The sequence below is a fragment of the Nymphalis io genome, chromosome 19 (assembly GCF_905147045.1).
Source record: "Nymphalis io chromosome 19, ilAglIoxx1.1, whole genome shotgun sequence".
Lineage (NCBI taxonomy): Eukaryota > Metazoa > Arthropoda > Insecta > Lepidoptera > Nymphalidae > Nymphalis > Nymphalis io.
This window is the reverse complement of record NC_065906.1, coordinates 3,099,223-4,224,726: the sequence shown is the minus strand read 5'-3', so window position 1 is coordinate 4,224,726 and position 1,125,504 is coordinate 3,099,223. Positions and strand designations below refer to the sequence as shown.

The window sequence follows — 1,125,504 nt, the reverse complement described above, 5'->3', positions numbered from 1 at the left end:
GTTACTATTAATATTTAGTCTTTGTACATTTGACTATACACTATTTATGTATTAATTGTCACTAAGTTCACTGACATTTGAAGGTCTGACAAATTTCGGCCACGGCGGCAAGAGAGATTAGCCAACAGCACAGGAAATAGACTGAGAATCTTCGACAGAAAAACTCAATAACTTGTCCGATTTGGGATTTGAATTCAGGACATCGGGATCGGCCACTAGACTATTGATTGACATCACTGTGAATTCATATCGTGCTTGATGATGAATAAAAACATCGTGAACATGATGAGAATCTGCCACATGTTAATCAACCAATCAAATTTGGGCAGTGTAGTGAAATAAATTCCAAATCCTCTCTTAAAAAGAGGAGGCCTGTGCCTATCAGTGAGACATTAAATTTATTTTAGTTTTCTTTTACTTTTGCGTTATTTAAAATTGCGCTAGACAAACGCAATAATTGGCATATGTTTTAGTAACGATTTATTTATATTTATTTCATAATTGTTACGCATTTAATGACGTTTTAGGTATATCGATATTTGTTATGGTTTTACCAATACAAACATGTTTCCCCTATGATTGTATATATCTTCCTTACACGTGATTCTATTTTGCATGTGTAACTGTGGCTTGTCCTCAATGTACTTTAAAGTTGGTTATAATAATGTGATTCATTTACTAAGTTGACCCCTTGGGAATGTGGCAACAAAACCTGTCGGCAAGGCTCACCACACACTTACACGTTAATAAATTGTTTACGATTTTAATACTAAAGCATACTATAAAGAGTTGTAAAACTTTAACTTGTTTAAAATACATTTATAATCATAAATAACATCATTTACCAAATTTAATCGATTGAATGATAAATAAATAAAAAATATTTCGCTACTATTTTGTTGCGCATGTGTTATACATATGCAAAGTAAAGTTAAATTTATAAATTCCAATGCAAATGTCCAATTTTTATTCATAAACATTTGCTAATAATTAAAAATGTTCTACGCTAAAACTTTTAATTATTTTTATACGATACTTTTTCAATAGCCTAAATAAATAACTACGTTAATTATCAATGTTGTTATTTATTTTTAATACTTAATGCTGTTTTGCTACACTAATATCTATCTATTACACGACTGCCAGAAAAAGAAGTGTAATATTTTCAAGATTTACGTACCTTGAAAACATTACGTGTACATGAGTTTATTTATTCCACTATAACATTTAAATTAATATGATTAGTAGCTTATATTAGATCAATTATGTCCTACATTACGATATAGTAAGTCTTACTGAATTTTAAGGTAAGTGTATTATAAAAATCATTATATTATAGCACGTTCATACTTTTTATTTTCTGCATGTGTAGTTTGTTTCTAAATTCGTCATATAACCAGCTTCATTATTCAATCTCAATTGTTATATATCTTTATGTTCAATGATTTCAATATTTTTTAGTATTTCAATTAAATGAAAAGCAAATTTTTAATTGATTGTAGTATTTATTAATATGATAGTAATCACGGAATTTCGATATGAATCTATATTTTCATCGCTTATGATCATCAGAAGGTTCTCCTGCTAAAAGAATTACCAAATTGTTTTTTTTTTCAATTGCAGTACGCCACTGAAAAAAAGAAACAAATAAAATGAATCTCATATAGATATCTAATTGAAAAAATCAAAATATCTTCTCTATCATTCAATATGGTGTATTACGTTTGATAATATCTAATTTTATCTTTATGAAATTATTTTTTGTCTGTAATTTTTTCTTTCTATCTTTTGCCTATACGATAATTATTAAAATTTAAATACATGATTTCAAAGTGATGGTTTCTTTTAAATGTGCTACAAATGTAAAACTCTTGGACTGATATAAAATATTGTCTGAATTAACAAGCAATTTCCTAATGTCAGAGTTAATTGCATCAGATTTGTATGGATTCTTCTTTTTACGTTTTTACCATTTTCTTTGGAATTCTTCTCTTCTTCCATATATGCCATTACAGTGTTTACCTTATGATTTAAGTGGTTTTTATTGTCTTTACAAGATCAAATTAAACATATTAACAACTTTCAGATGTTGAATTTTGATATAACTGATGTCACAAATTCCAAGAACTCGAAGGCTCTAACCTGCCTTAGGTTTGTCAACATGAATAAGCCTTAATGTGAAAATATCTTACATTTTGGAATTATATTGTATTAGTGTAGTGTATTATATTGTATTGTTAGTTAATTATATTTTATTGTGTAACACTATGTTAAAATATAGGTACATAGTAACTGCCTTTTTAATATTGCTATCTGCGGTTGTTATTTATACGGAACAATCTATTTATAGTGTTGTCGCTACAATTGCTTTGGAATGATTATTATTATTGATTTTCATGCGTAACTAATATCACAGAATACAATATAATTGGTATCTCACTAAGACAATACATTAATTCAGATATTAAATTATATATTTAATTAAAGCAACTTATGTACCTATATAGTTCTTGTAAAATGGTTTAGCTAAAATATAGTTAATATAAATATACAAAAATTGCAGTTGAAAGTTTAAAGTCCTTTTTGTCAGAAATAATATTATTTATATTAATTTGCACCGTCTCGTGAGTCACACGAAACGTTATGTTTGTAACCAGACCAGAGCCGTCGTTTTATATAAAAGACGCTACTCATCATAAAATGAACACTCTTTGTAAAATACAGCTTGAGGCGTTACACGTTCAAAACTATTGTTTTAAATTAAACACGAAAATGGTTTTTAACAAACGTTGTGTTGTTTTTGTCTTTTGTTTCTTGTTCGTGAGCATAGACTGTCGCGCAGCGAAATCTAAGCGACTGGAATCGGATATTGAATCTCCGTTAGCAATTGCAAGAAGAAGTAGCGATAGTGGTGACCAAATCGTGTTTGAAGACAACAAAATAAGTTCAACAAAGAAAATCGTTGACGCCGAACCTGAATCGTTGGATAACAGGTTTGGGGTCCGTGTGGGTTCGTGTCCAAGTGGATATGTGAGACGAGGAGTGATTTGTTTCCCTATTTAGTGAATACAATGATGCATAGAAAATATTTTGAACGAAAATTGAATTTAAATTTTCATTTTATTTGAATTATTAAAAAGTAGAATTATATTTATTAAACACTGTATAAATAATAAATGTTTGTCTAAGAGTATATTTTTCATTTTACTATTAGCATTAAACTTATGTTAACTTATGTGGTAAATGAAGTAAACAGATTAATTTAAGATAATTTCAATTCAGTTATGTTATTTGCAGGATAATAAATACATATTTATTTACGTAAAACGCAATTTGCTAATTGCATAGTTGTTCGGAGACTGATTAAGATTATTATTATTTCATGGAATAAAAATTTCAAATATGTGTCAACGATTCGCCGAACGAAATATGTTTTTAATTCTTAAAAAAATTGTATTTTCCTTATATTAACAAATATTTATGTATGATATATATGATACATATGTATACATTATATTAGTGAAGTATATAATAGATAAAAAACTACCTAGAGTTTTATTAATGATATTATTTTTCGATCAAGATATTATTTTCTTTTTAAATTACACTTTACTGTCCAATTTTTAGAGACAAAAAAGTTACATCTTCCCGAATAGCTAAAAATGTATATTATTAAACTAAAAATGTTAATCAAAACAAAACGGACTAATTGAAATAAGTAAATTAACGATATTGTATAATATTACCAAAAAAAATATGCCTGTATAGAGAATAGAAAGTTCGAACTATGACTTTTTTCTAATGTTTAGCTCATTTAGTATTTATTTAATTTTCATTTATTTAATTATTCTTCACCGTTAACGTTCAAACAGCTTAGATCGGTTTGGTTATACTTTTTTCTAAGTCATCAATAAAATTTCGGGTTGATTCCGTACACTTCTAATCATCATTCGAGCTTCGAGATGTCAGCGACCAAAAATAATTCAAGTCAAATTGTGCCGTCTACTATAACACTACCGTTAGTAAAGGTCCTTTAGCATGCTCTTATTTACTATTATTTTGGTGCTCACTTTCACCTACGTCATAAGTCGAAGTACCACTTCTTAGTAAAGTGATCACAATCAATCTGTCGTTACTCACCTTTGTTACCATTCTTCTGGTAACAAATAAAGTCAAAGCGCCGTGATCTCGCACGCTTTGACTTTATTTGTTCTTTCAATTCTATTAATTTATAACGGTTATGATAGGTTCCTGATTCAATTACAATCCAACTTTCAGTATATTATTCAGATCGGAATCTGTCGTATATGATGTTACCATATACCGTAAAATGAAACTGAATGTTAATAGAAATAGGGAATAGTAAAGTTATATTTTATATCACTAGTAGATAATTAAGAGAATATCGAAATGGTAAGCAGATTTGTGTTTATAATTCATCTCGTGCTTGACGGTGAAGGAAAACATCGTGAGGAAACCTGCATGTGTCTAATTTCATTGAAATTATGCCACATGTGTATTCTACCAACCCGCATTGGAGCAGCGTGGTGGAATAAGATCCAAACCTTCTCCTCAAAAGGCAGAGGAGGCCGTAGCCCAGCAGTGGGACATTAACAGGCTGTTACTGTAAGTAGAATTGGTCTTCAGAGCTTATCTAAGTTCCGGTGTCACACACTTCATTTTGAAAGTGATGATCAATAAACACGACAGCAATATATTTTTTTTGAAAAATACTGAAATCTTAACAGGAATTCGCCAAATAAAAAAGCAAAAACCATTGAATCTCATAAATAAAAGGGAGTTTATGTTCTTATTTATTTCAAATTACATATATTGATATAGATTGCGATTACGGAATGTGAGCATATCGAACATTATTTAGTCTTTTTCCTTTTACTCAACATATTATGTTTGTGGAATTACTAATAAAAATAATTTTAATTGTTAGAATCTTTCCGTGATTGTCCTTTTGTCATTCTATGCTGGCACATTAAATATGTATATCACATCGCAACACCCCAATCATAATAAACTATATATAAACAATTCATTGCGTCCATTTCAATAAGCTCAATCACGATATTTCTGGAATAATTTGGTGAGGAGTTGCGTATCCAAATGATGCTGCAGCATTCGGTGAGGGTTACCATGTTGTTATAATACAAATGAAGTCACTACATACTTAATTTTGAATCGACCAGATTAGTAGAAGTAGCTTACATCCCTTGAATAATTAGAAAAGAGCTGATAATCTTCAAACAATTAATCAGAATTTCTAAGTATCACTGTCTAAGAACACTCTCAATGAATAAGCCTTTCAAACAAAAAAGAGCAAAATCAAGATTGTTTCATCCATTTAGGAGCTTCGATGCTACAGACAGACACACTAATACACTTTAAAATTGTAACACCTATTTTTTACATCGGAGGTTAAAAAGGTTTCAAAGTGCAATATTTTAGATTATTTCAATGCTATGTACATACATATTATAAATATGCTGTTTTAATAACATAATAATGAAATGAAAAACTTTTGTAATCATTAACGTGAATGATTGTGTGATCAATTAATTTTATTATTACAAGGTCGACTTGTCGTCGTATTAAATAGCTTTGACAACAACAAACTTGTTTAGCAATTCTAGTTTTTTTTCAAATATTTGTCAATACAACAATAAAAAAATGTGTTAAAATATGTAATATATTTTTGCATTTATTTAAACTTTATTTCATGACATGTAAATAATAGATGACATAAGAGTAACAGATAAAACATAGAAAATAAAATAAAATAGTGCGCAAAGGTTTTATCGCTTAGAGCGATCTCGCAGACAACCTTTGATGCAAAAAGTTGTATTCAAATTAAGAGAAAAAAAAACTGTTGCATAAACTCATGTATGTATACAAATAAATATAATTGAAGTGTTTGTCTGTGATTTCATAATAACTGCGTTTTTTAAAGTTGATATGGCTATTTGCTAGTTACCAAAACCAAAAGAATATTTGTTTTTATATTTGTTTGTTTGACCAGGCTAATCTTTGAAACGACTAAAAATTCCAAATTGAAATAACTGAATAAGATATACTTTAAGGTTCCGTTTAGCCATTATTTAATCAAAGTCGGTTTAGTCTATCAAAAGTTATAAAAATTACGTATTTTCATTGTTATAATATATTATGCGGCCAATAGCTCATAGACGGAGGTAAGCTAAATAAGTAAATTTAGAATAGAAGGGTTATTATTTTAAACTTTTAAGAGCATCTTTTATTTTTATAATTAATTATAAGGTTATCTTTTAGTTTTAAGTTTTCATTAATAGTTATCTTGCATAAATTATAGATTTTATTAACGTTTGACTTAAATTGTTAGCTTGTTTAAATTATAACTTGCTGCTGCTTTACTCATGGGCATTTTTTTATAGAATAGGAAGGTGGACGAGCATATGGGCCACCTGTTGTTAAGTTGTCACCAACGCCCATAGACATTGGCATTGTAAGAAATGTTAACCATCGCTTACATCACCAATGCGCCACCAACCTTGGGAACTAATATGTTATGTCCCTTGTGCCTGTAATTACACTGGCTCACTCACCCTTCAAACCGGAATACAACAATACCAAGTACTGCTGTTTTGCGATAGAATATCCGATGAGTGGGTGGAACCTACCCAGACGAGCTTGCACAAAGCTCTACCAAATGCATAGGCATGTAACTATATTTAGAATGTTCACTTGTAAGGCATGCCAAAGATATCGTTGTCCTGGCCAATTGAACTACTACACCTAATATCGAGTATAAAGAGGCATTACAATAATTCAGTATAATAATTATTCTTTAATTAATAGAATAATAATAATCACACTAATATTATAAATACGTGTGTGTTGTGAATATTTGTTACTTCTCCACGCTTTATCACAGCTAAAATATTATATAATTTACATATTTTTGCCTTATTATCACGTTTACTGGACTTTCAATTACAACGCGGGCAAGATCGCGGGCTAACCGTATTAAAATAAAACAATAAGCTACATTTATCAGTATCTATACGTGGTAGGGCTTAATGCAAGCCCGCCTAGGACCGAATTCTATTAATCTATATTGATTACGATACGTTCCCGATTTAATTTCGATCCAACTTTGAAAAATCTGTACTTATTTGAATCAGAACCGAACCGATAATTTGTTAACATATACCGTTATGTCAAAATCCAACTTAATTGTTAACTTTTATGACATTAGTCGACAATTTAATTAAATAATAGGAAAACGGATAAAGCAACGTTCAACAATCACGTTAGGATTCGATAGCGATTAAGTGACAATTTGTTAGTAGAATTGGGCCCCTAGGTAGGCACCACACTCAAACAGCAGGGTTTTCAATTAATAGGTAGAAATGAAAGGCATGTTTATCTCATACTTTTGTATTTGATTGCAAATGATTACATTTTTTAACTTATATCTACGTCAATGTGGCAGATTTACATCCGATACATGCAGGATTCAAGACATTTTCCTTCAGAACCGATTATGAAATGGATTATAGAAATAAATTAATTAGCACGTGAAATTTTAGTGGTGTTTCCACAGGCTTAAAACCATAATCTTCAGTTAAGATTTTACGTGTTATTAACCATTGGGCCATCTGAACTCATTTATGAAGTTACACAGGCTATACAGAGTTTCCTCGTATCATTTAATATACGTTCAATATCTGATATGTAGATCAGTCAGCCTATGCTTTTAATAGGCATAGTTTTGACTAGAAAGATAACGACGATAGTTCATAATGCTACGAAATAAAGAGTTGTTATGGTAAGCTTTTTTAGGGCTATTGCAATCTTAAATTATATTTTAGTATGAATGAGGCAAATAGGCCACCTGGAGGTAACCACCACCTCCCTTTCTTCTTCTTATTCGTGTGTCACTCCGACTAGCGAAGGTTGGCAGTCAGCTTTGAATACTCCTTCTTGTTCTTCGCGAGGCGAAAGAGTTCAACAGCACTCACGATTTCCGTCCATTCTCGGATGTTGCACAGCCAAGACTTTTTACTGCAACTCTTTCCGGCAACTTTTTCCATCATAATGAGTTGAAAACGTTCATATATTTCATGCCTCAGCACGTGTCCGAGATATGCAACTTTTCTCTTCTTGACAGTCTCTGAAAGTTGCCGTTTCTGGTTGAAACGTCGCAGAACTTCTACGTTCGAGACCTTTGGAGTCCAACTAATGGCCAACATACGTCTATATACCTACATTTCGAAAGCTACTATACGTTTCTTGAGGTCTTCTTTAATTGGCCACCTCCCATAGGCATCGGTAATGTAAGAAATATTAAGCATTGCTTACATCGCCAATGCACCACCAACCTTGGCAAATAAGATGATATGTACCTTGTACCTGTAGTTACACATTCTCAGTTATCCATCCAAACGGAACGCAACAATATTGAGTATTATTGTTTTGCGGTAGAATATCAATCTAATATCTATGAACCTTTATTTAGAGTTTTAGTCATGTTATCAGGGTGGCGTTGATGTCAGTCCAGTAAGTTATGTCATCCTATGTCGTCTACTAAATAGTGCCTGGGCTTATTTCCGGCGAAGTCGGGACTTCTCAGCGTACATACAGTGGTGCAATATATATTTTTTTTTTATATCGCCGAGAGGCAAATGACCAAAAAAGTCCAAACGCGACGACGGCCAGTACAGACGGGAAAAACGTTCTGCACTAGCCGCCTTCGCCTTGCCGGCCCGCAAGATGCCTCTTCACGCCTCGTTTGAAGGAACCCGGGTTGTAAGAGGAGGGGAACACGTGAGCTGGTAAGGAATTCCATTTTTTGGAAGTGCGACAAAGAAAGGAGTTGCCAAATTTCTTTGTTCGCGATGTATTTGATGTCACAATTAGGCGGTGACATCGAGAACCAGCTCGCGTGGACTTAAGAAGGAAGGGGGAAGCAGGAATTAGAGAGAATAATTCCTCAGAGCACTCGCCATGATACAGTCGATAGAAAGCGCTCAGTGCTGCTATCTCACGACGCAATTGTAAAGGTTCAAGGGTGTTTGTGACCTTTACGTCGCCAATAATGCGTACGGCACGTCGCTGCAACCGGTCCAAGGCCTCCAGTAGGTACTTAGCGGAGCCATCCCAAAGGTGCGAGCAATATTCCACGCAAGACCGTACCTGTGTTTTGTACAGCAGGCACAGTTTTGGTGGCGTGAAAAAACGCCACACCTTGTTCAGAACTCCGAGTTTCCGTGAAGCTGTTTTTATAACAGCCTCGATGTAATCCTTTGGACTAAGGTCGCAGCGAACGTCAATCCCCAGCATGGCGATTTTGCTTTGTATCACCAGCGGAGTACCACAGAGGGAGGGAAGAGGGGAAAATGCTGACTTTTTCGCTGTGAGAGCGCATACCTATGTTTTCTTGGCATTAAATTCAACAAGATTATCAGAGCCCCATTTGGCGATGAGCTCTAATGTCCTATCGAGTTCAATGACAAGATCCTTCCGCCTCTCCTCAATTTCCGCCCGCCCAGCCACTGCGCGTCCGTGGTATCCACCATGCACTGTACTATCGTCTGCATAGCAATGTATGTTCCCAAGAGAGAGCATATCATTGATATGCAAAAGAAAGTGTCAGAGATAGCACAGATCCCTTGGGGACCCCAGCATTCACTACATAGAATTGTGAAGCGCAACCATCAACTAAAACACGAAGGCTACGCTTGTGTAGGAAGCTGGCAATCCAGGTGCATAGCTGAGCAGGCAGACCATATGCCGGCAGCTTGGAGAGAAGACTTCTGTGCCAGACCCTGTCGAAAGCCTCGGAGTTATCGAGGCTGACAGCCAACGATTCTCCATGCTTGTCGATAGCTTCACCCCAGAGGTGTGTTACGTACGCTAGAAGATCACCTGTGGACCGTTTTGGTCGAAACCCGTGCTGACGATCATTAATTAGACAGTGATCTTCTATTGTGGAGACTGATACTTCTGTCTACGACAACATAGTAAACCTTTTTACGATTGGATTGAACCAGTTACAATTTTATTAGTCATATATTTTTACTATTTTATTGACATCTGTCGCAAACTGTTTAGTAATATTATTTTTTTATTTATAATTTGATAAAGTACTCTGGATTAGGAAGTACCTAATATTAATACATAAATATATTCGGGCCACTTGGTGGTTAGTAGTCACCACTGCTCTTAGTGGATGATACCTATTCAGTTTATATACTCAGAAATACATTTTTTTTCTTTATTTATTAATTAATATATTTTTAACAGGAGGTTATCCTTTTTCCTTTTTTAGTATACCTGATGCAACATGATACAATGTTTATGCATAATTTCATGATGATTGGTCCGAAGATAAATGAAAGTGTGTAACAAAAAAACAATTTTGCATTTACAATATTACTTAGGATTCATAATACAATACTATCCCATTGAACTATGTACATTCGCAAAATCATTTTAGTTTAAAAACCCCGATGGAAACTTCGTTCGAACAAACAAAAAGATATTTTGTTGACCCATGATTAATAACACAGATTATTATTTAAGATCTCGACAAATGATGTCAATTCAAGGTTAAAGTTGTTTATTTTTATATACTCCTCCAGCCATCGCGATACTTATATATTACTGAAAGTAAAAAGTTCTCTTATATTGGAAAGGAAGCCCTCAGACGGTATTTTGCAATTGTCAATGAGATGCGTGATTGATACCTAATGATGCAAGCTTTGATCGTTAGCCTCAGTCAATTGAAGCAAATGACAATGGCAAATTACCACGGGTACCTCAAATATTTAAGGTTACTATGAAACATTTTGTTTTCTTCAATAGAAAAATAATATTAGCTTCTATATATAAATATGTAAAGACAAAACAATTGAATCCCTTTTTATCCTCCGTTTGTCAGCTGTTTTTTTATTTGGTAGCTATTGAAAAGCTTTAGTGTTATCAACAAGTAATGCTAGGATATCCTCAAATTTTCAATAATGATTACGGTCAAATTTCAAAGACTAAGCCTGTTTACAATTGTTACAATAAAGGAAATGACGCAATTTCGATTCTTTTCTAAATTACGATTCCCGGGCAATAATAATACGTAATTTCCAGAATGTTATTTGATCTATACATAAAACAAAGGTTTAAATATAATTATTTTAACAAGTTAGATTCCTTATACATTTATTAGTTTTGTTTCCTGAACTAAGTAAAAACCCGATTGCCTATGTGCATTAACAAACTAATTTATTGTTTATGTCATGCTTCTTACTGACATTCGACCTTCAATAAACTTTAAAGATGTAAGATCTGAATTTTAAATAATCGCAGTGTAAAATATGTGATATTTTTCCTATTCGATAAACACGGTCATAATGTTACAACGTGAAAACGCACGCTGCCTAATAAAGTATATTAGTATGTGACTGTTATTGTTTTTCCTCTTAATAATAAATAACAAGGAAGACTGTACAGACCGTCGTACACTAGGCGAATCATCGCAATACTACTAGTAACCTACAATTCACCCACGCGCGTACGGTCTAGAAAGCGCGCGAAATCGTGTTAAGTTAAGCGAAGTCGTTAACGTTTAACGTTAACGTTATAATTATATAAAAAAATTAGTTGACCTAATAACCTCTTAATTTTATAATCAGTTTACTACCCCTACAAGTCCTTCCGGCCCGGGCCCATTTGGTCATAAGGTACAAATACGCCGCTGATTCAACGGCTCTAATAACTAGCCACTACTTTATATACAGTTGACGTTTATAGCTGAAGATTCTAAGAGTTGAAGTTTATTAAGAAAGACAGAATGAATATGTCGTAATGTATGAAATAAATATATAAAGATGGTAGAGTATTTAAGTGAAACCACTAAGGTTTAAAAGTAGTTAGCATCTATTGTTAAAGATGGCGGTATCGAATTTATTTTATAATAAGTGAAACTATAATTTGTTCTGTATTTGAATTGAAAATATTATAAACGCGATAGTTACAGATATACAACATGTTCATTGTTTATAGTAATTTTAATCTATATGTATAAATAGCTCTAAAAACACTCAGTCATCTATAGGAAATGTTATACAGTAACAGCCTGTTAATGTCCCACTGCTGGGCTAAGGCCTCCTCTCCCTTTTGAGGAGAAGGTTTGGAGCTTATTCCACCACGCTGCTCCAATGCGGGTTGGTAGAATACACATGTGGCAGTATTTCAATGAAATTAGACACATGCAGGTTTCCTCACGATGTTTTCCTTCACCGTCAAGCACGAGATGAATTATAAACACAAATTAAGCACATAAAAATTCAGTGTTGCTTGCCCGGGTTTGAACCCACGATCATCGGTTAAGATTCACGCGTTCGAACCACTGGGCCATCTCGGCTTTACTAGGAAATGTTATAAATAACATTAATACTATATTTGAATAATAATTATATAACCACAATTCATTATTGTGTTGTGTATGTATTGCACTTTTTACTAAATATTATAAGAAATAAATGAAAACTTTGTCGGTATTTTTCATAATATTTAAAGAGATTTAGTCGATTTACCTTTATGTTAAATTTAGACAATTTTATCAGAATTAAAAAAGTTATCGATTTTGCTTTTCTTTTAGTTGTATACGATACTTTAGCCAGTTATAAATTGATTTTATCAGATTTATGACAAGTTAAATCTGATATAATATACACATGCTGTTTCTCTTTATAGTCGAGCACCAAATAATTTATAGAACACATTAAGCGCGCAGGAATATACTAAGTAGTGCTCCATAAAGACATACCGTAACCGTAACAGCCTGTGAATGTCCATAAAGACATCTCGACTCCTAATTATATACAACAAAAACTAAAAACATAGTTGACAAAGATAATAACAACAAAATGTCGACCAAGAATTATATTACTAAGAATTTCTGATTTGGATCCGAAGCTCTTTTGTTATCAGACATTTAACAGAATGAAAATTGCTATCATCAATATTTGATTACAGCTCAAGAAACATTTGAAGTGAACCCTTTATGAAGAAATCAATTAATTAATTTAGCAACATTTAATATCTGTTCCTTTATTGTTTGTTATTGCTTCTTTGTATTTTGAAAAATATATTATATTAAATATTTAGATATAGTTCTATTTAAAAGCTATGATTTAAATAATATAATTAAAGGTATATAATTTAAGGATTGCTTATAATATTCCATTCCATCATAAATAAGACGATTTGGAAAGAAACTGCCATTATCGCGAAAATTTAAAATCGAGCTGTGCTAAAGTTTTTGGGAAGGAAAATCCACCAAGCCACACTCAATGAGATGGAGGCTGCGTATGGTAGTAACTGATCAGGTAAAGCCATGATTCACAATTGACATGATTTCTGCTTATAAATATATGGCAGAACTGGTCACGAATGTCTAATGAGCAATAATCGTTGGAGATCAATCCTAGACTGGAGAACACGGAACGACAAATGCAGCGTACGGCCCTCCAGTCAGGAAGATCGAAGAACTGAAATAGGTGGATGACTGGATGCAGGGGCTTGGGAGCTGTAATGCACCTTAGAAGAGACCTATATCCTGCATTTGGTTGTGATTGGCTGATGATGGTGTTCGACCAGGTTGATAAAATTGAAGACGACGCTTGCTCTGGACAGGCGGCGGAGGCCACCACGACAGACATAGTCAAAATACACCAGAGCGAAGAATATTATAATTTTTTTTACTAATCATTTTTTACAGTTATGGGTGCTTCAACTAGTATATGATTGTTTAAGCCTACTTAACAGTATTAATATATTCATTACATTAGTTGAAAAATAACTATCATATTTTTCCTTTTTTTATGCGTGTGAATTTATTATTTTTGAAATTCCAAAGACATATTTTCTTATATTGAATAGTACTTACTTTTTTTAATACTTCATTGTTTTAATTTCGATATTGCCTATGTTTTGTTATCATAATTTACACAACCATTTGAAGACCATCGAAAACTAGTGTCAAAGCGTGGTTTTTTATTGTTATAAGTGGCAAACAGTAGAAGGTCCACCTCATGGTAAGTGGTCGTCATCTTCCATGTACATCGGCAATATAGCAGTTTTTAAATACTTTGTTCACTGAGTGAATCTCCAGTTTGCAAATATTTACGTTGTTCCATTTCTTTGTGGATTACTTACATTGGTCTTGATCTAGAACATAGCTTATAAGGATGAAGACCTTGGGTCCAAACCATGGTTGGGTCAATAAAATGGTATTTGGTCTACCGAAAACTAGTTTAGGCGCATTTGTACTCATTCAATAGAAATAGTTTTTAAACATTGCTTAGATCATATTTAATGTCATATTTTTGGTATTAATAAAGTACATATCATTTTTTTTATTTATTGAAATGAATCTGGTGGGTTTTGGATTTTTAATGTATAAGCTAGCGCTTGACTGTTATCACACTCGATGGAAAGTGATGATACAGTCTAAGATGGAGCGCGCTTGCCTAGAAGATGGTGTTGGTGGAAAAAACGGATATCGGGAGGGTATTCCAGATCTTAGCGGTGCGTATCAGAAACGAGGAAGCAAAAAATTTATACATATTGTTTTTAAAGAAAAAATTTGTCAATGTAAACAAACCGTCCTAAATTTCTTTTTGTTATATTTATTTTTCCATGTATGGTTTTTATTTAATTGACATCAAATTGAATTGACATTTAATATATACGTCCAAAATTTCCTTCGATTTCGATTTCTTGGGGCGTAAGGCGTTTTTAAGTTTTTTTTTTCAAGTGTTTCAAGTGGATTAGATAGTCGACAGAGGATAATATGAATAAAATAACAAAATATTAAAAAGATATATAATATTCATAAAAGTGTATACTAAAAAACCTGTGATGCAAATTTTAAAGTAAAGTAACATAATATTAATATAAACTTGTTGTTTTTCTTATCAATAGGTTATCCTTAAAGGACTAACCTTGTTAAATAAAGAATTCTATAAATAGAAAATACAATTAATGTCTGGCTAAACAAATATTTAAATAATATTATTGTTATGTGGTAGGTTTTACCACTATTTATAAATAACAATGGCAAACCCAATACCTATAGACTATAGTTATGTATATAAAACATTATTATTTAGGGTATTTTACTCAATACGAGATTTTTTATTTTTCTTATCAAGTTTTTTTTGTATTCAAAATATAATATACCTACCATCTACTATACGGTCCGCCGCAACTTCGTTTGGGTTGAATAATTATATAAATTTGTGGATATCACGAATGCTTAATTTATAATAAAACTAACAACTGTCAGCTTAAGGAATTATAAAAATTTCGAAGTAAAATAGATGATGAGTGGGTTGGGTGGTACTTACTGAGAGTTGTAAATAGCATTAAAAACAGTCTTTGCCTACATTACTATTTAAAAAATTACTACTACTATAATAAAGGTCGCCTGATTTTTTCATAAGATTTTACTTAATAGATTTCTTGCTCTGTATTTTTAAACAGGAAATTTTATACGCTTTCGTTTATTTAGATATCATAAATTGTTTATTTAATTATCGAATTATTTAAATAAATATGATAATAAAAATTAAAATGAACAAAAGTGAAGCGAAGTATAGCTGACTGACTGACTGAAGTATGACTGACTCGTCATGATATCTCCGAAACTGTAGATTCGATTGACTTAACATAATTACTCCTTTCTCGACGTTGACGTTCATTAAGAACGGATTTAATGCAAATCCTATTCTAAATCAATTTTTATTATCTTAAATTTGAAACATACGTAATCAATGTATAAACTTTACCCGTACGAAGTCGGGACGGTCAGCAAATATATTTATATAAGAAAATGTTTTAAATAAGTAGAGTAAATTGATAGCTTCATTATCATTGATATTCATATCGGTAGACTATTTCGTTTGTAAAAAAGATCAAAATGTACAAATAACATAATAAATATGTATGCGATATTACGTGCCCAATGTTATTGTTCTTTGGCCATGTTATGAGAAGAAATAAATGACATGAAATAAAAAAAAAACTGTAACGGCTCGCCCCGCATGTGGAACATCGAAATTGATGATAATTGAAAGATTTTTTTTTCAAAATTAATGAATAAATATGGAGTAAAATAAATGATTAAATATATTTTTGCTATGTCAATATGGCGCAGTGGCTAAAATGTGTGAATTTTAACAGTAGATTGCGGGTTCAAGCTAGGGCAAGCACCACTGAATTTTCATATGCTTTCCTTCATCGGCGTGCACGAGGTATATAGTAAACACATATTAATTACAAATCGATCTCCGTTAAGACACAGGTGTTTTATCCGCTCTACCATCTCGGCCTGTTATGGGTTCAAATTGAACAAAATTCTCAATTCTAACATCTCCATGTCAACTGTCACTTATAAGAAAAGCAGTAATACTTTTAATGATCATTACTCTCAGTTTAATTTGGTTTAATGATAAATATTTGGACAAGATCCCAAAGCGATAATACTCGAAGTCGAAACATAATTATAAACTTTGCTAATCGAGGTAGTTCTTCTTCTTTTGATTATTTTTATTATCCAAATCTTCTATTCATTCATTCTTCCATGTCTTAAGAACCGTGTTGGCTCAGTAGAATATAACAAATGGATAGTAATCAACGGTTATGGGTTTTAATCCGGAATTACTAGTTATTCACTTTTGATTATATATATTATAAATACGAATACGTGGATCCTAGCTGAAATCTACGGGTTCACATCCGGGCAAGCCAACCAAGTTTTCATAAGCTTAATTTTTTAATTTTGTATTTATAGTTCATATGAGGCGTTCTTGTGACGTTTTCCTTCACCACCAAAGAAAACATCGTAAGGAAACCTGCATTTGTCTGATATAATTAATCGAGGTCAATGCCCAGCGAGATCTTGTCAGGTCGTTTTTTTTTTAAATCACGAATTACATCAGTCTAATCATGAATCAAATCATGATAAAAAATAATCCATAATTTCTAAGTATACATATATGTATTGTATACATCGTATTCTTACTAATATTATAAATGCAAAAATGAGTTTGTTCATTTTTTATTCTTTCATGTTTTACTACTCAACCGATCATTATGAAATTTTGCATACACTTTGTCAGGGGCACAAAAAAGGATATAGGGTACCGAAAACCTTTCCCCCCTCACACGGGCGAAACCGCGGGCGGAAACTAGTAAAAATTAATTACAATGATACAATTTGTGTTATATACCGTTGCTTGCTATTGGTTAATGATAATTATATCTGCATACGAGTACACAGGTCAATGGTTCTTGCATAATTTATTAGTGAATGCACATCTCGTATTCATATATGTATAGACTTTACTTTGAGAGCTTATTCTATAAAATTCTACAAGTTACCTTTTTGTTTACGTAACTGGTGGTAGAGATTTGTGCAAGCTAGTCTGGGTAGGTACCACCCATTCATCAGATATTTTATCGCAAAACAGCAGTACTTGGTGTTGTGTTCCGGTTTGAAGGGTGAGTGAGCCAGTGTAATAACATGCACAAGGGACATAACATCTTAGTTTGAAAGGTTGGTGGCGCATTAGCGATGGAAGCGATGAATAAGATTTCTTACAATGCGATATGGTAACGTTTTTATAGTATAGGTGGATACCTACCTATACTATAAAAACGTTATAAAAAATGTAATGGGACCGTCTAATATTACAAATGTGGAAATTTTTACGTTAGATGTTTATTACACCGTGACGTGACGTATTTTTTTAAATATTTTCTTCATATCTTCTATATAAATAAATAAAAAATGTTTGTATGTTTGTCATCTATGCTTGCCTAAGCCATTCATCTGTTTGTGACAAAACTTTCATAAGTTATTCTGCGTACGCTCGCGTAGGTTACTTGCAACAAGTTTTTTTCTTTTTACGATTATCTTTATATATATATACCCTTATTCTACTTGTCCACAGCTCGTAAGTATTTATAAGTAAATCTTTAGTTTTCGGCATACTACTATCAATGTGAAATAGATGGATAGCGAGTCGTATCGGATAATTAATTGCAAGAAAAAGATTATATAGTCTTTGCCATGCATGTCGAGTACTAGCCAGTTTTTTAAAACTTTATAGACATCGGGTAGCAGCTGTCATAAAATATTTATGAAATATTCAATAATTCATAAGCCAACTGTGCAGGAGATATTATAGTGCACAAGTGTGTGCACAAACACAGGTGCACTCATAGAGAGTGCACCTGTGTTTGTACATTTTTACATCTCTAGATCTCATAGTCCGACGGGACGACAGTCCGACACGACCGGAAAGAGTTCTGGCGCAGGACCAATGGATTTACGTGCTTTCCGTTGCACGGGAGTGTACACACTTCCAACTTTCAGACTCCGAGCTGGTACTGAGAATTTTCTGACAGAAAAACCCAATAACTTTTATTGGCCCGACCTGGGAATTGAACTCAGGACTTCCAGGTCAGTGGTCTTATTTCTAGCTAATAGACCAACGAGGCAGTATAACAGCTGTACTAAAGATAAATTTGTAATGTTACTGTTTATGAGAATATTTTTTAAAGTAATTATCATCTATTCGTTGACGTATCACGTTAAACAAGTTTGACAACAAATATATAGGTGACAAAGGCAAGCGTTATCATGTTACTCTAGATATCTACTGTTACACTGCATAGTTTCTACTCATGTTCATTAAAAAAACTCTTCCAAATTTGAATCCTACGTGTTCTCTTCTCTATTATGAATGTCATTAGCAGAGTATTTCTCTCAACAAGTCTAAAGTGTAAAAACAAAAAAAAAATGAAGATATTTATCTTCATTTCCGAAGGGAACACAGGTGTACACGACTATTTGATAAAAAATGTATCGATAGAAATCAAATCAAAATATACACTATCCTATCAAAGTTCCTACAAGCACTTTCGAAATTCGACTTCCAAGTAATATGAAAAAAGGTAAAAAAAGAATGCAGAATGAAGAGTTTTTTTTCACGCTGGAAAAAGCATGACGCGTGGGGGAACCATGGGAACAGTGGGAGGGTATGTGGGACTCGCCCGTGTCCAAGACGCCGAGTGCGTCCCGAACATCGGAATATATTTTATTACTTTGGTATTATAGCATAAATAAAAAAAATGTTGCTAAAATATAGTCTCGTTACAGTTTCACGATAATATGTATGGATTAGCGTGTCGCTGCAAACCGCGGTACTTTGAGCAGCGAAATAAATTGCAGCTTTTTCTCATTTACGCCTTTGTGGGGATGATTTACGCGGTCGGAAGGAAATCTGTTCCTGTAACCTGGAACGAGGTGGCGTTTTTTCATGTTCACTTTAGTCGTTCGTAAATTTATATCCCACAATACTTTGTCATTGCACAAATTATAAATATACTATAACTTTATGTTATTATTATATACATTTATTTATTTCTCCAAGGACTGACGTACGTTTATTTTTTGAATTTTACTCCAATTAATATTTCGAACATAATTTAAATTGTTTTTTTATTGACAACACTAAATTTCGCCAATAGCTGTCAAACGTATAAAAAAAGAATTTTGTATTATAGACTCGTATATCTTATATATAAGCCGAGATGGCCCAGCGGTTAGAATGCTTGAATTTTACTAAAATTCTGCCACATGTGTATTCCATCAACCCGCATTGGAGCAGCGTGGTGGAATTCGCTCCAAACCTTCTCCTCAAAAAGGGAGAGGAAGTCTTAGCCCAGCAGTGGGACATTCACAGGCTGTTACTGTAAGCGAAATAGCACTCATCACGAGATCTTCTAAGCTATCACCCCGATTGATTGCAATTTTTCACAATTGCTCCTTCCCCGCGACGTAGACGCTCACTAAGAATATAATATAATTGCATTGCATTGTTATTTAATAAGTAATATAAGTGTGCATCTTTGTAACATCGCCGTGAATTCCGTGAACGATGTGAACTTGGTATGGTATTTAATTTGTGTTTTAATAAAATTTTCTTCATATATATTTTTTACTGTTGAATAACTTGAATTTATTGTTCATAGACGGTTAAGTGAAGTGATGCTAAGTTAACTGTTTTTTTCTCAAAACTAGGTACTCTTTCAATAGCATTTTCTTATATTAACTGTTTATATACAAAACTTTTATTTTTTAAATTGTTGTATGTTAATAATAATAAACGCGAAAATTTGTGCGTTTGTACATTAGTTACTTTATTTAATGTATGTTAAGTTTTTTTCAGATATAAAGGTCATTATCAAAGTTTTTAAAAACGCTATAAAGTTTAAAAAGGAATGAATGAAACTTCTTTAATGTCTAAGCTTTGTCTTTAGCGTCAAAATATCTGACAAGATTTAATTAAGCCGTGAAGTTATAATTGGTATATCTAATATCTTTAAAATACAAACAAACGGAAACTATGTAGACGCACAAGAAGTTATTATTTCAACAAAATATAACGTCTATTTATATAAAATAAAACAATACCAAAATAATTAATTTACTAGTTTCTTTACGTAGTCTATGCAAACATTAAAATCAAAATATATACTTTATTGAAGTCAAGTAATAAGCGTTTTGAATCTACAATTCAACCGCCGAGGCAAAAAGTGTAGCGTCTGTATGGTTAAGTCAATGTGTGGCACCGTAGCACCCAAACGGATGTACCGATTTTTATTTAGTTTTTTTGTTTGGAAAGTGTTTGACTGATTAGCTCATTAGCTCTTTTCTAGTTTTTACTAGTGTAATAGTAGTTTTAAAGGTTAACTAATATATTTTAATTTGTCTCGCTGTTCTATATGTCGTTTATAAGACTGTAGATCCCAACTAGATTAAGGCTGGGGTTGGGTCCATAAAAAATGATGGATTTAACAATCAAGATTTTTTTATTAATATAACAGCCACCTCAAATCTTTCCGGTCGTATCGGATTTAGAATCCGGTCGGGTTAATAGTAATAGGTAGTAATGGAATAGAAAGTGCCAAGTGCAGTAGTTGGCTAGATTCTATTAAGTATGACCACCGTTCATTGCTTAAGGTCGTTGTCGTAGCTTTCTCAGTTCATACCATCAGAGCTGATGTACTCGTGATTGCACTCCTGCATACTCCGGATACTCCTGGATAACGGTCTTTGAAAAAGCCATAATTCAGTCCAGGTGTTATTGCATTATTTATTATAGAATAAATTTATAACTGTCAAGAGCCGCTGAATAAGATTTGTACTTCAAAGGATAGTTGTTTCAAGTGAAGAGTTTCAGGCTTACACTCATAGAGTATGCTGTAAGCTTCTTAACGGACTTGAGTCTTCTTAACGGGTCCGTATGAAGTGTCCCCACTTTGGAGAAAGATCAAAAAGATCTAATGAAATCGCATTAACAAATATAACTTATAAACCTTAATGTTGTAAATGTTTTTATTGTTTGTTTAGTTGTTTTCGATTCTTTCACCCGAATAATAATAATTTTTAATGTAAATTGATATTATCTCAGGATATTTTCCTATACATCAAATATCAATTTTGTTTTTAAATCTTTGTGTTATATTTGTTAACGAATTTATCAATCATTAAAGAAGAATAAACAAAGTAAATAATGTACTGTTTCTAAAGCCTTCGCAAATTTCAGTGAAAATATATCGATCAGCTATTGCAATGCGTGTGCCCGTTAGTCCGAATTTGCCGATTGATTCCCATTATAATGAAGGGTACGTCGTTACATCGCTGTCAGAGGCGGTCGCCTGATCTACGGGTGTGAGTGTGGTGGCGTGGGGGTATTGAACTTCTGCGTGCGCACTTGCGTAGTGTCGTCTCGTTTCAGCTCTCGTGTAAAGGCCTACAGCTTACGACGTGCGTGCCGTTTCATCACTCCCCGCGTCTGTGTGATCCTTTGTTTATATTGGTCTCGAACCACTTTCAATTGATTAATTCTTACTACAACACCTTCGATTCTTAAACCTAGTTATCGTTAGGCGTTTTCGTGGAACTCTTTTTTAATGGTCTACTATAATTATTAACTTTTGTTCATTGTTCAGTTGTAAAACTTATTATAGATTTACTAGTATATATTTTTTATTTAGAAAGCTTTTTTATAATAACTATATTATTGTAGTAAGAAATGAGACGATTATCAATTTTGGTAGCTTCTTAAATGTTATGTATATAAAAATAAGTTTTTTTATAAACAATTCAGAGAAAATATCATAAATTTAATATGAAGTTATTTTTATGAAAGCTTTTATAAAAAGCGAGAAAATTTGCACGCTTATGAAAACACCCTAAGAGAGTTTTCCACAACTCACTAACACCGATTCACTGGTCGTAGGCACGCAGCTTTTCACGCACACACGTGCTCGTAGCAAAATAAGCGCCTGAAACTTGGCACGGTGCCGCGAAACGTAGTGCTATCTTCTTCGCACGCATTAAACCGTCCTATTTCAACAGGTTTCGCCTTTCAGGAGTTGCAGTGTAGAACGCGTGCCTCTAGTAACACAGCACAAACAGTACGGCACACACGTCGTACCCGAAAACTGAAAACACAGTTTCACTGACAGTTCCGACATTACCTGACATTCATCGCCGTCCTCCGAACTATGGCGGCTCATCGCGCTTTGTAAACGGGCCGTCACATTTCACGATAGATGTAACTATTTATAAATAGACAAAGTATAGCGGCATGTTCAGTGGATGAAACTCTCGCGTCCCGTTGACCGCGTCAAACTTCACGTGGGGAACATAAATTCGACAGTGCCAAAAACAATAATCAAATTAACTATTCGTAAAATATGACCATTTACCGAAATGTGTGTTCCGTGTGACGAAGTGATTTGATATGTGAATTATCTCGGATCAACCGAAAAGTTAACGCAATGTAAATATCTGGAAATATTCAATGTTTACCTCTTACAGTGTTGTGAATAACGTTTAGCTAAATGTATTTACAAATTATCGAGTGAAAGCTATGTAGCGAGAGATATTTATTCTGTTAAGCAGTTGATTTTAGACTGATGTTGAGCTATCGTGGTTGTGATGATTAAAAGTGGAGTGCGTTCCTCTCATGGCCAAATGTACTTATCAATAAATAATTGGTTGTAATACTCTGTAAGTTGTGAATTAATTAAAAGTTATATTAATATATTTATACAAATACGTTTAAGAATAAATGTCCGTAGATAGAACTCGTGTAGTTCACTTTTTACTGTCTTTTAACGTTGAAAAGATAAAAGGTTGTGTATGTTACGCTAAGAACTTTGATCTGTAATTTCCCTTGGGTTGTGAATACAATAAACAGACTGATTCTAAAACTTGGAGCATTACCATTCGGAGGGTAAATTGCCCTTTGGAACTGCTTGTCATTAGAGAAATGGTGGATTTTCTGGGACATTAGTGATACGTGCTCTGGTGACGGGAAACTCAACACAAACGAGATTAAGGTAAGGCATTTCTTATTTATATTTTTCTTCTAGATTTAGTTGAGATTTGACTCATAGATTTTTACATAAAAAAAAATCTTTATTTGTACAAAAAGGAAGAAGGTACAATATATTAATAAAAATTTCCCTCCAAACTAAGATAAACCGTGATTTGACTGTTACTCTGGTTTTTTGTTTTAATATTTACTAACCTTGATTAAATTTAATCATAAATTAATAATTATTTTAATAAACATATTATTATTAAACATTTTGTTAAGATATTGTTAAATGACACATATATATTTTTTTTGTTTATTTTTTATTATTATTTATAAAAGGCAAAATCAAAAGAAAAAAAGAGACAAAATTGCTATAAAAACTAGAATTCTAAAATACATAATGCATAATATCACGAAAGATTCAAGCGTACAGTAAAAACATAAAACGTACAAAAATATTACTCGAATAAATATATAGGCACTATTTACGAAAATGTTTTGTATATAAAGGCATATAAAATGTGTTTAAGAGATCATTAATAAGAAACCTCTTAATGATTTAGGTTAAACATTACTTTTGTCCAGTCTTATTATTATTACCTGAACGTTTTTCAATGTCTTTACAGTTTCATAAAAAAGTCGTAACATTAGTACCACCTCATAAACTGCTTAGAGAAGCACTCAACGCGCTCGTAAATTATTTCGTCACGAAATAAATGGATTTTCTAGTTAATTGTCTACCGTCAATTCATTTTAATGTATTATATACACGTGTAAAAACTATTTGTAACAAAATTGTTTGGGTAATATCTAAGTGAAAATGGAAATTATTATTAAATTTACAATTACGAATAAAAGTTATTTAAAAGAATCTTTATACAAATGAAACTAAAAAAAAAAAACCATTACGTATAACTCTTATGAAATATAATTACGATATTCTTCTAGTTTAAAATGCATTTTTTTTAAAATAAGCTGTGTACTTATTTTGAAGAAAGATCAGCATATCACGTAAATGAATAATTTTAAAAAGTATTGAAACACTTTTGTGTTCATGGTTAATTTTTGACAAACTTGAACAACTAAAATAAAACTGTTAATTTTTAACTTTGAACAATAGCAAATTTATAAAACTCCAATCCTAAAATACGTTAACTGACATTATTCGTATTTTTATTAAATACGTGTAAGTAGGTTAGCGATAAAAATGGTAATGACACATTCATAGAGGCGGCGCGCATTAGCCGCGCGAGCAAAATAATTTTCTATTATAATTTACTGCTATTTCTAAATCTAAAATTTTAGGTTTTTCATTACATAAAAGTTGAATTAAGAAAATATAAATGTGAAATAAAATACGTCTGAAATTATGTATTCTACATTATCATGTTAAAATTTATACATACATAAGAAACTAAAACCAAGCGTTCAAATATTTAAATACAAAAGCGGTCGTAGCATATTATTTAAAAAATAAATAAATAACTGTTCGTATAGCGAAGACAACTGGATCAGGTGTTAAGGCCTTTACTGCGCTCGATTCTTGATAGTATTTGTACATGAGAAATATGTATGTGTTTTATTATATACCTGCAGTTAAGAAACAATACAGTTGCGTGTTAAATAAAAAATAGTAAAAGTATGTAACTTATAGGTGAGCAATTACTTAACGTGTTAGAGTTTATATATAAATTCAAAACTAAGGTTGAGTACGAAGGATTTGAAAAGCGTTATTATTACATTATTTAGGTAATAAATAACAGTTCACTTAGCGAAGACAACTAGAGCCTTCACTGAAAAATCGACTGCAAAACTCTAAAGTATCATATACAAAAATGCTTCTAGAAATATATTGACTTGCTATCGATTTCTATTTGACATTCTCAAAAATAACTAAATAAATTTCAGAGACTATTTACAAAGTACGATTAAAATTAATTAATTAATAAAACGTAAAATATTTTAAAGTTTTAGTATTTTATAAGTGTTTTAGAATAATTGATATATTATCTTTTATTTAAAAAAAATATATTAAACGATTACTTGCAATTACGGGACAATTGATGGCATTTAATTAAAATCGATAACACAATTTACTGTAAGTAAATGCAAGCCAGATAGGAGAATATCTCTCTAAAAATTCAGCGAACCCACACACTTCCATTAACGAGACTGATTTGAATATGTTGCATTTTTTTAAAATAATTTAGGTACACTTGGATATACCTATCCATATATAGATGGGCCACCAGATGGTAGCGATCACCTCCGCCCATAAAAATTTCTGCCGTAAGAAATATTACACGTTTCTTACACGTTGATGTGCCAACCAACAATACCAACCTTGGGAACTATGATATTACGTCCCTTTCGATATACATATATAAATACAAATTTAATACTTTTTCGACTTTTTTGACATCAATAAATTTCCAGTTTAATTTGTTTAAAAGATTATTACTTTAGTAAATAACAATTTGTAAATTATATATATTATATATATATATATAATTTACAATTGTAAATTATATATTATATATATATAATTTACAAATTGTTATTTACTAAAGTAATAATCTTTTATATATATATATAAAGTGATTGTCATAAATGGGTTACAAAGTCTAAACAGAATATTTTTTCTATAGTTTTATAATGAAATTATGTCGACGACGAACGGTTTTAACAGGTTTTATCATCACTACAAACGAAATTAAACTGATAAATAATTTATACGTAGTCTTTATCTTTTGATCACTTTCTTCTTTAATTTTATTTTTCATATGATAATAAATGATTACCAGCGCTTATAAACATGGACTGTGACAAATATTAATAATTTCTTACGTAGTCAATGGGCCAACAACATAAGAATAAATTTCCACACAGCGCAGCACATAGCGTTACTAGTCAATTTGTTTTTATAATTCGTGGTAAGCATCACGAGATAACCTGTATGGGTCGGATGAAAAATCTTCCACAATCTTCTTCTTCCTTCTGGAGCCAGCTTTCTCATCAAAAAGATGCTGACGTTCATCCCTTTTCATTCCTTCTTTTCGCAGTGAGATATTTACAATTTGTTAATTAAACATTTGTGCACTCGATAAACGACATTATGGAGTCCTGAAAACAATATATTTTAAATTTGTCATAGGAATGAATATTTTAGTCACGACGCCGCGCGCACAGTTGTCAATGAGCCAAATCTTTCTGACTAGCGTTACTGCCAAGGCGAATACTATTGACATGATGCATACTGACCTTCTATTGTCTAGGGAATGGAACATTTCTTTGTACATTAGCCACAATAAATCGTTCATTATCTTTGATATACTATCGCGGAAATTTTAACATTATAGAATTAATCGCACTAATGGGACTTAATAAATACTTTTTACTCTATGATATAATTTCAAAAACAACTTTTGACATATTTTTTTTACTATTTCTTCTTTTAATACGTCTGTATTTAAATAAACTACTCCATTTTGTATTTCAAAAAAATATCCAACAAAAGTATCTAACCGTTACGTCATCTTGTGCATCGAGCTACTAATATCAAATTTATAATGTCCTTAATTTTGTATCGTTACTATCGATAGACATACAGCAAACTTTTGAATATTAATCGATTAAATTGTATAATTACCCTAATCACTATTTGAGTAGTAATAAATTCATCCAAAGTTACCTCAAGTGGTAACTATTCCCAACCTTGATTATACTAAATTATCATTTTGACTAGTTAATAAAATATAACAATAATCGTTAAAGTAATTACGATTATTAAACAATAAATTTAATGTGATTTAAAATAGTAACATTAGAAAATCATAGACACGATTTCATTTTATCAATTGGCAAATAACAATTATATCATCATTAAAAGACAAGTGCGTCGATTAGTTTTTACATACAATTAGTAGAATAGGATATTATACTATGAATTTTATTTATATGTTTATGGTTTCAGCGCGCTCATATTTAATAAAAATCAAAATTTGTTCGTGTCTAACCTCGGAGATGGTAACGTTTAGTGGTTATATAAAACAAGAGAAACAAAAAGAAAGTATTCTATGATCATACTCATACGATTACTAACTAACAGCCAAAATTAATAATTAATTTAATACAAAGTCTCGAAGTAAATACGATTGAAATGTTATCCAGGTAGTGTGCCAACAGTCCAACAATCAATCGATGTATTACGATGGAAGTCGCTAAACATTATTATATATATTTATGTAAATTACAAATTTTATGACGAAATCAAACTATTTCATGGCCCCTGTTTTTTTTAAATAATTTTTTTTTTTTTTATAGAATAGGAAGGTGGACGAGCATTTGGGCCACCTGATGGTAAGTGGTCACCAAACGCCCTTAGACATTGGCATTGTAAGAAATGTCAACCATCGCTTATAGCCAATGCGCCACCAACCTTGGGAACTAAGATTTTATGTCCCTTGTGCCTGTAATTACACTGGCTCACTCACCCTTCAAACCGGAACACAACAATATCAAGTATTGCTGTTTTGCGGTAGAATATCTGATGAGTGGGTGGTACCTACCCAGACGGGCTTGCACAAAGCCCTACCACCAGTAATTCATTTATTTATGTTTTATTATTAATTTAAATTTTAAATATAACTTTTTTTATTACACTTATTACAATTTTCAGTAAAAAATATAAAACAAAATTGGCATCAAAAGATCGCCTGAATCAAAAAGAATTGAAAGATTGGTAGTCTGGTTATGGTGAAGATCGATATATCGTTTGGAACGTTTATAAGATCTATTTAAATCATAGATTGCAGATTATTATTAATTTTGGATGCATATCAGTCATACAAGTAAATTAAACAAACTAAAGTACTCGATTAAAATTTTGAAAAGAAAGGCGTTTGTTCTTATAATATGTAAAATCTGTAAAATATTATTATTGTAATTTTTGTCTTTTTACTCTTTGTTTGTATTTATAACTCTCGAAATAATGATTTTATTATTATTATTATTACGTTATAAAGCACCACTAACACTGAAATGAAATTGTTAATTTAAATAATATTTATAACACAATGTCGCATCTGCCTGTCATTTTTGCGTAGTTTAAAATATTATTTAAGGAACGTTCGCATTCCGTATAGAAAAATGAACGCAAATAGTATTTCTTACAAAGTCTTGTATTGTGCAATCATTGAAGTTATCATGGTGATAATATAATTATAATGTTATACGATTATGTTAAAATAGCTGCTTTCCAAAATATTCTATAAATTAACTTATAATTAAATTTCATTGACTGTAATATTTTTTTTATATTATAAAAACGTTAATGTTTTTGTTTATTTGTTTCAATGTCAAAAGTTAACTCTATCCACCACCCATAGATTTCCCTTACATCACCAATGTGTGACCAACCTTGGGAACTAAGATGTTATTCTCCTTGAGCCTGTAGTTAGGCTGGCTCATACAGCCTTCAAATCAGATCACAACAATATAAGTATTACTGCTTGGCGGTAGAATATAAGATAAGAGGGTAGTACCTATCAAGACGGGCTGGATCAAACCACCACAAATTAAACGATCAAGTCACTTAGCCATCTCGGCTCTCAGCCTTGCAATGCTTGAAAAATATTCCAATGATTTACATTTGGAATACGGTATGTTGCATCATTACTGTAAATGAAGAAGGTACAAAAAATCTGTCATTTGTTAATTTTAAATGCAAGTCAAGGTTGTTAAAAAATTTATTCATAACGAAAATAGACATACGCTCGATTCGTCACGCGTTTCAGTGTCATTTTATAAAATGAATGTTATACGTACGTGCCGATTCTATTGTAAACAATCTATATAATTCGACAAGTTTTTTTTTATTTTATGGCTTTGGAAACTGCAGTTTCAGCCCACAATAATTTCCTCAGAGGTTTTTATTCTTTTCAACCTCATAAATAAGAGTTTTTTTATTTTTTTAGAAATTATTTTTTTAGTCTGTCAAATTATTACTTTATGAATATCTAAGATTGTAAAATCGGAATATTATATCTTTTTTTAACTAAAGAACTCGACTCAGTTTTCTTGATTATAGGCATCGGAAATATTAAGATTCTATGTTTATTGCTGCTTCTTCGCATTGCTTTAAACAATTTTTCGGACGAAAATGTTGAGAAAATCTTCGCCAAAGATTTGTTAATAAACACAAACTAGTTCTTTTAAGCTCATTGCCATAGAACATAATTTCATATTTCGAAACAAATATTAACTCATATTAAGTAACTAAAGAACAAAGACTGTCAAAATCATTTCTGTTCTTAATATAAAATTCTAGACTTCATAATTTTTTCAGGTCTTAAGCCGTCATGGAGCCAATTTGCTAGGTTTTTGTTTGTAAATTTATATATAAAACATTATTAATTAATTTCTTCAGACTTGAAAAAAAAGTTTTTTTTCTTCTGTTTTACTAAAACGAAAATACTATTCCGTCTAAACCGACTTTTTATTTCGTATATCAATTTAACAAAGTTTTTGCTTACGTATACGATAATGTACAAGTATAATGCATAATGCATCGTATTCCGTCTATTTCAGCTTCAAAATATCGTCAAAGATTTATTACTCTTGTAGTATGCTTGTAATAAGTGGACAGATGCCCCGTTAAATTTTATTGAGCTATGCAGGCAACCTCGGTGAGTCAAGTCTCTGAAGCTTCAATGAACATGGGTACGGTCATGTAGAACATGTTTGAAGTAAATGTTACTATATAAGTATGAATATATAGCTTGAGACAGGATATATATCTTTATTATCCTCTATTTCTTGAAACCAGCAAAATGATTGATGATGATGATTTGGATGATTTGGTCCACAAGTTTTATTAATTTTTCTATGTATTATTTTTCAATAAATTATAAAACTAATTAGTAGATAAAAAGCTAGTTTCAAATGCTTTTATAATACTGAAGTTTGAGTATGTTTTGTGTAAAATTGTCTTAACCCACGCTACTCGCTTGCTTACACCAAAAATGGAAAAATAAAAAAAAAATTGGAAAAAAATCAATTGGTTTACCTATTAAAATATTTTATATGTACTTACTACAACTGTTAAAAGCCGTTACCAAAGATAGCATGCTCAAAGCCAAGCTTGTGCTTTATTTTTGTTTCAAAATCATCAGTCAGAGGAAATAACATGCCGAAACTGTTAAATGAATGCTTATGTGACAGCACTGTAATTAAAAAATTTTGTTCCAGATAATTTAGATAGAAACCTAATCTATTTAGGTTTGATATATAATCCTGATTACTAAAAAATTATTTAACAAAATCGCTTCACAATCTATAGTAACATACACACGCTACAAACAGCTTTATTGAAATATTTTTTACTAAGCTAAAGCCGAAGAACATTCAACCAAATTGAGATCCTCCTATTTTTTTAAGTCAGTTTTAAAAGCGGTAAAATTATGAAAAATAATGGCTCTACTATATATAATAACATGTACATAATATAATAACCTCGCATCATTGTAATGCGTCTGAACTTTTTTAGGTTATTAAAAAATCTTCTTTCACAACAGTAATTTTGACGTTTGAAAAGGTAACTCTTAATAAATTTAAAATTTCTTTCTCTCAGTATTTTATCTTTAGAAACAATTAAAATGTAAATTTACAATAACATATTGAGTGTCGTCATATATATAGGTGATCGGAGGACTAAATTCATTCGAGGATCGTTTAAGCGATCTCTTTTCTTTCTTTACCAATTTGTAAACAATAACAGATAGATAACCAATGACTTCAACAAACTTGTTTTGAATTTTATATGGAAACTTTTTGGAAAAATCTTTAGAAACAATGTTATTATATTTGTCATTTTCCGTGGACTTTTTTAACGTGACATCGAATTATACATACATACGTAATTTCTAAACGTTTTGATCAAATCAAATTACACTATCTTCTGAGTGAGTTCAAATAAATAAAATAGATACGTCAATTAAAATTTAGGGATATTTGTTTATTGTTTTTTATAGGTTACGTTGTATAAGGTAAAAAATAGGAGTGCTAGAGACAGATACAATTCTTAGACGTCCTTTAAGATGAAACTTGCTAACTTGGCGCAGTGCGGTGTACTATAAAACGCTTTCATTTTCTTCTTTTATCAAAGCGTGAAATGTTTCTAAACGTAACTAGATTTTGGTGTCGTAAAACTATTTTATGGCCAGTGGTGGAAATTTGTTATGACTTGTGAGTTTTATTTCATTGTCGGGTTCAACGATTTCGTGATGTCCATACAATGTAAAAGAATACAAATTAAAGCATACATTTATATGTATATTTTAATTAATCTATATATTTTTTAATTTAAATGTTTTATTGGAAACATAATTATGATTTTTTACATAACAATTTTAACCTTGAGGAAGTTAGCATTGAACATTTTAAAATCTTGATTAGTAGTAGCCTGGAGGTAAAAACATGGCAGGATATTTTACTACCAAACTCTAATACAAAAATACATCAAAGGCACGGACAACACGTTTGCGGAGACTACAAGACAAAATAAAAGATAAATAAATATATATATTCAATGAACTGAATGTAGCATTTATTTAATGAAATGGAAGTCAAGAACTGTCATTCTAAGAATCGTGTTCTAAATTTTATCGGAAAGATCAGAAAAAGGTTTTATATTAATAATATTACCACTATTAAAAAAATATGTCTTAATTGTTCAATGTATGCTTATGATCGTTACTAATATTATAAATGTGAAATCAATTCTCTTTGTATGATTTTTCTGTCTGTTACGTGTTCACAGCTACACTACTGAACCAATTTTGTTGAAATTTGGTATGAAGCAAGCTTGCACCCTTAGGAAGGAAGACTACGTTCAAGCATTTTTACCTTTTTTTCTACCTAACAACCATAACACGCGAACGAAGCAGCGGGAGAAAGCTAGTATTACGTATATTTTAGTAATTAATGTACGTACTAAAATGTAATATTAACATACAAAATTGTATTGTTACCCGTATTAAAATCAGATGAAAACGACACACAAAATAACCTACATTCTTAATTGTATTATTGGTAGTAATAAAAAGGAATAAGAAACTAATTTAAGCATAATGAACAATTAAAAAGTTTTCGTACATAGCACGGCTATACTTGTTCGTAATTTCATTTTTCCAGAAAGTTCATAATACCTTGCATACTAAGCAGGTGGTTTCCAGTGGACTGGACTCAATAATTTCAGAACGGGAATCCCGAAGTTTTTCACGAATTTGAAATGAGGCTGCCACTATGGAAGTAATTTATATCTACTTCGTCGCAGTTTGACACGTCTGATTTATGGTTTAAATCCCGCTGCGTAGACGAAGGGAATGATTTTTCCGAATCCGCATGTTCTTCGCTCTTATATAGAATATCTTAAAATACATTGAAGTACGAAATATTTTTTTTAACATCTAAACAAAAATTCAACTGATCAACGTCACATAAATCGCTTTTAACATAACGGTTCCGAAAACATGGTATACAGTGAAAAGCGTCGGGGTGGTTCAGAAAATATAACAATGGACTCGAGATATTTTAAGGGGGATCCCCGTCGGCCCATTTTAGCTGGGAACGCTTTCTTTCTAGGTCGTTTAATGACGCCATGGTCGAGGGAAGTTGGAAATATTAAAATGAGCAAGCACTTGTTTCCTTCATAAAATGGCTATTGCGAGTGTTTCGCGCCTCTGATTCGTCTTTGAGTCCGTGTTCGCATTAGGTGGGAATTTTTTCTTGCCGAGCGAATAAAGGCTGGTTTTGTCATAGGGTCGACATTATTTTCTCTTGTACAAATGTTTGTTTGTTGTACGAGAAATTAAGGTCATTTTGAAATGAAACAAATGACATTTAATTACGGCTGATGTGTAATAGTGCTTTATGCTATCTTTAATTCAATTTGTCTATTAATGAAGATACATATCTAGTATACAGCTGTTACAATAGTCTCTAGTGTGAACTAATGATGTTTCCAGACACATAATTAATACAACGCGAGCCGCGGAGAATTGGCACAGTTGGTACTGGTCAAGACAGTTTCGTGACAAACTATGGGCTCTGTAAACATATGGAAATGAGAACGTCTAGACTACTCATAGACGAAACCGACAAGCGAATACGAGAAACATCATAATTGACAAGCACATAAATTTTATTTTATATAAACAGAAATATACTTTCAATGGTACTCACTTCCTTTTAGTGGTACGGTTTTGTGCAAGATGTGTGACTACCCAGATAGTTGGCCTACTTTTAATTTAATCTACCGCGAAACAGCAACAGGTTTTATTGCTAAGTGTTGGATAGAATGACAAGTTCGTAAGTGTAAGGCAAAAAAGACATAACATCTTAATTCCCTTGGCGACTTGCCGATGGTAATCACTTACCGCCAGGCAACCTATTAGCTCGAGTGCCTCCCCATATTAAATAAAAAATATATTTAGGAGCACTTTTGAATGTCACGTAGGAATTTTACCAATGGTCTTTTATCTCGTCCTCAGGAGTAAAGTAAAAAGCCATCCTGTATCTTACGAATAATTTTCTGTCACCTGCATATCCACCAACGTGAAGAAAAGCTCGGTGGTGTAATAAGCTCTAAACATTCTCCTTCTTTCAAATAAAGAAGTTTTAATAAATAACGTATTGAATGAACTTAAATATATAATAATAAATAAGGCATAGAACATACACACATGTATATGCACGCTCGTGGTCCTTTATACTTGCGATTAAAAGAAGGGTTACGTTTCCTCGTAATATATGCCTTTCCGACTCACGAATACACTATTCTTTGTAGGAGCGTCGGATCGGTTCTCTCACAAGAACACGAGCCAAAGTTATAGGTAGAATAATATTTGTAAGATAGGAAAAGTATAATAGCTTGTTACACGAATCGACATTAAGACAGTGTGCATACACGATTCACACGTCGCCGCGGCACACACGAGAAGAGAAATACATACGTTATATTTGCATACATACATCAAAATCATATTATTTTTGAAGGAAAACATTCTAATTTATGCTTCAATATAATAACATCGTATTTTTTTTAATAACACATATTTAATTGCTTTAGATCTCTAACTTCTAAATTGCAAATTTATTAAAAATCGGACATTCTAAATCAGTAGTAATATAATTACTTCTAAATTTTGTCCTCTAAAATTCCTTAAAATATTATTACTGCTTTAAAGTATTAATTTTAAATAGCAACGATGACCTTAACTTAGCTTCAGTTTTTTATATTTGTTCATATCCCTCCATATTCACAATGATAAATATAATTATGGTACGGTCGGCAATATTAAGTAATATTGCAAGCATAATCTTACTTTGTAAATGAAAACTTTATTATTAAGTAACTTTGAAGGAGTTTATCGATTCATCTCGCAGATCAATTAATTGTAAGACAAGTTTGAGAGTTTTTCGGATTTTATTAAATTTTGCGGCTACCCGTTTTTTTTTATTATTTATTTTTACTTTTACCTACAGTGTCATTATTTAGTATTAGAAATACGATTTAATCAATTTCATTTAAAATGTTTTCCATGTTATTTATTCATAAATTTCGTGTTCAGTTGTGTATTAGCGAAACAGCATTGAACAACGTGGTGGAGTAAGCTCTAAGGCTTCTTCTCAAAAAGGTAATGTACAGCCGAGATGGCCTAGTGGTAAGAACGCGTGAATCTTAACCGATGATCGTGGGTTCAAGCCCGGGCAAGCACCACTGAATTTTCATGTGCTACATTTGTGATTATAATTCATCATATGTTTGTCGGTGAAGGAAAACATCGTGAGGAAACCTGCATGCCTAATTTCACTGAAGTTCTGCCACATGTGTATTCCACCAACCCGAATTGGAGCAGCGTGGTGGAATAAGCTCCAAACCTTCTTCTCAAAAAGGGAGAGGAGGCCTTGGCCCAGTAGTGGGACATTCACAGGGTTCTACCGTATAGCAGTGGGATATCGACAGACTGTGACTTTACTATACTTTTACAATATTTTTTTGAATGTGTAAAATTTAGTCTAAAACACTCAAAACACAAGTTAGAGGATAGAGACTGTGTAAGAATTATTGTAGCGTAAAGTGCACAAGTGTACTATAATATCTCATCGGCAGTTGGCTATTATTTTAAATTGCAATCGTGGCTAAAATTCGGCCAGGAGGACATTATGTCGAGGAATGTAGGACATATTACAACTCGGAAACAACGTAGATATTATTGACTATGCGTATTATTTCATCTTTTAGAGCTTATGTGCTCAGGTCGCGAAACCAATCGTTAGATTATTTGTTTGTTGATTATTTGTCTAAGGTAGACCTAAGTGACCTTATATGACTTTAGAATGTTACTCTCGAAATATCTTTTTTATAATAAATTATTAAGAGAGACGATTTTCAATAAATATTTAAAAAAAAAGAAAGTAATAATGAAACTAGATTTTTCAGAAGAACAATATAGTAACACACTACATTTAGACAAAATTATATTTTCTGTGAACCTGAAAATATCACTCACAGATAAGTAGTCTTGAGACATTAAGTAAATGTCAAATTATCGTCACGTGCTATTAGATTGCAAAATATAGACGCTTCAATGTTTTTATTAATGCGCATTTCGCTTAGCGTCTCCGATGAATCAGAGCTAGGGAGGACGAGCCTAATGATTTATGTTGTTGCTGCGAGACGTTTGTTTCATCTACCTAAATGATAAATGTACATTACGCAATCCATTGCAAATCGCTTCTATATAATATTTTCTGTTATGCCACTGCCATCTGTCGACTTTAAATCTTTGAATTTGATAATGTTATTTCTACGTTTTGTCCTACTTTATCTGTATCGTAAAATATGTTATTCTTTCGCCTTGCTGGCTTAGTGGCTAGCATATTAGCATGTAGATCTTCAGGTCCTCTAATTAAAAGTTATTGAGCTTTAAGTCAAAAAACTTTCAGTAAAAGACTTATGTTTGTAAGAGTCAATTAACTCCCTCCTGCTTCATAAAGTAAAACTGTTGGTCCTGCGCTTACCCTCTCTAACAAGAAATAGCCTTTGCCCAGTAGTGACGATCAAGGGCTTTACTTAAAATGGTATAGATAAAAATCATCTTGAATCAATAAAACCTGAAAATATGTTCAGATTTGCAAAAAACCTTATTAATATCGTAAAGCAAGAAAGAGGAAATTGAAATCACAAATAACCACGTACGGAGGCATCCGTGTAATAAAATATGGAGCAAGCTTTATTGGCATATATTTTTTCATTGTTAAAATCGGTTGTTCGTCTCTAATAAGTTTAACCGTAAAATCGGTAAGCTGAAAGCGTGGTATCGACCTGAATGATTTATAAACGAGGATAATACAACGCATTAGTCGAACCACAACACGTACGCACACTGGATTTAGTAAAAAGAGATCCGCCATTATTGCTTGGAAAGATTTATTAGTTGGTGCAAAGGCAGCTGGCGTTCATAGAGCGCCATTTTTTGCGGACTCTGTCAATATTGTAACGGATGTAGCATTGCCGTCAATGCTGCGATTTTCGCGATACGTGTCGCGTTTTGTTGTCTAGGAACGTTAAACATTAATGAGTTCCTGTGTTTTTGACGTCGAGGAAGTTGGTAACTAACTACCAACTGGGAGTTATATCATTACATTGAATAAAACGTTCTGTATATTAGGCTTTCAAAGATATTTTATTTTTTGATTTATTTGAATAGAACAATAACAAAATTACACGTATTTTACATTAAACGCTTCAGGTTACTAGGTTATACATACTTACAATTTGTCACAGCATTTAGGTTAGTTAACATACAGAAATCTTTTAATAAAAATAATTTTGAATAATAACCCAATTAATATAAAAACAAAATCAAAACAATGTAAAAATATATATTGGAAATAAAATAACATTAACGAGTATTGCTTAACTTCCTTGCACTTGAATGTTAACTTCCAGGTAACGGTGATATTAAATATATTATAAAATATATGTTTATAATAAATCTAGTCAGATTTTAAACTGTCGAAATATTGTGAACGGAACATTCAATTTACATTGAAACGCATAAAATTTCAACAGTTTATAATATTTTGAGCACTTATGAACACAAGTACTAACTTGTTAGTAGTTAGTTTGTTCATAATTGTTGTAAATATTAAAAACGATATGCAACATTCATAATTTTATATTATACTAAGTTCAACCCGCGACTTCGCTGCGTTTCGAGGGTTGGGCAGATGTTAGTATATAAATTTCACGGTAGAATGCGCAAGCGATCCAGTGGCGCTATTCGTTAAGACGGAAAGGGTACCGCTGGTTTTTTAGTGGGTATTCCATATTCTCATGTTCGGGGCGCACTCGGCCACCGGCGAGCTCCACAAACCCTCCCACTGTTCCCGAGGGGGAAACGCGTAACACGTTTTTCCAGCAAAAAAAAAAAATAAAAATTATCTTATGATCTTCCTTGGGGCTTCTTTTGGCTTTTTGCATATCAAATTTTATCAAAATCAGTGCAATGACAGCCGTGAAAGCGTAACAGACAGGAAGAGTTACTTTTGCAATTTTAATATTAGTATAAATTATGCATATTATCCTGAATACAAATTATTACTTATAAAACAACGATTACTTCCGACTTAATCGTAAAATATTATTTCCACTAATAAGTTTATTTCAACGATAGTAAATAAATGTCGAAATTAACGAACAAACCAGGTAGGGTATTGAGTTGGCTGCCGGTTCAAATTGGATACAGGATCGTTCGTGCGTGTCTCCTCGGCCCAGTTGACTTTACCGTGCGATATGGTTACCTTTTATATACGTGGTTCATATTTGTGGAGTGTAAGCAATAACACTTTCTCCTTTGATGTCCAAAGATTTTTTCTCAAGATTTAACGATTTTTATGTAAAACTTTGAAAACACTCATAGGAAGTACAACATATCAACATGTTTACAACAGATATAAAAAAAATGGAAAGTAATTATTTAAAAAAAAGTTTTGCAAAAATGATGTTTATGTACAATTCGGTATGGAGGATATTTATTTAATTATATGAATCTAAAAAATATCTATGACATTTTCTGTAAGTTATTGCGTTATTATAGAAAAGTTATTCTCACGAAAAATCTCGAACTATTAAGATTTTGTTATTTAAATTCTGAAATATAAATAAAACAAATTTAAACATGACATAAGTAAGCCCTATAAAATTATAGTGTAAAAACAAATTTGCATTTGTTAGAAATTCACAATGTCAATAAACTCAACCTCCTTTCAGTATTTAGGTACTTAATTTAAAAAGAAAAAGCCATGAGAAAATTAGCATGTTTCAAAAGTTTTCAGAATTCAATGCAGTTTTTAATTAAACTTCAAATCCTTCAACTGGCTACTAGTGTAATATTTAAAAGCTGTCACTATAATTAAAATCTATTTTTAAAAATATTTCTATTTGGAAATTGGATCCTAGTTTTTTTTTTTAATTATGGGCATGACCGATTTTACTGCATTGCTACTATCACTAGAAAATTTATATATCTGTGGCCAAAAATATCAACATGTTTACTCAATTGGTCGGTAATAGTTGTCCTGAGTGTGATACACGTTTGGAGGTAAGCCATTATTTTTTATGGATTTATTTTTAACTATATAATAGTTATTTGTTGCAAATTATTCAAATGGTTTCAAAGTGGTGCTTCCTCGTAAATAATTTCTATTTCAGGTCTTTAAGCGATCATAAAAAGGATTAAGTAGAATGAATAGGCTATTTAAATGTTCAATTTGATTGATAATATGTAGTCTTTGTAAACAGAGTGGGAATTTACATGTAATGTATATACTTAATATGTTTTTAAAGATTTAACAGTAACATTTATGAGACTGGATAGGATGAAAAATATTGTTATTTAAATATAATATAAGATTTGGGTAAAATCAATCAAATAACTGTAAATTAAAATGAGTCGATTACTACTGCTAGATGTGCATAAGCATAGATCAGTAGTGGAAGCTAGGTAATCCTTCCTGAAATTATTGTACGCCCTCCGAAAATAGGTCAATTGCCTCCCTACTGTTCGAGGAAGAGGGTTGCTCCTGGCATCGAGTATGACAAGGACAAAAAACTTAATTCGTTCAGGTGACGTCACTAGAGTTTTAAAAGGTCCATCCGTTTTCTTTTTGCTAGGTATTGTTTTGGTAGCATCGAGAATTCAAGCGCGAGATCCCTCTCTCTCTACTAAAAAGATTTTTGCTGTGTAGCGAAATCCGCTGCCCTATTACATTCATTTCACGCAATGTCTTGTTTTTCATCTGTGCGTTTTTCATATTCATTCCAGCCCGATAAGACTACGAGCGTACTTTCTAAAGAAAACAAATGAAATAAATAAACAAAGTTACTTTGATCTACTTTATCTCCATGTTTTTAACGTCTGCGTCGATGGCTTTTGTTTTCAATCAGACAATTATTTGTTATTCATAAGTTACGATGTTACGTAAACGTTAATTAAATTGAAAACGATATGAACAGATATTTGTGACAGGCAGAGCAAATTAAAATCGGGCGATTCCGAATTAATGCAAGGGCTCGACAAATAATTATTTGCTTTAATTAAACCATCGGTTTGAGGCAGTTGACTTTTCTGGGCTCCTTTTGCCTTTTGAGAATCAACGGAGTGTATGATTAGGGAGGTGACGAAGGCTTGTTCCCAGACCTATTAACCTACATGTGTCGTTTGTTTGCTCGTTTGTCGGTTTTGAATAATTGGGACTTGGTAATTTTGAACAGTTCCAGCAAGTTCTAGAGAGTATATTCAATTTTCGGAACGAATCAAATCTATTCCATTAGCTTTCAAATGTGCATGTTCTGTTTAATAAATTCGCTGCTTTATCAGCGAGTAATATTAAAAGCATACTTCTATACTATCTGGTTAATACGATGATAATATCGTTATATTCGATGCGGTTCATTATTCATAATTTTACAATGGAGTACGATTTATTTCAAGTAACAAAAATAAGAGGATTTTTTGTGGTAAAACTCTTAGGGTTTAAGATTTACGTTTCAAACAATTAATCATTCAAGCGGCTATCACAAACACACACGTTTCAGACATCAGAGCAGAGTCGATTACAAAACGCTATAAAGTTTGACTCTCATCAATCAAACATTTCGCCTGGCGTAGCCGCGTTGTTGCTTGTATTTCTGTTTTGATTATATTTTCCATACCTTTTTTTTTTGAATTTTGATATTTTCGCTATTGTTTAAATGAGTGTTCGAACACTGTTTATTACAAATGTTTCATATAAATCGTTATTTATATTTTGCGGGAAACTTTGAATAATTCATAATATGCGGTTTGCTTATAAAGTAGCATTTTTTAAAATATAATATTTTTAACATTTTGTTGATAGTTTCGAATGCACATTTCATTCTGTACGTCTCTTGATTAATTCCTCTAACTTTATAGGTAGATCTTTGGCATTGCCCCATCTCGGAGTTTCACCCCTGAGGATGACTTCCAACACATCCGAGCGCTGAAAGGAAATAGAAGTTTCAGCTTTGATAAAGTTTTAATATATTCTTCGACGAATCCAAGTTGTCTCGCAAGGTTATGACGGATACGCGTGCGTCTTCTTTCCTTTAGTCTGTTTTATACCGACTTTGAAAGGATTTAATCCGTCGAGTGAGAAGTTCGAGCTCTGCCCTACTTTATGTAATGAGGAAAATTTCGGAAGAATTCGGGGGCTTCGGAGATATTAGGGAATGAAATGGAAGTGTTAGACTCGACGACATTATTAAAGCGAATCTATCGCTTTAATACCATTTTAAGAAAATTTCTTATATTTTTACAAAGTCTACTTATATAACAGACACTGATAACGATATTATATTATAGCAATGTAATGTTGTTGTTGGTAGTATTGACAGAGGCGTTGAAGCGGCAGGAACATCGGAGGGATCTTGCGACGTGGCGCGACCGTCTCTGTGAAGAACGGTACGCACGTAGACGCGTCGTTGGAGCAATCGAAGAAAATCAGCCTTCGAAGCCTGGATGAGCGACGAGTCACCTTCCGACTTACGCAGGTAATGACCGGTCACGGTTGTTTTGGAGAATACCTTTGTAAGATCGGACGCGAATCGACGGCGATGTGTCACCACTGTGGCGCGGACCGGGACACCGCTCAGCATACGTTGGAGGTGTGCCCCGCGTGGAGTGTGGAGAGGGAGATCCTGGTCCGTGAAGTCGGACAAGACCTGTCCCTGCGAGCAATCGTGTCGGCGATGCTTCGTAGGGAATCGGCATGGAGGGCCGTAGCCTTCTTCCGTGAGCCGTGGCCGTGGATGCGTGAGGTGGGGGCCTCACGTATCCTATTTCAGACGGTCCTGTGGAGGACGGCAGCCGTGATGGCCTCGAACTGCCGTACGCACTAGCGAGGAGTGCGGGGGGGGCGAGATTCGCCCCCTGATGAGAGCTCCGCCGAGCCACGAGTGGAGCAAAGCACGGGAGAGGCCGCGGATGCGTTATATCAACACGATCCCGCAGCCTCTCCGATCCGTGCTGAGGACGGCCATCGCAGTGGTTTTAGTGGGTAAGAATCCCACATAACCCGGTTCCACCCCCATAGGACCCGGTTACCTTTCTGAAGGTTTCCACTGCGAGAAAAAAAAAATTGTAGTATTGACAAGAGACACTTTTCATCGGCACAAAGAAAATTACGCGACACTTTTTAATATAATTGCAAAAAACCATAAATATTTGTCTTGTGCGTGAAAAATATTTTTTAATTAATTAAAGTTTGAATGGGTTAATTAAATAATATCAATTTCATGATGCAGCACCAACATTAAAATCGATTTTTTCTTAAAATCCGTGCGTTTTTACAAAATACTAGTGTGCCTTTTCATTTCGAAAAAAAGTTTTCATACAAACGTCACATGCGTCTTAAAGTTGATGTATAGATATTTTGAGTCATAATATTTTTTTCCTCTACCTTCAGTTTGCTTTAAGGATTATCTTACAGATAAGATTACATCTTGTACATCTTACTTCCTTGTATTTTATGCATAAGAGTCACTGTATTGCATTTTTATTTACAGTAACAGCCTGTTAATGTCTCACTGCTGGGCTAAGGCCTACTCTCCCTTTTGAGGAGAAGGTTTAAAGCTTATTCCACCACGCTGCTCCAATGCGGGTTGGTAGAATACACATGTGGTAGAATTTCAATGAAATTAGATACATGCAGGTTTTCTCACGATGTTTTCCTTCACCGTCAAGCACGAGTTGAATTATAAATACAAATTAAGCACATGAAACTTCAGTGGTGCTTGCCCGGGTTGAACCCACGATCATCGGTTAAGATTCACGCGTTCTAGCCATCTCGGCTTTTTTCTAACCACTAGGCCATCTCGGCCTATTTTTTAACATAGATTTAACCGACAACTGACTAATCAACATTACGTTGGCGTCCGTTAGTTAGTTTATCGACACGACAAACAATGCGTTAGTAGTTTTTAAATGAGGGCAATCCCTATATCCATCTCTGTCACTCAACAGTAGTTAATCCTAACTGTCTCGCTTCTACGCGCGACCTGCAATCTCGAGTGTTGCCCTAATGATATTTGTGGTCGATTATAATTATACTCATGTCCTCCTTTAAAATGTCAAGCTGTATTTAATTAAAGACAGCCGTTTAATTATAGATCCGGCGCTTTTGTAAAAACGGAGTCAAAATTCAAGACATCAAAGCCTATTTGTTTAAGTCAACCGTCTCTCAAATTATTCAATTATTAAAAAACTAGTATTTTAACCTCCATGTGTTAGACAATTTCTTTTTTTAAATAAATGTATGTATAATTAAAAACAAATTTATGAATTGCAAGAATAAAAGTAATTACGCTATGATTTATAATTATATTCTTGCCTGTCGGAAGTTTTTAGTTTAATATACTTGTGAAACTGCCTGCTTCATGATATTTTTATAGAGAAAACTTAGCGTCTGTTCAAATTTGCATTTAGATTTATAATTTAAAACTGTCTTTATAAACTCTTCAGATATATACTATAGACGATTACCTGCATCTAAACGGCTTTAGTAACTAGAAATTACTTTAATTATAGCATCAAAACAAAGAAGGGATTACAATTTATATCCGACCTTGATCCCATTGGTGAGAGACATAAACACAAAAGGCGCCACCGATGTTTGTAGCTTCAGTTATAGCACGTATCTACTCCAGTTCTATAGATCAACCGCAAGCGGGAGCAAACAGCTAGATCGGCGAAAACAACATAATTTATCACGAGGGTGGAACTGGCAAGCCTCGAAGAAAACTCGAGCAATAAAATCCGCAGTCGAGTTCCATCGGAGGGATTTCATACTCGAATATGGATATTCCAAGAAGTAGCCAATTCACTTATGCGAAAGACTCGAACGGAAGGCTGATGGACCGTAAACCGAGTTGCATATTCCTTCAAATGTTATTATTGAAATAAGTTTGATATTTGGCAGACGAGCCAGTTTATTTTATTATGGTAATGTCGTGTTTCCTTGAGTTGCCTCGCTTGTTTATAAAGTTAAAAGGAATCAAAGATCTTATGTTTTTCAAATCGAATGCAATTAGAACCTAGAAGATACAGATCAACGAAATTAAAATAAACTTTAGTCAAGTAATTTTTAACCGTAATATTACAAACACTAGTACCGGTTCCGAATATAGATTATACTGGTATAGAATTCAGTCTTTTTTCCATCAAATAAATTACATAATTATGTTATTTATGAAGACTACAAGAAATGTTGTAGGGTTCAAAATGAAATGTCCTTATTGTTTCCTCTAGACGTATTCAACACGGGATAGATAATTTATAATTACATATGGTATACGCTTACGGCCTTACTTATAGCCTACAAAACAACATTTATGGGCAAAGCCGTTTCGTGTTTTAATTTTTATAAGAATCTACGTATATTGCTCTTAAATAAGTATAAAAAAATAAGATAAATTATAAATATGAATTATTTTTATGAATTTACCAAAGGACCGAAGTTTTTAAGTATTAACAAACATTAGGTATTCTGAAAACTGTTTTTTTTGTCTGAAAACCAAAAAACTAAATTTTAATTGACAACCTCTACTAAAATCTTTTTTTTACGTACTCGATAAATATTGGAAAATTCTAAGATATTCACTAGATATAAATTAAAGACAAATTAATTAATAAAGAAAAAAACATTTTTATACTACTATAAAATATTTACTTCGAATAATCTCAATGTACTACAGACTTGCGTCTCATTTTATTTCCAATTTGAAAGTTATTTTAAACTATTTTACGACGGAACTATTAAGAGATTAGATAGATCAAAGTTTTTGTATAGGGCAGAACTATCCGTGAAGAAAGCCTAAAAATATATTTTTATCGGGTACTGAAAGCTATATTTTATGCCTCGGTGGGATAAAGGTAATTTGCTCTATATAACTATTAATAATTTGATAAAAATAATCGTCATAATTCGTTTAAGTAACCTATATTTTCTGAGCTATATAACTGTGTGTGACATACGATATCAACAAAAAGTTTTATTGGAAAACTTTGGAGATAACAGAAGTTACCATGGTTTGTTCTGGTCACCGAAAAAAAGACTTTGTTTATGGTCACACGAATTCGAATATTCTACTATTTTATATCGCTAATATTTTTTTTTTTTATTTTACATAAATAGGATGTTAAATTACATTTTACTCCGTTTATCAGTATAAGGCCTTTAGTTACTATTTTCTTTTATTTTTAATATTGGGCTTCAATTTTGTGTTTTTATAATAATATAATGTGCTTAATATAAAATTAATAAAATAGAAAGGACAACATCAACGAGAGCGCCTCCGTAGCGTTTATTATTTTTAAATTTTCCATCGCGATTTAGCAATAACAATTTTTTGATTTAAAAATATACTGACAAAGATCATTTAATTATAAGATTTTTTTAATGTTTTTGTAAATAGAATGCTTTGATGATATAAATGAAACCCCACTTTTTATTCAATATCATGTAACATATCTAAACAGAAAATGTAAAATTTGCAAGTTTAATTTCTTGATAAATATTACAAATACATTATATTAAATTTAATTTATCATTTATTATCAAACGAATAACGTAGGAATAAACGTTTAATGTAAATAAATCTATGTACTGTTACTCTGTAGATATTTTTAAAGCTCCCAAACTGATATCTCTTTTTCTTATTCTCTGATTGACATATTATATACGCAACATACTAAACAGGTTGTATATTTGCATCCTAAAATTATAAATTAAAATTATGTGGAAGTTACAATATTATTATAACATAATGATACATATAGGCTCAACTTAACGCCATATCCAGGTTTCCAAAGGTATTCTAAGTGACATAATAGCTTATACGCCGAGAATTTATGTTAGAATCTCGTGCTATGGTTCTCGAGATTTATAAAATAATGTATCGGGATTAAAATGAATGAAACGAATTATGGGAACGAGGGTGCGTACATTGGAAAATTTGGAAGAGACGGTCAGACAATTATGGGCGGCTTAGGAAGTTATGATCGTTACCCGACGGGAGACAGACTTATCTATTTTAACTCGGTTTATTTGCTTGCCGCATATTCGAATAGTTCGTATTAATTAACAAAGTTATTTGTGATGATTTAGGAAAAGTTTTTTTCTTTTCAATTCACCAAATTCAATAAGTTTTTGTATTTTTATTGTTATCTACTAAATTAAATAGCTTAGGTTTGATTTAATTTGAGAAATTTATATTCGTACAAGACTAGCTATTTTTTATCTAACACATGCACGGTTTCCTATTTTTGAGGTTCACGATGTTTTCCTTTACCACCGAGCACGTGATAAATTATATTCTAATTACAAGAACATGTTAATTTAGCGGCTGCTAATCGCTAGTCGTCGACGAGACGAGATAACTTTCTCTAATCACTGGGTCACCTCGTCTTAATTGCGACTAACCAAATGTTGCCAACAACAAATACTGTAAGTGGTTTTTAATTTTAATTTTCATGAGAGTATAATAATATTAAAAAAGGATCTAGTTGTTTTTTCCAATAGATGTGACTAGAAATGATCTTCAAGAATGTGGCCGTGTCCCAAAGGCGTCTACTATCTGTAGAAAAGATCACGTCTGCAACACTCGTGTTCCATACGTGACTTATACAATTGTTGTAAAATTTTTAGTTCAACCACACCCTACACTTATCTTCAAATTTTTTATAAAACCAATGTACTGTAATGTTCAGTACATTTATATTGTATGCAATATTATGATAGGAACTTCAAAATAACATTTAACGGCGATAGAGCTTTGTACAGGCGCACACTCATCATTCACTCCACAAAACAGTAATACTTTGTGTTTTTTTTTTTTTTTTATAGAATAGGAAGGCGGACGAGCATATGGGCCACCTGATGGTAAGTGGTCACCAACGCTCTTAGACATTAGCATTGTAAGAAATGTCAACCATCGCTTACATATCCAATGCGCCACCAACCTTGGGAACTAAGATTTTATGTCCCTTGTGCCTGTAATTACACTGGCTCACTCACCCTTCAAACTGGAACACAACAATATCAAGTATTGCTGTTTTGCGGTAGAATATCTGATGAGTGGGTGGTACCTACCCAGACGAGCTTGCACAAAGCCCTACCACCAGTAAAGTAGTATAGGAATCCGGTTTTAGTGGGGAGTGAGCCAGTGTAATTTCATCAGAGGCCATCATGTCTCAGACACTTTCATTGGCGGTGCATTGACGGTAAATGAAATGATTTATATTTTTTAAAGAGTCATGGCACATTTGTTTGTATGCATTCCAAGTTTAACCAAGAAAAAATCGTAACTTAACAAGATAGAATGACTGACTTACATAATGACTATTAGTTATCTCTGCTCATTGGATTAGTGAGTCTTGTTAGTTATCATTAGTATTGTTAGACATCGTTATAATAATTATTATTATCTATGCGTTGCCAAGGATAAGATGTAAGATGTGCGCCAGTTACACACTTACCCTACAAAATACAGTAATTAGCAATATAGATCATTAATGTTTGACTGAACAATAGCTACTAACTAGTTATCATGTTAGTAAATATGACGGAACTGTGTAATAAAACGGAAGACGTTCAACTCATTTGATTTTCCCTTAATATATGTATTCCTTTAGAAAGAAAGAGAGACGTAATGACTCAGCGGTTAGACGAGTTCAAAACCAGCATCAACAATTGAAATTTCATGTCCTTCATTTGTGTTTACTATTCATATCGTATTTGGTGGTGAAGAAAAATATCGCGAGGAAACCTGCATGTGGTAGATGATTATCTGCAACGTGTATCTACCAACCCGAATTGGAGCAGCGTAGTGGAGACAGCGCCAAACCTCAAAAAGGAAGTCTTAGCCCAGCAATGAAATATTTACAGGATTTTACTTTACTGTAGAAAAGCACAATAACGACAGCCTGAGACGTACATCACAAATAATATATAATAATATTCAAATATCACCTTGATCGATCGAGATAAGTCTAATCAGAAGAGTAAGACACAGAGAAGACTTATCAAGAGAATAAAACCATTGACTCTTCTTGTTCTAACTCAGGATTCGAACACTGGATAGTTGGATTTGCTGCTGAAAAAACTGGCAAGCCATTATACATTTACATTACTATATCAGCTACGGTTGTAGTACATTGGAAATCGCAAGGCCTTTCAGCATTGCTACAATATTTCTAGCAACAGACTACAGTTATTTTTCACCTTGGGGTTAATTTAAAAACTGTTATATAATTTATTTAAACAGATCCCGTTGTTTATTTCAAACTATAACTCTCTCTGACTTGAACGTTTAATATAAATATATTTGTGTATGTTTTTTTAATATTTTTATTTCTTTGCAAAGTTTTACAGTTATTCAGTGAGACTAGTAAAATAGTCATTCAATTTTTTTAAGTCCTTCTTTATATAAACATTTTACTCCTAAGGTCCACGAAATATTGATATAAATTCTTTTAATTTTATCAATGTTATCTGTTTTTTTTGGCGAGAAATTTTCAGGAGAAGCCTAGAGGCTAGAAGTTAATAGTTATGATAAGAAAGAAAAAATTATTTAAATCAGAACACATTGCGGACAAAATACACATCGATAAAATAAAAAAAATATTGTTATTTTTTTAATAAAAACAAAGTAACAAATATCAGAAATAAAACAAAATACGTAAATAAAAGTTATCAACAATAGCAAATGGCGCCTGAACTGTTTCCGGTCGTTTCTGATTTATTATCCCATCTAATTGAGAGAGTGAGAGTGAGTGAGCCCACACATTTACTACCACAATTTAGTATGTGCTACTTAGTTAAGTAGACTCCCTTGAGGATGACCATCGTGACTGTAATTGATAATGAGCACATCATCGTTGTATAACATCGTAATTATTTAAACACTTGCTAAAAGTTTTGAAATAATTACTTGTTGTGTAAATATGTTACACCAACTCCGTGTTAAAATGTCATGAGCTATTAAACTGATGTTGTAAACTGTTGTTTAGTTACAATTTTAGGTGTAAGCATGTCACAACTTTGTTTATAGACGTTGGGCATAAAGAAATATTCCCGCGACAATATTGTGTACGAAATTTCGTTTTCCTGGTTTCTCTATATTTTCTTGGAATTAAAAGAATCTTAATATATAAATCAGCATATTATATTTAATTAAACTATATACAGTAGTACATGCGTGGTTTGACAGATTTAAAGAAATTTTTATTGTATATGTGAGAAATACGTATTCTTTATTCTTTAACTTATAAATGACCTTTTTATTTGAAAGCTTTATAATCAAATGTATGCATTATTAAATTACGTGTACGATAAATTAATATATGATACACATAAATTAAACTAACATCGTGTAAATTAATTTCCTATTTTATTCCGCTATGTTTATCCAATGTGGGTTGGCATACACATTTAGGTTTTACTTACGATATTATTCATCACTGCCAAGCACGAAATGAATTATATACACAGATTATGAACATGGAACTCAGTACTTACCCGAGATCGAACTCATAATCTTCGGTTAAGATGCACGTGTTCTAGCCACTGGGTCATAGTAACTTTCTTGCATATGCAATTCATCTAGTCCGACTAGACTTCAACAAGAATATAAAAAATGTTATTAAGTTAAATGAGAATTTAAGCAACACAATGTTGTTGCTTACTTTGTTTATTTTACTTAAAAATGTCATGTACTGTTTTATGAACAAATAATTTTAGATGTCATAATTCGATAAATATCGTAGACAATGTTCTAGTTGCCAAGTTGTGGTTTTACTTTAGGTGTGAAGTTATCAAACGATATTACGACACAGAATTCAATACTAAATATATTTATTGCAACACTTTTATCGTACACGTGGAAATTCGACGTCTCACGCTGTTTTAATAAATGACGGAAAAGTTTTATGCGGAAATAAAACTGGAAAATTTCTTGGATCGTTCTTTGAGAAAAAATCTTATTCGACACCTGCGGGTGAAATTGACTAACCGACGGCTAACCGGAAATGAGATTTTGCTTCTATTGAATTTTGGGAAGTACTTCTTATCAATGTTAGTAAATTATTTGAGTTAACTTCATTGTGGAAATGTTAGAGCAAATTCAATTATCAATAACGAATCTTTAATAATTTCATTTAATATGGATCATAACAATATTATTAAGAGATAAGTTTTTGCTAACATAGTTTTACGATGAAAACAGGATATGTAGTATGTTTATATATTATATAATAGATTTTTTGAGTAATAGCTCATTATGTCAATGTAGCCGGAGAAAATTTGTCGAGTGATTTCCAAGCCAAAGGAAAAAGGAATAAGTTATATAACTGAACTTATTTTGCATAAATTAAATACATTGGAGCGAATGAATTATCATATTCCAACATCTGTAAAACCACTTGCATCAGTGAAAAAAACCCTACAAGCTCTAGTATCACTCCGAACTTGTTTGTGCAGTTAGAGGTGTACGTTTTGTTTGTGAAACTAGTCCACTGTAACCAAAAAGCTCAGCTCTTGCAATGGTCGTTTTACCAAATACTACCAAAGGCTAAATAGTTTTTCTTCTGTAGTATTCAGTGTTTTTAAAGGTAGTTCAAATCTTAAGCGAAACTTACAGGTTTAAACCAACTTGGTTAACACTGTATTCAAGCAAGCAACACTGAATGTTCATACGCTTCATTTGTGTTTTTAATAAATATCGTGCTCCGTGTTGATAAAAATATTGAGAAAGGTTGATACTATACTGTTCTCGGCGCTTGCTATTTTATCACCAAGCCCAATCAATAGCTTTACGTAGTGTCCGAAGCGGGGTCTAAGCCCAGGAGCTCAGGTTCTGCAGTCTTTTAAGCTAACCGGTAGATCAATGGACGACGATGTCGCCGCTATTTACAAAGTGCAATTTATTGTGTCTTTTATGTTGCAAGAATTCAAAATAATAATATTATTTGTCGCCATATTTGAAGTCTGCTTTGTAAAAATATAAGGTGTCTTGAGGTTAAATGTGATGAGACTGCAAAATAAAGCCGTTATATTAAGCCAGACGATAAAAGCCTCCGTCATCTCACAAGTTCTTCTGCAAGTTGACGGATTTACAACGGTTTTTAAAACTGCAATTTTCGGTTAACATCCATGTATTCTATCCAATGAACCGTTTCGGCTCTAATATTATATATAAAAAAAAACAGTAATAACATTAATTTATTATTCATATAAGAACTTGGTGGACTTTTGGAAGTCTGTCTGGGTGGGTCCTACCTATTCATCACAATATATTCAGTGTAACTGCAGGCAAAGTCGGTGGCACATTGGCAATATAAGGATGGTTAATATTTCTTATATTTTCAATGCTCACGGGCGGTGGCGGCGTCTTCCATGGTACATAGTTCTTTACAGTATTAGTAAATTGAGATTTTATATAACCTAATGTTAAACCTTAATATACTCCCAAGCTTTTATAACTCTAAATAGATTGCAGATATTTCGATTGGATGTCGTCCAAATTAATTTGCTACCTAATTACGTTCACAAAGTGGTGTTATTTCGCAATCTTCTGTATCGGGTTGATTAACCGATACATATCTTAGTAACCTGTGTCTCATAGCTTCGTATTCGACCTGGCTTGCCGCCAATACGATACTACGGAACAATAGCGCCGCCCACAGCCAAATAAATGACTTCAAGACCCCGTTGTGATGCCAATGCGATATTGCTCTAACACTTCAAGGTGCACTAATGACACATTTTTAAGCTAATGACTTTACGGAACTGTGAGCGATATACTATAGAACAGTATTCTGTAAGAAGAAATTCTAGTTTATTCTTACAGGATAGCCTTCAGCTTCAGCTATACAGTTTAGTTTTATTATTGTGTAAGATTTAAAAAAAATGTAATAAATGATTTTCGTAGCAATGATTTGACTTATCATTTTATATTGATTTTTTTTCTGTTATTAAATAGTATTATTATTTACAGTCATTAGTTGTATTATTGGATAATTAATGAAAGACATATTATAATGTACAGTGTTACCGGGTTGCACACTCGTGATCCAAAAAACCACTTCCGGTTGACACTTGTTACCATATTAAGTAATTGAAATAAAACAAAACGTTATAAGAACGCCACCAGTTTTTTGAAAATGTCGAGACGTGTATACAACGGAATCAACCTTAGCGCGATTTAGACATTGTTTTTCTGTACAAATTTTGCGTACATTCATACATTATGTTTTATTAAATTTAACAAAATTTTTCTTAAATATTCTTTTTATTGACGCTTTAATTAATTTCTCTTCCATAAATGAAGATTGAACTGAGACTTTGTATTAACATCCCAAATTTATTACAGCCCTCGCAATTGAGGTACTATGTGCCCTGTTACCACGATTAGCACTTAGCCTCCATGATACTCGTAAGGTTTGAATAGAAATGACTAGCAAAGGTTGAAAAACTTTTATGCACGTCACGATTCATCCCACACCGCCGGATAAACAAGAAATTGGATGCATATATATGAGATAATCGTTTTCTCTTCTATTTTCCTCAGTTCGTATTTGCTGTTCCTTCTATTGCCAACAATTATTTTGTCGCGGAAATACGTCTCGGTTAATTGGAAATTAAGTTACAATATCATGAATACAGAATGAATTTTAATATATTTTTACTGAATTATGTTATTATTGAAGATAATTTTAATTCTTAATTTCAAGATATTATTCACGCCAAGACCACAATATATTTGATATTTTATATTTATTCATCTTTTAAAATCATGCTTGATGCTGATGAAAACGGTGAAGAACATCAAATGATTATAATAACTAACACAGTGGAATAAGCTCCAATGTTATCTTCAAAAGAGAGCGGTTGGAACTGGCTGTTGTTTTTATAAAGAAAACACTTTTGTGTCTTAAGTTATTTCGGTTTATTTACAAGATTATAAAATAATGCTTAGGGACGAGCTGGATATTCTTTGAACTCGTTAAAATGCAAAACGATTATCTCATATAAATGCAATGCCACCAAGATAGCCTCTGTACCATACTCTGGTTTCCTGTCTTGGACAGAACTGATTTACGAATTGATTTTGTATTCAAATTATGCATGAAGCATAAAGATTTCGTATAATTTTATATAATACTAGTCTTCACCCGCGGCATTGCCGGTGTATATGGGTGAAGGGGAGGGGCAGGCGGAGGGAGGGTTGACTGTCTGTCTGACTGACTGTCATTTTCTGTACCCTGACAACGTATATAAAAATTTCATCGTGATGGGTTAAGTATTTAAGACTTGAAATGTTTTTCCCATTTATAGCATTAGTTACGATTTATTTAGGACATCACGAAGATAAAAATGATTTTATTGTTAATTTTAGTTTGCCGTTAGCCGTGTAAGCTTATAAAGCTACAGGTCTTAAGGTCGCGGTTTCAACTCCCGTGTCGGGCTGATAAAATTTTCTATCCAAAAATACTTAATAAATTTAAAAAGATATATATTTGCTAGTCCGATAAATTGAATCCAGGCCCATGGGATCTGCAGCCCTATAGACTATCTACGGGTTCGACGAGGCGTTTTGTATCTATTATTACTAGGTACCACGTTCTAATGTATTATTATTAAACAGCAATGCAATTTATTGTATTGTTTATCATAATTTGTTCTTTACTGTTCTTAGTATGCTAAGGAACAACAAGATCGCAATGTTATTAATATCTAACGCTTCAATATCATTGAACAAACACATCCACTTACTCGGATTCATTCGTTTATCCCCTTTCCTTTTATCAATATGAAAAATTAACAATTATACACACAAAGACAGATCATCCCGATTTACAATATTGCTGTGTCCCTGATAAATAAAACGTGTACACATTTACTATCTGTTTATTTTCCGTTTTTTATGGTCACAATGAATTATTATTATTTGTAGTGGCAATATTGACATTGTTTATTGCATGTTATGTGGCGGAAGGCGAGCTTACCACGGTTTCCCGTCAATTAAGTTATTATTTACGATATAGTTTTAATGTATAATTTGAATATTATTAATTGATAAGATAAGTATTCAATATGACAGAAATTATTTTACGTTATATGTTTAAATGTTTGTAAATTTCAGTCTAGTGATTAATTTGTCTCTCTTGGGTAATGTATATCTCTACCCATATATAGTGTATATATAATTATATACGAAAATAGATAAAAAATACTTATATATAAAGTGGAGGACTTTATTTGTTTGATCGTGAGAATTTTAGGATCCATCAGCCTGATTTGATAAAAACATTTTTGCGGTAGACATAATGGACGGTAATTTATTGAAAAAATATTATAGAGAACATGCATACACGACTTAATCAGCAGCGTCATTGTTTATTTTTTTTGTCATTTAAGCAATCGTCGTGATTGATCGATCGCGACAGTGTATGACTGTCAGAGGAACATACAGATTCGGATAGAACAAACAACTCTATCTAAAACCTTATATTTTTCAAGAATATACAGATTTATTTGATTTTAATGAGTAAGATTTTAATTATATTTTATAAATTCTTAATAAAAAGATTTTTTTTAATAATTAATAAAAAAATATTATATGTGTCGACTTCGAAAAATGTAAATTGTAATAAAAAGTGTCTTGTTTTCTATTTGAAAGCTTGTAGATTTCGTACGTTATGGTTAATAAAATAAAAAAAAATAATTTCATGTTAAATATGACGTGGGATGAGGGATTAACGTCACTCTGATTTAGCAAATGTCACGGATTCGTAAAAACATACGCATTTAGAAATATTTTAGCTTTCAATTACGTTATCGTAGCAATTTATGAAAAGTAAAATATTCGAGATGGCGTAGTGGTTAGAACACGTGTAACAAATGAAGGTCATTTGTTTAAAACCGAATAAGCATTGTTGAATTATTCAAGTTTTGAATTTGTGCTTTTAATTTATCCCATAAAACATTACATCCTTACTTACAAACGTTATGTTGTGGGTTATAAGTTAAAGAATGCCGTGTTAAACAAAAAGAAGTTTTTTTTTTTATAGTATCGGTAGGCGGACGAGCATATGGGTCACCAACTTACTTACCATACCCAACTTACCATACCAATGTCTATGGACGTTGGTATGGTAAGTTGGGTAGAAATGTTTATCATCGCTTACATCGCCAATGCGCCACCAATCTTGGGAACTAAGATGTTACGTTCCTTGTGCCTGTAATTAGACTGGCTCACTCAGCCTTCAAACCAGAACACAACAATACCAAGTACTGCTGTTTTGCGGTAGAATATCTCATCAGTGGGTGGTATCCACCGAGACGAACTTGCACAAAGCCCTACCACCAGTAGGAGTCTTTCAAATGTCAAATCAATAATGAGAGAGAAAAAAATCAGTATTTAACTAATCAATCGCTAAGCAAAGTTTATAAGTAAGGTTTTTAATGTCTACAAAAATTGTGGTGTATGGTCATGTAATACCCAATAGAGTAGAAAATTATTATTTATTAAAAATAGCATTAATCAGCATTGGGTCAGTCATAAGTCAAAACATCATGAGAAAACCTGTGTAACCAATCCGTACTGAACTAGCGTGGTGGACGAAGCTCCAAACCTTCTCCGCAAGTGGAAAGGAGATATTTGTCCAGCAGAGAAACATTTACTAGCTATTACCATATATTGATAAATACCCCTTCAATATCTTTTATTATATTACAAGACAGAGACAATTATATTGTACTTAATTACAAACATTGACTTATTAACATACAAAATGTAAATCAACTGGGTTTCCACTAATTACATACTAACACATTGAAAACACAAACTTATAATAGAACAACGTATAATGTATATATTGTATGTACATATCAATAAATATATACATATATTAAAATAATTACATGAATTTAATTATTAAAAAATGAATTCGTTTTAGTATAGGCAGATGACAAATCTATTTATTTTAGTTGTTGCGTTTCGAATGCGATCGCAGAATATTTTATTTTCAGTACTCATGTTTATTTGTAGAAGCCGAACGAATGTGGCCTGTGTGACTTCGCGCCGGATATTTCGAACAATCTGTGACATGATTCTATTTGTTCTATCTATGCGAATGACGTACCGTTTCACTCGACGTTTCCTTGAAAATTATGTTTAGACAGAGTCGTCTACTTTGTTTTATTGCAGTCTTAATAGGTGCCACAATGTTAGCTAAATAACAGTGTCTTGTCGATATTTAACGATCGCGAAGTCAACCGTGTTCAGAGAGATTGCGTTGATAACTCTTGCACTCTTTTGTTTAATTATAGAATTATCACTATCAATAATTATTATATTATATTAATTCATGTTTTTGTGCTCGATTTTATATTGTAAATAGATTTGTAAGCATCGAAAATTACAAGCAATATTTTCTAGAGAACCGGGACACAATAATAATTTATAAAAAAAAATCGGCTATCAGTAGATTTAAGTTACCTATTACGTTGAAGATTCTCGGACATTTAATTAAACGTTAAGCCTTTTGGAGGTAAAAAGGGATTTTTTTGCTCATTAAAAAGAGATCAGATTTTTTCCTCACCGGTAAGCACGACGTTTAGAGTTAAAAATATTTTAACGCATTAAGCTTCGCGAACGAACGGTTGCGAAACAAATAAAAAGAGTCGTTCAGAAATTGGGAAGTTCCCGACTAGAGATTGTAATTTTAATTCAGTGAACGAAACAGGGGTGTCGGGATTGCGAATCGACTCACGCTCGGCTAAGTGGAAAGACAGAAATGTATTTGAATTAATTTCGACCTAGAGCTTGTGAGATGTCACTAATCAGTATCGATGTTAGAGAAACGGAATGACAATTGACATACAAATAAACAAACGTTTTATTTATCTCAAATAGTATCTGACTCGAATTTTTAATGTGTAATTATCATATTTGGGTTACGAAGAAGAGCTAACCATTAGTTAAGGACAACGACACAGGTTGCATTTTTTGGGCCTCTCAAAAAATAATTCCTATACGAGTTTCCAAGGTTTATCCTGGAGGACAATTTTCCCGGGAAAAGGACACGAAGAAGACAGAGCAGCGAGTAATGGAGTGGACCGACACAACTACTCTAAATTCAAGAAGATGATGATGACATATATTGTCTTACAAACTTGAATATAAGATTTATAAATAACATTTGTTTATATTTCTTTATAGCCCTCATATATTTAAGTATCAAACTCAGGAAGGATATCATAATATTATATTTTAGTTTGAAACTCATTTGAATTTATGGCTCAAAAGTCGTTCGTGTTATGATCTCATAAAAAGTGTATTAGGTTTTAATGAATTTAATCTCTTAGACATCACAGTTTAAAATTAAGGATGAATAAATATTAAAGATTAAGATTAATAAATTTATTTAATGTAAAAAAGTAATGATTTTTTTTTTGGATATTTGTATCAATAAAAGTAGTAATCTCCGAAATTTATTTTTTGAAAGATCCTTAAAATGCTTTTATTTATTAAATGGTGAATACTTTTAAAATAACTGTTCTGGATTGAAGTAATATCACGGCCGATTTGATTACCGTTGCTGTCTCCCTGAAATTGTTTAGGAAATTACCTTCTAATGGGCATCAATCTTCCCCGGGGCACTTTGTTTTAAGTTATTTTCAGAAAAATAGAGTAATTTTTTACTGGACACAAATTAAGACAAGAATTTTCATCAAATGTCCGTTTGAAAAAATGACAAACGATGAAAAATTCGTCATAAAAAATTTAAAAACTTTGTTCTGATAAAAGTTTTTAAATAATAATAATTTCGTTTACTTTTTGAGTTATTTCGATAAACACACAGTCTTGTCACGAAAAATGAACCCCTAGAATTTCAAGTTTTTTTTTTAATTTAACTGAAATAATAAAAGCTCGGATATTGCTTAGAAAGAATCTAGCTATAATTAAATTTAGCTCTACGTGGCATTTAACGAATTAATTTTTCTCCATTTGTCATAATAAAGATATTTAGATTAGCTACATAATATTATTACAACTCTTAACGGTTTTTTATTTAAAGTATTTATTTTTAAGTAAAACCTTACCTTAATAGGTATATCTTTAATTCAAGAAATTCTTAAGGGAAATATTTTAACATTTAGTTTTTATGCTTATTTTCTGTTTCTGTTTTCTTTTAATTACTACTGGCGTACGTTCCAGTAACTTACAGTGACTTTGTACTGGGCTAATGTTTTATTTATTCATGCTTATGTTTAGCATACAGATACAGTAAGAACACATTTCTAAAGCTTTACAGTCACCTATGAATATCTGATGTTGTATTTATCTCTTTAATTGATCTTGCATTTTTAAGTGAAAAGATATCGATATCAATTCCAATTTATGTATAAATAATTGTGATGTATTATCATCAGTCGTGTTAGAAAGATCAGAATATTTTTTTTTTATATAGACGTAGAGATGATGAGCAAACCACGGCCTTAGTGATATCATTTACAGGCTGTTTAGTATTTTCAGGAGTAAATATTTTGCAGTAAATTTAGAGAACACTCTATGTAGGTACCTACTTAGGGTCTAAACGGAGATATATCAAAATAAACAGAGTAGCGAACACAGAAGCCGTTCTCATCTCATCAGATCTTATCATCGCTATCAACTAATGCATTAGACATACTTAGTTTGAATAAATGATAAGTCACAAAATTCATTTCCATACTCGCGTATGGCGTCTCCATTATAAAGCGTTTTATGTACATTATATATATTATATAAGTATATAGTAACATCCTGTTTATGTTCCATTGCGAGGAAAATGCCATTTATTCTTGAGGAAATAGCTTGAAACTTATTCCACCACGTTACTACATGTTACAGAAATTCATCCGACACATAGAGTATCCATGACGATATATTCTTTCGCAACCGAATCTGCGATCTCCGGTTAAGATTCTCGTTTTGTAACCACTGGGTTTTATATGTTATACGTATCTATTTAATATAACAATAATAATAATATCCTGGGACATTTTTCACACACGGCCATCTGATCCTAAATTAAGCTTGTACAAAGCTTGTGCTATGGAAACCAGACAACTGATATACTACATATACTTTTCTTTTATAAATACATACTTATATAGATAATTACACCCAGATTAAGGACAAACAGAAATTTTCATGCACACAAATGTCTGTCCTGGGTGGGAATCGAACCAACAATCTTCGACGTGAAAGGCAAGTATCTACCAACCACGCCAACCGGCTCATCTTATATGTAATTAATAAAATAATTTCAAAGCTCGTAGGGCTTTGTGCAAACCTGTCTGGATGGATACCACCTACGTATCACATATTCTACCACTGAATAGCAATACTTAATAATATTGTGTTCCAGTTTAAAGGGTGAGTGGGCCAGTGTAACTAAAAGCACAAGGGATATAACACCTTAGTTCCCAAGGTTGGTGGTGCATTAGTGATGTAAGGAATGGTTAATATTTCTTACGGCGCCAATACCTATGCACGGTAGTGACTATTTGCCCGACCAATTTTATATACAAAAAACTATATTATATCCATCCCACGCATAATTCATGATATTAATATGCCATTCATATCACACAATTTAGTATATACTAAACTATTTCTTGACATGTGCACAAACAAATCACGCGCTGTCGTTTCCGAACTGATGTGGTCTGTCTCATTTCGCACACATCACGTGGAATCCAATTAAGGCGAATACAAAGCTTAATTGGTAAATGGAAATCAAAACGTAAAGAATTGATAATGATCCGAATCTCATATACTTACTGCAAATATAATTATTTTTTCAAAAAAATAGTAGTAGTGTTTTGCAGTCAGCACATATTATACAGCTTAGCATTATAATATAATAAACAGTAACAGCCCGTTAATGTCCCACTGATGGGCTAAGACCTACTCTTCCTTTTGAGGAGAAGGCTTAAAGCTTATTCCACCACGCTGCTCCAATGCGGGTTGGTAGAATACACATGTGGTAGAATTTCAATGAAATTAGATACATGCAGGTTTTCTCACGATGTTTTCCTTCACCGTCAAGCACGAGATGAATTATAATCACAAATTAAGCACATGAAAATTCAGTGGTGCTTACCCGGGTTTGAACCCACGATCATCGGTTAAGATTCACGCGTTCTAACCACTAGGCCATCTCGGCAGGCGGGGGTCCTGGTCTCCTCGGTAAGTCGTATATACGTGTCAAAACGTAAATACGACATGAAATGATTTCACTTTGACCAAGTCATAATATAATAAATAGCATAATAATTAAACAATATAAAATTGATTTAATAAAAGTTATTATTGTTAATATTAAAAATATCTAAGATATTTAATTTTTTTTTACTATCTAGATTATGTTATAATCTTTATTTAAGAATACAAATAAATGGGATAAATTTTATACTGTACTTGTTCAATACGCAAACCTTAAATTGAAGTTGATGTCTGACTTACATACATACATGTATATCTTCATCGGTTTATCAAAATAAGCCCACTTAGACATATCCTGTAATATCGTTATATTTATTCCTAGAATTTTATTATGATTTAATGCAATAAATTTAGAAATAGTTGTTAACTAGCCAACGAGAGTAATTAAGGCGCTCGCCGTGTCTAGCATAGTAACTAGTCTATGAATTAAATGTTAATATCGATATGTGTTTCAATTACACTATTTAAAACATGGCCGAACAGAACAATATCGTATTATACAGATACCAGACCGAAGCTAAAACGTTTACACACGTATATATATATACAAGCACCTACAGGCGCACATACACGCACATACACACACTTTCACACGGCATACTTGACTATAATTTCAATACAGAAGTAAATAATTAATATATTTTTAGGACAGAACTGAAATATCAACGAAAAAACTAACTAATTATATTTTTTCAAGCTACGAAAGGAACAATTCAATTTAGCTAATTATGCTATAAAAATCTTATTGATGAAAAAAAACATATTAAAAACAAAAAAAGTCCTACGACATGTATGCTGCCAGTGCTATTGTGTATAGATAATCGCTAACAATGTAATGAATACAAAATCTAGTATTTCATAGCTTATAAGGGACGAGCGTGATATCCTGACACATATTTTTACTTAAACGGAGGTCTCGGCTCACAGTTTTAAAATGTAAATACTTTTAATGAATAAATATATTTTTTTCTTTTCATACAATTAACAATACAATCCAATTTATGTAATTGTAAAATTACAGCTTTTACGAATCCAATAGATAATCATATCTGTACATAAATAGGCAAAGATGAAACTGTCCACTACCTTTTTCCTCTGGTCATCAATCGATTTTCTTTTTGTTTCTATTTCCTCACTCTCGTATTGCAATCGGATGGTAATCTAAAGTAATAGTGGTTGTGCCTAAGTGAGTCAGTATTTATTGACAGAGTACCTCATAACTTTTATTAGCCGGGATTTGAACCTGGGACCTCACAATCCGCAGATTGATAAGCTAACCAATATACCAGGAATTAACTTAATTTCAAAAATAAGTTGACGTGATATGGTTTTATAAAATATATTAGTATATATCTCTGTAATAAAATTAAAAAAATCTATATAGTGTTAATCCACTAACAAACACTTGTAATTAATTGAAGGACAAATCATTATTTGTCCTTCAATTAATTACAAGCGTAAAAAACTTTTTTCATCTATTTTCACCGTATTAGCAACATTCGTTATGTCTTATGTAAAATAACATTGAATGTAAATGAAATAGAAGTTCCTGCTAAAATAACAAAACATGAAACAAAAGACAGTCTCCGACCTATCTTCATCCCTAAAATGTGACCCAATTGAAAGGATCTGTTTATGGAGATAACACCGAGCTATGCTGAGCACGTGTCATTCATTCAATTGAAAAATTTATTTCATATCATTTTATCGAAATACCGAATTTAAAAACAAGAACAAACGTTACAGTAGAAAATAAAATTCAGAAAATATAGTATCTAAAACAACCCGCATCGTATCTCCATCGCAAAATTATGGTCCCATTCAAAGGGTCCGGTTATCATGCTCGCATCGGGCTGTGATGCTAAGCACGTATCATTCATTCGATTGAAGGCAGCGTGCTGCGCAGTCAAACCACATCCGCTCCATTAAAATGGATTGGTTAACCCTAATCTCTATCCCTGGGATAGAAATGATACAGTAAATAATGTGCGCATTTATTGAAAACAATATACGCTCAACCATTACCTATGTTAATTAAAAACAAAAAACAAAACAATTAGGCAATAAAGACGAGCTTAAACTATATATTTCAAAAAATAAATAAAAGGACTTATTAAGTTATAGTTTACATTGGTGCAAACTGCTTCGCTGGTCTAGTGGCTTGATGTAAGGCCGCAGATCCGGAGTACCTGGGTCAATTCCCAGGTCGGACCAATAAAAAGTTATTGGGTTTTTCTGTCAGAAAATTTTCAGTATCAGCCCAGAGTCTGGATGTTGGAAGTGTGTACACTCCCGTGTCTTGGAAAGCACTTACAGCCGTAAGTTCTGCGCCTGAACTCTTTCCGGTCGTTTCGGATTGCCGTCCCATTGGATTATAAGAGTTAGAAAATAGAGAGTACACCTGTATTGGCGCACACACTTGTGCACTATAATATCTCCTGCGTAGTTGGCTAATCTCTCTTGAGATTGGCCGCCGTGGCCGAAATAGGTCTGGAGGACATTATTATTATTATTGGTGGAATAAGTGCTTAAACTTTTACATTCAAAATAGTCGTACAGAAAATAACCAATGTCACACATTTATTTATTTTTACACACCGAATAACACATTACAATTTTTACAACTTTGGGTATGTATCACGGTCTTACCGTGTTATTGCAGATATTTATTCGTGTTAGATATTTAGGTTACAATAATTACATGTTATGCTTTATGAGTTTGTCCTTATGTTTCTTTACGGAATTATTTTTTGGATGTTACCAAGGCAGTTTATTTTAAAAATAGTCGTATTCGTCACACATTTTCGTTGTCTTTCAATTGAACGTGACGAGCCTGACGTAGGCGACAAGCCGTGACGTATCAACGTTACTGGATTACACCGAAGTAAACCGGAACAGTTCTATCAGTATCAAAGAGTTAGATAAAATGTATTAAATATTGTATGTAAAATACATACAACATAAAGCTTGAAAAATGTTGCTGCAAGCTATAATTCGTATTCGTAATTCGCTTGTAGATTATACAATAATTTGGATTAATAAATAAATAATTAATAATAAAATATATAATTAAAAATAATATAAAATTTATAATTAAAAATAATAAAAAAATGAAATAATTTGAATAAGATGAAGATCTTTCAAATGTCAAATTTCTGATGATAGAAAGAGAAATCGATGTACCATTCGCAAGCTATTGTGTTTGTGAATGTTGACCATAAAGGACGTATATGTTATTAGTGTGTACGTCAGCCATTGTATATAATATTAATATTAACAGTTTAATTATAATTAAAAGCTTTTTATAAAAATCACACACCAAGAGTCCGAACGTCACAATTTTTACAAACAGATTTGTCGAGAGTCGTTGTTTCTTAGCAGTGTCTTCAACGACTCTGTGAGCTATATGCGTCACGTCAAAGATCTTTAATATTAATAGAGGACGATAATTTTAATAACAAGCTAAAAGCATTTATCACATTTTTTTAGATCTCAAAATACGGTATCATATATACACTTGATGACTTTGAGTGAATATTGTTTAATATTTTTATATTATAATATTTTTAAGCGAAATATGTTTGGGCGCGATGAAAGTAAAATATAAATAATATATGTTTTTGGGAATTTTGAATATCATATTTTTTATATACGTGTAATACATTTTATAAATAAAAGAATATTTTTAATCAAATTAAAATGTTAACTTTAGTCCACGTTGTAATTCCATTGTCAGATGTTTGTATACAGCGTGAGTTACTGCGCGACAGATGCGCATTCCAGATAACTATCACGATAGAAATAAACAGTTCAACTTTGCTGGATACATTATGTTTTTAACGATTTTAATGCGTAACATTTTAGCTTTCAATGTGGAGTAATTAGTGGGACATGTTTTGCAAATACAAGTGGAAGCAGAGACAATATCAAAGCGTCAATAGCGCAATTATTTACCGCCGTCAATTGGCCGCTTAGTTTTGTAAAAAATCGCAGGTTTTACCCTGACCCCCGTAGTCTATTGTCATCCTTATTCCTAACACAAGGTACGCTTAATTAGATAGAAATATAACTAATTCCTTAAAAATGGACATTGATACTAAGTTTTTTTTAAACTACGGGATAGACTTTAATGCCATTTAAAAGTAAGACAAAAAAAAAAACACCTTTAGTACTGAAAACTACAATTAACTATAATTATAGACCTAATAAGGTTAGGTTACTTGAAGGTTATTAATAAATGAAATTTATAATGTCAAATTAATTACAGTAAAATTGATCTTAACAATATTTCTGGACATATTTGGGGTATGGAGAAGGTTTTCAGCTTATTCAACTGTTCCAATGTTGCTTGGACTCGAGTTATGCCGGATTACATTATAAGTTGCTTGTAAAATTACAAGCTACCTCGCGATGTTTATCTCCAGCACAGAACATCAGATGAATAATTATAAATACAAATGAAGCACATAGAGGATCAGTGCTCATGGTCAAATTAAAATCATCGATTAAGATCACTTGGGTAAAATATTGACCATCGTTAAATACTGCTGTAAAACTTTAACTAATATAGTAAACTGAAAAACATATGAGCATTCATAAAATACATATGACAAAAGATCTGTCATCACATTTCGGTGAATTGGTTCATCACACATGATTCATGGCACATTAGATAACTAATTTATACATTCGAAATTAAGGGAAAGTAACAGCCTGTGAATATTCCACAGTTAGGCTAAGGCCTCTTCTCGTTTTTTGAGGAAAAGGTTTTTTGAGCTTATTACCACGCTGCCACAATGCGGATTGGTGGAATACACATGTGGCAAAATTTCAGTGATATTAGACACATGTAGGTTTCTTACGATATTTTCCTTCATCGTCAAGTACGAGATGAGTTATAAACATAAATTTGTGTGTGTTTATAATTTATACGTAGCGTATGCTCGACTGCTCAAATTTCCTGTCCCCAATTCGAATCGACTAACTATCGTCCCGTTAATCGTTACTTTGTTGAAGTCAGTCTATCGTTTATACCTACTCAGTCAGTCAGTCTACCTACTATGCTGATTTTATAATGAACAATACATTTAAATAAATAGTTCGGAATTCCTACTACCTGTTTTATTATGTTTTAAGTAACATATACCATCGATTAATCACTAAACATTTGTTATTAAATATCATCTTAATGTACTGTGTAATTTATTTGTGACTGCCTCGTTGGTCTAGTAGCTTGATGTAAGGCTGCAGACCCGGAGGTCCTGGGCTCAATTCCAGGTCAGGCCAATAAAAAGTTATAGGGTTTTTCTGTCAGAAAATTCTCAGTAGCAGCCCGGAGTCTGGAAATTGGAAGTGTGTACTTCCCGTGTCACGGAAAACACGTAAAGCCGTAGGTCCTGCGCCTGAACACTTTCCGGTCGTGTCCGATTGCCGTCATATCGGATTATGAGATTTAGGTAACAGACAGTGGACCTGTGTTTGCGCACACACTTGGGCACTATAATATCTCCTGCATCGCCGTAGCCGAAATCGGTCTGGAGGACATTATTCTTATTATTAATCTAAAATTATTATAAAAATTAGCTAGCAAAATCTAATAAAATAAAAAAAAATCATATCATTATAAAATTTAACTTCAATCATTTAAATAATAATATTTACCAACAAAATAGGAAAACTGAATTAGGTAAGAAAAGTCAGATGCTCCGTCACATAATCCATGTACATATATGTTATTAACCTTTTTTTTCACGAAGAGGAAACCTTCCAAATATTATTAACCTTACTGTATGAATTATTAACAATTCCATACATTAAGTATACTCAACCATGGGATCCTCATTATTGTATCTCTTATACATTCTAATACATAGTCTTCTATCAGTTTTTACCGGATGTGATCTTCTAAAAATATCATGAATTGTTCCAAATAAAAGAATAATTGAAAAGGAAGTGCTGTAGAACTTCATTATTGTACTTTTTTATAATATCAGGCTTTTTTAATATACACTATAATTAAATATCATTATACATTAGGCTGATGACTATAAATAACAATTTGATTGATGTACAATAGATTCAGATTGTTGTATAAATATATATTATTACAATATTTTTGGGTCAAATATTATCTACCTGGTCATGTTTATTTTTAACACAAGAATGGACTTTAATACAACACGACTGTTGTATAGAAGTTCTATAATTTTGTTGAATAATTGTTGAAAGATATAACATACGATCTCAAATTATATGCCTCCAATCTCTAATATACATTCATCAATTACGACTAATTTTTAAGAAAGTTCATGTAGTATCTAAATTCGTATTCATATGTTATTAATGATAGCAAGTAATTTATTCGTATGTAATTAATAGTCCGTCTGGTATTTAAGAGGCAAGAAAAATACGATAACATCTTAATTGTTCTGAATATGTTTTTTAAGAAAACGAATTTAGTACGAGGATTAAAACATTTTATCTTTTTTAACTATCTTTTTTTAATATTAGTTGTTATATTTTGAGTATATCTACATGGGTAACACCTATTTACCCTACCTATCTACTGGACATACATTTTTCCTAATTACCCGCCCAGACCAGTCCTATGCTTTCTGGGTAACACCGATTCATTATAGTTTTATTATATTTGCAACGATGTATTTGTGTTGCTGTTTTATGGTTTAACGGGTGAGTGAGCCAATGTACTGTACAATGTAATGTACAGGCACAAGATATAATGTATTTTATATGCTTTAGTGGTGGTGTTATTGACGGTGTAAGGAATTGTGTTATAATGTAAATACACAAGATCCTCTAGGCCCTTTAAGACCGTGAATCATTAAAAATTAATTGCTTATGTTATTTATTTTACTAACTGCTTATCTCGTCAAGATTAAAGAAATATTCGAAATTAAAATTTTATATATTTAAAGAACAAATATTTTTCAAATGAATACTTCCATCATAAAATAAAAAAAAATGTTTCGAATTTCAACTTTCTGTATTTAGTAATTTAGTCTATGCCTTGAAAGTCAGTCAGGACGTACGATTTAATAAGTATATTTTTATATCAGGCATAAGTTCATAGTAGTTTCTTATTAATTTCTTCTACTACAAACACTTAAAACTGTTTTGTCGTGAGAATAGTTTCGTATGAAATATATTGTTTTAATATATACCTACATTTTGGCAGACATCCCAATGTTTGTCGGAAGAAACTAAATAAGCAGTTTCTTCATTGAATATAATTTTTTTGACATTATAATGGAATTCGAATGTGATGTAATAACACTTAAGTTTATAAATTTTCCACACTATAAATAACTCATGTCGATGTTTAGAGAACGATTTTATTATTAAATGCTTCAGAAACTCGGAGAGGCTGCGGGATCGTGTTGATATAACGCATCCGTGGCCCCTTCCAAAGCTGTGCTCCATCTATTGTATGTATGGATATATATTATACCACGCTGCTCGGGTGTGAAAACACATTTTGCAAACTTACATCCAACAATTGGAGGATTTTTTTCCATGCTTTGCAGTCTCCGAACATGATATGAATTATAAAAACAATATGACCTCATGGAAGCTTAAAAAAGCTTGGTCAGATTTGACCCCACAATAGACCTACAACGTTAATTACCTCCGGTAAAATCTAAAATAACATATTTATCATCAATCGCTAGTAAACTTTATCAAAAGGTTGACTTGACTTGGTTGAACTGACGTTTTGAAAAATTTTATGAACACAAACTGTCAAAATAGCGAACTTATTCTTCAGAAAAAAATTAATTGGCGATTTAAATGCCTTGGACAAATTCATTTTTGTCCACGGAAATATAAATAAGAATACTATGTAAATATATTTTTCTACAGTACTTTGTGTAAGTGAATATATTTATCTTCGTTCCTTGGGTTTCAGACATGGGGAATCTTTGACTATGGCCCGGGAATCCTTTCATTTCCTTCGATAACAAATCTTGACCCAGAAAATATAGTATTGGCATATCGATTTCTATTGAAATACATTCAATTTCCGCCTGTTGATACACAAAAACATAATATGAAAAAAATATAAAGGTACGTTAATCTACTAATGTAATGAAATGTATTCTTCTATTTCCATTGTTTTTTTTAAAAGGCGATAATATCTGGAATTGGTTGGATTTGAAAAAAATCTTTAAACATTTGATAGTCTTAACTCTTGAGAAAATATATAGGCTATTTATAATCATGCAATGGTTACGGGGGCGGAGCATGATCATTTAACGCGGTTGAAGCCACGTGGTGCAGCTAGTAGAAAAAATTATACATTAGAAATTTTTATAGATAATTATATTTGAGTTTAAATAGTAGATGACAATTAAATAATTTGTGTTTATAAATTGATACGAATAAATAACTAATTGTACTTCTAATTAATGAGCAGTACGGATTTATTTAATCTGTAAATGAACTATATATATTTACATTTTGGCATTGGATTCGTTAATATTTAATTATTGATTTATAGTTAAATACGAAATGCAATTAACTTCATTGTTTAATAGCAATTTAGTTGTATGAGTGTTGTTGTTAATGACAATAGTTGGTTTTATGCCAAGAGTGTATTCTAATATAAAAGTTATTTTTCAAACATAATATTTAATATGAAATGAGATTTAATGAAAAATAATATCGTGTAACTACTATTTTCAATGTTCAAGACGAAAATAGTATAGTCAGAATATATAAAAAAACATCTTAGATCATAATTTTAAATTTAGAACACAACATAATTTATTAGTAAATAATATAATAAAATGATATTAATAAACTTATACATAAAATTATTGTTCAAGACTAAATCGACTTAATAAAAATAAATCTACAAAAACAGATTGAAATATATTTGATTGCATTTTACTAATTATTTTAGTAAAAAAAACCCACTTCCGAACGATTAAAATGTCAATAATATTCTTAGACACAAAATAGATAAAAAATTGAGCTTTCCGCACACCTTCTCCAAATACACTTTAGTTCCTTTATCTTTTTAAAAATTATCTTCCATTGTGCTATAGTACTTCGGTGCGCACAATATGCTTAAAAAGGGGTACAAAGTTTTCTCTTCATGTATTATTTTATAGATGTGTACAATGTATCTCGCTGAATGTTAAGGCAACAAATTTCACAATACAATACGTATTCCACTTTACAGTATATATGACACGTTTATTATTAGCACTTTCCTGACATTTACTAGTCTATTTTACAAAGTCGCCTTGAATTATTCGTTGTTAAATTTCTTAGACGTTTCAAAAATTTACAATGTAGCATTATTTTATTTGTTCGAACGGGATTTATATATAGAACGAAGTAGCTTTTTCGAACTCCTCATTGGTGGAAGTCGTAATGAAACGGAACTTTCCAATGGATTAGTTGGTGGCTAGTTGGGTTCAGGTGATACCGGTCAGGTCGCAGTTGTTAGGAGTTCGAAACTTTTCACCAACCGAACTCACCTTTACGTAAAACTACTTTCAGAGCGTCCCAATTAATGAAGGCTCTGTATAGTTAACATCTCCTTGGTCAATTCTAATCTGACTCCATTTTATTTTATCAAAATGTTTCATCCATTTAATGCGGTGTTAGATTTATATTATAAATACGAAAGCAGCTTTGTTGGTCTGTTTGTTTCCTCATTATAGCTGAACCACTATTCTGATCTTTATGAAATTTAACAGATATATAATTGAATTGGCACTTGGATAAGTGTAAAGCAAGTTATCAGTTTTATAAATAAGCCAGCAAAATTGAGCCGGATAAAATCATTAGTAAATAAGCATGACATTTTAATATTGGTAACTTTCACATTTTAGTGACACGTAATCGTATGTACTCGCGATTTACAACTTGTATGTTAAAATATGTGTGGTTTGATACAGAAGTGTTGGGAGGTGGAATTCCGCTTATATAAACTCGTGCATTGTGTTCTGCGGCGCAACATTAGCCTTAAAAAACAAAATTACAATATGCAATAATCATTTATTTTAATTAATATTATCAAAAAAATGCAACTGAATTTATTTGAATTTCACGAATATCTAATATAAATAAGAGACACTTCCGACAATATTTTGTTGATTTAAATATAATTTATCAATAATGAAATAACCACGTCTCATCGATTTTAGAAAGAAGACCAACAGTTACAGACTTGTAATAATCGCCTTTGTGCTCAGTTAATGCTCTCGAAGAACGCTCCGTCAGTTTGGCAAGTTAGGAAGACTTACTGAAAATCTCTCATCTATCGTATATTATGACCACCAACTGCAGAATTTCTCGTTCGTAATATTGCTATGCATCTAGTGCTTTATTATTTCTTAAGTGGCTCTACAGGATAGACGTTTCACGTTTTGAGGAACCTAATTTAGTAAGCACTAAGCATCGCTATTAAATCAACTCGGTATTTCGTTTAGCTCGGGATAGATTGTATGGTTTTGAATATCAATGGGCATTTTGTATGACTTTTTGTACCAGTTACATTCCACCATAACGAATTTTATTTTCAAGTTTATCATAAATCTCTAATATCAATAAAAACAAGAATTTGATTTTATTTCGAAATTATTTGTAAAATATAAATCCACAGGATTTAATAAAATAAAAAATTTAAAATAAAAAAAATTAACTTGGGAACACACTTATCGGCTATCTAACAGTTTTACGAACGAGCGCTAACGCAACGAACAGTCTTGATTTTACTTCATATTTATTTATTGTTTTTTTTTTTTAAGTCTAAGTCCAAATCAAAAATCTTTATTTAATATAGAAGCGTTATATTTACTTATTGATTATCATAAATATACCACCGATTCAGAAATAACCCTGGGGAGAAGAAGAAAAAAAAGAAGGGTTTTTTATGATATTATTATTTTTTACATTGATAATTAATATACAATAATATATTTTTTTAATTTGAAATAGCCTGGAGGGCTTGAATTACAAATTATTTCAATAACATTCAGTGTCAACGTTGGACATATATCAAGACGACATTTATTTTTATTTTTAGCAACAGTAATTTTACTAATGATTATTAACGCTTGCAGTAATCACCTTTATGTTCAGTTGTCTCTTGAAATAGGGAAGGAAGACTGCAAAGTCAGCTACGAAACTTAGCGAGACTTAGCGGGAATCTTGTTCCGTTTTATGAGCGCTGAACTGCTGAGTTTCTTGTTCATAATGTTGCCTTACATCGACTCGAAGCGTTCGCTACGTTGTGGTGAGCAATTTCGGTTAAAAATATTTTTTTAAATATATGTGTCGGTTTTATTATCAAGGAATCAGTGATACAAAATTTAGACTTAAGTAATTTTTAAATTTAGATCACTTAATTTGTGATTATAATTCATCTCGTGCTTGACGGAGACGGAAACCTGCATGTGTCTAATTTCATTGAAATTGTGCCACATGTGTATTCCACCAACTCGCTTTGGAGCAGCGTAGTGTAATAAGCTGCAACCCTTCTCCTCAAAAAGGAAGAGAAGGCCTTAGCCAAGCAGTAGGAAAAATAATTAATCAATATCTTTATTAATATTGCAAATGATTAAGTAACTCTGTCCATCTGTTACGCTTTTAAAGCTAAACCACTGATCCAATTTTGATAAAATTGGGTATGAAGCAAGCTTGAACCCCTTCGGTCTACTTTTACCTAATACTCGCCACTCTCCCCCTAACATGTGGGCAAAGCCGCGTGTGAATATTGATTCATAATAAAATTATAACTAAGGCACTTTATTTACACTTGTTTTTATGTATAAATTTACGGGTACAATTTCAAATCATTAATTTAAATCCTCGAAGTATGCTATACATATGTATGTCTATGAATTTAGTACACAAGCATACTATGTATGTAGTATATATATATATATATATATATATATATATATATACGTACCCACATAAACACACACATATAATCAAAACAAAATTTAACTCTTTTGTTACTTGCAAATATTTTTTATTTATGTAGGAGATTTTTTTTTATAGTATAGATAGACGGACGAGCATATGGGCTACCTGATGGTAAGTGGTCACCAACGCCTATAGACATTGGCATTGTAAGAAATGTTAAACATCGCTTACTTCGCCAATGCGCCACCAACCTTGGGGACTAAGATGTTATGTCCCTTGTGCCTGTAATTACACTGGCTCACTCGCCCTTCAAACCGGAACACAAAAATACCGAGTACTGCTGTTTTGTGGTAGAATATCTGATGAATGGGTAGTACCTACACAGACGAGCTTGCACAAAGCTTTACCACCAGTGAAATTTGATCATTCTTCTAATAATATTAATCATGTGACTGTTTTTTTGTTAAGGAAAATATAAGCGGTAATTATATCAAGAATACTATAACCATTACGTAGCGGTATATCAAGAATACTATAACCATTACGTAGCGGTATATCAAGAATACTATAACCATTACGTAGCGGTATATCAAGAATACTATAACCATTACGTAGCGGTATATCAAGAATACTATAACCATTACGTAGCGGTATATCAAGAATACTATAACCATTACGTAGCGGTATATCAAGAATACTATAACCATTACGTAGCGGTATATCAAGAATACTATTACCATTACGTAGCGGTATATCAAGAATACTATAACCATTACGTAGCGGTATATCAAGAATACTATAACCATTACGTAGCGGTATATCAAGAATACTATAACCATTACGTAGCGGTATATCAAGAATACTATTACCATTACGTAGCGGTATATCAAGAATACTATAACCATTACGTAGCGGTATATCAAGAATACTATAACCATTACGTAGCGGTATATCAAGAATTATTTAGAACAGATTCTCTATGTTCTGTAGTTGTTAACCGCAAACAATTCCAAAAGCGTAACAGGGCAGGCCTCGGGCGGTCGCCGTGTTTTATACGACGCATGTATAGCCAAATACAACGTTTAATTTAGAACTTTTGTTGGAGCTCTGTAATTGCTTTCGAGGTCTTCTATAAACATATTTCGTTTCAACAAATCATCATATGAATGTACACGAATTAAGATTTGAATCGTTTATTTTTATTTAGATATCATTATATCGTTTTCCGCACCGGTGGTAAATAATCCAACCAATAAATTCAATCGTGAAAAATCATTTAAAAGTACTTTTTTCTTTTTTATTTAAGCCTGCATGTGTGCATATTACTACTATTATAAAACTCAGTCTGTCTATCACAAAAATCTAATATATATAAAATAATAACGCACAACCATAACTACTGGGTCTAGCTAGCACCATGAAAATTTGGATACGGTTTCCTTTTATACAGTAGGTAAGCATTAAGAAAGGATTTTTGAAAATTCAACAGCTAAGGTTTTTTTTTTTATAGAATAGGAAGGCGGACGAACATATGGGCTACCTGTTGGTAAGTGGTCACCAACGCTCATAGACATTGGCATTGTAACAAATGTTAACCATCGCTTATATCACCAATGCGCCACCAATCTTGGGAACTAAGATGTTATGTCCCTTATAACATTGGCTGGTAGTAACACTGGCTCATTCACCCTTCAAACCGGAAGACAACAATACAGAGTATTGCTGTATTGCGGTAGAATATCTGATGAGCGGGTGGTACCTAACCAGATGAGCTTGCACAAAGCTCTATCACCAGTAATAAAGGGGATAAAATATTGTATGAATGTTCTTTGTTTCTGAAGAAAGAGATGAAAATTGGTAGTTAGCAATTTTCAATTATGACGCGTGCGAAGCCGCTACTAAAGCACTAGTTGCAATATAAATAATCTGAAAAACTTATATGCATTGAGTCTAACTTAAATAAAGCATATTTTGATTGAAAACTTGTTCTATAAGTTGAGTCTACATCAACTATATAGAGGGATGGTAGACCATAATAATCAAATTGGCTTCAATGGCTTTTTTACGAGCTGTTATTCTCGCAATTTAATTCGCATCGCGATACGCAGATAAAGTTTTCGACTGTCCCCTGGGATCTTTTTTATTTCCCAAACAAAAGGATAGCTATAATACATATTTTGAAACCTGGTATATTTTTATACCTCAGGCTAATTATAGGTACAGTAGTTAAAACACGTAAATCTCATCTCTCATTGAGTAGGTACCGCCCACTCATTATATATTTTTCCGTCAAATGGCAATATTTAGTTGTTACGGTTTGAAGGGTGAGTGAGCCAGTGTAACTACAGGCACAAGGCTCGAAACATCTTAGTTCCCAAGGTTGACGATGTACGGAATAATTAATTTTTCGTACATCGCCAATGTCTATAGGCGGTGGTGACAAATTACTAACAGGCTCATTTTCAGTCCGCTTAACATATATAAATAAATAATAAACAGGTGGCCCATTCGCGCGTCCGCCTACCTAATGCAATAGAAAAAAGACTTGGAGCAACGTGATTCAATGATTAACTTACGTATCTTTCTTTCTAAGTAAGAAATCAAAGCATAATCAGACTTGAAAGAAAGCTTATCTTCTAAACGTAGTCGTTTATCAAGAAGAATACGTTCACACGGCTTTTGGGACTTTTTATCTCATCTCACGCACATACCAGCAACAAAGAATCGTCGAAGTTTAAAAGAAAATGGTTTTCTTTCGTAAGGACGTATCATGAGGAACTTTAGTACTAAGGTTGCATTGGTCATTCCAGCGGATAATTGGTAGCAAAGGGCAGTGGTATAAAATTACGAAAAATACGTGCCCATTAGTTTAAGCCGTTGGTAGAAATACCATCGATTTATTTATTTATTTATTAAGGATCTCCAACAAAGAATACACACTTACGAGTACATTTCATCGTGGAATAATATTTTAAAATATGTGTGGTCCTTCAATTAAAGGAGACCACAGCAAGCAATTACATAATAAACGGATGTTGGTGGGTTTTATAAATTAGTAGTAATCAAAGTGTTAATCAGAATGGAACGAAACAGAAAAAAATATTAGCGAATTTCTTACCTAATATCAATGTCTTATTTGCTTTCCGCTTCGCAGTGACCTGCTTTCGGTCCGCTATCATTAAGGCTGCACCCTTAAATTCGTTTTCCTATTTAATTAAGCCGTATCTCGCTAAGGGACTCGTGAAATTTCCTCTCCTGGCCGTAGTGTTTCATTCGAAACTTTGTTATAATCTTGAATTGTTCGAGTTTCGAGCTGAAGTGTTAGATTATGTCCTTGTACATTTATGTTATTTTTTTAAGTACTTCCTATCAAATTTAATCCATCCTTTACTAACCTATAACTAGAAATAATGACTTTGTACGCTTTTAATTTATAATAATATTTAGTCATATTTTGAGTCATCACAATAACATGAAAATGTATACCAATCACCCCTCCTAATACTATTGCTATAATCATTCTACTTAAGCGATTTTATATAAAATACTACGAATTACTTTATTACTGCAAATTAATTACTTATTGAGGTGTGGGTCCCTCTGACACGAGTACAATATAATGGGCATTTTGTATAACTGTTATGATAAATTCCTTTTTTTATATTTAAGCAAGGTAAGGCAATCAGCAATAATAATAAATTTATGTCACTACTAATATTGTTTATTTATCAATAATTCTTAAATGACGAGCCGGTTGGCGTGGTTGGTGGATGCCTGCCTTTCATGCCGAAGGTTGTGGGTTCGATTCCCACCCAGGACAGATATTTGTGTGCATGAACATGTTTGTTTGTCCTGAGTCTCATCATCATCATCACCAGCCGAAAGACGTCCACTGCTGGACAAAGGCCTCCCCCAAGGATTTCCACGTTAGCCGATCTTGCGCTGCCCGCATCCAACGGCTTCCCGCGACTCGTTCTAAGTCGTCGGTCCACCTTGTAGGGGGCCTGCCCACGCTGCGTCTTCCGGTTCGTGGTCGCCACTCGAGAACCTTTCTGCCCCAGCGGCCGTCGGTTCTGCGAGCAATGTGCCCCGCCCACTGCCACTTCAATTTAGCAATTCTTCGGGCTATGTCGGTTACTTTGGTTCGCCTGCGGATTTCATCATTTCTGATTCGATCTCGCAGAGAAACTCCGAGCATAGCCCTCTCCATTGCCCTTTGAGTGACCTTGAGCCTTCTTATGAGGCCCATTGTGAGCGACCACGTCTCTGATCCATAAGTCATCACTGGCAACACACACTGGTCGAAGACTTTCGACTTGAGACACTGCGGTATTTGGGATGAGAAGATATCGTGTAGCTTCCCGAACGCTGCCCAGCCGAGTTGAATTCGACGATTGACCTCTTTCTCGAAGTTGGACCTACCTAGTTGGATGGTCTGACCTAGGTAGACATAGTTGTCTACAACTTCGAGTGCAGAATTTCCAACCTTGACTTGAGTGGGTGCAACATGGATGTTCGACATGATTTTCGTCTTGTCCATGTTCATTTTTAGACCCACTTGTTGGGAAACCCTGCTGAGGTCATCGAGCATAGTGCCGAGGTCTTCCAAGGTCTCAGCCATAATTACAATGTCATCGGCAAATCGAAGATGAGTGATGTACTCGCCGTTAATATTGATGCCAAGTCCGTTCCAGTCCAGAAGCTTGAAAACATCTTCCAATGCAGCGGTAAACAGTTTCGGAGATATCACGTCTCCCTGTCTTACACCTCTCTGCAGTTGGATAGGTTTTGAGTTCTGATCCTGGAGTCGGATCGACATGGTGGCGTTCTCGTACAAGCACTTTAACACCCTGATATACCGATAATCAATTTGGCACCTTTGAAGAGAATTCAGCACGGCCCAGGTTTCGATCGAATCAAAGGCTTTCTCATAGTCCACAAACGCTAAGCAAAGTGGCTGGTTATACTCCTCAGTCTTCTGTATAACTTGCCGCAGCGTATGTATGTGGTCTATGGTGCTAAAGCCTTTCCGGAATCCGGCTTGTTCGGGTGGCTGGAAGTCGTCAAGTCTTTGCTCGAGACGATTCGTAATGACTCTCGAAAACAACTTGTAAACATGACTCAGCAGTGAGATGGGCCTGTAATTCTTCAGAAGGGTTTTATCACCCTTCTTAAAGAAAAGTACCACCACACCTCTGTGCCATGCTTTTGGCGTTTGACCTTTGGCAATGACGGAGTTAAAAAGCCTCTGAAGAGCCCTGAGGATCGGTGTACCACCCGCCTTCAGAAGCTCGGCTGTAATACCATCATCACCAGGTGCCTTGTTGTTTTTGAGTTGTCCGAGAGCCATTCTAATCTCGAAAAGACTGACGTCCTGAAAATCTTCAGTGTAGTGTCGGGTTAGTCTTGCTCTGGGATCTGCAGCATGACTACTGACAGGTGATTGAGCTGTCGTGTACAGCTGACCGTAGAACTTCTCAACCTCTTCCAACAGCTCAGATCTTGACGTGACTATTCTGCCATCCTCAGTTTTCAGCCTTGTCAGTTGACTCTGACCAACAGACAGATCTCTGGCGAACACTTTAGAGCCTTTGTTCCGCTCGATGGCCTCTTTAATGCGCATTGTATTAAATTGGCGAGTGTCGCGAGTTAGAGACTTTGAAATCCGTCTGTTGATCAGCCGATAGCCGGCAGCATCAGCTGGGGACGTCAGAATCATTTTCCGTCTTTCCTCCATAAGCCGTAGGGTAGAGGCAGAGATCTTTTTGGTTCCTTTTGTACGGCTGGTCTTGAAGGTCTTAGACCCAGCCGTACGGACAGTTTCCACAAGCCTGTCGTTGTATGTGTCCACTTCCTCGCAGTCTGCTAGGCAATCGAATCGGTTTTGGAGTTCGAGCTGAAAGGCTTCGGGATTTCGGATTTGAAGAGGTGATGGTCGGAGCGTAGACTTCATCAGTCGGGACCTCTGGAGTTTAACATTGATATTTAACGAGCATCTTACGAGTCTGTGATCGCTCCCAGTTTTGACTGCATTGATCACGGAGACGTCATTAAATATTTGTCTTCTCGTCGACAAGATGAAGTCTATCTCATTCTTGGTTTTCCCATCAGGGCTCACCCAGGTCCATTTACGCTGACCCGGCTTCTTGAAAAAGGAGTTCATCATAAAGAGTCCCTCCTTCTCCATAAAGTCGGCCAACATCTGGCCCCGAGTGTTGCGGTCTCCAATTCCATGAGGTCCCACCTTTAACTCATCACCGAATCGTTTGCCCAGCTTCGCGTTGAAGTCCCCCATTACAACAGTGAAATGAGTCTTGTTGGTATGTATGGCTTTAGATAAATCCTCATACATGACCTCAACCTCATCGTCGGAGTGTGTCGAAGTCGGCGCGTATACCTGTATGACCTTCAAAGAATACCGCTTGGTGATTCTGAGTATAAGGTACGCCACCCTAGCCGACACACTCTCGATTTTCACAACGTTGTTAACGAGGTACTTGTGGACTATGAACCCGACACCACCTTGAGACAGTTGATCGCCCTCTCGGAAATAGAGAAGGTTACCGGATTTCAGGATCATCGTATCCTCCCCCTGTCTTCGGACTTCGGATAATCCGACGATATCCCAGTGTAACCTGCTCAATTCTTCCTCCAGTTCGATGATCTTCTCGTCGGTCCGCAGTGTACGCGTGTTATATGTTGCCAGGGCCAGAGGTCGTCGGTGTTGGTAACATGAAATCTGCCGGGGATTCTTAGCACCCCCTGCCCCGCCGTTACCACAGCTGTTACCAAGGCTAGGAATAGCAGGGCTGCCGGGGACTAGGGGCCGTGGTTTAGTTGCGCGAATCATGAGGGGATATGCCATAATCGCCACGCTTGGCAGACGGGTTGGCGATCGCAGTAAGTTAGTCATAGTACTCAGAGAGACGCTGCTGCCCGTTCTCTGGTGTATATTCCCTCGGGTCGACTTCTACGCCCCCCACGGGATGAGATGGGGTGGTGATATTCGTCGCCGTCACCACACGGCAAGCGTCACCACACGGCAACGACGTCCTGAGTCTGGGTGTAATTATCTATATAATTATATATTTATAAAAGAAAAATAGGATATGTAGTATATCAGTTGTCTGGTTGCCATAGTACAAGCACTGTACAAGCTTAATTTGGGATCAGATGGCCGTGTGTGAAAAATGTCCCAGGATATTATTATTATTATATTAACGGGACAGAGCAAATTCAAATATGATATATGCGTTGATTATAACTTGGAATAGGATATAGTCCTGATTATAGTCAATATTGCATGTTTTTTTCTGACACTACGAACCTGTTACGCGAAGAGCCTATTCATAAAGAATGGATTTACTGTGTAGATTAGTTAAGTACAAACGATATTCAAACTGTGTGCGTAGGACAGCTAGAGTTAACTTAAGACTTGTATTAAAAAAATAAGAAAATCATATGCATGACAGTTAACAAATATAAAATTTAATTCCACTCTTCATTCCTTGTTAACTTAAATCTCAAGAAGAAGCCGCAAGCTTTCGCACACATTAATATTTAAACTCGGAGAGCGTTTCATAATTATTTCATTGGTCGTATTGTAATTATTGTTTTAACCGCAAAAACATCGAAATAAAGTGGTGTGGATATTTACTTTGTGAAATGCAATTACTGATTTGCTGGCACTCTTCCCGGTAATATCTCATGATATAACGGAATTAAAAAACATAAGAATCGTACATTTGCTGATTATATACATTGCAAACGTATTCACGTGTCAAATTTGAAACGTTTTCACTTCAGAAACATTGAGCTTTAATTTGACCTTGAAATTCTAACCCGTGCGAACATAAGTTATACTTAGGAGAATATGATGAAAACACTTTTTTTATGCGGTATTAATAATTATTATAAACGTAGTGCGGCTAGCTTGAAACTTTCCAACAAACATATAATATAACTACCTACTTAGTTATTATATAATTTATATTACTATACTTTATAACTTTCGAACTTAATCTATAATTTAATTTTACTATTAGTAGGGCAAATTCAAAATTCAGTTGAAAATGATGATGATGATGAGGGCAAAGTCATCTAGCTCTAAGCATTGATGATTTGTATTGCAATGTTCCGATTTTAAGGGCCGTGAGCCACTGCAGTTTTATTACTAGAGTAAAAACATCTTAAATACCATAAAGCATAAATTAATACGTTAACCATGTTATAATTCTTGCAGAGCCAGTCTTCATTGGCGATGGTACATATCCCATCAAGAAATTCGAAAATTAGAGAATTTGACTTCTTAAAATAACTTTAACGAAAGATGTAAATATTTTGATTTGATTTTATACCGAAAATTTTTACTTATGTATTGACACTCGATTTCAACTCGTTGACTTAGGAATCCATGAAAGTGTTGCTTAATAAACACTCGAATGATAATTAAGAGATCGTTAATTTTATGCTCGATAGGCAATTACTGCGAAAATAGCTTCAGCGACTAATTAGGTCATCGAATTTGATATTTTCCATTAACAATACTTAATAATTTTGTAAATCTACGAAAACTATATTTTAAAATCAAATAGTCAAATATAATTAATATAGATGTTCTTAAACTATAATAAATAAGAGAGGATTTTCAGTTTTTTGGGCGCGAAGTGCGTAATTAACAACAAGAAACAACAAGGTCGAATAGATTAGTAGTGAAACGATTGAATTTAAAACGTTACATATATTTGTGACGTTATCCTTCTGTCGGTTCTATGTAGTGACTTGAAATAGCTATTTTTTAAAATTAAAACAGATATCTAGAAAAATATTATTGTCCGTTAACTACTAAAAAAAGTTAGGACGCAAAATAAAATAATTTTTTTTTGGACAATTGCATATATATTTTTTACCAATATTGTCCAATATTGGTAAAAATTATATATATATTTAGCTAGGTGGATTGACGACATATGACGATATATAGACGATATCGAGCTCAGTGACGTGCCATTGGAGAGGCCTATGTCCAGCAGTGGACGATGAGTATATGCATAAATATATTTAATGCATGTTAATGAAAATCAAATTAATTTATATTAATACTTTATAGTATACCAGCACCAAAAATTTGTGCAAAACTTGTGTTTATTTGTGTGGAACTGTTTTAAAATACAGTTGTTCAATTAGACACATATAATAATAAGTGTTTTTTTTATATAAAATAGTTAGGCAGATGGGCCACCTGATAGTAAGTAACATAGATATTTTGCCCTATTACAGTGACTTACTCAATTTTCCAAGCGGAATACAATAATATTAAGTAATCGTTTTTTGGTGGTAGAATATACTCAAATAGGCTTGCACAACCAATAAGTGAATATAAATGAAAGCTTATAAATGGTAATAAATATAAATACACAGACAGACGTATGACGATATTTTGTAACAATAACAAGTAAGCCACCAAATATTGATTGTAAGAAAAATATATCATGACGATTTGAAAAGCAAGAAAATATCACCGGAAGATCACAAACGCGCAATCTATTTCCTGCACGACCTACTTCGGCGTGGCACATTATATAGATGTGTTTTATATTGCGTTATTGTGTCCAAATATCTCTTTCTGTCTGATTCATGTTCTCAAAGATAAAACAGGATATTGCATATTTTTATATCTATACAAATTTGTAATATTAAGAAATTATTTTAACAGTAGATCACGAGTTTTCATGTCTCAATAAAATTTTAACAAAAACTCGTAACTACTTTATGCGCATTGGACTTGCAACAATATCTATGTGTTCTGTGTTCATATTCTCTTAATAAACTTATTTTCTATAGTTATTATTAAGCTATGATTATCTTTTAAATTAATATAAGATCGGTAAAACTATTAGAAACTGTTATTGATTTATTTGAAAGTAGTAAGATTCAATTAATTATTTTATTATAATTTATCGCTTTGATATGTATACCATTTAAATTATTATATCCAACATGTATGTTTTGCGAACAAAAATAATAAATAAATAAAAATAGTAAACACAAATACCTGCGTACCTATATTATAATGAATTACGGCGATTAATAAAGTCTCAGCTCATCCAGACTAGATAGCTTGACCAAATTTAAAAGCCATCAACAAAACGTATATCTAAAAATACCATACACGTAATAATATACGGTGATACATCGCTTACGATCCCATTAAACGGATTACATTCTTGGCTCGCCTCAACCATACGACATCTTACAAAAACAACGTTACAAGAAGAATAATAGCGCGATAACGTATACGTAGGTACACGAATGCCAAAATGTTCTAAGTCATTAACGTTCGTCTTAGGGCCAGTTCACACTACGGAAATCGGACAGGAACGTTTTTAAATAATAAAACATCACTGACACCCGGCTGATGTAGCAAGCCAATAAAAAAATATAAAATAAATATCTATTTCTTATTTCCATAATAATAATATATATGTGTACGAAGTAATAGTATACTTACAAACGCGCCACGCACACACATGCACAGAGAGTGGCAGTGAGTGGGCATGACATTATAAGATAACGTCATGTCTTTCGCCGTCACGGCATAACTCTTACTCCCAAGGCACGTCAATAGATGTTTCACGACAAACAATATGAAGCATAACTTATTCATATTACAACTATATATTAAAGAAAAAAGCAAAACACTCTTGAACCTCAATGATATTTCTGTTTTCAATAATAAAAACTACATTAAATGTTTTACATTTAAGGAATACACGGTGAAGGACTACATCGTGAGGACACCTGCATGTGTCTAATTTCACTGAAATTCAGCAACATATGTATTCTACCATCCTGCATTGGAGCAACGTGGTGGAATAAGCTCCATACCTTCTCCTCAAGGAAAGGAGGCCTTAGCCCAGCAGTGGGATATTCACAGGCTGGTACTGGTACTGGTTGTACATTTAAATAATTGTGTTGCTCAATTCCTGCAAATTTAATAAGTCTCGTTGATCACACATTTATCAGGAGGATATTATCATTAACCTTATTTATAATTTATGTATGTTAGAAAACAATAATACTTAGGTAGAATATTAAAAACAAGTACAAAGTCTAAAGCAAAACAGAAAAGAATCAGAAAAATTGCTCTAGCTAGCTTTAATAACGGTTATCTTTGCAGAAAATGTACGAGGCAAGTTGTAATGTGTACTGGCTTTAAAGTCGACCATTGAAATTTTTTCTCGACTTCATGACGAAGCAACGTCGAAATAAGCGGATTTTTAAATAGATAGACAGTAACACGTTGCTAAGTAAACCAGCGTGGAATTCAGAACGCGTCAGTTCTGTGACGTAGACTTGTAAAAATAATTACGATTTCAATTGTTGTCGACAGCCATTATATCTTAATTCAGAACATTGTATTATTTGAAGTATTTGAAAAAAATATTGCTTACAAAATGTGCATATTTTAATAAAACAAAAATGTGTTTTTGGTATTATTGTCATTACATGTTGAGTTTTAATTTAATTATACATTTATTAACATTATTATTTACACTGTCAACTAAATTGATATTTAAAAATGTTGACAATGACATTTAAAAATAGCTAATGTACAGATTCAACTGATTGGTTATTTGTATAATGAACGTTCTATCGAGCTATTATTATTTGATAATATTCGACGCAATTGACAGCGGTTTGCTGCAAGGTTTTTTTACGTAACAAATCGAAAGTTCGAATTCCTTCCGCAACAAACATTTGTATTCACCATACAGTTGCGGCTCGAATTTCGGTCTATTCTTGTGCGTATTTTCTATTTTCCCCAATGAACTTAGAAGATTACGTTAAGCTTTCGATCCTTGTTATTATGACGAGCTCGTGCTATGAATTTTAATATCCATAAAAATTTATTTCTTTCTGCCTGGAACTGAATATGACGTGTTATATTTCAAACGGTAATAACTATTGACAATTGTCTTCGTATTTGTTGACTGAGAATAAAGACATTATTTTATTGATATATATATATTTATATATTTAAATATAGTTATAATAAAGAATGATTTAGAAACAATGACGAGCCGGTTGGCGTGGTTGGTAGATACTTGCCTTTTCACGCCGAAGGTTGTGGGTTCGATTCCCACCCAGGACAGACATTTGTGTGCATGAACATGTCTGTTTGTCCTGAGTCTGGGTGTAATTTTCTATATAAGTATGCATTTACAAAAGAAAAGTAATAGTAATAATAATATTAAATAACTTTATTCACCAAAAAGAAACAAAGAAAAAAAATTAAGGTACATAACCATAAAAAAAAGAGTTAACAATATCATAATTTGGTAAAAGGTCGTAGTCTCAGCTAGGCTGCTTTTCAGTCTACGCCTTCTACATATGCTGCCAACCATAAGTATGGTGGTAGGGCTTTGTGCAAGCTCGTCTGGGTAGGTACCACCCACTCATCAGATATTCTACCGCAAAACAGCAATACTTGATATTGTTGTGTTCCGGTTTGAAGGGTGAGTGAGCCATTGTAATTACAGGCACAAGGGACATATAATCTTAGTTCCCAAGGTTGGTGGCGCATTGGCTATAAGCGATGGTTGACATTTCTTACAATGCCAATGTCTAAGGGCGTTTGGTGACCACTTACCATCAGGTGGCCCATATGCTCGTCCACCTTCCTATTCTATAAAAAAAAAACACAAACGCTACATTCAGTGCAGTAAAAGGTAAAAGGAGATAAAATTACTTAAATAATAAAAGTTAATACAATTTATAACACGCAAAATAGGCTAAAATAAAAGAAAACATGCAAGCATTACTAAAACATTGAGGTTTTGTTTTTTTTTATTTAAATTCTAGAAAAAGGAAAATATTTCATATTGAATAAAAAATGAAAATAAAATAGTAATAAAATATTTAAAATGTTTAAACAAATAGAGATATATGTTTTAATAAATTACAATCAAAGTAACAATTAAATATTGAAGTTTAGTTACACACATTTGTCCAGACACATTGCGTCTTTTGCATAATAGATAGAAGCCATTGCCTGCATTGTGCCTTAAACTTATTTTGAGATGTACTGTTCTTAATCGGAGGTGGGCTATCGTTCCAACACTTAGAAGCAGCGAAACGAAAGCTGCCTCTAAATGCTTGCAAATGTGGTCTAGGCAGTACTAGTCGCGGAACTCGGCTCAATCTACAATTGGATTCATTTGTTTCAGACCATTTAAGTAGTATATGTAGTATATTAGTTGTCTGGTTTCCATAACACAACCTTTGTACAAGCTTAATTTGGGATCAGATGGCCGTGTGTGAAAAATGTCCCAGGATATTTTTATTATTATGAATCTATTTATAAACAAAGATATTAAAGTAATAATAACAATTATAACTAAGACTGCTTTAATGTTTATCGTTGTAGTCTTTAACTGACCGAAAACAAAGAAAATTTTTAGTGTTTATTTTGAACTAAAAAAGAAAAACTTCAGATAAATTGCTTAAAGCATAATATCTTTAAAATAACTTTACTTTACCACGAAGAAATACTCTTAGTAGCCGTCTGTGAACGACATTAGAGAAATCTTTGCTTCACAAAAACTCCCCCCTACCTGCAAGAATCACGTCCAGAGGGGCTTAAGGTTGGTGCTTAGGAAACCCCTCAACATGTTTAATTACCAGAAGACGGCAGAGAAATAGAAGGTTTGTTATTGTAGCAAGCGTAAATATAAAGTATTTTTGGTAATTAATTTTCCTATTACAGAGAAATACTAATGTTGTCTTAAAAATACTACATCAAAAGTACAATATCATACTTTCGATGTAGTACGATAGAAAAACGAGTAGATACGACAAAAAAACCACGACAATAGTGAATTTAAATAAGATTAAATGCAAAAGCACCTTGAAAAAACCCTTGCATAAATAAAATAAAAAAATACCATGGACACAATATCAAAAAAATTAAATACTTCGATCAAATTAAGTACTTATGAACTTTGAAGAGCAAATTAAATAACAACATTTTAACTATCCGTGTAAATCATAAATTACCGTTTACATCCGCTAGCTTGAATTTTCCGGATACGAAACATGCGCTTGTCTGGCGTATGGAATTTTATGTTCCTAATGTAGAGAACTTTATTTGGGCTGAACACGCGATGTTACAAATTTTGTGGAATACAATTTCAATCTATGCTACATGGGTATGTACCATGATACCATGATCTATGCTTATATATATATATATATATATATATATAGTATTTTTATGAGAGTAACGAAATGTTTAGGATTATTATATTATTATTATTATTATACCTCTTTACATATTATTTATACTGTAACAGGCAATGTGCATAGTACAAACATACTATTTGCAATATAATATTGCAATTTTTTTATTTAATTATATCTGGGATTTACTTATATCAAATAAATAAACCATATGATCGAAAGCGGAAGACATAATTCACGACAATATTATTATTTATCGAGTCGTCGACGTGTTCTTGCCAATCAGTACTTAAGAATAATGATATCGATGTTGGTCTCTTTATTGAAGAAGAAGTGAAAATTATTTACGCATTGTGGAACATCGAATGGCAATGCTGGTCGTAAAACAATGTTTTACTGTGGAATAAACAGGCCTCGAACAGTCTCCCATTGACGCGGCGCCGGCTCTCGACCTTCCATAGTATGCATTGTTATACCAGTTTTTATTTGAAGGTTTTAACAACAAAGTTTTGTTGTTAAAATAATACGATCTTATTATTTACACTGACAAAGTTTTGAAAACTTAGTTTATTTTATGTAAATATGTAAATGAAATATCACAATTCAAGAAAATCGATTCAACGGTTTAGCTGTCAAAGCATTAGCAGACAGACAGACAGCTGCTTTCTCATTTATAACATTATTATGATGTTTCTTTGTTTGTATTATATGTTTTCCTATACAATTCACCCGATGGATTAGAATAGTTGACGGTAAAATTTGCGAATAGGTTTTTTACCAGTGTACAATAGGTGGCGCGTGGGTCGTATTGGATTATTTTTAAACATAGCGTCAAGTATTATTGTTGCAAAATATGCCACATTCATTTGTAAGTAACATATAAACATATTTATTCGACTTAAATGTAGAATTATTTAAAATACTTACTTAATGTATATACTAAAGTCGGCTTTCAAAATAGCTTCATACCTTTTTAATATAAGTAGATTGCTTCTTTGTATTTATATATAAATGGCATTAAGGATCGTTGTTAACTCTAAAACCAACAAACAACAATAACATTTTATAGTTGACATCAAAGATCACATTTTTTCAGGGCTTTGGAGATGCACAAAGAAGTTAACAATCACAAAATGAATGAACGTAATAATCATTATATCGTAAAAAGATTGAAAATACAATCGGCTTTCAATATTCGCTGTAAAACATGAAAGTACATAAACTCCATCTTTCCGCGCCAAAAACCAGCCAAAGACTCGTTAGTAAATTGGCCATTGTTCTATTGGTTTGGAGGCCAATGTTTTCATTTGATTCGGTTTGAAAGATTTATCAAGCGCTCTGTCCGGTGACCGAGTATTGTCGGCCAATACGATACTAATTCAATTTTATTAATGGTTTGGCTATTTGCCTCACGGCGGTTTGTTCGCAGGCTTTTTCTATCGTTATTTTATCGTCATTAAAACAAAATCTCTGTGACAATGGATTTTATAAAGCTGAAAATATAATTTTTTACTGAATATCTGTAGTCATCTTTTCCTGTTTTTTTTTTTTCTTTGTTATATAACATGTTTTTATTCACAACGTTGCTTAAAACGTTCGTAACGAAATTATAAATGAAGGCATGTGACATATTTTGCAAAAGGCTTAACTAAATAGCGACCTATTTAAAAAAATATATTTGATAAACTTTTTTTTTTTTTTATAGAATAGGAAGGTGGACGAGGTAAGTGGTCACCAAACGCCCATAGATATTGGCATTGTAAGAAATGTCAACCATCGCTTATAGCCAATGCGCCACCAACCTTGGGAACTAAGATTTTATGTCCCTTGTGCCTGTAATTACACTGGCTCACTCACCCTTCAAACCGGAACACAACAATATCAAGTATTGCTGTTTTGCGGTAGAATATCTGATGAGTGGGTGGTACCTACCCAGACGAGCTTGCACAAAGCCCTACCACCAGTAGGTAGTAGTTGGGGGTCTTGGTCTCCTCGGTAAGTCGTATATACGTGTCAAAACGTAAATACGACATGAGATGATTTCACTTTGACCAAGTCATGAAAACTATTGGACTGAAACAATTCTCATCATCACAATTTGCTCATCCTCATCCGATTGTTACCTCAAACATGGAGGTCATGTAACCGTTCAAACTTCTTATAATGTGACTTTCATATCAAAGTCATGTACGTTCATACTTAAAAAAATCGGTTTCTTTTTAGCTTCTTTCACATGTGTTACTTTCAAATAGGAGAAGTTTGAAAGTAGTAGATATGTCCAAATTGAGTACATATTATTCAACTTTGACAAAAAATATACCATTTATTTTACGTCAAATACCCTGTAATTAAATACCAAAGGAAAATGACGAGTTTTTTATTTTGCAAATGGATGGTAAGTGGTTCTAAACATAGATGTCGGCATTATAGTCAATAAGCTTTCTACTGTAAGATTATAAATGTAATATTTTTAAAGTTTGTATTAAAAAATATGTTATGTTTGTATTATTTTGTAATGCATAAATTACAACAATGAACATTTAAGAATTTGCTTAATTATATGAATAATTGTACAGTAAGTGTTAAAGACACATTGTAACTTCCATGTTATATCCAAATATCATATTTGGTAAATGAAAACTGGTTCATTCGTTGTCTATGTCTACTATTGTATATGTATTTTTATAAAATGAAATATTAAATACAAGCTGCACATAAAAATGTAATATCTCACCTGCGCCGTCGTGTCTCCATTTTATTAAAGTTTTTCAAGCAAAGTGATAAAAATGATGGGCGCGCTTCATAAACTCAACGCTTTGTCTTTACTTTATAATATTTTTATTTTATTTTTCATACGACATCGGGCGACTCTTATTTGAGTTGTTAAGGTTGGTCATATTTTAAAATTAAATATCTTTATGCATATTTGTGTTGCAATTTATGAAGGGATATATAAATTGTGTATTAAGGTATAATGCTTGTTATGTTGACTCATAAATGCGCGAGTTTATTGTGTTATGTAAGGGGAGCTCTTTATTTATTTAGTTGACTTCAGAACTAGGCAATTCGTTTTTTAGCTATGTATTTAAAATAAATTGACGGTGGCTGTTGAAAAAAAGCCTTGATTGAATTAAAAACAGGACTTTTTTAACTATCCCTCAAAGGTTTCAATGGTATGTTACAACTAAATGAAATGAGTTGTGATGTACCCTCCAATTGGTTTCAATTAATTGAATTGAATTTACATCTGGTGTAAAATATTTTCCAATTACGTTTGAAATATCATGAGAATTGTTTTTTTTTTATAAAATATGTTATTAGTTCAAATAAATTTTGAGAATAATTGTCCATTTGTCGTTGCGTTGTCAAACTCGAACATTCGAGATTAGTTCTGAAGACATGGTGACTGCTTTGTCTTAGCTTAGAGCTTCTAAAATCATTGAGAACTTCAATTGTTTACAGAAATACTTCATTTATTTCACATGATACGTCTAAAGTTTTCTACGTCAAACTGTGGGTGTTATATATCAACGATCTTTTGGCTCCGTAAGTACCGCAGACATATTTATTTACAAGCATTTATTTAACTTCACCTACTAGTATGTGTGGGTTTAATCTTGGAAGTGATTGGTGGATTTACTCACCACTCGATGCTGGTGTCAATACAAGTGTATACTAAGCTCAATTTATTGTTGTAAATAGATAAAATATAATCTGTTAGTTATTACAAGCTTTTATATAATTTCACTGTGTGTTATATTATGTTATGGAAGTCGCAACGTGGGCAGGCCCCTACAAGGAACGCCGATATTGTAAGGGTCGCGAGAAGCCGTTGGATGCGGGTAGCGCTAGACCGGCCATCTTGGAAATCCTTGGGGGAAGCCTTTCTCCAGCAGTGGACGTTTTCCGGCAGATGTAAAATTACTATGTAGTCAAATCTGCTGTCTGAAATATATATGTAACTAGTTTCCGGCCGCGGGTTTGCACTCGTGTGACGAACGCTAGTAAAATAACCTTTCTCCTCTTCTGTATCCCTGATAATGTGTATGTAAAATTTCATAGTGATCGGTTAAGTAAGCTAAGATTTGAAAGCGTAACAAACAGACAAAGAAACTCACTTTTCATATTAACCAAATAAGGATTGCGACGATAATGCAATACTATTATTTCATGGTGCTAAAAGGTGGCAGCAGGTACTCTTTATCTATCTACCATATTTTTGTCGTATATCGGCTCTTTTCTTCACTTTAGTTGGTGGTTTAAATATAAGCTTGTATTTTAGTAGTGCTTAACATTTATATGATTTTATGTTTGCGATCTTATATACTGGTGGTAGGGCTTTGTGCAAGCTCGTCTGGGTAGGTACCAACCACTCATCAGATATTCTACCGCAAAACAGCAATACTTGATATTGTTGTGTTCCGGTTTGAAGGGTGAGTGAGCCAGTGTAATTACAGGCACAAGGGACATATAATCTTAGTTCCCAAGGTTGGTGGCGCATTGGCTATAAGCAATGGTTGACATTTCTTACAATGCCAATGTCTAAGGGCGTTTGGTGACCACTTACCATCAGGTGGCCCATATGCTCGTCCACCTTCCTATTCTATAAAAAAAAAAAAAAATACTCTTGTATCTGCTGGTATTTTTTTTTCTCTATATTTCGGTGTATCAAAAATAACGTTCGATGCGATATATTAGGCAAGAAACGTGGAAAATAATGTCCTTTGTCTTTGATTGTGTAGATCAAGACTAAAGTTTGATAGTATGAACAATGTTTGTCCACATCACTACAGTTGAACTATTCAAAATCATTTCACGTCAAAAGGTCAGTCAGATCGATTACTTAGGCTGGTGACATAGGTTTTTACTCAACATATGTAAACGCGAGTACTTAAAGCTCGACGATCACAGACATGAGTCTGGGACTACTGATGTTGGAGATACGGTTCTAGGTAAAGATCTGTTTTTTTTCGGTTTGTGTATTACTGTTGGCCTTACTGGCCTCTACAGCGTCACCAGGCGGGATGAGCGAGTTGAACTCAGCCGGATGTTGGGAGCCACACAGGGCTCAAGAGAGACGGACGTCCTAAGGGTGCCTCCTGTGAGGCCGGACCTCGGCTTAGGACTCCGTAGAAGTCGGGAGGGAGGGACGTGTGCAGAACTGATGGTAGTTAAGAGTTAACTTTATATGAACAAATATACTCGTATCTTAAATAATTATTGTATTAGGCATTAGATGAATATCAGTAGCGAGAATCAAAATTAACATGTATGACTCATTGTATTTTCATGTTGAAATTATTAAGTCTTACTGAAATAATATAGTTTTTGTAAAAATATTGGAAATAAGTAACCTATAATACAATTATAAAATATTATCAGTGACAGAAATAAAACCTACCTTCTAAACCAATACATCATATTATTCTGTCATGAGTTCAAGAACAGCTTAAGTCTCATAACAAATGATTTTTTAAATTATTCGCGCTCACTTTGAAGAAAATAGTAATTTATCATTATTCCTAATACAAAAGCGTTACACCATTAATAACACTAATTTGACGGCAGGTGGATAATAATTAATTTTTACGCCGCCTATCAAAGTTTGTTTCACATAATTTTGGGTCAATATTTTTGGTGAAAACTGAATATTACCGCATTAGTAAGTCATTTATTGGCACAAATATTTCAGTTTAATCTTCAAACATCACCTGTGTAACGCTAGTTTTGTGTATAATAATACGTTATAAGATTTTCATAATACTTTAGTGTATATCAATAACCTATGATATAAACAATTTCAATAGATCTATCAATAAGCTTTATCGATAGTTTTCTTATCATAAAGGACTAGCGGTCACTTATTTGTATAAAATATTTTATATTTCTTACAATAAATTTTATAAACTAATTATATTAGTTAATTTTAATAATATTGTTAAATGAATTTCTAGAGTAACGTGAAATATGTAACACTGCCTGTTCACATTTAGCAGTTGGAAATGAACAGAGAAAAGTTGTAAATTATACCATAATGGGGCTGTGCCATAGTTATATACCTGACGAAGTCACTAACTTATATAACACATATATAATGCTCTTTATATAGAATCACGAAATTGTAATCATATAAAGTTGCTCTATTTATGATCGTATTCGTGGAACTATACTGTTGGCAAAAACATAAAGAATATTGACATATTCTTGTAAGTGTGTTCCTGTGACTAAATGACAATTCCAGTAGGGTTACAACGTGTGTGTGTGTGTGTGGCAATACAACGTGTTACATACACATATCCATATATATTAGTTAATAGTATTATGTGTCTCAAAATTTACACAGTTTTTACTAATATGAACGTCGGTTATTATTTTCACTGTTTTATTAATCTCGCCAGTATCATGCAGTCATATCAGTGACAGTAATAATGCCAGTAGCTTCGACTACTGGCGTTTGCATCGCTGTACGCTGGCATTCCGGCGTCTTTATTTATTCCCACACGTGCACATATTGTGCTTCGGAATGTTCGTCTGATTCAATTTTATTAATGGACTTGGACGTTTGCCCTACTGACTGTGAACGCGGCTATTCTATTTGTCTCAACGTATCTTATTATCAGCTTACGACGTAACGTTGTGAATCTTATCGCGATGTATTACGGGCGATATTCGAGCGTAATACAGATTAATTTCCACTGTGTTCTGTAAGGCGTAGCCGGAGACTGCATTGAGTCAGCGCACATCCGAGATGTCAACAAGGCCGACCCGCTTTGAGAAGCATTTACGATATTGCTTTTGGACTAATTCAATTTACGATTGACGCTAATGACCCTCCATCAATGGGCATTTATTATATTTGATATATTCCAGTGGATGGAGTCGTACATATGTTCGGTTACGTAAATTTGCGGTTTCATTTATATTGGTAATTATATGAGTAATGTGTTAATTTGTTTCAGAATGAACTGGTAGCCGAAGCGGCGCGACGACGCCCATGTTGTGATGACGGCTGTTAATTCGGTAAGCCGTGTGCATGCACATTCGCTTTTAAAAGTATTATTTATAACGTAAAATACATTTAAATCGGCTTTAAGCCGTTACAAAAAATAAGTGCTTACAAATTACAGTTTAAATAAATATTCAATTAAAGTTAAATATTAAAGTTATACTTTTAAATACATTACATAAAAAAAAATGAAATGCGTGCTATTATTGTAAATATATTTAGACTAGTAACTACTATGGTTACTACAAAAAAAAAACTACATCGATCCGTCCTGATGAACACTTAAAATACCAATTAACGTACTTTTAAATTTATATCATTCGTAAGAATTAGTTAGGATTATATATGTATTGAAACAGCGTATAAGCGCCAAAACTTCATCTCAAGAAGATAGAACTCTTTATCCCAGCTGTGGGACATTAACACACTATTTTATTTTACTTTATGTAAAAATTAAAATTAAATATTACTTATAATTAAATTATATTTGGCTAACAAAACAAAATACACTGTTAAAAGCTGTTGAAAACATTATAGATCAAAAAGGATAATAAACCATTAGTATTAATGAGGCTGGTTATTATGAATAGAGTGATTAAAACGAATTCACAACCATTCTACGTGTCCCTAATTGATAAAATATCTGTTAAGCTCCTTGTATTACCGCGCTATTACATTATATAAAAAAATAATATGCACTTTATTTTATAAATATAAACAATTCGTACACATGAAGTTTTTATTTATCTTCGAAAAACTATTATAAAATTTAATAAAATTAAAAAATATATACATATCCAGGCACAGACAAACGAACATACAGCTAAGTGTCTGATCACTATTTGTGACAAATTGGGCGATCTTAGCCATTTTTACAATTTTATAATTATTATTTATTAACCAATATTATCTGTGAGCCGAGATGGCCCAGGGGTAAGAACGTGTGAATCTTAACCGATGATCGTGGGTTCAAACCACTGAATTTTTATGTGCTTAATTTGTGATTACAATTCATCTCGTGTTTTACGGTGAAGGAAAACATCGTGAGGAAACTTGCATGTGTCTAATTTCACTGAAATTCTGCCACATGTATATTCCACCAACCCGTATTGGAGGAGCGTGGAATAAGCTCCAAACCTTCTCCTCAAAAAGAGGAGAGGAGGCCTTTAGCCCAGCAGTGGGACATTCACAGACTGTTACGGAATATAACTCTATTGAGCTTTTTTAATAGAAGGTTTTATGTGCAATATAATACTGCCACAAGTCACTGCCAAGCACGTCGAATATAAACTTTATTTCTTGAAGTCAGATACTATCATATCTTTATCTATTCTTACAAATAAATTTTAATTTATCTTTTTTTTAATGAATATCTTTGTGCTATTTAAAAATTTATTGTTTTATTTTTCACAAGTACTTGTATTTTTTTAATGGCATGCCAGAAATGAATTTGAAAAACGATTATTAGGTGCTTGGAAAAAGGTGTAGGCGTGAAGAAACTATGAGTAAAATAGTTTTTAAGAAGATTTTGTGCGTAATTAAACACACATGTATATATTTATTTTAATTGTGCAGTCCGTAATTTATTGGAACTAATTTGTAAATTTTATATTTAGGTTCAAAAGGTTAAATGGTATTTAATTTCATATCATGTTAATCAAGTAAATATTGGAGTGATTACAACCCTAATTATAAAACCTCATTGTTCACATTGTTCGGTCATTATTTTAAACGTTATCTCTATCTATTATATCTTTTAACTATTAAAAAAAACAAGAAAAATACTTATCTGATAAAAAATCCTTCTTTAATTAAAATTTAAACTGATTGAGATCGGTGTATCGTACGGCAAATTCTTCGTATCTATACCTATATTGATACATATATTAAGCAAACTACTATAAGCCTGAATGAAGAAATAGTCTCACCTTTATCCCACTGCTGGGAGTAAGTACTGGCTAATTCCACCACGCTGGTTCACTGCGACTTGGAAAATTTTACTTAACAAATGCGGGTTTCATTTAATCCTTTGACGTCGAACATGAGATGAATTATAAGCACATGTAAGACTCAATCAAACTGTAATATATAATATTGGATATAATACGAATTATTATTAATTATTACTGACGAGTATCGGTCATTTTTTATGTTAGGCAATAATAATTTATATTTTTAATATTGGAACAGATTCATTTTGAACTTTTTTTACGAACATAGTGTCGTAAAATATATGTTAGGATTATTTTGTGATTGCGAATAATATAATTTATTATATATAATCATTCATTCATTTAATCGAGATCTCGTTTTGTTTCGGATTTAAGATCAAGTTCTTTCACAAGAACTAAGCATCTGTTTTTAGCCTTCTATCTTCAGATAAGGGTTCTTTATATCCATCTTACCAAAACTACAAATTTCATTACGATATCCATCATATAATTTTCTTATTAAATACTACTAAGCACTGAATTAAAGGAAAACGTTTTATAATTATGGTTAATTAAGAAGGTAGGTAACTAAAAATTAGTATTAAGAGAAATCGTGTGATGTTGATAAAGTAAGTTGTTCAATTTCCTTTAGGAAAGTGAAATAAAAATATAACAAAAAATGAGTAGCGATTTTTTAAAAGTTACCTAGGCTGCCGCCCTAGGATAAATACTCCAATGCTACTAACTCATAAATCTTAATGATAATTATTTAGAAAGCCTAATTAAGAAATACAAATAAGATGCCAAGCGATTTATATCTATAAACATGGCTCAATTTGACTAAGGGCAGAAATCATTAAGGTATTAATGTTGTTAGTACATCATAGCTCTCGCCACTTTAACAAAATTAACATGACCTGTGGCTTTGCATATATATCACAAATTTTGCGTCGTTATTTCAAGCACTAAAATACAAAATGTGTATCAACTGAACTGGTTAAAACAGTAGCAGTGATTATTGGATATTCTGTGATCGGGAGAGAGTATTACATTTGAATATTTAGTAATATGGTAATAATTACTTGCATAGATTTAATCATTATTTCGTTAATAAATGCCTATTACTTTTAAAATAACCAAATATACAGATTCATTTGTAAACCATGGATTACAATTTATTCCACTCAGCATTGAGCCTATATGACATAGGAACCTTCAAGAGAAAAGCATACTCATTCCTAAAAGACCGGCAACGCACCTGCAAGCCTTGGGTGTTGCTGAAGTCCATTGGCGGTGGTAGTCATTTTCCATCAGGTGAGCTTTCTGCTCGTTTGCCCTCTCTTACATAAAATAAATAATACCGTTGCTTTTTTCTCATGAAAATAGGTAGTAAGACATCCGTTGTATCGTTAGCCATAAAACTGTTTTAAATTTAGCTACAATATGTGTTCGTTCTTTTACTATTCCTTTCTCTATTATTATAGACTATATTGTCTCTAAGATTGGCCGCCACGAACGAAAATTTCGTTAGAAAGCCATTTATTCAAATAAATTAAATGGAAGTGTATGTCTGTGTTAATATTTCTCTGTAAGTTAATATTTTCATTTGTTATTTACCACAACCAAAACAACTTTTTTTTATTGTAGACTGCCACTGCTTCTTAATAATTTCAATATTTTATATCTATAATTCAAAATGTACGTTAAATTTTTTGAAATGGATGAGTCACCTACGCCGCGTTTTTTGCTAGTATAATAATCCAGCGATAGCGACATGGTATTATTGAATATAGATCTGGTCGCTTCCAATTTAATGTTCCAACAAATTAAATAAAAATTACTATTCAGTATTTGTTATAAATAATAATTACTAAAAATCGTATTAAGTACAATATATTTTTCTATTTGGTAAGTAATCATCGGCATTTCGAAGAATTATACCAAACTAATAATTTAATTGATAATTACTATTGATTAATTTTTGTTTTTAAATGAAAATTTAAGTTTCCTTGTATAAAATCTGTTTTTAATCTGAAACCAAAATTAATAAAGAAATCAAATTTTGTACTTCGGCCATGTTTTTTAAAATCTTATATCGGCAATGTTTATAAGATTTACATGACAATAAATATTACAATATACCGCGACTGACAAAGCGACAATGATATATGTGTAATATTATAAGATTATTGTATTGACATCAAATGTAATACAAATGTATTCGTAAAATACCTAAAAGCGTGCCGTTCTAGTTTCCTGTTTAAAAAGTTTATTTGCCTTATTTATCATCAAAGTCATAACGACTCTCCATGATGAATGATCCACGGATGCCTCATTAACTCCTGAATATCTTTGAGCGAAGAGCGCTAGCTACTAATCAAAGCCAACGATTTTTCAGTTTTAAATGCACCGCCTGTTAAGGAATATTTTTATGAATTTGTTCAATAAATTTACTGAATTATTAAAAGTCGTATGAAAGCTTAGTTTTTTTGTTTCGTCTCAAAGTAATCCACAGAAGCGAAATATTTCATGTTATGGCATTTCCTTTTAGTGAGATAGTTATATTATATTTAAAGACAAAAATCTAATCTTACCGATTCCTCTCGATAGAATCCACATTCCTAACAGAGGGTAATGCTTGACATTAAAGAAGTAATTATGAAAATAAGTATATATTTGAATAAATATATTTTGATCGATTGATTATTTATTTTTTTTAAAACCGACAAAACTAAAACTTTCAAAATCTGAATTTGAAAATAACGTAAGCTTAATAGTTTTAAAATGATTATTTATTTATATACATTATATAATGCGCTTGCAAAATAATTTTATTATGAAAAACATATGTGTGATGTTGAATTGGATCATAAAAAGCTACCAAATTAAAAGTCTTATTCAACGACTGCACTGTTTATACGATACCAGTTACGTTTGACTATAAATCAACGTTTTTATAAGGTTGGCTTTGTTTTCATATGGGGAGCAATAGCGATTAATGTCAGTCAAAGATACCGACTTGTTTTAACAGATAATTTAGATTTCAGGAATCTAACGCTGTTTCGATTTCTAGGAAATTAGCGTTATTCTATTTTTTATAACTTACATACGTTTAGAAATCAATAAGCGGATTTTCAGCACTCTATGCTGGCTTTGAATTGTGCACTACAAGGATGTTTTTAGGATTATTTTTTCCGTTTAGATCTACTAAACGGAAAAAACAAATCCTCTTTTTTAATGTCCTTCCTTTAATCATATTCAAATAGATTGAGACAGATGTTTTTAATTGATATTTATGAAAAATATAATATACAAAAATAATTCTTCATGTAATTATCATCTAATTCATCTCATGTTCAGTGGAAATGTGTGGGATGCAATACTTCCACTAGTGATTTTATCAACACGGATTGGAACAGCGTGGTGTAATACATTATAATCCTTTTCCATATGAATTGAGGAGGCATTTACCTAGCAAAAGATATTACCGGCCTGTTACTTTTTAATAAAAAGGTTTATGTAGTTTAAGTCGAAGCTCTACTCTCTGTTTAAACTAGATTTTAAAAAGCTTTTATTCCATAATATAAATTTAAAACTTCATTTCATTGTGAATATTAAATGAAAAATGATGTAATAAGCCGTTATTCAATATGTTGGAGCAATAAACGAATTCTTCCTCCAAACAGACCAGCCATGTCAGCGAAATTACAATAGTTTCATAAAACGTTCCGAAATTACTTTATATTGAAATATTTCCAAAAAACAATTGATATTATAAAAATCAACCAACATTGATCAAATATAAATTATATAATATTATTCAAATCGATACTATTAGACTACGTACGGCTATAATAAAAAAAAAAAATAACGCGATACAATTCCATTATACGGAATAGCAAATGTTTGTTTTATTGCAACCTAATAAAGTGTTAAGTGGCAGTTTGTGCAGGGCTTGTGGGTCCCAAACTCTCTGAACGACATTGTAGCGCGTAACGCCTTCATTCGGAGGATATAACCCTCGCATGCCATAAAACGACAAAATAAAGATGCCCCGTTTTATAAGATATTTATTCCTTATTTAATATTATCTTTGTTTTATCCGGTTATAATAATATGATTTAGTTACCATGGTAACATAGAACAAAAGATTAAATACTTTTATCGAGGCTAGGTGAGAAAGTTTTGTTATTTCACAAAATAATACCGTTTTTTATAATAAAACAAAATTAATATTTATCAAAGTTTTTTGATAGGACTTTTGCTAGCTCATCTGGGTAGGTTACTACTCATCAGATATTCTACCACAAAACAGCAGTACTTGGTACTGTTGTGTTCCGGTTTGAATGGTGATCGAGCCAGTGTAATAACAGGCAACACGACGCAAGCGATGGTTAACATTTCTTACAGTGCCTATAGGCGTAGATGACCACTTACCATCAGCTGGTGGCCTCGTCTGCCTACCTATACTATATAAAAAGGCGATTTAAAAGTTATCGGAACTGAATATCCAGAACTCAAAATCAAAATGACCACCCAGACCAGCGTGATGGAATAAGTTTACCATCTTATCTTTTGAAAAGAGTTTACCATAATTACTTCAAAAAAATAAAATACTGGTTACTATTACAAAAGTGAAGTGTTCTTACTTTTTTATCGACTGAAATAATAAAGAAGTGATATTAAATAATAACTTTTTGTTAATATTTATCTGCTAGAATCTTATATAGATTACAAAACTATTATTCACGTTACCAAAACTACATAATTTTACTACCAAGGTTTTTAAATTCGTCCTCCACAAATGAAAAACCAGGAATATGCTACAACTGTACTATAATGTTTTGAATTTTTAAATTCGAAATAACAACTACTAATGCCATCTATTAATAAAATAAATAAAACATATATTAATGTACAACAAAAAATAAAATTGTGGTATTAACAACCCTAACATACAAAGCAACAGATAACGACTAGTATAATATATAGCGCTAACCATTCGTTGAAACACTCGTAAAGTTAAGAGATACAATAAATCTAACAGAACATCAAGTGAAGAGCGAAGAAACAATTAAAAAGAGGAAGACCATAGAAGTACCTGCAAGTGGACAAAAGTAAACCGAGAGGGGAATGAATGAGATTCTAATTCTGGAGAGCAGTGAAGCCTTTTGTAACGGAGTAATAAAGAACATTCTAGCACTGGAGTGGACCCGCCGGAAATTTAATCTGACTGAGAGGCCTTTGTTACGAGAATTCTGTCCTTAGATAAATGCCCGTATAAGTAGAGGCGGGAATGAATATTTCAGTTTAATTAAAAACACGAATTTTGACTGCTCATTACTTCACACGGTATATAACTCAATAATAGATCCGAAAGATTATATAAAATATTTTGAACAGAAATATATTACTACCATTTTATTTATACCTTTTCGATTATACCTTTTCTATCCGATGTTCTGTCAGCGTGGCATCAATCGATTCGTGATCATGAAACGATAGTGAAAACCCGAGTGTATAGACATCGCCAAAGTTTAAAATGTTCAATCTTGGTAAATAATAATTGAAAGCTGCAGTCGGGGTGTCGATTTGTGGAATGTATGAGGTAAATATTTTCCATAACATAAGTCCATTATAATTGGACTTTATCTGATATATAATGACTTTTCTACTTCCATAGAAATAATTTGTAGTAAGGATACACAAACTTGTCAAAACTTCAACAAAGAATTTTGTAGTTTCATAAAAACTGAAACGTACTGATCATGACATCTCAAAAGCATTTAGTGGAGCTGATCTATGTCTAGAGACCTTGCCCCTTTGACATGACTGACACTCCTTTAACCATTTTTTGATGTTTTCGGTGGCAGTTGTTTTTGCACCAGGCAACTCAGGTTGTGAAGAGAAAAAAATAGCAATTTTTTAATTATGCTTCATAAAATTATAGTTTTAAATTTAACAAACTGACAGTTTTCAGTCATAACATTATCTTAGAAATTCTATTTCATTATCTTCTCACCAACGTTATAGACTTATATAAATCTTTTCAACTCCCAACGAAATGAAGTAAACATTTTTTGTTCAAGTACACTCCCGGTGTTTAAATTCTCGAGAAAATCCCAGCTCTTAATAAGATAAAAACGTTGGTTTATCGCAACATCCTTGTAACGAAGGCCTCCCAATGCTGATAATAGCCCTCTTGTTTCGATCCCAAGCGTAAAATATAGAGAATAGCGTTATTCAAACAATGCCCCATATTTAAGGAAACGATACACTGTAGGCTACTGAAAAAAATTGAGACCCTAAAAAGATAAAATACGAACAAATAACCAAAATGTGTGTAGAAATACTCCATTGATAAATATATCTGTTGACTTTAGATAATCTTAACTATCATCTGATGTCTACTTCGCAATAAGCAAGGAGATAAACAAACCTCTGTATCTATATTTGCTACTGTAATTAAACAATAGCTGTAATTTTTTCCATAACTTTTCCACGAACAAATATTTCCAAACAATTTAATCTAACATTGAAAAGCATTTCAAAACGGGTAATATAAATTAAAGTTAAACTAATTCGGGATTCAAGACCGGATTCGATGCGTAAACTCATCCATTATATTTCATTTATTCACTAAAAGGGTGAAAAGGACGAGTGGCCTCGTTTAAAGAGTTCCGCTGATAGTTTCTATTCTCGTTATAGATTTTCCTGACTTTGTTTGAAAACTATGAGTTCGTTTTTGATAATATTTTAATATAATATAATATAATATTTTAATATATAATATTTTATATAACAAGCCCTTCATATTAAATTTCGAACTCATTATTTGTGTAACATTTGTAAATAATATTGAAGTTTCAAAATATTAACCTAATTTGACGAGTGATTGAATCAGTGGTATTTAAATGGTATGCAAAATAAATATTTGCGTTATACACACAGATACGTATCACATTTCTGTGGCTGCTTTACACAAAAGGTTTAATGTAGAGGGAACACAAAATAAATAATAATTACTAATACTAGTATAATTGTATATCATATATTTATTAAGTATCTCATTTTAATGATGTAAAAATCTAATATGTAGGGCTTGTTATATATTCTTAATAAATATGTTTTACTCTGTAGCTCCATAAATAACATTGTAAGTAACTATTTCATTTAATATTTAACTTCATTGACAACAAAGTTTTCGAGGAGACAGTATTGTCCCTTGGCAATGCCATACACGTAACTCAATGTTAGATAAGTAACGGCAAGCGAAGTTAACGCCCTGACGGCTGCAAGTTGATGTTGGAAATATTTACTATCTTATGTTCAATTGCATAGCAATTTCCAAAACCATTTTGTTTAATATTTTATTTTTTAAATTTACATTATATAATAGATACATACTCAAGAAATAATGTACAGTAGTATATTACAACATACCACACAGATCCACACACACACACACACACACACACACACACACACACACACACACACACACACACACACACACTGAGACACATAAAATGATAATAAATACTAAACAACTGTGTTTAGTCGCATTCGAGTTAAGTCCAAATGTTATCTGTTTCATTTCGAGGTAAGCGCGCTAATCTAAACATTTATTGAGATGGTTATGAGCCTAAGGAGTGAAACAGTATGCATAAACGTCAACTGATATAGCAAAATATATAAAACAAATATGTACCGTTGTATAATCCATTTATATTTTTACTTATATCTATTAGTGTATCAATTATTTTCTTAAGAATACTTAACATTTAAATATTGTTATACTTACAAATCAGTCATTTTACAAAATAAATGAAATTTTAAACTACCAACGTATTAGACTTTGTATTTTATCGACCGAGTTCTTTCAGAAATGTCGACAACATCGTATATACATTAATAAATTATTACTATAGGAAAAACCATTATTTTAATGATTTTCAAAAGCCATTATTGTAAATTCTATCAAAGTGGTAGTGGTCTTAGCTTCTAGCCTTACAACTAAGTAATTGGATTCAAAGCGAATTGACAGCGAGACAGTATTGTCCTCTGTGACATAGCCATGTGACCCACAGCGGGACGAGCGGGTTGGAGCGAAGCCAATGTATCCCGATTCGTATGATACCAGATAACGTAGACAATTAGGTCACGTTCTTATTCGTAAATTTATTTTAACTGATGTTTATTTAATTGTATTCGTCATTTTACAGACCAATGAACATTTGGATTAAATGATTATCATCTAAATTCGAATGCGAAATACAAATTTGTTTAAAAACATTTTGATAGTTAATATCAACGCAAAACATCGGTAATAAAACGTATTTGTAATTTAATAGTAATTGATCAATTCATTAACAAACAAACAAACAAGGAGGCAAATTATTTAATTGAAAACATAACAAAACCTATGAACAATCTATCTTAATCTATAAAGTACGTTATATATTAAAAATTCCTATAGGCTTACCCTCCAGCTTTACAACTAAGTAATTGGATTTAAAGCCTATCTAGTTGCAGAATTGTCCCCTGTGACGGCGTGACCCGGAGCGGTACGAGCTTCAACGGGCTGGAGCTCGGCCAATCTATACTACTTTATATGGTAACCAGATAGCATGTATAATTTAGCCTTGCAATGTAAAGTTTCGACTGCTTTCAGTCAAGTATTGTATAGGTTTATGCATAATATAAGGCTTAAGGTATTGAACTATTACGCTATGTTACAGTGATTATGATGCCTTTGAACCTTATATATATTTATTTATTTTTTTATATTCGCCGGGAGGGCAAATGACTCTACTCCACCTGTTGGTAAGTGGTAGTAGAGTCCAAACGCGACGACGGCCAGTACAGACGGGAAAAACGTTCTGCACTAGCCGCCTTCGCCTTGCCGGCCCGCAAGATGCCTCTTCACGCCTCGTTTGAAGGAACCCGGGTTGTAAGAGGAGGGGAACATGTGAGCTGGTAAGGAATTCCATTTTTTGGAAGTGCGACAAAGAAAGGAGTTGCTAAATTTCTTTGTTCGCGATGGAATTGATGTCACAGTTAGGCGGTGACATCGAGAACCAGCTCGCGTGGACTTAAGAAGGAAGGGGGAAGCAGGAATTAGAGAGAATAATTCCTCAGAGCACTCGCTGTGATACAGTCGATAGAAAGCGCTCAGTGCTGCTATCTCACGACGCAATTGTAAAGGTTCAAGGGTGTTTGTGACCTTTACGTCGCCAATAATGCGTACGGCACGTCGCTGCAACCGGTCCAAGGCCTCAAGTAGGTACTTAGCGGAGCCATCCCAAAGGTGCGAGCAATATTCCACGCAAGACCGTACCTGTGTTTTGTACAGCAGGCACAGTTGTTGTGGCGTGAAAAAGCGCCGCACCTTGTTCAGAACTCCGAGTTTCCGTGAAGCTGTTTTTATAACAGCCTCGATGTAATCCCTTGGACTAAGGTCGCAGCGAACGTCAATCCCCAGCATGGCGATTTTGCTTTGCATCACCAGCGGAGTACCACAGAGGGAGGGAAGAGGGGAAAATGTTGACTTTTTCGCCGTGAGAGCGCATACCTGTGTTTTCTTGGCATTAAACTCAACAAGATTATCAGAGCCGCATTTGGCGATGAGCTCTAACGTCCTATCGAGTTCAATGACAAGATTCTTCCGCCTCTCCTCAATTTCCGCTCACCCAGCCACTGCGCGTCCGTGGTATCCACCATGCACTGTACTATCGTCTGCATAGCAATGTATGTTCCCAAGAGAGAGCATATCATTGATATGCAAAAGAAAGAGTGTGGGAGATAGCACAGATCCCTGGGGGACCCCAGCATTCACTACATAGAATTGTGAAGCGCAACCATCAAGTAAAACACGAAGGCTACGCTTGTGTAGGAAGCTGGCAGTCCAGGTGCATAGCTGAGCAGGCAGACCATATGCTGGCAGCTTGGAGAGAAGACTTCTGTGCCAGACCCTGTCGAAAGCCTTGGAGATATCGAGGCTGACAACCAACGATTCTCCATGCTTGTCGATAGCTTCACCCCAGAGGTGCGTTACGTACGCTAGAAGATCACCTGTGGACCGTTTTGGTCGAAACCCGTATTGACGATCATTAATTAAAGAGTGATCTTCTAGGTAATGGATCAGTTGGTTGTTTAAAATCCGTTCCATCACATTAGCTCTTCTCCAAGCCTCCGGCACACTTCCCGAAGAGAGAGAAAGTTGGAACAGGCGCGTTAACACAGGAGACAGCTCCGCTGCGCACTTCTTCAGCACTATGGCTGGTATTCCATCGGGACCGTCAGCTTTCCGTACATCAAGTGATTGCAGCTCCGCACGCACATCACGTTGCCTGATTTTAATGTCAGGCATCGTATGGCCACATGCAGGTATTGTAGGTGGCAGTGCACTACAATCATCGATGACGGAATTGTCGGCAAAGAGTTTAGCCAGGAGATCAGCTTGCTCTTGCGGACTGTGAGCTAGCGATCCGTCCGGATTTCTGAGCGGTGGCAGCGAAGGTTGGCAGAAATTGTTTTGCACAGACTTGGTCAGACGCCAGAAGCTACGGGAGCCCCTAGGATGCGAAACAAGGTCATGACCAATCTGTACAATGCGCTGTGCATCCGCTCTCGTGTATGCCTTTCTACAGGACTTGGAAATTTTATTATAGTTTGCTTTCAGTGAGTCAATGTTAGATGCCCCGCTAATGCAGCCGTTGATCCACTTGCGATATGCCGCCTGCTTATACAGCATCGGCACATTCACGAGTGAACCAACGGTTACGTGCACTCCTACTGACGAGATCTGAGCTAGGAATGTAGTATTCCATTCCCAGCATGATCTCGCCAGCAACAGCAGCGGCACTAGCTGTCGGGTCATTCCCACTGAAGCAACGTTCCTTCCAAGGGACCGACGCATAGTAATCGCGCATACCGTCCCAATCCGCCGACTTATAGTGCCAAACGCGACGTTTGCATACCGCTAGTGGCGGCAGCTTGGCCTGTGGCACTCTGGTAGAAATAAGGCTGTGATCCGAAGAGCCAAGAGGAGCCTGAACCACAACCTGATATTCCACCGGGTGAGAAGTCAGCAGAAGGTCCAGTAGAGAAGGTGCTTGCCCATCAATGTCTAGGATCCTGGTGGGCTGATCAACCAGTTGGGTCAAGTCATGTGTGAGAGCAAAAGCATGAGCAGTCCTTCCAGCATGGTCAGTTTTGAGGGATTTCAACCAGGATTCGTGGTGAGCATTAAAATCTCCCAAAAACACCAATTCCGCGTTAGGAAATTGCTCTTGCGCAGCATCTGCCAACCGGCTAAGATGGTCAAATAATCGGCTTGTCTCCAAGTCACCATTGTGGGATCTGTAGAGGCACACGTAGACTCGGCTCTGACGAACCAGGTCCACACGTACCACCAACATGGAGAAGGAGGGGTCCTCCAAGCAGCGCAGTCGGTGACAGCAAACATCCGTCCTGACGAACAAGCATACTCCGGCCTTCGCTTTGAAGGATTCTTCAAGCGTGTAGCCGGGATAATTAAGGTAGCTGGCATCGGCAGGACGGAGTATTTGTGTCTCCGTGAGAAACAACATTGCTGGCCGTGCTGTCTCGAGATGGTGGTGGACAGCGTTGAGGTTAGTGTGGAGTCCTCGGATGTTAGAGAACTCGACCTCAAACAGCGAGGGTATGGTGGGGGTGTGCACCGCTGTACGACCGTTATTTCTGTTTTGTTCCGCCATTTGGGAAAAATAGAATGGAAAAGAGACGTGAAGCGAGCGATGTATTGCCACGATAGGGATGGGCAAAGCGTGGAGGCGTGTTTCCCCAAGTGGTTGCCAAAAGGAAAAATACACTGACCCGCCGGACGGAAGGGCCCCCGAACCCCCCCGGAAGTGGCCGCCGGGACCCCACCTACCGGTCACCAACCGGCACGACGGTCCACCCCGAGATTATGCGTGGCCTGGTGGGGCAGCCTCACGAGCTGGTTAGGCACGCTCGGGCCCCTGTACTATGCCACGGGCGGCCAGCGGAACAGCCGTTTCTTCGGGTCTCCCTGTCCGGCAGGTCAATACAGTTTCCCCCGGCATTGGTTCAACAGCCGTCTCCAATTGGACCAACACCCATCGCGGCAATACTCGCTCGGGCTCTGGCTGTACGCTGGCTGACCTCGAAACGCGGCTGCAAGCCACTTCACGAGTTTTTCACCATGCGTACGGTGGTAACAAGCCAGGCGGATGTTAGCATCCTACCACCAGATGAGCAGATGGTCGCTCAGATATCCCTTAGTCGCCTCTTACGACACCCATGGGAAAGAGAGGGGCAGTGAAATGTATTCTTTCTCCGTCACTGCACGGATTAAATAATATATATATTATAATAATAATATATAAGGTTATATATATTTCTAATTGGAGCATTTGTCAAGCATACCAAAGAGAAATTTTACATGGAGTCATTATCAATTTTTAGACGTCTTGAGAAAATTGTGGATCGAGTAATAGAGACATAAAAAATGTGTGTATGTTAACGTCTTATTTATCTAAATTATTATTTTCTTCTATAAATAAATATATTTCATTCAAGTTTGTGTTGCTTACCTTATTTTGTAAAAAAAATTATTACACTTTGGACGGTTCCATTGGATGAATTTGAATATCAAGGAGTGACTGCGAGCCCCTAAAGACATGATTTTACAAAATTATTTCTTAGTAATAATGTCGAATAATATTACGACACAAAGGTTTTCCCTAAAACTCAAGTCACTGTGTTTTGATTTTCATTGAGACAGGAAATATAACCAAATTTTATACATACGAAGCTAACTTTGTGTAGTTGGTACGCTTTCACTGTAATAAAATTTTGCATATACGTTGTCAAGGCTACAGGAAAAGAGATAGAGTACATAACACCTACCAGCCCCCCCTCCACAAACGTGGTCGATAGATGATAATTGTTATACGTTTAAGCACGAATAGAATTACAGTTTACAAACTAATTTAAAGACTGTATAGTTGAACACCGTTTTCTCTTTTTCTGTCATCACTGATTTGACATTCGTAAGAAAAAGACACAGCATTATATAACTAAAATGTTTATTGGTAAAGCCGTAAGTGTAATTTACATTATGTTTCAATAATAGATATTATTTTAATTTAGAACATTTCACAGCAAGTAGAGCTCGAGTTACAGCAGAGCCAGTGCTTAAATAAGCGTAAAAACGAAATTGCTGGGTATTTCAATTAACTTAAGTGAAACAGGAAACGGTCCTTTGAATGAAATTCATTACAAAGTCACAACCTACTTCAAATTAAGGTACAACGTTTTTTTTATTCCGATTCATCATCTCCAAGTTATTGTGACCTATAAAAATGTTTGTTAAATATAGTCGATAATTATTATTTTAACGGACCTATCAGAAAAGTTGGTTCTTCTATTTGTTCAGAGAATTGGTATTGTTATTCAACGAAATGATGTTTGTGTATATACAATTAAATCTCTTGTTGTATGTAAATAAATATTTATTATTATAACGGCAATTAAAAATTTTAAAATAAAAATCCCATCGAATTACGTAAGCGAAATACAATCAGAGATAAATTATATGTATACTTACAGGCATTAAATGTTACGAACTATTCTTAAGTCGTTTGTATTTCCTTCGCTGATAAAATAGCTCTATTTTTTCTGTTATTAAAAATCTTTGTAAAATGTAATTTATAACGTAAAACTTCCAAAGTGAAATGCATTTTCAACGATGTCAAGTATCCGAGTGCTTTAGAAAATAACAAAAAAAAAAAAAAACACTATTATCGCTACAGCTTCATTTGAAGGTAGTTCGAAAGAATGAAATAACGAACAAAGCATCGATTCAATAGCTCCGTGAGATGCAGCATCTGTTTCCCAGCAGAATCGAAGCAGTTAAAAGCCCTTGATTTTATTATAGGTCCGGAATGAACTGGTCGTTATTATATATAACAATGGAAATCAAGTGATGAATAAAATAAACTAAGTCAATACAACTACAAAAGCACATAACTACCCTGTACCTATAGTCCATTCCAACCGCAAGAGGAATAAAGACAAATAAACAAGTATAGCATTGATTTGACACGATATTATTCGACGAGATCTTGAGTAATCTATGATAATCACTATGGATTCGTAAATAAATGGCGTTTTAAATATCGGGGAAGCTGTTTTTGAACCTTTGGAGGTAAAATTAAAGTATATAGTATATATTACAGATATGTATGTGATATAATGATAATGGTATGCTAATTACTCTGACTGTCGTACTTTCAAAATAAGCATAAACATCGCTACATAATGTTTTTACTGAATAGGTTCTTCTAAATTTATATAATGATCACCACACCAACCCAAGGTCTTATGGGAATTTTAATATTTGGGCATAAAATTTCGAACGCGGTTTCGCTAACAATTAAGAAGTAGTGATGATTAATTGTTGGTGTCATGTGTCGGCAACACGTGTTACTGAAACGGCTAATATTCACACCTTAACCGTAAGCACTCCTACATAATACACTGAACTTTAATTTTCCGTTTAATTTTTTTTTTATAATGACAATAGGAAAGCCAATCTCTAAGATGGTTGATGGATTGATTGATGATTTCGATAACTTATTTCGGTCATGCTGCCGTTGAAAATAGCCAGTGGTGTAAAGATTTTACAATATACAAGGGTTCTTGCACACACTCTCATTATTCGTCTACGTCACACTCTATTTTCATATTACGGAAAATCGAGAGAATTTTTTAAAAGAAACCTGCAATTATTTTTACTGGCCCGTACCGTGACTCTAACCCAGGACCCTACGACCTACAGCCGTACAAGCTAGCTACTAGACTAAAGAGGAAGTTTAACAAAGATTATTAATATTCCAGTTCCAATTATTAATATGCGAAGTTTGTTCTGTGAGTGGGCACAATAATCACCCAAGTGATCAGGGTGGACCTTGTGATTTCCATATCGTTAACCAGCTCGTTCATCATCATCATTTCTTTCAGGCGCCAAAGATATCTTTTCCAATGTTTATTATTATTATTATTGCTGTAAAATAAGTACGGCGTAATAGCAATATATATTCATTTTAGCTTGTAAAAAAGTTCAGTAATTAAAAATTATATAAATTTACCGACTTGTGAAACAACATAATTTGAACTTACACCTCTTGGGTCTCGCGCTCAAGGTTGTCTGCCAATTAGGCTTTGTGTTCAAGTAATTCAATAATGCTTACAACTCCGCTTATTTTACATCAAAAATATTTTCTTTTTTATTAAAAAACGGCCTCTATGCCTGTAGCCTCGTTGGACGTTTTATAGTAGTGTTTTTTCTATAATATTTCTAGGTTAAGCTCCCTCTATTCCGAAATACATATTTATAGATACAAAAAAATTATGAGTCGATAATTTTACACTTTTTTTTTACTACTTTTATTAAAGTTATAAATTTTCATGTTTCTAATTCAAATTATTAAGATATAATTTTATTAGTATTTTTGGTATTTTCAGCTTAAAAATAAAGTTTAGAGTTTTTGTACTTCAATATAGAACAAATGAACCTCTAGAACGAGTAAAAATTAGAACTAACACAATAAGAAAGTAGTATTTGGAAAGTTTCCGCTATGGAGTCGCAATACCGCGAAGCGTATCCGTGCCAAGTCTCTATCAGGGAACTGCAAAATATCTAAAGGACATCAACATGCATTAAAGATACTCTAAACTTGTACTGAAATATATTTTTGAAGAGAAAATTCTTTGAAAACTGTGACAGTAACATTTCAAGGCAACAAAGAATAATTTATATAAGTAACGTTAAGTAGCGTTTTTGACGTACTTTTAATCACTCAATATTTATATACACAAAGTACGGGAACATAAATAAGAATAGATAATATTATATATGAGAAAGAAACTTGGTGTATATCTGTAACGCTTCCACGGATAAACCACTGAAATGAATTTGATGAAATTTCATAACCCAGGAAGGTATAAAATTTTCCTAAGCATATTATATTGTTTATATTTTTCCTTTTCTTTTAATTCACATGACCTTACAAAATACAATCGCAAATATATATGTATATGTTTTATATTAGTATTTTTTAAAGTATATATATTTTATGCAAAATCTTAGGTAATAAAATAAACAAATGAAGAGTAGGTAAGGTACTTACGTTCATATTTTAATAAGAAATTTAAGTTGTCTACATTTATACTTCAAGAAGATTAGTGATCTACTCAACTCTGAAGTTTTCGAATTTCATATCCTGCCAGGGTTGCCAGATGAATGGAAATTGCTATGGCAACCCCCTTTTGTAAAGGAGTTCAAACCGCGTCACGGAATAATAAATAAACATCGCGACCGACGACGTGCCTTGTAGATAAAAACTAAGGATTTTCTCCAAAACGTATGTATTCACAAACAGATTTCTTATTAATCTGATATACATTTTTTATAAAATACGAAGGCGAAAGAGCAGATGGGCCTGAAGGTAAATGGTCCTACTATTACTTAAAGATGTTAATGTCCTTTGTGCCTGTCGCTACACTAGTTCACTCACTCTTCACACCGGAACACAACAATACTAACTATTGTTGGCGGTTGTATATGCGATGAATGGGTGGTACCTACCCAGACAGCCCTACCACCAAGTATTACTAGGGTAACAATAAATAAGCCTAATTAATGTATTAAATGATTTTCAAATAGAATGATACCTTAACATAATACTGGTTATCTTCCAAACTTGTAAACGTTAGTAACAAGAATACATTAAATATACGGCTGTCATAGTTTCAAAATAAAAATAAAGAGAATACCAATAGCAAGAAATAAAATATAACAATTATTTACATTGATGACATAAAATTTAATATAAATATAAAGTACAACAATACATTGAAATAATGTCATAACAAATACAAAGTAACATTCTCATTAAATTAGAATGCGCGGTAAAAACGAATAAAAGGTCTTTATCAAACTGTTGATACAAAATTATTCTACACACGTAGCCATAGCAACGCCCACTTTGATGAAATAAAACAAAGATTACATACATATAAGTGGAACAAAGACAGAAGCCACTCAAGATTTCCATACTTCAATCACTCTCATCCAAAATTAAAACTAATTGTAACGTTTGGCTTAATAAATTACTCAATGCAATTAATATTTTTTTTAATTTATTATTATAATAAATAAACTTAATCTGGTGCCTAGAGCTGAGATGGCCCAGTGACAGGGAATGAATGAATGATAAAGTTTTTTAATATTTAATTATTGTTTATAATTCATCTCGTGTTCAGCGGTGACGAAAGGAGTGAGGACACACGTGTATCCACGAACCCACATTGAAACAAAGCGCGGGAAAATAAACTCCATGCCTTATCGGCTATACGACTATCACTTTAAATGTAATAAAAAAAAAACATTAAACATCATAAAACATTCAAGAAAAGAGCGTACTCATTCCTCAAAGGGTTTGCAGATGTCCATGGGGGGTGGTTCCATCAGGTGAGCCTAACATATACCTATAAAATATTTTTGTTCAAATCAAATTATTTTATTCAAATATATTTTTACAAGACCTTTATTATAATAGTTAAGTATCCCCATAATCAAATCAAATCAAATCAACAGCCAATTGTTGTCCACTGCTGAATATAGGCCTCTCCCAAGGTGCGCCAAAGCTCCCTGTCCTCCGCCTTCCGTATCCAGTTGGTGCCCGCCACCTTCTTAAGGTCGTCGATCCACCTGGTTGGAGGGCACCCTACGCTGCGCTTGCCGATTCGCGGTCTCCACTCTAGGACTCGTCTGCTCCAACGGCCATCGGTCCTACGACATACGTGACCAGCCCACTGCCACTTCAGCCTGCTAATTTTGCAAGCTATGTCGGTGACTCCGGTTCTTTTCCGGATAATCTCATTTCTGATCTTATCCTTCAAAGATACTCCGAGCATAGCTCGCTCCATAGCACGCTGAGCGACTTTCATCCCCATAATATCCCAAGTAATTTGTATATCTTGACTCGCCTAATGTAATCCCAATATATTATTTAAACATAAAATAATTCGTAAAATGGAGGGTATCTCAGGGATCAAGGTGTCTTATGCAGTTGAGAATGTGTCATAAAGTGACGTGGGTCGCTGACTTCCCACGCCTGTCGGCATATTCAACTACGACTAGGACGCCATTAATAATACAGTTTACCCATCTCTATGTACATAAATGTTAAACTTTTAAGGTGATATATTTTCCTTTGTGATAAATAAGTATGAGAAGTGATTATATACAAGGATAACATTTCTATGGACATTTCTCTTGTTAGTCATTTTATATATTGATTGTCTTATAAATCAGTATATAACAGGTAATAATCTTATTTGCCTTTGGAATTTGACATTATCTTACCGAAATTTTCATAAACTGCAAACATAAATTCAGCACTCCAAAAACTTAATGGTTGTACCAAGTATGGTCATAAAATAACTATTAATACTAGACTATATGTCTAGCCACCAGATAAATTACAGGTCACAGTATGTTCGCAAAAACAGGTTTACAATTAGTTTCTCACTACCATATTTCTTTGCCTCTTATAAGCCGAGATGGCTTAGTGGTTAGAACGCGTGAATCTTAACCGATGATCGTGGGTTCAAACCCGGGCAAGCACCACTGAATTTTCATGTGCTTAATTTGTGTTTATAATTCGTCTCGTACTTGACGGTGAAGGAACACATCGTGAGGAAACCTGCATGTGTCTGATTTCATTGAAATTCTGCCACATGTGTATTCTACCAACCCGCATTGGAGCAGCGTGGTGAAATAAGGCAAACCTTCTCCTCAAAAGGGAGAGGAGGCCTTACACAGAGAGATTACGCGCACGACCCCACGGATTGACGTGCTTTCTGTGGCTGGCAGTCTTTATATAAAAGCAGTCATAATACGAAACGTAAGCTACAAGAGTTTCTTCAGTTAAAAATATTAGATGCTATAATGTTATAACATTAAATACGTACAGAGAAATTGCAGAACATACCACACGTACTGTAATATCCCCTTTCATTTAGCTTGACTTTGACGTACTCGACATATTCTCGAGTCAAAAACATCAGGCGAATTCACATGATGTACATCTTGATACTATATGAGTATGTCATCTCACAAAGCATCGTGCGCGCGATCAGTCACGCTTGGCTTCGCCCGCAATATTGCAAATGGCCCCCGCTGCGTTTGAACACAATATTCTAGATTACATTAAATGGGCCATTGTGGTGTAAATTTAGCTGCTACGAAAATACCGTCTAAGATAAAGCGTATTTTGACGATTGCTGAACACATATGTTTTAGGATGCCAAATTTTATGTGCACGCTTATCGAAGACTGCATCGTTTTATGTTTTAATAGAAGTATTTAAAATAATATATAGTTATTTAGTGAATAACAAATTGATGCATAAGTTATTTGTTGATTAATATTTTGCTTTGATTTTTTTTGATAAACGTTCAACATATTTTTTGCAACTCGTAGTAAAACAATAACCTTCATAGACGGTCTTATAAATTAAATACACTCGATTTTCTATTCGCCAATTAACATTTATCTGAATAATTATTTTGACAGTTTTTATATAGAAAAGTTTTACGTCAACACGTCAAATTTATTACTCTGATAAAAGTAATCTGGCGATTTAGAATCAGCTATCAATTTACTAAGCCTTATGCTGATTTTTTTCATTAATGAATGTTACTTAACAAATGAAACTTAAGATTTTAAAAGTTATAAGTACCTCATTAAAGAAGTAAAAGATTTGGTAAAATAACTTTACGGCTAGACAACATTACAGACAAATCAGAGAATGTTTTCGAGAATGTAATACGTACAGGAATAGATATAATAATAAAGAATTTTTTTCCTCGTAAGTCTTCCTTCAGACGTTCCAATTAATTGAATATGATCACTCGGGATCATTATTAGCCTTATAAAGAATTTAATTAACGCGCTTCAGTCACGAAATCGTATGAAATAAGATACCTACTTATCAAGGAAAGTTCGTAATTTAATTGAGAACAGGTGGGAGCAACGCAAAATGAATCAAAATTAATCTGACGTAACTTGTCAGGAACGTGTCGACTTTGTACTTTAATTATGCATATATAATCAATATAGGAAAACAAGTTCATTTGTATGTATTTATTGAATAAATAAACGAATAATTAATTTATCTTACATTTACTATTATAATTTTAGAAGTCGGTTGAATTACTTTACACATTTATTCCATTTTTTAGTATACTTTAAAACAATCAGCGTCAATGTAACAAGCGATTCAGTTTTACCGTACACCTTACGAATTTTCTTAACTTTTTTTGAAATATCGCGTAATATATTCGAAAGCATAGATTCAAAATGTAGTATATTAATTGGAGTGTAAATGAGAAGTGTTGTTCACAGAAGTTTCTTTAAATAAATATATTTTTAATTTTGATAGAGACTAATGCAGTTGTCAACAATATGAACTAAAGTTCTGGGAAAGTGGGTGAACGTCAGCAGGTGAGCGTCAATGCAAGCGCCGTTACTATACAGGTTAATTACCTATGTATTTAAACTATTTAACTGAACTTGTATAAATAAAACGCTGTTTAATTAATCGTAATTGGCTAACACGTTATAAAGAAATAAAACAAAAATTCAAGAAAAAATATACACATATCTAAAAATATTTAATTTTCAATAACATTAAAAATGTCTTTGTGAAATTTGGCAACTCCTTTCTTTGTCGCACTTCCAAAAAATGGAATTCCTTACCAGCTCACGTATTCCCCTTCTCTTACAACCCGGGTTCCTTCAAACGAGGCGTGAAGAGGCATCTTGCGGGCCGGCAAGGCGAAGGCGGCTAGTGCAGAACATTCTTCCCGTCTGTACTGGCCGTCGTCGCGTTTGGACTCTACTACCACTTACCATCAGGTGGAGTAGAGTCATTTGCCCTCCCGGCGATATAAAAAAAAAAAAAAAAAGTCTTGATATTGTTAACAGAAAACAAGTCGGGTCAATTTACCAGTCTTACGTAAAATGAGTAAAATATATCTTATTCATCAAATGTCAAACATAACAGAAGGCAATCTGGCGCTCGTCCAATACCAGACAAACACCAAATTCTTTATTTGCTGAAAAGAAGTGTGCTTATTATCGCAGAAAAATCTGAAGTCACAATATAATATACCGTCTTTATAGAAAAAGTTTTTAGTGCTGCATTAAACCATTGGCCCGTAGTTTCCGAAAAGTTTTGTTCATTGGTAAATAATATGGATTCAGTAGATTCAGCGGGAAAACTAATATTAAGATATTTGATACGAATGAAATCACAATCTGTTGAAAAGAAATAACGCTAACCCAAAATTCAAAATGTCCAAAGAAAGAACTAAAAATATATCAATATACCTAATCTCACTGTTAGAATACTTGACGCACTTTTTACTTACAAATTTATTTGTTAATAAGCATCTTACAAGTTCAATTCGAGCATAGACTCGTCTCTGTTGTCAACATTTTAATATTTTATGTTATTTAACAAAAGTTACGAACGATTCTTAAATTTTCGTTAAGTATCTGATATTTTGTTTTCTTTGTCCGAATTCATAACACGAACTTTATATATTTGCTTGTAAATAAATTCTTTGGTACTTTTATACATTGTTACTTCTTATAAACGATATATTTGTATTCATTTTATTACGATTTTCACTACGTTTTATCAAGCTAACATAAGTGTAGATTTCATAGTTAGCGGCACATTCACTATGTAAGGAATCATTTTTACTTTTTGAAATGCAAGTCTATATGAAATAAACAAACAACACAAAATATATTGGCAAAGATGTTACGTCATCCTGTTTTTCTCCGTGTCCTTTATCTATACCTAACTTTATATTCAAAATATAAAGTTAAATAACCTAAAGGTTCTCCATTCGTTGCCTGGCCATGTCAGATTAGCCTGTCCCCTTCGCCATCGAACGGATTTGTCAAGATTAAGTGTTGCATTGCCGATATACTCAGGTGATCTCCCTTTGTCAACGTCAGTCTGACATAATACTATAAAAAAATATAATCCGTTCATTCGATCACAAAGACAACAAAGTAAAAAAAAATAATATTCATAATTATGAGTAATATAGTAGTACAAATATAAATCTTAAAATCAACATTAAGCTGCAGCAAGCTACAGTGGTACTATTCACTGGAACCTAAAATGAATGAGGCTACGTATAAGATTCTGCATTTAAATACCTGCGCGCTGTAAACATATTTATTAAAAATATAGACGGAGGAAAATCGTTTAAAGTGTATAACAACAAAATTGAATGAAGATTAAATAATAAAACCATTCAAGTCATCAAAGTAATAGTCTAAAGAAAAATGGTCATAGTAAACATATCAAAATATTGCTTAGCTACTAGTGATTAGGCGCTGGAACGATGTATCTCACGTTATTTTCTTTTCAACAAATTACAGAGAAACGGCTTTGAGAGTAAAATTTCTCTTATATACACACAAATATACAATACAAATACAGGCTATACCTAAAATAATTTTAATAAGAGAAATCATGAAACAAAGTCTTCCCTTCTGATATCGCGCGCTAATATGACGGCTGAAGCATACGCAATGAAACAGAGTCAACAAACCAAATTGGTACGTAGCCATATAATGTTCTTTTTATTCTATAATGACCTTTATTACAAAAACAATAAGGATTAAGCCGTAGGTGTTCGCAAAGCTGTACTGAATTGCGTAATGCAAAGTGAAATTTTATGCCCTCGTAAAAATCCACGTGCTAACCATCCTACTATGTACATTAAGTCACAGATCAAATACAAGCTGTATTTGAATGTTGTCTTTATACTAATTAAAATAAGAGTTGTATTTCTTTTTTTTGTATTTTATTTTTTATAAAATAATATAAAGAAATATTTAATAGTCGTATTTATAAGTAATTAAAATTTTGAAATACTGCGCTTCACCCGCTTGAGGATAGGAGGAGGAGATGTTGGTACCCTTTGTACTTCTCAGTTCCACTGATAACGTGTCTGCAAAACTTCACGTTGATCGATTACTCAACCGCTGACTCAGTTAAGACGTAAATGGTAACAAACAAACTGTCTTTCGAATTTACAATGTCAGTAATGATATCATCATACATTATCCTTACATTTTTCTTGCGTTTTACTTAACATTTAAAAGAGAATTTAATAACAATAGAGTCGCTCAGTTTCAGCAAAAACTCTGATTTTTTTAACTCAATAAATTGGGAAATGTTACTCTCTCGAGTGTGCTAAAAGTGTCACCGCTGTACATTATTGTGTATCCAAAAAATACTATATGTCTAAAATTTATGGTCTTTAAACATAAAATGGCTTCGTTTGAGCATAATAATGCTTTTGAATTATTAATTTGGTAAATCATATATAGTAAAAATAAGGATATATACTAAATGCCTGTACATTGTGAAAACACGATTCCTAAAAAAATTAAATCGGCTGAATGATTGCCTATGAGTAATAAAAGACGGAATCGGAGAAAAGAAAGTGATTGTTTATTGATATAATAAAATTTTATGAAGTATCGTCCCTGCCACCTGTTATTCAAGATAGTTGCTTGCACCATTCAAGACAGCTAATGTGCGACGGTGAGGGGAAGGGCGGAGGTTGGTGGGCAAAATTTCAATGCGAGCTTGGGTAGTATATAGAATCTTAAAAATTCGAAATACGTATTCACGTTTACGTCACATTATTGTTTTTCAATATATCATTTATAAAGCTTGAATTTCATAACTAACAATTTCTAGATTATTCATCATAAGCTTCAATTACAACTGGTAAAAAACTTGTTATTTCGGTGACATGGAAACAAACTGACTGGTATAACTTGAGCGTTTACGACATAATTGAGGATATTTTTTATGTAATAGCTTCATTCGATATTAAGACGAAAAAGAAGCAATTTTCCTTATCGCAGTTGTAAAGACAACAAACAGTACTTGCCTTGACAAGTAATGAATGGGAAGTAGTTCAGCGCAGGTAGGAGGCAAAAAGGCAGAAACAAGTCCAGTAGAACCCAAGAACGCTGACAATGATGGATTAATGCAAGGAGCTACAATTTAAACCGCTCTAGAAAACGAAAATTTAATGCAGGTAGTGTGGATTAATCGCTTTTTTTAACTTCGTTCTAATGGAAGTTGAAATTAATGTTTTAAGAAATTTAAGAGTAAAACTTTTTACTGCTTTAAATTAATCTTAATGTTAACCCAATAATTCTTTTGTTTCAGGTATGTAATTCTTCCGTAGTTGAGGTAGGTAATGGAAATAAAAAAACGGAAGTTTAATAAAAACGTTCCTTTTTAAATTAAACGCCAGATGTAAAAAATATAAACGTATAAAATATAATTTTACCTAATAAACTTCTCTAGCTGCCGGCAAAAATAACACAAAGCATATCAAATAAAATTAATTTAGAAATGTTACGGCGCAAACTAGGTACTGTGTGTATGTTCGCTAGGTACGGCTGCTCGCATCGGAGCGTGCGAAACTTCGACACTAAACAAAAGATGAAATTCTGAAAGAAAATAAAGGAAGCAAGCCAAATAAAAGAGAGCAGATGTCAGGAGCACGGGAGCCGAACAAGTTTGCGGCGCCTGCAGTCACGAGCTTAAACCGTTTTTACGTATAATACAATTCGATTTAGGACTTAAATCTTGTTAAATAAAAACTTTCATTTTTATGAAAAAAAATTAAACTTAACTTGTCAAACGTAATATCAAATTACGTCACCAATTCAATGAATAGCATTATTTTTTTAGTATTTATTTTATTTAAAGGTACACAATGGATGCTTTCTATGACAATTCAATTTAAAACATAATTAACATTTTAAAATTATAGTATGACACTGGTTAAAATCGTTTTACTATTATTTAAAGTATTTTTTTACCTTACTTTAAGAGAAAATAATTATTGAAAAAATACCGCTAAAGAAGAACAACAAAGAAACAAGGTTAAAAATAATTTATGAGATTTTTCTTAATTTTCCATTTGTATAAAATGACGGAAATGTTAATAATATCTGAGTTAATATTACAGTAATAAAGATAGGATATATGTATATTTTTTATTATTTTAGATTTAAATGTAAAAAAAAAATTAGCATACGGTTAAAACAAATGCAACTTTGTATTGTTTATAATATGACTTAAAGCAACAAAATTTCATACAAAAAGACTAATAAACAACTCCAATGATAAATGTAGCCGTAAAATATCGCGACCTACTTATGTCCTGAGCAGAAATTCGCTTTCTAGAAATTATTTTCAATGACGTAGCGTTCGATACGAGCGCCAACCTTCCGTAAGAATGGTTAGAGAATTCCTTCTTTACGGTGCATTCGTAACAGGATTTAAAACTATCCTTACATCAAAGAACAAAACTGAGTTTCATACTTTTACTGATACAGTTCTATCTCCAGGTATTCATAATGAAAAAATATGAATATAAGTGACCACAAAAGTCCTAGAAACCTACTAAGTTTATTTCCCCTGTTAAGAATAATACTGAAACTAAAACTGTAAAGAATATATTTTTATATACATTCAATATTTTTTATTTGTAATAAAAAATGTCATGTATGTATTTATATATAAGCGTACATAACTTGAATTAATATAGTTTTAGTATACTAAGTTTTAATAGGATATTAATTTATATATTTTTTAAATGTCCCAGGATATATATATATATATATTATTCACACATTATTCACACACGGCCATCTATTCCAAATTAAGCAGAGCTTGTGCTATGGAAACCAGATATCTGATATACTACATATACTACTTTTCTTTTGTAAATACATACTTATATAGACAATTATACCCAGACTCAGGACAAACAGACATGTTCATGCATACAAATGTCTACTGGGTGGACATCGAACCCACAACCTTCGGCGTGAAAGGCAAGTATCTACCAACTATGCCAACCGGCTCGTCAAAGAATTTACATTTAAAAAATAAATGTTTTTTTATATAGACTATACGCGTACTGTAAATAAATGCTGTTGGTCTGATAAGAATTCGCAAACATTTCAAGTTAGTTCGGTTACCATTTCGTAAAACGATATCTCTAAAAGTTAGAGTGAACCCTAAACTACGTAACAACTCAACTTAAAACGAGAGGTGTTCTTAAATTCCCGCCGACCTATTTCGAGGAAATTTCGATGGGCGTCTACATCGTTATTCCATCGTTCTCGTTGAATGCTGCGTACCTCGGGGCTTAGAGGCCCTTTTCAACCCCTGGGAACGGTCTGAAAACCAGAGCCTATTCATTTACCTACCTATCTTTAGAGGCTGTGGTAATTGAAAGGGACATTGAGGAGACTTATTGGAGTGGAACTGATAGCAGTAATGTATTGTGACATATTCAGTTTGCGTAACCATTTTTTTAAATACTTTCGAGATATATCCTAGACTTTCAAATAAATATACATTTAAAACTCTAGTGTTCTATAATCATTTTTTCACACTAATTATGCGAGTAGATTTAAAGAAGCATATCTAATTTATTTTATAATCGTATCCAAAATTTGTTTGACACATTTTTTTTGCAAACTAGCCTAAATCACTTAATATTATACAACAAATGCCCCCGCCGCGTATCAACTCAAAACCTACTAAACGGATTTTCAAACGGTTTTCACCAATAGACGAAGTAATTTATTAGCAAAATTAAAGTGTATATTCATTAAGGTTTTGTAAAAATTGGATCAAATATGACTATAAATGTAGAAGATGTCGGAAATATGTATTACGATATAAAAGTTTTATGTAGACCATTATTTTGCCCGTGCGAAGCCGGGATGGGTAACTAGTAGTATATGAAAAATTTTCAGAACTCTTACAAATATACATTATCATATAAGATTTTTATTAAAATATGTCAAAGCGAGCGTTTTGAATCGACGTTCAATCCTATTTCAATCGTCAATGTCTACGCGAATGACATTACAAGTACTGCTCGACAATGCTATATGAGAACTTACAAGCATATAAAATTCATCCTAGTATTGTAAGGTATCTCACTAGAATTTTTACGTTCCGTTTGTTCCATAAGAGCCCACTTTGGAACGACGTCTCTTCATTTGTTAAATGTAGCGGAATGGTGTAGCGGCACCAATAAACCACAACGTACACTTTAAGTTTTCGAAAAATTCTTGCTCAGTATATATATATTGGGTTACGTGCTCTTGAAGTTGTGAATGTTTCTCTGTAAGTACTTAATGTTAGTATAAGTTGGGCTACATCTCTTTCAATACAGACTTAGTATGATCGATATGTAATGGGACGAAAGTTTCAAGGTCGAATTTGAGTGTGAGTTTTATATGTACCTCTTTAAAAATGTAGCGCTTCGGACGGCTTCTTTTTTTTAAATCTAAGAAAATAAATAGATGTATTTAATATACAGCCGGTAACGCCCATTTTAAATCTTTTTTACTGGGAAAAGAATACCGTGAACTGAGTTATAAATTCTTAATAGACATTTAGCATAATTAATACATATAGAGTTTCACATTGCAAAGTCTTTGTAAACATTTCTTATAGTATTAGTATTGCCGTGTTAATTAGTGTTTTAAAATAAAAAAGTTCATTTATATAATAAAAAAAATCACGTTAAAAAATACAATTTGTTGTTTGACCACTAACATTGACATAGGAAGCTTATGTTTGTCTACGTTATTTCATCACAAACCACACGGAGACACAGAGCTGGAATGTAAGACTGTACATCCACTTCACGCAATGCAATACTTAGCGAAGCGTATGCCATGTATATTATTCAAATAAATTGTACTTTTAAGTCATTTTTGTTATAACAATAATTATTTATTTTTATTTTTATTATTACATACGGTGAAGGAAAACATCGTGAGGAAACCTGCATGTGTCTAATTTCACTGAAATTCTGCCACATGTGTATTCCACCAACCCGCATTGGAGCAGCGTGGTGGAATAAGCTCCAAACCTTCTCCTCAAAAAGAGGAGAGGAGGCCTTTAGCCCAGCAGTGGGACATTCACAGGCTGTTACGGTGTTACGGATTTTTATTATTATGATTATAACATATGGTAAACATAGATGAATTAAGCATTTAGAATACTTAAACTATGTAATGGTTTCAGTATTAATAGTATTTTAATGTTATGTTTTAATATTTTTATGGTATTGGTAGGCTGATGGACAAATAGGCCACCTGATGTTGAGTGGTCACCACCGCCTATAGACATTGGCGATGTAAGAAATATTAACCATTCATTACATTGCCACCACGCCAGTAATCTTGGGAACGAAGTTTTTATGTCTTTTGCCTGTAGTTATACTGGCTCGCTCACCCTTCAAACCGAAACGCAACAATACCATGTATTGCTGTTTAGTGATAGAATATCTGATGAATTACATGATAAGACCTCGGCATCAGCAGCCTTAATTAACTAGCCTCTAAACAATGTACAGATTGAAGTATAATATGCGGTGTATATTCAATACTAGTACTTTGCATTACCTACCTCGCACAATCGCTCTATGGAAACAACTTTCATTGGCGATTCTTCTGAACCGATATGACTTCAAGAAAAGAACCTACTCATTACTAGGTGGTAGTCACTTTCCATCAGTTGAGCCTTCTGCCCCTTTTACATAAAAAAGTAAATTAAATGCTTAGTAAGATTTAGTAATGCTTGTATCGCGTACCTTAATCGCTTGTTATCCGCTTAGCAGCGCTTTGCTTTCGGTGGACATACGGTGTAAATATAAGTCGCACAGAAGCTAGTGGGTAAATATGCAAATTCCCAGTTCGCAACACTGTTTACTCAGCTCCTTTAGAAAGTAAACTTTGTCTCCACGTAGTCGACGTTTCGTCTCGGTGTGGTGTAAGGTTAATTGAATGATGCTGCCTAATTAAATTGACTGTGCTTTATCTATAGAACTTTTATACCTGACACACTACAGTTTTACGATATTAATAAATTAGAGCCTAGATGGCCCAGTGGTAAAGAACGCGTGAATCTTAACCGATGATCGTGGGTTCAAACCCGGGCAGGCACCACTGAATTTTAAATTTCTTAATTTGTGATTATAATTCATCTCGTGCTTTACGGTGAAGGAAAACATCGTGAGGAAACCTGCGTACACGTCTAATTTCACTAAAATTCTGCCACATGTGTATTCCACCAACCCGCAATGGAGTAACATTGTGGAATAAGCTCCTAACCTTCTCCTCAATAAGAGGAGAGGAGGCCTTTAGCCCAGCAATGAGACATTCACAGGCTGTTACGGTAATAAAATAAAGGCATTTCTTTTAAGTACGTTATAGTAAATAAGGAAACTTTATTTAATTTACAACATTTTTTTAACAAATTAATCTTTTTTTAATATTAAAATCTTCAATTACTCATTTATTAGAACTTTCAGGATTATACAATAGTCATAATAACAGTTTCTTTGATATAACTATAAAAGTAAATTTCTAAAAATTACACATTTTAAAAATATGGAAACTTATAAGTATTTAAAGATTTTATAATCTTACATATAGGATATAAATACTGACGAAAAAAAAACAAATATCATTTTTAAATAAAAAAATCTTCACCATATATCAAATGTGAACGAACTCGCAAGCATTTCACATAAATATCTTTGTGACTGATTGACCGGTCTATTAACTCATGGCGCAACCTTTGATGTTTGTTTGGAGTGTATAATTATTATTAGTTTGGTTACACTGACGTACAACGAGCTGTGGAGAGTTCCGTATATATAAAGTTTATAGTAATAAAAAATATTATTGCCCAAAGTTATCTAGCCATACTAAGTTCCATTGATTGAGTTATCTAGCCATACAAAGTTTCCATTGATATTAGGAACTATTATTAGCACCACATTGATCAGGATGATCATGTTGATCGATGAACATCGATGATGTTGTAATGCTTTATGTATTATTACTGATTGTAGGGCTTTGTGCAAGTCGTCTGGGTAGTACCACCCACTCATCAGATATTTTACCGCAAAACTGCAGTACTTGCTATCGTTGTGTTCTGGTTTGAAGGGGGAATGAGCCAGTGTAACTACAGGCACAAGGGACATAACATCTTAGTTCCCAAGATTGGTGGCGCATTGTCTATGAAAGCGATAGTTAACATTTCTTACAATACCAATGTCTATGGACGTTGGTGACCACTTATCATCAGGTAGCCCATATGCTCGTCCGTCTTCCTATTCTATAAAAAAACACATTCATTAGTGTTGATTTGTGGACCCAGTACGCATGCCCAACTCGTATGCTTTTACGAAGCATATAGCAACCTAATACACAAACACAAAAATGTTGTTATTGTTTTTTTTTTCGCGTTTGTTTGTCAAACGGCTTCGAGGAAAAGTCGATGCTGTAAAATTTTAAGATAAAATCAATGAGAAAAGAAAAAGGTCTAACTTTCTGTACTACAAAAAATAATTTCTGAATTGTTAACCATCCTGAATCTATACTACAAGTATAAGTTAGTAAGTAAGTAACAGCCTGTAAATGTCCCACTGCTGAGCTAAGGCCTCCTCTCCCTTTTTGAGGAGAAGGTTAGGAGCTTATTCCACCACGCTGCTCCAATGCGGGTTGGTGGAATACACATGTGGCAGAATTTCGATGAAATTAGATACATGCAGGTTTCCTCACGATGTTTTCCTTCACCGAAAAGCACGAGATGAATTATAAACAGAAATTAAGCACATGAAAATTCAGAGGTGCTTGCCCGGGTTTGAACCCACGTTCATCGGTTAAGATTCACGCGTTCTTACCACTGGGCCATCTCGACTTATATACAAGTATATTTAAGTTTTAATTATATGTATGTATATATAATATAATTATTATTTTAATACATATCGTTCTCTGGACTGATTGGCGCCAACTGCGCAGGACATATTGTAGTGCACAAGTGCGCAAACACACAGTGGTGTATTCTCTACTACCTAACTCCCATAATCCAATCAGACGGCAATTTGACACGACCGAAAAGAGTTCCAACACAGGACCAACGGCTTTATGTGCTTTTCAAGGTACAGGAGCTTACAACTTCCAGACCCCGAGCAGCCACTGATAATTTTCGTCAGAAAAACCCAATAACTTTTTACTGGCCCGACTTGGGATTTGAACCTAGGAACTCGGGGTCTTCGGTCTTATGTCTAGCTACTAAACCAAGGAGGTAGTAAAATACGTACTGTATATAACAAATAAGTAAATAATGAATGTAATCTTTACTTGTAGTTGGTTTGGCATAAATGCGGTTTTTACAGTTTAATTTTCCTTTGTTTTACAAATAATATTTATAATCTTACTACATACTTAAATTAATAACACGTTACCACGTTAAATACTTTAGTAAATGTTGGAAATGAATCCGAACGGGATTAATGCAAAAACTTATTAAAACCAAATTAATAAAATCCGTACGTATCGAATAGTACGAAAACATTTTCTTTGCTGTCACTTGATGTGTGTCTTTCTGCCTCGGGATCTGCGACCTTATATCGAAGTTCAATAACTAGTGTGCTATATACTCTATCTGAGTTTATAATGTATCGTGTACGATTCCCTGTAAACAAGAGTTCGCTTTGACGTACTGTTGTTTGCACAAACAGAACTGTCTTGAACGCTACATGAAATGTTGAAAAATGTTACACTAATATTATTTTTATAAAAAAAAATGGAAGTTTTATTTGTTTTATCCAATCATATTCAACGTTGTAATGAATCTGGAAAAGTAAATTCGAAATACAAATTTTCGTTGAGCAATTTTATTACATTTTATAAGCAAAATATTATTTATAAATTTCAATGATTAAACAGAATAACAGACTATCGAATTTCTAGTTATTTATGTTGGACTTGTAATAACACGAAATTGCATTTTCTTTAATAACGAATTACCTTTAATATTGTTATGTAATGTTGAGTCCCCACTCCACGTGACAGAAAAGTTAGCAACTGTTTATAAAAACGAATTTTCGACGAGAAACTTACCTGAAGTGGTCAACAATAAGGATCGATTAATGTCAATAACAGTACAGACTAGTATTTTCGTTTTAGGCGGTAAACATCAAAGCAATACGAAGGTATACGCCTTTGTTGTTCTGTATGTACATTCAATAAATATAACTGACCGTACGTTCAGCTATATTTATTTTATTTCGGTTCGGCCAAATGAAACGGGACTCTCAAAAGAATTGCAAACAGTTGCAAGAACAGATATTGCTAACATTTTTTTAAATTAAATATTGGTAGGCAAGCTGGCATATTGTTGGTGCCTACTTGCCACGATCCCGCAGCCGCTCTGCCGAGGACGGCCATCGCTGTGGTTTTAGTGGGTAAGACTCACGCATAACCCGGTTCCCTCATAGGAGCCGGGTATCTTTCTGAAGGTTTCCATTGCGTTAAAAAAGCCATACCACCCAGTAAACTTCAATAAAAAGCGCATCTTCACGCTTACAGTTCTTATGATGTGAACTAAGATTGATTACAACAATTAAACACATTCACTGCAACAAGCCCTATTTGCTAAGCAAACAAATTTGCCTTGCATACTAGTACATGCAATAATCTATCCGACATCTGTTACCGACGAAGACACACAAACAATCTATAGTGCAATCGTATCATGGTCTTTGTTCATTTTAATGTCACTTCCTCTACTTTGTTTTCTCGTTTGAGTTGGCTTAACTTCGCTAATGAAAATTACATTCGACATTAATATCTTTTAAATAATATAATAATAATATAATATTCTGGGACATCTTTCACACACGGCCATCTGATCCCAAATTAAGCTTGTACAAAGCTTGTGCTATGGAAACCAGACAACTTATATACTACATATACTACTTTTCTTTTGTAAATACATACTTACATAGATTATTACACCCAGACTCAGACAAACAGACATGTTCATGCACACAAATGTCTGTCCTGGGTGGAAATCGAACTTACAACCTTCGGCGTGAAAGGCAAGTATCTACCAACCACGCCAACCGGATCGTCAATAAAATTAAATAATTTAAGTATACATATAATTTTACTGTATGAAAGGTTGGTAGAACAGCAGCTATGAGATCGAGAGATAGGGTAAATCTGTTAATACAAATCATATGATAAAATGATTTTGCAATTCACTGTTGTTTCCTTAGGCGTTTAAATGTGTCAACATTTTTATGAAAAATAATTGAAACGATTAACTACATAGTTCCTATAAAACGAGATGTTTGACATACATAAATACTCAATAGAAAGCACTCGGTTGAACCTGACAATATACATTTAGACACACAAACTTTTGCAAATATAATATTATTAATAAGTATATTCAACAAAACCTTCCATCAAAATAAATTGATATTTCTTATTTTTTCATGTCTTTAACGCGTTAGCATTCAGCCAGTCACTTCTGAAAGGAAGTAAGTGGCCAGGGCGAGTATTTAATCACGTACAAACCTTTGAAGCTGCAATAAAATTATTGAGTAAAAACATGGCCCGGAACAACAACAATGAGTCGTTTACTTAAAATTAAACAGTCTGATTATAATTGGTTACTTAAGGTTTTTAAACAAACAGAACATTGGAAAAGTATCTTTCTGGAATAACAATAATTATTACAAGTTCTACTTCAGAATCGATCTTGAAAGAGTCACTTCATTCCTTTATTAGCTTGGGGACTACGTTTTCAATATTTAATAGAAAGAAAATAAGTATATTTTCAGATAATGGCATGTGAAATGAGTTTTCGTATAATCCTTATTTGATCTGGGTCACTCGAAGCGGTCGAGCCGATAGCAAAACAATAACAAAAGGTTATTAAAGTTCGCCTCGATTCGAGCTTTGAAAATAAACGTTGTCTGAAACTAGCTTTAAATAAAATTACATAAGTGAAGTTACGTCATTATACGTAATTATACGCAAATCATAAACAAAGAAGACTAGCTGATTTTATTATTCATAAATAGTTGAATGGTTTATATTTTTCGGGCTTTTGTTTGTTTGGTGAATAATAGTATATACAATTAATTTAAGTGTATAAACAAAACGTTAATAATATCTCTAAACCAAGCGATATAAATCAGGCTAAAATATAATTTTATATAATAGTTCTTTCTTCGAATTTGTTAAACGAAAATACAGAAACAAATCAATTCACTATTTCAACAATATAAATTACTGCGCTACACAATACAATATCTTCAACAATACATTACGGCTTAAATACGAAACACAATATACGGTATACAAAACATATGAATATACAAGGATACATATTAAACGTCGAATAGAGTTGATTGAATGATTGAATCGGGTTCACCCTTCGCTGTGAATGCGGCCTAATCAAGCACGAATCGGTGTTTTGTCAGCCATACGTCTGAATAACTGTGCTCTGATATTGTTACTATGACAAACACGTGTATTGAAATTTGTATCACATTTATGCCTAGTACTTGAATCGATTTCGGTTCGAAAATCTCAATAAAACTCCTTGCCATATCATATGTAATATATAACACTATTTATTTAATTAATTAATAAAAATATTTATTCATTTATTTTAAGCTATGTACAGTAATTTTTATTATATATAAAATTAAAATAAATTTTATTGTGACCTAAATTATCGATTACAAAAAAATGAGCCGACTGTTGGTTGCCAGATCTTCGTTTATTAGCTATAAGTGTGTACTTATATATTGAATAAAAATTTGTACCACAAAAACACGGTATATTACCTAACGGCAATTAAAAGAAATCATTTTTTTTTAATTTTGCGAAATAACAAAATTGACATATTAAAAATTTTTAGATTAAAAAAAATAGTAATGATATATTTAGCATCCAGAAGTGAAACTGATTTATCCTCGAATTAGTCAAATTCAAACTTTTTAAAAATAGAAAACCAAATCATATAAATTGACGTAAATTACTCACTCAATTACACATAAAAATCCAAATAACACATTTGAACACATTCAAAAAATCACAAGTCGCGCCAATAATTAATTAATTAATTACCTTTTTGTCCACTAACAAAATGGCGGTTTTATATGAACGCGCGTCTTTTTTTTTAACAACGCTGTTGTATGGATCAAGGTCTTATATTACACAACATTGGAATATATTGAGTAACTTCGTTGAAACTATATCACAAAGACAGTGTCACGAAACAAAACTAGTTTAATAAAGTTTCAGAAGTAGGTATAGTTAGCTACACGTGGTGCTTCAGTTAAAATTGCCTTAGTTGAAGAGCTTAATAGCACATTGTGCTGCCATTACTATTTCTAAGAGTAAATTTTAGATGGTATTTTAAAGAGGCATACTTTTACAGTTCCGACACTACAGATTTTTGATTGTATGAAAATAAATGTAGGTATATAAATAGTCGCAAATTTTGGAAAAAAATGTCCCTTACTTATATATAGAAGATTAAGAATATATTCTAATACACTGTTCTGTAATTATTATAATTCTGTAAAATGACGATTCAAATGAACTTATATAGCACTCTCTAAAAAAACATTCTTTTATATGTGACCAAATTTTCTTACTTACACTCACGATACCTTTCTTCGTAACGAACATGAGACGAATTGTAAACACAAATTAAGGATATGAAAAATCTGAACTCACGACCTTCTGTTAATATTCATGTGCTTTATCCATTGTGTTATCTCGGTAATGTATATAATAATGTATCTTATTTAATGATAAATATGAAACGTAATACAATATAATGTTACAGTCTAAACTCTCTTCCGGTCAACACTTCTTTTGATCCTAAAGAAATTGGCAAATCTTTATAACTTACATTTTTAATGGGGCTGAATGAAAAATCGAAGTTATTCAATTCAATTACAATACTTTTAAAGTTTCCAGTGCTAATGCAAGTATAAGATACTGTCTTATTGCTCATTTAATATAAATAATGATGCGATTAAATATAATATAGATAATAATATATTCACAAACACAATACCATTATAACATAATGAAATTAGAAGGGAATATATATATATATATACAATTTTGATATTTAAAACAGCAGTACTTGGTATTGTTGTGTGCTGATTTGAAGGTGAGTGAGCCTGTGTACTTACAGGCACAAGGGACATAACATCTTAGTTCCGAAGGTTGGTGACGCATTGGCGATGTAAGCGATGGTTAACATTTCTTACAATGCCGATGTCTATGTACGTTTGTGACCACTTACCATCGTGTGACCCATATGCTCGTCCGCCTACCTATTGTAAAAAAAAACATGCTAATTGAGGTTGATACATATATAACCTACTTTCTAATTTTTAATATTTTTATTCAGGAAGTGAGACTAGCAAATAGTCCACACAATAATAAGTACCTACTACTTCTTAAGCAGCCTCCAACTGCCACGTGATCTTCTATTTGACCTTTAGATATCTTGTCTATAGTAAGGTTTTGCTCATTATTTGATCTAAAACACTCATATTACACACACAGCTTGCGGCTTGGCGGCAGAATATTGATGAGTAGGTACCTACCCAGAGTAACCCGCACAAGTTCTGTCACCAGGCTCATGATAACGTAAGGAAAGTAGATATTAAAAGGTCGTTCCTATGTTAATCGGTTTGCTTATAATTGCTTGTTCGGAACCATTCTCGGAATAAATTTGTGCTAGGATATCCTTTATCCTCTAACTTTCGAAAGCAGTAACTTGCATCTCACGATGAATACTTCTAAAATACAAGGAACATCGTTAAAAACTAAATAACAACTCAAGTCTTACTAGACAATTACATTAAATAGTGCCTCGGCTTGCTATTGTTAAGCGTTGTTTCGTAATTGACAATATGCTTGTTTTTGTGTGTGTGTGGGGGGGGGGGGTTATTATAGAAAATGAAATATTAATGTACTTTCTTTATTTAAAGGCATTGATCATAAAATGAAAATGTCACCCTTATAGGTTCCATACAAATTAATTAACATTCTTAATTTTACTGCTAATTAACTATCCATCCCGGCTTCGCAGGGGACGAACAATAGAAGGGGGTATAAATAGAAATTTTATATTAAGAAAGACAAACTTACAAAGAAAAGATGTTCTTTTTTTATTTGACTAGAAACCTTCGTGGGCGTACACAGAGGAACCCACCAAATTTTCATTACAATTGGATGAATAGTTTGAGAACGCATCTCTATGCGTTATCATCCATCTCATCTCCATCTCATTCATCTCATCCATTCCATCCAATATTGACTAACAATATTGACAAACGTACAAACATTCATTTTTATTTATTAATATAGTACAATTTTATATATCTTCTTAGCTTAAGTCGGAAAACGCTATTATAAGAGCCTATTTTTAAATACTATTTTATATCTGTTATTAAAAAAATCTTTCTCGTTGACGTTGACGGATACGATTCTAATAAAATTATCTGCCTTGTAATTAATTATATTACGTCATGGAATATCACACGTGATATATTTGAATTTAATTAAATAACTTCACTAGTTATAATGTGTAAGTCAAATATTACAATTATCTTTTCATCAGTATCTTACTATCAGTAATACCCAACCGATTTCATTCGGCTAAAATGCTACTTATATATACAAAATATATATAATTATATTTTTTATAAGAACATTTTACAAAATTTTAATTAACAACCAGCAGAGATAAAGTAACACATAACAAAACAATATTATTAAAAACACGAACAATCGAATAAATAAGAAAAATAGAAAAATCGTCAGAAAACCAGCATGGAGCGGATGAAACGCTCTTCTTTATACATATATACAAATCCGCCGCGGAACAGCGTAAGCTTAAAACCCTTAACAAGAGAGACCCTTGCCTAGAAACCATTTACGGGATTCTACTAACCTAACCTAACCAAAATACTACATACTGTATTAATTGTGTATATTGAGATACTACCACAATAACAAACAAAATATTGTATTACTTTCAATTAAAAACATACATTGACGTCCGCCTGATTGACTTTAGTCAAAAAGCCATTTTCAACAAAGGCTAGCTAACAGTGCAGGAGATTATATTTTCGCTCACTCTCATAATCCGATAACCTCTGGATCTGCATCCTTATAAACTAGCCGCTAGACCAACGAGGCTGTCGAAAAACATATTCTAAAAATAATTTTACTCGCTTTTCGTCAGAAATATTAGGAATATTTGAAATTATCATACAGATTATTTTTAAATACTAAAATAACTAATATTTATAGGAGTATTTTAAAAAAATAATAAAAAAAAATTATTCGTGCGACGCTCATTAATCAGATATGTAAATAAAATAACTCCGCGGGGTTTCACCCTCATTAAACATTACTGTTCTACCCCCATGTCATTACGCTATATAGTTCGATAACCTTTCTTAATAAATACTTAAACCCTTTTTTATTTATATACGGAGTTTCCCCACCCCGCTGTACTGCTCTGTACCCCTGACAACGTATATCCAAAATCCAAATCATAATGACCGGGTTCAGTGTTTAAAACTAAAAAACACAAAAAAAACCAAATAAACAAACAGACAAAAAAACTTTGCATTTATAATATTAGTATAAATTTAATTATGTTTTTATATCCCGCATTAAAAAATATCTGCAATCTGCAAATAGGGTGTTAAAATATAAGTTAGTTCAAGAAAGAGAGAGATTGAGAAAAGCATCGTTGCAATTATCTGCACTTTGCTCATGACGGGAATAACAGCTGAACTAGCAACTATATCGTATAATTTATAGACAAATGTATGCCATTAACGATACGTCCTTGCTAACACAGCTCGAATGATTTTCAGTTGCCCATTGAACCACTTTACGAGGCAAATTGTGTTGCTATTTCCTCTGCGAAACAACTTTAGAGCTCTGAGTACGTTGTAGAGCCGTTAAAAAAGTAGCTAGTGACATGTTTTATTTAACGCAATAATTTACCTACCTCGGCTAGGGTACGTGAACTCTAAAATGAAAATTTTATAAAACAAATTAGATTAAATAATATGAGTTGAGAGGTAAAAATTAATAAAATTGAATAAACATTAAACCGAAATATATATATGTAATATATTGATTGATATCTTAAATGTGGCACAACAAAACATAAGTGAATTAAAACTTACATATATATATATGTAAGTTTTATGTATGTTTTTTAATGTATATATATATATATATATATATATATATTATTTAAATATTTTTAATTTTATTACTTGCATGTGTATTTCACATTTTGCCACGGTAGCATGCGCAAGCGATCCCGTGGCGCTCCTCGTTAAGACGGAAAGGGTACCGCTGGTTTTTTAGTAAGTATTCCGATGTTCGGGAAGCACTCAGCGCCTCGGACACCGGTGAGCCCCACATACCCCCCCACTGTTCTCGTTCACGGGGGAAACGCGTAATGCGTTTTTCCAGCGTAAAAAAATGTGCATTTCACATTTAAAACATATTAAAAGGATACCGTAGGTAACAAAATAAAAAATTGTAATAAATAAAGAATTTAGTCAGAAAATTGTTCAAATTTATACTTTATGAAATATAACATTCATATAAGCCTATATTTCCGGAAAGTGTAAATATTTTTTTACTTTTATTTTATTAATATCAATTTTTCAATTCACAAAACTATTTGAAATTCATTCGATTTTGAAATTGTAATGTGAAAAATATTGTATTATTAGTCGGGCTTTGTGTAAGCTTGTCTATGTAGGTTCCAACTAAACATCACATTTTCTATCGACAAAAAGCTATACTTAGTATTTTTATTGACGATTTGAAAGGTGAGAAAAACTACATGTATAAAGCATATAATATCTGCATCAACGATGTAAGGAACTATTAATATTTCTTACTGCGCCTATGTCAATGGGCGCTGGTGACCACTTACCATCAAGTCATTTGCATTGCAGGCCTATTTCCATCTATTTATAAAAAGGAAAACAACTATACAAGAATCGAACTTAATTTAAAAAACAAAGTAATGTCATGCATAATAAATATATAACTAACGCAGGGCCCGCGGCTTCGCCCGCGCCATAATCAAAAATTCTGTTAAACGCGATCAAAAGGCCAAAATATGTTAATTATGTCATCATAAATAACATATTTTGGCCTTTTTATCCCATTTAACTGGATTAGCGGGCATTAGCCCGTAGATGAAATGTGCTACATACGTCAACTTATGAATCGCGGTGTCTAGATTTTCCGTAGTGGAGTGTCTCTGTCATTCATAATAACATTTTGTGGTTGTTTTTTCGTCTTTTTATCTAATTGTTTATTGAAAATATGAATTTTAGCTGTGATAAAGCTTGTAACAAATATTTACAACACACGCAAACTTTCGTATTTATCGTATGAGAGTGCTCATAAGATTGTAGACAAATGTAACACGCACGAACATATTACAAGAAAATAACATTTTTTTAATTATGTTTATAATTAGAATGTGAAAAACAAAAGACAGCATGAAGAGAAAAGAGCGGCTTATTGTGTGTTATTAATAATTAAACAAAATGAAAAGATTGTTTTAGTTGTGTGATTGTGTTAACAACCGCATCGATATCACTATATCAATTTTTTTATTGATGAGTTATCTGATGGTAAGTGATCACCAACGCCCATAGACATTGGCATTGTAAGAAATGTTAACCATCGCTTCCATCAGAAATGCGCCACCAACCTTAGGAACTAAGATGTTATGTCCCTTGTACCTGTAATTACACTGGCTCACTCACCCTTCAAACTGGAACCCCAAGTACTGCTGTTTTGCGGTAGAATATCTGATGAGTGGGTGGTACCTATCCAAACTAGCTTGCACTAAGCTCTACCACCAGTAAGTTAAATGCAGATATCATTAACTATGTACAACGATATTCTTTTCCGAACCGACGATGGTAGCCCTTAATTTGTTAATAAATAAGTAACGCTTTTATATTGTAGTTTTGGTCGACCGCGGCTTAGCCCGCATGCCAGATAGTAGGGAAAGGGAGGTGTTCGTGGTGGAGGGGTTGTTATAAAAAAGTAGTACTTCTAGCCGTGAAAGCCTAACAGGCAGACAGAGTTACTTTCGCATTTATAATAATGGTATAGATAACTATATATAGGAATTTGAATTCGTTTAACGTTCTAAAATATTAAAAAGCAAAATATTTTAAATATGAACGCTGGAGCAGTGAGTATTTGAAAATATTTAAATTGATATTGTCGGAGGGATTGCACTCGAGACAGAGAAATTCCTCAAAGAATTTCAAGTGACTAGCAATCCACGATGTAATTAATATGAGATTCTATTGACATCTGTTATTTAGCGAAATTCCCTTAGTGCGAATATCTTCATTGAGTCTCGGAAATTGTTGAGATATTCTGATAACTAAGAAATTTATTTATTAGACGATGTAATATGACGAATATTTAATTAATATCTATTTACAAATTACTCAAAGATGAAATTTCTATAAATGTGCTGTAGAAAATAATCATGATAGCATTTACGACAATTCAAATATTTAGCCACAAATTCGCTGTTAAAAGATTTTATTTACTTCAAAGTAGTTTCGTAACGAGTCGATTTGTTGCAATAAATACCGAGCGTTGAGAGATAAGGCGGCTCCTTCTAAAATTTATGACTGAAATTCGAGCTTTAAGCAACGACGAGTTGACTCGAAATGTCTATATATTTCCAAAATCACGAAAATCCATTTATTCCTTTACAACTCAGAAATAACCTATAGATATTACTATAATAAGGCGAAGAGTTTCTTTGATTGTTTGAACGCGCTAATCTCAGGATCTAATAGTCGGATTTGACAAAATTTTACGTTAAATTGCCGATTTATTGAATAATATTGTTATATAACATCAACCCTAGACCTATAGGGCTGTGAGCAATATCATTTCACGCGGGTGAAACAGTGTGAATCGGTTAGTTATTTTCGTAGATAAAGAAAAAGTGACCGCTCGTAAATATTTTTTCTCTATTCTACTCTTGAATTTGACAGATTTAAAAAACAAATATATGTTTGAAGAAAATTACTAAGCGCCAAAAGCTTTTTATTGTTATAAAAACGAAACGAGTTAAAGGGTTTAAAAAGAATCCCGACAGACAGCCCTCGATTATTTGTAAATACAATTAATTACCCAGTTTTTATCTCAATAAATATAGCATTACGAGTATAAAACAATGGATTGTAGAGGACATTTCGTAACATTTTTCTATCGAGAAAATTTTATTCTTTTACGTTTCTGATCTGATAAAACTATTGAAAATACAATGTAAATAGTTGCAAACACACATACTTAATTTTTAAAATTGATTTGGATTTATCAATAGAAATTCAAGAAAAGATTTTTAAATTTGCTTTATATTTTCTGTCTAAGTTGGTCTCGAAAATGTCTCATAAATATTTTATTAATTGTTTTGTATTTTTTTCAGACACTAGAATTTGTTTTGTTTAAAAAACAGTTTTTCGCACCTCTCTAAACCTTGTTCATTTATAATACAGTTTAATATTGTACTTGTTTCACCAAAATATAATTCATATTCTTAGTATTTGTGACGCTAGGTAGAATGCGGTAAAGTACAATTTATTAATAAACCGTAGCTAATACTCTCTTGGCTCATAAGATCTAATAAAATATTAAAGCTGTGCATCCACAATTTATATAGCGTCACTACAGCTATAAAATACTAAAGACTAGCCATGAGTACTAAAAAATCATTTATTCAATTTTTTAATTATTTTTAAGCACATTATTAATCATGCATATTATAATAAAAAATATACTGATGAAATGTACTACAACAAAAATAAAGATCGTTAAATAAATTACATAAGCCGTAACTAACCATCAGGTTTTGCAAAAATGGCAAATTAAATTATCAGATTTAAAGGTAAAAGATATTTGTCAGCTGCGTTGTGCTACATTGAGCTACGATTCACTACGCTACGCTACGAAACTAATACAGCCTCACCTTCCCAGCACTCCCATTAAGGCAGAACCCTGCAGTGCTTGAGCACTTCTATTAATTACCTAGACGCCTTTAATTTTATGACATACAAGGTCAAGTGAATTCCTGTTGGACCCGACGCAAAGCAATTTATACGAACGAGTCTTCAATATACTAAAAGCTGGAATTGTGGTAAATAAAAAAGATATATTTAATAAATGTATTCAGTAGCTATCCGTATATCTTTGAATACATATAAATTTATTTAAACCCGTTATTTAGTTTAACGCACGCCTTAACTGTCCTGACGTATTGCAATACAATACGTCATCAATGGATTTGCCATTGCAATCCATTCCATCTGAATTGGAGAGTGAGGATATGGAGTGCTCCTGTGCCTAGCACACATTTGTACACTATAATATCCCACACGATATTTGCTAAACTTCGTTGATAAATGACCCCACGGCTGAAATTATGTCAGGAGGACTAACACGTACAATACACAATTTTTCTTTTACATATTTTATAAAAAAATATTTTCATACGGAAAAGTTTTATTTGGTCAGCTTGACTTTTTGAACAAAAAAAGAAGTTAATTAACGATAATCTTTAGCTTATTTTTTTAAATGTTTTTCTTAATTCTGTTAAATAAATTTCTATGAAGCTGCTGTAAAATAAATGCAAGCTTACAATATATGTAGTTTATTTTCTGGGCCACATGCGTAAATCATTTATGGGCAAAAGTGCTAAATTATAAAATGCATTTATATAGTATTTAATTCATCTAAAAATCATATTAATTTAAAAATAATATAAATACTTTACATAAATTGTTAAAGATCGGTGAAAAAATTACATAAACCGTAACTAATACATATAAATATATTTATACAAATTATATACTTTATTATTAATCAAATGCGATGCAATAATTATTTCTTAGATTATTATGTCTAAAAAAATCTCTTACCCACTGTGTTACAAATAAATGGTTACGGAAGCAAGGCCAGTTCAAGCTGAGACATTAGACATTTGTTGTCGACGCTTCGAGAATTCAGCCGTTATTGTCGCTGAGATTTGAGGAAGGATAAAGAAAATTTCCCCCTATATCTTACAGTGCTATAGCCAGTAACATACTTTTAATCAACTTCTACGCAAAAGTATATAATAACGTTGCATCAACATAACAAAAGGTTGGCGAACTTAAGCTTTGTGTTGGACTATCCATTATAGACTTGAACGGAATATACTATTGGTAGATAAAACTAATTATAGTGATTATTGAATTATAAAAAAGTGGTTTAGTTGAAGTAGATAAAGATGATAATAAATCTTGCTGATATTTATATTAAATTAATACAGATATTTAATAATTTTATTACTGTTTGACTACCCATTGGTGCAGTTGGCAGTGACCCTACCTTCTGCTCCGGGGTTGCGTGTTCGATCCCCGCCCCGAGTCTGAGTGTGTTACGTATGTATTTATAAAATTGTATAAATTAAATATATACCTATAACACGGGCATTAAATTTCCTACCTTAGGAATAGACAACCGAGTGTGTAATAAAATTAAAGAAAGAAATTCTAAGCTAAAGTATCCGAAATATAATTTTTAATTATACAAGACAATCCTTCAAAGTAATAATGTCACAGACGTTTGCCATTTCTTTGCGCCATCCAGCCAATAGAACATAATAATAACACAAGTCAGCATTTGCATTGCAGTTCGGCGGAAGCTCATCTGGCAAATGGATTTGACTTAGAGTTGTTGGATTTGCACATATACATATAAATAGAATATATCATTTAATCGTGCAAATATATTCAAAGGGAAACACCGCCTCAGGTTGATTTATTTAAAGTGCTACCTAAGCATACAACGTTATTGTAGCAACAATCAAATAACAATATAATAAATTGGCAAATACATAATATCATGAGACTACGTACATTCCTCTGCTCCCCTTTATAAATAACTTTTTTAAAGTTATTTATAAGTTTATTTGGAGGATAAAGAAAACATTAATGATTCCTTGAAAACAGACATTACATTACAGTATGGATGAATGAATGAAAATAAATATTGTTGAACTTGACGCCATATTTGTATTCACGATTATAAATTTAATTTAAAAAACCACAAGATATATTTTAAAAGAAAAAACATAATGATTTTAGCTATGGTTTAATATTACAAAGCACCATGACAAACTGGCTACCGCTTGGGTCAACATTGAAGATGATTTCAAAACTGGTTTTATGTTTCTGCCATATGTCACAAGTAAGTGACTGTGATAATTTTCAATATAAAATATTGTTATTATTAAATTGATATTACTACAATTACAAATTACAAAACTGAGAACCATTTTTGAATGGCAAGGACACCAAGCAGATACGTAATAAAATCGAACTTTGAAATTCATAATTCCACGACCATGTTCACACCATATAGAAAAAATTATACAGGTTGAGTTCGAAAGTGACACATCATTTTTACAAAAAAATAATTTTGTCTGTTTGAAACCTGATGTGATGGCGATGGTTCTTAGCTATAAATTATGAGAATCTGTTCACGCGTTTGACGATCATCAGCTTCTTTTTTACTTGACAAAAGGTTCTGATGAACTTAGCAGGTCCGATTGATTTAAAATTGCGATCCCCCGACGCGACGACGCGACGCTTGTATTAAAATATTACTAGGTACGTTATTTATGGGTATAGTACAGTTAACGGGCGAACAGACACATTTTACTTTGCGTCGGGTTTTTAAATTTAATTTCATTATAAAGATTTATTTAACTGAATTACGTAAAATTCCTATACGCTTAGATTAGTTTAAATTTTTCATTTTTATCTTTCTACCAATCGTTAGTTTGAAAACTTAACTATTGTTCTCACGTCTCGATAAAGTTCTAACATATGGAAGCACGCTCACTGGTAATGGTTCCAGTTTCCAAGAAACATACGGCACTCAACTAACTTCCACGTTAGTATGCGCCACTGTTTACTTAGATTTGCATGCTAATACTACTGTTATACGAATTAAGTTTAAACTAACGCCCCGCTTCGAATACGTCTCTATTGATTCCTTATTTTAAATATTTAATATAATCAATGTTATTTATTTATACAAAAAATGAGTGTATGTCAACCGATGTACTTCATTTTGTTTACAAGGTTTTATTTTACTTCACGATTATGTGTGAGTCAAATATTAAACTGAATTTTAATTTCGTTTTCCTAAACATGATTGAGCGTGTATAATACACGCCTTTGGCGTAAGAAAACAATTTAATATTATTTTCTGTCTTATTCATATATTAAAATAAAGGCTTGTTTGTATAATATTATAATTTTGAAAGCGTTCTCATTCGTAAATTTTGATGTCGACGGTTTCTCCGTAAACCAAAAAACCTGATGCTTTGTAACTTACAAAGCATCAGGTTTTTTGGTTTACGGAAATCTCGAATTCATTAAGATGTTTATTTTAATTAGAACTGCTTATTAAGAATACTTTAAGCTAAAATTACTATTTACTTAAATTAATATATTTATCTTTGTTTATAAGCGCTGTCGTGACTCTTTAATTCAAAAAGTTTTATCACCGTTAATAAATAGTACATAGATAACCAAAAGTAACCTTAATAAAGTTACAAGATATGAAGTATTTACATAGTTCACGCTATAATATGTACATTACGTCAACCGTTACTATTTTATTACGTTAAAACTAGCTGTCTACTGAAAATCCTATCGCGTCAAATTAGTGCTTGTGTCGTAGTCCCAAGACCAGACTTCTATGTAATAACATCATTCATATTTAAAAAGACATAAATGCCCTTACGATGTATTAATGCACAAATATACTGGCTTTAAAATTTCCAAGATATCCAGAGCTATACTTGGTGCAAGTACGGGATACGAGTAGCTCTTCATGTCTCGGGCTTCCTTAACGCATACTCTTCAATACTCCAAAGTATATGACGTAGACGAGCACATACTTAGAGACTTATACATAAAGGCATTTGAAAAAACAAGTTTCATAGCTATTTAAAAATGAATAAAATACGAAAATAATTTATTCTAAAGCCGATTTTACTTTTAACAAACTATATAATTGTTAATGAAAAAAAAATGCCTGACTTGAAACACAGTCTGGTTTTAAAAGTAGCTGCTGAGTTTAGTTTTAATTAGCTGGTAGCTTAGTTGTAACTAGTGTAATGTTTCTGACAACTCTTCAACAAAGTAGGTAAAGAAGAACGCTACTTTCTAAGAAACGAGCATAAACAATTTAGATCTTCGTACTTAATGGAAAGTAATTAATACTGGAAAACTTTATAACTGCACAACACTTAAATGTCAATATTTATATCTCGATAATAATGAGTTTATATATCTAATTACATATAAGACCTTTTCTGATTATTGATTAAGAATTCAATATGGTGGACGATATCAATATTCCTGAGTCGAGATGACTTAGCGCATAGAACACGTGGATCTATACCATAGACCGTGGATTCAAACCCAGGCAAGTAACAAGTATTCACATGGTCTAAATTAATGTTTATAATATCGTCAGATAAAATTATATATTTGTATATACAGTGGCAATGTGATAGTATTAAGCTCCAAGCAGTTGTGAACAGTGAAACTAATTATTAGTTAAATATTTATAAATCAAATTTCATCATTCCACTTATAGAAATATCTCGTATTGCAATATATATGAAAAAAAATATTAAATTTAAATCACTTGTAAAATTATCTTAATTTGTCCATGATTTACTAATTCTCAATCGTATTAAAAGTAATATTTAAGTGTCACATTTCATACTCACGTAATATGATTTTTCGTTATATCCATATAATAGCTTTATAGAAGTTATATCCATAAAAAGTTTTAAGTACGCTCTTGACTCTATTGCCATAAATTTAAGTAGATATTCTGACATAACGTCATACTTTGAATTTGATATGTACCTCACGAGATAGCGCTGGATAGTCGTAAAACCGAACCACACCGATTGAGAAAATTTTGAAAGTAAATCTGGAATCAATCAAATTGTTCATGATTATATTTTAAAGGTGATTTGTAAATTTTTTATAAAAAAAAATACAGAAGGTTTATTTTATATAAACAAAACTTAATTTATATTGTCGTATGAATCTCCAATTTTTATTAACCTTTGAAAATATCAGTATTTACAATTTACAGTATGTGAAAATTGACATATGGCAATACTGGTTTCGCTTTGCATAAAATATAACAATATCACAACAAAAGATAAGTGTCACAGTGTTAAATTTCATTGTACTTTTTTCGTCCACAACAGGCAGTAACGCCTAAAAACTTAGTCGAAGACTAGTGAACTAAGTTGAGCAAGTTGTGCCAAGCCGAGTTCCATGATTAAATTTCTTGAGTTATGGTCACCGAAGTTCAAAGCTCTTTGCGGTCCCTCGGCCCGTCTTACATTATTTATTAGTCCTCTATAAATCCCGAATATTTGATACTTTATACATAGAAACGATGACGTTTTAGTTAGAGGAAAAAAAAACATCAAAACACGTAAATTATTAATGTGTGGACGAATCCTATGGTGTGATTAATTGATATTTTTAATCTACGTATTTATATATTTATCCTGAACTCTTTCCGGTTATGTCAGATTCACGGCCCATCGTATTATGAGATTGCACCTGTACTTGCACATAAAATTGGGCACAGTAATATGTTCTGGGTAGTTATTCTTCTTTGAAGATGGTCTTCACTGCACGATGGTCAAACATTTAGTTATATACATAACGCAAAACTTGATTCAGTTTGGTTTGCATTTGAATGATTATCGTTTAACCAAATATATAACCATTATTCATTACATATGTTTTTCTTTCAAGTTTCATTTTTTCTTAAAAACAAATCGGTAACGAATCACTCCGTCGAGACGCCTGATAGACAGATAGCCTGTCGAGATAATTGAGACAAATGCGAGTCTGTTTGTCTAGCTTGATAAATCTTTCACGATTTTTATCGACATTTTATTGTCTGTCGTATTATTTAATGATAAAGACAGACTAGTTTGTGGTTTTTTTGTTAGACTAAGTGTTATAAATAAAACTAATAGTCTGCACTACTGCTGAGCAAAAGCCTCCTGTCCCTCTTGAAGAGAAAGTTTGGCGCTTTTTCCAACACGCTGCTCCAATATTGATTAATAGATGCACCCGTAGCATAATTTTGGTAAAAATCGACACATCTAGATTTCCTTACGAGATATACTAACTATAAACAAAAATGAAGTACATGATAACTCAGCCGACTTGCCCGGGTTGGACCCCGCAACTTTGATTCTTAATTTCACCTAATATTTAATGAATAGCGTTCTATCATCTATCAACTTTTCCATTAGATCTATCAAGATAATGTTAGTGGTAATCATACCACTAACATTATTTGCATTTCCCATAGCTATAAATTATTTATCACACCAATAGTGTTGTTCTTGTGAACACTTGTTGTAGTGGTGGACTGATGGAGCACTTCGAAACTTTAGCAGCGTCAATTTTTAGTGAGCATCCTAATTTAATGTTTTATTAGGTTTGTTTTAGTAAGTTAGCAATGTGAAATATAGATGGGTTAGTTGTTTAATTACACTTTGTGGAAGTCAAAGGTTCGATCCGGATCGTTTGGGCTTTTGTCGCCGACCCCTAGGAGTTTTATTCTTAATCGGAGGTAGAAATATGAATTTTAGTAATAGTTGTTGCTAATGAGTAGTAGTAATAGTACTAGTAGAATATTTAAAAAAATCGTAACAACATTCATTTAAAAAACTTCGATGAACGACGAAAAACATAGTTATGTATAATACAGTAGCAAAATAAATGTCGTAATTTAATTTTTGATAATTTATGTTAATATATTTTGATTTTATGTATTTAGGCCAACTAGTTAAACGCTTTTATCTTAACCGATAACCGCGGATTTAAGTTTCCGGTACGTGCCACGAAATTTGTATGTGCTTAATTGTTTATAATTCATCTCGTGCTCGGTGGTAACGGAAAATATCGTCAGAATTTCAGTGAAATTAGACACATGCAACCTCCGACACATGTATCCACGAACCCGTAGCAGCGTCGTGGAATAAGCTTCAAGCCTTCTCCTCAGGCAAAAGGGCAAATCAAATACACATACAAAGTGACACGGTTTCTTTTCATGTCTTCAAATTATTTGTTAAACTTGTTCGATGCCTATATATCAGTCACATCTTTCGTTTAAAAGGTTGATGAGTTAATGAGTTGATGAATTGCAGCATAACAAAGTGATTTATTTTAAATATTCTCCAGAAAAAAATACATGTATGTATGAGCCTACTTGAAAGGTGATTATTATGTCAAACGGTGTCGAATTATATTAGTCTTATACATATATATACCAACATCAATTACATAATGTAGTACATTTACACATTAACTAGCGTAAATAAAACATTTCAAAATATAGACTCTTACGTAGTTTCCAAACATTCGCAATCGAAACTCAATGTAATAAATAAAACAACTTTCAGTGGAGTGATCGTATGAGAGAAGTAGTTCAAACTGCTTCTGCCAAGCTATGTTACGCCGAGTCCACACTTGATGAGTTTGTCGTATACAGATCAGTTTTTCTAGATAAATTCACAAGGCGGTTGTTGATTTCCTTTATAGAAAAGGCCAAATCTCGTAAATCGCGTAATCAACAATTGACTTATTGTACTGAGTTATTTACGCTCAAGCGAAATTTGTATGTAAAAGTCGCTCCTATAATTGTTGAATGCACTATATCTCCTATAGGGTACCTTACAAGTACATACATAGCTAGCGGTATAGTGTCAAAACACTTTACCATGTCTTCTCGGGGTGGTATATCAGTATAGAGTACAAGTACCAATTAGGCTTAAAATTATTTACGTCGTAACTTGTCCAAATAGCGGCGTATAGTCCTTTGATGTTTAAGGAAAAATTTACAAGAGATTGGACGCGGTTTACCAAGTACGTATCGCATCGTTCTATCGTGATACATAAAAATACATCATACTTTCGATCTAGTAACATCCTGTTAATGTCCCACTGCTGGGCTAAGGCCTCCTCTCCCTTTTGAGGAGAAGGTATTTTCGATCAGGACACATATATCCGAACTGGATATACAGATACAGTATCAAAATGACAAAAACTAGCAATCATGATACACGTTGGTAGCACGCAATGAAGATACGATATTTCAAAAAAATCAAATGTGTACCCGGCTTTACTTATCTGGAACAATCGTTCGAGAACATTTTGATAAGATGCAGCAGACGAATATTCGAAGTTGCCCCAAGTCACATCCAAACTGACGACTATGGGTATTATAGTTATAATATATTATGGTGAACAATATAAACGCTGTCCTTCCTAACTATAATAACATAAAATTTAAAGAGACTTTATCTGTTTTTTCGTCACGTCTAAACTACTAACCGATCATCATGAAATTTTGCATTCACATTTTTAGGGGTACAGAAAAGGACATAAGTTATAACCCCCTCTCGTAAGCGAAAACATAATTAATAAAAATTATAGTTTTTGAATGATTTCTTTGCTAGACCGATCTATATTAAATCGTTTCTGTATTATTATACTTGTTTCTATAAACATAAAAGTAAACAAAATAAAGGAGAAAGTATTTTCGACTTTCAACGCTAACAAAGACCGATGTCAGTTTTCAACAACAGAAAGTTTACTACAACACTTTTCACAAATACTTATCAGAAAACTGTACAAAGCAAAGAGCTACATAATATCGAAAGTGCACTTGGAAACTCAATAGGAACTGGCCCTTGATTGCGCTGCGGTGAATTATAGGCCAGGAGTTGGCTGCATTATTGCTAAGTTATGAAACCGTGGACAATAGCTGCTATTGTGAGCCGAGCTGAAGCCAACGTTTACCGAGGCGTTGCCAAATTCATTTGCCCCACCTAGACACACCATTACACATTGTAACACAGATGGCCTCTTTGGTAAATACTAGTCAACCTATTGTTTCGCTTTGTAGTGCAATATGCTACTATGAATAAACAGTTTTCAATCATTATTTTAAATAATATAGGTACGATGCGATTCTTAAAATTTATGTTTATAATTTTATCTTCGATGGTTTTTATATATATCTTAGACATTATTGTAATTTCATTTAAATTCGGATTGCTCTGTACGTTTAAAAATCTTTTTAATACGAAAAGTTTAATATTATTTCAGTCTCATATTTGTAGGTTTCATTCATTTTAAATATTTTTATCGTAACTTCATTTTTATAGTTCTATATTTAATATTCTAATACATAATAACCCATTCTTGTAGCGCGTGATTTACGAGTGAATATAATACTTAAAATTGGACGTTACATAATTTCGTCTAACACGAAACACGATATTGTTTATCCAATGAAAGTGTACCAGACTTTCCTAAGCCTCGGGATTTGCTTTTAATAAAATTTTTACGTCGACACGACGCTGTTATGAAGTTGCAAATTAATTTAGGCCGGTTTTGAAAACTCAATTTTCGGTTTATTTTATCCGCCAATATTTACTGAATGTCAATTATCAGGCGCTCAGCTCGGCCGTAGAGCCGTAGCCATCAATCTACTGCCCTTTATAAAACAACAATCTTGGATTCAATATTTATGACGCACCCATTCATATCCCCCTTTCATTAGAATTTGATGAAATATAACAAGCTCAACTCTAACCCACGTAAGCAATCAGTCTATATATTTGTGACATTTTTTGTTTTTCGTTTTAAAGTCAGTATTTTATATAAATGAAACTGTATTTTTAACTTTATATATATTTTTGGATAAGTACATCAACTTTAGAAGTATTTGCGAAATAATTTTTTATGAATAATCTCGTTTATAATTTTTTTAGGCCGTACCCACCCCAACAAATACGAATACCAGCTTAATTTTGGGGTCGTGTATTTAAAGTAAACGCAACGAAGAGATATGTGATTATGACCTTTATTATTGTTTTATTACGTTCCATTTTACCAAAATACGGCTCTGTTACCTTAAGTTTTTATAAGGTAGCTACATAATTTCCTCTCTCAACATTTTCTTTCCCTGCCGTCTCAGTTGATGGGAGCTCTTTACTCATTCAAGGCAGCCATTTTGCGTAGGTATCCACAAATTGCTCTAACATCTAGAGCAAGCCTTACAAATTACGTAAGTACATACATTGGATGCATACAATGTATTTTACCTAAACACTGATTATACATAAAATATTAGCAAAAATTTTTTCACTACTCGATAGGGCTTTGTACAAGGCCATCTGTGTAGGTACCATCCATTTGTCATTATACTTCTAAACAGCACTGCTCAAATTGTTGTGGTTCAGTTTGAAAAGTGAATGTAATTACAGACACAATATGCATAACTTCTTAGTTCTCAAGGTGCCACCGTAACCGTAACAGCCTGTGAATGTCCCACTGCTGGGCTAAAGGCCTCCTCTCCTCTTTTTGAGGAGAAGGTTTGGAGCTTATTCCACCACGCTGCTCCAATGCGGGTTGTCCAAGGTGCCACAGTGGCTATAATTGATAATAAGCACAATCTATTATACTATACGAGCGGTTCAAACGCGGTTTCGCTTGCGTCAAAATTAAGAATTGCTAAATACCAATAATAATAATAATAACATATACTTTTTTTTCAAAAACGAAGTATTTTACCTTAAGTGCTTTATTTTCAAATCCTTCCTTAGTGCTAACCTACTGGGTTATAGAAACCCCCGGTGGTTTGAGATGTGCGTTGCTATATCAGTCTCCAATTTTATTTTTTTATTTTTTTTATTTTATATTATTAAAAAATTAAAATGAATAGATTATTAAAATAGTATACCATTCAATACATAAGTAATTTCATTATTTTTCGTTACTTAAATACGGTACTCATTTACACGAGTTTATTAAATTCAACTTTCAAGTTTCGATCAATTGGAAAATATTTAAGGTTTTTTTCAAATCATACTGAAACCTTGGACTTCTTCTTTTTCGAATTATCGTGAATAAAAAAAGAACTTCCATCGAATTAAAAACTTAACACTGAGCTGCTCGAGCTTAAATAACTCGTAAAAAATTTGTAACGTACTTAACAGCGAAGAAAAATATAAAATATTGCGAAGCCGCAAAAGTTTTTCTTTACAAGAGAAGCTTTAAACTTGAAGATTTTATTGTATATCAGTTTAAATCTCACTCAAAATTCTTTATTTAAACTAAACTGTAACGTTTATTTTTTACATTAAGAGCGATTTTTAAAGGAATTTGAAATGAATACACGTGACGGATCGGTCAAAAAATATGACAAATTTTATAGGCCGAGCCGTGATAGCTTAGTGGTTGGAACAAGTACATTTAAGCCATCGATCGCTGTATCCAAGATGGGCAAGTCTAATCTTATTAAGCACTGGTTTCAAATACAAACATTAAACTAGGACACACTGGTTCACAAAGTAACTAGTTACGTAAATTATAAACTGTTATTTATAATTACGTAACTAATACAAACCAAAAACTATTAATAAAATTAAATATCCAAAGCTGCAAAATTAATATTACAAGCTGGTCTCTATTAAAGCATGTTAAATAAAATTTTACAACAAATAATACGAAAATTGTGTGTAAATTTACTCGTTTGGAGTTAATAACTCTGTCACTGGACACTGGTTGTATTAAAGTGTGAGAGAATCCGATTAAGCAAGTAATTGCAATTATAAATATTTGTTGCGTTTCGATAAAATTAGTGATTATTTTTTTATGTTTACTAACGTAAATATTTTCATTGTTATTTCACTTAAGTTCCTTTTGTGTTCTAAAACTTTCGTAGAGCTTAATATTTATTAAAGAAAAAAATAACTTCATTTTCAACTAATTGTGAACATTTATCGTTTCCAATTTTAAGAACTAACTATAATTTTTTTTTCATTTAACTAAGATTTTCTTCATTGAATTAGCTTGAATTCGTTTTTGTTTCTTTTTCTTTCGTTTGTGTCTTCGAATTGTGTTTTACTATGTAGTAGTATAACGCTCAATCGCTAATGTTTTACTTAATTTTGCATGCTAAATCCAGTTCGTAGATAAAAATAAAATATAGTATGTTATATTATAATTTCAATTGTTTGGAGAAACCTCTGTGCAAGTTGTGAGTTCCTAAAGCTACCCAGTGGTTTGAACAGTACTTTGATATCATTCTCTTAGTTAACCTATATATAACATACACCAGTAAATATTTCAGTGACGCATCTTCAATGCAGGGATATAAATGTTGTGATTTTTTTTAATATGATGTTTATAAATGCATCTACAATACATAATGCGTTCATTATTGTTTTTAATCGTATTAAAATTTCAAGAATATTTTAAGTTAAATAATACGATTTATATCATGTAAAAAAAAAGCTGAAAAATTATAAAACTAAATTATACGATCGAATTACGTAAAAAATATCATAAATATTCGATTATTGATACAAAAAAGGCATTCAAATCTATCTAAAATCTTTATATATTCCGTAACACATAATAAAAATCTACAAAATATTCAATACGAAACCATATGCCATCACAGTTTAAATGTTAACGATCTGTCAGAAGCAGTCTCGCCGTATGATTACCCCAATTAATATCATTCATCAGTTTTCAAAGTAATTTAACGCCTACACCGAAACCAACTGCCCCACTTTCGAACTCTCACTTCGTGTCACACCGCAGCACTTAGGGCACCCAAACTTTGCCTGCACCAAACTTTATGACCGATCAATATAAAGAGAGAATTTACTAGAACTATCGCTCGTACAGTGGCAATGATAATAAATGGTAACAATCTTAATCCTACTGCTGGGCAAAGACCCTTCTTTAAGAGAAAGTTTGGAGCTTGTTCCATATGTCTATTGTTTGTGTTGTCTCACCATATTAATTAATAATATACTAAATATATATATATTACATGTTATAACATATGCCTCTTTCAACATATATAAAGCTTTTCATTTTCTTGTATTTCAATATTATAACAAATATTTCTGCGTTTCGAAAATAAATAGTTGTGTTTAAAAACTAATAATCGAACAAAGCTATCTACAATGTTAAATTTTATTATGTCAAAGGTGGCGTTTTATTATAAGGCTAATATAATCACAGATTAAATAAGTTTTAAGCATCCATCATATACAAATCAAAGCATTCGTGATAATTATACTTATATACAATAAACTTATTATAAATTAAAAGTATATAAAAGTAATATACGAGTACACGGCCCACGTCATTTTCTTTGTAGTTTCAAATTATCGTTAAATTAAAATTAAGTACCGAATAAAACACACAGACTGGGAGATAGGTGAGGCACGGGGTATAAAAATATTATTTACTCTGGGAGTGAGGCTTAATTAAGTGTAGACTTAGTTTTGCTGCCAATAAATTGAATTTTTTGTGGGGACTTAAAAAACTTTACAAATTTAATTACGATAAAAGAATATTGTAGCTCATTATTGTCTGAACAAATACTATTTTAATTATGTGAAACCACGTTACCCACGTAGTTTATTAATTAACACTTTTAATTATGCCACTACAAATGTTTGTATTTTGTGAATATGTTAAGCGCTGAAGGTACTTTTAGAAAGATATAGGGTTTCCGTTCTGTGGAAGTAAATTCTTTTCATTTCAAATATTTTTAATAAAGTAGTCTGGGCGGACATTATTGCCTGATCATAATAATACGAAACAGAAATAATTTGTATTGCTGTATTCCAGTTTGAAGGGTCTATTTAATTTCAGGGACAGAGGACACAACATATTTTATTCTATGGTTGGTGGGTTTTGTCTGTGTAAGAAATGGTAATTACTTCTTGTAATGTCGGTGTCTATGGGTAAAAGTGATCCCTTACCATATGGTAACCCATTTGCAAAGTTTGTGTTTCTAAAAGTTTTTTAGTCGTAAATACACATAAATATTGTTTTTTTACCGAATTAACGCAGCTTAAACTAGATTGAACTAAATAATATTGTCTGTAAAAATGTTATTACCAAGTAAAAACACATTAAAACCTTTATACGTGATGATGACATCATTCTCGTTAAAAAACTAAAAAATACAATAAAAATAAGATAAATGAATGAACGATGAATCGTTGGGTACAATTTAAATTTCAATGGCGAAAAATTTGTTTTTATGTTTGATTGTGTGCGTCTGGCGTAAGTCTGATGAATATATGATTTGCTGTTACACATCTTTTGATGTGACAGTTTTATGTACATTCAGCAGAAATAAATAATTATTTTAACATCATTATAAACAATTAATTATTTTATTATATTGTCATTTTAAAAGACTCAAATAATTGTGTCCAATATAATTATTAAAGTCTATATACTTTAACTCAATGTGTAAACACAGTTATATGTTAATAAAAATATTAGTAAACCCTCAAAAAAGAAAGGATATTACTATTATTTTAAAAAAAACAAGCAACTAACATTTGTCTAACAATGAGGTTTTACGTTACTCAAATATCATAATAAATTTACGATGCATTTTTTTGGTATCTGTACGTTGTACGGATTGGAAATCGCTTGCGGCACAGAGGCTTGAAGCAAAGTTATACTCGGAAATGAGATACATTTCGCACTGAGACGCATCAACTCCATAAACAAGATTAATTCAAGCTTTGCGTTTGTATTATGTAAAGGTGTTTTAACGTAAGGGGTATTTTAAATTGATTTTTATGATTGCTTATTGAAGAGACCGTGAAACAAATATTAGAATTTAGACCGTCGAAGAACAATTTATTTAATGGTGATAAGTACAATGATTTAGAAATATCTCATTTACTACATAATTTAGAAATATCATCCATTATGGCAATTCTAAGTACCTAATGAAATTATTTCCGTTAAAGCAACCATGCTCGGAGACTAGCTAATTACCCAGGATATAGAGTACAACTATGTGCGCAAGCACAACGGCACTATTTCCTCTTTCTCAAAATCCAATAGGAAGGCAATCTGAAACGATTGGATAAATTAGGACTAAGGACTTTACACTCATTTTAAGGCATCGCAGTATAAACACTAACAACTTTTAAGCTTAAGTCAGATTTTTATATAAAAAATATAAATAAAACGCTTTTATTGACCGACGATCAATCCTCGGGATTGATCCTAGCATTTTGAACCATACAAACTAGCAACACGATCAATTTTATTTAATACATGTACATGTAATAATTATATAATATATTTCAGTTAATAAATTAAATTACGCTATTATATCTTAATTTTGCTAGCAACATTAATTTCTAATAACTTTGCGTTATATCCATCAATTACAAGTTTTTAAGTGAATTACTTTGACGTGACCTACATTCAACTTAGACAGTTATCAAAGTAAATTTAGGCATAATAACTTCTTCAAGATCCGTATCATTATGATTTAGGCTGGACTGGTCAAGTTCCCAATGATTTATTAAAAATATTTTGAACGACTAAACAATACTACGGCATACATTTGAAATATTTTATCATTTCATTTTAGCTCGATATTTATAATGCGTATTTATGTATTTAATAATTTCTAATTTTTGAAACGCTAATATAATAAAAATAATAATATAATATAGTAAATATAATAAATAAAATTAAATCATTTGTATAATTACTTTAATGTGAAACGTCGATGGCAACTATGAGCAAAAAGTGACCCACGGGCGTTCAGGCGCCAAATCAGTTAATCTGACTTTGACGAACCTTTCCAAAAATGGACTTTAATATTTTAATTTCCTTTTCACTGCCTTTCTGATGCGCGAGTCAGATGGAAATTTCAAACAATTGAAAAAAAATCTAATCACAATGAATTTTTGTACTACTTGCACGTTTTTTAACTTTCTACAGAGAAAACTTATAAAAAACTTATAAAACTCACTCTAATTGAACTTTTAATAGATTTTTTATAAATTTGATATTAATACCTAAAAAAAAACATAATAATAACATTTTAAATACATTGAACTTCCTTAACTGAGCAAATAGAATATCTTTTGCCTTAAGTGAACTTAAAAGAACACACGATTACATTTTACTCTTAGCGTAGCGAAAAGTTAAAGGAAATATGGAAACTATTTTCCACTTAACTCCTTCCTACACTTAAGTTATGAGAGTTGAAAGGGAATATTGTATTAGATAGTCAAACAGATTTGTGAATGGAAAATCATAAGATTAAAGCAAACGCTAGCTTTAGGTAAAACGTTTTAAGGGTTTTATTAAAATTATATTTGAAAATATTTTCAATGTAAAATAAAACGTGAACATTTTAATAAAGGAAAATAAGTTTTCATCCGCGGCCTCACCAGCGTCTCAGAGGGGGCGGGGAGCAGGTGTTAGGTATAAAACAGTAGATTATGTCTTTCCTTAAGGTTCAAGTTTGCTTCACACTAAATTTATAATAATAAATATTAGTATAGATAAACGACAGTCGATGTCCCACAGCTGGAAAAAAGCTTCTTTAATTATTATAGATGAATGCACTTCTTAGCCTGCTGGATGTTAGATTCATATGTGATGGAACTTTACCTAACAAATCCATTCCATCCAGGATACATTACATGGTTTTTTATAAAAAATCAGATGTCCCCCACCCCCACCTAGATTTGGTCCACGGATCTACGTAGATCGTATTTTGTCTGCGAGGCCATCTAGGTACTCTCTGAATATAACTCGTAATATCTCAAATAACTTTTCAATATTAACATAGACATTTTATAGTACAACAGTTTCATGATTCGAATAAATTAAAACCTTTTTATAGATCTAAGAATTTATACAAAAAAGCACCACTTAAACATCAGCTTCTATCTAATTCGATCGAATCGAAAAATCTAAATATATACATGTATAACTTTGCCTTTAGCCACATATTCTGTCAACATTTACATCATTAAAATAAACGTTTTCCCGTAAATCAAAGGATTTTTAAACTTTTGAATTTGTAAAGAAACGAAGGTACGAGAGGATACATCTTAGTGTGGTTTTATCATATTATTTGTAAAATATCTCGATACAAAATTCTATTTTAGTAATCATACCTAGTCTGGCCTATTAAAAGTAGATTAGAATATTTTGAGTAGTAATTGAATGTGATTGACCAAAATAAAATCCTCAAAAATTTTAATGTGCTGATTTGACCCATAGATTGAAATGACCGACGTTCGTAAATCAAAGCTAGTGTCAAATATAAAAGTATCCCTTTTGCTTAATTATTCATAAGGCTCTAGTCCCCTCGTTCAGAAGTTTGCTCGCTCCTGTCATTGCTTTGAGTGACAAATTACAAGCAAGACATTCTTTCGATTTTCATTTTTTTATAAAAAATATTCCACTTTTATCTCACCTCACTTAAGTTGTATTTCTAAATGTTTCCGAGGAATTGATGGATCGCTATTCGGTCTCGGACGTCAAGATAAATACGATGTCGTCGACAAAGCCCGTTTGAGCGTGAAATCTTGAAATAATTGTAATGGAATTAAAGCTGTAATATTTAAAGTATAAATAATACCTTCAGCAAACAAATTATTGTCAAGAAAGCTTGTTAGGAAGGTCTTTTGGGCGGGAAATTAATGTTATTCATCCAGTGATGGTTCAACTGTATTTCAAATTGTACCGTTACATTACAACCTCATTCGAAATTAATAAGCTTATTCTTCAAAAATTAAGATTTTCATACAAACTTTCATCCCCTTTATCACGTTAGGGGTTAATCCTTTCTTAGTGCTAACCTACTATGTAAAAGGATCTAGTATGCAAATTTTCACGGTGCTAGCCCCAGTAGTTCAGGCTGTGAGTAGATATCTCAATCAGTCAATCATTTATTCTTATATATATATATATATATATATATATATATATATAAGAATAATGTATATATGTTGTATATATAACCATATTAATAATACTAAATATATATATTTACTTAACTTGACTTAGTTTCTATATCATCATATATATTATAAGCGTTTTGTATTTATTTTCTAATTGAGTCAGAATGTTAATAAAATGTATGCTCGCGTTATCTGCTTTTGTATAATATCTGAAACATAAATAAAAACAAATTTAAAATGCAATATAATTGCCTAAAACATTCATGCTTATAAAAATCACAATGCTATGAAAAGCTTTTAAAGAAGAAAAACATTGTTGTAAATAAAAAAAGATCGCAAAAATAAAAAGGCTTTGTGTTGGAAAGGGATTTGGTGTGACATCGCTGCGAGGGCGGGCTTATCGTGGTATCGACGCAGGTAGGTATCTGACGCGAGCTGTATTTATACCTATTGTACATATTCGGTCTGACAAAAGAGATAATAATGCTACCGGACCTTTGTATCTTTATCTATAAAAATATTAAAGTGAAAAATTTATAAACGTTTTATATCACAAACAAAATGAATACTAAATTATTTTCTTGTTTAGTGGTTACATACTGAGATATAGTTTAACACTCATCGAGATACTTATCTTACTTAATGTGTTCTTCATTTTAAGCTATTTCTTCGTAGTATATAATACTAGCAGCTCCAGTGTTTCACCAGCGTGATGTTAATATACCTTCAAGATTAGAGCTAAATGAAAAACATTTTTCAAATTCAATAGGTAGTGCCAAAGACTAGCGCATTTAAGCAAACAACTCTACTCTCATAGAGTCATCCTTTTTTATATAATAGTTTATATATTTTTTACAATTAATTATTAATAATATCTATTAATCAGTTAATTCTATAAATTATATCTCGCTTCCATTTTATAATAATAATATCATCACATCAGGCCATCTGATCCAACCAAGAACCAATGAAACCAGACAACTGATATGCTACATATACTTTTCTTTTGTAAATACATACTTGTATAGATTTACTAGTGGTAGAGCTTTGTGTAATCTCGTCTGGGTAGGTACCACCCACTCATCAGATATTCTACCGCAAAACAGCAGTACTTGTTATTGATGTGTTCCGGTTTGAAGGGTGAGTGAGCCAGTGTAATTACAGGCACAAGGGACATAAAATCATAGTTCTCAAGGTTGGTGGCGCATTGGCTGTATAAGCGACGGTTGACATTTCTTACAATGCCAATGTCTAAGGGCGTTTGGTGACCACTTCCCATCAGGTGGCCCATATGCTCGTCCGCCTTCCTATTCTATAAAATAAAAATAAAAAATAAACCCAGATTCAAGACAAACAGATGTTTATACACACAAATGTCTATCCTGGGTGGGTATCGAACCCACGACCTGCGGCACGAAAGGCAAGTATCTACCAAAGATGAAAGTCTGAGAAATATTGTATAAATGTAATCTAATATTATATCCTGTTTCATGATAGCAGATTTTATTGACTATCTGAATATTAATAGATTTGCTCTTATATAAGTCTAAATAATAAAAAATCCCGTTCATCCTGTCACTAATGTGCTGTGAACACGATCCTTACGCGAACACTTTAATATCCGCTTAGGATCAGTCTCGTAACTATAGCAACTAAACACAAATAAGGTAAGTATGACGTACAGTATAAAGACCATATTGCTTTGTACATATAAGCAATGCGAGGGTAATCTCCGCCGGATATTTCTTTACCGCCTCATATATGGCCAACTACCTATATAGCACGAAATTTAATTTTTAAAATTGTAAAATGTTTATCTCACATGTATGATGCCACGTTTCCTGATTCATGTATAGTTCAAATACTCTTGGTATTTGGTACTTGTTTTAGCTTGGGTTAGTCTGTTCGTCGTGGTAGCGATACAGTTAACAAGTATTTCACTGTCAATCATAAATGTACCATCTTTGTATTCCAGTTTAAAGGTTAAGTAAACCATTATACAACATACAAGAACAAGAGATATTTTTCCCGATTGTCTGGTAACTGCATTATAATATTTTTATAACTTTTTAGCGCGACAATTGTCTTTTTTACACTTTATTTTTTGAAATAATTGATTGAATGTACGCGAATTTCGACCGCCTTTTTTGTGCAAATCCATTTCAGGGCACTTATGATTGATTTAAATTTCATTAGTTTCTTATCATTTATATGTAGATTATAAATTTCGAAACAATCTCCATCAATTGGATTCCTCATAGAATAAATGATATGTGATATATGAATAAATCCATCGCGTAAATTTATTCAACACATCACTACTATTTAAGAAAATTATGTTAGTTAATTCCCCAAGTACTTTACTGTAACGTCACTCTATTATAAAAATGCCCAACTTTGATCTCAAACCTAATTAAAACGAGCTCGGATAAACAAAAACAATTTTGCAGATAACCCCAGGCATTCCGCAATGTAACCGCCTTGCCTGAACCTGAAGTACTCGTCCATTACCATATTAACTGCCCGTCTTTGCAGAATAAACATTTCCAATATAAATATACAATATTATTGCATTAAAATACACAATATTCTCAAAATGTATAATAAAAGAATATTAAAATATTTATATATAAATATATGTTAGTAAATATGTGTGAGATTCGTAGACATCGATACCATTTAACCGTGAAAAATTGGCACATACACTTAGGTGTATATATTTTTGTATGAAGAAGGTTTTTATAGTATTCACTTTATTGCTACTAGCCGTTAGATGGTGCTGTAGCTTATCTATTTTTATACTAACAATTGGTAAATATTTATATATATACTCAAGCACAATGGTCTATCGGGTTTTACTAGTATTACATATACAATAAGTAAATGTTTTTGTGCGCAGCAGGCTAAAAAAATATCCGTTCAGAAGCTTTCAGTAACGTTTTTAAAAGGATCAATTCGTAAAGAACAACAAATATCGTTCTGTTTAGTCGAGTTTTTGGCTGAATTGCGGAAACATTTCGTAACAATTTAAAGAGCTTCCTAGTGCTAACCTTCAAGCGTTCCCGGTGGTCTAACTTTAACGTTTTTTATGACAAAACTGCCGTATCAAGCTAAATCCTTTGTTATTCCGAAGTTAACCATTTCACTGTGGGGGATATAGACGTGTTTTATGTTCAGCAAGTTTCTTGGAATCAATCCAAGAGAGACGGCTTAGATAAAAATTCTCTCAATTGTCATGAAAATCAAATTGTCGTAAACTAGAATAGCTTGGGGATAAATAAACCATTTTTATGTTTAATATATTTTAAGCATATTAGCAAAAAAAAACGCTTTGTCTTCTTCCTTTTTCTCTCTTATATATTCAGATCAAATTAATCACATTGTTATATTAGTCGGGTTTCATCCGTCTGAAACCATGGTCACGAGCTGACAGGCAAGTAACATATCTCCTGACCAAGGCAAACAAACCTGAATCGAAGCGTCAAACAAAACTTCAGGAACTAATACCGCTTCTTCTGCGCAGTAGAAACCTTCAAGAAAGTACAAGGACTCTTTATTTATGAGAACTTTTTTCCCATTAAAACCACTGTAATAGGTCTTTGGCATAAATTGGAGACGCCTTAACATAAGCCAAAATAAGTACAATACAGTACCAACATTTTGTAGTTCGATTGTGAGTTTTTAAGTAATGTAAATGAAAATTAAAAATATATTAAACAATTAGTAATAAATAGATTGAACACCGAGACTTTCTCAAAAAAATTGCCCCTTAGTATATTTTACTCGTTCTTTTGAAGGTATAATGTAACATTTTTTATCAGATTCTCTTTTTTTTATTTCACTGTACAGTTGCTATGTGAAAACATTGAACGGATCTCGCTACAGTGTAATAATATATAATACTTGCTTTCAGAAGCCTGTTATTGACATTTTTCCTGTTTTCGATCGTATATTGATGTTGTACTATTAAAATAAATATTCAATATTGAAATACTCGGATGTTATGTAAATATTATGTCTTTGTAACGAACGCTTGTGATTTCATTTACGAAATTTTTGTAAATCGATAACCGAAGCAAAAATGTAATATAGTTTCTTTTTGTTACTTCGTAGTGATATTGTTTGTAGGCTGATAGTATATTGTAATAGAACGAATATTTACATATTGAAACGAAGATATTATATGATTTATTTGTAACTCAATACTGAATATATTGACGTATAATTATTATTAATGTATATTGATATAGGATATCCATTACTACAAAGGACTGTGGATACCTTATGGGGAAACTGTCTGGGAGATAAAGCGATTTGCGACTTGTACTATACGTGTCGAAGACGACCGTTGCAATAGTTTTAGTGTGCAAAAATCTAAGTAATTCTAAAAGGAAAGTGTTTGCAAAAAATTGCAATCTCGCACTATTTTTTAATTCACTTAACAGAGGTGTTGATGTTTAACTATATTAAAAATTATATTTTTATGCGCTAATTTCCTGACCCCAATCTTAGTATCTCGGCTTAAAACGTGCAGCTTATGGCGCTTAATGGAGCAATTTAGCATAATGAATGCGGTCACCCGCAAGAGCACGTCGGCCATCTTTAAGCCGCCACTTAAACTATTTCAGTAAAAAAATTGGCACGATCCACGAAGGAAATTTAACTTAAGTTAATTGGTTGAATAAGGGACACTAGAAACATTGAGAAAGGAATCCGCGTTGTCGACTTTGTGCTAACAAATATAGTTTTGTATTCTTTTTTAATACAATTAAAGATTTAATGCTAATTGAACAAAGGTTTCACTACTTTTTCTAATTATGTTTAAAGCTTTATGAAAAAATTAAATAAAAAAGTATATTTCTTATTTATTTGTAAAAGGTCCTTCATAGATACTTCTTATAAAAGAGCTAGTAACTTTTTACTTACGTGATGCTTAGGAATTACGATTACTGTCCTTAGACGACGCTGTTTTTATTGTTGATGGTACACTTACTACCATGTCACCACCATTACTTTATTGGCACTGTAAAATATATTAACTATCCCTTTCATTGTCAAAGTGCATTGGAAAGTAAAATGTTATGTCCCTCATTGTAATTACACTGGCTCACTCACCCTTCAAACCAAAACACAAAAATAATAAAATTGTTCTTTAATAGCCAGCGGTAGAATACGTCATGACTGAGTGGTACCCACTCAAACGAGCTTGCACAAAATCTTACAATCAAATAAAAATTAAATGTTTATAATAAATTTGCTAAATTTTTCATCAATGACAAAGACCGTGGATTTTAAAACGGGAACAATAAATACTCCAGGTATTCTTTTCACTCTTTTGTGTTCTCGGAGACTTAATTCCATAGTCTTGTAAATCGTTTTAATTCTATGCACTTAACGTGATGGATGCGATGGTAACCGCTGCGTGATTAATTGAAAGACGAGCTGAAACAAATGTGAGAAGAGAACTAACAAATAAATAAAACTGAAGGAAATGTTCAATATCCTGGAAGATTGCACGCTTAAAACTTTCTCTATATATATAATTCATTTTACACGTATAAAAATGATCTGAATTTCTATCTTTGCCCTGTCGTTTTATCCGCGTGAAATAAATATGTACGTAAACTATGATTAGTTATAACTTTTGATAGACTCGACCGATTTTGATGAAATAAAGGTTAAATGGTACCGTGGAAATTGTAGTTTTTATGTAATTGCAATACAACGCTGGATAGACATACAGGGAAATAACAATAAAACTAATGGTAATTATCATTTTAGTAACAAACAGTATTTTTTAATGTAAGAGCACTCGTCATAAGCATACAGATTTATTTAATTGTATATATCCGGGATTAATTATTGCATTTGTAATTTTTACCACATTTGAAGATTACACTGGACAAAAAGACAGTCTGATAAAAATATATTAATGGTTGTTTTCGTTTTGATAATAACATTTAGCTAATATAACTTAAAAAGTCAGTTGTTTTTATCATAAATTTACACTTTTTTTTATTTATTTGTATGTATATTCAGGTTTTAATTATCTTAGTCATAATTCTATCTATCGAATCGTCTGACAAAATAAAAAAAGTGTGATCGCGTTTAAAACTCGATTAAAATGTAAAAAATGCTACAAGATGTTTTTTAATTATTTCATAGTAAATAAGTTTAATAATTCGAAATTGGACGCAATCTTGTTATATTTAACTAAATTGTTATTAAACTGTCAAGTTTATTGAGAAACATTTGCGGAAGGCGCGCTTAGTTTTCTGTGTTTATTAAGTTGTTAATTGATTTCGGTCCGCACTTTGAAATTACTCTTGTCCTTATTTTCTAAAATATTTCTATGAACGCCCATAAAACATAATAAATAATATATTTCTAATTTTACAATGTATAATGCACAACTATGTGTACAAACTCATGTGTCCTTTCTTTGCTCTTACTTTCATATTCCAATGAAACAGCAATCATATACGTCCGGAGAACGACGTGTAAGAACTTGACGTGATTTCCGAGGCACTGTAATGTATCACTGCCAGCTTTATAATCTCAATAAATTTCCAATTTGCGTCCACTTCTCTCTTTCTGAATACAAGACTTAAAAACAGTTAATTGATTTACATAAAAGCCCATATATACATAATAGTATACATAAACTCCGACCGTATTTTCTATTAGTCTAGAAAACCACTTTTTTATGTAAGAGGAGATAATCGAATAGGAGACTTACCTGATGGAAAGTGACGACTATCGCCCATGGCCGAGGTCTTGCAGGTGCGTTGCTGGCCTTTAAGGAATGAGTACGCTCTTTTCTTGAAGGTTTCTATGTCATATCGGTTCGGAAAAGTCACCGACGAAAGATGGTTCCACAGAGTGATTGTGCGATGCATGATAGGCTTAAAAGTCGCGCTGTTATGGATTTCCAGACATCGCGGTGGTGAGGATGGAATAAAGAACACTTAAACAAATTTTCCAAAATAAACACCAGCAAAACCATACATTAATAATGTTATTAATAATTGTTTTTGGATATCCAAAACCCAATAAAATGGTCTACAATTTAGAAATTTGATGACTTATTCATAGTTTTATGCGTTTTATCACACATAGAGTGTGAAATAGTATTTTGTAGTAATATTCCCTCGATCGGGTCATAGCTCACCATAACGAGGCTTTACTGCTCTCCCCAGGCTCGTAAATTTGGCGCACTATTCTTTTCCCTGTTGGATTTCCAAAATTTATTCCGTCGACACTGATATCCGCATTTATTTCACTTGTGACTTAAATATATTTATTAATAGGTATATAGATTTCACGTCATTTTACATAACTGAACTTAGAAATTTTACTAAATTACATTTTCAATGATGAATCTTTTGCTTATGTAATCTTGTACCTGATTAGAAGATTCAAAATTAAATCCCAAATGAAGTACTTGAATATTAAATTTAATATTTATATTTTTATCAATTATACATTACTCAATATATTAAGATGAAAAAATCTTATAACATTCAACTGCAAAAATAACAAGTGTTTTGGAACTATATAGGCGACCTTATAACTAATAGTGATTTCTGAAGGTGGCTTCTAAAATATAATTCAATTGTACTTGTAAATCTGCCTCGTTGTCTAATGGTTAGCTCACGTAAATTATGCATTATATTTTAGTATAGTTCATCAAAAAAAGCCACCTGCAATGAACTTCTTAAGCAACCCATAATCGTCAATTGTATAATACACAAAACACAACTCTAAATTCATAACATATCACTTACACAGTTCTACTACAGGACCAGTATGTTCAAAACTACTAAAAAACTTCAAGCGAGTAGAAATAATTGATAATGGATATAAAAATAAAAATCTTTAAAAATTCTTTCTTGGTTATTTTACGACGTTAGCGCTACCGCTGGCTAAATCAATCAAGCTCATGCATTCTAATGAGGGTAAAAAACACGCGTCGAATGAGAACGAATATTACACTGCAATTTTCCGCAAAAAGTTCTGAAACGAACACGTTGCATGCATATATTAAATACTTTTACTATTAAGCTTAGACGTATTACATACGCTTGTAAAATAGTAATATATGGTTTTTATAGGAACCATTCATAATAATTTTCTTACGTTTACTTTAAATAGATAATCAACCAACAGATCTGATAACTGGTCAGCCGAGTTCTTGAGTGAAGACCGTGTCTTGGCAAACTAAAGAGGACGCCTTTACCTATTAAATCAAGTGACGAAGAATGTCTGACGGCGGTTAAAAAGTAAAAAGATGATCGGGAACCGTGGCATGGGGGGGGGCTAGGAATATGTCTAGTACTGAACTGAACTGAAACACATACTGATGATAATGATGTAAAATACATTGACAAAAGACCCGACGCGAGAATAAATGGAGCGTTCATTTTCACTTTTCTATTCAGACAATTACTAATAGCTTCGAGTTACATATGGAAATAGTAAACTTTTAGTCTATAATCAAGGGATTCCCGACGTTCCTTTGTGTTCATCGAGAATAAGTAAATATTGTTTTGTGACAGGTGTTTAAGCGACTAGCGCCTGTTATAATTGAAATATTTGTATTGAAAAAAAGTCTACTTAAAATATTATTTTTTAAATACATAGGATGTTTAGATAAACGTAACTGAGTAGTTGCTAATAGGGTTATGTGCAAGCCCGTCTATACTATCAAACATTAATGCTTGCGTTGATGCGTTCCGGTTATAAAGCGGTTAATTACGCCAGTGTCTTAACATGCATAAGAATAAAAAAAAATGTTAGGCCCCACGAATGGTGGCGCATTCGCTTTTATAACAAGTGGTTTATGTTGTTTCCCTAAGCGATTTCGACTTGCAACGATTTTCAAGGGCCAACAGCGCAGGACTTATTATAAGTGCACTGCGTATACACAGAGTCTGATAGGTAAATCCGAGACTGTTGAAAATACTTCAGGCGTAGAATCAGTGTGGCTTTACGTGCTTTCCGAGGCACTAACTTGAGTAATTTCTATACAAATTAACCGAATAACTTTTTATTGCACTGACCATGTGATGGAATCCAGTAGCTTAGGATTAGCAGCCTTGAAAGCTATTGCTTAGAGAAATGAGGCAATCCGAGTTACAAATACTATTTAGCCATATTTTATATATCATATACATCTCATTACGCCGGAGAAAGTCACTACGCAAGAGTCCACTTCTAGTGGTAAAAATAATTTTAGTTATTAGCGAAGTCGCTTACTTACAAGAAAATTATCAAACGATAATTAATTCGCGTAAACGATAATTAATTTTACTGGTGGTAGGGCTTTGTGCAAGCCCGTCTGGGTAGGTACCACCCACTCATCAGATATTCTACCGCAAAACAGCAATACTTGATATTGTTGTGTTCCGGTTTGAAGGGTGAGTGAGCCAGTGTAATTACAGGCACAAGGGACATAAAATCTTAGTTCCCAAGGTTGGTGGCGCATTGGCTATAAGCGATGGTTGACATTTCTTACAATACCAATGTCTAAGGGCGTTTGGTGACCACTTACCATCAGGTGGCCCATATGCTCGTCCTCCTTCCTATTCTATAAAAAAAAAAAAAAAAAAAAAAAAAAAAAAAAAAAAAAAAAAAAAAAAAAAAAAAAAAAAAAAAAAAAAAAAAAAAAAAAAAGTACACTAATTAGATAGAAAATATATTTGTCGTGTTTCTTGTAAATGAAATCCATGACATTTTTATTTACGAACTCTGGGAGTCTAATTAAGACGGGGTCTTCTTGAAAGGGCCTGAAATACATTAAACGTCCTTCATTAACACAACGCCTTGACTTTTTCTTCTGTGAAATGAGAAAAATCGTTGTAGTGAAAAATAAAAGCGAAGAAAATAAATATATGACATACATAAACATATCTATCTACTCTTGATGTTTATAGCTTTTTTGTATTGTCTACAAATATATTATGGATTTATGAGCTAGACATTATAAAGCTAAACATTATGTACATGTATATACTAGTTACTTGTAATAATTATTTAATTGTACAATAATGATTTTAATTTGAGTTGCCATATTTATAAAACCATTTTGTCACATTTTAATCGATACATATGGAAAAAAAATAACGCAAAGTTTAAACTATAAGACATGAAATATGAAGAAATTTAGTTTTATAATTTGGAAGCCCCTTAAGATTTTCCGAAATTTTCATCATACAACGGCCTCTCCTTTTTTAAACTGCATCAAATTTATATGTTAAAAATTTCTTTCTATTTGTTACATAAAGCCAAACAATAATGGTCACATATGTGCCGGGAATAGAATAGTATTGCTATACTAAAAGTTGGTCGGTCTCGCGGTGCTAATGCACTAATATTTGTTTATCGAATTTCTCCTGGCGAAGCTTCGACGAAAGTGGTAGTGGTATGTAAAAGTTAACGTGATATCGTGATAACATAAGAAAAAAATATTAACATAATAAGTTAAATATTTTGACGATGATAATGTATGGATGAGGTTTTGTTATCTGTAATTAATTAAAAAATATTTTTCAAAAGGTTGTTTGTTTTGGACGCGTTGGGGTCTACCGACGAATTGATATTGTATATGATTTATGGGTATGGCGTATTCTCAATTTATTTACGTATGCAGTCTTTGAAAGATAGAGGTGAAAACTTTGTCATGTTATAAGATTTTAGTGAGACTGCGGTTGCGTTCTTGGCTTGAATTCGAAAGAGAAGGGAAGGTAGACGTAATCGCTAACGAATCTATTATCTTTCCCGAGATCTTAAATGTGTAAAAGCCATGAGTTTTCTCCTAAATCGTTGGGTTATTATCATATCCATAGATCTAATAGGAATATTAATATTTATAATCTCCAAAAACTCCATATTGTTAGCTAATATACATGTAATACAAATTGATTCTAAAATATAATATGATAACCAACAAAAGCGTAATATAAAGTGCTTTAAATCAAAACGGAATCAATTTATAACTGTCCTTTCCGTTTTGTTAAAACTAACACATTAAGTCACGTAACAATGATTGCATATAATAAATCTATACCTATATAATGATTTGTATCTTATATAAACTGAGCAAGCCTACACAGTAACAGTCTGTGAATGTCCCACTGCTGGGCTAAAGGCCTTCTCTCCTCTTTTTGAGAACAAGGTTTGGAGCTTATTCCACCACGCTACTCCAATGTTCAGGTTGGTGGAATAGACATGTGGCATAATTTCAGTGAAATTAAACATATGCAGGTTTCCTCACGATGTTTTCCTGCACCGTAAAGCACGAGATGAATTATAATCACACATTAAGCACATGAAAATTCAGTGGTGCTTGCCCGGGTTTGATCCCACGATCATCGGTTAAGATTCACGCGTTTTTACCACTGGGCCATCTCGGCCTACACCGGTGCCCGATTAAATATATATTAATTTTATATGTTACTAGATCTCAGCACTGTTTCAATACGCTTTTCAATAAATTTTAAACTAAATTACATCAAAATTTATTTCCTTTATAACTTATAAACTGTAAATTAATATTTAACTCGATATTGAAGTTACAAGAAATATCCTCAAGAGGAGAACATCTCTTGCGAATATTATTAAAGTTGCCGTTCTTTAGAATTTTCGAGAACATCTAGACAAAATGAAGTATCCACGACACTGATTGAATTATGTGGCTACCTATAAAATCGAAGGGTTTACCTTCGATGACATAGCCAACAATTTCTTATCGACAGAAAGCAGAATACCAAGATATTTTACCGTGTACTTTTTCAATAATGTCATAAATCCAAATAAGAAAAGAAAACGTACAAAGTACAGTCTTAAAACAAAACCATATAAACGACCCTAATCGGATTTGCTTACATCTGGGAGTCTGCGGGATAAAACTGCATTAAAAACCCGAACAAAATGCTTTAAATTCGTTTCAATGTGTAATGCGCCATTTTAAATCTCACTTACACCTGTTATAAATGGGAAAACTTTTTCAGTGATATATACGAGCCTTTTACACAATTGAGATAAAAGTCGAAATTTTAGTGCCTAGTTTTTTAAAGTCAAATAAAAAAATTCAAGAACACGAATATAGCGATATATTCGCTATATTATTTGTACAAAATCTATTTTTAATATATCTATAAAAATAATTTCTTATTTTTAATCGTATTTGAACGAATTTGTCAGATTCAATGTTTAAATTGATTTATTTCTTATCGAATATAGAAGCATTTTAACAAACGACAGTCAACTTATCCATGAGATGTAGCCCACAAACAATCGAGTTGCAGATTCAGATAGCACAGGTTTCGGAAGTTGAATTGAAGACAATGCGGAGCATAAATCGACCATTATCACGGCAGCCGTCAAGAGGGCCGTTCGATTCAATTCCTGTCGCAGATTTACGACGAACCGTGTTAAGGAGTTCTCCTTAAGTCCATCCGTATTGCCATCGCAATAAAATTACTCTTGGGATTACGAAATTGTGTTATGTGTTTCATAAGGAGAAGAGAACACTGAAAGAATTCCTTTTAGATTGTTTTTAAGGACGTATCAACTGAGCATTAAGAATTCATAGGAATATTTTAAATATAATAGTGATCTTGTTTAAAACATAATATTTGCTTATCCTGTCTATACATTCCATCTGAAAGTGCCGCCGCCACTTGTACGTTTGTAATATAGTAGACGACATAAATTGCTTGAAATGTTATATATAATCTGGAAAAATGAACGTCTCAATTCTACTTATTTTCTTAGCTAAGGGCCTATATACAAGATGAAATTTTAAGCGCAGTAGATGAGCTCAGAACACCCCAAGAACGCGTTAGAAATCTAAGGAATAATTAAGCCTAGCCTTAATATCACTACTAAAGCTCAGATACTAATGTTGATACAGGTAGCCGAGCACAATCGCTTAAAAACCTACTTGTCGTCAAAGATAAGGAAACATACGGACGCTCGATATTTGTAATCTCATCAGATATTCTACCGCTAAACAGCAATACTTTGAAGGATAAGTGAACTAGTGTAACAAGGTTCGTGACGCATTTTCGGTATAAGGATTGGTTAATATTTCTTACATCGACATTGTCTATGGACGGTGGTGACTACTTAACATCAAGTGTTCCATTTGCCCGTCTTAACATAAAAACAAAAAATATATATCTAGATACGCGGTAGAGTGTTGACCAAGTCCAAGCTAACTGAACTGACGAGCAGCACCGTGTGTAATATTACACGAACCATTTGGAGCCACTTTTGACCCCCTCATAACTCAAAAACTATTTCACATAAACATATCAAATTTGGCTCATATATTAAGACCTGAAAGATACATATGTGCTCTTAATTTCATAAACCAATCTCAAACAGTTATTTAATATCTAAAAATCGTCATTTTTATCACTGACTAACCTATAGATCAAAACTCTAACCCAGTTCCAGATGACCTAGAAAGTTCAAATTTGGCATCCAGATAGATAGTTGAGTAAATAACAAAGTAACAAAGGAATAGATCAGAAAATAATATTTTTTTATCATTTTATTATAATTTTTCAATTAATTGATTCTATAAGGAACACTTACTTATAGTGCCTGTAATGTAAGAATCACAAAAGAAGTGCGAATAAATAAAACTTTTTTGTACTATTGGTAAAATTACATTTTAATACTTTTATGTATTCAATTTAACCTCAAATAACCCTCGCAGAGGGTAGTAGTATGTTCACAGGCTCGTCCTTCATGCCTTTGTCCACTGTCTAGGCAACGTACGCGTGCATCGTACGCGCTTTTGAAAAATTGCACGTTTATGCTTTGTGTAACGTATTACGGGTAAGGCCAGTCGACGGCGTATGAAAAAGTATTCGTTTGTAAAGAGCCTAAGATACGATAAAACGTTCTGTATTAAAGGACAAGTCACAGATTTGGAACGGTTCCAAGCAATTGTCGTTGGCATAACAAAAACGCTTTCTATTAACATCAGAATCAACGGCAAAACAAACCGGGCACGTGCAATGGGCTGTTACATACACATTACGTAATATGGCAAGCTTGGTAAACGAAAAGCGTAATATTAAACTTTGTGAATCATTCAAAAATTTCTTTCTGCTAACTTATAGTTTTAATGCCTCATCGTATTAAATATTAGAATTTGACCACAGCAACATTTGTAAGTAAGTTAATAAGCTTCCTAGTCCAAAGAATATATCTTTGAACCGAAAACCGAAAGTCAAAAACCGACTTATTGGTATACGCTATTTTGATATTTGTAAGGTTGAAATATAATAATAATTAATTGTAGTCAACGTCGCATATCATAAATTTCTAACAGTTACAATCAAATTAAAAATCATTGTTCTATTTACATAACAATTATTCATGAATGTTGCTTTAGTTTTAATATAATTACAATTATTCTCGACTCGTTTTATTTGAGTTGCTTCTGGAAGTATCGATTATAGCGTAGAATAAATATCGTAAATTAAATTATATATAAAAGTAGTGTATAATAATTATAAATAAAAATAGTGTATTTCTTTCATTTCTAATATTTTATTACATAGCGAGTAAAAACGTCTTAAAATAGAATAATTTTTAAATAATACTCATATTTCAATCTCAACATACTACAAAACTAATGGCAACAGTTATATATTTTTCTTAACATACGCTTAAAATATTTTACATAATATTTGTTAAAATTTAGTGTTTTGAAAACTACGATCATATTTAATATTAAAACAAGGAAAATTTTCCAAACTCCTATAACATGTGTACAATTAGAACCCAACAATGTAAACACCTAATTAATTATTTTAAACTCCCTGCAGTACTACTTTATTACTGGCAACAATCCGGCTGCATCAAAATTTTAACCATATCTGTTAACATTTCTAATTATACAAACTTTTAAACTGGCAACAATTTACTATTTCAATATGCAATACTTTACTCAGACCATCCAACATGTATAATTATGTGTAACATATTTGTACATAATTAAATATCTTATTAACGTTGTACATATCATTCTGCATTATGCTAACAGGTAAATATGATATTTTATTCGGTTTGTTTTATATTTAGTGAGTATCATTTGTAGCATGTTATATACTTATTTTATTTGTCATACGTTCTCTCATTTATATGTTTATATAAGAACATACGAAATGTTTGTTTATACTGTTAATATTTATATTCTAAGTTTATGCATAAACTGAAGAAGCGAAAATAAAGTAACAGATATCTATGGAATATCCGATAAAGTAAATGCCCGTGTCATTTGATATCCTTGGTGACATGATTCAAGCTATTTTCTTAACTAGTTGCATAATTAGTTCAAAAATATTGTAACGTAAATAAATAAAATTTTGATTTGAAATTTTTATTTTCAAAAATTTAGTAAAAGTGCTGCTTTGCTTAAATTTCCCGTGAAATATTGATATCTAAGTCATGAAGCAATTAATGTATCAAATCCACAAAAATAAGACATGCGAACAATGTAACCCGAATTCCTGTTCGCACGGACCATTTAACCCAATAAATTTGGACCATTACCCGTGTCCAAGCGGTGCCGCCATAAAGCGTTTTAGAACGGGCGTGTCGCTTTGAAAACTCGTTACACTTTTTTGGCGAAGACAGCAATGAAATTAATTTTGTATAATTGGCCCATTACAGAACGGTTGGGCGGCGCTTTGTTGACCGCATAACGAGTCATTAGCCGAGTTACACAAAACCGAGTCAATATCACGATATTTGAGTAAAATAACAAATCTAAGAGCAAATACGCTTACTTATGAGTAACTTGCTCAAACGCTTACATCTACATACATACACAGGCTTTTCCCTTTACTAAACCACACACTACATATATGTATAACTATTAGTGCCAAGCTGGTGCAGTCTATGTAAATATTAATAATATTTATTGCAATCCTTTACCATATACGAAATGAAAATATCTCCCGTGAAAGTCAAAGCGATTGGTAAACATTACATAGTGAACACGCCAGCAACGAATGCAAACGAACGCCGATGGCCAATAAACAAAACATATGTACCGAATATTATATTTGTAGTAAATTCACATTTTCAGTAAAATATACAGAGATACAAACACCACAATGATTGATTTTGCATACAAAACCTTAATGGCCAAATGAGTCCACTCTAAAGTTTACTGGTGGTAGGGCTTTGTGCAAGCTCGTCTGGGTAGGTACCACCCACTCATCAGATATTCTACCGCAAAACAGCAATACTTGATATTGTTGTGTTCCGGTTTGAAGGGTGAGTGAGCCAGTGTAATTACAGGCACAAGGGACATAAAATCTTAGTTCCCAAGGTTGGTGGCGCATTGGATATGTAAGCGATGGTTGACATTTCTTACAATGCCAATGTCTAAGAGCGTTGGTGACCACTTACCATCAGGTGGCCCATATGCTCGTCCGCCTTCCTATTCTATAAAAAAAAAAAAATAACATCTTCGATTCTGTGATACATAAAATGACTGAATTCATTCATATGATAAATCAGTCATTTTTCACAATAATGATTATCATATGAATAAATATGAAAAATCTTTATTTTATTTAATTCATTTTCTAAACCTCAACACCGAAATGGTTTACGGTCCACCATGCGCATAAAGTTTAGTATTAATTTTATTTTTATTTCTTACAATACCTAGTACACTCTTGTTGTCTTTAACTGGACCGAGGGACCAGTTAAACATTTTTATATAGATCTTAATGCCTGAATAAAAATTAGGGAAATAATACTCGAAACTCCATTGGTTTCATATAAACCAAAAGTCGTCTCTATAACCGTAACAGCCTGTGAATATCCCACTGCTGGGCTAAAGGCCTCCTCTCCTCTTTTTGAGGAGAAGGTTTGGAGCTTATTCCACCACGCTGCTCCAATGCGGGTTGGTAGAATATAAATTTAAAATTTTAATGTATTATATTCGATATGCTTGTAATTTACAAATTTTGCATTAAAAAGTAACTATTAAAAATCATGTATTTTTTCATTCAAAGTGAAATATTGTGAAGTTTTACTTTATCAATCCGTCCGAGTACAAAGAAGTAAAAACGGGAAAAGGAAACATTTTACCGGAAATCCTTTCTGTATGACTAAAACAGATTTTCCAAATATTGACTTAATTACAGAATCAAACAAAATAAAACAAGTCGTGCACTGATTCAGTCCGAAAATTCAGTACGTGTTTCAAAGGCAAAGATGTGAAAATATTTTTTAAATCGCGTATAAACTTCACGCTCACGCCCAGATTCTGTAAACAAAATAACTACACTTTTGACTTACTCGGAAATTGACGTATTATTATTTACATTTCGGCTCGTATCGCGTATCGTCTATGTGAACACGAGGTAAATATTGGATAGTAAATAATAATAAAAGCTGTATGTATTCGGAAAAAGATTTCGGCAACACAAACGGTATGTACTCGTGTAATGGAAAAATGGATTATCGCTGAGCGAAATTTAACACATAAACTATGCATAGAGATAATAATCCTGACGCGTGTACAAGGCAATTTGAATAAATAAATAGCTGCTGTCTAATATTGGTAAGTTCTGGCTTACGATAATACAAAATCGATACAGTAAGCTCCAATTAATCGGCACAGCCGGAGTTGGCATCGCTTACAACCCTCTCTGCGTCTTGCCTGCACACTTGGAAATTATTCATACACCTAAAAGCATCGTTTATTAATATTCAGTTTACAGAATTATTAAGCTCATAATGATTTCAGTTAATAAATTAGTAGTTTTTTTTAAATATGAATCATAAAATTAATGTGTCTATTATAATTACTGAATTGTAGAAAATTCAAGATAACGGCTTATGTGTCTACTTATTGGTCTACTGTGATAAAACGGTTAAGCAGCAACAGTGATAAATGCCATTTCCTATTACCTTTGTCTAATTTTAGTGTATTCCATTCAATACACTAAAATTAGAAAAAAGGGTTTATAAAAATAAAAAAGGCCATATTTTCATCATTAATTTGATTCATTGACATAATAATAAAGGTTGCCTTAAACAACCAATGCCATATGCCATGGAGTAAATTAGATACCACATGTTCATGAAATAGTATGAGCACTATGCGTCTATCTTTTTCGGCCAACAATGACGTCACAAATGTCTTAATTGTCCCTTAATATTATTCTACAGAATTTCTTGTCCCTGTAATTATAATAAAGGATACACGCAATAACATAGCGTATCACCGTGAGTCGATTTTCAACGTTTCGCGAGTGAGATACGAAATGATTTAACTACTATTCTATAACTATTTTTAAATAAATTTATATGCTAGATGTACAAGTACGTACATATGTACAAGTAAGTACAAATTTACATTTTGTGTTTACTGACATATTATGTCTAGGCCGAGATGGCCTAGTGGTTAGAACGTGTGAATCTTAACCGATGATCGTGGATTCAAACCCGGGCAAGCACCACTGAATTTTCATGTGCTTATTTTGTATTTATAATTCATCTCGTGCTTGACGGTGAAGGAAAACATCGTGAGGAAACTTGCATGTGTCTAATTTCATTAAAATTATGTCACATGTATATTATACCAACCCGCATTGGAGCAGCGTGGTGGAATAAGCTCCAAACCTTCTCCTCAAAAGCTAGAGGAGGCCTTAGCCCAGTAGTGGGACATTAACAGGCTGTTACTGACATATTACGTAATTTTTGTATATTTAAGTTATTTCATTGTTCTCGTTGTAGTGACTTTTATGTTTTATTTGCGAATAAATCGCATACATCTGTTATTAAGTAGAGAATGATAAATAAACACAACATTTAATATTTCGATGTTGAATTTAAATAAAATTATTTAAAATGCAATTTCAGAATTTTCATAAATAATAATTAATATGAGATATTTCAATATAATACAATAATTATTTTCGAATATTAATTCCAGCGTTAAAGAAAATCGAAATGTGTAAACAAGTGCCAATCACTTATAGAACGTGAAGTTAAAAATTGTTATCCGAATTTGTTCATTCAAATGGAACCGAACGAATTCATTAGTGAAAAATATGTTTGTAAATTAATCTCTTGACAGCGTATATATTACTTTTATAACACGAACGTACATGGACTATAAAATTAAATAATATTTCAAATTTACAGTCATTTTAAATGAATATTATAAATTCGAAAGTGAATTTGTTTATTTATTTGTCACACTTTCACCGCTTAACTAATCAACCGATCATCATGAAAATTTACATAAGGGAATTAGAAAAATACATAGTGTGTATACTTGCCTTTTTAAACTTCTCGCGCGTGCTAAGCCACAAGTAGGAACTAGTTTTAAATAAATTGAACCAATATTATAAAGGGAAAGATTTTAAATATATTAAGAAATGGTTGAACTCGGGAATAAAAGGAGTAGGGTATGCTACAAGATGTACATACAAGTTGGCTGTACATCTTTTACCTTACTTTGCATGTTCTAAATATTTCCTTAATTTATTAAAAATGTGTAAAAATGAATACAAAAAATCTATTTTTCGATAACACTAAATTGATAATATAAAATTGCATTCAATTCCCTTGTATTTAGAGTTTACACAAAACAAATTCAAAAATCTTATGTGTTTATTCATACTGCAAAATTCTTGCTAATCATATATGCATGAAGGCGCTTTCTCGTGTGCCAAAAAATACAAATTGTATAAACAACAAACTTGATTCTTAGTCATGTTGGTCTGCTTACATAAAACTTTATTTAGTTTACAAACTCTAAGCCAGTGAATGTTAATAAAAAAAACAACCAAAAATACACGAGTACATTCACAAATGAAGCACACAAAATAATATATGACTTTCATGCTCACAGATAATACAAAATCGATACGGTAAGCCTCAATTAATCATAGATGCGGAGTTTGCTTTTTCCGATGCACAAGCTTTTTAGTGGAAACGTAATTCCCCGTATTGTTGATTCGTCGGGCTTCGTGTGTTTTGGTTATTTTATGAAGGGAGTGTTATGTTCCGTTTTTAAAAACTAAAAAAAAATACTATATTGGAGAATCGTTGATTAAAAGAAGAGTTATAAATGCGCCGTGAAAAGGTTTCAGTTTTAAACCGATGCAGCGGAAAACTTTAAAAGACTCAGCATTGAGGGTTTATCTTAAAAATAACTTACATTGCTAATATAGAACTTTGCTCCTTCTTATTCTTTTCGCTTGGTCCTACAACTTTTCGTTATAAATTATGAATCACAAATCATTTAAACTTACAAAAAAAGTAGCTAAGTACATATGTAATTCAGCCTTTTTTTTTATTTAATCATTTATTTTCATAGGACATAGAAGATTCATAGTAACACATAGTTACAATACACATACATACATAGTACACCTGTAGTTGTAGGCGGTAAAGGAAAACAAAATTAAATAACTTTTTAATTTTTTCTCTACATTAATTTACCGATCATATAAAAAAATATAATACACTTAATATAATATTATAATCATCAGTAAAAGTTTTCGCGGCCGCCACATATAATTATTATCGAATATCCGAATGAAATCAATACAACCTCACTTATAACCGAGGTTACGTTATCGTTATTACAATTAAAACAATATTAACATATAATATGTTGTATAATTTAATTACAAAATGTAATTATACATTATCTCTTTATTTTGTATGGAAGTAAAAGTAAAAAGCGTATAACTGCGGATTTTCGTGCGAAGCAAGTAGTTTTTCCTTTACCGGCGAGCATAGAGTGAATGAGATGTTTGCTGAATTTGATCCCTTAATCATCGGTTAAGTTGCCGACACGATTGGTCGCAGGGACAGGTCTTGTTCGACTTCACGGACCAGGATTTACTGGTGGTAGGGCTTTGTACAAGCTCGTCTGGGTAGGTACTAACTACTCATCAGATATTCTACCGCAAAACAGCAGTACTTGGTATTGTTGTTGTTTGTAATTACAGGCACAAGGGACATAAAATCTTAGTTCCCAAGGTTGGTGTCGCATTGGATATGTATGACATTTCTTACAATGCCAATGTGTAAGGGCGTTGGTGACCACTTACCATCAGGTGGTCCATATGCTCGTCCGCCTTCCTACTCTATAAAAAAAAAATCTCCCTCTCCGCATTCCACGCGGGGCACGCCTCCAGCGTATGCTGAGCGCACCGCAGTGGTGGCACATCGCCGACGATTCGCATTCGATCTTACACAGGTATACTCCAAAACAACCGTGTTCGGTCATTACCTGGTGTTTTAACTGCTAGGCCATCTCGGCTTCATTTTATTTTGAATACAACTTGGTATTTGCACGCCACAGTTAGGGCTTTCTTTAATTGCTTTTGACTGTCTAGCAACCCATCTTGCTCAGTGGGTGACTTTTTCATAATTATATAATTACAGAAAGATAAATAGATTGCATTGTTCCTGTTGCTTTGCTATGTAAAGAATGGTTCCTCCTTACCATCAAGTTTTGCACCAAATTTCGTTGTCGTCCACCGCCCACGAATCTCTTATAAATTATCTAAAAATGTTTTTTATAAATTTTATTTTTTATTTTATTATTTATAAATTTTTGTTCATTTCTCTTAAAATGTGTTTCTTGAGAACTTCTCGAGACGAACAAAACGTGCGTCAAGTGTGCAGTCCATATACTGTAGCTGCAGCAGACCTGTCCCGACTTCGTACGGATAAAATTCATACAAAGTGAATTTAGAGGTAAAATTTTCGAAAAATTAGTTTTGTTTACGTTAGAATAAAAATCTGTTCCGAATTTCAGCTTTCTAGACTTATTGTGGTGGTGGTACGTTGATAGACAGTAGGATAGACGATTTTATGAGTATAGATCGACTGTAAAGTCAATCCATATATTTAAAAATATATAAAAATGGTATACAATATCGAAACTTACAATAGATAAACATATAATAGTAACGAAATATAATTCCTTTAAAATTTAATCACAATATTGAACCACATAGCCAAACAGATGAAGATAAAAGCGTTTTAAAAAGGGATAATATTTTACCAATGACTCCTTTAATACGAATTGCAGGAAATTTTATCATTGCAACGAAATAAGTACGTCAACGTCGAAAGCGAGTCCTTTATCTACGTAGATACGAGCATGTACTTATATGTATGCACCCGTCCAATGTCCACCCATTGAGATGAATCTCTGTGACGGCCAATATAATACTAACAATTTCACATTCACATTTTACTGCCCATAAAAAATATCTGCCTATATTTTACGGTGTCATGGGAATTTTTGTGATTTTATTTCTCCCGCCTCAGTGATTTGGTTTTGTCCGATAAACGGCCTCGACATTTTGGTTATGACGTCATTAAACATAATCCTTTATTATAAAACAAGCTACCTGAACATGTGCTGTAAAATTAATTTATATAAAAAAAAATGTAAATAATTTTTATAAACTACTAAAGATAGATCAATATCGTATTGGAAGAAATGCGCTTATTTATTTCTTTATCTATGGAACCATTTTTTTTTCTATGGAAGTTGAATTCCATAATAATATAATACTTAATAAATATACGACAATTCAATATTGACATATTAATATTAAGATAAAAGTAAAAATAATTGTATCACGGCTGGGCTGCCCTGTTGAGAAAGTTTAGAGCCTATTCCATCATGGCGGTCAAATGGGGGTTGGTTGATTAAACAAGTAATCGTAATCAAATACATGATTAACTAATTTGAAGCATCCGCTACCTTTTTTTACTTATATTTTATTTCACGTCCTTATTTTCTACCAAAAATACTAGAGGTTCGAAAAATACCATCACAATCACAAAATCCATTTCACCTACCAAATGACGAAGGTACAAATAAATTACATTTACGAATAAAAAGAGTATAATTGCTTGTAATTAGCTACACCATACACATGTCAAAAATAGGGTAACACGAAAGAAGGTCGAACGTGCGAATCCACGTAAAAATGTGGGGATATAAAAACTGTGTACGGTATAATAGTCTTTATGGTTAACGTAATAGAGATTGATATAGCAGTCCATACATATGAGACCTGTATTTTGAAGGCTTGTGTACACTCTTTGTTATTTAGTTACTACATGTACGTTAGGGATTCATTTGCGAACAATACCGAGGCTTAATCACACACGCGATCTTTAATATTATGTTTTTTGTGATGTACCCGACTACATATAATAAAGCAAGACGAAAACAAAACTTCGATTGTGTTTTGTTATTTATTTTTTGACTCAATATTCCAATAAATGTATTATGTAATAATAAGTAAACACCTGTTTATTTGACCGCAAGAGCAAGAAATGAATAATTAACACAAATTGAGCACGCGGAACCTCTCTCCGGTAATGCTCGTTGCCTGGGTCTGATCTCTCGCACATTGAGTTCATTCTCACTACTGTGCCATCTCGGCTCTTTTCTTATAATAACTTGATATCAAATAAATATCTATGTATAAATTATTTAACAAACGAGAATATATGAAAAGAGATTATTCATGATTTAAGTTAAAATATGAATATGTAATGATGTATTTGATCAAGTCAAGGTCAAAATTTGTATATAATGTTATATACTTGCACATTATACTTGCTTATTAATTGTAAACAAGTAAGTGTAATGTTTCTGAATAAAACCGAAGTCCTGAGAAGAACCGGCGAAAGAAACTCAGCTGATCCATGTTATCTTAAGATTCAAATGACAAGAGAAAAATATACCATTTCTATTACACGAGTCATCAGAATTAAAGATAGTTTAACATTAATTACAAAATTTTCACCTTCACAGACATCGCTCAGAAGGAATAAATAAAAACTTTACTAAGCAAACATGTTTTCGAACTATCGTTTTGAAAGTTAAATATATTTTTTTATAAAATAGGTTTTTTATATAAACTGACGGGCAAATTGGTCACCTGGTGGTAATTGGTGACCATAGACAATGACGCTGCAAGAAATATTCACCGTTCCTTACATCGCCAATTCGCCACCAACCTTAGTTCCTAACGTTATGTTCCTCGTGCCTGTAGTTACACTGGCTTACTAACCCTTCAAATCAGAAAAAAATATTACTAAGAATTGCTATTATAGAATATCAGATGCGTGGGTACTTACTTACTTACCCTACAACCCTAAAATGTTACAAAGATATATGCATATATAATGCACGCGATAGTTATACAAGCGTAGCCCAATATCATATTCATAAGATAGGCTCATATTTAAATGCTAGGATCAAACTACCAGCAATTTGCGAGACAACATAATTGCGAGTAATCAACACTAGATACGTACCCGATACGTGTTATGGTATGTAGCTTATGTAGTAGATTTTTTTTTTAATTATATAATATTAAATAAAAATACATGTTACGAAGCACACAACCCTTTCATTGTACTTTATAATTTAAGGAAGGATAATATGAATATCGTCGTTTGTTCTAGTTACTTTATTATATAACAGTATTATATAACAGTACAGAGCGACTCGGGGTATGTACCCAAGTACATACCCCGGATCGCTCTGATAAAGTGTTAGTGTTTATTTATTTATTTATTTATTTATTTATTTATTTATTTATTTATTTATTTATTTATTTATTTATTTATTTATTTATTTATTTTGGACAACCAACAATTTATTTATTTATTTATTTATTTATTTATTTATTTATTTATTTATTTATTTATTTTGGACAACCAACAGTAGATACATTACAGATTTACAAAGTAGTAACAATAGAAATTTCAAAGTTTTTTGACAAATGTTCCACTAATTATAGGTTATCACATCTTTCATAAAAGCATCACATTATAAATAGTTATTAAATAGGGTCAATAATTGAAAAATTTAAATTGAATATTACATTATAAATTGTAAATTATATATAGTCATTAAATTAAATTAAGTAAAACAAGTCCATAAAATACAAATACATTATTAAAATTAAAATTACATTATTAAAATTATTAAAAAGATTGTGAAATGATTATTAAATTTACGAATATTGACTTAAATATAATTTTAGAGAAGAATATCCTTATATAAGCAGTAAATAATCAAATTGGATCTTAGCGAGATAGTTCAACGAGGGTAGGTGTTTAGGTAATTTAAAATGTTGCGTTTGAACTGAGACAGGCTATTATGGAAAACATCCAAATCAGCTACTAGTTTTGAAATGCTGTTGTATGAATCAGATAAGCGGGGTATAAGTGATTTTTTCCCTAAATTTGTCCTGTATGTTCCTGCATGCAAAAGATTACCTATTCGTCTGGAATTGCTACGAGGTAAATTAAATGTCATCGAGGCCAAAATCTCGGGACTATCAATATTATTATTAAATATAGTGTAGTGTGTATATGTGTTAGGAAAAAATCTCAGTAGCAGCCCGAATTTCGGTAGTTAACAGTGTTTACATTCTCGTGCCTCATAAAGCAAGTAAAATCATGGTCTTGCGACTCAACTCTTTCCGGTCGTGTCGCATTGCTGTCTAATCATTCATGGGCTCAATCCTAGATTGGTTGGCTTGGGCCCATTCAACCCAGAGTTGAAAGCTAAGATCTCGGAGTCTGCGGCCTTATTTGCTGGCCACTAGACCAACAATTCTGTCGTTTTTTTTTAATTCCTACCTTTATTCAAATCAAATACAGGTTAACATACTAACAACTCAAGTATCAAGATTAATTTCTTAATTAATGAAAATGCTTCAAATTTTCATTATTATGATACCTCACAATTGATTACAAGTGTTTATTATTGTTGCATATATTCGTTGTAATTAATAGTTCTACAACTAATGGTGTCGTATCACAATGCCATTAGCATTATCCACTAATGGCTTAGCTTCCATTACCAAGCTCAAAGCGATATAAACTGAATAATTATTATAATTATTATTTAAATCATATCTAAGAGATAAATATATGTAATTAATTATAAATATTATTCATTTATGATGTAATGTTATTTATTACAACAATGATTACAAGACCAACCTCATAAAAATTAAGAATACAAGAAGGTATGTATTTTAATCCTAATATTCTATCCTATATCACTGTGACATTGCCACCTCTAACATAAAAAAACTACGATAATAACAAAAAAACTATACAAGAAAAATATCGATTGCAGAACGGTACCATATTTCCATATGTAAGGTATGACTAATTCGTCTTGGGATACCCATTAAACGAAGATTTTCTAACATTTAACAACCAAATTCTGAATTTTAGGAAAATTTGAGAACTTTATGCTATAGAAACTGATCGGACCTTCTGAATATATAAAAATGTAGACTTCTTTTATTAAATTGAAACCTTGATGATCTTTTGATCTTTAGTTATCCAACACGAGCCTGTAATCTTCAGTCATTCGATATGATTTACATCTAGACACAAAATTCGTAAATGATCGCAGGATTTAGTAATGTACTTCAATTATACTCATTGACTAAACTTCGTAATTCCTGTTTTGCCGTTTGAAACACGGTATATTGACCTACATATCTAATTCATCGTGACTGGTCAAAGAGCTTACCGTTGTTTCGCAATCTACTTCAAAAGATTGGACTCTGAAACGCTTGTTAGATAAATAATTGACCAGAATTGTTTGACTTAAATTATCATACCAAAAATATCGTACAACTGATCAAATTAATAAATTAAATAAAACCACAAAATCTGTATCTCTTCAGTGGATACCATAACATGTTGAAATAATTGGGAATGAGATAGTGGACCACCTGGCAAAACAAGCTAGTGTCGATGGTATAACAATACCTGTGGACCCATATTTCTCTGATCTTATTTGGATGTATAAAGAAAAATGTAGGTTCTGGTGGAAAGAATATTTTGATGAACGTTCAAAAGAAAAGGGCATAAAACAATGCAACCACAACCTTGGAATGAGCCATGGATAGACAGATGTGACCTTAATCGTCAAGACCTCATTACGGCTTTAAGACTTCGCTCCGGACACCTTCCATTAAACTCATTTGCGTATTTACTTAAAAAAGTAACAACTGCCTATTGTAGCGAATGTGGTGTAACTGAAGAGATATATCATATATTACTGGAATGTGTTCGGAGCGAGTTACTTAGGCTATTGATAAATGAATAACCTTTATGGCATTTCCTAACAGCAATGAGGCGAAAATATTATACAAATTAACTAACAAATGTCTACGATTAAGGAAATAATTGTATTGTATAACTAACAGAGCGTCATAGTCACAAATCACTAAGCTCTTAAAAATAAATAAAAAAATAAATAAAAAAACTTTGTTTAAATAAATAATGTTTTAAAGGAACCGTTCTAATAATGTAAAAAGCATTTAAATGTATCAAATAAAAATAGAAACATAAATGTCAAGGTTTCTTTTTAAAATGATTACAATATTGATTTGTTGTCAGGTTGCGACAACGCGCTTGCCGCTGCCGACATTCTCGCCGCGCGCCGTGCTGATGTACAGCGCGGCGGTTGGCGGCGAGGGCGTAGCGCTACAGCTTCGAGAAGCAACGCCAGCCGAGATCGACGAGCGACTCGCTATCGCATGTCATGAGCCAGAGCTGCTTGCAGACTTACTGCACGCTGCTGCAAATATTGGTAAGTAATTTTTTACTTACACATATAAACTTACTTACTACATGTGGTCTCGTTGCTGCACAGAATTAGTGTGGTGAATTTACATCTGTTTGTCTGTTTTAAACAATAAATAAAAAACTGCATTCTATTTGCGAAATTAAAAACATGAAAAATCAAATGTAAGAAGCTTGATTTTTGGAATATAAACGAAAAATTGTGGATTACTTAATGTATGCTGACAAAGACTGGCGCTTCGCCATTCCCATTTCAATTCAATGTATTGGCAACCTTCTACTGGTAACAATTAGTGTGGTATTTTTTGGCCAAAGCTTTAAACATACACAAATTGGGTACAATATGTAATTGTAAATATATACTCACACATTGGATCAAATTGAATGTAGTTCAAAGGATGTAACGTCAACCCAGACAGCAAACACTGCAACCTTGTGTCGTATAAGCAACTTATTAATTTAATTCAATATATATTTTTTATAGAATAGGAAGGCGAATAAGCATATGGGCCACCTGATGGTAAGTAGTCACCAACGCCCATAGACATTGGCATTGTAAGAAATGTTAACCATCGCTTACATCACCAATGCGCCACCAACCTTGGGAACTAAGATGTTATGTCCCTTATGCCTGTAATTACACTGGCTCACTCACCCTTTAAACCGGAACACAACAACACCAAGTACTGCTGTTTTGCGGTAGAATATCTGATGAGTGGGTGGTACCTACCTAGACGAGCTTGCAAAAAGCTCTACCACCACTGAAATTCAATATTATAATACATATTCATTCTTACCATAAATATTACATGTACAACTATTTAAAATATATATAAAGATCATGGAAACCACCACAAGGGAAAAGTGCTGTCAACAAAATTGGCATTCAGTTGGAGCGAAAGCCAACTTGTTTTATTTGACTGCGGCCCAAGAATGAGGAATATTCTTGCTAGAAGCCGTTATGTCGGGCGTTTTGAAATTCAAATATGAAATTTTGCATTCGAAACTGGCTTCGAGCATCGCTCGCGTTTGCCGGACAGCATTACCATTTACGGCCATTTGGGACGGACGATCATTTTTATTGCTAACTAGCTTTTGGTACTTTGCATATACTCGTATATATGCATGTATATATTATCACCATAACGACACTCATTGAAACGCATATTATGAAATGCCCAAAATTTACTTTTACAATTTAAATTTTACATTCATTGCTTCATTAGATTCGAATTATTAAAATCAAAATTAGATTTACTTATTTGTTAAACAACCAGGAGTGATAAGAATTTACTCTATTAGGTATGTATATTAATTGACCCCAAAAACATCAGCAGTTTCAAATATATATACATATAAGGAAATTTATCTGTTTGCTTGCACATAACAGTAACAAAGCAAATGACTACAGAACAAATTAATATAACATTACAGATGTATGTTATTTAAACAAGAGTTAGTTATCAGAATGTGCCGAAAACCTTAATTATCCTTGTGGGAGTTTACATTTGTCCCTACAACAAAAGCGAGTGGGGTAGAGTATATTGTAACCGCACCGCTCATTGTTGATGTTTTTAATACAACCTGGAGAGAATGATTATTGGCTACCAGCTATTATTATGATAAATAAAAACAACTTGTAAAAATCATTCAACACATATACAATTGTATTATTAATCTAAGAATGTATTTTCATTATACCAGTCTGAGTAGATACCACCTACTCATCATATTCTACCACCAAACAGCGATACTTAGTATTGTTGTATTTGAGTTTGAAGGATGAGTAAGCCAGTGTAACCACAGACTTATAGTGCATAACATCTTATTTTTCAAGGTTAGTAGCACATTGACGATATAAGGGATGGTTAATATTTCTCACAGTGCCAATATGCGTGCGGTGATGATGACTTACCACCAAGCGGCCTATTTGCCAGTTCGCTTACCTGTTTTAAATGAAAAAAACATCGATTCCATCAAAAAATATTACTGGCTATTAGTATTTTTTTATATAAAAACCGAGAAAGCAAATGACTCCACTCCACCCGATGGTAAGTGGTAGTGAAGTCCAAACGCGACGACGGCTAGTACAGTCGGGAAAAATGTTCTGCGCTAGCCGCCCCCGCCTTGCCGGCCTGCAAGATGCCTCTTTACGCCTCGTTTGAAGGAACTCAGGTTGTAAGAGAAGGGGAACACGTGTGCTAGTAAAGAGTTCCCTTTTTTAGTGGTGCGACAAAGAAAAGTTGCCAAATTTCTTCGTGCACGCGTAAACTTGTGAAGGAACCCCTTTCCTTAGTTGTCTTTCCTATGTTGTAGTACTCAGTTGTCAATAATTCGAATCGTACGTCGTTGCAACCGATCCAAGGTCTCCACTAGGTACTTAGCGGAGCCATTCCAAAGGTGTGAGCAATGTTCAACACAAGACCGCACCTGCATTTTGTATAGCAGAAGCAGTTGTTGTGGCGTGAAAAAACGCCGCACTTTGTTTAGAACCCTAGAAGAAATGAGTAGTTATGGAAATCTTTATGTTCTCTTATTCGCTACAATTGAGACCGGTTGAGCACTTAGAAAGCACCTAATGAAATAGATAAATCTACTAAGCATATAATTAATTACAATACAATTAGTGTCAAATAGACAGTGCAATAGATTTGGAAAGCATGAATAATTATTAGGAATTAAAATTGAATTCCTTTATCACGTACGTTTTTTTTCATGTACGTTTTATTTTTTATTAAGACACAATTTCTTAGGATGTCATTTAAATATTATTAATTAAAAAAAAAACTTGGCAATTACTAAGATTATTTACTGTATAATTAACAATTATAAATTAAAATCGCTGAATGCGCAATTTTTGCTCAAAACCCCTGACTCCAGTTCTTCATTAGACTAAAAACGCCCGAGGCATCAGTGTACCGACTTGTCAAAAATTCCCGCTAACGCTCGGCTCGCTTAAAAATGCTAACTCATGCAAACGAGCTTCCAAGGCCTCTAATTGAATTAGATTTCTCAAGCAAACGATGAAAATTCCTCCCTATTATTGGACACAAATTGAAAGATCCAACTCCTGTGCATTTCAATCGTGAACTTGAGTTATTTGATTTAAAAATGAGAAGCGGTAGTGACGAAATTATGGAAGTTCCTTCATCTATCTCGGGAGGACTGACCTCTCTTTATTTTACTTCTAGACCTAAAATTAGAAGATCATTTTTTGTTTAATGAATATTTAAAAATACTTAAACGTAAAGAATATACTGATTTCACAATACGCTTTTGAATCAAGTAAGAGGTTTCGTTCTTAAATTTAAAATCTTAGCAGTAATTGTTTATTCTCCCAAAGCTCCAGGTTATCAAACACCCGATATTCTATTAACCGATCCCTTGGAGAGTGTTTAATTAACACATGGCAAACAACTTCATAATCCCTCTCTAATACAGTACACAAATACATAACTGACAAAACTCGATTTTATTTTAAAACAACAATTAAATACCATAGTATTCATTTTAATAATATAAATAATTTCTCCGACCAACTAATTTGCTCAAGGCTGTATGTTATTGCACCTTTGCATTTTCGAATATAAAAGAAGTAAACAAAACCGTTTCATACTATTTTGTATACATTTATCGTTACACAGAATTCGTGTTTTTTTCGTATTTGATATCGATCAAAAACATCATAAGCAAAACCTTTACAGGCACACAACACACAACAAAAAGCTGGTCTAGCTTGAATATAAGAACAAAGGAATCGTATTTAACTCGATTCGCGTTTTTCAATATTTGTAAAAGTGTAGTTACTAATGCATTATATTTAATGAAACAAAAAAAAACCTATTCCGACGAAGCTAAATAAAAACAGTAAAATATGAGTAAGTTGCATACTTTATTCAGTGAGCGGAAAAGGCTCTCGTTGAGATGAATTGTCACTCCACGAATTGTTTTCCAGCGCAGCTTGAATCACTGACAATAATGGACGTCGGAGCGAATTCTTAAGGAAATATTCTGTTATGGCACTACTTTTATAAGAAAGATGTCTCCGGCTTAAACGTTCTCGTAAAGAATTGAATGGAAAATTGTATTTTATTAAGTAAAATGGAATTCTTTTCGCGATTTTTTTGTTGTAGCTAAAATCTTTTAAGTGTATACTGTTTCTATATTTAAAATGAAAAATTTCGCAATATAATTCAAGACATTACGTCATTTAAATATAATTCTATAAATTATAACTGTTTTTGTATTTTGCTCTGATAATAATATTATTTATTTCAACAAATCGTTTTATTTACTTTAGTTATATTAATTGGCACTTAACAGTCAGTTCAAATGCCAAAAAATCATAACGCCATTATAAAAAGGTAAATATTTTTTTATCTTTATGTTCTTAATCATAGATATGTTTGATTATTATTAAATAACATATTAAAATATTTTAGATATTCATTAAATTTAACTAATCTATATAATTTAGGATAGGATATTTTTTACTGCTTATTTCAAAACAACATTTAAAAACGAATTTTTTATAATAATTGAAGGCTCCGTCTATTTATCATGCCTTTCCACAATCTCAAGATTCTTTGCCGTCATAGCTTCTTCATATAATTAAAAGATTATTATTAAATCTAAATCAATTCTTGTTTCAAATTTTCATCCGTGCCAATAAGGAATAATATAATTCATGAATGTCATGAAAAAAAATCGATACGTTATTTACCACCTACCATCGTAACATCGTTATGGAATGGAGATCGTTAGCATGTTTGTTCCAATTTTAGATCACACTGTTGCCAAATAATGGAAATATTACATTAGAATTTTAATAATGATACCAAAAAGTTCACCTTGTTATGGTTCATTGAAATTAATCTAAATAATACATATTATAATATCAGCTTTAAGCCAACATATACATACAAATATATGTATATATAATTTAATTGGCTTAAGTGGTCATCACTGCCCAAATACATTGACACAAAGTAGCATCGCCAATGCGCCACCTTTGAGTACTAAGAATTTATGTCCCTTGTGCCTGTAATTACACTGGCTTATTCGCCCTTCAATTTTACTGGAACACAAAGTATTACTATTTAGCAGTAGAATAAGTGTTGAGCAGAATACTACATCTACGTGACGCCACAAAGCAAATTATTATTCTATCTAAATATTTAATCTAATCTAAATATTTAATACAAGATTTAATTTACTCCAAGTAAATTAAATCTTGTAAATAAAGTACAAAATAATACATTTTTATATAAGTTTCGTTGTCTCGAATATAAACAAATGTATTATATATGTAACATTCTATACTAGCTGTTTATTGTCGAGTTACAATTGGCGTAAAATCGATTCAATCGTATTTCAGTAGTTTGTCCGGTACACGAAGCGCACGGAAATCGTGGTCTAGATTATACATTTGAAACAGCACCAGAAATATTAAATGTGTACGCATTGCTTTTTATTTATTTAAAGTAGGCAAGCAGACCAAGTGGTCACCACCGGCCACACATTGGCATTGTAAGATATATTAATCATACCTTACATCGTCATCAACGTTGAGAACTAAGATGTTGTATCTCTAGTGCCTGTAGTTATACCGACTCATTTAGTCTTCAAACCGGAACAAAACAATAGTAGGTTTTGCTGTTTGGCGGTAGTATATGTGATGAGTGTGCGCTACCCAGATGAATGCCAGCTATGTTATATGATAATATATATAATAATCTTTGTCATACACCAACCCAATGATTATTTAACAGTTCTATCCAAAAATGTTCGTCTTTAAAATTAATGAAACAAATAATCAAACCTTAATCGTTATTTTTACACAAGTCGATATTCAAAATAGCCAATAAGATTAGCGTATGAGCGTCATAATTGAACCCGCATAAATTCGCAAGAGGTCGCTTCTATTAAATTTTACGACAAACATGGACCTTCATATAACTTTGTTATTACGGTTACAATATATTACAACCAGATGCCAACTTCGAATTTTGGTTAAAGATGATATTATAGTTCAGTCTTCATGTCCTGTTCTCGACAATTTATTGTTACTTACGTAATATACGAATATTTCTGATAGTACGGATAATAATTGGTTGTATTCATTAAACGGTAAAATGACATTGGAGCTGAAATTACCCATGTGTTTAGTAGGACACGTTAATCCCGATGATCACGGTTTCAAATCCAGCCACTTAGTTTTCAAGTACATAATTGGTGTTTTAATACAATAAATCTCGTGTTCTGCGGTGAACAAAAACTTCGCCAAAAACCTAAAGGTATCGGATAAAAAATTCTCAAATGTGTAGCCACGAACCCAAACTGGAGCAGCGTGATGGAATAAGCTCTAAAACTTCTCCTCAAAAAGAGGAGGCCCCAGCTGTGGAAGATTTACATATAATATAATAATATTTCTGTCCAAAGCTGCATTTATATTTGAATTATTAAAATGATGTAATGAAAAGGCTCTTTGTTTCGTTTCTAGTCACACTTAATTTTTACCAATTAATTTCACCTTCGCCAACACATATAGCTCATATTATGTAAAAAGTAAATAAGATCTCGTAAATGTATCTTCTTTGAATGAGACGATTCCTTTGATTATTATATATATAATCTATACCAATAAATCAGGAGACGTTATTTTTGTAATGCGTAACTGAAAAAATTACTAAACCAAGAAACATAAAACTTACATCAAAAGATGGCAGCGCTTTTCGGAGAAGGTTGAATATTATAACTAATTTAATTTGCTTTTATTTAAATTTAGTCTAATGATGTGATGAGCGTTAATATCATATTATTATTATTGAATATTCCTTTAAAGAACAATTAAATGTTTAATTAAAAGCCTTTATAACTTTAAATTATCACTTATTTAAATTTTAAGAAACGAAGTTTGCTCTTTAAGATTCAAATCTCTTAAGGCCTAAAGATAAGTATTTGAATTACCCTCGTAATCCTTTCTGTTTCCTAATTATTAAGTTAAATTAAAATATATCAAATTTTTTTTTTTATTCGTAACTTCATTTTATTCTATTTGAAATCTATTTATTTTTATGATAAAAACTTATACAGACGAAAAAAATTTCTCTACCACTTCAATTGGCACTTAATATTCAGTTCGATTGACAATAGTCATAACACCATTAGGAAGATATAAACAATAAACATCTTTATATTTAACTAGTTAATGTCCAGAATGCGCTGCAATGATTTTTTGAAATCTTTCAGGATTAATTATCGAATACAACTTCGTGACACTTATTGTACGTTGATATATAAAAACAATAATATTAATTTACTTTAGCAAAACCTAGTCACAAAATGTTACTAATAATTGTACGAGTTTCAAGTCAATCGGATGAATAGTTAATGCATTCTACAAAGAAATACTTCATACGTAACATATTAGTTCCTAAAGTTAGTGACGCTTTGACAATATTTGACAATATCTATCAGTGATCACTTACCATCAAGAGGCCCATTAAAAAAATATGTCATTAATTTTAAGGAAATCAATGAAATTCTGATTTACTCCTCAAATTAATCGTAAAGCTTGTGCTAAGAGTGGGGACGACAATAGCCCAAGGGGTCAATATCGAACCTCCAACTTTTACATCTTTAGACTGCCCATAAACCACTGCGCTATTCAGGCTCTTAAATATAATATAATGTTATATATTTATGTATAGATAAAATGACAATTCAAAAGTGCTTATAAATATTTAGGTTTAGTTCTATTTTTGAAGCAATAATAATAAAAAGAAATAAATATGTTATTATTGTCTTTCTATTAAATAATATTAATTCAACTAAATATATTTACCGATACTCAAAACAGGAACAATAATAGAGGACTGAAATAAGACGTGATATATTGGATGTCTTGGTATCGACATTTCTCCGTAATACACTCCCTGCACATGCCAATCTCGCATCCTGCCAAGTCCCTCTTGACAAGTGACATCTCCGTCTTACCAAAGGGAAATCCTATCAAATCGATACCACCAGCTCACGTCGACCGGTAATTGGATATGATTTTATATTTTCTATACGAATTTACAAAGAATAAATAGCATAAATACTGGGGACTATACTTTCTGTAGTTCTTTCAAGTTAAATAAGATTTTTAAATATTAGTATTGAGATTACGTACTCGCACGTACGTTTGTTCTAGATTTAGAATTCGAATAAGTAAAATACTGTTTTATAATGCTTAGAGAACACAAAGACATACTTATTTATCTATTGATAATCTCAAAAGAAGTTTCAAGTTTCATATGACTCAGTTATTATTTTGGAAAAAAAACTATAATATAATTACAATAGTTAAATATTTTGAATTCAAAAAATAGGTGTATCAAAATTTACTAATTACTTAGGTCATTAAATTGTCTGTTTTCATAATTGACATTTTGACAGTATTATCGGTAGTATCGGAGTTTGGACTTGGAGTAATAAGGGTCTATCGATTTATTCGAACGGTTTTCTAATGAGGAAGGTTGTTCTGTGAATACGCCTTGATTACAGGTGACATTTCAAATTGGATACTATTAAGTGTTACCTGTCTTATCGGGGTAGTGGCGAGCTTAAAAGGCAGATCACGATATCCCGTGCTCAAATACGAATCGGAAAAATGAAAAAAAGAATTTTTCTTTTGAGAAATTAACAGCAAAAGTATAAAGTTTAGTAATTTACACTTCTAAGCAAACCCAATATTGTTATCTAAAACCGCTTTACATGCTCTTTAATATTTTTTTTATGATCGGATTTCAGAAATTTTATTAAAATTATATGTTTTTCTTTTTATATGTATGTATAAAATAGGTAAACTAAAAGCTAAATCTACTTTTTACTGACAAAAATAAAACGGAAATTTTCATAAACTTTTTCCACGGTGAATCTTTCTGAAAATAACTAAAAAATACTATACGAAAAAAAAACGTTGACACATGTAAATTCGATGGTGTTTCTTTAGTTCCCTGTTTATAAAACAGCTCAATTTATTTCAACTAATATATTTTACCTAATCCTTCCACTTTCGGCTATGCTTTAGAGAAATAAATAACCAATTAACAAAATGTATTAAAGTGAAATAGGTTTTCTGTAATCAATTAATAGAAATATTAAGAAAAACTATATGATTAATTTGTCGTGTTTATTTGATTATGACAAATGATTTATTAAGAAACAGCCGTTTATTATATTTATGACAATCATATTACACTTAATTATTTTATTATTTATACTCGAAGCGCCATTAACTAAAATCTGTTCCCGTTATTAATAAATGTTATAATAATGAACACAAAGCTTTGTCTTTTTCCTTCGATTATCAGCTTACCTATGACAAAAGGAGAGAATTATGTTTACCAATTCTCCCGCTGTACAACGTTTACACGATACATGTGTGTATCCATTAACCCCCATTGAAGCAGCGTAGTAGGATTATCTCCAAACCTTCTCTTCAAGAGGAGAGGGACTGCTATTCAGTAGTGGCACAATGTCAGGCTGACTGACTTTTTTTAAATATTATTTGTAAATCATGTGAAATATTAGCTGCAAGATAACAACTGCTTCCTCGCTGACTTTTATTTCAATATTTTTTTTATTTGCACAGTTTTCGAGGAAATCGAGTCCCAATGAGATTATTTCCAAGTTGTAGGTTATAGAAATCAATAAATTACAATCCTTGATATTTCAAGCTCTACAAACTTAAAATTATATAGATATGTTCCTAACGCTACATAGCATGCCTATACATTTAAAACGAAATTATATTCAACTCAAGTCTGTGTCAAGGTGTTAGAAGCTGCTAGTAATGGCTTTCTTCTAGTTGGGTAGGTACCCACTTATCCGATAGGTATTAAGTTATCCGATCGTGAAACTGCAATAATTTATGTTTTTTTTTATAGAATAGGAAGGCGGACGAGCATATGGGCCACCTGATGGTAAGTGGTCACAAAACGCCCTTAGACATTGGCCTTGTAAGAAATGTTAACCATCGCTTACATCACCAATGCGCCACCAACCTTGGGAACTAAGATGTTATGTCCCTTGTGCCTGTAATTACACTGGCTCACTCATCCTTCAAACCGGAACACAACAATACCAAGTATTGCTGTTTTGCGGTAGAATATCTGATGAGTGGGTGGTACCTACCCAGACGAGCTTGCACAAAGCTCTACCACCAGTAGTATGTAGTTGTAATACAATTTCATTGTCAAGTCAATGTACAGACAAGGAACGTAAATTCTAATTTTCGAAAATTTTAATTGATAATTTGTTCTGCCAATGTATATTGCCCGGTGTTGAACACATACCACTAGGTGAATCACTTACCAATAATTCATCGATCTGCCTTCCTACAATTAAATATAAAAAACACACTTACAAAGATGGTTCTATAAAATTAATGCCCATTTGTCCGTTGTCATTTTTTTTAAATATTGTCCAAATAAAAAAAAACATCTTTGAATTATTTTTTTAATTAAATTTACATTTTTTATAACAATAATGTTATAAGGTATTATTAATTATAAAACTCAATTCAGCCTATCACAATTAATTGAGAGATATATGATACTCATTCAAATGGATGACCGATCAGTCTAAGGATAAGAGGGAAATGGTCAACATTAATTACAAAGTAGAGTCACACCGGACACCGGCCAGCAACGGCGTCAATTCCCTCTGACGGTTTATTCAGCTTAATTGAATGACACTAAGTAAATAGCGGTGAATTCGGGCCACTATTGTTCTGCGAGTACTTTCTAAGTTTCAGCATAAGTCAAGTGCGATATTACTTCATTTACAACTTTATGGCGTTACATTTACCCCTCTGCTCTACAGCTTTTTGTGAAAAACTGTTATCGTTGGTTCACATTATGTAGGACCGAGATATCGTTCTGACGTGTCCGTTGTATTTTGACATCAACTTCACATTATCGGGTATATTTGGTAAACCTATCGGCCGAGACAAATTTATTTTATTTTACAGAATTAGACAAATACGTTCGATTAGAGGTGAAGCGATTTTTATCATCTTGTGTTCGTTACCTTTGATCACGTTATACATCAAATGCTTATAGTTTTTGTGTTTTCTAAAAACGAATGTGCAATTGATTTACTAGTCTAAGCTTATGTATTTTGAAAAGTCAATTGTAACAGTATTAATTTATAATCATTTTATAATCTTGAACAATTATTAAGCCCGATTTAACATTTGGGTCGGGTACAAAAATCACACTTCAAAACTGCCAGCCATTAATAAAAAATCAAGTACGACAAATCGTGTGAACAGTAAGAATCATATGCCAGCTAGCAATATATCTATCGGTCGGATCTAATGTGAACAAACCCATAGAGAATACGTTTCTGCTGATGCGGGATCGTGATTTTCTATTATTCCTCGTAACTAGCGTAACTTTCTTATTTCTATGCTAACTGTTTCCGCAACTTCATTTGCGTAAAATGGTTGAAGGTTCGTTTTTAAATGGCTGTAGAAAATGTATGTGTTAAAGGAGAACTTTTTTATTTTCCGGCATAATATGCAATCCACGCTTATTTATAAAACAATATCTAGAAAATCATCGTTGCTTAACCTCTGTGTTTTATTACATGTTAGCATATTTATTAATTATAAAATATACCGTAATATTGTTCTTGTATTTATAAATTAATATTATCAATCGATTGTAACTTCACATAACTCATTGTTGATTATTATAGACTATATTTAACGCTTTAGAAAAACGCACTAGGTGTCACGAGCGGGCTTCATATACCCGTAATATTGTTCTTGTATTTATAAATTAATATTATCAATCGATTGTAACTTCACATAACTCATTGTTGATTATTATAGACTATATTTAACGCTTTAGAAAAACTAGGTGTCATGAGCGGGCTTCAAACCCCCGCCCATCTGGGGGCGCATACACTTGTCGGAAGTGCGGCCGAAGGATCCTCTCTCACATTGGTCTTTTCAGTCATGAACGCAAGTGCCTTCGCGATGCCGCTTAAATCATCTGTCAAAGATGCAGAGGCCTATATGATGATGATTTAACGCTTTATTTTTGTTGTATCAGTAGTTGTAGTTGTATCAATAGTTAACTAAATATTTAAGCTAATATATGTATATAATATTACTATTGATAGTAGATATACTTTATAACTACAAATAATAAACCATCACGACACTGATATTGATCTACTTATAAAAACATCTTAACGTGTTAGTAAAGCTTATTTTCAAATAAAAAAAAACTGTGTTCTTTGATAAAAAATTAAATATGACTTTAAAAATTAAATATTATTCATAAGCAAAGGAGCTTTCAATAGTCCTTTTATGGGAGCAGAAAAGACATCGTTAATTAATAGCGAGTGAAGATAAGAAAAAGAAAAAAAAACGACAGACTTGGTATTCAGACAGTGTTGCCCTTAAAAGACAGTCTTCTATAAAAGTATTAACTTAAATAAGTGGTTGCGCTTTCTGATGGCATTCTCATCAGAAAGCGTAAATTTAAATATAAAATTGTAAATAGTAATGACAAAAAGATAACAATGTTTTTGGAAATAGCAACATTAACACATAATGAACTAGTATCCTAGATATGTAAGTGATTTTATCACATACCAATTCAAATGTTTATTAAAATAGAATTAAACCTGAAAACATATATTTTTTGATAAAAAATTTAAAGATTAAATTACTTGTTAATGAATATTTCTGTTATTTAAATAGAAAAGATAAATAATAAGACTTAGTTACCAAATGTAAAAAAGCAAAAGTACATTAACATAATATCTATAAAGATATCCATAACGTTTACAAAGCAAATGATAATTCTATAAAACCGTCAGTGTTTTTATCCAAGCGTCTCTAAGGAACGGACTGACAAGGTTCCTCGAGCCCTACATAATTATGGAATGGCCGCTGGCAGGGTAAGAAAATTGTTCAAATGCTATAAATAATTTATGGGAATTTCAAGCAAGTTCTAAAAGGCTTTGGTATGTCTGTGAGAATTCTTTCAATCTTTTATAATATTAAAATATATTTTCGAATATAAAATAGCTGCGAGGTATAAACGCATTTTCAAATAAACAGATTTTGGCAACGGACCATTTGGCAGCACTATCCTAGTTTATCGTATTAAGGATTTGATTTTGTCCTCATCGATTCAGAATTGCACAAGTTTCTTTTGAGTTTTCTTTAATTTAAAATTTATCAGATTTCCCTCGAACACACACTCGAAACACTTAAATGAATCAGGGTAAAAACTTGTATTTTAATTAAATAAATAAACATTGACACCCGAAACACCTTCAGGGACGGGAATCGTGCATCGTGCAATTGGAGATAATCATGATGCAAGTCCAACCGCTTCACGTGCTTTTCGAGGCACGGGATTGTAGGCATTGCCATCTTCTAAATTCCGGCCTGCTATTGAAAATTTGTTACCGAAAAACCCAATAACTTTTTGCTGGGCAGACCCAGGATCTCGTTATCTGCCTTATAAACTAGTCACTACACCTACGAGGCAGTTGCCACGTTATATATAAGCTACAAAAAATATTAGTACACGTATGTTCACTTTACTTTCCTGTTTTATCTTGTTTAAATGATTACTACTATATTCAAAAGAAACAAAAAAAAACAACACTTCTTTGCTCGGTAATCGCTCAGTATCATGGTTTCTGCAAGTATAAAAACACGGAAACACGATGAAATCTCTTATTTTTCCGACCTCATTAAAATGCGATGTATTACGAAGCAAAGTATTCCCCAAGTGATAATTTTCCGCGCTAATGCTAATTTTCGTGTAGATGGCGAACAGGACTAATTTTAAATTTTTTCTAACTTCGAAACACCAACGGATTCTTAATATTATTTTACAGTAATAATACAGGCTATATGGAAAATATAATGTAGTGTATATTTGGCATCATAATAATAAAATACTTTAAGTAACTATATAGTTGTATATAATAACTAGTAATTAAGTACTCGTAGCGTAAAATTTTCAGAGGCCTTCGAATTTTACGACTAATACAAAAAAAGGCTTTATGCAAGAAAAACCTATGTTGTGTTACTTGAAGGATTAGTGAAGCAGTATAATAAGAGGCACCAGTGAGAAAACATCTTAGAATTACAAAGGCAATAGGAGTAGGAGCACTCAGTTCTGTTTTTTATGAAAATATTTCAAATGTACTACAAGTATTATAGTAATACTTTCTCAAATGTAGAATAGGTATTACTAATAATGACAATTTAATAGTTATTTTACGTGGATACGTCATCTTATTCTTATTGGAATAAAAAACCCTCATAAGCATTAAGTGAACTATCCCCATTAGCATTCACATAGTGACCTTGAATTGAGAGCATATTTACACGTATTTACCTTAAAACCCATGACTGTGATTCCCTCCGATATAGTCACCCCCTTTTGCAGACGGTGAGCATGACGGGCTGACAGCCTTGCTGGGGGCCTCATCTCCTGATTTGGCACTCGCTTCAGACGCGTCAGACAGCCTGCCACTGCCAGATCATGACAATGGTATGACTTGAATTACGTGTATTCAATAACATAACCATTCAACGCAAATAGTACTAACAAAAAGATCATTTCTTAACTAAAATTATTTCTAATGGCATGGCAGGACAGGTTCGTCTGGGTAGGTTCTAACCAGATAGGTACTAACTAGATTGTCAAGCAATTAAAACCCATGTTTGTAATTAATGTAACTGTTTTATATATTTTTGATATCTGGATTATTACCAATTCGTATAATTATCGTTAGAAAAAATGCATATTTCTATTCCTATATCACGAAGCGGTCAATTATCGCGAAATGGAATCGGTAGACTCATTACCCACGCTCTACGGGGTATGAAAATCAAAAGGTAGAAATTAAGGGAACTCACAGAATTTATATAAAGAATATTTTTTTTTGTAATAAATTTATTCTAAATATTTTTAATTCAAAATAGATTTGTATAAACCAAATTATATTTTTTTTATTTATAATTACTGCACGAAAATCTTAAGATGAAATGGGAAGTAATTAATTTACTTATTAACTAACAATGTCTTTGGAATACAAAGCCTCAGGAAAATACGAATAGGCTATGTGATGGTTCGTATTCGCCATTTAGTAATTAAATACCCCCTAATCCTAACAAACACGAGTACAACTCGCCCACCTCGACAACGTTTGTAACTGTATGCAAGTGACAAATGCGAGGATGGGGGCGCCACTTGTGCTATTGTTCTAGAGGAGAGAGGAGAACGCTCACATGTCAGGAGGTAATGAACGATTTAACTTTGCTATAAATGTAATGGGCTTATCAAGATTAAGATCGAATATTTACGCAAATATAATTTATCACAAACAGCTTAAACGATTTAAATATTTATTTTTAGAATCTCATTATGTAAATTTTAGAAAGTACTTATTACGAAAAAAATACAAGTTTAAAAAAAAAAAGTATTTTAAATTTTTATACTAGAAGAAATTATATTTGTTAACTGTAAAATATTTGCCTTAATTTAAATTAAATCATTAAAGGAAATTCAAGTGAATCCCTTACAAGTCATGATAAAAACATAATAATTTTAATGTAACTAATGATAAATTTCATTATTACTACATACATATATCACCTGCATTTGTAAAATGAAATGTTTATTTTTCGTTGTATTTATTGTTTGTGGTTCGGCCAGCGGTGAGTTAAAAAGTAAAAAAATGCACTTGAATTAGCAATGTTTGTTTGCAGTACTTCTGTTTACAAAAATAATAGCATTTTTAATACGATTTACGAATAACAATATATGTACATATATGGTATAAACACTCCATAAATGTATCTTTCGTAACTTTAGTCATAAACTTCAAACTATCTTCCGTGTCCCCGTCAGCGACAAATTGGCGTCATTGCGCAAAACTCATCAATCTAAAACTTGTAAAGGGCTTACAGAGGGCGGAACGAAACCAACAGGGAAGCGCCGACACATCGTTCCATTTGTCAAAATAACTATAACCGAGAACATTCTATTACGAGTTTAATATTATAACTCACATTTAAAGTAAACTGGACTTTCTTTATTTACGAGTCGAGATGGCCCAGTGGTGACGCGTGAATCTTAACCGATAAACGTGGGTTCAAACCCGGGCAAGCACCTCAGAATTTTCATGTGCTTAATTTCTGTTTATAATTCATCTCGTGCTTTTCGGTGAAGGAAAACATCGGGAGGAAACCTGCATGTGTCTAATTGCAAGGAAATTGTGCCACATGTGTATTCCACCAACCCGCATTGAAGCAGCGTGGTGGAATAAGCTCTAAACCTTAGGCCTCCTCTCCCTTTTTGAGGACAGATATTTATAGGCTGTTACTACTGCATGCGCCTACTTTGACTGAATTCTGCCACATATGTATCCACCAGCTTAGTACGCTTTCGAGAAATATGGTAAAATAATGGCAAACCTTCTTCTTATATTCTTATAGGGATAAGGTTTCTCTTTACATCATGCTCCTAAGAGGCATTGGCCCAGCAGTGAGATATTCACAGGCTGTTACTTTACTAAAAGTAATAGGTCAAATTACTTCTAGTTAAGTGGATTACTTATTTAAATTCTCGGTATAAATGTGTGCGGTGTGGACAAAATAGAGTGAACAAAAGCGCGTATATTCCTGGTAAATTGTATATTACCAGAGCCTCTAAACTTTTCTGTTGAAAAATGTAATATTAGTATTAAATATAAAATTATGCAAAGATAGCTTACTTAGATGTTTAAATCAACGTTTAAAAAGAAATTATAAATGTAGAATAAATTCTAAATCAAAGGAATAAGTCCACTCTGGGTTTCACTACAGAAATATGATTCGACGTCCAAGAATAATAATTTAATTTCAAATGTAACATGTTTTTTCAAACAAAGCGAAACAGACGTTCTTGTGTACAAACTGCTTTGCAAGAATTCCTTTGCGATATTAATAACCTAAGCAAATAAAGCGGAGAGCACACTCGCCTAAGTAAGCTTCATAGAATTGGTCTCTTTTACAAGCGTACGTCGTTCTAGCGTACTTAATAACGTTTCCCATTCGTACATCTCCCATACCTTTGACGTAATTTGCATTTACTGATGTGTTCCAACGCTGTAATAGCATAACTACGCAGTGATGTTTATTTTAGCGTTTCGAATAGAGATTTATGTTTAAATGAATCAAATTATATTAGCGTAAATCGCATAAGCGATTTTAGCGTTTAAATAGAATAGAACTTTGAAACAGGTTGAAATAGACTGATGATTATGTAATTGTTTACGTATAAATATGAATAATATGTGTATTATATTAACGTTTCCAATACTTATTGCTTTTAAACATTAAATGCAAGCCAATTAATACGTCACAACACAAAAAAAAATTGTCCTGAGTGTTTTGATGATTCGCTCAAATTGGGTGGAATATTGTAGGATTTATCCCCTTTAGTACGAGTATATCGAAGTGAGGCATTAAGTACCCTGTCAAGAGAGACACCCTGGATAACCGCATAGTAGAAATGTGCGATGTCGTCACGCGTCCTTAATTCCAGCCCGCGGGGACGCTTTGAGAAATGACGATTTGACAACCCTAACGCAAAAACATCAGTACACTTAACGCTCCGTAGCGCTCCTTTTATTATCAGCATGAAACGAAGTTTTCTTCCATATTTCTTTTAATTGTTGAACCAGCAAAATTAAGTGATACAAAGTAATTTACATGTGAAAATATCTACTACTAGCTACGGCAACTGCAGCGTATATTATTCAAATGTACAAACATTTCTTTTTGAAACGATGTAATTTTTAACCACAGATAAAAAAAAAAAAAAAATACTTTTAAGTCTTGCGATTTCAAATCCATGTACGTAACATTACCATAGTAGAATTTAAAAATCGTAATAACAGCAGATACAAACCTCGATAAAATAAAAACGCCTAACTATATTTTAGTTAACGTACGTCTAAGTTCAAACTAAATACTGACAACGATATTATGTTGTCTATTGCAAAAGGCTTATGCTTGCAAAGCTAACGCCAGCGCAATAGACTTGCCAAAAATGAAACGTTGCCATTAAATATGTAGGCCCTTTTCCCTCAAGTGTACGCACGCTTTGTGCATTTCTGTTCGTTTAACACTTGAAGTTATTTTATTCTTTAACAGTTACAACTTCACCTAAAAAAGCGACTGTTATTTTACAGTTTTAGACTTATTTTTTATTTATTAATTAGTTATCTTTTAAATTCGATTCTAGCTTGTCTATTCGAACTTATGATTGGAAATATAAATATGTTTATACCCTTAAATTCATACTAAAAAAATATTTCGTAATTATGTTTGTTGTTACGCTTTCACACTTTAACTACTCCACCGATTATGATGAAATTTGCATACACTTTGTCAGTGGTACAAAAAAGTCAAATGATACCTAACAGATGCTTTCGAACGCCCATTTCCTCTTTCAGACACTGGCAAAGCCTAGAAACTATGAATTAGACATATAAAATAAAAAATAAAATAACGTTTTCATCTCACATGAAGTAGCAACGAAAAATTTTTAAGTCATTACATTTTCTGTGTAAGAATAAATGTATACGTAAATAGAACACGGCCTACAAATATGGCGTTTGTCATTTATATCTCACACATCTCGCGCACAAAATTTATAACCCAGAAATGAAACATGCATGAGTCCGACGCGGGGTAGGAATCGAAAAAAATTTGGGAACGTTACAAACTGCTATATATATAAATGTTGTAAAATTGAGTCTACAAACGATTCTTTTTACATATAATTGAGTTTTATTCTAAACAAATTCAACTTAGACTCGCTTAATATATTCCGCTAGCAATCTCGCGACATTGTTTCAAACTGACATTTGTTCTTTTCACAAACTCAAAAGGACATTTTACATTCACAGAGCGAGCTTTTCATTTGAATTAAATAATTCTTAAAATAATGCTTAACTAAATTGCCGTAAAAACCGTGGGGTCATGACCGATTGACAATCACGCGTCCAAATTCTTGTAATCACACATTTGATGTACTTAATTCTTGTATTACAGTTTTTCTCGTTTTACTTTACCGTCTATCTACCATATAACAAAGTTGTAGCGTGATGGTTTAAACTTCAAACTTTATCCTTAATAAAAGATAGATCCTTGCCCAGCCGTGAGATAATTACGGCTATTAAGCTTCTAAGAAATATGAATATTGATCATAATAAAATGATCAGTTTGGAAAAACAATTAGTTTTATTGCATAAATATTTTTTTCATTTAGACAAATTTTTGTCTAAATTACAAAATATCTATATTTATATATTTTTTATAGAATACTCCTGATGGTAAGTTGTCACCAACGCCTTTAGACATTGGCATTGTACTTCAGACCGGAACACAACAATACAAAGTACTTTTTAACTATACCACACAAATAATAAAAATATAACGTAGATAAATATATATTATCTATGTATTTTACATGGGATTATTTATGATTAATATTTGTCAAAGACATGCACGAACGGCAGTGATTAACCGTGCAACAAAAGGCGACTTGACAATCCATTAGCCTGATGGGTCTTTTTAATTTAATGTTACAATATGCGTTCCAAGTAAGAGGCTTAGGGCTTAGCTTGCAAGCTACGTTTATAAATGTTTTGATAGGAAACGTATTTTCAAATATAAGGTGTTTTTTTCATGTTCCTATAATATATGAAATAATATGTTTTTAGATACCGTAGTCAAATTATAAAATCTTAAAATTGAATGATGTGTTCATATCACAATGAAATAGTTTACGACGATAGAGGTATAATCTTATATCATAAAGATATATTTTTCAAATATATCGATAGCTAAAACAAAGAACTGAAAAAATCCGAATTAATTACGATTTTATAGTACAAAGATCTTTATTAAAATAAATACAAAATATTAATTTAAAACCATAATACCAAATAGAGTACAAGTAACTAAGTAGTTAGGCAGTTTAAAAAAATACAAAACATACATAAAACAATATATTATAACGTATTAGAGAAAGAAAATATGGACTTTATTTCAAAATATTTTTTGCTCACATACATTTATAAATACAGTACATAACACAATTCCAAATCCTGTAAAAGCGGCGGCAAGCTCTTTTTAAAAATAGAATATTACAATAATCGGCTTAATATCTGCATCATGTCAAAACCATTAGCGGTGTTCATTTAATTAATTCGCTGCTATTTTGTAACCGTATTTATTTTCACATCTACCTATTCACAAACATCAATACGAATGCAGCGCATATTCAAAGTTAGATACGAATTTTACATTTTGGCAAACTAGAAAGTTATATGATAAACTTTCACAAAGTCATCGACTAATGTATAGTGTAATTATTATGACTTTGCCATTAGACACAAACACTGAAACGTCAAAGAGAAAATGCGAAACTAATCAATAATAATTACTTCCGATATTCAAGTCCTGGAAACATTTGCAGCAAATATGGCGAACAAAGTTATAGCTTACAAGAGGATTGCATTAGTAAATGACGATACCTTGTACTGAAAATGACAATTTCCAGCTATGCATTCGGTAAAAAGGAAACAGATACGTATTATATAATTTCCATTGAAAGATAATTAAAAATTGTTCTTAAAAATACCGTACATCGTCCTAAGTCTTTGTGTGTTTATTTATTTAATACTTTATTGCACAATATAAAACACAGACATTAATGACGGGCTTAATACTGAAATAAATAATTGAATTTATAGAACAACGGTTCAATTTAAATTTATAAAATCAATATTTAATTAATTTTTACGCAAAAAAAAGTTGATGTGAAATTTTCTATTTACCTTTCTATATTAAGAAATTATAATTCTTCTCCATAACACACCTTATCCCAGCAGTGGGACTAGTGTCCCCGTTAGTACGGGCTGCCTTGTTGACATACCAACAAATTACTTTTATCTATCCTTGTAAAACTACTAAGCATAATGCATTGTCTTGCTGTTGGATTGCTAAAGAAAAACATGATGCTTATATAAACGCTAGTAAAACGAAAACGTTGGATGTTATACATTTAAAATAAAAAATGTAATTCCTTGCAATTTAAATTTCCGTGATGCAGACTCTCGGTAATATAAGACGAATTCCCACAAGCGCCACTCAGAAACATAAAGAAGTTTTCTTGGAGCAATTAAGGGTTTCAATGGTTATTTCACCAAACATTTCCATTGCATTCAAATTCCAATTTATTCAACTAATCCTACGGTTACTTCAATCGTGTTTCGTGACCAATTTAACATCTTTAAAGACCACTTAACTTGTCTACTTGCTTATTTCGTATATTATTCATTGTTAAATTCTATTTTCAACCACTTACAGTGAATATAATACTACAATTCTCGAGCGAAGCATCATTTTGGAATAACATCCGTTTATCAAAGAATAGCATTCTTTATGCATTGTCCGTGTGCTTTTATATTCAAACTTTTAAGATCCGTTTGTTTGTGCATCGTGACAGAAACGTCATGTAATGCATAATGTGTATATGTATATTTCTGTTACAAAATACATAAGAGTTTTTTAAGGATAGTTTGATTAATTGTATTTCTTAATACTTTAAACATATATGTATATAATGATAAAATGTTATGTCCGATATTTCGATAGAATTGCAACTGCCGAGATCACGAACTGGAAGCTCCGCGCTTGACGTCGACTGCTCGGTCTTTATTCGTCTGCTTTGAGTTTATTTCCACTTTAATTCTGTAAACACACTACACTAATACATCAGACCGCGTCAACTTTGTTGGAGGCACTTTTATTTTATATAATTGGTATAGTAGCGGGTTTTACTGTGTTGACAAATTAAATCAATCGTAACGATTTTAACATGTACTTTTGAAACAAGATATTCATAATTATTTCTCACGATGATAAAGATTATATCATATTACCTCTTCGTTATAGAACGGGCTTGTAAAAATAGTAACAGCTTAGATCATATTAGAGTTTACGTAAAGTATCTGTTAGCTTCTGACATAATGATCATGCGTATCCCGAGGCACTCTTGACAGGACTGATAGATTGAAGCGTCCTTTGTTTGGCAACCTCACTTTACCGCTGCTCGTTAAGGACTTCTGTACTTACAAATAATACTTGTTATCATATAAATATTTTGAATGAATAATTTTAATTTAAATTATTTTTAGGTTTTTAAGAAGTATCATATGTGTAATTACTTGAATATTTTATAAAAGATGAATAAATTAAACATTAATCAAAAATTTAAACAAAAAACAGATGTTTATAATGTACTCATATACATCGGAAACATACAATTAATAATACTAGTTGGACTATGTTATACTACATTCCCCATATGTATATATATAATATGTAGCTTGTTTCAAAAACGTTTTGCATCAAAAAAACGCCTCGGTCTATGGGTCTCTAATTTTTATGGCTATTTTGATATAATAATCCCTAATCTCGCTCGATGCCATTGTCACCTTCCGTATGAAAAAGCAGCATCATTACTTACATCGGTATTTTTATAATATATAGATAAAACTAATTGTTTCATCTTCATGTATGAGTTTTTATATTACGTAGCTATTTATAAAAGCCAATGTACCGAGTTAAACTGTTTCTGCTCTGTGACATATGTTTCTAGGTTAATGATAATGACGCGGAAGCTAGACCTTCCCGTTAACCGGTCCCATAAATTGTAGCGTCCTTTACGACTATACATATCTTACATCAGAAAACATGACCCAGTAGGGCTATTCTGTAAAAGCAAACTCGAAACTCACCGCAGGAATCGGTCAGAAATAATTATATACATCGACCATAATAAATATAACATTTCAAAATAGTATATCACCGACAAGTCGGTTGTCAACATTTCACAGGTGATTAATGAAATGAGTTCTTAGCACTGCAATTTATAATTTTCGATAATATTATTAAAAATGAGACGTATCATACGAGTTCGACATATTATTTATAATATTTAAAGATGCATAATATTACTAGAAGTGGCACTTGTTATTTTAATTTAATGTAAAAAACTTAGCTTGTGAAAAATGTTGTTTTTTTTAAATGATATCATAATAAACTATTCGGGTTGAAGCAACACGGCTTTATACTACATATAGAACCGTGTTGCTGAGAAATGTAAATCTTTATATAGTCTAAGGTTAAGCAGTAGAAAAACTTCATATTAAAGACCGAAAATTACAGTACATTTAGTCTAGACTGCAGTAACTGTTATGTACATAGACACGTTGATAGATCGCTGCTTCCTTTGTTTAGTGACCGCAAGCCGCAAGAACGGGAAGAACTTCACAACTTAGTTCATTATTCATCACACCGACACCGTATTTTAGGTCAAAACACATTTTTCAACTGCCCGCTTTGTAGATAATGCTATCTAATTCGCATTTCGCTATAAAATATTCGAAATACAACTTTTTACAATTGTAGAAATGATACATTTCAGTGTTTACCTGTCATCAACGTTTTCTTTGTAGGTTTTCATTTAAAAACATAATTTCTACAAAAAAGGTTGTATTTAAACTTTTTTAACAAACTCTTACCAGTCATTCTAATTAGGGGCTTCCTAATTTATAAATGTTTAACGAAACTCGTAAACAATTTTTCTCCCTTAGTCATTTACGCTAATTAGACAATTGAAAGTATATATAATATATAAGTATATATATATTGAAAGTCTAATTTAAAGCAATCATATTAGTTTTAAAGTAACATTCAACGAATGAATATTATATATTTAACATTAGTTGTCATTTAATTAACTAAATCAGAATTCTGCAATGTTCGTGTCACTTGTACAGAATGGTTAGCTGCGTTAGGTTATTTATCAGGCGTGTCACGTGTGTTACTAAATTTATCGCGTTTTAGTAGAATTTCGCTCGCGTCGAGGTTGACTGCTACATGACGTGGAATGTAGATTATAAAGTACCCTGTGAGCCTAGAAGATTAAACGTGACATTTTATATGATACTTTGTCAGATGTCAAATTTTAGTTTGACCCGAAATAAAATCGCATAAATCTAAAATTGTTCAACAAATAAACAATATATAAGTTTATTTGTAAATATTTATAATTTGACAAACTATACTTTTTTAATAATAAATAATATAAATTATTTATTTTAGTAGTCACATATGTATTTGTAAATTGTGATTTGAGGTCTACATGTATTATGTGTATTCAATAAAATATTGATATATTTTTTAATAAAATCTAAGCTTTTTGTATTATTTTAATTTTAAGAATGTTAATTTCATAACTCAGATTCAAAATATATTTACAATCCAATCTAAAACGTACCTTAACTACAAACATAACTTCACATATCTGTTCTTATTCATACTTACAAAAGCTCTCTAAGACCCAAAGACGTGTTCAAATTAACAGAAAGCGTGCACCTCTAGTGCAAGTAAGTCAGAATATACTCATCAAGGCGCCCTGAGATAGATTCACGCCTACACTAAACCCCTATGATAAATGACAAAATAGTTGTTTTTTCAATGCTATAGACACTACCTTAGAAAATATAATTAAACAAAATTATCTTGAAATTAGTAAATAATATTAATTTATCATCGTAAGCCCATAATTATATTATTACTAGTTTGTAGATAAAATTCAATATAAAGATTTGTAGTTTCTACCGCTTTATTATAAGTATAGAAGACGAATTTAAAATGATCTTTAACTGAAATAGCTTTTTCATTGACATACGATTTCAATGTAACATAGCCTAATATTACTCTAAGTTAAAGTAAATTTGAAAACCGCAAATCCGCAAAGTTTCGATGATGAGCGCTTACATAGAAACAAATAGACAGATAAACATTCAACAGACAAACAAAAAAAAATGAATTTTCGTGTTTTTTTTTTATTGCCTACACGCGACTTCTACTGCTAAAGCAGTATATGATTTTAATAGATTTATTAAATATATTATTTATTATTATATTAATAAATCCTCACTCATTTATATTTCAGCGAAATTATATTAAAATATGATTTCAAACAAATACGAGTAACCACTTGTACTAATATAACCACATTAAGAATTTATACGCTGTCATTATCTATACATATGAATAAATAACAACAACGTATAATATACCTAACTGATTCATCAACGCCGAACCCGAACCACAGGGGTTAGATACTAGAAATTTTGGTAGTTGTTGCATATTATGATGTAACCCACTAAGGAAGGATTTTTGAAAGGTCCATCTCTAAAGGGGTAAAATAAGGGATGCACGGTTGCTTGGAAACTCGTTATTTTCAAAGTTAGAAGCATGAAATTTCATATACAAGCTTCTGGATAGAAATGAATAAATACGTATTTCTACGTTTTTCAAAATTTATCGCCTAAGAGTGTGAATAGGGGTTGAAAGTTTATATTGGGAGTCCGTCATTTTTGAAGCAAGAATTTTAATTTTTGTTTTCCTAGAAGCTTTACTTCTGGGAAATATATTTTTGAGTTATCTAAGAAAAATATGTTTTTAAAAGAAATATATTACTCGTCATTGTGAAACATAAATCCGAAATATATTGATAAGTTTCTAAGATCACATAAAGCATTTGATACTTAGTCCTAGCAACAAAATTGAGTGTATATTTTAAGAGCTTGAAATGTAAGTGAAAAGTAATAAAATAGTTTGCTCGTAAGATTAGATTTTGATGGAATAATTAAATATAAAAATGCTTTAATATATTTGTTTTCCCCTATTTTATTAACTTATATTAATAAAATGGTAACATGAAAGTTCCGCTTGATTGAACCTGAATCTTAACCGAAGGTTAAAAGTTCAATCCGGGGCTACCACCATAGAATTTTCATGTCCTTAATTTGTGTTTATAATTTATCTATTTACCCATTTCTATATAATTTTGCAAGAATACATCCTAAATAGTTTTCATCCATTTTTAATTTTTTACATATATTTAATATGATTAAATAGTAATATATATTATAAAAATTGATTATTTTGAAAATTAATAGAATAAAATAAAATATTATTAACACTAATTTTTATTTATTCTTTGTACATTAAATAAAAGCAATTTTAAAAGTAATTTTTAATATCGAGAGGTCATACTCGCCGTTTACTTCTCGCTTAGAACGTACTTACTGCTGTCAACATTTTCAGTCACGACAAAAATTTACACTAAGTTAAGAATGGAAAATACAGATGCTAATCATTTAGGGGATCAGTTAAGTCTGCGCGTCACGAAGCTTAGTCCAAATATACAATTACTTTCAACCAAAAACACAGCAAAGCTACCCATTTACTACATATTGCATAGCATTTTCAATTATTTTACGTTGTAATAGAGCTATTAAACTCTAAAACTATTTGTCCTAATTGAAAACTATTATAATAATATAAGAAAACACGTGTAAAATAATAAATTACTTATTTTATTAAGAATTCATATATTTTTTTTCTGTGAATTTTCTCAAATATCATCAAAGATATATGCAAAATTTACAGGAAACTATCGCAGGAAACAAACACGCATATATATCATATATATTACGTTGTGAAATTCATACGGGTCGTGCAAGCTCTTAGAACTTTTGCGCACAACGTACCGTGTGGTTATAATTTCTCAAACTAAATTCTAGATGCCGTTTGTGATAGTTTCATGTATAACCAACACAAATATAAGTAATATAAATACTAACTGTCTTATATTCCTTTAATACTTAAATAATAAAATAAAAATTATAAAGATGATAAAAATGCACCATACCTTTTTATCATTGAAAAGATTATTTAAAATTTAGTTGTACAAATTTTATTTGCTGTTGATATTTTGAGTCCTAATTTTATTAAAGTAAGTACTCAAAACACCGACCTCATCAGTCCTGTGATAAAAATATCCATTGGTGATAGTTGCCAGTTATTTTTTAAAGAAATAAATAAATAAATTGCCTAAAAAATATGTTACAAATGCGAAAATATATAATTATTGCAACCCTAACTCTTAACAAACAGATATAATATTGGGAGTGCCCGAGGGCGGGACGAGACCTGCATGACAGGATCCTAAATATGAATAATTTCACTGACCCAGATTGAACCTTTCACACACTACCGTAACAACGAACAAATCAAAGAAATACATAAACACAGAGATACAAAAAAAATTTAAAAAAAATGATTTCCATATAAAATTGGAACCTCTTTTAGTCGTCACACCTTGAATTGACATCTTGACCAGTTGTATTGATGAAACTATAAATTCAAGTTTTTATTTCTTCATTTATATTATTAAAATTTCAATGTAGTTCACATAAATGCCTAAAGTATTCCGGCTCATTATCCTGACATGCTTGCGTCTTTTGAGTCCCGTAATATTCACGCCATTTTAATATCGGAATCATGGCTCAAGCCCTGTTTGCCGTCCACATCGTATTCTTTGCCAGGGTTCGTTGTTCTAAAGTTGATTGGTCTTCCTTGCCATCAATAATGTTTGACAATATTGTCATCCCTTATTACGATTGCGTTAAAAACTTGGGAGTTTTCCTTGATAATACTCTTAGCTGGACTCGCCATGTAAATGAGATCAGCAGGAAGGTGTTTGTTGCGCTGAGGTCTTTGCGTCGTCTTCGACATTTTCTTCCAATTCCTACTAAAATTATGCTCGCACAGATTCTACTCCTTCCTATCCTTGATTATGCTGACGCAAGCTTTGTTGACTTAACCGAAGACCAATTAACTAAGCTTGAGAGACTTCAAAATACATTTATTCGGTTTATATTTGGATTACGGAAATATGACCACATTTCACAATTTCGTTCTCGTCTTAATCGGTTACCCATTCGACTTCGCCGGAATATGCACATCCTGTCTATTCTGTACTGCGTGTTGTTTCATCCTTATACTTTTACAATTAAAATATTAAACTCTGGAACGATCTTCTTATAAATATTCGGGAGGCCAAATCTATAAATATTTTTAAAAAACTTGTGAAAGATCACTTTTTGTCTCAAGTGCCTTATCACCAATAATTTCTTATTTCAGTATTTCTTGTATTATTCATTTGCTTTTCTTTTTTGTTATGTCTGAGGACTTATCGTTTTATTCGTTTTTGCTGTATATAGTATGTATTTATATCATATACTTATAATTTTGTATGTACTGATAATATAATTTATTTATGGATATATGTATAGTATGTGTATTTTATATTTACATTTAATAATTGGTTTTGTTTTAATTAAATATTAATATTATTTTATTCATGCCACCACCTACCCCATATCCTATTTGTAATTACTTACACTTGGTTGCCTGGAAGAGATCGCTATGTAGCGATAAGGTCGCCATAATTGTACATTTATTTAGGCAATATACATGTTTTGTATTTTTATCTTTGTGGTGTGATGTACAATAAAGTATTTGGCGTATTATGGCAGAACAGCCACGCGATTTTATTCGCATTATATTTGGCATATACATGCTTGCTTCTTTTAAGGTTACTGTTCCGCTTCTTAGATCAAAAGTATAAAGTTATTTAGGCTATAGCTTTCCTCAATGAACGGATTATTTAAAGAAAAAAAAAACATTTTTCTAATCGGACTTAAGTTCGATTCGAGTTTTTTTGTATTTAGTTCCATCGTCATCATCATCATCATATAAGCCGAAAGACGTCCACTGCTGCGCAAAGGCCTCCCCAAGAATTTCTATGTTGGCCGGTCTTGCACTGCCAACGGCTTCCCGCGACTCTTTTTATGTCGTCGGTCCACCTTCTAGGGAGCCTGCCCACGCTGCGCCCTCCGTTTCGTGGTCGCCACTCGAGAACCTTTAGTTCCATAGATATCCAAAAATTGTGACAACATATAATACAAGTAAATATACTATTCTTGTTAATAGTGTATATTGTATGTTTCAATTCAAGTAGAAAAATACTAAAGCTCTATAGAATAAGAGTCGATAGATTTGGTTAAAAAAAATATTTGTTACATGGTTTAGCAATCAGTGTCCTTCATTGTAACATCCTGACACTATTTTATAATCAACAATGAAGGTGCATTTTGCCCAACAAACAACAAAATCGAACGTCGAACAAGTTACAGGCAGATTTGGGTTCAGAGCTTGTGACATGTGAAATTGAGTTTATATGGTAATTTTCCACTAGATATCGAAGACTTATTCATATTTTGTTTATATTTCTATCAATAGTTTTCCTTTATCCATACATTTATGAGGGATTCTTTTTATCAAACGAAAATACGAAATAATGTTTTCTTTGGTATTGTCGTACTGAAGCAAATACAGTATTTCTCTTAACCCTAAAATAACAAGAGATGTTTGCACATGTGACTACAAAGTAACCGGGATTCAATTATTCGTTTTTAAATAATTACATAAAACCTTTTTGGAATCTCATCGTCATAATTATTATCATTGCCTGCGTATTATTTACACGTTAATCAATACAGTGCACATTAAAACATTAAGAATAAATGTATCAGCTCACAAATATCCCACTGGTGGGCAAAGGCTAAGAGTAATAATGTGTGACAGAATTCCACCCCGCACACACAAGATGAATTCTATACACAAATTAAGGGCGTAAAAATACGTGGTGCTTGTCTGGAACGACTTTGAGATAACAACAACAGCAACAACAATATTCGGTTATGTTTCAATGGGAGATCTCTACTATTTAAATTTATAAACTTCTTCTTTACATTGTTGGATTATAGTAGCTACGCTTGTGGTGTGTGGATTTGAAGGCTTGCTAATTAAATTGTTTTTCATTTGCGTATGCTGCCTGATAACCTAATCGATTTTGTTGACTCTTATTTGAAGTAGTGCTTTCATTCAAATTTTAAATTAAATTTTCTTTTCTAAGAATAACTATTAAAGCCTAGCACTCGCCGCTTGTGTTCTTTAAATGGTTTTATTAAATTTAAATGGTTAGGCAGTTCAGAACTACCCACTTCAATATACAAATTATTTATTCATAAAATATTTTTAAGCAAATAAACTGGCTTTAAACACTTACTTGATGACGCTTTAATTTAAAAATTATAAATACAACTTTGTATAACGTCACATAATTATTATAATTCAAACAATAGCAATAACTTTCACGTTTTCAACTTAACCAGTCAACGAAAGGAAACAAAACTATTAAAAGGAATGAAATTGTAAATGTACAATTATTTTTTCCATATATTTTATTAATGTTGTTATTATTATTATTATTAATGTTGTATATACATACAATTGACAACTAATTGTAAGTTAAATAATATTTTAAAATTACATCATTTGAATAATCCAAATAAATATAAGGCAAAGAAAACCAAAATGTTTCGATTTAAGAAAACGGAACACTTTTCTCTCACGCTAAACGTAATAATTATTTACGAACTGTATGGAGTAGTACTATTTGGGATGCTGTAATCTCAAATGAATGTATACAACCCTTGTAATGTTCGCATCACTTGTCTTGTTTAAGTCTGGTCTCTGAGGATTGCTCTCATTAACTTATACAAGTTTAAAATCTCAATCGTAAAATAAATGACGAATTCGAGCCGGCCTCTGAAAAGCAAAATCAACATTTATTACGTTCATAAGGAATGTGTTTTGTCTTTGTATTGTAATGAAGAATAATGTAGCAATATGATTGCTGTTGTTAGAATAATAATATTCAAATACCTTTCAAGGATATTTAAGTATACATGTATTTAAAATATAAAAAGTATCGAATGTTTTAAAAATATATTAATAAAATCTTAATATACTTATAAGAATGCTAAATATAATTAAAGACGAAAGAGCTCATCCTCAAAAACAGCTGCTTTAGTATTTTCCGAGACAGGAAAGTGTAAACTCTACCTACTTCCACTCCTATCTGCTGTTGAGAAAAATCCAATTATATATTGACTCAGACCGGGATTTTAATCCATGACACTGGAATATACTGCTTTATAATCTTATGTTTCAGTCGCAACAATTAAAAAGTTATATATTTATTACGATAACTCTAATATTTCTTTCTCTCTTACTCATACATTTCTTCTTAGAAAAATAGATTTTAATTTAACTTGCTGTGAATACATAACTTAATATAAAACTTTAATTAACTTTATTATAAATTATATTTTTATTAATTAATTTACTTTATTTTCTTTAATAAATTAAGAACCGCTTTGTTAATTGAAGTTACTGGCAGTAAAAGATTACGTGAATAATCATTATTTTCAAATATATCAAATAAATATTAATATTTTTTAATAATATATCAAATTAATTATATTTTGAAGTTTATCAATTAAATAAATAATCCATAAGGTTTTTATGTGACATAAACAAAAGAATCAATAGACGTAAGTATCGATTTTGCAAAATTACGTACAACGTACGAATTAAGTTAAATACAATGAACTAAATGGAAATCACATGATATTATATAATGATGCGCCACAGGAGAGCTATTCGTTTAAACAATAATGCGATTTGATTACTATATTTTCGATATAGAACGAAATTTGATAAATGATTCATGGAAATAATAATGTCGATATGAATTTTAGGCAATATTAATTGTAGTCTCTTTAAATATAGACAAAGGATTATTATAACAATTCATTAACATTGTTTTAGAAAATGAAATATGTACTAACTAAACTCTAAAATCTGGTATAGTATAATAATAGTACCTGAGCGACCGAATTTCGCTCAGCTCTATTGTTTCTTTTGTTATAATAAATATAATTTATTTAGATAAAAACACCTTTAAAGAGCGGAAGGAATCACCCAACAATAGGATTTACGGTTTGCTTGCCTTAATAATACTAATAAATAAAGGAGACCTAAGCCTAGCAATGATATTTTTTATATTTACTTCAAGCATAATATAATTATTGACATATAGATGAATGCAACGGATTCATTACACACACATCTCATGCATACATGGCGATTAATCAGAAATAATTATCATGTCTGACCGATGCACATGCAAATGTCGAGCATTTACCGGTAAAACGATATGGCTCGATGCACAGACAGAGGGTTGATCTGATTGATGAGGCTTCGTGTACAATTATTACCTACTAGACTGTAAGATATTGAATTTACTATATAAATACAAATTTAGGTTATTGTACTATATTTCCGCAATGGGTTTTGTAAAGAACGAATGAATTAATGTTTTTGTATAGTCTTAACTTTTATTGCGCAATATTGTGCTACGAAAAACCGAACGGATTGTTGTTATTACTAAAAAATCAGTTACTTAATAGAACTCTTTATAAATAAAATTGAGATACACTTTCTTAAAATATATATCTCCTAAAAATAAAATAATTGGTTTCAAAAAAAGCAACATTTACGTTTGATCAAAGTTTTATTTCATTTCTTTTAAAATGTCATAGCGAGGGTTTGGTCATTTTAAATGTAAGTCTCCTTTGCCCTTAAACACTGTAAGAGATATTCAAATTCAAAGTCACTCATTGTGTTGTGGAATAAGCTATTTACGGAGTATTTATGAAGATAATGAGTCTATCCGGAGAAGAATTGAGTTAGCGACGATTAGAGCTTACACGATTGGCAGTGATGAATTGGCATTGCGTTGTTCACGTATGACAAAGGACTGATGGCAGTTGAGGCAGACGAGTGAGACACGTATCGAACAAATACACCAGCAAGGTGAACCGATTACCCGAAGAAGGCAACGGGGCTCGACTAGACGAACGTACTCATCGGAGAACGGGGAAATTTGGCACACCTTGAGAGAGGCCTATGACTAGCAATGGATTGTCAGTAGCTGATGATTGATTGATTGATTATATGAAATATAAATGATTTCATACATAAGTCAATGTGCCGTGAATCATGGGATTAAATATTTTTCATCCCTTTAACCATAACGCAGCAATAAAAAATATTGTGTGTTTGAACGTAAAATAAGAGACGACTATATTTTTACGATCTATATTTTTACCAGTTATACAAACTGCTGTATAACTGGTAAAAATTTAGAAAAAGTAAATTCTAGACCAACTGAAATGTTTGCTGTATTTATATTCGACATTATTTATTTCTCATCCCGGTATTCGTCTCGACCAATGACCACTAATGGAATGGACGAAAAATGACATCCCATCACGTGTGGATGGAACTGGGCAAGCGTAACAAAGTGCCTGCTTTTCACTATCCCCCAGTGATGGATGTGGTTACAGTTATAGGGTTTCTGTAATGCTCGAAGAAACCTCTCCTTTTAATGTTATTGAAAGCTTTATCAAAGATCAAACTATCGTTTTATGTGCAAAGTTATTCTGCTTCATATATTCAAACAAAACGTATTCATTTATCAATATGATATATATGTATATATCACTGAATGAAATATTGGTTAAGTTATGACCGTGTACTCCTTTTTAAGAAGAAAATAATGCTTTCAAACATAGTGTAAACTAAATTAACATAATACACAATATGTACAATACATACATTCTAAATCAACAGTGTTTCTTTTAATTATCTAAATTATAAATTAATAATAATTGCATTTCACAATGTATAAAGATAAACTTAAATAATAATAAAATCATATATGGAACTTGTAGGGCACTGTTGGGTCTTGTTTTTAATTATTATTTATTTTTAAATATTATTATTATTATTTCTATTATTTAAAATATAATTTTTATAATATTTTAAAGTTAAATTATTTAAAATTGATAATATGTGGCTTTAATTTAATAAAATAAATACACAAATTTTTATTTACAATTATTTGAGACAAAACTAAAAACAAATTCCTGACATCGAATAACGAATCATTTGCTCTGCTTTCGTTTTAAACGATATTAAATTTAGTCTACGAGATTTTCCTTACAACTCCTAAGTATCTTATTTACGTAGGTTTTATTTGGCTTACAGATGTTGTCTGCCCTTCAAACGAATAGGTCAAAATGTTAGTCCCCTATTGAAGTACGTAAATAATATTTCTGTATAAAATAGTTTTCCAGTAATATGTCTTGAATTAGGCTGAATATTTCGAAATATTCTATATTAATACACTCTACGACAAATTGAACCGTTTGGTTAAATGAGCGTATATTTTAAGAAAACTACAATTAATGGTTACTTACGTGTATTAAAGTCAAGTAGAATCAAAGAAAGAAAGAATTTTTATGGGACTGTATAACACATAAAATGATCATGTGTAACGCTTGTGAAAAAGTTCCGTTAATATTAAATAACGTGGACGAACTGCATGAAAACTATTTTGATTAATATAAAATTTAACTCATAAATACTGGCTAGTTATTTATTATTTTTTTTATAATGCACGGCTTCACTTGCATTCTGAAATAAAGTTAATATCGAATTTTCCAGAGATTTGTTTTAATATTCTGTTTTATTATCGTGAAATTTATTACGAACATTCCACTCGGTAAATTGCATATTTAACCAACAAATAATGAACATCATAGGTAAATAGCACATAAATTATTTTCCGTTTAATTTAAAATACTAATTAAATCGTAGTCCAATTTCGTTTGTTCTGACAATAAATTAAATAGGAACCGAAATTATGAATGAGAATTTAACATTGATCTATTGAAACAAAGGCTTAGGTATTGTGTGTGTTGATGTCAAAAAATACAGATACTAATATATAATCACTTGTTCAAATTATTTCTATTAAAATTCCACAAAAATATCAATATTCAATAAATGTAGTATACGATAGCATACAAAATAACTAGACTTAATTAAAAATAAGCTACCGTCTTGGTAGCAAGGTAGCAATGCAGGTAGTAAGTAGTTCCTAAAGTTTACATACTTCATATTAATAAGAGGCTTTAGTATAATATATAAATAACGTCGTAATCATACTCATAATCATAATCGTAAGTGATTTAAAAGAAAGCTTTATATTTCTTACATTGACAATGTATACGAGCGATCTTGATTATATAACATCATTATTTTGTCATTGAACTTACAAATGACCACCATTTGCAAATTCAATGACAAAATTTATATATTTAAAAAAAAGTGTATCTACGCTTACTGAGCGCAAAACATTCAGCATATGTATAATAGAGATGATACGAAAATTAAGCGGTTTTAAATTCTGAATTTTTTATTGCTAATATGAGCACAAATAATACTTACAATAGACATATATTCACAACAACAGATTTTTCTTAGTAAACGATTTTACTTTTTAAAAAAATTTACACCCGTAGTATTATGACTTTTTTAATTAATTAAATAAGAAACAGCCACAAAAGTTCTTCACGCTAATAGCGTTTTTTTTTTATTTTTAAAAGTCTTTAATATATAAACTGCTATTTTACCAGCAAAGACCGTACGTACCTTCTCGTACTGTACAAAGTGGGCACTTAAATAAATTACCTGCATCTATCAACGCAAAATATTTCACAGCAAATAGGTAATTTGTAGGGTTCTTACAAATGCGGTCGATGAACTCTGGTACAGATAACATATAATACATAAAAACATAACATCCAATCGTTTATAAAACGTTAAGAAGGTAACAGAATACCTTCTAAGCGGTATTGATTTAATAAACTTCTATATAAATCTTACTTAACACTCAACATATATGTATATGCATATTTATGTATTTCTTAAAAATATAAAGAAACTTTTCCTTAGTTACATTTTAATTTTGACCTTATTTTATGAATTAATTTAGCTTATTTAGAATTCTAAATTGTATAGATTTATTGTTCTTACACGATAATTACCTTTAATGTAATTGTATTATGTAATAAATGAGGTATATTTTCTTTGGAAACGGCCATACCGAACAAACCTATGTTGTTTATGAATGCTTAATCGATTCAAATTATAACGCCAGACATTCCAAGAAGCCTTACAGAATACCAGAATATCATAAAATATGATTAGGTGCTCCGAATGTGAAATATCGCAGACTTTGGGTCCGTACCATTTTTCGAGGGTTTTTTTGTTTAGTTTTTTTGTATCTGTATCTCCACAGACATGTTGTCTTTGCCTTTTGTATATGTTATCTTTAATTTATAACTGAAACGTGCCCGCATGTTTATTACGTTTAAGGATTAAAAACTTTAAAAGTCTTAGTGCAGATAACTACTACATTGAATCGTAATTTGTGGCACATGACTTCCTTAAAGGGATGTTAGTTGTATTTTGTCTCTTCTTCTTCTTGATCATTAATTATCTGTTACTAATTAATAATATCTATTATCTATACACTTCTACTTACAATAAAATGATATTTATAACATTTAATGTTATATAGTGTACTATAAATATTTTGCGTCTTTAGAAATGCCTTCATCTGAACTGAACGCGAAAATATAAATCGCGCGATGATATGATATTTGCCTTAGCTCTAATAAAGGTATTCATAAAGATATTATTTAAAAAGAAGTTAAGTTATTTTTTTATAAGATATTGAATTGTTTCTTTCTTAGATTGCACAACATCCTCGTCGTCCAGCTTAAGCGGCATAACGACTGTCTCTGTGGCAGTCACAGGACTGGACGCGCGACCTCTGTCTAAGAAGGTGCGGCCCAAACCTGCCTCCCCTAACCGACAAGGACCGCAACAATGTCAAGTAAGTGTAAATATAGCCTCAGTTTTCAATGTATTTTCTAATTTTATAGTACTTTAAGAACGAAATACGAATGATATAACTTTATACATGTTTAGTTCTCAACCCATCGATATTGTCTCAAGGGTTTTGTACAAAGCTCAATCAAAATACTTGTACCGTGTTAAAAATTACCACGTGATCAATTTTTTTTAAATTTATCTATTATTATCATTGATTAACAAGTAGATTTTTTGTTAATAGCTAAAAACTTTTTTTTTTAACAAATTTACTTTTGCTAAGAACTTGAACTAAGAATTGAACTAAAATATCTTATTTTATATTTTATTTTTATCTCATATAGTCTTTCATTTTCATTATCTTTAACATTTTATTAATAAGGAAGAGAAGATCATTCAGTATTAAGCGTTTTATTTGAAGTCTTATTGCTTATAGTAATAAGAATGATATTTGATTTATCTGAAAAAAAGACGATCGTCTAGAAAAATTAAGACATGGGGTAGTATCGGCCGTTCCGGTTAGTTTCCTCCCCCTAATGACCGGTGGACCATGGCGAATTCTATTTGTCTTTCGACGTTATGAGAAGCACACATATTATATCAAACAAGTATACATTATAAGCACATATTACGCATATATAACTGAGACACACACACGTACCTAACATACGTATAAAAAATGTAGATTTAAATTTAATCTACATTTTAATTGTGACTTTAGTAAATTTTTTTTATTGTATAGTTTGTGTAGGCGAACGAGCAAAATGGGCCAGCTGATGGTAAGTGGTCACCAACGCCCATAGACAATGGCATTGTAAGAAATGTTAACCATCGCTTACATCACCAATGTACCACCAATCTTAGGAACTAAGATGTTATATCCCTTGTGCCTGTAATAATGTTGACTCATTCACCCTTCAAACCGGACCACAACAATGCCAAGTACTGCTGTTTTGCGGTAAAATATCTAATGAGTGGGTGGTACCTATCCAGACAAGCTTGCTTAATATTTAATTGGGATAAAAACTGTCAAAAATCATTTAGTACTTTAAAAGAAATGTTAATGAGCCCTCCAATATTACAATATCCTATTTTCGATTATAATAACACATTTATACTACAGACAGACGCCTCAGGGTATGCAATAGGTTCGATTTTATGTAATGCTGATCGTAGACCAATAGCTTACGCCAGTCGTAGTTTAAATAAAGCTGAACGTAGGTATCCAACGATTGAGAAAGAGCTTTTAGCGATTGTTTGGTCTGTTAAATATTTTAGACCGTATCTCTATGGACGAAAGTTCATTATAGAAACGGATCATAGACCCTTAATATTTTTATACAATATGACAGATCCTTCCAGTAGATTGTTAAAATTTCGGCTAATACTTGAAGAGTATGATTTTAAGGTTACTTATGTGAAAGGGTGTGATAATGTAGCTGCAGATGCATTGTCACGCATAGAAATTAGTAGTGAAGAATTAAAGGCGATGAATGATCATATTTTATCAGTACTTACAAGGGCACAAAAGAAGAAGCTTGATGAAAAACCTTGTAATTCTACTTCGGTTTCTAATATTTCTTCTGACGATTGGACTGATCACCCAAGAGTTGTAGAGATGTTAAAACTACCGAAGTATTACACGGAGTTGGTATTTGTGAATGAAGAAGAATGGAGAAAGTTTAAAAAATGCGTATCATTAGAGCGTGGTGATTATGCATACTCGTCGTCAAATCGTACAATTTTTGTGAAACTGTTTACCCAATCCCAGTGTACACGAGCTGTCTCCAAGCCCTACCACCACCAGTGAACCAGTATTTAACTTTAGTTTATTGAACACAAGTAATTGAAATACAATACATATACAAACAATTAATACTGAATTTTAATAAATTTGTAAATAAATTTAATAAAAGCCGGTTTTTAATAAGTTTTTCTGGAAAATATTCGTATAATTTAAATATCAAGGGATCAATCTCGTTATTTACTTCTCGCTTAGGGCGTACTTTCACTCGAGACAAAAATTAAACTTATTTAAGAACGGAAATTACAGATGCTTATTTAGAGGATCAATTAAGTCAGCGCGTTACGAAGCTTGATCCAAATATTCAATTACTTTCATCGAAGAACACAGTCATTTACATAAATATTCCAGATCATTTTGTTTACTTTTCTGTGCAAGCCCATCTGAGTAGTTTCCACCCACTCATCAGATATGCTACCACCAAACAGCAGTACTTAGTATTGTTATGTAACAACACAAGGGATATAACATCTTAGCTCCGTTGGTTTGTAGCGCACTTTTGATGTAAGAGATGGTTAATATTTCTAACAAAGCCTGATGTCTATGGCTAGTGGTGACAATTGACCATCATGTGGCCCATTTGCTCGTCCTACCTACTTTATAAAGAAAAATCGTTTGTGTTTCTTTGGCACGTGAATTTAAAGTCAAAACATATTTCATAATAGTTATATTACTTTTTAATAATCTATATTAATTTAATAGGGAGTCATTAGTAGACATAACTTTGTAAAATGTTAAGTGATTGATTCAACTTCGTAATTAAAATTTTGGTTGAACAATACTCATTTTAATTAATTTATAATTTGTTTAAATCTTAGGTATAATTACGCAAGCGTTTACATAAATAGTCGCTTTATTGATTTCCCGATTAAATTTAAAGTAAAATTGTAGCAACACCAATTATATTTGTCGTTAAAGCGGTTTATCAAAAAGATAGAATAATCTGTTTAAAACTTTTTTCATGGAAGTGTAATTACGATTTTTCTTCAGAATTAAAATTCTTTATGTAAATTTTCCTTTAGAAAACTTTTCAATTCAATTCAATTTCATTTTTTTTTTTTGTTTTTTCCATGAAGTTGGTGGACTTTTGGTTACAAATTCATTCAATACATAATAGTTATTGATTGATTTTAAGTCGTATTCATATACTAGCTTTACATTTTGTTTCAACCACATTTTACTCTTAATTGAAATAATTTTAGTACATATAAGACACCGTTTTGGGATAATATTAAAGTAATATTATTATTAAGTGATTTTTTGTGCCCTTTCGGTATTGGCTTTGGAAGAGTTAATAATTCTTCACGCAACCAATACTCCGCTGATCATGGAAGCAAAGATGTCCTCTTTGAAATTATATTCACTCTTCAAATCTGAAACCTTCCTGTCCTGTGCTATTCGCATCTATTGAGCCTCCGCCACTTTTCTTATGTCATCTGTCCACTGGCCTTTTCGATATTCCAGACTTAGTCTACTTTTATTTATTAATGATTTCTCAAATTATACCGAAGTCTTAAAATAATATATAAACTTCAACACTAATACAAATTAAGATTAATTTTAATTAATTTAGATTAATTTGTAAACAATATTATAAAAGACTTCATGAGCTAAGGCAGGGCTGCATGTATTATCCTCAGCAATCATAAATTATCGGAAATATATCGAAAGGGGATCTTATGCGGAAAATACGGAATATATCCATATATTCTTTCATCCAAAGGAATAGCGATTTCAGAAAGTATGTTTATAGGTCAGCCGAATGCGATCAAAGATGCTAGGTGGTGCCAAGAACAACACCTCTCTCAACTTCAATAGATAAGAAAAATTATGGCATTCAATATAAAATATTTCATTTTATTTATCTCTGTAACTTAATATATAATAATAAAGATTAATATAATACCACACTATTCAGAAGAATTTATTCAACTAATGAACATACGATTTTGTTTATCGAAATACTCGATTAAATATTAAATAAAAATATTCTCATTTTCATAAGCATAAAATGAAAAACAGATATTTAATATTGCTTTTGTATTACCCTCATCATTGAGGCGATCCCCGCTGCCATAATTCCATCATTCACCAGATTCCACAGAATAACTTAAAAAGGCTCCATAATATAATCAGATACCAAGTTGTTTTAATGTTGGAATGAGATTTGAACTGATACTGCTAATTGGGCCGGCTAATAGCCTTGATGGTCCTTGCCAATTAAGGCTTATTGATGTCGCCGTGGATCTCCGACCCTCGTCTCGTTTTAACCCCATCTCGCTTTCCTAATAATTAATCAAGCAATTACGAACCGAACAGATCGAACATCTTAAAATATAACACTGCAAAAATATTACATTTTACAATTCAAAAGTAACTTGTAACTTCTTTGTAGATGATAACACACCTTGAGAATGAAGAGGTCGCCTCCTGGCTGTTTCAAAAAATAATAAAATCACTTCGTTGTCTGTCTGTCTGTCTGTCCGTCAAGAACCTTTTTCTCAGGAACGCTTAGAGGTATAAAGATTGAAATTAATACTGAATACTGAGGTTTGCATTCCCTTAGACTTGTGAATAAATGAAATCTTTAAGTCTACGCAATCGCCTTTTATTTCGCATTCCCCATACATTCGCAAAGGGAATCAAAACCTATAGAGTACCTAACTAGTAACCTTCCCGTTGACCTAGAATCATGAAATTTGGCAAGAAGCAATATCTTGTATCAAGTATAGAAAAAAATACGAAAACCGTAACTTAAAAAAAAATAAGGACATTAATTTTTACGAACAAATTAAAGAAAAACCTATGAAAAGTCTAAATCTTAAAATAACTTGGTAAATCTTTCAGTATTGTGTGGTGGTGGAACCTCACTTGCTAGGTTTTTTTATATAAAATTATAATAAATCCCAATGTGCTTCTTTCTCTGATTGTTTGTTGTTTAGGTCTTGGTGTTTCTAACCCAGTGGTACATTTTTTGACAATCCCTAAACAAGTGCAATGCTTCTACGTTGAATAAAGTTTTTTGATTAAAATTCTTAGATATCGCTTAGAACATATTTGGTGACGGGCTTGCATTTGAAGAATTTTTAACAAAACAAGCCCATTAACACTGACAGTATCAAATTTTGATAATTATTATTACCATTTAAATTATCTTTAAAGCGAATCCTATGTTATTTATTTAGGCAATAAGGAATATTGATTTATTAATCACTATCGAAGTGATTTCTAGTGTCGGTTTTATATAGATTCGGATATAATAAGGGTTGTTTAACAAAGCTATTTGTTTAAAATATAATTAATCCGCATCATGTCCGTCGGAAGCCGCCTTAGAGTACTCAATCTAACTATCGATATTAACTATAAAAAAAACAAATATTTAATAATTAAATGCAATTAAAAAAATATTAACCATAGTGAATAATAGTGATGGAAATATTTTGTCAATCTAAAAACCAAACAACACAATCTTTGTAATAATAGTAAAATGTAGAACCGCTTTCTGTACCATATAATCCTATTTGTGGTAAATAAAATATAAATAAATTACACTAATTATAATATATTTAATGATCAACACTTTATCAACAATTCACAGCTCTGTCAATACAGAAGCAAATCAAATTTACTGATATCTCTTCATTTTATCGAACCAAATTATGACAGATTCTTATTTCATTTAATAGTTCGTGACTTGGAAGCTGAAAGCCTCAAACGCGACCTGAATGTTTAATGCTATTTGACGTCTGAAGGCTTGTATATACATATATCATTAGGTTATCTCGATTTGGCTTTAAATAACATTTTTGTTAAGTATTCAATAATTTATATCATTCATAAATTTACTGCCACTCTTGTTCTACAATGTTCTTAATATTTCATGATTTTATTTATCTAATTTAACTCTCAATGTAATCTTAGGTAAACAGATCTATAATACTAATATAATCTGAAAAGCATTTTAAAATTTGTCCACAACAGACCTTGAATGGAAAATAACTGTCATTACACGCATCTGATCCTATTTCACTAACGAAAAATTAAAAAGACAAAGCAAAGAAAAATTAATTAAAATAAGCTGTTGTCCTGTAATTATCTACTAATGTGTAGCCTGCTTAATAGTTCAACAAGCTGTTTAATGTTGTCAAGATGTTCGTCTATGACAGTGTTTACATAAATTTGTTGCTTTCGCACTTCAGCTGCTATAATCAAACAATTTAGTTGTATAAATGAACAATAACACTGTTCGTCCTTTAATTTGAATTCGTCGCTTGTACAAAAATGTATATGTTGTAAAGGGGATTTGAAAAGGTAAAAAAATGTTAACCTATTATGATAATTAAAGAAGTACATAAGTGTTTTTTAATGTATTTATATATTTTCCATATCTAAAACACAGTATCTACATATGTATCTTTCGATATCTTATCGATTCGATTTATATGATTCATTCACTTCCCACAAAAAAAGTGTATGACAATATTTCATCTCATCGTTTATCATCTATTTCATCATCTCGAATCCTTTTCACCTTCGATTTATCGTCACGAAACGAATTATTACCTACGTACCTATTCGTTTCACAGAAGAAGCTGGCAACATTTTATTAAAAAAAAATTGACACTTTTATTTGTTTGAAAATAAAAAATACATTATAATATTATACATAATATTTACGTAACAATTCATTCTGCATTGGGCGTGCATTTTGCTTACCAAAACACAATGTATATTCATATGTTGTGGCATTAAGTTAACCGGACTTGAGCCGTGGTCTGACGCAAAGCCAGCAGTGAGCTGGGCTTGGGCGCTTGCCAGCCTACGATAAGCTCGACCACATCCCACATTAAATTACGTACATCTTAGAAACTTTAAGAACAGCAAGACAGTCAAAATCTTTTTTATCGAAGACGAAACACCCCACTTATACAATTCTAAGGAACGTTACCAAAGTGATTTACCTAATTGTAGTGTAGGCTCTTTTTACTGTCTTGTGCATGTAAATAAACTGCTCATAGTGCTGCTTAAATTATTGTTCCACGCTGTAAAATAACGTATGTGCAAATTTTACACGCCTAAATCTTTAGTAAAGGAAAGATTACTGAAGTCGTGATTTGAGTGTACGTGACTCAATAAAATTATTTTAATAAATAATTCCACTAACATTTTATAATATGCAATAGCGTTCTAATTGTTGCAAATAAATCATGTAAATAGATACAAGCCATAAAAAACTTTCATAGATGAATTAAAGCCGAGATGGCCTAGTGGTTCAAACCCGGGTAAGCACCACTGAATTTTCATGTGCTTAATTTGTTTTTATAATTCATCCCGTGCTTGACAGTGAAGGAAAACATCGTGAGGAAACCTGCGTGTGTCTAATTTCACTGAAATTCTGCCACATGTGTATTCCACCAACACATTGGAGCAGCGCAGCGTAGTGGAATAAGCTTCAAACCTTCTCCTCAAAAAAAAAAAAGGAGAAGAGGCCTTAGCCTAGCAGTGGGACATTCACAAGCTGTTACTTTTTACTTTACTTTTACTTTAGATAAATTAACTGTTATAAATAGCTATAGGAGCTGTGATCTTATTAATAAATAATATAAATTAACCCTTCTAATATTATAAATCTGAAATGTGTATGAGTGGATGTTTGTTATACAATTCAGCAAAAACAGCTGGATGGATTTGGATTAAAATTTGTTAAGATGCAGCTTATACTCTAACTAAACATAGGTTACCTGCTCTCCCTCACATACGGGTGAAGCTGTGGCCCAAACCTTTTATATAAAAATGCTAACAAAAGGAATGTAAAACTGTATTTATAATATAAAATCTTCGAATCCATAAAATTCAGAGGCTTATGTTTTCAATTGTTTTATATAAAAGGGAAAAGGAAAAACATTGGATCCCTCATCAAAAGCAAGTATACATTTATTTTCATAGCATATCTGTGATATAGGTTAAGTAAGCTTCATAGCAATAACAAAACGCTGTCCAGCGCTGCCCGGTATATTAAAGCGACCCAATAAACGATCTCGGCAGCCAGCCAAACCACTCCAGGTAATTCCAAATGAACGCTTGCGGTCGTGTACTGAAACTTTATCTTTTAAAATTAAGGGCATCTCTTATAATTGGACGTTTACGATTGGTTCTTTAAACTAACATGTCCATTGTAACAAGACGTTAAATTATATCATAATATTCTTATATAATCTATAAAATATTAATCACGTCTTAGTAAATAAAATAAATGCTTCTTTACTTTATGTGGTTATCATAAATTGGCTTTGATATTTTGTGTGCAATTTGTCCAGTCTACTAAACTATTGACTTTAATAAGATCCTAAGGCGTCCGCTACACTGCAACGATCCTATGGCGCAACACTACAGAGAGTATCGTGCCGAGATTAAACTTTGAAGATTTAACAGTCAATGTATTTGCGTTGCAGTTGTTGACATTCTTTTATCGTCAATAAATAAAAATGTGTTAAAATATGCTATGTCACGCTACATTCGTTACAGCGTGAAAGAGATGAAATCACCTGTTAACACGTCAGTCACCGGTTTACGCGTACGCGTGATTGATGAAGGTTAGATGGAATAAATTTCGATAGTAAAAGACGTATAAAGGGACCTTTCTCTTTGAGAAGTGTTTTGTTGTTAAGCTTTACATGAAAGGAGTTTATCCTCGCAGCCTAGATTCTCGAGCACGCCATAAGCTTAAAGATTTAAATTTAGAATACAGTTGAATCAAGCAGTATTCATTAAATCTATTATTAATCTACACAACAAACTCGTATGTCACAGAAACCATCCCTATACTGAAATGCAATAAGTAATTTAAAATTTCATATATTTTCAATAAAAAAATTCATAGAAACTTTAAAAAATTGTATACCATATTTAATTATTCGTTATTTTACCTTTGATGTATATTTCGTTACCGGGCCTGTTTAATGTCACTTCTATTATATTCCATGTTCTATCTCCCTCAGTCTCTAATCCCCGCTTTTTCCCGAGACGTTCGTGTTTTCTTAAAAAGGTAAACTTCGTTCAATCTACGAAGTGTTGGATTATCTCGACAAATTCGCATTATATTCTCTCAATTGTCCATGTGACCATAAAAGAAAAAGGTCAGTTTTTATGACAGGGAAAGGAAATGTGGCACGGTTAGTTAAACAAGTAGAATGGACATTTGTTATAAAAATAATGATACATTTGATAGCACTTCGCTAAAGTGAATTTGACGGACGTATATTGCTTTGTATCAAATGGACAAATAGAAGATGACTTTAAGTCATATATGTGTGCGTATCGCCATATTTGAAAATCTTCGTCGAATTATATAAACACACACTTTAATCTTACTTAACTTTTTCGAGATTGTAGTTGTTGACTTTATAATAAAAGAGCGAAAAAATGTTCGATACTTACAAGTATTAATACTTTTTGGACATTAATATTATTATTATTTACGACAAATGTGTTAAATTTTTTCTGACAATTTCATTTTTATTTTCTGCTAAATTTAATATCATATGAATAATACTATAAAAATATTTACTACACTTATTAAAAAATACATTAAACTATTAATAGTTAAATTCATTTACAAAGTAAAAAGTTTTAAAATCTTTTTACATATATCATTTGACAAAACAGATATCATTTAATTTTTAACAAAATTAAGCAAATGAAAATAATTACCTTTTACATTAAGACTTAAAAATATAGGGAGTATGAGACAAAGCCGTGACAGGGTTGACAAATGGTTGGCATTCAGAGCGCAAGAACAAAAACAGAGGTGAAATCGCAGACAAGCAGACTGAGAAAAAAATGCGCCTTTGAAATTATTGCATTGTTATAAACCGCTTTATTTCTACGTACAAAAGTATTTTACAATTCTATGACCTTTATTAAATTGTTCGTTTCGTGTTTTTGGATTATTTTATAAAGATTATGTAGAACTACGTGACAAAAAATCACATTCTTTAAACGAATGTCGAACATACGAATCGATTGAATATCGATAATGCCGTGTAATTTCCAACAAAATATAAGGCGTTATAAGATTTAACTAAAACATTTTTTGGTGTGAAATTTAGCTATCAACATCACCAGACATCACTTATGGTAAGTGCTGGCTGTTGATGGCTCAACAAAGCGTTCGGTGTCGGCCAACAGGCCCACCAGCAAAAGTATTCGCAAGGGTAAGCGTCAGGCAGGTGACATATTTCTTGCAGTACCAAAGACTATACTGACCCCGACGCTCGCAAAGATAAAAAATATCTAATATATACTGTTCGTCTTCTTCTTATAAAATAAAAAGAAGATATTAATTAAAATATGTCGGTCCATAATGAAATTAAAAGTAATACAGACTAACGAATGTATAATACAAGTATGTTCACATTGTCTTTGAATGTTTATGCACAAGAGACTTTTCTTCAAGTCAAAGAAAAAAAAGTATTTAAAGTCAAAAAAACCTTTCGAAATATAATTGACTTAATTCAATGTTGCCGACAGACGGGTTGTACGTCATCCAATTAGGAAGACAGGGCAACTAATGCCGCAAAAGCGGAAGTATGGAAATCTTAGACGGAATAAGAAGACAACTTGGATCAATAATTCTTGCAACTTTTTACGCTCTGATGGACAAGGCTTTATAGTATTATATTTGAGTTCGTCTTATTCGTAACGTTTGATTTAAAATATATCGACCATTGCACAAACATAGCATAAAGTCCATTAATTACTAATAGATACTTCATGTTCATTCATGTTAATTTATTTGTTATTATGTATTTGTTTTCACGTGAAACGTTTAAAAGGAGCTCAGACAGTTTTAAAAATAAAACATGCGGTGTGATAGAAAAAGCCTGTTATTAAAATTTCCATCGATATTTTAATCCATAACGTGTACTAGAAAATGAAATTGAACGTAGCGTTCAATCAATTTGGAAATAAAAACAGAAATGCTTACATTCATCTTGTAAATCAAATTATACTTTATTCAAGTAGGTTCTTATATACATTTCAAATCGCCATTTAACAGTTACAATTTACGATGTTAATAAAACGTAAAGTTACCGCTACATATACATATGTATGTATTATATAGTATAAGTATATAGATATTGGCATTGTAAGAAATGTCAACCATCGCTTACATATCCAATGCGCCACCAACCTTGGGAACTAAGATTTTATGTCTCTTGTGCCTGTAATTACACTGGCTTACTCACCCTTCAAACCGGAACACAACAATACCAAGTACTGCTGTTTTGCGGTAGAATATCTGATGAGTGGGTGGTACCTACCCAGACGAGCTTGCACAAAGCCCTACCACCAGTAAAATGTGCCTGTAATTACACTGACTCACTCACCCTTCAAACTGGAACACAACAATACCCAGTACTGCTGCTTTGCGGTAGAATATCTCATGAGTGGGTGGTACCTACCCAGACGAGCTTGCACAAAGCCCTACCTCCAGTAAAATATCTTGAATCTTTTCGATCATAGCAGCTAATTTAAACTATAGTGAAGTGTGTACGCAAACATGATTGCACTTTTCAATCATTTAGTCTCATAATCCGATGCGACGAAAAACTAACACGACAGGAAAAAGATCAGGCGCAAGATAACGGTGTGATTTCCGAAGCACGAGAATGTAATACTACCAACTTCTTAATTCCGGACTGTAAATTAATTGATAGAAAAACAAATTACTTTTTATTAGTCCGGCGCAAGATTCGAAACCAAGACCAACCCGGGTTCTAAAATATATATCGATTCTACTGCCTTATAAACTAACGAATAGATTAATGTGGCAGTTAAATGTTAAATGACAATTATTTATGTACCAACAATTCGATTACATAAATATATTTAATTGTTTATTTATTATAATATCATTTACATACACAAACAGACTATATTATTTTTATATTGTACAAAATAGATAGTGTACAATGATATTCAACAATTAAGAATATTTGGAATTTATGTGGCAGATGCTTAATGATTTTTTTTTTTCACATAGAAACAGAATCCATAAACAAAAGGCTCTCATCCCATTTTCGATTCAATTCACGGAAAGTAAAGCCGCCGCGATCGGAAAAACAGAAAACATTGAGAGATTACATTAAGGAGTTATTCGATTTATGTATTCGAATATTATTTTGTTATATATTAAACACAAAAAACACGATTAGTGACCTTTCTTTTTTGTATAAATGCATAATACGTTTCGTGCATTAGTTTAGTATATACCTAAATCATATTACGCAACTTACTAGCACTATAAATATAACTGTAGATATAAATTTTATAATATTTTTTTTAATTTACAATCAAATCAATATATTCTTTATTCAGCATTATTGAAGACTATTAAAATTTTCTAATCTCTTTTAGTTTCCAAAGCATATTCTACCCCTAAAACGGAAACTCTTGACAGTTCCACGACAATGGAGTTAATCGTCACGGCTCATTTGCATTGGCGACACGTCAGGCACGTCGCCCTACGAGGCCGATTTAGACGTGCCGGGCCAGAGTAAATAGGGAGCGCCATATTGCATGCTATTGAACCAATCTCAGCCACTTAAAACTTTTAGAGGCGCACATTTATATAAAATGCAAAAAGCAAATATATACGTCAATTGGCAGATTCGTTTAGAAAGTTTTTTTTAGATTATCTTTGCTGTAATCAAAAACCCGATTATAGTAACTTGTCAGGAATTATCATCAAACAGTAATTGAAATAGTTTTATGAAAAAAAGTAAGTTAGCCTATTTATCTGTATCAATATGTCTTTTAAATAAATAGTTGAATAAATTGTAAATTGAGTTGATATTAATTTTATATAAATTCTAGTCTAGATTAATCAACAGAAAAGAAATCAGTTGATTCCAATTTATTTCTCATAGAACTTTAAACCTAATAAATCTCATCAAATTAATCTCCTTTACGTTCTAGTCTATTTCTTTATAAAAATGAGTTCGTAAATTGATGCGTGAGTATTGCTCAGTCCCTTGGCTCAGCGTAGATGTCGCGATGATCCTCACATTTTCACGGAAATCGTGTCACAAGAAAATGGATCTTATGATCCTGAAATCCTGACACTTTATTTATTATGACTGATATAGCTTAGGCCTTTGCACCTGTTACTTTAGCTGTATAGATTTGAGCAGTATCCTGACACGATTATAACTTGGAGGTGAACACAATCCTTCCAACTATGTCTACAATATCATCTTCTACTAATCGATGAGAATGATTATGATAATCTTTAAAATAAACTAAAGTTAATCGTTAGTAATAACTGAGTCAGTTGACTAAATTCTATGAAAAATAAACAAAAATTTTTTTATAGAATAGGAAGGCGGACGAGCATATGGGCCACCTGATGGTAAGTGGTCACCAACGCCCATACATATGTAGTGTTATATAGTATAAGTATATAGATATTGGCATTGTATGAAATGTTAACCATCGCTTACATCGTCAATCCGCCACCAACCTTGGAAACTAAGATATTATGCCCCTTGTGCCTGTAATTACACTGGCTGACTCACCCTTCAAATCGAAACACAACGATACCAAGTACTACTGTTTTGCGGTAGAACATCTGATGAGTGGGTGGTACCTACCCAAACGAGCTTGCACAAAGCCTTACCTAATCTCTGGAAACTATTATTTCTCTGTATTTAAAGATATAAATTTACAAAAATGATCTTTTCACTAATAAAGTTAATTAATTAACTTCACCGAATTTTCAATGCACAAAGGGAGATATGTCAACAGTCGAAACTAAAAACTATTGTATGAGTTTCAAAGGCAAACTAGTACGTAAAAATTGTAAAGAGAAAACCTATTTTACCATTTATCCGCCAGGGTGCTCACATCTGCGTTCAAATACTATGAATGTACAAAATCCAGAATTTACGGTTAAAATTTATTTTCGTACAAGTAGTATCGTAGTATTGTTAAGACAATGTCGTATTAAAATAATAAAATATAGAATTTAATAGTCACATTCCAATATTTTAGCGTTTTATTTGTCATGATAAAATCGAGGAAATACATAAATACTTATATGTTATAAAACCTTCTCCTCAAAAAGAGGAGAGGAGGCCTTTAGCCCAGCAGTGGGACATTCACAGGCTGTTACGGTTACGGTTATATGTTAATTTAAAAACTTTTATAATTATATCGGCATATAATACATACACATAATCACAATTATAAAAGTTACTAAACTGGTGTGGTGTGAGATTCATCTATCTTGGCTTTTCGTTATCAAAACAGATAAATAAGTTCCTTTTCTACGAATTGTTATACCATTTAATATTCAAATAATTCTTAATGTTACTCAACATTTTAAAAGCACTTATAAAATTACGAAAGAAAGAGGGGACTATTTCCCTCGCTGACGCCTTTCCAAACGGAAGGCGTTCTCACAAAACAATGTCAAGTGAAAAATTGTTGCGAGAAGACGCACGGCCCGATTTCACATGCATTTTTAATGTGGGTCACGGCCCGTGAATTAGGTCGGGCTTTTTGAAATGAAATGGCAGGAAACCGGCTAGAAGCAAATTTCATTGGATTGCGCGTCGCGTTGCGAAATTATATAATATTAGAGTTAAATTACAAGTAATGTCTGCTATCCGAGTTATCCACGAAGCGTCAGTTTTGTGTTTATATAAATTCTGTATTCATTTAAAGTTCTGTATAATTCATAGCAATACTAAACTTAACTTGTTTTACACACTGTCATAATTAATTGTTTTTTTTTTTTTTTATTTTACTAATGTTAGAAATATTGTTTGTATTTTAACACGAATACCTGTACGAGTTCTAAGCATTTTAGCATAGTTGCCATTTGTAAATATGAATATTGACGAAAATATCTAAATTGACATTTTCTATGACATCGACGGCATCAACTACTTATTAACCATCAGTAGTTAAACTGTAAGGTAAAGACATATCAAGACTCAGACTTAACCTTTAAGCTTACACATTTTAACATTTGCTTAAATGTTTTGAATTTTCTCTAATAACGATTTACACATTGAAAATACACATTGTTACTATAGTTACTCTGACATAATGTTACTCTTAATAACTCAGTCAAATAACCATATTATATACATTAAAGATGTAAGTCTGATCTCCATCAATCTTAAACGCATCAAAACAAGACTCCTACGATAGAAATAGCCATTTCACTTACTTTATTCCCCAATAAAAACGATCTACGACATAAACCTTACGTAAACGTCGATCCGTCGGTAAGATAAGTTAACGGGCTCTGCGACGGGAAGCCATTACATATTTTTATATGTCTATTATATTCGATGGGTATTCATTGTGGAGAAACGAGCGATTTTTTGGGCTAACGCACGTCCCATAGGAAATGTCTATTGTGGCGAAGGGACTTATTTTGTACCGTATAGATGAAAGATACACTCGGTTGGATTAAAGACTTACTATTAATTTTTTATTTATATAAAAAAAAGACGCGTAATATTTTCTGCAAAGTTCATTGAAGTATTCCCAATAGATATGATATTATATAATAAACGTTATATACAACCTTTTATTAGATTGATAAAAAAATGTGTACATTATTTATTAGATAAGTGGAAGTATTAAAGAATATAACCATCATTGGAAAACAAAAGTATAATAATTTTTGTATCACAATAATACGTCTTGTTTCTGAGAAGCGATCATTTGTTAACCCACATTCGAGACTTTAGCCGTCTTAGAAACGATATAGAGAGATATAATTAATGTTATAAAAGAAAAATAATATAAGTTTATATGTTTGCAATTATATATAAACATTCAAATGAGTTTGAAGATATCGTATTTCAATTACTTTTTAAGTTTGTATTAATTCAATTAAAATAAAAAAAACTACGTCATTCACGCAGCTTTATCCCATTTATTTAGAGTCGTAGCGGAATATGAAAGTAAGCTATATGAAAAAAAGATTTCACTATTTGTACGACAAACCACCTGCCTAACACTAGTTGGAAATTCTTTTGCTGGTAGGTCAGTTGGTTACCACTGTGTGGGTGGATGGTTAGCGATCTCGCGCTCGAATGAGGAGTACACTTAACAAAATTCCTTTAGTGGGCTCTTGTAATAAACACGGGTTAAGATTGAATAATCCTTTTGTAGTCTGGTTATTGGATTTCATTTTTATATCAATGCAAAACAAACTTTAATTTAAATCACAGATTATTGTTATTATAAATATGTTTTTCACAAAGAATAAAATTTAACTTTAATAATTTTGGTTTTTAATTAACAAATTAACAATGTATAATATCAAAAAAATGTAAATGTGACCACATTCGACCTGTTCTGAACCTCACGATCAAAACCGTTTAATAAACAAAAATATTATACGCTATAATACATAAAAAATATACATATCTTACAGGCAAATTCAAAACGTCGCCATTTTCTGAAGTGGGTTAAAAAAAATTAACGGTCTTTTATAATTTATATATTTAAAATTAATATAAAAAAAAACAATTAATGTAACCAAAGATATGAAGAAAACATTAACAAACAAAATTAACAATATTCATATGAAACATTTACCGCCTATTTAGAAAACAGATTATAAAAATTACACCACATATATTCATAATGTAAAAACCTTTGCATCGACACATCGATATAATAGTACTTAGATGGTATAATAGAAAAAGGGATCGATGACAACAAAATATATTTCTATATGAACAAATAGTTCGCAGAGGAGAATTGACAAGAAAGCGTTACCAAAACTCTTGGGTTTCAGTAAAATATTCAAATATACGGTAATAATATTGAAGACAATGGCGTCGGGTCGAGGAATACTTCGCTATGTATGTGTGTCGTATCGACGTTTGTATTGTGTTTGTGACTGTATCAGATATCTTTTAACGCAATTGTTTTATAATACATTTATATGTTTTATTCAAATTCGAGATAAATATAACAAATATCAATGACTGATGTTGTCATGATGTCATGATCAAACTTCATGTTTGATCTTTAATAATTTTATAAAATATTGATTATATTTATCTAATTGATATATATTAGAGGCTCGACTCGATTTTGTTTTCCGCAAAACTTTAATACAAAAATATGGTTTTTTTTTTTTTATATTGTTCCAATCCTCATTCGAAATAAACACATTTAAAATGTATATATAAGTTAACTTTGTGTTGTTGGATCGTATTATTACACAAAAACCTCTCGATATATTATCATGATTCAAGTTATTTTTATTTCTATAAAGTTGTACGGACTATAAAATTGTCTTCAGAAACAGTTACCACAGCAAGTCACCCCAATATACAGTTATAGAAATATATAGTTGTCGTTTTGTCACAACGATTGGTCATCAAGCGTATCTCCACAATATTCTCGACATTGTGGTGAGCTACGAACAGTCACTGGTGTTTTTTTAAAAGCTAAATTAAATAGGCTTCCTTAAGAGAATTGATGACGTTCCCATATACACGGCTGCTGAAGTATTATAATAATAATAGGTCCTTCATAAAACGTCAATACAGCGCCAACCTAGACAACTAAGATGGTATGTCCTTTGTGCACAAGCGGAATTCAACAAATTATTCTTGTTAGCTGGCCGTATAATTGATGTTTAATTATATAAGTATTAAAATAACACGTCGTTGACAGGTTTGCAACAAAGTGTTCGGGAATGCATCGGCACTAGCGAAACATAAGCTGACCCACAGCGATGAACGGAAGTACGTGTGTATAACATGCGCCAAAGCTTTCAAGAGGCAAGACCATCTGTAAGTATTATGCATCTAACGTATGCAAATACGACCGTAATTATGTTAATTGAAATGTCTAGACTGTTTCTTGAACTTACTATAATATAAAATCACAACTGAATATATATGTATATATGATAATACAACAACATAATAATATTAAAAAGGAGACACGCACTTTTAAATAATGTATATTTTCAAATACCTTTTTTAATATTTCTGTGATCCTACCTTCTTAATATGTGCGGATAATAATAATATTCGAGCAGTTATTAAGTCGATTCGATAACCCTTTAATAAACAAGTAACAAATTAATTATTACTACTACTAACTAACAAGTAGTAATAAACATAAAATGTTCAGTTCCCGTTAAGTCATTGTACGTCCGAAAGTCGTCCCTTTAATCGTAGTTGCTAACACTGTATGAATATTAATGTGTGCTCAAAATGCGCGTATCGACTCGACCCAAAGTGGCCGCGTTATCTGGTGACCTAATTGTGAATTGTAACCGGGTTAAATTAGTGAGGTTCCTGATTAATAACATGCTGTGCTTTTGTCACAAAAAGCGACATTTTTAATGTACTATTTTAATTAAATATAGCAATGCAATTTAATACATCTTAAAATATAGAATAATATATATTTTATACCTCTTGAAGGCGGTTATGGCATAATTAAGCAAATATTTAAATTATGTTTTGAAATTTTTTAAATATACATAACAAGCAAATAACCAAATTTTGCGAATCGTTTATTTCAATAACAACTAATTTCCGGTTCCAAATTCAAAAATAATCGACTTAGACATTATTTTATACCAATCGTAACATCCGAAACAAACATGCGGACAAATATGTTTCAATATAATCGTTTGATGATATACAGTCAAATAAATAATAAGGCTTAGTTCCATTATTAAATACAATAATGAAGTAAATATATAAATATTCTAAACCTATTTACATATAAAACAATACAATATAAAACTTAAATCTGTCTCACACGCATTCATTTTCAAAAATTATATTTGCAATTTAAAAAATGAACTTTGTGTGTGATATTTGAGTTATTAGCGAGATGATCGCATTAATTTTTTTTACAGAAACGGACACATGCTTACACATCGCAATAAAAAGCCATATGAATGTAAGGCAGATGGATGTGGCAAGTCATATTGCGACGCGCGATCTCTACGTAGACACACAGAGAACCATCATCAACCTCCTGCTGAATCAAGTAAGAATTCTGGCCTTTTTATCAAAGTTATATATTATAAGGGTTATGCTTGCTTAAGGCATCGCTCGCTAGTAGCTTCGTGGTCTAGGCACATCATTGATATTGTATCAATGACGTGACTAAACCACGTTGCCAAGACGTGATGAAACTTAGAACCATGCTACGAATAGACCTCATCAAAAGCTGATGAAAAAAGAATTTACCCGAAGTGATTTTAACGCAAAATGAAAATAAAATTTATAAAATGATATAACAAATCGTATATTATTTTTATATAGTAAGTTGTAGTTTATCATATTGCTTTCATCGTACAATTCGAAGATATAATTATATCGAAATTAATGATTAATCTTCTTATTTAAAATGATTTACACTTACATCAATGATTTAAAAATATATACCTGAGAAAGTATATATATAACATTACATTAAAAAAAAACAGTATTTTCTTTACAAATATGTAACCCATAATAAAAGCTAATTAATTAATACTTATAAGTGCATGAAACGCAGTAGCACTCCTTAAATTTTACAATATTTTATAGAAACAACAAACCACTCAGACACACATGCGATCGTCGAGCGTGACACGACCACGTCTCGCGTCACTTCACCTACATCGCCGTCTCGCACCAACTCTTCAAATTCGGATGTAAGTAATTTTATTAAAATACCCAATCTTAATACCCAATAACCTTGGATTAATGAATTATTTATTAAGGAACGTCTAGTGACGTCATGCCGGCCTTAGCCATGAAACGCGAAATGATGTCACTGCTTATTTATTATTTAATAATAATTATGGAAACCGTAGCCTTTCCGAATGACTATTATTATTCAATAGTTAATGCTTAAAGTATACGAGTACAATACTAAAAATTTGATGTTTTTAGTAAGAAGACACAATCTGAACGTTATATTGTTTGTATATCGTCAGTATATATATGAAGATATAATGATACTAATATTTATTTAACATGGTTTCTAAAACATGTCACTCAACGCGTTTTGGCCTCCACTGGTAACAAGAGGCATTTTTGCCGAGATATTCGGATTTCTATTCGATGGGAAAATGTTGGTACAATAATTGCCACCACGTAGTCATTAAAAGTACAGCGCTTGACTTTGACTGATGACTTTTTTCAATTTAAGTAAATAATAATCTAAAAATATAACTATTAGTAGTCAAATATTGATATAATTTTAGGGTGAATCGACTGTATAGACATTTAGAATGACAATGAAACTTTATAAAATACTTTTTGATAGTACTTTAAAAGAATTACTAAAAACTGATAAAACATTTCTTTTCAAACATCATTTTATGAAGTCATAAAGAAAAGTAATTTCCTTATATAAATTCGTATGACGTTATAAGCTCGATCTGACATTTTAATACGCGTTGGCGGCCGTCCAACTGACCGCGTGTAAAATTCGGCAACGGACGTCCCTATTAATTAACCAATTAGCTCAAATCCGCGTTGTTCTCTTTTAATTTCACGCTACCATTACAGGTTTTGGGCTGAAAAAATTTGGAATAATGGTGGTCGTGTTTTCAAACAATTTAGCCGGAATGAACAAAGTACAAACATTGCTCAAGCAAATCAACGGGGAATGTTTTCCTGGAGTTTTAATAAGGAAAAGCGATTTAAGTTTTATATTGCTTTGAGTGAAAACGCTTCTATTGTTAGTCCAAGTACCTTTAGATTCGAGAAACCTCGAGTCTTGGTTGCGATGGCTAAGTTACTTCACATTTAATGAACCGTTCTAATGACTTTCTTTGTCCACTATTCTGTCTTTTTTAATTTGAAATGATAATTGAGCTTTGATTCAAATACAATATTCAAAAAATCGTGGTAAAATTATATCACACTATAAAATTTTAAAATAGTAAGAGGACTTTTAAGGCAAATAAATTTAACATAAAAGTAACACTTCTTCAAAACGAATGACATTTTTATCGACGTTTAAGCAGTTTAGTTATTACACATTACAATTAGCCAACGAAAATATACCTGTAAAATAATAATATTTAATAATTTCTCAGTCAAGCAACTGTTCGGAAAAGGGAATTCATATTGGCGACAGCAGTCCACCTCGCACGCCACCTGCTCCGCCGACGCCGCCAGCACGCCCAAAAACTAGCAAGACCAACAACAGCAGACCAAAGTCCAACACCACAGTAAGTAGAACTATATAAAAAATACCGATTAGTAAACACAGCTTCCGTAGACTAAATAAAAATAATTTTGATTACTTGAATACTAAAAGCTCCTGAGTTTTGAAGCCTACCATTTTAAAAGATAAATTAATTTAATAAATATATATCGCTGATAAGGAAGTGGCAAATTATCAACAATATGTAAACGCGGAGACTAATTATTTTATTCTTTTTATTATCAATAGAAATCGTAAAGTTCTTAAAATATATTTTATGTTTAATATATAATCATAATAATATATACAAACATATATAAACTACGACAAATGATCTTCTTAATTTATCCCATTACAATACGAAAATTTATAGTTACAATCCGAATTAGAAATATATTAAGTATACTAAGAACGGTTTCGTATTTAGAGAACACAATGAGTGGCATTAGTATTTAGACGCTAATCCCGTGTTTGTAGTGAATTAAGCGCCTCTTATTTACTACTAAACAGGGATTCACCTCACCCTTTCTGTTTACCAAGTGTTTTACTCCCTCTTCGTGTAGTGTTCACATTCTCGCATGAGATACTTGAACTCTGTTAAATTTTTAGATCACATAACATATATACGAGTATATAGTAGATATACTTGTTTAGATTATTTTAGATATAAGATGCCCTTATATAATCATTTCTTGATTTTCTGGTATGTGCAAGCTCGGCTGGGTAGGTACCACCCTCTCATCAGATATTCTATCGCATCAAAACAGCAACAACATCGATATCAAATCAACAGTATTTGTTATTGATGTGTTCTGGTTTGAGTAAATCAGTGTAATTAAGGGCAAAAGGGACAACGTCATAGTTCCCAAGGTTGTCGACGCATTGGCGATCTAAGCAATGGTTAACATTTATTCCAATGTCTATGAGTGATGGTGACCACTTAACATGCAATATGCTCGTCCGCCTATCTGTTCTTTAAAAATAAAATATAAATTAATGTCAGTCATAACGTACTTTTCATTATTGTTAACATATAACTTTTTTTTTTAGTAATACGTAATCAATTTGTGTAGTTATAGATATTTTTTTAATTTGCAATAAAATATATTATTATAGAAAGGCAATATTAACCCGATACCAATTGGTGATAACATTTTTTTTTTATAATAATAGGAATATAGAATAGGAAGGCGGACGGGTATATGGGCCACCTGATGGTAAGTGGTCACCAACGCCCATAGATATTGGCATTGTAAGAAATGTTAACCATCGCTTACATCACCAATATGCCATCAACCTTGGGAACTAAGATGTTATGTCTCTTGTGCCTGCAATTACACTCACTCACCCTTCAAACCCGAATACAACAATACCAAGTACTGCCTTTTTGCGGTAGAATATCTGATGAGTGGGTGATACCTACCCAGACGAGATTGCACAAAGCTCTACCACCAGTAATTTCGAGCAGCAGACTAACAAACAGTCACATATTCTAATAAATGTCAGAAATACAAGAATAAGTGAACTCGATGATATTGATAACGTTTATATACATCTAATTCATATGTCATATCAAAACATAATTGTAATAATCCCTTAATCTGAAAATTTTTACGTTTAATAAAAACATAAATTTATATTATCACACACAACCATACAGTTAACAATAAACATATGCTCCGTGTTCAAATGCGGAATAAATTGTATTATTTCCATGTATATTTCTTATATAATTACGTGTTATGTTATGTTAATAATATATCATTTTCAAATCAGTTATTATTACAAAAAGAAGTATCACAAATTATATTTAGTATTATTTGAATGATTCAATTGTATGGGATTAAGATGTATTAAGGTTTAAATCGGGTCTTTTAGATTTAGCGATTCAGTGTAAAGTTCTTACGTACCTGTAAAGTAAGCATTTAGAACTACAAATCATAACATAACACTAACTAAGCGCAATATAAACTGCTACGTAGTAGTCCGTAGAGTTTCTCGTAGCTCGTAGCTGATGTAGCCGATAAAACAAACATCAAGTTAAATTCTATTTTGATATATATAGACATCAAATTTAAAATTATTCTTGTAGTTCAGTTCTAAATTATAAAGTTATTTTAGCTTATAAATATATTAACTTAAAAATAAATTACCATCAATAAGTTGATTTAATATAAAACAACATAATTTTAATAATATTCATTTTATATTAGATCGCAAATAAAGTGATGGATCAAAATACAAAATATTTAATAACTCGTACTATCAAAGGAAGTTCAATTTGTAAAGCATTCCAACATTAATTTTCTTATACATACCTCGTGTATAGACAATACAGGTACCGTCGGGACCATTCCGCGATTGAAAATAGTTCGCTTTGTAAACGAAAACAATAAAATGTTATTGTGCGCCGAAGCACGTATTAGTCGAACTTATAATATCAGGTTGAAGTGAACCAATATCGCTTTGAATTTCACAAATGAGCTTTTTGAATAGAGATTATTATGCTTTCGTTGTTAGAAATTAATAGCTGTTTCAGTTCATAATTTTTCAATTAATTCTTCATTCAAATTAATTTGTAAATAAATTAGATTTTAATTAATGATTCCGAAATAATATTAATAAATTGTTAAAATATTTACAGTGAAATGTATGGAACACTTGCTCTATTTATTTTTTTGTTTAATATTAAATTAATTATTTATTTGCAATAAAGCTGTTTAAAAACAAAACCGACTTCACATACAATTCGAGACCATAAAAAAAGTCATCCCCTAATTTATTATTCTTAGGGATGGTATTTTTTCTTTAAATTTAAATAGGACCTATCGAGAAATATAGGTAGATACCCAACAATAAAAAAAAATCTGAAGAAGGAGTTCTGAGGTAACAGACCTAAAAAATACAACTGAATTGAGAACTTTTTTTAATTGGCTATTAGTATTAAAATATATTTGATTTTCGCACCAACAATCCACAGCTACACACAAAATTTAAAAAAATCAGGTAAGAACAAAACGATAATTTAATACTATAAACATTACAAAATATATATACTAATAATAATAATAACATAAAACTTTGAATTCAAAAAGAGTTTAAAAGCCATTCATAAAACTTGAAGTAAATTTATAAATCACATTCCCACAAATACCAAACCTAGATGAATAGCATTAGCGGAATTAATAATTCCTAACAAATAATACGAAACAACGAAACTATGCTCCGTGAGAAACAAATTCTTATGCTAATTCCGATACATCGCGGATTGCTGTGCGAATGTCCAGTGAATTAAAACGAGCATTCATCGCTTTAATAATTCAGCTGCGAGTGACCCTCGTACCGCGAGATGAAATGGGGCTCGAACAAACTATCGTTATTTATATATTATCATTACTTATTATTTTCCATAGAATTATAATTATTTTATGGTCACTTTTAATCTATAAATAAATATTAAATTTGTTTAATTTCAACGTTAGACAGACAGTCTTAATTTATGTACTGTATTTAATTTATGTATTGTATTTGACGAGCCGGTTGGCGTAGTTGGTAGAACACTTGCCTTTCACGCCGAAGGTTGTGGGTTCGATTCCCACCCAGGATAGACATTTGTGTGCATGAACATGTCCATGATGTTGTGTTTGTCCTGAGTCTGGGTGTAATTATCTATATAAGTATGTATTTATAAAAGAAAAGTAGTATATGTAGTATATCAGTTGTCTGGTTTCCATAGCACAAGCTTTGTACAAGCTTAATTTGGGATCAGATGACCGTGTGTGAAAAATGTCTCAGGATATCAGGATATTATTATTATTATAATCAAATTTCTAGCTATTAAGTATGATTTGTTGTTTAGTTAGTTTTGCTCCTTTTTTAAGCCTCGCAACCAAATCTGTAAATTAATTACAGAAACTGGCTTAAAAATGAAGAAAAAATCATAAAGTAAAAAATACATCCAAGAATAATATGAACAAAACAAAATTTTAATAACACGACAATCAACTTGTGTATTTTAGTAGAGGGACGCAATTCGCAAAACTGGACCGCTCATCACGGGAGCTGTCACCTGTTCCAACCCCATAGATTTGATCGAGGGGTGTTTACGCGCTTTCATTAAACTAGAAATATAAAATGGTCTTGTTTAATGAGATTTATGCGTGTAGGGAGAGATTTTTGCTGATCTATTTCGCGTGAGAAAATTATGTATCAATCCACATCTGCTAAACTAGTTGAAATTAAATTCAAATATATTACACGAATAAAATTGTAAACAGCATACGAGGATAAATATAATTTTTTTTTTTTTATAATAAAAAAATCTTTTTTAGTGTAATTACAATAGAGAAGAATCGAATTATTTAATTTTAATCATTAGTTTCGTAAGAACGAGTACTAAGGATTTTTGTTAACCGTACAGTGTCAATCTAATCTAAATCTACACGGTTATTTGCTAATAACAATCTATCAGCATAAGCATTTCCAAATATCCTATTGCAGTGTTTATTAAGCATATTGCGCCGAACGCAAACACATGAGAGGTATACAAAAATGTATGTTTAAATGAATAACATCAGAAATACGTAAATAAAAGCCATGATGTTTACCTTTCTTTGTTATATTTCACTAACAGTTCAATTTAATTACAGCTAACACGTGACTCAATAGATGGGGACACAATTATTTACGATGTATATCAGTTTAATCGAAGCCATAACTAATAGATGATCGGTATAAGGGTGGCTGTAGACGAGATGCGTATAGCGAGGCCTATAGATTGTAGTGACGGGTGCTTTATTAAAAGCACTCACTTTGATCGACCCTGATTTGACGTCACCTGCAGGAAGTAATAAAGGCCGGTACAACACGGCCTCATAATTACAAACCGGCACGTTTTGTTCACAACATATTGACATCGGAATGCTTTGAACGCAATAAATCCACTTTGAACCACTTCATTACGATTAAGGATTGCTGAATTTGCGTACGTAATGACGTTATAATTATATTGACGTACATAATATAAGATGATCTTATACCTTATTAAAAAGCACCCGGGCAAGCACCACTGAATTTTCATGTGCTTAATTTGTGTTTATAATTCATCTCGTGCTTGACGGTGAAGGAAAACATCGTGAGGAAACCTGCATGTGTCTAATTTCATTGAAATTCTGTCACATGTGTATTCCACCAACCCGCATTGGAGCAGCGTGGTAGAATAAGCTCCAAACCTTATCCTCAAAAGGGAGGCCTTAGCCCAGCAGTGGTACATTAACAGGCTGTTACTGTTATACTTTATTGGTAGATATTTAAGGTATTATATCAGAACACTACGAAGATTGACTTCATTGAAGTTATTATGAAATATATCATATATAATGTAAAGGCTCAAATAATGGAAAGGACATTATTAATGTAATTATTTAGTGTATAAGTAATTAAATCTATTATCATGATCTATATTATGCATTTAATTTAAATATAAATACTATAAATTATGAAATGAATTCGTAGATTTTATAATTATCAGCTTTGAATACAAAGCCCGGGCTCATATAATACATTTGGGGTCGTATAAGGTATCCAATAATTAAGACTCGAATCGATAATCACTACGATTTGTACAGTTATTTACAGTATCTTCTTACCTCTATGGAAATCAATCTGCCTTTTAATAGTTAAAAAAAAAAAAAAGTTACAGCCTGAAGTGTTCCCACTACTAAGCTAAGGCCTCCCTTCCTTTTTTAAAGACAAATTTTTAGAGCTTATTTCACCACCCTGCGGTAATTCGGATTAGTGGAATACATATGTGCCAGATTTGCATCCGACACATGCAGGTTTCATGATATTTTCTTTTACCGTCGAACTCGAGATGAACTATAAGGACCAATTAAATACAAGTAAGCTTGCCTAGGTTTGGATCTTCGGTTAAGATTTTTTTTTTATATTATAGTTAGGTGGACGAGCATATGGGTCATCTGCTGGTAAGTGGTCACCAACGCCCATAGACATTGGCATTGTAAGAAATTTTAACCATTGCTTGCGCCACCAACCTTGGGAACTAAGATATTGCGTCCCTTTTACCTGTAATTACACTGTCGTATCACCCTTCAAATCGGAACACAACGATACTAAGTACTACTGTTTTGCGGTAGAATATCTGATGAGTAGATGGCACTTGTACCTGTAATTCCACTGGCTCACTCACCCGTCAAACACAACAATATCAAGTACTGCTGTTTTGCGGTAGAATATCTGATGAGTGGGCCTAACCACTGAGTCATCTCGACTCTTGTATTTCCTAAAGAAAAATTAAAAGTCACACCTGTAATGTAAAAAATATTTAGTGTAGACGATTTGTTTAAACAATGTATGTATCGTAATATTAACAAATTTGAGTATTTATATGCGTTATAAATACTCCAAATGCAGCTGAAATAATTGAAGTACAAAATTAATCCTAATTTAACATGTTAAATTTAAAATGACAGATTGAGATGGATTGCTAGCATTATTTCTGTTTCACGCCAGAAAATTGTATTTGCCGCCGTCTTATGGATGTAACATCGAAAATATTAGAATTTATTTGCGGCTGTAAAGTTCTCCGCCTTGCACGAGCCATAAATTTCATGGACAGTATTAAAATCGTAAAGTTTCCTGGCACGGAAAGGTGGAAAGTAGTCCAATTTGTGAGTTTTTCTGGAACCGTAGTAAACTTATTTTAAAACTTAAAATGTTATTTCTTTATATCAAACGCTTTAAATTAATTTCGACGGAAGTGCAATTATAATTAATACCAACACAATATCTTAGTCTTAGTTAACATGATTAAAATAAAAATCAACTTGATGTTCAAGGATCTATAGAAATGGTTACACTAAATAGCTAGTAATATCATAGATGATTTTAGAAAAAGTAAGTAAAAATTCTGAACTAAATTCAATTATACTAAAGTAACAAAGCCAACTCTTGATCATGCACATCCTAAGGCGCCACGATTTCATTTGTAGTGTCCGCGTTAAACTTTATCTCTTTTTGCCCTCGCCGGCGGCGTCTGATGGGACAGAACGAGAATCAAAGAAACATTTTATTAAATGAATTTAACTTTGTGACGTTTCCTTGGTTTAAAATGGTGATTTTGGATCGTTTTTAATTAGAATGTACTTTTATATTTACTTTATATTAAAGTTATTTTTTATAAAATCTTGGAAATATTATTATTAATCAATAAATATGTCACGAGCTATGTGTATGTATAACAAAAGGAAAATATCGTAAAGTCGTATCATGAAAACTTATTTAGCGTCAAAATTCGATTTTTACTCACTGTCAGCGTGCGCTTGAATATTTCATTGGTACGACACTTTCAGACTATGACGATAAAATGTAGCGAAGGCATATTGGAAATATAGAAAAATCTTTTGCCACTGAATATTTTATTTTAATAAAAAAAGAACATAAATAATAAAAATTTGGCATTGGGTAATTTGGTAATACTTTGTACATTCTCAATATAAAGTCCTTGTTTTTACTAATTATACACCATTATTGATAAAGTGAAACTTTAAAAACATTCCATTAAATAATATATTTCTATTGCAAGATTTATTGCTTATAAGCGAAGTAGGTAATCAAATGCCTATCAGTTTTTAACCTTAAATCATTTTTAAATTATACATAGGAAATACTCATACCACTGGATACGACACTGAACAAGATTCCTAATGCACAACTCAGCAGTTATTTAATTACTGTCAAACAACAATACTTTGTATTGCTGTGTATATGCGTGGTGGAAAACACTCATCATCCGATGATGGCAACCACTGAACTATTTGATTTACTGCTGTCCTATAGAAAATAAGGTCTTATTTCGTCACACTTAAGAGTTATATTCCGCTGTTAATGATTATAGTTAATTTCTTCATTAATAATGAAGGGTGGCAACGACGCAGGTGGCGCAGATCCGTTCCGCTGTAAACGTCCCGATGCATAATTGAAGACGCGTTACTTACGTGACTACTCGGAGGAAAGCCAAGTGGTACTAAGTGTGATGGATGATGAGCAAATATTATATAATAAACGGATAGGTTTTTTTTTGGGATAATGTAAAATAAATAGTATATCTAGTAATTCATTATTTAATACATTTTAAGTATATATAAATCAGATGTTTAGTTCATCTTTTTTCACTATTTCTTTTTATTACTCTTGATTTTACATTGTATATTTAAAACATAATTTTATGTTATTAATTATTTTTTAGCATATAAATTGCGTTCTTCGTCGAAGGACGAATTACAAGAACTTTCAAGATTTATTAAATAATAGTTGTAAGTATAAAACTGAAACCTAAAATCATAATGTAAAAGATATATCGGCTGAGCGTTGTATTCTTTTTCATTTGTTAACACGATATTGCGGAGTAAAAAGCCAAGGGTCGTTTGTTGTCGTGTAAAAATATTATATTTCGGGTTAAAGAAACTTTATTTCTCATTATTTACATAAAAGTGTCGACATAATAAAAAAATAATAATTGTAAAAATATATAAATAAGTATCATTTTTAAACACATAAATTACAAATATCTTTGTTGCTTTGAAGTTTTTACAAAACAAATATATAATATATGACGGCGAGATTGTGGCAACATCATTGGTTCAGACTTTAGACATGGTTTTGTATTTTTTGAATATACCTGTTGCTGTTGGTCCAGGTGGCCTTGACAGCTTCACCGGGTGTGAGGCGAGTCTTTAAGATACTCAGCCGAATGTTGGGAGCCCAATTAAGGGCTCAGAATACGCGTGTCCTAAGGGTGCCTCCTGTGAGGCCGAATATAAACGAATGATTAAACTACATCATCAGCGTCATTTCAACGTCATCGACAGATCGCCGTAAATTTGAATAAAGTTTAAATATAATATAAGGTGGAATTACCTAATGACTTTATTTATCAACTGATTTATACATCAAACATAATTTTGAAGTCGATTAAAAAACAACTGACGCCTTTTATTTTTAAAATTATTCTAGACATGTTCGAAATAATATATTTTTTATTACTTCTTATTTACATTTTCATAGCTCAGGTACTAAAAATGGTAATTTATTGGAGGGGCGTGTTTATTTGACACCCTAAGAACTTGGCCTTCTACAGTTGACCTCTGACCTCTGGACGACACGTGGACGTCTCCCTACATTGTTAGATGTTATTTTAACCCCTATTTGTTATTTGTATCCGTAATGCAAGTGTCAAGGTGCATTTATTACGCCACACGTACATTTTTTATTTTTACATAAAGACTAATACAACAACTCTATTTTCATTTTGATTTTCTAAGGATTAACTAACATAACTGATTCAATTCACACAATTCGTTAAAAAAAATTATTAATAAGAGTAAAATACAATATACCAAAATAAGAATTATTCCAAAGTATTTTTTGGTATCAATTATTTTACTTTAGCCATAAATAATTTATTTAAAATTCAATTTAAAATAATTACTTATATTATATTATATTTCTTTGCTATTGGGAATTCTTAATATTAAAAAAAAAAAAACAGAATATAATAAACACTTAAGATTAGGTTCTTGACCCAAACTTTATATTTATCTCACCAATGTGACAAAAAGATGCGCTCAATGAAATTAATATTCCGCGCCTTTAAACGCATATGCAAATTCGTTTCATAAAAAGTCTTTTGTTGTCCCACTGGTCACTTTATCTTACAATTCGCGAGTTCAAAAACATCTGTAGGGGTCATCTCTTCAATATCTTTCCCATACATTGAACTATCATTTTATTTTCGGGTACCGTGAGATAAGCACCGCGTAACGTCAGACATCACCGAAATTGGCGCCATTTTAATGTGTCATGTTGTTTTTTTTTGTGTAAAGTGCAATGGACAATTGGATAACACAACTGTTTCAAACTCCAACTCTTCCTAAGGCTAAAGTAAGACTAATTTTAAAAATATATTTTTTTTATATATGTAATTTGTCTTTAAATTTGCTGTTTGCTTTGCTCTTTTTAATATAGTTCGTGTTGTAAAATGTACGTACTGAAGATATTACTAAAACGTTACATATTATTTAACTCAATCTGTAAAGAAAGTATAAGTTATTATGATTCTGAACTTGCTTTATTAAATAGATATTTTGATATTTTGCGTAATAAAATAAAATAGCGAAAATTTAAGCACATTTTCTTGATAAATATATTTTCACGTATTGAAAAATATTTTTATTAAAGCCGTTAATTTAATTATAATACGAAATGATTTAAAATATTTCATTAATTCGATCTCGTACAATCTTTACTTCGCTTTAATACGAATTAAATGTAAAATACATTTTAGAATAATGAATAAATAAACTTAAAAAATGTGAGTATTTTTAAAATGTAGTTATAAAACCGTACAAGAATGATATATCGTAAAAACGCTACTAGCGAGTACCTAACAAACATCTGCTCTCACCTCCCGCGCATTAACCTAACGAGCTGCCCTAATGACGCTGTTAGGGCTACCACGTGAAAGAAACCAACAATATATTACCAAGCAGTTACTAAGTTTCCTTTAACAAATTTGTCATTAATTTTACATTCCGTTATTACATGTTATTTTTGACATTTTTTGTATATACAATTGTTTTAAATGAAATATTTTCGAAAAGAAAAATTAAGCATTGCATATTGGTTTTTAAAATAGAGAATCTATCTAATACTTGGATGAAATTAAATGAAATAATTATTTAAAAAAATTTGCATGATTAAATAATAACCAGTGCATACGAAATGGAATGGCTTTACGGTGAAGGAAAACATCGTGAGGAAACCTGCATGTGTCTAATTTCACTGAAATTCTGCCACATGTGTATTCCACCAACCCGCATTGGAGCAGCGTGGTGGAATAAGCTCCAAAACCTTCTCCTCAAAAAGAGGAGAGGAGGCCTTTAGCCCAGCAGTGGGACATTCACAGGCTGTTACGGGTACGGTACGAAATGGAAGCTAATTTAAATTATTGTCTGCAACTTTTATTTTATAAGTAACGAGTTAACTGTTGCTAACCTAACGAGCAGCCGTAATGGCATCTATTAGGATTGCTAAGCTAAAATATATTACCACGTACTTATCTACAGCTTTCGCATTTACATTTTCCACTTTCAACAGCTCTTGTATACTTAGAGGTAAAAGAAAAAAATAAACTTCTAGTCAGAAGTCAATTTATATTTGAACTTGAAAAAATACAATTTTTTGTGTGATCAATTATTGTGACATGTATATATTTAGCAATGCTACTAAAAATATATGCGATTATGTAAACGCCAATATCATTTTTAAACGCTTGCCCAAACAAATGTTTTCTGTTTTCACAGTTCATGTATGTGAGTTACTTTATTCCACTTTTCAATGCCTGAACAGATTAAATTGTAACTGTATTTAATTGAAGATTTATGATTCGGTATATCGTTACAATCCTTACATCATCCCGAGTGTCACGGCCTAAAAAACCTTTAATTAAGGACAGTCGTCTTTTTAATTTTAAAGGTGAAAAATTGCTTCTTTTAATTCCTATCTAAAGCGTATAAATATATTAGGCGCTTACCTAATAACTAAATTAAATCATTAATTCAGTGATAAAATTATTAATAATATAAATATAAACTATATGTCGTTGGATAGCCTATAGTTAGGAATTAAAAAGTTTATACATACGTAATTAACTTAACTAATGTAATGTTTCGCTTAAAAGTTAAGTAAATGTTTTTTTCCTTGTGGATCTTCATACTATTGTTGAATATTTTGTTATGTTGTTTTCTGCAAAGGAAACGAAGACCGGTGACACTGCTGCGGTGCTACGGATTTCCGCAACTAATTAAAATTCTACGTAAATAAATTATCGCACTGCGCTCTTTGTGGCAATTTTTTTGAATTATATAAAAATTTTTAAAAGATTAATTTTTGAGCAAAGTTAAATAACAAATTGTTGCAGAAATTATTTTTCCTTTACCAGCTGTTCTGCAATTTATTGATATATAATTACCATTTCCTTACCTTTTAAACCATCGGAGATTACTCAGAGTCTATCAAAATCCATTAATTAACTTGGAATATTAACGAGCTACTCAAGATCGAAAGTTTATACCTTGAAATTACAAAGTACGTAATAGGTTTGAAAGTCTTTTGAAGTTATATAAAGTCGCCGTGAATTTTACAGACGCAGCAGAGTAGCCCAAAATGTGGGAGCGGTGTAATTGGCAGCGGGTCAACAAACATTACTGGCGTGGCCGGAGGCCCACCTCGGGCAACGGACATCAAGCCGGTGGAGTGCAACTTGTGCCATCGAAAATTTAAAAACATCCCTGCTCTTAATGGCCACATGAGATTACACGGCGGATATTTTAAAAAGGTATAATCATTTTATTTTTCTCAATAACACAAAATAACTGTAACATTTAAATTCAAGTGTATACCTTCTTTATTTCTTTCAAACAGGATTCCGACAGTAAAAAATTAGATAAAAAGGAGTCAACTGGACCGCCGTTACAAACAGCTTCTGTTTCTGTAAGAGCGCTGATAGAAGAAAAGATCATAAGTCGACGAGGGGCCAATGTAACAACGCCACAATGTATAGGTATTATATTAATTTATGAATAAAGTTTAGTATTAATAGCAATTTATCTACAAATCCATTCAACATGTTTTCAGGTTCATCAGATATGACTACTTCTCGTTCGGGTTTCATAGCGCCTGCACCACCGCCCTTATCGAGTATAAAGAACTCCACATCGTCCACTATAGTTGGTTCATCAATGCAATTCGTATCACCGCGCGCACCTCCAGTTGGCACCGTAACTAGCAACATTTCCGCTAACCAAAGAGACTCAACTTTAATTGAATTATTAAAAAAGGGGAGTTCAAAGGTAAGTTTATGATAAATGATTTATTTTGTCGCTACTTTTGTACATATACATTCCTTTTTAATTTTTTAAAGGTTGTAAAGCGCTCATCATCAGATCCAGGTCAAGGTTCACCACAACAAGAATTCACTTTTCGTCCAGAATTATTTGGGGTGTCCTTTAACTCTGACGATGGATATTTTTCACCCGCCCTAAATGAAGATACTTTCCAATTCGCCACCACATCAGATCAATTAGAAGAACTTGCGTCACTAGAAGACTATGCAACTGTTGCCGCATCAATACGAGAACGGTCGCCAGTTACATTCCCGTCCAGTCGCCGCCTTGCTGCTGTACTTAACTCGCCACTCCCAGAATCATTGGCTGATTTTGGAGCCTGTCATGGTGGTTCACCAGTACCATCACCTGGAATTGGATATACTGAAAATTCACCAGGACTATCATATACTACTGGAGATTCTCCTGGCTTAGCCTACACAGCGACATCGCCAAGTGGAAGTTACTCGACACAGCCAGAATCATCGCCTGGTCTGGCTTACCCAACACCGCCTGCGTCCCATGATGCTCACTCACCTGCCCATACTGTACCGCGTGCATCGTCGCCACTAACTGCTGCCTTTTTTACTGCAACGATGTCAAGCCAAGAGGAGGTGTGTTTTGCCTAAACTCTGTTAAATTATTAATTTTAAATCATAATAAATTATCTAACTATAATCATGTCAATAGGTGGAAGAAGCACTTGAAGAAGTGCTGCCTGAAGAATGTAGGTCATTAGACGCATATGTTCTTGAACCATCAACCACAGCACGGCGAATTATGCTGAATTCAGAAGACCCACTTTTATCGAGCAGTCCACGTGATTTCCTAAATCAACGTGCTATCAGACGACAGCACCGAATCGGAGCTCCTATTACCGCACCTCTTCACCAGTGGCATGATAACACGACACTACAGGTATATAAAAGATAGAAACTTTCTATGCCAGATAAGTTTTTTTCTCATACAAAATTAATATTTTTTTATATTTACAGGTGTGCGTAGAAGGAAGAGATCCTCTACCTGCTGTTTTCCTAAGTCCCAGCAGCGTTCCAGCATCACCACAAAGACGTAAAAGACGTGCTTCTCCAGCTGGTCCTTATCGTTCACGTATGCGACGTTCAGTTGATCACTACACTCCTCAACCAATTCTACCACCGGATAGAGACGGCTGCGGCTTATTTATGGAATTAATAAATGGTTGGTATAGTCATTACCTTAATATAATATACTTAATGTTTATAATACTGTAAGCAAATTTAAATTTAATTTGTAGGAATCCAAGCAGATGCTAACCTGCTCTCACATTTAGAAGATCATCGATTACCACGAATTAACATTGGAGTAGATCATCAAGCTGATATACCTGAGCTATGCAATGATCGTATAGATCTTCATCGAGTACCTGAACAGCTTCTATGGGATCCTGGCATAAATGATGGCCTTGATGACAACGAAGGTAAAGTTTAATCAAACAATATAATTTACATTTTGCTTATTAAATGTTGTTTACATGTTTTAATTGTGAAACGGTTTTGGCTCTAGTTCGTATGTTCATGGAACTGGCGATGTGTGCTGCAATGCCTGTCGGTGGACACACAAGAGAGTACGCCTTGCAAACATTAGGCGAATGTGGGGGGGATATCCGAGCCGCTACTCTACGTCTTATGTCCCGTCCTGCTGCACCTTCACAGCATGAATCTCGCTGGACGCCAGACGAAGTCGAAGCATTTCTAGCCGGCCTAAGTCAATATGACAAAGACTTCTTTAGGATTTCACAGCTGGTAATATATCATAAAGTATATTCCTAAATAATTTTCTCTTATAAATAGAGCATGATTACCTTAGTTACGATTTTATGTTTTAGATAAGAACGAAGGATTCGAAACAATGCATCCAGTTCTACTACTTCTGGAAGAAGGTAACTAAAGACTACAAAACGCTGTACTTGCGAAGTTGGAACGACGGTCAAATCCCGCAAGTAAGCACTGCCATCAACCCTGGCCTACACTTTGTCTTCAGATTCACGGAATAGCGATAAGTACCGATGTTAACCCGCTCGACTTGTCCACATCCAGGGTACATTAGGACAGGTTTCAGCTCCCGGCTCGGCTTTGTGCGCCTCTCCACCGACCGCTTACGATGGCGAGGAGTTTCCGTGCAAGATTTGCGGGAAGTAAGTTTGAAGTCCTGGAAAATACAATATCGCTTCCATGTCGGCCTCAATCGCAAACATTCGCAAATGCAAAATAATTAAACATTAATAATTTACATCAGTCGCATTAAATATTCATGTGTTGATAAGATTGTGTGGAAAGTATAATTATTAAGGTGTGCTTAAATTGGGCATGTTTTAAAAACATCTGAGGTTTAAAATAGTAAATTAACTTTTACACCGGCTTAAGGAACGTTTGTGCTATATAGCACTGTCTACTTTTCTTATTGATGAATGTTTTAAATTTAATGTATAGGTATTTCCTGGGTTAGCGACAGAGATTGTGTTACTTTGATTGTGTGATTGTGCATGGAAATCAATGTTATCAAAGATAGTAAAGTATTTAGTTGTTGGTTCAAATCGACATAGAAAGATTCCTGTGGCTTCTTCTTAAATGATTCGTTACAAAAGTGTTATCGCTATAAAAGATTAATATTATACACACCAAATAATAAGTTTACTTTAGTCTATTAAAGATGTTTTTGGCAAATACTAAAACGTAAAATAACTGTCCCAGGGACCATACTATGTCAAATGTTGTAAATATAAATGAAAAGTATTGAATATTATTATACCAATACATAAAATAGAATAGTGTTATACGTAAAATTTGTTTACGACTTTAAGATATAATTGAAAGATATTGTGTATCAATGTTGCGTGTTTAAGCTTAGTATGACGTCACTAATGAGATGCTTTGCTTAGCTTACGTGCTTTGTTTGCAGGTCGACTCCCATTTTTGCTTTTTTATGTTTTTTTTTGTTGCCGATTCTTAATATGTACCCTATTATGTTTCAGAGTATTTAACAAAGTTAAAAGTCGTAGCGCGCACATGAAGTCGCACCGGCCACTCGACGCCGAGCCGAAAAGGCCAAAACTCGAAAAGCCTTATGAAAAGGTCGAGAAATCTGACGATAAATCGCTAACGACTGGCGAATACCAAAAACTCGCTCACTGAATACTTATTCGTCCATTCCGCCCGTGCGTCGTGCTGTGCCCAATGCGACTAATCATCGTAGTCAAAATATATTAAATCACTTTAACACGTAACAAATCACAAGGCAAATGTGTCAAGTGTTGCACCATAAATCGCTTAAAGCGTGCGACCCACCGCCCGCGCTCACTCGCACTCCGCCCGGATGTATATAAATGAATGGCTAGCTCTAAATGTTTTTTTTTATAATAGTTACGAAATAGTTCTATAGAGTAAATGGAAGTGATTTAGAACAAACCAAAACAGAGTAGTAACTAGAATTTAGAGAAGATTAGCTCTTCGTAAATTATTAACAAAGTTACATTAATAACTATTTCGGAATTTTCATAAGCTAAGCTACATGAGAGCGCATAAAATATTTTGTATAACAATTGATAATTGTAGATAGGTAGGGCCTTCGTAAAGTTTTTATATGACAGACTTCTCAATGTGACTTTGCAAGTGTGATGTTGTAAATAAATCAATAGTTCTTCGAAGCTGCGATTTAGCTCCGCGGGCAGCTTTATCGAGATATTCTATATTTCTATTACAATTACGTGTGATACATTAACGTAACTCGTGTAGTAACTACACTACCTCGTTTATATTGAAGTGTTTGTTTTATTGCGAGCTCAGCTCACTATTACATTTGCTTGTTTGCTCACTATCTTGTTGTTATTTTGTAGTATTTTTAATTTTATTTTCTAGTCATACTAGATAAATATACGGAGCATACTTTGACGCGTTAGTTTTAGATATAATTTAAGACAACGGAATTTAATTCGTTTTCCGTACCGTAAATTAGTAACATATCGAAGCAGTTTTTAGAAAAATATTGACAGTAAATGATATACCGCGCTTGTGAATGTTCGATCATTGTTTTTAAATGTTTCTATATCTAAACTGTTTTAATTCTTAAAAATATACTATGGATTATATAACTAGCGAAAATATTTTAAATTCGTTAAAATATAAACACACTTTTAAAAGTCTTGTTTTCGTCTTCATATTATGATCATTGAACATTCACAGACGCGTGAAGGTAAATAATAAAAATGAATGGAATGATATTTTTTTACACAAATATTATCGAAATGCTCAAAGTACTATATTTTATGTTGGTAATTTTATTAACTAGACATTTGTTGTTAATCGTTCTATCGTATCTTAATTATTGGTACTCGATGTGTAATTAGTTAATTTTCGAGTGTAAATTATTTTCAATGGATGTGTAATATATGTACTTAAAAGATGTATGTACGTGTACCTTACGTGTTGTGATATGTACTATTTATTGTTTTAAAATATCTGTGTATTATTTATAATGGAATGTACAAATCGGGCAATAAGCTATATTGCTCAATTATATAACAATTATCATAGATCTGCCGTTTATCGGAACTAATAACAGCTGCCAAAGTCGATTTAACTGGACGTATTCTGCGGTTGTGATGTCTAATTCACTTTTCGTCTTCCGATACTTTGTCTCGTTTCTTAGTATATATTTATTTCGGCAGTATTCCTTGTAAAAGACATGTTAATAATTTAAATACATTTAAATTCGTTTACTGTATTAATTTAACCCGTTTAGTTTAATGTTGAATATTGTATTAATACAGAGCGTATGACGCTATCGGTTTTACGCATAAAAGTACAATCGTAGTAACATTTGTTTAAGTGCTGTAATGCTATTAAATATGAAAATCCAGAAACGAATAACTCTGTACTGAGTACTGGAGGTATACTTACGTAGCCGATTTCCTTCCATCTGTACCTGAATGGAATTCTGCCAAACATGACACGAAGATTTTAAGCTCGTTGTCTTGGTATCTTTCTAGATAGATATTTATAAGGTTAAAACGAAAATTAAACTATGTATTTGTACATCACTAACTCGTGTGATTATTTGGTTGTGTTCTTAATCTTAACAATCTAGACGAATTTTTTACGGTAAACTGTTAATTCTATAATTAATTTTCACGATATGCCAAATAATGTCAAGTAAAATTATTAAGTACGCCATTTAGTAATTACGAATTAAAGATAAAATTGAGTACGGTTAAAAATAGATGATTGATTTAGATTAAGGCAAGGCTTTAACTAAAACCCCGTTCATACATAACGTTTTAGTAAAATATTAAAGCTTCAAAACTGCTGAAAATATGTGCTATCTATTTTGTAGTAGAAAAACTAAATAGATATTACATTTCATATTATGAAAAGTTTATATATAAAACAAACGTATTTTGTCACGGTAAATATAAAATAATGATTGTCTTAAATTTGCTTTAGGTATATTTGCTTTCGATTATAACTAACGTTTTCTACTCAATGGTTTTGGTCGTTAATGCAGCTGTTATCGAAATGGTTTTATTTTTACCGTGGCTCGCTATTGTCAAATTCAATCTTCATTATTATCATAACTAAGTAAATATTATTACGTAAATAAATATCGAAAATATTTTTTCAAATAACGATACCGGTAATTTATCTACGACTACAACATGAAAATAACGATTTTTTAAAGACAAATCCCTCCAGAAATATTTTTTAACAATACTCTTAGCTATTAAGACTGAAATATGCAACAAATTCTTTAAGCGTTGATTCTAAATGGACTCTTCTTTTGTTTATATGTAGGTATATCATAATCGTTCACCCATTCCACGTGCCAAATCTTCACTAGTCAGAGTAGGTATTATACCATATATGCCAAATAAATCAATGAATTCTCCTAAAATATTTAAAGCCTGAAAGAAACCAGGGCAGGATAAATATGCCAAAGTCCTATACCTAGTTAATTATACTTATAATGTTTCGACGCCAATAGTAGATACGTAATATACAACTGACGAACAGCGATTAGGATTATTTTATTACGCTGTGTTTCAAACACAAACTGAATCATCTCTTAGGATTCGTACAAAATACGGCTGGTACATTTATACAATAACCACTTGAATAGAAGACGCAGAATTGCTAAGTATTAAATTATAAGATCGAGTATTGGACAATCTCATTTCGATTTAAATATAGAAGTGCCTTACAATTTTCTTTTGTTGTTGTTTTTGTTATTTTCTTTTAACTAAATCAGGTTACCGAAGCACTGGAAATTGCATTTATTTGTGGTCCACTAAATCCACTCTGCAAGATCAGAGTCGCTGTAAAGCGGATCAGTATTAGTTCAATCGTTGCTAGTAAATTATTTTATATGTTAATTTATTTATAATTATAAAGACAGTACGGGCTAACATTGTTTACGAATAACGTTATAATCATTTAAGAAGATCTTTTAACATAGATTAAAATTGTGTTGTTTATATAACGATGTTTATAGTACAACGGCATAGTTACAAAACAATAACTACACGTCAATTTAACGGAATGATAAATCTACGAAAATGTAACTCAATGTATACTGTTGCAGACCGACTGCGTAAAAACAGAATGACTTTATTGAATTAAATTATAATAAGCCAAGATATATTATGTATGTTTTGAACGACATCGTGATGTCTCCTTTACGTTTTTTTCGCTAACTATTTACTGATTCCATTCTCTATAACCCAAAGTAAACTATATTAAATGTGTATATACTTATGTATTTGTGGTAACACAATGTTATTATATATAGTATAAATGTTTTATAAGCCTAAGTGGATATTATATTCTTCTAATTTTGTATCGAATAAAGTGTGTAAGACAAGTAGGGTGCAAGAGTCCCTACTCCGCGTGTTGTATTACCACGATCTTAAAATATTATGTATTCTATAAACAAAAATCGTATGTATCGAATGTATCGAAAGCTTATTTTGTGGTATTTATTGTTTATATAAAAAAGCCTAATGATTCATCGAAATAATTATTATACAGTACATATTTTCCCGGCCTAAAACATAGTATTCGTGGAGGTGGTAATACGACGCCGAATACCATACGTACTTTACTTGTAATTAACAGTAGTTTAACTGACGCGTGCCAAATGCACGATAATTTGATATTACACTCTGTGTTGTGATTTTGAACGTTCTGTAAATTACAAAAGTCTTTAAATACTATAAAAAAAATTGTAGACACCTTTTTAGATTAGCACAATTCTTCGTAGACACTTAGGTCATTAATGGTTGTAAGCATTTAGATTAAACACTGACATAGATAATCATTAAAAAGTGTAAATGTATTACGTATAAATTTTAGATTCATTGTTATATTAAATGTGATGATTCGTAATGAACAACGATTATTCTGGAGTCCTGTCCTCTCCCGCTCTGGGCGATTCTTCACAACTTCGCATATCCTTGAAACAATAAGTAATCAAATAAAACTATATATATATTGATAAATTTATTAGGGTAACTAATTTTATAAGACAATGACTATTACGTGATCTTTTAGATTGTCTTTATTAATAAATATATGGTGAAGGTTTTGTCAACTCGTTTTTTTCTTTATATCCCTTTGACTATAATAATAATAATAGTATCCTAGGACATTTTTCACACACGGCCATCTGATCCCAAATTAAGCCTTTACAAAGCTTGTGCTATGGAAACCAGACAACTGATATACTACATATACTACTTTTCTTTTGTAAATACATACTTATATAGATAATTACATCCAGACTCAGGACAAACAGACATGTCCATGCATACAAATGTCTGACCTAGGTGGGTATCGAACCCACAACCTTCAGATATCGAACTTCAACCTCAGGATGTGCAGACATACAAACAAGCTACAAAACAAGCAGACTGAAAAACATTAATATAGGTAGGTACTGGATAGGATAGTACTGGATAGGTAGATTAAGGTCAAATCTCAATATTATAATTACTAATAATATTCGATTAAAATAAATATATATATATATATATATATATTTTTTATAGAATAGGAAGGCGGACGAGCATATGGGCCACCTGATGGTAAGTGGTCACCAACGCTCTTAGACATTGGCATTGTAAGAAATGTCAACCATCGCTTACATATCCAATGCGCCACCAACCTTGGGAACTAAGATTTTATGTCCCTTGTGCCTGTAATTACACTGGCTCACTCACCCTTCAAACCGGAACACAACAATATCAAGTATTGCTGTTTTGCGGTAGAATATCTGATGAGTGGGTGGTACCTACCCAGACGAGCTTGCACAAAGCTCTACCACCAGTAAATATATATATATATATATATATATATATTATATAGAAGAAAATAAAAGCCACCAATTATCTTTTACCTGTTTATTAAGAACATTGTAAGCTACAATGAAACCTTAATACACATCATAAACCTCTGTTAGAAATACGAAAAAAAAACAAACAAAAGTGCTGGGCAACAATAAAATTAAAACACATAACATCTTCACTTACACAGGAAAATACTTTGACCAAAACACGAGAAATAATTGAAAATACAATTTACTACCTAACACAAGTGACGTTATTATGAACTAGACGACACCTATCTATATTACTGGCCAACGTTAAATGAGTAATAAAATATAAACTTACGAGTCTGCCTCAAACGGTTTCATACATTACTTTCATTTTCAATTCATTCATTACCATTTTTATATTAAATGAAAAACTTGTGCTTGTAGACTTTATTCTTGTTTTTATACGTATTTGATTATTAAATCTATCCAAAGACAAATTATTACCATTAAGATTAAATTTAAAAGAAATTTAATTCGTTTTTTTTTTTGTACATATGAACATAATGCCGACTGAGGCAAACTTATTCCGTAATCATTGTCAATGCATATATAATACTCATCGTCAGTAATTTAAAAAAACGAATTCGTTGGCCAACACGTACCTAAATCTTGGTGTTATTTTTACATTATATTTAACAATATAGTCCCAAAAATATTATTGCATTTGACATTAACCGTCTTAAAATTACAAATTTTAATTTTATTTCTTCTGATAAAAATTATTAAGATACGAATTTATAACAAAGCGAGGTAAATCTATCATTGTTGCTGCCAGATGTATGCAAAATAATAACTCATAATTTCGAGCTTCAATTATGGCTTTTGAATTTATATCGAACATAATTTTTCATGCGAGATATTCATTAATATTATTACGAAATGTAACTAAACAATATTATTAATTAAAATTGATTATTATCTCCATCTAATTATCAATGATATATCATCTGGCAACATTCTATACCTAAATAATTGGGATCAATAAACACGGCGTTAAATGATAAATAATTCTAATACAATATTTAAAACTATTTAAATATTATATAAATGGACGTAGTAATTACAAACACCCTCTTACCCCCTTTGAACATTAGGTAAGAACACCGTCACATGGACAATTGGCCGCAACAAACGAAGATATTTCGATTACCGTAACTATTAAGAATTAAAATGTCATAAAATCAATTTTCTTCAGAATTTTACGTAATTATTCAGAATTTTACGTATTTATTTCATTCGCCGAATAATTTTATAACATTTGTTTAAATTTTGCCGTCCGTAGTCAAGGCGGACAGCTATTTATATTATAAATATCTATATAAATATCAAGCGTTGCTTATTTGTTATCTATACCATACTATACTTGCTCTCATCCATCCAGCCTATAATCAAAGATGTTGTACATAATAGTGTTCTCATTTTCCAGCTACAATTCCTACTGGTTTGGAATATACCAATATCAATTGAATATCCTTATAAAGGAATCGAATTTCACTTGTGACATTTCGTAACTGCAAAGTACATATACGAAACAGTCCTGTCAAATAAAATAACATGTAGGGTTTGTAGTTAAAAGCAACACGTTTTGAGGATCTACCTTCGTTCTATCATTTCTTTCGGAATTTATTTTTTATAATGACAATTTAAATAATGTATTTGTAAAAAATTTTTTTAGTTTTGCAAGGGTTAAAGTTAAAGGATTTTTTTTAAAACCATTATCACACTGCAACCTTCCTTGGAAATTTTGTACAATGCTATCAGAATGAGGTATCTACCCGACTACTTCAAAATTGTGATGTATATAGATAATACAGCTATCCTGTTACTAGAAGCAATACTTCTAAGAAAGCTGTTTATTTTCTAACAATATAAATAATATTATAGAAAAAAAAGTTGCCAGTATCCATGTAATCGGCGCAAAAATAAATTAAAACGTATTTATCTAAAAATTTAAGAAACGCCTTTAGTTTAATATACATACATATATATTTAAGAATTGGTGTCAGTCATAGATCAAATATTCGCATCAGTGGTAACGTGCTACTTATTCATTAATTAATTTAAAAATAATTTCTTGATTCTAATTTGAATTAAATGACCTTGTTACTAAATTGAAATTTAAATAAAAAAAACTTAAGTTTCTTAGAAAAACTCAAAAAGTGTTACAGGGTATAAATTATGCTTTTGTCATTTTAAAAAATATACTTTAGAAATTCAACAATCATGTCAAATGTACACTACAAAAAATATTATTATTTTGAAATATATCGAAAATTTTATTATATACTTAAATGTCACAACAAGAATATTAAGAACTCGGTCTCTGCGGAACGATACAGATAATAAAACGTAGTTAATAATTAGACTGGTTTTAATCTCTGGGGAACATAGTTAAGTAATGAGCACAGCACCGTCACCACTGATGGAGGCCATATCTTAGCTGCGTCACTCCAGCTTCGTCATTTTCTTGCCCTTTACAAGTGTTGGTTTATTCTTCAGTAGGCCTTTTCTTCTCTTTGATGTCTGTAAAAAAATATTTCTATGTTATCTGTGCTTTGATTGCTTTTATTACAAACATACTCGTAACATACAGTGTATAAATTCAATTACCGAAGAAAAATATTAACATATAAAAATTAGTTTAAAGCAAAAATATTTATTATTTTATAGTGTCAATTGTTTGACAATGTTGTTTGTTGTGTTGTTTCATTTAGACGTCGTTAATTGAACAAAATCGTTACGTAAAATATATGGAATTACATTCATACTTGCAACACGTGTGACTTAACTAAACACCGCTGGAATGCGACTCACACTCTCGCGCAGATCCACGCGTGTACCGATAGCATAATAATTACCGTTGCCTCTATCACGCGAGGTGTCTGGTTAAGTCGCACGAGTTGTGACATGAGCACCGTGTAAAAATAATATAGATGTTTGAATATCATTCATCTTTGTAAACATCTATTAAACACGACGCCATTGCACATTTTATGTAATAATTATACTTTGTACTATACCAACGGTCCTAGATCGTAAGCAGGCTGCAATCAAATAACAATCTTAAGATATAAATACTAAAATTTCATCAGGGATATTACAAAGTGAAAATTTAGAGAGAATCTATTTTTTACATTATATTATATAATATATACAACATTTAAAAACCTGTATTTTAAATAAAATATATGAAAATTTTTATAAAGATAAATGATTCGACCTCAAGCTTTTGTTTCAAATTCTGCTAATATAATATTATACATGGAAGTGAGTTCGTTGTTTATTTATTTATCAGTTTGTTACGCTATCACGTCTTAACTATCCAACCGATCATCATCAAATGTTCCATACACGTCGTCAGGGGTACAGAAGATATCATAGTGTACCTAACACTCCCCCTGCTCACACACGGGCAAAACCGCGGGCGGAAACTAGTAATAAGTAGCAAAATTCGTTCAAAAAACGTAACTTACTGATTATGATTAGCAAAAATGTAAATCCAAAACTTGTTGCTGGGAAATGCTTTTTAATTTCTTTGTTATATTTGTGAACTTTGTCCAATAAAAAAAACCTTAATGTAATTATTCCTTAGAGCCTTAGCCCAGCAGTGAGACATCTCCAGGTTGTTACTTTACTTTACTTTTGAGGCAAATCATTTCATAATTATAATTATTATAATTGTAATATAACAAACCTTCTTTGATAAGTTGTTGCTGGTCGCTATTGTTCGCTTAGACATTGGCAATCTCGGCCGATTGAACTCATCAGGTTTCTTAACTCTGAAAGTAAGAGGATTTTAGTAAATGATGTGCACTATAATATTGCATAATGAAAGTAAGACATTTTCATTACCAAAAACTGTTGTGTTAAGTGAAAACTATACATTTTATTTAATTTCTTTAATTATTTTCAAAGTAACTCTTTGAAGCCACTCAACCCCGACTAACATTTTGGGTCAGGGATACGATCATAATAATAATAATAAATTTATTTTTTCTCTCCCACAGACATTTATGTTTAAATTTCTATTTATATGATACCTATGATATCTATGAAATTTGTTTTTAGGTTTCCGTAATGGTTTTATTTTTGCAGGCGATTTCATTTTTACCATTGCGTCATTGAATACAAAAAATCCGGCAACCCCTGTTATGATGTATGTAAGCAAGTATGTAGTATAAGGCGGGGAGAGCCGGTACCTGTAGATGCGCACGAGCCAGTGCTCGGTGGTGTAGGCCTCCTCCAGGTACGTGAGCTGGAAGCCGCGGTGGCCGGGCAGCGCGCCGCGCGTGCGGTCGTAGCCCGACGGGCTGCCGCCGCTGTCGTATCTGCAGGGGCGTTAACACGTCGCATTTATCGTTACACAATAATCAATCTAAACTAAAATATAGAACAATAATATTAATATCCTGGGACATTTTTCACACACGGCCATCTGATCCCAAATTAGGCCTGTACAAAGCTTGTGCTATGGAAACCAGACAACTGATATACTACATATACTACTTTTCTTTTGTAAATACATACTTATATAGACAATTACACCCAGACTCAGGACAAACAGACATGTTCATGCACACCAATATCTGTCCTGGGTGGGAATCGAACCTACAACCTTTAGTGTGAAAGGCAAGCAACCAACCACGCCAACCGGCTCGTCGAAAATCTCTATCCTTAAAATCGATCAAAAATATCATCCAATATCTTTTAACAAAGTATGCTTAAATTGGACCCTCGGATTGTTGGTTACAGACTAAAATTATAGATGAGTCCAATCTGTCCTATTTTAAAGAAAAAAAATGTTAAGGACATTTCTTTTATTATTACTTACCTATAATATGATAATTTGTACATAAGACAATTTAACATTGTTTTAGATGCTTCAGAATCTATTCTGTATTCTCCTCTTTCTGTGAAATAATCCGCTTCCTGTGACAAAAAAAAAGAATATTATAATTAACAAGACAAAACAAATTAATCCAATTTTAATTATATTAATTCATATGTATAAACAAACTCAATATATGTAGTTGTAACGATTATAGAACTCGTAATACTTGTCATATATAAAGAATCTAAAAGAAGTAAAAGCGAAACAGCCTTTAAATGTTCATCTGCTAGGGAAAGACTCGAGAGAATGGTAAGTTCTTATTCCACTCTGCTGCTGGTTGGTGGATAACTCATATGGTAGATTTTAATCTGAGCCATGCACCTCACAATGCTTTCATTTACCGCCAAGCTCGAGATGAATATAAACGATTTGAACTTATCTCCAGTTACAATAACTTAATTGTCTTATATATATATTGAAATACTTATATTCATATAGTATACTGGTGGTAGAGCTTTGTGCAAGCTCGTCTGGGTAGGTACCACCCACTTGTCAGATGTTCTATCGCAAAACAGCAGTACTTGGTATTGTTGTGTTCCGGTTTGAAGGGTGAGTGAGCCAGTGTAATTATAGGCACAAGGGACATAACATCTTAGTTCCCAAGGTTGGTGGCACATTGGTGATGTAAATGATGGTTAACATTTCTTACAATGCCAGTGTCTATGGGCATTAGTGACCACTTATCATCAGGTGGCCCATATGCTCGTCCGCCTTCCTATTCTATAAAAAAAAAAAAAGTATATAATTATTTAACTCTTCGGAAGAATCGCAAAGGCTTACATGAATATCCTTCGGGTGTTCTCCCTCAGCGATGCGGACCATCCAAATAAACTTGTTGATGTCGTCTCCAGAATAACCGATAGCGCCACCAAATATAACCAACACGTAGTCCACGTCCAGCATCGTCATTATATCGTAGGCAGCACTCTCATTACTAGCCATGGCCTTCCCGACCAGAGCTATGTGGGAATTGTTCCACGTATTATTATCGACTAATGTCGTTCTGTTACCCATACCGGCTATCTAAAATAAAAAATATTTACTGTATAAAGATGGACTCCAGTATAAATAGAATATTATTATTACCTTCGAAAGGTAAATTTATTATAAACTAAATTACCTGATAGCCATAGTCCCACCAGGACATAATTCTAGCATCTTCAGCCGTATTCTGTGACAACCAGCCATAAGCTTCCCTGAAGTCATCTAATATTTTGCGGGAACTAAAATTATTCAATTATAATTTATTAAGTGTATTTATTTTTTAAATAATTAAAAATATACTATTCCATATGAATTAAAATAACTATTAACAAAAAGCCTCGTGGAAAACGTACAAACATTGGTGTACTTCTATGTAATTTAAAAAAATATTAAGAAATGATTTCGGCGAAATGTTATTAGAATACTAACAAGTTTATACACATATTATATGATCGCATCCAGGCCGTTTTAAATAACAAAATATAAGTAAACAAAAAGTTGTACTCACCCATCGTTACCATAGCTGGCCAACACGATACTAGGACTCGAATAGGCGTTGGAGGTGGCCCAGGTGCAGTGCACGGAGAACAACATGAGCAGGATCATGAAGGCGATGAGCGTGCCCGAGCGCACGTTCATACCCAGACCGGAATCTGCGGCCGGGACTGGCTCGGGGGTCCGCTTTTTCACTTTACCCGCCTGTGTTAGGAGCGTGCTTATATTTTAATCATTTAATAGAATGTAACTTTAAATGACAAAGAACAACAGCCTGTGAAAATCACCGGCGGTCGGCCCGCCGGATTACACACTTAAGAACCAGCGGTAACCACTCTTTCTATTCGGAGGGCGCTTACGCATGATACCATGACGCTGCGAAGGTTGGCTCATCAATACCGGCCACTAATACCCTAAGCCCTGGCATGACCCTCCCCTGAGGGTGCGCATGACACCGAAGCCTTCTCCCCAGTTTTTTTCGACCGAGCGAGTCCGCAGAGGCACTCGCGCTCCCGCTCTTCGGCCTCCTTCTGCGACATAAGGTTTTCGCAGAAGGAGGACCATGTCCTTCCAGCACCTTTCGCTACCAAGAGCATGGCAATGTAACACCCACTTGAATCTTACCTTATCATACAAATTTTTCGAGTCTTCTGTTTCGACGGCCACTATCTGAACTTCATCCTCTTTAAGCACTAAGTCGAGCAATATAGAGAAGGCGATGCCGGCAAGAACACAAACTACAGGCGTCAGAGTCAGCATCAGTCGAACCATCACACCCGCAAAGTAAACCGCACTTAAAGCATATAAGGCCACTGTAAAAATACTTTGAGTTAATAAAATAGAAATTTATGATGATAATTTCGGCCAATCTCAAGAGAGATTAGCCAACTGCGCAGGATATATTATAGTGCACAAGTGCGTGCGCAAACACAGGTGCACTCTCTATTCCGCCACTCTCATAATCCGATGGCAAATCCGACACGACACCGGTGAGAATATAGGCGCTGGACCAACGGCTTTACATGCTTTTCTTGGCAGGGGTGTGTACACACTTCCAACTTCCAGACTGCGGGCTGCTACTGAGAATTTTTCGAGACAAAAACTCAATCATTTATTTCGGCCTGACCTGGGGTTTGAACACAGGACCTCAAGATGTGCCGCCTTATAGTCACTAGACCAACGAGGCAGTCGCAATAACAAAAAATAGAAATTACATTCATAATATACTACTTCGAAAATCCCACAAGAGCGCAAAGCCCTTGATTCCTGATTTCGGAAGGATTTAAAGAATTGGACACACAGTAACAACCTGTGAATGTCCCACCGCTGGGCTAAGGCTTCCTCTCCCTTTTGGAGAAGAAGGTTTGGAGCTTATTCCACCACGCTGCTCCAGTGCGGGTTGGTGGAATCCACATGTGGCAGAATTTCAGTCAAATTATACACATGCAGGTTTCCTCAAGATGTTTTCCTTCACCGTAAAACACGAAATGAATTATAAACAGAGATTAAGCACATGAAAATTCAGAGGTGCTTGCCCGGGTTCCCAACCCACGGTCATCGGTTAAGATTCACGTGTTCTAGCATAGCTAGCATTGGACACACATGTCACATCAATTTCTATGAAAATTTGGCATATTTTTATTCATACATATATGCTCGATATATTATTAATGCAATTATTTTAGTGATGAAAGAAAGTTTTTCTTGCCTAGTATAATATCTTGATCTACAGTTAAGATTCACATAATCTATGCCAATTATATTTTCATTGGGCTAAAAAAATAAAATATAGTTATTTCTAAATGATCCTTACCAAAAACTCTCTCGTCGTTAATATTTTTGATGCAATACCATAGTCCAACGGGGAATGTACAAACAAGAACGTGTAAATCGAAGAAAAATGACGACCATGTTGTCGGCTGGTGTTCGGACACTGAAGCTATGATAGGAATATGAATCTTAGCGTACCCTGTGTCCCATAGCGAGTAAAATCTAAAAAAAAATATTAAATGTATCCAAAATAGTTATTTAACAATATTTTTTTTTATTTACATAAGGATTATTTATATTAAGGCCCTAAAATTATGTAAATGTAATTTAATAACAGTACAGTAACAGCCTGTGAATGTCCCACTGCTGGGCTAAGGCCTCCTCTCCCTTTTTGAGGAGAAGGATTTGGAGCTTATTCCACCACCATAAAGTAATTTATTAAACACAAAACAAATTTAAACTCATGAATTGCTCATTTATTATCATAACTTACAAATGAACTATACAATATTTTGACTGTTTAAAACTGAATAATCTATGAACATTGGCAAAGAATATCAGGACAAAGTATTATTACTCATTTAAATATTAACAAAACCTAAGAAACGTGTAGGCTTGTCGTATTTAAATGAATTCCACTTACTAGTGTCCTTCAGTATAATTTACAAGTATAATAATGTTATGAATTATTTTTGTCGTGATAATGTTATGTGGGGAATAATATTTGTATATATGGTTTGTTGTGTTTATTTAGTTAAAATAACTTCTTTGAAAAATTAATTAAAGAGCAAAAAAAACGTATGTGCTTTGAAAATGAAATTAAAGGTCGAATTAGAGTGCAACATTTGAGTTAAATGTTACATATAAAATGCAAGTAGATTGTAGTAGAGTACTGAGTTGAACTTTTATTTTTACTAAAAATTATATTGGAAAAACAAAGTGTCAGATGTAAAAAACAATGTTACCTTCCACTCCAGGGAGCAATTACCCCCATATATGTAAGCAGGACCACAGCCAAGAATACGGTACCAGCAGCCACTAAACCCCCCAAGATTAGTAACTGTTTCCATTGTCCTTTTGGATTCAGGCTGTGTAAATACTTTAACACCCCTACGGCCATCAAAAGCGCAAACACACCTAAAAATATAAATATTGTGTTCATCAAATATCTTTACTTCCCAAAGTACATATTTTAATTTCAAAATTTCTTTTTATATATAATACATTAGGACAGCAATGTAAGCAAACCCTAATTGTAAGAAATAAGAGAAATACATGAACTTTATATAAATATATTTATTACTTACAATATGTTAAATAAACCATTACTTTGAAGTACAAGAAAAACTTAATTACATTATAAATCTAAAAAATCAAATTTATTTACTTCATGCAAATTTTTTTTCTATTACAGTATATACTTAATGTCAAGAATAGAAAATTACCATAAAAAGCAACAATTTATTTTCAGAGAAATGATTTCAATTGTTATTGATCACTAAACTATTGATAAGAATCTAAATTATCCAATTTATTTCTGTGATACTCACAGTTGTAATAAGGAGAAATATTAAAGAACTAAAAATATAAAGATTTCAATCAAAAACTTGATGTACTGCACACACAGAATTATTGCACCTATTTAAAAAAAAAAATTATGCAACAAAATCTTTTGACATAACTCAAAGTTTTAGATTCCATTTAAATGTGATAAAGGATAAGAATAATACAGAAAATTATGTATGATGATGATATGTTAAATAAAATAAAATCATTAGTATTTTCCAATTATTTGCAAAATAACTATTTTAAAAAGTTTTTAATGTGTATATATCTTACTTTAAAAACCATCAAAATGTTTTTAAGGTATGTGTATCATCCTAGTAATAAAGAATATACGTTCATGTTTTATTTTCAATTTTTAGACTGCAGACAGTCAAAGGGTAACAGTTAATGAGTTGGTGACGTGATTCCAAATGGAATGACACTAAGCCCTACTACCAACTCCAGTTAGAATCATTATCTGCCTTACTTATAAGTGTTACTTAATAGATGGTTAGTTAAACTGATTTTCTATTTTTCTATCGTTGTTGATCTGACATTCGAAGAAGACAGCATTGTTTAACTAATAACTTGCTAAGCAATATTTATAAGGTTGATTAATTCAAAAAATAAACCCTAAAAACAGTAACTATATTTACCTGATGCTGCCATGTGTTCACTTGTGCGTATTGGTTGGAATCCTACAAATGGAATCTGCATGGACAGTAAGAGTCCAATAATGTAAAAGACAGTATAGCTGACAAATAATCTTTGCGAGAACCTTCCCATAATAAGTAATACAAAAACGTGTAAAGGTATTAAATTGATAATGAACACGTAGCCACCCCATGCTGAGACCTGAAAATTTTTATGAATAATAAAAATTATGTTATACAATCTAAATCAAAGAAAAGACTAAATCTTTAGTAATGCATTACAATTTTATTTACAATTCTAATAAACAATTTTAATAATGTATATATTTTATAACTCACCATATAAAAGTATGACAGAGCTGTACAAATTGACCAGAAAATTGATCCACTTTTTATACTTTTCAACCATAAATAATAAGTAAACTGTAGTGCAAATATTGCTATGCCCTCATTATCATAACTCCCTGCTACAGACCTACTGCTATAGCCCGGTACTATTGCTATAAAACATGCAGCAAAAAGACCTGCACCACGGGACCATAGCTCAGATGTTAACAGATATGTTGCTATAGCTGTTAAACCACTAAAAAATATATTTTATTAATAATTATGTAAACATTTGGCAGTATAACAAGTCATTATCTATTAAAAAATATACCTGAATATTGGTGCAAGAAACACACATATATCTCGTATATGTATAGGTATATTAAGCGTATGCAGTATCCAATGAATGGTTCCTGATGTGATCATAAGACCAGGGTAAACTGTACCCCCTACAATGCGTCCTAGAGGGTACCATGCTCTCTCGTCAAACCAATTTAAAAAGTTATAGAAACCATGCTGTACCATATACGCTGTGGATCTATAGTTAAACCTGTAAAACATATCCGTTATATTACTAAGAGTTATGCACGCGAAAAAAAGTAATATTTGTATGTGTATTGTTATATTGCTTACCAAGGGTCAAATTCATGAATGATGCTTTCAAAACGAATTACAGCAAAAAGCCGGGATGCAAAACCGGCCAACCAAGCAAGTGACAAAACTGTAACCGTGATGAGTGTACTAAAGCCGGTCGTGTTGTTAAATACTCCTTTATTGCGACCATTACTTTGTTTGGTCTCAGCCGCTGTCGGCATTTTAATGAGATAAAATTATTGACTATCCTAAATATTCAATAAAAGGTTTCTCATACATCTATTTCAACAATACGATTTCTATTGAAATTGATTGACTTTTGGCTGACTGACACGTCCACCTTAAAATAAAGCTTGCCAGTTATAATATTTATTTTTTAATATTATATTTTATTTGTATACTGACTTATTTATAAAAGCTATTTTTAATTAAAGTATAAATTAAAAATATAGTATGAATGAAAAAATACAAAATAATAGCATAGATAAACTAAAGAATAAATTAATAGGTATATTTTGATCAGAGCTTTCCTATATTTACTTATAACAATCACATCATTAAGGTTTATGTGCACATTAAATTCATATTTTACATATAATTATCACGTCTTATAATTAATTATATAAAAAATAATACAAACAAGCAAACAAAACCATGTGTAATTTCGTATATATTTTATCCCTCTTTGTGATTTGAATATTAGAACGATTATTAATATATTATTTTATGCTAAAATAAGAGCAGTATTTTCACGTAGATTAACAAATAATCTACCGAAAGTCGATCTTATGATTGCGGATTCTTTCTCAAATCATGTGAAATATATTAGAGAGCTTATTTTTATTGTTTATTTTAATCTTTTCTTAATGCAGATTAATCGTAACTGTGATCGACCATTAGAGATACTAGTGCTTTCCGCTTTCGATAGAAGATAATATCGATATAGAATAGAATATATATTTCCTATACTTTAATTTTACATACACAATTCGGGGCGTGATAGTTACGATACAGAGCCACGGTATATTATCGTAAATTTGTATGTGATGAAAGTGCAAATAAAATCAACAATCTCGAATGTGAAGGATGCAAACATACTATGGCATTGGTCACATAGCGATGTGAGGAGCATACTTGTAATCAAATAACTTTTACTGGAAAAACTTTTTTTCGAGATGGTTTGGATAGAATTTAGAAGCGATGTCCTGTGGTGGAATTCAGCGCATGGGATTAAACTAAGCCGTTCCTCAGACCATTCCCCGTAAAAGATGCGATAGAAGATGCAGATTGATAACAGAGTGGGGCTGAATTTTCGCCTTGTAGCATTTTAGGCGAAGAGCTGACGTGAAGTACTGACTTACCTTGTTGAGCACACAAAGCTTTTAGAGGCTAATTTGGCTTCACCTTCCAATAGACTGCGGAACCTAACGTCCTGACACTGAATTTGGTAGCGCGGCGGTATTCTTAAAATGAGTATGGTATGACAAAAGGTGTCATTTTAGGAGTCATCGCGCAATATTTTGTCGTATTGGGGTTGAGTTGTACCATGTTTGGTTGGCCCCAATCCCAGGCTTTGATTAATAAGCACTTGTGATTTTAGACAAGTTTATACTCATCGACGTATTCCCGACCAATATTAGTGCGGCCGGTGTATAAGGCGTCTACAGTCTCGTACAGTGCTGTCGTCTGTCAACATTGAATGTTGCTAATTTGCACATGTCATTATAAGAGTCAATTATGATCTTGATGGTCCGATTGGGCAAAATTGATGATCCAGTTGCATTACTTCCTGGGAATCCCAATCAAAGGCTTTCTTCAAAAGGATCTTAACTTTCAAAGAAACATAATTTGGTAAAAATTAATTTCAATAGGTCACACTCATTAAGAATTTTTTCAACGTATACCATGCACGTATATTATATATTGGCGATACGGCGTTTTCACAAATTATCTTTAGGATCAACAATTAACTTAAGATTAACGTTGAAATGCATATTTAATCGATACAAACTCTCATGCAACACTATCGGTATTCAACGTATCAAGGCCGTATTACGAACATTCTGAATTAAGTTTATATTAAACGAATACCTATAACTAGCCTGTATAAATTATTGTTTCATCCTCAAACTAAAAAATTAAAATACGACAAATCTTACTATTAATAGTGCTTATATTAAAATGCTCATCACGAAAATATCTACTTGTTTTTGTTGATAATATATACTGGCCTCCAAAAAAATCGACCCACCTACATTTTTTGTAAAAAAGCTATCGTATGGTTTTAAACTACCACATATGTATATTTTTAAGATTGATAAGGAAAAAATGCAATTGTAGGATTGTACAAAAACAGAAATAGTGCGCAAAAAATAGGTTTTTAGGTAAATATGTGACAAAACACGAAAACTAAAATTTTACGCAATTTTATTTTTTTGTGTACAAAACGATTATGCCGTTTGTTTTTAAATTTGGGTGACTAAATCTTACTTTAATAGGGAGTGTTTCCTCCTCTTGACCTAATCACTGCCTGCATACGCCTATTAAGTGACCTGATTAGCTTTGTCATTGTGTTGTTTGTTTGTAATGTCTTCCTGTGGGGTCCGTTGCCATTCTTCAGTTAGGGCAGCTTCCAGTTGATTCAGGGTTTCTGGAATTGGATTTCGTGCTTGAACCGTACGTTTTAGCTGGTCCCAGAGGTGCTCTATCGGGTTTAAGTCCGGACTATTGGCTGGCCACTGCATAACTGGAATTTCGACTTCCCTGAGATAGTCTTTAACAATTCTAGCGACGTGAGGTCGTGCGTTGTCGTGCATAAGTTGGAAATTATCCCCAATATATCCAGCGTAAGGCATCACCATTACTGGTGGTAGGGCTTTGTGCAAGCCCGTCTGGGTAGGTACCACCCACTCATCAGATATTCTACCGCAAAACAGCAATACTTGATATTGTTGTGTTCCGGTTTGAAGGGTGAGTGAGCCAGTGTAATTACAGGCACAAGGGACATAAAATTTTAGTTCCCAAGGTTGGTGGCGCATTGGCTATAAGCGATGGTTGACATTTCTTACAATGCCAATGTCTAAGGGCGTTTGGTGACCACTTACCATCAGGTGGCCCATATGCTCGTCCGCCTTCCTATTCTATAAAAAAAAAAAAAAATCACATGAGGCTCCAGAATGTCCGTTATGTAAGTTTCAGCATTAACAGCACGATTACGGAAAAAAACCAGCTCTGTGCGTCCCGTCAAAGAAATACCTCCCCAAAACATTGTAGAGCCACCAAATCGGACTGTTTCTCGAATGCAACACTGAGAGTAGCGTTCTCCTGGCCTTCGCATGACGTTACGTCGTCCATCAGAGCCTACTAGAGACATTCGGCTTTCATCACTGAACAATACTGTCTCCCATTGGTCCAGTATCCAATCGACGAGCTGCCTAGCAAATTGTAGTCTTGCTTGTCGATGGGATGCTGTGAGTTTTGGTCCTGTTGCTGGATTGTGAGGGGTTAAGTTTTGCTCTCGAAGTCTTCTTCTTACAGTATTTTCACTCACAGACACTCCACGACTTTCTCGGAGTCTACCTTGAACGTCAACAGCCGAAAGATGTCAGTTTCTTAAAGACGTCAAACCAATAAAACGGTCATCGGTCGGGTTCGTGACACGCCCCCTGCCAGATCCTGGTCTCCGGTGATACTCCCCAGTCTCCAAGTAGCGTTTGTACACTCTTCGCACCGCTGAACGACTTAATTTTAGTGTTCTAGCCACATTTCGCTGACTTAACCCCTCATGAATAAGAGCTACGACTTGAGCAGCTTCTGCTTCAGTAGTATCCATTTTTTATGTTTAAACTTATTAAAATTATTGTTTCAACAAAGTTTCATACACTTAATCAATAATAAACATCGAACCGAGATGACTCCGCGTTAAGAACTGGAAATAAACTAACCATGCACTTTGTGCACAAAGTAACGTTTTCTTATCAATACTTTAAAAATATTCCAAATATCCTCAATAACACTTACAACTCCTCCAAATCAATATCAAGTGGGTAATAAAATGTTAAATGTATAACAACTTTGACAACAACTTAGATAACAACTTTGTAAGTAAAAAAATACGGGTGGGTCGATTTTTTTGGCGGCCAGGTATATATGGACAAAGTTTTTTTCCCCGAGTTCTATTTGTTGAATTAGTTTGCTATGGTACTGTATAAGAAATGTTTAAAAGTTTTTTTTTATACTAACCGAAATATAAATAAAATCAAGAATAACGGGAAAATACAGGCGAAATTGTATGGGCGAGTGAGCAATGTTGGGTGATGTGACGTCACGCGTCGATCGGTCGCTCCAGAAAAAAATTTAAAAACGCGTAACTTAAAAAAAAATTGTAAAAAAAACATTTTTTCGTCGTAAAAAATCTTTCGCCAGTTTTTTTTATATTTTAAATATAATTTTTTGAGATCATAATCTTCTAATTGCTTATCTACAAATCACGTGTGTGAAATGTCTAAAGTTATATTAAATTTATAATAGATTTTAATGTTATAAATTGAATACTTTTGTAATTGATAATAATAAATTAATTAAAAAATACAAAATAAAATAAATTAACAAATAATATAATTATATTTGACGAGCCGGTTGGCGTGGTTGGTGGATGCTTGCCTTTCACGTCGAAGGTTGTGGGTTCGATTCCCACCCAGGACAGATATTTGTGTGCATGAACATGTCTGTTTGTCCTGAGTCTGGGTGTAATTATATATATAAGTATGTATTTACAAAAAAAATGTATATGTAGTATATCAGTTGTCTGGTTTCCATAGCACAAGCTCTATACAAGCTTAATTTGGGAGCAGATGGCCGTGTGTGAAAAATGTCCTAGGATATTATTATTATTATTGCGCCAGGTGTGAATTTTCATCAATCTATAAAAGTCTATTAGCTTTGAAGCGCTTAGCTATTACAAAAAGATACTTTCATAAAACAAACTTTGTAAAATAATAAAAGCACAGTACCCAACTTTGTGTTATTTAAAAATAACACGAACGAACTAATTCAAATCATTATTATAACGTATTAATCTTTACAATAGTATTGGTACTATCATACTTGACACATTAGAAACAAGAAAAACGGAACGTCATTGTTAACGAAATAAAGTGATTTAAAAAGCGGATATCAGAAATCAAAGTTTGATTACTCCTTAATAAAATCAATGTTTTTATAACAAACAAAAGAAATGTTGATATCAGACGGTATTAATCATGGTAAATTACAATCTATTATAGTTGGAGAATTAAAAAAAGCGGGATTAAAACATCGTCTTAAAAAAATTATATTAAAAAATGTTAAAGTAAGTTTTCTTTCTAAATGTATTTTTTGAATTGTGTATACAAATATATAAAATAATATTTATTACCGGTTTTTAGGATCATAAAACAGTGTTTGGGGCCCCTTTGTTGAAAGTGCCATCATGTAGTGTGATTTGTTGTGGAAGCACTTTGTGTATTCCCACCGTTGTTAGTGAAATGTCGTCAGTATTACGAAAGAATGCCCATATGGAAGGCCTCTTTAGAAAAGCAGGATCACAAACCCGTCAGAAAGATATAAAGGTAAATAAACGCGGTATTTATTGTATTACTTTCTAGTAGATAATATTTTTTAACTGAGCACTTGGTTTTAGCGGTTGCTTGACGCTGGTGGTTGTGTATCAGAGGGCCATCATCCAATCGATGTGGCGAGTGTGTTGAAACTCTATCTCCGGTGCTTGCCAGAGCCCTTAATTAGTGCTGAAGTACAAGATCTGCTTTTGCGATGTAGACTAACAACTGGCGAAGATTGTTTAAAATCTATTTTAAACACATTATTACTCTTACCAGTACTACATGTTCACCTTTTGCATTATGTAATGGAGGTATTTCAAGTTTTACAAATACTTTTGAAACAATATTATGTAGTTATATTTGTCTCTTTATCTGACTGTTAATTTTTCAGTTATTAAATTATATAGCATCAAAACATAAAGATAACTTAATGGATTCTTCAAATCTAGCCATAGTACTGGCTCCCAGTATCATGCCTCTACCGGCTGCATCGTCGGCTCAACGTTTAGAACATCATGTAGCCCTAGTTAAGGTAAAGTGCAAAAATTTAAGCATAATTACAAGAAAGTTCCATATTGTGGGGCTTAAGAAACATTAGCTGAGTCAGTAACATACTGTATACTGTGTACAACATAATATACTTTTTATTATATTTTTAAAAAATTATAAAGCTTTTTAGTTAGTTTGTTCGTTCGTTAATTAGCACAAATAAATTTCCATGGATACTTCATCCAGCCACTCCATTAAACCTTAACATTATGTTACCAAATGACTCACTAAAAATAGTTGAAGTAACTCTAAAGTCTTACTGTTACCTTTGATAGTATTTTTCAATAACACTATAATTAGTAATCAAGTTATCAAATTTTATTATATACAAAGCTATTTAAACATGTTAAAAATAGGAATCAATAAATTTTGAAAATATTGACTGTGTTGCTCGTTCTGGTCAGACTGGTCAGACCATATATATATATATATATATATATATATATAAATATTTATGTTTTAGATCTTTATTGAAAACTCTAAGCACATAGGACTTTTGACAGACGAACTTATGACAAAACTAGATGATGATTCTGATGTCAGTCAGTCAAGAAGGAAAAAAAGGAGAAGTGGATCACTTAATAGTAAGCTTGTACACTTTATATTGGTATAATATTAATTATTTTGCTGTGACAGATGAAAAAATAATAATTAGGATTATAAATTAATAAATATGGTTGAAGATTGTTTGTGTTTTGAAAGTTATTATAAAACTTACTACTTTATAAGTAATAGTGAACCTTTGGCATGAAATCACCTCCTGACCATATTAAATAATTATTGTAAACAAATATGGTGAAGCTTTTCTCCAAAATGGTTTTTATATAGATTTATGGCAATTGAGAAACAAATTATCTATAAACTTATGTTAAATATAGTTTTTGTATAATGATATTTTTTTATCCCTCAAACATAGTAAATAAATATTCTCTTAAATCTGTTTCCTTAGGAATGTTAAGTGGATTACGAAAAATGGTATCTGGTAATGTAGCTACACCAGCACTAGTCATGGAAAACGGTAAAACACCAGTATTGAGTAAATCAGCAGCCAAAAGGAAATTTGATAATAATTATGAAGGACTTTCTGTAAAAGTAAAGTAAGTTGAATTATATTTATGTATATTTTGTAGAGATGTAGAATACCAAATTTAAATCTCAGTTTGGCAATATTTTATGTAATACTTAGATACTGAAATTAAAAAAAAAAAAACTTTGAAAATAAGCTAGGTAACTCTATTATTTCTATTTTAATAGCATAACACGTAAGCTCTTCTTACTATCTAACAATTTAATTTTTTATAAATTTTAATATTCAATAATTATATTAATGTAATCATTATTGATTAAAACAAAATAAGGGTATAATGTAGTATGAAAAGTATATCTCATTGTCATTAATTCAAACGATTTTTTACAGGAAAGAAATAAGAAAGGACCTTCCTCAAAAGGAACTATCATTTACACCAATGAAAATGTAATTACTTATTATTATTTTACAATACCTTTTAATTTGTTCTTAATTAATTAATGTTTTTTTTTTTTTGACAGTGGTGTGACTGGGCGGAAGAGATTACGCCTGAGTTTTATGGATTCTAGAAGTACACCTGTTATTAATTCAGATTTTAATTCTCATAAAAACTCCGAAACAAGCATTTGTAGTGAAGATATATTGACATCCTCAGAAAATTTGTTCAGTGCTCACGATACTATAGACCTATCTTCTGACATGAAAGAAATTGACAAAGACTATGTGAGGATATCTAAGCAAGAGTATGAAGAAATAAAAAACAGAGTATCAGCAATCGAAAATAGATTGTCAAGGGAGTTTACTGATGTCATACCAAGAGTCCAGCCATTGCAGCAAGTGCAAAATGTTTACGAGCAGACATTGGAAGATGTGGCCATGTTAAATTGTCCAACTTCGGAGCATTTAGCTCGTCGCCTTAGCAAAGAATTAAAAATCAGGCCTAAGGAACAAGCCAAAATAATTCGTTCACCAAGTGCGAGGAAAATTGGTACGATACGACGTCGTTCCAAAGAAAATCTGACTAAAATAGTGAGGCATAAATCCTGGAACGCTTCCTCTCAATCGCAAACTAATCATAATACTGATAGGTTCTATCCATACGTAGGATTAATTCGGAGAGAGCGAACAAGCACAGTCAAACCAAATCAAGTAGATATAACAAGCCAAAACTTAGTTTCTGAATGGGATGGCTCATTATCAGAGAATTCAATTACCAATGTATCTGATTCTAGTCTAAAATATCATCAAAGAAAAAGAATAAGTCTCGCTCCAGATTTTAATTTAAATAAAACTATCGGTAAAGACAAGTCGCGTCGATCACTAAATATAACGATAAATAACAGCTGGGATGGTACAGGACCTGAAAATTCATCGAATAATTCAACCAATCACAAAACAAAATTAAGGTACTCGTCACAGTTTCAATGCTATCAAGATATTAAAAATCCTACTCAAATAAGTAAAGAAATTTCATCGAATTCAAAACAAAAATGGCGAAACGCTGCAGCTTTCTTCATGAATAAAACAGGTGAATTAGAAACAAGCGGCCAAACCGGAAGACCCTCAGTAAACAAGTTGCGGCGTCAGAATGCAGGAGCTGTTCTCGCAAAAGCCAAGATGTTCGAATCCAGCTCCGACAAATCATCTGATCGGAATGAGAAGTCAATGCATACAGGTTTTGCAAGAAAACCTAGAATGAGCCAACAACAAATGAAGGCACAAAAAATTGTTCCTAATTCCAAATCGAAACTTCAGTCTTATGTTAGAGATGAAGTTGAAACTAGTCCAGCTTACAAAACTAAAAGCAATTCTAATGATTTTGGTTCGTCTGCAACATATCGCACTTCAGGTTCTCATAATAAAGACGACATCAATAATATGCGTCCGAGTAGAAAAATTTCACCCGTTAAAAAAGTGGTATCCCCGCAATCTAACTTATTAAAAACACCGCAACCTCCTGCATTCAAAAAATCATTATGTACACCTCGAAACTTACGAACGCCTGCTTCAGCTAGTGAACTAAAAAGAAACAATATACCGATGAAGGCTGTGCACATTTCTCCTAGAAGATCCCCCCGCCAGAAACAACGTGCATACAATTAATTGATTTACAGTATTTTTGAATAAGTCTGCTACATATATTACGGCTTATTACTTAAATATCTTAAAGTTTAAATGATTTAATTAGCAATTTGTAATTAAAATTATGATATTTTTGTATATATATGAGAAGTTTAATTTTAAATATATTCATTTATTTTAAAGACTACTTAAACTTAGGTATATAAACTTAAGTATATTTTTAAAGACTACTTTTCACATCTATGCTAATGAAATTAGCCATTTCGTTCGTTATTGCCATATATAAGTAAAACTATACCAATAGTCAAATACCGCGTTACCTTCAAGTCTGCAATGCTCTGCATAAGTGCATATTACTAAAATTAATTGGTACGAGTATCATAAGATAGCCTTCTAGTCTAACCCTTAAACGTAACTTAACGAAATTGATAAAAAGATTTAGGTATGAATATAGAAAATGATACTCATAGAACTAAGATCTCCAATATACCAAAGTTCTAAATATATTTGATTTATTTTAAATCTAAATAATTCTCATAAGGGAAGTTTTAGTGTTGAATAAATCTCGTGCTTATTTCACATAACTTTCTAAAGTTTCTAAAGTTATGTGAAATGAGCAAATTAAAAGTAGTTCGACAGTGGTATACTTATATATATAATATCTACAAATAATGAAAGGCGTAGTTCAATACGTAACTATTTTATTCCTTAACATTCCTGCGCTGTTCGACTTGCAGCAAGTTGACTTCAGAGGGAGCTAGAAGTATAATATTAATATATTCATCGTCATCTCAAAAATAGTATACAGATTCTTCTATTCATTCAAATTGCATTCCGTACATTTCATACCATAATGGAAGCGAATTATTGGACGAATAAGATTATCAAGATATTATAGTAATTTGTGGTAAAAATATTTTACAACTTGGCAAATATCGCGTCTGAGACGTAATTAATTGTGATTAAAGTGACAGGTTTCCTTTAAATGGCTAACATAATATAAATATTTGTGAGATCCAAACAAAATATTTGTGACAAGCAAATCAATCCGCATTCATCCTGCTCATTTTTTTTGTAAAGTCAATTAAATATATTGCCTGTATTGGTAGGGCTTTGTGCAAGCTCGTCTGGGTAGGTACCACCCACTCATCAGATATTCTACCGCAAAACAGCAGTACTTGGTATTGTTGTGTTCCGGTTTGAAGGGTGAGTGAGCCAGTGTAATTACAGGCACAAGGGACATAAAATCTTAGTTCCCAAGGTTGGTGGCGCATTGGATATGTAAGTGATGGTTGACATTTCTTACAATGCCAATGTCTAAGGGCGTTGGTGACCACTTACCATCAGGTGGCCCATATGCTCGTCCGCATTCCTACTCTATAAAAAAAAAACTCAAATGGCAAGCAAAAATATCTCTAGTTCTTCCATTTATTTGAACTGCTCCATGTCACGATCATTGTATTAGTAAGGCTTAAAGTTCGGAAAGGTGTTTAAAAAAAACTAAAGGAAGTAAATAAAATTCCGGTGTATAATATTATATGATGTATATCACGGCTTTTACAGTGGTATTTTCAGGTATAAACAAAATATTATCCAGTTTTAAACTCAATAAATTAAGAACATACTGACAATTCAATAAATAACAATTTCACATTCAATTTAATTACATAAAGCGTCGGCGCCACAATAATTTTGATTTTACAATAAGTCTTATAATTTCTGTATGTTGTGAACTAAAATATTTCTCTTACACATTTAGCGATGATCACAGATTGAGGATTATAAAAAAGCAGATTCAGAACATACCGTGCTATGGAGACGATGTAACGATTCGAAACTTGCAATAGTGATTACAGAGTAATTTAGATTTTCATTATAGCTTATTGGCTAACTTATCATTATCAGCACTCCGGCCGCTCACGTGCGGCGTCCAGTTTCCTAGCATTGCTTGTCGATCGATATCAATACCACATTTAAATTAACAATATAATAAAATATCAATTGTACCTAAGATCTTTTCCAATTAAATACGCACATTCGTTCTTAATTTGCATTTTATTATACACTAACGAGCCGAAAACTCGGCTTATGATATCTCTGGAACTACATTATGACTCATAGGCGACTGCACTACAAGCGACAGCGCGATGATCTCCTGAGCATAACGTACGTAATTCATAATAATTAAACATACATGTTGTGATCAATAATAAAAATATAATGATACAAATACATTAATTACTACATTTTCGATTATTGTGAGACATAAATATTTACAAAGCGCGACAGGAGCGCCAAAAAAAGTTAGGCGAGGCGGACTCCTAATCGAGAGATAATAAACGACGCCGGGACACTCGGCCGGGCTCGACGCAATCCCACTGACGCGGACGTCTCGACTTCCTCCCGACTAACAGGAAATTAATTGGTACGAATATCTTTACTAACTAAAACACGAACAATCAACCCTAAACATCAGGAGAGCTAAAGAATAAGTTGCTCATGTAAAAATGAAATCGTATCGTCAAATAGTTAAAAAATACTTAAAAGGCTATTTATAATACAATTAGCTAACCTGACTGCCACAGTCGCTGGATCGAATCAGTTACGTAACTAAACAAAATATCGAGTTTCTTGCGATAAATAAAATGTCAATCTTCCTCATGATTATATAACCGTAGACATTACAATATAAGGCTATTAGTATATCTTATAAAACAAATAATATTACTCTAAATATATAAATGTGACACGAAACATGGGGTGATTACAATTTGGGAATGCACGATTCTACACGACAAAATACATTATTAAGTACCGATGATAAAAAACGCCTCTACTTATACAAATAGCGTATCCGAAATCGTTTCGTCTATAAAGTACATCGATAGAATACATAATTGAACCGATTGATTACAAGTCACATACGACGAAGAGGTAAACAGCGACTCAGGTGAATGTACGATGCGAAGTCAATAAAAATAGTCGGCTAGTGGAGGCAGGTCGCGGCGGGCGGTCCGCGCGGGGCTGCGCGCGCGGGCGGACGGCGCGCTCAGTTCACCATGAGCGTGTGCGACTCCATGGGTGCGGCCGAGTCGTACAGCGTGTCCGTGTCCTGCGTCGGCTCGCCCTGCAGCTGGCATTGATTCGATAGCGTGCCTGCTCCGCAGTCACAGAAAAATCTGAAAATTAAAAATATTAAATAATTTAAACATCGCACAAAGTTTATGTAATATAGCTGTCGCAGTAGTAAGTGCTTAATTAATAAAGTGCTGTCTTTGTATTTCAAGAGAGCTGATTTTTTTTTAATAATATTGTAAGGAAAGATAAGTTCATTTAGTTAAAATCATCATTCTAGAGTCGACAACGCATCAATGCATAAAACACCTATGTGTCTAAAGAGGATAGATTTTAAAAGGGCCCAAAGATCTTAAATACAAAATTTAAGGATATAAAATGATAGTGTATAAAAACTCTATAATGGTGATAACTTTATAATTCATAATCCTAGTGTAAATATTTAATTAAAGAAATAATTAATTAGACGAATACGTCGTGTAATCAACCTCCTGCTCTAAGCCTTCTCCTCAAAAAGGGAGGCCTTAAGCCAGCAATGGGACATTCACAGACTGTTACTGTCGTGTAATACCAAAATAAAAGGTAGGAAGGTATATAATTTTACAATCCGATAGTTTTTAAATAAGAATTTATTTTTTTGTAACATTAGTGTAGTGTGAATTATATATAAACTGCCTAATAATAAGAACAAATAAATTAGGGTTTGAAGGATAATATAAACTATATATTTAAAGAGAGGAATTATGAAACATAAAAATTTAGATACTAACAAATATGTTAAAATTTAACTAATGGGCGTAGCTTAACCTGTTAAAAATTATGAATAAATTATTACAAGAATTTGAGAGATAACAAATAAGTAGATTACTTTTTTCTACTGCTTTTTCAAGATTTACCAGTAAAAGTTTTGCTGGTCTCCTATTAAATAAAGGAAGATAGATGCAATTGGATCTATAAAGTCTGGGGCTCATACAGCTTGAGAGAGATGCCTTTGCTCACTTGCTCCGGAAAAAAACTAGACTAGGGATACTAGAGCAGCCAAGCTGTGGCTAATGTTATCGGCACTGTGAGAAACCCAGCCCTGTTTAGACTAGGCCAGTCCGACACGGTACCTTCATCACTTATGCATGAGCGATGACAGAGAGGGTTTTTAAATGGTTAGTATGGCAATCGACCAGGAATCTGACATGGGACCCTGCCACGTGACATAAACTTAAATTAAAAATGGCGGCAAACGAAAGATTAACATTGAGGTGGTAGAGTTAAAATTTCAAGACATAGTTTATACTGTATTTTAATTTAGGTACACCGCCTAAAAACAGCCGAGATGGTCTAGTGGTAAGAACGCGTGAATCTTAACCGATGATCGTGGGTTCAAACCCGGGCAAGCACCACTGAATTTTCATGTGCTTAATTTGTGTTTATAATTCATCTCGTGCTTAACGGTGAAGGAAAACATCGTGAGGAAACCTGCATGTGTCTAATTTCATTGAAATTCTGCCACATGTGTATTCTACCAACCCGCATTGGAGCAGCGTGGTGGAATAAGCTAAAAACCTTCTCCTCAAAAGGGAGAGGAGGCCTTAGCCCAGCAGTGGGACATTAACAGGCTGTTACTGTAACACCGCCTAAGGAACGAAACAAAATGTGATAAAAAGCGTATATATATGCTGTAGCTCTGGCTACGATAAGAACTATGTACCCAATGCTCACCTAACATAGCGCACCCTGCCAGCGGGGTCATTGTGTGGTTTCTTGGTAACTTAACAAGCATAGTATGCCCACTCTTAATATATATATATTAAAAGTGGGCAAACTGTGCTTACCATTAAGCTCACACATTCCTAAGCACTTTTCAAGCACTCACAAAACATTGATATACGACTTCATGAAATGCAAGGACTAAAAGCGCCATTAAATCAAAAAGACTAGGCTCACCTGTCATGGCGAATAAATTCCACATCATGTCCTGAGTGGCACGTTTTAATGCAATTGACGCAAATGGCGTTACGATCCGTTGTGTTACAAGTCTGGCATCTAAAATATATCATATAATATTAGAAAATATTATTAATTTTATAATAATTAATTTTAACATAAATAACAATAGTGTTCTACCTATAAAAATCATGCATGGGGAAAGAAGTATATGAGGAAATTTTGTAGAGACACTGTCCGCCTCCAACCGCTTTCTCGACTGCATCTTGATTACTAAAGATTTTGTTTCCCCGCACTAACGGAGACACTCCTGACGCTAAACATAGCCCTGAAATTATTGAAAATTCATTACAATTGCTATTTTTTTTTTTTAATTTGTACAAAATCACCAAGCCAAAACTTACTATTAAAAGATATTCATTCATTAACAATATAAATATTATATGTTTCTTACCTCCAAACCTATTATTAAATATTTGATTGTGCTCTAATGTGGCTGTGGCATTGTTGGTGATCTCCACGCCCGCGGCCAAACCATCAAAGATCCGGTTACGCCGCAGTACGGGATGACTCTGTGTTGAGATTAATACCCCGGCTTGAGCATTTCGGAATATGTCGTTTTCTTCCAACACACCCTGGAAATTGTTAAAAAAATTGTCATTATATACAAATATTTTTAAAATACACGGATTATTAAAGAGATTATATTTCTTTAACATTTTATAAGTAGTATTTACAAACATTAAAAAACTAGTCTATTGTTTTGCAACATGTCTAAAATTAAGGAAACATCGATCTCTATTTAAAATACGCAATTAGAATATAAACCTTGCCACCATTAAAAATGCATATGCCCCCATCTCGGCCATCAAAAATCTTGTTTCTCTTGAGTGTGGGGTTTGAATCAGTCTTTATCCACACACCGGCCATGGCATTATCGAAGATTTCATTCTGCTCAAGTATTCCTAATCCACCGTTGTACACGAGGACGCCGCCGTTTTGTCCACCCCAAATCTTGTTGCCGCGGATCACGGGGTTGCTGCCAGTCCTTATTTGAACTCCCGAATACAAGTGATTGAATATATCGTTATCTTCTAATTTCCCGTGACCATTGTCGTAGAAGTACACGCCGACCTACAATATATGACACTCGTAGAGCATTCTTTATGGTTGGTTATGCAAGGTTATATTACTGCAAGTGTTAAACTTTGTTAAGTATAATAAATAATTAGAAACATAGACAACAATTTTAGTATATATAAAATAATATATATAAAATAATCTCTAGCAGGTACAACACTGCAATTTCATTACAATCATTATTTGGATTAAATTAATAAATCTTAATAAATTGTTTTCTATTATTATTCGTTCTTATAAATAAATTAATTAAAACAATCGTGTAGTAATGACAGACCTGTTTTCCCGAGTGTATGCGGTTGCGTCGCAGCACGGGCGTGGAGCCGGTCGTGATCCAGACGCCGGCGAGCGTGTTAGCGTAAACTTCATTTTCTTCGATTAAACCCTGACCCTTTTCGTGAACATAGATGCCTCCGTGCTGCCCATGGTGAATCTTATTGTGCCTAACTATAGGATCACTGTTTGTGCGAATCTATGGATTAAAATTAAAAAAAAATAATCAATTCAATGATTGCTACTATACAAATGTGCTCACGCGAACTTTGGAAATGGTTTTTTTAATCTTTAAAAACACATTTAATTTTCTTGGTTGTAGTTTCTCACACAAACCAGTTACTCACACCATACTTCAATAATTGTTGATGTGTTTTCGCAAATTTTTTGTATAATTGACATATTTTTTTAAATTAATGTAACTTATTAATTCATTTAACAAGTGAAATTCGAATTTCAACAAAAATAATGGACAAATTCAGACCATACGCAATACTAATAATACTTAATTAATGAATCTAATACAACATGATAATAATTATTATTATTAAATGTGTCTATTGATCAGGCAACGTTATTTTAAAGCATCCTCCTCAAGATGGCGCAAACCGCAGGCAGACCGAAACATCTCGAGTGTTTCTCGATAGATAATGTAATTGAGTCCAGAACAATCAATAATAATAATAGCATGAACATTCAGTAGTATAATTTTATGTTATTTATATAGACAACATTGCCTTTTAATATCATTAATGTTGGACTAATTTAAGTTACTTATAACTTTCACATGGAAAAAATAAAAATTTATAAGATGATGCAATATTTAGTTGGTTGTCCTATATTATAATTAAATCTGAATTAATTATTACATTAACATACAAAAATTGAGTAAACAATAAAACTTCTGTAATCATAGAAAAACTATTGTATAATGAATAAATACACAAAAATAAAACTTCACTTGAAATCGTTTTTAGTTAAAATGATTTTCGGTATGATGTGAAATATAAAATATCTTGTTCTTTAGTGTAAACAAAACTAACTAACCTGTATGCCAGCTAATGCGTTTCCATAAATATTATTGTGTTCAATTAATCCGCGTCCCTCTCCAAATATATACACGCCTCCTTGATGGCCATTATAAATCTCATTGCGGCGGATGGTGGGATTGCTGTTGGACGTGATCCACACGCCCGCGAAATTGTTCGAATGTATCTTATTATCTATAAACTGGCCGAGACCGGACTCGTGGACGTATATGCCACCAGTCTGCCCGTGGTGGATTTCACAATGTACTACGGTGGGATTAGCGCCAGCTTTGACTTCAAAACCAGCGATTCTGTTATTATGGATATCGTTAGCTTCAAAGTAGCCCTGCAAAAAATAGTTTACTGATTATGTAATGTCTTAATAAATAATCGAAAATTTTATTTAAAATTTAGAACTAAAGTAACTAAGGGTATCTTTAGATGAAAATGTTCTTGAGTGATGATGATGTCCTCCTGACCGATTTCTGCGGCAAGTCTCAAGATAGATTAGGCAACTGTGCAGAACATATTATAGTGCACAAGTGTGTGCGCAAACACAGGTACACTCTCTATTCCCTCACTGTCATAATCAGGTTGCCGTCCTATCAGAATATGACTGCCCAGCAGACACGACCGGAAAGATTTCAGGGGCAAAATCAACGGCTTTACATGCTTTCCGAGGCACGAGGGTATACACACACTTCCAACTTACAGACTCTGGCCTGTTCTGAAAATCTTCCACAGAAAAGCTCAAAACTTTTTTATTTGCCTAAGTTGGGATTTGAGCCCAGGACCTCGTGATGCGCGACCTTATATCTATATATCCACTAGACCAACGAGGCAATCTTTTCGTAAATAAAAGCTAAAGTTTAAGATTAGTTAATTCAAAACTAGTATAAACTCACCAATCCATTCTCAAACGTGAATATACCGACATCTCTGCCATGATGTATGTGGTTGCGACGCATGATGGGGTTGGCGAAGTTCTTGACCCAGATGCCGGCGAGCGCGTTGCGAGAGATCTCGTTGTCCTGGTATGCACCTTGCGCATAGTCCGTCACATACAAGCCCACGTTCTCGCAGTCGCTGATGTCGCAGTGCTTTATCACAGGGTTCGCGCCCGCACCGCTCACACACACCGCGGCGCCAACTGTTAAGTTAGGGGATCAATTATAATGCATTGCCATGCAGTCATTAAGGAGGTAAGACTCAAAGCAGGACTGTCTAGGTTGTTGATAACATTCACCGGTCACATATTCGCTCAATTCAGCTATAAAAAATTAGACCCTATTGTTTAAATGCATTTGCAATATGGGAAATGGATTATTGTTTATAGTTCAATATTATAATATTGTTTATAGTTTTATTTATTACTAACGTTAACATATAGTAAAAAATGAAATTAAAAACTTAAAAGAAAATTTTACAAGTCTCTCTCTTTACAGACTACAGACATTTGTCACTGATATTGAGCATCATAATGACATTATGCTTTGTTATTATGAATTTTCTTTGATATCCTATATCTATCGAAATAAATAATTTTAATTATGTGTGAAAACCACAACATATATCATTCATTATTGGATATTTTATTCATCAAGTAAATTATTCTATAACATCACTCATCATCATCAACTATGTCATGTTAATTCAAGGTGAATGTTGTTTATTTACTTTTTCTCTTCCTTTGATTATATGAATAGTATATGTATGTCATATTAAAATTATAAGGACTTTCTGTAATTAATAATCCTTTACATTTTTCAATTTGACAAGTACTTGGATTTGAATAAACTTATGAAATCAAAAACGAATGTTGTGTAGTAAAATTTGTATTTTATTTTAATAGTAGTAGTATGGGTGGTGAAATTGCTTTGCTTTATATTGTTTTATCCTTATATTTACTTACATCTCGTTACTTGAAAGAGTACCGCAACATGATCCCCTTGTCTACTAAGAATCTTAACTTGGTGGCTTTGTCTATGCCCATCTGGATAGTTACCACAAACTCATCACATTTAGAACAAAACCAAATATTGCTGCTTAGCAATTGTTGTGTACCAGTTTGTAGGATGAGTGAGCCAGTGTAACTACAAGCACACCCTTGTGCTTAGGTCCCTACCTAACATCTTAATTCCTAAGATTTGTGGCAAATGGGTCATGCAACGTATGATTAATATTTGTTATAGCACATGTCTATATTCTACCAACCCGCATTGGAGCAGCGTGGTGGAATAAGCTCCAAACCTTCTCCTCAAAAAGAGGAGAGGAGGCCTTTAGCCCAGCAGTGGGACATTCACAGGCTGTTACGGTTACGGTACATGTCTATAAGCTGTGGTAAGCATTTATCATCAGCTGGCCCATTCACCAGTACTTACCTATATGAAATTAAAAAAGGATGGTTGAATGGCAAATCGATAATTTGAAAAAACCTTTGGATACATTCAGATGTACCCATACAATACATAATCTTATGTTATAAGTAGGCGGACGAGCAACTTACCGACACTAGCGCTACGTATAATACAATGATCAACGGTGGGAGAGCAATTGTCGGACACTTCTAAACAATAGTGCTTGTGGTGTTGCATCGTACTAGTTGCGTCCGGGGAGAATTTGAGAGTCATATGACCAGCATACGCGCGGTTCGCGCCTTCCGCGAACGTCAGCGTCGACTCTGCTTCACGTTCCAGTACAACTGACTCTGCAACGTTACCTGCAGCACAACCTGGAACATACAATTTTTATATACGTGAGAAATTTAAGTATCTACGTCATGGAGGAGTAATATCCAGTTTAGACTGCAACAGCTTCCAGATGTTTGTCAGACAAAATTTTTTGACACTTAGCTTATCAATCAGGACATAATATAAAGAAAAATAAAGCTGGTCTTGTCGGCCGATATCCATTATCTGGCTAATATTACCACATGGTGCTGTAAAAGATCTTGTGTAGTAGTACGAAGCTTTACCCATATATGTTCACTGGTCACTTCTGCAACACAGAAGTACGATGTTAAACTAAATTTGCGTTACAAGTAATTGATTCAAAAGTGCTTGTAGAGATTACTTAAATATACTATGTTGTTGCATCGAAAATTGTATTGTAGCAGACATTATTATTCACTGTGAAAATTCTGTATATAAGATTTACAAATTTTCGCTTTCGTGTTTGACTATAAACTGAAAATTTAAACACTAAAATTTAACATAATTTATCCATTACTCCATAATCAATAATAATTATTTAAGCATTTTAATTAATGTTTTATCTGTGAGTTTTGGTTTTAAAAAGTTACTTTAAATGGACATGGCTTATTTATACAATAAATAAAACTCTTGAATTTATAATCTATTTGAGTCTTTATGTGTAGGACCTGTTTTATTTTTACTAAATTACGAAAACCAAAAATTCAATTGCAAAAAGATTTTAATCATTATTGGTGAAAAGTTTGATATATATATATTGCATTGAAAAAATGCACAGATGACAACAATAATCATCTACTTAAATCAGTGGAGTAATTGTAATTTGTGAGTCATCACGAATATCCTTACCAATGAGTTGCACGTCCGTGTCGATGGCGAGACATTCCTCCTGGTAGAGGCCGGCGTGCACGAAGAGTAGCGCGGGCGCCGAGGTGGGCGCGGGCGCGGGCGCGGGCGCGCGCCTGCACGAGCACGCCGCCGCGCCGCACGAGCACGTGCACGCACACGCGCTCGTCGCGCTCGCCACCGACGTGCTCCCGCCTCGCTCCTCCACGTACTCGAGAGCCGCCTGGCGAACGATTTATGTATTCATTATTTAATTTAAATAAGTATTCCTCTTGAAGTGTATGCTATAATGATGATTTAAAAAAAAATAAAAAAAAATTTAAAACACCCTTACATACATACAATACGTAATATTTATTTTGACTGCCTCGTTGGTCTAGTGGCTTGATGTAAGGCCGCAGACCCGGATGTCCTGGGTTTGATTCCCAGGTCGGGCCAATAAAAAGAAAATTCTTATTAGTAGCCCGGAGTGTGGAAGTTGGAAGTGTGTTCCCTCCCGTGCCTCGGTAAGTACGTAAAGCCGTTGGTCCTGCGCCTGAACTCTTTCCGGTCGTGTCGGATTACCGTCCCATCGGATTATAAGAGTAAGGGAATAGAGGGTACATTTGTGTATGCCGCACATACTTGTGCACTATAATATCTCCTGCGTAGTTGGCTAATCTCTCTTGAGATTGGTCGCCGTGGCCGAAATCGGTCTGGAGGATTATTATTAATATTTATTTCATATTTAATTAAAACAAACAAGTCACATAAGTGAACTAACCCTAATAGTATTAAAGTATTTGATACGAGAATCCTTCTTAGGGCGAAAGTTAGGGCGCACGTGTATGCCATAGTAGAGCTGTCGGAAGCTCTCCTTCCACGGGTTGTCAGCTTCGCACTCATCCGCAGCGACAAACTCGAATTGGCACGGCGTGGGATGCATCAACGGCGTGTCGTATTCGAACACCGATTGATATAAACTTTTCCTTTAAAAACAATTATAAAAATAAATACTTTACAATGACATAGAAAAGCTTTCGATATTATTGTGTTACAAATAGCGAACTGGCGACGTCGAGGCAGATTTACGATTTGACCTCTAGTGTAAAATGACTAACTATACAATACATACATGTATTGTCATGGTAATGTCTATTTTGGCATGTAGTCAATTGCATCCAAGATTGCACTGGGTGCAGGTAAACAGTAAAGTCACTCATGTTATTGAAATTAGAAGTTATTTTAAAAAAAGGAAAAAAGAAACTAGTATATACACAAAAAAAATATGACATGATTAAATAATTATTATATATATATATATATAGTAAATAATATTGAGAGATTTAACTACATTCCTGTGGATTTATATAATCTGTTAGAAATGTAACCTCAATCATATAAAATAGCAAACATGCCAAGTGATAATATAATTCATAAGTACAACAATTACTATAATAAGTATAATAACTAACCACAACTCTGTATCGTTCGCGATTGTGTTGAATCGCTTGCAGACTTGTGCGACGCGGCAGAGATCGCGCTCGGTTAGGTGAGACAGGATGCAGAGGAGCACCTCATCCGGCAGCTCGTACTGCAGGTACTGCGAGACATTGCACACATCCACGCCCTGGGACAGTGATCTGCGACAAATGTGTTTTGTATAACAAACAGTGAATGTTCATAGCCAGGTTATAAAATTCAAAATATTTTTTAACAAGCATTTCATTCTAGTCCTAAATAGATCCGGAAAAATAATGAATATTATTTTTCTAATAAAAAGATATATTGCTTTTCTAGCAGCAGTCCCCCTATGATAGCCTGTTATTTTTTTATTTTGTTCTCATTCAAAATGTTATTTTAAATTAAAATTACTTTCAAAAATCATATATACAACATGAAAAACAATATCCTGATGAGATATAAGAGGTTTATATATTAAGTGTATGGTTTTATAACTCGGAATAATATTCACATAAACATGGGTAGTAGTAGAACACAATAGGTAATGTTAAGTGAACTATAGACTAAGAAGTGTGAAATTTTTACAAAACAAAAAATACAAGTCACTAAAAAAAGAAGCCAATTACAATGTGATCCTGAAATTTTGGATCTTAAGTCGAAATCCACTATTTTTTTTTATGCTGCTTAGAAATACCACGACATGCAGGCACGTAAATCTACATAACTCGATAAAGATAATCAAGATACAATAAAGGCAATGTATCTTTGAAGATTTAAATTTAAATTATAAGTATAGTTATAATATTAACTATTTATATAACAAATGCTGCAATGAATTTCTGTGAGTAAGCTTTCTAATCATAAATACAGATATAACCAATAATAAAACCTTAACAGTTGGTAATCCTAATAGCAGAGAAAATACTCATGCCACAAGTGAAAGTAAGCTCAAACAAGAATATCTTGAGTTGTTTATATATATTTAATATGTGAATTAAGACAAACCTTGACAAACAATGTATTCAAATTGTATTAAGAATATTTTAACAAAATATAATTCTTATTTTTTCATCTTACTCTTATTAAGGATTCTAAAATTAAGTATAAAATAATTTCCTGCTTTTATAATTATTAAAAATTTATTTTATTATTAACTGAACAATTCTTGGTGTGTTATACTTCAGTAGTATTATTTATAAAGCTTTTGATATTGTCAAAAGGTAATTGTTAGTATTTTTTAAATTATTTGTTAAGAAGTTATCTCATTTCAACAAAAATATTGTTTTGAATGATGATGGGTGTTCTATTATTATAGATAATTGTAAAGTATTCTGTCTATATACTTTTATGTATGTACAAATTGGTAAAAGAGATTTGAAATAGTGCTTTCTTTAAGTTTATGTTATCGAGTCTGATAAATTAAAACTAAATGCTCAATAAACTAGAAAAACATGTGCAGTTATCAGAGTTATGAGATACAATGTTACACAAATTTAGTTTAAGGTTCACATACGTCCTAGGCCTCTTTCTAGCTGGCAAGGAGCAGCTGCCCGATGGGCCCGGCTCGTGGTAGGCTGGCGGTGACTTGCGGCGCAGGTCGTAAGGACTGTGATGACCAGCTGTGGTGGCGGCCGCTGCAGCTGGAACAGGCGGTGACCCACCACCACCGCTGCCGCTCGGACCAGCACAGGCTGTAGCCGCCATCGCGCTCCCTGTCACGTTGTTAGGACACGGCACTGATTCACATGGCTCACCTGGAAATTGTAGGTGTTACTTTAAAATTAAAAATAATAATTGAATTCAAATAAGATCTTGATAGGCTAATATTTAAATTTAGACTAATAGTCATGTGCATTAGTTGCTTAATATAAATATGTAAGTTTGTTTTATTTTATTACAACTAGTCTAAAATGTATTTTAAAAAGGTCAAGGTAACTCCACTTTTCGAGGCAGCTTTTAAGCTCAATACATTTATGTTTTTAGCAATATCTGTAAATACTTAAGATCTTTTGTGTGATTGGAATGGATTTCATGATGCATTGACAAGAAATACAATGAAACTTTAATTGATCTTTTATTGCTAGAAAGACATTTGATGAAAAAATTTATGTATGTATTAATCTAATCAAACATTAACCAATTATTTCTAAAACATTAATGTCATTTAATGTATGTAATGATTGAGTCACATAATTTTTGTAAAGTCTTAGAATATTGATGTGTTAGATAAATACTTTTCTATTTATACACACTAACATAAAGCCTGTAATTAAACATTAACTCTTCCGATAATCTAAGAATCGTTAAATGTTCATTATACCATTTAAATTATAAAAAAATCTAACACTTCTTTAAATAAAATCAGGTTCTAATTCTAAAGTAAATGTAATTGTTTACAAAAACTCTTGCAACTTACACTCTTTTTAAATAATAGTACTTTTATTTCCGCATTACTGAAAACTAAAATATATTGTAACTGTAAAATATTGCTGTAACCAATTTGCTATGTTCAATAATTCTGCCATTAACTTCTCTATTATTTTTTGACACAAATAAAAAATTATTCATTAAATATTTCATTTTAGCTACATGTTTAGTTTTTGATAATAAACACAAAGCTTAATCTTATCTTAGACAAAATTTTGATTAGTTGCCAAAGGCCTGACCTATTTTATATACTGCAGCTCTAAAAGAATAATGTTTAACATTCAAAACTCAAAACAAGTTACAGAAATTGAAGATTTTTTTTTGTAACTTTACTTTTATGTATGAATTTAGACTTAAATAAATATTGATTGTAGGGCCAATTAATCATTAGTTAAGTGTTATGTTAGAATCACTTTGTTATTTTGATACTTTATGTGAAGAAATAACAAAACATAATTCCATTCTTCTAATATAAATTTGCATACAATTCAAGAGTCTGCAGAGATTGAAATTAGTTGACTTTTCTTCTATATATTTTTGGGTACACTTTTTATTTGTAAACACATAATATATGAACATTAAGGCTATTATTTTTTTGTTATATCGGAATCAAAGATTGTTTCATATTCTGTGCATTCATTGAATGTTCATGCAAATATAACAATCTTCTTTTGGTTAATGGATAAGTATTGAGGACATTTTGATATATTTAAATATTTCATAATAAATTTAAGTCACAAGAAAACTTGAGTTATAAATGTCAATCATAAAAATCTCAATAGAGAAATTGAATTTGATAATAATGATTATTGAAAAATCGATTTGATTTGTATGTTAATAAATTGACATTGTTGTATTCAAATTAAATAAAAAAAAACATAAGTTGTATTGGTTATTGACCTACTGACCTTTAAAGTGGTAGAAGGACATAGGTATTCAATTTCTTTATCCTCTTAGAAAAAAAAATTAAATTTATTTTACTTTTACATAAATGATAAGTAATCTAAATACAAACACTTCCAAATAACATTGTTTTATAAAGCCATTTGATACGATTTTTAACATCTGCAATTAAACACCTTTTGTTTACATTTAAGTTGACTAATTTAAAAACAATAATTCGAGCAGAAATAAGTAATAACTATATTTAAAAGACATATTAATACTTCTTTAATACATTTATATCGCATTTAAAGGCATTTGAATAAAAACCATCGTTTACGAACAGCTGTTTCGTCATGCTGTATAAAATTAGTCTTCATCTACCAAATCAATACTCATATTGCGCAAAATGTCACTGAAATGCGCTATACAATATTATCGATGTGTAAAAATTTAAATTTTGTAAAGGATAAGTATACCGAACAACGTCAACTGCAATAATGATCAACGACATATAATTCGTTCATAAACTCAAAAGATCTTTAGCGAAATAAGTAGTGAAATCACAAATGCTTACGATTTTTACAATGTTATCCGTGGAAAAAGTTGTCACAAATATAATAGCAAGCATTAATAAATTTGCACATCTATAGAAATGTCGATAATGAGCCATTTGTAATACTTGGAGCGACATCAAACGACCCGGATAACTTACTGGACTGTGTTCTGGAAGGCAACGGTATTCGATGTCCACCTTTTCTTCGCGATCTACGGACGTAAGAACGCGAAGAGGAAAACGAGGCACTAGGCATTATTCCTTTTGCTTCTTATTTTCACTAAAATCCAGTCTAAACAAAGGAGACACCCGCACCAACACCGTCGGCCATTTTCTGTTTAGAATAGATTGGGGTACCGAAACAGGAAATTAAGATTATACCACATCAGTCACTATTAGACAATAAATTAAATATTTCACAGATATTTCACTAATCACTGATATTAAATATAATAACTGTTAACTTATAAAAACATTATTTAACAAATTACACTAAAAATTAACACTACCCTAAAGAAAAGGGCGACTCTCTGTAAGAAAAATATGGCGGATTTCTGATTAACATGGCGGTGGCGATACTAACGCCACCTAACATAAAAAAAAAACAACTATACTTTTTTGCTCAATATGTTCAAACTACAACTGTGTGGTTATGCAAATAGCAATGCGAATTTAAATTCAACAAAAGTCTTGAACTTAGCCCATTTGGAATAAAAATTCTTTGCATATTAATTAAACATGGAAAATAACTTTTATTAATTTATTTAAATTTTTCGTATCGAACAAAAATTTGATTTAAACGTTTTTTTATAAGCCCTGCTTATTAATGGAAACTTAAAAAGTATTACGTATAAAGTATAATATTGAACGCTTTTTTATAAATTATTGGAGTGTTACCAACTTGGTGGTATTATACCTCGTTACTGAGTAACATTGTATTTAACATAATCTGGCTTTTGAGGGTACCTATAAAAGTCATTTAAACTTTAGTTTTAATTTTAATTTAAAATTACAGTCAGAAATAATTACCATTATTGCAGCAAAATTATCTATAATTAGCAAAAAAGGGACTTTAAAGAGTAGGCATTGACAACCCTACTGGTGGTAGTCAATTAAATGACAGCAAACTGTCAAATATTTATAATAATCGAGTTTCTTTGTAGTCCTGATTTCTTATTTGATAATTTTGAAATACTAACAAAAGAATATAAACAAAATTAAAATATTTAGCACAATGACTTCTTTAGAAATTATAGAAGAAAACATATGTTTGATTTCTGGACTAGCGTGTGTTTTTTTGACCTTTTCATACGTTGGTAGCTTATACATTTGGAAATCTAATTTAAGCAGGTATTATAAAATTATAGTTGTTATACTAAATGAAAATAGTAGCAATAAGTACAGAAGCTCCTATAAAATGTAATTTAACTTGCAGAGACCATCCAACGACTATTAAAAGAAGATTTCTTAGTGTGTGTTGCATGATGTTGCTAGCCCCTGTTTTTACACACACACTATTGAAGGAGGAAATGCTGGAAAAGGGAAATATATATGAATATATGGGTTTTAGAATGTCAGGAATGATATCTGCATTATTTATTCCTTTATTTCTGACTGCCATATTATTTTTGGGGCCATTAACAATGCATTTCATAGCTGGTACCTGGAAATTGTATGCAGGTAAGATGTAGATTAAAATCTTCAAAGTACATGACGCTTAAATTATATTGTAATTAAATTATTAAAACTATTTTATATATTTTAGAACCTATCTATTGGTTGTCCAGTTGGCAAGATTTGGTTTGGTTGCGTAACCATGTCATGGCACCACTTAGTGAGGAGTGGGTTTTTAGATCATGTATGATGCCTCTTTTACTACAATGTCTTGAGCCACTTACTGCTGTTTTCACTGGACCATTTCTTTTTGGGATTGGTAAGTTGTTAAAAGTTAAGTATTATGTATTTAATTTATGTTTATTTTTTTTTATTATATTTGCCGGGAGGGAAAATGACTCTACTCCACCTGATGGTAAGTGGTAGTAGAGTCCAAACGCGACGACGGCCAGTACAGATGGGAAAAACGTTCTGCACTAGCCGCCTTCGCCTTGCCGGCCTGCAAGATGCCTCTTCACGCCTCGTTTGAAGGAACCCGGGTTGTAAGAGGAGGGAAAGTTGTTCAGAACTCCGAGTTTCCGTGAAGCTGTTTTTATAACAGCCTCGATGTAATCCCTTGGACTAAGGTCGCAGCGAACGTCAATCCCCAGCATGGCGATTTTGCTTTGTATCACCAGCGGAGTACCACAGAGGGAGGGAAGAGGGGAAAATGCTGACTTTTTCGCTGTGAGAGCGCATACCTGTGTTTTCTTGGCATTAAACTCAACAAGATTATCAGAGCCCCATTTGGTGATGAGCTCTAATGTCCTATCGAGTTCAATGACAAGATCCTTCCGCCTCTCCTCAATTTCCGCCCGCCCAGCCACTGCGCGTCCGTGGTATCCATCATGCACTGTACTATCGTCTGCATAGCAATGTATGTTCCCAAGGGAGAGCATATCATTGATATGCAAAAGCAAGAGTGTCGGAGATAGCACAGATCCCTGGGGGACCCCAGCATTCACTACATAGAATTGTGAAGCGCAACCATCAACTAAAACACGAAGACTACGCTTGTGTAGGAAGCTGGCAATCCAGGTGCATAGCTGAGCAGGCAGACCATATGCCGGTAGCTTGGAGAGAAGACTTCTGTGCCAGACTCTGTCGAAAGCCTTGGAGATATCGAGGCTGACAGCCAACGATTCTCCATGCTTGTAGGAAGCTGGCAATCCAGGTGCATAGCTGAGCAGGCAGACCATATGCCGGCAGCTTGGAGAGAAGACTTCTGTGCCAGACCCTGTCGAAAGCCTTGGAGATATCGAGGCTGACAGCCAACGATTCTCCATGTTTGTCGATAGCTTCACCCCAGAGGTGTGTTACGTACGCTAGAAGATCACCTATGGACCGTTTTGGTCGAAACCCGTACTGACGATCATTAATTAGACAGTGATCTTCTAGGTAATGGATCAGTTGGTTGTTTAAAATCCGTTCTATCACCTTACAAAGTACTGAGGTGATAGCTATTGGCCGATAATTTGCCGGGTCAGACCGATCCCCTTTTTTGGGAACCGCTTGCACATTAGCTCTTCTCCAAGCCTCCGGCACACATCCCGAAGACAGAGAAAGTTGGAACAGGCGCGTTAACACAGGAGACAGCTCTGCTGCGCACTTCTTCAGCACTATGGCTGGTATTCCATCGGGACCGCTAGCTTTCCGTACATCAAGTGATTGCAGCTCCGCACGCACATCACGTTGCCTGATTTTGATGTCAGGCATCGTATGGCCACATGAAGGTATTGTAGGTGGCAGCGCACTACAATCATCGATGACGGAATTATCGGCAAAGAGTTTAGCCAGGAGATCAGCTTGCTCTTGCGGACTGTGAGCTAGCGATCCGTCCGGATTTCTGAGCGGTGGCAGCGAAGGTTGGCAGAAATTGTTTTGCATAGACTTGATCAGACGCCAGAAGCTACGGGAGCCCCTAGGATGCGAACAAAATCATGACCAATCTGTACAATGCGCTGTGCATCCGCTCTCATGTATGCCTTTCTACAGAACTTGGATTTTTTATTGTAGTTTGCTTTCAGTGAGTCAATGTTAGATGCCCCGCTAATGCAGCCGTTGATCCACTTGCGATATGCCGCCTGCTTAGATGATGTAGCATCGGTACATTCACGAGTGAACCAACGGTTACGCGTACCCCTACTGACGAGATCTGAGCTAGGAATGTAGTATTCCATTCCCAACATGATCTCGTCAGCAACAGCAGCGGCACTAGCTGTCGGGTCATTCCCACTGAAGCAACGTTCCTTCCAAGGGACCGACGCATAGTAATCGCGCATACCGTCCCAATCTGCCGACTTATAGTGCCAAACGCGACGTTTGCATACCGCTAGTGGCGGCAGCTTGGCCTGTGGCACTCTGGTAGATATAAGGCCGTGATCCGAAGAGCCAAGAGGAGCCTGAACCACAACCTGATATTCCACCGGGTGAGAAGTCAGCAAAAGGTCCAGTAGAGAAGGTGCTTGCCCATCAATGTCTGGGATCTTGGTGGGCTGATCAACCAGTTGGGTCAAGTCATGTGTGAGAGCAAACGCATGAGCAATCCTTCCAGCATGGTCAGTTTTGAAGGATTTCAACTATGATTCGTGGTGAGCATTAAAATCCCCCCAAAACACCAATTCCGCGTTAGGAAATTGCTCTTGCGCAGCATCTGCCACCAGACTAAGATGGTCAAATAATCGGCTTGTCTCCAAGTCACCATTGTGGGATCTGTAGAGGCACACGTAGACTCGACTCTGACAAACCAGGTCCACACGTACCACCAACATGGAGAAGGAGGGGTCCTCCAAGCAGCGCAGTCGGTGACAGCAAACATCCGTCCTGACGAACAAGCATACTCCGGCTTTCGCTTTGAAGGATTCTTCAAGCGTGTAGCCGGGATAATTAAGGTAGCTGGTATCGGCAGGACGAAGTATTTGTGTCTCCGTGAGAAACAACATTGCTGGCCGTGCTGTCTCGAGATGGTGGTGGACAGCGTTGAGGTTAGCGTGGAGTCCAGGGATGTTAGAGAACTCGACCTCAAACAGCGAGGGTATGGTGGGGGTGTGCACCGCTGTACGACCGTTATTTCTGCTTTGTTGCGCCACCATTTGGGAAAAAAAAATGGAAAAGAGACGTGAAGCGAGCGACGTATTGCCGCGATAGGGATGGGCAAAGTGTGGAGGCGTGTTTCCCCAAGTGGTTGCCAAAAGGAAAAATACACTGACCCGCCGGACGGAAGGGCCCCCGAACCCCCCCGGAAGTGGCCGCCGGGACCCCACCTTCCGGTCGCCAACCGGCACGACGGTCCACCCCGAGATTATGCGTGGCTTGGTGGGGTAGCCTCGCGAGCTGGTTAGGCACGCTCGGGACCCTGTACTATGCCACGGGCGGCCAGCGGAACAGCCGTTTCTTCGGGTCTCTCTGTCCGGCAAGTCAATACAGTTTCCCCCGGCATTGGTTCAACAGCCGTCTCCATTGGACCAACACCCATCGCGGCAATACTCGCTCGGGCACTCGGCCTCGCTTTCGGGCTGACCTCGAAACGCGGCTGCAAGCCACTTCACGAGTTTTTCACCATGTTTAACATCCTACCATCAGATGAGCAGATGGCCGCTCAGATATCCCTTAGTCGCCTCTTACGACACCCATGGGAACGAGAGGGGCAGTGAAATGTATTCTTTCTCCGTCACTGCACGGATAACTTACACGGATTGTTTATTTACTTTCAAATGTAGTATCATCATAATACAATATTTAATGTAGTATTATCCCTATAATATCATTAATTGTTTTTAGCCCATTTTCATCATCTGCATGAGATGCTGGTAAATGGACGTTCATTAAAGTCAGCTCTATTTATTGCATGTAAGTAATTACTATAAATAATATTAAATGTTATAAAAGTGGGTAAATAGTTAACACTTCTCTCTTTTTATTTTAGTATATTTAATCACATTAAACATATGCCAGCTAAATATTCAAAATTAAAGAAGCAAATCTATTTCTTTGTTTAAAAAGGTTTATGAAAATGTCTTGTAAATGGTGTATTATAAGTTAGATAAAATTAGAATCTTTCATTGTAGAAAAAGGTTCTAATATGAGCCTGAATTTACATTGTTTTTAATATAACAAATTAGTTACTTTTTAATGCAATAATAATATTAGAATCTCTCTTTTTTTTTAGTGTTTCAATTCTCATTTACTACTGTGTTTGGGGCATATTCAGCTTATCTGTTTTTAAGAACTGGTAAGTTGTTTTATTTTAGTACTTCAAATAAATAAAAAAATGCATTTAGTTTTTTTTAAATTAAAAACAGGCAAGCAGCTTTCTAAAGGGCCACCAGATGGTAAGTGGTCACCACCACCCATAGACAATGACATTGTAAGTAATATAAAGCGTCCCTTACATTCTCACTGTGCCAACAATCTTGGGGACTATGACATGTCCCTTCGCCTGTAGTTGCACTGGCTCACTCACACTTCAAAACCGGAACACAATAATACTACGAATTGATTTTATACTGTATTTAATATTATTAAATAATTCTATGGACACTGCATGTCTGTTTTTGGAATTAAGAGTTTGAAACTAGCAGCAGTATATTTAAAAATGTAAATTGTAATTTTGATGCTTTTCTTAGTTGGTTTTAACAAATTGAAATCATTACAATTTTCGGTCAGATAAGATTATCTGGTACATTCCATGTAGAAAAATATAAACTTAACCTAATACATAAAAATGTATTATAGTAAATAATATAAATAAATATTTTTCAGGGCATTTCTTCGCACCACTTGTCGCCCACATATTCTGCAACCATCTCGGCTTCCCGAATTTCCTTGCGGTATTCCATTTTCCATGGTTGCAGCGGCTTCTCATTATATTTAACTTTTTCCTTGGCCTGTTCCTGTGGTGTAATTTACTGATACCTCTAACTGATCCCTATATTTATGATAATAGACTACAGTTGTTAACTTAAATTTAATATTATTTTATGTGCTCCTGTCGCTGAAATATTATGTTTTTTCTTCTGCCAAACTATTAAGTTATATTGTTAAATTATTTTAATTTGCTCCATAAATTTACATTATTAATTTTTATTTGTAAAAACTATAAAATTTTTACTTAAATTAAGTGTATTTAAAGTTTCGAGTTTAAAAAATTATAATTATAACTACTGGTGCATATTTAATGTACCTATATGGCAAAAAAATAAATGTATCAAGTCCAACTTGAATGTTGACAAAATTGGTCTTGAACATAATTTTTATGTATTATACTTTGCAGTTGTAATTGTGGGTATATTTTTTTTTATTACTCGAAATGAAGTTTTACTTTAAGTATTTAATGACCTTTGTTTTTTTTTATATTAGTTCATGAAGGTATGCAAAGATCATAACAGATTCTGATAAATGCAAAACAAAGAGGTCTATTTTAAATATATAACTAAAGCCTGCGCTGCATTGCTCAATAAAATAAATGCTCTAATGCCTAATTTTCCACGCTTTATTAGATATGTTAAAGTACATTGTTGTATTGTTGGTAAGTTTTTGTGACTATTAAATTTAATTAATTTAAGACATTCAGTTATAAAATAAGTCATCAGTTTAAACTGATAAGCTAATTGACACTTACGTCCATACGCACATATGGAATAGGCGGTTAGGCTATTTATGCTAGATGCAGTAATAAATAAAATATACAAAAATCATTATTTAATCAATTTTTTAAATTACTTAATCTGAAATAGGGAATTCTAAAGTATTTGCAAACTCAATGCATTACCTTTTATTTATCTTAATTCACAAAGTAACCAAATGGTTTTATTCAATTTATTTTAAAATAAAAAAGTCATTTTGTATGAAATGTTTTTTCATAATTATTTCTTAGTAATTTTGATAATTTATAGTGTAAGCGAGGTTGAAATTATTCAGTGGATTGGTCTCGATATTTTTTTATATTTCGCTGACTAGTGTAGATTTCATACATAGCATTCATGTGAGTAGGATATAGGAATTTAAACATAATATAATTTACTTATAAGTTTTTTATATCTTAAAAACTAAATATACAATTTTTAACCCTTAAAAATAGAAGTAATTGAAAAGTAGGTATATTTTTTAAGATAGCTATAGCCAAAGTAAATTGGAAATCTAATAAAATTGAACATCTATTGTAATGTAATTCATTTATCAATATATGAAACTGTTTTTTTTAAAAAAAAAATATTGGTCATGTTCAAATTATATTTCTAACTTTTTTAATTTACATTATGTGCCATAAACAAACGTGTAGATTCTAGGATGAGTTTTAAACTAACTTTACTGTTTGCATCAATGAAAAAATTACACAATGCAATGACTGTAATGGTTAGCATATGAAGTGGTGTCAAAATTCACAAACATAAAAGTTTGCGTTTGAAACTTGCTCTATGGACATATACATAATTATTATGTTTAGTTAGTTACCTAAGTCATTATATTCCTATCGAAGTAAAATAGTATTTAAGTACTCAAATTTTTATACTTAAATAATTTTCTAACATAACTTTGAATATTTATTAATATCTTGTATTTAATCGAAACGCAGATGTGACATACGGATTTTGTAATTGTTTTTGTGTGTAAATAATTATGTGAAAATATAATTTTCGTATAGTTTTGGGGTAATTGACGATACAAGAAATACAATAACAACCCTTAACTGTTGGGGAGAGGCCTCTTCGCTTGCTTGTGAGATCCGCTCCATAGCGGATTGGCGGACAATTGAATGTTTTTTTATTTAATCCTTTTAATTAAGTTATTCGAGAAGTATGTTTAAAGTTTGACAATAACAACTACATTATTACTAAACTAACTAATTGTTTTTGGAAATATTAATAACATTTATATTTTGAAAATTAAAAAAAACTATAGTATTTTTTTAATATATGTTTATAACTCGATACGCTACAAAAGCTTTTGTTCAACTTATCTTCCTAAATTTTATCATAGCGTTGGTGTTTAATTAATTATTATCAATTAATGATTATCATTAATCAAAATAATTTATGAATTAAAATGTTACTTATATTGTCAAATACCCTAAAATTTGCAAAGTTAAGTATTTTTTTTTTACATTACATGTTTATATTTAATATTAATATGATGTATTAAAGGTTAATTGCCTCTCTAGTCAATTAATGTCATTTTTATAACAAAAAAAACTATAAATTAAGGCATATACTTTAAGGTAAAAGGTATTTGGAAGCTACGAATTTAAAGTCATTATGATAATTATTTATAAATGTATAAAGCGAGTGAGTGCACAGCGATTTGTCTTTTTATAACTTGTGTGTATTTTTGAAGTGTAACTTCTTGAAGCGCGATAACGGTTAAATTTCAAGGTGAAATTTGTGTTTGAACTTGAACTTTATTAGTAGTTTTTATAAGTATCGTGTTATTTTTCATTTCTGTCGTGTATTGAGCATAACCTTTAATATCCGACCACAGAGAATGCGATTTTGATAGATCTTTGAACGAATGGACGTTGTAACTTTGAAGCGGCGAAAATTTACGAAAAAATATTGCTCTCGTTTATTTGTCCAGCTAACGAATAAAAACTATATAATAATGTGAACTTCGATTGATATGATTTAGTTCTATGTCAAATTTTACATATATAAGAAAACAACGTAATATGCATTTCTTTTTACTATTATTTTATAAATATTGATCGCTCCAACATGTCGCTAGAATTTTTAAAAAAATAAAAATTTACGTCATCTATTTCAAGTTGAAGTAGAAATTAATAGACGCGAATGTGTGAACGGTCAATCGTCTCAACGTCAAAATCAAGTCTATGATCCGAGAAACATTTCGTCGAATGGAGTCGAATCGCGAACACGCGTGTTAAATGGGGGGTATTGTAGAGTATCATTAGTCATGTTGAACTGACAGTCAAGAATAAATTCTTTCAGCGGCGGGCTTTAGTTTAGTCGAGCACAACCACCAAACGTGGTTGTTGAATATAAAATGCAGTTATAGCTATACTGTATATATAATTATTCGCTAATGCTCGGCTTGCGTTGCAATATCTCTTTATATTTATTGTAAACTTTCCGATACGATTCGCAGGTGACCACAGGTGAGGTGATTGTACGTTGACTGCCTCCTGGGTCTAGTAGTTAGATGTAAGGCCGCAGACCCGGAGGTCCTGGATTCAAATCCCAGGTCGGGCCACTAAAAAGTTATTGGATTTTTATTTCGAAAATTCTCAGTCTCAGTTGGAAATGTGAAGTGAATACACTCCTGTGCCTCGAAAGCACGTAAACGTTGGTCCTGCGCCTGAACTCTTTCCGGTCGTGTCGGATTGTCGTTCCATCGAATTATGAAAGTTAGGGAATAGAGACTGCACCTGTGTTTGCGCACACACTTGTGCACTATAATATGTCCTGTGCAGTTGGCTAATCACCCTTGAGATTGGCCGCCGTGGCCGGTCAGGAGGACATTATTATTGTACGTCGACTGTCATCTCATCTCTCAACCGAAAGATGTCCACTGCTGGACAAAGGCCTTCCCCAAGAATTTTGGCCGGTCTTGCGTTGCCCGCATCTAACGGCTCAACTCTTTTTATGTCTTCGGACCACCTTGTAAGGGGCCTGTCCACGCTGCGTCTTCCGGTTCGTGGTCGCCGCTCGAGATCCTTTCTGCCCCCGCGGCCGTCAGTTCTACGAGCGATGTGCCCCGCCCACTGCCACTTTAATTTAGCAATTCTTCGGGCTATGTAGGTTACTTTGGTTCGCCTGCGGATTTCATCATTTCTGATTTGGTCACGCTGAGAAACTCCGAGCATAGCCCTCTCCATTGCTCTTTGGGTGACTTTGAACCTTCTTATGAGGCCCATAGTAAGCGACCACGTCTCTGATCCGAAAGTCATCACTGGCAACACCCACTGGTAGAAGACTTTCGACTAGAAAAACTGCGGTATTTTGTGTGAGAAAATATCGTGATTTTCGTCTTTTCCATGTTCATTTTAAGACCCACATGTTGGGAAATCCTGCTGAGGTCATCGAGCATAGTGCCGAAGTCTTCCGAGGGCTCAGCCATAATCACAATATCGTCGGCGAATCGAAGATGAGTGATGTACTCGCCGTTGATATTGATGCCAACTCCGTTCCAGTCCAGAAGCTTGAAAACATCTTCCAATGCAGTTTCGGAGATATCACGTCTCCCTGTCTTACGCCTCTCTGCAATTGGATAGGTTTTGAGTTCTGATCCTGGAGTCGGATTGACATGGTGGCGTTCTGGTACAAGCACTTTAACACCTTGATATACCAGTAATCGATTTGGCACCTTTGAAGGGACTTCAGCACGGCCTAGATTTCGATCGAATCAAAGGCTTTCTCATAGTCCACAAATACTAAGCAAACTGGTTATACGCCTCGGTCTTCTGTATAACTTGCTTTAGCGTATGTATGTGGTCTATGGTGCTTTCGGAAACCGGCTTGTTCGGGTGGCTGGAAGTCTTCAAGCCTTCGCTCAAGACCATTCGTAATGCCTCTCAAAAACAATTTGTAAACATGGCTCAGCAGTGAGATGAGTCTGTAATTCTTCAGAAGGATTTTATCACCCTTCTTAAAGAAAAGCACTACCACACCCCTGTGCCATGCCTTTGGCGTTTCTTTCATTCTGGTCAATATAGCCAGAGAATTCAAAATTCTGGGCATATAGTTCTTGGACAGGTATTGAGCTCGTGTGAGGTCCAAGATCGTATAAGGGCTCATCAACAGGAGCTGTTTCATCCTTCGCTCGGAAATCATATGAAGCGACTGCATCCTGCTTCTCTTCCTTCCTTCCTCTCCAGGTCTTACTTCTGTCCGTCTAACCTCGAGGTATTTTTGGGCGTTCTTCGAACTCACGAACAGCGTTCCGATCTCTGTCGAAATTCTTCTTTTGTTGAAACTCGTAAGCACGTCTTTGGCTACGAGTGCCGCCCTGCGAACCGCTAGTGGGCACTCCACGCTGAATTGGTTGCCTTCCGTTATTACGGGTATTCTTATTTGTCGACATCCTGGCAAAAATTCCAATTATGAAAAAACGCCATGCCTTTGGCGTTTGACCTTTGGCTATACCAAAATTTTCAGAAGCTCAGCTGTAATACCATCATCACCTGGTGCCTTGTTGTTTTTGAGTTGCTCGAGAGCCATTCTAATCTCGGAAAGACTGACGTCCTGAAAATCTTGTGAAAATCGGTGTAATGTCGGGTTAGTATTGCTCTGGGATCTGCAGCTTGACTACTGACAGGTGATTGCGTTGTCGTGTACAGCTGACTGTAGAACTTCTCAACTTCTTTTAACAGCTCAAATCTTGAGGTGACTATTCTCCATCCTCAGTCTTCAGCCTCGCCAGTTGACTCTGCCTCACAGACAGATCTCTGGCAAACACTTTAGAGCCCTTATTCCGCTATATGGCCTCTTTAATGCGCATTGTATTAAATTGGCGAGTGCCGCGAGTCAGAGACTTTGAAATCTGCCTATTGATCAGCCGATAGCTGGAAGCATCAGCTGGGGACGTCAGAATCATTTTCCGTCTTTCCTCCATAAGCCGTAGGGTAGAGGCAGAGATCTTTTTGGTTCCTTTTGTACGGCTGGTCTTGAAGGTCTTAGACCCAGCCGTATGGACAGCTTCCACAAACCTATCGATGTATGCGTACACTTCTTCGCGGTCTGTTAGGCAATCGAATCGGTTTTGGGGTTCCAGCTGAAAGGCTTCGAGATTTCGGATTTGGAGAGATGTTGGGCGGAGCGTAGACTTCATTAGTTCTCTGGACTTCATAGTTTTTCGGGATCTTTGTAGTTTGACATTGAGATTCAATGAGGCTCTTACTAGTCTGTGATCGCTCCCAGTTTTGACTGCATTGATCACAGAGACGTCTTTAAATATTTGTCTTCTCGTCGACAAGATGAAGTCTATCTCATTCTTAGTTTTCCCGTCAGGGCTCACCCAGGTCCATTTACGATGACCTGGCTTTTTGAAAAAAAGGAGTTCATCACAAAGAGTTCATCACATCCCTCTTTCTTCATAAAGTCGGCCAACATCTGGCCCCGAAGGTTGCGGTCTCTAATTCCATGTGGTCCCACCTCAACTCATCACCGAATCGTTTGCTCAGCTTCGCGTTAAAGTCCCACATTACAACAGTGAAATGAGTTATTGGTATGTATGGCTCTAGATAAATCCTCATACATGACCTCAACTTCATCGTCGGAGTGTGTCGAGGTCGGCGCGTATACGTGTATGACCTTCAAAGAATACGTTTGGTAATTCTGAGTATAAGGTACGCCACCCTAGTCGACACGCTCTCGATTTTCACAACGTTGTTAATGAGGGACTTGTGGACTATGAACCCGACACCACCTTGGGACAGTTGATCGCCCTCCCGGAAATAGAGAAGGATACCGGATTTCAGGATTATCGTATCCTCCCCTTGTCTTCGGACTTCTGATAATCCGACGATATCCCAGTGCAACCTGCTCAGTTCTTTCTCCAGTTCGATAATCTTCTCGTCGGTCCGATGTGTACACGTGTTATATGTTGCCAGGGCCAGAGGCCGTCGGTGTTGGTAACACGAAATCTGCTGGGGATTCTTAGCACGCCCTGCCCCGCCGTTACCACAGCTGTTACCAAGGCTGGGAATAGCAGAACTGCCCGAGAATAGTGGCCGTGGTTTGGTTGTAACAATCATTGGGGGCATATGCCATAATCGCCACGCTTGGCAGACGGGTTGGCGATCGCAGTAAGTTGGTCATAGTACTCAGAGAGATGCTGCTGGTGTATATTCCCTCCTGTCGACTTCTACGCCCCCCACGGGATGAAATGGGGCGGATATATTCGTCGCCGTCACCACACATCGACTGTATTATACCAAAAAACGTTACGCCAGTGCCAAAAACAATTGTACAACGTTTCAACTCAATCGAATGAATGGTATAGGAATTAATTCTGGACAATCAAAAAAACAACAAGTTTTTATATGTAATATGTATAAGACGAAAATGTGAATTCCTATTTATACTACTTTGTGTTTTTAATGTATATATATGTAAGGAGTGTATTAATCAGTCTAGGTTAACACTTGCATGTCTCATTTATTTAATATTATTTATTTCGTAATTAATTAATAACCAACTCAAAGAAAATACCTCCTTTTTTATGATTCGTAGCTTCAGCTTTGTAGTAATTATTAAGTATTTAAATGACGCATTAAATGTTTGTATAATTATAAAGTTTATTATTTACTAGAGTATATTTCTGCATACCTCCCACCCTACAATCCACTCCTCTATAGCTTCGAAACTCACCTTTACCTATTTACGTATTCAAATATGGTAATAAAGACTCGCTTATAAGTTTGTTTAATCAGCGCGCTGTTAGAATATGATGAAAATTTAAAAATGTTAGTTTTTGAGCGAAGTAGCGTCAGCAAAGAAATTGTTATTGTTATTATATTTTGAAAAACAAATTGTTATTATATTTAATGTTAAGCTAGACGAAGGATAAGATTTTACTGGTGGTAGGGCTTTGTGCAAGCTCGTCTGGGTAGGTACCACCCACTCATCAGATATTCTACCGCAAAACAGCAATACTTGATATTGTTGTGTTCCGGTTTGAAGGGTGAGTGAGCCAGCGTCATTACAAGCACAAGGGACATAAAATCTTAGTTCCCAAGGTTGGTGGCGCATTGGCTATAAGCTATGGTTGACATTTCTTACAATGCCAATGTCTAAGGGCGTTTGGTGACCACTTACCATCAGGTGGCCCATATGCTCGTCCACCTTCCTATTCTATATAAAAAAAGATATAATTTTAGCAGACGATGTCTATTTATATTAGGATGTTTGTGTGTTTGTTCAACTGCAAGAATAAATTAGCGGTTTAAAGGTATATCGGATTCTCCGAATTGCTTTCTTGTTTCGAAAAAAGCATCAAAACAACAACTTAAAAATGAAAGTGATATTTTCTGTCGTAAATGTATAAATTTTTTTTTATTTTATATTTATAAAATAAGACACAGATAGCTTACAATGCTACACCCCGCAACAATTATTTCAATTCAAGGTATATTAATAATGATTGCAACATATATTTTATGCTATAAATACAGATATGTAACAATTACATACATATATTATATGACGTTAATTTGATTATAACATTTTTGAAATTTGATAGTACACATTGACAATTTTTTTTTAAATTTATTCTAATTTTTTTTTCAATCAACCATATATATAAATAAAAAGATAATTTTTAAAATGAGTATTTATTCAACTCTTGAGTTCTCAAATCAAATCAGTCTTATATATAGTAATGTTTACTATTAATTTAACGAAGCTGTCATAAACACGTTTTTTCCTCATTTTGATCCCGATATGTAAGTATATTAAAATTCTGATTGTTAATTTAATTTTATATTTACTTAAATAATTATAATCTGTATTAACAATATGATTTTTAAGTTCATAATAATGAAAGTTGATAATAATAGTTAACAGCAACGTATGTAAAGGTATCTGCAGTTGAATTTTTTAAATATTTTATCTTAAAAATGCAATTTCATAGTTATCAATAAGTTCTGAGTTACAACGTGTCAAAACTACAACACATTAATATTTTATTTTATATATTATAATGTAATATTATAGATTTAAGTCCACTCTTTAAAACGTAGTTTAATGTAAGGTTAATTAATCTGACTTTAATCTGAACGCTCATTGGTCAGCTATGACGTCATTGAGTGCCACCCACCAATGACTATTTAGGTGAAAGTAGAATTATTTAACTCTAACCAACGTTTCAGAAACTGGAGATAAGTCATAAGATTATATAATCTTACCGAAATGAGATTCAAAATATACGAATACCGAACATTATTAATCGTTAAACATTTTTCAGTTAATAAATTCGGGCTGTCGCTTGGTACGGTCAGCCTCAAAAATGTTTGCAACTTATTTTTCGAAATATTATATACATATTACAGGAACTAATCTTAATATTCATAATTCGTGATAACAAAACAACACATTTCATTGAAAATCTATCGGTACATAAATGTAAAAAGTCTATCCGTTTTATATTAAATACTATATTGTGGACCAAAAATTTTAGACTAGGTTATTTATGATTTTGTTGTTGGCTGTACATGTCAACGTTAAATATATAATAAATTTATGGAGTCGGCAAGTTCATTAAATTCACACAAACAACAAACAACATGTGTTTCATTGCCAACACTATCATGCGATCCAAACCCCTTTTGTTTCTCAAGTAAAATTTATTTTGAACATATAAATTAAAGAATATTCAAAATAAAAAAAAACAGTCACCGTTCATACTTTAAACTTGACGGTTTCCGGTCAAGCGAAGAGGTTCGGCGGCCATACTTCGATTACATCCCTCGTGGATGGATTAGGTGGTTAGTTGCCTATACCGGGTCGAGTGAGGCCAGTCGGTAATTACACGCAGATATGGAGCAAGGTGTCCAGCAAGGCTCTGCGGATGGATCACGGCTGCACGGGTCGGTTGGGCGAGTGCGTCTGGGTGGGGCCGGCCGGAGCCGCGTCCAGGTCGCATGCCGACAGCAGCCGCACCAGCTCATCCGGCGTGGGGCCGCCGTCCGCCGCCGGGGACTCCTCGCCCTCCACCGCTGCAGATGTTACATACATAGCATATCATTAGAATCACCTCGGATACTTGGACTGGATCTCTGGTGATATGAGATCACCGAAAGTTCAGATCAAACGAAGATCACTAAAACGCACTTGATTAATAAGTGATTATAAATTAAGTGTGTAATTAAGTGATATAATATTATAAGTGAATAGAAAGTGATGCGGAATACATTGAGCAACATAGACTGTACGTATTTCTCTAAATAAAGACACGAGTCTATAAACAGAGACATGTAAATTCCAAAAAAAAAATACCCTAAAATGTATTTGTCACTCAATATTTTTACAATGCGACAGGAAAAGCGAAAAGAAATTCGTAAAGCAGTCGTGCTCACCCCCTCCGTTGGCGGCCACGGCCTGCGCGGGCTTGGCGGCCTTGTCGATGGGCGCGGTGAGGTCCCACATCTGCGCGGCGCCCGAGCGGTGCCCGCACAGCAGCAGGCGGCGCGGCCGCAGCGCGCCCTCGCACTCCGCCACCACGAAACACGACACCGCCGACGCGTCCACCGAGCGGATGGTGCACACTCTGCGGGGACAGATTCTCCAGTGGGACGCGTTGCGAGATAGATAGGGAGATCGAGGCAGTTGGCGGTTTGATCAAATCGAACCGGACGCGTTGCAAGATAAATCGAGGGAGTTGGCAGTTTGATCAAATCGAACCATGAATATTTTATTCAAGTGGTCATTTACACGTGAGCACTTTTGAATTGACATTAATAAATTGGACGTGTTTAACTAAGACTGCTTCGTAATGTTCGAAGATGACCAGTAATATACCGAGTAGTTTATAATAGTTTAGTGACTATTAATTACAAATTATACGATATAATTCAGCATGTTTTACTTTATATTTATAATAGGCCTGTCATGATTTATTAACAATACCAGCCGTTGCTGGGGAGAAAGCAGCAACGCAGCATTAGCAATAAATGCTAAAACGGATTGATAAATTTATGAATATAATGCTTTAATTTAAGATTATTCACTTCAGAAATTAATCATTCACGCTCCTTAAACCTGTCACGCTATATCGGAAGCCAAAATGGGGTTGTACGCGTCTGATGAACATAATGGCTTATGGCCTCTACACAATGCAAGTCTTATAGGACCTTTTTCTTCTTAAGTGGCATACAAAACATTAATCAACACTAACTTTTAATATCAAGGTAGTAATGAACTATTAAAAAAAATGAAATTGTGTGTCTTCTTAAAAATAAACGTAATAACTTTAAAAAGTGGAAGGAAAGCATCGAATATATATAGTACGTTGTAAGCAAGTAATTACTCGCAGTAATAATTGGTATAAAAATATAGCACCAGAGATTCTTGAACGTTCTTCATATTTAAATACATTCCTAATTAGTACTATTACTTTTACCCAAACTTTTTCTTTCTGTTTCTTGTAAAACGACAATTTAAAAAGTCTTTATTTAAATTAAGTTTATTGTATTTAACATATAAGACTGTATATTAATATTATTAGTTCATACCTTTTACCATTTGAAGCTAATCGGACATACAATGTGTCCGTATCAGGTACTACTTTTTGTATGAATATTTGTTCCTCGTCCTGTTCACCGTACGGTCCTAAGAGAGAAATATGTAAAATGTATTTAAATATGTTACTGACAATATTTTAAACAAATAAGATAAGGTAATAACCAAAACAAATATGTCTTATAAGTATAGCAGACAATTGAATCAAAATCTTTAAATTGTCTATGAAACATGTTTCGGCTTCAAGAATGTTGCCTTCATGATGTTTTTAAAAAAATTGTAAACGGTAGTGACTTTTTTTATTATTATGTGCTGGGTTTATGCTTGGCCAATGATGAAAACTCCAGCAAATGTCTATTTCACTATCACATGCCGGTTCCCTCACGATGTACTCATTTAGCATCAATTAAGCGCATGAAAATTGAGCGAGGCTTACCCTGGTCTGAGCCCACAATCTTTGGTTAATTTAACTTGTTTCAAGCATTGCGCCTAACATGCCTTCCTGCTGCAATAACAAATATGTATTGAATAAAGATTAAACTCACCACAGTCGTTGTGAGGCTGGGCGGTCGGCGCTTCCAGAGCTAGGACCTTGAATGCCGCTTTAGGCGTCGTCCCGGGCTGGGTCGAGATCATTCCCCTGAACCGAGTGACGCGCCAAGACCTTACATGGTTGTATTCGCTGCATACCGATATCAAGTAGTTTTCTGACAGAGATACCTTAAATATTAGGCGATATTCGTTAGATTGGAAACACTTTGCACAAAAACATGTAATCGTGAAGTTTCTTTGTTCTGTTCGCGTTATTCGCCCGAGTTGCTAGTTCACAAAATCGAAGAAATGTATAAATTTTTCTCGAAGCTTTTATGTTCGAATGCTATTTAAATTGTATTGCAGTTGATATAATAACATGTGTATTCTACTAATTACATTGATGTTCGCCCATACGATTATATGTGATTATGTTCTCATGACCTGGTGGTAGGGCTTTGTGCAAGCTCGTCTGGGTAGGTACCACCCACTCATCAGATATTCTACCGCAAAACAGCAGTACTTGGTATTGTTGTGTTCCGGTTTGAAGGGTGAGTGAGCCAGTGTAATTACAGGCACAAGGGACATAACATCTTAGTTCCCAAGGTTGGTGGCGCATTGGTTATGTAAGCGATGGTTAACATTTCTTACAATGCCAATGTCTAAGGGCGTTTGGTGACCACTTAGCATCAGGTTGCCCATATGCTCGTCCGCCTTCCTATTCTAAAAAAAAAAAAAAACACGACGGTAATTTTCAAGGAGACTAGATACACTAACACTAACAGCCTGTTAATGTCCCACTGCTGGGCTAACGCCTCCTCTCCCTTTTGAGGAGAAGGTTTGAAGCTTATTCCACCACGCGGCTCCAATGCGGCAAATACACATGTGGCATAACTTCAATGAAATCAGACACATGCAGGTTTCCTCACGATGTTTTCCTTCACCGTGAAGCACGAGATGAATTATAAACACAAATTAAGCACATGAAAATTCAGTGGTATTTGCCCGGGTTTGAACCCACGATCATCGGTTAAGATTCATGCGTTCTAACAACTAGGCCATCTCCGCTATAGGAGGTGATAATCTCCTTCAGGAGACTAGATAACTGCGCAGAATATATTATGGTGCTCAAGTTTACGAGCAAAGACAAGTGAACTCTATTCCCTTACTCTCATAAATCAATATGACGGCAATTCCGCACTAACAGAGAGAGTTGAGGCGCAGGACCAACGTCTCTACGTGCTTTCCGAGGTACAGAAGTGTAAACACTTAAAACTTTTAGACTCCATGCTGCTACTGAGAAATTACCAACAAACTCATTTAATTGGTCTGACCAGGGGGTTCAACCCATTAATTGAATTTCGTCTAAAGCAGATTTATTTTGTCTACATCGTCTTATACCCTGGGAAACTCACTTTAGTGATAGGACTCTGATGAACAGTAAACGTCTGGAATAATTGTGGTCCATGACCAACTGTTTCTGGATGTTGTACAATGACTCGAACAGATCCATACCTCGTACCATACGCTATCTCTATCCAGTTGCCACATAAATCTGAAATATATAAATATTTTTAATGTTTCATACACACACCCACACATGGTAGGGCTTTATGCTAGCTCATCTAGGTCGCCGAACACTTATCACATATTCTACCGTAAAACAACAATATTTAGTACTGTTGTGTTTCGGTTTGAATGGTGAATGAGCCAGTGTAACTACAGGCACGAGGGATATAACATTTTAGTGCCCAAGGTTGGTGGCGTATTGGTGATGTAAGAAATGATTAATATTTCACAGCGAAAATAACTATAGGCGTTGATGACCACTTACTCGTCCGCCCTTTTGTCCTTCATAAATAAAAATTACCTTACCTATTTTATAAATAAAAATTACATTATATATATAACCGTAGGTATGTTAGCGAACTGCCGGGCAAAGGGCACTATTTTTATCAGCACCCATGCTAATTAGCATATGTTTGTTTAAAAAATACTATAACCTTATTTCGCCTTTTTTCTTAGGGCTCACTCATACGTCAGATCTCGAAACATCGACGAAACACGTTCTACATTTATTACTTACTCGTTTTAGGTGTAAGATATACTGATATAGCTGTGATTGGTTCTTGATTAGGATCCTTGTAAAGTTGGGTCACTAAGAGATCGTTATCTTTCATCCTCAATGGAAACTTTTGCATGTCTGTAAATAATAACAAAATCCTATGTAAAAATCCACACACTGATATTAAAACTAACATAATATACGGCTTCATATTATACAGCCTTTTTTCAGTCCCAAAATGTCCATGAACGTTTTAAATTTTTTAAGATAATTACATAAGGTATCAAATAATGTATTTCACAACAAAACATCTTAACTATATGTGACCCTGCGTATTGAGATTGTTGTATATTTCACAAATTGACAGTTTATACTTGAGGGTTTTAGGGAATGAAATAAATTGGCAACACTGTTTAAAGCAGTCCTGTCTACGTAGTAAGTAACTGTATCTGTTCATCAGCTGTTTAGCTAATATGAAACAAACGAAATACAGACAGTTTCCCATTTATAGTAACTATATTAAATAAACTATCACTACATTATTTAAATAATAATAATAATATATAAATCTCCCCATCCGAATTTGTTGTCGAATGCTAACTGGGAGTAGTTTACTTACGCGTACCACGTAAATCAAAAGAGTTATATATATTACGATAAAAAACGTTTTTCATAGACCCTTATTCTAGCCGTGCGAAGCCAGGATAGGTAGCTAGTAACAAAATAATCATTTTACCTATATAATTAATAGCTCCAGTAGCTGTGCCCAGTAATAAGAAGGAGCCGGCTGTGTCATACGTGGTAAGGTGTGCTACGTCCTGGGTCTGCCAGTGTTGAGTACTAGTGTGCCACACGCCGGCTTTACTTCTACTGCCAGCGCCACTGAGCGCCACTAACTGCGGACCTACGAAGAGCAAGTGCTCCACACGGACGCCTAGATTGAATGTACCTGGAAAACCAAATATCATTGTCCATATTGGCACCTAGAAACAAAGCGATATTCGATATGCTACATAGTCGATTAATAAATTAGTAACGTCGTCGCAATAAATAAATATTGTAAATTAGAATACTACAATACATATGTATGTCAACACACAATTGCCTTTTTATTACATCAACCACAAGACATTTTAGGTAAACTTCTAACTACGAACAGTGAATTGACGTAACTATCCCAGAGGATAGAGACGTAGACGTACTGATAGTGAAAATAAATACAAGTATTCCTATCGAATTGCACACTTTTAAACGCAAATAGTTTCATTTAAATCGGTTTAAGTTGTTTTTGCGTAATACTTGATACTTAAAAGTTTGACAATATATTTAATGTATGTATATTAAAGATTACTAATTATCGTCTTCACGGATTTCTGCTTGGCCTAAAGGTTGACTGGCAGAGAATACCTTTTTTTTTATAGATTAGGAAAGCGGACGAGCATATGGGCCACCTGATGGTGAATGGTCACCAACGCCCATAGACATTGGCATGTAAGAAATGTTAACCATCGCTTACATCGCCAATGCGCCACCAACCTTGGGAACTAAGATGTTATGTCCCTTGTGCCTGTAATTACACTGGCTCGCTCACCAATCAGTCACTGGCTTCAAACCGGAACACAACAATACCAAGTACTGCTAATTTGCGGTAGAATATCTGGTGAGTGGGTGGTGGTACCTACCCAGACGAGCTTGCACAAAGCCCTACCACCAGTGCCTTAATGCCTAAAGGCATTAAGTTCGCCTTTTGTTACAACTACATATTGTGGTGGTCAAAAAGGTTTTTAAATAAATAAATAAATGAGGTTAGTGCTAATAACTAATTAATTTCTTGCAAATTCTATTCAGTAAAGTCTACATTTCGAACTGGTGGTAATTTTACGTTCTGAATTATGACAGTAAAAAAGTTTTTTATTCAGCCCCACTTTAACATACACTTGCAAGGTTCGCAATGCAAAATTATATAAAAATATAATTAACATATTTACCTATTAACGTCCGTCGAACTGGCTCAGTGTGCGTGGAAAAGGCCCATAACCTAACAAGTGGGCCACTAGCTATACCAAGCATCACATCAGTGCCGGTAGAATTGTTTCCGCTCGAGGTCGCACCACCACCAGTTTTGGCATTGAGTGCTATCCGTTCTATCACCGAATCTTGAACTGGTGATTGGAAAATTATGTACCAGCCACATGAGTCAGTCAATCTGCATAAAGATTAATGAATTATAATGTAAATAATCTGATTGCTTTCTGGGATAATTTAATAATAATGATTTGGAGGACACAAGCTGATTTCGGCCACGGCGGCCAATCTCAAGAGAGATTAGCCAACTACGCAGGAGATATTAAAGTGCACAAGTATGTGGGCAAACACAGGTGCACTCTCTTTTCCCTAACTCTCATACTCCGATAGGATGGCAATCCGAAACAACCGGAAAGAGTTCAGGCGCAGGAACAACGGCTTTACGTGCTTTCCGAGGCACGGGAGTGTACACACTTCCAACTTCCAGACTCTGGGCTGCTACTGAGAATTTTTTGACAGAAAAACCCAATAACTTTTTATTGGCCCAACCTGGGAATTGAACTCAGGACTTCCAGGTCTGCGACCTTACATCAAGCCACTAGACCAACGAGGTAGCTTCAGTGAGTATGATCTACAAAATGGGAAATTATTACAAATGTTTAAGTTACCGGTTAAGTCTATGGAAAGTTATAACTTAAAGTTGACATATTAAAATTATGCACAATGCAAAATGCGATTAAAACTGAGGGCACACCTTTTATTTATTATGTTTATAGTTATTTATTTTGTAATCCAAGGTACCATTTACTTTTTATATTTTTCAGAATCAGTTGAGTCTGACAATTTTAACAAATTATAGTATGAGTGCATACTTGCTATTTTTTATGTACATTACAAAACATGAGTATGATAAAATCATAGCACAGCTTTTATAAATATGTATGTAAATATATATATATAGTAACTTATCAGATTGAGAGCCTACAATTACTCAATATTGTAGAGTGATTAAAAGCAAACTCATATAGAGATAAGCTTACTAATGACTGTATAATGACATAATAATTGAGTTATAATAAAAAGGAATAATAAATAACTGATATTTTGGCAAACTAAGTCACAGTAAGAGTTATAAGCTTAAAATGAATGTGAAAGCCATATAGAGATATTTGTGCTAAACAAACGGACAAGTAGGCCACCTCATGGTAAGTGGCATCAGCACATAGACATTTTTTTATAGAATAGGAAAGCGGACGAGCATATGGGCCACCTGATGGTAAGTGGTCACCAACGCCCTTAGACATTGGCATTGTAAGAAATGTCAACCATCGCTTACATATCCAATGCGCCACCAACCTTGGGAACTAAGATTTTATGTCCCTTGTGCCTGTAATTACACTGGCTCACTCACCCTTCAAACCGGAACACAACAATATCAAGTATTGCTGTTTTGCGGTAGAATATCTGATGAGTGGGTGGTACCTACCCAGACGAGCTTGCACAAAGCCCTACCACCAGTAAATTACATTGTAAGTAAAAGTACATTGACAGTATAGGAAATATAAATCATTCTATAAATATGGATAGATATCTCGGTCTTAAATTACAGTAGCTCGTTAACCCTCAAACCAGAATATAGTGATACAAATTATTTCTATTCGGCAGTGGAATTTTCAAGTGAGTCGTACCTAGACAATCAGGCTTCCATGAAACTCTACATCTAATTACTTAAGCTTTAGAGATGTAAAGGTTTAATATTGTGGGAAGATCTGTTAAAATGACAATTAAACATAAAAATTGCCAACAACTTTACCTATATCCAGTAACAAAATGTGTATATGCAACAGCAATCCAATTGTGATGAGCTTTTATTATTTGTACTTTCATATTTTCTTGCCATGTGTTTACTGCAAAAATCATACACAATTAATAAAAAAATATTTCTCACATAATGTAATTATTTTATGTAATAAATTATACACTATATAAATATGAAACTTACTCTCTGGTGGACGTATTCCCTTATGACTATCAGTGTTGCCAAGTGAAGCTGCTCTTGAGTGACCTCTACCACAACGACTAAAAATAAATTTTATGTATAATAATTAACAATGCAGTTATAAAATCTACAATAGTAAAATTACAACTTTACAAGTTACAGGAAAATATTATAAAGTTTGTATAACAACCTTATTAAAAATTTTAGATTTATATTAAAAAAGTATGTAACATTATATTTTAAGGTGTTTTGTTTAGAAAACACATATTAAAGTATTATTTTTAGTACATCTCTCATCTCTATTATACATAATAATATTGTATATAAGGGTCTCCAGACCGATTTTGGCAACGGCAGCCAATTTCAGGAGAGATTAGCCAACTGCGCAGGACATATTAATTGAGACTTTTTATTGGCCCAACCTAAGATACCCAGGACCTCCGGGTCTGCAGCCTTGCATCTAGCCACTTGACCAATGAGACAGTCAATATTATATGTATATATAATAATAGACATGAGATTTACAGACATTTATAACTTTTACGTACTTAATTAATTTGTTATTATTGTATCTTAGATCTTTTTAATATACCTTAACTGGTCTTGTGAGGGTATCCTACCAACAGTACGCAGATCCAAAGAGGAGTTTCTTGAATGACTTCTATTAGCTACCACCTCAGTGTTTGATGCTGTAGAGTTCTTTCTCGACACACTGTTAGCATTTCTACCATTGTTACCATTTGGCAGAGCTGTATTCACTAAAATATTAATAAAAACATTATGAATAGATAATTTTTTTTTTTTTTTTCAAATTATATTTTAATCTTTATTATTGTTTTTTTTTAATAATACAAGTAACTTACAAGGAGGTGGAAGATATCCATAAAACAGCACATCTCCACAGGAAGAATGGTTCATCTCATCACATAGTGCAAGTCTTCTACTAAGTGGAGTTATACCAAAGTAATCACATTCATGTCTCAGTGCTCTTATGTTTATGTTATTAAGATCTATGTCTCTAGTCCTTAAAAAATTTAAAATTAAACCAAATAGGTTTGGATCTCTATCTATAAATATAGCCCCAGTCTCATCCCGCACCGTAGGTATTCGACCACTGAGAAGGGCTGTAAAAAAAGTATCTGGAACCCAGGTCAAAGTATGCCATGATGTCGCGAATCTAAAATAAATAAAAAAATATTAGTTTATATTTTTAAACTTGAATGTGCCGTGTAAACTGATACACAACGTTGCTTTTACAAAAGATAAACACTACACAGAATTAAGACGATTATAAGCAGCTCACCTTGTACCACCAACGTTTAAGTTTACGATCTCTTGATAGTTAGACATTTAAAGTGAACGGAGTATAATGATTATAAGCAACACAACTTAATTATACGCATCAAATGTTATTTATTACTTTCTAATTTCCAAAATATTTCATCGCGAGTTTGACAAACTTCGTAATCAAATGAATGTCAGATGTCAATCACAGATATCTAGTCAAAGTCAGCTGTCGAAAAACTGTTTCGTTTCACCTATATACTTGTAAATTAATATTTTTTAATACAATCCGTTGTTATACATACAAACGAATATGAAAAATTCTTGATTTTTATAAATACACTCATACCAAATGAGGTAGCTATTTAACGATTGCGACTATACCAATAACTTAGAAAATAATAAAGAAGTATATATTTTGAAAACACGGCTGACCCAACTTCAAATAAAATATCTTATATATGTTTATGTGGAGACGTACATGAAAACGTTTGGCTCCTCGTGTAACGGGCTTTTGTAAAAGCGATGTCTTTGCCTTTTTAAAGAGATAAGGATTAAAAAAAAGAAAGCTCATCATATAATCATCAAAATATGTCAATCTTAACGTCACTGTCACTAGTTTCAACTTTCGTTTACATGTAGAGTTGTCGATACTTATAATTAAATAAAATGTATTTATTTTCATTGCTCTTAATAAACTAATTCAATTGAAGGGTTCTTATTTTGATATCACGTGATTTTAGTTTTATTTCATATATGTAATTTAAATAGACCATTATTTACAATCAAAATGATTGAACTCTCTGCAAAACTTACTACTGGTACTGTTTATTTGGCTGGCGAAGCTATAGAATGTGCTATAACATTTTCCCACACTGCACAACCAGAGCATAGGAATTCCCAAAGTCATAGGTATTTATTTATTTTACTAAAATAAAATATATGTAATAAATGAGAAAAATTTACATTGTATATATTTTTAGTGATATCTTAGAAAACTTGGCATGGGCGTCAGCTCAAATACATTGTTTCTTTTCAACATCTAAAAATTCAGGAGAAAAAACCCCTGTGATTGAAAAAACAACTGCTTTAGAAGTTACATCATGTGATATTGGTGATGTTATCTTTCACACAAAGCCAAAAATATTATTTTGTGATTTGACTATACCTTTGGGCGAAACTAAAACATGTAAGTGAGAATCCAAAATATTTGTAGTTAATTATAACAATTACAAGCATAAAAAATAATAAAATTAAATGCTTTTTATTTTTAAAGTTTGGTATAGAGAATCACTACCAATTGAAGCACCACCTTCGTACAGAGGGACAGCTGTAAAATACTCTTACAAGATAACAATAGCAACACAAAAAGTTGGGTCTCATATCAAAATGGTTAGAATACCTTTTAGAGTTTTACCTATTAGTCCTATTATAAATATGCAAGACTTATCTGCTCTTTGTGGCAATGAGACAACAGAGGAACTTCAACCGACTAATCCATTTTCTGAGGAAAGAAAAGTAGAAACGCCTCTAACTATGGCTCTGCAGGTGTTACAGGTATAATATATATTTACATGCTACAAAGGCTATATTATAAAATGTGATACTTTGGAAATGTTTTTCCTTATTTTGAAAGTAAGTTATATAAATATATGTTAAGCATTATTTTTAAAATTAAGTGTATATAATTATATATTTACATAGTTTATGTATAAAAATAATATATTTATTTTTATTAAAGTTTAATAATTTTAGAATCTCACAGCAAGAAGAAGTCCCAATTCATATATGATTACAAATGCGAGGGGCAGAGTCGGTAGATTCTGTTTATTCAAATCAGCATACAAATTGGGGGAGGACATTGTTGGTACTTTTGACTTCTCAGTTGGTACTGTCACTTGTATGCAGGTATATTTATTTTTTTACTACTAACAATAATGTGTGTATTGCAAACCTGTTGCAGCAGACAGTGTGATTAATGGTTATCTATGATTGGGATCTTATAATTTTTATATATTTTATTTTTTCATTCATAGCACAGAATATACTAATCCTTATTTTAAATTATACCATAGGTGTCAGTATCTTTGCAACCTGAAGAAATTACAAAAACTAATACACCAACAAAAAATGTAAATAAAGAAAACTCAAGTAGATCAATGACTGTGGCCAGATGTCATGAAGTCACCGTAGGTCTTACACATTCCCAACTCATTTTGCCAATACCATTACACATAACTCCTGCATTTGAGGGGGATGAAGGTAAATATAATTTATCCATTATAAAAATGGTAATAGTGATATTAGTGTTAAAATTGAAATTGAATTGTAAATCTTTAACAGAAATTGTAAAATAACAGACTGACAAATTAGTTCTTTAATTTTTGATACAACTAATATATAAATGTTTTAAAATTTTTTTAAACATTAATCATTACACAATTCTAAGTTAATGGATATTGTTTATAGAAAACTGCAAAATCCGTTCAAAAATTGTCTCATTCAGACTTGATATATAAACACTCTAGGTGGATATCCATTAAAATAATTTTATGTCATTTTCAGTGTCACTAAGTTGGCGACTTCACTTTGAATTTGTGACAAGTAATGAGAGGTTATTTCCAACTTCAGACGATAAGGACTGGAATGCACCTCTTAATGTTCCAATAGAAACAATGGTCTGGAACCTGCCTGTGAAGATTTACTCTACACAACCTAAGCAAATCTCGCAACAGTCTGTTGGAAGTGATGCATATACATTATATATAAAATAATATCAAGAATTAAAAAAAAAACATAATTTATTATTAAATAGTTTCTTCTTCAACTTCTTTATCCCAATCTTTCATTTTTGCACCCATCATGAAGTCATCTCTGAAAAGTTAAATTATTGATTGTCTTAGAATATCATAAAATATTGCATATCATGGAATATTTTATGATTTCTTGAGTATTACTATGATCAGTTTGGTTAAAGTATAAGCTTATAGGTTAGGAGTCTTAGTTTATTATTTGAAATGAGAATTATTTAAACTAAATATTATGTTAAATTCAATTGCCAGTATAGATAAAAATATTACAATCAACAAAATTGAAAAAGGATTTAACTTGTTATTATAATATATTAGAATAAAAGTTATTGTCAGGATAAATAAAAAGCTTACCTTAAAGCATTCCACCGAGGTTTATCTTCTGCTTTTAACTCATCTTTCAAAGTTTTGGTTTGGTCTTCTACAACTATAGACTTTGATTGACCCATGAGTGTATCTAAAAAGGCTCTCTTATCAAATTTCTTAAGTATCTTTTCTTTTTTTCCTTCTGGTAAGTCTTTATTTAGTTCAGTTTCAAAAGATTTTTGTTGATTTCTAACTGCATTGAATAATTGTACAACACCTTTTGTTGCTATTTTTGCTAATAATCTTTCTCTATCTTTTTCAAGTATGTTTGGTTTTATTCGTACTGATGCTTTTTCACATTTCTGAAAATTAGAATTAATATCAACAAATGAATCTTGTAGGTTAAAATAAAGATTTGCTATTTAGAGACAATCAATGCACTACTATTCTCTCAATTTCAATAGGTAACTGAGACTAAAATACCTTTTTCTTTACAGGAGGCTCTAAATCAATTTTATCTTCTTTTACTTCTGGTTTTTCTTCTAAAGGCCCCTCTCCTACAATTTCAAAAGCGGGTTTTTCTTCTTTTTCTTTTTTTACAACATCTGCAAGCTTTTTCGCTCTTGACAAAACCAATGTCTTCTTATTTTTAGGTTTGTTTGACCCAAGGATTTTTGAAATAGAATCCGCCCAGCCCTCATTTTTTAATATAAGTTCATCATCACTGTTATTGTTTTCGGAAATTTCTTCATTTTCGTCGTCTGATACCTCTGCCTCATATTCGGAATCCTCAGCTTCTTCACTGGACGATTCAGAATTTGACACTAGAACATGATTATAGTTAAGACACATTTATTTTGTAATTCTTAGTCATAAATACGCCGAAAACATTTCCGTCTAATTTTACCTGATACTTTAAGTTTTGGTTTATTCATTTTTTCAGCCACTACCATTATCTTATATGAAGACTTATAAAAAATCTATTAATGATTACTGAAGTAGAATTATAAATGTTCAAATTAAAATTTTAAGTTATAATTGATACTTTGCCGCACGTGTATTGGAAGTTGTCATCTATGGTTGTCATTTAAAGTTGTGACAAATGTACGTCAAAACCGTTATACCTGACAAACACGTGAGGCAAATATGATTATAATTTGTCGTGCTTGTATATTTAGCAACAATATTCTAGGTCCAAACAATTCTTTGACCTAATAAAATATATTTTTATCAACATATTCTATGTTTTAATTGTATGTAATTTTGAGGTCTTCACGGTTTTATATTTTATTTATTTTTATCTGTTTCACTTTTACCATATAATGGAACGTAAGATGTTTTTAAAAATAAAATACAGCTGATCGTCAAGTAGAGTGAAGTGTGTTCTATCCTTTGGAAAATGGTGGTTTTGCGTTAAACATGGCGAATATAGCAAGTCCTTTACCTTATATTACTAAAAGAGAATATGGACTTGTAAATGATCTGAAATCTCAGTTATTTAATAAACGGTTAAATGCGGCTAAAAACTTATATCGCCGTGATTTAGTGTGTCATTTTGGATGTGTAAACGCAATTGAATTTTCTAGCAATGGCGAGTTATTTGTATCAGGTAATATAGATTTTATATGTATTTCGTGCTTCCATAAATAGTTAAATACTAAGTGTTTTAATAAGCGCATGGCTGTACTTTTATTGTGAATACTTAATGTAGTAATAATAATAATTCTTTCAACTATTTGTTTTTATTTTACCAACATCGTTAACAACTGGTGGGTGGGTGAACGAAAACATTTGCCTATACATATATGTATATATTTAACAACAAACGTATTATTTGTAAATACCAAAGAGTAAATATTTAACAAAAAATCACCAAATCGGCTTTCAAATAATGAAAAGTGCAAGTGAATTCTTTTTGTTACATTTTCTTTAAAATACAGATAGACAATTTCATTCTACTTAAAAAAAAATCGCACCTGTAGGTATCAAAGTAGAAATAAATTTACAGTAACAGTCTGTAAATGTCCCACTGCTGGGCTAAGGCCTCCTCTCCCTTTTTGAGGAGATGGTTTGGAGCTTTTTCCACCACGCTGCTCCAGTGCGGGTTGGTGGAATACACATGTGGCAGAATTTCAATGAAATTAGACACACGCAGGTTTCTTTACAATGTTTTCCTTCACTGAAAAGCACGAGATGAATTATAAACATGTAGATATGAATTTATTTTCAATTTAACTGTATTTTTTTTAAACTCATAAATCCAATGACTCATGGTGCATATCTGTGCATTATTAAAAGTAATTTGTATGATGAGCTCAATACATAGCTTTTATTTTTAACACAAGTTGTCTGAAGATAGGCTCACTTTCTCATTCTTTTATATGTAAGAAAAGTATAACACTTATTTTTTTTTCTGAACCATGATTCACAAGGGAATGGTGCTGCTTAGGTATACATACAATGCATGTAAGAAATCAGAATAATCTTATTGTATTTTGTGATTTTATTGTGTAGGACACAAAACAATTTTATTTAGACTTGAACATAATTTTTTCATACTGTAATTTATTAATGAAATAGCACTTAAAAATTTTTGAACATGAATTGATGTTTTCTTTACAGTACATGTGTTTGCGAGCGTTTTTGTTCTTTGAGCCTAATATATATAATTAACTTACCAACATAATTAAATTATAATAATAATAGTAGTACTAATGAAAAAGAGTAAATACTGAGTTTCTTACTATATTATCTTGGGTTGTATACATTCAAATAAATATAGTAAAATAATGATTTAAAAATTCGTATATGAACCTAATTGAATAAAGTATATTTTGTGTTATTGTATTGGTGAAGGAAAAAATTCTTAGGAATCCCGTTGCATTTGGAATTGCAATCATATTTGCAATTCACATGCAGGATTCCTAAGAAAATATTATTACAATTTTTCATACTGTATTTTTTCCCAGGTGGAGATGACAGGAGGGTGATGGTTTGGCAGTTTGGACAGGCCATTCTAGAATATGGAAAGCCTGAAGCTATGAAAGCATTACATCAATCAAATATATTCTGCTTGGGTGTTACCTCAGAAAACCAAAAGATATATTCAGGAGGAAATGATGATATTGTAAGTTAATTCTTTTTATGTTATAGGTTTTTGTGTTATATGCGGATGGGAAAATGGGCCACCTGATGTTAAGTAGTCATCACTACGGTAGAATATTTGATGAGTGGGTGGTATCTACCCAGACGGGCTTGCACAAAGTCCTACCACCTAGAAATTGTTGTTATGTATTGCTTGTCAAATTCATATGTTATAGAAAAAATAAATTAACAAATGAACATACATGGCATATGATAAAAATATTCCTTATGAATGTTATATAATATATTTCATTGCACTCAGATGGCTCATTTGCTAGAACATTTACTTTTACTGTCTATTATATTAGCTCCAGCATCTCTTCCTGACTAAAAGTTTGGTCAGTGACTATTTTCAATGGAGAAAAAACTATCTGTGTAAATGATGCTATACTGTAAAAGCTAAAATATTTGTTTTAATAGGTAATAGTACATGACGTAGAAAGTAAACATCCAGTAGAGGTTCTACAACATCAGCGAGCTGTGTGCAGTCTTAGCATTGATCCTTTTAATGAGCGAGTAGTCACAACTGCTGGTAATGATGGCAGGCTGCTACTGTTTGACACTCGGCAGTCTGTACATGGTATGTTTATATTTATTATCTATTTGTCTTATTACAAGTTTTAATTATTGTTACATATCTATAGGTAAATAAATTACATATTAATGGTAACTATTTCTGTCTGAGCAGTAAACATTGAGAATTGAAAACTATTGTGGTATTGTTTAAAAAATCCAATAAAACATGATTGTTCATGTAAATATTTTTTATTCAGCAAAAAACAGAAATGGCAGCCAAAACCGTATATTTCATTTCAATATCATTAAGAAAACGATTTTGTAATTTATGTAAGATCTTCATTTTCTTAAACGCTCATCAAAAACAGATTAACTTATTTGTTATTGATTTGAATTGTCATTGGGCGATAGCAACCGACGAAGTGATTGGCAACCAATCAGCGTTCAAAGTTCAGTCCGATTAGTTAATCTCACACGGTCATAATTTTAAAATTTATACTACCTTTAGTTCGTTATTTGTCGCTTTTATTATTTCTTTTTAATATATTTATTGCCAGAATATTTATGATTTAATTTTTTTTTTCAGAATCATTAGTGATATCACGTAGTCGGAGAGCATTTCATGGTGTAATGTTTCATCCCCAGCAAGTTGGTATACTTGTATCCGCCAATGCTAGAGATGGCATTGCACTGTGGGACTTAAGGTCTCCTAAACAGTGAGTATTGGTCTTACTATGATATGCAAAGACTATTGTTAGCCAGGCTTCAGTGATCTAGTGGTGGCCAACGCAGGAAAATTGCATAAAACGCATTCTCCACAGTCTGCCTTTTTGCCAAGCTGTGATGGTACTTTTTAAGTGAGGAGATATACCAGTCAAGACAGATAATAATCAGTCCCTATTCAGGGTTTATTTTAGGCGATTTTCAATGTTATATATTTGCCCTACACAGATTGGCTACTATCATCCCTTAAAATCTACCTGTTACCCTTATAAACCACATATGCAATATGCATCTAAGCTCTAACTGGTGATCGCATTTAGGGTTTTAATAAAAAATTACAATTTTATATCATAATTTGCAATAGGCAAAAAATCGACTTGGTTTCATCAAGTTAAATAAAAAACAATAATATTTGTCTGTGTAGCCCTGTGATCCGCTACGTAGGCAACAGTGGTTCCTGCCAGAACAGCATGAGCGTCCGCATCAACCAAACCGGCACGCACGTCCTCGCCCTGCGGCGCCGCCTGCCGCCCGTGCTGTATGCCGTGCACTCCCCGGAACCGGTTGCCGAGTTCTACCACCAGGACTACTACAACTCATGTACCATGAAGAGTTGCTGCTTCGCGGGAAGAAGTGACCAGTTTGTGCTATCTGGATCGGATGATTTCAACCTGTACATGTGGAAAATACCAGACACTGGTGGTTTTGGTGGTTGGACATTTGATATTTCTCAATATTATTAATTTATAAACCAAGTATGGAATACGAGCAATCTAAATTGACCGGCCTGAAGTTAGTTACGAGTTGCTGTGCGGAAACAGTTATCAGGCTCAGTACCATAACTAAGGCGATGCATATTCGGTTTTAAAAATTTAAATCGAGATACTTCATTGCACGTGACATACACTACCGGCATTCTTATAAACGTTGCTTAGTGGCTGTTTAAGTAAACACTGATTTATCTCATTCTGACATTATTGATTTGACATTCGAAAGAAGAAGACCGCATTGCTTAGCTAATGCCTCGCTAAGCAACGATTTATATGTAAGGCCGTACGTTTTTTTTTTCAGATACGGTGATTGAGCCTCCGCATATAGTTTTATACGGACATCGGTCTATTGTGAATCAAGTTCGATATAACTCCAATTATTGTCTCATCGCATCATCGGGAGTTGAGAAAATTATAAAGGTGAAACAAATTTAAATGACATAAGTATAGTTAATTACTGTTAATTCGAATAAAATTCTGTGGCCTGGTGCCACAAGGGCCAATATTCATTACCTTTACATATGATAGTCTGAATAAAAAGCTGAGGTTTATCGTCTTTTATAACACTTGTTTCCGCTGTAGTGCTAGGGGGGGGGGAGGGGTAGGTACCCTATGTCCTTTCTGTACTTCTAACAACGTTTACGATGATCGTTTGAGTGAAAGCGTAACAAAAAAACAAAGTCACATATAATATTAGTAGGGATATGCTTTCGTTTCGCTTTTATAATGTTGTTATTAGATAAATGTTAAGCTTTAGAAAAAATTAAACTATTATTTCTTAAATGATTTTGCAAATGGCAGAATGTGTGGTTTACATTTTTTCCCGATTCTCTGTTTATTCTTTGTGTCCTTTTACGTAGCACCAGACCATAAATTTATTTTTCTTAAAAACACCTTTGATTTTTTTTTTTTTATAGAATAGGAAGGCGGACGAGCATATGGGCCACCTGATGGTAAGTGGTCACCAACGCTCTTAGACATTGGCATTGTAAGAAATGTCAACCATCGCTTACATATCCAATGCGCCACCAACCTTGGGAACTAAGATTTTATGTCCCTTGTGCCTGTAATTACACTGGCTCACTCACCCTTCAAACCGGAACACAACAATATCAAGTATTGCTGTTTTGCGGTAGAATATCTGATGAGTGGGTGGTACCTACCCAGACGAGCTTGCACAAAGCCCTACCACCAGTAATAAGATATTATAAGATATTATAATAAGTATTATTTATGATATATTTATATATGTATATTATTATAAGATATTATAATACGTATATATACATATTTAATTAGTTATCATCTTTTATTTTTATTTCATTATTATTGATATTTATATTTTAAGTAAAGTTTTCAATGTGTGTCATGGCCTGCAATGTCGTTACAGATATGGTCGGCGCTGGAGTACCCGCAGATGCGCGGCGCGCTGCTGGAGGAGGCGCAGGGCTCCGACAACCCGCGCGAGATATACAGCCACGAGGACTACGTCTCGCTCGTTCATCACAGTGGACAGGTTTGTCATTCTAATCTGTCATGCAATACATTTATTTTATGTAAGTTTCTAAATTTTAGTTTTGATTTCGTTCTTTCCATTTATTCTGTATTCAAACGTAAAACCGTTTAATAAATACAGTATAGTCACTTATATAATACCATATAAGCTGCCCGTCCCTGGATTCCAATCACAGCATTCAATATCATTCAATACCATTAACCTCGTGGTAGGGCTTTGTGCAGGCCCGTTTGGGTGGGTACCGCCCACTTACCAGAGATTCTGCCGCTAAGCAGCAATATTTAGTATTGTTGCGTTCCGGTTTGAAGGGTGAGTGAGCCAGTGTAACTACAACGGACATAACATCTCAGTTCTCAAGGTTGCTGGCGCATCGGCAATGTAAGGGAATGGTTATTATTTCTTACGTCGCGAATATCTACGGGCGGCGATGACCTCTTACCATCAGGTGACCCATTAGTTCGTTCCCCTGCCTATAACATAAAAATAATACAGCTTGTATGTACTAAAATAAAGTATATTTTGATTTAAGTGACAATGTTTAACGTTTGATGGCAGTATCTATCCCACAACTATGCTGAACAATCGACAAGCGAGGATCCACGCATGATGGCGTTCTTCGATTCATTAGTTCAGCGTGAACTAGAGTGCCTCGCCGAGGAGACTGACTCCCTGGACGGATCCAGTTCTGATTCAGTTAACGGGAACGTTTCCGACACGAGCGACAGCGATCACATCGTCGCGGACTTTCTGCCCTTACCACCCAAAAGAGGTCAGTATGCATACTGAATGCATTTTCTTTCTTCTTCTCTATTGCAAAGAGCAAGCGAATCTCATTATAAAGCCTTGTATTTAGTATTTAGTCTGTTTGTAAATTAGTTTTGAAATTATTGTAACGGATAATAATAGCGGTTTTGCTGAAGTAATTAGCCAATGTTGTGGAAGAATATTCGATACAAACCATGGTAAAATGTAAAGGAAATTGGTCTAGATTTTTAAATATTCTAAGGTAAATGCTTATAAAATACTTATAAAAAATAACTTGCAAAGACATTAGCTTCTTTCAATTAAATATTTACGAGTAAAAATGTGCTTTTCAGTAACTCCAAACGGGAGTCGAAGTCAACGGTGGCCAAATAGACTGGCGCGACTTGTCGCTTCGAGGTATCCAAAGAGCGTCCGAACTCGAAAACGGGGTTTCCTTAGGTGATGAAATTATGTCGCTATGTGGTTTTCTCGTCAATTTATAAACTTTTATTTAAAGTACTGATTTTAATATAATGCAAATGACATTTACATAAATATATGTGTTTATGATCCAAATAATTTTGCAATAAAATGCATATTGTTCATATTACTTAATAAAATTGGTTGTCAATTATTTTGAAGCCTGGGAACTCTTTTTTTTTAACTTCGTTATTTTGTCGCGCGGAACTCATACGATTGTTTCATCTTGAATTATATTTAGTTTTCACTAGTAGCTAATACTCGACGATTGAGCTCTGCTATAGACAAAGTTAAAAATTCGGAAATAAGGGTTCGTGGTGAGACAAAATTGACGATGTATTTATATAAAATCGGTAAAACTTACAGGCGAAACAAGCAGTCGCGCACGTGCGTGAGCAAGTCGAGCGCCAAGGGCAAGCGCGCCGCGCCGAGACGAGCGCGCGGCCCGCGCCGCCCCGCCGCCCCGCGCCGCCCCGCGCCGCGCCGCTCCGCGCCCTCCAGCGAGCGCACCGACTCCGACGAGCCCGCGCACCCCCTCTACCGGAACACGGGCCGGGTCAGTACCTATACATCACCAATGAGAGCCTCACGATCAACCCGTATGATGGAGGGAAACCAATTAAACAACAAAAAAAATATGTAAGAAGGTCCAGCTGCACAAGTCTACTAACTTCTTTTTCTTGACTCACCCTTATGGGACATTCTCGGCCAGTCAACCTAAAGCTAGACAGCTAATCAAATATACCCTATGCTATGTATGTAATAATATGAAGATTGAAAACTATCGGACACTAAATTTCATAATTTTTTTTTTTATATAAACGATAGAAAATCACACCACAATATGAATAAACTGTGACATATCAATTTAATAACATTTTATTTTACTCACTGACATTTGGTCACAGACCGTTCTAAAAACATACACATTTAATTTTTTTGTATTTTGTTTTAGATCATCCGGCCACCCAGAAAGAGAACGAACATCACAAGGAGTACAAAACGAAAAAGTAAAGTCACTAGTTATAGGAAAGTTATGAATTTAAGAAATAATAGTAAGTTTTATTTTAAAATCCAATGTATATTTTATAAATTTTATACAAAACATAAGAACTTTACAATTATTTGTTTCAGGTAATATTGCTCAAGACAGTAGCGATAACAATAATTTTTCCAACTGTGACAATTATGAAGAAAATTTAGCTTTACCTAGCACAAGTACAGGTAATTATTAAACACCTATAATACCCATTCTTTGATTACATTTTTATTCATGAGTTCTAATCAAATAATGTTTACAGGTTATAGAGGCCAAAGCAATTCAGCACTATTTCGAATAGCAGAGGTGGATTCAGATGATGACCAGTCAGTCGGCAGTCGGCCAATGTCGCCCAGTAATCAAAATGGCAACCAAAACATTCCTACAAATCTAATTAGCATCGTTCCCACACCAATTAATGGCTCCCGAGATTCACTAAGTGACTCTTTAAGAGTTGGACCACCAGAATCTGAGAGCAATAATTCTTCTCCAGTCCATGAAAGTAGAACGCGAACGAATTTAAGGAGAGTTAGAAGAAACGGTAGACTCAGTATTCAACGTTCCGATTCAAGCGAGTCACCACCACCGAAAGACTATACGGAGAATAATTTCACAATAATGGATAGATTATCACCAAAGGTCGGTTACAACAGGACTGTGGCGAGGCTCGTGAACGAGACAAACGAAAGTGAATTTGAAAGTAGTTGCAGCACTGAAAGTAGTTTGTGGCTGGCTCCGAATAACATTAGAACTCCTGACAGTGGCGTGGGTACTGTTGCGGGCAGCAGCACCAGGAACAACCAACCTCCTGCCGATAATGTGTCCGATGACCCAGAATATCAAGCACAGAAGTTCCGACAACGCGTCAAAAAAGCTCGTCGTAATTATAGGAACCACATGGATTCAGATTCTAATTGAACTAAGTATAATACATATTCCATTTTATTATAAATTGAACAAATGGTAAATTAAAATATATTAAAACTGTAAAAATGTTAAAATATATATATAGTTATTTTGTTTTCCTTTTTAAATCACTGTCAAATCTTGTTAAATCACTGTTCCTTTTTCAAGTCACTGTTTTTAAATTGTCTTGGTATCTTTTATTTATTGCGCTCATAAACTTAAAAAATCAACCTCAGCTTTGATATTAATTACTCATTACATTTTACATTGCACATAGTTTATGTTTTGTTCACCTTCTAATTGAATGGATAATGTGTTTTAAATTTGTGTTCCATGATATTTTAGTTGTTCTACTTTAAGTGGCGACTATCAACGACTGTAAATTTATATGTTGCGTATTCTTAAGGATATAACTTAAGTTATTATTCTATGGATTTGGAATAGTAGGGCCTCCTCAACTATACATTTATTTTCAAACATGCTTAAACAATGTAAATAAAGCTAGCTATGAACAAAATAACTAATAGATATTTTTTACAAAAAAATCGCTTTTCTTGATTTTGTATGCTCAAATACAGAGATGTAATATTAACATATATTTATAAAATTTTAGTTCGTAGCAGTGTAAAGATGCTTCCGTTCCTTATGAAGTTTTATGAGGTAATGTATGTCAAGATGCTATCAGCTATGTCGTAGCAACCATTACGGGCCGTTTCTTTTGTAGGTGTCGTAGAGTGATCCGGCATGATATTTATTCGGAAGTATGACTCTGGTAATCAAGGTGTCAATTTTTGTCGGGCTCGATAAAAATCAGTATCAGATTAATGAGAACAGCTGGATACGAAATGTTCTGCAATTAGAGCACCGAACACCTGGAAAATGAGTCAGGATCTTTAACACAACATACTTTTGGAATACTATGAGAGTTGGTTGCTTTTTTTGTATAGTTTATATTAAAAATTGTGATCTATTATTATTATATAAATTAATTAGACTTAAGGATATTATAATATCAATGTTCCCTTAAATGGCTGTTAGCATATATCCACGCTGATAAAATACATTGACTTCCACTTATATTTTGTTTTAATAGTTTTATTTAAAAACTAGTAACGGCCCGGCGCCCGCGGCGTGCGGCGTGTAAGGGAAGCATTATAGATGCACGATGCAAAGTTGCATCACAATCCGTAGAATGGTTTAGGAACGCATGGAGGACAAAAATAAAAATAAAGTTTCATTTTTATTTAGATTATAATAATCGTGGGGGAATCCTCGGAGATCCCGTGTCTTGTCTATAAAACTGATCTACTAGTCATAAAAAGTTTTGATTAAATAATACTGTTTGTTATTTGTTACTCCTACCAAATTTACAGGTATGGTTAATTTCTTAAGTATCTATTAAAACTGTTTAGGTATTTTACAAAATATATTCTAAGGATGTATATATGAGGGTATATGGGTATATTTAAATGTCATATTCCTCTGTTTTAATGATTTGCAATTCTGAATAAAAAATTTTTAAAAAAAATCTGCTAAAACGTATATGATAATTGTGCTCAGGTCTCAGAATAAATTGAACGTACCTGCTTAATAAGTAACAAGTCTTTTACAAGCTAAAATATATTTTTAGAGCTAATTTATATAAAGTTTTTGAAATGTGCTTAATTATATTTTTATATCGATATTACCAATAAAAATATTCGATAATATCGATATCTGTATGGTGTCGCATTTGAGTAGATATTTGTATCGATACGTCATCTCTACACTACATACTACACTGACATTTTAAAAAGTTATAAATCGTACTCAGATTTGAACTTTAATTTTACAAATTTATTTTTATTAATATATAAAAGAAAATGGATGGAATAGCCAGTTACAGTGCATTTTTAGCAGCTCATAAACCGCAACTTGTTTTATCAGGCGTTCCAGAACATTTTTGGGCGATCTTATGTAAAAAAATTAAAGATCAAATATTTGACTCCGGTTCAGCATTTCAATTGGTAAAAATTGACTATGATGAAGATGTAAGGGCACCCTATGATCCTTTATGGAGTGTTATGGCAGTCCGAGATATAGATCGAACAAATTCTAGTCATATTTATCTTATTGATCACGCATGGACATTTAAAGTAAATAGCATTCGAAATAACCTAAGAAATGTACCGGTGCTGTTAGAAAGAATTTGCAATCTTATTCAAGCAACTTCCCAAACGACCGAAGGCAAAATTAACGAAGTATGTCAAAAGATATGGAAATATGCGAATACTTATGCTATTGAAAGTGAAGAGCTTTCAGTTGAAGATAGGGTACCCGTGTGGTATGTAATGGATGAATTGGGTTCAGGGATTACACATTCAGATAATCCAAATTTTCGTATTGTTCCATTCATGTACATACCAGAACAACTAACTTACACTTTACTTTTCCCGATCGAAAATGTTGAAGAAGGTGATATTATCACAAGAAACTTTGTAGAAGGGCATTATGCTGACTCACGTCAGAGAGAAGCTATGCTTATACCTTGGACCTATTATGAACATTTCGATGATGATTTTAACCAAGAAGAGCCAGATATGAATTATTTTTTGGAAGGGCACATAGTTGAGTCGCTTCCAGAGTTAGAAATGTTAGATGAAAATAAACAAATCTCTTCTACACTAAAGGTGTTTTCTGAATATGTGTTTATTAATCAATATTTGACTGCTCCTGGATTTGAAATAGTTGAAAATGAAACAGAAGCTGACATTCTCTGGTATACTAGTCATTTTAAAACCTTTAAGGAATTGAGTGCCACACCTCATAAATTTGTAAATCAATTCCCATTTGAATATGTGATAACAATTAAGGACCTTTTAGCTATAGTAGCAAGGCGAGGTCAAAAGAAACTTAGTCTTGATGGGGATAATCTTAATACATTACCTGCATGGCTCCCTACAACCTTTAATATGAAAACAGAATTATCTAAATTAATTGCATATTTTATGCAGAGGCAAAAGCAAGGATTAGATAACCATTGGATATGTAAACCATATAATCTAGCTCGAGGCTTAGATACTTACATTTCTGACAATTTGGATTTTTTGTGCCGTCTACCGATGTCTGGTCCTAAAGTAGCACAAAAGTACATAGAAAACCCAGTATTATTTGAAAGGCAAGATGTTGGACAAGTCAAGTTTGATGTGCGCTATGTGATTTTATTGAAATCAGTAAATCCTACCACACTTTATGTTTATAATAACTTTTTCCTTAGACTTTCCAATAAAGCATTTACACTGGATGATTTTGATGACTATGAGAAACATTTCACCGTCATGAATTACAGTGAAGGTGTCCCACTGTTTAAGTTATTGTGTGAAGATTTCAAAGAAGCTTGGTCTAAACAGTATGCCGATTATAATTGGAGTGAAGTAGAAAAGTCAATATTTCAAATGTTCTCAGAGTTATTTACTGCAGCCACTGCAAAAGATGCTCCATGTGGCATTGCAAAAAGTCCACAATCTAGAGCTCTGTATGCTGCAGATATTATGCTCAGTTGGAATGAGAATGAAAAAGAAAAATTCATACAGCCTAAATTATTGGAAGTTAACTGGATGCCAGATTGTCGCAGGGCTTGTGAATATTATCCAGATTTCTATAATGATATTTTTTCAGTTATGTTTCTCGATAAAGAAGTGAATACCTGTACCAAGATTTTGTAAAACTACCAAATGGTAGCACTCGCTATTTATTCATTGAAATGAGCATCAGTAAATATTTTATTACATTTTATTAGTGATTTCACAGAAGACAACAATTATAATTATATCACTAAAGATTGCTTGATTTCATAAGTATAAATTAAATATAATATTACTTGCATTATTTTAATTAAATACAATTATTAATTTTTCTGTAATATTCTCTTGTCATCATCTTGAATGGAGCCAAAAGGACTGTTAATGTCAACATCTCTATGGCTAAGAAGCAATAAAATGATAACCAAAGTGATAATGACAAATAACATAATCCAATATCTTTTATAAATGCCTCCTGCTCTTCTGACCCGAGAAGCTGGTAGAGAGTTCCTGGGAAACAAACAAATAATATAAAATCAACATTATGTATATGTATAGTTGTTTATTACATTGTTATTATTGAATAATCAACATATAACTTATTTAGGATAATTGTTTTACTTACTTCCACCATCTGCTTATCCAGGCAAATGTTGATTTTTGTTTGTATTTGTTTTCATCATGATCAAAATTAAGTAATGGCTTAGACTGATTGGGTTTAAAACTTTTTCTTGGAACTTGGCCACCTTAAAAATTATATCATTAAAATAAAGGTTTGAACTATTCTAAAATAGGGCTTATCTACATAAGACCTTTTTGTGTACACATATATATATATATATATATATATATATATATACATATATATATATATATATATATATATATATATATATATATATATATACTTTGTATATAAAAATAGTCTACAGTAATAATTACACCAAGCTCTCATATTAAGCTTCCATTTGTTGGAAACCAAATAATAAGAATTTTTCAATAATTATTATGACATACCTTGTAAGCTATCATTTCTTTTGACAGATGTATTGTCATACATATTGATAATGTCATCAGAAATTTGAACAATGGAATGTGGTGTGCTAGCAGCTGATCTGTTAGACGATTCATCATCGCTTGCCCCGACAGGGGTCCCTCTTTGATTATCAACTGTTTGGAAGAACTGATTTTGATTTGGTGACTGGCTGCGTCTACCAGCTGCTCCTTTCAAATCTTGGTCTTCTGAAAGCTGAGAATATTTATTTGTCTTAAATCAAATATGTATGTTTATACATATACTTAATACAGTATCATTAGGAATGTATCTGACTACTAAAAAAGTAGTAATAAATTGTTCAGATCTGAATATATCTTTGGTTAGCCTATAGACAACACTCTACTACCCAGCTTTTGTATGAGCCAGGTCTATGCTAAATTTTCAAATTGTTGTATTGATAAAGACAATTGAATTCCAAAAATAAATAGATTTTGTAAATAATATCAAAATTTCTTAATTTTTTTACTCACCAGAGGTAGTCCCAGACCAGCTCTAGCCCAGTTGACACCAGCTAAACTTTCTCTAAGCACATCTGCTACAGGAGATACAAGATTGGGTGGAGGGAATACAGGTGTTGCACAAGAAGGACACAGGTATCCAGCCGGCGCCGTTGTACGCGGTAATGCGCGGTATCGAGACTCAGCACACTCCCAATGGAATACATCTAAAAAAAATTTTATGATTAATGTATTTTATGGTTGAGATTAATTGATAGTTTGTATAAAATTGTGGCAGTATGGCATAGTATACTTACGATAACAAGTTAGTCGTATACACTCTCCTTCAGACAAACTTTTTGTGCATATTTCACAAATTGGATTATAATCACTATCTTGTAACCATTGAAGATACGATTGTATAATACACTGAAATCATAGTTTAATATTAATACAATAATTAAAAGTATTTGGAAAAAAACACTAATAGTTTTAAATATACCTTTGGGTGGTTCGTCACCATACAATATTCACAAACATTTACTCGATGTTCGAAGCAAAATTGATTGGTTACTCTTCTTTTAGGACATTTGCAAAGTCCCATTATAACTTTTAGTACTTTACATATAGTAATATAAATATTAAGATTATATAAATAGATTTAAGTTATACGAATTTCGGAGATTTAATACATTATTGATAACTTGCAAGTTGCAATCTGTCAGGTTGTCAGCCACGTAAATCAAATGTCAACAATTGAACATACAAAATTCTATAACATCTTAATTATTGTTTTCAATACATTAAAAAATAAATTATTAAAAATATTTTAGCGAATAAACAAATTAACAATTAGTTATATCTGAAATTTCCAAAGCATATAGCTCTTTATTGGCGGCTGTTTTGTTTATTGGACTAATATTTCGTTAAGTTGTGTAAAATAATATTAATAGTAATAATATTATTTACAATAGATTTCATTTTTTATGTTTGAGTGTGGTATAGAGTACCATAAGTATATAGTTTGGTTAGTACTATTAATTAAAATAATCGTCAACATCGATAACCATTCAGTTATTGATATAAAAAAAGTAATCACATATAAAGCAAACTCAAGATTACATTCCGACAAAAATACTTGACGAAAATTTGAATTATTATCGAAAATTTGTCAAGTGTCATATTTTGATAGCCTTTTGAACTAATAGAATAAATTTTATGAAATAAGTATAAAAGTCTGTATATTTTGTGTTCTTTGGATGTTTGCTTTCGTACTTATTTGTGAAATGCATCATCCATATGAATAAAAAAACAAAACCTTTGTTGAATATTTTTGATATCGATATTTAGTGTAGAGGTATCAATTATAGCTTTATAATTATTATATAAATGAAGACATCGATTTGCGACAATTTGATTTAATTAACTTGAATTTTTTTTATAGTTCTTAAACATAGTACGTAATAAAGTGTTTATCTATGTGTATATTACCTCTTCCATCCATATCTGTATTCACATAAAGTTTTTCAAACGAAATAATAAACTGTTTTAAATTATTTACATCTTAAAACTACATTTAACAATAGTTAAAGATATTTAGTTTGGTAGAAGGTATCCAATATTATAAATAATGATAAGCTATGATAACTTTTTGATTCTTACACTTTGTTTTTTAAATTACAATTTTTATATAATTTCAATAATTGGATTTTAAAATCGATATATTAAAACATTAAACATTACCCTATTATATCGACGACTGTCTCGTTGGTCTAATGGCTATATGTAACGCTGCAGACTCGGTGGTCCTGGGTTCAAATCCCAGGTCGGGTCAGTAAAATATTATTGAGATTATCGAAAATTCTCAGTACCTAGCAGCTCGGAGTCTGGAAGTTGGAAGTGTGTACCCTCTCATGCCTCGGAAAGCACGTAAAGCCGTTGGTCTTGCGCCTAAACTCTTTCCGGTCATGTCAGATTGCCATCCCGTCGGGTTAAGAGAGTTAGGGAAATAAAGACTGCACTTTGCGCACACATTTTTGGACTATAATATGTCCTGCGCAGTTGGCTAATCTCTCTTGAGATTGGCCGCCGTGGCCGAAATTGGTCTCGAGGACTGTTATATCGATTTATCAAACAAAATATAACGATATATTAATTTAATACCCCTAAATATCATAAATTTTAGAAAATTTATTTTATGGGTTCCTGTCTGCCTATGTTATGTTATGTTATCTCTTCATGTCTCTGGACTCTTTGAAATCTGTCATTTGTCAATAAAATGTCATCGAAGGAAATTGTGTTGTGAACATTTTAAAATTTCATTATTGCCAAATATTAGCAGAGGAAAATTCTCTGCTTATGTGTCAAAAATGGCTAGCAAAATACTAGCGATTCGAAATGTAGTTAATAAGCCTTTGACTTTTTTTGTCAACAAAATACCACAATATCAAACTACTGGATATAACCTTAAAAACATCAGTACTACGACGATTGCTTGCCTAAATTTCTTTAATAAATGTGAGATTCATTGAGAAATCGTTGTTACATAGATATATAATATATTTCTGTAATTTTACTGTAAAGTTTTTATGGTTTTCTAGTACCCGCCGAGAAATTATGGAAATCAGTGACATCTGTAAGTAATGCTGGTGCTAAAAAAGGTCGTGGAAAAGGCGCTGGAAGGATTCGTATTCGAGATTTGAATCGTGGACAGATAATTGGTACTGGTAAAATAAACATGTTGTGGCCAGGTTTGTCTGCACCAGTAATAAGAGGAAGAGAATTGCTTAAACAACAACGCCTACCAGATGATCCTGAAAGGTTATTTTTAGCTATTTTATATCCATCAATGTTATAAGTAGAGTTTTTAATGTATTGAAAATTTTTTTTTCAGAATGGAGAAGCTTATTAAGTTGAGAGATTCTATGACTAAGTTCAGACGATTGAGATTAAGCCCTATTGAGCGAGGTTGGTCTGGTTCGCGCATGCCAGGTCGAAGCATTGGAGCCCCAGACCCAGTTGGAGATGGTAATTTTTTCTTATAATTAGTCTTAAGCATATATGTTTGTGTATTTTTATATAAATTTATTAAAATATGGTTTATAAGGATATAATTCCAATTTTTTAAATTTATGGAAAATTTGACTAATCTTTCTTTCCTAATTTGTCAGTTTTGCTTTTTTGTAGCAGTCTGCGACTGTAACTATTTTGATTGTAACATTGGGTCAATTATCATGTCATGTACCCATGGAAGAGATAACTCTCTTCGCCATAAAACTGCCTTTTGTACATACAATTATTTGTTTGTTTCTGTGGCTCTTTTGGTATTCAATAAATCATATTCTATTATATTTATTAACATAATAGGGGAAGAATGTGTTATAAATATTTTCAAATAAAATTCTTAATATATAATTTTTGTCATGTAGAAGAGTTCACTGGATTTGACACTAAAGTTCTGCAACTCAGACCTCTTCTGATTATGAAAGGAAGTTTAGGCCGCACAAGGAACTACCAAGCTATGGTATGTGTCTGATGTTCACTTGCTTGCTATTCTTCATCTTTTTTAAATCTAATCTATATATGTCATTATATATTTTAGTTGTTATTATATAAATGATTTACTAATTTAATCATAGGTTGTAACTGGCAATGGTCAAGGGCTAGCTGGATTTGGTATAGGAAAAGCAAAGGAAGCACCTGCTGCACTAAGAAAAGCCAAGAACAGGGCTGGAAAGAAATTAATGAATTTTGAAATTTATAATGGCCACACAGGTATAAAATATATTTTTTTAATGTTGACAATAATCTAATCTTAATTTCTTAGTGCTTTAAACTTGAACATGAACTTCTATTCACTTATAGACTACAATAATAAAAGTGATTTTTGGTTTCTACTGGTGGTATTTCCTTCCTAAGTGATAAATTTCAATCATTGTTAGCAATTAGCAGCAATAAATAAAACAATTTTTATTAATAGTTTTTTCAATTTGCAGTTTTCCATGATTTCTTCACAGCATTTGGAAAAACTAAAATATATGTGCAAAAGAAGAATGAAGGACATGGCTTAAAGTGTCACAGAGCTATCAGAGAGATTTGTCAAGCTATTGGTATTAAAGATCTTAGGGCTAAGCTTGAGGGGTCCAATAATTTACAACATATTGTAAAGGCTTTCTTTGTCGGACTTTTACAACAGGTTTGTTATGAATTTGAAACAAGCTTTTAAGGGAATTATTCTTACCGAGCATCTTATTTTAAACAATCAAACCACTTTTCAGAGAACTCATCAACAACTTGCTGAAGAAAAGAAACTTCATTTAGTAGAGTTTAGAGCTGAAAATGAAAATTATCCTATTGTAGTTGCCAGCCCATCATATGTTAGAACCAAAGAAGAAATACCTAAAGATGAAACATTAGATTTCAATCAATATATCATGAATGACAGAGTTATCTTCAGGCGAAAGAAGTTCCCACGTTTCTATGAAACAATGCCACATTACGAGATATTTCTTAAAAAATATGAGAAATTCAGAAATCATGAAAAAATTCGTTTAAACCTTAAAGTTGAATATGGAGAAGTAAAAAGTTTTCTGAATAATAAATATCCAGAACCGAAGGAAGAAAAAGAAACATAGGTTAATGTAAAAATTTAGTCTAGATGTAGTTATAAATGTACGATATTTAAATAAAACTCTTAAAATCAGATAGTAGTGATTTATTGTATTTATTTTTTATAATATAAAGGAATACAATTTTTATTTTTAATAATAATTTTCGAACATTTTACTTCACTAGCCTATAAAATATCACTCACAAAATTACTTTGCTAGTTTCATATAAATATAAATTAATATCATACATAAGTATTCAAATTAAATTTCAACTTTTCTCACATTTTGTTACATTGAATGTAATGGAAAAAAAATAATATTTTTAATATTAAATTTACGTTTTGTCATGGCACCCATCGATCATCCCAAATATCAATTAAAATTATAAAAAAAAATATTTACACCTATTTAACATATAGGAAATATAAGCAAGTAAATGCCTCAAAATGCTCGTCCGATCCATAAAATTAAGCACCATTATGTATGTTCACTAAACAAAGTCTGTTAGCAAAATGAAGCAAACTGCTTATTTGAGAATGATATGGTTGTAATTTTATCTCTTTGACGTAGTTTTTTTTGTTTTCTTTACAAAAGTATATATAAAATATTACCTTCAATTGAATAATTTTTAAAGTTGTTTTAATTTTTTTTTATAAAGATAGACTTTTTTTAATTTACTAAAAATATTAGTTTATATTTGTGATTTGGGCTGGAGATATTTGCGGTCCTTAATCTGTTACGTCTGAAACAAATTCAACAATATTTATTTGTGTTACATTAGTCATAAATTAATCAAAACGGCTCTTGCAAGCACTTTTGTCCTCGTATACGATAAGGATTATAATCCAGATGTTTGAAATTTATGGAAAATTTGACTTATCTTTCATTCCTATATATTTTCACATGTACCATGTTACAAAATAGTATGTTTTTATAAGGACAGGATATAGTTGGTAGTGTTTCTTACCGGCGCCCGGTCGCCGCCACTTGTCGGCGTGGTCGCGGCGCAGGTGCGGGGCGAGGTGCGCGCGCACGCCGCCCAGCACGTCGGCGGCTCCGGCGGCGGCCAGCGCCAGCGGCGTCATGGCAGCGCCCGGCAGGTGGCGCAGCACGCCCGCGCCGTGTCCTCTTCGTGCCGCTACCGCCATCGTAGCGGCTGTGTCGGCGAAGCCCTACGCAGGAAAATTATTTATAATTAAAAAAATAACATGTGAAAGTTTTTTTTTGTTTATGCTTAACTTATTGTTTTGCTTGATGGTGTGTCGTGTTATATTACTTCAAGGCTTTTTTAACGAAAAATTATCTTTCAAAATGACTTTGTAGACGAACACACCAATTCCTCAGCTTTACAATATTATTTAGATGTTGAGAACATTTTTTTTAAAGTATAGGTTGGCGGACGAGCATATGGGTCACCTGATGGTAAGTGGTCACCAACGCCCATAGACATTGGCATTGTAAGAAATGTTAACCATCGCTTACATCGTCTATGCGCCACCAACATTGGGAACTAAGATGTTATGTCCCTTGTGCCTGTAATTACATTGGCTCACTCACCCTTCAAACCGGAACACAACAATAACAAGTACTGCTGCTTTGCCGTAGAACATCCGATGAGTGGGTTGTACCTACCCAGGCGGGCTTCCACAAAGCCCTACCATCAGTGAAAATATAAATTACAAGTACCTCCTTGACGGTGTTGTAGGCGCTGGCCACGCCCTCCCGTATGTCGGCGGGTTGTCGTGCGGGGTCGCGCCGTCGCCGTCGCGAGCGCCGCTCGTGCGCGTCGCCCAGCGCCAGAGCAGGACTCGGCGTTAGCATGTCGCATGCCGTTTCTGCCGTAGCCTGTCGATCGTTTAAATAATTTTATAAAAATTGTACTATTAAACACTGTAAGGTTTATTTCGTTGCTATTTTTAATATTTGAAATTTTTAAATTCGTTTATTACTCGAAAAGATTGCTGTAACCGAACGTCCGTCTTTGTATTGTTGATCCGTGTCTTTGTGTGATTTGTTTTTGGGGACAGTAATAGATAACATACTAATCGAATCATTAATACACATTAAAGGTATCACCGAGTATAATTTTCTATCATAAATTGTTGTGTTTATTAAATAAATACTTATTACATTATATCAGGCATATCACACAATGAAAAAAACAAAACGATATGCTTTTATATATGTGTAATAAGCCGATGAAATATAAACGACGACGAAATGGTAGTATAGCTGACAAGTGCGAGGTCCTTGCCTGTATGAGGTGCAGCAGGCGCGCCGTGATGTCGAGCGCGGCGACGGCGGTGCGCGCCGTGAAGGACGCGGCGCCGCGCCGCAGGCCGTGCACGAGCCGCCCGTCGCGCCGCCACTGCTCCACCGGCAGCCACACCAGGTCGCGGATCCCCGTTACTGCATCACGACACCATTGTAAATAACTAATACTTTAACAAATAACTCGTGCAACTAATTTGCATTTAGAAACACAAACTAGGCCTTGAGATTTTTCGTTTGAATTAAAATATAAAATCACTATTTAAACGAGTTGAATTCATTCAGTATCGATAATTTTATTATTCGTTTTGTACAAAAAATTCGCCACTTTAATATTAGTTTAGTTTAATTAAAATTACTTACTGCCTTACATCTAGCCACTAGACCAACGAGGAAGTTTATCCTCACGCTTATTGTGGTTAGAGTAGGCTTTATATACACTACTGCGTATAATGTCTTAATTTACAATTTGTTAGTTTTAAGTAAACTTACTTATTTGTAAAAGCGAGTGCATTGGTCCGATGCCGCTGAGCAGACCGGGCAGCTGGTGCCGCTTAATATCGGACAACCATTCATGTAACGCCCATTGAACTAATTTTTCAAGGCCGAGTAAACCCAATCTGTTACAAACAATACAATAATCAAAATGATAACTTATATACATTAAAGTAACAGCCTGTGAATGTCCCACTGCTGGGCTAAGCCCTCTTCTCCTTTTTTGAGGAGAAGGTTTGGAGCTTATTCCACCACGCTGCTCCAATGCGGGTTAGTGATTCCACCTCATTCCACTCCACTGAAATTCTGTGAAATAAGATACATGCAGGTTTCCTCACGATGATTTCCTTCACTGTCCAGCACGAGATGAATTATAAACACAAATTAAGCACATGAAAATTCAGTGGTACTTGCCCGGGTTTGAATCCGCGATCATCGGTTAAGATTCACGCGTTCTAACCATTTGGCCATCTCGGCTCATTACATTACGTCTCGTATGTATTTTAATATTTGCGACACAAATCACAATATTGGTAATTCATAGCGACATCCAAAACACAATATTTAGATATTATATATCCAAAATATCTAAACGATTTCTTCAGGACTAAAAGACTTGCTATCCTTTTTAAACTAAACGTGAGAGAGAGATAGTAATATTTTTATTAATTTTTGTTACATTTGTTTAGTTCCAAATCAAAATATACTTATTATTAGCATATATAATAAGTTAGATTACAACACCACAAATGGTAGCTCATTGATATAATAAAGAATACTAAATCCTTATATTTTGATAGGATGATTAAGCCCACTTAGCTTCACCACTTCTTAGCACCACTTACTTGTAGTCAAGCCTCTTCAATGTCAATTCTGAACAGTTAAGATGCCCAAGTCCCATTAGCAGACCGGCAACGGGTCCGGCTGAGAGGTCAACTCGTTTTCCGACATAATCCAATCGGATTGGTACCTCGGGCGAGAATACTACTCGACTGCAAAAACGATATATTACATAAAGTTTACTTATTTAGTCCATATATTTGGGGTCGATTGGGGTTTTTTTTCTTAAATTCATCTCCATTTTTAGACATACTCATTTCTTGGGCATATGCTTTGAAAAGTATTCACAGTTAAGAGCATTTGCAGGAGCGCAATAGGAAGCACGAAAAATTGTGAACGGGTTTGTTTTCATTTCTATAATGAAAACTAATGATACGAAGGCTCACAGATAATTAAGAAAACGCTTTCGAATTATTTGTTAGGACATCAACATCCGCCGTATTATCATCTAAATTTATATCGAGCATATTTTTATAATGACATTATTCCCTGTGTTAATTTATAATACTTGCAACACTAATTACAAAGAATACACATCAAGTTAAGTTAGTGGTCGAGTGATATCCCTATTACAGGAATAATAATACAAGACGGGTAAGTTTCGCATATAACTCATCTATTATAATTACTCTCGTTGCAAATAACTCGTACAATAGTGACCGGCATTTGCAAAACTAAATTTTATTATTAACGGTCAGTGGAATCCTATGGCTTTATACCAACGAAGATTTCCCTATAACCTTCTATTTTACAAGTCCATTAAAAGTCTCATTTTAATTGAATAATTCACGTTACAGGAGTTATATTTATAGGCAAAAAGAAAAATTGGCGTGGAATATGCTCACCGGAAGTATATTGGCGAGTCGTCTACCGGCTCTGAGTCTGGCACTTTGGTCGTGGGCTTTTCTTGGCTGATACCCAAACGTTGGAAGTCTTCTTCTAATTGTATGAGGTTCTCTGACACGAGGCGTTCCGCTTCATACGTTTCCATTAATGGTTCATCATCGCGTATCACTGAAACATAATTTAATAATTAATTTTTAATATCCCGGGACATTTTTCGCACACGGCCATCTGATCCCAAATTAAGCTTGTACAAAGCTTGTGCTATGGAAACCAGACAACTGATATACTACTTTTCTTTTGTAAATACATACTTATATAGATAATTACACCCAGACTCAGGACAAACATATATGTTCATGCACCCAAATATCTGTCCTGGATGGGAATCGAACCCACAACCTTCGGCGTGAAAGGCAAGTATCTACCAACCACACCAACCGGCTCGTCAAATATACATTTTGTAAAGAAGGTATAGTGAAAAATACTATGAAAGCATTATTGATTTAAAAAATACCACATAGTTTAATTCTCTTCATGTGTTTGGCAGTTTGTTCTTGAAGGGTTTTCGGGTGTTTAGATAGTTACGTGTCTGGTTTGTCCGACTTTTTGAACTTTTTTTTTAAATTTAATATGACACTGATTGTTACGCTCAAATAAATTATATAAGTCATATCCAGTTTAATGAGTCTCTCCGATTTTTGAGTGTAATTGTTTAGCGAAATCGAATTTGTAATTAAGGGGGCTCCCTTGGTCCATCCATGGCCTATAAAATAAGTTATGGGTTTAGAGCTCTGTGGAAGGTGGACGTTACCGGTGTCGTTAAGCGAGAGGCAGTCGGCGTCCCCGAGCGAGGTGGGCGTGGGCGGCGGGTCGCGCAGGTGGCTGCCGATGCTCATGACGGGCGGCCGGTGCGTGGGCGTCGTCTGCCGCGACCCGCTCGACTCGGTCGACAGACCGCCCACGCTCTTCGTGTCCTCGTCTGTGGGAAACGAGTAGGTGATTGGATCGATTTATTGTTAATAATCCTTGAATTACCCATTACTATAAATTTGAAATTTATTGTAATGGGCATAGAAAATGTTTTGGAAAATCGAACGAAATCTTCAAGTTTGAACGTAATAACGTTACTTAGATCTTATTTTCTTTAGTACTCCTATATAAAGCTTGCTTAGAAAGGTATAACCGCAATGGCTACTGAAATACACTACTGTGGTTTCAAATATATTTTTTTCCTAAAGTAAAATGTTATTTGAAAACATCTCTTGGAAATTTGCTTCAGTTGGGATCTGACGCATTTATTAACTCCTGTACTACTACAGGAGTTAATAAATGCAACTGCACTGCTCTACAGCAGCAAATAGAATACTCTCAGAATCCATGTAGGACATTTACAGCCAGCAATATATGTTTTTTTATATATAAAGACAATCAATTAATATATATAAAATATATAATAATATGTATAAAATGATTTAAAATAATAACTTACCGTTTATCTCGTCAGTTCCAAGTTTAGAGAAGAAACCAACGAGGAACGCTAGCGTGTCCTGATCGAGGTTGAACCGTAGAGGAAGTAGAGATACTTTGAGGCAGCACTCTTGAGCCGGCACCGCAGCATCAGCCCGGAGGTGGACAGATTTTACTATTAACTGATGGAATAAAAAACATTTATCAGTTTATTCTTATTTAGTATGTTATTAATAAAAGTTGATCCTTGCATGAAAAAGATCGCATTTTTTAAGCCGTTTCACGCAAAGCAACATCATGAACGTTTGAATACAGAATTCGTCTTCCCAAAGAAATTTGTAATTTCAAATTGTTAGTTTCATTCATTGTATTATTAAAAGTCTTTGTAAATTTGGTTTAGCTTAGTTTCTAATTTCATGATATATATAAAAAATATAATATTAACGCGTGGCCTTAACGAAAACATTGCCTCTTCATACATGCTGAAGGATTTGGGTGATTACAGTTTCGATTTTCGAAGTTCCGATTATAACAAATTCAATTAAAATTGTTCATAAACTTTTCTGAATTTCAATAAAAATAGATGTTAATTAATGTTACGGCCGCATCTTTGCTTACCATGTGTGCATTCTTCCTCTCCGGCTCATCTTTGAGTTTGTACTGGCTGAGCAGTTTGTTGATGTCGCTGCAAACTAATCTGTCTAGAACTTCAATCTTCGTGATAGCGAGCGTCTGTCGGGACGCTTGCGTGCCTCCCGGAGGATACACTTCATGTTGAAACTTAAGCTGTAAGCAGGAATTGCATATAACTAACAGTAACAGCCTGTTAATGTCCCACTGCTGGGCTAAGGCTTCCTCTCCCTTTTTGAGGAGAAGGGTTGGAGCTTATTCCACCACGCTGCTCCAATGCGGGTTGGTAGAATACAAATGTGGCAGAATTTCAATGAAATTAGACATGCAGGTTTCCTCACGATGTTTTCCTTCACCGTCAAGCATGAGGTGAATTATAAACACAAATTAAACACATGAAAATTCAGTGGTTCTTGACCGGGCTTGAACCCACAATCATCGGTTAAGATTCACGCGTTCTAACCACTAGGCCATCGCAGCTTTTTTTATATAATAAAGTAAGACTCAAAATAATATGGAATATATCATCAGGGTGTATTATAACAGAACATCTAAATTAGTATTACTTTCAAGAGAACATATTTTAGGTAATATATGATATAAGATTTTTTTAAATTAAATATCGCCTGTCGATATGGAAAAGCTACACGGATTCGGAAGCCCTTTTTATCTTTTCCCACTGCTATTTTATATAAAAAGAGTCGCGGGAAGCCGTCGGACGCGGGCAGGGCGAGATCGGTCAAAATGGGAATCCTCGGGGGAGGCCTTTGTCCAGAGTGGACGTCTTTCGGCCGGGATGATGATGATAACTGCTATTAAGGCACTGTCATTCTATTAGTTAGTAATGCGTAAAAATATCCGAATGAATCGTATAGCGGGTGTCGGCAGAAGCGTACCTTGGTGAGGCACAGCTTGACGCAGACGGCGTGGTCGCGCAGCGCGCCGCCCCGCGAGCGCACGTCGCGGCGCGCGGCGGGCGGCGCGCGCACGCGCTCGGCGCCGGCGGCCCAGCTCACGCCGGCCCGGCGGTAGGCCGCCGCCACGGCGCGGCTCGCCTCGTACGGCTCGTACTCCTTGCTGCGTCTGCGCACGATTACTATGTACTCCTCACCGATTTCGTAAGTGCACATGTGTGCGCGCAAACAGAGGTGCTCTCGCCGTTCCTTTACTTTCGTAATCCTATTAAACGACACACCGACGAGCGGGTTCGAGCCCCGAACCAAAGGCTGTAAGTTCTTGCTGAGGCATGAAAGTGCAAGTGCTGCCAGTTTCCAAACTCCGAGTTGCTATTGATAACGAATAAAATCTAATATTTTTTTAATTTGCCTGACCAGGATTTTAATTTGAGGATTGATAAGGAACACGTCCACGACACAATAGATTATAGATTTAAGATATTGCCTAAACAGAACGTGTAAATTTAGCCTGAGAGACGGCTACTACTACTCTTGAACTATATACCAAACTTATCTACAGATATGTTTTTGGTTATTTTTTTAATATATTTATAAAAACTTGGAAAACTTACTTGGATATAGTAGGGGAGCCCTGTTTCCGTGTATCGTCAATGGTCACAGTTTTTTTGGTGGGTGTCGTATCATTCGCGGATCTAAAATCGCTTCCACCAAACATGTTCCACGTTAAACTCAGTTCGCACAATGTATATCTGAAATTTAAAATTTATCTTATAAATAATCAGTATAATGAAATAAAAATATAATAATCATTACCAGCTTCCATCTTAATAAAGTTAATCAATCGCTTCTAGGGCTAGGTTCAGCAATCTAGCGAATACTAGTTTATTATAAAATAGAAAATATTCATGTCAAAGGGAAACTCACTCTGCCATATCGAAATTTACATAAGTCGAGAGTTGTTTTTTTACTATTAATAGGCCCGCGTTTGACCGTTGACTTGCCTGATCTTAAGCATCGACACGGTCTAAGATGTAGCACGCTTGCCTATAAGAAACCTGTTTACTCTGGATTTGAAGACACCAAGATTGTACCTATCAGGAAATACGGACTCAGGCAAAGCATTCCATAGTTTCGCAGTGCGAGAGAGTGTGTGTGTGTTCGCGTCTGTGTGAATAACTCACCGAAGAACGGGTAACGGGAAGCTCTTCGGAGCTTTGAGGACATCAGATCTAGCTGCGGGCACGGTGAAATGGTTATCGACCATGTACACCGGTCCGTTGATCCAGTTCACGACTGGCTCGTCCATTTCGTTGTCCTGACCATAAGGCTGCTCCTCCACTATACAGTATTCGTCGTCTGTGTTGCTACCCTCTCCCGTAGATTTGACCTGATTAACATTATTTGATACGAGTTATAATTATACTCTTATGTAAACAATATGCAGAAGATAAACTTATTAAAAGAAGTAAGTGCAAAGGTCTTCTATGGTCAATGGTAAAAAGTCATTTTTTCTTCTAGGGATAATACTTGGAATTTATTCTGACACAGCAGCGTGTTGGTCATCTAATAAATACATGTTTAGTCATTATTATCTACCACTGGCAAGTACGATATTAATTTAAAACACAAATTAAGCACATGAAAGCTGTGTTTCATAGATCTGAAGTCGCAATCTTCGGTTAGGGTCGACGTGTTCTATTATAAAAATAATCTCTGTAATAATATATGTAATGAAATGACATTTCATTATTCCAAATTTGCTGCGCTCCGCGCGTTTTTAATCTGTAACTAAAAGTCAGTTTGCCGCGCATTTGATGGTTGAATGACAGAATGACCGATAATGTTTAGATTATTTTGAACTTTGATTTTGTAAGAAAATAAAGAGATATAATAGAGGAGGCGATATTAGTGAACTTTAAATGTCGTTTCTTTGTATTTTCAGGTAAGATAAAAGTATAATTGTAATAGTTTAATGATAATTGTTATGATATTGTAAAGGCGTGTTAAATAAAACAAAACTTTGTATTTTCAGAGAAACAATTTGTGGTTCATTTTGAGCATCCTCAATAACCTATCTTATATATATATAATATAATATCCTGGGACATTATTCACACACGATCATCTGATCCCAAATTAAGCAGAGCTTGTCCTATGGAAATCAGACAACTGATATACTACATATACTATTTTTCTTTTGTAAATACATACTTGTATAGATTCAGGACAAACAGACATGTTCATGCACACAAATGTCGGTCCTGGGTGGGAATCGAACCCACAACCTTAGGCGTGAAAGGCAAGTATCTACCAACCACACCAAACGGCTCGTCAAACTTGAGAACTGTTGTCTCTTTCTGGAATGCTGATCGATGTGCGTTAAACTAATTTTACTTTAATTCGAACGGTCATTGGTCGATGGCAGCTGATGACGCAATAGACAACCAATGGTCGTTTAGTATTTTATCAGGTTGGTAACTTTGATTACGATTTCGGAAACTTGCTGCAATATTACATTATCTTTTTGAATTTCTTTGTAAGTAGTAGAACGATTTGGTAAATATTTTTAAGGGTTAAGTGCATCAAAAAATAAACTTTAAATTTGATTAAAACATTATTAGAGTTCTTAAGTGGTTTGTTAATTTTTTAAATAATTTAAATTTGGAACAAGAAAATGCTAGTCATTAAAAACTTACTTTTTTCCGTTTTGATTTTCGTGGCGTCGTTTTCGGAGTGGAACTTGGGTCGCCGAGGTCTCTCGCCACTTGCGTGTTCGTTGGTTTCGCTTCTTGCGCTTCTTCTATTGGCTGATAGTCTTCATAACCTAGCGACTTCGGTTCAATTTCTGTGTCTAAGCTGTCAGCCGGCGGCTTTTGCTTCATGTTCGATTCATCAGGAAAGAAGAATACTTCGACTCCTTCTTTTTCCACTGAACTGTTGAAGTCATCTTCTTCCACTGCAATGTAGAGTGACGTTTTTGACAACTTAATTATTTAGTAAATTATGAAGTCCGTAACATGATCTGCATATAACTTTGTTATTTTATAAATAACTTTAAGTTGAATACATTTATATAGATATTTGCTGTCAAATGAGTATTTGAGCGTTGAACGATAATAAAAAAAAACTTTATATAATGAATGCAATAAAGATTAAAAACCATCGAAACTTAACTAATTGTTATATGCAAAGCGGTTTTGTTGAATTTAAGCGTTTTGATATCAAAATACCTATTTTAACAAATTATTGTAACAAATTTGTAATAAATGACGATTAATTCTTGGAATTTGAACTAAAAGTATATTTTAATTTATTTGCAATTAAAAATATATTATATATTATATAAATATATTATATAAGCCGAGATGGCCCAGTGGTAAGAACATGTGAATCTTAACCGATGATCGTGGGTTTAAACCCGGGCAAGCACCACTGAATTTTCATGTGCTTAATTTGTGATTATAATTCATCTCGTGCTTTACGGTGAAGGAAAACATCGTGAGGAAACCTGCATGTGTCTAATTTCACTGAAATTCTGCCACATGTGTGGAATACACACCAACCAACCCGCATTGGAGCAGCGTGGTGGAATAAGCTCCAAACCTTCTCCTCAAAAAGAGGAGAGGAGGCCTTTAGCCCAGCAGTGGGACATTCACAGGCTGTTACGGTAAAAATATATTATACGTAATTTAACGTTTAGAGAATCGGAGCAGTGAATTGACTGAAGTGTAATGCGGTTAATGGCTTGCATACAATATAATAACACTTACTGGTATTATTTGGACTCTCCTTCATTGCTTCTGCCATTAAATCGTTGACTTGTTGAATTTCACTCGGCGATAATTCTCTGATATCTTCTACTGGTCTGTCTTCCAAGCCTTTGGATACGATAAATAAATATAAAATATGCTAATTGATTGACAGGATTTATTATAATGCGCGAGTGTGTGCATATACTCTCTATTGCCTCACTCTTATAATTCGATGAGACACGACTGGAAAGATTTCAGGTACCGGACTAATGACTTTACGTACTTTCCGAGGCACGGGAGTAAGCACACTTCCACCTTCCAGACTCCGGGCTGCTACTGAGATTCTTCTACAGAAAAACTCAATAACTTTTTTTTGACTTGGGGTTTGAACCCAGAACATCGGAATCTGCGGCTTTATATCAAGCCGAATATACATATATCAAAGACAAAATCTTTATTCAATATACTTTTTTATTGACTGGCCTCAGCGGTAATTTGAATATAACATTTCTAGGTTTAATAACATTAATATATTCATTTGAAAGCCTGGATTGTTTGATTCTTCTGAAATATAACGATGTTTGTTGAAGACTTTTTTTTATATAGAATAGGAAGGCGGACGAGCATATGGGCCACCTGATGGTAAGTGGTCACCAATGCCCATAGACATTGGCATTATAAGAAATGTTAACCATCGCTTACATCACCAATGCGCCACAAACCTTGAGAACTAAGATGTTACGTCCCTTGTGCCTGAAATTACACTGGCTCACTCACCCTTCAAACCGGAACACAACAATACCAAGTACTACTGTTTTGCGATAGAACATCTGACAAGTGGGTGGTACCTACCCAGACGAGCTTGCACAAAGCTCTACCACCAGTACCAACGTTGGCAAAAGTCATTCCAACTGGGAGTTTGACTGGCGTGCGTAGCGTAAACCAAGAGAGTATTATATGTTACGATATAAACTCATGTTGTGCTACCTGTGCGAAACCGGAACGGTATACTGACCTACTAATGGTTCTAAGGGCTGATCGGAGCATATGCTAGTGTGCCGCGATCTATCGAATGGCGGCTGCGAGTCCCCATCGGAGGCGATGTATGTGACCAGTCTACATAGAGCCGAGGCAGAGTCCCAGCAGGTATACATGTTGACCATGTTGTTTGATGCTGTCAAGTCCACCTGCGGTTGGTCATTCGACTGAAAGCAAAAATGTTTTACTATAGAATTATTTACCATAATCATATCATGACAGTCCAGAAAAATATTTTGACCAAAAAACAAATAAATATGAAATTCATTATAATATACGACAACGGCTATAATATAATTACATACACACACACACACACACTTATATGTATGTTTTTTTCTGGTGGAAAAATTAACTAGCCCTATTTTAATCGACGTACACACATATTATATTGTGTGTATGTACGCATCGTGTCCTTTTCATTAGGCTTCAGAAAATTTCTTTACGTCAAACCGTTAAGATTAAAAAAAAAACTGAAGTATCTAAAGTAATCCGAGGCAGCAAAAGAAGAAGAAGAAAAAGTCAATACTAACAGCACTGTTTTTATCCTCCATCCGCAAAGACAGCTCGAACAGGCCGACATCGATGACGCAGATGTAATCCTTACTTATATCGGGGGCCTTATCGTCGTCCTGCGGCACCGGGACGCTTGCCTTCGTTCCAATCAGCGTTGATATGAAAAGAGTGCACTCCTGCGCCAAGAAACGAAGGTACGACGTATTCGTCTCGGGGATCAAGTTGCTGGAGACGCTGAAGTTTCCCAAGGTCAGCACGGTCCGTATCGGTAAATACAATGGTCTGGTGAAAAATATTTCGTTTAAAGTTTAAGGTTTCATATTTGCTAGCGCACATTCTCGCGCACTACATTGAAGACGAGGTATACCAATACAGTACAGTAACAGTCTGTTAATGTCCCACTGCTGGGCTAAGGCCTCCTCTCCTTTTTGAGGAGAAGGTTTGGAGCTTATTCCAGCACGCTGCTCCAATGCGGGTTGGTAGAATACACATGTGGTAGAATTTCAATGAAATTAGACACATGCAGGTTTCCTCACGGTGTTTTTCTTCACCGTCAAGCACGAGATGAATTATAAACACAAATTAAACACGTGAAAATTCAGTACACCACTTTCATTTCAGTACACCAATACAGCCTAACGTTATATATGAATAAAAAAAGTAAATTAAATAATGACAACATATAGTGATGCAATAAAAAGTAAATGTAAATATTTAATAAAATTAAAACGTGGGGTGTTGTGTACCGGTAGTCCACGGCGCAGTCCCACACGTGCACGTGCAGCTCGGACAGCACGGTGGAGGGCGTGTACCCGGGCACGGGGTAGTCCAGCACGTCCATCACGTCCATGAGCTGGCTCAGCCACGCGATACCCTTGTCGCCGCGGTGGCGCAGCGTGGCCTGCTCTATGCCCAGAGCTATGCATATTGTCTGGGACAAATAATAATATAATAATGTCCTGGGACATTTTTCACACACGGCCATCTGATACTCTACATATATTACTTTTCTTTTGTAAATACATACTTATATAGATAAATTATTTAATTTAATAATTACGTCGTCTTATTTATAAATCGGTTAAATTTACATAAAATAAAAATTAGAAAGAATATAAAAGTCTCTCTAAGCTGCTCCAGTCTCAATAATGTTTAAATACTTGTCGCTAAAATCAATACAATGTCTATAGGTACTTTTTTGACTTAAATTTTACAGTCAATAAATTTTACAAACAATATGCACTTACCTTAAGATTAGGCGTTTCGGAATTAGGATCAGTCTTAAGCGCCAACGTGAACATGTCTTTATTTTGTAATTGTTCTTTTATCGTTACTCCCTTGTTAGAGGGATATATAGTGCTTTTCAAGTGTGAGGGTAAAGTGGTTCCGTATAGACGGAGATTAGGTTTCTCTGATGGTATTGTCAGGAGTGCTGAAATGAAAAGAAATAATTTGTATATTTTTAATTACTTTGTAATGAAAATGATTTAAAAAGCTAAGAAATGAAAAAAAAATACATCAACAGACATATTATTAATTTATTTTAAACCAAAAACGACGAGATGAAATATGTTAATAAAGGAAGACTTTTTTAATAAACACTAATACCTCTTTCGTCAATCGCAATTTTAAAATGGTATAATTATATATTAAAGTAATGACAGCTTATATCTTAATTTTTATAAAATAATAATATTAATTATAAGAAACTAACGTTCATGATAAAGCGTAGTTTTTCCAGCTCTTAGGCACAGCTGGGCTGTTTTGGATCGCCCATTCAGCCCGCTCACTTGACACATTGACAACTTGTAAGCTTCCAGCACTAACTCACCCATTTGACCTGGCACTACACGCTTGTTGCTATCCTGAGATAAAAATATATTAATGCATGAAGACAATAGTTAGACCGCTTACAAGTAATTTTACTGAGTAAAATACAATATAAGCACAAAATATGGACAAAAATTGTACAAAATATATTTGTCAAACGATGTTAGATCTGTGTGCCTAGGGCATGCTTTTTATTTATTCGATAATGTTGACAGTACAGTACAGTAACAGCCTGTAAATGTCCCACTGCTGGGCTAAGGCCTCCTTTCCCTTTTTGAGGAGAAGGTTTGGAGCTTATTCCACCACGCTGCTCCAATGCGGGTTGGTGGAATACACATGTGGCAGAATTTTTTGATGTCAAAAATAATGTTGACGTTAACGGCAATTTTTATGGAATGAAAACAGCGCCATCTAGGGACAATAATCGGTATAACAAAGAAACTCGCACTGTGTCTAGTATTAGTTGTCAAATGTTGAAAACAACATCTATATAATTATATTGTCAAACCAAATAACAATTAAGTTGCCACAAATAAAATAATTAGAACAACAAAAGTCGCCTGAACGTCATATGTATTTTTAAATATATTCATATAATCGTAAATTATTTAAAAAAAACTTTAAAGATACGCACACAAAAAATGTGTGTTTTCATAAAAGATTAAATTATTGTTGTCAACGTCGCTTACACTGCTTTAAATTTCGCGGCAGTTTTTTTTGGAATGGCGATATTTATCGCGGAATATTTACGTATTTTATCTAATTATATAAAGTCCATCACACAATGATTTTTCATGTCAAATTTGTTCTCCAGCTCCAGCAGTAAGAAATATTTACTACTAAACCATTTTGGTTTATGACTATTTATCAGTATTTAAAATTAACTTACCCTAACAGGAGCATAAATCGTCATCAATCCTTTACCGACTTTGAGAGTAAGACAAAAGTTGTGCGTCTCACTCTCGTTATTTTCCGGTAAAGGTTTCGTATTTCCAATGCCTTTCCGCAACTTGTTATCATAAGTTGAGTAGTAGAGATTTTCTTCTTCGGACGTTGAACTTTCAGAGTCTGAATCTAGAGACATACCAGCATTAATACGTATGTAATATATTTTATTTATACCGTAATATATCTATATATATAAGAACATCAGTCTCGTTAGCCATTTCTTCCGCATAATATTCTTATTTTAAATTTATCAAGCAACGTCTTTTTTGTAATTTATGACTATTATAACATGGTTTGGGACTTTACTATCCATGATTTTGTCATAAAAAAGTGGCTTAATAATTTGGATCATTACGTGTTGTAATTAAAAAAAAAATGTTGATTGATACTATATTGTTATTTATAATCTGTTACGACTTATTCGTCTTATAATGTTGCTCAAGAGTCTGGTTTAAGGAATTAATGAGTGTAATGAGAAATACAAGGGTTTCATAGTTGGTACATATGGCGGAATATGAAATAATTAACATTTCTTAAGCAACAAATGTCTCTGTGTTGCGTGTTAAGAATTGATTTTAATGTTAAGAGTAGGTTAGGGATAAAATAATCACCATATCCCATCCCTTTGCAGAGTCCAAAGGCAGGGTAGATGGGTGCGCACATGTGCGGGCTGATGTCGAACGGCTCGACGACCTGCGGCTCCCACAGCAGCAAGTCGGAGTTGATACGGTTGTAAATTATCTCATACAACTGTTTTGATCTAAAATCATTGCATGTTTGTATAAATATGTGTCTAAACTAGTAAGATTTAAGCGGCCATTAGCCAGAAGCTTTTATATGCAAGGGTAGAACCTGCATCGTAATTCGAAAATATTAAATAAAATAAATTTGTCTTTGTAATTGTTTTAATGAGACTGGCATGACTTTAAGACCTAACATCAGAAATATGCGTTTAAAAATAGGATGCTTTTAAAGCAATATTATTGAAAATGTAATCTTAAAAAGCCTGGTATTAAATGTTAACTCACTCAAGTTGAAGACTGAGTATTGGTAAATTAAAATCGAGGTGTATAGCGGAGTGCTCCACGGAACTGTTTGTAAACTCTGCCATCTCTTCATCGGTGCCAGGCACTATGATTTCTTCTTCCTGACCTGTAACACAATAATTAACATTTCGCTGGTGGTAGACTTTTGTGCAAGCTCGTCTGGGTAGGTACCACCTACAGATATTCCACCGCAAAACAGCAGTACTTGGTATTGTTGTTTTCGGCTTGAAGGGTGAGTGAGCCAGTGCCATTACAGGTACAAGGGACATAACATCTTAGTTCCCAAGGTTGGTGGCGCATTGGTGATGTAAGCGATGGTTAACATTTCTTATAATGCCAATGTCGATGGGCGTTGGTGACCACTTTGTCAAGTTGTTGTTGTTGTTAATTGTTATGTGCCTCGTGTAGTTAAAGTGGGTCACTGCCCCTCAAACTGGAATACAACCTTATTAAGAACCCTTATTCTGATGTTGAATATCTGATGGATTGGATCACTCAGACCAGCTTGCATAAAGCACTACCATTAAGTAAAATTGACATTATATCGCAATGTTTATTTATTAAGCGTGTTAGATCGGAAAGACTTGTTTTCATTTCACAATAAAACGAACGCGTAAGACTATAAATATATTTAACACTAAGTACCTGGTTGATTGTTTTCGTGTTTGCTGATACTCTGATGAGCCATCTTCTTCCCGCTGAAGGGACTCGGGAGAGTGCTTCGGAGGTTGTTCATTATGTACATGGATGTTGTCATGGGGTTCGCCGCTTTGGGTTCGAAACCCGTCTCATCGTGTAAGCAGTCGAAGGGGCTTTTGTTGGTTTCCCGCGGTTTAAATGTTATGGATATCCTGATGCATATAACAAATGTTACTGTTTAGCTTTAATTATATGTATGTATACATTTTAGAGCCGAGATGACCTTGCGGCTTAATTTCATGTACTTAATTAGTGTTTATTATTCATTCAACGTGCTCGGTGGTTAAGGAAATCATAGTGAGGAAACCAGCGATTGTCAATCAAACCACATATGTATCTACCAACACGCATTGGAGCAGCGTGGTGGAATAAACCACAAGATAAATAAAAAAATCATCTGCTTACATAGGTAAGGGACTGGATGTGTTGCCTCTGAGTATATTCCCTTCCAATGAGGCGTCGTCCATGGATGACTGCGCTATATGGGTAGCGGGCAACTGATCGTTTTCCTTAATAAACAAATACAGATTATTAAATAATAATTACATACTATTCTAGCAACCAATTGATACCTTTTTTTTAATGAAGACCTCTTAATTTTTTTTTTTTTTTTTATAGAATAGGAAGGTGGACGAGCATATGGGCCACCTGATGGTAAGTGGTCACCAAACGCCCTTAGACATTGGCATTGTAAGAAATGTCAACCATCGCTTATAGCCAATGCGCCACCAACCTTGGGAACTAAGATTTTATGTCCCTTGTGCCTGTAATTACACTGGCTCACTCACCCTTCAAACCGGAACACAACAATATCAAGTATTGCTGTTTTGCGGTAGAATATCTGATGAGTGGGTGGTACCTACCCAGACGGGCTTGCACAAAGCCCTACCACCAGTAAAATGTTAATTATAAGTCATATCTGCTTGAAGATACTGTATGAGGTTTTTTTAGAGTTTTAAATTATTACATCAAATATACAATTAGTAATAATGACTATGATTAATGGCGAAGCTTATATTAAAAATTGTAGGATTACATTTTACTTTTATATTACTTACTTTAAGCTGAGATGGCCTAGTGGTTAGAACAAGTGAATCTTAACCGATGGTCGTAGGTTCAAACCCGAGCAAGCAGCACTGAATTTTCATGTGCTTAATTTGTGTTTATAATTAATCTCGCGCTTGACGGTGAAGGAAAACGCCGTGAGGAAACCTGCATGTGTCTACTTTCATTGAAATTCTGTCACATGTGTATACCACCACCCCGCATTGGAGCAGCGTGGTGGAATAAGCTCTAACCCTTCTCCTCAAAAGGGAAAGGAGGCCTTAGCTCAGCAGTGGGACATTAACAGGCCGTTACTGTTTATGTTAATTCAAGTACTTTCGGTTATATAATCAGCGCCGAAAGCGTTTTAGTAATACTATATAATAAGGACTTTATAACTGATAATTCAAGATATTTTCAGCCTAGTACTATGTTTCAAGAGATCTTTTTTTTTTTTTATAGAATAGGAAGGCGGACGAGCATATGGGCCACCTGATGGTAAGTGGTCACCAACGCTCTTAGACATTGGCATTGTAAGAAATGTTCCATCGCTTACATATCCAATGCGCCACCAACCTTGGGAACTAAGATTTTATGTCCCTTGTACCTGTAATTACACTGGCTCACTCACCCTTCAAACCGGAACACAACAATATCAAGTATTGCTGTTTTGCGGTAGAATATCTGATGAGTGGGTGGTACCTACCCAGACGAGCTTGCACAAAGCTCTACCACCAGTAAGTGTGACATTGAAACAAGGAAATGTATATGAATGTGTATCTCACGTGGTAGTAGAGGTCGAGCGTGGCGGCGCGCAGGGAGAGCGCGGCGGGGCGCTGCGAGCCGACGGCGGCCGCGCCGCACCGCAGCGACAGGTAGTCCGCGCGCACGCGCCGCGACGAGCGGGGCGCGCCCGGACGGAGGTCCGCCACCGGGAACCTGACGGTACACTACTGGTTACATTTGGAGCTTTAGTAAATGCTGTAAAATGCTCATGATGCCCTCCTGACCGACTTTAGCCTTTAGCAATCTGCGTGAGACATATTATAGTGCACAAGTTAGCGTAAACATGAGTGCACTCGATTTCCTCGCTCTCACAATTTGATGGAACCGCAGATCCGTCAAGAACAGAAAATGATCTGTCGCAGGGCAAACGGCTTTTGGTATTTCCAAGACCGCGTGTCTTGGAAATACCTAAATGCTGCCAATATCTAAAATTATGGGGCTCCACTGAGAAACCCAATAATGGTTATCTAATAAAAGTAAATTGTTAGTTCAGAGTGATATTGGGTCAAGAAATTCGCAGTAACAGCATGGAGTTACAAAGTTCCATGTTACATTCCCGTGCCTCGGATGGGAAGTAAATTTATCCTGCGCTTCAACTGTTTTGATTCTGTCAGATTGCCATTCTATCGGACTAAGACAGTGAAAACATATAGAGCTAGAGTATGTGTGTGTATGCAAACATGTCTGCACAATAATATCTCCTGTTAGCTGGCAGGTCAGTCACGAGTACTATAGCCTATTCAAATTTTTTTTATGTAGAATAGGAAGGCGGACGAGCATATGGGCCACCTGATGGTAAGTGGTCACCAGCGCCCATAGACATTGGCATTGTAAGAAATGTTAACCATCGCTTACATCACCAATGCGCCACCAACCTTGGGAACTAAGATGTTATGTCCCTTGTGCCTGTAATTACACTGGCGGAACACAACAATACCAAGTACTGCCGTTTTGCGATAGAATATCTGATGAGTGGGTGGTACCTACCCAGACGAGCTTGCACACAGCTCTACCACCAGTACCAAATCAAAACTTTGACACTGAATTAACGCAATATCTTGAATAATCTATGGCAATCATTGTCGATACGTGAAAAAAATTACGTCAGCTATAATATAAGTAAATAAGTTATTATTATAAAAACTTCGGGATTAAAATTGGAGTAAATATAAATATTTATTCTCAGTGCATAATACAGCAGAGCTATTAGTAAATCGCATGCATAAAGAGTTTATTTATCTCTACTCCTTCTTGGATATGTACATATGACTATTTTAAATATGTCAGTTTTTTTACCTAAGTATAACACTAAGATTGGGGCATTGGAGAGATACATTCATTTGACTCGGTTGCGTTGGCGTTGAAGGCGTTGAGGTCGAAGTGGTACCACCGAAAAACGTAGCCGACATTCGCTCGATTAAAGTCAGATCTACGTCAATATAAAACGGGGTGCATTTTATCCTGAGGACAAAACATTATCATTGTAGTTTGGGCGCAAGTAATAATACTATTAATTTTATAAGAATACTTACAATATGTCAGTTGTAGGATGAACCAATTTTTTTTCACCGGATATTCGCATATATTTCGAGGTCTGTTTGAAGTTTATCCTTATATCCGATTTTGAAGATAAAATTGAATTTTCATCATCTAAAAAACAACACATTTAAATAAATACAAAAATATTTCATTTTTTTTTGCGCTCGATGTGTCCCATAATGAGACAACTAAATCTACATGAATGAACACTATTGACAGTTTCATGTAAAATTTATTTAGTAATATAATAATAATATCCCGGGACATTTTTCACACACGGCCATCTGATCCCAAATTAAGCTTGTACAAAGCTTGTGCTATGGAAACCAGACAACTGATATACTACATATACTACTTTTATTTGTAAATACATACTTATATAGATAATTACACCCAGACTCAGGACAAACAGACATGTTCATGCACACAAATGTCTGTCCTGGGTGGGAATCGAACCCACAACCTTCGGCGTGAAAGGCAAGTGTTCTACCAACTACGCCAACCGGCTCGTCAATAATATATACAGGATTTACGATATTTTTCGTCACCACCGAGATCAGGATGATGACAAATGAAGTGAAGATTAGAGTGAAGTGTGTTTAAGCGAATATAATAAGAATAAGATGCTATGGATGGATACCTTTGTGATCAAACCAGATTAAATCAAATTTCTGCGGTTTAACATCTTCTGTCTCTTCGCCTTGCGAGTAGAGACACTCTCTAACAAGCATACTCTTTATGGCCGCCTCACACATTGTTTGACTTCCGTGTGACGTCACCTTCTCACTGCCATCTAGACTTATTTCTGATGTTAATAATCTGTAAAATATGTTTTTATTATTTTATTGCGTAATCGCAATAATTAATATAAGAATTATTTAAAAAAATGTAACTACTTAGTCCTATAAATAAAAAATATATATATTTCAAACGGGTTGCTAACAATGGTACAAAAACAATTGTTAGCAGCCCATAATATTTTTTGTGCATGTATGAGCTTCCTTGAGTAAAGTATGTTATATATTTAGAACTTTAACCCTTATCTGACCATGGTTTCGTTTATGCCCTTTTGAAAAATAGACACTTTTCACAACTGAAAACAACTAATTACTATTTCAGAATAAATTTAAGGTTACAATATATGTAAACATTGTTAACATCGGAGGCAGAAAAAGTTCTAAGCATATATGGGTTAAAAAATATCCTGACATCATTCGTGACAGTTCATGCTTTGGATGCAATGTTGTTATTTAAAAATACACTAATTTAATAAATTAATCAGAACATTTGATATTTTTATCTTAGTAGGATACAACCAAATTAGCTGCTCTCTCCTGAGATAAGATATTAGTTGCCTTGACATATTATCCCGTAACAGCCTGTGAATGTCCCACTGCTGGGCTAAAGGCCTCCTCTCCTCGTTTTGAGGAGAAGGTATTGGAGCTTATTCCACCACGCTGCTCCAATGCGGGTTGGTGGAATACACATGTGGCAGATTTCAGTGAAATTAGACACATGCAGGTTTCCTCACGATGTTTTCCTTCACCGAATAGCACGAGATGAATTATAATCACAAATTAAGCACATGAAAATTCAGTGGTGCTTGCCCGGGTTTGAACCCATTATCATCGGTTAAGATTCACGCGTTCATACCACTGGGCCATCTCAGCTTGTTCTTGTTGGGGGTCCTGGTCTCCTCGGTAAGTCGTATATACGTGTCAAAACGTATATACGACATGAGATGATTTCACTTTGACCAAGACATATTATTCATCACATTCAAAATATTAAATATATATAAAAATAGAATAATTTTAACAGATTAGTGTTATTTAAACGTCATAAGTTACAGTTTATTTAATTTAATAAAAATATAATGTAATAATATTTATGATATTGGGAACGAAAGAACATGTTGTTTGTATTTAGTTCTCTTTTGTTTCTTACTTGAAATGTTAAATAAATAAACATCACGACCTCATTCTCTTATATTTATTATATCATATCTTATATTATATTAGTGTGAGAGAGAGAGAGAGAGAAAGAGAGAGAGAGAGAGAGCGAGAGAGAGAGAGAGAGAGCGAGAGAGAGAGAGAGAGAGAATACTGTATATATATTTCTAAGATTATCGATTTTTAACTTAAAATTAGTTCAATTTTGTAACTAAATGTGTACTAATTACATACCCATCTCATTTCATAATATTTATAGCGTACCTTAAGTGGTCTCTATCTGTTGCTCTGTCCAATGCTTTGTTTATTGTATTCAAGTCTCGTCTCTCGTTGAGTCTACCAAATGTTTCCACACAATTGAAGAATTCTGTTGAGATCTGTTGTAGTTTTAACACAGACGCTGAGGAAATGTTGTGTGTTCCCATTGGTGTTGGAAGTAAAATATCCTGGAATAAGAAACATAAAAAACTAATTTAGAGTAGACAAACACGCCAGAACGGAGCTCTCTGGTGCAGGTGTACAAGGACACACCACTCCAGCTGAATTGGGAAGATAGACTGGACAAAGAAGATAAAAACCTACTTTCCTAATATTTATTAAGAAAATAGGTTATTACATTACATACAATTTTACTCGTAAATAAATTCAAAATTTATACATGTATTACCACACTAATATTAAAAACAAAAAAAGAGTAGTTACTTTCATTTTTAAACATTTAGGTATTTAAAAAAACAATGAGAATTTTACTTTTAAAATTTACCTTATGAAGGAGAACGCAAGAGAATGATGCGATTCTTAGACTTATATGTGACACTTCAGCTGTGGGGTCACCATCGATGTGTGGAACTGTAAGTAATAATAACAATAATATCCTGGGACATTTTTAACACACGGCCATCTGATCACAAATTAAGCGTGTACAGAGCTTGTACTATGGAAACCAGACAACTGATATACTACATATACTATTTTCCGTTTGTAAATACATACTTATATAGATAATTACACCCAGACTCAGGACAAACAGACATGTTCATGCACACAAATATCTGTCCTGGGTGGGAATAGAACCCACAACCTTCGGCGTGAAAGGCAAGCATCCACCAACCACGGCAACCGGCTCGGCAAGTATTAATTGAAATGAAAATTCATTATACATGTATAATACTGTATAAATACATGTGTTAATATAGTAGAACCACGACTGCCATATTAAACTTTATCAAGCTGGAGATATATATTTTTTTAATTGTAAATAAAATCAGTAATAGACGAAAGTTGTTACAAGAAGCATCTACATGATAAATATTTATACAAATATCATCAAATGTGACCTAAACATGGTAGGGAATAGATTTTTTATATACCAATAATTATTACTGACATTCAAAAAGATCATATTATCTTATGAATTCATTCTTGCTTTACGTTATTTAGCGGGTGTTTAGTCAAACAATTTTGTGTCTTTATCTTTCGAATATCAAATTAATAATGACAGAAAGAGATAAACAGTAACAGCCTGTGAATGTCCCACTGCTGTGCTAAGGCCTCCTCTTCCTTTTTGAGGAGAAGGTATGGAGCTTATTCCACCACGCTGCTCCAATGTGGTTTGGTGGAATACACATGTGGCGGAATTTCAATGAAATTAGACACATGCAGGTTTCCTCACGATGTATTCCTTCACCGTCAAGCATGAGATGAATTATAAACACAAATTAAGCACATGAAAATTTGGGTTGAACCCACGATCATCGGTTAAGATCCACGCGTTCTAACCACTAGGCCATCTAGGCTTAGAAAATCAGTGTTTAACGAAATAGCCGCTAAGTAATGTTTATAAATGAGGTTGTAAGCTTCTAAGTATATTTATTTAAAGATAATTAAGTGTTTTAAGACTTTTTTAAAAAGGTATTTATACTGGCAAGTAGGTTGCCTTATGGTAAGTGGAACCAGTCCTTATATAACCAACCAACCTTTGGAACTAAGATGTTACATTCCTTGTGCCTGATAGCTGCCTATAAGTGATATGGCTCTTAGCATGCTTCATAGTTTAAATGTTATTTATTTGTAGTAAAATTAATTTGTATATTGTATTGTAAAATAATATATAATATAATAAATTATTCTACCGCAAAACAGCAATACTTGATATTGTTGTGTTCCGGTTTGAAGGGTGAGTGAGCCAGTGTAATTACAGGCACAAGGGACATAAAATCTTAGTTCCCAAGGTTGGTGGCGCATTGGCTATAAGCAATGGTTGACATTTCTTACAATGCCAATTAAGGGCGTTTGGTGACCACTTACCATCAGGTGGCTCATACGCTCGTCCACCTTCCTATTCTATAAAAAAAAAAAAAAAAAAAAAAAAATAATTATGTGTTGGCACCTTTTTTATTCCTTTTGATACGTGGCTGGATTGTTGGTATATTGACACTTGACGTCATGCTGGTACTCATAGAACTAACTGAGGATGTGAAGCTCTTTGCCATGTCATTGCCTCGAGATGTCATTGGTAGAAACTTGTCACTCTCACTGTCACTGTCCTCTGTGAATATAATGATTTAGCTAATAATTATAACTATAATTATTTTTACACTATATGAAATATATATACATATACCAAGCCTTGTAGATATGTGACAATCCATAAACACATGTAGTATCTAAATTGTATATTTTTTTACATAAGTATTATATACAATACGTACCAAAGCTTGGTCCGGACCATCCGTACATGCCTTGTGGTTTAGAGTGTTGTTTCTCCAAATTACCAAGTAGCTGTGCTTCTATGACTTGAAAATCTGATTGCTTCATTTGTTTACATTGCATATTTACATTAGGACGAATTGGTATGTTGCTGTAAAAAATCATAGACCTATATAAAAACTTATTACCTAATGGGAACTTTTTTCAATAAGGATGTTGGATAGGGACATTTCACAAACTTTATTATGTAATACAATTGACATAAAATGTTTATGTATTTATTTATTTCGATATCGATATAAGATCAATCCTAACCAAAGAGACTAGCAACATTGAGTTTTCATGTTATTTCGGTGAAAGAAAATATTGTAAGGAAATCTGTATGTGGCGGATGTGACACATGCATATCTATTAGAACAGCATGGTCGACCAAACTTGAGTGAAAACCAACTATTTGCTAGAACTGCTGTCAATTTATTTACCTAGTGTCTTCTAGATGTGGTTGATTTAATGCATCCACGAGTTCTATTAATGTATGCAATTGTCTTGGAGTGATAAACACGAGGAATGAACCCAGTAATATTCTAACTTCTACTTTCGGTCCATCCACTTCTTCAGAATGTTTTAATGTCAGGCTTAACTCTTGCTGTCCAGTCAACTTAGCAAACAATACTGGATCAGGTTGCAATACTCTTTCCTCCGGAGTTGTTTCTCGGGTGTTATCATTTTGTCTTTCCTCAATAATTTCTTTGATGGGATCAGAATCTATTGTTGATATGACACTTCTAGTTTCATAGAATACATCTGACATTGTACTTTGATAGTTTGAATCTGGTGACTCGGCAGAAGTACCTTCTGACTTATCGGCTTGTGTAGAAGCTGATTTTTCCATTATTAGGCTAGGTGCCATAGTACGTAATTTTGAAGGAAATTCATCAATATAAAATGTGACGCCATTAAATTTTATTTTCTTATTTGTGTATGTTGCAACTATGTATGTTTTTGTTTTATCGGGATCTGTTTCTTCTGGTAGAGGTTCAGCTCCAGCTTCATCGAAGTAATCAATGCTGTAAATAATAATGTGGTTTTAGTTGTTAATGTTTAGAAATTAAATAAATTAGTTATCAGTTATACTTTACTTACTTTTTAATGTGAATTTCCAAAGCGATACCCCTGTCACCATTTTTAGGAACATGTTCTATTCTTATTTTTGTATTAACAAATTTGACTTTAACTCTGCTTAAAACTGAAAAATAACTTTAAATTAGAAAAGCTTAAAATAGTAAAACTATGTGTAGATTAACCGAGTTTGGGTAAAAAGGTTTTAATTTTTAGTATGAAACTTATACTTAAGTCGATTTTAATGGCAGCTGAGATAAAAAAAAAATTTCCCTTGAATTGACATGTCATTGGTTGAGATCTAAATAATCAATGTTATCAGAGTTTACAAGTAAAATTGAAGTGGATATAAGTAGTGAAGAATGATTTTGTATTACAAAAGTTATATTTATCTAGTACTATTTGTAGTTTATAATGTAGCAGAGTTATCAGTTAATGATATGGAACATGTAAATCTAAGGTTTGTTTATCATTACTCATTCTGTCATTAGAATATACTATATATAGTTGATCTTAATTATGACTTTTTAATTTCTTTTGAATACTAACTGGAATCTATGGCATGGGCGAACATTTCAATGCCTTCGACAGGATTAGACTCTCGAGGGCCAGCATCTTCTTGCAGACATTCAGCGGCTAGCTGCATTGACGATGACATTGAAGACCACATAGACTCCAGCATTGATGACACTAAATTTAAAATATTTGTATTTTTATAAGGATTATATTATGCTTGTAATTTACTGATGACAACAAAATGTTATAATAAATTTTTTTATGTTAAATTAATTGACATAATTGATTTCAGTATGTGAACATATATATATATATATATATATATATATAGGAATAAAGAGTATATAGTGTTAAAGGAGAATATGACAACATAGGTAGAAATATATACACAATTTTTACTGCCTCCTTACTTATCATAAATAAAAAATGGTATACCTGGTTCAGCTCGTACTTTTGGTTGCACGGTGAGAGAAAGACCATTGATTTCAACAATAGAATCATCTTTGAGGATCGTTGACCAGGGAACAGTTACGGTGATCTCTTTCATGTGTCCATCTACTATCTCTATAGGCCAATTCTGTGAGTCACCAAGTTCATTAAGAGCCTGAAATTATTGTAAGCTTTTTAAGTTTTATAATTATCACATAATTTACTATATATGGTCCACATACAACTTTCAACAATCATATAGAATTTGAAGTTACTAAATTGATGAGTGAAATAAAATTACTCATAGTTTATTTATTTCTGCACATATTAGAATAAATTAATTACTCATAAATAAAGTATATAGTACTTACTGGATGTATTCTGACATAAAAATAAATTATTTATAAACTTGTTCTAACTTAATTAATGGATCATTAATTAACTCAAAATAAATTGTAATGTATTAAGAATGGCATGATATGAATTAGTATATAAAAAAAAACGAAGAAGTTAAACTGTCAACAGAAGTTAACTTCTTCGTTTTTTTTTACTCTTCTTTGTTATAACTTATAAAGAACACGTGCTGTTTTGCATAAAATTTAAACGCACTTTTTGCTGGCAAGGACATATATTTTTAAAAATATAAATCTTGTATTTAAAATAATGGACAAAAATATTGGAGTTGATAAGTTTAGGCCTAATTTTTTAAACAAACAAAATGATTACCTCGCAGTCAAGGCTAACGTCTGAAACGGTACCAGTTCCATTGTATAGATCTACACTCAGCTGAGCCAAAGTTAGCTTTTCTTCAAGAAAATTTCCTAAGTAGCGTTGAAGTAAGTATCTGCAGGCTCTTTTTTTAATACTTTCTGACCATGGCAGATACCACAACATTTTTAAAACTTTGTTATCATCACACTATGAATTTTTTAGCCTTTGTGCGTAATGACTATTGTGATTTGCGTGTGATTGACTTGAGCACGTAAATAAACACAACGTTTCGTTTTACTTTTTCCTCCTATCAAAATTGATTAACAGATGTTGCAAGAAATGTCACTTAACGTTTATGTAAAATTTATTTTATCTGTATTTTTTAAATAAAAATGTATAATAATATTATAATGTAAAGACATTCAGTAGCTTAAAAGCGTGCATAGGCGGCCTTATAAATCTAGCGATTTTCTCCAGGCAATATTTGTGAAAGAAACTTAATTTTAAGATATAAAGTTATTAAAGAAATAGTGTGTACGTATAGGTATATATTTTTTCTAGTAGTAGAATATTTATTGTTTCATAAAATGCTTCTTACATAATTTATTAAAATGTATTTTGTAGCGGTTATACACACTTTGGGTATTTTGTTTAAATTCCTATATACGAAAATCTTAGATGTTTGTTTTTATTTCATTAGGTATAAAGATATTTGTTACTTAATGTTGATTATAAAATATTTGGTTTTTCTGACGGTCTCAGTTTAGTATAAAAAAGTAAATTAGATACGAAGCCTTCCTCATTAGAAACCATATTGTAATTATGATTACATGTGTATATCGTTAAACTATAAAATAAAACAGCCATATTAGTCGCTAAAAATATTGTTGCTGTGAATTCTGGAGAACCCACACCGGATTTAGACGACCCTAAACAGTCCGTGTCATTGATTACTAACTTTATTTCCACGCTGGATACTGTGAATTCACCTGAAAAGTAAAATAATGACTTTTTACAACAGTTATAAAATGCAAATTTTGCTAAAACATGCTTATGCTTATAAAATTCACTTTACACAATAAGGTCAATGTTTTAAGCCAATGATCTATTAATAAAAACGATTACAAATCATGAGTAAAGGTTAAGTAATTTATTCTTTATTCTTCATTTCCCTAAGACATATCAACGATAAAAAATAATAACCAACTTAAGGTATTATAAATTAATTATATTATTAACTTACTTATTTCGCTTTTGTAATATATATCCATGATTCTATTCATACGAGCGATTGGCCAAGCTTTATGTTCGGAGAAGAGAATACGTTCTAGAACAATAAGTACTCTTAAATGTTAGCAATGGTAATTACAAAGTTACACTATAAGATAACTCTAATGAACTAACAAACGATTAGATTCGTTTTAAAAGTTTTTTAATTTTTTTCCGTGTTCCTTTTTCTCAATTTGAATTTATTTCTTGCTTATCTCCTGAAACTGTGAGGCCTGTTCGAAGATTTCATTAATGGATCTAGATTTATTTTATAGCCTGACATATCGTTATTAATATCAAAGCAACAGCGAATTTATTTTTAAATATGATTTTGGAGCAAAGTGGTTATCGTCGCCCACGGACACCTGCAGCATATGGTGTTATTAATGCGTTACCGGCCTTAGAATAATCTGAGTACATGATATTAGGTCCTTACATATGGAATTGGCGTTTTGTACGGGAGGAATATAAAGTCATTTTTTTTTTTGTAAAATATATTTAATTAACCAAAGATTGCACCGTTGTTATCTATGCACTTTTCCATCTCATAGGTAGTTCATTTATCCCTTTACGAAAAAAACCATGGGGGCGAGAATCAATAAACTCTTTGAAGGCGGTTTGGTCTGCCGCATCGGAGTTGAATTTTTTTCCTTGTAAGAAGTTGTCCAAATTCCAGAAAAAAATGGTAATCTCTTTGAGCAAGGTCCGGGGAGTACGGTGGATGGCACAGACATTCCAATTGTAGCTCATCTGACTTAGTGGTTGTTTGTTGTGCAGTTTGTGGTCTTGCGTTGTCGTGAAGCAGCAGTGGTCTAGAGCAATTGACCAATCTCGGTTGTTTAGCAGCTAGTTCTTCCTTCATGGTTTGCTTTGCTTCATGGATCGCTTCAACAATAGCCTTTAATTCTTCATTTTTCACTTTGGTCTCCGGCCGTCCACGGGGTTGGTTCTGAAGGTCGAAATTTTCAGAACGGAAACTTTGAAACTAAAAACGGACCGTGCTTTCTTTTAAGACACCAGCGCCGTACACATCACTAATCCTTCGAGCTGTTTCTGCAGCACTGGTGCCACGGTAGAACTCGTACTCGTAAATATACCGATATTTCATGTTTTCCATTGTGCAGTAATAAGCGACGCCAAAGAAAACAATTATGAGGAAAAAACAAACGAATGACTGTTTTCAAAACTCAAATGTAAAAGCTAAATGAATTTATAAATTTGAATTTGGAATTCTTAATCAAAGAGGAGATATTTCAGATCAAAGTGGTCAGTACGACAAAACGATAATTTCATATGTAAGATCCTAATATTTCAAAAAGAAGGCCGTCAGATATATCAAAAGCCAATAAAACTATTTATTTTTATTTTTGTGAAGCTTTAGTGTTTTTCACTGTGATGTGTGATTTGAGTGTGTGCATTCGAGTTGCTGCCACTAGCTATCCACCCGCGGCTTTCCTCGTGTACATTATTATAGTATTTTTTTAGAATAATTAAAATCCCTATTTTAAGGAATTTACTAATAATTAATAAATAATATTAGGAATTTCAGTAATTTACACCTCCAATTAAACCTAAAGCTGATGCCGGGAATTGTGACAATAGCCCAAAGTTTCCTTGACTTGTGTGCGGTTCGTAAGCCGTACCGCTATTAATCCTTATATGATTTTGTATTACCTTTATATTTTTGTTTTTGTATTTATTTAAATGTTACGTAGGTATTTAAAATGAAATTAATTTTTTTCATTGAGCTTGCTAATGTTTAATTATTTAACTTAATTAAAAAAAAATATTATACATTATCTACAATAGGTAGGCGAACTATACAGTTCACGCTCTATCGTTTGGCGCGGTTTGGTGCTCAAAAATTCGGCATAAAACCTAACTCCAGAAGCGCTCGCGCAATACTGAATTCGAACGCCCAACCAGTGATGCCAACTCCTACAGAATATTCCCCCTTAGACCAACTTCAATAATCAAATCAATTTTTAATAATTTTGTTAAAAACCTAATATTACTTCTGAGCTCGCGGCCTCTTGGACTGGAAGCCCACGTCGTGTCGGAGACCCGTGGCATTTTACTAGCCCTGCTTCCCTATAGTTATGCCACTGAACACGTATATATCGCTGCCAGACCATAGCATTTTTTTACAACGCCACAGATCGTACACGTTGCTCAAGCCATTACAATCATTAAATAAGGCGTTTTGTGCAGTAGAATTTAGAAAGCCTTTTAGTATTTTTTAACAATCAATCAAATCAACACCTTAAAATATTCTTAGTTCAAGGACGCTTAATAATAAGTTAATATAATTTAAGTATTACACTTTTAAATCGTTGTTACAGGATAAAATTAAATGTAAATCTACTATACTAATGGTGCGGAGTATAGATTCTACCGAGACGATCCAGCAATACACTCGGTTACTCTTTTCCACCAAATAACTTACATAGGTAACATAGTTTTCCACTCATAGTGATGGATTATTATTTAATTTTATTTACACGACGATACTAAAGTACGATTTATTCATTTAAATTATTTTGTAGATTGAGTATTATATGTTGTGTGTTGTTGTAAGATAGTTGAGTGACAACTAACAAATGACAAAATGTCAAAACCCCTGTTATTTTATTTATGCGGTACTAGTTTCCGCTGCTTCGCGGGACAATAGGATAGCATAACATCCAATCTATAAATAAAATATATTGAAAAAATATCATTAAAATGTTTTCACAATTTACTTGCAAGAATTAACACGTTTCGGTACTAGTTTTGACAATCAATCAATTCGTTGTTCATAAATAATTATTAGTAACAAATACAAGTAAAGAAGTAATAAATTTTATTATTTGTTAATTTTAATATCTTTAATATAATAACTTATGAGATATTTTAAATTTAATTTAAACAAAATATCATATATTGTTAATTCGATGACAGTCATTCAGTTCTTTTTTTATATAAGCACGGGAAAACTATTTTTTAAACTTTTTTACCAAACAATAACAATGACGAAATATATAGAATGGAGTACATAAATAAGTATTTCTAACATTAGTAAAAGATAAAATATTAACCTAATATATATTATTGAGTAGTTATATTGTAATTCATGATAAGCAATCATTTAACAAATGTGTTTATCTTTGTGTACATAAGGATATAAACAATCGATTTATGGAACAATAAATAACAAATCGAGATGGCCCGATGGTCAGACCACGTGAATCTTAACCGACGATTATTATTTCAGAACCAGGCAGCAAAGAACTTTCATGTGTTTAATTTAGGTTTATTATTCATCAGACCTAAATCCTCGGATTGGCTAAAAATGTACCACATATTTATTCACCAGCCTGCATAGGAGCAGCGTGATGGAAAAAACTCAAAACTTCGTCAAAAGGAGAGGAGGCTTATATCAACGTTGGTACATTAACAGATAACAGACTTACTTTTTTCTTAAACAATAAATAATTATAATAATTAATTATTAAATTTACCTACCTTGGCAAGTTCCTAGTTTTAAAGAAATCTTATAATAGGGTAGTCCTATAGCTTCTATCGTTCGAACAAATTTGACTTCTTTTGTATATTGCAATAGTATTGTGCATACTATGAAACACTTAATTATTAGTGAATAAGTTTCCATTATTTAAAAATAATTAATAAAGCTATTTTAAAGACTAAGCAGAGGTATGGAATGGGTAGAGCTATGGCAATTAACTGAATTAGTTTTCGTTGAACAACACAGGAACTTCATTGTAGTAACAATCACCTATTGTCTGAGTTTATGTAATAAAGTTCTCTTGTATTTGAATATTTAAGTACAATTACAACTACATAGCTAATTGTTACATAAATGTGAACTTCATCGAGATACGGTAATAACGCTCCGTAACAGCCTGTGAATATCCCACTGCTGGGCTAAAGGCCTCCTCTCCTCTTTTTGAGGAGAAGTTTTGGAGCTTATTCCACCACGCTGCTCCAATGCGGGTTGGTGGAATACACATGTGGCAGAATTTCAGTGAAATTACACACATGCAGGTTTCCTCACGATGTTTTCGTTCACCGTAAAGCACGAGATGAATTATAATCACAAATTAAGCACATGGAAATTCAGTGGTGCTTGCCCGGGCTTGAACCCACGATCATCGGTTAAGATTCACGCGTTCTTACCACTGGGCCATCTCGGCTCATATATATCAATAACGCTCAGTATAGCAATATTTTTTGTTTTTTTTTTATAGAAAAGGAAGGCGGACGAGCATATGGGCCACCTGATGGTAAGTGGTCACCAACGCTCTTAGACATTGGCATTGTAAGAAATGTCAACCATCGCTTACATATCCAATGCGCCACCAACCTTGGGAACTAAGATTTTATGTCCCTTGTGCCTGTAATTACACTGGCTCACTCACCCTTCAAACCGGAACACAACAATATCAAGTATTGCTGTTTTGCGGTAGAATATCTGATGAGTGGGTGGTACCTACCCAGACGAGCTTGCACAAAGCCCTACCACCTGTTGTCATATGTCTGAAGTAATTACAATAAATATGTACTACCACCGTACAACTTTCTTTGGTATTATGTGCTGTTAGGACCGCGGTATCTTTTAAATTCTTATTATATTCACCAACGGTATTTTTTCACCCAAGCACGTAACAGTACTTACATCATTTTCCTTATGTGTTTGATAAACGGAAAACTACTATGAGTTCGAAAATCGGAATATGTTAACGATATCTCGACAATTGCCTACAATTTTTGTACGTAGGATTAATTGATTGATTAATTTTCAATTAAAATTTTATATATTTACAATTGAATAATTAATATAAATCATTCGTATATGAAAATTAACTGTATTGCGATGTTGAAAACTTGGTGTTAAAGGTGAGTCTTGGTGATTCTTCGCATGCTTATAAAATATTGCACATTTTTTGTTCTCCGCAATTTCGCGTTTTTTAAAGAATACGTATAAATTAATTCACTTAAATTAATGACACTAAGGATCTTGTATTTTATTAATATACTCATAACAATACTCACGACGTTGATTACCAATGTTATTCCGGTCTACTATCTTATAATGGCGATCCATAATAGAGATGGTATATCGTGGCCAAGCTAGTCAAATACCACCCAGACTAGCCTAGGATTACAAAATCCCACTGAGATCAATTACACAAGGAAGACAGACAAGTGATATATAACAACAAAGAAAAACAACGAATATTGTAATTCGGAAATGTTGATTGTGATAATGGCTGAAAACAAAAACATGCAAGTAAATAAAACTACTAAACTAAATGTAATAATATATATGTACATATTCGCTCCGGGTCCTACTTGGCACAGAGGGTGTCCATTGCCGTACAGCGCGGAAATGCGGCCTGCATTATGATCAGCTTTGCGTTGGGTGGGAATCGGGAGGAACTATTTTAAATATGACTAAATTAATATAAAAAAAAATTGACATAGTTATATTTCTTTTATATATATATTTTGATTAATTAAATTTGTAAAATATTCTCACAATAATAAATATAAATATATTTTCAGTTTTTCAATCATTTCGTAACGTTTTTCTACACGCATAACGTAAATTGATAATACCCGGGTTAAAAATAAAGGTTTATTCTATTTTAAATTCGTTTAAAAATACATAAGCTTTTTACACTCCGACTCGGAGACAAGGATTTTTTTTTATAGAATAGGTAAGCGGATGAGCATATGGGCCACCTGATGGTAAGTGGTCAACGCCCGTAGACATTGGCATTGTAAGAAAGGTTAACCATCGCTTACATCACCAATGCGCCACCAACCTTGGGAACTAAGATGTTATGTCCCTTGTGCCTGTAATTACACTCGCTCACTCACCCTTCAAACTGGAACACAACAATACCAAGTACTGCTGTTTTGCAGTTGAATATCTGATGAGTGGGTGGTACCTACCCAGAAGAGCTTGCACAAAGCCCTATTTATTACACCATTAATTACACCAAAGGCACACCACATTTGTGGAGATTAGAATGACTAAATAAAAATAAAATAAGACAACAAATATTTTTTTATTGTAACAATATATGTTATACATATTTATTTAATTATACATATAAAGGACGTAGTGTGCACCTTCTGCGATACCCGCCCAAGATTCGGTGATAATTTGTTTAATATAGGTAGGTGGTACAATGAAATCATATTCGTATCCAGGCAATTCCATGGTGTAGGTGAGAGGAATACCAACGCTGCGGGTCCAGTCTCGTGAGGTGCCACTAGTGAAATATAGTACGTGTGCGGCGTTACCTACTATGTAAGGCTTTGCTTTGTCTAATTTGAGTTTGTCAATAGCTGTCGCCATTCTGATACCAGCGAGGTGAAGGGCCAGTCCATTAGATGGGAGGGTTCCTGTGAATCGAATATATAATAATAATAAAATAAATTAATCACGTTATATATATATATATATAACGTGATTAATTAAATATAGTTTAAGTTGGTAATAAATTAACAGTTTAATATCACAAAATAATATGATAATAAACATTCAAAAACGGATAAAAGTGTTTTACAATAATAATTAGACCTAATTTTATCGTTTTCAAGAAATTTGTGTAAAAATAATTGAATAAATATTTTAAGTAGCTATTTTGAATATTATTGTCTACAAATTATACGTCTATGTATTACAAACCATTGTGTCCCCACGCATATAGGAACATATTTCCGTAACTGTGAAGAGAGATGTAAAGCGCAGTACGAGGTAAATTTGACAACACAGCATCTCTAATCACACGGATTTCAGGCTCAGAAAAAGCCGATGGTCCTTCATAGATAATAGAGCAAGGATCAGCAGAAGCAGGTCTGGAGCCCCAGGCGAAGTCGAAGTTACGGTTGCCGTCAACACCAGGGCATTCATCGGCACCCTCATGAGATTTGGATCGCGTTTTGCGCCAGAGACGGTCCTATAAGGAAAACAAAGCATTGTTACATTTCTTTATGTTTATTTCTTTCTTTTAACTTAATAAACTCAATAGTTCTATGGTATACCTATATATGTAAAATAAGCAGGTTTATAATTCCTTTAGTTCTCCAACCTATTTAATGCTCGGTAAGTAAAATCGTCTACGAGGTGTAATTCAGAAGCTATAATTTACTTGTTACTTGCTGATCAGAGGGCTACTACTAATAGATAGGTAAAATGTATGAAGACAACTCTTGTTTTAATAAAAAAAATTAACCATTAATTAGACAATTTGTAATTCGTGAGTAAAACTAATAATTTATTGAACATAGTAACTGGGCTTGAATAGGAATGGCATAATATTAACTAATTATTACGGGTTTAAAAATAGACGAAGAAAAAAATGCATGTAACTACATAGTAGTTATAATGAAATAATAGTAATAAAATTTATCGGTCATAATTCTGTTTGTTTTAATATTATTACATAGATGACTATCTGCTAAGAAGCAAGCAGTAAGTCACGTATTTAATGAGTTATTCTGATAATCTATGAAGGCTATCATCTATCCAAATTACCTTTTCAATGGAGTATTCGTAACCGTCAGGGTTGGCCATGGGAATAATAATCCAGTCAATTTTCTCTAAGAGTTCCTTATCTGCGCCAGTAACAAGTTGTTCAATTAGGTACAGGGCCACTGGTGAGGTAACCCATTCTCTGGCATGAACCGCTGCGTCGATTACTATTACTGGTTTGCGGGTGTCTTCAAAGTGGGTCGTGGAAATCCTTACGTATTTAATTTGACGACCTTCATAACTGAGGCCTGCATTAATGACTGTTACAAGATTAGGGTATTTTTCACCGATTTCGTCAATGAATTTAAATATCTGAAATTTCAATTCAAGTTGTGTTTAAAACGATTTAACACGTAGTGTGATTAACGCACGAGTCGAATTGTGTAATTCTTACCAACAAAAATATTAAAAAATCCTACCTGTTCGGAGTTATAATATGCATCCCAAGTAATAGTACTGTTAGTATCAGCAGCTTCTTTGGCTCTGTTGATTTGTGATTCTTCAGCACGGAGAATACTAAAAAAATAATATTAAATGAGAAAAATGTTGGAAAAATTATATAAATATGTAGATTCATAAGTCTATTACTTACTTTGCTAAGTTATTAGAAACCAATTTGTAGCCCATAGCGTTCTTCTCGAAGTAAGGCAGCCATTGTTCTTTTTCTTCTGGAGAAAGTCTGATCAAGGCTTCTAATTTTCCAGATGATGATATGGCAGCAGGTTTTGCAGATAAAATGTCTAAACTAGCTTCCAAAAGGCCAATTTGCTGTGATGGTCCCCATATGCGGTACAGGAGGTGGCTTCGAGAGTAATTTAGTATATGGTTAAAAATTTCATATCGAATATTATTGATAATTTTTAAGCCTTAATTTAAAAGTATTTTACAATGTCTATAAATAAAATTGGCAATAAAACTATTTAATAATGTTATTCTCACCCTTCATATTTTTCATGGCGGGCGTGAACTACGCCTGCTAGCAGGAACAGATAAGCGATCAAAGGCGCCATTTTCCAAACTAAGCTATTATTTCATGCGATTCGCTTTTAGCCACCGTTAATGATAATCCATTTCCGATGTTATCAAATTTATCTTAATCTTAATTGTGCATAGATACCCAATAGATTCCAGCTCGAATATATTCCATATTATCAACAAAATATTATCTATCAATTACTTGACTTATTGGTAATTTATTACTTAATTGATTTGTTATATAAATATTTGTTTGTTAGGATCGTGGTTACAATATTACGAAATACAAATAATAATAATACAAGGTAATGTTGAATTGTATATTTAAAAAATATATATAATAATGACATTAATGACGATGACTTAAGTAAGACTAGCAGTGTATTCTGTAAGAACTCACTTCATATATCACTCGTGAAATGTCGAACACCTTACAGTGATACTCTATTTTGTTGCATGTATACTTTAACGTTATAATTATTATAATTAATATCGCATATCAATTTCATTTCACGATTGTGATATACAATGAGTTTCGATTTGTTCTCATAGTTTAGTTTTACTGTTTTTTTTATATTTACTAAATAATAAGTGGTTTACAAAAATAGTTTGTGATGAGGTTTCATATTAATCAGCAAATTCCAAAAGATTTCGGAATAGTACTTAATTAATTATTCTTATCTCTGGCCTCTCTAGCTTTTAAGTTGGGAATATTTCAATAATGTAATAAATCTAATTTCATATATCACTATGTTTTCGTATTCGACTAGGTTAATACTAAGATGTATAATTTGCATTGTTTAATTTGTATTAATTTATTTTTGAATTTTATAGTAATTATGGCTTTATATGATATCTGAAAGCTTGAAATAAAGCTTTGGAGTTCCACAATGATGTCAGAAAGAACTAGAAAATGTAGTATCTTGATCACTATTATCATCTAGATTAGTTAAATTTTATATAGGCTATTGAACGCTTTCGTTATCAATAAGATATGAGGATCTTTACTGATACAATATCTTCAACAATAAAGGTACCGCTGTTGCTTTTGACCATCATAAATGAAATTAACTTCATACAAAATTACCAAGAAACTAATGTAAAAAAAGTTATTTGTTTTATTAATTGAAATTATTTAAGTTATATAAATGTTTTTCTTTTAAACAGAGAGCTCGCTAAGTTTGATATTAACAAATAATCTATTTTAAAATGTCTTTCCTAAAAACCGTTGAAGATGTCTGCGAAAATGTGTTCTGATGGATCTTTGAAAACCTTTATGCCACCATGCGTAAATCAAGGGATTTAAAATACTGTTCAGAAATGCCAATGTTGCTAGAGGTCCACCTAGCAACATTCTTAGATGTATACACTTTGGATTCTTTACTTTCTCTTGACAGAAAACAAAAAATATTACTGTTATGAAAAATGGCATCCAAGTCACAATGAAACTACCTGAAGTTAACATCACAATACTTATGGCACGCCATTTATTTGGCTCTTTCACTTTAGTTTTTTTACTCCGCTGGCCGTTTTCAAGACTTCTCATATCTTTTAATCGCGATTCTTTTCTGTTCGTGGCATTACTTTGTTCTGTGTGACTTGAATGAATAGACTGTATACTAAAATCAGATTCGTATTTTTTTAGATTATCACTGTCCAATGCAAATGCTACAGTATTGTTATGCATTATTTTATTACCACTAAGATCGTCATTGCTTTTGGATTTATGGTTTAGTGTATGTAGATGATCTTTAAGGTTATTGTTTAAACTTCCATTGAATGATGCGCTTCTTGGAATTTTAGTTGTTTTCTTCGTATGTGGTAGTTTAACCGACTGAGCAGATTTTTTTAAATTTGCGTTTCCTCTGTTAATTCTCATTTCGGGTATTTTACTTTTACTTGAGTTTACAATTTTGACTGTTGCATTGATTTCTTTTACATTTTTTAAAGCTTTCACCAATATGATGCTATATAAGACGGCTACAAGTATAATAGGAACTATACTCAGAAGGGAGTTGAGTAGGATTAATGCACCAGGAAACAAAGCGACGTAGTAACAACGAGAATGTATCAGTTCAGTGTTGACATAGCCGATGGCAGGTAAAAATCCCAGCGTGATACCTGTGAAAAGTGCCTGCTTTCAAAATATATTTTAGTAGTTTATTTTGTTTATATGATAATATAAAGCAAAGGACACAAATCAAAATAAACATCAAGTTGATGTAGTCAATCGTAAAGAGAGAGAGAGAGAGTATTGATGATATTTTAATATCTGACTGAATATCTATAGCAAATTCTCACGGACAGTATAAAATCAATGCGAGTTTTCGTATTATTAAATTATTATCTTATTTTGTTTAACGTATATTTATTAAGTTAAACGTTTATATGTTTAATAATATAATATAAAGTTTTTGAAGCCTACAGAGGTAATTTGATTGAAATAAAGTCAGATCTTATTAATCTTCATTGTTTTAAGCATTGGACGATAATTTCAATTGTTTTTGTAGCCGCAATGAAATCTGTTTGGAATATGTAAAAACTATAAAACGTACTAAAATTGGTTATGATCTCATCTTGATATCTTTCATAAGGCTGCGTGTGAGCAAGGTCAATGCCAGTTAACTCAGTGACATTTAATACTTTAATAGTATATAGGTGTATATGTACAAAGATTAAAGACCAATTATAACAATAATATAAAATCATTTATATTTACTCACCAATTAACCAAAAACAAAGAATGCCGATTCTCACTTTGGTGGTACTGAACCACCTTTGGTAGTAAAGCCCATGGAGGATGTAAATATAACGATCGACGGCTATAAGGCCGACACTGAATATCGACACCATCGCTGGACAAACAATCATACCTAAAATAAAGAATACATTTCTTAAATTTAATAAATTTAGTGTACATTTAGAATAAGATAAAGTACATAAAGACAAGACAATAAATGCGTGAAACGTATACGTGTGTTTTAATTATACATATATGTTTTGCAATCTTCTGGCGTGTTATTTTCGATAAAATTTTTGATTGCCTCGACAATATTGTGGCTAGATAAAAATTCTGCAGATTCTGAAGTCCGGGAGAACAAACCTCAGTTCAAGCCAATTAAATTTATTCTGACAAGAATTTCTAAGTATTAGCAAAGTTTAGGAGGTGGCAGTGTTTACTATCCCGTGCCTCGGAAACCACGCAAAGATTTCGGTACTGCGCCTGATAACCCACCGATCGTTCGGATTGCCGTCCCATCGGATTATTACAGTAGGGCAATAGCGAGTGACGCTGTGTTTGCGTACACTTGTACTGGTTCTCATGAGCTTGCTATAACTTATAACAAGTCTTTTATTTCTGACATGACATGACAGTTTGTACATTTGTGAATGATAAATTAAAATAAACTTATTGTAAAAACTTACTCGTATATTTTAATTTATCGATTTTTAACATTATGGTTACGAGTGAAGACTTTTTTTTATGTGAATTTATTCGTTTATTATTAACCGAGTTGTAAATTGTTATAATATTTTAATACGTTACCGATTTGAAATATACACAATGGATTGGAATTAATTAGGTTTTCCATGCTGACACCAAACATAATGGATAAGCCGGTGATAGCATCTGCAAGGGAGACATTACCGAGCAACAGGTACGTGCTCTTTGGTTGTTGGCCTGAAAAAGAAAAAAAACTCATATAGATATTTGAAGTCACAGGGAAACCTGCAAAAACACAACCGTCCTCTTTTTACTGAACGCCAACATTATCTAAATGACGCTTCAAGAGATTACATCTAAATGGCTTTAGAGAAAAAAAAAATCTTAATAATTGCTGATACTTAGCATTTAAGCATAGCATGCTTTTGTTTTGATGGTAATTTTTTTGTGTTCTTTGTTGGAGATCTCATTAAAATAAAATAAAATTCGAAACATAACTAAACATGAGCGCTATGATGCCTTTTATTCGATCTTACATCGTATTAAACTTACAAAGAAACTTAGTTACAAAGACGTAGGCGGTTGAAGTAAAAAATATCATATTATAAATAATGTAAGTTTTTAATTATAAATTAATAAAATCTTATCTAAAATGGTATTCTACTCTTCCGTACTGTTTTTATCGGAAAGGTTGACTGAATTAATAATAGGAATTAATGGATTTCCTCTACTTTCCTCAAAGAAGTGCTAAATTAAAACCGCCTTAGCTCGCTTCACTTGATAAACTATTTGAAAATTGCTCGTTAAAAGAGTCAAAGTAAAACTAAGGCCGTCTTGTATTTCTACGATGAGTAAACAAGTTGAACCTTTGTAAGAAAATTGCATCATGAAGTAAACATCTTAATGTTTATTGAAGGGAACATTTATTTGAATATATTATTAGCGCTTATAATTTGTAGCATAAGCGTTATTAGCAATATATTACATTTATTTATGTTGAAAGAATATTATGAATGTCAAATTGTCAATAACAACCGGCCTGTGCAACCGGCATTACTAATAAATGTTGCTTAACAACTGTTTAGTTCAACAATAATATCGCTCTTTCTGTCATCATTGATTTAACATTCGAAAGAAGAAGACAGAGTTCCTTAACTAATCACCCGCTAAAGAGTGTTTATAAAGTAAGGCCGAACATGATTGTACGTGCATTATTGGATATAATATGTTCGTTATTCATGGATAATAATTTATCGGGTATATGGCCATGTAGGTATTTTTTTAACTTTTTTTTATTGGCAGTTACCTTATGGTAACTGTAAGTTCGACAGAGCGTCACGGCAGCATGCGCAAGCGATCCCTTGGCGCTCCTCGTTAAGACGGAAAGGGTACCGCTGGTTTTTTAGTGGGTATTCCGATGTTCGGGGTGCACTCGGCGTCTTGGACACCGGTGAGCCCTACAACTATTCCCGTGGCTATATATAAAAATAGACTAAGAATGATAAAACTATAATAATTTTCTTAAGATAAACTTAAACTTGTACAATATTTAGTTTAATTTTTGTTTTAGTGATTTGCCAGATATGATTATTATCGACAGACCCCATACTAGGAGACTTGTAGGAGACTTGATATCGTGGGATCCGGTAATATAATAATATTACCGGATATAAACGGAAGCGCATAATTATGCGCTTTCGTTTTTAGATTGTTATTCTAAGCAAAATACACTTTTAAAAAGTCATTATAACTCGTATAATTTGTTTATATAATAAGATTATACCGGTATTTTTAACTCTGCCTATTAATAAATTTAAATTTTATGTCAAAAAAACTTTGATTAATAAGGTATATTACTCAACACAAGATTAATGATAAAATAGTGTGGACTTCGTATTTGTTGATATACAAGCAGGATATGTTTAACTTTAATTGTATTTGGGTGACTGTAATTAAAAGAGTGAAAAAGAGTAATTATGTACTGTTTTTAGAATGTATTTTTATTTACATTACGAATCGAATTTAATACTGTAACATCCCGATTTAAGTGTCATTATGAACCAACTTGAATAAATAATTATTTGATTGGACGTCATTTGAAGTTGTCATAACGATAATTTTAGTCGGCGAATATATTTTTGCAATTATCATAGACGCAAAGATCTTTACATTCACGTCCACGTTATGTCCGTAAGTAAAAAGATTGCTTATTCATGTACAGTTTGGCTCACTTACACATTATACATTAAAAAAAAATACCTTTTTTTAAAATCAGCCCACTAGATACGACAACAGTCAAATTGCTCAGAAATATTATTATCCCAAATATATATGCAACTATTTTATAATTAGCAATTTGTTGATTCTCTTTTTCTTGAAAATGTTCGTACAAATCAAAAAAACCCGTCAATTCACTTTGATTTAGCACATTTGAAACACTTATGTTCACTTTATAATCAATCAACGCCATGATTAATAAATAAATACACACGAAAATTATTTTTCGAGTAATGTATTCTGAATATGGTCCTGTGTTTAGTAATAACCAAATCTTTCTGTTGGCACATTTCAATGCTGACGTTTCTCAGCAAAGAATGTTATGAAGACAAATATTACACACCACGAGGATAAAGTCAACTGGTCGAGTTTTGTTTATTATAATGAGAAGATTTGCATTTTATAGATCCTTAAGAGTTCCATAGAATACATATTGTAGGTATTTGACCACATAGGTCAAATTTAAGAAAAAATATTACGTGTTTTTAAATATAATATGTTGTATGTATCATGTGGTTAAGTAAATTGAATGGTCTCAAATGTTTTAGTGATTTATATTTTATTTATTTTTATTTTATATTGGGTATCTATAATACATAGTATATATAACTAATTATGTTTTTTATCAATTAGGTTTTATGATTACTACTATGTAGAATATCAGATTAGGTATATGTTATTACAGTTTACGTAAAAACTCCAAGTCCTTGATATGGAACTTTCAACCTTATGAAAGCTAGTACTCAGGGTGGATTTTAGTGTGTCTCTATAGTTTTTCACATTATTTCAATTAAATTCGGGTCATTTTTAGGCGAATGCTGGCAAAAATATAAAAAGTCCGAGACAGTATACTATACTATTCTATATAACTGTATACGCTAGTTAAATATATATAGACTAATATATTTTATTGATATATTGATATATTTTATTGAAGATATCTATGCCTGGTATGCGTTGCAATGCATCTTTTATTCGTTTAGCATAAAATACGATACACGCATCACCTAGTGCTCGTTGATATTTCTACGTCACGCAACTTGCAAGTGCGCGCACAAAACATCGATATTTTATTGCACTTGTAAATGGTTTAGGGGTGGAACAAGAAACAAACTTTGATTTTTATTTATAAAGATGAATGATAGGTATGCATAAATTGTTCCCAATAACAATTATTGAAAAAAAAAAGTTTATTGCTACTAGTTAAAGTTTGTACCTTTAAAATTTATTTGTAAACATAAAAAACACAAAACCTTTGAAATTCAACTCAACTCACACTTAACCGGCTTTAAGCAACAGACATATTAATTTGATTACAAGTACAACGTCCTATTGTGAATACAGATGATATTTTGTAGCATTGAATGAGTCATATTAAAAAAAAAATGTAATCTACGATCATTACCTACATTATATACGCTTTTGTAAAATGGATTTCCCCTTTTATTGTTTCATTAGAAATCCGATTACGAGTACAACCGATTTTTTTTTTTCATTTAATTTTTCTCTTTTCTATAAATGTCATAAATTGTATTTGTTAACAACAATAAGTGAATATCTAATTAAAAATAGTGTACATCTCATAAACCAAGTAATATACCGAACCATATAAAAATAATATGGTTCGCGTTTGTAAATTTAATGTGACGTAAGTAGTAAGTATATCCAAATATAAACAAAAAATATATTATTTAATCGTCGAAATGATATGTGTCTATGAATGCCAATTAAATATCAGTTTTTTTTATATATTAATGTTTCTTTATACAACAATCAGTATAATTAATTAGTTTGACTCTAAAACGTGTTACTACCTTTATAGTTTGGTTTTATTGTATTATTTTTGATTATTTTACAGTATTTTTGTTAAAGAAATTTATAGTTAAAATAAGTATGATCTCTCAAAAATAATGTATTGCTTTAGATTTAATAACTTACAGTTAAATGGTATAAAATTAAATGTTGATTTGTATTTTATTTTCACATTTGCTATTCTATGCTTGATTGATTTGCTTTGTATTACATAGATTCTTAACTTAAATGGGGGACAACGTAAAAACATTTTGAATCACACAATTAATATTTTTTACGTTTTCTAAATTATTTATTCACAAAATGTTTCATGTTTAGCTATTCCTTTTATTTAATATATAATGATGATAACATTTTTTTTAAATTAAACGAATGAACGTTTATGCTCTTAAGTCTACATTAAAGTAAAGCGTAGTGATTATATACTCTGCGCTTAATGTTGATTTGTCAATTAGACGTCTAAAATGTCAACTGTCAACTGCCAAAATAAGTTGTCTCGACGGAAAACTATTTATAATTAAATATTAAGTTTTACTACCCTTTTGGAGTTATTTCCAAAAGGGATTAGAAAACCAAATACCACTAAGACGATAGCAAGATGTTTAACTTAAATATTTTTAGACAATTTTCACGGTATAAATAATTTATCGAAAAATAACCTAAAACACGTTAAATTTGATTATAATTGTTATTTAATTTTTTAGATTAACAATTTCATCGGCAACAAAAATACCAATTAATACGAGAAATATTTCTGCTTCAGCAGTTTTACAATTTAAGATAACGGATCAGTTATGGTAAGGATATATTTATACCTAACTAGGTTGTGAAGTGGTGATTGATTATATATTTGACAAAATACAAAAAATTATATATAACAATAATATTTCTTTATTTTACATAGAATAAACATTTAAATTAAAACATACAAAAAAGCATATTAACTGTTGGTGTAATTAATTGTAAAATTTTTTTATATCAAAAGATTCATAATCATCTATAATTTTTAAATCCAGGGCAGAACCTTTGAAGAAAAAGAAAAAGTTGGATCCAGCTATTGTTAAAGCCCGTGAGGAAAGAAGGCGCAAAAGATTGGAAAAACAAATTCGCAGATTAGAAAAAAATGCGAGGCAACTGAAACCTATTGAGGAGATAGAGCCTCCCTTGTATCTTTTAGATGAAATGAAGTAAGAATCTAATTATTATAATAAATGCAAATGTGTTTGTTCTGCTTTCACATTCTAACAACTCTTCCAAATCTTATCAAAAATCATGCATCTCCCTCCCTCCTTCACAAGCTTGTAAGCCATTTTTATAAAATAAAAATAATGTAATATTTTAATACAAAAAGTTTGAGGTTCTATAAATTGTTTTATAAAACTATTTTCAATATTACAGTCAAATAGAAGAATGTTATTAAGAATAATGTCTAGTTGACATAATAAATATGTGTTCTATTAATGACTTTAGTTTTAACAATATGTTAATAACCGATCAGTATGTTTCACTTTTAAAGTAATATAATGTATTCCAAGAGGATGCATTCACATATAAAACTTAATGAAAAGGCTAATATTTAATTGAAATTTCTCCATATATTGTAAATAAGTAAATAATTTGGTTTATTGTTGAATTTGAATTTCAAGTCTGCTTTATTTATATTCAGAAAACGTAAGAGGCCTGTTGTAAACATACTGCAAGAAGAGCAAGAGGCACGTGCATTACTTCTTAAAGATTGGACTCGGTATAAGAAACAAGAATATATATTTAATGTTAATCAGATAGACAGAATAATGGCAGCACAGCGACGAGCATTAGACATGCTTTATGAAGAGTCGGAGGAGTTGTATAATGAAGCTATCATGGTAAATTAATCAAATAATTTTTGTTTTTAATTGCAATTTGAGTTTTGTCTGAAGAATTTATTGTTGACATTTTCATTACTCATTTTTCACTTTGATGGTGTTGAAAAGTGAATACAATTTAATCCAAAATATTTCCAAACATATTTCATAACATGTGTTACTGTATAATTTCCACATTATACATAATTATATAAGTTATATATTATATAAAAATACAAGTAGTAAAACTGAAAGCTTCATTGGAACCTCAATTTGTCTTTGTATTATAAATATAATATATAAATGATTAATAATATTTTGATTAGATTGAATTTTAAATGACGATGATAAACTACTTCACCAATAAGCCACCTAGTGGAAAGACCAAGTGACGAATAAAAACATGATAACAACAAGTATACTAATGTACTTTTTTTAAAAAAAGAATTTTATTATTAATCTCGACTGAAAATTGCCGGTTCGAACTCGGACAAGCTGCTACATTTGTGCTTATGATTCACTGGTGCTCGGAGGACATCCTGCAGGTGTCAAATGAAAATTTGCCACATGTATTAGTGCAACATCTTAAATATCGAGTAATTAGTTTAATCTACTTTTATTTATTACAGCCTGACTTACAACTTATCCCGTATTCGATCAGTGGGACATACGCAACGCCACCAATTAAAAACTATGATTCACCGGATGGTGAATACTTCGATGTGTCCAAGAAATGGGGTCACAAATAATAAGGAATATATATTATATTAAATTAGACTAAAACCTATTGTTAGTGTTAATAAATATATAATTATCAATAAAGTATTTAATTTGAAACTCATTAGTAATAAATAGTAAGTCCAGTGTTTCGGTGCCTTCAGGTAACCATTTGCGCGTAAGTAGTAGTAGTTTATATGTTGTTTAACCCTTTAACCGCCCGACTTCATATCTGTTGGCGTGCCCCCAGCGCCCGGCACAGTGAATCGAAACACACAATACAATTTTCTAAAAATAATGTTAGTAATTCTTCTAACTTTGGACATTATTTTTAAGACTTCTAATTAAGAGGCTAAAGTGTATTAAACTGTAAACGATTACTTAGTTAACTATTTACCTAATGTAAACATATTTTTGATAGAATACAGCGTAATTAAATAAAAAAGCTGATAAAACGATCAGTGTTATTTTGGTCGTAAATATACGACTCAGGCGAAATGGGCCCGAAAATATTTGTCGGATTAATTCGACCTAGGCGGTTAAAGGGTTAAAATATATACATATGTAGAAAGAATACAATAATTTAAAGTTATATTCAAATTAAATTCGATGAGATTTGACAATGCGCCACCAATCTTGGGTCCGTTAAGATGTTATGTCCTTTGTGCCTGTAATTATGCTGGCTCTTTCACCCTTCTAATCGGAATACAATAGTAAGTATTGCTGTTTGGCGGTAGAATATGTAATACCCCATTTATATATGCGTGCTCGTCATTCGCTTTGCCACTCGACATTTCAAACAACAATTCGTGTTCAAACATTCAAGGGATTTACGATACACATTCGCTCTTTGAGGCAAAACACGAGGCGAATGACGAAAGACACATGTGTTTTCGTTCTTCGTCTCGCTACTAATCTCAACGTTCGCGCGAATGCGGTATGATAAGTAGCTGATACATAAACCGGCGGTAAATTAGGGTCCATGACAGTGAATTACACATCGACGTAACAGGATTGGTTAATTATTATCACTGACAAATAATTTACAGTAATTACTTTTAAAAAGATAAAAATAAAGAGCCAACACCTTATTTTATGTTATAGGAAGGCCCGCCTATAGACATTGGCGATGTAAGAAATATAATTTTATTTCTTACATCGCCAATGCACCATCAACCTTGGGAATTAGGATATTATGTCAATTGTGTTACACTGCCTCACTCACCCTTAAAAATGGAACGCAACCGTACTAATTATTGCTATTTAGCGGTAGAATATCTGAGCGGGTGGTATCTACCGAACGGGCTTACACAAATACCCTTAGGCGAAGGATTGTGAATTTGCCTCACCAAATATTAAGGAGATTTTTCAATTCTTCTTTTTGAATGAATTACAAGATATACATTTGTTTACTCATATATTTGAAAAATAACAAAATATATGAAATTACAAGAGATTCTTATTGAAAAAATATATAGATATTAAACAAATTACTATCACCATTAAAAACGTTGACTGTATTTTTATAGTAAAACTACTTACTGGTACTATATAAATGTTTAACTGTGGGGAAACGTATATCCCCTTCCACCTGATTCGGTGCGAGTTGATGGAACAACTCGTGGCAGAATTTCATCCGCCGAACAGGATCACGATCTTAAGATCATCATGTTCACTACGGTCGCTTTTGATATAGCATTTGCGTACAGCCTAAAGAAAGACTACTTAAAAAAAAAGTTTTTTTAACTTTCCGTATCGATTATATAATTATCCGCAACGAGTTTTAATGGAAAAATATTACATTTCTACGAAATGTTAAATAAATTTGCTGCCTTTACTTACTTTCTACATTAGAGAGAATCTTCTTCCTTTTTTCATCGCTCATGCTATTTACGAGAATTGTAATAGGTAGCTTCACGCGCCCTGGTTTTCCCCGGTTGTTACATAATATCGATATGGCAAACTAAAACCTTATTGGAAATGGCTTATTTTATAGCGAGCCGATTGAACCGTTTTTAGAGTTCCTTACTTTCAGATGTAAATGAAAGAAACTTTTTCTTTTTATCAATTCTAAATTTAAATTTTGTTTAAAACAAAAGTGAGGTTTATGAAGGATAATATTTTTTTTTATTTATCATGTTCTAATTATGACAATAGTATGTATACTAATACTACTAATTCGTTAATTTCTCATTGACGTTTCTATAGATTACAGAACCCTCTGTAAACGCGTGCGACTTTTGTCATTCAAACTAAATTTTAAGTGTCAAAAGAGTGGTCCTAATACATATAACCTTATAGAATGGAAAGTGAAGAAGTAAAGCCAGTTTCACCTCTGACATTCAGCACTCTCATACATACTTAGTAGGGAACTAAAATATTCAAGCGAGCTCTTAGCTGAAAATAGACTATACTTATATTTTAATCGTCGTACTGTACTATTAAACTACCTAAGTACCTATTCAATATAATTGGAAAATATCTATCTATCATCCTATGCTACGCATTATACTCGTATATATTCATGTTTAAATGATTATGATGAGCCCACGATACAAAGTCTTCTATAGAATAAATTATCTGAAATAATGAGACATGACATAATATGATAAATTATAAACCTTTATACGTCAGTTTTTAAATTTCGAATAAACGTTTGTTCGGTCCGCTTCACGTTAAGACGTACTAGATTAGGTGACATAAATTACTCGCTTGATAATTAACACACGTAAACAAAACTAGTCCCGTATCTGCGGTAATCCCGGCATAAATCAGGTTATAGTTTATGTTTGTGAAAACCCCTTTCATATTAATTAGTACAAAGTCGTAAAGATTTAGTAAAATCATCTTAATGACTTACATTTTTGGAGTATTATAAATAAATACATGTATTAGTATTCTTTTAACGAAGATATAAGCGAATACTAGACTCTATATAAATTACCATTGATAAGAATATTTATTAGCAAATAAATAATAACGAGCGTAAAATATGATTCAAATATTTGTTCTGTCCAGTAATAAAGTATTTGCTTCAAGAGTCTCTGTGCTCTAATGCTAGATACGGGAGCGCCTATGTCAAGTTTTTGCATCGGTTCGGAGAAATCGTTGAATAGGGGCTGCGTTACACAATATATAAATAAAAAGATTCTGTTGTATTTAAAATTAAATGTACTATCTTATCCTTAAACAAAAGAAAAAAATATGAGATCAACATTGTCTAGTCTACCCCACAGAGAATATAGAAGGGTATTTTTAATATTGATTTAATACTATTTATTAAATAAAATATCATACAAGATAAATTTAAAATAGTAACAGTTTAATTAGCTTTTTAGAATTAAATATCGCTCTACAGAACTGTAGGACATAACAACATCATTTTAACTTGTATGTACTAGGTCTCGCTCAGTTGTTAATTCGACCATTATCATTATTGAAAATTTGAGGAAAATATAAATGAATTTACATGTTTCGAACATTACTATTCTACATTTATTTCCATTTTTTTTTTAAATAATAACATGAAAGCTCAGCAATAGCTGCAAAAGAAAAGAAAAACATTTAACAAACAGACGAGAAAAAGGTATTGATCCGTTTTGTCTTTGCCCGTTTACATGTAGATAAAATAAAATGAACATGAAAAATATTTCAATCCAATAGAGTGTAATAAACCTAGTTACAATTATCAATTTTCGCACATATTTTGGAGGATGAAGAATTACTATGAACAATAAGTTTTTTTTGGCACATATTAATTATATGGCACAGTACCGTTCGAAAGGTATAACTTTATTTCAAAGCAAATTAAAGTTTAATTTAACTTTTATAATAAAATAATGTAATATTATGTACATAAGCCGAGATGGCCTAGTGGTAGGAACGCCTGAATCTTAACCGATGATCGTGGGTTCAAACCCGGGCAAGCACAAGAATTTTCATGTGCTTAATTTGTGATTATAATTCATCTCGTGCTTGACGGTGAAGGAAAACATCGTGAGGAAACCTGCATGTGTCTAATTTCATTGAAATTATGTCACATGTGTATTCTACCAACCCGCATTAGAGCAGCGTGGTGGAATAAGCTCTAAACCTTCTCCTCAAAAAGGGAGAGGAGGCCGTAGCCCAGCAGTGGGACATTAACAGGCTGTTACTGTACTGTATTGTTACTCCTACACCTACGTAGACGCTCACTAAGAACGGATTTTGTTCAACCTCCACTGGATTTTTCACATACTATCTTAGTAACCGTTGGCATAGTAACCGATTTCACGATGTTGATGATTATGATGACCGATAAAAGATTCAAAAAAATTAAATCTTATTTTAAAATAAATTTTATCTACAGAAAGCTACGTTATCGTCGACTAATATAGGATATATTTATTTTGAAAAAATGAGAGCTACTTACAAAAATTGCAATAATGTAACCCAAGGTAAAATATGATTATGAATTTGCGGGGCTGGGTTTTGAAACATTGGGTCCATGGTCGTCCGATACAAAAAGAATAATAAAAGATATTTCTAAGAAACTGGTCCACACTTCTGATGACCCAAGAGCTGGCGCTTATTTAGCCCAAAGGCTGAGTCTAGCGGTGCAGAGAGGCAACAGTGGCAGCGTTTTGGGTACAATGCCACAGGACAATCTTTTAGACGGCGTGTTTCTGCTTTAAATTTGTAATGTGTATTTTTTTCTTTTTATTTTAATTTTGTATTTTATAAAAATGTCTGTATATAATTAATAAATACTTAATATAATATACCCAAGGTATCATTATTTGTCGTGTATTCATTAAAAACACGAGTTGAAACGAACGATGACATTCGTGTTATGATATTAATCCTTATGCAATTAAATAGCTTTATAGTAAAGGTTACACATGTAAATTCCTCTTTAAATTATTCGAATTTGATCTTTCGTTTAGAAGTTAGGACTGGTAAAATCATGCAAAAAGTAAAAAAAAATGTCTCGTGTGAGCGAAACACGGATATCGGGAGCGAACAGTACTACTACGCTTAGTCTATTATTTATTTACACATAATATTATTTGTTTAACAACTGAATTTAGAGTACGTTTGTAATGTTAATATTTTTTATTATTGAAAACTTTAAAACGTTATATAAAAAATTAAGCTGCCAGGGTGCCCGAACTTTGACCACATTTCTTATTTAAGCTTTATACATAATTTAGATTAATATCTTAGGAGTAATAGCAAAATATAATTTTCTCGCGCAAGAAAAAATATTATGGTGGTGCCCAACGGTGCGGTGGCGAAGTAGCCGGCGCAAGATTTCGTATGTTCATTCGCATGTACCATGTTTACTTGGTCTTAGTGCCTTGTACAAACCCGTCTGGAAAAATTTAGTATTGTTGTGTCTATACCTATTATAATAAAAAAAAAACAAATAACGGGCTTACGTTTTCAAGAGGTCTGTCTCATAATGTGGGACGAATTTACGATGCCGTAAGCATATAGATAGAACCTAAAAATATAATAAATAATGTGCGGTCAGGGTACCCTCGTCAGGAACGAAGTTCTTTACGTAGCATTTTGTAGATGAAAGAATTTTTAAAATCTGTACAGTAGGTTTCAAGTTTATTCATTACAAAAACTCAAATTTTACCTCTTTATAATAGATTTATTATAACGCTCAACAGCTAGTACCCATATATAGTTATATATGTGTTCGCACATGTGTTCTCGTACATGTAAGTAATGAAGTTTCTCTTATCATTTAGTCATAAAGCCATGCGACGGTAAAAACAATTTTACGCATGATTTATTTATTATAAGTAATAAGAAAACTTCTTACTAATAACTTTTTTTGATTCTTAATGTTTTTCTACTACATTCTTGTGTTTTTCTTTTGAATGTGACATGTGAAATGTGTTCAATTGCATTTTTATAATAATATGTACATACATTTTATTAAGCGTAATGAAAAACGAAACAGTTATATTAAGTTGCAAGTAAGTATTTATTTATATTGATAATAATATGTTTAAGAAATGTTTTGAAATACAAATTAATATTTCTTTTATTTTATAGTGCGTCTAATATCGATATTAGTGTGTACCATGACTATTTATAAATGTGTAGTCCCAAGAAAGTGGTTTGATTCAAGCAAAGATGAATTGGCTTATGTGGATAATCCCGTCGAATCAGAGTTTCCAGGACATTGGCTGCCTGTTAGCTTAATCAAACGTATTATGGAAATGCGTGTTCGAACAACGCCTGAAAAATATAATTTTAATAATAAACCTTTATTTAAACAAAATGATGTAACTAGACAACCTCTTTATTTGAAAAAAACAGTAACACCTAGAGAAAGACTGATTATGACAAGCATTAAAATATCAGCCAAACCAAGTTCAGTAAAATTGTATCTGCTTTCTTCTAAATTGGCATACAAAGATGTAAATGTACAGTCAACTAATTATAAAATGGATGTGAGTAGTACTATACAAGACGGCAAAGTGGAAGTAACAAATTTATCTACAAGGGACACTACCACAGTTATGGCTAAAGTGATTTCTACGTCCACTAATACAGAAATTGCGACGAATTCAAAAACGCTTACCTCAACAGTGACTACGACTGCAAAAATACCATTGACAGCGTCCACCGTTGTTCAATCGACAGAATCAGTAATGAGGAACATTGCTACTACAAATCAAATATCACCGAAAATACTGACAACTACAAAACAGTTAACAACTGCAGAAATAACAACAGATAGTACAACAGAAATGGTATCGAGTACATCAGAAAATTCGGCGAATGAAAAAGAAATGCAAACAAATAAAACAGAAACGCCAATGAATACGACAACAACAACAACAACAACAACAACAAAATTAACAACTGTAGCCCCTCAACCACTGACAACTACAATATCAACAACGCCTACAACTACAACAGAAACAGGGAATCCATTTTATTGACATTTACGGAAAGCAAATTTGTACAAATATTAAACTTCCCTTTATTTCGTGTCTTTGTAAAACATTCATTTTTTAACTCTTGGTAATTTATGTGTATATGTTAAAAAAAATAGAACCCGTTAACAATGCCTTTGATAATGTATTTCAACATAAAATTTACTTGAACGCATAGCTTATTTTGCAAATGAATAACGGGCGTAAAATCGGAAGGATGTATTTACAATCCTGCTGCGATAACACTTTGAATATGATTTTGAAATAGATTTTACTGAATTAGTCGTATAGTTTTAGTTCTTGAATGCAATTATTAAGTGGATAAATATTAAGGATTTATAAGAGCTGCGTCGTATCGATTAGGAAAAATTATATGCTACAGGATTTAGTTACATTGAAAAGTAAATAATTACAACGTTATGGCGTTCTGAAAGTTAGATCGCAAATGATATTATTATTATCATAATTTTTACATAATTAGGCATTATTCTTTATATTTTTGAGGTTACCAAAATATGATAAAGAATTGCATAAAAGTATGTTACTGGTTCTGTAACGCCTAATGATATGTAAGTATTCGAGTGTTTACTCACAACTCTAATAACAAAATAATGGCGCCTAAAATATACAATTTGACAGTTGTGCTTACATTAATATTTACCAAGAATATTTGCTAGCGTAATTATGTTTGAATAACCGTGAGTACTTTTGTAGTTTAATATAATGGCAACGTTATGAAAATAGGTCGCAATAAGAATTTCCATCCAAATATTATGTTTCTATGTTTAAATAAATGTCCGTCTAAACTGCATTTTCGCTAGGTATATATAGGTATATCAATATTCAAAATATTATTCTAACACTAAAAATTTGGCTTAAAATAAAATATTTACAGCAATAAATAAATACGAAGTAATATCAAATATCTTCTATTAAACGTATTCGGTTTTTTGTTTGTGTTAGTATTTTTATGTTTCTATTTATTGACAAAGAGTAACAATATCAAATTCAACTATGTATACTCGTATCTTGTTTACATAAGTCGTTGTTCTGTCACCTTCTCTCATAACGAATAACGATGTCTACGCATTGAGTTTAATAAAACCGTGAATTTCTTTAAAAAGATGCGACTGAATATCCGCGGAGAGTGCTTCAGTAAATGAAATACCGTTATAATTATACTTGAATGTTAAAAACTTTTCACGTTTCGCGGATGCTGGAGACCCTACCCATCCGCAATTATCGCGCTGGGAATGATTGCATCATGATTTCCTTCAAAAGAGTGTCGAATGTCCGTGCTCTCATTCTAGCGATACACCTATCCCATAAAGCTATATGACTTTTGAAAATCGCCTTTACTTGAATTTGCGTTTCACTATCAACACCTAAAGTCTAAGTTCCCTTGAGTTTTGTTTAGATTTATCGCTTGCTGGAACTGGCAGGACTAGTCGCATCATTGCGGCGATTTTAAAAAGACGTAGCAATGACTCCGCCAGCAGGCGTTTCATGAAATTTTTATACCATAAGCTTTTGAAGCGGCAGCTGCTTGAAACGGGTAATGTTGTCGTGGCTTACTAGGTCGAGTGTGGTCTATTGACGGCAATGGAGATGGGTCATGTGCCCAGCTTTGCGACAGATGTCTTGTGAAATCTGGGCTACCGTGTCTTGAAGCCGTCATAAATGGAACACGGGCACTGAAAATAAGTAAGGCTATATACGTGTATGTATGAATATTTTTAAAGAGCACTAGTTGAATTAGGTTTGAGATTTCGAAAGATGATTTAGTTCATTGAAAGCTCTGTACTTGTAATTTTGCGTTATAATTAATAGTAATATATGATAATTAGATCAAAAAATTAAATAATAAAATCAGAATAGGAAATTATCTAATAATGAAAACATCACCCTTACACACAAATATGTGACATATTTATCTGAATAAATTTTCAATCATTTTCCGCCATTTATTGCATGAGTTATAAAGTATTTCAGTAAATAAGATTATATACCTACTTAGGTATACGTTTTAAAAAGAAGACATCAATATATGTTATGTCATAAAAATGTATATAAATAAAAAAATATAGTATTTTCATTTACTACATTACTACTACTACTACTACATTAAACTGTGTAATGGTAAATATTTTCTTAATTTTAAGCGTTCCATTTTGGAATATGGGTGAATTCAATTTTTTCGAAGCAATAAGAAAATTGCGGCGAACAGCGAGGAATACTTTGAAATTCTCTTAATGAAATAATATGTTTGGCTTAAAAGTAATTTTTATTCGAATGCACAACGGCGAAAATATTATATATAATGGGACTTATATAATTTGTAAAGAAAATAAAAATCGTTATAAACCTGTAATTGGTATTTGCATTGTTAAGTTATTATAATACGATGCTATGTATATAAGGGCACCACACAGTATAGGCTAGAGGAGATTTCTGGTTGTGATGCGGAGAGACAGATCATGGTCCGTCAATTCAGACAAGACTCAGCGATGCTCTGCAATGATTCAGCGCGGAGTTCCACAAAAGGTACGGCCACGGCCCTCCATGTCATCTTTTTAAAAAGTCAGGATGGAGCGAAATCGGGAAAGAGCCAACCCCACTTCATTGAGACGACGAAGGCGTGGGAGCTCAGCAGACATCACGGCCTGTTTTTTTGCAAAACATAGAAAGCTAGAGAGCAAGATAGTTCATATACAATATCATATACGTTTTTGCGATGAGGTAAATATATACGTAAATTTTAACTACATAATTCTGTGACGGACTGAGTCATACATAAACTTTTAATAAAATAGAAGGTTAGTTGTAAGATTTTTTTTTTTAGAACTTCTATAATAAAAGTGCATTTCATAACGTCGATACTAATTATTGACAGAATTCACTTGAAAACATTCAAATAACAAAACTAAGGTCTAACGGAAGCTTGAAACAACCGCTTAATCCCGCTTATACGGACTCGGATAATTAATTAGCTTTTTGTAAGCCGAAATAGAGCAAAGTGCTAACTTCGCAAAACTGCAACGAGCCTAGGACAGTTCGGACTTGGCAATTAGGCCAATTCGCATGCGGACAGCTAAATCCTTTGAATATACTTACGCAATTACTCTAAAATAGTCCTTATTTTATTAACCACTGAGTTGACTTTTCTTTATCCTTATATGAGTGGAGGTTGAACATGCTAATATCTGAATGTCTGACACTGAGATGTATTCGTTTTTGCTCATTATAATGTTTATCAGCACAGATTAAAATCTAGCTCCTTTGTTTAACTTTATTTAGTTTTTTAATTTATTATCTGTGGTTTTCGCTGATTTCTCGTAAGATTAGGGATTGCGTATCCACGTTGATTGAATAATTATATTGGTTACGTTTAATATCAAAGCCGAGATGACCTAGTGGTGGGGACATTCACAGGCTCTTACTTTACCTTACCTTATATAGATATATATATATATATATATATAAATATATAAGCTAACGCTTGACTGTTATCATACCTGATGGAAAGCGTTGCGTATCAGAATCGAGGAAGCAAATCGTTTCGTATGTGTCTTAGATACATCAACTACGTAGGGGTGCAGATCTTTACGATGCGTCGCAGTTCTATGGTAAAAAGGTGACGGAGGAACCAAATCAAATAGTTCCTGGGCACACTCTCCGAAATATATTCAGTAGAAAACCGACAGACAGGCAAACTTACGACGGTGTTCCAAGGTCTGGAGTTTTGCGACCAGCGTCTGGTCGCCAATGACAATATATCGACAGAAAAACCCATTGAACTTATTATTGATCGACGATTGAATCCTTAACCTCGTGGTTGGTAACCATATAAGTTACTAAAGGCGGTATTATTTAAATTTTTAAATTATTTTCTTACTAAATACTCGTAAGAAATATAGAAAGCTTAACTTTAGTCAAACGAAAATTACAACATAAGTATCTAGTATACAAAATTTATTATTACGCAATCTAAAATTTATTTATGTTTGATTTTCGTTAATTTTCATTTTTTTTAATTGGTTTAATTTAAGTTTGAACTTAAGTAGCATTTCAAGTGGCTCTTTATGTATGTAGTATCTGTGGAAATTACTGGCATGTATAAGATTAATTGTATAGATATATTGTAATTTATAACGTCGTCTGTTTTCCTTAATAACGAGAAAAACATAATATTAATGACTGGTGACAAGAATGTAAGCATCTTTTCCGCGTTGAGTCACATTTCCATTTCTCTGGGGGAAAAATTAACTAGCCCTCTTTTCATCGACAGAAGCAATAACACTTGACATTTAATCGTTTAGAAATGTTATACACTATATATTTAATTTCTCTTGTATATTCGCTATACAATTGATATGTTGTATAGTATTTGTTACATAAGTAATTTATATCCGTAATCTATTCGAGCGCTAATAATAAATATACTGAGTTTTTAATGAGATTTGGAGATCTTTTTTGAGCGAAAAGTCCGTTAGAGTACGTAGTAATATTATATTCTAAACATAGAAAGAGCTGTTAGATATCTGAAATGATCGTTTCAAATATTACTTATTATATAAAGATCAATGCGAAATCAGTATAGCAGTATAGTAGCTAGTGTGTAATATGGAGATAAAGACATTAATCATACGGTGTCCATACGCGTTCAATTTAACTAATGTTAAATGATGTCAGGGACGTTCTATTTATTGGCGTCAAAAACAAAGGTTGCCATTACATCGCAAGAATATAAAAAAAACACTGAAATATTGTCAATGATTTAATTGGCGATATAAACCATTCCTTAATAAACTAAAAATAACGAGCATAGTATCTGAGAAGTTATGTCTTTCGTGACTGTTAGCTAAAAAAAGCCCTAGTAGTGGAACATTAATCGGACCGAAGATTTCTTATCCTCTAAAAACGATTCGGCTGTCCTCAGTACGGATCGAAGAGGCTGTGGAATTGTTTTCATATACCACATGCCGCAAAAAGCTACCCTAACTTTCCAATTACATTCTGTTTGTCGACATATAAGTGGTAATTTTACAAAACCGATTACAATTTATAATATTTTTTTTAATTCATTCAAGACTATTTTTTTAAGAAAACTGGCTACGGTGTAAGGCCTCTTAATATGTTTTTTTTGGACCCTTGACAACGTTTATCAAAATTTTGATCGGTTGGGTATTTAACTTTAAGTTGGCGTAACAAATAAAAAATCATTTTCTAATTTAATATTAGTTAGGATTATAATAATTATCTTTTTTAGATTATAAAGATGTTGAATTTTTGTTTTCTTATACATTCTCTCAAATAGCTTGATAATGGCCCGCATGGTAACGACCGGAAAAGCGAGTTTCCTGGTGGTACCCCACTAACTTGATGATCCTGCAGAATTCATTTTTGCTACCCCACGAGGGTACCATAAGCGATTGCGATAGAGAATCCCTATTTGGGCATCCATGCTCAGGACTTACACCACCTGAGGATGCCCAGGCTGCCCTCTGAATTCTGGGAGGGGGAGGGGGCAATTTTACGCTCGTCAATGGTTAGAGCAGGAGCAGGCATCATAATGTACCGCGGGCTGGTGTGTGTGTTTATGTCAGAGAGGATATCTGTTCTCGTCGCCTCGCCAGCCTTGAAGGGATGGACCTATCCATTCTTTGGCTGCGCGTAGACTTCGATGATCATACGCGAATCTATGCGTGCCTATATAGATATCATAGCGGTAATGCCGAAACTGACCGGCTCGTTAAGCACATCCAAATAGCTACAGATTCCGTGCTGCAGCAGATCTCTTATCTCGTACGTACCACCGATCATGCGGGGAGATCTGTTGTTGATTTCGCCTTGGTATATGATCTGACACAACTGGTTACCTCGCTAACGTGAAATCCAGATGTGGTGGATCGTACACCTTCCCTGTTAGACCTTCTAACCTTTCAACCGGATGGATACCATGTTTCCGAGGAGCCTCCACTTGGCTCCTTGGACCACTGTCTTGTCCGGAGTACAGTGACGATTCTGTTCGGGGGCTGCCACCATGTGTGGCACTACAGGTCAGCAGACTGGGATGGGATGCGGTCTTTCTTTGCATCCTATCCATGGGGGCGATCTTCAGTGTAACTCTTCATTCCATACTCTGCAATACCCATCGGTGGCAGATCCCAGCCCTGGTTTGGTCGCTTCTGCAAAATGGCATCACGCCGAAAGCGAGAATGCTCTCGCATCTCGTGATGTAAATATCAACTCATTTAAAAAGGAATACAATTCTGCCTCTATGTCTTTCAAAAGTTTTATTGCCATGGCAAAGACTGAGCACATTGGCAAGATTGGTGAGAGATTGGTGCGTCATCCTTCGGGAATAGATACGCGCATTTTGGTCTCTCGCTAAGGCTGTCTAAGGGAATTTCTCTCATCTCTTGATCTCTGCATTCTCTATCGCATATATTACGGGGCAATGTTCTGAGGAATTGTTTGGATTAGTTCCGGCTGCTACATTTCACCGTTGGGCATTGTGCCACAACTCAAAATTCCATCCTGATCACCTCGAGGTCTGGAAATCCACAACAGCGTGATTTTTGAGGCATTTCTAGCCTCGCACAACCACTCTGTGGAATCAGCTTTCGCCAGCGACTTAGAATAATTAACATAGATTTTTTTTTTATATAATAGGTAAGCGGACGAGTTTATGGGCCACCTGGTGGTAAGCGGTCACCAACGACCATAGACATTGGCATTGTAAAAAATGTTAACCATAGCTTGCATCGCCAATGCGCCACTAACCTTGGGAACTAAGATATTATGTCCCTTGTGCCTGTGTACCCTGGCTCATTCACTCTTCAAACCGAAACACTGCTAATACAAGTATTGCTGTTTTTCGGTAAAATATCTGATGAGTAGGTGGTACTTACCAAGACGAGCTTGCACAAGGCCCTACCACCAGTAAAAGAGTTGTAAATTTTCTTGATATTCTTGAGGTTTACTGGTGGTAGGGCTTTGTGCAAGCCCGTCTGGGTAGGTACCACCCACTCATCAGATATTCTACCGCAAAACAGCAATACTTGATATTGTTGTGTTCCGGTTTGAAGGGTGAGTGAGCCAGTGTAATTACAGGCACAAGGGACATAAAATCTTAGTTCCCAAGGTTGGTGGCGCATTGGCTATAAGCGATGGTTGACATTTCTTACAATGCCAATGTCTAAGGGCGTTTGGTGACCACTTACCATCAGGTGGCCCATATGCTCGTCCACCTTCCTATTCTATAAAAAAAAAAAAAAAAGAGGTCTTAGGTACACTATTATAAATGAAATATCAAAAATCAACATCAATCCTACGTCTGCTAAAAAAATACTCAAAGTTATATGTCATAAGTTTTTTGTCGTAAACTGTGAATACTGGCGGTTACGAAAAATTTTTTGTAGATTATTGAATGATTTACAATTTTTTTAAAACTGATATGATACTGTAGTCATAAAATCATATATGAAAACAGTATATATGTACTATAAAAAAATTATATATTACAAATAAAAAAAAAAGTCAAAGAGCAATAGAAAATGCGAATAATTGTTAATTGTTTGGTTAATATTTATTTTAACCGGACTAACTATCGAATACGTCAATTTTGTTTAAGAATGTATCTCTTAAATTTTGGCTGGTTTTAGTTAATTATTTAAATTTTATACCAATTTAATTTTGATTTTTTGCTAAAACTAACTGAATTTGATATTAAAAATTATTAATTTAAGAAACAGAAATATATCCAATAATTACATTATTAACTGTAACAGTGTTGTAGCAATTTTTTATTTAAAAATATTTATTATTAATTAAAGTAAAATCACATAGAATCCCAAAAATAAAATACGAAAAACGTATAATTTTTTTTTTGTTTTGAAATTCTTATTTAGGTACATAGTTAAACGCCACAGTAGAAATATGACCACAGCCATGACATGAATAACTTTAGAAAATTACGGTGTGCACTGTACTCGTTATTTTGTTCTATATTAAAAATATTATATTATGTTTTTATCTTAATCTAGGTCGCATAAAACGATTGTTGTGATGACGTTATGTTTGTTTTTTTGAAGTGAAAACTTATTTAGGCGCGTTGCGTTGTTTTATCGTAGGGGATAAACTCGTAGTTTCGCGTCCCCGACATGCTAATATTCGTATAAAGAAAGATTCCGTTCATAAATTTCATTCCTCCGTGAAACTATTAGTTGGCCTAAAGATCTAAAATAATACGATTTATCGAGTGGACCGAGTTCGATTCCGATTTGAAATTATAGTTGCTGTCTTAAATTGATATTTTTGTTTTAAATATTATAGATTATTAGTTTATTTTTTATTTTTACCTATTTTCTTTGATTATCTTACAATATTATACAGATGAAACAGAAGGTGAGCCAGGATAGCGAAAAAAGTGTTGTGTTGTTATAAACAATATTCATTAAAGAGGCAGAGTAACCACCCTGTTCAAGTTCAACAATAATTATGATCGTTCATTGTAAATACATCGCTTTTTATACAAAAGTTAAATCATTATAATGTCGGTAGTTGTAAAAATCATATCACGAAGTTAAATAACATTAAAACAAATTTATAATGAAATTAATTTCAATAAATATTAGGTTATTCTAAATTATATCCGCGTTGGTCGTAGCGTTGAATTTAACACAAATTATCAATATCCAAAAAATATTTATGCAATTCAAAATACAAGGACGTCTAAAAATCGTATTTCTACATATTCTGAATCGATATTAAACGATCATCATAATATTACATACGTGCTGTCAGGGGTACATAAAAGGACATATGGTTTTTAATAATAACAAAGCATAAAATATACCTAACAAGATTTCCCATGTCCTGTGTCATACGCTGCGGACGAAAATTAGTTTAAGTATAAATTATTTAACCATTATAAGAAAGAGAAAAGATGTCTTTGTCTCTCTTTCTTACATTGTAATTTTGGCAACGCCGCATTTACGCACGTTAATTCACTGGAAGTGAAAAAGTCGGTGCAGTAGGTAATTTGTAGACAATATAGCTTCGGGGTTCGAAAATGTTCGGCCCCGACTGCAAGAAGAATATCGCGGAAAACAAAGTTATAGGAATGAGAAATATATAATCGGGTAGGAAATCGAAAAACTTAGCAATATTCACTTCAAGATTATAATAATGCATGTGTCAGATACAACATCCACAAATAATAGCGGGGGTAAGTGCCCCATGGTTTTACTGTTCAGTATTTTTTAACATTTTACAATCATTTTCAGACCTAAGTAATTTATGTATTATATGTTTGTGTTGTACATTAAAATATTTTATTAATTAATTTAATATACTTTACGTAAATTAACTAAAATAATTCTTTAATATTTATTCACGTTGTTTCGAAATCACAAAATTTATTTAACGATTAAAAATTTTTATTCTATTATAATATTAATTCACTTTTAATATGAATAATCATAACACAAATTATTCGTAAATATTTTTAAAAATCCGATGTATTTGAACATAAGATTAATTGAAGTGGATGCACAACAACAACAAAGCTTCTTTTTAAATATATCTAAAAAAAGTATAAGAACGTGAAGGGTGTTGGATAATTGCGTTTTTTACAAGCTGAGGAGATTATTAAAGCGTGATTTTTATTTTTTCCAGCGCCTAAATTACATTTGCAAAAGAATACGGGATGACTTGCAAAATTTATAGATGATCGTTCGTCTATTACAAAATATAATTGTTAGGTATTTATGCATCACTTGTCTAGTTAAGGCCATAGAATATAAAACATTATAGACCTGGCACAGCTATTTATTGCAATAAAGCTGTATAACTAGTTTTAGTATATTATTGTAGAATTTCTTAATTCTTGGCCATTCACTTAAGTATCATGTAAGTTTCACAAATATTACTCCAAAATTTAATACTGGCGGCTGTTGTAAGTGCTTTACCCTATTTTTTAAAATTTTTATTTTATTTTTTAAAATAAGGTTTAATGTACTATGTTTTTGTCTGTCTGTCTATCTGCTTATGTGCGAATGACGAAAAAAACATTAGAAAAGGAAGAAGAAAGTAGAAAAGGAAGTAGAAGGAAACATTGGAAGAAAACACGAACAACAGTTATTATATATAGTAATTTATATGTTTCATATATGGTTAAATTTGTTTTTTTTTCTGACATGGCGTATATCAAATAAATATTATGTCACACCTTTATAATTCATTTGGTGGAAAAGAGTGACAACTGAGTTTCATTCCGGTTCTTATCAGTAAAATCAACATTCGAAACTGGTGATAGCTTTTTCTTATAAAATTACGATTCAAAAGTACTTGAAAGAACTTAACCGGTATTCAGAGGTCCGGTTGACCTCAACTACTTATTGAATGCATATTTTATTATAAATTTAAGGTTAGGTATGAATACAAAAATGTTGGAGGATATTATGCAACTTGATTATGCTTAAAGTGCATTCCGTTTTAAGTTAGTTTAATCTATAAGTATGACAGAGATTCCACACAAAAAATATATATAATTGTTAAGAATTTTTAAATATATCAATTATTATTATCGAATGCATTCATATAGATTGAAAGTAGAGATATTTTAAGAAGAATAAACGAAGAAATAAAATACACAAATTTAAATATAGAATGTAATATAATAATATAATGTATCATATCAATTCTCGTTAAAATCACACTTTGACAAAGAACACGTTATAGATATGCGTAATAAGTGTCGAGTAAATATTTTAATTAGAGCCTAGGTTCAGCACGAGATTTATGCAGGAGGAGACTGAGATAGAAGCATAAATTATTTTAAAACTCTGAGAGAAAACTGCTTATGTAAATTCCGATTTTCACATTAAAATTAGTGTTGGTGTACCTACTTAAGGTAGGTATAATTTAGAAAAACACTCCGCTCAGAGATAACGTCGTGGCTTGTGATTAAATGGTTTTTGTAAAGGGATTTAGATCGTAACAGCCTGTGAATGTCCCACTGCTGGGCTAATGTCTCCTCTCCCATTTTTGAGGAGAGGAGCTTATTCCACCATGCTCCAATGCGGGTTGGTGGAATACATATGTGGCAGAATTTCAGAAAAAGTAGACACATGCAGGTTTCATCACGATGTTTTCTTTCACCGTAAAGCATGAAATGAAAATTCAGTAGTGTGATCATCGGTTAAGATTCACGCGTTCTTATCACTGGGCCATCTCGGCCCGGCCGCGGATTTAGTATTTAGATATTATAGCAACATATGTTTTCTATTACCCTAATGTTTAGAACAAGTGAATCTTGAAAATTCAGGGTCCAAGCCCTGGCAAGCTTCTTTGGATTTTTATGTGCTTGATTTGTGTTTATAATTTATCACGTGCTCGGCAGTAAAGGAAAACTTAGTAGGGAAACTACTGTCGTGTCTTTAAATATTATTGAGGAACTACTATTGAGCGCACCTACAACAACCAAAATATCAGAATTCTCCCGCATATCCTTCACGCTCCCTTCTCGTGACGCAATCTCATTTTCATGCTTTTTCTATCGACAGCGGCCGACAGTATGGCATTTAACTAATTTGTTTTTTCGTGTTGCACTTCTTTACAAATTATTCTGAATAATATGGTAGAACTGTACCATAGAGAAGAAGTAGAGAAGCCCTAAAAACTTTTTAAATATTTAAAACAAATAAAACGAAGGGCTCTACGAATAACCCATAGAGCAGCCCTTGATTATTTGTGAATATAATTAACTATCCAATTTTTTCTTAATAAACGATAAGCAAAAGTAAAGTAAAAATCAGAAGACATTTCGTTATTTTTTTTATAGAGAAAGTTTTACGCATTTATGTATTTGATCAGATACAACCATGGAATTATAATGTAGTTTACATTTTTTTTTACATATTATTACTTCGAAGTTTTACCACCTTACAAAATTAAAAATAGCAATTTTGCATTATATCTTCTCCTAACTCCAACTGGATTTACTCATACAAAATAAAATTAAAGATTAGTAATTATTCATTACACGTTTTTGTTTCCGTTCATCACAACATTTTCAAGCAAAATAAGCTTTTTTCCACAACAAAACCATACTGTCACATTATGTTATGAGAGAAAAAATTTCATTGTAGTTTTACAGGTAAGTTGGTATTAATGTTGGACATTGGTTCGCGTCGCTTGGTGCGTGACCCGCTTACAGACACTACCCGTTGAAACATCGGGCGATTCATTGTGTTGGTGACAACGAGTTACTTTTGTAACAGTGAGTGCTACAGGAAACCGCTTAAGCATTACCGTTCTGCACTCCGAGTTAATATGATAATATGAAATCTTTCTGACTACTTAGTTAATGTTACTGCAAAACCAACTAGCTTTTGTTTAAATTTATTTTTAAACAATGTCTAAAAACTAACCGTCCGTTTTCTTCCATTACCCTTACATATGTAAAAAAAATATACATTTGGTTGCAACATCGTTGCTTGGAGAGCTTAACCTTAGATTAAATGGCTACAAATCCTAAGGGACCTTTTACAAATCCCGGATTATTGCGTTTTTCTTTTAAGACATTTACGATTCGAGACAATAAAACATGTAAAACTCTCTTTACGTCGAGTTGGATTGACGTCCCGTTAGAGAGAAAATATTGTGCACCCGTATGCATGCTTGTGCACAATAATATCTCTCGCGCAGGCTCATCATCGTAGAGAATAACCCTTACATCGGTCAGGAGGATGATGTTATATGTAAATAACGCCTTAAAGCATATAATGTCAGTGATTGTAATTTAAATTTTATTTTTAAAACATGATTTGTGAACGCAAATATGGCCTGATACCTATCGCCCATGCTCATTTTTTAATAAATTTAATCAATGTATCGACACACGTTTTCTACTGCTTTATTATATTATGTGTAGACTATTAAAATTGAGTTTATCGTTTTTTTATTGCTGCTACATTGTTTGCTCTGAATTGGACTACTGCTATGTAAGCAGATAGAACCTTATAGAAGGTTATCAGGCATGTTGGTAATAATGTTGGACATTGGTGCACGTCGCTTGGCACGTGCTAAGATTACAAACCCGGCTTTCAGAAACAATGCTCATTGTCACCTTTGAAATTTCGATAAAATCGCTGAACATACTGCATTATAGCCTAAATGCGGCATATTTAACTAATTCTACGACCTTAACGCATTAAAGGGTCTTTGTTCAATATCAATTTAGTGTATTTAAAATTAAAATTAATTTTATAACATATCTAGCAAAAATTTTATCGGGTCTATTTATATTATTTCTTGATTTTTATTTCATTTTTTTCATTGACAGACTGAAGAACGATTTTCATATGCAACATAGTTATAATGTTACCCTATAATAGCGGAAAGGGGAGCTCTTTTATCTGCACCGTAAATTAATAGAACGCGCTTCTTTTTCTTGTCTATTGTTAGTGTAAATATATATCCAGTGTTCGATTGTTAGGTGGATATCTAAGAGTCGGAGGCGGGGATGATAACGAGATTTCAAAGTGAGGGGGCGTTGGTTCTATAGTCCTGGAAAATATTTATCGGGAGCCGGTAATTACATCACATTATCTCGACTCAAGACCCAGACAGCACGTGACTGGAAATCAGATAATTTTCCAATTTCTGAATACAACGCTGATACTGGTACAACCGGCTTGTTGTCTTGGCACTTAATGAACGAATAATAAAACAATTGAATTTAATGAGATTAACTATCATCCTAATCCGATGCCGATAAAATCAATAGTTGATTTAATCAGAGATCAACTTACAGTGGATTTTCATTTGTACAGAGCTCAGCGCTATTTTTAGTCGAAACTTAACTAAAGTTCCATTGAAACTCTTAACTTCCAAAAATGCTTGAATAATGAATTTCGGTGCATGAAATCTTAAAATTAATTTATTAAGTAAATACTTATGCTTATTAAGTTTTCACTTAAAGTGCTATAAACTATGATTGTGCATGATCGTAAAAACGGATGTTGATATTCTTAACTATTAAACTTATTAATGAATATGTATCTACGTGTGATATAACAGCGTTATAAATGACTTATCTTCTAATCAACACAGGGAAATATATAATCATATTACTATTGCTTAAAATTTTGGCCTATTATTTTTTTTTTATTTCTGCTACATTATCTGTTTCGAATTGGAATACTGCTATTTAGTTAGAGAATTAAGTTATGTTGGTATTAATTTATATATATTAATTTATATATTTATATATTAATTTATGTTGGTTTAGAACTGGTGGTAGGGCTTTGTGCAAGCTCGTCTGGGTAGGTACCACCCACTCATCAGATATTCTACCGCAAAACAGCAATACTTGATATTGTTGTGTTCCGGTTTGAAGGGTGAGTGAGCCAGTGTAATTACAGGCACAAGGGACATAAAATCTTAGTTCCCAAGGTTGGTGGCGCATTGGATATGTAAGCGATGATTGACATTTCTTACAATGCCAATGTCTAAGAGCGTTGGTGACCACTTACCATCAGGTGGCCCATATGCTCGTCCGCCTTCCTATTCTATAAAAAAAAAAAAAAATACATTATTGCTATACTCGTAAATGTACTTCAAAAAGGTCGTAGAAAGGAAAATATATTATAAGTATAAAATTTCATATATATTTGAAATACTATTAAAAAATGGTGCTGATTTGAATATGAACACAATATCTAAAGTATATACAATAAAAACTATTGTTATAATAGCGGCTTAGTGCGTTCCGTATTTCATAATAGAATTGGATTCATAATAGAATTGAAATTAGCATTGGATTTCGTTGCAATTTAAACAAAAAAAACAGTTTTTGGAAATGAATGTCCAAATATTTCGTAACAAATCAATCAATCTGTATAATGCCTTTATAAATAATGTCATCCTGTCCGAATATCGATCACCTCAAATGATGTGTAGGACCAATATCTTTACGTGGATGGTATTAATTATCGTGTATCTTTGAAACAGTAACGATTTGGCTCTAAATATGTATTTAGATAAGGTTTAAATAGGCCTTACCTAAAAAAACTAACAATAGCTAAATTATCACTAAACAATCAATAAGCGAAGCGAGCGAAGCACGGTCGCTCATTTATTAAACATTAATTAACGACATCAAACTCAGTTGAGATCGCTCAGATTTGAATTCACGATTATGATATTATGATATAAGAAAATTTCAAGCTACGATAGTAAAGGGGAAAATGGTTCCCACAAACTTAACGTTTGGCAAACAGACTGTCAGACAGAATGTATATTTATATAATCTCAATTAAACGCGGGTAAAACCGAGGAACGCAGCTAGTGTATAAAATAAGATATCAAGATTAGCTTGAATTCTTAAGGCTTAGCATTAGTGTTTAATATTATAAAGATTTCTTATCATTGACTGAATGATTTAGCAGCGATGCCAATTAGGTTTCGGTTTTAGTAGCATAATCATTTATGAATATGAATGAAATTAACACGTTAAAATAAACGGTGTTTGGTGGAAATTTAATTGTGGTATCCAATAACATATATCGGCCATTTTTTTTATTAAAGAAAATTGAGTGATAATATTCTTTCATTCCATGTTTAATACATTTGATGAGAGTAATTAGACAATGTTGAATTAATTTTATGTAATAATAATTTGAGGTTCAAAGTTTTATTGCGACGTATCACGTAGGTATGTAGTTCGTTACATGTTGATGTAATTTTTTAGTTGTACATCGTTCCATTCGTTTAATTTCAAATAATTGCAACTCCTCCCTATGCGAAAATGTTCTAAGTCATTACAATATTTTTTTATCTTTTTTCTATTCTATAGAAGTTCTCATAAAAAGTCAATGAACTTACAATCACGGTTGGGTACAGATAGCGACAAAAAATACACAATATAACAAATCAATTAAAGTGCTCTTAAAAGGAAACGTTCCATGACTGTGTTCTATCTTCTGTCAGTCTGTCATTATATATTCTGAATCTTTTGGTACATTTTTATAAATTTTTGTTTTGTACCTTTGGGAAACTTTTAATAAATATCCGATTCTTCGGGGGAGAAACCGAGTTTTATGGAATTCTTTTAAAATCAATATAATGGTTGTCCTCTAGATATATCGGAAGGACTACTAGATTATTTGGACATAATGTATGTTGGATATATATGTATATAATGTATGCAGTGGTCTGATTAAAGTTATATTGAATGGATACAACTTTTATCAAGGGAGTGTCTCCTAATTTCGATCTTGTGTATGTTCCGTACGCATTCAGGGAGAAAGTTCTTGTACCAGAACATCGATGCATACGACAGCGCAAGACCATCCCGATTGTGGCCGTTCTCATGAAAGCTATTTAAAAGAAAACCGAGGTTCCCAACTATTATGCTTACAGCCTGAGCACATGTAATAGCATAAGACTAGAACCTTCCTCCCACTCCCCGAAAGAAGGTCGTTGGCACGGTTTAGCCTGTTTATACCCAGGCTAAAGAGGAGCTGAATGGCACCGAATGACAATGTCGGACCATCGAAGGCAAGCACTTGGAAAAGAGGTACTCTTTGAACTAACCTTGCCTACGATGTACCACTGACCTGTGCTGTGTCCTGCCTCTCACTTTTCAAACCTTCAAAACCTATGTCCTTTTCAAGCAAACCGCTTAACGCCAATCAAATGATATCATTGTTAATATTAAATAATATTTTTAAATTGTTTTTTCTTCTAAATGGTGTAAAGCTGGATAGACGGCTATTTAAATAAAAATGTTTATCCTCATATTACATTCAATGTTATTGGAATTATATTATTATATACATATCGACTGATTAAGTCCGCTTGGAATGTTGGCAAGAATTATTATTCAATAATATATTTTATGTTATTATAATTATATCCGTTATTAATCAATGAAATTGTTCTAATGTTAAGTGAAACGTAATAAGCATTGTTTGGGCTTGGCATCGATATCAAAAAGTTTTGTATAGCACATTTTATATGCACTTTTAATTCAAAATTGCTGTGGAGTACCGGCTTAGAATAGTACTCCCTCAATCTCATCCCGTGGGTGTCGTAAGAGGCGACTGAGGGACGGGGAAAAGGGGGGATGGGCAGCAGCTTCCCCCGCCCCCCATAAACATCTTACCCCCCTACTGCGCTCGCCAACACGCCTGCCCAGCGCGGCGAGTATGGGCAAACCCTCCTTAATGGCAGATGCGCCCAAAAAAAGGCCCCCAGTTATCGGCAAGCCCGCTAGGCCCGACCAAGGTAGCGGTCGCGGTATCGGCAGGGCAGGGGGTGCTAAGAATCACCGGTTCACGGCAGGCTACCGTATAAAACGACTGCACATGGTAACGTACAATGGACGCTCGATGAGGCTGGACCATCACCTCGCCGAATTAGAAGTAGAGTTAAGTCATATAAACTGGCATATACTGGTGTTATCTGAAGTCCGAAGACAGGGGGAGGACACGATAACTCTAGAGTCCGGTAACTTACTCTACTTCCGCGAAGGTGATAACCTCTTCCGGGGTGGTGTCGGTTTTCTAGTCAAAAAGGATCTCATTAGCAGCATTGTGGAAATCAGTAGTGTGTCGAACCGGGTAGCGTACCTTGTCCTAAAACTTTCCGACAGGTACTCCCTGAAGGTCGTACAGGTATACTATATGCGCCAACTTCGACATACTCTGATGATGTGGTCGAAGCGATGTACGAGGACATCGCAAAGGCCCTCAACGACACCTCGAAGGCCCACTACAATGTTGTTATGGGAGACTTTAATGCTAAAGTGGGAGTACAAGATAGCGGTGAATCGAAAGTCGGACCTTACGGCTTGGGCTGCAGAAATCAAATGCTGGTAAACTTTCTCGAAGCGCAGGGGCTCTTTTTGATGAATTCTTTCTTTCAAACGAAGCCTCAGAGGAGGTGGACCTGGCGAAGCCCCGATAACTTGACAAGGAACGAGATAGACTTTATCATTTCGAATAAAAGGCACATATTTAGAGATGTTTCAGTGATCAACAGGTTTAATACCGGAAGTGATCACCGCTTGGTTCGAGGCACTCTAAATATCGACTTAAAAGTCGAAAGATCGAGAATGATGAGGTCTACTCTCCGACCTACCATGCTGCAAGCTGCTCAAGGCTCCGAAAAGTTCCAAATGGAACTTCAAAATCAATTCACCGCGTTGGAAACCGTAAGCAGCATTGATGAGAAAACCGACACGCTGGTCAAAATACTGCAAAACACATCCCGCAAGTGTTTTCCGCCACAGAGAAGAGACAACGCACCAAAACTCTCTGCTGAGACACTCGAGCTCATGAGAAAACGACGAGAACTACCATCTTTTTTGTCAGATAAGGCCTTAAATCGAACAATAAAAACGCTGACGCGACGCGATCTCCGACGCTCCATACCCGTGCCATCAAGGCTGTGATTGAGCAAAATCGGGGATCGAAAGTATTCGCTCGCAAGTTTGGGAGGCCGCGTCTGACAAAACTTAAAACTGAAAATGGTGCGGTCGTTACCTCTAGGCCTGAGATTGTCGGAGAAGTAGAGAGGTTTTATGGGCAGTTGTTCTCTTCAAGATCGGATAAACTCGTGGGAATCAGTATTGATGACCAGCGCGCCCCACTTACGCGCCATTACTCCGAGGAGCTCCCGGTCGTTGACCAAGGCGAGATTAGGGCGGCTCTAGAACAGCTTAAAAACAACAAAGCTCCGGGAGATGACGGAATCACAACAGAGTTGCTTAAGGCAGGCGGGACTCCGGTCCTGAAAGATCTAGCAAGCCTCTTTAATTCCGTCATCCAACATGGCAAGACCCCGGAAACGTGGAGAGGGAGTGAGGTGGTACTGTTTTTCAAGAAAGGTGATAAAACCCTCTTGATAAACTACAGACCAATCTCCCTCCTGAGTCACGTTTATAAGCTGTTCTCAAGAGTCGTCACGAACCGTCTCGACAGACGACTTGACGAGTTCCAGCCCCCAGAGCAAGCCAGCTTTCGATCAGGCTACAGCACAGTGGACCACATTCATACTGTTCGGCAGATTGTGCAGAAGACCGAAGAGTACAATCAGCCGCTGTGTATGGCATTTGTGGACTACGAGATAGCCTTCGACTCCATCGAAACCTGGGCAGTGCTCGACTCATTGCAGAGATGTCATATCGATTAGAGATATATTGAGGTACTGAGATGTCTGTACAACGCCGCTACAATGACTGTCCACATCCAGGACTGTAAGACGAAGGCGATCCAACTGCGCAGAGGGGTGAAACAGGGGGATGTAATATCCCCGAAACTGTTCACCAACGCGTTGGAAGACGTTTTCAAGACGATGGATTGGACTGGGTATGGAGTCAATGTAAACGGCGAGTGCATCTCACACCTTCGATTTGCCGACGATATCGTCATCATAGCAGAGTCGCTGGAACAACTCACCGAAATGCTGCGTAGCCTAGGTGAGTCTTCCCGGTGTGTCGGTCTCGGTATAAACTTGGACAAGACCAAAGTCATGTTCAATAGGCATGTCGTGCCGGGACCGATATACGTCGAGGGGAAACCTCTCGAAGTTGTTAGTGAATATACCTACCTAGGACAGATAATACAAGTCGGTAGGAACAACTTCGAGAACATCTCACACCTTCGATTTGCCGACGATATCGTCATCATAGCAGAGTCGCTGGAACAACTCACCGAAATGCTGCGTAGTCTAGGCGAGTCTTCCCGGTGTGTCGGTCTCGGTATAAACTTGGACAAGACCAAGGTCATGTTCAATAGGCATGTCGTGCCGGGACCGATATATGTCGAGGGGAAACCTCTCCAAGTTGTTAGTGAATATACCTACCTAGGACAGATAATACAAGTCGGTAGGAACAACTTCGAGAAGGAAGCCGATCGAAGAATTTGCTTGGGATGGGCAGCATTTGGCAACCTTCGTCAACTCCTCAAGTCGTCTATACCGCAATGTTTGAAGACGAAAGTCTTCAACCAATGCGTCTTACCTGCCATGACATACGGTGCCGAAACGTGGACACTAACTGCGGGACTAGTCCACAAATTCAAAGTCGCTCAGCGTGCTATGGAGCGAGCTATGCTCGGAGTATCTTTGAAGGATAAGATCAGAAATGAGATTATTCGGAAAAGAACCGGAGTCACCGACATAGCTTGCAAAATTAGCAGGCTGAAGTGGCAGTGGGCTGGTCACGTCTGTCGTAGGACCGATGGCCGTTGGAGCAGACGAGTCCTAGAGTGGAGACCGCGAATCGGCAAGCGCAGCGTAGGGCCTCCTCCAGCCAGGTGGACCGATGACCTTAAGAAGGTGGCGGGCACCAACTGGATGCGGAAGGCGGAGGACAGGGAGCTTTGGCGCACCTTGGGAGAGGCCTATGTTCAGCAGTGGACAACGATTGGCTGTTGATTTATTGATTGATTTTAATTCAAAACCCGTTTGTTTTTTTTAATACATTGTCTATTATTTTAAGTCAAATTTATTTTAAAAAATGAACATAAATTTGTATTAATGCATAGAAGCGACCGAGTAGTCTTTAAAAACTAACAAACCTTTTTACCTTTTATTAAAACCATGTTGGAAATAATAAAATCACATTATTATATTTAGTTGCGTTATTATATCTGCTTACATAAATAATTGTTACGTAACTGTTTTCAAAATTAAGAATACTTTATTTATTGAGTCAATGGTCGTTAAAATCATTATTTGTTAATTGTAGGTACTGTACGTACTAGTATAGTACCGGCGAACACTAGGTTATTATTGCATTGATATTGAGTATTTGCAAAAATCTCGTTTTTCTACGCAAAATCGGGACGGGTTGCTAGAGTAAAAATAAAGTTCAAGCAAAATGATTTCGAAAATTTTCCACGTAAGTCATATCATTCAAACAAAAAAATCCATGTTGTTTTCCATACAAATATCTAAATTGTATACAAATGTGCTTTGAGATTTTATAAGAAACGTAAAGCTTATAAAGTATGTGGAACACGATTTGCCTCAACAATTTTCTCCGAGTTTTTAGATAATATCTGGATATATAAGTAAAATATGACAAATAATACTAAACAGTTATCATATCAAATACAAAGTAAATTAGGTAATACAAATTAGGTATGATTGTTTCGTGTGTCATGACAATTATCTTTTTTTTTTAAACATTACATAAATTGGACCGTGATCTTATATACTTATGCTCATTGCCGTAGTCCATAGACAATAGTATTCGTTATAATTAATTTTGTATCCTTTGTGCTTTTAAATAGATTAATTCATTTATACTGCACATAAGTTAGCGTAAGCCGTTAATTTCATCGATCGGTAATAATAGTCGGTTTGACCTGTTAAAATTCAATTTCAAAGTAAGACCTTTTAAGAAAGTAAAAATTAATGAAACCAGATTAGTTTTTCTTTTTTATTTAAAGTTGTTTTTTACAAAATCTGATTAGGATCGACATTTTGTTCGATTGTTTAAAACTGTTATTGCTTTTAAAATTACAAATACAACGTCTTATATTCGAAAATTAATGATGATTTAATTTTTGTATTCTTTGCGTTCACACATATAAGTAGTAGGAAGGTCTGTCATCTCGATTTCCGTGAAATGGTTCCATTTTCTCAGAGAGCTCAGAGAACCGGAATAATATACAGCTGTGTAGTTGGAATTACAATTTAACGTAAGAAACGCGATGATCTTAGTAGAGGGTATGTAATTGCACTGTCCGCTCGCTCAAACTGTTCCGTACACCAATTCCAATATCATGTCGGATCAAGCCGTTAATTAATCCCTTTCAACAATTCCATCAAATACCAAATGTATTACTGTACTGACGTCAGTGTTAACTTGACGTTTTTTAACGTAAACTAAATAAATCATAAATAATTTAGAAATTCTACTGTAATTACAAACAAAAATCAAAAAATATATTTAAATAGTTACAATATATGTATTTTTTTAAATTTAAAATAGGAAGATTGGCCAATTGCCAATCCCTTACATCTTTTTTTTTTTTTTTTTTTTTTTTTATATTCGCCGGGAGGGCAAATGACTCTACTCCACCTGATGGTAAGTGGTAGTAGAGTCCAAACGCGACGGCCAGTACAGACGGGAAAAACGTTCTGCACTAGCCGCCTTCGCCTTGCCGGCCCGCAAGATGCCTCTTCACGCCTCGTTTGAAGGAACCCGGGTTGTAAGAGGAGGGGAACACGTGAGCTGGTAAGGAATTCCATTTTTTGGAAGTGCGACAAAGAAACGAGTTGCCAAATTTCTTTGTTCGCGATGGAATTGATGTCACAGTTAGGCGGTGACATCGAGAACCAGCTCGCGTGGACTTAAGAAGGAAGGGGAAGCAGGAATTAGAGAGAATAATTCCTCAGAGCACTCGCCGTGATACAGTCGATAGAAAGCGCTCAGCGCTGCTATCTCACGACGCAATTGTAAAGGTTCAAGGGTGTTTGTGACCTTTACGTCGCCAATAATGCGTACGGCACGTCGCTGCAACCGGTCCAATGCCTCAAGTAAGTACTTAGCGGAGCCATCCCAAAGGTGCGAGCAATATTCCACGCAAGACCGTACCTGTGTTTTGTACAGCAGGCACAGTTGTTGTGGCGTGAAAAAGCGCCGCACCTTGTTCAGAACTCCGAGTTTCCGTGAAGCTGTTTTTATAACAGCCTCGATGTAATCCCTTGGACTAAGGTCGCAGCGAACGTCAATCCCCAGCATGGCGATTTTGCTTTGCATCATCAGCGGAGTACCACAGAGGGAGGGAAGAGGGGAAAATGTTGACTTTTTCGCCGTGAGAGCGCATACCTGTGTTTTCTTGGCATTAAACTCAACAAGATTATCAGAGCCCCATTTGGCGATGAGCTCTAACGTCCTATCGAGTTCAATGACAAGATTCTCCCGCCTCTCCTCAGTTTCCGCCCGCCCAGCCACTGCGCGTCCGTGGTATCCACCATGCACTGTACTATCATCTGCATAGCAATGTATGTTCCCAAGGGAGAGCATATCATTGATATGCAAAAGAAAGAGTGTGGGAGATAGCACAGATCCCTGGGGGACCCCAGCATTCACTACATAGAATTGTGAAGCGCAACCATCTACTAAAACACGAAGGCTACGCTTGTGTAGGAAGCTGGCAATCCAGGTGCATAGCTGAGCAGGCAGACCATATGCCGGTAGCTTGGAGAGAAGACTTCTGTGCCAGACCCTGTCGAAAGCCTTGGAGATATCGAGGCTGACAGCCAACGATTCTCCATGCTTGTCGATAGCTTCACCCCAGAGGTGTGTTACGTACGCTAGAAGATCACCTGTGGACCGTTTTGGTCGAAACCCGTACTGACGATCATTAATCAGACAGTGATCTTCTAGGTAATGGATCAGTTGGTTGTTTAAAATCCGTTCCATCACCTTACAAAGTACTGAGGTGATAGCTATTGGCCGATAATTTGCCGGGTCAGACCGATCCCCTTTTTTGGGAACCGCTTGCACATTAGCTCTTCTCCAAGCCTCCGGCAAACTTCCCGAAGAGAGGGAAAGTTGGAACAGGCGTGTAAACACAGGAGACAGGTCCGCTGCGCACTTCTTCAGCACTATGGCTGGTATTCCATCGGGACCGCTAGCTTTCCGTACATCAAGTGATTGCAGCTCCGCACGCACATCACGTTGCCTGATTTTAATGTCAGGCATCGTATGGCCACATGCAGGTATTGTAGGTGGCAGTGCACTACAATCATCGATGACGGAATTGTCGGCAAAGAGTTTAGCCAGGAGATCAGCTTGCTCTTGCGGACTGTGAGCTAGCGATCCGTCCGGATTTCTGAGCGGTGGCAGCGAAGGTTGGCAGAAATTGTTTTGCACAGACTTGGTCAGACGCCAGAAGCTACGGGAGCCCCTAGGATGCGAAACAAGGTCATGACAAATCTTTACAATGCGCTGTGCATCCGCTCTCGTGTATGCCTTTCTACAGGACTTGGAATTTTTATTATAGTTTGCTTTCAGTGAGTCAATGTTAGATGCCCCGCTAATACAGCTATAGATGATACAGCATCGGCACATTCATGAGTGAACCAACGGTTACGCGTACTCCTACTGACGAGATCTGAGCTAGGAATGTAGTATTCCATTCCCAGCATGATCTCGCCATCAACAGCAGCGGCACTAGCTGTCGGGTCATTCCCACTGAAGCAACGTTCCTTCCAAGGGACCGATGCATAGTAATCGCGCATACCGTCCCAATCCGCCGACTTATAGTGCCAAACGCGACGTTTGCATACCGCTAGTGGCGGCAGCTTGGCCTGTGGCACTCTGGTAGAAATAAGGCTGTGATCCGAAGAGCCAAGAGGAGCCTGAACCACAACCTGATATTCCACCGGGTGAGAAGTCAGCAGAAGGTCCAGTAGCGAAGGTGCTTGCCCAACAATGTCTGGGATCCTGGTGGGCTGATCAACCAGTTGGGTCAAGTAATGTGTGAGAGCAAAAGCATGAGCAGTCCTTCCAGCATGGTCAGTTGTAAGGAATTTCAACCATGATTCGTGGTGAGCATTTAAATCCCCCAAAATCACCAATTCCGCGTTAGGAAACTGCTCTTGCGCAGCATCTGCCACCCGAATAAGATGGTCAAATAATCGGCCGCCCGCCGCCCGCCGGACGGAAGGGCCCCCGAACCCCCCCCGGAAGTGGCCACCGGGACCCCACCTTCCGGTCACCAACCGGCACGACGGTCCAACCTGAGATTATGCGTGGCCGCCGGGACCCCACCTTCCGGTCACCAACCGGCACGACGGTCCAACCCGAGATTATGCGTAGCCTGGTGGGGCAGCCTCGCGAGCTGGTTAGGCACGCTCGGGTCCCTGTACTATGCCACGGGCGGCCAGCGGAACAGCCGTTTCTTCCCAGGGTCTCCCTGTCCGGCAGGTAAATACAGTTTTCCCCGGCATTGGTTCAACAGCCGTCTCCAATTGGACCAACACCCATCGCGGCAATACTCGCTCGGGCTCTGGCTGTACGCTGGCTGACCTCGAAACGCGGCTGCAAGCCACTTCACGAGTTTTTTACCATGCGTACGGTGGTAACAAGCCAGGCGGATGTTAGCATCCTACCACCAGATGAGCAGATGGTCGCTCAGATATCCCTTAGTCGCCTCTTACGACACCCATGGGAAAGAGAGGGGCAGTGAAATGTATTCTTTCTCCGTCACTGCACGGATTATCATCATCGTCAATGCGCCACAAATCTCGGGAACTAAGATGTCATATGCCTTGTACTTACAATGGCTCACTCACCTTTCAAACCGACACACAAAGATTATTGCTGTTTACCTACCTAGACAGGCTTGCACAAAACCCTAGCACCAAGTAAGTATAAATGTATATAAGATAATGCTGGAAATAATAATAATTATATATACATATAATGGTATTGGTAAATCTGTTTGCGATGAACATAATTCGAAATTATTTCACAGATCACCACGAACGTTGCCAACATTCTTTTTTTTTATAACATGGAGAAGTTTATAATGTTAAATTAATTGCATTGCTCGCTGCATAGCCCGGAAGGCGTCCTGACCGTGTATATGTTTGTTTATTCATTTTTTTTATATTTATTTATTTGGATCTCCAAAAACAAATACAAGAAATACATTCAACACATTTTCATAGCGGTTTATCAATTAAAGTGGAAGACCTGCAGTGCTATCTAACGGAAAAGTTGCAACGAGATAGTACAAAAATGTCTATATTGTAGTCTTTATTAATTTCAAGTAGATATACAGTAACAGTAACAGTAACAGTAACAGCCTGTTAATGTCCCACTGCTGGGCTAAGGCCTCCTCTCCCTTTTGAGGAGAAGGTTTGGAGCTTATTCCACCACGCTGCTCCAATGCGGGTTGGTAGAATACACATGTGGCAGGATTTCAATGAAATTAGACACATGCAGGTTTCCTCACGATGTTTTCCTTCACCGTCAAGCACGAGATGAATTATAAACACAAATTAAGCACATGAAAATTCAGTGGTGCTTGCCCGGGTTTGAACCCACGATCATCGGTTAAGATTCACACGTTCGAACCACTGGGCCATCTCGGCTTTTTGTAGCTATACCAATATGTATTTTTATGTAGGTATAGAGTGTTATATACAACCCAACGCCCGCCTATCGCCTCACCTTCGTTTATTACCTAATATAGTTTGAAATATGCATAGGTTACTTGCACGAGTAATTCTTGTTAATAACTCAAGTTTAACAAGTCTTGTATTGTGTCACGTGTCGCATTGTTTGCTACCTAATGCCTAAAGGTAATTTCGTTCACAATTGCATACATACGATCTCCGGTATTGTCTTGAGTGGTTTATATTAGTTAGGAACTCCATATTGCCTCATCCAGTATGTAAATGGAAGTCGAAATGTATCGAAATCAATACAAATATGTATTGAAGTAATTATAAGTATATATAACAGCGAATTCAACTTGGTAACTTTAGTCGGGGTATCTGTTTAGTCATATTTCTTGGTTATTGGCTCTTATGATTTTTCGAGTATCTTACTTCGCAATCTTAAAGATACAGTAATTTATATTATAAAGAGATATATATTTTCTCTATATGTTTGGAATGTTACATAGAAAAATTCTATATGATTGAATTTCAACAGTATAAAAAACCCATTGCATTAATTCTGAAGTGCCATAAATAACTTATCTATTGTAAGCGTTATATGCGGTTTAATATAGCCGTTTACACTTTGCAATTCGAATCAGTATTTTTAAAAAAATGCGAGATATTTAAATATACGCGTGAATAAATATGCGGGTCGTGTTGTACGTAGTACGCCACATTGCAGTACGGGCAAATGTTTATAAATATTGGTTAAAAAATATCTCGATATAAAATCCTAAATTTCCGGTGCGAATCGAGAAGGACAGCTAGCAAATTTTATTAATGTATTGTAGAATGAAAAACGCTCGTTTTTATTTTACTTGTCACAAATCAATACATAGAATCATACATAGAATCAATTGCCTCAGTGTATAAATAGTAGCAAATAATTTGTTTTAAGTAGACTCAATTACGATGTATGAATCATGCAATCAAGCGAATATTTTAAAAATAACATTCGCAAGCTTCCCGTGATATCGATTTAAAAATACTTTCTATTATAAAATGCTACACGATAAATAATATTCGAAATTTGATTTCTTCGATTGTTGGTAATTATGTATAAGCTAGCTGTGTCCGTGGTATATAATCTTAGGTACCATATTTTTTCTAACCGGCCTGGTAATTGAGATTAGCGCTTTTAACGCATATAAACTCTCTTTAATAATATGTATAATTTAAAATATATATATATTCTACAAAAAAATTATGTAAGAATAAAAGTGAAAGAACACCATTTGCTTAACGAATTCCAAATTACATTTATTCCATTAAGATTCCATTTGATCTGTTTAACTCTAATAAATCAACTAAATTTATTATAGCCTAAACGATTTTCGAAAGCTGAAAGTGAAGAATAAAATCTTTCTGTTTGCCTAACGATAAAATAATTGTCATTGACATTAAATCCATTAAAAAATTCACGTTTTCGTCTATCGCTAAGACTTTTTAATGAGTAAATTATTACTTACCCCGCTAATTAGCAAATTACTAAATAATATTATAGGTGTTTACGTTTACAACTGTTTTATGATTACATTATGTAATTTTTAACCCATTAAACTATATATGTAATTAAAAATAAAATTTTATATTTAAATAAAATTTGAAATTTATATTTTTATTTAATAAAATTAAAATAAAAGCCGAGATGGCCTAGTGGTTAGAACGCGCGAATCTTAATCGACTATCGTGGGTTCAAACCCGGGCAAGCACCACTGAATTTTCATGTGCTTAATTTGTGATTATAATTCATCTCGTGACGGTGAAAGAAAACATCGTGAGGAAACCTGCATTTGCCTAATTTCATTGAAATTATGCCACATGTGTATTCTACCAATCCGCATTGGAGCAGCGTGGTGGAATAAGCTCCAAACCTTCTCCTCAAAAGGGAAAGGAGGCCTTAGCCCAGCAGTGGGCCATTAACTTGCTGTTACTGTTTATATGTAATTGTGTAAAATATAATATTGTACAAATTCAGCATTCTTTATTAGCTAACTTTAAGAAATACATAAAAAAGTTCGTTTGTTGTTTAACAACTCATATTAATAAATATTATAGTTTGTAAATTTATACATATCATAATTTTAGGGTTATCACCAGTCGGAATTTTCAATATTCTCATCAGTACTTGTCTGCATTCACTTCATTATCTTTGATTTATTTTTTATAAAGAACAACATTTAAGGTTTCTTCCACACAGAATGTCCTACGATAATTGACGTAATTTGTTACAGAGTATATGTTTACGTATAGCTTTATACTATGACGTAGTAAGTATTTCGCGGGCTCTTGGACGATATATGTAAATGATATCGATATATGTATTATCTAAATTAAGTGCTTTTATGTACGTGATTTAATTTGTACGGTTGTTTAGAATTATACGTTTTTGATTGTATCTTTATTATGTTAGAGGAACATTTACATATTGTGGTTGCACTGCTTACTATCTAGCTATTTCCGATATGTCTCATTACTAAAATTTTGGAAGACAAATAGACTTTATTAAGTAAATTACATCAAAAAAATAACGAGGCACATTTTTTCGGCCTCCAGTATCAAAAATTTAAGGCACAGATGCACATTCAAACGATTTTGTTAAATATCAATGTAGGTAATATAGATTTTATTGATTTTCTATATAATGCTATTATAAAAATGTTTATGATGAACTAAGCTATACGACATATTTACATGACATTATCCAATCACTTAGCGAGTCAAAACGTTAGACGAACTAGCTTTTGCCATTAACGAATAGCCTGTGGTTTGATTAAATGGCTATGTGGTTCTTGAGTCCGCTCGGGCATATTAATGCTGAATGTTAGGTAATTATTAATGTAAAATTAAAAATATAAAACATTGTTTTTTTTTTCTGATAAATCTGCCCTACCCAAAGTGGTTGAATTAATAGCATCCAATAAATAATTAGTTGTAAATATTTTGATTAATTCAAATTCAGTTCAGGCGCAATAGATACCCAGTAATTAAGCCACTTCTAACTAGAACGCTTCTTGTATGCGCTTTGGAAACGAGAATGCCAATAAACTCGCAAGAAGGTCTTCCAGTGAGCCTGTTTTTATGTGAAGTTGTCAAAACCAAAGGTCAAGGGAAGCACATTTTCTGCGCAGGTGAATTAGATCGAATGCCACTGAACAGAACCGAACGATATTCTCCAATAGAAAACCACACAATCAGGTACAGACCTTACACCTTACACCTCAACGCAGCAAGATCGAACCGAACATATGCAAGTAATTTAAGTGGTTATACCAACGTAACACTATGAAATCAATTGTTCAAATGTGGAATGGATAGCAATCCTGACAGTACTGAGAGCCTGCAGAATTGCTTTATGGACGACCATTCCGGTAAACTAGAAATACAGTATCACAGCGAAAGCTGCATTTATTACGCAGACGGGTTTGACGATACAATTGCCTTTTTCGTCCGGAACGCACCATAAAAGCCCAATAAAAAACAGAGACCATGCGGCGTTTGAGGGGCCTTCTCGTTGCAAAAGAAGTAACGTATATATGGCGGAACCCATGCCGGGCACTATTATACAGCTGCATATATATATATATATATATATATATATATATATATATATATATATTTATATTTATATTCGCCGGGAGGGCAAATGACTCTACTCCACCTGATGGCAAGTCAGACCGATCCCCTTTTATGGGAACCGCTTGCACATTAGCTCTTCTCCAAGCCTCCGGCACACATCCACAAGAGAGAGAAAGTTGGAACAGGCGCGTTAACACAGGAGACAGCTCCGCTGCGCACTTCTTCAGCACTACGACTGGTATTCCATCGAGACCGCTAGCTTTCCGTACATCAAGTGATTGCAGCTCCGCACGCACATCACGTTGCCTGATTTTGATGTCAGGCATCGTATGGCCACATAAAGGTATTGTAGGTGGCAGCGCACTACAATAATCGATGACGGAATTATCGGCAAAGAGTTTAGTCCGGATTTCTGAGCGGTGGCAGCGAAGGTTGGCAGAAATTGTTTTGCACAGACTTGGTCAGACGTCAGAAGCTACGGGAGCCCCTAGGATGCGAAACAAGGTCATGACCAATTTGTACAATGCGCTGTGCATCCGCTCTCGTGTATGCCTTTCTACAGGACTTGGAATTTTTATTGTAGTTTGCTTTCAGTGTGTCAATGTTAGATGCCCCGCTAATGCAGCCGTTGATCCACTTGCGATATGCCGCCTGCTTAGATGATACAGCATCGGCACATTCACGAGCGAACCAACGGTTACGTGTACTCCTACTAACGAGATCTGAGCTACGAATGTAGTATTCCATTCCCAACATGATCTCGTCAGCAACAGCAGCGGCACTAGCTGTCGGGTCATTTCCACTGAAGCAACGTTCCTTCCAAGGGACCGACGCATAGTAATCACGCATACCGTCTCAATCTGCCGACTTATAGTGCCAAACGCGACGTTTTCATACCGCTAGTGGCGACAGCTTGGCCTGTGGCACTCTGGTAGATATAAGGCTGTGATCCGAAGAACCAAGAGGAGCTTGAACCACAACCTGATATTCCACCTGGTGAGAAGTCAGCAGAAGGTCCAGTAGTGAAGGTGCTTGCCCATCAATATCTGGGATCCTGGTGGGCTGATCAACCAGTTGGGTCAAGTCATGTGTGAGAGCAAAAGCATAAGCAGTCCTTCCAGCATGGTCAGTTTTAAGGAATTTCAACCATGATTCGTGGTGAGCATTAAAATCCCCCAAAAACACCAATTCCGCGTTAGGAAACTGCTCTTGCGCAGCATCTGCCACCCGACTAAGATGGTCAAATAATCGGCTTGTCTTCAAGTCACCATTGTGGGATCTGTAGAAGCACACGTAGACTCGACTCTGACGAACCAGGTCCACACGTACCACCAACATGGAGAAGGAGGGGTCCTCCAAGCAGCGCAGTCGGTGACAGCAAACATCCGTCCTGACGAATAAGCATACTCCGGCTTTCGCTTTGAAGGATTCTTCAAGCGTGTAGCCGGGATAATTAAGGTAGCTGGTATCGGCAGGACGGAGTATTGTGTCTCCGTGAGAAACAACATTGCTGGCCGTGCTGTCTCGAGATGGTGGTGGACAGCGTTGAGGTTAGCGTGGAGTCCACGGATGTTAGAGAACTCGACCTCAAACAGCGAGGGTATGGTGGGGGTGTGCACCGCTGTACGAACGTTATTTCTGTTTTGTTGCGCTACCATGTGGGAAAAAAAAATGGAAAAGAGACGTGAAGCGAGCGACGTATTACCACGATAGGGATGGGCAAAGTGTGGAGGCGTGTTTCCCCGAGTGGTTGCCAAAAGGAAAAATACACTGACCCGCCGGACGGAAAGGCCCCCGAACCCCCCCGGAAGTGGCCGCCGGGACCCCACCTTCCGGTCACCAACCGGCACGACGGTCCAACCCGAGATTATGCGTGGCCTGGTGGGGCAGGCCACGTGGGGAGCTGGTTAGGCACGCTCGGGCCCCTGTACTATGCCACGGGCGGCCAGCGGAACAGCCGTTTCTTCGGGTCTCCCTGTCCGGCAGGTAAATACAGTTTTCCCCGGCATTGGTTCAACAGCCGTCTCCATTGGACTAACACCCATCGCGGCAATACTCGCTCGGGCACTGTCTGTACGCTGGCTGACCTCGAAACGCGGCTGTAAGCCACTTCACGAGTTTTTCACCATGCGTACGGTGGTAACAAGCCAGGTAGATGTTTAACATCCTACCACTAGATGAGCAGATGGTCGCTCAGATATCCCTTAGTCGCCTCTTACGACACCCATGGGAACGAGAGGGGCAGTGAAATGTATTCTTTCTCCGTCACTACACGGATAAAATATAAGATATAAGTTTACATTTAGAAATAATCTAGTCAATAAGGAATGTAGTGCCTTAGTATAGTCCTGTTAAATATTTTGGCAAATATTTAATAAAATTGAATTGCTTAGTACAATATAGAAGTTCGATGTGTATGATTTGGATATGTAAAACGGGTATGAATAAATTATATAAAATAAAGTGCAATAATTATGTTAAAAATTAAGATACATAATAAACAAGTAGCATATGAAAAAAACATAATATAAAAAAATACAAAATATAATAATCAACCAGGAAGTCTGCTAAATATGCCTTTATTATATATCGAAATGTCAAGTTTTTATTTCGTTTTCTTTAGAGATTTCTACGTAGCATTGAGTGGCTTGTTGCTTTGTTTTGGTCAAATGTAAAGGAAACCTGCCGAAAGATTCTTTAGAACGAACACATTCAAATGGATTCCCTTTTTTAAAATAAACTATTATTATATCATTCTCCATTCCTAAATCGCTGGTCACGTGATATAAAAGAAATTAAAATCAAAAGGAACAACTCACGGTTGAAAAGGCACATTCGTTTAAAAGACTTTACAACAATTACTTTATGGTGTAAGAACACACAATTTGTTTCAATATTTTTAAAGAAGCCTCTACGTAACATTACGAAATATATCTTTTCAAACCGGTGATATAATTGATAGGGAAGTAAGTTTAAGGGCGCAAAAGGTCCCTCAATAACGTATTAATTTCTGATAAATCTATATGTACGTGTGGAAACAGCTTCAGCGCAACGAAACCATAGTACCTAATGTCTTTTTCTTTATGCAAATTTTTACGATGGGTTTAGTAGTTACGACGTGAAAGCGTAACGACCAACTCACTTTTTGTATTTATAACAGTATTTGTGACTAGGATAGAAGAATTATACTTATTTATTGATTGTCAAATGGAAACTACCATAGCTTGATACTTGAAAACAACGAAAGAAACGCAGTTCATTAGCAAATATTTTAAGAGTACATTTTCAAAATTTAATTTTATGGATATTTGGGTGGTAATGCCTCAATTACTAGTTAAACAAATATGTAATCTTGGGTCACTGGTTAACTAATCCAACAACACTGCCGTATTATTTGTTTATATACAATATTCAATCACTAATGAAATAATTAAAATATGAATAAAAAATAATAGGTACTAGATAAAAGGATGTATAGAAAACATTTTTAATTATTAAAGGTAAGGTAGGGAACTACAATTTATGTATGTGGTCTAATTGCATTACAGAATGGCTAAACATTCTTGAATTTTTAGTGACGAGCACTTCGTGACCTAACTGACCCATTGGCAAGTGGCGACTGTACGTATTTCCTAAATACATTTTAATGAACAGCTACGATTACATCGTGTATAAGTATTATTAATATATATTAGTTGCTTCTCAATACATGTTATGTTCGGCTAAATATTAAGGAAATTGTGATAAATTGAGATATCTACTCATAAAAGTGGTACAAGAACTAGACTTAAGATTAATCGACTTCATACTGCCAGTAACTCTTTTGTGGGGCAGGTTTAAGAACATATTCCCAGAAAGCGTTTAAACTGTCTCTCCTAATAGATGCAATAACGGTATTATTAATATAATTTATGTTTCTGTTTTCTTTAGTTGGAAAAGATCGTTCAAGGAATTACCCCTAATTGTGTAATAGCGGCTTAACAGGGCAACGATTAATCGTAGCGAATTCTCTATATAGTTCGTTTGAACAGTTTTATTGAATGTGTGTGTGTGTATGATATGCGTAGATTTCGTTTGCACAGTTGGACAACGGCTGTTCCATTTTCTATTCGATAAATCGTTGTCGATTGCCTTTGCACAGTTTCATCGTAGCGTGATGGCAGTCTCATTCTGGAGCTCAGTTCTAAAAGGGACTTGCGGTATGTGGACACGCGGAAGTAGATCGAAGTGATCTTACGTAATTTCCGACAACATGTTTCACACGCCAGCATCTGCGGAGAACTGACGATAAACGCAGATATCGGTCGCGTAAAATAGGGTCATCCGATATAACTGTGCAAACTGGAATTGCTACGATATATCGTTGACATCTGTAGTGGCCATTTGTCGCGATATTATTACAAAAAGTAATAATCTATACTACCTATGACCTGGGCGACCGAGCTTAGCCCGGCACTTATAATAATAATTAGTAATGTTTTTTTTTGTGTGTGTAATTTTTTTTTCCGGACAGACTTTTTTTTTTCTCGCTGGAAAAACACATTTATGTGTTTTCCCCACATGAGGTGGGGGTATGTGGGACTCACCGGTGCTGAAGGCGCTGAAATACCCACTAAAAAACCAGCGGTACCTACTCCGTCTTGTCGAGGGACGTCACGGGATCGCTTGCGCATACTAACGTGCCGTCCCGACGGTTGGCCCGCTTCTGCGGGCCTCCAAACCCTAGGGGGTTCTCGGGGTACAGAGATCCCCTAGCCCCGGCGACACTCACGGCGGGAGGAGAACATGCGCATAGCGCCGACGTCTTCTCCCCGGTCTTCTTCGGTGAAGTGGGTCAGCGGAGGCTCTCTCCTCGCACTCCCGCTCCACGGCCTCCTTCTGCGACATGACATTTTCGCAGAAGGAGACCATCTCCATCCAGCACCTTTCGCTACCAAGCATGGCATTTATCACGCTCGGCAGCGAAAGGTCTCCGCCGATTAAAGTCGCCAGGGAAAAGCGCTGAGGCCCCCAAGCGGCACACTCCATCAGAGTGTGGCATGCCGTGTCTATAGGCGCACCACACTAGTGGCAGGAGGGCGTTACCGCCCGCCTGACTATTCCGTGCAGGTACTTACCGAAGCACCCATGTCCAGTAAGTGTATTTTATCCGTGTAGTGACGGAGAAAGAATACATTTCACTGCCCCTCTCTTTCCCATGGGTGTCGTAAGAGGCGACTAAGGGATATCTGGGCGACCATCTGCTCATCTGGTGGTAGGATATTAAACATCTACCTGGCTTGTTACCACCGTACGCATGGTGAAAAACTCGTGAAGTGGCTTATAGCCGCGTTTCGAGGTCAGCTAGCGTACAGCCAGAGCCCGAGCGAGTATTGCTGCGATGGGTGTTGGTCCAATGGAGACGGCTGTTGAGCCAATGCCGGAGGAAACTGTATTGACCTGCCGGACAGGGAGACCCGAAGAAACGGCTGTTCCGCTGGCCGCCCGTGGCATAGTACAGGGCCCGAGCGTGCCTAACCAGCTCGTGAGGCTGCCCCACCAGGCCACGCATAATCTCGGGGTAGACCGTCGTGCCGGTTGGTGACCGGTAGGTGGGGTCCCGGCGGCCACTTCCGGGGGGGTTCGGGGGCCCTTCCGTCCGGCGGGTCAGTGTATTTTTCCTTTTGGCAACCACTTGGGGAAACACGCCTCCACACTTTGCCCATCCCTATCGTGGAAATACATCGCTCGCTTCACGTCTCTTTTCCATTTTATTTTTCCCAAATGGCGCAACATAACTGAAATAACGGTCGTACAGCGGTGCACATCCCCACCATACCCTCGCTGTTTGAGGTCGAGTTCTCTAATATCCGTGGACTCCACACTAACCTCAACGCTGTCCACCACCATCTCGAGACAGCACGGCCAGCAATATTGTTTCTCACGGAGACACAAATACTCCGTCCTGCCGATACCAGCTACCTTAATTATCCCGGCTACACGCTTGAAGAATCCTTCAAAGCGAAAGCCGGAGTATGCTTGTTCGTCAGGACGGATGTTTGCTGTCACCGACTGCGCTGCTTGGAGGACTCCTCCTTCTCCATGTTGGTGGTACGTCTGGACCTAAATTCGACCATGCTGGAAGGACTGCTCATGCTTTTGCTCTCACACATGACTTGACCCAACTGGTTGATCAGCCCACCAGGATCCCAGACATTGATGGGCAAGCACCTTCTCTACTGGACCTTCTGCTGACTTCTCACCCGGTGGAATATCAGGTTGTGGTTCAGGCTCCTCTCGGCTCTTCGGATCACAGCCTTATATCTGCCAGAGTGCCACAGGCCAAGCTGCCGCCTCTAGCGGTATGCAAACGTCGCGTTTGGCACTATAAGTCGGCGAATTGGGACGGTATGCGCGATTACTATGCGTCGGTCCCTTGGAAGGAACGTTGCTTCAGTGGGAATGACCCGACAGCTAGTGCCGCTGCTGTTGCTGGCGAGATTATGTTGGGAATGGAATACTACATTCCTAGCTCAGATCTCGTCAGTAGGAGTACGCGTAACCGTTGGTTCACTCGTGAATATGCCGATGCTGTATCATCTAAGCAGGCGGCATATCGCAAGTGGATCAACGGCTGCATTAGCGGGGCATCTAACATTGACTCACTGAAAGCAAACTACAATAAAAATTCCAAGTCCTGTAGGAAGGCATACACGAGAGCGGATGCACAGCGCATTGTACAAATTGGTCATGACCTTGTTTCGCATCCTAGGGGCTCCCGTAGCTTCTGGCGTCTGACCAAGTCTGTGCAAAACAATTTCTGCCAACCTTCGCTGCCAGCGCTCAGAAATCCGGACGGATCGCAAGCTCACAGTCCGCAAGAGCAAGCCGATCTCCGGGCTAAACTCTTTGCCGAAAATTCCGTCATCGATGATTGTAGTGCGCTGCCACCTACAATACCTTCATGTGCCCATACGATGCCTGATATTAAAATCAGGCAACGTGATGTGCGTGCGGAGCTGCAATCACTTGATGTACGGAAAGCTAGCGGTCCCGATGGAATACCAGCCATAGTGCTGAAGAAGTGCGCAGCGGAGCTGTCTCCTGTGTTAACGCGCCTGTTCCAACTTTCTCTCTCTTCGGGATGTGTGCCGGAGGCTTGGAGAAGAGCTAATGTGCAAGCGGTTCCCAAAAAAGGGGATCGGTCTGACCCGGCAAATTATCGGCCAATAGCTATCACCTCAGTACTTTGTAAGGTGATGGAACGGATTTTAAACAACCAACTGGTCCATTACCTAGAAGATCACTGTTTAATTAATGATCGTCAGTACGGGTTTCGACCAAAACGGTCCATCTTCTAGCGTACGTAACACTCCTCTGGGGTGAAGCTATCGACAAGCATGGAGAATCGTTGGCTGTCAGCCTCGATATCTCCAAGGCTTTCGACAGGGTCTGGCACAGAAGTCTTCTCTCCAAGCTGCCGGCATATGGTCTGCCTGCTCAGCTATGCACCTGGATTGCCAACTTCCTACACAAGCGTAGCCTTCGTGTTTTAGTTGATGGTTGCGCTTCACAATTCTATGTAGTGAATGCTAGGGTCCCCCAGGGATCTGTGCTATCTCCCACACTCTTTCTTTTGCATATCAATGATATGCTCTCTCTTGGGAACATACATTGCTATGCAGACGATAGTACAGTGCATGGTGGATACCACGGACGCGCAGTGGCTGGGCGAGCGGAAATTGAGGAGAGGCGGAAGGATCTTGTCATTGAACTCGATAGGACGTTAGAGCTCATCGCCAAAAGGGGCTCTGATAATCTTGTTGAGTTTAATGCCAAGAAAACACAGGTATGCGCTCTCACGGCGAAAAAGTCAACATTTTCCCCTCTTCCCTCACTCTGTGGTACTCCGCCGGTGATGCAAAGCAAATTCGCCATGCTGGGGTTTGACGTTCGGTGCGACCTTAGTCCAAGGGATTACATCGAGGCTGTTATAAAAACAGCTTCACGGAAACTCGGAGTTCTGAACAAGGTGCGGCGCTTTTTCACGCCACAACAACTGTGCCTGCTGTACAAAACACAGGTACGGTCTTGCGTGGAATAGCGATAGTCTTGAATGGCTTAGCGGAGCCATCCCAAAGGTGCGAGCAACCTTTGGGATGGCTCCGCTAAGTACCTACTTGAGGCATTGGACCGGTTGCAGCGACGTTCCGTACGCATTATTGGCGACGTAAAGGTCACAAATACCCTTGAACCTTTACAATTGCGTCGTGAGATAGCAGCACTGAGCACTTTCTATCGACTGTATCACGGCGAGTGCTCTGAGGAATTATTCTCTCTAATTCCTGCTTCCCCCTTCCTTCTTAAGTCCACGCGAGCTGGTTCTCGACGTCACCGCCTAACTGTGACATCAATTCCATCGCGAACAAAGAAATTTGGCAACTCCTTTCTTTGTCGTACTACCAAAAAATGGAATTCCTTACCAGCTCACGTGTTCCCCTCCTCTTACAACCCGGGTTCCTTCAAACGAGGCGTGAAGAGGCATCTTGCGGGCCGGCAAGGCGAAGGCGGCTAATGCAGAACGTTTTTCCCGTCTGTACTGGCCGTCGTCGCGTTTGGACTCTACTACCACTTACCATCAGGTGGAGTAGAGTTATTTGCCCTCCCGGCGAATATAAATAAAAAAAAGCACCTGAGTCAGTCTGAAGGTCTCCAGCGACTCAAGTGGGGACGGATCGCCTCCACTGTCGCCAGGCCTGCTGATGGGGACCTCAGATCCTCCTCCTGCAAATCAGGGCTTGCTAGGCGAGTGTCCTGATTCGCAGCACCTCCTCCAACCCTGGACGGTCGCCACGTGACCTCAGTTCCGCCCGGAACCGGTACACTTCCGCGAGCACCTTCGCCTGGAGCTCCCAAGGCGGATCACCTGCGAGAAGTGTTGCCGCCGTCCACGACACCCTACGATATCCGCGTATCACCCTCACCGCTATGATTCTCTGCGGCCTTCGCAAGAGAACCTTGTTCCGAGCGGTGAGAGCGTCCACCCAGATGGGCGCACCATACAGAGCCATGGACTGCACAACAACGGCGTATAATCGCCGGCATGGCGTTTCCGGCCCTCCTACATTTGGTAGGAGCCGGCTTAAGGCAGCAGCAGCGTTGATGAGCTTCAGGCCAAGTTGGACAAAATGCTGCCCAAAGCTCCATCTTCCGTTCAGGGTCAGGCCCAGATACTTCATGTGGGCCTGCACCTTAATCACCGTCCCCTGGACAGTGATACACGCCCCTCGAGGGGGGCCTCGACATGGACCGTGGAATAAGAGGGCCTCCGTTTTTGAGATGGAGACCCTCAAGCCCAACATTCCCATGCAGTCCACTGTGACCGACGTACCGACTTCGGCCAGCCGAGCCGCCTCCTGAAAATTCCGCCCTGTCGCCGTGATGAGGGTGTCGTCCGCATAGCACAACACCCCCATTCTGGGAAGGCCGGATGCCCGCAGAAGCCAGTCGAAGCCAACGTTCCACAGAATTGGGCCGAGAACTGACCCCTGTGGAACGCCATAGCCTACCCGACGCCGGACAAGACGCCCATCACCCCCCTCCCAGAGGACTACCCGGTCCTGGAGGTATGTCCCCAACAGCTTCCTGAGATAGGAAGGCACCCCGTGGTATCGGAGTGCCTCCCCAATAGTCTCGAAAGGAAGACTATTGAAGGCGTTCGCAACATCTAGCGATACTGCCAGAACTACGTCCCCTCGGGCCACCGCCTCCATGGTCCGGGTTTTCAGGGCGACCAGGGCGTCGATAGTTGATCGACCCGCCCTGAACCCGTATTGAGCCTCTGACAGACCCGGCCCCACCTCGTCGAGGTGCTGAATAAGACGGGCAGCGAGAATTTTTTCGTAGAATTTGCCCGTCTCGTTCAGCAGCACAATCGGCCTGTATGCCGAGGAAGAATCTGGCGGTCGACCTTGCTTTGGCAACAGGACCAACTTTCCAAGGCTTTCCGGACAGACTTATATAGACGCTTAAAAAGCAAAAACTTATCTAAATACAAAATTTGGGCCAAATCGCTAGAGCCTAAGCCCGAGATACAATATACATATAAAGATATAAACAAGAATTGCTCATTTCATAGACGAATTTATGTATAGTACTAATTTATTTAGTAGGCGTTTATTTGTAATGCCTTACTGACAAAATAGCTAAGCTAATATACATAAAACTTATACCAGAAGAAACAGCGTCTCAGAAGTTTTTCGCAAATAATTTTTTTATATAAGTCGATGCAGTTTCTCGCGCTCTATGTTTAGACTATTGACGTGACGAGCGTGAATTTCAGCTAAGCGAAATCAATTTCAATTTAAACAGCTGTCCAAAATACGATTATATACTGTATTTCGTCATGTATATACATCGCCTCGGTAGCGCAGTAGGCAGCGCGTAAGTCTCATAATCTTAAGGTCGTGAGTTCGATCCTCACCCGGGGCATATATTTTTTTTGTAATCATATAAGTGCTTTGTTTGAAAAAATCTATCTTAATTATATAAATTAAATATATATGTAATATAAATTATTTCTTGAATGATCTAAGTTATATAGTTTAAGTTATTTTTTTTAATTTATAACTAAGTTGTAAGTATTCATAATATTTGATTAAATACAAGCTACGTGCCGCAACTTCGTACACATAAAATAAGAATTTTATCCCGTGCATTTTTTTATCAATAAAAGACAAATATTCGCCAATCAATCTATTCGCCCATACAGTGAAGTGCTAGTGGCATATATTTATATATAATATATTCATAAGGCACACGTCCTGCGTATTCTTTATGCGTTTATTTATAATTGTATTCTTAGATTCTCTCTACAGCTTACCTATAAGTGTGAGTGGTGGCTTTTTTTTTTTTTTATAGAATAGGAAGGTGGACGAGCATATGGGCCACCTGATGGTAAGTGGTCACCAAACGCTCTTAGACATTGGCATTGTAAGAAATGTCAACCATCGCTTATAGCCAATGCGCCACCAACCTTGGGAACTAAGATTTTATGTCCCTTGTGCCTGTAATTACACTGGCTCACTCACCCTTCAAACCGGAACACAACAATATCAAGTATTGCTGTTTTGCGGTAGAATATCTGATGAGTGGGTGGTACCTACCCAGACGAGCTTGCACAAAGCCCTACCACCAGTAGATCTTATCGTACATTCGTCCCACATTATGAGACAGACCTCTTGAAAAAGGTGGCTCGATATTTGTTTTTAATAATAGGTCTTTTTATAACTGATCACCACCACCCATAGACATTGGGACATCGCCAATGCGCCATCAACTTTGGGAACTAAATTGTCCTTTGTGCCTGTAGTTACACTGGCTAATTCCCTTCAAATCGGAATACAACAATACTAAATATTGCTGTTTGGCGGTGGAATTTGTTAGGAATGGGCCTACCCTAGAAGGTAGGCCCTAGACAGGTTTGCACATAGACACCTTATTTAATTTTGTCTAAAATGTATACACGTATCATTGTTACTCGTTTAATAGCTGTAAGGTATCTTTCAAAATAAATAAATAGAAACAGTAAGACCTGTATGTCCTACAGCATGGCCTCCTCTTGATCTTTAAGGAGAAGGCTTGGTTATTAAACCGCGAGGTTCCAATTCAATTTGGTGGATACACATGTGGCGTAATTTTAGTATTAATAAATAATACTTCACAGAGAAGTATTATTAAGTTAAGTTAAGAGGTTTTCACTTAAAAAAAAAAAAAAAAAACTGACCAGTACTAAACACAGTTACTTTAAGGTACCACAGTAAAATGCTTCTTCATTTTTTTTTTTGACTGACTGAAAACTTTTATGGAAGTACGTAATTTTTATGTCAGGAACAATTATGTATGTTATAAATGTTGGTCTTCCACAAACGTATTCTTCTTTCGATATAAAACCAGTGTTTTTTTTTTTTTATATCGCCGGGAGGGCAAATGACTCTACTCCACCTGATGGTAAGTGGTAGTAGAGTCCAAACGCGACGACGGCCAGTACAGACGGGAAAAACGTTCTGCACTAGCCGCCTTCGCCTTGCCGGCCCGACATTGTGTTTGTTAAACACAATGTCGTATTCTATTGAAATTTATTCGATAATTATCATGTTAGTTTAATACATAAAAGAAGACAATATTATTTTTTGAGCATGTCGCATTTTTAATTTAAGTAATTCTGAAATAAATATTAATATGATATAAACCATATTCCAATGGCAGGCGACGTAAAAATAATTAAACCTTTAATTTACATATTACAAGGGATTTATTAACTCTGTTATATCATATTACAAAACAATTAATATATTTTTATTTATAATAATATTCCTAATAATAACTTAACTATTCATATTTAATTTTATTTTATTTCTTAAGTTCCGATAAAAACTTCGTCGACATTTAAAAAGTATTTTTTCACGAATATCACTTTTTATTTAAACAGATTATATAGATTTCGACCAAAGTTGTTATGTCAATGTCGTTGGTCAAAAAAAAAGCCGAAATGGCCCATTGGTAAGAACGCGTGAATTTTGACCGATGATCGTGGGTTCAAGCCCTCTAATTTCACTGAAATTCGGCCACATGTGTATTCCACCAACCTGCACTGAAGCAGTGCGGTGGAATAAGCTCCAAACCTTCTCCTCAAAAAGGGAGTGGAGGCCGTTAGCGCAGCAGTGGGATATTCACAGGCTGTTACGGTTGTTTATTTATTTTTACTCCTCCTTCTATTGAAATGGGCTATAGACACTTTGCTGTTAATGTTGATGTTTTTGTATAATTTATTTACATTTATGCAAAATGTTCATTTACTGTAACATGGTCACGGTGTAAACATTGTACATAAAAGAAGACTTTTATTAAAAGTTATTAAATGCCCTGTCGGTGAAATATTGACGTCCCGTAACCTAAGTAACTTTGAATAATCGTCGAGGAAATCATCAATTACTCGACAACGGATTAATCGTTTTAACAAGCCTTTATGGTACGGATCGTACGCCTCGGACTGGCTTACTTGTTTCTCATCTAAAATCTAATCTAATCTATTAAATATTAAAAATACTTTTTTTAATTAAACGCTTATTGACTTTAACGTTATATTTAAAAATGCTAAAAATTAGTAATTATAAAGGCTAGGCTTAAATAATTAAATCAATGTCTATATTTTTGTCCGTTTTTTATGAAAGGATTTTCTGAGAGTCAGAATCTTTGAAATTCGTATTTCGAAGCGATCCGATTCATCCGATTTAGAACACACGCATTAATAAACAAAATACACGTCGTTTTTTATGTAAATGTTTTTCTATTCAACAACAAAGATAAATTCGATCATCTCGACTCAATGTTTAGACGCGAATGAAAGTTTTATTTTAAGATTCACAAGCTGACATTTTTTTTACATAATACAATATATTTTATGAAGTGTCTAGTACTAGTTATCCAATCATTACGTCGCAAAAATTGTACATAAATGTATAAAATTGCAATTCAATGCATTTTGAAATATGTATTTAACAAGTTACTAATACTTACCACCCTTATAACTGCCATACAACAACATTGTTATACGATATCCCATCCATCAGCACACATATAAACCCACTCGTGTGGTCGCAGGCAAACGTATTTAAATCATGATGATGTCTAAAATTGTACTATTTTTACTTTGTCCTGGTTAGGTCACTCATCACACATTCTACTTCCAAACAGCAGTACTTAATATCGTTGTGTTCCGATTTGAAGGGTGAGTGAGTCAGCGTAAGTACAGTAAGGCACAAGGTGACTAACATTATAACTCAGAAACTCAGGAAGAGTCAAAGACCTGAGTTTAATTCAACTATGAACAGATAAATTACTTACTCATTGTGCAACTTTTTTTTGAGGAATTATTTATTATAATTTCAATTTCGACTAGTAAATTTGTTTGATTTAAATGTATTATCTTCCAGGGCAACTAGTGAGGTAGTATATATTGATCTTTCTTATAACAAGGTTTACCTCTTTTAATAAGGTCGAGATAGTTTTGTTTAACTTGAAATATAATAATGTTACCAATGGTCACTTTCAAGTGGGACATTGTTTTAATGGAATAAAAGTAACAACTATTAAATATCCCACTGCTGGGAAAAGGCATTCTCTTTGCAATGTGAGTTGGTGTATACACAGTTTCTTTCACCGCAGTGCATGAGATGAATCTGTCACCTGTTCTAGCTACTGAACCATGTCGGTCTAATCTTAACCAAAAACAGATCATTTTAGTTTTAATTGCTTATAGTTGAATAGTAATAGAACAAAACATATTAAAATTATAGGTCAAGGTTTTCATGTCATGTCATTATAAGTAGATGCAATTGCTTTTCTGTCAATCAAACTGATCAAAAATCAAAATATAATTTTTTGGCAAATATCGTCCAGTAATAAAAAATATATAGGAAAAATACGCTTTTGTACAATACTAATAATTATTATTAAATATTTATTCATTCATGTTAACGTTAGGTATCAGTATTTTTGATTACCGATTTTTTACAGCGTTATTTGTAACATAAAGAGTTATGCCCAATATTTAATTAACATAAATATATTCTGTAATACATTTAGTGTGATATTTGAGGTGCTATATACAAAGAAAAATCTCTTAAGGGTTGAAAATACTATTTACCCTTTGGCCGTTAAGATAGTTTTGTAGAATTCAGCTTCAGTGCCCCGGCATCCGCCGTTGTTGTAGGACGTGTGTTCTGTGTCTCTCGATTGTGTACGCGAGTGAAATCATTACGATGTCGAGTGTTTCTTTTATTCCCAAGTGTGAATTGTGAGTGTTTTGTGCATAGTTTTAGAACCGGTTTGCCATCTTTGCAAGTCAGCAAAATGTAAGTTATACTCAGATTTATATTATATATTTAAAAAAAAAATTATATGCGTCTACCGCTCTACTTTATTACAATATGTTTTATATCTTGTTATTGACAATGATTATAAATATTTGTATTCATAATTTTGTGAAAAATTACAAGAAATATAAATATGTATTATATTCTCTTATAATTATAACAGTGAATAAATTAAAATTTCGCGTGATGTTTTCTTTTCATATCAACTGGACTGTAATTAAATCACATTATATTTATTATTTTCGCATATAATAACAAAATATAAATAAACAAAATCACAAAAGAAACACAATTTAAAAATATATTTAAAAAGTAAAATAAAAACATAACCTACATTACTACATACTTATCTATAAATATAAAAATCAGGTATTACACCTCAAGCTTAATGTATTTTTATGTGTATATATTAGCTTTGCGTTAAAAAACAATTAAAAAAAACAAACACAATAACATCGACCACATGATTGTATAAAGGAAATCAGTTTGTCAAGTACAGACCTTGAAATGTTTTACCGCTGACAATAAATGTATGTATCAATCGATTAATGCACTTGTCAAATGATGTATAAATATTTGGTTATATATTAACTTAATAAAAGTTAATTGTATTTTTTTATAGAATAGTAAGGCGGACGAGCCTATGGGCCACCTGATGGTAAGTGGTCGTGGTGACCACTTACCATCAGGTGAGCTCATAGACATTGGCGTTGTAAGAAACCATCGCTTACATCACCAATGCGCCACCAACCTTGGGAACTAAGATGTTATGTCTCTTGGGCCTGTAATTACCCTGGCTCACTCACCCTTCAAACCGGAACACAACAATACCAAGTACCTGCTGTTTTGCGGTAGAATATCTGATGAGTGGGTGGTACCTACCCAGATGAGCTTGCACAAAGCTCTACCACCAGTAAATTGATATATGTCTACATAAATGGGCCCAATTTTTTAAGTTCAAAATGATAAATCTCCACATTTGGAGTTTCCAACAATTCGATTTCTTTTTTTTTTTAAAGTATTTTGGTGTGTTTTGATTAATGTGTATTAAGTATACATGTAGTAAATATTTCTTTTGTGTTCCGTATCTTGAAAACCAGTTATGATGTCAATTGTAACTCGATTTTATATGTAATAATAATAAAAAATGAATAAAATATACCGAATCCTTATATATATGTTTATATATAATAACATATAAAAGTCATTGTAGTATACATACGAATATTGTATTAAGTGCCTTAAATAGAAAGTTGATAGCTGACGTAAATAAAATTGCGCCAAAAACCAATTTATTGTGATTGTTATAAAACACTTGATAACAAATTTTTATAGCTGGTTTTATTATTTCTCGCGGTTTTCTCCAGTCAAAGTACCATTCGTGGAGCGAGGACTTCATTCATATGGCAATAACAATGGATAGCATGTTTTTGTAACGGTATTTAAAGCTTCAGACATACAGTAAAATATATAATAGTATTGGTTTGTACTTATAATCAATGTATAATAAAGGAACATAATAAATCAAACTATTAAATATATTATAGATATGAAAATCGGAGATCAAACCCGTATTTTAGGTGTGAACAAAAAAAAATTATTTTATTGTTGCTAAATTATGTCACTGATTATATCGCATTTAAAAAAATTAACGTCTTTCGCATTTATTTGAATTTCAAGAATGCTTCTTATTTTTAATTTTTTTTTGTATTGCGTCTATGTATTAGACAACTGGGTTCCTTTGTGTCGAATCGTGATCTATTTACGATCAAGTATTTTCTTGCTTTAACATCAAGTTCACGCTTCAGCGAGCCGATGACTTGACAAGTTTGCTCATGGAGTGATAAATTGGTAATAATAGGGTAGAACTACAATAAAACAAAAATATTACAAGCAGTTTGCATTAAAAGGGTTTCCAGACGCAATATGCGATATACCTTACTCCTTTAAATGGCGTACTATTAAGGGCGATAACCTTGTTGTTTTTTAATTCATATTACTCAGCAATCAATTAAAATACAGTGCCTATACAAAATATTGTACATTATATATAAATACAATGTATATTCATATTGATATATAAGTAACTCGGATTTAATTGCTATCACACTTTTTACGACGGTTTGACATTTAAATCGGCCGTGGTCACGCTCTTATTCAAAATACTGAACAAGCTGTGATCGTGACTAAAATGACAGTATTTATATATAATCACATAATCTATAAATATAAAGAACTAGTTTTGTAGGTATAAAAAAATATTATATCCTTCAAGCTTACTTTATACCAAATTTTATCAAAATCGGCTCAGTAGTGTAGCCTCTTTGGGGTTCAGTAGAAGATTAAATCGGAGTTTAGGCTAAATTATGTAACTAGACAGGGTGGCGTTTCATTTTTTAGGAATTTGAAAGAGTTAAATTGTAAATAAAGATTTGTAAGCATAAATGTTCGTCATTTTTGTACTTAAAATGTGAACGTTCCGTGATCTGTGTAGTCTATTTCTTTTCGTGGAACTAAATTTGCGCCGTGACCAAAGGGCTAAGAGAGCAGAGCTAAATCAGGTTTCTCAATGACTCAGATGGTTCCCGATATGTTTCTGGTGGATTAATTGTTACCGGGCGCACATTAATGTTCGTAAAACTATAAAAATGTCAAAAGTATAATGTAATAATAATAATATCCTGGGACATTATTCACACACGGCTATCTGATCTCAAACTAAGCAGAGCTTGTACTATGAAAACCAGACAACTGATATACTACATATACTACTTTTCTTTTGTAAATACATACTTATATAGATAATTACATCCAGACTTAGGACAAACAGACATGTTCATGCACACAAATGTCTTTCTTTGGTGGGAATCGAACCCACAACCTTCGGTGAAAGGATCTACCAACCATGCCAACCGGCCCGTCAAACGTATTACGTTTCATGAAACAAAGAATTAATGTCATTGAACGCTGATGGAAATATAGCCTTTCTCTTTCATTAATAAACTATAAATGTCGCAGGGTTATAAAGCCGTGATATTATAATTTCACTAGGCATGTTATAATTGCATGGAATGTTGTTAACGGTTCATTTTATGCAATATTATGAGCTAATTTTAGTTAGAATATAATTTATTTTCAAATTACTATCAATATAGGCAATTACCAAGACTAGGATGTAATAGCTTCGCGCGCTTTGATTGGTCGAATCTTTGACGGTACCAAAAGTGACATTAGAAGCTGACCAATTAGTGACCGTGTCGTAAAAGTCATTACAAATTCCCAAAATACCCATTGATTCATAATGTCTGAAAACTAAATGTCTAATAAAATACAATTTAACTGTCATTCGTGTCATATATTATATTATAAAATTCCATGCAAATTTTTTTTACAATATCTCTGCAATATGAACACTATAATGGTATATAGCCATTAGATAAACTTGCTCTTCATGGCATATCATAAACATCTGTTTACTGTTATAGGTACGACGAGCTGTTGAACGAATTTTGCATATTGAGAGATATCTTTGAGACTCATTGCGAACCCTTTTTTTAGGGTGTGTGCTTATACTTTGTAGTGGGTCGATATTTGTCATCATCCCTTCAATCATCTTACCTTGTTTTGTTTTATTGTTGCCTCATGGAACAGGCGAATGTAATAACCATACAGCCACTTGTGAATAGTAATTTTAAATAAATTATAAAAAAGTATTGAAAAGCTACAATAAAATTACTGCTACTAAGTGTATTAAATAATTTTAACATAAGATATTTAAGTATTTCAAATAAAATATAATTTTATGATAAAACCCTCATTTACCGGCTCTGCACGGGTATCAATAATTAAGTGCTTTTATACTAATCAGATAAGAATGACAACAAAGTAGAATAATGTTCACAGAGAAAGTACAAAATCATATTGCATGTACATTGTGCATTCTCCCTATACATTACGCTTCTTTAATAATGCTTAGTGTACACTGACAAACATAGTATTCATATTCTTAATTATAAATGATTGTCATATTATTGTTTTTGAATATTACGAGAGCTGTAAGTCTTATAAAATATTCTGGAATAATATTATATTCCCTTATTTATTAAGTTTATTTTTTTGGTTTCCAATATAAGAAATAATGATTTAAATTCTTCTTCTTCTAAAGTGCCTTTGACAATCAACATATTGCGTAATCTTTTGCTTTATTCTGTAAACATTTTATTGTCTTAAAATATTTTGAATAAATTGCCAACAAATGAACTGATTATCTTTTTCTATTTTTTCAGCTAGTTAATTTTTTTTCTCTTTTGTTTTATTTATGATTTAATATCGATTGATAAGAACCTCATCGTGAATATTTTATATATTTTGTGAGCTTTTAATATAAAATGTATTTTTCTTGCTCTAATGACATCTAAAGCACAAAGAATGGTAAGAATAAAAAAATAGTTCTTATTTGTCATCGTTTGTGAAATTTCTGTAACATTTTTATTCGATATTGAATAAAATAATATGAATATCTCGATTAGAAATAAAACTTCAGTAGTGCGAGCCCGCATAGTATTCTTTTGTATGCTTACCACTCAAAGTGAACACTTCGCAGTACGAAAATAATCACTAACGCGGACATTTGACAAGGAACACCTTTATTATGAAATATTTACTTAGATACGTGCATATATAAATATGTTTTTATAAGGAGGATGGTCTCCTTGACGTTTGATATTGTAAACAGAGTTTGTCAACTACGGAAAACTCTTAGAACTTTTTTATTTTTGTTGCTTTTGTTTGACGAGCTGGTTGGCGTGGTTGGTAGATACCTTTCACGCCGAAGGTTGTGGGTTCGATTTCCACCCAGGATAGACATTTTGTGTGCAAGAACATGTCTGTTTGTCTATGTTGAGTCTGGGTGTAATTATTTATATAAGTATGCATTTACAAAAGAAAAATAGTATATGTAGTATATCAGTTGTCTGGTTTCCATAGCACAAGCTCTGCTTAGTTTGGGATCAGATGGGCGTGTGTGAATAATGTTCCAGGATAATGTCACAGGATATTACTCTTTCTTCTTATTGTTGTCGCTGTGGTCGTTACAATTGGCGTTGCTTTAATAGTTGTAGGTTCAACGTGTGTTTAGGTTTGGGTGCGTTCGCTTCGTGCATATTTCCGATTATTCCGATTTTCCGATATTCCGATTTTAAAAGAGAATAAACCATTATTTTTACCCCGGGTATTATAAATTTACGAAATGTTTGAAACACCGATTGGCAATATAATATATTCTGCAAAATTTTAATTTATAGAAAAGCGTCAATTATATCATTTAATAAAAACAATTCTAAAGAAAAGCCTCAGAATCATAAAAAAATACTTGAAGCTTCGTAAACCGCGTAGCGAGGTTGAGTGTGTACTCGGCTTTGAAGTGCACACTCAGACAACACGCGGATAATTAAAACACACCACACCGTAATGCAAGACACGTAGTCTCCTTGGCAAAAGGATTTTAATCATGTTGTCTAGATCTAATGCTTCATACATCTATGTTGGCTATCACTAACAAGTCTACCTATTATTTCGTTGTAAGGGCTGCTTCAGACCAGCCATAGAATTTTTTAATAACATGAACCATCGCCGATATCGATCTGGGCCTAATAAGGAAATTGAACCATAGGAAATTGTTAAGCCTTCTTAACTTAAGCGTTTCTTTGATGTCGTGTGTAACTATAAACTGTAACTATAACATATGTCATTTAGGCAAACTTTATATTTTTTTACTCAAATAAAAAATAGTAATTCTATAAATAATTATAATAAGTAAACTTCAAAAATTCTTAAAACTAATTTTATAAAGATAATTTATCACAATGAAATATGAAAAATATATTTAAAATAAAAAATACACGAAATATTTTTTTGTTGTAAAACTTTTAGCGGAGACCTATTGACACGTATTAACTAAAGTTTTAAATGAGATGCATTATCAACTGTACATTATATGTATAACATCCGCGTTGCATCTTCTGATATTTATTTGCATTTTTTTATGATGCGTTTAAAACAGTTAAAGTATATACTTTGAATATTAACTCAATTGCTGCGAATTTCTATGTTAAATGTACTTTATTTTTCTTTCCAATATAAAATAACATATATAATAACATATATATATTATTGAAAATATCTATTGCAAAAATTACAGTCCATCGTCCATACAAAGTTCGCCAGCGAACCAACACCCATAAAACACTCTTATATTCGAATTATAAACACCTAGACATCCTTATATTCTTACTATTTGGACCTAAAGTTCATAATAGTAGGCCATTGCTGTTTGCAGCGAACTTTTCGTTGGTCTTGCAAGACCATCTAATTACAACTAGTTCAATCACAATTTATGCAAAAACCTTGTCAAGCATAGGTTGTCGATCAGCGTTCACAAAGTCCATAAATCATAATAGGTAAATCGAGATTTGCAGAAAACAAACACCATTGTTACAACCTGATTGTATAAAAAAGAAAATCAGAAAAACACAAAAACAAATCTCACTATGACAAAACAAAAATGAATGATTTTAACAAAGTAAAGATGCTTGAAATGGAGAATAGCGTGTTAATGAAATGTCTATTTATTTTTTATCACTATGTAGTGATTATTAAATTCTAGTAAATGGAATAAAGGTCAAAATAATCTAATAATTATGGTATAAGTCACACGTCTGTTGATTCTTAAGCGAATTTAGACTATGTCCTTTAATTTATGAAATTCTGTAAATATTTATGTACTACAAGTGTATGTACATACTCATGTAACAAAATTATAATTAATTGTATCATACTTCCTTTGACTGACGACGGAAATAAAAATCAAAGGCTATATTGTAAGTTCAGGCCCTGTTAGGTCTGTTTAAGAAAGATTTTAGCTATCCTCAAGGGCACTTGAAGCTCCCTTCAAAAGTCGTTAAAACCAAATAATTATCATACTGTTTTAAAAATAGTTATTAATTTTTACACACATCAATAATTTGCATCATCATAATATGCGAATATAAGTCAAGTTATGTTATAATGAATACGCCATATAAATAATATTAAATAAAATTATAAATATCACTCATTTTTAATTGACATTCATTGTAATATTGATCGCAGCTATTAGAAAAAACTTTTACTTGTCTTATTTCAAGCTATATTGAAACCGGTCCGAAAAGATTTATTGTAGCGTATAATGCGATAGCTTGAGTGGGCGCTTGTATATGTAAACATTAAAGGATCTTATTACATTTATAATAAGGACTGCTATATACTAATTCAATGATAAATCGTTCCAACTTACATCGTGACGTTGGAGGCCGGCAACCTAATCAACTTTATGGGTTTGAATCGAAACCAAGGTCATATAGTCGGTTCAAACATCAATGTTTACTAGCGTTTCGCCTCGATTTGCGCGGTTATAGCGGCAATCATAATCTCGCGCCAAGCGATTTTCACCCGTTCCCATCCGGCACCAGTCAGCATCCAGAGTAATCACCGCATTCCTTACGCTGTTTTTCCTTTGTATTATTTTTTCAAAGGTCTTATAATGGTTTTATTCCTTTTTGAATGAAGATGGAGATTCTGTATAGTTAGATGTGTTTATCTCTGGAACACAAAACCAATCTGATAGCTAAGAAACGCATTCAAAGTTATTAATTAAAAATGATGTATGTATTTAGTCAAAGCTCTCTTGCAAAGCCTAAAGAGCAGATAAGGCATTACATTATCAAAATGGCATTACGTCGCAGAAACTTGACCGTGATAGAAGCGCTTACTGGAGTCGAGAGGAATGAATCAGAAATGTGGAGTTCCCTGATTAAAGGTTTTGCACCCAAATGGGTAATTATAGTTAATGCTTACAGTTGTTTTATTAAACAGGCAATAATTAAAAGGGCACGGACGCTTATTCTGTCAAAATTCCATAAAAATATAAGAAAAAGATAAAGGAACGGAACAGTAACCATAAACGACGATTAATTTGGAAAAAAGGCAGGCGACTTATTATCGTATGTATGAAACTGGCATAACCTTAATGTAACGAGACATAGCTAGTAGAAAATGAAATACGAATATATGTACTTAATCTTATTGAGATATCAAATTCTGGTGATCTTTGTTTTGGTATATTTTTAGTAGCGGCACAAAAGCGCTTGAGGGCAACATGTTCTCGGTACGGCCGTCTGTGGACTCATGAATTTTTTAAATGCCAAACATCCATACTTCATATTGCTGTGTTTTGATGTGAAAGATGTGGAACCAGTCTGATGACAGACACTGTGGTTACAACATCTTAAAACTCTAGGTTAAAAACACTGGCGGTGTGAGGAATAACTTATACGTCTTGCAGAGCTAATGATCAGGGCAAAAAGCCTATACCATCAGAAGCATTTTTTAGGCTATCTTAAAATATTTTTTTTGGCTGAATTTTCATAATCAAAATAATAATGAATTTTACTAATATCATAAACAGGAAAGTTCGTGAGGATAGATGAGTAATTATATCTCTGTCAGGCAAAATCTACTAAATGGATTTAGACGAAATTTTAACAGAGACACCTCATACCCTGACGTAATGAATAGGCTATCTAACACCTGCCCCCTACCTTTACATGTGGGGTAGCCGCGCGCGGAAGCTAGTGACTTTAGTTTATCTATCAATTTATTCATGGACGGCCAACAAACTTTACCCAAAATACATCCGATCGTAAGTTATGTAAATACTTAACTAAGTGCTACTTCACTTGCATGCTTATAGCACATAGTGCATATAAGTAAATAAACAGACAAAAGCCAACTAAGTTTTATTTTTATATAAATTATAAATGTCGTATATTTGATGTATGTCATTCACGTTGCTATGGATAAGACTCTCCGTTATACATGTTATTCGGATTGTCATGAAAGAAATGGATGACTACAATCTAAATTTTTAAAATGCTTAAACTCGAGCAGGAGGGTGACTGAGAAGCGTGAATACCATGGATGTACCACACTTTTGACAAGACAACCTAGTACTGTTGAATAGGGAACAAAATAATCTTTCATTTCATAAAAAAAAAAACAAATAAATAACAGATGAGGGGATATTTATGACGACTGTTTACCTTTTTGCACCTTGCAAGTACATAGTTGTGCTAAGGAGTAAGTAGACAACTTATATTTTTCCAATTGCTTGTGTAAAATTATCTCGACTAATGTTTGATTTTCATTAATAACAAATGAAGGAAGTTGATAAAAAAAAATGAATTAAATTTAATACTAATTAACAGTATTGTTAAAAAGCCGCGATAGCCTAGTGGTAAGAACGCGTGAATCTTAACCGATGATCGTGGGTTCAAACCCGGGTAAGCACCACTGAATTTTCATGTGCTTAATTTGGGATTATAATTCATGTCGTGCTTGACGGTGAAGGAAAACATCGTGAGGAAATCTGCATGTGTCTAATTTCACTGAAATTATGGCACATGAAATTATCCACCAATCTGCACTGGAGCAGCGTGGTGGAATAAGCTCAAGGTTTCGAGCTCCTCAGAAAGGGAGAGGAGGCCTTCAACCCAGCAGTGGGATATTCACAGGCTGTTACGGAACAGTGTTGGTCAGTCATTTTTTTATGTGTATTTGAGTTTTATCAATGTACATATTATCTAACATATAAGCTTTGTCATGATTAAATAATACATAAGGGTACATACTTCTAATAGCGTATCTTAGACTATTAGATTTATTTATTCAATGCGATTTGCTTATAGTTATGCTATATTATGCACTATAAACTTTTCTTGGTGAATAGGTATAGCTTTATTTATAATAGAAAACTTCCACTTAACTACAATATCCAAATTGATTTTACTACAAAATTCCGATAGCGACTATGCTGCCAAATTTGTGTATTAGTTTTTACTCCTATGATTGGAATGATACAGCGACAAATATATTTCACATTGAAATGTTATTATAAGAAAACGCTAAACTTAAATTCGAGGTTGAAATTTTACTCTCATAGCCCCCAAAGAAATTTTATTCCAAAAATATGATGATTCAAATTTTAAAAATTGTTATCGGCGGGTTCTTTTTAACAAATAAAAAAATATTTTTAAGCATTACTTTTAATTAATGAAATAAGCATTTTATAAAAATATTTATCGTGACACAAAAAGTATGTCAGACTATATTATGTGTATCATTAAAAGTATACTTAAAGATGCCTGCAATGGGTTGATTGATTATAGCAAAAAAGGAGTAAAGTATCAAAAAGTAAAATAAAACAATTTACTTATATGAATTTATTTCCGTTATGAGAAATCGTTAACGGAAAATAAATGGTACTATTATTATGTTACTAAATACTTAAGTTAAAAGAGGAAAAACGTTTGCGCATAATAATTACATTAGCAAAACCGGTAGACATTGTCCTGCCTTTGTAATTCTGTATATATACAAATTGTCATGGGGACCAGCGCCATCTAGTGCACAAAATGTATAGCGTACAAATTGTATAGTATAAAAACCTCTCCATAAAAAAAATATCTATATATATCTCAATAGTTGGTCAAACAGTGTCGAAGAGATATATCAATATCACCACCAACCGTTGCCACCAACATTCGTTTTTATATATAACTCCGGGTTAATTAATTATTATTATAGCAAAACCATTTTTATTATTAATAAAAAAATATTGCGTTTACTTGTTATACTATTGACATATTCGACTTCCTATTATATTCTCTCCATCTGTTTAAACGGCAACATACACGATCCCACTGGCAAACCGTAGTAGTATTAGACAATATTATTTAAATATCCCAAGGCGATACAGAAGAAAACACTTAATCAGTGCGTGTATAGTTAAATATGACAGTGACTAATAGTGATTCAATCATTAGTTAAGTAAAAAATATCTATATATTGTTGAATATTATATAAATGTATACGTAATAATATAAATAAATATGTATACAAAATAACCATTACGTATTTATTTTAAATGTTAGTTTGTCTGGGGTTATAAGTATCGGAATGACATCGAGTGAATTTCATCAGTGACTTATATTACCTATCATAATTACCTCGTGATTAGTTCTAGTAGGTACTATTGTTTGTTTTTTGAATTGGAATCTTCGCAATGTCAATTGTCAAAAAATATTGTAACAATAATATAAAATAACTATGAATAATAGTGATGAAATAAAGACAATAAATACCTCGTAATTTTTTGTTACATTGGTAAATTCTCGTTGTCTATTAATATATATAAAGGCAAAGACAAAAAGTTAAGTACTTTTTTACTTCTGTTCGTCAACCGATTTTGTTCGTTGTTTGGTAGTTAGTTTGGTATACGAGCATTAGTGTTATCAGCTTCGATCACTAAAAATTCAATCATGATCGAATTTCTGTAATAACCTAAGATTCTTTATTAGGCCCTTTTAATAATTGATCCTAAAACTTCGTTTTCTCTAGGTAATTTTTCATAGTACGCGGGTCGTTCGTGTTGCTCCGAAGTTTTCAAACTTCCAAGTTATTTGTTGGGTCATGAATCTCAAGACTAGGGTTTACCTCCCACAATGGCGGGACGTTGAATGAATATAAATAACATTTTCTGCCTTTTATCTTCACTTCTTCCAAATGTTCGTCAGCGGTTTTCGGATAATCATTGAATTTCGAATACAATCGGGATCAGCTATCGCATATCGCACATCGCACGGCCGAAAATGTATTTTGAAGTCAACATCATCGTTAAACAGTTATAGCTTCCTATGTCGTTAATACTGGCGAATGAAAAAGTGTGTAAATTTTGAAATACCTTGTCGTGCTCTAAAAAACTAACTGAGTTATCCAATAAGGAAGCGGTCATCATACTAGGTAACTTACAATGACTGACTATTATATTTTTTAGTTATCGTATGATTTCAAAGCCTTGCCTAGTGTTTAGAACGTGTCAAGCTTAAGTGAAGCTCGCGGGTACCCCGGCAAGCACCACTGAATGTGTTAACAGTTTCGTAATTTGTGTTTACAATTCATCTCATACTTGGTGGCGAAGTGGTAAATCGTCAGGAAACCTGCAGATGTCTTATTTCAGTTAAATTCAGCCACATGTGTATCCACTAAGCCGCATTCGAGCTTGGTGGAATAAGCTCTAAATCTTCTCTTTAAAGAGCCTGAAGGTCTTAGTCTAGCGGGACATACACAAGCTGCTTAGTTTTATCATTTCACAATATGATATGATGTTGATATCAAAAGAATCAGGGATATAAAATAATGAGCAAAATCATGACAAATCATTAACTGTAATATAATCGCTTTTTTTTATTAAATTAGTTTTTAATTTTATTAAAAGAATATAATATACATTAGATTGTGCAGATTATACAATATTGATTTTATAGAAAAAATATAACTTATATATATATATAACTAAAGTATAGAAATATATTTCTTTAAACATACTTTGTAAAAAAGAAGCATCCACTTTAGAAGATTTTCATTGAAAAAACAGCAACATTTTCGCCTGGATTCCTGAATAAGTTGCAAATGCACCCGCTGAAGTTTTTCTAAGGACACTTCCAAGTTTGCTGAGGGAATATTTTGCAGCGTTGAGTAAAACCCTTTCTTTAAAATACTGTACTCCTAAATAAATTGTTCAATCTTATTTATTCGCTGCAATAAATAATTTGAACCATTCCAATTGACAAGGAAGTTCGTTGAGCAAGAATATCCGACTAAGTTGGAGATGCTGTTTTGGAGACTATCTTAAACGAAAAAGAGGGAGAAAAAAATTGTTAAATAATAATATTCTTTAAATAATTATAACTTTAACCTGATAATGCTTGATATATATATATATATATATATATATATATATATATATATATATAAACAGAAAATGATCTCCAGTAACAGATTACGTTAGTTATATAATGTCGTGTCTTCTTCTTTTGAATATGTAATTAATAATGACAGAAAGGGAAAAACATTGTACGATAAGTTATTACGTGAAATTTTTAAAGACTATTTTATATTGCAAACATTTATCTAAATTATTAGTACTGACAACACTAACAGTTGCCAGTACTAAGTACTAAGATATGGTTATAAGTAAGAACATTTATAGTTGAATGCTCTAATTTTAACTCCACTACTACCGACTACCTTAATTGTACTAGAAAACGGAACTTACAAACTTCTTTATGATAATTTTTTACTAATAACTGCGACAGACAAATGAAGTTACTCATAATAAGAGTGAAAAATTGTATAAGTGTTTTTTTACCCTTAATTCCACCATCATCCAGCAACCCATATTAGAGCAGCGTGGTGGATTAGATTTCAATTCTTTTTCTTTAAAGGAGAAGAGCTTTACCCTACAAGTCCGATATTTTCAAATTGTTACTCTATATTTATCAAGACAAATTAAAACACACCATATCCGATTCCCTAAAAAAATAATCTCTAATAATAATTCCTCAAATACTCTTAGCTTTGCCAATGAATTAATTAAAATGCATGTTAAAAAAAAACATTGATCCGCTTCAATGTGTTTTTTTTACTTGATACAAGAGAAAAAACCTTGGAATTAGCATTCGCTGATTTTAAGCTGGATAAGAAATAATTTAAGAGCCGATATGGCCTAGTGGTTAGAACGCGTGAACCTTAACCGATGATCGTGGGTTCAAATTCGGGCAAGCACCACTGAATATTCATGTGCTTAATTTTTGATTACAATTGATGCATATATAATATGAAGGAAAACATCGTGAGGAAACCTGCATGTGTCTAATTTCATTGAAATTCTGACACGTGTATTTGACCAAACCGCATTGGAGCAGGGTGGTGGACTAAGCTTCTAACCTTCTCCTCAAAATGGAGAGGAGGCTTTACCCCAGCAGTGGGACATTAACAGGCTGTTACTGTACTGTAAGAAATAATTTAATCGTGTTTAAATAACATACCTTATAAGTAATTTAAGTGTCGTAAAAGTGTAACTGTCAAGTTTCTTGTCGGTTCTTCTCGGTAGAATCTACATTACAAACGGTTGATAAATTTAATTTAATATTATTAAATGATAATTTAAAATATCTTATAAATATAAGCTTTTTTGAGTAATGTATATTTTAATTTTTAATGATTTTGAGGTATGGTGTACTTCTTGGAATAACAATTATAACAGCCTTTGTTTTAGCACACGAAATTAGGAGATAACAATAAAAAAATATCGTTAGTTATCGTAATGCAAACGATAAATAATAAAAAAATGACTATTTAATTGTATAAAAACAAGGTTTTAACTTACAGTCCGTTTCAATACAGTAAATGAAAAGGTAATGGGAATGCAACTGAATAACACAGTAATTGCATTGGCGGACGCAAACAGATGTGACAAAAAAACTGTAACTATAATATATAATTCTAAATTTCTCTAAATCTGTTTTAATAAATATATTAAAACAAATAAATAATGTATTTATAATTTGATCATATCAAGGCTTACGTCACGCTCTGTCATACTAAAGATTTTAATATTTATATATGTTTACAAATAATGCCTATAAATGTTCTACATTTGTGCTAAGGCTTCCGCTTCTTTTGAGTTTTGACAGGTTTTTATGGAGTATGTCTATGACGTTGATTCAATATGCTGTGGCACATTGATACATGGCAGGATACATGACAGGTTTCCTTACGATATTTTCACTTACCACAGAACTTGAGATGAATTATAAACAAAAATTAAATACATGATAATTCAGGCGCTTTCTTTCTTGCTTGAACTGGCAAAATTCGGCTAAGATTTGACTTCTCTAATCATCGGGCCATCGGCTCCTTATGAGTCTAATGTTTAGTTATGATATTACAGCTCACTTGTATTAGTCATTATATTCACGTAGTTTATATATTTTGACTAGAAATAATTTAATAGAATAGTTAAACTATAATTGGAATCCTGTGAGTGACATTGCAAGTCTGTTTTAATGAAATTTAAAAACTATTACTTAATTACAATTCAGGGTTGTTGCTTGCAGTCAGTTTTTTTACAATCGATACAATTATCTTTTAGACGGCGTGTTTTTTCTAAAGTAATGCGTATTTTGTTTTTATTTTAATCTTAGTTCTAGAGCATTGGTAAATAAATTTTTATTTGATTAATTAAAAAACAATATCTCCTCTCAATATCATTGCCTGTAATATTCCTAAATTCGTAATGTTGGAAAAATTGTTAATTAACTTATCTGTAGTCGAATCATCTGAATTAGATTTTACATCTGACACCATTTACATTTTATATTATATAATGAATTTCAAAATTGTGATTTATAATTAATGAAGAATAAAAAGAATTGTAAAAAAAAACATAATGATCGCGTTATTTTTTATTTATCTTGTTTGTAATTTTTTTATCTGTACTTGATTAAGTAACGTTATGATTTGTATAAAGATAGGTAACATTGTAAGTTAACTATATAGGTTAAAAGATCTAAAAGTACAGAACATTATATGATTCTTAATGAGAAATAAAGTTTCTTTAACCCGAACATTAAACATTAACTGCTGTGGCAAGAATAAGCTGAAATCAAAACATTTGACGAGTTAAGAACAGAAATACTCGTACCATAAAATTATTGACATTCACTTAAGAAACAGGAAAAATATTAACGGCACATCTCAAAGTAAAAAATATAGTAAAGCTGATTGAATGGCGATTTTGTTTTGTTATTTTTTATAATAATAGCCGGACTGGCAATTGGGCTACCTGATAGTAGTTACCACCGTCCGAAAGCGTTGATGCTGTTATAACTTACCAAGGTTGGTGGTACCTTAGGAACTAAGATAATAAGTCCTTTTGCGGCAATTTCACTGGCTCACTCCTTTCTAACTGGAATACAATAATACTAAATAGAGATCTTTGATTCATAGTTTTTAGCGTTAGCGTTAATAGACACACCGCTTCGCGTTCGAATTATGCAAAAAGTTATGGAAGTAAAACTTTAGGTACATGTTGGTTAAATTTATCACCGAGAATACAGGTAGCAGTTCAATTCAGCCTCAGGCATTGTACCAGTAATTGAGTTGTTAAAAGTACATAATGAAAACTAATTACCGGCAAAAAAAAGGTTAAATCATACTTTAATTTCATTTATATTCTAAAACGAATAAAGTCGTGTATTGTCACCTGCTTCTAAACCAAAATTTTACCTCAATAAGTTAGGTTAGAGCTGGTTGATCCCTGCTGAATGAGACGGGCAAACTCTTCGAGAAGATTATCGCTGCCCGTCTTGTTCAGCACCTCGAGGAGGTGGGACCGGGTCTTTCAGAGGCTCAGTTCGGGTTCAGGGCGGGTCGATCAACTATCGACGCCCTGAACACCCTGAAGACCCGGACCATGGAGGCGGTGGCCCGAGGGGACGTGGTCCTGGCGGTATCGCTGGACGTGGCGAACGCCTTCAATAGTCTTCCTTTCGGGACAATAAGGGAGGCGCTTCGATATCACGGGGTGCCTTCCTATCTCAGAAGGCTGTTAGGGGCATACCTCCAGGATCGGGTGGTCCTCTGGGAGGGGGGCGATGGGCGACTTGTCCGGCGTCGAGTAGGCTGCGGCGTTCCACAGGGGTCGGTTCTCGGCCCAATCCTGTGGAACGTTGGCTTTGACTGGTTCCTGCGGGCACCCGTCCTTCCCGGGATGGGGGTGCTGTGCTACGCGGACGACACCCTCATCACGGCGACGGGACGTACTTTTCAGGAGGCAGCCCGCCTGGCTGAGGTCGGAGTGTCGCTCACGATGGATCGAATCAGGATGCTGGGCTTGAGGGTCTCTGTAACAAAAACGGAGGCCCTCCTATTCCACGGTCCACGTCGAGGTCCCCCTCAAAGAGCGTCTATCACCGTCCAGGGAACGGTGATTAAGGTGCAGGCCCAGATGAGGTATCTGGGCCTGATTCTGGATGGAAGATGGAGCTTCGGGCAGCATTTTGTCTAACTCAGCCCGAAGCTCATCAACGCCGCTGCCGCCTTGGGCCACCTTCTACTCAACGTAGGAGGGCCGGAAACACCTTGCCGGCGATTATACGCTGGTGTGGTGCGCTCCATGGCATGGAGTTTGGAGACCACAGAGAGTCGGTGAGAGCGATACGTGGTTACCGTACAGTGTCATGGACGGCAGCGACACTTCTCGCGAGCGATCCGCCTTGGGAACTCCAGGCAGAGGTGCTTGCGGAAGTGTACCGGTTCCGGGTGGAAGCGAGGTCGAGTGGCGACCGTCCAGGATTGGCGGAGGTGGAGCGAGTCAGGGCTCTAGCCCAGCGAGCCTTGATTCGCAGGTGGGAGGAGGACCCGGGGTCCCCCTCGGCAGGCCTGGCGACAGTGGAGGCGGTCCGCCCCCACTTGAGTCGCTGGGTGGAACGAAGTCACGGCACACTCACATTCAGGCTGACGCAGGTACTTACCGGGCACGGTTGCTTCGGTAGGTATCTGCACCGGATAGCGAGGCTGGAGGTCACTCCCTCCTGCCACGAGTGCGGCGCGCCTTCGGACACGGCGCGTCACACCCTGATTGAGTGTGCTGCATGGGGGCCTCAGCGCTCTCAGGGGCTCTCGCTGCCGAGCGTGATAAGCGCCATGATCGGTAGTGAGAGGGGCTGGAAGGAGATGGTCCCTTTCTGCGAAAACGTCATGTCGCAGAAGGAGGCCGCGGAGCGGGAGCGTGAGAACAGTGCTTTCGCTGACCCGCTTCGCCGAAGAAGACCGGGGAGAAGACGTCGGCGCTATGCAAACCTTCTCCTTCCGCCGTAAATGTCGCCGGGGCTAGGGGGTGTCTGTAACCCGAGAACCCCTTAGAATCTGGAGGCCTGCAGAGGCGGGCCTACCGTCGGGACGTCACGGTAGTATGCGCAAGCGATCCCGTGGCGTCCCCTGAAAAGACGGTGTGGGTACCGCTGGTTTTTCGGTGGGTATTTCGGCGCCTTCAGCGGCGGCGAGCCCCACATACCCCCCCACTTCAAGTGGGGGAAACGCGTATATGCGTTTTTCCAGTGGAAAAAAAGAGCTGGTTGATCCACACGTAATATTATTAATAGGTAAGGTAATTATATTTTTATATATAACATCTATCTAACGCATTAAAAAAATTAATAAAAGTATGGAACGAAATGAAACATGATAAACATCTATAGAGAGCACTTATTCCTGTTCAATCAATTGTCCCGCCTACCATTAATATATAATTGAATTTGTAGAACATATTCCTTAAATATATTTTTTTACTGAGTTGTAAGTCTAGAAAATACTCTTACGTCGTACGTGTTACTTTATTTGATTAGGTTTATACAGGTTAAGTAAAACGATTTTGTTTTTATTGAAGCTTGTCACATTTTGGTACCCTTAAGTACCTAAATTCTATAAAAATATTATTTTTAAACGTATATTACATTGTTGTAATATAAAAATATGGTAAATTAATCAGACAAGTTTTTCTTATACAATTATGTGTATTTTTGTTACTTAAATAAATATAAATATGTTAAGGTCTGAATGTGAGGTGAGCTCATTTGTCTGTAATCGCATTTTTAGCTCTCAATTGTTTTAATTTTAAAACATTAAAATTTAATGAATCAAGTTTCTTTCATTTATTTGTATAGTTAACTGCACAATTATACAATAGAGCGTAGTGATAATGTTCTTTATTAGCTGTTGACTATAAAAAGCTAAGCTTAACTTGTGTTGCTCTAAATGGATATAAAATGCAATTACACAACGGTTAGTTAGTTCTTAGTTCTCATAGTTGGACGCGCATAGATGGTATCTGGAACGATAAAAATTTATTAAATTACTAATGTCTACGGACGGTGGTGATGCTTACCATCGGGTGTCCCATTAGTATATGCGTTTTTCATCATACAAATGAAATAAATATGTTTATACAATATACAAAACACGAAGACCTATTATGCAATACTTTATCGATCTTGAAACAAATAGACTGATCTTAAAGATGAAGATAATCATTTTATTTCATTGCCTGGTATCTGTTTGTTTGTGTGGGGAGAATGGGCTTTATACCCTTTTTACTAACACACACACAAACACAAGCACGAACGCATCACGCACGTGCACACACACACACCTAACACACACACACTCACTTTGAGAGCTGGTGACAATACAAATTAATGCATTGAATATTATTCGTTTTTGTAAATGGTTTAAATAAAACAGTTTTCTTATTATTTCTAACGATAATCTAAGTATTATTTATCTATAGTATGTTATCTACGAGTGCGTATCTCGTAATAATTTTAAATATAGAATACATTATGTACAAATACATTAAAATGTTTTGTTTTTACGCTTCGAGGGGAGTTCCATTTTATTTCGCTATTTCCCCGTAACCGCGGGCCCTTTTAATCTTTTGTTGAGACGCGTATTTGGTCAAACTTTTTCAACGCTAAGTAAAGAAAGTTCCCTAATGTGTTTTTTATAAAGTAAATTGTTTCGAAATAGCTTTTAGATATTGGTCGCGTAAAATTGTTATTCAAATTGTTTCATCGCAATTTGATTTTGATTTTAAAAGGTCTTATTGAATTTGCAATGAGAGTAGAGTGTGTTGATTATTTATTTAAAGTAGGTAGGCAGTCTATCAGATATTGGCACTGTACGAAATATTAGTCATCACTTACATCGCCAATGAGCCACCAATCTTCGGAACTAAGATTTTATGTCAATTGTGCCTGTAATTTAATTGGCCACCTACTTTCTACCTTCTAATCAGACCAACAGTAATCATTTCTCTTTGGCGGTAGGCGGGTATTTTTAATTACTTAACATTTATATTTTTACTAAAACTTAATTAATTTTTGTGGCATCTTTCATATTATTTTTAATTTTTATCTGTAATATTTATAAGCTACTCAGATCCCAGAAAATATAAATTATAAATATGTTTTTTAAAAGTATAAAGCTTACTAGCCTTCATTTCAAATGATATAATATTGTTGAAATATGATATTATTTAATTATGTAAAATATATATGTAACAGTATATATAATGTTTATATATTTAGAAGTTTTAAAATAAAGGTTTTTTTATAAAACCTCGAGGCTTACTTAAATATACTTCTACTATGATTAAAATTATAAAAACTAAAATATCTATGGACTGTGGTGACCACTTACCATCAGCTGGGCCATTTCCAAATCCGTCTACCGATATTATAAAAAAGAATAAAGCTGTTTTCAATTTTATTTATATTTTTTATTTGTGTATTTGTTCAGATATTCGCTATATTTATTACAAAGTGAAATAATTAAAATTTTAACAGCCCTTCTTATAAACGTTGTTTAGTGAGTGTTTATTAAACAAAGCTGTTTTTCTTTCGAATGTTAAATCGATAATGAGAGAAAGAGCGAAATCAGCGCTTAACCAAACAGCCGCTAAGCAACTTTTATAAGTAAAGCCGTAAATTTTTACGCGTCTATAAAATATATGGTTGAATTTTATAAGACAAAGTTTTCGTACGATTTCTTATATCAATAACATCTAAATTATTATTAAATTTCTTTTCTAGTTCTGTTTTGAAAATCCTGAATACAATTCGAAATTGAAATATTAATTCTATTAATAATTAAGAGTTCCAAAAATTTATAAATTCATTTAGCTGGTACATTTGAGTTTTGAAAACAGACATTAATTTGTTTTTTCTTAATTATTTTTTTCTTTGGCGTCGCTTATTACCGCACAATAGAAAACATGAAATATCGGTATATTTACAAGTATGAGTTCTACCGTGGCACAAGTGCTGCAGACACAGCTCGAAGGATTAATAATGTGTACGTGTGTACGGCGCTGGTGTCGCAAAAGAAAGCACGGTACGTTTTTGGTTTCAAAGTTTTCGTTGTTGAAATTTCGACCTTCAGAACCAACCCCGTGGACGGCCGGTGATCAAAGTGGAAAATGATGAATTAAAGGCTATTGTGGAAGCGGATCCATCACAAAGCACTTCAGAGATAGCTGCAGGCTTCGGGGTAAGTGATAAAACTGTATTAATCCACTTGAAGTAAATCGGGAAAGTAAAAAAACGGGTACCTCATGAATTGAGTGAATCGAACTTGCAAACACGCGTCGACTGCTGTGTTACTTTGCTCAACCGACACAATAATGATGGGATTTTAAATTGAATCATTACTTGTGATGAAAAGTGGATACTGTACTCGTTCTCGTCGCAATGGCTGAACCCTGGAGACCCAGTCAAATCCTGCCATAAACGAAAATTGACTCATTGCCATAATGACAATTGACAACTGGTGGAGTAGCGCCGGTGTCGTTCACTACAGCTTTCTAAAATCTGGTCAAACGATTACGGCAGATATCTATTGTCAGCAACTGCAAACCATAAAGGAAGAACTAGCTGCTAAACAACCGAGATTGGTCAATCGCTCTAGGCCACTGCTGCTTCACGACAACGCAGGACCACACACTGCACAATAAACAACGACTAAGTTAGATGAGCTACAATTGGAATGTCTGCGACATCCACTGTACTCCTCGGACCTTACTTCAACAGATTACCATTTTTTCCGGAATTTGGACAACTTCTTACAAGGAAAAAAATTCAACTCCGATGCGGCAGTCCAAACCGCCTTCAAAGAGTTTATTGATTCTCGCCCCCATGGTTTTTTTAGTAAAGGGATCAATGAACTACCTATGAGATAGCAAAAGTGTAAAGATAACAACGGTGCATACTTTGATTAATCAAATATATTTTACAAAAAAAGACTTTATATTCCTCCCGTACAAAAAGCCAATTTCATATATAAGGACCTAACATATAGCTCTGGCCTTTGTGCATTGGTCAGTCAGTTAACTGATTAAATATGGTTTTATAAAAATGAACACGTGACGTTATCCACCATGAAACCATTTCAAAGCGTGTGAAAAACGCAGTGCATTGTAAAGTATGAACCAACAGGCGACTGAATCAGAATTTACAAAAAATCTACTGTAACTAAGCCTCAAGGCTTACAATATACGGCTCTCGATTCACAAACAAACAAATGCAGGATATGTTGGGACATATATTTCTAGCACAACCTATGTCACAGCTAGGTCACACTAAACTTTAAAACAGAAACTCGAAAAGAGTTTTGTGTGGAATTAAAAACCGCACATAAATACAACTTGTGATTTCTACGGGAAACAATGTATGTCTAACGAAACAAACGACTTGGTCGAGATACAGTCTGCTTAAAGGTTTAATTTAAAATAGTTTAATTAACAGATAAACTATTTAAATATTTTTGGTGAAAAATTTTTTTTTTAATTTAATTTAATTATTTAATTTATAATTCATTTCGTGCTTGACGGTAAAGGAAAACATCGTAAGGAAACCTGCATGTGTCTAATTTTTCACAATTTCACTGAAATTGCGCCACAATTATGTATGTATTCCGCCACATTCCGTGTATGCCTCCAACCCACATCGGAGCAGCGTGGCGGAATAAGCTCCAAACCTTCTCCTCAAAAAGGGAGAGGAGGCCTCAGCCCAGCAGTGGGACGAAGGATTCACGGGCTGTTACTGTTTACTGTTTTTCTGTCACGTGATGGTAAGTGTGACTTGACATGGACAGTAGCACTGCAAGAAATATTAATCGCCACATAAATTTCCAATGCGTCACCAAGCTTGGGGACTAAGATGTCATGATCCTTGTGCCTACAGTTGGTTCACTTACCTTTCAAACCTAAACACAACAATACTAAGTATTGCTGGTGGTGGAATATGTGAACGATGGTTGATACTGATGTAAAGTGCAATTTGTTTACAAATGCATACTTTTGTTCTCTTATTAACGTGGACACTATTATTACTGTTAGATCAAAATGGCCTTTGTTATGTTATAGTTATGTTTAAATCACAGCAAACATATTATTTGCCTTCTAAAGGGTTGTCACATCACGTATAGAGAGATAACTGTTAGACTAGTAACGAAATTTTTGAGTAAACCTAAAAATGGTAGCCGGTTGGTTTGATTTCGAATTTCAAAGGCGCGCGAACACGACTGATACGACAAGAATGACATTGTTTTGTAAAAGCTTTCGATGTGTAAAAGTTTAGTTTTTTCTGTAAAGGGAATAATTTAAGAGATTTGTGTTTGCAATTCGTGTACACGTGAGTGAATGAACTCCAACGGATTGATATTTTTTTTAATTTGGAATAATAAATGAAATTTATGAACATGTCTTTAAATTTAATATATATTTTTATTCACCTCAATGTTTCTACGGCATCTGACGTATATATTACTTCTAAAGCAAAATAATATATGAATAAAAACAAACGTTTTACATTGTAATTTTATTTATTAATATCATTAGCACTTACGGTAACGATAACTGATAAGAGACATCATCTTATTCATATCATTGTTTTTATCATCATTCATTCCTCAAACGAGATTAAAGTTACAAAAACTGTTGAGTGTATTTTATTCATTCAACCTATCAAAGTATTTTTTAAGAATGTTTTATAAAACATATTTTAATGTGTCATAGGTAACCACAATTGTACGATTCCGTATGTAGTGTTAATGTAATAATGAATGAAATGAATAAGTTTTTTTCTTTTATACAAATGAATTATTTATGTCAAATGTTGCCATTTCTTAAAAGTATGCCCAACAAAACCATAATTTAAACATGCATAGCATAATTAAAGATTACTTTATAAAAAAATAAAACAAAAAAGTAGTTTTTATGCATTAATGTATAGATTTATATTACTTTGATATAATGATAACAATGAGAATACGAATATATAAAAATTAGGCAGTATCGTTTGCTATTTAAATACTACAATACTATAATAGAAGGTATTCAAGTGGCAAAAAAAGGGACTATGTTAGCACGTTCAAGATTGCACCGCAGTGACGTCACGTAGTCAAGGATAGCAGCCTCTCAACACATGAGAATATATTAATTCAGGTAGGTCATATTTGAGATTCTGGATCCGAACGTTGATTTTTATTGACTGTCAGCATAACAAAAGCAAAACTAGCTATTTACCTTTGGATAATCGGGATCTTGCAATGTATGACTTCATGTACTTGATAAATAATTGCTTCCTGTTGGTTCCTTGGTTGATGTTTATAATTAGCGATCTGCTTCTTAGGGTTGTAGTGGGATGTTATAACATCTTCAACAAACAGGTTGCCTAAGGCAAATTAATATTTTTAAATCTCATAATTTCTGAAATTAGCGCTGTCAACCATAAAAACTCTCCAGAAATTATAAGCAAACGTTGCCGTTCAAACTTTGTTTTGCTTAAATATAATTTTTTTTTTAAATTAATTCAAACATCTCTCTCCTAATTTTGCGGATTATGTTTTAAAACGGACTACTTTAAAATTGCATGCTCCGCATTTTTACCTTCCGGTACCGTTAGCAAAATAAACTGCCGAAAGAGCAATATTGTATTGTTAATGAATTGCAGATCCAATCCCGAGATAGGATTATTTATTTTTCTTTAGAACGCGAAATTTACTATTAATATTCGACAATACGACGCACAAGACATTTGATGCATGTAGATACATACAGTGAGTCAGTTGTTTGTATGAGATCCTAACGTAAATAGCATTGCAAGCTAAACATTGTTTTGCGGTCGTTCAGCGATACGAAGTTTTATGTCCACCTGATAGAGTTTCGTTTTTATGCATCACATCTCTAAGCATATAAATGCATGACGGTTTTAATTTATTGCGTCGCGCATGCGCACTCACACTAGCATTGTCAAGTACACACAAGTACACTTACATGCATTTGTTAAGACACACGTGTAAACAAAAGAAGTTTGGCTTATAAAGATTTTGTTTAATAATAACTACGTTCGTTTAGTTATAAAATTATTAAGTGTGTTTTTATTTGTAAGGTATATTAGATATTATTTTATGTGAATTCGTCATATCGAAAGTTAAAAATAAAACTGGAACATACTATTACGTGTAACTACTATAGTAGGTAATAAGGTCACGATATTCAAACTTGACATAGCAAAACACCTTTTCATCGTCAATGAGTTTCAATCACGTTTCAATAAGCAGTGTGAATGCGATGTCACGATTTTCGATCGTAGGATTTTTGCCTATATGAGATATAACGTTCCATTTTTAAGATATCTTTTTTTAGTTGACTGGAAAGAGGCATCAGTGTTGCTATCAATTTGATTGTCTTTTTGTGTTTTATGTTAAGCGTTATGTCAATGATTCATTTTTTTTATAAAAAAGTTGATTTGATCTAACTATTTAGGCTATCTATATAAGTGAGTTTATATTTTATTGTAATATCTATAATGACACTTATTAATAATTAATAATAAGTATTTATGTATTCGATCAATAATGCACATTATTAATCGAAGGTTTATGTGTAGGAAGTGTATATATATTAGCTATATAAAAATAAAATAACCCTAATTTTCTATTTTCTTTGACGATAATTTTATATATTTGTAAGTGTACTTAAATATGTATATTCATACCGCGACATACTTGATGTCCAATAAAATATTTATCACACAATTTTTTTTATTATCACCAGGAAATGTATCAAAAATATTTTATACTGCTTCAAACTATCAATGTCGCATGTGTTATATATTTTTTTTCGTTCATTCCATTTGATGTAGCAAAAGATCAAAGCCTATACAGCTTTCCCAAACCATTTCGTTTTATTTTCGACTTTTGAATAGTGAAGTTTTTAATTTTGCGAGTATTATTTTATTTTAAATATTCTTCGTTTAAACAAAAACACACTTTATAGTTGCGAAATTCTGGAGGGAATCCTTTTTACCACAGATATATTTTTAACATTTTTTAAATTCGTTTTTGTTGAAAATGTTTTAACAAGGAAAACAAGAGCTGAATCAGTGCATGACAATGAAAATTATAGTTTAAAAATGTTATAACATAAAAGCGAAAATTTAATATAAAACTTTGATCTGTTGATATGTTTAGCTGTCGTTTATATTTTGTAATAACTTAAGGATTACTGAAATACTAAAAAATGTATGAAAGTCTTGCTTTTAAATATTATGACTATATAAACATAACTAGGATTTGTAATAGTGATTTATTTCTGTCTAGTGTTGAAAAATTTATTTCCGTTCTAAATTAATTTTTCTGTGCTGCCTTCTAATAAGAGGAGGTTCTTAATTAACATATTTATTTAGTGTAATCGGACATAACTTTTTGCTTTGTGATTCTATTCTCATGATACATTTTTGCATTGGATTCAGTATACGGTATAACTCTAAGGTAGTGGTAGCTTTAGTTTTTTTATAAAGCGTATAATTAGGCTTTTTTAGAGGTAAGACTTTTGCCAGATTAATTACTGGGAAAAGGTCTTTGTGCAAGCTTGCCCATGAAGGTACCATTCATTCATCAGGTTAAAATAAAAGAACAAACTAATGAGCTATTAGCTGTTAACGTAGTTTTTAAGATTTAATTTGTTGAGGCATAATAATTTGTGTGGATGTACGTGTTTATCTTAAGTCTTTGTAGTAGTGCTGACGATGAGTGGGTAACACTTAATTACTCGAGCGACAAACATCAGTAGTGTGTGTGAATGAAATGCACGACGCTTAAAATAGATTCCACGGTTGGCAATGCTTGACTGGGAAAAGTATGATTTTTGTATCCGATATTGGTAGTGTAATTTGCTAGCAAATGGGTTTGAAGAAATTAAGTAGGTGGACTGGCAAATGAGCCATCTTTTTTGTAAGAATTATTATGTGATTGTAAGAAATATTAAATATTAATGTCCTCCAGACCGATTTCGGTCACAGCGACCAATCTCAGGAGAAATTAGCTAACTACGCAGGAGATATTATAGTGTACAAGTATGTGCGCAAACACAAGTGCACTTTCTATTCCCTATCTCTCATAATCCGATGGGACGGCAATCCGACACGACCGGAAAGAGTTCAAGCGCAGGACCAACGGCTTTACGTGCTTTCCGAGGCACGGGAGTGAACACACTTCCAACTTCCAGACACCGGGCTGTTAATGAGAAAATTCCTGACAGAAAAACCCAATAACTTTTTATTGGCCCGACCTGGGAATTGAACCCAGGATCTCCGGGTATGCGGCCTTACATCAAGCCACTAGACCAACGAGGCAGACAGAAATATTAAATATTATATATATCGCCAATGTGCCACCGATCTTGAGAACTAAGATGTTATATGTCTCATGCCTGTAATAACACTAGCTTGCTTACCCTTCAAACCGGAATACAAAAATTCTAAGTACTGCTGTTTTGTGTTAGAATATCTGATGTGTGGGTGATCCTATCCAGACAAGCTTGCACAAAACTCTAGCCCCAAGTACAAATAGAAAGTAGTAGATTTGCCAAAGATAATAAACTGGTATTTAGGTTTTACTGGCTCTTATTACGGTCCGGTCTACTTAAATCGTACGTAATAGTAAATAAAGAGTATATAGTTTTTAATTATTATTTTTAATATCAAATCATTTTACAAATTTCAAGCGCAGGGCTTAACGAGCTATCCGAGAAACGGGACACACTTTCAACTTTTTGACTCCAAGCTGCTACTGATAATTTTACCAAAAATGGCGAACAACATACTTAGTGGGCTCAACCGGGATTTGTCATCAATTGTATACCTGTAGATGGAAGTGATTTTGGGGTATTTTTTTGTTAATATTATTAAAATTTAAATTATATGCTACAATAAATGCTGTTAAACAGCAATATTAATTCGTTTCGGTAATGTATGTAATTGCTTTGCTGATACGTATGAAACGTTTGAATAATAAATGGTCGACCGCGCGTCAGTATTGATGCGGCCGCATAATGTGCATTTGTTGATTACGTTTCCAAATACATCTCTGGTATCATTGAAACAGTTTGGAAATAATCTAGAAGGGAATTGGATTTCTAGATATATGGAGTCTTCGACTTCAGTTAGTAGGTACAAAGTTTGCATTTCTGGAATTCATTACCAAGTACTGGTAATAAGTATTAACTGGAACCACGGAAGTGGCTTTTTGACTCGTGATTGCACAAGACCTACAATTTAATACGCGTGTTAATTTTATGGTTTCTCTATTATTCTTTATATTCATTCGATCCGTGGTTCAAGAAAATCGTAAAATATTTATTTACAGTATTCATTTGATTGTAATTATTATGAAACTATATCTATTTGTGGTCAGGCTTAGTCAGGTCAGGTTACTGGTGGTAGGGCTTTGTGCAAGCTCGTCTGGGTAGGTACCACCCACTCATCAGATATTCTACCGCAAAACAGCAATACTTGATATTGTTGTGTTCCGGTTTGAAGGGTGAGTGAGCCAGTGTAATTACAGGCACAAGGGACATAAAATCTTAGTTCCCAAGGTTGGTGGCGCATTGGATATGTAAGCGATGGTTGACATTTCTTACAATGCCAATGTCTAAGAGCGTTGGTGACCACTTACCATCAGGTGGCCCATATGCTCGTCCGCCTTCCTATTCTATAAAAAAAAAAAAAGGCCTAAACCGGATTCAATACTCCTAGGCACTTTGCGATTCGAGGTCCTTATTCTAAAGCGGTTAGAATAAAATTATATTATTTTAGCTGGATGGGACCCCTAAATCGGTGCCTTGTAGGCATAGACATAAATCCGAGACTGATTGCGGTGCTGTGACGGCAGCCGTTTCCAATGGTTGACTGCAATGGATACTTAAAGACACAAGTATGTGCGCAATTACAGACGCAAACTTCTATATTTTCGCTTAGCTCTTCGCCTCATGCAGTCAGGCTGGACAACGATTCGACGCGATCGGAGAGAGGTCACGCGCATCATCAACGGTTTTATGTGTTTCGTTAGGAATGTGTGTCAACTCCCGAATTCTTACACAAAAAAGAATTTCATGAAAGATTATAATATATGTTGATTTTATTCGAGATTCTAACCTGTGATCTCACAATAAACCGCACAAGCTAATCTCTAGACCAATGAGGCAGTCAAGAGTGGTAATGCGGGACTATGCACTGTTGGATTTTTCCAGACTCCTTTGTTACGGCACGTTCGTTTAAACAATTTATTCATTAAAAGTATAGTACATATATCAAGGACAAAATAGTTCAAAACTACTTTTCGATACTGATTGAATGATTATTGTCTGATAATAATGAATTTCGATCACTGTGCAAACACTAATTTAGGTTACCCATCTCATATTTTCTGTGAAGATGGGACGTTGTCTTTCTCGTGTAGTGGACACGATGACGGACCGGCGCAGCTTAGTTGATTGTATCAGCATAATTATAGATTATGCTGCTCTGGAGAAAGTCATAAGTTTTCTTTGAATGTAGATGTTATAGTTGTACATTATGATATGCAAATTTATACAGATTTAGAAAGATAAATGTATATTTGCGGAGAGCTCATCTCGCCTTGACTTTTTAGCTCTGCTATTTACTCGCCAGACCTTCGTGACTCGAACGAGAACGAATTACTAATAATAGTACATCCATATGTAACGAAGCTTTATATATTTATAAAGTGTTACATTGGTCTATATATGTAAACGTAAATAAAGCGCTTGTTTACAAACAGTTGTGTACAAGCTATTTTTCGAATGTTCAATTGTCTATTTGTTGAAAAAACATGATTTTAAAAATCGAACAACAACAGTTGTTATTATTTATTAAAGTTATGTAATCATTAAAAAAACTGAACATATCACTATATCGTTCGAATTTATGTATTCTATTTTCAAAGAGACACATAAAATCAAATCAAGATTATCCCATTTTAATGAAAATAACCTTTAAATCCGTTCAAAACAATGTAGAAGCGCTTGTACCGCTCCATTATCTTATTTTCTGTTGCTTATCGACACTCTTGTTACAACAGTAGTGATAATATGCTATTACAAGCGTTGCTAATTATTAATATAGTGGTTAGATTAATAGTTTTAACACCATTAGGCTGACATTTTTTACTTTTTTTTTAAATATAAAATGTGTTTAAGGACAAAACCATTACGATTTTATGACTGGGTACAATTTATTGAAATCAACATAATTCATATTTACTTTATTAGTACGTGTGTTGGTGTGAATAACAATCTCGGTACTTGAGCTCCACTTAACAATTGTGTCTTTAGTAATGAACAAGTTTACCGCAGTCTATTTGTTGATAATTCTGTGTATGAACCAAGTACAAGTAATAAGCAAAATTCAATGACACGAGATCAGTTTATTCGCCCTTTTTATCGATTTTTTTAAAAAAGGAGGCGGCTCTCAATTCCTCTGTATATATTTTAATGTTAGTCGGGTATAACTTTTTTGTTTACTAACCAATTTTGATGATTATTTTTGCGTTTGGTTCAGTATAGCTCCTCTAAACTTATCTGAATTTATTGGATATAAACATTGTTGTGTTTTCATTTGCCATTTAAGCAACTTTTAATGTCTCTAGTAATTCAGTCGGAATATGAGTTTCAAGGTAACAATATCTAAAAAATTTGTAATTTTTTTGTCATATTGATAAATCTAAAGGAATGAATAATAACAGTAAATATAAATAGTACGCCGATTGTTGATCAAATATATTACGATACCGGTTCTCGTTTATTTTAAAATCGTGTGGACGATGCATACTATAAAAATAATTCATTTATCAATAATACTGTCGACATATTCCAAAAGAAATAAGAAATATTAGTGTGATGTGCAATTAGTACAGGCGTTTATATTTACAACATTTCTATATATTATATACTTAAGCACTATAAAAAAAACAAAATTATTGTCCTACGCTGACAATATGTTTTCGAAGTCGATATCAAATAAAATTGTAATATCGCGATTACTGAATTAAAATTACTACATTACCGACCTATATATAATATAATGACCTGGATATGTATATAAACAATGGAATTATTATATATTAAATCAATTAGCGTCAACTAAACGATACACGTAGGTTTCACACTTGGGCAAGCACATTGAATTTTAATGTGCTTAATTTATGTATATAATTCATATTGTGCTCGGTGGGAAGGAGAACATCGTGAGGAAACCTGCATGTGTGGGACGAGTAAGCTCCAAATGAGAAGAGGGAAGCCCAGCAGTGTGAAATTTAAATGATGACACTACTTGACTGTGTGTTGATATTTTATAAGATTTCATATCGGTCAATCAGCAATATTTTATAATAACATTAGGACAAATTAAACTAAATAAAAGCTTGTAAAATAAATATGTTTTTGTAACATTAAAAGTAAGTAAGTAAGTAGTAGTACAAACTCGCAAAGTGTGAACTGTAATTTTTAGTTGTTGACATGTGTAAAGTAAATATTTTGCTTATTTTAATATGGGTTAATAGTGTGAGTCAAATAATTTGAACTAAAGTTATCGGGAAGTAGACGACCGTCAGTAAACGAGCATTGATGTCACTTGCATTACTATAATATAGCATATATGAAATAAAATTGAAGCTCAATAGTGCAATGTTTTGGCCGCCTAGCGATGTAAAAGGCGCAGGTTCGATCCCGACCCCTTCGACTATTGTCCTCACTCCTAACACAAGCTGTACGCTTAATTGTAGGGGGTAAATAGGAATATTAGCTAGTCGTTAAAATGGGATTTAAATTGAATAAAAATGTATGTTTTTATCTAATTCTTTATAAATATATTATCCCTTGATACTTTTATCAATAATTAAAATTTGTTAACACACACATACATATATATAAATATGTATGTGTGTGTTAACAATATATACTGTATATATACGTACGTGTCTACATTGATACACATAGTCTAATAAAATACCATGAAATGAATAACTATAAAATTAAATTAAGCATTTAATACATTCCTTCCTTGCTTGATTTTGAAATGAACCCGTTATCCTCGATTACGATTCACACTTTCTAACCACTGGGACACACTCGTTGTTTTATAGTTGAATAATATATTACTTGGTGGTAGGGCTCTGTGTAAGCCCATCTGGGTACCACCTACTTAATACTTAATAAGGTTGCGTTCCGGTTTGAAGGATGCGTGAGCCAGTGTAACCATAGGCACAACGGATATAACATCTTCGTTCCCAAGATTGATGGCGCATTGGCGATGTAAGGTATGTTTTTCATTTCATCGTTTTGTTTGAATTGGCTTAACTATTAAATGGTCTATTATCCGTAACAGCCTGTGAATGTCCCACTGCTGGGCTAAAGGCCTCCTCTCCTCTTTTTGAGGAGAAGGTTTGGAGTTTGGTCTATTATGGTAACCTATATATATCGTCAAAAGCATTACAAAAACTACACTGTTGTAATTATACCTTAGATGCACGCATCTCGAATTGTTGGTTATATATTTTCTATGGAAACGTGTTTCGAAAGTAGGTGCATAGATGATAACAATGCAACAATGACGTTGAATTGTAGTCATTATAGTATTTGCAATAAGGTCTATTTCTTCTACACCATTAATCTTTGTTGTTTGAACTAGTACCGTGGTACGGTTCTGTGATTTTTTTTTTATTTAAACGCGTTAGACTGCGCTTTCAAAGGTTTGAACTTTTAGCGAGTTTTACACAAGCCTTTACATGGCGCCCATTTACTAAATGAAATAGCAAGCCTATTTTTCTCTGACAATGTATAATGGCTAAAAAGATACAAAAATAATCACGGGTAGGCGAAATACATCCATGATTTTTGACGAAAACATATTTTTTCGTGAACATAATTATATGACATATGACCTTTTAATTTATAAGTTTAATGAATTCATTAAAAAATAAAATATTACCATCCAAAAAACCTACTTCGGAAATTCGCCACAATATACGCTTCAAATTAATTATTGTCAATTTACAATACCAAATATTAGACATATAGGCATTTTTGATGACTGCGAATGAATTCAGTTCATAGTAGTACATATGTATATATATATATATATATATATATATATATATATCATCATTATATCTAGGTATCATTGTTCTATATATATATATATATATATATATATGCTTATGCTTAATTTATGCTTAATTTGTGATTATAATTCATCTCGTGCTTTACGGTGAAGGAAAACATCGTGAGGAAACCTGCATGTGTCTAATTTCACTGAAGAATGAATTCAGTTCATAGTAGTACAGTAGTATATATGTATATATATATATATATATCATCATTATATCTAGGTATCATTGTTCTATATATATATATATATATATATATATATATATATATATATATATATATGCTTATGCTTAATTTATGCTTATTTTATATATTTATATTAATTTATGCTTAATTTATGCTTTATTAAGCACATGAAAGTTCAGTGGTGCTTGCCACGATCATCGGTTAAGATTCACGCGTTCTTACCACAGGGCCATCTCGGCTTAGTATATATATATATATAACTTTACTACTAACTACTACTATGTATATAACTTTATACTATTATTAAAGGTATTCCAATGTTTGTGGTAGACGAGAATGTGCACATCAAACTGTTTACATAAACATCTATACGATGATATAGCGCGGTTTCCTGCCAGCACTCTCATTAGGGCTGTACAACTGTTCGTGTTATTATAATAAGCTTTTTAAAATATTAACTAAGAGATTTAATGCGACCCGTGCGCTTTGTTTACAGTACCTTGTGACTTGGTATCATTGTTCTATAGTTTAGTTCTGTAATGTGAATATATTTTTATAAGCTTTTATTTAGCTTCACCCGTTTGTATGTGTGGGTCAAATATTGCAATTGTATAACCAGTTCCACCCCACTAATTTTGTATGTACATGTACAATATGTTTAACTAAACACCGATTTATCTCTTTCAGTCATTATTGATATGACATTCGAAAGAAGAAGACACAGTATAATTTAATTAATCAATCAGAATATTTTAATTAGAACAAAATCAACGAAAACAAAAAAAAAAGATATTTATATATAAAGCTCTTATTTTTATTTTTTATTTTATTCAGTATATTAAAAAAATATATATTTCGTTAGTTTATTTTAAATCTTATATACCTACTGTATTTTAAGATACTTAGTAATGTCTATGTGGAATTTCCTATGTGGTATTTATACAATATATACACACATTATATTCACAAACAAATATTCACACACCTGACCATCATTGTTTTATCTAATAATTTGCACATGATTAGTGTTTGTAAGTGATATGTGTCTATATAATATATAAAGTTGAAAAGTTTGTTTGTTGAACACGCTAAAATCTAGGATCCGTCGCTACAACAAAATAGTAACAGAATCTGAATGTCCCAATACTGAACTAGGGCTCAGTTAGACAGTCAGCCTCTCCTATTGAGGAGAAGGTTTGGAATTTATTCCACCACGCTGTTTCATTGCGGGTTGGTAGATACACATGTGGCTGAATTTCAGTGTAATTAGACACATTCAAGTTTCGTCACGACCGAGCACGAGATGAATAAGCTGAGATGGCCCAGTGGTTAGAATGCGTGAATCTTAATCGATAATCGCCGGTTCAAACCTAAGCACCACTGAATTTTCGTGTGCTTAAATTGTGTTTGTGTCTACCGCTACAATTTAAAATATAATTTATTGCGTTAATTAGTCCATTTATTAAAAAGGTAAAAGGCTAAATAGCACTACTATACGAATCACGGGGGCGAAGCAATAACGTGGTTGAAAAAGCGCGGGCTAGATAGTAATATTATAATTAGGTAGACTTAATGCATTGCAATCATGGCTATACTTTTCTATCCGTCAGCTATTCCGCTGTTGCTCTAGAAATATCAAATAACGACTAAGAAATCATGTATCAATGTCGAATAAAGGATAATACCACGCATTTAAAGAGTCTTCGACGAACGTTTTATTGTTGTTGTCTGTATGAGAATGTTTGTATTTAAATACAATGGCAACACCACACTTACTGGAACGACAATGTAATGTCACGACTCAATAGGATTTTGCTCTGAGAACACAACCAAAGACAACAAAGGCCGTATGCTAATTTGATTGAAAAAAGTATTTTCACATACTCAAGTCGAATATACTAAATAGTTACTTTACATTTACGCTCTTGGATACAATATTTATTTAATTTTTATACATTGATTTTTTTAAAAGAAATATATTTCTACAAACCCATCTGGCTGGCCCGATGAACCCACCTACTCAAATTTTCTACATTACTTATAAAATAAATAGCAATACTTTGTATTATTGTATTCCAGTTCGAAGGGCGAGTAAGCCAATGTGATAACGGGCACAAAATTATGATCTTAATTCCAGTCTGCACATTTAAAAAATGACTTGAAGTACCTTACATTATCGGTGTCTTTGTGCGAAGTTTATTTACCATTAAGTTGCCTGTATATGCTCGTCTCCCTTCCCAAAAATATTAAAAATGGTATTCATAAAATATATGTATGTAATGAAAACTTAATAATGATTACGTGTTGACGCCTTGGTGTCGTTATCGTAATTGATATTCAGGATAAAATAGTTATGAGGTCAATAATTATCATTATTTGTGTAGAAAATATCCAAGGTAAAAGGGTATCCGGGTTGTATTTTGGACACATCAGCCAAGATTTGGTTCTAGCGCAGTTAGCTAAAACTCTGTTCCATCACTCATATTCCGATGGGTGCCATCCCTTCCTTAAAGACCGGATGGAAGTCAGTGGGCTTAGGCAATATTGGATTCGAGGCGAAGCGATTTCTTTCTTTCTTCGCTGATATTTTGATCATGTCACAGATTATGTAATTTTATACATTTTTTTTTAAAGGTGAATAAAATAAAATCTCAAAAACTCTTAAGATATAAAAAATACGAGGGTTTCATGTCGTTATTTGGAATTTTTAAAACCTGTATAAATCCATTACAGTAACTGCTAAATGGAGAATTTAATAAATACCACATTATTGGACACCTAAATCGTGAACGCGTTGAGTGCGCTTTGCAGACGCTTTATGGCTTTCGACTATTTCGCTGACTTTAACTCGTCTACACACTTTTTATAGCACACTAAAGTTGTTAAAAACCTATAATATTTTAAAGATTATTTAAGGAGCATTTTCGATGTAATTTCGAATTATTGTTTTTTAATAGAACGATTTTTTTAAAAAGAACTATTTGCAAAACAACTAAAAATCTATTCCGTTTAATTAGTATTATGAAAGAAAATATTAACTAACCAATTCGACCTATATATACGTTTTTACAAATTTTTTAATGCCTCTTCTGACAACTCATTTTCTCCGTTTCCTATTATTTATATTTACGTTAGTGTGTGTAATTATACATACTGATTTACATATACGTGTTTTGAATAGAATAATAGGAATTCCCGTTTTTACAATTATTAATGCTTCTATTTACCCCTCCAATTAAGTCCTTACAGTTTGTGTTAGGAGTAGGGACGACAATAACCTCAGGGGTCAAGTTTGAACCTGCAGGACTTTTACAGCGATAGGCGGCCCGTAACCCATTGAGCTATTGACGCTTATCTTATAAGAATAAATAAATATCATTTAAAAGTAATAAATTTAAGTAATATAATAAACATTGGTTAACTCACGTCAAAAAAATAAGTATTCTATATATTATGGAAATCAAACTAGTATACATATATGTACATATTATATAGACATACGAGTTTAAGTATGAACAAAATATTTATAACTCATACTAAGTCAAACGAACTTCTACAATGAGGTTAAGTTGTTGTCGATTTTTTAAAGTACGAGTCTTGATTTTACTGAGGACGGGTGAGCTTAAATATTATGCAAAATTTATGTAAATATACTACCAGCAGTCTAGTACAGACAAACAAAGATGCATCAGAGATGCGTCTTTTTACTTTATGGATATATAAAATGTATATTTAACTTATGTCGATCGTTAATTTTATTACAAAATTAATGATGTCATAAAAATCCTACCACATAAAGAGCAAACTTCAAAACCGGCTCAAAAAATGAGAGATTGAAATGATAATAAATTTCTTAATATACTTTTATAATGTCAGTAGTGACAAGAGCCGCCAGTAAGTAAATTATGTACGCTTAATGGTCAGGTTTCTTGTAAAGGTTTACTTATTTGGTATATTTATAAAAAGTTACATTCTGTTGTGACACTTGACTGACAAAGTGTTACTAACGAGACATTACAAAAACTAACAGACACTGGTCCACAAATTTAGGGTCGCTCAGCGAGCAATGGAACGCGCGATGCTTGGGGTTTCTCTGGCAGATAGAATCCAAAATGAGGACATTCGCCGGAGAACTAAAGTCACCGACATCGCGCGTAGAATTAGCTCGCTGAAGTGGAAGTGGGCTGGTCATGTCTCCAGGCGCATTGATGGCCGATGGAGCCGACACGTGTTAGAGTGGAGACCACGCTTAGGCAAACGTAGTGTTGGACGTAGTGTTGTGACAAGATGGGCCGATAATTTAAAAAAGGTGGCAGGTTCGGGATGGATGCGGACTGCCCAAGATCGGGATGGTTGGCATTCTATGGGGGAGGCTTTTGTCCAGCAGTGAAAACAGACATTACAAAAAAAAACAGACACTAGTGCGCACAGATGTGACCATAGCTTTACAGATTTGCTTCGCTTCGCTTGGTTTGGTTACGCGGTTGTTTACGATACCTAATTGCATCGCTAATATTTATAACACTCTTATATAAATTGAAATTCATTTGTTGATTTCCGTTTACAGCATTTTGATTGAAAGTTAATTATTCACTTGATGACTTGTTTATTTAGTACTTTAATTATAATTAAAAGTAACAATCAAACAAAACGATGGTAAATAAAATTTTACAGATTTTTGCGACGTGTTAAACAATGGATATAAAGGACTGCTTTAAAGTTTTGATTCATTCGGAAAATTCACGTGAATGTGTTTTAAAATTGAAATTTACACAACATATACCATTCATAAGGTATTTTTATTAAATTTATTTTTAACTACGATTGCTGAATATTATCACTTTTATAAAAGAGGTAGGGTTTGTTTTGTAACACACACTTACTCGTACACACATAAATTGTCTCTCTTTTTCACTCATTTCATTTTACTACGCTGCTCTGATGTTGTTTGTGGGATAAATCTATGGCTGAATATGATCTGAGACATGCATATTTCCTTTGGTCTCTAGCAAAAGATGCATTATAAACATAAAGTTAACTACATCATAACTCAACGGTGCTTGCGAGGGTTTGAGCAGGTTTGATTACGATTATAGGTGTAAGCAATGGTGTCAATTTCTTAGCGTTCTCGTCCATATATAATGGAACTGAATTATCTATGGAAAATGGAAATTGACCACTTACCATCAAGAGACCAATTTGCTTCTCCGTCTCCCTGTTTATACTTAAAAAAATTGGAATTTTATTCAAGAAATAAAAAAAAAACTTTTATAGAGTAAGTAAGATGATTAATATTTACACACAATTTTTAATTTTAGGTCGTGACTTGCCTCGTTGGTGTAGTGGCTAGATATAAGGCCGCAAATTCCGAGGTTCTGAGTTCAAACCCCAAATAGTACCAATAAAATGCTATTGTGTTTTACTGTCGAAGAATCTCAATAGTAGCCTCAGAATATGAAAACTGAAAGTGTGTACACTCCCGTGCCCCGAATAGCACGTAAATCCTGATCATGCGACAGAACTCTTTCTGGTCGGGTCGGTAGGGTGGTCCTTGAGAATTCCATAACGGTTTACAATCGGAGAAGTTATCGAGAAACGTATACACAATAAAATAAGACAATTTTATATACCGGAAATATTTGTAGAGGCGACATTTCTTCCATTAAAAAGTTGGAACAGCGCATTAGAATTTTTTAATAACTTCGTCGAATGGAGAAATGAGAAAAAAAAACAATTTCTAGTCGAAATATCGACAAAGCCCCGAGGCAGGGTCTGGTAATGAAACAAGCGAGTGGTCCATTCATTAACTTGCCTAAAGACGCCTCTAATTAGCAGTCTCCCACTGACCTTGTTTTCCTACTAGTGTAAATATTTACATTGTCATAAAGAGGTCGAAATATAACGTTAGGGTGTTTTCATAACGAAGATAATACTGTGAAAATTAATTTCCCGGATAATAAAATAAAATTACTCTTTTCTATTTTTGAAAATGATGTTGACAAATTTTGCATGCGACATCTGAGGATTTAGCGGATTAGAGTTCTGTTATTTTATTTATATATTACGTAATATATATTTTTGTACTGTAAGGTACTGTAAGAAATATTAACCGCAACTGCGCCACCGACCTTGGGCGCTACGATGCTTGTGTCTGTTACACTGGCTCACTCACCAGTCATTAGTATTTTTCATTGATTGATGAGTCTAAAATCCGCGTAAATTTGACCTATTGCGTATTGTTTTTTAAATCATTTGAAAAATTTAAAATATTTTACTAAAGTATAGGTAAAAAATATCCACCCCACCTATAACCCATTGGAGAAACATGGTAGAATAAACGGCAAACTTTATCTTCAAGAGGCAAGGAGGAATATTCTCAACCATTTGCCCGTCCGCTTCCCAATTAAAAAAAAAGAGATTAAAATAAAATGATATACAAATTAAAAATAGATATATATATTTCAAATTTGATTTATTTTTTATAATAATTTCTAGTACTTATAAATAAATTCTGAAGGTTTTATTTTTAAATAAAAGTATAACCTAATTTTTTAACGAAAAAGGTGAATAAAAGTCTAAAGTTCATTCTGAAATCGCCTTAAGGATGAAATTTACGCGAGGGAGAAATTAAAACAAACATTAGTATTAAATTTGTTGCCACATCGTAGGTTCGCTTGCCAATTAGTGCTCGTCTGTTTTGTTATACCGTATAATATATTTTTTATTGAATAAGTAGGCGGACGAGCGTATGGGTCACCTGATGTTATGTCGTCACCAACGCCCATAGCCATTAGTATTGTAAGAAATGTTAACAATCGTTTACACCGCCAATGCGCCACCAACCTTGGCAAATAAGATGTTATGTCCCTTGTGGTTGTAATTACACTGGTTAACACATCCTTCAAACCGGAACACAAAAACACGGGAAGTAGAATAAACAATTACTACATAAAACATTTATATTAAAGGACGAACATACAACATTTTTTTTTCTGGTGTTTCAGGAACCTTTTCTGGTGTATTCAGAACAACTCACCAAAGTTTCATCACAATCGGTTGAATGGTTTAATAAAGAATAGCGGACAAACATACGAACATTCATTTTCATTTGTATATTATACCTTATACGTGTATAATTATTAAATATAAATTTATATATTCAAAAATAATTGTATCGGAAAACGGTCTTAATGATTATTATATATAAGCGAAATATAACTCATTATAAGATTTCCTAAACTATCCGCCCGATTGACTTGAAATTGGTCACAGTTACTCCTTCATCGACGTCGACGCTCGCTGAGAATGGATTTCACGCAAATACTATCCAAAATACATTTTTTTCTTATGTATCCACTATTAGCTGTTATATATATTAGTTAGTAATATTATATTTTTATAAACTATTATATATTTATAACATTGTAAGCGAATTATTCACAATATTTTTTTTATCTCTATTTATTATTAACAAACAATAGTAAACCGATAGATAAAAAGTATCCCTCGAGAATACATATATTTTACATAATATAAACAATTTGATTTATTAATAAGGGATATTTTTTGATTGATTGATTCATTATAATTAATGAAGTACTTATTACATTATTGAATAATAACGATGATAGCACGTGAATGGCCACTTATCAGATATTCTACCGCAAAACAGCAATACTTGATATTGTTGTGTTCCGGTTTGAAGGGTGAGTGAGCCAGTGTAATTACAGGCACAAGGGACATAAAATCTTAGTTCCCAAGGTTGGTGGCGCATTGGCTATAAGCGATGGTTGACATTTCTTACAATGCCAATGTCTAAGGGCGTTTGGTGACCACTTACTATCAGGTGGCCCATATGCTCGTCCACCTTCCTATTCTATAAAAAAAAAAATGGCGAGCTAACTTGGTATGTAAATGACAGAAATGTACAGCTAAGGATTAAAATTACATTACTATTATTAATTATTATTTATGGAAATTATGTGACCACCCGGTTTTTCACTTCATTATACCGAAGTTTAAAAACAAAACGTTATATACAAAATTTCGTTTGTATGCTGTTGTCAGTTTAGGAGTTATTTCGTCTACAAAATTAAACTTCCGTAGGATAAGAGGCAGTTCTAAGATAGCTTTTAATATAGATATAAAAATTTTCGTAAACATACTAAAATTGACAGATAAATAAAACCTTGTAACAGAGTCGATAGCATAAAACCTTCGTCAAAAAACAATACATATTATGTGTTCCAACTTAATAATCGGCCAAACGGTGTCTATTAATTTATAAACCAACATCCATTTTTATATATAGAAGATTTTATAAAAAATCCACGTATATCTTTGGACTTGTAGCTTTGTGCTTAAAGCATACTCAAATTAATTTTCTTCTATCTGTCTATACAAATAAAAATGAATTTTCGTATGTTTGTCCGCTATTCTTTATTAAACCATTCATCCGATTGTGATGAAACTTTGAGTTGTTCTGAATACACCAGAAAAGGTTCTTGAAACAAAAAAATCTTTGTATGATCGTCCTTTAATATAAATGTTTTATGTAGTATGTGTTTATTCTACGCGTGCAAAGCCGGTACGGTAGTTTGTGTATTAAATTTGTGTTCGCTGTGTTTACGCATCGCTCATTTTATTGAGTTGAAGTTCTGAACAGTTATTGCTGGCACTCGTGTGAATGTTTCTTGCATAGTATAACAAGTAGCGTGTGAGTTGTATCAGAAAATTCCATACAGCTCTTATTGTTCGAAACTTACTCAAATTTATTAATAGTCAAACAGATAATTTTATCTTTTATTGTTTTCTTTCTAGTTGTACTTGGTAGAATATACATTCCTAACCGATAGTAATGATTGACCATTGTTTGTAAAATTTTAAAATAATAATAGTTTTTCTTAGTTTCCCTTTTTAATACTAAATAATATTAAATACAAAGCGACGAACCTATTTTGATTAGCTTTAATTCTGCGGAAGGCTAAAGATCAAACTCTACTCAATTTAAATGCTCAGACATGTCTGCTCGCATATTTGTACAAACCTGTATGCGCGGGAAAGCGCGGTTTAAGCTATCGTTTTCCTGTTAGAGATTGGACTGTACACTTTTTGATTTGTACTGTATTCTTAGTTAACTCGACCGTGTAGACAGACATTCAAACCCCTGTTCGGTCCTGCAAAATTGCACATCCCGTTATTATATGTTTCTACAGCGCTTGGCTCGTAATTTTTTAATAATAATTAATGAAGCACTTAATGAATCAGATAATGAAAGCTTTTGTTTTGGCTTAATTTTCTTTACAGTACTGACATCGTATTAAGCCACAGTTCTCATAACAGCGAATTTTGCTCTAGCATCTTTGTACCGTATTGCCACTATCCCGTATTTTATCTTTCTGGGTTATTTTAACAGCGCGCGCAAGGTGGTACTTATTAACGGTACTAAGATAAGGATATAATGGAAAAATAAGTTTACGAACTATTTGTACCTGAACCCATACATCTGATGCTTTTATCTCAAAATCTCGCGGTCGCGGGCTCTAAGATGTCATATTATGTTTGTAAATATATTGGCTTAATAACTATTCAAGCCGAAATATATTTAGCGGTAGAATAGCTAGTAACGGTCCTGTTTTTCGAAATACGAGTCATATAGTATATGAGTATAAATATATATATGGCTGTCTCACTGCTGGGTTCAGGAGAGGAGTCTCCTTATCAGGAGAAGCTTATTCCACCACGCTGTTTCAACGCGGGCTGTAGATACACATGTGGCAGAATTTCTATGAAAATAGTCATATGCTGATTTCCTCATGATATTTTCCTTTATCTTCGAGCATTTGATGAATTATTAACACAAATAAAGCACATGAGAATTCAGTGGTGACTGCCTGGACTTAATCCGCGATCATCGGTTAAGATCATTCTAACCTCTGGGCCACCTCAGCTCTTATAGTCTATTCCAAAATTATTCATAACATTCGCACCTTGAATACCAAAACTCCGACCCCGTCGAACGCCAGTTTTCATAGGCACGTTAACCATTTTCTTCGTACAGCGACCGTTTTAGGCAAACGATGCTGTTTGTATAATGACGTATCATGCGATTAGCCCAGCGCTATAATATATATATATATACTCGTAAGATGTATATAAAATATCACAGCTACTCGTGACTTAGCTTGCGTGTACGATAAATAAAAATAGAACAGCAAAATTATTTTCAGTTCATTCCCTCACAATAATTATTTAAAGATAACTCGAACTTTGTAATCATTCATATTTCTTCTTGTAAGTGCTTGGCTATAATTGCAGGTAATTGTACAGTATATGTAACTGTAATAACAATTACGCGGTTAAGATTTATTATTATCGCGATGATGTTCTTTCTAGACAATGTTCCCTGTAAGATGTAAGACTTTTTTCATTAATTAAGGTTATATTTAAAAATGCTCTTTGCTTTAAGTCATTAAGGTTTTTTATTTTGAAATAATGTTCTTAGGTAGTTAATAGTTATTAAAAAATTTAATACCAAGATTCGATTAATAAAAGCTTGTTAAAGGCATTTTTTTTTAAATTATTATTCATAGAACTGTGTATTGATGTTCTAAGTTTATGAATAGAATTAAGAAATTTGGAATTGGAAAACAAATATTATTGGACTGATGATAAATGAAATAAAGTAATAATAGTATAATTACATGTAAAAATGCAGTCGCTACTACTCACAAATAAATCAGATAATCAAAAATAATGATTATTTTAACTTGTATTAATATCGATAATAATTAAAATAAAAATTCATAATATTTATGTCCTTTGCATGTAGGTTTTCTCGCGACTTTTTATCAACGAGCACATTGATGTTTATTATTGTTCTCCTCAATGAAATCCAATGACATCCGATGACCTAGGTTTTGATATACTTGGTCAGCGATATACAATATATGCGATGGTGAGTAGAAGAATACCTTATTACATTTACCTTTTAACATTGTAGAGAATTCCATTTATCATACACATCGGATGAAGCCAAATGGTCCAGGAAATCAACTTTAGTTCCGTAGATATTTTCTTTTGTATTCTATTCTCAAACAATGCATAATAATATTAGTGTTTTGGAATAGTTACGAGGGCAGTAAGCACCAAAGCTTTTTATAGTTACAAATATAAAATCCAGTCATTTTATATTTTATCCTAATTTTCTCCCCTAGCTTTGGTATTATGTAAAAAAGTGGCCTTAGGATTAAACCTTGCTTCATACCAAACATTATCAAAATTGTTCGAGTGATTAAGTCATAAAAACGCTACAGACACAAAGAGTTACTTTCGTATTTATAATATTAGTATCGATTTAAACCTACTGCATTTGGTTAAGATCCACGTATTCTATTCATTGGGCCATATCGGTTATTATCTTATTCATTTGCATTAATGTTTATGTAAATAAATTAGCATGTTTATGAAACATTATTGCACGTCAAAACGCACGTCTGCCATGAAACCTTATTTTAAACGAATATCGTTATACTTCTGCGATACTGTTTTATGTACAAGAAAAAGGTCGGATTAGCAATAATTTATTATAGTAGTGTCAGTTATACTGATGGCCTGTGCCCATTCTTAGCAAATCGTCTTTGTTATGGTAGATTTCCTTATAAAAAAATCGGGAATCGCGACCCATACATCATACAATAAATACATTTAAAATATTCTGCTGGTTATATATTGATTCTGTGGTTTTGTTTTTGCGCTATTGGTTGATGGTTTATTTCTTGTGCCAATTGTTTATAGCATGATGAATAATTATTTAAGACTAATAGTTTCCTTGGTGGTAGGTCTTTGTGTGAGTGTGTGTACCGTCTTGGTATACCATGCATGCCATACATTCATCACACATTCTAACACCATACATAAATATTTAGTATTGTTGTGTTCTGGTTAGCGCCGCATTGGCAATGTTAATTTAAATATTTCTTAGAGTCAATATGTCTTGGACCGTGGACTACTTACCATCAAGTGACCTATTTGCCAATCTGCTTACCTATTATAAATTGTGTTTGTGATTCAAGCGGTTTTATTATTATTATTTTCAATTTTGGACCCCAGACATATGCGACACATGATGACGTGAGGCGTTTGTTCTTAATTTCGTTTCTAAATTAAATGAATCAAATGAAATTAAATTGTCAAATTTCGCTATTACAAAGGAGAATAGAAGTGGAACATTTGATATTATTAACTTAATAATGAAAACTCATATGAATGTTTATTTCTAAATTTCCAAGTCGTTGCTTTCTCCTCGTGTATTGTTGTACTGTGAGAATTTTCATCGTATCGAATAATACAATTATTATGAAGGTGAATAGGGCGGGCTCGGGACGTCTGGGATAATAAACATTACATATGCTTTATGACGAAACATTAGGAAAATAGCCGGGGAAATATTGTTGGGTTTAATTAAAATTAATTCAGTAGCAAGTGTGAAGCAGGAATTCCCGGCACTCGTGTGTAGTACTGGCATATCCTGAACACTCCTCATATTATGCTCAGTGTGGTACAGGCTATATTTTAATTAACTGCTTAGTTAATTTGCTCCTTTAAACGGTTGTATTTACTTTCGTACGCTTTTTATATCAATTAAAAATGAGAGATAATAAATTTTATTATATTCTTAATATAAATGTAGTTTTTTAAATACTTTTTAAATAGGTAGGTGGATGTGCAAATTGGCCACCTGATGGTAAGTGGTGAACATCGCCCATAGACATTGGCGTCTTCAGAAATGTTAACCGAATATCGCCAATGTTTCCAACCTTGGGAACCTGGATGTTATGTCCCTTGTGCCTCTGTTGTTGACTACAATATCACTAGGTATTGCTGTTTGGTGGTAGAATATACGATGAGTGGGTGGTCTTACCCAGACGGGCTTGCACAAAGCCTTTCCATCAAGTAATATTTTTTTTTTTTTATAATTGTAAAGATTTATTCATGTCATTTTGACTGATTTCGGCCACAGTAGTTATTCCCAAGTTAGTGCACAATTACAAGTTCACTCTGTATTCCCTAATTTACTCACTCTTATTGTCCAATGATGGCACGGTATATCCGCGACGACCGGAAATAGATCAGACGCAGTGAGAATTCACGTGCTTTTCGAGGTACGAGAGCATAACCGCCGCCACCTCTTACACTCCCGGCTGATACTGAGAATATTTTTATAATAGCAATAAAACTGTTTAATAAATGTATATGAATGAGCATTAACTTTAAATAACTAAATAAAAATTCCAATACTATTCAAATCACTTTACAATTTATAAGCAAGAATGGTACGTTTCCGTTCGGTTTGTTATTCGATTTTTAAACGTCTTGTTCAACGTTTCGAAGACACGTTTATAGTTTATATGTACCGTAACGGAACGTTACTCATTAATCAAGTCGGGTCTTATTGGGTTTCAAACGAGGGCTCTTCACTTGAAATAAGATACTTGTACCTTAAAATATTTGTTACCGAGTTCGTGTTTTGTGTTAAGTCCTTTGGGATATTCCTTAAAAAAGTTATATGAATATTAAATAAAAATATTTAATTAAATAAAAGGAAAAATTAAATAATTCAGTTAAACATTTATAGTATATACATATCTATAAATAAAGTTAGGATCTTAAAATAATAAATAAATTGATGACGATTATATATTAAAAAAAACAATCATTTTTCTCGTCTATGTAAAAGAATGGATGCTGTTTTATTTAATTAAATTAAATCTTAATTAAATTATATGAATTAACCCTAAACATAAGTAGGTACAGTTACTTACAGATAAAACAATTAATTATTATGTTAATTAAAACCCATAAAATAAATACAATATTACAAAATAAGAAGCTTACTTACAAATTTATTAAATTATAACTCGTATCCAAAACGAATTACACAAATATTATGATCTTCCGCGAATGATTGATGTCTGATTACATACACCTCACATGATTCTCAGGTAGGGGAAGGGTAGCGATCGACGCTTATGCTTACACCGATAGCACCAAATGTAACTTAACTCAAATAATACTTTAATACTTAATTTTCAATGCAATGCTAAATAAATATATGTTTTCATCTCATTATCATGAAGTAAAGTTTCATTAAATACTTCATTTACGTACGATACAATATAATAATTTGAAACTTTTTGTACAAAATTTATAAATATAAATATATTTGATTGTTATGTTTATAATGAACAAATAATAAATAAATGTGCTGTTAATTGGAGGGCGTTAATAGCTGCGACACAGTATTATACTAATGTAGTTACTATCGTATATATTGTTTAAGATATGTATAATTTGTTCAAAATAAATAAATAAATAAAATAAAAAAAAAAAAAATTATAATTTTGTATAATTTTCTATCTCTTTCTTCTCTTAGCAAGTACCGCTTAATTTAAAGTGCTTAATTTGTGTTGAATTTCATTCATTCATCTTTTACTTAATAGTAAAGGAAAATATTGTGTTCCTCATTAGCATTTATATATGTCACATGCAGTGTCAGAAACAAATTCTGTGTATCCATCGATCGTTGGAGCAGTGTAGTAGAATAAATTCCAAGCCTCCTCTCGAAAGAATAGAGAGACTTTGACTAAAGGAGTGACATTATTTTATAGGCTGTTGCTTTAGTAGCAAGCTATTATTTGTTAGCAACTATAAGTATAAATACGTGTGAAATTAATTTTAAAAACCTTACTGCTTAGATTCTTGTCGACTGTAGTCAGTAGAATATGGAGCCAGTGTTCTCAGATCCAGTGGAGAGATTGAAGTTTCCATAAAACTGTCAAGTTAGGTATGTGAAGTGTCAATAAACCGTAAACATACTTAAATGAAGACAAAATTTGTTTGAATTAGCGCTATTACCGCAACAAATATAACATTCATTTTAACGAAGGTATACTAAACGAAGAAAGTGCTTTTAAAAAAATCGCATAAACACGTTAATTATGCGATAAATTCTAATATCGTGAATTTTTTCATTTGTTAATGTTTCATTGATGGACTACAGAGTACTCCTTTTGAGAAGAGGGCTTAGAGGTTTTCCAACACGCTACTACAATGCGGGGAAAAATGATCTTAATTAAGTATACCATTAAAAATACATCGATTTTAAGTAGTTAGCGTCTAGCGAATTTTTTGGTGAAATAATATTCTTTAATGGTAGTGCTTGGTACTATACTAAAAGTATGATAATTAGGAAAAGATGTTGGTACCAATCCGAGAGATTGATCACACCTTGATTATTAACGCTGAAAGTACTCAGACAATAGTCAGTACGAATTCCATTAACCCGGAGCATTAGTTGAATGACTTTGAATGGTTCCCTTCAACACATCAAAGTATGTTTGATTTGTAGACTTAAGTTACAAATGTGAGAGCTTAGATAAACCATATGTGGTAGCTAAATTCAGTAGGTAGTTTTTATTTTATTTCGTTTGTTATAACTTATTTTACAACTGGTGTAATTACTCTTACTTTGTATAACAACTGGAATTTCGATAATCTGTTTTCTTTTTTTGGAGTAGTAGGTGTTTTATTGTTTACTGGTTAAAAAGACCTATTAATAAAATAATGTACGATTGATCACTCGAGCTGTTTTTATTTATAATACCGGTAGAAAATATTACTCTTAGTTCAAGAGGAAAAATTGGGAGAGTAATGTTTTTATCACGTTTTTACTAACTCGTTTTGTGTGATGTCTGTGAAGTTATTTTGTAATTGATATTCAACTAACTTCCTGACGAGTTGGAGACTTGACATACATATACACATACATATATTATAAACATTTTAAAAACATGTTATTGTATCTTTATGAGCATCCTATACATAAACAAGTATATTTTTTGTTTCCCAAAACTATTAAACAAACCATGTTTATTAATTCCAGGGCTAAAAACAAATCTTTTATTATTATATTAATAATGAATATTCTAGAACTAAACGGTAAATATTTATTATATACCTTTCGGTCTAAATAGTGAATAAGTGTAATTACAGACACGGGGACAAACTTACCAATGGTAATAAACCTAAATTTAAATTCAAAATTAGCCATTATATTTCTCAACACAGTAATAAATATTATATGCGCATATGTCCGTCAAACATCTGTTATCCGCTGATTGGAACCGAAGGATGTGGTTTTTTAATAAAGTTACTCCGCGGCCCGGGATACAGCTGTCATTTTAGGGATGCAAAATAATTATAATATCCTTGGTAATAATCACATAAAACATAATTATATAATGCGAATATGTAGTTATATATGTATATAACTACATATATAAGTAGAAATTCGCAATTATCGGAGTGAAACTAAACTAAAAGATAAAAGTCGAAAAATGGCTAGGACACAAAAATGTGTGAAAATATAACTAAAAATCGTTTGTGTTTATCAATAAGAAAATTAATTAGACTAGACTGGTAGCCAAAATAGTGAAGATCGGTTGGCTTGGTTGGTAGATATTTGCCTTTCACGCCGAAGGTTTGAGACATTTGTGTGCATGAACATGTCTGATAATCCTGAGTGTTATTATCTATATAAATATGTATTTACAAAAAAAAGTAGTATATGTAGTATATCAGTTGTCTGGTTTCCATAGTACAAGCTCTGCTTAGTTTGGGATCAGATGGCCGTGTGTGAATTATGTCCCAGGATATTATTATTATTATGTTATAAATAATTAGAAAGTTCGATAAAGGCTGCTATGAATTGATTTGTGGGCTTTTTCGTTTTTTTCAGTGTTTTCTGTAACTTATGGATATCTAATTATAATAATACATTGTTGTATTACATTAAAGATCGATTTATTTGTAAAAAATAAACGTATAACACCTGAGTAATATTGAGTTTCTTGTCGGTTCTTCGCTAGAATTTATATTCCAATCTGAAATAAAGGTCGCTTAACAACAGTGCTTGTGCGAGACTATTCGAAAGAAGCATATTTTTTCTTGTTTCGACAAAATAATGATATAATATGCCGTTCAAATTTAAATATTATTAAGTTTTAAAAAGCACAGTAAAGGTGTACACGCTATAAGAAAATTTCAAATTAAGATTTATTTTTTATTTTAGGAAGACGACGAAAAGCGCCACCGTATGTTCGCCAGTGATCACCATCACCCTATATATTGACACTATTACAAGGGGACGCTGTAAGGCGCATAGTCAACTAATCTAAGTTACATTAACAAGTTGTGTCCCTTGTGTCTAATTACTCTGGCTCACTCGCTTATCAAACCGGAAATGTGTTCCGGTTACCAAATACAATTGTTTGGGGGTAGAATAATTGATAGTACCTACTTAGATAGGCTTGTACTTAAAGCTTGAATAATATATATAACGCTTCTACAAAAACGCTTATGACCTACTTATAGTAACGCTTAAACAATGAAAGACCAAAATTGTAAAAACGTAAAGGTTTATTAAGCACGTGTTGATCATAAAAAGCAACGCCTCATGTTTATTTAAAACACTTAAGTTTTTTTTTCACTATAAAAAAAGCATAAAATATGCTTCCATAAAAACTAACGTGAATTGTTTTAATTTGTAGCGGTGAGATAATGTTGTTGCGGACATATAATAAATTAACTTTTAGCGCTTTCCGCTTGAATTACTTACTTATGTCTCATCGTTATAATATATTTTTTTTTGTATTTCCTGGATTTCAAGTTAAACTATAATTTATGTTATTTTTCTTTTTGTTATAAATATAGTGCTTATAGAGATCTAAGATAATTATGAATAATAACAGGTCCTATGTAAGTGGCGTCTATGAGACAAAAGTGTGGGAAATAGAAAATTATCGTGCTGTAATATAGACCTAAACAAAGACAGGATTAATAATATTACGATTACAAACTCGGACAAGCGTAATCGACTTTTTATGTGTGTTGCGTTTATGATTCATCTGGTGTGGCAAAAATAAACCATCGTAAGGAAATATGAGTGCGTCGAATCAATTTATGTCACATGTGCAATTACCCCTTGGTCAGTTTAGTGGAATGAATATCAATCTTCTCCTCAAACGGAGAAGGGCCTTCGCCCAGTAGTGGGATAGTACTACACAGTGTTAATTTTTTTTTATAAAACCGATACACATGTAGGTATAGTTATTTTGTACAGAATATGTATTATAAAATGTTAATCTTTATGTTTGGATGTATGTTATACCATCACGCTTAAGCATCTGGACGGATTCCAAATAAATTTGGCATAGAGAAAGAAGCCAGATATTAAATTAATAAGAACAAAACTATCGTAACTATCGGTATGGTATGTATCTGTGTTTATATATATATACATATATATATAAATATATATATATATATACACAGATATATACATAACTGAATACGCAATTAAAATATATCATCATCATCTATAGCCAGCCCTCTCAAGGTCTCTCCCAAGGTCAGCCAAACTTCCCGGTCCATCGCCTTCCGCATCCAGTCGTTTCCCATCACATTCTTCAGGCCAGATTTTTTTGGTGAATGAAACAAATAAAATTTGTAAAACTTTATTATGTTATTACCAGAAGCTCTCGTAATTGTAATACAGAGGTACTAGAAGGCGTTGCCGTTCAGTTTCCTCTGCGTAACATTTTATTTAATCTCTTTATTCAACATGTGTGGTAAACTATTTATAGACAGTGACAAATATGTACATACGCGCAAACTGGACCCCACTTGATTAAGTTTTGACTTGAAATGTACTTATACACACCGAAGAGTTATTACACTTTGATCGAAGGGATTTCTGATCAATTAATTATTTATGGGAGTATTCTGATTAAAAAAAATATGAAACTAAGTTGTTTTTTTTCTTTTTCTACTTAAATGGAAAACATTGTCGAATTGTATCAACATAAAAAAATACACGAAATAACACATTATATATGTATATATGTATATTATAATATTATGCATTAAATAACAAATACGGTAAAATAAATATACTTCGAGACTAATTCATTGAAATTAAAAAAAAAATAAGTTTGGTAAAAAAAAGCCGAGATGGCCCAGTGGTAAGAACGCGTGAATTGTAACCGATGATCGTGGGTTCAAACCCGGGCAAGCACCACTGAATTTTCATGTGCTTAATTTGTGATTATAATTCATCTCGTGCTTGACGGTGAAGGAAAACATCGTGTGGAAACCTGCATGTGTTTAATTTCACTGAAATTCTGCCACATGTGTATTTCACCTCGCCTGCCCGTGGTGCCCCCTGCTAGATAACTGACGAGGCTCTGGCGACCGAGCTGTGGTGGTATACCAACTAAGACCTGGCTGGGTAACCTGAAAGAAGAGGCTTCAACAGCCTGGGGATACAAATTATCTCCAAAAGGTTTGGTGTAGAAGGCAAGGGGAAACCACTGCAACTATCCTTCCCAAGAAGTCCGAAACAGCCTGTGAATGTTCCACTGCTGGGCTAAAGGCCTCCTCTCCTCATTTTGAGGAGAAGGTTTTGGAGCTTATTCCACTACGCTGCTCCAATGCGGGTTGGTGAACATGAAACTACAAACAGAGAGAACACGATTGCCATGCGACCCGCGTAGGAACCGGCGCCCTTCTGCGTCCGGGGCAGGCGGTGTGAAATATGTTACCGGCCACGGGGTAGCAGGGAACCAGGCTCCCCATGGAAATTCAGCAACTGGAACGTATTACAAGCTACGTCAAATCCAAACAATAGTATACTCAGCCCTGGGAAATTTACTATCTTGGAAAAGGAGATAGTCAGATGCGGTCTTAACATCTGTGGACTCAGTGAAACCCACTGGAAAGGCAACGGCTATTTCGTCACTGATTCCCACGCCGTATACTTTTCTGGAAATGACACCAGCAGCCAGAATGGAGTAGCTCTATTAGTACCTGTCCACAAGAGGAACTGTGTGATTGGCTTTGAAGCAGTGAATGACAGAATATTAAGTGTCAAACTAAAAGCATCACCAGTGAATCTGAACATCATGCAGATATATGCCCCTACTAGCACTGCAAGTGAAGAGGACATTGAGAGATTCTATTCTGAAATAGAAACTTCCATCGCTAAAGTACCTAATAGAGAAACTCTAATAACTGGCGACTTCAATGCCAAAATTGGAGAAAATTTTCACCAGCCTGGACATTATGTGGGCAAATTTGGACTTGGAACACGCAACGAAAGAGGAGAACGTCTCATACAGTTTGCAAATGAAAATGACCTGGTGATAGCCAATAGCCATTTCCAGCACCATCCTCGCAGGCTATACACTTGGACATCGCCAGATGGTAAACATCGCAATCAAATAGATTATATCCTAATTAGATCGCGATGGAAAACATAAATTAGAAATGCCCATACATTACCCGGGGCAGATTGTGGATCTGACCACCAACTTCTAATTTCAAAGTTTAAATTAAAGTTAAAAGCAGCTCGAAGTCACCAAAAACAGAGAAGAATTGAAGTTCAGGACAACTCAAAGTTTTACGCTGCTGCAAAACAGAAGTGGGTAGAATGGGCGAATGCAGACTTTACAGAGGAGACGCCTAAGAGGTTGTAGGACCGAACCAAAAAACTAATAATAGAGTCTGCTTCGGTCTCGGGATCATCAGCTGCAACATGCAAGCGACAACACTGGATGTCAGATAATACATTAGAACTAGTTGAACGGAGACGCACGCTAAAGTCAACAGGTGCAGGCATTGGCGACTTAAACAAACTGTCAGCACAAATTCAGGCAGGTTGCAGGAAGGATTATAATGCCCTGCAAAATATGTGAGGAAATCGATGCTCATGCAAATAGACATGAGTCCAGAGATCTCTATCATAAAATTCGATCCATCACAAAGACACTTCCTTCCAAGACCTAGGCCATTGAAAATAGTGATGGTAGAGTGGTCAATGAGCTAAACCATATAACTGACGTTTGGAAGCGATAATGTCAGTCCTTGTTCCAGGACAACCAGTCGAAAATCTTTCCTGATACAGAGCCCGGAAAGGAAAACCAAGAGCCAGACATTTTTCGATCGGAAGTAAAAGCCGCCATTATGCATCTAAAGAAGGGGAAAGCCACAGGAAGAGATGCTATACCGATCGAAACTATAAGAGCCTTAGGCGACATAGGTGTCAATATCTTCCACAACATATGCAACAAGATATGGCATTCAGGAACATGGCCTACAGAATGGTCTCACACGGTTTTCATTCCTTTGCACAAGAAGGGTTCAACTAAGAAGTGTAGCAACTACCGCCTTATAGCCCTCATATCTCATGCTAGTAAAATTTTACTACACATACTCAATGAACGACTGAAGAACTTTCTGTCCAAGGAAATTGCACCAGAACAAGCCGGTTTTGTAAAAGGAAGGGGTACACATGAACAGATCCTCATTGTTCGACAGATAATAGAGAAGGCACGAGAGTTTAACAAGCCCACCTATATTTACTTTGTTGACTTCTCAAAGGCATTTGACTCAGTAAAATGGCCCAGACTATGGAGGGTGTTACTGGACATGGGTACACCGAAACACTTAGTTCATCTTCTTAGACGTCTTTACGAAGATGGGACTGCATCGTGCGGACGGATGATGTTTTATCTGAAGACTTTCATCCCAGCGCTGGAGTTCGCCAAGGATGCATAATATCACCGCTCTTGTTCAATGCTTACACAGAACTGGTAATGCGCATTGCGCTTGAGGACTGTAGGGACGGTGTTGCAGTTGGTGGGCGCAAGATTACGAATTTGCGCTATGCCGACGACACGACCCTGTTTGCGTCTGACACGGTTCATGTGGAAGAATTGCTTCTTGAAATGGAGCGCGTATACCAAGAATTCGGATTTAAGCCTAACCGCAGTAAAACGAAGATGATGATTGTAGACCGGGCGAAAAACAACTCGCCCGAGATCACTCAGATTGCGAACTGTGAGGTCGTCCAATCCTATATATATCTGGGAGCTTTAATATCGAATAATGGCGGAACAGAAACATTACCAAAGCAACCAAGATCCGGCTCGTACAAACGCTTGTTTTCCCCATATTTATATACGCTGCGGAGACGTGGACTTTGCGGTAGGTCGAAAAAAAGAAGATCGATGCTCTGGAGATGTGGTGCTGGAGACAAATGATAAGAGTTTAGTGGACCGAATTTCGCACCAATATCTCCATTCTTCAAGAACTCGGCATCAAACAGCGTCTTTCGGCGCTGGTTCGAAAGCTCATACTAACATTTTTTGGACACGTCTCCCGGCAAGGAAATGAATGACTCCATTGAGCGCCTTGTTATTCAAGGCAAGGTGGATGGCATCAGACCACGTGGAAGGACGCCCATGCGATGGACCGACCAAATAAAACAATTGTTGGCGGTCCTTTGCATGAATGCACGAGGCTTACCACTGACAGGGACATATGGCGCAGGCTCGTAAGGCAAATAACATCTGCGCCGAAAAATTTATAATACTTCATGGCGACCACGACCGCTCTGACAAGAGTGTCACGACGAAGAAGAAGATAAATAAATATACAATTAATCAAGTATTATTTGCAGTTGTGACTTTATTGCAATATAATAATCAAAAATAAGTCAACACACCTACAACACTGTATATATTTGTAAAATAATATTACAATATATGTAAGCAACACTAAAGAAACTTAATTCAGAATCAGTAATAAATTGAAAGAGTGTATTTTTAACCGGTTTATAATCTGCGAAATCCAATAATATACATATATAATAATATAAGCCTACCAGTTATTTATATTGGCGTTTTTTTTACAGAATAATTGAATAAAAAATCATCAAACAAACGAAGAACATAACGTGGAAAAAAGTTCTTTAAAGTTGCGCAATAAATATTTAGTTATAAGATAAGTTAGCTGCTCTAAGTATAAATTATATATATGTATTTATTTTTATCTTCTTGTTCATTCTAAGCAGTAATGATGCCTCTCCTCGGCTTATGTCTCGCCATCACTTTTCAAAGATTCCGGTTTCTAGACTTTTTTAATCAATTTTGGTTCTTTCTCTCTTGGAATACGAGCTCATTTTCCATGACCAACCTTTAAATCTGGTTTCCCTTGGTATCCATTCAATTACTTTCTATTGAAGTTCAATTCGAGGATTCATATGGTGTATTTAGATAGGTAGACTATTTACTTTCGAAAATCATTGATGATTTTCGAATTTGTTCTGGCATTATCTATGAGTAAAATAAGATACATAAAACCATATTGCAGTCAATAATATAAAACAAAAACTGAACGATAAAATAACAAGCCTAGTTTATTTCAATGGCAGGAAGAGTATAGATAAACAAACATTAAATTAACATATTCCAAGCGGTTGACTAATAGCTCTGCTATGTTATGGACGACAAACTATTGATTAGTATATTATATCTTTATTTATAATACTATAATATGTCACTTACCTACTCATAACTGTGGAATGCTTTGCCTGAGTCCGTATTTCCTTATATGTACAATGTTGGTGTCTTCAAATCCAGAGTAAACAGGATTCTTATTGGCAAGCGTGCTACATCCTAGACCGTATCGATGCTTAACATCAGGCAAGTCAACGGCCTATTAATTGTAAAAAAAAAATACCGACTTCAATTTTGATTCCATTGTTGTGATAACAACTACGCCTATAGAATACTATTAGATCTCAAATCTAATCTCAGGCTAATTCAAAGTTGTTTATTTATTTTTACTCCTACCATTGAAATCGTTTATAAAATACATACACATTGACAATCTTTATGCATCGATATACTTACAGAGAAACAGAAAAGTAGTATAGTTCAATATAAAAATAAATAAGCATAACTTTATGTACTTCGCCTATCAAACATGACATCTTGTCAGACCTAAATGCCACCATCGATAAGATCAACAGCGATTTATTCAATATCAAGAGAACTGGGCAAAATCTTTTAGTCTTTATAAAAATATTAAGTCAAGCCTTGATTTTAGATAGCAGTTAAATACGAAGCTCGAAATTGGAATAATTTGTTGACGATTAAAGTATCTAGTTTACTGTGTTTTATTTATATGTGTTGCTTAAAATAATGTATTTATTTCATATGCAATTATTGCAGATTAATCTTCTGAATATTCTGGCCACAAAAATAAGCACACTGTTAACGGGCTTTCAAATGGACGCTAATATATATTTAATTATTTCCCTAAATATATTTAAATTTATTATAAACAATTTTGTAGTGGGTTATTTTATATGGAACACTGAGTTACAATGTGAATATGTGTATTATAGTAAATTTGTGATAAGCCAAAATAATTAACTATAACGTTTATATATAGTGTGCCAGGAAAGAGACATAGAGACATAGTTCATTGGTAACAACAGATGATGGGCTTAAATCCGGGCGGTCTTAGCCCAGCTGTGGGACATTTACAGGCTGTTACTTTACATTTTTTATAAAAAAATACCAAAAATATTTTAAATGATTTGTTAATTACTAAGAAAAGTGACCAGGGATTTTAGTTTTTTCTATAAAAGTATGGTAGCTTGTTCCTGTTGTAAAATATAAAGCATTAATGATTTGCGTTTTATTTTTAGTCTGTGCTCGTTTTGCTCTTTATTGACACTTTTTTTTACTATAGTTTTTGTCTCTTCAAGTAACGTTTAATGCAATCACTCACAGTAGGGAAGTTGTTTTGTAGCTTGTTTCATAATTGCCCCTAAATTAAAATAATAATAATTGAACAATTGAGCTTTATAATTATTTTTTATTATGCAAAAAAGTCTGTATTATATTATGAGCCAAGCAATTTCTCGGTGATTAAATTGCAACCACGAACCAGTAATATATTCATAGCAATCAATTTGCATTTCCTTTTAAATGTTACAATTAAGTTCAAAAACAGATTAAACTTGATTTAAGGTTTTTACAAGCCCTTTTGAATCGTCAATTAACAAGAAGGTATCACAGACTGACTAGTTATCGATTAAGACCTATGAACAAGAAACGATAAGGACAGAGGACAAATCATAAGATTATTCTTTAAATTATTATTTTTTATATGAAATACAATGTAATAATTAATATACAATGTTAATTAAATATATTAAAGTCTTAAATATATACAAATAAAAATTGAAAATTGCTACTGTACAAAATAATGACCGCGTGCAATGGCAGTTTCATTTGTCAGTCTTTTCTATACGTTTTCGAACATACATAAAAATGTTTTTTTTTTTTTTTTTTTAATTAATTATTTCCGTTAAGAAACTAAGTAGAGATAGACTTCTTGTAACATACTCGTGAATTAAATATTTATCTATTTTGGTTTTTTCATCGCCATAGAAAGAATAGATAAGTTGTAAGAAGACTATAAAAGACAATATATACTGCAAGACTATTCATATAATATGGGATTATGAAAATAAATGCACGCGTCATTTCTTTGTTACATTACAACAGAAACTATTTAACTTATTATCAAAGTCGGGTTATAGAACTATACAATGTTGTGATCGTTTTAAATGCTTACATAACGTTTGAATAGCAGAAATACTAATAATGTTCGTACAGAAACACGTGTATGGTGACTTTGTAAGATATTTATATATTGAAACAGAAAATATATATTACTTTCAATTTTATTATTTTCAATGTAGATGAGACCTAAGACTAAAATTGTCTTTTTAAGATTAGCCCACCAAAAACATAAATGAGAAATGAGAGTTCAATATCATGATATATGCCTTGATTGTTGACTTCAACGACAAAAGAAGTTCAATGGTCAGTCAGTCCTTAAATGTATGTATAACAACATAAAATATTTTATAACAACTTAAAATATTATTTCTTCTATAACTTAGTATAATATACTGAAGCCTGAGGTCTGACTTGGCTAGTTTATATATACGAATTAGGTATATTATAGCCTTCTCAAGTTCTAAAGCTGTAAATTGTTATTTTATTCTTCCGAAAATTTGGATTGCTGGTAGAAACTAGCCATCGAACATAAAGCTCTTCCATGACTGTTTTAATAGGTACTTAATAATATATTTTTTTATGGTATAGGTAGTATACTATAAAAAAAAACTATCAACCGAATAAAGGTTATAAGCTTGCTAGAACATTTAATAATGCATTTTATATTTTTGTTTGTTAAATTCTCAAATTAGAAAAAAAGTAGTCTTGTTTGTAATATATAATAATAATAATGTCCTCCAGACCGATTTCGGCCACAGCGGCCAACCTCAAGAGAGATTAGCCAACTACGCAGGAGATATTATAGTGCACAAATGTGTGCGCAAACACGACACGACCTGAAAGAGTTCAGGCGCAGGACCAACGGCTTTACGTGCTTTCCGAGGCACGGAAGTGTATAGATTTTCAACTTCCAGACTCCGGGCTGCTAATGAGAATTTTGTGAGAGAAAATCCCAATAACTTTTTATTTGCCGGACCTGGGAATTTAACCCAGGACCACCGGGTCTGCGGCCTTACATGAAGCCACTGGACCAACGAGCAGATTGTAATATATATAGTATATAGTATATATATATATGTAGTACTTAGTATTAGTATAGTAGTATTTTACTTTTGGTTTACAAGTTATAACATACGTAATGTAATATGATATTATAACGTAAGTAAACTATTGGATTACCAAATAATTTAATATCGTCTGTTGCCTTTTGAATCCGATGAAAATGTCTGGATATTTTCTTTGCGAACGTAATTACAATCAACGCCAAAAACTAAATTCAACGATATTGAAAATGAAAATATTATATAACCGGTTTCGGGTTTTATCTTACGGAATCCGATACGATACTTTGTTAGTGGTATTGTTTATCAACGTTTTCTTTATTTGGTAATTATTAAGCCGAGAGCCAAGATGGCCCAGTGGTAAGAACGCGTGAATCTTAACCGATGATCGTGGGTTCAAACCGGACAAGAACCACTGAATTTTCATGTGCTTAATTTGTGATTATAATTCATCTCGTGCTATATATTATACGGCGAAGGAAAACAACCTGCATGTGTCTAATTTCATTGAAAATATGCCATATATATTCTACCGACCCGCATTGGAGCACCGTGGTGGAATAAGCTTCAAATCTTCTTCTCAAAGGAGAGAGGAGGCATTAGCCCAGCTGTGGGCAGGCTGTTACTGTAATTATTAATTTTGAACTCTTATTCGTATCAAATTTCCACCAACCCGCATTGGAGCAGCGTGGTGGAATAAGCTCCAAACCTTATCCCCAAAAAGGGAGAGGAGGCCTTAGCCCAGCAGTGGGACATTAACAGGCTGTTTCTGACTAACTGATTCGTATCAAAAACTGTTTCAGCAAATGATTAACGAAACGGATTATCGAAGAGTTATATTACGACGTCTGTAAGTGTTGACATAACATAAGCCTAGAGACTATTTTCTATTGAAACTATTGTAGTTTTGAGCTACGTGTGACAAATAGAAATGTTGATGTCGCATTAACTGTAATAGATTAAGATATATTTTTTAAAATTTTGATTTTAAATTGAAGTTGAAACTTTAACTTAATTCAATCGACTCCTTTGAAATTTCATAATTTTAGCACCAAGACAAATACTATAAGTAAGTAATGAATATGATCTTTTACAAGAAAAACATGTCGCGTTTAAGTTGACGCTAGTTTTTTTGTTAGTATTTTAAAATGAACGCGGGCGAAGTGCAAACCAAACTAATATTATATTCGTAAATGCGAAAGTGACATTGTTATCCGTTCACATCTTAAATGCTGAACTGATCATCATGAAATTTTGCATACATTTGCCATGTGTACAGAAAAGCACACAGTAGTCCTCATACTCAATCTAAAACTATTATTCTATAACTCTATAAGCCCCCAAAAAGTAAACATAATATCTAATATTCATATGATACAATTAATTAGTATTGAGACGTCTCGATGTCATATTAAGTCTCTCATGAACCAGTAGGTGGTAATTACATGTGACGGCGAAATGTATTGAGGGCGGAGACGGGTCCCATTATCGATATATTAATATTTGCTGTCTGTGCAAACATACAAAACCGCTTTGTTCTAATTAAACTTAACATAGTGGTGGCTTTCATAATTATCTTTTTGTTACCTCGAATTATATAAATTTTCCAGTGTTGTACTAAAACCTCCACAGTCGTTCAACACAGCTAATGAGAAGATCTGGGAGAATGAGAAGATGTTTAATAAAATTCACATGACCGCTACATAATTATTTCATCCTGGTCCATTTTATTCGATAATTGAATATAAATACAATACGAAGAAATTCACATAATTGTTAGTTCTAATATAATAAACTATAACTGGTGGTAAGGCTTTGTGCAAGCTCGTCTGGGTAGGTACAACCCACTCATCAGATATTCTACCGCAAAACAGCAGTACTTGATATTGTTGTATTCCGGTTTGAAGGGTGAGTGAGCCAGTGTAATTACAGGCAAAAGGGACATAAAATCTTAGTTCCTAAGGTTGGTGGCGCATTAGCTATGTAAGCGATGGTTGACATTTCTTACAATGCCAATGTCTAAAGGCGTTGGTGACCATTTACCATCAGGTGGCCCATACGCTCGTCTGCCTTCCTATTCTATAAAAAAAATACTTAGATTATAAAATATGTTCTATACTTGTGAAATAGAATGAGAACTTAGCTTAGCCTTAGCTAAGGTATATTTTTAAAGACGTTTCAACGTCCGACACAGCGTCAGTGGAAAAAGAGGTCTCGATCAACCATAATCGATAACCATAGTCGATAAACCATTCTTGCGAGTGGTGTACACACATACTAACATATCCTAACTAGTCTGTGAATCACATTTGACTTACGATTTGATAGGAAATATGTGATCGAGGATGATAAATACACTAGGTCTAGAATGTGACTAGCTTTCTATGATAGCTCACAATTTGATATTTTTACGACTTATTATATATACACACTAAAGTGGGTCAAAATAACTAGAGACGCCGTCGAAGGCGTTGAACGCAGTCCCAATATGCCGACATCAGCGTTTGAATGAGTCCACGATAGTACATTTCTATGTAGCGTACGGTGTGACGCTTTTAACTTGACGCGATTTTTATAAAATAAAGATCGAGCACGGCTTATAGTGGAAATTATACTTAAAAAAAATTGAATTCCCATTTTTTACAATAATAATTAATTGTCATCTTAATTTAGCCGTTCATTTATTTATTTCATAACTTTTTTTAATATCCCTTTTTTTGATTTGGTAACCTGTCTTGTTTTGTTCGGAATCAAAATGCATTTCTCCACGTTTTAGACCCTTATTATCGATTCTTTGGTTTTTAAACGGATTTTTCTGAGATACATACACTATACACTTCTATGTGCAGATGTGTATATCTTGGAATAAATTATGGTATTGATTTGAAATATATGTAATCTATTTAATTTGGAAAATCGCATTCAAAGCAAACTTTAGAAGACTGCCATCTGTTAAAACAGATATGCAAAAGTATTTTTTTATTTGTCAGGTTATGGATAAAAGACTGCTATCAAGCCGCACTCTTGGCTAACTTTTAAATTTGAATTATGGTAAAACATTTCCGTTACTTCAATTATGTATAGTGAAGACCCAACAGAGCCCCTCGAGGGCCGTTTTACTTCGGCTTTAGATTTCTGAACTATTTCATTCAATATTTAACAAAGCGCCTGATGTTTAACGCAACCTTTATGTAATTTGGTTATAATAGGATTTTATGTATTTACCGATATTTTTTTAAATATGATGTAGATAATCGAAGCCTTTTTGAATGTGATGTTAGCAATTATTATAAATAATTCAAATAGTCGAGACATCTTAGTGGTCAGAATACTTAAACATATTCGAAGATTGCAGGTTCAAAACCAAACATAATATAATTATCATGTGCTTAATTTATGTTTTAATTTATCTCATGCTTGTGGTGCTTAATATCGTGACAGTACTAAGATGTAAAGATGTAAAAAAGCGATTTCTATTTACAACGAGCGCTCATATACCAGTTGTGGGACATTAATGTGTTCTTACCTATTCGACTACTTTATAATACTATTGGGAGATAATTTAACTGTTCTTACGCTTGAGCATGAATGAATACTTTGAAATAATGCGTTTGGAGCATTTGAAGGTTGAGTGAGCCGGTGTAATAATAGGAACTCAATTTACATCTCAATTAACGTCTTATATTACGGTTCGTTACGTTTTGACAGTGTGAGGTATAGTTTAATTTTTTGTAAGCCTTGCTATTGTAGATCAAAATATTTTTCTCAATATTATATATAACAAAAATTATTTAATATACAGTACTGTCTTATATTACCATATAGTATTATTATGTAGTATTGTATAATATTACCATTTTAAAAATGTTGAATATTTTATTTTTTGGGCAAATGGTAACATAATAGATGTTACCATTTGCCAAAAAAAAAATTAAAATAGCTACCAGTCTGGCAATTGGACCACCTGAAAATTATTTTAATTTTACTAATAGATTATTAGTTAGAAATATTAAAAATTAATTTCGGAAAAAAACTATTCGCTTTGTCTTAAATCTCAATACAAACTATATTAAAACAAAAGATTCACTACAAAACCACTTTTTTATTAGTAATAGCGACTACAACTGATCATTGTGAGGCCTTCTATTTTCTTACTCACTGGAGCGAGCGACTACAAAAGCCGGGTGTATTTGCAATGTTTAACAGACTATAAGTCAAGTATACTAAATGGTTTTATTATTATTATACTCTTTCTACCCAACGGATATTTGTTATTCATATCTCTTTCTCGCATCTACCCTCTTAAATTGCTAGTTGATTGAAACTAACCAACAGATTTGCTGCTTAACCAAGAAGATTGCTTACATTTAAAGCTTTAAAAGGACCAGTTTTGAAAGGCTTGAATTCTTGGATTTTATTTTGTAAATACTTCCTTTTTTAATTGGGTGGTCAGGTTCTATTTTTTTTTTGGCATTGCAAGCAATGTCAATCGCTTACATCGCCAATGCGCCACCAACCGTGGGATCTAAGATGTTATGTCCCTTGTGCCTGCAGTTACACTGGTTCACTCACCCATCAAATCGGAACACAACGATACCAAGTACTGCTGTTTTGCGATAGAACATCTGATGAGTGGGTGGTACCTACCCAGACGAGCTAAACGCTGTTTCAAACGGCGTTGACACATTAGCTTATGTGTCATGATTAAAATGGATTTAAAGACTGGCAACGAAATGTCAACTTTTTCGGGACAATCTTTAAAATGTGTAAAAATTGGAAATGTAAATACCAATTATTTGAATTATTATCGAGAGCATTCAAAGATATAATTTAGTCTCTGTTTCATAAGAATTGATTGTTTTTATAAAAATTTATACTCAACTTAAAGTTTGCGTAATTGCGTGTTTTACGACAATCAATTATTGAATTATCTGTATAGAACAATTTTTTGGATAGAAATAAATTAATTTAGATTTAGATTCTTAATAATTAAAGAATTAAAGTTGTATATAACAGCTTCTTTGTTGAACTATCAAGTCGGCAACTTCTTGATTTTAATAAATATTCCAGCTTTTTATTTTTCTGCAATGTCCGCAAAATAATGCAGCGCACTTGCAGTAAAAATTGCAATTTACATATAATAAATATGGTGCATAACAGATAAAATTGATTTTGCAGAACTTAATTGGTTTTCAATATTACTTCAAATAACGAAGGTCTTTGTTATGTAAGTAGAATCGGAATGACATATTGACTAGAAAATGCCAAATGTTAACCGGAAATTGTGGGTTCTAACCTGGGCAAACGCCAATTGTTTTTCGTATTGCTTAATTTGTGGTTATATTATATGAATAATCCTGTACTCGGTAGTGAAGGTAAAAGTCGTGTGAAAATCCCAGGACAATAACCTACAACATTATCCTCAGCACAACATTGTTTCGATGTACATATTATGATTCAAACCTTTTGCTCAGCTGTCACATTAAAGGCTGTTATTTTATTTAATACTTCTAGACGATACAATAATATGAAAATCCGATTTCGTTTAATTTTCATCGAGGAAGATGTATTTGATCTGGACATTTTTTTATCATTATCATACTTTAAGATTTGCGCTTGGTGATAATTATCTATAAAAGACAACGAGGTCTAGATTGGAGCGCCCTTACCTTAGAGTAAGTACGTACGTTCAAACATCATGTTTGAACGTACTCAGTTAATACATATGTGACGCAACTACAGAAGCTGGTGAAGTTTGAATATAGTTTTAATTAATTAAGAATATAAAACTTAGTGAGGTTAGCAACTATTGGCGACATTAATTTAATATTCCAAAGTTTTCAATGACAGTTTACAGAACGGATTGATGGATGATATTAAAACAACGAAAGTTATTCAAGATAAATAGGAGTTTGGGAATAGTAAGCTTAGCAAGGATAACGGTAAATCGATGGATACCATAACTTTGTGACCCCATGAATTATTGACTATTGTCCCTTGGATGGTTACGTAAAGGCAAATCGAGTTTGAATCGAAAAGCTATTTGCAGGAATTTTGTTTCACATGAAAGAGTTTTGCTTTTTGTAGTTTTATTTATATTGTATATTATATATTTAGCATCCAGAAGTGAAACTGGTTTTATAAGAACTTCGAATTGGTCTTTTTAAAAATAGAACACCAAATCATACAAATCAATGTTAATAATTCACTCAATTACTCTTAAAAATCCTAATCCTAACATAATAAAACATATTCAACAAACCACAAGTCAGTGCCAATGATGAATGAAATGAAATGAATTACTTTACCATTCTGACCACTAACAAAATGGCGGTTTTAAATTAGCGCGCGACTTTTTTAACAACGCTGCAGTAAAGTGTAACCTAACCTATCCTAACCTAACCTAACTATAAAATATGACTGGCTTAGAAATATTGGGAAATTTGAATTTGCTGATCGATCTACCCATCACTACTGTTTTAACGTATCGTAAAACACGTCTTACATACTTTTACATGTATTTATTTAAATATCTCGTAATATTTAGCCCAGCCAGTACACCACATTTGATTCGAAGTCAAAGATCAAACGACAGATATATAAACGCCTTTCGTTAGTGCACTACACAATATACAAAATAAAACCAACATGTTAGGACTAAATCATTTTTGTAACCGTGAATATAAAAAAAGTTGCCTGTTCTTTCTTGAGGTTCAAGCTTGATGCCAAATTTCATTAAAGCCGGATCTGTAGTTTAGCCTTGAAAGCGTAAAAGACCAATAAACAAAGTTACTTTCGCATTTATAAAATTAGATGACAAGAGATGAATTTTCCATAATTTTAAAAAATGACTAGATCAATTCCAAAATAATATTCAAATTTCTCCTTTAACCATGGGGAGTGTTATGATCAAATGAATAGACTGTTAAGAGCAACACGACAAATTCCACTTAGTAACAATTCAGTAAGTGCTAGTAAACGGCAAGCTTATACAAAAACGTCTACACAAAAGATAAATGTACTCTGAATAATAATGTAGCTTTTATAGTTCAGAACTTCTAAAACATATACTGAGAATTTAATTAGCAACTAAGAACATTACATATATATTACCTTACGTCAGTAACGGATTAAGCAAGCGCGGGCCCCGTAGCAAATTCTTTTGATGGGTCCTTGTTTTTTTTTACGCTGGTAAAACGCATTACTCGTTTCCCCCACGAGAACAGTGGGGGAGGGCAGTATGTGGCGAAGGCACGTCGCCGTCGAAGAGGTCTCCTTCTTCGTTGCGGGAGCGAGTCCACGTCGTCCTCCCGCTCCCGCTCTGCCTCCTCCTTTTGCGACATGACGCATGCGCTGAACCGTGACACTGCCGCCCAGATCTCTTCGCTTCCGGCCATCTTCTCGACGACGGCCGGAAGCGAGAGGTCTCCACCTACGGCCGTGGATAGGACCGCGCGAGGCTCCGCCCAAGCCGGGCACTCTACGCGCGTGTGTTCCGCCGTATCCACGGCTCCTCCGCCACAATGGTGGCACTCCACCGTCGGCTCCCTACCGACCACCTCACACAGGTACCGGCCGAAACAACCGTGGCCGGTCAAAAGCTGTGTGAGATGATACGTGGGTGGGCCGTGCTTGCGCTCGACCCACTTCCTCAGCACCGGCCGAATGGCCGCAACGAGGTCCCGGCTAGCACCCGGGACACCCAGTCTCTCCGACCACTCGGCGAATACCTCTCGCGGGCCTCCTCTCGCCACGTCCGAACCTCACGTGGGTGGGGCCGGTTCTCCTCCGCTCTCAGTAACGCCTTGATCCGCCAATAGACCCTCGAGTTAGCCTCGGCCTCGAGGTCCCATGGCGGGCTTCCGGCGAGCAGGCACGCCGCGGTGTACGACACCGTGCGGTACGCCCGAGCCGCTCTGAGCGCCATCGCTCGCTGCGGACGTCGCAGCGAGGCGACGTTACGGGCACTCAGAGCGTTCGCCCATATCGGCGCCCTGTAGAGCGCCATCGAGCGCACGACGCCGGTGTACAGGCGCCTGCAGGCACCTCCTGGCCCACCCACGTTCGGGAGGATCCTCCCTAGCGCCCCGGCTGCAGCCACCAACTTTGGGGCCAAGCGCCGGAAGTGCTCTTCGAACTTCCACCTGCCGTCGAGCACGAGTCCCAGGTACTTTATCGTCGACCCGACGGCGATGAAAGTTCCGCCCACCGTTATCGCCGCCCCCGGAGGTGGCGCGTTCCGAGGCCCGTGAAAGACGAGGGCCTCGGATTTGTGTAGGGCCACCTCGAGGCCCAACGCGCGGATTCGGTGGACCACGTGCGCCACCCCAGCCGTGGCGCGATAGGCCGCCTCCCGGTATGAACTGCCGCGGGCCGACACGAGGGTGTCGTCAGCGTAGCACGTGACGCTGACCCCCCGCAACGTGGCCCCGCGCAGCACCCAGTCGTAGCCGATGCACCACAGGAGCGGTCCTAGTACCGACCCCTGCGGAACACCGCACGACAACGACCTGACGGCCCATCCGTCCGCAGTCGGGAAGGCCACCGCCCTGCCCGAGAAGTAATCGGCCACGGTACGCCGCAGGTAGCCCGGCACACCGTGGAACCGTAGGGCCTCCATCACCGTTTCCCAGGGCAGGGTGTTGAAGGCATTGGAAATATCCAGCGACGTCCGGTAAATACCTGCGTCAACCTAAACGAGATCGAGCCTCGTTTTCTTTTGACCCAGCGACTCAAGTGGGGACGTACCGCCTCCACTGTCGCCAGGCCCGCTGTGGGGGACCCCAGGCCCTTCTCCCATCGGATTATCAGAGCTTGCTAGGCTAGAGCCCTGATCCGTCCCACATCCGCCGTCCCTGGATGGTCACCGCTGCCTCTCGCCTCGGCCCGGAAGCGGTACACATCTGCGAGCACCTCTGCCTGGACTTCCCAGGCCGGATCGCCCGCGAGGAGCGTCGCCGCTTTCCAAGACATCGTACGATGCCCTCTTATCACCCTCACCGCTATGACACTCGATGGCCTCCGTAGGAGGGATGGGCCCTTGATTTTCTATGGGTTTTTTAGTATATAAAATGTTAATAGGATTATATCACTTAAAAGATCGAGCCATATATTTTTTAATAGACAAAATACGTCTTTAGCTCTTTCGCACCACCAAAGCACCACGACAAAAAATTATATGAATGCATTGAAATCTTAGCAATTTATTTGAATTTGTATATGGTGGTTAGTTGTGTCTAACTTTAATTAATTTGTCAGCTGGCGACCAGTCTGCCTGTATTACAGTACAAATGTCAGCTGCAATATAATGACGTCCTGACGATCAATCTATCAATATTAAAGTGTAAATGTAAGCTGTCAATAAAATGATGTCCTCCTGACGATCAGATCTGTTAAAAATGTTAGGTTCTTCTAAGCTTGCAGCCTCTCAGGCCTCCATCGGATCGGGGGCCCGTGGCATTTTGCTAGCCCAGCCAGCCTATAGTTGCGTCACGGTATAGGTTACAATATTGTAGGTGATTAATCGTACAGTAGATTACTATAGGCCCTGTTAGGCTCTGACGAGTACAAAACGCCAGAGATGAGATTGGCCTGGCAATTTAGAATAATTTTAAAAAGAAACTACCAATTGACTACTAAAATTTGATACGACACAAATTCTTTTTTTAATACATATTTCAAAGTTTATATTTATTACAAAATAGGTATATTATATTTTTAGTAATAGCTAATGTTATATTTTATAAATGGTGTACTTTAAAATATGTATGTATTTTATATTTATTTATTTGTTTCTTTTTTATGTTTTAAACTTTTACAAAATAACTTTTCTAGATTTTATGTGGGAAAATTTAGAAATAATACTATTCGTTTTTATTTCGCTGAGTGAATCATATTCTATATTTATCAAATCGAGATAATTCAGACGTTCTTGACGCATAGTGTTACTTAACTCATTTTTTATCCGCTTCAATTTCGATAATGATTGTTTGACGTGGATTGTCGGAGTAAGAAAAGGTTTCACGTTTTTGTGACATCAAGTAAATTCAGTATACCATGTCTTAATAAATTTTACTAAAAAAATTACTCAGGTTTGCTCAGGCAGAGATGAGTGAGTTTAAATGTGGCCTCCATTTTTGCGGGGCCTGTAGCAATTGCTACTCTTGCTACGTGATTAATCCGACACTGCCTTACGTATAACTTACGATACATTTAAGTTACTCAACGAAATTTTTCATAAAACATACGTATATAATATTTACTGTTACCGTTTCCGAGTTACACGAAATAAATTTATGTATATACAAGAATGCTCATTTATTGTTATAAAGTATATAAATTATTGTCGTGAAATTAAATAATATTAAACACGATAGCTGTTTATATAAAATAAACAAAATTATTTGATATATTCGCAATATTATTTATAACAATAATATTTTACCTTTTTCTTGCTAGGCATAATAATTATAGGCTGCGTAGGTATCACTCATTCAGGGGGTTCTAAGTACCTGAGCCGGCCGGCAGAGCATCACGGTAGCATGCGCAAGCGATCCCGTGACGGAGCGTCACGGGATCGTTAAGACGGAAAAGGTATCCCTGTTTTTTTTGTGGGTATTTCGATCTCCGGGGCGCATTCGGCGCCTTAGACACCGGAGAGCCCCACATACCCGTACTGTTCCCGTGAGGGAAACGCGTAATGAGTTTTTCTAGCGATAAAAAAAGGTACCACTCATTATATATTGCACCGCTAAACAGCAATATTTAGTATAAATAAAAATAACGTCACACTAATATGCAAAAATTGGACCGAGTACTAAAAATATAAAAAAAAAATATTGCGTAAGCTGTATTTCCTTATTCTCTTGCCAAAACTAAAATTGTTTGTTAACGCGTTAGCAAGTTATGGAGATTTGTCATCGTGTCTCTGATCTTAATATTAAATTTAGTTAATGTAACTAATGTTTAATTTTAAGGTATTAGTTGAAGTAAAAGATTTGCTATGAATATTTTAAAAGTATATTTTATTAAAGCATATTGAGAAGAAGGTTTAGAATTTATTCCAACACATCGCTCTAATACGGCTCGGTGGATGCAGATGTGGCAAATTTTTATCCGATACACTCTGCTTTTTGATGTTTCCTTACACCACCGAGCACAAAATGAATTATAAACACATTTTAAGCAAATGAAAATACAGTAGCGCTTACTCGGGTTTTAAAGATGCACGTTTATGACAGAATGAAATAATACTGCCAGATTTAAAATATGATACTAATTATAGTGCATAATAGCATATGTTACTACTCAGTAGCGATAGATGGCGTTGATTGAATCTGTCACAATCCTGAATCGCGCTGTCTAGATTCGCTACTGAGTATATATAGTGTGGAAGTGATTATCTCAACGTGATCTAATAAATTTTAGTTGTGTGAACAGTGGATAGCACTTCCTTCATTTGGCATTAAATCCTCGAATTAACTTCGGCGTAAACAAACAGTAATTGTCACGCATAACATGACTTCTGGTGATTCTAAAATAATAGAATCACTGGGCCATACCGGCTGGTCGACATTTTACAATATATATATATATATATATATATAAATACTCCTCTAGTCCTGTTAAAGGCTTGAAAGGCAATTTACTTAAGAATAGTTGATGTTATATTTAAAACAATTTATAAATCGATCCAATATTAATAAAAATATTTTTAAATCAGTCCCGAGATATCTTTATAATCATTGTATAATTGTTGTCGTCATAATCTCTAATGAAAGTATCCATTCCTTAGTCCGTGATTTTTATTAATATCGCTGTACCTAAATTTAACTAATCAATTAAACTATATATTAGAGCCGAGATGGCTCAGAGGTAAGAACCGATGATTGTGGGTTCAAATCCGGGCAAGCACCACTGAATTTTCATGTGATTACTTTGTGTTATAATTCATCTCGTGCTTGACGGTGAATGATAAAATCATAAGGAAACCTGCACTTCAATGAAATTCTGTCACATGTGTATTCCACCAACGCATATTGGAGCAGCGTGGTAAAATAAGCTGTAAAACCTTCTCCTCAAAAAAAGGAGAGGAGGCCTTAACCCAGCAGTGGGACATTCACTGGCTGTTACTGTACTGTACTGTATTAAACTATAATGGTATTGTCAAACTCATAAGGGCAACTGGTATTTACATATACATTCATAGCAATGTAACATCCGTCCTAATACCGTCCTAATAGTTTAGTATTCAAACGAAACACAATTGTCTTTACGGTGAAACTGTCTTTGCCATTTCTAAGGGTTGCCATATATAAATAAATAAATTAAACAAAAGAAGATTGATGAGAACTTAAATGTATAGAACTTGCAGTAATATAAAACGATTAGGAATTTTACTTGATGCTTGGGCTTTGTGCATGCCCCTCTCATCATCATCTCATCATCATCATCATCATCATCATCTCATGGGTAGGTACAACCCACTCAAGAAATTCTATCGTAAAACAGCAATACTCAGTATTGTCGAGTTCCGGTTTGAGTTGGTACGCGAGTCAGTGTAATTACAGGCACAAGTTACATAATGTCTTAGTTCAAGGTTGATGGCGCATTGGCAATGTAAGGAATGGATAATATTTACAGTGCCAATATTTATGAGCGCAGGCGATCATTTACCATCAGGTGGCCCATTTGCCTGTTCGCCTAGTTATTTCATAAAGAAATATGTATATTTAAAGAAAAAAATTGTTTGCCTGTAAATTTTCTACAGCTAAACAAAGGTTTCTTCATTTCTTAAGACGGGAATAGTTGAAGCTTATTCCAGCACGCTGGTTTGCTACGTCAACCACTCGATATAGCTCGGATACACGTGTGGTATAATGTCATTCGACGCATGTACCGAAGATGTTATCTTCGCTACTGAGCACGACGTAAATTATATATACTTACAAATTAAACATAGGAAACTTAGTACTGCTTCCCCGAATTTGATTCGAATCTTCGTCTAACGCTTACGTATTCATATTGACAACTCAGTTTTATAATAATTCAATTTAAATTTAACTGTTTTATAAAACTGAACAGTTCAGTTTTGAGAAACACCTTTAGTAAATTAATTTCGTCAGTATAGTGCGAAATAGGAAATAGTATGAAATACTTACAAACCGTATCATCATCAAAGCCGATTATGATGTTTTGACGTCTCCAGAAGTTATGATGACGTTAAGTGACGTCATCATAACTTCTTCGTTATCGTATCGAGCTCTCGATAGGCGCCGGAGTGTTCTTAATTCGTGTGCTCAATACATTTACGACTTTACGTTCAATACGAATTGAATAGTTCGAGAGTCTACAATACTTAAAAATAAAACTTTAATATTTATTTTTGTAAATGTTACATGTAATTATTGAAGTTCAATATGATATATATACAATTTTGTTTATATTCTTAGTGTCTCAGGAATCGATTATTTGTCTTTTCGGATTGTCTTCAATTTAGATTAACGGAAACGAGATTAAACATGTGTTTGCGCCCATACTTATGTCTTAATATTATCTACTACGCAATATGGTGCCACGACTAAAATTCAATTAGGTTATTATATCATTATTGCAGAAAATGCTCCTTTCAAATTTGAGGGTATAATCAAGATTTTCATATCAAAATACACTAAAAATGTTACACAGTCACTCGCGCACTATCGCGCCATTATTTCGAAATAAAAAATTAAAATCAGGGCTGCAACAAAAATCTGGAATACCTCTATCAAATTGCCCAGACAACCTTGAAAAAAGTCAGGTAGTCATGTGAAAAACCGGTCGGTTGGCAACCCTTGCCAAGCTTGAATTAATGTTTAGCAGTTAACCGTTTATTGTAAGATAATGAGATAAGTTGAACCGTTAATTTGATTCACGACTTAACTGTGACAATATATCCGCGGGGATTAGTTGCAGTGATTTACATTTTCACACTTAATTGATTTATTGCTCGAGAGCATACGTTACCTTGTATTGGGATCTAAATATTTGTAGTTTAGGGTTAGTTGGATAATAGACAAATTAGTATTCGAATGACCGCTATTATAAAAATACATATGGGTACTAAGACATCGTTTTTAGTATTAATTTAACAGGGATGGCGCGTTAATTGGCTTTATATTAAGTGGTCACCACCATCCATTAGCAATAACACTAAGTCTGAGTCACTTATAATAACTCACTCATTTACCATTCAAATTATAAATAAGTATGAATAATTAGTCTGTGGATGTTACCCATTCAGGTTGATATAAAGAACAAATATTGTGTAGTGTAAACCAAAAGCTTCAATATTGTAACAATACTCTGTAAACATACACTGATATAAAATAAACACTCGCGTATATAAAAAAAAACTTTAATGACTACTACATACGTACATACATATATATACATACATACTACTACTTGACTACGTTTTTAAAATACGTGTAACATTCGAGCGATTGTTTTTTTTTGTCAATTTGTAAAAATCGTACTTTTAACTACAGAACCTTTATCAATAGCCCGTCGAACCCATTTTTACTTTGATTTTTTAAAAATGTTTTCTCGTTGAAACTACGAAAAATAAATACATTTTTTTAATTTCTTACAGCTTTTTCAAGAAAAGTACGTTGCAAAAATTACTAGTACTCATGGACACTGTAAATTACTATTAGTTTTAAATTTGAATTGTTGAGTCACTGAGAGGTTTAATTAATACTTTCAGGGATTGTACACTCGATACTACAACAAAATAGTCATTATGATGCCTATAGGCAGCTTAATGTTCTTGAAAGTGATAATAGGATTATGAATTATTATAATTTAGCAAAAGAACCTTGGATTTTGTAAGTAAAACAACGTGATAGTTAGCGAGCGAAGACAAAACTTATTTTATTTCAAATAGTGATGAATGCTTTAACCGAATGACACACAGATTAAAAATACAACAACTGAAACAGTTAATATCATTCAATAATACAAAGGTGTACTTTGTTTCATGCTAGATGGCTTTGCTTATTATTTTGATATAATTACATCACGAATAAAACGTCATAAATACATATCAACGTGTTTTGTTTTACACAATCCATATGTGGATAAGAATGGCTTCATATGTTAATTACATGTAAATATGAAATTAACTCAACAGTCGACTTTGATTACTATTATATATTACTATTTATATATATATATATATATATATATAGCAACCTACCTATTACGTGAGATGTAAACTCATTCCTAAAGGTATCTAAGACCGAAGGTTTGCGGCGAATGGAGGCTTAATTATGCATTGACCATTAAGCTCGGAAACTAAATGGGGTAGCAATTTGAATTCTGTCTTGTATGTAATAGCCTTCACGTGAAATCTTCTGATTAATACTTCATGTTGTCTATGGATATTTTTCGCATGAACAGCACATAAATCAGCATGCACCCATCCAGATATATTTAAGTTTCGCTCAGAAAACTTATATATAAAATTGTTCATTTTTTAAATTAATATATTTGAGATTAATTTTGAGATTTTTTGTTAATGCTGGTAGTCCAGAATACTTTAAAGTTGTACTGTTGCTTCTTAGTCAATCAAAAAAAAAAACTTCATACTAACAATATATCTAAAAATTGGTGTCATATTTTATATATTTTTTTTCCTTTCGTCATTTCAAGACAAACTATATTTAAAAAATAAAAGGAAGGCGGTGACCAGGCGGCCCAACACTTCTGGATATTTCTGATCTCCCAAATATGTTGTTATAATAACAAATTATAAAATAAAAGTTACTCACGTCTTCGTCATAACTCATGAAAACAATAATTATATTTTTTATTTATCGAACTTTTTAAGAAAATCGTTTCCATTATGTCAGTTTTATGATAATTTTATATTTAAACCAAAAGATAGAAAAGTATAGAGACAAAACTTCAAGATTAAAATAAAAGTGTAAAAAGAGATTATTCAAACAACATTTAATGAACGTTTAATTCAGCTATTCATAGTCTCTTGCACGATAGTCTGAACAGAAATAGATCATTAGGTCAATAAAGAATGCAGAGTTGACCTCCTTACAGACGATTCCGGAATAGATCGGCAAAGGTCACAGTTGCCAGGAAGTTCTCTATCGTTTATATCAACGTGTGCCTACGTCAGAACATTTGTCCATGTAAGCCTTTCTTTGTCTCATTAGTTAGAGTTGTTTCGTAAATTACATTAGGCAGAATTATTTATGTGATATCAAACATTTAACCGGAAATGGCTTTAGTCGTATTATTTAGCTTATGTACAGTAACAGCCTGTTAATGTCCCACTGCTGGGCTAAGGCCTCCTCTCCCTTTTTGAGGAGAAGGTTTGGAGCTTATTCCACCACGCTGCTCCAATGCGGGTTGGTAGAATACACATGTGGCAGAATTTCAATGAAATTAGACACATGCAGGTTTCCTCACGATGTTTTCCTTCACCGTTAAGCACGAGATGAATTATAAACACAAATTAAGCACATGAAAATTCAGTGGTGCTTGCCCGGGTTTGAACCCACGATCAACGGTTAAGATTCACGCGTTCTTACCACTAGGCCATCTCGGCTTTTTTGCTTATGAAGGTGTCTGGAAATAAAACGATACACCATCAAGTATGTAAATACAAATAAAAAAAGGCAACACGTTTGTTGCGATCTTTGAGAAAAAATAAGGTGGGTAGGGCTTTGTCCAAGCTTGACTGGGTAGGTGGCACCCATGTAACTATCAGTTGTTTTTTGCACTAGACATTATACGTAGGTTGTTTTGTTGAGGTTCAGGTTATCAGATAGGTTAGCCAAAGCAATGAGTTACACATGGAAGACGCAATAGTTGACATTTGGAATCCCATAGTTGGCGTTACATTGGACTAAGTACTGCAATATGGAATAAGTTATATTTTATAGTGTTCAGGTTTTCACACTAGGGCCTCATATTTGGCGGTACATAAGGAATAGTTTATATTTCTTTACATTGTCTTTCTGATGACGCGTTGATCGTCTGACGAACTATAAGTAATTAAAAAAAATAAATAAACATTCATTTTCATTCAATTCAAATGGAGTTCTTGCTTAAATCAATTAAAGATATACACGTAACGAGGAATAAATAACAAGGGTTTCAAATATAACACTAAATATGATGTTGAAATGAAATTGAAATGAAATTTATTTTAAAATTTCTTATTTTTGCTATGTAATTTAGTATACTCCTTAATTAATCTTAGGCTCATTTTATGTATAGTGTCAATATAGTTTTATAATTAATCGAACTAAAGTTACAAGTTACAAATCACTAGTGGTCGCAGTGTTATATATTAAATATATATGTAATTCAGTGGCTAAAACAAGTGACTCTCAAATGAATATTGCAAGCACCACCGAACTACGATATACTGACTTCGTCACACGCATCCCAGTCTGCAATTAGCAAGGTGGTGGAAGAGCTTTCAACCCTTGTTTACAGGCTATTGTTTTACAAATTATTGTACTGTATTTTTTCTATTTATAACTAGCTGAACCGCTTCGCACGCATAGAAATCAGTTTGTGACCAAAATAAATGTTTTACTATTTTTTATGGCGATGGATTGAAATTATTTTAAATTAAAGATATAAAATATTTAATTTATCCATTTTTACATTTTCAATTTAAATATTGTAGAACTATAATATGTACATCCCATATTTTGGGGTTCAAGCTTGCTTCGTACGTAATTTTATCAAAATCTGTTCAGTGGTTTAGCCGAGAAAGCGTAACAGATAAACAGACTTACTTTCGTATTTATAATATAAGTATAGATAAACCCTTAAAGAAGTTTCGTTTTTGTTTTTCATTCAGAAGAAAAAGCAACTAAATACCACTTGTAATACCAGCTTAAAGAAAATGTTCCGTATCAAGAATGTCTAATTGCCTATCCAAGATTGGACAGCTTTTAGAAATCGCGTTTGTATTTAGCAAGAACTCACAAAGGAGTAAATATCTCTTAGTGAACTTCTTATCAACTGGCATACATATACCTCTTACACACGGAGCACACAGAATATTGGAATTATAAAATTGTAACAGCTAATACAGTGTATGGTCGTAGAGACCACGAATGACAGATTATATATAATGGCAGCTAGTATAGCTTGGCGGACGAGCATATGTGCCACTCGATGGTAAATGGTCACCAACACTCATAGACATTGGCATTCTAAGAAATGTTAACCATCGCTTACACCGCCAATGTGCCACCAACCTTGGGAACTAAGATGTTATGTCCCTTGTGTCTGTAATTACACTGGCTCACTCATCCTTCAAACCGGAACATAACAATACCAAGTACTGCTGTTATGAGATGAGTGGGTGGTACCTACCCAGACGAGCTTGCACAAAACCCAACCAACAGTATTTACGTCATAGTATATAATATGCTGCTGCTGCTGATATTTTTTTGGCGCTAAACTAATGAAGGCCATAAAATGCTGCATAAAAATATCGTTTAACGAGTGATTTTTTTTGAAGTTCCACAAAGTGCGATTAGAAATTCCGTTAAACATTGCCAGACGCTTTTTATGGTGAAAATCTACCAACAAATACGTTTAGAGTTAGGCGCTATGGAAGAGAAGACTATGTTATATACTATATCTATAATATATACAAAATATGTACATCACGTTTGTACTTTCTCGACTTTTTTGAGTCGACTTTAATAAATACTCCGTCCCGGTCACCGGAAAAAGAGCATTTATATCCCCATTTGTGTTTTAATGTTTAAAAAATAAAGTATTCTTTTTTTCCCCTATTTACTTACTACTATAATAATGACAAAAAAGTAATATATATACATTAACATGAAACTTACCAAACTATTTATGTTATTATTATTTTCAAATGCGCTTTTTTATGTTTTTTTTTTACCTTTTTCTTTTTTATTTTTTTATTTTTTATATTTTCAATAATGTATAATTAAACAGGTCTGCCTGAGTATAAAAGGTTGTATAATAACTAGAGTTTGGACGTATGATATGATTATTGTCTGTAGGTGAGTGTATTAGAGTAAATTATACAAAATCTATTAGCAGCTTCAGTGAGGTTCTTGAATGCTGTTAGATGTAAGACTTTTGTTCTCACTGTTACTAGTCTGTGTGCTTGTTACAAATATTGTGTCTCCAAGAACTTTGCTGATTATTGTGGTTGAGTGGAGTGATGCTTGTGTTTGGAGGATGTTGATATTAACGTGTGTCTCTAGTTTGTCGCAGTACCGCTTTAGATTCTTTGTCACTACTCCTGTGGCGCCCACTACTATCGGAATCGTTGTGACTGTGCTTTTCCACAGTCTAGAGAGTTCGACTTTCAGCGGATGGTATTTGCTGATTTTTTCTATTTCCTTTGCTCCAATATTATAGTCAGATGGTACCGAAACATCAATAAGGTAAGTTTTATTGTTGATTTTATCTATGTATATAAGGTCCGGTCTATTGTGAGTGATTGTGACATCGGTTTGTATTGGAATTTCCCACATTAATTTGGCTATATTATTTTCCTTTACAGTGGGTTGTTTAAGTTCTTCTTTCCACCATAATTTATTAACTTCTATTTTGCTTTTTCTTGCTAAACACCAGAATATATACTGTACCAAATTGTTATGTCTTTTAACATAATATGTTCCAGCTAGTTTTTCGCATCCTGCGAGAAGGTGTTGAACAGTTTCATCTTTAGATACGCACAAGCGGCATTTTCCGTCGACGCTTCGTTTCAATATGTCGCGTTCGTGCTGACGTGTAAGTACCGCTTGGTCTTGTATTGCAAATAAAGATGATTCCAATAAAGCTGAAATAGGTCGTTTCTTCAGCCACTTCAACGTCAGCTCTGTGTCCACATTGGCTAGGTCAAGGACCTTTTTGGGAAATTGGCCATGTAGGTTCTTGTTTCTCCAGGATTCGTTTTGCTTTTTAATTATGTTCTTTTTTGTTTCTGTGATTGTGTATTTGCCGTTTGGTAACTTCAAATATTTCTCTATCTCTTTTGCTTCTGTAAATATACTATATTATTGTATTGTATATATTTGTATTATATTATATGTTTTATTGTGTTATATTCGTAAAATATGTGTAACACAAAAATACAATACTGCCTTTTGTTGTAGACGGAAAAATCATAGAAATGAGATCACGTCGCGAGAGGAGCATGCTTCGGGCACGCTCTTAAATGGCTCATGCTGGCTGGCTCATACGCTACAATACAGAATATTGTTAGCTTGTAAAGCTGCAGCACTTTGAGTTTTCTGCCAAGAAGTTCTTAGCGGCCACCTAGAAATCGAATGTTTAGTCTCTCTTCTGTAATCTTTGGTGTGTGTGTGTAACGTTTTTTGATGTCCCTGAAATCTCATCAGTCATTTTAAATTGCCTTTTCGGATTAGGAGATCGAGGAAATAAAGTATTCATCTTTATTCGTGCACGCACATGTGCATTACAGTATCTCATTTTAGTAGTACCTTAGCAGTTAGTTTTCGTTAAGAATAGCCACTGTGCCCGAAATCTGTCAGGATGCCATTAACTTGACCTGTATCTGTTTATAAATGTAAATGGAACAGATAACAAAGCAATATAAATTTTTGCTCTTTATCAAGGAAATATAATATTCATGTAGTTTTTTTTATTGTAAAAAAAACTTTGATTTAAAAATATGCAATGATAATTAATTATAGATGTATTGACGAAACTGCTGGTGCTATCGAGATTTACATAAATTTATAAAACATTTGCAATTAATTTTGAGGTGAATGACCTACGATCATGACGCCCGTGTAAATTATCAGTAAAATTACACTGTAAGGCATACGGCACGATTGTCTATAAATAACTCCCTATAATAGCTATATAAGCTATTTATGTTTAACGATCTGCTCTATATATAATGTTAATCCATAATATTGAAATTTTAAACGATTTCAGCCTCTATTTTTGTGCATATAAAGATCAAAATTATATGCGTTATATTGCACTTACGCTAAAATTACAAACTTAAGTAAATAATAATATATCAGATTTCTAAATAAGGATTTCAAGCTTTCATTAGTATTGTCTTTATGTATTTTTTTTAATAATATTAATTAATTAGTTGCCAAACTTGCATTGTTATATTAAGTTCTGTTAAATAAATATATTCACTATCATGTAATGTAGCGTGGAGGAATAATCTCCTAACACTCAATTCAAGTGGAGAGACACTTGCCCAGTCGTGCTCAGAAGCTGAATTTGGAACATGGATAGACCATTTTGGCAATGCTTGCTAGATTCACATGATAAACATAGAGATCCTTTAGCAATAAAGAGGAAACTAATTGTAGATACAATGGCCCATATGCTCGTCCACCTTCCTATTCTATATAAAAAAAAATTGTTTATATTTTTTTATTTTTTTTAAATTCGATAAAATTTCATCCACGCACCTTATGATGATGTCCTCCTGACCGACGTCCACGGCGGGTAATCATAAGAGAGATTAGCCAACTATGCTTAAGTGTGTGCACACCGGAAAGAGTACAGGCACAGGATAGCGCATTTAGGTGCTTTCCGAGGTAGGAGTAAATGTGTACATTCCAGACCATCATCCAGACTCGGCTGCTACTGAGAATGTTCGGCAGACAAACCCAATAACTTTTCATCGGCCTTACCTGAGGCTTGAACCCAAGTCTGGGATTTAAGCCTTAATAAAACACTTAGGAATAGAATATATTTATTGAAATAGTACTCAAGTGTAATATCATAAAGATTTAGGTCTATACAAGCTGTTACTACCGCGGGTTCATTTCGCTCGCTTTAGAAATGATATTTTCAATGAAAAATTACATAGGGTACTTTTTTATGTTACTGCATGACAAAATAGATTTCTGTGCTAAATTTAATTACAGTGAAAACAAATCCATAATCTTTTATTCAATGAAAGCATTAGACTAACTTATTGATAGTCAAATGAACTGCCAAAATAAAGTCAGTTATTTTTGTCTAGTTTATAATTTTCGGTATAATAAAGAAATAGCCAAGCGAATGTATTCAACAAATACTTCGTAAAAATTTTCCTTCGCAACAGTGGCACTTTGATCGCTTTCTGGGTTCCTGTTGTAAAACCGTAGACCAGTCGTTTAAGTGTGAAAGACGAAAATAAAACATAGTCTATTATAATTTATAATAAACATAAGAAAGGTTAGTTTATAAATCGTTGAAACTGTAAAAAATGTCCAACGGACAACGAAAGTATTAAATTTATTTATCTTTATTTCCACGGACCGGCGGTATATGTATATTCATTATTTGCATATTCAACGCGTTAAAGCCTTAAACGGCGAGACATTTAATGTATTGTGCGTATTTTTTATTTTAATAAAAAACCCGTTTTTTTTAAAAAAAATATTTCATGTTACCAAATTCTACTCATATCTGGCCAGTACTTTAGGAAATATCGTAAAAAATGTTTATATAGGTGTTTATAAGCGTTTATTATACAGTTGTGTTTATTTCTTTTTGTGCGTTTTAACGCGTGCGTTTTTGTGTTTTTTAACTCACGTTTTAAATTTACTAGAGACTTGACCCGGTCGGCTCCGGCGATGAACTACAATTTACCTCTAATAAATAAAAAAAAAACTATTTAGTTATTTATTTGATATAAATATTATGAAAAATAAATGTTAATAATATTAAAATTAGTCCAAAGTTTATAAACAGAATAAATAATACTTTGAATTAATGTAGCTCAACATACAAATTCAAGTCAGTATATATTCTATCTTCTAGCAGAAGTTCGCAGTTTCTATGTAAATACTGTACGACTGTAACTCGACTGTGTCCCCATTAGTCTGACTTGGATTTAGTTTCGATCGTATTCAATTAGTATTGTAAGTAATTATATTATATTCCCTATTTAATCATATAAAAAAATATATAGAAAACATGATCTCTGACATTTCTATTATTTTATCAAGATTCAAAGGTTGGTTGCCAAAGGGAAAAAAAGAAACGGAGGCCTTGTATAATTTTCTACTAAGCTGGAAAAATATCTCCAAAGTTTTTCAATTTCAAATTGACTGCACAGATGTTTTTAATTTTGTATAAAATAAAATAATCATATCGTGGAGGCCTCTGCCTGCCTGCTCTAATTTCTGTGCTACATTTTAACAAAAATATTCCCTCGATAGATGAGTGAGCGCACATCAATAGCCAAGCTTAGAAATGTTTATGTTGTTCTATGTTAAAAATTATTTATTTTTAAATTCCGCCCGCGTGTGAGTCGATGAAGACGGGCAGTGTTATGTGCTTTTTTATATCACTGATAACGCGTATGCAAAATATCATGATGATAGCTGACTTGTTAAAATGAAAAAGCGTAACAAACAAATAAATAAATAAATTCACTTATGCAATTATAATATTAGTGCGGATTTCATTAAGTAATTGGTTTCAAATATAATGTGTTGTGATTGTACGTTCAAAGGGTTCGAAGCTATCATTTATATGCAAAAATATGTTTTGCATAAAATATAATATTTTTTTATAGTTTTCTCGGAGGATGATATATACTTGGCTACATTTGTAATACCATTTACACAAAGTATTATTATTATTTTATAAAATTTGTAAATAGACACTTAAATGAGCCAACTGGTCGTTAGTGGGCAGCCCATGGACATTGGCACTGTAAGAAATATTAACCGTTCCTTATATATTCAATGCGCCACCAACCTTGGGAACTAAGATGTCCCTTGTGCCTGTTGATACACTGGGCTTATTGTTTACTAACAAGGAAAACTTGTTAACTTATCATTTAATGAAACCGCGTATGTACAACATTCTACAAGACGCCTGTCAATATGATAGTCGCTAGTTCGGATCCGAAAAAAGTTGTTTTTGAAAAATATAATAATAAAGACATGTAATGTTATTTGAAATAAAGATAATGGATAAATTACAATCATGCCAATCCCCGCTTACTATGATTTTCTTATTCTACTAATATTATGTCAAATAAACATATACGAAATGTAAAATTCTATAGTGTATACTCGTGCTTAAGTAGCCTGCTCGACTCGAATCCACGACCTTTTTTCATTATCAAATTTCTACGTTAACAAATGAGTCATTTGTGTTACCCAATATTATATTAAATAATTTCAAATTAATCATAATTTATTAATAAATTTAAATATACATAAATATATTTTTATATGATTATTTACATGAATATGAGAGACCAATTTACTTATTTCTGTCCTTCAATAATTCTTATATCTAATTTATAAAAATAATATATATTATTTTTAAACTATTGTAATGCTAATGTTAGAGAAATAATCGCAAACAAGACAAACATACTCTTCAAAAGCTGTCTAATTGTAAAATAGGAACAATGCGCATCACAATGAGAGTTATAAAGTATTTTAATTCTTTTCCCTTTGAGAATTTCGCGTAATGTAATGAAAAGTAATTAAGCGTATAAATGTTTATTCATTTTCTACTTGAACTAAGCGGCGTAGGTTTTGTTACAGAGTAAGGCATTATTTTGGAAATCTAAATTCGGTGGTGCTTGCATAAAAGAGATTTCAAAGTCAGAACGTATTATATGCTGGAGATTATTTCTAACTTTCATGAAAATTTTGCATTGAATTGAGAAAAATGATTCCACCTCCTCTTGGATAGTAATTCACTGTCGTTAAAAAGATTAAGTATATAGGCAGAGTAAGACAACCTATCACCACGTGGTTCATTTGTAAGCTTTGATACCTCTTTTTTAAAAAGAAACATTAAAAAAATTTCTAATGATAACATTTTTAAATGTTTTTCGATTGTATATTAAACCAAAACACTGTTAATATTTTCTTCTGTCTCTTGTCCTATTTTCGTTTACAGTGTATTCGAATAATTTTACTACCAAGAATTGATGATATACTGTGTTAACAACAACAAAACAATAAATAATATATTTGTAGCTATTTTCCGATTGTTTGATTTATTAGTACATTGAAAACACAAATATATAAAAGAAACTTTTAATCCCATTCTTTCTAGATATATTTTCTAGTTAATACTGGAATGAACTAGTTAATATAATAATGGTTACAAGTTCCTGGTTTTTGTGTTTTTGTTGTGCGTGTTGTCGAACGTAATTGATACGATATTTTCTAAAGGGGGTCATAAACAATAAGACGCTTATACTGGTGGTAGAGCTTTGTGCAAGCTCGTCTGGGTAGGTACCACCCACTCATCAGATATTCTACCGCAAAACAGCAGTATTTAGTATTGTTGTGTTCCGGTTTGAAGGGTGAGTGAGCCAGTGTAATTACAGGTACAAGGGACATAACATCTTAGTTCCCAAGGTTGGTGGCGCATTGGTGATGTAAGCGATGGTTAACATTTCTTACAATGCCAATGTCTAAGGGCGTTTGGTGACCACTTACCATCAGGTGGCCCATATGCTCGTCCGCCTTCCTATTCTATAAAAAAAAAATATTAACCTTTTTATTATTATTACAAAAACCCTTTTGAATAAGATCAATCTAGCCGCACCTATAGAAATAAAAAGAAGTGCTAGAAATTTCTCGATACATGTATTTAAACGAATGCCATGCCTTCAGGTGGTGTAGATGATATACGAAGGCTGCAATGGTAGAAACGTCAAATAATTCAATGGAACATTCTAGTTCGAATCATATACATATCTATATCAAAGTATATAATTTTTATGAATGAGTAATGTCATTTCGGGGTGGTAAGTGATTGTTTGCAAAGGTCTCATTAAAATTCAGAGCGCAAATTTGTTTTACGTTGGATAGGGATGTCATTACGAACACGCACGTATTTTTATCATTTTACCATAAATTTTATACAATCGTAATTAATTCAACGTATTCGGACGGCTTGTCTGATAAATATTACGTTCCTACAAGCTTGTGTTTAACTTTATTTTTGTATGTGTGGGTCAAATCTTACGACTGTAATTACGTATTTAAAAGTAGTGTTACACAATATATACCTATTATAGGCTAAATTAACATGCAAATAAAAGTTGTTGCTTGCTTATTTTTTTATAAAAATAAACTTTAACTAATATAACAGTTTGTTTTAACAAAATACATAATTTTGAATTTATTGGTGGTAGGGTTTTGTACAAGCTCGTCTGTGTAGGATCACCCACTCATCAGATATTTTACCGCAAAACAGCACTACTTGGTATTGTTGTATTCCGGTTTGAGTGGAGTTAGCCAGGCACAAGGGACTTAACATCTTAGTTCCCAAGGTTGGTGGCGTATTGGCAATGTAAACGATGGTTAACATTTCATATAATGCCAATGGGCGTTGGTGACCATTACCCATCAAGTGGCACATATGCTCGTCCGCATACCTATACTATAAAAAACAATAATTTTTTTGACATTAACAATAACTTAAACGAATGAATAATAGTACAAACTAAATCAAAACCTAAAAAGAGAAACATTCTATAAGTATAAAAGAAAAAAAAAGTAAAATATGAATTGAATTGAATATGATGACAATACTAATTAAGTAAAGGCTTATTCTTAAATATATCTTTGATAACTTATTGATATATCCTACGTAAATTGTCATTTAAAATTCAAATAAAAAATCCGATTATCTGTTCCCAATTATAAATGGGTATAAATATTTAGAAATCATCTTTGCCCCGTGTCGAAAGTCTGTGCATGAAGAGATCGCTTATTTACCTTTTTTTGAGAGCTGCGTGAATTTTTGCGTTAAAAATTATTATATATTTTGACCGATACTATAAGAAGCATGTATTCATTTGTTTTAAATTTTAAAATATTCTCGCTACCATCAAATCTGTGACCGTGTCATTGTTTAAGTTTACAACACTAATGTGATAAGGTAGTGCACACAAGAGATTCTCGATAACAATCGTCTATAGATATTGTTTCATTTTTCGATATTCAAATCTAATCTTTATCAATCATGACATAAGACTCAAAACACAATAGCGATGAATTTGAGTACTATATTGTAACCCATTGTATGATAATGACGTAATCAAGTATATTCGAATGAGATATTGTATGTGGGTGAATAATCGATGCATATATCGATAGCACGTGGCGAAGTTTATTGGACTTTATGGTGCTGTTATCGCCGCTTTGTTCCACCAAACGTCACTAATGGTGGTGATTATGTTGTTCAAAGTGTGAAACGTTACATGACAGATCGATGTACGTTAAAAATCTTTTTTTAGTATTACTTAGGGAATGATAAAACTATTCTCTTTAACAAAAAATAACTTTTCTTTATTTATTAACGTTACTTTTTTCTTAAAAGTAGGTAACTATCTACCTTCTTTTAAGAATAATGTAATGGGCTGTGATGGGCCTCTAGACATTGTCGCGGCAAGTAAGAAAAAGCACTGCTTAAGTTTTCGACGCGCCACGAACTTTATAATATAAGAAATTGTGTACGATATTTTAAGCTTCCAATTAAAAGACTAATTGGAGAGATACCGAGGGTAAGTGTTCGTCGCCGTTCAGAGATATTGGCACTGTACGAGATATCATCGGTGCAACGCCTAGGTCTATGTTAGGCACATAGATGCATTAGTCAAATCACTCTTCTAATCGGAATGCATCGAACACATTCATTATGCAAAAATAATAGATAAAATGTGATGACAATGCGTGATGCCCTCCTGACCGATTTCGGCCACGGCGCCAAATCTCAAGAGAGATTAGCCGAATGCGCAAGACATATTATTATTAAGTTTTATACATGGAATATCCATTTCACCTTTGTCTAGTCCTAAATATACAATAATGTTAAAACTTAATTATGAAACAATATCAGGCTTAATATTAATAAATTATTCTGATATTTTTAGAAAATTTAATGAGTTATTCAATATTTTGTATAAATGAGTGGGTGGGTGTATTTATACTACGACCTTGGTTCGGCTGAAACGTTTTTTTATAATATTTTAATTTGAAGATATCATAGTAATTTTTAATTATTGTTGACTAACAATGTATATATTTCAACTAGTTTTCGCCCGTTGTTAGCGGCGGTTAGCGGCTGGTTTTATAAAAAATTAGCCTAAGTCCATCCTTTGATTACAAACTTGTTTCATACCAAACGTAAGCTACGAACAAACAGACATACATAGTTGCTTTCCCATTCATAATTTTAGTGCAATATAATTATACATGTATAATATAATTATTGTTATTGTTGAGGTTCTATTTATCGACAAATTAATTTTGGCAGGTCCGTTAGTTTTGTCGTTTTTTAAAAATAATACTGTCAAAATATATTTACATTGCTGGGAATACATCCAGGTTCGTTTTGTAAATGCCGTTTCACCTCACTTCTAACATTCTACCGCTTAATATCGACTAAGAACGAGCCACTGCGGTCAGGCGAGTGAACGCCAAGTGGCCAAAATCAGTCTGGAGAACATTATGTTACTTATATACCTAAGTTCGATTATATTTTTCCTCCACTGCCAATGTCTAGTTGATAATGACCACACATCATCAGGTTTTGTTTTTAACCCATTTCCCAGTCCGTTACTAACGTTGGCCTCGTTTGAAATAATTTTCTAATATTTCTCAAAATAGATGACATTAAAGCCGCATTGTATTACAGTGGCAATAATTATTATTGTTACACTAATAATTATTAATAATAACATTGATCAGTAGCTAGATCATAGTATCAATTACATATACATTTAAAGTTTTTTTATTCAAATAAGATGTATATAAAAATAAAATGTAAAATATTTCAAACAAAATGATTATAAATATTGCTTCCAAAATCGTTTCCTGTATTTTTATGTCAGGTACTCGTATACAGATGTGGCTCCATTGTTCAGTAAAGTAAATATGAACACTAAAAACGTCGGTCCTATGTCAGTCTAGTTTCTCAATATTACCATAATGGAAATTCACACGAGTCAACATGCAACATAGCTTGCGAATTGAATTCGAATTGCAATACGCGTTCCGTTAAATGCATGCTCATGCATGGAACATCACTATTTTTTTCACAAGTGACATTCTTATCTATATATAGATTTAGCGTCCAGAAGTGTCGAGACGGCCTAGTGGTTAGAACAGTGAATCTTAACCGATGATAGTGGGTTCAAACCCGGGCAAGCACCATTGAATTTTCATGTGCTTAATTTGTGTTTATAATTCATCTTGTGCTTGACGGTGAATGAAAACTTCGTGGGGAAACCTGCATGTGTCTAATTTCATTGAAATTCTGCTACATGTGTATTCCAACCCGCATTGGAGCAGCGTGATGGAATAAGCTCCAAACCTTCTCCTCAAAAGGGAGACGAGTGGGACATTAACAGGTTGTTACTGTTACTGTCCAGAAGTGAAACTAATTTCATAAAAACTTAGAAAGTATTTTTAAAAATAGAAAACCAAATTGTACAGATTGATTTAAATAACTCATCCAATGACTTATAAATTCAAATAACACAATTGAAAGTATTCAAGAAATCACATGTCGCGCCAATAATAAATTAATTATTTTATCTTTCTGTTCACTAATAAAATAGCGGTTTTAAATTAGCGCGCGCCTTATAACGCTGTTGTAGTGCTCAAGGAATCTTCTAATTATAGATACATACATACCTATATATTATAAAAATATATTTAAATTTTAATTAGCGAATACCAAGAGCCGTTATTAACTTAACTTCATGTTTTATACTAGTATTATGGGAGTGAATAAATAAATATGTTAAAAAAATATCATAGTCATAATATACGATGCCATAATTCTCGTACAAAATAAAAAAAATATAAATAAAATGGCGCGTAATTATTTGGATCAAAGAATGGACAGAGCGCATTTTTATATGGCAACACTATCGACTACCTAATTAATGTAATTAACGACGATAATCATCGTTTCTCCTTATCCATCCTTTTATAATAAAAAAATACTATAAAATTCATCATTCGCTATGCAATCTCAATTTAATTATAACTTAATGAGTTGTTTATTATGCAATTACGCTTCGAATGAACTTAGCTTGGAGTCAATTACATCATTTGTATTCAAAGCATGAGAATGGAAAGAAAGATCCACATATATACAAAGCTTATTTACACGTACATATCATATACATAAAAACACATTAACGACATTTTAAAATCAGAGAATCAAACTAATGATATTTCAATATCAAATTCGTTAACATTCAAAAATTTAGATACAGAAAACTTTAACAAATCGATTCCTTTACAGTAAATTAGTAGTTTACAAAGGACTTCATAAATACGCCTTCGTTATTTTATAACCAATTACTTGTAAATAATAATTATATTAATAGGCCTTTGTAAACGAGTTGCTCAAATAATTGTGCCGTTTAGAGAAACAAGTTACCAGGCCTCTAAATTTCCAACCATACTCCGTACGCATATTCTTGTCTTAACCGATAATCATGGATTCACACCCGGGTACTTCAGTGGTGCTTAACCACTGAATTTTCATGTGCTTAATTTGTGTTTATAATTGATTTCGAGCTTGATGGTGAAGGCGAAACATTGCGAGGAAACCTGCATGTGTCTAATTTCACTGAAATTCTGCTACATGTGTCCCTGCTGTGGGATATTCACAAGCTGTTACTATTACTACTATTCCCCACGTAGGGGTGAAATAATTTCTTCTAATTAAAATTGAACTCACTTTTTACTATTAATTTAAATAAAAAAGTTCATAAATATTCCTTCATAAGTGGCGAATAAATATCTTATAATTTACACGCAGAAAATTAGGTTGAAGTGACAATACGCAATGTTGGTAGAATTTATTACAAGCCCGTGTGAGCATTGTAACCTTGTGTTCCTCCTTAGGATCCGTGACGATTTAAACATATTTTGAAATCTTTAGCTTAATTACGTGAGCTCTTTTGGTTCAAAAAATATATAGCGAAATATGTTTGTCAATAATTTATTTTGTGATCTCATAAGCATAAAAACTAAGTAAATATAAGACAATTAAGATTTAAAGATAACAAATCCACAATGTTATTATTAGATAATTTGTTAAGTATTTATCTTGACCATATTATCATTACATAATTAAAGTGTCTATTAATTTATATATACAGACATTTTTATAAAATACAAAATTAAAATAAAAAGAACACAAGAACTGGTGGTAGGGCTTTGTGCAAGCTCGTCTGGGTAGGTACCACCCACTCATCAGATATTCTACCGCAAAACAGCAATACTTGATATTGTTGTGTTCCGGTTTGAAGGGTGAGTGAGCCAGTGTAATTACAGGCACAAGGGACATAAAATCTTAGTTCCCAAGGTTGGTGGCGCATTGGCTATAAGCGATGGTTGACATTTCTTACAATGCCAATGTCTAAGGGCGTTTGGTGACCACTTACCACCAGGTGGCCCATATGCTCGTCCACCTTCCTATTCTATAAAAAAAAAAAAAAAACAAAATACACATTACAAATTTAAAGCGGAAACACGCCGTCTAAAAGATTGTCCTGTGGGGCATTGTACCCAAGAAGCTGGCACTGTTGCCTCTCTGCACCGCTAGACTCAGCCTTTGGGCTAAATAAGCGCCAGCTCTTGGGTCACCAAAAGTGTGGACCAGTTTCTTAGAAATATCTAGCCCCGATAATTCATATTCGTTGGATAAAAGTGAATATTTGCGGCGCTTGAGTATTTGAGCAGCTTCAGCGGCTGCACTGGCCTTACGAGACGTATTCTTGATATGAGATACTGCCAGCGTATCAAAGTAGCAGGAATCGATGCTGTGGCAAAAGTCCGACGATGTATGTCATTAAGAGATCCATGGCGATTAATTTATTAGATAATTGTATATTTTATTTCATATAACTGAACCATTTAATCCCTGTAATAGGTCAGAATCTCGCGATGAGTTCCTGACTCGTCAAGTATGCGGCAATGCAATACTTATTATAAGTGTTTAAAAAAAAAATGTCTAATAATGAAATGAATTTCCCGAAATGGAGTGACGCTACTCGCAGGTTTTTCCTTCGCAGATGAATTAAGATGGATAAGCTTGCGTATTTAGTTTTTAAGAATTTGACAAATTATATCCATATGAGTTTCATCTTTCAAATATATTTTATTTATCAATTAAATTAAATTTGAATGAGTGCTTAGTTTTTAAGAATTATTATAATTATTAAATGGATTTTTACTGGCAACATTTTAAGAATATCACTGAACTTATTAATATTAATTTTTTAAATTTCTGTGAAATGTTGATTGACGTCCTTACGAAACTGAATGTTCTTACAATTTATGTATTTGCAAACATTCAGGAAGTAATACTTTATGTATATTTACAAACAATTAATTGATATTTTATAAAAGTCACGATATAAATTCAATAATGGCGCGTTATGGACTAACCGAGCCGTTAATACAAATAATGACAGTAACCGGTAATTGATTGCGTTCCAGCGGTTTTATTTGATTGATAAAATGATTTATTGGTTTTTCTATAGTATAGTGTAAATGTCAGATTTTATATCAGTCAAGTCAAGATTTTTATTATACCTTATTGTTAATATGTTAAAAGCCCTATATTGGATGGAGAACTTATTGATGTGAGATTGTAATCACCTTGAAAATATACTTGTGCGTCTTGGGGAGATCATCTCGTATGTCGTAACGGCAACGGATTGACGCTCACTTATTCCGTGGGGGTGAGACCATCTTATATGCCGTGACGGTAAGACATCTCGTATGTCGTGACGGTACTCGACATGACGCTGTCTTATTCCTTGGGGTAAGACCATCTTGTAAGCAGTGACGGTAAGACCATCTCGTATGTCGTGACGGCAAACGGCGTGACCCTCTGTTTCCTTGGGCGTGCGTGTTGCTTGTACTAAATACTTTATTAACGAAAAAATGTTTATATTTATTTTCCGTAAACCGTAACCGTAACAGCCTGTGAATGTCCCACTGCTAGGCTAAAGGCCTCCTCTCCTCTTTTTGAGGAGAAGGTTTAGAGCTTATTCCACCACGCTGCTCCAATGCGGGTTGGTAGAATTCACATGTGGCAGAACTTCAGTGAAATTAGACACATGCAGGTTTCCTCACGATGTTTTCCTTCACCGTAAAGCACGAGATGAATTATAATCACAAATTAAGCACATGAAAATTCAGTGGTGCAAGCCCGGGTTTGAACCCACGATCATCGGTTAAGATTCACGCGTTCTTACCACAGGGCCATCTCGGCTCCCTATTTATTTTCATCCCTAGTTATTTATTGGTGTATACTCTAATTATAAAGTCGTTCAATAACAATCAACTTTGATCCTTCACATTTGTTTGTTACGACGTTTCATATGTTTCGTTCGTATTGGTTCTCTTCGTATTGGTTTGATGTACATGTATCGAATTGTTCAAACACATTGTCTCTCCACGATTGCCAAGCATGAAATTGAATTATTATGAACAATACACATTTAACATGAGCATGCGCGCGATCTAAATTGCCCGTCCAGAAATTAGCCACGAGCGGCTGCGTTGATATAGATCGTAGGAATAAAAGCGGAAAGTATGGATTGTAAATTAGGGTAGCGATGCGAATACATATTTCTCGTTTACAATTATGTATTTAATAATAATTTATTGATGGTAGGGCTTTGTGCAAGTTCGTCCGGTTAGATACCACCCACTCATCAGATATTCTACCATAAAACAGCAGTACTTAGTATTGTTGTGTTCCGGTTTGAAGGGTAAGTGAGCCAGTGTGATTACAAGCACAAGGGACATAACATCATAGTTCCCGTGGTTGGTGGCGCGTTGGCGATGTAAGCGATGGTTAACATCTCTTACAATGCCAATGTCTATGGGCGTTGGTGACCATTTACCATCAGGTGGCCCATTTGCTCATCCGTAGCGTCGTACCTATAAAATGTTTATTATTATTATTATTATATTATTTATTTAATTGTTACCAGTCTCAAAGCAAGCCTATTAAAATTAAGTTCATTATACTGTGTATGCGGGCACGCATATCGTATATCGGGCATGAAGCCATTTCTGCTTAGGTGCCAATTTGTGGGAAGAGTGGCATATTGTTCGCTGTTGGCTGTGGTGTGTTGGTGGTGGTCGATTCCGCTCTTAAAATATATTTTTGCTTAAAGCTGTATATTTATTGTTAAATAGCCTATAACCTTTCTCAGGAGTTGGCATGTGAAGATTGAAAGGTGCCTGTATTTTTCAATTCCAGCAATATCAACAGACCACTCTGTGACTATATATCTTTTTTTAACATTATATTTCACACAACCACATTTTTCAATTAAAATAAAATAGAAGAATATTTGTAGTAACCATAATTCAATTTATTTCTCTTAATTAAAGTAACTTAAAGATTATGTCAATAGTTTCGGTAAAAAAATTATTCTGATGACAATATGTAATTTAAACTAGTATTAAAAAACCTATATAAAAAATATGTGAAAAAAAGTTGTCAAATGGATGTTCTGTATGTACTTTTGAATATATTTTTTATTAAATTATTATTTAATTATTTTTTATTAAATTGAATTTTCTTTAGGCATTATTCTAGACAGTAAACTTCTAAGGAGAATGGAAATGAACAAGTTGGTAATTCGTTTAAAGGTATTAAGTTATTTAAAACAAAATATTATGTTTAAAATAAAACCACACAATTATCTGATACAAAGAATATATTAAATATAAATTTTCACTAAAAATTTCACCAATTTACCGACGCGACAAAAACGTTATCATCGGGCGTATTTATCGCGCTTACCTAGCATCTACCTCGCAAACATTTCTGATTCAGCTGTATTTAGATAATGGTCTGATTCGAGAAGTTTCGCGCTATTGCGTACAATACGAAAACAACAAAAGTTCTTGATGAGATTTTCCACCAATTTTTATATCTCTCTTTGCTACTGTTAACCTTTTTAGTATTGCCCTTACGAACGCTGGATATAATATTTTATTTTCCTTTTTATTCTAGCCTTGTTTTCCGTGTCGAATTGTAAAAATCTAAGAGAAACATAAATTATGTGTCCGATATCTTTACCATTAAATTATATTATAAATGCTAAAGGTAGTTTGTTTGTATGTTATGCTTTTACGTCTGAAATATTCAACCGATCGCCATGAATTTTTGCAAACTTATTACATAGAACATCGGATACGTAACACCTTACCGTCTCACGCTGGTGAAACCACGAGCGGAAATTAGTATTTATTGTATCAATAGCCGACCTATTAGTTTATACTAAAAATATTATAGTTTAAACTAAAATTAATGTGTCATGTTTAGCTGATAAGATTCGTTTTGCCGCCTTTGCTAACAAAAGTAGCCGATTAGATATTGTAAATATTAACACCAGAATTTAGTTTCATAATATATTGTCCTTATAAATTTAAACCTAATCAAATGTTATGTTTCAGTTTACAATTAACTAACCTCAAATGAGTCAGAGCCATTTTGAGAAACGGGTAATAAATCCTTAGTTTTTCACCAATACTATGAAAAGTCAGCGAAGATATTTATAAGATAGCGGCATTTGACGTCACGGCATATGAATCGGTTGTACGACACGCGCCAATAAAGTTTTATATCAAAAATATGCATTAAAGAAAATTAATACTTGAATATTTGGAATGTGTGAAATAAAGCATTGTAAATGAACGAATTCACGACCCATTTCGTTTGCATTTATATTACCAAAATTCATAAATTCAGTTGGATTTAGTTAATAGCTCGAAAGTGTGCTTACTAATGCAAATAACATAATGCTTTTATAAATTATTACCATTGCATTTAATAATATTAAAAGTCGTTTTCACATTTTCACGATTAAATTATAATTAAGATAGGATAGGATTTCTTAGTATTCAAAATGAGGTTGATTGAGCTTTAATGAAGACATTGTTTATGAAATATTATTAATAAAACACAGCTTTCGTAATATCCCAATACTTGTATTGTTAAAATTGCTTCGTTAGTCTAGTGGCTATCTTATAAAGCTACGAATCCCATGGTTTTCTGGACTTAAATCCTCATACTGGTATTTTCTGTTAATAAATTATTACTTGAAGTGCATTGATCTTAATCAAAGACCGTGTGTTTAACTGAACAAGCATTAGTGTTCATGTACTTAATTTAGGTCATTACGCGTTCTTACCACTGAGTCATCTCGGTCCAGTGGTAAGAACGCTTGAATCTTAACCGATGATCGTGGGTTCAAACCCGGGCAAGCACCACTGAATTTGTATGTGCTTAATTTGTGTTTGTAATTCATCTCGTGCTTTGCGGTGAAGGAAAACATCGCGAGGAAACCTGCATGTGTCTAATTTCACTGAAATTCTGCCACATGTGTATTCCATCAACCCGCACTAGAGCAGCGTGGTGGAATAAGCTCCAAACCTACTCTCCTCAAAAAGGGAGAGGAGGCCTTCAGCCCAGAAAGAAATTCACAGGCTGTTACAGATTCGTATATTGCTCATGAATGAAGTATACAATCGTGAAGAAAACTGCATGAGTGGAATTCTGTCACATGAGCGGCTATCAGCTCGGACGGAAATATGTGATCTAAAACAATTCCTCTCAATAATCTATAGAAATAATAAATATTAAATAACTTAAATATTTTTATCTATAATTTAAATACGCATTATTATTTATTTCAAATTGTAGTTTTTATTCTACTTACAAATTGAATTACAAGCTGGTGAAGTAACGGGTATTGTTAGTAATAATATATCAGCCGACAAAGTACATTCAATTATTAATAGTAATAACATCTTAAATAAATCTCTACATTTTTTTTACAGCAACAAAATGAGAACAGAATGGAGCTGACGTAATACTTTCTGACAGTTAGTAATTTCATTCTCTCGTTTACATAGGTCATTGGCATTATGCCATAAGCGTAAGAACGTTTAACGTAATTAAAGTAAAAAAAAAAAACAATCAAACTACTAAAACGTTCCAAAAGATACAGTGCAATGCTTCAACATACTCGGTCTAGCGAGATATAAATAATACTAGAACATAGTCTGATTAATATATATTACTATTTATTTTATATATTATAGTATATTCGCGTTGGGGGAGGTGTTTAGTTTAAAAAAGTAGGCTATGTCCTTAGGGTTCAAGCCTGTCTCATACTAATACTTTCACATTTGTAATATAAGTATAGATTATAATTTTACTTACATATTTAAAACCAAACGATAGCGCGATTTAATATACACGCAACGCCATCTAGTAACCGAAACATTAAACAAAGTAAGTACATTCAGCTTAGATATGAACTGTGATAAGGTTTTAAGTAAAAAAGGAAGTGAAAATTAAATGTCATTATTATAATTAAATCATTAGACGGTTAACCACTGCACAAAGAAAAGATTTTTTTTTATAAAATAATTAATTCATTATTATCATTTAGGTTATAATGTAAGTTCATCAATAATAATTGGAATATTTTATAGGTTGAAGGTTGAATACGATAAATTACACTGCAATTTAAATACGAAACGGAAAATATAATTAAAACTATATTTTATTTTTATTACTTTTCTGCAATTTCAAATTAATTTATTGACTGAATCGATTTTACGGAAAGGATTTTATAACTTAAGAGAGGCAAGCTAAAGTTGGAACTACGCCAAATAGAAGACAAGTAGGCTCATCGTCTGTTTCACTTAAAAAGTACTTCCTAAGTCTACTAACTGGTGTTGTTTACAATTGAAAACATGTAGAAGTATTGCCCATCTTATTTATACGGGTCTTAATAAAAATACATTTGATTAAAAAAATGTCAATTTTCATTTTACAAACAACTTTTGGCAATACATAGTAATAATTTTTCCTACAAATGTGAGTTATTTATTAGGTAAATAATGAAATATACAAATTTTTACTTTACAAAATATAATTTGATAAATAATTGATTTCATAATGGTATTGGTTAGTTCAGATTTCATCATAAATAAATAAATGTATAATTTAAACATTTGGCTCTTTTACCATGTAAAACAATTTTTAATTAAGTGTTTGTCAAATGATTTTTTTACTAAACGAAATATTTATGAATAGTTTCTGAACAATTTCTTGTAAAATACATTTTTATCACAGTACCACTAGTTGCTTGGCGTGGTTTTACTCGCGTTATACGTTACTCCTCTGTCTTCGTTGATTTATCTAACGTGTAACAATTTTGCTAATTGGACTTACAGATCTAAAGCATTCCAACTTATAATATTAATATAGATAATAAGTAGTTCATTAAGAATGTAAAATAAGATTAGAGTACTGGTGGTAGAGCTTTGTATGAGCTCGTCTGGGTAGGTACCATCCACTCATCAGATATTCTACCGCAAAACAGTATGTATATGTATTGTTATGTTCCGGTTTGAAGGATGAGTGAGCCAGTGTATTTACAGACACAGGGGACATAACATCTTAGTTCCCAAGGTTGGTGGCGCATTGGTGAAGTAAGCGATGGTTAACATTTCTTACAATGCCAATGTCTATGAGCGTGGCGACCACCATCAGGTGACCCATACGCTCGTCCGCCTTCCTATACTATAAAAAAAATAAAAAAATACTTGCAAATGTATAAAATAATACGTTTAAAATTGTATCATCATACATCACAAATGACTTACGTGCAAAAATATAGGCATATCTTAAAATTTTGTTAACATCTCATTGCTCGATAGAAACTCATTAAGACCAACATTTAATCTGCGTTTTGGTTTTTTGGTAGAATAGAACCCAATATTCGATTGAAAAAATTTCAAATTCAATTCCGATAATTGAATTCAAATGCAATGCCCGATGCGATTCTAAGACTTAGAATCGCATAGTAGAATTTCAACAATGGTGAATTTTTCTTTGAACATTAAAGCTTTACAAATACCTTAAATTTGATAGTAACTGAGTCAAGGCTAAATTTAACTAAACAAAAAACAATGTTATAAACTTTTAGAGGAAACAATCAAATCAATTTATACTTTATATAAGTATGCTTTAACAAGCACTTTTGAATTGTAAATACCGTCAATGTCGAATACCGGTTCTTATTGTTAAAACCAAAATCAAAAGGTTATTACTATTTTAATTACAGACACTTGAATTTCTTATACAATGAGAGATTACACTATTAATTAGCGATTTAGAGCCAATGGGTTTGCGAATGATAACCGCTTACAATCGCTGTCAACCAGTCCATGATTGACATGACGTTCGCCCATCGTCACAAACGCAACTCCATTTGGTGCTATCCGCTGTAATAAATTAAACAGAATAATTTACCAACGATAAAGTAAAATAACAAAATAAATTATAACACAAAATTAACTGATTTTCATTATTTAATATTTTCTTTGATTTTATTTATTATTGAAAATCAGTTAATTTATTATTATATATTTATTTTGTGACTTTTTTTTTAAAATAATTACTCCTTGCTCCTCTTTTTGATAAAATCCTCATTTCGAAAAAGTGGTATAAAATGGATTGACGTACTTGTAAAAATCTATATGTATAAAAATGCTCGTTTATTTCGAGGAGTATGAGTAAACAAAAGAAGAGAACAAATGTATTCAGAGAAAGCCTCGAGCAACAACAGTGTACGCATATATTTCCGTAAAATAAGATAGATACATATGTACATGGCTTCATTAATTGTAATTCATTGAAGACCTCTCAAATGATACCGCATTGCCGGATCAATAAATGGATAATGAAATAAAATATAAAGGACTCCTCGCTTTGATTACGAATTGTATATATTTTGAGTATAGTATTTTCATTCTTTATTAGTTAATGAACGGACGAGTTAATGAATTGTCGTATGTTATTGGCTTCACCCACATTTTAGAACATTAAAAACAATCAACTTTTCATTTACGATTTCACATTACTTTCTGACTTTGTAAAAGCCTGTCCAGGTACCTACTAATCACATATTCTGTCACTATACTGCTTTACTTAGTATGTCTTCCGTTTTGATGGATGAGTTAGCTAGTGTTACTTAAGGCACAAGGGACATGACATTTTAGTTTCGAAGGTTGGTGGCATATTAATGATGTAAGGTAATATTTTTTGTTGTACGAATGTCTTTTATGTCCACTTACTTCAAGTATCTCTACTTATATTAATTAAAAGAAAAAGTATTCGAGGAGCCCGTGGTTGCAGGACAAGCACCGTAGTTGAGTCCTCACGAACATTATTTGCAGTTATAATAATAATTACCATGCGTGGTAGTGAATTTAAGTGAACTATGTCTGTTAGTCTTTGTTCTTCGAAGTTAGAAACATGAAAATTGGAATCCTTATTTTACCCATAGGAATTCCATAAGGCAGTTGTAACATAAAATAATATTTGATTAATACAGCACACTACAATTAACTCAATACACTAACGATTACGGCGTCGACCCGAGATCATGATAAATATTTATACTGTTTCCCGTGACTCGGATGTTTGTGTTACTGTTGTTTGTTCAACTTGACCTTCGACACAGCATAGGTGTCATCGTGTATGTGAATATACCACCGCTGGGCTGAGGCTTCCCTTACTTTTGGTGAATTATAGTAGTGTTTGGTTTTAGTTTCATCCGAAATAATTTCATGTTTCTAAACAATAACTTTCCCTTACCACTGAGCACGTGATGGTTAAAAGCATACTCGTGAAAATTCAGTGCTTGCCCGAGTCTTCGGCTACAGAACACTGCAGATCATTTTCAAACGTATTCTAACCACATGATCGTCTTGATACTTTGTAATCGTAATTAGTATGTTTAAATAAAACTACCAATTAAAATAATAGTTATTTTAAAATATAACATCAAGCCTCTTACTATTCCACTCAGGCATTAACGACTCATTTGGCGATTCGAATGGCAACAATAGTGTTGGCAACTCTAATTACTGAGGTGCCAGAGGCACGCGCTCGAGTGTTTCTATTTAGTTCATACCAACATTTTCATGCTTCCCTAATGTTATTAGCCTTTCCGTATAAAATTATATATATATATATTTCGGTACCATACTTTTCTGTTCTTTATTTTTTAATTAGTCAAAATGACAAAATATTAACGAATACATACACGTTCATTATATATACACTCGCAGCTACCATCCCACACATATAAACAGAAGCTATTCCAGTGAATGTAAAATGTATTAAAAATTGGTCCACGAAGAGAAACTTTAAAATGAGATTCACAAAAACACTATCTTACAAAATTGTTTCTAGTCATAAAATACGTGTATATTTTTTAATGTTTTTCTTTATCGTTATTTTTAAGATGTCGTTGAGTTATTATGTGAAAAATAAGTAAATTTTAATGAGATTTGATAGCTGTTGAAATATATTATATACTTAATAAATAGACAATATAAATTATACAAATAAAACTAAATTTTAAGTGAACATTTTTAAGGGCGTCATAAAATTTTAAGGTAAAATTTGAGAATAACCTTATAATCTATAATCTGCCGTGGAGTACCGGCTTAGAATAGTACTCCCCCAATCTCATCCCGTGGGTGTCGTAAAAGGCGACTGAGGGACGGGGAAAAGGGGGGATGGGCAGTAGCGTCCCCCCTTCCATAAACATCTTTCCCCCCTCTTCTGCGCTCGCCAACACGCCTGCCCAGCGCGGCGAGTATGGGCAAACCCCTCCCTTAATGGCAGATGCGCCCAAAAAAAGGCCCCCAGTTACCGGCAAGCCCGCTAGGCCCGACCAAGGTAGCGGTCGCGGTATCGGCAGGGCAGGGGGTGCTAAGAATCACCGGTTCACGGCAGGCTACCGTATAAAACGACTGCACATGGCAACGTATAATGGACGCTCGATGAGGCTGGACCATCACCTCGCCGAATTTGAAGTAGAGTTAAGTCATATAAACTGGCATATACTGGGGTTATTTGAAGTCCGAAGACAGGGGGAGGACACGATAACTCTAGAGTCCGGTAACTTACTCTACTTCCGCGAAGGTGGTGTCGGTTTTCTAGTCAAAAAGGATCTCATTAGCAGCATTGTGGAAATCAGTAGTGTGTCGAACCGGGTAGCGTACCTTGTCCTAAAGCTTTCCGACAGGTACTCCCTGAAAGTCGTACAGGTATATGCGCCAACTTCGACATACTCTTATGATGTGGTCGAAGCGATGTACGAAGACATCGCAAAGGCCCTCAACGACACCTCGAAGGCCCACTACAATGTTGTTATGGGAGACTTTAATGCTAAAGTGGGAGTACAGGATAGCGGTGAATCGAAAGTCGGACCTTACGGCTTGGGCTGCAGAAATCACAGGGGGCAAATGCTGGTAAACTTTCTCGAAGCGCAGGAGCTTTTTTTGATGAATTCTTTCTTTCAAAAGAAGCCTCAGAGGAGGTGGACCTGGCGAAGCCCCGATAACGTGACAAGGAACGAGATAGACTTTATCATTTCGAATAAAAGGCACATATTTAGAGATGTTTCAGTGATCAACAGGTTTAATACCGGAAGTGATCACCGCTTGGTTCGAGGCACTCTAAATATGGACTTAAAAGCCGAAAGATCGAGAATGATGAGGTCTACTCTCCGACCTACCATGCTCCAAGCTGCTCAAGGTTCCGAAAAGTTCCAAATGGAACTTCAAAATCAATTCACCGCGTTGGAAACCATAAGCAGCATTGATGAGAGAACCGACACGCTGGTCAAAATACTGCAAAACACATCCCGCAAGTGTTTTCCGCCACAGAGAAGAGACAACGCACCAAAACTCTCTGCTGAGACACTCGAGCTCATGAGAAAACGACGAGAACTACCATCATTTTTGACAGATAAGGCCTTAAATCGAATAAAAAAAACGCTGACGCGACGCGATCTCCGACGCTCCAATACCCGTGCCATCAAGGCTGCGATTGAGCAAAATCGGGGATCGAAAGTGTTCGCTCGCAAGTTTGGGAGGCCGCGTCTGACAAAACTTAAAACTCAAAATGGTGGGGTCGTTACCTCTAGGCCTGAGATTGTCGGAGAAGTAGAGAGGTTTTATGGGCACTTGTTCTCTTCAAGATCGGATAAACCCGTGGGAATCAGTATTGATGACCAGCGCGCCCCTCTTATGCGCCATTACTCCGAGGAGCTCCCGGTCGTTGACCAAGGCGAGATTAGGGCGGCTCTAGAACAGCTTAAAAACAACAAAGCTCCGGGAGATGACGGAATCACAACAGAGTTGCTTAAGGCAGGCGGGACTCCGGTCCTAAAAGAGCTAGCAAGCCTCTTTAATTCAGTCATCCAACATGGCAAGACCCCGGAAACGTGGACCGGGAGTGAGGTGGTACTGTTTTTCAAGAAAGGTGATAAAACCCTCTTGAAAAACTACAGACCAATCTCCCTCCTGAGTCACGTGTATAAGCTGTTCTCAAGAGTCGTCACGAACCGTCTCGCCAGACGACTTGACGAGTTCCAGCCCCCAGAGCAAGCCGGCTTTCGATCAGGCTACAGTACCGTGGACCACATCCATACTGTTCGGCAGATTGTGCAGAAGACCGAAGAGTACAATCAGCCGCTGTGTATGGCATTTGTGGACTACGAGAAAGCCTTCGACTCCATCGAAACCTGGGCAGTGCTCGACTCATTGCAGAGATGTCATATCGATTGGAGATATATCGAGGTACTGAGATGTCTGTACAAAGCCGCTACAATGACTGTCCACATCCAGGACTGTAAGATGAAGGCAATCCAACTGCGCAGAGGGGTGAGACAGGGGGATGTAATATCCCCGAAACTGTTCACCAACGCGTTGGAAAACGTTTTCAAGACGCTCGATTGGACTGGGTATGGAGTCAATGTAAACGGCAAGTACATCTCACACCTTCGATTTGCCGACGATATCGTCATCATAGCAGAGTCGCTGGAACAACTCACCGAAATGCTGCGTAGCCTAGGCGAGTCTTCTCGGTGTGTCGGTCTCGGTATAAACTTGGACAAGACCAAGGTCATGTTCAATAGGCATGTCGTGCCGGGACCGATATACGTCGAGGGGAAACCTCTCGAAGTTGTTATTGAATTTACCTAGGACAGATAATACAAGTCGGTAGGAACAACTTCGAGAAGGAAGCCGATCGAAGAATTCGCTTGGGATGGGCAGCATTTGGCAACCTTCGTCAAGTCCTAAGTCGTCTATACCGCAATGTTTGAAGACGAAAGTCTTCAACCAATGCGTCTTACCTGCCATGACATACGGTGCCGAAACGTGGACACTAACTGCGGGACTAGTCCACAAATTCAAAGTCGCTCAGCGTGCTATGGAGCGAGCTATGCTCGGAGTATCTTTGAAGGATAAGATCAGAAATTAGATTATCCGGAAAAGAACCGGAGTTACCGACATAGCTTGCAAAATTAGCAGGCTGAAGTGGCAGTGGGCTGGTCTCGTATGTCGTAGGACCGATGGCCGTTGGAGCAGACGAGTCCTAGAGTGGAGACCGCGAATCGGCAAGCGCAGCGTAGGGCGCTCTCCAGTCAGGTGGAACGACGACCTTAAGAAGGTGGCGGGCACCAACTGGATGCGGAAGGCGGAGGACAGGGAGCTTTGGCGCACCTTGGGAGAGGCCTATGTTCAGCAGTGGACAACGATTGGCTGTTGATTGATTGATTGATTATAATCTATAAGCGTGATAAGTAAAGTAATAATCTGTGCCAGTTCCACTTAGTCAAGAATATACCGAAGTGTGAAAGCGAGTTAGTTTGTTTGTTTTATGTTTTCCAACTTTTGTAAACATATAATATCAGTCAGCTATTTGTGAAAACAGGAGAAAGAACATCTCCGGTTATAAAAACCAGTTTAATCTGGTTACAACTTCGTCCGTAATCATAAAAGATGAAGATAATATATAAGAAAGATCTCAACTTACTTTCTTTACGATATCCTTGTGGCTATAGAAGAAAAAAGTTTAAAGAGACATTTAGTTGAAAATTGGGCTGAGAAATAGTGCTTAAAAAAGATTTCAAAAGTCTTACTTGGAAAAGGAACGCGAGTTTTCCTCAATGAATTATCTTGGGAATCGTTTTAATCCTGTCGTATTCTTACAAAATATGAGTTCGTAACGTTAAATATGTCTAGCAGTTATTTTGAAATTGAACACATTTAAATATTAAATGGCGTGTAACTTTATTTACATAGAAGTTAATATTTTAGTTATGGAGTTTTGTTTCTTGTATAAGATTCAGATCATTTGCGACAAATTTCAATGCGCTGGTGACGTGTGTCAGAATTCTATTTCATTTTAATATATTTCATAGAGAAAGTTCTCTTTCGATGTTTCCAACACGCACTAAATGAAAAATCATAAACACTTGAAAATTTACAAGAAAACTTGATCGGATATATATCCACGACCTAAGGTTACGAGCCACGTGTTCGTCTAATAAGACGTGTCAGTTTTTGCCTCTATGAGTTCATGAAAGCTGCATATATAGTATAAAACAGACATTACGGTATCATGTCGAGATGGCCCAGTGGTAAGAACGCGTGAATCTTAACCGATGAACGTGGGTTCAACCCAAGTTTGAGGTGTTTCAAGCACCTCTGAATTTTCATGTGCTTAATTTCTGTTTATAATTCATCTCGTGCTTTTCGGTGAAGGAAAACATCGTGAGGAAACCTGCATGTCTAATTTCATCGAAATTGTATGTGTATGTATTGTACATGTGTATTCCATCAACCCGCATTGGAACAGCGTGGTGGACTATCTCCAAACCGTCTCCTCAAAAAGGGAGAGGAGGCCTTACCCAGCAGTGAGACACTTACATACTGTTCCTGTATGTACTTTATCGCCGACATTTATCACGTTTGACTGCCTCTTTGGTCTAGTGGCTAGATGTAAGGCCGCAGACCCGGAAGTCTTGGGTTCAATAAAAAGTTATTGCATTTTTCTGTCGAAAATTCTCAGTAGTAGCCTGGAGTCTGGAAGTGGGAAGCGCGTGTGCCGTCCCATCGAATTATGAGAGTTAGGGAATAGAGCGTGCACCAGTGTTTGCGAACACACTTGTACATTATAATATTTCCTGCGCAGTTGGCTAATGAAATCGGTCCAGAGGTCATTAATATTATTATTAATTTATCCATCTATTTTACTTACTTACATAATATATTAGCTTAAGCATTAACAAAACAATGAAAAGATAAAATAAAATAGGCTATATTTTAGGTATAAGTCAGTTTTAATCTGATTAAAAAAACGCGTTCCAAGGAAACTTCTATATTATTGTCGGCCCGTGGATTTTGTTAATCTCAACGATGGAAACAAAAGACTTCAGAATTCAAACGGTTAAGCAGATTTAAACTTCTAATGTAAATATTTAACAAAACAAAGTCACAGTAATTTATTCTTTGGCACGGAAAATTATAATATTTTTTGTTAAAAGTTAACTAATGTTTATTTTTTTTAAATGAAATCTATCCTAGAAAAAAATACCTCATATCAATTGTTAACTTAGTTATTTGGTTATAATATATACAATAATAATATACATTTTTTCACGGAAAATAATTTTAATGAATACATCATATTTTATATATTATGTAAATAAGATTTAATATTGCGTCACACATAAATCGAGCTAAGATTACAATTTTCGCATTGCGCCACTTCAATATATTTATTTAAACATGTTCTGTTGTTTGGAAGACCGGGGTCTTCTAACAATAATAACACTAATCGCTAGATGTAGTTGATGTAAGTTTGTAATTTACATTCTAGTTTTAATTTTTTTTAATATATGAAACAATATTATGGACAATAGCACATTCTATGTAACATTACACACTAATAAGAGTTCCACGTCAAACGCATGAATAGTTTTGCGTGAATTTGAATCAAATATGCTCGCGTGTGGGGGAGGGATATAGGCTTATGTATTAAGGCAGGGTATAAGCTATCTCTATTCTAAATTTCATCCAAATCTCTTCAGTAGTTTTTGTGTAAAACAGTAACAAAGATCGAACCATCCTCACAAACTTTCACGTTCATAATATTAGTTGGATTTATGCGTGTACCTAATAAAATGATCACGACATACTGCATGTAATCGTTTATTTAAATAATAAGTATTGAAATATATGCAAATGTTATAAATAGCTAATGACAATGATTTTGCAATACGTTTTGTTGTTTTATGAAATTCAATTGGCATCAGTTTTGAAAAGATTGGCAAATCTATTAGCGCTTTGGCAACTTGGCTAGTATATAATATGAATATGTTTATATTCATATTATATACTAGCTACCCATCCCGGCTTCACACGGGCAGAATAATACATAAAACATTGATATCGTAATACATATAACTCGAATGGTTTACGCGGCACACTTCAGTAAAGTTCAAAGTCGGTATGATTTTTTTCGATATCTTCAACATATATAATATCACAAATTTTTAATGAATTATACAAATAAACTTTCCTTATAAAACACTTAGTCCATTTGTGAAAACCGTATGAAAATCCGGTCAGAAGTTTTTGAGATTATAGTGAACAGACAGACTGACAGTCACAACGGTCTTTGCTTTATAATATGTATTTGTTCTTTATTGTTTTTAATAATGCGTTTTATAATACAGGAATTATTATTAACAATGTATAATGTCAAGTGTTATTTCTTAAAAATATATTTTGTTAAATATATTTTTTTAAATTAAATATTGAACAATGTTGTTGACATTTGTTTACAGCTTAAGTTCGAGTAACAACAAGGTCACACGTGAGCCAGTGTAACTCTAAACATATTAGATTGATGTGATCTCAAAACGAATAGTCGGCAGCGCATTAAAATATAAGTTGTAGATAATTCTTACAACACCAATGTTTTCAATTTTCTCACTATCTTCCTACATAATAAAAAGTTTAAATCATTTCAAATAAACCTTTTAGGTATATACTTTTATTTAATGAACGTCACAACATCAAATAAAATGTTAAAATATTAATCATCAACTCAATCAATTTGATGAAACTGGTTTCAAACACCATTGAAAAAAAAGTTTTGGTACAAACTGTTGAATAAAGTTATTATCTTGTCTTGTATTGTATATTATATAATAATCAGAATAAAACTAGCAAAATTATTTGAAGGTAGGTAATTAAATTCATTGTGGTTTTTAAAGATATAAAAATAAACATTTAATAATTTATTATTGTGAACATATAAATAAATAATAATTTTAATTATTATGTTATAATGTTATATAGCCGAGATGGCCTGGTGGTTAAAACGCGTGAATTTTAACCGATGATCGTGGGTTCAAACCCGGGCAAGCACCACTGAATTTTTATGGGCTTAATTTTTGTTAATTCATTTGTGCTTGACGGTGAAGGAAAACATCGTGAGGAAACCTGCACGTTACTAATTTCATTGAAATTTTGCCACATCTGTATTCTATCAACCCGCATTGGAGCAGTGTGGTGGAATAAGCTCCAAACCTTGTCCTCAAAAGAGAAAGGAGGCTTTATCCCAGAAGTGGGACATTAACAGGCAGTTACTGAACTGTGCAGTACTGTATGTTATAAAATATATTTTTACATATATATGATTTACAGTAGCTTTACATATACTATTGCAAAAGTGGCGTAACGTTCGAAGTTATATACTTATTTCGGCTCAGTTCCCATTCGTCAAGTGTCTGGGATGTATGTGATAAGAACCTTCGTTCAAAAGTTTGTCCTCCACATACACATATGTATATTATAATATACATATTAATATATATATATATAAAAGATTTAAAAAAATGCTAACGAAGTATTTTAGGAAACATTAACCTAAGTAAAAATGTCAAGCCATTACAAGTTGTATTAAGATAGAAAAACCAATGACTGTATGGGCTTTCCAAAGCACCAGAATAAGAACTTGAGAACATTAACAACTTCTAACTTTGGAATCTACTAAAAATGTATCAACAGAAGATCTCAGAATTAGCAGCTAGCCACTATATCATCCAGCCAGTCAATACTGAAGTCATATATTGCTCCATTATGAATTGAAATCAGTATTTTCGAGATTATCTCGCAAGTAACAAATTCAAATGTCATATTTATACCGCCGAAACCGAAAGTGCTTTACTCAAGAATTTAGAACAGTCTGCACTGTATCAAGTGTAAGCTATTAATGCATTCATTTATTTTTGGCAACATAATAATATAAGATGTCTGTTTGAATCGTTTAATATTTTCTATGCGCCAAGCTTAGAATTAATATTTTGATTTAGTATTTGAATCTTGAACACTATTTTTTGAACAACCCATTGATTAGAATATCTGAATCTTAAAAGAAGATTGTGGGTTCAAACCCGGACAAGAATTATTAAATTTCATCTGCTTAATTTGTGTTTATATTCATTTCGTGCTTGGCGTTGAAGGAAAACATTGTGATTTGTATGTGTCGGTTGAAAATTTGCCACTCCTGTATCCACTTATCCGTATTGGAAGAGCGTGGTCGAATTAGGTCCTAACCTTCTCCACAAACGGAGGCCGAAGTCCAGCTGTGGGACATTTGTAGGCTGCACTTTACTTTTATATTCGGTATGAGACGAGTAGCAAACGTCGAATGACACATGCATAAAATTGAATATTTATCCGTCACGAACTTTTATGTTATAAAAATAGGAAATAAAAAACGATAACTTTCATTCATTTTTTTATACAGTATTTATCAAAATAAATAACAATTAAACGTTTTCTGGAAATTAAAAATGGGGTTATTTTTCGAGATGTATATAAAGTTTTAAATATAAAGATATATAATGATTTATTTTATTAAGCACATGAAAATAAACGTAGTCATATTTAATATTTGTTTATATATTACTAGCGGGAAGACCTTTTCCTGACTCTGTATGTTCCAACTTTCATGCTAATCGGTCAAACGGTGACATAGTCTATTAATTTCATATATACACACATATTAACATCCATTTTTATGTATGGGTAGTAAGTAAAAATAGGCTACAGGAACCTTTTTTTCTTCTGTTTGTCAACCGATTTTCTTCTTTTGTTTAGTAAATATTGACAAGGCATTTTAGGGCTGGCTAACAATAACAACAATTAAAATAAAAATAGAAAAAAAAAGTTTGAAACAAGCATAGAGTTCATATGTGAAAATTTGAAATAAAGATTAAGGTCGAAAATCATCAAAAAATAACTTGATTTAATCCGTATGATAAACAGAATAAAATGTAGTATACTACATATATCAACATTTGTCACTTAAATCTATGTTGTGGAGTATTGGTTTAAAATTCAGTTGCAAGATTTAATCGACACATAATAAGAGTAACAGTTTAAGTTGTATAACAGGTTATACAAAATTCAAGCATCAATGATTAATAAAATTTGATTATCTACTGATTAATGAATTGATTGCTAGAATTTACAATAATCTTTCTGATGTTATAAATGTTTGTAAATTTCGTATTTTGTACTCAATCAGGAAACCGCTGAACAGACAGATATATCTTATATAAAATAACCTGACGTAAAAAAGGCTACTATTTATCTGCCACCACTTATTTGCGGGCGAATCCGCGGGCGGATACGAGTAATAATTAAATATATATAACGAGACGGTCATCCTTATACAACGTGCGACGAAAAAGCTACAATTGCACCGATAATATTGACGACACGAGGGTAAAATTAGTGAACAGGGCACAAATCGTAACTACAACAGAGAATCTGGACTATAATATTAGAATGGCTATAATATTGGAACACCATACAAACCAGAATCCCAGTTAAATAAAAAAAATCGTACTCTAAAAATGTAAATGATGATGTTGGCTGAAAATGAAAATAAACAGGCACAAAAAATACCAAACTGTAAACCGATAGAACAACAAAGGCACGGACAGAACGCAGGCGGAGACAAGACAACATAAAAACAATGTATATTATATCGTATTATTAGTTTGCTTTTAGATTCGATGATATGAATGCAGTCCGCTCTTCGAGACAGAAATTTGGCGTGTAATTACAACACATTTGCGTTGCATTGCTGTTATAACTGGGTATATTTATAAACATTGCTCGAGGAGACGTTGACCTCGTTGCTTCGTGTATATTCATACCATATTTCATAATTAATCTGTAACTTAGTATTTTTTATATTAACTTCCTTTGACCCACTTTAGTTTTATTTATATTTACATCCTGATAAAGCTGTTAAAGTGTCTATGAGATTAAGCTGTCGCTTGAATTATTATCATGATTGATAAGATAATTAAATTGAAGAAATTGTTTCAATTAATAACGTTACCTCAAGTTTTAATTTTACTGATGTTCGTTCATGGGTTGAAATTCAATTGAGAAAAACGTGTGTTGTAAATTTGTATATATATATACTTTTCTTAATCTTTATTTTGTTTAGGAGTTTAGTCACAAAATGTTCATGTCACTTCTGTAGGAGATTGAACATAGAAAAAAATAAGCTATATAATCAAGTTTATTATTACAGCATTTTATATTCTTGCTTTTTTGGATTGCGGAATCGCAAGAATACTGTTCCAGAATTATCGTTATTAAAGAAATCAAGACATTCTGCTTCGTTCCGGACACACTCAGCCAATATGTGTATCACATCCTCAACTACGTTGCATTCCATGCATAAAGGTGAGGGGACTTTGTCCATCATTGCTGCAAAGTTGTTAAGTGGCATATGTCCGGATCGAAGCTAAAAGTCTGTAACCACTTCGTCTTGATGGCCCAGTGGTAAGAACGCGTGAATCTTAAGTGATGATCGTGGGTTCAAATCCGGGCAAGCACCATTGAATTTTCACGTGTTTAATTTGTTATCATAATTCATCTCGTGCTTGACGGTGAAGGAAAACATCTTGAGGAAACCTGTATGTGTCGAACTTCACTGAAATTCTGCCAAATGTGTAGTCCACCTTCCCACATTGGAGCAGCATGGTGAAAAACTCCAAACCTTCTCCTCAAAAGGGAGAGCAGGCCTTAACCCAGCACATTCATCACAGGGAAATTCACAGGCTGTTACTGTTATATAGTCTATACAGTATAATGTTTTACTGCACTACGTCCTATTAAAAATAGAAAATAAAAAACACGATTTATTCACATTTAACTTATTGTATTATTTACATATTATTCAAATCAAATGTAAATTATGCAATGCAAATACAAGTATTTTTAATGTATTTGTGTCATTATTAACTTCAAATTGAAATTCATAAATTATTTTAGAAAATGGTTTACCTAACTCACAAATGCGTGTTCTAGTTAATACTAAAAACTAAGCTGAGGTCAACTTGATGTACCAAAAAATATCTTTTAATAAATTAAGAAGGAACGCCGTATTGCCGTATTGTATTATAATTTTATCATTTTGTAATATTTTATAAGCGAAACTTTGAGGCCCTTAGGCTCTTTTGAGAATAAGAAATAAAATGAATAATATTGTAAAAAAGGAACACACAAAAGCTTATTACTAGCCGTTTAATACAAATAAGACTTATAAATTAGTTGAAGAAAAATAGAAGAATAGGTTACGTTGAAAATACCGCACTTCGAAAACTATTTAATAACATCAACAAGGCTTATAACTAAACAAAAGTTACTTCGAAAGTATAAAACTTCGTATATTCATAGATATTCTCACATTATATTCTCAAATTATTTCCTATTTGAAGTCATCGAAGTTAGAAGTTATAATGGGGAAGCACAGTGACACATTGCGAAGAACTTACTCTAAGTATGTATAGGGTTATATGACGTGATGAAAAAACTTTTATGATATAGGAACCCACGATTCCACACCCTGCAATCATTTAGAGCTTGAAGAATATAACTTAAGAAAGAAATACTCGTTAGGGCAATCAATCATAAAAAATTAAGGTAAAATGAGGATTTTATCCGGTGCATTTTTAATCAATAACTATACATTAGCCAATCGATCTATTCGCCCATAAAGAGTACTAAGGGAATAATATATAAATATAATAATATATATGCACAAAGTAACCGCCCTGTCTGAAAACTAATCGCTGTAAATGTAGTTTTCTGTAAGTGAAATAATTTTTAAAATCGGTTTAGTAATTTTAGAGTTTATCCATTACAAACAAACATACGAAATATCAAATTTTATTTTTTTATAATATCAGGATAGAGAAGAATATGAAATTGAAGCTTATCACGTCAATAGTCTAAATTTAAAGCGGATGAACTATGAAGCGTAGTTAGTAGCTACTTATCTACTTAATAGTATGAGCTTAAATCACCGAAACGCGCTGCATCTTCTTGTGAAATTATGTATATTGATTTAACAGTTAGGCATTACAAAAAATCTTCTAGTCTCTTCACTTATTAGATAGATAATTCTACAATATAATACAAATTAATTGTGAAATAAATGAAACTTAAATATAGAATACAAACAGATAATTCACGAGAGCGATCTCTTCCAGACAACCTTGAAAGTAGAGGATAGAAAAATAATCATAGGGGTATACATGACACAACATATTAGCATTCATTTACTTGAAATTTCAATAGTTTTAAGAATAAATAAGAATATTTTATTTACATGTACAAACATAATTTATAGTGATAATATTTGCTACTACATATTGGTGGTAGGGCTTTGTGCAAGCTCGTCTGGGTAGGTACCACCCACTCATCAGATATTCTACCGCAAAACAGCAGTACTTGATATTGTTGTGTTCCGGTTTGAAGGGTGAGTTAGCCAGTGTAATTACAGGCACAAGGGTCATAAAATCTTAGTTCCCAAGGTTGGTGGCGCGTCACCTATGTAAGCGATGGTTGACATTTCTTACAATGCCAATGTCTAAGGGCGAAAGTGACCACTTACCATCAGGTGGCCCATATGCTCGTCCGCCTTCCTACTCTATAAAAAAAAATGTCCCACTGCTTTGCCAAGGCCTCCTCTCCCTTTTGAGGAGAAGGTTACGAACTTATTCCACCGCACATTGACTATACAGGCTATTACCGCAGTATAGTTGCAACCGTTTTAGTGGTACCAAGGTTGTCAAATATACTTTAGAAAGTCAGTAATTAATTAGACATATCAGGTCGCCGAGTACTCAAGACTAGTAAATGTATTACCTTTCATATACCCATTGAAGGCCTTATGTAAAAACTGTCTATCTAACAAATAAGCAAGTATATATAATTTTGTTTTTATTTTACTTTAAAGATTCAAGTATTCTAGACACTGGACCAGCTCGGATCTTATCATTTTTCAAATCCACTTACGATGTATTGCCAACCGTGGGATATAGTAAGACTAGCATGTTGTGAGATCATTACTGCCTATAGATATTATCGCTATAAGAAATATTAACCATTCCGTCCCTTGTGCATGTATTAACACTGGCTCACTCACCCTTCAAACCGGAACGCAATAATACTAAGTATTGCTGTTTAGCGGTAGAATACTGATAAGTGGGTGGTACTTATCCACACAACTCTATCACCAATCAAATATATTCATTAGGGTTCCTCGGGTAAGTATCTTATACGGCTTCAATCGCTTTGCACGCAGCATAGTGATACAACGAGTTAGACTGTGAAATTAATACCGATTCAAACATGTCTTTAAGTTTTTAGATCTTGTTCATAGATATTTCTCATACTATATCCTGATACATATTATCTAATACCCCACCCATTCAGGAACACTACAAATACACCTTTCTATAAGGATAATTATTTTACAAGAGTCTACGTGGAAAATAACGCTTTTGTTATGTATACGTGCGGTAACTGCTAACCGATAGCACACTGAACCAGCAAAAAGTATTTACGGTGAGAACAACAAGCTGTATTATTCCTCGTCTTATTAATCAGTTGCCCCCGATATGTCGGGTATGGTAACGCACAAAAGCAAAGCAAAAGCTTAAAAAATAATTCCTAGGCAAACTATATGTGTATTAAAGGCAGTAGTAAAGTAAATTGGTGTAAAAAAATATTTTTTTCCGCGTTTAACATATTTTATTTATTGTATTTGTTCATTTGTTAATATGTACATTTAATTTATTAATAGACTGAGGTTGAACCTTTGTGGTTTTTTCAATGTATATGTATTATTATATGTATATGTATAGCTGTGACTGTGACTAGTTTATAAAATTTGTATTTAAAAAATATATAATTTGATTGATTGAGAGCTTTGTGTATTGAATAAACTTTCGCAAGTTTCTTCAGAATGTTTTCCTTCGCCGCCGAGCATAAGTTGAATTATTAACACAAATTAAACACAAGAAAAATGTTGCTTGCCTGGGTTTGATCCCGTGATCATCGGTTAAGAATCTCGCGTTCTAACCTCTTAATACTAGGCCATCGCGGATCTTGTTAAATATGTATGTGTAATAATCTAACGTCTATCTGTAAGCAACGGGAATCAACACGACACATATATCACTAATTATCACAAAGTTAAACCACGCTATGGCTTAATCAACAATAACAAGGTTGAAGACGGATTTGACATACCAAGTGCACAATTCTGTTTAGGTGATAAATGCTTGTCTCTTCGAAATTTAGTAGATCCTGATTACAGTTTGTGATTTATTAGCGACATAATTGTAACATTTTAATTCTACTAATATTATAAACGCGAAAGATTTTGAGAACGAATGGATTTTTGTTACTATTTCACGCAAACACTACAATAAATGTACTATAATATATATAAATACTGGACTGATTTCAATGAAATTTGGACTAGAGATAGCTTATATCTTGACTTAACGTATAGGCTACTAACATCAGTCTCCTCCTCTCATACGCGGGCGTAACCGCGTGCGGAAGATAGTAAGTATATAAAGCTGATGAGTATGTTTGTTGGTGTGGGTATTTAAATACTTATATTTGAATTTAACAATCTGATTTAACATACTTTTTACGTTAGTTAGCTTATTTATTAAGAAATATTATAAGCTATATAAATTCACTCGTAGGATAGACGAGGACGGAGCCGGGATGTTTAACGTTGGTGATACTGCATCGAGCAACTAGTAAATATAAAGTTTTTTTTGGTTTATTTGTTTGAGCGCACTGGTCTAAGGATCCACCGGCCCGATTTCTATTATGTATATATTTTTTTGCATTAAACAACTCATTTATTCAGAAATACTATATATTATATAGACATGTACATAATTCATGCTACACACACGGAGTCGGACAGTAAATCCTTATCGCGGAGCAAATACTTATTATTAACAAAAGCATGACATTTAAGCAAAAAAAAGCTGATTGAAACACGAATTGTACTAATAAAATTGAAATCAAAACTTTAAACTCAAAACTTAATTTATTTTATTAAGAGCTGTTATTTAATCTTTGTTCATGAAATTTTGTTATGTGGGTGTCATCCGTTTAGATACTGTGATCAGTTTAAATGTTGGCATTGGCCCAATGACCACAATATTGTTACGAAAGTGCTAAGAGCCTTAGTAAATAAAATTATTACGCTTTGAAATTTAAATTACAATACAATATAAAACATATTACTATACAAATAAGATGAACTGATTTCATCATCGTAATCGACAGTCAAAAACTGCGTTAGTACCTTTGTTTGACCACAGATATCGTTTTTCACGAGTTAATTTTTTTTGGTTTTATTCTTAAACCAGACGAGTCGTATTTATCTTACTCATTATATATTGTATGATGTGAATGCGGGAACATATGCGGTCAGACTGACGACGCTGTGTTTATTTACAAAAATATGCCATTGTTGCTCTGACGATGAGTGAGAACAAACGCTGGTACTGGATACAGATATGTATATCCGTGTCAAAATGTCGGCGAGACTTTTGCGCACGAGGTCACCAGACTGAAGTTTCCATTGTCGTTGGTAAAGTACACTGTTTAATCGTTTATTTTTTATAACTTAAAATTTAACGCATATTTCGATGGCTTTTATTTACTGAAAATAAAAACGATAATAGTGTTGTTTTTCTTTTGAATTTGTATCGAATTGCAGATTATATTCGTGCGTGAAGATGTTTTTTTTTAATTTTGTAATTTTTTGATTGATATAGCTGCGCATTTTTATATCCTTAACCTCCATTCAATCGGAAAGCTTGCATTACGAGTGGTGACGGCAATAGCTCGACAGAATTCGGATCAAATTTATGGCTTCCATATCGCTAGGTATGGTAGGGCTTGTTGATTGTTTTTGTAAACAGCAAATTATCTGTGTACGAATTACGTTTAGTGCAGCCAGCGGATGCAAAAGAAATATAAATTTACTTTATTACTAAAATAATTTATTGTTTTAAAATTACAAGGTAAACTATAACTAATTAAACTAATTGGGTGAATACTGATCGATGTTAGATTAAGCAGTGATCATTACGCCTTCCTACTAAGCTTAAATATTTCGGAGGTCACGTACGATTGAATAATTATTTAATATCCTGGGACATTATTCACACATGGCCATCTGATCCCAAACTAAGCAGAGCTCGTACTATGGAAACCAGACAATTGATATACTAACTAAACTACTTTTCTTTTGTAAATACATACTTATATAGATAATTACACCCAGACTCTGGACAAACAGACATGTTCATAGACAGAAATGTCTGTTCTGGTTGGGAATCGATTCCACAACCTTCGACGAGAAAGGCAAATATCTACCAACCACGCCAACCGGCGCCTCAAAAACAGATGTGATGATTATGCGACGATTTGCAAAGGTTGGCTTTTCGTAACAGACATAAGAAAAAAAAAAACGAAAAAATGTTTCTCGATATTTCAAATTAGTGAATACCATGCAATGATCTATAAGCGTCAGCCTTTTTGTCCTTAATAAAAAAAATACGCAGACGTCATGTTACTTCAATTATTATTATATTATTATAATACTTTTTATAGCATATATATAGAAAATAAGGATGAGCGTAAAGAAAATGTCGCGAGTTTCTTATATGAACGTCATAAATCGGAAATTGATATTTTACGGTTGCTATGCATTCAAGTATATTGAAAGTTGAGTACACTTCAGTATATTTTCCCTTATAAAAGATTAAGGAGAAAAGAGAACTACTAATAATTTAAGAACCTAAATAAAAACACAAAATATTTGTTTTTTTTTTTTAAATAAAATTTACATACTTGGGTGCTGGGTATCCTAGATCCGTTTATGATTATTAAAAACTATTTCGTTTTTAAACGTTACGACGTTATTAAAGATTGAAATTAGCCAATGTTAACATGTTCATATTTGTCACATTTAAATTTGGAATAAATTTTAATTTAATAGAAACACGACGGTTGTTGTTGTTTTTGTCTCAGCGAACCTGTCAAGCGTGTCTTAATAAATAATTATATGTTATTTATGCCTTACATATGCAACAGGAATAATATATAAATCGGTTTATGTGGGTTTATTTGCTTAGTGTTAGAGCTTTGTACAAGCCCGAATGGGTAGGTACCACCCACTCATCTGATATTTTACCGCCAAACAATATACTCAGTATTATTGTGATACAGTTTGAAGCGTGAGTGAGCCAGGGAAAATACAGGCACAAGGGATATGACATCTTAGTTTCCAGGGTTGGTGGCGCATTGGTGATGTAAGGAATAGCTAATATTTAGTCCACCTACCTTTAATATAAAAAACAGTAAACAGCCTGTAAATGTCTCACTGCTGGACAAATACATCTCTTTCAAGCCGTCTGTTTGGAGCTTACTGCACCACGTTGCTACAATGTTCGTAGATACATGTGACAGATGTTCATCTGACATGCTGGTATCCTTACGTTGTTTTTCTTCACCAAGCACGAGATGAATCCTAATTACAATATACCCGGAATCTTCAGTTAACGTGTGATAATCATTGAGCCAAGTCAGCTCAATTGGCTTAAGTTATTGGTAAAATCAATTTTTTATGTGCTCTTTTTTTCTGTCATTCTCAAGGAGTTCGGTTAATGCTTACCGAAAACTTTTTACCGTTAGTTTTTTTTAATATGTATATTTTTAATCTGTGAGTGGCAATGGTGTGTGTTTTTAACGCGGCATTGACGTTGACAAGGCGACAGAGACTGGGTGTAAACAAATGATGTATGTTAGGTATACCATGTGACATTCGATGGAAATAAATCATTACACACGATCCAGTGACGATGTAAATACCTTGGGAGAAGATTATCTATCTATACTGATAATATAAATGCGTAAGTAACTCTCGTCTGTGTCTATTACGCTTTCAGAGTAAGTATAGTAACAGCCCGTTATTGTGTGTTATGTGTATTTGTCACACGTAGCTCAAAACTACAATAGTTTCAATAGAAAATAGTCTCTAGGCTTATGTTATGTCAACAGTTACAGACGTCGTAATATAACTCTTCGATAATCCGTTTCCGTTTATCATTTGCTGAAACAGTTTTTGATACGAATAAGAGTTCAAAATTAATAATTACAGTAGCAGCCCGAGAATGTCCCTCTGCTGGGCTAAGGCTCCTCTCCCTTTTGAGTAGAAGGTTTGGAGCTTATCCCACCACGCTGCTACAATGCAGGTTGGTAGAATACATATGTGGCAGAGTTTCAACGAAATTAGATACATGCAGGTTTCCTTACGATGTTTTCCTTCACCGTCAAGCACGAGATGAATTATAAACCCAAATTACGCTTTCACGGGTAAATCAATTGAAATGTGCTCTTTGTGCTAAAATTTTAATAAAATTTGGTATGAAGCTTGCTTGAATATCTCCTCCCTCTTTAATATGACTAATAAGACTAATTCACACAAATTAGTCCTATTTTATTCCTTAAATATCGAACACGAAACCCCGTAACGAAACGCAGTGTCCCTGCAAACTTCGCTAACGGATCAGTTTTTTTTCAATGAAATGTAAAAATAACAAAAAAAAAGTCGATACGTTAAATTGTATCGTGTAAAACATACATTGCGCAATATAATCGTCATAATATACACGTTATATAAGCAAACATCAATGTATGGTAATTAAAGACGAAATCATTATTGTCTCGTATAAGATATTACATGAACTCTAGAAAGCAATCAAGTAGCGAAGCGCCATCGCTATGACGTATTAAATTATTGTTATTTATGACATTTCAAAAAAGATTATTCATTATTCATGTAATAAATAACAAGTTTGTTTATGCATAAACGTTTCTTAGCGGCTGATTAGTTGAACACGGATCTCCCTTTCTATCATTATTGATTTGACATTCGAAAGAAGAAGACACGCTTATAAGTACGATGAATAATATGTAATAAATTATTTGAGCAAATAATCGTTTTATATTCTCGAACGAATGGAATGAAAAGCAATAATGGGGTATGAAATATTGACAAGTATGGCTTTCGACGTTGATTTTTTTTAATTAATTCAAGTTACACATACATTCCGATTGGAATTCTCTTGTATATTTATCATTGAATTGCAGTTCTTTTTGTCTTAATAATCAGTGGATTAAAATTAATATAAAATTCGAAAATGATTTAGCTTCGTAGTGCTACCTTCAAATGTTCCTTAGAACGTTATTATATTATGTTATTTCTTAGAAAAAGTTTTGCTAAGAGATTTATAACAGGAGTTGACAAGTTAGTTGAGTTCTTTTATATTTGAAATACTATTTAATGTTTTATATATAATATACTAAAATATTTTATATAATAAAACATAAATTTTACCACATATATTACGAATGTATTAAATAAACCTGTAATGACTATTCAGTTACCTACTGTTAAAGTTCCACCACCAACTCGCATTAGAGCAGAGTGGTGGAATAAGCTCCAAACCTTTTCCTCGAGAGGAGAAGTGGCTTTTGCATAGTGGTGGTCTATTTACAGATAAATAAACTTTGTAAGTCTAAACAGTTTGAGATGGAAACTGACATAAATTCTGAACAATTAAGAACTCAACAGGACCATATTTCTAACTATTTATAATTCTAAAACTTAGATTGTTATGGTACTTTATAAAAACATAAAGGAGGCACATTAAAACAACATTAATATAAATTAAAGATATGATACTCCAAAGGTGAGGACAACACGTCTGTGAAGTTAAAAATAAAATCATAAAAAAAGCTTAATAATATCCTAGGACATTATTCACACACGGCCATCTGATCCCAAATTAAGCAGAACTTGTACTATGGAAACCAGACAACTGATATATATATATATAGATAATTACGCCCAGACTCAGGACAAACAGACATCTTCATGCACACAAATGTTTGTCCGAAGTTGGAATCGAACCCATAACCTTCGGCGTGGAAGGAGAGTATTTACCAACGATACCAACTGCTTCGTCAAATAAATAAAATTCGTAAAATAGTACTAATTGTTTGTTATAACATTTTAAGTAAAATGGATTACTTCAAAAGCGGTACTCCTTAAATTTCGGAGTTAAAGTAATATTTTTTAACAGCAAACGCTTGAGATGATCCCTTTAAAGAATGAAATATTGGAGACCGCTGTCCCTACGCAGCTAAGAGTTATCACTAGCCCTCGCCTTATATCCCTTGTTTTTTAAATGTATAGAGGTCGTGCCTAAAATATGGAATTGCTGTTTATTTTTCTTACAGTTTCGATGTAGGCACCGAAATTGGATTTATTCTTGATAAAAACAGCGTCTTTGGTTCTGCCCTTCTTACTACCAAAATCTAAAAAAAAATTGTGCTTTTAATTATATATTAAATGTATTTTGAAATTAATTTATTGATGTATTTTTGTATACCAAGTAAACAATATCTTAGTGGCTTGGACAAGGGATTCATCATGAGCTACTTGTTCAAATCAAATTATTAAGTGAATTTAGAAGCTATTCCCGATTCGAAAAAGAAACGCCTGACCTGAGAAGAGCCGAAGAAAGCAACTCAGCGGTTTTTCTTATTATTTGTTATGTGTTTGCAAATTTTTATATAGAAATAGAAATAGCCAGGATACGGATGTTAAATATATATATATATATATATATATATATATATATATATATATATATATATATATATATATATATAGTATATATAGTAACAGAACACATTATCCCACAAAAGAGTCACTGACCATGTAGTCGAGTAACAGGACTAATAATGGAGTGAGAAGTATTATAAACAGATGCGATAAAAACATTATAAAATAAAACTAATATGATACCTATCCATATGAATAATATATTTTTATATTGTTCATATATAATTATTACCTCAAGTATGAAGATTATAGTTAGTTAATGAATTTCCATAGACTGAACAATTCCATTTTGCTTGAAATATAATGAAAATGATATAATTTTACAATACATTAAAAATGTTCTATGCGTAGAAAGTTGTTATGTAAATATTTTCAAAATTCGAAGAAGTTGTGAGTAACGTTTTTCTTCTAGTGAAACTTGTTTAATAAAATTCATGGGCTGCTAACAAAAACATCCCTCTAACTTCACGTTATTAACCAAGCAGCAGCCTCATTTCCCGACACATTCTTTTCAAGACTCGTGAGCTACGAGTATTTTAATTAGAGGAGCATTCCTTCTGGTGAAAATTTTTTTAACTGAACAGAAAACACCACATCATAATGTAAAAATTTTGTAAATATAGGTTTTAAATATATATTGACTTTCATAAAAAAAATGTTTTTATTGCTGCCGTTTATTCTTTTTATTTTTTCTGTTTGTTCTCCCACGCTGATTCAATGCAGGAGGTTATTCTATAAAGCCAAGTATTTAATTTTCTAAATTACGTATAATAATGCCTTCGGATCGATTTTGGCCATAGACCAATTTCAAAAGAGATTAGCCAACTGCGCGGGACATACTATAGAGCACAAACGTGGGCGCAAATACAGTTGCTCTCTCTATTCCCTAATCACAACCCGATGGGAATGCAATCCTACACGACCAGAAAGAGTTCAGGCGCAGGAGTGTAAGTACTTCCTACTTCCAGACTCCGGGCAGTTACTGAATATTTTCGACAAAAAAACTCAATAATTTTACTGGCACAACTTGGGGTTTGAACCCAGGACCTCGGCAAATGTCTTCTCCTCGGCGGGTCCTGTGGCTAAATATCTCTTATATTTAGCTACTAAACCAGTCGAAACGAGGCAGTCAGTTTGTTATGAATACAAAAAAAAAAATTATAATTAACAAGCATAAATTTCATTAAAAATTACACAAATAATTTTGTTACTAGTATTGTAGTTGTTGTATAATAAAAGTTTACCCATAGTACATGTTCTGACTAACTATGACGTAATACTACAAATGTTTATACGTTTGAAGAATCAGCGGCAACGAGCCTGCTAGCACGCTACTTTATTAAAATTAATTATGTGTGCGATACAAGCACCGTCTCCAATTACCGAGTTGTATCCTCATGTCACAAGACCTTTGAATTGTCTCTGTTTTATAATGAAATAATAACAACCAATTGCATTTCTGGGATAATAAATAAGAGAACAAAATTGTGCGCTCGTTATTGTCCTTGATTGGTTGTAACTTTATATGCGATTGCATTGTGTCCACGAAGACGAAGTCCATTTTGTTTGCTAAAAATCTTCTAAATACTGGGTGAAATTCATTATTGACAATGTTTTAAGATTGATAAAGGCATTCGAATTATCAAGAAGAAGAAATTTAGAATAGAGATTACTTATACCCAGGCTTAACTGATCCCCTTTCTCTTTTCATACGCGGGCGAAGCTATGGGTGGACAGAATCTAATTATTTAATAAAAAGTTTTCTCTGTACTACACAATTATCTAAAGTCAGTACAAAGTAACCCAGTGAAGAGGAATCTCCAAACGCCAAACATACGGGCGAATCTTTTAAAATGTAATGATCCTCACTCGTAATATCTCTTTATTTTCGGAGCTCAAGAGCGACAGTCGCAAGAAACGATTTATATAGATGTAGGTCTAATATTGTTCGTTACGAATATATATATGAGACCATGACCATGAGCCGACCTCAATAGGATACAATTCAAATTGTCCAAATTACTCAAGCTGTTTTGGAGTGATCTGAGAACATACATAATTAAATACTATACTCGTCGATCCTTTCTCTTTTATTGGAGTCAATTAACGTGGTTTTTAAGGTATCACTAATTATTATTACCTTTTACCTCTAAGTACGCAATCAAAAGATATTACGGCCGTTTATGTCACATTTCCCATACATTCGCAAAGTGAATCAAAACCTATAGGGTATTTCCCGTTGACATTGAATCATGAAATTTGGCACGAAGCAATATATTGTAGCACAAGAATAGGAAAAAATCCGAAAACCGTAAATTTGTTGTTTGAAAAAATATTTAAAAAAAAATTAGATTGAATTCAGATATTATTTTTACGAACAAATTAAAGGAAAAACTAATATGATAAGTCTAAATTTTAAAATAATTTGGTATATATTTTAGTATTGTGTGGTTATTTTTTTTATAAGTGTCTGTTATTTAGCTGTGTTCAGGTATTGGGTACCGTTTACTAGTTAGATATATTTCTATTGTATATTGGCATCATAATATCTGGCTATATACTCGTATTTTTAAGGTTTTATACAAGATTATACCTATTCAATAATGTACCACCAGTGCTGTCATCAAGTTTAATTGGCTTGATGGATTTGTAGGATGATCATTCAAAAGTACTTATTAGACTGTACTTAAAGTACATTTTGATTTTAACAACGTATTCCATTTAATTCTGGCTACATATATATGAAGAATCGATGCATTTTTTTTACACGAATGCCTAAAAAAGGTAATTTTATAGTTCATATATGTATTAAGTTTATTTATTACACCAAAACCTTTAAATGCCTGAACAGATTTGAACGGTATCGGTAGAATACTGACGGACACTGGCTAAAATCAAATAAAAAAACACATGGGGGCAGTATATAAACACATGACAGTTATGTTTTTTTTTTCAATTAATTTTGATTTTAATTAGGTATTCGATTTATACTGTGTTACTTTATCAAGAATCGATTCGCTTTTCTTATGGATAGCTGAATTTTCTACGAGGAATATTTCAAAAGCGCTTCATGACATTCGAAGTCGATACTCGTTAATCAAAAAAAAAAAAAAAAATAGGAAGTGAATATGAAGGGTAAATGAGTTTTATTGAGTATCAATATAGACAGTTAATTAATATTGACATTCGCTTTAAGATCGCTTTATGCGATACCATTTGCGTAAAAAGCCATTGAGCGCTATTTATTTTTAAATTTGTATCTGTTATTTACCTGTAAAATAAGTATCAGTACGTAAAAAGTAAGCAAAGTATTCCACTGCTGAGCTAAGGTCCCTCCCTCTCCTTTTTGAGAAGAAGGTTTGGAGCACATTCGACCACGATACTTCAATGTTGGTGGATATACATCTGTGAGATTTGTATTACGATTTTTTCCTCATTGTCAAGTCGAGGATACATTATAAAAAAAAACTTATAAAAAATCAGTGGCATTGGCCCGGGTTTGAACCTGCAATCTTCGGTTAAGTGTTTCCGTGTTCTAGCCACTAGGCCCTCTCGCAACTTCGTATAACATTGGAGATTAAAGGACGTGTTGTCGTTTATTTGACAAATCACCACCACAATGGAAAATATGTACTACTAGTTACCGTCCGCAGTTTTGCCTGCATGTGAGAGGGTGAGGTGTGACGTACCCTATGTTCTTTTATGCATTTCTGACAACGTGTATTGCAATATTTTGCAACGTGTATAAGTTAATATGTAACAAACACACAGTCAAACTCACTCTCACATTTATAGTATTACTACTTAATTAATTATAACAATTATCTCAATATAGGAAAAAAAATATATTAAATATTTTACTAAATCACTGCTTCCTAAAAAAACTTGGGACTTTCCACGACTCGACTCTTATTCTATGAATATGCATTGTTACTACGATAATATATAATTTCTCCGTATCCGCCGTACAATACTTCTCACTTGCAATAATCTCGGTAAGATTTATGCTGGGTCTGTGAAATTATTATTACCATTTCTATTTAAAAAACATGATATTATTTAAAACAGTTGTATTAAATGTAAAACAATTTTATAGTGAATTTAACTGCAGTTACAATAGTGTACAATTGTAGAAAATTGAATTGAATTCGAGTAGATTAATTGGATATTTCAGTTAATATTAATAGCGGTATATATAGTATTTTATTCTAACACCAGTACCTAATAATTAATTTATAACAAATAGCTTGCAATCTCCATGAAACTAAAACATATTCGATATTACAAGAAATAAAAAGACTCTACATCAAATACAAATTACAGCAGCAGTAAATTTTGATTCTTTATCCAATAATACTTTTAAAAAAAATTAAACCGACGAAAAAAGGGACCGATAAGCAAAATTAAAAATAGAACCATTTAAATTCTAATAAATAATATCCAAAACTAATGCACATAATAATAACGTTACGTTACACTAGCTATCTCTCTCGTCTTACCCCTAGTACAATGAGTTAATTAACCTAGAGGGTTAATTTTGAATATGTAAATTGCAGGGAATTTTCAGAATCGAGACCTAACAAAGAATAATATTTTATTTTTTAAGGTCTTTACGATTCCATCACCATCAAAATTCAAAACGCGTGGATTATCACGAGAACGTTAATCGGTTCAAAAATCGGCCGGCCATCGCGTCCCACCACACCCATTATTTGTTATAAGACGTTAGAGGCATTCTAAATTATGATACTTTTGTAAAATAGTGTTTAAAATTCAAGCACATTTGACTTTGAAATATCCACTAACTAAACACATTCGTTTTACTGGTTTAGCCGTGAAAGCGTAGCAGACACAGAGACAGAGTTACTTTAGCATCTATAATATTAGCATAGAAGTGGTAACCACTTACCATCAGGCCAGTTTTTTAGTCCGCTTACATATTATAAATAAGAAAAAATAATAACTTTATAAGAAGAAGGTTTTTTATCTTCGATGGCAACATAATTTGAATGTGAGTTAACCAACTAAAACGGACCTGCACTACTAGTATATTTTACCAACAGCTGGAGGCATATTACATTCTTTAATATCCTTGTATCTACAGAGGGTGGATGTACTTTACGATACACTGATAACCCGATTATATGGACTACATTTTTCCAGTTTGTAAAACGTTTTTTGTTTGTCTCTGGAATTTTAATTAAACATATTTCGAGCTGATCCTTAAGAATAACGTTTTAATAAAGATTTTTATTTTATAAATCTAACTAAAATTGTTATTAAACTAGTTTGCATCCCTCAAATATTCAGAGCGTAATAAATCAACAACGTCGAATCGTATAGTACTAATTTTGTATCTCACTCGTGAAATGTTGAAATAAAAAAAAGAAATTATAATAATTATCGCCAATTTCGGTTTCTGATATTTCGATATCTCGTTCTGCGGCTTCGAGTTTTATCTTATAGAATAACAGAAACAAATTCGGATGTTATAATTAATAGTAGTTACCTAGATGTTCTTCTGACAAAATTCGGCCATTGCGGCCACTACATAGGTAGAATAGCCAACTGCGCAAAAAATATCAGTCTCTAACTATCTCTTCCACAATCTAATAGGACGGCAATGCAACACGACCCGAAATAGATCAAGACCAAGGTATAAACTGCTTTCTGAGGCGCGGGAGTGTAGACCAACTACCAGACTTTCGGTTGCTACTGAGAATTTTGACAAAACACCTAATAACTATTTATTATTCGGGTGACCTGAGTTTTAAACACAGGGCCTTGAGATCTGCAGCGTTATATAGGCACTAATAAATATATGTATAATATCTACATATACTCCAGAACGATTCTATAATATTATATAGATGATAAAACATTGGAGCTAGTACTCGTTGACTTTCATAAAGGATGTCATATTGAATGCTATAGTTAATTGTGCTTAATTTGAAGGAACTTGGAATCCTAAGCATTTATTGTTAAACATGAAAAATGCTTTGTATCATTCTTAACGCCATTAACGTAATTACTGTAACGCGTTGTTGATTTTTTTTTTCTATAATTTTTAATTTATATACAGATTTAGGACATTTTGTTTTAAATAAAGTGCTTTTACTTCATAACAACTCGTTGTTAATAATAATTGGCGATATGGTATGAGAATTTCCAAGAAGCTATAATTGTTGGAAAACTTCGATCATTATTACGACGAGTATATTTGCCATGGCAACACTGAGTTGTATTATGTAAAACGATAAAAGCAACAGCTCGTAAATAATCCAGTGTAAAGGGCTTCTTTCCTGATAAGGGAAAGATTTGGAGTTTATATCATCCTGTTACCACCCCTAACATTACCACTCTGTGTAAATATATTTATTTATATGTGTTTAAATTTCCCCACACGTACATGGATGTAAGCATATTTAATTACAGTTTTAGTTGTATCTCTTTATGCACATATCTTTATCTTTACCATCAAGAACGAAATGCGTTAAAAACATTGTAGTCATAAAACTGCGTGGTAAGGATTATTCACGACCTTCGCCTTAGTCTTTTTTTAGTAAATAAATATTTTATCGATTCTCCACAAACTTAGCGCCTACGACTTCGTTTAACTTATCTGTTACTACATTTACATTTTTGCCCAGCACTATTTAAAAAAAAAACGAACAAATATTGTAGGTACATTTCAAGTTTCGCTTGTCATATTCACTAAGCTGTATCAGTTATGAATTATGATATCATATAATAATATAAAACTAATTAATTAATAATTTGCTTATGTTAAGATGTTAATGCTATATTTATAATTTTATTATTTCATTACTAAATTACAAATTTGTGTCAAATGATGACTGTGTATATTTCGATCAAGCTGTCGCTACCATTTCTTTTTACTATATAATGTGACATTTTATGTAAATAGTATATTGTGAGTTGTGTAATTGAGAAGAGTATAGTTGTTGAAGTACAAGTTTTTGATTGAACTCCATAAAAAATATTGTATAGTGAGAGTGGATAGGATGAAAGCAATTATTTACCACTCCAATAAAGCGTAAAGCTTGTATTAAGAGTGAGAACGGTAATAGCCCGAGAGGTCAATATCAAACCTGCGACTCTTACATATTTCGCTATTGAAGCTTACAGCTTTGCAAATTAATGTCAGCTTATCGTCTTTATGTAAAATGTGATATGAACGCTTGGGCGCTTCCTTGATACATGAATACGCTGCCTCACGACACATAGCGTATATGTATATGTTAGATTAACTTATCAATTTATTCAATGTGAGCGGACAAGTTTTTCTCACAACGTTATGTACGTTTAATGTCAAGGTTATAATATTTTTTTATTATTATGGAAGTTATTGCAATAAGTCATATCAGTTTTTTTATTATTTCATCATAATATTTATGATTACTTAGTACTTATGTACCCAGTACCCACCCATTCAAAATATTATAATAAAGATCTTCTCCGGACCGATTTCGGCCACGGCGGCCAATCTCAAGAGAGATTAGTCAATATTGTAGCCAATAGTGCAGGACATAATACAGTGCACAAATATGTGTGCAACGGTGTATATTTCTTATGACGACTATGGGCTCTGGTGACCACTTACCAACCGGTGGTTCATTTGCCCATCCGCCTACTAATAAAAAAAACGCAGATTTCTTTATTTTAAAATTTAGAATTGTTTCTATATAATAATTAATTTGTTTTTATTTTATGTTCAATTGTTCGTTTAATCATTTTTTTTTTTAGTTTTGATATTCATTTATTCATCCTAACAAAGTCTATGGTATCTCGTCATTGTACATAAGCTAGCCTTTTAATATAATCACTAGCAAGTTGATCATTGATTTTTTTAATCAATGATAAACTTGAATTTGAACAAAAATTTTCAAAACAATTTTTGTTTAATGGAACGTGTACATTGTTTATATAATACGTATATTTTAAAAGTAGTGTAAACTTTAATAAAATTTTCGTTTTTGCTGAAAGGAAATATTCACGTTGAATATTACTATTCAACAAAACTATTTTGTTTATTTAGTTTAGTTTTGTTTTTAGCTTTATTGTAATGGAAGTGCCGTGATATCAATATATAAATAATTCAAGTGGGCTCTTACAAGCCCTCATCTATTCCTTATCATCAATTCCTAATTCCTGCTTCCCCCTTCCTTCTTAAGTCTACGCGAGCTGGTTCTCGATGTCACCGGCTAACTGTGACATCAATTCCATCGCGAACAAAGAAATTTGGCAACTCCTTTCTTTGTCGCACTTCCAAGAAATGGAATTCCTTACCAGCTCACGTGTTCCCCTCCTCTTACAGCCCGGGTTCCTTCAAACGAGGCGTGAAGAGGCATCTTGCGGGCCGGCAAGGCGAAGGCGGCTAGTGCAGAACGTTTTTCCCGTCTGTATTGGCCGTCGTCGCGTTTGGACTCTACTACCACTTACCATCAGGTGGAGTAGAGTCATTTGCCACCCCGGCAAATATAAACAAAAAAAAATCTTCATACTTACAATTCATTCTACAATATTAAACTGAATGTAAAGCAACTTCTGATTCGGAATGTATATTTTACTGAGTAGAACCGGCAAGAAACTTAGTAGTTATTCTTTATCATCAACCGAAGACATATGTAACCACCACAATTAAATTTATGTATCATGTATGAAAATCTATGAATTTAACTCCCCAAGTTTTTTATACGACTTTTTTGGGAAAAAAGATTGTAATGTTTCCAGGGTTTCATCCAGCCCTCCTCTAACCAGAAGAGGTAATAAGACGACGTGTCATATTTTAAATACAAACAGTAACAGCCTGTTAATGTCCCACTGCTGGGCTAATGCCTCCTCTCCCTTTTTGAGGAGAAGGTTTGGAGCTTATTCCACCACGCTACTCCAATGCGGGTTAGTAGAATACACATGTGGCAGGATTTCAATGAAATCACATGCAGGTTTCCTCACGATGTTTTCCTTCACCGTCAAGCACGAGATAAATTATAAACACAAATTAAGCACATGAAAATTCAGTGGTGCTTGCCCGGGTTTGAACCCACAATCATCGGTTAAGATTCACGCGTTCGAACCACTGGGCCATCTCATTTTTTTTTTCCAATTTTAAATACAAGTGTTTGCGCTATTACTCCAAGCGTTTTAACTGTAAACGGAACAAAGATTTGTCAAATTAGACAATAGTTTTATATCCACCAACCCCCGCCAATAGTGAAATAAGCTCCAGACATTTTTCTTAAGAGGAGTCTTAAGCCTTGCTTAGCAGTGGGAAAATTTCTGGCAGCTAATTTACTTTAAACTGTTGGTAGGGCTTTGTGCAAGCTCGCCTGGGTAGGTACCACCCACTCATCAAATATTCTACCGCAAAACAGCAATACTTGTTATTGTTGTGTTCCGGTTTGGAGGGTGAGTGAGCCAGTGTAATTACAGGCACAAGGGACACAAAATCTTAGTTCCCAAGGTTGGTGGCGCATTGGCTATGTAAGCGATGGTTGACATTTTTTACAATGTCAATGTCTAAGGGCATTTGGTGACCACTTACCATCAGGTGGCCTATATGCTCGTACGCCTTCCTATTCTAGCGATTTAATCGACACAGTTACAGCGATCAGTCATTTGTAATATTCATGAAAGGTAACTTAATACTGTGTAATCTATGCATTGAAGTTGAGTTACAAAACGAGATTTTCTTACGTTAAATAAAGTTAACATTTCTCTAATGTTTCAGTAAGAAATTGAAAATGAATGATTTTGAACCCTCGTCACGGATTTATATAGTGGTAAGAGCATATCGAAATAGGTAATTTGTATGCGAAACAGGCGAGTTGGTCAAGTTTTATTCGCAGCTGTGCGTGAGATTTGTTTCTGAAGCCACGTTAAACTCAGCCCCCTTCCACAGCAGTGAGCAAAAAGTGAGCAGAGAAGTGGGCGAGTATGTAAACACTCCATGCCTTACAAAAGTAATTTGGGGTGTAAATACGGCTGCGTGTGAAGCAATTGTAGTAATCTCACATCTCCATTTGCATGGACTTTTATTGTGGAGACAGTGTTATGATTCAGCTTTTGTAAATAAAAAGTATTCTGTATGTAGATTACTTACAATAAAATTAAGTGGGTTTTTGTACGGAACGGAGACGAATCTTGAAGATATGGTTTAAAATTGTCTCGTTGTTTCCTTACACCGCACAGAACTTGAATTATAGAACCCGCAATCATTCTTTTAGATTCACATATTCTATGTACTGGGTCAACTTGGAACTCCGTATCCACCGTATGTATGCATATTATATAAATAAGACGGTCCTACACTGAACGTGAACGTGTAGTATACTAAAGTGATGTTTTTTTTATTAATATGCAACTAGATTTTATATTTTTACACATTGGTAGTTCATATTAAATTACTCATGACAAGCGTGAATTTAAGTTATAAATGTAGTTCTCATTCTTTATCCATTACTCTTAATGTGTTGTTTTATTGCTTGTGTCCGCTTTTCTGTCAGATAAAAATATATCAGATTTAAAGAATAATTTAAACATAAATTGTTTTGTTAAAATAGTTCCAATTTTGCTTAATTTTTGAACAAATCGATACAGTTTGCGAAAATGTTTCAGTATAATATTTATATTTGAAGATTATAAGGAATTACAATCAAGTCTATAAAACGATAGCTGTAAGTAGCTTAAGTTCATTTTTCGTCATTTTTGATAAATCTAGTAACAATCATTTACCACGTTGAAGACAAAGACCTCTAGATATATATGGAAAGGGTCGTTTAATCTTAAAATCCTTTCGACGGCTCGTCCGCTCCTAATGTTCTTATACTTCGGATAAACGATTTTGACACTTTCATTCATTTTGTTTTTGTATCGTTAACAGAGGGTTTAGTGTGTTTTTTGCGTTTTCCCTTCTAAGGTCATTTGAAGAACTTTTTTCTGTTATTTATTAAAGGGCTTCTGTCGAATTTTATTTGTTTTGTATTATAGAGAATGAAACAACACAAATAAAATCGCAATTTTTTGCACTATATCAAAGGTTATAAAAATACTTATAAAAATTTGTTATAAAAATATGCGGTATTTATAGTCTAATTCTATTAAAAGATCTTGATACTTTGAATGAATTTAAATTGATAAGTTAATTAATATTACAATTGGGTGATGCCTTCATTTAATTAAAATTCTAGACTCAATTACCTTTCAAGTATCAAAGTAACCTCGGTGCTTTCTTTTGCTGAGAATCTAATTTGCACTGGAACGAAATGAAGGTAGCCTTAACTTTGTGTTCACGATGAAACCTGAGGAATTGCCTTATAAAGCGGCCTTGGAGATAGTTTTACGAGGGCTCTTATACAAGGGATGAATTTCGTGTTATCGGTTGACAAGGTGTGAATTCTAGTTTTTGAGAACTATTCTATTTTATATCTTTTGTATTTAATTTAATCTTTTGTGTTTTTTTTGTGGTTAATTTTCATTATTATTACGTAATCTAGTTAGTTACTTAACTGCCACTTTTTCCTAAACGTGGGCCAAGCCGCGGGTAGAAATTTGCGTAATATAAAATGTTTAGTTACACACAAAATAGCAATAGCTAATTTTACTTGGGAAAAACTAATCTATATGGATATATCACTTTTGAGTTAGGTGGTCGTATACTAATGGAAATATGTAATCTGACATGTATTACGTCAGATTATTCAATATATTTTCAACTCAAAAAAATATTTTTTACCAAAAATTTCACGTTAATTGAGAAATTTTGACGCGTTGAAGTATAAAGGCAAACGAGAGGATCGCAGTGGTACATAACTATCGTATAGATGGTGCCGTAGTAATTTATTTAATATATTAATAATTTATTTAATAACAAAGTTTATATAAAATATATATAACTAAATATACTGTCAAAAAAGGGCTTACTGTCAAAAAAGTATGTCACATGATCACGATAAGATGTGGTCAAGTTTTTATAAAATTTTGTTATATAGTTATATATATATATATATATATAACAAAATTTTATATATATTTATCGGCTCAAAGTTGCGACGAGGTTTGCTGGTGATATATTAATATTTGGTGGATTTCCTGGTGCTAGAGCTTTGTGCTTTGTCTAGGTTGGTACCACCCACTCATTGCATATTCTGCAGCAATACTTAGTATTGTTGCGTTCCGGTTTAAAATTCCAACGTAACTACAGGCACAAAGGATATATATAACATATAGGTTATAGGTGATTATTTCTTACATCACCAATATCTATGGGTGGTGGTGACAACTTACCATCAAGTGTCGAATATTCTCGTCCGCCTGCCTATAACATAAAAAAAATGTTGCATTAGAAACAAATTCGCATATTTACGCTTAGATCCGAAGCGTTACATCTATCTCTTATTACATCTGTATTGCGGTTTTTTAAACACTGCAAATTATGTGTAAGTTCATTTTATAAGACAAAAAAAAAATATTACATTAATATAATGTTAACACTCGAATATTAAATAGTACTTGTCCGGACCGGAACCTGGAGCTTTCGTTCAATATTTACATATTGAGTTTTCGCATTAACATGTAAATAAAATTTAATTTTGTTACGTTAGCTTTTGAACATAATTTTCGTATCTGCCCCATGAAGGTTCGGCTCTCACGGCTTAACAGCACTTCTGTGAAGGCTTTTTAATGCCGAGTCACACTTAACACGATTTTTACAGAGAGCAGAATATTTTGCTGTAATTTTCTAACCAAGAATGGTTTTTAGATCTAGTGTAGCCGGAATGGTCTTTAAAATAATTATTAAAAACTATTGCTTTTACATACCACTTATACATAGTACATAGTTTAGAGACTTATAAATAATTTGTAAGTGAATTATAATTATATTTATAAGGATAATGTTTTATTTTTTCAGTATCATATACATTAAAGACTATTTTGGAAGTTGTTTATTTTAGAACCTTGTTGGTCTATCGGTTAACTCATAAGGCTACAGATCCCGAGGTCCTGGGTTCAATCCTCTAGTGTAGCTAATAAATAGTTATAGCGTTTATAGATCGATCACGAATAAATTGTTAATAATTTAGCATAATATGAAAACTCAATGGTGCTTCACTGGGCTTGAACATATTTTCGGTTAAGGTTCACGTCATCTAACCACTGAGCCATCTCAATTCAAGAAGACGTCATAACATAACGTCAGGAAAATATAAAAATATTACATTATGTTATTAACAAACAAAACAGTTATTTATAATTAACGCGTTTCCGCATTTGTTGACTTAGCTGTCGAAAATAGGTCACGTGATACTCAGGCTGAAGTGACAGCGAAACAATAATGGTTGTTCATATTTTGTTCTGAAATTGAAAAGTTGTTATATCTCCACAAAGCCCAAGTAACTTATTTTGATGGACAACATTTACAAAATAAGCCAGTTGAAAGGGGAAACGGGCGTCAGTGTTTTATTGAGCGATTGGATAAATAAAGAGCTTTATTCACTTTATTTTGAATATATATTTTACAATAAAAAAGTATATTTAATAATAAAAAAATAAAAACAATGAATATAATTATTACTTTTGATACACATGATTGTTAAAAAAGCAACAAAGTTCTAACTAGAATAGATATATCGTCTGAACTTTACTGTAAGAGCTTATTAGACTATCTATATTAAAAATACGGAAGCAGCTATGTCTGTCTGCTTATTGCCCCTAATGAAATTTGTAAAAGAGATAGTTTTTCTACTTAAAAAAATATATACAAAATAAATGGTTGGCCGATTAAAAAAAATTAGGGTTTTTCTGTGATTCCACAAGAGTGCCTCGGAAAGCACGTAAAGTCATTTTGCACCTGAGCCCTTTTATCTTGTGTCGGATTGCTGCCCCATCGGCTTACGAGAGTAAGTGCATTATGATATGTCTTGCGCAATCGAAATTGTCCAGGAGAATATCTAGCTAACTATTGATCACCCCCTCCATCGATTTGTTTCTGTTGTGTTATTATATAAGGACAAACTCGAAGCCTGAACTGATACTCTTCGTGTCATTTGATGTCCCATTGATTTATCAGAGTGTAGGATTAGAGAGTGCACTTATGTTTGCGCACACTCTTGCGACTATAATATGTTCCGCGCTGATGGCTAGTCTATCCTGAGATTGGTCGCCGTGACAGAAATCAATCAGGACATCATATGCCTAAATCTGTACCAGATCAAGGTCGAACTCTATGACGTATATTGTAACGATCCATTAATTAGTTCATAGCATATACATATAGAGTTATACAAATTAAAACAAAACGTTCACATTTAACGTGAAGTCATAAACTTAGACATTTCAAACGCTCACTGCGTGATTCACTGAACTTCAATACCAATATTCCCAACACCTTTTGCATATAGATTACTTGCTTCGATGTTTCATTCTCGTAACTCAGACAGCCGGATGAGAAAATCCAGAACACTTACCACAAAGGTGGCTCGGGTAAATTATGCGAAACGAATTTCAAACTGCGTTATATTTTATGCGGATGAATTTTTTAAGGTCAACTCACGTCGATCTTAAAAATATTTTTCTTGATGGTTCCTTCTATATTTTTCTTTCCTACCTTATATAATATGTATGTTATATGAATCTTATTACGTATGAGTATTATTTCATTATGGAGAGAGATTTTATTCCCAGTAAATAAGCTATCTTGTGAATGTATTGTTACTCTAGCTAATTCCCGGCACGCGTTATTGGCTTTATAATTATTATTTTTTTAAATAGGGAGGCAATCATAGTACTCGTATTAAGTACTCAATAATATAATTAATGATGCAATTTACTTATTTTATAAGATATTTAGTATTAAGATTGATTGATATAGTTTTCCCTCATGTCTTTGCCAGCAAGTTATTTTTGATAGGTGTAAGGTATAAAGATAAAAGTAGCCTTTATCTTTCCTTGGGGTTCAAGCTTACTCCGTAAGGTCGTAAGTCCTTACTTTTATCCGGTAACATATACATTATAAATTAAAGTTATCAAATTTAATTTTTATATGTTACAAATGGCTTGGATTTTCAACTATGGAAAAGAAACAGACAAATATCGAGTTTCGAGGAAGTTTTATGAATATTTCAAGTTGAAAGTTCTTAAGACGTATAAGTAAGTTTTGTCAATAATAATATTCTTATGAAATGCGAAGTTTGTTAATACAGAGTAAGGAAAATAGTTTGAAGTAAAGCCATACAGACTTATTTCTTTTCTTTTAAATTTTTATAGAGCAGTTCTTACTATTAAGAAATTCTAATCTTATACTCGATTAAAGACAGCATCACCGGGTGGGAGGCGACCACGACACTTCGCTTTGAACTTCATGGGTAGAGAACAACTTCCATAAAAAATATGGCTCTATAATAATACTATTCTATCCCTTAATATGTAATTTAAAAAAAAAACAATCGTACAAACATAATCCTAATATATGTAATAAATAATAATAATTTTATAACAATTTAAAGGTAAATTGAAGTATTATTGTTGCAATTGTTTGTTATTACATAATCATAAAGCGGAAACAATTCGCCGCGCTCGTCATGTGATGCATACGAGAGTACCTAATTGGAGTGCAAATATCTGTGTCGCGTGTAATTAAATTTTACAACCACCTTAGCACTTGATGTGATCGTTTTGAGAGGATTGGGCTCAACTCATCGTTATTGGTTTATGATAATGACGTTTAATACAATTTTGGATCCATATTTCTGTACAATATTTAAAATATAATATAATTTGAATTTCGAATAATCAGACATCAAAAGGTTGTTAAAATATTTTGCGTGTTGATATTTAATTTAAATATGGAACGTTTTTAATAAAAAATGAATACTAGCAATCTATAAATGAAGTAATATTCGAATAATTTTTCATATTAAAAGTGACTTCCCTTATAATATCACTAATAATCACAAATTCCCGGAAAGTTGACGGTTATAAATGACTCAAACTAAAATAAACCTTTCAGTATGATTGAAGTAGAAGAAATATAAGGATAATTTTGATCCAGTCTCGCTGACAGTCGGTACAGCTTGCAGCGACGGGCATAAATTGCTCCTTAAGGGCTCATTTTTTTCATACGGAGCCCTCAAAGGAATCATTTACCATGTCCCTTTATTATCTAAGGATAGCGACATTAATAAAGGAAGGGACATATTTTCCAGGACAAATTTTCTCATTTGTAATCACTTCATTATTTTCGGTGTTAAAACGATTTCGTAGCGGTAACAATTGTGTACATTTCATGGGAAAATGATTAAAACTGATTAATTTGGTTTATCTCTCTTGATTAGTTTTTTTTTTTGGCGAAAATATATTTATATACCGCCATTTCATGTACATATTGAGAGGCTTAATTGGAACCAGATATTGCGAATATATTTAATATATATGTGCATTTATAGAATATAACATGGAAATCGATTTTTTTTTTGTTATAAAAAATTGAGTTGGTCAATCTAGATTCTACCAGGAGTTGTTGTTATTAGCTATATTATTTGATTTTTATGTATCTCTTTATATTCATTTCTTTCTCAGAAGAATAATGTTGTAAGAATACCTGCACATGTTAAATGGAATTTTGTACCATATACATGGTGGAATAAGCTACAAAATTAAATACCTTCTCTTTTGTTAAAGAGTTATTTCAATCAGCTGTGGGATATTTTTTTTAAAAAAGACGAGATGGCCCAGTTGTTAGAATGCGTGAATCTAAACCGGATCGTTGGTTCAAATCTGGGCACTAAATTTTCGTGTGCTTAATTTGTTTTTGTAATTCATCTCATGCTTGACGGTTGGCATTTTAAGAAATGTTAACCATCGCTTACATCACTAATACGCATTGGCGAACCTCGGGGACTAAGATGTTATGTCCCTCGAGCCTGTAATTACACTGGCTCACTCAAATTTCAAACCGGAATACAACAATACTAAGTACTGCTGTTTTGCGGTAGAATATCTGATGAGTGGGTGGTGCCTACCCAGACGAGCTTGCACAAAGCCCTACCACCTCAGCCTCTACCAAGAATGAGCCCTTCCACCAACCCCCATTGAAACAGAGTGCTAAAAATAGCTTTAAGCCTGTTACTCCTCAAAAAAGGGAAGGAGGCCTTAGCCTAGCAGTGGGACATTCACTGGATGTTACTATTATTTTTTAAATGTACAATATGTTCTTAACTTTGGACGAGTTGAAATTAATCGTGCGTTTTTCGCGAAAACTATGTTTGTGTTTTTAATCTCTCATGCAATTTTATTCACTGTCCATAAAAATCGTTTAAAAACATATTTTATAACACGGCTCTGTTTCATGGGGATATAAAAAAGCTGTAGCTTAACGCTTTGCATAGGAAATAGATGAAAAACATATCGTTTATAATATTTACGATGCGTTTTAGAAACTATGGCAAATAAAAAAAATTATTTCGATATGTGTAGCATTTTTTACACAGGATTAAAGAATAGAAATTTCACATAATCTTTTGTTTTAAAAAGATGATATAGGTAGGACTGGTGTTGATTAAAAACAGACCCCGAATGTAAAGAACAAAAGCTTGACCTAGATAAGATTAAACAAAGGAAAAGCCCTCCACACACACACTTAAAACATTCTACATATTTCATTAAACTAAATATAAATAATTAAAACTATAAACTTCATATATCATATAAATAGCGTAAAGACACCTCAGGCGGTGTTTGTCGTCTCTTTTGTGTGCATTCAGAGCCGTCATGAAATTATTCACATTGACTCCACTTAGTCATTTCATCGCCGTCTCAATTAATAGCTAACGTGACTAATTCAATGCAAATGGTATATACAAATATATCACGTGCGAGTCATTAATAAAACCAGACGGCATCGTTGTAACACTATCGTAATAAGCGTGTAGAATTGAACTTCACAGATTTATAATCAATTTTCAAGCAAAGATATTTGATTTATTTTATTTTTATTATATTTGGGAAACAAACAGTATACACCACATATATTATACAACAAATTAACTCGATCACACACCAATCAAATTTCCACTTAAAACTTAAAACTAATTCATGTATGACAGTAAACAAGCAATTTTGTAAATTATAAATAATAATTATCAACATTTAAACAGTTAACAACAGCAAAACAATATTATATAAAAAAAATTAAATAGATAAAATAAAAACATTGACTAAGTTAACAAATGCACACAAACTCTTTTTTTAAATGTATTGAGCGTACAAGAAAACATGACCAAGGCAATAAACTTCCTATTGTAGCTCTTACAAGAGCGATATATAAAAGCGTTGGACTCGTAAGACATGTAAATCCGCAAAGCCAAACCGCAATGGAGTATCTAGTTGGAAGAATCCCACGCGTGGGCTTCTCGCTACTTCAAAAAGTTATCAGCAGATGCATTTTATTTATTTTTTTATTTTATTTTATTTTTATTTTTATTATAATAAGCAGTGATATTTAAATAAGCAGTCTCCCCTTCAAGAAGTGGGGGGTTGTGGGGAATACCCACTAAAAAACCAGCGGTAAACTCACCGTCTGTTCGGGGGGCAGCACGGGATCGCTTGCGCATGCTATCGTGACGCTCCGACGGTCGGCCTGCCTGTGCGGGTGGGTAATTGAGCAGTCCTGGGTTTGAAAGCTATATGCATAATGATAAGTAAAGTGTTCGAATTTTAAAAGTCATAGAATTTAACGTTATACTATCTTGGGGATAGTTGGTTAATCTATGTTGATAGTCAGGATCGAATTAATCATCGCGATATGACATAAATAATTTATTATGAGTTTTCAACTCTGCACCTTTTGAGTTTACTTAACTTCGATTGATAATACGAGGCATGCCTTTTAAGTTTTGTCGTTTGAAGAAAAAAACACAACTAGAACCTTATAGCACTTTTTATTGTTTTTAAAAGTATTCACCACGTAGCGTAATACACTTTTCTATTCGCTCAAACTAGTTATTATAACATTTACTCCACTCTAAAGTGGGGGTGTTCAAAATGGCTGACTTGAAAGCGTCGACTGCTTCTTCACCGGACTGGAACCTTTGACCACGAAGACTTTTCTTAATTTTAGAAAATGTAAAGAAGTCGTTAGGGCTTAGGTCAGGGCTGTATGGAGGATGGTCAAGAATTTCTACTTTTTCCTGCTTCAAATACTCAATCGTTTGACGAGCGCTGTGTGAGCTTGCGTTGTCGTGGTGCAGGATGATGCGTCGCGTTGAGTTAGATTTTCGAAGTTCGGCGATGCCTTGTAGTAAACAAACTGTGGTATACCACTCTGCGTTAACCGTTCTACGATCTTCAAGTGCAATAGTCGCAACGTGGCCGGTTTTTCCAACAAACGGGGCCACCATCTTCTTTGAAGTGCTTTGAGAACGAACAACATTAGTCGGCTTTGGCTCGTCTTGAAAGACCCAAATTGTAGATTGTTGTTTGGAATCAGGATCGTAGGCATAAATACAAGATTCGTCACCACTGATGATGTCGTAGACGTGATTTGACTCTCCTCGGTTGAACCTTTGAAGAGTTTTCTTACACCATCTGATGCGGGCCGCCTTGTGATCGTTGGAAAGCAGATGCGGTATCCAATGGCAAACTAGCTTTCTCACACCAAGCGCTTCATGCAAGATCTTCTGAATGGTTGTCCCTGAAATGCCTAATAGAGCATTTTGGGCGTCCTTCGCGAGATTTGTCACTAACACTAGTATGTCCACGCTGGAATTCTAAATACCAGCGTGCGACAGTCCGCAGACATGGGGCTTCATCACTGAACACAGATGTTAGCTCTTCAAAACACTGAAGCCGTGTCAGGCCTCTTCTAAAGTTGTAGAAAATTATTGCACGAACATTTTCCTTAGAAAGATTCATTTTCGTACGTAACTTGACAGATTCCAATCGACGCTGTGACTAAACAATAGCATTAATCCTAATACTTTCAACTGTTTTGAGATTCAAAATTTAAACACATTCGAATATAGAACAGTTCCAAATTCAAACTCGCCGGGAAATATGGAAACGACATAACTTAAAAAGCATGCCTTGTACTACAGAATACTACTAAAGTAAGCTGACAAACATTTTGAGTCAATGAAGTAGTTATCGGGATTCTACATCAAGTTTTTATTCCTGAAACGTAGATTGTGATGTTTGGTAACAAATTTGCAGGTACACTAAAATGGCAAAAATAAAAACTAAGATGTGATACATCAAAGGCGCCCGATTACACGTCTTTGAAGACACAAATACAAGAAAAAAAAACATATTACACTAATGTTTAAGTGAACTAAAATATACGTATAAATAGCACAAAAATAATTTGCATTTGTTCTCCACCCTAGCAGTACAAAATGGTAGAATGTCGAATACAAAAGGATATAAATCTGTAGCTGCGTCATATGGTTCAACCGTAAAGCGATGAAGGTCGTTTAATTCATGAATAGTCTCTTAATACCATCGTATATTAGATTAAAAGGCAGACGGGCTTGTGTCACAAGTAAATTAATAAAAGTGTTTTTTGTAAATATAATATTTTCGTGTTTAATACAAAAATTTTAAGCACACAATATCATTAATATGGGTTTTCTATTTTTTTTTTATCGATAAAATGTACATTTTTAATTTTAAATGTTTCATTAGGCAGCCACTTTGAATAAAAGGCACTACTATTATTGTTTCTACCCAGACCGATAATATTCCTTACAGTGCCAATGTCTATGGGCGATTGTGCCACCCGTGTGCCACCACTTCAGGTGGCAAACTTGCAAGGCCTACTTGATAAAAATAAAAAACAATACTGAATTGTATTGTTATCAGCACTAAGAGAGTATTCAAATTACAGTTTAATCGGTTGGATGGAACTAGTTGAAAGTTCAGTTTAGTAATTAAACTCACACATTCTAATATGTGATTTTAAATAAAAGCTAATAAAATATATAATAGTTTTTATATTTGTTTTATGCAAAAATCTATGCAGATTAGCTTTCTTATGGTCTTATTTATGAACGTTACGTAGCAGCTGTTTAGTTAAACATTGATTTATATCTTTCTGTCATTATTGATTTGACATTCGAAAGAAAAAGACGCAGCATTGTTTAACTAATAATCCGCTAAGCAGCGTAGGTAAGGCCGTTAGTTGTTAGTTAGTCTTTAAATTTGTATTGTAATTCCAAATTCAAATTTTTTGTCTCCTATACAGACTGCACATTTTATTTACATTTAAGTAAATAATTAAATTTAATATGATGCACTACATTTTTAAGCAATGACATACAAGTTTTTATATAAATTATAATCTTTTTCAATGGCCATTATTCAATCGGCTTTGTCAATTAGCTACTACTAATTTGTCTAATTAATAATAATGCTGACTAAATTATTCAATTCCGTTTTAATTTGGCAAAATACACTCCGTACATAAGTTACGTAAACGCTCGTAAATGTTGTGATGTCCCACTGCTGTGCTACGACATCCCTTTTTAGAAAAAAAATAACCCACTTGAAAACTTTCTTTAGTTGACGTTTCGCCTTTATTCTGTCATTACTGATTTGACATTGGAAAGAAAAAAGACACAGTATTGTTAAACTCATTTTCCGCTAAACAATATTTTTACGTAAAGATATTAATTAAAATCCATAGTTTTACATTTATAATATTAAATTTACATTTACCGAAAATTATCTTTTGTGTGTTAATTATATAACTGAGGGCTATTTTTGTAACAAACATGAAATGCGGGTAGCATATTGTCCACGCGTTTAAGATACGTGGTCGATTAGGCGGCAAACAGCAATGCCATTTGTCGCGAATCACAATTAATACTAATTAACGTCCATCTAATGATGTAATTGCTTGGAATAAATCCTATTAATGTTAACAATTAATACAGCGCTTGCGAAGTACAGTGAATCAAACTCAAAATAAATCTTTATTGAAATTTACAAGATTGCACATCCCGTCGTCCTGTTTTTTTAAACCGGTTCGGACTAATAAAAGGAAGTAGAATTTTATGTCCAAAAAATTTCTCACCGATTTTTGGAAATTGGTGTTCGTCCCTGTGATAGCACGTAAAGCCGGACCGTATCGGATTGCTGTCCTATCGGATTATGAGACTAAAGGAATGGAGGTGCAACTTAGTTACGAACTCACAAGAAAGTTCTCTTTTAATCGGGTTGGTGGACATATTTCTAAAGCCTATAAGATTAAATGTACCAAAATAAATTGTTTTACTATAATAAATATCCACGTGGTAAATTTTTAACAAAACATTCTCGCTGCATTTCTCATAACAACAAGTTTCCGTCATCGCAAAGTAAGTACATCCTCCCTCGGGCAAGGTATTCGATTCTTTAATAAAACCCGATATACATTATACTCGAGAGTTATGGCTATCTGGCAGTGTAAAACGCATGCTATTAATATTGCTTTTTCAATTGCATACATAAATTTATTTTATATAAAAAATCTTGTCAATTTTTCACCATAGAATTTGGAATTTCTAAGAATTACCAAAATAAATTCAATAAGGTTTTATTTCCCACAAAAAATATCTTTATTTTTTTTTTTGTTATTTTATTCTATCTATGTACACATATGTGTTAGAAGTTTAGCGTTTATGTGCCACCATTATGGAATCTAAGATAACTACTTCTCGTTTCTGTAATTTCACTGGCTCAATTAACCTTCTAGCCAGCGGTACAATGTATGTTTAGCGGTGATATAACTTATACGTAGTAGGCCATGATGGTGTGTGGTCAACACCGCCGATAGATATTGGCACTGTAAGAAATATGCGCTTCCAACCTTGGGAACTAAGATATTATGTTCGTGCCTTTAGTTAAACTGGTTTACACATCCTTCAAACAGGTACACAACAATACTAGGAATTGCTGTTTGGCGGTACAATATTTGATGAATGGCTGGTACCGAGATGGGTTTGAACAAAGCCATACCACTAATTAGTAGATAATCGTTTTTAGCCCCTGGGTCATTGTATGAATGTTATCAAGAATATTTAATGTCAAATATTATATCCAATCATGATTTTATGTGAAAGATTTAAATTTATATGTATTCTTGTCATAATCAATATGTAAACTAATATTTTCTTGTATCTTTTGTTTCAGGTAAGATATTTGAGACTTCGTAACTGTAAGGAAAATAGGTTTCACTTATATGACGGGCCGGTTGGCGTAGTTGGTAGATACTTGCCTTTCACACCGAAGATTGTGGGTTCGATTCCCACCCAGAACAGACATTTGTGTGCATGAACATGTCTATTTGTCCTGAGTCTGGGTGTAATTATCCATATAAGTATATATTTAGAAAAGAAAAGTAGTATATCAGTTGTCTGGTTTCCATAGCAGTAGTAGTGTGAATAATGTCGCAGGATATCATTGTTATTATTATTTGTGTGTCAATTGTTTTTTATTTAGAAAATGTATGTGATGTAGTGTTGACAATAGAAATATTTTGGAAATAAGCGTTGTAAAAATAATAGATCTATATGTCATGTAAATTCATATATGATATTTTCCTCAATTTATTAATAATTTAATAATAAGCTGCTAAACCGATTTCGATCTGTAAAAATAGATTGAGAATATTTTTAACTTAAGTCCTGAAAATTTGAAATACGTATTAAACGATAACAAAATCGCAGAATAATCAATGTAATGTTTTAACAGTACTCGAAAAAAGTACATAGGGTGATCTTATCATTGACCTAGTACTAAAAAAACATAACAGGTACGTGCTATAAATATATTATATAAATAATACAAAAACAAATGCGTATATGGACAATGTAAGCAATGTATTAAGAAGTATATAAGGGTTGGTATAATATAGCGTATTATTTAAAATGGAGGATTTTATATTATATTTATACCTATAAAGCAACCGTTGTGCAAACATTATGATCGCAGTTAAAACCCGAATATAATATATAAAAGACCGCACGTTATGTTTAGAGAAATTTGTTAAATAACTATTCAAATAAGAGTAATTATGATAAATAATATAATATGCGTTGCGCCGTATAAGGATTTTTTGTAAATAATATCATATACTTAGGTAGGGTAGCGTTTTTTTTACAATTTACTGATGACGTAATTTGTTTAATGAGCTTTCAATGCCTCAAACGTTTACAGAAAAAGGTTTCTTTATATGTGGTCATTGGTAAATTCATGTTTTTTATTCTTTTCTTTGCTGAAGAACTTAAATGTTTTTAAGTAATAAGATTGTTTTTACTTACATTTTTTATAGCATATGTATAGGCATAGGCGGACGAGCATATGGGCCACCGGATGGTAAGTGGTCACGGTAATGTTCACTGTCTCTCACATCGCCAATGCGCCATAAACCTTGGGAACTAAGGTGTTATGTCTCATGTGCCTGTAATCACTCACCCTTCAAAACGGAATACAACAATACCAAGTACTGCTGTTTTGCGATAGAAAATCTGATGAGTGGGAGATACTTACCCCAGACGACCTTGCACAAAGCTCTTATAGTAAAGTAATTAAAAAAATTTTTTGTTATATCCGTTACGTACATTATATTTTTGATGTTATTTCATTAATAGTTAGTAAAGGTCTAATGTCAGCTGAGTTAAACAATAAAAAAAAACTTTATTTAACTAAATTTTGATTTTATAACTGGATTTATTATAGAATATATAAAAAAAAAATTCAACGCAAGTGCTCTAAATACAGTCAGAAGTGAACTATTTAACTCTTAAATTAAATGCGAACTAAGTTTGTGTAAATTGCACTTGATGTCAACGAGTTGTGATTGCGTTGATTTTAGCGAGAAAAATATATTTTCTTCATCTAGTTAATGAGTCCAGGTATTCAAATGCTGTTAAGATTTGAATCGCTTTGTTTATTTAAACTTAGTGTGAAAGTTTAGAAGTTTTTAATGACGTTTTTATTTTTGTTATATAACGAATAATAATTATTATTTTAATATAAGAGAATAACTTTAAAAAAAATTATTTTTATATTTTAAATGTAAATTATGTTTCAATATTGTGTTCGCGTGATGTCTATCGAGCTCTCCTCCCTATATTTATAATATATGTCCTTGAATATAGCACATAATGCCGTTTGTCCAACGTCTGATATCTGTCCGATCGTGGATTGCCGCCAACTAAGATTATGAAAGGAAATAGAGTGCATATGTGTTTGCGCACATACTTGTACACTGCGCAGATGGCTAATATTTCTTGATAGTGTCTGCCGTGGGTAACATCTAGAAACTTTAGTCCTAAATATTATATGCTACGCATTAATGGGTCCTTCAAACAAGTTTCACCAATAATTGCAAGGAACAAACTATTCGTAAAAATATCCGATACGATTCGCTGCAAAGATTCAAAAATAATTGTAAGAAAAAAACTACTCAAATGGATTAACGATGCGTAAACGAACATTATATGATTAATTAAAAGTTATAAGACTTTTTTTAAGAAATTAATTAGACAATTCTGAATTACGAGATACGAACGATGAGAGATCATAAGCAGGAGTATTGGCTTGCCGTGCTTTCCGAGGCACGAGAGTAACATTGCCAACTTTATAACTCCATGCTGAGGCCTGACACATTTTTTAACCCAGTATCTCGAGTACCCTGCGGCCTCTAAATTACCCTACATCTTAATCGACTTATTAAAATTGTCTTTAAGCGAGAGTAAGCTTTCAAGGTCAAATTGATGCTTCCAAATTTTTAGTTTACGTTTCTATATAAATAACACATTTGACGCAAAAAGATAAACATATGTATTGGCGTCTATGAAGAATAATGTTTACTTATATTGGATAATTAGCTTATAATATAATTTTATCTTTAACTAAGCCATACGTATAAGTTTAGTTTGTTAAAGTTTCGACGCACTTAGTAGTTGGCATTTGTGTCTGGCCAAACTCCAACATTGGTTTCGTTCGGCAACGAATTTCTTTACTAAGAAACTTTTAAATGTAGAAAGACTGATTGTAGCCAACTATTTTATTAGATTTTTTATTATAGATTCAATCACGCAATGATACTCATGTTGGTTAGTGAGCGTAACGCAATTTGTTAATCATTACAAATGCCGGCCGAGTTTTATAAGAATTCAATTTGACACCACTTCTGCGATTGGTTCTAAATTTCAAATTACATTTAATTTACATTTTGGTAAATTATATTAATACTTACCGTTAGATATGCTACACCATATATTATTAGGACCGAAATGAAATATTAATTATAAGAAGTAATTAATCACAAAGTTACGTAATTAACGACATTTTATCAAGATACGAAAGGATTCAAATTAGCTAATTATGCGACAAAATTCATTTGCAGATCAATTACCATGGTAACCGCGCGCAAAAGAATAAAAAAACAAAAGAACCGTGACAGCTGCGATGTGTATGCTGCCAGTGTTATGGTCCACTAATAAAATATTATATTATTAGACATATTTATTATATAAATTAACATGTATATATATAGCTATTGCGTATTTTATTATGTTAATTCATCTGTTTTTGTAAGTATCGGAATGACATCGAGTGAATGTGACAATGACATTCGTTCACAAAGTATTTATAATCTAGTTCAATTAATTTTTCAATTCGATTCATTCAAACACCAACTTTTAAGAATATAACAATAATATTAAATAATAACAAATAAATATCGTCCCTCTGACGTCCAGTGTCCTGTAAACATGAAATTTCTTTTGACATTAGTTTACTCACCACTTATTAAATATTTAATTAAATTTATTGTAAGAAATAAATATATTATTTATAAATAGAATATTTTATGTTCAAATAGTGTAGATACACGCCAGAAAAGAAAAAAAAACAAATAGTGAAATAAAAACCATTAAATAACTAGTCGTTGTTCTAAATTAGTATATTCGCGCCAAAAAGACGCCATCTTATTTCGTCACAGCTAATTTTAATAACATTTGATTTGTTGAGTTAGTATCTGTTGATTTCCATAGATGATAAAACATTTAATTGTAAATAGTTGACTGTAATCTTATTTTAGAAAAAGAGTAACTGCTGAGTTTCTTGTAACTTCTATGTAGAATCTACACCCCGAACCGCTGGGTTACATTAAAATTAAATGTAATATTGTACAAAAGTGCTTATATGAGTATGAACACTCGAATAAAGTATATTTTGGTTTTTCTATTTTCAAGAAATTATTGAGATTTTTTAAATCTCAAGAGTTAAACCAGTAACAACATCACCCAGATATTTAATTTTTTTTAATAATATTCGAGCTCAGTATCCCCATTTTTCTTTTTCATAATAATAAACGTATACATAATCGCAGCAAGCATAAGTTATTAATGTTCATCTAGACTTCGTGTTAAGCAAAAAACGTCCAACTAATTAATTCCACTTCATTAATCCCAGAAAAGCACTCTCTAATTAATGGTAACACATTTTTTTTGTCGCTGGAGAATAGTTGATAAAACTATTAGGCTTTAGCTTACTGGCTTCAGCAACTGTTGAGATTTCTTTGTATTTATTTTGAATATATAATTAGGAAAATATTTGCCTACGTAGCAAGAAGGTTTTATGGTAATGGAGTGTTTTTGGCTATTAAGGAGATTGATATTTGTAACAAAAGATCAATTATCTTCTATAATATGAATACGTGAAGCACCCCACTTTGTACCCCTTTTACCGCCAATTACGTGGACGAAGAAGAATGAAATTTTGCGCAAATAAAGTTTAGATAGAGGAGAAGTGCAGAAAGTTAAAATTTTTGTGAAATATGTATTAGAAATACCTTAAATTAATAAAATAAAACATTACACACACTACAACACACATTCATACGCAATTACGCATACGTATACACCATCCATCCTTTCGGTAATGGTTATAATCTGGTCAAACTGAAAAGAGATCATATATTTGATCATGTAATATACTCTTTTGCTTATGATTTATCATATAATTTATCTAATAGATATTTGTGCGTTATGATATATTTATTTTGCCATTTGTTTAATTATTTATTATAAGTTTTGTTTCACAACTAAAAATCAATAAATTATAGTATATATATATATGTATATATATATATATATATATATATATATATATATATATATATATATATAAGTAGTATATATAATAAGAAGTATATATATATATATATCAAAAACTATGTTTGCGGTTTTTCCTTTTGGGGCTAAAATTACTTAGTTACTCGCAGAGCTCTCTCTGGAACATGCAACATAAAAACTGTCCATGTGATAACAGTTCTCATTGAAATCAGTGCCGGCCATATTCAACGACAGGCAATGGGACTTAATTGTTATGGGGAAGCACACTTTAAGACGGAACTCCTATACTTTCAAATTCAAATAATGTATATTTATGGATGGTATTCTTGGAATGAAAACTACCTCTCATCGAGCATATCCTAAAATTAATCTGTAGGGATTACGGCAAAGTAAGGAATGAGTATGTCAGGGGATCGTTCAAGGTAACACCAATTGGTGAAGGAATGTCGACTGAGATGAGACGATGACCATCCCATCAAGAAAACCTTAAATAGAAAGACCCGCGGTCGGTCCTTAAGGTTTTCTTTCTATTTTTCTGGCCTGGTGGTCAAATATGCAAAAAGAGGCCCAGGAAGAGAATCTGAGTACACAGACAAGCCAGAATAGAGCTCTCTGGCACAGACGTACAAGGAGACCCGACCCCAGCTGAACTGGGAAGAGGATTGGAACAAAGAATAAGAGGAATTGAGAGTCATGTTGATGTAAAGCTTCGAGACTATCAAGTGGTGCACATGGTAATACTGGAATAGGTTTTTTTTTATATTTGCCGGGAAGGCAAATGACTACTCCACCTGATGGTAAGTGGTAGTAGAGTCTAAACACGACGGCCAGTACAGTAGGAAAGAATGTTCTGCACTAGCCGCCCCCGCCTTGTCGGCCCGCAAGATGCCTCTTCACACCTCGTTTTAAGGAACCGGGGTTGTAGGAGGGGAACACGTAAGCTTTGTGACGTTTTCTTTATACAAACATAACTACACAGTGAAGTTCGCTTAAAAAAAAAGTATTACTTGTACCTTCCTAGGAGATATTGATAGATATTTCAGGGGACTTAGACGATACCGTGACGGTCCTCATTCGGAATGGAACTGATCCTCTACTTGCTTCTCTCCTAATCGCAGCCTGGCAGAGTTCGAGACATATCTCGGATCGGACAGAGCTGCGATGGAAAGGCAGTCGGCGAAACCTAAACTGGTTTTCGATGACTTAAACGCGAAGTCATGCGCCTCAGGCTACCCCGCGATGAATCCGTTGCGTTTTTCCAGCGTGAAAAAAGGGCAAACAGACAGACTGACAGACAAAAATTTAAAAAAAAAAGATTGTTTTGGTAAATTGCAAATAGAAATAAATTGCATATTAACTTTAAAAGTGGCAGTTATTTTGAAATCACAGATAGACACTTCAATTTCATTTATATGTGTAGATTTGACAATAGAATACCTAAATAACATTCAAACTTTAATAAAATTTAAATAAATTATGGTCGATTTTCGACCATTGGTCGAAGAAAGTAAAAGTAGAAACAAATAACCAACTAGCCGTGCCAGTCACAAGGGAAAAGCCAGTCATCATGTTATTTCCCAAGGTTGGTGTGCATTGGTTAATATTTTACCACTTACCATTAGCCATTTGCCCGTCCGCCTACCTATATTATAAAAAAAAGAAAAAAATATCTTTGTAGTTTATTTGCAATAAATTTTTAATATTATATAATCATTTATACAAATAAGAAAATTAATTATTTCATTATAATATATTGATCTTTACAATAACTGAAAAGCCTCATTGCAAAGATTTGCGAAAAAAGCTCTTAATATTTAAGCACTGAAGTTGTATTTGATTTAAAAATATTAGAACGAGTATTGTACATTTAACGAATTCTTATTTAAATGTTAAGAGTGATATTCGATGTTGTTTAATTAAAGTTATGACGCGCTATAAACGATATTTTTTGTTGAAATGGCAGCGGGTCTTTTTTTGACTTATTGCATGGGATTCAATTCGGTCTTTGACCTATCAACAGTGATTAACAAATTATCATTCATTTTATCAGTCGATAACTAATTCGATACAAAGCTAATTCGATACGAAGCTAATTGATTTATATCGATCACCAAAAATAATTCCTAATTTTTTTCCAATAAAAACAAAATAATTAGCAGTACTATATAAATAATGATAAAACGGCCCGCTGGTTCAGTTATCACAAGTTTTAATGTTATTATTTTTAGGAATTACTTTAGAATCGAAGCTCAAATGGAATACTCATTTTACATCCCTTACATTTCATTTATAGTAACTAGGATTAACGGAACTAAACAATTTACATGATCAAGGATCAACTATATATCCTAAGGGCCTATAAGGCATCATAAACATAAGTAAATATTGGATAAAAGATAAAAATAATCTTTACAACTAAGCTAAGCCTATTGATTACTAAAAGATAAATATAACAAGTTTTTGCTATAAAAAGTGTGCGAAGCATTTCATAGTTGTACGTAAATGTAACAGCCTGAAAATGCTCCACTGCTAGACAAAAGTTTTGTGGATAAACTTGCGATAGGATTTTTTCCAACACATGCTGACAATCGTAGGGAATCACGATGCTATTCTTCGCCGCCGAGCACGAGATGATTTATTAAGACGAAATCAAAATATTCTATATTTAACAGTAACAGCCTGTTAATGTCCCATTGCTGGGCCTTTTCTCACTTTTTGAGGAGAAGGTTCGGAGCTTATTCTACCACGCTGCTCCAATGCGTGTTAATAGAATACACATGTGACAGAATTTCAATGAAATCAGACACATGCAGGTTTCCTTACGATGTTTTCCTTCACCGTAAAGCAAAGAATTATAAAAACAAATTAAGCACATGAAAATACAGTGGTGCTTGCCCGGGTTTGAACCCACGATCATCGGTTAAGATTCACGCGCTCTAACCTGTGAAAAATCATTTATGAAACACAAATAATAATTATCTTAATTTTATAAAAACTATTATGTCTATTTCATTTTTCTTAAAAAAAAAATAATTACATTTATAATAACGTTTGTATAAGTCAAACGAAAATATTCCTTATTAATTTTCTTGTTACTTGGAATCAACAAGAAGATAAATTAGAAAAATTAATTATGATTACATTTTAATTCGCTGAAATCGTATCTTCTGCTTTAAGAATATACTTATTAATTCTTATATCTGCTGTTTAAATATATTTTTAATATATATACAAGGTATATTACGAATCAGATTTTAATTACAGGCACAAGACATCTTAGTTACTATCGAATTCATAAGGTTGGTGGCGCATTGGCGATGTAAGCGATGGTTAACATTTCTTACAATGCCAATGTCTATTGGCGTTGGTGACCACTTAATATCAGGTGGCCCAAATTCTCGTCCATCTACCTTTACTGGAAAAAAAAACCAAGTTGATGATTTTTACATTTTTTAATGGACCAAATATATCATATTATATTTACTTATGTATACTCTAAACTCTTAAGATACACATACGAGTGGTCGTATGAGTGCTTTCGTAACTACTCATCTGAAAGCGTAATAAGCAAACAAACATATTCAATTTCTCATTTTTAATAATAAGGTTTATATAAGTCCTATGTGCTACGAGTTATTATTATATTTTTTTCTATGTTCTCGTTGTGATGAATTATTTCGATCGTACGTTACGCATCAGTAAGCTTCGAAAGCATTACCCTGTTGATGTAATGCCTTCGATCCTCCGATCAATGGAGCGTGAAATCCAAGGTGTGCTTAACAGATTTTACATCATAATTTGTCTAAGATTGATTTTATTATAAATTCATATTTCTTAATTAACAATGAAACTACGACTAAACTACTATTAATACGTAAAGTAACTATAATGGTTCTTTTAGATTTTACTTCGGCGATCTATGACTACCTCGTTGGTCTAGTGGCCGCAGATCCGGAGGTTCTGGGTTCCATTCCCAGGTCAGGCCAATAAAAAGTTATTGGGTTTTTCTGTCAGAAAATTCTCAGAAGAACCCGGAGTCTAGAAGTAGGAAGTGTATACATTCCCGTGCCTCGGAAAGCACGTAAAGCCGTTGGTTCTGCGCCTGAACTCTTCCGGATTACGAGAGTGAGGAAAGAGAGAGTGCACCTGTCATGTTCGAATAGAGAGTGCACTTGCGTTTGCGCACACACTTGTGCACTACAATATCTCCTGCTTAATTGGTTAATCTCTCTTATCACGGCGGCCAATCCGTGGCCGAAATCGATCTTGAGGACATTATTATAATTATTATATTTGCAAGATATACAAAAAATCTTTAAATATTTGTATCTATACAACAAGTTTGACATATTATATTGACCAGGTGCATTCCCACTCACACAGCTGGATTATCTATTTCATTATTCTCATAGTTCGCTGAAACGGCAATACTTTATGTTCTTTTGGAAAGGAATGATTTTATGCTGCTTATCAATAGCTCGTATTGATCCAATTCTGGATTTGAACTGAGGATCACAGAGTTTTAAGCCTCATAAAGCCAGTAGACCACGAGGCAATCGTTTAATAACTAAAAGAACAGTCAAAGCTTGACAGGTGACTGGTGGTACGGATTTGTGCAAGCTCGTCTGGGTAGGTATCACCACTCATCAGATATTCTACCTCAAAACAGAAGTCCTTGGTTTTGTTGTGTTTCGGTTTGAAGGGTGAGTGAGCCAGTGTAATTACAGACACAAGGGACGGGAAGGGACATAAATATCGGTTATAATTATAGTGAAATTTTAGTAACTTTATATATCACTTTTTTTTAAATAGGTCGATTGCAACCAATGCTTAAAGACATTTTATAAAATGTTAACGATTACATCTTTCATGTGCCACTAACATTTAGAGCTAAGACGTTAAGTCCCTTGTACCTGTAGTTATACTTGTTCACTCACTCAAAACCAGAACACAACGATACTAAGTAATGCTGTTTGGCGGTAGAATATGTGACCCAGATGGCCTAAAAGAGCATTAATCAAATCAAAGCACATATAATACCTAACAAATGAGATTTTATTTAAAAAAACAATGAAGTTTTGAATATGAATATTAATGAAACTCTTATTGTTGTTTTTTTTTTAATTTTATTAGATCAAATACAACAAAATTAAAGGTATGTTTTAGTATTATGTGTTACACAGTATTAGTATATTGTGCTTATGGTAGGGCTTTGTGCAAGCTCGTCTGGGTAGGTACCACCCACTCATCAGATATTCTACCGCAAAACAGCAATACTTGATATTGTTGTGTTCCGGTTTGAAGGGTGAGTGAGCCAGTGTAATTACAGGCACAAGGGACATAAAATCTTAGTTCCCAAGGTTGGTGGCGCATTGGCTATAAGCGATGGTTGACATTTCTTACAATGCCAATGTCTAAGAGCGTTGGTGACCACTTACCATCAGGTGGCCCATATGCTCGTCCGCCTTCCTATTCTATAAAAAAAAAAAAATGGTATTTTAAAGATCGCAAGTTCAAATCCGGGCAAGCAATACTTTGTCATATATTAATAGTTATCATGAGTGTAATGTGTTTTTTATAATATATATCGTACGACGAAGGAAAACACATTAAAGAAACCTCCACGTATCCGATGAAATTCTATCACATATGTACCAACCCGTAATGGAATAGAGTGACTTCAGAGGTTTTCTTAAAAGAAGTTAAACCGTGCCTAGTTCATAGTTGTGAGACTTGTGGGCTATTACATCGCATCGTTATTTATTTACCAAATAAATAAATATTTTTTAGCAATAGAAATGCTATTTATAGAGTATAGAGATCGCCCGCGCTCTTATGAGAGACCGACAGGGTGCCGTTGTCACATATGTCCAGAAATGACCTTGACTGTTCCCTGAACGATAACGTGTATGCAGTATTTCATGATTGGGTGAGCAGTTGTGACGTAACAAACAAACAAATAAACAAATGCACTTTCGCATTTATAATATTAGTGAAGCCAAGTTAGTTTAAATATTTAATTGGAAATACTTTATATAACTCCATTACAGAATGATACATTTAAGACTTAAACACATTTGTAAGTGTACAATTCAATAGGAGACCCGATAGTACACTGCGATAGCTCTAAATTACTGTGATATATTGTGGACACATTTTTCAAAGACCTCGCTTATTCGCACCCCGCTGTACTTTACGTCTTCATAAAAAGAAAATATTGTGGATTGAGGTGTTTACGTTGAATAGAATGAAGAATATATATTTATTTCCATTTTGTAGGCAGACTGCCAAATGGTCTACCTGATAGTAAATGGTAACGATTGTCCATAGATATTGACGTTATTATTACAATGATAAGGTTTTTTGCTATCCGATTGGTCACAACTTGCCGCGAGATGGCGCTAAACGACATGAAAAACTATATCGTTTAACCATTATGGCCAGACAACACATTATATACCTAAGCAGAATAATATTTGTGTGGCTTAGTTAGTACTGTATAAAAGATTATATATAATACAGTAACAGTACAGTAACAGCCTGTTATTGTCCCACTGCTGGGCTACGGCTTCCTCTCCCTTTTGAGGAGAAGGCTTGGAGCTTATTCCACCATTCTGCTCCAATGCGGGTTAGTAGAATACACATGTGGCATAATTTCAATGAAATTAGACACATGCAGGTTTCCTCACGATGTTTTCTTTCACCGTCAAGCACGAGATGAATTATAAACACAAATTAGGCACATGAAAATTCAGTAGCGCTTGCCCTGCTCTGAACCCACGATCATCGGTTAAGATTCACGCGTTGTAGCCATTAGGCTATCTAGACCATTAATAACCATAGATTAAAAAAATAATTTTATTATTACATTTTTTTAAATAATTTCGAACGTAGTAACATCTCACGATATGTATAAGCTGACGGAAAATCAAACAATTCCTTATCTTCAAAGTAGTCTTCATACGAAGACTACTTTGACAAAGTTGTATATCACAAATAATATCCCACTGTGATATTCCCTTTCAAAATATATTTTAGCTAGACTTGGAAGATGTGGTATCATCTTAGTTTTATTATATTGTTGATGTTTGTGACAATAACTTTGGCAGGCGATTAGAAGTGTTCTCCAAGACGGTGGCAAATATAAAAAACAAACTCGTTCAAGATCTATAAAAATATCCGTAAAAGTCTATACTAATATTATAATTACAAAAGTAACTCTGTCTGGCACTGAACCGATTTTGATAACATTTGGTGTGAAGTAAGTTTGAACCCAAAGGACGGGACATAGGCTATTTTTTTACTTAACACCCACCTCTCCTCTAACTCGCTTCAAAAATTACAATAATTTGCATATTAAATTTCATTAGTTCAGGCGTATCGCGTGCACGGACCAAGCATTTAAGATGAACTGATTTAACTTTGCTTAAGGCGCTTCTACATGGTCAGTAACTATTTTATTGGGCAACGATTTTATAAAAGAATTCCAGAAAGCGAAGACTGTCCCTGTTATTAAATTTAAATAAATTGTAAAAAAACGTTTTTGTGCTAAAAAAGTTAATAATTATATAATACAATTAATGAGTTAATTGATGACTGACACACTTTGGGAATGAAACGAATGCCTTTTGGCTATTTCTTTACCATACTGAAAATTATAAACAATTACAAAATAAAAAATAAAAACAAACCCGTTAAGTTTCTTTCAACAGTTCTTCTAAGGTCAAGGTATTTTCATTTCCAAATTTAAATTTGAATTCGTCACAGAAACCGACAATTGATGCATCAATGCGCGCATGACTTAAAATGCTCCTTGTGTGCCCGAGTGAGGCTCTGTAGTCGGTTCGTTACACGTCTAAACTAAGCAAATTGGTTTCAACATATGTAAAATATTTCATGCTACGTCTAACCGATCTGAACATAGCGTCTCTTTTAAAAAAGATTAGTATCTGGTGGCCAAAAAGAAACGTTTTATTTGAATACTGCTGGTAGAGCTTTGTGCAAGCTCGTCTGAGTAGGTACCACCCACTCATCAGATATTCTACCGCAAAACAGCAGTACTTGGTATTGTTGTGTTCCGGTTTGAAGGGTGAGTGAGCCAGTGTAATAACAGGCACAAGGGACATAACATCTTAGTTACCAAGGTTGGTGGCGCATTGGTGATGTAAGCGATGGTTAACATTTCTTACAAACCAATGTCTATGAGCGTTGGTTACCACTTACCATCAGGTGGCTAATATATATGCGTGCGCCTTCGCCTTGACATAGTGTTAATTGATTTTCTTACATTTTCCGGTATAAGAATTCGATTTTAATGTCTGAAGCAAAACCGCTAATAGAAACTTTTAAAATCATAAAGAAAGCATCAAATCACAAAGTACTAAACACAAAAGTTCTAGAATATAAAGTACAATTTATTAGTGGCGTCAATTTTAACTAAAACGCTTGAAATGGCCGTGAATACGTTATGAGACAAACATCAGCAGTTACGAAACTCGTTAGCTTGGACCCGCCTAAGTTTACTAATGCTTTATGATACGCAGAGCACGCGTTAAATATATAATCATACGCTATTTACGTTGCAATTAATACACGTGCCTTTCTGATGTTAATATCACGGAGGAACTATGACGCCGTGAACGGTGTTAATAATTTAAATTGTTTAGTATTTCCATTTAAAGCTTAAATGCCTATTCCTGGCCTGCTTTGTCGTGATCCATGCAATCTCGCCTGATTAGGCACTATTCTTCTAATAATTATTCTACCTTAAAACGGAACCTTCATCTTGCTTTTATCCTTATCTTTACTCTGTTTTATTTTCCAAAATAATGATCCAATGTCCTTGAATAAAATAGGGAATAATTTGTTTTTGTTATGGATAAAGCGGTTACAGATGTTGGTCAATTTATTATACGTTCAAATTAAAAATGTTATATTTCGGAGTTGTGGTTATTGTTGTGACTTCTTTAATGAGTAATAAAATATATTCTTATTTCATTTTTACGCAAGAACGTATATAATTGAAGTAAATTTGTCCTTCACAGAACGCCTGGTAGCTGGTTTGTGATGATATTCATGACTATTAAAATTCATGAATATAAATTAAAATAAATAACAATAAATATAAAATTTTGTAATAACAAAGTAAATTAACAGCATATAAATGTCCCACTGCTGAGCTAAGGTCTCCCCTTCTTTGTGCAGTAGGTTTGGAGCTTATTTCACCACGCTGTTCCAGTGAGAGTTGATTTATACACATGATGGATATTTTCCGTTACCAATGACCACGAGATACACTCACAAACTATGATATATAAAATAAAATAGACCAATTATAACATATAAAAATAGCGGCGTTTGCCCGGGTTCGACCTACAATATTTGATTAACCATCTATTTTTGTACAAGTAAATAATTTGATTCTTAATCCTGAATAATTGTTTACTGATAGAACTTTAATAAAACTGTCAACAAATTACATATCAAAGGATTTGTTAGCCCTGACAGCTGAACAACACGTCTGTTAATCTCTGATTGATTGATTTGCATTACCTCGAAACAGTGCTAGTAAGCAAAGTTCAATGACATGTCGTTTCGGATTTAGTTCCTTTGACACATAATGTTTCCTCGTAATGTTTTTCTGCACTACCAAGCAGGAGATGAATTATAAACACAAAAATACATAGAGTGATGCTTGCTCGGCTTTAATCTCGCGATCTACTGCTTGGATCTCTTTATCTCACCCTCTGCTTTCGACTTCACAAAATACATCCTTCCTAGCGCAGGATATTAGAATCTTTAATAAAATCCCGCAGACCATTTACCAATAACTGTAATAATAATAAAAACTCATGTATTGTTTAAAATAAATAAGGCTTTTTGTACTGTACAGGGTAACATAAATATCAGAAGAGCTAGTTTGTATTCGTTTTATATGGAAGGCTTTCGTCCAGCAGTGAACGTCGATAAGCTGAAAAGAAATATATTCATACAAGATATATAAATAAAATTGTATTTAATTGTTGTATTTACATGTTTTTCGTCGTTAAAAAGAGTAACTATTGAGTTTTTTCTCGGTTGTTCTCGGTAGAATCTACATTAGTAACCGGTGGTACATTAAATTCAATACTATTTAAAAGTGCCTTAAAAATAGTTGAATAAATAATTATTTAATTTGTTTTAATTTTATAATATCCTGGGATAATAATAATATCCTGGGACATTTTTCACACACGGCCATCTGATCCCAAATTAAGCTTGTACAAAGCTTGTGCTATGGGAACCAGACAACTGATATACTACATATACTACTTTTCTTTTGTAAATACATAATTATATAGAAAATTATATAGAAAGAGCCGGGATGGCCTAGTGGTTAGAACGCGTGAATCTTAACCGACGATCGTGGGTTCAAACCCGGGCAAGCACCACTGAATTTTCATGTGCTTAATTTGTGATTATAATTCATCTCGTACTTTACGGTGAAGGAAAACATCGTGAGGAAACCTGCATGTGTCTAATTTCACTGAAATTCTGCCACATGTGTATTCCACCAACCCGCATTGGAGCAGCGTGGTGGAATAAGCTCCAAACCTTCTCCTCAAAAAGAGGAGAGGAGGCCTTTAGCCCAGCAGTGGGACATTCACAGGCTGTTACGGTACGGTATAGAAAATTACACCCAGACTCAGGACAAACAGACATGTTCATGCACACAAATGTCTGACCTGGGTGGGAATCGAACCCACAACCTTCGGCGTGAAAAGGCAAGTATCTACCAACCACGCCAACCGGCTCGTCAAAACAAATATGAATAATTGATGGAACGATATAATGTATTTTTAACCGGACCAAAATATTTGGATTGAGAAATGTCTTAACATTATGAATGTCTAGAAATATCTCTTAACGGTCCATTGATTTTATATTTGATCCAAATATTACAGATACGAACCTAATCAGATGTTCAAGCAAAGAATATATGTCAAAGTAAAATTTATTTTCAATTCATTTCTTTTGTAAGATAAATTCACCGTTCATTTCTTTGAAAGAAATGGTTTTTAGGTCTTTTCGTAACCTGTAACAAATTTAACGACTTAATAATAGAATATTTCATTATTATATTATAATTCGAACAAAACAACTATGATTTTTAAGTTATAAATTTGTTTTGTGTAACTTATCTCTTTGTTTATGTGGATGGGCTTCTCGTCAAGAGGAGATAAAATTTAGCCAAGCAGTGGATGAGACGATGGCATGGCGACCAATCTCGAGAGAGATTAGCCGATTGCGCAAGAAATATTATACTACACTAGCGTGTGCGCAAACACAGATGCTCTCTCTATTCTGTTACTTTCGTAATCCGATGGTATGGAAACTCGATACGAAAGAGAAGTTCAGGCGCAGGACCAACGGTTTAACGAGCTTTCCGGGATACTGAAGTGTACACAATTCCAACTTTTAGACTCCAGGATCTTATCGAGATTCTTCGACACAAAACTCAATAAATTTATTGGCCATTCCAAGGTTTTAAACTTAGGACCTCGGGATACGCCTTCTTAAATCTACCGAGGACTGCTTCGTGTCGGCCTCTGATATGTCACTCTTATTGCTTTTAAGCATATATCTGCTAATAAGCTGTATATTTTCCCAATGAAAGATATACAGGCTGCTACTTTACAAGATAGTATATAAGCTAAGAATCTTTTTATTTCGACGTTTCTTAGACTTAATACGAGACGGTTCGTATGTCGGAAGTACAGAAAGATGACGATACAAAAGCTGCAAGCTACATAGGGATAATTTCAAAGAGCTCACTAGGGATAGAGAAAGTAGCGTCTATTTGGTAAACTAAACCCACTTCAGATAGTAGTAATAAAAATACCGTGTATTTTATATCTTGATATATGTTATAAATGAACTTTTTAAATTTTATATTATATATTATAAAATAAATAAACTCATAGAAACTTGAAATCACAATATGTGATCCGCAAGTTAATATAAGGGAGACTGGAATAACTTTACCAAGACTAATATAAATCTATTAATAGATAGCATATTTTATTATTAAAGTAAATAATAAAATATGCTTATAGAAAAATGTTTAGTTATGTACATTGAAATATATTTTAATGCTAGCATAACTAACCTAGTGAAATTATTTTTTTATTGAAAAACTAAAGCGCTTGCTCGTATCTTTTTTTCTGTAAATAGGTAGGTAGTAAATCAGACAGGTAAATGGGCCACCTGATGATGATGATCACCGCCCATAGACAATGCCGATATTGTAATAAATATTAATCGTTACTTATATCGCTAAATTTTGGGAACTACAAAGCTATGTGTGTGTGAATTATATTGCTGTTTGGCGGTAGAATATCTGATAAGTTCTACCTACCCAGACGGGCTTGCAAAATGCCGAATTTATATTTTGGAAATGATATATATTTCAGAACTATTACTAAGAAATTTGAAAGGACTCATACTTTGATATGCTAATTAGGCTGATAGTCTATTGCTATAAGGAATTTTGAATGGATTGCTAATTAAAATTTATCACGAAATAAAATGTTATTATAATAAGGGAAAAGTACATATTTGCCTCTTTTGTACAGTGATTAGACCATACAGCTGCAGATCCCAAAATTCCAATTACGAATCCTCTATCTCAACGTATCGCTCATCCAAACGTGAGATTGACGGAATAAAGAGTAACCTTTGCACCAATGAATCCGTCAGTGTAATCAAGGTACTAACTTCATGCCAAGGACATTGTACGAAATGGTTTAATAATGCGAATATAGAGTGATCACCACTCTGCATCAGGTTTATCATTAGTCCTTTAGTGCCTAGTTTAATTTACTATTATAAATTATTAACGTCTTGCGTTATGTTCGTTTTAGCACTTATTTTTTTTAGATTTTATCGAAAATTACCCAGAAGTGACATTAAACTAGACGAACGACCGCTTAAATATATTTTATTGCATTTGTTGGGTAAGCCCGGAATTTATATAAAAATAAGTCTGAAAATGTTGGTAAAAACTAGCTTTATCAATAAATTTGGTGGTTTGTAGTTACTGTTTAGGTAGGTACTACCCTATCATCAGATATTATACCACCAAACGGCCATAATTAGTATTGTTCTATTCCAGTTTTAAGGGTGAGTGAGCCAGTGTAACTACAGACACAAGGGAGATAATATCTTAGCTAACAAGGTTGGTGGCGCATTGGTCAACAAGACGTGCATCCACTTGTGAAATGAAAGAGTCGACATCTAAATTGTCAGCCATTTTTATTAACACGTGCGAACTAAGCAACAGTAAATCCTGCGGTGCACCGTCTTGCGGCACGACGCCGTGCCGTCTCCCGGCAGCCGTTCCGTGCCGTTACATGTTTGGTGCCGCATCGTAGACATAGTTACAGGCCCTTACTATTTCTTTTCTTCTATATTTTTATGGACTTTTGAATGAACTTCTTCTCCCAAAGTCTTACCCTTTTACTAACTTCTTTTTCGACTGTCTTATTGGTTTAATAGCTAGTTTTTAAGACCGCAGACCTTGACGTCCTGGTTTCATAACCCGAGTTAAAATTAATTGTTTTTTTCTGTCGAAAAATTTCAGCAGCTATCTGGACTCAGGTTGACAGGGTTTAAACTCCCGTGCCTCGGAAAGTACCTAAAGCGGTTGGTCTTACACCTATTTTGATTCCAGCCATACCTGGTTTGCCGTTCCATTGAATTCAGAGTGAGAGAATAAAGAGTGCACGAACACATTTGTAATTAGTACAGTGTAAGTACTGTACTGTACTTTATGTAGAATTTATTGGAAATAGGCATAATATAAGTTTTATTGTGGTAAATTCAAATTATCTATCAAAATTTGAAATGGCAGTATTATGTATTAAAGTTTTACTCGTATGTATCAACATATTATATAAATGAACTAACTCCAAATCTAGAGAAAGTTTTATCTCGAAACTTTACTGTGATTCTGAACCTGACTAGATAATATTATTGTATTCAAACACAATTTTGATTTAACGGCCGCAATATAACCATCCGACCGTCGGATTAGTGAGTTTCATTTAGACTTATGTTCATTGAAGAACTTCGGTTATATTTGGTAATGTAATTAAATGAAAAGCAACTTTCAAACCCTTGGACTTTAAGGTTTGGATTGGCTTAAAGTTGAACGTCAATGGCTGAACAATGAAAGTAAAGGGTTGCTTAGTATTGTTCTATTATTGTAGTTGGTTATATTCTTGCTAGAAAACTATAGGCTCTTGCTGGTTCATGTCAGTAAAATCTACAGTCTGAGCAGGTCGTAGCTATGCATTCAATTATTTCTGTAACATCGATTCGAAAGTGATTATAAGTCACTCATATTGCGTTTCGTGAGGGTACCTACTTTTGTCGAATTTCACTGGAATTTTGCCACATGTGTGGAATTTTGCCACTTTATTTGTGTTATTATTTTATAATAAATCACTTTATTTGAGTGAATATATTATGTTATTTAATAATTTGTATGATTGTGAGATATGCACTCATTTATGAATTTCTGTTAAATTATTTTAAAGTCTGGTGTTGCAATTTACCTACTGTAATATTTTCAACTTTGTTTCAAAAGTTGAATTCTTATAAAGAAAACTATGTATTTCGGAATGGTTTCGTTTACGTTACATTCAAGCTAAAGTGACGTCTGCTTACTAGGGATTAAAGTCGAAATTGCGCTACAAGGAAATTAATTAGCTTCCTCCACTTTGTGAGGTTTCCTTCCGATTATTATTATATACGGCATACTCAATAGGTTCTTTGTCGTTCTTAGCCCGAAATTAAATATTTTAAGTTTTTAAATTTATTAGTTAAAAGTCAGGTTTGATTTTCATTGTTGGTCAATCAATTTACCGACTTTAAAACCAGTTTAAAAGTTTTTTTAGACGGGAATTTCCCTAGCCATTAGGGTATAGTGATATCTTAGGAATAAGAAAAAAAGTTATATTACTATGATTTTTAATAATTACACTTGCATTAGAGCAGCTTGTGGTGGAATGAGAAAGTAAAAGAAAGAAAGCCCTATCCCAGCAGTGGAACGTATGCTAAATTAGTTTGTGAAAATATTTATTAGTGCTTGTAAAAAAAATATTCAATAATAAATGAAGTATATCGTGAATGTATTCGATTAGGAAAATTTCCAAACTCTTTATTCAAAGTTTTATAACGAATAGTCATAATTTCAATTTTGTTCAGGTATAAATATTTATTTCAGTTGCGTATTTTCTTAATATTAAACTTAGAGCGTACGTGCACTACGCTATACATTAGAAGAACGAATGTTTTAATCAAAAGAAAACGTAGTATTTTTAAAGTCTAATTCCATTGTGAGTTTCACAATACGAAGAATAATTAATGTACTGTCTTTTAAGTGAAATAGAGAAGATTCAAACGGGCTATTATTTCATGATTAATGTATTCGACCTATAAACAAATAATTAAAAAAAAATGTTTTTTTTTTCGATGGTGATAGTGATGACGCTATTATTTTTGTCAGAAATGTCTATCTCTAACATATTTATGTTTCTCTCAAATTTGACATTAAAATATTACTTTAATCGCGCTCAAAATATGTTATATATTACATAAACTTTGTTTTTCCTTTGACAATTTAAGCGATAAAATGTATAGAAAGATATAGAACGGATAAATAATATAATGATAAAATACTTTATCTTATGATATGTAATAAATCATGGGTATAAAAATATAATCTGTGACAGACAGACGATCATCGTCTGTCATGATGATCAATTTATAGATCTAAATATATTTGTGTCTTACTACACGGACATTTTTTTGTATTTTATAATGATGATATAGGCTTCTCCAATTCTTATTATTAATCAAATTAATCATATGTGTATAGGATAAAAAATAACCTACAAAATATTTATTAATTGTTAAATAATCAATTTTTGTTTCATTTTAAAATTTATATGCGTATATTTTTTATAAACGCTATATTATATCCCAATTATATAGTAAATACTAGTAAGTCTTCATTCATATGCTTAATATGTTATTTTAAGATAGTTATGCAATACTTATATTCTACATACACATATATAAAAATGTTTTACCGTCGCCATATTGCATGTTTAATTATTGCCAAATAATCTTGAAAAATACTATCGACTGTAACATTATCATAGAAATATACTATGTATATAAAAGCAGTGGAAAGATTTTGATAAATAATAATAAATATCTTTACAATAAGGCGTTCGAATAATTTCAAAATTTATTGGGCAGAAATCTATTATGAGGAAATCACAATCGTAAATATAGCAGATTTTCTCTCGACATATACAGGTTTTGTAATGTAATTTGTCTTTAACGTGTCCCACGCGTGTCTAAAGTTAGCCCGAAAGTAACAAAATTGGGCTACTTAGTTCGCCTTAAATTTTTAAAATTAATTATATAAATGATGATCAGTGGAAACAAAGTTTGGAAACGTATGTTTGTTTCTTGAATCAGTGGTTGCAGCGCTAGAGACGAGAGGATGACGAAGCAAAAAAATATAGCGATTTATATTAATTATCATTATATTTAAAAAAAACTATCCCATATTCTTATGAATAATATGTAAAATATGTGCAACACGAAAAAAGAAATACATATTGTTGTTCGTTTTAAATAGAAAAATTATATCGCCTGTTGAAAGGGCACGCTCTTTTAAGAAACACGCGGGAGAAGTTTGGAACTTCGCTAGCTTTAGGGCGCTCTTAAGTGAGTTCGAAAAACGATTAACGTATGCTAAAGCGACTGCTTTTCTGGTGCCGGGCGTGTGAATGAATAGGCTAGCAAACCAATCCTCGCGCGACCTACTCAGAATCAATCAGAAGTAATCGTAATTTTGATTACTTGATTACCATTACAGATTAATAATCATTAATCACCTTAATACGATTGCTTTTTTATTACTTTCATTAATTGTGATTGATGATATATATTGAATCGTTAAATATTATTCTGATTACATTATACAGTCTGAGTAGAAATTAATTCAAGTGATTAATTTTGAATGAATGTACAAATCTTAAGACAAAATTTTGATAATGATCTACAATATTATCGGCTCACTATCACATAATATGAAACCAAATGTCACGTGGTATAATAGTTTTGTTTGCTTGTGCCAAAAATATTATACTTCAAAATATCCGCTTGTAATACGTGAATATATATTAACATCTACAATAAAACAAGCTAAACACATGAGCCAAATCAAGTTACAAACGATACGTCCGTTTAATCTGATTTATCTTTGGAGATGAATTACGTAAACACGATCGAGTAATGTAGACAAAGAAAGTATATTGGATTTTCACAAATGGAAATTAAATAACATGTTATTTGTAGAACAAGAAATTTTAATGAAATTTTCTTAGAAAATAATACTAAAAAAAGGCTCGTCACTTAGTCGGAAAAACATTAATGCAAGTAATCACGGTAGTATTTAATAATTGAATGTGAATTTTTTCATTTTAGTTAAAAGTTAAATAAGACAATTGATGGTCACTTCCATTGTTTTTATATTTACTTTTTATAGTTTTTTTATTTTTTTTTTGTGACGCATCGCCAAATCTATATACCTTAGATGTCCTCTCGTGATTAAAATGGCTTACTCACTGGAATATAGATTATTATAACTTTAGCAGGCTAATAAGTATGATATAAGCAAGTAAATTATAACCCTTTTTTATTATAAAGATCCGTTACAACTCAAAAATGCAACGACATAGTAATTTTCATTATCTCCTCTCCTAATGAATTAACTTGCCAAAATCGATTAGTATTGATGTAAATTACTTTAAATTTCGATAAATTTTGCTTATGTTGTTAATACCAATATTAATTTCATTTAAGTTATTTAACAAAGAATCCCTGTATGTTGCACGAAGACTACAGTAGGAGTTGAATCGGGAATGTGATATCGTCAGACGTCTGTCTGTTCCACGATGAGAACAGCAGTCTATCGTTACATGTCGAACATTTCTCGACAAATGTCGTAAGTGAAACCAGCTTGGTTTACTAATAATAATACAGTGATAATTCAATAAATTACATAATTAGTAAGTTCGTAGAAGATGCACAACTTCAAATGAAGTTTGACTACAAATGAATCCGTTGAATGTCGTCCGTGTTCTTCTCAAGTCTGGGTATTTTCTTATATTCTATACTTTGACTTTTTTCAGTGAATATAATATTTCAATATTGAATAATTAATGATTGCATAGGTTTATCATGCAGTAACGGAGCAATCGGTGTAATGTGTATAAATCTCACCTGCTAGGATGCTAGTGTGTGCATGAACATGTCTGTTTGTCCTGATGTATGTCTGGGTGTAATTATCTATATAAGTATGTATTTACAGAAGAAAAGTAGTTTATATAGTATATCAGTTGTCTGGTTTCCATAGTACAAGTACTGCTTAATTTGAGATCAGATGGCCGTGTGTGAATAATATACCATGATATTTATTTATATTGATAATAACACGAGATAAAAAGTTTAATTTAAAAAATTAAGGCTTAATTATAATTTTTTTACTTTTATTTTATATTTTATCAGAGATTATGGACTGAAGAATGACAAAGGTCACTATTTAATCCAGAAAAATGTAATAGATATGAACTCATTGTACGCGGATCAAAGCTATAAATAAATGCAATTACGTAATATTGCAGCGCAATTTATAATCTTATCATCATTACAAGGATGTGGTCCATTATATACTGATATTATAATAATCGATTCTTACAAACAACGCTTACTTGACCAAGCGACTTTGCCCGAGAATCCTTAATCTTCTAAAATTGTATTTAACTTTGTAAAGTTTGTTTCGCTCGTTAGTATATATTGGTTATTTTGTACAAATAAGCCCCTAATTCGCTTCAGTAAAACAAAGAAATAATTTAAAATATACAGTCGGAGTTGCTGGCAAGTAAAACTTAGTAATATCACATAAGCACTATCAATAATGTATTATGGAAATAAGAATAAGAGGCATTACGATTTCCGGGTCAGAGTAGCTCGCTCCGGCCGAGTCCGGCGGGACCCATCTGCATAGCAATTGTCTATTGAACGAAACGTACCGATTTCATGCGAAAAATAACTGCCGATATTCCATTCCGGCCTATTTGAATATTTATTTGGATTTTAATGGGTTTTCGTTCGATTTTTTCAGCTCTCGTATAAATTTTGGATATCTTAAGACAAAGATGGGAATGTTATATAAATAAAATAAAAGTAAATTATACTTATTGTTTCTCCTAACATGCTAAAATGGCTATCATATAATGACAAAGTAATAAGTAATAATAGATTATTCCAAAACTCTTTAAGGAAGATGCTATCATTAAAATCTCAATAAAATAGTGTATATAATATATATCTGCTTCGTTTGTTCAGTGATTAAATATAAAGTTACAAGATTTTTAGGTGCTGGAACAAACCTTTCGTCTTTTTCCTGTAAAGAGTTTACAACGAACAAAGAGTTTCACAAGTAAGATATGAATTGAGTTCCTACAGAGTATCACTGCTGAATAAGTAGAGAATTTGTTTGCAAATCCTGCGCCGATATTCGCCTTCTTAAAGATTTAAATTTCTATCATTCAGCATATACTGTTAGTATTTAAATAAATTTTAATAATTATTATCCTCATTAATTTCCACAACACTTAAATTATTTGTACTTTCAAATTTTGTTATATTAACATTAGCATGTCGGTGACGCAAAGCCACGAATGGGAGAAGGACAAGAAAATGATGACGAATAACTGTAACTCATTAGAAAAAAAGGAAGACAATATTTTATCAAAACTCAATCTCATCAGACATCAATAAAACTTTTAAATTGAAAAAAATAATCCGTAAAACAAATGTTTTGTGTGAATATTTAAAAAAGAATCTCATTAGAAAGCACTTAAATGAATCGCTATTTATTAGCAAAAAACCTTTCTATTTCACTGAACAGAATAATGAAAATATACAAACGTTCGCTCTATTATTTTATAGCTATTCAGCTACCGTAAATGTGAGACTAACAAATACGATCCCTTGTAATTTTAAATCTTCCTTAATTTTACCGTTTAAGAATTGTTATCATTATTTTATAATAAGTTTTCATGTGCTTGTGAGTGCTTATAAATAATCTCGTGCTGGTTGGTAAAGGAAATAATATATCGCGAGGAAACCTGCATGTGGGATAAAGTTCCAAACTTTCTCAAAAGGAGTGGAGGAATTTGCCCAGCCGTGCGAATTAATATAATAAAATGCGACGTGCGAAAAATATATATTATAAATAGGCTTTTACTTTATATTTACTTTTACGAATTCAACGTTCCAAATTCAAATCCGTTCTTTTCTTATATAATTATAATTAGTGGTTGGGTTTTCTTAACGGTGTTTACTAATGCGCTAACGAGACGGTCCGGTTGAATGGCGTCTCGTAAATAACTGAATAACACTTAGTTTCTAAATATTTCAGGTCATCCCTACGGTCTATGCGAGCAATTAAGGGTGTGTAGCGGTCAAGTCTCCGGTTTTATTGCTATCTAGGCGTTAATGTTTGTGTAAGGGAACTTCTTGAAACATTTAACTATTTATGTTAACCGCGGCGGTCGTATAAATGATTGTTCGTTTTATGTTTGTTGAGTGTTAATGATAAATTTCACGACCGTTTATTACTAACAGCTCTAACATTTACTATATATAATTTATAATACATTTTAATTATACGTACATATTACATATATAATATTCATACATAAAATACGTTAAATTAACATATCTTCTTATAGAACTGTTCAAACACATGCCATTACTGCAATGAAATTTAAGAAGCCTGTGTAACGTTAAACTCTTGCGTTGTTTTACGTATAGTTGAAATTTTTGAGAATTACGAATTAAGAACTACAAGAACACTTTAAAACTGTTTTCGAAAGTAAACGATATAACTATATTGAGATACAGTGCAAAAGATTTTATGTAAAATGTTACAATTCTATACTAATACCAACTTACAAATAAAAACCATACTTCAATATATTAATAATTATTTCGTTTGGACAACTTACACCGAAACATTTCATAATGAATAATAGTGCGTAACAATTTCAGAGCTCAATTCAAATACTGGTGGTAGGGCTTTGTGCAAGCTCGTCTGGGTAGGTACCACCCACTCATCAGATATTCTACCGCAAAACAGCAATACTTGATATTGTTGTGTTCCGGTTTGAAGGGTGAGTGAGCCAGTGTAATTACAGGCACAAGGGACATAAAATCTTAGTTCCCAAGGTTGGTGGCGCATTGGATATGTAAGCGATGGTTGACATTTCTTACAATGCCAATGTCTAAGAGCGTTGGTGACCACTTACCATCAGGTGGCCCATATGCTCGTCCGCCTTCCTATTCTATAAAAAAAAAAAAAAATACTATTGGCCTTAATTATAAACGTTTGCTTAGCAACTGTTTTGTTAAACACTGACTTATCTCTTTCTGTTTTCTCAGTATTGATTTGTCATTCAAAAGACGAAGACACAATATTGTTTAAGTAATCTTATTTACTTGTTGTTTTTGTCAGATGTTAGGTATAAAAAGTACCGTATGTCTTTCCTTAGGGTTCTTTTTTATATAGAATAGGAAGGCGGACGAGCATATGGGTCACCTGATAGTAAGTGTTCACCAACGCCCATAGACATTGGCATTGTACGAAATACTAACCATCACTCACATCACCAATTCGCCACCAACCTTGGGAACCCTTCAAACCGGAACACAACAATACCAAGCACTGCTGTTTTGCGGTAGAATATTTGATGAGTGGGTGGTACCTACCCAGACGAGCCTGCACAAAGCGCTACCACCAGTAGCTTTTAGGTTCAAGCTTGCTTTGTACCAAGTTTCATCAAAATTAGTTCAGTGGTTTAGCAGTGACAGCGTAACAGACAGAGTTACTTTCAGATTCATAATATTATATAGATTTTATGCTAAGCATAAATGTTAAATCAAAACTGGCTTCTATTACTTAAAACTTTACTTTTTTACTATCTGCTATATACACAAATAGAAAAACAAAATTTTCATTAAAATAAATATAAATAAATGCAAACGAATTTATTGATATGATTATTTTATTAGCAACTATCAAGAAATCGCCTCGCAAGCTGAGAATAGTAACGTAAGTTTGTCTTCAAAGGATATATTTTCAAATTATTTCCGTTTTACGTTTTAAGTGCTTGAGTAATACTTACGAAGTTTGGCACACACGCCATTTGATTTACGTAGTTGGTATTTAAGACAGCTATTATCTCAAAGATAGCTTTTATCTCAAAAAGCAGACAAAACTGCTAGTAGAGCATTGTTTGATTTATCAATGCAGTTACTGCCAAGTCGGAGAAAATAATTTGCTTCTATTAAAAGTGTGCAGATGACGCTGTATTTTCTGTTTTTATATATAGGAATAAATAATGCGATGTAAGGGTGGTTAATACTTCTTAGTGCCAATATCTATGGACGGTGATGACTTTTTTTTATAGAATAGGAAGGCAGACGAGCATAGACATTGGCATTGTAAGAAATGTTAACCATCGCTTATATCACCAATGCGCCACCAACCTTGGGAACTAAGATGTTATGTCCCTTGTGCCTGTAATTACACTGGCTCACTCACCCTTCAAACCGGAACAGAACAACACCAACTACTGCTGTTTTGCGGTAGAATATCTGATGAGTGGATGGTACCTACCCAGACGAGCTTGCACAAAGCTCTACCACCAGTAATTACCATTAGGCAGATAATTCCGTTAGCCTAACTAAAAATATTTTCAGTTTGATTGAAATTGGGAAACTGGTTCTCTAAAAGTCTTCGTCCCATACAAATTATTAATTGTTTCTTTTATTTCTGGGTAACATTTGATGTTACAAGCTTAATCGAAGCTATACATTCCATTCTAAATGAACGATAATGTATACTAAATTATAAGCTGGGCAACATATATTATCAGCGGAAATAAATCAGCAATTAACGCGTAGCTCACAAGTGAAGCCTATAGCATGAATTCTCTTGGAATAATATTAATTATTATGTGATATTCATTTATCTTATAAGTGCATTGTTAAATTGAGTCATCAAAAGAAACAATTATGTATTGTCAATATGCGCTGAAAAGTTTCTAAAATTTAAAGTTTTCAACGAAATATGTACATATTATGAGATCGTTGCTCTGTAAAAAATGATTATGAATTTACTTGCTTGCTTAAAACGGAAATACATGTTGAAAAATCTTTATAATGTAAAGAACGACAAGCACAAAAATGGACATTTTTTTCAGCGGAAACTAATACTTATATAATGGTATAAGAATTAGGTACATATCTGTATTAAATATACCATTATATATAAAATGTTAAATTTAACAAATAAAAATAATATGAGTCTGCATTTTTTTAATAGTTTTTTTATTTGGATAGCGCTGTTTACGTCTAGTAACCGGTTCGCATAGTCAGGTTGTTTTCCTTTTTTGTCTCTGAACCGTTCAGAGTACTAAGCCGTTTAATCGGTGATCGTCAAGCGTTGAATTAAGGTAGACAATTTATTTTGTATTTATAAAGGCGTGGAGTAATTTAATGTTTTAAGAAGTAATAAGTTTTTTTAAATTTAATTTAATTTTTTGTAATAGCGTTATAATAGTTTGACAGTTATGTTTGTATTCAACGGACGTACAGACACATTTCTATGCCTCTTTAAATAAGCTAAGTCATGTATGTATTTGACTAAACACTCTGCTTATATGAATAGGTTAGTATGGTATTAAATTCGCATGGTTTATTAAAATTAATTACTAATAAACTACAAAAATATGATTTTGTATATATCGATTTTTAATTCAACTTTTACTTCCAAAATGTTTTAATTGGTAAGACGAATGTCATCAAATATAGTTACCAACACAACAAAATAAAAAAAATTAAATCGTTTGACGATAGGACAGTTGGCGATAGAGTACTTGCTGATAGATTGTATTTACCCAGACTCTTGCGTATGGGTACTATAAATGCGAAAGTAAGTATGCTTGCTTGTTACGCTTTTACGTCTTAATTACTCGATTGATCATTATAAAATTTAGTATACACGTTATTAGCGATAAAAAGACATAGAGTACCTACCTAACAACTAATGTTTTATATAAATATATGATTACATAGTGAATTCTTCCTAGCCGATTCCGTACAATGCACTCATTCACCAAAGACTAGAAAACGCTCGACATATTAAAGTGCGCAAGTGAGTGCGCAAACATAAATGCACTTCCTATTCCATCACTCTCATAATTCAATGAAACAACAAAGTCAATGGACTTTAGACTCAGGAACAACGACTTTATGTGTTTTCCGACGTACGTGGAATGCAAACATTTTCAATTGCCTGACTCGGCCCTTGAACCTAGAACCTAAAAATCTGTAGTATTATAACCCACGAAATCAACAAAGATAGGCAGTTTGAGTGGGTAACCTAGAAGCGATAATATGACACATATTATATACCAAGTTTTATTCAATCATGACATGAGCAAGACTGTCCCGTCAAACCGTTAACAATAAAATGTTGGACATTGTCACTTAATATCGTCTTTATACGTTTCCAATACCGTCGCGGCGACAGTTTCATAATAATCTACTTCGTTTATCGTTTTTGCTGACTCTTTTATGGTTTCCCATGTAACGTTACTGTTTTGTTATGGTATAAAGTTGTGTCGAATTAAAATTGATTTACTATAAATATACGATGTTGTTTTAAAAAAAATATGTTAATTATTTTATTTATAAATGTAATTTTTTTTCTTAATTATAAGTGTAATGGATGACCTAATGGTCCGGTAGTTAGTACAAGTAATTTTTAACTAATGATTGCGGGTTCGAACCCAGGAAAACACAACTCAATACTCATCTGCTTAATTTGCATTTAGAATTTAAAATTCATATCGTGAGCATTAAATCATATGTGCCATAATTTAATGTTTGTTAGTTTAGGTATTCGTATTACAGGTATATCGGCTACCTACAATTTCAAAGAAAAGAATCTAACTATTGATTACTCATACAAATCGCCACCAATTTTATTACAATTTTCCATCTATGTTCGTATTTTTCATAACTCGATGAATTTCGGATGTTATAAGCTATGCATAAAGAATAAAATCTCCAGCGTGAAATGAGTGGCGCATCTTATAAAATTGTTGAGAAGATCGACTTGAGGTCGGAACATCAATTTGCATATTATTGCATTCTCTTCTGAATAATGAAGTGTCAACGTAGATTCCAGGAGCCAGTTGAAATGTGATTAGTGCCTTATTTTTAATTCTTTGTATATATTAGTGGTGTTCTGCATTGCTTATTGAGGTTCTATTCAAATACCAATTTATATTACCGTCCTAATCATTATTTCGGGTCGATGATAGCTCATGACATTTTATTTGATTGTGTAGTTGGTTTGTCTGTTATTTTTTGGATACACCATCGACCACCGTGTTTCAGATAAAAGATTTAGTCGATTGTAGTTATCACAGATAAAAGAAAAACTGAAATAATTGCATACAATTTTAGTTGTAATATTTTCTATCTCTAAATAAAGGCTTGTCATCATTATTAATAAATACTATAGTAAAACTTATTGAAAATAACTTAAATACATAAATATATATAAACTTGCATACTTTACAAAAATAAATATTTGTGGCGGGTGGAGGATTATATTTTTTTCTTTATGAAACGAGAAGATTAAATATAGGAAAGCTATTCACACAATGAGTGTGATTGCCGTTAAAACTGATCATATTAAATATTAAAATATATATTTCATTATTTTGAGATATATTAACAATAAAGATAAATATATATTAAAAGCAAAAGAAATACAACAATTTCTGACTGCTAAATAGATGAACAAAGTATTGTTTTAAATTATAAAGATACGAAAAAACTTTTTAGACGACACCGCGAGACGAATCTTCAACGTGGAGACAAGTTTTAACTAATGCAATTATTATTTCAAGTCTTGTAATGTACTTAAATTTCAAATAATAAAATATTTTATTTTATGTTTTAAAAGAAAAGTACGAGTTGTGTGTTTCATTAACATGTATACCTACCTACTGGAGGCCTTGGACCGGTTGCAGCGACGTGCAGTACGCATTATTGGCGACGTAAAGGTCACAAACACCCTTGAACCTTTACAATTGCGTTGCGAGATAGTAGCACTGAGCGCTTTCTATCAACTGTATCATGGCGAGTGCTCTGAGGAATTATTCTCTCTAATTCCTGCTTCCCCCTTCTTTCTTAAGTCCACGCGAGCTGGTCCTCGATGTCACCGCCTAACTGTGACATCAATTCCATCGCGCACAAAGAAATTTGGCAACTCCTTTCTTTGTCGCACTACCAAAAAATGGAATTCCTTACCAGCTCACGTGTTCCCCTCCTCTTACAACCCGGGTTCCTTCAAACGAGGCGTGAAGAGGCATCTTGCGGGCCGGCAAGGCGGGGACGGCTAGTACAGAACATTCTTCCCGACTGTACTGGCTGTCGTCGCGTTTGGACTCTACTACCACTTACCATCAGGTGGAGTAGAGTCATTTGCCATCCCGGGGCATATATAAAAAAAATATGTATTTCAACATAATAGTTATGTTAGAACCGATGAGAATAAACAGAGGCAATCAGTTTTTTTCTCTTTTCTTGAAAGTTTATTATAAAATTTAGTTAGACTTTTTCAGTAATTCAGATTGTAAGACATATTTGACTTATATTTGGAACGCGTTAAAAATATGCCCAAAACCCAATACAAACTATTACTTTTTGCTACTACTAAAAAAAAGTTAAAAAAGTAGTAAGTAGAAGCCTGTGAATGTCCCACTGCTGGGCTAAGGCCTCCTCTCCCTTTTGAGGGGAAGGTTTGGAGCTTATTCCACCACGCTGGCATAATTTCAATGAAAAGCCAAGATGGCTTAGTAGTTAGAATGCTACTATCAAGCTTAAATAAAATTTAGCTTTCAAATAATTTGTATTTTTTTTAAGAAAATTTCCGATACTAATTGTAAGCTGTTATAAATATCAGCTGAATGTTAAGGATCTCAGCTGCAACCGAGAGTTGAAGCTGAAATGCTATTTAAATCCTTTGAAAGTAGCAAAGTTCCTGAATTGTAGTTTTGTTAATAATTTCAAAACGTTTCTTTGAATAGAATTAGTTGAAAATATTGTTTTAATACGATCGCAAAGATAACTTTTTTTTAATTAAAAAGTGATTTGTTATCTATAGAATTAATAAGAAAAAACTGTTTATAGATTTTTGTCACTTTTTGATACGATATGGATTTAATTTTAATTGTATATAACATTCTATCCTAAAATAGTAATCCAAAAAAATATGTAATAAAGAAAGAATAAAACAATTACAAACTACATGTATAATTAAAAAAAACAACATTACAGACGTTTTTAATAAATAAAATCTGTACATAATATTTAATCGTTAATTCAATTACATACAAACAAGCATATATTTAAAATTGCCTCTTCATATTTTTAATAAAGTAAATAATTTCAAATTGAAGTATTTACCCGGTAAGTGATTAAATAAAATTTAGTTCATCGAATACTGTAAATATCATAACGAATTATTCCACTATTATTTTATAAACTTAAATCCATATATACTGATCGCTTCCATTCTCTGAAATTTATGTTATGATATAAAAGTTTTAGTGAATACAGCTTGCGCTCATAGAAAATTTACAAAGGATTTGTTTGCTTGTTCGTAAAGGATTTATCCTTAGAACTTATTACAATAGTAGTATATTTATCTTTAGATATAGCAAGATGTATGTATAGGAATATAGCTCAGCCGTAAACATAGATGAACTTTTAAGCAAGGGACATAATATTTGTATACTTATTACTTTATATTATTCATATATAAACTTGACGTCTTAGGTCTAATGGCTATCTAATAAGGTTGTAGAACCTAAGGTCCTGTATTCAAATCAACATTCGGTGTAATGAAATGTCATTTCATTATAATAATAATAAAAAACTTTATTCACCAAAACGAAACAAAGACAAAAAAATTAAGGTACAAAACCATAAAAAAAGAGTTAACAATATCATAATTTGGTGAAAAGGTCGTAGTCTCAGCTAGGCTGCTTTTCAGTCTACGCCTTGTACATATGCTGCCAACACAAACGCTACATTAAGTGCAGTAAAAGGTAAAAGGAGATAAAATCACTTAAATAATAAAAGTTAATACAATTAATAACACGCACAATAGGCTAAAATAAAAGAAAACATGTAAGCATTACTAAAACAGTGAGGTTTTGTTTTTTTTTTTAATTCTAGAAAAAGGAAAATATTTCATATTGAATAAAAAATGAAAATAAAATAATAATAAAATATTTAAAATGTTTAAACAAACAGAGATATATGTTTTAATAAATTACAATCAAAGTAACAATTAAATACTGAAGTTTAGTTACACACATTTGTCCAGACACATTGCGTCTTTTGCATAGATAGAAGCCGTTGCTTGCATTGTGCCTTAAACTTATTTTGAGACGTACTGTTCTTAATCGGAGGTGGGATATCGTTCCAACACTTAGAAGCAGCGAAACGAAAGCTACCTCTAAATCTATTAAGGTCTAAACTTATAAATCATTTCGAGCGTAACACTTCGAAGTAACAGATGATATGTGTTCTTCAAAACGTAATGTGTGTTCTTTAAAACGTAACCCATTTAACTTCACCCCAAGATTCTTCACTAGCTTAGACTCAACTAAGGAATGACCATCTATAAAAATCCTGATTTGAACATTTGTACCAAAAATTATGTAAGTACATTTTTGTGGATTTAATGACAGGTCATGATTCTTCGACCAACTAAAAATTTGAGAAAGATCATCATTAACATTTTAGTTATTTTTATCATTACTTATATATGGATTGATGTTCAATAATAACTGTGTATCATCTTCGTACATATGGACTAAACTAGTTTTGACATATTCGTGAAGATCTGCCGTATAAATTGAGTACAAAATAGGACCAAGTATAGAACCTTGGATAACACCTCTATTATCTATTATCTTTGAAATAACTAGAAAATCACTTACACATGAGATCAGAACAACCATAAAATTTCAATTTGGCAAGAAGTAAATCTATATTGGGACAGTCACATGCTCTGCTGTAGTCTAATAGTATTAAAATTGAAGCCATATTATTAGTAGATGCAGAAAGAATTTCATCAACAATATGTAATAACGCTGTAGTGGAACTGTGTGACTTTCTAAAACCGGATTGGCATTTCGGAATAATGCAATGTATTTCAAAATAGGAAGCAATTTGTTGATTTACCGCCTTTTCTAAAACCTTTGATACAACAGGCAATATTCCAATTGGTCGTAAGTCTTTCACTGAGTCTACATTTTTCTTTTTCGGAAGAGGTTTAATAATTGTAGTTTTCCAAGATGTTGGGAAGTATCCCGTGTGGAATGATGTTATTATTATATGTGTAATAGCAACTAACGAGTATGGGAGGGTAAGTTTTACCATTTTGATAGAAAGGTCATCAGTACCTACGGCATTAGAGACTATAGAATTAATTATTTTTAAGATGTTCTCGGCGGAAAGTTCTGTAAAATCACATCCAGAATAAATCGGTTTGTTATATTTATTTATAAAGCTACTATTATATGAAACATTAGGTCCGAGTCAAGGAATGCTTTATTTATTATATTTGGATCACATAGATAACCTGGAATTATGTTATTGTAAGTGCCTAAAAACTTTTTAAGTTCACCGTGCATTTTTTTCGGATTATTAATGAATTTATTAATTTTATTTGTGAAATAAAAAGATTTTTCTTTTTGAGTTACCTCAAATACAGCGTTTTTCAATTGTTTGTATGAATTTATGTCACGATCAGAGTTCGTTTTTTTAGCAATATTTCAAGCCTCATCTCTGTCTATCATCATTGCTTTAATGGTATCTGTAATCCATGGGGAAGGGGGGTATTTGAAACGCTTAGTTTTCAAAGGGACAAAATTATTGAAAAGGCCCAGAATTAAAAAATTAAAACACTACCATAGCATCGACATGGTCATACTGTAATATCATATCCCAAAGTGTAGTAGATGAAGCGAACTGGTATGTATCAAGATCAAAATTATTAAATGGTCTGTACTGAATAACTCTTGGAATTGATTTATTTACTTCCAGAGGTATAATTGCCGTAATAAAAGCATGATCACTCAAATCATCGTTATATTGAACATTAATTTCACTTATATTTAAGCTATCATTACAACAGATAACATCTATTAGAGAGCTAGATGTATTCGTGACTCGAGTAGATTTGTTAACTATTTGATTCAATTTCATTAGACAAAATTGCACTGTCTACACTTCTGCGTAAACTCGTTTTGGTCAGGTCTGATTGCCGTCCTACCAGATTACGAGATTATGGGAAGTATGTTTTGTGTATGCAAAATCTAGTGCATTATAACATATTTCGTACTTCCTTATAATAAGCCGCCGCGACCAAAATCAGTCACGATGACATAATCATATTAATTTAATTGAAATTAATTTATAACACTTTGTTAGGATAAATAAGTACTATGGCAAAAAATGACAAATTATAGTAGTTCTTGTATGTTAGTTAGTGTTTTCGCGCGAAAACGCATTAAAATATCCTTAGTAATGTGATAACCCCGAGGGAACGCGAACGAAGCGTCGATCCTGTATTTTGATCTCATCTTTAAATATAGGTTATTTAAAGATGAGATCTTAATCTTTCACCCAATTGGTGTGGTTCCTCAAAGGGATTTCTATTTATTTATATACATTTGTAACGAATTATGGTGAAATGATTTATCTTTGTCGTTCCTGTATTATTATTATGAGCGAGAAAGAGACAACAGTATTAGGATTACCGTAGCTCGTCTTATTCCACATTTATTACAAAGGATATTCATTAGGTGTAAGAAATATTAATAGTGTTGCTTAGCTGTAGATAGCCTTTAAATTATATACTTGTTACGGTGAAGTTTGTTTAATTTTGCTATTCACAACTTAGTAGAAACTCTAGAGAAAATATTAAATCTTAAGACAGAAAAATACTGAACATCAAGCAAGCTAATTTTTCTTTTGGTATGTTGTCTTGGCGAGGTCAGATCAAGTCGATTAAAGTAAATTAATCCATTATGACTCAGTTTAGTCTATGGCCCAATAAAATCTAAGACTATATAAGAACAAAGTACTTACACAAATAACAGACTGTGTATTATACGTCTGGTGAAAAACATTACTGAAAGTTGTAAGAAGATTGAGAGAAGTTGGACGAATAAACATTCAGACGTTACTTTTGTCAATCGTGACTAAAAATATTGAAGGAAAATTGGAAATTCGATACTCAATTAATAGTTTATTAACTATGATGATGAAGTAAATAAGATAATGACGAGATATGTTTATTAATGTTGAATGGTTGATGTGTTGAAACCCATTCAAGTGCCGCTCAATTTTCATGAGAGTAAAAACATCTGGCATGTGTTGCATGTAAATCTGCCTCATGTATGGGTATGATAACCTTCAAAACTTCACCTCAAAAGGGGAGGAGATAAACCAGCAAAAAATTTACAGGTTGCTGCTTTCGGAGAACGTGTCCTAATATATAATGCGCCACCCTCAGAATCCTCGATGTTTCTAGTGCAAGCAACAAACACAGGTATGCGCTCTCACGGCGAAAAAGTCAACATTTTCCCCTCTTCCTTCCCTCTGTGGTACTCCGCTGGTGATGCAAAGCAAAATCGCCATGCTGGGGATTGACGTTCGCTGCGACCTTAGTCCAAGGGATTACATCGAGGCTGTTATAAAAACAGCTTCACGGAAACTCGGAGTTCTGAACAAGGTGCGGCGCTTTTTCACGCCACAACAACTGTGCCTGCTGTACAAAACACAGGTACGGTCTTGCGTGGAATATTGCTCGCACCTTTGGGATGGCTCCGCTAAGTACCTACTTGAGGCCTTGGACCGGTTGCAGCGACGTGCCGTACGCATTATTGGCGACGTAAAGGTCACAAACACCCTTGAACCTTTACAATTGCGTCGTGAGATAGCAGCACTGAGCGCTTTCTATCGACTGTATCACGGCGAGTGCTCTGAGGAATTATTCTCTCTAATTCCTGCTTCCCCCTTCCTTCTTAAGTCCACGCGAGCTGGTTCTCGATGTCACCGCCTAACTGTGACATCAATTCCATCGCGAACAAAGAAATTTGGCAACTCCTTTCTTTGTCGCACTTCCAAAAAATGGAATTCCTTACCAGCTCACGTATTCCCCTCCTCTTACAACCCGGGTTCCTTCAAACGAGGCGTGAAGAGGCATCTTGCGGGCCGGCAAGGCGAAGGCGGCTAGTGCAGAACGTTTTTCCCGTCTGTACTGGCCGTCGTCGCGTTTGGACTCTACTACCACTTACCATCAGGTGGAGTAGAGTCATTTGCCCTCCCGGCGATATAAAAAAAAATAAAAAAAAAAAATAAAAATAAAAAAAAGCAAGTGAAGAAGACTAAGTATGATTACAGAGCTTGATCAGGTCACACAGGTTATTAGCACAACCACACTTGAGGTTTCATTCCAGATAAAGCAAAAAAACACAGGAATCTTTAAAATAACCAATAGAGAATATTGGCTTATTCATTAAACTTGACGAAACTAATTATAAAGTAAAAGTGAATTCCATAATAAGATAAATAAAAAGCAGAATCAAATACAACTGGATAATAACATTGAAGCAATATTTAAAAAGCTATTAAACAACAAATTAATTTGAAATAACTACGAAATTTCTAGAATAAACAAAGTTATTGAAGAAGTTGATAACAAAGAGCTCGAGGATTCGGTTTTTATACGATTTTGTTTGTTCAACTCTCGTACTGAAACTGATTGTCCTCGAAATTGAATTTTAATGAAAAAGCTACAATTTATAACGTGATATGAAACAGTAAAGATAACAAACCCTTGTCATATAGCACTGAGATGCATTTAATTGTTCCACACAAAAACATATTGCGGCGGCGGCAGTAAAAAGTCGAATTGAAAAACCAATTTAGCTCTGCATGTGAAACGGAATCCGTTTGGTCAGATATTTTGGAAAGGTGTTCCAGTGGAAATGGTATCTCGTCGCACGGAAATCGAAATATTTTAACGAAGTTCCTTATAGCACGTTACACTTCAGATATCTGGCGAGTGACAGGTAAACCGATGTAAGTAGACGACCGTTACGACTATGTTACAGTTTGTGTGTTATTTATATAATAATAATTAATGATGAAATGTGTATTTTTATTTAAAAATAATATTACCATTCTTTCATATTTATTTTTAAATTTTTCTTTTATTTCATTGAGTTTTTCACTGAATACATAATATACAACAACTTCGTTACATACGATTATTAGACACATTTATGATAAGCTTTACTGGCAAAGCCTTTGTTTTTAATATTTAATAAGTCACTGTGTGTTGGCGAATTTCCAAGTGTATGGAAAAATGCAAGTGTAGTTTCTATTTTCAAAAGCGGCGATATAAAAGACATTAAAAATTATAGGCCAGTATGTATACTGTCAATTTTTTCAAAAGTGTTTGAATCTTTAATTTGTCCGGTAATTACATGGCACATGAAGCAGCAATGATAGAAAATCAACATGGCTTTTTTTTTAAACGTTCCACCATATCAAATTTGACTGTAATTGTTGATGATTTATCAATGGCAATGTACAATTCAGAACAAATAGACTGCATTTATACTGATTAAGCCAAAGCGTTTGACGTTGTCGATCATTACATTTTGCTGGAAAAACTTAGCGGCTACGGTATCGATGGTAACCTTATACGATGGTTTGAATCATACTTGATGGGCCGTAAAATGAACGTGGTTATCGGAGGCTACCAGTCGCACACATGTACTGCGACTTCAGGAGTACCACAGGGTTCTATTCTTGGGCCAATATTATTTGGTATTTTTGTAAATGACATAGTGGAGTGTTTCAAGTACTGTCAATTTCAATTATAACGTATACAAAGTATAACCTTCAGTAGAAAGATAAAAAACTTAAATTTTGATTACAGTATTAAAGGTAATGTCTTAAAAAAAGTCAATCAAATACGCGATCTTGGGATTATTCTAGATAATATATTAAGTTTTATATGTAGATAATATAATTAAAAAATCATGCAAATTATTGGGATTTATCTTAAGAGCTTCAAGATAATTTAAATGTTCGTCAACCAAAATAACACTGTTTAACACAATGATAGTCTTCACTATCAATTACATAAAGAAAGAATTGAAAGAATACAAAAAAAAAAAATTTTACGTCATCTGGCTTATGACATATAATATATTAAGACAATGTTTTCAAACAGAATGAGCGTTACAAAGATCAGCTAAAGTTATATAAAGCTCTTTCACTATCTAATCGTAGAGACTTAATGGATTTATATTTTCTGCACAGTATATTAAACGGAGGTATTGATTGTCCAAATTTATTAAGCAGAATTAATTTTGCTGTACCAAGGTATAACGCTAGAAGTTTCATTAAAAATAAGCAAACTTTTAGTCAAGGGGTTTGTGAAAAGTAACCTGGGCAGGGCTGCACCTATTAACAGAATTGTTATTGCATATAATAATATTTTTAAAAAAAGCAAGCTTCTAAGCTTTTTTCAACAATCTACTTTATGCTTTTGCTTTTTTAATTTGTCTTTTAGACAAATTAAAAAGTATCTAACCACTTAGCGTTACCCTTCGTTTATTAAATTCTAAGATGCAAGACAATACTTTTAATATGTATGTCATAGTAAATTCATAAATTTGTTTATTTACATTAATTAATTTAATTGTCAATTTTTTAGAACGACGTTTACTTCTTTCTTTTTTTTTGTTATAATTTTTGCATGTTTTGTTTTGTTTTTATAAATAGTTCCTCTTTCGTGTTTTTTTTGCTTACGTAATTTAGTTCTTTTTTAAGTTTTATAACAAATAATGTACTTTTTTTTTATTCCTACGCATGTTAAGCTAGCCTTATAAGTGACGTATGCAATTTTTATATTTAAGTTATTTACGATTGTAGTCTAGAATAAGAAACAAAATTGTATACAGCGTTGGATTCCTATTTAATAAAATAAAAAATAAGCACTTTTTTGTAATATAGTTCCTTAAACTTCAAGAAGGTTTATAGCACTATATAGATAAGAGATAAAGCTTCTAAAACGTAGTTACTTTGAATTTGTTATATATTTATACTACCTTTTATTAATAAAATTAAACTATATAATTAATTAATTAAAATTAGGTAGGTATGTATTTCCTTATAACACTTCCATGCGAATGTGTATTCTATGCTCACTGTTTATTCAATGCATAAACAACTCTTGTGACGTCTACCGGAGCCTTTGGAAGCGTTATGGAAAACCATTGAAATTGATGAGGCTAAAATTTAACAGGATCTTTACACTAAGCCTTTACTGAAAAAGCAAAAAGGTGTTATATTTCTAAAAGTAAATATTATCCTCAATAGTTTTACTATTCTTAACTCATTACAATTTCGTCCTATATCGTTATATACTGGGTAGGTACCGCATTAACTGTTACCGCAACAATTCTGAGTGTTGTTGAGTTCTGGCTTAAAGGGTAAGCAACCCAGTGTTACTACAGGCAGAAGATATATAACATATGATGCGGCATTGTTGATAGATATTTCTTACAGTGCTGATATCTATAAGCGGTGGTGACAAGGTTGCATATTTGCCAGTCTGTCTATTTTAAATCTTCTTCTTCTTCTACCTAGCGTTTTCCCGGCCTACTAACGCCAGAGTCCGCTTTCCTGCATCTACGCCTGCACTTTGCCCGATCTAAAGCGTCCTCCTTAGTGAGATCGTGCTCTCTCATATCGTCCCTCACAACATCGAGCCAGCGCTTCTTGGGCCTGCCGCGGGATCTAGGGCCTTCGACAACATAGTCCAGGCATCGGTTCTCGACATAGTCTGGTTGTCTGCGGCTAATGTGGCCAAACCAACGGAGACGGCTTTCCTGCAACTTATCCGCTACATCGCAAACGCCAAGGATACCACGGATGTGCTCGTTACGAATGTGATCTAGTCGCGTAACGCCACACATCTACCGCAACATCTTCATTTCCGCGACGTGAAGTTGCTGAACGTGTCTCGCGAGAGCTGGCCACGTCTCGTCGCCGTACAATAAGACTGGTCGGATGATGCACTTGTACACAAGGCCCTTTAATTTTACCGGTATCCTGCGATCACAGATTACCCCGGTGACTTCCCGCCATTTGGCCCAGGCTGCGTTTATTCGAGTTCTGACGTCGTGGTCGATTGTACCAGACTCGTGCAGTACGGACCCGAGGTATTTAAACTTTTCCGTCTTGATAACGGATTCTCTGCCTATCTTTATTGGTTCAGGGTCCGTACTTCCACCACACAGGCCATATACTCGGTCTTCGCAACATTTAGCATCAGACTGCCCCTCTCTAGCACACCCTTTTTTTTTTTTTTTATAGAATAGGAAGGCGGACGAGCATATGGGCCACCTGATGGTAAGTGGTCACCAACGCTCTTAGACATTGGCATTGTAAGAAATGTCAACCATCGCTTACATATCCAATGCGCCACCAACCTTGGGAACTAAGATTTTATGTCCCTTGTGCCTGTAATTACACTGGCTCACTCACCCTTCAAACCGGAACACAACAATATCAAGTATTGCTGTTTTGCGGTAGAATATCTGATGAGTGGGTGGTACCTACCCAGACGAGCTTGCACAAAGCCCTACCACCAGTACCCTACCACCAGTAACCCACCCTTCCACTGGTTCACCTTTTGCTCCAATACCTGCTTGTCCTCATCTACCAGTACAATATCATCAGTATACATCATGAGCCAGGGAGACGGCTCATGGGCTTTCGCTGTGACAACGTCAAGCACTACACTGAACAGAAAAGGACTCAGGGCCGAGCCTTGGTGGACAATAACTGTGATCGGGAAAGGGTGTGTGTCACCAACGGCGGTCCTTACTATAGATTCCGAATCATGGTACATGTCTCGGATAATGTCAATATAGATTTGTGGCACGTTGTACACTACCTTTGCCTTTATATACTGGAGTAATGATACTCAATCTCCAAGAGTTGGGCATCTTCCGGCTAGTAAGTATTCAGTTAGTCTGTCTATTTTAAATGAAAAATATAAATATTGCAAGTAACTGCGTATGAAAAAAATATATGATACCATTAAAAATGACTTAAAATCGTCGAATGAAATCAAATACCATATCATATAAAATAATAAAAAAGGCATTGGATTATTGTAAACATATCTCACGGTCTAAAGCTAAAAAATTGTTACAGGCCGAATATCAACCCATTAAAAAATACATATCATTTTTAAATATGGAACACATTTTCACAATAACTTTACTTGATCGGATTTTATGACTGTCCAATCCAATACGAAATGAGTTTACAAATGAAAGGAAAATGACATAACGTAAAAATTCCAAATTCAAAAATTATTTCAGACCGTCCCTTGAGTGTGATTAGACTTCTTCAATCCTGAATCCGGTCCCACTTATGACTTCAGCTTTACGACAATTAAGCGGAGCGGAAATTAAACAAAGAGTTGACCGGTCGGGGTTCTAGTTTATTGTTACTGTATACTAAATTTAGGACGCAATATGCTGATAGCAATCGTAATTGAATTAATCTGTACACACTGTAATAGTGTATGAAATATTTTAACGTCAAATGTATTGATTGGATGTAGTAATGAATGAAATTATATTTATATATATTTTTTTAGACAATATAAAAAAGGTCCAATTATTTATTATAAGCCCAGCGGTAGGTAGTCACCATTGCCTAAAATTATTGGTACTGTAAGATTTTTTAACTATTTTTCACACTACAAATGCGCTTTTGTTTTTGTTATACTGGGTCACACGTCTTCAAACAGGAACACAAAAATATATACAGCTTAGCTGTTTGACGATAAAATTAGTGTCGAGTTATAAATACCGAGCTTTGCCCAGCGTACCACTTAGTACATATGTTTATTTATTTTCTATTTCCGAGTAATAAAATACATTATACAACATTTAATACGTAAGCCGTAAATGGCGTCGTTGTCGTAAAAATGTTGTAAAACATAATTTACAGAGCGTTAACACCGTGGTAATTTTAGTGCTGATAATTGGGTCATTTGGCGCTAATACATGGTAACAATTACTATAGGTTGAGTTATCATTTAATCGTATTTCAAATTGTTTTTAAATATTATCTACAAAAATCTTTTAAATATTATTATATCTTTTAAATATTTAATTATCTATTCTGCTTATAACTTTATAAAAAAAAAAACGATTTAAAAGTTAACAAGAAAAACTAATCTATCGATTTTAAATCTGACATTCATATATTTGAAAAAACTTAAGCAGCCGATATCTGTCATTGGGTGTTTTTGTCTCATTTAAAATATTTAGACAAACTGAAAACGAAAAACTGAAAATGGGCCACCTGATATGTGATCACCGTAATAAAACATTACATCGTACATATTGGCACTGTAATAAAATATTACATCGCCAATGCAGAACCAAACTAAGAAATTAAGGTATTATGTCCCTTGTGCCTTCTGTTACACTGGCTCAATCTTCAGAATCGGAACACAACGATAAGTATTTCTGTTTCGGAGCTGAATTTGTGTTGAGTACTACCTACGATGGGTTTGCATAAAGTTTTTGCACCCAGTAAAGTTAATATCCAACTGCTAGGTAAATAGGTCTTCTCACCTCTTGATATAAAATATATTTGGCAGAAATAAATTATGGTTTAATTACAATTTTGTCGTGTTCCGAAAAATATGGTAAAATATGTAAAACCAATATTTACGAAATTACTCTGTTATGTTCAAAAAAATAAATAAAGAACACATTTAAACGGTCAGAGTTTAATAATGTAGTAACTGACTTAATATTTAATAAATGAAATATATTGAACGTTTAACAGCCATAGTAACTGATTTTATTATTTTCATACATATTGAATGAAAATTATATTGAAAATGAAACCAAAATTCAAGCGATGCAAAAGACCACTAATGATGACCATTGTGCAACGAAGCCTTAACCGAAGTGGAAACCAATAGCATTATTTCCGCACAAATGACTTTGACCAGTTAAAATATAAACTGTTTATCGTACCATCCTAATATTTTAAAACTAACAAATCAAATACACAAGTAATACCTTGTTATATATATATAACAATATTTCTTCTTTAAATTATTTGTATTAATTAATGCTTATGTGATATATTTAAAAAAATTAAGTTGGAGTGAGCGAAGCTGAATTTGTGAAATTACATGATGAGGTAGCCTATAATTGCGACGTATAGTGTTAGTAAGTCATTATTTGGAGTTGTTATTTTTTGGGACAGACATATATAAACATTGATCATTGTGTTGGGTTCTTCCAAAAAAAATTATACTACCCTAGAAAAACAGTAAATAAATCAAAACATAATACTCATTACGTACATTATGACAACTTGAGTTTATTTTATCAGAGCTTGTTTACAACTTACGAGTGCACATGTATGCGATTTATTTATTTTTTATTTATACTTTATTGTGCTCCACAAGCAAATAGTACAGAAAAATGCTTAGAACGATTTAATGTGCAGTACAACGGGTGGCTTTATGGCTCATAATTTAAATAGCTTTTTAACATGGATGTAAGTAAACTCAGTCGAAAGACCAGGTTGGTAGTGTAGTAATAAACTTACTCGTTCACAAATTATTATTATGCAATGTAAATGTAATAATATATTCATAATGCCCCATGCCGCATTTCGTAACCGTGTGAGTTCGACGCGTCGGCGGAATGCACAGTGTTACATATCACGGATATTTCGTCGCGCCGACACCGCAACGCATCATTTAAATTGACATAATTTAGACCCCCAGGCTGAATAACGATAACGACTCTTAAGACATTCAGTCTTTACCATAATATAAAAAAAATGCCTTGTACATATAAGACTGCCATATTAAGACTTTGATAAAAGATTGAAATTTTTATAAGAGAAGCTTGATGCCATGTTAGTTGAAAATCCACAAGTAATTACTTATTCTTAGATTAATATTTGCGTCTTTGCCTTAAACATAATAAAAAAATAAACAGGGCATAACATTTTGAAGTAATCTGTCGCTGTCAAATAATAACATGTTCCGTAATGACGTTGGCGAAAAACAAAGTAAAAATTTCAAAATTGGAACACTTTTGTTTTGCTTTTTAACTTGCACACATTTTAGCGCTAGCATATTTTAATTGCTTAAAATTGCTAACTTTATTTTTATGTCCTCGCAACTAGTAATAATTAACGCTTTTACCTATAAATTTATTTTAGAGGGTGGTAGTGGTCTACAAATGTGAAATCAATTATGACAGAAAAAGAGAAATAAGTGTTTAATTAAATACCACTAAATTATAAGTAAAGCCGAGAAAATGTACGTTAACTCACTGTGAGTTAGCATTTATAATAATTAGTCTCCACACTTAGCTATTAAACGATTTAATGAGCTACGTCAAATTGAAGACTGTATAGACAGAAGAACAATAAGAACTTTTAAGACTTCCAGGCTTTTACACATTATTGGATTCGAAATTAACAGACAATGGTTAAGAGAATGAATTAGAAGTTAGCTATAAGTTTTATAACCATGCAGTGATAAAAAACAATATCAACTTGATGACATGTAAGTTAAAAAGCCACAAATAATTGAAGAAAATGTTAAAAAAAATCGCCATGAAAATGTAACTTACTGATAGCTTTATTATAGGAGTACGTGCAGGCAATTTTATACTTGCAACATTCATGCATTTTTATGAAAATATAGTATTTAAAGTCTTAAATTTAAAATCCTACCAGCCTTTGAAGCCTGGATGAGACGAAAGCGACGAGTCACCCTCCGACTTACGCAGGTAATGACCAGTCACAGTTGTTTTAGATCTGTGTAAGATCGGACGCGAATCGTCGACGATGTGCCACTACTGCGGTGCTGACCGGGACACCGCTCAGCATACGCTGGAGGCGTGCCCCACGTGGAATGCGGAGAGGGAGATCCTGGTCCGCGAAGTCAGACAAGACCTGTCCCTGCGAGTAATCGTGTCGGCGATGCTCCGCAGGGAATCGGTGTGGAGGGCCGTAGCCTCCTTCTGTGAGACCGTCATGGTCCAGAAGAAGACGGCGGAGCGGGAACGGGAACGGGCCGATCCTGCTCGGCGGAGACGAACCGACGCACGGGGCTTAAAAGATAGGCAACCCTGAGGCTGTGAATACGGAAGGTGGAGGCCTCGCGTGTCTTATTTCAGACGGCCCTAAGAAGGATGGCAGCCGGAATGGCCTCGCGCTGCCGTACGCACTAGCGATGAGTGCGAGGGGCGAGATTACCTTCGCCTCCTGAGGAGAGCTCCGCCGAACCACGACCGGAGCAAAGCACGGGAGAGGCCGCATATGCGTTATATTAACACGATCCCACAGCCTCTCCGATCCGTGCCGAGGATGGCTATCGCAGTGGTTTTAATGGGTAAGAATCCCACATAAACCAGTTCCACCCCCCTATGGCAGCTGGGTACCTTTCTGAAGGTTCCCACTGCGTGAATAAAAAAGCCTGTTTAGCTGTAATTAGTAAAAAGCATAATAAGTAAATAAGCTTTGTGCAAGCTCGTCTGGGTAGATACCACCAACTCATCAGATATTCTACCGCACAACAGCAGTACTTGGTATTGTTGTATTCCGAATCGAAGGGTGAGTGCGCCAGTGTAATTACAGGCACTAGGGACATAACATCTTAGTTCCCAAGGTTGGTGGCGCATTAGCGAGGTCAGCAATGGTTAACATTTTTTACAATGCCAACGTCTATGAGCATTTGTGACCACTTACCATCAGGTGGCCCATATGCTCGTCCGCTTAATATTAGGTCCTTACATATGAAATTAGCGTTTTGTCGTAGTGACCACCTTAATCTGAAATATCTACTCTTTGGTTAAGAATTCCATATTCAAATTTATAATGCACACACTGCATGACAAACAACCACTAAGTTAGATGAGCTACAATTGGGATGTCTGCGACATCCACCGTACTCCCCGGACCTTGCTCCTTACCATTTTTTCCTGAATTTGGACAACTTTTTAGAAGGAAAAAATTCAACTCCGATGCTGCAGTCCAAACCGCCTTCCAATTCCAAACTTTCAAAAGAGTTTATTGATTCTCGCCCCCATGGTTTTTTTTAGTAATGGGATCAATGAACTACCTATGAGATGGCAAAAGTGCATAGATGACAACGATGCATACTTTGATTAATAAAATATATTGACTTTATATTCCTCCCGTACAAAACGCCAATTTTATATGTAAGGACCTAATATATAGTATAAAACAAAGTGAGATCATAGATAATAACAAACCTTTTGCCACCGGTTCTTCTTAGATCTGGGTATTTATATAGTATTTATAATCAGAAACGATGTTACTTACCGTACCAGAGATTAATTTGAGTATTAATAGTCAATATAGTCATTAAATAGTGCGTTTATTTAAATAAAGTAATTCAAATTTGTAGTATGTATAAAATATCCGTCTTATAAACTTGCATAACGAGTGTAATATCCATGTTCACATGAGCTCATAAATTTGTTTTAATCTGTAATCCTATTGTAATCGAAATTATTCAAATTAGGAATTCACTCATGTTGGAAACTTTGTTCAAACATGGGTCCTGGTGGGTTATTAAGACGAAAACGGGTTTTATGTGTGTATTTCATGCCTTAGTGACCAAAAACAGCTAATACTGTTAAGCTTATATTATTTATGATCATACTAGTTCACTTATATTATGACATTTGAAGGAGGGTTTTCTCGTGGCCTAATTTTGGTCAGACTGTGCATGGGATATTACAGTGCACAAATATGTGTGTGCGGTCATAGATGCACTCTCATGATAATGGGACGGCAAATTGACATGATTGCATACAAATCGGGCACATGACAAACGACTTTTCTTGCCTTCTTTATCCTTACGATATAGATAATTTCTGAGAATAACTTAAAAACTTTACCGACCAGGGCTTTAAACTCAGAACCTCGGAAAATATCTTATAAGCTATCTTCTAAGATCTTGGGGAAGTTCATTATTTATTAATATGTTCTCAATGTTTTGATATTTAACTGTGTTATTATATTATATACTTTACTTATTTCCGAATTAATATATAGTAATCAAAAGAAAAAAAATTGAAAACGTATTTCACAACATAAATTATGTTTGATGGTGAATGAAAAACTTTTCCCAATTATATAGCACTAGAAGAAAATCAACAAAGTCAGATCCAAACTATCTCCTAACTTTATACAAATGTTAATAAAAAAGTCGAGACCGTAAAAGATCGGATTTAATGGGGTAAGCGAGGAAGGTCACTTAGTAGAATTTATCCTATGAGCCTGTGTCAATGTGGGCTCGTCCCAAATGCTCTCCTAATAGAAATTATTCAAATTAGACCTCTACTCATGTGAGGGCCACTTTGTTCAAATATGGGCAAATTGCTTGCGGTGACTACCAGTTATGATGAATTTGTTTCCCTCATAAATATTAAAATTAATAATATCTTTAATATAGGCTGTATACAATATATTCTTCGGCCGGGCCGAAGATAGTCACATATGAATTTATATCTTTATAAAATATGTATGATAGAGTAAAAAAGTATTTTTATTCGATAAGAATTGAATTTATTCGCAATTTGATTGAAACAGCAAAACGGATTATATATAAAATAATATATTTACTTGGTGCTAAAGCTTTGTGCAAACCTGTCTGGGTAGGTATCACCCACTTATCAGATATTCTACCCTCAAACAGCAATACTTAGTATTGACGTGCTCCGGTTCAAATGGTGAGTAGCTACAGAAGTAAGCTTCATAACTTCTAAGTTCCCAAAGTTGGTGGCGCATTGGCGATAGCGATTTTAAGGTATTTAAGAAGAGAGATAAATGTTTAAATAAACAGTCGTTAAGCAACGTTTAAAAGTAATCGAGAACATTTATTTTTATTATCAATCAGAAAATAAAAGACATTCCATGAAGATTTAGATAATTATTACATAAACATGATATTTTATATTGAATAAATTAAGTATCGTTTATGAAAAAGTAAAAATTAAGCAAACGTTGCCTATAGAATGGAGAACGTATTTCACGATGAAAATATACATATTCTATTCGCTTTTATAGAATATGTTTACACTTTTACATAGAGAAAAGAAGGTTCAAAGGCGAAGGCAGTGGTGTGTAGTGAAGCATACATAAACAAACGGAAAGGTAAATCACTCTGATACGAGCGTGAAATGTTTTCGGCTAGATCTTTTTAAGATGATATTTCAAAGTAATTGCTCTAGTTCACTAATTCCTCAAGCTTTTATAAATGAATATTATAAACGTTTTTAATTAATTGTCTTAGAATGTCCATCACACTAATTAAAAGTATTTTAATGATATGATACGGTCATGTTACAGAATAGAATGTCAGAACGTAAAAACTATAGTACATCTGTTACGTAAAGCGACATTGTAAGAAATGAGAGAAAGAATAAAAGTTAAGTATATTCTATGAATTTTATTTAAATTATTTTAAAATTTACAAATATACTTTGATATTTTATTCCAAAAAGCAATATACAAGACTATTTTTTTTACTCAAAACACGTCTCCTATCGTCAAATTTAGTATATGAAAACTAGCCAAGTCAGACCTTAGGCTTCAATATATCCTAAGTTATAAGAAGAAATGATATTTTAAGCAGTAATAAAATATTGGGATATCATGACTTTTTGTACAGAAATTATCAGAGTTAAGGGTGGTCGTTTCATATTAACAGTCCAGTCGTTACATATTAACTTTAAGACCTCAAAATCAACATAAAGGATGGCTGTCATAAATTTTGATTGCTGATTCTTACATTACAGGCACTTTTAGTAAGTATTCCTAATAAAATCAATTAATTGAAAAATTATAATAATATCATAAAAATTTACTAGATTTTTTATTTATTCCTTTGTATTCATCCAACTACCTATCCAACATATGCCAAATTTGAACTTTCTAGGTTATCTGGAACTGAGTTAAGAGTTTTGATCTATAGGTCAGTCAATGATAAAAATCACGATTTTTGGACGCTAATATCTTAATAACCGTTTGAGGTGTGTTAATGAAATTTGGAGTACATATTTATTGCAAGTCTCAATATATAAACCAAATTTGACATGTTTATATAAAATATTTTTTGAGTTATGAGGGGGGTCAAAAGTGGCTCCAAATGATTCGTCTAATATTACACACAGTGCTGCTCGCCATTTCTGTTAGCTTGAACTTGGCTTGACACGCTACCGCGTGTCTAGATAATTGTCTCAATATGTTTACAACAGTATTAGTTATATTATTAATAAATATATTATATTACGAGTATTAATATATTATATTACGAAGGAGAAGAAGATATTAATACCTGCCTACATGTTTCATTTAAGAAAAAGAGTAATTGTGTCTTTCCGTTTCCGCTCAGTAGAATCTACGTTCTGAACCGGCGGCAGTTTTACATTTAATTTGAACCAGTAACTTTTAAGAGCATATTTAAAGAAATAATATTTTGTTTTTGATATCAAACATGTACGAATACATAATAACATCTTCAGATGTAAAAAAATGACAAATGAGGACTGAGCAATTTACAATTCTGTATGTCGATCGTTAATAATCAAATCATAAATCAGTCCTGTAAAGTTTTTATTTGCCGTCTCACTCGACATTTCGATAATGATAACTTAATAAACAAATAATTCATACGAATAATAGTTATAAATGTATATGTTCTTTAGGGTTACTTGTGTTCGCCAAGTAGTCGACATTCGTCCATGAAATCGATATTAAAAATTTGAAATAAACAAATAGATAAATTAGCATGTTTTGAAATATTTCTTGATAGCACTAAATTTCGTCGTCGTAAATTGTTAAAAACCGTGTAGGAAAAGGTACGGAGCTGTTTTTCTTTGCCTGGTTATAATTATATAGATTTATGTATATAGTTGTCAGGATAGTATTTATATATTAAAAGAGTATCTAAGGATAACAATCCGAAACGAGTTAACCCGAAAAATAATTGACATAATTTTAAAACCGGGCATAGTTAACCAGTCCACTTCCGTTTTAGGCAGTGGGTTGATCACGTATGGCGTTAGAGCGGACGAGTCCTTAAGTGGAGACCGCGTATCGGCAAACGCAGTACAGGATGCACTCGAGTTGAGATCAATGACCTTAAAATCGTGTCTGAATCCGACTGGATACGAAAGGTGAAAGACCGGTGGCCTTGGCGCACCTAGCGAGAGCCATATGTCAAGCAATATATTGTAATAGCCTAAGTAGACAAATAGTTCCTAGGAAACAATACTCAGTAATAGTTTTTAATTGAGAAAAAAAAACTAAAGTGGCGATGATTTTAGGTTCGAGTAAGTTAAATTGTATTTCATTTGTAAAATTATAAATAATATTAAATCAATCAAATATCACAAGCTTGTAAAGCTCGGGGTTTAAATGGCTAGTACTTTATATATGACTCAGTTATTCCACTAAAGACAGATTATTTCCCAAATTGATTTATAATGTAAATTAGTGTAGTGATGATAATTTAGCAAATACCGCTTCACAAACAATGTCACTGTTTTATGCGCTTCCGAATATTGGACGCTTTACGTTGAGAACAAAGGATAACTGGTATTAACCTTATTATTAAATCCAAAATGTATTATAAATTTAATATCGATTACCGAATCAATTTTCGTTAAATTCATATCATAGCATGTTGCGCAATAACTCATGGTTTAGATATTGTTTTATTTATTTAGCATAAATACAAAATTTCTTAACAATAAATTCTTAACAAGACCGTATTTGTTAGAACTGCTTGAACAAATATTTTTATTAAGGGATAAAAAGGTTTATTTTTTCCAAGAACGAATATAGTTTCGTTTGAGTTTCTAGAGAAAAGTGTATACAGAAAGCTTGATACAATATCTTATAATTCAAGCTTCGTCACTTGAGTTGTTTTACAGAGTTCATTATTTATATATTTATGATATAATGATGATGTGCTCAGCACCGGCTACCTCACCATATATTCTACTCACACAACACCATAAAAATTAAATATGTTTGATAAACAACTGCAAATTTTCTGGATTATTAAAAAGCTATAAATGTCAGAGAATCGATATGGCGCAGTATTTAGAACATTTGAATAACCAAGGATTGCGGGTCGAAGTACATATGTACATCACATTGACTAATTCATCACTCAAATGAGATCACAAAAAAAAAACAAAATATTGGTTGTTTGGCTCTAGGGTAACGTAATTTTATTATATGTGTACTTAGGGGGTAAACATTAAAATTTCTGCCTTATTATTTAGATTACAATATAATATGCTTATTTGCACTCTCCCTTAACTCTCAGTTAGCCAGTTAATTGTATAATCAAAATAATTTCTCGAGTTATGAAAAGATTTCTAAAGACAAACTATAAAAAACAAATTAAAATTTTATAAAGCAAGAAAATTCCACTGCGCTTTGAGATATGCTTAAGATTTAATTAAGTAAAAATAACTTACTGTCCTCTGTGTTTCATGTTTTTGCTATTTATGAGTTTCTATCTCTTTACTTTGTACATGCTTTTATAATATTATTTCTAGACTATTCTAGTACTTACTTCGATGCTGTTAATTAGACTCTGCATTTTAAAACTATTTAGCTAGCTAGCTGAGTCTTTATTCAGGTAGAATTATGATTTTATGTCGAGTTTTATTAGTATCATACAAACTGAAAAACCCGCTGAGTTTCTTTCGCTGGTTCTTTTCAGGGCTGGGTGTTTCTTTTCCGAACCGGTGGTAGTTTCTGGTCTGACTGTCAATAAGCAAGTGTAATGCTTCAATGTTGAATAAACCATTTTGATTTTGATTTGTTTTTCAAGATGTGTTCTTAATCGAATTTCAGCTACAATCGAATTTCAAGAGCTTCTAACTATGGGATAGCAATTCAATACGACCACAAAGAGATCAGACGTTGATCGTTTTGTTCGTGGTCACACGACAACTGGCTGTAACTGAAATTTTATTTAACAGAAAATTAAATAACTTTTCATGAACTCTGATCTTCAGCATTGCAAGTCACTTGACCAACGAAGCAGTTAGTACAGTACAAATGTTCTAGTAAAATCGGTAATGATGATATCTCTATCCATATTTATTTTAACCATAAACTAAAATTTATACCACATAAAGATGCTGTCGTCCTTGACGTGTTCATCAATGGCATACCTGGCTAGTGTGTTGCGAGCGTAGTTGAATTGAAAACTCAAAGTTGGTTTTAAATGTCTTGTCGCAGTGTCGACAGTGCAATTGACCTGTAATATTGTACGTGTAACAATAAGTGGGATTGGACTGGGTTCTCTTAATGTGGAGTTCGGTATCAAGGTCATTCAAACGGTTCGCTCAAAGATGGTAAATACCTTATTAATATTATTACGCCACACAGGTGTCTGTTTGGCGAGCATGTCACAAGAGTATAAAGGGATATTGAAGGTCAGACGTCGTGATATCATAAAACTACTACTTGAGTAAAGATTATAACAATTTACGATTTATGGTATAATTGTGCATATAAATAATCACCCTGGCTCGAGTACCATAATAATTCGAGTTGAACACATCGATTCCAAGTTGACAACCCAGAAACGCTAACATCTAGGCAAAAACTATGTCAAAGTGGCACTTATTGACAAAATTTCATCTCAGCAATGTTAAATAGAATCGGTTGTCAAATTCAATCGCCAAACTAATGTACATTCCATTACATCAATATGCTATTTGTGTGTGTTTGATGTATTGAAACTTTAATTTCATTGAGTGGAATGATATGGAAATCATATTTGTGCATTTGCAATTATATGTTTGATTAACATATAGGGAGTAATTTCTAGACAAATAAAAAATATACAAACAAAGCTGTTTTTGTTATTATGTATAGGTAGGATAAGCATTCACATAGGCCATCTAATAGATGGTAAATCATCACCAAAGCCCATAGACATTAGCATTGTAAGTAATGTTAACCATCGCTTACATCGCCAATGCGCCACCAACTCTGGGAACTAAGACGTTATGTCCCTTGTGCCTGTAATTATACTGGTTCACTCACCCTTCAAACCAGAACACAACAATACCAAGTACTGCTGTTTTGCGGTAGAATATCTGATGAGTGGATTGTACCTACCCAGACGAGCTTGCATAAAGCAATACCACCAGTGCTCTAGGTTCGTTTTTGTTACCAAATAATAATATTAAATTGTCAATCTTGCCACATTAAACAGTTAATGAGATAAAAATCAAATATCCCATCCGAACCCGCATCCAAGTTTGAAGGAGTGATTTTGACCTTCTATTTGCCTAACGGTCAACCACCGTAGGACCATCAGTGAATAATCACAGTGCGAAACGCTAATCACAATGTATTCTAAATGATATAGATTAAAATTCTAACTAATATTATAAATGTGAAAGTGAATTTGTTTGTTTCTTTTCGCTTTTAATTCTTAACTATTCAACCATGAAACCATGAAATTTTGCAAACACGTTATCAGGGGAACAGAAAAGGATATATGGTGAGTGGATTTGTAGATCCTGATATTAACGCGTTCAAATAAATAAACTCTTTAGCTGTAGTGTTAACTTCCAGTTATTTAATACTTTTTGCATAATAATTATTTACATTAAATAAATGTATACAAACAAAAATTTTATATATTTAAGTATTTAACGTGAAATGGTGGCAAGAATGCTAGCAAACATTTCCTCTCTGGGCGAAAATTGGATCTTATTTTATTGATTCATTTTTCTCCCAAATGGAAAATGTTAGCTAGCATTCTTGTCTATAAATAAAGTATAGATTACATTATATTATCAAATTTCTTGATTATTCAATGTTTTTTTAATTAAAACATAAATAACTCATAATCTGTTCCTTCATATAAATGATGTTTAAATCATCAAAGAAGTTTAATTAAACATTATTACATAATTACCTACATAGCATAATGCTAAAGGTTTTTTTATAGTATTAATCCCACAAATATTAAAAGCAGATGTCGGGGCGGGTAGATAGTTAAGCTATATAATATACTATAAAGTATATTCTGAAGCGTAAAAATTCACGAGAATCGAAAATTTCCCCTATTGTAAATATTTAAACTTTTCAGATTAATAACCCAAGGGGCACTCGCAAGACTTAATAGAAACAAATGACCCCAGTCCCGGGCCTCATTATGGAATTTTAAATAAACTTTAAAGTGACCCCAGAATATCTACTAAAAATGACATTTTTTTTTATTTGACGTACCTTATTCTTTTTTTGTATAAATTTGATTATACAATAATTATTTTACCACTTAATTTACCGCTTATTAGTTGTGTTTAGTTTGGAAGAATAAGCGTGTCAGTTTATCGGCCGGCATTATGCCTGGCATGCTGGCGTCATATTTTAAGAATCGTTATCGTACATCCGAACTGATTGTATGTATTTAAATTATGTTGTTGAACAGTTAAATACATCGCATAATATATGCTTCAAAACTTACGAATACTCCTCGTAAATAATTCTACCGTAAGCAAAACGTTTTTGCATTATACTAACCGAACATTAAAGTACACGGGGTACCGCTTCCCATTAAAAACCCCATTCGCAGGAAAGATTCGCAAGAAATGAGAACAAAAATGTGTGTTACGAATGGTTAATATTTTTAGTGCCAACGAAGACGTAGTTACTTATTAGTAGATAGCTTATTTTTTCGTCTGTCTTCTTGTCCTAAATAGGTAAATGTATAACGAGAGTTGATTGTTGACGTTCACTTAATACAAAATGGCGGACAGCAACGGTCACATGCTTAAATTATATTTATAGAAAATTTTGTTCGGTAAACGAATTTGAATGTTTAAATTATTTTATTTTATTTGTGTAATATATTATGACGGTGAGTTTGACCTAATTGAGACTTGATTTTGCTGCATTAAACCCTGATGAAAATTCTGTCTTGCGTGTATAATTATATATAATTATAAATTAAATTTTTAATCTAGAGGTAAGCCCGTTTGGTTAAGTACCACCCACTTATCACATATTTTACCTCCACAATAACAATACATAGCATTGGTGTGTTCCGGTTTAAAGAGCCAGTGGTCCAGTAACTACAGGTTCAAAGGATATCTTAGTTTGTAAAGTTGGTGGCGCATTGGCGTTGTATGGAATCGTTAATATTTCAGCGGAGAGATCTTCTAATGAAACGAGACAGACTTCAGCAATCAAAAGCATTTTATTTATATAATTGTATTGTAATCATTCAGGTCCATGAATCAACAAAAGAAATAAATTGCGTGTTATTTATTATTAACGTATATAAGAATGACTGTTACGTAATTTACAAGATCAGATATTTTTTTATTAACGACAATAAATCGAATAAATTGCGCAATACGTAATAATGAAATAATATCTGGCTTGTATATTAGATTACGTGGATCTAGGATTAGTCTTTATTAGTCGGTTCAAATCCGAGCAAACACTTCTGAGATTTTTTTCGTTAACTTTAGTTTATAATAATTCATACGTGAAATTTCGCAATTAATCTTGCACCAATCAATTGTAATTCTGATAATAGCACATTCAAGCAGTAAGAAAGTAAGACGCCCGCCATTGAAAATATGAATGGTACAACTGCAGTTGCAGTACGAGTTGATAAACTCGTGGTTAAGTTATAGTTAGCAGTTTTCCTGGTGGTAGGGCTTGTGAGTAGCGTTTCGCACTCTAATTATTCACAGACCATTTGTCCTATTGTGGTTGACCTTTAGCGAATAGAGGGTCGAAATCCCTCCCGCAAACTTGGATGCGGGTTCGGACTGGATCTTTGATTTTTATTCCACTATTAACTGCTTAATGTGACAAGATTGACACTTTAATATTATTATTTGGTAGCAAAAACAAATCTACAGTACTGGTGGTAGAACTTTGTACAAGCTCGTCTGAGTAGGTACCACCCACTTATATTATATTATTCTACCGCAATACATCAGTACTTGGTATTGTGTGTTTAAGTTTGAAGGGCGAGTGAACCAGTGTAATTACAGGCACAAGAGACATAAACTTTTAGTTACCAACGTTGGTGGCACATTGACGCTGTAAGCGATGGTTAACATTTCTTACAATGCCAATGTCTTTGGGCGTTGGTGCCCACTTACCATAAGGTGGCCCATGCTAGTCAGAGCGTCGTGGTAGCATGCGCAAGTGGCGCTCCTTGTTAAGACGGAAAGGGTACCGCTGGTTTTTTAGAGGGTATTCCGTTGTTCGGGGCGCACTCGGCGCCTCGGACATCGGCGAGCCCCACATACCCCCCCACTGTTCCCGTGGGGGAAACGCGTAATGCGTTTTTCCAGCGACAAAAAAAAGGTGGCCCATGCTCGTCTACCTATTCTATAAAAAAAGTTCAAACTGTGTAAACCTTATTAAAATAAGATTTAACCATATTTCATTATGTCTTAATTTTGGGCTGTACTTATATAAAACGTTTGAAATAGTAATTATATATGTATGTATGGTAGTTGGTTCGTAATTTAAAGTTACTGTTTTATTAATTGTTATTGAATTGTTGGTACAGTTCTATAAATAAGTGGAAAATCATATGGTTGACGGTGCATTAACGATGTTACGTATTGCTGGCAGTTTACAATCATCGGGGTTGACTTAATACTAAATGAGCATTATTCACGTCTTCGGGTTCCGAAAAAAAAAACCTTTACGAGAAGAACTGACGAAAGAAAAACGGCGCCTTTTTCCAAATTTTGTAGTTGCTTAAAAATGTCTAATTCAAATACATTTTCTTAATATTTTTAAAATTAAAATATAAGTAATTTAAGGAAGTGAATCAAGAGGCAATTAGAATATTATATTAGGTGGTATAAAGATGTCCAAGTTCAGGATAAGTTCTGCGAAGCTTGGTAATTAATTACACTTAACCGGAACTGAAACATAAAGTCAATTTGAAATGGGGACAGAACAAGAACTTGGAGTTAACGAAGAGATGAATAAAAATTAAATTAGTCTAATGTTATGAAAGAAATTGTCTATGAAATATTATGCAATTCATTTTTTAATTCTAATATTTTAAAAATTGTTCCGTTTCTAGAATACATACTAATCTCATAGTTTACTTTTATTTTTATTTGCGGCTTTGTGCTATCCTGCCACCAAATAAAGTACGTCATATTAAATGTCAAAAGGGTCAAGTTGATAGAAAATTTTTAAAGTTCGAAGGTTCAAATTCAGGCGAGTACCGCTGATCTTTTCACAAGGCCAATTTATAATAACTCCTACTTGGTGTATTTCAAGCCTTGTCTTTTACATTTGGCCACTAGTGGAACATATAATAACTGCTACTTTAATTATTATTTTTGAAGTGAAAACTTCTTTAGGCGCATTGCGCTGGTTTATCGTAGATTTGGGAGGGCGCGTCTGACAAAACTTAAAACTGAAAATGGTGGGGTCGTTACCTCTAGGCCTGAGATTGTCGGAGAAGTATAGAGGTTTTATGGGCAGTTGTTCTCTTCAAGATCGGATAAACCCGTGGGAATCAGTATTGATGACCAGCGCGCCCCTCTTATGCGCCATTACTCCGAGGAGCTCCCGGTCGTTGACCAAGGAGAGATTAGGGCGGCTCTAGAACAGCTGAAAAACAACAAAGCTCCGGGAGATGACGGAATCACAACAGAGTTGCTTAAGGCAGGCGGGACTCCGGTCCTGAAAGAGCTAGCAAGCCTCTTTAATTCCTTCATCCAACATGGCAAGACCCCGGAAACGTGGAGCGGGAGTGAGGTGGTACAGTTTTTCAAGAAAGGTGATAAAACCCTCTTGAAAAACTACAGACCAATCTCCCTCCTGAGTCACGTGTATAAGCTGTTCTCAAGAGTCGTCATGAACCGTCTCGCCAGACGACTTGACGAGTTCCAGCCCCCAGAGCAAGCCGGCTTTCGATCAGGCTACAGCACCGTGGACCACATCCATACTGTTCGGCAGATTGTGCAGAAGACCGAAGAGTACAATCAGCCGCTGTGTATGGTATTTATGGACTACGAGAAAGCCTTCGACTCCATCGAAACCTGGGCAGTGCTCGACTCATTGCAGAGATGTCATATCGATTGGAGATATATCGAGGTACTGAGATGTCTGTACAACGCCGCTACAATGACTGTCCACATCCAGGACTGTAAGACGAAGGCGATCCAACTGCGCAGAGGAGTGAGACAGGGGGATGTAATATCCCCGAAACTGTTCACCAACGCGTTGGAAGACGTTTTCAAAACGCTGGATTGGACTAGGTATGGAGTCAATGAAAACGGCGAGTACATCTCACACCTTCGATTTGCCGACGATATCGTCATCATAGCAGAGTCGCTGGAACAACTCACCGAAATGCTGCGTAGCCTAGGTGAGTCTTCCCGGTGTGTCGGTCTCGGTATAAACTTGGACAAGACCAAGGTCATGTTCAATAGGCATTTCGTGCCGGGACCGATATACGTCGAGGGGAAACCTCTCGAAGTTGTTAGTGAATATAAGATATGAAGAATTCGCTTGGGATGGGCAGCATTTGGCAACCTTCGTCAAGTCCTCAAGTCGTCTATACCGCAATGTTTGAAGACGAAAGTCTTCAACCAATGCGTCTTACCTGCCATGACATACGGTGCCGAAACGTGGACACTAACTGCGGGACTAGTCCACAAATTCAAAGTCGTTCAGCGTGCTATGGAGCGAGCTATGCTCGGAGTATCTTTGAAGGATAAGATCAGAAATGAGATTATCCGGAAAAGAACCGGAGTCACCGACATAGCTTGCAAAATTAGCAGGCTGAAGTGGCAGTGGGCTGGTCACGTATGTCGTAGGACCGATGGCCGTTGGAGCAGACGAGTCCTAGAGTGGAGACCGCGAATCGGCAAGCACAGCGTAGGGCGCCCTCCAGCCAGGTGGACCGACGACCTTAAGAAGGTGGCGGGCACCAACTGGATGCGGAAGGCGGAGGACAGGGAGCTTTGGCGCACCTTGGGAGAGGCCTATGTTCAGCAGTGGACAACGATTGGCTGTTGATTGATTGATTGATTGATCGTAGATTCATTAGACTCGTGGCTTTGAACCATTGACAAGCTAATGTTAATATAATGAATTAGTTGAGAGAACAAATAATTTAAGTATTGTGGAAACTAATGAGGATAATAATTATTGAAATTTATGTAAATACTAACAGTATATACAAATAGTATAAATGTATTTTAACTATTATGATGAATTTAAACGTGTAAACGTTAAACGTGTGTAAACGTATTACTTGAAGTGCCAATAAACGTGGAAATTGGACAAATATATTTAACAGTTTCAAATTCTCACTTCTATCAGAATCCTGTTATGGCTGCCTGTATTTTTTTTTTGCTAATTGCACGATAATTAAGAAAGAACAGGGCCGTTCTATAATAAATCAATATATGAATAAAATTTCGATTTAATCCAACTACGTGACATTGAAGGAAGGCTTGACTGTGTGACCTTGAAGACATATTACATTTTAGTAGAATATTCAGTCCTTTATACATAAATGTATTTTTTTAGTATATTGTTTTCTTTTGTTACAGGTAAGTAACACTACACTGCTGTAACAATACTACTGTAAATATCGAGAACTTCGTCTGAAAACTAAAGGAAGAATAAGGGAAGGTTGGCTTATAATTATTTATAAATCGAGATTTTGAATCTTTTAGATTATAATAAGTATTTATAGTAGGTGTTATAAGCAAAATTTATAAATTTATAAGCAAAACAACAACACATAAAAATAAAAACTAAATCAAAATAATACAGAACACACAATAACAATATATAATACTAAAAAGGCGTCTAGAATATTTGTAAAATCTGCTTAAAAAACAAAACCGACTTCAAATAAATTTATACTCTTCAATGCTTTTCACTTTTACAGTCGTAATTATTTTTAAATTGAAATATGACCAAACAGGAAACAAAAAAGAGGTAGATAACAAAATTAAAAAAAATGTATACAACCGAATTGAGAACTTTAACCTTTTTTGAACCTTAACAAAAACTGTTCTACTGTTCCGACTGAATGCTCAACGATCATTGGTTATTTAACATTATCGTGTATTACGTCACAAATTACTAATATTGCGACTTAAAACTTGCGACTTTTCGAATTTTAGTAAAATTAGTTATTAAAACATTTTATGTTTAAAACGCTGTTAAATATAACTTCTATATATTAAAATGTGGACATTGGTCTCACGTTTTTTATTTTATTTATATATAAATTAGTTGAATTATTGTTTATCCTGTGCCATAGGTGACTACAAAAAATAATGAACTATCAAATTTCAACCATAAGTTTTTATAGTAAAATAAACCAAAGAAAGTATTAATATGTATAATATATTATATATAAATAATTGCTCAAAGTTCATCTTACAATTTAAACAATTACAAAGCTGATTACATAAATTTGTCTCTTGACAACTTATCTACTTGACCTTCCTAACAGAAAATAAAAAATCATCGTAATGTTTTTTTTATTATATACATTTTGTTTATGTTGATTTTCTTTAATCAATAATTTATCGTAGTATTAAGGTGCAACTATAATATATAATAATATAACATATAAATGCTTGATTTCTAAATGAAGTTAATCGATTATTCAGATGAAAATTAAAGCTAATTTTTATTCTCGTCTGGTAAAAGAGTAGAACTTATTCGATTAAACTTTTCGAGTCATTAAATTTTTTTCCTACTTGAATTTTCTTATTTCAGTCACAATTTTCAGTAGGGCTTATTCTTATCAATATTATATATGCAAAAGTGAGTTTGAGTAAAGCCGAGATGGCCCAGTGGTAACAGTGATGCGTGAATCTTAACCGATGATCGTGGGTTCAAACCCGGGCAAGCACTACTGAATTTTCATGTGCTTAATTTGTGATTATAATTCATCTCGTGCTTTACGGTGAAGGAAAACATCGTGAGGAAACCTGCAAGTGTCTAATTTCACTGAAATTCTGCCACATGTGTATTCCACAAACCCGCATTGGAGCAGCGTGGTGGAATAAGCTCCAAACCTTCTCCTCAAAAAGGTCCAGCAGTTGGACATTTCACTGTTAACTGTAACTGTAATCAATTATTAATGGACACAAACCGACGTTTCAAGTCATATTTCCCGTTAATAGTATGTTTAATAATTGCTGTACATACTATTCACAAATAAATTCAACGATATATAAAATGAAAATATAATAATAACCAATCAGCTAGTTTCATTTTATGTTGCGAGGCCCCTTATTGGTAGACCAGGAATAGCAATTAGGTCAGGGATCGGATACTATTTTAATAATATTAGGTTTTAATAATTCGGGTCACGTGACCCAAGTGTTTTATACAGTTCAAAAATCAGTAGAGTGCGTATCGTACAAATTATTTTTGAGGTTTGGTTTCCAGTCATCCAATATTGTTTGAATTGTAAATACTAAACTGATATATAATATAGTTGGAATCTATTAATGACTCTGGTATTTCAGTCGTGAATTCTAGTCAAATTCAAATTACTGGAATTTCATTTTAATGTCTTATTTTTATTAAGTCTTATTTTTATTATTCTTATTAAGGCGTATGTTTGGCCAGACGTTGAGGATTCATTTTACTATTTAATTTGGTTATTTCTAGTATAATATATATATAACAACTGGCTACTCATCCCGGCTTTGCACGAGTAGAATAATGATCTACATAAAAAAAATCGTAATACATAGTAATCTAATGGTTTCATCAGCACACGTCAGTAAAGTCGGCATAATTTTTTCCGACATCTTCAACATTTGTCATTATATTTCAGCCTATTTTCACAAAACCTTAATGAATTATTATCTTTTTTTCACTCAGTGGAAACCTTCAGAAAGCCTTCTACCTGGGTCATATGGAGGGAAGTCGGATTATGTGGGATTCTTAACCAATTAAACCACTTCGATGGCCGACCTCGGCACGAAGCAGAAGGGCTGTGGGATCGTGTTGATATAACGCATCCCCGGCTCCACCCGTGCTTTGCTCGGCGGAGTTCTCTTCTGCGGGCGAAAGTAATCTCACCCTTCTTCCCGCACTCCTCGATAGTGCGTACGGCAGCGTGAGGCTATCCTGACTGCTGTCCTCTTTAAGGCCGTCTGAAATAGGACATGCGAGGCCCCCACCTCACGCGTCCACAGCTCTAGGGTCGAGCAGGATCGGCATTTTCGTTCCCGTTTGGCCGTCTTCTTATATAGGTATGCTACCTATGTGAAACTTAACCTAACTTAAATAAATAGGTGAATCTAATAATAATAAAAAAATAACTTAAATAAAAAAATCCTCGTGAACTAATTCCAATTAAATATGGTGGCTTAATTTTCATATATTTTTATGATTTTTACAGTACAAACTATATACGTTCTCAGGCGCAGTGATGTTTTACACAAAATAACAAATAATTTCATACTTAAACCTTAATATGATAAAAAAATAATCAAAAAACCAAATCTTATATAACGTAACTATGAAAACAAGTTCGTTTATGACAAACGAACCTCACCGTTTCAACTGATTGTATTGAAATTCGACACACGGATAGTTTTGAACGCAGACGAATACTTTGAGACAACTTTTGTCAATCGAACTAGTAATTCGAATTCCTAGTGAATATTCGCTACAGTTAAGTAATCATACACACACACATATATAGATATATATATATTTCTTCTTCTTCTTCGAGTGCCACTCCGACTAGCGAAAGTTGGCAGTCAGCTTTAAATACTCCTTCTTGTTCTTCGCGAGGCGAAAGAGTTAGGCAGCACTCGCGATTCCCGTCCATTCACGGATGTTGCACAGCCGAGACTTTTTTCTGCGCCCAACAGCTCTCCTTCCGGCAACTTTTCCCATCATAATCAGATGCAAAAGTTCATATCTTTTATGCCTAAGCACGTGTCCGAGATATGCAACTTTTCTCTTCTTGACAGTCTCCAAAAGTTGCCGTTTTTGGTTGACGCATCGCAGAACTTCCACGTTCGAGACCTTTTGAGTCCAACTAATGGTCAACATACGTCTATAAGCCCACATCTCGAAAGCTTCTATATGTTTTTTTAGGTCTTCTTTAATTGTCCACGCCTCGCATCCGTAAAGAAGTATATATAAATTGTATTGACCTGCCGGTCAGGGAGACCCGAAGAAACGGCTGTTCCGCTGGCCGCCCGTGGCATAGTACAGGGGCCCGAGCGTGCCTAACCAGCTCGTGAGGTTGCCCCACCAGGCCACGCATAATCTCGGGGTGGACCGTCGTGCCGGTTGGTGACCGGTAGGTGGGGTCCCGGCGGCCACTTCCGGGGGGGTTCGGGGGCCCTTCCGTCCGGCGGGTCAGTGTATTTTTCCTTTTGGCAACCACTTGGGGAAACACGCCTCCACACTTTGCCCATCCCTATCGTGGCAATACATCGCTCGCTTCACGTCTCTTTTCCATTTCATTTTTCCCAAATGGCGCAACAAAAAAGAAATAACGGTCGTACAGCGGTGCACACCCCCACCATACCCTCGCTGTTTGAGGTCGAGTTCTCTAACATCCGAGGACTCCACACTAACCTCAACGCTGTCCACCACCAACTCGAGACAGCACGGCCAGCAATGTTGTTTCTCACGGAGACACAAATACTCCGTCCTGCCGATACCAGCTACCTTAATTATCCCGGCTACACGCTTGAAGAATCCTTCAAAGCGAAAGCCGGAGTATGCTTGTTCGTCAGGACGGTTGTTTGCTGTCACCGACTGCGCTGCTTGGAGGACCCCTCCTTCTCCATGTTGGTATTACGTGTGGACCTGATTCGTCAGAGCCGAGTCTATGTGTGCCTCTACAGATCCCACAATGGTGACTTGGAGACAAGCCGATTATTTGACCATCTTAGTCGGGTGGCAGATGCTGCGCAAGAGCAATTTCCTAACGCGGAATTGGTGTTTTTGGGGGATTTTAATGCTCACCACAAATCCTGGTTGAAATCCCTCAAAACTGACCATGCTGGAAGGACTGCTCATGCTTTTGCTCTCACACATGACTTGACCCAACTGGTTGATCAGCCCACCAGGATCCCAGACATTGATGGGCAAGCACCTTCTCTACTGGACCTTCTGCTGACTTCTCACCCGGTAGAATATCAGGTTGTGGTTCAGGCTCCTCTTGGCTCTTCGGATCACAGCCTTATTTCTACCAGAGTGCCACAGGCCAAGCTGCCGCCACTAGCGGTATGCAAACGTCGCGTTTGGCACTATAAGTCGGCGGATTGGGACGGTATGCGCGATTACTATGCGTCGGTCCCTTGGAAAGAACGTTGCTTCAGTGGGAATGACCCGACAGCTAGTGCCGCTGCTGTTGCTGGCGAGATCATGCTGGGAATGGAATACTACATTCCTAGCTCAGATCTCGTCAGTAGGAGTACGCGTAACCGTTGGTTCACTCGTGAATGTGCCGATGCTGTATCAGCTAAGCAGGCGGCATATCGCAAGTGGATCAACGGTTGCATTAGCGGGGCATCTAACATTGACTCACTGAAAGCAAACTATAATAAAAATTCCAAGTCCTGTAGAAAGGCATACACGAGAGCGGATGCACAGCGCATTGTACAGATTGGTCATGACCTTGTTTCGCATCCTAGGGGCTCCCGTAGCTTCTGGCGTCTGACCAAGTCTGTGCAAAACAATTTCTGCCAACCTTCGCTGCCACCGCTCAGAAATCCGGACGGATCGCTAGCTCACAGTCCGCAAGAGCAAGCTGATCTCCTGGCTAAACTCTTTGCCGACAATTCCGTCATCGATGATTGTAGTGCACTGCCACCTACAATACCTGCATGTGGCCATACGATGCCTGACATTAAAATCAGGCAACGTGATGTGCGTGCGGAGCTGCAATCACTTGATGTACGGAAAGCTAGCGGTCCCGATGGAATACCAGCCATAGTGCTGAAGAAGTGCGCAGCGGAGCTGTCTCCTGTGTTAACGCGCCTGTTCCAACTTTCTCTCTCTTCGGGAAGTGTGCCGGAGGCTTGGAGAAGAGCTAATGTGCAAGCGATTCCCAAAAAAGGGGATCGGTCTGACCCGGCAAATTATCGGCCAATAGCTATCACCTCAGTACTTTGTAAGGTGATGGAACGGATTTTAAACAACCAACTGATCCATTACCTAGAAGATCACTGTCTGATTAATGATCGTCAGTACGGGTTTCGACCAAAACGGTCCACAGGTGATCTTCTAGCGTACGTAACACACCTCTGGGGTGAAGCTATCGACAAGCATGGAGAATCGTTGGCCGTCAGCCTCGATATCTCCAAGGCTTTCGACAGGGTCTGGCACAGAAGTCTTCTCTCCAAGCTACCGGCATATGGTCTGCCTGCTCAGCTATGCACCTGGATTGCCAGCTTCCTACACAAGCGTAGCCTTCGTGTTTTAGTAGATGGTTGCGCTTCACAATTCTATGTAGTGAATGCTGGGGTCCCCCAGGGATCTGTGCTATCTCCCACACTCTTTCTTTTGCATATCAATGATATGCTCTCCCTTGTGAACATACATTGCTATGCAGATGATAGTACAGTGCATGGTGGATACCACGGACGCGCAGTGGCTGGGCGGGCGGAAACTGAGGAGAGGCGGGAGAATCTTGTCATTGAACTCGATAGGACGTTAGAGCTCATCGCCAAATGGGGCTCTGATAATCTTGTTGAGTTTAATGCCAAGAAAACACAGGTATGCGCTTTCACGTCGAAAAAGTCAACATTTTCCCCTCTTCCCTCCCTCTGTGGTACTCCGCTGGTGATGCAAAGCAAAATCGCCATGCTGGGGATTGACGTTCGCTGCGACCTTAGTCCAAGGGATTACATCGAGGCTGTTATAAAAACAGCTTCACGGAAACTCGGAGTTCTGAACAAGGTGCGGGGCTTTTTCACGCCACAACAACTGTGCCTGCTGTACAAAACACAGGTACGGTCTTGTGTGGAATATTGCTCGCACCTTTGGGATGGCTCCGCTAAGTACCTACTTGAGGCCTTGGACCGGTTGCAGCGACGTGCCGTACGCATTATTGGCGACGTACAGGTCACAAACACCCTTGAAACTTTACAATTGCGTCGTGAGATACCAGCACTGAGCGCTTTCTATCGACTGTATCACGGCGAGTGCTCTGAGGAATTATTCTCTCTAATTCCTGCTTCCCCCTTCCTTCTTAAGTCCACGCGAGCTGGTTCTCGATGTCACCGCCTAACTGTGACATCAATTCCATCGCGAACAAAGAAATTTGGCAACTCCTTTCTTTGTCGCACTTCCAAAAAATGGAATTCCTTACCAGCTCACGTGTTGCCCCTCCTCCTACAACCCGGGTTCCTTCAAACGAGGCGTGAAGAGGCATCTTGCGGGCCGGCAAGGCGAAGGCGGCTAGTGCAGACCGTTTTTCCCGTCTGTACTGGCCGTCGTCGCGTTTGGACTCTACTACCACTTACCATCAGGTGGAGTAGAGTCATTTGCCCTCCCGGCGAATATAAAAAAAAAAAAGGCCAGATGTAACAATGTAGGAGTCGTATGCGCACAGGAATCTTAAGTCTGCTATTGCAGAGTACTTTTTTCAACGTGCAGAAGGCACTTCGAGCTATTTCGATGCGAGTCTTTACCTCCTGTTCACAGCTCCAGGTGTCATTAAGCCATGTCCCCAGATATTTGTACTTGCGCACCCTCTTAATTTTTTGGCCTGCTACAATGATAGCAATGTCATCGAAGCTATGTTTAGATAACACCATGATCTTCGTTTTTGATAGGTTCATCCTCAGACCAGCGTTTTCACTGCACTCTAATGAGTTGTGTAAAGCTCTTCAGGAGATGATGCTATTAGGACTGTATCGTCAGCGTATCTGATGTTGTTAATATACCGGCCATTTATTTTGACTCCACATTCTTGGCCTTCAATTGCTTCTGCTATTATTTTTTCTGAGTACAAATTAAATAGCGTGAGTGATAATATACCTCATCAGTCTCCTCATTGTCAACCCGTACTTGTAGTAGCCTTCTTTCCAATACAGATTCTGGATAATACGTACATCTTTGTTACTAAGCCGATATCATGTAATATTGCAATTAGACGGTCGTAATCTGTCAAATGCTTTTTCGTAATCGATGATAATCTGTATATATATATATATATATATATATATATATATATATATATATATATATATATATATATATATATATATATATATAATCTCTCGAAACACGGAAATATTTATATATATAGGGACATAAAATTGGTGTCGCATTGGCGTTTTAATGAATGGTCAATATTTCTGACAGTACCTATGTCTATGGGTGGTGTGAACCACTTACCAACAAGGGGCTCAATTACAAGTACGCCTACTTATATATATAATATTATATACCTATTATAAAAAACGTGAAAGAGTAAGATTGTATAAATGAATTAGTATTTTAATTATTAAAAATTAATCTTATTTTAGATAGCCTTACCCAAGACTCGTAATAATAATTGTATTTACTTAGCAAAGTTTTGCTTTTTCGGGCAATAACTATTTTGTTTATACATTAATATATTTATACTTTATTATGTATGCGGTCATTGTTTCAATTTTAATTAATTGAGTTGTGATTTTGCCATGACAGACAACAGTGTAAGTTCTTTTTGTTATACTAGTATCTATACTAATATTATAAAGGCGAAAATAACACTGTCTATCTGTTACGCTTCACCGGCTAAGCCTTAAAAAAGTTTTATAAGCAAACAGGAATGAGTTTATCGTATTGTGGATATTATGTTTTATATAAAAAGTAACATCGTTCCCAAAATTTTATTCGTTTACGTTACATAACTTCCGGTACTCACGAAATGTTGGCCATTTAAATATTTCCGTGTTTCGAGAGATTGAAATGGATTTTAAAAACCGAGTTCGTGGTTTCGTTGCCGGAAAATGAATTAAAATGTTTCATGATCATTTCGACGGTTTCCAACTAATAGACTGTATCTGTGAAACGCATAAATTACATGAAATTACAATGCCTAGATTTTGGAAGGTTTCCAACTGTTGTCAAATGGCATACAAGTATGATTCCAATTTGTTATACTTAAGTATAAGAATATTATTGATGTATAAACATCTTAGCGCTCGGTACACGGTAGGAGCTAACTGAGACTTCGTACATCAGACGAGTAAGCGTAAGATTTTGAGCGTCAGATGACGTCATCGAAAGATTTCGAGCGTCAGGGGACGTCAGCATAAGATTTGTTATTTATACATTAATTCTCGTGAGGACCTTGGCACTCACACCATTTTTTTTTCTTATGTATAACGGTATGATCATGAGAAGCCTTAAATGGGTTTCTTTGTTATTATTAATTCTTAATTCAGTCTCATATTATAATACCTTTTAATCTAAGGAACGATAACAATTATTGTATTAGTCGGAGAACTGCATTAAGGTTGCGAATATTAACCTCTCTTTATTGCTATTATTATTATTATTTATAGGAACTCCCAATTTTTTTCACGTATACAAATTATAAGTACTAGTAAGTAAGTAAGTACTATATTTGACATCAATCTTTGATATAATTATCTATTATAATACACGTACTTAGAACAATTTGTTACAGAAATTAGAAAAAATGCTCAATCTAACTGTAATAGTATCATTAATCATCGTAAATGTCTCACGGCTAGCAAATTCCTTCTTTCCTTTTGAGAAGAAATATTCAAAGCTTCATTCATCTCGCGACTCCATAGCGGGTTAGTGACATTCTCAAAATATCTCCTAACATATGAAAGGCGAGATGCTCATGTAATGCTTCATACAGTATTGGGAATTTGTAAAGGTTACTAATTCCAAAAAAAAAACAAATTGACTTGTAACTGGACTTCCCTTGATCTGTTCAATCCATTCAAGTTAGGTAAAATTAACAAAACTTTTTTTTAAAAGATAAAAGATTTTTAACTTTCATTAAAATCTTTTCAAATATTTGTTCTATGAACAAGCGACCGTGATAAGGGAAGTCAATTAGCCTAATTAATTTTATAAAAATATTTAAAGCGATAAATTAAAAAATTACCGAACCGATTTTCATACGGTTTTCATTGATGAACGGAGTGACTCATGGAAGGGTTAGGTTAGGTTAGTGTATAATTCGTCTCTGCGAAAACGGTATGCGCGCAAACGCGTCGTCGGGGGGATCCTACCAGTCTTCGGAGCCATGCGACGAAAGCAACAAGTCACCTTCTGACTTACGCATGTAATGAGTGGTCATGGTTGTTTTGGAGAATACATGTGTAAGATCGAACGCGAATCGACGACGATATGCCACCACTGTGTCGCGGACCGGGATACCGCTCAACATACGTTGGAGGCGTGCCCTTCGTGCACAGAGGTAGATCCTGGTCAGACAAGACCTCTCCTTGTCAGCAATCGTGTTGGTGATGCTCCGCAGGGAATCGGCGTGCAAGGTCATAGCCTCCTTCTATGAGACTGTCATGGTCACCAGAAGAAGACGGCCGAGCGGGAACGAGAAATGCCGATCCTGCTCGGCCCTAGAGCTGTGGACGCGTGAGGTGGGGGCCTCGCATGTCCTATTTCAGACGGCCTTAAAGAGGACAGCAGTCAGGATAGCCTCATGCTGCCGTACGCACTATCGAGGAGTGCGGGAAGAAGGGTGAGATTACTTTCGCCCGCAGAAGAGAACTCCGCCGAGCAAAGCACGGGTGGAGCCGGGTATGCGTTATATCAACACGATCCCACAGCCCTTCTGCTTCGTGCCGAGGTCGGCCATCGAAGTGGTTTAATTGGTTAAGAATCCCACATAATCCGACTTCCCCCCATATGACCCAGGTAGAAGGCTTTCTGAAGGTTTCCACTGAGTGAAAAAAAGATAATAATTCATTAAGGTTTTGTGAAAATAGGCTGAAATATAATGACAAATGTTGAAGATGTCGGAAAAAATTATGCCGACTTTACTGACGTGTGCTGATGAAACCATTAGATTACTATGTATTACGATTTTTTTTATGTAGATCATTATTCTACTCCTGCAAAGCCGGGATGAGTAGCCAGTTGTTATATATATATTATACTAGAAATAACCAAATTAAATAGTAAAATGAATCCTCAACGTCTGGCCAAACATACGCCTTAATAAGAATAATAAAAATAAGACTTAATAAAAATAAGACATTAAAATGAAATTCCAGTAATTTGAATTTGACTAGAATTCACGACTGAAATACCAGAGTCATTAATAGATTCCAACTATATTATATATCAGTTTAGTATTTACAATTCAAACAATATTGGATGACTGGAAACCAAACCTCAAAAATAATTTGTACGATACGCACTCTACTGATTTTTGAAATAATATTATAAAAATAGTATCCGATCCCTGACCTAATTGCTATTTCTGGTCTACCAATAAGGGGCCTCGCAACATAAAATGAAACTAGCTGATTGGTTATTATTATATTTTCATTTTATATATCGTTGAATTTATTTGTGAATAGTATGTACAGCGATTATTAAACATACTATTAACGGGAAATATGACTTGAAACGTCGGTTTGTGTCCATTAATAATTGATTACAGTTACAGTTAGCAGTGAAATGTCCAACTGCTGGACCTTTTTGAGGAGAAGGTTTGGAGCTTATTCCACCACGCTGCTCCAATGCGGGTTTGTGGAATACACATGTGGCAGAATTTCAGTGAAATTAGATACATGCAGGTTTCCTCACGATGTTTTCCTTCACCGTCAAGCACGAGATGAATTATAATCACAAATTAAGCACATGCAAATTCAGTGGTGCTTGCCCGGGTTTGAACCCACGATCATCGGTTAAGATGGACGCGTTCTTACCACTGGGCCGTCTCGGCTAAATAAATAAATTATCATAAATTACTACTTATTTATTTGATATTAAAAAAAATCTAAACTTATATGAAATTCTTTGTAATAGAAAATAATCTTTATATAAATACTACAAGCACGAACATTCAAAGTATTATACTATGAATACATAATAATATAAGAATCCTTATATCATTTATGACGTGAAACATCTATCAGTGCACTTGGAGGTAAGACTGACTCGTATGCTTTGACGGACAATAGTCATGACGCCCTTTTATGCCGTCATGTAACCTTTCTGCCGTCACTGTCTCACTTGATGATGCGTGTACGCATCACGCATTGTCAAGTTTACTTCGTTACTATATATTTTTATAATATTTATTTTATTAGCCTATTTATCGGTTTTCTATAATTAGTCACACAAAACTTCTATATACATTACCCATAAGCACACACTTGAAACATGTACTTAAATTAAATATATAATGTTCTTTTCAAAGAATTGTTACCAGAAAGAGGTTTATATTTTTCGAATGTACATATGTGTATTTTATTTCTGTTTCTATGGTACTCTCTGGATTCGATTAACCTTCAGAGAGTGCTGAAGAAATAGTAAATAAAAATAGCGTACCTAGAGTACTTGAAGTTATGCGGTCTTAGCTGATTCGATCAAAGATAAAATGAAATGCATTTTGGCTCGCACTTAAATTTCTATATCAGGAATTTAAATTTTGTTTGTCTGTCATTAGTGTCGTTTGTTGAAAAATTATTTGTTGTTTTTTTTAATGAAAATTATATTTGTTTTCATTATTATTATATATTTAAGTATTAATTAAATTCGTAATCCTCCAAGAATATTCTTGAACAAATTTATACAATATTACTTCAAAGGAAGCGACATTTTAATGGTCTCTACTAGAAACAAAGGGATGATACAAAACAGTACCGCTTGTCACCAACGTTGCAGTAAAAATATCGTCGTTCTCTTTATTGTAGACCTAGAAAACAAAGCGAATGGTTCATGAAAAAAACCGGTAGTGACGTCAATCGTGGCTTTCTCAGAGACACGACGCGACTTAAACGCTGCTATTCACTGTGATTACATTCGTAAAGTGCCAGTCGAGAGTTGTAATTTAATTCAGTCGAGCTTTAAGTACGGGCAGTTACCTGTATCGTGGTTGATTTTAGTGCCTTTTGTATATTACGTTTTTAGTACATACTTGCATTTCGTATGTATGTAATATCATGGAAATCGTAACAGAAGTGTGTGTGTGCAATTATGTATATATACAAACACAATGTACATACACAATACAAATTTAAATAAAGAACGGGATCAAATAGATAATTATTGCTATAGTTATACGAGAGTTATAAACTTAGTTAAATCTCCATGTATGGGTTGACATATTCATCCGTAGTACGCTGTAAATCAGTGAGATAGATTAAGCAAGTAATTCGCTTTCCTTAACAGAAATGGAGACCTTTGTAAATGAGAAATTTTATAAGCTGAATTTTAATTACATAGTATGCTGTCTCAATGTTTAACGTTGTCGGTGTAGAGGTGTCTTAAATAGCAGAAGCAGCTTATTTTAATTTTAAACTATTAACACAAATTGTTCATCCGCGGCAAGCGTACTAAAGAAACTATCATTACTTAACACATAGATTCTGACTGATAAAATATGACTGTATATAAAAAATAAAAAATATAAAAAATATTAAAAATTCCTTACAGTAAGGAATGTTTAATATTTTTTACAGCGCCAATGTCTGGTGTTGTCATTTACCATAAGCTCCGTCCACTTTTTTATTTTATTTAAAAAAAAACATCTTATATTAATAAAAGGAAACGAAAAGTGATTTCGATTTAAGGTAAAAGATTATTCAAGCATATCACAGCAACTCTTAATGACAAACGACCGAGTTACACGTAGGAGAATAATCTAATTTTCGGCTACACCATAATTCTTCATGTAAAGCGTAGGCACCTAGGATTTATGCTCGTGATAATAGTTGGCTAGACAAAAGTATTTTTAAGAATACTATTTTAAATATATTACCACAAAATGCTTTGGTAATATGATAATAGACAATATTTTTCGAGAAATATAGAAAATACATGTATGTTTTCATTTGATTTCCATCTATCATTCATTCATTTACCTCGGTTAAATTATTAAATTTATATATGAAAATAAATTTAACTTCATTTGGGCTTTGTACCTGTCTGGGTAGATACCATCCACCCAATCTTCGCTTAGTCCTCTTATGTGATCATTTATCACTAGCAGCCTGCCCCGACGTCATCCGGGTTTAACAGTTATCTTTTTTACACCAATAAAGACTTATAGGAAAAAAATTGATATATTGGGTTACATTATAGCAATTTTCATTGCGCTCTATAATTTTTTGAAGATAAAATATAGCCCATGTTACTCGCTGATAATGTGGCCGGCTACAAGTTAAAGAATTTTTAAAATCAGTTAAGTAGATTTTAGTTTATCTATTAGAAACAAACAAACAAGAATTCTTAAAATATCAGTATAGATAAATAAAACGAGTCACGTATAATGAAACGATATTAATTTCTACGAAATTTTCTTCACAGAAATACATCTTATATCGTGATACGAAAATTGTAAGAATACAAAAGATACTCTTGTTCCTAATATACCTGTAAATCTGTTTAATATAATATGAGTTCAACTTTATCAAACGAAAATAAAGTTTATAATTCATCTCGTGCTTGTCGGTCGTGAGGAAACTTGCGTTTTCTCTGAAATTCTGCCACATGTGTCCACCAACCCGCCTTGAAACAGCGTGGTAAAATAAACTCCCGACCTTCTCTTTATAGGAAAAGGAGGCCTTAGCCAAGCAGTAGGATAATTAGAGGCGGTTACTTCACTTTTACTTTACTTTGTATAAAAAATTTAATGTCCTATATATTTTTATTTTTAACATACATTGTATAATGTATCTCAGTAAAAGATTTCACTTACTATTCTTATATAAATTATTAATCTTCTGACAACATTAAGAGGTAGAAAAATTTTAGATTTCATCCGCGCGTCCCTAACACTCCTAAAAATCAAATAAACGGTTAGCAATTTTGTACAAAATAGAATAACTAATACCATAAGTCGGTTTTTAAAATTTTACGTGTGATTTACGAAGTTAGTTCTTACAGTATAGCACTGTTCATAAACTTTTTATAATTTTGAATTATATTCATAATTAACCACTTTCGCGTTACTCACCAATTTTTAGGACTACATAAAAGAATAACGCAACTTATCTATACAGACTGTTGCTTGAAAACATACTAGAATTATAACTAATGATTTATTTCGTTTTAAAAAGAATCAAATAGTTAATTTTTAAACAAAATTTTATAACAGTATCTATGGTAAATTAGCTACTTTAAAACTTAATTAAAATTAAACAATTCATTTCAAACGAGAGTAAACTTCAAATAAATAGAAGGTTACTTTGATGACAGACAACGAAGAGTCCCTTTTGTCATTTAAAAACTTTCTAGACGTTAAAATAGTATATATTTGCCATTCTCCGAGAACAATAAGAAAATACAACAACATTCATTTGTGTATAATATGTGTTTGAATAAATTAAAACTTTTAGCATTGATTAATTAATATACATAAAGAGAAATACACTAAATCGCTTAAATCGCTTTTTAATATAGTTTATTCCCTAATAGTTAAGTTAAGAGTTTAATGAACCCTTTAACGAATGAAGCAATTTTTGTTAAAAGTCATGAAGCCAGAAGTTTTTTAAGAACATTATATTTTGTCTTAACTTATTAGATTATAAACAAATTTATTTCGTATTACAAAACTTCGCACTTTCGTAAGAATAAGGTTCTGTATAAAAAGTTTATATTACATACAGCATATTTAATTTTTTTATTATTATAATGATGATATGCGCAAAAAATGAGGATATGACTATAAATAGAGATTAATGGATGCGAAAAACACACTGCGCTGACCCCAAATATTTATGAGGTTCCATAATAAAGTATATAATAAATATTGTTTTTATTTGTTTAGATAATAAGGATAAGCCAACTATCCAAAAATATTATATGCTCATATTTCTCGTAGTATAATGGTTTAATAGCTATCCTATGCGACTGAAGGAAGATCAGATGAAAAACCAACTGCTTCGTGAGCCTTCCAAGCACGGGAATATTATCAAATACCACACTACTACTGCTACTACTAACATTTTTACTAAAGAAAAACCCTTGTAATCAAACATAATATAATTAAACAATTAAATATACAGTTATATAATTGATTTGCTTTCATGCTGCAGACAAATAAAACAATGATCATTAAAACAATGTGATGAGATATTTACAGCCTTACTGATAAAAGTTACTTAGCGACAGGTTAGTTGAACAATGCTGTCTTTCGAATGTTATATAGATATTCTACCGCTAAACAACAATAATTACAGTTTGAAGGATGAGTGTGCCACTGTAACTGCAGACACAAAGGACATAACATCGTACCCAAGGGTTGGTTTGGGTGGGTATTTCATACATCGCCAATATCTATAGGCGGTTGATCACTTAACATCAGGTGGCCCATTTGCTAGTCCGCTTACTTATAACATAATAAATAATAATATTGTCAAAATAAGATAAATTTACGTAAATCAGCAACGGTTACAAGTAAGGCCGTTAACATTTATAATAATAACTATTCAGTTTAATTGTTTTGAAATGCTGAGGCTAGATCCTACGAAGCTATGCAATTAATTTCCCTCAACAGAAACTTAAATATAAAGTCAATTTAAATTGTGGACCCAGAACAAGTAACTGACATTAAGTAAGGATTAAGAGAAGTTTAGTTTATCAATCGGGAAACGTATTTTTGAATCGTTAGAGTCTATATTTAAATGATTTGAAAACTGAGGTTTCATACTTGATTCGCGTAATTGTATTGTATTTGTTAACCGATGTTCCTGAAACAGCTTGGCCGATTAAGATGACTTCAACAGAAATACTATTAATAGATCGCGTTTTTTTTAACGTACATTCAGAAAAAAATATTACTCAACATATATAGAAATAATTTTATTTTTGTATAACATAGTTGAAGCTGATAATTTCTGGTATCGAATTTAAATAGCTTCGTAGTATATAATATATTTGTGTTAAATAACTTGCGGATTATTGCAATTATTTGAAACCCACAACTCATCACAAATTCTACCGCCAAACAGCAATCCTTAGTAACATTTTGTAATGTTATGAACCAGTAATACTACAAGTACAAGGGACATAACACCTTATTTCCAAAGGTGAATTGGCGATATAAGGAATTGTTAATAATTCTTAAAGAGCAAATGTCTGTATATGTTATGTTTTATTTTGCGGAAAAATTAATGTAACAGTTATTGAAACGCTTTAACACCAATCGATATAACATGTACATTAACAGCTTCATTTATTATAAATGGTGAAGTTGGCGGAGTGGTTAGAAGACCTGAATATTAACCGAAGATTGTGAGTTCAAGCCCGTGCAAGCACAGTTTCTCATGTGCGTGATTTGTGTTTATAATTCATCTCGTGATCGCCGGCAAGGAAAACTTCCTAAGGAAGGAAGTAAAATCTATCACGTGTGTTTTTACGAATTCGCTTTAGAGCAGCTTGGTGGAATGAGCTCCTCACGTTCTCTTCAAACGAAAATGAGGTTTTATGATACCCAACAATGGAACATTTATAGGCTTTTACTTTACTTTAAAAGTTATTTGAAGTGTAATTAGTTAAAGAATGCTGTCTTCTTCTTTTGTATGTCAAATCAATGATGACAGAAAGAGATAAATAAATAAATAAGTGGTTATATAAACATTCCTAAACTACGTTTATAAGTAAGGCCGTAATTTTGAAGTTATTTAATTAAAATGAGATGTATTATCTTGAAAATTAACGAAATGTCGAAAATTTTAAATATTCAACAAAAGATTAAGTAATGAAATGGTTCGCTCGGTAATTAATGTTTCATTAAACGAGATAGAAGCATCTGCTTTCAGCCGACGCCATTTTTATTATTCTCGTAATGATAATATCGATTTTTTTATATATTTATTAAATAGTTTCCACCCGCGGCTCCGCATGTGTGTGAAGAGGGTGGATGGGGGCGGGTGTCTGGTATCCTATGTATCCTATATGACCTATGTTCTTTTCTGTGCTCTTGGCAACATTTATGATGCAAAATGATAATTGGCATTAGTTAAGACGTAAAAGTTTAACAAATAAACAAAAACACTTTCACGCTTATAATATTCATACTTTTCAATAAATAAACAAAGCAAATACCCTCTTTCTAAGTCTTCACAGATAATATATACAAATAAAACAAACATTAGTAGAAATATTAAAAAGGTAGGTAGATATCATTACGTAAAAGAAGCATGAACTGACTGACTGAGATGTAGTCATCTAATATTGGCTCCAGATGAAAGAACTCAAAGGGCAACAGCATAAACACTAACTTTAGCTTAAAAGCATGTCTTTAAAAATGTTTTTGTACAATTCTATATAATATAATAATTAAACTTTCTCTTGAAGTTTTCTAAAACTGAATAACAAACGTCATGTGTCGTGCGCAAAATATGTTAGAGTTAAAAACAAAGTACCTAAAAGTATATAATTACGAATTAATTCGATCTTTTGAAGATAAATCCTAAATAAATTTAGACACTAACTTTATTCACATAACAGCCAGCCAGCCTGGGAACATTTATCCATATTAATATTTCCATGTTTTGAGGGATTGAAACGGGTTTAAAAAGCCGAGCACGCGGTTTCCATGCTGTTGAATGAATTAAACTGTTCCCTGAACATTTTACGCTTCAGGTAATTCAAATAAGTATTAAAATTCGCTCAGACTAAAATCTGACTCATGAAAGCGAGGCCAAAAATTTAACTAACATTCTCTTGGTAATATTTGTATCGTGTGAATATAGACAATATGTGTATCCACCTAATCGTATTGGAGTAGCGTGGTGGAATAAGCTCCAATAACATTTCGGAAAGGAGGCAGTTGTTCAGCTGTGAAACGTGTACAAGTTGTTACTTTTTTTACAATATTTTATCAATATTTAGTAAGTTGTAAACAGCTTGTATAGCTTGTACACTTATAAAACTTAAAAATAAATACTATGCCTTGCTTAAGTAATTTATTCTTGAAATTAACAGTTACTAGATCTTACGTAGAAATTGATTAAACATCTATCGAAAGTACAAAACTTCAGTCGTTATACTTTTTCAATAAATAACTAATGATTTACTTACAGAATATCGTAAATTAAATGCACTTAAAATATTCCAATATTCCGAGAAAAAGTCAACGTTATAGAGTCCTATTAAAACTTATATCATAGTAGTCATCAATAATCTTAAAATTAAGATTGCGATACTGTTAATAATAACACATACAGTGGTCCACTGTAATAAACTAAATAAACATAAGAGAAAAGATACATCAAAGACGGAATATGTTGAAACACACACGTATTAATCATCACTAACAAACATAACCGGTGTGTAAGTGATGATTAATATTAATACAGTGGAATTAATTATCTCTCTTGCTTGTTAAATTGGCTTACTCATCCTTCAAATTGAAACATCGCAATCTAAATATTGACATTTATCGATGTTTAGATGTAGAATAGTGAATGAATGGCCAACGCAAGGGCTTACACAAAGTCCTCCCAATTGTATGCAGGATTACCGCTGAATTGCAACACTTGATTCTATTTCTGTCTGTTCGTCCGGTGACCGGAACGCTTCGATCTGTTTCAGCTTCGCACGGGTAGTATAAGTACCTACACAGAATATTTATTTTGAACGATAAAAATATAAAAAGAAAAAGAAAAAAGTTTTCTTGAGCCACAAACCTTCGTCAGCAATCGCAGAACAATATCATGATTGAATAACTGGCTTAGCAACGCATTAAGAATATATAGAGATTCATTGTAATTGAAGGTAAAAAATATATAAATTAGTATTATAATAATATACAAAAAAGTAGCTTTAGTGTACAACAATGAAACTAAAACTAAAGTACAGACAAAAGAGATGTATATATAGGGCATTATATTATTATGCTTAAGATAGATTTTATTGGCTGTCGTTATGCAATAGTCAAAATCAAAAATCTTTATACAATATAGAAGCGTTATACTTGCTTATTGATTGTTAAAAATCTACCACCAGTTCGGAAATAAACACCTCAGCAGACCTGAGAAGAACCGGCGAAAAAAACTCAGCGGTTTTTTTTATATCTCAGTCTTTACAACAATAGACAAATTATATATACCTTTTTTATTTGAAATAACCTGGAGGCGATCGTTTCATTCCCAGGGTGTGCAATCATTATCTCAATATATCCTAATACCTTTCTCCTTAAATATAATTTTGCACGTTGTTAAGGTTGCACGTATTTTTCTCGTACCATGAAAACATTCAAAAAATTATAGCATGCAAAATGAACCAATTCATCGCATGCTGAAATTGGAAGAAAATTTTTTCTGAAGTTGCCAGGCGACTGAGCAAATGTGCGATATGGTAAATGGTCACCATGTCTCAATGATTAACACTGTAATAAATATTAACCATCCCTTACACCGCCTATGCACCACCAGCCTTGGGATCTAAGATGTTAAGTCCCTTGTGTTACAATATAGCCTAGAAGTTAGAACAAGTGACTATAAAACGAAAGCAAACCTGCAATGAAGAGCAATTAAGATTTAATTTGCTTAATTAGTCCGTAAAATTCAAGAAGTCATCTACTGTGAACAGATTATGACGAAATCTACGCGTCGTATGAAGTTCTATTACGTGTGTTTCCCACCAACATTGGAACAGCGGGTAGGAATAACGTCCAAACTATTTCCTCAATAGAAGCCTTTGTTCGGCAGTGGGATTAGAGTCGCCTTACTTGTTTTGATAGAACTGAAATATTTTTTTATACCTTCAATACCCTTTTCCCATTAAAATAAATTAACCAGACAAACAAATCTTTAAATACAAAAATCAACTTCGATATCGAAAATTGCCTTGATGCCCAAGTGAATTAAATTACGGTTCTCGGCAGGCGCTTTGCGAATGTAATCACGCTGAATAGGAGCGCTTAAGTCGCGCCACGTCTCAAAGGCAGTCTCGGCCTGTGACGTCATTTCTGTTTTTTCACTAAAACTACTCGCTACGGCTTTGTCTCGTAATTTTTATTGCATTGTTGTTCATTAGTGGTATTGTTTTACAGCGTTCTATTAGAGGACTGTTTTGCAGCGCTTAACAGTTTTTATATTATTTTGTTAGTCGCTTTTTTATTGAAATGCATACCGTTAAAATACAAAGACTTTTATTACGGCTATGACTTTTATTATATAATAAATAATAATTTTAAATTAAATTAAAATAAATAATATTGTAAATAAAATTAAAACTCTAAATGTTATTAACGTGTTATTTATTTTTTTAAATAATATCGTTAAAACCAACACAAATAATGTAATTTATGAAATCACAACCCCATTGAATGCTGGCTGTATTCCCCCGTTGATATGCAATTCCGATTCTCTGTTCGAATGAACCAGCCCTTCTATCGCAACAGGAACCAAAGACGGTAATATCTATACCATTATAAAAAGGAGAAAATATTTGTTCGACCGCAATCGATAAACTCTAAAACTACCGAATCGGTTTTGATAATTCTTTCACCATTAGAAAGCTACGTTATCCAGAAGTAATATAGTCTATGCTAAAAATTATTTTATTTTGGTGATATTAAAATTTAAGTCTGATATAATAGTATTTGTAAGGCAACCAGCAGTGAAAGAAAAAGCGCTATTAAGCTGCTTTATCCGATGCGCCTTTGTATGTACATATGTACTGTTATAGTAAAAAATTTAATTCTACGCGGGTGAAGGCGCGGCCAAAGTTTTTATATATCTATTGAAATGCTGAATGTAAATAATATTTTAATAAGTAGAATGCATTAAACATATTAATGTCTAAATTATTATGATTTCAATTTTAATACAATGATAAAGTTGTATGAGTATATTTTGTTTTAAAATTTAGAGTAAAAGATAAGCTTTCGTTTTGCAAAAGTTACTTGCATAAGGTAAAGACAAGCAGAGAATACAGATATGAAATATGAGTTTGCTTGGAAATGCGCGAACGTACTTTACATACAAAATAAATGTGTTTCATATTTCGTTTTATTTTTTACATTATGCAGTTTTGTTTACATTGTGCAGAAATGTGACAAAGATTAAACTTTAACGAAGCTGTCTATGTATGGAATATTTTTAAAGGATTATTTTAGAACAAAAATATTTATGATGAGGTAGAAATAGTTTTTATTATCCTGCAAGAAAATAGATCACTCTTTCTCTTTGTTAAAAAGAAATAATATTAATTCCAAATATTTTTATCTTACACGTTTTTAAATTGGACCGCCAAATGGGTAAACAGACGGTAAGTGGTCACAATTGCCTCTAGACATTGATGCTATAAAAGATTAACGACTCCTTACACCGCTAATGTACCATCAACCTTGGGAACTCAGAAGTTATGTTAAACTTGGCTTACTTACTTGTGCAGAGCAGTTGGAGCCCTAAATTGGTTAGGAAACATCATCGATGGCTATAAACACAATTTTCCATTTTATAACAATGTTTTGATATATTATTTCGAGAAGTTTATTGTCTAGAGATAAATTATATATATATATATATATATAATAAATGATATGAGAGCAATTAAAAGTCCTTAAAAAGTTCTTGCATAGCCCGGAAACTAAAAGCCTATGATGTTTTAACTATGTTATATATTTGTGTATGTCGGACGTAAATGTATTTTTCAATGCAGAATAAAAAAAATTGTGAAATAAAGTATCAGATATTAGTTGATTGACGTTTTTTATAGCGTAAGAAACAAAAACCAAGTAACGTAAAACATGTCCGTCTTTGCGGACGTCCATAATTCATATGAGTGAACGAACACTTACATAGCTAGTTCCAACGCATTCTAGCAGCGTGGTGGAATAATCTCCAAACCTTCTCTTCAAAACGAGGCCTTAGCCTAGCAGTGGCACATTCACAGGGTTTTACTTTCCTATTTTTTAATCTCTTCTTGTATTAATACGGTTAAATATTCGTTTATATTTCAATTAATAACCACAAATTACAGATAATAATCATTTATTATCTCAAAATATATGTTAAACTATAAAAAAAATCATATCGCACAATAAATTAAAATTTCGCAGAAGCGTGCCTTTATTTAAGTGACATTTATTTCGATTTGTTTTTCCTTTCACATTTGTAAATGTAATGAAACATTCTTTCCGTTATGCCGAGCTATTACAGAGTGTGACGTGTGAAATGACTATCTTTTTTGCTTATAATGACATACACTGTCTTATTATGCACGTTAGATGTTTATTTTCAATTTACAAAGAGATTTTTTCCCATATTGTTACTTGGAAATAAAATATGATTGAGTTAATAACATTTTGATGTAAGTTTTCTTAGTAATTGTCACAATAAAAGGGCGGCTTGATTATGTATGATCACCGTGACTAAATATTTTAATTCTAAATGTTTTCGAAACCGCTTAGCTGTCAAATTGTTTACCCTGGCCTCACCTTTTAATATCACGGTGGGTCACCGTGATATTAAGCCCTACTCCTTTTTTTCAAATCGCTGGCAGTACATTGCTCACTTGTACTGTTATGTAGCGATTGTGAGTGAGCTCTAATAGTAAGGCGCGTCTTCATCGATTGAACTAACAATAGTAGTATACTATAATATTGTAACTTTTTTTTTATAAAGTAAATTGTTGGGCTACCCATAAAACATTTCAACCATTAAATGGCTAATTCATCTTTAAAATAATACTAAGTATAGTTTAGCTGTAGAATATGTATTGAAAGTTTAAAACTGTACGCATAAAAACTTTTAATCGAATTACTCGACAGGATTCGGATTATTTCGTTCCTGACACTGAGTGTACATTGGCAATTATTGCCGTATCGACATCTGCACCGACAGAGATCGAAAACGCTTCCGTGACATTTGTTGATTACAAGTTGGACACTTATCAGTAGAATCGAAAATGAAATATCGTATTATTAACTGGTAATGAGATATGATTGCACTACCATATTTTTAATTGGTATAAAAAATTGTTGACGGTAAAATTTTGAGGTCAAAGTTCAAAGGAGTTTTGGCGATTGACTTATGCAATTAAAGTTATTCATAATACCATTATTAAATTCGTACAATTAGCAGGTATTGTAATTATCATGTATTTTTAATAATATGCAGTTCAGTGAAGTGATCTATTCCAAATATAACGGGTAGTAAACCACTTTCAACTCTGATTTGAGAATTGTGGTTTTGTGGTTTTATAAATTACTACCTGTGGCCCGCTGTTTCCTCCGTGTTAAATTAGAATGAAACGAGTATGTGCCTATTCCATTTGCCGTATTGGTAGCCGTTTATTGTTACTGTTCTGCCATTTATAGCCGTAGCTTTAAGTTATATGTTACATAGCCTAACACTTTCTCAATAAATGGACAGTCTATTTCTTTATCTACAGTTAACAGCCTGTGAATATCCACTGCTGAGCTAAAGCCTCATATCCCTTTTTGAGGAGATGGTTTGGAGCTTATTCCACCACGCTATTCCAATGTGGTTTGGTGGAATACACTTGTGGCAGAATTTCAGTGAAATTAGACACATGCAGGTTTCCTCGCGATGTTTTCGACGATTGGAAAAAGGTAGACAGACTGGTAAATGTGGCACCTGATCAGTGGTCACCACTGCTCACAGACATCGCCAAAATGCGACAAACCTTATGAACTAAGCTGCTATGTCACTTCTACCTGTATTTACAATGGCTCATTCACCCCTGAATCTGGAACACAACAATATTGCTGTTTAGCCGTAACATTTGTGATGAGTGGGTGGTGCCTAGCCAGGCTTGCATAAAGCCCAACCATCAAGTAAATCTATAGCGGATTGGTAATTTCTGGCTTCAAATACTCTAAACCTCCCAAGCGTATAGTACGTAGCAAGGACTTGTTTTTGATAAAAGCGCTTACTGGAGCTGAGAAGAGAATGTTACTGTTCAGTAAAGCTCCCCATGTGCTGCATGCACATGAGCAATGACCTATGAATAATGGCTTTACAATGGACATTTATTGTTACCATATATATATGAATTATTTAAATTATAAAAAAAAACTTAAGCTTGGTAATATAAACTCGGATCAACTCCATATTTGACCCGGCATCAAAATCAAACTCTAAATCTTTTATTCAATATACTTATTGATTGTTAAATCAAAAACTACCACCGGCTTGGAAAAGAAAATTCTCTGACCTGAGATAAGCCGGTGAAAGAAACTCAGCGGTATATTTTGTCAGATTTTGTAATCGTTCACAAATTTCCAATATAAGAAAGAAATAGCCAGGAAGCGATCGTTTCATTTCCAAGGTATGCAATCTCTGAACTCACTAATTGTATTGTGCCTTTTGCACACAAACGTACCATATTTTTTTAATTAGCAACATTTTGAACTCCATCTGATACTGAACTATTGTAAAACCGTACACATTGCCCCACAAAAGAGTTACTGACTCAATACAGTCGAGTAACAGGAGTAATTAGTGTGTGAGAGAAATAAGTTATTATATATAACGAGGCTATGTCCTGCGAATGTTTTTCGCAGTTTATAATATAAATTGCTAAAGATATAGCATTTCTTAAAGTCAACTTATAAACCGTGTAGCTATACACGGTTTATAAGTTTGATGCAAGCAGCGTTACATCAAGCAAAAACCCTTACGCAATGCAAATCTCGTAGCACCACTTATGTTTACCTTTTTTCTTTTAAAAATAACATTTTTATTATATTTGTAAGGGACGACGTAATTTATTTGTAATTTTTAATTATTAATTAACTAATAATTAAAAAAAATAGTAAATATTAACTACGATCTATTTAATTTGGGCGGAAAAAGGTTTTTATTTATATTTATTTTAATAATGATAATTTCTAATTTGGTGAAGTAGAACGCGTTTAATTTATTATTTGAATATCGTCGTTGCTTCCCACTTAAGTTATATTATAATACGGTTTCAATTTCACACGTCTGAACAATGTTATAATGTGTCATCTCTATGCTGGTGTCAGCTTGGCTACGTTTGAAACTACTATTGCATTATGTTTGTAAGAAAACTAATATTATAAGTGTAAAAGTGAGTTTTTCATTTGTTTATTTGTAAAAATTTCACGTCTTAACTACCCAACCGAAGAAATTTTGCAAATATTTTGTTAGAGGTAAAGAAAAGTGCATAGAGTACTTAGCACCCCCGGTGAAGCTGCATGTGCGGAAACTGTTATTATTTATTAACGTGAATGATATTTTAATAAATAAATATGTTTTAATAAATCTTATTTAATAATAAATTTTGAGGTAAATCGTCAGAGCCATATACGCTACCGTTTACATGACATATGTATAGAAGGATAGCTCATTTTATATTATAAATCATCGTCATCAACCTGATTCTAATTAAATCACATTATTAAATAAATACAATGATGTAACGATAATATTATTCAAGCCAAAAAGGTATAAAAGGCACTCAAGAAAACGCAGGGCTTATAAAGCAGTTTCCTGCGATTTAAATCTCGACTTAAAACTTTTTGCTTGGTGAAATTTTTAAAGAGCCCATTCTAGCTGACGGTACACGAGTCTACAATGAAGTCAATTAGTCTGCCGAGGACTTCTCAAAGCAACGAAAGAGTGCTCCAACTTCGCTGGCAACTAGATGATGTGTTTTAAATTGTTAACATGGCGCTTTATTTTGTTAAGTTATAGCTTCACTTGATGTTGCTCAATGATACCAGCTACCATTAAGTAATCTAGACACGCGGTAGTGTGTCAAGCCAAGTTCAAGCTAACAGAACGCGAGCAGCAACGTTACACGAACCATTTGGAGCCACTTTTGATCCCCTCATAATTCAAAAACTATTTCACATAAACAAGTCAAATTTGCTTTATACATTTACGAGATACTTTATACACTTGCGAGATCCAAATGTGCTCCAAATTTCATAAACATCTCTCACTTACTTATAGTGCCTGTAAGAATCAACAATCAAACTGATGAAAACCGGTCTTTATCTGGAGTTTAAGGTCTTCACGTGCATTTATAACGAGTGAAATACCACTGGTATGTTTGCCGGTGAGGCATTTCCCCCATCGAAACGTAAATTTTCGGCAAAAAGAGCCGTTAATAAGTTAGTTGTTTCTGTTGCCGTGAAGGCCAGGGATCCGTCTGGCTTCAACAGTGACGGCAGAGATGGACGAGAGAAGTTCGTCTCAACCGACTTGGACAGGGAAATACTTTACTACCACGAGGGATAGGAAGCTAATTTAGTCCCAAGGCGTCTAGTTTGGTTAAAACGAGCCTTCTTGAGAACCTTCTTAGAGTCAAAGGCACTCTTCTCAGATGTAATGTCCGGAGTTTTGATGGTGCGGGCTACTGCCCACGCTACAAACTTTTAGCTGTAATTAACCTAGCAATAAAACCCAGTTAAACCAAAACATATGACCTTTATAATTTTGGTGCAATTTTTTTTTTTTTTTTATATTCGCCGGGAGGGCAAATGACTCTACTCCACCTGTTGGTAAGTGGTAGTAGAGTCCAAACGCGACGACGGCCAGTACAGACGGGAAAAACGTTCTGCACTAGCCGCCTTCGCCTTGCCGGCCCGCAAGATGCCTCTTCACGCCTCGTTTGAAGGAACCCGGGTTGTAAGAGGAGGGGAACACGTGAGCTGGTAAGGAATTCCATTTTTTGGAAGTGCGACAAAGAAAGGAGTTGCCAAATTTCTTTGTTCGCGATGGAATTGATGTCACAGTTAGGCGGTGACATCGAGAACCAGCTCGCGTGGACTTAAGAAGGAAGGGGGAAGCAGGAATTAGAATGCAATTATGTATTTCCTGTTATATTACATAGCTTTGAATTTTAATTGCTATTCCCAACTATAGATCATAATTTTGAGTGCTAATTTGGTTTGACTTATACGTACTTAAATCACTTTTATTAAATACTAGCGGCCCGCTGCGACTTTGTCCGGGTTGAATAATTATCATTTTTACGGTAATTATAACTTTTATAGGAAATAAAAAAAATTATATTTTGGGTCAAAATATTGCAATTTTTGTAGATCTCTGATAAATAAAATATAGCTTGTTACTCGCTGAAAATCAAGCTTTATATATGTGAAAGAATTTTAAAAATAGGTTTCGTAGATTTTGAGACTATCCATACAACAACAAAAAAACAAATCTTTTCTTCTTATGATACTCGTAAATCTTTTTTTTCTCTTCACGATCTCTTCCTGAACTGAGCATGTGATGAATAAACACTTATTAAGTATTAAGTCCGCATTGGTACAGCGTAGCGGAATAATTCATATATTTTCCTCGAAGGAAGAGGATGTCATAGCCCAGCAATGGAACAGTCACACGCAGTTTAAGCTCATGAAGCCAGAGATCCACGTTTTTTAGATCATCTCACCTTAGTTATATCATTTGATTTGTTTTAGTAGAACTGTAATCTTAACTAAAAGAAATAGTTACTTCAATTTCGCATGTTGTTTACATTATCTGAATATATTCTGCTTAAAACTCTTTGAAAACTTTCATCAACAGTTTTGCTTTCAAATCACGTAAGTGTCAAAATTATTAAGTAATTATTTGTATATAGTCTAATCATGATAGGGTCTTCATTAAAATAGTATCCTCCTGCGGACGAAGGTAACTAGGGAACAAAGTTTGATAACTGATAGATTGAATGAGGGCCAAAGTTGGTGTCCTCAGAGAAAATTTATTTTGTTAAATAAACATGCGTCTATATCGGTATATATTATACAAGAATTATAACTTCTTGTTATGGATTTTGTATATGTAATTAATAATGTAGTGTAAATGTAATAAGTGATCCAGTGGAATTACAAGCACAAGATATATAAAATTTTACATCCTATGATTTGAAATGCACTGGTTAATAATGACTATTTGATACGGGAGGGGCCGCGGCGGCGGGAACATAGGAGGGCTCTTGCGACGTGACACGACCGTCTCTGCGAAGAACGGTACGCGAGCAAACGCGTCGTCGGAGTAATCCTGCCACCCTTCGAAGCCTGGATGAGACGAAGGCGACGAGTCACCTTCCGGCTTATGTAGGTAATGACTGGTCATGGTTGTTTTGGAGAATACCTGTGTAAGATCGGACGCGAATCGACGGCGATGTGCCACCACTGTGGTCCGAACCGGGACACCGCTCAGCATACGCTGGAAGCGTGCCCCGCGTGGAATGCAGAGAGGGAGACCCTGGTTCGTGAAGTCGGACAAGACCTGTCCCTGCGAGCAGTCGTGTCGGCGATGCTCCGCAGGGAATCGGCATGGAGGGCCGTAGCCTCCTTCTATGAGACCGTCATGGTCCAATAGAAGACGGTGGAACGGGAACGGGAAAGGGCCGATCCTTCTCGGCGGAGATGACGTCGGCTTCCACAGCCCTTACGTTCGGGGCTTAGGGTCTTAAAAGATAGGGCGTAACCCTATATTAAACCTAACCTTAACTCTAATTATTAGTTGTGACGAATAAAAGTTTATAAATTTATTATCATTTTTAAGTTTAAGTAAACACAATCAATAAAAAAATTGAGACTAAGATATACAGTAGAATGCAATCTGATAAAATAATTTATATACTTATCTATGAAAACATAGATATAACAAATAAAATCTATTTTCAATTTAAAATAAAAAAATACTGATTTACACAGATTTTATAAGGCTCAAATACTATATTTTAATCATCTAAAAATATATCCTCAACAATAATGATATACCGTATTTATTCTAATACTAAAACCAACATTAATAAGTACAAAACTAAGATTCATATTTATTTAGAATACTAAGACTTCAAACGTATTCAATAATAAAGGGGTGCTATTGAAATCAGACGTATAATTTTAATTTACAATCTCTCAAACCTTACCACTGCTTATAAATTACCAGATAAAATAATGATTGCTCATTCCGATCTAGAAAATTCGATCAAAACTCTTTGGACTTCTTTAACAGATTAAAACAGTAAACCAAAATTGCCAAGAGCAATTAAATTAATTTTCTATCTGAGTCTATTGAATCGCCAAGTAATTACCAAGTTTCTCGTTTGCGTCGCTTTCAGTTAACGCAGAAATAATATCTATTAAATTAACTAAAGAAAACGTCCGTCATAGCTCGATAACACTAAGAGTTAGACTTAATTAAAGTTATGTTTATATGACTGCCTCGTTGGTTTAGTGGCTAGATGAAAGGCCACGCCAAAGGTCCTGGGTTCAATTCCGGGGTCGGGTCAATGAAATGTTATTGGGGTTTTTTTTTTGTTGAAAATTCTCGATAGCAGCCCGGAATCTAAAAAGTTGGAAGTATGTACACTCCCGTGCCTCGGAAAGCACGTAAAGCAGTTAGATTACCATCCCGTCGAGTTATGAGAGATAGAGAATAGAGAGAGCACGAGTGTTTGCGCGCACATTTGTGTATTATAGTATGTCCTGTGCAGTTGGCTAATCTCTCTTGAGAATGGCCGCTGTAGCCGAAATCGGTTCGGAGGACATTATTATTATTATTATTATTATAATGTTTATAGATTGATCAATTTGCATTGTAATTTCTTTTTACAAATATCAGAACTTTGTATTAATAACATCCAAGAGAGCTACCGTACATAATAATTATTTGACTTCCTGTGGTTGTAAATAATGGCTCATATTTTTTACAATGCTTATTAATAGGGGTCCATCATTTCGTCTTTTTATTTTTAATTATAGAAAATTATTTTTTAGTTACATTTAATTTCACGATTATTTGATGCCAATTCAATATCACCTTTCTTGAAAAAAAAACTGATGCGGAAGAAACTTTCTTGAAAAGACTGGATGCGGAAGGCGGAGGACAGGGAGCTTTGGCGCACCTTGGGAGAAGCCTATGTTCAGCAGTAGACAATGATTGGCTGTTGATATAATTGATATAATTCAATATACTTTAATTAATTTAAATTTCCTCTTATTTTGCCTCTACTGATGGCAGGAGGGCTGGTTATTTTGCCCAGAAGATCAGAATTGCCATTCAAAGTGGAAATGCTGCTAGTATACTTGCCATTAATCCACGATCATAATTTGTATATATATGTTACGGCCTGCTCTTATTAGCTTAGTCACACAAACTGCACAACACTTTATTTCTCACTACTGCACTTTACTTCAAGGACGTTAGGTTTTGAATTATAATTTAAGACAATTAGTAATTTTGTATTACAATTATTTATTTGCCAGCACACCTTTCTTGCTCGGTATCTAGCAAACGAATGGATGGTTTTCCGACTTTTATTATAAGTTCAATTTCGAGTCAAAATAAAAAATATTATTAATCAAAATAAATATTTCAATCAAAACGGAAAGAATCAATTGAGATACTAAAATATTTGTAGGATATAGTTTTGTGATTTATTAAAATATTGTACATTTCCGCTTTATTAAAACAATGATATATCTAAAGTCGGTAACATATAGTTTCAAAAAAATAAAAACTTAAAATCTTTAAAGTAAATAATTCTTATGTTAATACACTTTATTAAAATTAAAAACATTGTAAGTCATAATTGAAAAAGATTGAATTAACAATCGAAATGTGTATTATACCGAGAAAAATTAAGAAGAAGATATTGAAGAGTAGTCACCCCGGTAATGCACTTAGGCGCTTTGTGTCATTTTTAATTGTAATAGTTTAAGTGTACAAGTGTTGACAACAAACACCGAGGTACGGATAAATCTCTTAGGTTTTTTTTTCCTTCGTTCTTTGTAAAGTAGAACATATAAAGAAAGTATAATATATTCTATTAAATAAATTGAAATAAATTAAGTCACCTTTTTGTAACATTTTTATAATTGAATATTTTATATTCAAAAGTCTTATTTCAAACTTTAATCTTATCATTTTCATGCGATTAAATTATTTTAGTATAATATAAAACGTTAAACATCTACTTATGGTACTTAACTTTAAACAATACAAGGCAATAGTAAACTTATCACAATATAATTTTTTTTAATTCATAATTTTATACTCAATATATTACATCCCAAAATATAAATTTAATTTAATTTTTCATGAGTAAATAATTTACCACAAGTATATTGTCTACAAACATGTCCTGCTAAAATGAGACCCTCTCAACCGTACTATAAAATAACGGCTGCCTTATAACAAAGAACATTCGCATATCTTATCGCGAAGTTATGAACGATACTATAAAAGAGAAATAAATTTATGAGATAACGTTATTGAATTACGTATGAAATCTATACAAGTAATAATTGTGTCGGAACAATTTGTAACATCGGAGTTATATGAATTGATATAATTTGACTAACCATTTAAGTAAATAATTGTACATGTAGCAATTGTCCCAGATAGCACTGATCGCCACTAAAGCTATGTATATAATTCGGATCAATAGTTTTAGAATCTAAAAAATACGCACGTGAAAATCAATTCATATATTAAACTGATCCCTTAATTCGTTTATAATCCGTGATTTTCATTGAATAGTTGTATATATATATATATATATATATATATATATATATATAGTATATAAGATAGATAAGTATATTAATAATAATTAATCTACGAATACGAAATAGTATCATAAATAATATAATATATTACTGTTCATTGCAATAGAAACAAAGTCGCGAATAGTTGTTGACAAAATCTTTGCAAGATTTTATCGATACAATAATCAAAGGAACTTTGGTGAGTAGCTCTCACGCTATATTTTGTGTAAGTCCCACACCAAACCACCCCAAAATTTGAAGCCACTCGATAGGTTTACGTAAATACGCATCATGTTGACTGCTATTATACTTTTATACTAGGAACATTTAGGAACACAACAAAGATTTGTCCTTTTCTTTCTTTTATAGCGGGATTTAAAATGTTATATTCTGTTACACTCGTATTTATAACAATATATACATTACATAATAATATATCAAACCTACTTACCCACCACTGAAACTTTGAAAAAAAACTGGCTATCAATGTTGGGTTTCTATAATCAAATTAGAAGTGAATGGTATTATTTATTTGCAATAGGTTAGAAATGTAACCTACTGCAAATAAATAGAAATTCGTGCATATTTTTATAACAGCCATTTATCTTTTTTTGTAGCAGTTGTTTAAGATTTATTTTGTTCTATAGCATGTGTCCGAAATAAACCTGTTTTTATTTTTAAAATAGTTTCTATCTTTTAACCAGAATATCAAGAAAATGAAACTGCGGGCACTGTTCGTGCAAAATGTTATTCAATTAAAGAGTAATTTGTATTCATAGTCTTCACTTAGTTTTCATAATAAAGAGAAAACAATACAAAAATAAACAACTACTAACGACAAACAATTATTTCCAGAAATTCTTAAATGCTGTCGTTTTAAGGATGCTTGCAGACAATTGGCTCTCGATTGTGAAATTAATGGTTAAAATGGAGACGAGTCGAATTTTAAATATAAAATATTCTAAAAAAATATAATAAAATTAAATGTTGTTTTACAAAATAAAATAAAATAGAAGGTATTCCTATGATCTGCGATTCTATTATGTAAGAACTCACTTCATTACTCACCTGTGAATTGTATAACCGACTTATGGTGATATATTTTAATACGTATATTCTTGAAATGCGATCACATTTCATTTATTATGGTCAATGTATCACATCAATTTCTGACATTTTAAGACCGTTTTCTGTGGTGAGTTTCGAGTTTGTTCTTACAAAATAGCGCCCCACTGATTTAAATAGTAAAAAAATCCTTGAATCAATCAATCACTCGCACCGTTTTTTGACGTTATTTGCTGATGACATTTTTTTTTTAATAATTTGATGCATCCTTTTCAATCAATCAATCAACAGCCAATCGTAGTCCACTGCTGAACATAGGCCTCTCCCAAGGTGCGCTAAAGTTCCCGGTCCTCCACCTTCCGCATCCAGTCGATACCCGCCACATTCTTAAGGTCATCGGTCCACCTGGTTGACCACTCTAGGACTCGTCTGCTTCAACGGCCATCGGTCCTAAGACATACGTGACCAGCCCACTGCCACTTCAGCCTGCTAATTTTGCACACGGCACCGTACTTATACATCCTTAGCGATATGTAATATAGTATAAGTACGAGATATTAATCCAAAATAAAAACTTTGTGCTGTTTCATAATAACCATTTCACTCGATGCAAACAAGTATCGTAAAAAATATATTTATTTTTACAGTCATGTCAGGACTTCGATGTTTGTTATCTAATCGCGCTCAATAACTTTTTAAATTTAATCTCATACATAGTTATTTATCTCATAATTACGCTCAGCGAAAATCTTGTTGAAACAAGTCGTAGTACTTTTTTTCCAATTTAGATTTCATTAAAATCGATGTCCGTTATACCAATGAAGGCTAATTATCTAAAAAAAGAAGACAAGAGAAATAAAAGGAAATGATAAGAATATCGAATCCTATTTGTTTTTCAATCAAATGATTTTCCCAAGGCAATGTTCATAAAGTTTTATTTGTTTGGGGTAAATGGCACATTTTAAGTACGAATTTTCTTTCTTTAGTCTCTTATGACATTAACATGACATAAAATAATAAACATTTGGCTCAATCGAAAACGGTATAAAATTATTAGCTTTATGTGAACATTTCTTTATTTCACCAATATTGTTATGTAAATATATTCAGTGTATGTACCCACATTGAACCAGGGTGGAGGATTAAGCAATCGGACCTATGAAAGTTGGTAAGAACCCTTTATGAAATTGGTAATGAACTAATAATCTTTTATAATTTTAACTGGTGGTAGAGTATTGTGCAAGCTCGTCTATGTACCACCCACTCATCAGATATTCTACCGCAAAACAGCGTTACTTGGTATTGTTGTGTTCTGGGTTGAAGGTGAGTGAGCCAGTGTAATTACAGGCACAAGGGACATAACGTCTTAGTTCCAAAGGTTGGTGGCTCATTGGTGATGTAAGCGATGGTTAACATTTCTTACAATGCCAATGTCTATGGGCGTTAGTGACCACTTACCACCAGGTGACCCATATGCTCGTCCGTCTTCCTATTCTATAAAAAAAAATCTTCAAATGCCGAAAGATCTAATTCATAAATTATAACGATAAACCATCTCGATCACATAAAAAAAAACCACAACAAAATTGATACATTCCTTTGGCTACACGTAAATACACAGATACACGCGTATTGTTATAGGTGTTCCGTCCTTTTACATCGGGGGATACAAACATAAATATATAATTTATATATACCTAACATGCAAATACTTATAAAATTCTCGGCACTCGATTACCATTTAAGATGGAAAAAATATTTTATTGCAATTGTTACATATAAAAAAAACAGTTCAAAAATAAAGAATAGAAAAAAGTCAAAGCGGCCTTGTCTAAAGTTGTTCATGAGTTGTTTACGAACTTTTTCGTGATCAAATTTTTCAAGCCGATGTTAGTTTCAAAGCTAAAGGCTAAAACATAGGCGGTAATTATAAAAAAGGGGAAAAAATACGAAACCGTTTTAGGCTAACATTTTCTATTTCGAACACTAAATAATCCTTTGAATCGTAGAACGTTTTTGTATTGAATGTATGTACATACATAATTCATTTAAAGCCGGTTTTGTACACAATGTATCAAACTAGACGTACTAAATTGACCAATCAGATTATTCAGAAAAACTATTAACCGCAAAAATAATCCGAAAGGAAATTACGCTATATAGGACTTTTAATTAGTTCTTTTTTTTTCTCGCTTCCTTCAAAACCTTCAGAAAGGTACCCGGGTCCCATGGGGGTGGAACCGGGTTATGTGGGATTCTTACCCACTAAAACCACTGCGATGGCCGTCCTCAGCTCGGATGGGAGAGGCTGCGGGAACTTGTTGATATAACGCATCCGCGGCCTCTCCCGTGCTTTGCTCCACTCGTGGATCGGCAAAAATAATCCGAAAGGAAATTACGCTATATAGGACTTTTAACTAGTTCTGTTATTTAAGACTTCTAGCGATAATTAAAGATGGCGAACCAAATCAAAGGCGAAGAACCAATTTCCACCATTGCATTAGTAGTAGCCTTTAATTAAGAACGTAAATATAAAAAAAATCATCAACTAAGTAGCCTACTTAAATGTGACGTCTAGGGTACATTTGGTGAGTCCAGCTAGGGCCATAACATTGCAAACGATACGGACGCGCTCAGTAAAGGTTTATGGTGTTGAATGCAATCTATAGCAACCGAACGTTACAAATTTGCATTTCGAAGTGTTCAGGTGACTTTTATAGCACATTAGGATTGATTGTTATTAGCCACGATTTTAACCAACGATCTTCAGCTGAGGTCTCATCGATTTAGGCCATATATATATATAAATACACATTTATCATGATACAGTAACAGCGTGTTAATGTCCCACTGCTGGGCCTCCTCTCCCTTTTTGAGGAGAAGGTTTAGAGCTTATTCCACCACGCTGCTCCAATGACGGGTTGGTAGAATACACATGGGACATAATTTCAATGAAACGAGACACATGCAGGTTTCCTCACGATGGTTTGAACTCACGATCATCGGTTAAGATTCACGCGTTCTAACCACTAGGCCATCTCGGCTTTTTTATCATGATAAATACACATTTATCATTTATCAAAAAATATTCGGTATCTGTCTACAAAACATAACTGTAAAAATTCGCCTTGTGAATCCATTTCTTGTAAACTGTTATCAATAATGTTGCCGCTGCATCGTTTATCATTCCCCGATCGAGGTAGTGATTGATGCTCGATTGTTCTAGGGTCGGGTATAAACGAACTCGTCGGTGTTTTACAAATGCTTTGTTACGTCATTCAAAAAATTTGTTTAACGATGACGGTGTCTTTTCGATATCACTTTATTTTTTTTATACATTCGACATAAATACCTAGAGTTGAGATTTTTTGAAGATGTTTTTTCTTATAAAACAATGTAAGCACTTGTGCAAATTGCACGTTGTAACTGATTACCAAGATCAGATTACGAAAATGCGTTGAATTTGTTTTTATACAGCTTTTCTATAAAATGTTTTTTTTTTTTTTTTTATAGAATAGGAAGGCGGACGAGCATATGGGCCACCTGATGGTAAGTGGTCACCAACGCTCTTAGACATTAGCATTGTAAGAAATGTCAACCATCGCTTACATATCCAATGCGCCTCCAACCTTGGGAACTAAGATTTTATGTCCCTTGTGCCTGTAATTACACTGGCTCACTCACCCTTCAAACCGGAACACAACAATATCAAGTATTGCTGTTTTGCGGTAGAATATCTGATGAGTGGGTGGTACCTACCCAGACGAGCTTGCACAAAGCCCTACCACCAGTAAGTATTATTGCTAAGCATATAAAACCAGTGTATATAAGAATAAAGAATACCTTATTATCTAATGTTGATACATGTTTTAAAGCGTACTTGATATAAGCAGAATATAATAAAAACCTTTTTTAAATAATACATACATGTGCCAAATTTTATGATGATAGGCTAAACAGCGTTAAAAGCTATTAATCCAAACAAATATATATTTATAAAGATAAATCAGGATCATCATTTACATATAATTTATAAGTGTATTGTTATATGTCGGATAGTATAAACAGATAGAATTGATCATTTACCAAGAAATCTTTGTTGTCAAATAAATTAAAAATAAAACAACTTTGTTTAAATACATACAAACTCTTTTACAATGTTAGCACAGATACATTATCAATAGCAAGTTAAATTGAACAAATCCATTCTAAGCTTTCAATTTCGCAATGCACTTTATTTTATTTAAAAAATTCACTAGCACTGCTATTTGTTTTAAAACGATTTACATATATTAAGAGAGTTTAAGTGAACAGGATTACTTTACAACAAGAACAGTTGTTAACGCTGACTATTTCTACCTAAACTTGTTCACTTACCAGCTAAGTTCAGCTAAGCTTCTGACTTGGGTAATTAGATTTGAATCAGTCATATTCAATTCGGTTGTCCCTTACAATTGAACGTTACATAATGGCTATGGTCGCTTTGAAATTGCAATAGCAGCGAAATCGACAGCGCGGAATTGAGCAAGTAATTCAATATTTATTGCATCAACAAATGATTTAATTTTAAATTTCGAATCGGTGGATATGATGCTCAAATTCTAGACACAATTTTTTTGAATGAAGTAGTTTTTGTAATTTCGAAAAAACTTTCTAGTCAGATTTTTTTTTAATAATAAATTGTTTTGTTGTTGTTGATAATTGAACGTTTGAGATATTTTAAAATCAATTACTCGAATGCTAAAAAAAGTATGTCGAGTTAAGCTCGTATACATTTAGAAGACATGTGTTTGTTTACTTCAATGACAATGCATTACAATGACTGTCTAATACGAGTTTGAAAAGCGCTGAATTTCGCTATGCAAACAAAAACTCTTCATTCGAAGCAACAAATACAAGCTGGCATAGAAAAAAATCCAATGATTGAAAACAAAATTGAAAAACCTGATATTCGTTGAGGATTATATACTTAATACCTGTAAAAATTTCAGTATTTTTAATATTAGTTAAAATAAACGACTTCAAGTTCAAATATATATCAAACTCGATTAATTAATTTTAATTTAATAGAGCAGAAAAAAAACATGACACCTATCATGTAATTGTCCCTCGCCACAATATAAACCTTCACTGGCTCCTGGTTTATCGAAATTAATTAACAAAACGCAACCGAGAGCAGGGACTTGACATTTCAATATAAACTTTATTACCTCAATATAGAGTCCAAAAACGATTAAATTAACCTGAATAATTATATCATAAATCACGAGAAGATTAAATGAGTGCCTGGCGTCGACAGATGTGTCGTTGGGTAGCTGTGACTCTTGAAATTAAGCTAATATTGGACGGATTGCGAGGTGATATTAAAGGAAGACATCAAGGCTATTGAAATAATTAAATTAACGAAATTTGATTCTAAAAGGAATAAACATTAACACCATTAGAAATATTAAATACATTATATATTAATTATCATTTTCTTCGCATGACCAAAAAATGTAACCAACGGATTAGCATTGAATAAGTATTGTAGAATTCGTCAGAGCGTCACGGCAACATGCGCAAGCGATCCCGTATCGCTTCTCGTTAAGACGAAAAGGGTACCACTGTATTCTGATGTTCGGGGCGCACTTGGTGTCCTATACACCGGCGAGTCTCACATATCACCCCTCCACACTGTTCCCGTGGGGGAAACGCATAAAGTATTTAGAAAAAAGGTGGTTAATAGATTGTAGTTTTAAGCGTAGACTGAAGCGTCAATAGCGCAATGGTTTACGGACCGAGCAATGTAAAAGTAGCAAGTTCAATTCCGACACCTCGGGCTATTACGTTTTAAGAATTTATTTTTCAAAAAAAGAATACAATTAACTTTAAATATTTGAGAAAACAAGATTAATACATTTAAATATTATATATACAACACACGGGCGGTACACAAAAATAAAGAACAACAAATGGAACTCCCCATTTAAAATAATGTAAGTATGACGAAACCAAGATGCAATATTACGTATCGTTTGTGTTATAGCAATTAGATAGCAATTGCTATTATTGTCTTTAGCTAATTTATACATTAAAATTTTATAAGAAAAATGCAATAATCAAATAATGTATCTAATAAAGAAAAATACAATAATCAAATAAAAATGTAGAATATTAGTCGCTAATTATAGTATTAAATGAAACTCTTAAAACATTTTCATAACAAATGCAAATATTTTAGGGCCTTGAAAACTCTTTTAAGATGTCTTAAGATAACTCTCTTAAGATGCCTTTTAAGATGTATTGTTGTCCCCACCCCTAATACAAGCTGTACGCTTAATTGGAGGGTTGAATAAGATTTCTAGTAATTCCTTAAAAAAAACTGGGTACTTCTATATGTGAAATTATAACTTTTTATAGTTTACACAAATTTCTGTATAGAATTACACCATTTTATAAATAGACTAAGTATAAACTGAGACAGGCTTGAGAAATTAAACAATTACGCGGTACTAAGGCTGATGACCAACAGCGCTTCTTACGGAGATTAAAAATTATTTTATCCATTAATTAAGCTAATGTAACGCTAAATCAGCCCTCTTCTAATAGCTGGTATATCTTTTATAAAATTGAAATTTTCCTTTTTTTAATTTCAAACATTAATGACATATATAGATCATGTTTGAAATATAATATTACTGTAAAATAAAACAAAAACAAGCAGAAAATGTTTCTTATTTAAGCTTAAAAAAGAGGTTACCGTTTTTTTAGATATATTTTTTTTGTTTTTATATGTGTATGTTACACGATATCTTCGTCGTTGATTAAACCACAGATTGATACATAATAAAAAGTGAAAAATAAAATTACACCATATAAAGTCCCACTGCTGGAAAAATAGCTCCTTTCTTATTGAGAAGGCTTGGAGATCCACGAAATCAATCATATTAAATAAATATAAAGCTATATCTGTACGTATATAAAAAATGCGGTTGAATCGAGAACCATTTCTTTGTTGGTAATTTAAAAACAACTAAAGGTTTCAGAACGAGTTAATTCCCATTGAATTAATTTTCAAATCAAAGATTTCAAGATGTGATTGAAGTACGACGCGTTATCTCGAACCGCCCAGCCCAGCAGTCGACTGTAACTTTTACGCAGACGAAGACATTCGCAACTATGTCGAGATTTCTGTAATTGACAGACGTTCGACGAGTACGAACTTACCGTATATTCTCTTAAACGTAATTTGGTAGTGAATTCAGCAGCTGCTCTTTTTCATCAATCAAAATATACATGTAACATGTACAATTATATGCATATTCTGTCTGCCTCGGTGTTCTAGTGGCTAGATTTAAGGCAACAGACCCCGAGGTTTTGGGTTCAAATTAGAAGGATGTACACTCCCGTGCAAGAGACACGTGTCCCGGGACACGTCCCGATATCTCATCGTTCACCCTTTCGAGTTATCTTCATCGTGTTCTAGATTGCGCTGCGCCGACAATTTGATTGCGTATCTTGACAGGTCACGTAGCTTGTAATACCCCGAAAGGAGCCATTTATCAAACTGTGACCAACAAATTACGAACGTACTAAAATATTATAAGAATTTCCGCTCCCAGTCCTTTTAATACTTCAATTTGTAGCCTTTTTGACATTCAGTTGTAATTTACTACTAGTGTTCGTTTTTTTTTTGATACCTCTGGATATATATAATATATAATAGACACCGAATAATCATAATGTAAAATTGAATTTTTTTTCGTCATAATTAAATAATCTAATTATGTAATTTACTAGATATCAGTCGTGACACCGCACGGGGAAGATTTTATTCCTTAATAATCTTCATCATTAAACTATTCTTATGAAATTATTATTATTTTTATTAATTTTACGTAACAGTTAATTTTGACAGTTATAAAAATGAAATGAAAATTTACATACTCCTTCCTGTTCCTTTGACACAGTAGGTTAGCAATGAGGATAAATTATTGAAAATTTAAATTGAGGTTAGCGGTAAAGAGGGCGAATTTCTTTTATGATAATCAATTATTTTTGGAAAAAGAGAACTTGTAGGGTGAAGGAAAGGAAATTTGTATTTGGCAATTTTGAATCATGGCGTGAGCAAGGCCGTTGGAAAAGCGCTATAATAATAGATATATAATAATTATAATAGGATACTTAATAAGTATCCTATTATAATTATTATATATATACACGTTGTGTTGGCTTTAATACAATATTTTGTTTAATATTATTTCAGCATATTACACTTATCGCAATATAATATACGAGTAATGTAACAACTGCTAGCAAACTAATTTCAAATAATGGAATAAATAGTTTTCTACCTTCGGTTTATTATTTATAATCAAAAAAAAAAATGAATTATCCTATTTAATAATATAATTTTTTTTTTATAGAATAGGAAGGCGGACGAGCATATGGGCCACCTGATGGTAAGTGGTCACCAAACGCCCTTAGACATTGGCATTGTAAGAAATGTTAACCATCGCTTACATCACCAATGCGCCACCAACCTTGGGAACTAAGATGCTATGTCCCTTGTGCCTGTAATTACACTGGCTCACTCACCCTTCAAACCGGAACACAACAATACCAAGTACTGCTGTTTTGCGGTAGAATATCTGATGAGTGGGTGGTACCTACCCAGACGAGCTTGCACAAAGCTCTACCACTAGTAAAAATATAACTGAAGTCGGTTAAAAATCTCCAATTCCTATCCTGGGGACGAAAAATGAATCAGTCCTCCTGTTCCCAATAGAAGCAATAAGAAGTTATGTGTCCTGCCTACTTTGCTGTTGTACCCCTGAAAAAGTTTATGCCAAATTTCAAGTTTATCAGTATAAAATATAAGATAAGAAGTATATAAGATATTAAAACGTAATAAACAAACTGACTTTCGTATTTATAATATTAGTTAGGATTCTATGATTGCTACAAGTATTGTTCCTTCAACTTAATCACGTAATCTGTTTTGGGCTTATAAGAAACCTTCTATACTAAAAACTTTGTCGTACTCAAGTCGATTTCGCTGTTACGGCGCTCATAAAAAAAGTTTTTATATCGTCTTTGACGGCAGAATTAAGTTGCATTTTGTACGAAAATATAAAACTCTTTTTCCTTTAACTAACATTTAATATTACTTGTCGTTTTTTTAATGTTTATTCTATAATTTGTGATATAATGTTTGTGTAGTTTGTTTTTATTTTTTTTATTTTTATCATGTATTCTTTAAATAGTTGTTATGTAAATAATAAAAATATAATAATAAATGACTTTTTATTATTATATTATACTATTAATATCACTAAAGGCAGGATCGTTTTCATCTCTAAATCCTTTAATAAATATTTCCGTGATTACGATCTAAGTTGGTACGATATTAACACAAGTTAAATTTATCAATTCAATATACAATTCCCTTTGTTTTATTTATCGCAAAATAAATAGAACCACTTTGATCGAGGTTATCCAGAAAACGGATTCTGTATAATTCGAGTATACGAATCGAAGAAAACAAAGGTATTTGCACTTGTACGCATACACCCAAGTGTGTCTGTGTGAGTACGTGTGTGAGTGTGACTGTGTGTGTGTGAGTGTGTATGTATCTGTTAGTGTGTGTGTGTTTGTCGATTATTAAAAAAAACAGATAATAATAAACTTGTATTTTAAACTTTCACTGTATATCAATTTATTTGATGGTATGTCAACTGCTTAAATATCTTAATTACAATTTGGATTACTTATTGATTAACATTAACTTATTATATATCCGCTTACGTAATCCTAAAAATGGTACCAACATGAATGTATGTGACATTTCAACATACGTTTTACGCAAGAAATAATTTTATCTTGAGACGTCCACGACACGTAAGACATGGATCCCGACTTCTTCTCATTTTCATCCCCTTGTTTGTTGTTTTCTAGCGTCATGCTGCGTTTATTGCTTTGACATTTAGATGGTAACTTTTACTAATAAGAATATCGTTTCATAAACTCGGTGGTAGTGATTGCAGTTCCATTTGGGTAGGTACCACAATTAGGTAGGTAAGTAGTATTTTTGTATTCCAATTTAAGTGTAAGCTATTATAATAACAGGCATAAGGTCATAACATCTTAGATTAAAAGTTCTCAATCTATTTAAAAAAACATAAAAAAGCATGAGATTATTATGTAATTACTAAACAAATATAAGATGAACTGTACCTAGTACTGGGCGAAACTACACTAGCTATGATATAATTTCAATTATAGATACTAAGAACCGTGTTCTGCGTTGAACGAAATTAAGACAAAATTACATTAATTTACTACAATTCTAAAGGACTTTAGCTGTATATTGCAATACCTTTGCCTCTTTCAAATAATTTAACTTAATGACGTCACCTTAGCGCAATTATCGTCGCTACAGCCTTCTGAGCTAGTTATTGTGTAGGTGTTCGACTGAATTTATTTAAGTTCCTAGGTTTCAAAGACATGTTCCAAATACAAAAATAGTTATATAAACATTTAATTAAAACTTATTATAGCAATATTTGTATATCACATTACGTTACTGTTGTTCAAGAAATAATAAATTACAATATTTATGTACCATAATTTATTCATAATTTTTGACAAATTGATAGACACTTCATGATATCACGTAAATAAGCACTTAATGAAATTTCTTCCATAATACAAAGAAGTCTCAGACGCCGCTTATAAAATATTTACCCTCTCAATAGATTCCAATTTGGATGAGCGAATATTAATTAATTATGTAATGTATGGTTATATCTTCCAAAATTAAATAAATTTGACTTAAATTGATATATATATATATATTTAAAAGCGTTCCATTTTCGAATTTGATGCTTAGTGCACACATTAAAAGCACACTTAACAATTCGATTAAGAAACTTTCATATATTGAATGTTTTTTTTTTAAATCCTAATCATAAATTATCGAATGAATCTTTATTTTCTACTATTATCTTTCTACTCTTGTAATATTAATTTTTATTAATATTTGCTAATATTGCGTACAGATACACACTATAAAAAAATCGTGCTTAAAATTTTATTCTCCACTTAATTTTTATGTGGTAATATTTAATTATAATTCATCTCGTGCTCGGCGATGAGGGACACGAAATTCTTGAAGAAGCCTTGTTTATCCACCAATTCGCAATGTCGTAGCGAGGTGGAATAAGGTCATACGGGCTATGATCAGCAATGGAACAAATAAGAGCCCTAACTATAATATATAATAATATATTTGTTACCGTACCAATTGGAGAAAGATAGTATACAACAATGATGGCCTTGAATTCACATGCTTAAAACAATCAATGAATTTTTAAAAAAGGAATATCTATTTTTTTGAAATAATTTAAAATGTTTATAATAATTTATAAAAGTTGGTCAAATGGTTTTAATAAATTTTGTTAGATTTTTGTCGTTAAAAAGAATTGTGTTTAGTTTAAAATGAAAGCTAGAATTTTTAACGACGTGTCTTTTAAATTTATATAGCGGCCATTGACATTGGACTCCAGTTTGCTGCTTTCTACTTTATAGCGTTTAATGTTTTTATAAGCAATAGGTAAAACTAATTAATTTTTCTCAAACAAAAAATAACCTTTGCCTAAGATTGCTGCTTTTAATTTTCTTTCTTTTTTGTATATTCTAGTATTTTTTTTTCTTATTATGAGTAAATCCAGATTGACGTTAAAAATAAAATATTGTAAGTATATTTTAAAGGGATGTAGGCTTGCTCTAAGGGTAAAATATATAAATTGTTGACCGACTGTTCGCGTACAGCGAAGACGTTTGCGAAAACGATATTGAAAAGGTATTCAATGTACAAATAAAATAGTTCTGATGTGGGTATTGACTGTGGTTCCAATATATCTAAAGCGAATCTAATATTAGTTTAGAATGTTGTCAATAGTAGATAAATAAATATCTGATCAACTATAATGGAATCACTACCAGTAATTGCACTTATTTTTAAATGATGAAATATAAACAAATATTATTTCAAATCATACATAAAATACCCTATATAAACGGCTACTCAAATATAACAATACACGGTTAACCATGTAACATCGGAAAGTATTTTGGTGGTCCCAATGGTTTACGCGACAGCAACATTTTACTGGTGGTAGGGTGGTGGTTTGTGCAAGCTCGTCTGGGTAGGTACCATCCACTCATGCATACTCAGCAGTACTTGGTATTAATGTCTTCTATCCGACAGTCGTCATTAATTATATTTAAGAAGCTTAATTATCATATTACATTTGTTATGATAATCAAAACTAATTTTAAAATGCTGTTAAGTAAGAATTGCAAATAGCTTTTAGCTATAATTGCATTTCCTACCATCAAGCGTCGCCATTACGTGCTTGAATAATTAAAGGAGCCTCTCCGATAACGCTGGACGTCAATTAGTTCCTCGATGCTCTCTTGTAATACAATTTTCATAGAAGAAAACTCGATAGCTTCAACTGTAATTGTAATACCTATGTTATAATCTTGCGGAGCATTATAGTTAGAGACTGCATCGTTTCAATTCCTGTAATCATCGTTGTAAATATAAAAAGTGGTTGCTTGTTTTAAAAGTAATATTATATATAAGTATATGTATAATATTAAATGTCTCTGAACCGAGATGGCTCATTGACAGTAGAACTTAAACGTATATTGTTAGAACACCACCTAAGGCCTTTTGGAATGGAGTGCCTTATGACGTTAACTGAGATTAATTTTTAGTATTGTTAGCAACGATATCGAGTATTTGACTAAAATATGTTTTAAAAAAAATGTACTAAGCAGCTGATGTTTGAGGAATACTTTCAAAAATACGTATACTGTTCGAAAAACAAAATTACAAGACATTGTGTTATATGTGAGTTTTCAATTGTAATTTTCATTGTTTGCCTAAGAAAATAGAATTTATCATTATGTTTTCTTTATACATATATATAATAAGTTATATGACCATTTATTTCTACTACTACTACTAACTACTGTTATACAGTCTAATTGATCATTTTGCTTATTTCATTTAAAATAAAAAAATAAAAATAAAAAAACTCAGCTTAGCGAAGATATCTATTCGAGTTACGATTGTATTAAATATTAAAAAGCTTTAGAGGAACATGGATCGCTGTTTACCTACTGAAATATTCGCTCAAAAAAAGTCGATTTGACGAGCTTCGCTTTGTGCATAGCAAAGCAGTTAAGATGTATTGGAAATATGTGACCTAGTTAACAAATCGCTCAATAAATTACTTTTTTATTGTAATATATACTTCACTATGTATTTTTATCACATTTAATTTGTTGTTTGTAGGGGCTTAGTAAAAGTAATATGTTTTTTTTTGGCAAATAGATCATCTGATGGTAACCGTCACCACTGATCACTTTCATAGACATTGGCTGAAATATTAAGCTAGGGGATGGTCCCTACATCGTCAATGAGCCACCGACCTTAGGAACTAAGTTATGTTTCTTATGAAATGTTATGTTGATATTACACTGGCTCACTCATCCTACAAGTCAGAAATGCTTCTAAGCAGAGCTATTTAGCAGTTAGCATAAATTATGAGTGGTACGTACTTATCCAAACGGTCTCATCAACTCCCATAAACGTCAAATTTCTATTTTTAAGTTAAATACTAAAAGTAAAAATTTACAGCTAGTAAACGGCTTAATACTGTGCAAAATCTCTGTGTTAATGATTAAAGCTAAGAAAAGTTACAAGAAATACGTAGTATGTTAATTACAATGTGATGGATGGTACAGTGTGGTGTGGGTGTATTTATATACATATGTGTGCGTTTATTATTTAAAAAAAATGTTTTGCATTTCATATTTCGTTTTGTATTATATTAAAATATATTTTTAGATTTATGTTAAAGGAAATATACGTTTTACGTTTCTCGAATGTAATCGAGAATCGATGTTACTAGCACTTTTGTGTAAAGCGATACGTGCCAGAAAATGTTGGCATTTGGTATTCGAAGGAATCTAATTCAGCGATACTCAACCTAAAATCCACGGGTAGTGTTTGACCCGCCAAGGCTATGTGTGCTGACTTAAAAATAAAATTCAGCCAATAATAATAAAATAATATACTTATATATTCAACGATGACCAATTACATTATTTCAGATCAGAATAATTTGCACACTGCACTTAACGTTATATATGTATCTATATAACAATAGTTATATCCCAATAATAATACATAAATATATACGTTTGATTTAAAAAGAAAAAGGTACATATTAAATCTAATCTAGATACCAAATGTAAGGAAATTTCTATGTACAAAGTAAACACTTTTTTTTTAAATTTTGTATATTATAAAAATGTCTGTACATAGTTTACTATTGATAGTAAAAATATAGTAAAGATTTTATTTATTTAGTCAAATAAATATTTAAAAAAAAATGATGAAATAATTTAAATAAATATAACATAAATACATCGATGCCAATACACCGACATAGTATGCCCAAAATTGTTCTTGCATTAATTTCTCAAAAATAAATATAATAATTTTAACAAAACATGTTTATGTACATAAGTGAGACTTAGTTAACGATAATTAAAACATAAAAAAATTATCTCTATTGATCTGGATATTTTTATTTAAAAGTTCGAAGAACGCTGTCTATACAAATACATACCGACCAATTCTTTTTATCATAAAGCATTAGGCGATAAAACGTTCGTAAACGTTTTCAATATATGAGTTATATAATGTTGATGGGTTAAGCTATTTATTACTATTATAATTCATATAAACGTGAAAATAAGTTTATTATGTTTATAATCGGCCTTAATTATAAACGTTATTTAGCGAGTGATTAATTAAGAAGTGATATGTCTTCTTCTTTCGAATGTGAAATCAATAATGACAGAAAGAGAAAATCATTGTTTAACTTGACATCCGTTAATCTTTTAAATTATGTTTATTATATATATTTGTACATTAATCTCGTTGGTCCACTGTTCCGATAACAGGCCATTTAAATATTTTGTTTTGTGTTTTTCTGTCAGAAATTAGCTCAATCGGAGCTTGGAGCTAGGTGGTTGACAGCGTTACACTTTCCTATGTAAAGATCATTGAGGGCAGGAAACAGAGGTAGATTTTTTCATCTGATTGCCGACTGATCGGATTATGAGAATGAGGACTTAGATAACGTATTTTTATTATTTGTTTGTCATATTTTACACAATGTAAATGTTCTTGTACATTTTGCTGTGGTATTCTGTTTAAACGTATTTAAATTTTACAAGAAAGATTTATTCATTGCCGTCTGTATGTTTGTGTATTTATCTGTGTACGTGTGTATATATGTGTATATATCTGTTAGTAATCCTCAAACTTTTTTAAAAAAAATATTAAATTGATTACACATACAGATTAGCAAATTAATTCAAAACGTCATCATAATCCGCTTTGTACCGCTTTTTTGGTTTCGTCTCATTTCTAAAATTATTGTAATTAGTTTAGGGCGTATAAAATGTTTGTGTTAACTTGTACAGGCACAACGAACATAACATCTTAGATCCCAAGGTTGGTAGTGCATTGGCGATGTAAGGAATGGTAATTTTTTTCTTTCTATATTGTATACAATGCCTATCTGTATAAGTATGTATTTACAAAAAAAAAAGTAATACCAGACAACTGATATACTACATAGTATATCAGTTGTCCATAACAAAAAAAAATAATTATCTCAATTTGACTTCTTTTGTTCTGATGCTTAAACAAAGACTTGTCTGTCAGCAAATTATTTGTATTCACAATATAATTTTCGCGCGCTGAACGAGCGTGACGCAGCAGTTTGCGGATGTGACGGCACGAGCTTCCTGGCGCATTTGTGAGCCATTGCTTTATTACTTGTCACACTCGTAACTTACAATCGCATTACATGTAAACGAATTTAGTTCTTTCCACACTAACGATAAGGACCATAATGCTATAAAAAATAAACCATATATGGATATTTACTTCATTATTCATGTTCAGGGTTATGGTGGAGCTGGAAATAGAGTCACGTATACAGTCATGAATTTAGAATGCGCTCTTTTCAAATTCTTTTAAATGATGCCTGCATTAGCTAAATAATGAAATATTAGATGGAATGTCTTTTTATATATGTATTGAAATTAAAGTAACAGCCTGAATCCTCAACTCCGTAGTGCTTCCACCACTGAAGGGTTAAGAACTCATTTATTTTATTTTTGGATACACTTGTGGCTGAATTTTCATCAGACAGATAAAACCCAGTGGTGATTTGGTGGTGGTGGTTGCATTGGCTTGAATTATACAATCTATGATTATAATTCATACCTTCCAATCATCGAGCTATCTCGAATGATTTTTGTCGGCTTTGCATTTATGTACATATTTGTGACTTGACATATTATTTTTAAACTGCACATGTTATGGTCATGAGCTGACTGAAGATTTATACCAATATAATTTAAGAAATGGACAATATACCGTGGATAACGTCTAAAATGCATGGGTATAAGCCGCTCTTTATATATTTATATAATACTCTGAATCTAGATTATTATAAGTGGAATGTGTTGATGGAACCCACTGAGAACTTTACATCTGCACAAAAATAATCTTGATCTTATCAATCTGCATCAGAGTCATCGTCATGGTTAATCTAAATTAAGTTTAGACAAATTGGATTGAAGTTTATTATGAAAGTTGCTTAAACTCTAAGATATACTACTCATTTATGTAATAACCTTTTTACCCGACAGATAGACTTAAAAGATAAATTTGTTGAAAGTACGCCACCCACGGAATCAGGAAATTCATAGATCCAATTTTGAAGAATTGGCACAGCCTCCGTATATTTTTGGCAAGAACATAACCTTTTATTTGGTTATTTGGATTTGATAAACGCCACTTGTCATATAATATATCCCGTTCCTCTGGTTTAGAAAATAAATTATAAAAAAATTCCAACATTAATATATGTAACGTCATTAATGGACATAACTAACTTCTTTCCAGTTACTGAACTATGATTTTATACACCTATTAGTACTTTTGATTTACTTCATAAAACTATAATGTTGTATTAAAAAAACAAAGAATCTTCTCCTCAAAAAGAGAGGAAGGAAGCGGGTGCCCAAAATCGGGAAATTTACAGAATATTAATATTTCGTATAATGAAAATATATTTATTAGCTTGATACTTATAGAGGTATAAATGTTTTGTTAATTTCTTTCCACAGTTAATCTAGTAGATTGCTCTAGATGATTACGTTGAAGCTAGAAGCTGTAAACCAGCTTTATGATGTCGTTTATCCCAACTGGATACAATATTTTCTTCTTTACGCTATGATTGATCTCAGCCGTCTTGTCATGGCTTACAGGATTAAAACTCGCAGTTACTAGATCTTGGAAGAAGTTTTTTTGTTCAAAGCTCTTGTTAAAAATTAATGAACTTGCACTTAATAACAGCTTAACCAAATTTAAAAGTAATTCGAGAATAATGGTAAATAATTTCAAACGATTTAAAAGTTCAGATAAACATCTGATAATCATCAAGCATTAGGACATTTTTGGATGCCAATATAGTGTTTAAAAATATTCATAAAAAATATATATAGTGCTTAAAAATATTCTTATTATTATTTTACGATTTTGTGTCCTAAGGTCCGTCTTTCTAAATCTACTGCCCTTGGCTGAATAGCCTCGGACTTGATTTATTTATTAACCCATTTTTAAAATGTTGTTCTTCGCATGATCACTTGCAGAAAACAAATACTTTGCACCAATAGATTTGCAGAAGGTAATTTTGAGCAAATTCGTTAGACGAAAGGATGTTTCTTATTACTGGTAAAATATAACTGAACTTATTTTTTTTTCTAGAAATAAAAACGTAAAATTATAGTGTATATAATATTATAAACATAACAATAAAAAAGGGAAAACATCGTCACATTAAAACCTAATGATTTTCTCAAAATATTTCAGAAATTTCTCGGGATCCGTAATTATAAAGGTAAGGCGTGCTTTCTTAATTAAATTGTTTGCCTGACAACAAGTAATCCGCGCCTAAGTCGAGTATTAGCATTATTGTCGTAACAAAAAATATTTTTGCCTTTGCTTTAAGAGCGACCTTTGTTTTGTTGGGTCTGACCCGTTTCATATTTCAGAATATTTATAAAATTAAAGTAATTCAAGCAATACGACTCAGAAATAAAATGAGAGTATTTTCAATTTTGTATGTAAAATTATGTGAACAAATTAAAATTTGAATATTATATTAAATATATTAGATAGTAGTGGTTAGAATTTTAACTGAAAACAACTTTAGAACTGAAAAAAACATCGCGAGGAAACGTGCACGTGTCAGCCCTCAGTTAATCATTTACGAGATTTTAATAACAAAAAGTTGGTAAAAAGTACAAATTGTTACAATTAAAAGCTATTTCAACCACTCAAAACTTCTAATTTTGTTGATATATAACAACGAATTAAAAAATAGACCTTGTGACGTAGGACCATGTTATTAGATAATGTCAGGGCTCTTTGTAGTACTAACAACTACACCAGAAATTCTAATGGTAAGCAACAATGCTTTGCGTTGTTAACATAAAGCACACAACACGCTTGATTTGATTAACGGCTTCATAGTTTGTATGGCCTATTCAATTAACCTGAATATAGTAATGCAGGATTATCCTCATATTTGTTAGTTATGTCTTTATGTGAAATTTAGTTCTTAATAGTTTAATATATAATAAAAAAATGTTTTTGATGTTTTTTTTAAAATATACGTGTTTTGAATACAGTTTTTTTTATTCATTTATTCGTTCATTGCTTAGAATTACAATTTAACTTCGTCTCTGTTAAATTTGTACGCAATATCATGAGATTGAAGCGCCAAGGCGTGAAGTGGAACAGACAAATTAACAGTTTCAAATTTGTAATTAACAGCATAATAAATTTGTAATGTATAGCATCTCAGAGGAGAGTATATTATATGGCTCTTTTTATTTATTATATCAATTTAATTTTTAATATAACTTTATAATTGATCATCATACGCTTGCTTTTCCACTTTGACAGATAAAAAGTTCGATTTTTCATCACGATTTTCCACCACCCTAGGGACTTTTAAATACGCTAGTGCTTATGGAAGGTATTTATGTGCTTATCAAAAAGTCTTTCCTTAATCAGCACCAGAAAAGTGAGATGACTTTATTCTACTGTGACGTAAACTACATAGTTTTACTAGTGTTACTTTTATTGATATCTTAAATTATATTAGTAAGAATCTCATCACAGGGGGATTTCCTCATAATTTCTTCTTCATCACCAAACAGGAATTAATTATAAAAATATTGCTCCTTTGGGGGGGGGGGGCACTGAGTTATTTGAGATTCTTACCTACTAAAACTACCGCGATAGCCGTCCTCGGCACGGATCAGAGAGGCTGCGGGGTCGTGTTGATATAACGCATACGCGGCCCCTCCCGTGCTGTGCTCCGCTTGTGGCTTGGCGGAGCTCTACTCAAGCATTAAGATTTTATACTATTCCACCTCGAATTTAAATTTTGCCACCGACGCACAATAGCAGCATGCAACAAGCAAATCTTGAATATTTAAAGATGGTAAGTACTATTATTCATAAGAGCTTCTTATATCAATAAACACTCGCTTGCGGTCATATCCCATTCGTCCAATACAAATCGCATACGTAGAATGTGCAAAATAGGCCTTTTGCGCACGGACACAACACAAGCTTTTTTCAAGCAATGGAAGGTTTTTTTTTTCGAGTAAATTTTTAGAAATCGTTTATATAACCACAACGTTATTCTGTATTTTATACAAAGTGATTAATTGAAAAAAATCACTATTGTGCTGCATTAAACGGATTTGGGGTTGTGTAGACCCTTAAAGACAAATTACAGCATGAAGTAAGTACATATATTAAATTATTCTAACTCCTCGTCAAACAAAACGTCCACCCACATGAGTGAAGATAATTTACAGCTAATGTTAAACACCACACACTCCATTTCCTATTTATAGTTTAATATCTTAGTTCAAAACTATGCGGCTATAGCTTTTATGTGAAACAATAAAGCATTTATTATGTTATTATGTGCCTTATCATATTTAAGTTAATTACAAGTGCAAACTTTGGTCGATTTTGATTTGATTTCGGACAAATGAGCCACCAGTGGTAAGTGGTCACCACCAGCCATGGACATGTAAGAAATATTAACAATTTTTACATCGCCAATGCGCAACCAAATGTGGCAACTAAGATGTTTTGCTCCTTGTACTTGTATACAATACTAAGCATTGCTGCTATTTTTATTGAATGTATAATTAAGTTTATTATTACATATTATTTAACGTATTGTCATTGAAAATGTTGATTCATTTAAATTATGTGTACATTTTTTAAAAACAAAACTCACTCGCCTTATATATAAAACAAACAAATACAAATCATTAAAATTTAAAGAAAGAAATCTTTATTGCACACATACATTAACTTCTTATAGATAAACTTATAAAATTAAATCAAAATGTATATTATTCAAATAGTTTCTAATAAGCAATTCTCGTAACTTTACGAGATTAAATTAAATTTAAACTTAACAACGAAATTTGCGATGATTCTACCGAGAAGAACGCGTAAGAAACTCTTTATACTCTTTTTATTACTTTTTTTCTGTCAAATTAAATTAAATAGGTATGTTTGTTTAAGCCAGAGTATACAAAGCCGTTATTATTGCTTTAAGCTTTTTATAATAAATTGTTCATACAAACTCAAGTATACAAAAAGATCTACTAGCGATATCATCGAAAGTTATTATTGTATTTTTTTATAATTTGTATTTTATACATGATATGTCATAATAATAAATAAAATAAATACGGTAATCAATATTAAATAAATATTAGATATTGTAACAAATTTGAAAAATAATATGTAATAAGTAGATACAGTAAATCCTTATTGAAAATTATTTTTTAAATGAATTATATAACAACAACAGACCAAAACTGTATCTAATTAACTTGCTCGTAGGCTTTGCAATGGTTGTCAGATTAAAGGCAAGGCAACGTAGACCGCTAAGGCTAATCTAGACCACTGTCGGATTGCGTCCCAACTAATCGGCGGTCACTGGCGACTTGATTACTGAACGTAGAAAACACGAGACTTCTATCCGATGCGATATTTCTGTTCTCACTATGATAAATTAAAAGGAACCTAATAGTTCTAGCTTACCGTTTTTATTAGGCGAGCTTACGACGAATTTCATTAGAAATTCAGTACAAAAAATTAAGCAATTTTAAAGTATCAGTTACAGCTAATTTTGTTATAATTTTGTCTGAATTTCGGTTACGTCAGTCCCCCTCAAGGAATAGCCAATTGTGCAGGATTTAACAACATAATTATTAAAGTACTCAAGTATGTGTGCAAATATAGGTGCAATGTTCCCCCCACACACTGATGTAATAATAGTAATAATAATTATTATTATATACTGATATAGTTTGATGCGACAGCAATTCGATACTAATGCAGAGAGAACAAGTGCAGAATGGAGGACTTTACATACTTTCCGTAGCAAGGGGTTCTTGGTTGTAGGGCTTTGGGCAAACCCATCTGTGTAGGTACCACCCACTCATCATATACTGGTACATATGTTTGTGTTAACTTGTACAGGCACAAGGAACATAACATCTTAGATCCCAAGGTTGGTAGTGCATTGGCGATGTAAGGAATGAACAAAGGTTCATTCCTTACATCGCCAATGTAAGGAATGAACCTTACATTGGCGAAAGACCGGTAATTCCTTACAATAACACCACTTAACATCACGTGGCCCACTTGCCAGTTTGTCTACCTAATATAATAAAAAAGGAATGTAATACGAACTTCCTAACTTCTGACTAAACAACTTCTGACTGTCTTCTGTGAGACATTGAGACACAACATGAGAATTTTTTGACACAAAAAATCATTAACTATTCTTGTCCGAAAACGGGATATGAATCCATTACTTTGGGATTGTTAGACTTCCACTAAACCCATGATGCAATGATTGACAAAAGTGTATAACAAAATGAAGTATTACTTAGTATTTCAGGTTCATAAAAAGGCTAAGCACAGACCGCAAACCGAATTGCGGCGTTACTAATCGACGATCTGTGGCAATTTTATAACTCTGCGTGGGAAACCAAAGCACTTTATTGGTTGTATTGGGATCTGGAATACGGAATCGAATGAAAAATTCGATATAAAGCGGATTGTAATCGTTTTAGTGTTGCGCAGCGTTCATGATTTATACGCTTGAATAATAAATTACAGATAAAATTTTATTGAAAGTAGAAAATCGAGTGATAACTTCTGAAATTTAACTCGATTTAACATTTTATAACATTGAAAACGGTTTTACAAAGATTTTGGCGGATAATCAATTTATACATTGTGGAATATCACTAAAAATAATTATAAATTAAAAAATATACTTTACTCGATCAGACTGACCCCGGATCCAGATAAGGCAAAATACAATTGACCATGAGAAAACAGCAATGCCTTAAATCTATTCCGACATACTTGAATGTCTGTCACTGTGCTTTATATATTGTGATTGCAAACGATACCCTCACGGAAAATTGTATCCTTTTAAAACTGAAAAGTAAATCTTTATTTAAAAAAATAAGATCATATTATCAACTGATCATTAAAAATTAATATACACTCATTTATATACATGAAAAATAATATACATTATTAGGCGTGTTGCTCAGGTAAATTACAGAGGATATTTGATCCTCAACATCCTCTCAGAGGGACGACCTATGTAATAGATCACTAGTCTCCCCTGAGATAGCACGCGAATATGCTCAGATAACAAGAACGTAGTTACATAGACGTACAAAATTAGTATTATAAAATTCATGATTTTGTTTACTTTACAATAAAATTGATTTTAGGATTTTGATCAATTGTACTTATAAATAATTACATATTTCAATACAACGCGATATTAATATGTATTATATAATTAAATATGTCCTTATATGCTATATTGAAAGAATAAATAAAATATGTAAGCTATATATTGTACATAAATATAAAATTGTCTATATTTATTAAATTAGTAAGAAAATCAACAAGACGGATATTCTTGTAACTTATAATTTCAAATGGACCTAAATACTTTTAATGGCGTTTGTTTTTGTACTCGTAAATTGATTTGTGTTTCTTTCATTTGGGTGTGGAATCAACTAAAGGTAAGAATGTTGAACTATTTACTGTTGGTGTATTACTTTGATTAATTGATTTTGATGTTAAAATTATGTTATTTGCTTTGTTAAAAATAATCATTGATTTTAATTTTAAAAACATAGAAGTTTTACAAACCATTTCAAACGCAGGTTTCCTCGCGTTATTTTTCTTAATCATACAACAAGCAATGTTTTGTAAAAACAACTTAACCGATTACTAAGACTAGATTAATTTAGTATTACAAGATTTTATTTAACCTTTAGATAACTTTACTTACATTGATAGCATAAATAAGTATACGCATAACGAAATTAAAAATATATTCTATTCAAATCATGACCACAAGGAACGGTGACAAGAATGCTAGCAGCATTTCCTCAGTAAGTTCAGTAACAGCCAGTTAATGTCCCACTGCTGGGCTAAGGCCTCCTTTCCCTTTTGAGAAGAAGGTTTGGAGCTTATTCCACCGCGCTGCTCCAATGCGGCTTATACACATGTGGCAGATTGAAATTAGACACATGCAGGTTTCCTCACGTTATTTTCCTTCACCGTCAAGCATGAGATGAATTATAAACACAAATTAAGCACATGAAAATTCAGTGGTGCTTGCCCGGGTTTTAATACACGATCATCCTTTAAGATTCACGCGTTCTAACCACTAGGTCATCTCGACATACATTATATAGCATTTCCCAGTTGAATCGTAATTCCAAATAGTAGTAGTAATAATAGTATAGTAGTAATATATAATATCTGTATAGTCCTATATAGTTAGTAAATCACCCAGCGGATAGAGTTGCTAAGTTTATTTACAAAGTTTATTTGTTCAGTCAGTACCTAAAGGTTTGATAGAATTTATTGTCATAAGGCGGACTGCCTTTATCTACTTGTATTGTTAATGTTTTACCTGTGTAATAAAAAGATAATATAATATCTCAACAACAACCCATAAAGGATGAAAAAGATTTAACTCCAGTTAATTCTTTTTCATCATGAGGATGTTTTTCTCATTACTTTAGTAAGCTTTAAATATTGTACTGGTTTATTATTTATTTGTTAATAAAAATATCATCTGTGGTCACGATTTGCCAAAATTTGTCAATTTTTTGTGCATATCTATGGCAGTTGTACGCGGCAGGCTTTGTGCGGAATTATTTGGGTAAGTCAAACAACTTATCAATTATTCTAGCACAAAACATCAATACTTTCTTATTGCTATGTACAGGCTCAAAGTGCAAGTAAGCCATTATAATCACATCACATAAGGTATGTTAAATATATCTAAAATATCTAAAAACCCAATATATCTAATAAATATACTCGTGTCTGCTCGATATCTGATGTTTTATTATAATAATATTTTATAGAATAGGTAGGTCGACGGACAAACTTAATGGCACTGGTATTGTTAGAAATATTAACCAACCCTTACATCACCAATGCGTCACCGACCTTGTGAACTAAGATGTTACGTCCGTCATTGCTACTCCGGCTCACTTACCCTTCAAACTGGAACACAACAATAATAGTACTGCTGTTTTGCGGTAGAATATGTGATGAGTAAGCGGACTCTATCTAGACCTATTAAGTTTGAAATTATACATGTGACAAATGACAAAAATTAATATATTGATATTTTTTTAAGATATTAAATAATAGTAACTTTAGTGTATATAAGTGTATAAACCATATTTTCATATTGATAGCTTATCCTTCCTTTTGAAATGGACTAAAAATATGTAAACTACATCCGTATGGGTAAGTGTTGTAAATTGTAACGGATTTCGATGATCGAGAGACCGAAGTTTTCACGTATTTATATCCCCAAAGAGATTTTGTACTGTTAGAAGAATAATTCTAGGCTTGCATCGTATATCTTGAAGAATTGCACCGACACCAAAACAATTTTATACGAAACGTAGTATCGTAATGAACATCTGATTTAGATTTCATTATATATAAAATAAAAAGTACTTTTCAATTATAAAGGTGATAGTTTATACGCATATCATTTTTATGCTACAATTATTTGGTTAGTGCAAAAAATATACACTTAAATGTTTATTGTTTAAATTAAAATTTGATACCGTTTTATTAGTTCTGTACATACTTTATAGTTTAAGATATCACTAGTATTGTTCAGGTAAATAACATTGTAAGATATTTGATCCGAAACAATCTCTCAAAGGAACACCTTAACAATGGATCCCTTAACGCCCTCTGTATAACATGCTTGGCTTGTTTCGTATTGAGAACATCTTACACACGTTTCAAGTTTCAAATAACAATAAATAGTGGATAATATGAAAAATATTTATTTTTATATTATAAAGTGAACATTTGGCTTTGTTTGAAATAAAGTCAAATTAAAATACACATTTTTCAAGTTGATATAAAGATTTTTGATTCGAAATTATGTGTTAGTATAATGTGAAACTACCGCCGGTTTGTTGGATTCTAAAAGATCTGGTAAGAATTTGAATCCAATAAAAATATCCCGGTAACACTTTGTATTGCGCTATCTTTGTAGTTATCAAATATTGTCTCGTTTGTCTAGAAGCTACCTTATAAGGCTACAGATTCCTTGGTTCTGGATTCAAACCCTGGATCAGGCAATAAGCAATAGGTTTTTTTTTCGAGTAACACTCTTTTTTTATAATTAATAGGCCAGAGTTTGACCGTTGACTGATGTTAAGCATCGACACTCTATCTAGCACGCTTACCTATAAGAAACCTGTTTACTCTGGATTTGAAGACACCAACATTGTACCTATCAGGAAATACGGACTCAGGCAAAGCATTCCATAGTTTCGCATTGCGAATGATGAATGTGGATTCAAAGCGCTTCGTACGTAGGAAATTTCCACTGTGTACCTATGGCGCTTTGGTCGCGTTTGCCTGGCCGTTCGATAGTAAAACTCAGTAGTTACATCGCACAAAACACATCCCGTAAATTTGATATATTCGGAAAGAAGGAGAGACTGATAAATGAAGATTTAGATAAATTTAATAATAGCATAATTTTATATATTTTTTAATAATAGTATCATCGGTGGTTATGATTTGCGGAATATTACTATTTTTACACCACCTCAATGGAATGGAAACCAACGAATATTATTTTATCACTTAATAAATCAATATCGAACAAATGACGATAATTCTATTTTGCAATATAATTTAAATATTGAATGTTATATAAGTTAAAAGATTATAATTACATTGAATACATATATTCCTCATATTAAATCGCAGCTAATTCATAAAACTTTGCTCGACCAAATATATTTTACACTGAACGACTAAACTACCATTTTCTCGGTTTATCGCTTTATTACGATTGATTTGTTTATCGTTCACGAAGGACTGTAAACGTATTTACGATATTAGTTTAGGTACTCAAAATGAATCGAATTTATCTATTGCTAAACTTTAGACGTTTGTGATGATGGATTATCATTTCCTTATCCAACGCCCACAGCTGTAGCAAATTGTTGAGCTATTAATGTGATTTGTAAATACTGATATATATTCACCCTTGAATTTAACTTGTTGATAATATGGTTAATATATCTCAGGCACATATCCGGACTCCACTATGATTCAAATGCTTAATAATTATAATAAGTGCTTTTCATTTGTTGAATAGCATTCTTCAGATGTTTATGAAAACTTTGGTTCTAGTGTATATAAAATAATATACTCGGTCAAATAATATTGTTCATTTATTCTAAAAAACTGAAAAAGTCCCATTAATCTCTCCTTTCGAGGAGATTTGGAGCTTATTCCAACATGACGTATACGCGACATGAATTATAAAGACAAATTAAGCGCATGAAAAATCAATGGTGCTTGCTTGGGTGCGCGCTAATCTTTGGTTAATATTTACGTATTATTGACAATTTCAGTTCTCGAACGAAATAACATATAAATATGTACAAAAAAAAATTATTGATCTGTTGATAACCACTACTCGAGACATTGGAAACGTGAAAAGTATTGTTTGTACTAATAAAGCTGATCACTTATAATGATAATAAAATTCTCAGTTAATCCGGTGTATTACCCAGAATATTATACAAAATAGTATACATAGTAAAACTTCTATGCAAATGACTGGATTTTGTACCAGTCAACCGCAGCCTTACAGTAAAAAGTGCAATTTAAGTGAGCAAAAATTATTCTCAAACTTTAGACATTTATGATGATGGATTATTCTCCTTCCTACTTCCGCTTGCTGGTAGTTGTGAAACAAAATCATTGTAAAGAGACCTTTAATAAAAGAGAATATTTTTTGTAATCGATCGTAGCCTTAATTGTCGTATCACTTACAAACTAAAAAAATAAATTAAAATTAATGTTAAAATATATTAATATCGTTCGATTCGAAACCAAATTATCGTAATTGATAAATGATGAGATAATAAATTACTGAGATAATAAATATCTTTTACCGTAACCGTAACAGCCTGTGAATGTCCCACTGCTGGGCTAAAGGCCTCCTCTCCTCTTTTTGAGGAGAAGGTTGTTTTTTTTTTTTTTTTAATATATTTTACCGATTAATAAATAAGGCATATTATACCGTACAAGATTATATGGAGCTTCAAGTTAGTATTCTCTGATTTTCTTAGATGATACGAAAAATTATTAGTATTTGATTAGTATATATACATATGTATTACATGTTTACTGGTGGTAGGGCTTTGTGCAAGCTCGTCTGGGTAGGTACCACCCACTCATCAGATATTCTACCGCAAAACAGCAATACTTGATATTGTTGTGTTCCGGTTTGAAGGGTGAGTGAGCCAGTGTAATTACAGGCACAAGGGACATAAAATCTTAGTTCCCAAGGTTGGTGGCGCATTGGCTATAAGCGATGGTTGACATTTCTTACAATGCCAATGTCTAAGGGCGTTTGGTGACCACTTACCACCAGGTGGCCCATATGCTCGTCCACCTTCCTATTCTATAAAAAAAAAAAAAATGTTACTGATTTATGAACAGGGGTAGTTATTGAATTTCTCCATAAAATCTACATTTCAATCGTTGGTAGCTAATAAATTGATAATTATAAAGATGATTTAAAAGTGCTTGTAAGGGTATACTTGGATATTTATATTTCAATTTACAGGTAAAGTTAGCTTTATAGGTAATTAATAAAGTTATTGCAGCCGTCAAAGGACATCAAATACTTTAGTCAAGTTTTATCATGCCAGCCAATATCATTAAAATCATGTAATCCTCAATGATTATCACTAAAATTACTTGGATTTTTATATCTTATTAAATGACCATTAAACATTAATCAAAATTTATAGCACATCAATTTTAAAGAAAACTCTTTTGTCAAGTAAATTTACATTTTCTTTTTGACGAGATCGCTGTGGTTATTTTTGAACCCCATATCAGTCAAGAGTTAAATTTTTTATGAATAATGGAAAGTAACGTAGGTGTCGTAAAAATTAGGTAATAATGGAGTCAAAATTTAATACAATATGAATACCGAGACCAAGTGTCTATAATGTTATTTGATTAGCGATTGACCCAATTGTGAATACAGCTTAGCATGAACAGTTTCGGGTGTAGTGTTTGCTCAGGATAAATAATAGTATAGGCCATAAATAAGTTCAAACTACTGGTGCCTGCTATTAAGCTCAAAACCAAATTTGAATTCAGACAAGATTAACTTTTTTTTATTGTCAAGTGTTTGTTTAGTTATAATTAGCTTTAAAATAATTTATTAATTATTTACACTATGCTTATGACCTATTAAAAAAAACATAAATTCACAAAAAAACACGAAAATTATGATCAACGAAATCGGCTGATGAAAGCGGTTGAGGTCATGAATAATTTCTCACCTACCGCTTTCATCACCTTTGCAAAGTTAAGAGTTTGGTGATATCGGCACCCTATCTGCTAGGCCTCTGACATCACAGACGTCCATGGGACTTCTTACCACTGGGTAATCACTTTCCAGCACTATTTAATTTGTCTTTTACATAAAAAAGCATCGTCTCAAGCATATATTCAGATCTTGACCAAACTCATATAAATCCATGGAATCGCACAACCTGATAAATAAATATAACTAAAAGCACATAATTAAAAAAAAATTGAAGTTTTCAATTGTTTTTCTTTTTGAAGTCAGTTATAAACAAACGCATATCTAGGTATATTAGCTTATCCGCAAAGGAGCCAACTGGTCAATTAAGCTCTGTGTGCTCTCACTAATACGAACAGAGACGTTTGATTAACAGTCCGCAAACACTCCATTACTCGCTTACCTTAATTACCTATTGTTAAAAGGTATATATTATAACTCATAATAATAATAATATCTTTATTTTTCAGGCATCAAGGCCCATACTTTTGGTACATGATTACACATTCAATACATTTAAATCACACATTAATAATATTACATAACATACATTAATATAATAATAATGTCCTCCTGACCGATTTCGGCCACGGCGGCCAATCTCAAGAGAGATTAGCCAACTACGCAGGAGATATTATAGTGCACAAGTATATGCGCAAACACAATTGCACTCTCTATTCCCTAATTTTCATAATCCGATCCGTACGGCAATCCGACACGATTGGAACCGGAGTTCAGGTGCAGGATCAACGGCTTTACGTGCTTTCCGAGGTACGGGAGTGAACACACTTCCAACTTCCAGACTCCGGGCTGCTACTGAGAAATTTCTGACAGAAAAATCTAATAACTTTTTATTGGCCCGACCTGGGATTTGAACCCAGGACCTCCGGGTCTGCGGCCTCAAATCAAGCCACTAAGCCAACAGGCAGTCAACAACATACATTAATAATTAGTATTAGAAACACAATCTCAAAAATAATAATTAAAATATATAAGAATGAATAATTAACTAATTAATGACATAAAAAAGCAAATAATAAAAATATATGATGAGATTAAATATAATTGATCATGTATGAGGCACATAAACCAGAGTATTACACAGACTTCTAGATCATCCGCCTCATCATATAACCGGTCACGTAATGATAAGGGCATGATATGTAACTCGATAGTTTTAAATAACCATAGTTTATAATTAAGGTTAAGCTTAATCGGGTTTGATCCGAGTCCGAATCCGAGCTCCGAGTCTAGGTGTAAAATATATACAAGTATATATTTTACAATTTTAGTATTTGTTGATTTTCATAAAGAATATATGAAATGTATTTTATAACATGCACGTATCATGTTATTTTATATTCGGCAACGAGTAACTACAGTTTCTGTTTGCCGGTCAATTCCGGTAGAATCTACTTTCCTAGACGGTGTTTGGTTTGCAATCAATTTAATAAAGTGATGAGATGGCCTAGTGGTAAGAACGCGGGAATCTTAACCGATGATCGTGGGTTCAAACCCGGGCAAGCACCACTGAATTTTCATGTGCTTAATTTGTGTTTATAATTCATCTCGTGCTTAACGGTGAAGGAAAACATCGTGAGGAAACCTGCATGTGTCTAATTTCATTGAAATTCTGCCACATGTGTATTCTACCAACCCCCATTGGAGCAGCGTGGTGGAATAAGCTCCAAACCTTCTCCTCAAAAGGGAGAGGAGGCCTTAGCCCAGCAGTGGGACATTAACAGGCTGTTACTGTTACTGTACTGTAATAAAACAAAAATTGGGATACTAAAAAAAGAATTTTATGACTAGTAAATAAAAAAAATCGCTTATTTTCACTTACTTACTTAATGTAACAAAATTTGCCGTACAGCGTGGAAATGCGGACTGTGTTATGGGTAGCTTTGCGTCGGGTAGGGATCGGGGGTATTCTTTAAATTTGACTATTTTTGTTTTAGTTTTAAGAAATATGTATATTTAATTGATATACTTTATCCTTTTAACGTTTTTACGAACTAAATGTAACATATTTGCTTCCTAAACTGCTGACGAATTAAAAAATATAATGTGAAAAAAGATACAAGCCATCCTACAGTAAAAGCCTGTTAATGTCCCACTGCTGGGCTAAGGCCCTATTGAGGAAAAGGTTTTGGAGCTTTTTCCACCACACTGCTCCAATGCGGGTTGGTAGAATACACATATGGCAGAATTTCAATTAAATTAGACACATGCAGGTATCCTCACGATATTGTCACAGTACAGTACGTACTGTACTGTGACAATGTAATCTACTATAATATAATAACGTTGGTTATCATGTACAGTATATTGCTAATATTGTCGACGAAGACTTCAGTCTCCATGGCATTGTAAGCGCCAGTTTACTGTAATTGTATCTTTTGAAGATACAAAGGATAAGGTTATGTCACGACTATAATTTCGTGATATAATTCGCATTGTCAATGTAAGAATCAACCGATGAAGACTAAAATATTAATGGCTGGAGGCCAGTCTTCTAATTTTAATTGTCTTTTATTTTTCTACTTTTAAAAATCGTCAAAATATGATACTCGTATTCTCTTTTTATTCGCAATTATTCGATATCTTTTAAAAATCCAAATTAGAATACTGTACTTGTACTTGTAGTACTTGTTATTGTTGTGTTCCAGTTTGAAGGGGGAGTGAGCCAGCACAAGGGACATAACATCTTAGTTCCCGAGGTTAACATTTCTTACAATGCCAATGTCTATGGGCGTCGGTGACCCCTTACCATCAGGTGGCCCATATGCTCGTCCACCAACCAATACTAAAAAAAAATATTAATCGTATATCGTATATCTTTGTACAAATTATTTTAGAAGAGAGTTACTTCTATTGTAACGATTGTAGTTGATAATAATTATTATTATTATCACAACATTTTTTCTATTATCGCTTGCTCCACGCTAGTTTGGTTGTCTGTATTTCTTATCAGTTAATGAAATAAGCGGCAAATATTACCAAAGAGTACATTCATACGAAATAATTAAAATGCAACGCGCATCACAATTTGCGCCCAAGGGGAAATGAGACTACTCGGTGAAGCTATACAAAGACCGGTAATATCGTCATCACTCTTGGGAGTATAATAAAACTGAGAATTTACAGATGAACACAAAAGAACGCAACGCGATAAAATAAATTATATTTCAACAAAAATTATATAATTATAAATAATTTAAAAACGATCGATTGAAAATTTTCAAAATGTTGTATATACTTTACGAATATTGAAAATAGAACAGCTTTTAAGTGTTGTTTATCTTCTTTAATTAACCTAATTTGTCATTCATTCATTGTCAGACATTGTTTGATCCTTGTCGTCAATTATCATAGCTATCACAAACCTTTTTTTTTAACGCTGGAAAAACGCGTTACTCGTTTCCCCCACGGGAACAGTGGGGCTCGCCGGTGTCCAAGGCGCCGAGTGCGCCCTGAACATCGAAATATCCACTAAAAAACCAGCGGTAGACTTTCCGTCTTAACGTGGAGCGCCACGAGATCGCTTTCGCATGCTACCGTGAGCTGTCATAAGCCTCATAGTACGGTACGAAAATAGAAATATCAATAACGCCTTCACGAATGGTCACGATAGTTATGTTAAAAATCATGTTTGGTACCTAAATTACATTAAATACTTGCTAACTTAACCAATATAATATTTACTAGTAGAACCGAACAAAGTGAAATCATTAAATAAATAGTAAACACGGCATTACTAAAGGCACAGTCGCACTTGAGAATATTTTAAAGTCAAGCGTGACCTTGAGTTAAGTGCAGTTTTTTTTTTTTTTTTTTTTTTTATTTAAGTTTACAAAACTGACTTACAACTAGTGCATACAAAATAAAATCTACGCTAAACAGAGTGTTAATAAGTTGCAGTCTTCTGGATGTAAACCTAGCATGCTTTAAAAAAACATATTTAACAAGAACAGTACTTGTGCAATTACTAACTAGTTAATTATTTAATTATTACATAAACTAATGTGATTTTGTTTTAAGTTTATTCTTAAGAGAACCAACAGATTCACTAAAGACATCTAGGTGTTGACGACTACAATTCGCAAGCGAGCAAATACGGTAAATTGGCGAATGTTGACCAAGATTTGATTTGACATCAGGTAGGCTAAATATTTTACGATTTTGTAAACGGCTACCTTGACGCGGAATGTAGAAACTAATTTTAGCAAGTAGATCAGGTGCATCAATATATCCGTGCAATAATTTGTATAAAAAAAGAAAGTCAGCAGCTTCTCTTCTATATTTAAGAGTTTGCACTTTATAATTAATTAGGCGTGCATCGTAAGAGTTAAAATTCTTAGCATTTAGATCTGTGTACGCTAAGTAATATAGAAAACGTTTTTGTACACGTTCTATTCTATCAGAGTGCACCTCATACCCAGGACTCCAAGCAACTGAACAATATTCTAGGATACTCCTTATTATACTATTGAAAACTAATATTGTCAAGCTTGGATCTTTAAAGATTTTCATTAATCTTAACACCAGACCAGATACTTGCGAGGCTTTTGATATGATGTAATCAATGTGATCTCTAAAGCTTAAGGTGTTATCTATTATCACCCCGAGATCCCTTACACTCGTTGACTCCGTAAGGGGCGTACCGTCGATGTAGTAAGTGTGTTTTAGTGGTTTTCGTTTTCTACTAAATGTAATATGAACACATTTATCCTTATTTAGAGTCATACGATTTGCAAGACACCAACAAACAAGGTTGTCGATGTCACTTTGCAGGATTTCTATATCCTCTGGTGATTTAATTTCCCTGTATATTTTTAAATCATCTGCGTATATTTGATATTTGGATTTAAGTACTTTTCCAACATCATTAATGAAAACAAGGAAAAACAAAGGTCCTAGGTGTGACCCTTGCGGTACACCAAAGGGTATATTACATTCGAGAGATTTAAAACCTTTCATGGCAACTAATTGGGATCGATTCTTTAAGTATGACTCACACCAACGTAACAAGGAACCATGAATACCCATACATTCCAATTTGGTTAAAAGAATGTCGTGGTGGACTAAGTCGAACGCTTTTTTAAAATCCAGATATATAGCATGTACCTCATTATTCTTATCCACAGCTTCAGAAATATCAGATATGTAACTAACTAGATTAGATGTTGTGGATTTATGTGGACAAAAGCCATGCTGGTATGAATCAAAGTAAGGTTTTAAATGAGAATACATCTTTTTTTGAATTAGTGACTCAAAAACTTTCCCAAAAGTAGATAGTATGGATATTGGTCTGTAATTAGTTATATTATTAATGTCTCCAGACTTATGAATTGGTGTTATATAAGCAACTTTCCATTTAGCTGGGAATATTCCCGATTGAAGTGATTTATTATATATAGTTGTAAAAGGGTTAACTAAAACTTTAGCACAATTTTTAATAAATATAGGTGGTATTAGATCGGGTCCCGCCCCTTTATTGCAATTTAAGGATAGAAGCTGTGTTTTAACCTCATGGTCTGTTACAGAACATTTGGCGTATGTGTTATTAGTACATTTAATACTAGTTAAATATTTTGGGTTGAAAGGTGGTAACTTATGTGTGGTATCATAGATCGACTGAAAATTATAGGAAAAAAGATTACATATTTCCTGTCCTCCTGTAGCTTTTCTATCATTTAATATCATTTGATTGGGAATCGACTTAGAATTGCATTTTCTGTCTTTAAAATATTTCCAAAAGTATGTAGGGTTGTTACGAATATGGTCTGATATATTTTTTTTGAAGAAATCATAGCATTCAAATATCATTTCGTTTGAGCGATCTCTTAGGAGATCATAAGTGTATTTATCCATAGGATTTTTATACTTCTTGAATACTTTATGATATTTTGATTTTTCCTTAAGAGTACGTATTAGAGAACGTGAATACCATATGGGATGCTTGCCATCACGGGGTTTGGATTTTGGGGTATTTTTGTAAATAGCATTTAGTAAAGTTTCATAAAAAACTTCTATCATTTCATCTACAGAGCCACAATTTTTCCATAAATGTGCCCAATCAATCTTTGAAAGTTCCTCAATAACAGTATTATAGTCGCAAAAAGCAAAATTATATTTAGGTTCAGTGTTACTTTTAAGATAGTGTTTTTGAGTAGAATACTGTAGGTCTATTAATAAGGCTGGGTGATGACAATCAAGCGGAACTAAGGGTTTTTCTTCAGATACCGTAAGAAAAGATGGATGTGAGCTAAGTACTAGGTCGAGAATTCTATCGTTATTATTAGAAATTGAGTTGCATTGATGTAGGTTGCAAAAAAATATTGAGTCAATAAATAAAGAATCCACATTATTGTTTGTACGTACAGGTATTAGACTACGACTGTAAGTGCTATATTCCCAGACAATATTGCTCAAATTGAAATCCCCAATCACCACGTTTATTGTGCCGTCATCTGTATTAGAGTTAATAACTTGTGCAGTATTTTTAAGAAAGTAATTAAGTTCCAACTCCTTTACTGGAGGTGGAATGTAGACACCACAAATATTAATTTGAGTACTTTGACCTATTTTAAATGAAACCCAAAGATCTTCACATACAGATTCCCAAGTGATTTTTCTCAGACTCTCAAACTTTTTGTGTATGGCAATTACAACACCACCACCATCTTTCAAATAAGATGAAGTTGTACTACGATCGCGCCTAAATACTGAATATCGAGTGTCAAATAATTCATGATCAAATATTGTATCATTCAGCCAAGTTTCCGTAAGAATAATGACATCATAATCACTACAGAGAACAGATAAATAGAGGTCCTCAGTCTTGGTCCGCAGGCCCCTCACATTTTGATAAAAAAATTTAATATTGAATTTTAAAACTAAAAAACACAATAAATGCTTACTCAGGTAGAAAAAATAAATAAAAAAGAAATAAGCACAATAATATAACCAAAAAATTACTTTAGACTATTTAAAAAATCGTTATTTCTTATTAAAATTGCAGGTGAATGCTTATTTTTACGAATATAAATGCGGCTATTTCGGATCCAGACAAACTCGTATTTCTTCTCTTTTGCGACGAGTCTCGTGGCTGCATGAAGTTTCTTGTTCGTTGGGGACAAATGTTCACTGACGTATATTGATTGCTTATCACCCGCGATGCCTAAATGAGTCGAATTGAGTTTGTTGTTTTCATTCTTTTTGTTGAAAATTTTTACCGCTGCAAGTATAGTATCACGGACGCGCGGGCTGGTTAATTTGACTATGATATTGCGAGAGCGCTTCGAGTCAGAATCAACCTTAGCAACGCGATGGAATTCTTTAATATCACTATCATCTATGTCACACGAAACGACTCTAGTGAGTTGTTTCACAATAGTAAGCAGGTTTTCAGACTTATGCTCCGGAACACACTGTATTTCAATATTACAGTCTCGAGCACGTTGCTCAAGCTGTTCCATAAGGCTGGCGACTTTGCTAAGTTGCGCACGTAGAGATGTGCTTTCTGTTTTTAATTGAGAGATATCTGTTTTGTAACGATCGTTAATGAGTTGTTGTTCGTCAAAATTATCAGATAAAAACTGCACTGTATTAGTTACTTGATCTAACTCCTTTCGCATTATAGAAAATTTGGAGTTTAAATCTCGCACTTCACCGCGAATCTCACTTAATTTCGTATTGAAATCGTTTAGGCTTAATTGTTGGTATTCAAATTTTTCATTCATTTCTCTACGAAGATTTCGAATTTCTTGAAGAATAGCATCTTGGGAGTCTATGTTACTTACTAAGGAAACTGGTGAATCTATTTCAGATTCTTTAATACTCTTGCCATGATCGGAAGGAGAGCTTTTATTCCCTGTTTTTGATTTCGGCCCTTGACATATTGGGCAAACCCATTTAGCTCGGCTCGATTGTGCCTCATTGAACTTAATACAGTCCGCATGAAAATGACGGTTACATGATGTATTTGAACATTTAACTCTCTTCTGAGTTACAAGTAAATTATTGTTACATGTGTAGCACACAACCATACTTATAAAAATAAATAAATAGAAGAAAAAAAAAAAAAAAAAAAAGCTCGGTGTATTCAGGATTTGATCTTGGTACCCCTCGATGTCTTTGAATTACAGTCACTTTTACTACCGCGCTGCTATTTGTGCAGATGGTATGGAGGTCGAAAATGTTGATCAGTAGAGTACTTAAGCTTAGCAGCAAATAATTATCAGTGCTAAGTGGGTGGTGTAAAATAACTTTGTTCCACTAGCACTTAATAACAGCAACTTAGGAGTATAGTTTTAGGTAAAAAACTGCACTTTTTGGACACGATTGATATGAATTATGGTTAAACTAATTATAGGCACTATAGTCAATTGCAGATTTTGCACTAAAAGCTATTAGAACTATTTTATTTTATTAATTTTAATCGACACAGGTACAAACTGATGTTTACACAAGTACTACGAACAGTTAGCGTTAATGGTAGTAAGAAGTTAAAATATTTTATTTATTTAGTTAGGTTTAATAACAGCCGGCTTTAACTTTCTTAGTTGTTCAACTATTCGGAGTAATATTTATTAAGATCTATTCGCCAAAATAAAATATTCTGACATAAAACAAGTACGACAATGTACCTAAAAATTAACAATGATAACAAAGCCGACAAAGGCAGTACGTATTATGTAACACCGCATATGTAATTACGGAAAAGTTTCAACGATAACTGTATGGTAATGATGCTCCTTAAGGTTACAACCACCGTAATTCTCTGGAGGAACACTAATTATGTCCTTAAGACAGTAATACCCGTTGACAAAGACGGCCATACGTAGAATACGAGAACCCATTCCCCTACAATTTGACTACAAAGCTCCTGTCTGATTATGGTAATGATAATTGTGTTTTGAATTTGTTAAAATTTCTTTATCTAGTTACTTTAATGGTCGTACTGAAAAAAATACCTTATAATAATCAAATTGACAACCGTATTCATAATAATGCCAAACAAAAATGCTGTAATAAAATCATAATAGATATAGCGATCATGCAACAATTATTATAATAGTAGAATTTTGTCTGCCCCGTTTATTTATTGGGTTTTATTTGGGTTCAAACTCCCGGTTGGATGAATAAAAAGTTATTCGATTTTTGGGTTTTCTCAGTAGCAGCCAGGAAGTTGGAAATATGGACTCTCCCGTAACTCGGAAAACACTTAAAGACAAAATCAGTCAAGAGGATATAATTAGTAGAAATGTTTATATTCAAACTATATTACACTTATATAATATATGATAGCGTCACGAAATAACAACGATAAAGATTCAAGGAAGGAAAAGAAAAGTTACAGCATAAACTTTACACAAATGCCGAGTGACATAAGCCCCGTGAAGGAGATAAGTTTTGAGCTTAACCTCAGAAACTAAGTTTATAGTTTAGTCAAAGAAATGCAAATTACACGTTATTTTAACCAGGAATAAGCACTTTAACACACACGTTCTGGCTCGGATTTAATCTCGTAACCTTTAAGGCAATTCTATTAAAATTTTTCGGCTCAAGCATCGAGAGAGCCTCGGTGACAACTTAAGCGGTGCGGGTCAAACTTTGACAGTTGGCAATATGTAATATACTTAATGTTTGTAACTTTGCCAAGTCCGTGAACAGCGGTGACCATTTACCCAAAATTCAGTGCGTCAGTGTAATTAAATGCGCAATTGTAACATCCTACTGTCTGTGTTTAGTACTGTCTATGTTTATTGTAAAAAAAGCCATCACCGGTGCTATTCTATAAGAACTCACATCGTATCTCACTTGTGTAAAAATCGACTTAAGTTGATACGCTATTTTTTGCGTATTCTTTAAATATTATAATTGCTATATATAGTCATGTATATCATATTCTAACATTTTATTACGTTGTGAGTAAGTGAGTTCCTAATTTTTTCTTACGCTCCAGCGATCATTTATCAAATTCTCTTTATTTTAAATCCACAATTTTCAGACAAGAATTGAATGTAAAAATAGCAAATGTCTGTGTAATTTATAGAAAAATTCGTTTTCTTAATAAACTAAAGATTTATCTTCTTTCAGAAGCAAATACCGAATTAATTTACTTTCAGTCGACTACGTTCAAAAATAATGAGCAAGAACAACAATCGTATACATCTCAGACATCTTTTATAGTGCAGCCACGTCGAGTTCAAACTAACCTTAATTTAACATATTAAATTTGATTTTCATTTTTAACAAGATTCTACCTAACCTTATACCTCTTGCGATATTATATACGGTTGCCATTATTTCTTTATAGCATTCTCATCTTAATATATTAATACAATTTCCTTTTTTTATTTAACTGAATTTGATTTTATTATTATTTGTACAGTACAGTACACTGACAGCCTGTGAATATTCCACTGCTGAGCTAAGGCCTCCTCTCTTTTTTTTTAAGGAGAAATTTTTGGAGTTTATTCCACCATGCTGCTCCAAAGCGGGTTGGAAGAATACACATGCAGCATAATTTCAATGAAATTAGACACATCAAGCACATGAAAATTCAATGGTGCTTGCCCTGGTTTTAACCCACGACCATCAGTTAAGATTCACGCATTCCATTCATAGAATATTTCTTTTTGACATATTAATGATTTACCATTTTAACTCTTGGCCTTTTCGCCACAAATGTTGATAAGTAGAAATTAATAAATTGCTTAATATATATATATATAAATATAAGATACAGACAAGCCATTTTTTTAATTCAGTGTTTAGGTTTTAGTATTTATTTTTAGTATTTGGAATCCTTTAAACCTACTACAAAAATCGCGTGGTAGCTTCACATAAATACTCATAAATAAGCAAGCATTCTATTGCAACTATAGTTAATACTTACAATATGAAACTACCTAATACCGTTGAATAATGTGAATAATTTGCTAGGTGTAGGTTACTCGTCTACTTAAGATGTCTTCATTAACTTAATTGAGCTAATAATGACATTGATATAATATACATTTGTTATTTGTTCAATATTCTCCATATTTTCATTGTTTGTTGTAAGTTATTAAAATGAATAAAATTTATTAAAATGTAAATATAGCCAACTACGCAGGAGATATTATAGTGCACAAGTGTGTGCGCAAACACAGGTGCACTCTCTATTCCCTAACTCTTATAATCCGATGGGACGGCAATCCGACACGACCGGAAAGAGTTCAGGACCAACGGCTTTACGTGCTTTCCGAGGCACGGGAGTGTACACACTTCCATTTACCAGACTCCGGGTTGCTACTGAGAATTTTTTTAACAGAAAAACCAAATAACTTTTTATTGGCCCGACCTGGGATTTGAACCCAGGACCTCCAGGTCTGCGGGCTTATATCAAGCCACTAGACCAATGAGGCAGTGAAACATCATATATATAGCGGTGGAGGGTAACAGAATAATTTCTTTCTCTCGCTGTCTTACTGGAGAAAGGTTAGGCACAAACCCAATAACAAATAAATGTACATAATGTTCAAAGTAAGAAAGTGTAATACTGCCTTTTTGCTTAGTACAGGCAATAGAATTAAAACGTCTCCACATTAAATAACAAAAATTTTTAGCCAAGACTTGCTAGTCCCTGATGATTTTTATGTATTTATATAGGTACATAAACAGAATATAAACAGGACATACATTAAAATAACGATCTTATACAATTTTAAGCTAGATTAATTGCAAAATATGTGTACACGGCATGCTCATTAAAATAATATTAAAACAGTCAGTTGCTCTTTATATAATAATAAATAAAATATATTATAGGGATCGATAACATAGCTGGATTACAAGATAATCACTACACCAATAACGAAGTTAATATTAATTTAATGATTAACATTTTAGAATAAAAAATATACATATAAACGTCTTAACTAGAGTCATCGAAATATAATTTGTCTGAATCCGAAATACAATCGTTTTATTAATGCCTCAAGTTGTAGATTTCGAACAACCTTTAGGATAAAATATATTTTATTATAATCCTAAAATAGCAGTGGACCTTTGTAAACTCAATATTGGGATTTTTTATAAAGATTATCTTCGAATAAGGGCAGTAATTTTTAATGAACTAGCTGATACAGGCTCTGAATACAAATTATTGTCTTTTTGTGATCACTTGTTTTGTTTGTTAGTTAGCTTATCTTTCTTTGAAATTATGTTATAGAATAATCAAATTATCTTTTTTTTTTTTTATAGAATAGGAAGGCGGACGAGCATATGGGCCACCTGGGTAAGTGGTCACCAACGCTCTTAGACATTGGCATTGTAAGAAATGTTAACCATCGCTTACATCGTCAATGCGCCACCAACCTTGGGAACTAAGATGTTATGTCCCTTGTGCCTGTAATTACACTGGCTCTCACTCACCCTTCAAACCGGAACACGACAATACCAAGTACTGCTGTTTTGCGGTAGAATATCTGATGAGTGGGTGGTACCTACCCAGACGAGCTTGCACAAAGCCCTACCACCAGTAGGGCCACCACCATCTTGGAAATAATTAAGATACAAGATCTTCAAACAGATCACAAGTTTTAATCTAAGAAAAAGTTTTGTAACGTATTTAGCTGGTGCATTATTTTATATAGCAATTCTTAATTTAAAAGTCCTAGATATGAAATATTACTTACATTAGTGTTTGTAGATACAAATATAGTTATTATTATTACACAAATACGTATCTCTTTGTGAAATAGTTGTTTACTTTCCTGCCTATCCGAAATTAAGTGCTTCACTGGCGCCCAACGTGGGACAGCCTCCTGTTTATTCTATATATTAATGTAAATTCTATTCATACATTTCAGAGAAAGTTCATATTTATTCACGTCAACATTTGCGACATGTGAGTCAGTTAAAATGTCTTTACAGCTTTGCGATAAGCATTTTGCTTTTGAATAACCCTTTTGAGACTAAAGCTTGACACAACGTATTACTAACGAGATGATTTATACACATATACCTTAAAGCTACTTTTGTTTGATATCTTAACTTATTTATTAAAATAAATATATTAATTTTGTTTAATTTGTCAAAATAAAATGACAAATATTGAGAAGCAGTGGTATTTTATATGTATCTTCCTAGGTATCGTCGAATCTTACTCATCACGATGTCTTCCTTTTATTTCATTAGCATCTTCTTAGAACGAATCTTATAAGATTTAACTGCCAATTTTTTTTCTGAAACCTATATCATGGAAATTTATAAAGTGTTTTAAAATATTAAATGGAATAAAAAAACAACGGTATTGTGGCAATTATATCATAAACCCAGAACAACTACCAAAAATTATTATTAGTTCTCCTTTCTCCTTTGGTAATTGTCATTTAGAAATATTAAATTGCGACAGAAATAACAAATTCTTTAAGCAATATATTCGCTGAACTCAGAATTTATTTCCTATCTCAATACCGTTTCAGTTGTAACCATTGTTTGAAATAAATGTACGAATTTGAAGCGAACATTCGTTTATTGTTTTCATATAAAACTATTGCAGTTGATAAATATTTATCTTTAATAAAAACGTTTCTACTGTTTACATACCTGTACGTATGTTCGGATAGAAAAATCGTATCACCATCCAATAAAACTGACTGACACAAAATAAACCAGTGTACAAAATGTGTGGATTCAAGCCTAAAGTTTCCAGTTCAAATTTGGGTAAGATTTAAGTGCTCCATTCGGTTTTGTGTTTGTAATTCATTTCGTACTTAACGGTGAAAACATCCTGATGAATGTGTATGCTTCGGAAAACATTCTCGACATGTATATCCGCTAACCCGTAGTGAAGCGTTTCCTTTTTATTTGCCCCGGAGAAAGACATTAAGGGGATTTTATTTCACTTTCTATAATTAAGCATTTATTTCACCAAATCTGTTTACACATATTTGTCAAAATGTATGCTTAGAAGTTGGCATTGCTCGCTATTAGTTTAAGCAATAAATAACAATAACAGTTCAAGAATACATAAAGTAAAGTAAACAACCTATTAACGTCCTACTAGGATATACGAGATGAATTATAATCTCAAATTAGGAAAATTCAGTTACGTTTGTCTGGGTTTGAACCCGCAATCACAGATCGAGATTCACGCGTTTTTACCACTTAGCCGGTTTGGCTTTTATAAGAATAAATGGGAATAACGAAATTAAAATATTTTGTCAAGTCGAAATGACTCCTGGTTATGAATGGTTAGAACGAACTTAATCGAATATCTTGGATTGTTTATAATAAGTAATATCTTTTTTTGTATTATATGTCGATGGACGAGCAAATGGGCCACCTTATGGTAAGTGGTTACCAACGCCCATAGATATTGGCATTGTAAGAAATGTTAAGCGCTTACATCGCCAATGTGCCACCAACCTTGGGAACTAAGATGTTATGTCCCTTGTGCCTGTAATTACATTGGCTCACTCACCCTTCAATCCGGAACACAACAATACCAAGTACTGCTATTTTGCGTTAGAATATCTGATGAATATCAGACGAGCTTGCACATAGCCCTATCACCAGTAAGTCGTGAGGAAGCCTACGGATATATTTCTGATATATGCCTCCACAATTGAACAGTTTGCTTCTTTCAAACAAGAATTGAGGAGGTTTGCCAAGAGGTTGGCATGTTTCAACTGGGACACTGAAAATATAAAGTATTATTCTTTAAATATTATTGACTAGCAAAATCCGTCAGACGTTATCCTGTCGGAGTATGTGTAATATTTTTTCTTACACTTACACTTTTTACATTAAATTTGAACTTTATAGAAGTGTTGATGTGCTGCAGCGTTATAAGCAGCGGGTCTCCAAATAGATAGAATAAAAACCTTCTACTCAAACAGATATACCAACATAAATATATTTATTTAGATTTTAAATAATACATATTTACATTTCAAATTTTATCATAAGTCCTAAATCGTCCATTTCTCCCATGAACTCGGCTTATATTCACAGTTCATTGAACTTTGGCGAGATGCCATCCTGTCATCAAATACAAGTAGCCTTTTTAAAATTAGTTCAACCATTATCGCTCTCACACTAAATTTAACGCGTTACCAGAAACTTTTATTAACTTTTTGTTTGGGTCATTTCTATGAGGAACTATATTTTTTGCGATCGTCGAATTTTATTCGTTATTCTCCAAGCCTAGCACGAGATGGGCTTTAACGAATTACAACCAGATTACATGTTGATTAAAGTACATTTTAAATTTCTTAATATATATTTTATTTTTTATATTATAAATCTGGAAAGAACATATAATTATATATCAAATATATATACGCGGCTTACTCTCGAATTAAAATTCTATATAAAGAAATATTTTTGCATTTGATAACAGATTGATATAAATAATGTTATATAAGTTGTCCATAGGATCTGTTCCGGTTTTAGTGATCCACATTATGACATTAGGCCCCCCCATTTCGAAGTAGTTAGAGTAAAATTAAATCATTTTTGTCTGGGTGGGGCCCCTCGACCCCTAAGCATGGGATCGTAGCATACAATAACCACAAACTTCAATAATACATCTGGCAAAATTAAGAAATAGGTTTTTCGTACTTATTAACTCCACGAAATTAACCATGATTTAAAATTAAACATGAATTTCTCGATGAAGTATGAATTTGATTTTATAAATGAAATCTTAATCTAAAGCTAAATCTTACTTGGCATTTTATTGTTGATGACGTTCACTCATGTTCATATTAATATTTATATATTTACGTATTATTATTTGAGCCGGTTGGCGTGGTTGGTAGATACTTGCCTTCCACGCCGAAGATTGTGGGTTCTATTCCCACCCAGGACAGACATTTGTGTGCATGTCTGTTTGCCCTGAGTCTGGGTGTAATTATCTATATAAGTATGTATTTACAAAAGAAAAGTAGTATATGTAGTATTTCAGTTGTATGGTTTCCATAGTACAAGCTCTGCTTAATTTGGGATCAGATGGCCGTGTGTGAATAATGTCCCAGGATATTATTATTATTTACTAAATTTATTTCTACCAATCATAATATAATATAAAATCTGATACGATTAACTCAGGTAGTGGACCTGAAGGTTGACTGGAAAATATATTTGGGATAAGTCCGCCTACGTACATGTATAATTTAAAATAGCATTAAACATTTTTTTTGTGTACGATTATTTTTCATGCTATGTACATTAAGAGAATAAATAAACGAACAAACGAAGTCAAACATTTAGCTTAATCTGGGTCTCATTTGTATCTGTTATATATTTGGGTTTCGTTTTTTCTTACTCATTACAGTTGTACATTCCAATACAAACCTTATGGGTATATGAATAAGCACTAAATTACCATTAGCAATCCGTTGATTAAATACTTATTTAAATAATAATGCTAATAAGACTTCACTTATTGAAAAACGTACGAATAATAATTAAAATCGAAAATTTACAAAAACGTGTTTTTTTACGAATCATGTCCGAAAGAAATGTCGGTAGGAATTCTAGGAATGCCTCGCTGAATCGTAATTCCAATTCCCTGGGGGGTTATTAGGCTTGTCACCTTGTCACCAGTCAAGTCGAACAACATGCCTCGTCTTACGAAAGTTTATGTTTTAAGGACTAAATAGAATTACTCTTCACTGATTATCTTCTTCGATGAAAATTAAATTCTAGTATAACATTTGACTTTAGTATTCGTTTTCATAAAAAAATCGTAATTGTAAGAATTCGGTTCGTGTCATTATCAATCAAATCAAACCAAAATATACTTTACTTAAGTAGACTCTTGGGAGTACTTTTGAGTCGTTATAGATGATTAAACTAAATTATAGCTAGCACCGGGTCGGAATGTGCTCTGTAATGTACTGTAATGTAGCATGCTATCTATCGATAAGAAGCGGCAAGAAACTTTTTTGACAATCAAGTTACATAGATATTAAATACAATTGAATTATTATTTATCCTAAATGGAAATCAATTAATGCTAACTGCATACTTTTTTATCATCTATTTGCATCGAGTAATACGTATTATTATTCTCCATTTTCTTAACATGTGATTTAAATTTATTAATTGGCAAAACTAAAAGCAAAATTACTCTCGTTACAAGATGAGGCGCTATTATTGCCTGTAATGAGTAAAACAAGTAATATAAAATATAATATAATTGAGTCAAAATATTTATTATATTTAAGTGTGACAGGAATGCAAGATTTAAAATGGCGAGACTTATATCAAAGCTTTTAATTTTTCCATGTCCAATACTGTTTGGGGATTATGGGATGGGTATTGGTACTGTGAGACTTCAAAATAAAATCACCGAGTATATATTGCTGTTCAGATGGTGTAATTGGTCTCTCATTATAAATTTTCAAAAACTTATTTAGTACTTTCAAAAATACATTATTATAGCGCGGTCTAAAATACATCTAACGCCATCTATTGACAAGAAGATAAATTAAATAATATTTGGCATAATATATTTCGATCTTGAACTTACCGCCCACCAAAGACCTTACTAAAGGAACGTCCTTTCCGAGTTTAATTAAAAGTTGTACATATAATAAGAAACCAGATATAAAATAAACACGGCTAATTCTATAAGAACAAACACGAAATTCTCCGCAGAAAAAGTGCAATCTCAGAAAATGATATGCGACATTGCCTATAATCATAACGACACTATACATATATATATGTAAGCTTTGTGTTAACATTGACACTCGAATGTTCGCAGTTGAGTCGTAAGAGGGAGCCCCAGTGAAGTAAACGTCAAAACGTATCGTACTTTTTGAATGACAGAATAAGTTGTAGTTGATTTCAATTGTAGTTTAATAATTTCTTTAAAAATCAGTTATATACGTGAATTTTTAATTAATTAGTTTAATTTAAAAGTGTAAAGGACAATTCAGGTTTTTTAAAATAAGAAAAGTAAAGCATGAACATTTAATTGTCGATTCTCTGTTTTTAGGTTAATATTTCATCACTTTATTTTATTTTTATACTGTAAAACTCATTTGTTTTTAACAAATAAAACTCTGTTTTTAGATGAATCACATTGTGTTATGCTTTAAAGAAGAAAAACCGATGATCTTATATGTGTATATATATAAATGTCATTTTGTAAGCATTGTTAGTATATATGTATTGTTGCTTAAAGAAATAAATTTAAAAAACTCCAAATATAACGGCCACTAATTTGTGTATGAATTGGTAATTTGTGCCGCTAAGGGCCGAACAGCGGCTGTGGTTGGGTTAAGCCGAAATTATCCGAACAATGGCTGCACCAAAGTAAACCGGCTATACTAATTCAGGAATTTCCGTTCATTTCCCTATACTAATTACCATCGAATACCACAACGCACTTGAAAAGCATTAAGCGTGAAGGGAGGAGGGTAAATAAAGCTCGAAATTACAAAATTCTTTTCGATATTCTTTGGAAGAAAAATAATATAATATGATATTTCTCTACTTATAAAACTCAGTAAATTTTAGCATACTTTTTATTAATTAATAAGTACTGAAAACATTTTTTTTTTTATTTCATTTTTGTTTCCTTGCCTTTAAAAGTTTTTTTTTTCTTTTAATCTTTGATGGCTCCGTTTTATGCGAACAAATGAATGAATGAATTATAATTTATAACAATGAGAAGTTTTTTGTAATGCCTTATTGAAAAAGCTACTAAGCCAATATACATAAAATTATACCAGAAAATGCAGCGCATTTCGGAAAAGGTAAAATCAATGAAATAATTATATATGTATGCCTTAATTTAACTGCGGTAATTAAAACATTAAGAAACTTCCGAACGTCATACGTCTATTTAGTTGCTAATCAAATGAAATACCATTGGAATCCATATAATGGTCTGTCAAGCGTTTTGGCAAGCTTAGAACCGCAGTGTAGTGTAGCTACAAAGTAATGGTCACCACATTTCAGCTCGATACATTGCCTAGAAATTAAAACCGCAAAAGACTATTCTTGTATTGGCACTTCGTTTATTTTCCACTATTGGCTAGAAAAATTGGAAGAAGAAAAAATGTATATAGTTTTATTTTGACCCATATAACATTACGTATTTGATAAATACAAATAAGTATCAAATGTAATAAATCATTGTCATCAGACACTAAATCAGTTTGATCCGGATACGATATGATTTAAGCCTAAAGTCTAGATTTTTTTGATTCTTGACATGAGCTGTTATAAATGTTCGCAGTCACTTTGGTAAATATTTCGCCCTACATCTATCACTTGGTTTTACCACTAGGCAACTTTTTGTGCTTTCATAAAAATAAATGTTTTGTATTGTGTTTCAGTTGGGATTTCATTGAATGTAAAACTATAACAAGTTTGTTTCACGACAAGTTTCACGATTCAGAAGTGATTATAAGTCCTCTTGAATAAATACTATTTTGATTTTAATTTAATCATTAAATTGTATTCTTAGACCGTTTCTGGTATTCAGTAACATTATTACAAAATTATTACCATCTCTTTACAATCGGGTTATATGTACGTCACAATTACTAACGAATTTTTTAATTATATATTAAGTTAGGTGATAAGTTAAGTAGAACTATCTCGAATAACACGGGCGTCGTTCAAATAACTTTCGTACATATAAAGCACAATAGTTTGCTTAGTAATAAATACATGGATCAGTTTGAAACTGTCGAGAATATTCGGTATAAGCACGTTCCCAAATGTCCCCCCTGGCGCTTTAGATCCAACTACCAGTTAAGTCTGATTTCAGAATTGAATCAATTCCACAAGACGCCGAGCTTATTACATAACATATATTTGTGAGGAATATTACAAAGCTGTGATTAATTCAAACTAGAAACTTGGTATACTTTGTTTTTGACGTTGATTGTGGAATGTATTTTTTTCAAAATAGCTTATGGCCGTAGTCAAAGACAACAGGAGAATGTATTTTAAATATTTTGAGCTAATTTTTATACTATGCAAATAATAGATTCAAACAGAAAAATCGCATTAAACCGGTCAATTCGTTTTGGACACACATATACACAAATCACAGTATATCCCAATTTTTACGGTTTTAAAAAAGGAAACATAAATATATCATTAACTTTCAATCTTTGTATATTTAAATGTATAGCTGGAAATCCAGTTCGCAAGTCGCAGTTTACAACACAAGTGCTCTCGTGTTGTCAGTTATATAAAGCACAAACTAATCAAGTCGGATTTGTATACTAAGAACAATCAATAACATTATGTATTCAACACGCAAATCGGATTGGCATCGCTCTTTCTCCAAAGGATCCCGACGATACTTCACTCCCTTGAGATAACAGGAATATTCTAGCACCATCTAGTACATAGACACGATTAGATACAAGTATATACATATTATTAGTACTATATATCAATGTATAATAAAGATCTTACGCACCCACACACGCACAAATATATCTATACAATTGAGGGCATTTATGGTTTGTTAACCTTATTTCTTCTTGATTTAACAATAATTCTGTTAGGATACAAAAAACAATTTAAAAAAAATTGCATACGACAGTCGAAATATAATACTTTTATAACGACGTAACAGTGAACCATATAAAATGTTGTGGCATTGTTATTTTCTAGCCGTATTCATATTTCACGTGCCAGCAATGTGTAAAAAAAAATACATTTCCACGCTTCAGTTATTAGTACAATTACAACACAACGATATTATTGACTACTTTTATCATTTACAAGTCCGCATATTATTATAACACATGGCAATTATATTCTCTGTCCAGCGTTCGAAATACGAATATAAACAATTTTTTTAAATTTTGTAATGTGTGTTAGCGTTTTACATGCCAGTACTTTTGACACATGACATGATTATAACTGCCTTGTTGGTTTAGCCACTATTGTCACAAGGTCCTGTGCTTGAATTATTTCCAGTCGTGACGGGTTAGCCGTCCCATCGAGTTATGAGAGTGAATAGAGATGTTTGTGTACACATTTGTATTATAAGCACAGTTGGCTAGACTTCCTAGGGATTGGCCGCTATAGCCGAAATCGTTTAGGAGACGTCATTTGAATGAATATACAGCACTTTATAAACTAAACACAAATCTTCAAAATGATTAAGTAACAAAGTTTTGTAATGTTGCATAAAGTAAAGTAAAGTAACAGCCTGTTAATGTCCCACTGCTGGGCTAAGGCCTCCTCTCCCTTTTGAGGAGAAGGTTTAGAGCTTATTCCACCACGCTGCTCCAATGCGGGTTGGCAGAATACACATGTGGCAGAATTTCAATGAAATTAGACACATGCAGGTTTCCTCGCGATGTTTTCCTTCACTGTCAAGCACGAGATGAATCATAAACACAAATTAAGCAAATGAGAATTCAGTGGTGCTTGCCCGGGTTTGAACCCACGATCATCGGTTAAAATTCACACATTCATACCACTAGGCTATCTCGGCTTTGTTGTCCAGTTATTATTAAACACCTTAATACGAAAACTGACAAAAGGGAACTAAGTATAAAAGGCACGCTTATCCCTTCAAGTGGTTTCTTCCAGTAAAGTTAAATGGGGCTGCCATTTAACCGCTATCAAATAACTGTGCGGTCAATGTCAAAAATATATATATAGAAAATAGAATCGCCCATTATTCACATAGAGGATTTCAAGTGAATTACTCTATGTAAAAAGAAAAAATATATATGTTTATTTGAGGAGCGACTGCGGTAAGAGAGCTTAGCCCCAACCTAATGCGTTGCAAAACGCGACTGGACAAATTTGCATAACGAATGACGTATTCGTTTATAGAAAAGATTAAAATGTATGCAAACCACATGAATAACCATACAATAATAACTACTATATAATACTAACAATATAACGATAACATCATAAACAAAAAATATTTCTATTGTTCACGTGTTTTGGAAACATTACATTTTTCTAGTAATTTATTTTTGTTACATTCAAAATAATACGTATAAATGAGACGACGAAATGATTGTAATGCCTAACTGAAATTACTAGTAAACCAATATACATTAAACTTACAAAAGAAGATGAATCGCGCTTCGGAAAAGGATTTCGTATATAATATTATTACATAAGTAGCAGCATCTTCTCTTCGCTTCTTTCGCTTTAAAGTTTCATCCGATTTAAATTTTGACTATTGACGTGACAAGAATGAATTTCATGTAAATAATATTAGAACTAAAATTTATAACATATTAAGCTATGTTATCTAAAATGCTTAGCGTGTTAGTTTGTTTTTGATTTCGTTATAACCTCTAGATTTCTTTGTATTTTCTGGAAAATTCTGTAATTCCACTGAGACGAGCTGAGCAGAATTTACTAGAGGATAGAATATACAGTAGCCAAGAGGGTACAGTAATATATGGCTGAAATCTTAATACACATGTGTAAGATAAATGACATTAATTCTTTATCACTCCTAGATAATTGAGATATGTGAGCCCATTGTGCGATTTGTATAAAGAGCAGATTAGAAGAAATACCATAACTGTAACTGCATGAAATAGAAAACACACCCGTACCGCTGTTTTAATGTTATATGTTATGTGTATGTTTGTCCTCTATACATTCTTGAACCATTCATTCGATTGTAATAAAACTTAGGCAAGTTTTTCTGTATACGACTTCGAGGGTTTCTGATTCATAAAAATATTTTTTCTTGATATGTTTGTCCTTCAATATTTATTTAACGTTTTATTTAAATCGTTACTCTAAGGGCGTGATTCCATGTTTAATTGTTTACATGCAAACGCCCTTTGTTAAAATTCTAATAAATATATTCGATCCTATACTACTACACCACACACTACTAGAAATAAAATGTTGTTAATTGTATGTTATAAATAATATTGTCCATTAAATTTATTTAGTAAACAACATTTATATAAATATCCAAATTTTATACGAATACTGATGTCTATGATACTCTTAAGTTTTTTGAAACCTTAAACAAAACATTATTTCACATTAATGTTCGTATTGTTTTTTTCATTCAAACTAGTACTGTTATTATTAGCCCAGCAGTACTGTTATCAGGTTGTATCCAAGACGCTGGCACTATTGCCTACTCTGCACCGCTAGACTCATCCTTTGGGCTAAAGAAGCCCCAGTTCTTGGGTCACCAGAAGTGTGGACCAGTTTCTTAGAAAGATCTTTTATGATTTTTTAATTAAAAAGTGGCAATATTGTTAGCATCTAATAAACCTACTTTATTGTCAATAAATACATAAAATATAATAATAAATAATATGTAATAAAAATTCCAGTGGTTATAACAACGCGGCATATATTGATATTCCTCACGTTTATTGAGTTGTATCCAAAGTTTCTCATATTACTACCCTTACATTTGTTATCGAGGATATTATTCGTAAGGGACTAACGTCAAAGCGTACTGTTGTTATATTATTTTATGAAAAGAGCAGATATCATTGAAGCATCTTTTAAATATAATTGTCCTCTAAGCTGTTGCAAAGGATAACTGAAACCAGTAAAGAATATCATATAAAATGTAGGATTATAAGTATGTTTTATAACGATATCATAATAGTGGCATTTTGTAAGAAATGTTCATAGAACCAAAGCGATTATGCATAATCGAAGGACTATAAGAGGCTATAAAAGGCAAAATGTTCTACACTGAGCCCTATGTCAAAATTATGTAGATTATTTAAAATAATTGGCATGGCAGCTGTTGTTCCTTGTGCCTGCCATTATTCTCATTCACCCTCCAAACAATCGAGAATTTGCCACCTACCATGGGAACTAAGATATTAGGTCCTTTGTGCTGTGGCACACTGGCACTTACCCAATTGTAACAAAATTTGCTGTTTGACGGTAGAATATGTTATGCGTGAGTATTACTAATTCAGACTTGCACAACCATCAAGTATTATGACGTAGTAGGTGCGTCTAGTGACATAAGTGGTCTATTCTGAGCCTTTCGACTTCGGAACTTCTGATAGGCGGAGCTATTCTGTTTCAGAGTTGACCAAGTCAGTTAAAGACGCAAAAACGTCCGATCGTTGTTTAAGATATAGGTATAATATATTGTAAAATTTTTAAAGTTTACAAATACAAAGGAGCGCTTGTTTGGATATCATGTGCTTAAAAACGTTGTCGTGTACAAGCAACATATGAAACGAAATCATTTATTTCGTTTTCAAATGTAAACGTGTAGATTATAATACCACCAATTTACAAAATACTATATTCCATGTAAAATACACGAGGATCTATGTCCTATATATCACAGGTAGTAACGATAGTTTCAAATAGATTTTGATCCGATTAAAACAGAACGGTCGGATTTAGTATGCATATAATATATACTAAGCCTTCCGCTTTGATATTATAATACCGGTGCATTATATTCACGTGTGACATTTCAGACAAAACAGACAATATAGAAACGAAGTATAATAATTTTAATGCATAAATTTTTATTAAGTAAAAATTGTGTAAAATGATATATGAAAATGTCCAAAGGTCGCAGGTCCATATACAAGTAAGCACCGCTAAGTTTTCATGTACTTTCGTAGTTATAATTCTGATACAATCACATGTACATATGAAATATAAAACTAATTTATAAAAGTCGCTATGCGCACCTTCTTCCCCCCACGTAAGCGCCCCTGGAGTTATAGGAGTACTCCGTACACATACAAGAGGTTACCTGTCTCTTAATTTAGTCGGGGCGTCACGGTAGGATGCGCAAGCGATCCCGTGATGCTCCCTCGAAAAAAAGAGTGGGTATCGATAGTTTTAGTGGGTATTCTAGCGGCGGCGAGTCCCATATACCCCCCACCTCATGTTGGGGAAACGCGTAAATGCGTTTTTAGCGAAAAACAAAAAATAAATGTTCTTTATAGCTCTGCTCTACAAATTGAAACGAACTTCCGACTAATTTTACCTATGAAGCTGTTACAAACGAAGGTAATAATATGATTACGTTCGCGACGTCTTTTCTTTTAGTTCGGTTAGCTGCTTCATTAGGAGCTTTTCTTGTGCTGATTACTTGCTATTTGGGTTAACACAAATTACGTACACGCGCTGCGTAATTAAGTTTAGTTTGCCGGAAGAAAGTGTATTTGTCGATAAGTGAATTCAATACATATCTATTATTCACTCTTCGCTTAACAATGAATACAGCTCATGGTTTTTTTTATAGTTTAGGTAGGTGGACGAGTATATGGGCTCACTGATGGTAAGTGGTCACCAACGCCCATAGACATTAGTATTGTAAGAAATTGTAACAATTGCTTACATCGCCAATGCACCACCAACCTTGAGAACTAAGATGTTATGTCTCTTTTGCCTATAATTACACTGACTTACCCTTCAAAACGAAACACAACAATACGAAGTATTACTGTTTTACGTTAGAATATCTGATGAGTGGGTAGTACCTACCCAGACGAGCTTGCACAAAGCCCTACCACCAGTGGTTCTGAAAAGGTTTCCACTTTAGATTCATTCGTGAGTAATACTAAATTTTAAATTATAAATGTATTATTGAAAGGCAATCATTATAAGGAAAAGCTCCAAAATCTTCTCATTATTATATTATGAATAATTACAACACGTTGTAAGGAGACTGAGGATATTTATAATAAAATCAAAAAAATATATACGATTAGTATCTGTTTTATTTAATATTATTTTGTTTTATACCATGATATCAAATCGGTAAATAAGCTATAATTAAATATAAAACATTTTGTAAAATTCAGTGAAAGAATAACTTTTTCTTTGCACTTTAGAGCTACATTTTTGTATGTAATGAATGTCCAACTTCAACGAAATAACTTCTATACATAATGATGAAACTATATAAAAAAAGAACTTCGCTTTATTTTAACTTTACATAAATCTGTTGCACTTAAAGTATTTCAAATCTCTTTTCAAACATAAAACTGCGCTTAAATTTTATTCTAAATGTATAAAATATTTATATAAATAAAGCTCCGATTTTAGCGAACAAAAGGATTTACATTTTAACAATATATTTACGATGTAATATTGTATAACTGAAACTTTTATATATATAAAAGAGTATTTTTGTTATAAGTAGGCCGATGGGCAAATGGGCCACCTAATGTTATGTGGTCACCACCGTCCATAGACATTGGCGATGTAAGACATATTAACCATTCCTTACATTGCCAATGCGCCACCAACATTTGAAACGAAGATGCTGTGCCTGTAGTTACAATGGCTCACTCATCTTTCGAATTGGAACTCAACAATACTATGTATTGCTGCTTAGCGGTAAAATATCTGCTGTGTGGGTGGTACCTACCCAGACAAGCTTGCACAAACCACTACCACCTATGGAAATGTAAAGGCCTTTAATGTCCCACGTTGGGCAAAGGCCTTCTATCTTCTTGCATTCTCGTTAAGATTTTCTCGCTACTAAAATTCGCGTTGGTGAATGGTGGGTAATAGTGGACTAGCCACTATACCAACGATGCTTATGAAGGCAAATTACGATGTGAACACTAAACAAAACTTATTTAATAAAAGCGTGACACAAAACGCTACAGCTTAAAATAAATCCTTACTTAACCAACATTTAAAATTAGAGGCATAATAATAACAAAACTATGTTTATTGAAAAGAAAAAAATATTAGAAATTGTAACCTTTTCTCATAGCCACTGTCTATAGACTTGTGTGGCTTATGACGTAAAACAGTGACAAATAAGGGACAATCAGTATGTGGACCAGGGAATGTAATAAAAGAGCGGTGAACAAATGACCCTCTTCGACGCTTGGCAAAGGCATAAATACTCATACATCTCTTGATATAATATATAAAATTCCAACCGTAGGCGTTTTCATTACGTCATCATATTAAACTTTGAATAGACTATGGAGTTATATGAGTGTTTAATTATAAATGTACCTATATCGACTTTGCATGACTAGTACGTAGCACTGCGAAACTTTGGAATGCTTTGCCTGAGTCCGTATTTCCCGATAGGTACAATTTTGGTGTCTTCAAATCTAGAGTAAACAGGTTTCTTATAGGCAAGCGTGCTACATCTTAGACCGTGTCGATGCTTAACATCAGGCAAGTCAATGGTCAAACGCTGGCCTATTAATAAAAAAAAAATAGTATTAAAGTCCTCGTGATACTTTTTTTTAAATGACATAAACAAATGTTGACAACCGACTTATAGCGATATACTATTTGGATGCGTTTAATTTTGAATTTAAAAAAATTTAGCACTTCTATAATAATTGTATACCATACAGCAACAAACACATAACAACCATTTTATTCGTGCTATTTATTAATATAATCCTTATAAGGAACAACCAATGCGTCTTACCTGCCATGACATACGGTGCCGAAACGTGGACACTAACTGCGGGACTAGTCCACAAATTCAAAGTCGCTCAGCGTGCTATGGAGCGAGCTATGCTCGGAGTATCTTTGAAGGATAAGATCAGAAATGAGATTATCCGGAAAAGAACCGGAGTCACCGACATAGCTTGCAAAATTAGCAGGCTGAAGTGGCAGTGGGCTGGTCACGTATGTCGTAGGACCGATGGCCGTTGGAGCAGACGAGTCCTAGAGTGGAGACCGCGAATCGGCAAGCGCAGCGTAGGGCGCCCTCCAGCCAGGTGGACCGACGACCTCAAGAAGGTGGCGGGCACCAACTGGATGCGGAAGGCGGAGGACAGGGAGCTTTGGCGCACCTTGGGAGAGGCCTATGTTCAGCAGTGGACAACGATTGGCTGTTGATTGATTGATAAGGAACAATCTTTATAGGATATATTATTAAAAAAAATAGTTATAATATTTCCTATAAAAAATCTTCTATGGTAAATAATTGTTCAACCCGAAAGAATTCAGGGCGGGCTGCTAGTATTTTATAAAATTTTAATTGCATATTACAGTTCCAAACTTAATTAAACTTAAACGTTGTTAAAATATATTTTATTAAAACATTAACAGTGCCGTATTGTATATTATTTCATTGTGATATTAACTAGCGCTGCAAAAGAAAACATTTTTAAAGAGTATTTTTATAAGTTCTATCTCTCTTATGAAATTTATATGTTTAAAAGTTATTCGACAGCTGAAAGTATTGTTATTTTTACTCTGTCTACTAAGTTTACTGTCTTCTAAGTTACTAAATAAGTAGCTTCACTTTACTTGGTGGTAGGACTTTGCCTCAGTAGGTACCACGCAGTCTTCAGACATTCTACCGCTAAACAGCAACATTTAATATTGTTGCGTTCTAGTTTGAAAGGTAAGTGAGCTAGTGTTAATACGGGCACAATAGATAACGTCTTAGTTGCCAAGGTTGGTGGTGACCACACACAATTAGGAAGTCTATTAGCCGGTCCTAATTAAATTTGAACGAATATTACTATTCCATGCAATTATATATCTTTTAACATTTTTTTTCAATAACTATATTTAAGATCTATTTAACTAATTACAAAAAATAATAAATCATTTTTTTATATAAAATTGATACACTAATTGTGCAATCTTTGAACGACTTAAAAAAAACAACAACAAAAAACACAGTATCATAAAAAAAGTTTATTTCACAAAATATTATTCAAATTTACTTATAATTTTTTAGCTGAATTGCATTTTGTTATAATTTAAATCATAGCAAAATAAATTACAGTGAAAATGTAAATGACTGTTGTATTAACACGTTTTATGAATAAAATTATCATATATTAAATATATCACAATAACGGGTTGTCGTTTTACTAAAATGAACTTTTATTTGTGTACTAAAAATCTTTCACCTCGAAAGAATTCTTAATTGAAAGTAATAATAAGCCTTTGTCAAAAATTATCCAGCGTTAGTAAATAAGAAAAAGTCAGACCTTGGGGCACGAGTATATATACTAGGACCAATATTACCTTGGTTAATGTAAAATGTAAATATTTGTCAGAATATACTTATTTGCAATGAGAAACAAGCAAGATTATATTACATATTTAATATTGGTAAAGAATCCGCGTTGAAACCACCTGCTATATAATCTATTACCAACTTTGCCATAAACCATATAATATTTTATGTATCACAAGACATAATAAATTAGATACCAGATTTGGTGGAATGCAAGTGAGCTTGCGTATTGGTGCAGTCGTAATTTCAGGGCAAAATTTACGACTGTAATATTCAAACGCATTTAAATAATGTCGTATGAAAAGTTTTTAATAATATCTCGAAACTCACCGCAGAACGTGATCGTAAAATATCACAAGGTGGAACGCCACATTGTATAATAATTATAACATTTAAAGGATGTACGCGCATCAAAAATTGTCACCCTACGTCAGTTTTCATCTTTCCAGGTGTAACATCTGTAAGGTTCTACTGATTTTTAATAATTATTTTGAGATTTTTAGAATATAATGGTAATATTTTCAACTAAATTAACACTGGTTGGAAATTATTGAGCGGAAAAAACTACGCGATATAAAAAAAGAAACAAAACACGGAAAGATTGACTCGTACGATGGTTGCCAGTATAATTGGAAGAATTGCAAATAAAATTGTAATAGAATTGTAAAATATTAATTAGTAATAAATTATATAACAAGATACGTGTGGAAGAGAATAAAATCTTAAAAGTAAATGTGAAGGTTTGTTTTACTGGGGTATTCTTAACATCTGGCATTTGTATTCATTATATTACAATTTCAACATAAATTTTTTTACATAATATTTTCTGTAATTTTGAAAGTAGATGCGCGATGCAACAAATGTACTTTCTGCGAATACATTTCAGACACATTTTTGTCCCAAAGGACGCGAATGTCGTTAGCAAATTAGATTGTCCGGACCTAGTTTCCACCGACATATGCGCGTAATGCCCCAACTGTAGTTAGATTATAATGGAAAGTATAAACAAATCTGTTGAATATTTTCCTATAATCCTTTTCTGAACCCGCAACATTTAAGTATTATGTAAATACACAACAGCAATTATTGTTGCTGCGTTCCGGTTTGAAGAGGGAGTGAGCCAGTATAACTACAGGCACAAGGGACATAACATCAAACAGACAAAAATAACGGTTAATATTTCTTGACAGCCAATGTCAATGGGCGGTGGCGACCACTTAACGTCAGGCCCATTTGCCTGTCTGCCTACCTATAACATAAAAAAGTCTCTATAACATAAAAAAGTTTGGACCTCTTTCATCTCTTTTAAGCAGATGATTTCGAACTTATTCGCAGAAATAAATACACTCCAAAATTATATAGCGGACATGCAACTTGCATGATGTTTTCATTCGAGCACGAGTTAAATTAAAAACACGAACTAAGCACATAAAAATTCTGTAGTACCGAGTTTGAACCCACAATTATTGCATAGATTCATGCGCTTTAACTACTGGACCACGTCAGTTTTGGTCAGAAAATACATCGCACGGTGGTTTAATGTAGAATATACACACGCTGGACATATTATGTCCATCAAATACGATCTATTGAATTATTCATAAATGATATTAGTTAATTTGAATGACATCAAAATAAATGTATTATATTACCATTTAAAAATGTATTGAATTTATCAGCAATTAGCTTAGTGATTTGATTGAATGCTATAGTTCATAGAGGCAAATCATAAGCCTGTACGGAACTAATTAGCAAGATAAGCTGATATTAATTGTATCCATTAAAAACCAAAATTTTAATCAACGTTTGTGTTCTTGCCTTATATATCGTTTTTGTTTCAGGCTGACTGTGCAACGGCTGCTCAGCATCACACTGATAACCATTACAGCTGACATCGTCACATCTCAAGAAGACATCCCTATTAAAGAACACCAGGGGCCACAGACATGCGGCGGTCTCTTAAAAGGCCCCGTTGGTATTATCCAAACTCCTAACTTCCCCAATCCTTTTCCCGTACCGATTAAGTGTCGTTGGATAATCGAACACGATATCGTGAATGGAACGATATCGATATACTTCACGCAGCAGTACACCACTAGTGGCCTGACGTTCACGGAGTATATGTATTACGATGACTCGTATAAACTGGGAGAGAGGAAGGCGCTCAGTGTTACGGAGGAGAACATCACAAGAATCAAGTGGTTGCAGGTAAGTTTTTTTACTGATTTGTAAATAGCTCAGCGCTTGGTGCGCGATAGGGGCTAACTGAGAGTTCCAACGTCAGATGACGTCACCGTAAGATTTGTTATTTTAAGTGCGTTAATGTGTGCATGCGACCGGTACATAAGCTCACATCTTGGCACTCACACTTCTTATTTTTATTTATGGGTATGCACGTAAGGAATAGTTTAAAAATTGTTGATATTATAAGAAAAATATATAATATAAACACTGAATTTATACATACTTTTACATAAAAAAACAAGCATATAGCAAATAACTTAATACATTATGTAATAACAGAACATAAGCAGATTATTGCTACGATTAACGGTTTTATTTGACCGTGAAAATATGTTTTCGTTGATGTTTTATTTAGATATTTTTTTAATGAGATGGCGGACGAGCATATGGGCCACCTGATGGTATGTGGTCACCAACGCCGTTAGGCATTGTAAGAAATGTATCAACCATCACTTACATAGCCAATGCGCCACAAACCTTGGGAACTAAGATTGTATGTCCCTTGGGCCTGTAATTACAATGGCTCACTCACCCTTCAAACCGGAAAACAACAATATCAAGTACTGCTGTTTTGCAGTAAAATATCAGATATATATATGTATATATATGATGATGTATATATTATACAGAACGAATTGCTAAGCTCAAAGGTCTAAAATTTTCATACTTTTAATACATAAAACACATATTTATAATACAATGGTTGATGTCTGAATATTTCGATTCTGTAAACCGTATATATATTATCACGATAAATAAAATCGCACGAAGTAATAACGTACAAGGATATCGTGATATTTAGAAATTGTGCCAATCATTATTCAAAACAAACGCGTCGCAAGTTTTTTTATAGTCTCTGAAACTTAAGATTGTTATCGTGATAGCAATACAAGATATTAATGATAGTCATATTTACGATTGTGAGTAAAAAGATCATTCTGTTTTCTTAGTCAATTATGTGCCTATTTATAATAAACAGAGAATTTATAATTATAATTTTTGTTTTTATTTGTTATGAAATTTAAAATAATACTCTTCAATGTTTAGTTAATTTTATGTAAGCTATGAGTTTTAGTGTAAAATTCTATAACTCAAAAATTTAAAAGCATTTTATAAAATATAAAAAGATCATTATAATTCAAACCTTAAAATGAAAACGAATTCAGCTTTACATTATTAAGCCGCTACTACAATCCTGATCCAACAGGAAAGAGGGGCTATCACCGAAACAATTGAGAAATGCCTTGTAAAATGGTAATATCCTTTGAAAGAATAGTCCGGAAGAAGGCGGGAAATAGTCTGGTTCAACGGCCTTTGTGGCCAACGTTGTCTTGGCGTCATACCAGTGATTCTTTTCATATAGCCGTCATTTTACTTTTGTTTGTTACGAGATATGCCAGTATTGCTAAAAATAAAATATAAATATTATTTCATATCGTTATAATATAAAATAAAACAGTTTAAAACCGTGTCTTCTTACGAATAGAATACTTTTTGGAAACGTCTTCGGTCGCCAGATGTATTTATTAAAATGAATTAAAATTTTATTAAATCTCGTGATTGATTGGTGATGATCATAATAATGGGTGAGGGTGACCATTTTATCATAAGGTGATTATCATCATCATCATCATCATCAACCCTTCGTCATACACTCTTGGACATAGGCCTCTCCAATGGCACGCCACTGAGCTCGATCTTTAGCTCTCAGACTCCATCCGCTGCCAACCGCTTTACGTATATCGTTAATGATCAATGAATTGGTTTGTCTGCCTTTATGAAATAATTAAAAAATATCTTATCACTTGTTCTAAAATAATAAAAGGAATAACACAGTTAACAAAAATTCAATATACCTTCAACAAAAACAATAAAAACACTATGCTAAGTCAGATATTAACATTTTTATATCGAATGTCAACTAACTTAGGTATATCCAATATTCTAATCAAAACATTTTCACTTTACTTTCATAGTATTTAATATTAATGTGATATTTTAAGAATTCATTGAAATATCTAAACATTTATTAAGAATGAAGGAGACGAATCTGTACTTATCAGTATGGACTTTTAATATATATTCTAAACATCCAGACGTAATATCGACGAAGAAGCTTTAACAGACACGGAACGTTAAAATTATAGTTTATTTAGGAATCTTGCAATTCGAAATGAAATGGTCGCCTCTATCCAATTTTAAATAAAAATATAATTTTAGTAGCTGTTCGTACCGGCTTTGTACGGATGAAAGAAGAATTGAATATATTTGTTATAAAACAATCCTGAAATTCGATCGCAGCGCCACTTAAATAGTGGGATCGGCACTCAAAATCGGTCCCATTGTTAAGAAGTTTAGTGACATACACACGTACAGAAGAATTATATTTATTATAAAGATTAGCGAATATGATTGTTATATTTAAAAAGAAATCGAGCATTTCTTTCACTGATTCTTCTGAGGTCTGAGGATTTTTTTCAGAATCGGGGTTAGTTTTTTGACTATAAATAAGCAAGAGTAAAGCTTCTATATTGAATACAAATTTTTAAATTTACTGGATTATATTGTGTGTAAGCTAAGATACATAATACATATAACTGAGATAACTAATATGTAAATTGATCATTACAAGATATTTAATAAATATTAAATAATTTCTTCAAACAGTAACACATTTTAATTTACATTAATCCAATTGAAGTTTGAACATTTAAATATCAAATTATGGAACTGAACTAATTGTTATTCACATCACGTTCTGTTGAAGACTATGACCGAAGTGAGGTAAAAAGAACGACTGCTTAAATGTTAATTGAATGATAAATATTTAAGAATTTGAAAATTTCATAATGATTATTAATATTTTTAAGATTTTTTATGGAATTTATTTAATAATTATACTAAATAAAGTCTTGTTTGTGTAAATAATAGACATTTTTTTATAGTATAGGTAGGAGCACGAGAGGAGGGCCACCTGATTGTAAGTGGTCACCAACGCCCATAATCATTGGCATTGTAAGAAATGTTCACCATTGCTTCTATCGCCTATGCGCCACCAACCTTCGGAACTAAGGTGTTATGTCCCCTGTGCCTGTAATTACACTGGCTTACTTACTCTTCAAACTGGAACACAACAATACAAAGTACAGTAAAGTAAAGTAAATTTTTATCCACCTTTACAAGCCATTGACTATGACTTAGGCTCTTTTATAAGTTGGTTGGGTTCTGTCAATTATAATTTGGTAATGTTACTAAGTAATTACTTATCGTGGACTATCTGGAGATACAATTAACCAAATTATCATGAACTGTTGACTGCAGTTATTTCTTGAACTTAAACTGACCAATATTAAACAATATATATATGTAATGCAATATGTGTGATTTAAATTACAAGTATAAATACCATCTATTATTTTACCCTGTATTCTAAAACTATAATAAAATGCAATCATTTGAAATTGGCATTTTGTAATAAAGCTCACGCATATAACGCTATAGCAAAAGTGTTTAGCTTATTAAATCACTTACAATAAAAAGTACTTGTAGCATTCCGTTCCCTCACTAGATTGCATTCATTCGTGCTGTGCACTGTACTACAAAGTGCTCAAGTGTTGAAGCTAATAAAAGAAACACTATTTTTTACGGTCTGTTTAAAGTCAATCTCTTAACACAGCAATGTTAATTCACCGCCATTAAAAGTATAAATTGTTCGTACTTATATAAATCAGAAGCCTTAAATAATAATAAAAACAATAAGAGACAACACTGCTATGTATAATTACAATTCAACAAGTAAATAAATAATGAAAAGGTTGTTCGAATTAAGTAAAATCAGGTAGATACTAAATGTTCAGATATTAAATATGTAACGTATGTATACGGATGTGTGTGACGTTTTGTTATGTATTGTAGGTTGACTGCCTCGTTGGTCTTGTGGCTTGATGTAAGGCCGCAGACCCGGAGGTCTAATAAAAAAAGTTATTGGGTTTTTCTGTCAAAAAATTCTCAGTAGCAGCCCGGAGTCTGGAATTTGGAAGTGTGTACACTTCTTTGCCTCGGAGAGCACGGAAAGCCGTTGGTATCCTGCGCCTGAACTCTTTCCGATCGTGTCGGATTGCCGTCCCATCGGATTATAAGAGTTAGTGAATAGAGAGTACACCTGTGTTTGCGCACACACTTGTGCACTATAATATCTCCTGTGCAGTTGGCTAATCACTCTTGAGATTGGCCGCCGTGATCGAAATCGGTCTGGAGGACATTATAATTATTATTATATATGCTTAAGTAAATTACATTCGAGAACGGAAAAGAAATTAATTTCAATAATTAATTTTATTCGGGTGCCAAAATACTGTTTATAGTAAAGTTAGTTAAGTTAGTTTCCCCAATGGACTTATTTAAATTCGTCAACTCTAATTTCATAAATCGTACTATAAAATCAAAGGCTTGGAAAAAATATATTTAAATAAGTGGCTTTTGTAATGGTTCTGTTAATAATTCAAATCCTGAGATATAATAGTATATTATAATTTTATCTAAAGATATTCTTAATAACAAATCAGTATCAGAAAGTAAGCAGTACTTACCTGCGTTTGACCTTTCTACATTCGTATCGTATTGCTATCCCGTTAAATTATAAGAGAGAGAGGCGGATTAGAAGCTGATCTATGTTCCAATCATATTTGAACTATAATATCACGTGCTAGTCTTCAAGATTGGCTGCGGTGGCCAAAATTAGAGGAGGACACCCTCACCAACCTTTTTTTTTACTTTTTGACGCAACGAGGTCGAATTTGATTGCTAAATCAAATTCGACTTTGAGTGCAACGTAAATGTATGAATTCCGAATGAATAGTTGACGCGAAAAATACATAAAAAACTTTTTACTTCTGTTACTTGTATGCTTTCAAATACATTAACAAAATGGCCGTTACACTACAATCCTTTGATATACCGATGCGTGTTGCCGCAATACCATCTGGTTCATTTAATCAAATAATCACATATAATATATGTTATGTAGACAATCTAATTTGTTCCAAATTCAAAATAGAATATAAATTGTGTTTAATCATAAACAACTTCACTAATGATCTGAATTGAAACTTTTCTTGTATGTGGTTTTCGCACCCAAGCTGTTATACAATACCCGCTCAAATTAGTTTATAGAAGTTACCATACGCATTGTTATACCCTAAATATATTTACATTTATTACAACTTTGTTTCGTTTTTTTTTTATACACTTTTGAATGCTAGTTTTTTAAATATTCCATTGGGCAGTCTTTCATTCATTCGTCGAGTCGTTCATTGTTATTAAGGAAAAAAGTTTGGAGTTGTATTCCAAAACGCAAAACATTAATAATTAATTTGCTCAAGTTTAAACTTTTTGTCTTCGTTTAAGATCCAAGTGGATGACCACATCCACTGGGCCATCTCGGTTTATGGCGAATTATTTTTTTCTAAATTAAGTCTTGAATATACTTTACCCCCTTTTTTGTATGCTAAACAATGTATGTCAGGCAACACGAGTTCCTGATATATAATTAATTGTATATATAATATTACGATAATATAAAACGGGGCCGAGTACTTGATATATTATTTTCAAAGATTAATCGCATAAGCTTTATAATCAGTACAAGAAGCTCATTTTTTAATATAAATTCCATATAAACTGACCGTATTCGTTCTTTTTATTTATTTACTAGCTACCCGATGCCTACGCAAGGTTCAATAAGGGTCTACATATTAAAACGTTTATATTTAATTTCATCAATAGAAAAATCCTTTTTTGGAAATATTCAAACATTTCGTACTATAATATTTCGAAAGAAAACCGATAATCTTACAAAAATAAATTGATTAGTTAATTTCACAGCCCTATCATTACTAGTGTTTGAACTCTCTCTGAATTGCAAATGGGTAGTACTAAGCAGTATGTGTTTGAAACAACGTGATCCGATTACATAACGCGGGCTCGTAACAGTGGTCATATGTACTAAAAGAGTCTCCGGCCTTCCCAATGTATGAATATGCAAAAGTTGTATGTTACACAATAAATTACTAAGGTTGAATTTTTTCATAATCAATTTTATTTGAAATATTTAAATGTATAGACTTGAAAATGTGTGCAATCGGCATCTAAAGGTTAAGGTTGTGGAATTAATGGTCCATGGATAGGATATTAAAACATATAATTAATAAATAAATAAAATTATTGATGTATATGATTTTGAATGTAATTGTGAGATTTTGTTCGAATTGAATATATAGACTACAAAATATATAAATATATAATAGGCTATAGACTTAAATACATATTTAGAATGTTTGCTCTGGTGGTACAGCTTAATGCAAATTCTTTCGCACCTCTCATTTGCGGTTCGAAGATAACTGTCATAGTATAACAATATTTAAGACACAATTTTTAGTGGTTAATTTATGGCGTGAAAAATTGTTTAAATTTGTTTCAGTGCCCGCGCAGCAGCAAATTAGCTAGAAAAACCATTGCCTATTTTTTTCAGTCCCATTTTTTTGCTTCGACTAAAGACATGTAAATTATATAATTTTTCACACATTGATTTACTCTGCAGTGTACTTGTTATTAATGCCACTTCATTTACCTTTCAAATGCTTGATGAAAGAATAAGTGAGCGCGGGTCTTTCCAGACGATCTTGCCCAGAAGATGATACACCAAAAACTGTATACATCTTTGTCATCGTAATTAAGTATTCAAAGCAATTTAAATTGCTCCTCTTAATAATTTCGACTTGATTGATCGCAAATGTTTGTAATATTTATCTAAATATATAAGTTTTATATAAATTCATCCTTCACAGTGAAGAATAACGTATCGATATTATGTATATATATCTATGTGTCTATTTCTATCTATTTATAGTAACAAAACTCTCTCAAAGTCGTGGTCAGTATAATCGTATTGTAATAAACTTCTCCAAGTAAAAACCTCAGCAAAGATTGTAGTTTATTTTTCGAGTAAATCAAATGTTCAAAAGGATAGTCAAACTGTACTTCGTATTCAATCTCCACGTTGACAATATCGAGAGCGTTATCTGAAATAAAATCCTATGGAAAATTCAAACTGTGTTAGTGGACTGTAGACAAATTTGTTTTGTTTAAAAAGCTCGAAAGTTCAATGTGGGCTGATACGGGCGAAGCGTTCAAACTCGTGCATACATTCACATAACTCTAAACTTGTTTTACCAACGAGATACTTATCGCTTTCGAATCTTGCAAGTTGCTAAATTTTTAATGCAAAATAAACACTAACAAAACTCTGAGGCTTCGCCAAACTCCGATAGAAATTCAAATGTTTGGCAGAATATACTATTGATAAGTTCGTATCGTCTGTATAATATTTTAGAATGGATTCGTAATTTAAACTATATGTCATGTAACGATAGGATATATTTCGTTCGTGTCGCTCGCGTTCAAGTAACTAAACATTGATTTATTGAAACCTAAGTGACTAAATAGATTTTACTGACTAAAGAAATTTTACTGGTGGTAGGGCTTTGTGCAAGCTCGTCTGGGTAGGTACCACCCACTCATCAGATATTCTACCGCAAAACAGCATTACTTGATGTCGTTGTGTTCCGGTTTGAAGGGTGAGTGAGCCAGTGTTATTACAGGCACAAGGGACATAAAATCTTAGTTCCCGAGGTTGGTGGCGCATTGGCTATAAGCGATGGTTGACATTTCTTACAATGCCAATGTCTAAGGGCGTTTGGTGACCACTTACCATCAGGTGGCCCATATGCTCGTCCACCTTCCTATTCTATAAAAAAAAAGACTTATATCCAAAGTATCTTTAGTGCAATACTTAAGCGATGATACATATAATTACAATAATATAATTTATAATCATAATTCGCATATTCTAAATATTTTTAATGAATTTCAACTTCTATATCGAAACTTTGTGTGATGGGTTTGATTACGACGATGATTGGACCAAATTATAAGACTAAGTTTTGAGAGCGCGATAATGAATTAAGTTTTCTATGGTACTCGTATATGTTTATTTCTCTTCTTTTTGTATATATTATTTTCAAAAACAGAGAAGGCCTTGGCCTAACAGTGGGACATTTACAGGCTATTACTTTATCCAAAGGTGTGTACGTAACTCACTGACTCGAGGCGTGTCTCGTCCAGCACATGCCGCTATGCGTCCTATTAACCGATATTCATCCTTGTTCAATTTTCATCCTTGGTGTGCATAGGACCGTAGAATTTTTGACGTGACGTAAAATGTAAACGTAAATTGATTCGGTATTTTATAATCAAACAAATTACCGTCAAATATGATTTTAAATTACCAATGTAAACCGCATCTATTACGGATTTTATACACGTGCTTCATCATAATTTTTCATTTACGCAACTAATAACTCATAAAATAAGCGCATCTAACGGTGTGCTGTCGAATAAAATAACTAAAAGTGATCGCCGCGCGCGCGTTGCACCTGAGCGGATCGTTAACGGTTGAGCAGCCTTAATCGCGAGTCGTGCGTAGCGAAGCGGCTCAAATCCTGCAAACAACAATCAGCCTCAAGCTACAACGCAACTTTATCTATATTGATTCGAAACTAACTACATCTGAAGCGAATTTCATAAATACCACCCGAATAAGTTTTCATTAATAAGTATCTATTAACAAATACACCGTCTCATTTGACGATATCAAAAGCGAAAATTAATTTTATACAAAACGAATTTTAGCTGAACTGCACTGCTGAATGCACTAAGCATTATAATCTTTCTCGTTCGAATTTCGAATTTTAAATAAAATTCAATTGAAACAATTTCGAACTCTTACACTGATTTAGTTAAACTCTTTTTATATTTCCATAAGTCACTTTGAACTTATATGTTTGTGTTAAGATATTGATCTCCCAAAGTTGTATCTATTGAAATGTTAAATTGAAATACTCAAATAAAGTAATTAAAATACAGATATATTTATATTGTTTATATAGAATTATATTTTCGTTTTTCATATAAAAACATTAATATCTTCAAGAGTAATAAGGAAGCGGAAGTTATCTGGTATAAAAAAGAATATCAGTTGACGAACAGAGGAGAAAAAGTTACTGAACTTTTTTTAGATTTTAGATTAAGGAAATAATAACATTGGCACCTAATTTATTTCGATTTTTGGTTTGAGAAATGTTTGATTATTATAAATTGTGCTCTCAAACTTTTTACGATCGCTCAGTCTATACAGTTTACATAAATCGAATTTGACGAGCCGGTTGGCGTGGTTGGTGGATGCTTGCCTTTCAAGCCGAAGGTTGTGGGTTCGATTCCCACCCAGGACAGATATTTGTGTGTATGAACATATCTGTTTGTCCCGAGTCTGGTTGTAATTATCTATATAAGTATGTATTTACAAAAGAAAAATAGCATATGTAGTATATCAGTTGTCTGGTTTCCATAGCACAAGCTCTGTACAAGCTTAGTTTAGGATCAGATGGCCATGTGTGAAAAATGTCCTAGGATATTATTATTATTATTATATTTTTATTTCACATTTCCTCAGGTAACAAAAACCTAAACACACAGGCCGTAGCCAAGCGCGAGTAGGTTCTAGGTGATTGTATAGGAAGATGAGATAGATGAAGTCGTAAGGAACTTGCGAGTGAGGCGGCATGTGTTCAGGATGATTGCCTTTTGGAGTAAATTATGAGTATTTTGAGAAACCTGTAACATATCAAGGCTACGTTGTAGGCTTTTAGGTACGACTCCAGTTGCTGATATGACAATGGGAACAATATGGATGGTGTTTGCTCGCCAGTGACGTTTCAATTCGATTGCTAGATCTTTTTTTATTTACTGAGCTTTTCCGAAATTGTCGACTGTATGTTATGGGTGTTAGGAATAGCTTTTGTCATGAAATGTGATATCGGGTCTATTGAAATGTATTGTTTTATCTGTGATTATAGTTCTGTCCCAATATATCCTGTAACTATTATTTTCTAGTATAGTGTTGGGTTTGTATTTACAATATGGAGTCTTCTTTATTATAAAACCATGTTTATGCGCGAGATGTTGATGTATGATGGCGCTCACTTGGTCGTGTCGATGTTTATAGTCAGTTTGCGCAAGGGCTCTACAGGCGGAAGTTATGTGTTGAATGGTTTCAGGATTAGAATGACAGTACGCCGGCACTGTCATTCTAATCCTGAAACCATTCAACTGTATCTGATTGGATATTAAGTGTGCGTATTATGTGTTTCTGGTAGTTCCGGGTGTCGATGACCTGGTCCTGAATTGCCAACATAAAGGCTTCAGTTTCAGGAAAGAGTTCACCACGCTTCAGCCAAGCGTTTGACGCTGCTTTGTCAACATATGATTTCTGTAAGTCATGGCGATGTCTTCCATTTATATTATTATCGAAGGATATTTCTTATACGTTTCTATAAAATAGTAATTTCTTTCTAGTAATACATTAATTGATAAAGTTTCGAAAAGTTAAGTTCATTTCTCTACTATATAATTGTAACGCGATATAAATAGTTTAATAATGATATATTAAATTATTATTATTGCTATTGTCATGCGAAAAAAATTGGAGTAATGAACATCAATTGAATTATTGCTTAACCTTTTTTAATCCATGTATGTTTTTTTGTTAAAAAAATTCTCACAAATTGGGACTTTATATAATCACCTGCACATATCTCCGTAACACATCGACATCTAGGTTGCTTTTTCAGGATTCTGTTGTCTTGAGCGCTAATTAGTAATCTCTGTCGTGAAGATTTTGTTTACGTCGTGTTTTTTTTCATAACATCCGCTTTATTTTTTTTTATAGTACAGGTAGGTGAACGAGCATATGGGCCATCTGATGGTAAGTGGTCACCAACCCTTTGACTTTGGCAATGTAAGAAATGTTAACCATCGCTTACATCGCCAATGTGCCACCAACCTTGAGAACTAAGATGTTACGTCCCTTGTGCCTGTAATTGCACTAGCTCACTCACCCTTCAAACCGGAACACAAAAATACTAAGTACTGCTGTTTTGCAGTAGAATATCTGATGAGTAGGTGGTACCTACCAGACGAGCATGCACAAAGCCCTACCATCAGTAATTTATTTTAGGTTATTATTTGCAACCATCCAAGGGTTTTTGTTCTTTCTTTAATTATTCCTAATATAAACACAATGACCGAGTGTTATACTTAAGTATTTTATACGTACTTTAGCGTTATAGTATAGAGCTATTGATGTTTTCGTTTTTAAGAGCAGAGTATGGATTTATTTCTCTCGTAAAATGATAGTGCACGTCCAACTATAAATCTTGCAGCTGGTTTTACCAACAATTACACATCCCTTTTATAAAGCACTAAAAACTTTAAAGTAACGTAAATAAAGCACTAGTCTATAACTACAACTCATTTTTTATACTATAAAATGACTTACTTATATATTTTTAAGATGTGCTTTTGGTATTGTTAAAAACTCATCAAAATCCAAGCTATAGCTTAAAAATATTTATATTTTTTTTTTTTTGGAAAAAAAACAATAATTTCTTAAAAGCTATTGTTTGAAGCATTTGTTCATGAACATTTATAACATAATAATTTAAAGTGGCAAAAAGTATAACGATAATTCTATTTATGATAATTAACATAAAAACTTAGATTTAATAATTAATTATATATACATGTATATATCGTATGAAGTATATGTGTGTGCTATGCATAAATCTTATGTATAATAATAATAACAGACACGGCCATCTGATCCCAAACTAAGCAGAGTGTATACGATGGAAATCAGACAACTGATATACTGCATTTACTACTTTTCTTTTGTAAATACATACTTATATAGATAATTACACCCAGACCCAGGACAAACAGACTTGTTCATGCACACAAATGTCTGTCGTGGGTGGGAATCGAACCCATAACCTTCGGCGTGAAGGCAAGTATCTACCAACCACGCCAACAGGCCCCTCATTGTTTACTTATATGTTACGAATTAAAATCGTATTCATAAAATACAGCTTCTATCGTATCAGAGCAGTGAATCATGCCATGAATTTTCAAGGATTCTGTAGATAATTACTACAGAATCTCGTTATTATTGGACGAGTGAACATAACGCCACTTAAGACTCCTATTGATTAACAAAAACCGGCGACAAAGATGTTTCTAAAAAGTTTTCTGTCTATAAAACTTCAAAAACACGTTAGAATACATACAATGAATCTAAAACGAAGTTTTCAGTTTTAAACCACGATAAGCTGGGCTCACTTTTGCATGCGCTTAGGACATACTAGCTGGCACTTTATTCTTAGTTTTAATTGTTCCCTTACTCAATTTCATTTCCACGTTTAAGTTACAAATAGAAAGTTAGACAATTATTTAAAAAAATACTTCAAGTTGTATGACACTTCAATTCAATTAGAAATAAAACAAATAATAAAATTCTACAACAAAGCGAAATACCTTTAGCTACAATAAATGTCTTTTAATTTTTAAGAATAAACGAGATGAACTCTAAGATGTTCTTACAGTAATAGAAGTTGCTCCGCTTCGACTTTGTGAATTTCATTTGGAATAAACTACGATTGGAAATTCGGATGCTTTCAACGATATTAGCGAACAGTAAACAAGTCTATTTTATTTTTAAAGTCGGTAAAGTTTAATTTAGGTTGGGGCAGAACGCTCGACGTACATACACATTTACCTAAGATTAGGGATTCTCTTCGTCTGTGCTTTTACGGACACGTATTTTTCAAATGCTTTTAGGTTTAAAAATGCTAGATTTTTTAAATTGCTTTCAATCAGTAGAATTTTAAAGTAACTACGTCACAGAGTAAATGGCCAAATAAGAAGGGGACAAACAAATAATAAAAGCTGCTTAAAGTAGTCTCAAGCGCCATTACATTTTTATTTCATTTATCCTATCTGTTTGACTAGCCGATAATTATTCCACATTCTATTATTACAATTCGTATAGTATTTGCCTACTTTCAATCTCATAACATAATTTTTCTTCTTCTATATATAATATACACTTAATCATTTAAATACACCGTGGCTTGGCAGAATTGTTAGGGACTAAGGTATAAATTTATGTTAACGACAATATTTTATATCGCTGATATTATATATTATTTTTATTTATTGCATTTATGCATGTACTTATTATACGTATACCATATTTATTGTATCCAAAGAATGAAGAAATAAACATATATTTTATAAATATATTAAAGAAAATATCCTTAATGTAATAAAGAAAAAAGAAAACTATATTTCAAACGAGACAGAGTAACGTCACAACAAAAGTTTTTGAACCTGTATTCGTTTTATACATATATAACCATAGATAAAATAATAATATATTTTATTGTCTATTTTAATGTTGATTAGTTATATAGCGCTACATATCAGAACGTATACAATATATTTTTAACTTTATAGAAATGTATAAAAAAAAATTATAAGGAATGTCCTTCTTACTTTGAAATGATGCTTTTACTACGGAAGGTAAAACTTGGAAGTTAGTTTACAAAGCTAAGTATGTAGGAAGACGTCGGATACATTGTTTAAATTTGAAACATAAAGCTTACTTTAATAAGTATGTATCATTATACTTTCATTATTATTATTCTTTCCTGTTATTTAACCAGCATCTAGTTTGCTTTTGTATTGATTAAGATTATGTTCAATATAAAACAACACAAACAAAACATATGCGTTTTTCAGAAAATTAAAGACAATTTCGTGCAAATCGATTCATTCGATTTTAAGTGTTGTACTTAACGCAATTATCATTAATTGGTCTCTTTTAAACTTTAATAAGGAAGCTGGCACATTAAAATATTATATTGGCAGCACTTGCGCATAAATTTCGCCCGTCTAGTTTTAAGTTAATTTAAGTTTTTTGAGCTCTATTCACGTGTCTGCCTTGAGAACGAGGTGTAAGCTAGGTGAATCATGTTCCTTTGTCGTGTAAGCTGGGTGAACCGTGTCCCTTTATTTTTATTTTATTAATTATAAACTAAACATCCAGACTTTGAACTCTACTACCACTTACCATCAGGTGGAGTAAAATCATTTGCCTTCCCGGAAAATATATATTAAAAGAAATGAAGTTATTGTGTCTCGTGTGACAACTACATTAAAAATTACAAGCGAGTACGGTAACCGAACAGTACTGTCGCGGTTCCCTAATCAGTAGGGCTATTTTGTAAGAACCAATTCGAGTCTCACCACAAAAATCGGTCGTAAAATGATAGAAAGTGGTATGCGACATTGATCATATAATCGTAACATTTAAAGAATACACGCATCAAAATAGTATATCACCATAAATCGGTTGTCAACATTACATGGATGAGTAATGAAGTGAGTTCTCACAGAATAGAACTGCAAAACACAGTAATACAATTTATACAAATTATTGATATTTATCGTTGTCGTTTACTACCGAACATCTATAATTGTCTGTGATTTTTCCGTGGGTGCACTCAGTCCGGTTTCCACCAAATCTACAGCTGCTGCATCTACCGCCACTAATCATTCAGTGTCGATGAATAAATATCATAAAGTGCAAACCTACTTACTATACTGAGTTCAATATCGTTATAGAATAGAGAATAGCTTTTGTAATGAAATGAATTTACTTCTTAAACGTAATACTGTTAATACCATAACAGCCTGTGAATGTCCCACTGCTGGGCTAAAGGCCTCCTCTCCTTTTTTTTTGAGGAGATGATTTAGAGCTTATTACACCACGCTGCTCCAGTACGGGTTGGTGGAATACACATGTGGCAGAATTTCAGTGAAATTAGACACATGCAGGTTTCCTCACGATGTTTTTCTTGACCGTAAGGCACGAGATGAATTATAATCACAAATTAAGCATATGAAAATTCAGTAGTGCTTGCCCAGGATTGAACCCACGATCGTCGGTTAACATTCACGCGTTCTTACCACTGGGCCATCTCGGCTTATACTGTTAATAAAAAATCTGCAATGTAATTGTAATTTAGACATATTAAATTAAAATACTAGTATCTGTTATTATTTCTGTCTTCTGTCATTTTCACATATTTACCTTATTCGTAGCGTAATGATCAACGTTTGTAACAACCTAATGGTAGCTTCTGAATTACGCATCATATACTACTACTATACGTAGGCAAAACGTATGGTTTCCTGAATATAGTAACTAAGAACTAGTCGACATTCCGATAATCCGATAACGATCGCATGTAGAATCATTATATTAAAATCACCATTCACAAAACGAAAAATCCTCCGCGATTCCGAAATAAATCAGAAGAAAAGCTCAGCTGTAAGTGCTTATTCGCCGAAATTGACCGTTAAACTTCTACCTATTCAAGTTTGCTGCATCTACAGGCTCGCTTACGTAAGCCCCTTTACTTCGCTTTTGATTTTATTTTCGTGTACCGCAATGTTTCGTGCATAACGTCGTCCATTTATTCGTAATTGCGGACGAGAGCGTTTTCCTTTAAACATTTTTATGTATTGCCTTTTAAAGTTTTTGATATCGTTAACTCATCTTCTTGTTTGTTGTACGTGATATTTTTATTGATAAACTACTAAATGATGTCATTCTTACAGCGACAATTGTGTTTTTTGTTAAGTGATTACATTTTAATCATATATCATCTGCAGTTAGCAAACACACACTCACTCCCAAGCGTGTGGGTGGGTGCACATTATTTGAAGTCGTTATTTTTTCAATTTATATTTATTAAATGTCTCAATGTGCCAAAATTAATACTCAGGGGCACTGATTTCTACACGATATCTATGAGTTAGAAATTTCAATAATTCATCATCATCATCATCATATCAGCCGAAAGACGTCCACTGCTGGACAAAGGCCTCCCCCAAGGATTTCCACGTTGGCCGATCTTGCGCTGCCCGCATCCAACGGCTTCCCGCGACTCGTTCTAAGTCGTCGGTCCACCTTGTAGGGCTTGCCCACGCTGCGTCTTCCGGTTCGTGGTCGCTACTCGAGAACCTTTCTGCCCTAGCGGCCGTCGGTTCTGCGAGCAATGTGCCCCGCCCACTGCCACTTCAATTTAGCAATTCTTCGGGCTATGTCGGTTACTTTGGTTCGCCTGCGGATTTCATCATTTCTGATTCGATCTCGCAGAGAAACTCCGAGCATAGCCCTCTCCATTGCCCTTTGAGTGACCTTGAGCCTTCTTATGAGGCCCATTGTGAGCGACCACGTCTCTGATCTATAAGTCATCACTGGCAACACACACTGGTCGAAGACTTTCGACTTGAGTCACTGCGGTATTTGGGATGAGAAGATATCGTGTAGCTTCCCGAATGCTGCCCAGCCGAGTTGAATTCGACGATTTACCTCTTTCTCGAAGTTGGACCTACCTAGTTGGATGGTCTGACCTAGGTAGACATAGTTGTCTACAACTTCAAGTGCAGAATTTCCAACCTTGACGTGAGTGGGTGCAACATGGGTGTTCGACATGATTTTCGTCTTGTCCATGTTCATTTTTAGACCCACTTGTTGGGAAACCCTGCTGAGGTCATCAAGCATAGTGCCGAGGTCTTCCAAGGTCTCAGCCATAATTACAATGTCATCGGCAAATCGAAGATGAGTGATGTACTCGCCGATGATATTGATGCCAAGTCCGTTCCAGTCCAGAAGCTTGAAAACATCTTCCAATGCAGCGGTAAACAGTTTCGGAGATATCACGTCTCCCTGTCTTACACCTCTCTGCAGTTGGATAGGTTTTGAATTCTGATCCTGGAGTCGGATCGACATGGCGGCGTTCTCGTACAAGCACTTTAACACCCTGATATACCGATAATCAATTTGGCACCTTTGAAGAGAATTCAGCACGGCCCAGGTTTCGATCGAATCAAAAGCTTTCTCATAGTCCACAAACGCTAAGCAAAGTGGCTGGTTATACTCCTCAGTCTTCTGTATAACTTGCCGCAGCGTATGTATGTGGTCTATGGTGCTAAAGCCTTTCCGGAATCCGGCTTGTTCGGGTGGCTGAGAGTCGTCAAGCCTTTGCTCGAGACGATTCGTAATGACTCTCGAAAACAACTTGTAAACATGGCTCAGCAGTGAGATGGGCCTGTAATACTTCAGAAGGGTTTTATCACCCTTCTTAAAGAAAAGTACCACCACACTTCTGTGCCATGCCTTTGGCGTTTGACCTTTGGCTATGACGGAGTTAAAAACCCTCTGAAGAGCCCTGAGGATCGGTGTACCACCCGCCTTCAGAAGCTCGGCTGTAATACCATCATAACCAGGTGCCTTGTTGTTTTTGAGTTGTCCGAGAGCCATTCTAATCTCGAAAAGACTGATGTCCTGAAAATCTTCAGTGTAGTGTCGGGTTAGTCTTGCTCTGGGATCTGCAGCATGACTACTGACAGGTGATTGAGCTGTCGTGTACAGCTGACCGTAGAACTTCTCAACCTCTTCCAACAGCTCAGATATTGACGTGACTATTCTGCCATCCTCAGTTTTCAGCCTTGTCAGTTGACTCTGACCAACAGACAGATCTCTTGCGAACACTTTAGAGCCTTTGTTCCGCTCGATGGCCTCTATAATGCGCATTGTATTAAATTGGCGAGTGTCGCGAGTTAGAGACTTTGAAATCTGTCTGTTGATCAGCCGATAGTTGGCAGCATCAGCTGGGGACGTCAGAATCATTGAAGATCTTAGACCCAGCCATACGGACAGTTTCAACAAGCCTGTCGTTGTATGTGTCCACTTCCTCGCAGTCTGCTAGGCAATCGAATCGGTTTTGGAGTTCGAGCTGAAAGGCTTCGGGATTTCGGATTTGAAGAGGTGATGGTCGGAGCGTAGACTTCATCATTCGGGACCTCTGGAGTTTAACATTGATATTTAATGAGCCTCTTACGAGTCTGTGATCGCTCCCAGTTTTGACTGCATTGATCACGGAGACATCATTAAATATTTGTCTTCTCGTCGACAAGATGAAGTCTATCTCATTCTTGGTTTTCCCATCAGGGCTCACCCAGGTCCATTTACGCTGACCTGGCTTCTTGAAAAAGGAGTTCATCATAAAGAGTCCCTCCTTCTCCATAAAGTCGGGCAACATCTGGCCCCGAGGGTTGTGGTCTCCAATTCCATGTGGTCCCACCTTTAACTCATCACCGAATCGTTTGCCCAGCTTCGCGTTAAAGTCCCCCATTACAACAGTGAAATGAGTCTTATTGGTATGTATGGCTTCAGATAAATCCTCATACATGACCTAAACCTCATCGTCGGAGTGTGTCGAAGTCGGCACGTATACCTGTATGACCTTCAAAGAATACCGCTTGGTAATTCTGTGTATAAGGCACGCCACCCTAGTCGACACGCTCTCGATTTTCACAACGTTGTTAACGAGGGACTTGTGGACTATGAACCCGACACCACCTTGAGACAGTTGATCGCCCTCTCGGAAATAGAGAAGGTTACCGGATTTCAGGATCGTCGTATCCTCCCCCTGTCTTCGGACTTCGGATAATCCGACGATATCCCAGTGTAACCTGCTCAGTTCTTCCTCCAGTTCGATGATCTTCTCGTCGGTCCGCAGTGTACGCGGGTTATATGTTGCCAGGGCCAGAGGTCGTCGGTGTTGGTAACACGAAATCTGCCGGGGATTCTTAGCACCCCCTGCCCCGCCGTTACCACAGCTGTTACCAAGGCTAGGAATAGCAGGGCTGCCGGGGACTAGGGGCCGTGGCTTAGTTGCGCGAATCATGAGGGGATATGCCATAATCGACACGCTTGGCAGACGGGTTGGCGATCGCAGTAAGTTAGTCATAGTACTCAGAGAGACGCTGCTGCCCGTTCTCTGGTGTATATTCCCTCGGGTCAACTTCTACGCCCCTCACGGGATGAGATGGGGTGGTGATATTCGTCACCGTCACCACACGGCAATTTCAATAATTGTAATCTCAAAATTGTGATTCATTGAATTAAATTAATGAACATCATTTATCTATTATTTAATGCTATTCTAAAAGAACTTATTATGTCAATCGTGAAATGTCGAAAATCGACTTACGGTGATATGCTATTTTGATGTGTATATTCTCTGAAAGATACAATTTTTACAATTAATTTCGTATACACTTTCTATCATTTCACGATCTTGTACAGCGTGAGTTTTAAATAATTCAACAGATTACAATGATCTTAACCCCTCGTTTATAAGTATAAAGTGTAATGGAATAACATTCCTTTCAAACATATTCATGTTGACGTATAGACTGCGAGATTCGTACATTTATATGTAATTAATTTTACTCAAACAAATAAAATAATAGTTCTGCTTATTCCGTACGCGCTACGTTGCTGCAGTCGTTATGACAATGTTCTACATTTTCACTTTTATTACAACAATGTCGTTTGTACAGTGAAAAATAAAAAGCGCGCTAAACGAAATAAAAAAGTGGACTTTTCACGTGTGTGCGTAAAGGCAATCCGGTTTGCATGAATAAGTAAATAATACAGTACTCTTGTGTGAGTGCTCGTTTGCGTAAGCGTTACCTGCGGTTTATATTATTCTTTTGTTTAAATTTTATTTTAAATTATGCCATGGTCTGTTTTGATACTAAAATGCTTTAAAAAGACGAATGTAACTGTCGTTTGTGGAGCAGGAACAAAATGTCTCGATGTTTGCTCGAAATTACTCGATACTGGGTCGAATTATATTTGCATATAATATTATATTATGTGCGTTTGTTGCATGAGCGTGTGGGTGATTTATTGTTTGTGTCTGTATAACCACGGTAATTGAGTAAAGACAAGCATTGCATAAATAAAAATATACTTTCAATTTTATCTGCAATTCACATATATTTAAAATTTATGTGTTATATATCAACTGAGCCATTAGCTTAACTTGTACAAATTACAAATCATTTTAATTAATACACAATAAAAATATATACTTTTTATATTAAAAATTATAAGGCTGCAATACAGTTATTTAATATAATGCCATTGTTTGAAGACTTTATATTAAAATATACACAACCAGCAAGCCATGTCGCCCTCCGTCACTGTCAGGGTCACGGCCTGTGTATTGAGAAATAGCCTCTCTTTACCATAAACTTGTCAAGTAAGTAAGGTTAAGATACTCGACCTTAACCGTTCTCATATTTAAATGTACTTCACATTGACAAAATATTATGATGTAATGTATGTACTATACATTGACTGCCTCGTTGGTCTAATGGCTTGTTATAAGGCTGCAGACCTGGAGGTCCTGGGTTCAATTCCCAGGTCGGGCCAATAAAAAGTTATTGGGTTTTTCTGTCAGAAAATCCTCAGTAGCAGCCCGGAGTCTGGAAGTTGGAAGTGTGTACACTCCCGTGCCTCGGAAAGCACGTAAAGCCGTCGGTCCTGCGCCTGAACTCTTTCCGGTCGTGTCGGATTGCCGTCCCATCGGATTATAAAAGTTAGGGAATAGAGAGTGCACCTGTGTTTGCGCACACAATTGTGCACTATAATGTGCAACCTGCGTAGTTGGCTAATCTCTCTTGAGATTGGCCGCCGTGGCCGAAATCGGTCTGGAGAACATTATTATTTATTTATTACTATACATTGTATTTAAATTAGTCTTTATTTTTTTATTTATTAACGTTAAGGTTAAGGTTTAAGGTTTACCAACACTATACACTAAAACAACGCTTAATACTTTTAATAAAAACACATAGAATAGCGGAACAACTAATATGGGTAAACACCGCTTGTAATTAAACATAAAAAACAAAAAGTAGCGACAGCAAATTAACACTAAATATAAATAAACTTGAACTTAATTACAACAATAGAAGAATATCCGAGACAAGAAAAAAATATGTATATCTGAAAAAGTATCTTATACAAGTTATTATTCTGCAAACCAAATAAAATTAAAACTTAAAACGTTTAACGTCGTCGAGCTTTAAGCGTCCCACTGCTTGGTAAAGATTTTATTTACATTATGTAATAAATAATAGAGGTTATTCCGTTGCGCAGCTCACTTACTCACTCACTTAACAATTTTCATTGGCAAACCTTGTATCGGGAACCCAGACACCCACAAAATAGAATTACCTAAACCAAAAACGTCCACTGTATCTACTCGTGCTTTTGAGTTAGATACAAAAAGAATAATAACAAAAAATACAATTCTAGATTCAATTCGAGTGAATCGCACCTTAAGAGCGCGCCTACTAGATTCAATGCGAGTGAATCGCACGTTAAGAGCGCGCCTAGAGCTAGAAAAAAAACTAGATTTCATCCACGCCTCCATTACATGCCACTCTCGCGTAGGGATCTCATTTTTATTGATTTTATATCTACATCGACGGCCAGTATTGTATTTTTGTATTGTACATAATATTTTACAAATTATTCTCAAGAATATGGTACGGTTCCTCTCTTATATGGTAATTAATACAAAGCGCTGTCAACATTTTTTCCGTAGTCCTCTCGTAACAACAGCGCTACAGCGACTGATGTAAGAAACAAATATATGAAGAATGGAAAACATGCGACAGATGTGTTTTTTCCGGAAAGGAAATGTAGCAAGCGCCAAAACTTTTATTTATGCCGTTATAATAATAAAACGAATGGGTTGTACAAAAAAAACTTATGTCTCATTATTTGTATAAATCAGAAAAATACACATGTCGTTACAAAATACTACTTATAATATATTTCAAACTAAAAATAAAATAGTACTTCAAAGCGAAGCCGAGCTTCTGTCACAGCGACCATTCTCAATCTAACGATCAACACGGCAGATGTGTTCACCGTCACTCTTGTCAATAATCCGACATGACCGTAAGGACCAGGCGCAGGACCAGTAGCTTCACATGATTTTAAGCCTTTGATTAGTCAATATATTCCTGGAGTATTCGTTCCTGTAATTAAATTCCGAAAACCATTTTACAACCTATAAATATTTTTATAACTCACTTAAAAATATATTCATAAATTATTACAACGAACAGGAATATATTTAGATTATAGAATAGCTTGGAGTTATTATTTATGGGAGGTTTTCATTGATTTTCATAGGCTACAATAAAATTGTATATGATTAATACATCTATATTTTTAGATAACTAAGAGAACTACTGAGTTTCCTTTCGGTTCTTCTCTGTAGAGTATACTTTCCAGTGGAATCTCTAGATTTGATTTAATCTTATAAAAGTCCTTGTTTATTTGAATAAAGTATATTTTGATATTAAATTGATTATATTTGATATTAATTATCTGAAAATTGAAACATTGTATATTTTCAATTTGTACATTAAATTAATAATTAATTAATTAAAAAGAAAACAATCAAATCATAATTAAAAATTAAACATAAGAAACAACGTAATAAAATTATTCAAACGCAAAGTCATTTATAAGAAATCTGTATCTCGTTAAAAACTTCTATTCTCTCGACTCAAAGAAACTTACAAATTAGAAAAATCTCAAAACTTGTGAATATTTTTAGTACATAACTAAGTTTAATCGTTTCGAGAACATACGCTATTTAATTTATAACGTCCATATAATCTTTGACCTCATTGCTTATGGGAAAATTGCTGAATCTACTTTAATAAATCAACGTGATAACTATTCGAAATGTAAATGGTTTGCTTATTAGTCTTTGGCTAAAGTATGTTATAAACTTTTTCATCGTGATTAAAATCCAAAAAAAGATGACAACACGCTCAACTTGTAATGAAGTAATTTTTTATAATGAAATAATTATCTAATAAAAACTAAATTTATTATGAAAGGAATTTTTAAGTTTTAATAAGTCCGGGATACCTTCCTAGCACATGATGCAAATTATTTAACAAGAAATGTTGTTTACAAAAACAGTTACGTTAATGTTTGTAAAAGTACTTTAATATTTTATATATTATAGTTAGGCGAACGACCACATGGGCCTGATGGTAAGTGGTCACCAACGTCCATAGACATTGGCATTCTAAGAAATGTTAACCTTAGCCATGGTTCGATCATCGCTAATGCGCCACTAACCTTGGGAACTAAGTTATGTCCCTTGTGCCTGTAATTACACTGGCTAACTCATTCTTCAAACTGGAACACAACAATATCAAGTACTGCTGTTTTGCGGTAGAATATCTGACGAGCGGGTGGTACCTATCTAGACGAACTTGCACAAAACCCTACCACCAGTTAATTTAATTTACTTGTCCGTATTTGAACCTGCAATCCTAGATTAAGATCCAAATGGTCTACTCAACTGCTATTTATCACACTCGTATTATTCATATTTTACGTTGTTACGTATATTATTTATATTTTAACACAATTTATCATGTATTTATATAATGAAGTTATCGATAACTAAAACAATTAATTTAACAATTGCTCTGGGCCTGTTTTACCAACATACCAAAAAATAATTAACTAATTATTTTGTGGTACATTGGTAAAACAGTCTCAACTCAATTAATTAACTAATTCAACAAGTTTTTCAATTGTACAAGTTTTATATATAATTATTTTTATTGAATTTTACCTAAAATGCATTATTTCTTTTATCAACCCGACAACATACAACTCTCTCATTTTTTGAGCAAGTTTTTTTTAGCCTAACTCTGATGTATGTCTGATAATGTATTATTGTAGCGAATTACTGAGCTATTACAATATAATAGAACAGAACATGTGGAACAGATTTTTTTCAATTCCACTCCAGTTGGTATAAATCCAAAATCGATTCCATTCAATTGTTCAGCCATTTAGTTGTGCGTTACAGACCACAATCGAATATTTGTGATACAATAAAATTTTATAACCTCCCTCGTCGACACTTTCACCACAAGTGAAAAGATCTCATACTTCTTTTTTTCGCTGGTAACTTTAAAGAACGTATAAAAGGTTTTCATTGTTGTAAACGTTAGGCTGAAGAAGTATTATATTTCGCTTGTAAGAGTAAAAATGAGAAAGGCAAGGTAAAGTGCAAAGGCAAATGATCAAACATTACTTCAGGGAGAAATAATTTAAAACAACTTTACGTTAATTTAAAAAAATAAAAAATATATATATCAAAAATGCTTCATGTCAAAATCAGACCAGCTATACTTATCACGAGACTTTTCTATTTACAATGTAACTTTTTTTACATAAGCTTTTTTCACTCATTATTAGTACATAAACGTAATAAAAACATCGCCGTGTGAGTTGAACCGATTTCATATTTTTTCGTGACAACAACTCTTTTAACTTTCAAATGAATCAAAATATGTTAACTGTAATTTGTCACTGATTACTTACACTCAAATGATCTCCTTTTTATTATATTTCAAGTTATATTTTTGTCACGTTATAATAAAATAGCTAGAATAATTTAAAAAAATAAACAACACAACTTTATTCTTCTTATAATTCAAAATTATAAAATCACCGTTATTGAACATCAACACTTTAATCATTAATTAATTAAAATAATATTGCAATCAATCCTAAATTAATGCTATTTCTAATCTTACACTTACTATAACCAATTTGGACACATCTAACCAACACAACTGTTTAACTAATTAGAACTAGGCACTTATTACGAAACTAATATAATTAATTATAAAATAAAAAGGACCATGAATATTGTAAAAGCAACTATCTAACTACCGCCGCTCGCAACCGCCCGCACAAAAGTGAATCTCAGGACGTCGTGACCTCTCTGACGTAGCTTCTTTTTCTACCCGACACTTGTCAAGCTTTGACAAGTAATTGGAGGGTAGGTTGGGTAGGAGGTATGTTGGATATGTCTCATTTCCTTGCAAACTTTCTAAGAATACATTATTATATTACATAAGAATATATTATATTTATTCATGAATATAGAAGAACTTGTATAGTTATTATATTAAAAAAAATACTATTTCTCGTTATATTTTAACATCAAGCATAAAAATAGCGAGAAAAACTTGATTTGTCGAAAAACTGGCACATTATCGTATAAGAAATAGCCTCAAAATGGTCATATTTTTGCTACTCCTTGTAATATATGGCGGCATTTTAATATATTTTTTCTGTACTTCCATAACTTTGCTGTTTATGACTTGATTTTAAAATGTCTTTAAAAAAAGACTAAATCTCGAGGGTGAACCCATTTAAATTTGATAAATAATTCTAACTCTAAAAATGTAATAAAGATAGATAACTAATATATTATATACTCGATATATTTGCTTGCTGCGATACAATTATTAAACAAACAGCGGTTGTAGACAAAGCATTTTACATCAAATTAAATTATGATTTCACAAAATATCATATATGTATTTTTAAAGATTTTTATATTCAAATTTTATTTAAGCATACATCGATTATCTACATTGTAATTATTAATTTTACATTATAATTTATCAAATCTAAATATATCAGAAAACATATTTGTGGCTTCTATTATAATCCTTTGAGGACCATCATATATTCTTCACTCGGCACTTCTATTTCTTTTCAGAGGCTTAGCCTGTTTCCAAGCACCCTCCATATCATTATTATTGAACTTAACTAAGAACACGGAGTTTTATGGAAATGATTTATAGTAACGAAAAGTCGCTGTATGAAGTATTATTTTTTAATCAACTATTATATAAAAGTCACACAGTAATTGTGTACAAGTTATATACACGAAGTTTCACTCAAACTATCCCCCAAAAAGTTAAATACAGTCTGAAAGTTTTAGTTTGTTTTTTTTTTTTATTAAATAAATAGACGGACGGGCAAACAAGTCACCTGATAGTAAGAGGTTACCACCGCCTATAGACATTGGCACTGTGAGAAATTTTAACTATCCCTTACATCGCCAATGCGCCAACAACCTTGGGAAGAACGAGTAAGATGTTATGTCCCTTGTATCTGTTACACTAGCTTACTCATCCTTCAAACTGGCACACAACAGCACACAACTAAGTATTGCTGATTGGCTGCATTATATATGATGTGGTGGGTGGTACCTAGTAGTACTACAGTACCTAGTACAGTGGGTAGTACTACTAGTACTAAGAAGTTCGTACATGCGGTTTTCTTTGTATTATGTTTTTGCTAATCAGTACAAAAACATAACAATAAACCACGTCTTCATTGTCATCTTGTTAACCATTTTTACGCAGACGAAGTCAATACAAAATTTTGTCATTACTTTTTTTGCCATTTTTATTATTTTCTCGGTATCTGTGGTACTCGTAACCGCGTAGCCATCAGCGTAGCAGATGCCATGAACAGCGTAACTGTTACGTACCAACTACAATGAACAGATCTATCTACAAAGCGGAGTTACGATTCACAAATAAAAAGGTTTTTTTTAATTCTTTCATATTTTATCCATTAAAACTCATAAGTTAAAAAGAGATAATTTTAAAAAACATTCTAGAATTATCAAAGCCGGCAAACAACCTAAATATTAACATCTTTATAATTAAATTAAATAAAAAAATCTTAAAATATAAACATTATATACTGTAAACAATAACTGCAAATTAACCTTTAAACAATATAGCAACGCGTTTGAAATTTTGAACAATTTTGAAGTTTGATTAGTTCATTGAATTTCAAAGTTTATAATATATGAACTGGTTTTCTATTGTTGAAGTTCAGAACAAACTGAAGTGCATTGCATTGAAAACGTTTAACGTAGCTCAAGTGTTGTTAGAACTTTCTTCGTTTATTGAATTGAGATTAAAGGCTTAGTTATATATTGTATTATTTACTCTATTGTTATTATTTGATAGTATCAAAGATAATATCCTCTTGATAGATTTCAGCCACGGCGGCCAATCTCAAGAGACATTAGCCAACAGACATATAATAGTGCAATGGTGTGCACAAACTCTCTATTCCCTCACTCTAATACAGGACGACAATCTGACACGACCAGAAAGAGTTCAGACGCAGGACTAACGACTTTACGTGTTTTTAAAGGCACGGGAGTGCACATACTTCCAAATTCCAGATTTCGGGCTGCTATTAGAATGATTCGATAGTATTGTTATAAATATATATATTTATATATATTTCATCTAATCTGACAGAAATAAACATATAATATAGGAAAAAACAATGATGATAACATGATCTAAATGCTTTCTCGGTGTTTCAACATTATTTCTCAATTTATAGTTTTAGTGAAATCCTATAAATGTGAACCTAAATTAACAGGATAAGCTAAACAATTCGGAACTTATTCCACACTTTTCTATTCTATTGTGGACTCACTAAGTATGTTCTTACGAAATCGGTAGATTGTATAACGTGTTATATAAAGAGTTTTATTCAAATGATCCTCACTGAATTTTTATATACGACATTTATCCTTATTTTTTATCTCGTGTTTTGTAAATGTATAATATAAATATTTGACGACTCTGCATATTTAATACATCCTTCCTGACGCGTTGTATGATTCTAAAACGAGATCCTGCATGTTTTTTTTATTCTCATATTACAAAGTTTAAATTCTTCTAATTAATTTTCTAAAATGACTGAAACCTAATTGGCATAGCCAAATAGTGTAGTTTATACATGTTTTAAAAATAAAAACAACAACTATTTGAACTGTATTTTAAGCTAGCTGTTCCCGCGATTATATGTATTTATATTAATTAGAATATAATATGTAAATAGAATATGTATATTAGAATGTATATGTATACATATACATTCTAATAGACACAATCTGAAGTCCACGCGAGCTTAATCGCTTGTATATGTATACACACTGAAATCTCATTATAACTGAAATAACTTTAGCTTTCTAGTTGTGAAAGAATTATTGATTTTGGTTCAGTAATTTAGTTAGTTAGTTCATCGATTGCAAACGAACAAATATTTCATCTTTATAATATTATTATAGTATAGTAAACATGACAGATATTTTGTTACTCATAGTACACTCATCATTTTAAATATTACGTTTTTTATCAAAAGCGTCAATGAAAATGCTCTTCTCGTTTATTACATTTACGTAAAAACTAGATAGCAGCTACCATTATAAAGAACAATGAGAAATATGGAGCCCCAACAAAGGCGAGCGTTCGTCACGCGTTGTCACAGACAATCGTGACGTAAAAACGACGTCACGTTTTGAAATGAACCACAAAATTAATTTTACCAACGTTCACGACTATCAAATGATATTACTCAAGTATTATAAATACAACAATTAATCAAAATATGCTTAGTTGTATTATGAATGAAAAAATATCATTTTTATTGAGTGAATGTAATATTCAATCTCCTTTTCCTCCGCAATGCGACGTACGACTTAAGTAATTCTAGTGGAAAAGTTCTAGATAATTTTGTATCATTCAATATTTATTACCTAGTGTCTTGTCGGTTCTTTAATTTTGTCTTAATCTTATAAAATGGCAGTTCAAAAATCTTTCAGTTAGTCATACTAAAATCTATATTATAACTCAAGTAACTCTGTCTGCCTGGTACGATTTCACGGCTAAAACACTGAACCGATTTTGATTAAATTTACTACGGAACAAGGAGTTGCCATACTTTGTTATACGTTGTTATTTGGACCTTTTGGTGCAAATAAAAAACAATGTTTTTCTATTATGTAGAATCGAATAAAGGCATAAATAGGGAATATGAAGACATAATTAATATAAATCTTCGAAAATCAAATATTCTTGCCGTAGGGTAAAACTTTTGCGTTGCAATCCAACAGTCTCAAAATTAGATTATCACAGCGTCCTAATAATTTAAATGTTTTATAAAAAAATATTTAAATAACATCATTTAAAATTGCAAAAGAAGTATATACAAATAAACTACTATTACATAAAATTAAAATGATTATCAAGGAACGAGTTGGTGAAGAATGGTGAAATTGTTAACGTTAAAGGAAAAAGCTGTGACATTAGAACAAAAGCTACATGTTTTATTCATTGAGCTATCTCGGTTAAATAATGCAGAAGATGTATTATAAAAAAAATCCATACTTTTATTTATTTACAAAATGTTAATAATATTCCCTTCAACTACAAAAATATAGTAAGAAGAAAGTTTGGGATACAGAAAGCCTTAGAAATTTTATAAATGACTGACGTGTGTCACATCTTTAATAAATATGAATAAGTCTTGTTCGTACATATTACATTTTTACCTTATACTTATTATTCTATATTAAAAGCGCAATGTATTATATTCCTGAAGCTGACAGACAAAATAATCCAATCTAACAAAAATAGTCTTTTATTATTTTATGTAACGAATGACAACGACACTTCGTTGTCATTCGCTAGATCATCGGTAACTGAGATAAAATCTTATCTATCTTTTCATTTGCCATAAAAATATATTCTTATTTTATTTTGATAAGAAGTTATTTTTTAAATAAGAACCTTGTTTATTAATTTACGGCCTTATTTATAAACGTTGCTTATAAATATTTTTATCACTAATCTCTGTTTCTGTGATCTTTAATTTAAAATACGTAGACATAGCATTACTTAACAAATCAACACCTAAACAAGATTAGGTATAAACAGGTAAAATAGTTACTGTTAATTATCGTACTACTAATTCTCAAGTAATAAAAATAACCAAAACGAATATTAAGAGCGCTTTTTTGTCATTTATATAATCTGTTATAGTAGAAAATGAGTTTTTAATTTATTTATTTAATATTTTTTGTGCAGTTTTAAAAGGACATAATGTGAAGAAAATAAATTTTTTTCATGTCTCTAGGTAATATATATATATATATATATATATATATATATATATATATATATATTGGTTGGACTGGTTTTAAATATCGTATTATACTTTACTTTACTTAAGTTATTGGGTTTATCTGTCAGAAAATTCTCAGTAGCAGCCCGGAGTCTGGAAGTTTAAAGTGTATTCACTCCCGTGCTTCGGAAAGCACGTAAAGCCGTTGGTCCGCGCCTGAACTCTTTCCGGTCGTGTCGGATTGCCGTCCCATCGGATTATGAGAGCTAGAGAATAGAGAATGCACCTGTGTTTGCGCACACACTTGTGCTCTATAATATCTCCTGCGTATCTGGCTACACTCTCTTAAGATTGGCAGCCGTGGCCTAAATCGGTTTGGAGGACATTATTATTATATATTATACATATATTACTATTTTACATGTATTGTTTTATATATTACACATTATAGCAAACAAGTAAATGTCGTTTACGCCCATTTATTACGAAACGCTCGATCTAATTTCATTTTGTTACTGTAACTAGTAAGTGACGTCAAAACGCCAGTATAAGATCACGTTGATCCATAAAGGATAATATCACATATAACCTTTTAGCAAAATTGGTTTTCCATTTTCATATTTAATATCAGCAGAAGTTTTTTAATTTCAGAAGTGTTGATTGCTTTTGAATCGCCTTTGCACAAATTTCACGAAAGAAATATTGCTATTGTTTTATATGTGACAATCAGCACGCCTTATATATTTTCATACTAACTCTCACGTACCTATGTTATGTATGTATGGTGTGTTACAAAAAGATTCGAACTGGTTCCTAAAGCTATGATTATATATTGCCAATCGAAAGCAGCTCTACGGTTTTTGATAAGACTGTATAGGTTAGAATTATTGAGGCCGTTTTTTGCATATAGAGAACATTCGATAAAGAAACCGGAATAACGAAGAAGACATTTGGGGTTTTTTTAAAATAATAAGATTTGAGAAAGTGTTAGATACGGCTGCCTATGCGAAATTACCCATACAATTCCAGTTGTATGTAAATAAATTAATCACTTTTTTATAATAATCTCTTTTTAAACACGGCTTACTCCACGTGAATTTTTATTGGGATACCGAGCCTTTGACATTATATATATAATTATATTTATTATTATTCATTATAACCTATAAAAATCATCACGTGGATTTACGATTTAAGATTAATATAAGTTAGCGACGAATGAAAAACAAGTGAATGTAGTATTACTAGTTTCGCCTGCGTATGTGTGTATGAATATTAACTGATGATCGTGGGTTCAAGCCCGGGCAAGTACCACTGAATTTTCATGTGCTTAATTTGTGATTATAATTCATCTCGTGTTATACGGTGGAGTTCTCGACTTTTTTTTTGAGGAAATCTGTATCTGTCTAATTTCACTGAAAATCTGCCACATGTGTATTCCACCAACCCGCATTGGAGCAGCGTGTTGGAATAAGCTCCACACCTTCTCCTCAAAAAGGGAGAGGAGGCCTTAGCCCAGCAGTGGGACATTCACAGACTGTTACTGTACTGTTACTGTGTGTGTATTTTCGGCAGTAAAGTAGCTTTTATCTTTTTCTGTATGCAAAATTTCATGAGTCGTTAATAAGTGAAACTGAAATGCAAACTTACTATCACATTTATAATGTTAGTTAGGAAGATTAGTTGAATGAACAATAAAATATTTTTAAATATTTTAGACGTTGTAGGGTTTTTTTTAATGAATAGGTTTATTCTGTTTTTTTTTTTTTGGGAATTCTGTTATTTTCAGTATTCTTATCTTAATTTGATTTCCTTTGAGATTTTTGCTCCTTATAAAAAACAAGATCAAATATACATTAAAAACATATTTTTGGTTTTTCACTCTACCTATAACTTACCTACTCTAAATATATAGGTGTTCAGAGTAGGCATCCTGTTGCTCCATCATCTTAATAACCATTCTGTATAAATTGTATATTTTTCGTCACCAAATTTTTTCGGCTAAAGCCCTCAAAATATAATCCATTTGTTCGATTGGTCACAACGTTTTACAAACTAAAATTAGTTTCTAACCGCATTTTCAACTCTGCTGTAGCGTCAAACAAATTAAAACTTTGGCATTGGTTAAGCCCACAAAACGTCCGTTATGCTTATTTATACAATAACATTTTGATAATTAAACGTCTAAATAGTATTTCCCAAATTAAGGACTATTAATTGAGAAACATGGTCCAGTAGAAATTGCGCGGTCAAAGCCGGCAAGCACGCGTGACTTTTAAAGCATAAATAGCACGATGTACTTATTACTCTTGGTATATGTTAGCAAGAATGAACGCGGAATGGAGGAAGGCATTACTACAATGAATTTTCTTCTTAGTATTTTTATTATTATAAGCAATACCTCCTGAGTCTTGTTTAACAACAAGTAAGTTCCTAGTAATTAGAGCACTTCGTGGGTATTATGACATTGATTTAGTGTCAACATAATCTTGTTCTTAATATTTAAAAAATAAATGATACGTTCAGAAACACCAAATTATGATACAAATCATTATAAGAGCACGAAAAGGTCTTAAGGATAAACATTTATTTGGAGGATCTTAAGGATAAACATTTGTTATTCAAAAATAAATAAATCGAAATTGATCAATATAATCTTAAACATAATTATTATTAATTACTATGCGAGACTGTATTACTAACACCATAAATAACAAATTTTGTTCTGTGACTTAAAAAAGCAATTAATTAAAAGTTATCCGACAATTTTTCTCTTTTATTAATGTTTTAAAATAATCCTGTATATACACTTATGGTAATTCTTCTAGTGTTTTATTATTTAAATAAGATTGCTTGAATAGTTTTGTAGATTTAACAGTGTAGTAAATTATTTCGCGTCGTCGCCTCTCATCCTTATCTCCAATTCTATGTAACGAGTCAACACTAGTGACTGCCGCCTACAAGATTAACTCTGATTTCATGTTATTTAGTTGCTACTAGATTTAGATAGTACTATTTCTTTAGTTTTAATGACGTACATGCAATGACAAAAAGTAGCAGCCTGTCCCACATCCAGGTTTATTCTACTTCTCAGTTCCAATGTAGATTCGTAGATATACAAATAGCTAATTTTCTTTTTACACGTCACAGCCAAGCAAGAAAAAATATAATAACGGATGTTATGCACATGGATTGAACCTGCAACCTTCGAGTAACAATCATATATTCTAGCCCATCCATCGTCAGGCTAATACGAAAATAAAATAATACGTGTAATATATAGTAAACCCGTTAAAATAACTCACAATTATCGATATGAGTATTACCACTTAATTCAATTATTCTTCGTTTAAATTATTCAACGCGTACCAAATTTAACAAATTGTTAATAAGTTGTTTGTTGTTGCACATATTTATTAATAAGCGGTTTTACCTATTAATGTTTTCGTACCGGCTACCTTTCTAAAAAAAAGAGATATAACTAACACAAGTCTGTCCTTACTCAGGTTAGTATAAATGCATCTCTATCGATTGGAGCAGCCCCTTTAGGACATGCTATGTCAAATTGGTTTAACAAGTTAATTGATACGTACTTTGTGTTCTATCAAGCAATCCGGTTGCCTTAATAACATCGGACTAGACGATCGAAGCCGTTCGAGATGGATGACTAAGTAGAAAAGCGCCTTAATGATTTCGTCTTGAGATACGGTATCCTATGAAGTGGCATGTAGCTTTTATTATAGATTTTACTTGTACAGAACTGTGGAGATTTGGGCCTCCTTAGGTATATTTCCAAGAAATTATATTCTTTTGGAACACTAACGACACAAAAATCACCTAATTTATCATAGTCGAAATTCGTCACTGATTCTAGAACTCAAACCATGTCGTTCTTAAATATATTATCTATCCTTTTAAATTACATCATATTTTTCAAATAACACCTAAATATTTAAATAAAATATATATTTTTCGTTCAAAATCGTTTTACTTAAAACAAAACATAATTATTTCAGACAACTTTCATAGCCTTACTCTGTTATACTTACGTATTAATATCTCGATTTTTAACGGTTTAAAAACGAGACAATTTATCTCAAACATGAAAACAAAATCAATAAAATAATATGAAGTCAACAAAACAATTCATTCATTCGTTCGTAGTACTTGTGTAAACATCAGTTTGTACTTGTGTCGATTAAAATTAATAAAATAAAATAGTTCTAATAGCTTTTAGTGCAAAATCTGCAATTGACTATAGTGCCTATAATTAGTTTAACCATAATTCATATCAATCGTGTCCAAAAAGTGCAGTTTTTTACCTAAAACTATACTCCTAAGTTGCTGTTATTAAGTGCTAGTGGAACAAAGTTATTTTACACCACCCACTTAGCACTGATAATTATTTGCTGCTAAGCTTAAGTACTCTACTGATCAACATTTTCGACCTCCATACCATCTGCACAAATAGCAGCGCGGTAGTAAAAGTGACTGTAATTCAAAGACATCGAGGGGTACCAAGATCAAATCCTGAATACACCGAGCTTTTTTTTTTTTTTTTTTTTCCTGTTTATTTATTTTTATAAGTATGGTTGTGTGCTACACGTGTAACAATAATTTACTTCTAACTCAGAAGAGAGTTAAATGTTCAAATACATCATGTAACCGTCATTTTCATGCGGACTGTATTAAGTTCAATGAGGCACAATCGAGCCGAGCTAAATGGGTTTGCCCAATATGTCAAGGGCCGAAATCAAAAACAGGGAATAAAAGCTCTCCTTCCGATCATGGCAAGAGTATTAAAGAATCTGAAATAGATTCACCAGTTTCCTTAGTAAGTAACATAGACTCCCAAGATGCTATTCTTCAAGAAATTCGAAATCTTCGTAGAGAAATGAATGAAAAATTTGAATACCAACAATTAAGCCTAAATGATTTCAATACGAAATTAAGTGAGATTCGCGGTGAAGTGCGAGATTTAAACTCCAAATTTTCTATAATGCGAAAGGAGTTAGATCAAGTAACTAATACAGTGCAGTTTTTATCTGATAATTTTGACGAACAACAACTCATTAACGATCGTTACAAAACAGATATCTCTCAATTAAAAACAGAAAGCACATCTCTACGTGCGCAACTTAGCAAAGTCGCCAGCCTTATGGAACAGCTTGAGCAACGTGCTCGAGACTGTAATATTGAAATACAGTGTGTTCCGGAGCATAAGTCTGAAAACCTGCTTACTATTGTGAAACAACTCACTAGAGTCGTTTCGTGTGACATAGATGATAGTGATATTAAAGAATTCCATCGCGTTGCTAAGGTTGATTCTGACTCGAAGCGCTCTCGCAATATCATAGTCAAATTAACCAGCCCGCGCGTCCGTGATACTATACTTGCAGCGGTAAAAACTTTCAACAAAAAGAATGAAAACAACAAACTCAATTCGACTCATTTAGGCATCGCGGGTGATAAGCAATCAATATACGTCAGTGAACATTTGTCCCCAACGAACAAGAAACTTCATGCAGCCACGAGACTCGTCGCAAAAGAGAAGAAATACGAGTTTGTCTGGATCCGAAATAGCCGCATTTATATTCGTAAAAATAAGCATTCACCTGCAATTTTAATAAGAAATAACGATTTTTTAAATAGTCTAAAGTAATTTTTTGGTTATATTATTGTGCTTATTTCTTTTTTATTTATTTTTTCTACCTGAGTAAGCATTTATTGTGTTTTTTAGTTTTAAAATTCAATATTAAATTTTTTTATCAAAATGTGAGGGGCCTGCGGACCAAGACTGAGGACCTCTATTTATCTGTTCTCTGTTGTGATTATGATGTCATTATTCTTACGGAAACTTGGCTGAATGATACAATATTTGATCATGAATTATTTGACACTCGATATTCAGTATTTAGGCGCGATCGTAGTACAACTTCATCTTATTTGAAAGATGGTGGTGGTGTTGTAATTGCCATACACAAAAAGTTTGAGAGTCTGAGAAAAATCACTTGGGAATCTGTATGTGAAGATCTTTGGGTTTCATTTAAAATAGGTCAAAGTACTCAAATTAATATTTGTGGTGTCTATATTCCGCCTCCAGTAAAGGAGTTGGAACTTAATTACTTTCTTAAAAATACTGCACAAGTTATTAACTCTAATACAGATGACGGCACAATAAACGTGGTGATTGGGGATTTCAATTTGAGCAATATTGTCTGGGAATATAGCACTTACAGTCGTAGTCTAATACCTGTACGTACAAACAATAATGTGGATTCTTTATTTATTGACACAATATTTTTTTGCAACCTACATCAATGCAACTCAATTTCTAATAATAACGATAGAATTCTCGACCTAGTACTTAGCTCACATCCATCTTTTCTTACGTTATCTGAAGAAAAACCCTTAGTTCCGCTTGATTGTCATCACCCAGCCTTATTAATAGACCTACAGTATTCTACTCAAAAACACTATCTTAAAAGTAACACTGAACCTAAATATAATTTTGCTTTTTGCGACTATAATACTGTTATTGAGGAACTTTCAAAGATTGATTGGGCACATTTATGGAAAAATTGTGGCTCTGTAGATGAAATGATAGAAGTTTTTTATGAAACTTTACTAAATGCTATTTACAAAAATACCCCAAAATCCAAACCCCGTGATGGCAAGCATCCCATATGGTATTCACGTTCTCTAATACGTACTCTTAAGGAAAAATCAAAATATCATAAAGTATTCAAGAAGTATAAAAATCCTATGGATAAATACACTTATGATCTCCTAAGAGATCGCTCAAACGAAATGATATTTGAATGCTATGATTTCTTCAAAAAAAATATATCAGACCATATTCGTAACAACCCTACATACTTTTGGAAATATTTTAAAGACAGAAAATGCAATTCTAAGTCGATTCCCAATCAAATGATATTAAATGATAGAAAAGCTACAGGAGGACAGGAAATATGTAATCTTTTTTCCTATAATTTTCAGTCGATCTATGATACCACACATAAGTTACCACCTTTCAACCCAAAATATTTAACTAGTATTAAATGTACTAATAACACATACGCCAAATGTTCTGTAACAGACCATGAGGTTAAAACACAGCTTCTATCCTTAAATTGCAATAAAGGGGCGGGACCCGATCTAATACCACCTATATTTATTAAAAATTGTGCTAAAGTTTTAGTTAACCCTCTTACAACTATATATAATAAATCACTTCAATCGGGAATATTCCCAGCTAAATGGAAAGTTGCTTATATAACACCAATTCATAAGTCTGGAGACATTAATAATATAACTAATTACAGACCAATATCCATACTATCTACTTTTGGGAAAGTTTTTGAGTCACTAATTCAAAAAAAGATGTATTCTCATTTAAAACCTTACTTTGATTCATACCAGCATGGCTTTTGTCCACATAAATCCACAACATCTAATCTAGTTAGTTACATATCTGATATTTCTGAAGCTGTGGATAAGAATAATGAGGTACATGCTATATATCTGGATTTTAAAAAAGCGTTCGACTTAGTCCACCACGACATTCTTATAACCAAATTGGAATGTATGGGTATTCATGGTTCCTTGTTACGTTGGTGTGAGTCATACTTAAAGAATCGATCCCAATTAGTTGCCATGAAAGGTTTTAAATCTCTCGAATGTAATATACCCTCTGGTGTACCGCAAGGGTCACACCTAGGACCTTTGTTTTTCCTTGTTTTCATTAATGATGTTGGAAAAGTACTTAAATCCAAATATCAAATATACGCAGATGATTTAAAAATATACAGGGAAATTAAATCACCAGAGGATATAGAAATCCTGCAAAGTGACATCGACAACCTTGTTTGTTGGTGTCTTGCAAATCATATGACTCTAAATAAGGATAAATGTGTTCATATTACATTTAGTAGAAAACGAAAACCACTAAAACACACTTACTACATCGACGGTACGCCCCTTACGGAGTCAACGAGTGTAAGGGATCTCGGGGTGATAATAGATAACACCTTAAGCTTTAGAGATCACATTGATTACATCATATCAAAAGCCTCGCAAGTATCTGGTCTGGTGTTAAGATTAATGAAAATCTTTAAAGATCCAAGCTTGACAATATTAGTTTTCAATAGTATAATAAGGAGTATCCTAGAATATTGTTCAGTTGCTTGGAGTCCTGGGTATGAGGTGCACTCTGATAGAATAGAACGTGTACAAAAACGTTTTCTATATTACTTAGCGTACACAGATCTAAATGCTAAGAATTTTAACTCTTACGATGCACGCCTAATTAATTATAAAGTGCAAACTCTTAAATATAGAAGAGAAGCTGCTGACTTTCTTTTTTTATACAAATTATTGCACGGATATATTGATGCACCTGATCTACTTGCTAAAATTAGTTTCTACATTCCGCGTCAAGGTAGCCGTTTACAAAATCGTAAAATATTTAGCCTACCTGATGTCAAATCAAATCTTGGTCAACATTCGCCAATTTACCGTATTTGCTCGCTTGCGAATTGTAGTCGTCAACACCTAGATGTCTTTAGTGAATCTGTTGGTTCTCTTAAGAATAAACTTAAATCAAAATCACATTAGTTTATGTAATAATTAAATAATTAACTAGTTAGTAATTGCACAAGTACTGTTCTTGTTAAATATGTTTTTTTAAAGCATGCTAGGTTTACATCCAGAAGACTGCAACTTATTAACACTCTGTTTAGCGTAGATTTTATTTTGTATGCACTAGTTGTAAGTCAGTTTTGTAAACTTAAATAAAAAAAAAAAAAAAAAAAAAAAAAAAAAAAAAAAAAAAAAAAAACAAATATCAAATAACAATAACAATTTCGAGAGTTGAGCAAAAAACGGTGTAATATAATATACGTATACCCAAAATACACAAGAGACAACTTATAGAAACAATATCCTTATAAATATACGCAATTTGTGCGTCTTAACCCTAGGGCATGCGTAGGAATACACTTTGGAATACTTAATAGCACACAATAACTTAACCGCCTCAAAGGTTATTGAACTGCGAATCTATGAGGATTTTATTCTGACAGTAATAGAATTGGATTATTAGTGGTAGTAATAGTAGCAGTCTGTGAATGTCTCACCACTGGTCTAAGGACCCTCTCCCTTTTACAGAAGTTATGGAGCTTATTCCACCACGCTGCTCCAAAGCGGGTTGGTGGAATACACATGTGGCAGAATTTCAGTGAAATTAGACACATGCAGGTTTTCTCATGATGTTTTCCTTCACCGCAAAGCACGAGATTAATTATAATCACAAATTAAGCACATGGAAACTCAGTGGTGCTTGCCCAGGTTTGAACCCACGATCATCGGTTACGATTCACGCGTTCTTACCACTGGGCCATCTCGGATATTATCTATCTCGACTATTATATTGGATTATTATCTTCGTGTTATTGTTTAATTCAAATTATTCGCCACTAGAATGAGAAAGATACTCGTAAAAATGAATTTTCAAAAACATCGTGTCATCTATAATAATGACAAGAGTAAAGGGTTAAAGAAAAAAAGTGGTATGTTTCTCTCGATAGCGGTCTTTTGTGAAATGCTCTATCCGTCTGCCCTCTTTGGAGGTTCGCCAAGACGTACTGAACTATTCCAATCTTTTCAATATGAAACGTTCCAGACATTAGCTTGGTAACAAAAAGGATTTTGTTTCATTTTATTGCATGTGACATTTGACGTTTTTGGCTTTTATAATATTATAAGTCATTATACATATAATTTTCATTAGACATTGTATATGTACATATGTACGTACATAGATTTTTTTAACGGTCGTCAAGTTTAATTCTGTTAGAGAAATGAACATATATTCATATACATACATTTCCGGAATTAATATTCAAATTGAATAAAAATTATATTCAAAAGTTCTCGAATAAGGGTTTAAACTATAAATATTAGAAAAAAAATAACTTACAATAATCAATTTTTTAATGTTCAATGGTATTGTAATAAATTGCCTTTGACTTTACGGTTTCGCACGAGTAGAATAATAGTCTACATAAGACATTAATATTGAAGGAAAAACTTGCTATTCCTGCTTTATATAGTCAAAACAACTCACACAGTTTCATTACAATATTAATATAAGATAAATAATAATAATAGTAAAATCCCGGGACATTTTTCACACACGGCCATTTGATCCCAAATTAAGCTTGTACAGAGCTTGTACTATGGAAACCAAACAACTTATATACTACATATACTAGACAACTGATATACTACATATACTATTTTTCTTTTGTAAATACATACTTATATATATTCACTGGTGGTAGAGCTTTGTTCAAGCTCGTCTGGGTAGGTTGGTACCTACCCAGACGAGATGGTGATGATGGAATGGTGGTGATGGTGGGTGGTCCCACTCATCAGATATTCTACCGCAAAACAGCAGTACTTGATATTGTTGTGTTCTGGTTTGAAGGGTGAGTGAGCCAGTGTAACTACAGGCACAAGGGACATAAAATCTTAGTTCCAAAGGTTGGTGGCGCATTGGATATGTAAGCGATGGTTGACATTTTGTTACAATGCCAATGTCTAAGAGCGTTGGTAACCACTTACCATCAGGTGACCCATATGCTCGTCCACCTTCCTATTCAACAAAAAAAAAATTAATATAACAATAAACTATTCTTCGTGTTCTTATGTAATATTCGTTATTTTCTCTTTCATATTTTAATGCACTTACCTATTCTCTTATAAAACTACTTTCTCCAAAGTTTGTCTGTGAGAGATCGCTATAAGGTATAAGACCGCCTTTGTGCACCATTTGTTAAATAAATAAGAGAAGAAGATAATCAAAGCAACTAAGCACTAGTTAACTTATAATTAACATATTTTAATTAAACTCCATGCTTCAACTTAATACTGAATAATAATTGCTTACACATTACTTAAAGATAAATCGTAGATAGAAAAATTTATATTGATATTGTATGTGATTTCATTGTGTCGAAACCACTAAAAGGATTTCCTAAATATCAGCAGGGTGCCTCTTCTGGATGTTATCTGGATGTTGAATACTTTTATCTCGGGAAAGAAAACTTTCAAAGAAAAGTTCAGAAACTGTATGTCGTTAAATTGTTTTACGATAACAATTTCATGTTTATTTTTTCTTATTTTTCTTAGAAATATAATACACATTAAATGAGTAAATCGATCGCCTGATGTTTACCATCGCCTATAGATAACTGCACTGTATGTAATATATACACCATGAATCGCCACTAACCTTGTAACTAATTAAGGTAGGCGGGACGGGCGGGACGGGCAAATACCAGATGGTATGTGGTCTCCGCCCATAGACATTACCGCTGTAAGTAAATATTAACTATCCCTTACGCTACTGCAGCAATGTGCCAGCAACATTGGGAACTAAGATAGTCCTTTGTGACTATAGTTACACTGGCTCACTCACCTCCAAACCGGAACAAACCAGTACTGATTGCTGGTTAGAGATAGAATATCTGATGAAAATCAAAAGTCCCTACCACCAAGTAAAAAAAATACAATCAAGTGGTTTCAAATTAAAATTACTGACATTTTATGTATTTTTTATGACTTATATATTTTTATTTCATATTTAAATTAATTTTTGTTTAACTGTTTATATACTTTTTTTAAGTACGCACTTTTAGTCTTATACATTTAAAAAAAAAACAACAAACGTCACTAACATTAATATTTATTTAAACGACTAGGGATGTAATAACATTTCCTGTAAATCGTTCCAAAATATTGTGGACACAAGATTGCTCAGTGTGGATGCCACCGGTAATAAAATTATGGTATCGTTTCATTAAGCAGGCCGGCTGTTGTATCTTTATTCTTTTTCTTTGTACTCGGTGGCTTATATTTTACTATAAGTAAACTACTTTTGATTTTATATTCAATTTACTACTAAAGCATGACGACTCAAAAGTGTTTTAGACAAACTATTTATAAATTTCGACATATTTGTATATCCTTTTAATCCAGATTTATCCAGACATTACATTTTTAATGAAATATTATAATGGCACCGACCGATGATCTCTCTGCCCGTGTCTAGCCAGCCTACACAGTGCTCGTACATCTTATCAAGAAATAATCCAGTGTTAGAAATAAATCTACTTAGAGTCTCCATTAATTTTCTGCCGCAACCGAGAGCGTACCTTGTTAATTTTAATTCTTTTTTTGTACTTAACAACAACAGATTTAAAATTAACATCTATTCTGCTTTAAAACTCTATATAGCTTGTTGTGTTATATTTGGTTTCTGTCATTATCAATTCATAATAAAGTTGTCTGTCAATTCATAATCTGGGCAAACCACTCACCTCTTCTCCTTCGAAGGCTTAAAGGTATTATGCTATTAAAATATGGATGCATAGATTCACATGGTCCTTCATAGCTGATCACAAAATAAATTATTTATTAAAAATAATTACCAAAATTAGGTAGTATATGCTCAGATTTGAACCTGTGATCTATGATTAAGAATACATGCCATTCTACCCACTGGGCCACACCACACATCTTGCCATAAAATAATACAGCTTTACAAATAAATCTAGGTAAAGTCACCATTAATTTTCTCCAACAAGAGACCGTACCCATTTCAGTCCTCGCTATTTTTTTTAATACTACAACAACACTACTTATGTAGTCGATAGAATTTAAATTATGAACTTAGTAATAATAAGTTATTATTTTATACGCTGCCTTTTTTATAAGAATAAAATTAAAAGTAAAATAAAAACTCTAAGAGTGAAAAATATTCTATCTGCATATAAAACTAAATTTTCCAAGTCAACTCGAATTAATCGAGTTAGTCACAGTTAAACGCAGACTTCTCCTTCCGATTACATTACGCGGAAAACACTCAACTGCAGGTGACAAGTCGAGTCGAAGTCGATTATTTATTATTCACTTTGACTCGATTGTGATTTTGTGAAGCGGACGAGTTCCGAGTTCATTTGTTTTGTAAATCGATAAACTACTTCAAGAATCGAGTGGTGTTCGGAATCTCCTGTTTGCTTTTGATCGCATTCATTAAAAGAGAATAGGCGATTATTGAAATGTCAATTGAAGTGTTTGTTTACGTAATAATAATTTATAAATATATACACTGTTAGTATATACTTTAAGTAATTTTTTTTTTTGAGTTTTTCTTTGTCTGGTGGTTAATTCAATTATAAAATTATTTCGTATCGTTTTGTTACAATAGTTATTTCTATATATTTAAAAATAAATCATAAAAGTAAGATCGCTATTTTATGAGACATTATTATATGTATATTAAAAAACTTGTGAATAACACGCTTTGTTTATTGGTGTTTTTTTAAATGTAAGCCTTTAAGTCTATAAAGTGGCAATTAAAAAAAAATGCGGCGTTTAATAAAACGATGAATGGTGTCGATATGTTTTTTTCTTATATATTTGACATACGAATTCAGACGACTAAATTGATATTAGTAATGTCAGAAGTATTACCTACCCACTTACCGTGTGGTTTGGTAAGTGTTAGATATAAAAAGTAGCCTACGTTCTTCCTTGGGCTTCATAGTTTGAAAATCGGTTCAAAATGAGACGTCTGTACATATATATAAAAATGATACATTCAGTTATTATTGGTAAATTATTACTTTTAAGCAAATTCTAATCAACGTAATTGTGGTCGGGAAAGGTGTGTTCTCCTATATTTTATAGTAAATATTTAGTTTATATGAATGTAAAGTATGTTGGATGTTTTTTTATGAATAAAAGTTGAAAATCCAAATAAATATAATAAATAAAAATCGGTTGAGTGGTATAGCCAAGAAACCGTATTAGACAGACAAACAGACAGGTTACTTGGGCATTAATATAGATTGACTCATCCAAATAACGTATTACCTAACTTCTTAAAATACTTGCTGAAATATCGCAGTCCCAAAATCTACTTATATATCTACTTATATAATCTTAACACGCCTATCCATTTGGTATTCACCCGACGTCGCTTGTCCTTTAAGGGCTCATGAGAAATTACAGAGCGTCAACGACTCGATCTTACAAAGATTAAAGCTACCTTTTAAGTAAGTAGTGTATTTTCCAAAGCTATTCAAATTGATCAGAAATTTTATATTTTTTTCATTCATAAAATTGCTTCTGTATTTTACATAACCTTATTTAAAACTTAACTCTTTAAAAATAACTATTAATATACAAATGAAGATCTTCAATGAAATTTTTTATTGTCATTAATTAAAATAAAAATGTACTTTATTATATCAAGCTTAAAAATACTTTAGAATCACAATTCAACAAGATTTAATTTAATTTAAATAACCACCGGACGCAAGCCAATAATTACTGCATCATTATTTAATACTAGCTGTGGCTGCGGTTTTATCCGCGTATAACTTAAAGTAATTACTAACAGCGACTTATAATATTTTAGTATATACAACATTTTTAGTTTCATTTCGTGGGATGTTATTTATTGGTTTTCGCCGTACGCGGATCTAGATAGGACAACATACCATTGGCCATGAGAAAAACAGCATTCCCTTAAATCTATTCCAATGTATTTGAATGTCTTTTCATGTGAACTGAAAGGTATATTGTGTATTTAATTGTATTTAAAAAATAAGTACTTATTATTAACTAACCAACAAAGTATAAATTTAACAAAACAATGAGAAAAAAATATATGCGGCAACGAAACGAAATACCTATCTAACCTATATAACTTTAACTTACAAAGTTATTTACAAACCGCATACAAATACTTAAGTATGTGTATTTTCAAACGACCTATTCGACTACGTTTTGAAATATGTCAAAACTATAAAAAGTACTGTAAAAGTATAAACTAAAAAAAACTGTCTATTATAATTTATGTCATACTTCTAAAAACCTAAGTACCGTAATATACTTTTCTAACCAGAATGACATTTCCTGCTTCTTACTTTGAACTTCCATACACCATTTATCCTTTACTTACGCGCCAGCGAAGCAGCGGGCAATAGCTAGTTAAATATATGTACAGTTTTATTAAGCTACTACCCTAACCTACCTACCCACATTGGAGCAGCGTGGTGGAATAAGCTTCAAAAAACCTTCACTTCAAAAAAAAGGGAGAGGAGGCCTTAGCCCAGCAGTGGGACATTCACAGGCTGTTACTGTTACTGTACTACCCTAACCTAACAAAATACATTACAAACGAATACAGACAGAGGTTTGCCAGGTCTCTGTTACCAGGGAGTTCCGTGCGTCTCCGACATACGGGCGTTCTCTGTAAATAAGTCAATGTTATAGGCAATAGTGCGGCAATCGGCGCGCTTTACATATACATCCGCGTAGGCGCGTTTAACAGACTGTACCAGCATAAACTGAACCCTATTTAATATGATTGATCATAATTATAGATCTAAACTCAACTTATATGGAAGCTTGTAAATCTCTGAAACCGACCATTTTTTAACTTTGTTTTGTTCTGACGATCATTGTTTTAGGTTCTATTGTGTTATTGACAGGTTGTAGAATAAAGTATTAATAAATAAAAAATATATTGTGTATTAGATAACAAATTCTCACTAAAATTAGAAGATAAACGTTTTAAGCATTAAAGTTTTATGACTTCGACTTTGTTCGTTTCATTTAACAGTAACGGTGGGATCGAGTCATATAAAACATTTGCAGCGCTTGGATATGCGTGTAGCATTGCTTTGTTCCTAAAAGTCAATGTATCGGAAAGTCCTTAAAGCGGGAATAACTTGAAACACTTAAAACGATATGCAAAATATATTATAGTTTATTTAACAAATTAGACAAGTAACTTACAGTGTGATCTTACGCTCAAGATCAAATCAATTAATAATTGTAAATCTGAATCCTGATTGGTCGATAGCAGCTGATGACGATATAGGCGACCAATGAGCGTTCAGATTAAAGCCATATAATTTAATAGAAATAAAACAATGGTTGAATTACAATTATTTTGATTTTTTTAAGGATATGATCAAATTTACCATAAGTAACATAATCGTGACCCAGAACGCGTGGATTACATACCGATCTAGGCAAGCGTGACTGAGTTTTCATACTACAAGGTAACTGTATTAGATGAAATTGTGCCATATGTGTATTCACCAACCTAGAGTGGAACAGCATGGTGGAAATAAGCTCAAAAACTCCTTCTCAAGCTCGGACTTTGCTTTCATTGGGCTGTATAAAGGGCTGTTACTTCTTTTATGACAAAGCAACATGTTTTGCTGTTTAAATAATTCGATGTTTTTTCAAATATCAACTCCACGAACTAATTTTTCAAATCCACAACTCACATCTTACAATGATATCACTTCAATGTTTTTCTATTTTAACAAAAAAAATACGCGTTTACGGGTCACTTGTCCCTTGCAACTGGAAATTTTTATATTTATATTATGGTTACAATTAATTAGAGAACCTTCCGTAAACTTTACATATTAAAGCACTTAACAGAGCATGTCGTGTAAACTTTGCGACTTCAGTGTAAACAAAGGTTTAGCAAAAATTAAAATCTCCCCTCGAGCTCAACGACGCCTAACTTTATAAATTAGTTCAAAACTTGGTGGAACTCCAGCTTAACTGTATCAAATGAGAGCCATGATATCGCGGTTATATGAAAAAAAAAAAACATAAAAAGCAGTCCAAGTGTGGGTTAGTTCTCTGCCACGTGTGTTCTGAATAAATGATAATAGCATTTTTAATTAAAACAGTTGAAAAAAAGGTTGCATTAAAAAGGGTAGATAAAAAAAAATTACAGCCTACTAATACTGTAAACGAAACATTGTTACCCTTTCACGCAAAAAATACTGAATGAATTTTGATAAAATTTGGAATAGGGATAACTTATATCTTGACTTAACCCTTATTTATTATAATATACCCCAATTGATTTTATTTCATCTCGTGCTTTACGGTGAAGGAAAACATCGTGAGGAAACCTGCGTGTGTCTAATTGCACTGAAATTCTGCCACATGTGTATTCCACCAACCCTCATTAGAGAAGTGTGGTGGAATAAGCTCAAAAACCTTAAAAATATATTATAATAATTCATAGTCTATTTTCATTTATTTATTTCAAGCATGAAGGTCCTTAAAAATACTTATAATAAAATAGTATCAAACTTAATAACTTATTATACACATATAATGAAACACGAAACACTAATTTACACGAATTATCTTTCGGCCAACATTCCTCCCGCAAAACATATCGACAGTAATACAGCATTTTCACCACAAAGGAATTGAATTAAGTCCTGAGGCGCGATGCCAGTCGACCATCATGATGAAAATAGTCTCGAACCTTGTCGACCCCTCTCGTCGGCGACATTTTATCCTTAAATATTAATAAATTTATAATGACAATAAATAATTAATTTTAATTTAGATTTCTCATTAATAATAAACTATGCTAAATTTATCATCCGAAATTTCCACTGAACGAATCCAGAATTCTTTACGAAGTTATTTATCCCATCGTAAAGTAATTTATAGGCCCCGAGGACGCTAAATTATCATGTTACCGACATAAAGGTTCGCTAAAGTAAGAAAAAGTTTTGTAAAGTTCACACGTTTGACTTATGTAATTTATTTTTACGTTAAAATTTGGTTCGACGACATTATAATTTGTTCAGAAATTAAACTTAAGTGATTTTCTATTTGAATTATATTTTTAAATTACAACATAATTTCAAGGTGAACTTACATATACAGATAATAGGCAAGTATAACGATTTACAAGCACTTGTAAATCGTTATTTTAATATTATACCAAATAAAGTAACTTATTTATTTCATATAAGATCTGTTTTGTATCGCTTAATATACTTAAATATATTCATTCTATATATAACTTTCGACTTGCAGCCGCAATCTTACTTTTTTATTATTTCGTCCGTTGTTTTGACAGAATTGCACCTGTCGTGGTCCCAAATATAATAAATGAAACGGATAACATACGTTCAATGCGAAAGTTTAAAATGTATATACATAATCGCTATAAAATTATTGTCTACTTAGATACAAGAAACAACAGAAAGAGATAAAATATATTGATCATAACTACTTCAGATTATCGAAATCGAGGAAATGAGCTCAAGATAACGCCGCTGTCAAGAAGTCGACCCATAGCTACCATGATTTACAGCTAAAGTCCACAGATAAACGCAAGCAATATAGAATTATTAATTTATTACATTCGATGGTATCAAAATATTTATTTTTCGTCTATTTATATATCTATAAATTAATATATTACTATTATGGTTAAATTATAATCGTAAAGTATATAAATCGTTACTGAATCATTCGAGAAACAAATCAAAACCACTCTTAACCACTGATTCAAGGTCAAACTTGTTCATTCACCTCTTGCCTCCAACTACAGTACCAAAAACTACCTGTAGCGCATACGTAGATACTCCGTTCAAACCTGCCGATACCGATAACTGCTGCCAATCGAGATTAGACAACTGCGCAGGATGAAAACAGTGCTCAAATGTAATGTGAGTTTGAATGCTGAATCTCGAGATCTACCTCCGCTTCAACTAGCTGCTCGACCGAGGCAATCATACTGTAAATTATAAGTTATTTAAATTTTAGAATAAAACTAGTACCTCAAAACTCTTTAAAAAGTATTTAACATTTTAAAATACCTTGTAATAAATAATGTTTCGTTTCTTCACTGGCTACTTTGAAATGTGAAACATTTTTGTGGAGAAAACTTTTGACAACAAAAAAGAAAGGGTAAAGTTTTTATATTAAGTATATACTTTAGCATTGAATTTGCTTAAATTAAAAATCGAATACGTAGAAACGAATCTCTCTCTCTCTCTATTTTTCGCTCCTTCCCTCTCTCACTTCTAAATTTAAATACGATAAATATTTATTACCCTGAATCATCCTTATTTATATACTCATTATATATTATGCCCACATTATACGAGAATTATGAAGCATGGAATCGTATAAATCTAATTAGTCTACGTTTAATTAATATAACACCTCAATGAGCCCAGCGTAATGTACCGATGATCGTTATCTATTACGTGGTTTTGAACGATTGAGATAGGACAATTTACTTTTATTGGTTTTTTACCAAATAGTTTGTATATAAAAATAAATTAATAGAGAACGGTACAGACACAGATAATAAAATACACTATTTACTAAATATATACAAGAAAATTGTATTGTAGATTAATTAGCATCCAGAAATGGCACTATTTTTATAAAAACCTTGAATTGGTCTTAATAAAATACTAAATATTACAAATTGATAAATATTATCGCTCAATTACTCTTAAAAATTAAATATGTAGTACAATTGAACACACTTAACAAATAACAAGTCGCGCTAGTAAATAATTTCCTTTCTGACAAGCAACAAAATGAGTTTGATTTTTTTTACAATGTTTATGTAGGTATAAAGATATCTCCTAATTGTAGATTAATTTCGTTTCCTCACATTTATCATCGTCATCATTATCATTTAGTCAATCGCTATACCAAACTAGATATAGGCCTCTCGCAAGGTGCGTCAAAATCTCCGGTGCTGTATCTTCCTCATCCAGTTTTGGTCCGCCGAATTCTAATCATCGCTCCACTTGCCTATGGCTAGAGACCTTCGCCATAATCGGGCAAATATGCCACCTGATGGTAAGTGGTAAATACGGCCCATAACCAAGCCGCTGTAAGGAATATTAACCATTCCTTAAATCGCTAATGTGCCACCAACCTTGGGTACTAAGATGTACATTAATTAAAATTTTAATATCATTTATATAATCGCTCTCAAAGTTGTTAATTAAATTCTTTTAATGCGGTCTGCAAAAACCTTTTCCTATTCATTGTATTTTAAAATATTTACAAAGATTCTTATAAAGTTTCCTTACTCTTATTTCAACTTCTAACATACATTTTGTATTGTGAACATAACTCAGCGTGTGCCGATTCAAATAAGTCACATAATCATCGGGGCTTGACGTAACAAAGCATGAAATCGGGCTGTTTCCGACATCACATTCATCTCAAATTCGATAAAAATGAATAAAATCATGTTCGTGATTTCATTTAATAAAGATATTGCATTGAAAATAAACTTGGAAGACCAGAAAGGGTATCATTGACGGGCCGGTTGGCGTGTTTGGTAGATACTTGCCTTTCACATCGAAGGTTGTGGGTTCTTTTTTTTTATAGAATAGGAAGGTGGACGAGCATGTGGGCCACCTGATGGTAAGTGGTCACCAAACGCCCTTAGACATTGGCATTGTAAGAAATGTCAACCATCGCTTATAGCCAATGCGCCACCAACCTTGGGAACTAAGATTTTATGTCCCTTGTGCCTGTAATTACACTGGCTCACTCACCCTTCAAACCGGAACACAACAATATCAAGTATTGCTGTTTTGCGGTAGAATATCTGATGAGTGGGTGGTACCTACTCATCAGATATTCCCACTCAGGGCAGATATTTGTGTGCATGAACATGTCTGTTTGTCCTGAGTCTGCATGTAATTATTTATATGTCGGAGTATGTATTTACAAAAGAAAAGTAGTATATGTAGTATATCAGTTGTCTGGTTTCCATAGTACAAGCTCTGCTTAGTTTGAGATCAGATAACCGTGTTTGAATAATACCCCAGGATATTACTATTAATATTATTATTATCATTAAGTTTTATATCAAGTACTCTTAAATAAATTGAGCAAAGGCCTTTTAATGTTTCACTGCTGGGTTAAGTTGTATCCTGTTTATAAGAACGCTTGGATTTTTCCACGCTGTTCACAAGCTATAAATGTAGTAGATTTTCAACGGACACATCATGCAGGTTTTCTTTGGCTTTGTGCAAGGCCATCTGGGTAGGTGCCACCCACTTATCATATATTCTACCTCCAAACAGCTGTATTTAGTAGTGTTGCGTTCCGGTGTAAAGGAGGAGTGAGCTAGTAGAACTACAGGCACAAGGGACTTAACATCTTCGTTCCCAAGGTTGGTGGTGCATTAACGATGTAAGGTTATTATTTCTTACATCTTCAATGTCTTTCGGCGATGATGACCACAATCTGATATTAATCACATTGTCATTTAAAAACTATGTGTATATTAAGAAGTATTATTTAATTACGTCATTGTTCGAGATAATTCATTAGAAAACAATAAATGAGTGGTTTCCGTGTGTATTAGCACCGATTATCTAGAGATTTCTTATCGAAATAAAATTAAAATTGGTTGCAATATGTGTTTAAAACTTAAAGCAAAACTTATTATTTTAATCATAACTAAAAAAATAGGTGAATTTACTTACTTAGTATATTTATAGCATAATACACAAACTAATATAATAAATAATACATATGGGTTAATTTATATACTCTCATATTATATACATTGACCTAAATACAAAGTAGTGGGAACACATGTGGTCAGGAAGACATGACGCGCGGCACCGAACGCGTGCCCAAACTTTGTGCCTAATGGATCCGCGGCTTTGTTGCAACAAAAAATGTCAACCCCTCAAAAACAGTTCCAATAAGTTTTTGTATACGAAACATTTTGTTCATATTCCTATCTAACATTATGAAAGCGATATTGCGTTTTTTTTTTTGTTTTTTGTTAGTGTTTTTTTTCGCTTTAACTGTTCAAATACATCCGGTGGTAGGGCTTTGTGCAGGCCCGTCTGGATGGGTAGCACCCACTTATCGTTTGAAGGGTGTGTGAGCCAGTGTAGCTACAGGCACAAGAGACATAACATCATAGTTTTCAAGGTTGATGGCGTATTGGCGATGTGAAAAATGGTTATTATTTCTTACATCGTCAATGTCTATTTGCGGTGGAGACCACTTACCACTTATCAGGGCACATTGGCTCGTCCGACTGCCTAAAACATAAAAAAAAATCTACATGAAATTTTGCATCCACAGGCTATTAAGATATTTGTAAGTTTTATTTTTTATTTTGTCAAATTTTAACCAACATTTATTTAAAAAAATATGATACCGCATTGAAATGATGCCAAGTGGTATTAAGCTTGCAGCTACTATAACCGTAAGATATCGTTCATTACGGTTTGTCGTCCAATTTTAAAAAAGTTTCTTGTTTAAAACATTGAATACATTGCCAGGTGTGTAAATGGATTTTTTAAATAAAAAAACAAACTGTATTCCTAAATTATATATATATATAGTACATAGAAATCTTACTAATGTTTATAAATGCGATAGAGTATAATGATTCAAAATCATTTCTCTAGTGATGCGAGATTAGATTAGATAAGAAAATATATATTAAGGAACCACGAATAAAGGTTTTTACTTGTTATAAAAATTATGGGCAACACGTGAACTACAAAATATTTTTTAATAATATATATTTTATCATACAGTACCAGAAGCGTAATTAATCAATTAAAATTATTTTTATGTAATGATTTACTAAAAACGATACATATATTTTTTTCATTTTAATATTTGTCAGAAAAAAATTAAGTAATTCAGTAAATATGGTAACCCTCAATAATTTAAACATAGAAAGGGTCGGAATAGAAAACAAGGGTCGGAGGTTCCGCTTAATTAGTTATTTCTTCCGCAACAAGATGGTCTGTGACAAAATTCGCACCCAAACCTCATTTCCCCACATTTAAAGTATTACAGCGCCATTTCACAAAATTTCTGTCAATATATATTCAAATTTTATTAATTTGTTTATTCATAACCAAAATATGCATCATGTTATTTAAGCCTAGAAATTGAATCTTAAATTTATCTAGTAGATAGATAGTAACAATCAATAAAGTTGTAAGTGTGCTGTTACAAATAAATAAATAAATGCCCCACTGCTGAGCAGTCCTTTTTCTCCTTTTATCTTCTTTTGAGAAGGTTTGGAGCTTATTTCACCAATTTCTAATGCGGTAAATTCACCCGAAATATGCTGATTTTCTGACGATGTTTTCTAAGTGGATGAAACTACCTACTTGGGTACAATTTTGTAAGTTTTAACATATATCGTTTAATCCACGATGACGTACCACGCTTTTTTTTAAATCGCTACAGCGCTAGTCCGAAAAAATTAAGCTTATATAATATTATTGTAATATTTATTTGTGTTTATATTAAAAGAAAGAAAGCGTACAAAACCACAGTTCGCGTCTATATTTCTGATTTATTAGTTTTATTTAGATACAAAGTAATACTATTTGCGTAAATGTACAGTTGCCTTTTATTGTAGTGTTCTTATTTTATAATTATTAAAGGTAAGGTCTCAACTTTGCTCAGTGCTTGTATATTTAATGACGATAATATACAAATAAACAAAAGGGTGTTAATTTCACGAGTAAGCAGTTGACCAAAGGAAACATAATACAATAAATATACTTTATTTATTTATATCTAATACTTGGTTGTAAGGTTTTGTGCACGTTCCTCTCAGTAGGTGCCACCTGCTCATATTCTATTATATAGCAATACTTATTGTTGTGTCCGGCTTGAAGGTCAAATGAGCCAGTGTAACTACAGGCATAAAGGACATAACATCTTAGATGCATTAATATATAAATAATTTATTTCTGGAATAACTTTCAAACCATTACCATACATATAAACTAAGAGTCATCTATGACTTTAATTACATTAAAAACAGTTTCATTTAAAAATCCTCAAAAAAAAAAAATATATTAAAAATAAATAAAAATATCATTAACAACTGTGGGTAAATGTTAAACGGTTTGTTAAAATAAGAAAAAAAGTTAAAAGTAACAATTATCAGCTGCTTCGACTAACGACTGCGAACGCGGGTCATTGGAGGTCACGCGAACCGACACGACGCGCTTACTCGATAACAAGCGATCACTTAATGCTTGGTGTATTTGTTAGATAGACCTAATAAACAATTGAACTTACTTAGATTTATTACTAGGAAAGGCCATTAAAAATGAAGACACCGTGGTATTCGAAGAGTTGATCTAATGGTTGCGATTTTAAATTACTTTTTGTTTAGCGCAAGCATCGTTGGTTATCACGGTTGCCTTACGCATATGTTGCATATATATGTTTTAAAATAGTTATCAAATAGTATTGCAGTTACAAGCACAAAACAAAGCACAGCACAATTAAATTAAATAATAAACACGTATTTAATATTTTATACAATTAATTTAATTAATAATAAGAATTAAACAGAACAATAAAATGACAAAAGAAGAAAACATAATTTAAAAAATATTCAAGCATTCATAATATTAAAAATTAACTAAAAAATTCGAATTAAACATATTTTGATTGGAATAAATGCTTGTTATATTTAACAGTAGGTGAGAAAAAGAAGTCGAAAGTATGTGACCGTACTTTAATAGTCTGGTCAGACAGCGGAAGAGGCGGGGCAGGACAGTAACGCGACGTGGACGTGGAGTAATGTACTAGACTACTAGTTATAAGACGTCACACAGCGCCGTCGCGCTCGGCGGGCCACGTCGCTACTCCCCGCGCTCAGCGGGAATTCAAATGGCGTCAGCGAGGCGCGGCGACACAGGGCGGGAGCGGGGCGCGACGCGACGCGTTGTGTTTGTATTAGTAACCAAACAGACAGCGGGACGGGAACACGTCGCGCCCGACGGGACACTACTGTTGCATTTGTTTATAGAAATGGACATCGAATCGGTCGAAAAGCTTATTGAAATTGTTCGACGTCACGCTTTTTTGTTTGACATGGACCATGAGCAATACAAAAACGCTAGCCTCAAATTGGCGACTTGGGAAACGATAGGAAGGGAGCTTAATCATAGTGGTAAGATATTACTGAATAATTTATTCGATTATTATGAAAGTTAATGACAAAAATATATTGGTCTTCGTATGTAAATTTTGGATTATTTCTTTGTTGTTGTTATTGCGTTTCATAGAACTCGATTTGGTTTTATGTTGTCATGTAAGCAACAAGCTGCTTCGACAATATAAATGACGATATGATGACATTTAATAACAATATGTTTTCCGTTATACTTTCCACGCAGGGATGTTCAATAGTTCCATATTCCATTCTATCTCTGTAACCAAATATACGTCTGTTGTAATAAATTCTATATTTCTATGCAAACATTCTATACAATGTCCCCAACGGTCCAGTGCTAAACGAGAAAAGAAAAAGCTATGGTTTGATAAGAGTCACCCGCGGTTATACCTAATATAAAAGAAAATAAGATTTAAATTTACTTAATCTTATTATAAATTATAAATATCCATACCTAAGTTGTTTAATAGCTCGTTATATATTTTTATATATAAATAAACTTACAATACATTAATTATTGTTTTATAATTAATTATTTTAACAAAAAACAAATGCATAGCACGAAAAGACAAAAGAAATATTCAAGTGCTCTAATAATAAAAAAAAGTATTATTATAATGCTAGCGACAATTTCTAATTAAAAAAAAGATGAAAATTTTATCATTACCATAATCTTCAATTAATTAAAATGTATAATAATTTAAAAAATATATATACAAATTATAAAATAAATACGCTGACAAAGATTTTTGATATCACAGGTGAAGTCGTAAGAAATAAATGGAAGACGATAAGAGATGGCTACACCAAATATAAAAAACAACTTAAGAAATCAACAGGTTCCAGTAAAAAAAATGTCACTTATACATGGGCGTCACAGCTTTCATTTTTAGATAACTTCAATGAACCGCGACCGTCATGCTCAAACGTTTTATTAAAAGCTATAAAACGTTCACCACGTAGTCAAACACCTTCACTAGATTCCGACCATTCACAAGATATACCACCAACATCGTCATCATCACAGGCCCTTCCTCCAGAGTCATCTGCTACTACATCAACGGCATCAACTGCAAGAATTTCATCACTCAAAAACAAACGATCATTAGAGAATGACGATGACGAAACAGAGTCACAATTTTTAAATGCAAAAAAGAAAAAAGAACTTGACGTCATTGATAATTTATTCCTCAGCTACGCTGATACCTTTAAAAAATTTCCAGCTCGAGAACAAGCAGTTGTCAAGTTGGAATTAGCCAAATTGTTTGCGAATACAGAATTACAGTTGCTCAACAATGGCGTCACATTTAAATCAGAACGATCGGCCACTGATTGACAATAACGATTCGGTATATAAAGAAATCTGGCAGAAGTAAAACGAATTTGGTTTGTACATCATATGTAAATGTCATGTTTTAATTATTACAAATGAATCGGAGAAACTAACGAATTAGCAATTCTGGCTCCTGCGAAACGGACATGAAATGAAATAAAAAGAAAAATAAGCGAAACAATACTATTCCTAAATTTCAAATTTATACAAATATATTGTACAATTTGTATAAATTACAAGGACATAATATTAACTAAGTGACAACCCTTTATAATGTATAAATTATGAGATATTTTTTTTACTTCAACGAAATCAAACCGTAATTTTAAGTATAAAGTATTATATATCTAGATAGAATGAAGAATTATTTTCTTAATAAGATTTTATATTTCAAGAAATTTATATAATTCTAGGAATAAAAGAATCTCACTATCTTGCCATGCTTGCTATATAACGAGATGGCTTAGTGGTTAGAACGCGAGGAGTGCGGGGGGGGCGGTATTACCTTTGCCCCCTGAGGAGAACGCGTGAATCTTAACCGATGATCGTGGGTTCAAACCCGGGCAAGCACTGTACTGTTACTGTGCTATCTTGCTTATATATTAGTTTTGTAGGATTTGTGAATAAAGTAACTTATATTCATTCATAATGTTTTGTTTTAAGTATATATATTTCCTTATTTTTTTAAGATATATTTTAGACCATTTGCATAGTGCAATAATAACTTAATAGAAATGAAGACTGTCTTATTATATACACTATTATTGTGTTTATCGTCAAGTCTTATCCCTGAATATGCTCTCGCGTGGAATAGAGTCACAAGCTCGTTCTATTAGATTGGACCGTTCCGCCGGTTAAGCCTACTAAAAATCCCGGTGCTTATTCTTTCTTTATAGGATTAACTTCGATTCTCCATTTCCTATGCCAATAGCATAGTGCGTTGGTCGTGGCTTAGAGTCAGTTCGTGATTGATTATTATAATTAGACATAGCGGTAGTCCAGAGTGTTATATGTTGTATCTATAGCTGACATTACCAAGTGTTTCTGTCTGTTCACTAACTGCAATGTTAATGTCTGTGACTACAATATACCCATAGCATGTCACTGAGAAGAAAGTTGGCCTAAAATTAAAATCTCCAAGGAACTCCTTATTTTTATATATATTTTTAGTAATATTCAACATTCCGCAACATAGCTCTTACGAAGGTATATAACGAAAACGAATCTTGGATCCAACATTCCAAATTGGCCGCACGAAATGCGAATGGAAAATGGACTTATTTGAGAATTGGATTAGATAACAATGTCGCAAACAAAATTTATCTTTCGCGGTCACTAAAATACGAATGCTGTAAATTGAAATGGCACAATTGAATTGTATTGGAGAGTGGAAGGAAGGAACTCCTTTGCGTTTCCAAGTTGGATATACATTATAGGTATCTCCAAATGTCTTCTTTAAACAACTTAATTTATTTAAATACAAGTTTTCAATTCAAGAGGGACAATTAATTTATAATAATTTAATAACCAAGGAGTTTGTGCGGTTGCGTCTGTATTGAATAGTATTTGGCAACTGATTAGCACAGTGGTTCCTACTAACGGTCTGTGGTAAGGGTTGCGATAACAAATCTAAGCTATGGCTTTACTTTGACATATTAATACATAATAAATAACTAAGCTGTATGGCTTAACATCTTAGCCTATCCTGAACTCTGTGCAGAAATAAGTTTTTATGTCTTATAGAGTGATAATATTTGATTAAAATAATAGAAAAAGCTTTAGAACATTTAAAAAACCTTGCTTTAAATTAACTTTATGTCAACTCTAAGGTTTCAATTTAGAAATTATATAATAATATAATAGATAAATCGAGGCTCTATGATTTATGATTATACAAGACTTTGTATGAGGCCGTTTGCCCCCTTTCAGTCGTCAGTGCAATAGGCACAAATAACATAACCTTACGAGTAGTTCCCGTCGTTAGCTGTGCATTGAATGTACAAAGTGTACGTGTAATAGCTTATATATATATTTTTTACGGTGCCAATATTGAAAATCAAAGATAAACTTAATGCCATCATGTGACAAATTTATCTATCTCCCTTATAATTATAAAAATAAGGCTTATTATAAGGAATTTAATGAATTCTACATTATTTTTTATTTATACAATCTTTTTAAACTTTAAGTTTTATAATAATAGACTGTATAATTTTAAATCATTGCCTATTTTTATGCGATGAACGAAACAACTATTTCATCGTCTTATCTGTATGTTTAAATTAGACATTTAGTGCGGAATTGAATTAATCCTAAATAGATTTTAACTAAAGTGCTCCAATCCATCAATGCCTTGGCTAAAGGAAGTTATTTTTCAACGTTCATTTAATTAAAGCTTTTAGGAGGATCCTAATACGTCCAATATTACTTCGGAAATTTCCTTTTCAAAGTTAGCTTCTTAATACATTTAAAGAAGTTACATACGTTAGAATACTTATGCTTTATGTCAAAACCTTTCAATTTATTCTATGTTACAAAGTTACATAAAGTTTTAATTAGATTACTTTTTGTTTATATTTTATCTGTATTTATTTAACTGCAACCATTGCTTGCTTTGCCTTAATGTATATTTTTTAATGTAAAAAAATAATATTATTTGTATTCTTCAACATAATCTTTACAAACTTTATGCTGATTATGTCGCTGCTGAAAAAATGTTTGAATTCTGTGAGACAGTGATCTGATTATTTGTTTTAGGGAATATTTATACAAAGTTTCAGCTTAATACGCCAAAGGAATTCATTTTCTTTGTACAAACTTCACTAATCTATGCACTTCCCTTAGGGATGATATAAGAACCTTACGTTAACGTGTATTTTACATTTCATTATTTACATCAAAATTATAATTATACCAAATTCTACAGGAAACATGACCATGGAATAAAATTTGACCATACAAACTTCTTTTAAAACCTTGGGTTAAAATTGGGTTGCTGTGTCTTCTTTTTTCAAAGGTCAAATAAATGCAAGAAAGGGATACATCTATGTTTAACTAAGCACCCGCACAACGTTTATGAAGTACCTTACTTGTTTTTTTTTAATTATTAGATAAAGACACCACTATTTTTTGTGATTTAAGAAGAAGAAGTTAAAAAAATATTTTACACTTAACAAACTCTATTCCTGTATTTACCCTCTTTAGACTTTAATTAAACAAAAATTGAATTAAAGTTTCAAGATTATAAAATATGAACCAATAAATTCTTAATAATATCTCCATGCCTACCCTTTATTATAAAAAATAGAATATTAAAAAAATATTCTTAGTAGCCACTAATATATTACTTACGCCTTTAGAAGGAAACGTTGCTGGGTTGTAGCCCCGGATCGGCCCAGTGAAATGAAAATGGGTGTTTCCTGTTTTTGTTTGGAAGTCTGCACTATACTCCCGTACCTCAAAGAGTACGTAAAGGTGAACCTGAACTCTCTGCGATCGTGTCGGATTGTTTTTTCGTCGGATTAAGGGTATGATGGAATAGTGAGTGCATCTGTGCTTGCGCACACACTTGTACACTATGATATTTCCTGATTGGTTCTCTGTGACCGAAAGCAGCCATCAGGCCATCATTATCTTCATCATAACAATATTACGTCCATGTTTTTTGCGCCAGTTGTTTAGTCTAAGCATTAAGTTTACATTATATTATATAGATAACGTTAATTGTTAAATGTAAAAACAATGGTTTAATTAATTGTTTTTTTATTACATAATAAAATTGAACGAAATAAAAATATTGTTACAGAAAATTTTAATTATTGTGTTCGAAATACAAAAGATTCGTCATGATTTATTTGTACAAATGTCGCTGTTGAATATTGAATAATGTTGGCATTGTTATTTTACAAAATGTAATAAATAATTAACGTTTCCGCTTAAAAAATATACCGACTTAATACATAAAAATGTTTACTCATTTAAAAGTAGGAATAGGGTTCAAATATTCTTACTGAAAAGCAAACTCAAAAGTGACGATTCATAATAGATTGTAGAACTAGAAGCGTTAACAGCGCGATAGTTTACGGGCTGTCTAGTGGCGTAAAATTTTCAGATTTGATCCTGAAACTTTGGACTAACATCCGCCCCACTCCTAACAAAAGCTTTACGCTCAATTGAAGGGGATAAATTGAAATATTTGTAATTCTTAAAAAAAACAAGCAATTGATATTATATATTTCTTTAAAAAAAAGTGCCAAAATATAGCGTTCGAATTTATTTTACGATTGTAATATTTAAGTAATAATCTTTTAAGTAATAAATAACAGAAAATCTGTATTGTGTATTTGATATGATCAAAAGAATTTTGTATTTCTAAATTTGAAATTACACGGATTCCTGAATACGCAACAAAAGAGGCTATACAAGCATTGTCCATGTGAAACCGAATGTTTCTTTGATCAAAAGGATTGAATTTCTTGGGAGTTGAATTCCCAAAGCAAACAGTCGTGCCGCAGGTATTTTGACGGGGCATTTTAACTGGTTGGGACGATTCTCTTTGTAGATTTTTACTTGCGACTTCGATACAATTGGACTTTGATATAAAATATCTATATCCGCTTGGGGCATCGGATTGATCATTGAAAATTGAAGGGTACAGGCGAAAACCGGGACAGTTGCGTTTTTTAAATTTGAATAGAATAATGGAATCAAATTTTTTATAAACATATATGTTTGTACTGCATATAAAATATAATATTTATGTATAGTGCCGTAGCCAGTATAATTTCTACCCCGAGGAACATCTTAGGTTTATGGTAAATAAATCATACTAAAAACATAACTCTCCTCGATTATTGCCTTCATAAACAGCTGGCGGTGGATAAACCGGTTTGAATCAGCTGATCGGTTGCATGACGTGACAGAAACATCAGGTACCGTACACAAAGGATGACGTCACAATACGACGGACACGCTCGGGTGCTCTAGAATTGATTTATAACGATAACAGATTTATCTAAAATGAGTGTGGGCGATAAAAAAGAATATTTTTTTTAAATTGTTTGTCTATCTGTCTTGTTTGTTTTGTGTTTAGACTGAATTGAAAATAAATAGTTATTAGTTCTTGAAAATATAAAACCTTGGACACATTGGGCCCTGGTGACAGTGCCATCCAGTAGTGATACCACTGATTACATTTATTTAGGCATGGATCAAATAAAGTAAAGAAACGGCCTATAAATCTTGCACTGCTGGACTAAAGCCTCCTTTTCTTTTTAAGGAGTAGGCTTAGAACTTCCACTACGCTGCTCCAATGTGCTTTAATGGATACATATTTGAGAGTTTCATCAAACAAACGCATTCCTCACGATGAAAGATCACAGACTTCAATGCCGAGCTCGAGATGATGAAAATACATAATGTCTCCCGGACTTGAACCCGTAATCTTGGGTTAATACTTACGTGTTCTAGCCACTTTCATATCGGCTCGGATCAAATAAAGCAATTTCAAAACTCATGCATATTGCAAAAGGATTTAATACAAAAATAGGTCCCAAATTCAATTACCGTTCAAGACAGATTTTCGTGTTGACACAAAAGGTTAAGTAATCGTCAGGCACGATCGACAAATATAAAGTTTAATGAGGTATTTTCTCCAATCAGACCCATAGATCAATATTTATACTTTGCATAAGACTTAGTATATATAATGTACATATGTGCTAAGATCATTATTACCGAATTACGCTGAAAATATGACTTTTTTAAAATTACTTTTAATGGGATTTGTATACAGCTTTGACGTTGATTGGAACCACTTACTAATTACATATGCTGGAATCAAAAACATGCAATTTAAATATAAACGAAAGACACGACAACACGTATGTCATTATTTCAATGCTTATATATGAAAGACGCTAATTCTTCCGTCGAACAACAATGTTGTATTCAAGTGAAAAAACGTAAAATTTTAGATCTCGTGGTTAGAGGCTTATTTAATTATATAAGACGGTCCCATTGCTGTTTGTTTAATGAGAAACAAAAAAAGTCACATAAATATTTACGGAATTTCAATTAATCAAAATAGTTTTATTTATGTTCCTAAAAATGGCAATCGATCTATATCGACCGACCTATGTCGGTAAAATTTTATTTGAATATGTAATGCTAAGGATATATTCAAAATAATAGTCATTTCATTTCAAATATTTTTACTCCAAAATATTCATTGCACACTTTAGCCTACATTTTTAAGGATTATCGAAACCCATTTAAAATCAAATTGGATTGGAATGGATCACTAAAAAAAGCGATGAATCTATCCGGATTCAATAAAAGTCTTCGTCTATATAAATAAATGTATTTGAAATGTTTAAAAATGCTGAATATCCCTTTAGAAAAAGCTATTACTGGCAACAACGACTTAAATTATAAAATATATTTTCAAAACAAAATAAATATGTATAAAATATACATAAGGAATAAGGTCTTCCAGGCCGATTTCGGCCACGACGGCCAATCTCAAGAGAGATTAGCGGCAGGAGATATTATAGATGCACTCTCTATTCCCTAGCTCTCATAATCCGATCGGACGGCAATCCGACACGACCGGAAAGAGTTCAGGCGCAGGACCAACGGCTTTACGTGCTTTCCGAAGCACGGGATTGTATACACTTCCAACTTCCAGACCCCGTGCTGCTACTGGGAATTTTCTGACAGAAAAAGACAATAAATTTTTACTGACCCGACCTGGGAATTGAACCCTGGACCTCCGGGTCAGCGGCCTTATATCTAGCCACTAAACCATTGAGGCAGTCATTGAAATATACATATCTTATCATTGACACATAATAAATACAATTTCGTATGTGTATTTTGTTTTATTAACTTTTATTGATTATATTTCGTTATAAATTTTAAAGATGAATTATTATTATTGTATTCATAAATATTAGCCTCATACATTTTATATACATTCACACACTACATTCTAAATTTATATTTCCTTCATTTTCTTACACAACGATGAACACGAATAAAACAGGAGTTTATTTACAAACATGTAACAAAACCTTGTAGATAATTTATTCTATCGGTAGAAAGATGGGTTAATATTAAAGGGTTGCTTTAACAAAATTAAACCCATCTGTTTGCATCGGTTGTAAACTTATATTCTATTTTTAATCGACATTTATAAGCTTTTTAATTATTATTATATTCGTCAAAAATTGTTTGACTTCACTTGCTTATTTTTAACCCAAATTTTACGAGGGGTCTTTTAGGCCCCACCGAAAAAAAAAAAATGTTTTCAAAACTGAAGATTTAAAGTTACTGCTAGACTAAATTTATACCTTATGGGGAAATTATACAAATCAGTGCTAAAAAAGTTCTGGGCATATACTTGTTAATTCCGTTGTCAAAATATTATAATAAGATATAAGTTATCCAGTAAAGATTGCGACGGCCGATAATGCGGCCTTTACGACATTATTATGAAGATCGAAACACTATCACAAATATAGGAGAGCACCCTAGGATGTTTTGATATTTTATCGATTGAGAACAATGAACTTGCCGTAAAATTAAGTGTGTTTACGGTACATCTGTCAAAAATTTATTGGACATTCATAAAAATACACATGAGACCCGAAAAGAACCTGTGTGATAGTTTGTTTTACAATAAAATCAAAAATATTTTTAATTTTTACTGCAAGCCCAAAAGCGTATTTTAAAAAGTAACTTCTCGAGCACATAAATGTTCCTTGTAGGATTTTTAATTATAAAATTAAATATTTTTTTCGTTTTTGATGTTACATTTTAGCGCTTGGTACACGGTAAAGACTTCGAGCGTCAGACAAGTGATCATAATACTTCGAGCATCTGATGACGTCAGCGTAAATTTTTGTTATTGTAAGTGCGTTAATGTGTGCCTGAAGTCGTTATATGACACTCACGTGTTTAATATAAATTCTCGTGAGTACCTTGGCACTTACACCATTTTAATTTTTGTTAGATCCATTTGGATATAGCATATAAGTACATGCCCTACATTACATTAGCGATGTAAGAAATGGTCAATATTTCTTACAATGCACACGTCTATGGGCGGTGATGACCACATATCAGGTGACCCACTTGCCAGTCTGCCTACCTAATAAAAGAAAAAATGAATAAAGTATTTTAACTGCGAAGAAAATCTAATCAATTACTGATTAAGCATACCACAACAAAGGCGCAGCAGAATTAATAGGAAACCTAAGCTTTGTTTGAAGAACATTATTAAGTTCAGGCAACTTAATATGAGACACATGGCCACCACGTTTATAAAAGGCATTTAAACAACTGATTTTTTCAGAAATAATATAAATTTACGAGAAATTGTATCAGAAATTACATACAGACAAATCAAGGTGCAAAGGCACAAACACAAGTGCACCGTCTATTACTACACTCGCACAATTCGATGGGATAGCAAATCAGTGCATACGAGTCGATTTAATCCACATCAATCAATCAAAATACATAGTTAGTGATTTATTAAATTAACTATTACTACATATCTTATACTAAATCAACACATATATTCAAGCTGTCCGATTATGGAACAAAGCACCTGAGCATATAAGAAAAGCCACCTCAAAATTTTCTTTCAAGACTTGTCTCCGTGAGCATATTTTGTCAGAAAGTTCCTAGTACTCTTCATCTTTGACACCTATAATACCTTATTATTCATATGTATATATATTATAGCTCTGTTTTTTTTTTGTTGGTGTTATATTTGTATGTATGTATATTTTTTAATATCAATTACCGCCTTCACGAATTTCTGCTTAGCCTAAAGGTTGACTGTTAGAGAATGCCTTTAGGTATTAAGTCCGCCTTTTATACTACTACACAATGTATGGTGGTCAAAAAGTATTTAAATAAATAAATATATTCAAAATAGGTGGGAACATATAAATACTCGTTGCTGCACGAATTTCAGTGTGTACGCCAACAACTTCCGACATTCATTACTGGCACCGCTATTTTAGTAACACCACACCCGCACACGTGATGCATGTTGTTTAAAATTTTAATTATTTTCAAAAAGGTACAGACAAATAATTTACTAAATATTAATACATTTAGTGGTTTAGTAATCGCAATTAATCTAGGATCAATACTGAAGAATTGCGAAAATATACTTGGTGGTAGGGCTTTATGTATGCAATTATTACTAAACATTACTGCTTAGTTTTGTTGTGTCAAGTTTAAACGTCTGGTGAGTGAATGGAAATGCAGTCAAAAGGGATATGACATCTTAGTTCCCAAGATTGGTGACGTATTAGCGGTGTAAGTGAATGTTTTATATTTCTTACAGTGCCAATGTCTTCGCCGTGGTGACCACTCGCCGTTATGTGGAATATATTACTTTGTATTATTTAAAATTACAACTAACTTATTTTGTCTATTTGAATTTCTTCTTTTTCTAAAAGATTGGGTAAATAATGGATACTAAGAATATTCAAATGTAAATAAAATTGAGATGTTGCTTTCGCAAAAATAACAATTGAATTTTCTTGGAACGGCAAATTCTCTGCAATGCAATACAAGCCAGACGGTACTCTCTAATCTGCGCTAGTCTTTCTACTATAGTCGATATTGTAAACTTCTAAAACAATAAACTTAGCTGAGAGAATTCTCTAAAAATTCGCTTCCAAGTTTTCTTTTACGTCTGTTCAATAGTATTCTAACATTTTTAGTGTTAGTATCTTAAGCTTATGATAGGGAATACTTTTTTATATAGGTAGGTGAACAGGCAGATTGGCCACCTGATGGTGAGTGGTCACCAACGTTTATAGACTGCGCTGTAGAAATAACGACCATTTCTTACATTACCAAAACGCCACCAACTTGGGAACTAAAATATTTTATCCCTAGCGCCTGTAGGTAAACTCACTCACCCTTCCAACTGGAATACAACAATACTAAGTATTATTGTTTGTTGCGGTATACTACCGTCTGATGAGCGGTGGACCTACCCAGGCTTACACAAAGCCTATCATCAAGTAAATGCAAATTGTAGGTGTAAATTATGACTAATCTTTTAGTTTAGAAATATCTACACACACGCTATGAAAATTTCCTTCGTTTTGCACAAATATTGAGAAAACATATTGATATTGATTTAGAACCAACTTTATGCGACGTGTAATTTATTTTCTTATCTCAAGAAGGCAGACGAACCTATCTTCCGCTTACACATAAACAAACTACTCGTTACACCGTTAATACACCACTCGTCTTTGGATCCAAGATTTAATTAATGTCTCTTGAGCCTTTTTCATTTGTTTATTCACTTTACAAAGCAACACAAAATATACATTTTTGGTGGTAAAATAACGGCGGAGTGATAGGGTCACTTAAAAAAATCTCGCACCACGCCACAACACGTAATTTTTTAAAACTTTAACTATATTATTATATATAACTTAAGACTTTGTTTTTTTGTTAGATATTTATCGGCAAGAATTATAACACATTATTAGATCAAACGAAAAAAATCGTAATAGTTACATTTGGTGACATTATAAGGTCCTCCAGAATGATTTCGGCCACGGCGGTCAATCTCAAGAAAGATTAGCCAACTGCGCAAGAGATATTTTACTGTACAATTGTGTGCGCTGGTGCACTCTCTATTCCCTAGCTCTAATAATCCGATGGAACGGCAATCCGACACGAGCGGAAAGAGTTCAAACGCAGGACCAACGGCTTTACGTGCTTTCCGTAGCACGGGAATGTACACACTTCCAACTTGCAGACCCCGGGCTGTTACTGAGATTTTACTGACAGAAAAACCGAATAACTTTTATTGGCCCGACCTGGGAATTGAACCCAGGGCCTTTTTTTTATAGAATAGGAAGGTGGACGAGCATATGGGCCACCTGATGGTAAGTGGTCACCAAACGCCCTTAGACATTGGCATTGTAAGAAATGTCAACCATCGCTTATAGCCAATGCGCCACCGACCTTGGGAACTAAGATTTTATGTCCCTTGTGCCTGTAATTACACTGGCCCACTCACCCTTCAAACCGGAACACAACAATATCAAGTATTGCTGTTTTGCGGTAGAATATCTGATGAGTGGGTGGTACCTACCCAGACGAGCTTGCCCTACCACCAGTAAAACCTCCGGGTCAGCGGTCATATAACTAGTCACTAGACCAACGAGGCTGACATTAATAACATGATAAATCAAAAATTGCAAATTATTTATTTACATACAAACTTATTTTAAGGTATCGTTTTTAAACGAAATAGTAAACCAACGCTGGGGTGTATTAGATTAAATGGATCGCTTTGTGCGTCACTTAATAATCAATCTATCATGTTACATGTATGTATATCAGCTACATGTAGTACAGTACAGTACAATACCAGCCTGTGAATGTCCCACTGCTGGGCTAAGGCCTCCTTTCCCTTTGAGGAGAAGGTTTGGAGCTTATTCCACCACGCTGCTCCAATACGGGTTAGTAGAATACACATGTGGCAGAATTTCAGTGAAAGTAGACACATGCAGGTTTCCTCACGATGTATTCCTTCACTGTCAAGCACGAGATGAATTATAACCACAAATGTGCTTCACATGCTTCACATGAAAATTTAATGGTTTCTCGGGTTTGAACCCACGATCATCGGTTAACATTCACGCGTTCTAACCACTGGGCCATCTCGGCTTACATGTAGTATAAATATAAAATAAATATAATAATAAATTTAGTACAAGTCGACGCATCGGTAGTACGACTCACTAAAGATTTCGATTTTTACTAAAATATCCGTTCACTTCTATGTATGTGTATAAAACAGAGATCTTTTAACTATAAATCATCACATATATTATAAAGATTTGCAAATATTAGTTACAGAGTATGATAAAAAGAGTAAATGTTATGATCTTTTCGAAATAATATCATCATATTACGATTTTGACAGTCCTGAGACTGTTAAATCTACCAAAAATCGCCGAACTTCGAGACACGAGACCCAAACTCTAGTTAGAAAATTACTGCTACGTTTTTATGAGTAGGTACAATATTAGGAACCGGATAAAAAGAATTTGATTTTTTTTTTAATAATTCACCTTTGTAGCGCACGTAATTTTCCAAAGCCTAAAATACAAAAGGATAAAAGACCATTTATACATTTTTAACAACGGCTGCATTCATAGCATGCTCTTGTCCATACCACTTCCATTATACTCTTTGTTCCAGCGCACCTTGTATGCACAAAGCCTTATTTATTTCTCTTTATTCAATCGGGGGAACGTTTCTCGAACAGGGTTTCAGTTTGAGTTATTGCTGCAAAATAAATTCTATGCGAAAATATGACGCGTAATTTCCTTCGTAACAAACTACCCTATTTTTATTTTTCTTAATATGTTGTATACTTAATATGTTTATATTGTATGTAAGATTTTTTTTCTTATTGTATTATTCGTTTTTAAATTTTAACAACAGAGATTGAAATGCGGTTATGCTACGATAATTCTTTTTTGTTCGAAGTTTCGACTGAGTTCGTAATTAGAAAGACGGAATTGTATACAACATATACAAAGAAGAAACAATTGCAAAAAGTATTTAAGTGTATTCGCAATAGTAAACACTCCTTGCAATGAATTTAATTACGCGACGGTAATTTGAGTTTCCATTTTGTTTTATTATTTAAAAAACAGAGACAAGAACGAGAATGAATGAGGAATTTATTCAGCGAGAGATGCAACAAACTAAAGCTATTTATTCGCAAGTGTTGTTGGCGGTTGTGGTTTGTCTTCCTATCTTAAAACGAAATTAGAGCTATTTAAAAGACGTTTTTTTAATTTACTTTTTTATCTAGACCGTGAAGAAAAGTGGCTAAAAAAATTGCCAGCAACAACAAAGGTTCGCTATTGTGAATGTTTTTATAACATTTAAGTAAATATATAGTCGAACCGATGGACTTTTTTTTGGTATTAAATTACTCTTTAGAATAAATAAACATTTTCAGTACAATTAATTTGTCACACTGTATTAATCCTTATTAAAATAAACAAAAATTACCAGTATATTTCTTAACATACTGATATTTTTTGTTTTAATTTATTAGACAACACAATCTTTATAAACAAGATTTAAATAGTTTTTTGTTTCTTTATTTGGAATGAGTTTGAGTACTTCCTTCATTCATAATAAAGGAAACGGAATAGAAACGTTCCTATTGTTTAGACGTGCGACTACAGCGCCACAAGCGGTGAACTGAATTACTCTTGTCATCGATATTCGAACTGACCGGTCGAAATTTTACGCGCTCTCATAAAAAACTTTAATCTGTGTTCTCTGTGAGTTCTATGATAATTTATATAAGTGTTGCGATTGCTTCGTTGGTCTAGTGGCTTGAAAGGCCGCAAACCCTGAGGTCCTGGGTTCAATTCTCAGGTAGAAGCCAATAAAAATTATTGGGTTTTTCTATCAGAACATTCTCAGTAGGCTGCTACCGGAGCCTGGAAGTTGGAAGTGTATTCACTCCTGCGCCTCGAAAAGCACGTAAAGCCGTTGGTCCTGCGCCTGAATTCTTTCCGGTCGTGTCGGATTGCCGTCCCATCGGATTATGAGAGTTAGGGAATAGAGAGTGACCCTGTGTTTGCGCACACACTTGCGCACTATAATATCTCATGCAAAGTTGGCTAATCTCTCTTGAGATTGGCTGCCGTGGCCGAAATCGGTCTGGAGGATATTATAAGTGTGGACGACACTCCCTAGTTCATTCAGCAACTAATAACTTATGGAAGACGTATAAATAGAAGGACCGAAGACACGTACTGGGCCCAGTCTACGTAAGCTAGTTGGTGCTTTTTGAAGGTAGGTGCGTAGATTCAATTCCCTATCTTACGTTACAGCTTGTTAATTTCAAGCAGTTTCTCAAAGGACAACATACCGTGTATACTACTTTTCAATCTCGTTACATTCGATGGTTTGATATTTGAAAAAACATGTTCGAATTCTTATGTTAAAGAATTAAATTTAATGATAATTTTAGGTTTTCAGTTGTAGCTCTTTCTCTTAAATGACATACATAGCCTAACTATATAAAATTTTCACGTAATCTGTGGGTATCAATAAATATGAACTCCACGCTTTCTATCATCCATATATTCTTATAATGCGGTCCAAGCCTTATCTATTCATATTTTTAACATAAAAAAAGAAGACGAAAAAAATATATACATAATCGATAATATACAATTCTAATCTTATTCAATCTATATTTTATTTACGTTATTCATTAACCTTATCAGGAAATACGTTGAAAAGAAACATTGTACATTCATTGGCTTATTAATCTTGTTTTTGTTCTAGATTTATCCTTGCTTTATTTTTGATCGTTTTCTTAAGTATTAACAAAGATGATAGTGTAGTTAAAAAAGTAACTTAACACAACGAACCGAGCAGTTGACATTATTTACTCGCTCTGCTTGAAGTTACGCAAAAAAATTATGAATAGATTTACTTATATGTATGAATAGAGTTATATTATTGTACACAACAGTAACAGCCTGTTAATGTCCCACTGCTGGTCTAAGACCTCCTCTCCCTTTTTGAGGAGAAGGTTTGGAGCTTATTCCACCACGCTGCCCCAATGCGGGTTGGTAGAATACACATGTGTCAGAATTTCAATGAAATTAGACACATACAGGTTTCCTCACGATGTTTTCCTTCACCGTCAAGCACGAGATGAATTATAAACACAAATTAAGCACATGAAAATTCAGAGGTGCTTCCATATTATTGTACAATTGGTCCACAAAGTACGTTAAGCGCTTGAGACGCCAGATCCTTTTTGTTGCAGTATTCAGCCCCGAATTTATACATAGACCTACAAGACACAGACTTATTAGCGTGGCCTACCGAGGGGTCCCAGCCAAAAATAATATAATTTTACTCTAACCGCTTCCGAATGGAAGGGCTTAAAATATCAAAGTGCCTTGGATCTCTAAATCCAGGCCTGGCCTTATAAACGCGCCCACTTTCACCAATTTTCCTTGAGAATAATTTTGATGATAGATTGATTTTTCGTGAATATACTGATTGTGAAGGTGCTAAGCACTGCTAAAATAAATAAATAAAATCCCTTAGTCGGCTCTTGCGGCCAGTTTTTCCATGAGTTCAGATGGTGTGCTTCTTTTCTACTCTTTTCTACCGCGATTTATTTAAATTGGATCAATGCACTTTGAGAATTACTTAATTATCTATAAGTTTTCATCTTCAACGTATTTAAAAATCAAACTTATTACCTTGATGTTGCTACCGGCTGTATTTCTTTAGTCAAATCTTACTTCACCATGAATTTTCTCATGAAATCAGGGACTCTTCATGTGATCAAGAAGTACTAGTAAAATTTTTGCTTAGTAAAAATCTTATACTTTCATCGCAATCAGCTTAAACTATTTCACATAAAGCCACATGGGCCAGTGGATATAATAACGTGTTTCTTAATCAAAGATCACGGATGGATTGAAATCCAGTTAGAATAATTTATGTTTATAATCATGTGTTCTAAGAAAACATCGTGGAGAAGCCTGTATCGGATGAAGTTCTGCCACATGTGTAGGTAACACATGCTGCACCAAACCACATTGGAGCAACATGCAACTGACCTTGGAGTCTCTAAACCAAACGAAATTTAGCGTTAGCGTGTAGATTATATGAGTCACTTTTTACGGATTTGCGTTGGTAATGAAGCTGTGTAACCAACTACAACTGGCTATATAAAACTATGTTGGATAACCATCTGCTATTTAATTAATTAAAGAGTATTTTTAAATAATTTTAAAGTAATATTACAAATTATTGTCAACGTATGGTCGTCGTACGCTACGTCAACGGTATTCAAAATGGTACCTTAAACAGTTCCAATTAAATTAACTACATACTTTAAGAATATTTATACTAAGTCAACTGTCTTAAAATATAAATTGTTGAGGAAAAAATCCTTCCAAATGTAATAAAAATCTTACCATCCTTAGTGGGTCACGTAGGTCAACTTACAATTTTCTGAATGACTGATCACAGCGTCTAAGCTAAGGATAACGTTAACAAAACGCTCTGACTGCGCGACAAAGGATCAATTTACGATGTCATAATTCAGTAGCTAATATTATAGTGCAGAACACACTTTCCAACTTGATATTTTAACTCAATCAGCCTTGATATAAATAAATCGATTATGATAGTAGCCAGGGCTGGTGACGAATCAAAAGTAATGAAATTGGGTCGGAACTGGAACACCAACTTCTTCGACCCCAAATTCACAATGCAGAGCACGATTGTAAAATATATTAGAACGATAATATCTCATATATTAATTATAATATAATATTTAGAGGATACACACATCAAAATTACCACCATAATTCAGATTATCACTTTTCACGAGCTATGTGAGTTCTTACTGCAGGTATAATTTAATGCGCAATTGTAATGTAATACAATACATACAATAAACTCTTGAAGCTCTAATTATGAAATGTAGGAAGATATATATACTGTCCTTATCTCTATAGTAAAGTGTCAATTATTTATTTCTAGTATAATTAAAGTTATAAAATATTTGCTAAAGAATAATTAGAATATATCCATTAAATTTTCATTTAATGGATAAAAATAAAATGTAAACATATTAAAGTTCATTTAATTAATTCCCTTAATTAAAATAATTTACACGATTAAATAATTTGAATACTTATTCCTAAGCAAAATAAATTAATATTCGTAGCACAATTGAACGGGGAAGCCACTTATTCCAAGCTATTTCTTTCTTATCAAGCGAATATAAAATTACCGCTGCTATTAATGTAAATAAAAATATACGGTAGAAAACCATGAGCAGTCTTTGATAATGCTTCTGGTAGAACGTCGCTATTTATTGGCGCATTTAGCCTACTTTATTCATTATCATCATGATGATTATGATTCTTATACAGAATTTGAGAGTAGCTCCCGTGACATTTTCTGACATATAAATATTACAAAAGTGCTAGGTTCGAATGTGAATAGGCATAAGGAAGGTTGAAAAAAGACTGTACAAAAGATGAAAAGAAAGATTAATTGAAGAGCCAGCCAATACCTAGATATCAGACAAAGACGAGCAAATTTCTGAAAATCTGTTTTCTATATTATATATCATATAATAACCTTAAAGTTTTGTTTCAATTCCGGGTCCGCATTGCTGAATTCAAAGTCTTCCGTTAGAGTTGAAATGTCTCACAGATTGGAACTGACCGTTACTATTCTATTACCATCGAGAATTTTCGTCGCTTTATATGAATACGTCACAAGAGTTGTTAGTCAGATATATGTGACGAGAGGCAGCGAGCTAGTCCCATTTCCGACGCTTATAACCATTAACGTGACGGTATTGTGATCACGCAGCTAAAATACGATGTACATTGTTCAACATTCTATTCAGTTCAGTTCCAAAAAGTATAATATATTCTATCGTTCGCTGTATTTCAATAAAATTTTATTTAATGATTTTTTTTTTTTTCTTATATTTTGCCGAGAAGTTGATGTTAGTCTATGCTTCTTTACCGTTATTTACTGTTGAGTATTGAGTTGAGTTCCTTAGTTTACAGTTTGCGTGTTTTGTTAAGGAAATGGTTAAGGAAACATCTCGAGAAACCTGCATGTATAGCTAATTATATTTTTTTAAGTACGGGTCTTCAAATCCGTAGATTTACTCAAAATAATTCCATGCCTATAGTAATCTATACAAATAAATAAAATTAATATGCCTGTCTGTGATTTTAAAATATCTGCCTCTTTATGTATGGCAATTTACGAGTTTACATTTTAATAATTTAAATACTCTACGTATAATAATAATAATAATATCCTGGGACATTTTTCACACACGGCCATCTGATCCCAAAATAAGCTTGTACAAAGCTTGTGCTATGGAAACCAGACAACTGATATACTACATATACTACTTTTCTTTTGTAAATACATACTTATATAGATAATTACACCCAGACTCAGGACAAACAGACATGTTCATGCACACAAATGTCTGTCCTGGGTGGGAATCGAACCCACAACCTTCGGCGTGAAAGGCAAGTGTTCTACCAACCACGCCAACCGGCTCGTACGTAACGTATATAGTTCAAATAAGCATTATTTTGAAGGATTTTTATCATAAACCGAATTCGTATTGGTTGTTACAAGAGGACCGTATAAAAATTCCAAATACAATATATTCCTCATTCAATTAGGTTCTAATAAGCACATTTTATTTTAATGATCGTGTTATAACGTCAAACCGGAACACAACAATAGTAAGTATTGCTGTTTTGCGGTAGAATGTCTTATGAGTGGGTGGTACCTACCCAGACGAGCTTGCACAAAGCCCTACCACCAGTATAGATATTAATATCCATTAAGTAATTAACTTATTATTCATAGTTAGTTTTTTCATTATATTAAATTTAATTATTCTAAGTATATAGATTGTGGGTGATAGGGTCGCACCAGGCAGATGGATAATAATAAAAAATATGCAATATAAGAAAAACTTACCTTAAGAAGTGACTTTTTCAGACAATAACGGGAAAATGGGAAAAAAACGATGTAACAACCTATTTGATCAAAAACATACCAAATATTTGCATCAATCAGTGATTATCTTTGCTGGCTCGGATGTTTACGAACAGATATTTATCTAAAACAAGTTTGTATAGTTTGTGGATTCTGCAATTATAGCTCTGGGCGGAGATCCGTTGGATTATACAATAAAACTTGAGCCTTTTCTAACTAACTTTTTAGATGTAAAATAATAAATAACATATTTCAAACTAATTTGTTATGTTTGACTTACAAGTTACAAATATATCAGCTAACAGCTGAATCCAAGGACCCGACTCAAATATCCAATCTGGTTAATAATAAGTTTAATAAAGCAATTGTATAATATTTCTGTAAAGAAATTTTGTATTAATGCTGATTTGGAAAATTGATGTCTCCGAACCACACTAAGTACCACACTGTAAGTTTGTTCTAGAAATTTGACTGTCGTCATCACCACTATCGGCAATCTGACTTCAACTTCGGCTGGGTGGTCTTCTCTTGCCACTTCTCTTTTGCGCTTATTTGTTTTTAGCGCAGTTTTCTTGCACTAATCCTAACTATTCGTCCATGGTTTGTGGTGTAATGTCCCACCAATCTTGCTGCTGGTTTAAAGTGGGAAGTATTTTATTAATTTCGACTCAGATTATATATTCTGAGTCGACTTACAAGTATTTATATAAATGCTTATAACTGTATCTTTATAAAATCAATGAGAAGTCATGTTAAAAATATTTGAGTCTTACTAAAATATAAAATATAAAGAAAATAAGACTAGTTTAGTTTTAAAAACTAATCGCGAATTACGTACGGCCGCTGTACAAATAAATATTCCAAAAAAAATCTCCCCCTTCTCCCTGGAAAGTCATTCATTTGTCAATATGAAGAGTGAAGTTAATATGATAACTCAAGGCATAAGTCATCGTCGCGCGAAGTATGTTTCAAACAATCGTCTTGATGTGATACGTTCTAACAAATACAAATGTTCTGGCTTATATATCGATGACTCCCTTGAGATTTATGCTGTCAAACGTTATTACCGATAAATCAGCTTGAAGACGTTTTTGCGTTTGTAGTAGTGTAATACACATGTTAACTGAAATTGGAATAAACCGGTTTTCGCTAACTCCCACATGTGTTATGATATTTTATTTCTTATTATTTTCCTATTTAATATTTTCTTATTTAAGTAGTTCATAATCTATACTAATAACTATAAATAATAATAATATTTTATGAGTGTCAATGTAACTCTGTCTGTCTGTCAATCTGTTACGCTTTCAAGACTAAACCATTAAACCGTATTGCTGTTTGGCGATACAATATGTGATGAGTGGGTCGTACCTACCGAAACGGACAGCCGGACAAAGCCCTACCACCAAGTAAAATATAATTGATATAGTTACAACTAGTATAAATATACATATTTCAATTACTCAGTTAAGTGATAGTGAATACTGAAACCAATTGAAATCGATAACTTTTAACGGAATAAAGAAAATCGTTGGAAATATAACACCAGCAAAGCATTTATTTAACGCTGGTTCAAATTCATTCCCCAGGTACTGGTAAAGTCACGCGAGCCATTGATAGAAATTAAATGTGAATTAATGAATTGGATCAGGGAATTGTAGATTTATGACGTTCTTTTTTTGAATTCGTTTTTCAGAATTATTTTATACCAGCTGTGCCAATCTGTTAAATTTGTAATAAAAATAAATGCATTAAAATTTTAAATTGTTTTATGTTTTTGATAAAGTCAATTGATATTAATGACGACTAAACGGAACCTTGAAATAATCTTAATATATACAATTATTCTGTACATGTATGTCACTGAACTCTTCCTAAGCGGCTGGACCGATTTTGATAAACTTATTGTAATATAATAATCCAATTATTTAAAAAAAATTTGTTTGTTTTGGGCTTGTAACTTGCACATAGCTATATAAACTTAAAAAAGGTAGTAATTCGAAAACAGACAGACACTTCAATTTTATTTCTGCGTATAGATATTGCACATAATAGCTATTCGAATTAAAAAATTTTTGAGTAAAATTTAAATCCATATTGTCTTTGCCAAAATATTTAAAATATAATAATTAATAGTAAATAATAATTTACTAGAGATAAAACGGCATAAGTATAACATAACTTATATCAACATTATTACACAAAAAGGCATATTTTACATAAAACAACCATCATCTGTTCATTGTTTAAATTCTAATTACCAAAATTTAGTGCTATCGATATTGGACCTTTTAGCACCAGACCGCAGAATTATACATTATATTATATTGGAAATTGAATGAGTTGTTTATACAAAGAAATATACCTGTAATATTTTATTTACTGACTGCTTATTGTGGTTTTGGTATGGTTTCTACTACTTTATTATAATATATTTAGATAACCTTATATAAATCCTAATAAATGGGTAAACAACAAGATTTTTCAAATTGAACTGGTAACATGAACGTTTTCAAGCAAACAAACAAACATTCAGCTTTAAAGTATTAAAATATATTTCACGTGTGTAGCAACACATGCTTAAGTTTGAACGGTACAAGTAACAACTATATTTATAGAACACAATGTAAGTGTACTACTTGGTTGAACTACAAACCCTGTTCACGCAAACCCGCACCGGCTGCCCTTAGTAAAGTTATAATTAACTTACAAACGTGTTGTTGTTTCCCAGTGGTCTGTCCTGCTAATTAAATAGCCACGATGCACTACCTTATTGACTAATGAATAACTTTTATATAGCTATATATTCTGAGGTTGTTACTTAAAATGCCGAATCAACCATATAATACTATCGGTTTTATTCAGCAAGAGCTCGAAGTTTTGATTATGGTAGTATTTACACTCCTGTGCGTCTGACCAAAATAAACTGCTCATATAATAAAAAATAACATACTGCGCATGATTGCGAAAAAGAAGGATAGTCTTTTGACAATGATATTCATACAGAGAGATTTAATCCCTTTTACAAATTGAGTTTTTTTGTTACTAACTCGTGGTTGTCTTTTAAAATAAATTAAAAACAAAAAACTCCAGTATAAATAAATTGATATTCACGATCAAGTTTAGTACTTATCAAAGCCGAGCAAGCATTATTCATACTTTGATTTTATATTTATAACTCGCCTCTATAATATATGTATCCGTACATATGTAACACAATGTATATTTATTACTGATCCGATGCGGGTAACATATATACGAATACCTATGTAACAGAAGCGAGTAATGTTTATCGCAATAAAACCACAATAAACAGCTAGTAAATAAAACATTACAAGTATATTTCTTTGTATAAACGATATGGGTTACATATGTACCTATATAAGCCGGATCGGATTAGTAATAAATATAAAGAATAAGTTCGAAACTCCTCAAAAGGAGAGCAGGAAGGAAAGCCCACCAGTGAAATATATAAAGGCTGTTTCTTTATTTATACATGTTTAAAATAATGAATTCTTTAGAAAATGACTGTTACATTAAAATATCTCGTTAACAATACCATAAAATTTAGTATTTCTTCCCATTTTACGCTTTCGATCTTTAAGCCATCGCTAACCTCACGTAACGGAAACGCAGAGTTCATCCTGAACTACTGTAAGGCAATTTATTCCTTATCCTTAGTGTTTCAAAGACGTGTATTGCTTATACAACAAAAAAATGGCATGTATATCATCGATCACTCGCTGGACCCTGGTTATTTCCAGGCATTCTTCTCGATCGTAGCACCATTTGTTTCTGTTTCAGAGGGGCGTTCGTAAATCGACCATTTTTATCCGAAACGATCCCTCCTTTATTACAAATTTTATATCACTTTTCAGCTTGTACTTGACTATTGTAGCGCATATTTTGAAAGTGTTCACAGATAAGTTATAAATTGAATTTAGAAGTTTTCCTTAGAACTAACCGACCTAGTTTTGAAGTTATTGACACTAATTGTGTACGTTTGTACTTGTTTTTCTATCAAGAAATACTGAGTAGCAGGTAACTTCGGAACTTTCGGTACGTAAAGCCGTTGGCCCTGGACCTGAACTCTTTTTGATTGTGTCAGATTTACCGTTTCATCGTATTATGAGATTGAGAATAGAATGAATAGAGAGTGGGTCCCGTGTGCCGGGATGGCTAGTTTTGCTCTAATATGACCGCCATGGCTGATATCAGTCAAAAAGATTTCATCATTATCATTATTAAACTCGCAAAACTTAGATTAGTATCTCTTAGTCTTATCACATACAAACAAAGACGTTTTTTACTCCATTCTTTGGTTTTAAAAAATGAAGTTACTTTTTGTATGATTCATAAAGCATGTTTTATTTTTAAATAATCATTTTGCTAAGGATTAATCAATGAATTTGTAGGAATAGGTTTGCAACCAGCATATCAGTATAATTATATAAAATACATAATCATTTACTAATCTCGTCACAATATAAGATTAACTACGAGCTTTTATTTAACTCGCAATGTTTGTTCAGGTCAGATCTTGTAAGCTGAATTCGAACTTGCTCTTATTTTAAGGAATTGTAATTTTACATGTTGGTTGGTGTTGGTTTATGGTAAGAATATCCTGATTCTAAACTCAAGAATGGCTTCAGATAAAGGTCAAAAACCTACATATATCATCCACCAATCCGCAGCGTGGTGGAATAAGTTCCTAAACTTCTCCTCAAACGGAGAGCTTGTTACTATAAATTACTTTTAAACAAATATATTTATAAAACTTTATTAAACTCAAATAACGTTACTGTCACGTTAAACTGTTTTTTTTTAAATTGTTTTATTGTTAGAATAGTTGCACACAAAGCCGACCTAGAATGTTACTGAAGACAACTTCATTTAAAATACTTATGTTTTAACTTCAAATTATAATAATAATAATATCCTGGGACATTTTTCACACACGGCCATCTAATTCCAAATTAAGCTTGTACAAAGCTTGTGCTATGGAAACCAGACAACTGATATACTACATATACTACTTTTCTTTTGTAAATACATACTTAAATAGATAATTACACCCAGACTCAGGACAAACAGACATGTTCATGCACACAAATGTTTGTCCTGGGTGGGAATCGAACCCACAATCTTCGGCGTGAAATGCAAGTGTTCTACCAACCACGCCAACCGGCTCGTCATAATTGACAAACAATAGTTAGTATGGCTCAATTATCGATTCTAAACGAAAATACATTAATGCTACCATAAATCATTAACTGAGAACTAATATTGACAGACGTCGTTACATTTCGATCCTGTCCTAATCTACTCATTTGTCAAACAGATTCGAGTAAGACAAGAGGCTTGTATGCAGTATTAGTAGCCGAGTATCCGTAACCGGCTTACATGTCTAGTGTTTGCGATTATGTTCTGCGGTTCTGTAATTAAACACGGAGATGATGAGTTATTATCATACTATTTGAATGTGTAAGGCTACCTTTCATGATAGGGATAAAGCTTGAGTGTGATTCTGTGTTTTTATGATGATATCCGTTTGTGTCATCATCATCATTATCTGAGGCGTTATAACCGCAGGTTGATCTTAGCCTGGTCCAGTAAATCTCTCCAGTTCGATCTATTCGTGATAATGAAATTATGAACCAATTTTTCGTTCAATGTGACTGTAAAGGAACATCATATTAATAACAATATATTAAATAAATATAGCAAAACAAAAATTGTAATCAAATTAATTTTTGACAAGTTAATTTTATGTATATATTTTTATTCGTAGTCATTAAAAATTAAAAGCAACACATCCGAGTTCAATGACCACTTGACCAACGGTTATCTGATAGTGAATGATGAGAGTGATTAATAAACAGTTCGTTATTTGTGACGGCTTTTGAAATAAACGATGTCAGAAAATAAGTACCGGCGTACTTAAAAAATGAGTTACAACTATCAGATTCAAAAGGAGTAAAAAACAGATTGAATAGTTAAAAGACAAAAACTACAGCTCGTGCTTTATAAGTCTTTGTATTTGAAACAAAGCTTTATCTGGTTTAAACAATATATCAACTCCATTTGCAATATTTGATTTATAGTCTGTTGTACTGAATTACTTTTATTTGTAAAGTTTTTTTGCTATTTTCAAGTTTAAAAAGAGAATACCCGTTGCGCTGTTGGCGCTTATTGGTCCTACTAGCTTTGATAGCACCGGTTGGGAACAAAGTACTGACTTAGTGGAGAAAAGTGTAACCCGTGGGTTACACTTTTAACAGTACACAGTTTACAATACACTTGTAACAGCCCAGTGAGACGAATGTACTGTTAGAACACCCGTCACTTCTATCGCCGAGACTTTGCAAGCGAAGGTCCTCGTATTCGCCAGAGGCGCCGTAAGTATGGCGTATGTATCAGACTCGTCCGTACTAAGGGAGCGTTTGCTCTTATGAAACTACCATCAGTTACCATCAGTACAACAGTTATCGTTCAGGGCGAGTGAAGGTCTCTCTTGAAAACAATAGTACTAGCTAATATCTCATTTTCGATTAATTTTCACCGCCACCACCTATCCATTTCTGTTAAACGTAAAGGTCGTTTAGAAATGGGGACAACAATACTCCACGGGGTCAGGATTTAAAGTCTTTAAAGTATTTATGTGGCCTATACTATTAAGTTATTAACGCTTCTGAATCTAATAATACATTTGTCAAAATCAGTACAAAATATTATCTATGTGGAAAATATATTAACCTTCTCGACTATATATTCGAATTATAAAATACGTCATTAAATAAAATTTAATTTTATACCTTTTATTACCTTAATTACGTTCAAAAAGAGGTTAAAATTAAAATCGTGATGTTCTGAAGTAATACGGGAAATACGGAACGTCCAATTAAGGCTTACGAATCAGTCGAATTAAAATCTTACCATTTCATCATTCTAATTAAGAATTCGTAATTACTTTGAGTGCTAAGCATCCGTCCGTTTCTTTGAACGGTGTCAAGGAAACAATGGATTTTTTAATGATTGAAATTTTTGTTGACTCTCTCATTAATTTCATTAATTCATCTATTTAATTTGTATATTAGTATAGTATACATATTTTATAGAAAAAAATCAGTGGTGCTTGCCCATGTTTGAATCAGCATCTATCGATTGAGAATGATGTATCTTTTTGGTAAGAGCATGTGACAATTATAATAAACTTTACACTAATATAGATATCTGTAACGTAAATTTATTTAAATTCTTAGAAGCCTTAAAAAAACTGTATTTTTCATTAATATTCATATCGTTTTTTTTTGTTCTGCTTTTTAAATTACTTGTCAAATAACTTGATCTTGTTAGGTTCATTCCATGTTTCAATGTAAAAGTGGGAAACTTGTTGGCTTATGTGAGACTTATTTTGTTATCAAATGTTTATGTATTATATTATGTTGTATGTTTCCCAAAATAAATAAATAAACTACGCAACATTAGTAAATTTATCAATAGAAATCGTTTAAAAAAAAATGTTGAAATATGTCGTTTGTTAACGCTGATTTCAATAAAACAGCTCGCTGGAAACCGAATTCGTTTATTCGTTGATAGCCAATGGATTATCCGCTTTCTCATTTCCGCATAACAAAAGGTACCACCAAACCAATGTGCAAAACGTATCTAGGATATTTAAAGTCAACGTAAATACAAAGAAAAATCTTTTTTAACCGACTTTAAATAAGGGCGAGGTTATCAAGTCTGTACATGTCATATTTATGTATTTTAGATTGTTGTTTATTAATTTAATTAATTTATGATGTTTCTGCGTTGAGTTTAATACGGCTCCAAGGTGGCACTTCCTTAATTTTATCAGTATTAGACATTATAAGTTATTATTTGAAAACTTACATTAAAGCAAATATCAAATGTTGATTTTTTCTTACTTTGTAATAAACAAAAATATTGTATCGATATTAAATTCTAATTCGAACCATATAAAGGAGATTTCTATATCTATTCTACTGCAAAACAACAGTACTTGGTATTGTTGTGTTCCCGTTTGTAGGGTAAGTGAGCCAGTGTAATTACAGGCACGACGGACATAACATCTTAGTTCCCAAGGTTGGTGGCGCATTTGCGATGTGGGCGAGGGATAACATTTCTTATAATGCCAATGTCTATGGGCGTTGGTGACTACTTACCATCAGGTGGCCCATATGCTCATCCGCCTTTCTATACTATAAAAAAACTTCTCATTACGCGTTTTATATCATGAATAAAGTATAAACGCAATATAGTTAAACTCTTATTCTTTGTATATTTAAAATAAGTTGAGGCATACGAAGTTTTACAAAGATGAGTCTCCCCTGTGTAGTAAATTCACGAGCTCTTTAGGTACAAAGGTTTTTTTTTGAGGTCCATTTCTTTATAAAGGCTTAATATCGTAAGCATAATTCCCTAAAGATACAAGCGACATAATTTATGATTATTTCATAACTTATATTGTGTATTTGCTCTGTTAATTTGAAATACAAAGTGTATTTATAACAATAGTTTACAAGAGTTATAGTGATAAATCTGTGATGGCTTATCAATATAATAAATATCCTAATTTAAATAAATATTTAAAAAAATAAACAAATAAAATTAAACCAATTTTTTTAAATGAAACTAAAACAAAATCTTCAATTTAATAAGATTTTTTTTATATAAAACAAAACCGAACCGCGGGCTTAGTAGAACTGACATTTTGCTCGATACTATTGGATATACAAAAACTGTTCAGTCAAATTAAAACCATTAATTAAAACAACTGATTCTGAGCTTAAATTAAATGAATGAAAATGTTGTAAAACTGTTTCATTGCTCTCGTTTTATGTGTTTTACAACAAAATAAAATAAAAAACAGTTGTTTTACTACTCAACAATACGACTGTTCTAAATAGCGTGTTAGCTACTAAAATTTTGATGGGACACATCTGATCTGTTACTTTGTATATTACTTTGGTGCATATTACTAATAATAAACTTATATATATATATCATTAAGAAGTATATGTAAAAAAACTATGTGCTTAAATTTTAGTATAAGATGTTATTTATCGAATTTATAAATTATATGTTATTTAATGTAAACGATACTACGAAATCTAACTATTTTATTTTATTTTATTAAATAGTTAGCCAACTACAATCAATAACTTAAATGTAAAAATTGCATACCTCACTTTTAGGCTAACTTAACATAAGTAGGAAAAACAATTAGTACATTCCCTATTTGCTGAAGTTATTTGTTTCAATATACAAAATATGCCGTTTTTATTGGTAATATTATACTATAATTCCAATATGATATTAAGACACAAGACACAAAAGAGAGAAATATATTGTCTGGTTTTCGAAGCCGAGATGGCCCAGTGGCAAGAACACGTGAATCTTAATTGATGATCGTGGGTTCAAACCCGGTTATTATAATTCATCTCGTGCTTGACGGTGACGGAAAACATCGTGAGGATTCACACATTTCACTGAAATTCTGCCACATGTGTATTCCACCAACCCGCATTGGAGCAGCGTGGTGGAATAAGCTCCAAACCTTCTCCTCAAAAAGGGAGAGGAGGCCTTAGCCCAGCAGTGGAACATTCACAGGCTGTTACTGTACTGTACTGTCTGGTTTCCATAGTACAAGCTCTGCTTAGTTTGAGATCAATGGCCGTGTGTGAATAATATCCCAGGATACTATTATTATTATTTTGTTGTTTAATTTTTGTAACCTCGGTATACACCGGTAAATTAATGATCACGGACCAAAGTCAAGTGAACATCATCTGGGTCCTAATTGAAAATTTTAAATAATCTGTATGTTTGACAATGTAATGTGATCTTTGTCTGACTGCATAAATTTTCTTACTATCCTACACGTGTTCAATATTGCAGCTTTTTGTAATTGAATAAACGAATGTGGAGGTAAGTGAAGAGCTTTAAGTGACTGGTGAAGTTGCTGTGGGATAACGCCAGTAGTAGAAAGAACTATCGGTACTATAGTAACTTTTTGTAGATGCCAATTTCTGGTTATTTCATCTTTTAATTCTGTGTATTTTGCTAATTCTTCAGAAATAGTGTTTTGTAAATGAAGAGTTTGGTATAGCAATATCTATTATGTATCCAGTTTTATTTAGTTTGTCTATAACAGTGATATACGGTCTATTGTAAGCTATTGTTCTATCGGTTAAGATAGCTCTGTCGAAATATAGTCTGAAGGTTTGGTTTTCTAAAACTGCTTGAGGATTATATTTATAATAAGCTGTACGATTCTGTGGGGCTATAAGTTTAAATTTTTAAGCTAGTTTTTGATGTATTATATAGGCAACCTGGTCATGTCTATGCTTGTAGTCAGTTTGAACTATTGTTTTGCATGCACCAGTAATATGTTGTATGGCTTCAGAAGAGCTATTACATCGCCTACACATGTCTGTCGGTAAGGTGGAATTTTTTATTATACATTTTTGATAGTTGCGTGTCTCAATAACCTGATCTTGTATTGCTATAATAAAGCCTTCTGACTCAGGGAAGACACCAAGCACACCACGACTGAGCCATTCATTCGACGCAAGTTTGTCGACGTTGGGTTAGCTCAAATCCTAATAGTGTCTTCCATGTAGTGACTTTCGGTCCCCATCCTTTATTTTTGTTTGTTTGTCTGTTAAAGCTTAATTTCTCTGTATTCTAGAGTCTTTGAAGTTTAATGGTGTGAATTTGTTATCGTTTTCTACTATAACTTTATGTAAAGTTGATGATATAGCTTTGTGGTGGAAAAATTTTCGCAATGTGGCTATTTTCTTATTATGAAGATTGACAATATCAATAAGGCCTCTTCCTCCATCCTTTCTAGGAAGTGTTGTGCGTTGAATACGCGAACGGGGATGATGTTTTCTATGCTTTGTCATTGCAGTGTTTATTATACGTTGCAGTTTCTTTAAAGATTTTGTCCAATTAATGATACCAAACGAATATGTCAATGTGGCTATGGCGTAGGTGTTGATGGCTTTTATTAAATTTCTTGAAGTTAAATTCTTGCATAACTTTTATTTTTGTTTCCTTTTGTAAAATTTGCTTTGATTGATCATAGCCTAAGTATTTGTAAGTTTCATTTTCATCTAATGAATCTATTTGTGTGCCATTTTCTGTTAAATAACTGTATCTCTCAAATTGTCCTGCTTTTACTGAACTGATTTTACACTTATTTACACCAAATTCTATACACATGTCCTGTGAAAACCGTTCAATAGTTTTTGTTATAATTTCTAAATCTTTTTGAGTAGTAGTGTAAAGTTTTATGTCATCCATATAAAATAAGTGATTTAGTGTAATATTTTGTCCGTCTGTGGGTATGTGGAACTGGTATCCTTCGTACATTGTATTTAATGAATTAGATAGTGGGTTGAGAGCAAGGCAGAACCAAAGAGGGCTTAGAGCGTAACCTTGGAATATGCCTCGTTGAATTTTTATAGGTGTGGTTTCGATTAACCCTTTCGTTGTATAAATTCTGAGTCTAGTAATCCAATTGAGCATCGTATTTTATAAAAAAGATATTATTTGTGGATGTATTTTGTAAATATTTAGTACTTCTACTAGCCTCCTGGTTAGTAGAAGTACTAAATATTTACACCAATTTAATAGTACCACATTCCTATGTGGTACTGAATCAAACGATTTTTTGTAATCTATGTACATGGTATGTAAATCTTTTTTCTTAATTTGAACTTATTTCAATATTACTGAATCAATTGTCAATTGTTCTTTACAGCCTTGGCTAAATTTTCGGCAACCTTTTTGTTCTTCTGTCATAATTTTATTTTTTTCAATATGTAATATATTATATATTTCATGAGTCAAACATGAAGATATGATTTTGTATATTGTCTGTAAGCAGGTTATAGGTCTATATTTTGATGGATTAGTATAATCAGATCTATCTTTTGGTATCATATATGTTGTTTCGGCTGTTATATAATTAGGCATTGATTCTGGGTTTTTAATAAAACTATTAATGACATTGTATAAGTATGGATGGACGAATGTAAACTTCTTATACCAATAATTATAAATATTATCAGAACCTGGCGTTTTCCAGTTATGCAAATTTCTAATAACTTCGTTAAAAGTCTCTAATGAAATGAATTCAAATACCATTTGCTGTGTCTCCTTATATCTACTTTGTTCACTATTAATACATTCATTATTATTGTTATGTCTTACTGGGTTTTTCCAAATGTTTGCCTAGTAACTCCGTAATACATCCGGATCGACAGAATTTTCTGAATTAGTTGAGTTTGTAGACGCCTGATTAGTACTGATGTTCTTTAGGTCACGGTAAAATTGTTTTTTATTATTTATAAATTTAGTATTTTGTATTTTACGAAGAGTACATTTGTTATATCTGGCTAGACGACTACTGGTTACTGTGAGTTTTTGTTTAAGTGTGTCTAAAAATTGGAATAGAGTAGTATTAATGTTTTCGTGTGTGGAATGAATTATATATTGTTCAGGGATGGCTTTGACATGTTTTGTTAATTTTCTATTTCTATTACCGTTCATGTTTTGTGTTAGTCTTCCAATTTTACTTCTTAGGTCTTTTACTTTTCTTTCGAGTCTCATTTGCCACTTTGGCTTTCTTTCCTGATGCTGGCAGACGCGTTCTACATGTGGAATTTCTATTTTAGCTCCATTTACTTTTGCTGCCGTCCATGCAGCACAGTAGATAATTGTTTGCAGTGATTTAAATTCTGTTTCTTTATTTATGTACTCGGGGAATTTTTTTTGATTAAAATAATTTACTATTACCGCTAATTTCTTTGATGACTTTTGTTTTGGTATAAAGGACCGATTAGTAGGATTTGTGTTGGTATAATACTCTAATGTTTGTTTAAATATTTTCTCTATATCGTCATTTATTATTTGTGGCTGATGTAGAGGTGACAGCATATTCGCATGATGGATTGTAGTATGATTATTATTTAAATTGGTATTCATTAACTCGGAATTATTTTCAGTAAAATTAGTATTGACCGTTGAATCTATTGTTAATTATAAATCATTAGCTACATTTTGTTTAATTTGTTCAAGACGCTCATTATTAATATATTTATTATTAATAATAGCCCTTCGTTGATCTGCTATTCTTTGTTCGGATAAATGCGAAAGAGTTGGAAATATCTCGATAAAATTCGTATGCAATTGCTTCCTATATGTTGTTAAATTAGTTTCCATGAATGTGACTCGATAGTATATATTAATAATAGCTTCATTATGTTCCTTACTCCAGTGCATACGAGTTTGTACTGGTGTTTGTGTTAAGGGTGTGTTGTTTTGAGTGGAATTATAATTTTGAATAGATTGCAATTCTTTGTTAAGTGTCTGTAAATCGGATCTTCTTCTTCATATTTATTATTAATAATATCCTGAGGCAACAATTTGTTACGCATAATTGCATTTGATCACCAACACGTTGTCGGCTTACTTGCATATGAGGATATTTTTCTAGAAATTTTGTATGTAATGGCGATAAATAGGCTGCAATATCTGTTTCCATGATGGTAAGATAGAGATAAGTGCGCAGTATGAACTCATTCATGTCTTGCGCCCATTTTTTCCGCTTAGAGCTCACGGTGGGCACAAGTTGTTCGACATTAAGCGTCTCTTATGCAACACTCGTATGCGATGTATTACTCGTAGTGGAAGGTGGGGTTCGATAGGGTGTTCCTGAGGAACTGTCATCGGCTGTAGTAGACTTTGCAATGGAAGCCCGCCTGTTCAACTTCTCATCGACGATGGATCGCATGCTGTCACATCCAGCATCGGCTCCAGATGTGCCCCGGCGCCCCCCGGGTAGCGACCGCAAATTGTACACTCGATTAAACATTTCTCCATAAAAAAAGGGTTTTGGGATCGTTAGTAGGAAGGTGTATGTTTTTGTGTCAGATGTAAGTGACTGTAAATTTGGTATCTCCCTAAAGGGGTAGAAAGTGGTATAGATGGTTAACCTTGTTAATTGTACAATTAACAAGGTGATCCCACGAGGGGCTTATTATTATTATTAGAAGTACTTATCTCGTTTCTGAGGTTTTTATTTCCCAATCGGTTGACAATCAATAAGCAAGTGTAACGCTTTTATATTCAACTAGTTAATCGTCCCAGCTTCGAACGGGTAGAAAAATGTATTTTGGATAGGATTTGCGTAAAATCCATCCTTAGTGAGCGTCTACGTCGGGGAAGGAGTAACTTTGACAATTTTCAAGTCAATCGTGCGGATAGTTTAGGAGATCTCGTGATAAGTGGTATTTCGCTTATATATATTTATATATATATAGTATAGATAAAGAATTTTGACAATGACTTTTATTATACATGTATATGCATAACTTGTAAATATGTTTTTTATATTCTCAATTGAGTTAGATTTAGCTATTTCATACTTTGAATAGTTTCCTCTGTAATATTAACATAAAAGTCGCTATTGTGAGAGTAAAGTGTCTCATATCTCCTCCGAGACGTGAATTCTTTGTCATCTCCATTATTGAAATATGCGAAGAATACAAACGGGTCTGAGTCGATTTTAATGTTTTCAGCGAGTGGGTTGCTTCGTAGTATATAGTGCGATGGCTGAATATATTTTATATCGTGTTTACGTTGAGTCGAGTTGACTTGATTTTATTTTGTACTTAAATTGACATATTTTAAAGTATAGTATATATAAGCTATTTTTGCGAATATGTAATTGATTGTGGGTACAATTTTACTATTGTATAGCCTATTTCAGACGCAGGAGATGTAAACATAAATAACAACTTTTACATTGAATTGGTTACTATATTCTTTATGGATTCGCGAATTTTTTTCGAAATTGTTGTCCGAAGCTTGAAGGTAAAAATAAAGCGAGTATAGTTATATATTTTTTATATGTTGTATTCAGATATATTAATCAAGAATTGTTTTTAGTGCATAATATAGCAGAGCTGTTAGCAAATCGCATGGAATTTGTAAATCTAATGTGTGTTTATGTCTATTCATACATCGATTGGAATAGGCTATTAAAAATATTTTTAATTTTTTATTACTATCATTATAAAGATACTCTTTTATTGTACACCGCTCACATCATAAACAGAACGGACGGGTTTTTACGAGCCGGTTGGCGTGGTTGGTAGATAATTGCCTTTCACGCCGAAGGTTCTACTGGTGGTAGAGCTATGTGCAAGCTCGTCTGAGTAGGAATCACCCGATCATCAGATATTCTACCGCAAGACCGCAGTACCTGGTATTCCTGTGTTCCGGTTTGAAGGGTGAGTGAGCCAGTGTAATTACAGGCACAAGGGACATAAAATCTTTGTTCCCAAGGTTGGTGGTGCATTGGTGACATAAGCGATGGTTAACATTTCTTACAATAGCAATGTCTAAGGGCGTTGGTAACCACATACCATTAGGTGACCCAAATGCTCATCCGCCTTCCTATTCTATAAAAATAAAAAAAGGTTGTTGGTTCGATTCCCACCCAGGAAAGACATTTGTGTGCATGAACATGTCTGTTTATCCTGAGTCTGGGTATAATTATCTATGTAAGTATATATTTACAAAAATAACAGTTGTCTGGTTTCCATAGTACAAGCTCTGCTAAGCTTGGGATTAGATGGCCGTGTGTAAATAATGTACCAGAATATTATTATTATTATTATTAAAAGTACTTCTCTCATAACACATTGATGTACAATAAAGCGACCTAATCGCTTAGTAACGATTATATAACAACAATTATTTTTTAAAATAAAAAGTATCGTTTGAATTTTTTTCCAATTCTTCTTAATATAATTAACATTCCAAATTGATTGTAATATTCGACAGTTTAAAAGTAATTCGAACTTCCCATTCATTAAATATGTTATCATAGGCACATGAGTTGAACGAATATTCATACGAACGAATTAAGTACACACTTATTTAATATGTACACACAAAAATCTATAGAATATTTTGCCCATAGATTTAGAGGTATGATTAAACGGAGAAACGTTGGTATCATTCTTCACATTTCCACACGATCATAATTTGTTATTTATGAATCATAGTATGGATTTAAATATTAATATGAGATTTTCTGTAGAATTTTATTATAAAAGATATTTAGAATTAACTTATTAAATGTATATAATACGCGCCTAATTCTCTTATATCTTAAAAGTATCTGAACCGAAGGTAACAGAAACGACAGATGCTCTGGGAGTCATTAAGGATGCCCATAAATCACTAACAGACCAATATTGACATTGCCGTCATATAATCTGGCTTGTCGCTAACGATGTTCCCTAAATATATTTCGTAATATTGACACTCATTGAATATGCGTTGTTTTTCTTTATATCCAAACACCAATACCCATAGACATTGGCATTGTAAGAAATGTTAACCATCGCTTACATAGCTAATGCGCCACCAACCTTGAGACCCAAGATTTCATGCCCCTTGTGCCTATAATTACACTGGCTCACTCACCCTTCAAACCAGAACACAACAATACCAAGTACTGCTGTTTTACGGTAGAATATCTGATGAGTGAGTGGTACCTACCCAGACGAGCTTGCACAAAGCTCTACCACCACTATCTTATTGGTTTTAAGACAGTAAAAATTACACTATTTTGGTACATTGTATTCGCTTTTATAATATTATTATAGTAACTATTGTATATCACTTTCCGACGTTTCTCGATTCGATTCTGAGGTGAGTTTCGATTTTATTCTTACTAAATAGCCATACACAACAATGTAAATTGGGCCGCGATCTATAGACATGATCTGTAAAAACTCCTTTGTGCTGAAAGTATTCCCGAGGTTTTATTCTATTTCGGACCACAAAGACCTTCTCGAGATGTCCGTTTCTTTAGAAGAGGTAATATGCGGTTAACACATTTCCCTAAGGATATGACCGCGAAAAGAATTTATGATTTCTCTTAAGAGTCCTTCCGCCTTCCGTCTTGGGTCTGACGCTAAATCTGTTTTATTGTAAGTTTTTTTTTTCCTTGAAACGGCTTTTTGATATTTATGCATATAATAAAATAGATAATGGTTATTATTTTGTCAGATTAAAAAAAATATAGGGACAAATATCTGAATATTTAAAGAATATGGAAGCTTTTATTTAACAAAACACTTGTTATCCTTCATTACTCCACGCTTGAGAGTGAGATAGCTATAAAATATAAAACTGTATACATCGGTTTTTAAAAAACACCCAGAAGGAATAAGCTGCTTACTTCTAAGGGCAGTTACATCGAAACCCGTCCGTCGTTCTAGTCTTAGCTGACATTCAGCTATCCTCATACATTCACTTTTCAATATTCTTCATTCGTTCAAATATATGTCATGTTATTATTATTGTTAGTTTATTAGTATTATTATTGTACATTATTATCGTTTTTGCTTTACTACTCTTTTATTCAAATATTATCATTCGTCATTTATTATTTATTCATCACCTATTAAGACATGAAAACGTTCAAACAAAAGTCTTAAGATTATGTTTCTTTTTCTATTTTCGACAACACCGTCAATCACGTACAACACGGCTGTCGATTGGAGGAACATTTGTTTCAATCGACGGAAGGCGTCCGAGTAAATCGGCAATTTTATCCAACGAATGCCTTTTTACTACACATCTTTGGATATAAAAATTGTTGTCTATTTTCTGAGTTTAAGTGAAGATTGAAACGGAATTTTCGAAAATAATAGATAATACTTTATTTTATTCACTTTCTGTTCCGACTCCGTAGTTTTGAGCGTCATATTAACTCGTTTTCTTACGTTTCTTAATAATTGTCTACTAATAAATCTAAAGCCTTGATAATTTTTTTAAATAGCACATTAATAATCATCAATTACATGTAAATAAGATACGTGTTGTTAGTTGTGTTTTAATGAGATATTTTGTTGTTATTATTCGATTGCACGTCATCCCGCTATCTCACTCACTCACTCAGTATTCATATAAAAAAAACAGTCCGATATAAAAGTCCATTATATATTTACTTATATTATACTGATCAATATTCCGAAATAAATGTTATCAGCATGGTATTCACGCTCACGAAGTCACTGAGCTTAGTCCACTGAGTCTCCAAGGAATTTTATATATGCACTAGGATGGTCATTACAATTTTGATGCAAATGAAATAAAGGGCAAGTGAAATTAGGTGAAACGAAAGTTAGTGCGAGGCGTAGACGTGAGCGTAGAGCGTTGACTACGGCATACCGTAACATAACGTTGCGCTACCTAAACTTGTTGCCGTTACAATTTGTAACGTCATGCCATAACGCCACGCTTTATAATGCCACGCCAGGCAAGCCAAGCCAAGCCAAACCAAGCCAAGCCAAGCCAAGCCAATCCAATCCAATCCAACCCAATCCAAGTCAAGCCAAGCCAAGCCTTGCCATGCCACGACAGTTAAAGCCAGTACTGTCCACCAAGCCCGCCTGTAACCAATACTGGCGTCACATTCGAGTGACAACAGAACCTAATACCCGATCGGCTCATTTCGGAACGTCATTCGTTTTTGTACAAAAATGTTGCTGTGGTAATCAAAATAACGGAGGTAATGATGTGGTCATGACAACGAAAATTAACAGTTTACATTCGATTATTGATATATTGTTATCATTATTACCTTCCCGTGTCATGTTAGTGTTACTTTTTTGGTACTCATCTTGTACTGTCAAAAAAAAAATTAACTGCAAATTTCTATTTCATTTTATTATGATCTTAATGTATTTGGTATTAGGATAATAAAATCTTAAACAATATCACAGATACGATACAAATATTAGATTTGAATATGTTTGTTTTCAATTGTAACTATTATTAGATGAGAACAAGTTAGTCGAATCGTAGATCAGTCTGTTTGTTATGTAATGTGGTTTTCGACTTTGCAAATATCTACATATTGAGAAGGAAAATTATCTGCGTATAGTGTGCCGTTGTAATACGGGTGTGGAATTTTAGTTTGTAAATAAAGCCACTGAGATAGACCCTTTAATAATAGACAACTTAATGAAGTAAATGCATGCGTCTATGTATAGTAAATGTTACGTGAATATTTAAGGATGAGAACAGTGAGGATTTGATCCTTAATATAGCAAACTAAAGTACAATAATTATTTAAATTATTGTTCCAAAATTAAAAATAAAGTCTTAAAAAACCTATGACAAACATGCTCGATTACATTCCGTTATTCACTATACCAGATTAAAATGTTTTATTTCCAAAATGAGATAAAAAATTAAGATTATTGATAACAGATAATTTTGAATATGAATATAGAATACGACAAATTTAAATATTCGTTCCATTTTTAAATTAACCCAAAAAAATTAATCAGAAAACGCATTGAATACAACTTTTCCGCAAACCTAATCAACTCATTAGGATCTTTTTCCACTAGTTTAACCCTCATGAGTAAAACTATTCGACTATAACACACTAATCTTGATACTTGTTAAGCACAACTCTTGAACTATAAATGTTTTATTCATTGATCAAGATTTAAACCCAAAGGAGATTTAAATAAACTATAATAAAGCAACATTACACAACACATACTCTTGATCAAACATACAGAATGTCTGTTTGAATTGTAAGTACTATTTACGCATAATGTATACGTCATTGTTATAATAATGTATTCTAGAATGCCAATACAAATATATGAACATACCGGGAATGCTAACAGGTAAGCTAATGGTAGTCGGTAGTTGCAACAGCCTGTATATTCCCACAGCTGGGCATAGCTGGGCTGCTGTTTTTTTTAATAAAAATATTTGAAGCTTATTTTTCTCTTATCTTAATATAATAAGTAAAACTAAATACATTGTCTGAGCTTAAGTCATACATCCGGTTTATGATTACTACAATAATTAATCACTAAAATCAATCACTGTCGTTGATAGTTTAATGGTTACGAGCTGTTATTTCCGGTATTATGTGGAATTATTTATCATCCCCGTGGGAAAATTTTCACAATGCTATCAAATGTATGTTAATAATATGTTTTCCATACATTTATACATTGATTGAGAGCCCTCTATGCTTCTCCTACTAATAAATAATAAAATTAAAAAAAAACATATAACAATATTATATATTTTATTTTATTACAAAATAATTAGTTTACCTCCTTGCCGTATATTTCAATAATATATACAACCAAAGCTTTCAAAAATAAAAACCAGAAATTTGACAGTCTGATTTACTCCATTAGTGATTCTATACAATTTTTATTATAAGTGATTTCTTCTGCTTATAATTTTTATAATTTCTTTCATAGATAATGCTCGCAACATATATAATAGTGACACATTCGCCTTCTGTTTTGTATATGGTGTATTCGTGTATATAAAATAAAGTAAATTTTGGACTATATACCGTAACCGTAACAGCCTGTGAATGTCCCACTGCTGGGCTAAAGGCCTCCTCTCCCCTTTTTGAGGAGAAGGTTTGGAGCTTATTCCAACTATATAATATATATATAATTTAAGCATTCACACACAATTAAACGCCTATATATAAACCTTTACAGTGAAGCAATGATGAAATATTTTCTCACAGCATAAATTTTGACTTGAGTTTTGTGCAAGCCTGTCTTGGTCCTGCGTATGCATTAGTCAACCAAAACACTAAATAACAATGTTTGAATTTCTTTAATCAAATCTTTAATTAAAATAAAAAAAAAAAACTACAAGTATAAACAAACTACGCAAGACTTGTTTTCTTATAATTAAATTCGTAATTAACTAATAATAACATAAATTGAAAAGGGTGTTTGTTTTTTGTTCATTTACGCAGCAACAATTTTCTTATGACTTAAAGATGTAAACAAAACACTCATACTTTACCTTCACTCAAGCTTCACCTTGAAAATTTTCAAGGGGAAGCCCCGGTTTACAACTTGTAGACGTAATCAACACAGCGACTTCAATATATTAAATGAGAAAAGATGTTATAGAAATTGCTCCACCGGGAACAACGTAATAGCTCTTTAGTTATTTTGTTCTGAAGATTAGATAAGGATTCGAAATTTAACCATCCATGTTCTCGACTTTAATATACTTGTAACGTTAAAACGATTTGTAATTACAAGCTTCGCATTTGAATATATGTAATCTATTTAACTGAATTAATTTACCTTAATTGTATTCAGTTCATGAAACGAACATATTCAATATATTTTGATATGGTTTATGTATAATTTTCGTATGTACATCTAATAGCGTTTTAATTAAATATATATGTTACTCGTGTTTAACTCGCGATCGTACATGCTTATATAAAGATATCGCAATGGCAAGAACACGTGAATCTTAATTGAAGATTGTGGATTCAAATCGGTCCATGTACCATTGAGTTTTCAAATGCATAATTTGTGTTTATAATTTGTATCTCGTTCTCGGCGGAGAAGGAAAACGTTGCGAGAGTATGTGCATGTGTCCGATGATATTCAACCATGTGTTGTATTCACTAACGCACATAGAAACAGTGTTATGTAAATTTGTCATATGTTTGTGTAAATGTCTTACACAGAGTGTTACATACATCTTATTATACCCGAATTGAACTTATAATCACTCCAGGCGCAACTCTGTTAAAGCGTTTTAAAAATGATATTATCTTTATACTGAGATTTTTTTTTTTTTTATAGAATAGGAAGGTGGACGAGCATATGGAACACCTGATGGTAAGTGGTCACCAAACGCCCTTAGACATTGGCATTGTAAGAAATGTCAACCATCGCTTATAGCCAATGCGCCACCAACCTTGGGAACTAAGATTTTATGTCCCTTGTGCCTGTAATTACACTGGCTCACTCACCTTTCAAACCGGAACACAACAATATCAAGTATTGCTGTTTTGCGGTAGAATATCTGATGAGTGGGTGGTACCTACCCAGACGGGCTTGCACAAAGCCCTACCACCAGCACTTACATTACAAGTGATTATTATCAGATATTTATAATATTTAAATATAATTTGATACAGGACTTAATATATGCTAGCGAGAACCCACTTATTCGAATGTTCCAAATTTAAAATATGGATATTTTTCAAATATATTCCAAAAAGTTTTTATTAAATGTAACCTGTTTAAGACTGTTTATATTTATGTATATACTCAGTACTAACTACTACTTTTTCTTGTTCATTGTGATACATCTTAGAAAAGAAAATATCTCGATCTAAGACAAAACCAGCAAAGACACTCAGCGGAATTTGTTATTTTTTGACAACTTGTCGGTTCACAGTCTTTTGTTGAAAATGAAAAGGCCCGGAGGTCATTTTATTCTCAAAGCGTGCCATCATTTCAAAATGGCTGAATGTAACATATACGTATTTAACCTTTTTACACAAAATAAAACTGTTTTGCTGTTTATGTTTATATTTATTTTACACAATATATTTAAAATACGTAAGTTGATGTGTTCGACTAATTGTGATTTATTTAAGGTAAATAAAATGTGTCATGGTATAGTCTATATAAAGTCAAAGTCAAAAATCTTTATTCAATATAGAAGCGTTACACTTACTTATTGATTGTCATAAATATACCACCCGTTCGGAAATAAACACCTCAGAGCTGAGAAGAACCAGCAACAATACATTTTACAATTACAATAAGTAGCATACAACAAGAGCCGAATTATATATACATTTTTTTATTTGAAATAACCTGGAGGCGATCGTTTCATTTCCAAGGTGTGCAATCATTTAAAAAGTCATTGGTTGATATACTGACGGATAGTGACTTGATATTCATAACAAAAACCAATAACCGGAATATCAAAATGCCAAGCGCGTATAATTACGAGCAACTTCATATTTACATGTTCAATATTATAAGTATTAAGAAAAGGGAAAACTGCATTAACTTATTCAGTCATGGACAAAAACAAAATCATATCTGCTATTTAAGAAGTGATATTTGAATCCTGATTTAACAAGATTAAAGATGAACTTACTTGGTGGTAGGGCTTTGCGAACCCGTCCTGGTAGGTACCATCCACTCATCACATTCTCTCCCGCTAAACAGGTTTTAAGGGTCAGTAAGCCAGTGTAGTACAGGCACGAGGGAAGATGTTATATCTTAGTACCAAATGGTTGGCGATGATGAGGATGCTTAATATTTTTTAGTGTCAATGCTTTGGGTGATGACCACTTACCATCAGCCAATACCACCTATTTGCCAGTCTGCCTACATATTACAAAAAATAAATTTAAAGAAATGCGACCATTAGTAAAATTATAACTAAATTGTGGCCCAATGGTGGCAAAACCTGGCAGAAAACATTGTGTTTTCATTGTTTAAATTGTGTTTATAATTCATCTCATACTAACGGTGAAGATAAAAATTGTGAAGAAACCTGCACGTGTGCGATGGATTCATTAACACGCATATGATCAGTGTGATTTAATCAACTTTAAAACCTTCTACTCAAGTAGTGTTCATTTACTTTTTTTCAATCAACAAGCATGGTGGAATAGGCTCCAAGCCTTCTCCTCGAAAAAAGAGAAAAGGCCTTAGCCCAGCAGTGGAACATTCGCAGGCTGTTACTGATTTACTGCTACTATTCTCTATAAAAAACTTGATTAAAACGCTTCTGATGATAAAATGTATCTCATGTATTGAGTTGCATTTTTTGAGTTGAATTTTTGTTTACACTGGTCTCGAAACATTTTCCTTATAATCGGCATGATACTTGTGCAGAGCCAGGCGAATTCACTAATCGGTTATAAAAGAAAAATTGATGTGCGAACTTAAAACCTACAAAAAATTCAAAAACAAAATTCAAAGAGAGCTTAAAACGCAGTGCATCCAGGCTTAATTGAAACGTAGGCTTTTAATTAGGTCATGAAACAGCCTTCAAATGGTTACAAAGCTAATTCAGTGCGCTGTGTTTTATTGCTCTATTTGTAGACACTTTTAAAGCTTATGGAAAAATGCTGAAAATACACTTCACATTTGCACATCACGGCAGAGCTCTGGGTATGATGACGTTATATCGATAATAAACAGCTTATATCAATATCTTAAGGCTGAGTTATATGCAAAAATCGATGTAAATGCAAAAGTCGAGATGGCCCAGTGGTAAGAACGCGTGAATCTTAACCGATGATCGTGGGTTAAAACCGGGGCAAGTACCACTGAATTTTCATGTGCTTGATTTGTGACTTGTGATTACAATTCATCTCTTGCTTTACGGTGAAGGAAAATATCGTGAGGAAACCTGTATATGTCTAATTTCACCGAAATTCTACCACATGTGTATTCCACCAAGCCGCATTGGAGCAGTGTGGTAGAATAAGCTCCAAACCTTCTCCTCAAAAAGGAAGAGGAGGCCTTAGTCCAGCAGTGGGACGTTCACAGGCTGTTACGAGTTATATGCACCATTAGCTATGGGAATTGGTAATCAATAAGCTTAATAAGATTAGATTAAGTAATTAGAGATTAATTATTGAAAATATTTATATTTAATTAACAAATATATTTTTTATATTTATTTATTTTTTTAATTTCACAAAGACATATTTAAACATGATATGGTTGATCTTGAACAATATGTCTCAGTGTAGAATAACATCATAGCTATGTTATTATTGTTGTTAGTACTCCACTAAAGTAGGAACAATCGAAAGACACTTGAATTATCGCCTTTGTAAATTACAAATCACATTTACATAAGGTTAAACATTTTAACTAAATCAGCCTGTGATTTGTAATTCTGGGAATGTTTGTATTTTTGTGTGCGTGCGTGCATGTGCTTGCGTACGCGTGTGTGTGTTTGCGCGTGCAAACATGACCCTATCATATCGTGTCCATGTCGGAATAAACTCCAGACTAACCTAGGAATCCAAAATCACACGAATATCAATAGTATCCCTTTAACGAATACAACAGCCACATAAGATCTGAGTCAAAATAAAAGTAACAAGTTTAAGAAATAACCACAGAATACAATAAAAATTGTAAACCAGAAATGTCATGGGATAATTATTTTTTAATTTCTCATTTGACAATTATTTGTATGTAATAATTAAAAATGAACGTCTAAAGGATTAGCTACAATTTTGTCCCGTTGTAATAAAAAAAACAACACCAACCAACACCGAAGGCTTATAAACAACCATATATATCAATACAAAGCCTTGACTTAAATATATGTTTACACAATCAAAAAAACAAAGGTGGATATCATTTCTAAACGAAATATTTGTACGCCGCCGGGAAATCGCGTATCTGAATTGCAAATTTGCTTCGAGGGTTTTTTTTTTCTTTTTCACGGATTATACAATATCGATATGTGATATTTATATATCTTGCACAACGAATTTGTAATTTTATTTATACAAATCATTTTTTTTACTTATTGCAACCTTTTTGAAAGCCAAATTGAATCAGTTATTAGGACACGACCTTGAGAAGGTACTAGTTTCAAATTCAGGTATGTTTTCACGTGATTGCTTATGAGTCATACCATGTTCGGTGGAGATGGAAAACATAGTGATGTACCTTACATGAAACAGATGATATTCTACCATATTTCTACAATTCAGTCCTTCTTAACAGAACATAATGGAAAGGAGAGAAATAGAGAATTGTTTTATTCCCTCTCAGTGAGGAAATAAGTTATTTTAAATTTTAAATATGGGTATTTTTAAAATATATTCCAAAAAGTTTTTATTAAATGTAACCTGCTTAAGACGGTTTGTTTTTATATTTATGTATATACTCAGTACTAACTACTATTTTTTCTTGTTCAATGTGATACATCTTAGAAAATAAAAATATCTCGATGTGAGGAAATAAGTTATTTAATATGTAATATTTATAATTAAAAAAAATTAATAAGTAATACTAATACAAATAATAAAAATGATAAATAAATAAAATTATTTTATCAAAATGGATAATATAACAAGTCATTGAATACAAAAAAAACATTTAAAAAACATCAATAACTTTAATTTCAATTTAATTTTTAGACAAATGGCTCATTTCCAACGTCGAAAGTTGATCTGTATTTAAATACCAGTGTGCAAACACCAGAAAGCAGTTTATTGTGAACACAAAATCATTACAAATCTCATTGACGCATTCATAAATTCGATAAATCTTTTGGTGAAAATCCATAAAGTGTATGCATACGAGTTTTGATAAGCTTGTGTATATATAATATTTCAACACACGAACATTGTAATGAAATAGTATATGATTTCATTGATCTTATATTTCCCTTTGAAGTCAACTTTGTTACCATATTCAAATCAACATCTCATTTTCCAGGAATTTCCAATACGCGCTTATCGAAGATCACAAACGCGTAGCACTATTTGACAGGACCGTAACGCCGATATTGCCAATTCACGTGAAAATGTTTTAAATTAAAATAAAAACTATAAGATAGCCATTCATTGATATGCTTCTAAGCCATAGCAAAATTTTGAGTGATACAATATATTATGCACTTAATGTACTTAAAAGTAAGTCAGCCCATTTGACGGCCCAATTAACTAACAAATATATTTTATTTATTTCGTTCGCAAAATTAGATACAATAAAAAAGAGAACATGAACAGAATAAATAAGAATAAAATAAGTAATTTTATCCTACTAGAAGCAAACACGTTCACTAGCAGAATAGAATATCATAGTAATATTGTGTAATTCACATTTCAATCAATCTGAAAAAAAATTAATATTGCATTATATATAGGTCAAGAATCATTAAACATCGCCGAAACAATCTTGATACTTTGTTATATCTACTAATATCACGCTATCATACTAATTTTATAGAAAACTCACCGCCCATAAATATAGGCATTGTAAGCAATATATACCCATCCCTTACGTCGCCAATGCGTCACCAATCTTGGGAACTAAGATGTTTTTACTGGTGGTAGAGCTTTGTGCAAGCTCGTCTGGGTAGGTACCACCCACTCATCAGATATTCTACCGCAAAACATCAGTACTTGTTATTGTTGTGTTCCGGTGTGAAGGGTGAGTGAGCCAGTGTAATTACGGGCACAAGCGACATAACATATTAGTTGTGCAGGTTGGTGGCGCATTGGTGATGTAAGCGATGGTTAACATTTCTTACAATGCCAATGTCTAGGGCGTTGGTGACCACTTATCATCAGGTGGCCCATATGCTCGTCTGCCTTCCTATTCTATAAATAAAAAAAATGTTATGTCCCTCGTGCCTGTAGTTACACCAATCTCTCATCCATTGCCAATTTCTATGGGTGGGGGTGGGCTACTTCCCGTCAATAGACATTGGCGATTCCGCCTTCTTATATTATAAAAAAAAAACACAGGGAACTTTGCATATTTTTTTATAAATTTAGCTTAAAGGAATTGCTTTATTTGTTATTGGTTTACATATTGTTTTTGAGTTTTTCCGATAATCATTACCAACTAATTACAATACTTTTAAGCCTCAAACTTAGATTAAGTTGTTTGACCAATGACAAAGGCTCAGGATGTTCTCGATAGATGTTGGCGCTCAGATGTTTTATGTGCTTGGAATGTATTGAAGCTTGTATATATTAAATGTATATAAGGATGGCTCCTGCGTGAACAGTCGTCACGTCTGTCGACAAGGCACATCGCAAGCCATGGACCTGCCATCTTCGCTGCCACACGCCAAGTGCATGTCTTGGACTCATCCGGCGTCCCTTCTAAGGGAGCGTGGGATATTGTGATCCTATTGTCTTTATCATTCAGGACGTGTTGAGACGTGTTAAGTCTGTCTTGTTTGAAATCGAAAACTCTTAACGGAATATCTATCATATATAATAAAACTACTTAATTAAAAGCTGGTGTATAGTTACAAAAATGCTTAATTCATTTGTTAAATCTTGGTACGTACTTTTGAATTATTACTATTTCAGCAATATTTTAATATCTATTTTTTTCTGTTTCAGGTAATGTTTTATGGATATATATATAATCTAATTTAAAAAGTAAGTATGTATTATTTACTTCCGCGTGTATGTCACATCCATTCACACATGGACAATCTTCAAAAAAATATAAAATATGATTCTAAATCTGATTCGATACATCTTTTATACAAACAACAACTTTAAATTTAAGATACAAACAGCGCTAACCTCCAACAAATATGATAAATTAGATAAATAGATAAATTTGATCTTGAAATTTAACCCTCCCAAAGAAAGTTTGCATGAAAATTCAAACCCATTCAACCATCCTTATGTAAACTTAAAAATAAACAATTAAACTTTAAATACTTTTCCAGTTAGCGAATGCAGTAACAGCTTACATTACATTTTACTATCTCAAAGACAAGTACATATTTATGTTAATGCTTTCAATGATATCATTCTTTACTCGTTTTTTTTTTAAACAAAATATTTCATACAGAACGCCTTTCCAAACCTCGTTTTCTATGTACTTAAATTTAAATTATATAAAAATGTTGGTGACGCTTACGATATTTTTATTTGATTGCTTTCAAAGGCTTTTAATGTAACGACTGTTTGTAAAACTGTATTTATGATTCATTAAGTTACTGTTTAAACTCCCTAATTGTAGAGAAGAGTAATCAATGGCCACACATAAAATAAATAAAACTCTAACTGTAATTGTAATATAATTTATGTATAAGCTATTATTGATTAAAACAGGTATATATTTAAATCATAAAGCTGCAGAGTTTGGGAAACCCAATCAAACTTTTTTTAAATTCTTATTTTAAAAGTAGGTCCAAGCTAGACGAAACATGATCAGAGCTGCACTGTTCAATTTAAAACGAAACAACAACAAAGTCCTCAAGCGTAATTTTTCTTAGCATTCTCGCGGCTTTCGAACAAATTTTCTCTGTTTACATTGACATGTTTATGTGATAGGTACACATATGTCACTAAGAGCATTTACGAGTGTACCGAGAACGTGACACAACATTCTTGTTCGTCAAAAGACTGTCTGTTGTCATAGAGTCAGTCGAAATTAAGTTTACGCTACGCGAATCCATGCCCCGCTTGTGCGCGGCTCGCCTAATCCACCTTCATGCGTTAGATAACCCGTTTATTAGAACCGTTATTGGCTATATAACTCGCTACGACTTTAAGGAGTTTAACAGTAACTATAAACTTTAACCAATATAGCAAACTAAATTAAACAGGCGTGTAGAATCATTTAATGGGAATGAAACCACGATGCATAGTTATATTCAAAACAAGTATTTTATTTCAAAATCAGATTTATAAACATTTTTTATATTATAGCTAGGCCAAATGGTCTACCTAGTGGTAAGTGGTCACCACTTCACATAGATAATGGCGCTATAAGATTTTTTTTCTTCGCTGAAAAAACGCGTTTACGCCTTTCCCCCACATAAAAAGTTCATGTGGGGGGTGGTATGTGGGGTCGCTGAAGCTGAAGGTGCCGGAATACCCACTAAAAAACCAGCAGTACCCACACCGTCTTTTCGAGGAACGCCATGGGATCGCTTGCGCATACTACCGTGACGGGCGCTGTAGGATCTATTAACCGTTCCTTAAATAGCCACTGCCACACCAACCTTGGGATCACTAAGATGTAATGTCCCTTGTGCCTGTAGTTACCCTGTCTCACTCACCCTTCAAACCAGAATTAACTAGCTCAATAATACCAAGTATTGAGGTTTGTTGGTAGAATATCTGATGAATGGGTGGTACCTACCCCATTCATCACATATAAGCCCATTTGGCTTCCACAAAGCCCTACCGCCAAGTAAAAAACATGAACAAAACACACATACATTTATAAAACTGGCCGATTCTCTCAACTTCACTTGCCTAAAATACGTTTGATACCAATGAGATAACGACTATATTACCTAATTTATGAATTATAAGTTTGGATTTGAGATTAATGGTAGTAGTAAAAGTTTCGATGTGTGAGTAAAGAATTCAAAAAAAACAGCTTCCATCCTCACACATGAGCACAATAAAACATCACGATACGCTTCGTTTTTCACAACTGAGGAAGCCACTGTATACCAGGAGCTAGTTTGACAGCTAATAAGCAGCAAATTGCAAAACGAATTCTGCTCCGCACTGGCCGACTCTGAGTTATGACATCGTAAATCCGTCGCATGTCAGCGTAGCCAGGTCGTACTCAGCTTAATCCAACTAGATATGAACCTTCGTAACTTGGACACTGTATACCTGTTCCCACATTTCAAAAGAATTTTCTCGATTTAGACGCTTCACATTATTAAGTTCAATCGTATGCAACGTAACGACGAGATATATCAATACAATTTGCCTATTTCTACACAAACTTTAAAAAAAAGTAAAAGATAAAAATATATGGACTCATACAAAATAATTGCTATTTAAATATAAGCAATATCTAAAGAATTACATTTATAAGTCTGAGTCATTTCAATGGGTTTAAGAAGATCTTCGGCTAAACATCGTAAGGATACCTCTATGTGTCTAGCCCATACCTGATTATGATCTACCTGATATTGATCTGAATTTTCGTAAATCTGATAAAGATTTTATTTTTCGTTTATTGTAATAAAAGTTCGATCTTAGAGGAAAACCAGTTGTATAGCTTATAATGAATATAATAGGCAAAATACCCGCTAATTTCATTTTTAAGGTCAAATCTAGACTTTATTTCATATAGTTAAGACCTATTTCTATGTTTATACTAATTTCACGCTTCTATCATATTTATAACGTTGTAGATAAGAATACTAGGTTAATCTATTGCACACAAGTATTGACGATTATAATTTTAGTAGAATCGTAGCCACGCACGGAGATGTATGCACATTTCGAGCCACTGGACTGAAATAAATTCCATGCTTACACAGCCAATAACCCGACTCACAGACAGAACTGATTGCGCAAATATGTTCGCAAATACCTCACTTACTCATATATAAGACGAATACTATACTGAAATATTCATATGTGGCTTATTGTACTTGAAATACTTTAAATTTATTAAAATATTTCACTTGTCATTCATCATTGTGATCATAAAAAACTTAAGATTAACAATTTACATTACAATAAAACATCGTACTGTAAAACTTTGTTATCTCTGAACCGCGAAGCCCAGAGATATCTCTTTCAGGTACGAAATAAGAGAATTGAGCGCTGTTTCTCAAATGTAAAGTGCACACAAGTAAAGTACAAAATGTCACAAAATATCGACAAAGCATCCAGTCACTATTCCTAGGATTCAAATAAGCTCAACCCTAACATCAGTTGTCAAGCGACTCCTTATATATCCAAATCGCTTATTATGCGAATACTATAGCTTCACAAAATTAACTTGAATTTTATTCAGTAAACATTTTCAATGATCTAAGAATTATTAATACTGAAATATGTCTAATATAGTAATAATGTAATCATATTCACTTAATACAATAATTAAAATTGCTAATCTGTTGTTAAATTTGCTAATCCGCCTACCAGTATTAAATAAAAAACCACTAAAAAAAATGTAACCTAAATTATAAAACATACTGAAAATTCGAAAACATATGACTATGTATAAAAGATGCGAACAATAAATAAACAGAATTTAGATATATGACCGGAACTTTTCACTGAAAATTGTGAACGGCCCGTCGAACAATAGAAACCGTATTTCAACGATGGCGCTATTGAATATCGAGTTTACCACGGTCGCTGTGTCACTCGCTCTTTTAACAACATTGAAACTAACGCATACATTTAAAAACCAAATGTCGCACTTTTTCACGAATTTCTTTTTTTTTTTTTTATATGTCCGGGATGGCAAATGACTCTACTACACCTGATGGTAAGTGGTAGTAGAGTCCAAACGCGACGACGGTCAGTACAGTCGGGAAGAATGTTCTGTACTAGCCGTCAACGCCTTGCCGGCCCGCAAGATGCCTCTTCACTCCTCGTTTGAAGGAACCCGGATTGTAAGAGGAGGGGAACACGTAAGCTGGTAAGGAATTCCATTTTTTGGTAGTGCGACAAAGAAAGGAGTTGCCAAATTTCTTTGTGCGCGATGGAATTGATGTCACTGTTAGGCGGTGACATCGAGAACCAGCTCGCGTGGACTTAAGAAGGAAGGGGGAAGCAGGAATTAGAGAGAATAATTCCTCAGAGCACTCGCCGTGATACAGTCGATAGAAAGCGCTCAGTGCTGCTATCTCGCGACGCAATTGTAAAGGTTCAAGGGTGTTTGTGACCTTTACGTCGCCAATGATGCGTACTGCACGTCGCTGCAACCGGTCCAAGGCCTCCAGTAGGTACTTAGCGGAGCCATCCCAAAGGTGCGAGCAATATTAACGCAAGACCGTACCTGTGTTTTGTATAACAGGCATAGTTGTTGTGGCGTGAAAAAACGCCGCACCTTGTTCAGAACTCCGAGTTTCCGTGAAGCTGTTTTTATAATAGCCTCGATTCAAGGGATTACCTTGGACTAAGGTCGCAGCGAACGTCCATCCCCATTATGCTTTGTATCATCATCGGTGTGCCACAGATAGAGGGATGAGGGTAAAATGGTGACTTTTTCGCTGTGAGAGCGCATACCTGTGTTTTCTTGGCATTAAACTCAACAAGATTATCAGAACCCCATTTGGCGATGAGCTCTAACGTCCTATCGAGTTCAATGACAAGATTCTCCCGCCTCTCCTCAGTTTCCGCCCGCCCAGCCACTGCGCGTCCGTGGTATCCACCATGCACTGTACTATCATTTGCATAGCAATGTATGTTCCCAAGGGAGAGCATATCGTTGATATGCAAAAGAAAGAGTGTGGGAGATAGCACAGATCCCTGGGGGACCCCAGCATTCACTACATAGAATTGTGAAGCGCAACCATCTACTAAAACACGAAGGCTACGCTTGTGTAGGGAGGTGGCAATCCAGGTGCATAGCTGAGCAGGCAGACCATATGCCGGTAGCTTGGAGAGAAGACTTCTGTGCCAGACCCTGTCGAAAGCCTTGGAGATATCGAGGCTGACAGCCAACGATTCTCCATGCTTGTCGATAGCTTCACCCCAGAGATGTGTTACGTACGCTAGAAGATCACCTGTGGACCGTTTTGGTCGAAACCCGTACTGACGATCATTAATTAGAAAGTGATCTTCTAGGTAATGGATCAGTTGGTTGTTTAGAATCCGTTCCATCACCTTACAAAGTACTGAGGTGATAGCTATTGGTCGATAATTTGCCGGGTCAGACCGACCCCCTTTTTTGGGAACCGCTTGCACATTAGCTCTTCTCCAAGCCTCCGGCACACATCCCGAAGAGAGAGAAAGTTGGAACAGGCGCGTTAACACAGGAGACAACTCCGCCGCGCACTTCTTCAGCACAATGGCTGGTATTCCATCAGGACCGCTAGCTTTCCGTATATCAAGTGATTGCAGCTCCGCACGCACATCACGTTGCCTGATTTTAATGTCAGGCATCGTGTGGCCACATGAAGGTATTGTTAGTAGCTGCGCACTACAATCATCGATCACAGAGTTGTCGGCAAAGAGTTTAGCCAGGAGGTCGGCTTTCTCCTGCGGACTGTGAGCTAGCGATCCGTTCGGATTTCTGAGTGGTGGCAGCGAAGGTTGGCAGAAATTGTTTTGCACAGACTTGATCAGACGCCAGAAGCTACGGGAGCCCCTAGGATGCGAAATAAGGTCATGACCAATCTGTACAATGCGCTGTGCATCCGCTCTCGTGTATGCCTTCCTACAGGACTTGGAATTTTTATTGTAGTTTGCTTTCAGTGAGTCAATGTTAGAAGCCCCGCTAATGCAGCCGTTGATCCACGCGCGATATGCCGCCTGCTTAGATGATACAGCGTCGGCACATTCACGAGTAAACCAACGGTTACGCGTACCCCTATTGATGAGATCTGAGCTCAGCAACAGCAGCGGCACTAGCTGTCGGGTCATTCCCACTGAAGCAACGTTCCTTATAGTGCAAAACGCGACGTTTGCATACCGCTGATGGTGGCAGCTTGGCCTGTGGCACTTTGGTAGATATAAGGCCGTGATCCGAAGAACCAAGTGGAGCTTGAACCACAACCTGATATTCCACCGGGTGAGAAGTCAGCAGAAGATCCACTAGAGAAGGCGCTTGCCCATCAATGTCTGGGATCCTGGTGGGCTAATCAACCAGTTGGGTCAAGTCGTGTGTGAGAGCAAAAGCATGAGCAGTTCGTTCAGCATGGTCAGTTTTGAGGGATTTCAACCATGATTCATGGTGAGCATTAAAATCCCCCAAAAACACCAATTCCGCGTTAGGAAACTGCTCTTGCGCAGCATCTGCCACCCGACTAAGATGGTCAAATAATCGGCTTGTCTCCAAGTCACCATTGTGGGATCTGTAGAGGCACACGTAGACTGGACTCTGACGAACCAGGTCCACACGTACCACCAACATGGAGAAGGAGGGGTCCTCCAAGCAGCGCAATCGGTGACAACAAACATCCGCCCTGACGAACAAGCATACTCCGGCTTTCGCTTTAAAAGATTCTTCAAGCATGTAGCCGGGATAGTTAAGGTAGCTGGTGTCGGCAGGGCGGAGTATTTGCGTCTCCGTGAGAAACAACATTGCTGGCCGTGCTGTCTCGAGATGGTGGTGGACAGCGTTGAGGTTAGCGTGGAGTCCTCGGATGTTAGAGAACTCGACCTCAAACAGCGTGGGTATGGTGGGGATGTACACCGCTGAACGACCGTTATTTCTTAGTTGCGCTACCATTTGGAAAAATAAGGAAAAGAGACGTGAAGCGAGCGACGTATTGCCACGATAGGGATAGGCAAAGTATGGAGGCGTGTTTTCCCAAATGGTTGCCAAAATACATTACGATACTACATATTTAGATTTCAAACAGGTCATTTCAAGGTCAAAGTAGTTCAGTTACCTGTATTGCTTTCGCTTTTGCAATATGTTATAGATAATTGGGTTTTGTAGAAGCGTGGCCTTTTGTCCACTTTACTGGAAGGTTCCCTACGAGCTCCAAGAAACAGAACGTCACCTTAGCTAAGCCGCAGGTGAATTAATAAATATTCTACTCGACTTTAGTGAAGTGTGTATAGATAGAAGGCGAGGATACTTCCCAAAAAAATTTCAAATTAAAATTGAACATTTCATCAAAATCCGTTCAGCAGTTGTAAAAAGGGAATTTTAGAAATATGGCATAGGGACAACCCAGAATAATTGCATTTCTTTCCTGTATTCAAAGAATAAATACATAAATATTTTAAAATTCGAATGGAAAACGTATCAAGTATTAAATTATGTAAGTGTAAATCAATATTGAATGTTATAATTATAGTATGGGCACTGAGGCAACGTCTCCAACACTCTATAAGCCTCAATAAACTCTATTTACGCATCGGTATACATTTGTCAATTCACTATGGAGAATAGCCATCGAAGGCTTAGATTACAAATATATAGATCAATGATTGATTACCAAGAGTATTATGTGCTTAAGCGAGCACATAACGACACTAACATAACTGTGTATGACGATTATGATGGACATTAATATACATACCTTGTAATTTATATAAAATTCTAGAATCCATCTATAGAATATTAAACAGCTGGAAATAAAAAAAAAGATTTTGTTTCATTTGCTTGAAGTTTCGAATGATGTCCTGTATGCTTTATTTACCTTTGCTCAACAATTCTTCAATATTTACAGTTAATGAACTGTCCAAGTACAAATTTCACGATTCATAAATATTAAAAATAAAATTTTAAACAAATAAAACTAACCAACTTTTGATAACTCTTCGTAACTTACTGGTGGTATTACTGGTGGTAGAGCTTTATGCAAACTCTTCTGGGTAGTTACCAGCCACTCATCAGATATTCTACCGCAAAACAGCAGTACTTGGTATTGTTGCGTTCCGGTTTGAAGGGTGAGGAGCCAGTGTAATTACAGGCACGAGTTCCCAAGGTTGGCCAACATTTCTTACAGTGCCAATTTCTATGGGCGTTGGTGACCACTTCCCATCAGGTGGCCCATATGCTCATCCGCCTTCGTTAAAAATGTAGATTTTGAAGGATTTTTGTTACAAATTGAAATTCAAAATTGCGATGCTGCGAGTTTACTATAAGATAACCTCAGACCATTTATTTAAACCTAGAAACAAAATGTTACAATTTACTACAGCTTTAACATTAAAAATAAATACTACTTACAATAATAATTAACATAAAATATAATGATAACATTTACAATCTAATGGCCAATTAGGAACTTAGATATTAGATCTACCGTCCATGTAATATATAAAAAAATCTAGATTAGAATAATAATTGAATAACAAAAATATTATTATATGACATCAAGACGCAAGTTTTAAGCGATAATATCGGCCTGTTTGTTTGTATTTTGTTCTCCAAATAACAAAACAATGTAAGTATTTACTGTAACTGGAAGTTGTGAAAATATGTTATTATTATACATACTTCGACATAACTTTATTTGAATAAACTTATTTTTAAATTATGTTACAGCTCTAAGATAATTTAGAAGTAAGTAGAAGCTTAAAAGTTATTATTATTTATTATCAGTCATATCATAGTTAATTTTTTCGTTCATAATTTATATTTTATTACAGCCAGATTTATACTTATATTTTTCGCTCATAAAATGCTTATTTTTTTACTTTAATAAATAGCTTGTCCCAATAAAAGGGGCTTCATGTTAAATGATTAATCGTGGCCAGTGAATTTCATTTGCAGTATGTTATCCGCTGAATTATTGTGTTTTTATGTGTTGCCAGCGATCAAATTTTTATTTGTATACTTTATGGTCCGACTCGAAAAATAATAATATTGTTTCTAGATTATTTATCATTATGTAAAAAGTAAGAATATTTACTAATTAAATCAATCTAGTCAAAATTGACATCTTGATATTGACTCTGATAAACGATCGATAATAACTGTAAACGATATAGCATTTCCTGCAAGAAATCAAAGACAAGGGACATATCTTAGTTCCCAATGTTGAAGGTGTATTGGCTATGTAAGGAATTGTTAATATTTCTAACAGTGCAAATATATATGGTGGATGGTAAGCATTTACCATCAGTCCCATTTGCCCGTCCAACAAATAATAAAATAAATAAACTCATTAAATTATAATATATAATAAATATCCGTAACAGCCTGTGAATGTCCCACTGCTCGGCTAAAGGCCTCCTCTCCTCTTTTTGAGGAGAAGGTTTGGAGCTTATTCCACCACGCTGCTCCAATGCGGGTTGGTTGAATTCACATATGGCAGAATTTCAGTGAAATTAGACACATGCAGGTTTCCTCACGATGTTTTCCTTCACCGTAAAGCACGAGATGAATCATAATCACAAATTAAGCACATGAAAATTCAGTGGTGCTTGCCCGGGTTTGAACCCACGATCATCGGTTAAGATTCACGCGTTCTTACCACAGGGCCATCTCGGCTTTATTAATATTATAAAAATAAAATTAAAAAACGCCCTTTTTTATATAATAAATAAACTCATTAAAATTACATATTAAAACGTTTTGACTTCTTTTAAAATACATCCTACGTGAAGGTATCTTACATGCGTAGGACGTGGAATATATAAACACACAAATAGCATACCGTCTTGAAATTTTAAAGCATCATATTTAAGAAAAATAAAGAACCCAAGAAAAATAAAACCCAAGGAGCAGCGGAGTGGGATCCAACACTTTCTCAATAATTGATTTACACGGGATTCTCATCAAATGTGCGACGAAAAAGGTACAATTGCACGATAGCGTATCCCATGCAGTGGTTGCAATATCGCGTCGAACAAAAAACTATATTTTTTTATACCGACGACACCGAAAACGTGTTAAGAACACTGATGAAAAGGACACAAATGGCGACTACGAGGTAATTCTGTGTAGGGCTTTGTGCAAGCTCGTCTGGGTAGATACTACCCACTTATCAGATATTCTACCGTAAAACAGCAGTACGTGGTATTATTGTATTCTGGTTTGAAGGGTAAGTGAGCCAGTGTAATTACAGGCACAGGCGACATAACATCGTAGTTCCCAAGTTTGGCGCATTGGCGATGTGAGTGATGGTTAAAATTTCCTACAATGCCCATATGCTCTTCCGCTTACCTATTCTCTAAAAAAACAAATCTAAATAAGCGATCCATAAGAGAGATGACCCGATTATGATAAAACTGGCCGCATACTTTTCAGACCGACTAACGCATCTAGAATCCTACTAAGACAACTAATATCCCTTCCGAGAAGTCAACTGGCACACATTCCGAGTCATTGAATAAGTCATCTGATTCTACGACTCAAATGCAAACGAATACTTGTATTGCGAATAAATACCATAACTTGATATTTTTTATCTTGCTGCTGGTAATAAGCAGTCAAATAAATTAAAGTTAAGGCACGGGACGTTACGTCTGTGAAAATAAAAAATACAACTGAAGCATCATATTCGGAAAGTTTCATATGATTCGAAAATTTAGCGTAGAAATAAGTATATATGCGTTATATAAACTTTTTGGTCGATCGATGTTTTTTTCCACAGTTTTTTCACTTGATTAAAACGTCCTTCAATATTCATAAATTAATGTTAAGACAACCCATAAATAAACTTAACTAGAAAGTTTAGAGGTTGGTGAAAACATATGAAGCTGTATTTAATAATAATTTATATTATCGTCAAGTAAATAATACAATAAAACAAATGAAAACTCAGTAGCGTTTTCCCGGATGTTTGTTTATTATCCACGTGTGCTATTCGCTCATATTACTATGTAATAATGGTTGAGTAAAATAAAATATGATAAAAAATAAGATATGAAATTGCTATCACACGATCATTCTCTTACGTTCAATTCCGTACACTATATAACTAATTACCGTAGCCGTCAAATCTGTCATTTTAGTTTGCGTTCATAGGAAATGCGAATTTCCTTCCATCAGTGGTCTATCAGAACCTAATTACAGCGAAGTGGATGGCAACCCTTAATTAAAGTTAGTGTTGTGGATACGTGTCACTTAGTTTATTATGTAAACTGAAGCCGATCTATCTTGTCAATTAGATGTCTAAAATGTAATAGATTTTGGAATATTGATACTATTTAAGGAAATTTTAATGTGAATCAATTTCTGTGGTAGCAAAATTTGACAAATCTTAGAGTTATGAAGTAATTACTAATCGAATTTGCTTTGTAATGATAATGTAGTATCTGTTTTTCCAATACATTATTAATAGTTTGATGCAACGTATTATATGACAGCAAAAATAATTGGGTTTATTTTTGCTCGTCGCCTGCTAGATGTATAGATGCTAATTCTATTTGGTAATGTTTTGCTATAAGCTGAATTGTTTCCCATACTTACGGGTTAATATGATTTATTCCCTAAAACATGCGGCAATATATATTTATAATGCATTTAAAATTTACTAATAAATATAAACAAAATTTTAACGATTTGTAATGGAGATTTACACTAATCATGCCGTTTCCTATAAAGCAGTAAATACAGTCGCTTAGTCGGGCCCTCAGCTCCTTCGAAGAATCAAAGTTATATAATATTTTATTTATTTAAAACTTTTTTGACCACCACAATATGTAGTTGGAACAAAAGGCGGACTTAATGCCTGATGGCATTCTCTGCTAGTCAACCTTTAGGCTAAGCAAAAATCCATGAAGACGATAATTAGTAACCAAAAATATACATACATACAAATATAACATCACTAAAATAAATACAGAGCTATAATATACATAGTATAAACATGAATAAAAGTGTTTTACCGGTTTTACCCCTTACGGTGTATAGTGTAATGTCACGTCAGTCGCACGCTAAGGCTCGCAAGCTCTTCGTAAATTACCATGCCCATGACGCATAACGAAAGCAACATATATACCAAACTTTCCTCTTTATAATATTAGAGTTTTAATTTCATTACTTATTACAAAATAAAAACGATTTTCGAATTGCCTTTCCCACTGCTGGGCTAAGGCCTCCTCTTTCTTTTGAGGAGAAGGTTTGAGGCTTATTCCACCACGTTACTCCAATGCGGTTTGGTGAAATACAAATGTGGCAGAATTTTCGAAAACGATTGTCCTCGATTAAAGTTAAAAAAATCTTTTCAAAAATATTTGAATTTTCTTTACTTAAGCTTAAATCAAATATCATACCTTCATAATATATAGTTAGACTTCGTTTACTCCGCCTCGAAGCGAGTACGCAAGTAAATACAGTTTGATTAGATACTGAACTGCGCAAACTACGACACTAGTGTCAACATTGATGAACTTATAAGATATGTAGACGCTTTTAAACTGATAACCACAGGCTTTGCCACTCATACATTGAATAGTGTAGAAAAATATACAGGATTCAATTAAAAGCGTTCGCCGTCATATCACGCATCTATATAATAAAGTCCATGTTTAGAATCCTTCAAATAAATTTACAATAATGGGTAATTAATTTCCGTTTCGATTATAAGTTTTTTTTCGGTGAAATCACAATTAGGAAGCTGGTATGATAAACTTCCACCCATGATTTCTCTCCGTTTCTTGTCAGATTCTATCTCTTTAGACTGGAAGTGCAACAGCGTTTGAGCACACATACTAAGTACACACAAAGTGCATACTAAGTAATATTAAGCGCAAGTTGCCGAATCGATCTTTATCCGTCAAAAACACATATGAATATTCATTTTTATTTCAAGACGAAATGAAATGAAACACAAAAGGAACTTATACTTAAAAATTAGATATTTATAATAGACAAGACATAAAGTAGAAATAATTATATAAAACAATAGAGAATACGATTTCTAAAAATGAAACGATTTATTTCATAAAACCTTTACGTAATTATAAAGTTTTGTAAAAGAAATTTCAAGAACACATTTAATAAATATATAGAATAAATTAAAACCGCAAATACTTTTTTAAATATTACATTTCATGAAATAAATAAAATGTTTTTCTGGGTTTGAAGATGAGGACAACCGCAATTTACTGAATTAAATAAAAAGCTTCTCAGTTCTGTGTTAGAAAGCACTGCAAATTGAGATAAAAAATTATATAATAAGAACTATAATTATAAAGATATTAAAAATTACAGTCAATATTATGTTTTCCAATCTTTAAGTTTTTTACGATGACATTTTTCAACAAGCTGTAAAACGATAACGGAAAAGTTACGGAACGCCATTCGGTTCCCGTATACAAAAAAATCGTTTATTTTAACTACCCTTCGCAATGAATGCATTGCCTGCGTTTTGAGTGATAAATCGTGGCTAGAGAATTTCGTTAGCCGTCTGTTATACTGAAATATTGCCTTTTACATGTTATCTGTGGTAGCTGCGTTCGGAATAACTCACTCCTGATTTAGGACTATTGATTCCCGCCAACATGCTAATTTGACAGCAACATCGAATGCATTCCAATTTAATTCAAATCTATTATTAAATATAAAATATTGTTAGCTATAATCTGTGGGCAATAGACCTGCCAGCATACACGTCTCAGCTGTCACGGGCTTCTTTTGATTTTTCTTTTGCGCGGTTACCATTGTAATTTTTATCTGTTAGTGAGATTTTGATGTGCCCTGTAAATGATAATGATGATTTATATGCATTGTAATGTGGTGAAAATTAACTCAAGGCGTAAATTCACTATTACAAATTAAATTATATATATTATAATTTTTATATCAGTTGGGTAAGCACACACCGTGTTTACTTTGCGCCAATCCCAATATATATTCTATTTTCCCGCGCTCCGCGATGTTTGTCAGACATGACAGATGAATAGATACACAGATAATATATATATATATATATATATATATATATATAATAAAATACTAATTAATATATTATTGTAAATGTGTGAACATGCATAATAAGCTTATTTTTCCTTTCGTGTCTAGATAAAATGTCGTTAAATTCGTAAATTTGTAATGAATTAATTGATATTTCAATTCTGTCTAAAAATATTACAAATATTATACATGAGAGCATGAAATCTACGCTTATCACCACGTTCATAGTACTAATTTTACTACTACTAATTTTAACGCGGGTAACACTACGAAGCGCAGTTATTTATATGACAAAGCAGAGGCCTCTAGACTATTTTTAAAAAGCAAGCTTGGCTGACGTCATGTTCTCCACTATCACTCATATTAAACTAATAATTTGTACGTGTTTTAAATCTTAATCAGTAAAACAAACTATAGCATGTAAATTAACAGTTTTAATCAAAACCACACTTATTTATTTATACTAAATAAAAAAAGTAAACAAGTATTTACAACATAAAAATGATAAATGAGAAATAAAGCTAATTCCATAAGTATTTCACAAACACACAAATCGTAAATAATAGGAAAAACAGGAAGTAATACTCCGCTCGTTCCGTTATACCTCGCGACCAGCCCTACTCTAATATGGCATAGGCCCTTTTTACCGACGCGGACTGCTTTACCTGAAAGCTATCCACCTAGCGCCGTAAGCGTACATAGATAGGACTTATAATAATTTAGCAACTCTCAAGTACTAATTTAACAAATTAATACGAATTAATTATTTCTAAAACCGTCTTATAACATTTACTAATTATTTAAGTTATGAAGTTACCGTTATTGTAATATTAAGTACTTCTTACTCAGCACTCCTAGATGACATTTGAGCGCCATTTAGAATTAGATGACAGAATTACAAATAAATATTCAACTCAATTAATAACATAAATTATTGTTATAACAATGTGTAAATAATGACTTCTATAATTGTCTTAAAATATGAGATGATTTTAGAACCGTAATAAAGTTAAATATGTAAATTAATATTTAAAAAAAAATTATGACGATTCACGCACACACAACTCACAAAATCATCAGTCACATAGTTATGTGTTTATAATCAACTAAATGATTACATGCATTACAATAATAATGATTACACAATTATTAAAGCTTAAATAACTATGTTTTAAACTGTTTTAATTATAACAAGCGCAACATAAAATCATGTTTGCGCTGATATATATAATAATATTATTATACCATAGGGCTTTGGGCAAGCTTGTCTGGGTAGCTACCACCCACTCATCAGATATTCTACCACAAAACAGCAATTAGTACTGTTGTATTCCGATTTGAAGGGGAATGAACCAGTGTAAGTACATAGACACAAAGGACAATTTAGTTTCCAAGGTTGGTGGCGCATTGGCGATGTAAGCGATGGTTAACATTTCTTACAATGTCAATGTATATGAGCATTGGTGACCACTTACCATCAGTTAGCCCATATGCTCGTCCGCTTACCTATTCTTTTCAAAAAAATGAACCACCGGCGTAGAAATACGTCAAAAAACATCATACCAACTACCATCATTCAACATTTACTTTCGATGAAAGATTTCGATGTATTAAACTATGAACAACTTTAAGCATAAATGGCCGAGAACAGTGGTTAGAAAGCGTGAATCTTAACCGATAATCGTGAGTTCAAACCAAGGTTAGCACCACTGGATTTTCATGTGCTTAATTTGTGTTTATACTTCATCTCTTGCTTTAAGCCCAGATTTAACTCGCAATTTTCAGTTAAAATCCACCTGAAAGTCAAGTCTCTCATTTCTAAATAAAAGTATCTCTTTTTAACTCTATTATAAATTCAGTTAATACATATATATAAATATTTCAAAAGGTATGTATATTAAAAAAATAATTTATCATTAATTATTCCCGTACGGAGTCAGAGCGGGTAGCTAGTGTCGAATAAATATATTGAGCGAAATTATTAAAGCAATTTGAACAGTAGAACTTAATCAATGCAACTTCGCTTTATTAAAGTTTATTCAAGTAAAACAAACTATATATGAAGCAATATTAATTAAATATTGCAAAGTTTACAATTTAGCAAAGTAATACAGAGCACTTGAAAGCAACAGTCTGGAGGAGTCAGTTTTGGATCTTATTCCATGCAGCTCCAATGTGGGTTGGTGGATACTATGTGGCAGATTTTCATCCGACACACACAGGTTTCCTCACGATGTGTTACGAGATGTAAGCATATGATTATTTAGAGATGTTTGTCAGGGCTTAGGCCCGATGAACCGAAATGGCCCAGGGATTTACCACGAGACCCATAACCAAAATAACACATAAATAAAATGATGATGATGACCTCTTGACCGATTTCAGCCAAGACTATCAATCTCAAAGGAGACTAGCCTACTGAGCAGAAGATAAGAGTACATAAGTGTGAGCGCAAACACAGATGCACTCTCTATTCCCTCACTCTCATAATCCGATAGGATGGCAATCGCGTAGAGATAACAGGCGCAGGACCAACGACTTTAAATGCTTTCCGAGGCACGAAAGTGTACACATTGGAAGTGTGTGTGGAAGTTCAGACTGAGTTGCTACTGAAAATTTTCTACATAAAAACCCATAAAACGTTCTATTGACCTTACCTGGTGCTTAAACCTAATACCTTGCGATCTGCGACATATCCAACTACTACACCAACGAGGTAGTCATGTACATATAATTAGACAATATTAACTCAGAGGTAAGCTTGAATTTAATAATAGCCAATATCGTACCCAATATTGTATCAGGCAATAGAGTTGATGTGTAGAACAAGCTCTAATTAATGTTAGTCTGCGCTCAATTTAGAAAATCGCTTAGTCTGTCGAGTAAACTAGGAGATTATTTAAACTTTGGTTAAATATTTATATAAATAACTGTTGGTACGTCTTGTACTATCCGTGTAACTTCTAATTCTCTTGCTAGATGTGAAGACTTGATGCCTCTACCGTATATAGGCCGTCTGGTGACGCAATCTTCGTTGGTTCGATTCTGAATGCTTATGTTATTATGTCTTCCACTTCTTATAGGGTAATAGTGGGGGGGAGGATAATATGAATATTATTATATTTGTAATGTCAAGATGGTGGTATATAGTTAGGTGTATAAGTTTGTAAGGAATTATAGTTTTATATAGAATTGGAACATTTTCTCTAAAATGGAGCATGATATAAAATATGACTAGGTAACACATATGTATTTCAAATATATATACATATTTCATATGATAGGAGGGATTTACTCTGAACGTAAATCTTCTAAAGGAAGATAACTGACAAAGGCTTAAACGTATCTTCAATCGTAAGAAAAACAAGATAACAATAGTTTACTAACAAGCAACCTGAAAATATTTTTTATTTCATGATAACTGCTTACTATATTTTTCTTTATTTTAAGTCTATATAATTGTCTCAAACATTTATATCTTATTTTTAATTCAATAATGTACAAGTACAGAACATGTATAAGTAACAGCCTGTGAATGTCCCACTGCTGGGCTAAGGCCTCCTCAGCTTTTTTGAGGAGAAGTCCAAGCTTATTCGACCACCTTGCTCCAAAGCAGGTTGGTGGAATTACACTCATGTGCTAGAATTTCAGCGAAATTAGACACATGCATGCTTCACGATGTTTCCCTTCACCGTCAAGCGCGAGATGAATTATAAACACAAATTAAGCACATGAAAATTCAGCGTATAATTTAATAGTATATAATATAATAACATACTGTCTGTATAGTGTCTCTCTATTTACAAAGCGTAGACTATATTTACTCTAAAAAGAGTAAAAATAACATATTTATATATTTTTATAATAACAAATAACATATTTATTATTATGAAACCGACACGCAGTGGAACAGCGTGGAATGAACTTCAAACTTGCCTAGCAGTGGGACAGTAACGTTTACTTTACTTTTATTGATGTTAACAAACTAAAAACAACTAATAATTAGGTGCTAATAATTACGCTTGCACAAAAATCTACCATCGTTTAAGGAATTAAAATAAAAAGGCAAAAAAATTCTAACGTGCTATATTCAGTTAATATATTGTCGTATCAATTAGAAACCTTTAATAAAAAAAGGTTTCTTAAAAACATATAAATTAATTCCAATGCGTTTATAAAAGAATATATGATCATACTCTGTTAAAAAAAAAAACAACAACATTCGACGAATCTTTATGTATACCTGAAGAGAAACGAACAGACTACTTAATACACGACCGTATACAAAAAGGAAAATCGTGTTATTTCGAATTCGCCTGCTAATAATTTAGATTCATCTGACGTTATGAACACGGAAAACATTCTCGAAAGTTCATCCAGTATCGGCCCTACAATTAACATAATCTAATCATATAAAATACGGAGGTCGATTTTGTTTCCCTAAACTTCGTATTTAGAGAAATCTTATGGCGTTATCGTGTTTCAAATATCCGCACAGTTCATTCAAAGAAGTCACGTAATTTCTATAGAATATACCTAAACTTTTCAAAATATAAACAAGAACAAAAATAAGTAACAGCCTGAAATATTCCACTGCAGGGCTATTGACGCCTCTACTTTTTTGACGAAAAGTTTTGAAGCGCATTCCACCGTGCTTATGTAACGCGGATTGGTGGTTTACAGCAGTCGAAGTTGTTTCGACGATTCAACTCATGCAAGTTTTCATACATTAAATTTAATGATAATACAGAATTATTCTAATTAACTATTCCAACGAATTATGATTATATATATTTATAAATATATTTTATTTAACAGTTGCTTTTATTAAGGCGTTAATATGACCTACGCTTTGTAAATGGAGAGACTACACAGAGAGTATTTTATTATAATATTATAAACGATTAAATTATATGACTTTTAGTAGTTAAAAACTAAAAAAATAAAATTGCATCATCAAAATAAATAATATATTCATTTCAAGCATTTTCCGTGAATAAAAACTATCTGCACATAAAGGCTTTCAATTTGTAATATCCCGTAATCCGTAACAGCCTGTGAATGTCCCACTGCTGGGCTAAAGGCCTCCTCTCCTCTTTTTGAGGAGAAGGTTTGGAGCTTATTCCACCACGCTGCTCCAATGCGGGTTGGTAGAATTAACATGTGGCAGAACTTCAGTGAAATTAGACACATGCAGGTTTCCTCACGATGTTTTCCTTCACCGTAAAGCACGAGATGAATTATAATCACAAATTAAGCACATGAAAATTCAGTGGTGCTTGCCCGGGTTTGAACCCACGATCATCGGTTAAGATTCACGCGTTCTTACCACTAGGCCATCTCGGCTTTGTAATTGTATTTGTAATATCATTCAATCTTTTTTGATTATTAAAAGATGTTTGAATATACGTCTGTTAATAATACATAAGGCTGTAAGCTTAAAGATTAACACTAGGCTTATTGGATCAATTTTGAACAAGCTATATTTATAAAAAATTTAATATTTAAAAAATACAACACGAAAAAATAGCACGTATATAGTTAAGCTATATATAGTTAATTAAAAACACAAACATACATCATATTTAGCACCTGAAATCATAATCGAAATCGAATACATACTTGTATTAAAAACCGCCGGTTTGAAATGAAGATTCTACTGCACTGGAAATATACTGAATACAATTTTTCCGTGAATTAAACTGAAATTAACTTAGATAATTAACTTAGTAATTAACTTAGTAATCCATACCGACATACGAACGTTTAATATTGTTTGTTCTTTTACAATATTTTTCTGACTCTTAATAATCAAAGGAAATGTATAAAAACAACTAGGCAGTTTTCTTTAAGATTCTGTCAAGTGCCCGGTAAGAAACCCTAATAATCCATACGACCATTTAACATAATTTGTTCTATAATATAGGTCAATATTTTTTTCACTCTTAATAATAAAAGAAAATTTATTTCCAATTCCAATAATAAAACAAATAGCCAGTTTTCTTTTCGTGTAATATAATAATCTCGGGCAAACGAACCAGCGAGCCATTGCTTCAGCGAATAAATTGGCAAAGTTTGTTGCATCTCCTTCCTTCTGAATAAATTCTCCATTTATTAGCGCTTCGAGTATTCGTCGCAGTTGTATATAAGCGAAAGTAAACTTTAATTACGAGTACCATTGTTTAATTTCATAATAGCTTGAAACATTATGAGTATAAATATATCTAATCTGATTTCGTACTGCGTACAGACGTATAAATAACTGAAGTTTTCATATAAGGAGATTAATAGAATTCAACACAGTTTAATTGATCACCATGAAAGGCACATTAAATTATTCATGGAGGTTTTTATAGTGTCTACATTGTTTTATCTCGCCACAGTGGCGCTGCACAGTTACTTCTATATCGTTGAAGCAATCGCCTTGTCAATAATCGTTAAAAATCGTTAAACTAAAAAAGGCTTTGCAATACTCTATATACATTTAAATATACATACGTTAATCGAGAAAAACGAATATAGCATAAAATATTTTCTCATAAATTAGCATTTTTTTTTTCATATAAAAAATATAAGCTAAAATATTATTTAAGAAACTCCAAGTAGACATTCATTTAGTCGAACTGGAAATCGTAAATGTTAACAGTGATTACTTCTAAAGAAAACTGGATAATAGCTGTAGTTAGGGAAGAGAAACTTTCTTTACAAAGCACCTTTCAAAATTAATTGGCCAATGAGAAACATTACGAATATCGTGCTAAACGTAACTTTCAAAGCAATTATTTCTGATTTGGAAATAAAAATGTAATATAATTGTAAAAAGATAAATGGATAAATGTATGTATGTCTGTGTATGTGTTTTATGTGCATGCGTGTGTGAATGTATGACACAGATATGAACAGAAAAATAACAAAAAACAGAAGAACCAAAAAACCCTGCTGAGTTTCTTTCGCCAGTTCTTTTCCGGTCGGGTATTTTTTTTCCGAACGGAAAAGAACAAAAGTCAAATTAAAAACTACCCCGGGTAGTTTCTAATTTGACTATCAATAAGTGAGTATAATGCTTCCCATATTAAATCATGGAATTTCATTCTATGAAATACCCGATTTCATTTTAATTTTTTTTTTAGTTAATGATAGAAAGTAAGATAAATGTGATCTCCATAATAATTGATATATTTTTGACGACTTGGCTTATTCATGCGCTTACTCGAATGAAACTTAGATGGTAAACTGATTTTGAAAAATATTTTTTTAATTATTTATAAATCGCGAGTAATTGTGAGTCGAAATGAAAAAAAAACGAAAAGTCGTTGGTTTTGTTATATCTCTAAAAAAACCCAAAGATTCCTAAACGATTTTTTTTAAATTTTGATTATATAATTAAGTTATATTTTAAAAAAAAATATTGTAACATCTTGTAATAATTATATGATTATTAATTATTATCGAGCAATTTGAGTAGGAATAGATTTTCTAGAGAAATAATAATAAATGCTTAAATGCTGGAAATTTCATAAAAGTTGTCTAATAAGGTTTAATTTCAAAGTGTTTTACAATCAAGTACTATTTAATGAAAGCGCAGCAAAAACTTAGTATCACTAAAAACATCCAGGCGGGTGAAGCCGCGTGTATGAGTTAGTGTTTAAATAAAAGTACTAATAGTAGTAGTATCGTAAATTGCTCTTATAATTATATCATTTTGACTGTTTAATAATAAAAACTAGAGTTTGCACAATGATGGAAACACAATTATTATTAAAAATTTAAAAATACAATTTTTTTATGTCTACTCTTATAGAAGAAGGTCGGTTGACATACAGCCAAAAAAAAAGATTTTATTAACTTTTTTGTCTTCTTTTATATATATATATATATATATATATATATATATATATGATGAACTAATTAGTCAATTCATCTCTTAATATTTCGCTTCAAATATACACGTGTAATTTTGAAAGTCTAAACGGTCCGTTAATTCTCCGAGAGCTCGCGTCAAATTCAATTTGCCTGTATAAAAGCGTTATATGCACCATCGTTTAAAATTTCGTCTACAATGCATTTCACTGTTCAGAATAAGAATATTTTCTATTCTCGTTGCGTACTCTCGATCTATTACATGCAGCCGAAATCTTTATCATACTGGACAATATGCAGTAGTTTTGTATATAATTTATTTGAATTCTAGCTTTAGAATTTTCTACACAAATTTGTTATATTAAAAATACAATTGTTGCAAGCTGATTTCTTAAAACATATGTGTTTATTTCTACATTTCGCACAGACATTAGCTTTAAGTTCAATTAAATCCTGTATCGTGATGATTAAAAAGTGTATGTATTGTATTAAGGCTACTTGTGTAAAGCATATTTTGCCACAGGTTTAAGCAAGGATAAATTAAATTATTATTTTTTTAATTTGAACTCGCGGCCTATCCATCCATTGGTATAATTCATCCATCCATATAACCACTAGTATATCTCGGCTCAAAACTTAAAATATTCATAATCTCCGTAACCCGAACATTATCCGAGATTATTCAAGCTGCTTCGTTCAACTCGCGAAAGGTTTTCATAGTTTCATAACGTGTGTCCCCCACACTAAGAAAATTTATTACACGAACACTTAATAACTTTACACACATTCTACTTCATTTATGTTATAACTATTTTAACATAGAAACTTTAAATGGATAATAATTGAATAGAATGTAATGGCAAATCATAGTTTTATAAAGCTTCAATGCAGATTGGATTGTGTTAGTGGATCAAACAAACAAAAACAATCTTCGGTTAAGATTTCTGGTGTTCTATATAATCTGTAATACCACAGTTTGTTGGTACAATTCCTAACAATGTCTATGTCTATGGATGGCGATAACCACTTGCCAGTCTAGCCACCTACTTAAATAATATCATCATATTCAGCCCACATTAATCCACTGCTGGACATAGGCCTCCTCACAGGCGCGCCAATTCTCCTAAAAAATGTATATCTTAAAAATAAAAAATAAAAACTAATTTGATATATCATTTAATTGATGAGATGTAATTATTGACGATACTATTTATCCAATATTTACAAGAATTGGTGGAATTTAATCGATGTCTGAACTAAATAAAGACAAATGAATATAAACAAATGAAATTGAAATACAATCTAATCTGAATTAATAATATTTTAAATAGAGTTTTGCAATTTATATGAGGAAGTCATCATCAATGGTCCTCCTGACTGGCCTAGGCCAGTCTGGGTACGGGCCTCGGGGTTGCCCCCCTTACCCGGGCTGCTCCTCCCCGACGGTTTATCCGTCGTGTCGCTATGTTTTGGCCCAAAGGGCCAGGGTCGTTATGACCCAGTGGCTGCTTGTCTTGTATGGTTTTCCGATGTTTACGGGTGTTGTCGTCCTACCGTGTCTCCAGATCGTCGTCGTCCTCTTCACCGATGTCCGCATCGGAGCAGATGGTCGGCGACAGTAGGAGCTCACGATGTAAAGGACGCCCCTCAGGTGGTCTTGCATGCAGCGGTGCTATACCGTGGAGGTGTACGCTCGCACTGCTATCCGCCTTTGCGAGCGAGCTTGCGGACGAACTCCTCCACGGTGGGCGTCCTGGTGTCTCGGAATACACATTATAAATATGAGGAAGTCTGTTAAGACAATAATATATTTGTAATAAATGTCAATAGATGGCGTTGCTTAATATTTTGGCGTTTCTAAATTACGATGTCTAGATTTTTTGTAAATAAAAAAAAAATAAGTGAACTTTGATCCATAAAATTTTAATCATTCACCGTTGCTCCAGATTATACTAATTGTATCCATTCAATTGTTCGTTAATTTGCACTGAAATCACAAATTGGGTTTCAATTCAGAGAAAAATCATGAATATTTTAACAATTTATCTTCATTTAATTGAGTCTCGGGCGCATTGATTGCTTAAATGATAATAATAATTGGTTAATTTAGTCGTTCGAATTTTGAAATACAATCTATAATAACATCTGAATTAATAATACTTTAAATAGAGTTTTGTTAATTTATATAAGAAATTCTGTTAAGAGAATAATAAATTTGTAATAAATGTCAATAGATAGCTGTGCTTAATGTTTTGCCGCTTCTAAATCACACTGGCTAGATTTCTTCTAAGTTTATATACATTTCAGTGTTGTCATTGTCATCTCATCTCACTAACTACACCCTGAGCCGAAGTGCGATCTCGTTGGAGACACCTGACAGCCTCAGGATGGACGTAATTCGAAATCAGAGAAGGCCCAAATTTTAAGACAAAGTCTAGTGCTCACGAGCTTATGAGAAGCAATAGCAATTACAAAAACAGGAAATAAAAAAATCGATCAAATTGTTCATTCAGGGCATAGTTAACCATAGTTTTTAATTAATTCGTCTCTTCCACAATTCGGGCGTAAAGCTATTTTATTAAAATTGTGCAACATGTTATCAGAATTAACCAATCTGTGAAAGCGATTAGAGGAGGCTTGTAATTGTGTGTAAGCAACTACTTAAGAACAGTCTCGTCGTTATCCTTCTGACCCTGATAAGGCATTCCTGGACCCTCTTGCACCCTATTAAAGCATTCACCCTATTTAAGCTAGCTAACTGCCTTACTGGTATAATGGGTAGCTTGTACGGCTGTACGAGGCTACTTTAATAGCTGATATTTTGGAAGATACTTCCCACCAACTTGTCAGTCCCGCGTCTGATCTTTTTCCGATTAAAACAGAATCGTGCAAGCGTGATTACTCATGCACTTGTGTTCTATAATATCTAATGCATGGTTAGTTATTCGCAGTTAAAAACCTTCGTCGCCTTTTCTCTCAACGGCCAAGAAAACATCATTAAAGCTATGGATAAACTTACGAATTACAATAATTATATAAATAATTAATTCGATCACGCCCTCACAATTTTACTTTATTATTTTTAATGTATTATTAATATCTCAATTTACAAATTTTTTTTAGTTACATTTTATAATATAATCTGGAGTTTCATTTTACTTTATAATTTCTACAAAGTATATTCTTTTCAAATTTCTAAAAGAACAATAAATAAATGCTGAACAAACCGTGAGCCATCTGTTACAATTTGAAGTTCTAACTTTTATACATAAAAATAATAAAAGAGAATTGTTGTTTTACATGGTTAAGTACTATATAAATATTTAAAAAAAAAAAAAAACAATTTATATATATACTGTATATTGTATATATTGCGTTTTTTCTTTGAATAACAACTACAGATAAATTTAAAAAGAAAAACCTTATCTAAACACAAAATTTAAGCCATATCATTATGTAATACTAACCATCTCTTACATCATCACCAACACTTGGACCTAAAATTTTATGCCTATGCTTGTGCTATACTAGTAAATATTTTCTTAATGATACGCGAAATAATTTAAAGAATCCAAAAATATAAGTCGAGATGGCCCAGTGGTAAGAACGCGTGAATCTTAACCGATGAACGTGGGTTCAAACCCGGGCAAGCACCTCTGAATTTTCATGTGCTTAATTTCTGTTTATAATTCATCTCGTGCTTTTCGGTGAAGGAAAACATCGTGAGGAAACCTGCATGTGTCTAATTTCATCGAAATTCTGCCACATGTGTATTCCACCAACCCGCATTGGAGCAGCGTGGTGGAATAAGCTCCAAACCTTCTCCTCAAATAGGGAGAGGAGGCCTTAGCCCAGCAGTGGGACATTTACAGGCTGTTACTACTATATATACTATAAAAATATATTAAATATACTATAATTTTAGCTAGAACCTCATGTAGGTTTTAGCTCAATTCGTTTTCAAGATAAACCTCTCTCGAACAATTGTCATGCATGTACTCTTTCTTTTCATATCTCAAGGTCAAACTAGAGTAGGCAGCAAAATATATATGAATTGCATTCATACATCAAATCGATATTAAAACATACAGTATAAGTCTGTTAATGTCCCATTGCTGGGCTAAGACCACTTCCCCCTTTTGAGGAATAGGTTTGGAGCTTATTCCACCACGCTGCTCCAATGTGGGTTGGTAAAATACACATATAGCAGAATTTCAATGAAATCAGACACATGCAGGTTTCCTCACGATGTTTTCCTTCACCATCAAGCACGAGATGAATTATAAACACAAATTAAGCACATGAAAATTACGTGGTGCTTGCCCGGGCTTGAATCCACGATCATCGGTTAAGATTCACGCGTTCTAACCACTAGGCCATCGCGGCTTCGGATATTAAAACATAAGATTCGATATAAGTTGTCATTTGGGGGGCAACTTGTCATATTTATCCGGCTAAAAATTATTCTCCACAACCAAAGAATTATACCTAAATTTATTTGACAACAATTAAAACATTTTTTACTTACCGCCTAACTAATTCCATCTAAAACCCAATCACAGGAAAATGTAATTTATTTATAAGATTTTGTACAGTAGAATCAAAAATGTGATAAGTAAAACCCATTATAATTTAAATATTAATGAAGTTGTAAATTATCTCGGTCTGTTTTCCTCTTTTAATGAATACAATAAAATGGTCGGTGATTTAGGAGCTGTTCCGATTCCGTACAGTTTAACGCGATATACTGAACTCTTGTCTCATAAAATATCGTGGTTTTATCTTTTACATTTGTTAAAAAAATACGTTTTATTTTTATGTAATATATTAAACTTTTAAATAATTAAGCTTACAACAATATAAACTGTAACAACAATTTAAGAATAGTATTAAAAATTCAAATAATATATTTATCAATCTCCCCTATGTTTATTTGGAAGACATACAATGGAATTACAATCAATTATACAATGGAAGACTTGATACGAACTACCTCGTTGTTCAAGTGTCAAGCATATAAGCCTGAAAGTCTCAAAGGCCTGGGCTCAAATCACTGATCTGAAAAGTGATACACTCCGAATCAGTTCATATTTTAATGATTGTCATATCATTAAAATATGATATAAGCCGAGATGGCTCAGTGGTAATAACGCGTGAATCTTAACCGATGATCGTGTGTTCAAACCCGGGCAAGCACCACTGAATTTTCATGTGCTTAATTTGTGATTATAATTCATCTCGTGCTATACGGTGAAGGAAAACACCTTGAAGAAACCTGCATGTGTCTAATTTCATTGAAATTCTGCCACATGTGTATTCCACCAACCCGCATTGGAGCAGCGTGGTGGAATAAGCTCCAAACCTTCTCCTCAAAAAGAGGAGAGGAGGCCTTTAGCCCAGCAGTGGGACATTCACAGGCTGTTACGGTAAAATATGAAACTAGCGTTCGTCTAGTGGTCGCATTTCATAAAAAATAATTATTGAAAATTTGAAGAAAACTTATATGAATTTGCTCGTTTCGAACATTTTTATCTACTCATTTTCATTTTATTTTTGTTGGTAACACTAAAGCTATAAAAAAAAATCGCTTGAGAAACATATGAGAAAAAAGTATTGAATTATTAACTTTACCAATTTATTTAATTGTATTATTAGTTGGTATTTCATCGCTTTAGAACTATATGCAATATAGTCAAAGTTTCGACTTTGACTTGTCCATTAGCACTGTGTCTAATTCCGGCTTCAGTCGCTTTTACGTTGAAGCTGTTAGACAATACCACAGATACCACAAATCGGTCCCATTCAGACAATTGCTTTGACTTAAATTAATCGCTATCACGCGATATAAAATTGTCAAGCAGCAAAATAGAAACTAAATGATGGACTATTTTTAATAATAACTTTCGCTAAAATATCATTCAAGGTCACGTGATTAAGCACCGCTGAGTTTTCATAAGATAAAACTAACATTTATATGTAAACATATACACATATGTTTATAAGTTCGTCACTCCAACAACGAACCAACGGATCGACATTATTTTTTCCATAGATTGCCAAAGAGTCACAAAGGTTTTTGTAACCCAAAAAAATCACGTTGCGAAGCCGTAAATAAAGCTCAGTTTTATGCTCAGTTAACTTTATAGAAAACAAAACTAAAATTATAGTTATTAAACAATAACGAAATATTTCAGTAATTTTATCAGAGCAATGATCAAACCGCAAAATTTTTACAATCAGTCGGACAATACCACGAATTCTCTTAAGTGGTGCAAATTGAGACAGTTGCTTTGACTGAAATTAGAAACATTTGCATGGCACGGTCGGACGGCCGTTAACAAAGGCTGCAAGGCCTTGCGTATATAAAGTTATATAAAAAACAAAGCAAGTAAATTGTTTTTATCATCATTTACTAGTATTTTTGAATGTGCTGAATTCATACATAGTAACATAGTATTAATATTTCGTATATAAGGATACGATATGTAAGATATCAGCTATAGAACATTTGGTGAAGAATAATAACGTTTTTATACTCGTATGTAAATTTAATATGTTTATTTTGCAATGGTGTTAAAAAACGTCCAAAATGTGTTTCATGCCAGTTGCCCTCGGCAGCTTCTGATAGATTTACGTTTAATCTTATGTATATCATGTTATATATCGATATCTAAATTTTTTTATTTGACTAATTAAAAGCGTGTGGGATATACCTAAATACAATAAAAACAAAAAGCGTGGAGTTAGTATTCTTTGATTTCGATAAAGGACATTGAATTTTACTCCATATACTTATATTTCTATTTGTTTTGAGAATAAGAGTAACTACTGAGTTTCTTGCCGGTTTTTCTCGACGGAATCCACATTCTAAGCTTGTGTAGCTTTATATTCTATTTCATCATGAAAAATACCGATACAAAAGTTTATAAGGCTTATGGGAGTTTCCATGAGAATTATATGGAAGCCTTTAAGTGAATTAAGCTCTTAAATGTATAAAATTTGGTATTGTTAGTATGGAAATATAATATATTCCATATATTGCTGTTTGGGCCCCTTCAAGTTAGGTGCCATGGTACACCGCACCACCTCCCTTATGCAACACCAATGGCCTTAACTATGAAATTACAATAAAACAAACATACATATCCTTGTGACCAAAAAACTATATAAAACTTCAGAAGTTAAATCACGTATTATGTAAATTCTAAAAAAGGATTTTATTATAAAACTAGTGCATTCAACAATTTTGAATTCGTCGTAAACGTTTCGCTAACCGTCGAGCTCAAGAGCTTAGTGTAAGCATGAAATATAGCACAGTTATGAAACTTGCTTTAACGATATGACGGCTAGTGGTCAACACTGTTTTCTTTGTTTTCTTAAATATAATTATATTATCCATGTGATACATGTGACTTGGTGGTGGTGGTCTGGGTAGGTACCACTAATCATATATTCTAACACCAAACAGCAATACTTATTTTCATTGTGTTCCCGTTTGAAGGGTGAGTGAACAGGTGTAACTGCAGGCACAGGAGACATAAGGTCTTAATTCTCAATGTCGGTACATTCGTGTTGTTAGGAGAGATTAATATTTTTTACAGCGCTTACGTCTGTAAGTGGTGATCACTTACCATCAGGCAGTCCATTTGCACATCTGCTTTCCTAGAGCAATATATATATATATATTATTTGAATTAATACATTTTAACATACTGGCTCGTCTGGGATTATTTACCAAGTCATATAGACAAAAAGTAATTCTTTACACTATATGTAGTGAGTAAATGAATTAGTGTGGCCGTGAAATAAATACAGATATATTTTGTAAGAAAGTTTTAGAACCATAAAGATGAGAATTGTACGCCAATATGTATCATTTCTGACATTTCGATTTCTATAATATTTTCAACTACTTGGAAATCGGTTATCGATGTCATATAGCATTTAGAATATCTTCAATAGAAATAAATATATTTATAAAACAAAAATAAAATTATCTTAAGCTGGTATAAAGATATAAAAATATTCTAAAAATTATATCCTTTTATTAATTTTGCACCTAATTTACGAGTCCAATAAAACATAGCTCAATCTAATTCCCGCTAAGAGCGCATTGAGGTACGGATGACAAATGGCGTTTTTATTTTGCCTCCGTCCTCCCTCATTTCTTTTGACTTTTTCATCTCACTGCTTGTCAACCTCTAACAAATTGTACTCGCTTAAGGAAAATGTTCTGTTCGTTTGTTTGCTCTGTCGTATGGAGGTGACACTTTGTTATATATGGTGTAACTAAGTGTTATATGCTTTTGACCTCGACATCGTTTAAGAGACCGCCATTACATTTTAGCGCAAGTAGTACACATGTATGTATTTATTTATTTAAGCACTATTCCGAATGAATAAATAAATCTTAGTCCAATGCGAACTTATATTTTAGTTTTTTGTAAATAAATAATGTTTCGTAATATAATGCTTAACACTTATCTGAAAAAAAAATCTCTATAAAGCGAAACAGTAAGATAGCTCAGGTCAATCAGCAGTAATTCTATCGCTTGACAGCATATTTATCTTTCTTCAGGTTGAAATCTAAGACAGTATAATTTCAGGCAAGCAGGATATGACTGGTGGCATCTTAGATCTCGTGACTAGATTTTAAGTAGTGGATTATATTTCTTGCAGTGTCAATCTATATAGGTGAAGGTGATCTCTTAAAATCAGCCTAGCATGACAGGGAAAGGCAAATGTTGTAGGGGGCTGCGTTAAGTCAGGCTTTAAGCTATACCTATTTCAAATTTCATCCTAACATCAAATAGTTTTTGGGTAAAGTTTTGTTTTGTTTTGTTGTATACAAAGATAGGATAGGATATTAAAAACAAACGAGCATAATTGTATTTTCAAAAATCGAATCCCTTACCTCATTTAGAGGTTAATTAATTTCATAAAATTAAAGTAATATTCAAACTACATTACATATGTTATAAATCCTTCTATACTGTTTTTTTTAATGCTTCATAGTTCTCATTTCATTGTTATTGTTTCATCACTTACATGTAACGATATACGTTTTTACTTTAAATAGTATATTATAGTAAAAGGGGATAATGTAACCAGAATTTCTCCAGACATTGAAAACATTTTAGTATAATATGAGAGCGTTTGACTTCACCCAGCATACTGATTTATTCATTTCACTCCCACGCACTCATAAGAATATTTATTTTTGTCCCTTCGCTTTCTTTTTAGTGTATAAAATATTACGAGCTATTTAAGTGGTATGACCTCAAGAATTTGTACACATTTTTGGTCTTAGGATATTAAAATGGGTTTCGCTCTTATCTGTTTAACCGACAGCAATGCATAATGGCTAATAGTAAATATTCATCCTATCTAGATATTCCTTCCGGGGTCCTGCAAGGTGGTGTGCTCTCTCCTCTCTCCTCTTTTCTATATTCATTAATACTCTCTCTTCACTTATTTCTTCCTCTTATCATCTATATGCTGATGATCTACAAATTTGCGTTACATCAGCCTCATCGATACTGTCTAAAGGAGTGCCTTTAGACAGTATCGATGAGGCTGTTGCAACTTTGAATCATGATTTGGCAAAGATATCTGATTGGTGTAAATCTTACGGTCTTCAAGTAAACCGTAGAAAATCGCAAGTGGCTATATTTGGCAGTCTTAAACCTCTGTCGAGGGTCCAAGGTAAACATCTACCTCCAATCTTATTTGAGGGCCAAATATTACACATGCAAGAGACTGTTAGAAAGCTTGGACTACTTTTTGATGCTTCCTTTACCTCAAGTTGCAGAAATGAGTCGTTAGATTTTCGCTATCATTGGTTTTTTAAGGCGATGGAAAAACATATTGCCTATCAAGGCTAACATCAGCTTAGCTAATTCTTTCCTCTTACCAGTACTGGATTATGCTGATGTCTGCTACATGGATTTAACTGATGACCTCCTAAATAAATTAGAACAGCCGCCAAATATAGCCATAAGATTTATCTTTGGTCTGCGATAGTTTGATCATATTTTTCAGTATCGGCCTCAGTAAAAGTGGCTGCCAATCAGACTTCGATAAAACCTGCACGCCTTATCTCTTCTCTACTTTATTATATATATCGATCACACGCCATCTTACCTTAAAAAACTCTTTAAATTTCTTGATTGCGAAAGCGCACACAACCTGCGTTCTTCGAATGATAATAAACTAGTTACTCCCTGCAGCAGGGCACAAACTACAATAACTCTTTTACTGCAAAAACTATCAAACTATGGAATGCACTACCCACAGATATTCGGCATTCGAATTCATTGAGTATTTTTAAATATCGCTTAAAAAGCTATTATTTATCTATATCCAAGTAACGTATGTATGTATGTGTTTATATATATTTATGTATATATGTATATATTATTATATGTGTTTAGTGGGATGTAGATATGTGTAGTTTATTAAATATTTAGTATCTCTTTTTTTTATATATAAATACTTACCTGTTCTCTTACAAAAAATCTTTTACCAAAGGTTGTCTGTGAGAGATCGCTATAAGCGATAAGACCGCCGTTGCGCACCATTTTATATTTTACTTTTTCTTTGATTGTTCCCTATTTCTCTTATCTTATTTATATGTTAGGCAACGAGTATTAAATAAATAAATAAATAAAATGCCTTTTCCATCAGACACGCTCAACTGATATAGATTTAATGTTCACATCGAGCATGTGTATGTTCTGTAAGATAAAACTCGAAAACCAACTCAGAACACGATCGTAAAATGTCAGAAAGTAAAACACGATATTGACTATATTATAAATGCGAAAATAACTCTGGTCTGTCGATTACGCTTTAACGGGTGTGATTTTTATGAAATTTGGTATTCAGCAAGCTTTTACCAAAAGGAAGGACATAGGCTACTATTTCATACTTCACACCCCACCCCTCAACACGCGGGCGATAACTATTAATAAATATAACTCTTAAAGGAAGTACTCATCGAAATTCGTATCAATGTAAGTCGTTTTTTAAAATTTCACGAGTGAGTTACGAAGTTTATTCTTGCAGAATAGAAGCGCTGTCGTCGGGAGCATAACGCGCGGCTCCGATCATACTTTGAATTTTATTAAAGTTGAACATTTTTATCGTTTGAGTTTGCTGTCACTAAAATCAGTTAAGTTGTGTATTTCAATTATAAATTTAAAAAAAAGGGAATCTCAACTTGTTGGAATTATTTAAATTTAAATTTCATGACAAGAACATTCCTTACGTGAAGGTTTTACTTACTTTTATTAATTACTATAAGATATATATTAATGATAATTTAGTATTGTTAAAAATTTTTACTTCTATTTTAATATAAGGCCGATGCGTTTCATTCGGTATTACTTAAATAGGTACTAGGATTAAAGGATCAAGTGATTTTTTACTTTATTATAATAATAGCCAATACGCTAAAACTATAAAAGTGACGACCGGTTGGCGTGGCCTTTCACGCCGAAGGTTGTGGGTTCGATTCTCACCCAGGACAGACATTTGTGTGCATGAACATGTCTGTTTGTCCTGAGTGTGGGTGTAATTATCTATATGAGTATGTATTTACAAAAGAAAAGTAGTATATGTAGTATATCAATTGTCTGGTTTCCATAGTACAAGCTGAACAATGTCGCAGGATATTAATGATAACAACTTGCAACATTCTTATAAAATAATGAGAAATTTACTTTAGAATATATTTCCTCTTCATAATTCTGAGTATTCGCTTATGAATATAAGCAACTGCGTAAACGGAGCCGCCGCAGAATATTACGAATACCTCTATTCCATTCAAAACGCGGCATCTGTTGTAAAATAGCTCTTTTATTACCAACCTTTTTGATTCAAATCCAGTGACCAATAAATTGAATAAATCGACCAATTTAAAGCTAGATTCGAAGTATTCCCGACTATTAACGGAATTTTCTTGAAAATTTCTTAATTTATTTTTGTCATATCATATATAAAAATATAATAAAAAACCACATGTTCTTGTATGCAGGACCTTAAGCTAATCACCAACACTTATATTATTATACGTAACGTCTCAGTCACGTGCTAATCAAATCAATAATATCTGATATCAGCTCACATTATAAGGTTATCAATCACGTTATGCGTATCCAAGGGAAGCGCGTAGCTCTTGTTACGCTACGTCCACACATGTGCGATCAAGCGACTTTAGAACAAAGAAGCATCGTATAATATTGACTTTATTGCAGTCATATGAGACAATTTTCATCCTACACTGGCATATTGGCATGGTAAGGAGCGCAAAAGATATTAACTTTGTACTTTGTAAGATAAACTCACCATTAACTATTAGAGCTCCGCGTACAAGTTTCTAAGGAAACTACTTTACTGGTGGGTAAGGCTTTGTGCAAGTTCGTCTGGGTAGGTACCACCCTGTCATCAGATATTCTACCGCAAAACAGCAGTACTTGGTATTGTTGTGTTCCGGTTTGAAGGGTGCCAGTGTAATTACAGGCACAAGGAACATAACATCTTAGTTCCCAAGGTTGGTGGAGCATTGGCAATGTAAGCGATGGTTAACATTTCTTACAATTCCAATGTCTACAGGCGTTAGTGACCATTTACTATCAGGTGGCCAATATGTTCGTCCGCCTTCCTATTCTATAAAAGAAAAAAAAGTCAATTTTTGCGTTAGCAAAATATTCATATGGAGAGCATCCAGCAACACTGTATTACTACACAGAGTTTTTTAGACACGCTATATGTATAGCAAACGTGATATTTTGCGTTTATAATTAACCCTATATTCTAAAAAGTAATAAACAGAAATAACGTACATAATGCATAGTATCTTATATAATCGGTTCAGTTATAGAGCCCGAAAACTTAATACCACTTGGCGCTATTTCAATACTGCACCATATTTTTATTACATAGCCAAGCTAAAGTGGATCACGCTTCAATTGCAAGTCTCTCCAACATTTGCATTCCACGAAGTTACTAATATTATAAAATTCAGGCTAATATTACTGATATTATTTTATGGAAATGATGGAAAAAAGGATGGAATTAGCAATAATTTTATACTGATCGTTAGTTTTAAGAGGAGGATATACGTCGTTGACCTTGCTCAGTAGGGCGTTACCGATGAATATGTCGCGCGGAAACCTCGTAGTCATTGTGTCTTGTGTTTGCGGAGAACAGTGTCACGAGTCTGTTCAGCACAACGTTTCGTTCCGCACTGATATATTGGGTGACATAGGGATTGCATTGCAATTTCTGCGTATCGATTACATAAAAAAACATTAAAATATATTCTGCAAAAATAAGCTTTGCCCTTATTGTTTTACTTAATATTCCGTTGTAAACAAATACATTTTGTAATTAGATAGCTTAGAAAAAAACTAATAATAACAAAATTCAAAGGGATGGGGATTTATTTTTATTAATTATCTTTTTTTTGCACAAAGAATCGTATAATCTAAGTTACCATATAATTTTGGAGGTATTTGTAACTAGCTAGTAATTAAAGAAATAAAATTAGTTTCCATTTTCAATTGTTTGTCGATATCACGTGATATTTTATTTTACGACAACAGTGTTGTGTTTGGCTATATATATATATATATATATATGTTATTATATATATTAATTAAAACAAAAATTATTAGTTTCCCAAACAAAAAATAATTAAACCAAAATTAATATTTTTTCGTCTTATTGTACTCAGAACGTGAAATTCACATTTGTCACGCCATTTACTTATATTGATTTTACGGATTACTAGACTGGTTTATAGTTTTGTCAGTTAATTATTACAAAAAAAAACTTCTCACAAGTTTTAAATTCCACGGCTAAAACATTTTCAGAACACCATTTATAGATTGACAGTAAAGACTGTTGAGAAATTCTTTGACATGTTTGTGTAAAATCCGGAGCAAATTGTTCGGAAGTAAACATGAGAACAAGTTATATATATGGAAGCTTGTTAACGAAATCGGTGACAACATGGCGTCGTATGCTCTACCCGCTTACAAAATACTGATGCAGCGGTTGGTTTACCGTCTCGTGAACATTTTCGTAGCATCCAAACTAATATTATAAATGTGAAAGTGAGCTTGTTTCTTAAGCTTTCACGTTTCAGTCATGAACTTTTGCGTACACGTTGTCAGAGATACTTAACACCTGCCCCCATTGTCATACGAGGGTGAAACTACAGGTGAAACCTACAATGTATGCGAGAAATACAAGACCTAAACTGTATCTTGAGATTTCTTAATTTAGAATAATCATCAATATCGCCAAAAAACGTTACATAATAAAATAATCGCTTGGAAAAATTATCCAGAACCAACGATTACCCAGGATAATTAAAAAATACCATCTAAATTGAAATAAAATAATATAAAATTTTATTCAAATTCAACTTATAACGTAAGCCTCTTAATGTAATCCTTTGAACAATAAATTGTCGAAACAAAAACTAAAGGTAAAGTCGGGTCAACCTTAAAAGGGATGTTGTTTGCGATGCTAATCCACAGTCAGATAAATACAGATAACTAAACTGGTATTATCACGAGTTATTTAAAAGACAAAAATAATATGTTTTTAAATTATTTATATATATATATATAATTTTATTAATACTAATATATTAAGATACGTTTATCTTATTACGCCACATAGAACTTAATGCAGCGGGTTCTGGAGATGGTTTTAGTATATAATATTGGTATATAAGTAGATACGCAAATTGTATTTATAATATATAAGCGTATGCAGTTTCATCCGCTTAAAATTTGGACTATTGACATTAAAAGCGTGAGTTTCATTTTAGATTATAATTAAGCAATTGTTGGATCTCCATATTTTACAAATTTCCTCAATTTCAACGGTATCTTTCAAATTTGACCCATTTAGGTGGAAGTTCGTAAATACCAAAGTAACTTACGAAGTTAGAGATCGTTGGGTTTTTGCGGTAAAATAACAATTTCCCGCATCCTATCCTTTGTTCAAGTAACAAGTTTATGTATTTTCACAAATTCCATTCTGTTCTAGATAAGTATTCCCAATTAAGTTACAAAATAAGAAGGGATTCTATTAAAATTTCTCTACCAAAAATGTTTCGTTTGAATATATTTGTTTTTCCGTTTAGCAATAAAAAATTTAGTAGTGCATAAAAAGTATTGATAATCAAGGCATGTTAAACTGTGGAGTAGTAAGTGAGAGTAAATAGACGATAAAAAATAGGGTTTTTTATTTAATATAAAGTTATTACACATTTTAATAGTCGTGTTTTAGTATTTTATAATCTGCAAGCAAATTATAAATTCGACGTAATATTAAATACAATATTAATTAGTATCAGTGTGTAAATATCACCCTACTGGGCTAAGGCCACTTACTGGTGGTAGAGCTTTGTGCAAGCTCGTCTGGGTAGGTACCACCCACTCATCAGATATTCTACCGCAAAATAGCAGTACTTGGCCGGTTTGAAGGGTGAGTTAGTCAGTGTAATTACTGGCACAAGGGACATAACATCTTAGTTCCAAAGGTTGGTGGCGCATTGGTGATGTAAGCAATGGTTAACATTTCTTACAATGCCAATGTTTATGGGCGTTGGTGACCATTTAACATCAGATGGCTCATATGCTCGTCCGCCTTCCTATTCTGTAATAAAAGGCCCCTCTCTTTTTCGAGAAGGCTTGAAATTTACTCCACCACGTTGCTTCAATGAGGTTTGATTGATACAATATACACAAAAATATCATCGCCCCTAATCACATAATTACGTCATTATACTCATAGACAAAAATAATTTAATAATCGGAACATTTAACAAATTATATTATCAAAATGCAAAATGAGCATGCCCACCAATCATAGTATGAGAACATAAAATTCTAAACAAAATATAAAAATGCTACGTTCAACAATCATGACAGAAATATGTTAAACCTATAGCGTAGTATATACCTTGAGACTGAAGTTTAGCTTTCAAAATGGCTGACACTCGCTCAGAATACGCAAGCACGAAACTTGCCGCCATTTTTACTCATGTTCGAATAATAAACGAAATCGCATTGTTTTTTCTTTTCGTCCATATTTTATTGAATCGTACAATACCATAAAAAATATAATGATTTATGCCAGACAGAAGCTATGGGCGGGTTTTTAGGAAATTAAAGACAAAAGAGTCGTGATAACATATAAGATATTTGTTATAAGATATACTAATGATCGTAAATTTTCTTCGCTTAAATCGTATCTTATATCTTAAATACAAATGACGATAAGCTTCAATTAATTGCCTTGCTTTTCCGGTGGCTTATCGGAATCCAAATTACTGTATATCTTGAGTTCATTATTTAAAAAAAAAACGTTTTAAAAAAGTATCTTCCCTACACTTCTTGAATTTCTCAAGTGTTCGCAAAATACATGAAGAAAATGGCCTCTTCGTAATAATAAATAATTGCCATATTTAAAGTTATCCCTAAATTAATTCATAGCTTCAAAGCTATTATATATACGATGCTATTTCGACGGAATTTCTCATTTATTTGAAAACAATTAATAACGGCCACTTACCTCAACAACAGATAATAAATTTAAGACTGCCTTTTATCTTACGCACGTATCTGTTATCGCTTGATAATCTGGAATCTGAAATTTGTTTTAACCCTTAAAGAAAAAGTGATCAATCGATTACCCGTATTCATGACAATTTAAATTAGTAGACTCATGGGTAGAAACCAGCTATTTATGCCAAATATTACGTATTTTATTTACGAAATTTTGTCAGAAACACAATTGTATTAAAAGGGCTTAAACTCGTAAATTTAATCCTAGTCCTAATTTAGTGGGCTATTTATTTTACATAAGTAGGCCTCTGCGCAACGAAACGCTAATATTGCCTCTTGGCAAACGTACAGTTCTACCTCCCATTACGCCTGCATTGTGTACTTTTGAAACCAGACGACGAAATAAATGACACTAATAAAGAAAATATTAACACTTTTGTAAAGAAAGAGCCATTTTGTTTTATTATGGACATATTTAATCGTTGTCATTTTTATACTGTGTTACTTTTGCGTTAATAAACATCCATAGTATCTTTTCATTTATAATTTATTATTAATTATATACTTTACCATTTATATATGTGTCGGAAAATCAACTAACCCACATTCTCTCCAAAATGTCACCTCAAAACGAGAGCCTAAGTCCAGCAGTTTGACATTTAGACTGATAGAACTGTTACATATATATAAGGGCTAAATGCAGTTGGTCATTTACAGAACTTTTACATATAAGGGATATGTCGGGAACATATTATTTAAAACGCCGAGACCGGTTTTAGTAATTTAGGACCTGGCCTTCCTACTCGGGCTAGAATGTCCGGTGTCACGTAATTCTTCATAAAACGTCCGGACACGTTGGTAGCTACGGGTGCATACGAAATGGAATATATATCAAAGCTAAGATGTTTTAGCGAGTTCCTTCCTCAAAGATTTGGCTATTTTATTTCCAAAAATGGTAAACCATCCTTTATTGGACGTAAATGAAAGACTACTTAATGTTTCATGGATGGAAATAAAAATGCAACCTTTCAATAAATGTAACGAATTTAGAGATAATTGTATTCATTTTTAATGAATTAATTACTTAGTGTGACTTTCTAAATAGTATTACTGGTGGTAGCTTTGTGCAAGCTCGTCTAGATAGGCACCACCCACTCATCAAATATTCTAACGCAAAACAGCAGTACTTGGTATTGTTGTGTTCCGGTTTGAAGGGTAAGTGAGCCAGTGTAATTGCAGGCACAGGGGACATAACATCTTAGTTCAGAAGTTTGGTGGCGCATTGGTGATGTAAGTTAACATTTCTTAAAATGCCAATGTCTAATGGCGTTGGTGACCACTTACCATCGGGTGGCCCATATGCTCGTCCGCCTTCCTTTTCTATAAAAAATTTTTAGAATAAATAAAGTTAAATATGTTGTGGAAAGGAGTTTTACTACTCATTATTTAGCAATTATTTAAAAATATAATAAAAAGTCAAATCAAAATAAAAGTAAAATAATTAAACAAAGTACCGTTTTCAAATTAACTTGTTACAAATTCAATAAACGAACGCAGCCGTAAAGCAATTTCGTTATCAACAGTCAAAGTGAATAATAATCGACTTGGAGACACGACGATTGCAATCGAATCGTCGAACAATCGAATCGGTCGGCGCACAATACACACAGAAATAACTTCTGCGGGCCTCATCGTACTTCGTAGCTTAGATACGGTATTGTCATGGTGTTCCATTATGTTCTAGAATTCTAAGGAATTAAGTTTGTTAAGTTGTAATATGATTTTTAATTAATTGATATTTTAATGATAATATTTTTTAAACAAATAAAGTAGTACATTTTCATAAAAATTACGGGACAGACAATAAATCACGCTAAAGTCTTAGCTATAACATTATAATATAAATAGAAAACTACTTAATAATTATTGAGATCATGAATTTATATTTCTCGCAATCCTTTAGAATCGGTTTTGAGTAAATAATGTTAAAAAAACTAGATTGCACGTTAAAAATAAATATGGCCGTCACGGGACATCCGGCAGATGGAGACATCGATCGATATCGAACACGAAGTTTTAAGAAACACTATGCTCTCACATTACGTATGTACCTTTATTAGTATCGGTGTACAACATAGAAAAAGCCACTATTAGTTTCGCAGCTTTTCTTGCTGTAACTACTGTTGCGAGAAAACAATATAAATGACACTAGTTGTATATTCATACGCTATCATTTTGTATGACTCAATATTTATATAATATTATACAAGCTACTCCGCGTAATTCCACGCGCGACAAGCGTAACTGATCCATCCGCTTGGGTCGTAGCATGATGTAAATTAATATGTAAGCTTTCTTACAAAAATAGCCAACAAATGCAAAAAAAAAAATTTAATTCGCCCGAAAGTTCCTTATTTTTTTTTTATTGGATAGGTAGGCGGACGAGCATATAGGCCACCTGATAGTAAGTGGTCATCAACGCCCATAGGCATTGGCATTGTAAGACATGTTAACCATCGGTTACATGACCAATGCGCCACCAACCTCGGGAACTAATATGTTATGTCCCTTGTGCCTGTAATTACACTGTCTCACTCACCCTTCAAACCGGAACACAACAATACCAAGTACTTCTGTTTTGCAGTAGAATAATCCTTAGTTTAGCGAATTCAAATACACAAACACAAAGGTTTCTTATATAAGTAAATATCCATTAAGTCATAAATAAAATATGTTTTCGTTTCATTTAAAATAAATCAGATTTACAATGTACTTAATATTCACAATTATTGTTCCTGGTCAGTTCTGAATTGGAACCAGTTTCAATCACAATGTTTTAATGCATAATAAATTTTATTGATTAATTATGACTTAATTTTTTAATTTGTATAATGCTAAATTACTTTTCTATACTTTTCGATATTTTACATATACACGAGTATACAAAGGTATAAAAACAACCATCCTAATCGGTTTAGCCTCCAGTCAGTTTAGTAGGTTAGTGACATACACACGCACATAAATATATTTAAAGATTAATATAATATAATCCTATATAAGGCAACTATATCCTAATATAAGGCAAACCATTCTAAACTTCTTTTACTAACGATATCTGGTACTTCTTTGAATGTATAATAAAAATTCAAGTAGATACATAGCTCACTGTGACACGGACTGTACACTAAAGTTTATCCAGTCCAAGAGATGAAGATGCAGTATGCATTATTCACCTGGCACCTCCATATGCAGCTTAAGGCTTTCTTTCCACAGCTACAGTACTATATCGCGCTATTTGGTGCAGCATTTTAAATTTTTAACATGTTATTGTAGTAAGACAAAAGATTAGGTCTCATTCGAGAATATTTCAATTTTTTTTATAATAGCTTTTTATACGTTTTCTGTTATTCTGAAGTTATTTTCTTTTTTACGATAATGACCAATTAACATTCAATTCTAAGCAAATGTTTTAGTGTCACTTGCCATGTAGGTTAACTCACGACTCTTTCCTTCACGAAACAAATTACTAGTATAACTCGTAAAAACTCAATTCTTCAATTAAACTTCAAGTATTCTATCCAATGGGAATATATTTCTTCTTTATTTAAAGGTAATTTTGTCATACATTGTTTTTACTACCAATGTCACTGATTGCTCAATACCGTCATATTTAACAAGTTGAAATAATAATAGTGGCCCATAAAAGGGGGAGGCCTTCCAAGAGCTTATTGACTACGGTTCTTCATTACAATTTAGTGCATATTATATCTAACACATATTTTTCTGGGTTTGATTTATTTTTATTTTAATCTAAGGAAACTATATACAGTCATTTTTATAATATATAAAATTAAAAAAAAAAACAAAATACACATTACATATTTATAGCAAAAACATGTCTAAAAGATTGTCCTGTGGCATTGTAACCAATACGCTGGCACTATTGCCTCTCTGCACCGCTAGACTCAGCCTTTGGGCTAAATAAACGCCAGCTTGGGTCACCAGAAGTGTGAAACACGTTCTTAGGTTTATAATTTTTTTAGTATCAGTCAATCATGGACCTTACGTTTCAAAACATATTCCCAGCGTATTTTCTTACAATATTTTTACTATGTGAATTATGAACACAAATTAAGTACATGAACAATTAGTGTTGCTTTTTAAACTTTTGAATTTCTGCGTCTGCGTGTTTCATCCATTGGACCATCTCGTCTTTGAAATAAAACCATAAAACATTTGTAATATCAATAGCGATTCCACAAGTTCAGTGGACATCAGTAAAGGAGGCGTTTACAAAGTACAAGTCGTAACATTTCCCATTTCCACCCAACTTAAACTATTTTCTCGACTTAGTTTTCCATTTCGATCGCAATCGCAATGTCGTTGTAACATTTTACACATAAAGATTAATGTTGTTTTATTTCATAGTTTGTTTTTTAGATTAAATCTAAGATTATATTAGACGATAGCGTATTAAAGTGGACAGGACTATATCACTACATATTATAATACAACGTGCCTTCGCGATGTATGTTTTTCTGTCTGTGTGAATGCGATAAACTTGAAAACCATCGAACAAATTTTGATATGGTTTTCATCAATGGCTGGAGTGGTTCATAAGGAAGGTTTAAGTCATAATTCAGTATTTTTTCTTGTATAAATTGGCTTAAATATAACGATGATTGTTTAAGATGTCGGAAAAAATCAAGCCGCAAGGGAGCTATTGGTTTACGTGGCCAACACCATTATAGCTCCCATATATATAATGTATACATATTTATACATATATATACTATAACGTTTTAAACATTTTATGTAGACCATTATTCTACCTGTGCAAAGCTAAAACGGGTAGCTAAAAAAAGATGTTAGTATACGTTGATTTTCATACATGTATATCAATTTAATTGTATATGATTTTATTACAGGTACAATTTTTTTTATTAATTACTTAGAATAACTAATGAGTTTCTTGACTATTTTCCGGTGATAATATATACATTAAATTTGACAAAAATTTATGCTTAAAAATTGTTTGTAAGATTATTTGTAAATTCAAGTAGGGAAGAATTGTTCATAAGTTCAAGTAGGGACTTGAATTGAATATATTATATTTCGATTAGGATATATAATTTTAATATTCTCATAAACTCTTTAGACTTAGTAGCTTATAAGACTGTGAACTCCCAGATTCAAATCCCGGATCATGCAAATAAAAAGTTCTTGAGTTTTTCGTTCGCAAAATTCTCACTACTAGCCAAATGTTGGGTGCTTACATTTATGTATCATGCAAAACATGTAACGTATGTGCTTGAAATTTCTCTGATCGTGCCGGATTGCCGTCTCATCAGGTAATGAGCGTGAATAGAGATTACAACTGTATTTGCGCACACAATTTTTTTTTCACACACGGCCATCTGATCCCAAACTAAGTATAGCTTGTACTATGGAAACCAGCCAACTGATATACTACATATACTACTTTTCTTTTGGAAATACATACTTATATAGATAATTGCACCCAGACTCAGGACAAACAAACATGTTCATGGACACAAATGTCTGTCCTGGGTGGGAATCGAACCCATAACTTTCGCCGTGAAAGGCAGCTACCAATCACGCCAACCGACTCGTCAAATTGTTCACTACAATATCATTAATAGCTATGTTTGATAGAAAATAACTATTGACGATGATAACATCAAATTGAGGTATAGTTTTAATGAAAAGAACCAAAGCATCTCTTTAATATATTGTAATATCAGAAACGACTCTGTTAATCAACTTTTTACGTGTGACGTCTTAGCTCTCGACATGTGGGCAACTAATGTACAGTACAGTAAGTAAGTGTGCGCCATATACTTTATGCGATATAAATTCAATCATACTACATTAGATTATAAATTCCCAACACTGTAACTTTATATTAAATTTCGTTTTGTAAAAATTGAAAATGTACTTGTATGAGAAGTAACTTGAATAAAGTAAATTTTTTAATTTCGATTTTTTACTTTGATTCAAATCTTAACAACACGAATTTGACTACTGGCCCAAATGCTTTCCTTTTATATATATATATTTTTTTTTTATAGAATAGGAAGGTGGACGAGCATATGGGCCACCTGATGGTAAGTGGTCACCAAACGCCCTTAGACATTGGCATTGTAAGAAATGTCAACCATCGCTTATAGCCAATGCGCCACCAACCTTGGGAACTAAGATTTTATGTCCCTTGTGCCTGTAATTACACTGGCTCACTCACCATTCAAACCGGAACACAACAATATCAAGTATTGCTGTTTTGCGGTAGAATATCTGATGAGTGGGTGGTACCTACCCAGACGAGCTTGCACAAAGCCCTACCACTAAAATAAAGATTTTTGACTTTGACTTTGATATGTGTACTGTAGAACTATGTTAACTAAAATTAAATATTTATTTATTATAAATAGTTATCCCTTTCAAGCTCCTCATTCATGTATCATACCGTCTCTGTTAGTCGTTTCATAACGTCTCGTTTCTATAACACTAGAATAAAACTGAGGTGTTCTTTAAATTCGACAGCATTTAAAAGAACTATGCGACTCGGTGACAGATATGGCTAACATTGATACTCTCCGAGTTGGTTATTGTTTCTCATAACCCCATTGTTACTTGGACCATCTTTGGAACGGAGCCAAAAGAAAACCCGAACTTACATGCACTCCACCGCACTTGAATAAATAAAATATTTTTATCTCGCAAAATATACTTCGCGCAGACAATTGACTGTATCTATAAAAGTTCCTCGTGACGCTTTCAAGGAAACTCATTCAAAAGCCTACATTTTTTTTATTTAACTTATAAGTGTAAACTTGTACACTTTATTTAATATGTTAAACTATTTCATGAAACATTAATGGAATTTAAATTTCGAATGAAATATAACACTTTATATTTATTGTTTTGCTTTTCGTTACATATATTAATTTATTACTATGTCTTCTTTTGTAATACTATTAATATTTTGCTAAACTCCGGATATATGCAATTAATATAAACAGCGTTATTATAATTATGAATATAATATGATTTTATTCTTATGTTTTTTTTTTTCAAATTTATTTTAATCTGTATTTAACTATCGGTAAAGTATTATTTGTGTTAGCGGCATAGTGCAGGAAAACTCATCTTATTAATCAATCCATAGTCAAACATCAATATTATAAATTACCAGGCTCTTATTTAAATGGTGAGTAATTTAAATAAGACAATTACAGGCGCATGATACAAAGCGTCTTAGATGCTAAGGAGTGGCTTATACTTCTTTGGTTCGAGGGTATAGACAACATGACTTACCACGATGCGGCCTATTTAATTGTTTGCATTTTTATAAATAAAAAATAGCTTACCATTAAATAATTAAATTTAAATATAAAGGCATTAAACTTACTTATTGCTAGTCAAAGTACAACAAGTACCACCGGTTCGAAAAATAAATTACTCAGGCCTGAGAAGACTCGCAACGGACTCAGCGACATTTTTGGTAAAATTTTAAAATAGCTTAAGTACTATATTTAATATTAGAAGTAAATAATCAGTAAGCTATCGTTTTATTCTCAAGGTGTGCCACGAACTTACTGATAGAGGCTATTATACATAAAAGCCTCTACCACCACACAAACCTTTATATTTATTTTAAGCAACAGTGGTAGTTTGAACCTTTACTTATCAATGTACTTATCTTTTCGCATAAAAAACTTAGTTTATCATAAATCACAACAGGCTTTATGTAAAAGTATTCGTTATATTTCGTATTCACGCGCGATGCCAACGTGTGAACGTGACATATTGAACGAATGATTTTAGAGTTAGACGAATGGATTGAATTTGTCTCGTTGGCGCCTCTCAGTCAGTTTGGATGATCTGTGGTCTATCAATCCAGCGTTTGAGTGAATGGAAACGCAATTCCGACTTGCTAATAAAATAGACGATAGACTATTTAGGATTTATGGGTGAAACTTTTGAATTTAAGTCTTGTTTCTATTAATTCGGCCATTCATTATCTATACATTTATATTACAAGATAAGAAGTTTGCTTATTTGTTTGTTTCCGCGCTATTTTAGGTCCTATCAGTCCAGTTATGTTTTAAAAAATATTTTTGCTTTTGGTACTCCATCGACTATTTAAAATCACGCTACGACCCTCGGGGGTAGATCAGGGACGTATAACGTGGGTGAGTGCACGAAGCAGTTAGTTTTATATAATAAAGTTTATGTTAACTGAGGCATCATGCCGAGTCTATTATAACTAGAAGTAATTTTAGATAGAATGTGACTTTTATGTTTGCATGGAGAGAACACGTGGATCTTAACTGAAAATCGTGAATTAAAATCTGGGTAACCATAGAACTTTCGACCATTGAAGCAATAGTTTTTGCTTCTAATTTATCAAGTCCTCGGCAATGAAGGAAAACACCGCGTACAAATCTATATATTGATAAATGATTGAATTCGGCTTCAAGTTTATCCTCCATACCTTTTCCTTAAAAAGAGAAGAGGCGTTTGTTATATGATATGTTATCGAAATACTCTTTACTTTACTCCTTTCTTTGTCGCACTTCCAAAAAATAGAATTCCTTACCAGCTCACGTGTTCCCCTCCTCTTACAACCCGGGTTCCTTCAAACGAGGCGTGAAGAGGCATCTTGCGGGCCGGCAAGGCAAAGGCGGCTAGTGCAGAACGTTTTTCCCGTCTGTACTGGCCGTCGTCGCGTTTGGACTCTACTACCACTTACCATCAGGTGGAGTAGAGTCATTTACCCTCCCGGCGAATATAAAAAAAAAAAAAATACTCGTACTTAGATTGTATATTCTTTGACGTAGATTAAGCAAAGTTAATATTTACTGGTGGTAGGGCTTAGTGCAAGCTCGTCTGGATAGATACCACCTACTCATCAGGTATTCTACCGCAAAACAGCCAATTTTTTATTGTGTTTCGATTCGAAGGATGAGTGAGCCAGTGCAACTACAGGGCCAAGGGACATGTCAATTTCGAAGGTTAGTGACGCATAGGCTATGCAATGAATGGTATATAAATATTTTTTACAGCGCCAATGACTGGGCAATGGTGACCACTTACCATCGGTTGAAAGATTTGCTAATCGAAGTACTTAGTATTGTTGTGTTTCAGTTTGAAGGGTAAGTAAGCCAGTGCAACTACAGTTATAAGGCATATAACATCGTAATTTCTAAAGTTACTGGCGCATTGGCGATGTAAGAGATGATTAATTTGCTCGTCCGCCTACCTATTTTATATAAAAAAAACTTGTATAGGTGGTGTCCTAAAAGATTCTATTTTATAGAATATATATATATATATATATATATATATATATATATATTTTTCAATAATATTTCCTGATCCTTCGTTCGTATACTGAGACTTGCTCACGCACATAATTTAAGGTACAATGTATATATTATAGGGGTTTTAAGTATTAAAATATTCATTTCAGATACTCACCGACATTGATATCAATTAATGCAGCTCACCTCCGATAAGATTACACTAGTAAGCCTTTGAGCACATGATCTAATACGATTTGCAGATATGTTAGGCATATCGAAACCAGATTATTACTACAACTATTACTAAACTGGAGCTTACACTAAGGGCTGTCTGATAGCTTTTTAAGAATTCCATACCTTCGGTTTAAAGGACTTTTTTCATTACGACAGAGTCATTAACATAATAATAGTATACAAAAAAGTTATTTTAACAAAGAGCAATCAAAAAGAATATACTTACAGTAACAGTCCGTTAATGCCCCACTGCTGGGATAAGGCCTCCCTTTTTGAGGAGAAGGTTTAGAGCTTATTCCACAACGCTGCTCCAATGCGGGTTGGTAGAATACACATGTGGCATAATTTCAAGTAAAAAATTACACACATGCAGGTTTCCTCAGGATGTTCTCCTACACCGTCAAGCACAGATGAATTATAAACACAAGTTAAGCATATGAAAATTCGGTGGTGCTTGCCCGGGTTTGAACCTACAATCATCGGTTAAGATTCACGCGTTCTAACCACTAGGCCATCTCGGCTTAAGAATATGCTTATATAAACTAAACTTATAATTAATAGAATCTTTTAGTTGTGTTATTTTATTTACAAAAAAATATATATTTGATTACTAAAATAATAAAAAAATTTGCTCTCCTTGTTATTATATAATATTACAAGATAATCTACATATAAATAGGCAAAATAGTCAAGATGGCCCAGTGGTAAGAACGCGTGAATCTTAACCGATGAACGTGGGTTCAAACCCGGGCAAGCACCTCTGAATTTTCATGTGCTTAATTTCTGTTATAATTCATCTCGTGCTTTTCGGTGAAGGAAAACATCGTGAGGAAACCTGCATGTGTCTAATTTCATCGAAATTCTGCCACATGTGTATTCCGCCAACCCGCATTGGAGCAGCGTGGTGGAATAAGCTCCAAACCTTCTCCTCAAAAAGGGAGAGGAGGCCTTAGCCCAGCAGTGAGACATTTAGAGGCAGTTACTGTAAATAGGCAAAGAGAAAACAGTTCAGTACCTTTTTCACTATTGTTTAAAATATAATTAAAACAAAATATATATCCTAGTGCTAACCCTTTTAGCACATTTTTGACATTTTGCCATTCGTTGCATTATTTAAAAATATAATACCGAGAATATTGTATAAAATGTCATATGTTACATATAACAACCGACATATATTCATTGCTTCTATTCGAATTACCAAATTGTAGTATTTAAGAAATAAATAATGAGATGTAAAACGTTTTATTAGTCAGACACGAATGAATGCCAAAAACACAAGTTCAAATAATTCTTTCTACAATCAAAATATACTTTTAAATAATGACCCCGTTACAAATACCATACAAATGTAAGGATGATTGATATTGGCCATTTAGAATCAAGGCACAGAAATTAAATCAATCGTTAAAGCTGTTCAATTAACTATTATAATCATTTGATCCAATTTTATTGCTCGTCCAGATTCAGTATAAAGACAATGACGTAACGGAACTTGCGCCTAATGGTCTTAATATTCTTGGAGTATTCTTGGAAGATTAGCTTCGCGTTTGAGAGATTATACGAACGGTCTGCTAAACACCAATTAAGTATACTTTATAACAACTAAACAGGACTGAAGTTAGTTTCTGAAAATAGGATGATAAAGTATTTTTTTTTTAAATGTTTTAGATAGGCGGACAAATGGATCACCTGATGGTAAGTAGTCACCCATAGACATTGGCGATGTAAGAAATATTAACCATTTTTCCGTGGGTAAATCCAAAACCACCATGGTGTTCCTTCTCTCCGCCAAATGAAGACGCTGCGGGTACGCTCGCGCATTCGTCCGCGACCCACTGGCAGCCGTTTGTATCGTAAACCCTTTCTAATTTTTTAACGCACTACTCAGACTACATGTCAGGAAAGAAAGAAAAAATATTAACCAATCCTAACATCGCCAACGTGTCAACCTTGAGAATGAAGATGTTAAGTCCCTTGTGCTTAGCTCACTCTCCTTGGAATCGGAACCCAACAATAACGATAAGTATAGCGGTACAATATCTGATGTTACCTACCCAGACGGGCTTACACAAAACTCCCACTTAGAATTGTAAAATATCACGTAGCCGAGACCTCATCACTTTTTATGGTGTAACAAAAAAAAATCAGTAGATAAATTATTTTCCGCACGAATAGTTCTGTACTATGTAAAATCACTTGAATTACAGAAGAGAATTCTTAAATTTTATCAGATATTCTGCAAAAAACGTAAATTATAGCGTACGCTTCCGTTCTCTCGGGAGAAACCTAAAATAACCCCCGAAAATTTTCGCGTGAAACTCCACGGTGATTAAATTTTAAGAAAAAAATCTCTCTTCAAATAAAATCGCTTTTCTTGTTGTTTGTTTGTTGTTTATTTTTATAAGTTTAAATATTAAAATGTTAAATATAATAAAATAGTATTAATATTACAATTAATGCTTATTTTTGTTTAAGATGGAGTAGAAATGAGTAATGTGAATTAATAATAAAAGATATATCTATATAATATATATAAACTAAAATAATGTGAAACTTTCTTATCAATTAACATTTTTTTTGCGTGAATTAGAAAAAAATATACAAACAAGACCTCTATCACTGTTGCAGAAAATAAATTGTTTAACTGTGTCTATTATATAACAAGATATATTATTCAAATAATCAATCTAATTTTGAACACAAACAGTTTCGCATTTGTTTACTACAATAACAAATTGTTCGTGGCCGAATACAAATATATACAAATAAATATTATATTAAATTTCATTTATAAAAACCTTTTTTATTTACTTTTACTAATTTTACGAAGATTCTAATATAATTAAAATACAATATATATTTGAAATAAATAAGTGGTTTTAAACAAATCAGTTTAGAAACGAAATTATGATAAGAAATGTCATTACTTTTCGCCTAATCGAATATCGATAATCGAGAAACTCGCTCCATAAACAACTACGTGATTTTAAAACGAATTAAACCTAATAATATTTGTGGCCAATTTCAGTAGTTAGACACACAGTTCAAAACAAAACTTATGTTTATGAAATATGACATTTATATACATATAAATATGGAAGAATCGAATAAATTTTCAGGTTTAACAAAGAAAATGCTTAAACTTGCTACCTCGACCGATAAATCTCCTTCGTGTCTTCTGCTTCCAATGTGTCATGGACAAAATAATTTGCGTCCAGCAGGAAGAACTAAAAACCATTAGCAAATTATTATTATTTTTTTAAAAATTAATATTTTATTTTTTTACAATCGTAGGTTTTAATTTTTTACGATTGTAAAAAAATACAAAATGAACGATTTAAATATAAAGTATTTTCAAAATTACCACGTAATACTATGTAGGCTAAAGTAACTTTCACAATTCTCTGCATTTAATGCCGTTCGTCGCAGCCGCTGCACGATTTCCAATTTTCTTTAAATCCTCCCCGGAACACTATGTTGACGTTTTATATAATAATATAAGTTTGATTCTCATACTACGTAGTGTATCATTGACGAACTTTACTATGTACGTTTTAGACATAGCTTTAAAATTGAGAAATTAATCGTTTAAAATAAATCAATCCTATTTTTATTAAAAAAACATAATTTTATTATACTCGTGTGTAATTTTACTGATTATGCTTTTAGGAAAATCTTATCACACTAACGCACATTTATCTTTTAATATATGAAATAAAATATAAAATTGTTATTTCTATTATTACTTCGAAATAACTATTAAGAACAAAGATATGAAATTCTTACAAGACCGGGATAACGTTGTTAATTGTATTTTTTTAGCAACATGTTTAGTTTCATGTATATATTTTTTGTATGTATTTTTATAATATATGAGCAAATCCCGACAGACGTTGTCCCGTCTGTGTGTATATACCAATTTTCACGACGAACAGTTGAATGGTATAACAGTTGATATCCTGCAGCGCCATCTAGCTGCAAGTTACTTCAAAGTGAAAAGGATTAAAACTTTTTCTATACAATAATATATCTACGCGTCAACTTTTTTGGTAATCGGTTAAACGGCTACCGTTTTTTAATTTCTGTCTTTTAATTTCAAAAAGATTTACAAACTTCATTTTTATACATAGAAAAATAGCTAATAAGTATTATAAATGAGTATTATTCCATTATAAAGTTTTAGTAAAATTCAATAGCATTCCTAGCTAAAAAAAGACATCGATAAAAATTTCAAAAAACAATTATACAACACCACAATGTTTAAAGTTGAAAACAACCACAATCCACGTTTCTGGATGTTCTAACTAATGTGGTTTCACTGAAACCTCCAGTTTAATAGCGTAAAGGAAAGTCAGTTTCAGTTTGCCGCAAAACAGACAAGCTCTGGCAAACTTATATATGTGTAATGTATAGGGAATTGAAAAAAAAGTTTTTTTTTTCAATACCTTAATAGAATCTTGAGGAATATTCCTCCATGGATCAATTTGGTGAATAAAACTTTCTTGGAAATTGTTACCAAAATTAGATAAATCATCAAAGATTTAGATTAGTTACGTTTTTACCAAAAAACATGGATTTTTTAAGAATCTGTAGTATTAGTATAAAGCTTATCTCTAATAGTGAATTATGCTTAATAATTGTATTACTGTTTTTATTTATATGTATCTTACACAGCCAATATCTTCCAAACATCGTGAAAATGTTCTTGTAAGAAAATTGCGCAATTTTCTTGGAAATACTTGACCCCTTTGCTTAACAGTAGGCAAAAAGGTCTTTTATAAAGAAATATTTTATTTTGGAAATTATTTAAAACATTAATTCATTATCTTCCAAAAGCTTATAAACATCAGCGAAATGTTTCGAAATGGAAACAGACAGAAAGACTAGGAATATAATATTAAAGATTGACAAGTTTATTTTACTAGAAAACTTTAAAAATAAGAAAATCTTTTAAGTCTTCTGCGACTTAAACTCTTAACCGAATCCAAAACAGTCGTTCTCTGAGCAGTCAGTTTCAGGTTTATCTCCTAAATCTTGAATTGAATTCACTCAAATACTTTAAATCTAGTTGGAGGCGAGGTGATTTAAACTCGATGTCGTAAAGTCTCATCTAATTTTGCAGATTGGGCTCGTCGTGTGAACTTGTTAGATAGTATTCAGGCTGAGGAAATTTACTACAAAATAACTTATAAAACCTATATTTTGAAATTTTTTATCGATATAATTGGAAGTGCCGTTTCACAACCCATTATTTCCGTCCTTGTTACATCGGTTATGTCAAAATTCTAAAATACCTTATGAATATAAGTATACCCGTTATTAAGCCAAAAAATGCAACCATCTTGTTGAAGTGCCTCAGATAAATACGATAAAAGTATGAACAAAAGATAGTCTTACCGTTTAAATAGCGACCTTAGCGAGATTCCTTTGCGTAGACTTGGTCGTTGAATTAAGCAGCGAGAAGGTGTTCTCATAAGTTAATTAAAATAAATACAACTTTAAATTTAAAATTTAAGTATTATATAACATATATGCCGTTTACAGAATGAAACGTTGCAAAACATTTTATAAAAGATTTCATACCTATTTCCTTTACTGATGACTCGGCTGTTTCCGCCCAAAATAATCCGAATAATGCTATAAAATATGAAAATGGGAATGATCGGGATTTTATATCAATTATTATATCAATATTATCCACTGTATATAATATTTCAATTTTTCATATAAAATGGCCAAAGCATACGAAAACGGTAAAGTACTTGACTTATTCAGCTATATTGTCAGTCAGAAGATCATCATCAGTAGACTGATATTATCGCTTTCCTTTCTCAACTTAAATAACAAAGTATATATCTTTATATTAAATTAAAAACCACTAAAACATAAGTTGGTAATGGCCTATTGGATAGAAAAAGCGATTAATTGAAGATCACAGATTTCAATTCATGCAACTGTAATAGAACGAATGAGATAACTTTTTGGCTCCAGGGATCGTTTATTGGTCCACCAGTTCGTGTATTTTATATAGACCGGGAGGCTTAGACATATACACTACACGACGCCATTGTGTCGCCAGTGAAACGCCACATGCTAAATATTTGTTAATTGTTCATCTCGTGCTCGGCTGTTAAAGAAACTCTCTTGTACAAGCAAGTTGATATAAAGTCCAAACTCCAAACCTTCTTCTAAAACTAGTCTCTAAACAGTTATACATACAGTACATATTATAAACTTACAAAAAAATACCATCTGATCGTTATATTAAAATATAACGCAGATCCAGTAATATATTATACGTATAAATAACAAATATTGCCATCTCAAATATTCCGCTTCCCTTTCGTGTTATTTACGAAGCGGTACGATTACTTAATCCAATTTCCATTCAATGGGTTTATTATTTCGATTACATTTATCGTTTTAAGGAACTTGCTTCAATTGTCAATTCATTGATTTATCGTTAGAACTAAGTAACTTTAAAGATTAAAATTATTTTAGCTAAAGCAATTGTTATAATTTTCAATGTTGCCTTAAATAAACAATGAATAAATTAATGGTTTTGCCAACAGCGAAGTAGTTGACATATTTTATATTGTTTAATTTTAGAAACAAAACTGTGAAACTATTTTATTCGTACACTATATAATAACAGTTGTCAAACTGACTCGTTGGTGTAGCAGACAGCTTATATGGCTGCAGATCTCGATATTCCAGGTTCAAATCCCGTTAAAAATACTTTTTATAATTGTTTAAAAAGTTAGTCACCAATAACATATTTGTAATATTTTGCATGAAAATAACCTACGACTTACCCCCCTATTACACGCGTGCGGAAACTAGTATAAGATAAAACTGTAAGACAAAGCAACTTGGCGCCGCATATTTTTGGATATGATAATAAGCTATATTCGACTATTTTATATGTCTGTCCACCATTTGTGACGAGCTGTAACGACTTACAAATAAAATAATAGTATCTTGTATGACCAGCGAATGAGCTTGAGCAATTACTGACGTAATAAATGTATCATCCCTTAGGCTAAACGTCAAGATATCGAAGTTGACATTGATGCTGGAAGAAGTATTTTATCATCATTATCATCATCACTAAATAGTATCTAAAAGGTGTAGGCCACATCTTACCTTCAAGGGTTCAATTTGCTCCTGTGCTATCCTATAAAATCAAGTCATAGTGGTTTTATATAAAACATTAATTTAATTAACGAAACTTTGTTTTTAATTACATTATTTATTATTTTAAATTCTTTTAATAACAATCAATTTCGATGTTTCTTATTTACCAGGCGTTCTTTGACGGGCACATTAATTAGTGTGTGATTGTCCTACCGCACAACTTCAAATAAATATTCAAGTTTAAAAAAAGTCTATTCATATCTTTAAATCAAAAAATCGATATTATTTGCTATAGATATAGCTATCAACTACAGTTAATCCTTTATAAGTAAAAGTAATGAGACACGGTCTCGTAACAGTTTATGCGTCCTATAGTTTATGTAAGAACAATACAACGATATACAATACGTAACTTTACATAGCGATTTAAATGGGGAAATAATTCTACCAACGAGTTGTCACTATACAACAATCGAATCGAAACGTAATCGTTACGGTTTAACCGTTTTACTGATCTACTAATACAACGATCCAGTTACGTTTCGGTCGAAGTTATATCGGAATTGAATCGAGAACGTATCGTAGCCGTAGAATTGACTTCTACTTAGAACGTGTGGTTAGAACGCGTGAATCTTAACCGAAGATCGTGGGTTCAAACCGGGCAAGCACCGCTGGATTTTCATGCTTCATTTGTGTTTATACGTGCTTGACGGTGAAATTCTGCCACATGTGTCATTCTACCAACCCGCATTGGAGCAGCATGGTGGAATAAGCTCCAAACCATATCCTTAAAAGGGAAAAGAGGCCTTAGAACAGCAGTGGGACATTAACAGGATGTTACTGTATATGATTCTCTATTTATTCTTCTAACTAGAATCCGGATCGCATCGTACGCGTTATAATTAGTAGAATTGCTCCCAGTGCGCATTGAAATCACACAATATGTTACCCAGTTATCCGTTTAAATAAATACCGTCATGATTCATCTGTTATATTGAAAACTTTATGAAATTCCTTTTAATTCGATAAACAATTGTTAGTATTTATAATACCATTTTGATTTAATGGAATACTGTTATGTCATAATTCAAATTCCTTTATTTATTTCCACCCACCTATCAGATATTGTACCGCCAACAGCAATAAGTATTGTTGTGTTCCGGTTTGAAGGGAAATTCGTCAGTATAGCTACAGGCACAAGGGACATTTTAGTTCCAAATGTTGGTGGCGCATTGGCGATATAAGGTGTGGTTAATATTTCTTCCAGCGCCAATGTCTATAGACAGTGGTAACCACATACCAGCCACCTAGTGGGGTGGCCAATTGCCGGTTCGCCTTTATATATTACAAAAAAATCTCTCTTCAGGACAAATAAATAAATTCGAACGGTTTTATTTAAGCCTTAATGGGACATTGACGTATAGTCGTATAATGTTCTTCGCTTTGTCCTTCTTATAGTTTTTCCTTTTGTTAATATCATTGTTCTAATCCACAAATACAATCACCCATCTCTTGGCTCGTATTTGTGCTTTATTCTATGATGTATGTGTATTTATTTTAATCGCAAAATCCTTTTTAAAATATTTTATAACAACATATACAAATTGAACTTTTGTATGGATATTTTCAGGATTATTTCCCAATGTGTCGAACATGCAAAAAGAAAAGAGAAACAAGAATTTGATTGTACAGCCTTTCAATCAACATGGCGATTGAGAGACACAAAATCAAGCGGGTTTTAAATAAATCACTCACGTAGTATTTAAATAAATAAATAAACGAACAAATTAATTATTTTATGAATAATTTATTTGCTTCGATTAAATACGAAGGCGATTATAGCGGGTTTCACGGTTCGATTTTAATATTATTAGTTTATCAACTATTTATAATAAAAAAATCTACTAAACGAATAAAAATAAAAGTATCCGAAATTGAATCAACCAAACTTAAACTTTTTACGATTTGATTAAAAATCTGATCATGATATGTATATATACTAGCATACAACTATAATTTAATATACATATACAAGTGTTTTTTTCCAAATATCTTTTAAACTGAAATGATAAAATAATGTACGATTACGATACTGGTGGTAGGGCTTTGTGCAAGATCGTCTGGGTAGGTACCACCCACTCATCAGATATTCTACCGCAAAACAGCAATACTTGATATTGTTGTGTTTCGGTTTGAAGGGTGAGTGAGCCAGTGTAATTACAGGCACAAGGGACATAAAATCTTAGTTCCCAAGGTTGGTGGCGCATTGGCTATAAGCGATGGTTGACATTTCTTACAATGCCAATGACTAAGGGCGTTTGCTCGTCCACCTTCCTATTCTATAAAAAAAAAAAAAAGATTTTAATAAAAGTTTTTTTAACATTACATTATTTTTTAAGACGAGAATAGGTCCAGCAAAGAATGAAGATTCAGGTAAAAACGATTCGTTACTCAAGATAAAACGTTCCCTTAGAAGATACGTTATTTATATATAAGAAAAAACTATCAACTACACTTCAAATGATTTCCCTGGCGAGCCGTACTGTTCCGTCACACAACAAGGTGAGTTTGTAAATTAAAGAAAGACCTAAATTCCTTAAAACACCATTGAAGTGGGAATTCGGAGCATTTATGTCACAAACGAATTACATTCGGCAGCAAACGAAGCGCCGCGATAATGGCCAAAAGCATTCTGACGGAATTGCGTCGCCCCTTTGCATTTATAGCACCGAAAATGAAAGATCGAGTGAAAAATGTAATGGAAGGTAGCGTTGAAGCTTCAAAGACTGATTGCTTGAAAAGATGAAATGCTCTGAAATTACATAGGTGGGTAACCGATTCTTGATTTCCTAAACGCAAAGGACTACGATACAGATTCGAAAATCAGCGAGGCGTCTCTGATCTTATTTAAAAAATCGGATGTGAATGCATCGGAGGTGTGGCATAATCATGAGGATTTGAGTCAATATGCTCTAAGTCCAAGGTTTTGTAGTTGTCAATAGAATGACACAATATCTGAGAGGATTTCATTCCTTATGACAATATATCCTATGTATATACCTGGGCTTTTAGTTTCTTAGTTTTGCATCAAATGATACTTCGTTTTATTTTTGGACACTTAAAAACTGTATATAGCAATTTATAACAAATCATAATCTACATATAGACTGACTGCCTGAGCTTAAACTAAGAAATAGGCACTTGAAATTTAGAAGATATCGTCGTGATTGTATATTATGGTATGCAAACATGGACTAAGAAATGATTGTACATTAATTAAGGATTATTATATAAAATTAGTTTATTCTTTAGAATAATTACGACAACAGACGTAAGAAAATAAAATGAATAAATACATTATATATATAAAGTTTAATTAATAAAATGAAATGAAATGAATAAAAACATTATATATAAATGTTTTTATTCATTTTATTTTAGGCGGTAGGCGGGCGACAAATGGGCCACCTGATGGTAAGTGGTCACATTAGCGTCGTAAAAAATATTTGCCGTCCCTTACATAAAAAATTTGCATTTCTTGATTCAAAGAATCAACACTTTTCAAATTAATAAAGAATGTTTATAATATTGTAGTTATAACCAAAACATCAGCTATAAAAAAGGTATATTAATTTTTTTTTCAGAGACAAAACCATTAGGACATAACCATTGTATCTGTAATAAGAAAAAAAAACTTTAAAAAATCTTATTTGCAATATAGCTAAGAGAAAAAGATATTCAACAGTGAAACACTACCTTAAATGACTACTGCCTGATCTTGTCTCTGCCATTTAATTAAGCCCTGGGGGTGGATTCTGCACGAAAAATATCAACCGAGACAGCTTGTGTTTTTAGTGGGAAATGCAGTTTTACTTTATATAATATTTAGACTAAGAACTCACGGAGCGATTTTAACGGCAGAGGAACAGCTGTTTTATTCCTAAGCTCACGAGACCGGAGTTCTGTTCGGTTATTGCGGACATCGCGGTTGCGGTTATCACCCTGCAAACTTGGCTTACGATTATCGCAAGACGAACGGTTATACAAAATGTCGTCAGATTTCTATACGCGCGCAGCCCAGACGCCAACTAATCACAAAGGGCGTGTAGAAAACTCGCTCAAACTGCGGGTGACCGCGACCCGCGTGATTCTACTACTTGCCCGCCGGTACAGCGGGACCCGCAACCAATCGCACACGTTGCGGGCGTAAAACGCGTCGTGAAATGTATTCAATTTCTTTACATACATATCTGCATTCTACAGAAGCCGCGATCCCGCAACCGCAGCGGCCGCGGGTGAAAACCGCTTCGTGAGTTCTTAGCCTTAATTTTGAATGAAATCAAAAGAAAGAATATTTTTATAAGTATATTTATATGTATAAAGTAAGAATATTCTTATATATATATAATTATTATCTATATGTAGATTACTTAATAGTGAACACAGCATGCGAATAAAAATAAATTTAAAACACGGAACACACTAAGCAATAATGCTGTTTGGCGGTTGAATATACATATATATGGATGGTATCCACCCAGACGAACTTACACAAAGCCCATCCCAGACCACCAAGTGATAGGTTCTAATTTGACAATCAAAAAGCAAGTGTAATACTTCTATATTGAATAAAAGATTTCAATTGGACTAGTTAGTACCCGTCCTGTATGTAATCTTGTACGTGTTAAATAGCTTTACCACGTGATATATTTTAACCAATAATATAATATAATAAATCTCCAACTGATCTATATACTTGTACTGTGCTAATGTATCGTTTTACACGGGCCGTGTATTTTTCGCGCGTTTATTTTAATATATCGTACTATTTCTAAAACTACTAGAACGGTATATATCATAATTTATTTATTTAAAAACTTTTTTGATCACCACATTGTGTAGTAAGAACAAAGAAAACTAGGAACTTTCTGACTAAATATGTTCACGGAGACAAGTCTTGAGAGTAAATTTAGAGGTGGCTTTCCTTATAAGCTTGAACGGATATACGTATTACATAAAACGTTTAAATTGAATATGTTATTTATTTTGGTAATTATTAGCTAATTCCTTTCCTTGATAATTAAATTAAAGTTTTTGTGAATTTTATCCAATTTCTTTATATTTATAAGATATGCTTTAATAATACACATACTTAATATGCTGTTACTGACGTTTTGTGTATCAGCATTAAGTATTTTTATGGACCGACAATTTTCTCTCCGGCAGCGTCGGCAAATTATACTATATTTTGTATAATATTCAACATCTTAACATACTATATAGCCTATGTCTTTATCCTAAAACTGTCAACTAAAACAATATGAAAGTTCTATATTAATTAGATTAGTAGTTTTTACATGAAGTCGCATAAAAAATAAACAAACTTACCCAATTTATAATATCAGTATGATGACATTGTATTATAATAATAAAAAACCATTTTTTTATTAAATCACAAACGAACAAAGGCCCGAATGAAAACAGCCAATAAACCTTAACAATAAAACACAAACGATTTAATAAAAACAGATTATTAATGCCTCCATGAACAATATAATTTCGCGGGATGTAATGATAAGAATCTACCGTTATACCGTTAAACTTATAAAATTGTCCAACACAAGCCAACTGGCAGGCTACATTTACCACTAAACTCGATCAGGCGTAAAAGTGGGCTTGATAAAACAAATTATATTTCCCCGCTTTTATTACAGGGATCTTGGCCCTTTGGAACTGAGCCCTTTCTTAATAGCAGACAACACAATAACAGATTTTATAAATAGAAAAAACTTTTTTAAACGAGCTTCGATCCTAATCCCCGATGCCTAAGCCAATATTGCGCAATCCATACCTTTTTCTATAAAAAAGGTAGGCGGATGGCCACCTAGTGGCTCTGTAAGAAATATGACCGTTCCTAACATCGCCAATGTACCACCAACATTGGGAACAAGATATCGCTTATGCATATAGTTACACCAGCTCACTCACTCTTCATACCGGAACACAACAATACTAAGGATTGCTATTCAGCGGTAGAATATCTGATGAGTGGGTGGTACCCAGACGAGCTTGCACAAAGCCCTACTAACAAGTACTACTTTGTTATTATTTAAAGATATATTCATAACACTTTTTTATATACTTTTTTCTTGTTTAAGCTGTCTCTTTAGTCTAGTTCATAGACCTGTAAATTCCAAAGTAATTTTGTACATAATATTTATTTACATCAAAAAATTAAATTATTAACGTAATTTAATATCGTTTGTGTAATGGAATCGTATTTCAATTAAATTATGACATGAGAATTATTCAAATACAAGTTAAGATAAAAGCTACAAGGCTATAAATAACGTATTTACTAAGTTAGAATATCGTGTTACAATTCTTGAAACGAGTTCTGAAGTTTCGTAATTAACTACACTTCGTATGAATATGTTTACTCTGTATATAAATCATGCTCACTCGTTTGTCATAATGTTTATAATTATTAATTCTTGTTGTTTGTTAATTATGAACATTTTATAACCAACTGTTTCTCTTTTATACAACATGTACAACCTTTTTGGAGACTTATATATATAATATTTGCAAACTACACTACTTGCAATATTTGCAAATTACACTATTGAATTGATGTACTTGGTTGGAATTGTGCGAACCACTCTGGGAAGGTACCACCCTTATCACATATTCTAATCTCCAAATAGCAATACTTAATTGTTGGTCCGTAACTATAGGCAAAAGGAACATAACATCTTAGTCCCCAAGGTTGGTGGCGCATTGACAATATAAGGAATGCTTAATGATTCGCACTACGCCAATGACTATGCTCGATTTACCATCATGTAGCTCATATGACCATCCTACCTACTTTATAAAAAAATATTTAAAAAAAAAATTAAATTTAATGAAAACTTATTTACACGTTTATTCGTACTTATGTTTATATCATATTGTAATAATCTAAACTAATAAATGAAGAGAGTTTTTTTGTAATCCCTTGTAAACATAAAACTTATACTAGCAAATGCAGCACGTTTCAGAGAAGAATTAAATACTTATATAATCTTTATATATACAAGAAAAATTGACAACTACCCAATTTAAACCTTAAGGTAAGTGATAAAGGGGATGAAAGTTTTTATTAAAATCGTTTATTTTTGAAGAGATATGGAAATTGGCAATTCTTAATTGTGACGCGAGCCGCGGGTAAACTGCGTTTCGCAGTTTCATCCGCTGTCAATTTAAATGATTGACGTGACAATCGTGAATATCTTCTTCTTGTGAAATACTAATTTTGAGTCAACTCAGTCGCTTGACAGAGAAACGAAGGTGTGCGTTATTGAAGAAAGCCGAGTTCTTTTTTTTATTGTATTATTGTGTTATATTGGCGGACGAACATAATGGGGCACCTCATGGTAAGTGGTCACCAACGTTACATATACATTGGCATTATAAGAAATGTTAACCATCGCTTACATCGCTAATGCACTACCAACCTTGGCAACTAAGACGTTATGTCCCTTGTGCCTGTACACTGGCTCACTGACCCTTCAAACCGGAACACAACTTTTTCACCTAATGTGTGAATGTAATGTGGATGTCAATACAATAAAATGACATAAAATGTTTAGTTTTTGTGTTATCGGCTGCACACCTTTTGGTCGTTACACTTTTTATAAAAAAAAAAAAAATGTAAAGTTATATTATATTTACGTAAGTTAGTATTGAAAAACTTCGAATTATTTTTTTATGAAAAAGTACATACTAAAACCAAATTTTATGATAACCTTTTACATTTTATCGCTGTCAGCATTTCGAAATTGGTTTTTGATATTATATATTCGGGTTATAACCAAGAGCATATCTAGCTAAAATTTTTTGGCTGGCAGACGCGATATTACGACGGATTGAACCTGTCGTTCCTCGTGGTCTGATTGCGACAGATCGACATTTACACGTGCCTCGGCGTCGACTACACGACACTTTTTTTGCATGTATTAGTTCCACATTTATAGTTTTCATTTCTACTATATAATAGTACTGCGAAGTTACTTAATAATGCTACAATAAAATCTGAAATAGATTTATTGCATCAAGTAATGTATGCCCTTCAAGTGGCAAGTAAATAAATTAAAAAAAATAATAATAGCTCGTATGAAACAAGCTTTAACCGTTTTATTTAACAGAACATATATTAATTAGTGATAATAATATCATAACAACCATTTTATACAATATTAATTATGTTGATACTGTATAAAACATAATATTTCAAAAATATAATGGTTTATTTATATACGTCATTATTTTGTCTAGTAACTTAACATTGTCAATTTAATATTTTTATTATTGCATTATATTTTTTTTTAAATCCAACTTGGTATTTTATGGCATTTTCATGAAAATGCTGAAAATATATTTAAGATATATTATATAATCTTACAAATTATTAAACTACGGCCATTAATATTTTAACTGATTTAAAAATGGTAGAAATAATTCGACCATATTAAAATATTAAATTAAATTAATAATTCAATTTCCTCTTATAAACGTATCCAATTAATTGAGAATCGAAACAGAAATCATTGTTCTAAATCAAAGCATTCGTAAAAGATTAAACTGGTAACTGAATAATTATCTGTAATGCTGTTAGTACGAGCTTAGAGAACGAATTAACATGATAAAGGTACTCACCTAAGCGCTTGTAAGAAGATGGAATCCCAGGGATTGCGCAGTAGTAGTACATACTTGATTTAGACTATGTTACTAACAGATTTATTGCATTTTAAATCTTATAAGGAACTAAATTAGATTTAATTAAATGAAAATTAAATAAGCTATTTTTCTATTAGATTCAGCACGAAATTGTGATTTAATGGAGAGAATATTTTTAGTCCGAGTGCATAATTGGTAAAACTAAGATTACGTAGGTACTCGTATCGTTTTAGTAAGACATAATTTATTCAAGTAATATCTTACAAGTGATGAATTGTATAATTGTTATATTCTAAGAATAAATTAAATTTAAAGTCATCAACAATTAGCAATATAGCTTCTACCGAAAAGAACCGACGAGAACTTAGCAACCCCATTTTACAAATTTATATATTATATTATATTATAATGTGTGAAAATGAAAGAATGCGTTCTCCATGCTTTTTTATCTTTCATTCTATTTTTATCTATCATTAAATTTATATAATATTGCATTGATTTTTTTTAGATATAAGATTAAGTTTTATTCAATGATAATTTCCAATTAACTCAAAATAATTAATAATAAAATCACACACTAACTACACGGAAGTTCGGGCCACTGAACCGTCTCAGCCATCATCATCATCACTATGAAATGATGAAATTGATATATTTTAACTTGTGAACAGTAAATAAAATAAGAATATAAATAAAAAGTAAACTGTAAATAAAATAATGATCGTTTTTTCCTCAGGTTCAAAGCCCGGTGCTAGTTGTGGAGCTAACTCTAAACAGACTGGAAGGAACGCAGCTTCGGGCGTTAGGGTTGCTGTCGGTCTTCGGGTTCAACATGACATATGTCGTGAAAGCACCCACGGACGCACCAGGTCCGACGTCTTGCAGTGCAATAGAATGCCGGCTTCTTGGACATTGCTACGCTAAACATGATTATAAGTAAGTTCTTTCAAAATATTATGATGTTGCTTATTAGTTTTGTAACAACCTATTTCAATTATTATTATTATACGTCGCAATTAAAGGACTTATCTCCTTTGAGAATAGCCGCCGTGACACAAATCAGTCAAGCTGACGTCATCGTTATAAAAGCTGTTTATCGTGGAACAAAAACTATATATAAAAACTAAAGTTGGAACCTTTAAGTCGATTAAAAATGAGCATCTATACTTCGAAAAATTATTGTGACGCTTGAACAAAGAGAATGTATTTTTTCTTCAAAAAAGAAAATATACAGCGCTTCATATATTAAAATAGAGTTACAGCTTATAATATTAAGATAACTATAGTACAGTACAGTAACAGTAACAGCCTCTTAACGTCCCACTGCTGGGCTAAGGCCTCCTCTCCCTTTTGAGGAGAAGGTTTGGAGCTTATTCTTCCACGTTACTCCAATGCGGGTTGGTAGAATACACATGTGACAGAATTTCAATGAAATTAGACACATGCAGGTTTCCTCACGATGTTTTCCTTCACCGTCAAGCACGAGATGAATTATAAACACAAATTAAGCACATGACAATTCAGTGGTGCTTGCCCGGGTTTGAACCCACGATCATCGGTTAAGATTCACGCGATCTCGACTTTTTTTAAGATAACTATATTTTATAATATTAAGCGAAGATACTTCTAATAGAAAGAATAAATTAAGATACGTTTCTTACAATCGATACTAATCTAGGATTAAATAAATCCAATTATGGAATAAATATTATTTGTCAAACGTCCACAATACTTCGTCTTCCGTCATCTATGATTGATGCGACACAGAGCTTTTGTTCACGACATAAGTTTATGTTGTACAAGAAATGAGAAAAGTCGACGTCCCCAGCCCTTTCTATTGAATTATAGTTGGCAATCTCGCAACTCGAATACTGCAGCGGCATTTATAGTTAGATGCTGGTATTCTCAAAACAAAAGACGATCTAGAAATGATATCAACCAATTACCAAAAAAAGTCATTGATTTTGACCATATGCAAATTTAACTGAAGTGGTGTAGACAAAGCTTTTTGATTTTTCTCGTCCATAAAAGAAATCTATGAAACTTTTAAATCAAAATAATTATAGTTTCAGCATGTTTATTTCTGTTGTAAATTATCATACAAATAAGAAGACACACTTTTTCGGACTACCTATACAAGTAACTCACTACTCGTAATTACACGAAAAATATTGAATATGTAAAAATAAATTGTCATTTGAGTAAAATACAAAATAATTTTTAAATAGGGTTCTGAAAAATAAAGTAATGTATCCTACATAAATTTAATTAAAGTTGATTTATATTTTTTATTTATTTTTAAAAGAAATATTATGTATCATTTAGAGAGAACTTTAATTAGTGCATACAAGTCAAATTAATAACAGCTACTTTAAAAACATGAGTAAAAAAATTAATAAACACGACTATCCTGAATGGATGAATGAATTTACAGACAGTGTTATCGGGATGACGTAATGATTTTAATAATACCTCATACATCCAAATATGCCCAGGCATTTAAAATACATTTTAGACGAGAACTTAAAAACATTACATTTGTGGACAGTCCCTTAAAAAACAATTTAAATGTACTAATTTAATAATACCTGAATGAATTTGTTATAAATCTAAAAAAATTCAAAATATTTTTTGCGCTGTGTTAATGCACTTTACAAAATAGCACATTACCCAAGTATTTACTAAAAATAATATTTAGAACGGGTGATTTTATTGCTCACTGATCTAAACTCCGATCTGAAACTTCGTGAATACATGTTATATTCCGTCATGAACATACTATTTCCGCGAAACACTTTGTTCTGGGTGAGTATTACGAGGCACGTATACATGTAAGCCCGCAAGACATTTAATTAATGTATTTTCAGGCACTAGTTAGATAATATTTAGATGGTATAATATTATACTCATGGTAAATTAACTGCGTCACTTCTAAGATATTTGTAAATATTAACACTGGATGTAAGCTACTTGAACTTCGGTTTGGGTAGTCTTTGTCAGATTCTCTCTTGGTTCTGTCAGGCTCATTTGCTAACCTAAACTACAAACAATCGTTTATTTTACAATCTCGATGGTCTATTAGATATTAGTGACAAGCTTATAAGAACGCAAATTTCGAGGCCCTGGGTTCAAGTTCCGGGTCTGATCAATAAATAGTTGAGTTTTTTGTCAATAAGCTTTTGTCAATATTAAGTAAGGCATATATTAGAAAATAATTGTAATAAGAAATTACCAGTTTTACACTTCTTCACACGGAAAGCAAATGAATCCACTCACACAATCATGCAGTATCTCATTCATCTTGTCAACTTATCTACACATTACATTATGAAAATTTGGGAGAAGACAGCATTCGCACAGACAGTAGATATGCACTATAATGTCTCCTGTGCTATTGAATAGTACCTGAAATTGGCGGCTGTATCCGAAATTTTACAAGGACTTCTTCTTATCTATCTTTTCTATGATTACTATTAAGGCGAGGATATATATAGTTACATTAATTCCTTTTTTTCGGTAATCGTTATCGAAAAATAAATAAATAATAATATGTTAATCTCAATGATATATAGAATTTCCTCTTCCTTTCAAAATAAATTACAAACAATTTGAAATCCTCAAGTACCCTCTGAAATTGAATCTAGCTATTACAAGATCAATTTATTTACATTGAAATATTTTGTAACACAATACTAAGGGAACCTCTGAATTAATTTTGCAGGACATATTTTTAGCGATATTTTTACCAATCTATCGCCTAATAAATCAGCGCGTTACGAAACGTTGTGCTGAACAGCGCAGTGATACTTTTCTCCACAAACACAAGGCACAGGGGGTATGAGGTCTCCGCGCGGTATTTATCGCTAACGCCGAATTGATCAAGGTCAACGACGTATATCCACTTAATCATTTTTTATGTGTGAATAGTACACTAAAACGATCACAAAAGATAATCATCGCGCAGCGAAAAACAAGACACTATGCTACAAATAAAAAAAGTATCAAGCACAGCTTAAGTAACCAGCAAATCCTGGCAGTGTGCCGAGGAAAAGCTAAAAGATATAAATACTTTTTAGAGATTATTCCACTTCAGCTATCTTGTAGAATTAATCTTGATTACTAAAGCAAAAATCAGAAGGATACTTTCTTAAAGCCGCCTGTTTATATAAAATGGGATTAATAATTTTGGATTAAGTTCAATTTATAAAAAAAAAAAAATTGACATGAAATTTTTTCATAGTTTGACAAAATAACAATACTAAAATAACTAGTAATTTTAATGAAAATTATTATTGTAAAAGGGATTGTACAATAGTTATGTTCTAACTATGTAGAAACTACCCATTCATTTCGAGATGGCAGCAGTCCGCCGTTCCAAATGACGTCATAGCCACATTTATTAGTACTGTGGACAAAAAAATAATAATCGTATTTTTATTAGTGTTATATGTTAATAACTTTTATTTGTGATAACCTACGTTCACATTAACAATATTAGTCACGAAGAATAATAGGGATTAATTTAAAATTAAAGTTAGCTTGGCTTATGGCTTTATGGAAAATCTTTTATTTTTAGTTTAGTTACGTACTTTTACTGTGTGCATGTACGTTACGTACATACACACAGTCACAAACATAGATAGAGAGAGACAATAAGAGGCATATTTTGAAATAATTATATGATGGCGTTACGTGAATAAGCGCTGCTATCCGTACTAAGCGGGTCTGATTTGAAGCGCGGTGCGGGGAAGCGCGGCGGGAGGTACCGGCCATCTCAAAGTAAACGGGCAAATCTTGCTCACGATGATGATATCCTTCTGACCGATAGCCTTTCTTAATGGAGAAAAGCCAACTGCACATATAATCAATTATAGTTCTAAGCTGTGTGCATAAGCATAGATGCACTCTCTATTCCCTCAGTCACATAATCCGATGAGACAGCAATCTGAGACGAAAGAGTTAAGCTGCTTTATATTTCAATCGAAGAAGGAGTAGAGATAAACCCGCTATAGATTTACGTCTTCCTTGAGATTCGCTAATAGCGAAACTGTCCTTGATTAACATATCTTGAATTGGCTCCCTCCTTACACACAACACCGAAGCAATATGATGTTATTATTACATAGTGTATTTGAGTATAGTTATAGTATATAGGTAGGCGTACGAGCATATGGGCCACCTGATGGTAAGTGGTCACCAACGCCCATAGACATTGGCATTGTAAGAAATATTAACCATCGCTTACATCGCCAATGCGCCACAAACCTTGTGAACTAAGATTTTATATCACTCACCCTTCAAACCGGAACACAACAGTACTAAGTATTGCTGTTTTGCGGTAGAATATCTGATGAATGGGTGGTACCTACCCAGGCGAGCTTGCACAAAGCCCTACCACCAGTAAAATTATGGCCCATATATAGGCTATGTATGCTCGAAATTTTAACAAGAAATAAAGCACGAAAAAACAAAAGTGGAAAATGCACAACTAAATTCGCAGAAGTATTTCATTAATTGAACTGCATTTCAATAGCCACATACATTTTAATTTAACAGTATCCATTTACATGGAACTATTACTTTATTTGCGATGTAATAATTAAACATATACTGAGCAATACATTTACGACATTACCTAAAAAAATTGTTTAGAAGTTGCTTATTTAACAAATTCTGTGTCTTCCTCTTTTGAATGTGAAATCAATTACGCGACAAAGATAAATCAATATTTAAATAAGCATCATCTGTGTTTCCTACAAAGTTTTTAAGTAATACGTATTATCTTATATTAAAAATTTGTAAAAAAATTAGTTATTTTATTGCATACATAATCATAGTAGATTAGTTAATTAAATAAAACGAGTAAATATGAGTCTTGTGAAAGTGCTTGTAAGAGTCAACATATATATGTATATATATATATATATATATATATATATATATATATATATATATATATATATATATTTAAATTAAACATTTTTTTCGTTCCAGTCATACATTTCTTTATTAAAATCTTTTCATACGTATTCATTTAAGTACATTTTAATAAGGTTACAAATATAAAAAGAAAAAATTAATACATTTAAATTTGGCATCCCTTTTATCTATTTTTCTGTAATGGCAATATTTTTCTGTCACAGGGAGTTTTACTGCGCGTGTTTCGAAGGTTATTCCGGTGCGGACTGCGGCGTCGGACCATTATGCCCAAGGACCTCCAACATGTGCAAAAACGGAGGTACTTGCAGGTAAGCACGACCCACATCAAACCTTATGAGTAGATACAGGTGTTTTGATAAATGAATTTCGAGTTTTTGTGCATTTGTAACTTATATTACTTGACCTAACTTCTAATGAAAGATTTTTTTTTTCTCCAGAATTAAGAGACATTTATTATATACGTTACAAAGTAAGTTATTACGGCTCATTATTGTTTAGCAAATATTCAAATATTGTTGACGCGCACTATTCGAGCTTTATTTTCATTACTTAAATTTAGTTTTCTACTTCAAAACAATTTATATATAGAATATTTATGCATAGAATCAATTTAATTGATTACACTTTTAACAAAACGTATCAATTTCAGGCCAGTTAGTGAAAGATTACAAATAGTGTAGTAACCACATAACAGAATATCTCTGTTTTTAAAACATAACAAAAACACAAATTTCACGTTATATTAACTTAAATGGTGGCTTAACATTTAATAGAGAAGATGACAATTCAAAAGTATAAATTTATATATTTAGATTTTGATAATATGGCAAGCAAAAATATTCACTGAAATCAATCAACAGCCAATCGTTGTCCACTGCTGAACATAGGCCTCTCCCAAGGTGCGCCAAAGCTCCCTGTCCTCCGCCTTCCGCATCCAGTTGGTGCCCGCCACCTTCTTAAGGTCGTCGGTCCACCTGGCTGGAGGGCGCCCTACGCTGCGCTTGCCAAAAACGGGCTTGCCGGTAACTGGGGGCCTTTTTTTTGGGCGCATCTGCCATTTAGGGAGGGGTTTGCCCATACTCGCCGCGCTGGGCAGGCGTGTTGGCGAGCGCAGTAGGGGGTAAGATGTTTATGGGAGGGGGGACGCTGCTGCCCATCCCCCCTTTTCCCCGTCCCTCAGTCGCCTCTTACGACACCCACGGGATGAGATTGGGGGAGTACTATTCTAAGCCGGTACTCCACGGCAAATTCACTGAAATGCCAAACATATAAATTTAAACGCATGCCTATTATTTGTTATAATATGATTCATTTCAAAAATGTAATGTTCAATTTATATTTTTTTTTGTACACAATTAAATTATTATAGATATATCTGGTATAATAGTATCTAAACTAAGGAAAAACTATAAAAAAGTCTGTCTTAACCTAGTTAATAATTGATATATCGTTAGTATTTTTCGTACGAAGTTATTATTTTTGACGTAAAAAACAATATTTTTGATTGTTAATCTCGACTTCTGCTTAGCATAGCATTACGAAAACAAATAACGACCGGGTTTTTATGTGTTTTTTATTCATATTCTTGGCGTACAATTTTTGATAGTAGATTAGTTTATTTGTTGCGAAGTAATAAAAGTGATGTTATGATAGTTTAAATGATTATTAATTTAATGATAGTTGTTCATTACTTTTCTGAAAAGCAATAAATATTCCTTCTTAAAATAAACACGACAATTACACGATCACTCCACAATCCACATGAAGTGGAGGGTATGTTGCACTCGCCAGCGCCCAGTGGGCCCAGGTTACCCCCTAAAAGTCCGTCTTTTCTTTGTCTCGGGATCACTTGCGCATACTGCCGTAATGCCTCGACGGTTGGCTCACCTTTGTAACCCTCATTTAGCTCCGAATTATTTTCCAATCTTCTTCGGCAGATCAGATCAGCAGAGGCACTCTTCTCACGTTCTCAGTCCACGGCCTCCTGCTACAAAACACTCTTACAAAAGGAGATCATCTCCATCTAACACTTCTTGCTACCATGGGTCTTTTCTAACCTAGCCAAAGTTAGTTAGGACATAAAAACATAAATTAAAATTTTACATGCAGTGCAAAGTAAAACATTTACCGATCAAGCAAAACAAAAGGTTCACTAGATTACTAGGTTTAGTAGTACTTTGTGTAAGTCCGTCTGGGTAGGTTGCACCTACTCATCAGATATTCTATCGCTAGCAATAGTGTTGTTGCGTTCCGGTTTGAAGAGTGAGTGAGCCAGTGTAGGTACAGTGACGATGTAAGGCTTAGTTAATATTTCTCACACCGCTAATGTCTATCTACGGTGATGAATATAACATTAAAAAACAGAATAACAAAAAAAGATCTTTCATAAAGATATGTTCGCGGAATAAGTTTTGTATCACCATAATAGTTTCTGGAACGCTTTTTGTAAAATGATAATTTGTCAAATGTTTTTTGTTAAACGTTAGGGAATCCATTACACATTATTATTGTGTTGTCTTACTAAACTAATTAATCTTGAAAATATAATGCTACTCGTACATTGTCAGTGCTATGGAAATAATATTATAAATAGTATACATAACTGTGAGATAAAATAAGGGTTAAAAATATTTAATCATACATCAGAAGGTATTTTGCAAATATTTATTTATTTATAGACATACTTTAAATGTTATATAAAACTCTCATTACTCTATAATTTAAAACTAATGCAAATAAAATTTCTGTCCATACGAAACGGGTCGCAAACTAAATACTCGCAATTTCCTCTGTATAACGAGTTCTGCGCAGCACACAATAGAGAACTCTCAATATTTATAATGAAAACTTTAGACGGTTATATTGTTTATAATACAATATACATACAATATTATACTCACTAAACGATTAATTTACTACAGCCATTCGAATACAAAAAGCACATAGATATGTCTTATACAAATGTTTTTAAATTTTTACATTAAGCTAATACTTACAGTGAAAGTATATTTAATAACAATTAAAGTATAAATTACTTGTTACAACTTTTATGAAATCGAAATTATCGAATACGTCATTTCGCTTAATATGATGTGAAATACTCTCATTTGAATTTTGACCATAAAATAGAAAATAAGCTATTATAATCTGTAAAAAAAAAATGGCGCGATGTACGTGATGCATGGCGGCAGTATGTGTCGCATAATTTGAAACGCTTTCAAACTGTTTGCCTGACGTAATGCATTTGCCTGCGTGAAGTGCTCTCAAAACCGTGATAATAGCATCAATTTCCATACAATCTCGTAACCTATGAATTACGCTATAAATGCGAGTGTGCAGAACTGATAAATGTACACTTGAGAGTACACTGGATGGAGACTCGAAGCGATTATGACGAGTCCTTAGCTCATCCATTATACTGAAATTATTTGCATGTTAATATCATTGAGCATCTTCAAGGATATTTTAAATTACAATCTAATGGAAAAATATTCATTCTGAATATAAGTTAATTATTTCGTCTGTATTTTAAGTCATTATTTGCACAGAGACTTATCATTAATATCGATAGCAATGCGATGCTGCTAATTGATATTATTTTACTCGATCATGATTTAAAGTAAAATTAACTGCCTGTAAGTTGAAGATGTATTATTTAAAATAATTATAGTGTATATTGTGTGTAAATGCATAGACGGATAATTGTTATTTGTATTGTTAAATAAATAAATAAAAATGATACCAATACTGGGTTAATACCTATGCGTCGTTTGAGGAGAAAGTTCGCTCATGATTTGCAATTCAGTAGCAATTTTTATAATAACTTTATACGTATATAAATATAGATACAAATTTAATCGTGAAGTATTGAAGCCCTGTGTTAAAGATAAAAATATATAACTACAACTTCTGTTAATAACAGAGTTATTATTTATATAGTATATAAGTATGCTTAATACAAGTACGTATATAATATATCAGCCAAATAATTTAAATGGATTCTAATAGCAATTTATACTTAAGTCATCATTTTACAGTTGCGAAATTAAAACTCACTAATATAAATTTAATTTTGTACTATTAAAGTATGGTAGAGCTTTGTGCAAGCTCGTCTGGGTAGTTACCACCCACTCATCAGATATTCTACACTGGTGGTAGAGCTTTGTGCAAGCTCGTCTGGGTAGGTACCACCCACTCATCAAATATTTTACACTGGTGGTAGAGCTTTGTGCAAGCTCGTCTGGGTAGGTACCACCCACTCATCAGATATTCTACACTAATGGTATAGCTTTGTGCAAGCTCGTCTGGGTAGGTACCACCCACTCATCAGATATTCTACACTGGTGGTAGAGCTTTGTGCAAGTTCTTCTGGGTAGGTACCACCTACTCATCAGATATTCTACCGCAAAACAGCAATACTTGTTATTGTTGTGTTCCGGTTTGAAGGGTGAGTGAGCCAGTGTAATTACAGGCACAAGGGACATAAAATCTTAGTTCTCAAGGTTGGTGGCGCATTGGCTATGAAAGCGATGGTTGACATTTCTTACAATGCCAATGTCTAAGGGCGTTTGGTGACCACTTACCATCAGGTGGCCCATATGCTCGTCCGCCTTCCTATTCTATATATATATATATATAGAATAGGAAGCATGTAGAATACGAGGAGCATAAAAACAACATGCTCCTCGTTTGCATACCATATTAGTTGGTAGAAGGTGAATATTTAGTAAAATATTTTAATTATTAACAGGCAAATGGGTCCAGCGGCTGTGAGCTGCATCTGTGCGCCGGGATACACGGGGGATCTCTGCGAATCACAAATTGCTGCACCGGGTAAGATAGAACCATACGATTATTATCATTTCAATACTTTTTTAATTCACATTTTACCGTCTCTATGTAATTCGATAGTATTGTTGTATATAAATAATATGTATATGAATACATCTTGAGACAAAAATTGAGCTCATTCTATAGTATACTAAAATCTAAATAGACGCAATATGACATGTTTAAGATACGTATATAATAATGATAAATAAAATGAAATAATTTAAAAAAAATACAAAAAATCAGCACATATTCTTTACATTAATATTAGGTCCTCACATATGAAATTGGCATTTTGTACAGGAGGAATACAAAGTCAATTTTGTTTTGTAAAATATATTTAATCAATCAAAGTATGCACCGTTGTTATCTATGCACTTTTGGTATCTCATAGGTCCTTAATCCCTTTACTAAAAAAACCATGAGGGCGAGAATCAATAAACTCTTTGAAGGCGGTTTGGACTGCCACATCGGAGTTGAATTTTTTTCCTTGTAAGAAGTTGTCCAAAATCCGGAAAAAATGGTAATCTGTTGGAGCCAAGTCCGGAGAGTACGGTGGATATCGCAGACATTCCAATTGTAGCTCATCTAACTTAGTGGTTGTTTGTTGTGCACGACAACGCAAGACCACACGTCTTGCGTTGTAGTAGAACTCGTACTCGTAAATATACCGATATTTCTTGTTTTCCATTGTGCGGTAATAAACTACGCCAAAGAAAAAAATAATGACGAAAAACAAATGAATGACTGTTTTTAAAACTCAAATGTACCAGCTAAATGAATTTATAAATTTGAATTTGGCATTCTTAACCAAAGAGGAGATATTTCAGATCAAAGTGGTCAGTACGACTAATTTCATATGTAAGGACCTAATATTATTACACAAAATATTATTTTATTTTATTCGGCAATCAAAGACTTACAACTTTCCAGAATATTATTTTTGAGATCAATTAAAATAAATTCAAAATATTCTGATCTTAGTCTTTGCATACTCGTTGGCAGGAGTACAAAGAAGGACATGGTACTTAACACTGTTATATAGTAAGACGCGAGCGAAGCCACGGGCGGAAATTAGTAATAGCTAAGTGTAAATAAAAAAGTGAGATACATCAATCATTGAAATAACTCAAACAAACAACTAAAGGCCATAAAAATGGTCATAATTAGAAACCTAAACGGGCTGGCTATTTAATATAATATTAAGTATATATATAGCTTCATAATCTTCTCCAAAGCTTCAATTTCAAGAAATTCTCCATTTCTCCACTGCAGAATTTAAATTCAACCGGTCGTATCTTTACGTTCAGTTTTAACCTGTAAATTTTATACAAAAATGTCAACATGAATAAAGTATGTTCATTTTAATAGTAATTTTCTTAATATGATTTCGAAGGATACGACTCTCTCATCTTAACTGACGATTTGTTTGATTGCATTGCAAGTGCAATTTTTAGTTATTCGATAGATATGTTTCTGTGCTCTGTGCGGTAGACGAAAATGCACGTCACAATTTTTTTTTTATAAATTGGTTCCTTTTATTTATCTCCAATGGCTTCGACTAGTATTTTATATTTTTGTGCATGAAGAATATTTCAAAACCTGGTCAACTAAACGGCACTACGACGAATCTATTGTCACAAAGACTTTAATATTAACGCCTCCAACTGCGCTTTAGTGGAACAGATTTCCAATATCTCAGCTGGAGACGATTGCAGCGTCAGTAGACGTCATATTTTACTTTAAACAAGCGCCAACTTCGCGCCGTCAACAGGTGCAGGGTGGGAAAAATGCTATAACGTTCCTTTAGAAACAATATGAAGCAGACTATAAAAGTTATTTACAGTATTCGATGTTTGAAAGAAAAGTTTAAAATAAAAAATTAAAGATTTCTAGAAAGTTCTATTTACTGCTGTTATTTAAGTTATAATATTAAATACGCTGTATTTAGTGTGACATCGTTTGTGTATTATTTTTATTAAATATGTTTGATGTGTACCTCTATGTTGAAGAATGTATTCAAAGACAAGACAATGTCGGCAGATTATGCTGCACTCAGATAAGCTGACAAGGCTTATGGGTGCCAAAGTTAAAATTAAATGGAAAAAACTTTTATTAGAATATATTTTTTATTATATATATATATATATATATATATATATATATATATATATATATATATATATATATATATAATATATAATATAAAAATTGCCTATATTATATATCGGACTTTCAAAATAAAAGTCTCTTAACGTGTTTATGCATGTCAGGTTACTAAGCGTTAATTTATTCTCAGAGGCATACAAATTATAAATTATATTAACATCTGAACACGTTATTCAAGAGCCTCTTATTCCTATAATTTTCTGAGGAGTCGCGACTGTGTGCCTTGTCTTCTTTATTATGCACATACGTAATACTTAAGGCAAGACTACCCGTTGGTTTAGTAGCTACCTTGTTAGGTTTTGTTTATCCGTAGTGGCTTTGTATAAGTTAAACTGATGAAATATACACTCATCTGCGCTGTATTATAAAAAAAATGCAGACCTCAGTCTATATTACTTTAATCACTATTTTTTTAAACCTCCTTAACGAGACGAGGAGGCTTTTCTCTAGTATTCAGACAATTACAATCCGTTACTTTACTTTTACTTTACCAGCTGCGTAACATAAATTAAAGCAAAACTAAAAACGAAGTATTTTAACATTACTAGGATAACAGGACGATTTAAGAATGATAAAGTGTGAGAATGTAACTATCGTCCTTATTTATAAACTTGGTTCAGTCTTTGATTAGTTAAACTGTATCTTTTTTTTTCGAATATCAATTTAATAATAAAAGAGAGAGAGAGAGAGATCATTTCTTAACTAAACAACAAAGATTTTAATCTCGGATTATAAATTTTAAATATAAGACTGCAAATTGCAAATATAGTTTACATATCCTATTTTATTTATTTATTTTATATACTCTTTATTGCACACCAATATAGACAAAAATAATAGGATTAAAACAAAAACAAAGAAAAGAAAAATGTACAATAGGCGGCCTTATCGCTAAAACAGCGATCTCTTCCAGGCAACCTTTGGTAGAGGAGAGAGATAGGATGGTAGGGGTGTACAAATTATTTAATACATAAAAAAAAAAATAGATACAATATATATATGTATATATACGATACATAAATAAATATATAATTATATAATAATATAATATACATACACATTATAAATATATACATTTACATACTATAGATACTTACATAATAAATAAAATATTTAATTGCAGTATTTCTTCATGAAGCAAGATAGTGATCTTTTATCATTTTTTTAAAAGAAGTAATAGTTGGTGCACGTCTTGCTTCTAGTGGAAGAGAGTTCCAAAGACGAATTGAATATGCCTATTTTATATGTATATATACATGTATATTCTGCGTAGTTTCTAGTCTCCGGTCGTAATGGCCGCTGTAACCAAAATTTAATCAAAGCGCTTATTGTAATAAGTCGATTAATAATAATGATCAATATACGATATATAATAATATAACGGAATTTGGTTGCGTAAATTATAATTTAATAATTAATTGAAAACAATTTATACAAACGATTATAAAGATAATGTTATGAATAATTATTGTATTAATAATGTTATTTTAATAAAATAAAAACATAGAAAAAAACGTTGTTTATATATACTAATATTATTTTTATTTTATTTATAATTTTATTTTTATTTATAATTATAAAGGTGAAAGTAATTCTGTCCACCAAACCGATTTTGATAAAGTTTGTTATGAAGACAGCTTGAACCCTAAGCACGGACATAGGTTACTTTTTTACCTGATAAGACAGCGAAGCCGCGGCCGAATAGTAGTATTAAATATGGCGTTATTAACTCTGAACTATTAAAATTACTTTCGTCATTAAACTATGTAAATACGTAATCATTACAATGTATGATTTGATCCCTTAAGCAAAGGTATAATATTTACGTCTGTTATTAAACTGGCTTAAGGCGTAAAATTAAACGAACGAACGAATAAATAGGAACTAACATTTGTAAAAGAAAAGTTTTTCGATTTGTTATAAAATAGACACAAAATCATCATCAATCAACCCGAGATGGTCCAGTATGATGGAAAGAACGCGTGAATCTTAACCGATGATCGTAGGTTCAAACCCGGGCAAGCATCACTGAATTTGCATGTGCCTTATTTGTGATTATATTTCATCTCGTGCTTTACGGTGAAGGAAAACATCGTGTATAATTTCACTGAAATTTTGCCACATGTGTATTCCACCAACCCGCACTGGAGCAGCGTGGTCGAATAACCTACAAACCTTCTCCTCAAAAAGGGAGAGGAGGCCTTTAGCCCAGCAGTGGGATATTCACTGTTACGGGACGCAAAAGCGTACATACACATACACATGCGTACACATTATGCTTCCGTTAAGTTACACTCGCTGCCCGTCCCGACTTCGAATGGGTAAATACATAATAAAACGTTTATATCGTATTACATAATTTTATAACTCTTTTGGTTTACGCTCTGTAGGCTAGTACAACTCTCAGTTGCCATTGATTTTTCAATATCTTCAATAATTATCGTCATATTCCAATCAATTTACACAAAACCTTTTTGAATTATACACCTGAACTTTTCTTGTGAAACTCTCCTTTCATTTGTGAAAACCGTATGGAAATCCGTTCTGTAGCTTTTCAGCTTATCGTGATTAGACAGACGGAATGACGCGGTGGGGGATTTTGTTTTATTTTATGTAATGTACGTAGTGTAGAGTGTAGTGTACAGTCTTAGCAATTTTTTATCACAAAACTAAAACTGCACCTACCATTTGTTCATAACAAAAGCCCAATTGAATACTAGTCAAAGTTTAATTAAGTATACTATCGATCCAGTTCAAACCTGATAAAAAACATAAAAGTTAGTGGGTTTTTCTGTCGAGAAACATTTATATTTTTATAATTACGCTTCGCATATATAGATTATATCGTAACAGAATCACAAATTAACCCATTAGAATATAAAATGAGAAATAAAAATAGATTATGGCGGCCATTTTGAAAAATAAAATTCTGAACACTACTAGATTGCATTATCATCAACACCAAAAGTATGAGAACTAACAATATGTGAACTGAATTAAAACTCAGTCGCAGTAGGTACCACCATCAGATATTTTACAGCAAAACAGAAGTACTTGGTATTGCTGTTTTTCGGTTTGAAGGGTGAGTGAGTCAGTGTAATTCACAGAAGACATAACATCTTAGTTCCCAAGGTGGCGCATTGGTGATGTAAGCGATGGTTAACATTTCTGACAATGCCAATCAATGGCTATGGGCGTTGGTGATAACTTACCATCAGATGGCTTATACGCTAATCCACCTACCTATGCTACAAAAAAAATACAAGAAAAACAGAGAATATAATTTTTTTAAATACGTTGTTTTTAAAGGAATATATAAAAAAAACTCATAAATTTAACGTTAAAACTTTCGCAAATGAATCCATTTCTCAACATCGAATCAAACAAAAGCCACGAGTTAGCTTTGGCAGTTATTTGAAAGTAATCACTTATAGGGATCGCTTTATTAATTCAATGGAAGCCAATCAATTTGATTTGTTCCTGAACACTAAAAATTTATCGAAAAAGTTCGTAACATTCGTAAACATAAATTTATAACGAATGATTTTAAATAACCATATTTATCATTTTAGTTCGAATCTGGAATATCACTTATTGCTTTTTATTTTTAAAGCAATCACAAAAATGATCGCCTTTATTGAAGTCATTGGACAAATAATTTAGAAAATAGAAAATCCTGCCAAGTAAGTGTCGAAATAGCGAAATCCCCAAGCGAATCTGATTCAAATGTAACCGATCTTACGTGCTTTTCGAGGTTCGAGAGTTTAAAACTTGCTACTACCAAGCGCTTATGTTTTAATTATTTTAATCCATGTTTTTTTTTCTTGCTATAATCATAAATTTCGCTGTTTTACTATCTGCCGGGAATCCAGTGTCAACCACATTTTCTGGTCAAAACAAAGATATACTTAAAATTACGCAACCTTATTAAATTATTCAGTTTGAATTAATTTTGATTAAAATATTTTGAAAGCTGCATGAAACCAATACAATGATCATGAAAACATTATCACATAGTATGAAGCTATGACAAAAATTTAGTTGGATAAAAGGTGGATTTTAACACTCAATCTTTAGTCAACCTTTACCAAACAGAAACATATTCAAAAGGCGGTACGTATAAATTATATAAACGTACTGTATAAATTATATTGAGGTGCAATATATATATATAGAAATATCTGATGTTTTAAATAAAAAATAAAAATAAGTAACGTAACGTCTCATGCTCACGATGATTTTATTGATACACTTGGTGAATAAACAAATTGAGCACATGAAAATCAGTGGTTCTTTTGCTTGAACCCTAAATCATCGGTTACGGTTCACGTATATTAACCACTGGGCTATTGGCTCTATAAAAAAGTTGTAAATATTCAATAGCTATCATTCTATAAACACGGTTATTTAAATCACACAAAATAATAGTTTCATTCATTTTAATAAGCGAGAAATATAAAAATAAAAAGATTACCGTACCCTCACGTTTTCAATTCAAGCAAAATGATCCAAAAAACTTTGTTCGTAATCATTCCGAACGGTGAGTAGTACATTCCGATATAATTAGGTTCATTTTCTCCCGAACATTTTCGAAGAAAGCGTTTTAATAATAAATTGTTTTATTTAAATTCTTAACGAAGTGCTTGTTAAAGGTCCTATATATTTTACATTTAAACTTAAAACGATTTACCGTATTGTATACATTATCTTTTTTTTTTCTTTGACATATATTTTTTTATTTCTTATCTGTTAACTTAAGAATTAACTAGGTTTTTTATTTGTATGTTTTCTATTCTACATGTTATTTGTTATCTCTAAGGGTGGGAAATTAGGATATTTTTCACTTCTTCTTTGTATTTTACAGTTTTATATATTCAAACTGTTAAAATTAATTCTTCACTAATGTATAAAAAACTAGCAGATTCATCGCATTTCTTTTAACGGCGCTATCTTTTATTGTTATATAATATAGAAATTCAATACAATTTTTCACTAATAGTTAAAAAAGGAAATTACACGATATTAAATAATACGTCAAGGTCCGATGATAGTTTTCCGAACGTTCATTATATTCATGGTGGTAGGATGTTAAACATCCGCCTGGCTTGTTACCACCGTATGCATGGTGAAAAACTCGTGAAGTGGCTTGCAGCCGCGTTTCGAGGTCAGCCAGCGTACAGCCAGAGCCCGAGCGAGTATTGCCGCGATGGGTGTTGGTCCAATGGAGACGGCTGTTGACCCAATGCCGGGGGAAACTGTATTGACCTGCCGGACAGGGAGACCCGAAGAAACGGCTGTTCCGCTGGCCGCCCGTGGCATAGTACAGGGGCCCGAGCGTGCCTAACCAGCTCGTGAGGCTGCCCGACCAGGCCACGCAAAATCTCGGGGTGGACCGTCGTGCCGGTTGATGACCGGTAGGTGGGGTCCGGTAATGGCGGCCACTTCCGGGGGGGTTCGGGGGCCCTTCCGTCCGGCGGGTCAGTGTATTTTTCCTTTTGGCAACCACTTGGGGAAACACGCCTCCACACTTTGTCCATCCCTATCGTGGCAATACATCGCTCGCTTCACGTCTCTTTTCCATTTTATTTTTCCCAAATGGCGCAACAAAACAGAAATAACGGTCGTACAGCGGTGCACACCCCCACCATACCCTCGCTGTTTGAGGTCGAGTTCTCTAACACCCGTGGACTCCACACTAACCTCAACGCTATCCACCACCATCTCGAGACAGCACGGCCAGCAATGTTGTTTCTCACGGAGACACAAATACTCCGTCCTGCCGATACCAGCTACCTTATTTATCCCGGCTACACGCTTGAAGAATCCTTCAAAGCGAAAGCCGGAGTATGCTTGTTCGTCAGGACGGATCTTTGCTGTCACCGACTGCGCTGCTTGGAGGACCCCTCCTTCTCCATGTTGGTGGTACGTGTGGACCTGGTTCGTCAGATCTGAGTCTACGTGTGCCTCTACAGATCCCACAATGGTGACTTGGAGACAAGCCGATTATTTGACCATCTTAGTCGGGTGGCAGATGCTGCGCAAGAGCAATTTCCTAACGCGGAATTGGTGTTTTTGGGGGATTTTAATGCTCACCATGAATCATGGTTGAAATCCCTCAAAACTGACCATGCTGGAAGGACTGCTCATGCTTTTTCTCTCACACATGACTTGACCCAACTGGTTGATCAGCCCACCAGGATCCCAGACATTGATGGGCAAGCACCTTCTCTACTGGACCTTCTGCTGACTTCTCACCCGGTGGAATATCAGGTTGTGGTTCAGGCTCCTCTTGGCTCTTCGGATCACAGCCTTATATCTACCAGAGTGCCACAGGCCAAGCTGCCGCCACTAGCGGTATGCAAACGTTGCGTTTGGCACTATAAGTCGGCGGATTGGGACGGTATGCGCGATTACTATGCGTCGGTCTCTTGGAAGGAACGTTGCTTCAGTGGGAATGACCCGACAGCTAGTGCCGCTGCTGTTGCTGACGAGATCATGTTGGGAATGGAATACTACATTCCTAGCTCAGATCTCGTCAGTAGGAGTACGCGTAACCGTTGGTTCACTCGTGAATGTGCCGATGCTGTATCATCTAAGCAGTCGGCATATCGCAAGTGGATCAACGGCTGCATTAGCAGGGCATCTAACATTGACTCACTGAAAGCAAACTATAATAAAAATTCCAAGTCCTGTAGAAAGGCATACACGAGAGCGGATGCACAGCGCATTGTTCAGATTGGTCATGACCTTGTTTCGCATCCTAGGGGCTCCCGTAGCTTCTGTCGTCTGACCAAGTCTGTGCAAATCAATTTCTGCCAACCTTTGCTGCCACCGCTCAGAAATCCGGACGGATCGCTAGCTCACAGTCCGCAAGAGCAAGCTGATCTCCTGGCTAAACTCTTTGCCGACAATTCCGTCATCGATGATTGTAGTGCGCTGCCACCTACAATACCTTCATGTGGCCATACGATGCCTGACATTAAAATCAGGCAACGTGATGTGCGTGCGGAGCTGCAATCACTTGATCGGAACTATCTACGGAAAGCTAGCGGTCCCGATGGAATACCAGCCATAGTGCTGAAGAAGTGCGCAGCGGAGCTGTCTCCTGTGTTAACGCGCCTGTTCCAACTTTCTCTCTCTTCGGGATGTGTGCCGGAGGCTTGGAGAAGAGCTAATGTGCAAGCGGTTCCCAAAAAAGGGGATCGGTCTGACCCGGCAAATTATCGGCCAATAGCTATCACCTCAGTACTTTGTAAGGTGATGGAACGGATTTTAAACAACCAACTAATCCATTACCTAGAAGATCACTGTTTAATTAATGATCGTCAGTACGGGTTTCGACCAAAACGGTCCACAGGTGATCTTCTAGCGTACGTAACGCACCTCTGGGGTGAAGCTATCGACAAGCATGGAGAATCGTTGGCTGTCAGCCTCGATATCTCCAAGGCTTTCGACAGGGTCTGGCACAGAAGTCTTCTCTCCAAGCTACCGGCATATGGTCTGCCTGCTCAGCTATGCACCTGGATTGCCAGCTTACTACACAAGCGTAGCCTTCGTGTTTTAGTTGATGGTTGCGCTTCACAATTCTATGTAGTGAATGCTGGGGTCCCCAAGCGATCTGTGCTATCTCCCACACTCTTTCTTTTGCATATCAACGATATGCTCTCCCTTGGGAACATACATTGCTATGCAGATGATAGTACAGTGCATGGTGGATACCACGGACGCGCAGTGGCTGGGCGAGCGGAAATTGAGGAGAGGCGGTAGGATCTTGTCACTGAACTCGATAGGACGTTATAGCTCATCGCCAAATGGGGCTCTGATAATCTTGTTGAGTTTAATGCCAAGAAAACACAGGTATGCGCTCTCACGGCGAAAAAGTCAACATTTTCCCCTCTTTCCTCCCTCTGTGGTACTCCGCTGGTGATGCAAAGCAAAATCACCATGCTGGGGATTGACGTTCGCTGCGACTTTAGTCCAAGGGCAAGGCATCGAGGCTGTTATAAAAACAGCTTCACGGAAACTTGGAGTTCTGAACAAGGTGCGGCGCTTTTTCACGCCACAAAAACTGTGCCTGCTGTACAAAACACAGGTACGGTCTTGCGTGGAATATTGCTCGCACCTTTGGGATGGCTCCGCTAAGTACCTACTTGAGGCCTTGGACCGGTTGCAGCGACGTGCCGTATGCATTATTGGCGACGTAAAGGTCACAAACACTCTTGAACCTTTACAATTGCGTCATGAGATAGCAGCACTGAGCGCTTTCTATCGACTGTATCACGGCGAGTGCTCTGAGGAATTATTCTCTCTAATTTCTGCTTCCCCCTTCCTTCTTAAGTCCACGCGAGCTGGTTCTCGATGTCACCGCCTAACTGTGACATCAATTCCATCGCGAACAAAGAAATTTGGCAACTCCTTTCTTTGTCGCAGTTCCAAAAAATGGAATTCCTTACCAGCTCACGTGTTCCCCTCCTCTTACAACCCGGGTTCCTTCAAACGAGGCGTGAAGAGGCATCTTGCGGGCCGGCAAGGCGAAGGCGGCTAGTGCAGAACGTTTTTCCCGTCTGTACTGGCCGTCGTCGCGTTTGGACTCTACTACCACTTACCATCAGGTGGAGTAGTCATTTGCCCTCCCGGCGAATATAATAAAAAAAAAAAAAACAAAAACTGGTAACTAAACAGTGTTATTTATTTTACTAACAATTTAATTAATATTTATTCACGCTTTAAAGCTTTCATAGAAATAATTCATTAATGAATACTATCCCTTTTTTTAGTTTTTTTATCAATATATTTAATTATTTTTTTTTATAGAATAAATAGGCGGACGAGCATATGGGCCACCTGATGGTAAGTGGTCACCAAACGCCCTTAGACATTGGCATTGTAAGAAATGTCAACCATCGCTTATATAGCCAATGCGCCACCAATCTTGGGAACTAAAATTTTATGTCCCTTGTGCCTGTAATTACGCTGGCTCACTCACCCTTCAAACCGGAACACAACAATAACAAATACTGCTGTTTTGCGGTAGAATATCTGATAAGTGGGTGGTACCTACCCAGATGAACTTGCACAAAGCTCTACCACCAGTAGAAATAAACGGTATATGATAGATACTTTTCTATATATTAAGGTAATTTAATAATCTCCTTTCTAACAATGCTCTTCATTTGAAATATAAATTAATTAAAATAATCGTTTGCTTGCCACGAAACCTTTTCATATTTAATTATTTTTCCCTAAACACTTGGAGCCCTTTGTCTTTAATATAAACAGTGTCAAGTACTCAATGAGTCATAAACACGCACTCGATTAATTTAGCAAATAAGAACCCATCACTAACGCGTTCAACCTTCAAATTTATAGCCTAAACTCGCTTACTACATCTTATCATATTTTTGTAACATATTAATTCCCTCACATATACTAGTCTGTATCTACCTACTTGTGATTTGGCTTTATAATTGTCTATGTGCAAAGACACGTATAAGTAACCGTGCGCATTTAAATCCAGGCAAGCGTCATTAAATTTTCACGTACTTAATTTGCATATAAATGTTACATGTTTATAAGTTGCAAATTCATCTCGTATTCAACGGTGAAAAAATCAGAATACTAAGAGTATCAAATTCAGCTACCGTTCCGCCAGGATACCGTTACGAGTACCCAGAAAAGTAGTTTTATCGATAACATCTGGCGCTAGTGTTGTACACTGTATTGCAATTATTAGCACCTTTGGAGTGATAATTATTAATTTTAATACGAATTTAACTAACATTTGAAATTTAAATACATTGAAATCAATTGAAAAATATATATCTGGCTTTCCCGAGAAAAAAGAAAAAACTTATTTATTACTATACTAAGTACCCTCCCTATGTATCCTGACAATGTGTTTGCAAAATGCCATAATATTATTAAATCTAACTAACAATCTGTCTTTCGCATATATAACATTAGTAAGGATTTCGTTATCATTTACATGGAAAATGATTTATTTGAATTTATTTTAATACGAAGGATTCTTCGAAGTCTTTAGGTACTCTTTAAATATAGCAGTTATACACCATTTTTTCATATAATTTGGGTACTTTAAATTACTTAAAGCCTATACAATTAATAACTAAACACACAAACTGCCCTGCTTTCTACTGTTATTTCGAAACAATACTATATATAGTGTTGTTTCGTCTAGAAAGACGAACTTTATTTTTTTATAAAAATACATCCACATTAAGCCTTAAACCATAAAACCAGTTTTTATAAATAGCTTCTAAGTTTAACGATTCTATGAGATAACATCATCATTTTCCTAGCCATATCCTCATTTCGAGCTCGTCCGTAACAGTCATTTGCTGTCAGCTAATGAACATTTGGACGAAACGATGGTAGTAAATACCAGCTTACAGTATTTTTTGGGATATCTTGGAAAAACAAGAAACAATCTCGCAGTTTGATGTAGGTGTTTTCCTACATTTCCGTTTTACGATTTATTTATTGCGAGAGAGTAATAATATATTTCCTCCATTTGTTTTCACTACAATAGTCGAGTAAATAGTTAACTTTTCAGTTGATATTAAATTAATAAAAAAATGTAATTTTATCGTTAGATAAGAATCTAATTCGAATCTATGATATACTAACTTTTAATTAATTTTTATTATTAATATTAAGCTATAACTATGTAAGTTATTATTAATGATGCAATCAGAGGGTTTTTCATAAACATAACATATACCGGGGGTACATATTACGACGACTACGCAGTCCTGTCGATTCCATATCACGTGTAGCACGTTTATCTTAAATCAACCGAACCTAAGATTTCTTTTTAGTTTCAATTACTTAAGACGTATTGTCAAAATAAGTAATAGAAAATAGTTAAATTTTATTTGAATTTATAGAATATATTATTATTTTATAAAAATCAAATTAAGTTTACAATAGTGATTAAGCTTTCTTCTTCTTCTTAATCTACTATATTTATGTAGAAGTACACTAAGTATAAAAACTTAACTTTTTAACAATTAGACTGTCATATATGACAAATATAAGTAAAAATAAAACTTAAACTTTTTTTTATTCTTTATTTAATTTAGGGACTTTTGTCCTACACAGGCACGTTAGTCCTATTGTCTTTTCTATATTGTGTAACATCACTTATTATTTATTGTTATTAGATAAAATTCCAGGAGCATCCTAGCAGATTCTCTGAACTATTCCAACATCGAACAAACATACTTTTAAATTATTTAAGAGTTACTTTCTCTGATTCTGTGTCTTGACACATTTAATCAACAAGTGATAAAGGTTTTCAAAACGTCCACATCCATCACAATTAGGAGAATCCATTTTTTTCATAAGGAAACCAAAGCTTTTTGAAGAGATAAGTCCAGATCTCAGACGATGAGCTGTAATAATATATAACCTCTTTATTTTATACCTGTTAAACCAAGGTATGTGAGGAAGCTCACTTTGAATTGTTCGATACTAAATTCCCTTATTTTTAGATATTTCATCGAAATACTCTTTCCAATTACCATATATGTGTTTTTTTGTACTTAATTAAAACTTCAGAATAATCTTGGTTGTATATTAATTACCCTTCCTGATAAAATTGCTTTTTTTTGCTAAACGGTTAGCCTCGTCATTACCATTGATGCATATATGAGACGGAATCCACTGTAAAATTACATTAACATCATTACACTGAAATTGGTGCAATTTGCTTAATATATTGTGCTATGGGTTATCCTCTTCGCCCTAAAACACATCGATTGAGGTGGAGTAATGCATTTTAACTGTCTGTTAATAAAACGAAATTTTGTAAGCCCATAGACTGAATATATGTTAGTGCTTTTAAAATAGCCAGCAATTCTACTGACATTGTGGACAAAAGATTAGTGTTTATTCTGATTTTTTCTTTAAAATTTCTTATTGGAACATGGAACGCCACGCACGCACCAGAACCATCGTTACTTTTAGATCCGTCTGTATATATTCTAACAAAATCTCCATACAATTCATTTAAATCTTCTAATGCCTTAAATTTAATCGCGTTTACTTCGTAATTTTTTTTTATTATAAATGACATAAAGTAGTTTATGCTTAATACAACTTTGTGAATTTATTCTCGGCATCCACGTATCTAATAAAAACATTTCAAGTTTATTACTGGCTATATTTTGTTATCTTTTGTCTCTAAAAATCTAAATACTATTAAAGGTTTCCTTTTTGCCAATAATTTTTAGAACAAATTGTACCTAGTTCATTTAAAAGATCTATTGTGACATTGTTTGAGCAAGATTGCACTTTTAAACAGTATTTGTTTGCTAAAACATGCCTGCTTATGAATAATGGGAGAATACTTATACTCGCTCTCCATTATATGAATAGGAGTACTTTTTATAATACCCCCTATCATTCTACATTCTAGACTTTGGTTTTGAATTTTATCGAGTTTAGATAAGTTAACTTTACTACTAGTGTCATAAATAAAACTGCCGTAATCTATTCTAGACCCTATGAAACATATATAAATTTTACGTAAGTGATTCGGATGCATCCTGCCAACCTGACCCCGCTAAAATTTTTAAAATATTTATAAATTTAGATATTCTACTATAGTTTTATTTATGTGCTTTGTCCACCGAAGTGATATATCGGCTTAAAACTTAAACCTATGTATTTATTTGGTCAAGATTTAATATGTGTGTGAGTAAAGTCTATTTCTTGTTTTTGTAAATTGAGAAATGTATCAACTTTTTTAGAGTGCGGAATCGAGGAATGCTCTGAGGGCTGTCCAAAAGGAAATCCATGTGATTGCAACCCTAAAGACACTGATGTTTGTAAGTATCAGTGACAGTTCATTAAATAAATCTTACTGTATATAAATAAACTAGCTGCTCCGTTCGGTTATACTCGCGTTAAATTTGAATCGAACAAAATAGAGGAAATTAACACTAAGTAAATAAATATACCTCTGCTGGAATAATGCCACCTCGAGGTTTGGCTGGCTTACAATAAATTATCAGTGTAATTTCCAACCAAAAAAAAAACTACTATCCGCGATATTTTCAAGATATGCTCTGAACCGCAAAGAAAAAGGGTCAGTTAGAAAATCTTCAATATCTTCAAAAGTACCTGACCTAGCTTTATGAAAAAAAAGATTAAATTAAATAATATTTTTATGCCCAATGTAGTAAAAAACGACCTTCGTATTTTTAGCATCCGCCCGATTTGAAACAAGATTACAAATAATGGACCAAGGTGACACCAACATATCTGAAGAAATCGTTAAGCAGGTATAACGAAAAATTTATTAATATCGAATTGTTGAATAATAGAACAAATTTAAATAATAATAGCCTTAGAATGACCCTATTATGGACAGACTGGTCGAACACCATCCAAACTAACCTATAAGAATCCTACTAAGATTAAAAATCCGATCCAAAAATTATGATTGTCATACCTGAAAATGAAAATGCAGGCAGCAATATAATAGCTGTTAACCGATGAACAGAGATACAACAGAGGCACGTGCGTGCACGTCTGCAGACTACAAGAGAACTAAAAAATAATAATAATAGCAACATATTTTTCTATTTCAGATAACAAATTACTTGAGAGCTTCTAATATAACGCTACACGATGATATCGAAATCTTAAATATAAGGTAAGTTATTTACTTTGTTTTCATTTTTACAGATGTTTCATTAAGAAATATTGGTTACAAAGTTTCATATTATTATGTCTAATGTAGAAACGAGCTTATTGGTTCGTACTTCTTTAATTCTGTTTTATATTGTTTTCGATGGTAAGTTGGCACCACTGCCCAAAGATATTGTCGTTGTAAGAAATATTAACTATTCCTTACCTTACCAATGCGTGGTGCATTGAGACCTTGAGAACTAAAGTCTTAGTTCCCAAGGTTGGTGGCGCATTGGCTATGTAAGTGATAGTTGACATTTCTTACAATGCCAATGTCTAAGGGGGTTTGGTGACCACTTACCATCAGGTGGCCCATATGCTCGTCCGTCTTCCTATTTTATAAAAAAAAAACTAGGATGTTACGCTCTTTGTTCCTTTAGTTTCACCCACACTTCAATCCCAAACTCTATCGTCACATTACAATAATGTTTACTGCTGTGTGACGACAGAATATGTGAGGAGTGAAAAAGATTTTTTAATGCCATTTATTTAAAAACATTGAAATAAATAAACTATTAGACAGGACCTCAAAGGAAACATAAAGTAAAAACAAGTGCGCAAAATATGCCTGAGCATACTACTTACTACTTGCTTATACGCATTTTCTCGAACATACGTGTACGGGCTCGAGCAATTGTACGCCGTATGTTAAACCAGTTCAAGCATGTTCTGAACTACGCTTTGCTAGTTGTGTACTGACTCTTAAAGTTCGAATAAAAATAATATGTGCAAACCGTATTCTCCAGTTCTCCCGAAGCATCCGGTGCACGAACGGTTTGGTTACGTGTATGGGGTGCGCGGCGTGAGGCGGGTGCACTACGAACAGCGCTCGCGCGTCTCGCCGCTACACGCTCACGCACCGACCGTCTGCGCTTGTTGCCCGCTACGCTGCACTTCGATATGCAACCGGCACTTAGTTTACACGTAAGTTATTATTTATAATTACATCTGTATCGATGCTTTATTTCTCGTCGATTTCTTTGAGCTTTATAAATGGCAAGAATTTCATTAACACTTTTAGATGATCATTGACTAACATACACTTCTTAGAAACAAACTATCAATCTCAAAATGTAGAGATTAATCATAATTGTACTACCCATACATAACTTTCAATTGGAATGTTAATAAGCTAATATATATTTCGAGGTTGTACAATTCTATGTTATATCTTCTTGCTAACTTCAGCAAGTAAATTAACACTATCTATTCCGACCACGAGTTAGTTATCTATCCAACTAGAGTGGTTAGTAATACTAACATTTATTCTGAGCAACTATTGTAGTTTATTCGTTAAAAATATTTTAGATATATCGTAGGTAAAATGTTGAAAACTTTTAAAAACCACTTCAAGCCACTCCCCACTAAAAATTATTCACGAAAAACAAATACAGCCAGTATATTAAGATAAAAATTCAGAATTACTTATGTATTTCATATGGTAATGTAAAGTTTTGCAATTCATTCGAATTCAATTTTTATATTTATTTTAAAAGAAATCTCCTTAAAGAGTCGCCTCCATGGCGTGCGACGTGTAAATCGATAGAAAAATATGTATGAGATATGAAAATATATATAGTTGTAATTGTTCTCTCAAACATTTAAGGTGGAGTTCGCAAGGCAATAGAATTGAATAGAATAGATAAGGCATTGATTTGTAACCACAGTAAAATACAGAGAAGACAAAAGTTAAAGTTACAATTTCTTAAACTTAATGTTATTTAATTTTTGCATAACTTTAAAAACAGAAAATAAAACAAAACGACATGATCTCAGATTAAAATGGTGTACCTACATCATTAAGCTGTACAGCGCTGTGATTTCAGAACGGGAACGGGTATTACTTTAAATAATTTATTTTGAGTCGCTCTCATTTAAGTGACCTTAAAATTGACATTTACAATGACAAAATTATAAAATTACTGCGTCTCAAATAGTTTAGTTGGGCTTTAATATTTTAAGCGATGTTAAAGTATTTGACAGTATATATTCAGTGTTGCCAGGACGTAACCGAGACAGATGGTTGGTTAAAAACTGAGATAGAATCATAGATATTAAATCCACTGAATTGCGAATGAATGAAAGATTTAAGTTCACATACTTATAGTACAATGTAGTTCGGGATCATCGTATTTATTGTCCACTGACTTCGGTAAAATATTTTCTAGGCTTTATCGCAGCTTCGTAAACTACAGTGAGTTATTGTGAACGACAAGCGGGTAGACGAGACGTTACCGATTTCACACAAAGCCCTTGAGATTTATGGGAGCTGAAATGTCGGTTATCCGTTATATTTGTATTTACAAGGAGATAAAGTGTTGTCACGTGAATGAAACAAGATTCAATCTTATTATTTGTGGATAATACTTATAAAAATACAAAAGAAAAAAAAACGTAACTCTTTTAAAGATAATATTGTCACAAAGTGAAATGATTTAAAGATATTCTAAGTCATTATTTAGCTAATGTATAAGCCGTATATAGCCGATTTGTGTGACATGACAAATAAAAATGTCGGCAATAAACTATAAAAAATATATTTAATGAATGTTTTTCTTTTACTGATAACCATATTGATATTTACAATTATACGTATACACTTATCAGTAGAAGACGAGAGTATAAAAGTTAGCTTCAATCCTGTGCTTCGGATAGCACGTAAAGCCGTAAGTAATGATAAAAGATTTAATTTATATGGATTCAACGAAACACTTGCTAACCTATCCGTATTACACATTCAAAAAATTACTTAGACATGATTTAAAATATATATATATTTATTTTATTTGCTTAAAGGTAATTTACTTGATACTAACAATAAAAAACATGTAAGATAAAATTCACACATAAAATACCGAAGTAAATAGCCAATAAATTCTTACCGCAGAGTTATCCGTACAAACTTGTGTAAGGAATATAAGTAAAAAGTTAGAAAGTTGAATTCAATATTTATTGCAACATGTACAACGCGGCCACCTGCTTCCCGATGCACTTTCATATATAACGCTCACTGTATTTGTTATCATTATGTCTTGAAAAACTACCATTATTTTTTCGATATTTTGCCGTACTATTTGGTGTACTTGCTATTAATGATATTTAGCATAGCGTTATGTTTTTACGAAACACCTCTAACGATATTTAAGTGACCAGGCATGTTTTTTACAGATGTAAATATAAAAAATACGCCTTGCTATTAGTTATTTACAATTACAGATAATTTATTTACTGGTGGTAGGGCTTTGTGCAAGCTCGTCTGGGTAGGTACCACCCACTCATCAGATATTCTATCGCAAAACAGCAATACTTGATATTGTTGTGTTCCGGTTTGAAGGGTGAGTGAGCCAGTGTAATTACAGGCACAAGGGACATAAAATCTTAGTTCCCAAGGTTGGTGGCGCATTGGCTATAAGCGATGGTTGACATTTCTTACAATGCCAATGTCTAAGGGCGTTTGGTGACCACTTACCATCAGGTGACCCATATGCTCGTCCACCTTCCTATTCTATAAAAAAAAAAAAACAATCAAGTATTGCATGTAATTGGATATATTTATATACAAATAACAAACATTGATTTCACTCTTTCTGTTAATTCATTGATTTGACGTCAGGGTAAAAAGAAAATTATCGTTAAAAACAAATAAAACGACTACTTTTTTTACATCAAGTAAAAAAAAGTTAGTAAGCTTATTGATGTAGTTACGCTGTCCTACCTACCATCGTAGGACTTTTTGCAAGCGCGTCTGGGTAGGTACCACCCACTCTTCAGTTATTCTACCGGCAAACAAACAATGTTTTTTATTGTGTTCCGGTTTGATGGATGAGTCAGTATAAGAACAGGGACAAGGGAAATCTTAGTTCCCAAGGTTAGTGGCGCATAGGCTATTTATTGAATGGTTAATATTTCTTGGAGGTGGCGACCCATTTGCCCGTCCGCATACCTATTTTATAAAAAGCGGCTCATTGGTAACGTGTAACGACAAGTTTTCGTATACATAAACATGTTCATACCTACACATTATAAAATACATTCTCTATATTATTTTGACTAACTAACATAACTTAAAGCTTGAAATGAAATAATAATTCGTACACCAGAGTTTGGCAAGCGCCTCAATTTTAAAATACACAAACCATAATTGTATTCTAGTTAAAATAGGATTTAATATCAAAACTTGTGTAAAACTGTGGTAAAACATTTTCTATTACATTAAAAAGATCAAAAGTTCAAAACTTCGTCCTTAACTCGGCTATAAAATTCGCCATCGTCGGCTGATGTCGCTTCGTCGAAAGTTTAATTATTTGCTTCATGCAAGTTTAAGGATAGACTAAGAGAATATCTACACGATTGCAGCGAAGTGTTGAAACTTGTTTAATTGAAACATAATATAGAAATTTTATGACTATATTGTATAATTTTTTTAGTAAGTTATATAAGTAAAATTGAAATATCTCACTGGTGGTTTAAGAGCTCCTCTAATATAAAAGATTTGGAGCTCATAGCCTTCCACCACGCTGTTTCTCAAATTGATAAACACATGTGGCAAATTTCATCCGAAACATGCATTTTCATGTTTTCTTCATCGCTGGGGACGAGATGCATTATAAGCTCAAATTAAGCACATGTAAGCAGTGCCGATATCTGTTTGGTTTTACTATAACTAGTTTCGTATGAGGAAGAAGGTTTTAGGTCCTCTATGTCCTTTTCTGTATCCCTGACAATAAGTATACAATATTTTATAATGATCGGTTGAGTGGTTAAGACGAAAAAGAAACAAACGTACTTTCACTTTTATAATATTAGTAAGGATTAATTTTGTTCGGATTCACTTATAATGATTAAAATTCGCGTTCTTCCGACTAATATCAAAAATCCCTTATCGATATCGATAATTTTTTATTACATATATACTACTGTAATAATTTTATTAATGTTAATACATTTAACAAAATTTATAAAATAATACAAAATTTAACAAAAATGAAGTACTTTGTAAAAGTAGCTTAAGACAAACTGGCTCTTTGCCAATTGCACTAAACACCGCGTTAACTTGAATTAACACTGATGTTATATAGCCGAGCGAATTTAGCTAAAACTCAAATAGAATCCAACAACGTTTCATATCCATAAAACAGGGTCACATACATTCAATTGAATGGTCATTATACAACATTTTTAGCATACCATCGATGCAAATTGATACTGTATGAAAAATAAGTAGGGTTAGTTACGATTTTAGTATACAAATAAATAAACTAGAAGTGTTGAAGTGTCGATTTAAAAATAACTGGTTCTTTGTTATGTTAATATGGCTATTTGCGAGTTACCAAAACCACACACCCCTTTTTTTTAATTTAAGGTCGCACTTCTACCTAATAATTTAAATATTTTATGTGTATAATCCGAATAGTGTTTAGTCATACCCCTTTTTTTCCTGGAAAAACGCGTTTCGCGTTTCTCCCACGAGAACAGTATGTGGGGCTCACCAGTGTCCAAGGCACCGAGTGCACCCTGAACATCGGAATACCCACTAAAAACCAGCGGTACCCTTTCCGTCTTGACGTGAAGTGCCACGGGATCGCTTTCGCATGCTACCGTGACGCTCTGACACCTGACATACCCCTCCCCCATAATACCCTAACATGCGCGCAAAACCTAGTATGTAAATATTTCAAAGATCAATAATATCATAAAAATAGTATAAAGTATTCATACATGGATAAAATTTATAAACCACCTATGTTTTTTTTTAAATAACTCAAATTTCTAAAGTACATGCATATTATTCAACAAAAAGTTGTTCCGCCTAAACTTTGTCAATGAATCCGACCGAACGTAATAAGAAACTCGTAAAATATCGTACAGTGCATGGATTGGGGCATAAAAATTTCATTACGCAGTAAAATGTTTCCATAGCTACCAGTATTTCTCGCGTATTGCCATGTAAATTTTGTCTTTTATTGCAGACATTGATCGTGAACCAGCGCCCAGAAGTGTGGGAGGGATCAGAATTTATCCTGAGTTGTATGGCGTATGGATCACCAGAAATAGCGTTTACCTGGTATAAAGATGGGATCAAAGTGAATTTTAATGGTACAACAAGGTAAATTACTCTATATCTTTTATATTGATATTAATATAACATATGAAGACACACATATTATAATACATAAAGATTCTATTTCGAGATCGCATAAAAGTAGTTTTTTGTATAATTTATAACAATTAGCTTATAAAATAGGAAAATATGCTAATTTTCTTGCTGGTAGGGTTATGTGCAAGCCCGTTTGAATAGGTATCACTCACTCATCATATATTTTATCGGCCGCCTAGATTTTTATAAAAAAATACTTTTTCTATTTAACTTGGTAATAAAGCTTTGTGGTACCACCCACGGACATATATATGACATATAACATCTTAATTCCCAAAGTTGGTGCTGATCACATATCATCAGGTGGCCAATTTTCCATTCTGCCTACGTATTTTAAATAAAATATATATATATATATTATTCCCTTACTTTATAAGATCCATTTTTCAGGGACATATGGACACGCACCGTAGCGGAAGATGCATTAGGGCGGCGAATGTCAGTGCTTGGCATATCAGAAGCGAAGAAATCTGATAGCGGAAGATGGTCATGTTCTGCAGATGACGCTGGTAGACGAAGATGTAGTGCACTTAGACTGACTATACTTAGACCTCCTGATATACGACTTGTACCTTCAACTCTTACCGTAAACAAGGTTTGTATAATTCCTACCAGCAAATGCATTATCTCCAATTGAGACCTAGTACATTTGTATGTAGTATAACTTGAGAAAAATCAATACGGCATAGCTCAAATATGGCAATAACTATTATCTAAATGAACAAACCGTTCATTCTATAAAAGTTTTTTTTTAAATCGAGAACGTTCGAAATTTTTGAAGAATGAATGATATTTTTCATGTTGTAACTACTAAAATATTTCACGATAACTTTGTTCACTTTATTTGAATTAAATAAAAACATTTGAAACTATTTATTTTGTGTGCTCCAATGATTATAACTAATAAATCTGTTTCAAATTAAAAATAAAATAAATGTAATCAAATAGTATCCGCAATAAGAGAACTTTTCAATCATTATTTATTTAGCACTTTTTTAAATGAAAACGACGACATAATTTTGTTCAAATAAAAACTAATGAACCCATTATATACAATTTTCTTTTTAATAACAAATGATCACAAAAACTTTTGTAGTATTTGATAGCTGTAGGTCTATTCTGTAAGAATAAATTCAAAACTCAATTCAAAAATCAATGCAATAAACGGTCGTGAAATGTCGGAAAGTGATACTCATATCACTTTCCGACATTTCACGACGTCGACCATCATTCTTATAACATTTTAAGAATACACGCATCAAAATTGTATACACCATAAGTCGGTTGTCAGCATTTTACGAGTAAGTAATGAAGTGAGTTCTTACAGAATAGCTGATCTTATAAGGAGAATATCAATTGAACTTGCCGATTATCAAAATATTTACCAATATTTTAGGGTGATAATGTAAGCATCACATGTTTGGCTGGCGCTGGTCGAGTTCACGGCGCATTGGGGTTTAGTTGGGCGAGAGAACGGTCACTTCTCCCGTTAGCACCAGGACGTGAAGTTTGGGAAGATCTATATCCTGCTGGGAGTGTGTTGAAACTATATAATGTACAGGTTAGTACTAGTTACAATATACTGTACTAAATAGTATACAGTGTCCAGAAAATTAAGATATTTTTAATGAAAAAAAAACAACTGTCCCCCCATCCCTTCCAATCCCCATCTTCAAACAAGGGTTTTTATGGATTACAATCTATATTGATTGTAGGATATAATTTAACTTACACAATCATCATTAAAACTACATTTACATTGTATGTTACATAAATAATACATATTATATAAAACATAACAGTTAATTAAATGAATTAGCTTTTATGTTATATAATTCCATTCCATTCCACATTTATTAACACATTGTATCCTCTTAATGAGTATATTATGAGTAAAAATATAGATATAGTAAACGTATAGGGGAAAGGTAAAACAAATATATATGTACTATTCAAAACGGAATCATCTCGGTTCATTTTTAGAAATCTGGCGAGTTTCGTTGTCAAGTATCCTCAGTAGCTGGCACTAATGCGAAGGGAGTGACGATGTGGGCACTTGGCGTCAAGGACGAGGCTTGTGAAAGTGAAGCGTCTCATGGCTTACGTTGGCCTAAGACAGCTCCCGGAGCTCACGCATCTGCGGCTTGTCCACCGGGACATAACGGGGAATCAACAAGGTATACTTATTTATTTTTATCCAAAATCATTATTCGATTACTTATAAAATAATAAATTATACCATCAAAATTTTATTTCGCCATATTCCACCAAACTGCTCCAATGGCCGGATAGAAATATGGCAGAATTCCTTGCGACAGATGAAACATTATACCTTCACCGTCTAAGACGAAATGAATAATAAACTAATAACTCATAAAATACATAAAAACTCAATTGATTAGCAAGGCTTTGAATCCGCGATTTGGTTAAGAAAAACCCGTTTTATCACATATACACCGTCATATATTATAAGTATAAAAACCTATAAACAGATAAATAACCGCAAACGTATATTGATAACGATTAAAAAGTGTATTCAATATCAGACTTTATACTTTCCTATTTAAATAAAAGAAAGTTGTACCCCATTAAAGGCTTTAAATAATTATTTATCATAAAACAGAATTACTGCTTAATGAGTTTTCCTGTCTCATTAGTAACCTCGATTAAGTCTTTCAATAGCTTTAAACTGCTAATAAAGTTAACTTCCGAAGTTTTAAATTTATTTGTAGAAATATTAACTAGTCTGCAAATTCGTTTACTTTCTTAGTGTGTGAGTTTTATTTAAGAGTTTTTATATTTATTAGGTTTTGTGAACCGAAAACAAGTCAACATGGTGTGAAATGGAATCTACCGGACTTTTCTGGATGCGTCGCTGATTCATTGAAAGACATCCATGAACAGGTAAATAAGCATTCCTCATAAAAGCTTCATCTAGATTAACCATATTATTTTTTATAAATTCTGATTTAATACAAATTAATTTAAAAGTCTGTTCTTTCAAAGACCAAATCAAATTACTAATTACAAATTGAATTCCACAAGTACATCTAAATTATCAAATGCTAACACCGACGTGAATTATGGATTCTACCGACAAGAACCGACAAGAAACTAAGTCTTAACTGTTTTTTTTAAATACAATTTTCTATATATAACATAGAATACAACTAATTATTTACTACATGCTATCCGTTATCAGAAATATATGACTGACTGACTAGATAAATCCATATTCCAAAACGTGAAATCATTACTGTTCATAAGAATCAATACAAGTTTCTGTTCATACATTCACATACTAATGAACAACATTGATAAAGGCGTTGTTTGGCTGTTATAAATATTGAAAACTTTTGCAGTTTACGCGTATATCCTACGGCTATTCCTGGGATAATGTCTCTAACGTGGCTCATCAATACGGGGCAGTTCTACGATCTTTACCAGCTCATCCCGGAGAAGGGACCCTCCCACTTCAACACGCAAGAGAAATGCTACAATACTTGCAATCTTCCGCCGGGAAACCTAAAGATAAGCAAGACAGCGTGGAACACCTTCTGATCATTTACGACACGTTGCTTAAACATCCCGACGCGTTCCTGGATGAAGAGGTGGGATATTACTTTAATTAAATCCATATTAACGTGATATTTATTTAATAAATAATAAATAGAAAATTAAACATAGAACATAATATAAAAAAACAATACATTTAGTATTGTTATATGTATAATTACTACGTTATTATATTTACAAAAAATAAATAAATAATTGTCAAAGCCACGGAAAAGGAGGAACACGTCATTTGCCACAATCAAAAAATCTAAATTTTTCATACAGATTGTAAGAATAATATTGTAAGAAATATGAGTATCTTACTCATTTGTTACTATTTTTCTCAAATAAAATACAACAACATACGAATACGAACTCCAGGACTTTTTACCATCTTATATATTCTTGTATTATAAGATTTATTATAATAGACAAAGTTGAACGTACCGATCGTAAAATTGATTAAGCCGAAGTTGTTTCTTGCTCTTCTACCGCGAGAACACACGAACCTACTTAAATGAAATTCAAATTAATAGTTTAAAAACGAAATGTATCTTCATTAAGAAATTATTAGTATTCAAAAATATATTAATCAAGAAGAAAATGTAAATAAATGTATTTACTAAAAACGTAGTCTGGTGACTACGTTTTAATAATTTAAATTTATTGGTAAGAATAATTAATTTTTCCAGAAAATCTACGACCTCCAAAATGCAGTAGTAGACACAGCAGCTATGAGAGACAATCTCGATCTTCATTATCAAGAGTTTGCAGTAAAGACTAAGCAAGTGCGAGAGGACAGCGCGGCTCACTTCAGCTTCACACCAAATCCTAGCTCTGATGAATGGCTGCTAACATCAACAGGTGTAGAACTAGTGGCTAGAACTGGGAATGCGTCGGTTGTAGCTGTCCAGTATCATAACATAGCTGCCCGACTTCCCTCTCTGAGAAGATCTATTGAATTCAAGTAAGTATTATTAATTTATTGGTTGAAGGATCATAGAAAGGAACCTCATTTGTTATATTTTGATTAATCTTAAATTAAATATAATGAGTACATAAAAGATATCATAAATGAGTAATTTTCAAACATTAGCTTATAAATTATAAGTGTTAATTTTTAAAGGTAAAAAAGCGTATGCTAATTATAAAATTATAAACGTATAATAATACAGGGGAAAGAAAAAATGTAATATTATTTTATTTTGTTATTTGTTATAATAATATTTGCATCACTTTATTTTGTTTATTTAATATATTTATTTTGTATTTTATTTTAGTTTTTTTTGTTTTATTTTATTATTATTTAGACACTTCTCTCCCCTGTGACGTGTGTGTAGCGCGTCATATTCTAGGAGCGGTCGCGAAATGGAGTACCGGCTGGCGTCTGCGCAGGTGCAGCTCGCCGCCAGCCACATCGACGTTACCCTGCACCATACCGTTACTCTACTATTTGTCCACTCCAAAAATTACACCGCCATAGGTGAGAACATATTTCATGAACATTCTAGAAAGAAAGACGAGCAAGTTGGCCGTTTTAAAACAACTCTCATACACTAAGATTTTTTATCTGGGTTAAGTAACGTTAACTATATTATTTGTCTTCCATGTCAACATTATTAAGCTCAAAGGGAGACCTCACAATAACGTTATATAAAGTTTGTATAAGTACAGAATGATTTGTTTTCTTCTTTCGAATGTCATTTTACTGATGACAGAAAGAGAGAAATTACTGTGTATGTTTATTAGTAACGCCATATGACTATAACCTCAATAAAATTTGTACAAAGTTTTTCTTGATCTTACCGTTTATTAATTATCTTTGTTGTTCTCAACATCAATTAATTTACTAAGTGTTATTAAGCAAGACAAGCAGTAAGTTTTATTAATCTAATATTAAATGTTTGGAATTTCATCTTAAATCTATTTTTAACTTACGCTTATAGTTATTTAAATGTACCAAATTACCTTCTGTATTATTTCTATTACATTGTAAAATTGTACGATATTAATGTTATTTGTATAGGACAGGTATCCCAATTCATTTTAATGTGATATGTATTTAACTGAAGGTATATTCATAACAATTCTTGGAACATTACTGGTAGTAGGGCTTTGTGCAAGCTCGTCTGGGTAGGTACCACCCACTCATCTGATATTCTACCGCAAAACAGCAATACTTGGTATAGTTGTATTGAAGGTCCGGTTTGAAGGGTGTGAGGCAATCTAATTTCAGGCACAAGGAACATAACATCTTAGTTCCCAAGGTTGGCAAGGTTTGGCAAGGCATTAGCGATGTAAGCTATGATTAAAATTTCTTACAATGCCAATGTCTACGGGCGTCGTCGACCACTTACCATCAGGTGTCCCATATGCTCGTCCTACCTATGCTATAAAGAAAAAGAATACGTGACGGACCAGTAATTAAATTTTTTCAAGAACTAGTTTAAGACAAGACTGGGCTTCCAATAATAAAAGAGAGCAACTATTGCACTTAACAAAACCTTACTAGATACCTTTAAGAAAATAAATAATCCGTAAATGTTTGCCATTTTGAAGGACGTCGAACACACAGTGGTCGGATTATCATTATAAACCACTTACAGCGATTTATACATTTCCTTATATTTAGACATTTCCTTTTTATACAATATCTGCACATTTATAAATAAATATTTCTGGCATCCATGCCCATATGTTATTAAACTTTGTAAATGATTATCATCTTTAGTTTGTTACGTTTGTTCAGCTTCCAAATTGGTATGTGGGTTACGAACGCCCTCCGAACCAAGCACCTGGGTCACCAAAGCATGTGAGGTGCGGATACCAGAACCGACCCATGTCGCCTGCCGCTGCCGTGGCCTCGGAACTTACGGTCTCTTTACCATCGCCAGATCTACCCTTGTAAGTAACATTATTTTATAATTTTTAATAAAAAATAAATTAACGTATTTAATGAAATAAAATGTTATAAATACGCTAATGTATTGATTTAATTGTGAACCTATTTTTATTATTGTTAGCTTACAATAAACCCTTTCAGACGGATGTAGAAAAAGATCTCCGAGGAGTTGTGAAGATTACGGTCGGTTTAGGAGGTGCCATGTGTCTCGCCGCGGCAGCACTACAATTGCTAAGTCTAGTGCCAGGAAGAAAGGCAAGGCTACCTGTACTTTTAAAAGCGGCGACAGCAGGAACCCACTCTGCTGCTGTGCTAACGCTTTTAGAATGTGACACAAGACAGGTATTATATAAAAAAAATATTTAAAAAAACTTAAAAACAAAAAATAACGAGAATATTTAAATGTCTTCATAGTTTCATAGCAAAATTTATTCAATCAAATTTTTAATCTTTTTAATTAACAAATTTATGACAATTCGAATTTAATTTCAATGATATCATAAATGTTGGCTTGTTTTACTTATGTTTTCCAACTTGTACAGGAAGAAGCTTGTCCTGGTGCTCTGGGTTGGGTGTGCGCGGCGTGCTGGTGCGCAGGATGTGCGGCGTTGTGCGCGCAGCCGCTGCTCTTGCAAGCTGAGCTAGCGGGTCGGGCGCAAAGAGTGCCGTCCGTTGCTCTACTTGCAGGTGAAGATGCAAAGAACCATTATTAGAAATGTCACAACAAATTCTATATACGAAAGCAATAGAATAATGCAAGCTAAATATAAAATTCATGGTCACCCTACGCCAAATTTTGATATTTTAGGTTAAAATGGTCAATACATATTTTTTTAAGGCTGTTAACGTTCTTGAAATGTCACTAATTTTCTGGACGTATGTACAAAATTAAAATGTAATGTTATTTCCAGGAGTGTGCACATTAGCGTGGCTGACGGCGCGGCTGTGGGGCGGCGCCCCGCTGCAGATCGGCGCGGCGGCGCAGGCCGTGTGCGCGGCGGGCTGCGCCATGCTCGCCTTGCTCTGCTTCGCCCTGGCCGTCTGCGCCGCTCTCAGGCTACGAACCATCACGCATAAGGTCCCGGCTGAGAGAAGGACCTATCTACGAGATAGGTAACTTTAAAAGCTCCATGTTTGTTTTTATAAGAATTTTGCACACACTTGTGCGAACTCACTCGATTGAACCACTGTGAAATCGTACTTCAATCAACTTGAAAAAAAAGAAAATTTAAGAATTTGCTATATTATATTGCTATATTTGTCTGCTACAACACAATATACGTGTGCTTTTCAAATACCATCAAAATATTATACTATATTTTATCAAATAAATATTTGCTTTAAAGACTAAAAAAATATTACTTTTAATATGATCGATGATTATGGTTATTTCTTATTGGCTTCTGCGGAAATCTCTATCGATTTCTGTGTACAGGGCGCGCGTGGTGCGCCACACGCTGGCGGTGCTCGGCACGACGAGCGCGGCGCAGGCGGCGGGCGTGTGGTGGGCGCAGCCGGGCCCGCGCTCGCTGGCGCACGTGCTCGTTCTATCCATCGCCGTGCTCTCCAACGTAAGCCTTCACCCCTATCGACCGTATAAATGTCCGAAAAGACTAATGTAAACTAATTGATACTTTTTTATGTCATAAGAGAAACTCAGAAAATATTTCGCGAATACTTGTCACTTTTTCAAAAAACACGTGTACGGTTTTGTTAGGAGGATGGGATGCGCTTACTTTATTCTAAATTTACAGGGTATAACGATGCTCATATGCTACGTCATTCGCGATGAAGAATGCCTGCAATCAGCGAGAAAAGTATTTTCATTACCTTCACACCGCGACTGGCAAGAATCGCCCGCTGGTGACACGTCTCTTAGTCGTAAGTAAAGATACTTACAAAGATAAAGTATCTTGTAAAGATTTAAAGTATCTTGCAAATATACTTACAGTAACAGTGTGAATGTTCCAATACTGGGCTAAGGCCTCTTCTTACTTTTTAAGGAGAAGGTTTGGAACTTATTCCACCACGCTACTCCAATGCGGATTGGTCGCATACACATGTGGCAGAATTTCAGTGAACTTCGACACATGCAGGTTTCCTCACGATGTTCTTCTTCACCGTCAAAGCACGACATAAATTATAATAACAAATTAAGCACATAAAAATTCAGTGGTGCTTGCCCGAGTTTGAACCCACGATCATCGGTTAAGAGTCACGCGTTCTAACCACTAGGCCATCGCGGCTACTTAAGCCAAATAAATATATTTATTTAAATATAATAGGTAATTAACACTGATTAAAATTACTAAAACAGTATACATAAAACAAGGCGGCGAAGTGGAAAGTAGAGGTGGGGCCGGCCTAATGGAGTCTAACTCTTCACCCGTGTCCCCTCTCACTTCATACTGGAGAGCACCGGGTCTGGAGAGCCCGGCCAGGTTGCACAGGTACGGCTTATATCACCTCAGGCCGTTCAAAAACTACTTATTTTGATCATAGGCTAAGTAAAAACTAGAACATATCTACATCATCAAGTTGGGTAAAATCGTGATCGATTTAATGGGAAAGTACGTCACACCCGCGACTTCTGTCAGTAGAGGAGGCTAAGACGCCAGTTTCTTTGGACTGTATAAAGAAATGGAAATGCAGAAGAAGCTACTATTGTCAGAATACTGTTAACAGAATTGCAAATATATTTTTATAAGATAAGAGGGACTGTAGACTCATAAATTAATGACACCGATTTAGTATTTCGTTTCGAATATAATATTATTTAAATGTTTTTACAGGCGACAGTCGACACCGGACAGCCGCGCTGACATAGTCCGCTGCGTCGAATATAAGGATTCTTTACTGAGCCCGCATCGGTATGAGGCGCACCACGTCACCACCACGCACGCAGTCTGTGACCTCATTCCTCGCAATCCTCACTCCCCCCTTTCCCTTGTCACTCCCGTTCCTCACTCTCCTATCCACCTAGTCCCTCACAACACTTACTCCCCCATTCACTTCGTCCCCCACAATCCTCGCTCAACTCTTAACCCACAGCCAGAATACAGAGCCCGATTGTGCTTAGAGCTAGGTGTCCTTAAAACTCCCCCAACAGAAACAAACGCTCCCCTCCTCACTTGTTCTGTAGACTTTGAACCCTACGACAAAACGTTCGATACTTCTAAAGAAGCTTGCACGATTTGCGTACAATCAAATCCAGACGTATCCAAAGTAACATCGCCTCCTATAAAAAGTTGTCTAAAAAAGAATAAAAAAGATTTCACATCTAGTATCTCGCTTCCATCTATGGAACTAAAAGAGGATAACAAGTCTAAGTCTGATATAGAACAAGTGAACAGGGAGTGGAATAAGGCCTACGATTCGCCTGAAACGGATCGAATGCTGAACAAGATATCCGACGATTTGGATTTTCTTTTAAATCGGACTCAAGTAAAAAAAACAGTTCTCGACCAAATAGAAGAAGCCCCGACTTAGAAGTGTGTAGTAAATCTAGTTTAATTTAAATGGAAACAGGGGTACGTCATACCGTATAGAATATTTTGTATATAACTATTTTATATCGTATTAAAAAATATATAAACCATTTGTAAAAATGATCATTGTAAATAACACGAAATTTGTAAAATTTTATTTGTATCTGTACCTCATACATGATTATAAAATTAAGATAATTATTTCATAGATCAATAAATTATAACATTATTTTTAACATAATTAACAAGAACTTTAAAAGACAAAATGACAATTTTAAATGATATGAATATTGATATTACAATTTTTTATTTATAATATAAAATTTAACTGAAAATAGTATATAATGAGATATTATAGGACAATTTGTAAATATGCTATTCAAATTATATGCTAGTTCCGGTTGACTTACTTACTTATATTTTAATCAAGAGAATTTAGTTAATTTCTTTCTCATATTTCAATTATAGTATTATTATATTTTATTTTACTGCATATTTGTCAGTGAAGATATTTTATGATATTATTCTGCTAAATGCATATTGTGATAATATATTTTGTTTCTTACAATAATTTCAATGATATATTATAAGCACAATTAATTTTAATTGACTAAATACCAAATAATTGTAATTAATATTTAGATTTATGTTAAAATATTATTTTATTCCTTATTAAAATTTAAGTATTTTAATAATAGAAGTACATTAAACAATTACCAAATATTATTTATATTTGACGAAAAATTAAAACTTATTATAATTTAATATAAACACTTATTTAATTTGATTCAGTATACAGACAATTAAAATAAATTAAGCTGTTCTTATTCTAACTGTAATTTTTTTTTAATATAAAATGTATTAAATTTGTCCAAACATGTTAATTGTCTACTAATGTAAATAAATGTGTAAATACGTTAGAAAATTCTAAACAAATTGTGTACATTACATTTTACTTTTAATTGAGTACAATATATTTTTTATTTAAAATAAAAATTTTTACTATTTATTTTCGATGTTTGATTTAACAACAGTTAAGAATAATTTTAAAACAATTTTTCTCATATAATAGTACTTGATTGGCCGATGTAATCTTATCATCGGGGGCAATAAGGACGTCTTAAGAACGCCTACGAAATGAAAAGGGAATGGATTCACGGTGGGTAAATAAAAAGAATAGCTATCTGCACACCAAACACAGTTGAGTGGATAAGATCTCTTTCACGTAATGCGTTTTCTGTGTTCCTAGTGTTTCTTTAACATTCTTTCTGTAACGTTGATGTCTGAGAGTTGGTTCCTCCTGACTGGCCTAGGCCTCCTTTACCCGGGCTAATCCTTACTGAGAGGTTTAAATGCCGTTTTTTTTTTATTTTGGCCGGAAGGGCCAGGATCTCAATGACCCAGTGGCTGTCGTCTCATAGTGTGTCATGATGGTCTAGCGTTTAGCGGTGTTATACCGTGGAGGTGCACGCTCACACTGCTGTCCGCTCTGGCGAACAGCGCGCGCAAGTAGGCGGACGAACTCCTCCACGGTGGGCGTCCTGGTATCTCAATGTATGACGTCGTTTCTGACGTACCTCAGGGCTATTACAATCATTCGCAGGCATCGATTCTGCTGGATCTGCAACCTCTGCTTCTGGTGCGCTGAGTATAGCGCAAACCAGGCGGGGGCCGCATACGTCACTCGCGAGCGGACGTAGGCTCCGTAGATCCTCAGTTTGGTCTTCTGTGCTAGGTGGGATGCGAAGAGGGTGTACAACTTTGACCGTGCAGCCGCGGCATGATTCACCGCCTTGTTGACGGTGGGTATCATGCGCAGCCTACGGTCAATGTGACACCCCAGGTAGCAAACTGTCAATCGTACTAGACGTCAACACCCCAAACGTTGACGTCTTACTAGACGTCGATTTGTATGCAATTCTGATTATTGTCACTAGACGGCGCTGTTTTCTGGTATTTTTTTTTTTTTTTTTTTATATTCGCCGGGAGGGCAAATGACTCTACTCCACCTGTTGGTAAGTGGTAGTAGAGTCCAAACGCGACGACGGCCAGTACAGACGGGAAAAACGTTCTGCACTAGGCGCCTTCGCCTTGCCGGCCCGCAAGATGCCTCTTCACGCCTCATTTGAAGGAACCCGGGTTGTAAGAGAAGGGGAACACGTGAGCTGGTAAGGAATTCCATTTTTTGGAAGTGCGACAAAGAAAGGAGTTGCCAAATTTCTTTGTTCGCGATGGAATTGATGTCACAGTTAGTCGGTGACATCGAAAACCAGCTCGCGTGGACTTAAGAAGGAAGGGGGAAGCAGGAATTAGAGAGAATAATTCCTCAGAGTATAAACTGAATTATGCGTTTGTTAATTGTTTTCAACGCTAACGAAAAAGTAAAAAACTCATGCAAGGCACACGGATATATTTACTGTTTTTACTTCATTTACTGTTTATTAATTTTATTTTCAAATATACATAATGCTCACGTGACACAGATATATTTGTTATAAGAGTATAAAAAAATGTTTGAACTTTAAACTTTAGGTGTTATTGCCGGGAACAGAAATATGTTAAACTTACGAAATATTTTATGAGACCAATTATAAAACAAGAAATAGTGCAAACTTCAATACTCAGGTTATAAAAACCCCGAAAAGTTTGAAACGGTTTCCCGCTTTTTATTAATTAATAAGACTACAAACCTCATACTCTCTGGTTTTATATTTTGAAACACATTCTTGTATTGAACATGCATGCAGTGCATACATATTATTAATTAGACAATAGATAATATAAAATTATCCCATTTATATCGGTAGCTCAATTTGTAAAGATAGTGTGGATACACGATAGTCCAGAAAATCATTAGGATAGGATGACAAAATCCAGTAAAAAATTGTTTAAACCAAGTGTGCAATAAACGTATGTAATTTTATAGTACTATTCATGAACCCCATGATGTCTTACTACTTTCCTATCAACGATACTGTAACATAAGATTTTTTATGTTTTATTTCTCTTTTATACATATATTTTTATTCTGTATTATCAATAATAATTATTATTATTATCTGAGAATCTATAATTAATCAAAGAAATATTTTATTTTCATTAAATATACCATTGAATGGTATCAAAATCTTCCACTTTCTGAACATTATTACAATTTATGACCTGTTTTATGTGAATAAATTAATAAACGCCGAGATGGCCTAGTGGTTAAGAACGCGTGAATCTTAATCGATGATCGTGGGTTCAAACCCGGGCAAGCACTGAATTTTCATGTGTTTAATTTGTGTTTAATTCATCTCGTGCTTGACGGTGTAGGAAAACATCCTGAGGAAACCTGCATGTGTCTAATTTCATTGAAATTATGCCACATGTGTATTCTACCAACCCGCATTGGAGCAGCGTGGTGGAATAAGATACAAACCTTCTCTTCAAAAGGGAGAGACATTCACAAGCTGTTACTGTATTATCATTGTTTGTATGAATAAGGTTCTTTATGTTACAGTACATCTGTATGAATCATTGTGCCTTACTTGTAAAAAATAAAATTCATTTTAACCGAAAAATAAATATGATAACATTAAATTGTTAAAAGACTGAATCATAAAATTCCAAAATAAAATAAACAAGTTCACATATATATTTTTTTATTAAAGATTAACATCAATGACTCGATAGAAAGTTCCTTAAATCTAACAGATGTGATTATTTATATTTTATTAATATATTCTATCAAGCTCAACATTCATTAAATTTTAAACACCAATATAATTAATTAGTGCCGACAGTTATTTATACGATATAACCACAAACTTCGTGTAATGATATTACAATTAGATATTACATATATCAAAATATTTGCTCTTACTAACAAAAAAAAAACGTCATTCAACGATAATCTTATTAAGGTTATAAAAAGTAACTTGTAGATTATTACAAACATTTCTCATCATTATGAAATCACGTCACATATTAATTTAGAAAAAAAGTTTAAAATATTTATCAAGCATTTATTACATACGGATATGGTATAGAGTAGTAAAATTTAAGATGCCGTTTAATTCAAAGGATCTCGTTTCTTTCATAGATAGAATCAGCAACATGACTTAAAAATATCACATATTATGTTAAAATAAATACATAGTTATTCATTACTTTCTAAAACAATAAACTTTTCACATTTGTTTTTTTTTTATTTAAAATATAAAATTCAGAAATAAAAACAATTACCAATTTAACATCAAATTCCTTTGGTAGTTTTTTTTTTTCAATTTAGATTAATTTATATTTTATATGAATAAAACTATTAATGTATTTTTGATTGATTCCGAGGCAGGATAAGTATTGATCTAAAACTGTTTTGTATATTTATATCATAGCAAAACCTTATGTACTCGTTTAAATTATATAATAATGTAATAAAAAAAGGGTACTCGCTTTTCCGAGGACTTATTCCAGGAGTTAAACAATAGATGGACCCAAATTATTCAAATTTTGTTTATAAAAAATATTTATATAGAATCATACATACATATAGATGTGTCCATATTTGAAATATATTTTGCCCAGTGGGAAATTTAACGTTAACGAGGGGGTTGGCTAAGGATTGTATACAAATTAATAATGGTCACTTTTATAAATTTAAACCTTCTCCTCAAAAAGGGAGAGGAGGCATTAGCCCAGCAGTGGGACATTAACAGGCTGTTACTGTTACTTATAAATTTATTGATATTTTTTAAATATAATTATACAACATTTTTTTAATACGTGGCAGAAGAAATAACACATTTTTATAACTCTGTTAGTGTATTACTTCGAAGCAAATAGAGATTTTTTTATCTGTGATCTTGTGACCTTGGTACATATGATTCACAGCAATAACAGTTTGCTATCTAATTTTAAATATTTCATTATGTAAACACATGGACGAGTGGAGATGAAATTTCCACAGCACACAACGTCAATACACTTTATATATAAATATTGTACATAGATTACATTTTTTTATAACTAAGAGTTTATTATAAATACGTAAACGGATAAGCAAGATTAATTACGTTAAAATAATTCGCTATGCTTATATTACATTTATATTATTATACATATATTTATAATGTTATAATAGTATTAGTTGATTTTTTTTTGTCAGACGGTTCGTGACGTAGACAACGAGGACGTCATAAATACATATACGCTTCAGTTTTTTATTAACTTATCCTCGGGGATCGGGCTATTGACAAATGCAAGTGATAGGATGGTTAGTTGAACAACAAACTTCTACAACGTGCTTACTAGTTCTTGGTATAACGACTACTTTAATTCAGCTAGTGTATAGATAGATAGACACCTACATTTTATAGATTATATACCAATTATGAAGAGTTAATCTCTACATTTTTTGTTCTAATTCAGCAAAGCAATTCTTCAACAATTTACACACCATCCTATCATTGCGTACAATACAAGCTGCTCATCCGGCTCGAAGGACCAAAATGGTCAATGTTAACAAACAGAAATTAATTTACAATTATTTATTATCTAATATCACTCGCCGTGACCTCGCAATGAACTCACCAAGCGTATTCAGTTCATACACTTCCGAGTTGAAATTATTCCAGTAGCCGATACATTCGATGACTGTTGTTCAGTTATGAAGTATCGGGCTCACTCTAGTCGCGCATATCTGGAATGTAATAAATCAAAATTTATCGAGAGGTTAAATGAGAGAAATCATTTGCCGATTTTATTGTCAGACCAAACTGTTAACAAATATTATCGTTCAATAATAATGTTGTTTAAGATACTTTATATTTAACTAAAATAACTGCCCTTACGAAACAAAAATTAGAAAAATATTAAGCTGTTCTGAGAAAATATAATTTAAATTTTATATAACATAAACATTATATTTCTTAGCCTTTTACAACATAAATAAAAAAAAAACAAACATATTTTATTATACAAGCTTGTTTACAGACTATTTCCTAATTACTCTTGACCTTGACTGCGTACCAACGGAGCAAATAATTATTCACGCCTTAGCGCAATTGTCACGATCACATGACAGTGGTGCTAGCTTTACAACCGCCTACTTAAAATAATGTTACCGTTTCTATTGTATAACGGAGAATTGTGTGTGTCATAGCCCATTACAAAATTAATGGAAATTAAAAAAAATACTACTTAATAAAATTGCCTGATACGCTTCAATACAATATTTAATATGAATTAAATTGATATTAAAATATCTTGGAACATTGCTGACCCTGATCGCAGAGCAAAACGAAGCCATCAAAATCCCTTTACAAACAAATAAATTATATAGGATCAAAAATAACAATTATACATACAAACGAATTGCGAACCTCCTCTTTTAAGATTCTTCTCTATTTTTGAAGTAAATCAAAATATACAAATCTCTAATGAGTTAAGAACTTATCTGGCAAATAGATGGTACCTACAACGATATGGAACATATCATTAGAACAATTATGTTTTTAGTGGAACTTTCATTGGTCTTTAAAAATAGTGAGTTCTGGCAGATTCTATTGACTTTTTTGCACCAAATTCTAATTATAATAATAACAATTTTTCAATTTTCAGATTGTGTTGACATGATAACGATAATTTTTCTATTTCTTTCCAAATTGCTTAACATAGTCATTTACTTTACGTGACAGATTCCGACACATTTAGATTTAAGCAAATATATTTAGCGACTAATTGGGACTCTTGGGTTAAAATTGTGTTCACAGTCTTACCTGCGCTGTCTTGGCCGCTACAATTGGAACAAATCATCGTGTGCCCTTTCCAGACGCTTCAAGGAGCTGTCCACCCGCCGGCCTTGTGTCAGCGCTGAGGGCGGAGGCGGTAAGGGCGGCGGGATGACCTCATTATAGGACGTCGAAGCTCCCATCGATGCCGATTGCCTGAGACGTGCCGTCGGCCGGTGCCTTACAAAACCGTCTTCCAAGTCTTTCACAAACCTGAAAATTAGTTAAAAAATAAATCTTTTTTTTTTAAGAATTGCGATTTTACAACATTAAGAACAATGAAAAAAATTGGAGTTTATATCGTTCTCTTTAAAATTTGTCATTGAAGTATTGGAAATATTTATATATATATTATTTGCTTGTTATTTAAAAAGGAAAATCCAAGTGACAAGTCGTGACGTAGACGTGTGACGTATTATGCGGTCGTTAAATTTTAACAGTTTTGCCTATAACATGTTGTTTAAGGAGTGATAAGTTAAATAATAATAAATGTCTTCTTCTTTCGCATGTTAAATCAATGATAACAGAGAGAAAGAAATCAATGCTTAACTAAACACAGTTTATAAGTAATTACCGTATTTATAAGTACAGTACAGTAACAGTAACAACCTGTTAATATCCAGCTGGGAATAAGCCTGTTAATATCCAGCTGGGAAGGCCTTACCTCCTCTCCTTTTTGAGGAGAAGGTTTGGAGCTTATTCCACCACGCTGCTCCAATACGGGTTGGTAGAATAGACAATATTAATAAATGTTTCACTTATTTCACTACGTATTATGAAACATAGTCTGCCAGGTCTGTCTGTCTGTCTTTTTGAAACTCAAAAACTACAAAACGGATTATCCTACGGTCTTCCCCAATGGACAGATTGATTCATGAGGAAGGTTTTGGTGTATAAATCATTAAGGTTTTGTGTAAAATGGCTGAAATATGACGATAATTATTGAAGATGTCAAAAAAAATCATGAGAGCTTAAAGAGGGATGCTTTACTGGCGCGCGCCGCGTAACCCAAGTTATATTGTCATACGATATACACGTGTCCTTATTAGACCCTTGTAAAGCCGCGTGGAAGTTATTGTATAAAATAAAGAATTAATTAATTATATTCACCCGCATAGTTATCATATCATGTTGTTACGATATGTTTATTTGTATGTACCATATTGCTACATTCATCATAATTAATTTTGATATAATATAAACATAACATTTATATAATTAAAATAACTAAACATGATTAACGCGGATATAAAATATGTTTGTTTTTGACGTAAATGGAAAATATCAATTAGTTAAGAAGTAAGTTACGTATTCCTTACAATATTCAAGCAAAAACTACGATTTCTATAATATTCATTAATATGAACAATAATGTTTAAATTTTTATTTTTAAGTAGAATATGGTCTAAATAGTATATTTATATGTTGCAGGCTTTTGAGATATAGGTTATGAAAACATAGTCGAAAAAATTATCGACCCAGGTGCTATACAAGCGTACACTGCCAAATGTATAACAGATTCACGAAATTTGTACGAAAGAGTTAGTGAAATCTAAAATATCTACAGAAATTAAATGAAAGCATATACATATACAATACATTTTAAATAGATAAATAAATAAACACAATACAGTACATTTAAAACAAACAACACGTTGATTGAGTGTTTTCCGTTTTATAGTTGTAGTTTTTACTTTACAATTTGAACCGGCAAAGGAAGGCTATCCATTATTGTCTACTGGTCAAAAGACTCCTCTGCTCCCGAGAAGATTTGGAGATTATTCCACCACGATACTCCATTTGAAGTCTATGGACATACAGACATACATGTAGCAGAATTTTATCCAACACATACCGATTTTCTCTAAATCTTTGCCTTAATCATGCCTAGCGGGACATTTATTTTAAACACAAATAAGAACATACAACTCAATTGTGCTATCCCGTGTTCGAACCCGTAAACTTTGGTTAAGGTTCAGGTATTCTAGTCACTGCGCCATATCAACACTTGGACCGGTAGTTTTAGAGATATAACAAGATTTGATTAAGCGCATGAGGAAACAAAGACGTAGCGGAGCGTAAGATTAGCATCAGTACAGGCGGAAGATATCGGTTCACTCGATATTTATTGTTTTATAATACTTGTTTATGATGATAATTCCTCCTGACCGATTTCGGCCACGGCGACCATTCTCAAGAGAGATTGACCAACTGCGCAGGACATATTATTCACTCTCAATCCGATGGGACGTCAATCAGACACGACCACAAAGATTTCAGGCGCAGGATCACTGACTTCACGTGCATTACGAGGCACGGGAGTGGACATTTCCAAATAACAGATTCCGGGCTTCTACTGACATTCTCCGACAGAAAAATCCAATAACATTTTATTGGCCCCACGACGAGACAAAACAAGACCAACGAGGCAGTCATGTTTATATATCATTATAAAACAGTCATTTCACCCGTGCAAAGTCGGTACGGGTAGCTAGTTATTTTATAGCCGTACATTCTCAAACGATTACCAGCTTATTTATACTTTAATCCAACAAAAGGGTATTATATCCGCAATTGTGACCAAGTTGAAGTAATTGAATAATTTATGCTCATTTAGTTTGTCATACATATGTACATTACTTCCGACCGCGGCATCGCCCACGTGGAGGGGATGGTGGACAGGCATTAGGCATCCTGTCCTTATCTGTACCCATGACAATGTGTGTGCAAAAGTTCATGATGATCGGTTGAGTGAATAATCCGTCAAAGCGTAACAAATAAAAACAAACTCCCTCTCGCATTTATAATAATAGTAAGGATACTCTTTGGTCCAGTGGCTAACTTATTAGGCCACGAATTCATATATATTGGGTTCAAACTTCAAACTAATAAAACGTTATTGGGGTTTTCTGTTGAGAAATCCTTATCCTTCCCATCAAGATGGACTACAAGGGAGGGAAAAGAGAGTGCACAAGTGTTTACGCACAGACTTCTTGTGCACTAAAATATATCCTACGTATTTGACTCTCTTGATGGCTGTCGTGGCCAAAATCGGTCGGAAGCACAATATCACATAAATCTATGATAATATTTATATGTCTCTTATCAAAACTACTATAGACTAATGTCTATCTAATATAACTACTTGTACTTACAAACTGGTATCTTGATGATTCTTCTAAATAGATTCTATTCACGTTTCCAATACCAATATATCCAAACCGTTGGTAGCTCTACGTTATGCACGTGGTTAATATAAAATTATGATTTAACAGTACCCTCACAAAACTTCATACGTTATACGAATAAGTTACGTTTTGATTACATTTAATATTCAAAATTCAACCAATTACCATTTAAAATAATATTGGGAATCATGAATAAATTATAAATATTAAACATGCTATTTCATATGAAATTAACACAATTGTTTAAAAATAATAAATAATTTTATTCGTATTATATGCGTTCACAGCTTCTTAATCACTTAAGATTTATGGTATAGAGTAGAATGTGCAATAGATATTAAAAAAAAAAACTAGCAAAATATCATTACAATGCATGCCGGGCATTTGCTAATAAACAAATAGAAAAATATCAAATAATAAATATAAACTCAAAACTAATGCCTATTTCAATTATATGCGATAAAAAAATTATATGCGACCAGTTCAACATAATCAATTAACATTTTTTAGAGAATGCGAAATAGGTATACTTGAATCGATAGACGTCCACTTCTCACGTTGTTCGTAATGTATTTTTATTGCATCATTGGTCCACGTATTAAAGTAATTATCATCTTAGTAAATGAAAAAAGTGGTACCGTAAAGTGCTACTCGTATCGGTGTTAATAATAAACTACGTGGTACAAATTTTTGAATTTGCCAATAATTATTTTCAGATTATATTAAAAAAAAAATTATAAATAAGGCACATAATATACCTTTTTTCATATATAAACATAAAAATTATAACAAAATATTGATTTTCATGGAAGAATAGACTTCATTACAAAAACATATTATGACTATAATACTTTTTTTCGAATATGATTAGAAAGAAAAAGTAGTTTACTGAGATTCTTGTCCTCCTCGGGCCTTTCTTAGACCATTAATTTTAAAATCAAGAGACAGGAAAGAGATGTTTGTTAAAATCCTCAAAATACAAATGATAATAATTAATGTATTATTTGTCATCGTATACCTCATCAAAGCCAGCTTAAAATAAACATCCTGCTAAACCTGGAGAACGCCTGATTTATTAACTGATCCATTTCATGAGGGCATCCGAGAATATCACGAAAGGACAAAGACACTATTTATAGACGCGCTGTACAAAATTAGGATCACACCGACGATTGACCACTCACGACATCCTAAACATAATCATGAATAATATGCCTTATTTCCAACGCAGTAAAGGTCAACGGATAACGGTTAGTTTAACCATTTTATAAATATGCGAATGTTCATAACCAGAGTCGTAAAACATCCAAAAGTCCGAAGTCTGTTATGAAAATATGTTTCACAGTTTCGGCGTCGTAAATTGCATCATATATTTGGAATTTGTATCAAATTTCATCGTTCAGAATTATAGTCATTCGGATTTTATATAATAAAAGTTTAGAGAGATAATCTTTATTTAATTTTACTTATTACATATTATATCTAGTACAAATCAAAGATTGATTAGTTAAACAATGCTGTGTCTTGTTCTTTCGAATATAAAATCAATAATGACAGAAAGAGAGAAATTTGTGTTTATCTAAGTTGCTAAGCAACCTTTATAAGGCCGTTATTCAATATGAATTTAATTAAAATATATTATACACTATATAATAAAATACAGCCGAGTGATTACACACATTATATGAACAACATTGGAGTTAAAACTTCGTATCTCACTTGTAAAATGTTGATATCAGACTTAATGTGATACGCTGTTCTGATCCATGTATCCTTTTAAAGTTATAATTATTATAGTCAATGTCGCATAAACATTTCTGACATATCGCAATCGTGTTCTGCGGAAAGTTTTGAATTTGTTCTTGGAGAATAGCTCTACTGCGTTTATATTGATTCTAGATACCAAGCCAAGATTGTGTGGTTATGCCATAAAGTATTCATTTTTTGATATTTTATTACAATATGATGTTCGACATTAAGTTTGTAAAATGAAGATTGTTTTTATTTATTAGACTTGTTGTTCTTACATATTCATACAGCTAAGGAATTTCACAAATGTTATAGATGACACATCCTTATGTGACAGTATGTAACATAATAAACTGGTGCAATTAAATAACATTTGAAATAAGAACAAAATAATTGGATTGCCTTTTATAGTACACAGAAAAAAAGGAAAAACTTAACAGGAAAACATTCAAAAGAAATTCTTTAAATTCTTTTTTTTTTATTTAACCTTTCAAGATTTTTTTATTGTTGTTTTTTGTATATAAAACTAAAACTCTAAACTGAAAAAAATCTTAAATTCGACAAACAACAAGCATTACGTAAAATAATAAATTAATAAACAACGGCATTCACGGTTCGATTACTTTAAAATAGATAAAAAAAAATTCTACTTTTGTCTTTTTTTTTTAAATATAAAAACGGAATTCATTATGTATTACGACGAATGAAATTAGTTTAGACTTGGTTTTGTCCATTTTTTCTCACATTGAATCTAAGAACCGTTAATGAAAAATACCTCTAGCTAGCTATTTCAATTACAAGAGTAAAGACAAATAAACAACTTTGACATTGTATTGACATGATATTATCTATGGTAATCAATATGGCCTCGTGAAAAAATGGCGTTTTGAATATCGACGATGTTATTATAGACGTGAGACTGTGGAAGTAAAATTAAAATGGATATATACGTAGTTAAGAAAAATACGTAAATTTTATGAGTAGTAGTAAGATATATTAATAAAGAACTGTTTGTATTGCATAATAATAATGTCCTCTAGACTGATATCGGCCACGGCGGCCAATCTCAAGAGCGATTAGCCAACTGCGCAGGAGATATTATAGTACACAAGTGTGTGCGCAAACACAGGTGCACCCTCTATTCTCTAACTCTCATAATCCGATGGGACGGTAATCCGACACAACCGGAAAGAGTTCAGGCGCAGGACCAACGGCTTTTCGTGCTTTTTTAAGCACGAGAGTGTACACTTCCAACTTCCAGGCTCCGGGCTGCTACTGAGAGTTTTCTGACCGAAAAACCCAATAAATTTTTACGGGCCCGATTTGGGAATTGAACCTAGGACCTCCGAGTCTGCGGCCTTACATATAGCAACTAGACCAACGAGGCAGTCAAATAATATAGCATAATATAGTTATAAACAATTCGCATGGAATATGTAAATCTAAGATACTATTTATCTCCACTCATTCTTCGATTGAAATAAGTTATAGTTATTATACCATATTGATGTTATGATACATATTATACTTATATTGACGACACATATAATGAACATCAAATAAAAAAGTTAATAATACAGTTCTTCGGACATTTTGATTGTTACTATTACATATATATTTCCTCACGATGTTTTCGTTTGTCGCTAAGCACGAGATAAATCATGAACCCGAACAGCCGAGCCAGCTTGCCAACTTCATTGCAACATATTCTGTAGATATAATTTAACTCTAAACGACGAGCCGATTGGCGTGGTTGGTAAATACTTGCCTTTTCACGCCGAAGGTTGTGGGTTCGATCCCCACACAGGACAGACATTTGTGTGCATGAACATGTCTGTTTGTCCTGAGTCTGGGTGTAATTATCTATATAATTATGTATTTACAAAAGAAAAGTAGTATATGTAGTATATCAGTTGTCTGGTTCCCATAGCACAAGTTTTGTACAAGCTTAGTTTGGGATCAGATGGCCGTATGTGAAAAATGTCCCAGGATATTATATTATATTATAACTCTATTTAGAGAAGATATCGTCGCTATCTACAATATTTGAGGATATAATTACGGCGACCATTCTCAACGAATAATAGTAACCTGCGCAGATATTCGAATATAGAGAGAGCACAAACAGGGATACACTCTTTTCAGTCCAACACGACCGGGAGTTTTTTTTTTCTTTATAGAATAGGAAGGCGGACGAGCATATGGGCCACCTGATGGTAAGTGGTCACCAACGCCCTTAGATATTAGCATTGTAAGAAATGTCAACCATCGCTTACATAGCCAATGCGCCACCAACCTTGGGAACTAAGATTTTATCTCACTCACCCTTCAAACCGGAACACAACAATATCAAGTACTGATGTTTTGCGGTAGAATATCTGATAGGTGGGTGGTACCTACCCAGACGAGCTTGCACAAAGCCCTACCACCAGTGAAGGGAGTGAAGCGCAGAGCAGAAAATTGACACACGTCGGAGTTGAGACAGACTCGTATGCCGTGATTACAAATGCCATGACACTCTCTTATCCTACACTCGTTTGTTTGCGTGGCGACTACACCTACTACTATACTACATATATGATAACATAAAAACAATTTATTCTATGAACGGGGCGTTGTTTTGTTTATTTTACTCCATATTGATTTATTGGTATATATACCATAGGTTCCGGTTTATATAGCTATGTATATACCGGGACCTCGTGATCGATTAGGTGGGCCACTAGACCAACGGGCCGTATGAAACATTTTAACAAAGAATATATTCAGTACTTACTCTCATATTATTCAGAATACTCTCATATCATTTAGAAGTTTTTTGTCTGTTATCTCGTTTTGGATTTTTTACTTATCCATTTCAATTTTGCAATAAATTGATTTGTTATAAAATACTGGTGCAGTAAAAAACTTGATTGCGTTGAAAAAAGTTTGTTCCCGTTATTATAAAGTCAGTGGTGGATATACCAGCAGGCTGAGTAGGCTTGAGCCTAGGGCGGCAGATTTGAGAGGCGTCTAATTTACAGATTAATTCTTTTTTTAATTATGTTTGTTACAACTGAGGCAGAGTGAGCATAAAAAAAGGTCTTAAGATCTTATCAATGACTTTTCCTCCATCCATTTCACTGTACATGCGAACTATATAATCCTTTTTTTGTGGGGTCTAAATAAGGGGAAAAAACTATATAGCCTATAATTGGAAAATATCTAAATTATATCCTTGTACTTAGCGCTGTAAATACGAAAAAATTAAGCGGGTATATTTTTCAATGCATAAGCACGGTACGGGCGAATATTTATATCTCATTGGTTAAAAAATTGCAAATAGCGATATAATACTATTTGGCTTTGTACAAAGCCGTCTCCGTAACAGCCTGTGAATGTCCCACTGCTGGGCTAAAGGCCTCCTCTCCTCTTTTTGAGGAGAAGGTTTGGAGCTTATTCCACCACGCTCCTCCAATGCGGGTTGGTGGAATACACATGTGGCAGAATTTCAGTGAAATTAGACACATGCAGGTTTCCTCACGATGTTTTCCTTCACCGTAAAGCACGAGATGAATTATAATCACAAATTAAGCACATGAAAATTCAGTGGTGCTTGCCCGGGTTTGAACCCACGATCATCGGTTAAGATTCACATGTTCTTACCACTGGGCCATCTCGGCACATCGCCGTCTGGGTAAGTCCAATACTAAATACTTTGTATTGTTACGTTCGGGTTTGAAGGGTGAGTGAGTCAGTGTAACTACAGGCACAAGACATAACATCTCCGATCCTAAGGTTGGTGGCGCATGTGCGATGTAATTAATGCTTAATATTTCTTACATCGCCAATGTCTAACACAAAAAATACCTTATTTTTCCCTTACGAATTCGGAACGGACAGCTAGTTTAAATATAATTTGACAAACGTCAAAATTTAGCTTGTCTCCACTCCTAAACAGTTACAACCTTTTTTCTGCTCACCTAAAAATGTATGTTGAAAAAAAAAAATGAATTGTCATTGTAGTTCGATAAAAGTTGCCGATTACAATGCGCTAACAAAAACGAAACCAAGATCACTCGGCGATATATTCTATAATAATTAAAAAATGTATCTCGGAAAGAAAACGTAAATTGGATATCTTATGTCCATGCGAAACCAGATACGCGAATAGATAGAATAATATCTTTAACACAAAATCATAATTAAGCAATCGTCGAATGTAAGCTTATGTAATTAATTGCTGCAATTATATAGATGTGCAGGTCATTGCCCGTTAGTCCTAAAAGTCTGGTCGAACGGCGTCAGTACAATACACACGTGTGTAATAAAATAACATTATATACTGTTACAATGACGTCACGTATACATAACCATCCGTGCGTGATATATCCATATTAATTTTAAAATGTGCTTTTTTTCGACTTTCATTATGTAAATACAATAATCAATAAGTTTTTGGGTTCAGCGGCACTCGATCGAAAGAATAGCGTCTATTTCAAGTTATTGGATCGCGGCACTCGATCAATATACCGGCTCAATGTAAATCGGTCTCTAAATTCATATATTTCGAAGATATACCTCAACTTTTCGCGCTGAGTATTAGAAGTATGTTTTCCCTTTCAATGATTTAACTTTAAGTCCGACGTCGTATACTCGACAAATAATATCAAACATTCACTTCGTTTACAATTAAACGTAGTTATATACTTTAGTTATATATGCATTAACGTAACGTTTTATATCGGTAATGTTCAAGCAACGTCTGTTTGTACAAACCTAGCTGATCTGACATTGACCTGACATGAATATTTACTGTGTTATCAAAATGTATCTATTTGAATGTTATTTATATATAAATATTATGTTTAAATAAAGAAGCATATCTATATATTGATACGTAAGCGAAAACTTTGTACAGCCTGTTACAGGTATGGATGAGTACGAGTTGCATAGTTAACTTTTATAAGAGGGTTGTGAGAAAGCAGTCAAAAAATGTATGACAAATAATATTAAATAAAATAAAATATTGTTTACGTTCATACTGCTAATGTGAAACACGTATGAGGTCAAACTTCTTAACTCCATAATCAAAACCAATAACGCGTTTCTTTAATGTTTTCTTGTTTTTTTCATTATCATACTGACCAGATTTCGACCAGCTAAGCCAAATACAAATCTTACTTGAATGAATTTTAAGTCTCGTTTATATTAGCAATGAATTACGATCGAATTAAGACAACCGGGCAACTGTTACTTTTATTCATAAATTATATATCATTTGGATTAAATACTTAAACACATTATAGAAACAAAATGATTTTAAATAATTCAACAAAATTGAGCGAATGTATATTTACTCAGTTATTTAACGAGTTTTTTTTATATAATAGGTAGGCGGACGAGCATATTATGGGCCACCTGATGGTAATTGGTCACCAACGCCGATAGAAACTGACATTGTAAGATATGTTAACCATCGCTTACATCGCCAATGTGCCACCAACCTTGGGAACTAAGATGTTATGTCCCTTGTGCCTGTAATTACACTGGCTCACTCACCCTTCAAACCGGAACAGAACAATACTAAGTATTGCTGTTTTGCGGTAGAATATCTGATGAGCGGGTAGTAACCTACCCAGATGAGCTCGCACAAAGCCCTACAACCAGTAAATAACTCAATTTACTTAGATAATTACTTGTATTTACAACAATATTATATGTTAATATAATACACACGGAATATTACTTATGAACGTGTTTTTGAAAATTAATAATCAATTATAACATTAATTAATTTGTTGGACCATCAATTCGCATCAGATAATAAAATATGGAAATATACCTTTATTAATAGAAGGATTTCGATTAGAGATAATACCAAACTTGTATGTTAATTTGGTTTACTGAATTATTGATCTATAAAAATATAGTGAGGACGATAACTTGTTTACAACGAAATTTGAATATCTATTTATAAGTTAATAACGTGAGTTTAAATTAATACTAATATTAGTAAACGCTAAAATAAATATCTGTTAAGTTCACGACTAAGCCACTGAATCGATTTTGATTAAATTTGTCATGGAGCAAGCTTAAATCTCAACGAAAGAAATAGGCTGCTTTTTTAACCTAACACCTATACACCATATACTCTGATAATTGGCAAAAGTGTGCCAACAAATGAGGTTGGCAATATTATTATTTTTATTTTTATCCTTTTTGTTATATTAGCCGGGAGGGCAAATGACTCTACTCCACCTGATGGTAAGTGGTAGTAGAGTCCCAACGCGACGACGGCCAGTACAGTCGGGAAGAATGTTCTGCACTAGCCGCTTTCGCATTGCCGTCCCGCAAGATGCCTCGTTTGAAGGAACCCGGGTTGAAAGAATATCTATAAATTATTATTATATATTTATCTATAAACTGTTGAAAATTGTTACGTTATCCGCCCGCGAATTTAAAGATGGAGGCCCCTTAGTACCTTTGTCAGGTCCTTTTCTGTACCCCTGACAACGTGTTTGCAAAAATATCACGATGATCGGTTATTTAAGTAAAAACGTGAAAACGCAACAAACGAACTAAAAAATCTCACTATCATTTACAATATTATTTAGGATTAATATATATAAGAAATATTAGTAAAATAATTTAGTAGAAATATACAGTTTCTAATTAGAAAAACCAATTTGCATTAGATGTCTCAAAATGACAACTGGGCCTATCACCTGATCTTATCTCTGTATGTCTGTATCAATTACACTTGCACAAAGTTACTAACAGAAAGTGTTCTTATTAAATATGAATATTATTCAAAACAATTGCTACTGTTTCACAAAGCGATCATTTACAAGGCTAAATATAAATGATTTTTCTTAATATTGTATTTTAAAATCCTATTGAAAATTGTCTATTTGACAAAACGAATAATCTAGAATAGTGTCTAAATATGTAGAACACACGGTTTAGCCATATAGCACTAAAAACGCATTAAATATGATCAATTGACTAGTACGGAAATGGGAAAGGCACTTACGCCATAGTCACGTGAACGGCAGCGCCGGCTCATAGAAAGTAACGTTCTCACCGCAACATGCACCGGTCAGAAAGAGACAGGTTCAAAGAAAGTGCGAAATAAAAATTGAATAATCAAAAAATTTATTAAAGCATTTTGTAAACAATAACATTTTGTTTACAAAAGTATTGTGTTTTTTTTTTTTTTGTTTGGGTTTAATTTTTAAATCGTTTAATTATTTTCACTAACCGAAATAAGTCCTTATGTGATAAGTGACACGTTAAAATAATGTCTGGTGTTTTGATTACATATAATTATACTAAAATAAATAATAAACCAGGTTTTAACTTGGATAAGCATCTCTTAGATTTTATTCATTGATCTGTATTTATTATTAATCTCATGCTCAATGGTGCACAAAAACATTATAACAAAACCACAATATGTATCCACCAACTCGCGTAGGACCATTGTGGTGGAATGAACTCTAAACCGTGAGACCTTTTACTGTGTACATTTACATATTAACAAAATTGGTAAAGGCACCTACAATTTTTCAGTATAATTTATCAAGTCAAAAACAGATAGTAGACCAAATTTTTAGAAGGCCAAAAATGCCTTCACACCATATTTTATGGATGTCTACAGGAACTGCTAATTTGCTTAAAAGGATCAATTTTTCAGGAGACTAAGTACATTATAGGACATATTAACTAAATATTGTGAGATACTATTGTTGAACAAATATCTAATTAACAAAACAGATATCTTTTTAACATGTTTAAGCATTTCTAATTTTATATACTATAAATTGATCACAAACACACACAAATTCACAAACATGCACACAAGCACAGTTAATATTTAGAATATCCAGTAGGTACCTACTCTCAAACCAAATATTTCTTATCAGTATATAAACATAATTATCAGGAGTAAGCTCTAGTACTTATGTATTTATTTAATACAAACTTATCTCCTGAATATATTTTTTATATGATGAAATATATTTAGTGATGAATGAATTTCATATAGAAATAAAAGAAATCTTACTTAATAATTCATGTATAGTTGAATTAGAAACATAACATAAAACTGTCTCCACAAAAGGAAAATATACAGCTATTGAAATTAGTGAGCAAAAATATATAACAATATTATGTAATATTTGGACACTTTTTGAAGAACTGCAAACAGTTGCAAACACCGAAATTGCCAACTACTTCAATGGAAATGCACTACTTTATTATAATTGAGATCAATACCCTATAAGTGGAACATGCAGATAAAAACAAATGTTTTAAGTAGCTTATAAATATAATGATATTTAAATATTATACCAACGATAGAACAGTGGTTATTATATAAAGAAAATTTTGTAGAAAGTAAATTTCAAAAGCAGGGTTTTTATTTAAATTTGTATTATTTTATTTGTAATTTGCATTATATCTTTGTATACAATTTACAACCCATTAACCAGATAAGGAATTAAAAAGAAAGTATATTGTAGTAAATATATTAAAACTGCAACTTATATTTTAGTTGAATGTGATGCATATTTCATGGTATAATTCATTATTGAGCATCTAATGATATAATTGAAAGTAAAGTTAAGTAAATATTAAAAATAGTACTAACTCACTGTTCTCCTTGGTTTTCTCTACATGCTTCTTGATGTTAGCAATGGAAGAGTCCAATCTGTTGAGGAAATTATCGAAGGACTCTTTTTCATCTGGACTCCCTGGTGAAAAGTCTCTAGTTGGCATACCAGCGATAGATGCACGATGACTCGGCGGAGCAAGCTCTGTGACCCTCTCGCCGTTCTCGTAAAATGGAGAATCTTTGGTCACTGGGATCAACAAATATTCTCTCAAAAACAAACTATCCGTAGTAAACAACCGGTTGGCTCGCCTTATTTTTTCCATCTACAACCATACAACAAATCCACTTTATAATCAAACCACAAAATAAACCTAATCTCGTCACAATTATTATGATTTTCACACACTTACAGTAACACCATATTTCAAAGCAATTCCTTGTAAAGTGTCACCCTTTGCCATCACATGTTTAATATATTCTTCGTTCCTTTTCATATGGTTGCATGTACTCCCATACTTTTTTAAAGGTCGAGCAGATTCCCGAATTGAAATTCGCTCATCAAAAAGACGATCCTCCTCCATTTTTGACGTAAAACAAAATGACATGATTACATGAATAACAAAAAACTCAAAGCAATGAATATAGCTATGTTACGACGACATGAAGCTAGTAACAGAAATGTTGCACAGATAATGAAATAATATTGAAAATGCTTATCATTTTGTTATTGCAAACAAAAAATAACAAAAATCGCGAAATACATTTTAGACTATTTTTTTCGTTTAAATAAAGACTTATAAATTTTCATTGTTTAATAAAATGTCAAACAGATGGCAGTGTTAATCAATTGTCAAAAATTTCAGTCACTCATCATTCTTTACTCATTCAATACGCAACCAACGAATTTCGTTTCGTTCGGTCAATCAATCAGTCCTTCGGCACAGTTGGTGGTGAGTGGTTTGTGTCTGTGACATTTAAAAATAATAATAATAGAGTTGTTATGAACTAATTAATGATTTGTGTCGTCGTATATTTTGTGAATATTATTAGGTGTTGAACAATTCTTTAGTTTTAAAAAATAAAGTTTTACAAAAGTGCTTTGTTAAGTTAGAATTTAAATTTTATTTGTACTCACATGTGATCAATACAATAATAAAATTATCGTTGTTGATTTCTTCGTTAATGAGGGTAAGTATGAATGAAATGTGTGTTTTTTAAGCGAATTATATATTTATCTTTGATAAAATAATTAGAAGCATGAGCAAATAAATAACATGTCAGTGTACCTTCGCCCCTGTACTAGCCGCCCTTCCCGGGTCGTCACTGGTGAAAACATTATTGCTACTTGCGAGGGTTGAGCAGCGGGCGCAGTCTCGTAGACTGGGCAATTTTTATTAGTGTGAAGCCATATTTTCGGGGCTTTGCATGTTAACGGGTGTAACTCTAATGGTGAATTTCTACGTAATAAAGAGGATATACGATTACTTATTTACTATTTATGCAACATCTTCTTCATTTAAATGAATCTTATATGATTATATCCAAAATTGTAAACAAGTATGCTCGTATTTTAATTTCCTTCAATTCAAAAACTTGCTCAAAGTAAACAATACCGTCGAATTGTTTCAGAACATTTTTTTTTAATTTAAACGACAGTCCCACGTCACAACTGATCTAGACAAAACACAATTCATCTTTAAACCTTATTTTTCACTTAACCCTGTAAACTATTTAAAACATATATTGTACGTTACAAAATTCAGTACATTAACAATGACTCAGATATAATAATTTTATATTTTTTAAATAGTGTAAGTATTTATTAACTTCCTAATCTCACAATTGCAATAAAAGTAACCAAACATAGATAAAAGATACATAGTCGTTAGAATGTACATATGTGTATCGATTCTCCTTTAATGCAAGTTTACGTTTCGGCTTTCGAGAGCTGCATTGTGTATGCCATGCAATTTTGATCGCGTCTTGGATATAGTAAAAATATTAATACTGAAGTGGTAAACTGTCTTGGGTTGTGGTTTATGATAATACTATAATAACTTACCTTACGTAATATTTACGGCATTAATGTATCGCATCTGTGAAGCTATTAGAAGCTTCAACAAAATTGAACGAAACACAAAAAGAACATCTCGATTTTGAAACGTCGAAAGTGACCAATGTCTATTTGCGACATTAACTACAATAAGATTCGAATTTGTATCTTATATAACTTTCTTCTGCTTTGCTAAATGTACCTAAAAAAAAAAACATTCAATTATGAAAAGAACGTAATGCCGCCAATATTTTCGAAATTCGAAATGTAGATCTCGTCGAATGGTCCTACAAAATAATTATTGTCTTTTGATAAAAACATCCGTTGAAATCGATTTTTTTATATACTCTGTCTATTGATTTAAATAAGGGCTATAATTGAATATCACGTATACGATGAATAGGGAGGGAATTTTTGTTTTAATCGATGCAATCACGGTTGACGTCACACGATACTGCATCAAAGCTTTGCAAGCCATTGTTAACAACCAAGTGCAGATGGTTTTTATATAGACTACAAAATTAGTACTTCGATGTGTCCTTATTTAAACCCTGTTAACTGACAACTGTAATTTGCTATGTTTTAATACTAAGTAATTACTTAAGTAGTTATCTTGTCAGAAATTAACTTATTTGGGGATAAATACGACTTTTCAAACAAGCAAAATAAATACATTAGTATTTTATTAGATCGCTAAACTAGTTTGACAGAGCCATAAGTTATTCTATCTGTGTGAACCGTACACCAGGAAGAGGTATAATGCAACAGAATAAAAATGACTATCTCGTCAAAATACATCCATAATAGCAATAACAAGAATAGCTACTTAAGTCATTTCTGTTAAACAAATCGGTAATTAAATTATGAAATTACCGTAAATAACGACAAAATGACTCACATTTCTACAAATACTATGGTCCCTTTCACTTGAATGAATAAATATAACAAAAAGCGGGAAGAAAAATGTAATGCGCGTGAGTCACGGAATGTAAGAACAAGGTTGGAGCGACAAGTTGTAATGACGCACGTCTGACACTTGATTTGAGGAATCCCTCGCTTATCTTATGAAGTAATCTGTGGGAGATTAATAACCATGATTTCGTTATTTTTTAAAGCTGTATAAGGTTTCATTGTCAAACTCAAACCCCTCTTGCGATGTCCATCAGTCCTATATAATACACAGATTATAAAGTATTGAATTAATTTTGGATTTTTTATCGTTTCTTCGTAGATATTTTAATATTTATCCAGAGAAGATTACACCTTAATTCGATTTTGATACTTGGTTGTATATTTTTTTCCTATATCTATGATTATATTGACTGCTTAAATCGAAAAATAGTACCCGTAATAAATTGAATTAGTTATATTAAACTATAATTATTAATAACATTATACAAACCATAAAAATACCAACCTAATATAAAAATAATAAACCGAAAAAACTAAACTGCAGTCAGTTGTAGCAAGCAGTGTAATAAATTTGATTTATGTCCAAAACATTTCAAACACCGTACACGACATATTTTTAAGTGACGTCAAAAAACCGGTACTAAAAAAGCCGTGCTCTTATTGAGCTCAGTACCAAATATTTGTTACCGTTTGCTTGACTTTTAATATTACGCTAATAAAAAAAATATTGAGGTGGGTCGAATATTCATCACGTATCGGGCCTAATTATTCGCTAAAAAAATGGCAATTACGCTGAACTGTATATCACATTATATAAGAACCTCGTATCCTAAAGAAACGATAGAATTTTAAGAAAATGATAAAAAAATATAATATTCAAATTAAGTAGCGATAACAAGACTAATAAGAACGCAACCTTTTATTTATTACGTACGTCAAGTCTTTCGAAGATCCGTACAACGAATTCCGAGAAAAAAACTTGATCATAATATCGTTGTGCGAGTGCTGATTCTGCGGTGACGCGAATCTTGGTATCCGCATATGAATGGACACAACCCTGACCTTGTTAATAACAACATGTCCTTTGACTAATAAATTGTCGCATTTCATAACATAACCTATTCTACAAAGTAATTTGTAATGGGAGCCAAGTATAACTACTATTTTTTATCAGTTCTAATCAACGCTTCATTGTTTCAGTCAGTGGCTAGCTTTTAATATTGGAAACCGCGAAGTCCTGTATTCAGCTAACCCAATAAAAAGTTATTCGTTTTTTCAATCGAGTATTTCCCAGTAGCAATTCGAAATTCCCGTGCCTCGGAAGTCGGATTGCCGTCCCATCGTATTATAATGTGAGGAAATACATAGTGCGCACCTGCTTACGCACACACTAAATTTGTTAACTATATCTTCTGCGCAGTTAACTAACCTATCTTATGTCACCTGTGGACGAAATAGTTTAGGGAAACATTTTAATTTTCAATACCTATGATAGTGTCGAGATGGCCCAGTGGTAAGAACGCGTGAATCTTAACCGATGAACGTGGGTTCAAACCCGGGCAAGCACCTCTGAATTTTCATGTGCTTAATTTCTGTTATAATTCATCTCGTGCTTTTCGGTGAAGGAAAACATCGTGAGGAAACCTGCATGTGTCTAATTTCATCGAAATTCTGCCACATGTGTATTCCACCAACCCGCATTGGAGCAGCGTGGTGGAATAAGCTCCAAACCTTCTCCTCAAAAAGGGAGAGGAGGCCTTAGCCCAGCAGTGGGACATTAACAGGCTGTTACTATAACTATATATGATAGTGTCAGGATATTTAGTTGCAATGACAAACGATACTCATTTAACAATGTCTTGCCAATTTCACCCATAATAGATTTGATTATAATATAATTTGAAAATCATTATCATGCTAATGAGATATAGTAAAACTAAAAAGTATTGATCAGATCTGGGTATGTACATAAATGTTGCGAATATTGGTTTGAAAATAGAAATATCCATGACAAGACACCGCAATGATGTGTATCCACTTAAGCATATAGAATTTTTAATTTAACATTAAAAAGTCAACTACTCAAGACAAAATAATAAATGATAAATAATTTATGTCCTATTTCCACAAAAAAAATCGACTGCATTACATATATTTTAATGTTACAAGCATTACTCAGGTAAATTGTAATAAAAATCTTATAAAATATTATCTATCTATATCTTACTAATAAGTAAAACTGAATTCGCGTAGTATATTAATTAATTACCAAACTTCATACTTTCCTACTCTCAGTAATATTAATTCAAGTAAAAATGCCACCTTCATTTTTTAAAAATATTTCTTCTCTTGACGTAACTTGTCACAAAACTTATACTGCATAATCTTATGAGAAATACTGCGACGAAGACTGAAGTAAATAGTAATAATACGATATACTATGAAATGGGGTTTGCTTATATTACAAATAAATAGTACTAACTAAGCTACCTCAACTGTTAACATAGATATTTTAATGATAGATTAACTTTTTTAATTAACTTAATGAAAAAAGCGAAAAGGTATAAACGGAATTTCGTATGAAAAAAATAATACTTTTTTATTTTACTTGAATTTTTATTACATTCGTTTAATTAATATACGAGATTAACCCTCAGTTTCTTAAAAGCTAATTGAAGCAAATTAACTAATCTTGCTTTTATCTGAATGGCCGTTGGTCGATTGCTGCCGATGACGCAACCGATAACCAATGAGCTTTAAGATTAAAACGCAAGTTAATCTGACTTTGAAAAACGTTTTAGACCATTTTTATACCACGCATAACACGTCGATACTACCAAATAGACTTTAATAAGCATGGAGATTAATGCTTTTTATTATAGTAAAAAGGTATACTCAGAAATGTTTCTGCCACATTCTTTTTTTTTATAATAGGCGGACGAGCAAATGGGCCACCTGATAGTAAGTGGTCACCAACGCCCGTAGACATTAGCATTGTAAGAAATGTTAACCATCGCTTACATCGCCAATACGCCACCAACATGGGAACTCAGATTGAATTGATTGAAGATTATGTCCCTTCTGCCTGTAATTATTAATATTTAATAAAGATATATAAGTAAAGTATGAAAATGATATTTTATTCTAAAAGTTGACGAGAACCAATATATTAAATGAAGCAGGTAAGGTACATCGTTCGTAATAGCGGCTGGAGTCATTACTCTGGTGTACAATGCCTGCTGTTTGCGCCACAACTAAGGGCTAATGAACATCCGCCGTAAATAGCGGTGGTGTACGAAGCGACGCATTTTCATGACCATAAAGAGGATGAGGTTTGAGCACGATCCATCGACCTGGTATTTGCTTCAAGTATAATACCTCAATCTAAAAGAAAACTTTGATTTCAAAAGATTATGATAACTTTACATGAAATCTAATTTATCTAAATATAATGTTATATGGGGTTAAAAACGAATGTTGTAGGTGACTTTCTTGTTATTCTATTATCTAGCTATAAGGCCTAGGTGCTGGGTTCAAATCGGGGTAGGAGCCAAAATAAGTTATTGGACTTCGATAGCAGTTCTTACGAGTACCCTATTACACCGTAAAACCATTGGTCCTGCGCCAGAATTCTCTCCGATCGTGGCAGATTGCATTCAATCAATCAATCAACAGCCAATCGTTGTCCACTGCTGAACATAGGCCTCTCCCAAGGTGCGCCAAAGCTCCCTGTCCTCCGCCTTCCGCATCCAGTTGGTGCCCGCCACCTTCTTAAGGTCGTCGGTCCACCTGGCTGGAGGGCGCCCTACGCTGCGCTTGCCGATTCGCGGTCTCCACTCTAGGACTCGTCTGCTCCAACGGCCATCGGTCCTACGACATACGTGACCAGCCCACTGCCACTTCAGCCTGCTAATTTTGCAACCTATGTCGGTGACTCCGGTTCTTTTCCGGATAATCTCATTTCTGATCTTATCCTTCAAAGATACTCCGAGCATAGCTCGCTCCATAGCACGCTGAGCGACTTTGAATTTGTGGACTAGTCCCGCAGTTAGTGTCCACGTTTCGGCACCGTATGTCATGGCAGGTAAGACGCATTGGTTGAAGACTTTCGTCTTCAAACATTGCGGTATAGACGACTTGAGGACTTGACGAAGGTTGCCAAATGCTGCCCATCCCAAGCGAATTCTTCGATCGGCTTCCTTCTCGAAGTTGTTCCTACCGACTTGTATTATCTGTCCTAGGTAGGTATATTCACTAACAACTTCGAGAGGTTTCCCCTCGACGTATATCGGTCCCGGCACGACATGCCTATTGAACATGACCTTGGTCTTTTCCAAGTTCATACCGAGACCGACACACCGGGAAGACTCGCCTAGGCTACGCAGCATTTCGGTGAGTTGTTCCAGCGACTCTGCTATGATGACGATATCGTCGGCAAATCGAAGGTGTGAGATGTACTCGCCGTTTACATTGACTCCATACCTAGTCCAATCCAGCGTTTTGAAAACGTCTTCCAACGCGTTGGTGAACAGTTTCGGGGATATTACATCCCCCTGTCTCACCCCTCTGCGCAGTTGGATCGCCTTCGTCTTACAGTCCTGGATGTGGACAGTCATTGTAGCGGCGTTGTACAGACATCTCAGTACCTCGATATATCTCCAATCGATATGACATCTCTGCAATGAGTCGAGCACTGCCCAGGTTTCGATGGAGTCGAAGGCTTTCTCGTAGTCCACAAATGCCATACACAGCGGCTGATTGTACTCTTCGGTCTTCTGCACAATCTGCCGAACAGTATGGATGTGGTCCACGGTGCTGTAGCCTGATCGAAAGCCGGCTTGCTCTGGGGGCTGGAACTCGTCAAGTCGTCTGGCGAGACGGTTCGTGACGACTCTTGAGAACAGCTTATACACGTGACTCAGGAGGGAGATTGGTCTGTAGTTTTTCAAGAGGGTTTTATCACCTTTCTTGAAAAACAGTACCACCTCACTCCCGCTCCACGTTTCCGGGGTCTTGCCATGTTGGATGACGGAATTAAAGAGGCTTGCTAGCTCTTTCAGGACCGGAGTCCCGCCTGCCTTAAGCAACTCTGTTGTGATTCCGTCATCTCCCGGAGCTTTGTTGTTTTTAAGCTGTTCTAGAGCCGCCCTAATCTCTCCTTGGTCAACGACCGGGAGCTCCTCGGAGTAATGGCGCATAAGAGGGGCGCGCTGGTCATCAATACTGATTCCCACGGGTTTATCCGATCTTGAAGAGAACAACTGCCCATAAAACCTCTCTACTTCTCCGATAATCTCAGGCCTAGAGGTAACGACCCCACCATTTTCAGTTTTAAGTTTTGTCAGACGCGGCCTCCCAAACTTGCGAGCGAACACTTTCGATCCCCGATTTTGCTCAATCGCAGCCTTGATGGCACGGGTATTGGAGCGTCGGAGATCGCGTCGCGTCAGCGTTTTTATTGTTCGGTTTAAGGCCTTATCTGACAAAAACGATGGTAGTTCTCGTCGTTTTCTCATGAGCTCGAGTGTCTCAGCAGAGAGTTTTGGTGCGTTGTCTCTTCTCTGTGGCGGAAAACACTTGCGGGATGTGTTTTGCAGTATTTTGACCAGCGTGTCGGTTCTCTCATCAATGCTGCTTATGGTTTCCAACGCGGTGAATTGATTTTGAAGTTCCATTTGGAACTTTTCGGAGCCTTGAGCAGCTTGGAGCATGGTAGGTCGGAGAGTAGACCTCATCATTCTCGATCTTTCGGCTTTTAAGTTGATATTTAGAGTGCCTCGAACCAAGCGGTGATCACTTCCGGTATTAAACCTGTTGATCACTGAAACATCTCTAAATATGTGCCTTTTATTCGAAATGATAAAGTCTATCTCGTTCCTTGTCACGTTATCGGGGCTTCGCCAGGTCCACCTCCTCTGAGGCTTCTTTTGAAAGAAAGAATTCATCAAAAAAAGCCCCTGCGCTTCGAGAAAGTTTACCAGCATTTGCCCCCTGTGATTTCTGCTGCCCAAGCCGTAAGGTCCGACTTTCGATTCACCGCTATCTTGTACTCCCACTTTAGCATTAAAGTCTCCCATAACAACATTGTAGTGGGCCCTCGAGGTGTCGTTGAGGGCCTTTGCGATGTCCTCGTACATCGCTTCGACCACATCATCAGAGTATGTCGAAGTTGGCGCATATACCTGTACAACCTTCAGGGAGTACCTGTCGGAAAGTTTTAGGACAAGGTACGCTACCCGATTCGACACACTACTGATTTCCACAATGCTGCTAATGAGATCCTTTTTGACAAGAAAACCGACACCACCCTGGGAGAGGTTATCACCTTCGCGGAAGTAGAGTAAGTTACCGGACTCTAGAGTTATCGTGTCCTCCCCCTGTCTTCGGACTTCAGATAACCCCAGTATATGCCAGTTTATATGACTTAACTCTACTTCTAATTCGGCGAGGTGATGGTCCAGCCTCATCGAGCGTCCATTATACGTTGCCATTTTCAGTCGTTTTATACGGTAGCCTGCCGTGAACCGGTGATTCTTAGCACCCCCTGCCCTGCCGATACCGCGACCGCTACCTTGGTCGGGCCTAGCGGGCTTGCCGGTAACTGGGGGCCTTTTTTTGGGCGCATCTGCCATTAAGGGAGGGGTTTGCCCATACTCGCCGCGCTGGGCAGGCGTGTTGGCGAGCGCAGTAGGGGGTAAGATGTTTATGGGAGGGGGGACGCTGCTGCCCATCCCCCCTTTTCCCCGTCCCTCAGTCGCCTCTTACGACACCCACGGGATGAGATTGGGGGAGTACTATTCTAAGCCGGTACTCCACGGCGATTGCATTATCATCAGATAATGAGTGAAACGGAAACCCCGTGAATTTTCCACAAAGAAAGAAGCTTAATTCGCCGAGCAGCTCTTTTTTTTACAGAATAGGAAGGTGGACGAGCATATGGGCCACCTGATGGTAAGTGGTCACCAAACGCCCTTAGACATTGGCATTGTAAGAAATGTCAACCATCGCTTATAGCCAATGCGCCACCAACCTTGGTAACTAAGATTTTATGTCCCTTGTGCCTGTAATTACACTGGCTCACTCACCCTTCAAACCGGAACACAACAATATCAAGTATTGCTGTTTTGTGGTAGAATATCTGATGAGTGGGTGGTACCTACCCAAACGAGCTTGCACAAAGCCCTACCACCAGTAAGTACTATAGTGGATGTGCATGGAATAGAAATACTTCCAAGACGTGTGGTTTTTTTCACGATAGTTGCTCACACCTTATAAATTTTAAATACAAATTAATTTAAGGCTTCGAAGCTGTAATCTAATCTACACCAAGATCGACATACTAAGAGATAGTAAGGGATACTAAGGATTTACTCCACTATCCTACCTTTCGTATTCGTATTAAATAATATCAAGTTATAATCCTCTTAATTTCTAGTAATTATATGTATGAAGTGGCTATACGTATTTTATTCAACGAACAGTATATCTAGAGTCCAATTAGGCTTCTAGGGCTATAAACTGGATACGATAGTTACGGAGCAGGTCCATACTGCTGATGTTGGTTAGTAAATTTATTTTGTTTCACATATAAGTTTATTTTTATTTGTACCTTGTTATTCCGACCCTATCACCGATTTATCTCCATAAATATCGACATCGACAGTCCAATATTCTAGATAATGAACCCAAACGACAATTTCCTATTATAATTAAGTGTATGTTTTCGTACAAAGAGTAATTTTTATTATATGATTGATCTCGAAATAATACGTAAAGAAGCTATTATTACAATATGCAAAGTCTCCGACACATAACCAGTTTTTTTTTTTTATCGAAAACTAATAAATGGGACAGATGTTTCGACCGTTTTAACTTGCAGGTGTGCACGCGCCTCTTTTTTTTCTCAAGTTTTTTTACTGTAATGCACCTTGTCTGATATCTCACTCTGCATAGATAAACAACTAGTCTACCTGATTTAGTGAAAAACTAACTTTTATTTAATTTTAATTCGAAATTGTTTCACCAGTTAACGCTTTATTAATAACATAATAAGTTTCAAATTCCATTTCACTTGGAACTCCAGCGTTGATTATTTATAGATAAGCATTTTCATTTAAAGCTTAATAAATAAAAAAAGTGCTTAAAACATACTTATCTCGACAATTAATCGAATAATTACATCGTACCAGGATCATGTCTTTTTTTGGTAGGTAACGTCGAATGCACGCCACGACAACATATCGATCGGCAGATGTGACAGATTTTGTATTTTTTGCACGAATGCATGCAGACATCGATTTGCAATTTGCAACAAAGCGACCTTTCGATGATGACTACCTGCTGTGGTAAAAATATATGAATCTCGGTCCTATTACCACATTAATTTTTTTTTTGCAAATTGCAGTTTGTGCTTCAAGAAGTGGAACACATTGACCATCTGCATCTCAGAAATGTTTTGTTTCTTTACCTTATATAAAAACCTTAACTTAATTTATTTATACAATTCCAAACTGTTTAATGATCTTAGCATGTCATGTGCTAGATTTTTTGACAAACAATAAGTATAATGATTCTAAATAAATAATAATAATATATTTATCTAATTTCAATAATAATAATAATTTTAATATTGAGCTTCAATATTGAAGATGATCTTAAACTGCCTAGTGGTTAGATTATAAGTCTGCAGATCCCATCTTCAATCTTAAATATATACATAGCTTATTGCGTTTCTATATTGTCTTCTCTATCTGAATGCGTAATTATTCAAGATATTGTCTAAATGATATTGTCTAAATAAACATACTTTTTCTTCATTTTCCGGATTCGCACCTAAACAAATAACCCGTTTCGTTTTTAATAAAACATCTGCTAAACATAAGAAATTTGACATTACGCCTAAACATTTCAAATGATCCTTTCCAATTTGGATGGCAATGTCTGCAGATGTTTTCTAATGGTCTCCAATGAAATGTAATGTTTTAATGTTATCTAAATGGAAAAGATACTAGTTTCATACCTTATTTATTTAGGTAATTAATTGAATCAATTACAAAAAAATTCAGACAGGTGTTTTTTTATTTATTTACTCTCCGTCTAATGATTCTCTAAGTTTTAAACTCTGGGGTTTTAATAAGAAAAAGCCCAGAGTTTGAATTCTTAATATTTTTCTCAAAGAATATTTTTCATTAACTTGATTTTTATAATAAGACTTAAGAAACAAATCCTTCGTGGTCGTCTAGGTAACGTAAACGGTAAGGATTACGAACACAACCTTCGTAGGGAAGTTTTTATTTCCAGATCTTCGTTTAAACCAAACCTGGCGAGGTTTGGTTTAAACGAAGATTCGTCAATCTATCGGGGTCTTTTTTAATATAGAGCAAGAAAATGTTCCATTTTTTTTTGTATTAAAGAAATTTGAATATAGAACATAATTTCATTTAGATTTTATGAAAAGAAAAAAACCTCAAAGTTATAAATAGATTAAAACTTGCCTCTCCAGGGGAGACATTTACAAGCTGTTTTATATTTTTTTATAATATTACATCTTTAATGATCAGTATGAAAAATCATTACTCAACTCACATAGAGTACTTTCATGAATTTGATATACTATGAAGAAAAAGTAACTGTGCTATCCCCAACACGCAGGTGGCATTTTTAACGAGGCGTTTATCTCATTTATTATCACAAATCATTTCCATAACAGTATTTCCAATGAATAAATTGTCTATATCAATAATGGGTGTCTAATGGTCATCATGAATCGAAGAACATAACTCTTCAAGCACATCGATAAGCCTTAATGGCGGAATGGCATCAATCATATGACATTGGAAACTCGTATCACAAGTCCTGCTATTTTACTGCGAAGGTACATTTGTCTGCGACGCGCGCAGTTTATTAGTGCGACTCGACCTTTAGGTACTACTTAATGTATATATAATATGAATTATATTATATATATTATGTTGGATATTATATGTGTATGTATGTATATTTGTATTTATTTTTATTGTTACTATATTAAATATATATTTGTATTGTTCTTGGTACAATTTAACGATTACCGCCTTCACGGATTTCTGTATAGCTTAAAAATTAATAATAATAATAATATCCTGGGACATTTTTCACACACGGCCATCTGATCCCAAATTAAGCTTGTACAAAGCTTGTGCTATGGAAACCAGACAACTGATATACTACATATACTACTTTTCTTTTGTAAATACATACTTATATAGATAATTACACCCAGACACAGGACAAACAGACATGTTCATGAACACAAATGTCTGTCCTGGGTGGGAATCGAACCCACAACCTTCGGCGTGTAAGGCAAGTGTCTACCAACCACTCCAACCGGCCTGTCAAAAATTGACTGGCAGAGAATGTATTCAGGCGTTAAGTCCGTTTGTTGTTCCAAGTGCATATCGTGGTGGTCAATAAAGTTTTAAAATATGTTCATTTTCGAATATCGTCTTCAAAATTATGTCAGAAATAAGTAAAAACTTTGTATCAAGCATATTATGAATTTAATAGTTTTTAGAGTAGAAGTAGAGTTGAAATTCCTTATAAAATTTCCATTCGAATTGCCAAATGTATAAACCACCAATTAATACTAACCGGACGAGGAACATCCATCGGCCGTTATCACCCGGGTCGCGCTATCAGGCGCTCGAACCATGTACAAGGATGACCGAGCTATATACTTCGAAATTAATTACTTGAATTCATGCAACTTACTACTTTAAAATAATACATCATACCGTGTGTAATTTATGTTAGGATAAAGGCTGGAGTATGTTCCTTACTTTATTTTATACGTAACATAATTAAATAAGCTTACGAGGTGTATAATTAAGCTTTAGTATGATACAAAAAAATATGTTTTATTCATTTCAAAATGTTAGTATACATAGTCTACATGGATTTGCAAGTTGTACTATGTTGGAGAACTTTATTGCTGGGTCATCCACTAGACAAACAGTTTCATTTGAAATGGGAGGGGGGTTAATTAATTTGTAGTAACAGCTATACTTCGATAACATAGCTAATCTTTACTATACATATATTTTAATAATGAGATAAACATAATAGCATTAGCATCGAGCTTATACATGTTATCTCATTCTCATACACCGTATTTTATTTTCGTGCCTTTATTCAAATATAACTAACTGCTACGCGTGGTTTTACCTTCGTTAAACGCTTGTACACCCCCCCCCCCCCCCTCACAAACTCTTCAGCTTTATAATTTAACATAGCTTACATAAAAACTAGTTTTGATTAGGTTTATTGTAATTTTTTTTTACATTTGACTAACAATAGTGCTGATTGGTAGCAATAGCATAGCAGTAAGATACTGCCGTCTCTTTCTAATATTTAAATTTAAAAAGGGCAAGCAACTTAGCAAGTGTTTGTGATTATAATTTATGGTAGAATATACAAGTGTCTCCTCTAACGTGTACCAACGTCCCATGAGTTAGAGATACAAAAAAATATATTGTAGTTCCGTTATTCTCATCATGACGTCGACGCATCAACTTTAATGATTATAACACTGGTCATCCACAAACGTCATAGCATTTCATAAGATAATAACAATTTTAAATAGTTTAAAAAAATCGTATATTTTACGTTTGTATTTTTTTCAACAATGCTATGAATGTTATTAGGTTAATGTTATTGATCTATTATTTATATAAATTTATACAAATTCCACCAACCCGCATTGGAGCAGCGTGGTGGAATAAGCTCCAATACCTTCTCCTCAAAAAGAGGAGAGGAGGCCTTTAGCCCAGCAGTGGGACATTCACAGGCTGTTACGGTTACGGTACGGTTATATAAATACTGTATGAGAAATAAACAAATATGTATGTTTGAAATAATTATTATTTATTAATTGATAAGAAATAATTGTCAGTATCGCTGATTTTAACAATTCAGTCAGAGAAAGCTCCCCGTTATCTTAAAGCTGTCTAAGCAAAGCCTGTCTTCATGACTTCATTCCAACACATTGATAATTTAATCCAGAAGCCTTGAATATATACCTAGACTGACAAGGCACTGGCGTAGGTGCCCTATCCAGCCAAAAATAATGTAATTTTAACCACTTCGAATAGGGGCCTCAAACGTCAATGTGCCTAGAGGCACCTGGTTCTCTTAATTCAGGCCTGTTCAGAAGCAGCTGGTTCGACATTACCCTAAAAGCTTTATAGCTTTAAAATTTGATGGATGGCATGGACGAGATGTAGTTTCTCGCGCCTACTATAAAAAATCGTCGCACTTTACAAATAAAGTAATCATTTAGAATGCTTACGTACACATGTGTGTAGGACGACTAACGTTAAATGGAATATTCCAAAAGAATTCCTTTGTGCTTTTTGGTAAAAAAAAATGCATAGATGCTATTCATTTTGACTTTTATATTGTACGTGATCATTAAAACGTATTTAATGATCGTAAGTCTGTTCATGTACCAGAAGTAAATCTTGGAGCATATTCCCTCATGCCGAAATGCGGGTTGGTGGACACACTAGCAGAATTTCATCCACAACATAGGCTCTTCATCACTCGGCCGTCAGAGCGCCACGGTAGCTTGCGAAAGCGATCCCGTGGCCCTCCTCGTTAAGACAGAAAGGGTACCGCTGGTTTTTTAGTGGGTATTCCGATGTTCGGGGTGCACTCGGCGCCTTGGACACCGGCCAGTCCCACATACCCCCCACTGTTCCCGTGGGGGAAACGCGTAATGCGTTTTTCCAGCGTTAAAAAAGGCTCTTCATCACTGAGCACGAATTGAATGAAGCATATGTAAATTCGGTTATGCATGTTTAGATTGAACTCATAATCTTCGGTTTAGATTTTTTTAACCACTGTACCATCTCGACTGTATAATTATTATTTCTAACGTGATCAACGCTAGTGAATGCTGGGGTCCCCCAGAGATCTGTGCTATCTCCCACACTCTTTCTTTTGCATATCAATGATACGCTCTCCCTTGGGAACATACATTGCTATGCAGATGATAGTACAGTGCATGGTGGATACCACGGACGCGCAGTGGCTGGGCGGGCGGAAACTGAGGAGAGGCGGGAGAATCTTGTCATTCAACTCGATAGGACGTTAGAGCTCATCGCCAAATGGGGTTCTGATAATCTTGTTGAGTTTAATGCCAAGAAAACACAGGTATGCGCTCTCACAGCGAAAAAGTCACCATTTTACCCTCATCCCTCCCTCTGTGGCACACCGCTGATGATACAAAGCAAAATCGCCATGCTGGGGATGGACGTTCACTGCGACCTTAGTCCAAGGGATTACATCGAGGCTATTATAAAAACAGCTTCACGGAAACTCGGAGTTCTGAACAAGGTGCGGCGTTTTTTCATGCCACAACAACTGTGCCTGTTATACAAAACACAGGTACGGTCTTGCGTTGAATATTGCTCGCACCTTTGGGATGGCTCCGCTAAGTACCTACTGGAAGCCTTGGACCGGTTGCAGCGACGTGCAGTACGCATTATTGGCGACGTAAAGGTCACAAACACCCTTGAACCTTTACAATTGCGTCGCGAGATAGCAGCACTGAGCGCTTTCTATCGACTGTATCACGGCGAGTGCTTTGAAGAATTATTCTCTTTAATTCCTGCTTCCCCCTTCCTTCTTAAGTCCACGCGAGCTGGTTCTCGATGTCACCGCCTAACTGTGACATCAATTCCATCGCGCACAAAGAAATTTGGCAACTCCTTTCTTTGTCGCACTACCAAAAAATGGAATTCCTTACCAGCTCACGTGTTCCCCTCCTCTTACAACCCGGGTTCCTTCAATCGAGGCGTGAAGAGGCATCTTGCGGGCCGCCAAGGCGGTGACGGCTAGTACAGAACATTCTTCCCGACTGTACTGGCCGTCGTCGCGTTTGGACTCTACTACCACTTACCATCAGGTGGAGTAGAGTCATTTGCCATCCCGGACATATAAAAAAAGAAAAAAAAAAAAACGTAGAAAACAAAAGTTTTTATTAAAATATTATCATGTTTAGAAACGGTTTACTGTATATATCGTCCCACATTTTAATTTGTAACATCGTTTACATAATTACTAATTAAAGTAGGAAACATGTGCTATTTGTTACTATTAACTCGTTACTTATATTATCATATTACCCGAATCTTTTTATAGAATACGAAGGCGGAGCATATGGGCCACCTGATAGTAAGTGGTCACCAACGCCCATAGACATTGGCATTGTAATAAATGTTAACCATCGCTTACATCACCAATGCGCCATCAACCTTGGGAACAAAGATGTTATGTCCCTTGTGCCTGTAATTACACTGGCTCACTCACCCTTCAAACCGGAACACAACAATACCAAGTACTGCTGAATTAATGACGTTTTAAATGATTTCGGCAAAAGTTTTGAATTAAACGCTATTAAATAATATTCATAATAATAATAATATTCATGTTTGTAGGTAATTATTCTTTTATGTGTGTGTTTATTGGAATAGTAAATACAAAATATATATGGCATATTGCTTAATCGGGTTTTTTTATTTTCGATTTTTGTTCCCAAATACACATTAACATGCGAAATATACACATCATGTGTGGTATCGAAGCGATAATTACGAGATGACCGAATTATGGCTACTAAAAATGTTAACACGTGGCGAGGGCGTCGACCCCTCGATTCAGCATTTGTTTGCACTGAACGTCAAGCGGACGTTTTGCCTATTACGGCTCAAATCTGTACCCCTCGCTCGTAAAGATGCGAAGTCGTAAACATAGAGAAAAACATTGTTATATAAACTGAAAATGTAGTGTGAAATTTATTTTTTCATGACATACTTTTAGGTGATTTTACTGATGGTTTTGGTTTTTTTTTTAATGCAATTATATTAATTAAACTGCAGCGATACTAATTATAAAACTTTACATATGTATAGATATAAGTAATTAATGAACACTTAATATTTTAAGCGAAAGTAACTTTGTCTTCCAAATGAAATCACTAAACCGATTTTGATGAAATTTAGTATGAAGCAAACTTGAACCTCAAGAAAGGTCCCCGTTGTGTCTTCAACGCCAGGACAACATCTAAACCGAAAGCGACATTAAAAACATTACACGTTCCGAACGGGAATCGAATTCAATTCCTTCATGTACATCGACATTAAGCTTTTATTACAACTAATTGTACACCGCGATTTTAACCTCGTTAAGGAATACCGAATAATAAATAAGCACTATAACACTTTGTATCCTATTACGGAGGAATTTCGTAAAATTCTGAAAATGTTTTTGTGTTTATGATTAATGTAGGTATATGATTTTAAAAATACCTAATTATATGCCCAAATTAGCGGTAAAAATATTTACGTAAATTTTTTGTTGATGTTTCTTTTGACAGACTCAACCGATTTTGATGAAATAAAAACTGGCTTCGGAATACTGCCTATGTTTTCCCTAATTATTAAATTAGTCATTTTACATAGTATTATTGTGTTCTGGTTGGAATAGTTACTGAGTTAGTATTCCTACAGGCACAAGGGACGTAACATCTTAGTCCTCAAGGTTTGCGGCGCATTGGCGATGTAAAGAATGATTAATATTTTGGTCTAGGGCAGTGGTGACCAGTAGTCACTGACCACTTACCATCATGTAGACCATTTGTCCTTCCGCCTTCATATGTGTATTATAAAAAAAGACACAAAAACAAAAATAACTGCTATATTAAATTTAAAGTGGGAGTCATTTTGAAAACACAAATTGTTACATTCATAATCGGTGGAAGAATACCTCGCAATCTGAACTAAATATGTAATAAATAAATATAAAAGTTTACATGCGATAATTAACTTAATTAGCACGCTTATTATAAAATACTAGGCAAACATAACTCTACCGTAAATGATAATGAATCAAGGCATACTGTTCCATCGATGATCCACATCGGTTTGTAAGTCACGTTCCACGAGATTTATATGGGCAAGTTGGTACACCTTACGTGGACGTGTTTATAGCTCAAGTTTAACTGCACTACATTTGAATTTGTAACAAAGGTCATTATACCAGACCCATGGGAAATGTTGCAATGTCACACAACCACAACATACATAGTCTTCATAATTGCTATTTTTATTACATACTAACTAACAGTCTCGCACGGAAAGAATGGTCTACATAAGACGTTTATATTCAAGGTGAAATATAAAAAGAAAATTTTTAGTTATTTTTTGAGCCAAAATCTTCCCGGTTTTACACATAACAACTCACTAAAGTTACATAACAATCGGATGAACGGTTTAGTACATAATGGTCTATATAAAGGGTAAACATACAAACATTCATTTTTATTTATATAGTAAAAATACAGTTATAACTCAGTTTAAACTAATTTTAACAAATGTCCGCGTTTAAGATTCACTTTAGATTTTGATTAGACATTGAGCATGCAGCTGTGTCGATACCGATCATTGATGGTTAAATATTTATAATTCAAACGGTTTATTATTGTAAACGAACGCGTTAGATATAATTAATCGGCGTAAAATAACACGATTGGGATGTTATTAATCTCGTTCAGCAAAAACGAATACTGTTACAACCAGTTGCAAATCGATCAGTTACGCCAAACACTTATAAATCAATAAAAATATTTTAATTGCTTTCGAACCAATTATATTTTAGATTTGTTGGAACTAATTATATTTCTGCAATACGCCGAATATTGATTTTTTATTACAAAAAAACAAGCACTGCTAATGGGTTTAAAATTTAATGAAATGGTCCAGATTTAACATTGTGGGTCTTAACTGATTTTTAAGAGATTAATTTGCAATTTCAATAATTCTTCTCGAACTCGACGAAAGGTGTAAACTTTGCCAGGAAAACTACGAGGCGAACTAAAGATACGAACGATTTTCTTCCACATGTATATCTACAAACTCGAAGTGGCCCAGCGTGCTGGAATAAGCGTAATAGTAAAAAGAATTAAATGATTTTGTCTAAAAAGCAGAAAACACCCTTGCACACCGTTTGGACATTGACAAACAGTTACACCGCGAACTGTTGACTTGAAGGTAGGGCTTTGTGCAAGAACGTCTGCTAAGGTACCATCCATAAGTACCACCCATAGTATTGTTGTATTCCGGTTTGACGGGTGAGTAAGCCAGTGTTGATGGTGCATTGGCAATGTAAGGAACGGTTGGTATTTCTTACAGCGCCAATGTCGGTTCTCCTAATATTTCATAATAAAATATATTGACATACATAGATTCAAAAGTAATCTGTATTAATAATAATAAATTCAAATTTACTCGGTCAGATTTGTATTTATAAAACAAGATACGCCATAGTTTTAATTAAAAGGATACTCGCTGTTCGAAAGTAGGTTAAAAACTCTTCAAATACTCTCTGGAAACTCCTGTACAGAAAAAATATGAAAATAATATCCAAAATTTACACAGGACTCGTGTACTCTTGAGGCTTGGTGGTGCCGATGTGATGTACACGGATGTTATAGCTACAGGGATGTTTGGGGAGGTCGTTAGCTTGATGAGGACCCCATGCTTACCGTGCGAACTATGTCGAGTGTGTTCTGTGCTTTTATCAGTTAACAAATGTTTATTGAATCTGTAGTTCCAACAATGTCATTTGAAAACCTTTGTGTTTTCAATATTAATACCTTCATTGTATGCCTTACCGTTTTGACATAAACATATTAATCGCTTTTAAGCGACCGTTAGTTATTGCACTGACAAACAAAAATGCTTTGCATTCGTTTTGTTCTAATTTGAGCTTCGAGTCAGCTAGTTTAATTACCAGCACAAGTTGATGTTGTTTTTTTTTTAAATTTATTTTAGGAAGGCAAACGAGCGAACGTATTTGGGGGTAACTTAGGTAATCAAGGGTAACCTACTGGTAAATGTTTACCCTCCTTCATAGACGCTAGCACTACAAGAAGTATAAACAACTCAGTGGAGTTCAAATATTATATCCCTTGTGTCTGTTACACTGGCTAACTTCCTAGATCCTTTATTTGCAGCACATTCGTAATATATTATATTATTCGTATATAAGAATAAAATTGTCTGTGTGTAATAACTATACGTCATCACCAAACTAATTTGCATTCCAAATTTAAAAAATATTGTCATCAAAGCAATAGCTAAGGTCATTAACATCACCGTTCATAGAAATATGCCCTTTTTTTAAATGATTATCGAACCATTACCTAATCTATAAAGATAGAACTATGGGATTGCACTAGAGAGGTCGTTAGCTTGATGAGAATCCCATGGCTGTCGTGCGAACTATGTCGAGTGTCGAATGCGCTTTTGTCTGTCTCGTTGGCAGGTGGATATTGAGCTGTTTGTTTTCATTGGAAACCCTTTTGTTTCCCTACATTGATTACGATACGATTCAATACATTCTGTCGTCAATTATTTGTACTAGTATTCTTTAATAATAATATTTGTTTTTTTTTTTTTATATAAAATAATTTTGTATTGTAACTAAACTATCTAAACGATAGTATGTATTGGTAAGTTTAAGAAACATTGTTATATTCGACAATTAATAAAATTAAAGCTTATATTGAATTTCTTAATAAGCAATTATTAATGCCATTCGCAGGGTAATAATGCATTTTGGGTTAAATAATTAAATAAATTACAATTTTTTAACATTGCCAATGAAAACTATAAATGTTGTAAATATAATCTTATGTTATAAAAAACATGCTTTAATACGGCAACTTTAGCAAAACAACTTTATTAAAATTTTACTAAATACGAGACTAGATATTTAAAAAACGTAAATATATACCTAAACTTTTATTATTCCAAATTCTCTTTTTAAACCGGCAATATTTTCAACCCATTTTTTTCGTGTAACCAATACTTTGCTTGAAGAGCTGCAATTAATTATGAGCCGAACAATTATGAGGATGAACCTATCAAAAACGAAGATCATGGTGTTATCTAAAGATATCTTCGATGACATTGATATCATTTTAGCAGGCCAAAAAATTGAGAGGGTGCGCAAGTACAAATATCTGGGGACATGGCTTAATGACACCTGGAGCTGTGAACAGGAGGTCAAGACTCGCATCGAAATAGCTCGAAGTGCCTTCTGCACGTTGAAAAAAGTACTCTGCAATCGCAGACTTAAGATCCCTGTGCGCATACGACTCCTACATTGTTACATCTGGCCTACGGATGCGAGGCGTGGACAATTAAAGAAGACCTCAAAAAACGTATAGAAGCTTTCGAGATGTTGTTGTATGTTGGCCATTAGTTGGACTCAAAAGGTCTCGCACGTGGAAGTTCTGCGACGCGCCAATCAAAAACGGCAACTTTTGGAGACTGTCAAGAAGAGAAAAGTTGCATATCTCGGACACGTGCATGAAAGATATGAACTTTTGCAACTGATTATGATGGGAAAAGTTGCCGGAAGGAGAGCTGTTGGGCGCAGAAAAAAGTCTTGGCTGTGCAGCATCCGTGAATGGACGGAAATCGCGAGTGCTGCCGAACTCTTTCGCCTCGCGAAGAACAAGAAGGAGTATTTAAAGCTGACTGCCAACCTTCGCTAGTCGGAGTGGCACTCGAAGAAGAAGAACCAATACTTTAACAAATTCAGGAGAATATCATATTTTTATAATATTCTTTAACTCGTAGTGTAATCATACAAAGCTTATAAAACAGAACAATGTATTTAAAAAAAGAGAGCAAGAGTTACTGTTAAGTTTATCTTACAACAGGACTTAAGGCGAGCTTAGAATATCTGATGCGAGCCCTAGTATGAGCGTGTGTGAAGTTCGTTAGTATAAAAGAGTCTCATTTGAATGTGTGTCGAGAGCAAACGGCTTTATACTCTTTTGTACTTTATTTAATGAGTTATTTTTATAATTAGAATTCCTTAATGAACAATACTATTCTCCATCGTCCTTGCTAATATTATAAATTCAAAAGGGAGTTTGTTTGTTTTTCACACTTTCTCGTCTTAACTACTCAACCGAACATAAATTTTTCGTAAAGCAAATCAGGGGTGTAGAAAAGGACATAGGGTACCTAATCCCCTCTCCCAAACAGAGTTAAAGCCACGAGCGGAAACTAGTTACAATATTTAAAGCTGTTATGTGTAATACGTATTAATATTTAATTGAAAATTTGCCACTTATAGTTGATACTTAATTAACATCCGAAGTAAAATTGATTTCCGGTTATGATATTTAATTATATAATTTGGTTGTTTGAATGTATGATCCACAATATCTTAAATATATTACCCTTTACCATCAGGTGTCCAATTAGCGCGTGCTACATATATTAGAATTTTTTTATATGTGTACAATAATTACCCATTTAATATTATAAGATACGGATTATAAGTCTATTTACCTCTAACATATATATCAATATTCATGTACATATATATAAATAAATATGATATACTCACTCGCAAACACTAATTATTAACCTTAAACATTATTAATCTCGTTAGTTTACAAATTGTCTAAAACTCTCGCCACAAATAACAGACGCTTAAAATCCCCAGAGCCATTGTTTAACAGGTGAAGTTGAACTAAATGGGTCATAAGTTGAATGAACACGCGCCTGCCCAGCTGTTTCCAAATAGTCGATCCTTAACAAGTAACATATCGGAAATGGCCACATCATTTCATACCACAAACATTTTCATACGCGCACACATACAGACCTATATTCAATTGATGAAAAATAAGACTAATATCTGACACATATAAAATATAAGGAACTAGGTAAATATCGTTATATTTTCTACAGGCATCAGTTTTTGACAATTGATAAAAAAACTGATGTTTATAACTATAATTTAAATTTTTAATAATTCAAATTTAATTTAAGTGACTAATAATTTATTAACTTAAGATTAATTAAATTATGCTATTTTATAAATATCTAAAAATATTAAATAATATTTTTTTTTGTCTCTAACTAAGCGAGCTAAGCGGGGTTTGATATAGGACTTCTAGTCGAGTGTCAGACTATACACTAAAAACTAGCGGGCATCGTCACGTCGGGATCGCTAGCGTATCCTACAGACTCGCCCGACGGCTTGTCTGCCATACCAGGCCTTCACCTTGAGCGGGTCTCAAGGTACTAAGAACTCCCTTAACCCATATAATCTCAATACTTTGTGTTTAATTAGCTTTCATTTGTTTACGAATACGTTCAAAACCTAATTCAAAAAGATGGCTATGTATACAAAACAAGAGACTTACATAATATCGATCGACAAAAAAATATGTCGATGACAAAAAGGCGTGGAAAATAAACGAACAACTGTATTTTTATTTGCTTATTGTTAAAAGTAATTAAGAATATTGAGTATTAACAGTAGGTACTTTTTTGAAAACTTCATGTATATTCATATATGTTTTTGTTATCGTCTGATAAGACATTTACTCTTAATATATAACATCAATGCTGCGATGAGTAAAATTTACGTTAAATATCCACGATGTAATAGACAACGTTATCTATACATTTCGGAAACCATAGTGGAAAATGAAAAGGCTGCTTGCTAGGCGCATAGCCTAGCCTTTTCAGCGATGCATATAACACCTCATTCGTCAATATGTTGTTCAGTTTTGAGTGCAGTAAAAAAATAGAGTTCATTCGTTATAACAGTGCAATATAAAATAAATAAATTAAATAATAATTTAGATATAAGTTAATTTAATAGATTACCATTCCTTATTTCAATTTAGTTTAGTTTTAAAATCGGCGAGCTCTGTGTTCATGAGATCGTATACAAATGAGTTGCTTATTCAATAACAGATTAAACGATATTCTGTAAAATAGCGAGTGGATTATATTTATATACAATTTAAAAAAAACTAGTCATCAACTCAAATGCTATGAAAATACTCCATATAATTAACATGCTTCGGAGTAAAGTAAAAATTTGTACCTACGTGCTTGCATATGATATAATAACATTCTAATATAAGCCGAGATGGTCCAGTGGTAAGAACGCGTGAATCTTAACCGATGATTATGAGTTCAAACCCGGGCAAGCACCACTGAATTTTCATCTGCTTAATTTGTGATTATAGTTCATCTCGTGCTTTACGGTGAAGGAAAACACCGTGAGGAAACCTGCATGTGTCTAATTTCACTGAAATTCTGCCACATGTGTATTCCACCAATCCGCATTGGAGCAGCGTGGTTGAATAAGCTCCAAATTCTCCTCAAAAAAGAGAGGAGGCCATAGCCCAGCAGTGGGACATTCACAGGCTGTTACTAGTGATATTATTCGCCGTGTTGCTGATATTTATATACATTCAGCATTAAATATATCGAGTAGTAATTTCAATTAATAGTTTGTTGCGCATCGATTCCAGTAAATCTAATTACATTAGCGGATACACATATGCGGTAATTCAACGATTACTAGCTCTACATAAAGGCATTGACCGACATATAATCAAAGCACAGCTTTAAACTATATGAAAAAAATAAAATTTTAAGGACGTTTGTTTTGTATGTTAATTTTAAGAGGGGGACTTGGTGCAATTTTTAACTTTATTCACCAACTCATTACCACATATCCTTTTTAGCACACCAAGGAAAATAAATATGATTGAACATAAAATACAAATATAATATATATATATATATATATATATATATTTGCTGAAAGAGTAGAGAACGGCTAGTTTATATATGTAAACTGAATATCGCGGGTTCAAATCCGGCATGTGTCTTTATAATTGAGCTCGTACTTATAATTTAAAATTACTTCATTCCTTTATTAGAAAGAAAATTAATTCGACTCGATCGATATAGTTGACAACAAACCCAATCGTAACTGTATTTTCGAACATTTATTTATAAAAATCGCGCGCCATTAACTTTAAGTTGACGATGATAGTGTTGAAAATCTCACGGCCGTACTTATAAACGTCTCTTAGCAGCTGTTTTATAAACAGAGATTTCTTACTTTCTGTCATCATTGAATTGACATTTGAAAGAAAAAGAATTATTTAATTTATCACCCGCTGAACAACATTCGTAAATAAGGCCAACGTTAGGTATAAGAAAGTGTCTGTCTATTTGTTACCTTATCACGATTAAAATCTAAAATATAATAAACTACTGCAACAAACAGTGTACCGGACACATACATAATATCTAAAAAATATATATTTTATAATAATAATAATAATATCCTGGGACATTTTTCACACACGGCCATCTGATCCCAAATTAAGCTTGTACAAAGCTTGTGCTATGGAAACCAAACAACTGATATACTACATATTCTACTTTTCTTTTGTAAATACATAATTATATAGATAATTACATCCAGACTCAGGACAAACAGACATGTTCATGCACACAAATGTCTGTCCTGGATGGGAATCGAACCCACAACCTTCGGTGAGAAAGGCAAGTATCTACTAACCACGCCAACCGGCCCGTCAAAATATTATTAATTTAAATAAATAACATTTACATTATTATCTAAATTACTACTTTAGTAATTGACAACGTAATGTATTATATCAAGTAATCAATCCTTTCCACGTGAACTATCCTGACCACAACTTCAATACTGATTTATTGCTTCAATAATATCTTAATTAGACGTCCTCGGCCCTCGGGCCTCGGTGGTCGTGTCTTGTGGTTACTCCACAATAAGAACAAGAACGTAACTTGACAAGCATAGTTTTTATTTTTTTAATCCAATGAGGTTTGGTCAAATAACTTAACACTTTATTGTAATTGTAACTACTCGTATATAGTAGCCGAGATGACCCAGTGGTTAGAACGCGTGAATGTTAACCGATGATCGTGGGTTAAAACCCGAGCAAGCACCACTGATTTTCATGTGCTTAATTTGTGTTTATAAATCATATCGTGCTTGACGGTGAAGGAAAACATCTTGAGGAAACCTTCATGTGTCTATTTTCATTGAAACTATGCCAGACGCTGTTCTTGTGTATTCTACCAGTCCGCATAGGACCAGCATGGAATAAGCTCAAATCCAAATCAAATGAGGAGAACCTCAAAAGGGAGAGGAGGCCTTAGTTCGGCAGTAGAACACTAACAGGCTATTACTGTGTATAGTACAATGGAATTATTAATATGACTCATAATTAATACTGTCTCTCCGAAACAACCCAATCAAAGTATAATGTTACAATTATATTAGTAGAGTGGCTTAGTAGTAAGATTACGTGAATCTTAATAACAGATTGCTAGTTCAAAATCGTTATCGGTTTAGCATCACCGAGTTTTCACATGTTAATTTGTTTTTATAATTCATTCTATTCAGACATCTTGAGAACACTCCCCTGTGTCATGTGAATTTCAGCTCCGTGTGTATCCACCAACTCGCATTGGAGCAGTGTGGTTGAATTAGCTCTAAACCTTTTCTCCAAAGGAGAGCAGGCCTTACAGGTATTTACTTACTGTTTTAATTACTTTATTCTTATTATTTATTTAACAACACTTAAGACATAATAATTATTATAGCTATAACTGAGCAATACAATGGACCTTATATTTAACTAGTTTTCGCCCCGAGGGGATGACGCTGGTTACAACGATGAACCTTCCGTACCGTACCGTAACAGCCTGTGAATGTCCCACTGCTGGGCTAAAGGCCTCCTCTCCTCTTTTTGAGGAGAAGGTTTGGAGCTTATTCCACCACGCTGCTCCAATGCGGGTTGGTAGAATTCACATGTGGCAGAATTTCAGTGAAATTAGACACATGCAGGTTTCCTCACGATGTTTTCCTTCACCGTAAAGCACGAGATGAATTATAATCACAAATTAAGCACATGAAAATTCAGTGGTGCTTGCCCGGGTTTGAACCCACGATCATCGGTTAAGATTCACGCGTTCTTACCACTGGGCCATCTCGGCACTCGATGAACCTTATAGTTAACTAATTTTCGTCTACGTCGCGTATTAGAGGGAATTTGACAGTTGTAAGGTATAAAAAGGCTTATGTCGTTCCTTAGGGTTCAAGCTTGATTCATACTAAATTTCATCAAAATCAGTTCAGCGGTGAAAGTGTAACAGATAGAGCTACTTTCGCACTTATAATATTAAAAAAACCCAATCAATGAATCATTCAAACACAGAATCTGTGTAATGAATATAGACATATATTTATTCTAGTATAATAAACAAATTAAATTATGAATATCTTGAGATTTATCGTTTTATTGTTGACATTTAAAATTAATACATATATTATTTACAAAAATGTAAATAATGCCTTTCCGAGCGACTTTACTATACGTAACAAAAGGCAAAACTTAAGCGATGTGTACTCCGTCCGCTTTTCCGGTTGGAAAAATTTTAAGCGTTCCCGTTTATACTACAAACCTGCAACGCCTTTAAAATCCAAGGACATACCTGTATACGTTCAACTTACAATACATATAACAAGCTTTTATAAAAATATAACGTAACAGTATTTTAGTAGGATAACCAAATATAATTTAATCAAATAATTAAGCCCCGAGATGGCCCAGTGGTAAGAACGCGTGAATCTTAACCGATGATCGTGGGTTCAAACCCGGGCAAGCACCACTGAATTTTCATGTGCTTAATTTGTGATTATAATTCATCTCGTGCTTTACGGTGAAGGAAAACATCGTGAGGAAACCTGCATGTGTCTAATTTCATCGAAATTCTGCCACATGTGTATTCCACCAACCCGCATTGGAGCAGCGTGGTAGAATAAGCTCCAAACCTTCTCCTCAAAAAGAGCAGAGGAGGCCTTTAGCCGAGCAGTGGGACATTCACAGGCTGTTACGGTACGGTAAATAATTAATTTATGTATATAATATGTAATCGTATTATTGCTTTGTAATAAACAGGCAAACGTTTTTCGTTATATTTCTTGTAGCTGTTTTAAGTGGTAGTATGATTATATAATACTTTAACGATATAATAGTCTAAAACTTTTCTCAATAGATTCGCTAACGGAGTTTCTTTTAATCAGACTTGTGGTTCCTTTGATTAGCACGAACAAACAAACATACTCTTTAGCTCTATATAATAAAATAATCTATCACTGAATAAATAAATTTATTAAAATATCTAAGTTAATTGTATTTATATAGTAATAATATAAAGCGGAAGTATGTGCAATATAAAATAATTTAATAAGTATAATTCCGAAGCGATTCATGTGCAGCTCATATCCTATGCGCCATTGTTATTCAAACCATTATCGAGAACCGCTATGTACAAACTATTTGAATCTTTGTGGACAAAAATTTGGGGCTCAGTGAAGCTAAAATACAAATTACTTGGCACTTGATGATAGTTTTTTATAATGTTAAAAAAAATATTTTATGCATATAAGGCTTTCTTTTAAAGTAACTCTTTGGTTAAATCAATTTAAGAATTATACGTCAATCGAATAAGTCTAAGGTTTGATATTTCAAGCTACAATTCACAAATAACACTTAGTTGTGTGTGTATGTGTGTGTGTGATGTGTGTGTGAGTGTGATGTGTGTGTCTGTGCGTGTTGGTCGAAATAGTCGTAGCTATTATTAAAAGAAGTTTTTAATTAGCTCAATACAAAAGCTGCTCATGATTTTCAACTTGTCAAACTTTCATCTCGACCCTTGTTTTGTTCATATATCCCACATGGATTGAAGAGTAAAAGTGTATGTAACTATTAGACTATATAGGTCACATTGAATAAAACGATACAAAAATAATGACAACTATCTAGAATACATCATTAATGCATATTTATGTTAACTAGGATGCTAATTAAATGTTTACCCCGTGGTAGGACGCTTTGTGCGAATCCTTCTTAGTGGGTGCAAAACAATTATTCCAACGCCAAACATCAATACTCTGTAATGCTGTGTTCCGGTTCGAAGGGCTGTTGAGCCAGTGCAATTTAAACAACGCGTAAATCTTTGTGTTAAAATCAATCAATAATAATTGAATGTTTTTAAAGAAATCATTAGTTCAACATTAAAAACTGTTTACGTACTTTATCGATTACTAAATCAATTCTTATAATTTTTAACGATAACGAGACAAACAATTAAGCTATAACTAGTTGCTGAAAATCCTTTTTTAAGCATCTAATTGAGCTAAACGAACACAGATAACGTAATAGTAAACCAGACTATGGCGTAGAAAACTAAATAAATACTCATAACTACCAAACGACCGCCATATTATGTCTAGTGACGTCATATATTACAATTCCAGTAACGAAAACTCATTAGTTAAAATCAATTAGTTACGATAGGATTATTTAGACTAGGTGTTATCGTACAAACTTGAACACAGACGTAATACTTAAACGTAATATAAAGCCGAGATGGCCCAGTGGTAAGAACGCGTGAATCTTAACCGATGATCGTGGATTCAAACCCGGGCAAGCATCACTGAATTTTCATGTACTTAATTTGTGTTTATAATTCATCTCGTGCTTAACGGTGAAGGAAAACATCCTGAGGAAACCTGCATGTGTCTAATTTCATTGAAATTCTGCCACATGTGTATTCTACCAACCCGCATTGGAGCAGCGTGGTGGAATAAGCTCCAAACCTTCTCCTCAAAAGGGAGAGGAGGCCTTAGCCCAGCAGTGGGATATTAACAGGCTGTTACTGTACTGTTAATATAAATTTAAGAAATCGGTTTCTTAGCGATTAGGCGTTTGTACAACTTCTATTGGTTAAGTGTATTTTTAAATAATTCATTTCCATTCAAGCAGACTTGCAAAATTATGGTATGTCTTTACCGTCGATAGGCATTAGCACTATAAGAAATATTAACAATTCCTTACATCCCCAATGCGCCACCATGCTTGGGAACTGAATAATAACAATTATCCTTGTGCCTGTAACTACAATGTGCCACCAAAAAACACACCAATACAAAGTATTACTGTTTGGCGGTAGGATATATAATAGTGGGATAACCTATACAAAAAGGCTTACACAAATCCCTAATACCAAGTAAAATAGGTTTTTAAATGGGACATACAAAAAATATTATTCGATTGATTGATTACTTTGGGCTAGAACAATATCAGCTTAATAATTTGTTTTCAAAATTCTAAATCATTCGATTTTTCTCTTATACATTTAAAACATTGTAAAACCATTCAACATGCATCACCAGTATGAAATCCCATCGCGTGTACAACAGAAATACCCACAGCACGCGTATTACTTATTTTAATTATGTCGGGTTGTTTGTCTAACCCGGTATCTTTTAACTAGTTTCATCGTTGTAACTTTTAGTCTAGCTTATGTTTTTTTGGCGTAATTACAATAGTTTTAAAATCAGCAGGCTTAGAGAAATGCATTCCAATCGAGTCGAAGCTATTTCTATCGTCGCTCGTTCATAAGTTATTTGTGTTTTCAATAAATGAATTGTATTTTGTCAAAGTATAAGTGGACCTAATTTATACTGAATTTAATTAACTAATTATGACATTTAAATGAATTGTAATAAAACATAATTTTGAAAATCAATAGTCGATTTGTTTTCGGCGACTAAATAATAGTAAGACTTATTGAAAAAGGTTCTAAGAGTTTCTGAGTAGCACAAACGTTTAGCGCTATTTCAAACTACATACAAAAACCTTACTTCGCTTTTGTATCTATCTATCTATCGTCGATGAACGCACATAACAAGTATATATTTAAAATACCCACAGATGGAGGCGTCGATGGCTATTCTTTCCCTAACAGGAAACATGAACAGATCTATATATTATTACAGTATTGCATTAGCATCCTTTAATCTCAAATAATTTCCAAACTCCCAATAACACTTTTTATATCAATTTGGGAACTTATCATATTTCATAAATAAAGTCGTGTATTTTTTAAGGCTAAAGTTATTATATATTACACTTCCTTTAATCAGTACGTCGATAACTTAATTCGTTATAACTTCCGAAGACCATATCAGGGTACATTAGTTGGACCAGTTAGGTGTGACCAATAAATAGTAATTCTATCTAAATAGGAAGGCGAATACTTGCGTGTCTTCGCGTGTCGTCACACACCACGCCACTTATGCAAATGTACCCAATAATCGTAAAGACTTTCAGACTGACTCCTTAAACGCGCGTTAAGTTATGGCGATTTTATTACGCTGATCAGTCGTAGTAAAAATCTAGTTTATCAGTATACGGTAGCGTTAAATCCGAACCGAACCATAGTTCCTTATACATGCCTTATCAATTAAAATCATCGTTTCCCATGACGTCATTACTTATTATTATTATTGTTATATAATCACTTTTCAATCGCAACACATTATATAATGTGATAATAATCTTAAGTACATAAAATCACATTAATGTAATTATTTTGAAAACTGCAATTTATAATCTTCGTATATAAGTTTGTGACGTTTATTATTTTTAAACGCATATAATACTCGAAAACAAACGATAAGTTTTATGAATCGTATTTCTATAAACCCAGCACCTTTAGTTAGTTCAATTGAAGTGTCTACGTACTATAGGCAACATCAAAAATAACTAACAGCTGTCGGTGTTAAAAGCAAATAAACAGTGCACACAGCACACTCGGCTCTTTGTCACTGGTTTTATTTTCTAATATACATACATACTTACACATACGGAAACGGACAACACAATATGCAAAACTTATTCGATTAAAATGTAGATTGTAACTTGATGTATATGAATTTTATCTTTTTTTTTATAAAATAGAAAGGCGGACGAGCATATGGGCCACCTGATGTTAAGTGGTCATCAACGCCATGACATTGGTATTGTTAGAAATGTTAACCATCGCTTACATCACCAATGTGCCAACAACCTTGGGAACTAAGATGTTATGTCCCTTGTGCCTGTAATTACACTGGCTCACTCACCCTTCAAACCGGAAATCAACAATACCAAGTACTGCTGTTTTGCGGTAGAATATCTGATGAGTGAGTGGTATCTACCCAGACGAGCTTGCACAAAGCTCTACCACCAGTAATAATAAATAACTAAATAATTGTAAAGAGGTGTGGCGTTAGGATATAGGGTATGTTAAAGAAATACACTAACATACCTAATACTTTACTTGATAATTCTACGAATCTACATTTTAAACCGGAGACAGGTTTATATTTAATAATTAATGACGATTCAAAATACTTGTAAGTTTACTTTAATAAAGCTACATTTCGGATTTCATTTTAGCGACGGCTACTTAAAAAAAAAACATTTTAAGTAGCAGTCCAATTACGTAATGTTAAATAAAGATTTAATTAAAACGATTATTACCATTCGCTTTTACGCATATTTTACGAGTGGCAGTCAAAGAAACGTAATGTTCGTTAAAATTGTGCTTGCAATTAAATTAAAAATTAGCGCAGCAGACGAACACGGTGACCGTAAAACCGAACTACAGCAAAAAATATATAATCTCGAATGCAAACGCTTGTATATTCTTATGTAACTGTAATATAATATTCGCACAAGAGAAATCACAGTCATAATATATCGCTTTATTTTTTATCTTTTGATCTAAAATATTAATGTGATTTACTTCACAGTTGGAAAGTCCAATGCATTTTTTGGTATTATCTTGGAAACTCCAGGTATTCCGTTAAGCAGTCTTTTATATTCCAGGGTTTCAATTTTCAAGGCGCATTGGTAAAATATTTAATGAATATTGCTTATTGTAATACCAATAGAGCCTTATTACGTTTGAATAAATAAACTTTCGAATATATTTTAAATGTATGCTCCTTATTCTGTGAGAGTCTGGCAAGGAGCCCAATACGTAGACTTCGATTTTCAATAAAGACAAAGGTGCAATGCCTGAACTCGTTTCATTTTCATCTCTTGAATTGGAATTAGCCAGATTCGTGACATGGGTTTGTTGCTCTCCAAATTCATTAAATGTGTTTGTAAATCTTTCTAGAAAATTCGACTGAGATTTTAATCGGATCTTTTCTGATAGACACCAAACTAAAGTTTTGCGTTTGTCTAGAGGCTAGCTTTTAAGACTCTCTTAAGCTTAAGCTCTTAAATAATATAAGTTATTATTATAACTTTACATTTACTAGGCTAGGGATTCAAAATTAAGGCCAACCTAATAAGGTTAGTTAAGTTTAGGTTAGAAAGTGGACAATATTATAAATTTGCAGTATTCGTGTCTCAGTAACTTACAACGCTCTCTGGTAGTGTCGAATTATAACGTTGTTATATCGGAGTGAAGAAAAAGAAAAAGGACACACTTCCTTGTGTTTGGCAAGGATCCACACCAAGGTGACGCGTAATTAATTTAAGTGTTCAATAAGCTGCTAAAATTACAATGCTTATTGAAAATTATAGTACAGCCAAAATTGCAAAGTTATTTCAAGCTTGAACCAAACCTTCTTACCCTTTGAGTGTTAAAACAGTAATGCAGCCACACCACGAAGAAACCAACGGAAATTGCTCATTGCAGCATTTTTTAATGACTACTTCCTTAATGAAAGCTTAATGAGTCAGTATGTGGTCGGAATGTTTAATACATATTTATAAAATCCATATGAAATCAAAGATGTTCGCATTACAGTTATTTCTCAGGAATCCTCTACGCCTCTTGGATCAAGAACATGTCAATAAGCTTAACGTCTTCAATTGTATGACTGTTACTTAAATTACTACTTTGATGTACGTCATTATTTAACAAGATGACACCATATCAAAGGTTTCATAATAACTTACGGCCTTACTTAAAAGCGGCTGTATAGTTAAACACTGATTTCGCTCTTTCTGTCATATTCATTTAACAATATTGCTTAAACTCATCAACCGCTAAACAACGATTACAAGTATTTATATTAAGGCCGATGATATTCATAATTATGTTTCAATTAAAACCTTTAAAAATCAAGTTAGATTCTCACTAAATAATAATAATAATATAATATCCTGGGACATTATTCACACACATCTGATCCCAAACTAAGCAGAGCTAGTATTATGGAAACCAGACAACTGATATACTACATATACTACTTTTCTTTTGTAAATACATACTTACATAGATAATTAAATATAATTATGTTATTGTTTATACGAAATATTGCAATCATTTTACTGAGATAATATTATAATGACATATTTGTAATATCTATAGCTAATAATAATACATATAATAAAACGAAAATATTCATAAAAAAATGAACAATTGCAATAAATTTCATGAATATTGTTCATGTCGTTATCTCCTATAATTGAGGTACCACTTCTTTCTTTATTTTGTCAACAACAATTTTGTGTGCTTTCATGTATTTGTATGTAATTTGTTGGTGATCTAATAAATAAAAAAAAATGTAAAAAAATGTAATTTTTTGAACAGCATAATTTAATAAGTTAGTTCGTTGAACGTCGCAATTTATTGTTTATTTTTTCCTGCCCCATTTTCTGAATGACAAATTTAATTTTCTGTTCAAACGTATCGGGGGAATATATTTGACGAAATTTTTATTTTCATTGAAGTTTTCAGCATTTAAACATCGAGTTGTATTGGTGATGTAATAAGTTATTGTAACTTACAGACTTTCAAGTTCCTGTATTTCACGTTTTTAAACTTTGCATTGTAATGAACGTATTATCTGATAGTACTTTTTGGGCTTTGTGCAAGCTCGTCTGTTGGTACCACCCACTCATCAGATATTCTACCGCAAAAAGCAGTACTTGGTATTGTTGTGTTGCGGTTGGAAGGGTGAGTGAGCCAGTGTAATTACAGGCACAAGGGGCACAACATTTTAGTTACCAAGGTTGGTGGAGCAATGGCGATATAAGCGATGGTTAACATTTCTTACAATACTAATGTCTATGAGCGTTTGGTGCCCACTTACTATCAGGTGGCCTATATGCTCGTCTGCCTACCTATGCTAAAAGAAAAGAATATACAATGAAAATAAAAAAATAAATTTATTTTATAATGAGTAATGGTTGACTTTGTGGCTACTATGTCGACCGCCTTTTTGGTCTTAGTTTGAAAACTGCAGATTACGACTTCCATCACCGGCGCTGACCAGTTAAGTGTAATTGTTCTTTTGATATACAAAACATACTGAGAGAAATGAAAGTATTTTCTTTTGTCTAAATCGGATAAATAGCCACACATAAACCTGCCCAGACGGGCTTGCACAAAAAGCCGTACCACCAAGGTTTTCGTGGTTCTGGATTTTTCATAGTTAATTTGAACTCTTGAACGTGCTCATCCAAATCACTATAAATAACTGTCACAAAACAAGATCGCTATCTGTTTACCGACAGAATTTTTCTTTGTTCGGTAACTATTGACGAACTTTAGTTTTTTCTATAAAAAAAAAAACAATAAATATGCTAATGAATATATGTTTTCCTTAAATTTAAACGCAATAATTTTTAAATATTATACTCCAATGTCAACGTTCATACACACGAAACGAAAATAAGGTATGATATCAGTAAACGTACGGTACTAGTTTTCCGGTGGATGGTTCGGTCACCCAAAAGGAACTGTCGCTGACTATATTATAATATTTTTGCTTAATAACTGTGTAACGTATTTATAATGAGTTCGCAGCGATTCGCTCGCGTGCATTCAAATTAGTTGAAATACCCTCTTTATGATGACAGTTTACTTATTGCTCTGCAATGTTTATTGTTCGTTTTACATAAAAATTCTCTATATCAGAAATAACCTAGTGATTATAACATGTGCTTGTCCAGAGGTTGCGAGTTCATATTCAGGAACAAAAGCTGCTGAATTATTATTATTATTATCTACTTAATATGCTTAACACAATTTGTGTTTATTTATCGGTAAACCGCAATGTGTAATTTTTTACATGTGTGCCCACCGATTCGTATTTGAGTAATGGAATAAGATCCACACTGCTCAAATGTAGAGGATTTCGTAACCCAAGAGTAGAAAACACAGACCATTACTATTTATATTGCTAGTATACGCGTATATCCAATAATTTACTACATTAGTAATAATAATAATAATAATGTCCTCCAGACCGATTTCGGCCACGGCGGCCAATCCCAAGAGAGATTAGCCAACTACGCAGGAGATATTATAGTGCACAAGTGTGTGCGCAAACTCAGGTGCACTCTCTATTCCCTAACTCTCATAATCCGATGGGACGGCAATCCGACACGACCGGAAAAAGTTCAGGCGCAGGACCAACGGCTTTACGTGCTTTCCGAGGCACGGGAGTGTACACACTTCCAACTTCCAGACTCCGGGCTGCTACTGAGAATTTTCTGACAGAAAAACCCAATAACTTTTTATTGGCCCGACCTGGGAATTGAACCCAGGACCACCGGATCTGCGGCCTTATATCAAGCCACTAGACCAACGAGGCAGTCACTACTACATTAGTACATGAGTTGCGTTCGGGAATTCATTTTTAGTATGGAAAATTAAAAAAAAAAACATTAAATAATCTAGGTGATATCCGGTCCCATTTAGTACGGATAAGCGGGAATCGACTGTAGATTAAATAAGATATGTGATAGATTTAGATCGTCATATACAATTTCAACCGGAACTTCTCACGTGCTATGTCATCCACGTTGCTGGTTTCTATGCAATATACAACCGGCACGAGAGGAAATTACTTTCTAGTGCATCGGCTGTATAGTTCGATGTTGGTTCAAAATTGATATTTCCAAGTCATCGTCATTTAGATGTAATGTGTCGTCTAATTACGGAAATCAGGGCTAAAGTGAATGGTTTGATGGTACTCTGCAAGAAGGTTACGTAAAAGGCAATCGAGTTGAAATATTTTATTGTTAATATTTGTAACAGTTTTTCAATGATGTATTCAAATGATAGGAGGGAATTTTGCAAATTAAAAAAGTACTTTGTGAATTTATATTTTCAGTTTGATCGAGTGGATGTATTTTTTGATATGAATAAATATAAAAATTGTCTGCCTTTTTATGGAGTCTGAATGGTTAGAATTGTCAAGATGGGCTCCTTTTAATCCGGCCCTGACAGAAACAGTTAGTTATATGATATTATTATTCGTGGCTTAAGACAGCTTTACCATGAAACAATTTCATATTAAAATCAAATCAGAATAATAAAAAATTGTCAGGCACTTAAGTTAGATTTTTTGAATTTTATAGAAGAATATACGTATATGTATGTTTGTGTGTGCGGCAAATGATGATATCGATTCGAAACCGTCTTCACCAGACGTACAGTATAGTTGAAATCTAATCAAGAGTTATAAGTGTATTTTATTGTAAAACGTATATTCATATTGTCCTTAGGGCCTGAAAAGGGGAAATATTTTTCTTTAGTCCTAATGGATTTAATATCGAAAAAAAAAATACATATATAGATTTTATTAAGCATATAACATTAAGGGTAGTTAAATTATATTGTTCTTAATAAAATCTATGATTATGTGGAATAAACAAGCTATGTAACGTGGATACTTCAATGTTTGAATATTTATTAACTTTGTTATTTTTTGTTTTCAGATTTCACGGAAAATGAAGCGACCGTAAACAGGATTAATTTTGAAGCGACACCACAACTCAGGTAAAAAAAAGTTGATTTCGTGACGTTTAAGCAGCATTAAATAATTCATTAACAAAATATGGTTAAAAAAGGAACAAAAAAATTCTATACAGTAACAGCCAAGCCAACAGTAATGTTTATGTCTCACTGCTGAGCTATGGCCTCCTCTCCTTTTTGAGGAGAAGGTTTGGAGCTTATTCCACCACGCTGCTCCAATGCGGGTTGGTAGAATACAAATGTGGCATAATTTCAATGAAGTCAGACACATGCAGGTTTCCTCACGATGTTTTTCCTTCACCGTCGAGCACGAGATGAATTATAAACACAAATAAAGAACATGAAAATTCAGTGGTGCTTGCCCGGGTTTGAACCCACGATCATCGGTTGTGTGTGTATATATATACTTTATTCAAGTAATTTCTAACACTTTGCGTTTATGTACCACCGGAATGCAGATTCCGCCGAAAAAAACTAAATGGTTACTCTTTTCATTAATCATATTAATGTTATAATCATATACAATTAAATTAAATTATTATGTCTGAAAATCAGCGAATACTAATTCTATGTTTTTTTAGCGTATATAATGTTGTGCCTACTGAATAATCTGCGTTATTTATTAATATATATTTAACATGAGCTTCAAATTTGTTCATTGATAAATATAACCAGTATTTAATTTCGTATTTAGTTCCAGTTCGTATTTAGTTGATATTCTACCGATAACCGGCTAAGACGTTATTTATTTAATAATTTAAAAACATATTAATTTCTTTCCCAAAAGTAACATCTTAGTGTAAGCACCTGTTTCTACTAAGGAATCTCACAATAGACAATAGTGATTGTCATTCCGCTGGCAGACAACGGATATGTACGTGTGTTCCGCGCCTCATAAGGCAGTATGGCCACAACTTGGCACGGAGCGCCGCATTGCACGGAACCGTATCCGCTGGATTGATGACGGCTTTTGATTGCAAGAGCGATATGCTTAAAGAATATTGAGAATTATTTGATTGACAGAAATATGTATGTCAAAGTCTTTGATGTAGTTCGTTAATTATATGAAATTTATATTAATAATATATTTAGATTTTTTAAAAATAATTCTAATGGTATGATTTTATCAATATGATTTGGAAACTTGAAATACTTTGTTGCATAATTTGATTATAAGTCTATAAAAACTTAAAGACTTAAATAATATTCTTGTGACCACATTTCAAATATTAGCAACTGCGAATAATATAATAAAGAGGGCAAGTGTGACAAGTGCGCACATACAGTTGCATTCTCATATAACTTGACTTGGCAACTCGAATTTGTACCTAAATCATCAGAATCTGCACCAACGAAGCCACTACACCAACGAGGCAGTCAAAAATAAGTAGTTAAGTGTAAAATTGTTAATATTATTAATAGTCAAATATATTATTATGTTAAAGATCCTGATGAGTTCACTTTGTAAAAACGTATTGTAAAAACAAACCCTTTTAAATATAGAATTATATATTAACTATACCATGAAATCACTAAAGTAACGAAAAAAACCATATTATACAACAGAAAGCGATTGCAGCACTGCACTATAAAACTGTTAATCGGAAACGCTGAACAAGTTAAGTCATTGTAATCTCTGAAAGCGCTCTTAAAAGTCGTCTTTATACGAGTTCAGTAACCCTGAAATTGCTGTGCGGGGTATAAAGCACCGGTAACATTGCATCTCGAGTGTGTCCCAGTTTGTTTCTTGCGAGTGCCGTAGTTTGAATTTCTAATCCTTGCACGATGCCTCCGGTGCGGTGGACTGTTTAATTTTTACCTACACACATCCGTTCTCGTGTTCATGTCGTCGTCATAGAGTTTCTGATTGCTTTTTATTTACAAAAATGGTAGCACTTTGTTAAATTATTATTAGACAATCATTTATTTAATATATAATATTATAAATGCGAAAGTAACTCTGTCTGTCTCTTGTTTTCTCGGCTAATCCGCTGAATCGATTTTGATGAAAATTGGTATGCTAGCTTGACCCAAAGGACTACTTCTACTCCTTTTTATACCGACCCGACCTAATACGCGGGCGAAGCAGCGTGCGGAAAGTATCATCGATAAGAAATAGTATTCACTTGTACGTTGTAAATATTAATAACCTAATGACGTTTCTTTTATATACCTTTTATAGTTGATATAAAATAAATATTTTTTTTCTTCAAACGAGGCGTGAACAGACATCTTGCAGGCCGGCAAGGCAGAACATTCTTACCGACTGTACTGGCCGTCGTCACGTTTGGACTCTACTATCACTTACCACCAGATGGAGTAGTCACTTACCGTCCCGGCAAATATAAAAAAGATAATACCACTTTTAGTGTCGTCGTTTAATATAAACATTTCGAATTGGAATTTGTATGTGAAAAAGGGTAATAATTAAAAATGTATTATTATATTTTCAAGATGTCAAGAACAAACTAATAAACGTAAAAACGCTTTTGAATTTTTGAAAACTTTATTTGTATCATAAATAGTATTTTTATGTGGACCTGAATATAAACTTTTAATGTCCTTAATTATGGTAAATTAGGCTCTTCGTAATTGAAAGCAGATGCTAATTTTAAGCATGATCGCCCTTTTACCTGATAATATTCAGCGACCACTAATAAAACTATAAAGTCCAAAAATTTAATATTTAGTACAGACGTAGAACAGTTTTTGACATCTTTAATTAAAGCTTGCTCTTATAATGAACATAAAGTATACATTATAGCATTAGTTATGTTATAATATATAACGCCAACTTACTTGTCAAATGTTTCCTTTCCTGTTAAATAAAATAATTCACAACATATTTCATTAAGCTATGTTATGTTTACAATGTGGATTATCTTTAATACTCATATAAATTATTTCAGATTTCGATACATCAAAATGATATAATGAATGATATCCTGGGACATTTTTCACACACGGCCATCTGATCCCAAATTAAGCTTGTACAAAGCTTGTGCTATGGAAACCAGACAACTGATATACTACATATACTACTTTTCTTTTTGTAAATACACACTTATATAGATAATTACACCCAGACTCAGGACAAACAGACATGTTCATGCACACAAATGTCTGTCCTAGGTGGAAATCGAACTCACAACCTTCGGCGTGAAAGGCAAGTATCTACCAACCACGCCAACCGGCTCGTCAAACAAAAAAAAAATACAAGTTTTCTAATAATAAGTGTATTCGTTTCCACTAAACACAAGTGATCTTTTCCCGAATTTGAATCCTTATCCGCATTAAAATTCATGTATTATCCACTGCACCACTTCGACTCGATCTCTTATTTACATGATATTATTCCTGACCGTCAAGTTACCGTAGTCACTGGACGTTCCCGACCTAATTCCCGCGCTGACAAAGCTAGAGCCAACTCTCTATATTAATTAAATCTCTTGAGCATGATTGTACTCAGCGATTCAATTAGTATCCTTAAGATTCTTATTAATAAAAATTTATTTTATAATATAAACATTCATCCCCTTTGTCACCTTAAGGGACATATGTTCGATAATCCTTCCTTAGCGCTCAACCTCACTCAACATGGAATTGAAGCTGCGGGCAGAAACTAGTTAAAGTAAATAATAATAATAATTCGCGATAATTTTTCGCGCGTTAATTGCGACAATAAATGACTGCAAAAAATGCGATCGAAACAGGAAGGGATTTATCTAAAATGTATGAAACAAATTATTTAACAAAGAAATTCATTCTGACTAAACTATTTTATTAAACCATTTAAGATGACAAGATGAGGGCTTAAAAAGTATTACTTTCAACGCTGACTGTTGAATCCTTTTTACTCATCAAGCTGTAATGTACGCCGCGACAAGCACACTCAGAGCCTTTGCATATTGCAGCCTCGGTGCGGATGTCCTGATTATGACGTCACGGCACAGCTTCACAGTTTTATCCACAAAGGAGCTATTATCAAGAATATGTATTTAAACCTTTGTTGTCCTTATCAATGTTCTGCTTGTCCTGCTAATTAATTGCTTTTTTATTGTGTTTTAAACAACTTTTTTCTTATAAATGTACTAATTTATTTATAAGAAAATAGTTGTATAAATATTAAACATTTACAATAAAAACTTAAAAACTACGTCATATTTGTTACTACATATATCATGTATGCAAATACGGTTCTGGTGACTACCTAGTACATATACATATACACTAGGTGACGAAACTGTACCTTGGAAGTCCTACTGCAGGGTACAGGATTCCGACCCCATTCAGAAGAAGATTATTCCACCAAGCGATTTTGTGCCAAAACAACTTTGCTGGTTTGATTCTCGTGATCTATTCAGTAAATGTCAACTGCAAAAAAATATATATATAAATGACATTCCATTCGCATTATTATTATACATCATAAATATATTTTATTCTAATGATATTGCGATAAAATTATACATATTTCACAGGCAAGTCAATTCCCATAGGTATAATATTTATCGCTGTGCGGGCATTAACGCCTTTAAGCGGATGCCGGCGATCATGCGATACGCGTTAGAGCTGGTATCGAGTATCAAAAACACCTACTGTTTACCGGCTACCTACTAACACACAAATCATGAAATATTATAACAATAACACATTATATCTAAGTAAGTTTTCTTTTGTTTGGAAATGTATATCAAGCTTCCGACAAAATAGAGAGACTTAACACGATATGGTAGACCACAATTGAAGCTAGATAGCTCAAAATTAAAATGTTTATTCAAGTAGACTCATAAAAGTATTTTAATTATCATTTTAAAGTATGTATGTATTAATGTAAAGCTAGTAGTTTCGAAATGAAGATTCTGCTGTTGGTTCTACCCTTAAGTAACTCAGTAGTTCCTTAAAGCTTAGTTCCTTTCGCTTTTTATTACAGCTATAAAACAAGTAAAACTGTACATTTTATACTGTTTTGTTCACTCTTGTGACAGCTCGATGTAGAAGAATAATTGATATATTAATAACATTTTATAAAAAGCACGTTCACGCGTTACGTCGTAACGTGCCACGTCACGATCTCATAACGTATTTATTTGTGGTAACGCTTACACATAATATAACAGTTTTAAAATTGCATTATTTTATAAATCGTTCAAGAAAGTCGTATCACCATCTGGTAGGCTCATTTCAAATGTGACACCAATGTGTCGATATAGCTCAGTAGATAGAACACGTGAATACATATGAAGGCGAGTTTGTTGATAAAATGTATCACTTACTCTGCAAGGCTGCTCAAGGCTGTATATCATACATTTTTATGTAACGAACTATGAGAAGAAATCTGTATATAAATTTGATTATTTTCAATATCTGAAAATGCTACGCATCTTATTTATCAGCAATCAATCAAATCAAATGCACTTTATTCAAGTAGGTTCTTTTTTCGTCAATTGTCATATTACATTATTATAATAAATGTAAAGCTACCACTGACTCGGAATTTAGATTATATCGAGTTAAACCGACAACAAAAATTTATTACTAACTCTTTTTCTCAAATGAACTATATATAAATTTAAAGTATGTCCTGTATGGATATTAACTAATAGGAAATCCATGCTTTTTTATCATTTATGTTCTCATTTTCCCACCGTGTCAAAAGCCTTAGTAACTGCATAATACTATCCACCAAGGTTTTTTTAATTATAGCATATTATATTGTTTACCAAGAAACTATAGTAACTTGTAAAGTTTTTATAAAAAACGTACGTATATATATCGACGAAAAATCTTAACACAAAAACATGGTCATATCATGGTATAGCCTATTCCAATTGAAGAAGTAAATATAAACAAACCTTATTCCATATTCCATTTACCTATGCGATTTGCTAATAGCTCTGCTATATTATGCATTACACACGGTTCTTGATTAATATATCTTTATTTATAATACAACAATATTCCACTTAACTAACAAGACCACCCACCACTTAACAACTTCGCTGATAGTCAAGACTTTAGAACCGCGAGGCATCGAAAAGATCTGCACCCGTACGTAGTTGACGTATTTAAGACACGTACGAAACGATTTGCTTCCTCGTTTCTGATACGCACCGCCAAGGTTTGGAATACCCTCCCGACCTTCGTTTTCCACCACCTACAATATGGGTACCTTCAAGTCTAGAGTGAATAGGCATCTTCTAGTAAAGCGCGCTCCATCTTAGACTTTATCTCACTTTCCATCAGGTGTGATAACAGTCAACCGCTAGCCTATACATTTAAAAAAAAGGCGCCATTTTTCGCGAATCCATAATGAAAATCATAGAATAGATATCACATCACTCCAATGTCAAAGTTGTTTATTTGTCCTTACTCCCCTTAATAATAAGGCTGGAATAAGCTGTATGTAAAAGGTATGATTTTCACAGCATTTACTAATTTGTAGAAGTATAACTGACATCCCACCGTTAAGCAAAAGCCTCATATTGAAAGTGTTGGTAAATAATAAGCGCGAACAAAGAATATTTAAAATGAGAGGACAAGAGCTTTAATATTCATGATGCTAATTACATACAATGGAATTTTCCTCTTGAGTAATATTTTAGCCGTACTTAAATTTTCAGATTATATTCATCAAATTTAACAGGGCTTATTAAGGACAAGGGTTTTCAAAACGATCTTTACCTCTTTGTATTTCTTTCGTTTTAAAAATGCTAATAAATCATTGCATAACAAATTTACCCGTTTACAAGATGAAACCTTCGTTGGGGGAAAAAAAATAAGAGAATCCTTAACGAAGTAATTCATTCTACAATATATAAATTATTCGTCACTGAAATTATATTTGTCTATGTCATAATTGTTTTGAGTGATTTTCGAATCGTATCCTGTAGTAGCTATTTTTTAACTATTATATTTCTACAAACGTACATACGTGCTTTTAGTTCTTTTATTTTTTTTTTATTTTTTTTTTTATGATTAGATGTATACGTGTTATTGTATATGCTCATAGAACATAATATGCTTTTGTTATTATTGTTATTAACACATTTCGACTTCATAGCCCAAATGGCTCAATGGTTAGAATATCGCGGGTTCTAATATAACTAAATAAAACTGAGCTTTCATGTGCTTAATTTGTATCTCTAATTCCTATGCTGCGAAGACATAAATAAAAACATCGTGTCCTAAATAATATGTGTGGCATGAAACTGCCCTATGTCCCATACAGCAGCCCGCGGCGTTCTCAAAAATCTTCCAAACCTGCTTCAATGTATCGAATCCCCGGCAATGGGCCATTAACGAGCTATTACGATATATTCCATCATTTATAATGACTGATGAACTGTTAATATTACCATCATTGACAACATTAATTACAGGCACAAGGGACATAAAATCTTAGTTCCCAAGGTTGGTGGCGCATTGGATATGTAAGCGATGGTTGACATTTCTTACAATGCCAATGTCTAAGAGCGTTGGTGACCACTTAGCATCAGGTGGCCCATATGCTCGTCCGCCTTCCTATTCTATAAAAAAAAAAAAAAAACAGCTGATGATATCGAACTCGAACTTATTTTTTTGTCGTCTAATAAAACATTTATTTACATAAGAATTATGTACGTTGACAACTTAAATAAATATATATACAATACAAAATATGTCAACAATGTAGGTAATATAATTTTCTCCTATAGCAGCGATAGGTCAGAGGTCAACAGATAAGTAGGTCGCCGGCTGCAGTTCAGCTGTGACCCATTTAACTTCGGAACGGAACCTCGGAAACTATATTAAAAGCGTTTTTAAATTTCTAATGTAGGTTATGCGTGCGTCGCTATCCTTTTAATTCCGTTCCATTTCTTTAAATAAAATATATTACGTTTATATATTTTTAATTTATAATGTAAATATATTAAACAGAAACAATATTTACAAAACAAAATTAAGAAAGGCTGCTATTTCGATTTGTATTATAATCCAAATATTTCACCATTTAATCGCAATTTAATTCTGAACCTGTAATCGTATTTTACAAATAATCTTCAAATATACTAAATAGTTCAACAAAGTTCCGTCGATAAAACTATAAAAATCGCGCTTTGATAAAATAAAATGCTACTTTGCAAATACATCATTGATGCGATATTTTCATGTAAGCGATAATGCAAGTTTGCATAATGAGCTTGAACAGCGCCTTGTAAGCTCGTGTTAAGTGTCATTCTGAAGTCGCCATTCAATCAGAAACAAGCTATGTATAGAGTACATGTTGGTTACTATTATATTTTATATAGATACATTAAAAAAATATTATTTTATAAGTGGTAGGAATTAGTTTTATTTTAATTATACATAAATGTTTCTATGTATTATATACTCTTTACTCTTAACATCCGTGCCGTTTATTTATATCAATAAATAGTATTTTTTATTGATTACTGACTACTGCTTAAAAAAGAATCATTTAATGTATTTTATTCATGCAGTCATTTCAAGCCGAAATAGTTTCTTTCATTTAGAATATTCAATACAAAAAAAACTATTTTGTTTTGTTTAACAAGGAAAACTTACAAGTAACAAATAGTAAAATATATCCCAAAAAAGTTTTAAAAAATATAACTTTTATGAAAAAAAGGTCACACAGGGTTATAATATTTAAAAAATATACGTATATAGTAGGTATGAGTAAAACAAAAAAGTAAACACCGTATGTTACGTGTGTTAAAAACAATATGTTTCTAAATACAATAGTGCTACGTGCTATAAAAATTCCTACGTACCCTGTAATGCAGAGTGTCATTGTGATGTGTTCTCAACAAAATACCGCCTTCAGACTGTATTGTCTTTATCTCCGCAATGAAGTACCAAAGTCGCTCGCCACCCTCTTTTACGACTTCGAAATAACTTTGTCACTAAACGAGACTTGCAATTTTAACACTAACTTTTATAGCTTTAGTTGAAACTGTTTAATTTGGTCTTGAATTTTCATAATTATGCTGCTCCAATAGATTTAAGCCAGCCCATTTCAAATCATGTATTTTTTTATTGGCGGACGAGCATATAGGCCACCTGATGGTAAGTGGTCACCAACGCCCATAGACATTAGCATTGCAAGAAATTAACTATCGCTTACATCGCGAATGCGCCACCAACTTTGGGAACTAAGATGTTATGTCCCTTTTGCCTGTAATTTCACTTTCTCACTCACCCTTCAAACCGGAACACAACAATACCAAGTACTACTGTTTTGCGGTAGAATATCTGATGAGTGGAACCTACCCAGACGAGCTTACACAAAGCCCTACCTCAAGTAAATGTGTGTCGTGAGTAAGAGGATTTAGTTGAGATCATATATTTATTGAGCCTGTAACCGTTGTAACCTTAATCACACTTTTGGTACCGAGGAATCAATCCAGCAGCAAAATCATTAACGAGGAGGGTTGGCATCGGACGACGATCGTTCGTAAAATCTGCTAAATATTTTTTTCATGCAGTTTGCACAATGCTCTGACCCCAACAACCCCAATTAATGTATTCCTTGTTTTTCACACTATTTAAATACATACTTCTGTAGTACTTCGTTATCTTCAATCTTCGTAAATGTGGAATTGCCTTATTAGAGCACGAAGTTGCTTTTTAGATTTGATGTATTCTACATATATACATATACATTTCTCGTCTATTTCCTTAATATGTTTTACTATAATCGTTAAGCAAATATAATATGATTAATATAAATTATTATGTTAAAATACTTTAAAAAATATTTCAATAGTAAATAAAATAATAATAAAGATAAAGATTATCTCCAAAGCCTAATCCAATAACAGGAGGATCGAATTCATATGATATCATTGGTCACAAGATCTTGTATAATCTATGGTATTCATTGTAGATTTGTGAAAAAATGGCGTTTTAAATGTCGGCGAAGTTGTTATTGGAAAGTTGGACGTAAAATTAAAATACTTATAAATAATTAACGAAATATGATTGTATTGTAAATAAATATATATTAATGAAGAATTGTTTGTAGTACATAATATAGCCGAGCTATTAGCAAATCCGAGAAGCCGAGATGGCCTAGTGGTAAGAACGCGCGAATCTTAACCGATGATCGTGGGTTCAAACCCGGGCAAGCACCACTGAATTTTCATGTGCTTAATTTGTGTTTATAATTCATCTCGTGGAAGGAAAACATCGTGAGGAAACCTGCATGTGTCTAATTTCATTGAAATTCTGCCACATGTGTATTCTACCAATCCGCATTGGAGCAGCGTGGTGGAATAAGCTCCAAACCTTCTCCTCAAAAGGGAGAGGAGGCCTTAGCCCAGCAGTGGGACATTAACAGGCTGTTACTGTACTGTACTGTAAATAAAATTAATAAGCTGCAATATATATATATATATTTTTTTATAGAATAGGAAGGCGGACGAGCATATGGGCCACCTGATGGTAAGTGGTCACCAAACGCCCTTAGACATTGGCATTGTAAGAAATGTTAACCATCGCTTACATCACCAATGCGCCACCAACCTTGGGAACTAAGATGTTATGTCCCTTGTGCCTGTAATTACACTGGCTCTCACTCACCCTTCAAACCGGAACACGACAATACCAAGTACTGCTGTTTTGCGGTAGAATATCTGATGAGTGGGTGGTACCTACCCAGACGAGCTTGCACAAAGCTCTACCACCAGTAAATATAAATATATGTATATACAGTAATATATGAATTACTCTGCGTGGTTTCACTTGCGTTAAATGTTTTATTAAACGCAAAATATTTACTCAAATCGATCCTAAGATTAGCGCGAACAAACCAACAAACTTCAATTTTATATAAATCAAGTAATTTACATTAAAAAAATCAAATTAATCTATCACGACATTTTGACAGCTTCACATCCTCTGGCCAGACTCACTCAAGTAATATCTCGCCTGAGACTACAGAGGCCTTTGTGCCACAATCGCGGCCCATTCATGCCATGCGTTCCTTTTCTTGTCCAGGGCTAGACGCCCAGACTTGATTTGCGTCTGCCCTGTCATTATGTAACCATGCTGAACATTTTGCTTACTCTTGTGGTCACGTAGACTCGAAGAATAATAGATTTTACTTTATTCTAATTTTGAATTAGCGACGTTACTTTTAAAGTTACGGCTGTGTAGTGAAACACAGATTTCGCTTTTACTGTCATTATTGATTGGACATTGGAAAGAAGACGCAGCATTGTTTAACTAATCATCCGCTAGATAACGTTTTTAAGTATAAATTGACATTTTATTTATTATATCTTTGAGCTTATGTGAGAGTTTGTTTTGTATGTGTGCATTGATATTTATTTAATATTGAAGCATTACTTATTGGTAGTCAAAGTAAACACGCACACATTTGTGCACCATAATATCTGCTGCGTAATTGGCTAATCTCTCTTGTGATTTCCGCCGTGGCCGAAATCGGTCTGGAGGACATTATTAATTAGAATATTACAAAAAGATCTTCGTGTTTTTTAATATATGTACTAAACATGTCAGAAATATCACTTGACAACATACGGCTAGCAAGAGTGTAAGTCAAGGGTTAAACGCTTTATTCAATCTGCGAACGCCAACGTAATTGTTACTTCATTCATTACATTCATCCAAACAATGACACAATTTTAAACTTTAATGCTCTAGCAATAGAGACTATCGGACTTGTTTACTGTTATTTGTGCTAGAATATTAGGATGTACAACTTAACACCCACATTTTTTTTTAATGTGTACAGTTTATGTATATAATATTGTATGTTTTAATATTACTTATATATAATTAATAAATAATTACCTCATTGATAAGTGACTAGTTGGTACGGTTGCTTATGAGATGATATCCTCGGCCATGCCAATAATATTTATTACGTCTTGTCGGGTTGTTGTCGTGGAATAGGCAGTGCACCTGTGATTGCGCACAAACCTATGTGGCTTGGAGATAATTTTCGTTGTAAACACATTAGCGTTTATTCTGCAAGATAAATCAATATTCAAATAATAACAAATGTAATAAATAACTCAAAAAACAATTAAATCAATATAAAAACATTAAGTCAATATTCACTCAAATAATAATCGAAGGCAATACAAATATTGAGTACACTAATTATAATCTAAAACAAAAAATATTACTATCACGAAAGCCATAAACATGATTTAGAGCCATTAAATGTCTATTTTATACCAAGCACTAATGTATGAGATCTATTTCCGCCGCCGCACGCGCCGGTTATTGTCCGGCAGTTAGATAGGGAGATTAAATGCGCGTGCGCACACAACTTACCGAGAAATTAATTTTATAATAAATATTATTTTCAACTATAAATATTTGTTACTTATGTTAATACCATTAAATAATGTACCAATAGGTTTATAGTTTACTGAAGAATTATATTGTAATATATATTTTTATAAGTAAGAAATTATTTAATGAGAACTGTGCGTTTATTTTAATAAAATAAAAAATTAAAATTTCTCCATTTTAGCTAACGTCATATTTATATATTTTTTTACTTATTTTAAAATAAATTCTAAAATTCGTCATATGTGATGTGTTATTACGTCTATACTAATAAATGCGACATTTTTTGTATTGTCTAACTAGGAAAACTACTAAACTGATACACATAGACAAAGGCTATTTCGGGGAAGGTTTTAGTCTATAATATTATTACATAAGTAGCTGCGCTTAGCAGTTTCACCCATTTTAAATTAAGATTTAAAGTGTTAAGCGTGGATTTCATTTTCTTGAATTATGTGTATGGGTGTACATCATTGACCAAATATCACAAATAAATGTAGTATCCTTATATCAAGGCGACCGTGTATGCACACTGTTAAACAGCTCAAAGTAATACGTTAAAACGGGCCTTTAAAAGAACACAAAATTACTAATAAAACACACATAGAGCTTTACTGATTTTCACGGAGTTGTGTTATTATTTAAATATACATATTTTTAAGACGACAAATATAATTTATAAGACATTGCTATTGTAAGAACCGAGATGACACAGTGGATAGAACATGTGAATCTTAATCGATGTTCGCGGGTTCAATTTCAGATTAGCTAATGACTTTTGAAGTGCCTAATTTGAAATTATAATTCATCTCATGCTCAGCAGTGATGGAAAGCATCGTGTGGAAACCAACAAGCGTTTGATGAAACTCAGCCACATATCATAATACCCAGAAACATTTAGTCGAGTAAGTGTTCATTCATCACCCTCTTTATATCACTTGATTGATATATCAGTAGAATATTGGAGTCATAACTCACAAATTGATTAGTGCAATCAGAAACCAATAGATACGGCTTCCATTGGTCATAATTAATCGCTTAAATTAAATGAATTGTTACGCAAAAATACATTACCTTCCTTATTTTAATATGACATTAAATAAGTTTCATATAATTTGTTTTTAGTGCTTTAAAATTGAACTGACACGAATAATTGATGTCTGTCTGATAACTATATATTACCTGTTGACTTAATTAATGATTTGTGTAACAGTATTCTTAATCTTAGTAATATTATAAAATACTCCGCGATTTCATCCTTTCATCCGTGTCGTGTTTATTATTCCCATAAATTCCGTAATAATTTATATTCCTATGTCCTTATTTAGGTATTTTTATGTACCTCATGGTTCAGTGACTTAGGCTTGATGTGGTAAAGAACAGACAGCCAGATATACTATTGCATTTATATATATAATAATCTGATAAGTACGATGCGAAGGTTTGTATTAACTAAGTGATATTCATAATAATATACATTTAATGCATTAAGTTAATCCAAATTATAGCGCCATTTCAAATACGTATATCATATCTTGACTAAACTTTTACAAGCATTAACATCTTCATTTAGACGGATTACCACAAACAGTAAGTTCTAATTGATATTATTATATAACGTACATAGCTATCAGTGGCCTGTGTGGTAAACAACATGACCTAAGCTAAGTGGACCGCGGCTTGATCACGACGTGGAAGTAACGTTCATTTGACGCTACGTCCGATGAAGTGCGGGAAAATTTTTTACTAAAGCGGAATAATGTGACACTCATCGACCGCTCGATGTTCACTTTCACGGTTTATTTTATAGATCTTTTACATAATATTATCTATTTAATAGTCTTATCGCTTTTTATAGTCCTATAAGGCCATACTGGAATGCTTTACTACGTTGCCAGAGATTCTTCTTAAGATTGGATGTCGCTGCATAATTTTTAAATCCGGTATCATGTGGCAATCTCAATTAAAAAATAATTGAACCTACCTAAGGTTCAATTATTTTTTTCGAATGGAATATCCTTCCAATGTAATTAATAATCGTGGAAATAATCGTTTTCTACAAATATATCACTCTCTCCCTTCCTTCCCATTTTCTTGTAGACGAAGCCGCGGGCGAAAACTAGTAATTTATAAATCATATAAATTTAACAAATACCGCCTATTGGATTCATTTAATATCAGTCTTACTTACAAACGATGTTAAGGTGTTAATTTATTTCTCTCTTTCTATCATCATGGATTTGACAATCAAAAGAAGATGACAAAACATTGTTGAACTAATCACCTGCTATACAACATTTATATTAAAGTCGATTATGTATGCGTAGCTTCTTGTTAGACTAAAAAAATTTAAAACACCTCTCCAAAAATAAAGGAATTCATAAATCAGTGTCTGACAACGGAAATAATATAAATGTTAAATAAACACACGTGACTGCTTGATTTTTTTTTTTCATTTCCTAATCTTATGATAGAAGTTATATTTGAACTGAAAAAAGTGTATAATTTCGTTGATAGATAAGACTGTGCAATATGACGTACGACACAGGCAAAACTAGATACAGGTCAGTAGTAAATTGGATAATAGACAGTAATGAGCTTCGTCTGTTAAACCTAGTTTGGAATTTAGATACAGAATTAATTTCATTCGTATGTGCTATTTAACATCACAAAAGATTAGTATATTGCTATATTTCTTGCTAAAACGAATAACTTTAAGGAGCTTTATAAGAAAGGAAAATTCCTTAACATTATTTGTGTAGATTAGGTTATAAGTCATTTTCTTACAAGGTTTCCAATAAAGGCACTATACCTAAATAGCATTAGCGCCAATAAAGCGGGTTTAGCGCTGAAAGACAATTTACTCCTATATAACCATCGCTAATCCGTTTTAAATCAGGATAATACTTATTTTGCGGTTAAGGCCCGTGTCAAAGTTTATTTCGGTTCAAACTATCACGTCGTCATTAACGTTCGGGACTAATTCTCTTTTGACAGGAGATTATTATTATGTTGGGTATTATAATTATATTATTTTACTATACTATACTAGCGCTCTACCCGCGGCTTCGCTTGCGATATAATTCCGAATTGCTTAATTCCAAAGCTGTTTTTTTGAAAAATGAAGGATATTCATACAAACATTACCTTTATCACTACCTTTTGGGTAATATTTTCAAAAATTCTTACTTAGTGCAAACAAAAAACCCGTATGCAAATTTTCATCGTGTTTTGGCATGATGACTGCTGTGCTTAAGTTTAAAAGGTGAGTGAGCCCGTGTAATTATAGAAGAGATATCACATGGAGCTCATGACTTGTAGCGCGTAATATGCTGTAAATATTGATTTATATATCTTACAATGCTAGTGCCATTGAGGCGGGTTGGACTTATATCCACTTGGTCGTCTGCGTTCCTGCAATAAATTTAAAAAAAGATATGACAAAATCTGTCTTCAGAGTGCATTTTCATACAATTAATAATTCTTATTTATTAAACGCATTATAATCAACAATCATAATATAATTGATAATTTGTACTGAAGAATAGCCATAAAGTATTCAATATCTTTAAATTGTTATCGGACAGTAATTTCAAATATTTCGTTACGGTCTATTTCATAATAGATTTATAGTGATCATTTCGAAACGGTTCATATAATTCGTTTCTATTTTATTGCGCTTTGTTTTTGTAGGAAAATTTATATGTTTAAGTAAAAAAAAAATTAAATTCTTGCAAGACTTGTTATAATATAAAGACGAGTTCTCATTTCACAAGTATCAAGTATTGATCGAAAGTACACCGACATACCGCAAAAAATATCATTCGTTTGCGGGGAATTTAAAGTGATTATTTCAAAGAAAAAAGAGCGCATCAAATTGGGCACCCGAAATAACTTTCATGTCCTTCAACCAGCATTGTCTTCCACATTAGGTAAAGGAATTTCTCCCGCTTCTTGAGCTCCTCATCTTGCGAGCTCACGTGCCTCATTGTTTTATGTATGGCAAATTCCTAAACATACTGTATTATTCATCAAGTCACTGTGTGTATGTTCTTAGCTTATTGAGTGTTTGCTATTCGATTAGTCTTGTTTCATTATCTATAACCTGTGTAATGGTTAACTCGAATATAAGCTAATCTGCATTTTGACGGAAGATTTTTCGTAAATACTAAATATTTTTCGAGTGTAATCTTTGATAATAATGTCACTAATGTTTATTCTTTGCAAAAGTCAGGTGGTACTAAGAATATTTCTTCAAACCACTTCTAGATTTCTGTAAACCGATGGAATAATACTTCCATTCTTACTTTCTTTATACACCAGAACTTTATAGGTTTTGTTTACATCTAAACAAATAAAAACCAAATAATATTTGAACTATGATATATTAACGTAACGACATTATATCGGAGCGACCATATCGATCATGAAGCCCGTTCTCAAGAAGATAGCTCTTCGGAAAATCGTTATCACGTAACGATCATTCGCTCCGCTACCCACACGGCAGTAGAAAAGATTAATGGCACATTTTTTTGTTTTTCTCATAGATAACTTGTGGCCATTTTGTATATTTAACTCACGTGTCTATAAAAAATTAATTAACTAATATCTAGTTTATTCGTATTCACGAAATACCTTAATAATAAATTAAGATGAGACAAATATGATACGGATAAGTAACACAATAGCGTAAGTAATTAGTGTCATAGGAAGCCATTGCTTATGCATGTTTTGGCAGCTTCTAGGTGAACCCCTATAATGTTGACAGATAGGGGAGGGGATACGAAAATGAGCTACATGTCTACATTGAGAAAAATTATGATAAACACTTTTTAAATAACAGCTTTTTCTTTCTTTTATATTATTTTATAGTCTTAATTGAATAAGTGCATGAACAAGCAACAATTTGTTTTAACACTTTAGTCTTCCATGCTACCTTCCAATCCAATCCTATGAACCCTTTATATTGTTACTAGTAAAGTATGTACTGCGTTTATTTTATTATCAATTTATTAAATATATTATTATGTGACAATATTTAAAATCATTTAAATACTACGAAAAATAATAGATTGTCTTTGCTATCAGAAATTCACATAATATATGTAAGTACAATTTCTATAATTATCACTTGTAATCGATTTGAAACGTATTGCATTACGTTTTTATCGTGCATATTTCAATAACGAATAACGAAACAATTTAATCAATCACTTGTTAATTAAACACAGTGACAGCAAAAACTACCTGAGTAAGAGTGTCGTTAAGAGCTAAAGATTTTTTTTTTGCAGGCCAATGTATTTCTTATATCTATATCATAAGGGACAGAATTGTATAATTATTAGTATGTAAGTATTTGTATCCTTCAGACTTGTAACAATGAGCTATTACCATTAAAATACAAGAGGGTAGAATTTAGTTGCGTACATTTTTCCCACAGTCTGCAGTGAGCGTATCCAAGCGTCAACAGTTGGGACTCTAGACTTGAGAAATTTGATTTGAGTTCTGATTAAGGTCGAATTTTCTTATACGACTGTTAATAATACTTACATACTGTTGCATTAAATATATTATATTATTTTTTTCATAATTATCCTGACGTTACATCTATGCAAATTCACTTGAATTGTCAAGTTGTTTCTATGATTTCAAAATATCTGTTATTAACTTTTAAAACGGCTGTCTTTTTGCTAGACTATCAAAGCCAAGACAATGATTATTTTTATTTTTGTCTCGGTAAAAATCACAAATCAAAATAATTAATCTAATTGGATTAAATTAGTATAGGAAGTATTCCAAGCCCTTGAGTTTTTATTTTATCAAAACCTGTTGAGTATATCAAAAGTTAAAACAATTAAAGTTTTACGAACATATTTATTCCATGTACACACAGATATAGTAAATAGTAATTTGCTTCTAGTATTGCGCAGTTTAGTTTGAAGTTTATTAAAGATTAACAAACTAATATTTGTGCTATAAATAACAGCAAAGCAAGAACAAAAATCTATTATTTCCCTCTTGGCCATTAGAAAAGATTTTCTACGCCACCTTATTCACAACTAACAACCTAGCTCTCGGCGAGAGCGTTCTCGCTAACAAATCGTCTAAAAAAGGGGTATAAAGCCGCATCGTTCTACTTTATCTTAACAAGGCACTTATAAAATAAAGCAAGATGACAAAAATAAATTGCTCCCTCCCTACTGAAATTATTCTTGGAAACCCACGCTTTGGTTGTTTGAGACAGGTTCAAGAAATTCCTTATGATGCTAGACTGTCGCTGTGGGCCGTCCGCCCACTGATACGAGAAGTGAGAGTACGAGACTACCTTCGTAAATTGTAATGTTATCATTTCATAATCTGAGATTAAAAACGCTAATTAATTAATATGATTAAAAAAACTTTGGTACTTACTATAAATGCCTTCCATTCAAAGTTGTTTCGAAGTTCCTACCAAAGTCTTAGTAGGCCTTAGAAAAGTTACCTGTCCTTACCTTCCCTTTTGTCATCTGATGTAACGTAAATATACATTAAGTACTTCCATCCATCAACGTTAATATTATCCGTCTCACGTATATTTCTTATCGTCAGAATTTCCGTTAAAAAAATTCATATTTATTATGTCTGACCTGAAAACATAGTGTATGACTATTTTATTTTCACTTCTTTTAACACTTAAAAATACTGTAGTAGACGAAAATTTCCCACGTCCTGTATTTTAAAAAGACATTAATATTCATTAACGTAGGTCGTTCGCTCTAGGAACGCCTCAGAGATCCTCGTAGGCGTTAACGCCAGGCGCCTGCAAATTAAAGGATTTCAAAAGTCTTGCTTCAACTTAATTATAACGTTTATAACTTTGATATAAAACAACACACACACACAATGAAGCGAAAGTATTGGATTATGTTAAATTGACACACAAACATTATATCTAAGTATATATGTGTTAATATAACATTTTTAAGAAATGTTTACAATGATGTAGACCAATATATGTCCTTTTTTAAACTTTTAAAAATAACTTTAAAAGATAAGTCGTTGTATTTAATTTCAAACTAAGTACTTGTATTGTTGAATATACTATAATCCTTGCTGGAAGAAATCAACTAATATGTTACAAATTTCGTAACAATACTTTTTAAAATCATAAAGAAAAAATATGTCTGCTTTCCGCCAGCGCGAGAATTTCCGAGAAAGTCTTTGTGTGTTAATATAATCAACCTTCCATCGTTCATTAATTAATGGTCTTAACTAACAAGAAGGTATAAAATACAATCTCCATTGTGTAGTACTGGAAGCAAAGTTTTTATTATCTATCATCAAGAAAAGTATCCTAATACACAAATTAATTGCAAAAATAACCCGTTTAAGGCCAAGATATACCGGTATTAGGACTTTGTGCATTAACTCATACACCTATGATAATTGTAGGCTCAAGGGACATCTTAGATGGGGTAGTAGGAGTGGTTAATAATAGTGGCTTTGCCAATGTATACAGGCGAAGGTGATAACGTCAGATGGCTCATTTGGCCACCTGCCAAAGCTCAAAAAAGGCTAAAAGAAGCTTTAAGTGTCAATCTATTCTTCTATAAACAATATATAGACTAATGTTGCCATTTATCGCAATCGATTTGAGTGTCAATCGTTTAGTTTCAAATTAGGTGATCCAATTGTTTTGAATAATACTTTAGGTTTTCAAAGGATAAAATGATTAATAATTCAAAAACACATTTTTTATACAAATCAACATTAATGATTTAAAAAACGCAATATATTCAAAGCAATATATTTTTAATTAATAGGGGAAGATAAATGAGCTAATGAATACAATACAAGCTAATGAATAATGAATACAAGATACCAATAGGCTTATCCTGTTTACGTATAAATAGGTTCAAATTCTGACTATTTAATTTAATTTTATGACTGTTTAGTTCATACTAATTACTCGTAGGTATTTTTAATTTCAATCGAGAATAATTATGTTTTCATTGAAATTTCAGCCATTTTCTCTTTAATTTCAAACTGAATCAACGCGTATGATTTTCTGAAGTTAAATTTATGATCGTTTACCTAGATAAGTGACATTTTACTACGTAATCTAGTTTTGACGAATGGTGTAATTGTTAGAATGTTTTGAGGATTACCGTTATTACCTAGGGCTATTTATTCAATTATCATATATCAATGAGTTCGATAAGCTAGCTTTATTAAAGCATTGACACTAAAAAAAATCTTATATCTCATAATTGGCAAATACCAAGGCATAGAGAATGTCAGAAATTGGCTCGTCCGCTTTTAGCTTTATATATATATAAAAAAAAAGCTAAATATTTATTTCATGGAAGGGTGAATTCAATCGTTCGTATTCATTCATTGAACGGTTTGTTTGCATCAATCGATAAGCTCGGCGCCGTATTAGATTGGGTTCGATGCGAGTCTTATACCGAATGGTTATGCGCGTAATCGAATTACACTTTTACTGCACGTCTGTGTCATAGTGATTTATGTTACATGGTTTGATAATAATTAAAATGTACTTATGTAACGACGAGTAGTTGAAAGGACATCTATTTTAACCGATTTAAAAAATGGAAGAAATTTTAAATTAAGATAGACGCATATGTATATTGTTATTTTCGGATACAACTTTATTATTTATGAACCGATCTTTTACGTTAAGTTCAGTATAGTTTTAAAGTCCCATCGAAATTACATTGGCGTTTACATTTTGAAGTTTTTATTTGAAGCGTGCGGTTAGGTTTTAATATTTTTTGTATAAACTATTTGGGTGTAATTCCGACTATCGCATTTTGCTCAAAAACGACTGGCTCTACACGAAAATGGTTTTTTTTTTTATTGGCTCTAAAAAAATGTATAAAAATATATTTTTTTTGCAATTTTTTTCTCTTCGTATTCGTTATTAGCGCATTGAAAGATATCTCTTTACAACAGTTCAGCTCAATTTAAGGTATAGGATGTTCAGAAGTTTGTCCAAATATTTTATTATGAATACAAGATTTATTTTAAACGCTTCTTTACGACTCTTCTGGTAAATTGACAATATTCGTCCATTACAGCATCACCTCTTCTTACATAAGTACCAACATAACAATAATCGACTTAAAATCTTATTAAAAGCTGTAAATTATCCATTCACGACATTACCAAGTCACATTAACATTTTTCATTACATAATTGATGTTTAAAAGGGGAGTTTTTATTTCTTCAACGACATTTTGCTCAGACAAATAGAAAACCTAAAGTCGTCGTGAGTGATGATAAATGGGGTCTTTTATTATGATATAAAATGAGAAAACAAATTGTACTACTAATTAAATCCAAAAAAAGACAAGTAACAGCCTTTGTCTATTTCCTAAGCTAAGGCCTCTTCTTTTTGAGGTTTGGTTTATTTCACGATGCTATTCCAATGGCGGATACACATGTGGCTGATTTTGATTTTTGTTAACCGCCGAGCATAAGATGAATTATCACAAATTACCCTTAAGAAAATCCAATGGTGTTTGTCTGGTTTTGAACTCAAAATCTTCTTTTAAGATTCACGTGTTCTTGTCACTCGGCTTTAATTATATTATCTATGTTTATACGAATATAATACTTATACTAATATAAAGAGTAATAATACTTATATTAATATAAAGAGAACCCGAATTTTGTGAGTGTGTATACTGTAAGTAATCACAGGAATCGCGACAACCATTTGAAAAAATGACCCACCATTTAAAAGGTACATTATTCCAGGTGGACATTGGTTATATATAAGCTAAAGTGATGATATTCGTTAACGGAAAATCTTGAAGTGCATCTTGATAGTGAATAGTTATGGTGACATCGATTGTCACGTACACTCATTACAATGCAATTTCAATAACAACAATGGAAGATACAAAAGTTAATCCTAAACTGCAAGTCTCGCCAACGTACGAACGTAACTACGCTTATATTTAAAAAAAATAGTAAAGGGAATTAGACGGTTAATAGTAAGTCTACCCAGGAGATACCCCTAAACTTATTCGCGTTTCTCCTTGTCTTACATTTAGGGAAACAAAGTTAGTCAATTAAAGTGACATTAAAATCCCTTGAATGTCCCATGGTTTATCATTGCTTAAGTGTACCTTGGTGGATACATATGTACGTTCAGGTTTCCCCACGATGTGTTTCTCCACTGCCAAATATAATTTATAAACAAAAATTAAGCAGATGAAAACAAACACATGCTTGTTTGGATTTGATATCGCGACTTCCGGTTCCGATTAACGTGTTATATACGTTAAGCAATATCGGCTCCTTTCTTTGAGTTTCAAGATCAGAATGTCAGTAGTATAATTTAAGATCAATACGACCTCTTTAAAGAAGATAATTAGCACAGAACATCATACAACACACTTGGTAGGTTGCACATATCTTTAGGCTATGGTGACTTTTTTTTTTTTATATGTGCCGGGATGGCAAATGACTCTACTCCACCTGATAGTAAGTGGTAGTACAGTCCAAACGCGACGACGGCGAGTACAGTCGGGAAGAATGTTCTGTACTAGCCGTCCCCGCCTTGCCGGCGCGCAAGATGCCTCTTCACGCCTCGTTTGAAAGAACCCGGGTTGTAAGAGGAGGGGAACACGTGAGCTGGTAAGGAATTCCATTTTTTTGGAAGTGCGACAAAGAAAGGAGTTGCCAAATTTCCTTGTGCGCGATGGAATTGATGTCACAGTTAGGCGGTGACATCGAGAGCCAGCTCGGGTATACTACTAGACTACTTACCATCAGATGGGCCGTTTAAAATAACCCAAAATTTTAAAAATATCTTTGTTAAATAAAGCAGTCTTAAGTTTGATACAATCAAATCGAACACAATATAAGTGGAAATGTTAAGGATTATTATTTTATATGATTTTTAATTATAGGTATAGGAAACAACATGAAGTTATGCATATTAATCTTTCTTGCAATACGTTTAATGGGAAATCAGGAAACAAACGCTTCATTTCAAGCTATATATGCATATACATCATTTATTTTCCTCGTCTATAACGTTATTAATGTCCCAATTAAATCCTGGCTTGTTGTATATTTAAATAAAAATATATAATCGAATTGAAGAATTCTAAATTTAAAACATCACAATAATATTCTGTCCTTTTATAAAAACTGGATTAACATTATTTCGGCGTTTCAATATAGAATACAAATATAGTACTAATATGAATGTTATAATTGTGAAATAACCCTTAATATAGTACTCTTTATTTCTATTAAATAATCATGTTTATACCTAAACCCAATTAACTTAAATCAACAGAACTTCAGTAATTACAAGTGGCACAAATTTATTTCCTTCCTTTTCGATGTAGTAGCTGGATAATAATCCATTTGAATCAACAACGTGCGCAATGTTAGCTAGTGATGTTAATAATATCGATAAGTTTTGAGGGCGAGAACAAATGTGACGTGTATTATAATCGCGAGTGACATTTCCGTACGATAACTCGCCCGTCCTGCCTCAAGGGCTATTACACTGTTGCGGTGTCGCCGTACCACCGATGCACAACGTCTCCCACTCGTCCAGATGTTGTTACGATGCTATTTAAGTATTTAATCGATATCTCGGGTGTAATGAACTACACTTCATCTTGTTCGAGTAATGTATTGTATATTGTAATTACCTTTTTCCTTATTTGTGTTATGTGATTCTATAATCAGGATATTAATATTTATTTATAAATATTATGGTTCGTGATAAATTGTTGTTTTATAAATGAACTAGTGCTTAACCCGCGGCTTCATTTTGTCATAATTCAGAATTGTTTCCGAAACCCTTTTTTAAAAAGTGAAGGATTTTTATACAAACTTTCATAAGCTTTCATCACAACCTTAGCGGTTACATTTAAAAAAAATCCTTGCTTAGTTTTACCTTACTGTGTAAAAAGGACCTGTATGCAAATTTGCTATTTCATGGTGCTAGCCCCTGTAGCCTGTGCGCTAATATGTCAGTCATTTATTCTCTTATATATATATATATATATATATATATATATATATATATATATATATATATATGTATATATGTATGGCTCTAGTGTTTTGTTTTTAACTGAAGGCGAAAGAACGGGGAGGAAGAGGCAGAGAGATTCGTAGGTTTATTAAATTTCTGTTACGTTTATGATTTAATTAATTTCGTGCTTGCATAGTTATATTGTGTATTAAATGCGGCGGATTAAGCTCAACCCGTATTCTCTTCATTAAACGGGCAACCTGTAACCGTAACAGCCTGTGAATGTCCCACTGCTGGACTAAAGGCTTCCTCTCCACTTTTTGAGGAGAAGGTTTGGAGCTTATTCCACCACGCTGCTCCAATGCGGGTTGGTGGAATACACATGTGGCAGAATTTCAGTGAAATTAAACACATGCAGGTTTCCTCACGATGTTTTCCTTCACCGTAAAGCACAAGATGAATTATAATCACAAATTAAGCACATGAAAATGCAGTGGTGCTTGCCCGGGTTTGAACCCACGATCATCGGTTAAGTTTCACGCGTTCTTACCACTGGACCATCTCGGCGGCAACCTGTATGTATATGTAACCAATGTAAAATTATGTAAATTGACTTTAAAATGAAGTTCACATTCAATAGCTTAACTTTGATTATAATTATTTATATTTTTTTGTTTGTTTCAATAGTTGTTAAGTTGCGTATTACATTATTGTGTTCTAAAAATATTGTACCTGATAAATTGGAAGTTTCCATAAACCAACTAACTCGACAGACGATCGGAACGATCTAGTTACGTACATAATAACCCCTCGGGGCGAGAAATCAAGATTGATGCAAATCGACACTCCCGTTTGTTAACTATTCTTGAATCACGCGCTATAATATCACGAAACATTGTAAATGTTGAAATGGAAAATGAGTTTACGTATTTCTACTGTACACGTCTGTATGTTATCTTTATTGCACACTGGATATGACGTAAAGAAATTAAAAAAAAACCTTGCCGTTGTAATCATAAAATACTCGTAAGGATTCTAGAACGGATTCGGAAACTTTAGACTCCTGAAGATGCCATTAATGGCTTCTTCCAAAATAAAATAATCATAAAAAATATAATTATATAATTGTGCCTTATTTAGTATAGTGTTTCAATTTAACACATACTATAAAAGATAAAACATAATGCGAATTAAATGAGTGAGCCAGTGGTAATAGGAAATGCCTGTTAGGATTTGAATGTTGATAGGCTGAAAAAGACACCAACGGTAAAATTCACTTGTTCGTATTCCTTAAGTATTCACCAATTGAAAATAATTAACAATATAAATGAAAGAAGAATCTAAATGTAAGTTAAGTTGCCAACAACGAATTATATAAGGAAGAGCTTAGTCTTGTGGGGAGTTTGAGAGTTGGGATTGCAAAAATACGCTGTTCAATTCTCACATTTTGCAAGTGTAAAAAAATAACTCTATATAACTGCTTTTTGTTATCAATAAACATTAACAAAAGCAATTTTAAATAAACTTTTGAAGCGTCAAAAGCGCAATGGTTTACAGGTCGCCAAGCGATGTAAAGGTCGTAGGTTCTGACTCCTCGGGTTATTGTTGTCGCCACACCTAACACACGCTGTACCTTTATTTGAAGGGGTAAATAGGTGTATTCGAGTTGTGATAACTTTAAAAAAAACTTTAACCAAATACAATCCTAACATCGTAATAACACCCTTGAACCCTGAATTTAGCAATACGACATTGATAGAAGGGGATCGCGCGTTTATGGACGTTTAGTCAGTCTATTGAGATCAACATCACGATAAATATTGTATGAATAGCTTTAGTAACAATATTTAGGGAAAAAAAGATTTTAGGAAATATGGTTTATCATCAAATCATGGAAGTCAAACGACTTGTTATCTTTACGTGTAAATTTCCTTTTTGTGCTCTCCTTTAAGAAAAGTAGAGAAGCTTACTCCACCGCGTTGCTCCAATGCGGATGCGACTTAAGGATTTATATTTTATTAATAAGATTAATAAATTATTATATTATAATATATTAATTATGTATTTATAGTTAATATATTATATTATTTATTTATAATTATTAGTTTATTCTTGCTATTATTGTTTCAAATAAATAAGTAAAACAGCCTACAGTCGACACACGATGTGTTGTCTAGCCAAGTTTATTAAACCATATCGAAATTCATAAGTCCCTTGAAATTTTGCCAATTTATACGGATGACTGCTTTACGACCTCTAATGTTTCAATATGTTACGCAAAAAGGCACAACGACTACAATATAAATAAATATATAGTATATATTACTTGTATGCTGATAAATTCGCCAAATAACAATTAAAATGTAGGTAATTTCAAATAGTGCATTTGAAATTACCTACATTTTAATTCGGCTTAGTTCACAGCAAATAAGTAGACGAATACATTATGGTACATCTTCAGATGTGTCTGCATTGGCATTTGATCACTTCAGCGCAATATTGATGAATCGAAAATATTAGACTATTAGTTTACGCCCGCGGCTTCACTCGCGTTTTTGAGGGGGGAGGTGTTAGGCATCCTATGTACCCTATATATCTATGAAAAGCGAAAGGCATACTTGAATAAATTATACATGTTTTGATTTAGAATGATATTAGTTTATTAAATTGGTGACTCCTTATAAGATTAGAATATTTTTTTACAGACAAAATGGAGGAGCGAGACAAGGACGAGGAGTCCGGTGTGCCGGACATGACGATGATGCCGCAGATCACCGAACAGGCCATCAACGACAACCTCAAACGAAGATACATACACGACCTTATTTATGTATCCTTTCCAAATAACCATTTGTTTAGCTTTGGTCGCATTTCTGCAGACATTTTATTTTATATTAGACCTTTCATCTGTTTTATTTATGCCTGGGCAGTAGTATTTTTGTTTCTTCATAAAAATTAATTTACCTGGATCCTAGAAATACGGTCTTTTGTAAATTTTATAAAGTTTCGAGGTATGAGTGCTTTGTGAGGTTTGTTTTACTTTTACTTTGAAAATAATCATTTAAAATAAACAATATTTTTTTTTAACTTCTAATAAATTAAATAGTAGTTTAAAATATACATTTTGTCCCAAAAACTCATTACCCATATACTTATGTTATTAGAAAGAAAATTTATACATTGAGTACAATTTATTTTCTTTGACTTTCCGTACTACCGGACAGTTCCATACCGGACGGTTTTTTTTTTAAATCTTCAATTCAATATATAGCGTACAGACAGTGATTTATTTGTATGTTCCTCAGCAATTAGTTACAAAACCATTAGCAATTTAATGACGTATCCGTCACGAATTTCAATTTGATGGAGATAATTGTTTCCGTCTTCAATTACTTATTAATTTTTAATTAAAAAACAGTATTTTTATATTTTTGATCAATTTTCTTTTAAACGTAGCCTTTACTTTTTACTAAAAATTGCGATTAAAAAATAAATGAGTAGAGAATATTTTCCGGTCTCTCGTGAAATGTAAATTTCAAGTTTTAATTAATTACCAATTATTTATTTTTTTCTGTAATTATTTAATTTTCCTATAATTTAAACAGACATATACAGGATCAATTCTAGTCGCAGTGAATCCCTACAAAGAGTTAGGATGTTACAACCTGGTAAGTTTAACGGATAAATCTCTAGTTTCTTAAAATGCCGATCAAACTCAGATCAATTAATCTGACTTTGATTTTGACTTTAAACGGAATGCTCATTGGTTGATGGCAACTGATGACCCGCAAAATACGATCAATGAGCTTTCAGTGTTTAGTCAGACTAGTTAATTTAATTTAACGCTTAAACATTTACGGTCTTATTTATAAACGTTGCTTATATGGTGTTTTGTAAAACACTGATTATCTCTTTCTGTCATAATTAATTCGGCATTCGAAAAAAGAAGACGGCATTACTTACCTAATCACCGCTTAACAATATTTATAACATAAACATTAATCGTTGCTAGGAAGCGATTGGCCTTACAACTGAAACTAAAAGTTTAAGAGAAAATAAACAGTAACAGCCTGTTAATGTCCCACTGCTGGGCTAAGGCCTCCTCTCCCTTTTGAGGAGAAGGTTTGGAGCTTATTCCACCACGCTGCTCAAATGCGGGTTTGTAGAATACACATGTGGCAGAATTTCAATGAAATTAGACACATGCAGGTTTCCTCACGATGTTTTCCTTCACCGTTAAGCACGAGATGAATTATAAACACAAATTAAGCACATGAAAATTCAGTGGTGCTTGCCCGGGTTTGAACCCACGATCATCGGTTAAGATTCACGCGTTCTTACCACTAGGCCATCTCGGCTAAATAGATAATAGAGAAAATAAAACGACGTTATTATTATGTAATTTTTTATGAAGACACAAATAAAACTAATTTATTTAAATATCGCTGTGAGGCGTGCTGAATTGAATTGAATTGTGGCGTTATTTGTATTTTAACCTTTATTAAATAGCGAGTACAGGTTTTATGAGTAAATATGGATATTAAAATATAGTCGCGTCATAAATAACGATCATTCACTGTAATTGGTGACGTCCGTCAACCTGTTCGTGTCTTAACATTTCTCTTAAAGTTTAAATCACTTTCATCGGCAAATTGACATTATGCTTCACATAGTTTCGTGGGAAATCACTTATCTGTTGCAAGAACATGTCACGTATTGTGTATTGCTAATTATTAACAGGAAGAGCGGATGAAACCGACAAGGCTTTTTATAAGTCGACCTGCAAAGCTATTCTAGAAAAAAAACTTACTCGATGTTTGAACGAATCGTAAAATGTGAAAAATTACCTATACCAATCAGAGGGGATAAACTAACCTTAATTTAAATTTCAATATTCTATGTGATTTGCAAATAGCTCTGCTATATTATGTGCTAGAGACAGTTCTTGATAAATGTATATTTATTTTTAATACAACACTATTCCACTAATGACTTATATCCACTTCCAAAATTCAGATAACAACATTGCCAACATCCAAAACGTTATTTTTTGGGAAATCTATAATGAATACGTACCACAGATAATTTAAGACTCGCCCGTTTTTTTGTTTTTACTTCTCCTGAGATGGGAATAGACTTTACGATGATACGCTATTTTGATACGTGTGTCCTTGTAATAAGTATAAAATTGTTGTTATGTATGTCACATATTACATTCTGATATTACACGTTCGAGTTCTACGTCAAGTTTTGTTTGTCTTACAGAATAGTCCAACTGCAGTATTTCCTAATATTAAATATTCAATTCCATTTATTTTATCTAAATTAACATAAATAATGAATTATTTACGATTTAGGACGAATACGCTTCCATTTTTTCAAGTGTATAAAAGGACATTAATATCCATAAGTACTTTCATACAACATTATTGTTCCTAATGTCACCCCTCTTTAATAAAAGGGCTTGGGAGCGTATCCCTCCACTTGAAACTATTGTAGGTGTGAACATGGAAGGGAAAAGGGCAAACCTTAAAGGCAAATAAAAGTTATTTACGTCAACTGAGTACAATTATACTTTTAATTAAAACTCTTTGGGGTTGCACAGCCGCTTACTCGTATTCTTAGAACAGATAATTACTAGAAATGCCATCAAGTATATCTTCTGTAGATATTGATGTATGTAGAAGTATATTTAGTTTTTCAAGTAAGAGTTCTATGGCGAGTGAAGTTTCAAGCTCATTTTGAATGCAACGTAATGTAAAAGATTATGTAACCCATAAACGAAACACCAAAACAGTTTTATTTTATCATGTATCCTTATTAAGACGTATCTAAAATTTATAGACATCCAAAATATTTATTAAAAAAATAAATGAACAAAAAACATCTTGTAAATTTTCAGGAGGATATGCAAAATTATCGTGGCAAGGCCATCGGGAGTTTGTCTCCTCATGTTTTTGCTTTAGCGGAGTCGGCATACAGCTCCCTACAGGTAAATATTCATCATTTTATATTTTCAAAGTAAAATTTCTGTTAGAACTATTAATTTAAGATCGAATTTGAGTGTTACGTTTAAAATAACAGGAATGACGTAATAATTTCACTTTTGTCGCGTGTACGTGTAGTTGTAGTTGTGTTTTGTATAATAAAATAATGAAATTAGATTATTTTATAATGATATTATAGGTAGACGACAAAAAAGCAAATGTATTGCTTACAAGACCATGAAATTCATGCTTGTCACGTTATATTTAAACTGGCTGAAACTGTGTAGCGCTTATATTGAATACCTATAAACCTTCGAAACTCGCTGCATCTTATTGTATCATTTTATGCATATTGACTGATTCACTGTGTTTTTTTCAGTACAAAAAAACGACTCCTCATTTAAAAGTATAGATAATTATTGTTGTCGTCAACTATCACAGGGTGTGTAGTGCTTACGTGCTGTGATGAAGTGATAGACACGCCAATGCACTATAATTTAAAATTCAAATTACGTAAATCAAACTTTCATATATTTTTTTTTCATATATAGTCAGATAAAAGCAATTTCATTCGCAATAAATCATATTAAGTGCTTAAGTTATTTAGCGTAGCAGTTCGAGTAAATCCTTATTCATCTGATAGTCTTGATATAATTGTTGTTTCATTTAAATATTAATTGTATTTGAATAATTTAAATTATGTAAGACATTAACAATCAAAATAAAATTAAAACTATTAAAAGTTAAGTGAGATATAATAAAATAAACTATCTCTTTATGTATTTTGTAAACAATTATCCGATAGGTCTTACCCCTCATCTATGATGTGATCATACTATGACATAATCTTCACGAGCTAAATTTTTAACCGAATCGAATGAATGATACGCGAATGCATCCGAACAAATTAATATGTTTTATAAAATACACCATCATCGCTCGGTTGACTTGACTTGATCCAAGTTATTTTGGTCGGTGCAGTGTGTTTCTCTTCTATTAATCTCCCTGTATGCATGTCCACTGTTACAGTCCTTTTACATAATATTCACATCACACCATATGGACCATATCTTTTACATTTTAATAAAACTATTAATTTCCCACTGATGGATAAACGCCTGTCCTTTTGTGGAGGTTTGAAGCTTATTCCTCCAGGCTACTCCAATGCGAGTCGGTGGATACATATGTAGCAGAAATTCCTCTTAACGCATGCAGGTTTTCTCACAATGTTTTCTTTCGCGAGATGAATTATTAACTCAAATTAAGTACAGCTTAGTGTTGCTTGCCCGGATTTGAATCCGCAATCTACGTTTTAGATTTACATGTTCTAACCAGCTTCGGTTCATCGGTATATAATAAATTATTATCGAATTTTAGAAGTCATACTAACTTTTATTCATAATATTTGAATAGAATGGCGAAAAGAACCAGTCAGTTGTGATATCTGGTGAAAGTGGGGCTGGGAAGACGGAAACAACCAAGCTAATTCTTCAGTACCTGTGCGCTGCTGGTGGACAAGCATCCTGGGCTGAACAACAGATCCTTGAAGCCAACACCGTATTAGAAGCCTTTGGTAAGAAAAAAAACATACGAATATGAATATTTACCACTTTATTATTAACTATAATTTTCATTAAATGCATAAGGAAATAGTCTCTGCGCTTAAAACTTAAAAGAGGCTTATTTATATAATTATCGTATATACATTATACATCTATACACTTTCGAAAGATATATAAATTATGATTTTATTAACGTTACCAAGAACGATATTTTTCAACTACATTGCCATAATGTCGAGGCGTCTAGTCTAATTCTAAAGAGTTATATGACGAGGCACCGCGCCTTTAAATGGCCCATCACACCCGAAGGATTCACTGCGTTTTAATTTTATTGTCAAACTCTATTGTTCTCTCCATGGAATGACAATGGATTGTATATAATGGCTATATATTTAAGTTTATAAATTTCTAACGTGCTTTTTATATAACAACGTGCAAATATTGAAATTGTCACATCAGTATTTTCTTTTATTTAATAACATTATAATTAAACAAATATTACAAATAATTTACCGATATCAAAAAAAGGAATATGTCCTATTTTCGACGTGTTTGTATTTATTTTTTTATTATTTCATGCCAGCGAAGATTAAATTTACTAAATAGATTGTAATTTTTTTTACTTGTCTAGATAAAGATAAAATGCAATACAAAGAAATGACTGCCGCTTTTATAAATCATTTCAATTAGTGAGGTCTGAAGGTAGATTGTTTTTTTCTTTAGGTAACGCAAAAACTGTGCGTAACGATAACTCTTCACGATTTGGAAAGTTTGTAGAAGTGAGACTGGATCATCGGGGAGGGATAAGGGGGGCCGTGTTGAGAGATTTTCTTCTAGAACGTGCTAGAATAACTGGTCCAGCGCCTAGAGAGACGAACTATCATGTCTTCTATCAGCTGGTCGAAGGAGCTAAAGTGAGTTTATTTAATATTATCGCAGTATTATTATTACTCTCAAAAACTAATTTATAAAAAACAAATAGATTTTTGAACGTTTAAAAAATTGTCTAATTACAGTTATGGTACATATTTAGAACTATGTTATGATTTTCTTCATATTATAGCACAACGCAGAACTTCGCAGCACATTACGTCTCCGTGATGGCGTTCAGTTTAAATATCTCAGACCAGAAGATGATGAAGCTAGAAAGGGAAGAGGTGGCGAACAGGGCAAGCTGGAAGCGCTGCAACTAGCACTGACTGTGCTGCAAGTGCCGCTTCACATGTGCGAGGGTCTGTTCAAAGTACTGGCTGCTGTTTTATGGCTGGGGAATATACAATTTCAGGTATTTTATTTTCAAATTAAGATTTATATTTTTTATATTTATATTATTAAAAGAAAGATGCAAACACACAAGTATCATAAAACAATTACGTACTTAAAAAGTAAGCTATACTTTAATATAATTCATATTCACAAGGATGTAGACGGCGAACGGACTACCTTGGCGCCAGAAGACGCGGAAGCTGTGGATGCAGTCGCTAATCTGTTAGGCCTGGCGCCCCCTACTGCTCAGCGGGTGTTATTGGAAAGACAGATCAATGTTCGAGGGAACGTTACCGACATACCACTTCGATTACACGAAGTAAGACATAATCATACATCACCCCCTGAAAATCAAGTATTGATCCTTCGAGCCGGATAAACAATTTCAGTAACCACGAATTCGATACTTTAAAATTATAATAATGATAAATTATTAAGAAATTTATAATTCAGAATAAGTCTGATGCGTTTCAATTACTTAGTATTGTTAATAAATAATTTAAAAGAAGTTACCATTAATGATTTTTTATACTAACCTATAGATAATTAGATAATATTGTTCCCAGAACTTATAATGCGACTTTATTTATGTATTATATTATATACGAAAATCAATGGGATTTGTTTTAAATTCATTTAGAAGATATTTAGTCTTAATAGCGATGGCGAAGTGATATAAAAGCTTGTAGTTTTGTTTTTAATCAACTGGTATCCATTAGATTAGAATAAGAAGAAACTAAAAGAAATAGACCAAACAGTAAATATTTTCCAGGCACGTGAAAACCGTCACGCGATGGCGCGCGCGCTGTACGCTCGCACGTTCGCGTGGCTCGTCCGGCACGTCAACAGCTGCTCCGCGCCCGGGCGGGAGGCGCGGCGAGCCCTCGGGGTGCTCGACATATTTGGCTTCGAGAACTTCGCCTCCAATTCTCTGGAGCAACTATGTATCAACTATGCCAATGAAAAGCTTCATATGTTCTTCAATAACTACGTTTTCGCGCTCGAACAAGAAATAGTAAGTCATTTTTAATTTAAAAAAAAAATCATATAATGATTTGGAACTAATTTTATATAAATTACACTCATTGTGTACATTAGATAACCACAATCAATTTCATCAATAATTAAAATGTACCGAAGCCATAAAATATCAAATCATATAATATTAAAAGCACTGACAAAAGTGTCTTATGAAGAAAGAAATAAATTTATATATGATTTCTCATAATGTTATCACAGTATCGCCAAGAAGGAATCAAGTACAGCCAGATACAGTTCACCGACAATGCTGCCTGCTTAGAACTATTAGAAAAACCGCCGAGAAGTCTGCTCAAGTTGCTCAGTGAACAATGTCACATGCCAAAGGTAATCTGTCCAATTACTTATCTAATATATTTTTGTTCAGCAAAAAATCACTCTTTAAATAAACATATATCTCGTAACGCCAAGATTTTTTTTAAATTTCAATTAATGTTTCTTTATTTAACATAGAATATAAAAGCATAACGCTTAGTTATTGACAGTCAGAGTAAAAAAAAAATACCATAAGTTTGAAATAAAAAAATAACCCAAACCTGATAAGACCTATAATTGTTTATAGTTTTCAATATAAAAAAAGAAATGGTCAGACAAGTTATAATATTATTTACTGTCAAATATTTTTCAAGGTAGAATATGAGTAACTCGTTTCTATGAGTAATAATTGACTAAAACGTCTCTACCTCTCATATCTGTCGCTTCTATCGCGTGTAGTATATTCATGGATTATCATTTTAAATATTTACAGGGATCTGACGGAGCTTATCTAACAAATATACAAGGCGAGTTCGGTGAACACCAGAGCTTTGTCAAGGGCTCGAGACGAAAGTGGGAGGAGGAGTTTGGTGTGCAACACTACGCCGGTACCGTCAGCTACAGCGTGCACGGCTTCGTCGACAAGAATAGGGACACCCAGCAGGATGCGTTCATAGACCACCTGAGCAGATCCGCTAATCCTTTTGTTCGGGAATTGGCGGATTACGTGCAAGATTTGGGACCGCCTGGACACGTGAGAATATACCATAATTGCTATACGATATTATAACGACACAAATTAAATAATAAAGGCCTCGTCTGTTCTTGAGAACGTTTGGGGTTAACACGCACTAATGCGTGTTTGAATACATATGTGACAAAATTTCATCATATGCAAGTTTCCACAAGATGATTTCAGTGTGTTTTATGGTGGTTCGATATGACTTAATAAATTAAACTCTTTGTCTCCTAGGATATATCCTTGTCAAGTCCCGGTTCAACAAGCACGACGCAGAGAGGCACCTCGAAAGGCCGCCCGACTGTCGTCGATACATTCCGAGCGCAACTTCAGTCGCTTGTAGATATGCTTCAAGTTACTGACGTCTGGTTCGTTCTTTATTACTAATTTATAAATAATAAAAATATTACACACAAAATAATTTTTCATATTTATTTATTCGATAAAAGTGATTATAAACTGGTTTTAACCGGTTCCTTTATGGCAGGTATGTCCGTTGCATTAAACCGAATGAAAACAAAGTGGCGGGCAAGTACAACGATCAGCTCGTATTAGAACAGCTACGGTACCTCGGTATGAACGAAATCGTGCGCATCAGACGAGACGGTTTCCCCGTACACTTGCCTGCGCCGATGTTCAAAGCGCGCTACCGGTGTTTGCTGCCTCATCCCAGGCCGACCGATCCGGATATAGCGTGAGTTCGACATGCAATCTTATGAGCAATTTTTTTTTTTTAATTCTATACAAATTATTCTTTATCCAAGTAGGTTATTATTAATAGTCATTTTCATTTTATTAATAAAGTATATATGATTAAATTTAATTTAAAACTAACACCGGTTTGGAATGTATATTCAAGAGAACCGGCTGAAACTAGTTAGTTAATCTTATTTATTGTTGACAAATTATTTGTTAGGTCATAACATGGGAAGGAACGAATACGAACTTCACGCTTTTTGATCGTCTGTATATTCTTGTAACTCTATACAATATGTCTATATATTTATATATTTATATGTATAGATTTGAACATTTGCTCGATTGATTGCTGTACAGTTTACAATAATAATTTACAAGTTTTTTTTGTTAGTGTTAATTGAAATTTTACTATTTACGAAATAGGAAATATTACTTTTTTCTTGCAGGACCATAATGTGTCTTGTCCACGCACCGACCGACGATTGGCAAATTGGTCATACGAAGATATTTATGAGAAGCTCTGTGCACGGTCCGCTGGAGGCTAAGAGGACAGCGTTATTGCAATCATCAGCATTGCTAATACAGAAGGTAAACTTTATTATATTATTTAATACCATAACACGATAGACTTTAATTCCAAAACAATGCGAATGCAAATTGAGAGATTTTTTGTAAATACGATAATAAAAATAATAATAATAATTTTGTTATATATTTTCAGTGGTACAAAGGTTCGGTTAAACGTCGTCAATACTTACAATGGAGACGTGCAGCCATCGTGCTGCAAGCGGCGTGGCGCGGCTGGTTCGAGCGAGCCGCTTTCCTGCGCCTGCGCAGATCGGCGCTCACCTTGCAGCGACACCTTCGCGGCGCCTTCGCTAGAGAGGTCGCGGCCGCCTTGAGGGAAATGAAGAGGGTCAACCAGGAGATCAAACTGAGAGAGGAACGTAATAGGTAATCAGATTTAATCAATATTATGGGACGATGGAAATAAACTAATTCAATTAATTTGTAAATGACATAAACCAATTAATAGGATTAATCTCTGTCGCTGGTAACCTATATTTTACAATTTAATTTTTCTGCGAGACTATTAATAAAAACTTGTATTTTTATTAATAGTCTCGCAGAAAAAGCGGAACAGGAGCGGGCTGAACTAGAAAGTATGGCGGATCAGCTCCGCGGCATATCTTGCGCCGGCGCGCGAGCTGACTCCGTCAACCTCGACAACCTGTTCGATTTCCTGGCGGACGTTCCCGCCCAGCGAGGCGCCCCCGACGGCCAGTCCGCGCACCAGCCAACCATTGCAGAGATAGGAGACTCAATGGAGCGTCTGGCGGATGATCTGCATCAGGAGGTCAGGAAAATTCCTTCCTCAGATACAAATAAAATTCAATTAGTTAATAATAAAAACAATGTGCTAAGTAACACAATTTGTATTTATTATTTAAAGTTGGAGAACGTGCTCGCTGAACAAGTAGACGAGTTAACCATAGCCCACACCGAGGCACAGCGGAAGCCGGACGGAGCGCCGTCCGACGCCATCCCTCCTCCTCCTCCGAGCACTCTGGCCTTACAATCTATTAACCAACCGGCATCGAATATGAGCTCATCCCTGACAAACGGAATGTCCAATGGTATATCACCGTTTGACATGAGTTCATCGTTGACCAATGGCATGAGCGATCCTATGTCTTCATCGCTCATAATGCCACCGCCACCTGCCTTGGACCCCTCGGTGGATGATTCACCTGTGTTCCCATCACCACCGGCTTGTTCGCTACCTGAACCGGCTGGGCCTCCACCACCACCGCCTTCAGGCAAAGGTATTGTGTAGTTTATTTCTATAGCAATTGACAAATTTAATGTTGGTGATCCTACCTGGTTAACAGAATAAAAATAATAAATAACTATTCTCTCTTCAGACACAACTCCACCAGAGCTGACAAATGGTATAATACCAAACGGAAAAGTAGCTGTTATTAAGGATAAGGAACCGATATACGAAGCCGTGATACCGCGTCCGAACACCGAACCGCCACCGCTGACATCCCCACCGCCACCACCTGCTAACCCACCAGAAAGTAATGGGTATGTTGTTAAAAAAATAATGATTAAATATTCGATCATCGCATAACAACATATAAAATATCGCAAAAAATATAAAATATGATTTTATGGTATGGCATTTACACTTATATTATTAAATAATTTTGATATTAAAATATACAATAAAACGTAATAAATAGTTTACACGTTCTAAATGTTTATATAATTCATACTTACGTCAGCTAGAGCCAAACATTTTTAAACTTCAGCTTATCAATTTTTATGAATTTCATTAAATAAATAAATTTTAATTTATCTGTTTATTCATTACTCTAGATTTATACCTACCAAAGAATCAGATATGGAGCCTGACGTACCTCTGCCACCACTCCCTAGTAACGTGACATCACCAGAAATGAACGACATCTCTTCACCCACCCTGCTTTCAGACTCTTGTATGAGCCCACCGCCTACACTAAATGGAGATTGTAATGTGAGAACTTTAACAAAATACTTAATAATTCTTAATTTCCGTTTCCAAAATATTTTAAAATGCAACGATTAATATTATTTAAACTTTGTATTTTCAGTATTTTAATGCAACAAATACTTGTTATTATTAATCCTAATTATGGAAAATAAAAATGAACGCATCATAAACTGCCACAGTGACCTCCAATGTACGTTTTATTACAATTCTACCAAAAATGACCTTATGTCTATACCCATAGAATACAGAACGCAATGCGCGCCGCAAAGAGCGAGTAGAGCGTCGACTGCACCAGCTCGAGGCGCCGCCCACCAACACTGAAGCGCCATCAGACTCGGCCACCGACCTCACCGAGTTCGCTAAACTATACTTCAACGATCATCCAAGGTCACCTGAAGGTATGGCTTTTATCTTATAGTATATGAATAATATATGGCACTGTTGTTTATATACGTAAACTAAAGCTTCAATTATATATTGCTCTATTTATTAAATAAGACAAAGGACGTTGATTTTAAGTCTTACCCGAATATCAAGGGCTTAAATTAAAAATATACACATTTTTATTTTTGCATTATCATTAAATATATAAATAGACATATTTTAAATTATAGTTTGTCACATTTGAATTTTGTTTTAGGTACAATTATGGCAACACTGACGCGAAAAAGTAAATCAATGGAGCTATTAACTAAAGGAGAGATGATCACTTACCACAAAGGAAACAACATTCCCACCTCACACATACAGCTGCACGACCCTGATAGCGTTACAGCGGCTGTTAACATATTCCGGGTAATTTGAAAGCGTCATAAATATACAATACAATATTAACGGCCAATGATAATTATACGTAAATGCACAATTTATATGGCAACACAGCAGCAAAAAAACAGCGTGCAATGGTTTAACATTACAATATTTATTAAATATATTTTTTAAGTCTTTATCTTTTTTTAAAACTAAATCAAATTGCTTCATGACGACAACAATGGACAATATTACGTTTTGATAATTTTACAGAAATTCATTAAATTAATTAATATCTTTATAAAAGAAACTATTATAAATTTTCTTCATATAAAGTGGATACTTTAGTTATTGCAGAATTTTAGCTAAATCTCAGTTTATTTCAACAGGATTTATGTCGTTATATGAGAGGCGAACTAACCGCGGAGAAGGAGACTCAGGTTATCCAATCTATAATTGGCAAAGGACTGGAGCGCGAGGAGCTGAGGGACGAGATATTGGTGCAATGTGTTCGACAAGTAAGGAACAATACATAACAGGAATAATAAATTATTTTATCGTTTTATTGATATTTTTGAAAACGATTGAGTCAGTTTTTACAAATATAATCATATTTAATGTAAATTAAAGTGGACGCTGCAATTATAATTGTCCGCCTAGATAACGGAGTGTCCCGTGGAGGAGTGGGCGGAGCGCGTGTGGCTGGTGCTGTGCCTGTGCGCGGTGGCGTGGCAGCCCAGCCGCGGGCTGGCGCGCTACTACTGCGCGTGGCTGCGCGTGCGCGCGCGCGCCGCCGCGTCGCCCGCGTCCGCCGGCTCCGTCACGTCCGTGGCGTCCGTCACGGGCGGCGCGCGCGCCGCGCACTGCGCGCAGTGGTGCCTCGACAACTGCCGGGGCGCCGCGCCGCGCCTGCTGCCGCCCAGCACGGTGGAAATCGCGGTCAGTACGGACCTCCTCCCTCTGCGCAAAAAATGATTAGCGTAGACTTTTGAAATGTAGTGTGGTTGACGAGAGTCGCTTTCCTTCAGGCCATGCGTCGGCTCGGAACGATCGTCTGCCGTTTCTTCTTCCTGGACGGACGGACGAAAGCGATAGACGTGCACCCCGCCGATACGGCGGCTGCGGCCGCGGCCAGGCTCGCTGACAAGCTGGGTCTGGCCCCGCAGGCCAGGGCCGGCTGGGCCGTCTACCAGCAGCGTGCGGGGACAGAGGAACACGTGCGAGCGACGCAGTATCTTTACGACGTAATCGCGGCCTGGGAGATGTAAGTTATTGTGAAAATTTTCAATTTATCCATATTTTCTTATATTTTTTCTAGAAGCTGAGTCATTCAAATTTGGACCATGCACTTGTTGCATAATGTTTGTAAGGATGAACAAAACATAAAAAGTGGTTGATATGTATTTGTTTTCAAAAGTTAGAAGGTAATATACAAATTAAATATATTATCTACATCTCACCTACCAATCAATAGCATATTATCCGTTGAATAGGCAACAAGGTCCAGGTGGCGGGTCTGCGGACAATCGCTTCGTGTTCAAGCGCCGGCTGTTCCGTGGTGGTCGCGAGCTACCACACGATCCCGTCGAGGTGGCGCTGCTCTATGCACAGGCCGTGCACAGCGTTGTTAAGGTGAAAATGCTGTTGTATTTATCCTGGCAGAGCAAAAGTATTCCTGCGTATTAATATCTCAACCCACAAAAGTAGCTGATTGTATGTAATTTTTTATTCTTTTATTGCACTAGAATTAAATTGGAACACATTATCGCAATTCATCTAAAAAACCATCTAAATTTTGGGATGTTATATGCCGTATAATATTAATTGTATTATTTTTCCTACCTTCGCCCAGATGGACGAGTTCCCGGTATCCGAGAAGGTGGCGCTGCAGCTGGCGGGGTTGCAGGCGCAGGTGTCGCTAGGCGAGCCGCCGCCCAGCCCGCCGCCCCCGCACACGCGCGCCTACTACGCGCACCCCGACCAGTTTCTGCCGCCGCGCATCGCCAAGCAGCGCCCACCGCACCAGTGGGTGAGTCTCATTCATGTATATTAACTGAACTAATGTTAATCACATAAATTTTACGATTGCTTCATTATATAAATACATTTTTCGAATTTATGTTTCAAAAGTATTCGTAAGAAACATTATTTCAAATAGAGAACATAATTTATATATGCAGAAACATAACAATAAACAGCAATGACCATCTTGGAGTTCGAAATAAATAAACTAAACAACTCAACAGAACAAACGATATTCGACTTTACGGTGTTTAGAAAATAAGGTCTATTTTAGATGTCACACGTGTAATAACATCTAACTTTTTCGATCAAGATATTGAACATGTAAGTTAGGTTGAAAATTTTTCTTCATGTATCAATTTTTTTTTTATATAGTATAGGTAGGACGAGCATATGGTCCATCTGATGGTAAGTGGTCACCAACGCCCATAGACATTGGCATTGTAAGAAATGTTAACCATCGCTTACATCGTCAATGCGCCACCAACCTTGGGAACTAAGATGTTATGACCCTTGTGCCTACCACCAGTATATAAAGATTATGCATTTTTACCTAAACCCTGTTGACCTTGAACTTTAAATGTAGACATCACGTTCGTAACGACAGTATGCTATAAATTAAATCGCTAATTAATAGTTAGGTGACATGTCTTTTGTCTCTGCGCAGGCGACGATTCTCGCTCAAGCACATCGCCAGTATGGAGCCGGCAGAGCGGAACTAACTGCGAAGGCATTATATCTATCTTGTGTGATGCAGTATCCATTGTATGGAGTTACCCTATTCCCAGTAACCTACAAGGGATATTGGGCTCACGGTAAGGTTTCATTTCTTTAAACTAATTCTTATATATTTTCAAAAAGTGCTTTAAGATAAATAACATTTTATTTATTTATATATATACTTATATCAATATAATTTCTTGTCTTAGGTTGTATTTGAAATAATTAAAATATAATTTAAAAAAAAAAACGAAAGCGCGTGCCACTTACACGCAAAAACGTGAAATATTCCTTACATAATATTAATTTTTTCAATATATTTTAACAAATTGAATGTCTTTTATAGGTCCAAACGTTCTCCTCGGAGTAGGAGCCGAAGGAGTAGTACTAGTGCGGCCTGCGGATAAGGTCGTGCTCGCCGAGTACCCGTACACGAACATCGCTGCAATTTTAATGGACCCGGTCGACAACGGTCTAACACTCAGCTTGACTCATCACGGACAGCACGACGGATTGAGGTATGTCTCGGGTACAGTATTACTGTATCTCGTGTAATGTGTAACTACTGTATTCGTCGTGCTCGGAGCCATATCTCCAAGCATGTAAGGTATATAATCGTAGGTGTTTAAGAAATATAATCCGTATAGTGATAGCTCTCGCGTCGATATATAGCAAATAGCCTCTATTCGTAAACGTCGATGATCCCGAACATGAATATAAGTGTAGCGGTGCTAATGGCGCGCCCGGCCCGCACAGGTGCATAGTGCTGGAGTGCGCGCAGAAGGCGGAGGCGGCGTGGCTGATGGCGGCGTACAGCCCGCTGCTGGGCGGCGGGCTGGCGGAGGAGGCGCCGCGCCGCGCCGCGCCCGCCGCCGAGCGCGCGCGCCTCGCCGCCGCGCTGCGCGCCGCGCGCCGCGCGCTCGTCGACAGCGCGCTGCTGCGCCGCCCGCAGGACCTGTCCGCCGGCGGCTTCCTCCGGAACACGCTGCGCAGGTCCAGGCTACGTTTTATATAAACTTGTATATACAAGTTTCTAATTTAATTTAATTTTGAGATCCGCTCTGTATTCGTTTTGCACACGATATTCTGTTCGATTATAAAGAGATTTAAAAATATGTATTTTACTAATATTTTTCTGACCGGTTTCCCCGTAGAAAAAAATCGCTGAAACAGTCGATGTACCCCTGCTCTAAACTTACCGTCTCATTTTTAATATTCTAAACAGGTTGAGCAAGCATCGCCTCGAACGAGTCCGGTTGGACATATCGGCAGAAACGCAGGGCGAGTGCTACAAGGGCTTCCCGGCAGCGTATTGGTGCTGGGCCCGCAGCTTGCCGCACAGCCTCACTAAGCTCAACGAGGCCGAGGAAGTAGCTGCCATGCAGATATTCAAAGTAATTGGATCTCTCTGTACATAAAATACAATGTTATTCAAATTAAGAAAACGTCTATAAAATTGTTCAACGCCTACTAAACTAATGATCTATTTGAGTATTCTGCGCTTTTCACTCTAACCCTTATAGATGAGAAAGGGATGGCCATATATATTTAATCCTGTTATCTTTGTTTAAATATTGTGTACAAAATCATTAAGACGTTTCATATTTACAAAAATAATACATTATTGTAAGTGTTTATTGCTTACTTTTACAATTTCTTAGGACATAATGAGTCACGCGGGGCTGACCGGCAACGAGGGTAGCACGACGAACCTCGCCAACAACAACAGCGTGAGCAGCCACGAGAGCGACAGCGACGACCGCGTGGCGCTAGCGCAAGCGCTGCTGCAGCGCTGTCTGCAGAAGGACACGCTGCTCTGTGAGCTGTACGCGCAGCTGATCAAGCAGGTCAGTCGCGATTTTTTAGTTTTTAAAGAATTAATGTTTCGTATATTATAGGGAAGTCAGTAACAAGAAACAAAATGCAAATCATAGCTCATATGAGAATAGCAAGTGCATTCACACAGAACAAAAGTGCCTAATAGTACAGACACGCGCTTTATTTCGAAATTATATATTTATCTATATTATAATTTTAGATTATATGTGCATTTTCATTCACTGACTGACTATGTAAACAATGACATTGATAACGTAGGGAATGTTTAATGCCGTACCTTTAAGGGTGAAATTCTTACCAAGCGTGGTTATTTACCACGTATTGCACTACCCACGACTATAAGATAAATTTATAGTGTGTGTACTATAAAGTAACGGACCTCCCCCCCCCCCCCAGACGACGGAACACCCGGAGCCCAATTCGCGCGTATCGGCGCGGCACTGGGCGCTGCTGTGCGCGGCCGTGGGTGCGGCGCTGCCGCCCGCCAAGCCGCTGCGGCGCTTGTTGCTGGCACATCTGCGGTACCGCGCCGCAGCGCTGCACGCCGCTGAGGAGGGCAAGTTCGCGCGACGCGCTGAGCAGGTGAGCGCACATTACGTTACTTCTACTACAGATATTTATTCAAATTGTATTTTTTTTTTGCCTGTGGCGCACAGTCGGCGTTAGAGCTCCTCTCGTATATATTGTTGTTTATCGTGGTCTAGTTGTTTGTATGTATTGTACGTTTTTCGGACCCTAACACACCGACAGTAACAGTAGTTTCCTACAAGTATGTACATATACTATAGTTGATATGATAATGTCACTCTCGTCCGTCATCAGGTGGCATTAAGTATAGCACAAGTGCCACGTCGCCTGGCAGCGCCTTCCAAGGAGGAGCTGCTGTGCGCGGCGGCTCGCCGTCCTATGCACGTGCGCGTGTTGCTGCTGGACGGCAAGCAGCATGGACTGGTGTTCGGGCCGGCCGCCACGGCCGACCACCTGGTGGCCATGCTCCGCGACAAAATCGGCCTCACTGATGCCGCCACCGGTGAGTGACACTTGTCCATGTTATTAAACCGCTTTCTAATAAGTTCTATCTTCTGTTCTGTCTACATTCGCTTATTTTGATTAATTCGTGACAAATTACACAATACATATCAATATAAAATTATAAATCAATTAGAAATATTTCCTTTTTGTGTGAAAGCTTAAATTTATTATTATTCTTTCGTTTTATCTTTCGTAAACCATAAGTGCCCATGGGGTCGTTTTCGCCCTTTCAAACTTTCAGAACTGAAATATCCAAATCACAATTACAGACCTAATCTTTAATACCGTAACAGCCTGTGAATGTCCCACTGCTGGGCTAAAGGCCTCCTCTCCTCTTTTTGAGGAGAAGGTTTGGAGCTTATTCCACCACGCTGCTCCAATGCGGGTTGATGGAATACACATGTGGCAGAATTTCAGTGAAATTAGACACATGCAGATTTCCTCACGATGTTTTCCTTCACCGTAAAGCACGAGATGAATTATAATCACAAATTAAGCACATGAAAATTCAGTGGTGCTTGCTCGGGTTTGAACCCACGATCATCGGTTAAGATTCACGCGTTCTTACCACTGGGCCATCTCGGCTCTTTAATAAATAACATAATATGTAAAAAATATTAAAATCGGTAGCCAAAACTTTTGGGTTACATTTATATAGTCGACTGAGTGGCTACGCTATTTAAACGTGACCGTTGCAGGCTACGCGCTGTACGAGGTGTGCGCCAACTCGAGCCCGGCGGGCGCGGGCGAGCGCGCACTGGGCGGCGCCGAGCGCGTGGGCGACGTGCTGGCGCGCTGGGAGAAGGCGGGCGCCACCGCCGCCGCCTGCAGGTTACACATACTGCTCCGTACCCTCGTATGACCGCAATAAACGCTACTTCCCGAACTATGCTTCATCTTATTATTTTTAAAAATCCTCTGTCTATGACCTATGGTCAAAGTTTACAACTTCAGTAACAATTTTGAAGGACCTGCGCATGACGTAAGCATTATAATCTGATATTTTAGTTGTTAAAATAATTATATATTTTTAAATCGTACGTCTTATGCTTAATTTGCAACATGTTGTCAACATTATTTAAACACACTCAGGTTGGTGTTTAAAAAGCGTCTATTCCTCGGCGAGCGTCCGCTGCACACGGCGTGCGTGGCGGAGATGGAGCTGCTGTACTACCAGGTGCTGCACGCCGTGAGACACGACCGACTGCCCATCGAGACGGACGAAGCTGTGAGTCGCACTTTTTTTATAAAGATATGAATAAATCTGGCTCTCGATCACTTCTATCATCACAGATGTCCATATCATATGTCGATGATGCAATCAATAGGACACATTAAAGAACGACTAACTCTTCCACTAGGTGATGCTGGCGGCGCTGCACGCGCAGGTAGTGAAGGGCGACTGTCTGGGCGGCGGCGAGGAGTGCTCGGCGGCGGCGGGCGCAGTGCTGCCGGCGCGGCTGGCCACGCCCGCGCTGCCGGCGCCCGCAGTGCGCCTGCACCACCTGGCCCTGCGTGGCACGGAGCCGCACGCCGCCATGCAGCGCGCGCTCACGCTCGCCTCCTCCTGGCCGCTCACCAGAGCCACGATCTTCGACGTTATGGTACGCGAGGGGCGCACGTCTCTATGTGACCAACATCAGTTATCGCTTTATATGTGACCAGTGCAGTGATATTTTTGTTGCCCAAAACAGCAATCGTTCACGTCGAACTGGCCGCGTGCGCTGTGGCTGGCGGTGGACGCGCGCGGGCTGACGCTGCTGCGGCGTGGCGCTCGCGCTGCGCTCGTGTCGCACGACCACGACCAGCTGCTGGCCGTCTCCCCGGCACCGCGTGCGCTGCTGCTCGTCACGCGTGCCGACCGGAAGCACGCTAAACTCGTACTCTCTACCGACCAGGTAACTTTACCGTTTCACGTTTACAAAATAGCTAAGTGAGTACACTATTTGGCTTTTTTTTAATATGACTGTGTGATAGCGTGGAATATTCTATAGTAATGTTATAATTGGACGTGCGCAGGCGTACCAGATCGCGACTCTGATCAAGGACTACATCGAGGCGGTGCGCGGGCCCGTGTGCCCGGCGGTGCCGCAGCCCGCCGCGCGCCCCGCCGCCTCCTGACACCCGCCCGCCTAGTGCCAGTGCTTCCACGTCTCGCACTAGACGCGCACCACGCGCACTAGTGCCGGCACACCTGCGGGCGTAACATCGGCGGGCGAGCTACAAGAATGGAGTGCGGACTGGGAAACCGAGCGATGGCGCGAATGACGGAGACGTAGACGATATTGTATGTGCGATCAAAACTAAATGAATTACAACTGACGTACGAAAAAACAAATGTACCTTAAAACTTCAGTGTCGCTCGATTTTACAGTCGCGTTCGGTATGATAGGGTTGCATATAGAAGTAAATGTTGATATGATGAATATATATATTTATTATATACATAATATGTAATATATAAAGTATAATATGCTTCTATATAAATATTATATGGAAATGAGTTCAAATATTTCGATTAGCTAGCGGAATCTAAACTTACAAGTAAAATCAGTCTACATTTACTTCGGAGCACAAGCAGTACACGGATACAATTGTCGTTTGGTCAGGAGTGTAAGGATGGACGATTTACAGTTGCCAGAGGACGGGGAAGCAAACAAGCAAACAAACAATAAAATATTTTGGTAAAGTTACAAAATCTAGCTCAACAGTTTTATTCCATAGTTAGGATATTCCAATCCATAAGGCAAACGGTCTATCCTCTTTGTGATAATGATTTTCTATGAAAGATAAATCATCATCATATTATGACGAATTGATATTTCTTTATAGAATTCATATATCATTATCACAAAGAGTTGATAGGCCTTCTTAATTATAAATCGATACAGTAATTGGTGTTGAGATTTCATCAGTTTAGTGTTATAAAGTGTTAAAATTGTTAAGATGTTTCCAATGGTAGATAGTGATGATAATTCGATCATAATTCCCCTCGTATTCGATGGTTAACTATTAAGGAGTCCACTTTAGACGACATTTTGTCACCTATGTTTAAAATTCGAACTGTAGTGACTAAAATGTCGTCAAAGTCAATTAGCGCTAAGCCGACCCACTTAATACTAGATCCTCCCATAGATACACACTATATAATGTTAGTTGATTCTTATAGTAAAATTACCTATATCCTAATAACCTTAAGATTCATATCAGCCTTAAAAATTCCTAATCTGTTATAAAATTTCCTTCGCTTCGAATCTTCCTGTACTGTTGAGTACTTAGCAGAGTATATACTTGTTTTAGACTGTTTCCAGTATTGTATGTTTATCCTGTAGTCTTGTTTTGTGCCTTGTGAGAGCGGTAAGACGTCGCCGACAATCGAGTCTGAACACAAGCGAATTAAAAAAAAAATCAATCATTTCAATATGCTCAATCAAAATAAAAACTAATTTATTACGTAATGTTACGTATTTGTATTTTTTTAATATTATTTACATTATTTATATTATGTAACTATTCGACTGTATTGATTCAATTCTTTTTTTTTTATTCTCCAGATAGTCGGCAAACGTTCTTGCGCGCGTGTAATCAGTGAGCCAATTGTGCAAATTATTGTAACTAAAAAAAGTAACTGAATGTTTCAAATATATCTTCTATCTGCATATTATTACGTTATATTGCACAATGTTATGTCTCAATATTTTATAATGAAATTATATACGATGATTATGTAGATTATACTGTAGTAAAGCATTTTATGCTTGAAAGTTATGCTAGACTAATATTAATTCTATGTGAGCATAGATAACATAAAATTTTAGGCCTATTCGGTGCTTAGATAAATAAATAATTAATCATTATTCATTGCTTAGTTTCTGATCTCATATTGAGTATTATTTATTTAGTTGCCATATTTCGTAAGCGTGAGCAATATTTGAGTAGGTATTTTTTTATTTATTACTTGAATGAAAACTTTTGACGATTTTGTATATAATTGACAAACCAAAGACGCTGAATTGTCCCTTTGGATAATTTATTTCAATAAATAATTTGACATTGATTTTAGATATTTTATGAATATTCGTGTAATTATTTTTTTAACGAATTCAAAATATTTTTTATTTGTAAATGATTTGGTACTCTAAAGTTGATGGCCCAACCTAAAACAATATATTTCCCCATGATGTATAAACTAATCAGGCGCATCCTACATTGAATATTAATACCCGAGGCGCATGATAACACAGTATTTTAGATGAAAAAAAAAATAGAAAAACCTCTTCATTAGTGATAATAGTGTTGTTATTAGAAATTTATTTGGAGTAAAGATTTATTACATACATTAATTACCTTTGGCATTCACTAATGAAATATTTTAATTATATTTAAAATAACAACCATAGATGTTCTTGACTTTAATATCCAGACAGGTTCGCTAATAACAATGGGGGCTTTACCTTTTAATATCTTCATAAGACCATAAATTATTTCCAATTTCTTATTATTGTATTCTTTTTAATAGATTTAATGTGATAATGGATATTAATTTTGGTACTGCACTTTATTGTAAGAGTATCAATAAGTTTGCATTATTATAGACATAAGGTCGTATTGTTATTGTAATCACATTTATACAAAAATAATACACGGTCAAAGGTCACACACATACTGCCCAAATAGACTGAAATGTCCAAATATTTTGTCCTTTTTTGATGGATTGTTTTTGTTACATGCATATGAATTTTACACTATTATTTGAATGCCAAATAAATAAATATGAACAATAAAGACTGTGTTTCATTTTGTATTTTATTTATTATATTATAAAAAAACATAAATATTATTGTGTCACTAAACCTAAGTAGTCATCCATTAGTGTTCCAATGGCAAACTGAAAAAGAAAAAAGGTTGTTTATTTAAGCATTCATACAAGAAATGAAATTATTTATATATATGTAACAGCCTGTTATTGTCTGTGTTCATTCAAATTTTTTACACTACCAAGTTTTTTTTTATTATTGAGGTAGGTAGGCAGATGTGCAAGCAGGCCGCCTGATGCAAGTGGTCATCACTGCTACTGCATAGACTTTAGCACAAGAAATGTTACCCATTCTTAACATTACCGATGCCCCACAAACCTTTGAAACTAAGATGTTGTTTTCCTTGTGTTTGTAATTACACTGGCTCACTCAACCTTCAAACTAGAATACAACAACTATTGCTATTTAACAGTAGAATATATGATGAGTGGTTAGTAACAACCCATCAAAATAAAAGGAACCCCAAACACAGTATGAAGGCTGTTAGTTTATATAAACATATTATTTTTTTAAACATTCCTAAATTACATGAAAAATCAACTTACAATGCCAGTAGCATCAACCCTTGTCCCCACAATCTTCAACCTGATGACATCCTCTTCCTGTATGACATTATCTTCCTGTTTACTCTTGTAACATGGGGGATTTACATTTGGACAAAATTCCATATCTGCAGGAATTGACTGTCATACAAAAAGATAAAATTAATTCACCTAATATTAGTTCTTATTATGACATTACAAAGTTTTTATTTTAATAAATATTAATAATAGAATTAACTCATAGATTTTTCATTTATTTGTAGCTTAAATGTAGCTTTATTATTAATGAAGAAAAGAATATTATTGTTGTTTATTTTTTAGGCAAAGTATTTATATATATTATTTGAAACAAATATTTAAAATAATAATTTTATACAAATACTTACATGATGTGAAATGAAACAACTAAGAGGACCGATTTGAGCAAACATTCCAACCTGTTTACAAAACAAAAAAGTCATCATAAATATTGATTACCAGATTAATACATAAAACTTAAGACTGGTCTTAAGCGTTTGGCGTGGTTGGTAGATACTTGCCTTTCACACCGAAGGTTGTGGGTTCGATCCCACCCAGTTCAGACATTTGTGTGCATAAAACATGTCTGTCTGTCCTGAGTCTGTTTGTAAATATCTATATAAGTATGTATTTACAAAAGAAAAGAAGTATATCAGTTGTCTGGTTTTCATAGTACAAGCTCTGCTTAATTTGGGATCAAATGGCCAAGTGAATAATGTCAAGATATTATTATATTATATATATATTACTGAATATTAAGAATAAACAATTTGTGTTGAAGTCCTAATTCAGAAGCTAAAATTGGCTAGTTATATTGCAGTAGGCTACTAATTATTAACAATAATTTGAGTGGTTGTTTTGCTGCTATACAATTTTTTTTTTTCTCCACCTGATTGTAAGTGGTAGTAGAGTCCAAACGCGACGACGGCCAGTACAGACGGGAAAAACGTTCTGCAGTAGGCGCCTTCGCCTTGCCGGCCCGCAAGATGCCTCTTCACGCCTCATTTGAAGGAACCCGGGTTGTAAGAGAAGGGGAACACGTGAGCTGGTAAGGAATTCCATTTTTTGGAAGTGCGACAAAGAAAGGAGTTGCCAAATTTCTTTGTTTGCGATGGAATTGATGTCACAGTTAGGCGGTGACATCAAGAACCAGCTCGTGTGGACTTAAGAAGGAAGGGGGAAGCAGGAATTAGAAAGAATAATTCCTCAGAGCACTCGCCGTGATACAGTCGATAGAAAGCGCTCAGTGCTGCTTTCTCACAACACAATTGTAAAGGTTCAAGGGTGTTTGTGACCTAATTGGATTATGAGTGAAGGAAAAGCAAGTGCACCTACACTTGCATACTCTATCTATTGCACAGTTGGCTATTATTGATTAAGACGGGCCTCCATAACCAACATCAGAAAGACACCATCATACTTAATTTAGTTTTTTTTATATTGCTCTTTCATTGAGTTTTAATATTAAGAAGTAGTAGGAATTCTGGATAAAGTGTAAACTTTTATGTAATCTATGATTTTAAATTTGTTCATACCTTATTCACTTGTGTAACTATTGCATCAAGCACTTCTCCCTTGAAGGGTCGGAACACAATTGCTTTATATTTAACTGGATACACAACAAAGCCTTGGCCTGGCTGAATGAGTCCAGCTCCTATGCTGTCGATTGTTGTAACAGCTATAACAAATCCATACCTGTAAGATATTTTTATATAAATTGTATATTCAAAGCAAAACAGGCAAAAACATTCAAAATGAGACATACAAAAACATAATGAGTGTACACAGCTTATGATATATAGTTGTATAAAAATAAGAAATTAATTGTACAAAAACAAGAAATTAAGGGCTTTATAAATAAATAAATATCTGTAAACGAACTTGCACAAAACTTAAGTTTAATTACTTACTTGCCTGTACATGTGCCTTCTACTTCTGTATAAAGTTTCTGTTTAACAGTATCTAAAAGTTGTGGTCCAAAATACCGAGGATGTAACAAAATTTCCTGTTCCAAAGATATCTGCAAGATTGTTTAGGGTTATTATTTACATGATCTAACTTAAGTTAGCTTTGAATATCAAAAGTAAGTTTTGAATATCAAAATTAATTACTTACGTGATAAAACATTTTTGCAATTTTTTATAGCATCAATTCATTGTAATTATTTGCACTAATACTGAAAACGAAAGTTAACTTATACTTAAGAAAAAACTAAGTTTTATGTAAGATTAACCTACTGAAACTGTACAAATGCCGCTCTTTTGAATAAAGCTATTATGACATATTTGACATTGACAAGTTTGTATTTCTTGGGTTAGATAACGGGACAGGATCTTACAACTTATATATTTTCTTATTGTAATATATTATAGAAAAATGAAAGTCATAAGACAAGTATAAAAATAAACGAAACTCATAATCATAAATTATGTCATTCTGTATCCCAAAAAAAAATTGAATAAATCTGAAAAGAAGTTGGACTAAAAACTGTATAATATATATTATATTTTATACGCTTTTTTATGCTTAAAGTTAATTAATTACATATAAGCATTATAAGTTGAAAATATGTTCGATAATTGCGAAAGTAAATTACGACATACGTCACTTTACATTTTACAATACCACAGACATCACTAGCGATTACTCAAAAATGCCAAATGAGTGGTTGTGTGTCTTGTAATCAGATTGATAGAAAAAATGGCAAAAACTTACGATTATTTATTTAAATTACTTCTGATAGGTGATTCTGGTGTAGGAAAAACGTCTATTTTATTTAGATTTTCTGAAGATGCGTTTAATATCTCATTTATATCAACCATCGGTGAGTGCTTTAAGTCTTTGTATCAAAGGTTATTGTCAGAAAGTTGTATTTTTTATACGTAATTGTCATCACGATTTTTTGTGTCGCTGTAGGATGTTTCTTTACAATAAGTTCAAAAAAGGGCGCGGCTCCTCAATAAATGGAGCCCTTATAGAATTAAACGGGTGAACTGTTTATGACATCATACACACTAATTTTAATTAATTGACTACTTAAACAACGAATTGTTTCAGGTATTGACTTTAAAATTCGAACAATAGACCTCGACGGTAAAAAAGTAAAGTTACAAATATGGTAAGTTTCACAGTTCATTATAAATTTCGTGTGAAAGTTTGTAATTAATTGAATCAACAAAATATATATATTTTAGGGATACGGCGGGTCAAGAAAGATTCCGTACAATAACAACAGCTTACTATAGAGGATCCATGGGCATTATGCTTGTTTATGATGTTACTAATGAAAAGAGTTTTGAAAATATAAAAAATTGGATTAGAAATATTGAAGAAAATGCAAGTGCTGATGTCGAAAAAATGATTCTTGGTAATAAATGCGACTTGGATGCAAAAAGACAGGTAATGAAATTTCAAATTTATTATTTATTGACATAAGGAACTCCATTGGCTTATATGCAAAATAAACAAAAAGTTAGGACATTAATGTGATACTTCATTACAATAAAATAAATAAATATGTTGGCTCTGTACCAAAAAAGATTGCAAAGTAATTGATATAAATTGTTATAAAAACATTGTTAAACTAATTGCGTATTAATAATTCAATATTATTATTAAAACAATAGTATGGAGTTTAGTGGAATTTTCCTGCTTTAATCAAACAATAATTTTAATAAAAATACTCTTGTATTATATGTTTATTATTATAATATAAATAACTCAATTTTGAGTACATACTAGCTGCTTGGGGCCATATCATGATTTTATGTAGTCTATAATATTTCAAAATAATTGATGTAACTGATGTAAAACAGTTTTTTTCAAATTATACTTTAGATTCTTAGATAAGCATGTTGGAACAAGCAAAATCGTCAGTTTTATATATAATAGTATATATAGTGTCTGAAATTTGATATCTATTATACAATATTATGAAATTTCAGGTATCAAAAGAAAGAGGTGAACAATTAGCAGTAGAATATCAGATTAAATTTGTAGAAACATCTGCGAAGGATTCGTTAAATGTTGAGTATGCATTCTATACATTAGCAAGAGACATCAAGGCGAAGATGGAGAAGAAACAGGTATTATATATATTTTTTACACTATTTAGTACAAATCTTTATTATATTTAAGATAAATAGAAGCAGATCGAAATGTTATGTGTATAATATAAATAATTAAAATATATATGAGAATATATAAAAACGCAAATGTATCGAAATGTAATGTATTATGACAGGGAATCTAGAAGTATATTTTTTTATGTAAGAATTTTTGATAATAACTGGTAACACAGGAAACACAAACATAACATTTCTAGACAGATAAAGAAGATATTGACAGTAATTAAGACTAAGACACAACAAACAGATCTATGATTGATACATTTACTTAACAGTTAGAATTTATATATAATTTTGACAAGCTTTATTTAAAATCACTATTAAACATATCAGTTCTGTTTCTGTAGTACACAAACTTTAAACTAAAATGATTGTCAGAAATAAAACATATTATTTATATATTGTTAGCTGTTTTCATGTGGGCTTAAAAAGTATAGCAGGTCTTGTAGTTCTGGCTGACAAAATCGTCAGCGCTACTCTATTAAAAAAACATTTTAAGATTATAGTCAAGAAACAGCCTGTAAATGTCCCACTGCTGGGCAATGTCTTCAGCTCTTGAGGAGAAGCTTATTCCGTCCAATGCAAAATGGTGAATACAAAAGTGGCCCAATTTCTTGCAACACAAGCAGATTTCTTCTCATAATGTGTTCGTTACTGTAGAATGGTCGATCTAATATTTATTTTTTTATGAAGCTCAATAACTAATAGATTGTGAAGTATATTGCAATGGTATAATTATTGTAATAAGATTTTTTTTTGTTTCATGCCTATCTATTGAACACAGAAGGTAAAAAATGTTTGTATTTATTATAATTGTTTTATGTTTGATGTTCAATGCCTTTTTTTAATGTTTAAAATTGAACAATATTAAAATCAAAACTAATAAAACAAACTGAGTCTGCATCGCAAATTAACTGTTAACACTAAACAAAGACGTTTTTGTTACGCTGTCGGTGCTGATTAACAAGTTCCTTTACAGGACAATAACTATTTGGCCAGCTTGATAAATTGATAAATCCCTATTTCCATAAATATTATATTAATACATTTTTCCTTACAATACAAAAAAAAAACGGATATGAAGAGGATTGGCTCTTTATACGCTCAGAAATATGTCAACACGAACAATTGATTAGCACGATTATGTACATAATATATAGACTTGGTAAATAATGGGTATGTATTATGCCCTTTTTTAGTATCGTTTGATTTGTCGTGTAATGCCGAGTCAGTTTTTTATTATAACACCTTAATTATTTTTTGCTTATCCCAAGTATATTTTCGCAAAGATTGTGTTGATCACAATGCCCCATAATTATGACGTCATTAATAAAAACGATTTTGTATTCGTTTAATTGATATGGATATATAAACGCCACTAATTACATATATAAAATTTTATGTATGGATTATGAAAATTAGTGTATGGTGTTACTTTAACGGTCGCGTTCAATTAAACACACTGTTAGTTATAATTAATACTGTTAGGGGAATTCACAAATACATTCGTCGACCCGTATGAAGTATCTCCTTCACGGTTCATTGATAATAATTACGTTTTTTGTCACCGAGCATGCTTGGAATTAGTTTGACATTATTTATATTAGAATTAATACAATGATACATGTCTATAATCTTTCTAGAATAAAAAGAAATAAAAATTGAATTATGTATGTTTGGACTATAATCATTGTTTTATATGTAATTATAATTATGTACGTAAAACAGTGACCTTTTTAATGATACACAGATTATTCATGGCAATAGTTTGTTATGTCCCATGTTAGTTTTTGAATAAATTAAAACTAATATTGAGCCAATCTATCGATCCAACAGTTGTACTGTGCTAAGCCATCTTATGTTTATTTAAATATTACGATTTTCGACTACTAAATTATGGAGAACACACAAGCTTTTATAAACAACATTTGATGTTGATGCTATTAATCGTTAAGAAGTTCCTTCGTCATCGAAGCTGAATCAACGTAAATTTTCATCTCCTTGATTTGACCTAAACACAGTAAAAGCTACTCCACCTTCTTAAATTGCATAACTTAGATATAGCCATCCTGTATCATCGAATATAAGCTACATATCGACAAACAAACGAACAAATAAAATTTGTATATTTATATTAGTAGCTATGCTGTTGTGACGAATGCTATGTATATAAATTGAAATTGATTGGTTTAATAATTTTGTTGTTCGTTCATCTAAATAATTCAATACAATATTAAACGATATTAGTTTGTGTAGGGCTTTCTTATTAAAATTATAAATTCGAAAATAAGCTTATTTGTTTGTTGAGCTTTCACGACTTACGATTGACTACTCGATCATCATGAAATTTTGCATACGCATTTTCAGGGGTGCGGAAAAGGACATAGGAGATATCCTACCCCCACTACGCGGGCTAAACCGCGGGCAGAAACTAGTTGCTTGTAAATGTTGTTTAGAGGCCCATTAGTTAAGCAATGCCGTCTATTCTTCTTTCGAATGTCAAATCAATGAAACATTGTGATTTGCGTAAAGTCGTAAAACAATAACCAGTTACAATGAAATACAAATATGCGTATCTCCGGTTTTGTCTTATATAAATATTTAAATGTTCTTTAAAATATGAGAGATTTTTGATTTTCGAACAAGTCAAATTAATAAATATTCAACGAATTACGTTATATATTTTTTACTTTACTTTTTACTGTTGCGTTCGATGACCACGATGTTATTATAAATATTCATACTACTCAACTATAGTATAACATCATTCTAAATATAAAATTAATTCGTCTATGAATTGTGTGATTTTTTCTCTCTCGGCGTGTCTACTCTATTTAAGAGCAAAATATTCAGTCAATGTCAAAAATATTTTTGAATTTTTACTTGCCCAGCCTGATACGGTTTACATAAATAACTAAAACAAGCCATCAGTAAAACGTGATTATAAATTCGTGCTTGCGCTTTATTGCAATTTGTATTTATTGAATATAATCAGAATTGAGTCACTACACTACATGTTACTCATAATTTACGAGAATGACTTAAATTGCGTATCTCGTTATCGCTGCTATCGTAACAATATGGCTTTATAAACTATATTACCATTTCCTTACCTAATAAGATTGTGTTTTCTGTTATCGTTTATCAATATCTTTGAAATGTAACTATTTTAATCGAAATGCCTAATGATAAATATTGCGCTGTAGGAGGCGAGTAATCCGCCAGGTGGCAGGACCGGCGCGCATCAGCTGAGAGCGAACGAACAGCAACGCAAGCCGACGTCGTGGCTGTCGCGCTGCTCCGTCCTCTGACGACGCCCCGCCGCCCCCGCACACCCGCGCCATGTACTCATCTTCTAAGGGAGCGTGGGTAGTCAGCCCACCACTATATTTTTCGACCTACACTTTTAACTGGTGCAACTCCGAGAGGGTATATCAGACTTGCTTTTGTATTTTTATATCCGATTATTTCGTTCAGGTGTTATTAAATTGCGACAAATCATTTGCTTTACGGAAACTATATCGAGTGATGTTCGAATACAATAGACCCACTTATCAGACACCTATTAAATTGTGTGGTTCGTTAAATTCTCGTTTGGAATGTTTATGCGACTGCTTTTGTAAATTTCAAAATCAATATTTTTCGTGTTTAGTATTTCTGTAAAATAAATCTACCTTAATGTGACAATTATTTTATTAGGGTGTAATTATTTGGTATTACACTGTAATGCAAAATGGTTTAAAGGATATTATTTCAATAGATTATTAGCTGTATTTTTCTTTTGCTATTTTAATTAAGAAATATATATTTTAATGTAATATATACTACATATTTAATTTGAATAAACAGTGCTTTTTTTAAACAAACTTGTTTCAATTAAACACAACATAACTTTTTAAATATTTTTATTGTTCAACAGATAATTTATACAAAAGAATAACTTTGTCAACAAGTATATTAAAAGAACTACCAAAAAAGTTTGTAATGCATTTCATACTAGATTTTAAGTTAGTAACTAGATAAATTTTAAGCCAGCAATGGTTCATGATGCTTGTATGGGCTTTGGAGTAGCTTTAAAAGGTAAAAGAACTACTTTCTTGACTCCAACTAAGGCACTTTTAAAAATAAAAGTTATTAGTTGTAACAATTTCTTTGAAGATAAAATAATAATGTCAGTTGTTAGGTGACTTCCTTTTCTCCAGTATTTGACATAAATAGGATTCGGTGGAAGCTTTTCTGACCAAATTCCATTACGGAATGACTTTGCACGAGCCTCTGCCGATAATATACCAGGTGCAAGTTGTGATTCAAGAGTGTTCTTCTTAATAACTTGAGGCACAGAAGCTTTAGCAAAACCGAGTTCTACTAACTTTTGACCGATATCAAATGTCTCCACTGTTTTAGTCTGAAATAAAGTTTTTTTTATTAAGTTTTATGATTATAATAAAAAAAATAATTACTGTCTGGCAAGAGAACGCTTTCCTGACAGATCTGTGATAGATTGTAATTTGAAAATTTAAAAGAGACAACAAATTTATGATAAAATAATCTTTAATATATTTTTTAAATCTATTACTATTTCTATTTGTAGTGTATCATTATAAGTAATGTCAGATTAGCAGATGTCACAGAGAATAAATGTTTCTAAATTCCTATTAAAATCAGCAACATTTTTAATAAATGTATTAGAGTAAAGGTAAAAGGCATACCTTTTGTTGTGGTAAATGCAATAGAACAGTAGAAACAAGCTCTTCATTATCTCTTGTGATAGGTTTTAAAGTCACTTGCTGACCTTTAGCAACACAATCTAGCCAATTAACGGCATTGCCACTTACTATATCAACTCCCCATAACTGAAAATAATAAATAAATTAAAACTTTCTACAATTTATAGACTTTCACTTTTTTAATTAATTTTAATAGAAGTTACCTTGACAGGCAATGGTGGTTTACTGGAATGCCATAATGGAAGATAAATAGGAGCCTTGTGATTAACGAGGAGCCTTACAGGAGAGTGTTGAACGCCTACATAGACTCCTTTTAAAGGTTCATGCTTTTTTATAAAGTGATCAGGAACTTTGCTTGCTTTAGAAAATTTACTTACCTAGAATATAAATATAATAATATTTATAAATGCTAGTTATGTAATCTTTAAACATTAAAAATGTATTTACCGGACGGATTTTATGTATAGATACTGCCAAGCTAGCTGTTGCGAGAGCATAAACAGCTATCTGAAATAAAAAAAAATGTGATAAAGTCTGTCGATGTTTATACGACGTATTTGACCCTGTTAACATACATTTACTCCACGATAATCCTGTCTCAAGAGACTCTCTAAATTATAAAATATTCCGCCTTCTTCCTCAGCCATTATTGTTATCTAATACGAAGACAAACTTTCATAATTTACAAAATTAGCTCATGAATATTTTCTGATTTTAAGATTCTTTTCCTTAGAGAACTTTAATGACATTGACATTATTTTAAACTTCAATTGTCATTAAGTATATTTTTAATAAACTCTTATGGTCATTCTAGACTTGCGTGGAAAGGCAAACAAGACCGAACGTGAATATATATTTAAGAAATAATACTTGTGTACATTGTCCATTGTTTACCGACAACAAACAAATTAAATTTAAAAATGTATGTGGCTCGTATTGCTTTTGACTACAATTATCTGCTAAAACTAAAATAAAAAAAATATCTTTTAATTTTAAATAACGTTTACGAATTGTAAGTAAATCACATTTTTTTTTAAATCGAGTTTTTAATCATACAAAAATCAAAGGCAACATTGACTTCCACGTCAACTTTTTTGACAAGACAGATATTAACCAAATAGTAACCAAGCGAACGAGTGTTTTGTAAAGGTTATTTTATAAAAATGATAAGTGTTTTAAATACCATAGATACTGGTCATGAGGACATGATCCATGACGCAGAATTGGATTACTATGGTTTGAGGTTAGCGACATGTTCATCAGATAACTCGGTAAAAATTTACGACATTAAGAGCGGTACACAAACTCTTGCCGCTGATTTAAAAGGGCATTTTGGTCCCGTATGGCAAGTTGCATGGGCGCATCCTAAGTTTGGCAATTTATTAGCCTCCTGTTCGTATGATAGAAAAGTAATTATATGGAAAGAATCTGGAGAGTGGACTAAACTCTATGAATACTCTGGACATGAAAGTTCCGTGAACTCTGTGGCGTGGGCGCCAGCAGAATACGGTTTGATATTAGCTTGCTGCAGCTCAGATGGCTCTATTTCTACAATCACTTACAATCAAGATGGTGGTAACTGGGACGTTAAGAAGATACCCGGTGCTCATGCAATTGGAGTTAATTCAATTAGTTGGTGTCCATCATTATCAGCAGATCTAAACTATGATCCTCTAACTAACAAAGAAGCTCCTAAGAGAATAGTATCTGGTGGTTGTGATAATTTAATCAAAGTATGTTATATATTCAATGTCTTCATATTTTTTCCATTTTAAATAAATAGAATTAGTTTATAGTAATAATTAATGAAATTGTATATAGAATTTTCATTATCGTCTATAAATATGATAAAATAAAGTATAAGTTCTGGTCACAGATAGCAAAATACTAATCAAAATATTTTTTGCAGATTTGGAAAGAACAAGGTGATCAATGGGTGGAAGAGAACCGTCTAGAAATGCACATGGACTGGGTGAGAGATGTGGCTTGGGCGCCTTCACTTGGTCTGCAGCGTTCCATGATAGCTAGTTGTTCTCAGGATAAGAGAGTTGTCATTTGGTCGAGTGATGACAATGTTTCCTGGACACCAATAATTCTCAACACATTTGATGATGTTGTGTGGAGCGTAAGCTGGTCTCTCACCGGTAACATTTTAGCTGTATCAGGTGGAGATAACAAAGTCAGTCTATGGAGAGAGAATGCAGATGGTCAGTGGCTATGCATTAGTGAAGTTGCAAAGGGATTGGGACAATCACAAAACGAAGAAAGACAACCAAGCACCCTTTAAGTTATAAGTATTTTTTCCAAAAAAATGTATGATTACTTGTTTATTCTTGATTTAAATGTAATATAATAAATTTAATTAATTTAATCGTTTTTTTTGTGTATCTATTAGTTAATTGTTATTTAAATGGATGACTCATTTTCATGGCAAGTATATATTAAGTATATATTATATCTCTTGAAACTTTTTTTTTATTGATTTTGCTGGAAAAATGCTTTTGTTACCCCACTACCACAATACCACATTTAAATAAATAATAAATAAATAAGTGGTATGTGGGACAGCCATATATGATAATAGATGAGCCGAGATGGCCCAGTGGTAAGAACGCGTGAATCTTAACCGATGATCGTGGGTTCAAACCCGGGCAAGCACCACTGAATTTTCATGTGCTTAATTTGTGATTATAATTCATCTCGTGCTTTACGGTGAAGGAAAACATCGTGAGGAAACCTGCATGTGTCTAATTTCACTGAAATTCTGCCACATGTGTATTCCACAAATCTGCATTGGAGCAGCGTGGTGGAATAAGCTCCAAGCCTTCTCCTCAAAAAGAGGAGAGGAGGCCTTTAGCCCAGCAGTGGGACATTCACAGGCTGTTACGGTGCGGTGCGGTATGTGGGACAGTTCAATTTGTTATATGTTCTTGTAGCTTTTATAATTTTTTCTCTCTTAAGGGTTGAGGTAAAATTGACAATGATAGGACCAGTTAGTTTATCCTTCAGCATCATCCAAAACATCTCGGATGTATAATAAATAATATATATATATATATATATATATATATATATATATATATATATATATAATGTATAATAATGATAAATAACCAAATAACTGTACCAATGTCGACTAGACTTTCCTTGCTTTTAGAACCAGTCATTGGAATATTCCTAAATTCTATGGTGGTAGACAGCGATTTTTTTTCAATTTGTTCTAATTTTGACTAGAAGCAAATTTAGCGTCTTGCTGTTTTTTAATATCATCTGTCTGTATCATGAGATCCGATAATGTTGTATCTGAAGTGTTAGGTGGTCGTTCAATCGGCGCTTACACCTTTATATAATATTTTGATCCACACATTCATTTCTCTCGAGCGTAGAAGCGCTGAGTCGGATCCATAATGAGTGGAGGAAATAAGCTTCGAAATAATTTTTGTTTAATAAATAATTTTTATTAAAAGTTTAATAGATATTCAAGATTATATACAAAAATCAAGGATTCCGTCGTGCATATATGTAACTATTGGGCCTGAATTGATAACAAAAATACAGATTGAGTTTCACTAACATCATAAGCTAAAGAGAGATATTTAAACACAAACCCATCATAGTATTTATTAATACTTAAAATAATAATACTTAAAATTAATTTTTTAATAATAATATTTTTTATTAATAATAATATTTTTTATTAATAATAATAAAAAATATATTATTAAAAAATTAATCGATTGAGCTGAAATACTGCTCATACTTTCACTTTTTACATTAACTTAAAACAAACTATGCGCAACCAATTACAGGAGAACACACCATTAGCAAACACAATTACAAAATATACAAATCAAAAATAGAATAAAAACAGAAAAAAAATTTTAAATAATGAACAAAAAACAGAAACAAAAGGTAGTAACTAATTAAATTTTTAAACAAATTAACAGTTTATACTAAACGAAACATTACATTTTTTCATGAACGATGAGAGCCCGTCACAACCAATGTCCAGTGTTACTGTGTTTTTTACACAATAATTATATTCTCGCGATATTCGCGATATTGGAGCATTCTGTCCTAGTTTCGTTCGAGTGCGGTCAATTTTAAAGAACGGACATGGGTTGCGAGTTGGTTTTCTAGGAACATTAATATTAAATTTACTCAACAGTCTATCGACATCGTTTTTTTCATTAAATACTTTATAAAGAAATTTCATGTCTAGTAGAGATCTTCGAATCACCAGTGGCTTCATTTAAAAAAATCTAGTTTGTTTTTGTAGGACTAGCTGATTTGAAGCTTTAAAACGAAATACCAAATGTTTAACGAGTTTCTTTTGAACACGTTCTATTCTCTCAATATGGATCTTGTAAGCGGGGGACCATACTTGACAACAATATTCAAGTTTACTTCGTATCAAGCTATTGTACAATTGTAGGATTGTTGATGACTTTTTGAAATCCTTCGACTGTCTTAAGATAAAGCCAAGTAGTTTAAAAGAACCTGTTACTATTGAATTGATGTGCTTATCAAATCTTAGCTGATTGTCAAATATTACACGCAGGTCTCGAATACAATTAGTTTCTTTTAAATGTTTGCCCGAAATATTATATGAACTTAACAATGGATTCCTTTTCTGGTAAATTTTATAAAACTACATTTGCTTGGATTGAGCACCATGTAATTAATTCTACACCATTGGACTAGTCTATCTAGATTATCTTGAAGAACAGCTATATTAGATTCTTTTTTTATAACTTTTGCTATTTCTAAATCGGCTGCAAACAGATAAACCTGACAATTTTTCATGATATTTGTAATATCATTTATGAATATAAAGAAAAACAAGGGCCATAAATTTGAACCTTGAATTACATGGATTAGTTTAGTTCGTTCTAAAAAGTTAGTTTAAGAACAAAAAAGTTTTAATATGTTTGTATTAAAAATTTTACTTATACTAAAAACTTTTACTTAAACTAAAAAGCAAAGTTCAGCCTTGTGTTTACAAGGCTGAACTTTGCTTTTGACATTTAATATATACTAAAACAAAATGCCAATTTTTTTTTCAAATTAGGCTGATAGATCCTGGCATTAGAATGTTGCAAGAATAAAAATTTTCAGCTTTATAATATTAAATATATACACTGTATAGATTACAGATGGGCATATTTGTAGGCTTTTTTCACTTATCATTCTATAAGCGGTTGTAATCAGGTTCATAAATAAAAACTATTTCTTAATAATATTTATTTCTATATTAATAATACATTATTAAACTACATATCACATATTATTCAAATTAAATTCAATCAGTTCCATTAGTAAAGGCATCTTGTAATATTCGGCGATAGTCTTAAATGTAGCCAGTTGTGAGTGGATTTCTTTAACGGGCACCATTAATGCGAATTCGCCCGCGCAGTCGCAAACTGACGATAAGTTTTCGCGTTTCACCTGCGAACAAATGGAACATATTATAAAATTGCATCATAACACTAAATGAATCTCTTTATTTTTATTTTTGCCTTTCATACAAACGTTTGAGTTATCTCTAAGTAAGGTAATAATCAACATATGCCGTTATAAATATGTAATGATACAATCCCCAATGTAAAAATTTAGTAAAGTAAATCCCATAAGTGGGTAAAGTCCTCCTGTCCACGTCCAAGTCCTCAAGTCACTACGTTCGGTTGTTGGATAAACATGGCAGAATTTCATCCGAAACATGCAGATTTCCTCATTTTCCGTTACCTTCTTAACACCTTACACCCCTCGCACAGAAGGGCAGAAACTAGTATAAAATATATGAAGGACATGAGGACTACGGTTGTTGACCGGTTTTAAAACCGAACAAATTGGTTGCCATATCAGCTTAAGCTTAAGGTATTCTTATATAAGTACCTGATGGCATCGAGAGCAGACCAGGTCTTGTAAGGTATATGACATTGCGCGCCTGTTCAGTGTTTCGATCAATCTCCATTCCAGCTCCTGGTTCTCATACGCGGTACCGCAGGTCGGACACAAGCAGACGGGACTAAAAGAACAATTGTTTTGGATAACAATTTCTATAACAACACATCAAAGCAGTTCTATAAAATATTATAATATTGATATATTTTTTAAACATTGAATCTGCTGAAACTCATATCTGTCAAATAAAATGTAGTAGATAGGCATATTCACATAATTTTTATGTGTGCATAAAGTGTACTTGTCGATATATGTTTACTTTATTGTTGAATAGGTGTCTCAATTACCCTTTTTTTTAAATTGTCTTGATTCATAATAATATAATATAGAGTCCAGACTTTTCGGAGCGTTGTCCGGTCGGTACTCACGGGTCGGAGTCGTCCGTGTGCGCGTCGCGGCACAGGTCGAGGTCGCGGCAGTGGTTGCACACCTTGCAGATGACCTCGCCCAGCACGCACGACGCGCACGGCTCGCGCCACTCCGCCGCGCCGCTCCACTCGCCCACGCCCACCAGCCGCAGCAGGTTGCGGCGCAGCAACGTCACCTGCGGGGATACCGACACTTCATGCACCTACGCCTGAGATGTAACGAAGTCCTAATAATTTCGGTTTATACATAGCACAGATACACCTAGGCACGCGCATAAGCAACCACATGTGATGAAATGTGCTTCGTGTATATCCATTTCTATTCAAAGTCAAAAATCTTTATTCAATATAGAAGCGTTACACTTGCTTATTGACTGTCATACATCTACCACCAGTTCGAAAATAAACGGAACTCAGCGGTTTTTTTTTATATATCTCATCCTTAACAAGAAGTGCATTACATATACAACACTAGCCAAATTATATATACCTTTTTTTAAATTTGAGATAGCCTAGAGGCGATCGTTTCATTCCCAGGGTGTGCAATCATTTAAAAAGTCATCGGATGTGTATAATATCCTTTTTTTTTTTTTTTTTATAGAATCGGAAGGCGGACGAGCATGTGGGCCACCTGATGGTAAGTGGTCACCAAACGCCCTTAGACATTGGCATTGTAAGAAATGTTAACCATCACTTACATCACCAATGCGCCACCAACCTTGGGAACTAAGATGTTATGTCCCTTGTGCCTGTAATTACACTGGCTCACTCACCCTTCAAACCGGAACACAACAATACCAAGTACTGCTGTTTTGCGGTAGAATATCTGATGAGTGGGTGGTACCTACCCAGACGAGCTTGCACAAAGCTCTACCACCAGTATCCTTTAGCACACAAGCGTTCCTTAACGATTCTTTTAAATTTTACAATTGAATATTTTAAATTCCCATAAAAGACTTACCAGCCCTGTGTAATCTGGTGTTAACAGTATGTACGTCACAATTACTAGGAAAATCTTATATGTTTATGCGTACATACATAACATTATCAAATATATATTGAGACGCGACAGTCATTACTTTAATTTCTTTAAATTTACATCTAAGTGAATCTTTGGGGCCCAGGTTATAAATTGCACGAATAGCCCTCTTCTGCAGTACAAAAATCGTATTAATATCGGCTGCATTACCCCAGAGTAGAATGCCATAAGACTGCCATTATACTGTGGAAATAACTAAAATACACTAGGCGAGCCGTATCTACATCAGTCAACATTCTAATTTTTTTTACTGCGAAAGCTGCAGAACTGAGTCTATTTGCCAATTTATTAATATTCAACACATATAAGCCGCATTATTTCACCAAATAATCATGTTAGCAAATGTTCAATTCCAATTTTTATTTCCAATAAGCAACAAAGAACACATTTCGGTGCTGCCCTACCTCGTCTTCCAGGTCCCGGTCGAGCGCGAGCACCTTGCAGAGCGCGTTGACGAACAGCAGCGCGGGCGTGGTGCCGCCCAGCGCCTCCGCCCGCAGCCCCGCGCGCGCGCCGATGTCCTCCAGGCGGAGCGTCGGCATGCGACGATGGATCTTCTCCGTCATCCTGTTAATGATATTTATGTCAAGCATGCATGACATATAAGAGGTAGTCTCTACCTAACCTACCTCTTATTTGTCATCGAAATATTACCAAAACTGAAAAAAAATCTTTAAATTTTTTAAAAGTAAATAATTGTTATACATTTTATATTAAATGTCGAATAAATAAAAGCGCTGCTCAAATCAGACTTAGTGATTTGAACAAAAGTACTTTTCATCCTTAAGGGTGAATTTTCTTCTCCAAAGTGGTAAGAAAAAAATTTAGAATGTTTTGAAGTCGCGAAAAAGTTTATACATAAGAGAAAAAATGATCCAATGATAAACCAAATGGCTATTTTTTTCGTAAAATAATAAAATGATATAGCATCGCCACCGACTGGAAGAGCTTCTGCGCCATGTCGCCCGCGAGCAGCGCGCGCAGGCCGGCGGGCTGCGCGTGCGCCGCCGCCACGAACGCGCCCAGCGCGCTCTGCAGCGCGTCCCGCACCGCGCCCGGCACGAACTGGCACAGGTTCCAGTGCATCGACACCGCGCCCTGGACGTCGTTACGGTATCAAACACTGCCACTTATCTAGTTATATATACTTTATTTGTTTAAAAGTTAGATGAGTACCTCGTCTTCGGCCTCGTCTTCGCCTTCCGTCGGTACCTGAGATGATCCCACCTCCACTAGCCCCGAGGGTAATTTTCCCTACAAGATAAAAACACTAATTAGACACAAACAGGTATATCACAAGACGCTATGTTTGGAGGATAATGAGCCAGGACAAAAATAAATCGTTAGAAAGAACGGTAGAAAGTGCGAAAGTTTTCAGATGTAATTATATTTTAATACAAAAAAACCATTTGGTTGGAGTTTAAATACCTCAATCCCCGCGTAGTTAGCCTCGTCCAGCCACAGTAAGTACGACCAGCATTGCTTGTAGCGAATGTCTACACCGTGGAACAATTCTTTATTTCTTATGCTCTGGACTACGAACTCCACGTAACCTAAAATTTAAAACGAGTAATTATTGAGTTTGACAAATATACATGTATTACTATTTTTCTTGCAATAGCGATACTAAACAAATATATGTGCCGAGGGCATAATAACGGAAGGATTCAAATCACAGGTTAATAGAAAGCTATCTCTGTCAAGAAATTTTCAGTACCATCCCGGAATTTGGATGGAATGGTGTTTACACCCCGTTCTTCGAAAAGCTCGTAAAGTCGTTTTTCTTTGAGCTTGAACTTGAGTCGTTTCATATTTGCCGATCAGTCGGATTATGAGACTGAAGAATTGGGAAGTGTATTTGGTTTGAGTACACAAAAAAACACTAGTTACAATACGTTCTGCCCATTTCCCTAAAAAATTTATTTCTTTATTGCACCCCTCATAGTGGGCCAGTATATTAAGGGGCGCAATGGAATAATATCATAGGACCTTTTCAAATATCTATGATTATGGATAAAGATGCTGACCACCACCATTGGGCTATTGGTATGATTTTTTTTATTTATTCATGAACTCACCGATGCCATCCATGATTGTATTTTTCTTAGTATGAAGTATGATCTTGTTGAAATCAGCGTATACTATCTGCGAACCGAGTCTCTTGAACTCCGCTACCAGCATGAGGAACAGCTTCTTCATCAGGTTGTACAGAGTGCGACGGAGCGCCGGGTCGTAGAGGAGGGATGTTGGGGTTTTAAGCCATCTACGTACGAGAAAGTGTGTATAGTTCATATGGGTATTATTTTCTAACAATATAATATACATTCAGGGCCAATGAACGTCATTAGTAATGCCAGTCTGAGATACCAATGATCATAATTATGTTTTAGTGATTAAATTTAATACGAACAATCACCGCGTGAAAATAAGCCATTTTCTTCTTTTGAAAAAAAAAATTAAGAATTTGATCGATTGCCTAAAAAAATGTTCCATTAAAATAACTTTTATATTTTATCAATAATTCCCAGGAAATTGGAAGATTTGAGCTGAACTTTTAATCATTTCGATTCAATGGTTAGTACGTTCCACCCCTCACCAGGTAACTGGTAGAATTGTCCATTATTATGCGAAAACTATAACTAACCTGTAAAAATGTGAGATCTGGAAGTCAGCGAAAACGTTTTTGTACACTGTCACGTCTCTCAGCCACGACGCGATCATTGTTCTTAAGATTTTAAAGGCGGCGCTACATTGTGCGGTTTCGTCGTACGTCTCCGTTGCATTAGTACCTTGAATTTAGTGTCTTATTAGAAATTAATGCATAAAAAATATATAATTTGTTATTTAAACGTACCCGTTGATGCCATAACGTCTTGAATGTTGGCATGCTGGGCGCCAAACGAAGTAGCGACACTAGTGCCCTCCACCTGAAATTATTTTAGTAAATATTTTAATTTTATCAACATTTTAAACTTATAAAAATCATGAGCTTTGATACTTGTGCGTCAGCTCTAATGCACTAAGATAGTGAATTTGTGAAAATCAATTTTCACTCGTCTGAATCATTTATTCGAATTAAATTGCTGGAAGCGATAAGAAATCCGGTGCGCACTTTGTATCGCACAGATTGCGCGAGAGATTATTTCGATTGGGGTTTGAAGTATGAGCAGGTCATTTTATTTTTAGTGAGTGTCTTATTATTTTATTACATTTGTTTTTATTTACACTAAATATAAATGTATGATTTTAATTTCTTGGCTTTATAACTTCTTAAAACAAGAGGTTAAGTTATATCGGCAAATACTTCCTACGGTTCTGATATCAAGTATAAATAATTGATCGATAATTTTGCAATAAAGTCGCAACGTAGCGTGCGGGCAAGCGGGAGCCAAGAAGTAAGGAGTCGTGCCTGCAGGATGTGGTGCGCCTGCAGCAGCGCGCACACGGCCAGCGCGTCGCAGCTCAGCGACACGCACACGCCGCCGTACGCGCCCGCCGCGCCCGCCGCGCAGCCCGAGCGCTCCTCCGCCTCGCTCACCAGCCTGCGCACACACGCGCACGATACCGCACGGTAACTTATGACATGGCACTGTGACGTCACGATAGAGTAGAGGGGGGAACTTCGAAGGACTTGAAGATGAAATTAAAATATGATAAATTCCAAGTTGTACCGTTAGTCATTTATCAACCTAAATCTAACCAATAAGATGAGCCTTATGTAAAAATGAATTCTGTGAATTCAATTTTATTTTATGGTGTAGGAATCGAGTAATATCCGACCAAAAATACTCCGATGTTACCTGTTATCGTCAATCTCCCTGCCGCCCAGGTCCGGCCTCTCGAGGCTGGAGCACCACAGCACAAAGTTATGCCTGACGAGGTGTCGCGCGAAGAACAAGTCCGCGCCGAACTGCGTGGGGTCCGCCGCCGTGTTGCCCAGAGGCAAATGGAAGTATCTGCAACAATTATGCTATGTTTAATAACTCATCAATATCTCCACAGCGACTTACAAAAACAAATACCTGTTATAAGATTCGATATAAAAATAATAAGCAACAGTATTTAAAGACACGATTGAGATAACTTCGTCATTTACAGACTTTAGTAGTTAATAATAAAAATAATGAAAAAAAAATAGTTCTTTCTCTTTTCTTGGATAAAGGTAAAATGTTTGCGAGGGTTTTGTTAGGGCGAAATTAAGATCGAAAAGTTCATTTTAGCCTTTGAATATGTTGCAGTGACATACCGGCACTGCTCGATGGTGAGGTCGAGCACGGCCTGCAGGTTGAGGTAGTGCCGCACCAGCGCGCGAGCGCCCACGCGCTGCCAGTCCAGCGTGCCGTACAGGCTCTCCGAGTCGCGCACGTGCAGCGGCACCAGCGGGAACTCGGACAGACCTGAAAAATCGCCGAGATCATATCATATTATATTCTTTATAAATTGATTGATAATTGACGAACCGGTTGGCTTAGTTGGTGGATACTTGCCTTTCATGCCGAAGGTTGTGGGTTCGATTCCCACCCAGGACAGATATTTGTGTGCATGAACATGTCTGTTTGTCCTGAGTCTGGGTGTAATTATTTATATAAGTATGTATTTACAAAAGAAAAATAGTATATGTAGTATATCAGTTGTCTGGTTTCCATAGTACAAGCTCTGTACAAGCTTAATTTCGGATCAGATGGCCGTGTGTGAAAAATGTCCCAGGATATTATTTATAAATTCAAAAAACACTAAAATCACAGGTTTGAATAATTCCTCACTCAAATAATAGTACTAATAAGGGTACTTGTATATCGTTATGCTACACTATTGAATGAAATGTAAAGCTGCCACCGGTTCGGAATGTAGATAGCAGTTTTTTTATCCTTTTAATTATTGAGTAATTTAATTGTGCCAAGCGAGAGTGCATGTATTTAATTTTCTTGTTACACGTTTAACAACGAGCTCGCACTGGACGCATCGCACTCCTTCAATTGGCCGAGTGTCGCCAAGGCGCCAACTGACCCGGCATGAGCGCCAGCAGCGCGGCGGGCGACAGCGCGCTCTGCAGCGCCACGAGCGTGGGCCCGCAGCGCTCGTCGCGGTAGCGCTGCAGCGCGCGCGTCAGGCCGCGGCACACCGCGCGCGTCTCCGTCTCCGCCGACACCTCCCACGACAGCGAGCCCGCCGGCAGCGAGCTCTCCTCCGTGCCCAGGTTGATCCTGAAACGCGATGACGTTCGGTTACTCTTCTGAGCTACGCACGTGTGTGCTGTACATTCCGAAAAACGAACGTACTTCGATTGAGTCTCGAGTCGGTCCCTACCTTGTCGGTTTTAGATACGAATTAAAATTATTATAATTAATTTATTTATGCCAGAATACGCCGAGCTCATAAACTAATGAGAAAAACGAGCACCCTGGAGCTGATTCCTAGAAGATTTGACTACTTAAAAGTGTTTCAAACATTATTTATTAACCTATTTGTCATTTTATATGAAAAAAAAATTCTTGTTGATTATTTAATTGTTTGTGAATGTAATGTATGACATAAAAATAAATCCAAAATGTATTACTATTATATATATATTTTTTATTATTTTTAACACAAGTTCGAACTTACTTGGCTGTCCGCTCAGCTGAATACAACGTGTTCATGTTGGGTACTTGGTTAGTTTTGACTGTGTCCAGAACGAAGATGTAACCCTTCTTTATTGGTCCCAGTATCAACGCCCACATACTCCGGCTCGAGTTAGAAGCCGAATGTTGGTAGAGGAATATATGTTTTATTGGAGATACACCATCCTAATAAAAACAGAGCATAAATACATAAGTGTGGTTAACTCATTAATATAAATTTTTACTGGTGGTAGAGCTTTGTGCAAGCTCGTCTGGGTAGGTACCACCCACTCATCAGATATTCTACCGCAAAACAGCAGTACTTAGTATTGTTGTGTTCTAGTTTGAAGGATGAGTGAGTAACACAGGCACAAGGTTAGGTTAGGTTAGGTTTTAAGGTTGGTGGCGCATTGGCAATGTAAGCGATGGTCAACATATCTTACAGTGCCAATGTCTGGGCATTGGTGACCACTTACCATCAGGTGGTCCATATGCTCGTCCGCCTTCCTATTTTATAAAAAACCTAACTTTCATCCCCTATTCAACCCTCTTAGGGAATAGTTAGTCATTTAAACGTTACCCCAATATAATTCCGAGAGTGGCATTAATACTTGTCTTCCTCACTAAATCGAATACTTACTTGTTTTTGAAGATAGGGTTGATGAGCCACGCTTTTGAATTGTAATTGACTTAGTGTGAAAGTGTCCATATTATTTGAACCAAATTGAACCAATCTGCAATTAAAATATTTTGATATATATATGTATTATAATTAATATTCATTCAATGTGTAGGTCGTATTTACCTTCTCGCTTCCTGCGGATCAACGGCACAAATACATCCGAGTTGCATCAGCACTCTGAACTCCAAACTCATTTGAGTTTCGTATATACCTTCTATTTCTGGTGCGGAAAGCTCGCTCATTAATTCTCTGTGGAGTTTAATTACTTCGTAAATTACAAACATTTAAATTGCCAAAATGCAAATGCTAAGAGTTGTATTTATTTTTTTCTAAAACTAGCTCCATCGTTAATTTAAATAAGTGTTTCTAAGTCGGCCATATTTATGATAGAGGTGGATATTTTATTGGCCATGCTTAAATATGTCAGATCCTAATAGACTTAAACTAAATAGGTCATTTTAAAGTATTAATTAGCGTTCAATAGCTTCTCGTTCGAAACAGCATAGCGAGCAATGAAACGACGAATTATAGAGTGACGTCGAAAGCGGTAGAGTCACGCACTGGCAGCGCTCGCGGTAGAGCGGCTCGGGCACGGAGTAGAGGTAGAGGTGGTGCGCGGGCGCGGCGCGCGGCAGCACGCGCGTCACGCGGCGCCAGTGCGCGCCGCGCTCGGCCGCGCGCGCCACGCGCCGGTTGACGTAGAACGTGCGCGGCACCGCCAGCCGCACCGCGTGCAGCTCGGCGCCCACCAGCGCCCACAGCCGGAACAGGCCCGGCTCCGCCGTCTCCGACACCTGCGAATTCCGGTCGACACTTTCTTATATCTAGTGTGTGTATCCTTATTTGGAGCCTACGAGGAGGCGGTCCGCCCGATCGTCTCAAAAACTGAGGTCCTCCTATTTCACGGTCCACGTCGGGACGTCCGGTACACCCTTGTGAGCTGGAGCTCTCACCGTTTAGAAGCTTTATGTGATTAGTGGTATAAGCTATACGTGATTACTGGACGATCTCGTGATGGCACCGACGCATCGCGTGAGCAGGACGCGCTGGGAATACTAGACGGAGGTGCTCGCAGCAGTGTACCCGTTCCAGCTGGAAGCTCGAAGGAGAGAGTCCGAGGAGGTGGGGCGAGCCAGGGCTCTAGCCTAGCGAGCCCTGATTCACAGATAGGAGGCCAGAACCTCCAGGACCCCAATCCCTATCGGTAGGCCACGGGTGTATGTCTTTTTTTTAAATGTAAATCGTAACGTAACGCACCCATAAAATTTATTTTATATAAAAAATATTGGTGTATATACCATTTTTTTTTTTGTTATTCGAGGTGTTTGTTTTTTTCTGTCTATATGAGTATATTTAAGAATTGTATATATATCCCCAACTTTGCTATATATACAAAGTGATTATTTGAAACATTTCGTTGTTACGCTGTATGAAACGAAGCCATTTGAGATTTTATAGACCACACGACTTGCATTTACCTATTTCTACTACGTGCCCAAAAAATAATAAATAAAGATACTATTATGGACATTTTGTACATTTTTAGACAAGAGAGGTGATTAAATCTTCTAGATCATTCGCGGGCACGGTGACTACTCTTTCTTTTAATTAATATTCTGTGCATTTATGTTAGCACAGTAACAAGCCGAAATGGTTAATGGCCTAGTGGTTAGAACGCGTGAATCTTAACGACGATCGTGGCTTCAAACCCGGGCAAGCACCACTAAATTTTCATGTGCTTAATTTGTGATTATAATTCATCTCGTGCTTGACGGTGAAGGAAAACATCGTGAGGAAACCTGCATGTGTCTATCAATTGCATTGAAATTATTCACATGTGTATTCCACCAACCCGCATTGGAGCAGCGTGGTGGAATAAGCTCCAAACCTTGTCCTCAAAAGGGAGAGGAGGCTTTAGCCCAGCAGTGGGACATTCACAGACTGTAGTTACAAGTATATCATCCGTTCCTTCATTGTCATAGACCAAAGGGTCACAAATTCAAAAATAGCAAAAATACTTCATCTCTCAAGTACAATATAACAACAAAAGTCACCTTATACAAAATTAATTTTATTTCCATTCGACTTACCTGTATTATTTGCCACGGAGTATTCAAAAGAGTTCGCTGCGCCCTTCTTATAAAACCACCCAATGTATTAGAGGGCCCGACATTTCTCGTCATCACATTTGATGACGTGGCGTCTTTGTCTACTCTACCTGTAAACAAATTCATAGACAGAAATAAAAATAGAATCATTTATGATTACAAAAGTATTTAATAATAAAGATATATTAATACCTCGTTTATTCCGTTTGTTGTACCCACGCTGTTCCATTTGCCACATCCATTTCTTTTTCTGGAATACTATCCACGCCCTTCGTTCTTCCTAATGTAAAAATAAGATTATATGAAAAAGCTTTATTTCCGCATAAAGGTTTTTTTTTAATTAATTTAAATAATATAGACTAATCTATCAATATTATAAATGCGAAAGTAACTCTTGTCTGTCTATTACGCTTTCACGCCTAAGCTACTGAACCGATTTTGATAAAATTTTGTATGTAGCAAGCTTTAACCCCAAGGATGGACACTTTACTTTTTTTTACATTATACCCGCCACCTCGCCCTTAACACCCCCAAAGCCATGGGCGATTACTAGATGTTTCTATAAACCCTTATTGCTCTTTGTTAAGTCATATTGTGAATACCTTGGTATTTCCAAAAGGCGGAGGGGGCCCTAAAGCTTCCCTCCATGTGGTGGCTTCTTTGACAGGAGATTCATCCCTCTTGCGTTTGACGCTGTGGACTATCGGACGGATGGCTGTCGTCTCGGGCACTTCTTTGCCTATGTCTTCTATGTCTACCTCTGTGTTCTAAAAACGAATAGAGAACGTTTAAGAAAAATATTTACGATTATTAAAATAATAATAAGTTTCATAATTGTTTTTAACCGAGTACTTGTCTTCCTAAAAGTTAAGAGCATATCTCGAGAAATTGTTATTGAAATGAAAATTGTTAATAATATAAAATAAAAAGATGTTTATGGGGATTATTTCTTATACAGTAACAGCCTGTTAATGTCCCACTGCTGGGCTAAGGCTTCCTTTCCCTTTTAAGGAGAAGGTTTGGAGCATATTCCACCACGCTGCTCCAATGCGGGTTGGTGGAAATTTCTTATACAGTTGTCATTATTATAAATATATTTTTAAACACTTGCCGCCATCTATCTGATTGGCATAAATGGCTGACTGGGTGACTGGTTAATTATGTCTAGAGTCTAGATGGCGTTAAATCTTTTGTACCATGCAATTTTTTGTAATCAATGTAATAACATTTTATGTTATAACTACTTTTGTACTTAGTGAAAAAACTCGTCGTTAGTGGATGAAAATTTGCCTTATGTACCAACTCCTAGGAGAGCAGGGATCTCTTCAAAAGAAGAATTTTAAGAAGAAATAAAAATAAAAATAAATAACTAAATATTTAGTATCATCAGAAGCTAATAGCTTCTGGTCCGACCAGTAGGTTAATAAGGTTAGTAATAAACAGTACATTTTTACGATGATTTCTATTTAAATAAATAATAATTATCTTACTACGCATTCAGCATCCTCTGGCGCTTCCTCATCGTCGTCGTCTTTGCGGAGCTCCTTCGGTATCGAGGTGAACATGTCGGTTATCTTCCGCGTCTTATACTTGTCGCTCTTCGCCAACATCTTCTTGTGTAACCAGTCGGGGTACTGAACGCGAGGGACCGGGTTATCCAGCTACACATAAACGGAAAAGTTATATATATATATTTTTTTATATTTGGAGCGACTCGTTCCTATTTTTTGTTTATATTTTTTTTACATAAAATCTTAATATTTTATCTGCTAGAACTCGTCTGCACGAAGATCACTCTCGTAAAAAGTCATAAAAAATTGTCACGCAGTCGTAGATTAAAATTGATCTAGGGCCCAAGTGTAATACAACAGCGGACGGCACGCACCCCCTGCAGCGCGGCGGGGATGGTGATGATCTTCTGGATGGCGCCGCTGAGGCGCTCGATGTAGTAGGGCCAGTCCAGCACGTCGCGGATGTCCACGTCGTCGGGCAGCGCGCTGTCCTTGAGCCAGCGCCGCAGGTGGTGGCGCCGCACGCCCGCCGCCGACTGGAAGATGGCGAGCGGCACGGCGCGCTCCGTCACCGGCGCGCCCTCCGGCTTGCGGGAGATTATGAACCTGCGCAGAGCACTACACTCGCGGCCGCCCGCGACGACGCGCTGTGTTGGCGTGGAGGGCCTCGGTTGGAAAAGTTTTTGTATCAAGGCAATAACAGCATAGGTGTATACTCAAGTGGATGCCCCAATATTTACATCCGGAGAAAATTCTTGGCACCTCTTAGTGACCAAAGTATTCAGGCACAAACCTGCAAGCCAACCCGGCATCCTTGACCATCTGGTCTCCCAGAAACTCGGCCAGCCTCTTCGCGGTGGATATCGAGGTCGACTTCTGACCCCCGTAGTCTTCCAACTTCTTGGACATAGATCTATTTTCTGATATCAACTCGAAAAGTTCCGAATCTGGCATATTCGATCCCTTGCTATATAAAACGTCCAACCAGTAGTCTGCGACCTTCGCGACTGCGCCGTAGCAAGACTTCAAGTCGTTTCCTTTCAGAAACGCCTCGAACACCGAAGATTGGAATATCTTGATCAATTGCAGTTCACCTCGACGCTTCACTTCGAAACCTGTAGAATTCGTGATAAGTTTCATTAAGCTTATTTTATATTTTCAACAAATACGAGGTAGATAAATTTTCCATCATCATCTTTTTATCACTATTTATCTATACTAATATTATAAGCAAATAAGATATTTTGTATGCTTGTTTGTAATGGATAAACTCGATAGCTACTTAACCGATTTAAAAATTCCTGCATTAACAGGCTTCATCGAGTAACAAGGCTGCATTTTATTTTCAAAAAAATTAGAGATTCCTATGAAAATTTAAATATAACACGGCCATATTATAATAGCAATTTCAACGGTTTACAATCTGGTTAAACTTTTTATATAAGTCAAGCTATTTATTATATAAACTAATTACTAAATGGCACTCTGTCACTTTTAAATAAGCTATCGTTAGCATTTTTTTAGTGTGAATAGTAAGCTGTGTTATTGAGAAGAATAAAGGTGTAAGTTGAAGTAAAAGTTTTTAATTGTGAACCTTATAAGAAAATGTAGTGAAGTGAGAGTGCAATATAACGAACATTATATATATAACGAATATTATATATACGGGCAGTACTCTTATACAAGTAAATATACCTTTTAATTCAGCCAATGAGCCATCAAAGTTGAACACCGCGTAACGTTTCTTAAGCTTCTTCCCTTCTTCCTTGGAAGCGGGCAGCACCATGGCGAGGTAGGGGCCGTCGACTTCGAAGAATATCGAATTCTCTGCACGTTTCTCATATTTCTTTTCAACTGGATCCACCAGCTCGTAATACTGATCGTTCGTGAAATGATCCTGTATTATATTAAACGAGTTTATATTATTGGAAATTTTCAAGAATTGCATATAGGTTGAGCTGCAGATAGTGCCTAGATAGTTATATAAGAGGTGAGCTGTTTGTTCATGTTATACAACTTCTGTTATGGATACGAATAATGATAAAGTATTTTTTTTTATAGAATAGGAAGGCGGATGAGCAAATAAGCCACCTGATGGTAATGGCATTGTAAGAAATGTTTTTTTTTTAAATATATAAGCTAGCGCTTGACTGTTATCACACCTGATGGAAAGTGATGATGCAGTCTAAGATGGATCGCGCTTGCCTAGAAGATGCCTATTCACTCTAGACATGAAAATACCCATATTGTAGGTGGTGGGAAAAACGGAGATCGGGAGGGTATTCCAGATCTTAGCGGTGCGTATCAGAAACGAGGAAGCAAATCGTTTCGTACGTGTCTTAGATACGTCAACAAAATACGGGTGCAGATCTTTACGATGCCTCGCAGTTCTATGGTAAAAAGGTGACGGAGGAACCAAATTAAATAGTTCCTGGGCACACTCTCCGAAATATATTCTGTAGAAAATCGACAGAAAGGCAACCTTTCGACGGTGTTCCAAAGTCTGGAGTTTTGCGACCAGTGTCTGGTCGCCAATGAGCCTTCTTGCACGACGATCCACTGAATCCAAAGCCATGTTAACCATCGCTTACATCACCAATGCGCCACCAACCTTAGGAACTAAGATGTTACGTCCCTTGTGCCTGTAATTACACTGGCTCACTCACCCTTCATACCGGAACCCAACAATACCAAGTACTGCTGTTTTGCGGTAGAATATCTGATGAGTGGGTGGTACCTACCCAGACGAGCTTGCACAAAGCCCTACCACCAGTAAAATAATAATAATCATTTAATCACTTATAGAAATGCTACATAAAAGAGGTTTTATACCCACATACATCCTCGCACAAGAGTCTTTCATCAGAGTTTAGTCAATAAAAGTTCAAAGCTACTACTACTCACTTTAACCATAGCATTGAGCACGGCATTGGGGAACGACACGTTGATCTTCTTCTTCTTAGCATGTGTGGTATGGATGGTCACGTTCTCGGGAAAAGATGACGGCAGTATACACCATATACCTTGAAACGAATGCAGGAATAAAGCTAAGCGCTCTGCTAACAGCAGCCTTACAATATAAATGGAAGTGAACCAGAGTTTTTTTTGGCTGTGTTTTGATTGACTTTGGCAGTCACTTTTAAAACATTTTTACCGTAAAGTTAGATGAGAAAGTTCAAATGGTACAGATTTCTATTAAATAAAATATAAAATTTATTGTTTGTTATAAATATATTTTTTAATAAACATACCATCGGTGTCGAGCTCCAAAGGGCGGCCGATTTGCTCTATAATCTCGCGAGCCTTCATGATGATGTTGGCGCCCGTGTAGCACACGATGCCCGCCATCTCCATACTGTGCCATCTCGCACTGACAAGAACGCAATAATATTAATATTTTGAATTCAATTCTTGTTAAATAATAGGTTTTCAATACAATATACAGGATAGAAGAAATACTGGTGGTAGGGCTTTGTGCAAGCTCGTCTGGGTAGGTACCACCCACTCATCAGATATTCTACCGCAAAACAGCAGTACTTGGTATTGTTATTTTCCGTTTAGAATGGTGAGACTGGAATTGAATGAAGTCTGTAATTACACTGGCTCACAGTGTAATTACGGACTTCATTACAAACATACAGACACAAGGGATATAACCTCTTAGTTCCCAAGGTTGGTGGCGACGTAGGCGATGGTTAACATTTCTTACAACGTCAATGTCTACGGGCGTTGGTGACCACTTACCATCAGGTGGCCCATATGATCGTCCGCCTTCCTATACTATTAAAAAAAAACTTTATTATCCCTCAGGCATACTAACGTGACTAGACTATTAAACTTGCACGAGATATCAAAATACAAATAATTCACCGTTCCCAAGATTTTATTTGTTACAGCTTACAGTTTGGTTACAGCTCGTTTCAATTACAACTGTAAGTTCTTGCAGTGAAATCCACACGACGGTTCGCTTTTATTAGGCGTGTGTACGCATGAGTGCGTATATATTTATATGAGTACACGAATGCACGCTCTTTTTTGAAGTTTTGGAAAGGTATGATAGCGTGTTGTTGCAGAATATGTTGTGACAATTTATGTGTGTGTTCACTGACCCCCTCCTCATGACGTAGCCGTAGAAGGAATTGAGGATGCACTTGTGCGCGAGCTGCAACGAGTCGAAGAGCACCTCGCGACTTTTTGCGACCTTGATTTCTGCCGCGTCTCCGCTGGCCACTGCCTGCGCTACCGTCGCTTTCGCTTGCTTGTTTAAAGCTTTATACTCGTAACGACGATCACTGTTGACAATTACAAATGTTTTTTTTTTTTAATTATGGAATTTATAAATATTTATAAATAATAAATGATATATAAGCCGACTTACCGAAAAGCTCGGACCGTATCCACATAAAAGGAGTTTTCTTTCTGACATATAGTCGTTGTTCGCACTTCGGTCCTTGTAACTTTCGTCTTTTTGTACGCAACTTTACAATAATCCGCAAGACGTTTCTTTTCATATGCCGCCTAAAGATAAAATACACAAATAATTTAAAAAAAAAACTAGGAAAAATTAATAAATAAAATCCTTGTCTATGACTATTTTCATATAGTAATTTCATAAAATGTATTTAAAAAATAACCCTTAATTGTACAAACACAATTTTTTCTCTAATGAGCTGTGATAAAATTTTGATAAATAAGACATATTAGAATACCTGATCTTCTTTAGGTAAAACGTGGAAGGCCCGCGGCGGCCCTCCCGGGAACAACGGTGGAAATTTTTCCGTTTCCAATTGCTGTTGGATGCGTTGGTATTCACTTCTCGTCGCTGGTACTAAACAAAACATAATGACATAAAATATCTACAACATGGAAACCAACTAAACTAGTTCAAATCAGGGCAAGTATCGTCACGTATTTAATTTGCGTTTATAATTTATCTTGTACTTGGCGGCGAAGAAAACATCGTAAACAAACCTGCATATAAATAATTTCAACGAAACTCCCAAACGTTCTCCTCAAGAGACGAGAGCCTTTGCTCGGCAGCGGGTCATATACTTTTCGTAACAGCCTGTGAATGTCCCACAGCTGGGCTTAAGAACTCCTCTCCTCTTTTTGAGGAGAAGGTTTGGAGCTTATTCCACCACGCTGCTCCAATGCGGTTTGCTGGAATACACATGTGACAGAATTTCAGTGAAATTAGACACATGTAGGTTTCCTCACGATGTTTTCCTTCACCGTAAAGCACGAGATGAATTATAATCACAAATTAAGCACATGAAAATTCAGTGGTGCTTGTCCGGGTTTAATCCCACGATCATCGGTTAAGATTTACGCGTTCTTACCACTGGGCCATCTCGGCTCATATACAGGCTGTTAGTTTTTACTTACGTTACATATATTGTGACACAACGAGCAATAGAAGGAGCCAACACACTATACAATATGATGTATGGTTTCTCAATAAGACACGTGTAACAAAAGCAAACTAACGGAAGTCCCCGCGCCACAGCCACTCCATGTGCCGCTGGCAGTCGGCGCCCGCGCGGTTGTGGTCGCACACGGCGCACGAGCTGGCGCTCACCATGGCGGACGGCTGCAGTCTGACGCACACACACATGTTGACTAAATATTTGAACTCATATTAGGGCTTATAACGGCATCTAACCTTAATACAGTTTACATAATCAGCCTCCTATAAGCTCTTTGAATTGTCATCTTCCACACCAAAGATCCTGGTCTATTTAATAGACAAAAATCAAAGACTATAGACGGATGGGGGCCAAATCATGTCGAGTAGAATACCTTACCCACGATAGTCGGAGTCAAAGATTTTAAAAACATATTATGTTTACAAAACACATTTTTAAAATTAAGTTGAATTTAAAAATATTTTTTGCAGAAAAAAATACTGTTTTTTTAATATATCCAAATCATTATCACATATTATGAAAACTAAAATTCTACCTGTCATATGCCTTCTTTAAAATGTCAGGCAAGCTCAGACCTGTTTAATATTGAATAAATGATTTATAATTAAGATATTTATGTGTTAACGACGGTGAATCAGTGAACAGTGCCGTTTCCTATATTTTCAATGGAATGCTATGCCATAGAGAACTGCTTTTAACAGCGTTGTTTCCGATATTGTCTATGCCATAGAGAACTGTTTCTTCCAAAGGAAACCTACCATAAACATCCATCTTAAAAACAATCATGATTCACTAAACCAAGAGATTTTAAATCTCTTCAAGTTTCTCTTCAAGTTAAAGCCTCTTTAAGCGCCTGCTTAAGGCAAGAATTCTTCTATATATATATATATATATATATATATATATATATATATATATATATATATATATATATATATATATATATATATATATTAATAAGCCGTGTGCAAAACAATCAGCACATACAATATGAACATTTCTACATCTCACCTATTAGTTAAAATAATGTTGGGGTACATAGCCCCAACGTCCAAATGGTATATAAGGGGGTTCTCATCACGTCTAGGGTGGTCTTTCATATGCTGCAACTTAGACTTGATCTCAGCACAAATCTCGTCGAAGTTGGTCACCAAATCTAATGGTATCCCTTCCTCAACTTCGATGGCATGTTTCATAGTTTTTTCTGTATTCTCCATCAATTTGTCTATCGCTGAAGGCACTATTCGGAACTTGCATTTGATATCCGCACGAAAAACACCTGGAGTCAGATAAAATGCATTAACACTGGCGCATTATTATTTAATAGAAATTAATAGGAAAGGATAGGGGTAAGGATAATAAGGGTATATAAATGCTAAAGTGTGTTTGTTCTATACACTTTGCCGTCATAAATACTCAACCGATCATGATTAAATTGAGCATATATGTTAGCAGAGGTATCTGCCCCCCCCCCCTCTCGTTGCCCTTGCACGTGGACGATTCCGCGTACGGAAGCTTGTAAAATATACATTCAGAAATTAATTTCTTTAAATTTACTTCTTAATTAATATTAATACAAATAGCCCTCTTCTGCAGGACAAATAACAGAAATATGCTATAGTATAAAACAAGTTATTTAAGGAAAATTGATTATATTTATATTAGTACATAAATGATAAATTTAAATAGATTTTGGCAATACATAAATATCCATTTATTAAATTATTGGGTGAACGACAAGATACTAGAGCCACAGTACCTGACTCGAGCGCCTCGACGTGCCCCCCAACGTACGTCTCCGTCTCTAGAACATGTCCATCATTGGTCAGCTTGTTGAGTTCCTCCACTTGCTTGTTGGGAAAAATAATGTTAGCATGGAACGCTTCCACCATTAGTAGAGATTCGCACAGTGTGCCGGAACCTTTGCGGAGAACCTAAAAAATAAAAGTATTTCTAAAGTATGCAGAATGTTAGCGTGGATTAATCTATGTTAATTATTTACGACATTTTACAATAAAGTAACGTGAGTTAGTACGTAAGTAACTAGTACATTTTGTCACAATGGTTTATGGCTACCATAATCCTAAGGATTGTACCATGAAGTTATATAGCCTATAATATAATCATTCAATAAATGGGCTAATAGACCTTTTTTTTCGGGTCTTTTGAAATAAGCGCTTTAACCTCAGAAATAATTTTGTTAGATTAGTGAAGTTAATTTAAATAATATTTTAAAACATCACAAAGTATTTAATGGAATTCGTAGAAGATGAAAAAGATAAGGTTATAGGTATAAAAGGCGACGCCTCACCGCCATCGGATTCTTTTCGTTCCAGCACTCATCGTGGTAGCATTGCTAGGACGTTAGTATTTTGGTTTAGTTTTGTTCTTTTATTTTTATTTTTCTAACATAAATTGTGTTCGATTTGTAGAGTTGTTTTAAAAAAAATCACTTATGGTCTTCTATTTTTATTATTCTAAAATAAATTGTGTTCGATTTTTTTTATAGAATAGGAAGGTGGAAGAGCATATGGGCCACCTGATGGTAAGTGGTCACCAACGCCCATAGACATTGGCATTATAAGAAATGTTAACCATCGTTTACATCGCCAATGCGCCACCAACCTTGGGAACTAAGATGTTAAGTCCCTTGTGCCTGTAATTACACTGGCTCACTCACCCTTCAAACCGGAACACAACAATACCAAGTACTGCTGTTTTGCGGTAGAATATCTGATTTGTAAAGTTGTTTTAAAAAAAATCACTTCTGGTCTAATTACCAAGAATATTATAATGTACATAACATTATCTCTGCTAGTCTTTGGCTATACCATAAACAATACTAAACTCACCTCATCTGGCTCCAACGGGATAATTGTACAGAGGGCGAATATAAACGGATGGACGTATTTCATATACAAGTAGTACGTAGCGACTGCATCGGAGACTGAATAATTTGATAACACCTGCAATGATAATATTCTAAGTTTATACTTTTAGTTTTGTATTTAATAATAAAAAAAATGTTTTGCAACATAGATAAAAAAATAGATAAAAAAATGCCATATTACTGGCATTTATACCTTATATTATCAAACATTTCATTAATGATATCCAATTATTTAATTTCATTGATATTTTCATTTGAAAATAATAATCATATTTATTGTAATACAACCATCATGGCCATAATTTCACCATAACACCATATCTCCATCGCCACATATATCGATGACATGATTAAAATCAGATATATATTATTAATATATTAATATAAATAAATAGTTTTATTACTTTTATTCTGATTATATAAAATAATAAATTTAGTTGGTACACTCCCTGAGGAGATGACAATGGGGGGAAGTGGTAATATCAGGATTTTGCTTCCTTATCTAAAGTTAAGTTGCTAAGTAGGAATCAGTAATATTGATTGTATTACCTGTGGTTGTTCTGATGCCATTCGACACATGTCTTCTGGATCAAGTTCCACTGGGTCATATCTTAGCTTTGCCTTGGCCACTGCTTTAAGACCTTGAGATCCTACTGGTAGATAGGAATCTCTTTTTACCCAACTATAAACCAGAAAATATAAAATTATTAAATCTATAATACTTAATAATACATGAATCTTATATATATATATATATATATATATATAATAATCTTATATATAAGAATCTATATATATATATATAAGATGTATATAAGATGAGGCAGATGTAGAACTGATGAGCGATTTCAATCCTAGGCAAAAAAAGATGAGTGTTCTGAGTTAATGTGTGTGTCTTTGGATTTGTGGCATTGTAGCTACTACAAAAATGAACCGATTTTGATTTAGTTTTTTATGCTTGAAAGGTGACTTGATCGAAAGTGTTCTTAGTTAGTTATAAAATCATAGATTAAAGAATATCTGTCCAACTATTTAAAAATCACAGCTCTGCTTTAGTTGTGAAAGGGATGTGAGCAACTTCTACTGGTCTGATTGATTAATACACATAGCGACCCTGACTTGACGCTGCAGCATGTTTGAGCTCATTGGTATAGTCTCAACACATTGGTTATGGATATAGACTTATAGACTTTTAGGAGGTATAGGTTTTTAATATATATTACAATAGAATAAAATTACGAAGTGAAATCAGTTATACAATCATCTGAGGCACATTCATATATAGTTACCATAAACAATCCATATGCATAGCGGGCCGACAAGCATAAGTACCATCTCTAGCGGTAATTTTACTGAAACCGATTTCTTGTTTCATATCCAGACCTAGAATTGCAGCTCTCGCCTCAACGAATGGCCAATCGAAGAAGTCACCTATAAGATAATTAAACAATATTCCATTTTAATATTATTTATTAACATTGGTGTTAACAACTGATGTTATTATTATTATTAATAAGTGATACATTGCCGGTTGGCGTGGTTGGTAGATACTTACCTTTCACGCCGAAGGTTATGGGTTCGATACCCACCCAGGACAGACATTTGTGTGCATGAACATATCTGTTTGTCCTGAGTCTGGGTGTAATCATCTATATAAGTATGTATTTACAAAAGAAAAGTAAAATATATAGTATATCAGTTGTCTGGTTTCCATAGTACAAGCTTTGCTTAGTTTGGGATCAGATGGCCGTGTGTGAATAATGTCCCAGGATATTATTATTATTATTATTATATTTAAAATTAAAAAAATCTGATTTACTAACCTAACCAAATATGATCGAGCAAGAAATATCTTCCCTATATTATATTCAATTACAATAACAAATAAGATTAACAAACCATAGATTTGCATATTCACACTACAAGCAGTTCTAGAATAATATTTCTTTATTTATAAGACAACACTATTCCACTTAAATACTTATATTCCCTTGAATTTTATTTTTATATTCCAATGAACTTTGCAAAACATTAAAAATGTTATTTTCACAACTCTATAATGACATCATAAATTATTTTAAATATCAATCTATTTATATTTACTCGTATTATTTAAATCGCCTATATGACAATGCAAAGTTAGACACCCACGTATGGCTGCATCTTACAAGTTGTAATTTTTTTCGATTAGTTTATATCTTAATAATTATTATAGTAAATAAGTTTTAAGCTTACCGTTATATGTGACAAAGATATGTGGTTTAACATCCATTATGTGATCAAAGAACTTCTGTATCAAGGCCAACTCATTGACCTCATTAAAAATTATAAATTGCCTGAAACAAGAAGTATCTTTACAACCTATTAACAATAACTTGTTTTAAAAATAAACAAGCCTAAAAACATAGATAAGTTATGTACATGCAAGAATATTAACAGTAAGACACAGTAAATCGTAATAAATTAGTGAGTCTACTTGGCTGCTTGAGAGTGCAACAAACAAACAAGAAACAAACACTTGTAACATGCATTGCACCTGTAATGTTATGATCGCAACCGATGTACTCCCCTTGTCGTATCCTATATATATCCTTATTACTGATTATTTAAATAATATTAATAGCATTTACCCTTCAAACTCTGGTTTAGGTGTGTATTCAAAGTCCTCTACGTCTGTTGATATAATTTCCCTATTAGTGATCAAGTAACCCTGACCATCTATCATGTACGATATCATCATTATTTGATCAGTCTGCGAATCTGGAAACTTCAGTGGTAGCTTAGTAGTTTCTATGTCAAAGGCCAGGACTATAGGGTCTGGCCTTTCAAGAATGTCTTCTCTTTTTGTAAATATTGGTGTTTCTGTTCCTCTACTTTTGACAGTGTACCATGTTCCACAGAAAATCTTCATGTCTATTGATACTCTTACGTGATAAGGAACATCATGTTCTCTGAAATAAAAAAAGTATTAACATAATATATTTAGCAGTTATGTATATTTATGATAAATTTTACTGCTATGCCCCATAGGCCCTGTTTGTGTGCTGTTATAAATAATCGATAACCTTTCTCAGTAAATGGTGTATCACTAATACAATATTGAAATCTTGCTCATTTGCCCATTATAATAGTGCCCACTCAATGCAGCTGCCTGACATTGAGCTAGGTTTAGATTTACCGAGTCAATTGGCAAATACTTTGAACAAATAAATTTAACACATTAATAATAAAATAGGTATATCTTTTTAAATATTCGTGAGCTGTAATAACATGCAGGATTTTAAGCCCCTTATAACTATTACTGTAAATTAAAAACAAACCGAATGTCTAAAATGTTTTCTTTGTGATCGGTTGTTTTCTTTGCATGTTCTATAGCAGCAGCACTTGTTAATGCATTTGTCAACATTTCTGAGTAAATTGCATCCTTCTTCTCTCTCTCTTTGTTCTTATTCACAGCCGTCAATATTTCCTTTCTAACTTTCATCAGCTCGTTTTGGGACATGAATGACAGTTTTATATATCGTTGCTTTAGTCCTGAGAGATGATTTAGCTGAAAAATAATTTTAATTTTAGTGTTAAATTTTACATATAAAACAATATTTTTATTTATATGTACATATGTAAATGTGCACCCAGCACATTTGAAGATTGTTACACATTACTTGTTTGTTGTTAATATAATTTTTTTACCAAATCCAAATCCTCTTTCTCAACCACTTCTATCTTATGTATTGTCCCCGCATATTTCTTGGATAAGTATTGTATAACCTCCTTTTCACATTCTTTCCTTGCCATTACAAAGAAATAAGGGTTAAATGTGAGGGACACTTTGAACCTTGAGCCGTCCATCTCTATGAAATAATAATCCATTGCTGCCACTAGCCTTTTATCTTCATCTAATATCTCAGCCTAGAATGTTATTATATAAATAATAAATTAAAAAGAAAATTTGTTTACTGTTCTTTAAAAAGTTTTTATGTATTAGCATCTCTTCGTCTTAAATTTATGATAGTTAATTATTTGTACTTAGGTTAGTAGTAAAACTTGTACGTAGTGTAATTATTGGGTCCTCATTATATATTAAATAAGTTAATGTGGCTACAATTAACGAATTATCTACTTACAGTGTGCATATTTATGAGGTAACCTGTACGCTCTTTCGTATCTCGAACTCTCTCAAATCCATATTTAGAATCAATTCTATCATTATCTAAAGCAATGCGAATCCGCGACTCTGATGATTCCTCCCTTAAAAGTATAAAGTTTGAGTTATATTTAGTAAATTAGTTTTGTAAACAAAAAATAATGTACTAACCTCGGTCCTGATGACGGTCCCGCATCTCTTTTATTCGAATCATTCTTATCAGCTCTATATTTGCCCGTGTTTTGAAGTACCATTTTTTATTATTTTTAGTCTAGTAATAAATATTCATATTTTAAATAAATACTAAAAAGCCGAATTCAAAGTTTCAATGAATAACGCCAGTTTTACAGCTGTTTGTCAAACTGTCATAATTTCGCGCCAAATCTCTTTAATCCATATAGGTATTATATCCGTAATTCAAATCAGATGTCAGCTTAGTTGTCATAGTTTTTTTTTTCAAAACATTGGCTAAAAATTACCAAATTATTTATTTAATAAATTAATTCATTCGAAACTTTATTTAGTTCAATTAAACTCATAGCTTGTATTTGTATAACTCATAGCAGACGAAAGCATAGCATAGCATGTCGAAATTTGGGACAGTTATATAAACAGAATTCGTCATTCTTAACGAAAGGTATTTAAAATCTTAAATTTAAAATCCTACCACTTACGCAGGTAATGACCGGTCATGGTTGTTTTGGATAATACCTGTGTAAGATCAGACGCGAATCGTCGGCGATGTGCCACCATTGTGGTGCAGCCGGGACACCACTGCATACGCTGGAGGCGTGCCCCACGTAGAATGCAGAGAGGGAGATCCTGGTCCGCGTAGTCGAACAAGACCGGTCCCTGCGAGCAGTCGTGGTGGCGATGCTCCGCAGGGAATTGGCGTGGAGGGCCGTAGCCTCCTTCTGTGAGACCGCATGGTCCAGAAGGAAACGGCGGAGCTGGAATGGGAAAGGGTCGATCCTGCTCGGCGGAGACGTCAGTGTCGTCTCGGCCCTCCCACAGCCCTGACGCCCGGGGCTTAAAAGATAGGGCGTAACCCTGGGGCCGTGGATGCGTGAGGTGGGGGCCTCGCGAGTCGCACTAGCGAGGAGTGCGGGGAGGCGAGATTACCTTCGCCCCCTGAGGAGAGCTCCGCCAAGCCAAAGAGCGGAGCAAAGCACGGGAGAGGTTGCGGGATGGTGTTGATATAACACATCCGATCCGTGCCGAGGATTGCCATCGCCGTGGTTTTAGTTGGTTAAAATTCCAAATAACCAAGTTAAGTTCCCATGGGGGGGCCATGGGAGCTAGGTACCTTTCTGAAGGTGTCCGTTTGTGTGAAAAAACTAGGGTATTTAAAAAATTGTAAGCTGGGTGAATTGATGAAAATTTAACTGCAATCTTATTGCGATATTCTGAACCACAATATGGTTTACAATTTAACTAAGATAATATTAAGATCTTAAAAAACTAGATATTTTCTGTAATATTAAACGAATCTATAACTTCGCTGATCGCCGTAAACAGAGAAACTAATAGACGCAATGACGATTTCCTTCTCACTTACACAAGAAAGAGAACGAAAATTACGTTACAAATGGTTTAGACAGTGATAGAATTATCAAATCTTCTGTCCCTTATCGCGTATCCAGTTTTGGTGTTTGTTTCGCTACCTAAGTAGCGAAACAAACACCAAAGTACTGTTGCTTGTTGTTGTTGTTGCTGAAGTACTATTGATGACGGAAACAACAACAAACAATGCAACAGTTTTTGGGTGTAGTTGGAAAACAAAAAAAATATTTTAATTAAAAAAAGTATAATAAATTTTAAAAAGTAAGATTTAATAAACTTATTTTGTTTTAATAAAATCCTGAAAATTATTTATCTCTCAAAACAGGGAATGCGTTACTATGGCAACATTATACGCACACATTAACAATCTATCTCTGTCTCAATCGCGGTTTCACGGCCCCTGGGTCTATTTGTTTCTCTGTCTACGCTGATCGCACACTACTTGACACTTATTAGTAGTATATAGATAGATAGAATATATTATCTATGCTACTAGACTACTGTCACTTTCAGAAAAGACGTTTCTAAAACTTCTAAAAGTTGATGGCTGACGGCTTGTGATTTTCAAATTAAAATTTATTTTTGTAAATGTATTTTAATTTACATACATTTTACTCGGCATATTTATGATATTTGTTAATATTTTTATCCTCCATACATTAGATTATATGTAATTCATAACAATCAATTATATATAGGAAAAAGTGTAAATAATAATAAAAAAGTAGCTCATATTTTATGGTTGTTGCTGTAAAATGGAAGATACAAGTTATTCCAATATGGATGACTACACGCGGAGCGGTATTAGAAGTTATGATATAAGTATGTCTGAAACTTTAGCAGATTTCACAAGACTACGTATATCGGCTTTAACAAACGCAGCTGAAATAAGCCCTCATATTACAGAAGTTACTATTGGTCCTAGAAGTCCTAAAACAAAGGAAAAAATAAAGGTCGATGCTATATCAGACAATAACAATCATGATTTCGTTGACTTGTTAGAAGATAAAGTTGGGGAGGAGTTACGTTACACTTTGTTACTAAAAGAGTATGAAGAAAAATTACAAAATAATTCGGAAGACTTGTTTAAAGACTTATTTAAAAAAATGGTAGACACCTATGCAGATACTATGCAACGGTGTTGGAAGAATCAAAGTGATGAGTTTATGATGAATGATTACGTTTCTAGTAAATCTTTAGAAATTAGAGCTAGAAAACTTCAAATGGCAAAACAACTTCGAGAGAATGATAATATGACAGTGCTTGAAAAGGCTAGACTGGATGAACAGAATTGTCAAATGATCTACCAAAAGACTATTGAAAATAAGAATAGAATTTTAGATGAACAAAATAAAGCCATTGCGGCTGTTACCGACAGTCGTACAAAAATACATATGTGTTACAATGAAATAACAAATCTTGTTCAAAGAGAGCCGCTAGCTAAATTAATATATGAAAAGTATGTTCCCTCACTAAACACTGTAATAGGAAATATTACTGCAGTCATGGACTTCTGTAAAACTGGGACAATTACTGATGAAGAAGTAAAACAATCTGAAGTATTATCATGGAATATTGAAAGTATAAAACAGAAAATTATAGATGACATAAATTTAGTCAAGCAACAAGAGTTGTTAAAGAAACAAAAAGAAGAAGAAGAAAGTAGACAGAAAGAAATTCAGGAAATTAAAGAACAAGAGGCAAAAGCTGCAGAAACTGCCCGTCTTGAACAAGCACTTGTACAGCAAGCTAAAAGAGCACAATCTATGTTTTATTCAGAAAAAAACTACTTATATTATAAAGAATTAAAAAGTTTTCTAGATTGTTATGAAAGTAGTTATAAAGATTTATTAGAAAATTCTAACTTAAAAAAGTTCAAATTTGACTGCCAGAAAGCTGTGAACACTCCCATTAATGCATTGTCCTCTGTTAGCGGTACACATATGAGAGACAAATTTGATAAATTAGCAAAACTTCTCCGAGGTGAAAAAGTTCAGGTGTTGGACACATTTGTTACTGCATCACAGCATCCTCAAGGCTTACACTATTGCACAGCGTTATTAGCTAAAAAAATTGTAAGACAAGGAGATCTCTTAGTTTCCAGCAACCCTGAAGCTGCCTTTCCTCTAGCGGCTGTGACTGTTGCATTGTGGTCACAATTTCCAGAATTCGGTAAACTGCTTGAAGCAAATTTCCATAGACAATGTCCATATTTAGTGCCAATGATGCTTCCACAGAAAGAAGGACAAACAGACAAAGAGTTTTATATGTCTAGAGGATACACCTACAATGATGAAGGTGTTGTTGAAAAACAAGACAAGTTTTTGAAACGTATGTCTGGAATATTTAGACTTCACTGTGCCATATGGATAGCTAAAACACCTAAATTCATGAATGTGTCAAATCCTCATAGTTTGCGATATGGGTGGCAGTGGCTTGCATCCTTTATTAACCTCAAACCAGAACCTGATTTAAGTGCCACATTGATACATGATTTCTTTACTGTGTGTGGTTCAGAATTCTTAGGACACTATGGTAAACAGTGTAAAAAAATATTGAAGTTATTAAGCACAGAATACTTATCTATACTACAAAATATTGATGAAGGTGGCCCTAAAACAAGGTTTGAAGTTTTTTTGCAAAGTGTTTTAAAGACTGGTCACATCCCTCCACCAAATGGATTATTGCCCCCAAACACATGGTGATTAATTAATTAATAATGAATTATAATAAATAATTAATTTATATGAACAATTATTAAACTGATTTTGCATCAAAAAGCAATGTATTTTTATTTTAACATATCAATATAAACTATATTTCCATGAACGAAAATCTACCAAATAATGAAATATATGTATATAGAAAATCTGAAAAGCATATCTAAAATAATGTCCTCCAGACCAATTTCGGCCACAGTGGCCAATCTCAAAAGAGATTAGCCAACTACGCAGGAGATATTATAGTGCACCAGTGTGTGCGCAAACAGGTGAACTCTCTATTCCATAACTCTCAAAATCCGATGGGACGGCACGGTTGGAAACAGTTCACGTTCATTGGAAACGGCTTTACGTGCTTTCCGAGGCACGGGAGTGTACACACTTTCCAACTTCCAGACTCCGGGCTGTTACTGAGAATTTTTTAACAGAAAAACAATAACTTATTATTGGCCCGACCTGGGAATTGAACCCAGGACCTCCGAGTCTGCGGCCTTATATCAAGCCACTAGACCAACGAGGCAGTCATATCTAAAGTAATTAACATGTCTTAAAATTCGATTCTAAATTTGGTAGGTATATAAAAATCAAACAAAAATTGTAGCACAGTTTTTCTAATAATTTTAATTATATCATTCTGTGCATTATTTCAAGTCCGAACCATAGATTACAAATGCTGTCTTTGAAATAAAAGGTAAACATGAAGGAAGGATATCTGTCAGCTGTTGTAGCGTCTGACAGCTGCTATTTAGAGCATCTGCAGCAGTCTGTGGTACATGTTCTACATTTTGCTACCTGCATTGATTATTTTTACTATTATATTAATGCGGAAAAAACATTGCAGGGCTAAATTTTGAGAGACGTTTTAGTTAAATTTACATTTGTGTGATATGTTATGTACTTAAATATTAAAATAGCGTGAAATCAGTGGCATTGTTAAATTATCAAAATGGGAAGTAAAACCATAAGAGATAGTTCATTTATGGCGAAGTACTCAGCGTACAGCCCTTATCGACTGCTTCGACGAGAAAGTGGGTTCGAAAATCCGGTTGGTGCAAGCGATGCGATGGCACGCAGCCTGTATTGTGGCATGAAGCCTATAGCTTCATGGGACTGTGAGCAGGCGAATGCTCTTCCTACCGGTGGCGTATTCAACCTTGAATTCTCCCCGGAAGGGTAAGTAAAAAGCAGGTTGACCTTGATTAAGGTTTAATTAACGTTCTATTTATATAATTATATGACAATTCATGAAACATAATTATTAATTGAACCATGTCACAGAAGTATGATACACAAATCTTAAAAGAGATCAAGAGTAAACACTATTACCAAAACAAAAGAAACTTCACTCAATAAAAATTGATATTATGCTCTTACTAACTGAATTTATTATTTAATAAATTGACAAAATCCTGAATAACTTTAATTTCTTACCAAATATTTTTATAAATAATATTGTTATCATTTCATAAGACCAATTATTTTTACTGATTCCTATTACAACAATATTTATATTGGCATTATTTGTTGTTATTCATAATTTTGTATGTGGCCATTTGTCTATTTTTGATTTTTCAAGAAATAGTCCCTTTTAGGTAAATTTATAATATAAAAATAGATAAATATTCCTTTGTATTCCACATATGCTTGCAAAACATTATAATAAATTTCCAATGTTTTGATTATAATTCATTGGTATTCTTGTATCTTTATTACATTCTTTAAATGTTTATTATTATTTATTATTTATTTATAGACGAGCAGCTGATAAGCTGATATGTCTATGTAAATCGTGTTGAAAAATCATTTTGGCAGAAGTGACAGCTTCTGTGACTTTAACCAGGTATCAAGTCGGTTTTTGAAAGCATTAACTGAAGTGGCCAAAACAATTTCTTCGGGTAACTTGTTCCAATTAGAAACCACTCTGTTACTTAGGAAGTTATGTGCAGCTTGTTTACAGGTTGGAGTTCTGTTTAACTTTGTTTGGTGCCCTCTATATGTTCTATCGTTGATTTTAGGGTTGTAGATATTCTGTATATCTGGTAAGTCATAGTGGTGGTTAAGGATTTTGTATGTTTCGATTAGGTCACCGCGTAGACGTCTTTCTTCAAGGGTTGTAAGTTGTAAAGCATGGAGTCTCTCTTGGTATGATTTACGGCGTAGAGCATGTGGTATATTGGTAGCTTTTCTTTGTACATTTTCCAGTAAATTTATGTCTTTTTGGTAGTAGGGATTCCAAATTTGAAATGCATATTCCAATAATGGTCTTATGTACGTTTTATAAATTTTTAGAAATACTCCAATTGTTATCATTTGAAAGGACCTTCTAATTACATAAATAAATGAGTTTGCTTTCTTAACTATTGTAATTATGTGCTTTTCCCACTTCAAATCAGATGTTATAAGTACACCAAGGTCTCTCTGGACATTAACAGATTCAATGATCTTCTCCTTCAAACTGTACACCATTTTAGGGTTAGTTCGGCCAAGATGAAGAACACTGCATTTGGATGTGTTGAGACTAATGATCCAATCCTTGGTCCACTCCTGGATTCTGTTAAGGTCATCTTGTAGTTGCCCTGAGCTTATTAGAGGGTTAGCAAAAAATTTTCCATCGTCAGCAAAGAATGCTGCTTGAGATTTTATAAGTTCTACCAAGTCTGTTATGTAAATGCCAAATAGATAGGCAGAGAGTACTGATCCCTGGGGGACGCCGCTAAGCACTTGTTTCCGTTGTGATAAGGAGTTACCAACCCGTACTTGGAATGTTCTATCTGAAAGATAGTTTTCTACCCAATTTAGTAGCGCACCCCTCACACCAATATGTTCCAGTTTCTTTAGAAGCCGTTTGTGGGGAACTCTGTCAAAGGCACGTTCGAAGTCCAGGTAAACAACGTCAACCGGTATATTTTTATCAAGGTCTTTTGTCCATGGGTGAACACATGAAAGAAGATTGGTTATGGTTGATCTTTTCTGCACAAATCCATGCTGCCTAGGTGATATAATACATTCACGGCTTAAGAACTGCATTAGTTGATTGCTAATAATTTTTTCCATGATCTTTATGATAATACTAGTGAGGCTGATGGGTCGGAAATTCTCAGGTTGAGTTTTATCACCTTTTTTGTATATAGGTGTTACTATTGCGTGTTTCCAGTCTTGTGGAAGATATTCACTCTGAAAAGATGTATTCATAAGAATAGTCAAAGCTGGAGCTATCGTTTTGACACATGGTTTAAGAATACAACTCGGTATTTGATCAGGTCCAGGTGAGGATTGGGTGTTTAGATTTCGGATGGTTTTTTCCACATCATCAACTGAAAATGTTATGTCACATAAGCTATTTTTTACCTTATTTATTGTAGTAATATCAGTACATTGGTTCGTGTCTGGCTCCTTACAGTAGGCTTTCTGTAATTCTTCCGCAAAGACATCAGCAATATCACTTGGTTCTGTTGTAGATTAAATTCCAGTACACAGTGATCGCTTTTCCCAATCGGAGGTTTATGATTTATTTCATTTATGAGTGTATCCTCGTTGACCAATATTAGGTCGAGTAGAGATGACTCCTGACATTGTCGAAACCTCGTGGGGCTGTGAACCAATTGGACGAAGTTACTATTTAAATACATGTTGACAAAGAGCTCCTCTGGTCCTGATAGACATTGATCGGTATGTAAAGGCCATTTTAAAGATGGGTAATTGAAGTCACCAGCCACAATTACTGTGTTATTTTCAGAGGCTTCAGAAATTCTGGAGAGCAGTTTTATATCCCGAGGCCTCCATATATTTTCATCTTTATCATGTGGTCTGTATGCACCTACAACGAGAAAATGATGTGTGTCACACTGAATGTCAATAAAGAGTGCTTCTATATCGTCACTCATATATTTGTTGTTCAGTCTGGCCACAATTGGCACACCATTCACACAGTCTTTCACATACATTGCCACACCGCCTCCCCTAGTTTTACCTTCAGACTTTTTCTTTTTATGCTTTCGGTCAGCTCTGAACAAGGTATAGCCCGGTATGTTGTAAGTACTATTGCGGTCCTTGTAATTAAGCCATGTTTCTGTAAGAATCACAATACAAGGATTGTTTATGTTCACATAAAGTAGGAAAAGATCAAATTTTGGGGGTAGAGAAAATAAATTAGTGTACATGAAAGTGAGATTCGAATAAGGATTCTTATGTTCGTTTGCTAGTTTTTTTGGTGAATAATCTTAGGGGTGCCTCTTATATATTTTATAGTAAGGTCCTTTTCTCCTTTTTCGATCCTAACTTTCAGATTCTCACGGAGTTTGTTCAATTCCTCACGTTGTTTAGGTGTTTTATCATCATATACTCTTACCTCCTTTTTGAGCTTACTTTTGTTCTTAAGCACCCAAAGAGAATCTTGGCGGGATCCGAACACCACCTTGATTGGATGAGGCTTTCCACAGCCAGGCTCGCGGCGACCCAGGCGCAGCACCCTCACTATACTTAGAGAATGGTCACTTTCCGTATTAATATCAGATAGGATTGTCTTTACACATAACTCATCATATGAAATTCTATCACTGTTATTGTCAGATTCACTCTCCTTAATGCCAACCATAATGACGTTGTTAGCTCTTCGTTCACGTTCTGCTAGTTCCTCGAGCAATGCGTTGGTATCAGGAAGCGAAGTAATCGATGGTACCGGCGCGGGTGATGGTGCTGTTTTCGACTCAGATAGCTGTTTCTTTATGTCGTTCACTTCCTCCCGCAGTCCATCATAGGATTTGATAAGTTTTGGCACCTGGAACAAAGCTTCACGGCACGGCGAGCACAAATATAGGAGTGTACGTTTGCCTTTTAATCCCATTACGCGCGCCTCACTGCTCGTTAAATTACTGCATTGTAAGCATATGTTTCTTTTGCAATCATCACACTGCACCGCATTTTCATCCGTGTGATCGTTTTCACATTGAAAGCACTTCATTTTGCTGAATTTTATAACACGGGGTATCAAATCCGACACGAAAAACCGTTATGGTATTTTGACTTTCACTGCACTTCACTATCGTTGTTTTTTAGCGATGTTTATTATTTAGGTACTTGTATTTATATTAAATAGACACGTTAGAACTAAGTATAGGTCACTTTTCGTATGATTTATATTTTATACAAGACAAAATATTGGACGCGATTTTCAACACTGTTTCTTCTCGAGAGGGTAGAGAGAAAAAAAAAATGTAGTCCTATTTATTTTGATAAACCATACTCAGTTATACCGTCTTAAATTATTTTGTGTTAAAGTTAATTATAATTCATACTCTATAATTTATATAAAATACTTTCTTTATCAGTTCTCTTCTAGTTGCAGCATGTGAGAAGAAATCAATCCAAATTTTTGATCCATTAACGCATCAGAGAATTCACTCGGTAAATGGTGCACATTCAGACTGTGTCAATTGTGTTAAGTAAGTTATCATTTTGTTTTATAATCTATATATAAATAAACTAAAATATCCGCATGAATAACTTAAAATTTATCACAGTTACTCTTTCCCCGACATAGGCTCACTAAGAACGGATTTTACACAAATCCAATCCAAAATACATTTTTCTTATTATCTACCCATGCAAAGCCGGGATGATTAGCAAGTAATATATATTGGCATAACAAATAGTTTAAAAACATATTAACAAAACCAAGAACAATAGAACTGTAATTTTAAATGATATCTCAACAAAAAGGTTGAGTAGCTTGGGGAGTAATGTAATGGGAGGTCACGATAGTATGCGCAAACGATTCCCCCCCCCCCTCCCCATTCCCCTCCCGAAAAGACGGAGTGGGAACCGCTGGTTTTTTCACTATGCCGGCGAGTCCCACAAACCCCTCCACCTCATGTGGCATAAATGCGAAAAAAAAGCTTGTTGAGCTGAATTTTTCAACACAGATTTTAATTAATTTTTAAATGTAAATGTTTTTCTAAATATTAACAATAAAAAAGAATTATTATTATAATTATTAGCAATTTTAAATTTTGCAAATTGTTTTCTATAAAAATGAAATACTACATACGGTAGCATGGCAAATCTATGACAATTATTTTACATTTTAGTTCCATTGAAAAACGCAGCCGTGACCAGAATCCGTCTGTTTGAAATATGTCTAACTAGTGAAACAATCTACTATCTTTTATTATGTATGTAGTATCTATACAATTTGATAGTATCCCAGGTTATGTATGAGTAGCGTCTGTGCCCTTACAGTGTATAATACATATGTACAGTATTAAGACACCCAAAATCAATATATGGCTAATATTATAAATAACTTTGTCCGTTTATTTTATCAAGGCTATCACTGTAACATTCATAATGAATCATGACAAGGATAGTTTGAGACCTGGATAATGTTCTTGGCACATATATTGCAACGAAAATTATTTGATTGCAGACAGATTCCCATGGAACGACTAATACAAAAAATATAAAGTATTTGTACAACATAATTTTTCAGATTTCTCGACGGTAGAATGTTTGCTACATGCTCAGATGACACAACAATAGCGTTATGGGACGTTAGAAATTTAAAGAAAAAAATCCGCTCTCTATTGGGACATTCGAACTGGGTGAAGAACATAGAATTCTCTGTCAAAGATAAATTACTTGTGACATCCGGATTGGACGGCAGCATATATACATGGGATATAAATTCCTACACGGAGTTTAATCTCGTTTACCAAAGAGTCTTTCATGCGTCTGGCTTGATGAGGTGTAGGCTGTCGCCGGACGCGAGGCAAATGGTCATGTGCACTACCGGTGGATTACTTGTCATTATTCATGATTTGAATCTGTCAACACTGGCTCAACACTTACATGGATTTAAAGTAAGTACTTATAAAAAAAAGCCATATAACTTGATAAATTTCCTATTATTAATGTTATAAACTTTAAATTTAAATGAATAGATTTCAGTGATGTAAATTGTGTAATTCTCTATATAATTACATTTTCTAAATACATTTTATTATTTCGTGTTGTTGATATTCAATGATAAGAATGAGTATCTTATTATATACAATGAAAATTATATAAAAAGGAGCACAGCTCGTCGATGCATCAAGATAACGAACATTGTTATAAGTTAAAATTAATGAATTAAAATCGTGCGCCGTGCGATTACTTTTAAATTTATTATGAAAAACATTCAATAGGAAATATCTTTCAGCCAAATCTGTACAGACTGATGCAAATGAGCCAACAGTTGATTCCAATCGCGGCAATGTACGATCACTTGTTTGACCTTAAGCGCACAGAGAACAGGGTCGAGTTCGTATCAGATTTTCCTGATGGCAACGATGCTGAGGTCGTCAGCGCACTGCAGGTGAATAATGAACAATGATTTGATTCGAATTAAATAAATATCGGTCCATTTTGTTGGCGGGTTTAAAACAAAAAAAAAATAACTTGATGTTAAATAAACCTTTTTAAAAAACGAGGTTTTATATAATAATTAGTAAAATATGTAGTGTAATTTATAACTGTATAAATATTAATCATAGATGATAAAAAATGTGGAGTATTCGTATGCACGATGTATAATAAATTTTATTTGTATTTAATTAACATCGCTATGAAAATTGGTTTAATTTCGGTAGAATCTACATTCCGATCCGGGTGTAGCTTTAACTTAACCCATACATGTGACAGATGAAAGTAAACAAAAATTTCTAAAATGTGTGCACAAACTAAGTTATGGAATTGTAACTTAACACACAACGCTACGTAAGTCATTATGGCATTTTAGTTTTTATATACATGGACACAAGGGCCAATACTGATTAATCCAAGCTTTAATAGATCTAGAGGAAATCTTAAACGTCGTGAAAGTTGGAAGTTCCAACGTGAACTCTTACTATTGAAATACTCTTGGAATATTAGTAATTCTATGAATATTCTGCAAAAACAATCTGATATTCGATATTCATTATAATATATATATAACATTTAAAGGACATACGTATCAAAATTGCGTATTCAACATAACACTGAATCGCTATGTACTTTTTTCATACATTATATGTCTATAATAATAATTATTATTATCTTTATTCACATAAAAAGTAACAAATTATAATGTAGTCCCTGATGTCTGAGCTAGACTCAAAGATACAGGTCTTACAGAAAGCAGTGTCCTCTCATATTTTAGTGACGTATCGTTCTAGGTAAATAAAAAATAAATGATAAATAATTATTTCTTACTGTATACTAGAATGGAGTGTCAGAACATTTGTGTGGAGTGTGTAGGTATGTGTGTGTTTTCGTATATGTGTGTGTGTGTGTGTGTGTGTATGTGTGTATATGTGTAATTTGTTTCCCAAAATATTATAGCAACAACATTTCATTTGTCTATTTACAGATTGTATATAAAATGTTATTTAATATGTTATTTAATTTATATTTATAGATTCACCCGCAGGGCTGGTGTGCATTAAGTAGGAATATAAGTCACGATGACAGATCTGAGGTATGTTACTCTCATAAACTGTCTGTATGTTAAATAATTTGTTTTATAAAGTGATTTTAAATAAATTTTAGTGTTCGCTTTATAATTCATCTCGTGCTTTTCGGTGAAGGAAAACATCATGAGGAAACCTGCATGCGTCTAATTTCATCGAAATTCAGCCACATGTGTATTCCACCAACCCGCATTGGAGCAGCGTGGTGGAATAAGCTCGAAACCTTTTCCTCAAAAAGGGAGAGGAGGCCTTAGCCCAGCAGTGGGACATTAACAGGCTGTTACTGTTCGCTTACGTTATTGAAGAAACTATTCGGTTGTTCAAACAAACATCGATCATCGATTAATCGACGTTGACTGTTCCACTATATATATTTTATTAAGTAAATCTTTCAGTTAATAAATAATATAATCTGAATAAACTACCCGAGCTTACCTGTAAGAGACCGTTCGACTTGTGGGCGACATGTGCATGCAATTTTAAATTATGTTTTTGATGCATATTCTTTTATAAAGAATTATTTTTGCAATTGCGTGCAGTTTTTATCAATGTGTGCGTGTGCGCAGTGGTCGTGCATCCACGACATCCAGGCGGGCGCGCACGCGGACGCCGAGCCGGCGGCGCCGAGCACGCGCGCGCGCTCCCCGCCGCGCCGGCCGCCGCCGCGGCGCCGCGCCCGCCCCCGCGCGCGCCCCTACCGCCAGCCGCGCCCCATGGCCGCCGTGCCGCCCGCGCTGCCCGCCTCCGTGGCGCCCTCCCGCCCGTGAGTCGCACGCTGAGTCACCACAATCCTGATATTCTTATTTATTTAAAAATTATAATGTCGGCCCGTACGTAACCGTTATATGTATAATCTGAATACGTAGAGCAGCGGTTCCTACACATGACGCACAAAATGGAGAAACTAAAAAGACGTAATACAATTGATGTGTCAACTTTTAATTTAATGTAAAAACCTACAATTGCTGCTTGACACATCCAAAATTCGTCGAATAGTAGTTCTCCTTCACACATTATTTCGAAACAAATAATTGAAACGTAAATGTCGCGTCAGATCGACGGACAGTGCGCGCCGGGAGCGCGACCGGGACGACGAGGCGGAGCCCGAGGCCGGGCCCAGCGCGCCGCGACTCGCGCCGGTGAGTCGATGGAACTGTTCATGTGAGCGACCGAGGCGGGGCCGGACTAGAGCGGACCCATCGCGTACCAATGGGGCCGGGTTGAGACGAAAATGTAATCATATTTAATATGCTTGAGTTGCGCGATTATTAAACTTATCTCCAATAGACGGCGTAGTCTATATTCATTTATGAAACGTTTTAAACATAAATATGTAAGGAGATTGGATAGTTTTAAAAAGTAACCCACTCGTTCCATCTCCTCAGCTGTCTCTTAAAACCCAATATTGCATTTCCGTGTACTAGCCGGCCCTGGATACTATTTTTTGATTGCTGATAACTTTTATACATTTCAGTTTCGGGGTAAAAAGGACGAGATTAAAAAATTAACTTTAAATATATAACGATATGTCTCCTTTACTTACATGATTAACGTAAAGAGGTATCTGTTTCTGTCCAGGGCCTGTCGAGTATACAGAATGACGTGTGGGAGGCGTCTATTACTATCAAACAACATCGAATGCTCCAAGAGATGTACAGCAGGTAACGCGACACAGACAAGTTAATGCATGACAGTAGCAACAGCAACGATATAATCAAGTACAAATCAACAAGACACATTCGCCGTTATAATGTTCCCCTCGCTCACATTAACAGCTTGCATCGATTCAACGGTAAGCGATCGATCGTCAGTTTAATAATTAGTAGAGCTTTGAGCGAGCCCGTGTCAGGGGAAGTAGTTGTTCTACCGCCAAATATTAATACTTTAGACCGCTGTGTTCCGGTTTGACGAGGGAGTGAACCAGTGTGACGGGCACGAGGTACTTAACATCCGATCCCAACATTGTCGGCGCGCGGCGGTATAAGAAGTGGCTTAAACTTCTTGCAGTTCCAGCGTCTATGGGCGAAGGTGACCGGTCGCTCGCACGGCTTCCTAGAATAATTTTAAAAAATTCAATGTACCGATTGTGCCGGCGGCCAGTACAGTAGTGAGTGTGGCGCAGAGGTCAGGTGGGGCGCAACTTCAACATGCAGCGCATCATGGGCATCAACACGGGCATCGCGCCGCCCGGCGTGCTGCGCGCGCGCTCGCTGCGGGCCGCGCCCGCGCGCCTGCTGCCGCGCCTCAGTGCCGCGCCCGCCCTGCCCGCCGCGCACGCGCGCGCTCCCCCGGACGACAGGTGCGTCCTCGCACTTTTTGTGACGCGAGGTTGACAGTGGTGTAGCAAGAGATGTGGGCGGAGGGTGCGGTCCGCTCCCGGGCCACTTGGCGGGGGCAGCATTTCCTACGTGGCATTGAAATTAGAACATTGTTTACAATTATCAATGACTTTTTTTGTCGTTTTTTCTACATCTATATTGTTCATATGTCAACAAATGTCCCTTTCACTTTTCAGGTTAGTGTTTATAAGAGTACTCTTTTTACAATCCCCCAAATTTATCAATCAATTGCAAATATAAGGGACGGTAAATTCGGGACCCACACCGCGTGCAAAAATGTCTTAAGTCAAATGGATGTTTTCATTCTCACCGATTCAAGACAAAATCCTAAGACTATTACTGAGCTATTAAAGGACTCCGATTTACATACAATTAATGTTATTGCAATTTAAATAAACGTAAATTGTAATAACTTTTAAAGGAAATTCTACCATGTTTTAAGTTTCCATTATACCTATGCAAGAAAATATATAAATATTATATACGAATAATAATGTCCTCCAGACCGATTTCGGCCACGGTAACCAATCTCAACAAGGATTAGCCAACTGCACAGGAGATATTATAGTGCGCAAGTGTGTGCGCAAACACAGATGCACTCTCTATTCCCTCACTCTCATAATCCGAAGGGACGGCAATCCGACAGGACCGGAAAGAGTTCAGACGCAGGACCAACGGCTTTACGTGCTTTCCGAGGTACAGGAGTGTCACACTTCCTACTTCCAGTCTCCAGGCTGCTGCTGACAATTTTCTGACAGAAAAAAGCCAATAACTTTTTATTGGCTGACCTGGGAATTGAACCCAGGACCTCTGGGTCTGCGGTCATACCTCAAGCCACTAGGCCAACGAGGTAGTCGATATATATACTACATAATATAACAAAAGTAATATAATAACTGTTACTGGCGTCCAGTACGTTACCGTCGACGTCCGGGCAGACGCCGCGGCGCGAGAGCTCCAGTTCGTGCGAAGACGACGAAACGCCGCACTACATACGGCAGAACCGCGACCGACTGCTCTACTACGTCGAGGAGACCAACGAGGGGAAGGGTTTCATTAAGGTACCCGACGCCATTACCGTTCATTACTACGGTTCCATTGTCTAGTATTATTTATCCGATAAATTTTTATATACTACGATAAACATTGTAAAAGCCAAAAAATGTAAAAATGTCACCGTTTTGGCATACATGTATTTACTAATTTGGTTGTATTTCACGGCAAAAATGTTGCTAAATTGGCTTGACGCCAACCCTCTTTAGAATTCCTTTGGCGTTAATTTCGTTTCTTAGCTCATGATTGCATAATTGATGCGGTTAACACAAATATGTATTACAGTACAGTACTGTAACAGTCTGTTAATGTCCCACTGCTGGGCTAAGGCCTTCTCTCCTTTTTTGACGAGAAGGTTTGGAGCTTATTCCACCACGCTGCACCAATGCGGTTTGGTAGAATACACATGTGGCATAATTTCAATGAAATTAGACACATGCAGGTTTCCTCACGATGTTTTCACCGTCAAGCACGACATGAATTATAAACACAAATTAAGCACATGAAAATTCAGTGGTGCTTGCCCGGGTTTGAACCCACGATCATCGGTTAAGATTCACGCGTTCTAACAACTAGGCCAGCTCGGATTTGTATTATCTGTGCTAAATTAAAATCCAAATCTGATCACAAGGTTACAGCCCACAGACACATAAATAAACATTTACTATTATATAACGTTTTGAATTTGGTATGTTTAAAAAAAAAATTTTGTAATGTTAAGAAAGTTTCAGTTTACGAGTTTTTAGTTTTGAAGTAATTATCACATCTGTCAAAAAAGCGTTCAATTTTCATAGAGCACCACAAACTATCGGAATGCAAAGTTATTTTCAACAAGTCACGTATTTTTTTTTTCTTTGTAACATATTGATATACATAAAATTTCTTAATATACAATAGAATTGTTTTAAACAGGAACTCTGCTTTTCTGCCGATGGTCGGCTGGTGTGTTCGCCGTTTGGTCGCGGTATGCGTCTTTTAGCCCTCAACGACCGCTGCGCTGAGCTTTCCCACTGCGTGCAAGATTTCGACGGACCCACTCAAATGGTGGACGTCGGTCAGAGTCTCGGTATCCACCAAGACCTCGTCGTCAGCTCAAAGTTCAGTCCCAGACATCATCTCCTCGTCACCGGTTGCCTCGAGGGGAAAATAGTTTGGTACGAGCCTTACAGTGGCGAGTCGTGTTACTAGATACTTAATTTTAATTTTTTTATATGAGACCCCTCATTCCTCAGACTGTATATTTCAACTTTTTGTGTTCATTAAGTATTTTATAGTGTATAGATTGGGCAGTGTCGACATGTAATCATGTATCCGTTTGTGTGATGCTGGGAATAACTTATACAAACTTTGTGCAGGTTATTTAACATAACTGAAAGCAGGCTTTTGGTATAAATATTTTATTGAAACATTTTGACGAGTGAAAAAAAATTGTGTATTTTTTTAATTTTCACTCACAGAATCAAAACTTGTATTACTGTACTGAGTAAAAAAATTCTTAAACGAAAAAATTACTAAAAACTCAACTTAATATATAACTGTATAGACATTGCTATGTAAGTAGAGTACTGGAAATTTAAAATTATTCTAGACTATTTGTAAAAATAATGCTATTTAATAAATTGAATAAAACGAAAATAAAAAATCTTTGTAACTTGACAAAATATATTTAACAAATATATAGATCTACATTCAAAAAACCATGTACAAAATGACTTTACGTTACTATACAGAGAAATAAACAGGATAGTAGTTTACTGTTGTTTTAAATGTGACCTCCTTCCTTGAGTTTAGCGATGAGGGTGTCTACATCGGGTATAATGGAACCGGCTTGTCTCACTGGAGGATCTTCTACACTGACAACTTTGATTCTAGGGGTCAAGTCTACTCCAAGGTCCTTAGCGCTAACTTTCTTCATTGGTTTCTTCTTAGCTTTCTGTAAATAATAAAAACAAAAAGAAAATCAGTTTCTAGAGTAAAAAAATTATTTTAAGTAGCAAGGCAAAATTTATTACCATTATATTTGGCAGTGTTGCGTATCTTGGTTCATTCAACCGAAGATCTGCACTAATTACAGCTGGCATTTTAGTTTTGACAGTCTCTAAACCACCATCAATTTCACGGGTCACCATCAAACCAGCATCGGACTTTTCTATCTGTAAATAATTGCCAAGATAATGTAAATCTGTTTTAGGTAGAACTATATAATTTATGCTGCTATATATGATTTTTTAAATTGTGTACTATTCATTTATTCATCAATATTATATTGTTTTAAAAAAGATTGTGAATAACATCTATGTTTATATATATATGGTTATTTTTGGAACAAGACATCTTAAAATATATATTTGTATTAGTTACTACTTTATCTTACATTATAAACATGAGTTATCTAATTTATTTTTTGAGGTTAAATAAAACTTATTATCAGAAGGTTATCTAAACGCAAATCAAACAGAATAGATATAATTAAAATACATATATTCTCATTAGAATTTTATTATTTTAAAATGCCTATTCATACTGGTCACTAATTTGTTGTAAGGAATAAAAATTAGAAAAAGTACCTTGGATGCAAATGTACCCTGAGGCCAGTCGAGAAGGGCTGCTGTCATTTGTGCTGTTTGGTTGGAGTCATCATCGATGGCCTAAAAGTATCATACATTTAATGTTACACCAAAAAAATAATATAGATGATTACTATAATATATAATAAACTGTTTGACTTACTTGTTTCCCAACGATTACTAAGTCGGCCTTCTCATCCTTTGTGAGTTTGGCTAATATTTTAGCAATATGCAGAGGTTGCAAAGTATCATACTCGGCTCCTGAAATTTCTACGTGTATAGCCCTATCAGCTCCCATTGCTAATGCTGTTCTTAGCGTTTCCTGTAATACATTTTTTTTGTATTTAGTATAATTTTTAGAAGAATAAATATTAATTTATAAGTAGTAATTGAATTTTATAAATTATATTTAAATGTTAAGTATACTTGAGATTGTGTTGGACCACATGACACGGCGATGACTTCACTAGCCAATTTCTTTTCCTTCATCCTTACAGCCTCCTCCACTGCAATCTCATCAAATGGATTCATTGAATGCTTGACGCCATCTGTTACCACCCCAGACTTGTCTGGTTTCACTCGAATCTAAAAGACAATTTACAAAGAACAACATTCGTTGATAAATTAAATTGAAATTAAGAGATACAATAGCCTATATAACTATACAAAAATTTCAGGTCAAGTTTCAATGTCATAGTATAAAATAACAAAGGTGGTGTTTTGTTTTAAAAGAATAATGTTAACTAAATAGTAATAAGCCTAGTTTTTTAAATTAAATTTTATCTAAAACTAAGAATTACAAGTATAACCTTTGAACCCTTATTAACTTACCTTAACTGCATAATCAATAACTCTCTTAACACCAACTAATACACGAGCCATTTTATTTTTAAGTATAAAACCTCAAAACTAAATTAAATAACTAAATTTTATATTAATAAAAACAAAAACTTCTAATCCACAGTACGAAGTCCAGCTACGTATAGACTGAGTTGCCAGCTCGTAAAACTTTTCCAATACTAATTGTTACAATTAATAAATTTATTTTATATTATTAAGTACTGAGTAATAAAAGTAAAATATTATGTTTCAAACTGTAAACAGTAATTATATATATTAAGGTGAAAAAAATCAAGATCACTTATTCCTCTATAATTATGAAACGCGAAATTAACAATCATAATTTTGTCTTCAAATAAAAGGTAAAACTTCACATCGGTAAAACTGATGAGAGGTCTAACATTCCATACTATGTGATTCACATAATGGCTGTGTGTGTCCGGAATGAAGCTGAACGCCTAGATTTTTTTATATATAATAACGATGTAAATCCCCTAAACACAGGGGTCTGGAACAGCATTCTTGCCTTTCCGGAGTCCGAAAAAGCAAGAATGCTGTATAAACTTGTAATAATAGGTTTACACCGCAGAAACTCGATTATATAGCTGATAATTCTGTATTTTTAAGTTCCTACAGGAGTGAAATGATCACTATGTGACACTATGTGTTATTTTGGAATATTTTTTATTTTTCAAAATTTACGTCAACACTTACAACGTTCCCCTAATCGCTAACAACTCGTCCCTTATTTTTTTTTTTTAACGCTGGAAAAACGCGTTACGCGTTTGTGGTCTCGCCGGTGTCCAAGGCGCCGAGTGCGCTCCGAACATTGGAATACCCACTAACTTTCCGTCTTAACGAGGAGCGCCACGGGATCGCTTTTGCATGCTACCGTAACGCTCTGAAAACAACTCGTCCCTTGGACTAGTGTGTAAAAAAGATAAAACACTGCTCACGATGTTATTGGTGAGGCAAGATTAAAGAATATGTTTATATTCACTAAAGCAAATGTTGACCTTCCCGTGTACACGTTTGTGTTGAGTTCGGCACGCCAATCGCTTTGCCTTTCACGCAAAACTATCATAGAGTACCTACGCATCACAACAACATTATTATATAATAACGTTATTTATGTTTAAATTTTGTTTATAGGACTAAAAATCATGCCTTGATTGTTGACTTCAACGACAAAAGAAGTAAGATCTAAATGGGTGCCAAGTTCAATGGTCAGTCCTGAAATTTATTTATAACAACATAAAATATCATTTATTGTTATAACTTGGGATAATATATTGAAGCCTAAATCCAAACATATCAGTTTTAGTACCTATAACTTGGAGTTTAGTCAACTTTCTTATTTATTGCGTCTCTCAACTGAGATTTAGTTTTAATTACTATTTCAATATTTAGCGCACATCAAAAGTGCAAGATCATTACTTGTAAATAATTATTAATAGCTTAAAAATACGAACGTCGACTATACTCTTAGTTATAAGCACTCCACTATTCCACTCGTTACATATTCATGTGAAGACTTTAAAATCCACATAAAGACCGGCTGTCATCAGTTGTGATTGATGCTTCTTACATTACAAGCCCTATAAATAAATCTTCCTAATAGAAACAATTAATTGAAATTTTTTAATAAAATAATGGAAATAAATAGTTTGATTCATTCTTTCTTCTATTTCTGTTATTATATAGATATTATTAA

General features: G+C 33.6%; 30 protein-coding genes, 1 long non-coding RNA gene and 1 other non-coding gene across 40 annotated transcripts; 17 read left to right on the top strand and 15 right to left on the bottom strand.

Moving 5' to 3' along the window:
* Positions 1-22,714: 22,714 nt before the first annotated feature.
* LOC126775760 (zinc finger protein 541) lies at positions 22,715-262,503 on the top strand. Of its 3 annotated transcripts, none has more exons than XM_050497843.1 (20): positions 22,715-23,472; positions 93,477-93,537; positions 183,987-184,179; positions 198,650-198,754; positions 220,764-220,906; positions 238,424-238,542; positions 239,628-239,761; positions 240,307-240,413; positions 241,809-241,943; positions 254,142-254,333; positions 254,420-254,552; positions 254,633-254,847; positions 254,919-255,494; positions 255,571-255,798; positions 255,876-256,080; positions 256,157-256,339; positions 256,426-256,664; positions 256,748-256,861; positions 256,959-257,056; positions 257,894-262,503. In XM_050497843.1, exons 2-20 carry the CDS (start codon positions 93,520-93,522, stop codon positions 258,051-258,053), a joined length of 3,297 nt encoding a protein of 1,098 aa, XP_050353800.1. In that variant the 5' UTR covers positions 22,715-23,472; positions 93,477-93,519; the 3' UTR covers positions 258,054-262,503. The 3 variants fall into 3 exon arrangements, with proteins under 3 accessions (XP_050353800.1, XP_050353799.1, XP_050353801.1); XM_050497842.1 differs by having other exon boundaries at positions 254,420-254,558; XM_050497844.1 differs by lacking the exon at positions 198,650-198,754 and having other exon boundaries at positions 254,420-254,558.
* A 793-nt stretch (positions 262,504-263,296) lies between these two features.
* Positions 263,297-274,871, bottom strand: LOC126775767 (dolichyl-diphosphooligosaccharide--protein glycosyltransferase subunit STT3B). Its single transcript, XM_050497854.1, has 14 exons — positions 274,585-274,871; positions 274,283-274,501; positions 273,964-274,207; positions 273,628-273,826; positions 272,392-272,563; positions 271,470-271,648; positions 270,281-270,468; positions 269,670-269,860; positions 269,298-269,400; positions 268,958-269,200; positions 268,118-268,215; positions 267,486-267,614; positions 266,981-267,065; positions 263,297-265,809 (listed from the first exon to the last, which is right to left on the bottom strand). Exons 1-14 carry the CDS (start codon positions 274,764-274,766, stop codon positions 265,732-265,734), a joined length of 2,310 nt encoding a protein of 769 aa, XP_050353811.1. The 5' UTR covers positions 274,767-274,871; the 3' UTR covers positions 263,297-265,731.
* A 4,823-nt stretch (positions 274,872-279,694) lies between these two features.
* LOC126775764 (uncharacterized) lies at positions 279,695-283,863 on the top strand. Its single transcript, XM_050497851.1, has 8 exons — positions 279,695-279,895; positions 279,972-280,154; positions 280,226-280,456; positions 280,537-280,677; positions 281,158-281,278; positions 281,644-281,791; positions 282,112-282,168; positions 282,243-283,863. The coding sequence occupies exons 1-8, from the start codon at positions 279,782-279,784 to the stop codon at positions 283,822-283,824; spliced, it is 2,577 nt and encodes an 858-aa protein (XP_050353808.1). The 5' UTR covers positions 279,695-279,781; the 3' UTR covers positions 283,825-283,863.
* Positions 283,864-285,313: 1,450 nt separating this feature from the next.
* LOC126775761 (F-box only protein 11) lies at positions 285,314-300,673 on the bottom strand. The gene is made up of 14 exons (XM_050497846.1): positions 300,282-300,673; positions 297,771-298,011; positions 296,269-296,436; positions 295,578-295,782; positions 294,818-295,037; positions 293,764-293,988; positions 292,163-292,407; positions 291,277-291,603; positions 290,234-290,428; positions 289,645-289,950; positions 289,271-289,451; positions 288,997-289,144; positions 288,817-288,915; positions 285,314-286,982 (listed from the first exon to the last, which is right to left on the bottom strand). The coding sequence occupies exons 1-14, from the start codon at positions 300,376-300,378 to the stop codon at positions 286,853-286,855; spliced, it is 2,787 nt and encodes a 928-aa protein (XP_050353803.1). The 5' UTR covers positions 300,379-300,673; the 3' UTR covers positions 285,314-286,852.
* Positions 300,674-301,263: 590 nt separating this feature from the next.
* On the top strand, positions 301,264-306,782 carry LOC126775778 (CAAX prenyl protease 2). The gene is made up of 6 exons (XM_050497866.1): positions 301,264-301,472; positions 301,558-301,802; positions 301,888-302,055; positions 305,556-305,624; positions 305,944-306,006; positions 306,537-306,782. The coding sequence occupies exons 1-6, from the start codon at positions 301,357-301,359 to the stop codon at positions 306,737-306,739; spliced, it is 864 nt and encodes a 287-aa protein (XP_050353823.1). The 5' UTR covers positions 301,264-301,356; the 3' UTR covers positions 306,740-306,782.
* Positions 306,783-314,767: 7,985 nt separating this feature from the next.
* Positions 314,768-326,166, bottom strand: LOC126775768 (BTB/POZ domain-containing protein KCTD3). The gene is made up of 13 exons (XM_050497855.1): positions 325,889-326,166; positions 325,449-325,762; positions 325,178-325,343; positions 324,589-324,665; positions 324,400-324,493; positions 322,550-322,767; positions 321,298-321,510; positions 320,583-320,699; positions 319,912-320,051; positions 318,511-318,685; positions 317,959-318,055; positions 316,804-316,994; positions 314,768-316,443 (listed from the first exon to the last, which is right to left on the bottom strand). The coding sequence occupies exons 1-13, from the start codon at positions 325,933-325,935 to the stop codon at positions 316,301-316,303; spliced, it is 1,992 nt and encodes a 663-aa protein (XP_050353812.1). The 5' UTR covers positions 325,936-326,166; the 3' UTR covers positions 314,768-316,300.
* A 336-nt stretch (positions 326,167-326,502) lies between these two features.
* LOC126775773 (RAB6A-GEF complex partner protein 2) lies at positions 326,503-328,643 on the top strand. The gene is made up of 6 exons (XM_050497862.1): positions 326,503-326,781; positions 326,853-327,058; positions 327,146-327,426; positions 327,625-327,777; positions 327,945-328,131; positions 328,435-328,643. Exons 1-6 carry the CDS (start codon positions 326,660-326,662, stop codon positions 328,641-328,643), a joined length of 1,158 nt encoding a protein of 385 aa, XP_050353819.1. The 5' UTR covers positions 326,503-326,659.
* A 9-nt stretch (positions 328,644-328,652) lies between these two features.
* Positions 328,653-330,050, bottom strand: LOC126775780 (RRP15-like protein). The gene is made up of 4 exons (XM_050497868.1): positions 329,893-330,050; positions 329,469-329,809; positions 329,034-329,347; positions 328,653-328,743 (listed from the first exon to the last, which is right to left on the bottom strand). Exons 1-4 carry the CDS (start codon positions 329,936-329,938, stop codon positions 328,677-328,679), a joined length of 768 nt encoding a protein of 255 aa, XP_050353825.1. The 5' UTR covers positions 329,939-330,050; the 3' UTR covers positions 328,653-328,676.
* Positions 330,051-330,361: 311 nt separating this feature from the next.
* LOC126775765 (DDB1- and CUL4-associated factor 5) lies at positions 330,362-339,900 on the top strand. Of its 4 annotated transcripts, XR_007669911.1 has the most exons (15): positions 330,362-330,594; positions 331,955-332,112; positions 332,550-332,709; positions 333,232-333,361; positions 333,793-334,079; positions 334,440-334,558; positions 335,529-335,654; positions 336,210-336,423; positions 336,752-336,857; positions 337,245-337,434; positions 337,834-337,933; positions 338,013-338,102; positions 338,180-338,840; positions 339,437-339,483; positions 339,548-339,900. XR_007669911.1 is itself a non-coding variant. In XM_050497853.1 (14 exons), exons 1-13 carry the CDS (start codon positions 330,405-330,407, stop codon positions 338,833-338,835), a joined length of 2,526 nt encoding a protein of 841 aa, XP_050353810.1. In that variant the 5' UTR covers positions 330,362-330,404; the 3' UTR covers positions 338,836-338,840; positions 339,437-339,900. The 4 variants fall into 4 exon arrangements, 2 of the variants coding, with proteins under 2 accessions (XP_050353810.1, XP_050353809.1); XR_007669910.1 differs by having other exon boundaries at positions 338,180-339,483; XM_050497853.1 differs by having other exon boundaries at positions 339,437-339,900.
* A 715-nt stretch (positions 339,901-340,615) lies between these two features.
* Positions 340,616-342,528, top strand: LOC126775769 (tubulin--tyrosine ligase-like protein 12). Its single transcript, XM_050497856.1, has one exon. The coding sequence runs from the start codon at positions 340,686-340,688 to the stop codon at positions 342,525-342,527; it is 1,842 nt and encodes a 613-aa protein (XP_050353813.1). The 5' UTR covers positions 340,616-340,685; the 3' UTR covers position 342,528.
* A 52-nt stretch (positions 342,529-342,580) lies between these two features.
* LOC126775775 (zinc finger protein-like 1 homolog) lies at positions 342,581-344,604 on the bottom strand. The gene is made up of 6 exons (XM_050497864.1): positions 344,380-344,604; positions 344,195-344,306; positions 343,911-344,104; positions 343,401-343,632; positions 343,009-343,129; positions 342,581-342,893 (listed from the first exon to the last, which is right to left on the bottom strand). The coding sequence occupies exons 1-6, from the start codon at positions 344,479-344,481 to the stop codon at positions 342,710-342,712; spliced, it is 945 nt and encodes a 314-aa protein (XP_050353821.1). The 5' UTR covers positions 344,482-344,604; the 3' UTR covers positions 342,581-342,709.
* Positions 344,605-346,143: 1,539 nt separating this feature from the next.
* Positions 346,144-348,581, top strand: LOC126775771 (28S ribosomal protein S5, mitochondrial). Its single transcript, XM_050497859.1, has 7 exons — positions 346,144-346,394; positions 346,478-346,697; positions 346,771-346,904; positions 347,306-347,400; positions 347,516-347,651; positions 347,873-348,072; positions 348,155-348,581. The coding sequence occupies exons 1-7, from the start codon at positions 346,247-346,249 to the stop codon at positions 348,509-348,511; spliced, it is 1,290 nt and encodes a 429-aa protein (XP_050353816.1). The 5' UTR covers positions 346,144-346,246; the 3' UTR covers positions 348,512-348,581.
* LOC126775757 (autophagy-related protein 2 homolog A) lies at positions 348,577-376,868 on the bottom strand. The gene is made up of 38 exons (XM_050497839.1): positions 376,603-376,868; positions 375,883-376,051; positions 375,481-375,621; positions 374,956-375,058; positions 374,295-374,879; positions 373,815-373,963; positions 373,493-373,651; positions 371,867-371,952; positions 371,368-371,549; positions 369,792-369,970; positions 369,145-369,262; positions 368,909-369,073; positions 367,612-367,765; positions 366,188-366,291; positions 365,729-365,934; positions 365,066-365,189; positions 364,649-364,797; positions 363,979-364,163; positions 362,974-363,124; positions 362,507-362,691; positions 362,006-362,190; positions 361,277-361,541; positions 360,721-360,910; positions 359,724-359,831; positions 358,650-358,909; positions 357,135-357,340; positions 356,565-356,702; positions 355,933-356,119; positions 355,025-355,192; positions 354,429-354,588; positions 353,751-353,918; positions 352,939-353,107; positions 352,099-352,245; positions 351,251-351,378; positions 350,742-350,896; positions 350,174-350,332; positions 349,455-349,659; positions 348,577-349,229 (listed from the first exon to the last, which is right to left on the bottom strand). Exons 1-38 carry the CDS (start codon positions 376,768-376,770, stop codon positions 349,216-349,218), a joined length of 6,474 nt encoding a protein of 2,157 aa, XP_050353796.1. The 5' UTR covers positions 376,771-376,868; the 3' UTR covers positions 348,577-349,215.
* A 448-nt stretch (positions 376,869-377,316) lies between these two features.
* Positions 377,317-381,616, bottom strand: LOC126776161 (uncharacterized). The gene is made up of 4 exons (XM_050498461.1): positions 381,604-381,616; positions 381,361-381,468; positions 377,840-377,914; positions 377,317-377,576 (listed from the first exon to the last, which is right to left on the bottom strand). The coding sequence occupies exons 1-4, from the start codon at positions 381,614-381,616 to the stop codon at positions 377,317-377,319; spliced, it is 456 nt and encodes a 151-aa protein (XP_050354418.1).
* A 2,295-nt stretch (positions 381,617-383,911) lies between these two features.
* Positions 383,912-386,595, bottom strand: LOC126775772 (carboxypeptidase B-like). The gene is made up of 6 exons (XM_050497860.1): positions 386,342-386,595; positions 385,995-386,204; positions 385,822-385,918; positions 385,406-385,714; positions 384,557-384,827; positions 383,912-384,270 (listed from the first exon to the last, which is right to left on the bottom strand). Exons 1-6 carry the CDS (start codon positions 386,410-386,412, stop codon positions 383,963-383,965), a joined length of 1,266 nt encoding a protein of 421 aa, XP_050353817.1. The 5' UTR covers positions 386,413-386,595; the 3' UTR covers positions 383,912-383,962.
* Positions 386,596-386,683: 88 nt separating this feature from the next.
* Positions 386,684-392,432, bottom strand: LOC126775770 (glucose-dependent insulinotropic receptor-like). The gene is made up of 4 exons (XM_050497858.1): positions 392,082-392,432; positions 389,925-390,059; positions 389,101-389,250; positions 386,684-388,498 (listed from the first exon to the last, which is right to left on the bottom strand). Exons 1-4 carry the CDS (start codon positions 392,290-392,292, stop codon positions 387,582-387,584), a joined length of 1,413 nt encoding a protein of 470 aa, XP_050353815.1. The 5' UTR covers positions 392,293-392,432; the 3' UTR covers positions 386,684-387,581.
* Positions 392,433-394,360: 1,928 nt separating this feature from the next.
* LOC126775784 (39S ribosomal protein L40, mitochondrial) lies at positions 394,361-396,592 on the top strand. Its single transcript, XM_050497873.1, has 5 exons — positions 394,361-394,544; positions 394,616-394,708; positions 394,928-395,098; positions 395,578-395,776; positions 396,385-396,592. Exons 1-5 carry the CDS (start codon positions 394,510-394,512, stop codon positions 396,502-396,504), a joined length of 618 nt encoding a protein of 205 aa, XP_050353830.1. The 5' UTR covers positions 394,361-394,509; the 3' UTR covers positions 396,505-396,592.
* Positions 396,593-401,618: 5,026 nt separating this feature from the next.
* LOC126775787 (uncharacterized) lies at positions 401,619-402,170 on the bottom strand. Its single transcript, XR_007669912.1, has 3 exons — positions 402,099-402,170; positions 401,893-401,957; positions 401,619-401,825 (listed from the first exon to the last, which is right to left on the bottom strand). It is a non-coding gene; the product is annotated as an uncharacterized LOC126775787 (long non-coding RNA).
* A 132-nt stretch (positions 402,171-402,302) lies between these two features.
* Positions 402,303-403,697, top strand: LOC126775776 (uncharacterized). The gene is made up of 2 exons (XM_050497865.1): positions 402,303-402,444; positions 402,524-403,697. Coding segments are annotated over exons 1-2 (897 nt in total). The 5' UTR covers positions 402,303-402,443; the 3' UTR covers positions 403,420-403,697.
* Positions 403,698-443,594: 39,897 nt separating this feature from the next.
* On the top strand, positions 443,595-443,667 carry Trnam-cau (transfer RNA methionine (anticodon CAU)). The gene has a single exon. It is a non-coding gene; the product is annotated as a tRNA-Met (tRNA).
* A 4,267-nt stretch (positions 443,668-447,934) lies between these two features.
* Positions 447,935-956,924, top strand: LOC126775758 (uncharacterized). Of its 2 annotated transcripts, none has more exons than XM_050497841.1 (25): positions 447,935-448,091; positions 747,190-747,556; positions 914,631-914,830; positions 920,038-920,142; positions 924,585-924,667; positions 939,607-939,684; positions 940,064-940,140; positions 940,450-940,514; positions 941,296-941,473; positions 946,519-946,655; positions 947,097-947,301; positions 948,103-948,267; positions 948,690-948,883; positions 949,514-949,610; positions 950,069-950,317; positions 950,954-951,228; positions 951,617-951,744; positions 953,011-953,165; positions 953,305-953,505; positions 953,706-953,850; positions 954,075-954,276; positions 954,599-954,734; positions 954,918-955,044; positions 955,481-955,613; positions 955,956-956,924. In XM_050497841.1, coding segments are annotated over exons 1-25 (4,401 nt in total). In that variant the 5' UTR covers positions 447,935-448,089; the 3' UTR covers positions 956,653-956,924. The 2 variants fall into 2 exon arrangements, with proteins under 2 accessions (XP_050353798.1, XP_050353797.1); XM_050497840.1 differs by having other exon boundaries at positions 951,602-951,744.
* On the top strand, positions 802,002-803,783 carry LOC126775781 (uncharacterized). The gene is made up of 2 exons (XM_050497870.1): positions 802,002-802,188; positions 802,953-803,783. Exons 1-2 carry the CDS (start codon positions 802,047-802,049, stop codon positions 803,525-803,527), a joined length of 717 nt encoding a protein of 238 aa, XP_050353827.1. The 5' UTR covers positions 802,002-802,046; the 3' UTR covers positions 803,528-803,783.
* Positions 956,925-960,296: 3,372 nt separating the features above from the next.
* LOC126775782 (lysM and putative peptidoglycan-binding domain-containing protein 2) lies at positions 960,297-977,576 on the bottom strand. Its single transcript, XM_050497871.1, has 4 exons — positions 977,365-977,576; positions 976,991-977,277; positions 963,410-963,634; positions 960,297-962,331 (listed from the first exon to the last, which is right to left on the bottom strand). The coding sequence occupies exons 1-3, from the start codon at positions 977,557-977,559 to the stop codon at positions 963,427-963,429; spliced, it is 690 nt and encodes a 229-aa protein (XP_050353828.1). The 5' UTR covers positions 977,560-977,576; the 3' UTR covers positions 960,297-962,331; positions 963,410-963,426.
* Positions 977,577-977,899: 323 nt separating this feature from the next.
* Positions 977,900-1,064,922, top strand: LOC126775755 (myosin-I heavy chain). 3 transcript variants are annotated; one of them, XM_050497835.1, is made up of 39 exons: positions 977,900-978,142; positions 1,015,432-1,015,492; positions 1,042,514-1,042,638; positions 1,043,414-1,043,476; positions 1,045,711-1,045,800; positions 1,047,209-1,047,368; positions 1,048,081-1,048,271; positions 1,048,421-1,048,642; positions 1,048,778-1,048,942; positions 1,049,396-1,049,638; positions 1,049,863-1,049,988; positions 1,050,410-1,050,670; positions 1,050,890-1,051,023; positions 1,051,143-1,051,349; positions 1,051,801-1,051,942; positions 1,052,076-1,052,308; positions 1,052,477-1,052,711; positions 1,052,808-1,053,180; positions 1,053,280-1,053,445; positions 1,053,740-1,053,896; positions 1,054,135-1,054,291; positions 1,054,534-1,054,688; positions 1,055,033-1,055,161; positions 1,055,304-1,055,582; positions 1,055,672-1,055,907; positions 1,056,137-1,056,275; positions 1,056,496-1,056,672; positions 1,057,333-1,057,480; positions 1,057,732-1,057,903; positions 1,058,142-1,058,378; positions 1,058,611-1,058,779; positions 1,059,047-1,059,232; positions 1,059,621-1,059,806; positions 1,060,047-1,060,254; positions 1,060,955-1,061,087; positions 1,061,349-1,061,484; positions 1,061,618-1,061,860; positions 1,061,951-1,062,154; positions 1,062,276-1,064,922. In XM_050497835.1, exons 3-39 carry the CDS (start codon positions 1,042,519-1,042,521, stop codon positions 1,062,375-1,062,377), a joined length of 6,684 nt encoding a protein of 2,227 aa, XP_050353792.1. In that variant the 5' UTR covers positions 977,900-978,142; positions 1,015,432-1,015,492; positions 1,042,514-1,042,518; the 3' UTR covers positions 1,062,378-1,064,922. The 3 variants fall into 3 exon arrangements, with proteins under 3 accessions (XP_050353792.1, XP_050353793.1, XP_050353794.1); XM_050497836.1 differs by lacking the exon at positions 977,900-978,142 and adding an exon at positions 996,704-997,006; XM_050497837.1 differs by lacking the exon at positions 977,900-978,142 and adding an exon at positions 1,014,928-1,014,945.
* Positions 1,064,923-1,065,044: 122 nt separating this feature from the next.
* On the bottom strand, positions 1,065,045-1,067,898 carry LOC126775785 (DNA-directed RNA polymerase II subunit RPB7). The gene is made up of 6 exons (XM_050497874.1): positions 1,067,749-1,067,898; positions 1,067,544-1,067,653; positions 1,067,169-1,067,328; positions 1,066,002-1,066,052; positions 1,065,619-1,065,756; positions 1,065,045-1,065,144 (listed from the first exon to the last, which is right to left on the bottom strand). The coding sequence occupies exons 1-6, from the start codon at positions 1,067,758-1,067,760 to the stop codon at positions 1,065,094-1,065,096; spliced, it is 522 nt and encodes a 173-aa protein (XP_050353831.1). The 5' UTR covers positions 1,067,761-1,067,898; the 3' UTR covers positions 1,065,045-1,065,093.
* Positions 1,067,899-1,068,257: 359 nt separating this feature from the next.
* On the top strand, positions 1,068,258-1,073,618 carry LOC126775783 (ras-related protein Rab-8A). The gene is made up of 5 exons (XM_050497872.1): positions 1,068,258-1,068,457; positions 1,068,691-1,068,751; positions 1,068,828-1,069,032; positions 1,069,578-1,069,718; positions 1,072,967-1,073,618. The coding sequence occupies exons 1-5, from the start codon at positions 1,068,334-1,068,336 to the stop codon at positions 1,073,069-1,073,071; spliced, it is 636 nt and encodes a 211-aa protein (XP_050353829.1). The 5' UTR covers positions 1,068,258-1,068,333; the 3' UTR covers positions 1,073,072-1,073,618.
* A 30-nt stretch (positions 1,073,619-1,073,648) lies between these two features.
* On the bottom strand, positions 1,073,649-1,075,265 carry LOC126775779 (uncharacterized). Its single transcript, XM_050497867.1, has 5 exons — positions 1,075,063-1,075,265; positions 1,074,935-1,074,994; positions 1,074,691-1,074,864; positions 1,074,470-1,074,613; positions 1,073,649-1,074,165 (listed from the first exon to the last, which is right to left on the bottom strand). The coding sequence occupies exons 1-5, from the start codon at positions 1,075,132-1,075,134 to the stop codon at positions 1,073,803-1,073,805; spliced, it is 813 nt and encodes a 270-aa protein (XP_050353824.1). The 5' UTR covers positions 1,075,135-1,075,265; the 3' UTR covers positions 1,073,649-1,073,802.
* A 311-nt stretch (positions 1,075,266-1,075,576) lies between these two features.
* On the top strand, positions 1,075,577-1,076,858 carry LOC126775774 (protein SEC13 homolog). Its single transcript, XM_050497863.1, has 2 exons — positions 1,075,577-1,076,220; positions 1,076,397-1,076,858. Exons 1-2 carry the CDS (start codon positions 1,075,651-1,075,653, stop codon positions 1,076,772-1,076,774), a joined length of 948 nt encoding a protein of 315 aa, XP_050353820.1. The 5' UTR covers positions 1,075,577-1,075,650; the 3' UTR covers positions 1,076,775-1,076,858.
* Positions 1,076,859-1,079,732: 2,874 nt separating this feature from the next.
* Positions 1,079,733-1,104,535, bottom strand: LOC126775756 (DNA polymerase epsilon catalytic subunit 1). The gene is made up of 42 exons (XM_050497838.1): positions 1,104,391-1,104,535; positions 1,104,200-1,104,323; positions 1,103,766-1,103,984; positions 1,103,396-1,103,625; positions 1,102,706-1,103,026; positions 1,102,311-1,102,411; positions 1,101,365-1,101,506; positions 1,100,625-1,100,757; positions 1,100,038-1,100,151; positions 1,098,945-1,099,119; positions 1,098,197-1,098,464; positions 1,097,247-1,097,356; positions 1,096,469-1,096,587; positions 1,096,138-1,096,277; positions 1,095,869-1,096,051; positions 1,095,011-1,095,129; positions 1,094,664-1,094,782; positions 1,093,455-1,093,656; positions 1,092,553-1,092,874; positions 1,092,134-1,092,365; positions 1,091,739-1,091,909; positions 1,090,851-1,091,015; positions 1,090,441-1,090,528; positions 1,090,231-1,090,358; positions 1,088,702-1,088,934; positions 1,088,264-1,088,389; positions 1,088,099-1,088,192; positions 1,087,463-1,087,644; positions 1,086,866-1,087,062; positions 1,086,105-1,086,255; positions 1,085,659-1,085,814; positions 1,085,268-1,085,400; positions 1,084,713-1,084,785; positions 1,084,503-1,084,647; positions 1,083,937-1,084,121; positions 1,083,287-1,083,411; positions 1,083,035-1,083,112; positions 1,082,799-1,082,956; positions 1,082,263-1,082,425; positions 1,080,820-1,080,995; positions 1,080,383-1,080,515; positions 1,079,733-1,079,935 (listed from the first exon to the last, which is right to left on the bottom strand). The coding sequence occupies exons 1-42, from the start codon at positions 1,104,471-1,104,473 to the stop codon at positions 1,079,768-1,079,770; spliced, it is 6,684 nt and encodes a 2,227-aa protein (XP_050353795.1). The 5' UTR covers positions 1,104,474-1,104,535; the 3' UTR covers positions 1,079,733-1,079,767.
* A 1,787-nt stretch (positions 1,104,536-1,106,322) lies between these two features.
* Positions 1,106,323-1,108,549, top strand: LOC126776140 (mRNA export factor Gle1). Its single transcript, XM_050498441.1, has one exon. It carries the CDS (start codon positions 1,106,538-1,106,540, stop codon positions 1,108,485-1,108,487), a length of 1,950 nt encoding a protein of 649 aa, XP_050354398.1. The 5' UTR covers positions 1,106,323-1,106,537; the 3' UTR covers positions 1,108,488-1,108,549.
* Positions 1,108,550-1,109,252: 703 nt separating this feature from the next.
* LOC126776206 (DDB1- and CUL4-associated factor 10) lies at positions 1,109,253-1,122,114 on the top strand. The gene is made up of 11 exons (XM_050498512.1): positions 1,109,253-1,109,675; positions 1,113,830-1,113,943; positions 1,114,990-1,115,359; positions 1,115,701-1,115,856; positions 1,116,940-1,116,999; positions 1,117,558-1,117,754; positions 1,118,046-1,118,130; positions 1,118,570-1,118,652; positions 1,119,114-1,119,290; positions 1,120,244-1,120,391; positions 1,121,296-1,122,114. The coding sequence occupies exons 1-11, from the start codon at positions 1,109,449-1,109,451 to the stop codon at positions 1,121,569-1,121,571; spliced, it is 1,893 nt and encodes a 630-aa protein (XP_050354469.1). The 5' UTR covers positions 1,109,253-1,109,448; the 3' UTR covers positions 1,121,572-1,122,114.
* LOC126776220 (electron transfer flavoprotein subunit beta) lies at positions 1,122,024-1,123,957 on the bottom strand. Its single transcript, XM_050498532.1, has 6 exons — positions 1,123,782-1,123,957; positions 1,123,377-1,123,535; positions 1,123,114-1,123,272; positions 1,122,951-1,123,031; positions 1,122,396-1,122,536; positions 1,122,024-1,122,316 (listed from the first exon to the last, which is right to left on the bottom strand). The coding sequence occupies exons 1-6, from the start codon at positions 1,123,830-1,123,832 to the stop codon at positions 1,122,146-1,122,148; spliced, it is 762 nt and encodes a 253-aa protein (XP_050354489.1). The 5' UTR covers positions 1,123,833-1,123,957; the 3' UTR covers positions 1,122,024-1,122,145.
* Positions 1,123,958-1,125,504: the final 1,547 nt, after the last annotated feature.

Excerpts from the sequence above, each read along its gene's own strand:
- LOC126775760 (XM_050497842.1), top strand. Across the intron at positions 238,543-239,627 it reads TTCAAGAGGCAAGACCATCT|AAACGGACACATGCTTACAC; the intron begins GTAAGTATTATG and ends TTTTTTTTACAG. Across the intron at positions 241,944-254,141 it reads GACCAAAGTCCAACACCACA|ACGCAGCAGAGTAGCCCAAA; the intron begins GTAAGTAGAACT and ends TGAATTTTACAG.
- LOC126775767 (XM_050497854.1), bottom strand. The coding sequence starts at position 274,766 with ATGCCGACAGCGGCTGAGACCAAACAAAGTAATGGTCGCAATAAAGGA. Across the intron at positions 270,469-271,469 it reads TAACGACGAGAGAGTTTTTG|TGGCCTTATATGCTTTAAGT; the intron begins GTAAGGATCATT and ends GTATTTTTACAG. Across the intron at positions 267,066-267,485 it reads TGGCTCGTGCGCATCTACAG|AGTTAAGAAACCTGATGAGT; the intron begins GTACCGGCTCTC and ends TCTTACTTTCAG.
- LOC126775764 (XM_050497851.1), top strand. The coding sequence starts at position 279,782 with ATGTTGATATCAGACGGTATTAATCATGGTAAATTACAATCTATTATA. Across the intron at positions 280,457-280,536 it reads TTTTGCATTATGTAATGGAG|TTATTAAATTATATAGCATC; the intron begins GTATTTCAAGTT and ends TTAATTTTTCAG. Across the intron at positions 280,678-281,157 it reads ATCATGTAGCCCTAGTTAAG|ATCTTTATTGAAAACTCTAA; the intron begins GTAAAGTGCAAA and ends TTTATGTTTTAG.
- LOC126775761 (XM_050497846.1), bottom strand. The coding sequence starts at position 300,378 with ATGCCTAGTGCCTCGTTTTCCTCTTCGCGTTCTTACGTCCGTAGATCG. Across the intron at positions 289,145-289,270 it reads ATTTAATAATAGGTTTGGAG|GGCTATGTTTAGCGTCAGGA; the intron begins GTAAGAAACATA and ends CAATAATTTCAG. Across the intron at positions 286,983-288,816 it reads GAATTTATTCGCCATGACAG|ATTTTTCTGTGACTGCGGAG; the intron begins GTGAGCCTAGTC and ends TTTAATTTTCAG.
- LOC126775778 (XM_050497866.1), top strand. The coding sequence starts at position 301,357 with ATGACTTCTTTAGAAATTATAGAAGAAAACATATGTTTGATTTCTGGA. Across the intron at positions 301,473-301,557 it reads TGGAAATCTAATTTAAGCAG|AGACCATCCAACGACTATTA; the intron begins GTATTATAAAAT and ends TTTAACTTGCAG. Across the intron at positions 305,625-305,943 it reads GTCAGCTCTATTTATTGCAT|TGTTTCAATTCTCATTTACT; the intron begins GTAAGTAATTAC and ends CTTTTTTTTTAG.
- LOC126775768 (XM_050497855.1), bottom strand. The coding sequence starts at position 325,935 with ATGTCTAACTATCAAGAGATCGTAAACTTAAACGTTGGTGGTACAAG. Across the intron at positions 318,056-318,510 it reads CCAGCCTCACAACGACTGTG|GACCGTACGGTGAACAGGAC; the intron begins GTGAGTTTAATC and ends TTTCTCTCTTAG. Across the intron at positions 316,995-317,958 it reads TTAGCTTCAAATGGTAAAAG|AGTGTGCACCATCCGCTCGG; the intron begins GTATGAACTAAT and ends CTGTCCCCGCAG.
- LOC126775773 (XM_050497862.1), top strand. The coding sequence starts at position 326,660 with ATGATTGAACTCTCTGCAAAACTTACTACTGGTACTGTTTATTTGGCT. Across the intron at positions 327,059-327,145 it reads TTTGGGCGAAACTAAAACAT|TTTGGTATAGAGAATCACTA; the intron begins GTAAGTGAGAAT and ends TTATTTTTAAAG. Across the intron at positions 328,132-328,434 it reads TGCATTTGAGGGGGATGAAG|TGTCACTAAGTTGGCGACTT; the intron begins GTAAATATAATT and ends TGTCATTTTCAG.
- LOC126775780 (XM_050497868.1), bottom strand. The coding sequence starts at position 329,938 with ATGGTAGTGGCTGAAAAAATGAATAAACCAAAACTTAAAGTATCAG. Across the intron at positions 329,810-329,892 it reads ACCAAAACTTAAAGTATCAG|TGTCAAATTCTGAATCGTCC; the intron begins GTAAAATTAGAC and ends ATCATGTTCTAG. Across the intron at positions 329,348-329,468 it reads AGCCTCCTGTAAAGAAAAAG|AAATGTGAAAAAGCATCAGT; the intron begins GTATTTTAGTCT and ends TCTAATTTTCAG.
- LOC126775765 (XM_050497853.1), top strand. The coding sequence starts at position 330,405 with ATGGCGAATATAGCAAGTCCTTTACCTTATATTACTAAAAGAGAATAT. Across the intron at positions 334,559-335,528 it reads GAGTTGAGAAAATTATAAAG|ATATGGTCGGCGCTGGAGTA; the intron begins GTGAAACAAATT and ends ATGTCGTTACAG. Across the intron at positions 335,655-336,209 it reads TCGTTCATCACAGTGGACAG|TATCTATCCCACAACTATGC; the intron begins GTTTGTCATTCT and ends GTTTGATGGCAG.
- LOC126775769 (XM_050497856.1), top strand. The coding sequence starts at position 340,686 with ATGGATGGAATAGCCAGTTACAGTGCATTTTTAGCAGCTCATAAACCG.
- LOC126775775 (XM_050497864.1), bottom strand. The coding sequence starts at position 344,481 with ATGGGACTTTGCAAATGTCCTAAAAGAAGAGTAACCAATCAATTTTGC. Across the intron at positions 344,307-344,379 it reads TGGTGACGAACCACCCAAAG|TGTATTATACAATCGTATCT; the intron begins GTATATTTAAAA and ends CTATGATTTCAG. Across the intron at positions 343,633-343,910 it reads CTGGTCTGGGACTACCTCTG|CTTTCAGAAGACCAAGATTT; the intron begins GTGAGTAAAAAA and ends AAATATTCTCAG.
- LOC126775771 (XM_050497859.1), top strand. The coding sequence starts at position 346,247 with ATGGCTAGCAAAATACTAGCGATTCGAAATGTAGTTAATAAGCCTTTG. Across the intron at positions 347,652-347,872 it reads AATTTATAATGGCCACACAG|TTTTCCATGATTTCTTCACA; the intron begins GTATAAAATATA and ends TTCAATTTGCAG. Across the intron at positions 348,073-348,154 it reads TTGTCGGACTTTTACAACAG|AGAACTCATCAACAACTTGC; the intron begins GTTTGTTATGAA and ends ACCACTTTTCAG.
- LOC126775757 (XM_050497839.1), bottom strand. The coding sequence starts at position 376,770 with ATGTTGTGGTATCTGCCATGGTCAGAAAGTATTAAAAAAAGAGCCTGC. Across the intron at positions 369,074-369,144 it reads CATCCTACAACTGACATATT|GATAAAATGCACCCCGTTTT; the intron begins GTAAGTATTCTT and ends TTTTGTCCTCAG. Across the intron at positions 362,191-362,506 it reads CCGAAACGCCTAATCTTAAG|ACAATATGCATAGCTCTGGG; the intron begins GTAAGTGCATAT and ends TATTTGTCCCAG.
- LOC126776161 (XM_050498461.1), bottom strand. Across the intron at positions 377,915-381,360 it reads AAAACTAGGAACTTGCCAAG|AACGTATTCTCTTCTCCGAA; the intron begins GTAGGTAAATTT and ends TTATTGTTCTAG. Across the intron at positions 377,577-377,839 it reads CATGGATATATATTACAAAA|GTGAATTCACAGTATCCAGC; the intron begins GCGAAATAAGTA and ends TTTACTTTTCAG.
- LOC126775772 (XM_050497860.1), bottom strand. The coding sequence starts at position 386,412 with ATGGCGCCTTTGATCGCTTATCTGTTCCTGCTAGCAGGCGTAGTTCAC. Across the intron at positions 385,919-385,994 it reads GTTTCTAATAACTTAGCAAA|TATTCTCCGTGCTGAAGAAT; the intron begins GTAAGTAATAGA and ends TTATTTTTTTAG. Across the intron at positions 385,715-385,821 it reads CATATTATAACTCCGAACAG|ATATTTAAATTCATTGACGA; the intron begins GTAGGATTTTTT and ends TTGAAATTTCAG.
- LOC126775770 (XM_050497858.1), bottom strand. The coding sequence starts at position 392,292 with ATGGCGTTGATTGATTATAAAGTGAACATAAGTGTTTCAAATGTGCTA. Across the intron at positions 390,060-392,081 it reads TGGGCTGATTTTAAAAAAAG|GCCAACAACCAAAGAGCACG; the intron begins GTATTTTTTTTT and ends TTTCTTTTTCAG. Across the intron at positions 388,499-389,100 it reads TCTTTGTTTTTGGTTAATTG|GTATCACGCTGGGATTTTTA; the intron begins GTGAGTAAATAT and ends CACTTTTCACAG.
- LOC126775784 (XM_050497873.1), top strand. The coding sequence starts at position 394,510 with ATGTTTAACTTAAATATTTTTAGACAATTTTCACG. Across the intron at positions 395,099-395,577 it reads TATCTTTTAGATGAAATGAA|AAAACGTAAGAGGCCTGTTG; the intron begins GTAAGAATCTAA and ends ATTTATATTCAG. Across the intron at positions 395,777-396,384 it reads TGTATAATGAAGCTATCATG|CCTGACTTACAACTTATCCC; the intron begins GTAAATTAATCA and ends TATTTATTACAG.
- LOC126775758 (XM_050497840.1), top strand. Across the intron at positions 924,668-939,606 it reads ATCACAAATTGCTGCACCGG|AGTGCGGAATCGAGGAATGC; the intron begins GTAAGATAGAAC and ends CAACTTTTTTAG. Across the intron at positions 953,506-953,705 it reads TAGAATGTGACACAAGACAG|GAAGAAGCTTGTCCTGGTGC; the intron begins GTATTATATAAA and ends CAACTTGTACAG.
- LOC126775781 (XM_050497870.1), top strand. The coding sequence starts at position 802,047 with ATGGACATCGAATCGGTCGAAAAGCTTATTGAAATTGTTCGACGTCAC. Across the intron at positions 802,189-802,952 it reads AAGGGAGCTTAATCATAGTG|GTGAAGTCGTAAGAAATAAA; the intron begins GTAAGATATTAC and ends TTGATATCACAG.
- LOC126775782 (XM_050497871.1), bottom strand. The coding sequence starts at position 977,559 with ATGTCATTTTGTTTTACGTCAAAAATGGAGGAGGATCGTCTTTTTGAT. Across the intron at positions 977,278-977,364 it reads CTTTGAAATATGGTGTTACT|ATGGAAAAAATAAGGCGAGC; the intron begins GTAAGTGTGTGA and ends GTATGGTTGTAG. Across the intron at positions 963,635-976,990 it reads AAAACCAAGGAGAACAGTGA|GTTTGTGAAAGACTTGGAAG; the intron begins GTTAGTACTATT and ends ACTAATTTTCAG.
- LOC126775755 (XM_050497835.1), top strand. The coding sequence starts at position 1,042,519 with ATGGAGGAGCGAGACAAGGACGAGGAGTCCGGTGTGCCGGACATGACG. Across the intron at positions 1,048,943-1,049,395 it reads TACCACTTCGATTACACGAA|GCACGTGAAAACCGTCACGC; the intron begins GTAAGACATAAT and ends AATATTTTCCAG. Across the intron at positions 1,051,943-1,052,075 it reads CAGCATTGCTAATACAGAAG|TGGTACAAAGGTTCGGTTAA; the intron begins GTAAACTTTATT and ends ATATATTTTCAG.
- LOC126775785 (XM_050497874.1), bottom strand. Across the intron at positions 1,067,329-1,067,543 it reads GAAGGCACATGTACAGGCAA|GTATGGATTTGTTATAGCTG; the intron begins GTAAGTAATTAA and ends AATATCTTACAG. Across the intron at positions 1,066,053-1,067,168 it reads TAGTTACACAAGTGAATAAG|GTTGGAATGTTTGCTCAAAT; the intron begins GTATGAACAAAT and ends TTTTGTAAACAG.
- LOC126775783 (XM_050497872.1), top strand. The coding sequence starts at position 1,068,334 with ATGGCAAAAACTTACGATTATTTATTTAAATTACTTCTGATAGGTGAT. Across the intron at positions 1,068,458-1,068,690 it reads CTCATTTATATCAACCATCG|GTATTGACTTTAAAATTCGA; the intron begins GTGAGTGCTTTA and ends GAATTGTTTCAG. Across the intron at positions 1,069,719-1,072,966 it reads CGAAGATGGAGAAGAAACAG|GAGGCGAGTAATCCGCCAGG; the intron begins GTATTATATATA and ends ATTGCGCTGTAG.
- LOC126775779 (XM_050497867.1), bottom strand. The coding sequence starts at position 1,075,134 with ATGGCTGAGGAAGAAGGCGGAATATTTTATAATTTAGAGAGTCTCTTG. Across the intron at positions 1,074,865-1,074,934 it reads CTATACATAAAATCCGTCCG|GTAAGTAAATTTTCTAAAGC; the intron begins GTAAATACATTT and ends TTTATATTCTAG. Across the intron at positions 1,074,614-1,074,690 it reads AACCACCATTGCCTGTCAAG|TTATGGGGAGTTGATATAGT; the intron begins GTAACTTCTATT and ends TATTATTTTCAG.
- LOC126775774 (XM_050497863.1), top strand. The coding sequence starts at position 1,075,651 with ATGATAAGTGTTTTAAATACCATAGATACTGGTCATGAGGACATGATC. Across the intron at positions 1,076,221-1,076,396 it reads GTTGTGATAATTTAATCAAA|ATTTGGAAAGAACAAGGTGA; the intron begins GTATGTTATATA and ends TATTTTTTGCAG.
- LOC126775756 (XM_050497838.1), bottom strand. The coding sequence starts at position 1,104,473 with ATGGTACTTCAAAACACGGGCAAATATAGAGCTGATAAGAATGATTCG. Across the intron at positions 1,095,130-1,095,868 it reads GGCTACGTCATGAGGAGGGG|TGCGAGATGGCACAGTATGG; the intron begins GTCAGTGAACAC and ends CGTTCTTGTCAG. Across the intron at positions 1,094,783-1,095,010 it reads TTTGGAGCTCGACACCGATG|GTATATGGTGTATACTGCCG; the intron begins GTATGTTTATTA and ends ATTCGTTTCAAG.
- LOC126776140 (XM_050498441.1), top strand. The coding sequence starts at position 1,106,538 with ATGGAAGATACAAGTTATTCCAATATGGATGACTACACGCGGAGCGGT.
- LOC126776206 (XM_050498512.1), top strand. The coding sequence starts at position 1,109,449 with ATGGGAAGTAAAACCATAAGAGATAGTTCATTTATGGCGAAGTACTCA. Across the intron at positions 1,117,755-1,118,045 it reads TCCGTGGCGCCCTCCCGCCC|ATCGACGGACAGTGCGCGCC; the intron begins GTGAGTCGCACG and ends ATGTCGCGTCAG. Across the intron at positions 1,120,392-1,121,295 it reads AGGGGAAGGGTTTCATTAAG|GAACTCTGCTTTTCTGCCGA; the intron begins GTACCCGACGCC and ends TGTTTTAAACAG.
- LOC126776220 (XM_050498532.1), bottom strand. The coding sequence starts at position 1,123,832 with ATGGCTCGTGTATTAGTTGGTGTTAAGAGAGTTATTGATTATGCAGTT. Across the intron at positions 1,123,032-1,123,113 it reads TAGTAATCGTTGGGAAACAA|GCCATCGATGATGACTCCAA; the intron begins GTAAGTCAAACA and ends TGATACTTTTAG. Across the intron at positions 1,122,537-1,122,950 it reads AGGGTACATTTGCATCCAAG|ATAGAAAAGTCCGATGCTGG; the intron begins GTACTTTTTCTA and ends AATTATTTACAG.